Raw genomic sequence first — 1,153,433 nt, 5'->3', positions numbered from 1 at the left:
CCTTGATTTTCTTGATGGCACTGCAGAGAAAACCCAAGATCACTGTCTCAAGTCTAGAGGGATCCTGAGTTCATTGGAGCAACACGAAAGGGTTCCGTGGACCCCAAATCACCTCGAGATGTGAGCTTAGTCCCTGGCTTCGTCTCAAGAGGAATACCAACTTTCCACAAGCACCTGAAGAGGAGGCTTCTCTCAGCTACAGGTATGTGAGAGGGACCCTGAGTTTGTGGCCTCAAGTGGAATGGACACCGAGATGCTCTGACTCGAAGTAAGGCCGGATATCCCTGCAGTGAATTGAATGCAGGCTCGTCTTGCATCTCCCAAGACGAAGGGATGTCTGAATCCCCTGTGGAGACCACAGAGAAAGACCTAGTTCTCCGCCTCATCGCGACCGGAGGTCTTACATCCTTTGAAACCTCGAGAGGTTCGCGGAGATCAATGCTTCCAAAGGAGACGATGCCTAACTCCTCTTGAAAATGGATAGGAGTCCCAGGATCCCTCTGGCACGTGGAAAGGGACCCTGGGTCTTCTGCCTCACGTTGAGACGCATCCCAATTGACGTGCCAAGACTCGAGGAGAATCCCAAGGTGTCCCTCACACCTAGGCAGGAGTCCTGACGTCGCTGAACAAACCCGTGTCTCGGAGGGCCCTCCCCGTCGAAACTGGAGAATATACCCCATTTTCCGGCCGCAACTCGAGAAAAACAATGAGACTTCCCCCTCGCCGCGACATGAGGCCAGATTCCCCTGCCTTGCGTGCAGAGCAATTCCGTGTTCTACATCAAAGGTGAAAGGAGCCTTGATTTCCTTGATGGCATTCCAGAGAAAACCCAAGATCACTGTCTCAAGTCTAGAGGGATCCTGAGGTCACTGGAGCAACACGAAAGGGCTCCGTGGACCCCAAATCAACTCGAGATGAGAGCTTAGTCCCTGGCTTCGACTCAAGAGGAATAGCAACTTTCCACAAGCACCTCAAGAGGAGGCTACTCTCAGCTACAGGTATGTGAGAGGGACCCCTATTTTGTGGCCTCAAGTGGAATGGACACCGAGATGCTGTGACTCGAAGTAAGGCTGGATATTCCTGCAGTGATCGAATGCAGGCTCCTCTTGCATCTCCAAAGGCGAAGGGATGTCTGAATCCCCTGTGGAGACCACAGAGAAAGACCTAGTTCTCCGGCTCATCGCGACCGGAGGCCTCACATCCTTTGAATACTCGAGAGGTCCGCGGAGATCAATGCTTCCAAAGGAGACGATGCCTGACTCCTGTTGAAAATGGATAGGAGTCCAAGGATCCCGTGGCACGTGGAAAGGGACCCTGGGTCTCCCGCCTCAGGTGGAGACGCGTCCCAATTGCCATGCCAAGACTCGAGGAGAATCCCGAGGTGTCCCTCGCACCTAGGCAGGAGTCCTGACGTTAGTGAAAAACTCGTGTATGGAAGGGCCCTCCCAGTCGTAACTCGAGAATATACCGCAGGTTCCGGCCACACTGGAGAAAAACCATGAGACTTCCCCCTCGCCGTGAGATGAGGCCCGATTCCCCTGCACTGCGTGCAGAGCAATTCCGTGTTCCACTTCAAACGAGAAAGGAGCCTTGATTTCCTTGATGGCACTCCAGAGAAAACCCAAGATCACTGTCTCAAGTCTAGCGGGATCCTGATGTCACTGGAGCAACACGAAAGGGCTCCCTGGACCCCAATTCAACTCGAGATGAGAGCTTAGTCCCTGGCTTCGACTCAAGGGGAATAGCAACTTTCCACAAGCACCTCAAGATGAGGCTTCTCTCAGATACAGGTATGTGAGAGGGTCCCTGAGTGTGTGGCCTCAAGTGGAATGGACACCGAGACGCTCTGACTAGAAGTAAGCCCGGATATCCCTGCAGTGAATTGAATGCAGGCTCATCTTGCATCTCCCAAGACGAAGGGATGTCTGAATCCCCTGTGGAGACGACAGAGAAAGACCTAGTCCTGCGCCTCATCGCGACCGGAGGCCTCACATTCTTTGAGAACTTGAGAGGTTTGCGGAGATCAATGCTTCCAAAGGAGACGATTCCTGAATCCTCTTGAAAATGGATTGGAGTCCCAGGATCCCTGTGGCACGTGGAAAGGTCCCTGGGTCTCCCACCTCACGTGGAGACGCGTGCCAATTGCCATGCCAAGACTCGAGGAGAATCCCGAGGTGTCCCTCGCACCTAGGCAGGAGTCCTGACATCGCTGAACAAACACGTGTCTGGAAGGGCCCTCCCCGTCGTAACTCGAGAATATACCCCTGGTTCCAGCCGCAACTCGAGAAAAACCATGAGATTTCCCCTTCACCGCGAGATGAGGACCGATTCCCCTGCACTGCGTGCAGAGCAATTCCGTGTTCCACATCAAACGTGAAAGGAGCCTTGATTTCCTTGATGGCACTCCAGAGAAAACCCAAGATCACTGTGTCAAGTTTAGAGGGATCCTGACGTCACTGGAGCAACTCGAAAGGGCTCCGTGGACCCCAAATCAACTCGAGATGAGAGCTCAGTCCCTGGCTTCGACTCAAGAGGAATACCAACTTTCCAAGAGCACCTCAAGAGGAGGCTTCTCTCAGCTACAGGTATGTGAGAGGGACCCTGAGATTGTGGCCTCAAGTGGAAAGGACACTGAGATGCTCTGACTCGAAGTAAGGCCGGATATCCCTGCAGTGAATTGAATGCAGGCTCGTCTTACATCTCCCAAGACGAAGGGATGTCTGAATCCCCGGTGGAGACCACAGAGAAAGACCTACGAGTCCGCCTCGTCGCGACAGGAGGCCTCACACCCTTTGAAAACTCGAGAGGTCCGCGGAGATCAATGCTTCCAAAGGAGACGATGCCTGACTCCTCTTGAAAATGGATAGGAGTCCCAGGATCCCTGTGTCACGTGGAAAGGGACCCTGGGTCTCCCGCCTCACGTGGAGACGCGTCCCCATTGCCATGCCAAGACTCGAGGAGAATCCCGAGGTGTCCCTCGCACCTAGGCAGGGGTCCTGACGTGGCTGAACAGACACGTGTCTGGAAGGGCCCTCCCCGTCGTAACTCGAGAATATACCCCAGGTTCCGGCCGCAACTCGAGGAAAACCATCAGACTTCCCCCTCGCCGCGAGATGAGGCCCGATTCCCCTGCATTGCGTGCAGAGCAATTCCGTGTTCCACATCAAACGTGAAAGGAGCCTTGATTTCCTTGATGGCACTCCAGAGAAAACCCAAGATCACTGTCTCAAGTCTAGAGGGATCCTGAGGTCATTGGAGCAACACGAAAGGGATCCGTGGACCCCAAATCATCTCGAGAAGAGAGCTTAGTCCCTGGCTTCGACTCAAGAGGAATACCAACTTTCCACAAGCACCTCAAGAGGAGGCTTCTCTCAGCTACAGGGATGTGAGAGGGACCATGAGTTTGTGGCCTCAAGTGGAATGGACACCGAGATGCTCTGACTTGAAGTAAGGCCAGATATCTATGCAGTGAATTGAATGCAGGCTCTTCTTGCGTCTCCCAAGATGAAGGGATGTCTGAATCCCCTGTGGAGACGACAGAGAAAGACCTAGTCCTCCGCCTCATCGCGACCGGAGGCCTCATATCCTTTGAAAACTCGAGAGGTCTGCGGAGATCAATGCTTCCAAAGGAGACGATGCCTGACTCCTCTTGAAAATGGATAGGAGTCCCAGGATCCCTGTGGCACGTGGAAAGGGACCCTGGGTCTCCCGCCTCACGTGGAGACGCGTCACAATTGCCATGCCAAGACTTGAGGAGAATCCCGAGGTGTCCCTCGCACCTAGGCAGGAGTCCTGACGTCGCTGAACAAACACGTGTCTGGAAAGGCCCTCCCCGTCGTAACTCGAGAATATACCCCAGGTTACGGCCGCAACTCGAGAAAAACCATGAGACTTCCCCCTCGCCGTGAGGTGAAGCCCGATTCCCCTGCACTGCGTGCCGAGCAATTCCGTGTTCCACATCAAACGTGAAAGGAGCCTTGATTTCCTAGATGACACTCCAGAGAAAACCCAAGATCACTCTTTCAAGTCTAGAGGGATCCTGAGGTCACTGGAGCAACACGAAAGAGCTCCGTGGAACCCCAATCAACTCGAGATGAGAGCTGATTCCCTGGCTTCGACTCAAGAGGAATACCAACTTTCCAAGAGCACCTCAAGAGGAGGCTTCTCTCAGCTACAGGTATGTGAGAGGGACCCTGAGATTGTGGCCTCAAGTGGAATGGACACTGAGATGCTCTGACTCGAAGTAAGGCCGGATATCCCTGCAGTGAATTGAATGCAGGCTCGTCTTACATCTCCCAAGACGAAGGGATGTCTGAATCCCCGGTGGAGACCACAGAGAAAGACCTACGAGTCCGCCTCGTCGCGACAGGAGGCCTCACACCCTTTGAAAATTCGAGAGGTCTGCGGAGATCAATGCTTCCAAAGGAGACGATGCCTGACTCCTCTTGAAAATGGATAGGAGTCCCAGGATCCCTGTGTCACGTGGAAAGGGACCCTGGGTCTCCCGCCTCACGTGGAGACGCGTCCCCATTGCCATGCCAAGACTCGAGGAGAATCCCGAGGTGTCCCTCGCACCTAGGCAGGAGTCCTGACGTGGCTGAACAGACACGTGTCTGGAAGGGCCCTCCCCGTCGTAACTCGAGAATATACCCCAGGTTCCGGCCGCAACTCGAGGAAAACCATCAGACTTCCCCCTCGCCGCGAGATGAGGCCCGATTCCCCTGCATTGCGTGCAGAGCAATTCCGTGTTCCACATCAAACGTGAAAGGAGCCTTGATTTCCTTGATGGCACTCCAGAGAAAACCCAAGATCACTGTCTCAAGTCTAGAGGGATCCTGAGGTCACTGGAGCAACAGGAAAGGGCTCCGTGGACCGCAAATCAACTCGAGATGAGAGCTTAGTCCCTGGCTTCGACTCAAGAGCAATACCAACTTTCCACAAGCACCTCAAGAGGAGGCTTCTCTCAGCTACAGCTATGTGAGAGGGACCCTGAGTGTGTGGCCTCAAGTGGAATGGACACCGAGATGCTCTGACTCGAAGTAAGGCCGGATATCCCTGCAGTGAATTGAATGCAGGCTCGCCTTGCATCTCCCAAGACGAAGGGATGTCTGAATCCGCTCTGGAGACCACAAAGAGAGACCTAGTCCTCCGCCTCATCACGACCGGTGGCCTCACATCCTTTGAAAACTCGAGAGGTCCGCGGAGATCAATGCTTCCAAAGGAGACGATGCCTGACTCCTCTTGAAAATGGATAGGAGTCCCAGTATCCCTGTGGCACGTGGAAAGGGACTCTGGGTCTCCCGCCTCACGTGGATACGCATCCCAATTGCCACGCCAAGACTCGAGGAGAATCCCGAGGTGTCCCTCGCACCTAGGCAGGAGTCCTGACGTCGCTGAACAAACACGTGTCTGGAAGGGCCCTCCCCGTCGTAACTCGAGAATATACCCCAGGTTCCGGCCGCAACTCGAGAAAAACCATGAGACTTCCCCCTCGCCGCGAGATGAGGCCCGATTCTCCTGCACTGCGTTCAGAGCAATTCCGTGTTCCACATCAAATGTGAAAGGAGCCTTGATTTCCTTGATGGCACTCCAGAGAAAACCCAAGATCACTGTCTCAAGTCTAGAGGGATCCTGAGGTCACTGGAGCAACATGAAAGGGCTCGTGGACCCCAAATCAACTCGAGATGAGAGCTTCGTCCCTGGCTTCGAATCAAGAGGAATACCGACTTTCCACAAGCACCTCAAGAGGAGGCTTCTCTCATCTACAGGTATTTGAGAGGGACCCTGAGTTTGTGGCCTCAAGTGGAATGGACACCTAGATGCTCTGACTCGAAGTAAGGCCGGATATCCCAATAGTGAATTGAATGCAGGCTCCTCTTGCATCTCCCAAGATGAAGGGATGTCTGAATCCCCTGTGGAGACCACAGAGAAAGACCTAGTCCTCCGCCTCATCGAGACCGGAGGCATCACATCCTTTGAAAACTCGAGAGGTCTGCGGAGGTCAATGCTTCCAAAGGAGACGATGCCTGACTCCTCTTGAAAATGGATAGGAGTCCCAGGATCCCTGTGGCACGTGGAAAGGGACACTGTGTCTCCCGCCTCACGTGGAGACGCGTCCCAATTGCCATGCCAAGACTCGACGAGAATCCCGAGATGTCCCTCGCACCTAGGCAGGAGTCCTGACGTCGCTGAACGAACACGTGTCTGGAAGGTCCCTCCCCGTCCTAACTCGAGAATATACCCCAGGTTCTGGGCGCAACTCGAGAAAAACCATGAGGCTTCCCCCTCGCCGTGAGATGAGGCCCGATTCCCCTTCACTGCGTACAGAGCAATTCCGTGTTCCACATCAAACGTGAAGGAAGCCTTGATTACCATGATGGCACTGCAGAGAAAATCCAAGATCACTGTCTCAAGTCTAGAGGGATCCTGACGTCACTGGAGCAACACGAAAGGGCTCCGGGGACCCCAAATCAACTCGAGATGATAGCTTAGTCCTTGGCTTCGACTCAAGAGGAATACCAACTTTCCACAAGCACCTCAAGAGGAGGCTTCTCTCAGCTACAGGTATGTGAGAGGGACCCTGAGTTTGTGGCCTCAAGTGGAATGGACACCGAGATGCTCTGACTCGGTGTCAGGCCGGATATCCCTGCAGTGAAGTGAATGCAGGCTCGTCTTGCATCTCCCAAGACGAAGGAATGTCTGAATCCCCTGTGGAGACCACAGAGAAAGACCTAGTTCTCCGCCTCATCGCGACAGGAGGCCTCACATCCTTTGAAAACTCGAGAGGTCCGCGGAGATCAATGCTTCCAAAGGAGACGATGCCTGACTCCTCTTGAAAATGGATAGGAGTATCAGGATCCCTGTCCACGTGGAAGGGGACCCTGGGTCTCCCGCTTCACGTGGAGACGCGTCCCAATTGCCATGCCAAGACTCGAGGAGAATCCCGAAGTGTCCCTCGCACCTAGGCAGGAGTCCTGACGGCGCTGAACAAACACGTGTCTGGAAGGGCCCTTCCCGTCGTAACTCGAGAATATACCCCAGGTTCCGGCCGCAACTCGAGAAAAACCATGAGAATTCCCCCTCGCCACGAGATGAGGCCCGATTCCCCTGCACTGCGTGCAGAGCAATTCCGTGTTCCACATCAAACGTGAAAGGAGCCTTGATTTCCTTGTTGGCACTCCAGAGAAAACCCAAGATCACTGTCTCAAGTCTAGAGGGATCCTGAGGTCAGTGGAACAACACGAAAGGGCTCCGTGGACCCCAAATGAACTCGAGATGAGAGCTTAGTCACTGGCTTTGACTCAAGAGGAATACCAACTTTCCACAAGCACCTCAAGAGGAGGCTTCTCTCAGCTACAGGTATGTGAGAGGGACCCTGAGTTTGTGGCCTCAAGTGGAATGGACACCGAGATGCTCTGACTCGAAGTCAGGCCGGATATCCCTGCAGTGAAGTGAATGCAGGCTCGTCTTGCATCTCCCAAGACGAAGGGGTGTCTGAATCCCGTGTGGAGACCACGGAGAAAGAACTAGTCCTCCGCCTCATTGCGACCAGAGGCCTCACATCCTTTGAAAACTCGAGAGGTCCGCAGAGATCAAAGCTTCCAAAGGAGACGATGCCTGACTACTCTTGAAAATGGATAGGAGTCCCAGGATCCCTGTGGCACGTGGAAAGGGACCCTGGGTCTCCCGCCTCACGTGGAGACGCATCCCAATTGCCATGCCAAGACTCGAGGAGAATCCCGAGGTGTCCCTCGCACCTAGGCAGGAGTCCTGACGTCGCTGAACAAACACGTGTCTGGAAGGGCCCTCCCCGTCGTAACTAGAGAATATACCCCAGGTTCCGGCCGCAACTCGAGAAAAACCATGAGAATTCCCCCTCGCCGCAAGATGAGGCCCGATTCCCCTGCACTGCGTGCAGAGCAAGTCCGTGTTCCACATCAAACGTGAAAGGAGCCTTGATTTCCTTGATGGCACTCCAGAGAAAACCCAAAGTCACTGTCTCAAGTCTAGAGGGATCCTGAGGTCACTGGAGCAACACGAAAGTGTTCCGGGGACCCCAAATCAACTCGAGATGAGAGCTTAGTCCCTGGCTTCTACTCAAGAGGAATACCAACTTTCCACAAGCACCTCAAGATGAGGCTTCTCTCAGCTACATGTATGTGAGAGGGACCCTGAGTTTGTAGCCGCAAGTGGAATGGACACCGAGATGCTCTGACTCGAAGTCAGGCCGGATATCCCTGCAGTGAATTGAATGGAAGCTCGTCTTGAATCTCCCAAGACTAAGGGATGTCTGAATCCCCTGTGGAGACCACAGAGAAAGACCTAGTTCTCCGCCTCATCGCGACAGGAGGCCTCACATGCTTTGAAAACTCGAGAGATCCGAGGAGATCAATGCTTCCAAAGGAGACGATGCCTGACTCCTCTTGAAAATGGATAGAAGTCCCAGGATCCCTGTCCACGTGGAAGGGGACCCTGGGTCTCCCGCTTCACGTGGAGACGCGTTCCAATTGCCATGCCAAGACTCGAGGAGAATCCTGAGGTGTCCCTCGCACCTAGGCAGGAGTCCTGACGGCGCTGAACAAACACGTGTCTGGAAGGGCCCTCCCCGTCATAACTCGAGAATATACCCTAGGTTCCGGCCGCAACTCGAGAAAAACCATGAGAATTCCCCCTCGCCGCAAGATGAGGCCCGATTCCCCTGCACTGCGTGCAGAGCAATTCCGTGTTCCACATCAAACGTGAAAGGAGCCTTGATTTCCTTGATGGCACTCCAGAGAAAACCCAAAGTCACTGTCTCAAGTCTAGAGGGATCCTGAGGTCACTGGAGCAACACGAAAGTGCTCCGGGGACCCCAAATCAACCCAAGATGAGAGCTTAGTATCTGGCTTCGACTCAAGAGGAATACCAACTTTCCACAAGCACCTCAAGATGAGGCTTCTCTCAGCTACATGTATGTGAGAGGGACCCTGAGTTTGTAGCCTCAAGTGGAATGGACACCGAGATGCTCTGACTCGAAGTCAGGCCGGATATCCCTACAGTGAATTGAATGGAAGCTCGTCTTGAATCTCCCAAGACGAAGGGATGTCTGAATCCCCTGTGGAGACCACAGAGAAAGACCTAGTTCTCCACCTCATCGCGACAGGAGGCCTCACATGCTTTGAAAACTCGAGAGGTCCGCGGAAATCAATGCTTCCAAGGAGACGATGCCTGACTCCTCTTAAAAATCGATAGGAGTCCCAGGATCCCTGTGGCACGTGGAAAGGGAACCTGGGTCTCCCGCCTCACGTGGAGACGCGTCCCAATTGCCATGCCAAGACTCGAGGAGAATCCCGAGGTGTCCCTCGCACCTAGGCAGGAGTCTTGAAGTCGCTGAACAAACACGTGTCTGGAAGGGCCCTCCCCGTTGTAACTCGAGAATATAGCCCAGGTTCCGGCCGCAACTCGAGAAAAACCATGAGACTTCCCCCTCGCCGCGAGATGAGTCCCGATTCCCCTGCACTGCTTGCAGAGCAATTCCGTGTTCCACATCAAACGTGAAAGGAGCCTTGATTTCCTTGATGGCACTCCAGAGAAAACCCAAAGTCACTGTCTCTAGTCTAGAGGGATCCTGAGGTCACTGGAGCAACACGAAAGGGCTCCGTGCACCCCAAATCATCTCGAGATGAGAGCTTAGTCCCTTGCTTCGACTCAAGAGGAATACCAACTTTCCACAAGCACTTCAAGAGGAGTCTTCTCTCAGCTACAGGTATGTGAGAGGGACCCTGAGTTTGTGGCCTCAAGTGGAATGGACACCGAGATGCTCTGACTCGAAGTAAGGCCGGATATCCCTGCAGTTTATTGAATGCAGGCGCGTCTTGCATCTCCCAAGACGTAGGGATGTCTGAATCCCCTGTGGAGACCACAGAGAAAGTCCTAGTTCTCCGCCTCATCGCGACCGGAGGCCTCACATCCTTTGAAAACTCGAGAGGTCCACGGAGATCAATGCTTCCAAAGGAGGCGATGCCTGACTCCTCTTGAAAATGGATAGGAGTCCCAGGATCCCTGTGGCACGTGGAACGGGACACTGGGTCTCCCGCCTCACGTGGAGACACGTCCCAATTGCCATGCCAAGACTCGAGGAGAATCCCGAACTGTCCCTCGCACCTAGGCAGGAGCCCTGACGTCGCTGAACCAACACGTGTCTGGAAGGGCCCTCCCCGTCGTAACTCGAGAATATACCCCAGGTTCCGGCCGCAACTCGATAAAAACCATGAGACTTCCCCCTCGCCGCGAGATAAGGCCCGATTCCCCTGCACTGCATGCAGAGCAATTCCGTGTTCCACATCAAACGTGAAAGGAGCCTTGATTTCCTTGATGGCACTCCAGAGAAAACCCAAGATCACTGTCTCAAGTCTAGAGGGATCCTGAGGTCACTGGACCAAGAGCAAAGGGCTCCGTGGACCCAAAATCAACTCGAGATGAGAGTTTATTCCCTGGCTTCGACTCCAGAGGAATACCAACTTTCCACAAGCACCTCAAGAGGAGGCTTCTCTCATTTACAGGTATGTGAGAGGGCCCCTGAGTTTCTGGCCTCAAGTGGAATGGACACCGAGATGCTCTGACTCGAAGTAAGGCCGGATATCCCTGCAGTGAATTGAATGCAGGCTCGTCTTGCATCTCCCAAGACGAAGGGATGTCTGAATCCCCTGTGGAGATGACAGAGAAAGACCGAGTTCTCCGCCTCATCGCGACCGGAGGCCTCACATCATTTGAAAACACGAGAGGTCTGCGGAGATCAATGCTTCCAAAGGAGAAGATGCCTGACTCATCTTGAAAATGGATAGGAGTCCCAGGATCCCTGTGGCTCGTGGAAAGGGACCCTGGGTCTCCCGCCTCACGTGGAGACGCGTCCCAATTGCCATGCCAAGACTCGAGGAGAATCCCGAGGTGTCCCTCGCACCTAGGCAGGAGTCCTGACGTCGCTGAACAAACACGTGTCTGGAAGGGCACTCCCCGTCGTAACTCGAGAATATACCCCAGGTTCGGGCCGCAACTCGAGAAAAACCATGAGATTTCCCCCTCGCCGCGAGATGAGGCCCGATTCCCCTGCACTGCATGCAGAGCAATTCCGTGTTCCACATCAAACGTGAAAGGAGCCTTGATTTCCTTGATGGCACTCCAGAGAAAACCCAAGATCACTGTCTCAAGTCTAGAGGGATCCTGAGGTCACTGGACCAACAGCAAAGGGCTCCGTGGACCCCAAATCAACTCGAGATGAGAGCTTATTCCCTGGCTTCGACTCCCGAGGAATACCAACTTTCCACAAGCACCTCAAGAGGAGGCTTCTCTCAGCTACAGGTAAGTGAGAGTGCCCCTGAGTTTGTGGCCTCAAATGGAATGGACACCGAGATGCTCTGACTCGAAGTAAGGCCGGATATCCCTGCAGTGAATTGAATGCAGGCTCGTCTTGCATCTCCCAAGAAGAAGGGATGTCTGAATCCCCTGTGGAGACCACAGAGAAAGACCGAGTTCTCTGCCTCATCGCGACCGGAGGCCTCACATCATTTGAAAACTCGAGAGGTCTGCGGAGATCAATGCTTCCAAAGGAGAAGATGCCTGACTCATTTTGAAAATGGATAGGAGTCCCAGGATCCCTGTGGCTCGTGGAAAGGGACCCGGGGTCTCCCGCCTCACGTGGAGACGCGTCCCAATTGCCATGCCAAGACTCGAGGAGAATCCCGAGGTGTCCCTCGCACCTAGGCAGGAGTCCTGACGTCGCTGAACAAACACGTGTCTGGAAGGGCCCTCCCCGTCGTAACTCGAGAATATTCCCCAGGTTCGGGCCGCAACTCGAGAAAAACCATGAGATTTCCCCCTCGCCGCGAGATGAGGCCCGATTCCCCTGCACTGCATGCAGAGCAATTCCGTGTTCCACATCAAACGTGAAAGGAGCCTTGATTTCCTTGATGGCACTCCAGAGAAAACCCAAGATCACTGTCTCAAGTCTAGAGGGATCCTGAGGTCACTGGAGTAACATGAAAGGGCTCCGTGTACCCCAAATCAACTCGAGATGAGAGCTTAGTCCCTGGCTTAAACTCAAGAGGAATACCAACTTTCCACAAGCACCTCAAGAGGAGGCTTATCTCAGCTACAGGTATATTTGAGGGACCCCGAGTTTGTGGCCTCAAGTGGAATGGACACCGAGATGCTCTGACTCGAAGTAAGGCCGGATATCCCTGCAGTGAATTGAATGCAGGCTCGTCTTGCATCTCCCAAGACGAAGGGATGTCTGAATCCCCTGTGGAGACCACAGAGAAAGACCTAGTTCTCCGCCTCATTGCGAGCGGAGGCCTCACATCCTTTGAAAACTCGAGAGGTCTGCAGAGATCAATGTTTCCAAAGGACGATGCCCGACTCCTCTTGAAAATGGATAGGAGTCCCAGGATCCCTGTGGCACGTGGAAAAGGACACTGGGTCTCCCGCCTCACGTGGAGACGCATCCCAATTGCCATGCCAAGACTCGAGGAGAAACCCGAGGTGTCCCTCTCACCTAGGCAGGAGTCCTGACGTCGCTGAACAAACACGTGTCTGGAAGGGCCCTCCCCGTCGTAACTCGAGAATATACCCCAGGTTCCGGCCGCAACTCGAGAAAAACCTTGAGAATTCCCCCTCGCCGCGAGATGAGGTCCTATTCCCCTGCCCTGCGTGCAGACCAATTCCGTGTTCCACATCAAAAGTGAAAGGAGCCTTGATTTCCTTGATGGCACTCCAGAGAAAGCCCAAGATCACTGTCTCTAGTCTAGAGGGATCCTGAGGTCACTGGAGCAACAGGAAAGGGCTCCGTGGACCCAAAATCAACTCGAGATGAGAGCTTAGTTCCTGGCTTCGACTCAAGAGGAATACCAACTTTCCACAAGCACCTCAAGAGGAGGCTTCTCTCATTTACAGGTATGTGAGAGGGCCCCTGAGTTTCTGGCCTCAAGTAGAATGGACACCGAGATGCTGTGACTCGAAGTAAGGCCGGATATCCCTGCAGAGAATTGAATGCAGGCTCGTCTTGCATCTCCCAAGACGAAGGGATGTCTGAATCCCCTGTGGAGACGACAGAGAAAGACCTAATCCTCCGCCTCATCGAGACCGGAGGCATCACATCCTTTGAAAACTCGAGAGGTCTGCAGAGATCAATGCTTCCAAAGGAGACGATGCCTGATTCTTCTTGAAAATGGATAGGAGTCCCAGGATACCTGTGGCATGTGGAAAGGGACCCTGGGTCTCCCGCCTCACGTGGAGACGCGTCCAAATTGCCATGCCAAGACTCGAGGAGAATCCCGAGATGTCCTTCGCACCTAGGCAGGAGTCCTCACGTCGCTGAACAAACCCGTGTCTGGACGGGCCCTGCCCGTCGTAACACGAGAATATACCGCAGGTTCCGGCCGCAACTCGAGAAAAACCATGAGACTTCCCCCTCGCCGCGAGATGAGCCTTGATTCCCCTGCACTGCGTGCAGACCAATTCCGTGTTCCACATCAAATGGGAAAGGAGCCTTGATTTCCTTAATGGCACTTCAGAGAAAACCCAAGATCACTGTCTCAAGTCTAGAGGGATCCTGAGGTCACTGGAGCAACACGAAAGGGCTCCGTGGACCCCAATTCAACTCGAGATGAGAGCTTAGTCCCTGGCTTCGAGTCAAGAGGAATACCAACTTTCCACAAGCACCTCAAGAGGAGGCTTCTCTCAGCTACACGTATGTGAGAGGGACCCTGAGTTTGTGGCCTCAAGTGGTATGGACACCGAGATGCTCTGACTCGAAGTAAGGCCGGATATCCCTGCAGTGAATTGAATGCAGGCTCGTCTTGCATCTCCCAAGACGAAGTGTTGTAGGAATCCCCTGTGGAAACGACAGAGAAAGACCTAGTCCTCCACCTCAACGCAACCGGAGGCCTCATATCCTTTGAAAACTCGAGAGGTCCGTGGAGATCAATACTTCCGAAGGAGATGATGCCTGACTCCTCTTGAAAATGGATAGGAGTCCCAGGATCCCTGTGGCACGTGGAAAGGGAACCTGGGTCTCCCGCCTCACGTGGAGACGCGTCCCAATTGCCATGCCAAGACTCGAGGAGAATCCCGAGGTGTCCCTCGCACCTAGGCAGGAGACCTGACGTCGCTGAACAAACACGTGTCTCGAAGGCCCCTCCCCGTCGTAACTCGAGAATATACCCCAGGTTCCGGCCGCAACTCGAGAAAAACCATGAGATTTCCCCTCACCGCAAGATGAGGCCCGATTCACCTGCACTGCATGCAGAGCAATTCCGTTTTCCACATCAAAAATGAAAAGAGCCTTGATTTCCTTGATGGCACTCCAGAGAAAACCCAAGTTCACTGTCTCAAGTCTAGAGGGATCCTGAGGTCACTGGAGCAACACGAAAGGGCTCCGTGGACCCCAAATCAACTCGAGATGAGAGCTTAGTCCCTGGCTTCGACTAAAGAGGAATACCAACTTTCCACAAGCACCTCAAGAGGAGGCTTCTCTCAGCTACAGGTATGTGAGAGGGACCCTGAGTTTGTGGCCTCAAGTGGAATGGACACCGAGATGCTCTGACTCGAAGTAAGGCCGGATATCCCTGCAGTGAATTGAATGCAGGCTCGTCTTGCATCTCCCAAGACGAAGGGATGTCTGAATCCCCTGTGGAGACCACAGAGAAAGACCTAGTCCTCAGCCTCATCGCGACCGGAGGCCTCACATCCTTTGAAAACTCGAGAGGTCTGCGGAGATCAATGCTTCCAAAGGAGACGATGCCTCACTCCTCTTGAAAATGAATAGGAGTCCCAGGATCCCTGTGGCACGAGGAAAGGGACCCTGGGTCTCAAGCCTCACGTGGAGACGCGTCCCCAATGCCATGCCAAGACTCGAGGACAATCCCGAGGTGTCCCTCGCACCTAGGCAGGAGTCCTGACATCGCTGAACAAACACGTGTCTGGAAGGGCTCTCCCCGTCGTAACTCGAGAATATACCCCAGATTCCGGCCGCAACTCGAGAAAAACCATGAGACTTCCCCCTCGCCGCAACATGAGGCCCGATTCCCCTGCACTGCGTGCAGAGCAATTACGTGTTCCACATGAAACCTGAAAGGAGCCTTGATTTCCTTGATGGCACTCCAGAGAAAACCCAAGATCACTGTCTCAAGTATAGAGGGATCCTGAGGTCACTGGAGCAACACGAAAGTTCTCCGTGGACCCCAAATCAACTCGAGATGAGAGCTTAGTCCCTGGCTTCGACTCAAGAGGTATACCAACTTTCCACAAGCACCTCAAGAGGAGGCTTCTCTCAGCTACAGGTATGTGAGAGGGACCCTGAGTTTGTGGCCTCAAGTGGAATGGACACCGAGATGCTCTGACTCGAAGTAAGGCCGGATATCCCTGCAGTGAATTGAATGCAGGCTCGTCTTGCATCTCCCAAGTCGAAGGGATGTCTGAATCTGCTGAGGAGACCACAGAGAAAGACCTAGTCCTCCGCCTCATCGAGAGTGGAGACCTCAAATCCTTTGAAAACTCGAGAGGTCCGCGGAGATCAATGCTTCCAAAGGAGACGATGCCTGACTCCTCTTGAAAATGGATAGGAGTCCCAGGATCCCTGTGGCACGTGTAAAGGGTCCCTGGGTCTCCCGCCTCACATGGAGATACGTCCCAATTGCCATGCCAAGACTCGAGGAGAATCCCGAGGTGTCCCTCGCACCTAGGCAGGCGTCCTGACGTCGCTGAACAAACACGTGTCTGGAAGGGCCCTCCCCGTCGTAACTCGAGAATATACCCCAGGTTCCGACCGCAACTCGAGAAAAACCCTGAGACTTCCCCCTCGCCGCGAGATGAGGCCCGATTTCCCTGCACTGCGTGCAGAGCATTTCCGAGTTCCACATCAAACGTAAAAGGAGCCTTGAATTCCTTGATGGCACTCCAGAGAAAACCCAAGTTCACTGTCTCAAGTCTAGAGGGATCCTGAGGTCACTGGACCAACAGGAAAGGGCTCCGTGGACCCCAAATCAACTCGAGATGAGAGCTTAGTCTCTGGCTTCTACTCAAGAGGAATACCAACTTTCCACAACAACTCAAGAGGAGGCTTCTCTCAGCTACAGGTATGTGAGAGGGACCCTGATTTTGTGGCCTCAAGTGGAATGGACACCGAGATGCTCTGACTCGAAGTAAGGCCGGATATCCCTGCAGTGAATTGAATGCAGGCTCGTCTAGCATCTCCCAAGACGAAGGGATGTCTGAATCCACTGTGGAGAAAACAGAGAAAGACCTAGTCCTCCGCCTCATCGCGACCGGAGGCTTCACATCCTTTGCAAACTCGAGAGGTCCGCGGAGATCAATGCTTCCAAAGGAGCCGATGCCTGACTCCTCTTGAAAATGGATAGGAGTCCCAGGATCCCAGTGGCACGTGGAAAGGGACCCTGGATCTCCCGCCTCTCATGGATACGCGTCCCAATTGCCATGCCAAGACTCGAGGAGAATCCCGAGGTGTCCCTCGCTCCTAGGCAGGAGTCCTGACGTCGCTGAACAAACACGTGTCTGGAAGGGCCCTCCCCGTCGTAACTCTAGAATATACCCCAGGTTCCGGCCGCAACTCGAGAAAAACCATGAGACTTCCCCCTCGCCGCGACATGAGGCCCGATTACCCTGGACTGCGTGCAGAGCAATTCCGTGTTCCACATCAAACGTGAACGGAGACTTGATTTCCTTGATGGCACTCCAGAGAAAACCCAAGATCACTGTCTGAAGTCTAGAGGGATCCTGAGGTCACTGGAGCAACACGAAAGGGCTCCGTGGACCCCAAATCAACTCGAGATGAGAGCTTAGTCCCTGGCTTCGAGTCAAGAGAAATACCAACTTTCCACAAGCACCTCAAGAGGAGGCTTCTCTCAGCTACAGGTATGTGAGAGGGACCCTGAGTTTGTGGCCTCAAGTGGAATGGACACCGAGATGCTCTGACTCGAAGTAAGGCCGGATATCCCTGCAGTGAATTGAATGCAGGCTCGTCTTGCATCTCCCAAGACGAAGGGATGTCTGAATCCCCTGTGGAGACCACAGAGATAGACCTAGTCCTCCGCCTCATCGCGAGCGGAGGCCTCACATTCTTTGAAAACTCGAGAGGACTGCAGAGATCAATGCTTCCAAAGGAGACGATGCCCGACCCCTCTTGAAAATGGATAGGAGTCCCAGGATCCCTGTGGCACGTGGAAAGGGACCCTGGGTCTCCCGCCTCACGTGGAGACGCGTCCCAATTGCCATGCCAAGACTCGAGGAGAATCCCGAGGTGTCCCTCGCACCTAGGCAGGAGTCCTGACGTCGCTGAACAAACACGTGTCTGGAAGGGCACTCCCCGTCGTAACTCGAGAATATACACCAGGTTCGGGCCGCAACTCGAGAAAAACCATGAGATTTCCCCCTCGCCGCGAGATGAGGCCCGATTCCCCTGCACTGCATGCAGAGCAATTCCGTGTTCCACATCAAACGTGAAAGGAGCCTTGATTTCCTTGATGGCACTCCAGAGAAAACCCAAGATCACTGTCTCAAGTCTAGAGGGATCCTGAGGTCACTGTAGCAACTCGAAAGGGCTCCGTGGACCCCAAATCAACTCGAGATGAGAGCTTAGTCCCTGGCTTCGACTCAAGAGGAATACCAACTTTCCACAAGCACTTCAAGAGGAGGCTTCTCTCAGCTACAGGTAAGTGAGAGGGCCCCTGAGTTTGTGGCCTCAATTGGAATGGACACCGAGATGCTCTGACTCGAAGTAAGGCCGGATATCCCTGCAGTGAATTGAATGCAGGCTTGTCTTGCATCTCCCAAGAAGAAGGGATGTCTGAATCCCCTGTGGAGATGACAGAGAAAGACCTAGTCCTCCGCCTCATCGAGACCGGAGGCATCACATCCTTTGAAAACTCGAGAGGTCTGCAGAGATCAATGCTTCCAAAGGAGACGATGCCCGACCCCTCTTGAAAATGGATAGGAGTCCCAGGATCCCTGTGGCACGTGGAAAGGGACCCTGGGTCTCCCGCCTCACGTGGAGACGCGTCCAAATTGCCATGCCAAGACTCGAGTAGAATCCCGAGGTGTCCCTCGCTCCTAGGCAGGAGTCCTGACGTCGCTGAACAAACACGTGTCTGGAAGGGCCCTCCCCGTCGTAACTCTAGAATATACCCCAGGTTCCGGCCGCAACTCGAGAAAAACCATGAGACTTCCCCCTCGCCGCGACATGAGGCCCGATTACCCTGGACTGCGTGCAGAGCAATTCCGTGTTCCACATCAAAAGTGAACGGAGCCTTGATTTCCTTGATGGCACTCCAGAGAAAACCCAAGATCACTGTCTCAAGTCTAGAGGGATCCTGAGGTCACTGGACCAACAGGAAAGGGCTCCGTGGACCCCAAATCAACTCGAGATGAGAGCTTAGTCCCTGGCTTAGACTCAAGAGGAATACCAACTTTCCACAAGCACCTCAAGAGGAGGCTTCTCTCAGCTACAGGTATATTTGAGGGACCCCGAGTTTCTGGCCTGAAGTGGAATGGACACCGAGATGCTCTGACTCGAAGTAAGGCCGGATATCCCTGCAGTGAATTGAATGCAGGCTCGTCTTGCATCTCCCAAGACGAAGGGATGTCTGAATCCCCTGTGGAGACCACAGAGAAAGACCTAGTCCTCCGCCTCATCGCGACCGGAGGCCTCACATCCTTTGAAAACTCGAGAGGTCTGCAGAGATCAATGCTTCCAAAGGACGATGCCCGACTCCTCTTGAAAATGGATAGGAGTCCCAGGATCCCTGTGGCACGTGGAAAAGGACACTGGGTCTCCCGCCTCACGTGGAGACGCATCCCAATTGCCATGCCAAGCCTCGAGGAGAATCCCGAGGTGTCCCTCGCACCTAGGCAGGAGTCCTGACGTCGCTAAACAAACACGTGTCTGGAAGGGCCCTCCCCGTCGTAACTCGAGAATATACCCCAGGTTCCGGCCGCAACTCGAGAAAAACCTTGAGAATTCCCCCTCGCCGCGAGATGAGGTCCGATTCCCCTGCCCTGCGTGCAGACCAATTCCGTGTTCCACATCAAAAGTGAAAGGAGCCTTGATTTCCTTGATGGCACTCCAGAGAAAGCCCAAGATCACTGTCTCTAGTCTAGAGTGATCCTGAGGTCACTGGAGCAACAGGAAAGGGCTCCGTGGACCCAAAATCAACTCGAGATGAGAGCTTAGTCCCTGGCTTCGACTCAAGAGGAATACCAACTTTCCACAAGCACCTCAAGAGGAGGCTTCTCTCATTTACAGGTATGTGAGAGGGCCCCTGAGTTAATGGCCTCAAGTGGAATGGACACCGAGATGCTGTGACTCGAAGTAAGGCCGGATATCCCTGCAGAGAATTGAATGCAGGCTCGTCTTGCCTCTCCCAAGACGAAGGGATGTCTGAATCCCCTGTGGAGACCACAGAGAAAGACCTAATTCTCCGCCTCATCGCGAGCGGAGGCCTCACATCCTTTGAAAACTCGAGAGGTCCGCAGAGATAAATGTTTCCAAAGTAGACGATGCCTGACTCCTCTTGAAAATGGATAGGAGTCCCAGGATCCCTGAGGCACGTGGAAAGGGACCCTGGGTCTCCCGCCTCTCGTGGAGACGCGTCCCAATTGCCATGCCAAGAGTCGAGGAGAATCCCGAGGTGTCCCTCGCACCTAGGCAGGAGTCCTGACGTCGCTGAACAAACACGTGTCTGGAAGGGACCTCCCCGTCGTAACTCGAGAATATACGCCAGGTTCCCGCCGCAACTCGAGAAAAACCACGAGACTTCCCCCTCGCCGCGAGATGAGGCCCGATTCCCCTGCAATGCGTTCAGAGCAATTCCGTGTTCCACATCAAACGTGAAAGGAGCCTTGATTTCCTTGATGGCACTCCAGAGACAACCCAAGATCACTGTCTCAAGTCTAGAGGGATCCTGAGGTCACTGGAGTAACACGAAAGGGCTCCGTGGACCCCAAATCAACTCGAGATGAGAGCTTAGTCCCTGGCTTCGACTCAAGAGGAATACCAACTTTCCACAAGCACCTCAAGAGGAGGCTTCTCTCAGCAACAGGTATGTGACAGGGACCCTGAGTTTGTGGCCTCAAGTGGTATGGACACCGAGATGCTCTTACTCGAAGTAAGGCCGGATATCCCTGCAGTGAATTGAATGCAGGCTCGTCTTGCATCTCCCAAGACGAAGGGTTGTAGGAATCCCCTGTGGAGACCACAGAGAAAGACCTAGTCCTCCACCTCAACGCAACCGGAGGCCTCATATCCTTTGAAAACTCGAGAGGTCCGTGGAGATCAATACTTCCGAAGGAGACGATGCCTGACTCCTCTTGAAAATGGATAGGAGTCCCAGGATCCCTGTGGCACGTGGAAAGGGAACCTGGGTCTCCCGCCTCAGGTGGAGACGCGTCCCAAATGCCATGCCAAGACTCGAGGAGAATCCCGAGGTGTCCCTCGCACCTAGGCAGGAGACCTGACGTTGCTGAACAAACACGTGTCTCGAAGGCCCCTCCCCGTCGTAACTCGAGAATATACCCCAGGTTCCGGCCGCAACTCGAGAAAAACCATGAGATTTCCCCTCGCCGCAAGATGAGGCCCGATTCCCCTGCACTGCGTGCAGAGCATTTCCGAATTCCACATCAAACGTGAAAGGAGCCTTGAATTCCTTGATGGCACTCCAGAGAAAACCCAAGTTCACTGTCTCAAGTCTAGAGGGATCCTGAGGTCACTGGACCAACAGGAAAGGGCTCCGTGGACCCCAAATCAACTCGAGATGAGAGCTTAGTCCCTGGCTTCGACTCAAGAGGAATACCAACTTTCCACAACACCTCAAGAGGAGGCTTCTCTCAGCTACTGGTATGTGAGAGGGACCCTGAGTTTGTGGCCTCAAGTGGAATGGACACCGCGATGCTCTGACTCGAACTAAGGCCGGATATCCCTGCAGTGAATTGAATGCAGGCTCGTCTTGCATCTCCCAAGACGAAGGGATGTCTGAATCCCGTGTGGAGACCTCAGAGAAAGACCTAGTCCTCCGCCTCATCGCGACCGGAGGCCTCACATCCTTTGAAAATTCGAGAGGTCTGCGGAGATCAATGCTTCCAAAGGAGACGATGCCTGACTCTTCTTGAAAATGGATAGGAGTCCCAGGATACCTGTGGCACGTGGAAAGGGACCCTGGGTCTCCTGCCTCACGTGGAGACGCGTCCAAATTGCCATGCCAAGACTCGAGGAGAATCCCGAGGTGTCCCTCGCACCTAAGCAGGAGTCCTGACTTCGCTGAACAAACACGTGTCTGGAAGGGCCCTCCCCGTCGTAACTCGAGTATATACCCCAGTTTCGGGCCGCAACTCGAGAAAAACCATTAGACTTCCCCCTCGCCGCGAGAAGAGGCACGATTCCCCTGCACTGCGTGCAGAGCAATTCCGTGTTCCACATCAAACGTGAAAGGAGCCTTGATTTCCTTGATGGCACTCCAGAGAAAACCCAAGATCACTGTCTCAAGTCTAGAGGGATCCTGAGGTCACTGGAGCAACACGAAAGGGCTCCGTGGACCCCAAATCAACTCGAGATGAGAGCTTAGTCCTTGGCTTCGACTCAAGCGGAATACCAACTTTTCACAAGCACCTCAAGAGGAGGCTTCTCTCAGCTACAGGTAAGTGAGAGGGACCCTGAGTTTGTGGCCTCAAGTGGAATGGACTCTGAGATGCTCTGACTCGAAGTAAGGCCGGATATCCCTGCAGTGAATTGAATGCAGGATCGTCTTGCATCTCCCAAGACGAAGGGATGTCTGAATCCCCTGTGAAGACGACAGAGAAAGACCTAGTCCTCCGCCTCATCGAGACCGGAGGCATCACATCCTTTGAAAACTCGAGAGGTCCGCGGAGATCAATGCTTCCAAAGGAGACGATTCCTGACTCCTCTTGAAAATGGATAGGAGTCCCAGGATCCCTGTGGCACGTGTAAAGGGTCCCTGGGTCTCCCGCCTCACGTGGAGACGCCTCCCAATTGCCATGCCAAGACTCCAGGAGAATCCCGAGGTGTCCCTCGCTCCTAGGCAGGAGTCCTGACGTCGCTGAACAAACACGTGTCTGGAAGGGCCCTCCCCGTCGTAACTCTAGAATATACCCCAGGTTCCGGCCGCAACTCGAGAAAAACCATGAGACTTCCCCCTCGCCGCGACATGAGGCCCGATTCCCCTGCACTGCGTGCAGAGCAATTCCGTGTTCCACATCAAACGTGAACGGAGACTTGATTTCCTTGATGGCACTCCAGAGAAAACCCAAGATCACTGTCTGAAGTCTAGAGGGATCCTGAGGTCACTGGAGCAACACGAAAGTTCTCCGTGGACCCCAAATCAACTCGAGATGAGAGCTTAGTCCCTGGCTTCGAGTCAAGAGAAATACCAACTTTCCACAAGCACCTCAAGAGGAGGCTTCTCTCAGCTACAGGTATGTGAGAGGGACCCTGAGTTTGTGGCCTCAAGTGGAATGGACACCGAGATGCTCTGACTCGAAGTAAGGCCGGATATCCCTGCAGTGAATTGAATGCAGGCTCGTCTTGCATCTCCCAAGACGAAGGGATGTCTGAATCCCCTGTGGAGACCACAGAGATAGACCTAGTCCTCCGCCTCATCGCGAGCGGAGGCCTCACATTCTTTGAAAACTCGAGAGGTCTGCAGAGATCAATGCTTCTAAAGGAGACGATGCCCGACCCCTCTTGAAAATGGATAGGAGTCCCAGGATCCCTGTGGCACGTGGAAAGGGACCCTGGGTCTCCCGCCTCACGTGGAGACGCGTCCCAATTGCCATGCCAAGACTCGAGGAGAATCCCGAGGTGTCCCTCGCACCTAGGCAGGAGTCCTGACGTCGCTGAACAAACACGTGTCTGGAAGGGCACTCCCCGTCGTAACTCGAGAATATACCCCAGGTTCGGGCCGCAACTCGAGAAAAACCATGAGATTTCCCCCTCGCCGCGAGATGAGGCCCGATTCCCCTGCACTGCATGCAGAGCAATTCCGTGTTCCACATCAAACGTGAAAGGAGCCTTGATTTCCTTGATGGCACTCCAGAGAAAACCCAAGATCACTGTCTCAAGTCTAGAGGGATCCTGAGGTCACTGTAGCAACTCGAAAGGGCTCCGTGGACCCCAAATCAACTCGAGATGAGAGCTTAGTCCCTGGCTTCGACTCAAGAGGAATACCAACTTTCCACAAGCACTTCAAGAGGAGGCTTCTCTCAGCTACAGGTAAGTGAGAGGGCCCCTGAGTTTGTGGCCTCAATTGGAATGGACACCGAGATGCTCTGACTCGAAGTAAGGCCGGATATCCCTGCAGTGAATTGAATGCAGGCTTGTCTTGCATCTCCCAAGAAGAAGGGATGTCTGAATCCCCTGTGGAGATGACAGAGAAAGACCGAGTTCTCCGCCTCATCGCGACAGGAGGCCTCACATTCTTTGAAAACTTGAGAGGTCCACGGAGATCAATGCCTCCAAAGGAGAAGATGCCTGACTCATCTTGAAAATGGATAGGAGTCCCAGGATCCCTGTGGCACGTGGAAAGGGACCCTGGGTCTCCCGCCTCACGTGGAGACGCGTCCCAATTGCCATGCCAAGACTCGAGTAGAATCCCGAGGTGTCCCTCGCTCCTAGGCAGGAGTCCTGACGTCGCTGAACAAACACGTGTCTGGAAGGGCCCTCCCCGTCGTAACTCTAGAATATACCCCAGGTTCCGGCCGCAACTCGAGAAAAACCATGAGACTTCCCCCTCGCCGCGACATGAGGCCCGATTACCCTGGACTGCGTGCAGAGCAATTCCGTGTTCCACATCAAAAGTGAACGGAGCCTTGATTTCCTTGATGGCACTCCAGAGAAAACCCAAGATCACTGTCTCAAGTCTAGAGGGATCCTGAGGTCACTGGACCAACAGGAAAGGGCTCCGTGGACCCCAAATCAACTCGAGATGAGAGCTTAGTCCCTGGCTTAGACTCAAGAGGAATACCAACTTTCCACAAGCACCTCAAGAGGAGGCTTCTCTCAGCTACAGGTATATTTGAGGGACCCCGAGTTTGTGGCCTGAAGTGGAATGGACACCGAGATGCTCTGACTCGAAGTAAGGCCGGATATCCCTGCAGTGAATTGAATGCAGGCTCGTCTTGCATCTCCCAAGACGAAGGGATGTCTGAATCCCCTGTGGAGACCACAGAGAAAGACCTAGTCCTCCGCCTCATCGCGACCGGAGGCCTCACATCCTTTGAAAACTCGAGAGGTCTGCAGAGATCAATGCTTCCAAAGGACGATGCCCGACTCCTCTTGAAAATGGATAGGAGTCCCAGGATCCCTGTGGCACGTGGAAAAGGACACTGGGTCTCCCGCCTCACGTGGAGACGCATCCCAATTGCCATGCCAAGCCTCGAGGAGAATCCCGAGGTGTCCCTCGCACCTAGGCAGGAGTCCTGACGTCGCTAAACAAACACGTGTCTGGAAGGGCCCTCCCCGTCGTAACTCGAGAATATACCCCAGGTTCCGGCCGCAACTCGAGAAAAACCTTGAGAATTCCCCCTCGCCGCGAGATGAGGTCCGATTCCCCTGCCCTGCGTGCAGACCAATTCCGTGTTCCACATCAAAAGTGAAAGGAGCCTTGATTTCCTTGATGGCACTCCAGAGAAAGCCCAAGATCACTGTCTCTAGTCTAGAGTGATCCTGAGGTCACTGGAGCAACAGGAAAGGGCTCCGTGGACCCAAAATCAACTCGAGATGAGAGCTTAGTCCCTGGCTTCGACTCAAGAGGAATACCAACTTTCCACAAGCACCTCAAGAGGAGGCTTCTCTCATTTACAGGTATGTGAGAGGGCCCCTGAGTTAATGGCCTCAAGTGGAATGGACACCGAGATGCTGTGACTCGAAGTAAGGCCGGATATCCCTGCAGAGAATTGAATGCAGGCTCGTCTTGCCTCTCCCAAGACGAAGGGATGTCTGAATCCCCTGTGGAGACCACAGAGAAAGACCTAATTCTCCGCCTCATCGCGAGCGGAGGCCTCACATCCTTTGAAAACTCGAGAGGTCCGCAGAGATAAATGTTTCCAAAGTAGACGATGCCTGACTCCTCTTGAAAATGGATAGGAGTCCCAGGATCCCTGAGGCACGTGGAAAGGGACCCTGGGTCTCCCGCCTCTCGTGGAGACGCGTCCCAATTGCCATGCCAAGAGTCGAGGAGAATCCCGAGGTGTCCCTCGCACCTAGGCAGGAGTCCTGACGTCGCTGAACAAACACGTGTCTGGAAGGGACCTCCCCGTCGTAACTCGAGAATATACGCCAGGTTCCCGCCGCAACTCGAGAAAAACCACGAGACTTCCCCCTCGCCGCGAGATGAGGCCCGATTCCCCTGCAATGCGTTCAGAGCAATTCCGTGTTCCACATCAAACGTGAAAGGAGCCTTGATTTCCTTGATGGCACTCCAGAGACAACCCAAGATCACTGTCTCAAGTCTAGAGGGATCCTGAGGTCACTGGAGTAACACGAAAGGGCTCCGTGGACCCCAAATCAACTCGAGATGAGAGCTTAGTCCCTGGCTTCGACTCAAGAGGAATACCAACTTTCCACAAGCACCTCAAGAGGAGGCTTCTCTCAGCAACAGGTATGTGACAGGGACCCTGAGTTTGTGGCCTCAAGTGGTATGGACACCGAGATGCTCTTACTCGAAGTAAGGCCGGATATCCCTGCAGTGAATTGAATGCAGGCTCGTCTTGCATCTCCCAAGACGAAGGGTTGTAGGAATCCCCTGTGGAGACCACAGAGAAAGACCTAGTCCTCCACCTCAACGCAACCGGAGGCCTCATATCCTTTGAAAACTCGAGAGGTCCGTGGAGATCAATACTTCCGAAGGAGACGATGCCTGACTCCTCTTGAAAATGGATAGGAGTCCCAGGATCCCTGTGGCACGTGGAAAGGGAACCTGGGTCTCCCGCCTCAGGTGGAGACGCGTCCCAAATGCCATGCCAAGACTCGAGGAGAATCCCGAGGTGTCCCTCGCACCTAGGCAGGAGACCTGACGTTGCTGAACAAACACGTGTCTCGAAGGCCCCTCCCCGTCGTAACTCGAGAATATACCCCAGGTTCCGGCCGCAACTCGAGAAAAACCATGAGATTTCCCCTCGCCGCAAGATGAGGCCCGATTCCCCTGCACTGCGTGCAGAGCATTTCCGAGTTCCACATCAAACGTGAAAGGAGCCTTGAATTCCTTGATGGCACTCCAGAGAAAACCCAAGTTCACTGTCTCAAGTCTAGAGGGATCCTGAGGTCACTGGACCAACAGGAAAGGGCTCCGTGGACCCCAAATCAACTCGAGATGAGAGCTTAGTCCCTGGCTTCGACTCAAGAGGAATACCAACTTTCCACAACACCTCAAGAGGAGGCTTCTCTCAGCTACTGGTATGTGAGAGGGACCCTGAGTTTGTGGCCTCAAGTGGAATGGACACCGCGATGCTCTGACTCGAACTAAGGCCGGATATCCCTGCAGTGAATTGAATGCAGGCTCGTCTTGCATCTCCCAAGACGAAGGGATGTCTGAATCCCGTGTGGAGACCTCAGAGAAAGACCTAGTCCTCCGCCTCATCGCGACCGGAGGCCTCACATCCTTTGAAAATTCGAGAGGTCTGCGGAGATCAATGCTTCCAAAGGAGACGATGCCTGACTCTTCTTGAAAATGGATAGGAGTCCCAGGATACCTGTGGCACGTGGAAAGGGACCCTGGGTCTCCTGCCTCACGTGGAGACGCGTCCAAATTGCCATGCCAAGACTCGAGGAGAATCCCGAGGTGTCCCTCGCACCTAAGCAGGAGTCCTGACTTCGCTGAACAAACACGTGTCTGGAAGGGCCCTCCCCGTCGTAACTCGAGTATATACCCCAGTTTCGGGCCGCAACTCCAGAAAAACCATTAGACTTCCCCCTCGCCGCGAGAAGAGGCACGATTCCCCTGCACTGCGTGCAGAGCAATTCCGTGTTCCACATCAAACGTGAAAGGAGCCTTGATTTCCTTGATGGCACTCCAGAGAAAACCCAAGATCACTGTCTCAAGTCTAGAGGGATCCTGAGGTCACTGGAGCAACACGAAAGGGCTCCGTGGACCCCAAATCAACTCGAGATGAGAGCTTAGTCCCTGGCTTCGACTCAAGCGGAATACCAACTTTTCACAAGCACCTCAAGAGGAGGCTTCTCTCAGCTACAGGTAAGTGAGAGGGACCCTGAGTTTGTGGCCTCAAGTGGAATGGACTCTGAGATGCTCTGACTCGAAGTAAGGCCGGATATCCCTGCAGTGAATTGAATGAAGGCTCGTCTTGCATCTCCCAAGACGAAGGGATGTCTGAATCCCCTGTGAAGACGACAGAGAAAGACCTAGTCCTCCGCCTCATCGAGACCGGAGGCATCACATCCTTTGAAAACTCGAGAGGTCCGCGGAGATCAATGCTTCCAAAGGAGACGATTCCTGACTCCTCTTGAAAATGGATAGGAGTCCCAGGATCCCTGTGGCACGTGTAAAGGGTCCCTGGGTCTCCCGCCTCACGTGGAGACGCCTCCCAATTGCCATGCCAAGACTCCAGGAGAATCCCGAGGTGTCCCTCGCTCCTAGGCAGGAGTCCTGACGTCGCTGAACAAACACGTGTCTGGAAGGGCCCTCCCCGTCGTAACTCTAGAATATACCCCAGGTTCCGGCCGCAACTCGAGAAAAACCATGAGACTTCCCCCTCGCCGCGACATGAGGCCCGATTCCCCTGCACTGCGTGCAGAGCAATTCCGTGTTCCACATCAAACGTGAACGGAGACTTGATTTCCTTGATGGCACTCCAGAGAAAACCCAAGATCACTGTCTCAAGTCTAGAGGGATCCTGAGGTCACTGGAGCAACACGAAAGTTCTCCGTGGACCCCAAATCAACTCGAGATGAGAGCTTAGTCCCTGGCTTCGAGTCAAGAGAAATACCAACTTTCCACAAGCACCTCAAGAGGAGGCTTCTCTCAGCTACAGGTATGTGAGAGGGACCCTGAGTTTGTGGCCTCAAGTGGAATGGACACCGAGATGCTCTGACTCGAAGTAAGGCCGGATATCCCTGCAGTGAATTGAATGCAGGCTCGTCTTGCATCTCCCAAGACGAAGGGATGTCTGAATCCGCTGTGGAGACGACAGAGAAAGACCTAGTCCTCCGCCTCATCGCGACCGGAGGCCTCACATCCTTTAAATTCGAGAGGTCTGCGGAGATCAATGCTTCCAAAGGAGACGATGCCTGACTCCTCTTGAAAATGGATAGGAGTCCCAGGATCCCTGTGGCACGAGGAAAGGGACCCTGGGTCTCAAGCCTCACGTGGAGACGCGTCCCCAATGCCATGCCAAGACTCGAGGACAATCCCGAGGTGTCCCTCGCACCTAGGCAGGAGTCCTGACATCGCTGAACAAACACGTGTCTGGACGGGCCCTGCCCGTCGTAACTCGAGAATATACCCCAGGTTCCGGCCGCAACTCGAGAAAAACCATGAGACTTCGCCCTGGCCGCTGGATGAGGCCCGATTTCCCTGCACTGCGTGCAGAACAATTCCGTGTTCCACATCAAACGTGAAAGGAGCCTTGATTTCCTTGATGGCACTCCAGAGAAAACCCAAGATCACTGTCTCAAGTCTAGAGGGATCCTGAGGTCACTGGAGCAACACGAAAGGGCTCCGTGGACCCCAAATCAAGTCGAGATGAGAGCTTAGTCCCGGGCTTCGACTCAAGAGGAATACCAACTCTCCACAAGCACCTCAAGAGGAGGATTCTCTCAGCTACAGTTACGTGAGAGGGCCCCTGAGTTTGTGGCCTCAAGTGGAATGGACACCTAGATGCTCTGACTCGAAGTAAGGCCGGATATCCCTGCAGTGAATTGAATGCAGGCTCGTCTAGCATCTCCCAAGACGAAGGGCTGTCTGAATCCGCTGTGGAGACCACAGAGAAAGACCTAGTCCTCCGCCTCATCGCGACCGGAGGCTTCACATCCTTTGAAAACTCGAAAGGTCCGCGGAGATCAATGCTTCCAAAGGAGACGATGCCTGACTCCTCTTGAAAATGGATAGGAGTCCCAGGATCCCTGTGGCACGTGGAAAGGGACACTGGGTCTCCCGCCTCACGTGGATACGCGTCCCAATTGCCATGCCAAGACTCGAGGAGAATCCCGAGGTGTCCCTCGCACCTAGGCAGGAGTCCTGACGTCGCTGAACAAACACGTGTCTGGAAGGGCCCTCCCCGTCGTAACTCGAGAATATACCCCAGGTTCTGGTCGAAACTCGAGAAAAACCATGAGACTTCCCCCTCGCCGCGAGATGAGACCCGATTCCCCTGCACTGCGTGCAGAGCAATTCCGTGTTCCACATCAAACGTGAATGGAGCCTTGATTTCCTTGAGGGCACTCCAGAGAAAACCCAAGATCACTGTCTCAAGTTTAGAGGGATCCTGAGGTCACTGGAGCAACACGAAAGGGCTCCGTGGACCCCAAATCAACTCGAGATGAGAGCTCAGTCCCTGGCTTCGACTCAAGAGGAATACCAACTTTTCACAAGCATCTCAAGAGGAGGCTTCTCTCAGCTACAGGTAAGTGAGAGGGACCCTGAGTTTGTAGCCTCAAGTGGAATGGACACCGAGATGCTCTGACTCGAATTAAGGCCAGATATCCCTGCAGTGAATTGAATGCAGGCTCGTCTTGCATCTCCCAAGACGAAGGGATGTCTGAATCCCCTGTGGAGACGACAGAGAAAGACCTAGTCCTCCGCCTCATCGCGACCGGAGGCCTCACATCCTTTGAAAACTCGAGAGGTCTGCGGAGATCAATGCTTCCAAGGGGACGATGCCTAACTCTTCTTGAAAATGGATAGGAGTCGCAGGATCCCTGTGGCACGTGGAAAGAGACCCTGGGTCTCCCGCCTTACGTGGAGACGCGTCCCAATTGCTATGCCTAGACTCGAGGAGAATCCCCAGGTGTCCCTCGCACCTAGGCAGGAGTCCTGACGTCGCTGAACCAACACGTGTCTGGAAGGGCCCTCCCCGTCGTAACTAGAGAATATACCCCAGGTTCCGGCCGCAACTCGAGAAAAACCATGAGACTTCCCCCTCGCCGAGAGATGAGGCCCGATTCCCCTGCACTGCGTGCAGAGCATTCCGTGTTCCACATCAAACGTGAAAGGAGCCTTGATTTCCTTGATGGAACTCCAGAGAAAACCCAAAATCACTGTCTCAAGTCTAGAGGGATCCTGAGGTCACTGGAGTAACACGAAAGGGCTCCGTGGACCCCAAATCAACTCGAGATGAGAGCTTAGTCCCTGGCTTCGACTCAAGAGGTATACCAACTTTCCACAAGCACCTCAAGAGGAGGCTTCTCTCAGATACAAGTATATTTGAGGGACCCCGAGTTTGTGGCCTCAAGTGGAATGGACACCGAGATGCTCTGACTCGAAGTAAGGCCGGATATCCCTGCAGTGAAATGAATGCAGGCTCGTCTTGCATCTCCCAAGACGAAGGGATGTCTGAATCCCCTGTGGAGACCACAGAGAAAGACCTAGTCCTCCGCCTCATCGCGACCGGAGGCCTCACATCCTTTGAAAACTCGAGAGGTCTGCAGAGATCAATGCTTCCAAAGGACGATGCCCGACTCCTTTTGAAAATGGATAGGAGTCCCAGGATCCCTGTGGCACGTGGAAAAGGACACTGGGTCTCCCGCCTCACGTGGAGACGCATCCCAATTGCCATGCCAAGACTCGAGGAGAATCCCGAGGTGTCCCTCGCACCTAGGCAGGAGTCCTGACGTCGCTGAACAAACACGTGTCTGGAAGGGCCCTCCCCGTCGTAACTCGAGAATATACCCCAGGTTCCGGCCGCAACTCGAGATAAACCATGAGACTTCCCCCTCGCCGGGAGATGAGGCCCGATTCCCCTGCCCTGCGTGCAGAGCAATTCCGTATTCCACATCAAAAGTGAAAGGAGCCTTGATTTCCTTGATGGCACTCCAGAGAAAACCCAAGATCACTGTCTCAAGTCTAGAGGGATCCTGAGGTCACTGGACCAACAGGAAAGGGCTCCGTGGACCCCAAATCAACTCGAGATGAGAGCTTAGTCCCTGGCTTCGACTCAAGAGGAATACCAACTTTCCACAAGCACCTCAAGAGGAGGCTTCTCTCAGCTACAGGTATGTGAGAGGGACCCTGAGTTTGTGGCCTCAAGTGGAATGGAGACCGAGATGCTCTGACTCGAAGTAAGGCCGGATATCCCTGCAGTGAATTGAATGCAGGCTTGTCTTGCATCTCCCAAGAAGAAGGGATGTCTGAATCCCCTGTGGAGACCACAGAGAAAGATCGAGTTCTCCGCCTCATCGCGACCGGAGGCCTCACATCCTTTGAAAACTAGAGAGGTACGCGGAGATCAATGCCTCCAAAGGAGAAGATGCCTGACTCATCTTGAAAATGGATAGGAGTCCCAGGATCCCTGTGGCACGTGGAAAGGGACCCTGGGTCTCCCGCCTCACGTGGAGACGCGTCCCAATTGCCATGCCAAGACTCGAGTAGAATCCCGAGGTGTCCCTCGCTCCTAGGCAGGAGTCCTGACGTCGCTGAACAAACACGTGTCTGGAAGGGCCCTCCCCGTCGTAACTCTAGAATATACCCCAGGTTCCGGCCGCAACTCGAGAAAAACCATGAGACTTCCCCCTCGCCGCGACATGAGGCCCGATTACCCTGGACTGCGTGCAGAGCAATTCCGTGTTCCACATCAAAAGTGAACGGAGCCTTGATTTCCTTGATGGCACTCCAGAGAAAACCCAAGATCACTGTCTCAAGTCTAGAGGGATCCTGAGGTCACTGGACCAACAGGAAAGGGCTCCGTGGACCCCAAATCAACTCGAGATGAGAGCTTAGTCCCTGGCTTAGACTCAAGAGGAATACCAACTTTCCACAAGCACCTCAAGAGGAGGCTTCTCTCAGCTACAGGTATATTTGAGGGACCCCGAGTTTGTGGCCTGAAGTGGAATGCACACCGAGATGCTCTGACTCGAAGTAAGGCCGGATATCCCTGCAGTGAATTGAATGCAGGCTCGTCTTGCATCTCCCAAGACGAAGGGATGTCTGAATCCCCTGTGGAGACCACAGAGAAAGACCTAGTCCTCCGCCTCATCGCGACCGGAGGCCTCACATCCTTTGAAAACTCGAGAGGTCTGCAGAGATCAATGCTTCCAAAGGACGATGCCCGACTCCTCTTGAAAATGGATAGGAGTCCCAGGATCCCTGTGGCACGTGGAAAAGGACACTGGGTCTCCCGCCTCACGTGGAGACGCATCCCAATTGCCATGCCAAGCCTCGAGGAGAATCCCGAGGTGTCCCTCGCACCTAGGCAGGAGTCCTGACGTCGCTGAACAAACACGTGTCTGGAAGGGCCCTCCCCGTCGTAACTCGAGAATATACCCCAGGTTCCGGCCGCAACTCGAGAAAAACCTTGAGAATTCCCCCTCGCCGCGAGATGAGGTCCGATTCCCCTGCCCTGCGTGCAGACCAATTCCGTGTTCCACATCAAAAGTGAAAGGAGCCTTGATTTCCTTGATGGCACTCCAGAGAAAGCCCAAGATCACTGTCTCTAGTCTAGAGTGATCCTGAGGTCACTGGAGCAACAGGAAAGGGCTCCGTGGACCCAAAATCAACTCGAGATGAGAGCTTAGTCCCTGGCTTCGACTCAAGAGGAATACCAACTTTCCACAAGCACCTCAAGAGGAGGCTTCTCTCATTTACAGGTATGTGAGAGGGCCCCTGAGTTAATGGCCTCAAGTGGAATGGACACCGAGATGCTGTGACTCGAAGTAAGGCCGGATATCCCTGCAGAGAATTGAATGCAGGCTCGTCTTGCCTCTCCCAAGACGAAGGGATGTCTGAATCCCCTGTGGAGACCACAGAGAAAGACCTAATTCTCCGCCTCATCGCGAGCGGAGGCCTCACATCCTTTGAAAACTCGAGAGGTCCGCAGAGATCAATGTTTCCAAAGTAGACGATGCCTGACTCCTCTTGAAAATGGATAGGAGTCCCAGGATCCCTGAGGCACGTGGAAAGGGACCCTGGGTCTCCCGCCTCTCGTGGAGACGCGTCCCAATTGCCATGCCAAGAGTCGAGGAGAATCCCGAGGTGTCCCTCGCACCTAGGCAGGAGTCCTGACGTCGCTGAACAAACACGTGTCTGGAAGGGACCTCCCCGTCGTAACTAGAGAATATACGCCAGGTTCCCGCTGCAACTCGAGAAAAACCACGAGACTTCCCCCTCGCCGCGAGATGAGGCCCGATTCCCCTGCAATGCGTTCAGAGCAATTCCGTGTTCCACATCAAACGTGAAAGGAGCCTTGATTTCCTTGATGGCACTCCAGAGACAACCCAAGATCACTGTCTCAAGTCTAGAGGGATCCTGAGGTCACTGGAGTAACACGAAAGGGCTCCGTGGACCCCAAATCAACTCGAGATGAGAGCTTAGTCCCTGGCTTCGACTCAAGAGGAATACCAACTTTCCACAAGCACCTCAAGAGGAGGCTTCTCTCAGCAACAGGTATGTGACAGGGACCCTGAGTTTGTGGCCTCAAGTGGTATGGACACCGAGATGCTCTTACTCGAAGTAAGGCCGGATATCCCTGCAGTGAATTGAATGCAGGCTCGTCTTGCATCTCCCAAGACGAAGGGTTGTAGGAATCCCCTGTGGAGACCACAGAGAAAGACCTAGTCCTCCACCTCAACGCAACCGGAGGCCTCATATCCTTTGAAAATTCGAGAGGTCCGTGGAGATCAATACTTCCGAAGGAGACGATGCCTGACTCCTCTTGAAAATGGATAGGAGTCCCAGGATCCCTGTGGCACGTGGAAAGGGAACCTGGGTCTCCCGCCTCAGGTGGAGACGCGTCCCAAATGCCATGCCAAGACTCGAGGAGAATCCCGAGGTGTCCCTCGCACCTAGGCAGGAGACCTGACGTTGCTGAACAAACACGTGTCTCGAAGGCCCCTCCCCGTCGTAACTCGAGAATATACCCCAGGTTCCGGCCGCAACTCGAGAAAAACCATGAGATTTCCCCTCGCCGCAAGATGAGGCCCGATTCCCCTGCACTGCGTGCAGAGCATTTCCGAGTTCCACATCAAACGTGAAAGGAGCCTTGAATTCCTTGATGGCACTCCAGAGAAAACCCAAGTTCACTGTCTCAAGTCTAGAGGGATCCTGAGGTCACTGGACCAACAGGAAAGGGCTCCGTGGACCCCAAATCAACTCGAGATGAGAGCTTAGTCCCTGGCTTCGACTCAAGAGGAATACCAACTTTCCACAACACCTCAAGAGGAGGCTTCTCTCAGCTACTGGTATGTGAGAGGGACCCTGAGTTTGTGGCCTCAAGTGGAATGGACACCGCGATGCTCTGACTCGAACTAAGGCCGGATATCCCTGCAGTGAATTGAATGCAGGCTCGTCTTGCATCTCCCAAGACGAAGGGATGTCTGAATCCCGTGTGGAGACCTCAGAGAAAGACCTAGTCCTCCGCCTCATCGCGACCGGAGGCCTCACATCCTTTGAAAATTCGAGAGGTCTGCGGAGATCAATGCTTCCAAAGGAGACGATGCCTGACTCTTCTTGAAAATGGATAGGAGTCCCAGGATACCTGTGGCACGTGGAAAGGGACCCTGGGTCTCCTGCCTCACGTGGAGACGCGTCCAAATTGCCATGCCAAGACTCGAGGAGAATCCCGAGGTGTCCCTCGCACCTAAGCAGGAGTCCTGACTTCGCTGAACAAACACGTGTCTGGAAGGGCCCTCCCCGTCGTAACTCGATTATATACCCCAGTTTCGGGCCGCAACTCGAGAAAAACCATTAGACTTCCCCCTCGCCGCGAGAAGAGGCACGATTCCCCTGCACTGCGTGCAGAGCAATTCCGTGTTCCACATCAAACGTGAAAGGAGCCTTGATTTCCTTGATGGCACTCCAGAGAAAACCCAAGATCACTGTCTCAAGTCTAGAGGGATCCTGAGGTCACTGGAGCAACACGAAAGGGCTCCGTGGACCCCAAATCAACTCGAGATGAGAGCTTAGTCCCTGGCTTCGACTCAAGCGGAATACCAACTTTTCACAAGCACCTCAAGAGGAGGCTTCTCTCAGCTACAGGTAAGTGAGAGGGACCCTGAGTTTGTGGCCTCAAGTGGAATGGACTCTGAGATGCTCTGACTCGAAGTAAGGCCGGATATCCCTGCAGTGAATTGAATGAAGGCTCGTCTTGCATCTCCCAAGACAAAGGGATGTCTGAATCCCCTGTGGAGACAACAGAGAAAGACCTAGTCCTCCGCCTCATCGCGACCGGAGGCCTCACATTTTTTGAAAATTCGAGAGGTCTGCGGAGATCAATGCTTCCAAAGGAGACCATGCCTGACTCTTCTTGAAAATGGATAGGAGTCCCAGGATCCCTGTGGCACATGGAAAGGGACCCTGGGTCTCCCGCCTCACGTGGAGACGCGTCCCAATTGCCATGCCAAGACTCGAGGAGAATCCCGAGGTGTCCCTCGCACCTAGGCAGGAGTCCTGACGTCGCTGAACAAACACGTGTCTGGAAGGGCCCTCCCCGTCGTAACTCGAGAATATACCCCAGGTTCCGGCCGCAACTCGAGAAAAACCTTGAGACTTCCCCCTCGCCGCGAGATGAGGTCCGATTCCCCTGCCCTGCGTGCAGACCAATTCCGTGTTCCACATCAAAAGTGAAAGGAACCTTGATTTCCTTGATGGCACTCCAGAGAAAGCCCAAGATCACTGTCTCTAGTCTAGAGGGATCCTGAGGTCACTGGAGCAACAGGCAAGGGCTCCGTGGACCCAAAATCAACTCGAGATGAGAGCTTAGTCCCTGGCTTCGACTCAAGAGGAATACCAACTTTCCACAAGCACCTCAAGAGGAGGCTTCTCTCAGCTACAGGTATGTGAGAGGGACCCTGAGTTTGTGGCCTCAAGTGGAATGGAGACCGAGATTCTCTCACTCGAAGTAAGGCCGGATATCCCTGCAGTGAATTGAATGCAGGATCGTCTTGCATCTCCCAAGACGAAGGGATGTCTGAATCCCCTGTGAAGACGACAGAGAAAGACCTAGTCCTCCGCCTCATCGAGACCGGAGGCATCACATCCTTTGAAAACTCGAGAGGTCTGCAGAGATCAATGCTTCCAAAGGAGACGATGCCTGACTCTTCTTGAAAATGGATAGGAGTCCCAGGATCCCTGTGGCACATGGAAAGGGACCCTGGGTCTCCCGCCTCACGTGGAGACGCGTCCAAATTGCCATGCCAAGACACGAGGAGAATCCCGAGGTGTCCTTCGCACCTAGGCAGGAGTCCTCACGTCGCTGAACAAACCCGTGTCTGGAAGGGCCCTCCCCATCGTAACTCGAGAATATACCCCAGGTTACGGCCGCAACTCGAGAAAAACCATGAGACTTCCCCCTCGCCGCGACATGAGGAACGATTCCCCTGGACTGCGTGCAGAGCAATTCCATGTTCCACATCAAACGTGAAAGGAGCCTTGATTTCCTTGATGGCACTCCAGAGAAAACCCAAGATCACTGTCTCAAGTCTAGAGGGATCCTGAGGTCACTGGAGCAACACGAAAGTTCTCCGTGGACCCCAAATCAAATCGAGATGAGAGCTTAGTCCCTGGCTTCGACTCAAGAGGTATACCAACTTTCCACAAGCACCTCAAGAGGAGGCTTCTCTCAGATACAGGTATGTGAGAGGGACCCTGAGTTTGTGGCCTCAAGTGGAATGGACACCGAGATGCTCTGACTCGAAGTAAGGCCGGATATCCCTGCAGTGAATTGAATGCAGGCTCGTCTTGCATCTCCCAAGACGAAGGGATGTCTGAATCTGCTGTGGAGACCACAGAGAAAGACCTAGTCCTCCGCCTCATCGCGAGCGGAGACCTCACATCCTTTGAAAACTCGAGAGGTCCGCGGAGATCAATGCTTCCAAAGGAGACGATTCCTGACTCCTCTTGAAAATGGATAGGAGTCCCAGGATCCCTGTGGCACGTGTAAAGGGTCCCTGGGTCTCCCGCCTCACGTGGAGACGCCTCCCAATTGCCATGCCAAGACTCCAGGAGAATCCCGAGGTGTCCCTCGCTCCTAGGCAGGAGTCCTGACGTCGCTGAACAAACACGTGTCTGGAAGGGCCCTCCCCGTCGTAACTCTAGAATATACCCCAGGTTCCGGCCGCAACTCGAGAAAAACCATGAGACTTCCCCCTCGCCGCGACATGAGGCCCGATTCCCCTGCACTGCGTGCAGAGCAATTCCGTGTTCCACATCAAACGTGAACGGAGACTTGATTTCCTTGATGGCACTCCAGAGAAAACCCAAGATCACTGTCTCAAGTCTAGAGGGATCCTGAGGTCACTGGAGCAACACGAAAGTTCTCCGTGGACCCCAAATCAACTCGAGATGAGAGCTTAGTCCCTGGCTTCGAGTCAAGAGAAATACCAACTTTCCACAAGCACCTCAAGAGGAGGCTTCTCTCAGCTACAGGTATGTGAGAGGGACCCTGAGTTTGTGGCCTCAAGTGGAATGGACACCGAGATGCTCTGACTCGAAGTAAGGCCGGATATCCCTGCAGTGAATTGAATGCAGGCTCGTCTTGCATCTCCCAAGACGAAGGGATGTCTGAATCCGCTGTGGAGACGACAGAGAAAGACCTAGTCCTCCGCCTCATCGCGACCGGAGGCCTCACATCCTTTAAATTCGAGAGGTCTGCGGAGATCAATGCTTCCAAAGGAGACGATGCCTGACTCCTCTTGAAAATGGATAGGAGTCCCAGGATCCCTGTGGCACGAGGAAAGGGACCCTGGGTCTCAAGCCTCACGTGGAGACGCGTCCCCAATGCCATGCCAAGACTCGAGGACAATCCCGAGGTGTCCCTCGCACCTAGGCAGGAGTCCTGACATCGCTGAACAAACACGTGTCTGGACGGGCCCTGCCCGTCGTAACTCGAGAATATACCCCAGGTTCCGGCCGCAACTCGAGAAAAACCATGAGACTTCCCCCTGGCCGCTGGATGAGGCCCGATTTCCCTGCACTGCGTGCAGAACAATTCCGTGTTCCACATCAAACGTGAAAGGAGCCTTGATTTCCTTGATGGCACTCCAGAGAAAACCCAAGATCACTGTCTCAAGTCTAGAGGGATCCTGAGGTCACTGGAGCAACACGAAAGGGCTCCGTGGACCCCAAATCAAGTCGAGATGAGAGCTTAGTCCCGGGCTTCGACTCAAGAGGAATACCAACTTTCCACAAGCACCTCAAGAGGAGGATTCTCTCAGCTACAGTTACGTGAGAGGGCCCCTGAGTTTGTGGCCTCAAGTGGAATGGACACCTAGATGCTCTGACTCGAAGTAAGGCCGGATATCCCTGCAGTGAATTGAATGCAGGCTCGTCTAGCATCTCCCAAGACGAAGGGCTGTCTGAATCCGCTGTGGAGACCACAGAGAAAGACCTAGTCCTCCGCCTCATCGCGACCGGAGGCTTCACATCCTTTGAAAACTCGAAAGGTCCGCGGAGATCAATGCTTCCAAAGGAGACGATGCCTGACTCCTCTTGAAAATGGATAGGAGTCCCAGGATCCCTGTGGCACGTGGAAAGGGACACTGGGTCTCCCGCCTCACGTGGATACGCGTCCCAATTGCCATGCCAAGACTCGAGGAGAATCCCGAGGTGTCCCTCGCACCTAGGCAGGAGTCCTGACGTCGCTGAACAAACACGTGTCTGGAAGGGCCCTCCCCGTCGTAACTCGAGAATATACCCCAGGTTCTGGCCGAAACTCGAGAAAAACCATGAGACTTCCCCCTCGCCGCGAGATGAGGCCCGATTCCCCTGCACTGCGTGCAGAGCAATTCCGTGTTCCACATCAAACGTGAATGGAGCCTTGATTTCCTTGAGGGCACTCCAGAGAAAACCCAAGATCACTGTCTCAAGTTTAGAGGGATCCTGAGGTCACTGGAGCAACACGAAAGGGCTCCGTGGACCCCAAATCAACTCGAGATGAGAGCTCAGTCCCTGGCTTCGACTCAAGAGGAATACCAACTTTTCACAAGCATCTCAAGAGGAGGCTTCTCTCAGCTACAGGTAAGTGAGAGGGACCCTGAGTTTGTAGCCTCAAGTGGAATGGACACCGAGATGCTCTGACTCGAATTAAGGCCAGATATCCCTGCAGTGAATTGAATGCAGGCTCGTCTTGCATCTCCCAAGACGAAGGGATGTCTGAATCCCCTGTGGAGACGACAGAGAAAGACCTAGTCCTCCGCCTCATCGCGACCGGAGGCCTCACATCCTTTGAAAACTCGAGAGGTCTGCGGAGATCAATGCTTCCAAGGGGACGATGCCTAACTCTTCTTGAAAATGGATAGGAGTCGCAGGATCCCTGTGGCACGTGGAAAGAGACCCTGGGTCTCCCGCCTTACGTGGAGACGCGTCCCAATTGCTATGCCAAGACTCGAGGAGAATCCCCAGGTGTCCCTCGCACCTAGGCAGGAGTCCTGACGTCGCTGAACCAACACGTGTCTGGAAGGGCCCTCCCCGTCGTAACTAGAGAATATACCCCAGGTTCCGGCCGCAACTCGAGAAAAACCATGAGACTTCCCCCTCGCCGAGAGATGAGGCCCGATTCCCCTGCACTGCGTGCAGAGCATTCCGTGTTCCACATCAAACGTGAAAGGAGCCTTGATTTCCTTGATGGAACTCCAGAGAAAACCCAAAATCACTGTCTCAAGTCTAGAGGGATCCTGAGGTCACTGTAGCAACTCGAAAGGGCTCCGTGGACCCCAAATCAACTCGAGATGAGAGCTTAGTCCCTGGCTTCGACTCAAGAGGAATACCAACTTTCCACAAGCACCTCAAGAGGAGGCTTCTCTCAGCTACAAGTATATTTGAGGGACCCCGAGTTTGTGGCCTCAAGTGGAATGGACACCGAGATGCTCTGACTCGAAGTAAGGCCGGATATCCCTGCAGTGAAATGAATGCAGGCTCGTCTTGCATCTCCCAAGACGAAGGGATGTCTGAATCCCCTGTGGAGACCACAGAGAAAGACCTAGTCCTCCGCCTCATCGCGACCGGAGGCCTCACATCCTTTGAAAACTCGAGAGGTCTGCAGAGATCAATGCTTCCAAAGGACGATGCCCGACTCCTTTTGAAAATGGATAGGAGTCCCAGGATCCCTGTGGCACGTGGAAAAGGACACTGGGTCTCCCGCCTCACGTGGAGACGCATCCCAATTGCCATGCCAAGACTCGAGGAGAATCCCGAGGTGTCCCTCGCACCTAGGCAGGAGTCCTGACGTCGCTGAACAAACACGTGTCTGGAAGGGCCCTCCCCGTCGTAACTCGAGAATATACCCCAGGTTCCGGCCGCAACTCGAGATAAACCATGAGACTTCCCCCTCGCCGGGAGATGAGGCCCGATTCCCCTGCCCTGCATGCAGAGCAATTCCGTATTCCACATCAAAAGTGAAAGGAGCCTTGATTTCCTTGATGGCACTCCAGAGAAAACCCAAGATCACTGTCTCAAGTCTAGAGGGATCCTGAGGTCACTGGACCAACAGGAAAGGGCTCCGTGCACCCCAAATCAACTCGAGATGAGAGCTTAGTCCCTGGCTTCGACTCAAGAGGAATACCAACTTTCCACAAGCACCTCAAGAGGAGGCTTCTCTCAGCTACAGGTATGTGAGAGGGACCCTGAGTTTGTGGCCTCAAGTGGAATGGAGACCGAGATGCTCTGACTCGAAGTAAGGCCGGATATCCCTGCAGTGAATTGAATGCAGGCTTGTCTTGCATCTCCCAAGAAGAAGGGATGTCTGAATCCCCTGTGGAGACCACAGAGAAAGATCGAGTTCTCCGCCTCATCGCGACCGGAGGCCTCACATCCTTTGAAAACTAGAGAGGTACGCGGAGATCAATGCCTCCAAAGGAGAAGATGCCTGACTCATCTTGAAAATGGATAGGAGTCCCAGGATCCCTGTGGCACGTGGAAAGGGACCCTGGGTCTCCCGCCTCACGTGGAGACGCGTCCCAATTGCCATGCCAAGACTCGAGTAGAATCCCGAGGTGTCCCTCGCTCCTAGGCAGGAGTCCTGACGTCGCTGAACAAACACGTGTCTGGAAGGGCCCTCCCCGTCGTAACTCTAGAATATACCCCAGGTTCCGGCCGCAACTCGAGAAAAACCATGAGACTTCCCCCTCGCCGCGACATGAGGCCCGATTACCCTGGACTGCGTGCAGAGCAATTCCGTGTTCCACATCAAAAGTGAACGGAGCCTTGATTTCCTTGATGGCACTCCAGAGAAAACCCAAGATCACTGTCTCAAGTCTAGAGGGATCCTGAGGTCACCGGACCAACAGGAAAGGGCTCCGTGGACCCCAAATCAACTCGAGATGAGAGCTTAGTCCCTGGCTTAGACTCAAGAGGAATACCAACTTTCCACAAGCACCTCAAGAGGAGGCTTCTCTCAGCTACAGGTATATTTGAGGGACCCCGAGTTTGTGGCCTGAAGTGGAATGGACACCGAGATGCTCTGACTCGAAGTAAGGCCGGATATCCCTGCAGTGAATTGAATGCAGGCTCGTCTTGCATCTCCCAAGAAGAAGGGATGTCTGAATCCCCTGTGGAGACCACAGAGAAAGACCTAGTCCTCCGCCTCATCGCGACCGGAGGCCTCACATCCTTTGAAAACTCGAGAGGTCTGCAGAGATCAATGCTTCCAAAGGACGATGCCCGACTCCTCTTGAAAATGGATAGGAGTCCCAGGATCCCTGTGGCACGTGGAAAAGGACACTGGGTCTCCCGCCTCACGTGGAGACGCATCCCAATTGCCATGCCAAGCCTCGAGGAGAATCCCGAGGTGTCCCTCGCACCTAGGCAGGAGTCCTGACGTCGCTGAACAAACACGTGTCTGGAAGGGCCCTCCCCGTCGTAACTCGAGAATATACCCCAGGTTCCGGCCGCAACTCGAGAAAAACCTTGAGAATTCCCCCTCGCCGCGAGATGAGGTCCGATTCCCCTGCCCTGCGTGCAGACCAATTCCGTGTTCCACATCAAAAGTGAAAGGAGCCTTGATTTCCTTGATGGCACTCCAGAGAAAGCCCAAGATCACTGTCTCTAGTCTAGAGTGATCCTGAGGTCACTGGAGCAACAGGAAAGGGCTCTGTGGACCCAAAATCAACTCGAGATGAGAGCTTAGTCCCTGGCTTCGACTCAAGAGGAATACCAACTTTCCACAAGCACCTCAAGAGGAGGCTTCTCTCATTTACAGGTATGTGAGAGGGCCCCTGAGTTAATGGCCTCAAGTGGAATGGACACCGAGATGCTGTGACTCGAAGTAAGGCCGGATATCCCTGCAGAGAATTGAATGCAGGCTCGTCTTGCCTCTCCCAAGACGAAGGGATGTCTGAATCCCCTGTGGAGACCACAGAGAAAGACCTAATTCTCCGCCTCATCGCGAGCGGAGGCCTCACATCCTTTGAAAACTCGAGAGGTCCGCAGAGATCAATGTTTCCAAAGTAGACGATGCCTGACTCCTCTTGAAAATGGATAGGAGTCCCAGGATCCCTGAGGCACGTGGAAAGGGACCCTGGGTCTCCCGCCTCTCGTGGAGACGCGTCCCAATTGCCATGCCAAGAGTCGAGGAGAATCCCGAGGTGTCCCTCGCACCTAGGCAGGAGTCCTGACGTCGCTGAACAAACACGTGTCTGGAAGGGACCTCCCCGTCGTAACTCGAGAATATACGCCAGGTTCCCGCCGCAACTCGAGAAAAACCACGAGACTTCCCCCTCGCCGCGAGATGAGGCCCGATTCCCCTGCAATGCGTTCAGAGCAATTCCGTGTTCCACATCAAACGTGAAAGGAGCCTTGATTTCCTTGATGGCACTCCAGAGACAACCCAAGATCACTGTCTCAAGTCTAGAGGGATCCTGAGGTCACTGGAGTAACACGAAAGGGCTCCGTGGACCCCAAATCAACTCGAGATGAGAGCTTAGTCCCTGGCTTCGACTCAAGAGGAATACCAACTTTCCACAAGCACCTCAAGAGGAGGCTTCTCTCAGCAACAGGTATGTGACAGGGACCCTGAGTTTGTGGCCTCAAGTGGTATGGACACCGAGATGCTCTTACTCGAAGTAAGGCCGGATATCCCTGCAGTGAATTGAATGCAGGCTCGTCTTGCATCTCCCAAGACGAAGGGTTGTAGGAATCCCCTGTGGAGACCACAGAGAAAGACCTAGTCCTCCACCTCAACGCAACCGGAAGCCTCATATCCTTTGAAAACTCGAGAGGTCCGTGGAGATCAATACTTCCGAAGGAGACGATGCCTGACTCCTCTTGAAAATGGATAGGAGTCCCAGGATCCCTGTGGCACGTGGAAAGGGAACCTGGGTCTCCCGCCTCAGGTGGAGACGCGTCCCAAATGCCATGCCAAGACTCGAGGAGAATCCCGAGGTGTCCCTCGCACCTAGGCAGGAGACCTGACGTTGCTGAACAAACACGTGTCTCGAAGGGCCCTCCCCGTCGTAACTCGAGAATATACCCCAGGTTCCGGCCGCAACTCGAGAAAAACCATGAGATTTCCCCTCGCCGCAAGATGAGGCCCGATTCCCCTGCACTGCGTGCAGAGCATTTCCGAGTTCCACATCAAACGTGAAAGGAGCCTTGAATTCCTTGATGGCACTCCAGAGAAAACCCAAGTTCACTGTCTCAAGTCTAGAGGGATCCTGAGGTCACTGGACCAACAGGAAAGGGCTCCGTGGACCCCAAATCAACTCGAGATGAGAGCTTAGTCCCTGGCTTCGACTCAAGAGGAATACCAACTTTCCACAACACCTCAAGAGGAGGCTTCTCTCAGCTACTGGTATGTGAGAGGGACCCTGAGTTTGTGGCCTCAAGTGGAATGGACACCGCGATGCTCTGACTCGAACTAAGGCCGGATATCCCTGCAGTGAATTGAATGCAGGCTCGTCTTGCATCTCCCAAGACGAAGGGATGTCTGAATCCCGTGTGGAGACCTCAGAGAAAGACCTAGTCCTCCGCCTCATCGCGACCGGAGGCCTCACATCCTTTGAAAATTCGAGAGGTCTGCGGAGATCAATGCTTCCAAAGGAGACGATGCCTGACTCCTCTTGAAAATGGATAGGAGTCCCAGGATACCTGTGGCATGTGGAAAGGGACCCTGGGTCTCCTGCCTCACGTGGAGACGCGTCCAAATTGCCATGCCAAGACTCGAGGAGAATCCCGAGGTGTCCCTCGCACCTAAGCAGGAGTCCTGACTTCGCTGAACAAACACGTGTCTGGAAGGGCCCTCCCCGTCGTAACTCGAGTATATACCCCAGTTTCGGGCCGCAACTCGAGAAAAACCATTAGACTTCCCCCTCGCCGCGAGAAGAGGCACGATTCCCCTGCACTGCGTGCAGAGCAATTCCGTGTTCCACATCAAACGTGAAAGGAGCCTTGATTTCCTTGATGGCACTCCAGAGAAAACCCAAGATCACTGTCTCAAGTCTAGAGGGATCCTGAGGTCACTGGAGCAACACGAAAGGGCTCCGTGGACCCCAAATCAACTCGAGATGAGAGCTTAGTCCCTGGCTTCGACTCAAGCGGAATACCAACTTTTCACAAGCACCTCAAGAGGAGGCTTCTCTCAGCTACAGGTAAGTGAGAGGGACCCTGAGTTTGTGGCCTCAAGTGGAATGGACTCTGAGATGCTCTGACTCGAAGTAAGGCCGGATATCCCTGCAGTGAATTGAATGAAGGCTCGTCTTGCATCTCCCAAGACAAAGGGATGTCTAAATCCCCTGTGGAGACAACAGAGAAAGACCTAGTCCTCCGCCTCATCGCGACCGGAGGCCTCACATTTTTTGAAAATTCGAGAGGTCTGCTGAGATCAATGCTTCCAAAGGAGACCATGCCTGACTCTTCTTGAAAATGGATAGGAGTCCCAGGATCCCTGTGGCACATGGAAAGGGACCCTGGGTCTCCCGCCTCACGTGGAGACGCCTCCCAATTGCCATGCCAAGACTCGAGGAGAATCCCGAGGTGTCCCTCGCACCTAGGCAGGAGTCCTGACGTCGCTGAACAAACAGGTGTCTGGAAGGGCCCTCCCCGTCGTAACTCGAGAATATACCCCAGGTTCCGGCCGCAACTCGAGAAAAACCATGAGACTTCCCCCTCGCCGCGAGATGAGGCCCGATTCCCCTGCACTGCGTGCAGAGCAATTCCGTGTTCCACATCAAACGTGAAAAGAGCATTGATTTCCTTGATGGCACTCCAGAGAAAACCCAAGATCACTGTCTCAAGTCTAGAGGGATCCTGAGGTCACTGGAGCAACATGAAAGGGCTCCGTGGACCCCAAATCAACTCGAGATGAGAGCTTAGTCCCTGGCTTCGACTCAAGAGGAATACCGAATTTCCGCAAGCACCTCAAGAGGAGGCTTCTCTCAGCTACAGGTATGTGAGAGGGACCCTGAGTTTGTGGCCTCAAGTGGAATGGACACCGAGATGCTCTGACTCGACGTAAGGCCGGATATCCCTGTAGTGAATTGAATGCAGGCTCGTCTTGCATCTCCCAAGATGAAGGGATGTCTGAATCCCTTGTGGAGACCACAGAGAAAGTCCAAGTCCTCCGCCTCATCGAGACCGGAGGCATCACATCCTTTGAAAACTCGAGAGGTCTGCGGAGGTCAATGCTTACAAAGGAGACATTCCCTGACTCTTCTTGAAAATGGATATGAGTCCCAGGATCCCTGTGGCACGTGGAAAGGGACCCCGGGTCTCCCGCCTCACGTGGAGACGTGTCCCAATTGCCATGCCAAGACTCGAGGAGAATCCCGAGGTGTCCCTCGCACGTAGGCAGGAGTCCTGACGTCGCTGAACAAACACGTGTCTGGAAGGGCCCTCCCCGTCGTAACTCGTGAATATACCCCAGGTTCGGGCCGCAACTCGAGAAAAACCATGAGACTTCCCCCTCGCCGCGAGATGAGGCCCGATTCCCCTGCACTGTGTGCAGAGCAATTCCGTGTTCCACATCAAACGTGAAAGGAGCCTTGATGTCCTTGAGGGCACTCCAGAGAAAACCCAAGTTCACTGTCTCAAGTCTAGAGGTATCCTGAGGTCACTGTAGCAACAAGGAAGCGCTCCGTGGACCACAAATCAACTCGAGATGAGAGCTTAGTCCCTGGCTTCGACTCAAGAGGAATACCAACTTTCCACAAGCACCTCAAGAGGAGGCTTCTCTCAGCTACAGGTATGTGAGAGCGACCCTGAGTTTCTGGCCTCAAGTGGAATGGACACCGTGATGCTCTGACTCGAAGTAAGGCCGGATATCCCTGCAGTCAATTGAATGCATGCTTGTCTTGCATCTCCCAAGACGAAGGGATGTCTGAGTCCCCGGTGGAGACGACAGAGATAGACCTAGTCGTCAGCCTCGTCGCGACAGGAGGCCTCACATCCTTTGAAAACTCGAGAGGTCCGCGGAGATCAATGCTTCCAAAGGAGACGATGCCTGACTCCTCTTGAAAATGGATAGGAGTCCCAGGATCCCTGTGGCACGTGGAAAGGGACCCTGGGTCTCCCGCCTCATGTGGAGACGCGTCCCAATTGCCATGCCAAGACTCGAGGAGAATCCCGAGGTGTCCCTCGCACCTAGGCAGGAGTCCTGACGTCGCTGAATGAACACGTGTCTGGAAGGGCCCTCCCCGTCGTAACTCGAGAATATACCCCAGGTTCCGGCCGCAACTCGAGAAAAACCATGAGACTTCCCCCTCGCCCCGAGATGAGGCCCGAATCCCCTGCACTGCGTGCAGAGCAATTCCGTGTTCCACATCAAACGTGAAAGGAGCCTTGATTTCCTTGAGGGCACTCCACAGAAAACCCAAGATCACTGTCTCAAGTCTAGAGGGATCCTGAGGTCACTGGAGCAACACGAAATTTCTCCGGGGACCCCAAATCAACTCGAGATGAGAGCTTAGTCCCTGCCTTCGAGTCAAGAGGAATACCAACTTTCCACAAGCACCTCAAGTGGAGGCTCTCTCAGCTACAGGTATGTGAGAGGGACCCTGAGTTTGTGGCCTCAAGTGGAATGGACACCGAGATGCTCTGACTCGAAGTAAGCCCGGATATCCATGCAGTGAATTGAATGCAGGCTCGTCTTGCATCTCCGAAGACGAAAGGATGTCTGATTCCCCTGTGGAGACCACAGAGAAAGACCTAGTCCTCCGCCTCATCGTGACCGGAGGCCTCACATCCTTTGAAAACTCGAGAGGTCTGCAGAGATCAATGCTTCCAAAGGAGACGATGCCTGACTCCTCTTGAAAATGGATAGGAGTCCCAGGATACCTGTGGCACGTGGAAAGGGACACTGGGTCTCCCGCCTCATGTGGAGACGCATGCCAATTGCCATGCCAAGACTCGAGGAGAATACCGAGGTGTCCCTCGCACCTAGGCAGGAGTCCTGACATCGCTGAACAAACACGTGTCTGGAAGGGCCCTCCCCGTCGTAACTCGAGAATATACCCCAGGTTCCGGCCGCAACTCGAGAAAAACCTTGAGACTTCCCCCTCGCCGCGAGATGAGGCCCGATTCCCCTGCACTGCGTGCAGAGCAATTCCGTGTTCCACATCAAACGTGAAAGAAGCCTTGATTTCCTTGATGGCACTCCAGAGAAAACCCAAGATCACTGTCTCAAGTCTAGAGGGATCCTGAGGTCACTGGAGCAAAACGAAGGGGCTCCGTGGACCCCAATTCAACTCGAGATGGGAGCTTAGTCCCTGGCTTCGACTCAAGAGGAATACCAACTTTCCACAAGCACCTCAAGAGGAGGCTTCTCTCAGCTACAGATATGTGAGAGGGCCCCTGAGTTTGTGGCCTCAAGTCCAATGGACACCGAGATGCTCTGACTCGATTTAAGGCCGGATATCCCTGCAGTGAATTGAATGCAGGCTCGTCTTGCATCTCCCAAGACGAAGGGATGTCTGAATCCCCTGTGGAGACCACAGAGAAAGACCCAATTCTCCGCCTCATCGCGACCGGAGGCTTCACATCCTTTGAAAACTCGAGAGGTCCGCGGAGATCAATGCTTCCAAAGGAGACGATGCCTGACTCCTCTTGAAAATGGAAAGGAGTCCCAAGATCCCTGTGGCACGTGGAAAGGGACCATGGGTCTCCCGCCTCACGTGGAGATGCGTCTCCGTTGCCATGCCAAGACTCCAGGAGAATCCCGAGGTGTCCCTCGCACCTAGGCAGGAGTCCTGACGTCGCTGAATAAACAGGTGTCTGGAAGGGCCCTCCCCGTCGTAACTCGAGAATATACCCCAGGTTCCGGCCGCAACTAGAGAAAAACCATGAGACTTCCCCCTCGCCGCGAGATGAGGCCCGATTCCCCTGCACTGCGTGCAGAGCAATTCCGTGTTCCACATCAAACGTGAAAGGAGCCTTGATTTCCTTGAGGGCACTCCAGAGAAAACCTAAGATCACTGTCTCAAGTCTAGAGGGATCCTGAGGTCACTGGAGCAACACGAAGGGGCTCCGTGGACCCCAAATCAACTCGAGATGAGAGCTTAGTCCCTGGCTTAGACTCAAGAGGAATACCAACTTTCCACAAGCACCTAAAGAGGAGGCTTCTCTCAGCTACAGGTATGTGAGAGGGCCCCTGAGTTTGTGGCCTCAAGTCGAATGGACACCGAGATGCTCTGACTCGAATTAATGCTGGATATCCCTGCAGTGAATTGAATGCAGGCTCGTCTTGCATCTCCCAAGACGAAGGGATGTCTGAATCCCCTGTGGAGACCACAGAGAAAGACCTAATTCTCCGCCTCATCGCGACCGGAGGCTTCACATCCTTTGAAAACTCGAGAGGTCCGCAGAGATCAATGTTTCCAAAGGAGACGATGCCTGACTCCTCTTGAAAATGGAAAGGAGTCCCAAGATCCCTGTGGCACGTGGAAAGGGACCATGGGTCTCCCGCCTCACGTGGAGACGCGTCTCCATTGCCATGCCAAGACTCCAGGAGAATCCCGAGGTGTCCCTCGCACCTAGGCAGGAGTCCTGACGTCGCTGAACAAACAAGTGTCGGGAAGGGCCCTCCCCGTCGTAACTCGAGAATATACCCCAGGTTCCGGCCACAACTCGAGAAAAACCATGAGACTTCCCCCTAGCTGCGAGACGAGGCCCGATTCCCCTGCACTGCGTGCAGAGCAATTCCGTGTTCCACATCAAACATGAAAGGAGCCTTGATTTCCTTGATGGCACTCCAGAGAAAACCCAAGATCACTGTCTCAAGTCTAGAGGGATCCTGAGGTCACTGGAGCAACACGAAAGGGCTCCGTGGACCCCAAATCAACTCGTGATGAGAGCTTAGTCCCTGGCTTCGACACAAGAGGAATACCAACTTTCCACAAGCACCTCAAGAGGAGGCTTCTCTCAGCTACATGTATGTGAGAGGGACCCTGAGTTTGTGGCCTCAAGTGGAATGGACACCGAGATGCTCTGACTCGAAGTAAGGCCGGATATCCCTGCAGTGAATTGAATGCAGGCTCGTCTTGCATCTCCCAAGACGAAGGGATGTCTGAGTCCCCGGTGGAGACGACAGAGATAGACCTAGTCGTCAGCCTCGTCGCGACAGGAGGCCTCACATCCTTTGAAAACTCGAGAGGTCCGCGGAGATCAATGCTTCCAAAGGAGATGATGCCTGACTCCTCTTGAAAATGGATAGGAGTCCCAGGATCCCTGTGGCACGTGGAAAGGGACCCTGGGTCTCCCGCCTCATGTGGAGACGCGTCCCAATTGCCATGCCAAGACTCGAAGAGAATCCCGAGGTGTCCCTCGCACCTAGGCAGGAGTCCTGACGTCGCTGAACAAACACGTGTCTGGAAGGGCCCTCCCCGTCGTAACTCGAGAATATACCTCAAGTTCCGGCCGCAACTCGAGAAAAACCATGAGACTTCCTACACGCCGCGAGATGAGGCCCCATTCACCTGCCCTGCGTGCAGAGCAATTCCGTATTCCACATCAAAAATGAAAGGAGCCTTGATTTCCTTGATGGCACTAGAGAGAAAACCCAAGATCACTGTTTCAAGTCTAGAGGGATCCTGAGGTCACTGGAGCAACACGAAAGGGCTCCGTGGACCCCAAATCAACTCGAGATGAGAGCTTAGTCCCTGGATTAGATTCAAGAGGAATACCAACTTTCCACAAGCACCTCAAGAGGAGGCTTCTCTCAGCTACAGGTATGTGAGAGGGCCCCTGAGTTTGTGGCCTCAAGTGGAATGGACACCGAGATGCTCTGACTCAAAGTAAGGCTGGATATCCTTGCAGTGTATTGAATGCAGGCTCGTCTTGCATCTCCCAAGAGGAAGGGATGTCTGAATCCCCTGTGGAGACCACAGAGAAAGACCTAATTCTCCGCATCATCGCGAGCGGAGGCCTCACATCCTTTGAAAACTCGAGAGGTCTGCGGAGATCAATGCTTCCAAAGGAGACGAGGCCTGACTCCTCTTGAAAATGGATAGGAGTCCCAGGATCCCTGTCCACATGGACAGGGACCCTGGGTCTCCCGCTTCACGTGAAGACGCGTCCCAATTGCCATGCCAAGACTCGAGGAGAATCCCGAGGTGTCCCCCGCACCTAGGAAGGAGTCCTGACGTCGCTGAACAAACAGGTGTCTGGAAGGGCCCTCCCCGTCGTAACTCGAGAATATACCCCAGGTTCCGGCCGCAACTCGAGAAAAAACATGAGACTTCCCCCTCGCTGCGAGATGAGGCCCGATTCCCCTGCACTGCGTGCAGAGCAATTCGGTGTTCCACCTCAAACGTGAAAGGAGCCTTGATTTCCTTGATGGCACTCCAGAGAAAACCCAAGATCACTGTCTCAAGTCTAGAGGGATCCTGAGGTCTCTGGAGCAACAGGAAAGGGCTCCGTGGACCCCAAATCAACTCGAGATGAGAGCTTAGTACCTGGCTTCGACTCAAGAGGAATAGCAACTTTCCACAAGCACCTCAAGAGGAGGCTTCTCTCAGCTACAGGTATGTGAGAGGGACCCTGAGTTTGTGGCCTCAAGTGGAATGGACACAGAGATGCTCTGACTGGAAGTAAGGACGGATATTCCTGCAGTGAATGGAATGCAGGCTCGTCTTGCATCTCCCAAGACGAAGGGATGTCTCAATCCCCTGTGGAGACGACAGAGAAAGTCCTAGTTCTCGGCCTCATCGCGACCGGAGGTCTCACATCCTTTGAAAACTCGAGAGGTCCGCGGAGATCAATGCTTCCAAAGGAGACGATGCCTGACTCCTCTTGAAAATGGATAGGAGTCCCAGGATCCCTGTGGCACGTGGAAAGTGACCCTGGGTCCCTCGCCTCACGTGGAGACGCGTCCCATTGCCATGCCAAGACTCGAGGAGAATCCCGAGGTGTCCCTCGCACCTAGGCAGGAGTCCTGACTTCGCTGAACAAACACGTGTCTGGAAGGGCCCTCCCCGTCGTACCTCGAGAATATACCCCAGATTCCGGCCGCAACTCGAGAAAAACCATGAGACTTCCCCCTCGCCGCGAGATGAGGCCCGATTCCCCTGCACTGCGTGCAGAGCAATTCCGTTTTCCACATCAAACGTGAAAGGAGCCTTGATTTCCTTGATGGCACTCCAGAGAAAACCCAAGATCACTGTCTCAAGTCTAGAGGGATCCTGAGGTCACTGGAGCAACACGAAAGGGCTCTGTGGACCCCAAATCAACTCGAGATAGAGCTTCGTCCCTGGCTTCGACTCAAGAGGAATACCAACTTTCCACAAGTACCTCAAGAGGAGGCTTCTCTCAGCTACAGATATGTGAGAGGGACCCTGAGTTTGTGGTCTCAAGTGGAATGGACACCTATTTGCTCTGACTCGAAGTAAGGCCGGATATCCCTGCAGTGAATTGAATGCAGGCTCGTCTTGCATCTCCCAAGATGAAGGGATGTCTGAATCCCCTGTGGAGACCACAGAGAAGACCTAGTTCTCCACCTCTTCACGACTGGAGGCCTCACATCCTTTGAAAACTCGAGACGTCCGCAGAGATCAATGCTTCCAAAGGAGACGATGCCTGAGTCCTCTTGAAAATGGATAGGAGTCCCAGGATCCCTGTGGCACGTGGAAAGGGACCCTGGGTCTCCCGCCTCACGTGGAGACGCGTCCCAATTGCCATGCCAAAACTCGAGGAGAATCCCGAGGTGTCCCTCGCACCTAGGCAGGAGTCCTGACGTCGCTGAACAAACACGTGTCTGGAAGGGCCCTCCCCGTCGTAACTCGAGAATATACCCCAGGTTCCGGCCGCAACTCGAGAAAAACCATGAGACTTCCCCCTCGCCGCGAGATGAGGCCCGATTCCCCTGCACTGCGTGCAGAGCAATTCCGTGTTCCACATCAAACCTGAAAGGAGCCTTGATTTCCTAGATGACACTCCAGAGAAAACCCAATATCACTGTCTCAAGTCTAGAGGGATCCTGAGGTCACTGGAGCAACAGGAAAGGGCTACGTGGACCCCAAATCAACTCGAGATGAGAGCTTAGTCCCTGGCTTCGACTCAAGAGGAATACCAACTTTCCACAAGCACAAGAGGAGGCTTCTCTCAGCTACAGGTATGTGAGAGGGACCCTGAGTGTGTGGCCTCAAGTGGAATGGACACCGAGATGCTCTGACACGAACTAAGGCAGGATATCCCTGCAGTGAATTGAATGCAGGCTCGTCTTGCATCTCCCAAGACGAAGGGATGTCTGAATCCCCTGTGGAGACCACAGAGAAAGACCTAGTCCTCCGCTTCTTCGCGACCAGAGGCCTCACATCCTTTGAAAACTCGAGAGGTCCGCGGAGATCAATGCTTCCGAAGCAGACGATGTCTGACTCCTCTTGAAAATGGATAGGAGTCCCAGGATCCCTGTGGCACGTGGAAAGGGACTCTGGGTCTCTCGCCTCACGTGGAGACGCGTCCCAATTGCCATGGCAAGACTCGAGGAGAATCCCGAGGTGTCCCGCGCACCTAGGCAGGAGTCCTGACGTCGCTGAACAAACACGTGTCTGGAAGGGCCCTCCCCGTCGTAACTCGAGAATATACCCCAGGTTCCAGCCGCAACTCGAGAAATACCATGAGACATCCCCCTCGCCGCGAGATGAGGCCCGATTCCCCTGCACTGCGTGCAGAGCAATTCCGTGTTCCACATCAAACGTGAAAGGAGCCTTGATTTCCTTGATGGCACTCCAGAGAAAACCCAAGATCACTGTCTCAAGACTAGAGGGATCGTGAGGTCATTGGAGCAACACGAAAGGGCTCCGTGGACCCCATATCAACTCGAGATGAGAGCTTAGTCCCTGGCTTCGACTCAAGAGGAATACCAACTTTCCACAGCTCCTCAAGAGGAGGCTTCTCTCAGCTACAGGTATGTGAGAGGGACCCTGAGTTTGTGGCCTCAAGTGGAATGGACACAGAGATGCTCTGACTCGATGTAAGGCCGGATATCCCTGCAGTGAATTGAATGCAGGCTCGTCTTGCATCTCCCAAGACGAAGGGATATCTGAATCCCCTGTAGAGACCACAGAGAAAGACCTAGTCCTCCGCCTCATCGCGACCGGAGCCCTCACATCCTTTGAAAACTAGAGATGTCCGCGGAGATCAATGCTTCCAAATGAGACGATGACTGAGTCCTCTTGAAAATGGATAGGAGTCCCAGGATCACTGTGGCACGTGGAATGGGACCCTGGGTCTCCCGCCTCACGTGGAGACGTGTCCCAATTGCCATGCCAAGACTCGAGGAGAATCCCAAGGTGTCCCTCGCACCTAGGCAGGAGTCCTGACGTCGCTGAACAAACACGTGTCTGGAAGGGCCCTCCCCGTCATAACTCGAGAATATATCCCAGGTTCCGGCCGCAACTCGAGAAAACCCATGAGAGTTCCCCCTCGCCGCGAGATGATGCCCGATTCCCCTGCACTGCGTGCTGAGCAATTCCGTGTTCCACATCAAACCTGAAAGGAGCCTTGATTTCCTGGATTGCACTCCAGAGAAAACCCAAGATCACTGTCTCAAGTCTAGAGGGATCCTGAGGTCACTGGAGCAACAAGAAAGGGATCTGTGGACCCCAAATCAACTCGAGATGAGAGCTTAGGCCCTGGCTTCGACTCAAGAGGAATACCAACTTTCCACAAGCACCTCAAGAGGAGGCTTCTCTCAGCTACAGGTATGTGAGAGGGACCCTGAGTTTGTGGCCTCAAGTGGAATGGACACCGAGATGCTCTGACTCGAAGTAAGACCGGATATCCCTGCAGTGAATTGAATGCAGGCTCGTCTTGCATCTCCCAAGATGAAGGGATGTCTGAATCCCCTGTGGAGACCACAGAGAAAGACCTAGTCCTCCGCCTCATCGCGACCGGAGCCGTCACATCCTTTGAAAACTAGAGATGTCCGCAGAGATCAATGCTTCCAAAGGAGACAATGCCTGACTCCTCTTTAAAATGGATAGGAGTCCCAGGATCCCTGTGGCACGTGGGAAGGGACCCTGGGTCTCCCGCCTCACGTGGAGACGCGTCCCAATTGCCATGCCAAGACTCGAGGAGAATCCCGAGGTGTCCCTCGCACCTAGGCAGGAGTCCTGACGTCGCTGAACAAACACGTGTCTGGAAGGGCCCTCCCCGTCATAACTCGAGAATATACCCCAGGTTCCGGCCGCAACTCGAGAAAAACCATGAGACATCCCCCTCGCCGCGAGATGAAGCCCGATACCCCTGCCCTGCGTGCAGAGCAATTCCGTATTCCACATCAAAAGTGAAAGGAGCCTTGATTTCCTTGATGGCACTCCAGAGAAAACCCAAGATCACTGTCTCAAGTCTAGAGGGATCCTGAGGTCACTGGAGCAACATGAAAGGGCTCCGTGGACCCCAAATCAACTCGAGATGAGAGCTTAGTCCCTGGCTTCGACTCAAGAGGAATACCAACTTTCCACAAGCACCTCAAGAGGAGGCTTCTCTCAGCTACAGGTAAGTGAGAGGGCCCCTGAGTTTGTGGCCTCAAGTGGAATGGACACCGAGATGCTCTGATTCGAAGTAAGGCCGGATATCCCTGCAGTGAATTGAATGCAGGCTTGTCTTGCATCTCCCAAGAAGAAGGGATGTCTGAATCCCTTGTGGAGACCACAGAGAAAGACCGAGTTCTCCGCCTCATCGCGACCGGAGGCCTCACATCCTATGAAAACTTGAGAGGTCCGCGGAGATCAATGCCTCCAAAGGAGAAGATGCCTGACTCCTCTTGAAAATGGATAGGAGTCGCAGGATCCCTGTGGCACGTGGAAAGGGACCCTGGGTCTCCCGCCTCACGTGGAGACGCGTCCCAATTGCCATGCCAAGACTCGAGGAGAATCCCGAGGTGTCCCTCGCACCTAGGCAGGAGTCCTGACGTCGCTGAACAAACACGTGTCTGGAAGGGCCCTCCCCGTCGTAACTCGAGAATATACCTCAAGTTCCGGCCGCAACTCGAGAAAAACCATGAGACTTCCTACTCGCCGCGAGATGAGGCCCCATTCACCTGCCCTGCGTGCAGAGCAATTCCGTATTCCACATCAAAAATGAAAGGAGCCTTGATTTCCTTGATGGCACTAGAGAGAAAACCCAAGATCACTGTTTCAAGTCTAGAGGGATCCTGAGGTCACTGGAGCAACACGAAAGGGCTCCGTGGACCCCAAATCAACTCGAGATGAGAGCTTAGTCCCTGGATTAGATTCAAGAGGAATACCAACTTTCCACAAGCACCTCAAGAGGAGGCTTCTCTCAGCTACAGGTATGTGAGAGGGCCCCTGAGTTTGTGGCCTCAAGTGGAATGGACACCGAGATGCTCTGACTCAAAGTAAGGCTGGATATCCTTGCAGTGTATTGAATGCAGGCTCGTCTTGCATCTCCCAAGAGGAAGGGATGTCTGAATCCCCTGTGGAGACCACAGAGAAAGACCTAATTCTCTGCATCATCGCGAGCGGAGGCCTCACATCCTTTGAAAACTCGAGAGGTCTGCGGAGATCAATGCTTCCAAAGGAGACGAGGCCTGACTCCGCTTGAAAATGGATAGGAGTCCCAGGATCCCTGTCCTCATGGACAGGGACCCTGGGTCTCCCGCTTCACGTGAAGACGCGTCCCAATTGCCATGCCAAGACTCGAGGAGAATCCCGAGGTGTCCCCCGCACCTAGGAAGGAGTCCTGACGTCGCTGAACAAACAGGTGTCTGGAAGGGCCCTCCCCGTCGTAACTCGAGAATATACCCCAGGTTCCGGCCGCAACACGAGAAAAAACATGAGACTTCCCCCTCGCTGCGAGATGAGGCCCGATTCCCCTGCACTGCGTGCAGAGCAATTCCGTGTTCCACCTCAAACGTGAAAGGAGCCTTGATTTCCTTGATGGCACTCCAGAGAAAACCCAAGATCACTGTCTCAAGTCTAGAGGGATCCTGAGGTCTCTGGAGCAACAGGAAAGGGCTCCGTGGACCCCAAATCAACTCGAGATGAGAGCTTAGTACCTGGCTTCGACTCAACAGGAATAGCAACTTTCCACAAGCACCTCAAGAGGAGGCTTCTCTCAGCTACAGGTATGTGAGAGGGACCCTGAGTTTGTGGCCTCAAGTGGAATGGACACAGAGATGCTCTGACTGGAAGTAAGGACGGATATTCCTGCAGTGAATGGAATGCAGGCTCGTCTTGCATCTCCCAAGACGAAGGGATGTCTCAATCCCCTGTGGAGACGACAGAGAAAGTCCTAGTTCTCGGCCTCATCGCGACCGGAGGTCTCACATCCTTTGAAAACTCGAGAGGTCCGCGGAGATCAATGCTTCCAAAGGAGACGATGCCTGACTCCTCTTGAAAATGGATAGGAGTCCCAGGATCCCTGTGGCACGTGGAAAGTGACCCTGGGTCCCTCGCCTCACGTGGAGACGCGTCCCATTGCCATGCCAAGACTCGAGGAGAATCCCGAGGTGTCCCTCGCACCTAGGCAGGAGTCCTGACTTCGCTGAACAAACACGTGTCTGGAAGGGCCCTCCCCGTCGTACCTCGAGAATATACCCCAGATTCCGGCCGCAACTCGAGAAAAACCATGAGACTTCCCCCTCGCCGCGAGATGAGGCCCGATTCCCCTGCACTGCGTGCAGAGCAATTCCGTTTTCCACATCAAACGTGAAAGGAGCCTTGATTTCCTTGATGGCACTCCAGAGAAAACCCAAGATCACTGTCTCAAGTCTAGAGGGATCCTGAGGTCACTGGAGCAACACGAAAGGGCTCTGTGGACCCCAAATCAACTCGAGATAGAGCTTAGTCCCAGGCTTCGACTCAAGAGGAATACCAACTTTCCACAAGTACCTCAAGAGGAGGCTTCTCTCAGCTACAGATATGTGAGAGGGACCCTGAGTTTGTGGTCTCAAGTGGAATGGACACCTATTTGCTCTGACTCGAAGTAAGGCCGGATATCCCTGCAGTGAATTGAATGCAGGCTCGCTTTGCATCTCCCAAGATGAAGGGATGTCTGAATCCCCTGTGGAGACCACAGAGAAGACCTAGTTCTCCACCTCTTCACGACTGGAGGCCTCACATCCTTTGAAAACTCGAGACGTCCGCAGAGATCAATGCTTCCAAAGGAGACGATGCCTGAGTCCTCTTGAAAATGGATAGGAGTCCCAGGATCCCTGTGGCACGTGGAATGGGACCCTGCGTCTCCCGCCTCACGTGGAGACGCGTCCCAATTGCCATGCCAAAACTCGAGGAGAATCCCGAGGTGTCCCTCGCACCTAGGCAGGAGTCCTGACGTCGCTGAACAAACACGTGTCTGGAAGGGCCCTCCCCGTCGTAACTCGAGAATATACCCCAGGTTCCGGCCGCAACTCGAGAAAAACCATGAGACTTCCCCCTCGCCGCGAGATGAGGCCCGATTCCCCTGCACTGCGTGCAGAGCAATTCCGTGTTCCACATCAAACCTGAAAGGAGCCTTGATTTCCTAGATGACACTCCAGAGAAAACCCAATATCACTGTCTCAAGTCTAGAGGGATCCTGAGGTCACTGGAGCAACAGGAAAGGGCTCCGTGGACCCCAAATCAACTCGAGATGAGAGCTTAGTCCCTGGCTTCGACTCAAGAGGAATACCAACTTTCCACAAGCACAAGAGGAGGCTTCTCTCAGCTACAGGTATGTGAGAGGGACCCTGAGTGTGTGGCCTCAAGTGGAATGGACACCGAGATGCTCTGACACGAACTAAGGCAGGATATCCCTGCAGTGAATTGAATGCAGGCTCGGCTTGCATCTCCCAAGACGAAGGGATGTCTGAATCCCCTGTGGAGACCACAGAGAAAGACCTAGTCCTCCGCTTCTTCGCGACCAGAGGCCTCACATCCTTTGAAAACTCGAGAGGTCCGCGGAGATCAATGCTTCCGAAGCAGACGATGTCTGACTCCTCTTGAAAATGGATAGGAGTCCCAGGATCCCTGTGGCACGTGGAAAGGGACTCTGGGTCTCTCGCCTCACGTGGAGACGCGTCCCAATTGCCATGGCAAGACTCGAGGAGAATCCCGAGGTGTCCCTCGCACCTAGGCAGGAGTCCTGACGTCGCTGAACAAACACGTGTCTGGAAGGGCCCTCCCCGTCGTAACTCGAGAATATACCCCAGGTTCCAGCCGCAACTCGAGAAATACCATGAGACATCCCCCTCGCCGCGAGATGAGGCCCGATTCCCCTGCACTGCGTGCAGAGCAATTCCGTGTTCCACATCAAACGTGAAAGGAGCCTTGATTTCCTTGATGGCACTCCAGAGAAAACCCAAGATCACTGTCTCAAGACTAGAGGGATCGTGAGGTCATTGGAGCAACACGAAAGGGCTCCGTGGACCCCATATCAACTCGAGATGAGAGCTTAGTCCCTGGCTTCGACTCAAGAGGAATACCAACTTTCCACAAGCTCCTCAAGAGGAGGCTTCTCTCAGCTACAGGTATGTGAGAGGGACCCTGAGTTTGTGGCCTCAAGTGGAATGGACACAGAGATGCTCTGACTCGATGTAAGGCCGGATATCCCTGCAGTGAATTGAATGCAGGCTCGTCTTGCATCTCCCAAGACGAAGGGATATCTGAATCCCCTGTAGAGACCACAGAGAAAGACCTAGTCCTCCGCCTCATCGCGACCGGAGCCCTCACATCCTTTGAAAACTAGAGATGTCCGCGGAGATCAATGCTTCCAAATGAGACGATGACTGAGTCCTCTTGAAAATGGATAGGAGTCCCAGGATCACTGTGGCACGTGGAATGGGACCCTGGGTCTCCCGCCTCACGTGGAGACGTGTCCCAATTGCCATGCCAAGACTCGAGGAGAATCCCAAGGTGTCCCTCGCACCTAGGCAGGAGTCCTGACGTCGCTGAACAAACACGTGTCTGGAAGGGCCCTCCCCGTCATAACTCGAGAATATATCCCAGGTTCCGGCCGCAACTCGAGAAAACCCATGAGAGTTCCCCCTCGCCGCGAGATGATGCCCGATTCCCCTGCACTGCGTGCTGAGCAATTCCGTGTTCCACATCAAACCTGAAAGGAGCCTTGATTTCCTGGATTGCACTCCAGAGAAAACCCAAGATCACTGTCTCAAGTCTAGAGGGATCCTGAGGTCACTGGAGCAACAAGAAAGGGATCTGTGGACCCCAAATCAACTCGAGATGAGAGCTTAGGCCCTGGCTTCGACTCAAGAGGAATACCAACTTTCCACAAGCACCTCAAGAGGAGGCTTCTCTCAGCTACAGGTATGTGAGAGGGACCCTGAGTTTGTGGCCTCAAGTGGAATGGACACCGAGATGCTCTGACTCGAAGTAAGACCGGATATCCCTGCAGTGAATTGAATGCAGGCTCGTCTTGCATCTCCCAAGATGAAGGGATGTCTGAATCCCCTGTGGAGACCACAGAGAAAGACCTAGTCCTCCGCCTCATCGCGACCGGAGCCGTCACATCCTTTGAAAACTAGAGATGTCCGCAGAGATCAATGCTTCCAAAGGAGACAATGCCTGACTCCTCTTGAAAATGGATAGGAGTCCCAGGATCCCTGTGGCACGTGGGAAGGGACCCTGGGTCTCCCGCCTCACGTGGAGACGCGTCCCAATTGCCATGCCAAGACTCGAGGAGAATCCCGAGGTGTCCCTCGCACCTAGGCAGGAGTCCTGACGTCGCTGAACAAACACGTGTCTGGAAGGGCCCTCCCCGTCGTAACTCGAGAATATACCCCAGGTTCCGGCCGCAACTCGAGAAAAACCATGAGACATCCCCCTCGCCGCGAGATGAAGCCCGATACCCCTGCCCTGCGTGCAGAGCAATTCCGTATTCCACATCAAAAGTGAAAGGAGCCTTGATTTCCTTGATGGCACTCCAGAGAAAACCCAAGATCACTGTCTCAAGTCTAGAGGGATCCTGAGGTCACTGGAGCAACATGAAAGGGCTCCGTGGACCCCAAATCAACTCGAGATGAGAGCTTAGTCCCTGGCTTCGACTCAAGAGGAATACCAACTTTCCACAAGCACCTCAAGAGGAGGCTTCTCTCAGCTACAGGTAAGTGAGAGGGCCCCTGAGTTTGTGGCCTCAAGTGGAATGGACACCGAGATGCTCTGATTCGAAGTAAGGCCGGATATCCCTGCAGTGAATTGAATGCAGGCTTGTCTTGCATCTCCCAAGAAGAAGGGATGTCTGAATCCCTTGTGGAGACCACAGAGAAAGACTGAGTTCTCCGCCTCATCGCGACCGGAGGCCTCACATCCTATGAAAACTTGAGAGGTCCGCGGAGATCAATGCCTCCAAAGGAGAAGATGCCTGACTCATCTTGAAAATGGATAGGAGTCCCAGGATCCCTGTGGCACGTGGAAAGGGACCCTGGGTCTCCCGCCTCACGTGGAGACGCGTCCCAATTGCCATGCCAAGACTCGAGGAGAATCCCGAAGTGTCCCTCGCACCTAGGCAGGAGTCCTGACGTCGCTGAACAAACACGTGTCTGGAAGGGCCCTCCCCGTCGTAACTCCAGAATATACGCCAGGTTCCGGCCGCAACTCGAGAAAAACCACGAGACTTCCCCCTCGCCGCGAGATGAGTCCCGATTCCCCTGCAATGCGTGCAGAGCAATTCCGTGTTCCACATCAAACGAGAAAGGAGCCTTGATTTCCTTGATGGCACTCCAGAGACAACCCAAGATCACTGTCTCAAGTCTAGAGGGATCCTGAGGTCACTGGAGCAACACGAAAGGGCTCCGTGGACCCCAAATCAACTCGAGATGAGAGCTTAGTCCCTGGCTTCGACTCAAGAGGAATACCAACTTTCCACAAGCACCTCAAGAGGAGGCTTCTCTCAGCTACATGTATGTGAGAGGGACCCTGAGTTTGTTGCCTCAAGTGGAATGGAGACCGAGATTATGTGACTCGAAGTAAGGCCGGATATCCCTGCAGTGAATTGAATGGAGGCTCGTCTTGCATCTCCCAAGAAGAAGGGCTGTCTGAATCCCCTGTGGAGACCACAGAGAAAGACCGAGTTCTCCGCCTCATCGCGAGCGGAGGCCTCACATCCTTTGAAAACTCGAGAGGTCCGAGGAGATCAATGCTTCCAAAGGAGACGATGCCTAACTCCTCTTGAAAATGGATAGGAGTCGCAGGATCATTGTGGCACGTGGAAAGGGACACTGGGTCTCCCGCCTCACGTGGAGACGCGTCCCAATTGCCATGCCAAGACTCGAGGAGAATCCCGAGGTGTCCCTCGCACCTAGGCAGGAGTCCTGACGTCGCTGAACAAACACGTGTCTGGAAGGGCCCTCCCCGTCGTAACTCGAGAATATACCCCAAGTTCGGGCCGCAACTCGAGAAAAACCATGAGATTTCCCCCTCGCCGCGAGATGAGGCCCGATTCCCCTGCACTGCATGCAGAGCAATTCCGTGTTCCACATCAAACGTGAAAGCAGCCTTGATTTCCTTGATGGCACTCCAGAGAAAACCCAAGATCACTGTCTCAAGTCTAGAGGGATCCTGAGGTCACTGGACCAACAGGAAAGGGCTCCGTGGACCCCAAATCAACTCGAGATGAGAGCTTAGTCCCTGGCTTCGACTCAAGAGGTATACCAACTTTCCACAAGCACCTCAAGAGGAGGCTTCTCTCAGCTACTGGTATGTGAGAGGGACCCTGAGTTTGTGGCCTCAAGTGGAATGGACACCGAGATGCTCTGACTCGAAGTAAGGCCGGATATCCCTGCAGTGAATTGAATGCAGGCTCGTCTTGCATCTCCCAAGACGAAGGGATGTCTGAATCTGCTGTGGAGACCACAGAGAAAGACCTAATCCTCCGCCTCATCGCGAGCGGAGTCCTCACATCCTTTGAAAACTCGAGAGGTCCGCGGAGATCAATGCTTCCAAAGGAGACGATGCCTGACTCCTCTTGAAAATGGATAGGAGTCCCAGGATCCCTGTGGCACGTGTAAAGGGTCCTTGGGTCTCCCGCCTCACGTGGAGATACGTCCCAATTGCCATGCCAAGACTCGAGGAGAATCCCGAGGTGTCCCTCGCACCTAGGCAGGAGTCCTGACGTCGCTGAACAAACACGTGTCTGGAAGGGCCCTCCACGTCGTAACTCGAGAATATACCCCAGGCTCCGTCCGCAACTCGAGAAAAACCATGAAACTTCCCCCTCGCCGCGAGATGAGGCCCGATTCCCCTGCACTGCGTGCAGAGCATTTCCGAGTTCCACATCAAACGTGAAAGGAGCCTTGAATTCCTTGATGGCACTCCGGAGAAAACCCAAGTTCACTGTCTCAGGTCTAGAGTGATCCTGAGGTCACTGGACCAACAGGAAAGGGCTCCGTGGACCCCAAATCAACTCGAGATGAGAGCTTAGTCCCTGGCTTCGACTCAAGAGGAATACCTACTTTCCACAACACCTCAAGAGGAGGCTTCTCTCAGCTACAGGTATGTGAGAGGGCCCCTGAGTTTGTGGCCTCAAGTGGAATGGACACCGAGATGCTCTGACTCGAAGTAAGGCCGGATATCCCTGCAGTGAATTGAATGCAGGCTCGTCTCGCATCTCCCAAGACGAAGGGATGTCTGAATCCGCTGTGGAGACCACAGAGAAAGACCTAGTCCTCCGCCTCCTCGCGACCGGAGGCTTCACATCCTTTGAAAACTCGAGAGGTCCGCGGAGATCAATGCTTCCAAAGGAGACGATGCCTGACTCCTCTTGAAAATGGATAGGAGTCCCAGGATCCCTGTGGCACCTGGAAAGGGACCCTGGGTCTCCCGCCTCTCATGGATATGCGTCCCAATTTCCATGCCAAGACTCGAGGAGAATCCCGAGGTGTCCCTCGCACCTAGGCAGGAGTCCTGACGTCGCTGAACAAACACGTGTCTGGAAAAGCCCTCACCGTCGTAACTCGAGAATATACCCCAGGTTCCGGCCGCAACTCGAGAAAAACCATGAGACTTACCCCTCGCCGCAAGATGAGGCCCGATTCCCATGCACTGCGTGCAGAGCAATTCCGTGTTCCACATCAAACGTGAAAGGAGCCTTGATTTCCTTGATGGCACTCCAGAGAAAACCCAAGATGACTGTCTCAAGTCTAGAGGGATCCTGAGGTCACTGGAACAACACAAAAGGGCTCCGTGGACGCCAAATCAACTCGAGATGAGAGCTTAGTCCCTGGCTTCGACTCAAGAGGAATGCCAACTTTCCAAAGCACCTCAAGAGGAGGCTTCTCTCAGCTACAGGTATGTGAGAGGGCCCCTGAGTTTGTGGCCTCAAGTGGAATGGACACCGAGATGCTCTGACTCGAAGTAAGGCCGGATATCCCTGCAGTGAATTGAATGCAGGCTCGTCTTGCATCTCCCAAGACGAAGGGATGTCTGAATCCCCTGTGGAGGCCACAGAGAAAGACCTAGTCCTCCGCCTCATGGCGACCGGAGGCCTCACATCCTTTGAAAACTCGAGAGGTCTGCGGAGATCAATGCTTCCAAAGGAGACGATGCCTGATTCCTCTTGAAAATGGATAGGAGTCCCAGGATCACTGTGGCACTTTGAAGGGGACCCTGGGTCTCCCGCCTCACGTGGAGACGCGTCCCAATTGCTATGCCAAGACTCGAGGAGAATCCCGAGGTGTCCCTCGCACCTAGGCAGGAGTCCTGACGTCGCTGAACAAACACGTGTCTGGAAGGGCCCTCCCCGTCGTAACTCGAGAATATACCCCAGGTTCCGGCCGCAACTCGAGAAAAACCATGAGACTTCCCCCTCGCCGCGAGATGAGGCCCGATCCCTCTGCACTGCGTGCAGAGCAATTCCGTTTTCCACATCAAACATGAAAAGAGCCTTGATTTCCTTGATGGCACACCAGAGAAAACCCAAGATCACTGTCTCAAGTCTAGAGGGATCCTGAGGTCACTGGAGCAACATGAAAGGTCTCCGTGGACCCCAAATCAACTCGAGATGAGAGCTTAGTCCCTGGCTTCGACTCAAGAGGAATACCGACTTTCCACAAGCACCTCAAGAGGAGGCTTCTCTCAGCTACAGGTATGTGAGAGGGACCCTGAGTTTGTGGCCTCAAGTGGAATGGACACCTAGATGCTCTGATTCGAAGTAAGGCCGGATATTCCAATAGTGAATTGAATGCAGGCTCGTCTTGCATCTCCCAAGATGAAGGGATGTCTGAATCCCCTGTGGAGACCACAGAGAAAAACCTAGTCCTCCGCCTCATCGAGACCGGAGGCATCACATCCTTTGAAAACTCGAGAGGTCCGCGGAGGTCAATGCTTCCAAAGGAGACCATGCCTGACTCTTCTTGAAAATGGATAGGAGTCCCAGGATCCCTGTGGCACGCGGAAAGGGACCCTGGGTCTCCCGCCTCACGTGGAGACGCGTCCCAATTGCCATGCCAAGACTCGAGGAGAATCCTGAGGTTTCCCTCGCACCTAGGCAGGAGTCCTGACGTCGCTGAACAAACACGTGTCTGGAAGGGCCCTCCCCATCGTAACTCGAGAATATACCCCAGGTTCCGGCCGCAACTCGACAAAAACCATGAGACTTCCCCCTCGCCGCGAGATGAGGCCCGATTCCCCTGCACTGCGTGCAGAGCAATTCCGTGTTCCACATCAAACGTGAAAAGAGCCTTGATTTCCTTGATGGCACTCCAGAGAAAACCCAAGATCACTGTCTCAAGTCTAGAGGGAACCTGAGGTCACTGGATCAACACGAAAGCGCTCCGTGGACCCCAAATCAACTCGAGATGAGAGCTTAGTCCCTGGCTTCGACTCAAGAGGAATACCAACTTTCCACAAGCACCTCAAGAGGAGGCTTCTCTCAGCTACAGGTATGTGAGAGGGACCCTGAGTTTCTGGCCTCAAGTGGAATGGACACCGTGATGCTCTGACTCGAAGTAAGGCCGGATATCCCTGCAGTGAATTGAATGCATGCTCGTCTTGCATCTCCCAAGACGAAGGGATGTCTGAATCCCCTGTGGAGACCACAGAGAAAGACCGAGTTCTCCGCCTCAACGCGACCGGAGGCCTCACATTCTTTGAAAATTCGAGAGGTCCGCGGAGATCAATGCTTCCAAAGGAGGCGATGCCTGACTCCTCTTGAAAATAGATAGGAGTCCCAGGATCCCTGTGGCACGTGGAAAGGGACACTGGGTCTCCCGCCTCACGTGGAGACGCGTCCCAATTGCCATGCCAAGACTCGAGTAGAATCCCGAGGTGTCCCTCGCACCTAGGCAGGAGTCCTGACGTCGCTGAACAAACACGTGTCTGGAAGGGCCCTCCCCGTCGTAACTCGAGAATATACCCCAGGTTCCGGCCGCAACTCGAGAAAAACCATGAGACTTCCACCTCGCCGCGAGATGAGGCCCGATTCCCCTGCACTGCGTGCAGAGCAATTCCGTGTTCCACATCAAACGTGAAAGGAGCCTTGATTTCCTTGATGGCACTCCAGAGAAAACCCAAGATCACTGTCTCAAGTCTAGAGGGATCCTGAGGTCACTGGAGCAACACGAAATTTCTCCGTGGACCCCAAATCAACTCGAGATGAGAGCTTAGTCCCTGGCTTCGACTCAAGAGGAATACCAACTTTCCACAAGCACCTCAAGTGGAGGCTTCTCTCAGCTACAGGTATGTGAGAGGGACCCTGAGTTTGTGGCCTCAAGTGGAATGGACACCGAGATGCTCTGACTCGAAGTAAGCCCGGATATCCCTGCAGTGAACTGAATGCAGGCTCGTCTTGCATATCTGAAGACGAAGGGATGACTGATTCCCCTGTGGAGACGACAGAGAAAGACGTAGTCCTCCGCCTCATCGCGCCCGGAGGCCTCACATTCTTTGAAAATTCGAGAGGTCTGAAGAGATCAATGCTTCCAAAGGAGACGATGCCTGACTCCTCTTGAAAATGGATAGGAGTCGCAGGATCACTGTGGCACGTGGAAAGGGACACTGGGTCTCGCGCCTCACGTGGAGACGCATGCCAATTGCCATGCCAAGACTCGAGGAGAATCCCGAGGTGTCCCTCGCACCTAAGCAGGTGTCCTGACGTCGCTGAACAAACACGTGTCTGGAAGGGCCCTCCCCGTCGTAACTCGAGAATATACCCCAGGTTCCGGCCGCAACTCGAGAAAAACCATGAGACTTCCCCCTCGCCGCGAGATGAGGCCCGATTCCACTGCACTGCGTGCAGAGCAATTCCGTGTTCCACATCAAATGTGAAAAGAGCCTTGATTTCCTTGATGGCACTCCAGAGAAAACCCAAGATCACTGTCTCTAGTCTAGAGGGAACCTGAGGTCACTGGAGCAACACGAAAGTGCTCCGTGGACCCCAAATCAACTCGAGATGAGAGCTTAGTCCCTGGCTTCGACTCAAGAGGAATACCAACTTTCCACAAGCACCTCAAGAGGAGGCTTCTGTCAGCTACAGGTATGTGAGAGGGACCCTGAGTTTCTGGCTTCAAGTGGAATGGACACCGTGATGCTCTGACTCGAAGTAAGGCCAGATATCCCTGCAGTGAACTGAATGCATGCTCGTCTTGCATCTCCCAAGACGAAGTGATGTCTGAATCCCCTGTGGAGACCACAGAGAAAGACCGAGTTCTCCGCCTCAAAGCGACCGGAGGCCTCACATCCTTTGAAAATTCGAGAGGTCCGCGGAGATCAATGCTTCCAAAGGAGACGATGCCTGACTCCTCTTGAAAATAGATAGGAGTCCCAGGATCCCTGTGGCACGTGGAAAGGGACACTGGGTCTCCCGCCTCACGTGGAGACGCGTCCCAATTGCCATGCCAAGACTCGAGGAGAATCCCGAGGTGTCCCGCGCACCTAGGCAGGAGTCCTGACGTCGCTGAACAAACACGTGTCTGGAAGGGCCCTCCCCGTCGTAACTCGAGAATATACCCCAGGTTCCGGCCACAACTCGAGAAAAACCATGAGACTTCCCCCTCGCCGCGAGATGAGGCCCGATTCCCCTGCACTGCGTGCAGAGCAATTCCGTGTTCCACATCAAACGTGAAAGGAGCCTTGATTTCCTTGATGGCACTCCAGAGAAAACCCAAGATCACTGTCTCAAGTCTAGAGGGATCCTGAGGTCACTGGAGCAACACGAAATTTCTCCGTGGACCCCAAATCAACTCGAGATGAGAGCTTAGTCCCTGGCTTCGACTCAAGAGGAATACCAACTTTCCACAAGCACCTCAAGTGGAGGCTTCTCTCAGCTACAGGTATGTGAGAGGGACCCTGAGTTTGTGCCTTCAAGTGGAATGTACACCGAGATGCTCTGACTCGAAGTAAGGCCGGATATCCCTGCAGTGAATTGAATGCAGGCTCGTCTTGCATCTCCGAAGACGAATGGATGTCTGAATCCGCTGTGGAGACCACAGAGAAAGGCCTAGTCCTCCCCCTCATCGCGACCGGCGGCCTCACATCCTTTGAAAACTCGAGAGGTCGGCGGAGATCAATGCTTCCAAAGGAGACGATGCCTGACTCCTCTTGAAAATGGAAAGGAGTCCCAACATCCCTGTGGCACGTGGAAAGGGACTCTGGGTCTCCCGCCTCACGTGGAGACGCGTCTCCATTGCCATGCCAAGACTCCAGGAGAATCCCGAGGTGTCCCTCGCACCTAGGCAGGAGTCCTGACGTCGCTGAACAAACACGTGTCTGGAAGGGCCCTCCCCGTCGTAACTCGAGAATATACCCCAGGTTCCGGCCGCAACTCGAGAAAAACCATCAGACTTCCCCCTCGCCGCGAGATGAGGCCCGATTCCCCTGCACTGCGTGCAGAGCAATTCCGTGTTCCACATCAAACGTGAAAGGAGCCTTGATTTCCTTGATGGCACTCCAGAGAAAACCCAAGATCACTGTCTCAAGTCTAGAGGGATCCTGAGGTCACTGGAGCAACACGAAAGGGCTCCGTGGACCACAAATCAACTCGAGATGAGAGCTTAGTCCCTGGCTTCGAATCAAGAGGAATACCAACTTTCCACAAGCACCTCAAGAGGAGGCTTCTCTCAGCTACAGGTATGTGAGAGGGACCCTGAGTTTGTGGCCTCAAGTGGAATGGACACGGAGATGCTCTGACTCGAAGTAAGGCCGGATATCCCTGCAGTGAATTGAATGCAGGCTCGTCTTGCATCTCCCAAGACGAAGGGATGTCTGAATCCCCTGTGGAGATGACAGAGAATGACCGAGTTCTCCGCCTCATCGCGACCGGAGGCCTCACATCCTTTGAAAACTCGAGAGGTCTGCGGAGATCAATGCTTCCAAAGGAGACGATGCCTGACTCCTCTTGAAAATGAATAGGAGTCCCAGGATCCCTGTGGCACGTGGAAAGGGACCCTGGGTCTCCCGCCTCACGTGGAGACGCCTCCCAATTGCCATGCCAAGTCGCGAGGAGAATCCCGAGGTTTCCCTCGCACCTAGGCAGGAGTCCTGACGTCGCTGAACAAACACGTGTCTGGCAGGGCCCTCCCCGTTGTAACTCGAGAATATACCCCAGGTTTCGGCCGCAACTCGGGAAAAACCATGAGACTTCCCCCTCGCCGCGACATGAGGAACGATTCCCCTGGACTGCGTGCAGAGCAATTCCATGTTCCACATCAAACGTGAAAGGAGCCTTGATTTCCTTGATGGCACTCCAGAGAAAACCCAAGATCACTGTCTCAAGTCTAGAGGGATCCTGAGGTCACTGGAGCAACAGGAAAGTTCTCCGTGGACCCCAAATCAACTCGAGATGAGAGCTTAGTCCCTAGCTTCGACTCAAGAGGTATACCAACTTTCCACAAGCACCTCAAGAGGAGGCTTCTCTCAGCTACAGGTATGTGAGAGGGACCCTGAGTTTGTGGCCTCAAGTGGAATGGACACCGAGATGCTCTGACTCGAAGTAAGGCCGGATATCCCTGCAGTGAATTGAATGCAGGCTCGTCTTGCATCTCCCAAGACGAAGGGATGTCTGAATCTGCTGTGGAGACCACAGAGAAAGACCTAATCCTCCGCCTCATCGCGAGCGGAGTCCTCACATCCTTTGAAAACTCGAGAGGTCCGCGGAGATCAATGCTTCCAAAGGAGACGATGCCTGACTCCTCTTGAAAATGGATAGGAGTCCCAGGATACCTGTGGCACGTGTAAAGGGTCCTTGGGTCTCCCGCCTCACGTGGAGATACGTCCCAATTGCCATGCCAAGACTCGAGGAGAATCCCGAGGTGTCCCTCGCACCTAGGCAGGAGTCCTGACGTCGCTGAACAAACACGTGTCTGGAAGGGCCCTCTCCGTCGTAACACGAGAATATACCCCAGGCTCCGTCCGCAACTCGAGAAAAACCATGAGACTTCCCCCTCGCCGCGAGATGAGGCCCGATTCCCCTGCACTGCGTGCAGAGCATTTCCGAGTTCCACATCAAACGTGAAAGGAGCCTTGAATTCCTTGATGGCACTCCAGAGAAAACCCAAGTTCACTGTCTCAGGTCTAGAGTGATCCTGAGGTCACTGGACCAACAGGAAAGGGCTCCGTGGACCCCAAATCAACTCGAGATGAGAGCTTAGTCCCTGGCTTCGACTCAAGAGGAATACCTACTTTCCACAACACCTCAAGAGGAGGCTTCTCTCAGCTACAGGTATGTGAGAGGGACCCTGAGTTTGTGGCCTCAAGTGGAATGGACACCGAGATGCTCTGACTCGAAGTAAGGCCGGATATCCCTGCAGTGAATTGAATGCAGGCTCGTCTTGCATCTCCCAAGACGAAGGGATGTCTGAATCCGCTGTGGAGAAGACAGAGAAAGACCTAGTCCTCCGCCTCATCGAGACAGGAGGCCTCACATCCTTTGAAAATTCGAGAGGTCTGCGGAGATCAATGCTTCCAAAGGAGACGATGCCTGACTCCTCTTGAAAATGTATAGGAGTCCCAGGATCCCTGTGTCACGAGGAAAGGGACCCTGGGTCTCAAGCCTCATGTGGAGACGCGTCCCCAATGCCATGCCAAGACTCGTGGAGAATCCCGAGGTGCCCCTCGCACCTAGGCAGGAGTTCTGACATCGCTGAACAAACACTTGTCTGGAAGGGCCCTCCCCGTCGTAACTCGAGAATATACCTCAGGTTCCGGCCGCAACTCGAGAAAAACCATGAGACTTCCCCCTGGCCGCTGGATGAGGCCCGATTCCCCTACACTGCGTGCAGAACAATTCCGTGTTCCACATCAAACGTGAAAGGAGCCTTGATTTCCTTGATGGCACTCCAGAGAAAACCCAAGATCACTGTCTCAAGTCTAGAGGGATCCTGAGGTCACTGGAGCAACACGAAAGGGCTCCGTGGACCCCAAATCAAGTCGAGATGAGAACTTAGTTCCTGTCTCCGACTCAAGAGGAATACCAACTTTCCACAAGCACCTCAAGAGGAGGCTTCTCTCAGCTACAGGTATGTGAGAGGGCCCCTGAGTTTGTGGCCTCAAGTGGAATGGACACCGAGATGCTCTGACTCGAAGTAAGGCCGGATATCCCTGCAGTGAATTGAATGCAGGCTCGTCTCGCATCTCCCAAGACGAAGGGATGTCTGAATCCGCTGTGGAGACCACAGAGAAAGACCTAGTCCTCCGCCTCCTCGCGACCGGAGGCTTCACATCCTTTGAAAACTCGAGAGGTCCGCGGAGATCAATGCTTCCAAAGGAGACGATGCCTGACTCCTCTTGAAAATGGATAGGAGTCCCAGGATCCCTGTGGCACCTGGAAAGGGACCCTGGGTCTCCCGCCTCTCATGGATATGCGTCCCAATTTCCATGCCAAGACTCGAGGAGAATCCCGAGGTGTCCGTCGCACCTAGGCAGGAGTCCTGACGTCGCTGAACAAACACGTGTCTGGAAAAGCCCTCACCGTCGTAACTCGAGAATATACCCCAGGTTCCGGCCGCAACTCGAGAAAAACCATGAGACTTACCCCTCGCCGCGAGATGAGGCCCGATTCCCCTGCACTGCGTGCAGAGCAATTCCGTGTTCCACATCAAACGTGAAAGGAGCCTTGATTTACTTGATGGCACTCCAGAGAAAACCCAAGATGACTGTCTCAAGTCTAGAGGGATCCTGAGGTCACTGGAACAACACAAAAGGGCTCCGTGGACGCCAAATCAACTCGAGATGAGAGCTTAGTCCCTGGCTTCGACTCAAGAGGAATGCCAACTTTCCAAAAGCACCTCAAGAGAAGGCTTCTCTCAGCTACAGGTATGTGAGAGGGCCCCTGAGTTTGTGGCCTCAAGTGGAATGGACACCGAGATGCTCTGACTCGAAGTAAGGCCGGATATCCCTGCAGTGAATTGAATGCAGGCTCGTGTTGAATCTCCCAAGACGAAGGGATGTCTGAATACCCTGTGGAGACCACAGAGAAAGACCTAGTCGTCCGCCTCGTCGCGACCGCAGGCCTCACATCCTTTGAAAACTCGAGAGGTCTGCGGAGATCAATGCTTCCAAAGGAGACGATGCCTGACTCCTCTTGAAAATGGATAGGAGTCCCAGGATCCCTGTGGCACGTGGAAAGGGACCCTGGGTCTCCCGCCTAACGTGGAGACGCGTCCCAATTGCCATGTCAAGATTCGAGGAGAATCCCGAGGTGTCCCTCGCACCTAGGCAGGAGTCCTGACGTCGCTGAACAAACACGTGTCTGGAAGGGCCCTCCCCGTCGTAACTCGAGAATATACCCAAGGTTCCGGCCGCAACTCGAGAAATACCATGAGATTTCCCCCTCGCCGCGGGTTGAGGCCCGATTCCGCTGCACTGCGTGCAGAGCAATTTCGTGTTCCACATCAAACGTGAAAGGAGCCTTGATTTCCTTGATGGCACTCCAGAGAAAACCCAAGATCACTGTCTCAACTCTAGAGGGATCCTGAGGTCACTGGTGCAACACGAAAGGGCTCCGTGGACCCCAAATCAACTCGAGATGAGAGCTTAGTCCCTGGCTTAGACTCAAGAGGAATACCAACTTTCCACAAGCACCTCAAGAGGAGGCTTCTCTCAGCTAAAGGTATGTGAGAGGGACCCTGAGTTTGTGGCCTCAAGTGCAATGGACACCGAGATGCTCTGACTCGAAGTAAGGCCAGATATCCCTGCAGTGAATTGATTGCAGGCTCGTCTTGCATCTCCCAAGACGAAGGGATGTCTGAATCCCCTGTGGAGACCACAGAGAAGAACTAGTCCTCCGCCTCCACGCGACCGGAGGCCTCACATCCTTTGAAAACTCGAGAGGTCTGCAGAGATCAATGCTTCCAAAGGAGACGATGCCTGACTCCTCTTGAAAATGGATAGGAGTCCCAGGATCACTGTGGCACGTTGAAAGGGACCCTGGGTCTCCCGCCTCAGGTGGAGACGCGTCCCAATTGCCATGCCAAGACTCGAGGAGAATCCCGAGGTGTCCCTCGCACCTAGGCAGGAGTCCTGACGTCGCTGAACAAACACGTGTCTCAAAGGGCCCTCTCCGTCGTAACTCGAGAATATACCCCAGGTTCCGGCCGCAACTCGAGAAAAAACATGAGACTTCCCCCTCGCCGCTGGATGAGTCCCGATTCCCCTGCACTGCGTGCAGAGCAATTCCGTGTTCCACATCAAACGTGAAAGGAGCCTTGATTTCCTTGATGGCACTCCAGAGAAAACCCAAGTTCACTGTCTCAAGTCTAGAGGGATCCTGAGGTCAATGGAGCAACACGAAAGGGCTCCGTGGACCCCAAATCAACTCGAGATGAGAGCTTAGTCCCTGGCTTCGACTCAAGAGGAATACCAAGTTTCCACAAGCACCTCAAGAGGAGCCTTCTCTCAGCTACAGGTATGTGAGAGGGACCCTGAGTTTGTGGCCTCAAGTGGAATGGACACCGAGATGCTCTGACTCGAAGTTAGGCCGGATATCCCTGCCGTGAATTGAATGCAGGCTCGTCTTGCATCTCCCAAGATGAAGGGATGTCTGAATCCCCTGTGGAGACCACAGAGAAAGACCTAGTCTTCCGCTTCAACGCGACCGGAGGCCTCATATCCTTTGAAAATTCGAGAGGTCCGCGGAGATCAATGCTTCCAAAGGAGACGATGCCTGACGCCTCTTGAAAATAGATAGGAGTCCCAGATTCCCTGTGGCACGTGGAAAGGTACCCTGGTTCTCCCGCCTCACATGGAGACGCGTCCCAATTGCCATGCCAAGACTCGAGGAGAATCCCGAGGTGTCCCTCGCACCTAGGTAGGAGTCCTGAGGTCGCTGAACAAACACGTGTCTGGAAGGGACCTCCCCGTCGTAACTCGAGAATATACCCCAGGTTCCGGCCGCAACTCGAGAAAAACCATAGGACTTCCCACTCGCCGCGAGATGAGGCCCGATTTCCCTGCACTGCGTGCAGAGCAATTCCGTGTTCCACATCAAAAATGAAAGGAGCCTTGATTTCCTTGATGGCACTCCAGAGAAAACCCAAGATCACTGTCTCAAGTCTAGAGGGATCCTGAGGTCACTGGAGCAACAGGAAAGGGCTCCATGGACCCCAAATCAACTCGAGATGAGAGCTTAGTCCCTGGCTTCGACTCAAGAGGAATACCAACTTTCCACAAGCACCTCAAGAGGAGGCTTGTCTCAGCTACAGGTATGTGAGAGGGCCCCTGAGTTTGTGGTCTCAAGTGGAATGGACACCGAGATGCTCTGACTCGAAGTAAGGCCGAATATCCCAACAGTGAATTGAATGCAGGCTCGTCTTGCATCTCCCAAGACCAAGGTATGTCTGAATCCCCTGTGGAGACCACAGAGAAGGACCTAATTCTCCACCTAATCGCGAGTGGAGGCCTCACATCCTTTGAAAACTCGAGAGGTCCGCGGAGATCAATGCTTCCAAAGGAGACGATGCCTGACTCCTCTTGAAAATGGATAGGAGTCCCAGGATCCCTGTGGCACGTGGAAAGGGACACTGGGTCTCCCGACTCACGTGGAGACGCGTCCCAATTGCCATGCCAAGACTCGAGGAGAATCCCGAGGTGTCCCTCGCACCTAGGCAGGAGTCCTGAAGTCGCTGAACAAACACGTGTCTGGAAGGGCCCTCCCCGTCGTAACTCGAGAATATACCTCAGGTTCCGGCCGCACTTCGAGAAAAACCATGAGACTTCCTACTCGCCGCGAGATGAGGCCCCATTCACCTGCCCTGCGTGCAGAGCAATTCCGTATTCCACATCAAAAATGAAAGGAGCCTTGATTTCCTTGATGGCACTCCACAGAAAACCCAAGATCACTGTCTCAAGTCTAGAGGGATCCTGAGGTCACTGGAGCAACACGAAAGGGCTCCGTGGACCCCAAATCAATTCAAGATGAGAGCTTAGTCCCTGGCTTCGACTCAAGAGGAATACCAACTTTCCACAAGCATCTCAAGAGGAGGCTTCTCTCAGCTACAGGTATGTGAGAGGGACCCTGAGTATGTGGCCTCAAGTGGAATGGACACCGATATGCTCTGACTCGAAGTAAGGCCGGATATCCCTGCAGTGAATTGAATGCAGGCTCGTCTTGCATCTCCCAAGACGAAGGGTTGTCTGAATCCCCTGTGGAGACCACAGAGAAAGACCTAGTCCTCCACCTCAAAGCAACCGGAGGCCTCACATCCTTAGAAAACTCGAGAGGTCCGCGGAGATCAATGCTTCCAAAGGAGACGAGGCCTGACTCCTCTTGAAAATGGATAGGAGTCCCAGGATACCTGTGTCACGTGGAAAGGGACCCTGGGGCTCCCGCCTCACGTGGAGACGCGTCCCAAATGCCATGCCAAGACTCGAGGAGAATCCCGAAGTGTCCCTCGCTCCTAGGCAGGAGTCCTGACGTCGCTGAACAAACACGTGTCTGGAAGGGCCCTCCCCGTCGTAACTCGAGAATATACCCCAGGTTCCGGCCGCAACTCGAGAAAAACCATGAGACTTCCCCCTCGCCGCGAGATGAGGCCCGATTCCCCTGCACTGCGTGCAGAGCAATTCCGTGTTCCACATCAAACGGGAAAGGAGCCTTGATTTCCTTGATGGCACTCCAGAGAAAACCCAAGTTCACTGTATCAAGTCTAGAGGGATCCTGAGGTCACTGGAGCAACACGAAAGGGCTCCGTGGACGCCAAATCAACTCGAGATGAGAGCTTAGTCCCTGGCTTCGATTCAAGAGGAATACCAACTTTCCACAAGCACCTCAAGAGGAGGCTTCTCTCAGCTACAGGTATGTGTGAGGGCCCCTGAGTTTGTGGCCTCAAGTGGAATGGACACCGAGATGCTCTGACTCGAAGTAAGGCCGGATATCCCTGGAGTGAATTGAATGCAGGCTCGTCTTGCATCTCCCAAGATGAAGGGATGTCTGAATCCACTGTGGAGACGACAGAGAAAGACCAAGTTCTCCGCCTCATCGCGACCGGAGGCCTCACATCCTTTGAAAACTCGAGAGGTCCGCGGACATCAATGCTTCCAAAGGAGACGATGCCTGACTCCTCTTGAAAATGGATAGGAGTCCCAGGATCCCTGTGGCACGTGGAAAGGGACCCTGGGTCTCCCGCCTAACGTGGAGATGCCTCCCAATTGCCATGCCAAGACTCGTGGAGAATCCCGAGGTGTCCCTCGCACCTAGGCCGGAGTCCTGACGTCGCTGAACAAACACGTGTCTCGAAGGGCCCTCTCCGTCGTAACTCGAGAATATACCCCAGGTTCCGGCCGCAACTCGAGAAAAACCATGAGACTTCCCACTCGCCGCTGGATGAGTCCCGATTCCCCTGCACTGCGTGCACAGCAATTCCGTGTTCCACATCAAACGTGAAAGGAGCCTTGATTTCCTTGATGGCACTCCAGAGAAAACCGAAGTTCACTGTCTCAAGTCTAGAGGGATCCTGAGGTCAATGGAGCAACACAAAAGGGCTCCGTGGACCCCAAATCAACTCGAGATAAGAGCTTAGTCCCTGGCTTCGACTCAAGAGGAATACCAAGTTTCCACAAGCACCTCAAGAGGAGCCTTCTCTCAGCTACAGGTATGTGAGAGGGACCCTGAGTTTGTGGCCTCAAGTGGAATGGACACCGAGATGCTCTGACTCGAAGTTAGGCCGGATATCCCTGCCGTGAATTGAATGCAGGCTCGTCTTGCATCTCCCAAGACGAAGGGATGTCTGAATCCCCTGTGGAGACCACAGAGAAAGACCTAGTTCTCCGCCTCATCGCGACCGGAAGCCTCACATCCTTTGAAAACTCGAGAGGTCCGCGGAGATCAATGCTTCCAAAGGAGACGATGCCTGATTCCTCTTGAAAATGGATAGGAGACCCAGGATCCCTGTGGCACGTGGAAAGGAAACCTGGGTCTCCGGCCTCATGTGGAGACGCGTCCCAATTGCCATGCCAAGACTCGAGGAGAATCCCGAGGTGTCCCTCGCACCTAGGCAGGAGTCCTGGGGTCGCTGAACAAACACGTGTCTGGAAGGGCCCTCCCCGTCGTAACTCGAGAATATACCACAGGTTCCGGCCGCAACTCGAAAAAAACCATGAGACTTCCCCCTCGCCCTGAGATGAGGCCCGATTCCCCTGCACTGCGTGCAGAGCAATTCCGTGTTCCACATCAAACGTGAAAGGAGCCTTGATTTCCTTGATTGCACTCCAGAGAAAACCCAAGATCACTGTCTCAAGTCTAGAGGGATCCTGAGGTCACTGGAGCAACACGAAAGGGTTCCGTGGACTCCAAATCAACTCGAGATGAGAAATTATTCCCTGGCTTCGACTCAAGAGGAATACCAACTTTCCACAAGCACCTCAAAAGGAGGCTACTCTCAGCTAAAGGTATGTGAGAGGGACCCTGAGTTTGTGGTCTCGAGTGGAATGGACACCGAGATGCTCTGACTCGAAGTAAGGCCAGATATCCCTGCAGTGAATTGAATGCAGGCTCGTCTTGCATCTCCCAAGACGAAGGGATGTCTGAATCCCCTGTGGAGACCACAGAGAAAGACCTAGTCCTCCGCTTCAACGCGACCGGAGGCCTCACATCCTTTGAAAACTCGAGAGGTCCGCGGAGTTCAATGCTTCCAAAGGAGACGATGCCTGACGCCTCTTGAAAATAGATAGGAGTCCCAGATTCCCTGTGGCACGTGGAAAGGTACTCTGGTTCTCCCACCTCACATGGAGACGCGTCCCAATTGCCATGCCAAGACTCGAGGAGAATCCCGAGGTGTCCCTCGCACCTAGGCAGGAGTCCTGAGGTCGCTGAACAAACACGTGTCTGGAAGGGCCCTCTCCGTCGTAACTCGAGAATATACACCAGGTTTCGGCCGCAACTCGAGAAAAACCATAGGACTTCCCACTCGCCGCGAGATGAGGCCCGATTCCCCTGCACTGCGTGAAGAGCAATTCCGAGTTCCACCTCAAAAATGAAAAGAGCCTTGATTTCCTTGATGGCACTCCAGAGAAAACCCAAGATCACTGTCTCAAGTCTAGAGGGATCCTGAGGTCACTGGAGCAACACGAAAGGGCTCCGTGGACCCCAAATCAAATCGAGATGAGAGCTTAGTCCCTGGATTAGACTCAAGAGGAATACCAACTTTCCTCAAGCACCTCAAGAGGAGGCTTCTCTCAGCTACAGGTATGTGAGAGGGCCCCTGAGTTTGTGGCCTCAAGTGGAATGGACACCGAGATGCTCTGACTCAAAGTAAGGCTGGATATCCCTGCAGTGTATTGAATGCAGGCTCGTCTTGCATCTCCCAAGACGAAGGGATGACTGAATCCCCTGTGGAGACCACAGAGAAAGACCTAATTCTCCGCCTCATCGCGAGCGTAGGCCTCACATCCTTTGAAAACTCGAGAGGTCCGCGGAGATCAATGCTTCCAAAGGAGACGAGGCCTGACTCCTCTTGAAAATGGATAGGAGTCCCAGGATCCCTGTGGCACGTGGAAAGGGACCCTGGGGCTCCCGCCTAACGTGGAGAAGCGTCCCAATTGCCATGCCAAGACTCGAGGAGAATCCCGAGGTGTCCCTCGCACCTAGGCAGGTGTCCTGACGTCGCTGAACAAACACGCGTCTGGAAGGGCCCTCCCCGTCGTAACTCGAGAATATACCCCAGGTTCCGGCCGCAACTCGAGAAAAACCATGAGACTTCTCCCTCGCCGCGAAATGAGGCCCGATTCCCCTGCACTGCGTGCAGAGCAATTCCGTGTTCCACATCAAACGTGAAAGGAGCCTTGATTTCCTTGATGGCACTCCAGAGAAAACCCAAGATAACTGTCTCAAGTCTAGAGGGATCCTGAGGTCATTGGAGCAACACGAAAGGGCTCCGTGGACCCCAAATCAACTCAAGATGAGAGCTTAGTCCCTGGCTTCGACTCAAGAGGAATACCAACTTTCCACAAGCATCTCAAGAGGAGGCTTCTCTCAGCTACAAGTATGTGAGTGGGACCCTGAGTATGTGGCCTCAAGTGGAATGGACACCGATATGCTCTGACTCGAAGTAAGGCCGGATATCCCTGCAGTGAATTGAATGCAGGCTCGTCTTGCATCTCCCAAGACGAAGGGTTGTCTGAATCCCCTGTGGAGACCACACAGAAAGACCTAGTCCTCCACCTCAAAGCAACCGGAGGCCTCATATCCTTTGAAAACTCGAGAGGTCCGTGGATATCAATACTTCAAAAGGAGACGATGCCTGACTCCTCTTGAAAATGGATAGGAGTCCCAGGATCCCTGTGGCACGTGGAAAGGGACCCTGGGTCTCCCGCCTCACGTGGAGACGCGTCCCAATTGCCATGCCAAGACTCGAGGAGAATCCCGAAGTGTCCCTCGCTCCTAGGCAGGAGTCCTGACGTCGCTGAACAAACACGTGTCTGGAAGGGCCCTCCCCGTCGTAACTCGAGAATATACCCCAGGTTCCGGCCGCAACTCGAGAAAAACCATGAGACTTCCCCCTCGCCGCGAGATGAGGCCCGATTCCCCTGCACTGCTTGCAGAGCAATTCCGTGTTCCACATCAAACGTGAAAGGAGCCTTGATTTCCTTAATGGCACTCCAGAGAAAACCCAAGTTCACTGTCTCAAGTCTAGAGGGATCCTGAGGTCACTGGAGCAACACGAAAGGGCTCGGTGGACGCCAAATCAACTCAATGATGAGAGCTTAGTCCCTGGCTTCGATTCAAGAGGAATACCAACTTTCCACAAGCACCTCAAGAGGAGGCTTCTCTCAGCTACTGGTATGTGTGAGGGCCCCTGAGTTTGTGGCCTCAAGTGGAATGGACACCGAGATGCTCTGACTCGAAGTAAGGCCGGATATCCCTGGAGTGAATTGAATGCAGGCTCGTCTTGCATCTCCCAAGATGAAGGGATGTCTGAATCCCCTGTGGAGACGACAGAGAAAGACCAAGTTCTCCGCCTCATCGCGACCGGAGGCCTCACATCCTTTGAAAACTCGAGAGGTCCGCGGAGATCAATGCTTCCAAAGTAGACGATGCCTGACTCCTCTTGAAAATGGATAGGAGTCCCAGGATCCCTGTGGCACGTGGAAAAGGACCCTGGGTCTCCCGCCTAACGTGGAGATGCCTCCCAATTGCCATGCCAAGACTCGTGGAGAATCCCGAGGTGTCCCTCGCACCTAGGCCGGAGTCATGACGTCGCTGAACAAACACGTGTCTCGAAGGGCCCTCTCCATCGTAACTCGAGAATATACCCCAGGTTCTGGCCGCAACTCGAGAAAAACCATGAGACTTCCCCCTCGCCGCTGGATGAGTCCCGATTCCCCTGCACTGCGTGCACAGCAATTCCGTGTTCCACATCAAACGTGAAAGGAGCCTTGATTTCCTTGATGGCACTCCAGAGAAAACCCAAGTTCACTGTCTCAAGTCTAGAGGGATCCTGAGGTCAATGGAGCAACACAAAAGGGCTCCGTGGACCCCAAATCAACTCGAGATAAGAGCTTAGTCCCTGGCTTCGACTCAAGAGGAATACCAAGTTTCCACAAGCACCTCAAGAGGAGCATTCTCTCAGCTACAGGTATGTGAGAGGGACCCTGAGTTTGTGGCCTCAAGTGGAATGGACACCGAGATGCTCTGACTCGAAGTTAGGCCGGATATCCCTGCCGTGAATTGAATGCAGGCTCGTCTTGCATCTCCCAAGACGAAGGGATGTCTGAATCCCCTGTGGAGACCACAGAGAAAGACCTAGTTCTCCGCCTCATCGCGACCGGAAGCCTCACATCCTTTGAAAACTCGAGAGGTCCGCGGAGATCAATGCTTCCAAAGGAGACGATGCCTGATTCCTCTTGAAAATGGATAGGAGACCCAGGATCCCTGTGGCACGTGGAAAGGAAACCTGGGTCTCCGGCCTCATGTGGAGACGCGTCCCAATTGCCATGCCAAGACTCGAGGAGAATCCCGAGTTGTCCCTCGCACCTACGCAGGATTCCTGGGGTCGCTGAACAAACACGTGTCTGGAAGGGCCCTCCCCGTCGTAACTCGAGAATATACCCCAGGTTCCGGCCGCAACTCGAAAAAAACCATGAGACTTCCCCCTCGCCCTGAGATGAGGCCCGATTCCCCTGCACTGCGTGCAGAGCAATTCCGTGTTCCACATCAAACGTGAAAGGAGCCTTGATTTCCTTGATGGCACTCCAGAGAAAACCCAAGATCACTGTCTCTAGTCTAGAGGGATCCTGAGGTCACTGGAGCAACACGAAAGGGTTCCGAGGACCCCAAATCAACTCGAGATGATCAATTATTCCCTGGCTTCGACTCAAGAGGAATACCAACTTTCCACAAGCACCTCAAAAGGAGGCTACTCTCAGCTAAAGGTATGTGAGAGGGACCCTGAGTTTGTGGTCTCGAGTGGAATGGACACCGAGATGCTCTGACTCGAAGTAAGGCCAGATATCCCTGCAGTGAATTGAATGCAGGCTCGTCTTGCATCTCCCAAGACGAAGGGATGTCTGAATCCCCTGTGGAGACCACAGAGAAAGACCTAGTCCTCCGCTTCAACGCGACCGGAGGCCTCATATCCTTTGAAAATTCGAGAGGTCCGCGGATATCAATGCTTCCAAGGGGACGATGCCTGACGCCTCTTCAAAATAGATAGGAGTCCCAGATTCCCTGTGGCACGTGGAAAGGTACCCTGGTTCTCCCGCCTCACATGGAGACGCGTCCCAATTGCCATGTCAAGACTCGAGGAGGATCCCGAGGTGTCCCTCGCACCTAGGTAGGAGTCCTGACGTCGCTGAACAAACACGTGTCTGGAAGGGCCCTCCCCGTCGTAACTCGAGAATATACCCCAGGTTCCGGCCGCAACTCGAGAAAAACCATAGGACTTCCCACTCGCCGCGAGATGAGGCCCGATTCCCCTGCACTGCGTGCAGAGCAAATCCGTGTTCCACATCAAAAATGAAAGGAGCCTTGATTTCGTTGATGGCACTCCAGAGAAAACCCAAGATCACTGTCTCAAGTCTAGAGGGATCCTGAGGTCACTGTAGCAACAGGAAGGGCTCCATGGACCCCAAATCAACTCGTGATGAGAGCTTAGTCCCTGGCTTCGTCTCAAGAGGAATACCAATTTTCCACAAGCACCTCAAGAGGAGGCTTGTTTCAGCTACAGGTATGTGAGAGGGCCCCTGAGTTTGTGGTCTCAAGCGGAATGGACACCGAGATGCTCTGACTCGAAGTAAGGCCGAATATCCCAACAGTGAATTGAATGCAGGCTCGTCTTGCATCTCCCAAGACCAAGGTATGTCTGAATCCCCTGTGGAGACCACAGAGAAGGACCTAATTCTCCGCCTCATCGCGAGTGGAGACCTCACATCCTTTGAAAACTCGAGAGGTCCGCGGAGATCAATGCTTCCAAAGGAGACGATGCCTGACTCCTCTAGAAAATGGATAGGAGTCCCAGGATCCCTGTGGCACGTGGAATGGGACCCTGGGTCTCCCGACTCACGTGGAGAAGCGTCCCAATTGCCATGCCAAGACTCGAGGAGAATCCCGAGGTGTCCCTCGCACCTAGGCAGGAGTCCTGAAGTCGCTGAACAAACACGTGTCTGGAAGGGCCCTCCCCGTCGTAACTCGAGAATATACCTCAGGTTCTGGCCGCAACTCGAGAAAAACCATGAGACTTCCTACTCGCCGCGAGATGAGGCCCCCATTCACCTGCCCTGCGTGCAGAGCAATTCCGTATTCCACTTCAAAAATGAAAGGAGCCTTGATTTCCTTGATGGCACTCCAGAGAAAACCCAAGATCACTGTCTCAAGTCTAGAGGGATCCTGAGGTCACTGGAGCAACACGAAAGGGCTCCGTGGACCCCAAATCAAATCGAGATGAGAGCTTAGTCCCTGGATTAGACTCAAGAGGAATACCAACTTTCCACAAGCACCTCAAGAGGAGGCTTTTCTCAGCTACAGGTATGTGAGAGGGCCCCTGAGTTTGTGGCCTCAAGTGGAATGGACACCGAGATGCTCTGACTCAAAGTAAGGCTGGATATCCCTGCAGTGTATTGAATGCAGGCTCGTCTTGCATCTCCCAAGACGAAGGGATGTCTGAATCCCCTGTGGAGACCACAGAGAAAGACCTAGTCCTCCACCTCAAAGCAACCGGAGGCCTCATATCCTTTGAAAACTCGAGAGGTCCGCGGATATTAATACTTCCAAAGGAGACGATGCCTGACTCCTCTTGAAAATGGATAGGAATCCCAGGATCCCTGTGGCACGTGGAAAGGGACCCTGGGTCTCCAGCCTCACGTGGAGACGCGTCCCAATTGCCATGCCAAGACTCGAGGAGAATCCCGAAGTGTCCCTCGCTCCTAGGCAGGAGTCCTGACGTCGCTGAACAAACACGTGTCTGGATGGGCCCTACCCGTCGTAACTCGAGAATATACCCCAGGTTCCGGCCGCAACTCGAGAAAAACCATGAGACTTCCCCCTCGCCGCGAGATGAGGCCCCATTCCCCTGCACTGCGTGCAGAGCAATTCCGTGTTCCACATCAAACGTGAAAGGAGCCTTGATTTCCTTAATGGCACTCCAGAGAAAACCCAAGTTCACTGTCTCAAGTCTAGAGGGATCCTGAGGTCACTGGAGCAACACGAAAGGGCTCCGTGGACGCCAAATCAACTCGAGATGAGAGCTTAGTCCCTGGCTTCGATTCAAGAGGAATACCAACTTTCCACAAGCACCTCAAGAGGAGGCTTCTCTCAGCTACAGGTATGTGTGAGGGCCCAGGAGTTTGTGGCCTCAAGTGGAATGGACACTGAGATGCTCTGACTCGAAGTAAGGCCGGATATCCCTGGAGTGAATTGAATGCAGGCTCGTCTTGCATCTCCCAAGATGAAGGGATGTCTGAATCCCCTGTGGAGACGACAGAGAAAGACCAAGTTCTCCGCCTCATCGCGACCGGAAGCCTCACATCCTTTGAAAACTCGAGAGGTCCGCGGAGATCAATGCTTCCAAAGGAGACGATGCCTGACGCCTCTTGGAAATAGATAGGAGTCCCAGATTCCCTGTGGCACGTGGAAAGGTACCCGGGTCTCCCGCCTCACATGGAGACGCGTCCCAATTGCCATGCCAAGACTCGAGGAGAATCCCGAGGTGTCCCTCGCACCTAGGTAGGAGTCCTGACGTCGCTGAACAAACACGTGTCTGGAAGGGCCCTCCCCGTCGTAACTCGAGAATATACCCCAGGTTCCGGCCGCAACTCGAGAAAAACCATAGGACTTCCCACTCGCCGCGAGATGAGGCCCGATTCCCCTTCACTGCGTGAAGAGCAATTCCGTGTTCCACATCAAAAATGAAAGGAGCCTTGATTTCCTTGATGGCACTCCAGAGAAAACCCAAGATCACGGTCTCAAGTCTAGAGGGATCCTGAGGTAACTGGAGCAACACGAAAGGGCTCCATGGACCCCAATCAACTCGAGATGAGAGCTTAGTCCCTGGCTTCGACTCAAGAGGAATACCAACTTTCCACAAACACCTCAAGAGGAGGCTTCTCTCAGCTACAGGTATGTGAGAGGGACCCTGAGTTTGTGGTCTCGAGTGGAATGGACACCGAGATGCTCTGACTCGAAGTAAGGCCAGATATCCCTGCAGTGAATTGAATGCAGGCTCGTCTTGCATCTCCCAAGACGAAGGGATGTCTGAATCCCCTGTGGAGACCACAGAGAAAGACCTAGTCCTCCGCTTCAACGCGACCGGAGGCCTCATATCCTTTGAAAATTCGAGAGGTCCGCGGAGATCAATGCTTCCAAGGGGACGATGCCTGACGCCTCTTCAAAATAGATAGGAGTCCCAGATTCCCTGTGGCACGTGGAAAGGTACCCTGGTTCTCCCGCCTCACATGGAGACGCGTCCCAATTGCCATGTCAAGACTCGAGGAGGATCCCGAGGTGTCCCTCGCACCTAGGTAGGAGTCCTGACGTCGCTGAACAAACACGTGTCTGGAAGGGCCCTCCCCGTCGTAACTCGAGAATATACCCCAGGTTCCGGCCGCAACTCGAGAAAAACCATAGGACTTCCCACTCGCCGCGAGATGAGGCCCGATTCCCCTGCACTGCGTGCAGAGCAATTCCGTGTTCCACATCAAAAATGAAAGGAGCCTTGATTTCGTTGATGGCACTCCAGAGAAATCCCAAGATCACTGTCTCAAGTCTAGAGGGATCCTGAGGTCACTGTAGCAACAGGAAAGGGCTCCATGGACCCCAAATCAACTCGAGATGAGAGCTTAGTCCCTGGCTTCGTCTCAAGAGGAATACCAACTTTCCACAAGCACCTCAAGAGGAGGCTTGTCTCAGCTACAGGTATGTGAGAGGGCCCCTGAGTTTGTGGTCTCAAGCGGAATGGACACCGAGATGCTCTGACTCGAAGTAAGGCCGAATATCCCAACAGTGAATTGAATGCAGGCTCGTCTTGCATCTCCCAAGACCAAGGTATGTCTGAATCCCCTGTGGAGACCACAGAGAAGGACCTAATTCTCCACCTCATCGCGAGTGGAGGCCTCACATCCTTTGAAAACTCGAGAGGTCCGCGGAGATCAATGCTTCCAAAGGAGACGATGCCTGACTCCTCTTGAAAATGGATAGGAGTCCCAGGATCCCTGTGGCACGTGGAATGGGACCCTGGGTCTCCCGACTCACGTGGAGAAGCGTCCCAATTGCCATGCCAATACTCGAGGAGAATCCCGAGGTGTCCCTCGCACCTAGGCAGGAGTCCTGAAGTCGCTGAACAAACACGTGTCTGGAAGGGCCTCCCCCTTGTAACTCGAGAATATACCTCAGGTTCTGGCCGAAACTCGAGAAAAACCATGAGACTTCCTACTCGCCGCGAGATGAGGCCCCCATTCACCTGCCCTGCGTGCAGAGCAATTCCGTATTCCACATCAAAAATGAAAGGAGCCTTGATTTCCTTGATGGCACTCCAGAGAAAACCCAAGATCACGCTCTCAAGTCTAGAGGGATCCTGAGGTAACTGGAGCAAAACGAAAGGGCTCCATGGACCCCAATCAACTCGAGATGAGAGCTTAGTCCCTGGCTTCGACTCAAGAGGAATACCAACTTTCCACAAACACCTCAAGAGGAGGCTTCTCTCAGCTACAGGTATGTGAGAGGGACCCTGAGTTTGTGGCCTCCAGTGGAATGGACACCGAGATGCTCTGACTCGAAGTAAGGCCGGATATCCCTGCAGTGAATTGAATGCAGGCTCCTCTTGCATCTCCCAAGACGAAGGGTTGTCTGAATCCCCTGTGGAGACCACAGAGAAAGACCGAGTTCTCCGCCTCATCGCGACCGGAGGCCTCACATCCTTTGAAAACTAGAGAGGTACGCGGAGATCAATGCTTCCAAAGGAGAAGATGCCTGAGTCTTGTTGAAAATGGATAGGAGTCCCAGGATCCCTGTGGCACGTGGAAAGGGACACTGGGTCTCCCGGCTCACGTGGAGACGCGTCCCAATTGCCATGCCAAGACTCGAGGAGAATCTCGAGGTGTCCCTCGCACCTAGGCTGGAGTCCTGACGTCGCTGAACAAACACGTGTCTGGAAGGGCCCTCCCCGTCGTAACTCGAGAATATACCCCAGGTTCCGGCCGCAACTCGAGAAAAACCATGAGACTTCCCCCTCGCCGCGAGATGAGGCCCGATTCCCCTGCCCTGCGTGCAGAGCAATTCCGTATTCCACATCAAAAATGAAAGGAGCCTTGATTTCCTTGATGGCACTCCAGAGAAAACCCAAGATCACTGTCTCAAGTCTAGAGGGATCCTGAGGTCAGTGGAGCAACACGAAAGGGCTCCGTGGACCCCAATCAACTCGAGATGAGAGCTTAGTCCCTGGCTTCGACTCAAGAGGAATACCAACTTTCCACAAGCACCTCAAGAGGAGGCTTCTCTCAGCTACAGGTATGTGAGAGGGACCCTGAGTTTGTGGCCTCAAGTGGAATGGACACCGAGATGCTCTGACTCGAGGTAAGGCTGGATATCCCTGCAGTGAATTGAATGCAGGCTCGTCTTGCATCTCCCAAGACGAAGGGTTGTCTGAATCCCCTGTGGAGACCACAGAGAAAGACCTAGTTCTCCGCCTCATCGAGACCAGAGGCCTCACATCCTTTGAAAACTCGAGATGTCCGCGGATATCAATGCTTCCAAAGGAGAAGATGCCTGACTCTTCTTGAAAATGGATAGGAGTCCCAGGATCCCTGTGGCACGTGGAAAGGGACCCTGGGTCTCCCGCATCACGTGGAGATGCGTCCCAATTGCCATGCCAAGACTCGAGGAGAATCCCGAGGTGTCCCTCGCACCTAGGCAGGAGTCCTGACGTCGCTGAACAAACACGTGTCTGGAAGGGCCCTCCCCGTCTTAACTCCAGAATATACCCCAGGATCCGGCCGCAACTTGAGAAAAACCGTGAGACATCCCCCTTGCCGCGAGATGAGGCCCGATTCCCCTGCCCTGCGTGCAGAGCAATTCCGTCTTCCACATCAAACTTGAAAGGAGCCTTGATTTCCTTGATGGCACTCCAGAGAAAACCCAAGATCACTGTCTCAAGTCTAGAGGGATCCTGAGGTCATTGGAGCAACACGAAAGGGCTCCGTGGACCCCAAATCAAGTCGAGATGAGAGCTTAGTCCCTGACTTCGACTCAAGAGGAATACGAACTTTCCACAAGCACCTCAAGAGGAGGCTTCTCTCAGCTACAGGTATGAGAGAGGGACCCTGAGTTTATGGCCTCAAGTGGAATGGACACCGAGATGCTCTGATTCGAAGTAACGCCGGATATCCCTGCAGTGAATTGAATGAAGGCTCGTCCTGCATCTCCCAAGAGGAAGGGATGTCTGAATCCCCTGTGGAGACCACAGAGAAAGACCTAGTTCTCCGCCTCATCGCGACCGGAGGCCTCACATCCTTTGAAAACTCGAGAAGTCCGCGGAGATCAATGATTCCAAAGGAGACGATGCCTGACTCCTCTTGAAAATGGATAGGAGTCCCAGGATCCCTGTGGCACGTGGAAAGGGACCCTGGGTCTCCCGCCTCACGTGGAGACGCGTCCCAATTGCCATGCCAAGACTCGAGGAGAATCCCGAGGTGTCCCTCGCACCTAGGCAGTAGTCTTGACGTCGCTGAACAAACATGTGTCTGGAAGGGCCCTCCTGGTCGTAACTCGAGAATATACCCAAGGTTCCGGCCGCAACTCGAGAAAAACCATGAGATTTCCCCCTCGCCGCGAGTTGAGGCCCGATTCCCCTGCACTGCATGCAGAGCAATTCCATGTTCCACATTAAACGTGAAAGGAGCCTTGATTTCCTTGATGGCACTCCAGAGGAAACCCAAGATCACTGTCTCAAGTCTAGAGGGATCCTGAGGTCACTGGACCAACAGGAAAGGGCTCGGTGGACCCCAAATCAACTCGAGATGAGAGCTTAGTCCCTGGCTTCGACTCAAGAGGAATACCAACTTTCCACAAGCACCTCAAGAGGAGGCTTCTCTCAGCTACAGGTATATTTGAGGGACCCTGAGTTTGTGGCCTCAAGTGGATTGGACACCGAGATGCTCTGACTCGAAGTAAGGCCGGATATCCATGCAGTGAATTGAATGCAGGCTCGTCTTGCATCTCCCAAGACGAAGGGATGTCTGAATCCGCTGTGGAGAAGACAGAGAAAGACCTAGTCCTCCGCCTCAGCGCGACCAGAGGCCTCACATCCTTTGAAAATTCGAGAGGTATGCGGAGATCAATGCTTCCGAAGGAGACGATGCCTGACTCCTCTTGAAAATGGATAGGAGTCCGAGGATCCCTGTGGCACGTCGAAAGGGACCCTGGTCTCCCGCCTCACGTGGAGACGCGTCCCAATTGCCATGCCAAGACTCGAGGAGAATCCCGAGGTGTCCCTCGCACCTAGGCAGGAGTCCTGACGTCGCTGAACAAACACGTGTCTGGAAGGGCACTCCCCGTCGTAATTCCAGAATATACCCCAGGTTCCGGCCGCAACTTGAGAAAAACCATGAGACATCCCCCTTGCCGCGAGATGAGACCCGATTCCCCTGCACTGCGTGCAGAGCAATTCCGTGTTCCACATCAAACTTGAAAGGAGCCTTGATTTCCTTGATGGCACTCCAGAGAAAACCCAAGATCACTGTCTCAAGTCTAGACGGATCCTGACGTCACTGGAGTAACACGAAAGGGCTCCGTGGACCCCAAATCAACTCGAGATGAGAGCTTAGTCCCTGGCTTCGACTCAAGAGGAATACCAACTTTCCACAAGCACCTCAAGAGGAGGCTTCTCTAAGCTACAGGTATGTGAGAGGGACCCTGAGTTTGTGGCCTCAAGTGGAATGGACACCGAGATGCTCTGACTCGAAGTAAGGCCGGATATCCCTGCCGTGAATTGAATGCAGGCTCGTCTTGCATTTCCCAAGACGAAGGGATGTCTGAATCCCCTGGGGAGACCACAGAGAAAGACCGAGTTCTCCGCCTCATCGAGACCGGAGGCCTCACAACCTTTGAAAACTCGAGAGATCCGCGGAGATCAATGCTTCGAAAGGAGACGATGCCTGACTCCTCTTGAAAATGGATAGGAGTCCCAGGATCTCTGTGGCACGTGGAAAGGGACCCTGGGTCTCGCGCCTCACGTGGAGACGCGTCCAAATTGCCATGCCAAGACTCGAAGAGAATCCCGAGGTGTCCCTCGCACCTAGGCAGGAGTCCTGACGTCGATGAACAAACACGTGTCTGGAAGGGCCCTCCCCGTCGTAACTCGAGAATATACCCCAGGTTCGGGCCGCAACTTGAGAAAAACCGTGAGACATCCCCCTTGCCGCGAGATGAGGCCCGATTCCCCTGCCCTGCGTGCAGAGCAATTCCGTGTTCCACATCAAACGTGAAAAGAGCCTTGATTTCCTTGATGGCACTCCAGAGAAAACCCAAGATCACTGTCTCAAGTCTAGAGGGATCCTGAGGTCACTGTAGCAACACGAAAGGGCTGTGTGGACCCCAAATCAACTCGAGATGAGAGCTTAGTCCATGGCTTCGACTCAAGAGGAATACCAACTTTCCACAAGCACCTCAGGAGGAGGCTTCTCTCAGCTACAGGTATGTGAGAAGAACCCTGAGTTTGTGGCCTCAAGTGTAATGGACACCGAGATGCTCTGACTCGAAGTAAGGCCGGATATCCCTGCAGTGAATAGAATGCAGGCTCATTTTGCATCTCCCAAGATGAAGGGATGTCTGAATCCCCTGTGGAGACCACAGAGAAAGACCTAGTCCTCCGCCTCATCGTGATCGGAGGCCTCACATCCTTTGAAAACTCGAGAGGTCTGCAGAGATCAATGCTTCCAAAGGAGACGATGCCTGACTCCTCTTGAAAATGGATAGGAGTCCCAGGATCACTGTGGCACGTGGAAACGGACCCTGGGTCTCCCGCCTCACGTAGAGACGCGTCCCAATTGCCATGCCAAGACTCGAGGAGAATCCCGAGGTGTCCCTCGCACCTAGGCAGGAGTCCTGACGTCGCTGAACAAACACGTGTCTGGAAGGGCCCTCCCCGTCGTAACTCGAGAATATACCCCAGGTTCCGGCCGCAACTTGAGAAAAACCGTGAGACATCCCCCTTGCCGCGAGATGAGGCCCAATTCCCCTGCCCTGCGTGCAGAGCAATTCCGTATTCCACATCAAAAATGAAAGTATACTTGATTTCCTTGATGGCACTCCAGAGAAAACCCAAGATCACTGTCTCAAGTCTAGAGGGATCCTGAGGTCAGTGGAGCAACACGAAAGGGCTCCGTGGACCCCAATCAACTCGAGATGAGAGCTTAGTCCCTGGCTTCGACTCAAGAGGAATACCAACTTTCCACAAGCACCTCAAGAGGAGGCTTCTCTCAGCTACAGGTATGTGAGAGTGACCCTGAGTTTGTGGCCTCAAGTGGAATGGACACCGAGATGCTCTGACTCGAAGTAAGGCCGGATATCCCTGCAGTGAATTGAATGCAGGCTCGTCTTGCATCTCCCAAGACGAAGGGTTGTCTGAATCCCCTGTGGAGACCACAGAGAAAGACCTAGTTCTCCGCCTCATCGAGACCAGAGGCCTCACATCCTTTAAAAACTCGAGAGGTCCGCGGAGATCAATGCTTCCAAAGGAGAAGATGCCTGACTCTTCTTGAAAATGGATAGGAGTCCCAGGATCCCTGTGGCACGTGGAAAGGGACACTGGGTCTAACGCCTCACGTGGAGACGCGTCCCAATTGCCATGCCAACACTCGAGGAGAATCCCGAGGTGTCCCTCGCACCTAGGCTGGAGTCCTGACGTCGCTGAACAAACACGTGTCTGGAAGGGCCCTCCCCGTCGTAACTCGAGAATATACCCCAGGTTCCGGCCGCAACTCGAGAAAAACCATGAGACTTCCCCCTCACCGCGAGATGAGGCCCGATTCCCCTGCCCTGCGTGCAGAGCAATTCCGTATTCCACATCAAAAATGAAAGGAGCCTTGATTTCCTTGATGGCACTCCAGAGAAAACCCAAGATCACTGTCTCAAGTCTAGAGGGATCCTGAGGTCAGTGGAGCAACACGAAAGGGCTCCGTGGACCCCAATCAACTCGAGATGAGAGCTTAGTCCCTGGCTTCGACTCAAGAGGAATACCAACTTTCCACAAGCACCTCAAGAGGAGGCTTCTCTCAGCTACAGGTATGTGAGAGGGACCCTGAGTTTGTGGCCTCAATTGGAATGGACACCGAGATGCTCTGACTCGAAGTAAGGCCGGATATCCCTGCAGTGAATTGAATGCAGGCTCGCCTTGCATCTCCCAAGACGAATGGTGGTCTGAATCCCCTGTGGAGACCACAGAGAAAGACCTAGTTCTCCGCCTCATGGAGACCAGAGGCCTCACATCCTTTGCAAAATCGAGAGGTCCGCGGAGATCAATGCTTCCAAAGGAGAAGATGCCTGACTCTTCTTGAAAATGGATAGGAGTCCCAGGATCCCTGTGGCACGTGGAAAGGGACCCTGTGTCTCCCGACTCACGTGGAGACGCGTCCCAATTGCCATGCCAAGACTCGAGGAGAATCCCGTGTGTCCCTCGCACCTAGGCAGGAGTCCTGACGTCGCTGAACAAACACGTGTCTGGAAGGGCCCTCCCCGTCGTAACTCGAGAATATACCCCAGGATCCGGCCGCAACTTGAGAAAAACCGTGAGACATCCCCCTTGCCGCGAGATGAGGCCCGATTCCCCTGCCCTGCGTGCAGAGCAATTCCGTGTTCCACATCAAACTTGAAAGGAGCCTTGATTTCCTTGATGGCACTGCAGAGAAAACCCAAGATCACTGTCTCAAGTCTAGAGGGATCCTTAGGTCACTGTAGCAACACGAAAGGGCTCCGTGGACCCCAATCAACTCGAGATGAGAGCTTAGTCCCTGGCTTCGACTCAAGAGGAATACCAACTTTCCACAAGCACCTCAAGAGGAGGCTTCTCTCAGCTACAGGTATGTGAGAAGAACCCTGAGTTTGTGGCCTCAAGTGTAATGGACACCGAGATGCTCTGACTCGAAGTAAGGCCGGATATCCCTGCAGTGAATTGAATGCAGGCTCGTCTTGCATCTCCCAAGACGAAGGGATGTCTGAATCCCCTGTGGAGACCACAGAGAAAGACCTAGTCCTCCGCCTCATCGTGATCGGAGGCCTCACATCCTTTGAAAATTCGAGAGGTCCGCGGAGATCAATGCTTCCAAAGGAGACGATGCCTGACTCCTCTTGAAAATGAATAGGAGTCCCAGGATCACTGTGGCACGTGGAAAGGGACCCTGGGTCTCCCGCCGCACGTGGAGACGCGTCCCAATTGCCATGCCAACACTCGAGGAGAATCCCGAGGTGTCCCTCGCACCTAGGCAGGAGTCCTGACGTCGCTGAACAAACACGTGTCTGGAAGGACCCTCCCCGTCGTAACTCGAGAATATACCCCAGGTTCCGGCCGCAACTTGAGAAAAACCGTGAGACATCCCCCTTGCCGCGAGATGAGGCCCGATTCCCCTGCCCTGCGTGCAGAGCAATTCCGTATTCCACATCAAAAATGAAAGGATACTTGATTTCCTTGATGGCACTCCAGAGAAAACCCAAGATCACTGTCTCAAGTTTAGAGGGATCCTGAGGTCAGTGGAGCAACACGAAAGGGCTCCGTGGACCCCAATCAACTCGAGATGAGAGCTTAGTCCCTGGCTTCGACTCAAGAGGAATACCAACTTTCCACAAACACCTCAAGAGGAGGCTTCTCTCAGCTACAGGTATGTGAGAGGGACCCTGAGTTTGTGGCCTCAAGTGGAATGGACACCGAGATGCTCTGACTCGAAGTAAGGCCGGATATCCCTGCAGTGAATTGAATGCAGGCTCCTCTTGCATTTCCCAAGACGAAGGGTTGTCTGAATCCCCTGTGGAGACCACAGAGAAAGACCTAGTTCTCCGCCTCATCGCGACCGGAGGCCTCACATCCTTTGAAAACTCGAGAGGTACGCTGAGATCAATGCTTCCAAAGGAGAAGATGCCTGAGTCTTCTTGAAAATGGATAGGAGTCCCAGGATCCCTGTGGCACGTGGAAAGGGACACTGGGTCTCCCGCATCACGTGGAGACGCGTCCCAATTGCCATGCCAAGACTCGAGGAGAATCCCGAGGTTTCCCTCGCACCTAGGCTGGAGTCCTGACGTCGCTGAACAAACACGTGTCTGGAAGGGCCCTCCCCGTCGTAACTCGAGAATATACCCCAGGTTCCGGCCGCAACTCGAGAAAAACCATGAGACTTCCCCCTCGCCGCGAGATGAGGCCCGATTCCCCTGCCCTGCATGCAGAGCAATTCCGTATTCCACATCAAAAATGAAAGGAGCCTTGATTTCCTTGATGGCACTCCAGAGAAAGCCCAAGATCACTGTCTCAAGTCTAGAGGGATCCTGAGGTCAGTAGAGCAACACGAAAGGGCTCCGTGGACCCCAATCAACTCGAGATGAGAGCTTAGTCCCTGGCTTCGACTCAAGAGGAATACCAACTTTCCACAAGCACCTCAAGAGGAGGCTTCTCTCAGCTACAGGTATGTGAGAGGGACCCTGAGTTTGTGGCCTCAAGTGGAATGGACACTGAGATGCTCTGACTCGAAGTAAGGCCGGATATCCCTGCAGTGAATTGAATGCAGGCTCGTCTTGCATCTCCCAAGACGAAGGGTTGTCTGAATCCCCTGTGGAGACCACAGAGAAAGACCTAGTTCTCCGCCTCATCGAGACCAGAGGCCTCACATCCTTTGAAAACTCGAGAGGTCCGCGGAGATCAATGCTTCCAAAGGAGAAGATGCCTGACTCTTCTTGAAAATGGATAGGAGTCCCAGGATCCCTGTGGCACGTGGAAAGGGACCCTGGGTCTCCCGCATCACGTGGAGATGCGTCCCAATTGCCATGCCAAGACTCGAGGAGAATCCCGAGGTGTCCCTCGCACCTAGGCAGGAGTCCTGACGTCGCTGAACAAACACGTGTCTGGAAGGGCCCTCCCCGTCTTAACTCCAGAATATACCCCATGATCCGGCCGCAACTTGAGAAAAACCATGAGACATCCCCCTTGCCGCGAGATGAGGCCCGATTCCCCTGCACTGCGTGCAGAGCAATTCCGTCTTCCACATCAAAAGTGAAAGGAGCCTTGATTTCCTTGATGGCACTCCAGAGAAAACCCAAGATCACTGTCTCAAGTCTAGAGGGATCCTGAGGTCACTGGAGCAACACGAAAGGGCTCCGTGGACCCCAAGTAAACTCGAGATGAGAGCTTAGTCCCTGGCTTCGACTCAAGAGGAATACGAACTTTCCACAAGCACCTCAAGAGGAAGCTTCTCTCAGCTACAGGTATGTGAGAGGGACCCTGAGTTTGTGGCCTCAAGTGGAATGGACACCGAGATGCTCTGACTCGAAGTAAGGCCGGATATCCCTGCAGTGAATTGAATGCAGGCTCATCTTGCATCTCCCAAGACGAAGGGATGTCTGAATCCCCTGTGGAGGCCACAGAGAAAGACCGAGTTCTATGCCTCATCGCGACCGGAGGCCTCACATCCTTTGAAAACTCGAGAGGTCCGCGGAGATCAATGCTTCCAAAGGAGACGATGCGTGACTCCTCTTGAAAATGGATAGGAGTCCCAGGATGCCTGTGGCACATGGAAAGGGATCCTGGGTCTCCCGCCTCATGTGGAGATGCGTCCAAATTGCCATGCCAAGATTCGAGGAGAATCGAGATGTGTCCCTCGCACCTAGGCAGGAGTCCTGACGTCGCTGAACAAACACGTGTCTGGAAGGGCCCTCCCCGTCTTAACTCGAGAATATACCCCAGGTTCGGGCCGTAACTCGAGAAAAACCATGAGATTTACCCCTCGCCGCGAGTTGAGGCCCGATTCCCCTGCACTGCATGCAGAGCAATTCCGTGTTCCAAAATCAAACGTGAAAGGAGCCTTGATTTCCTTGATGGCACTCCAGAGGAAACCCAAGATCACTGTCTCAAGTCTAGAGGGATCCTGAGGTCACTGGACCAACAGGAAAGGGCTCGGTAGACCCCAAATCAACTCGAGATGAGAGCTTAGTCCCTGGCTTCGACTCAAGAGGAATACCAACTTTCCACAAGCACCTCAAGAGGAGGCTTCTCTCAGCTACAGGTATATTTGAGGGACCCTGAGTTTGTGGCCTCAAGTGGAATGGACACCGAGATGCTGTGACTCGAAGTAAGGCCGGATATCCATGCAGTGAATTGAATGCAGGCTCGTCTTGCATCTCCCAAGACGAAGGGATGTCTGAATCCGCTGTGGAGAAGACAGAGAAAGACCTAGTCCTCCGCCTCAGCGCGACTGGAGGCCTCACATCCTTTGAAAACTCGAGAGGTCCGCGGAGATCAATGCTTCCAAAGGAGACGTTGCTGACTCTCTTGAAATTGGATAGGAGTTCCAGGATCCCTGTGGCAATTGGTAAGAGACCCGTGGTCTCCTGCCTCACGTGGAGACGGGTCCCAATTGCCATGCCAGGAGCGAAGGAGAATCCCGAGGTGTCCCTCGCACCTAGGCAAGAGTCCTGACGTCGCTGAACAAACACGTGTCTGGAAGGGCCCTCCCCGTCGTAACTTGAGAATATACCCCAGGTTCTGGCCGCAACTCGAGAAAAACCATGAGACTCCCCCCTCGCCGCGAGATGAGGCCCGATTCCCCTGCACTGCGTGCCCAGCAATTCCTTGTTCCACATCAAACGTCAAAGGAGCCTTGATTTGCTTGATGGCACTCCAGAGAAAACCCAAGATCACTGTCTCAAGTCTAGAGGGATCCTGAGGTCACTGGAGCAACACGAAAGGGCTCCGTGGACCCCAAATCAAATCGTGATGAGAGCTTAGTCCCTGGCTTCGACTCAAGAGGAATACCAAATTTCCACAAGCACCTCAAGCGGGGGCTTCTCTCAGCTACAGGTATGTGAGAGGGACCCTGAGTTTGTGGCCTCAAGTGGAATGGACACCGAGATGCTCTGACTCGAAGTAAGGCCGGATATCCCTGCAGTGAATTGAATGCAGGCTCCTCTTGCATTTCCCAAGACGAAGGGTTGTCTGAATCCCCTGTGGAGACCACAGAGAAAGACCTAGTTCTCCGCCTCATCGCGACCGGAGGCCTCACATCCTTTGAAAACTCGAGAGGTACGCTGAGATCAATGCTTCCAAAGGAGAAGATGCCTGAGTCTTCTTGAAAATGGATAGGAGTCCCAGGATCCCTGTGGCACGTGGAAAGGGACACTGGGTCTCCGGGCTCACGTGGAGACGCGTCCCAATTGCCATGCCAAGACTCGAGGAGAATCCCGAGGTGTCCCTCGCACCTAGGCTGGAGTCCTGAGGTCGCTGAACAAACACGTGTCTGGAAGGACCCTCCCCGTCGTAACTCGAGAATATACCCCAGGTTCCGGCCGCAACTCGAGAAAAACCATGAGACTTCCCCCTCGCCGTGAGATGAGGCCCGATTCCCCTGCCCTGCATGCAGAGCAATTCCGTATTCCACATCAAAAATGAAAGGAGCCTTGATTTCCTTGATGGCACTCCAGAGAAAGCCCAAGATCACTGTCTCAAGTCTAGAGGGATCCTGAGGTCAGTGGAGCAACACGAAAGGGCTCCGTGGACCCCAATCAACTCGAGATGAGAGCTTAGTCCCTGGCTTCGACTCAAGAGGAATACCAACTTTCCACAAGCACCTCAAGAGGAGGCTTCTCTAAGCTACAGGTGTGTGAGAGGGACCCTGAGTTTGTGGCCTCAAGTGGAATGGACACCGAGATGCTCTGACTCGAAGTAAGGCCGGATATCCCTGCAGTGAATTGAATGCAGGCTCGTCTTGCATCTCCCAAGACGAAGGGTTGTCTGAATCCCCTGTGGAGACCACAGAGAAAGACCTAGTTCTCCGCCTCATCGAGACCAGAGGCCTCACATCCTTTGAAAACTCGAGAGGTCCGCGGATATCAATGCTTCCAAAGGAGAAGATGCCTGAGTCTTCTTGAAAATGGATAGGAGTCCCAGGATCCCTGTGGCACGTGGAAAGGGACCCTGGGTCTCCCGCATCACGTGGAGATGCGTCCCAATTGCCATGCCAAGACTCGAGGAGAATCCCGAGGTGTCCCTCGCACCTAGGCAGGAGTCCTGACGTCGCTGAACAAACACGTGTCTGGAAGGGCCCTCCCCGTCTTAACTCCAGAATATACCCCATGATCCGGCCGCAACTTGAGAAAAACCATGAGACATCCCCCTTGCCGCGAGATGAGGCCCGATTCCCCTGCACTGCGTGCCCAGCAATTCCGTCTTCCACATCAAAAGTGAAAGGAGCCTTGATTTCCTTGATGGCACTCCAGAGAAAACCCAAGATCACTGTCTCAAGTCTAGAGGGATCCTGAGGTCACTGGAGCAACACGAAAGGGCTCCGTGCACCCCAAATCAACTCGAGATGAGAGCTTAGTCCCTGGCTTCGACTCAAGAGGAATACGAACTTTCCACAAGCACCTCAAGAGGAAGCTTCTCTCAGCTACAGGTATGTGAGAGGAACCCTGAGTTTGTGGCCTCAAGTGGAATGGACACCGAGATGCTCTGACTCGAAGTAAGGCTGGATATCCCTGCAGTGAATTGAATGCAGGCTCATCTTGCATCTCCCAAGACGAAGGGATGTCTGAATCCCCTGTGGAGGCCACAGAGAAAGACCGAGTTCTATGCCTCATCGCGACCGGAGGCCTCACATCCTTTGAAAACTCGAGAGGTCCACGGAGATCAATGCTTCCAAAGGAGACGATGCGTGACTCCTCTTGAAAATGGATAGGAGTCCCAGGATGCCTGTGGCACATGGAAAGGGATCCTGGGTCTCCCGCCTCATGTGGAGATGCGTCCAAATTGCCATGCCAAGATTCGAGGAGAATCGAGATGTGTCCCTCGCACCTAGGCAGGAGTCCTGACGTCGCTGAACAAACACGTGCCTGGAAGGGCCCTCCCCGTCTTAACTCGAGAATATACCCCAGGTTCGGGCCGTAACTCGAGAAAAACCATGAGATTTACCCCTCGCCGCGAGTTGAGGCCCGATTCCCCTGCACTGCATGCAGAGCAATTCCGTGTTCCACCTCAAACTTGAAAGGAGCCTTGATTTCCTTGATGGCACTCCAGAGAAAACCGAAGATCACTGTCTCAAGTCTAGAGGGATCCTGAAGTCACTGTAGCAACAAGAAAGCGCTCCGTGGACCCCAAATCAACTTGAGATGAGAGCTAAGTCCCTGGCTTCGACTCAAGAGGAATACCAACTTTCCACAAGCACCTCAAGAGGAGTCTTCTCTCAGCTACAGGTGTGTGAGAGGGACCCTGAGTTTGTGGCCTCAAGTGGAATGGACACCGAGATGCTCTGTCTCGAACTTAGGCCGGATATCCCTCCAGTGAATTGAATGCCGGCTCGTCTTGCGTCTCCCAAGGCGAAGGGATGTCTGAATCCCCTGTGGAGACCACAGAGAAAGACCGAGTTCTCCGCCTCATCGCGACCGGAGGCCTCACATCCTTTGAAAACTCGAGAGGTCCGCGGAGATCAATGCTTCCAAAGGAGACGATGCCTGACTCCTCTTGAAAATGGATAGGAGTCCCAGGATCCCTGTGGCACGTGGAAAGGGACCCTGGGTCTCCCGCCTCACGTGGAGACACGTCCCCATTACCATGCCAAGACTCGAGGAGAATCCCGAGGTGTCCCTCGCACCTAGGCAGGAGTGCTGACGTCGCTGAACAAACACGTGTCTGGAAGGGCCCTCCCCGTCGTAAGTCGAGAATATACCCCAGGTTCCGGCCGCAACTCGAGAAAAACCATGAGACTTCCCCCTCGCCGCGAGATGAGGCCCGATTCCCCTGCACTGCGTGCAGAGCAATTCCGTGTTCCACATCAAACGTGAACGGAGCCTAGATTTCCTTGATGGCACTCCAGAGAAAACCCAAGATCACTGTCTCAAGTCTAGAGGGATCCTGAGGTCACTGGAGCGACACGAAAGGGCTCCGTGGACCCCAAATCAAATCGTGATGAGAGCTTAGTCCCTGGCTTCGACTCAAGAGGAATACCAACTTTCCACAAGCACCTAAAGAGGAGGATTTTCTCAGCTACAGGTATGTGAGAGGGACCCTGAGTTTGTGGCCTCAAGTGGAATGGACACCGAGATGCTCTGACTCGAAGTAAGCCCGGATATCCCTGCAGTGAATTGAATGCAGGCTCGTCTTGCATCTCCCAAGATGAAGGGATGTCTGAATCCCCTGTGGAGACCACAGAGAAAGACTTAATTTTCCGCCTCATCGCGACCGGAGGCCTCACATCCTTTGAAAATTCAAGAGGTCCGTGGAGATCAGTGCTTCCAAAGGAGACGATGCCTGACTCCTCTTGAAAATGGATAGGAGTCATAGGACCCTGTGGCACGTGGAAAGGGACACTGGGTCTCCCGCCTCACCTGGAGACGCATCCCAATTGCCATGCGAAACCTCGGGGAGAATCCCGAGGTGTCCATCGCACCTAGGCAGGAGTTCTGCCGTTGCTGAACAAACACGTGTTTGGAAAGGCCAGCCCCGGCTTAACTCGAGAATATACCCCAGGTTCCGGCCGCAACTCGAGAAAAACCATGAGACTTCCCCCTCGCCGCGAGAAGAGGCCCGATTCCCCTGCACTGCGTGCAGAGCAATTACGTGTTCCACATCAAACGTGAAAGGAGCCTTGATTTCCTTGATGGCACTGCAGAGAAAACCCAAGATCACTGTCTCAAGTCTAGAGGGATCCTGAGGACACTGTAGCAACAAGAAAGGGCTTCGTGGACCTCAAATCAACTCGAGATGAGAGCTAAGTCCCTGGCTTCGACTCAAGAGGAATACCAAATTTCCACAAGCAGCTAAAGAGGAGGCTTCTCTCAGCTACAGGTATGTGAGAGGTACCCTGAGTTTGTGGCCTCAAGTGGAATGGACACCGAGATGCTCTGACTGGAAGTAAGGCCGGATATCCCTGCAGTGAATTGAATGCAGGCTCCTCTTGCATCTCCCAAGATGAAGGGATGTCTGAATCCCATGAGGAGACCACAGAGAAAGACCTAGTTCTCGGTCTCATCGTGACCGGAGGCCTCACATCCTTTGAAAACTGGAGAGGTCTGCAGAGATCAATGCTTCCGAAGGAGACGATGCCTGCCTCCTCTTGAAAATGGATAGGAGTCCCAGGATCCCTGTGGTACTTGGAAAGGGACGCTGGGTCTCCCGTCTCACGTGGAGATGCGTCCCAATTGCCATGCCAAGATTCGAAGAGAATCCCGAGGTGTCCCTCGCACCTAGGCAGAAGTCCTGACATCGCTGAAAAAACACGTGTCTGGAAGGGCCCTCTCTGTCGTAACTCGAGAATATACCCCAGGTTCCGGCCGCAACTCGAGAAAAACCATGAGACTTCCCCCTCGCCGCGAGATGAGGCCCGATTCCCCTGCACTGCGTGCAGAGCAATTCCGTGTTCCACATCAAACGTGAAAGGAGCCTTGATTTCCTTGATGGCACTCCAGAGAAAACCAAAGATCACTGCCTCAAGTCTAGAGGGATCCTGAGGACTGGGGCAAAACAAGGGGGCTCAGTGAACCCCAAATCAACTCGAGATGAGAGCTTAGTCCCAGGCTTCGAATCAAGAGGAATACCAACTTTCCACAAGCACCTCAAGAGGAGGCTTCTCTCAGCTACAGGTATGTGAGAGGGACCCTGAGTTGTGGCCGCAAGTGGAATGGAAACCGAGATGCTCTGACTCGAAGTAAGGCCGGATATCCGTGCAGTGAATTGAATGCAGGCTCGTCTTGCATCTCCCAAGACGAAGGGATGTCTGAATTCCCTGAGGAGACCAGAGAGAAAGACCTAGTTCTCCGCCTCATCGCGACCGGAGGCCTCACATCCTTTGAAAACTCGAGAGGTCCGCGGAGATCATTGCTTCCAAAGTAGACGATGCCTGACTCCTCTTGAAAATGGATAGGAGTCCCAGGATCCCTGTGGCACGTGGACAGGGACCCTGGGTCTCCCGCCTCACGTGGATACGCGTCTCAATTGCCATGCCAAGACTCGAGGAGAATCCCGAGGTGTCCCTCGCACCTAGGCAGGAATCCTGACGTCGCTGAACAAACATGTGTCTGGAAGGGCCCTCCCCATCGTAACTCGAGAATACACCCCAGGTTCCGGCCGCAACTCGAGAAAAACCATGAGACTTCCCCCTCGCCGCGAGATGAGGCCCGATTCCCCTGCAATGCATTCAGAGCAATTCCGTGTTCCATATCAAACGTGAACGGAGCCTAGATTTCCTTGATGGCACTCCAGAGAAAACCCAAGATGACTGTCTCAAGTCTAGAGGGATCCTGAGGTCACTGGAGCGACACGAAAGGGCTCCGTGGACCCCAAATCAAATCGTGATGAGAGCTTAGTCCCTGTCTTCGACTCAAGAGGAATACCAACTTTCCACAAGCACCTAAAGAGGAGGATTCTCTCAGCTACAGGTATGTGAGAGGGACCCTGAGTTTGTGGCCTCAAGTGGAATGGACACCGAGATGCTCTGACTCGAAGTAAGCCCGGATATCCCTGCAGTGAATTGAATGCAGGCTCGTCTTGCATCTCCCAAGATGAAGGGATGTCTGAATCCCCTGTGGAGACCACAGAGAAAGACTTAATTTTCCGCCTCATCGCGACCGGAGGCCTCAAATCCTTTGAAAATTCCAGAGGTCCGCGGAGATCAGTGCTTCCAAAGGAGACGATGCCTGACTCCTCTTGAAAATGGATAGGAGTCATAGGACCCTGTGGCACGTGGAAGGGGACACTGGGTCTCCCGCCTCACCTGGAGACGCATCCCAATTGCCATGTGAAACCTCGGGGAGAATCCCGAGGTGTCCATCGCACCTAGGCAGGAGTTCTGACGTTGCTGAACAAACACGTGTTTGGAAAGGCCACCCCCCGGCTTAACTCGAGAATATACCCCAGGTTCCGGCCGCAACTCGAGAAAAACCATGAGACTTCCCCCTCGCCGCGAGAAGAGGCCCGATTCCCCTGCACTGCGTGCAGAGCAATTACTTGTTCCACATCAAACGTGAAAGGAGCCTTGATTTCCTTGATGGCACTGCAGAGAAAACCCAAGATCACTGTCTCAAGTCTAGAGGGATCCTGAGGACACTGTAGCAACAAGAAAGGGCTCGATGGACCTCAAATCAACTCGAGATGAGAGCTAAGTCCCTGGCTTCGACTCAAGAGGAATACCAAATTTCCACAAGCACCTCAAGAGGAGGCTTCTCTCAGCTACAGGTATGTGAGAGGGACCCTGAGTTTGTGGCCTCAAGTGGAATGGACACCGAGATGCTCTGACTGGAAGTAAGGCCGGATATCCCTGCAGTGAATTGAATGCAGGCTCCTCTTGCATCTCCCAAGATGAAGGGATATCTGAATCCCCTGGGGAGACCACAGAGAAAGACCTAGTTCTCCACCTCATCGCGACCGGAGGCCTCACATCCTTTGAAAATTCGAGAGGTCCGCGGAGATCAATGCTTCCAAAGGAGACGATGCCTGACTCCTCTTGAAAATGGATAGGAGTTCCAGGATCCCTGTGGCACGAGGAAAGGGACCCTTGGTCTCCCGCCTCACGTGGATACGCGTCCCAATTGCCATGCCAAGACTCGAGGAGAATCCCGAGGTGTCCCTCGCACCTAGGCAGGAGTCCTGACGACGCTGAACAAACACGTGTCTGAAAGGGCCCTGCCCGTCGTAACTCGAGAATATACCCCAGGTTCCGGTCGTAACTCGAGAAAAAAAATGAGACTTCCCCCTCGCCGCGAGATGAGTCCCGATTCCCCTGCACTGCGTGCAGAGAAATTCCGTGTTCCACATCAAACGTGAAAGGAGCCTTGATTTCCTTGATGGCACTAAAGAGAAAACCCAAGATCACTGTCTCAAGTCTAGAAGGATCCTGAGGTCACTGGAGTAACACGAAAGGGCTCTGTGGACCCCAAATCAACTCGAGATGAGAGCTTAGTCCCTGGCTTCCAATCAAGAGGAATACCAACTTTCCACAAGCACCTCAAGAGGAGGCTTCTCTCAGCTACAGGTATATGAGAGGGACCCTGAGTTTGTGGCCTCAAGTGGAATGGACACCGAGATGCTCTGACTTGAAGTAAGGCCGGATATCCCTGCAGTGAATTGAATGCAGGCTCGTCTTCCATCTCCCAAGACGAAGGGATGTCTGAATCCCCTGTGGAGACCACAGAGAAAGACCTAGTCCTCCGCCACAATGCGACCGGAGGCCTCACATCCTTTGAAAACTCGAGAGGTCCGCGGAGATCAATGCTTCCAAAGGAGACGATGCCTGACTCCTCTTGAAAATGGATAGGAGTCCCAGGATCCCTGTGGCACGTGGAAAGGGACCCTGGGTCTCCCGCCTGACGTGGAGATGCGTCCCAATTGCAATGCCAAGACTCGAGGAGAATCCCGAGGTGTCCCTCGCACCTAGGCAGGAGTCCTGACGTCGCTGAACAAACACGTGTATGGAAGGGCCCTCCCCGTCGTAATTCTAGAATATACCACAGGTTCCGGCCGCAACTCGAGAAAAACCATGAGAATTCCCCCTCGCCGCGAGATGAGGCCCGATTCCCCTGCACTGCATGCAGAGCAATTCCGTGTTCCACATCAAACCTGAAAGGAGCCTTGATTTCCTTGATGGCACTCCAGAGAAAACACAAGATCACTGTCTAGAGTCTAGAGGGATCCTGAGGTCACTGGAGCAACATGAAAGGGCTCCATGGACCCCAAATCAACTCGAGATGAGAGCTTAGTCCCTGGCTTCGACTCAAGAGGAATACCAACTTTCCACAAGCACCTCAAGAGGAGGCTTCTCTCAGCCACAAGTATGTGAGAGGGACCCTGAATTTGTGGCCTCAAATGCAATGGACACCGAGATGCTCTGACTCGAAGTAAGGCCGGATATCCCTGCAGTGAATTGAATGCAGGCTCGTCTTGCATCTCCCAAGACGAAGGGATGTCTGAATCCCCTGAGGAGACCACAGAGAAAGACCGAGTTCTCCGCCTCATCGCGACCGGAGGCCTCACATCCTTTGAAAACTCGAGAGGTCCGCGGAGATCAATGCTTCCAAAGGAGGCGATGCCTGACTCCTCTTGAAAATGGATAGGAGTCCCAGGATCCCTGTGGCACGTGGAAAGGGACCCTGGGTCTCCCGCCGCACATGAAGACGCGTCCCAATTGCCTTGCCAAGACTCGAGGAGAATCCCGTGGTGTCCCTCGCACGTAGGAAGGAATCCTGATGCCGCTGGACAAACACGTGTCTGGAAGGGCCCTCCCCGTCGGAATTCGAGAATATACCCCAGGTTCCGGCCGCAACTCGAGAAAAACCATGAGACTTCCCCCTCGCCGCGAGATGAGGCCCGATTCCCCTGCACTGCGTGCAGAGCAATTCCGTGTTCCACATCAAACGTGAAAGGAGCCTTGATTTCCTTGATGGCCCTCCAGAGAACACCCAAGATGACTGTCTCAAGTCTAGAGGGATCCTGAGGTCACTGGAGCAACACGAAAGGGCTCCGTCGACCCCAAATGAACTCGAGATGATAGCTTAGTCCCTGGCTTCGACTCAAGAGGAATACCAACTTTCCACAAGCACCTCAAGAGGAGGCTTCTCTCAGCTACAGGTATGTGAGAGGGACCCTGAGTTTGTGGCCTCAAGTGAAATGGACACCGAGATGCTCTGACTCGAAGTAAGGCCGGATATCCCTGCAGTGAATTGAATGCAGTCTCGTCTTACATCTCCCAAGACGAAGGCATGTCTGAATCCCCTGTGGAGACCACAGAGAAAGACCTAGTTCTCCGCCTCATCGAGAACGGAGGCCTCACATCCTTTGAAAACTCGAGAGGTCCGCGGAGATCAATGCTTCCAAAGGAGACGTTGCTGACTCTCTTGAAATTGGATAGGAGTCCTCGGATCCCTGTGGCACGTGGAAAGGGACCCTGGGTCTCCCGCCTCATGTGGAGACGCGTCCCAATTGCCATGCCAAGACTCGAGGAGAATCCTGAGGTGTCCCTCGCACATAGGCAGGAGTCCTGCCGTCGCTGAACAAACACGTGTCTCGAAGGGCATTCCCCGTCGTAACTCGAGAATATACCCCAGGTTCCGGCCGCAACTCGAAAAAAACCATGAGACTTCCCCCTCACCGTGAGATGAGGCCCGATTCCCCTGCACTGCGTGCAGAGCAATTCCGTGTTCCACATCAAACGTGAAAGGAGCCTTGATTTCCTTGAGGGCACTCCACAGAAAACCCAAGATCACTGTCTCAAGTCTAGAGGGATCCTGAGGTCATTGGAGCAACAGGAAAGGGCTCCGTGGACCCCAAATCAACTCGAGATGAGAGCTTAGTCCATGGCTTCGACTCAAGAGGAATACCAACTTGCCACAAGCACCTCAAGAGGAGGCTTCTCTCAGCTACAGGTATGTGAAAGGGCCCCTGAGTTTGTGGCCTCAAGTGGAATGGACACCGAGATGCTCTGACTCGAAGTAAGGCCGGATATCCCTGCAGTGAATTGAATGCAGGCTCGTCTTGCATCTCCCAAGACGAAGGGATGTCTGAATCCCCTGTGGAGACCACAGAGAAAGACCGAGTTCTCCGCCTCATCGAGAACGGAGGCCTCACATCCTTTGAAAACTCGAGAGGTCCGCGGAGATCAATGCTTCCAAAGGAGACGATGCCTGACTCCTCTTGAAAATGGATAGGAGTCCCAGGATCCCTTTGGCACGTGGAAAGGGACCCTGGGTCTCCCGCCTCACGTGGAGACGCATCCAAATTGCCATGCCAAGACTCGAGGAGAATCCTGAGTTGTCCCTCGCACCTAGACAGGAGTCCTCATGTCGCTGAACAAACCCGTGTCTGGAAGGGCCCTCCCCGTCGTAACTCGAGAATATACCCCAGGTTCCGGCTGCAACTCGAGAAAAACCATGAGACTTCCCCTCGCAGCGAGATGAGGCCCGATTCCCCTGCACTGCGTGCAGAGCAATTCCGTGTTCCACATCAAACGTGAAAGGAGCCTTGATTTCCTTAATGGCACTCCAGAGAAAACCCAAGATCACTGTCTCAAGTCTAGAGGGATCGTGAGGTCACTGGAGCAACACGAAAGGGCTCCGTGGACCCCAAATCAACTCGTGATGAGAGCTTATTCCCTGGCTTCGAGTCAAGAGGAATACCAACTTTCCACAAGCACCTCAAGAGGAGGCTACTCTCAGCTAAAGGTATGTGAGAGGGACCCTGAGTTTGTGGCCTCAAGTGGAATGGACACCGAGATGCTCTGACTCGAAGTAAGCCCGGATATCCCTGCAGTGAATTGAATGCAGGCTCGTCTTGCATCTCCCAAGATGAAGGGATGTCTGAATCCCCTGTGGAGACCACAGAGAAAGACCTAGTTCTCCGCCTCATCGCGACCGGAGGCCTCACATCTTTGAAAATTCAAGAGGTCCGTGGAGATCAGTGCTTCCAAAGGAGACGATGCCTGACTCCTCTTGAAAATGGATAGGAGTCATAGGACCCTGTGGCACGTGGAAAGGGACACTGGGTCTCCCGCCTCACCTGGAGACGCATCCCAATTGCCATGCGAAACCTCGGGGAGAATCCCGAGGTGTCCATCGCACCTAGGCAGGAATTCTGACGTCGCTGAACAAACACGTGTCTGGAAGGGCCACCCCCCGGCGTAACTCGAGAATAAACCCCAGGTTCCGGCCGCAACTCGAGAAAAACCATGAGACTTCCCCCTCGCCGCGAGATGAGGCCCGATTCCCCTGCACTGCGTGTAGAGCAATTCCGTGTTCCACATCAAACGTGAAAGGAGCCTTGATTTCCTTGATGGGACTCCAGAGAAAACCCAAGAACACTGCCTCAAGTCTAGAGGGATCCTGAGGACACTGGGGCAAAACAAGGGGGCTCAGTGAACCCCAAATCAACTCGAGATGAGAGCATAGTCCCAGGCTTCGACTCAAGAGGAATACCAACTTTCCATAAGCACCTCAAGAGGAGGCTTCTCTCAGCTACAGGTCTGTGAGTGGGACCCTGAGTTTGTGGCCTCAAGTGCAATGGACACCGAGATGCTCTGACTCGAAGTAAGGCCGGATATCCCTGCAGTGAATTGAATGCAGGCTCGTCCTGCATCTCCCAAGAGGAAGGGGTTTCTGAATCCCCGGTGGAGACCACAGAGAAAGACCTAGTTCTCCGCCTCATCGAGAACGGAGGCCTCACATCCTTTGAAAACTCGAGAGGTCCGCGGAGATCAATGCTTCCAAACGAGACGTTGCTGACTCTCTTGAAATTGGATAGGAGTTCCAGGATCCCTGTGGCAATTGGAAAGGGACCCGTGGTCTCCTGCCTCACGTGGAGACGGGGCCCAATTGCCATGCCAGGAGTGAAGGAGAATCCCGAGGTGTACCTCGCACCTAGGCAAGAGTGCTGACATCGCTGAACAAACACGTGTCTGGAAGGGCCCTCCCCTTCGTAACTCGAGAATATACGCCAGGTTCTGGCCGCAACTCGAGAAAAATCATGAGACTTCCCCTCGCCACGAGATGAGGCCCGATTCCCCTGCACTGCGTGCAGAGCAATTCCGTGTTCCACATCAAAATTGAAAGGAGCCTTGATTTCCTTGATCGCACTCCAGAGATAACCCAAGATCACTGTCTCAAGTCTAGACGTATCCTGAAGTCACTGTAGCAACACGAAAGTGCCCCGTGGACATCAAATCAACTCCAGATGACAGCTTAGTCCCTGGCTTCGAATCAAGAGGAATACCCACTTTCCACAAGCACCTCAAGAGGAGGCTTCTCTCAGCTACAGGTTTGTGAGAGGGACCCTGAGTTTGTGGCCTCAAGTGGAATGGACACCGAGAGGCTCTGACTCGAAGTAAGGCCGGATATCCCTGCAGTGAATTGAATGTAGGCTCGTCTTGCACCTCCCAAGACGAAGGGATGTCTGAATCCCCTGTGGAGGCCACAGAGAAAGACCTAGTTCTCCGCTGCATCACGACCGGAGGCCTCACATTCTTTGAAAACTGGAGAGGCCCGCGGAGATCAATGCTTCCAAAAGAGACGATGCCTGACTCCTCTTGAAAATGGATAGGAGTCCCAGGATCCCTTGGGCTCGTGGAAAGGGACCCTGGGTCTGCTGCCTCACGTGGAGACGCGTCCCAATTGCCATGCCAAGATTCGAGGAGAATCCCGGGGTGTCCCTCACACCTAGGCAGGCGTCCTGACGTCGCTGAACAAACACATGTCTGGAAGGGCCCTCCCCGTCGTAACTCGAGAATATACCCCAGGATCCGGCTGCAACTCGAGAAAAACCATGAGACTTCCCCCTCGCCGCGAGATGAGGCTCGATTCCCCTTCACTGCGTGCAGAGCAATTCCGTGTTCCACATCAAACGTGAAAGGAGCCTTGATTTCCTTGATGGCACTCCAGAGAAAACCCAAGATGACTGTCTCAAGTCTAGAGGGATCCTGAGGTCACTGGAGCAACACGAAAGGGCTCCGTGGACCCCAAATCAAATCGAGATGAGAGCTTAGTCCCTGGCTTCGACTCAAGAGGAATACCACTTTCCACAAGCACATCAAGAGGAGGCTTCTCTCAGCTACAGGTATGTGAGAGGGACCCTGAGGTTGTGGCCTCAAGTGGAATGGACAACGAGATGCTCTGACTCGAAGTAAGGCCGGATATCCCTGCAGTGAATTGAATGCAGGCTCGTCTTGCATCTCCCAAGACGAAGGGATGTCTGAATTCCCTGTGGAGACCACAAGAAAGACCTAGTTCTCCGCCTCATCGCGTCTGGAGGCCTACATCCTTTGAAAACTCGAGTGGTCCGCGGAGATCAATGCTTCCAAAGGAGTCGATGCCTGACTCTTCTCGAAAATGTATAGGACTCCCAGGATCACTGTGGCACGTGGAAAGGGACCCTGGGTCTCCCGCCTCATATGGAGACGCGTCCCAATTGCAAAGCCAAGAATCGAGGAGAATACCGAGTTGTCCCTCGCACGTAGGCAGGAGTGCTGACGTCGCTGAACAAACACGATTCTGGAAGGGCCCTCCCCGTCGTAACTCGAGAATATACCCCAGGTTCCGGCCGCAACTTGAGAAAAACCATGAGAATTCCCCCTCGCCGCGAGATGAGGCCCGATTCCCCTGCCCTGCGTGCAGAGCAATTCCGTGTTCCACCTCAAACGTGAAAGGAGCCTTGATTTCCTTGATGGCACTCCAGAGAAAACCGAAGATCACTATCTCAAGTCTAGAGGGATCCTGAGGTCACTGTAGCAACAAGAAAGCGCTCCGTGGACCCCAAATCAACTCGAGATGAGAGCTTAGTCCCTGTCTTCGACTTAAGAGCAATACCAACTTTCCACAAGCACCTCAAGAGGAGGCTTCTCTCAGCTTCAGGTATGTGAGAGGGACCCTGAGTTTGTGGACTCAAGTGGAATGGACACCGAGTTGTTCTGACTCGAAGTAAGGCCGGATATCCATGCAGTGAATTGAATGCAGGCTCGTCTTGCATCTCCAAAGAAGAAGGGATATCTGAATTCCCTGTGGAGACCACAGAGAAAGACCTAGTTCTCCGCCTCATCCCGGCCAGAGGATTCACATCCTTTGAAAACTCGAGAGGTCCGCGGAGATGAATGCTTCCAAAGGAGACGATGCCTGACTCCTCTTGAAAATGACTAGGAGTTCCAGGATCCCTGTGGAACTTGGAAAGGGACCCTGGGTCTCCCGCCTCACGTGGAGACGCGTCCCAATTGCCATGAAAAGACTCGAAGAGAATCCCTAAGTGTCCCTCGCACCTAGGCTGGAGTCCTGACTTCGCTGAACAAACATGTGTCTGGAGGGCCCTCGCCGTCGTAACTCGAGAATATACCCCTGGTTCCGGCCGCAACTCGAGAAAAACCATCAGACTTCCCTTTCGCCTCGAGATGAGGCCCGATTCCCCTGCACTGCGTGCAGAGCCATTCCGTGTTCCACATCAAACGTGAAAGGAGCCTTGATTTCCTTCATTGCGCTCCAGAGAAAACCCAAGATCACTGTCTCACGTCTAAGGGATCCTGAGCTCACTGGAGCAACACGAAAGGGCTCCGTGGACCACAAATCAACTCGAGATGAGAGCTAAGTCCCTGGCTTCGACTCAAGAGGAATACCAACTTTCCACAAGCACCTCAAGAGGAGTCTTCTCTCAGCTACAGGTGTGTGAGAGGGACCCTGAGTTTGTGGCCTCTAGTGGAATGGACACCGAGATGCTCTGTCTCGAACTTAGGCCGGATATCCCTCCAGTGAATTGAATGCAGGCTCGTCTTGCGTCTCCCAAGGAGAAGGGATGTCTGAATCCCCTGTGGAGACCACAGAGAAAGACCGAGTTCTCCGCCTCATCGCGACCGGAGGCCTCACATCCTTTGAAAACTCGAGAGGTCCGCGGAGATCAATGCTTCCAAAGGAGACGATGCCTGACTTCTCCTGAAAATGGATAGGAGTCCCAGGATCCCTGTGGCACGAGGAAAGAGACCCTGGGTCTCCCGCCTCACATGAAGACGCGTCCCAATTGCCTTGCCAAGACTCGAGGAGAATCCCGCGGTGTCCCTCGCACGTAGGAAGGAATCCTGACACCGCTGGACAAACACGTGTCTGGAAGGGCCCTCCCCATCCGAACTTGAGAATATACCCCAGGTTCCGGCCGCAACTCGAGAAAAACCATGAGACTTCCCCCTCGCCGCGAGATGAGGCCCGATTCCCCTGCACTGCGTGCAGAGCAATTCCGTGTTCCACATCAAACGTGAAAGGAGCCTTGATTTCCTTGATGGCCCTCCAGAGAAAACCCAAGATGACTGTCTCAAGTCTAGAGGGATCCTGAGGTCACTGGAGCAACACGAAAGGGCTCCGTCGACCCCAAATGAACTCGAGATGATAGCTTAGTCCCTGGCTTCGACTCAAGAGGAATACCAACTTTCCACAAGCACCTCAAGAGGAGGCTTCTCTCAGCTACAGGTATGTGAGAGGGACCCTGAATTTGTGGCCTTAAGTGAAATGGACACCGAGATGCTCTGACTCGAAGTAAGGCCGGATATCCCTGCAGTGAATTGAATGCAGTCTCGTCTTGCATCTCCCAAGACGAAGGGATGTCTGAATACCCTGTGGAGACCACAGAGAAAGACCTAGTCCTCCGCCTCATGGCGACCGGAGGCCTCACATCCTTTGAAAACTCGAGAGGTCCTTGGAGATCAATGCTTCCAAAGTAGACGATGCCTGACTCCTCTTGAAAATGGATAGGAATCCCAGGATCCCTTTGGCACGTGGAAAGGGACCCTGGGTCTCCCGCCTCACGTGGAGATGGGTCCCAATTGCAATGCCAAGACTCGAGGAGAATCCCGATGTGTCCCTCGCACCTAGGCAGGAGTCCTGACGTCGTTGAACAAACACGTGTATGGAAGGGCCCTCCCCGTTGTAACTCGAGAATATACCCCAGGTTCCGGCCGCAACTCGAGAAAAACCATGAGACTTCCCCCTCGCCGCGAGATGAGGCCCGATTCCCCTGCACTGCGTGCAGAGCATTTCCGTGTTCCACATCAAAGGTGAAAGGAGCCTCGATTTCCTTCATGGCACTCCAGAGAAATGCCAAGATCACTGTCTCAAGTCTAGAGGGATCCTGAGGTCACTGGAGCAACACGAAAGGGCTCTGTGGCCCGAAAATCACCTCGAGATAAGAGCTTAGTCCCAGGCTTCGACTCAGGAGGAATACCAACTTTCCACAAGCACCTCAAGAGGAGGCATCTTTCAGCTACAGGTATGTGAGAGGGACCCTGAGTTTGTGGCCTGAAGTGGAATGGACACCGAGATGCTCTGACTCGAACTAAGGTCGGATATCACTGCAGTGAATTGAATGCAGGCTTGTCCTGCATCTCCCAAGACAAAGGGATGTCTGAATCCCCTGTGGAGACCACAGAGAAAGACCTATTCCTCCGCCTCATCGCGACCGGAGGCCTCACATCCTTTGAAAACTCGAGAGGTCCGCGGAGATCAATCCTTCCAAAGGAGACGATGCCTGACTCATCTTGAAAATGGATGGAAGTCCCAGGATCCCTGTGGCACGTGGAAAGGGAACCTGGGTCTCCCGCCTCACGTGGAGACGCGTCCCAATTGCAGGCCAAGACTCGAGGAGAATCCCGAGGTGTCCCTCGCTCCTAGGCAGGAGTCCTGACTTCGCTGAACAAACACGTGTCTGGAACGGCCCTCCCCGTCGTAAGTCGAGAATATATCCCAGGTTCCAGGCGCAACTCGAGAAAAACCATGAGAGTTCCCCCTCGCCGCGAGACGAAGCCCGATTCCCCTGCACTGCGTGCAGAGCAATTCCGTGTTCCACATCAAACCTGAAAGGAGCCTTGATTTCCTGGATGGCACTCCAGAGAAAACCCAAGATCACTGGCTCACGTCTAGAGGGATCCTGAGGTCACTGGAGCAACACAAAAGGGATCTGTGGACCCCAAATCAACTCGAGATGAGAGCTTAGTCCCTGGCTTCGACTCAAGAGGAATACCAACTTTCCACAAGCACCTCAAGAGGAGGCTTCTCTCAGCTACAGGTATGTGAGAGGGACCCTGATTTTGTGGCCTCAAGTGGAATGGACACCGAGATGCTCTGACTCGAAGTAAGACCGGATATCCCTGCAGTGAACTGAATGCAGGCTCGTCTTGCATCTCCCAAGACGAAGGGATGTCTGAATCCCCTGTGGAGACCACAGAGAAAGACCTAGTCCTCCGCCTCATCGCGGAGATCAATGCTTCCAAAGCAGACGATGCCTCACTCTTCTTGAAAATGGATAGGAGTCCCAGGATCCCTGTGGCACGTTGGAAGGGACCCTGGGTCTCCCACCTCACGTGGAGACGCGTCCCAATTGCCATGCCAAGACTCGAGGGGAATCCCGAGGTGTCCCTCGCACCTAGGCAGGAGTCCTGACGTCGCTGAACAAACACGTGTCTGGAAGGGCCCTCCCCGTCGTAACTCGAGAATTTACCCCAGGTTCCGGCCGCAACTCGAGAAAAACCATGAGACTTCCCCCTCGCCGCGAGATGAGGCCCGATTCCCCTGCACTGCGTGCAGAGCAATTCCATGTTCCACATCAAACGTGAAAGGAGCCTTGATTTCCTTGATGGCACTCCAGAGAAAACCCAAGATCACTGTCTCAAGTCTAGAGGGATCCTGAGGTCACTGGAGCAACACGAAAGGGCTCTGTGGACCCCAAATCAACTCGAGATAGAGCTTAGTCCCTGGCTTCGACTCAAGAGGAATACCAACTTTCCACAAGCACCTCAAGAGGAGGCTTCTCTCAGCTACAGGTATGTGAGAGGGCCCCTGAGTTTGTGGCTTCAAGTCGAATGGACACCGAGATGCTCTGACTCGAATTAAGGCCGGATATCCCTGCAGTGAATTGAATGCAGGCTCGTCTTGCATCTCCCAAGACGAAGGGATGTCTGAATCCCCAGTGGAGACCACAGAGAAAGACCTAATTCTCCGCCTCATCGCGACCGGAGGCTTCACATCCTTTGAAAACTCGAGAGGTCCGCGGAGATCAATGCTTCCAAAGGAGACGATGCCTGACTCCTCTTGAAAATGGAAAGGAGTCCCAAGATCCCTGTGGCACGTGGAAAGGGACCATGGGTCTCCCGCCTCACGTGGAGACGCGTTTCCATTGCCATGCCAAGACTCCAGGAGAATCCCGAGGTGTCCCTCGCACCTAGGCAGGAGTCCTGACGTCGCTGAACAAACAGGTGTCTGGAAGGGCCCTCCCCGTCGTAACTCGAGAATATACCCCAGGTTCCGGCCGCAACTCGAGAAAAACCATGAGACTTCCCCCTCGCCGCGAGATGAGGCCCGATTCCACTGCACTGCGTGCAGAGCAATTCCGTGTTCCACATCAAACGTGAAAAGAGCGTTGATTTCCTTTATGGCACTCCAGAGAAAACCCAAGATCACTGTCTCAAGTCTAGAGGGATCCTGAGGTCACTGGAGCAACATGAAAGGGCTCCGTGGACCCCAAATCAACTCGAGATGAGAGGTTAGTCCCTTGCTTCGACTCAAGAGGAATACCGACTTTCCACAAGCACCTCAAGAGGAGGCTTCTCTCAGCTACAGGTATGTGAGAGGGACCCTGAGTTTGTGGCCTCAAGTGGAATGGACACCTATTTGCTCTGACTCGAAGTAAGGCCGGATATCCCTGCAGTGAATTGAATGCAGGCTCGTCTTGCATCTACCAAGATGAAGGGATGTCTGAATCCCCTGTGGAGACCACAGAGAAAGACCAAGTCCTCCGCCTCATCGATACCGGAGGCATCACATCCTTTGAAAACTCGAGAGGTCTGCGGAGGTCAATGCTTCCAAAGGAGACGATCCCTGACTCTTCTTGAAAATGGATAGGAGTCCCAGGATCCCTGTGGCACGTGGAAAGGGACCCTGGGTCTCCCGGTTCACGTGGAGACGTGTCCCAATTGCCATGCCAAGACTCGAGGAGAATCCCGAGGTGTCCCTCGCACCTAGGCAGGAGTCCTGACCTCGCTGAACAAACACGTGTCTGGAAGGGCCCTCCCCGTCGTAACTCGAGAATATACCCCAGGTTCCGGCCGCAACTCGAGCAAAACCATGAGACTTCCCCCTCGCCGCGAGATGAGGCCCGATTCCCCTGCACTGCGTGCAGAGCAATTCTGTGTTCCACATCAAACCTGAAAGGAGCCTTGATTTCCTTGATGGCACTCCAGAGAAAACCCAAGATCACTGTCTCAAGTCTAGAGGGATCCTGAGGTCACTGGAACAACACGAAATTTCTCCGTGGACCCCAAATCAACTCGAGCTGAGAGCTTAGTCCCTGGCTTCGACTCAAGAGGAATACCAACTTTCCACAAGCACCTCAAGTGGAGGCTTCTCTCAGCTACAGGTATGTGAGAGGGACCCTGAGTTTGTGGCTTCAAGTGGCATGGACAACGAGATGCTCTGACTCGAAGTAAGGCCGGATATCCCTGCAGTGAATTGAATGCAGGCTCGTCTTGCATCTCCGAAGACGAAGGGATGTCTGAATCCGCTGTGGAGACCACAGAGAACGACCTAGTCCTCCGCCTCATCGCGACCGGAGGCCTCACATCCTTTGAAAACTCGAGAGGTCTGCGCAGATCAATGCTTACAAAGGAGACGATGTTGACTCCTTTTGAAAATGGATAGGAGTCCCAGGATCCCTGTGGCACGTGGAAAGGGACACTGGGTCTCCCGCCTCACGTGGAGACGCATGCCAATTGCCATGCCAAGACTCGAGGAGAATCCCGAGGTGTCCCTCGCACCTAGGCAGGAGTCCTGACATCGCTGAACAAACACGTGTCTGGAAGGGCCCTCCCCGTCGTAACTCGAGAATATACCCCAGGTTCCGGCCGCAACTCGTGAAAAACCATGAGACTTCCCCCTCGCCGCGAGATGAGGCCCGATTCCCCTGCACTGCGTGCAGAGCAATTCCGTGTTCCACATCAAACGTGAAAGGAGCCTTGATTTCCTTGATGGCACCCCAGAGAAAACCCAAGATCACTGTCTCAAGTCTAGAGGGATCCTGAGGTCACTGGAGCAACACGAAGGGGCTCCGTGGACCCCAAATCAACTCAAGATGAGAGCTTAGTCCCTGGCTTCCAATCAAGAGGAATACCAACTTTCCACAAGCACCTCAAGAGGAGGCTTCTCTCAGCTACAGGTATGTGAGAGGGCCCCTGAGTTTGTGGCTTCAAGTCGAATGGACACCGAGATGCTCTGAATCGAATTAAGGCCGGATATCCCTGCAGTGAATTGAATGCAGGCTCGTCTTGCATCTCCCAAGACGAAGGGATGTCTGAATCCCCTGTGGAGACCACAGAGAAAGACCTAATTATCTGCCTCATCGCGACCGGAGGCTTCACATCCTTTGAAAACTCGAGAGGTCCGCGAAGATCAATGCTTCCAAAGGAGACGATGCCTGACTCCTCTTGAAAATGGAAAGGAGTCCCAAGATCCCTGTGGCACGTGGAAAGGGACCATGGGTCTCCCGCCTCACATGGAGACGCGTTTCCATTGCCATGCCACGACTCCAGGAGAATCCCGAGGTGTCCCTCGCACCTAGGCAGGAGTCCTGACGTCGCTGAACAAACACGTGTCTGGAAGGGCCCTCCCCGTCGTAACTCGAGAATATACCCCAGGTTCCGGCCGCAACTCGAGAAAAACCATGAAACTTCCCCCTCGCCGCGAGATGAGGCCCGATTCCCCTGCACTGCGTGCAGAGCAATTCCGTGTTCCACATCAAAGGTGAAAAGAGCGTTGATTTCCTTGATGGCACTCCAGAGAAAACCCAAGATCACTGTCTCAAGTCTAGAGGGATCCTGAGGTAACTGGAGCAACACGAAAGGGCTCCGTGAACCCCAAATCAACTCGAGATGAGAGCTTAGTCCCTGGCTTCGACTCAAGAGGAATACCGACTTTCCACAACCACCTCAAGAGGAGGCTTCTCTCAGCTACAGGTATGTGAGAGGGACCCTGAGTTTGTGGCCTCAAGTGGAATGGACACCTATTTGCTCTGACTCGAAGTCAGGCCGGATATCCCTGCAGTGAATTGAATGCAGGCTCGTCTTGCATCTCCCAAGATGAAGGGATGTCTGAATCCCCCGTGGAGACCACAGAGAAAGACCAAGTCCTCCGCCTCATCGAGACCGGAGGCATCACATCCTTTGAAAACTCGAGAGGTATGCGGAGGTCAATGCTTCCAAAGGAGACGATCCCTGACTGTTCTTGAAAATGGATAGGAGTTCCAGGATCCCTGTGGCACGTGGAAAGGGACCCTGGGTCTCCCGCCTCACGTGGAGACGTGTCCCAATTGCCATGCCAAGACTCGAGGAGAATCCCGAGGTGTCCCTCGCACCTAGGCAGGAGTCCTGACGTCGCTGAACAAACACGTGTCTGGAAGGGCCCTCCCCGTCGTAATTCGAGAATATACCCCAGGTTCCGGCCGCAACTCGAGAAAAACCATGAGACTTCCCCCTCGCCGCGAGATGAGGCCCGATTCCCCTGCACTGCGTGCAGAGCAATTCCGTCTTCCACATCAAACGTGAAAGGAGCCTTGATGTCCTTGAGGGCACTCCAGAGAAAACCCAAGATCACTGTCTCAAGTCTAGAGGTATCCTGAGGTCACTGGAGCAACAAGAAAGCGCTCCGTGGACCCCAAATCAACTCGAGATGAGAGCTTAGTCCCTGGCTTCGTCTCAAGAGGAATACCAACTTTCCACAAGCACCTCAAGAGGAGGCTTCTCTCAGCTACAGGTATGTGAGAGGGACCCTGAGTTTCTGGCCTCAAGTGGAATGGACACCGAGATGCTCTGACTCGAAGTAAGGCCGGATATCTTTGCAGTGAATTGAATGCATGCTCGTCTTGCATCTCCCAAGACGAAGGGATGTCTGAATCCCCTGTGGAGACCACAGAGAAAGACCGAGTTCTCCGCCTCAACGCGACAGGAGGCCTCACATCCTTTGAAAATTCGAGAGGTCCGCGGAGAACAATGCTTCCAAAGGAGACGATGCCTGACTCCTCTTGCAAATAGATAGGAGTACCAGGATCCCTGTGGCACGTGGAAAGGGACCCTTGGGCTCCCGTCTCACGTGGAGACGCGTCCCAATTGCCATGCCAAGACTCGAGGAGAATCCCGAGGTGTCCCTCGCACCTAGGCAGGAGTCCTGACGTCGCTGAACAAACACGTGTCTGGAAGGGCCCTCCCCGTCGTAACTCGAGAATATACCCCAGGTTCCGGCCACAACTCGAGAAAAACCATGAGACTTCCCCCTAGCTGCGAGACAAGGCCCGATTCCCCTGGACTGCGTGCAGAGCAATTCCGTGTTCCACCTCAAACATGAAAAGAGCCTTGATTTCCTTGATGGCACTCCAGAGAAAACCCAAGATCACTGTCTCAAGTCTAGAGGGATCCTGAGGTCACTGGAGCAACATGAAAAGGCTCCGTGGACCCCAAATCAACTCGAGATGAGAGCTTAGTCCCTGGCTTCAACTCAAGAGGAATACCGACTTTCCACAAGCACCTCAAGAGGAGGCTTCTCTCAGCTACAGGTATGTGAGAGGGACCCTGAGTTTGTGGCCTCAAGTGGAATGGACACCTAGATGCTCTGACTGGAAGTAAGGCCGGATATCCCAATAGTGAATTGAATGCAGGCTCGTCTTGCATCTCCCAAGATGAAGGGATGTCTGAATCCCCTGTGGAGACCACAGAGAAAGACCTAGTCCTCCGCCTCATCGCGACCGGAGGCCTCACATCCTTTGAAAACTCGAGAGGTCTGCAGAGATCAATGCTTCGAAAGGAGACGATGCCTGACTCCTCTTGAAAATGGATAGGAGTCGCAGGATCACTGTGGCACGTGGAAAGGGACACTGGGTCTCCCGCCTCACGTGGAGACGCATGTCAATTGCCATGCCAAGACTCGAGGAGAATCCCGAGGTGTCCCTCGCACCTAGGCAGGAGTCCTGACATCGCTGAACAAACACGTGTCTGGAAGGGCCCTCCCCGTCGTAACTCGAGAATATACCCCAGGTTCCGGCCGCAACTCGTGAAAAACCATGAGACTTCCCCCTCGCCGCGAGATGAGGCCCGATTCCCCTGCACTGCGTGCAGAGCAATTCCGTGTTCCACATCAAACGTGAAAGGAGCCTTGATTTCCTTGATGGCACCCCAGAGAAAACCCAAGATCACTGTCTCAAGTCTAGAGGGATCCTGAGGTCACTGGAGCAACACGAAGGGGCTCCGTGGACCCCAAATCAACTCAAGATGAGAGCTTAGTCCCTGGCTTCCAATCAAGAGGAATACCAACTTTCCACAAGCACCTCAAGAGGAGGCTTCTCTCAGCTACAGGTATGTGAGAGGGCCCCTGAGTTTGTGGCTTCAAGTCGAATGGACACCGAGATGCTCTGAATCGAATTAAGGCCGGATATCCCTGCAGTGAATTGAATGCAGGCTCGTCTTGCATCTCCCAAGACGAAGGGATGTCTGAATCCCCTGTGGAGACCACAGAGAAAGACCTAATTATCTGCCTCATCGCGACCGGAGGCTTCACATCCTTTGAAAACTCGAGAGGTCCGCGGAGATCAATGCTTCCAAAGGAGACGATGCCTGACTCCTCTTGAAAATGGAAAGGAGTCCCAAGATCCCTGTGGCACGTGGAAAGGGACCATGGGTCTCCCGCCTCACATGGAGACGCGTTTCCATTGCCATGCCACGACTCCAGGAGAATCCCGAGGTGTCCCTCGCACCTAGGCAGGAGTCCTGACGTCGCTGAACAAACACGTGTCTGGAAGGGCCCTCCCCGTCGTAACTCGAGAATATACCCCAGGTTCCGGCCGCAACTCGAGAAAAACCATGAAACTTCCCCCTCGCCGCGAGATGAGGCCCGATTCCCCTGCACTGCGTGCAGAGCAATTCCGTGTTCCACATCAAAGGTGAAAAGAGCGTTGATTTCCTTGATGGCACTCCAGAGAAAACCCAAGATCACTGTCTCAAGTCTAGAGGGATCCTGAGGTAACTGGAGCAACACGAAAGGGCTCCGTGAACCCCAAATCAACTCGAGATGAGAGCTTAGTCCCTGGCTTCGACTCAAGAGGAATACCGACTTTCCACAACCACCTCAAGAGGAGGCTTCTCTCAGCTACAGGTATGTGAGAGGGACCCTGAGTTTGTGGCCTCAAGTGGAATGGACACCTATTTGCTCTGACTAGAAGTCAGGCCGGATATCCCTGCAGTGAATTGAATGCAGGCTCGTCTTGCATCTCCCAAGATGAAGGGATGTCTGAATCCCCCGTGGAGACCACAGAGAAAGACCAAGTCCTCCGCCTCATCGAGACCGGAGGCATCACATCCTTTGAAAACTCGAGAGGTATGCGGAGGTCAATGCTTCCAAAGGAGACGATCCCTGACTGTTCTTGAAAATGGATAGGAGTTCCAGGATCCCTGTGGCACGTGGAAAGGGACCCTGGGTCTCCCGCCTCACGTGGAGACGTGTCCCAATTGCCATGCCAAGACTCGAGGAGAATCCCGAGGTTTCCCTCGCACCTAGGCAGGAGTCCTGACGTCGCTGAACAAACACGTGTCTGGAAGGGCCCTCCCCGTCGTAATTCGAGAATATACCCCAGGTTCCGGCCGCAACTCGAGAAAAACCATGAGACTTCCCCCTCGCCGCGAGATGAGGACCGATTCCCCTGCACTGCGTGCAAAGCAATTCCGTGTTCCACATCAAACGTGAAAGGAGCCTTGATGTCCTTGAGGGCACTCCAGAGAAAACCCAAGATCACTGTCTCAAGTCTAGAGGTATCCTGAGGTCACTGGAGCAACAAGAAAGCGCTCCGTGGACCCCAAATCAACTCGAGATGAGAGCTTAGTCCCTGGCTTCGTCTCAAGAGGAATACCAACTTTCCACAAGCACCTCAAGAGGAGGCCTCTCTCAGCTACAGGTATGTGAGAGGGACCCTGAGTTTCTGGCCTCAAGTGGAATGGACACCGAGATGCTCTGACTCGAAGTAAGGCCGGATATCTTTGCAGTGAATTGAATGCATGCTCGTCTTGCATCTCCCAAGACGAAGGGATGTCTGAATCCCCTGTGGAGACCACAGAGAAAGACCGAGTTCTCCGCCTCAACGCGACAGGAGGCCTCACATCCTTTGAAAATTCGAGAGGTCCGCGGAGAACAATGCTTCCAAAGGAGACGATGCCTGACTCCTCTTGCAAATAGATAGGAGTACCAGGATCCCTGTGGCACGTGGAAAGGGACCCTTGGGCTCCCGCCTCACGTGGAGACGCGTCCCAATTGCCATGCCAAGACTCGAGGAGAATCCCGAGGTGTCCCTCGCACCTAGGCAGGAGTCCTGACGTCGCTGAACAAACACGTGTCTGGAAGGGCCCTCCCCGTCGTAACTCGAGAATATACACCAGGTTCCGGCCACAACTCGAGAAAAACCATGAGACTTCCCCCTAGCTGCGAGACAAGGCCCGATTCCCCTGGACTGCGTGCAGAGCAATTCCGTGTTCCACCTCAAACATGAAAGGAGCCTTGATTTCCTTGAGGGCACTCCAGAGAAAACCCAAGATCACTGTCTCAAGTATAGAGGGATCCTGAGGTCACTGGAGCAACACGAAATTTCTCCGTGGACCCCAAATCAACTCGAGATGAGAGCTTAGTCCCTGGCTTCGACTCAAGAGGAATACCAACTTTCCACAAGCACCTCAAGTGGAGGCTTCTGTCAGCTACAGGTATGTGAGAGGGACCCTGAGTTTGTGGCCTCAAGTGGAATGGACACCGAGATGCTCTGACTCGAAGTAAGCCCGGATATCCCTGCAGTGAATTGAATGCAGGCTCGTCTTGCATCTCCGAAGACGAAGGGATGTCTGATTCCCCTGTGGAGACGACAGAGAAAGACCTAGTCCTCCGCCTCATCGCGACTGGAGGCCTCACATCCTTTGAAAACTCGAGAGGTCTGCAGAGATCAATGCTTCCAAAGGAGACGATGCCTGACTCCTCTTGAAAATGGATAGGAGTCGCAGGATCATTGTGGCACGCGGAAAGGGACACTGGGTCTCCCGCCTCATGTGGAGACGCGTCCCAATTGCCATGCCAAGACTCGAGGAGAATCCCGAGGTGTCCCTCGCACCTAGGAAGGAGTCCTGACATCGCTGAACAAACACATGTCTGGAAGGGCCCTCCCCGTCGTAACTCGAGAATATACCCCATGTTCCGGCCGCAACTCGTGAAAAACCATGAGACTTCCCCCTCGCCGCGGGATGAGGCCCGATTCCCCTGCACTGCGTGCAGAGCAATTCCGTGTTCCACATCAAACGTGAAAGGAGCCTTGATTTCCTTGATGGCACTCCAGAGAGAACCCAAGATCACTGTCTCAAGTCTAGAGGGATTCTGAGGTCACTGGAGCAACACGAAGTGGCTCCGTGGACCCCAAATCAACTCGAGATGAGAGCTTAGTCCCTGGCTTCGACTCAAGAGGAATACCGACTTTCCACAAACACCTCAAGAGGAGGCTTCTCTCAGCTACAGATATGTGAGAGGGACCCTGAGTTTGTGACCTCAAGTGGAATGGACACCTATTTGCTCTGACTCGAAGTAAGGCCGGATATCCCTGCAGTGAATTGAATGCAGGCTCGTCTTGCATCTCCCAAGATGAAGGGATGTCTGAATCCCCTGTGGAGACCACAGAGAAAGACCAAGTCCTCCGCCTCATCGAGACCGGAGGCATCACATCCTTTGAAAACTCGAGAGGTCTGCGGAGGTCAATGCTTCCAAAGGAGACGATCCCTGACTCTTCTTGAAAATGGATAGGAGTCCCAGGATCCCTGTGGAACGTGGAAAGGGACCCTGGGTCTCCCGCCTCACGTGGAGACGCGTCCCAATTGCCATGCCAAGACTCGAGGAGAATCCCGAGGTGTCCCTCGCACCTAGGCAGGAGTCCTGACGTCGCTGAACAAACACGTGTCTGGAAGGGCCCTCCCCGTCGTAACTCGAGAATATACCCCAGGTTCCGGCCGCAACTCGAGAAAAACCATGAGACTTCCCCCTCGCCGCGAGATGAGGCCCGATTCCCCTGCACTGCGTGCAGAGCAATTCCGTCTTCCACATCAAACGTGAAAGGAGCCTTGATGTCCTTGAGGGCACTCCAGAGAAAACCCAAGATCACTGTCTCAAGTCTAGAGGTATCCTGAGGTCACTGGAGCAACAAGAAAGCGCTCCGTGGACCCCAAATCAACTCGAGATGAGAGCTTAGTCCCTGGCTTCGACTCAAGAGGAATACCAACTTTCCACAAGCACCTCAAGAGGAGGCTTCTCTCAGCTACAGGTATGTGAGAGGGACCCTGAGTCTCTGGCCTCAAGTGGAATGGACACCGAGATGCTCTGACTCGAAGTAAGGCCGGTTATCCCTGCAGTGAATTGAATGCTGGCTCGTCTTGCATCTCCCAAGACGAAGGGATGTCTGAATCCCCTGTAGAGACCACAGAGAAAGACCTAGTTCTCCGCCTCAGCGCGACCAAAGGCCTCACATCCATTGAAAGCTCGAGAGGTCCGCAGAGATCAATGCTTCCAAAGGAGACGATGACTGAGTCCTCTTGAAAATGGATAGGAGTCCCAGGATCCCTGTGGCACGTGGGAAGGGACCCTGGGTCTCCCGCCTCACGTGGAGACACGTCCCAATTGCCATGCCAAGACTCGAGGAGAATCCCGAGGTGTCCCTCGCACCTAGGCAGGAGTCCTGACGTCGCTGAACAAACACGTGTCTGGAAGGGCCCTCCCCGTCGTAACTCGGGAATATACCCCAGGTTCCGGCCGCAACTCGAGAAAAACCATGAGACTTCCCCCTCGCCGCGAGATGAGGCCAGATTTCCCTGCACTGCGTGCAGAGCAATTCCGTGTTCCACATCAAACGTGAAAGGAGCCTTGATTTCCTTGATGGCACTCCAGAGAAAACCCAAGATCACTGTCTCAAATCTAGAGGGATCCTGAGGTCACTGGAGCAACACGAAAGGGCTCTGTGGACCCCAAATCAACTCGAGATAGAGCTTAGTCCCTGGCTTCGACTCAAGAGGAATACCAACTTTCCACAATCACCTCAAGAGGAGGCTTCTCTCAGCTACAGGTATGTGAGAGGGACCCTGATTTTGCGGCCTCAAGTGGAATGGACACCGAGATGCTCTGACTCGAAGTAAGACCGGATATCCCTGCAGTGAATTGAATGCAGGCTCGTCTTGCATCTCCTAAGACGAAGGGATGTCTGAATCCCCTGTGGAGACCACAGAGAAAGACCTAGTCCACCACCTCATCGCGACCGGAGGCCTCACATCCTTTGAAAACTCGAGAAGTACGCGGAGATCAATGCTTCCAAAGGAGACGATGCCTCACTCTTCTTGAAAATGGATAGGAGTCTCAGGATCCCTGTGGCATGTTGGAAGAGACCCTGGGTCTCCCGCCTCACGTGGAGACGTGTCCAAATTGCCATGCCAAGACTCGAGGAGAATCCCGAGGTGTCCCTCGCACCTAGGCAGGAGTCCTGACGTCGCTGAACAAACACGTGTCTGGAAGAGCCCTCCCCGTCGTAACTCGAGAATATACCACAGGTTCCGGCCGCAACTCGAGAAAAACCATGAGACTTCCCCCTCGCTGCGAGATGAGGCCCGATTCCCCTGCACTGCGTGCAGAGCAATTCCGTGTTCCACATCAAACGTGAAAGGAGCCTTGATTTCCTTGATGGCACTCCAGAGAAAACCCAAGATCACTGTCTCAAGTCTAGAGGGATCCTGAGGTCACTGGAGCAACACGAAAGGGCTCCGTGGACCCCAAGTAAACTCGAGATGAGAGCTTAGTCCTTGGCTTCGACTCAAGAGGAATACGAACTTTCCACAAGCACCTCAAGAGGAGGCTTCTCTCAGCTACAGGTATGTGAGATGGACCCGGAGTTTGTGGCCTCAAGTGGAATGGACACCGAGATGCTCTGACTCGAAGTAAGGCCGGATATCCTGCAGTGAATTGAATGCAGGCTCGTCTTGCATCTCCCAAGATGAAGGGATGTCTGAATCCCCTGTGGAGACCACAGAGAAAGACTTAATTTTCCGCTTCATCGCGACCGGAGGCCTCACATCCTTTGAAAATTCAAGAGGTCCGTGGAGATCAGTGCTTCCAAAGGAGACGATGCCTGACTCCTCTTGAAAATGGATAGGAGTCATAGGACCCTGTGGCACGTGGAAAGGGACACTGGGTCTCCCGCCTCACCTGGAGACGCATCCCAATTGCCATGCGAAACCTCGGGGAGAATCCCGAGGTGTCCATCGCACCTAGGCAGGAGTTCTGATGTCGCTGAACAAACACGTGTCTGGAAGGGCCACCCCCCGGCGTAACTCGAGAATATACCCCAGGTTCCGGCCGCAACTCGAGAAAAACCATGAGACTTCACCCTCGCCGCGAGAAGAGGCCCGATTCCCCTGCACTGCGTGCAGAGCAATTCCGTGTTCCACATCAAACGTGAAAGGAGCCTTGATTTCCTTGATGGCACTGCAGAGAAAACCCAAGATCACTGTCTCAAGTCTAGAGGGATCCTGAGGACACTGTAGCAACACGAAAGGGCTCCGTGGACCTCAAATCAACTCGAGATGAGAGCTAAGTCCCTGGCTTCGACTCAAGAGGAATACCAAGTTTCCACAAGCACCTCAAGAGGAGGCTTCTCTCAGCTACAGGTATGTGAGAGGGACCCTGAGTGTGTGGCCTCAGGTGGAATGGACACCGAGATGCTCTGACTCGAAGTAAGTCCGGATATCCCTGCAGTGAATTGAATGCAGGCTCGTCTTGCATCTCCCAAGACGAAGGGATGTCTGAATCCCCTGTGGAGGCCACAGAGAAAGACCTAGTTCTCCGCTGCATCGCGACCGGAGGCCTCACATCCTTTGAAAACTGGAGAGGCCCGGGGAGATCAATGCTTCCAAAAGAGACGATGCCTGACTCCTCTTGAAAATGGATAGGAGTCCCAGGATCCCTTGGGCTCGTGGAAAGGGACCCTGGGTCTGCTGCATCACGTGGAGACGCGTCCCAATTGCCATGCCAAGATTCGAGGAGAATCCCGAGGTGTCCCTCACACCTAGGCAGGCGTCCTGACGTCGCTGAACAAACACGTGTCTGGAAAGGCCCTCCCAGTCGTAACTCGAGAATATACCCCAGGTTCCGGCCGCAACTCGAGAAAAACCATGAGACTTCCCCCTCGCCGCGAGATGAGGCCCGATTCCCCTGCACTGCGTGCAGAGCAATTCCGTGTTCCACATCAAACCTGAAAGGAGCCTTGGTTTCCTTGATGGCACTCCAGAGAAAACCGAAGATCACTGTCTCAAGTCTAGAGGGATCCTGAGTTCACTGTAGCAACAAGAAAGGGTACCGAGGACCCCATATCAACTCGAGATGAGAGCTTAGTCCCCGGCTTCGACTCAAGAGGAATACCAACTTTCCACAAGCACGGCAAGAGGAGGCTTCTCTCACTTACAGGTATGTGAGAGGCATCCGGAATTTGTGGCCTCAAGTGGAATGGACACCGAGATGCTCTGACTCGAACTAAGGCCGGATATCCCTGCAGTGAATTGAATGCAGGCTCGTCTTGCATCTCCCAAGACGAAGGGATGTCTGAATCCCCTGTGGAGACCACAGAGAAAGACCTAGTTCTCCGCCTCATCGCGACCGGAGGCCTCACATCCTTTGAAAACTCGAGAGGTCCGCGGAGATCAATGCTTCCAAAGGAGACGATGCCTGACTCCTCTTGAAAATGGATAGGATTCCCGGATCCCTGTAGCACGTGGAAAGGGACCCTGGGTCTCCCGCCTCACGTGGAGATGCGTCCCAATTGCCATGCCAAGACTCGAGGAGAATCCCGAGGTGTCCATGGCACCTAGGCAGGCGTCCTGACGTCGCTGAACAAACACATGGCTGGAAGGGCCCTCCCCGTCGTAACTCGAGAATATACCCCAGGTTCCGGCCGCAACTCAAGAAAAACCATGAGACTTCCCCCTCGCCGCGAGATGAGGCCCGATTCCCCATTACTGCGTGCAGAGCAATTCCGTGTTCCACATCAAACGTGAAAGGAGCCTTGATTTCCTTGATGGCACTCCAGAGAAAACCCAAGATGACTGTCTCAAGTCTAGAGGGATCCTGAGGTCACTGGAGCAACACGAAAGGGCTCCATGGACCCCAAATCAAATCGAGATGAGAGCTTAGTCCCTGGCTTCGACTCAAGAGGAATACCAACTTTCCACAAGCACCTCAAGAGGATGCTTCTCTCAGCTACAGGTATGTGAGAGGGACCCTGAGGTTGTGGCCTCAAGTGGAATGGACACCGAGATGCTCTGACTCGAAGTAAGGCCGGATATCCCTGCAGTGAATTGAATGCAGGCTCGTCTTGCATCTCCCAAGACGAAGGGATGTCTGAATTCCCTGTGGAGACCACAAGAAAGACCTAGTTCTCCGCCTCATCGCGTCTGGAGGCCTACATCCTTTGAAAACTCGAGAGGTCCGCGGAGATCAATGCTTCCAAAGGAGACGATGCCTGACTCCTCTCGAAAATGGATAGGACTCCCAGGATCACTGTGTCACGTGGAAAGGGACCCTGGGTCTCACGCCTCACGTGGAGACGAGTCCAAATTGCCATGCCAAGACTCGAGGAGAATCCCGAGGTGTCCCTCGCACCTAGGCAGGAGTCCTCACGTCGCTGAACAAACCCGTGTCTGGAAGGGCCCTCCCCGTCGGAACTCGAGAATATACCCCAGGTTCCGGCCACAACTCGAGAAAAACCATGAGACTTCCCCCTCGCCGCGAGATGAGGCCCATTTCCCCTGCACTGCGTGCAGAGCAATTCCGCGTTCCACATCAAACATGAAAGGAGCCTTGATTTCCTTGATGGCACTCCAGAGAAAACCCAAGATCACTGTCTCAAGTCTAGAGGGATCCTGAGGTCACTGGAGCAACACGAAAGGGCTCCGTGGACCCCAAGTAAACTCGAGATGAGAGCTTAGTCCTTGGCTTCGACTCAAGAGGAATACGAACTTTCCACAAGCACCTCAAGAGGAGGCTTCTCTCAGCTACAGGTATGTGAGAGGGACCCGGAGTTTGTGGCCTCAAGTGGAATGGACACCGAGATGCTCTGACTCGAAGTAAGGCCGGATATCCCTGCAGTGAATTGAATGCAGGCTCGTCTTGCATCTCCCAAGATGAAGGGATGTCTGAATCCCCTGTGGAGACCACAGAGAAAGACTTAATTTTCCGCCTCATCGCGACCGGAGGCCTCACATCCTTTGAAAATTCAAGAGGTCCGTGGAGATCAGTGCTTCCAAAGGAGACGATGCCTGACTCCTCTTGAAAATGGATAGGATTCATAGGACCCTGTGGCACGTGGAAAGGGACACTGGGTCTCCCGCCTCACCTGGAGACGCATCCCAATTGCCATGCGAAACCTCGGGGAGAATCCCGAGGTGTCCATCGCACCTAGGCAGGAGTTCTGATGTCGCTGAACAAACACGTGTCTGGAAGGGCCACCCCCCGGCGTAACTCGAGAATATACCCCAGGTTCCGGCCGCAACTCGAGAAAAACCATGAGACTTCCCCCTCGCCGCGAGAAGAGGCCCGATTCCCCTGCACTGCGTGCAGAGCAATTCCGTGTTCCACATCAAACGTGAAAGGAGCCTTGATTTCCTTGATGGCACTGCAGAGAAAACCCAAGATCACTGTCTCAAGTCTAGAGGGATCCTGAGGTCACTGGAGCAACACGAAAGGGCTCCGTGGACCTCAAATCAACTCGAGATGAGAGCTAAGTCCCTGGCTTCGACTCAAGAGGAATACCAAGTTTCCACAAGCACCTCAAGAGGAGGCTTCTCTCAGCTACAGGTATGTGAGAGGGACCCTGAGTGTGTGGCCTCAGGTGGAATGGACACCGAGATGCTCTGACTCGAAGTAAGTCCGGATATCCCTGCAGTGAATTGAATGCAGGCTCGTCTTGCATCTCCCAAGACGAAGGGATGTCTGAATCCCCTGTGGAGGCCACAGAGAAAGACCTAGTTCTCCGCTGCATCGCGACCGGAGGCCTCACATCCTTTGAAAACTGGAGAGGCCCGGGGAGATCAACGCTTCCAAAAGAGACGATGCCTGACTCCTCTTGAAAATGGATAGGAGTCCCAGGATCCCTTGGGTTCGTGGAAAGGGACCCTGGGTCTGCTGCATCACGTGGAGACGCGTCCCAATTGCCATGCCAAGATTCGAGGAGAATCCCGAGGTGTCCCTCACACCTAGGCAGGCGTCCTGACGTCGCTGAACAAACACGTGTCTGGAAAGGCCCTCCCAGTCGTAACTCGAGAATATACCCCAGGTTCCGGCCGCAACTCGAGAAAAACCATGAGACTTCCCCCTCGCCGCGAGATGAGGCCCGATTCCCCTGCACTGCGTGCAGAGCAATTCCGTGTTCCACATCAAACCTGAAAGGAGCCTTGGTTTCCTTGTTGGCACTCCAGAGAAAACCGAAGATCACTGTCTCAAGTCTAGAGGGATCCTGAGGTCACTGTAGCAACAAGAAAGGGTACCGAGGACCCCATATCAACTCGAGATGAGAGCTTAGTCCCCGGCTTCGACTCAAGAGGAATACCAACTTTCCACAAGCACGTCAAGAGGAGGCTTCTCTCACTTACAGGTATGTGAGAGGCATCCGGAATTTGTGGCCTCAAGTGGAATGGACACCGAGATGCTCTGACTCGAACTAAGGCCGGATATCCCTGCAGTGAATTGAATGCAGGCTCGTCTTGCATCTCCCAAGACGAAGGGATGTCTGAATCCCCTGTGGAGACCACAGAGAAAGACCTAGTTCTCCGCCTCATCGCGACCGGAGGCCTCACATCCTTTGAAAACTCGAGAGGTCCGCGGAGATCAATGCTTCCAAAGGAGACGATGCCTGACTCCTCTTGAAAATGGATAGGATTCCCGGATCCCTGTAGCACGTGGAAAGGGACCCTGGGTCTCCCGCCTCACGTGGAGATGCGTCCCAATTGCCATGCCAAGACTCGAGGAGAATCCCGAGGTGTCCATGGCACCTAGGCAGGCGTCCTGACGTCGCTGAACAAACACATGGCTGGAAGGGCCCTCCCCGTCGTAACTCGAGAATATACCCCAGGTTCCGGCCGCAACTCGAGAAAAACCATGAGACTTCCCCCTCGCCGCGAGATGAGGCCCGATTCCCCATTACTGCGTGCAGAGCAATTCCGTGTTCCACATCAAACGTGAAAGGAGCCTTGATTTCCTTGATGGCACTCCAGAGAAAACCCAAGATGACTGTCTCAAGTCTAGAGGGATCCTGAGGTCACTGGAGCAACACGAAAGGGCTCCATGGACCCCAAATCAAATCGAGATGAGAGCTTAGTCCCTGGCTTCGACTCAAGAGGAATACCAACTTTCCACAAGCACCTCAAGAGGAGGCTTCTCTCAGCTACAGGTATGTGAGAGGGACCCTGAGGTTGTGGCCTCAAGTGGAATGGACACCGAGATGCTCTGACTCGAAGTAAGGCCGGATATCCCTGCAGTGAATTGAATGCAGGCTCGTCTTGCATCTCCCAAGACAAAGGGATGTCTGAATTCCCTGTGGAGACCACAAGAAAGACCTAGTTCTCCGCCTCATCGCGTCTGGAGGCCTACATCCTTTGAAAACTCGAGAGGTCCGCGGAGATCAATGCTTCCAAAGGAGACGATGCCTGACTCCTCTCGAAAATGGATAGGACTCCCAGGATCACTGTGTCACGTGAAAAGGGACCCTGGGTCTCCCGCCTCACGTGGAGACGAGTCCAAATAGCCATGCCAAGACTCGAGGAGAATCCCGAGGTGTCCCTCGCACCTAGGCAGGAGTCCTGCCGTCGCTGAACAAACTCGTGTCTCGAAGGGCCCTCCCCGTCGTAACTCGAGAATATACCCCAGGTTCCGGCCACAACTCGAAAAAAACCATGAGACTTCCCCCTCGCCGCGAGATAAGGCCCGATTCCCCTGCACTGCGTGCAGAGCAATTCCGCGTTCCACATCAAACATGAAAGGAGCCTTGATTTCCTTGATGGCACTCCAGAGAAAACCCAAGATCACTGTCTCTAGTCTAGAGGGATCCTGAGGTCACTGGAGCAACATGAAAGGGTTCCGTGTACCCCAAATCAACTCGAGATGAGAACTTATTCCCTGCCTTCGACTCAAGAGGAATACCAAGTTTGCACAAGCACCTCAAGAGGAGGCTTCTCTCAGCTACAGGTATGTGAGAGGGACCCTGAGTTTTTGGCCCCAAGTGGAATGGACACCGAGATATTCTGACTCGAAGTAAGGCTTGATATCCCTGCAGTGAATTGAATGCAGGCTCGTCTTTCATCTCCCAAGACGAAGGGTTGTCTGAATCCCCTGTGGAGACCACAGAGAAAGACCTAGTCCTCCACCTCAACGCAACCGGAGGCCTCATATCCTTTGAAAACTCGAGAGGTCCTGGGAGATCAATACTTCCGAAGGAGACGATGCCTGACTCTTCTTGAAAATGGATAGGAGTCCCAGGATCCCTGTGGCACGTGGAAAGGGACCCTGGGTCTCCCGCCTCACATGGAGACGCGTCCCCATTGCCATGCCAAGACTCGAGGAGAATCCCGAGGTGTCCCTCGCACCTAGGCAGGAGTCCTGACGTCGCTGAGCAAACACGTGTCTGGAAGGGACCTCCCCGTCCTAACTCGATAATATACCCCAGGTTCTGGCCGCAACTCTTGAAAAACCATGAGACTTCCCCCTCGCCGCGAGATGAGGCCCTATTCCCCTGCACTGCGTGCAGAGCAATTCCGTGTTACACATCAAACGTGAAAGGAGCCTTGATTTCCTTGATGGCACTCCAGAGAAAACCCAAGATAACTGTCTCAAGTCTAGAGGGATCCTGAGGTCACTGGAGCAACACGAAAGGGCTCCATGGACCCCAATCAACTCGAGATGAGAGCTTAGTCCCTGGCTTCGACTCAAGAAGAATACCAACTTTCCACAAGCACCTCAAGAGGAGGCTTCTCTCAGCTACAGGTATGTGAGAGGGACCCTGAGTTTGTGGCTTCAAGTGGAATGGACACCGAGATGCTCTGACTCGAAGTAAGGCCGGATATCCCTGCAGTGAATTGAATGCAGGCTCGTCTTGCATCTCGCAAGACGAAGGGTTGTCTGAATCCCCTGTGGAGACCACAGAGAAAGACCTAATTTTCCGCCTCATCGCAACCAAAGGCCTCACATCCTTTGAAAATTCGAGAGGTATGCGGAGATCAATGCTTCCAAAGGAGACGATGCCTGACTCCTCTTGAAAATGGATAGGAGTCGCAGGATCCCTGTGGCACGTGGAAAGGGACCCTGGGTCTCCCGCCTCACGTGGAGACGCGTCCCAATTGCCATGCCAAGAATCGAGGAGAATCCTGAGGTGTCCTCGCACCTAGGCAGGATTCCTGACGTCGCTGAACAAACACGTTTCTGGAAGGGCCCTCCCCGTCGTAACTCGAGAATATACCCCAGGTTCCGGCCGCAACTCGAGAAAAACCATGAGACTTCCCCCTCGTCGCGAGATGAGGATGATTCCACTGCAATGCATGAAGAGCAATTCCGTGTTCCACATCAAACGTGAACGGAGCCTTGATTTCCTTGATGGCACTCCAGAGAAAACCCAAGATCACTGTCTCAAGTCTAGAGGGATCCTGAGGTCACTGGAGCAACACGAAAGAGCTCCGTGTACCCCAAATCAACTCGAGATGAGAACTTATTCCCTGGCTTCGACTCAAGAGGAATACCAAGTTTCCACAAGCACCTCAAGAGGAGGCTACTCTCAGCTAAAGGTTTGTGAGAGGGACCCTGAGTTTGTGGCCTCAAGTGGAATGGACACCGAGATGCTCTGACTCGAAGTAAGGCCAGATATCCCTGCAGTGAATTGAATGCTGGCTCGTCTTGCATCTCCCAAGACGAAGGGATGTCTGAATCCCCTGTGGAGACCACAGAGAAAGACATAGTTTTCCGCCTCATCGCGACCGGAGGCCTCACATCCTTTGCAAACTCGAGAGGTCCGCGGAGATCAATGCTTCCAAAGGAGACGATGCCTGACTCCTCTTGAAAATGGATAGGAGTCCCAGGATCCCTGTGACACGTGGAAAGGGACCCTGGGTCTCCCGCCTCACGTGGAGACGCGTCCCCATTCCCATGCCAAGACTCGAGGAGAATCCCGAGGTGTCCCTCGCACCTAGGCAGGAGTGCTGACGTCGCTGAACAAACACGTGTCTGGAAGGGCCCTCACCGTCGTAACTCGAGAATATACCCCAGGTTCCGGCCACAACTCGAGAAAAATCATGAGACTTCCCCTCGCCACGAGATGAGGCCCGATTCCCCTGCACTGCGTGCAGAGCAATTACGTGTTCCACATCAAACGTGAAAGGAGCCTTGATTTCCTTGATCGCACTCCAGAGATAACCCAAGATCACTGTCTCAAGTCTAGAGGGATCCTGAAGTCACTGTAGCAACACGAAAGTGCCCCGTGGACATCAAATCAACTCCAGATGACAGCTTAGTCCCTGGCTTCGACTCAAGAGGAATACCAAGTTTCCACAAGCACCTCAAGAGGAGGCTTTTCTCAGCTACAGGTATGTGAGAGGGACCCTGAGTTTGTGGACTCAAGTGGAATGGACACCGAGATGCTCTGACTTGAAGTAAGGCCAGATATCCCTGCAGTGAATTGAATGCAGGCTCGTCTTGCATCTCCCAAGACGAAGGGATGTCTGAATCCCCTGTGGAGGCCACAGAGAAAGACCTAGTTCTCCGCTGCATCGCGACCGGAGGCCTCACATCCTTTGAAAACTGGAGAGGCCCGCGGAGATCAATGCTTCCAAAAGAGACGATGCCTGACTCCTCTTGAAAATGACTAGGAGTTCCAGGATCCCTGTGGAACTTGGAAAGGGACCCTGGGTCTCCCGGCTCACGTGGAGACGCGTCCCAATTGCCATGCCAAGATTCGAGGAGAATCCCGAGGTGTCCCTCACACCTAGGCAGGCGTCCTGACGTCGCTGAACAAACACGTGTCTGGAAAGGCCCTCCCAGTCGTAACTCGAGAATATACCCCAGGTTCCGGCCGCAACTCGAGAAAAACCATGAGACTTCCCCCTCGCCGCGAGATGAGGCCCGATTCCCCTGCACTGCGTGCAGAGCAATTCCGTGTTCCACATCAAACCTGAAAGGAGCCTTGGTTTCCTTGATGGCACTCCAGAGAAAACCGAAGATCACTGTCTCAAGTCTACAGGGATCCTGAGGTCACTGTAGCAACAAGAAAGCGCTCCGTGGACCCCAAATCAACTCGAGATGACAGCTTAGTCCCTGGCTTCGACTTAAGAGCAATACCAACTTTCCACAAGCAACTCAAGAGGAGGCTTATCTCAGCTTCAGGTATGTGAGAGGGACCCTGAGTTTGTGGACTCAAGTGGAATGGACACCGAGTTGCTCTGACTCGAAGTAAGGCCGGATATCCATGCAGTGAATTGAATGCAGGCTCGTCTTACATCTCCAAAGATGAAGGGATATCTGAATTCCCTGTGGAGACCACAGAGAAAGACCTAGTTCTCTGCCTCATCCCGGCCGGAGGCTTCACATCCTTTGAAAACTCGAGAGGTCCGCGGAGATCAATGCTTCCAAAGGAGACGATGCCTGACTCCTCTTGAAAATGACTAGGAGTTCCAGGATCCCTGTGGAACTTGGAAAGGGACCCTGGGTCTCCCGGCTCACGTGGAGACGCGTCCCAATTGCCATGCCAAGACTCACAGAGAATCCCGAGGTGTCCCTTGCACCTAGGCTGGAGTCCTGACTTCGCTGAACAAACATGTGTCTGGAAGGGCCCTCGCGGTCGTAACTCGAGAATATACCCCAGGTTCCGGCAGCAAATCGAGAAAAACCATCAGACTTCCCCCTCGCTGCGAGATGAGGCCCGATTCCCCTGCCCTGCGTGCAGAGCAATTCCGTGTTCCACATCAAACTTGAAAGGAGCCTTGATTTCTTTGATGGCACTCCAGAGAAAACCCAAGATCACTGTCTCAAGTCTAGAGGGATCCTGAGGTCACTGGAGCAACAAGAAAGGGCTCTGTGGACCCCAAATCAACTCGAGATGAGAGCTTAGTCCCTGGCTTCGACTCAAGAGGAATACCAACTTTCCACAAGCACCTCAAGAGGAGGCTTCTCTCAGCTACAGATATGTGAGTGGGACCCTGAATTTGTGGCCTCAACTGGAATGGACACCGAGATGCTCTGACTCGAAATAAGGCTGGATATCCCAACAGTGAATTGAATGCAGGCTCGTCTTGCATCTCCCAAGACGAAGGAATGTCTGAATCCCCTGTGGAGACCACAGAGAAAGACCTAGTTCTCTACTTCATCGCGAGCAGAGGCCTCACATCCTTTGAAAACTCGAGAGGTCCGCGGAGATCAGTGCTTCCAAAGGAGACGATGCCTGACTCCTCTTGAAAATGGATAGGAGTCCCAGGATCCCTGTGGCACGTGGAAAGGGACCCTGGGTCTCCCGCCACACGTGGAGACGAGTCCCAATTGCCATGCCAAGACTCGAGGAGAATCCCGAGGTGTCCCTCGCACCTAGGCCCAAGTCCTGACGTCGCTGAACAAACACGTGTCTGGAAGGGCCCTCCCGGTTGTAACTCGAGAATATACCCCAGGTTCCGTCCGCAACTCGAGAAAAACTATGAGACTTCCCCCTCGCTGCGAGATGAGGAACGATTCCCCTGCACTGCGTGCAGGGCAATTCCATGTTCCACATCAAAAGTGAAAGGAGCCTTGATTTCCTTCATGGCAATCCAGAGAAAACCCAAGATCACTGTCTCAAGTCTAGAGGGATGCTGAGGTCACTGTAGCAACACGAAACGGCTTTGTGGACCCCAAATCAACTCGAGATGAGAGCTTAGTCCCTGACTTCGACTCAAGAGGAATACCAACTTTCCACAACCACCTCAAGAGGAAGCTTCTCTCAGCTACAGCTATGTGAGAGGGACCCTGAGTTTGTGGCCTCAAGTGGAATGGACACCGAGATGCTCTGACTCGAAGTAAGGCCAGATATCCCTGCAGTGAATTGAATGCAGGCTCGTCTTGCATCTCCCAAGACGAAGGGATGTCTGAATCCCCTGTGGAGACCACAGAGAAAGACCTAGTTCTCCGCCTAATCGCTGCCGGAGACCTCACATCCTTTGAAAACTCGAGAGGTACGCAGAGATCAATGCTTCCAAAGGAGACGATGCCTGACTCCTCTTGAATATGGATAGGAGTTCCAGGATCCCTGTGGAACTTGGAAAGGGACCCTGGGTCTCCCGCCTCACGTGGAGACTCGTCCCAATTGCCATGCCAAGACTCGAAGAGAATCCCGAGGTGTCCCTCGCATCTAGGCAGGAGTCCTGACATCGCTGATCAAACACGTGTCTGGAAGGGCCCTCCCCGTCGTAACTCGAGAATATACCCCTGGTTCCGGCCGCAACTTGAGAAAAACCATGAGACTTCCCCTTCGCCGCGAGATGAGGCCCGATTCCCCTGCAGTGCGTGCAGAGCCATTCCGTGTTCCACATCAAACGTGAAAGGAGCCTTGATTTCCTTCATTGTGCTCCAGAGAAAACCCAAGATCACTGTCTCACGTCTAAGGGATCCTGAGCTCACTGGAGCAACACGAAAGGGCTCCGTGGACCCCAAATCAACTCGAGATGAGAGCTTAGTCCCTGGCTTCGACTCAAGAGGAATACCAACTTTCCACAAGCACCTCAAGAGGAGGGTTCTCTCAGCTACAGGTATGTGAGAGTGACCCTGAGTTTGTGACCTCAAGTGGAATGGACACCGAGATGCTCTGACTCGAAGTAAGGCCGGATATCCCTGCAGTGAATTGAATGCAGGCTCGTTTTGCATCTCCCAAAACGAAGGGATTTCTGAATCCCCTGTGGAGATGACAGAGAATGACCGACTTCTCCGCCTCATCGCGAGCGGAGGCCTCACATCCTTTGAAAACTCGAGAGGTCTGTGGAGATCAATGCTTCCAAAGGAGACGATGCCTGACTCCTCTTGAAAATGAATAGGAGTCCCAGGATCCCTGTGGCACGTGGAAAGGGACCCTGGGTCTCCCCCCTCACGTGGAGACGCCTCCCAATTGCCATGCGAAGACGCGAGGAGAATCCCGAGGTGTCCCTCGCACCTATCCCCGAGTCCTGGCGTCGCTGAACAAACACGTGTCTGGAAGGGCCCTCCCCGTCGTAACTCGAGAATATACCCCAGGGTCCGTCCGCAACTCGAGAAAAACCATGAGACTTCCCCCTCGCCCCGAGATGAGGCCCGATTCCGTGCACTGTGTGCAGAGCAATTCCGTGTTCCACATCAAATGTGAATGGAGCCTTGATTTCCTTGATGGCACTACAGAGAAAACCCAAGATCACTGTCTCAAGTCTAGAGTAATCCTGCGGTCACTGGAGCAACACGAAAGAGCTCCGTGAAACCCAAGTCAACTCGAGATGAGAGCTTAGTCCCTGGCTTCGACTCAAGAGGAATACCAACTTTCCACAAGCACCTCAAGAGGAGGCTTCTCTCAGCTACAGGTATGTGAGAGGGACCCTGAGTTTGTGGCCTCAAGTGGAATGGACACCGAGATGCTCTGACTCGAAGTAAGGCCAGATATCCCTGCAGTGAATTGAATGCAGGCTCGTCTTACATCTCCCAAGACGAAGGGATGTCTGAATCCACATTGCAGACAACAGAGAAAGACCTAGTTATCCGCCTCATCGCGACCGGAGGCCTCACATCCGTTGAAAACTGTAGAGATTTGCGGAGATCAATGCTTCCAAAGGAGACGATGCCTGACTCCTCTTGAAAATGGATAGGAGTCCCAGGATCCCTGTGGCACGTGGAAAGGGACCCTGGGTCTCCCGCCTCTCATGGATACGCGTCCCAATTGCCATGCCAAGACTCCAGGAGAATCCCGAGGTGTTCCTCGCACCTAGGCAGGAGTCCTGACGTCGCTGAACAAACACGTGTCTGGAAGGGCCCTCACCGTCGTAACTCGAGAATATTCCCCAGGTTCCGGCCGCAACTCGAGAAAAACCATGAGACTTACCCCTCGCCGCGAGATGAGGCCCGATTCCCCTGCACTGCGTGCAGAGCAATTCCGTGTTCCACATCAAACGTGAAAGGAGCCTTGATTTCCTTGATGGCACTCCAGAAAAAACCCAAGATGACTGTCTCAAGTCTAGAGGGATCCTGAGGTCACTGGAACAACACAAAAGGGCTCCGTGGACCCCAAATCAACTCGAGATGAGAGCTTAGTCCCTGGCTTCGACTCAAGAGGAATGCCAACTTTCCACAACCACCTCAAGAGGAGGCTTCTCTCAGCTACATGTATGTGAGAGGGACCCTGAGTTTGTGGCCTCAAGTGGAATGGACACCGAGATGCTCTGACTCGAAGTAAGGCCGGATATCCCTGCAGTGAATTGAATGCAGGATGTTCTTGCATCTCCCAAGCCAAAGGGATGTCTGAATCCCTGTGGACACCACAGAGAAAGACCTAGCTCTCCGCCTCATCGCGACTGGAGGCCTCACATCCTTTGAAAACTCGAGAGGTCTGAGGAGATCAATGCTTCCAAAGGAGACGATGCCTGACTCCTCTTGAAAATGGATAGGAGTCCCAGGAACCCTGTGGCACGTGGAAAGGGACGGTGGGTCTCCCGCCTCACGTGGAGACGAGTCCCAATTGCCATGCCAAGACTCGAGGAGAATTCCGAGGTGTCCCTTGCACTTAGGCAGGAGTCCTGACGTCCCTGATCAAACACGTGTCTGGAAGGGCCTTCCGCGTCGTAACTCGAGAATATACCCCAGGTTCGGTCCGCAACTCAAGAAAAACCATGAGACTTCCCCCTCGCAGCGAGATGAGGCCCGATTCCCCTGCATTGCGTGCAGAGCAATTCCGTGTTCCACATCAAATGTGAAAGGAGCCTTGATTTCCTTGATGGCACTCCAGAGGAAACTCAACATCACTGTCTCAAGTCTAGAGGGATCCTGAGGTCCCTGGAGCAACACGAAAAGGCTCCGTGGACCCCAACTCAACTCGAGATGAGAGCGTAGTCCCTTGCTTCCACTCAAGAGGAATACCAACTTTCCACAAGCACCTCAAGAGGAGGCTTCTCTCAGCTACAGGTATTGAGAGGGTTCCTGAGTTGGTGGACTCAAGTGGAATGGACACCGAGATGCTCTGACTCGAAGTAAGGCCGTATATCCCTGCAGTGAATTGAATGCAGGCACGTCTTGCATCTCCCAATCCGAAGGGATGTCTGAATGCCCTGTGGTGACCACAGAGAAAGACCTAGTTCTCTACTTCATCGCGAGCAGAGGCCTCATATCCTTTGAAAACTCGAGAGGTACGCGGAGATCAATGCTTCCAAAGGAGACGATGCCTGACTCCTCTTGAAAATGGATAGGAGTCCCAGGATCCCTGTGGCACGTGGAAAGGGACCCTGGGTCGCCCTCCACATGGGGAGACGAGTCCCAATTGCCATGCCAAGACTCGAGGAAAACCCCGAGGTGTCCCTCGCACCTAGGCCCGAGTCCTTACGTCGCTGAACAAACACGTGTCTGGAAGGGCCCTCCCCGTCGTAACTCGAGAATATACCCCTGGTTCCAGCCGCTACTCGAGAAAAACTATGAGATTTCCCCCTCGGTGCGAGATGAGGCCCGATTCCCATGCACTGCGGGCAGAGCAATTCCATGTTCCACATCAAACGTAAAAGGAGCCTTGATTTCCTTCATGGCACTGCAGAGAAAACCCAAGATCACTGTCTCAAGTCTAGTGGGATCCTGAGGTCACTGGAGCAACAGGAAAGGGCTCCCTGGACCCCAAATCAACTGGAGATGAGAACTTATTCCCTGGGTTCGAATCAAGAGGAATACCAACTTTCCACAAGCACCTCAAGAGGAGACTTCTCTCAGCTACATGTATGTGAGACGGACCCTGAGTTTTTGGCCTCAAGTGGAATGGACACCGAGATGCTCTGACTCGAAGTAAGGCCGGATATCCCTGCAGTGAATTGAATGCAGGCTCGTCTTGCATCTCCCAAGACGAAGGGATGTCTGAATCCCCTGTGTAGACCACAGAGAAAGACCTAGTTCTCCGCCTCATCGCGAGCGGAGGCCTCACATCCTTTGAAAACTCGAGAATTCCGCGGAGATCAATGCTTCCAAAGGCGACGATGCCTGACTCCTCTTGAAAATGGATAGGAGTCCCAGGATCCCTGTGGCACGTGGAAAGGGACCCTGGGTCTCCCGCCTCACGTGGAGACGCGTCCCAATTGCCATGCCAAGACTCGAGGAGAATCCCGAGGTGTCCCTTGCACCTAGGCAGGAGTCCTGACGTCGCTGAACAAACACGTGTCTGGAAGGGCCCTCCCCGGCGTAACTCGAGAATATACCCCAGGTTCCGGCCGCAACTCGAGAAAAATCATGAGACTTCCCCCTCGCCGCGAGATGAGGCCCGATTCCCCTGCACTGCATGCAGAGCAATTCCGTGTTTCACATCAAAGGTGAAAGCAGCCTTGATTTCCTTGATGGCACTCCAGAGAAACCCAAGATCACTGTCTCTAGTCTAGAGGGATCCTGAGGTAACTGGAGCAAAATGAAAATGCTCCGTTGACCCCAAGTCAACTCGAGATGAGAGCTTATTCCCTGGCTTCGACTCAAGAGGAATACCAACTTTTCACAAGCACCTCAAGAGGAGGCTTCTCTCAGCTACAGTATGTGATAGGGACCCTGAGTTTGTGGCCTCATGTGGAATGGACACCGAGATGCTCTGACTCGAAGTAAGGCCGGATATCCCTGCAGTGAATTGAATGCAGGCTCGTCTTGCATCTTCCAAGACGAAGGGATGTCTGAATCCCCTGTGGACACCACAGAGAAAGACCTAGCTCACCGCCTCATCGCGACCGGAGGCCTCACATCCGTTGAAAATTCGAGAGGTCTGCGGAGATCAATGCTTCCAAAGGAGAGGATGCCTGACTCCTCTTGAAAATGAATAGGAGTCCCAGGATCCCTGTGGCACGTGGAAAGGGACCCTGGGTCTCCCGCCTCACGTGGAGACGAATCCCAATTGCCATGCCAAGACTCGAGGAGAATACCGAGGTGTCCCTCGCACCTAGGAAGGAGTTCTGACGTCGCTGAACAAACACGTGTCTGGAAGGGCCCTCCCCATCTTAACTCGAGAATATACCCCTGGTTTCGTCAGCAACTCGAGAAAAACCATGAGACTTCCCCCTCGCCGGGAGATGAGGCCCGATTCCCCTGCACTGCGTGTAGAGCAATTCCGTGTTCCACATCAAACATGAAATGAGCCTTGATTTCCTTGATGGCACTCCAGAGAAAACCCAAGATCACTGTCTCAAGTCTAGAGGGATCCTGAGGTCACTGTAGCAACACGAAAGGGCTCCGTGGACCCAAGTCAACTCGAGATGAGAGCTTAGTCCCTGGCTTCGACTCAAGAGGAATACCAACTTTCTACAAGCACCTCACGAGGAGGCTTCTCTCAGCTACAGGTATGTGAGTGGGACCCTGAGTTTGTGGCCTCAAGTGGAATGGACACCGAGATGCTCTGACTCGAAGTAAGGCCGGATATCCCTGCAGTGAATTGAATGCAGGCTCGTCTTGCATCTCCCAAGACGAAGGGATGTCTGAATCCGCTGTGGAGATGACAGAGAAAGAACTAGTTCTCCACCTCATCGCGACCAAAGGCCTCACATCCTTTGAAAATTCGAGAGGTCCACGGAGATCAATGCTTCCAAAGGAGACGATGCCTGACTCCTCTTGAAAATAGATAGGAGTCCCAGGATCGCTGTGGCAAGTGGAAAGGGACCCTAGGTCTCCCGCCTCACATGGAGACGAGTCCCAATTGCCATGCCAAGCCTCGGGGAGATACCGAGGTGTCCATCGAACGTAGGCATTGGTTCTGACGTCGCTGAACAAACACGTGTCTGGAAGGGCACCCCCCGTCGTAACTCGAGAATATACCCCAGGTTCCGCCCGCAACTCGAGAAAATCCATAAGCCTTCCCCCTCGCCATGAGATGAGGCCCGATTCCCCTGCACTGCGTGCAGAGCAATTCCGTGTTCCACATCAAACTTGAAAGGAACCTTGATTTCCTTGATGGCACTCCAGAGAAAACCCAAGATCTCTGTCTCAAGTCTAGAGGGATCCTGAGGTCACTGGAGCAACATGAAAGGGCTCCGTGGACCACAAATCAACTCGAGATGAGAGCTTAGTCCCTGGCTTCAACTCAAGAGGAATGCAAATTTTCCACAAGCATTTCAAGAGGAGTCTTCTCTCAGCTACAGGTATGTGAGAGGGACCCTGAGTTTGTGGCCTCAAGTGGAATGGACACCGAGATGCTCTGACTCGAAGTAAGGCCGGATATCCCTGCAGTGAATTGAATGCAGGCTCGTCTTGCATCTCCCAAGACGAAGGGATGTCTGAATCCCCTGTGGAGACCACAGAGAAAGACCTAGTCCTCCGCCTCATCTCGACCGGGGGCCTCACATCCTTTGAAAACTCGAGAGGTCCGCGGAGATCAATGCTTCCAAAGGAGACGATGCCCGATTCCTCTTGAAAATGGATAGGAGTCCCAGGATCCCTGTGGCACGTGGAAAGTGACACTGGGTCTCCCGCCTAACGTGGAAACGCGTCCCAATTGCCATGCCAAGACTCGAGGAGAATCCCGAGGTGTCCCTCGCACCTAGGCAGGAGTCCTGACGTCGCTGAACAAACACGTGTCTGGAAGGGCCCTCCCCGTCGTAACTCGAGAATATACCCCAGGTTCGGGCCGCAACTCTAGAAAAACCATGAGATTTCCCCCTCGCTGCGAGATGAGGCCCGATTCCCCTGCACTGCATGAAGAGCAATTCCGTGTTCCACATCAAACGTGAAAGGAGCCTTGATTTCCTTGATGGCACTCCAGAGAAAACCCAAGATCACTGTCTCAAGTCTAGAGGGATCCTGAGGTCACTGGAGCAACAGGAAAGGGCTCCATGGACACCAAATCAACTCGAGATGAGAGCTTAGTCCCTGGCGTAGACTCAAGAGGAATACCAAGTTTCCACAAGCCCCTCAAGAGGAGGCTTCTCTCAGCTACAGGTATATTTGAGGGACCCCGAGTTTGTGGCCTCAAGTGGAATGGACACCGAGATGCTCTGGCTCGAAGTAAGGCTGGATATCCCTGTAGTGAAATGAATGTAGGCTCGTCTTGCATCTCCCAAGACGAAGGGATGTCTGAATCCCCTGTGGAGACCACAGAGAAACACCTACTCCTCCGCCTCATCGCGACTGGAAGCCTCACATCCTTTGAAAACTCGAGAGGTCTGCAGAGATCAATGCTTGCAAAGGACGATGCCCGACTCCTCTTGAAAATGGATAGGCGTCCCAGGATCCCTGTGGCACGTGGAAAAGGACACTGGGTCTCCCGCCTCACGTGGAGACGCATCCCAATTGCCATGCCAAGACTCGAGGAGAATCCCGAGGTGTCCCTCGCACCTAGGCAGGAGTCCTGACGTCGCTGAACAAACACGTGTCTGGAAGGGCCCTCCCCGTCGTAACTCGAGAATATACCCCAGGTTCCAGCCGCAACTCGAGAAAAACCATGAGACTTCCCCCTCGCCGCGAGATGATGCCCGATAACCCTGCCCTGCGTGTAGAGCAATTCCGTATTCCACATCAAAAGTGAAAGGAGCCTTGATTTCCTTGATGGCACTCCAGAGAAAACCCAAGATCACTGTCTCAAGTCTAGAGGGATCCTGAGGTCACTGTAGCAACTCGAAAGGGCTCCGTGGACCCCAAATCAACTCGAGATGAGAGCTTAGTCCCTGGCTTCGACTCAAGAGGAATACCAACTTTCCACAAGCACCTCAAGAGGAAGCTTCTCTCAGCTACAGGTAAGTGAGAGGGCCCCTGAGTTTGTGGCCTCAAGTGGAATGGACACCGAGATGCTCTGACTCGAAGTAAGGCCGGATATCCCTGCAGTGAATTGAATGCAGACTTGTCTTGCATCTCCCAAGAAGAAGGGATGTCTGAATCCCCTGTGGAGACGACAGAGAAAGACCGAGTTCTCCGCCTCATCGCGATCGGAGGCCTCACATCCTTTGAAAACTCGAGAGGTCCACGGATATCAATGCTTACAAAGGAGACGATGCCTGACTCCTCTTGAAAACGGATAGGAATCCCAGGATCCCTATGGCACGTGGAAAGGGACCCTGGGTCTCCCGCCTCACGTGGAGACACCTCCCAATTGCCATGCCAAGACTCGAGGAGAATCCCGAGGTGTCCCTCGCTCGTAGGCAGAAGTCCTGACATCGCTGAACAAACACGTGTCTGGAAGGGCCCTCCCCGTCGTAACTCGAGAATATACCCCAGGTTCCGGCCGCAACTCGAGAAAAACCATGAGACTTCCCCCTCGCCGCGACATGAGGCCCGATTACCCTGGACTGCGTGCAGAGCAATTCCTTGTTCCACATCAAACGTGAACGGAGCCTTGATTTCCTTGATGGCACTCCAGAGAAAACCCAAGATCACTGTCTCAAGTCTAGAGGGATCCTGAGGTCACTGGAGCAACACGAAAGGGCTCCGTGGACCCCAAATCAACTCGAGATGAGAGCTTAGTCCCTGACTTCGAGTCAAGAGAAATACCAACTTACCACAAGCACCTCAAGAGGAGGCTTCTCTCAGCTACAGGTATGTGAGAGGGCCCCTGAGTTTGTGGCCTCAAGTGGAATGGAGACCGAGATTCTGTGACTCGAAGTAAGGCCGGATATCCCTGCAGTGAGTTAAATGCAGGCTCGTCTTGCATCTCCCAAGACGAAGGAATGTCTGAATCCCCTGTGGAGACCACAGAGAAAGAACTAGTTCTCCACCTCATCGCGACCAAAGGCCTCACATCCTTTGAAAATTCGAGAGGTCCGCGGAGATCAATGCTTCCAAAGGAGACGATGCCTGACTCCTCTTGAAAATAGATAGGAGTCCCAGGATCCCTGTGGCACGTGGAAAGGGAACCTGGGTCTCCCGCCTCACGTGGAGACGAGTCCCAATTGCCATGCCAAGCCTCGGGGAGATACCGAGGTGTCCATCGAACGTAGGCATTGGTTCTGACGTCGCTGAACAAACACGTGTCTGGAAGGGCACCCCCCGTCGTAACTCGAGAATATACCCCAGGTTTCGGCCGCAACTCGAGAAAAATCATGAGACTTCCCACTCGCCGTGAGATGAGGCCCGAATCCCCTGCACTGCGTGCAGAGCAATTCCGTGTTCCACATCAAACTTGAAAGGAGCCTTGATTTCCTTGATGGCACTCCAGAGAAAACCCAAGTCCACTGTCTCAAGTCTAGAGGGAACCTGAGGTCACTGGAGCAACAGGAAAGGGCTCCGTGGACCCCAAATCAAGTCGAGATGAGAGCTTTGTCCCTGGCTTCGACTCAAGAGGAATACCAACTTTCCACAAGCACCTCAAGAGGAGGCTTCTCTCAGCTACATGTATGTGAGAGGGCCCCTGAGTTTGTGGCCTCAAGTGGAATGGACACCGAGATGCTCTGACTCGAAGTAAGGCCGGATATCCCTGCAGTGAATTGAATGCAGGCTCGTCTAGCATCTCCCAAGACGAAGGGATGTCTGAATCCGCTGTGGAGACCACAGAGAAAGACCTAGTCCTCCGCCTCATCGCGACCGGAGGCTTCACATCCTTTGAAAACTTGAGAGGTCCGCGGAGATCAATGCTTCCAAAGGAGACGATGCCTGACTCCTCTTGAAAATGGATAGGAGTCCCAGGATCCCTGTGGCACGTGGAAAGGGACCCTGGGTCTCCCGCCTCTCATGGATACACGTCCCAATTGCCATGCCAAGACTCGAGGAGAATCCCGAGGTGTTCCTCGCACCTAGGCAGGAGTCCTGACGTCGCTGAACAAACACGTGTTGGAAGGGCCTTCACCGTCGTAACTCGAGAATATTCCCCAGGTTCCGGCCGCAACTCGAGAAAAACCATGAGACTTACCCTTCGCCGCGAGATGAGGCCCGATTCCCCTGCACTGCGTGCAGAGCAATTCCGTGTTCCACATCAAACGTGAAAGGAGCCTTGATTTCCTTGATGGCACTCCAGAGAAAACCCAAGATGACTGTCTCAAGTCTAGAGGGATCCTGAGGTCACTGGAACAACACAAAAGGGCTCCGTGGACCCCAAATCAACTCGAGATGAGAGCTTAGTCCCTGGCTTCGACTCAAGAGGAATGCAAACTTTCCACAAGCACCTCAAGTGGAGGCTTCTCTCAGCTACATGTATGTGAGAGGGACCCTGAGTTTGTGGCCTCAAGTGGAATGGACACCGAGATGCTCTGACTCGAAGTAAGGCCGGATATCCCTGCAGTGAATTGAATGCAGACTCGTCTTGCATCTCCCAAGACTAAGGGTTGCCTGAATCCCCTGTGGAGACCACAGAGAAAGACCTAGTCCTCCGCCTCCTCGCGACCGGAGGCCTCATATCCTTTGAAAACTCGAGAGGTCCGCTGAGATCAATACTTCCGAAGGAGACGATGCCTGACTCCTCTTGAAAATGGACAGGAGTCCAAGGATATCTGTGGCACGTGGAAAGGGTCCCTGGGTCTCCCGCCTCACGTGGAGACGCGTCCCAATTGCAATGCAAAGACTCGAGGAGAATCCCGAGGTGTCCCTCGCACCTAGGCAGGGGTCCTGACGTGGCTGAACAAACACGTGTCTGGAAGGGCCCTCCCCGTCGTAACTCGAGAATATACCCCAGGTTCCGGCCACAACTCGAGAAAAACCATGAGACTTCCCCCTCGCCGCGAGATGAGGCCCGATTCCCCTGCACTGCGTGCACAGCAATTCCGTTTTCCACATCAAACGTGAAAGGAGCCTTGATTTCCTTGATGGGACTCCAGAGAAAACCCAAGTCCACTGTCTCAAGTCTAGAGGGATCCTGAGGTCACTGGAGCAACACGAAAGGGCTCCGTGGACCACAAATCAACTCGAGATGAGAGCTTAGTCCCTGGCTTCGATTCAAGTGGAATACCAACTTTCCACAAGCACCTCAAGAGGAGGCCTCTCTCAGCTACAGGTATGTGAGAGGGCCCCTGATTTTGTTGCCTCAAGTGGAATGGACACCGAGATGCTCTGACTCGAAGTAAGGCCGGATATCCCTGCAGTGAATTGAATGCAGGATGTTCTTGCATCTCCCAAGCCAAAGGGATGTCTGAATCCCTGTGGACACCACAGAGAAAGACCTAGCTCTCCGCCTCATCGCGACTGGAGGCCTCACATCCTTTGAAAACTCGAGAGGTCTGAGGAGATCAATGCTTCCAAAGGAGACGATGCCTGACTCCTCTTGAAAATGGATAGGAGTCCCAGGATCCCAGTGGCACGTGGAAAGGGACGCTGGGTCTCCCGCCTCACGTGGAGACGAGTCCCAATTGCCATGCCAAGACTCGAGGAGAATTCCGAGGTGTCCCTTGCACTTAGGCAGGAGTCCTGACGTCGCTGATCAAACACGTGTCTGGAAGGGCCTTCCGCGTCATAACTCGAGAATATACCCCAGGTTAGGTCCGCAACTCAAGAAAAACCATGAGACTTCCCCCTCGCAGCGAGATGAGGCCCGATTCCCCTGCATTGCGTGCAGAGCAATTCCGTGTTCCACATCAAATGTGAAAGGAGCCTTGATTTCCTTGATGGCACTCCAGAGGAAACTCAACATCACTGTCTCAAGTCTAGAGGGATCCTGAGGTCCCTGGAGCAACACGAAAAGGCTCCGTGGACCCCAACTCAACTCGAGATGAGAGCGTAGTCCCTGGCTTCCACTCAAGAGGAATACCAACTTTCCACAAGCACCTCAAGAGGAGGCTTCTCTCAGCTACAGGTATTGAGAGGGTTCCTGAGTTGGTGGACTCAAGTGGAATGGACACCGAGATGCTCTGACCCGAAGTAAGGCCGGATATCCCTGCAGTGAATTGAATGCAGGCACGTCTTGCATCTCCCAATCCGAAGGGATGTCTGAATGCCCTGTGGTGACCACAGAGAAAGACCTAGTTCTCTACTTCATCGCGAGCAGAGGCCTCATATCCTTTGAAAACTCGAGAGGTACGCGGAGATCAATGCTTCCAAAGGAGACGATGCCTGACTCCTCTTGAAAATGGATAGGAGTCCCAGGATCCCTGTGGCACGTGGAAAGGGACCCTGGGTCGCCCTCCACACGGGGAGACGAGTCCCAATTGCCATGCCAAGACTCGAGGAAAACCCCGAGGTGTCCCTCGCACCTAGGCCCGAGTCCTTACGTCGCTGAACAAACACGTGTCTGGAAGGGCCCTCCCCGTCGTAACTCGAGAATATACCCCTGGTTCCGGCCGCTACTCGAGAAAAACTATGAGACTTCCCCCTCGGTGCGAGATGAGGCCCGATTCCCCTGCAATGCGTGCAGAGCAATTCCATGTTCCACATCAAACGTAAAAGGAGCCTTGATTTCCTTCATGGCACTGCAGAGAAAACCCAAGATCACTGTCTCAAGTCTAGTGGGATCCTGAGGTCACTGGAGCAACAGGAAAGGGCTCCCTGGACCCCAAATCAACTGGAGATGAGAACTTATTCCCTGGGTTCGAATCAAGAGGAATACCAACTTTCCACAAGCACCTCAAGAGGAGACTTCTCTCAGCTACATGTATGTGAGACGGACCCTGAGTTTTTGGCCTCAAGTGGAATGGACACCGAGATGCTCTGACTCGAAGTAAGGCCGGATATCCCTGCAGTGAATTGAATGCAGGCTCGTCTTGCATCTCCCAAGACGAAGGGATGTCTGAATCCCCTGTGTAGACCACAGAGAAAGACCTAGTTCTCCGCCTCATCGCGAGCGGAGGCCTCACATCCTTTGAAAACTCGAGAATTCCGCGGAGATCAATGCTTCCAAAGGCGACGATGCCTGACTCCTCTTGAAAATGGATAGGAGTCCCAGGATCCCTGTGGCACGTGGAAAGGGACCCTGGGTCTCCCGCCTCACGTGGAGACGCGTCCCAATTGCCATGCCAAGACTCGAGGAGAATCCCGAGGTGTCCCTTGCACCTAGGCAGGAGTCCTGACGTCGCTGAACAAACACCTGTCTGGAAGGGCCCTCCCCGGCGTAACTCGAGAATATACCCCAGGTTCCGGACGCAACTCGAGAAAAATCATGAGACTTCCACCTCGCCGCGAGATGAGGCCCGATTCCCCTGCACTGCATGCAGAGCAATTCCGTGTTCCACATCAAAGGTGAAAGCAGCCTTGATTTCCTTGATGGCACTCCAGAGAAACCCAAGATCACTGTCTCTAGTCTAGAGGGATCCTGAGGTAACTGGAGCAAAATGAAAATGCTCCGTTGACCCCAAGTCAACTCGAGATGAGAGCTTATTCCCTGGCTTCGACTCAAGAGGAATACCAACTTTTCACAAGCACCTCAAGAGGAGGCTTCTCTCAGCTACAGTATGTGATAGGGACCCTGAGTTTGTGGCCTCATGTGGAATGGACACCGAGATGCTCTGACTCGAAGTAAGGCCGGATATCCCTGCAGTGAATGGAATGCAGGCTCGTCTTGCATCTCCCAAGACGAAGGGATGTCTGAATCCCCTGTGGACACCACAGAGAAAGACCTAGCTCTCCGCCTCATCGCGACGGGCGGCCTCACATCCGTTGAAAATTCGAGAGGTCTGCGGAGATCAATGCTTCCAAAGGAGAGGATGCCTGACTCCTCTTGAAAATGAATAGGAGTCCCAGGATCCCTGTGGCACGTGGAAAGGGACCCTGGGTCTCCCGCCTCACGTGGAGACGAATCCCAATTGCCATGCCAAGACTCGAGAAGAATACCGAGGTGTCCCTCGCACCTAGGAAGGAGTTCTGACGTCGCTGAACAAACACGTGTCTGGAAGGGCCCTCCCCATCTTAACTCGAGAATATACCCCTGGTTTCATCAGCAACTCGAGAAAAACCATGAGACTTCCCCCTCGCCAGGAGATGAGGCCCGATTCCCCTGCACTGCGTGTAGAGCAATTCCGTGTTCCACATCAAACATGAAATGAGCCTTGATTTCCTTGATGGCACTCCAGAGAAAACCCAAGATCACTGTCTCAAGTCTAGAGGGATCCAGAGGTCACTGTAGCAACACGAAAGGGCTCCGTGGACCCAAGTCAACTCGAGATGAGAGCTTAGTCCCTGGCTTCGACTCAAGAGGAATACCAACTTTCCACAAGCACCTCACGAGGAGGCTTCTCTCAGCTACAGGTATGTGAGAGGGACCCTGAGTTTGTGGCCTCAAGTGGAATGGACACCGAGATGCTCTGACTCGAAGTAAGGCCGGATATCCCTGCAGTGAATTGAATGCAGGCTCGTCTTGCATCTCCCAAGACGAAGGGATGTCTGAATCCGCTGTGGAGATGACAGAGAAAGAACTAGTTCTCCAACTCATCGCGACCAAAGGCCTCACATCCTTTGAAAATTCGAGAGGTCCACGGAGATCAATGCTTCCAAAGGAGACGATGCCTGACTCCTCTTGAAAATAGATAGGAGTCCCAGGATCGCTGTGGCACGTGGAAAGGGACCCTAGGTCTCCCGCCTCACATGGAGACGAGTCCCAATTGCCATGCCAAGCCTCGGGGAGATACCGAGGTGTCCATCGAACGTAGGCATTGGTTCTGATGTCGCTGAACAAACACGTGTCTGGAAGGGCACCCCCCGTCGTAACTCGAGAATATACCACAGGTTCCGCCCGCAACTCGAGAAAAACCATGAGATTTCCACCTCGCCGCGAGATGAGGCCCGATTCCCCTGCACTGCATGAAGAGCAATTCCGTGTTCCACATCAAACGTGAAAGGAGCCTTGATTTCCTTGATGGCACTCCAGAGAAAACCCAAGATCACTGTCTCAAGTCTAGAGGGATCCTGAGGTCACTGGAGCAACAGGAAAGGGCTCCGTGGACCCCAAATCAACTCGAGATGAGAGCTTAGTCCCTGGCGTAGACTCAAGAGGAATACCAAGTTTCCACAAGCCCCTCAAGAGGAGGCTTCTCTCAGCTACAGGTATATTTGAGGGACCCCGAGTTTGTGGCCTCAAGTGGAATGGACATCGAGATGCTCTGGCTCGAAGTAAGGCCGGATATCCCTGCAGTGAAATGAATGTAGGCTCGTCTTGCATCTCCCAAGACGAAGGGATGTCTGAATCCCCTGTGGAGACCACAGAGAAAGACCTACACCTCCGCCTCATCGCGACTGGAAGCCTCACATCCTTTGAAAACTCGAGAGGTCTGCAGAGATCAATGCTTCCAAAGGACGATGCCCGACTCCTCTTGAAAATGGATAGGAGTCCCAGGATCCCTGTGGCACGTGGAAAAGGACACTGGGTCTCCCGCCTCACGTGGAGACGCATCCCAATTGCCATGCCAAGACTCGAGGAGAATCCCGAGGTGTCCCTCGCACCTAGGCAGGAGTCCTGACGTCGCTGAACAAACACGTGTCTGGAAGGGACCTCCCCGTCGTAACTCGAGAATATACCCCAGGTTCCGGCCGCAACTCGAGAAAAACCATGAGACTTCCCCCTAGCCGCGAGATGAAGCCCGATACCCCTGCCCTGCGTGTAGAGCAATTCCGTATTCCACATCAAAAGTGAAAGGAGCCTTGATTTCCTTGATGGCACTCCAGAGAAAACCCAAGATCACTGTCTCAAGTCTAGAGGGATCCTGAGGTCACTGGAGCAACTCGAAAGGGCTCCGTGGACCCCAAATCAACTCGAGATGAGAGCTTAGTCCCTGGCTTCGACTCAAGAGGAATACCAACTTTCCACAAGCACCTCAAGAGGAAGCTTCTCTCAGCTACAGGTAAGTGAGAGGGCCCCTGAGTTTGTGGCCTCAAGTGGAATGGACACCGAGATGCTCTGACTCGAAGTAAGGCCGGATATCCCTGCAGTGAATTGAATGCAGACTTGTCTTGCATCTCCCAAGAAGAAGGGATGTCTGAATCCCCTGTGGAGACGACAGAGAAAGACCGAGTTCTCCGCCTCATCGCGATCGGAGGCCTCACATCCTTTGAAAACTCGAGAGGTCCGCAGAGATCAATGCTTCCAAAGGAGACGATGCCTGACTCCTCTTGAAAATGGATAGGAGTCCCAGGAACCCTGAGGCACGTATAAAGGGACCCTGGGTCTCCCGACTCTCGTGGAAACGCGTCCCAATTGCCATGCCAAGACTCGAGGAGAATCCCCAGGTGTCCCTCGCACCTAGGCAGGAGTCCTGACGTCGCTGAACAAACACGTGTCTTGAAGGGATCTCCCCGTCGTAACTCGAGAATATACCCCAGGTTCCGGCCGCAACTCGAGAAAAACCATGAGACTTCCCCCTAGCCGCGAGATGAAGCCCGATACCCCTGCCCTGCGTGTAGAGCAATTCCGTATTCCACATCAAAAGTGAAAGGAGCCTTGATTTCCTTGATGGCACTCCAGAGAAAACCCAAGATCACTGTCTCAAGTCTAGAGGGATCCTGAGGTCACTGGAGCAACTCGAAAGGGCTCCGTGGACCCCAAATCAACTCGAGATGAGAGCTTAGTCCCTGGCTTCGACTCAAGAGGAATAACAACTTTCCACAAGCACCTCAAGAGGAAGCTTCTCTCAGCTACAGGTAAGTGAGAGGGCCCCTGAGTTTGTGGCCTCAAGTGGAATGGACACCGAGATGCTCTGACTCGAAGTAAGGCCGGATATCCCTGCAGTGAATTGAATGCAGACTTGTCTTGCATCTCCCAAGAAGAAGGGATGTCTGAATCCCCTGTGGAGACGACAGAGAAAGACCGAGTTCTCCGCCTCATCGCGATCGGAGGCCTCACATCCTTTGAAAACTCGAGAGGTCCGCGGAGATCAATGCTTCCAAAGGAGAAGATGCCTGACTCATCTTGAAAATGGATAGGAGTCCCAGGATCCCTGTGGCACGTGGAAAGGGATCCTGGGTCTCCCGCCTCACGTGGAGACGCCTCCCAATTGCCATGCCAAGACGCGAGGAGAATCCCGAGGTGTCCCTCGCACCTAGGCAGGAGTCCTGACGTCGCTGAACAAACACGTGTCTGGAAGGGCCCTCCCCGTCGTAACTCGAGTATATACCCCAGGTTCGGGCCGCAACTCGAGAAAAACCATGAGATTTCCCACTCGCCGCGAGATGAGGCCCGATTCCCCTGCACTGCATGCAGAGCAATTCCGTGTTCCACATCAAACGTGAAAGGAGCCTTGATTTCCTTGATGGCACTCCAGAGAAAACCCAAGATCACTGTCTCAAGTCTAGAGGGATCCTGAGGTCACTGGACCAACAGGAAAGGGCTCCGTGGACCCCAAATCAACTCGAAATGAGAGTTTAGTCCCTGGCTTAGAATCAAGAGGAATACCAACTTTCCACAAGCACCTCAAGAGGAGGCTTCTCTCAGCTACAGGTATATTTGAGGGACCCCGAGTTTGTGGCCTCAAGTGGAATGGACACCGAGATGCTCTGACTCAAAGTAAGGCCGGATATCCCTGCAGTGAAATGAATGCAGGCTCGTCTTGCATCTCCCAAGAAGAAGGGATGTCTGAATCCCCTGTGGAGACCACAGAGAAAGACCTAATTCTCCGCCTCATCGCGAGCGGAGGCCTCACATCCTTTGAAAACTCGAGAGGTCCGCAGAGATCAATGCTTCCAAAGGAGACGATGCCTGACTCCTCTTGAAAATGGATAGGAGTCCCAGGAACCCTGAGGCACGTGGAAAGGGACCCTGGGTCTCCCGACTCTCGTGGAAACGCGTCCCAATTGCCATGCCAAGACTCGAGGAGAATCCCCAGGTGTCCCTCGCACCTAGGCAGGAGTCCTGACGTCGCTGAACAAACACGTGTCTGGAAGGGACCTCCCCGTCGTAACTCGAGAATATACGCCAGGTTCCGGCCGCAACTTGAGAAAAACGACGAGAATTCCCCCTCGCCGCGAGATGAAGCCCGATTCCATTGCAATGCGTGCAGAGCAATTCCGTGTTCCACATCAAACGTGAAAGGAGCCTTGATTTCCTTGATGGCACTCCAGAGACAACCCAAGATCACTGTCTCAAGTCTAGAGGGATCCTGAGGTCACTGGAGCAACACGAAAGGGCTCCGTGGACCCCAAATCAACTCAAGATGAGAGCTTAGTCCCTGGCTTCGACTCAAGAGGAATACCAACTTTCCACAAGCACCTCAAGAGGAGGCTTCTCTCACCTACAGGTATGTGAGAGGGCCCCTGAGTTTGTTGCCTCAGGTGGAATGGAGACCGAGATTCTGTGACTCGAAGTAAGGCCGGATATCCCTGCAGTGAAATGAATGCAGGCTCGTCGTACATCTCCCAAGACGAAGGGATGTCTGAATCCCCTGTGGAGACCACAGAGAAAGACTGAGTTCTCCGCCTCATCGAGAGCGGAGGCCTCACATCCTTTGAAAAATCGAGAGGTCTGCGCAGATCAATGCTTACAAAGGAGACGATGCCTGACTCCTCTTGAAAATGGATAGGAGTCCCAGGATCTCTGTGGCACGTGGAAAGGGACCCTGGGTCTCCCGCCTCACGTGGAGACGCGTCCCAATTACCATGCCAAGCCTCGGGGAGATACCGAAGTGTCCCTCGCACCTAGGCAGGAGTCCTGACGTCGCTGAACAAACACATGTCTGGAAGGGCCCTCCCCGTCGTAACTCGAGAATATACCCCAGGTTCCGGCCGCAACTCGAGAAAAACCAGGAGACTTCCCCCTTGCCGCGAGATGAGGCCCGATTCCCCTGCACTGCATGCAGAGCAATTCCGTGTTCCACATCAAACGTGAAAGGAGCCTTGATTTCCTTGACGGCACTCCAGAGAAAACCCAAAATCACTGTCTCAAGTCTAGAGGGATCCTGAGGTCACTGGAGCAACACGAAAGGGCTCCGTGGACCCCAAATCAACTCGAGATGAGAGCTTAGTCCCTGGCTTCGACTCAAGAGGAATACCAACTTTCCACAAGCACCTCAAGAGGAGGCTTGTCTCAGCTACAGGTATGTGAGAGGGACCCTGAGTTTGTGGCCTCAAGTGGAATGGACACCGAGATGCTCTGACTCGAAGTAAGGCCGAATATACCAACAGTGAATTGAATGCAGGCTCGTCTTGCATCTCCCAAGACCAAGGTATGTCTGAATCCCCTGTGGAGACCACAGAGAAGGACCTAATTCTCCGCCTCATCGCGAGTGGAGGCCTCACATCCTTTGAAAACTCGGGAGGTCCGCGGAGATCAATGCTTCCAAAGGAGACGATGCCTGACTCCTCTTGAAAATGGATAGTCCCAGGATCCCTGTGGCACGTGGAAAGGGACCCTGGGTCTCCCGACTCACGTGGAGACGCGTCCCAATTTCCATGCCAAGACTCGAGGAGAATCCCGAGGTGTCCCTCGCACCTAGGCAGGAGTCCTGACGTGGCTGAACAAACACGTGTCTGGAAGGGCACTACCCGTCGTAACTCGAGAATATACCCCAGGTTCCGGCCGCAACTCGAGAAAAACATTGAGACTTCTCCCTCGCCGCGAGATGAGGCCCGATTCCTCTGCACTGCGTGCAGAGCAATTCCGTGTTCCACATCAAACGTGAAAGGAGCCTTGATTTCCTTGATGGCACTCCAGAGAAAACCCAAGATCACTGTCTCAAGTCTAGAGGGATCCTGAGGTCACTGGAGCAACACGAAAGGGCTCCGTGGACCCCAAATGAACTCGAGATGAAAGCTTAGTCCCTGGCTTCGAGTCAAGAGGAATACCAACTTTCCACAAGCACCTCAAGAGGAGGCTTCTCTCAGCTACAGGTATGTGAGAGGGACCCTGAGTATGTGGCCTCAAGTGGAATGGACACCGGTATGCTCTGACTCGAAGCAAGGCCAGATATCCCTGCAGTGAATTGAATGCAGGCTCGTCTTGCATCTCCCAAGACGAAGGGTTGTCCGAATCCCCTGTGGAGACCACAGAAAAAGACCAATCCTCCACCTCAAAGAAACCGGAGGCCTCATATCCTTTGAAAACTCGAGAGGTCCGCGGATATCAATACTTCAAAAGGAGACGATGCCTGACTCCTCTTGAAAATGGATAGGAGTCCCAGGATCCCTGTGGCACGTGGAAAGGGACCCTGGGTCTCCCGCCTCACATGGAGACGCGTCCCAATTGCCATGCCAAGACTCGAGGAGAATCCCGAAGTGTTCCTCGCTCCTAGGCAGGAGTCCTGACGTCGCTGAACAAACACGTGTCTGGAAGGGCCCTCCCCGTCGTAACTCGAGAATATACCCCAGGTTCCGGCCGCAACTCTAGAAAAACCATGAGAATTCTCCCTCGCCACGAGATGAGGCCCGATTCCCCTGCATTGCGTGCAGAGCAATTCCGTGTTCCACATCAAACGTGAAAGGAGCCTTGATTTCCTTGATGGCACTCCAGACAAAACCCAAGATCACTGTCTCCAGTCTAGAGGGATCCTGAGGTCAGTGGAACAACACGAAAGGGCTCTGTGGACCCCAAATGAACTCGAGATTAGAGCTTAGTCCCTGGCTTCGACTCAAGAGGAATACCAACTTTCCACAAGCACCTCAAGAGGAGGGTTCTCTCAGCGACAGGTATGTGAGAGGGACCCTGAGTTTGTGGCCTCAAGTGGAATGGACACCGAGATGCTCTGACTCGAAGTAAGGCTGGATATCCCTGCAGTGAATTGAATGCAGGCTCGTCTTGCATCTCCCAAGACGAAGGGATGTCTGAATCCCCTGTGGAGACCACAGAGAAAGACCTAGTTCTCCGCCTCATCGCGACCGGAGGCCTCACATCCTTTGAAAACTCGAGAGGTCCGCGGAGATCAAAGCTTCCAAAGGAGACGATGCCTGACTCCTCTTGAAAATGGAGAGGAGTATCAGGATCCCTGTCCACGTGGAAGGGGACCCTGGGTTTCCCGCTTCACGTGGAGACACGTCCCAATTGCCATGCCAAGACTCGAGGAGAATCCCGAAGTGTCCCTCGCACCTAGGCAGGAGTCCTGACGGCGCTGAACAAACACGTGTCTGGAAGAGCCCTTCCCATCGTTACTCGAGAATATACCCCAGGTTCCGGCCGCAACTCGAGAAAAACCATGAGAATTCCCCCTCGCCACGAGATGAGGCCCGATTCCCCTGCACTGCGTGCATAGCAATTCCGTGTTCCACATCAAACGTGAAAGGAGCCTTGATTTCCTTGTTGGCACTCCAGAGAAAACCCAAGATCACTGTCTCAAGTCTAGAGGGATCCTGAGGTCAGTGGAAAAACACGAAAGGGGTCTGTGGACCCCAAATGAACTCGAGATGAGAGCTTAGTCCCTGGCTTTGACTCAAGAGGAATACCAACTTTCCACAAGCACCTCAAGAGGAGGCTTCTCTCAGCTACAGGTATGTGAGAGGGACCCTGAGTTTGTGGCCTCAAGTGGAATGGACACCGAGATGCTCTGACTCGAATTCAAGCCGGATATCCCTGCAGTGAATTGAATGCAGGCTCGTCTTGCATCTCCCAAGACGAAGGGATGTCTGAATCCCCTGTGGAGACCACGGAGAAAGAACTAGTCCTCCGCCTCATTGCGACCAGAGGCCTCACATCCTTTGAAAACTCGAGAGGTCCGCAGAGATCAAAGCTTCCAAAGGAGACGATGCCTGACTACTCTTGAAAATGGATAGGAGTCCCAGGATCCCTGTGGCACGTGGAAAGGGACCCTGGGTCTCCCGCCTCACGTGGAGACGCATCCCAATTGCCATGCCAAGACTCGAGGAGAATCCCGAGGTGTCCCTCGCACCTAGGCAGGAGTCCTGACGTCGCTGAACAAACACGTGTCTGGAAGGGCCCTCCCCGTCGTAACTAGAGAATATACCCCAGGTTCCGGCCGCAACTCGAGAAAAACCATGAGAATTCCCCCTCGCCGCAAGATGAGGCCCGATTCCTCTGCACTGCGTGCAGAGCAATTCCGTGTTCCACATCAAACGTGAAAGGAGCCTTGATTTCCTTGATGGCACTCCAGAGAAAACCCAAAGTCACTGTCTCAAGTCTAGAGGGGTCCTGAGGTCACTGGAGCAACACGAAAGTGCTCCGGGGACCCCAAATCAACTCGAGATGAGAGCTTAGTCCCTGGCTTCGACTCAAGAGGAATACCAACTTTCCACAAGCACCTCAAGATGAGGCTTCTCTCAGCTACATGTATGTGAGAGGTACCCTGAGTTTGTAGCCGCAAGTGGAATGGACACCGAGATGCTCTGACTCGAAGTCAGGCCGGATATCCCTGCAGTGAAGTGAATGCAGGCTCGTCTTGCATCTCCCAAGAGGAAGGGATGTCTGAATCCCCTGTGGAGACCACAGAGAAAGACCTAGTTCTCCGCCTCATCGCGACAGGAGGCCTCACATGCTTTGAAAACTCGAGAGATCCGAGGAGATCAATGCTTCCAAAGGAGACGATGCCTGACTCCTCTTGAAAATGGATAGAAGTCCCAGGATCCCTGTGGCACGTGGAAAGGGACGCTGGGTCTCCCGCTTCACGTGGAGACGCGTCCCAATTGCCATGCCAAGACTCGAGGAGAATCCCGAGGTGTCCCTCGCACCTAGGCAGGAGTCCTGACGTTGCTGAAGAAACACGTGTCTGGAAGAGCCCTCCCCCTCGTAACTCGAGAATACACCCCAGGTTCTGGCCGCAACTCGAGAAAAACCATGAGACTTCCCCCTCGCCGCGAGATGATGCCCGATTCCCCTGTGATGCGTGCAGAGCAATTCCGTGTTTCACATCAAACGTGAAAGGAGCCTTGATTTCCTTGATGGCACTGCAGAGAAAACCCAAGATCACTGTCTCAAGTCTAGAGGGATCCTGAGGTCACTGGAGCAACACGAAAGGGCACAGTGGACCCGAAATGAACTCGAGATGAGAGCTTAGTCCCTGGCTTCGACTCAAGAGGAATACCAACTTTCCACAAGCACCTCAAGAGGAGGCTTCTCTCAGCGACAGGTATGTGAGAGGGACCCTGAGTTTGTGCCCTCAAGTGGAATGGACACCGAGATGCTCTGACTCGAAGTAAGGCTGGATATCCCTGCAGTGAATTGAATGCAGGCTCGTCTTGCATCTCCCAAGACGAAGGGATGTCTGAATCCCCTGTGGAGACCACAGAGAAAGACCTAGTTTTCCGCCTCATCGCGACCGGAGGCCTCACATCCTTTGAAAACTCGAGAGGACCGCGGAGATCAATGCTTCCAAAGGAGACGATGCCTGACTCCTCTTGAAAATGGATAGGAGTCCCAGGATCCCTGTGGCATGTGGAAAGGGACCCTGGGTCTCCCGCCTCACGTGGAGACGCGTCCCAATTGCCATGCCAAGACTCGAGGAGATTCCCGAAGTGTCCCTCGCACCTAGGCAGGAGTCCTGACGTCGCTGAACAAACACGTGTCTGGAAGGGCCCTCCCCGTCCTAACTCGAGAATATACCCCAGGTTCTGGCCGCAACTCGAGAAAAACCATGAGACTTCCCCCTCGCCGCGAGATGAGGCCCGATTCCCCTTCACTGGGTGCAGAGCAATTCCGTGTTCCACATCAAACGTGAAAGGAGCCTTGATTTCCTTGATGGCACTGCAGAGAAAACCCAAGATCACTGTCTCAAGTCTAGAGGGATCCTGACGTCACTGGCGCATCACGAAAAGGCTCCGGGGACCCCAAATCAACTCGAGATGAGAGCTTAGTCCCTGGCTTCGACTCAAGTGGAACACCAACTTTCCACAAGCACCTCAAAAGGAGGCTTCTCTCAGCTACAGGTATGTGAGAGGGACCCTGAGTTTGTGGCCTCAAGTGGAATGGACACCGAGATGCTCTGACTCGAAGTAAGGCCGGATATCCCTGCAGTGAAGTGAATGCAGGCTCGTCTTGCATCTCCCAAGACGAAGGGATGTCTGAATCCCCTGTGGAGACCACAGAGAAAGACCTAGTTCTCCGCCTCATCGCGACAGGAGGCCTCACATGCTTTGAAAACTCGAGAGATCCGAGGAGATCAATGCTTCCAAAGGAGACGATGCCTGACTCCTCTTGAAAATGGATAGGAGTCCCAGGATCCCTGTGGCACGTGGAAAGGGACGCTGGGTCTCCCGCTTCACGTGGAGACGCGTCCCAATTGCCATGCCAAGACTCGAGGAGAATCCCGAGGTGTCCCTCGCACCTAGGCAGGAGTCCTGACGTTGCTGAAGAAACACGTGTCTGGAAGGGCCCTCCCCGTCGTAACTAGAGAATATACCCCAGGTTCCGGCCGCAACTCGAGAAAAACCATGAGAATTACCCCTCTCCACGAGATGAGACCCGATTCCCCTGCACTGCGTGCAGAGCAATTCCGTGTTCCACATCAAACTTGAAAGGAGCCTTGATTTCCTTGATGGCACTCCAGAGAAAACCCAAGATCACTGTCTCAAGTCTAGAGGGATCCTGAGGTAGTGGCACAACACGAAAGGGCTCTGTGGACCCCAAATGAACTCGAGATGAGAGCTTAGTCCCTGGCTTCGACTCAAGAGGAATACCAACTTTCCACAAGCACCTCAAGAGGAGGCTTCTCTCAGCTACAGGTATGTGAGAGGGACCCTGAGTTTGTGGCCTCAAGTGGAATGGACACCGAGATGCTCTGACTCGAATTCAAGCCGGATATCCCTGCAGTGAATTGAATGCAGGCTCTTCTTGCATCTCCCAAGTTGAAGGGATGTCTGAATCCCCTGTGGAGACCACGGAGAAAGATCTAGTCCTCCGCCTCATTGCGACCGGAGGCCTCACATTCTTTGAAAACTCGAGAGGTCTGCAGAGATCAAAGCTTCCAAAGGAGACGATGCCTGACTCCTCTTGAAAATGGAGAGGAGTATCAGGATCCCTGTCCACGTGGAAGGGGACCCTGGGTTTCCCGCTTCACGTGGAGACACGTCCCAATTGCCATGCCAAGACTCGAGGAGAATCCCGAAGTGTCCCTCGCACCTAGGCAGGAGTCCTGACGGCGCTGAACAAACACGTGTCTGGAAGAGCCCTTCCCATCGTAACTCGAGAATATACCCCAGGTTCCGGCCGCAACTCGAGAAAAACCATGAGAATTCCCCCTCGCCACGAGATGAGGCCCGATTCCCCTGCACTGCGTGCATAGCAATTCCGTGTTCCACATCAAACGTGAAAGGAGCCTTGATTTCCTTGTTGGCACTCCAGAGAAAACCCAAGATCACTGTCTCAAGTCTAGAGGGATCCTGAGGTCAGTGGAAAAACACGAAAGGGGTCTGTGGACCCCAAATGAACTCGAGATGAGAGCTTAGTCCCTGGCTTTGACTCAAGAGGAATACCAACTTTCCACAAGCACCTCAAGAGGAGGCTTCTCTCAGCTACAGGTATGTGAGAGGGACCCTGAGTTTGTGGCCTCAAGTGGAATGGACACCGAGATGCTCTGACTCGAATTCAAGCCGGATATCCCTGCAGTGAATTGAATGCAGGCTCGTCTTGCATCTCCCAAGACGAAGGGATGTCTGAATCCCCTGTGGAGACCACGGAGAAAGACCTAGTTTTCCGCCTCATCGCGACCGGAGGCCTCACATCCTTTGAAAACTCGAGAGGACCGCGGAGATCAATGCTTCCAAAGGAGACGATGCCTGACTCCTCTTGAAAATGGATAGGAGTCCCAGGATCCCTGTGGCACGTGGAAAGGGACCCTGGGTCTCCCGCCTCACGTGGAGACGCGTCCCAATTGCCATGCCAAGACTCGAGGAGATTCCCGAAGTGTCCCTCGCACCTAGGCAGGAGTCCTGACGTCGCTGAACAAACACGTGTCTGGAAGGGCCCTCCCCGTCCTAACTCGAGAATATACCCCAGGTTCTGGCCGCAAATCGAGAAAAACCATGAGACTTCCCCCTCGCCGCGAGATGAGGCCCGATTCCCCTTCACTGGGTGCAGAGCAATTCCGTGTTCCACATCAAACGTGAAAGGAGCCTTGATTTCCTTGATGGCACTGCAGAGAAAACCCAAGATCACTGTCTCAAGTCTAGAGGGATCCTGACGTCACTGGCGCATCACGAAAAGGCTCCGGGGACCCCAAATCAACTCGAGATGAGAGCTTAGTCCCTGGCTTCGACTCAAGTGGAACACCAACTTTCCACAAGCACCTCAGAAGGAGGCTTCTCTCAGCTACAGGTATGTGAGAGGGACCCTGAGTTTGTGGCCTCAAGTGGAATGGACACCGAGATGCTCTGACTCGAAGTAAGGCCGGATATCCCTGCAGTGAAGTGAATGCAGGCTCGTCTTGCATCTCCCAAGACGAAGGGATGTCTGAATCCCCTGTGGAGACCACAGAGAAAGACCTAGTTCTCCGCCTCATCGCGACAGGAGGCCTCACATGCTTTGAAAACTCGAGAGATCCGAGGAGATCAATGCTTCCAAAGGAGACGATGCCTGACTCCTCTTGAAAATGGATAGGAGTCCCAGGATCCCTGTGGCACGTGGAAAGGGACGCTGGGTCTCCCGCTTCACGTGGAGACGCGTCCCAATTGCCATGCCAAGACTCGAGGAGAATCCCGAGGTGTCCCTCGCACCTAGGCAGGAGTCCTGACGTTGCTGAAGAAACACGTGTCTGGAAGGGCCCTCCCCGTCGTAACTAGAGAATATACCCCAGGTTCCGGCCGCAACTCGAGAAAAACCATGAGAATTACCCCTCTCCACGAGATGAGACCCGATTCCTCTGCACTGCGTGCAGAGCAATTCCGTGTTCCACATCAAACTTGAAAGGAGCCTTGATTTCCTTGATGGCACTCCAGAGAAAACCCAAGATCACTGTCTCAAGTCTAGAGGGATCCTGAGGTAGTGGCACAACACGAAAGGGCTCTGTGGACCCCAAATGAACTCGAGATGAGAGCTTAGTCCCTGGCTTCGACTCAAGAGGAATACCAACTTTCCACAAGCACCTCAAGAGGAGGCTTCTCTCAGCTACAGGTATGTGAGAGGGACCCTGAGTTTGTGGCCTCAAGTGGAATGGACACCGAGATGCTCTGACTCGAAGTCAGGCCGGATATCCCTGCAGTGAAGTGAATGCAGGCTCGTCTTGCATCTCCCAAGACGAAGGGATGTCTGAATCCGCTGTGGAGACCACGGAGAAAGATCTAGTCCTCCGCCTCATTGCGACCGGAGGCCTCACATTCTTTGAAAACTCGAGAGGTCCGCAGAGATCAAAGCTTCCAAAGGAGACGATGCCTGACTCCTCTTGAAAATGGAGAGGAGTATCAGGATCCCTGTCCACGTGGAAGGGGACCCTGGGTTTCCCGCTTCACGTGGAGACACGTCCCAATTGCCATGCCAAGACTCGAGGAGAATCCCGAAGTGTCCCTCGCACCTAGGCAGGAGTCCTGACGGCGCTGAACAAACACGTGTCTGGAAGGGCCCTTCCCATCGTAACTCGAGAATATACCCCAGGTTCCGGCCGCAACTCGAGAAAAACCATGAGAATTCCCCCTCGCCACGAGATGAGGCCCGATTCCCCTGCACTGCGTGCATAGCAATTCCGTGTTCCACATCAAACGTGAAAGGAGCCTTGATTTCCTTGTTGGCACTCCAGAGAAAACCCAAGATCACTGTCTCAAGTCTAGAGGGATCCTGAGGTCAGTGGAAAAACACGAAAGGGGTCTGTGGACCCCAAATGAACTCGAGATGAGAGCTTAGTCCCTGGCTTTGACTCAAGAGGAATACCAACTTTCCACAAGCACCTCAAGAGGAGGCTTCTCTCAGCTACAGGTATGTGAGAGGGACCCTGAGTTTGTGGCCTCAAGTGGAATGGACACCGAGATGCTCTGACTCGAATTCAAGCCGGATATCCCTGCAGTGAATTGAATGCAGGCTCGTCTTGCATCTCCCAAGACGAAGGGATGTCTGAATCCCCTGTGGAGACCTCGGAGAAAGAACTAGTCCTCCGCCTCATTGCGACCAGAGGCCTCACATCCTTTGAAAACTCGAGAGGTCCGCAGAGATCAAAGCTTCCAAAGGAGACGATGCCTGACTACTCTTGAAAATGGATAGGAGTCCCAGGATCCCTGTGGCACGTGGAAAGGGACCCTGGGTCTCCATCCTCACGTGGAGACGCATCCCAATTGCCATGCCAAGACTCGAGGAGAATCCCGAGGTGTCCCTCGCACCTAGGCAGGAGTCCTGACGTCGCTGAACAAACACGTGTCTGGAAGGGCCCTCCCCGTCGTAACTAGAGAATATACCCCAGGTTCCGGCCGCAACTCGAGAAAAACCATGAGACTTCCCCCTCGCCGCAAGATGAGGCCCGATTCCCCTGCACTGCGTGCAGAGCAACTCCGTGTTCCACATCAAACGTGAAAGGAGCCTTGATTTCCTTGATCGCACTCCGGAGAAAACCCAAGATCACTGTCTCAAGTCTAGAGGGATCCTGAGGTCACTGTAGCAGCACGAAAGGGCTCCGTGGACCCCAATTCAACTCGAGATGAGAGCTTAGTCCCTGGCTTCGACTCAAGAGGAATACCAACTTTCCACAAGCACCTCAAGAGGAGGCTTCTCTCAGCTACAGGTATGTGAGAGGGACCCTGAGTTTGTGGCCTCAAGTGGAATGGACACCGAGATGCTCTGACTCGAATTCAAGCCGGATATCCCTGCAGTGAATTAAATGCAGGTTCTTCTTGCATCTCCCAAGTTGAAGGGATGTGTGAATCCCCTGTGGAGACGACAGAGAAAGACCTAGTCCTCCGCCTCATCGCGACCGGAGGCCTCACATCCTTTGAAAACTCGAGAGGTCCGCGGAGATCAATGCTTCCAAAGGAGACGATGCCTGACTAATCTTGAAAATGGATAGGAGTCCCAGGATCCCTGTGGCACGTGGAAAGGGACACTGTGTCTCCCGCCTCATGTGGAGACGCGTCCCAATTGCCATGCCAAGACTCGACGAGAATCCCGAGATGTCCCTCGCACCTAGGCAGGAGTCCTGACGTCGCTGAACGAACACGTGTCTGGAAGGGCCCTCCCCGTCCTAACTCGAGAATATACCCCAGGTTCTGGGCGCAACTCGAGAAAAACCATGAGACTTCCCCCTCGCCGCGAGATGAGGCCCGATTCCCCTTCACTACGTACAGAGCAATTCCGTGTTCCACATCAAACGTGAAGGAAGCCTTGATTACCATGACGGCACTGCAGAGAAAACCCAAGATCACTGTCTCAAGTCTAGAGGGATCCTGACGTCACTGGAGCAACACGAAAGGGCTCCGGGGACCCCAAATCAACTCGAGATGATAGCTTAGTCCTTGGCTTCGACTCAAGAGGAATACCAACTTTCCACAAGCACCTCAAGAGGAGGCTTCTTTCAGCTACAGGTATGTGAGAGGGACCCTGAGTTTGTGGCTTCAAGTGGAATGGACACCGAGATGCTCTGACTCTGTGTCAGGCCGGATATCCCTGCAGTGAAGTGAATGCAGGCTCGTCTTGCATCTCCCAAGACGAAGGGATGTCTGAATCCCCTGTGGAGACCACAGTGAAAGACCTAGTTCTCCGCCTCATCGCGACAGGAGGCCTCACATCCTTTGAAAACTCGAGAGGTCCGAGGAGATCAATGCTTCCAAAGGAGAAGATGCCTGACTCCTCTTGAAAATGGATAGGAGTCCCAGGATCACTGTCCACGTGGAAGGGGACCCTGGGTCTCCCGCTTCACGTGGAGACGCGTCCCAATTGCCATGCCAAAACTCGAGGAGAATCCCGAGGTGTCCCTCGCACCTAGGCAGGAATCCTGACGGCGCTGATCAAACACGTGTCTGGAAGGGCCCTCCCCCTCGTAACTAGAGAATATACCCCAGGTTCCGGCCGCACCTCGAGAAAAACCATGAGAATTCCCCCTCTCCACGAGATGAGACCCAATTCCCCTGCACTGCGTGCAGAGCAATTCCGTGTTCCACATCAAAATTGAAAGGAGCCTTGATTTCCTTGATGGCACTCCAGAGAAAACCCAAGATCACTGTCTCAAGTCTAGAGGGATCCTGAGGTAGTGGCACAACACGAAAGGACTCTGTGGACCCCAAATGAACTCGAGATGAGAGCTTAGTCCCTGGCTTCGACTCAAGAGGTATACCAACTTTCCACAAGCACCTCAAGAGGAGGCTTCTCTCAGCTACAGGTATGTGAGAGGGACCCTGAGTTTGTGGCCTCAAGTGGAATGGACACCGAGATGCTCTGACTCGAAGTCAGGCCGGATATCCCTGCAGTGAAGTGAATGCAGGCTCGTCTTGCATCTCCCAAGACGAAGGGATGTCTGAATCCCCTGTGGAGACCATGGAGAAAGAACTAGTCCTCCGCCTCATTGCGACCGGAGTCCTCACATCCTTTGAAAACTCGAGAGGTCCACAGAGATCAAAGCTTCCAAAGGAGACGATGCCTGACTCCTCTTGAAAATGGATAGGAGTCCCAGGATCCCTGTCCACGTGGAAGGTGACCCTGGGTCTCCCGCTTCACGTGGAGACGCGTCCCAATTGCCATGCCAAGACTCGAGGAGAATCCCGAGGTGTCCCTCGCACCTAGGCAGGAGTCCTGACGGCGCTGAACAAACACGTGTCTGGAAGGGCCCTCCGCATCGTAACTCGAGAATATACCCCAGGTTCCGGCCGCAACTCGAGAAAAACCATGAGAAGTCCCCCTCGCCACGAGATGAGGCCAGATTCCCCTGCACTGCGTGCAGAGCAATTCCGTGTTCCACATCAAACTTGAAAGGAGCCTTGATTTCCTTGATGGCACTCCAGAGAAAACCCAAGATCACTGTCTCAAGTCTAGAGGGATCCTGAGGTAGTGGAACAACACGAAAGGGCTCTGTGGACCCCAAATGAACTCGAGATGAGAGCTTAGTCCCTGGCTTCGACTCAAGAGGAATACCAACTTTCCACAAGCACCTCAAGAGGAGGCTTCTCTCAGCTACAGGTATGTGAGAGGGACCCTGAGTTTGTGGCCTCAAGTGGAATGGACACCGAGATGCTCTGACTCGAAGTCAGGCCGGATATCCCTGCAGTGAAGTCAATGCAGGCTCGTCTTGCATCTCCAAAGACGAAGGGATGTCTGAATCCCCTGTGGAGACCACGGAGAAAGATCTAGTCCTCCGCCTCATTGCGACCGGAGGCCTCACATTCTTTGAAAACTCGAGAGGTCCGCAGAGATCAAAGCTTCCAAAGAAGAAGATGCCTGACTCATCTTGAAAATGGATAGGAGTCCCAGGATCCCTGTGGCACGTGGAAAGGGACCCTGGGTCTCCCGCCTCACGTGGAGACGCCTCCCAATTGCCATGCCAAGACGCGAGGAGAATCCCGAGGTGTCCCTCGCACCTAGGCAGGAGTCCTGACGTCGCTGAACAAACACGTGTCTGGAAGGGCCCTCCCCGTCGTAACTCGAGAATATACCCCAGGTTCGGGCCGCAACTCGAGAAAAACCATGAGATTTCCCACTCGCCGCGAGATGAGGCCCGATTCCCCTGCACTGCATGCAGAGCAATTCCGTGTTCCACATCAAACGTGAAAGGAGCCTTGATTTCCTTGATGGCACTCCAGAGAAAACCCAAGATCACTGTCTCAAGTCTAGAGGGATCCTGAGGTCACTGGACCAACAGGAAAGGGCTCCGTGGACCCCAAATCAACTCGAGATGAGAGCTTAGTCCCTGGCGTAGACTCAAGAGGAATACCAAGTTTCCACATGCCCCTCAAGAGGAGGCTTCTCTCAGCTACAGGTATATTTGAGGGACCCCGAGTTTGTGGCCTGAAGTGGAATGGACACCTAGATGCTCTGGCTCGAAGTAAGGCCGGATATCCCTGTAGTGAAATGAATGTAGGCTCGTCTTGCATCTCCCAAGACGAAGGGATGTCTGAATCCCCTGTGGAGACCACAGAGAAACACCTACTCCTCCGCCTCATCGCGACTGGAAGCCTCACATCCTTTGAAAACTCGAGAGGTCTGCAGAGATCAATGCTTCCAAAGGACGATGCCCGACTCCTCTTGAAAATGGATAGGAGTCCCAGGATCCCTGTGGCACGTGGAAAAGGACACTGGGTCTCCCGCCTCACGTGGAGACGCATCCCAATTGCCATGCCAAGACTCGAGGAGAATCCCGAGGTGTCCCTCGCACCTAGGCAGGAGTCCTGACGTCGCTGAACAAACACGTGTCTGGAAGGGCCCTCCCCATCGTAACTCAAGAATATACCCCAGGTTCCGGCCGCAACTCGAGAAAAACCATGAGACTTCCCCCTCGCCGCGAGATGAAGCCCGATACCCCTGCCCTGCGTGTAGAGCAATTCCGTATTCCACATCAAAAGTGAAAGGAGCCTTGATTTCCTTGATGGCACTCCAGAGAAAACCCAAGATCACTGTCTCAAGTCTAGAGGGATCCTGAGGTCACTGTAGCAACTCGAAAGGGCTCCGTGGACCCCAAATAAACTCGAGATGAGAGCTTAGACCCTGGCTTCGAATCAAGAGGAATACCAACTTTCCACAAGCACCTCAAGAGGAAGCTTCTCTCAGCTACAGGTAAGTGAGAGGGCCCCTGAGTTTGTGGCCTCAAGTGGAATGGACACCGAGATGCTCTGACTCGAAGTAAGGCCGGATATCCCTGCAGTGAATTGAATGCAGACTTGTCTTGCATCTCCCAAGAAGAAGGGATGTCTGAATCCCCTGTGGAGATGACAGAGAAAGACCGAGTTTTCCGCCTCATCGCGACCGGAGGCCTCACATCCTTTGAAAACTCGAGAGGTCCGCGGAGATCAATGCTTCCAAAGGAGAAGATGCCTGACTCATCTTGAAAATGGATAGGAGTCCCAGGATCCCTGTGGCACGTGGAAAGGGACCCTGGGTCTCCCGCCTCACGTGGAGACGCCTCCCAATTGCCATGCCAAGACGCGAGGAGAATCCCGAGATGTCCCTCGCACCTAGGCAGGAGTCCTGACGTCGCTGAACAAACACGTGTCTGGAGGGGCCCTCCCCGTCGTAACTCGAGAATATACCCCAGGTTCGGGCCGCAACTCGAGAAAAACCATGAGATTTCCCACTCGCCCCGAGATGAGGCCCAATTCCGTGCACTGTGTGCAGAGCAATTCCGTGTTCCACATCAAATGTGAACGGAGCCTTGATTTCCTTGATGGCACTCCAGAGAAAACCCAAGATCACGGTCTCAAGTCTAGAGGGATCCTGAGGTAACTGGAGCAACAGGCAAATGCTCCGTGGACCCCAAATCAACTCGAGATGAGAGATTAGTCCCTGGCTTCGACTCAAGAGGAATACCAACTTTCCACAAGTACCTCAAGAGTAGGCGTCTCTCAGCTACAGTTATGTGAGAGGGACCCTGAGTTTGTGGCCTCAAGTGGAATGGACACCGAGATGCTCTGACTCGAAGTAAGGCCGGATATCCCTGCAGTGAATTGAATGCAGGCTCGTCTTGCATCTCCCAAGACGAAGGAATGTCTGAATCCACTGTGCAGACAACAGAGAAAGACCTAGTTCTCCGCCTCATCGCGGCCGGAGGCCTCACATCCTTTGAAAACTCGAGAGGTCCGCGGAGATCAATGCTTCCAAAGGAGACGATGCCTGACTCGTCTTGAAAATGGATAGGAGTTCCAGGACTCCTGTGGAACTTGGAAACGGACCCTTGGTCTCCGGCCTCACGTGGAGAAGCGACCCAATTGCCATGCCAAGACTAGAAGAGAATCCCGAGGTGTCCCTCGCACCTAGGCACGAGTCCTGGCGTCGCTGAACAAACACGTGTCTGGAAGGGCACCCCCCGTCGTAACTCGAGAATATACCCAAGGGTCCGTCCGCAACTCGAGAAAAACCATGAGATTTCCCCCTCGCCGCGAGATGAGGCCCGATTACACTGCACTGCGTGCAGAGCAATTCCGTGTTCCACATCAAACGTGAAAGGAGCCTTGATTTCCTTGATGGCACTCCAGAGAAAACCCAAGATCACTGTCTAAAATCTAGAGGGAAGCTGAGGTCACTGGAGCAACAGGAAAGGGCTCCGTGGACCCCAAATCAACTCGAGATGAGAGCGTAGTCCCTGGCTTCGACTCAAGAGGAATACAAACTTTCCACAAGCACCTCAAGAGGAGGCTTCTCTCAGCTACAGGTATGTGAGAGGGACCCTGAGTTTGTGGCCTCAAGTGGAATGGACACCGAGATGCTCTGACTCGAAGTAAGGCCGGATATCCCTGCAGTGAATTGAATGCAGGCTCGTCTTGCATCTCCCAAAACGAAGGGATTTCTGAATCCCCTGTGGAGGCCACAGAGAAAGACCTAGTTCTCGCCACATCGCGACCGGAGGACTCACATCCTTTGAAAACTCGAGAGGTCCGCGGAGATCAATGCTTCCAAAGGAGACGATGCCTGACTCCTCTTGAAAATGGATAGGAGTCCCAGGATCCCTGTGGCTCATGGAATGGGACCCTGGGTCTCCCGCCTCACGTGGAGACGCGTCCCAATTGCCATGAGAAGACTCGAGGAGAATCCCGAGGTGTCCCTCGCACCTAGGCAGGAGTCATGACGTCGCTGAACAAACACGTGTCTGGAAGGGCCCTCCCCATCGTAACTCGAGAATATACCCCAGGTTCCGGCCACATCTCGAGAAAAATCATGAGATTTCCCCTCGCCGAAACATGAGGCCCGATTCCCCTGAACTGCGTGCAGAGCAATTCCGTGTTCCACATGAAAACTGAAAGGAGCCTTGATTTCCTTGATGGCACTCCAGAGAAAACCCAAGATCACTGTCTCAAGTATAGAGGGATCCTGAGGTCAATGGAGCAACACGAAAGGGCTCTGTGGACCCCAAATCAACTCGAGATGAGAGCTTAGTCCCTGGCTTCGACTCAAGGGGAATACCAACTTTCCACAAGCACGTCAAGATGAGGCTTCTCTCAGCTACAGGTATGTAAGAGGGACCCTGAGTTTGTGGCCTCAAGTGGAATGGACACCAAGATGCTCTGACTCGAAGTAAGGCCAGATATCCCTGCAGTGAATTGAATGCAGGCTCGTCTTGCATCTCCCAAGACGAAGGGATGTCTGAATCCCCTGTGGAGACACAGAGAAAGACCTAGTTCTCGCCACATCGCGACTGGAGGCTTCACATCATTTGAAAACTCGAGAGGTCCGAGGAGATCAATGCTTCCAAAGGAAACGATGCCTGACTCCTCTTGAAAATGGATAGGAGTCCCAGGACCCTGTGGCACGTGGAAAGGGACACTGGGTCTCCCGCCTCACCTGGAGACGCATCCCAATTGCCATGCCAAGCCGCGGGGAGAATACCGAGGTGTCCATCGAACCTAGGCATGGGTCTGACGTCGCTGAACAAACACGTGTCTGGAAGGGCCTTCCCCGTCGGAACTCGAGAATATACCCCAGGTTCCGCCCGCAACTCGAGAAAAACCATGAGACTTCCCCCTCGCCGCGAGATGAGGCCCGATTCCGCTGCACTGCGTGCAGAGCAATTCCGTGTTCCACATCAAACGTGAAAGGAGCCTTGATTTCCTTGATGGCACTCCAGAGAAAACCCAAGATCATTGTCTCAAGCCTAGAGGGATCCTGAGGTCACTGGAAGAACACGAAAGGGCTCCGTGGACCCCAAATCAACTCGAGATGAGAGCTTAGTCCCTGGCTTCGACTCAAGAGGAATACCGACTTTCCACAAGCACCTGAAGAGGAGGCTTCTCGCAGCCACAGGTATGTGAGAGGGCCCCTGAGTTTGTGGCTTCAAGTGCAATGGTCACCGAGATGCTCTGACTCGAAGTAAGGCCGGATATCCCTGCAGTGAATTGAATGCAGGCTCGTCTTGCATCTCCCAAGATGAAGGGATGTCTGAATCCCCAGTGGAGACCGCAGAGAAAGACCTAGTTCTCCGCCTCATCGCGACCGGAGGCCTCACATCTTTGAAAACTCGAGAGGTCCGCGGAGATCAATGCTTCCAAAGGAGACGATGCCCAACTCCTCTTGAAAATGGATAGGAGTCCCAGGATCCTTGTGGCACGTGGAAAGGGACCCTGGGTCTCCCGCCTCACGTGGAGACGCGTCCCAATTGCAATGCAAAGACTCGAGGAGAATCCCGAGGTGTCTCTCGCACCTAGGCAGGGGTCCTGACGTCGCTGAACAAACACGTGTCTGGAAGGGCCCTCCTCGTCGTAACTCGAGAATATACCCCAGGTTCAGGGCGCAACTCGAGAAAAAGCATGAGACTTCCCCCTCGCCGCGAGATGAGGCCCGATTCCCCTGCACTGCGTGCAGAGCAATTCCATGTTCCACATCAAACGTGAAAGGAGCCTTGATTTCCTTGATGGCACTCCAGAGAAAACCCAAGATCACTGTCTCAAGTCTAGAGGGATCCTGAGGTCACTGGAGCAATACGAAAGGGCTCCGTGGACCCCAAATCAACTCGAGATGAGAGCTTAGTCCCTGGCTTCGAGTCAAGAGAAATACCAACTTTCCACAAGCACCTCAAGAGGAGGCTTCTCTCAGCTACAGGTATGTGAGAGGGACCCTGAGTTTGTGGCCTCAAGTGGAATGGACACCGAGATGCTCTGACTCGAAGTAAGGCCGGATATCCCTGCAGTGAATTGAATGCAGGCTCGTCTTGCATCTCCCAAGACGAAGGGATGTCTGAATCCCCTGTGGAGATGACAGAGAAAGACCGAGTTCTCCGCCTCATCGCGACCGGAGGCCTCACATCCTTTGAAAACTCGAGAGGTCCGCGGAGATCAATGCTTCCAAAGGAGAAGATGCCTGACTCATCTTGAAAATGGATAGGAGTCCCAGGATCCCTGAGGCACGTGGAAAGGGACCCTGGGTCTCCCGCCTCACGTGGAGACGCCACCCAATTGCCATGCCAAGACGCGAGGAGAATCCCGAGGTGTCCCTCGCACCTAGGCAGGAGTCCTGACGTCGCTGAACAAACACGTGTCTGGAAGGGCCCTCCCCGTCGTAACTCGAGAATATACCCCAGGTTCGGGCCGCAACTCAAGAAAAACCATGAGATTTCCCACTCGCCGCGAGATGAGGCCCGATTCCCCTGCACTGCATGCAGAGCAATTCCGTGTTCCACATCAAACGTGAAAGGAGCCTTGATTTCCTTGATGGCACTCCAGAGAAAACCCAAGATCACTGTCTCAAGTCTAGAGGGATCCTGAGGTCACTGGAGCAACAGGAAAGGGCTCCGTGGACCCCAAATCAACTCGAGATGAGAGCTTAGTCCCTGGCGTAGACTCAAGAGGAATACCAAGTTTCCACAAGCCCCTCAAGAGGAGGCTTCTCTCAGCTACAGGTATATTTGAGGGACCCCGAGTTTGTGGCCTCAAGTGGAATGGACACCGAGATGCTCTGGCTCGAAGTAAGGCCGGATATCCCTGTAGTGAAATGAATGTAGGCTCGTCTTGCATCTCCCAAGACGAAGGGATGTCTGAATCCCCTGTGGAGACCACAGAGAAACACCTACTCCTCCGCCTCATCGCGACTGGAAGCCTCACATCCTTTGAAAACTCGAGAGGTCTGCAGAGATCAATGCTTCCAAAGGACGATGCCCGACTCCTCTTGAAAATGGATAGGAGTCCCAGGATGCCTGTGGCACGTGGAAAAGGACACTGGGTCTCCCGCCTCACGTGGAGACGCATCCCAATTGCCATGCCAAGACTCGAGGAGAATCCCGAGGTGTCCCTCGCACCTAGGCAGGAGTCCTGACGTCGCTGAACAAACACGTGTCTGGAAGGGCCCTCCCCGTCGTAACTCGAGAATATACCCCAGGTTCCGGCCGCAACTCGAGAAAAACCATGAGACTTCCCCCTCGCCGCGAGATGAAGCCCGATACCCCTGCCCTGCGTGTAGAGCAATTCCGTATTCCACATCAAAAGTGAAAGGAGCCTTGATTTCCTTGATGGCACTCCAGAGAAAACCCAAGATCACTGTCTCAAGTCTAGAGGGATCCTGAGGTCACTGTAGCAACTCGAAAGGGCTCCGTGGACCCCAAATAAACTCGAGATGAGAGCTTAGTCCCTGGCTTCGACTCAAGAGGAATACCAGCTTTCCACAAGCACCTCAAGAGGAAGCTTCTCTCAGCTACAGGTAAGTGAGAGGGCCCCTGAGTTTGTGGCCTCAAGTGGAATGGACACCGAGATGCTCTGACTCGAAGTAAGGCCGGATATCCCTGCAGTGAATTGAATGCAGACTTGTCTTGCATCTCCCAAGAAGAAGGGATGTCTGAATCCCCTGTGGAGATGACAGAGAAAGATCGAGTTTTCCGCCTCATCGCGACCGGAGGCCTCACATCCTTTGAAAACTCGAGAGGTCCGCGGAGATCAATGCTTCCAAAGGAGACGATGCCTGACTCCTCTGGAAAATGGATAGGATTCCCAGGATCCCTGAGGCACGTGGAAAGGGCCTCTGGGTCTCCCGTCTCTCGTGGAGACGCGTCCCAATTGCCATGCCAAGACTCGAGGAGAATCCCCAGGTGTCCCTCGCACCTAGGCAGGAGTCCTGACGTCGCTGAACAAACACGTGTCTGGAAGGGACCTCCCCGTCGTAACTCGAGAATATACGCCAGGTTCCGGCCGCAACTTGAAAAAAACGACGAGAATTCCCCCTCGCCGCGAAATGAGGCCCGATTGCCCTGCAATGCGTGCAGAGCAATTCCGTGTTCCACATCAAACGTGAACGGAGCCTTGATTTCCTTGATGGCACTCCAGAGACAACCCAAGATCACTGTCTCAAGTCTAGAGGGATCCTGAGGTCACTGGAGCAACACGAAAGGGCTCCGTGGACCCCAAATCAACTCAAGATGAGAGCTTAGTCCCTGGCTTCGACTCAAGAGGAATACCAACTTTCCACAAGCACCTCAAGAGGAGGCTTCTCTCAGCTACAGGTATGTGAGAGGGCCCCTGAGTTTGTTGCCTCAAGTGGAATGGAGACCGAGATTCTGTGACTCGAAGTAAGGCCGGATATCCCTGCAGTGAAATGAATGCAGGCTCGTCGTGCATCTCCCAAGACGAAGGGATGTCTGAATCCCCTGTGGAGACCACAGAGAAAGACTGAGTTCTCCGCCTCATCGAGAGCGGAGGCCTCACATCCTTTGAAAACTCGAGAGGTCCACGGAGATCAATGCTTACAAAGGAGACGATGCCTGACTCCTCTTGAAAACGGATAGGAATCCCAGGATCCCTATGGCACGTGGAAAGGGACCCTGGGTCTCCCGCCTCACGTGGAGACACCTCCCAATTGCCATGCCAAGACTCGAGGAGAATCCCGAGGTGTCCCTCGCACCTAGGCAGGAGTCCTGACGTCGCTGAACAAACACGTGTCTGGAAGGGCCCTCCCCGTCGTAACGCGAGAATATACCCCAGGTTCGGGCCGAAACTCGAGAAAAACCATGAGACTTCCCCCTCGCCACGAGATGAAGCCGGATTCCCCTGCCCTGCGTGCAGAGCAATTCCGTATTCCACATCAAAAGTGAAAGGAGCCTTGATTTCCTTGATGGCACTCCAGAGAAAACCCAAGATCACTGTCTCAAGTCTAGAGGGATCCTGAGGTCACTGTAGCAACACGAAAGTGCTCCGTGGACCCCAAATCAACTCGAGATGAGAGCTTAGTCTCTGGCTTCGACTCAAGAGGAATACCAACTTTCCACAAGCACCTCAAGAGGAGGCTTCTCTCAGCTACAGGTAAGTGAGAGGGCCCCTGAGTTTGTGGCCTCAAGTGGAATGGACACCGAGATGCTCTGACTTGAAGTAAGGCCTGATATCCCTGCAGTGAATTGAAAGCAGGCTTGTCTTGCATCTCCCAAGAAGAAGGGATATCTGAAACCCCTGTTGAGACCACAGAGAAAGACCGAGTTCTCCGCCTCATCGCGACCGGTGGCCTCACATCCTTTGAAAACTCGAGAGGTCCGCGGAGATCAATGCTTCCAAAGGAGAAGATGCAGGACTCATCTTGAAAATGGATAGGAGTCCCAGGATCCCTGTGGCACGTGGAAAGGGACACTGGGTCTCCCGCCTCACGTGGAGACGCGTCCCAATTGCCATGCCAAGACTTGAGGAGAATCCCGAGGTGTCCCTCGCACCTAGGCAGGAGTCCTGACGTCGCTGAACAAACACGTGTCTGGAAGGGCCCTCCCCTTCGTAACTCGAGAATATACCCCAGGTTCCGGCCGCAACTCGAGAAAAACCATGAGATTTCCCCCTCGCCGCGATATGAGGCCCGATTCCCCTGCACTGCATGCAGAGCAATTCCGTGTTCCACATCAAACGTGAAAGGAGCCTTGATTTCCTTGATGGCACTCCAGAGACAACCCAAGATCACTGTCTCAAGTCTAGAGGGATCCTGAGGTCACTGGAGCAACACGAAAGGGCTCCGTGGACCCCAAATCAACTCAAGATGAGAGCTTAGTCCCTGGCTTCGACTCAAGAGGAATACCAACTTTCCACAAGCACCTCAAGAGGAGGCCTCTCTCAGCTACAGGTATGTGAGAGGGCCCCTGAGTTTGTTGCCTCAAGTGGAATGGAGACCGAGATTCTGTTACTCGAAGTAAGGCCGGATATCCCTGCAGTGAAATGAATGCAGGCTCGTCGTGCATCTTCCAAGACGAAGGGATGTCTGAATCTCCTGTGGAGACCACAGAGAAAGACCGAGTTCTCCGCTTCATCGAGAGCGGAGGCCTCACATCCTTTGAAAACTCGAGAGGTCTGCAGAGTTCAATGCTTCCAAAGGACGATGCCCGACTCCTCTTGAAAATGGATAGGAGTCCCAGGATCCCTGTGGCTCGTGGAAAAGGACACTGGGTCTCCCGCCTCACGTGGAGACGCATCCCAATTGCCATGCCAAGACTCGAGGAGAATCCCGAGGTGTCCCTCGCACCTAGGCAGGAGTCCTTACGTCGCTGAACAAACACGTGTCTGGAAGGGCCCTCCCCGTCGTAACTCGAGAATATACCCCAGGTTCGGGCCGAAACTCGAGAAAAACCATGAGACTTCCCCCTAGCCGCGAGATGAAGCCCGATACCCCTGCCCTGCGTGTAGAGCAATTCCGTATTCCACATCAAAAGTGAAAGGAGCCTTGATTTCCTTGATGGCACTCCAGAGAAAACCCAAGATCACTGTCTCAAGTCTAGAGGGATCCTGAGGTCACTGGAGCAACTCGAAACGGCTCCGTGGACCCCAAATCAACTCGAGATGAGAGCTTAGTCTCTGGCTTCGACTCAAGAGGAATACCAACTTTCCACAAGCACCTCAAGAGGAAGCTTCTCTCAGCTACAGGTAAGTGAGAGGGCCCCTGAGTTTGTGGCCTCAAGTGGAATGGACACCGAGATGCTCTGACTCGAAGTAAGGCCGGATATCCCTGCAGTGAATTGAATGCAGACTTGTCTTGCATCTCCCAAGAAGAAGGGATGTCTGAATCCCCTGTGGAGACGACAGAGAAAGACCGAGTTCTCCGCCTCTTCGCGACTGGAGGCCTCACATCCTTTGAAAATTCGAGAGGTCCGCGGAGATCAATGCTTCCAAAGGAGAAGATGCCTGACTCATCTTGAAAATGGATAGGAGTCCCAGGATCCCTGTGGCACGTGGAAAGGGACCCTGGGTCTCCCGCCTCACGTGGAGACGCGTCCCAATTGCCATGCCAAGACTCGAGGAGAATCCCGAGCTGTCCCTCGCACCTAGGCAGGAGTCCTGACGTCGCTGAACAAACATGTGTCTGGAAGGGCCCTCCCCGTCGTAACTCGAGAATATACCCCAGGTTCGGGCCGCAACTCGAGAAAAATCATGAGATTTCCCACTCGCCGCGAGATGAGGCCCGATTCCCCTGCACTGCATGCAGAGCAATTCCGTGTTCCACATCAAACGTGAAAGGAGCCTTGATTTCCTTGATGGCACTCCAGAGAAAACCCAAGATCACTGTCTCAAGTCTAGAGGGATCCTGAGGTCACTGGACCAACAGGAAAGGGCTCCGTGGACCCCAAATCAACTCGAGATGAGAGCTTAGTCCCTGGCTTCGACTCAAGAGGAATACCAACTTTCCACAAGCACCTCAAGAGGAGGCTTCTCTCAGCTACAGGTATATTTGAGGGACCCCGAGTTTGTGGCCTCAAGTGGAATGGACACCGAGATGCTCTGACTCGAAGTAAGGCCGGATATCCCTGCAGTGAAATGAATGCAGGCTCGTCTTGCATCTCCCAAGAAGAAGGGATGTCTGAATCCCCTGTGGAGACCATAGAGAAAGACCTAATTCTCCGCCTCATCGCGAGCGGAGGCCTCACATCCTTTGAAAACTCGAGAGGTCCGCAGAGATCAATGCTTCCAAAGGAGACGATGCCTGACTCCTCTTGAAAATGGATAGGAGTCCCAGGATCCCTGAGGCACGTGGAAAGGGACCCTGGGTCTCCCGCCTCTCGTGGAAACGCGTCCCAATTGCCATGCCAAGACTCGAGGAAAATCCCCAGGTGTCCCTCGCACCTAGGCAGGAGTCCTGACGTCGCTGAACAAACACGTGTCTGGAAGGGACCTCCCCGTCGTAACTCGAGAATATACGCCAGGTTCCGGCCGCAACTTGAGAAAAACGACGAGAATTCCCCCTCGCCGCGAGATGAGGCCCGATTCCCCTGCAATGCGTGCAGAGCAATTCCGTGTTCCACATCAAACGTGAAAGGAGCCTTGATTTCCTTGATGGCACTCCAGAGACAACCCAAGATCACTGTCTCAAGTCTAGAGGGATCCTGAGGTCACTGGAGCAACACGAAAGGGCTCCGTGGACCCCAAATCAACTCAAGATGAGAGCTTAGTCCCTGGATTCGAATCAAGAGGAATACCAACTTTCCACAAGCACCTCAAGAGGAGGCTTCTCTCAGCTACAGGTATGTGAGAGGGCCCCTGAGTTTGTTGCCTCAAGTGGAATGGAGACCGAGATTCTGTGACTCGAAGTAAGGCCGGATATCCCTGCAGTGAAATGAATGCAGGCTCGTCGTGCATCTCCCAAGACGAAGGGATGTCTGAATCCCCTGTGGAGACCACAGAGAAAGACCTCGTTCTCCGCCTCATCGAGAGCGGAGGCCTCACATCCTTTGAAAACTCGAGAGGTCCACGGAGATCAATGCTTACAAAGGAGACGATGCCTGACTCCTCTTGAAAACGGATAGGAATCCCAGGATCCCTATGGCACGTGGAAAGGGAACCTGGGTCGCCCGCCTCACGTGGAGACACCTCCCAATTGCCATGCCAAGACTCGAGGAGAATCCCGAGGTGTCCCTCGCTCGTAGGCAGGAGTCCTGACGTCGCTGAACAAACACGTGTCTGGAAGGGCCCTCCCGTCGTAACTCGAGAATATACCCCAGGTTCCGGCCGTAACTCGAGAAAAACCATGAGACTTCCCCCTCGCCGCGACATGAGGCCCGATTACCCTGGACTGCGTGCAGAGCAATTCCGTGTTCCACATCAAACGTGAACGGAGCCTTGATTTCCTTGATGGCACTCCAGAGAAAACCCAAGATCACTGTCTCAAGTCTAGAGGGATCCTGAGGTCACTGGAGCAACACGAAAGGGCTCCGTGGACCCCAAATCAACTCGAGATGAGAGCTTAGTCCCTGGCTTCGAGTCAAGAGAAATACCAACTCACCACAAGCACCTCAAGAGGAGGCTTCTCTCAGCTACAGGTATGTGAGAGGGACCCTGAGTTTGTGGCCTCAAGTGGAATGGACACCGAGATGCTCTGACTCGAAGTAAGGCCGGATATCCCTGCAGTGAATTAAATGCAGGCTCGTCTTGCATCTCCCAAGACGAAGGAATGTCTGAATCCCCTGTGGAGACCACAGAGATAGACCTAGACCTCCGCCTCATCGCGACCGGAGGCCTCACATCCTTTGAAAACTCGAGAGGTCTGCAGAGATCAATGCTTCCAAAGGAGACGATGCCCGACCCCTCTTGAAAATGGATAGGAGTCCCAGGATCCCTGTGGCACGTGGAAAGGGACCCTGGGTCTCCCGCCTCACTTGGAGACGCATCCCAATTGCCATGCCAAGACTCGAGGAGAATCCCGAGGTGTCCCTCGCACCTAGGCAGGAGTCCTGACGTCGCTGAACAAACACGTGTCTGGAAGGGCCCTCCCCGTCGTAACTCGAGAATATACCCCAGGTTCGGGCCGAAACTCGAGAAAAACCATGAGACTTCCCCCTCACTGCGAGATGAAGCCCGATTCCCCTGCCCTGCGTGCAGAGCAATTCCGTATTCCACATCAAAGGTGAAAGGAGCCTTGATTTCCTTGATGGCACTCCAGAGAAAACCCAAGATCACTGTCTCAAGTCTAGAGGGATCCTGAGGTCACTGTAGCAACACGAAAGTGCTCCGTGGACCCCAAGTCAACTCGAGATGAGAGCTTAGTCTCTGGCTTCGACTCAAGAGGAATACCAACTTTCCACAAGCACCTCAAGAGGAGGCTTCTCTCAGCTACAGGTAAGTGAGAGGGCCCCTGAGTTTGTGGCCTCAAGTGGAATGGACACCGAGATGCTCTGACTTGAAGTAAGGCCGGATATCCCTGCAGTGAATTGAAAGCAGGCTTGTCTTGCATCTCCCAAGAAGAATGGATATCTGAATCCCCTGTTGAGACCACAGAGAAAGACCGAGTTCTCCGCCTCATCGCGACCGGAGGCCTCACATCCTTTGAAAACTCGAGAGGTCCGCGGAGATCAATGCTTCCAAAGGAGAAGATGCAGGACTCATCTTGAAAATGGATAGGAGTCCCAGGATCCCTGTGGCACGTGGAAAGGGACCCTGGGTCTCCCGCCTCACGTGGAGACGCGTCCCAATTGCCATGCCAAGACTTGAGGAGAATCCCGAGGTGTCCCTCGCACCTAGGCAGGAGTCCTGACGTCGCTGAACAAACACGTGTCTGGAAGGGCCCTCCCCGTCGTAACTCGAGAATATACCCCAGGTTCGGGCCGCAACTCGAGAAAAACCATGAGATTTCCCCCTCGCCGCGATATGAGGCCCGATTCCCCTGCACTGCATGCAGAGCAATTCCGTGTTCCACATCAAACGTGAAAGGAGCCTTGATTTCCCTGATGGCACTCCAGAGAAAACCCAAGTTCACTGTCTCATGTCTAGAGGGATCCTGAGGCCACTGAAGTAACACGAAAGGGCTCCGTGGACCCCAAATCAACTCGAGATGAGAGCTTATTCCCTGGCTTCGACTCAAGAGGAATACCAACTTTCCACAAGCACCTCAAGAGGAGGCTTCTCTCAGCTACAGGTATATTTGAGGGACCCCGAGTTTGTGGCCTCAAGTGGAATGGACACCGAGATGCTCTGACTCGAAGTAAGGCCGGATATCCCTGCAGAAAAATGAATGCAGGCTCGTCTTGCATCTCCCAAGACGAAGGGATGTCTGAATCCCCTGTGGAGACCACAGAGAAAGACCTAGTCCTCCGCCTCATCGCGACCGGAGGCCTCACATCCTTTGAAAACTCGAGAGGTCTGAAGAGATCAATGCTTCCAAAGGACGATGCCCGACTCCTCTTGAAAATGGATAGGAGTCCCAGGATCCCTGGGGCACGTGGAAAAGGACACTGGGTCTCCCGCCTCACGTGGAGACGCATCCCAATTGCCATGCCAAGACTCGAGGAGAATCCCGAGGTGTCCCTCGCACCTAGGCAGGAGTCCTGACGTCGCTGAACAAACACGTGTCTGGAAGGGCCCTACCCGTCGTAACTCAAGAATATACCCCAGGTTCCGGCCGCAACTCGAGAAAAACCTTGAGACTTCCCCCTCACCGCGAGATGAGGCCCGATTACCCTGCCCTGCTGCAGACCAACTCCGTGTTCCACATCAAAAGTGAAAGGAGCCTTGATTTCCTTGATGGCACTCCAGAGAAAACCCAAGATCACTGTCTCAAGTCTAGAGGGATCCTGAGGTCACTGGAGCAACAGGAAAGGGCTCTGTGGACCCCAAATCAACTCGAGATGAGAGCTTAGTCCCTGGCTTCGACTCAAGAGGAATACCAACTTTCCACAAGCACCTCAAGAGGAGGATTCTCTCATTTACAGGTATGTGAGAGGACCCCTGAGTTTGTGGCCTCAAGTGGAATGGACACCGAGATGCTCTGACTCGAAGTAAGGCCGGATATCCCTGCAGAGAATTGAATGCAGGCTCGTCTTGCATCTCCCAAGACGAAGGGATGTCTGAATCCCCTGTGGAGACCACAGAGAAAGACCTAATTCTCCGCCTCATCGCGAGCGGAGGCCTCACATCCTTTGAAAACTCGAGAGGTTCGCAGAGATCAATGCTTCCAAAGGAGACGATGCCTGACTCCTCTGGAAAATGGATAGGATTCCCAGGATCCCTGAGGCACGTGGAAAGGGCCTCTGGGTCTCCCGCCTCTCGTGGAGACGCGTCCCAATTGCCATGCCAAGACTCGAGGAGAATCCCCAGGTGTCCCTCGCACCTAGGCAGGAGTCCTGACGTCGCTGAACAAACACGTGTCTGGAAGGGACCTCCCCGTCGTAACTCGAGAATATACGCCAGGTTCCGGCCGCAACTTGAGAAAAACGACGAGAATTCCCCCTCGTCACGAAATGAGGCCCGATTCCCCTGCAATGCGTGCAGAGCAATTCCGTGTTCCACATCAAACGTGAAAGGAGCCTTGATTTCCTTGATGGCACTACAGAGACAACCCCAGATCACTGTCTCAAGTCTAGAGGGATCCTGAGGTCACTGGAGCAACACGAAAGGGCTCCGTGGACCCCAAATCAACTCAAGATGAGAGCTTAGTCCCTGGCTTCGACTCAAGAGGAATACCAACTTTCCACAAGCACCTCAAGAGGAGGCTTCTCTCAGCTACAGGTATGTGAGAGGGCCCCTGAGTTTGTTGCCTCAAGTGGAATGGAGACCGAGATTCTGTGACTCGAAGTAAGGCCGGATATCCCTGCAGTGAAATGAATGCAGGATCGTCGTGCATCTCCCAAGACGAAGGGATGTCTGAATCCCCTGTGGAGACCACAGAGAAAGACTGAGTTCTCCGCCTCATCGAGAGCGGAGGCCTCACATCCTTTGAAAACTCGAGAGGTCCACGGAGATCAATGCTTACAAAGGAGACGATGCCTGACTCCTCTTGAAAACGGATAGGAATCCCAGGATCCCTATGGCACGTGGAAAGGGACCCTGGGTCTCCCGCCTCACGTGGAGACACCTCCCAATTGCCATGCCAAGACTCGAGGAGAATCCCGAGGTGTCCCTCGCACCTAGGCAGGAGTCCTGACGTCGCTGAACAAACACGTGTCTGGAAGGGCCCTCCCCGTTGTAACTCGAGAATATACCCCATGTTCGGGCCGAAACTCGAGAAAAACCATGAGACTTCCCCCTCGGCGCGAGATGAAGCCCGATTCCCCTGCCCTGCGTGCAGAGCAATTCCGTATTCCACATCAAAAATGAAAGGAGCCTTGATTTCCTTGATGGCACTCCAGAGAAAACCCAAGATCACTGTCTCAAGTCTAGAGGGATCCTGAGGTCACTGTAGCAACACGAAAGTGCTCCGTGGACCCCAAATCAACACGAGATGAGAGCTTAGTCTCGGGCTTCGACTCAAGAGGAATACCAACTTTCCACAAGCACCTCAAGAGGAGGCTTCTCTCAGCTACAGGTAAGTGAGAGGGCCCCTGAGTTTGTGGCCTCAAGTGGAATGGACACCGAGATGCTCTGTCTTGAAGTAAGGCCTGATATCCCTGCAGTGAATTGAAAGCAGGCTTGTCTTGCATCTCCCAAGAAGAAGGGATATCTGAAACCCCTGTTGAGAGCACAGAGAAAGACCGAGTTCTCCGCCTCATCGCGACCGGAGGCCTCACATCCTTTGAAAACTCGAGAGGTCCGCGGAGATCAATGCTTCCAAAGGAGAAGATGCAGGACTCATCTAGAAAATGGATAGGAGTCCCAGGATCCCTGTGGCACGTGGAAAGGGACCCTGGGTCTCCCGCCTCACGTGGAGACGCGTCCCAATTGCCATGCCAAGACTTGAGGAGAATCCCGAGGTGTCCCTCGCACCTAGGCAGGAGTCCTGACGTCGCTGAACAAACACGTGTCTGGAAGGGCCCTCCCCGTCGTAACTCGAGAATATACCCCAGGTTCGGGCCGCAACTCGAGAAAAACCATGAGATTTCCCCCTCGCCGCGATATGAGGCCCGATTCCCCTGCACTGCATGCAGAGCAATTCCGTGTTCCACATCAAACATGAAAGGAGCCTTGATTTCCTTGATGGCACTCCAGAGAAAAACCAAGATCACTGTCTCAAGTCTAGAGGGATCCTGAGGTCAATGAAGCAACACGAAAGGGCTCCGTGGAACCCAAATCAACTCGAGATGAGAGCTTATTCCCTGGCTTCGACTCAAGAGGAATACCAACTTTCCACAAGCACCTCAAGAGGAGGCTTCTCTCAGCTACAGGTATATTTGAGGGACCCCGAGTTTGTGGCCTCAAGTGGAATGGACACCGAGATGCTCTGACTCGAAGTAAGGCCGGATATCCCTGCAGTGAAACGAATGCAGGCTCGTCTTGCATCTCCCACGACGACGGGATGTCTGAATCCCCTGTGGAGACCACAGAGAAAGACGTAGTCCTCCGCCTCATCGCGACCGGAGGCCTCACATCCTTTGAAAACTCTAGAGGTCTGAAGAGATCAATGCTTCCAAAGAACGATGCCCGACTCCTCTTGAAAATGGATAGGAGTCCCAGGATCCCTGGGGCACGTGGAAAAGGACACTGGGTCTCCCGCCTCACGTGGAGACGCATCCCAATTGCCATGCCAAGACTCGAGGAGAATCCCGAGGTGTCCCTCGCACCTAGGCAGGAGTCCTGACGTCGCTGAACAAACACGTGTCTGGAAGGGCCCTACCCGTCGTAACTCGAGAATATACCCCAGGTTCCGGCCGCAACTCGAGAAAAACCTTGAGACTTCCCCCTCACCGCGAGATGAGGCCCGATTACCCTGCCCTGCTGCAGACCAACTCCGTGTTCCACATCAAAAGTGAAAGGAGCCTTGATTTCCTTGATGGCACTCCAGAGAAAACCCAAGATCACTGTCTCAAGTCTAGAGGGATCCTGAGGTCACTGGAGCAACAGGAAAGGGCTCTGTGGACCCCAAATCAACTCGAGATGAGAGCTTAGTCTCTGGCTTCGACTCAAGAGGAATACCAACTTTCCACAAGCACCTCAAGAGGAGGCTTCTCTCATTTACAGGTATGTGAGAGGGCCCCTGAGTTTGTGGCCTCAAGTGGAATGGACACCGAGATGCTCTGACTCGAAGTAAGGCCGGATATCCCTGCAGAGAATTGAATGCAGGCTCGTCTTGCATCTCCCAAGACGAAGGGATGTCTGAATCCCCTGTGGAGACCACAGAGAAAGACCTAATTCTCCGCCTCATCGCGAGCGGAGGCCTCACATCCTTTGAAAACTCGAGAGGTTCGCAGAGATCAATGCTTCCAAAGGAGACGATGCCTGACTCCTCTGGAAAATGGATAGGATTCCCAGGATCCCTGAGGCACGTGGAAAGGGCCTCTGGGTCTCCCGCCTCTCGTGGAGACGCGTCCCAATTGCCATGCCAAGACTCGAGGAGAATCCCCAGGTGTCCCTCGCACCTAGGCAGGAGTCCTGACGTCGCTGAACAAACACGTGTCTGGAAGGGACCTCCCCGTCGTAACTCGAGAATATACGCCAGGTTCCGGCCGCAACTTGAGAAAAACGACGAGAATTCCCCCTCGCCGCGAAATGAGGCCCGATTCCCCTGCAATGCGTGCAGAGCAATTCCGTGTTCCACATCAAACGTGAAAGGAGCCTTGATTTCCTTGATGGCACTCCAGAGACAACCCCAGATCACTGTCTCAAGTCTAGAGGGATCCTGAGGTCACTGGAGCAACACGAAAGGGCTCCGTGGACCCCAAATCAACTCAAGATGAGAGCTTAGTCCCTGGCTTCGACTCAAGAGGAATACCAACTTTCCACAAGCACCTCAAGAGGAGGCTTCTCTCAGCTACAGGTATGTGAGAGGGCCCCTGAGTTTGTTGCCTCAAGTGGAATGGAGACCGAGATTCTGTGACTCGAAGTAAGGCCGGATATCCCTGCAGTGAAATGAATGCTGGCTCGTCGTGCATCTCCCAAGACGAAGGGATGTCTGAATCCCCTGTGGAGACCACAGAGAAAGACTGAGTTCTCCGCCTCATCGAGAGCGGAGGCCTCACATCCTTTGAAAACTCGAGAGGTCCACGGAGATCAATGCTTACAAAGGAGACGATGCCTGACTCCTCTTGAAAACGGATAGGAATCCCAGGATCCCTATGGCACGTGGAAAGGGACCCTGGGTCTCCCGCCTCACGTGGAGACACCTCCCAATTGCCATGCCAAGACTCGAGGAGAATCCCGAGGTGTCCCTCGCACCTAGGCAGGAGTCCTGACGTCGCTGAACAAACACGTGTCTGGAAGGGCCCTCCCCGTCGTAACTCGAGAATATACCCCAGGTTCGGGCCGAAACTCGAGAAAAACCATGAGACTTCCCCCTCGCCGCGAGATGAACCCCGATTCCCCTGCCCTGCGTGCAGAGCAATTCCGTATTCCACATCAAAAGTGAAAGGAGCCTTGATTTCCTTGATGGCACTCCAGAGAAAACCCAAGATCACTGTCTCAAGTCTAGAGGGATCCTGAGGTCACTGTAGCAACACGTAAGTGCTCCATGGACCCCAAATCAACTCGAGATGAGAGCTTAGTCCCTGGCTTCGACTCAAGAGGAATACCAACTTTCCACAAGCACCTCAAGAGGAGGCTTCTCTCAGCTACAGGTAAGTGAGAGGGCCCCTGAGTTTGTGGCCTCAAGTGGAATGGACACCGAGATGCTCTGACTTGAAGTAAGGCCTGATATCCCTGCAGTGAATTGAAAGCAGGCTTGTCTTGCATCTCCCAAGAAGAAGGGATATCTGAAACCCCTGTTGAGAGCACAGAGAAAGACCGAGTTCTCCGCCTCATCGCGACCGGAGGCCTCACATCCTTTGAAAACTCTAGAGGTCTGAAGAGATCAATGCTTCCAAAGGACGATGCCCGACTCCTCTTGAAAATGGATAGGAGTCCCAGGATCCCTGGGGCACGTGGAAAAGGACACTGGGTCTCCCGCCTCACGTGGAGACGCATCCCAATTGCCATGCCAAGACTCGAGGAGAATCCCGAGGTGTCCCTCGCACCTAGGCAGGAGTCCTGACGTCGCTGAACAAACACGTGTCTGGAAGGGCCCTACCCGTCGTAACTCGAGAATATACCCCAGGTTCCGGCCGCAACTCGAGAAAAACCTTGAGACTTCCCCCTCACCGCGAGATGAGGCCCGATTACCCTGCCCTGCTGCAGACCAACTCCGTGTTCCACATCAAAAGTGAAAGGAGCCTTGATTTCCTTGATGGCACTGCAGAGAAAACCCAAGATCACTGTCTCTAGTCTAGAGGGATCCTGAGGTCACTGGAGCAACAGGAAAGGGCTCTGTGGACCCCAAATCAACTCGAGATGAGAGCTTAGTCCCTGGCTTCGACTCAAGAGGAATACCAACTTTCCACAAGCACCTCAAGAGGAGGCTTCTCTCATTTACAGGTATGTGAGAGGGCCCCTGAGTTTGTGGCCTCAAGTGGAATGGACACCGAGATGCTCTGACTCGAAGTAAGGCCGGATATCCCTGCAGAGAATTGAATGCAGGCTCGTCTTGCATCTCCCAAGACGAAGGGATGTCTGAATCCCCTGTGGAGACCACAGAGAAAGACCTAATTCTCCGCCTCATCGCGAGCGGAGGCCTCACATCCTTTGAAAACTCCAGAGGTTGGCAGAGATCAATGCTTCCAAAGGAGACGATGCCTGACTCCTCTGGAAAATGGATAGGATTCCCAGGATCCCTGAGGCACGTGGAAAGGGCCTCTGGGTCTCCCGCCTCTCGTGGAGACGCGTCCCAATTGCCATGCCAAGACTCGAGGAGAATCCCCAGGTGTCCCTCGCACCTAGGCAGGAGTCCTGACGTCGCTGAACAAACACGTGTCTGGAAGGGACCTCCCCGTCGTAACTCGAGAATATACGCCAGGTTTCGGCCGCAACTCGAGAAAAACCACGAGACTTCCCCCTCGCCGCGAGATGAGGCCCGATTCCCCTGCAATGCATGCAGAGCAATTCCGTGTTCCATATCAAACGTGAAAGGAGCCTTGATTTCCTTGATGGCACTCCAGAGACAACCCCAGATCACTGTCTCAAGTCTAGAGGGATCCTGAGGTCACTGAAGCAACACGAAAGGTCTCCGTGGACCCCAAATCAACTCAAGATGAGAGCTTAGTCCCTGGCTTCGACTCAAGAGACATATCAACTTTCCACAAGCACCTCAAGAGGAGGCTTCTCTCAGCTACAGGTATGTGAGAGGGACCCTGAGTTTGTGGCCTCAAGTGGAATGGACACCGAGATGCTCTGACTCGAAGTAAGGCCGGATATCCCTGCAGTGAATTGAATGCAGGCTCGTCTTGCATCTCCCAAGACGAAGGGATGTCTGAATCCCCTGTGGAGATGACAGAGAATGACCGAGTTCTCCGCCTCATCGCGAGCGGAGGCCTCACATCCTCTGAAAACTTGAGAGGTCCGCGGAGATCAATGCTTCCAAAGGAGACGATGCCTGACTCCTCTTGAAAATGAATAGGAGTCCCAGGATCCCTGTGGCGCGTGGAAAGGGACACTGGGTCTCCCGCCTCACGTGGAGACGCCTCCCAATTGCCATGCCAAGACTCGAGGAGAATCCCGAGGTGTCCATCGTTCCGAGGCAGGAGTCCTGACGTCGCTGAACAAACACGTGTCTGGAAGGGCCCTCCCCGTCGTAACTCGAGAATATACCCCAGGTTCCGGCCGCAACTCGAGAAAAACCATGAGACTTCCCCCTGGCCGCTGGATGAGGCCCGATTCCCCTGCACTGCATGCAGAACAATTCCGTGTTCCACATCAAACGTGAAAGGAGCCTTGATTTCCTTGATGGCTCTCCAGAGAAAACCCAAGATCACTGTCTCAAGTCTAGAGGGATCCTGAGGTCACTGGAACAACACAAAAGGGCTCCGTGGACCCCAAATCAACTCGAGATGAGAGCTTTGTCCCTGGCTTCGACTCAAGAGGAATGCCAACTTTCCACAGGCACCTCAAGAGGAGGCTTCTCTCAGCTACATGTATGTGACAGGGACCCTGAGTTTGTGGCCTCAAGTGGAATGGACACCGAGATGCTCTGACTCGAAGTCAGGCCGGATATCCCTGCAGTGAAGTGAATGCAGGCTCGTCTTGCATCTCCCAAGACGAAGGGATGTCTGAATCCCCTGTGGAGACCACGGAGAAAGAACTAGTCCGCCGCCTCATTGCGACCAGAGGCCTCACATCCTTTGAAAACTCGAGAGGTCCGCAGAGATCAAAGCTTCCAAATTAGACGATGCCTGACTCCTCTTGAAAATGGATAGGAGTCCCAGGATCCCTGTGGCACGTGGAAAGGGACCCTGGGTCTCCCGCCTCACGTGGAGACACGTGCCAATTGCCATGCCAAGACTCGAGGAGAATCCGGAGGTGTCCCTTGCACCTAGGCAGGAGTCCTGACGTCGCTGAACAAACACGTGTCTGGAAGTGCCCTCCCCGTCGTAACTCGAGAATATACCCCAGGTTCGGGCCGCAACTCGAGAAAAACCATGAGACTTCCCCCTTGCCGCGAGATGAGGCCCGATTCCCCTGCACTGTGTGCAGAGCAATTCCGTGTTCCACATCAAACGTGAAAGGAGCCTTGATTTCCTTGATGGCACTCCAGAGAAAACCCAAGATCACTGTCTCAAGTCTAGAGGGATCCTGACGTCACTGGAGCAACACGAAAAGGCTCCGTGGACCCCAAATCAAGTCGAGATGATAGCTTAGTCCCTGGCTTCGACTCAAGAGGAATACCAACTTTCCACAAGCACCTCAAGAGGAGGCTTCTCTCAGCTACAGGTATGTGAGAGGGACCCTGAGTTTGTGGCCTCAATTGGAATGGACACCGAGATGCTCTGACTCGAAGTAAGGCTGGATATCCCTGCGGTGAATTGAATGCAGGCTCGTCTTGCATCTCCCAAGACGAAGGGATGTCTGAATCCCCTGTGGAGACCACAGATAAAGACCAAGTTCTCCGCCTCATCGCGACCGGAGGCCTCATATCCTTTGAAAACTCGAAAGGTCCGTGGAGATCAATACTTCCGAAGGAGACGATGTCTGACTCCTCTTGAAAATGGATAGGAGTCCCAGGATCCCTGTGGCACGTGGAAAGGGACCCTGGGTCTCCCGCCTCATGTGGAGACGCGTCCCAATTGCCATGCCAAAACTCGAGGAGAATCCCGAGGTGTCCCTCGCACCTAAGCAGGAGTCCTGACGTCGCTGAACAAACACGTGTCTCAAAGGGCCCTCCCCGTCGTAACTCGAGAATATACCCCAGGTTCTGACCGCACCTCGAGAAAAACCATGAGACTTCCCCCTCGCCGCGAGATGAGTCCCAATTCCCCTGCACTGCTTGCAGAGCAATTCCGTGTTCCACATCAAACGTGAAAGGAGCCTTGATTTCCTTGATGGCACGCCAGAGAAAACCCAAAATCACTGTCTCTAGTCTAGAGGGATCCTGAGGTCACTGGAGCAACACGAAAGGTCTCCGTGCACCCCAAATCATCTCGAGATGAGAGCTTAGTCCCTTGCTTCGACTCAAGAGGAATACCAACTTTCCAAAAGCACCTCAAGAGGAGGCTTCTCTCAGTTACAGGTATGTGAGAGGGACCCTGAGTTTGTGGCCTCAAGTGGAATGGACACCGAGATGCTCTGACTCGAAGTAAGGCCGGATATCCCTGCAGTTTATTGAATGCAGGCTCGTCTTGCATCTCCCAAGACGAAGGGATGTCTGAATCCCCTGTGGAGACCACAGAGAAAGTCCTAGTTCTCCGCCTCATCGCGACCGGAGGCCTCACATCCTTTGAAAACTCGAGAGGTCCACGGAGATCAATGCTTCCAAAGGAGGCGATGCCTGACTCCTCTTGAAAATGGATAGGAGTCCCAGGATCCCTGTGGCACGTGTAAAGGGTCCCTGGGTCTCCCGCCTCACGTGGAGACGCCTCCCAATTGCCATGCCAAGACGCGAGGAGAATCCTGAGGTGTCCCTCGCACCTAGGCAGGAGTCCTGACGTCGCTGAACAAACACGTGTCTGGAAGGGCCCTCCCCGTCGTAACTCGAGAATATACCCCAGGTTCGGGCCGCAACTCGAGAAAAACCATGAGATTTCCCCCTCGCCGCGAGATGAGGCCCGATTCCCCTGCACTGCATGCAGAGCAATTCCGTGTTCCACATCAAACGTGAAAGGAGCCTTGATTTCCTTGATGGCACTCCAGAGAAAACCCAAGATCACTGTCTCAAGTCTAGAGGGATCCTGAGGTCACTGGACCAACAGGAAAGGGCTCCGTGGACCCCAAATCAACTCGAGATGAGAGCTTAGTCCCTGGCTTAGACTCAAGAGGAATACCAACTTTCCACAAGCACCTCAAGAGGAGGCTTCTCTCAGCTACAGGTATATTTGAGGGACCCCGAGTTTGTGGCCTCAAGTGGAATGGACACCGAGATGCTCTGACTCGAAGTAAGGCCGGATATCCCTGCAGTGAATTGAATGCAGGCTCGTCTTGCATCTCCCAAGACGAAGGGATGTCTGAATCCCCTGTGGAGACCACAGAGAAAGACCTAGTCCTCCGCCTCATCGCGACCGGACCCCTCACATCCTTTGAAAACTAGAGATGTCCGCAGAGATCAATGCTTCCAAAGGAGAAGATGCCTGACTCCTCTTGAAAATGGATAGGAGTCCCAGGATCCCTGTGGCACGTGGAAAGGGACACTGGGTCTCCCGCCTAACGTGGAGACGCGTCCCAATTGCCATGCCAAGACTCGAGGAGAATCCCGAACTGTCCTTCGCACCTAGGCAGGAGCCCTGACGTCGCTGAACCAACACGTGTCTGGAAGGGCCCTCCCCGGCGTAACTCGAGAATATACCCCAGGTTCCGGCCGCAACTCGAGAAAAACCATGAGACTTCCCCCTCGCCGCGAGATAAGGCCCGATTCCCCTGCACTGCATGCAGAGCAATTCCGTGTTCCACATCAAACGTGAAAGGAGCCTTGATTTCCTTGATGGCACTCCAGAGAAAACCCAAGATCACTGTCTCAAGTCTAGAGGGATCCTGAGGTCACTGGAGCAACAAGAAAGGGCTCCGTGGACCCCAAATCAACTCGAGATGAGAGCTTAGTTCCTGGCTTCGACTCAAGAGGAATACCAATTTTCCACAAGTACCTCAGGAGGAGGCTTCTCTCAGCTACAGGTATGTGAGAGGTACCCTGAGTTTGTGGCCTCAAGTGGAATGGACACCGAGATGCTCTGACTCGAAGTAAAGGTGGATATCCCTGCAGTGAATTGAATGCAGGCTCGTCTTACATCTCCCAAGATGAAGGGATGTCTGAATCCCCTGTGGAGACCAGAGAGAAGACCTAGTTCTCCACCTCTTCACGACTGGAGGCCTCACATCCTTTGAAAACTCGAGACGTCTGCGGAGATCAATGCTTCCAAAGGAGACGATGCCTGAGTCCTCTTGAAAATGGATAGGAGTCCCAGGATCCCTTTGGCACGTGGAATGGGACCCTCGGTCTCCCGCCTCACGTGGAGACGCGTCCCAATTGCCATGCCAAGACTCGAGGAGAATCCCGAGGTGTCCCTCGCACCTAGGCAGGAGTCCTGACGTCGCTGAACAAACACGTGTCTGGAAGGGCCCTCCCCGTTGTAACTCGAGAATATACCCCAGGTTCTGGCCGCAACTCGAGAAATACCATGAGACTTCCCCTTCGCCGCGATATGAGGCCCGATTTCCCTGCACTGCGTGCAGAGCAATTCCGTGTTCCACATCAAACGTGAAAGGAGCCTTGAGTTTCTTGATGGCACTCCAGAGAAAACCCAAGATCACTGTCTCAAGTCTAGACGGATCGTGAGGTCATTGGAGCAACACGAAAGGGCTCCGTGGACCCCATATCAACTCGAGATGAGAGCTTAGTCCCTGGCTTCGACTCAAGAGGAATACCAACTTTCCACAAGCACCTCAAGAGGAGGCTTCTCTCAGCTACAGGTATGTTAGAGGGACCCTGAGTTTGTGGCCTCAAGTGGAATGGACACAGAGATGCTCTGACTCGATGTAAGGCCGGATATCCCTGCAGTGAATTGAATGCAGGCTCGTCTTGCATCTCCCAAGACGAAGGGATGTCTGAATCCCCTGTAGAGACCACAGAGAAAGACCTAGTTCTCCGCCTCAGCGCGACCAAAGGCCTCACATCCTTTGAAAACTCGAGAGGTCCGCAGAGATCAATACTTCCAAAGGAGACGATGACTGAGTCCTCTTGAAAATGGATAGGAGTCCCAGGATCGCTGTGGCACTTGGGAAGGGACCCTGGGTCTCCCGCCTCACGTGGAGAGGCGTCCCAATTGCCATGCCAAGACTCGAGGAGAATCCCGAGGTGTCCCTCACACCTAGGCAGGAGTCCTGACGTCGCTGAACAAACACGTGTCTGGAAGGGCCCTCCCCGTCGTAACTCGGGAATATACCCCAGGTTCCGGCCGCAACTCGAGAAAAACCATGAGACTTCCCCCTCGCCGCGAGATGAGGCCCGATTCCCCTGCACTGCATGCAGAGCAATTCCGTGTTCCACATCTAACGTGAAAGGAGCCTTGATTTCCTTGATGGCACTCCAGAGAAAACCCAAGATCACTGTCTCAAGTCTAGAGGGATCCTGAGGTCACTGGAGCAACAGGAAAGGGCTCTGTGGACCCCAAGTCACCTCGAGATGAGAGCTTAGTCCCTGGCTTCGACTCAAGAGGAACACCAACTTTCCACAAGCACCTCAAGAGGAGGCTTCTCTCAGCTACAGGTATGTGAGAGGGACCCTGAGTTTGTGGCCTCAAGTGGAATGGACACCGAGATGCTCTGACTCGAAGTAAGGCCGGATATTCCTGCAGTGAATTGAATGCAGGCTCGTCTTGCATCTCCCAAGACGAAGGGTTGTCTGAATCCCTTGTGGAGACCACAGAGAAAGACCTAGTCCTCCGCCTCAACGCAAACGGAGGCCTCACATCCTTTGAAAACTCGAGAGGTCCGCGGAGGTCAATGCTTCCAAAGGAAACAATGCCTGACTCCTCTTGAAAATGGATAGGAGTCCCAGGATCCCTGTGGCACGTGGAAAGGGACACTGGGTCTCCCGCCTCACGTGGAGACGCGTCCCAATTGCCATGCCAAGACTCGAGGAGAATCCCGAGGTGTCCCTCGCACCTAGGCAGGAGTCCTGACGTCGCTGAACAAACACGTGTCTGGAAGGGCCCTCCCCGTCGTAACTCGAGAATATACCCCAGGTTCCGGCCGCAACTCGAGAAAAACCTTGAGACTTCCCCCTCGCCGCGAGATGAAGTCCGATTCCAATGCCCTGCATGCAGACCAATTCCGTGTTCCACATCAAAAGTGAAAGGAGCCTTGATTTCCTTGATGGCACTCCAGAGAAAGCCCAAGATCACTGTCTCTAGTCTAGATGGATCCTGAGGTCACTGGAGCAACAGGCAAGGGCTCCGTGGACCCAAAATCAACTCGAGAAAAGAGCTTAATCCCTGGCTTCGACTCAAGAGGAATACCAACTTTCCACAAGCACCTCAAGAGGAGGCTTCTCTCATTTACAGGTATGTGAGAGGGCCCCTGAGTTTCTGGCCTCAAGTGGAATGGACACCGAAATGCTGTGACTCGAAGTAAGGCCGGATATCCCTGCAGAGAATTGAATGCAGGCTCGTCTTGCATCTCCCAAGACGAAGGGATGTCTGAATCCCCTGTGGAGACCACAGAGAAAGACCTAATTCTCCGCCTCATCGCGAGCGGAGGCCTCACATCCTTTGAAAACTCGAGAGGTCCGCAGAGATCAATGTTTCCAAAGGAGAAGATGCCTGACTCCTCTTGAAAATGGATAGGAGTCGCAGGATCCCTGAGGCACGTGGAAAGGGACCCTGGGTCTCCCGCCTCTCGTGGAGACGCGTCCCAATTGCCATGCCAAGAGTCGAGGAGAATCCCGAGGTGTCCCTCGCACCGAGGCAGGAGTCCTGACGTCGCTGAACAAACACGTGTCTGGAAGGGACCTCCCCGTCGTAACTCGAGAATATACGCCAGGTTCCCGCCGCAACTCGAGAAAAACCACGAGACTTCCCCCTCGCCGTGAGATGAGGCCCGATTCCCCTGCAATGCGTGCAGAGCGATTCCGTGTTCCACATCAAACATGAAAGGAGCCTTGATTTCCTTGATGGCACTCCAGAGACAACCCAAGATCACTGTCTCAAGTCTAGAGGGATCCTGAGGTCACTGGAGCAACACGAAAGGGCTCCGTGGACCCCAAATCAACTCGAGATGAGAGCTTAGTCCCTGGCTTCGACTCAAGAGGAATACCAACTTTCCACAAGCACCTCAAGAGGAGGCTTCTCTCAGCTACAGGTATGTGAGAGGGACCCTGAGTTTGTGGCCTCAAGTGGAATGGAGACCGAGATGCTCTCACTCGAAGTAAGGCCGGATATCCCTGCAGTGAATTGAATGCAGGATCGTCTTGCATCTCCCAAGACGAAGGGATGTCTGAATCCCCTGTGGAGACGACAGAGAAAGACCTAGTCCTCCGCCTCATCGAGACCGGAGGCATCACATCCTTTGAAAACTCGAGAGGTCTGCAGAGATCAATGCTTCCAAAGGAGACGATGCCTGACTCTTCTTGAAAATGGATAGGAGTCCCAGGATCCCTGTGGCACGTGGAAAGGGACCCTGGGTCTCCCGCCTCACGTGGAGACGCGTCCAAATTGCCATGCCAAGACTCGAGGAGAATCCCGAGGTGTCCTTCGCACCTAGGCAGGAATCCTCACGTCGCTGAACAAACCCGTTTCTGGAAGGGCCCTCCCCGTCGTAACTCGAGAATATACCCCAGGTTACGGCCGCAACTCGAGAAAAACCATGAGACTTCCCCCTCGCCGCGACATGAGGAACGAATCCCCTGGACTGCGTGCAGAGCAATTCCATGTTCCACATCAAACGTGAAAAGAGCCTTGATTTCCTTGATGGCACTCCAGAGAAAACCCAAGATCACTGTCTCAAGTCTAGAGGGATCCTGAGGTCACTGGAGCAACACGAAAGTTCTCCGTGGACCCCAAATCAACTCGAGATGAGAGCTTAGTCCCTGGCTTCGACTCAAGAGGTATACCAACTTTCCACAAGCACCTCAAGAGGAGGCTTCTCTCAGCTACAGGTATGTGAGAGGGACCCTGAGTTTGTGGCCTCAAGTGGAATGGACACCGAGATGCTCTGACTCGAAGTAAGGCCGGATATCCCTGCAGTGAATTGAATGCAGGCTCGTCTTGCATCTCCCAAGAAGAAGGGATGTCTGAATCTGCTCTGGAGACCACAGAGAAAGACCTAGTCCTCCGCCTCATCGCGAGCGGAGACCTCACATCCTTTGAAAACTCGAGAGGTCCGCGGAGATCAATGCTTCCAAAGGAGACGATGCCAGACTCCTCTTGAAAATGGATAGGAGTCCCAGGATCCCTGTGGCACGTGTAAAGGGTCCCTGGGTCTCCCGCCTCACGTGGAGACGCCTCCCAATTGCCATGCCAAGACGCGAGGAGAATCCCGAGGTGTCCCTCGCACCTAGGCAGGAGTCCTGACGTCGCTGAAAAAACACGTGTCTGGAAGGGCCCTCCCCGTCGTAACTCGAGAATATACCCCAGGTTCCGGCAGCAACTCGAGAAAAACCATGAGACTTCCCCCTCGCCGCGACATGAGGAATGATTCCCCTGGACTGCGTGCAGAGCAATTCCATGTTCCACATCAAACGTGAAAGGAGCCTTGATTTCCTTGATGGCACTCCAGAGAAAACCCAAGATCACTGTCTCAAGTCTAGAGGGATCCTGAGGTCACTGGAGCAACACGAAAGTTCTCCGTGGACCCCAAATCAACTCGAGATGAGAGCTTAGTCCCTGGCTTCGACTCAAGAGGTATACCAACTTTCCACAAGCACCTCAAGAGGAGGCTTCTCTCAGCTACAGGTATGTGAGACGGACCCTGAGTTTGTGGCCACAAGTGGAATGGACACCGAGATGCTCTGACTCGAAGTAAGGCCGGATATCCCTGCAGTGAATTGAATGCAGGCTCGTCTTGCATCTCCCAAGACGAAGGGATGTCTGAATCTGCTGAGGAGACCACAGAGAAAGACCTAGTCCTCCGCCTCATCGAGAGTGGAGACCTCAAATCCTTTGAAAACTCGAGAGGTCCGCGGAGATCAATGCTTCCAAAGGAGACGATGCCTGACTCCTCTTGAAAATGGATAGGAGTCCCAGGATCCCTGTGGCACTTGTAAAGGGTCCCTGGGTGTCCCACCTCACATGGAGATACGTCCCAATTGCCATGCCAAGACTCGAGGAGAATCCCGAGGTGTCCCTCGCACCTAGGCAGGCGTCCTGACGTCGCTGAACAAACACGTGTCTGGAAGGGCCCTCCCCGTCGTAACTCGAGAATATACCCCAGGTTCCGACCGCAACTCGAGAAAAACCCTGAGACTTCCCCCTCGCCGCGACATGAGGCCCGATTTCCCTGCACTGCGTGCAGAGCATTTCCGAGTTCCACATCAAACGTGAAAGGAGCCTTGAATTCCTTGAAGGCACTCCAGAGAAAACCCAAGTTCACTGTCTCAAGTCTAGAGGGATCCTGAGGTCACTGGACCAACAGGAAAGGGCTCCGTGGACCCCAAATCAACTCGAGATGAGAGCTTAGTCCCTGGCTTCGACTCAAGAGGAATACCAACTTTCCACAACACCTCAAGAGGAGGCTTCTCTCAGCTACAGGTATGTGAGCGGGACCCTGATTTTGTGGCCTCAAGTGGAATGGACACCGAGATGCTCTGACTCGAAGTAAGGCCGGATATCCCTGCAGTGAATTGAATGCAGGCTCGTCTAGCATCTCCCAAGACGAAGGGATGTCTCAATCCGCTGTGGAGACCACAGAGAAAGACCTAGTCCTCCGCCTCATCGCGACCGGAGGCCTCACATCCTTTGAAAACTCGAGAGGTCTGCAGAGATCAATGCTTCCAAAGGAGACGATGCCCGACCCCTCTTGAAAATGGATAGGAGTCCCAGGATCCGTGTGGCACGTGGAAAGGGACCCTGGGTCTCCCGCCTCACGTGGAGACACGTCCCAATTGCCATGCCAAGACTCGAGGAGAATCCCGAGGTGTCCCTCGCACCTAGGCAGGAGTCCTGACGTCGCTGAACAAACACGTGTCTGGAAGGGCACTCCCCGTCGTAACTCGAGAATATACCCCAGGTTCGGGCTGCAACTCGAGAAAAACCATGAGATCTCCCCCTCGCCGCGAGATGAGGCCCGATTCCCCTGCACTGCATGCAGAGCAATTCCGTGTTCCACATCAAACGTGAAAGGAGCCTTGATTTCCTTGATGGCACTCCAGAGAAAACCCAAGATCACTGTCTCAAGTCTATAGGGATCCTGAGGTCACTGGACCAACAGGAAAGGGCTCCGTGGACCCCAAATCAACTCGAGATGAGAGCTTATTCCCTGGCTTCGACTCCAGAGGAATACCAACTTTCCACAAGCACCCCAAGAGGAGGCTTCTCTCAGCTACAGGTAAGTGAGAGTGCCCCTGAGTTTGTGGCCTCAAATGGAATGGACACCGAGATGCTCTGACTCGAAGTAAGGCCGGATATCCCTGCAGTGAATTGAATGCAGGCTCGTCTTGCATCTCCCAAGAAGAAGGGATGTCTGAATCCCCTGTGGAGATGACAGAGAAAGACCGAGTTCTCCGCCTCATCGCGACCGGAGGCCTCACATCATTTGAAAACTCGAGAGGTCTGCGGAGATCAATGCTTCCAAAGGAGAAGATGCCTGACTCATCTTGAAAATGGATAGGAGTCCCAGGATCCCTGTGGCTCGTGGAAAGGGACCCTGGGTCTCCCGCCTCACGTGGAGACGCTTCCCAATTGCCATGCCAAGACTCGAGGAGAATCCCGATGTGTCCCTCGCACCTAGGCAGGAGTCCTGACGTCGCTGAACAAACACGTGTCTGGAAGGGCCCTCCCCGTCGTAACTCGAGAATATACCCCAGGTTCGGGCCGCAACTCGAGAAAAACCATGAGATTTCCCCCTCGCCGCGAGATGAGGCCCGATTCCCCTGCACTGCATGCAGAGCAATTCCGTGTTCCACATCAAACGTGAAAGGAGCCTTGATTTCCTTGATGGCACTCCAGAGAAAACCCAAGATCACTGTCTCAAGTCTAGAGGGATCCTGATGTCACTGGACCAACAGGAAAGGGCTCCGTGGACCCCAAATCAACTCGAGATGAGAGCTTAGTCCCTGGCTTAGACTCAAGAGGAATACCAACTTTCCACAAGCACCTCAAGAGGAGGCTTCTCTCAGCTACAGGTATATTTGAGGGACCCCGAGTTTGTGGCCTCAAGTGGAATGGACACCGAGATGCTCTGACTCAAAGTAAGGCCGGATATCCCTGCAGTGAATTGAATGCAGGCTCGTCTTGCATCTCCCAAGACGAAGGGATGTCTGAATCCCCTGTGGAGACCACAGAGAAAGACCTAATTCTCCGCCTCATCGCGACCGGAGCCCTCACATCCTTTGAAAACTAGAGATGTCCGCAGAGATCAATGCTTCCAAAGGAGACAATGCCTGACTCCTCTTGAAAATGGATAGGAGTCCCAGGATCCCTGTGGCACGTGGAAAGGGACACTGGGTCTCCCGCCTCACGTGGAGACGCGTCCCAATTGCCATGCCAAGACTCGAGGAGAATCCCGAACTGTCCCTCGCACCTAGGCAGGAGTCCTGACGTCGCTGAACAAACACGTGTCTGGAAGGGCCCTCCCCGTCGTAACTCGAGAATATACCCCAGGTTCCGGCCGCAACTCGATAAAAACCATGAGACTTCCCCCTCGCCGCGAGATAAGGCCCGATTCCCCTGCACTGCATGCAGAGCAATTCCGTTTTCCACATCAAACGTGAAAGGAGCCTTGATTTCCTTGATGGCACTCCAGAGAAAACCCAAGATCACTGTCTCAAGTCTAGAGGGATCCTGAGGTCACTGGAGCAACAAGAAAGCGCTCTGTGGACCCCAAATCAACTCGAGATGAGAGCTTAGTCCCTGGCTTCGACTCAAAAGGAATACCAATTTTCCACAAGTACCTCAAGAGGAGGCTTCTCTCAGCTACAGGTATGTGAGAGGTACCCTGAGTTTGTGGCCTCAAGTGGAATGGACACCGAGATGCTCTGACTCGAAGTAAAGGCGGATATCCCTGCAGTGAATTGAATGCAGGCTCGTCTTACATCTCCCAAGATGAAGGGATGTCTGAATCCCCTGTGGAGACCAGAGAGAAGACCTAGTTCTCCACCTCTTCACGACTGGAGGCCTCACATCCTTTGAAAACTCGAGACGTCTGCGGAGATCAATGCTTCCAAAGGAGACGATGCCTGAGTGCTCTTGAAAATGGATAGGAGTCCCAGGATCCCTTTGGCACGTGGAATGGGACCCTGGGTCTCCCGCCTCACGTGGAGACGCGTCCCAATTGCCATGCCAAGACTCGAGGAGAATCCCGAGGTGTCCCTCGCACCTAGGCAGGAGTCCTGACGTCGCTGAACAGACACGTGTCTGGAAGGGCCCTCCCCGTCGTAACTCGAGAATATACCCCAGGTTCTGGCCGCAACTCGAGAAATACCATGAGACTTCCCCCTCGCCGCGATATGAGGCCCGATTTCCCTGCACTGCGTGCAGAGCAATTCCGTGTTCCACATCAAACGTGAAAGGAGCCTTGATTTCCTTGATGGCACTCCAGAGAAAACCCAAGATCACTGTCTCAAGTCTAGACGGATCGTGAGGTCATTGGAGCAACACGAAAGTTCTCCGTGGACCCCATATCAACTCGAGATGAGAGCTTAGTCCCTGGCTTCGACTCAAGAGGAATACCAACTTTCCACAAGCACCTCAAGAGGAGGCTTCTCTCAGCTACAGGTATGTTAGAGGGACTCTGAGTTTGTGGCCTCAAGTGGAATGGACACAGAGATGCTCTGACTCGATGTAAGGCCGGATATCCTTGCAGTGAATTGAATGCAGGCTCCTCTTGCATCTCCCAAGACGAAGGGTTGTCTGAATCCCCTGTAGAGACCACAGAGAAAGACCTAGTTCTCCGCCTCAGCGCGACAAAGGCCTCACATCCTTTGAAAACTCGAGAGGTCCGCAGAGATCAATACTTCCAAAGGAGACGATGACTGAGTCCTCTTGAAAATGGATAGGAGTCCCAGGATCGCTGTGGCACTTGGGAAGGGACCCTGGGTCTCCCGCCTCACGTGGAGAGGCGTCCCAATTGCCATGCCAAGACTCGAGGAGAATCCCGAGTTGTCCCTCACACCTAGGCAGGAGTCCTGACATCGCTGAACAAACACGTGTCTGGAAGGGCCCTCCCCGTCGTAACTCGGGAATATACCCCAGGTTCCGGCCGCAACTCGAGAAAAACCATGAGACTTCCCCCTCGCCGCGAGATGAGGCCCGATTCCCCTGCACTGCATGCAGAGCAATTCCGTGTTCCACATCTAACGTGAAAGGAGCCTTGATTTCCTTGATGGCACTCCAGAGAAAACCCAAGATCACTGTCTCAAGTCTAGAGGGATCCTGAGGTCACTGGAGCAACAGGAAAGGGCTCTGTGGACCCCAAGTCACCTCGAGATGAGAGCTTAGTCCCTGGCTTCGACTCAAGAGGAACACCAACTTTCCACAAGCACCTCAAGAGGAGGCTTCTCTCAGCTACAGGTATGTGAGAGGGACCCTGAGTTTGTGGCCTCAAGTGGAATGGACACCGAGATGCTCTGACTCGAAGTAAGGCCGGATATCCCTGCAGTGAATTGAATGCACGCTCGTCTTGCATCTCCCAAGACGAAGGGATGTCTGAATCGCTTGTGGAGACCACAGAGAAAGACCTAGTCCTCCGCCTCAACGCGAACGGAGGCCTCACATCCTTTGAAAACTCGAGAGGTCCGCGGAGATCAATGCTTCCAAAGGAGACGATGCCTGACTCCTCTTGAAAATGGATAGGAGTCCCAGGATCCCTGTGGCACGTGGAAAGGGACCCTGGGTCTCCCGCCTCACGTGGAGACGTGTCCCAAGTGCCATGCCAAGACTCAAGGAGAATCCCGAGGTGTCCCTCGCACCTAGGCAGGCGTCCTGACGTCCCTGAACAAACACGTGTCTCAAAGGGCCCTCCCCGTCGTAACTCGAGAATATACCCCAGGTTCCGGCCGCAACTCGAGAAAAACCATGAGACTTCCCCCTCGCCGCAAGATGAGGCCCGATTCCCCTGCACTGCGTGCAGAGCAATTCCGTGTTCCACATCAAACGTGAAAGGAGCCTTGATTTCCTTGATGGCACTCCAGAAAAAACCCAAGATCACTGTCTCAAGTCTAGAGGGATCCTGAGGTCACTGGAGCAACACGAAAGGGCTCCGTGGACCCCAACTCAACTCGAGATGAGAGCTTAGTCCTTGGCTTCGACTCAAGAGGAACACCAACTTTCCACAAGCACAAGAGGAGGCTTCTCTCAGCTACAGGTATGTGAGAGGGACCCGGAGTTTGTGGCCTCAAGTGGAATGGACACCGAGATGCTCTGACTCGAAGTAAGGCCGGATATCCCTGCAGTGAATTGAATGCAGGCTCGTCTTGCATCTCCCAAGATGAAGGGATGTCTGAATCCCCTGTGGAGACCACAGAGAAAGACTTAGTCCTCCGCCTCATCGCGACCGGAGCCCTCACATCCTTTGAAAACTAGAAATGTCCGCAGAGATCAATGCTTCCAAAGGAGACAATGCCTGACTCCTCTTGAAAATGGATAGGAGTCCCAGGATCACTGTGGCACGTGGAAAGGGACACTGGGTCTCCTGCCTCACGTGGAAACGCGTCCCAATTTCCATGCCAAGACTCGAGGAGAATCCCGAGGTGTCCCTCGCACCTAGGCAGGAGTCCTGACGTCGCTGAACAAACACGTGTCTGGAAGGGCCCTCCCCGTCGTAACTCGAGAATATACCCCAGGTTCCGGCCGCAACTCGAGAAAAACCTTTAGACTTCCCCCTCGCCGCGAGATGAGGTCCGATTACCCTGCCCTGCGTGCAGACCAATTCCGTGTTCCACATCAAAAGTGAAAGGAGCCTTGATTTCCTTGATGGCACTCCAGAGAAAGCCCAAGATCACTGTCTCTAGTCCAGAGGGATCCTGAGGTCACTGGAGCAACAGGCAAGGGCTCCGTGGACCCAAAATCAACTCGAGATGAGAGCTTAGTCCCTGGCTTCGACTCAAGAGGAATACCAACTTTCCACAAGCACCTCAAGAGGAGGCTTCTCTCATTTACAGGTATGTGAGAGGGCCCCTGAGTTTCTGGCCTCAAGTGGAATGGACACCGAGATGCTGTGACTCGAAGTAAGGCCGGATATCCCTGCAGAGAATTGAATGCAGGCTCGTCTTGCATCTCCCAAGACGAAGGGATGTCTGAATCCCCTGTGGAGACCACAGAGAAAGACCTAATTCTCCGCCTCATCGCGAGCGGAGGCCTCACATCTTTTGAAAACTCGAGAGGTCCGCAGAGATCAATGTTTCCAAAGGAGAAGATGCCTGACTCCTCTTGAAAATGGATAGGAGTCGCAGGATCCCTGAGGCACGTGGAAAGGGACCCTGGGTCTCCCGCCTCTCGTGGAGACGCGTCCCAATTGCCATGCCAAGAGTCGAGGAGAATCCCGAGGTGTCCCTCGCACCTAGGCAGGAGTCCTGACGTCGCTGAACAAACTCGTGTCTGGAAGGGACCTCCCCGTCGTAACTCGAGAATATACGCCAGGTTCCCGCCGCAACTCGAGAAAAACCACGAGACTTCCCCCTCGCCGCGAGATGAGGCCCGATTCCCCTGCAATGCGTGCTGAGCGATTCCGTGTTCCACATCAAACGTGAAAGAAGCCTTGATTTCCTTGATGGCACTCCAGAGACAACCCAAGATCACTGTCTCAAGTCTAGAGGGATCCTGAGGTCACTGGAGCAACACGAAAGGGCTCCGTGGACCCCAAATCAACTCAAGATGAGAGCTTAGTCCCTGGCTTCGACTCAAGAGGAATACCAACTTTCCACAAGCACCTCAAGAGGAGGCTTCTCTCAGCTACAGGTATGTGAGAGGGACCCTGAGTTTGTGGCCTCAAGTGGAATGGAGACCGAGATGCTCTCACTGGAAGTAAGGCCGGATATCCCTGCAGTGAATTGAATGCAGGATCGTCTTGCATCTCCCAAGACGAAGGGATGTCTGAATCCCCTGTGGAGACGACAGATAAAGACCTAGTCCTCCGCCTCATCGAGACCGGAGGCATCACATCCTTTGAAAACTCGAGAGGTCTGCAGAGATCAATGCTTCCAAAGGAGACGATGCCTGACTCTTCTTGAAAATGGATAGGAGTCCCAGGATCCCTGTGGCACGTGGAAAGGGACCCTGGGTCTCCCGCCTCACGTGGAGACGCGTCCAAATTGCCATGCCAAGACTCGAGGAGAATCCCGAGGTGTCCTTCGCACCTAGGCAGGAGTCCTCACGTCGCTGAACAAACCCGTGTCTGGAAGGGCCCTCCCCGTCGTAACTCGAGAATACACCCCAGGTTACGCCCGCAACTCGAGAAAAACCATGAGACTTCCCCCTCGCCGCGACATGAGGAAAGATTCCCCTGGACTGCGTGCAGAGCAATTCCATGTTCCACATCAAACGTGAAAGGAGCCTTGATTTCCTTGATGGCACTCCAGAGAAAACCCAAGATCACTGTCTCAAGTCTAGAGGGATCCTGAGGTCACTGGAGCAACACGAAAGTTCTCCGTGGACCCCAAATCAACTCGAGATGAGAGCTTAGTCCCTGGCTTCGACTCAAGAGGTATACCAACTTTCCACAAGCACCTCAAGAGGAGGCTTCTCTCAGCTACAGGTATGTGAGAGGGACCCTGAGTTTGTGGCCTCAAGTGGAATGGACACCGAGATGCTCTGACTCGAGGTAAGGCCGGATATCCCTGCAGTGAATTGAATGCAGGCTCGTCTTGCATCTCCCAAGACGAAGGGATGTCTGAATCTGCTGAGGAGACCACAGAGAAAGACCTAGTCCTCCGCCTCATCGAGAGTGGAGACCTCAAATCCTTTGAAAACTCGAGAGGTCCGCGGAGATCAATGCTTCCAAAGGACACGATGCCCGACCCCTCTTGAAAATGGATAGGAGTCCCAGGATCCCTGTGGCACGTGGAAAGGGACCCTGGGTCTCCCGCCTCACGTGGAGACGCGTCCCAATTGCCATGCCAAGACTCGAGGAGAATCCCGAGGTGTCCCTCGCACCTAGGCAGGAGTCCTGACGTCGCTGAACAAACACGTGTCTGGAAGGGCACTCCCCGTCGTAACTCGAGAATATACCCCAGGTTCGGTCCGCAACTCGAGAAAAACCATGAGATTTCCCCCTCGCCGCGAGATGAGGCCCGATTCCCCTGCACTGCATGCAGAGCAATTCCGTGTTCCACATCAAACGTGAAAGGAGCCTTGATTTCCTTGATGGCACTCCAGAGAAAACCCAAGATCACTGTCTCAAGTCTAGAGGGATCCTGAGGTCACTGGACCAACAGCAAAGGGCTCCGTGGACCCCAAATCAACTCGAGATGAGAGCTTAGTCCCTGGCTTAGACTCAAGAGGAATACCAACTTTCCACAAGCAGCTCAAGAGGAGGCTTCTCTCAGCTACAGGTAAGTGAGAGTGCCCCTGAGTTTGTGGCCTCAAATGGAATGGACACCGAGATGCTCTGACTCGAAGTAAGGCCGGATATCCCTGCAGTGAATTGAATGCAGGCTCGTCTTGCATCTCCCAAGAAGAAGGGATGTCTGAATCCCCTGTGGAGATGACAGAGAAAGACCGAGTTCTCCGCCTCATCGCGACCGGAGGCCTCACATCATTTGAAAATTCGAGAGGTCTACGGAGATCAATGCTTCCAAAGGAGAAGATGCCTGACTCATTTTGAAAATGGATAGGAGTCCCAGGATCCCTGTGGCTCGTGGAAAGGGACCCTGGGTCTCCCGCCTCACGTGGAGACGCGTCCCAATTGCCATGCCAAGACTCGAGGAGAATCCCGAGGTGTCCCTCGCACCTAGGCAGGAGTCCTGACGTCGCTGAACAAACACGTGTCTGGAAGGGCCCTCCCTGTCGTAACTCGAGAATATACCCCAGGTTCGGGCCGCAACTCGAGAAAAACCATGAGATTTCCCCCTCGCCGCGAGATGAGGCCCGATTCCCCTGCACTGCATGCAGAGCAATTCCGTGTTCCACATCAAACGTGAAAGGAGCCTTGATTTCCTTGAAGGCACTCCAGAGAAAACCCAAGATCACTGTCTCAAGTCTAGAGGGATCCTGAGGTCACTGGACCAACAGGAAAGGGCTCCGTGGACCCCAAATCAACTCGAGATGAGAGCTTAGTCCCTGGCTTCGACTCAAGAGGAATACCAACTTTCCACAAGCACCTCAAGAGGAGGCTTCTCTCAGCTACAGGTATATTTGAGGGACCCCGAGTTTGTGGCCTCAAGTGGAATGGACACCGAGATGCTCTGACTCGAAGTAAGGCCGGATATCCCTGCAGTGAATTGAATGCAGGCTCGTCTTGCATCTCCCAAGACGAAGGGATGTCTGAATCCCCTGTGGAGATGACAGAGAAAGACCGAGTTCTCCGCCTCATCGCGACCGGAGGCCTCACATCATTTGAAAACTCGAGAGGTCTGCGGAGATCAATGCTTCCAAAGGAGAAGATGCCTGACTCATCTTGAAAATGGATAGGAGTCCCAGGATCCCTGTGGCTCGTGGAAAGGGACCCTGGGTCTCCCGCCTCACGTGGAGACGCGTCCCAATTGCCATGCCAAGACTCGAGGAGAATCCCGAGGTGTCCCTCGCACCTAGGCAGGAGTCCTGACGTCGCTGAACATCACGTGTCTGGAAGGGCACTCCCCGACGTAACTCGAGAATATACCCCAGGTTCGGGCCGCAACTCGAGAAAAACCATGAGATTTCCCCCTCGCCGCGAGATGAGGCCCGATTCCCCTGCACTGCATGCAGAGCAATTCCGTGTTCCACATCAAACGTGAAAGGAGCCTTGATTTCCTTGATGGCACTCCAGAGAAAACCCAAGATCACTGTCTCAAGTCTAGAGGGATCCTGAGGTCACTGGACCAACAGCAAAGGGCTCCGTGGACCCAAAATCAACTCGAGATGAGATCTCATTCCCAGGCTTCGACTCCAGAGGAATACCAACTTTCCACAAGCACCTCAAGAGGAGGCTTCTCTCAGCTACAGGTAAGTGAGAGTGCCCCTGAGTTTGTGGCCTCAAATGGAATGGACACCGAGATGCTCTGACTCGAAGTAAGGCCGGATATCCCTGCAGTGAATTGAATGCAGGCTCGTCTTGCATCTCCCAAGAAGAAGGGATGTCTGAATCCCCTGTGGAGACCACAGAGAAAGACCGAGTTCTCCGCCTCATCGCGACCGGAGGCCTCACATCATTTGAAAACTCGAGAGGTCTGCGGAGATCAATGCTTCCAAAGGAGAAGATGCCTGACTCATCTTGAAAATGGATAGGAGTCCCAGGATCCCTGTGGCTCGTGGAAAGGGACCCTGGGTCTCCCGCCTCACGTGGAGACGCGTCCCAATTGCCATGCCAAGACTCGAGGAGAATCCCGAGGTGTCCCTCGCACCTAGGCAGGAGTCCTGACGTCGCTGAACAAACACGTGTCTGGAAGGGCCCTCCCCGTCGTAACTCGAGAATATACCCCAGGTTCCGGCCGCAACTCGAGAAAAACCTTGAGAATTCCCCCTCGCCGCGAGATGAGGTCCGATTCCCCTGCCCTGCGTGCAGACCAATTCCGTGTTCCACATCAAAAGTGAAAGGAGCCTTGATTTCCTTGATGGCACTCCAGAGAAAGCCCAAGATCACTGTCTCTAGTCTAGAGGGATTCTGAGGTCAAGGAGCAACAGGAAAGGGCTCCGTGGACCCAAAATCAACTCGAGATGAGAGCTTAGTCCCTGGCTTCGACTCAAGAGGAATACCAACTTTCCACAAGCACCTCAAGAGGAGGCTTCTCTCATTTACAGGTATGTGAGAGGGCCCCTGAGTTTCTGGCCTCAAGTGGAATGGACACCGAGATGCTGTGACTCGAAGTAAGGCCGGATATCCCTGCAGAGAATTGAATGCAGGCTCGTCTTGCATCTCCCAAGACGAAGGGATGTCTGAATCCCCTGTGGAGACCACAGAGAAAGACCTAATCCTCCGCCTCATCGAGACCGGAGGCATCACATCCTTTGAAAACTCGAGAGGTCTGCAGAGATCAATGCTTCCAAAGGAGACGATGCCTGACACTTCTTGAAAATGGATAGGAGTCCCAGGATCCCTGTGGCACGTGGAAAGGGACCCTGGGTCTCCCGCCTCACGTGGAGACGCGTCCAAATTGCCATGCCAAGACTCGAGGAGAATCCCGAGGTGTCCTTCGGACCTAGGCAGGAGTCCTCTCGTCGCTGAACAAACCCGTGTCTGGAAGGGCCCTCCCCGTCGTAACTCGAGAATATACCCCAGGTTCCGGCCGCAAGTCGAGAAAAACCATGAGACTTCCCCCTCGCCGCGAGATGAGCCTTGATTGCCCTGCACTGCGTGCAGAACAATTCCGTGTTCCACATCAAACGTGAAAGGAGACTTGATTTCCTTGATGGCACTCCAGAGAAAACCCAAGATCACTGTCTCAAGTCTAGAGGGATCCTGAGGTCACTGGAGCAACACGAAAGGGCTCCGTGGACCCCAAATCAAGTCGAGATGAGAGCTTAGTCCCTGACTTCGACTCAAGAGGAATACCAACTTTCCACAAGCACCTCAAGAGGAGGCTTCTCTCAGCTACAGTTACGTGAGAGGGCCCCTGAGTTTGTGGCCTCAAGTGGAATGGACACCGAGATGCTCTGACTCGAAGTAAGGCCGGATATCCCTGCAGTGAATTGAATGCAGGCTCGTCTAGCATCTCCCAAGACGAAGGGATGTCTGAATCCGCTGTGGAGACCACAGAGAAAGAGCTAGTCCTCCGCCTCATCGCGACCGGAGGCTTCACATCCTTTGAAAACTCGAAAGGTCCGCGGAGATCAATGCTTCCAAAGGAGACGATGCCTGACTCCTCTTGAAAATGGATAGGAGGCCCAGGATCCCTGTGGCAAGTGGAAAGGGGCCCTGGGTCTCCCGCCTCACGTGGATACGCGTCCCAATTGCCATGCCAAGACTCGAGGAGAATCCCGAGGTGTCCCTCGCACCTAGGCAGGAGTCCTGACGTCGCTGAACAAACACGTGTCTGGACGGGCCCTCCCCGTCGTAACTCGAGAATATACCCCAGGTTCTGGCCGAAACTCGAGAAAAACCATGAGACTTCCCCCTCGCCGCGAGATGATACCCGATTCCCCTGCACTGCGTGCAGAGCAATTCCGTGTTCCACATCAAACGTGAAAGGAGCCTTGATTTCCTTGAGGGCACTCCAGAGAAAACCCAAGATCACTGTCTCAAGTTTAGAGGGATCCTGAGGTCACTGGAGCAACACGAAAGGGCTCCGTGGACCCCAAATCAACTCGAGATGAGAGCTCAGTCCCTGGCTTCGACTCAAGAGGAATACCAACTTTTCACAAGCACCTCAAGAGGAGGCTTCTCTCAGCTACAGGTAAGTGAGAGGGACCCTGAGTTTGTAGCCTCAATTGGAATGGACACCGAGATGCTCTGACTCGAACTAAGGCCGGATATCCCTGCAGTGAATTGAATGCAGGCTCGTCTTGCATCTCCCAAGACGAAGGGATGTCTGAATCCCGTTTGGAGACCTCAGAGAAAGACCTAGTCCTCCGCCTCATCGCGACCGGAGGCCTCACATCCTTTGAAAATTCGAGAGGTATGCGGAGATCAATGCTTCCAAAGGAGACGATGCCTGACTCCTCTTGAAAATGGATAGGAGTCCCAGGATACCTGTGGCACGTGGAAAGGGACCCTGGGTCTCCCGCCTCACGTGGAGACGCGTCCAAATTGCCATGCCAAGACTCGAGGAGAATCCCGAGGTGTCCCTCGCACCTAGGCAGGAGTCCTGACGTCGCTGAACAAACACGTGTCTGGAAGGGCCCTCCCTGTCGTAACTCGAGAATATACCCCAGGTTCCGGCCGCAACTCGAGAAATACCATGAGACTTCCCCCTCGCCGAGAGATGAGGCCCGATTCCCCTGCACTGCGTGCAGAGCATTCCGTGTTCCACATCAAACGTGAAAGGAGCCTTGATTTCCTTGATGGAACTCCAGAGAAAACCCAAAATCACTGTCTCAAGTCTAGAGGGATCCTGAGGTCACTGGAGCAACACGAAAGTTCTCCGTGGACCCCAAATCAGCTCGAGATGAGAGCTTAGTCCCTGGCTTCGACTCAAGAGGAATACCAACTTTTCACAAGCACCTCAAGAGGAGCCTTCTGTCAGCTACAGGTATGTGAGAGGGACCCTGAGTTTGTGGCCTCAAGTGGAATGGACACCGAGATGGTCTGACTCGAAGTAAGGCCGGATATCCCAACAGTGAATTGAATGCAGGCTCGTCTTGCCTCTCCCAAGAAGAAGGGATGTCTGAATCCCCTGTGGAGACAACAGAGAAAGACCTAGTCCTCCGCCTCATCGCGACCGGAGGCCTCACATCATTTGAAAACTCGAGAGGTCTGCGGAGATCAATGCTTCCAAAGGAGACCATGCCTGACTCTTCTTGAAAATGGATAGGAGTCCCAGGATCCCTGTGGCATGCGGAAAGGGACCCTGGGTCTCCGGCCTCACGTGGAGACTCGTTCCAATTGCCATGCCAAGACTCGAGGAGAATCCCGAGGTGTCCCTCGCACCTAGGCAGGAGTCCTGACGTCGCTGAACAAACACGTGTCTGGAAGGGCCCTCCCCGTCGTAACTCGAGAATATACCCCAGGTTCCGGCCGCAACTCGAGAAAAACCATGAGACTTCCCCCTCGCCGCGAGATGAGGCCAGATTCCCCTGCACTGCGTGCAGAGCAATTCCGTGTTCCACATCAAACGTGAAAAGAGCCTTGATTTCCTTGATTGCACTCCAGAGAAAACCCAAGATCACTGTCTCAAGTCTAGAGGGAACCTGAGGTCACTGGATCAACACGAAAGCGCTCCGTGGACCCCAAATCAACTCGAGATGAGAGCTTAGTCCCTGGCTTTGACTCAAGAGGAATACCAACTTTCCACAAGCACCTCAAGAGGAGGCTTCTCTCAGCTACAGGTATGTGAGAGGGACCCTGAGTTTCTGGCCTCAAGTGGAATGGACACCGTGATGCTCTGACTCTATGTAAAGCCGGATATCCCTGCAGTGAATTGAATGCATGCTCGTCTTGCATCTCCCAAGACGAAGGGATGTCTGAATCCCCTGTGGAGACCACAGAGAAAGACGGAGTTCTCCGCCTCAACGCGACCGGAGGCCTCACATTCTTTGAAAATTCGAGAGGTCCGCGGAGATCAATGCTTCCAAAGGAGTCGATGCCTGAGTCCTCTTGAAAATGGATAGGAGTCCCAAGATCCCTTTGGCACGTGGAATGGGACCCTGGGTCTCCCGCCTCACGTGGAGACGCGTCCCAATGGCCATGCCAAGATTCGAGGAGAATACTGAGGTGTCCCTCGCACCTAGGCAGGAGTCCTGATGTCGGTGAACAAACACGTGTCTGGAAGGGCCCTCCCCGTCGTAACTCGAGAATATACACCAGGTTCCGGCCGCAACTCGAGAAATACCATGAGACTTCCCCCTCGCCGCGAGATGAGGCCCGATTCCCCTGCACTGCGTGCAGAGCAATTCCGTGTTCCACATCAAACGTGAAAGGAGCCTTGATTTCCTTGATGGCACTCCAGAGAAAACCCAAGATCACTGTCTCAAGTCTAGACGGATCGTGAGGTCATTGGAGCAACACGAAAGGGCTCCGTGGACCCCATATCAACTCGAGATGAGAGCTTAGTCCCTGGCTTCGACTCAAGAGGAATACCAACTTTCCACAAGCACCTCAAGAGGAGGCTTCTCTCAGCTACAGGTATGTGAGAGGGACCCTGAGTTTGTGGCCTCAAGTGGAATGGACACCGAGATGCTCTGACTCGAAGTAAGGCCGGATATCCCTGCAGTGAATTAAATGCAGGCTCGTCTTGCATCTCCCAAGACGAAGGGATGTCTGAATCACCTGTGGAGATGACAGAGAAAGACCTAGTCCTCCGCCTCATCACGACCGGTGGCCTCACATCCTTTGAAAACTCGAGAGGTCTGCGGAGATCAATGCTTCCAAAGAGACGATGACTGACTCCTCTTGAAAATGGATAGGAGTCCAGGATCACTGTGGCACGTTGAAAGGGACCCTGGGTCTCCCGCCTCACGTGGAGACGCATCCCAATTGCCATGCCAAGACTCGAGGAGAATCCCGAGGAGTCCCTCGCACCTAGGCAGGAGTCCTGACGTTGCTGAACAAACACGTTTCTGGAAGGGCCCTCCCCGTCGTAACTCGAGAATATACCCCAGGTTCCGGCCGCAACTCGAGAAAAACCTTGAGACTTCCCCCTCGCCGCGAGATGAGGTCCGATTCCCCTGCCCTGCGTGCAGACCAATTCCGTGTTCCACATCAAAAGTGAAAGGAGCCTTGATTTCCTTGATGGCACTCCAGAGAAAGCCCAAGATCACTGTCTCTAGGCTAGAGGGATCCTGAGGTCACTGGAGCAACAGGAAAGGGCTCCGTGGACCCAAAATCAACTCGAGATGAGAGCTTAGTCCCTGGCTTCGACTCAAGAGGAATACCAACTTTCCACAAGCACCTCAAGAGGAGGCTTCTCTCATTTACAGGTATGTGAGAGGGCCCCTGAGTTTGTGGCCTCAAGTGGAATGGACACCGAGATGCTCTGACTCGAAGTAAGGCCGGATATCCCTGCAGAGAATTGAATGCAGGCTCGTCTTGCATCTCCCAAGACGAAGGGATGTCTGAATCCCCTGTGGAGACCACAGAGAAAGACCTAGTCCTCCGCCTCATCGAGACCGGAGGCATCACATCCTTTGAAAACTCGAGAGGTCTGCAGAGATCAATGCTTCCAAAGGAGACGATGCCTGACTCTTCTTGAAAATGGATAGGAGTCCCAGGATACCTGTGGCATGTGGAAAGGGACCCTGGGTCTCCCGCCTCACGTGGAGACGCGTCCAAATTGCCATGCCAAGACTCGAGGAGAATCCCGAGGTGTCCTTCGCACCTAGGCAGGAGTCCTCACGTCGCTGAACAAACCCGTGTCTGGAAGGGCCCTCCCCGTCGTAACTCGAGAATATACCCCAGGTTCCGGCCGCAACTCGAGAAAAACCATGAGACTTCCCCCTCGCCGCGAGATGAGCCTTGATTCCCCTGCACTGCGTGCAGACCAATTCCGTGTTCCACATCAAATGGGAAAGGAGCCTTGATTTCCTTAATGGCACTTCAGAGAAAACCCAAGATCACTGTCTCAAGTCTAGAGGGATCCTGAGGTCACTGTAGCAACACGAAAGGGCTCCGTGGACCCCAATTCAACTCGAGATGAGAGCTTAGTCCCTGGCTTCGAGTAAAGAGGAATACCAACTTTCCACAAGCACCTCAAGAGGAGGCTTCTCTCAGCTACAGGTATGTGAGAGGGACCCTGAGTTTGTGGCCTCAAGTGGTATGGACACCGAGATGCTCTGACTCGAAGTAAGGCCGGATATCCCTGCAGTGAATTGAATGCAGGCTCGTCTTGCATCTCCCAAGACGAAGGGTTGTAGGAATCCCCTGTGGAAACGAAAGAGAAAGACCTAGTCCTCCACCTCAACGCAACCGGAGGCCTCATATCCTTTGAAAACTCGAGAGGTCCGTGGAGATCAATACTTCCGAAGGAGACGATGTCTGACTCCTCTTGAAAATGGATAGGAGTCCCAGGATCCCTGTGGCACGTGGAAAGGGAACCTGGGTCTCCCGCCTCACGTGGAGACGCGTCCCAATTGCCATGCCAAGACTCGAGGAGAATCCCGAGGTGTCCCTCGCACCTAGGCAGGAGACCTGACGTCGCTGAACAAACACGTGTCTCGAAAGCCCCTCCCCGTCGTAACTCGAGAATATACCCCAGGTTCCGGCCGCAACTCGAGAAAAACCATGAGATTTCCCCTCACCGCAAGATGAGGCCCGATTCACCTGCACTGCATGCAGAGCAATTCCGTTTTCCACATCAAAAGTGAAAGGAGCCTTGATTTCCTTGATGGCACTCCAGAGAAAACCCAAGTTCACTGTCTCAAGTCTAGAGGGATCCTGAGGTCACTGGAGCAACACGAAAGGGCTCCGTGGACCCCAAATCAACTCGAGATGAGAGCTTAGTCCCTGGCTTCGACTCAAGAGGAATACCAACTTTCCACAAGCACCTCAAGAGGAGGCTTCTCTCAGCTACAGGTATGTGAGAGGGACCCTGAGTTTGTGGCCTCAAGTGGAATGGACACCGAGATGCTCTGACTCGAAGTAAGGCCGGATATCCCTGCAGTGAATTGAATGCAGGTTCGTCTTGCATCTCCCAAGACGAAGGGATGTCCGAATCCCCTGTGGAGGCCACAGAGAAAGACCTAGTCCTCAGCCTCATCGCGACCGGAGGCCTCACATCCTTTGAAAACTCGAGAGGTTTGCGGAGATCAATGCTACCAAAGGAGACGATGCCTGACTCCTCTTCAAAATGAATAGGAGTCCCAGGATCCCTGTGGCACGAGGAAAGGGACCCTGGGTCTCAAGCCTCACGTGGAGACGCGTCCCCAATGCCATGCCAAGACTCGAGGACAATCCCGAGGTGTCCCTCGCACCTAGGCAGGAGTCCTGACATCGCTGAACAAACAGGTGTCTGGAAGGGCCCTCCGCGTCGTAACTCGAGAATATACCCCAGATTCCGGCCGCAATTCGAGAAAAACCATGAGACTTCCCCCTCGCCGCAACATGAGGCCCGATTCCCCTGCACTGCGTGCAGAGCAATTACGTGTTCCACATGAAACCTGAAAGGAGCCTTGATTTCCTTGATGGCACTCCAGAGAAAACCCAAGATCACTGTCTCAAGTATAGAGGGATCCTGAGGTCAATGGAGCAACACGAAAGGGCTTTGTGGACAGCAAATCAACTCGAGATGAGAGCTTAGTCCCTGGCTTCGACTCAAGGGGAATACCAACTTTCCACAGCACGTCAAGAGGAGGCTTCTCTCATCTACAGGTATGTGAGAGGGACCCTGAGTGTGTGGCCTCAATTGGAATGGACACCGAGATGCTCTGACTCGAAGTAAGGCCAGATATCCCTGCAGTGAATTGAATGCAGGCTCGTCTTGCATCTCCCAAGACGAAGGGATGTCTGAATCCCCTGTGGAGACCACAGACAAAGACCTAGTTCTCCGCCTCATCGCGACCGGCGGCCTCACATCCATTGAAAACTGGAGAGGTCTGCGGAGATCAATGCTTCCAAAGGAGACGATGCCTGACTCCTCTTGAAAATGGATAGGAGTCCCAGGACCCTGTCGCACGTGGAAAGGGACACTGGGTCTCCCGCCTCACCTGGAGACGCATCCCAATTGCCATGCAAAGCCGCGTGGAGAATACCGAGCTGTCCATCGAACCTAGGCATGGATTCTGACGTCGTTGAACAAACACGTGTCTTGAAGGGAACCCCCCGTCGTAACTCGAGAATATACTCCAGGTTCGGGCCGCGACTCGAGAAAAACCATGAGACTTCCCCCTCGCCGCGAGATGAGGCCCGATTCCCCTGCACTGAGTGCAGAGCAATTCCGTGTTCTACATCAAACGTGAAAGGAGCCTTGATTTCCTTGATGGCACTCCAGAGAAAACCCAAGATCCCTGTCTCAAGTCTAGAGGGATCCTGAGGTCACTGTATCAACACGAAAGGGCTCCGTCGACCCCAAATCAACTCGAGATGAGAGCTTAGTCCTTGGCTTCGACTCAAGAGGTATACCAACTTTCCACAAGCACCTCAAGAGGAGTCTTCTCTCAGCTGCAGGTATGTGAGAGGGACCCTGAGTTTGTGGCCTCAAGTGGAATGGACACCGAGATGCTCTGACTCGAAGTAAGGCCAGATATCCCTGCAGTGAATTGAATGCAGGCTCGTCTTGCATCTCCCAAGACGAAGGGATGTCTGAATCCCCTGTGAAGACCACAGAGAAAGACCTAGTTCTCCACCTCATCGCGACCGGAGGCCTCACATCCTTTGAAACTCAAGAGGTCCGCGGAGATCAATGCTTCCAAAGGAGACGATGCCTGACTCCTCTTGAAAATGGATAGGAGTCCCAGGATCCCTGTGGCACGTCGAAAGGGACCCTGGGTCTCAAGCCTCACGTGGAGACGCATCCCAATTGCCATGCCAAGAATCGAGGAGAATCCCGAGGTGTCCCTCGCACCTAGGCAGGAGTCCTGACGTCGCTGAACAAACACGTGTCTGGAAGGGCCCTCCCCGTCGTAACTCGAGAATATACCCCAGGTTCGGGCCGCAACTCGAGAAAAACCATGAAATTTCCCCCTCGCCGCGAGATGAGGCCCGATTCCCCTGCACTGCATGCAGAGCAATTCCGTGTTCCACATCAAACGTGAAAGGAGCCTTGATTTCCTTGATGGCACTCCAGAGAAAACCCAAGATCACTGTCTCAAGTCTAGAGGGATCCTGAGGTCACTGTAGCAACTCGAAAGGGCTCCGTGGACCCCAAATCAACTCGAGATGAGAGCTTAGTCCCTGGCTTCGACTCAAGAGGAATACCAACTTTCCACAAGCACTTCAAGAGGAGGCTTCTCTCAGCTACAAGTATATTTGCGGGACCCCGAGTTTGTGGCCTCAAGTGGAATGGACACCGAGATGCTCTGACTCGAAGTAAGGCCGGATATCCCTACAGTGAAATGAATGCAGGCTCGTCTTGCATCTCCCAAGACGAAGGGATGTCTGAATCCCCTGTGGAGACCACAGAGAAAGACCTAGTCCTCCGCCTCATCGCGACCGGAGGCCTCACATCCTTTGAAAACTCGAGAGGTCTGCAGAGATCAATGCTTCCAAAGGACGATGCCCGACTCGTTTTGAAAATGGATAGGAGTCCCAGGATCCCTGTGGCACGTGGAAAAGGACACTGGGTCTCCCACCTCACGTGGAGACGCATCCCAATTGCCATGCCAAGACTCGAGGAGAATCCCGAGGTGTCCCTCGCACCTAGGCAGGAGTCCTGACGTCGCTGAACAAACACGTGTCTGGAAGGGCCCTCCCCGTCGTAACTCGAGAATATACCCCAGGTTCCGGCAGCAACTCGAGATAAACCATGAGACTTCCCCCTCGCCGGGAGATGAGGCCCGATTCCCCTGCCCTGCGTGCACAGCAATTCCGTATTCCACATCAAAAGTGAAAGGAGCCTTGATTTCCTTGATGGCACTCCAGAGAAAACCCAAGATCACTGTCTCAAGTCTAGAGGGATTCTGAGGTCACTGTAGCAACTCGAAAGGGCTCCGTGGACCCCAAATCAACTCGAGATGAGAGCTTAGTCCCTGGCTTCGACTCAAGAGGAATACCAACGTTCCACAAGCACCTCAAGAGGAGGCTTCTCTCAGCTACAGGTAAGTGAGAGGGCCCCTGAGTTTGTGGCCTCAAGTGGAATGGACACCGAGATGCTCTGACTCGAAGTAAGGCCGGATATCCCTGCAGTGAATTGAATGCAGGCTTGTCTTGCATCTCCCAAGAAGAAGGGATGTCTGAATCCCCTGTGGAGATGACAGAGAAAGACCGAGTTCTCCGCCTCATCGCGACAGGAGGCCTCACATCCTTTGAAAACTTGAGAGGTCCACGGAGATCAATGCCTCCAAAGGAGAAGATGCCTGACTCATCTTGAAAATGGATAGGAGTCCCAGGATCCCTGTGGCACGTGGAAAGGGACCCTGGGTCTCCCGCCTCACGTGGAGACGCGTCCAAATTGCCATGCCAAGACTCGAGGAGAATCCCATGTGTCCCTCGCACCTAGGCAGGAGTCCTGACGTCGCTGAACAAACACGTGTCTGGAAGGGCCCACCCCGTCGTAACTCGAGAATATACGCCAGGTTCCAGCCGCAACTCGAGAAAAACCACGAGACTTCCCCCTCGCCGCGAGATGAGGCCCGATTCCCCTGCAATGCGTGCAGAGCAATTCCGTGTTCCACATCAAACGTGAAAGGAGCCTTGATTTCCTTGATGGCACTCCAGAGACAACCCAAGATCACTGTCTCAAGTCTAGAGGGATCCTGAGGTCACTGGAGCAACTCGAAAGGGCTTCGTGGACCCCAAATCAACTCAAGATGAGAGCTTAGTCCCTGGCTTCGACTCAAGAGGAATACCAACTTTCCACAAGCACCTCAAGAGGAGGCTTCTCTCAGCTACAGGTATGTGAGAGGGACCCTGAGTTTGTGGCCTCAAGTGGAATGGAGACCGAGATTATGGGACTCGAAGTAAGGCCGGATATCCCTGCAGTGAATTGAATGCAGGCTCGTCATGCATCTCCCAAGACGAAGGGATGTCTGAATCCCCTGTGGAGTCCACAGAGAAAGACCGAGTTCTCCGCCTCATCGCGAGCGGAGGCCTCACATCCTTTGAAAACTCGAGAGGTCCGCGGAGATCAATGCTTCCAAAGGAGACGATGCCTGACTCTTCTTGATAATGGATAGGAGTCCCAGGATCCCTATGGCACGTGGAAAGGGACCCTGGGTCTCCCGCCTCATGTGGAGACACCTCCCAATTGCCATGCCAAGACTCGAGGAGAATCCCGAGGTGTCCCTCGCTCCTAGGCAGGAGTCCTGACGTCGCTGAACAAACACGTGTCTGGAAGGGCCTTCCCTGTCGTAACTCTAGAATATACCCCAGGTTCCGGCCGCAACTCGAGAAAAACCATGAGACTTCCCCCTCGCCGCGACATGAGGCCCGATTTCCCTGGACTGCGTGCAGAGCAATTCCGTGTTCCACATCAAACGTGAACGGAGCCTTGATTTCCTTGATGGCACTCCAGAGAAAACCCAAGATCACTGTCTCAAGTCTAGAGGGATCCTGAGGTCACTGGACCAACAGGAAAGGGCTCCGTGGACCCCAAATCAACTCGAGATGAGAGCTTAGTCCCTGGCTTAGACTCAAGAGGAATACCAACTTTCCACAAGCACCTCAAGAGGAGGCTTCTCTCAGCTACAGGTATATTTGAGGGACCCCGAGTTTGTGGCCTCAAGTGGAATGGACACCGAGATGCTCTGACTCGAAGTAAGGCCGGATATCCCTGCAGTGAATTGAATGCAGGCTCGTCTTGCATCTCCCAAGACGAAGGGATGTCTGAATCCCCTGTGGAGACCACAGAGAAGGACCTAATTCTCCACCTCATCGCGAGTGGAGGCCTCACATCCTTTGAAAACTCGAGAGGTCCGCGGAGATCAATGCTTCCAAAGGAGACGATGCCTGACTCCTCTTGAAAATGGATAGGAGTCCCAGGATCCCTGTGGCATGTGGAAAGGGACCCTGGGTCTCCCGACGCACGTGGAGACGCGTCCCAATTGCCATGCCAAGACTCGAGGAGAATCCCGAGGTGTCCCTCGCACCTAGGCAGGAGTCCTGACGTCGCTGAACACACACGTTTCTGGAAGGGCCCTCCCCGTCCTAACTCGAGAATATACCCCAGGTTCCGGCCGCAACTCGAGAAAAACCATCAGACTTCCCCCTCGCCGCGACATGAGGCCCGATTCCCCTGCACTGCGTGCAGAGCAATTCCGTGTTCCACATCAAACGTGAAAGGAGCCTTGATTTCCTTGAGGGCACTCCAGAGAAAACCCAAGATCACTGTCTCAAGTCTAGAGGGATCCTGCGGTCACTGGAGCAACACGAAATTTCTCCGTGGACCCAAAATCAACTCGAGATGAGAGCTTAGTCCCTGGCTTCGACTCAAGAGGAATACCAACTTTCCACAAGCACCTCAAGTGGAGGCTTCTCTCAGCTACAGGTATGTGAGAGGGACCCTGAGTTTGTGGCCTCAAGTGGAATGGACACCGAGATGCTCTGAATCGAAGTAAGCCCGGATATCCCTGCAGTGAATTGAATGCAGGCTCGTCTTGCATCTCCGAAGACGAAGGGATGTCTGATTCCCCTGTGGAGACGACAGAGAAAGACCTAGTCCTCCGTCTCATCGCGACCGGAGGCCTCACATCCTTTGAAAACTCGAGAGGTCTGCAGAGATCAATGCTTCCAAAGGAGACGATGCCTGACTCCTCTTGAAAATGGATAGGAGTCGCAGGATCACTGTGGCACGTGGAAAGGGACACTGGGTCTCCTGCCTCACGTGGAGACGCATACCAATTGCCATGCCAAGACTCGAGGAGAATCCCGAGGTGTCCCTCGCACCTCGGCAGGAGTCCTGACATCGCTGAACAAACACGTGTCTGGAAGGGCCCTCCCCGTCGTAACTCGAGAATATACCCCAGGTTCCGGCCGCAACTAGAGAAAAACCATGAGACTTCCCCCTCGCCGCGAGATGAGGCCCGATTCCCCTGCACTGCGTGCAGAGCAATTCCGTGTTCCACATCAAACATGAAAGGAGCCTTGATTTCCTTGATGGCACTCCAGAGAAAACCCAAGATCACTGTCTCAAGTCTAGAGGGATCCTGAGGTCACTGGAGCAACACGAAGGGGCTCCATGGAACCCAAATCAACTCGAGATGATAGCTTAGTTCCTGGCTTCGAATTAAGAGGAATACCAACTTTCCACAAGCACCTCAAGTGGAGGCTTCTCTCAGCTACAGGTATGTGAGAGGGCCCCTGAGTTTGTGGCCTCAAGTCGAATGGACACCGAGATGCTCTGACTCGAATTAAGGCCGGATATCCCTGCAGTGAATTGAATGCAGGCTCGTCTTGCATCTCACAAGACCAAGGTATGTCTGAATCCCCTGTGGAGACCACAGAGAAGGACCTAATTCTCACCTTATCGCGAGTGGAGGCCTCACATCCTTTGAAAACTGGAGAGGTCTGCGGAGATCAATGCTTCCAAAGAGACGATGCCTGACTCCTCTTGAAAATGGATAGGAGTCCCAGGATCCCTGTGGCACGTGGAATGGGACCCTGGGTCTCCCGACTCACGTGGAGACGCGGCCCAATAGCCATGCCAAGACTCGAGGAGAATCCCGAGGTGTCCCTCGCACCTAGGCAGGAGTCCTGACGTCGCTGAACAAACACGTGTCTGGAAGGGCCCTTCCCATCGTAACTCGAGAATATACCACAGGTTCCGACCGCAACTCGAAAAAAACCATGAGACTTCCCCCTCGCCGCGAGATGAGGCCCGATTCCCCTGCACTGCGTGCAGAGCAATTCCGTGTTCCACATCAAACGTGAAAGGAGCCTTGATTTCCTTGATGGCACTACAGAGAAAACCCAAGGTCACTGTCTAAAGTCTAGGGGGATCCTGAGGTCACTGGAGCAACACGAAAGGGCTCCGTGGACCCCAAGTCAACACGAGATGAGAGCTTAGTCCTTGGCTTCGACTCAAGAGGAACACCAACTTTCCACAAGCACCTCAAGGGGAGGCTTCTCTCAGGTACAGGTATGTGAGAGAAACCCTGAATTTGTGGGCTTAAGTAGAATGGACACCGAGATGCTCTGACTCGAAGTAAGACCGGATATCCCTGAAGTGAACTGAATGGAGGCTCTTCTTGCATCTCCGAAGACGAAGGGATGTCTGAATCCCCTGTGGAGACCACAGAGAAAGACCTAGTCCTCCGCCTCATCGCGACCGGAGGCCTCACATTCTTTGAAAACTCGAGAGGTCTCCGGAGATCAATGCTTCCAAAGGAAACGATGCCTGACTCCTCTTGAAAATGGATAGGAATCCCAGGATCCCTATGGCACGTGGGAAGGGACCCGGGGTCTCCTGCCTCACGTAGAGACGCGTCCTAATTGCCATGCCAAGACTCGAGGAGAATCCCGAGGTGTCCCTCGCACCTAGGCAGGAGTCCTGATGTCGCTGAACAAACACGTGTCTGGAAGGGCCCTCCCCGTCGTAACTCGAGAATATACCCCAGGTTCCGGCCGCAACTCGAGAAAAACCATGAGAATTCCCCCTCGCCGAGAGATGAGGCCCGATTCCCCTGCACTGCGTGCAGAGCAATTCCGTGTTCCACATCAAACTTGAAAGGAGCCTTGATTTCCTTGATGACACTCCAGAGAAAACCCAAGATCACTGTCTCAAGTCTAGAGCGATCCTGAGGTTACTGGAGCAACACGAAAGGGCTCCATGGACCCCAAATCAACACGAGATGAGAGCTTAGTCCCTGGCTTCGACTCAAGAGGAATACCAACTTTCCACAAGCACCTCAAGAGGAGGCTTCTCTCAGCTACAGGTATGTGAGAGGGACCCTGAGTTTGTGGCCTCAAGTGGAATGGACACCGAGATGCTCTGACTCGAAGTAAGGCCGGACATCCCTGCAGTGAATTGAATGCAGGCTCGTGTTCCATCTCCCAAGATGAAGGGATGTCTGAATCCCCTGTGTAGACCACAGAGAAAGACCTAGTCCTCCGCCTCATCGCGACCGGAGGCCTCACATTCTTTGAAAACTCGAGAGGTCTCCGGAGATCAATGCTTCCAAAGGAAACGATGCCTGACTCCTCTTGAAAATGGATAGGAATCCCAGGATCCCTGTGGCACGTGGGAAGGGACCCGGGGTCTCCTGCCTCACGTAGAGACGCGTCCTAATTGCCATGCCAAGACTCGAGGAGAATCCCGAGGTGTCCCTCGCACCTAGGCAGGAGTCCTGATGTCGCTGAACAAACACGTGTCTGGAAGGGCCCTCCCCGTCGTAACTCGAGAATATACCCCAGGTTCCGGCCGCAACTCGAGAAAAACCATGAGAATTCCCCCTCGCCGCGAGATGAGGCCCGATTCCCCTGCACTGCGTGCAGAGCAATTCCGTGTTCCACATCAAACTTGAAAGGAGCCTTGATTTCCTTGATGACACTCCAGAGAAAACCCAAGATCACTGTCTCAAGTCTAGAGCGATCCTGAGGTTACTGGAGCAACACGAAAGGGCTCCATGGACCCCAAATCAACTCGAGATGAGAGCTTAGTCCCTGGCTTCGACTCAAGAGGAATACCAACTTTCCACAAGCACCTCAAGAGGAGGCTTCTCTCAGCTACAGGTATGTGAGAGGGACCCTGAGTTTGTGGCCTCAAGTGGAATGGACACCGAGATGCTCTGACTCGAAGTAAGGCCGGACATCCCTGCAGTGAATTGAATGCAGGCTCGTGTTCCATCTCCCAAGATGAAGGGATGTCTGAATCCCCTGAGGAGACCACAGAGAAGACCTAGTTCTCCACCTCTTCACGACTGGAAGCCTCACATCCTTTGAAAACTCGAGAAGTCCGAGGAGATCAATGCTTCCAAAGGGGACGATTCCTCACTCATCTTGAAAATGGATAGGAGTCCCAGGATCACTCTGGCAGGTGGAAAGGGAACCTGGGTCTCCCGCCTCACGTGGAGACGCGTCCCAATTGCCATGCCAAGACTCGAGGAGAATCCCGAGTTGTCCCTCGCACCTAGGCAGGAGTCCTGACGTCGCTGAACAAACACGTTTCTGGAAGGGCCCTCCCCGTCGTAACTCGAAAATATACCCCAGGTTCCGGCCGCAACTCGAGAAAAACCATGAGACTTCCCCCTCGCCGTGAGATGAGGCCCGATTCCCCTGCACTGCGTGCAGAGCAATTCCGTGTTCCACACCAAACATGAAAGGAGCCTTGATTTCCTTGATGCCACTCCAGAGAAAACCCAAGATCACTGTCTCAAGTCTAGAGGGATCCTGAGGTCATGGAGCACACGAAAGGGCTCCGTGGACCCCAAATCAACTCGAGATGAGAGCTTAGTACCTGGCTTCGACTCAAGAGGAATACCAACTTTCCACAAGCACCTCAAGAGGAGGCTTCTCTCAGCTACAGGTATGTGAGAGGGACCCTGAGTTTGTGGCCTCAAGTGGAATGGACACCGAGATGCTCTGACTCGAAGTAAGGCCGGATATCCCTACAGTGAATTGAATGCAGGCTCGTCTTGCATCTCCCAAGACGAAGGGATGTCTGAATCCCCTGTGGAGACCACAGAGAAAGACCAAGTCTCCGCCTCATCGCGACCGGAGGCCTTACATCCTTTGAAAACTCGAGAGGTCCGCGGAGATCAATGCTTCCAAAGGAGACGATGCTTGACTCCTCTTGAAAATGGACAGGAGTCCCAGGATCCCTGTCGCACGTTATAAGGGACCCTGGGTCTCCCGCCTCACATGGAGACGCGTCCCAATTGCCATGTCAAGACTCGAGGAGAATACCGAGTTGTCCCTCCCCCCTGGCAGGAATCCTGACGTCGCTGAACAAACACGTGTCTGAAAGTGCCCTCCCAGTCGTACCTCGAGAATATACCCCAGGTTTCGGCCGCAACTCGAGATAAACCATGAGACTTCCCCCTCGCCGAGAGATGAGGCCCGAATACCCTGCACTGCGTGCAGAGCAACTCCGTGTTCCACATCAAACGTGAAAGGAGCCTTGATTTCCTTGATGGCACTCCAGAGAAAACCCAAGATCAGTGGCTCAAGTCTAGAGGGATCCTGAAGTCACTGGAGCAACACGAAAGGGATCCGTGGACCCCAAATCAACTCGAGATGAGAGCTTAGTCCTTGGCTTCGACTCAAGAGGAATACCAACTTTCCACAAACACCTCAAGAGGAGGCTTCTCTCAGCTACAGGTATGTGAGAGGGACCCTGAGTTTGTGGCCTCAAGTGGAATGGACACCGAGATGCTGTGACTCGAAGTAAGGCCGGATATCCCTGCAGTGAATTGAATGCAGTCTCGTCTTGCATCTCCCAAGACGAAGGGATGTCTGAATCCTCTGTGGAGACCACAGAGAAAGACCTAGTCCTCCGCCTCAACGCGAACGGAGGCCTCACATCCTTTGAAAACTCGACAAGTCCGAGGAGATCAATGCTTCCCCAGGAAACGATGCCTGACTCCTCTTGAAAATGGATAGGAGTCCGAGGATCCCTGTGGCACGTGGAAAGGGACCCTGGGTCTCCCGCCTCACGTGGAGATGCGTCCAAATTGCCATGCCAAGACTCGAGGAGAATCCCTAGGTGTCCCTCACACCTAGGCAGGAGTCCTGACGTCGCTGAACAAACACCTGTCTGGAAGGGCCCTCCCTGTCGTAACTCGAGAATATACCCCAGGTTCCGGCCGCAACTCGAGGAAAACCATGAGATTTCCCCCTTGCCGCGAGATGAGGCCCGATTCCCCTGCACTCCGTGCAGAGCAATTTGGTGTTCCACATCAAACGTGAAAGGAGCCTTGATTTCCTTGATGGCACTCCAGAGAAAACCCAAGATCACTCTCTCAAGTCTAGAGGCATCCTGAGGTCATTGGAGCAACACGAAAGGGCTCCGTGGACCCCAAATCAACTCGAGATGAGAGATTAGTCCCTGGCTTCGACTCAAGAGGAATACCAACTTTCCACAAGCACCTCAAGAGGAGGCTTCTCTCAGCCACAGGTTTGTGATAAGGATCCTGAGTTTGTGGCCTCAAGTGGAATGGACACTGAGATGCTCTGACTCGAAGTAAGGCCGGATATCCCTGCAGTGATTTGAATGCAGGCTCGTCTTGTATCTCCCAAGACGAAGGGATGTCTGAATCCCCTGTGGAGACTACAGAGAAAGACCTAATTCTCCGCCTCATCCCGAGCAGAGGCCTCACATCCTTTGAAAACTCGAGAGGTCCGCGGAGATCAATGCTTCCAAAGGAGACGATGCTGACTCCTCTTGAAAATGGATAGGAGTCCCAGGATCCCTGTGGCACGTGGAAAGGGACACTGGGTCTCCCGCCTCACGTGGAGACGCGTCCCAATTGCCATGCCAAGACTTGAGGAGAATCCCGAGGTGTCCCTCGCACCTAGGCAGGAGTCCTGACGTCGCTGAACAAACACGTGTCTGGAAGGGCCCTCCCCGTCGTAACTCGAGAATCTAACACACGTTCCGGCAGCAACTCAAGAAAAACCATGAGACTTCCCCCTCGCCGTGAGATGGGACCCCATTCCCCTGCACTGCGTGCAGAGCAATTCCGTGTTCCACATCAAACGTGAAAGGAGCCTTGATTTCCTAGATGGCACTCCAGAGAAAACCCAATATCACTGTCTCAAGTCTAGAGGGATCCTGAGGTTTCTGGAGCAACAGGAAAGGGCTCCGTGGACCCCAAATCAACTCGAGTTGAGAGCTTAGTCCCTGGCTTCGACTCAAGAGGAATACCAACTTTCCACATGCACATCAAGGGGAGGCTTCTCTCAGCTATAGGTATTGAGAGGGACCCTGAGTGTGTGGCCTCAAGTGGAATGGACACCGAGATGCTCTGACTCGAAGTAAGGCTGGATATCCCTGCAGTGAATTGAATGCAGGCTCGTCTTGCATCTCCCAAGACGAAGGGGTGTCTGAATCCCCTGTGGAGACCACAGAGAAAGACCTAGTCCTCCGCCTCAACGCGAACGGAGGCCTCACATCCTTTGAAAACTCGAGAGGTCCGCGGAGATCAATGCTTCCAAAGGAGACGATGCCTGACTCCTCTTGAAAATGGATAGGAGTCGCAGGATCCCTGTGGCACGTGGAAAGGGACCCTGGGTCTCCTGCCTCACGTGGAGACGCGTCCCAATTGCCATGCCAAGACTCAAGGAGAATCCCGATGTGTCCCTCGCACCTATGCAGAAGTCCTGACGTCGCTGAACAAACACGTGTCTGGAAGGGCCCTCCCCGTCGTAACTCGAGAATATACCCCCAGGTTCCGGCCGCAACTCGAGAAAAACCATGAGACTTCCCCCTCGCCGTGAGACGAGGCCCGATTCCCCTGCACTGCGTGCAGAGCAATTCCGTGTTCCACATCAAACGTGAAAGGAGCCTTGATTTCCTTGATGGCACTCCAGAGGAAACCCAAGATCACTGTCTCAAGTCTAGATGGATCCTGAGGTCACTGGAGCAACAAGAAAGCGCTCCGTGGACCCCAAATCAACTCGAGATGAGAACTTAGTCCCTGGCTCCGACTCAAGAGGAATACCAACTTTCCACAAGCACCTCAAGAGGAGGCTTCTCTCAGCTACAGGTATGTGAGAGGGACCCTGAGTTTGTGGCCTCAAGTGGAATGGACACCGAGATGCTCTGACTCGAAGTAAGGCCGAATATCCCTGCAGTGAATTGAATGCAGGCTCGTCTTGCATCTCCCAAGACGAAGGGATGTCTGAATCCCCTGTGGAGACCACAGAGAAAGACCTATTCCTCCGCCTCAACGCGAACGGAGGCCTCACATCCTTTGAAAACTAGAGATGTCCACGGAGATCAATGCTTCCAAAGGAGACGATGCCTGACTCCTCTTGAAAATGGATAGGAGTCCCAGGATCCCTGTGGCACGTGGAAAGGGACCCTGGGTCTCCCGCCTCACGTGGAGACGCATCCCAATTGCCATGCCAAGACTCGAGGAGAATCCCAAGGTGTCCCTCACACCTAGGCAGGAGTCCTGACGTCGCTGAACAAACACGTGTCTGGAAGGGCCCTCCCCGTCGTAACACCAGAATATACCTCAGGTTCCGGCCGCAACTCGAGAAAAACCATGAGACTTCCCCCTCGCCGCGAGATGAGGCCCGATTCCCCCGCACTGCGTGCAGAGCAATTCCGTGTTCCACATCAAACGTGAAAGGAGCCTTGATTTCCTTGATGGCACTCCAGAGAAAACCCAAGATCACTGTCTCAAGTCTAGAGGGATCCTGAGGTCACTGGAGCAACATGAAAGGGCTCCGTGGACCCCAAGTCAACTTGAGATGAGAGCTCAGTCCCTAGCTTCGACTCAAGAGGAATACCAACTTTCCAAGAGCACCTCAAGAGGAGACTTCTCTCAGCTACAGGTATGTGAGAGGGACCCTGAGATTGTGGCCTCAAGTGGAATGGACACCGAGACGCTCTGACTCGAAGTAAGGCCGGATATCCCTGCAGTGAATTGAATGCAGGCTCGTCTTGAATCTCCCAAGACGAAGGGATGTCTGAATCCCCGGTGGAGACGACAGAGAAAGACCTAGTCGTCCGCCTCGTCGCGACCGGAGGCCTCACATCCTTTGAAAACTCGAGAGGTCTGCGGAGATCAATGCTTCCAAAGGAGACGATGCCTGACTCCTCTTGAAAATGGATAGGAGTCCCAGGATCACTGTGGCACGTGGAAAGGGACCCTGGGGCTCCCGCCTAACGTGGAGACGCGTCCCAATTGCCATGTCAAGATTCGAGGAGAATCCCGAGGTGTCCCTCGCACCTAGGCAGGAGTCCTGACGTCGCTGAACAAACACGTGTCTGGAAGGGCCCTCCCCGTCTTAACTCGAGAATATACCCATGGTTCCAGCCGCAACTCGAGAAATACCATGAGATTTCCACCTCGCCGCGAGTTGAGGCCCGATTCCGCTGCACTGCGTGCAGAGCAATTCCGTGTTCCACATCAAACGTGAAAGGAGCCTTGATTTCCTTGATGGAACTCCAGAGAAAACCCAAGATCACTGTCTCAAGTCTAGAGGGATCCTGAGGTCACTGGAGCAACAGGAAAGGGCTCCGTGGACCCCAAATCAACTCGAGATGAGAGCTTAGTCCCTGGCTTAGACTCAAGAGGAATACCAACTTTCCACAAGCACCTCAAGAGGAGGCTTCTCTCAGCTACAGGTATGTGAGAGGGACCCTGAGTTTGTGGCCTCAAGTGCAATGGACACCGAGATGCTCTGACTCGAAGTAAGGCCGGATATCCCTGCAGTGAATTGAATGCAGGCTCGTCTTGCATCTCCCAAGACGAAGGGATGTCTGAATCCCCAGTGGAGACCACAGAGAAAGACCTAGTCCTCCGCCTCCTCGCGACCGGAGGCCTCACATCCTTTGAAAACTCGAGAGGTCTGCAGAGATCAATGCTTCCAAAGGAGACGATGCCTGACTCCTCTTGAAAATGGATAGGAGTCCCAGGATCACTGTGGCACGTTGAAAGGGACCCTGGGTCTCCCGCCTCACGTGGAGAGGCGTCCCAATTGCCATGCCAAGACTCGAGGAGAATCCCGAGGTGTCCCTCGCACCTAGGCAGGAGTCCTGACGTCGCTGAACAAACACGTGTCTGGAAGGTCCCTCCCCGTTTTAACTCGAAAATATATCCCAGGTTCCGGCCGCAACTCAAGAAAAACCATGAGACTTACCCCTCGCCGCGAGATGTGGCCCGATTCCCCTGCCCTGCGTGCAGAGCAATTCCGTATTCCACATCAAAAATGAAAGGAGCCTTGATTTCCTTGATGGCACTCCAGAGAAAACCCAAGATCACTGTCTCAAGTCTAGAGGGATCCTGAGGTCACTGGAGCAACAGGAAAGGGCTCCATGGACCCCAAATCAACTCGAGATGAGAGCTTAGTCCCTGGCTTCGACTCAAGAGGAATACCAACTTTCCACAAGCACCTCAAAAGGAGGCTTGTCTCAGCTATAGTTATGTGAGAGGCCCCCTGAGTTTGTGGCCTCAAGTGGAATGGACACCGAGATGCTCTGACTCGAAGTAAGGCCGAATATCCCAACAGTGAATTGAATGCAGGCTCGTCTTGCATCTCCCAAGACCAAGGTATGTCTGAATCCCCTGTGGAGACCACAGAGAAGGTCCTAATTCTCCACCTCATCGCGAGTGGAGGCCTCACATCCTTTGAAAACTCGAGAGGTCCGCGGAGATCAATGCTTCCAAAGGAGACGATGCCTGACTCCTCTTGAAAATGGATAGGAGTCCCAGGATCCCTGTGGCATATGGAAAGGGACCCTGGGTCTCCCGACGCACGTGGAGACGCGTCCCAATTGCCATGCCAAGACTCGAGGAGAATCCCGAGGTGTCCCTCGCACCTAGGCAGGAGTCCTGACGTCGCTGAACACACACGTTTCTGGAAGGGCCCTCCCCGTCCTAACTCGAGAATATACCCCAGGTTCCGGCCGCAACTCGAGAAAAACCATGAGACTTCCCCCTCGCCGCGACATGAGGCCCGATTCCCCTGCACTGCGTGCAGAGCAATTCCGTGTTCCACATCAAACGTGAAAGGAGCCTTGATTTCCTTGAGGGCACTCCAGAGAAAACCCAAGATCACTGTCTCAAGTCTAGAGGGATCCTGCGGTCACTGGAGCAACACGAAATTTCTCCGTGGACCCAAAATCAACTCGAGATGAGAGCTTAGTCCCTGGCTTCGACTCAAGAGGAATACCAACTTTCCACAAGCACCTCAAGTGGAGGCTTCTCTCAGCTACAGGTATGTGAGAGGGACCCTGAGTTTGTGGCCTCAAGTGGAATGGACACCGAGATGCTCTGAATCGAAGTAAGCCCGGATATCCCTGCAGTGAATTGAATGCAGGCTCGTCTTGCATCTCCGAAGACGAAGGGATGTCTGATTCCCCTGTGGAGACGACAGAGAAAGACCTAGTCCTCCGTCTCATCGCGACCGGAGGCCTCACATCCTTTGAAAACTCGAGAGGTCTGCAGAGATCAATGCTTCCAAAGGAGACGATGCCTGACTCCTCTTGAAAATGGATAGGAGTCGCAGGATCACTGTGGCACGTGGAAAGGGACACTGGGTCTCCTGCCTCACGTGGAGACGCATACCAATTGCCATGCCAAGACTCGAGGAGAATCCCGAGGTGTCCCTCGCACCTCGGCAGGAGTCCTGACATCGCTGAACAAACACGTGTCTGGAAGGGCCCTCCCCGTCGTAACTCGAGAATATACCCCAGGTTCCGGCCGCAACTAGAGAAAAACCATGAGACTTCCCCCTCGCCGCGAGATGAGGCCCGATTCCCCTGCACTGCATGCAGAGCAATTCCGTGTTCCACATCAAACATGAAAGGAGCCTTGATTTCCTTGATGGCACTCCAGAGAAAACCCAAGATCACTGTCTCAAGTCTAGAGGGATCCTGAGGTCACTGGAGCAACACGAAGGGGCTCCATGGACCCCAAATCAACTCGAGATGATAGCTTAGTTCCTGGCTTCGAATTAAGAGGAATACCAACTTTCCACAAGCACCTCAAGTGGAGGCTTCTCTCAGCTACAGGTATGTGAGAGGGCCCCTGAGTTTGTGGCCTCAAGTCGAATGGACACCGAGATGCTCTGACTCGAATTAAGGCCGGATATCCCTGCAGTGAATTGAATGCAGGCTCGTCTTGCATCTCACAAGACCAAGGTATGTCTGAATCCCCTGTGGAGACCACAGAGAAGGACCTAATTCTCACCTTATCGCGAGTGGAGGCCTCACATCCTTTGAAAACTGGAGAGGTCTGCGGAGATCAATGCTTCCAAAGAGACGATGCCTGACTCCTCTTGAAAATGGATAGGAGTCCCAGGATCCCTGTGGCACGTGGAATGGGACCCTGGGTCTCCCGACTCACGTGAGACGCGGCCCAATAGCCATGCCAAGACTCGAGGAGAATCCCGAGGTGTCCCTCGCACCTAGGCAGGAGTCCTGACGTCGCTGAACAAACACGTGTCTGGAAGGGCCCTTCCCATCGTAACTCGAGAATATACCACAGGTTCCGACCGCAACTCGAAAAAAACCATGAGACTTCCCCCTCGCCGCGAGATGAGGCCCGATTCCCCTGCACTGCGTGCAGAGCAATTCCGTGTTCCACATCAAACGTGAAAGGAGCCTTGATTTCCTTGATGGCACTACAGAGAAAACCCAAGATCACTGTCTAAAGTCTAGGGGGATCCTGAGGTCACTGGAGCAACACGAAAGGGCTCCGTGGACCCCAAGTCAACACGAGATGAGAGCTTAGTCCTTGGCTTCGACTCAAGAGGAACACCAACTTTCCACAAGCACCTCAAGGGGAGGCTTCTCTCAGGTACAGGTATGTGAGAGAAACCCTGAATTTGTGGGCTTAAGTAGAATGGACACCGAGATGCTCTGACTCGAAGTAAGACCGGATATCCCTGAAGTGAACTGAATGGAGGCTCTTCTTGCATCTCCGCAGACGAAGGGATGTCTGAATCCCCTGTGGAGACCACAGAGAAAGACCTAGTCGTCCGCCTCATCGCGACCGGAGGCCTCACATTCTTTGAAAACTCGAGAGGTCTCCGGAGATCAATGCTTCCAAAGGAAACGATGCCTGACTCCTCTTGAAAATGGATAGGAATCCCAGGATCCCTGTGGCACGTGGGAAGGGACCCGGGGTCTCCTGCCTCACGTAGAGACGCGTCCTAATTGCCATGCCAAGACTCGAGGAGAATCCCGAGGTGTCCCTCGCACCTAGGCAGGAGTCCTGATGTCGCTGAACAAACACGTGCCTGGAAGGGCCCTCCCCGTCGTAACTCGAGAATATACCCCAGGTTCCGGCCGCAACTCGAGAAAAACCATGAGAATTCCCCCTCGCCGCGAGATGAGGCCCGATTCCCCTGCACTGCGTGCAGAGCAATTCCGTGTTCCACATCAAACTTGAAAGGAGCCTTGATTTCCTTGATGACACTCCAGAGAAAACCCAAGATCACTGTCTCAAGTCTAGAGCGATCCTGAGGTTACTGGAGCAACACGAAAGGGCTCCATGGACCCCAAATCAACTCGAGATGAGAGCTTAGTCCCTGGCTTCGACTCAAGAGGAATACCAACTTTCCACAAGCACCTCAAGAGGAGGCTTCTCTCAGCTACAGGTATGTGAGAGGGACCCTGAGTTTGTGGCCTCAAGTGGAATGGACACCGAGATGCTCTGACTCGAAGTAAGGCCGGACATCCCTGCAGTGAATTGAATGCAGGCTCGTGTTCCATCTCCCAAGATGAAGGGATGTCTGAATCCCCTGTGGAGACCACAGAGAAGACCTAGTTCTCCACCTCTTCACGACTGGAAGCCTCACATCCTTTGAAAACTCGAGAAGTCCGAGGAGATCAATGCTTCCAAAGGAGACGATTCCTCACTCATCTTGAAAATGGATAGGAGTCCCAGGATCACTCTGGCAGGTGGAAAGGGACCCTGGGTCTCCCGCCTCACGTGGAGACGCGTCCCAATTGCCATGCCAAGACTCGAGGAGAATCCCGAGTTGTCCCTCGCACCTAGGCAGGAGTCCTGACGTCGCTGAACAAACACGTTTCTGGAAGGGCCCTCCCCGTCGTAACTCGAAAATATACCCCAGGTTCCGGCCGCAACTCGAGAAAAACCATGAGACTTCCCCCTCGCCGTGAGATGAGGCCCGATTCCCCTGCACTGCGTGCAGAGCAATTCCGTGTTCCACACCAAACATGAAAGGAGCCTTGATTTCCTTGATGCCACTCCAGAGAAAACCCAAGATCACTGTCTCAAGTCTAGAGGGATCCTGAGGTCATGGAGCACACGAAAGGGCTCCGTGGACCCCAAATCAACTCGAGATGAGAGCTTAGTACCTGGCTTCGACTCAAGAGGAATACCAACTTTCCACAAGCACCTCAAGAGGAGGCTTCTCTCAGCTACAGGTATGTGAGAGGGACCCTGAGTTTGTGGCCTCAAGTGGAATGGACACCGAGATGCTCTGACTCGAAGTAAGGCCGTATATCCCTACAGTGAATTGAATGCAGGCTCGTCTTGCATCTCCCAAGACGAAGGGATGTCTGAATCCCATGTGGAGACCACAGAGAAAGACCAAGTCTCCGCCTCATCGCGACCGGAGGCCTTACATCCTTTGAAAACTCGAGAGGTCCGCGGAGATCAATGCTTCCAAAGGAGACGATGCTTGACTCCTCTTGAAAATGGACAGGAGTCCCAGGATCCCTGTCGCACGTTATAAGGGACCCTGGGTCTCCCGCCTCACATGGAGACGCGTCCCAATTGCCATGTCAAGACTCGAGGAGAATACCGAGTTGTCCCTCCCCCCTGGCAGGAATCCTGACGTCGCTGAACAAACACGTGTCTGAAAGTGCCCTCCCAGTCGTAACTCGAGAATATACCCCAGGTTTCGGCCGCAACTCGAGATAAACCATGAGACTTCCCCCTCGCCGAGAGATGAGGCCCGAATACCCTGCACTGCGTGCAGAGCAACTCTGTGTTCCACATCAAACGTGAAAGGAGCCTTGATTTCCTTGATGGCACTCCAGAGAAAACCCAAGATCAGTGGCTCAAGTCTAGAGGGATCCTGAAGTCACTGGAGCAACACGAAAGGGATCCGTGGACCCCAAATCAACTCGAGATGAGAGCTTAGTCCTTGGCTTCGACTCAAGAGGAATACCAACTTTCCACAAACACCTCAAGAGGAGGCTTCTCTCAGCTACAGGTATGTGAGAGGGACCCTGAGTTTGTGGCCTCAAGTGGAATGGACACCGAGATGCTCTGACTCGAAGTAAGGCCGGATATCCCTGCAGTGAATTGAATGCAGTCTCGTCTTGCATCTCCCAAGACGAAGGGATGTCTGAATCCTCTGTGGAGACCACAGAGAAAGACCTAGTCCTCCGCCTCAACGCGAACGGAGGCCTCACATCCTTTGAAAACTCGACAAGTCCGAGGAGATCAATGCTTCCCCAGGAAACGATGCCTGACTCCTCTTGAAAATGGATAGGAGTCCGAGGATCCCTGTGGCACGTGGAAAGGGACCCTGGGTCTCCCGCCTCACGTGGAGATGCGTCCAAATTGCCATGCCAAGACTCGAGGAGAATCCCTAGGTGTCCCTCACACCTAGGCAGGAGTCCTGACGTCGCTGAACAAACACGTGTCTGGAAGGGCCCTCCCTGTCGTAACTCGAGAATATACCCCAGGTTCCGGCCGCAACTCGAGGAAAACCATGAGACTTCCCCCTTGCCGCGAGATGAGGCCCGATTCCCCTGCACTCCGTGCAGAGCAATTTGGTGTTCCACATCAAACGTGAAAGGAGCCTTGATTTCCTTGATGGCACTCCAGAGAAAACCCAAGATCACTCTCTCAAGTCTAGAGGCATCCTGAGGTCATTGGAGCAACACGAAAGGGCTCCGTGGACCCCAAATCAACTCGAGATGAGAGATTAGTCCCTGGCTTCGACTCAAGAGGAATACCAACTTTCCACAAGCACCTCAAGAGGAGGCTTCTCTCAGCCACAGGTTTGTGAGAAGGATCCTGAGTTTGTGGCCTCAAGTGGAATGGACACTGAGATGCTCTGACTCGAAGTAAGGCCGGATATCCCTGCAGTGATTTGAATGCAGGCTCGTCTTGTATCTCCCAAGACGAAGGGATGTCTGAATCCCCTGTGGAGACTACAGAGAAAGACCTAATTCTCCGCCTCATCCCGAGCAGAGGCCTCACATACTTTGAAAACTCGAGAGGTCCGCGGAGATCAATGCTTCCAAAGGAGACGATGCTGACTCCTCTTGAAAATGGATAGGAGTCCCAGGATCCCTGTGGCACGTGGAAAGGGACACTGGGTCTCCCGCCTCACGTGGAGACGCGTCCCAATTGCCATGCCAAGACTTGAGGAGAATCCCGAGGTGTCCCTCGCACCTAGGCAGGAGTCCTGACGTCGCTGAACAAACACGTGTCTGGAAGGGCCCTCCCCGTCGTAACTCGAGAATCTAACACACGTTCCGGCAGCAACTCAAGAAAAACCATGAGACTTCCCCCTCGCCGTGAGATGGGACCCCATTCCCCTGCACTGCGTGCAGAGCAATTCCGTGTTCCACATCAAACGTGAAAGGAACCTTGATTTCCTAGATGGCACTCCAGAGAAAACCCAATATCACTGTCTCAAGTCTAGAGGGATCCTGAGGTTTCTGGAGCAACAGGAAAGGGCTCCGTGGACCCCAAATCAACTCGAGATGAGAGCTTAGTCCCTGGCTTCGACTCAAGAGGAATACCAACTTTCCACAAGCACATCAAGGGGAGGCTTCTCTCAGCTATAGGTATTGAGAGGGACCCTGAGTGTGTGGCCTCAAGTGGAATGGACACCGAGATGCTCTGACTCGAAGTAAGGCTGGATATCCCTGCAGTGAATTGAATGCAGGCTCGTCTTGCATCTCCCAAGACGAAGGGGTGTCTGAATCCCCTGTGGAGACCACAGAGAAAGACCTAGTCCTCCGCCTCAACGCGAACGGAGGCCTCACATCCTTTGAAAACTCGAGAGGTCCGCGGAGATCAATGCTTCCAAAGGAGACGATGCCTGACTCCTCTTGAAAATGGATAGGAGTCGCAGGATCCCTGTGGCACGTGGAAAGGGACCCTGGGTCTCCTGCCTCACGTGGAGACGCGTCCCAATTGCCATGCCAAGACTCAAGGAGAATCCCGAGGTGTCCCTCGCACCTATGCAGAAGTCCTGACGTCGCTGAACAAACACGTGTCTGGAAGGGCCCTCCCCGTCGTAACTCGAGAATATACCCCCAGGTTCCGGCCGCAACTCGAGAAAAACCATGAGACTTCCCCCTCGCCGTGAGACGAGGCCCGATTCCCCTGCACTGCGTGCAGAGCAATTCCGTGTTCCACATCAAACGTGAAAGGAGCCTTGATTTCCTTGATGGCACTCCAGAGGAAACCCAAGATCACTGTCTCAAGTCTAGATGGATCCTGAGGTCACTGGAGCAACAAGAAAGCGCTCCGTGGACCCCAAATCAACTCGAGATGAGAACTTAGTCCCTGGCTCCGACTCAAGAGGAATACCAACTTTCCACAAGCACCTCAAGAGGAGGCTTCTCTCAGCTACAGGTATGTGAGAGGGACCCTGAGTTTGTGGCCTCAAGTGGAATGGACACCGAGATGCTCTGACTCGAAGTAAGGCCGAATATCCCTGCAGTGAATTGAATGCAGTCTCGACTTGCATCTCCCAAGACGAAGGGATGTCTGAATCCCCTGTGGAGACCACAGAGAAAGACCTATTCCTCCGCCTCAACGCGAACGGAGGCCTCACATCCTTTGAAAACTAGAGATGTCCACGGAGATCAATGCTTCCAAAGGAGACGATGCCTGACTCCTCTTGAAAATGGATAGGAGTCCCAGGATCCCTGTGGCACGTGGAATGGGACCCTGGGTCTCCCGACTCACGTGGAGACGCGTCCCAATTGCCATGCCAAGACTCGAGGAGAATCCCGAGGTGTCCCTCGCACCTAGGCAGGAGTCCAGACGTCGCTGAACAAACACGTGTCTGAAGGGCCCTCCCCGTCGTAACTCGAGAATATACCTCAAGTTCCGGCCGCAACTCGAGAAAAACCATGAGACTTCCTACTCGCCGCGAGATGAGGCCCCATTCACCTGCCCTGCGTGCAGAGCAATTCCGTATTCCACATCAAAAATGAAAGGAGCCTTGATTTCCTTGATGGCACTAGAGAGAAAACCCAAGATCACTGTTTCAAGTCTAGAGGGATCCTGAGGTCACTGGAGCAACACGAAAGGGCTCCGTGGACCCCAAATCAACTCGAGATGAGAGCTTAGTCCCTGGATTAGATTCAAGAGGAATACCAACTTTCCACTAGCACCTCAAGAGGAGGCTTCTCTCAGCTACAGGTATGTGAGAGGGCCCCTGAGTTTGTGGCCTCAAGTGGAATGGACACCGAGATGCTCTGACTCAAAGTAAGGCTGGATATCCCTGCAGTGTATTAAATGCAGGCTCGTCTTGCATTTCCCAAGACGAAGGGATGTCTGAATCCCCTGTGGAGACCACAGAGAAAGACCTAATACTCCGCCTCATCGCGAGCGGAGGCCTCACATCCTTTGAAAACTCGAGAGGTCCGCGGAGATCAATGCTTCCAAAGGAGACGAGGCCTGACTCCTCTTGAAAATGGATAGGAGTCCCAGGATCCCTGTCCACATGGACAGGGACCCTGGGTCTCCCGCTTCACGTGAAGACGCGTCCAAATTGCCATGCCAAGACTCGAGGAGAATCCCGAGGTGTCCCTCGCACCTAGGCAGGAGTCCTGATGTCGCTGAACAAACACGTGTCTGGAAGGGCCCTCCCTGTCGTAACTCGAGAATATACCCCAGGTTCCGGCCGCAACTCGAGGAAAACCATGAGACTTCCCCCTTGCCGCGAGATGAGGCCCGATTCCCCTGCACTCCGTGCAGAGCAATTTGGTGTTCCACATCAAACGTGAAAGGAGCCTTGATTTCCTTGATGGCACTCCAGAGAAAACCCAAGATCACTCTCTCAAGTCTAGAGGCATCCTGAGGTCATTGGAGCAACACGAAAGGGCTCCGTGAACCCCAAATCAACTCGAGATGAGAGATTAGTCCCTGGCTTCGACTCAAGAGGAATACCAACTTTCCACAAGCACCTCAAGAGGAGGCTTCTCTCAGCCACAGGTATGTGAGAAGGACCCTGAGTTTGTGGCCTCAAGTGGAATGGACACTGAGATGCTCTGACTCGAAGTAAGGCCGGATATCCCTGCAGTGATTTGAATGCAGGCTCGTCTTGTATCTCCCAAGACGAAGTGATGTCTGAATCCCCTGTGGAGACTACAGAGAAAGACCTAATTCTCCGCCTCATCCCGAGCAGAGGCCTCACATCCTTTGAAAACTCGAGAGGTCCGCGGAGATCAATGCTTCCAAAGGAGACGTTGCTGACTCCTCTTGAAAATGGATAGGAGTCCCAGGATCCCTGTGGCACGTGGAAAGGGACACTGGGTCTCCCGCCTCACGTGGAGACGCGTCCCAATTGCCATGCCAAGACTCGAGGAGAATCCCGAGGTGTCCCTCGCACCTAGGCAGGAGTCCTGACGTCGCTGAACAAACACGTGTCTGGAAGGGCTCTCCCCGTCGTAACTCGAGAATCTACCACACGTTCCGGCCGCAACTCGAGAAAAACCATGAGACTTCCCCCTCGCCTTGAGATGGGACCCCATTCCCCTGCACTGCGTGCAGAGCAATTCCGTGTTCCACATCAAACGTGAAAGGAACCTTGATTTCCTAGATGGCACTCCAGAGAAAACCCAATATCATTGTCTCAAGTCTAGAGGGATCCTGAGGTCTCTGGAGCAACAGGAAAGGGCTCCGTGGACCCCAAATCAACTCGAGATGAGAGCTTAGTCCCTGGCTTCGACTCAAGAGGAATACCAACTTTCCACAAGCACATCAAGAGGAGGCTTCTCTCAGCTATAGGTATGTGAGAGGGCCCCTGAGTTTGTGGCCTCAAGTGGAATGGACACCGAGATGCTCTGACTCAAAGTAAGGCTGGATATCCCTGCAGTGTATTGAATGCAGGCTCGTCTTGCAACTCCCAAGACGAAGGGATGTCTGAATCCCCTGTGGAGACCACAGAGAAAGACCTAATTCTCCGCCTCATCGCGAGCGGAGGCCTCACATCCTTTGAAAACTCGAGAGGTCAGCGGAGATCAATGCTTCCAAAGGAGACGAGGCCTGACTCCTCTTGAAAATGGATAGGAGTCCCAGGATCCCTGTCCACATGGACAGGGACCCTGGGTCTCCCGCTTCACGTGAAGACGCGTCCCAATTGCCATGCCAAGACTCGAGGAGAATCCCGAGGTGTCCCCCGCACCTAGGCAGGAGTCCTGACGTCGCTGAACAAACACGTGTCTTGAAGGGCCCTCCCCGTCGTAACTCGAGAATATACCCCAGGTTCCGGCCGCAACTCGAGAAAAACCATGAGACTTCCCCCTCGCTGCGAGATGAGGCCAGATTCCCCTGCACTGCGTGCAGAGCAATTCCGTGTTCCACATCAAACGTGAAAGGAGCCTTGATTTCCTAGATGGCACTCCAGAGAAAACCCAAGATCACTGTGTCAAGTCTAGAGGGATCCTGAGGTCACTGTAGCAAAACGAAAGGGCTCCGTGGACCCATAATCAACCCGAGATGAGAGCTTAGTCCCTGACTTCGACTCAAGAGGAATACCAACTTTCCACAAGCACCTCAAGAGGAGGCTTCTCTCAGCTACAGGTATGTGAGAGGGACCCTGAGTTTGTGGCCTCAAGTGGAATGGACACCGAGATGCTCTGACTCGAAGTCAGGCCGGTTATCCCTGCAGTGAATTGAATGCAGGCTCGTCCTTCATCTCCCAAGATGAAGGGATGTCTGAATCCCCTGTGGAGACCACAGAGAAAGAACTAGTTCTCCGCCTCATCGCGCCCGGAGGCCTCACATCCTTTGAAAACTCGAGAGGTCCGCGGAGATCAATGCTTCCAAAGGAGACGATGCCTGACTCCTCTTGAAAATGGATAGGAGTCCCAGGATCCCTGTGGCACGTGGAAAGAACCCTCGGTCTCCCGCCTCACGTGGAGACGAGTCCCAATTGCCATGCCAAGCCTCGGGGAGAATACCGAGGTATCCATCGAACCTAGGCAGGAGTCCTGATGTCGCTGAACAAACACGTGTCTGGAAGGGCCCTCCCCATCGTAACTCGAGAATATACCCCAGGTTCCGGCCGCAACTCGAGAAAAACCATGAGAATTCCCCCTCGCCGCGAGATGAGGCCCGATTCCCCTGCACTGCGTGCAGAGCAATTCCGTGTTCCACATCAAACTTGAAAGGAGCCTTGATTTCCTTGATGACACTCCAGAGAAAACCCAAGATCACTGTCTCAAGTCTAGAGCGATCCTGAGGTTACTGGAGCAACACGAAAGGGCTCCATGGACCCCAAATCAACTCGAGACGAGAGCTTAGTCCCTGGCTTCGACTCAAGAGGAATACCAACTTTCCACAAGCACCTCAAGAGGAGGCTTCTCTCAGCTACAGGTATGTGAGAGGGACCCTGAGTTTGTGGCCTCAAGTGGAATGGACACCGAGATGCTCTGACTCGAAGTAAGGCCGGACATCCCTGCAGTGAATTGAATGCAGGCTCGTGTTCCATCTCCCAAGATGAAGGGATGTCTGAATCCCCTGTGGAGACCACAGAGAAGACCTAGTTCTCCACCTCTTCACGACTGGAAGCCTCACATCCTTTGAAAACTCGAGAAGTCCGAGGAGATCAATGCTTCCAAAGGAGACGATGCCTCACTCATCTTGAAAATGGATAGGAGTCCCAGGATCACTCTGGCAGGTGGAAAGGGACCCTGGGTCTCCCGCCTCACGTGGAGACGCATCCCAATTGCCATGCCAAGACTCGAAGAGAATCCCGAGTTGTCCCTCGCACCTAGGCAGGAGTCCTGACGTCGCTGAACAAACACGTTTCTGGAAGGGCCCTCCCCGTCGTAACTCGAGAATATACCCCAGGTTCCGGCCGCAACTCGAGAAAAACCATGAGACTTCCCCCTCGCCGCGAGATGAGGCCCGATTCCCCTGCACTGCGTGCAGAGCAATTCCGTGTTCCACACCAAACGTGAAAGGAGCCTTGATTTCCTTGATGCCACTCCAGAGAAAACCCAAGATCACTGTCTCAAGTCTAGAGGGATCCTGAGGTCATGGAGCACACGAAAGGGCTCCGTGGACCCCAAATCAACTCGAGATGAGAGCTTAGTACCTGGCTTCGACTCAAGAGGAATACCAACTTTCCACAAGCACCTCAAGAGGAGGCTTCTCTCAGCTACAGGGATGTGAGAGGGACCCTGAGTTTGTGGCCTCAAGTGGAATGGACACCGAGATGCTCTGACTCGAAGTAAGACCGGATATCCCTGCAGTGAATTGAATGCAGGCTCGTCTTGCATCTCCCAAGATGAAGGGATGTCTGAATCCCCTGTGGAGACCACAGAGAAAGACCTAGTCCTCCGCCTCATCGCGACCGGAGGCCTTACATCCTTTGAAAACTCGAGAGGTCCGCGGAGATCAATGCTTCCAAAGGAGACGATGCCTGACTCCTCTTGAAAATGGACAGGAGTCCCAGGATCCCTGTCGCACGTTATAAGGGACCCTGGGTCTCCCGCCTCACATGGAGACGCGTCCCAATTGCCATGTCAAGACTCGAGGAGAATACCGAGTTGTCCCTCCCCCCTGGCAGGAATCCTGACGTCGCTGAACAAACACGTGTCTGAAAGTGCCCTCCCCGTCGTAACTCGAGAATATACCCCAGGTTTAACCGCAACTCGAGAAAAACCATGAGACTTCCCCCTCGCCGAGAGATGAGGCCCGAATACCCTGCACTGCATGCAGAGCAATTCCGTGTTCCACATCAAACGTGAAAGGAGCCTTGATTTCCTTGATGGCACTCCAGAGAAAACCCAAGATCAGTGGCTCAAGTCTAGAGGGATCCTGAAGTCAATGGAGCAACACGAAAGGGATCCGTGGACCCCAAATCAACTCGAGATGAGAGCTTAGTCCTTGGCTTCGACTCAAGAGGAATACCAACTTTCCACAAACACCTCAAGAGGAGGCTTCTCTCAGCTACAGGTATGTGAGAGGGACCCTGAGTTTGTGGCCTCAAGTGGAATGGACACCGAGATGCTCTGCCTCGAAGTAAGGCCGGATATCCCTGCAGTGAATTGAATGCAGTCTCGTCTTGCATCTCCCAAGACGAAGGGATGTCTGAATCCTCTGTGGAGACCAAGAGAAAGACCTAGTCCTCCGCCTCAACGCGAACAGAGGCCTCACATCCTTTGAAAAATCGAGAGGTCCGCGGAGATCAATGCTTCCAAAGGAGACGATGCCTGACTCCTCTTGAAAATGGATAGGAGTCCCAAGATCCCTGGGGCACGTGGAAAGGGACCCTGGGTCTCACGTCTCACGTGGAGACGCATCCCATTTGCCATGCCAAGACTCGAGGAGAATCCCGAGGTGTCCCTCGCACCTAGGCAGGAGTACTGACGTCGCTGAACAAACACGTGTCTGGAAGGGCCCTCCCCGTCGTAACTCGAGAATATACCCCAGGTTTCCGGCCGCAACTCGAGAAAAACCATGAGAATTCCCCCTCGCCGCGAGATGAGGCCCGATTCCCCTGCACTGCGTGCAGAGCAATTCCGTGTTCCACATCAAACGTGAAAGGAGCCTTGATTTCCTTGATGGCACTCCAGAGAAAACCCAAGATCACTGTCTCAAGTCTAGAGGGATCCTGAGGTCACTGGAGCAACACGAAAGGGCTCCGTGGACCCCAAGTCAACTCGAGATGAGAGCTTAGTCCTTGGCTTCAACTCAAGAGGATCACCAACTTTCCACAAGCACCTCAAGAGGAGGCTTCTCTCAGCTACAGGTATGTGAGAGGGATCCGGAGTTTGTGGCCTCAAGTGGAATGGACACCGAGATGCTCTGACTCGAAGTAAGGCCGGATATCCCTGCAGTGAATTGAATGCAGGCTCGTCTTGCATCTCCCAAGACGAAGGGATGTCTGAATCCCCTGTGGAGACCACAGAGAAAGACCTAGTCCTCCACCTCATCGCGACCGGAGCCCTCACATCCTTTGAAAACTAGAGATGTCCGCAGAGATCAATGCTTCCAAAGGAGACAATGCCTGACTCCTCTTGAAAATGGATAGGAGTCTCAGGATCCCTGTGGCACGTGGAAAGGGACACTGGGTCTCCCGCCTCACGTGGAGACGCGTCCCAATTGCCATGGCAAGACTCGAGGAGAATCCCGAGGTGTCCCTCGCACCTAGGCAGGAGTCCTGACGTCGCTGAACAAACACGTGTCTGGAAGGGCCCTCCCCGTCGTAACTCGAGAATATACCCCAGGTTCCGGCCGCAACTCGAGAAATACCATGAGACATCCCCCTCGCCGCGAGATGAGGCCCGATTCCCCTGCACTGCGTGCAGAGCAATTCCGTGTTCCACATCAAACTGAAAGGAGCCTTGATTTCCTTGATGGCACTCCAGAGAAAACCCAAGATCACTGTCTCAAGACTAGAGGGATCCTGAGGTCATTGGAGCAACACGAAAGGGCTCCGTGGACCCCATATCAACTCGAGATGAGAGCCTAGTCCCTGGCTTCAACTCAAGAGGAATACCAACTTTCCACAAGCACCTCAAGAGGAGGCTTCTCTCAGCTACAGGTATGTGAGAGGGACCCTGAGTTTGTGTCCTCAAGTGGAATGGACACCGAGATGCTCTGACTCGAAGTAAGGCCGGATATCCCTGCAGTGAATTGAATGCAGGCTCGTCTTGGATCTCCCAAGACGAAGGGATGTCTGAATCCCCTGTGGATACCACAGAGAAAGATCTAGTTCTCCGCCTCATCGCGACCTGAAGCCTCACATCCTTTGAAAACTCGAGAGGGCCGCGGAGATCAATGCTTCCAAAGGAGACGATGCCTGACTCCTCTTGAAAATGGATAGGAGTCCCAGGATCCGTGTGGCACGTGTAAACGGTCCCTGGGTCTCACGCCTCACTTGGAGACGTGTCCCAATTGCCATGTCAAGACTCGAGGAGAATCCAGAGGTGTCCCTCACACCTAGGCAGGAGTCCTTACGTCGCTGAACAAACACGTGTCTGGAAGGGCCCTCCCCGTCGTAAGTCGAGAATATACCCCAGGTTCCGGCCGCAACTTGAGAATAATCATGAGACTTATCCCTCGCCGCGAGATGAGGCCCGATTCACTTGCACTGCGTGCAGAGCAATTTCGTGTTCCACATCAAACGTGAAAGGAGCCTTGATTTCCTTGATGTCACTCCAGAGAAAACCCAAGATGACTGTCTCAAGTCTAGAGGGATCCTGAGGTCACTGGAGCAACAAGAAAGGGCTCCGTGGACCCCAAATCAACTCGAGATGAGAGCTTAGTCCCTGGCTTCGACTCAAGAGGAATACCAACTTTCCACAAGCACCTCATGAGGAGGCTTCTCTCAGCTACAGGTATGTGAGACGGACCCTGAGTTTGTGGCCTCAAGTGGAATGGACACCGAGATGCTCTGACTCGAAGTAAGGCCGGATATCCCTGCAGTGAATTGAATGCAGGCTCGTCTTGCATCTCCCAAGACGAAGCGATGTCTGAATCCCCTGTGGAGACCACAGAGAAAGACCTAATTCTCCGCCTCATCGCGAGGGGAGGCCTCACATTCTTTGAAAACTCGAGAGGTCCGCGGAGATCAATGCTTCCAAAGGAGACGAAGCCTGACTCCTCTTGAAAATGGATAGGAGTCCCAGGATCCCTGTGGCACGTGGAAAGGTACCCTGGGGCTCCCGCCTCACGTGGAGACGCGTCCCAATTGCCATGCCAAGTCTCGAGGAGAATCCCGAGGTATCCCTCGCAGCTAGGCAGGAGTCCTGACGTCGCTGAACAAACAGGTGTCTGGAAGGGCCCTCCGCGTCGTAACTCGAGAATATACCCCAGGTTCCGGCCGCAATTCGAGAAAAACAATGAGACTTCCCCCTCGCCGCCAGATGAGGCCCGATTCCCCTGCAATGCGTGCAGAGCAATTCCGTGTTCCACATCAAACGTGAAAGGAGCCTTGATTTCCTTGATGGCACTCCAGAGAAAACCCAAGATCACTGTCTCAAGTCTAGAGGGATCCTGATGTCACTGGAGCAACACGAAAGGGCTCCGTGGACCCCAAATCAACTCGAGATGAGAGCTTAGTCCCTGGCTTCGACTCAAGAGGAATACCAACTTTCCACAAGCACCTCAAGAGGAGGCTACTCTCAGCTACAGGTATGTGAGAGGGACCCTGAGTTAGTGGCCTCAAGTGGAATGGACACCGAGATGCTCTGACTCGAAGTAAGGCCGGATATCCCTGCAGTGAATTGAATGCAGGCTCGTCTTGCATCTCCCAAGACGAAGAATTGTCTGAATCCCCTGTGGAAACAACAGAGAAAGACCTCGTTCTCCGCCTCATCGAGACCGAAGGCCTCACATCCTTTGAAAATTCGAGAGGTCCGCGGAGATCAATGTTTCCAAAGCAGACGATGCCTGACTCCTCTTGAAAATGGATAGGAGTCCCAGGATCCCTGTGGCACGTGGAAAGGGACCCTGGGTCTCCCGCCTCACGTGGAGACGCGTCCCAATTGCCATGCCAAGACTCGAGGGGAATCCCGAGGTGTCCCTCACACCTAGGCAGGAGTCCTGACGTCGCTGAACAAACACGTGTCTGGAAGGGCCCTCCCCGTCATAACTCGAGAATATACCCCAGGTTCGGGCCACAACTCGAGAAAAACCATGAGATTTCCCCCTCGCCGCGAGTTGAGGCCCGATTCCCCTGCACTGAGTGCAGAGCAATTCCGTGTTCCACATCAAACGTGAAAGGAGCCTTGATTTCCTTGATGGCACTCCAGAGAAAACCCAAGATGACTGTCTCAAGTCTAGAGGGATCCTGAGGTCACTGGAGCAACACGAAAGTGCTCCATGGACCCCAAATCAACTCGAGATGAGAGCTTAGTCCCTGGCTTCGACTCAAGAGGAATACCAACTTTCCACAAGCACCTGAAGAGAAGGCTTCTCTCAGCTACAGGTATGTGAGAGGGACCCTGAGTTTGTGGCCTCAAGTGGAATGGACCCCAAGATGCTCTGACTTGAAGTAAGGCCGGATATCCCTGCAGTGAATTGAATGCAGGCTCGTCTTGCATCTCCCAAGACGAAGGGATGTCTGAATCCCCTGTGGATACCACAGAGAAAGACCTAGTTCTCCGCCTCATCGCGACCGGAAGCCTCACATCCTTTGAAAACTCGAGAGGTCCGCGGAGATCAGTGCTTCCAAAGGAGACGATGCCTGACTCCTCTGGAAAATGGATAGGAGTCCCAGGATCCATGTGGCACGTGGAAACGGTCCCTGGGTCTCCCGCCTCACTTGGAGACGTGTCCCAATTGCCATGTCAAGACTCGAGGAGAATCCAGAGGTGTCCCTCACACCTAGGCAGGAGTCCTTACGTCGCTGAACAAACACGTGTCTGGAAGGGCCCTCCCCGTCGTAAGTCGAGAATATACCCCAGGTTCCGGCCGCAACTTGAGAATAATCATGAGACTTATCCCTCGCCGCGAGATGAGGCCCGATTCACTTGCACTGCGTGCAGAGCAATTTCGTGTTCCACATCAAACGTGAAAGGAGCCTTGATTTCCTTGATGTCACTCCAGAGAAAACCCAAGATGACTGTCTCAAGTCTAGAGGGATCCTGAGGTCACTGGAGCAACAAGAAAGGGCTCCGTGGACCCCAAATCAACTCGAGATGAGAGCTTAGTCCCTGGCTTCGACTCAAGAGGAATACCAACTTTCCACAAGCACCTCATGAGGAGGCTTCTCTCAGCTACAGGTATGTGAGACGGACCCTGAGTTTGTGGCCTCAAGTGGAATGGACACCGAGGTGCTCTGACTCGAAGTAAGGCCGGATATCCCTGCAGTGAATTGAATGCAGGCTCGTCTTGCATCTCCCAAGACGAAGCGATGTCTGAATCCCCTGTGGAGACCACAGAGAAAGACCTAATTCTCCTCCTCATCGCGAGGGGAGGCCTCACATTCTTTGAAAACTCGAGAGGTCCGCGGAGATCAATGCTTCCAAAGGAGACGAAGCCTGACTCCTCTTGAAAATGGATAGGAGTCCCAGGATCCCTGTGGCACGTGGAAAGGTACCCTGGGGCTCCCGCCTCACGTGGAGACGCGTCCCAATTGCCATGCCAAGACTCGAGGAGAATCCCGAGGTGTCCCTCGCACCTATGCAGGAGTCCTGACGTTGCTGAACAAACACGAGTCTGGAAGGGCCCTCCCCGTCGTAACTCGAGAATCTACCACAGGTTCCGGCCGCAACTCGAGAAAAACCATGAGACTTCCCCCTCGCCGCGAGATGAGGCCCGATTCCCCTGCACTGCGTGCAGAGCAATTCCGTGTTCCACATCAAACGTGAAAGGAGCCTTGATTTCCTAGATGACACTCCAGAGAAAACCCAATATCACTGTCTCAAGTCTAGAGGGATCCTGAGGTCACTGGAGCAACAGGAAAGGGCTCCGTGGACCCCAAATCAACTCGAGATGAGAGCTTAGTCCCTGGCTTCGACTCAAGAGGAATACGAACTTTCCATAAGCACCTCAAGAGGAGGCTTCTCTCAGCTACAGGTATGTGAGAGGGACCCTGAGTTTGTGGCCTCAAGTGGAATGGACACCGAGATGCTGTGACTCGAAGTAAGGCCGGATATCCCTGCAGTGAATTGAATGCAGGCTCATCTTGCATCTCCCAAGAAGAAGGGATGTCTGAATCCCCTGTGGAGACCACAGAGAAAGACCGAGTTATCCGCCTCATCGCGACCGGAGGCCTCACATCCTTTGAAAACTCGAGAGGTCCGTGGAGATCAATGCTTCCAAAGGAGACGATGCCTGACTCCTCTTGAAAATGGTTAGGAGTCCCAGGATCCCTGTGGCACGTGGAAACGGACCCTGGGTCTCACGCCTCGCGTGGAGACGCGTCCAAATTGCCATGCCAAGACTCGAGGAGAATCCCGAGGTGTCCCTCGCACCTAGGCAGGAGTCCTGACGTCGCTGAAAAAACACGTGTCTGGAAGGGCCCTCCCCGTCGTAACTCGAGAATATACCCCAGGTTCCGGCCGCAACTCGAGAAAAACCATGAGACTTCCCACTCGCTGTGAGGTGAGGCCCGATTCCCGTGCACTGCGTGCAGAGCAATTCCGTGTTCCACATCAAACGAGAAAAAAGCCTTGATTTCCTTGATGGCACTCCTGAGAATACCCAAGATCACTGTCTCAAGTCTAGAGGGATCCTGACGTCACTGTAGCAACACGAAAGGGCTCTGTGGACCACTAATCAACTCGAGATGAAAGCTTAGTCCCTGGCTTCGACTCAAGAGGAATACCAACTTTCCACAAGCACCTGAAGAGAAGGCATCTCTCAGCTACAGGTATGTGAGAGGGACCCTGAGTTTGTGGCCTCAAGTGGAATGGACCCCAAGATGCTCTGACTTGAAGTAAGGCCGGATATCCCTGCAGTGAATTGAATGCAGGCTCGTCTTGCATCTCCCAAGACGAAGGGATGTCTGAATCCCCTGTGGATACCACAGAGAAAGACCTAGTTCTCCACCTCATCGCGACCGGAAGCCTCACATCCTTTGAAAACTCGAGAGGTCCGCGGAGATCAATGCTTCCAAAGGAGACGATGCCTGACTCCTCTGGAAAATGGATAGGAGTCCCAGGATCCATGTGGCACGTGGAAACGGTCCCTGGGTCTCCCACCTCACTTGGAGACGTGTCCCAATTGCCATGTCAAGACTCGAGGAGAATCCAGAGGTGTCCCTCACACCTAGGCAGGAGTCCTTACGTCGCTGAACAAACACGTGTCTGGAAGGGCCCTCCCCGTCGTAACTCGAGAATATACCCCAGGTTCCGGCCGCAACTTGAGAATAATCATGAGACTTATCCCTCGCCGCGAGATGAGGCCCGATTCACTTGCACTGCGTGCAGAGCAATTTCGTGTTCCACATCAAACGAGAAAGGAGCCTTGATTTCCTTGATGTCACTCCAGAGAAAACCCAAGATGACTGTCTCAAGTCTAGAGGGATCCTGAGGTCACTGGAGCAACAAGAAAGGGCTCCGTGGACCCCAAATCAACTCGAGATGAGAGCTTAGTCCCTGGCTTCGACTCAAGAGGAATACCAACTTTCCACAAGCACCTCATGAGGAGGCTTCTCTCAGCTACAGGTATGTGAGACGGACCCTGAGTTTGTGGCCTCAAGTGGAATGGACACCGAGATGCTCTGACTCGAAGTAAGGCCGGATATCCCTGCAGTGAATTGAATGCAGGCTCGTCTTGCATCTCCCAAGACGAAGCGATGTCTGAATCCCCTGTGGAGACCACAGAGAAAGACCTAATTCTCCGCCTCATCGCGAGGGGAGGCCTCACATTCTTTGAAAACTCGAGAGGTCCGCGGAGATCAATGCTTCCAAAGGAGACGAAGCCTGACTCCTCTTGAAAATGGATAGGAGTCCCAGGATCCCTGTGGCACGTGGAAAGGTACCCTGGGGCTCCCGCCTCACGTGGAGACGCGTCCCAATTGCCATGCCAAGACTCGAGGAGAATCCCGAGGTATCCCTCGCAGCTAGGCAGGAGTCCTGACGTCGCTGAACAAACACGTGTCTGGAAGGGCCCTCCGCGTCGTAACTCGAGAATATACCCCAGGTTCCGGCCGCAATTCGAGAAAAACAATGAGACTTCCCCCTCGCCGCCAGATGAGGCCCGATTCCCCTGCAATGCGTGCAGAGCAATTCCGTGTTCCACATCAAACGTGAAAGGAGCCTTGATTTCCTTGATGGCACTCCAGAGAAAACCCAAGATCACTGTCTCAAGTCTAGAGGGATCCTGATGTCACTGGAGCAACACGAAAGGGCTCCGTGGACCCCAAATCAACTCGAGATGAGAGCTTAGTCCCTGGCTTCGACTCAAGAGGAATACCAACTTTCCACAAGCACCTCAAGAGGAGGCTACTCTCAGCTACAGGTATGTGAGAGGGACCCTGAGTTAGTGGCCTCAAGTGGAATGGACACCGAGATGCTCTGACTCGAAGTAAGGCCGGATATCCCTGCAGTGAATTGAATGCAGGCTCGTCTTGCATCTCCCAAGACGAAAAATTGTCTGAATCCCCTGTGGAAACAACAGAGAAAGACCTCGTTCTCCGCCTCATCGAGACCGGAGGCCTCACATCCTTTGAAAATTCGAGAGGTCCGCGGAGATCAATGTTTCCAAAGCAGACGATGCCTGACTCCTCTTGAAAATGGATAGGAGTCCCAGGATCCCTGTGGCACGTGGAAAGGGACCCTGGGTCTCCCGCCTCACGTGGAGACGCGTCCCAATTGCCATGCCAAGACTCGAGGGGAATCCCGAGGTGTCCCTCGCACCTAGGCAGGAGTCCTGACGTCGCTGAACAAACACGTGTCTGGAAGGGCCCTCCCCGTCATAACTCGAGAATATACCCCAGGTTCGGGCCACAACTCGAGAAAAACCATGAGATTTCCCCCTCGCCGCGAGTTGAGGCCCGATTCCCCTGCACTGAGTGCAGAGCAATTCCGTGTTCCACATCAAACGTGAAAGGAGCCTTGATTTCCTTGATGGCACTCCAGAGAAAACCCAAGATGACTGTCTCAAGTCTAGAGGGATCCTGAGGTCATTGGAGCAACACGAAAGTGCTCCATGGACCCCAAATCAACTCGAGATGAGAGCTTAGTCCCTGGCTTCGACTCAAGAGGAATACGAACTTTCCATAAGCAGCTCAAGAGGAGGCTTCTCTCAGCTACAGGTATGTGAGAGGGACCCTGAGTTTGTGGCCTCAAGTGGAATGGACACCGAGATGCTGTGACTCGAAGTAAGGCCGGATATCCCTGCAGTGAATTGAATGCATGCTCATCTTGCATCTCCCAAGAAGAAAGGATGTCTGAATCCCCTGTGGAGACCACAGAGAAAGACCGAGTTATCCGCCTCATCGCGACCGGAGGCCTCACATCCTTTGAAAACTCGAGAGGTCCGTGGAGATCAATGCTTCCAAAGGAGACGATGCCTGACTCCTCTTGAAAATGGATAGGAGTCACAGGATCCCTGTGGCACGTGGAAACGGACCCTGGGTCTCACGCCTCGCGTGGAGACGCGTCCAAATTGCCATGCCAAGACTCGAGGTGAATCCCGAGGTGTCCCTCGCACCTAGGCAGGAGTCCTGACGTCGCTGAAAAAACACGTGTCTGGAAGGGCCCTCCCCGTCGTAACTCGAGAATATACCCCAGGTTCCGGCCGCAACTCGAGAAAAACCATGAGACTTCCCACTCGCTGTGAGGTGAGGCCCGATTCCCGTGCACTGCGTGCAGAGCAATTCCGTGTTCCACATCAAACGAGAAAAAAGCCTTGATTTCCTTGATGGCACTTCAGAGAATACCCAAGATCACTGTCTCAAGTCTAGAGGGATCCTGACGTCACTGTAGCAACACGAAAGGGCTCTGTGGACCACTAATCAAATCGAGATGAAAGCTTAGTCCCTGGCTTCGACTCAAGAGGAATACCAACTTTCCACAAGCACCTGAATAGAAGGCTTCTCTCAGCTACAGGTATGTGAGAGGGACCCTGAGTTTGTGGCCTCAAGTGGAATGGACCCCAAGATGCTCTGACTTGAAGTAAGGCCGGATATCCCTGCAGTGAATTGAATGCAGGCTCGTCTTGCATCTCCCAAGACGAAGGGATGTCTGAATCCCCTGTGGATACCACAGAGAAAGACCTAGTTCTCCGCCTCATCGCGACCGGAAGCCTCACATCCTTTGAAAACTCGAGAGGTCCGCGGAGATCAATGCTTCCAAAGGAGACGATGCCTGACTCCTCTTGAAAATGGATAGGAGTCCCAGGATCCGTGTGGCACGTGGAAACGGTCCCTGGGTCTCCCGCCTCACTTGGAGACGTGTCCCAATTGCCATGTCAAGACTCGAGGAGAATCCAGAGGTGTCCCTCACACCTAGGCAGGAGTCCTTAGGTCGCTGAACAAACACGTGTCTGGAAGGGCCCTCCCCGTCGTAAGTCGAGAATATACCCCAGGTTCCGGCCGCAACTTGAGAATAATCATGAGACTTATCCCTCGCCGCGAGATGAGGCCCGATTCACTTGCACTGCGTGCAGAGCAATTTCGTGTTCCACATCAAACGTGAAAGGAGCCTTGATTTCCTTGATGTCACTCCAGAGAAAACCCAAGATGACTGTCTCAAGTCTAGAGGGATCCTGAGGTCACTGGAGCAACACGAAAGGGCTCCATGGACCCCAAATCAACTCGAGATGAGAGCTTAGTCCCTGGCTTCGACTCAAGAGGAATACGAACTTTCCATAAGCACCTCAAGAGGAGGCTTCTCTCAGCTACAGGTATGTGAGAGGGACCCTGAGTTTGTGGCCTCAAGTGGAATGGACACCGAGATGCTCTGACTCGAAGTAAGGCCGGATATCCCTGCAGTGAATTGAATGCAGGCTCGTCTTGCATCTCCCAAGAAGAAGGGATGTCTCAATCCCCTGTGGAGACCACAGAGAAAGACCGAGTTCTCCGCCTCATCGCGACCGGAGGCCTCACATTCTTTGAAAACTCGAGAGGTCCGTGGAGATCAATGCTTCCAAAGGAGACGATGCCTGACTCCTCTTGAAAATGGATAGGAGTCCCAGGATCCCTGTGGCACGTGGAAAGGGACCCTGGGTCTCCCGCCTCACGTGGACACGCGTCCAAATTGCCATGCCAAGACTCGAGGAGAATCCCGAGTTGTCCCTCGCGCCTAGGCAGGAGTCCTGACGTCGCTGAACAAACACGTTTCTGGAAGGGCCCTCCCCGTCGTAACTCGAGAATATACCCCAGGTTCCGGCCGCAACTCGAGAAAAACCATGAGACTTCCCCCTCGCCGCGAGATGAGACCCGATTCCCCTGCACTGCGTGCAGAGCAATTCCGTTTTCCACATCAAACGTGAAAGGAGCCTTGATTTCCTTGATGGCACTCCAGAGAAAACCCAAGATCACTGTCTCAAGTCTAGAGGGATCCTGAGGTCACTGGAGCAACAAGAAAGGGCTCCGTGGACCCCAAATCAACTCGAGATGAGAGCTTAGTCCCTGGCTTTGACTCAAGAGGAATACCAACTTTCCACAATCACCTCAAGAGGAGGCTTCTCTCAGCTACAGGTATGTGAGAGGGACCCTGAGTTTGTGGCCTCAAGTGGAATGGACACCGAGATGCTCTGACTCGAAATAAGGCCGGATATCCCTGCAGTGAATTGAATGCAGGCTCGTCTTGCATCTCCCAAGAAGAAGGGATGTCTCAATCCCCTGTGGAGACCACAGAGAAAGACCGAGTTCTCCGCCTCATCGCGACCGGAGGCCTCACATTCTTTGAAAACTCGAGAGGTCTGTGGAGATCAATGCTTCCAAAGGAGACGATGCCTGACTCCTCTTGAAAATGGATAGGAGTCCCAGGATCTGTGTGGCACGTGTAAACGGTCCCTGGGTCTCACGCCTCACTTGGAGACGTGTCCCAATTGCCATGTCAAGACTCGAGGAGAATCCAGAGGTGTCCCTCACACCTAGGCAGGAGTCCTTACGTCGCTGAACAAACACGTGTCTGGAAGGGCCCTCCCCGTCGTAAGTCGAGAATATACCCCAGGTTCCGGCCGCAACTTGAGAATAATCATGAGACTTATCCCTCGCCGCGAGATGAGGCCCGATTCACTTGCACTGCGTGCAGAGCAATTTCGTGTTCCACATCAAACGTGAAAGGAGCCTTGATTTCCTTGATGTCACTCCAGAGAAAACCCAAGATCACTGTCTCAAGTCTAGAGGGATCCTGAGGTCACTGGAGCAACAAGAAAGGGCTCCATGGACCCCAAATCAACTCGAGATGAGAGCTTAGTCCCTGGCTTCGACTCAAGAGGAATACCAACTTTCCACAAGCACCTCATGAGGAGGCTTCTCTCAGCTACAGGTATGTGAGAGGGACCCTGAGTTTGTGGCCTCAAGTGGAATGGACACCGAGATGCTCTGACTCGAAGTAAGGCCGGATATCCCTGCAGTGAATTGAATGCAGGCTCGTCTTGCATCTCCCAAGACGAAGCGATGTCTGAATCCCCTGTGGAGACCACAGAGAAAGACCTAATTCTCCGCCTCATCGCGAGGGGAGGCCTCACATTCTTTGAAAACTCGAGAGGTCCGCGGAGATCAATGTTTCCAAAGGAGACGATGCCTGACTCCTCTTGAAAATGGATAGGAGTCCCAGGATCCCTGTTACACGTGGAAAGGTACACTGGGGCTCCCGCCTCACGTGGAGACGCGTCCGAATTGACATGCCAAGACTCGAGGAGAATCCCGAGGTATCCCTCGCAGCTAGGCAGGAGTCCTGACGTCGCTGAACAAACACGTGTCTGGAAGGGCCCTCCGCGTCGTAACTCGAGAATATACCCCAGGTTCCGGCCGCAATTCGAGAAAAACAATGAGACTTCCCCCTCGCCGCCAGATGAGGCCCGATTCCCCTGCAATGCGTGCAGAGCAATTCCGTGTTCCACATCAAACGTGAAAGGAGCCTTGATTTCCTTGATGGCACTCCAGAGATAACCCAAGATCACTGTCTCAAGTCTAGAGGGATCCTGATGTCACTGGAGCAACACGAAAGGGCTCCGTGGACCCCAAATCAACTCGACATGAGAGCTTAGTCCCTGGCTTCGACTCAAGAGGAATACCAACTTTCCACAAGCACCTCAAGAGGAGGCTACTCTCAGCTACAGGTATGTGAGAGGGACCCTGAGTTAGTGGCCTCAAGTGGAATAGACACCGAGATGCTGTGACTCGAAGTAAGGCCGGATATCCCTGCAGTGAATTGAATGCAGGCTCATCTTGCATCTCCCAAGAAGAAGGGATGTCTGAATCCCCTGTGGAGACCACAGAGAAAGACCGAGTTATCCGCCTCATCGCGACCGGAGGCCTCACATCCTTTGAAAACTCGAGAGGTCCGTGGAGATCAATGCTTCCAAAGGAGACGATGCTTGACTCCTCTTGAAAATGGTTAGGAGTCCCAGGATCCCTGTGGCACGTGCAAACGGACCCTGGGTCTCACGCCTCGCGTGGAGACGCGTCCAAATTGCCATGCCAAGACTCGAGGTGAATCCCGAGGTGTCCCTCGCACCTAGGCAGGAGTCCTGACGTCGCTGAACAAACACGTGTCTCAAAGGGCCCTCCCCGTCGTAACTCGAGAATATACCCCAGGTTCCGGCCGCAACTCGAGAAAAACCATGAGACTTCCCCCTCGCCGCGAGATGAGGCCCGATTCCGCTGCAATGCATGCAGAGCAATTCCGTGTTCCACATCAAACGTGAAAGGAGCCTTGATTTCCTTGATGGCACTCCAGAGAAAACCCAAGATCACTGTCTCAAGTCTAGAGGGATCCTGAGGTCACTGGAGCAACACGAAAGGGCTCCGTGGACCCCAAATCAACTCGAGATGAGAGCTTAGTCCCTGGCTTCGACTCAAGAGGAATACCAACTTTCCACAAGCACCTCAAGAGGAGGCTTCTATCAGCTACAGGTATCTGAGAGGGACCCTGAGTTTGTGGCCTCAAGTGGAATGGACACCGAGATGCTCTGACTCGAAGTAAGGCCGGATATCCCTGCAGTGAATTGAATGCAGGCTCGTCTTGCATCTCCCAAGACGAAGGGATGTCTGAATCACCTGTGGAGACAACAGAGAAAGACCGAGTTCTCCGCCTCTTCGCGACCGGAGGCCTCACATACTTTGAAAACTCGAGAGGTCCGCGGAGATCAATGCTTCCAAAGGAGAAGATGCCTGACTCCTCTTGAAAATGGATAGGAGTCCCAGGATCCCTGTGGCACCTTTAAAGGGACCCTGGGTCTCCCGCCTCACGTGGAGACGCTTCCCAGTTGTCATGCCAAGACTCGAGGGTAATCCCGAGGTGTCCCTCGCACCTAGGCAGGAGTCCTGACGTCGCTGAACAAACACGTGTCTGGAAGGGCCCTCCCCGTCGTAACTCGAGAATATACCCCAGGATCCGGCCTCAACTTGAGAAAAACCATGAGACATCCCCCTTGCCGCGAGATGAGGCCCGATTCCCCTGCACTGCATGCAGAGCAATTCCGTGTTCCACATCAAACTGAAAGGAGCCTTGATTTCCTTGATGGCACTCCAGAGAAAACCCAAGATGACTGTCTCAAGTCTAGAGGGATCCTGAGGTCACTGGAGCAACACGAAAGGGCTCCATGGACCCCAAATCAACTCGAAATGAGAGCTTAGTCCCTGGCTTCGACTCAAGAGGAATACGAACTTTCCACAAGCAACTAAAGAGGAGGCTTCTCTCAGCTACAGGTATGTGAGAGGGACCCTGAGTTTGCGGCCTCAAGTGGAATGGACACCGAGATGCTCTGACTCGAAATAAGGCCGGATATCCCTGCAGTGAATTGAATGCAGGCTCGTCTTGCATCTCCCAAGAAGAAGGGATGTCTGAATCGCCTGTGGAGACCACAGAGAAAGACCGAGTTCTCCGCCTCATCGCGACCGGAGGCCTCACATCCTTTGAAAACTCGAGAGGTCCACGGAGATCAATGCCTCCAAAGGAGACGATGCCTGACTCTTCTTGAAAATGGATAGGAGTCCCAGGATCCCTGTGGCACGTGGAAAGGGACACTGGGTCTCCCGCCTCACGTGGAGACGCGTCCAAATTGCCATGCCAAGTCTCGAGGAGAATCCCGAGGTGTCCCTCGCACCTAGGCAGGAGTCCTGACGTCGCTGAACAAACACATGTCTGGAAGGGCCCTCCCCGTCGTAACTCGAGAATATACCCCAGGTTCGGGCCGCAACTCGAGAAAAACCATGAGATTTCCCCCTCGCCGCGAGTTGAGGCCCGATTCCCCTGCACTGCATGCAGAGCAATTCCGTGTTCCACATCAAACGTGAAAGGAGCCTTGATTTCCTTGATGGCACTCCAGAGAAAACCCAAGATCACTGTCTCAAGTCTAGAGGGATCCTGAGGTCACTGGACCAACAGGAAAGGGCTCCGTGGACCCCAAATCAACTCGAGATGAAAGCTTAGTCCCTGGCTTCGACTCAAGAGGAATACCAACTTTCCACAAGCACCTCAAGAGGAGGCTTCTCTCAGCTAAAAGTATGTGAGAGGGAACCTAATTTTGTGGCCTCAAGTGGAATGGACACCGAGATGCTCTGACTCGAAGTAAGGCCAGATATCCCTGCAGTGAATTGAATGCAGGCTCGTCTTGCATATATCAAGATGAAGGGTTGTCTGAATCCCCTGTGGAGACCACAGAGAAAGACCTAGTCCTCCGCCTCAACGCGACCGGAGGCCTCACATCCTTTGAGAACTCGAGAGGTCCGCGGAGATCAATGCTTCCAAAGGAGACGATGCCTGACTCCTCTTGCAAATGGATAGGAGTCCCAGGATCCCTGTGGCACGTGGAAAGGGACCCTGGGTCTCCCGCCTCACGTGGAGACGCTTCCCAGTTGTCATGCCAAGACTCGAGGAGATTCCCGAGGTGTCCCTCGCACCTAGGCATGAGTCCTGACGTCGCTGAACAAACACGTGTCTGGAAGGGCCCTCCCCGTCATAACTCGAGAATATACCCCAGGTTCCGGCCGCAACTCGAAGAAAACCATGGGACATCCCCCTCGCCGCGAGATGAGGCCCGATTCCCCTGCACTGCATGCAGAGCAATTCCGTTTTCCACATCAAAAGTGAAAGGAGCCTTGATTTCCTTGATGGCACTCCAGAGAAAACCCAAGATCACTGTCTCAAGTCTAGAGGGATCCTGAGGTCACTGGAGCAACACGAAAGGGCTCCGTGGACCCCAAATCAACTCGAGATGAGAGCTTAGTCCCTGGCTTCGACTCAAGAGGAATACCAAATTTCCACAAGCACCTCAAGAGGAGGCTTATCTCAGCTACAGGTATGTGAGAGGGACCCTGAGTTTGTGGCCTCAAGTGGAATGGACACCGAGATGCTCTGACTCGAAGTAAGGCCGGATATCCCTGCAGTGAATTGAATGCAGGCTCGTCTTTCATCTCCCAAGACGAAGGGATGTCTGAATCACCTGTGGAGACCACAGAGAAAGACCGAGTTCTCCGCCTCATCGCGACCGGAGGCCTCACATCCTCTGAAAAGTCGAGAGGTCCACGGAGATCAATGCTTCCAAAGGAGAAGATGCATGACTCCTCTTGAAAATGGATAGGAGTCCCAGGATCCCTGTGGCACCTGGAAAGGGACCCTGGGTCTCCCGCCTCACGTGGAGACGCGTCCCAATTGCCATGCCAAGACTCGAGGGGAATCCCGAGGTGTCCCTCGCACCTAGGCAGGAGTCCTGACGTCGCTGAACAAACACGTGTCTGGAAGGGCCCTCCCCGTCGTAACTCGAGAATATACCCCAGGATCCGGCCTCAACTTGAGAAAAACCATGAGACATCCCCCTTGCCGCGAGATGAGGCCCGATTCCCCTGCACTGCATGCAGAGCAATTCCGTGTTCCACATCAAACTGAAAGGAGCCTTGATTTCCTTGATGGCACTCCAGAGAAAACCCAAGATGACTGTCTCAAGTCTAGAGGGATCCTGAGGTCACTGGAGCAACACGAAAGGGCTCCATGGACCCCAAATCAACTCGAAATGAGAGCTTAGTCCCTGGCTTCGACTCAAGAGGAATACGAACTTTCCACAAGCAACTCAAGAGGAGGCTTCTCTCAGCTACAGGTATGTGAGAGGGACCCTGAGTTTGCGGCCTCAAGTGGAATGGACACCGAGATGCTCTGACTCGAAATAAGGCCGGATATCCCTGCAGTGAATTGAATGCAGGCTCGTCTTGCATCTCCCAAGAAGAAGGGATGTCTGAATCGCCTGTGGAGACCACAGAGAAAGACCGAGTTCACCGCCTCATCGCGACCGGAGGCCTCACATCCTTTGAAAACTCGAGAGGTCCACGGAGATCAATGCCTCCAAAGGAGACGATGCCTGACTCTTCTTGAAAATGGATAGGAGTCCCAGGATCCCTGTGGCACGTGGAAAGGGACACTGGGTCTCCCGCCTCACGTGGAGACGCGTCCAAATTGCCATGCCAAGTCTCGAGGAGAATCCCGAGGTGTCCCTCGCACCTAGGCAGGAGTCCTGACGTCGCTGAACAAACACATGTCTGGAAGGGCCCTCCCCGTCGTAACTCGAGAATATACCCCAGGTTCGGGCCGCAACTCGAGAAAAACCATGAGATTTCCCCCTCGCCGCGAGTTGAGGCCCGATTCCCCTGCACTGCATGCAGAGCAATTCCGTGTTCCACATCAAACGTGAAAGGAGCCTTGATTTCCTTGATGGCACTCCAGAGAAAACCCAAGATCACTGTCTCAAGTCTAGAGGGATCCTGAGGTCACTGGAGCAACACGAAAGGGCTCCATGGACCCCAAATCAACTCGAAATGAGAGCTTAGTCCCTGGCTTCGACTCAAGAGGAATACGAACTTTCCACAAGCAACTCAAGAGGAGGCTTCTCTCAGCTACAGGTATGTGAGAGGAACCCTGAGTTTGCGGCCTCAAGTGGAATGGACACCGAGATGCTCTGACTCGAAATAAGGCCGGATATCCCTGCAGTGAATTGAATGCAGGCTCGTCTTGCATCTCCCAAGAAGAAGGGATGTCTGAATCGCCTGTGGAGACCACAGAGAAAGACCGAGTTCTCCGCCTCATCGCGACCGGAGGCCTCACATCCTTTGAAAACTCGAGAGGTCCACGGAGATCAATGCCTCCAAAGGAGACGATGCCTGACTCTTCTTGAAAATGGATAGGAGTCCCAGGATCCCTGTGGCACGTGGAAAGGGACATTGGGTCTCCCGCCTCACGTGGAGACGCGTCCAAATTGCCATGCCAAGTCTCGAGGAGAATCCCGAGGTGTCCCTCGCACCTAGGCAGGAGTCCTGACGTCGCTGAACAAACACATGTCTGGAAGGGCCCTCCCCGTCGTAACTCGAGAATATACCCCAGGTTCGGGCCGCAACTCGAGAAAAACCATGAGATTTCCCCCTCGCCGCGAGTTGAGGCCCGATTCCCCTGCACTGCATGCAGAGCAATTCCGTGTTCCACATCAAACGTGAAAGGAGCCTTGATTTCCTTGATGGCACTCCAGAGAAAACCCAAGATCACTGTCTCAAGTCTAGAGGGATCCTGAGGTCACTGGACCAACAGGAAAGGGCTCCGTGGACCCCAAATCAACTCGAGATGAAAGCTTAGTCCCTGGCTTCGACTCAAGAGGAATACCAACTTTCCACAAGCACCTCAAGAGGAGGCTTCTCTCAGCTAAAAGTATGTGAGAGGGAACCTAATTTTGTGGCCTCAAGTGGAATGGACACCGAGATGCTCTGACTCGAAGTAAGGCCAGATATCCCTGCAGTGAATTGAATGCAGGCTCGTCTTGCATATATCAAGATGAAGGGTTGTCTGAATCCCCTGTGGAGACCACAGAGAAAGACCTAGTCCTCCGCCTCAACGCGACCGGAGGCCTCACATCCTTTGAGAACTCGAGAGGTCCGCGGAGATCAATGCTTCCAAAGGAGACGATGCCTGACTCCTCTTGCAAATGGATAGGAGTCCCAGGATCCCTGTGGCACGTGGAAAGGGACCCTGGGTCTCCCGCCTCACGTGGAGACGCTTCCCAGTTGTCATGCCAAGACTCGAGGAGATTCCCGAGGTGTCCCTCGCACCTAGGCATGAGTCCTGACGTCGCTGAACAAACACGTGTCTGGAAGGGCCCTCCCCGTCATAACTCGAGAATATACCCCAGGTTCCGGCCGCAACTCGAAGAAAACCATGGGACATCCCCCTCGCCGCGAGATGAGGCCCGATTCCCCTGCACTGCATGCAGAGCAATTCCGTTTTCCACATCAAACGTGAAAGGAGCCTTGATTTCCTTGATGGCACTCCAGAGAAAACCCAAGATCACTGTCTCAAGTCTAGAGGGATCCTGAGGTCACTGGAGCAACACGAAAGGGCTCCGTGGACCCCAAATCAACTCGAGATGAGAGCTTAGTCCCTGGCTTCGACTCAAGAGGAATACCAAATTTCCACAAGCACCTCAAGAGGAGGCTTATCTCAGCTACAGGTATGTGAGAGGGACCCTGAGTTTGTGGCCTCAAGTGGAATGGACACCGAGATGCTCTGACTCGAAGTAAGGCCGGATATCCCTGCAGTGAATTGAATGCAGGCTCGTCTTTCATCTCCCAAGACGAAGGGATGTCTGAATCACCTGTGGAGACCACAGAGAAAGACCGAGTTCTCCGCCTCATCGCGACCGGAGGCCTCACATCCTCTGAAAAGTCGAGAGGTCCACGGAGATCAATGCTTCCAAAGGAGAAGATGCATGACTCCTCTTGAAAATGGATAGGAGTCCCAGGATCCCTGTGGCACCTGGAAAGGGACCCTGGGTCTCCCGCCTCACGTGGAGACGCGTCCCAATTGCCATGCCAAGACTCGAGGGGAATCCCGAGGTGTCCCTCGCACCTAGGCAGGAGTCCTGACGTCGCTGAACAAACACGTGTCTGGAAGGGCCCTCCCCGTCGTAACTCGAGAATATACCCCAGGATCCGGCCTCAACTTGAGAAAAACCATGAGACATCCCCCTTGCCGCGAGATGAGGCCCGATTCCCCTGCACTGCATGCAGAGCAATTCCGTGTTCCACATCAAACTGAAAGGAGCCTTGATTTCCTTGATGGCACTCCAGAGAAAACCCAAGATGACTGTCTCAAGTCTAGAGGGATCCTGAGGTCACTGGAGCAACACGAAAGGGCTCCATGGACCCCAAATCAACTCGAAATGAGAGCTTAGTCCCTGGCTTCGACTCAAGAGGAATACGAACTTTCCACAAGCAACTCAAGAGGAGGCTTCTCTCAGCTACAGGTATGTGAGAGGGACCCTGAGTTTGCGGCCTCAAGTGGAATGGACACCGAGATGCTCTGACTCGAAATAAGGCCGGATATCCCTGCAGTGAATTGAATGCAGGCTCGTCTTGCATCTCCCAAGAAGAAGGGATGTCTGAATCGCCTGTGGAGACCACAGAGAAAGACCGAGTTCACCGCCTCATCGCGACCGGAGGCCTCACATCCTTTGAAAACTCGAGAGGTCCACGGAGATCAATGCCTCCAAAGGAGACGATGCCTGACTCTTCTTGAAAATGGATAGGAGTCCCAGGATCCCTGTGGCACGTGGAAAGGGACACTGGGTCTCCCGCCTCACGTGGAGACGCGTCCAAATTGCCATGCCAAGTCTCGAGGAGAATCCCGAGGTGTCCCTCGCACCTAGGCAGGAGTCCTGACGTCGCTGAACAAACACATGTCTGGAAGGGCCCTCCCCGTCGTAACTCGAGAATATACCCCAGGTTCGGGCCGCAACTCGAGAAAAACCATGAGATTTCCCCCTCGCCGCGAGTTGAGGCCCGATTCCCCTGCACTGCATGCAGAGCAATTCCGTGTTCCACATCAAACGTGAAAGGAGCCTTGATTTCCTTGATGGCACTCCAGAGAAAACCCAAGATCACTGTCTCAAGTCTAGAGGGATCCTGAGGTCACTGGACCAACAGGAAAGGGCTCCGTGGACCCCAAATCAACTCGAGATGAAAGCTTAGTCCCTGGCTTCGACTCAAGAGGAATACCAACTTTCCACAAGCACCTCAAGAGGAGGCTTCTCTCAGCTAAAAGTATGTGAGAGGGAACCTAATTTTGTGGCCTCAAGTGGAATGGACACCGAGATGCTCTGACTCGAAGTAAGGCCAGATATCCCTGCAGTGAATTGAATGCAGGCTCGTCTTGCATATATCAAGATGAAGGGTTGTCTGAATCCCCTGTGGAGACCACAGAGAAAGACCTAGTCCTCCGCCTCAACGCGACCGGAGGCCTCACATCCTTTGAGAACTCGAGAGGTCCGCGGAGATCAATGCTTCCAAAGGAGACGATGCCTGACTCCTCTTGCAAATGGATAGGAGTCCCAGGATCCCTGTGGCACGTGGAAAGGGACCCTGGGTCTCCCGCCTCACGTGGAGACGCTTCCCAGTTGTCATGCCAAGACTCGAGGAGATTCCCGAGGTGTCCCTCGCACCTAGGCATGAGTCCTGACGTCGCTGAACAAACACGTGTCTGGAAGGGCCCTCCCCGTCATAACTCGAGAATATACCCCAGGTTCCGGCCGCAACTCGAAGAAAACCATGAGACATCCCCCTCGCCGCGAGATGAGGCCCGATTCCCCTGCACTGCATGCAGAGCAATTCCGTTTTCCACATCAAACGTGAAAGGAGGTTTGATTTCCTTGATGGCACTCCAGAGAAAACCCAAGATCACTGTCTCAAGTCTAGAGGGATCCTGAGGTCACTGGAGCAACACGAAAGGGCTCCGTGGACCCCAAATCAACTCGAGATGAGAGCTTAGTCCCTGGCTTCGACTCAAGAGGAATACCAAATTTCCACAAGCACCTCAAGAGGAGGCTTATCTCAGCTACAGGTATGAGAGAGGGACCCTGAGTTTGTGGCCTCAAGTGGAATGGACACCGAGATGCTCTGACTCGAAGTAAGGCCGGATATCCCTGCAGTGAATTGAATGCAGGCTCGTCTTTCATCTCCCAAGACGAAGGGATGTCTGAATCACCTGTGGAGACCACAGAGAAAGACCGAGTTCTCCGCCTCATCGCGACCGGAGGCCTCACATCCTCTGAAAAGTCGAGAGGTCCACGGAGATCAATGCTTCCAAAGGAGAAGATGCATGACTCCTCTTGAAAATGGATAGGAGTCCCAGGATCCCTGTGGCACCTGGAAAGGGACCCTGGGTCTCCCGCCTCACGTGGAGACGCGTCCCAATTGCCATGCCAAGACTCGAGGGGAATCCCCAGGTGTCCCTCGCACCTAGGCAGGAGTCCTGACGTCGCTGAACAAACACGTGTCTGGAAGGGCCCTCCCCGTCGTAACTCGAGAATAAACCCCAGGATCCGGCCTCAACTTGAGAAAAACCATGAGACATCCCCCTTGCCGCGAGATGAGGCCCGATTCCCGTGCACTGCGTGCAGAGCAATTCCGTGTTCCACATCAAACTGAAAGGAGCCTTGATTTCCTTGATGGCACTCCAGAGAAAACCCAAGATCACTGTCTCAAGTCTAGAGGGATCCTGAGGTCACTGGAGCAACACGAAAGGGCTCCATGGACGCCAAATCAACTCGAAATGAGAGCTTAGTCCCTGGCTTCGACTCAAGAGGAATACGAACTTTCCACAAGCACCTCAAGAGGAGGCTTCTCTCAGCTACAGGTATGTGAGAGGGACCCTGAGTTTGTGGCCTCAAGTGGAATGGACACCGAGATGCTCTGACTCGAAATAAGGCCGGATATCCCTGCAGTGAATTGAATGCAGGCTCGTCTTGCATCTCCCAAGAAGAAGGGATGTCTGAATCGCCTGTGGAGACCACAGAGAAAGACCGAGTTCTCCGCCTCATCGCGACCGGAGGCCTCACATCCTTTGAAAAGTCGAGAGGTCCACGGAGATCAATGCTTCCAAAGGAGACGATGCCTGACTCTTCTTGAAAATGGATAGGAGTCCCAGGATCCCTGTGGCACGTGGAAAGGGACACTGGGTCTCCCGCCTCACGTGGAGACGCGTCCAAATTGCCATGCCAAGACTCGAGGAGAATCCCGAGGTGTCCCTCGCACCTAGGCAGGAGTCCTGACGTCGCTGAAGAAACACATGTCTGGAAGGGCCCTCCCCGTCGTAACTCGAGAATATACCCCAGGTTCGGGCCGCAACTCGAGAAAAACCATGAGATTTCCCCCTCGCCGCGAGAGAGGCCAGATTCCCCTGCACTGCATGCAGAGCAATTCCGTGTTCCACATCAAACGTGAAAGGAGCCTTGATTTCCTTGATGGCACTCCAGAGAAAACCCAAGATCACTGTCTCAAGTCTAGAGGGATCCTGAGGTCACTGGACCAACAGGAAAGGGCTCCGTGGACCCCAAATCAACTCGAGATGAAAGCTTAGTCCCTGGCTTCGACTCAAGAGGAATACCAACTTTCCACAAGCACCTCAAGAGGAGGCTTCTCTCAGCTAAAAGTATGTGAGAGGGAACCTAATTTTGTGGCCTCAAGTGGAATGGACACCGAGTTGCTCTGACTCGAAGTAAGGCCAGATATCCCTGCAGTGAATTGAATGCAGGCTCGTCTTGCATATATCAAGATGAAGGGTTGTCTGAATCCCCTGTGGAGACCACAGAGAAAGACCTAGTCCTCCGCCTCAAAGCGACCGGAGGCCTCACATCCTTTGAGAACTCGAGAGGTCCGCGGAGATCAATGCTTCCAAAGGAGACGATGCCTGACTTCTCCTGAAAATGGATAGGAGTCCCAGGATCCCTGTGGCACGTGGAAAGGGACCCTGGGTCTCCCGCCTCACGTGGAGACGCGTCCCAATTGCCATGCCAAGACTCGAGGAGAATCCCGAGGTGTCCCTCGCACCTAGGCAGGAGTCCTGACGTCGCTGAACAAACCCGTGTCTGGAAGGGCCCTCCCCGTCGTAACTCGAGAATATACCCCAGGTTCCGGCCGCAATTCGAGAAAAACCATGAGACTTCCCCCTCGCCGCGACATGAAGCCAGATTTCCCTGCACTGCATGCAGAGCAATTCCGAGTTCCACATCAAACGTGAAAGGAGCCTTGATTTCCTTGATGGCACTCCAGAGAAAACCCAAGATCACTGTCTAAAGTCTAGAGGGATCCTGAGGTCACTGGAGCAACACGAAAGGGCTCCATGGACCACAAATCAACTCGAGATGAGAGCTTAGTCCATGGCTTACAATCAAGAGGAATACCAACTTTCCACAAGCACCTCAAGAGGATGCTTCTCTCAGCTACAGGTATGTGAAAGGGACCCTGAGTTTGTGGCCTCAAATGGAATGGACACCGAGATGCTCTGACTCGAAATAAGGCCGGATATCCCTGCAGTCAATTGAATGCAGGCTCGTCTTGCGTCTCCCAAAGCGAAGGGATGTCTGAATACCCTGTGCAGACCACAGAGAAAGACCTAGTTCTCCGCCTCGTCGCGACCGGAGGCCTCAAATCCTTTGAAAACTCGAGAGGTCCGCGGAGATCAATGCTTCCAAAGAAGATGATGCCTGACTCCTCTTGAAAATGGATAGGAGTCCCAGGATCCCTGTGGCACGTGGAAAGGGACCCTGGGTCTCCCCCCTCACGTGGAGACGCGTCCCAATTGCCATGCCAAGACTCGAGGAGAATCCCGAGGTGTCCCTCACACCTAGGCAGGAGTCCTGACGTCGTTGAACAAACACGTGTCTGGAAGGGCCCTCTCCGTCCTAACTCGAGAATATACCCCAGGTTCCGGGCGCAACTCGAGAAAAACAATGAGACTTCCCCCTCGCCGCGAGATGAGGCCCGATTCCCCTGCACTGCGTGCAGAGCCATTCCGTGTTCCACATCAAACGTGAAAGGAGCCTTGATTTCCTTGATGGCACTCCAGAGAAAACCCAAGATCACTGTCTCAAGTCTAGAGGGATCCTGAGCTCACTGGAACAACACGAAAGGGCTCCGTGGACCACAAATCAACTCGAGATGAGAGCTTAGTCCCTGGCTTCGACTCAAGAGGAATACCAACTTTCCACAAGAATCTCAAGAGGAGGCTTCTCTCAGCTACAGGTATGTGAGAGGGACCCTGAGTTTGCGGCCTCAAGTGGAATGGACACCGAGATGCTCTGACTCGAAATAAGGCCGGATATCCCTGCAGTGAATTGAATGCAGGCTCGTCTTGCATCTCCCAAGAAGAAGGGATGTCTGAATCGCCTGTGGAGACCACAGAGAAAGACCGAGTTCTCCGCCTCATCGCGACCGGAGGCCTCACATCCTTTGAAAACTCGAGAGGTCCACGGAGATCAATGCCTCCAAAGGAGACGATGCCTGACTCTTCTTGAAAATGGATAGGAGTCCCAGGATCCCTGTGGCACGTGGAAAGGGACACTGGGTCTCCCGCCTCACGTGGAGACGCGTCCAAATTGCCATGCCAAGTCTCGAGGAGAATCCCGAGGTGTCCCTCGCACCTAGGCAGGAGTCCTGACGTCGCTGAACAAACACATGTCTGGAAGGGCCCTCCCCGTCGTAACTCGAGAATATACCCCAGGTTCGGGCCGCAACTCGAGAAAAACCATGAGATTTCCCCCTCGCCGCGAGTTGAGGCCCGATTCCCCTGCACTGCATGCAGAGCAATTCCGTGTTCCACATCAAAAGTGAAAGGAGCCTTGATTTCCTTGATGGCACTCCAGAGAAAACCCAAGATCACTGTCTCAAGTCTAGAGGGATCCTGAGGTCACTGGACCAACAGGAAAGGGCTCCGTGTACCCCAAATCAACTCGAGATGAAAGCTTAGTCCCTGGCTTCGACTCAAGAGGAATACCAACTTTCCACAAGCACCTCAAGAGGAGGCTTCTCTCAGCTAAAAGTATGTGAGAGGGAACCTAATTTTGTGGCCTCAAGTGGAATGGACACCGAGATGCTCTGACTCGAAGTAAGGCCAGATATCCCTGCAGTGAATTGAATGCAGGCTCGTCTTGCATATATCAAGATGAAGGGTTGTCTGAATCCCCTGTGGAGACCACAGAGAAAGACCTAGTCCTCCGCCTCAACGCGACCGGAGGCCTCACATCCTTTGAGAACTCGAGAGGTCCGCGGAGATCAATGCTTCCAAAGGAGACGATGCCTGACTCCTCTTGCAAATGGATAGGAGTCCCAGGATCCCTGTGGCACGTGGAAAGGGACCCTGGGTCTCCCGCCTCACGTGGAGACGCTTCCCAGTTGTCATGCCAAGACTCGAGGAGATTCCCGAGGTGTCCCTCGCACCTAGGCATGAGTCCTGACGTCGCTGAACAAACACGTGTCTGGAAGGGCCCTCCCCGTCATAACTCGAGAATATACCCCAGGTTCCGGCCGCAACTCGAAGAAAACCATGGGACATCCCCCTCGCCGCGAGATGAGGCCCGATTCCCCTGCACTGCATGCAGAGCAATTCCGTTTTCCACATCAAACGTGAAAGGAGCCTTGATTTCCTTGATGGCACTCCAGAGAAAACCCAAGATCACTGTCTCAAGTCTAGAGGGATCCTGAGGTCACTGGAGCAACACGAAAGGGCTCCGTGGACCCCAAATCAACTCGAGATGAGAGCTTAGTCCCTGGCTTCGACTCAAGAGGAATACCAAATTTCCACAAGTACCTCAAGAGGAGGCTTCTCTCAGCTACAGATATGTGAGTGGGACCCTGAATTTGTGGCCTCAAGTGGAATGGACACCGAGATGCTCTGACTCGAAATAAGGCCGGATATCCCAACAGTGAATTGAATGCAGGCTCGTCTTGCATCTCCCAAGACGAAGGGATGTCTGAATCCCCTGTGGAGACCACAGAGAAAGACCTTGTTCTCTTCTTCATCGCGAGCAGAGGCCTCACATCCTTTGAAAACTCGAGAGGTCTGCGGAGATCAGTGCTTCCAAAGGAGACGATGCCTGACTCCTCTTGAAAATGGATAGGAGTCCCAGGATCCCTGTGGCACGTGGAAAGGGACCCTGGGTCTCCCGCCACACGTGGAGACGAGTCCCAATTGCCATGCCAAGACTCGAGGAGAATTCCGAGGTGTCCCTCGCACCTAGGCCCAAGTCCTGACGTCGCTGAACAAACACGTGTCTGGAAGGGCCCTCACGGTTGTAACTCGAGAATATACCCCAGGTTCCGGCCGCAACTCGAGAAAAACTATGAGACTTCCCCCTCGCTGCGAGATGAGGCCCGATTCCCCTGCACTGCGTGCAGGGCAATTCCATGTTCCACATCAAAAGTGAAAGGAGCCTTGATTTCCTTCATGGCAATCCAGAGAAAACCCAAGATCACTGTCTCAAGTCTAGAGGGATCCTGAGGTCACTGTAGCAACACGAAACGGCTCCGTGGACCCCAAATCAACTCGAGATGAGAGCTTAGTACCTGACTTCGACTCAAGAGGAATACCAACTTTCCACAACCACCTCAAGAGGAGGCTTCTCTCAGCTACAGCTATGTGAGAGGGACCCTGAGTTTGTGGCCTCAAGTGGAATGGACACCGCGATGCTCTGACTCGAAGTAAGGCCAGATATCCCTGCAGTGAATTGAATGCAGGCTCGTCTTGCATCTCCCAAGACGAAGGGATGTCTGAATCCCCTGTGAAGCCCACAGAGAAAGACCTAGTTCTCCGCCTAATCGCGGCCGGAGACCTCACATCCTTTGAAAACTCGAGAGGTCCGCAGAGATCAATGCTTCCAAAGGAGACGATGCCTGACTCCTCTTGAATATGGATAGGAGTTCCAGGATCCCTGTGGAACTTGGAAAGGGACCCTGGGTCTCCCGCCTCACGTGGAGACTCGTCCCAATTGCCATGCCAAGACTCGAAGAGAATCCCGAGGTGTCCCTCGCACCTAGGCAGGAGTCCTGACGTCGCTGAACAAACACGTGTCTGGAAGGGCCCTCCCCGTCGTAACTCGAGAATATACCCCTGGTTCCGGCCACAACTCGAGAAAAACCATGAGACTTCCCCTTCGCCGCGAGATGAGGCCCGATTCCCCTGCACTGCGTGCAGAGCCATTCCGTGTTCCACATCAAACGTGAAAGGAGCCTTGATTTCCTTCATTGCACTCCAGAGAAAACCCAAGATCCATGTCTCACGTCTAAGGGATCCTGAGCTCACTGGAGCAACACGAAAGGCCTCCGTGGACCACAAATCAACTCGAGATGAGAGCTTAGTTCCTGGCTTCGACTCAAGAGGAATACCAACTTTCCACAAGCACCTCAAGAGGAGTCTTCTCTCAGCTACAGGTGTGTGAGAGGGACCCTGAGTTTGTGGCCTCAAGTGGAATGGACACCGAGATGCTCTGACTCGAACTTAGGCCGGATATCCCTGCAGTGAATTGAATGCAGGCTCGTCTTGCGTCTCCCAAGGCGAAGGGATGTCTGAATACCCTGCGGAGACCAGAGAGAAAGACCGAGTTCTCCGCCTCATCGCGACCGGAGGTCTCACATCCTTTGAAAACTCGAGAGGTCCGCAGAGATCAATGCTTCCAAAGGAGACGATGCCTGACTTCTCCTGAAAATGGATAGGAGTCCCAGGATCCCTGTGGCACGTGGAAAGGGACACTTGGTCTCCCGCCTCACGTGGAGACGCGTCCCAATTGCCATGCCAAGACTCGAGGAGAATCCCGAGGTGTCCCTCGCACCTAGACAGGAGTCCTGACGTCGCTGAACAAACCCGTGTCTGGAAGGTCCCTCCCCGTCGTAACTCGAGAATATACCCCAGGTTCTGGCCGCAATTCGAGAAAAACAATGAGACTTCCCCCTCGCCGCGACATGAAGCCAGATTCCACTGCACTGCGTGCAGAGCAATTCCGAGTTCCACATCAAACGTGAAAGGAGCCTTGAATTCCTTGATGGCACTCCAGAGAAAACCCAAGATCACTGTCTAAAGTCTAGAGGGATCCTGAGGTCACTGGAGCAACACGAAAGGGCTCCATGGACCACAAATCAACTCGAGATGAGAGCTTAGTCCCTGGCTTCGACTTAAGAGCAATACCAACTTTCCACAAGCACCTCAAGAGGAGGCTTCTCTCAGCTTCAGGTATGTGAGAGGGACCCTGAGTTTGTGGACTCAAGTGGAATGGACACCGAGTTGCTCTGACTCGAAGTATGGCCGGATATCCATGCAGTGAATTGAATGCAGGCTCGTCTTGCATCTCCAAAGATGAAGGGATATCTGAATTCCCTGTGGAGACCACAGAGAAAGACGTAGTTCTCCGCCTCATCCCGGCTGGAGGCTTCACATCCTTTGAAAACTCGAGAGGTCCGCGGAGATGAATGCTTATAAAGCAGACGATGCCTGAGTCCTCTTGAAAATTGATAGGAGTCCCACGATCCCTGTGGCACGTGGAAAGGGACGCTGGGTCTCCCGCCTCACGTGGAGACGCGTCCCAATTGCCATGCCAAGACTCGAGGAGAATCCCGAGGTGTCCCTCGCACCTAGGCAGGAGTCCTGACGTCGCTGAACAAACACGTGTCTGGAAGGGCCCTCCCCGTCGTAACTCGAGTATATACCCCAGGTTCCGGCCGCAACTCGAGAAAAACCATGAGACTTCCCCCTCGGCGCGAGATGAGGCCCGATTCCCCTGCACTGCGTGCAGAGCAATTCCGTGTTCCACATCAAACGTGAAAGGAGCCTTGATTTCCTTGATGGCACTCCAGAGAAAACCCAAGATCACTGTCTCTAGTCTAGAGAAATCCTGACGTCACTGAAGCAACACGAAAGGGCTCCGTGGACCCCAAATCAACTCGAGATGAGAGCTTAGTCCCTGGCTTCGACTCAAGAGGAATACCAACTTTCCACAAGCACCTCAAGAGGAGGCTGCTCTCAGCTACAGGTATGAGAGAGCGACCCTGAGTTTGTGGCCTCAAGTGGAATGGACACCGAGATGCTCTGACTCGAAGTAAGGCCGGATATCCCTGCAGGGAATTGAATGCAGGCTCGTCTTGCCTCTCCCAAGAGGAAGGGATGTCTGAATCCCCTGTGGAGACCACACAGAAAGACCTTGATCTCGGCCTCATCGCGACCGGAGGCCTCACATCCTTTGAAAACTCGAGAGGTCCGAGGAGATCAATGCTTCCAAAGGAGACGATGCCCGACTCCTCTTGAAAATGGATAGGAGTCCCAGGATCCCTGTGGCACGTGGAAAGGGACACTGGGTCTCCCGCCTCACGTGGAGACGCGTCCCAATGGCAATGCCAAGACTCGAGGAAAATCCCGAGGTGTCCCTGGCACCTAGGCCGCAGTCCGGACGTCGCTGAACAAACACGTGTCTGAAATGGCCCTCCCCATCGTATCTCGAGAATATACGCCAGGTTCCGGCCGCAATTCGAGAAAAACCATGAGACTTCCCACTCGCTGTGAGGTGAGGCCCGATTCCCGTGCACTGCGTGCAGAGCACTTCCGTTTTCCACATCAAACGAGAAAAAAGCCTTGATTTCCTTGATGGCACTCCAGAGAATACCCAAGATCACTGTCTCAAGCCTAGAGGGATGCTGAGGTCACTGTAGCAAGACGAAAGGGCTCTGTGGACCACTAATCAACTCGAGATGAGAGCTTAGTCCCTGGCTTCGACTCAAGAGGAATACCAACTTTCCACAAGCACTCAAGAGGAGGCTTCTCTCAGCTACAGGTATGTGAGAGGGACCCTGAGTTTGTGGCCTCAAGTGGAATGGACACCGAGAAGCTCTGCCTCGAATTTAGGCCGGATATCCCTGAAGTGAATTGAATGCAGGCTCGTCTTGCATCTCCCAAGACGAAGGGATGTCTGAATCCCCTGTGGAGACCACAGAGAAAGACCTAGTTCTCCGCCTCATCGCGACCGGAAGCCTCACATCCTTTGAAAACTCGAGAGGTCCGCGGAGATCAATGCTTCCAAAGGAGACGATGCCTGACTCCTCTTGAAAATGGATAGGAGTCCCAGGATCCCTGTGGCACGTGGAAACGGTCCCTGGGACTCCCGCCTCACGTGGAGACGTGTCCCAATTGCCATGTCAAGACTCGAGGAGAATCCAGAGGTGTCCCTCACACCTAGGCAGGAGTCCTGACGTCGCTGAACAAACACGTGTCTGGAAGGGCCCTCCCCGTCGTAACTCGAGAATATACCCCAGGTTCCGGCCGCAACTTGAGAAAAACCATGAGACATCCCCCTTGCCGCGAGATAAGGCCCGATTCCCCTGCACTGCGTGCAGAGCAATTCCGTGTTCCACTTCAAACGTGAAAGGAGCCTTGATTTCCTTGATGGCACTCTAGAGAAAACCCAAGATCACTGTCTCAAGTCTAGAGGGATCCTGAGGTCCCTGTAGCAACATGAAACTGCTGCATGGACCCCAAATCAACTCGAGATGAGAGCTTAGTCCATGGCTTCGACTCAAGAGGAATACCAACTTTCCACAAGCACCTCAAGAGGAGGCTTCTCTCAGCTACAGGTATGTGAGAGGGACCCTGAGTTTGTGGCCTCAAGTGGAATGGACACCGAGATGCTCTGACTCGAAGTAAGGCCGGATATCCCTGCAGTGAATTGAATGCCGGCTCGGCTTTCATCTCCCACGACGAAGGGATGTCTGAATCCCGTGTGCAGACCACAGAGAAAGACCTCGTTCTCTGCCTCATCGAGACCGGAGGCCTCACATCCTTTGAAAATTCGAGAGGTCCGCGGAGAACAATGCTTCCAAAGGAGACGATGCCTGACTCCTCTTGCAAATAGATAGGAGTCCCAGGATCCCTGTGGCACGTGGAAAGGGACCCTGGGGCTCCCGCCTCACGTGGAGTCGCGTCCCAATTGCCATGCCAAGACTCGACGAGAATCCCGAGGTGTCCCTCGCACCTAGGCAGGAGTCCTGACGTCGCTGGACAAACACGTGTCTGGAAGGGCCCTCCCCGTCGTAACTCGAGAATATACCCCAGGTTCCGGCCACAACTCGAGAAAAACCATGAGACTTCCCCCTAGCTGCGAGACGAGGCCCGATTCCCCTGGACTGCATGCAGAGCAATTCCGTGTTCCACATCAAACATGAAAGGAGCCTTGATTTCCTTGATGGCACTCCAGAGAAAACCCAAGATCACTGTCTCAAGTCTAGAGGGATCCTGAGGTCACTGGAGCAACACGAAACGGCTCCGTGGACCCCAAATCAACTCGTGATGAAAGCTTAGTCCCTGGCTTCGACACAAGAGGAATACCAACTTTCCACAAGCACCTCAAGAGGAGGCTTCTCTCAGCTACATGTATGTGAGAGGGACCCTGAGTTTGTGGCCTCAAGTGGAATGGACACCGAGATGCTCTGACTCGAAGTAATGCCGGATATCCCTGCAGTGAATTGAATGCAGGCACGTCTTGCATCTCCCAAGACGAAGGGATGTCTGAGTCCCCGGTGGAGACGACAGAGATAGACCTAGTCGTCCGCATCGTCGCGACAGGAGGCCTCACATCCTTTGAAAACTCGAGAGGTCCGCGGAGATCAATGCTTCCAAAGGAGACGATGCCTGACTCCTCTTGAAAATGGATAGGAGTCCCAGGATCCCTGTGGCACGTGGAAAGGGACCCTGGGTCTCCCGCCTCACGTGCATCCCAATAGCCATGTCAAGACTCGAAGAGAATCCCGAGGTGTCCCTCGAACCTAGGCAGGAGTCCTGACGTCGCTGAACAAACACGTGGGAAGGGCCCTCCCCGTCGTAACTCGAGAATATACCCCAGGTTCCGGCCGCAACTCGAGAAAAACCATGAGACTTCCCCCTCGCCGCGAGATGAGGCCCGAGTCCCCTGCACTGCGTGCAGAGCAATTCCGTGTTCCACATCAAACGTGAAAGGAGCCATGATTTCCTTGATGGCACTCCAGAGGAATCCCAAGATCACTGTCTCAAATCTAGAGGGATCCTGAGGTCACTGGAGCAACTCGAAAGGGCTCCGTTGACCACAAATCAACTCGAGATGAGAGCTTAGTCCCTGGCTTCGACTCAAGAGGAATACCAACTTTCCACAAGCACCTCAAGAGGAGGCTTCTCTCAGCTACAGGTATGTGAGACGGACCCTGAGTTTGTGGCCTCAAGTGGAATGGACACCGAGATGCTCTGACTCGAAGTACGTCCAGACATCCCTGCAGTGAATTGAATGCAGACTTGTCTTGCATCTCCCAAGAAGAAGGGATGTCTGAATCCCCTGTGGAGATGACAGAGAAAGACCGAGTTCTCCGCTTCTTCGCGACCGGAGGCCTCACATCCTTTGAAAATTCGAGAGGTCCGCGGAGATCAATGCTTCCAAAGGAGAAGATGCCTGACTCATCTTGAAAATGGATAGGAGTCCCAGGATCCCTGTGGCACGTGGAAAGGGACCCTGGGTCTCCCGCCTCACGTGGAGACGCGTCCCAATTGCCATGCCAAGACTCGAGGAGAATCCCGAGGTGTCCCTCGCACCTAGGCAGGAGTCCTGACGTCGCTGAACAAACACGTGTCTGGAAGGGCCCTCCCCGTCGTAACTCGAGAATATACCCCAGGTTCGGGCCGCAACTCGAGAAAAACCATGAGATTTCCCACTCGCCGCGAGATGAGGCCCGATTCCCCTGCACTGCATGCAGAGCAATTCCGTGTTCCACATCAAACGTGAAAGGAGCCTTGATTTCCTTGATGGCACTCCAGAGAAAACCCAAGATCACTGTCTCAAGTCTAGAGGGATCCTGAGGTCACTGGACCAACAGGAAAGGGCTCCGTGGACCCCAAATCAACTCGAGATGAGAGCTTAGTCCCTGGCTTCGACTCAAGAGGAATACCATCTTTCCACAAGCACCTCAAGAGGAGGCTTCTCTCAGCTACAGGTATATTTGAGGGACCCCGAGTTTGTGGCCTCAAGTGGAATGGACACCGAGATGCTCTGACTCGAAGTAAGGCCGGATATCCCTGCAGTGAATTGAATGCAGGCTCGTCTTGCATCTCCCAAGACGAAGGGATGTCTGAATCCCGTGTGGAGACCACAGAGAAAGACCTAGTTCTACGCCTCATCGCGACCGAAGGCCTCACATCCTTTGAAAACTCGAGAGGTCCGCGGAGATCAATGCTTATAAAGCAGACGATGCCTGAGTCCTCTTGAAAATTGATAGGAGTCCCACGATCCCTGTGGCACGTGGAAAGGGACGCTGGGTCTCCCGCCTCACGTGGAGACGCGTCCCAATTGCCATGCCAAGACTCGAGGAGAATCCCGAGGTGTCCCTCGCACCTAGGCAGGAGTCCTGACGTCGCTGAACAAACACGTGTCTGGAAGGGCCCTCCCCGTCGTAACTCGAGTATATACCCCAGGTTCCGGCCGCAACTCGAGAAAAACCATGAGACTTCCCCCTCGGCGCGAGATGAGGCCCGATTCCCCTGCACTGCGTGCAGAGCAATTCCGTGTTCCACATCAAACGTGAAAGGAGCCTTGATTTCCTTGATGGCACTCCAGAGAAAACCCAAGATCACTGTCTCTAGTCTAGAGAAATCCTGACGTCACTGAAGCAACACGAAAGGGCTCCGTGGACCCCAAATCAACTCGAGATGAGAGCTTAGTCCCTGGCTTCGACTCAAGAGGAATACCAACTTTCCACAAGCACCTCAAGAGGAGGCTGCTCTCAGCTACAGGTATGAGAGAGCGACCCTGAGTTTGTGGCCTCAAGTGGAATGGACACCGAGATGCTCTGACTCGAAGTAAGGCCGGATATCCCTGCAGGGAATTGAATGCAGGCTCGTCTTGCCTCTCCCAAGAGGAAGGGATGTCTGAATCCCCTGTGGAGACCACACAGAAAGACCTTGATCTCGGCCTCATCGCGACCGGAGGCCTCACATCCTTTGAAAACTCGAGAGGTCCGAGGAGATCAATGCTTCCAAAGGAGACGATGCCCGACTCCTCTTGAAAATGGATAGGAGTCCCAGGATCCCTGTGGCACGTGGAAAGGGACACTGGGTCTCCCGCCTCACGTGGAGACGCGTCCCAATTGCCATGCCAAGACTCGACGAGAATCCCGAGGTGTCCCTCGCACCTAGGCAGGAGTCCTGACGTCGCTGGACAAACACGTGTCTGGAAGGGCCCTCCCCGTCGTAACTCGAGAATATACCCCAGGTTCCGGCCACAACTCGAGAAAAACCATGAGACTTCCCCCTAGCTGCGAGACGAGGCCCGATTCCCCTGGACTGCATGCAGAGCAATTCCGTGTTCCACATCAAACATGAAAGGAGCCTTGATTTCCTTGATGGCACTCCAGAGAAAACCCAAGATCACTGTCTCAAGTCTAGAGGGATCCTGAGGTCACTGGAGCAACACGAAACGGCTCCGTGGACCCCAAATCAACTCGTGATGAAAGCTTAGTCCCTGGCTTCGACACAAGAGGAATACCAACTTTCCACAAGCACCTCAAGAGGAGGCTTCTCTCAGCTACATGTATGTGAGAGGGACCCTGAGTTTGTGGCCTCAAGTGGAATGGACACCGAGATGCTCTGACTCGAAGTAATGCCGGATATCCCTGCAGTGAATTGAATGCAGGCACGTCTTGCATCTCCCAAGACGAAGGGATGTCTGAGTCCCCGGTGGAGACGACAGAGATAGACCTAGTCGTCCGCATCGTCGCGACAGGAGGCCTCACATCCTTTGAAAACTCGAGAGGTCCGCGGAGATCAATGCTTCCAAAGGAGACGATGCCTGACTCCTCTTGAAAATGGATAGGAGTCCCAGGATCCCTGTGGCACGTGGAAAGGGACCCTGGGTCTCCCGCCTCACGTGCATCCCAATAGCCATGTCAAGACTCGAAGAGAATCCCGAGGTGTCCCTCGAACCTAGGCAGGAGTCCTGACGTCGCTGAACAAACACGTGGGAAGGGCCCTCCCCGTTGTAACTCGAGAATATACCCCAGGTTCCGGCCGCAACTCGAGAAAAACCATGAGACTTCCCCCTCGCCGCGAGATGAGGCCCGAGTCCCCTGCACTGCGTGCAGAGCAATTCCGTGTTCCACATCAAACGTGAAAGGAGCCATGATTTCCTTGATGGCACTCCAGAGGAATCCCAAGATCACTGTCTCAAATCTAGAGGGATCCTGAGGTCACTGGAGCAACTCGAAAGGGCTCCGTTGACCACAAATCAACTCGAGATGAGAGCTTAGTCCCTGGCTTCGACTCAAGAGGAATACCAACTTTCCACAAGCACCTCAAGAGGAGGCTTCTCTCAGCTACAGGTATGTGAGACGGACCCTGAGTTTGTGGCCTCAAGTGGAATGGACACCGAGATGCTCTGACTCGAAGTACGTCCAGACATCCCTGCAGTGAATTGAATGCAGACTTGTCTTGCATCTCCCAAGAAGAAGGGATGTCTGAATCCCCTGTGGAGATGACAGAGAAAGACCGAGTTCTCCGCTTCTTCGCGACCGGAGGCCTCACATCCTTTGAAAATTCGAGAGGTCCGCGGAGATCAATGCTTCCAAAGGAGAAGATGCCTGACTCATCTTGAAAATGGATAGGAGTCCCAGGATCCCTGTGGCACGTGGAAAGGGACCCTGGGTCTCCCGCCTCACGTGGAGACGCGTCCCAATTGCCATGCCAAGACTCGAGGAGAATCCCGAGGTGTCCCTCGCACCTAGGCAGGAGTCCTGACGTCGCTGAACAAACACGTGTCTGGAAGGGCCCTCCCCGTCGTAACTCGAGAATATACCCCAGGTTCGGGCCGCAACTCGAGAAAAACCATGAGATTTCCCACTCGCCGCGAGATGAGGCCCGATTCCCCTGCACTGCATGCAGAGCAATTCCGTGTTCCACATCAAACGTGAAAGGAGCCTTGATTTCCTTGATGGCACTCCAGAGAAAACCCAAGATCACTGTCTCAAGTCTAGAGGGATCCTGAGGTCACTGGACCAACAGGAAAGGGCTCCGTGGACCCCAAATCAACTCGAGATGAGAGCTTAGTCCCTGGCTTCGACTCAAGAGGAATACCATCTTTCCACAAGCACCTCAAGAGGAGGCTTCTCTCAGCTACAGGTATATTTGAGGGACCCCGAGTTTGTGGCCTCAAGTGGAATGGACACCGAGATGCTCTGACTCGAAGTAAGGCCGGATATCCCTGCAGTGAATTGAATGCAGGCTCGTCTTGCATCTCCCAAGACGAAGGGATGTCTGAATCCCGTGTGGAGACCACAGAGAAAGACCTAGTTCTACGCCTCATCGCGACCGAAGGCCTCACATCCTTTGAAAACTCGAGAGGTCCGCGGAGATCAATGCTTATAAAGCAGACGATGCCTGAGTCCTCTTGAAAATTGATAGGAGTCCCACGATCCCTGTGGCACGTGGAAAGGGACGCTGGGTCTCCCGCCTCACGTGGAGACGCGTCCCAATTGCCATGCCAAGACTCGAGGAGAATCCCGAGGTGTCCCTCGCACCTAGGCAGGAGTCCTGACGTCGCTGAACAAACACGTGTCTGGAAGGGCCCTCCCCGTCGTAACTCGAGTATATACCCCAGGTTCCGGCCGCAACTCGAGAAAAACCATGAGACTTCCCCCTCGGCGCGAGATGAGGCCCGATTCCCCTGCACTGCGTGCAGAGCAATTCCGTGTTCCACATCAAACGTGAAAGGAGCCTTGATTTCCTTGATGGCACTCCAGAGAAAACCCAAGATCACTGTCTCTAGTCTAGAGAAATCCTGACGTCACTGAAGCAACACGAAAGGGCTCCGTGGACCCCAAATCAACTCGAGATGAGAGCTTAGTCCCTGGCTTCGACTCAAGAGGAATACCAACTTTCCACAAGCACCTCAAGAGGAGGCTGCTCTCAGCTACAGGTATGAGAGAGCGACCCTGAGTTTGTGGCCTCAAGTGGAATGGACACCGAGATGCTCTGACTCGAAGTAAGGCCGGATATCCCTGCAGGGAATTGAATGCAGGCTCGTCTTGCCTCTCCCAAGAGGAAGGGATGTCTGAATCCCCTGTGGAGACCACACAGAAAGACCTTGATCTCGGCCTCATCGCGACCGGAGGCCTCACATCCTTTGAAAACTCGAGAGGTCCGAGGAGATCAATGCTTCCAAAGGAGACGATGCCCGACTCCTCTTGAAAATGGATAGGAGTCCCAGGATCCCTGTGGCACGTGGAAAGGGACACTGGGTCTCCCGCCTCACGTGGAGACGCGTCCCAATGGCAATGCCAAGACTCGAGGAAAATCCCGAGGTGTCCCTGGCACCTAGGCCGCAGTCCGGACGTCGCTGAACAAACACGTGTCTGAAATGGCCCTCCCCATCGTATCTCGAGAATATACGCCAGGTTCCGGCCGCAATTCGAGAAAAACCATGAGACTTCCCACTCGCTGTGAGGTGAGGCCCGATTCCCGTGCACTGCGTGCAGAGCACTTCCGTTTTCCACATCAAACGAGAAAAAAGCCTTGATTTCCTTGATGGCACTCCAGAGAATACCCAAGATCACTGTCTCAAGCCTAGAGGGATGCTGAGGTCACTGTAGCAAGACGAAAGGGCTCTGTGGACCACTAATCAACTCGAGATGAGAGCTTAGTCCCTGGCTTCGACTCAAGAGGAATACCAACTTTCCACAAGCACTCAAGAGGAGGCTTCTCTCAGCTACAGGTATGTGAGAGGGACCCTGAGTTTGTGGCCTCAAGTGGAATGGACACCGAGAAGCTCTGCCTCGAATTTAGGCCGGATATCCCTGAAGTGAATTGAATGCAGGCTCGTCTTGCATCTCCCAAGACGAAGGGATGTCTGAATCCCCTGTGGAGACCACAGAGAAAGACCTAGTTCTCCGCCTCATCGCGACCGGAAGCCTCACATCCTTTGAAAACTCGAGAGGTCCGCGGAGATCAATGCTTCCAAAGGAGACGATGCCTGACTCCTCTTGAAAATGGATAGGAGTCCCAGGATCCCTGTGGCACGTGGAAACGGTCCCTGGGACTCCCGCCTCACGTGGAGACGTGTCCCAATTGCCATGTCAAGACTCGAGGAGAATCCAGAGGTGTCCCTCACACCTAGGCAGGAGTCCTGACGTCGCTGAACAAACACGTGTCTGGAAGGGCCCTCCCCGTCGTAACTCGAGAATATACCCCAGGTTCCGGCCGCAACTTGAGAAAAACCATGAGACATCCCCCTTGCCGCGAGATAAGGCCCGATTCCCCTGCACTGCGTGCAGAGCAATTCCGTGTTCCACTTCAAACGTGAAAGGAGCCTTGATTTCCTTGATGGCACTCTAGAGAAAACCCAAGATCACTGTCTCAAGTCTAGAGGGATCCTGAGGTCCCTGTAGCAACATGAAACTGCTGCGTGGACCCCAAATCAACTCGAGATGAGAGCTTAGTCCATGGCTTCGACTCAAGAGGAATACCAACTTTCCACAAGCACCTCAAGAGGAGGCTTCTCTCAGCTACAGGTATGTGAGAGGGACCCTGAGTTTGTGGCCTCAAGTGGAATGGACACCGAGATGCTCTGACTCGAAGTAAGGCCGGATATCCCTGCAGTGAATTGAATGCCGGCTCGGCTTTCATCTCCCACGACGAAGGGATGTCTGAATCCCGTGTGCAGACCACAGAGAAAGACCTCGTTCTCTGCCTCATCGAGACCGGAGGCCTCACATCCTTTGAAAATTCGAGAGGTCCGCGGAGATCAATGCTTCCAAAGGAGACGATGCCTGACTCCTCTTGCAAATAGATAGGAGTCCCAGGATCCCTGTGGCACGTGGAAAGGGACCCTGGGGCTCCCGCCTCACGTGGAGTCGCGTCCCAATTGCCATGCCAAGACTCGACGAGAATCCCGAGGTGTCCCTCGCACCTAGGCAGGAGTCCTGACGTCGCTGGACAAACACGTGTCTGGAAGGGCCCTCCCCGTCGTAACTCGAGAATATACCCCAGGTTCCGGCCACAACTCGAGAAAAACCATGAGACTTCCCCCTAGCTGCGAGACGAGGCCCGATTCCCCTGGACTGCATGCAGAGCAATTCCGTGTTCCACATCAAACATGAAAGGAGCCTTGATTTCCTTGATGGCACTCCAGAGAAAACCCAAGATCACTGTCTCAAGTCTAGAGGGATCCTGAGGTCACTGGAGCAACACGAAACGGCTCCGTGGACCCCAAATCAACTCGTGATGAGAGCTTAGTCCCTGGCTTCGACACAAGAGGAATACCAACTTTCCACAAGCACCTCAAGAGGAGGCTTCTCTCAGCTACATGTATGTGAGAGGGACCCTGAGTTTGTGGCCTCAAGTGGAATGGACACCGAGATGCTCTGACTCGAAGTAATGCCGGATATCCCTGCAGTGAATTGAATGCAGGCACGTCTTGCATCTCCCAAGACGAAGGGATGTCTGAGTCCCCGGTGGAGACGACAGAGATAGACCTAGTCGTCCGCCTCGTCGCGACAGGAGGCCTCACATCCTTTGAAAACTCGAGAGGTCCGCGGAGATCAATGCTTCCAAAGGAGACGATGCCTGACTCCTCTTGAAAATGGATAGGAGTCCCAGGATCCCTGTGGCACGTGGAAAGGGACCCTGGGTCTCCCGCCTCACGTGCATCCCAATAGCCATGTCAAGACTCGAAGAGAATCCCGAGGTGTCCCTCGAACCTAGGCAGGAGTCCTGACGTCGCTGAACAAACACGTGGGAAGGGCCCTCCCCGTCGTAACTCGAGAATATACCCCAGGTTCCGGCCGCAACTCGAGAAAAACCATGAGACTTCCCCCTCGCCGCGAGATGAGGCCCGAGTCCCCTGCACTGCGTGCAGAGCAATTCCGTGTTCCACATCAAACGTGAAAGGAGCCATGATTTCCTTGATGGCACTCCAGAGGAATCCCAAGATCACTGTCTCAAATCTAGAGGGATCCTGAGGTCACTGGAGCAACTCGAAAGGGCTCCGTTGACCACAAATCAACTCGAGATGAGAGCTTAGTCCCTGGCTTCGACTCAAGAGGAATACCAACTTTCCACAAGCACCTCAAGAGGAGGCTTCTCTCAGCTACAGGTATGTGAGACGGACCCTGAGTTTGTGGCCTCAAGTGGAATGGACACCGAGATGCTCTGACTCGAAGTACGTCCAGACATCCCTGCAGTGAATTGAATGCAGACTTGTCTTGCATCTCCCAAGAAGAAGGGATGTCTGAATCCCCTGTGGAGATGACAGAGAAAGACCGAGTTCTCCGCTTCTTCGCGACCGGAGGCCTCACATCCTTTGAAAATTCGAGAGGTCCGCGGAGATCAATGCTTCCAAAGGAGAAGATGCCTGACTCATCTTGAAAATGGATAGGAGTCCCAGGATCCCTGTGGCACGTGGAAAGGGACCCTGGGTCTCCTGCCTCACGTGGAGACGCGTCCCAATTGCCATGCCAAGACTCGAGGAGAATCCCGAGGTGTCCCTCGCACCTAGGCAGGAGTCCTGACGTCGCTGAACAAACACGTGTCTGGAAGGGCCCTCCCCGTCGTAACTCGAGAATATACCCCAGGTTCGGGCCGCAACTCGAGAAAAACCATGAGATTTCCCACTCGCCGCGAGATGAGGCCCGATTCCCCTGCACTGCATGCAGAGCAATTCCGTGTTCCACATCAAACGTGAAAGGAGCCTTGATTTCCTTGATGGCACTCCAGAGAAAACCCAAGATCACTGTCTCAAGTCTAGAGGGATCCTGAGGTCACTGGACCAACAGGAAAGGGCTCCGTGGACTCCAAATCAACTCGAGATGAGAGCTTAGTCCCTGGCTTCGACTCAAGAGGAATACCATCTTTCCACAAGCACCTCAAGAGGAGGCTTCTCTCAGCTACCGGTATATTTGAGGGACCCCGAGTTTGTGGCCTCAAGTGGAATGGACACCGAGATGCTCTGACTCGAAGTAAGGCCGGATATCCCTGCAGTGAATTGAATGCAGCCTCGTCTTGCATCTCCCAAGACGAAGGGATGTCTGAATCCCCTGTGGAGACCACAGAGAAAGTCCTAGTTCTCCGCCTCATCGCGACCGGAGGCCTCACATCCTTTGAAAACTCGAGAGGTCCACGGATATCAATGCTTCCAAAGGAGACAATGCCTGACTCCTCTTCCAAATGGATAGGAGTCCCAGGAACCCTGTGGCACGTGGAAAGGGACCCTGGGTCTCCCGCCTCACGTGGAGACGCGTCCCAATTGCCATGCCAAGACTCGAGGAGAATCCCGAGGGGTCCCTCGCACCTAGGCAGGAGTCCTGACGTCACTGAACAAACAGGTGTCTCGAAGGGCCCTCCCCGTCGTTACTCGAGAATATAACCCAGGTTCCGGCCGCAACTTGAGAAAAACCATGACACTTCTCCCTCGCCGCGAGATGAGGCCCGATTCCCCTGCACTGCGTGCAGAGCAATTCCGTGTTACACATCAAACGTGAAAGGAGCCTTGATTTCCTTGATGGCACTCCAGAGAAAACCCAAGATCACTGTCTCAAGTCTAGAGGGATCCTGAGGTCACTGTATCAACACGAAAGGGCTCCATGGACCCCAAATCAACTCGAGATGAGAGCTTAGTCCCTGGCTTCAACTCAAGAGGAATACCAACTTTCCACAAGCACCTCAAGAGGAGGCTTCTCTCAGCTACAGGTATGTGAGAGGGACCCTGATTTTGTGGCCTCTAGTGGAATGGCCACCGAGATGCTCTGACTCGAAGTAAGGCCGGATATCCCTGCAGTGAATTGAATGCAGGCTCGTCTTGCATCTCGCAAGACGAAGGGATGTCTGAATCCCCTGTGGAGACCACAGAGAAAGTCCTAGTTCTCCGCCTCATCGCGACCGGAGGCCTCACATCCTTTGAAAACTCGAGAGGTCCGCGGAGATCAATGCTTCCAAAGGAGACGATGCCTGACTCCTCTTCAAAATGGATAGGAGTCCCAGGATCCCTGTGGCACGTGGAAAGGGACCCTGGGTCTCCCGCCTCACGTGGAGACGCGTCCCAATTGCCATGCCAAGACTCGAGGAGAATCCCGAGGTGTCCCTCGCACCTAGGCAGGAGTCCTGACGTCGCTGAACAAACCCGTGTCTGGAAGGGCCCTCCCCGTCGTAACTCGAGAATATACCCCAGGTTCCGGCCGCAACTCGAGAAATACAATGAGACTTCCCCCTCGCCGCGACATGAGGCCAGATTCACCTGCACTGCGTGCAGAGCAATTCCGAGTTCCACATCAAACGTGAAAGGAGCCTTGATTTCCATGATGGCACTCCAGAGAAAACCCAAGATCACTGTCTCAAGTCTAGAGGGATCCTGAGGTCATTGGAGCAACACGAAAGGGCTCCATTGACCGCAAATCAACTCGAGATGAGAGCTTAGTCCCTGGCTTCCACTCAAGAGGAATACTAACTTTCCAAAAGCACCTCAAGAGGAGGCTTCTCTCAGCTACAGCTATGTGAGAGGGACCCTGAGTTTGTGGCCTCAAGTGGAATGGACACCGAGATGCTCTGACTCGAAGTAAGGCCGGATATCCCTGCAATGAATTGAATGCAGGTTCGTCTTGCATCTCCCAAGTCGAAGGGATGTCTCAATCTGCTGTGGAGACGACAGAGAAAGACCTAGTCCTCCGCCTCATCACGAGCTGAGGCCTCACATCCTTTGAAAACTCGAGAGTTCCGCTGAGATCAATACTTCCGAAGGAGACGATGCCTGACTCCTCTTGAAAATGGATAGGAGTCCCAGGATATCAGTGGCACGTGGAAAGGGATACTGGGTCTCCCGCCTCACGTGGAGAGGCGTCCCAATTGCAATGCAAAGACTCGAGGAGAATCCCGAGGTGTCCCTCGCACCTAGGCAGGGGTCCTGACGTCGCAGAACAAACACGTGTCTGGAAGGGCCCTCCCCGTCGTAACTCGAGAATATACCCCAGGTTGCGGCCGCAACTCGAGAAAAAGCATGAGACTTCCCCCTCGCCACGAGATGAGGCCTGATTCCCCTGCACTGCGTGCAGAGCAATTCCGTGTTCCACATCAAACGTGAAAGGAGCTTTGATTTCCTTGATGGCACTCCAGAGAAAACCCAAGATCCCTGTCTCAAGCCTAGAGGGATCCTGAGGTCACTGCAGCAACACGAAAGTGCTCCGTGGACCCCAAATTAACTCGAGATGAGAGCATAGTCTCTGGCTTCGACTCAAGAGGAATACCAACTTTCCACAAGCACCTCAAGAGAAGGCTTCTCCCAGCTACAGGTATGTGAGAGGGACCCTGAGTTTGTGGCCTCGAGTGGAATGGACACCGAGATGCTCTGACTCGAAGTAAAGCCGGATATCCCTGCAGTGAATTGAATGCAGGCTCGTCTTGCATCTCCCAAGACGAAGGGATGTCTGAATCCCCTGTGGAGACCACAGAGAAAGACCTAATTCTCCGCCTCTTCGCGAGCGGAGGCCTCACATCCTTTGAAAACTCGAGAGGTCCACGGAGATCAATGCTTCCAAAGGAGACGATGCCTGACTCCTCTTGAAAATGGATAGGAGTCCCAGGATCCCTGTGGCACGTGGAAAGGGACGCTGGGTCTCCCGCCTCACGTGGAGACGCGTCCCAATTCCCATGCCAAGACTCGAGGAGAATCCCGAGGTGTCCCTCGCACCTAGGCAGGAGTCCTGACGTCGCTGAACAAACACGTGTCTGGAAGGGCCCTCCCCGTCGTACTCGAGAATATACCACAGGTTCCGGCGGCAACTCGAGAAAAACCATGAGACTTCCCCCTCGCCGCGAGATGAGGCCCGATTCCCCTGCACTGCGTGCAGAGCAATTCCGTGTTCCACATCAAACGTGAAAGGAGCCTTGATTTCCTTGATGGCACTCCAGAGAAAACCCAAGATCACTGTCTCAAGTCTAGAGGGATCCTGAGGTCACTGGAGCAACACGAAAGGGCTCCGTGGACACCAAATCAACTCGAGATGAGAGCTTAGTCCTTGGCTTCAACTCAAGAGGAAAACCAACTTTCCACAAGCACCTCAAGAGGAGGCTTCTCTCAGCAACAGGTATGTGAGAGGGACCATGAGTTTGTGGCCTCAAGTGGAATGGACACCGAGATGCTCTGACTCGAAGTAAGGCCGGATATCCCTGCAGTGAATTGAATGCAGGCTCCTCTTGCATCTCCCAAGACGAAGGGTTGTCTGAATCCCCTGTGGAGACAACAGAGAAAGACCTAGTCCTCCGCCTCAACGCGAACGGAGGCCTCACATCCTTTGAAAATTCGAGAGGTCCGCAGAGATCAATGCTTCCAAAGGAGACGATGCCTGACTCCTCTTGAAAATGGATAGGAGTCCCAGGATCCCTGTGGCACGTGGAAAGGGACCCTAGGTCTCCCGCCTCACGTGGAGACGCGTCCCAATTGCCATGCCAAGACTCGAGGAGAATCCCGAGGTGTCCCTCGCACCTAGGCAGGAGTCCTGACGTCGCTGAACAAACCCGTGTCTGGAAGGGCCCTCCCCGTCGTAACTCGAGAATATACCCCAGGTTCCGGCCGCAATTCGAGAAAAACCATGAGACTTCCCCCTCGCCGCGACATGAAGCCAGATTTCCCTGCACTGCATGCAGAGCAATTCCGAGTTCCACATCAAACGTGAAAGGAGCCTTGATTTCCTTGATGGCACTCCAGAGAAAACCCAAGATCACTGTCTAAAGTCTAGAGGGATCCTGAGGTCACTGGAGCAACACGAAAGGGCTCCATGGACCACAAATCAACTCGAGATGAGAGCTTAGTCCATGGCTTACAATCAAGAGGAATACCAACTTTCCACAAGCACCTCAAGAGGATGCTTCTCTCAGCTACAGGTATGTGAAAGGGACCCTGAGTTTGTGGCCTCAAATGGAATGGACACCGAGATGCTCTGACTCGAAATAAGGCCGGATATCCCTGCAGTCAATTGAATGCAGGCTCGTCTTGCGTCTCCCAAAGCGAAGGGATGTCTGAATACCCTGTGCAGACCACAGAGAAAGACCTAGTTCTCCGCCTCGTCGCGACCGGAGGCCTCAAATCCTTTGAAAACTCGAGAGGTCCGCGGAGATCAATGCTTCCAAAGAAGATGATGCCTGACTCCTCTTGAAAATGGATAGTAGTCCCAGGATCCCTGTGGCACGTGGAAAGGGACCCTGGGTCTCCCCCCTCACGTGGAGACGCGTCCCAATTGCCATGCCAAGACTCGAGGAGAATCCCGAGGTGTCCCTCACACCTAGGCAGGAGTCCTGACGTCGTTGAACAAACACGTGTCTGGAAGGGCCCTCTCCGTCCTAACTCGAGAATATACCCCAGGTTCCGGGCGCAACTCGAGAAAAACAATGAGACTTCCCCCTCGCCGCGAGATGAGGCCCGATTCCCCTGCACTGCGTGCAGAGCCATTCCGTGTTCCACATCAAACGTGAAAGGAGCCTTGATTTCCTTGATGGCACTCCAGAGAAAACCCAAGATCACTGTCTCAAGTCTAGAGGGATCCTGAGCTCACTGGAACAACACGAAAGGGCTCCGTGGACCACAAATCAACTCGAGATGAGAGCTTAGTCCCTGGCTTCGACTCAAGAGGAATACCAACTTTCCACAAGAATCTCAAGAGGAGGCTTCTCTCAGCTACAGGTATGTGAGAGGGACCCTGAGTTTGCGGCCTCAAGTGGAATGGACACCGAGATGCTCTGACTCGAAATAAGGCCGGATATCCCTGCAGTGAATTGAATGCAGGCTCGTCTTGCATCTCCCAAGAAGAAGGGATGTCTGAATCGCCTGTGGAGACCACAGAGAAAGACCGAGTTCTCCGCCTCATCGCGACCGGAGGCCTCACATCCTTTGAAAACTCGAGAGGTCCACGGAGATCAATGCCTCCAAAGGAGACGATGCCTGACTCTTCTTGAAAATGGATAGGAGTCCCAGGATCCCTGTGGCACGTGGAAAGGGACACTGGGTCTCCCGCCTCACGTGGAGACGCGTCCAAATTGCCATGCCAAGTCTCGAGGAGAATCCCGAGGTGTCCCTCGCACCTAGGCAGGAGTCCTGACGTCGCTGAACAAACACATGTCTGGAAGGGCCCTCCCCGTCGTAACTCGAGAATATACCCCAGGTTCGGGCCGCAACTCGAGAAAAACCATGAGATTTCCCCCTCGCCGCGAGTTGAGGCCCGATTCCCCTGAACTGCATGCAGAGCAATTCCGTGTTCCACATCAAAAGTGAAAGGAGCCTTGATTTCCTTGATGGCACTCCAGAGAAAACCCAAGATCACTGTCTCAAGTCTAGAGGGATCCTGAGGTCACTGGACCAACAGGAAAGGGCTCCGTGGACCCCAAATCAACTCGAGATGAAAGCTTAGTCCCTGGCTTCGACTCAAGAGGAATACCAACTTTCCACAAGCACCTCAAGAGGAGGCTTCTCTCAGCTAAAAGTATGTGAGAGGGAACCTAATTTTGTGGCCTCAAGTGGAATGGACACCGAGATGCTCTGACTCGAAGTAAGGCCAGATATCCCTGCAGTGAATTGAATGCAGGCTCGTCTTGCATATATCAAGATGAAGGGTTGTCTGAATCCCCTGTGGAGACCACAGAGAAAGACCTAGTCCTCCGCCTCAACGCGACCGGAGGCCTCACATCCTTTGAGAACTCGAGAGGTCCGCGGAGATCAATGCTTCCAAAGGAGACGATGCCTGACTCCTCTTGCAAATGGATAGGAGTCCCAGGATCCCTGTGGCACGTGGAAAGGGACCCTGGGTCTCCCGCCTCACGTGGAGACGCTTCCCAGTTGTCATGCCAAGACTCGAGGAGATTCCCGAGGTGTCCCTCGCACCTAGGCATGAGTCCTGACGTCGCTGAACAAACACGTGTCTGGAAGGGCCCTCCCCGTCATAACTCGAGAATATACCCCAGGTTCCGGCCGCAACTCGAAGAAAACCATGGGACATCCCCCTCGCCGCGAGATGAGGCCCGATTCCCCTGCACTGCATGCAGAGCAATTCCGTTTTCCACATCAAACGTGAAAGGAGCCTTGATTTCCTTGATGGCACTCCAGAGAAAACCCAAGATCACTGTCTCAAGTCTAGAGGGATCCTGAGGTCACTGGAGCAACACGAAAGGGCTCCGTGGACCCCAAATCAACTCGAGATGAGAGCTTAGTCCCTGGCTTCGACTCAAGAGGAATACCAAATTTCCACAAGTACCTCAAGAGGAGGCTTCTCTCAGCTACAGATATGTGAGTGGGACCCTGAATTTGTGGCCTCAAGTGGAATGGACACCGAGATGCTCTGACTCGAAATAAGGCCGGATATCCCAACAGTGAATTGAATGCAGGCTCGTCTTGCATCTCCCAAGACGAAGGGATGTCTGAATCCCCTGTGGAGACCACAGAGAAAGACCTTGTTCTCTTCTTCATCGCGAGCAGAGGCCTCACATCCTTTGAAAACTCGAGAGGTCTGCGGAGATCAGTGCTTCCAAAGGAGACGATGCCTGACTCCTCTTGAAAATGGATAGGAGTCCCAGGATCCCTGTGGCACGTGGAAAGGGACCCTGGGTCTCCCGCCACACGTGGAGACGAGTCCCAATTGCCATGCCAAGACTCGAGGAGAATTCCGAGGTGTCCCTCGCACCTAGGCCCAAGTCCTGACGTCGCTGAACAAACACGTGTCTGGAAGGGCCCTCACGGTTGTAACTCGAGAATATACCCCAGGTTCCGGCCGCAACTCGAGAAAAACTATGAGACTTCCCCCTCGCTGCGAGATGAGGCCCGATTCCCCTGCACTGCGTGCAGGGCAATTACATGTTCCACATCAAAAGTGAAAGGAGCCTTGATTTCCTTCATGGCAATCCAGAGAAAACCCAAGATCACTGTCTCAAGTCTAGAGGGATCCTGAGGTCACTGTAGCAACACGAAACGGCTCCGTGGACCCCAAATCAACTCGAGATGAGAGCTTAGTACCTGACTTCGACTCAAGAGGAATACCAACTTTCCACAACCACCTCAAGAGGAGGCTTCTCTCAGCTACAGCTATGTGAGAGGGACCCTGAGTTTGTGGCCTCAAGTGGAATGGACACCGCGATGCTCTGACTCGAAGTAAGGCCAGATATCCCTGCAGTGAATTGAATGCAGGCTCGTCTTGCATCTCCCAAGACGAAGGGATGTCTGAATCCCCTGTGAAGCCCACAGAGAAAGACCTAGTTCTCCGCCTAATCGCGGCCGGAGACCTCACATCCTTTGAAAACTCGAGAGGTCCGCAGAGATCAATGCTTCCAAAGGAGACGATGCCTGACTCCTCTTGAATATGGATAGGAGTTCCAGGATCCCTGTGGAACTTGGAAAGGGACCCTGGGTCTCCCGCCTCACGTGGAGACTCGTCCCAATTGCCATGCCAAGACTCGAAGAGAATCCCGAGGTGTCCCTCGCACCTAGGCAGGAGTCCTGACGTCGCTGAACAAACACGTGTCTGGAAGGGCCCTCCCCGTCGTAACTCGAGAATATACCCCTGGTTCCGGCCACAACTCGAGAAAAACCATGAGACTTCCCCTTCGCCGCGAGATGAGGCCCGATTCCCCTGCACTGCGTGCAGAGCCATTCCGTGTTCCACATCAAACGTGAAAGGAGCCTTGATTTCCTTCATTGCACTCCAGAGAAAACCCAAGATCCATGTCTCACGTCTAAGGGATCCTGAGCTCACTGGAGCAACACGAAAGGCCTCCGTGGACCACAAATCAACTCGAGATGAGAGCTTAGTTCCTGGCTTCGACTCAAGAGGAATACCAACTTTCCACAAGCACCTCAAGAGGAGTCTTCTCTCAGCTACAGGTGTGTGAAAGGGACCCTGAGTTTGTGGCCTCAAGTGGAATGGACACCGAGATGCTCTGACTCGAACTTAGGCCGGATATCCCTGCAGTGAATTGAATGCAGGCTCGTCTTGCGTCTCCCAAGGCGAAGGGATGTCTGAATACCCTGCGGAGACCAGAGAGAAAGACCGAGTTCTCCGCCTCATCGCGACCGGAGGTCTCACATCCTTTGAAAACTCGAGAGGTCCGCAGAGATCAATGCTTCCAAAGGAGACGATGCCTGACTTCTCCTGAAAATGGATAGGAGTCCCAGGATCCCTGTGGCACGTGGAAAGGGACACTTGGTCTCCCGCCTCACGTGGAGACGCGTCCCAATTGCCATGCCAAGACTCGAGGAGAATCCCGAGGTGTCCCTCGCACCTAGACAGGAGTCCTGACGTCGCTGAACAAACCCGTGTCTGGAAGGTCCCTCCCCGTCGTAACTCGAGAATATACCCCAGGTTCTGGCCGCAATTCGAGAAAAACAATGAGACTTCCCCCTCGCCGCGACATGAAGCCAGATTCCACTGCACTGCGTGCAGAGCAATTCCGAGTTCCACATCAAACGTGAAAGGAGCCTTGAATTCCTTGATGGCACTCCAGAGAAAACCCAAGATCACTGTCTAAAGTCTAGAGGGATCCTGAGGTCACTGGAGCAACACGAAAGGGCTCCATGGACCACAAATCAACTCGAGATGAGAGCTTAGTCCCTGGCTTCGACTTAAGAGCAATACCAACTTTCCACAAGCACCTCAAGAGGAGGCTTCTCTCAGCTTCAGGTATGTGAGAGGGACCCTGAGTTTGTGGACTCAAGTGGAATGGACACCGAGTTGCTCTGACTCGAAGTATGGCCGGATATCCATGCAGTGAATTGAATGCAGGCTCGTCTTGCATCTCCAAAGATGAAGGGATATCTGAATTCCCTGTGGAGACCACAGAGAAAGACGTAGTTCTCCGCCTCATCCCGGCTGGAGGCTTCACATCCTTTGAAAACTCGAGAGGTCCGCGGAGATGAATGCTTCCAAAGGAGACGATGCCTGACTCCTCTTGAAAATGACTAGTAGTTCCAGGATCCCTGTGGAACTTGGAAAGGGACCCTGGGTCTCCCGCCTCATGTGGAGACGCGTCCCAATTGCCATGCCAAAACTCGAAGAGAATCCCGAGGTGTCCCTTGCACCTAGGCTGGAGTCCTGACTTCGCTGAACAAACATGTGTCTGGAAGGGCCCTCGCCGTCGTAACTCGAGAATATACCCCAGGTTCCGGCCGCAACTCGAGAAAAACCATCAGACTTCCCCCTCGCTGCGAGATGAGGCCCGATTCCCCTGCACTACGTGCAGAGCAATTCCGTGTTCAACATCAAACTTGAAAGGAGCCTTGATTTCTTTGATGGCACTCCAGAGAAAACCCAAGATCACTGTCTCAAGTCTAGAGGGATCCTGAGGTCACTGTAGCAACTAGAAAGGGCTCTGTGGACCCCAAATCAACTCGAGATGAGAGCTTAGTCCCTGGCTTCGACTCAAGAGGAATACCAACTTTCCACAAGCACCTCAAGAGGAGGCTTCTCTCAGCTACAGATATGTGAGTGGGACCCTGAATTTGTGGCCTCAAGTGGAATGGACACCGAGATGCTCTGACTCGAAGTAAGGCCGGATATCCCTGCAGTGAATTGAATGCAGGCTCGTCTTGCATCTCCCAAGACGAAGGGATGTCTGAATCCCGTGTGGAGACCACAGAGAAAGACCTAGTTCTACGCCTCATCGCGACCGGAGGCCTCACATCCTTTGAAAACTCGAGAGGTCTGCGGAGATCAATGCTTATAAAGCAGACGATGCCTGAGTCCTCTTGAAAATTGATAGGAGTCCCACGATCCCTGTGGCACGTGGAAAGGGACGCTGGGTCTCCCGCCTCACGTGGAGACGCGTCCCAATTGCCATGCCAAGACTCGAGGAGAATCCCGAGGTGTCCCTCGCACCTAGGCAGGAGTCCTGACGTCGCTGAACAAACACGTGTCTGGAAGGGCCCTCCCCGTCGTAACTCGAGTATATACCCCAGGTTCCGGCCGCAACTCGAGAAAAACCATGAGACTTCCCCCTCGGCGCGAGATGAGGCCCGATTCCCCTGCACTGCGTGCAGAGCAATTCCGTGTTCCACATCAAACGTGAAAGGAGCCTTGATTTCCTTGATGGCACTCCAGAGAAAACCCAAGATCACTGTCTCTAGTCTAGAGAAATCCTGACGTCACTGAAGCAACACGAAAGGGCTCCGTGGACCCCAAATCAACTCGAGATGAGAGCTTAGTCCCTGGCTTCGACTCAAGAGGAATACCAACTTTCCACAAGCACCTCAAGAGGAGGCTGCTCTCAGCTACAGGTATGAGAGAGCGACCCTGAGTTTGTGGCCTCAAGTGGAATGGACACCGAGATGCTCTGACTCGAAGTAAGGCCGGATATCCCTGCAGGGAATTGAATGCAGGCTCGTCTTGCCTCTCCCAAGAGGAAGGGATGTCTGAATCCCCTGTGGAGACCACACAGAAAGACCTTGATCTCGGCCTCATCGCGACCGGAGGCCTCACATCCTTTGAAAACTCGAGAGGTCCGAGGAGATCAATGCTTCCAAAGGAGACGATGCCCGACTCCTCTTGAAAATGGATAGGAGTCCCAGGATCCCTGTGGCACGTGGAAAGGGACACTGGGTCTCCCGCCTCACGTGGAGACGCGTCCCAATGGCAATGCCAAGACTCGAGGAAAATCCCGAGGTGTCCCTGGCACCTAGGCCGCAGTCCAGACGTCGCTGAACAAACACGTGTCTGAAATGGCCCTCCCCATCGTATCTCGAGAATATACGCCAGGTTCCGGCCGCAATTCGAGAAAAACCATGAGACTTCCCACTCGCTGTGAGGTGAGGCCCGATTCCCGTGCACTGCGTGCAGAGCACTTCCGTTTTCCACATCAAACGAGAAAAAAGCCTTGATTTCCTTGATGGCACTCCAGAGAATACCCAAGATCACTGTCTCAAGCCTAGAGGGATGCTGAGGTCACTGTAGCAAGACGAAAGGGCTCTGTGGACCACTAATCAACTCGAGATGAGAGCTTAGTCCCTGGCTTCGACTCAAGAGGAATACCAACTTTCCACAAGCACTCAAGAGGAGGCTTCTCTCAGCTACAGGTATGTGAGAGGGACCCTGAGTTTGTGGCCTCAAGTGGAATGGACACCGAGAAGCTCTGCCTCGAATTTAGGCCGGATATCCCTGAAGTGAATTGAATGCAGGCTCGTCTTGCATCTCCCAAGACGAAGGGATGTCTGAATCCCCTGTGGAGACCACAGAGAAAGACCTAGTTCTCCGCCTCATCGCGACCGGAAGCCTCACATCCTTTGAAAACTCGAGAGGTCCGCGGAGATCAATGCTTCCAAAGGAGACGATGCCTGACTCCTCTTGAAAATGGATAGGAGTCCCAGGATCCCTGTGGCACGTGGAAACGGTCCCTGGGACTCCCGCCTCACGTGGAGACGTGTCCCAATTGCCATGTCAAGACTCGAGGAGAATCCAGAGGTGTCCCTCACACCTAGGCAGGAGTCCTGACGTCGCTGAACAAACACGTGTCTGGAAGGGCCCTCCCCGTCGTAACTCGAGAATATACCCCAGGTTCCGGCCGCAACTTGAGAAAAACCATGAGACATCCCCCTTGCCGCGAGATAAGGCCCGATTCCCCTGCACTGCGTGCAGAGCAATTCCGTGTTCCACTTCAAACGTGAAAGGAGCCTTGATTTCCTTGATGGCACTCTAGAGAAAACCCAAGATCACTGTCTCAAGTCTAGAGGGATCCTGAGGTCCCTGTAGCAACATGAAACTGCTGCATGGACCCCAAATCAACTCGAGATGAGAGCTTAGTCCATGGCTTCGACTCAAGAGGAATACCAACTTTCCACAAGCACCTCAAGAGGAGGCTTCTCTCAGCTACAGGTATGTGAGAGGGACCCTGAGTTTGTGGCCTCAAGTGGAATGGACACCGAGATGCTCTGACTCGAAGTAAGGCCGGATATCCCTGCAGTGAATTGAATGCCGGCTCGGCTTTCATCTCCCACGACGAAGGGATGTCTGAATCCCGTGTGCAGACCACAGAGAAAGACCTCGTTCTCTGCCTCATCGAGACCGGAGGCCTCACATCCTTTGAAAATTCGAGAGGTCCGCGGAGATCAATGCTTCCAAAGGAGACGATGCCTGACTCCTCTTGCAAATAGATAGGAGTCCCAGGATCCCTGTGGCACGTGGAAAGGGACCCTGGGGCTCCCGCCTCACGTGGAGTCGCGTCCCAATTGCCATGCCAAGACTCGACGAGAATCCCGAGGTGTCCCTCGCACCTAGGCAGGAGTCCTGACGTCGCTGGACAAACACGTGTCTGGAAGGGCCCTCCCCGTCGTAACTCGAGAATATACCCCAGGTTCCGGCCACAACTCGAGAAAAACCATGAGACTTCCCCCTAGCTGCGAGACGAGGCCCGATTCCCCTGGACTGCATGCAGAGCAATTCCGTGTTCCACATCAAACATGAAAGGAGCCTTGATTTCCTTGATGGCACTCCAGAGAAAACCCAAGATCACTGTCTCAAGTCTAGAGGGATCCTGAGGTCACTGGAGCAACACGAAACGGCTCCGTGGACCCCAAATCAACTCGTGATGAAAGCTTAGTCCCTGGCTTCGACACAAGAGGAATACCAACTTTCCACAAGCACCTCAAGAGGAGGCTTCTCTCAGCTACATGTATGTGAGAGGGACCCTGAGTTTGTGGCCTCAAGTGGAATGGACACCGAGATGCTCTGACTCGAAGTAATGCCGGATATCCCTGCAGTGAATTGAATGCAGGCACGTCTTGCATCTCCCAAGACGAAGGGATGTCTGAGTCCCCGGTGGAGACGACAGAGATAGACCTAGTCGTCCGCATCGTCGCGACAGGAGGCCTCACATCCTTTGAAAACTCGAGAGGTCCGCGGAGATCAATGCTTCCAAAGGAGACGATGCCTGACTCCTCTTGAAAATGGATAGGAGTCCCAGGATCCCTGTGGCACGTGGAAAGGGACCCTGGGTCTCCCGCCTCACGTGCATCCCAATAGCCATGTCAAGACTCGAAGAGAATCCCGAGGTGTCCCTCGAACCTAGGCAGGAGTCCTGACGTCGCTGAACAAACACGTGGGAAGGGCCCTCCCCGTCGTAACTCGAGAATATACCCCAGGTTCCGGCCGCAACTCGAGAAAAACCATGAGACTTCCCCCTCGCCGCGAGATGAGGCCCGAGTCCCCTGCACTGCGTGCAGAGCAATTCCGTGTTCCACATCAAACGTGAAAGGAGCCATGATTTCCTTGATGGCACTCCAGAGGAATCCCAAGATCACTGTCTCAAATCTAGAGGGATCCTGAGGTCACTGGAGCAACTCGAAAGGGCTCCGTTGACCACAAATCAACTCGAGATGAGAGCTTAGTCCCTGGCTTCGACTCAAGAGGAATACCAACTTTCCACAAGCACCTCAAGAGGAGGCTTCTCTCAGCTACAGGTATGTGAGACGGACCCTGAGTTTGTGGCCTCAAGTGGAATGGACACCGAGATGCTCTGACTCGAAGTACGTCCAGACATCCCTGCAGTGAATTGAATGCAGACTTGTCTTGCATCTCCCAAGAAGAAGGGATGTCTGAATCCCCTGTGGAGATGACAGAGAAAGACCGAGTTCTCCGCTTCTTCGCGACCGGAGGCCTCACATCCTTTGAAAATTCGAGAGGTCCGCGGAGATCAATGCTTCCAAAGGAGAAGATGCCTGACTCATCTTGAAAATGGATAGGAGTCCCAGGATCCCTGTGGCACGTGGAAAGGGACCCTGGGTCTCCCGCCTCACGTGGAGACGCGTCCCAATTGCCATGCCAAGACTCGAGGAGAATCCCGAGGTGTCCCTCGCACCTAGGCAGGAGTCCTGACGTCGCTGAACAAACACGTGTCTGGAAGGGCCCTCCCCGTCGTAACTCGAGAATATACCCCAGGTTCGGGCCGCAACTCGAGAAAAACCATGAGATTTCCCACTCGCCGCGAGATGAGGCCCGATTCCCCTGCACTGCATGCAGAGCAATTCCGTGTTCCACATCAAACGTGAAAGGAGCCTTGATTTCCTTGATGGCACTCCAGAGAAAACCCAAGATCACTGTCTCAAGTCTAGAGGGATCCTGAGGTCACTGGACCAACAGGAAAGGGCTCCGTGGACCCCAAATCAACTCGAGATGAGAGCTTAGTCCCTGGCTTCGACTCAAGAGGAATACCATCTTTCCACAAGCACCTCAAGAGGAGGCTTCTCTCAGCTACAGGTATATTTGAGGGACCCCGAGTTTGTGGCCTCAAGTGGAATGGACACCGAGATGCTCTGACTCGAAGTAAGGCCGGATATCCCTGCAGTGAATTGAATGCAGGCTCGTCTTGCATCTCCCAAGACGAAGGGATGTCTGAATCCCGTGTGGAGACCACAGAGAAAGACCTAGTTCTACGCCTCATCGCGACCGAAGGCCTCACATCCTTTGAAAACTCGAGAGGTCCGCGGAGATCAATGCTTATAAAGCAGACGATGCCTGAGTCCTCTTGAAAATTGATAGGAGTCCCACGATCCCTGTGGCACGTGGAAAGGGACGCTGGGTCTCCCGCCTCACGTGGAGACGCGTCCCAATTGCCATGCCAAGACTCGAGGAGAATCCCGAGGTGTCCCTCGCACCTAGGCAGGAGTCCTGACGTCGCTGAACAAACACGTGTCTGGAAGGGCCCTCCCCGTCGTAACTCGAGTATATACCCCAGGTTCCGGCCGCAACTCGAGAAAAACCATGAGACTTCCCCCTCGGCGCGAGATGAGGCCCGATTCCCCTGCACTGCGTGCAGAGCAATTCCGTGTTCCACATCAAACGTGAAAGGAGCCTTGATTTCCTTGATGGCACTCCAGAGAAAACCCAAGATCACTGTCTCTAGTCTAGAGAAATCCTGACGTCACTGAAGCAACACGAAAGGGCTCCGTGGACCCCAAATCAACTCGAGATGAGAGCTTAGTCCCTGGCTTCGACTCAAGAGGAATACCAACTTTCCACAAGCACCTCAAGAGGAGGCTGCTCTCAGCTACAGGTATGAGAGAGCGACCCTGAGTTTGTGGCCTCAAGTGGAATGGACACCGAGATGCTCTGACTCGAAGTAAGGCCGGATATCCCTGCAGGGAATTGAATGCAGGCTCGTCTTGCCTCTCCCAAGAGGAAGGGATGTCTGAATCCCCTGTGGAGACCACACAGAAAGACCTTGATCTCGGCCTCATCGCGACCGGAGGCCTCACATCCTTTGAAAACTCGAGAGGTCCGAGGAGATCAATGCTTCCAAAGGAGACGATGCCCGACTCCTCTTGAAAATGGATAGGAGTCCCAGGATCCCTGTGGCACGTGGAAAGGGACACTGGGTCTCCCGCCTCACGTGGAGACGCGTCCCAATTGCCATGCCAAGACTCGACGAGAATCCCGAGGTGTCCCTCGCACCTAGGCAGGAGTCCTGACGTCGCTGGACAAACACGTGTCTGGAAGGGCCCTCCCCGTCGTAACTCGAGAATATACCCCAGGTTCCGGCCACAACTCGAGAAAAACCATGAGACTTCCCCCTAGCTGCGAGACGAGGCCCGATTCCCCTGGACTGCATGCAGAGCAATTCCGTGTTCCACATCAAACATGAAAGGAGCCTTGATTTCCTTGATGGCACTCCAGAGAAAACCCAAGATCACTGTCTCAAGTCTAGAGGGATCCTGAGGTCACTGGAGCAACACGAAACGGCTCCGTGGACCCCAAATCAACTCGTGATGAAAGCTTAGTCCCTGGCTTCGACACAAGAGGAATACCAACTTTCCACAAGCACCTCAAGAGGAGGCTTCTCTCAGCTACATGTATGTGAGAGGGACCCTGAGTTTGTGGCCTCAAGTGGAATGGACACCGAGATGCTCTGACTCGAAGTAATGCCGGATATCCCTGCAGTGAATTGAATGCAGGCACGTCTTGCATCTCCCAAGACGAAGGGATGTCTGAGTCCCCGGTGGAGACGACAGAGATAGACCTAGTCGTCCGCATCGTCGCGACAGGAGGCCTCACATCCTTTGAAAACTCGAGAGGTCCGCGGAGATCAATGCTTCCAAAGGAGACGATGCCTGACTCCTCTTGAAAATGGATAGGAGTCCCAGGATCCCTGTGGCACGTGGAAAGGGACCCTGGGTCTCCCGCCTCACGTGCATCCCAATAGCCATGTCAAGACTCGAAGAGAATCCCGAGGTGTCCCTCGAACCTAGGCAGGAGTCCTGACGTCGCTGAACAAACACGTGGGAAGGGCCCTCCCCGTCGTAACTCGAGAATATACCCCAGGTTCCGGCCGCAACTCGAGAAAAACCATGAGACTTCCCCCTCGCCGCGAGATGAGGCCCGAGTCCCCTGCACTGCGTGCAGAGCAATTCCGTGTTCCACATCAAACGTGAAAGGAGCCATGATTTCCTTGATGGCACTCCAGAGGAATCCCAAGATCACTGTCTCAAATCTAGAGGGATCCTGAGGTCACTGGAGCAACTCGAAAGGGCTCCGTTGACCACAAATCAACTCGAGATGAGAGCTTAGTCCCTGGCTTCGACTCAAGAGGAATACCAACTTTCCACAAGCACCTCAAGAGGAGGCTTCTCTCAGCTACAGGTATGTGAGACGGACCCTGAGTTTGTGGCCTCAAGTGGAATGGACACCGAGATGCTCTGACTCGAAGTACGTCCAGACATCCCTGCAGTGAATTGAATGCAGACTTGTCTTGCATCTCCCAAGAAGAAGGGATGTCTGAATCCCCTGTGGAGATGACAGAGAAAGACCGAGTTCTCCGCTTCTTCGCGACCGGAGGCCTCACATCCTTTGAAAATTCGAGAGGTCCGCGGAGATCAATGCTTCCAAAGGAGAAGATGCCTGACTCATCTTGAAAATGGATAGGAGTCCCAGGATCCCTGTGGCACGTGGAAAGGGACCCTGGGTCTCCCGCCTCACGTGGAGACGCGTCCCAATTGCCATGCCAAGACTCGAGGAGAATCCCGAGGTGTCCCTCGCACCTAGGCAGGAGTCCTGACGTCGCTGAACAAACACGTGTCTGGAAGGGCCCTCCCCGTCGTAACTCGAGAATATACCCCAGGTTCGGGCCGCAACTCGAGAAAAACCATGAGATTTCCCACTCGCCGCGAGATGAGGCCCGATTCCCCTGCACTGCATGCAGAGCAATTCCGTGTTCCACATCAAACGTGAAAGGAGCCTTGATTTCCTTGATGGCACTCCAGAGAAAACCCAAGATCACTGTCTCAAGTCTAGAGGGATCCTGAGGTCACTGGACCAACAGGAAAGGGCTCCGTGGACCCCAAATCAACTCGAGATGAGAGCTTAGTCCCTGGCTTCGACTCAAGAGGAATACCATCTTTCCACAAGCACCTCAAGAGGAGGCTTCTCTCAGCTACAGGTATATTTGAGGGACCCCGAGTTTGTGGCCTCAAGTGGAATGGACACCGAGATGCTCTGACTCGAAGTAAGGCCGGATATCCCTGCAGTGAATTGAATGCAGGCTCGTCTTGCATCTCCCAAGACGAAGGGATGTCTGAATCCCGTGTGGAGACCACAGAGAAAGACCTAGTTCTACGCCTCATCGCGACCGAAGGCCTCACATCCTTTGAAAACTCGAGAGGTCCGCGGAGATCAATGCTTATAAAGCAGACGATGCCTGAGTCCTCTTGAAAATTGATAGGAGTCCCACGATCCCTGTGGCACGTGGAAAGGGACGCTGGGTCTCCCGCCTCACGTGGAGACGCGTCCCAATTGCCATGCCAAGACTCGAGGAGAATCCCGAGGTGTCCCTCGCACCTAGGCAGGAGTCCTGACGTCGCTGAACAAACACGTGTCTGGAAGGGCCCTCCCCGTCGTAACTCGAGTATATACCCCAGGTTCCGGCCGCAACTCGAGAAAAACCATGAGACTTCCCCCTCGGCGCGAGATGAGGCCCGATTCCCCTGCACTGCGTGCAGAGCAATTCCGTGTTCCACATCAAACGTGAAAGGAGCCTTGATTTCCTTGATGGCACTCCAGAGAAAACCCAAGATCACTGTCTCTAGTCTAGAGAAATCCTGACGTCACTGAAGCAACACGAAAGGGCTCCGTGGACCCCAAATCAACTCGAGATGAGAGCTTAGTCCCTGGCTTCGACTCAAGAGGAATACCAACTTTCCACAAGCACCTCAAGAGGAGGCTGCTCTCAGCTACAGGTATGAGAGAGCGACCCTGAGTTTGTGGCCTCAAGTGGAATGGACACCGAGATGCTCTGACTCGAAGTAAGGCCGGATATCCCTGCAGGGAATTGAATGCAGGCTCGTCTTGCCTCTCCCAAGAGGAAGGGATGTCTGAATCCCCTGTGGAGACCACACAGAAAGACCTTGATCTCGGCCTCATCGCGACCGGAGGCCTCACATCCTTTGAAAACTCGAGAGGTCCGAGGAGATCAATGCTTCCAAAGGAGACGATGCCCGACTCCTCTTGAAAATGGATAGGAGTCCCAGGATCCCTGTGGCACGTGGAAAGGGACACTGGGTCTCCCGCCTCACGTGGAGACGCGTCCCCATGGCAATGCCAAGACTCGAGGAAAATCCCGAGGTGTCCCTGGCACCTAGGCCGCAGTCCGGACGTCGCTGAACAAACACGTGTCTGAAATGGCCCTCCCCATCGTATCTCGAGAATATACGCCAGGTTCCGGCCGCAATTCGAGAAAAACCATGAGACTTCCCACTCGCTGTGAGGTGAGGCCCGATTCCCGTGCACTGCGTGCAGAGCACTTCCGTTTTCCACATCAAACGAGAAAAAAGCCTTGATTTCCTTGATGGCACTCCAGAGAATACCCAAGATCACTGTCTCAAGCCTAGAGGGATGCTGAGGTCACTGTAGCAAGACGAAAGGGCTCTGTGGACCACTAATCAACTCGAGATGAGAGCTTAGTCCCTGGCTTCGACTCAAGAGGAATACCAACTTTCCACAAGCACTCAAGAGGAGGCTTCTCTCAGCTACAGGTATGTGAGAGGGACCCTGAGTTTGTGGCCTCAAGTGGAATGGACACCGAGAAGCTCTGCCTCGAATTTAGGCCGGATATCCCTGAAGTGAATTGAATGCAGGCTCGTCTTGCATCTCCCAAGACGAAGGGATGTCTGAATCCCCTGTGGAGACCACAGAGAAAGACCTAGTTCTCCGCCTCATCGCGACCGGAAGCCTCACATCCTTTGAAAACTCGAGAGGTCCGCGGAGATCAATGCTTCCAAAGGAGACGATGCCTGACTCCTCTTGAAAATGGATAGGAGTCCCAGGATCCCTGTGGCACGTGGAAACGGTCCCTGGGACTCCCGCCTCACGTGGAGACGTGTCCCAATTGCCATGTCAAGACTCGAGGAGAATCCAGAGGTGTCCCTCACACCTAGGCAGGAGTCCTGACGTCGCTGAACAAACACGTGTCTGGAAGGGCCCTCCCCGTCGTAACTCGAGAATATACCCCAGGTTCCGGCCGCAACTTGAGAAAAACCATGAGACATCCCCCTTGCCGCGAGATAAGGCCCGATTCCCCTGCACTGCGTGCAGAGCAATTCCGTGTTCCACTTCAAACGTGAAAGGAGCCTTGATTTCCTTGATGGCACTCTAGAGAAAACCCAAGATCACTGTCTCAAGTCTAGAGGGATCCTGAGGTCCCTGTAGCAACATGAAACTGCTGCGTGGACCCCAAATCAACTCGAGATGAGAGCTTAGTCCATGGCTTCGACTCAAGAGGAATACCAACTTTCCACAAGCACCTCAAGAGGAGGCTTCTCTCAGCTACAGGTATGTGAGAGGGACCCTGAGTTTGTGGCCTCAAGTGGAATGGACACCGAGATGCTCTGACTCGAAGTAAGGCCGGATATCCCTGCAGTGAATTGAATGCCGGCTCGGCTTTCATCTCCCACGACGAAGGGATGTCTGAATCCCGTGTGCAGACCACAGAGAAAGACCTCGTTCTCTGCCTCATCGAGACCGGAGGCCTCACATCCTTTGAAAATTCGAGAGGTCCGCGGAGATCAATGCTTCCAAAGGAGACGATGCCTGACTCCTCTTGCAAATAGATAGGAGTCCCAGGATCCCTGTGGCACGTGGAAAGGGACCCTGGGGCTCCCGCCTCACGTGGAGTCGCGTCCCAATTGCCATGCCAAGACTCGACGAGAATCCCGAGGTGTCCCTCGCACCTAGGCAGGAGTCCTGACGTCGCTGGACAAACACGTGTCTGGAAGGGCCCTCCCCGTCGTAATTCGAGAATATACCCCAGGTTCCGGCCACAACTCGAGAAAAACCATGAGACTTCCCCCTAGCTGCGAGACGAGGCCCGATTCCCCTGGACTGCATGCAGAGCAATTCCGTGTTCCACATCAAACATGAAAGGAGCCTTGATTTCCTTGATGGCACTCCAGAGAAAACCCAAGATCACTGTCTCAAGTCTAGAGGGATCCTGAGGTCACTGGAGCAACACGAAACGGCTCCGTGGACCCCAAATCAACTCGTGATGAGAGCTTAGTCCCTGGCTTCGACACAAGAGGAATACCAACTTTCCACAAGCACCTCAAGAGGAGGCTTCTCTCAGCTACATGTATGTGAGAGGGACCCTGAGTTTGTGGCCTCAAGTGGAATGGACACCGAGATGCTCTGACTCGAAGTAATGCCGGATATCCCTGCAGTGAATTGAATGCAGGCACGTCTTGCATCTCCCAAGACGAAGGGATGTCTGAGTCCCCGGTGGAGACGACAGAGATAGACCTAGTCGTCCGCCTCGTCGCGACAGGAGGCCTCACATCCTTTGAAAACTCGAGAGGTCCGCGGAGATCAATGCTTCCAAAGGAGACGATGCCTGACTCCTCTTGAAAATGGATAGGAGTCCCAGGATCCCTGTGGCACGTGGAAAGGGACCCTGGGTCTCCCGCCTCACGTGCATCCCAATAGCCATGTCAAGACTCGAAGAGAATCCCGAGGGGTCCCTCGCACCTAGGCAGGAGTCCTGACGTCACTGAACAAACAGGTGTCTCGAAGGGCCCTCCCCGTCGTTACTCGAGAATATAACCCAGGTTCCGGCGGCAACTCGAGAAAAACCATGAGACTTCCCCCTCGCCGCGAGATGAGGCCCGATTCCCCTGCACTGCGTGCAGAGCAATTCCGTGTTCCACATCAAACGTGAAAGGAGCCTTGATTTCCTTGATGGCACTCCAGAGAAAACCCAAGATCACTGTCTCAAGTCTAGAGGGATCCTGAGGTCACTGGAGCAACACGAAAGGGCTCCGTGGACACCAAATCAACTCGAGATGAGAGCTTAGTCCTTGGCTTCAACTCAAGAGGAAAACCAACTTTCCACAAGCACCTCAAGAGGAGGCTTCTCTCAGCAACAGGTATGTGAGAGGGACCATGAGTTTGTGGCCTCAAGTGGAATGGACACCGAGATGCTCTGACTCGAAGTAAGGCCGGATATCCCTGCAGTGAATTGAATGCAGGCTCCTCTTGCATCTCCCAAGACGAAGGGTTGTCTGAATCCCCTGTGGAGACAACAGAGAAAGACCTAGTCCTCCGCCTCAACGCGAACGGAGGCCTCACATCCTTTGAAAATTCGAGAGGTCCGCAGAGATCAATGCTTCCAAAGGAGACGATGCCTGACTCCTCTTGAAAATGGATAGGAGTCCCAGGATCCCTGTGGCACGTGGAAAGGGACCCTAGGTCTCCCGCCTCACGGGGAGACGCGTCCCAATTGCCATGCCAAGACTCGAGGAGAATCCCGATGTGACCCTCGCACCTATGCAGGAGTCTTGAATTCGCTGAACAAACACGTGGTCTGGAAGGGCCCTCCCCATCGTAACTCGAGAATATAAACCAGGTTCCGGCCGCAACTCGAGAAAAACCATGAGACTACACATTCGCCGCGAGATGAGGCCCGATTCCCCTGCACTGCGTGCAGAGCAATTCCGTGTTACACATCAAACGTGAAAGGAGCCTTGATTTCCTTGATGGCACTCCAGAGAAACTCAAGATCACTGTCTCAAGTCTAAGGGGATCCTGAGGTCACTGGAGCAACAAGAAAGGGCTCCGTGTACCCCAAATCAACTTGAGATGAGAGCTTAGTCCCTGGCTTCGACTCAAGAGAAATACCAACTTTCCACAAGCACCTCAAGAGGAGGCTTCTCTCAGCTACAGGTATGTGAGAGGGACCCTGAGTTTGTGGCCTCAAGTGGAATGGACACCGAGATGCTCTGACTCGAAGTAAGGCCGGATATCCCTGCAGTGAATTGAATGCAGGCTCGCCTTGCATCTCCCAAGACGAAGGGATGTCTGAATCCCCTGTGGAGACCACAGAGAAAGACCTAGTCCTCCGCCTCATCGCGTCCGGAGGCCTCACATCCTTTGAAAACTCGAGAGGTCCGCGGAGATCAGTGCTTCCGAAGGAGACGATGCATGACTCCTCCTCAAAATGGATAGGAGTCCCAGGATCCCTGTGGCACGTGGAAAGGGACCCTGGGTCTCCCGCCTCACTTGGAGACGCGTCCCAATTGCCATGCCAAGACCAGAGGATTATACCGAGGTGTCCCTCGCACCTAGGCAGGAGTCCTGTCGTCGCTGAACAAACACGTGTCTGGAAGGGCCCTCCCCGTCGTAACTCGAGAATATACCCCAGGTTCCGGCCGCAACTCGAGAAAAACCATGAGACTTCCCCCTCGCCGCGAGATGAGGACCGATTCCCCTGCACTGCGTGCAGAGCAATTCCGTGTTCCACATCAAAGTGAATGGAGGCTTGATTTCCTTGATGGCACTCCTGAGAAAACCCAAGATCACTGTCTCAAGTCTAGAGGGATCCTGAGGTCACTGGAGCAACACGAAAGGGCTCCATGGACCCCAAATCAACTCGAGATGAGAGCTTAGTCCCTGGCATCGACTCAAGAGGAATACCAACTTTCCACAAGCACCTCAAGAGGAGGCTTCTCTCAGCTACAGGTATGTGAGAGAGACCCTGAGTTTGTGGCCTCAAGTGGAATGGACACCGAGATGCTCTGACTCGAAGTAAGGCCGGATATCCCTGCAGTGAATTGAATGCAGGCTCGTCTTGCATCTCCCAAGACGAAGGGTTGTCTGAATCCCCTGTGGAGACCACAGAGAAAGACCTAGTCCTCCGCCTCAACGCGAACGGAGGCCTCACATCCTTTGAAAACTCGAGAGGTCCGCGGAGATCAATGCTTCCAAAGGAGACGATGCCTGACTCCTCTTGAAAATGGATAGGAGTCCCAGGAACCCTGTGGTACGTTGTAAGGGAAACAGGGTCTCCCGCCTCAGGTGGAGACGCGTCCCAATTCCCATGCCAAGACTCGAGGAGAATCCCGAGGTGTCCCTCGCACCTAGGAAGGAGTCCTGACGTCGCTGAACAAACACGTGTCTGGAAGGGCCCTCCCCGTCGTATCTCGAGAATATACCCCAGGTTCCGGCCGCAACTCGAGAAAAACCATGAGACTTCCCCCTCGCCGCGAGATGAGGCCCGATTCCCTGCACTGCGTGCAGAACAATTCCGTGTTCCACATCAAACGTGAAAGGAGCCTTGATTTCCTTGATGGCACTCCAGAGAAAACCCAAGATCACTGTCTCAAGTCTAGAGGGATCCTGAGGTCACTGGAGCAACACAAAAGTTCTCCGTGGACCCCAAATCAACTCGAGATGAGAGCTTAGTCCCTGTCTTCGACTCAAGAGGAATACCAACTTTCCACAAGCACCTCAAGAGGAGGCTTCTCTCAGCTACAGGTATGTGAGAGGGACCCTGAGTTTGTGGCCTCAAGTGGAATGGACACCGAGATGCTCTGACTCGAAGTAAGGCCGGATATCCCTGCAATGAATTGAATGCAGGTTCGTCTTGCATCTCCCAAGTCGAAGGGATGTCTGAATCTGCTGTGGAGACGACAGAGAAAGACCTAGTCCTCCGCCTCATCACGAGCTGAGGCCTCACATCCTTTGAAAACTCGAGAGTTCCGCTGAGATCAATACTTCCGAAGGAGACGATGCCTGACTCCTCTTGAAAATGGATAGGAGTCCCAGGATATCAGTGGCACGTGGAAAGGGATCCTGGGTCTCCCGCCTCACGTGGAGAGGCGTCCCAATTGCAATGCAAAGACTCGAGGAGAATCCCGAGGTGTCCCTCGCACCTAGGCAGGGGTCCTGACGTCGCAGAACAAACACGTGTCTGGAAGGGCCATCCCCGTCGTAACTCGAGAATATACCCCAGTTTCCGGCCGCAACTCGAGAAAAACCATGAGACTTCCCCCTCGCCGCGAGTTGAGGCCCGATTCCCCTGCACTGCGTGCAGAGCAATTCCGTGTTCCACATCAAACGTGAAAGGAGCCTTGATTTCCTCGATGGCACTACAGAGAAAACCCAAGATCACTGTCTCAAGTCTAGAGGGATCCTGAGGTCACTGGAGCAACACGAAAGGGCTCCGTGGACCCCAAATCAACTCGAGATGAGAACTTAGTCCCTGGCTTCGACTCAAGAGGAATACCAACTTTCCACAAGCACCTCAAAGGAGGCTTCTGTCAGCTACAGGTATGTGAGAGGGACCCTGAGTTTGTGGCCTCAAGTGGAATGGACACCGAGATGCTCTGACTCGAAGTAAGTCCGGATATCGCTGCAGTGAATTGAATGCAGGCTCGTCTTGCATCTCCCAAGACGAAGGGATGTCTGAATCCCCTGTGGAGACCACAGAGAAAGACCTAGCTCTCCGCCTCATCGCGACCGGAGGCCTCACATCCTTTGAAAACTCGAGAGGTCCGCGGAGATCAATGCTTCCAAAGGAGACGATGCCTGACTCCTCTTGAAAATGGATAGGAGTCCCAGGATCCCTGTCCACATGGACGGGGACACTTGGTATCCCGCTTCTCGTGGAGACGCGTCCCAATTGCCGTGCCAAGACTCGAGGAGAATCCCGAGGTGTCCCTCGCACCTAGGCAGGAGTCCTGACGTCGCTGAACTAACACATGTCTGGAAGGGCTCTGCCCGTCGTAACTCGAGAATATACCCCAGGTTCCGGCCGCAACTCGAGAAAAACCATGAGACTTCCCCCTCGTCGCGAGATGAGGCCCGATTCCCCTGCACTGCGTGCAGAGCAATTCCGTGTTCTACATCAAACTTGAAAGGAGCCTTGATTTCCTTGATGGCACTCCAGAGAAAACCCAAGATCACTGTCCCAAGACTAGAGGGATCCTGAGGTCACTGGAGCAACACGAAAGGGCTCCGTGGACCCCAAGTCAACTCGAGATGAGAGCTTAGTCCTTGGCTTCAACTCAAGAGGAACACCAACTTTCCACAAGCACCTCAAGAGGAGGCTTCTCTCAGCTACAGGTATGTGAGAGCGAACCTGAGTTTGTGGCCTCAAGTGGAATGGACACCGAGATGCTCTGACTTGAAGTAAGGCCGGATATCTCTGCAGTGAATTGAATGCAGGCTCGTCTTGAATCTCGCAAGACGAAGGGATGTCTGAATCCCCTGTGGAGGCCACAGAGAAAGACCTAGTCCTCCGGCTCATCGCGACCAGAGGCCTCACATCCTTTGAAAACTCGAGAGGTCCGCTGAGATCAATGCTTCCAAAGGAGACGATGCCTATCTCCTCTTGAATATGGATAGGAGTCCCAGGATCCCTGTGGCACGTCGAAAAGGACCCTGGGTCTCCCGCCTCACGTGGAGACACGTCCCAATTGCCATGCCAAGACTCGAGGAGATTCCCGAGGTGTCTCTCGCACCTAGGCAGGAGTCCTGACGTCGCTGAACAAACACGTGTCTGGAAGGGCCCTCCCCGTCGTAACACGAGAATATACCCCAGGTTCCGGCCGCAACTCGAGAAAAACCATGAGACTTCCTCCTCGCCGCGAGATGAGGCCCGATTCCCCTGCACTGCGTGCAGAGCAATTTCGTGTTCCACATCAAACGTGAAAGGAGCCTTGATTTCCTTGATGGCACTCCAGAGAAAACCCAAGATCACTGTCTCAAGTCTAGAGGGATCCTGAGGTCACTGGAGCAACACGAAATGGCTCCGTGGACCCCAAATCCACTCGAGATGAGAGCTTAGTCCCTGGCTTCGCCTCAAGAGGAATACAAACTTTCCACAAGCACCTCAAGAGGAGGCTTCTCTCAGCTACAGGTATGTGAGAGGGACCCTGAGTTTGTGTCCTCAAGTGGAATAGACACCGAGATGCTCTGACTCGAAGTAAGACCGGATATCCCTGAAGTGAATTGAATGCAGGCTCGTCTTGCATCTCCCAAGACGAAGGGATGTCTGAATCCCCTGTGGAGACCACAGAGAAAGAACTAGTCGTCCGCCTCATCGCGACCGGAGGCCTCACATCCTTTGAAAACTCGAGAGGTCTGCGGAGATCAATGCTTCCAAAGTAGATGATGCCTGACTCCTCTGGAAAATGAATAGGAGTCCCAGGATCCCTGTGGCTCGTTGAAAGGGGCCCTGGGTCTCCCGCCTCACATGGAGACGCATCCCAATTGCCATGCCAAGACTCGAGGAGAATCCCGAGGTGTCCCTCGCACCTAGGCAGGAATCCTGACGTCGCTGAACAAAGACGTGTCTGGAAGGCCCCTCCCCGTCGTAACTCGAGACCATACCCCAGGTTCCGGCCGAAACTCGAGAAAAACCATGACTTCCCCCTCGCCGCGTGATGAGGCCCGATTCCCTTGCACTGCGTGCAGAGCAATTCCGTGTTCCACATCAAACGTGAAAGGAGCCTTGTTTTCTTTGATGGCACTCTAGAGAAAACCCAAGATCACTGTCTCAAGTCTAGAGGGATCCTGAGGTCACTGGAGCAACAGGAAAGGTCTCCGTGGACCCCAAATCAACTCGAGATGAGAGCTTAGTCCCTGGCTTCGACTCAAGAGGAACACCAACTTTCCACAAGCACCTCAAGAGGAGGCTTCTCTCAGCTACAGGTTTGTGAGAGGGACCATGAATTTGTGGCCTCAAGTGGAATGGACAGCGAGATGCTCTGACTCGAAGTAAGGCCGGATATCCCTGCAGTGAATTGAATGCAGGCTCGTCTTGCATCTCCCAAGACGAAGGGATGTCTGAATACCCTGTGGAGGCCACAGAGAAAGTCCTTGTCCTCCGCATCAACGAGAACGGAGGCCTCACATCCTTTGAAAACTCGAGAGGTCCGAGGAGATCAATGCTTCCCAAGGAGACGATGCCTGACTCCTCTTGAAAGTGGATAGGAGTCCCAGGATCCCTGTAGCACGTGGAAAGGGACCCTGGGTCTCCCGCCTCACGTGGAGACGCGTCCCAATTGCCATGCCAAGACTCGAGGAGAATCCCGAGGTGTCCCTAGCACCTAGGCAGGAGTCCTGACGTCGCTGAACAAACACGTGTCTGGAAGGGCCCTCCCCGTCGTAATTCGAGAATATACCACAGGTTTCGGCCGCAACTCGAGAAAAACCATGAGACTTCCCCCTCGCCGCGAGATGAGGCCCGATTCCCCTGCACTGCGTGCAGAGCAATTCCGTGTTCCACATCAAACGTGAAAGGAGCCTTGATTTCCTTGATGGCACTCCAGAGAAAACCCAAGATGACTGTCTCAAGTCTAGAGGGATCCTGAGGTCACTGGAGCAACATGAAAGGGCTCCGTGGACACCAAGTCAACTCGAGATGAGAGCTTAGTCCTTGGCTTCGACTCAAGAGGAAAACCAACTTTCCACAAGCACCTCAAGAGGAGGCTTCTCTCAGCTACAGGTTTGTGAGAGGGACCATGAATTTGTGGCCTCAAGTGGAATGTACAGCGAGATGCTCTGACTCGAAGTAAGGCCGGATATCCCTGCAGTGAATTGAATGCAGGCTCCTCTTGCATCTCCCAAGACGAAGGGTTGTCTGAATCCCCTGTGGAGACCACAGAGAAAGACCTAGTCCTCCCCCTCAACGCGACTGGAGGCCTCACATCCTCTGAAAATTCGAGAGGTCCGCGGAGATCAATGCTTCCGAAGGAGACGATGCCTGACTCCTCTTGAAAATGGATAGGAGTCCCAGGATCCCTGTGGCACGTGGAAAGGGACCCTAGGTCTCCCGCCTCATGGGGAGACGCGTCCCAATTGCCATGCCAAGACTCGAGGAGAATCCCGAGGTGTCCCTCTCACCTATGCAGGAGTCCTGACTTCGCTGAACAAACACGTGTCTGGAAGGGCCCTCCCCGTCGTAACTCGAGAATATAAACCAGGTTCCGGCCGCAACTCGAGAAAATCCATGAGACTTCCCATTCGCCGCGAGATGAGGCCCGATTCCCCTGCACTGCGTGCAGAGCAATTCCTTATTCCACATCAAAAATGAAAGGAGCCTTGATTACCTTGATGGCACTCCAGAGAAAACCCAAGATCACTGTTTCAAGTCTAGAGGGATCCTGAGGTCACTGGAGCAACACGAAAGGGCTCCGTGGACCCCAAATCAACTCGAGATGAGAGCTTAGTCCCTGGCTTCGACTCACGAGGAATACCAACTTTCCACAAGCACCTCAAGAGGAGGCTTCTCTCAGCTACAGGTATGTGAGAGGGCCCCTGCGTTTGTGGCCTCAAGTGGAATGGACACCGAGATGCTCTGACTCGAAGTAAGACCGGATATCCCTGCAGTGAATTGAATGCAGGCTCGTCTTGCATCTCCCAAGACAAAGGGATGTCTGAATCCCCGGTGGAGACGACAGAGAAAGACCTAGTCATCCGCCTCATCGCGACCGGAGGCCTCTCATCCTTTGAAAACTCTAGAGGTCTTTGGAGATCAATGCTTCCAAAGGAGACGATGCCTGACTCCTCTTGAAAATGAATAGGAGTCCCAGGATCCCTGTGGCACGTGGAAAGGGACCCTGGGTCTCCCGCTGCACGTGGAGACGCGTCCCAATTGCCATGCCAAGACTCGAGGAGAATCCCGAGGTGTCCCTCGCACCTAGGCAGGAGTCCTGACGTCGCTGAACAAACACGTGTCTGGAAGGGCCCTCCCCGTCGTAACTCAAGAATATACCCCAGGTTCCGGCCGGAACTCGAGAAAAACCATGAGACTTCCCCCTCGCCACGAGATGAGGCCCGATTCCCCTGCACTGCATGCAGAGCAATACCGTGTTCCACATCAAAGGTGAAAGGAGACTTGATTTCCTTGATGGCACTCCAGAGAAAACCCAATATCACTGTCTCAAGTCTAGAGGGATCCTGAGGTCACTGGAGCAACAAGAAAAGGTTCGGTAGACCCCAAATCAACACGAGATGAGAGCGTAGTCCCTGGCTTCGACTCAAGATTAATTCCAACTTTCCACAAACACCTCAAGAGGAGTCTTCTCTCAGCTACAGGTATGTGAGAGGGACCCTGAATTTGTGGCCTCATGTGGAATGGACAACGAGTTTCACTGATTCGAAGTAAGGCCGTATATTCCTGCAGTGAATTGAATGCAGGCACGTCTTGCATCTCCCCAGACGAAGGGATGTCTGAATCCCCTGTGGAGACCACAGAGAAAGACCTAGTCCTCCGCCTCATCGCGACCGGAGATCTCACATCCTTTGAAAACTCGAGAGGTCCGCGGAGATCAATGCTTCCAAAGGAGACGATGCCTGACTCTTCTTGAAAATGGATAGGAGTCCGTGGATCCCTGTGGCACGTGGGAAGGGGCCCTGGGTATACCGCCTCACGTGGAGACACGTCCCAATTGCCATGCCAAGACTCGAGTAGAATCCCGAGGTGTCCCTCGAACCTAGGCAGGAGTCCTGACGTCGCTGAACAAACACGTGTCTGGAAGGGCCCTCCCCGTCGTAACTCGAGAATATACCCCACGTTCCGGCCGCAACTCGAGAAAAACCATGAGACTTCCCACTCGCCGCGAGATGAGGCCCGATTCCCCTGCCCTGCATGCAGAGCAATTCCGTATTCCACATCAAAAATGAAAGGAGCCTTGATTTCCTTGATGGCACCCCAGAGAAAACCCAAGATCACTATTTCAAGTCTAGAGGGATCCTGAGGTCACTGGAGCAACAAGAAAGGGCTGGGTAGACCCCAAGTCAACTCGAGATGAGAGCTTAGTCCCTGGCTTCGACTCAAGAGGAACACCAACTTTCCACAAGCACCTCAAGAGGAGGCTTCTCTCAGCTACAGGTTTGTGAGAGGGACCCTGAGTTTGTGGCATCAAGTGGAATGGACACCGAGATGCTCTGACTCGAAGTAAGGCCGGATATCCCTGCAGTGAATTGAATGCAGGCTCCTCTTGCATCTCCCAAGACGAAGGGATGTCTGAATCCCCTGTGGAGACCACAGAGAAAGACCTAGTTCTCCGCCTCATCGCGACCGGAGGCCTCACATCCTTTGAAAACTCGAGAGGTCTGCGGAGATCAATGCTTCCAAAGGAGACGATGCCTGACTCCTCTTGAAAATGGATAGGAGTCCCAGGATCCCTGTGGCACGTCGAAAGGGACCCTGGGTCTCCCGCCTCACGTGGAGACGCGTCCCAATTGCCATGCCAAGATTCGAGGAGAATCCCGAGGTGTCCCTCGCACCTAGGCAGGAGTCCTGACGTTGCTGAACAAACACCTTTCTGGAATTTCCCTCCCCGTCGTAACTCGAGAATACCCCAGGTTCCGGGCGCAACTCGAGAAAAACCATGAGGCTTCCTCTTCGCCGCGAAATGAGGCCCGATTCCCCTGCACTGCGTGAAGAGCTATTCCGTGTTCCACATGAAACGTGAAAGGAGCCTTGATTTCCTTGATGGCACTCCAGAGAAAACCCAAGATCACTGTCTCAAGTCTAGAGGGATCCTGAGGTCACTGGAGCAACACGAAAGGGCTCCGTGGACCCCAAATCAACTCGAGATGAGAGCTTAGTCCCTGGCTCCGACTCAAGAGGAATACCAACTTTCCACAAGCACCTCAAGAGGAGGCTTCTCTCAGCTGCAGGTATGTGAGAGGGACCCTGAGTTTGTGTCCTCAAGTGGAATGGACACCGAGATGCTCTGATTCGAAGTAAGGCCGGATACCCCTGCAGTGAATTGAATGCAGGCTCGTCTTGCATCTCACAAGCCGAAGGGATGTCTGAATCCCCTGTGGAGACCACAGAGAAAGACCTAGTTCTCCGCCTCATCCCGACCGGAGGCCTCACATCATTTGAAAACTCGTCAGGTCCGTGGAGATCAATGCTTCCAAAGGAGACGATGCCTGACTCCTCTTGAAAATGGATAGGAGTCCCAGGATCCATGTGGCACGCGGAAAGGGACCCTGGGTCTCCCGCATCACATGGAGACGTGTCCCAATTGCCATGCCAAGACTCGAGGAGAATCCCGAGGTGTCCCTCGCACCTAGGCAGGAGTCCTGACATCGCTGAACAAACACGTGTCTGGAAGGGCCCTCCCCGTCGTAACTCGAGAATATACCCCAGGTTTCGGCCGCAACTCGAGAAAAACCATGAGACTTCCTCCTCGCCGCGAAATGAGGCCCGATTCCCCTGCACTGCGTGCAGAGCAATTCCGTGTTCCACATCAAACGTGAAAGGAGCCTTGATTTCCTTGATGGCACTCCAGAGAAAACCCAAGATCACTGTCTCAAGTCTAGAGGGATCCTGAGGTCACTGGAGCAACACGAAAGGGCTCCGTGGACCCCAAATCAACTCGAGATGAGAGCTTAGTCCCTGGCTTCGACTCAAGAGGAATACCAACTTTCCACAAGCACCTCAAGAGGAGGCTTCTCTCAGCTACAGGTATGTGAGGGGTACCCTGAGTTTGTGGCCTCAAATGGAATGGACACCGAGATGCTCTGATTCGAAGTAAGGCCGGATACCCCTGCAGTGAATTGAATGCAGGCTCGTCTTGCATCTCCCAAGACGAAGGGATGTCTGAATCCCATGTGGAGACCACAGAGAAAGACTTAGTTCTCGGCCTCATCGCGACCGGAGTCCTCACATCCTTTGAAAACTCGGGAGGTCCGCGGAGATCAATGCTTCCAAAGGAGCCGATGCCTGACTCCTCTTGAAAATGGATAGGAGTCCCAGGATCCCTGTGGCACGTGGAAAGGGACCCTGGGTCTCCCGCCTCACGTGGAGACGCTTCCCAATTGCCATGCCATGCCTCGAGGAGAATCCCGAGGTGTCCCTCGCACCTAGGCAGGAGGGCTGACGTCGCTGAACAAACACGTGTCTGGAAGGGCCCTCCCATTCGTACTCGAGAATATACCCCAGGTTCCGGCCGCAACTCGAGAAAAACCATGAGACTTCCGCCTCGCCTCGAGATGAGGCCCGATTCCCCTGCACTGCGTGCAGAGCAATTCCGTGTTCCACATCAAACATGAAAGGAGCCTTGATTTCCTTGATGGCACTCCAGAGAAAACCCAAGATCACTGTCTCATGTCTAGAGGGATCCTGAGGTCACTGGAGCAAAAGGAAAGGGCTCCGTGGACCCCAAATCAACTCGAGATGAGAGCTTAGTCCCTGGCTTCGACTCAAGAGGAATACCAACTTTCCACAAGGACCTAAAGAGGATGCTTCTCCCAGCTACAGGTATGTGAGAGGGACCCTGAGTTTGTGGCCTCAAGTGGAATGGATACCGAGTAGCTCTGACGGGAAGTAAGGCCGGATATCCCTGCAGTGAATTGAATGCACGCTCGTCTTGCATCTCCCAAGACGAAGTGATGTCTGAATCCCCTGTGGAGACCACAGAGAAAGACCTAGTCCTCCGCCTCATCACGACCGGAGGCCTCACATCCTTTGAAAATTCGAGAGGTCCGCGGAGATCAATGCTTCCAAAGGAGACGATGCCTGACTCCTCTTGAAAATGGATAGGAGTCCCAAGATCAATGTGGCACGTGGAAAGGGACCCTGGGTCTCCCGCCTCACGTGGAGACGCGTCCCCATTGCCATGCCAAGCCTCGAGGAGAATCCCGAGGTGTCCCTCGCACCTAGGCAGGAGTCCTGACGTCGCTGAACAAACACGTGTCTGGAAGGGCCCTCCCCGTCGTATCTCGAGAATATAACCCAGTTTCCGGCCGCAACTCGAGAAAAACCATGAGACTTCCCCCTTGCCGCGAGTTGAGGCCCGATTCCCCTGCACTGCCTGCAGAGCAATTCCGTGTTCCACATCAAACGTGAAAGGAGCCTTGATTTCCTCGATGGCACTACAGAGAAAACCCAAGATCACTGTCTCAAGTCTAGAGGGATCCTGAGGTCACTGGAGCAACACGAAAGGGCTCCGTGGACCCCAAATCAACTCGAGATGAGAACTTAGTCCCTGGCTTCGACTCAAGAGGAATACCAACTTTCCACAAGCACCTCAAAGGAGGCTTCTGTCAGCTACAGGTATGTGAGAGGGACCCTGAGTTTGTGGCCTCAAGTGGAATGGACACCGAGATGCTCTGACTCAAAGTAACGCCGGATATCCCTGCAGTGAATTGCATGCAGGCTCGTCTTGCATCTCCCAAGACGAAGGGATATCTGAATCCCCTGTGGAGACGACAGAGAAACCTAGTCCTTCGCCTCATCCAGACCGGAGGCATCACATCCTTTGAAAACTCGAGAGGTCTACGGAGATCAATGCTTCCAAAGGAGACGATTCCTGACTCTTCTTGAAAATGGATAGGAGTCCCAGGATCCCTGTGGCACGTGGAAAGCGACCCTGGGTCTCCGGCCGCACGTGGAGACGCATCCCAATTGCCATGCCAAGACTCGAGGAGAATCCCGAGGTGTCCCTCGCACCTAGGCAGGAGTCCTGACTTCGCTGAACAAACACGTGTCTGGAAGGGCCCTCCCCGTCGTAAATCGAGAATATACCCCAGGTTTCGGCCGCAACTCGAGAAAAACCATGAGACTTCCTCCTCGCCGCGAAATGAGGCCCGATTCCCCTGCACTGCGTGCAGAGCAATTCCGTGTTCCACATCAAACGTGAAAGGAGCCTTGATTTCCTTGATGGCACTCCAGAGAAAACCCAAGATCACTGTCTCAAGTCTAGAGGGATCCTGAGGTCACTGGAGCAACACGAAAGGGCTCCGTGGACCCCAAATCAACTCGAGATGAGAACTTAGTCCCTGGCTTCGACTCAAAAGGAATACCAACTTTCCACAAGCACCTCAAGAGGAGGCTTCTCTCAGCTACAGGTATGTGAGGGGTACCCTGAGTTTGTGGCCTCAAGTGGAATGTACACCGAGATGCTCTGATTTGAAGTAAGGGCGGATATCCCTGCAGTGAATTGAATGCAGGCTCGTCTTGCATCTCCCAAGACGAAGGGATGTCTGAATCCCATGTGGAGACCACAGAGAAAGACCTAGTTCTCGGCCTCATCGCGACCTGAGTCCTCACATCCTTTGACAACTCGAGAGGTCCGCGGAGATCAATGCTTCCAAAGGAGACGATGCCTGACTCCTCTTGAAAATGGAAAGGAGTCCCAGGATCCCTGTGGCACGTGGAAAGGGACCCTGGGTCTCCCGCCTCACGTGGAGACGCTTCCCAATTGCCATGCCAAGACTCGAGGAGAATCCCGAGGTGTCCCTCGCACCTAGGCAGGAGGGCTGACTTCGCTGAACAAACACGTGTCTGGAAGGGCCCTCCCAGTCGTAACTCGAGAATATACCCCAGGTTCCGGCCGCAACTCGAGAAAAACCATGAGACTTCCGCCTCGCCTCGAGATGAGGCCCGATTCCCCTGCACTGCGTGCAGAGCAATTCCGTGTTCCACATCAAACATGAAAGGAGCCTTGATTTCCTTGATGGCACTCCAGAGAAAACCCAAGATCACTGTCTCAAGTCTAGAGGGATCCTCAGGTCACTGTAGCAACAGGAAAGGGCTCCGTGGACCCCAAATCAACTCGAGATGAGAGCTTAGTCCCTGGCTTCGACTCAAGAGGAATACCAACTTTCCACAAGGACCTAAAGAGGATGCTTCTCCCAGCTACAGGTATGTGAGAGGGACCCTGAGTTTGTGGCCTCAAGTGGAATGGACACCGAGATGCTCTGACTCGTAGTAAGGCCGGATATCCCTGCAGTGAATTGAATGCAGGCTCCTCTTGCATCTCCCAAGACGAAGGGATGTCTGAATCCCCTGTGGAGACGACAGAGAAAGACCTAGCTCTCCGCCTCATCGCGACCGGAGGCCTCACATCCTTTGAAAACTCGAGAGGTCGGCGGAGATCAATGCTTCAAAGGAGACGATGCCTGACTCCTCTTGAAAATGGATAGGAGTCCCAGAATCCCTGTGGCACGTGGAAAGGGACCCTGGGTCTCCTGCCTCACGTGGAGACACGTCCCAATTGCCATGCCAAGACTCGAGGAGAATCCCGAGGTGTCCCTCGCACCTAGGCAGGAGTCCTGACGTCGCTGAACAAACACGTGTCTGGAAGGGCCCTCCCCGTCGTAACTCGAGAATATACCCCAGGTTCCGGCCGCAACTCGAGAAAACCATGAGACTTCCCCTTCGCCGCGAGATGAGGCCCGATTCCCCTGCACTGCGTGCAGAGCAATTCCGTGTTCCACATCAACATGAAAGGAGCCTTGATTTCCTTGATGGCACTACAGAGAAAACCCAAGATGACAGTCTCAAGTCTAGAGGGATCCTGAGGTCACTGGAGCAACACGAAAGGGCTCCGTGGACCCCAAATCAACTCGAGATGAGAACTTAGTCCCTGGCTTCGACTCAAGAGGAATACCAACTTTCCACAAGCACCTCAAGAGGAGGCTTCTCTCAGCTACAGGAATGTGAGAGGGACCCTGAGTTTGTGGCCTCAAGTGGAATGGACACCGAGATGCTCTGACTCGAAGTAAGGCCGAATATCCCTGCAGTGAATTGAATGCAGGCTCGTCTTGCATCTCCCAAGACGAAGGGATGTCTGAATCCCCTGTGGAGACCACAGAGGAAGACCTAGTCCTCCGCCTCAACGCGACCGGAGGCCTCACATCCTTTGAAAACTCGAGAGGTCTGCGGAGATCAATGCTTCCAAAGGAGACGATGCCTGACTCCTCTTGAAAATGGATAGGAGTCCCAGGATCCCTGTGGCACGTCGAAAGGGACCCTGGGTCTCCCGCCTCACGTGGAGACGCGTCCCAATTGCCATGCCAAGACTTGAGGAGAATCCCGAGGTGTCCCACGCACCTAGCCAGGAGTGCTGACGTCGCTGAACAAACACTTGTATGGAAGGGCCTTCGCCGTCGTAACTCGAGAATATACCCCAGGTTCCGGCCGCAACTCGAGAAAAACCATGAGACTTCCCCCTCGCCGCGATATGAGGCCCGATTCCCCTGCACTGTGTGCAGAGCAATTCCGTGTTCCACATCAAACGTGAAAGGAGCCTTGATTTCCTTGATGGCACTCTAGAGAAAAGCCAAGATCACTGTCTCAAGTCTACAGGGATCCTAAGGTCACTGGAGCAACACAAAAGGGCTCTGTGGACCCCAAATCAACTCGAGATGAGAGCTTAGTCCCTGGCTTCGACTCAAGAGGAATACCAACTTTCCACAAGCACCTCAAGAGGAGGCTTCTCTCAGCTACAGGTATGTGAGAGGGACCCTGAGTGTGTGGCCTCAAGTGGAAGGGACACCGAGATGCTCTGACTAGAAGTAAGGCCAGATATTCCTGCAGTGTATTGAATGCAGGCTCGTCTTGCATCTCCCAGGACGAAGGGATGTCTGAGTCCCCTGTGGAGACCACAGAGAAAGACCTAGTCCTTCGCCTCATCGCGAAGGGAGGCCTCACATCCTTTGAAAACTCGAGAGGTCCGCGGAGATCAAGGCTTCCAAAGGAGACGATGCCTGACTCCTCTTGAAAATGGATAGGAGTCCCAGGATCCCTGTGGCACGTCGAAAGCGACCCTGGGTCTCCCGCCTCACGTGGAGACGCGTCCCAATTGCCAGGCCAAATCTCGAGGAGAATCCCGAGGTTTCCCTCGCACCTAGGCAGGAGTCCTGACGTCGCTGAACAAACACGTGTCTGGAAGGGCCCTCCCCGTCGTAACTCCACAATATACCACCGGTTCCGGCCGCAACTCGAGAAAAAACATGAGACTTCCCCCTCGCCGCGAGATGAGGCCCGATTCCCCTGCACTGCATGCAGAGCAATTCCGTGTTCCACATCAAACGTGAAATTAGCCTTGATTTCCTTGATGGCACTCCAGAGAAAACCCAAGATCACTGTCTCAAGTCTAGAGGGATCCTGAGAACACTGGAGCAACATGAAAGGGCTCCGTGGACACCAAATCTACTCGAGATGAGAGCTTAGTCCCTGGCTTCGACTCAAGAGGAATACCAACTTTCCACAAGCACCTCAAGAGGAGGCTTCTCTCAGCTACAGGTATGTGAGAGGGACCCTGAGTTTGTGGCCTCAAGTGGAATGGACACGGAGATGCTCTGACTCGAAGTAAGGCCGGATATCCCTGCAGTGAATTGAATGCAGGCTCGTCTTGCATCTCCCAAGACGACGGGATGTCTGAATCCCCTGTGGAGACCACAGAGGAAGACCTAGTCCTCCGCCTGAACGCGACCGGAGGCCTCACATCCTTTGAAAACTCGAGAGGTCTGCGGAGATCAATGCTTCCAAAGGAGACGATGGCTGAATCCTCTTGAAAATGGATAGGAGTCCCAGGATCCCTGTGGCACGTGGAAAGGGACCCTGGGTCTCCCGCCTCACGTGGAGACGCGTCCCAATTGCCATGCCAAGACTCGTGGAGAATCCCGAGGTGTCCCTCCACCTAGGCTGGAGTTCTTACGTCGCTGAACAAACACTTCTATGGAAGGGCCCTCCCCGTCGTAACTCGAGAATATACCCCAGGTTCCGGCCGCAACTCGAGAAAAAGCATGAGACTTCCCCCTCGCCGCGTGATGAGGCCCGATTCCCCTGCACTGCGTGCAGAGCAATTCCGTGTTCCACATCAAACGTGAAAGGAGCCTTGATTTCCTTGATGGCACTCCAGAGAAAACCCAAGATCACTGTCTCAAGTCTAGAGGGATCCTGAGGTCACTGGAGCAACATGAAAGGGCTCCGTGGACCCCAAATCAACTCGAGATGAGAGCTTAGTCCCTGGCTTCGACCCAAGAGGAATATAAACTTTCCACAGGCACCTCAAGAGGAGGCTTCTCTCAGCTACAGGTATGTGAGAGGGACCCTGAGTTTGTGGCCTCAAGTGGAATGGACACCGAGATGCTCTGACTCGAAGTAAGCCCGAATATCCCTGCAGTGAATTGAATGCAGGCTCGTCTTGCATCTCCCAAGACGAAGGGATGTGTGAATCCCCTGTGTAGCCCACAGAGAAAGACCTAGTCCTCCGCCTCATCGCGACCAGAGGCCTCACATCCTTTGGAAACTCGAGAGGTCTGCGGAGATCAATGCTTCCAAAGGAGACGGTGCCTGACTCCTCTTGAAAATGGATAGGAGTCCCAGGATCCCTGTGGCACGTCGAAAGGGACCCTGGGTCCCCCGCCTCACGTGGAGACGCGTCCCAATTGCCATGCCAAGACACGAGGAGAATACCGAGGTATCCCTCGCACCTAGGCAGGAGTCCTGACGTCGCTGAACAAACACCTGTCTGGAAGGGCCCTCCCCGTCGTAACTCGAGAATATACCCCAGGTTCCGGCCGCAACTCGAGAAAAACCATCAGACTTCCCCCTCGCAGCGAGATGAGGCCCGATTCCCCTGCATTCCGTGCAGAGCAATTCCGTGTTTCACATCAAACGTGAAAGGAGCCTTGATTTCCTTGATGGCACTCCAGAGAAAACCCAAGATCACTGTCTCAAGTCTAGAGGGATCCTGAGGTCACTGGAGCAACACGAAAGGGATCCGTGGACCCCAAATCATCTCGAGAAGAGAGCTTAGTCCCTGGCTTCGACTCAAGAGGAATACCAACTTTCCACAAGCACCTCAAGAGGAGGCTTCTCTCAGCTACAGGTATGTGAGAGGGACCATGATGTTGTGGCCTCAAGTGGAATGGACACCGAGATGCTCTGACTTGAAGTAAGGCCAGATATCTATGCAGTGAATTGAATGCAACTCTTCTTGCATCTCCCAAGATGAAGGGATGTCTGAATCCCCTGTGGAGACGACAGAGAAAGACCTAGTCCTCCGCCTTATCGCGACCGGAGGCCTCACATCCTTTGAAAACTCGAGAGGTCTGCGGAGATCAATGCTTCCAAAGGAGACGATGCCTGACTCCTCTTGAAAACGGATAGGAGTCCCAGGATCCCTGTGGCACGTGGAAAGGGACACTGGGTCTCCCGCCTCACGTGGAGACGCGTCCCAATTGCCATGCCAAGACTTGAGGAGAATCCCGAGGTGTCCCTCGCACCTAGCCAGGAGTGCTGACGTCGCTGAACAAACACGTGTCTGGAAAGGCCCTCCCCGTCGTAACTCGAGAATATACCCCAGGTTCCGGCCGCAACTCAAGAAAAACCATGAGACTTCCCCCTCGCCGTGAGGTGAAGCCCGATTCCCCTGCACTGCGTGCCGAGCAATTCCGTGTTCCACATCAAACGTGAAAGGAGCCTTGATTTCCTTGATGACACTCCAGGGAAAACCCAAGATCACTGTTTCAAGTCTAGAGGGATCCTGAGGTCACTGGAGCAACCCGAAAGAGCTCCGTGGACCCCAAATCAACTCGAGATGAGAGCTGATTCCCTGGCTTCGACTCAAGAGGAATACCAACTTTCCACAAGCACCTCAAGAGGAGGCTTCTCTCAGCTACAGGTATGTGAGAGGGACCCTGAGTTTGTGGCCTCAAGTGGTATGGACACCGAGATACTGTGACTCGAAGTGAGGCCGGATATCCCTGCAGTGAATTGAATGCAGGCTCGTCTTGGATCTCCCAAGACGAAGGGATGTCTGAATCCCCTGTAGAGACCACAAGAAAGACCTAGTTCTCCGCCTCATCGCGTCCGGAGGCCTCACATCCTTTGAAAACTCGAGAGGTCCGCGGAGATCAATGCTTCCAAAGGAGACGAGGCCTGACTCTTCTTGAAAATGGATAGGAGTCCCAGGATCCCTTTGGCACGTGGAAAGGGACACTGGGTCTTCCGCCTCACGTGGAGACGCGTTCCAATTGCCATGCCAAGACTCGAGGAGAATCCCGAGGTGTCCCTCGCACCTACGCAGGAGTCCTGACGTCGCTGAACAAACACGTGTCTGGAAGGGCCCTCCCCGTCGTAACTCGAGAATACACCCCAGGTTCCGGCCGCAACTCGAGAAAAACCATGAGACTTCCCCTCGCAGCAGCATGAGGCCCGATTCCCCTGCACTGCGTGCACAGCAATTCCGTGTTCCCCATCAAACGTGAAAGGAGCCTTGATTTCCTTGATGGCACTCCAGGGAAAACCCAAGATCACTGTCTCAAGTCTAGAGGGATCCTGAGGTCAATGGAGCAACACGAAAGGGCTCCATGGACACCAAATCAACTCGAGATGAGAGCTTAGTCCCTGGCTTCGACTCAAGAGGAATACCAACTTTCCACAAGCACCTCAAGAAGAGGCTTCTCTCAGCTACAGGTATGTGAGAGGGACCCTGAGTTTGTGGCCTCAAGTGGAATGGACACCGAGATGCTCTGACTCGAAGTAAGGCCAGATATCCCTGTAGTGAATTGAATGCAGGCTCGTCTTGCATCTCCCAAGACGAAGGGATGTCTGAATCCCCTGTGGAGACGACAAAGAAAGACCTAGTCCTCCGCCTCATCGCGACCGGAGGCCTCACATCCTTTGAAAACTCGAGAGGTCCGCGGAGATCAATGCTTCCAAAGGAGACGATACCTGACTCCTCTTGAAAATGGATAGGAGTCCCAGGATCCCTGTGGCACGTGGAAAGGGACCCTGGGTCTCCCGCCTCACGTCGAGACGCGTCCCAATTGCCATGCCAATACTCGAGGAGAATCCCGAGGTGTCCCTCGCACCTAGGCAGGAGTCCTGACGTCGCTCAACAAACACGTATCTGGAAGGGCCCTCCCCGTCGTAACTCGAGAATATACCCCAGGTTCCGGCCGCATCTCGAGAAAAACCATGAGACTTCCCCTCGCCGCAACATGAGGCCCGATTCCCCTGCACTGCGTGCAGAGCAATTCCGTGTTCCCCATCAAACGTGAAAGGAGCCTTGATTTCCTTGATGGCACTCCAGAGAAAACCCAAGATCACTGTCTCAAGTCTAGAGGGATCCTGAGGTCACTGTAGCAACACGAAAGGGCTCTTGGACCCCAAATCAACTGGAGATGAGAGCTTAGTCCCTGGCTTCGACTCAAGAGGAATACCAACTTTCCACAAGCACCTCAAGAGGAGGCCTCTCTCAGCTACAGGTATGTGAGTGGGACCCTGAGTTTGTGGCCTCAAGTGGAATGGACACCGAGATGCTCTGACTCAAAGTAAGGCCGGATATCCCTGCAGTGAATTGAATGCAGGCTCGTCTTGCATCTCCCAAGACGAAGGGATGTCTGAATCCCCTGTGGAGACGACAAAGAAAGACCTAGTCCTCCGCCTCATCGCGACCGGAGGCCTCACATCCTTTGAAAATTCGAGAGGTCCACGGAAATCAATGCTTCCAAAGGAGACGATACCTGACTCCTCTTGAAAATGGATAGGAGTCCCAGGATCCCTGTGGCACGTGGAAAGGGACCCTGGGTCTCCCGCCTCACGTGGAGACGCGTCCCAATTGCCATGCCAAGACTCGAGGAGAATCCCGAGGTGTCCCTAGCACCTAGGCAGGAGACCTGACGTCGCTGAACAAACACGTGTCTGAAAGGGCCCTCCCCGTCGTAACTCAAGAATATACCCCAGGTTCCGGCCGCAACTCGAGAAAAACCATGAGACTTCCCCCTCGCTGCGAGATGAGGCCCGATTCCACTGCACTGCGTGCAGAGCAATTCCGTGTTCCACATCAAACGAGAACGGAGCCTTGATTTCCTTGATGGCACTCGAGAGCAAACCCAAGATCACTGTCTCAAGTCTAGAGGGATCCTGAGGTTACTGGAGCATCACGAATGGGCTCCGTGGACCCCAAATCAACACGAGATGAGAGCTTAGTACCTGGCTTCGACTCAAGAGGAATACCAACTTTCCACAAGCACCTCAAGAGGAGGCTTCTCTCAGCTACAGGTATGTGAGAGGGACCATGAGTTTGTGGCCTCAAGTGGAATGGACACCGAGAGGCTCTGACTTGAAGTAAGGCCAGATATCTATGCAGTGAATTGAATGCAGGCTCTTCTTGCATCTCCCAAGACGAAGGGATGTCTGAATCCCCTGTGGAGACGACAGAGAAAGACCTAGTCCTCCACCTCATCGCGACCGGAGGCCTCACATCCTTTGAAAACTCGAGATGTCTGCGGAGATCAATGCTTCCAAAGGAGACGATGCCTGACTCCTCTTGAAAATGGATAGGAGTCCCAGGATCCCTGTGGCACGTGGAAAGGGACCCTGGGTCTCCCGCCTCACGTGGAGACGCGTCCCAATTGCCATGCCAAGACTTGAGGAGAATCCCGAGGTGTCCCTCGCACCTAGCCAGGAGTGCTGACGTCGCTGAACAAACACGTGTCTGGAAAGGCCCTCCCCGTCGTAACTCGAGAATATACCCCAGGTTACGGCCGCAACTCGAGAAAAACCATGAGAATTCCCCCTCGCCGTGAAGTGAAGCCCGATTCCCCTGCACTGCGTGCCGAGCAATTCCGTGTTCCACATCAAACGTGAAAGGAGCCTTGATTTCCTTGATGACACTCCAGAGAAAACCCAAGATCACTCTTTCAAGTCTAGAGGGATCCTGAGGTCACTGGAGCAACACGAAAGGGCTCCGTGGAACCCAAATCAACTCGAGATGAGAGCTTAGTCCCTGGCTTCGACTCAAGAGGAACACCAACTTTCCACAAGCACCTCAAGAGGAGGCTTCTCTCAGCTACAGGTATGTGAGAGGGACCCTGAGTTTGTGGCCTCAAGTGGAATGGACACCGAGATGCTCTGACTCGAAGTAAGGCCGGATATCCCTGCAGTGCATTGAATGCAGGCTCGTCTTGCATCTCCCAAGACGAAGGGATGTCTGAATCCCCTGTGGAGACCTCAGAGAAAGTCCTTGTCCTCCGCATCAACGAGACCGGAGGCCTCACATCCTTTGAAAACTCGCGAGGTCCGAGGAGATCAATGCTTCCCAAGGAGACGATGCCTGACTCCTCTTGAAAGTGGATAGGAGTCCCAGGATCCCTGTGGCACGTGGAAAGGGACCCTGGGTCTCCCGCCTCACGTGGAGACGCGTCCCAATTGCCATGCCAAGACTCGAGGAGAATCCCGAGGTGTCCCTAGCACCTAGGCAGGAGTCCTGACGTCGCTGAACAAACACGTGTCTGGAAGGGCCCTCCCCGTCGTAACTCGAGAATATACCACAGGTTTCGGCCGCAACTCGAGAAAAACCATGAGACTTCCCCCTCGCCGCGAGATGAGGCCCGATTCCCCTGCACTGCGTGCAGAGCAATTCCGTGTTCCACATCAAACGTGAAAGGAGCCTTGATTTCCTTGATGGCACTCCAGAGAAAACCCAAGATCACTGTCTCAAGTCTAGAGGGATCCTGAGGTCACTGGAGCAACACGAAAGGGCTCCGTGGACACCAAGTCAACTCGAGATGAGAGCTTAGTCCTTGGCTTCGACTCAAGAGGAAAACCAACTTTCCACAAGCACCTCAAGAGGAGGCTTCTCTCAGCTACAGGTTTGTGAGAGGGACCATGAATTTGTGTCCTCAAGTGGAATGGACAGCGAGATGCTCTGACTCGAAGTAAGGCCGGATATCCCTGCAGTGAATTGAATGCAGGCTCCTCTTGCATCTCCCAAGACGAAGGGTTGTCTGAATCCCCTGTGGAGACCACAGAGAAAGACCTAGTCCTCCCCGTCAAAGCGACTGGAGGCCTCACATCCTCTGAAAATTCGAGAGGTCCTTGGAGATCAATGCTTCCAAAGGAGACGATGCCTGACTCCTCTTGAAAATGGATAGGAGTCCCAGGATCCCTGTGGCACGTGGAAAGGGACCCTGGGTCTCCCGCCTCACGTGGAGACGAGTCCCAATTGCCATGCCAAGACTCGAGGAGAATCCCGAGGTGTCCCTCGCACCTAGGCAGGAGTCCTGACGTCGCTGAACAAACACGTGTCTGGAAGGGCCCTCCCCGTCGTAACTCGAGAATATACCCCAGGTTCCGGCCGCAACTCGAGAAAAACCATGAGACTTCCCCCTCGCCGCGAGATGAGGCCCGATTCCCCTGCACTGCGTTCAGAGCAATTCCGTGTTCCACATCAAACGTGAAAGGAGCCTTGATTTCCTTGATGGCACTCCAGAGAAAACCCAAGATCACTGTCTCAAGTCTAGAGGGATCCTGAGGTCACTGTACCAACACGAAAGGGCTCCGTGGACCACAAATCAACTCGAGATGAGAGCTTAGTCCCTGGCTTCGATTCAAGAGGAATACCAACTTTCCACAAGCACCTCAAGAGGAGGCTTCTCTCAGCTACAGGTATGTGAGAGGGACCTGAGTTTGTGGCCTCAAGTGGAATGGACACCGAGATGCTCTGACTCGAAGTAAGGCCGGATATCCCTGCAGTGATTTGAAAGCAGGCTTGTCTTGCATCTCCCAAGACGAAGGGTTGTCTGAATCCCCTGTGGGGACCACAGAGAAAGGCCTAGTCCTCCGCCTCCTCGCAACAGGAGGCCTCATATCCTTTGAAAACTCGAGAGGTCCGCTGAGATCAATACTTCCGAAGGAGACGATGCCTGACTCCTCTTGACAATGGATAGGAGTCCCAGGATATCGGTAGCACGTGGAAAGGGACCCTGGGTCTCCCGCCTCACGTGGAGACGCGTCCCAATTGCAAGGCAAAGACTCGAGGAGAATGCCGAGGTGTCCCACACACCTTGGCAGGGGTCCTGATGTCGATGAACAAACATGTGTCTGGAAGGCCCCTCCCCATCGTAACTCGAGAATATACCCCAGGTTCCGTCCGCAACTCGAGAAAAACCATGAGACTTCCCCCTCGCCGCGAGATGAGGCCCTATTCCCCTGCACTGCATGCAGAGCAATTCCGTGTTCCACATCAAACTTGAAAGGAGCCTTGATTTCCTTGATGGCACTCCAGAGAAAACCCAAGATCACTGTCTCAAGTCTAGAGGGATCCTGAGGTCACTGGAGCAACACGAAGGTTCTCCGTGGACCCCAAATCAACTCGAGATGAGAGCTTAGTCCCTGGCTTCGACTCAAGAGGAATACCAACTTTCCACAAGCACCTCAAGAGGAGGCTTCTCTCAGCTACAGGTATGTGAGAGGGACCCTGAGTTTGGGGCCTCAAGTGGAATGGACACCGAGATGCTCTGACTCGAAGTAAGGCCGGATATCCCTGCAGTGAATTGAATGCAGGCTCGTCTTGCATCTCCCAAGACGAAGGGATGTCTGAATCCGCTGTGGAGACCACAGAGAAAGACCTAGTCCTCCGCCTCATCGCGACCGAAGGCCTCACATCTTTGAAAACTTGAGAGGTCCCCGGAGATCAATGCTTCCAAAGGAAACGATGCCTGACTCCTCTTGAAAATGGATAGGAGTCCCAGGATCCCTGTGGCACGTGGAAAGGGATCCTGGGTCTCCCGGCTCACGTGGATACGCGTCCCAATTGCCATGCCAAGACTCGAGGAGAATCCCGAGGTGTCCCTCGCACCTAGGCAGGAGTCCTGACGTCGCTGAACAAACACGTGTCTGGAAGGGCCCTCCCCGTCGTAACTCGAGAATATACCCCAGGTTCCGGCCGCAACTCGAGAAAAACCATGAGACTTCCCCCTCGCCGCGAGATGAGGCCCGATTCCCATGCACTGCGTTCAGAGCAATTCCGTGTTCCACATCAAACGTGAAAGGAGCCTTGATTTCCTTGATGGCACTCCAGAGAAAACCCAAGATCACTGTCTCAAGTCTAGAGGGATCCTGAGGTCACTGGAGCAGCACGAAAGGGCTCCGTGGACCCCAAATCAACTCGAGATGAGAGCTTAGTCCCTGGCTTCGACTCAAGAGGAATACCAACTTTCCACAAGCACCTCAAGCGGAGGCTTCTCTCAGCTACAGGTATGTGAGAGGGACCCTGAGTTTGTGGCCTCAAGTGGAATGGACACCGAGATGCTCTGACTCGAAGTAAGGCCGGATATCCCTGCAGTGAATTGAATGCAGGCTTGTCTTGCATCTCCCAAGATGAAGGGATGTCTGAATCCGCTCTGGAGACCACAAAGGGAGACCTAGTCCTCCGCCTCATCACGACCGGAGGCCTCACATCCTTTGAAAACTCGAGAGGTCCGCGGAGATCAATGCTTCCAAAGGAGACGATGCCTGACTCCTCTTGAAAATGGATAGGAGTCCCAGTATCCCTGTGGCACGTGGAAAGGGACCCTGGGTCTCCCGCCTCATGTGGATACGCATCCCAATTGCCATGCCAAGACTCGAGGAGAATCCCGAGGTGTCCCTCGCACCTAGGCAGGAGTCCTGATGTCGCTGAACAAACACGTGTCTGGAAGGGCCCTCCCCGTCGTAACACGAGAATATACCACAAGTTCCGGCCGCAACTCGAGAAAAACCATGAGACTTCCCCCTCCCCGCGAGATGAGGCCCGATTCCCCTGCACTGCGTGCAGAGCAATTCCGTGTTCCACTTCAAACGTGAAAGGAGCCTTGATTTCCTTGATGGCACTCCAGAGAAAACCCAAGATCACTGTCTCAAGTCTACAGGGATCCTGAGGTCACTGGAGCAACACGAAGGTTCTCCGTGGACCCCAAATCAACTCGAGATGAGAGCTTAGTCCCTGGCTTCGACTCAAGAGGAATACCAACTTTCCACAAGCACCTCAAGAGGAGGCTTCTCTCAGCTACAGGTATGTGAGAGGGACCCTGAGTTTGTGGCCTCAAGTGGAATGGACACTGAGATGCTCTGACTCGAAGTAAGGCCGGATATCCCTGCAGTGAATTGAAAGCAGGCTCGTCTTGCATCTCCCAAGACGAAGGGATGTCTGAATCCCCTGTGGAGACGACAGAGAAAGACCTAGTCCTTCGCCTCATGCAGACCGGAGGCATCACATCCTTTGAAAACTCGAGAGGTCTGCGGAGATCAATGCTTCCAAAGGAGACGATGGCTGACTCTTCTTGAAAATGGATAGGAGTCCCAGGATCCCTGTGGCAAGTGGAAAGCGACCCTGGGTCTCCCGCCTCACGTGGAGACGCATCCCAATTGCCATGCCAAGACTCGAGGAGAATCCCGAGGTGTCCCTCGCACCTAGGCAGGAGTCCTGACGTCGCTGAACAAACACGTGTCTGGAAGGGCCCTCCCCGTCGTAACTCGATAATATAGCCTAGGTTCCGGCCGCAACTCGAGAAAAACCATGAGACTTCCCCCTCGCCGCGAGATGAGGCCCGATTCCCCTGCACTGCGTGCAGAGCAGTTCCGTGTTCCACATCATACGTGAAAGGAGCCTTGATTTCCTTGATGGCACTCCAGAGAAAACCCAAGATCACTGGCTCAAGTCTAGAGGGATCCTGAGGTCACTGGAGCAACACGAAGGTTCTCCGTGGACCCCAAATCAACTCGAGATGAGAGCTTAGTCCCTGGCTTCGACTCAAGAGGAATACCAACTTTCCACAAGCACCTCAAGAGGAGGCTTCTCTCAGCTACAGGTATGTGAGAGGGACCTGAGTTTGGGGCCTCAAGTGGAATGACACCGAGATGCACTCACTCGAAGTAAGGCCGGATATCCCTGCAGTGAATTGAATGCAGGCTCCTCTTGCATCTCCCAAGACGAAGTAATGTCTGAATCCGCTGTGGAGACAACAGAGAAAGACGTAGTCCTCCGCCTCATCACGACCGGAGGCCTCACATCCTTTGAAAACTCGCGAGGTCCGCGGAGATCAATGCTTCCAAAGGAGACGATGCCTGACTCCTCTTGAAAATGGATAGGAGTCCCAGAATCCCTGTGGCACGTGGAAAGGGATCCTGGGTCTCCCGCCTCACGTGGATACGCGTCCCAATTGCCATGCCAAGACTCGAGGAGAATCCCGAGGTGTCCCTCGCACCTAGGCAGGAGTCCTGACGTCGCTGAACAAACACGTGTCTGGAAGGGCCCTCCCCGTCGTAACTCGACAATATATCCCAGGTTCCGGCCGCAACTAGAGAAAAACCATGAGACTTCCCCCTCGCCGCGAGATGAGGCCCGATTCCCCTGCACTGCGTGCAGAGCAATTCCGTGTTCCACATCAAACGTGAAAGGAGCCTTGATTTCCTTGATGGCACTCCAGAGAAAACCCAAGATCACTGTCTCAAGTCTAGAGGGATCCTGAGGTCACTGGAGCAACAGGAAAGGGCTCCGTGGACCGCAAATCAACTCGAGATGAGAGCTGAGTCCCTGGCTTCGACTCAAGAGCAATACCAACTTTCCACAAGCACCTCAAGAGGAGGCTTCTCTCAGCTACAGCTATGTGAGAGGGACCCTGAGTTTGTGGCCTAAAGTGGAATGGACACCGAGATGCTCTGACTCGAAGTAAGGCCGGATATCCCTGCAGTGAATTGAATGCAGGCTCGCCTTGCATCTCCCAAGACGAAGGGATGTCTGAATCCGCTGTGGAGACCACAAAGAGAGACCTAGTCCTGGGCCTCATCACGACCGGAGGCCTCACATCCTTTGAAAACTCGAGAGGTCCGCGGAGATCAATGCTTCCAAAGGAGACGATGCCTGACTCCTCTTGAAAATGGATAGGAGTCCCAGGATCCCTGTGGCACGTGGAAAGGGACTCTGGGTCTCCCGCCTCACGTGGATACGAATCCCAATTGCCACGCCAAGACTCGAGGAGAATCCCGAGGTGTCCCTCGCACCTAGGCAGGAGTCCTGACGTCGCTGAACAAACACGTGTCTGGAAGGGCCCTCCCCGTCCTAACTCGAGAATATACCCCAGGTTCCGGCCGCAACTCGAGAAAAACCATGAGACTTCCCCCTCGCCGCGAGATGAGGCCCGATTCCCCTGCACTGCGTGCAGAGCAATTCCGTGTTCCACATCAAACGTGAAAGGAGCCTTGATTTCTTTGATGGCACTCCAGAGAAAACCCAAGATCACTGTCTCAGGTCTAGAGGGATCCTGAGGTTACTCTAGCAACACGAAAGGGCTCCGTGGAACCCAAATCAACTCTAGATGAGAGCTTAGTCCCCGGCTTCGACTCAAGAGGAATACCAACTTTCCACAAGCACCTCAAGAGAAGGCTTCTCTCAGCTACAGGTATGTGAGAGGGACCCTGAGTTTGTGGCCTCAAGTGGAATGGACACCGAGATGCTCTGACTCGAATTAAGGCCGGATATCCCTGCAGTGAATTGAATGCAGGCTCGTCTTGCATCTCCCAAGACGAAGGGTTGTCTGAATCCCCTGTGGAGACCACAGAGAAAGACCTAGTCCTCCGCCTCATCGCGACCGGAGGCCTCACATCCTTTGAAAACTCGAGAGGTCCGCGGAGATCAATGCTTCCAAAGGAGACGATGCCTGACTCCTCTTGAAAATGGATAGGAGTCCCAGGATCCCTGTGGCACGTGGAATGGGACCCTGGGTCTCCCGCCTCACGTGGAGACGCGTCCCAATTGCCATGCCAAGACTCGAGGAGAATCCCGAGGTGTCCCTCGCACCTAGGCAGGAGTCCTGATATCGCTGAACAAACACGTGTCTGGCAGGGCCCTCCCCGTCGTAACTCGAGAATATACCCCAGGTTCCGTCCGCAACTCGAGAAATACCATGAGATTCCCCCTCGCCGCGAGATGAGGCCCGATTCCCCTGCACTGCGTGCAGAGCAATTCCGTGTTCCACATCAAACGAGAAAAAAGCCTTGATTTCCTTGATGGCACTCCAGAGAAAACCCAAGATCACTGTCTCAGGTCTAGAGGGATCCTGAGGTTACTCTAGCAACACGAAAGGGCTCCGTGGAACCCAAATCAACTCGAGATGAGAGCTTAGTCCCCGGCTTCGACTCAAGAGGAATACCAACTTTCCACAAGCACCTCAAGAGGAGGCTTCCCTCAGCTACAGGTATGTGAGAGGGATCCTGAGATTGTGGCCTCAAGTGGAATGGACACCGAGATGCTGTGACTCGAAGTAAGGCCGGATATCCCTGCAGTGAATTGAATGCAGGCTCGTCTTGCATCTCCCAAGACGAAGAGTTGTCTGAATCCCCTGTGGAGACCACAGAGGAAGACCTAGTCCTCCGCCTCCTCGCGACAGGAGGCCTCACATCCTTTGAAAACTCGAGAGGTCTGCGGAGATCAATGCTTCCAAAGGAGACGATGCCTGACTCCTCTTGAAAATGGATAGGAGTCCCAGGATCCCTGTGGCACGTCGAAAGCGACCCTGGGTCTCCCGCCTCACGTGGAGACGCGTCCCAATTGCCAGGCCAAGACTCGAGGAGAATCCCGAGGTGTCCCTCGCACCTAGGCCGGAGTCCTGAGGTCGCTGAACAAACACGTGTCTGGAAGGGCCCGCCCCGTCCTAACTCGAGAATATACCCCAGGTTCCGGCCGCAACTCGAGAAAAACCATGAGACTTCCCCCTCGCCGCGAGATGAGGCCCGATTCCCCTGCACTGCGTGCAGAGCAATTCCGTGTTCCACATCAAACGTGAAAGGAGCCTTGATTTCCTTGATGGCACTCCAGAGAAAACCCAAGATCACTGTCTCAAGTCTAGAGGGATTCTGAGGTCACTGGAGCAACACCAAAGGGCTCCGTGGACCCCAAATCAACCCGTGATGAGAGCTTATTCCCTGGCTTCGACTCAAGAGGAATACCAACTTTCCACAAGCACCTCAATTGGAGCTTTCTCTCAGCTACAGGTATGTGAGAGGGACCCTGAGTTTGTGGCTTCAAGTGGAATGGACACCGATATGCTCTGACTCGAAGTAAGGCCGGATATCCCTGTAGTGTATTGAATGCAGGCTCGTCTTGCATCTCCCAAGACGAAGGGTTGTCTGAATCCAATGTGGAGACGACAGAGAAAGACCTAATTCTCCGCCTCATCACGACCAGAGGCCTCACATCCTTTGAAAACTCGAGAGGTCCGCGGAGATCAATGCTTCCAAAGGAGACGATGCCTGACTCCTCTTGAAAATGGATAGGATTCCCAGGATCCCTGTGGCACGTGGAAAGGGACCCTGGGTCTCCCGCCTCACGTGGAGACACGTCCCAATTGCAATGCCAAGATTCGAGGAGAATCCCGAGTTGTCCCTCGCACCTAGGCAGGAGTCCTGAGGTCGCTGAACAAACACGTGTCTCGAAGGGCCCTCCCCGTTGTAACTCGAGAATATACCCCAGGTTCCGGCCGCAACTTGAGAAAAACCATGAGACTTTCCCCTCGCCGCGAGATGAGGCCCGATTCCCCTGCACTGCGTGCAGAGTAATTCCGTGTTCCACATCAAACGTGAAAGGAGCCTTGATTTCCTTAATGGCACTCCAGAGAAAACCCAAGATCACTGTCTCAAGTCTAGAGGGATCCTGAGGTCACAGGAGCAACATGAAAGGGCTCCGTGGACCCCAAATCAACTCAAGATGAGAGCTTAGTCCCTGGCTTCAACTCAACAGGAATACCAACTTTCCACAAGCACCTCAAGAGGAGGCTTCTCTCAGCTATAGGTATGTGAGAGGAACCCTGAGTTTGTGGCCTCAAGTGGAATGGACACCGAGATGCTCTGACTCGAAGTAAGGCCGGATATCCCTGCAGTGAATTGAATGCAGGCTCGTCTTGCATTTCCCAAGACGAAGGGATGTCTTAATCCCCTGTGGAGACCACAGAGAAAGTCCTAGTTCTCCGCCTCATCGCGACCGGAGGCCTCACATCCTTTGAAAACTCGAGAGGTCCGCGGAGATCAATGCTTCCAAAGGAGACGATGCCTGACTCCTCTTGAAAATGGATAGGAGTCCCAGGATCACTGTGGCATGTGGAAAGGGACCCTGGGTCTCCCGCCTCACGTGGAGACGCGTCCCAATTGCCATGCCAAGACTCGAGGAGAATCCCGAGGTGTCCCTAGCACCTAGGCAGGAGTCCTGACGTCGCTGAACAAACACGTGTATGTAAGGGCCCTCCCCGTCGTAACTCGAGAATATACCCCAGGTTCCGGCCGCAACTCGAGAAAAACCATGAGACTATCCCCTCGCCGCGATATGAGGCCCGATTCCCCTGCACTGCGTGCAGAGCAATCCCGTGTTCCACATCAAACGTGAAAGGAGCCTTGATTTCCTTGATGGCACTCCAGAGAAAACCCAAGATCACTGTCTCAAGTCTAGAGGGATCCTGAGGTTACTGGAGCATCACGAAAGGGCTCCGTGGACCCCAAATCAACACGAGATGAGAGCTTAGTACCTGGCTTCTACTCAAGAGGAATACCAACTTTCCACAAGCACATCAAGAGGAGGCTTCTCTCAGCCACAGTTATGTGAGAAGGACCCTGAGTTTGTGGCCTCAATTGGAATGGACACCGAGATGCTCTGACTCGAAGTAAGGCCGGATATCCCTGCAGTGAATTGAATGCAGGCTCGTCTTGCATCTCCCAAGACGAAGGGATGTCTGAATCCCCTGTGGAGACCACAAAGACGTACTTCTCTGCCTCATCGCGACCGGAGGCCTCACATCCTTTGAAAACTCGAGAGGTCTGCGGAGATCAATGCTTCCAAAGGAGACGATGCCTGACTCCTCTTAAAAATGGATAGGAGTCCCAGGATCCCTGTGGCACGTGGAAAGGGACCCTGGGTCCCCCGCCTCACGTGGAGACGCGTCCCAATTGCCATGCCAAGACTCGAGGATAATCCCGAGGTGTCCCTCGCACCTAGGCAGGAGTCCTGACGTCGCTGAACAAACACCTGTCTGGAAGGGCCCTCCCCGTCGTAACTCGAGAATATACCCCAGGTTCCGGCCGCAACTCGAGAAAAACCATCAGACTTCCCCCTCGCAGCGAGATGAGGCCCGATTCCCCTGCATTGCGTGCAGAGCAATTCCGTGTTCCACATCAAACGTGAAAGGAGCCTTGATTTCCTTGATGGCACTCCAGAGTAAACCCAAGATCACTGTCTCAAGTCTAGAGGGATCCTGAGGTCACTGTAGCAACACGAAAGGGCTCCGTGGACCCGAAATCCACTCGAGATGAGAGCTTAGTCCCTGGCTTCGACTCAAGAGGAATACCAGCTTTCCATAAGCACCTCAAGAGGAGGCTTCTCTCAGCTACAGGTATGTGAGAGGGACCCTGAGTTTGTGGCCTCAAGTGGAATGGACACCGAGAAGCTCTGACTCGAAGTTAGGCCGGATATCCCTGCAGTGAATTGAATGCAGGCTCGTCTTGCATCTCCCAAGACGAAGGGATGTCTGAATCCCCTGTGGAGACCACAGAGAAAGACCTAGTTCTCCGCCTCATCGCGACCGTAAGCCTCACATCCTTTGAAAACTCGAGAGGTCCGTGGAGATCAAGGCTTCCAAAGGAGACGATGCCTGACTCCTCTTGAAAATGGATAGGAGTCCCCGGATCCCTGTCGCACGTGGAAAGGGACCCTGGGTCTCCCGCCTCACGGGGAGACACGTCCCAATTGCCATGCCAAGACTCGAGGAGAATCCCGAGGTGTCCCTCGCACCTAGGCAGGAGTCCTGACGTCGCTGAACAAACACGTGTCTGTAAGGGCCCTCCCCGTCGTAACTCGAGAATCTATCACAGGTTCCGACCGAAACTCGAGAAAAACAATGAGACTTCGCCCTCGCCGCGAGATGGGGCCAGATTCCCCTGCACTGCGTGCAGAGCAATTCCGTGTTCCACATCAAACGTGAAAGGAGCCTTGATTTCCTAGATGGCACTCCAGAGAAAACCCAAGATCACTGTCTCAAGTCTAGAGGGATCCTGAGGTCACTGGAGCAACAGGAAAGGGCTCCGTGGACCCCAAATCAACTCGAGATGAGAGCTTAGTCCCTGGCTTCGACTCAAGAGGAATACCAACTTTCCACAAGCACATCAAGAGGAGGCTTCTCTCAGCTACAGGTATGTGAGAGGAACCCTGAGTGTGTGGCCTCAAGTGGAATGGACACCGAGATGCTCTGACTCGAAGTAAGGCCGGATATCCCTGCAGTGAATTGAATGCAGGCTTGTCTTGCATCTCCCAAGACGAAGGGATGTCTGAATCCCCTGTAGAGACCACAAGAAAGACCTAGTTCTCCGCCTCATCGCGTCTGGAGGCCACACATCCTTTGAAAACTCGAGAGGTCCGCGTAGATCAATGCTTCCAAAGGAGACGATGCCTGACTCCTCTTGAAAATGGATAGGAGTCCCAGGATCCCTGTGGCACGTGGAAAGGGACCTTGGGTCTCCCGCCTCACGTGGAGATGCATCCCAATTGCCATGCCAAGACTCGAGGAGAATCCCGAGGTGTCCGTCGCACCTAGGGAGGAGTGCTGTCGTCGCTGAACAAACACGTGTCTGGAAGGGCCCTCCCCATCGTAACTCGAGAATATAACCCAGGTTCCGGCCGCAACTCGAGAAAAACCATGAGACTTCCCCGTCGCCAGGAGATGAAGCCCGATTCACCGGCACTGCGTGCAGAGCAATTCCGTGTTCCACATCAAACGTGAAACAGCCTTGATTTCCTTGATGGCACTCCAGAGAATACCCAAGATCACTGTCTCAAGTCTAGAGGGATCCTGAGGTCATTGGAGCAACACGAAAGGGATCCGTGGACCCCAAATCAACTCGAGATGAGAGCTTAGTCCCTGGCTTCGACTCAAGAGGAATACAAACTTTCCACAAACACCTCAAGAGGAGGCTTCTCTCAGGTACAGGTATGTGAGAGGGACCCTGAGTTTGTGGCCTCAAGTGGAATGGACACCGAGATGCTCTGACTCGAAGTAAGGCCGGATATCCCTGCAGAGAATTGAATGCAGGCTCGTCTTGCATCTCCCAAGACGAAGGGATGTCTGAATCCCCTGTGGAGACCACAGAGAAAGACCTAGTCCTCCGCCTCATCGCGACCGGAGGCCTCACATCCATTGAAAACTCGAGAGGTCCGCGGAGATCAAAGCTTCCAAAGGAGACGATGCCTGACTCCTCTTGAAAATGGATAGGAGTCCCAGGATCCCTGTGGCACGTCGAAAGCGACCCTGGGTCTCCCGCCTCACGTGGAGACGCGTCCCAATTGCCAGGCCAAGACTCGAGGAGAATCCCGAGGTTTCCCTCGCAGCTAGGCAGGAGTCCTGACGTCGCTGAACAAACACGTGTCTGGAAGGGGCCTCCCCGTCGTAACTGCACAATATACCACAGGTTCCGGCCGCAACTCGAGAAAAACCATGAGACTTCCCCCTCGCCGCGAGATGAGGCCCGATTCCCCTGCACTGCATGCAGACCAATTCCGTGTTCCACATCAAACGTGAAATTTGCCTTGATTTCCTTGATGGCACTCCAGAGAAAACCCAAGATCACTGTCTCAAGTCTAGAGGGATCCTGAGAACACTGGAGCAACATGAAAGGGCTCCCTTGACCCCAAATCTACTCGAGATGAGAGCTTAGTCCCTGGCTTCGACTCAAGAGGAATACCAACTTTCCACAAGCACCTCAAGAGGAGGCTTCTCTCAGCTACAGGTATGTGAGAGGGACCCTGAGTTTGTGGCCTCAAGTGGAATGGACACGGAGATGCTCTGACTCGAAGTAAGGCCGGATATCCCTGCAGTGAATTGAATGCAGGCTCGTCTTGCATCTCCCAAGACGAAGGGTTGTCTGAATCCCCTGTGGAGACCACAGAGAAAGACCTAGTCCTCCGCCTCAACGCGACCTGAAGCCTCACATCTTTTGAAAACTCGAGATGTCCACGGAGATCAATGCTTCCAAAGGAGACGATGCCTGACTCCTCTTGAAAATGGATAGGAGTCCCAGGATCCCTGTGGCACGTGGAAAGGGACCCTGGGTCTCCCGCCTCACGTGGAGACGCGTCCCAATTGCCATGCCAAGACTCGAGGAGAATCCCGAGGTGTCCCTCCACCTAGGCTGGAGTCCTTACGTCGCTGAACAAACACTTCTATGGAAGGGCCCTCCCCGTCGTAACTCGAGAATATACCCCAGGTTCCGGCCGCAACTCGAGAAAAACCATGAGACTTCCCCCTCGCCGCGAGATGAGGCCCGATTCCCCTGCACTGCGTGCAGAGCAATTCCGTGTTCCACATCAAACGTGAAAGGAGCCTTGATTTCCTTGATGGCACTCCAGAGAAAACCCAAGATCACTGTCTCAAGTCTAGAGGGATCCTGAGGTCACTGGAGCAACATGAAAGGGCTCCGTGGACCCCAAATCAACTCGAGATGAGAGCTTAGTCCCTGGCTTCGACCCAAGAGGAATATAAACTTTCCACAGGCACCTCAAGAGGAGGCTTCTCTCAGCTACAGGTATGTGAGAGGGACCCTGAGTTTGTGGCCTCAAGTGGACTGGACACCAAGATGCTCTGACTCGAAGTAAGGCCGGATATCCCTGCAGAGAATTGAATGCAGGCTCGTCTTGGATCTCCCAAGACGAAGGGATGTCTGAATCCCCTGTAGAGACCACAAGAAAGACCTAGTTCTCCGCCTCATCGCGTCCGGAGGCCTCACATCCTTTGAAAACTCGAGAGGTCCGCGGAGATCAATGCTTCCAAAGGAGACGAGGCCTGACTCTTCTTGAAAATGGATAGGAGTCCCAGGATCCCTTTGGCACGTGGAAAGGGACACTGGGTCTTCCGCCTCACGTGGAGACGCGTTCCAATTGCCATGCCAAGACTCGAGGAGAATCCCGAGGTGTCCCTCCACCTACGCAGGAGTCCTGACGTCGCTGAACAAACACGTGTCTGGAAGGGCCCTCCCCGTCGTAACTCGAGAATACACCCCAGGTTCCGGCCGCAACTCGAGAAAAACCATGAGACTTCCCCTCGCAGCAGCATGAGGCCCGATTCCCCTGCACTGCGTGCACAGCAATTCCGTGTTCCCCATCAAACGTGAAAGGAGCCTTGATTTCCTTGATGGCACTCCAGGGAAAACCCAAGATCACTGTCTCAAGTCTAGAGGGATCCTGAGGTCAATGGAGCAACACGAAAGGGCTCCATGGACACCAAATCAACTCGAGATGAGAGCTTAGTCCCTGGCTTCGACTCAAGAGGAATACCAACTTTCCACAAGCACCTCAAGAAGAGGCTTCTCTCAGCTACAGGTATGTGAGAGGGACCCTGAGTTTGTGGCCTCAAGTGGAATGGACACCGAGATGCTCTGACTCGAAGTAAGGCCGGATATCCCTGCAGTGAATTGAATGCAGGCTCGTCTTGCATCTCCCAAGACGAAGGGATGTCTGAATCCCCTGTGGAGACGACAAAGAAAGACCTAGTCCTCCGCCTCATCGCGACCGGAGGCCTCACATCCTTTGAAAACTCGAGAGGTCCGCGGAGATCAATGCTTCCAAAGGAGACGATACCTGACTCCTCTTGAAAATGGATAGGAGTCCCAGGATCCCTGTGGCACGTGGAAAGGGACCCTGGGTCTCCCGCCTCACGTCGAGACGCGTCCCAATTGCCATGCCAATACTCGAGGAGAATCCCGAGGTGTCCCTCGCACCTAGGCAGGAGTCCTGACGTCGCTCAACAAACACGTATCTGGAAGGGCCCTCCCCGTCGTAACTCGAGAATATACCCCAGGTTCCGGCCGCATCTCGAGAAAAACCATGAGACTTCCCCTCGCCGCAACATGAGGCCCGATTCCCCTGCACTGCGTGCAGAGCAATTCCGTGTTCCCCATCAAACGTGAAAGGAGCCTTGATTTCCTTGATGGCACTCCAGAGAAAACCCAAGATCACTGTCTCAAGTCTAGAGGGATCCTGAGGTCACTGTAGCAACACGAAAGGGCTCTTGGACCCCAAATCAACTGGAGATGAGAGCTTAGTCCCTGGCTTCGACTCAAGAGGAATACCAACTTTCCACAAGCACCTCAAGAGGAGGCTTCTCTCAGCTACAGGTATGTGAGTGGGACCCTGAGTTTGTGGCCTCAAGTGGAATGGACACCGAGATGCTCTGACTCGAAGTAAGGCCGGATATCCCTGCAGTGAATTGAATGCAGGCTCGTCTTGCATCTCCCAAGACGAAGGGATGTCTGAATCCCCTGTGGAGACGACAAAGAAAGACCTAGTCCTCCGCCTCATCGCGACCGGAGGCCTCACATCCTTTGAAAACTCGAGAGGTCCACGGAAATCAATGCTTCCAAAGGAGACGATACCTGACTCCTCTTGAAAATGGATAGGAGTCCCAGGATCCCTGTGGCACGTGGAAAGGGCCCCTGGGTCTCCCGCCTCACGTGGAGACGCGTCCCAATTGCCATGCCAAGACTCGAGGAGAACCCCGAGGTGTCCCTTGCACCTAGGCAGGAGTCCTGACGTCGCTGAACAAACACGTGTCTGGAAGGGCCCTCCCCGTCGTAACTCGAGAATATACCCCAGGTTCCGGCCGCAACTCGAGAAAAACCAGGAGACTTCCCCCTCGCTGCGAGATGAGGTCCGATTCCCCTGCACTGCTTGCAGACCAATTCCGTGTTCCACATCAAACGTGAAAGGAGTCTTGATTTCCTTGATGGCGCTCCAGAGAAAACCCAAGATCCCTGTCTCAAGTCTAGAGGGATCCTGAGGTCACTGGAGCAACAGGAAAGGGCTCCGTGGAAACCAAATCAACTCGAGATGAGAGCTTAGTCCCTGGCTTCGACTCAAGAGCAATACCAACGTTCCACAAGCACCTCAAGAGGAGGCTTCTTTCAACTACAGGTATGTGAAAGGGACCCTGAGTTTGTGGCCTCAAGTGGAATGGATACCGAGATGCTCTGACTCGGAGTAAGGCCGGATATCCCTGCAGTGAATTGAATGCAGGCTCGTCTTGCATTTCCCAAGACGAAGGGATGTCTGAATCCCCTGTGGAGTCCACAGAGAAAGACCTAGTTCTCCGCCTCATCGCGACCTGAGGCCTCACATCCTTTGAAAACTCGAGAGGTCCGCGGAGATCAATGCTTCCAAAGGAGACGATGCCTGACTCCTCTTGAAAATGGATAGGAGTCCCGGGATCCCTGTGGCACGTGGAATGGGACCCTGGGTCTCCCGCCTCACGTGAAAAAGCGTCCCAATTGCCATGCCAAGACTAGAGGAGAAGCCCGAGGTGTCCGATGCACCTAGGCAGGAGTCCTGACTTCGCTGAACAAACACGTGTCTGGAAGGGCCCTCCCCGTCGTAACTCGAGAATATATCACAGGTTCGGTCCGCAACTCGATAAAAACCATGAGACTTCCCCCTCGCAGCGAGATGAGGCCCGATTACCCTGCACTGCGTGCCGAGCAATTCCGTGTTCCACATCAAACGTGAAAGGAGCCTTGATTTCCTTGATGACACTCCAGAGAAAACCCAAGATCACTGTCTCAAGTGTAGAGGGACCCTGAGGTCACTGTAGCAACACGAAGTGCTCTTGGACCCCAAATCAACTGGAGATGAGAGCTTAGTCCCTGGCTTCGACTCAAGAGGAATAACAACTTTCCACAAGCACCTCAAGAGGAGGTTTCTCTCAGCTACAGGTATATGAGAGGGACCCTGAGTTTGTGGCCTCAAGTGGAATGGACACCGAGATGCTCTGACTCGAAGTAAGGCCGGATATCACTGCAGTGAATTGAATGCAGGCTCTTCTTGCATCTCCCAAGACGAAGGGATGTCTGAATCCCCTGTAGAGACCACAAGAAAGACCTAGTTCTCCGCCTCATCGCGTCCGGAGATCACACATCCTTTGAAAACTCGAGAGGTCCGCGGAGATCAATGCTTCCAAAGGAGACGATGCCTGACTCCTCTTGAAAATGGATAGGAGTCCCAGGATCCCTGTGGCACGTGGAAAGGGACCCTGGGTCTCCAGCCTCACGTGGAGACGCGTCCCAATTGCCATGCCAAGACTCGAGGAGAATACCGAGGTGTCCCTAGCACCTAGGCAGGAGACCTGACGTCGCTGAACAAACACGTGTCTGAAAGGGCCCTCCCCGTCGTAACTCAAGAATATACCCCAGGTTCCGGCCGCAACTCGAGAAAAACCATGAGACTTCCCCCTCGCTGCGAGATGAGGCCCGATTCCACTGCACTGCATGCAGAGCAATTCCGTGTTCCACATCAAACGTGAAAGGAGCCTTGATTTCCTTGATGGCACTCGAGAGCAAACCCAAGATCACTGTCTCAAGTCTAGAGGGATCCTGAGGTTACTGGAGCATCACGAAAGGGCTCCGTGGACCCCAAATCAACACGAGATGAGAGCTTAGTACCTGGCTTCGACTCAAGAGGAATACCAACTTTCCACAAGCACATCAAGAGGAGGCTTCTCTCAGCCACAGTTATGTGAGAAGGACCCTGAGTTTGTGGCCTCAATTGGAATGGACACCGAGATGCTCTGACTCGAAGTAAGGCCGGATATCCCTGCAGTGAATTGAATGCAGGCTCGTCTTGCATCTCCCAAGACGAAGGGATGTCTGAATCCCCTGTGGAGACCACAAAGACGTAGTTCTCTGCCTCATCGCGACCGGAGGCCTCACATCCTTTGAAAACTCGCGAGGTCCGAGGAGATCAATGCTTCCCAAGGAGACGATGCCTGACTCCTCTTGAAAGTGGATAGGAGTCCCAGGATCCCTGTGGCACGTGGAAAGGGACCCTGGGTCTCCCGCCTCACGTGGAGACGTGTCCCAATTGCCATGCCAAGACCCGAGGAGAATCCCGAGGTGTCCCTCGCACCTAGACAGGTGTCCTGACGTCGCTGAAAAAACACGTGTCTGGAAGGGCCCTCCCTTTCGTAACTCGAGAATATACCCCAGGTTCCGGCCGCAACTCGAGAAAAACCATGAGATTTCCCCTTCACCGCGAGATGAGGACCGATTGCCCTGCACTGCGTGCAGAGCAATTCCGTGTTCCACATCAAACGTGAAAGGAGCCTTGATTTCCTTGATGGCACTCCAGAGAAAACCCAAGATCACTTTCTCAAGTCTAGAGGGATCCTGAGGTCACTGGAGCAACACGAAAGGGCTCCGTGGACCCCAAATCAACTCGAGATGAGAGCTTAGTCCCTGGCTTCGACTCAAGAGGAATACCAACTTTCCACAAGCACCTCAAGAGGAGGCTTCTCTCAGCTACAGGTATGTGAGAGGGACCCTGAGTTTCTGGCCCCAAGTGGAATGGACACCGAGATGCTCTGACTCAAAGTAAGGCCGGATATCCCTGCAGTGAATTGAATGCAGGCTCGTCTTGCATCTCCCAGGACGAAGGGTTGTCTGAATCCCCTGTGGAGACCACAGAGAAAGACCTAGTCCTCCGCCTCAACGCGACCTGAAGCCTCACATCTTTTGAAAACTCGAGATGTCCACGGAGATCAATGCTTCCAAAGGAGACGATGCCTGACTCCTCTTGAAAATGGATAGGAGTCCCAGGATCCCTGTGGCACGTGGAAAGGGACCCTGGGTCTCCCGCCTCACGTGGAGACGCGTCCCAATTGCCATGCCAAGACTCGAGGAGAATCCCTTGGTGTCCCACGCACCTAGGCCGGAGTCCTGACGTCGCTGAAAAAACACGTGTCTGGAAGGGCCCTCCCCGTCGTAACTCGAGAATATACCCCAGGTTCCGGCCGCAACTCGAGAAAAACCATGAGACTTCCCCCTCGCGGCGACATGAGGCCCGATTCCCCTGCAATGCATGCAGAGCAATTCCGTGTTCCACATCAAACGTGAAAGGAGCCTTGATTTCCTTGATGGCACTCCAGAGAAAACCCAAGATCACTGTCTGAAGTCTAGAGGGATCCTGAGGTCACTGGAGCAACACCAAAGGGCTCCGTGGACCCCAAATCAACTCGAGATGAGAGCTCAGTCCCTGGCTTCGACTCAAGAGGAATACCAGCTTTCCAAGAGCACCTCAAGAAGAGGCTTCTCTCAGCTACAGGTATGTGAGAGGGATCCTGAGATTGTGGCCTCAAGTGGAATGGACACTGAGATGCTCTAACTCGAAGTAAGGCCGAATATCCCTGCAGTGAATTGAATGCAGGCTCGTCTTGCATCTCCCAAGACGAAGGGATGTCTGAATCCCCGGTGGAGACCACAGAGAAAGACCTACTCGTCCGCCTCGTCGCGAATGGAGGCCTCATATCCTTTGAAAACTCGAGATGTCTGCGGAGATCAATGCTTCCAAAGGAGACGATGCCTGACTCCTCTTGAAAATGGATAGGAGTCCCAGGATCCCTGTGGCACGTGGAAAGGGACCCTGGGGCTCCCGCATAACGTGGAGACGCGTCCCAATTGCCATGCCAAATCTCGAGGAGAATCCCGAGGTTTCCCTCCCACCTAGGCACGAGTCCTGACGTCGCTGAACAAACACGTGTCTGGAAGGGCCCTCCCCGTCGTAACTCGAGAATATACCCCAGGTTCCGGCCGCAACTCGAGAAAAACCATGAGACTTCCCCCTCGCAACGAGATGAGGCCCAATTCCCCTGCACTGCGTGCAGAGCAATTCCGTGTTCCACATCAAACTTGATAGGAGCCTTGATTTCCTTGATGGCACTCCAGAGAAAACCCAAGATCACTGTGTCAAGTCTAGCGGGATCCTGAGGCCACTGGAGCAACATGAAAGGGCTCCGTGGACCCCAAATCAACTCGAGATTAGAGCTTAGTCCCTGGTCGACTCAAGAGGAATACCAGCTTTCCATAAGCACCTCAAGAGGAGGCTTCTCTCAGCTACAGGTATGTGAGACGGACCCTGAGTTTGTGGCCTCAAGTGCAATGGACTCCGAAATGCTCTGACTCGATGTAAGGCCGGATATCCCTGCAGTGAATTGAATGCAGGCTCGTCTTGCATCTCCCAAGACGAAGGGATGTCTGAATCCCCTGTGGAGACCACAAAGACGTACTTCTCTGCCTCATCGCGACCGGAGGCCTCACATCCTTTGAAAACTCGAGAGGTCTGCGGAGATCAATGCTTCCAAAGGAGACGATGCCTGACTCCTCTTGAAAATGGATAGGAGTCCCAGGATCCCTTTGGCACGGGGAAAGGGACCCTGGGTCTCCCGCCTCACGTGGAGACGCGTCCCAATTGCCATGCCAAGACTTGAGGAGAATCCCGAGGTGTCCCTCGCACCTAGCCAGGAGTGCTGACGTCGCTGAACAAACACGTGTCTGGAAAGGCCCTCCACGTCGTAACTCGAGAATATACCCCAGGTTCCGGCCGCAACTCGAGAAAAACCATGAGACTTCCCCCTCGCCGTGAGGTGAAGCCCGATTCCCCTGCACTGCGTGCCGAGCAATTCCGTGTTCCACATCAAACGTGAAAGGAGCCTTGATTTCCTTGATGACACTCCAGAGAAAACCCAAGATCACTCTTTCAAGTCTAGAGGGATCCTGAGGTCACTGGAGCAACACGAAAGAGCTCCGTGGACCCCAAATCAACTCGAGATGAGAGCTGATTCCCTGGCTTCGACTCAAGAGGAATACCAACTTTCCACAAGCACCTCAAGAGGAGGCTTCTGTCAGCTACAGGTATGTGAGAGGGACCCTGAGTTTGTGGCCTCAAGTGGTATGGACACCGAGATGCTGTGACTCGAAGTGAGGCCGGATATCCCTGCAGTGAATTGAATGCAGGCTCGTCTTGGATCTCCCAAGATGAAGGGATGTCTGAATCCCCTGTAGAGACCACAAAAAAGACCTAGTTCTCCGCCTCATCGCGTCCGGAGGCCTCACATCCTTTGAAAACTCGAGAGGTCCGCGGAGATCAATGCTTCCAAAGGAGACGAGGCCTGACTCTTCTTGAAAATGGATAGGAGTCCCAGGATCCCTTTGGCACGTGGAAAGGGACACTGGGTCTTCCGCCTCACGTGGAGACGCGTTCCAATTGCCATGCCAAGACTCGAGGAGAATCCCGAGGTGTCCCTCGCACCTAGTCAGGATTCCTGACGTCGCTGAACAAACACGTGTCTGGAAGGGCCCTCCCCGTCGTAACTCGAGAATATACCCCAGGTTCCGGCCGCAACTCGAGAAAAACCATGAGACTTCCCCCTCGCCGCGAGATGAGGCCCGATTCCCCTGCACTGCGTGCAGAGCAATTCCGTGTTCCCCATCAAACGTGAAAGGAGCCTTGATTTCCGTGATGGCACTCCAGGGAAAACCCAAGATCACTGTCTCAAGTCTAGAGGGATCCTGAGGTCAATGGAGCAAAACGAAAGGGCTCCGTGGACCCCAAATCAACTCAAGATGAGAGCTTAGTCCCTGGCTTCAGCTCAAGGGGAATACCAACTTTCCACAAGCACCTCAAGAGGAGGCTTCTCTCAGCTACAGGTATGGGAGAGGGACCCTGAGTTTGTGGCCTCAAGTGGAATGGACACCGAGAGGCTCTGACTCGAAGTAAGGCCGGATATCCCTGCAGTGAATTGAATGCAGGCTCGTCTTGCATCTCCCAAGACGAAGGGATGTCTGAATCCCCTGTGGAGACCACAGAGAAAGACCTAGTCCTCCGCCTCAATGCGACCGGAGGCCTCACATCCTTTGAAAACATGAGAGGTCTGCGAGATTAATGCTTCCAAAGGAGACGATGCCCGACTCCTCTTGAAAATAGATAGGAGTCCCAGGATCCCTGTGGCACGTTGAAAGGGACACTGGGTCTCCCGCCTCACGTGGAGACGCGTCCCAATTGCCATGCCAAGACTCGAGGAGAATCCCGAGGTGTCCCTCGCACCTAGGCAGGAGTCCTGATTTCGCTGAACAAACACGTGTCTGGAAGGGCCCTCCCCGTCGTAACTCGAGAATATACCCCAGGTTCCGGCCAGAACTCGAGAAAAACCATGAGACTTCCCCTTCGCCGCGAGATGAGGTCCGATTCCCCTGCACTGCGTGCAGAGCAGTTCCGTGTTCCACATTAAACGTGAAAGGAGCCTTGATTTCCTTGATGGCACTCCAGAGAAAACCCAAGATCACTGTCTCAAGTCTAGAGGGATCCTGAGGTCACTGGAGCAACACCAAAGGGCTCCGTGGACCCCAAATCAACCCGTGATGAGAGCTTATTCCCTGGCTTCGACTCAAGAGGAATACCAACTTTCCACAAGCACCTCAATTGGAGCTTTCTCTCAGCTACAGGTATGTGAGAGGGACCCTGAGTTTGTGGCTTCAAGTGGAATGGACACCGAGATGCTCTGACTCGAAGTAAGGCCGGATATCCCTGTAGTGTATTGAATGCAGGCTCGTCTTGCATCTCCCAAGACGAAGGGATGTCTGAATCCAATGTGGAGACGACAGAGAAAGACCTAATTCTCCGCCTCATCACGACCAGAGGCCTCACATCCTTTGAAAACTCGAGAGGTCCGCGGAGATCAATGCTTCCAAAGGAGCCGATGCCTGACTCCTCTTGAAAATGGATAGGAGTCCCAGGATCCCTGTGGCACGTGGAAAGGGACACTGGGTCTCCCGCCTCACGTGGAGACACGTCCCAATTGCAATGCCAAGACTCGAGGAGAATCCCGAGTTGTCCCTCGCACCTAGGCAGGAGTCCTGAGGTCGCTGAACAAACACGTGTCTCGAAGGGCCCTCCCCGTTGTAACTCGAGAATATACCCCAGGTTCCGGCCGCAACTCGAGAAAAACCATGAGACTTCCCCCTCGCCGCGAGATGAGGCCCGATTCCCCTGCACTGCGTGCAGAGCAATTCCGTGTTCCACATCAAACGTGAAAGGAGCCTTGATTTCCTTAATGGCACTCCAGAGAAAACCCAAGATCACTGTCTCAAGTCTAGAGGGATCCTGAGGTCACAGGAGCAACACGAAAGGGCTCCGTGGACCCCAAATCAACTCGAGATGAGAGCTTAGTCCCTGGCTACAACTCAAGAGGAATACCAACTTTCCACAAGCACCTCAAGAGGAGGCTTCTCTCAGCTATAGGTATGTGAGAGGAACCCTGAGTTTGTGGCCTCAAGTGGAATGGACACCAAGATGCTCTGACTCGAAGTAAGGCCGGATATCCCTGCAGTGAATTGAATGCAGGCTCGTCTTGCATCTCCCAAGACGAAGGGATGTCTTAATCCCCTGTGGAGACCACAGAGAAAGTCCTAGTTCTCCGCCTCATCGCGACCGGAGGCCTCACATCCTTTGAAAACTCGAGAGGTCCGCGGAGATCAATGCTTCCAAAGGAGACGATGCCTGACTCCTCTTGAAAATGGATAGGAGTCCCAGGATCACTGTGGCACGTGGAAAGGGACCCTGGGTCTCCCGCCTCACGTGGAGACGCGTCCCAATTGCCATGCCAAGACTCGAGGAGAATCCCGAGGTGTCCCTAGCACCTAGGCAGGAGTCCTGACGTCGCTGAACAAACACGTGTATGTAAGGGCCCTCCCCGTCGTAACTCCAGAATATACCCCAGGTTCCGGCCGCAACTCGAGAAAAACCATGAGACCATCCCCTCGCCGCGATATGAGGCCCGATTCCCCTGCACTGCATGCAGAGCAATCCCGTGTTCCACATCAAACGTGAAAGGAGCCTTGATTTCCTTGATGGCACTCCAGAGAAAACCCAAGATCACTGTCTCAAGTCTAGAGGGATCCTGAGGTTACTGGAGCATCACGAAAGGGCTCCGTGGACCCCAAATCAACACGCGATGAGATCTTAGTACCTGGCTTCTACTCAAGAGGAATACCAACTTTCCACAAGCACATCAAGAGGAGGCTTCTCTCAGCCACAGTTATGTGAGAAGGACCCTGAGTTTGTGGCCTCAATTGGAATGGACACCGAGATGCTCTGACTCGAAGTAAGGCCGGATATCCCTGCAGTGAATTGAATGCAGGCTCGTCTTGCATCTCCCAAGACGAAGGGATGTCTGAATCCCCTGTGGAGACCACAAAGACGTACTTCTCTGCCTCATCGCGACCGGAGGCCTCACATCCTTTGAAAACTCGAGAGGTCTGCGGAGATCAATGCTTCCAAAGGAGACGATGCCTGACTCCTCTTAAAAATGGATAGGAGTCCCAGGATCCCTGTGGCACGTGGAAAGGGACCCTGGGTCCCCCGCCTCACGTGGAGACGCGTCCCAATTGCCATGCCAAGACTCGAGGATAATCCCGAGGTGTCCCTCGCACCTAGGCAGGAGTCCTGACGTCGCTGAACAAACACCTGTCTGGAAGGGCCCTCCCCGTCGTAACTCGAGAATATACCCCAGGTTCCGGCCGCAACTCGAGAAAAACCATCAGACTTCCCCCTCGCAGCGAGATGAGGCCCGATTCCCCTGCATTGCGTGCAGAGCAATTCCGTGTTCCACATCAAACGTGAAAGGAGCCTTGATTTCCTTGATGGCACTCCAGAGAAAACCCAAGATCACTGTCTCAAGTCTAGAGGGATCCTGAGGTCATTGGAGCAACACGAAAGGGATCCGTGGACCCCAAATCATCTCGAGAAGAGAGCTTAGTCCCTGGCTTCGACTCAAGAGGAATACCAACTTTCCACAAGCACCTCAAGTGGAGGCTTCTCTCAGCTACAGGGATGTGAGAGGGACCATGAGTTTGTGGCCTCAAGTGGAATGGACACCGAGATGCTCTGACTTGAAGTAAGGCCAGATATTTATGCAGTGAATTGAATGCAGGCTCTTCTTGCATCTCCCAAGATGAAGGGATGTCTGAATCCCCTGTGGAGACGACAGAGAAAGACCTAGTCCTCCGCCTCATCGCGACCGGAGGCCTCACATCCTTTGAAAACTCGAGAGGTCTGCGGAGATCAATGCTTCCAAAGGAGACGATGCCTGACTCCTCTTGAAAATGGATAGGAGTCCCAGGATCCCTGTGGCACGTGGAAAGGGACCCTGGGTCTCCCGCCTCACGTGGAGACACGTCCCAATTGCCATGCCAAGACTTGAGGAGAATCCCGAGGTGTCCCTCGCACCTAGCCAGGAGTGCTGACGTCGCTGAACAAACACGTGTCTGGAAAGGCCCTCCCCGTCGTAACTCGAGAATATACCCCAGGTTACGGCCGCAACTCGAGAAAAACCATGAGACTTCCCCCTCGCCGTGAGGTGAAGCCCGATTCCCCTGCACTGTGTGCCGAGCAATTCCGTGTTCCACATCAAACGTGAAAGGAGCCTTGATTTCCTTGATGACACTCCAGAGAAAACCCAAGATCACTCTCTCAAGTCTAGAGGGATCCTGAGGTCACTGGAGCAACACGAAAGAGCTCCGTGGACCCCAAATCAACTCGAGATGAGAGCTGATTCCCTGGCTTCGACTCAAGAGGAATACCAACTTTCCACAAGCACCTAAAGAGGAGGCTTCTGTCAGCTACAGGTATGTGAGAGGGACCCTGAGTTTGTGGCCTCAAGTGGTATGGACACCGAGATGCTGTGACTCGAAGTGAGGCCGGATATCCCTGCAGTGAATTGAATGCAGGCTCGTCTTGGATCTCCCAAGACGAAGGGATGTCTGAATCCCCTGTAGAGACCACAAAAAAGACCTAGTTCTCCGCCTCATCGCGTCCGGAGGCCTCACATCCTTTGAAAACTCGAGAGGTCCGCGGAGATCAATGCTTCCAAAGGAGACGAGGCCTGACTCTTCTTGAAAATGGATAGGAGTCCCAGGATCCCTTTGGCACGTGGAAAGGGACACTGGGTCTTCCGCCTCACGTGGAGACGCGTTCCAATTGCCATGCCAAGACTCGAGGAGAATCACGAGGTGTCCCTCGCACCTAGGCAGGAGTCCTGACGTCGCTGAACAAACACGTGTCTGGAAGGGCCCTCCCCGTCGTAACTCGAGAATATACCCCAGGTTCCGGCCGCAACTCGAGAAAAACCATGAGACTTCCCCCTCGCCGCGAGATGAGGCCCGATTCCCCTGCACTGCGTGCAGAGCAATTCCGTGTTCCCCATCAAACGTGAAAGGAGCCTTGATTTCCGTGATGGCACTCCAGAGAAAACCCAAGATCACTGTCTCAAGTCTAGAGGGATCCTGAGGTCACTGGAGCAACACCGAAGGGCTCCGTGGACCCCAAATCAACCCGTGATGAGAGCTTATTCCCTGGCTTCGACTCAAGAGGAATACCAACTTTCCACAAGCACCTCAATTGGAGCTTTCTCTCAGCTACAGGTATGTGAGAGGGACCCTGAGTTTGTGGCTTCAAGTGGAATGGACACCGAGATGCTCTGGCTCGAAGTAAGGCCGGATATCCCTGTAGTGTATTGAATGCAGGCTCGTCTTGCATCTCCCAAGACGAAGGGATGTCTGAATCCAATGTGGAGACGACAGAGAAAGACCTAATTCTCCGCCTCATCACGACCAGAGGCCTCACATCCTTTGAAAACTCGAGAGGTCCGCGGAGATCAATGCTTCCAAAGGAGACGATGCCTGACTCCTCTTGAAAATGGATAGGATTCCCAGGATCCCTGTGGCACGTGGAAAGGGACCCTGGGTCTCCCGCCTCACGTGGAGACACGTCCCAATTGCAATGCCAAGATTCGAGGAGAATCCCGAGTTGTCCCTCGCACCTAGGCAGGAGTCCTGAGGTCGCTGAACAAACACGTGTCTCGAAGGGCCCTCCCCATTGTAACTCGAGAATATACCCCAGTTTCCAGCTGCAACTCGAGAAAAACCATGAGACTTCCCCCTCGCCGCGAGATGAAGCCCGATTCCCCTGCACTGCGTGCAGAGCAATTCCGTGTTCCACATCAAACGTGAAAGGAGCCTTGATTTCCTTAATGGCCCTCCAGAGAAAACCCAAGATCACTGTCTCAAGTCTAGAGGGATCCTGAGGTCACAGGAGCAACACGAAAGGGCTCCGTGGACCCCAAATCAACTCGAGATGAGAGCTTAGTCCCTGGCTTCAACTCAAGAGGAATACCAACTTTCCACAAGCACCTCAAGAGGAGGCTTCTCTCAGCTATAGGTATGTGAGAGGAACCCTGAGTTTGTGGCCTCAAGTGGAATGGACACCGAGATGCTCTGACTCGAAGTAAGGCCGGATATCCCTGCAGTGAATTGAATGCAGGCTCGTCTTGCATCTCCCAAGACGAAGGGATGTCTTAATCCCCTGTGGAGACCACAGAGAAAGTCCTAGTTCTCTGCCTCATCGCGACCGGAGGCCTCACATCCTTTGAAAACTCGAGAGGTCCGCGGAGATCAATGCTTCCAAAGGAGACGATGCCTGACTCCTCTTGAAAATGGATAGGAGTCCCAGGATCACTGTGGCACGTGGAAAGGGACCCTGGGTCTCCCGCCTCACGTGGAGACGCGTCCCAATTGCCATGCCAAGACTCGAGGAGAATCCCGAGGTGTCCCTAGCACCTAGGCAGGAGTCCTGACGTCGCTGAACAAACACGTGTATGTAAGGGCCCTCCCCGTCGTAACTCGAGAATATACCCCAGGTTCCGGCCGCAACTCGAGAAAAACCATGAGACTATCCCCTCGCCGCGATATGAGGCCCGATTCCCCTGCACTGCATGCAGAGCAATCCCGTGTTCCACATCAAACGTGAAAGGAGCCTTGATTTCCTTGATGGCACTCCAGAGAAAACCCAAGATCACTGTCTCAAGTCTAGAGGGATCCTGAGGTTACTGGAGCATCACGAAAGGGCTCCGTGGACCCCAAATCAACACGCGATGAGAGCTTAGTACCTGGCTTCTACTCAAGAGGAATACCAACTTTCCACAAGCACATCAAGAGGAGGCTTCTCTCAGCCACAGTTATGTGAGAAGGACCCTGAGTTTGTGGCCTCAATTGGAATGGACACCGAGATGCTCTGACTCGAAGTAAGGCCGGATATCCCTGCAGTGAATTGAATGCAGGCTCGTCTTGCATCTCCCAAGACGAAGGGATGTCTGAATCCCCTGTGGAGACCACAAAGACGTACTTCTCTGCCTCATCGCGACCGGAGGCCTCACATCCTTTGAAAACTCGAGAGGTCTGCGGAGATCAATGCTTCCAAAGGAGACGATGCCTGACTCCTCTTAAAAATGGATAGGAGTCCCAGGATCCCTGTGGCACGTGGAAATGGACACTGGGTCTTCCGCCTCACGTGGAGACGCGTTCCAATTGCCATGCCAAGACTCGAGGAGAATCACGAGGTGTCTCTCGCACCTAGGCAGGAGTCCTGACGTCGCTGAACAAACACGTGTCTGGAAGGGCCCTCCCCGTCGTAACTCGAGAATATACCCCAGGTTCCGGCCGCAACTCGAGAAAAACCATGAGACTTCCCCCTCGCCGCGAGATGAGGCCCGATTCCCCTGCACTGCGTGCAGAGCAATTCCGTGTTCCCCATCAAACGTGAAAGGAGCCTTGATTTCCGTGATGGCACTCCAGGGAAAACCCAAGATCACTGTCTCAAGTCTAGAGGGATCCTGAGGTCAATGGAGCAACACGAAATGGCTCCGTGGACCCCAAATCAACTCAAGATGAGAGCTTAGTCCCTGGCTTCAGCTCAAGGGGAATACCAACTTTCCACAAGCACCTCAAGAGGAGGCTTCTCTCAGCTACAGGTATGGGAGAGGGACCCTGAGTTTGTGGCCTCAAGTGGAATGGACACCGAGAGGCTCTGACTCGAAGTAAGGCCGGATATCCCTGCAGTGAATTGAATGCTGGCTCGTCTTGCATCTCCCAAGACGAAGGGATGTCCGAATCCCCTGTGGAGACCACAGAGAAAGACCTAGTCCTCCGCCTCAACGCGACCGGAGGCCTCAAATCCTTTGAAAACATGAGAGGTCTGCGAGATCAATGCTTCCAAAGGAGACGATGCCCGACTCCTCTTGAAAATAGATAGGAGTCCCAGGATCCCTGTGGCACGTTGAAAGGGACACTGGGTCTCCCGCCTCACGTGGAGACGCATCCCAATTGCCATGCCAAGACTCGAGGAGAATCCCGAGGTGTCCCTCGCACCTAGGCAGGAGTCCTGACGTCGCTGAACAAACACGTGTCTGGAAGGGCCCTCCCCGTCGTAACTCGAGAATATACCCCAGGTTACGGCCGCAACTCGAGAAAAACCATGAGACTTACCCATCGCCGCGAGATGTGGCCCGATTCCCCTGCCCTGCGTACAGAGCAATTCCGTATTCCGCATCAAAAATGAAAGGAGCCTTGATTTCCTTGATGGCACTCCAGAGAAAACCCAAGATCACTGTCTCAAGTCTAGAGGGATCCTGAGGTCACTGGAGCAACACGAAATGTCTCCGTGGACCCCAAATCAACTCGAGATGAGAGCTTAGCCCTTGGCTTCGACTCAAGAGGAATACCAACTTTCCACAAGCACCTCAAGAGGAGGCTTCTCTCAGCTACAGGTATGTGAGAGGGACCCTGAGTTTCTGGCCTCAAGTGGAATGGACACCGAGATGCTCTGACTCGAAGTAAGGCCGGATATCCCTGCAGTGAATTGAATGCAGGCTCGTCTTGCATCTCCCAAGACGAAGGGATGTCTGAATCCCCTGTGGAGACCACAGAGAAAGACCTAGTCCTCCGCCTCAATGCGACCAGAGGCCTCACATCCTTTGAAAACATGAGAGGTCTGCGAGATCAATGCTTCCAAAGGAGACGATGCCCGACTCCTCTTGAAAATAGATAGGAGTCCCAGGATCCCTGTGGCACGTTCAAAGGGACACTGAGTCTCCCGCCTCACGTGGAGACGCGTCCCAATTGCCATGCCAAGACTCGAGGAGAATCCCGAGGTGTCCCTCGCACCTAGGCAGGAGTCCTGATGTCGCTGAACAAACACGTGTCTGGAAGGGCCCTCCCTGTCGTAACTCGAGAATATACCCCAGGTTCCGGCCAGAACTCGAGAAAAACCATGAGACTTCCCCCTCGCCGCGAGATGAGGTCCGATTCCCCTGCACTGCGTGCAGAGCAATTCCGTGTTCCACATTAAACGTGAAAGGAGCCTTGATTTCCTTGATGGCACTCCAGAGAAAACCCAAGATCACTGTCTCAAGTCTAGAGGGATCCTGAGGTCACTGGAGCAACACCGAAGGGCTCCGTGGACCCCAAATCAACCCGTGATGAGAGCTTATTCCCTGGCTTCGACTCAAGAGGAATACCAACTTTCCACAAGCACCTCAATTGGAGCTTTCTCTCAGCTACAGGTATGTGAGAGGGACCCTGAGTTTGTGGCTTCAAGTGGAATGGACACCGAGATGCTCTGACTCGAAGTAAGGCCGGATATCCCTGTAGTGTATTGAATGCAGGCTCGTCTTGCATCTCCCAAGACGAAGGGATGTCTGAATCCAATGTGGAGACGACAGAGAAAGACCTAATTCTCCGCCTCATCACGACCAGAGGCCTCACATCCTTTGAAAACTCGAGAGGTCCGCGGAGATCAATGCTTCCAAAGGAGACGATGCCTGACTCCTCTTGAAAATGGATAGGATTCCCAGGATCCCTGTGGCACGTGGAAAGGGAACCTGGGTCTCCCGCCTCACGTGGAGACACGTCCCAATTGCAATGCCAAGATTCGAGGAGAATCCCGAGTTGTCCCTCGCACCTAGGCAGGAGTCCTGAGGTCGCTGAACAAACACGTGTCTCGAAGGGCCCTCCCCATTGTAACTCGAGAATATACCCCAGGTTCCGGCCGCAACTCGAGAAAAACCATGAGACTTCCCCCTCGCCGCGAGATGAAGCCCGATTCCCCTGCACTGCGTGCAGAGCAATTCCGTGTTCCACATCAAACGTGAAAGGAGCCTTGATTTCCTTAATGGCACTCCAGAGAAAACCCAAGATCACTGTCTCAAGTCTAGAGGGATCCTGAGGTCACAGGAGCAACACGAAAGGGCTCCGTGGACCCCAAATCAACTCGAGATGAGAGCTTAGTCCCTGGCTTCAACTCAAGAGGAATACCAACTTTCCACAAGCACCTCAAGAGGAGGCTTCTCTCAGCTATAGGTATGTGAGAGGAACCCTGAGTTTGTGGCCTCAAGTGGAATGGACACCGAGATGCTCTGACTCGAAGTAAGGCCGGATATCCCTGCAGTGAATTGAATGCAGGCTCGTCTTGCATCTCCCAAGACGAAGGGATGTCTTAATCCCCTGTGGAGACCACAGAGAAAGTCCTAGTTCTCTGCCTCATCGCGACCGGAGGCCTCACATCCTTTGAAAACTCGAGAGGTCCGCGGAGATCATGCTTCCAAAGGAGACGATGCCTGACTCCTCTTGAAAATGGATAGGAGTCCCAGGATCACTGTGGCACGTGGAAAGGGACCCTGGGTCTCCCGCCTCACGTGGAGACGCGTCCCAATTGCCATGCCAAGACTCGAGGAGAATCCCGAGGTGTCCCTAGCACCTAGGCAGGAGTCCTGACGTCGCTGAACAAACACGTGTATGTAAGGGCCCTCCCCGTCGTAACTCGAGAATATACCCCAGGTTCCGGCCGCAACTCGAGAAAAACCATGAGACTATCCCCTCGCCGCGATATGAGGCCCGATTCCCCTGCACTGCATGCAGAGCAATCCCGTGTTCCACATCAAACGTGAAAGGAGCCTTGATTTCCTTGATGGCACTCCAGAGAAAACCCAAGATCACTGTCTCAAGTCTAGAGGGATCCTGAGGTCACTGGAGCAACACGAAAGGGCTCCGTGACCCCAAATCAACTCGAGATGAGAGCTTAGTCCCTGGCTTCGACTCAAGAGGAATACCAACTTTCCACAAGCACCTCAAGAGGAGGCTTCTCTCAGCTACAGGTAGGTGAGACGGACCCTGAGTTTGTGGCCTCAAGTGGAATGGACACCGAGATGCTCTGACTCGAAGTAAGGCCGGATATCCCTGCAGTGAATTGAATGCAGGCTCGTCTTGATCTCCCAAGACGAAGGTATGTCTGAATCCCCTGTGGAGACCACAGAGAAAGACCTAGTCCTCCGCCTCATCACGACCGGAGGCCTCACATCCTTTGAAAACTCGAGAGGTCCGCGGAGATCAATGCTTCCAAAGGAGACGATGCCTGACTCCTCTTGAAAATGGATAGGAGTCCCAGGATCCCTGTGGCACGTGGAAAGGGACCCGGGGTCTCCCGCCTCACGTGGAGACACGTCCCAATTGCAATGCCAAGATTCGAGGAGAATCCCGAGGTGTCCCTCGCACCTAGGCAGGAGTCCTGAGGTCGCTGAACAAACACGTGTCTCGAAGGGCCCTCCCCGTTGTAACTCGAGAATATACCCCAGGTTCCGGCCGCAACTCGAGAAAAACCATGAGACTTCCCCCTCGCCGCGAGATGAGGCCCGATTCCCCTGCACTGCGTGCAGAGCAATTCCGTGTTCCACATCAAACGTGAAAGGAGCCTCGATTTCCTTAATGGCACTCCAGAGAAAACCCAAGATCACTGTCTCAAGTCTAGAGGGATCCTGAGGTCACAGGAGCAACACGAAAGGGCTCCGTGGACCCCAAATCAACTCGAGATGAGAGCTTAGTCCCTGGCTTCAACTCAAGAGGAATACCAACTTTCCACAAGCACCTCAAGAGGAGGCTTCTCTCAGCTATAGGTATGTGAGAGGAACCCAGAGTTTGTGGCCTCAAGTGGAATGGACACTGAGATGCTCTGACTCGAAGTACGGCCGGATATCCCTGCAGTGAATTGAATGCAGGCTCCTCTTGCATCTCCCAAGACGAAGGGATGTCTTAATCCCCTGTGGAGACCACAGAGAAAGTCCTAGTTCTCCGCCTCATCGCGACCGGAGGCCTCACATCCTTTGAAAACTCGAGAGGTCCGCGGAGATCAATGCTTCCAAAGGAGACGATGCCTGACTCCTCTTGAAAATGGATAGGAGTCCCAGGATCCCTGTGGTACGTGGAAAGGGACCCTGGGTCTCCCGCCTCACGTGGAGACGCGTCCCAATTGCCATGCAAAGACTCGAGGAGAATCCCGAGGTGTCCCTAGCACCTAGGCAGGAGTCCTGACGTCGCTGAACAAACACGTGTATGTAAGGGCCCTCCCCGTCGTAACTCGAGAATATACCCCAGGTTCCGGCCGCAACTCGAGAAAAACCATGAGACTATCCCCTCGCCGCCATATGAGGCCCGATTCCCCTGCACTGCATGCAGAGCAATCCCATGTTCCACATCAAACGTGAAAGGAGCCTTGATTTCCTTGATGGCACTTCAGAGAAAACCCAAGATCACTGTCTCAAGTCTAGAGGGATCCTGAGGTCACTGGAGCAACACGAAAGGGCTCCGTTACCCCAAATCAACTCCAGATGAGAGCTTAGTCCCTGGCTTCGACTCAAGAGGAATACCAACTTTCCACAAGCACCTCAAGAGGAGGCTTCTCTCAGCTACAGGTAGGTGAGAGGGACCCTGAGTTTGTGGCCTCAAGTGGAATGGACACCGAGATGCTCTGACTCGAAATAAGGCCGGATATCCCTGCAGTGAATTGAATGCAGGCTCGTCTTGCATCTCCCAAGACGAAGGGATGTCTGAAGCCCCTGTGGAGACCACAGAGAAAGACCTAGTCCTCCGCCTCATCACGACCGGAGGCCTCACATCCTTTGAAAACTCGAGAGGTCCGCGGAGATCAATGCTTCCAAAGGAGACGATGCCTGACTCCTCTTGAAAATGGATAGGAGTCCCAGGATCCCTGTGGCACGTGGAAAGGGACCCGGGGTCTCCCGCCTCACCTGGAGACGCGTCCCAATTGCCATGCCAAGACTCGAGGAGCATCCCGAGGTGTCACTCGCACCTAGGCAGGACTCCTGACGTCGCTGAACAAACAGGTGTCTGGAAGGGCCCTCCCCGTCGTAACTCGAGAATATACCCCAGGTTCTGGCCGCAACTCGAGAAAAACCATGAGACTTCCCCCTCGCCACGAGATGAGGCCCGATTCCCCTGCACTGCGTGCAGAGCAATTCCGTGTTCCACATCAAACGTGAAAGGAGCCTTGATTTCCTTGATGGCACTCCAGAGAAAACCCAAAGTCACTGTCTCAAGTCTAGAGGGATCCTGAGGTCACTGGAGCAACACGAAAGGGTTCCGTGGACCCCAAATCAACTCGAGATGAGAGCTTAGTCCCTGGCTTCGACTCAAGATGAATACCAACTTTCAACAAGCACCTCAAGAGGAGGCTTCTCACAGCTACAGGTATATGAGAGGGACCCTGAGTTTGTGAATTCAAGTGGAATGGACACCGAGATGCTCTGACTCGAAATAAGGCCGGATATCCCTGCAGTGAATTGAATGCAGGCTCGTCTTGCATCTCCCAAGACGAAGGGATGTCTGAATCCCCTGTGGAGACCACAGAGAAAGACCTGGTCCTCCGCCTCATCGTGACCAGAGGCCTCACATCCTTTGAAAACTCGAGAGGTCCGCGGAGATCAATGCTTCCAAAGGAGACGATGCCTGACTCCTCTTGAAAATGGTTAGGAGTTCCAGGGTCCCTGTCCACATGGACGGGGACCCTGGGTCTCCCGCTTCACGTGGAGACGCGTCCCAATTGCCATGCCAAGACTCGAGGAGAATCCCGAGGTGTCCCTCGCACCTAGGCAGGAGTCCTGACGTCGCTTAACAAAAACGTGTCTGGAAGGGCCCTCCCCGTCGTAACTCGAGAATATACCCCAGGTTCCGGACGCAACTCGAGAAAAACCATGAGACTTCCCCCTCGCCGCGAGATGAGACCTGATTCCCCTGCACTGCCTGCAGAGCAATTCCGTGTTGCACATCAAACGTGAAAGGAGCCTTGATTTCCTTGATGGCACTCCAGAGAAAACCCAAGATCACTGTCTCAAGTCTAGAGGGATCCTGAGGTCACTGTAGCAACACGAAAGCGCTCCGTGGAACCCAAATCAACTCGAGATTAGAGCTTAGTCCCTGGCTTCGACTCAAGAGGAATACCAACTTTCCACAAGCACCTCAAGAGGAGGCTTCTCTCAGCTACAGGTAGGTGAGAGGGACCCTTAGTTTGTGGCCTCAAGTGGAATGGACACCGAGATGCTCTGACTCGAAGTAAGGCCGGATATCCCTGCAGTGAATTGAATGCAGGCTCGTCTTGCATCTCCCAAGACGAAGGGATGTCTGAATCCCCTGTGGAGACCACAGAGAAAGACCTAGTCCTCCGCCTCATCGCGACCGGAGGCCTCACATCCTTTGAAAACTCGAGAGGTCCGCGGAGATCAATGCTTGCAAAGGAGACGATGCCTGACTCCTCCTGAAATTGGATAGGAGTCCCAGGATCCCTGTGGCACGTGGAAAGGGACCCTGGGTCTCCCGCCTCACGTGGAGACGCGTCCCAATTGCCATGCCAAGACTCGAGGAGAATCCCGAGGTGTCCCTCGCACCTAGGCCGGAGTCCTGACGTCGCTGAACAAACACGTGTATGGAAGGGCCCTCCCCGTCGTAACTCAAGAATATACCCCAGGTTCCGGCCGCAACTCGAGAAAAACCATGAGACTTCCCCTCGCCGCGAGATGAGTCCCGATTCCCCTGCACTGCGTGCAGAGCAATTCCGTGTTGCACATCAAACGTGAAAGGAGCCTTGATTTCCTTGATGCCACTCCAGAGAAAACCCAAAGTCACTGTCTCAAGTCTAGAGCGATCCTGAGGTCACTGGAGCAACAAGAAAGGGCTCATTGGACACCAAATCAACTCGAGTTGAGAGCTTAGTCCCTCGCTTCGACTCAAGAGGAATACCAACTTTCCACAAGCACCTCAAGAGGAGGCTTCTCTCAGCTACAGGTATGTGAGAGGGACCCTGAGTTTGTGGCCTCAAGTGGAATGGACACCGAAATGCTCTGACTCGAAATAAGGCCGGATATCCCTGCAGTGAATTGAATGCAGGCTCGCCTTGCATCTCCCAAGACGAAGGGATGTCTGAATGCCTTGAGGAGATCACAGAGAAAGACCTAGTTCTCCACCTCATCGCGACCGGAAGCCTCACATCCTTTGAAAACTCGAGAGGTCAGCGGAGATCAATGCTTCCAAAGGAGACGATGCCTGACTCCGCTTGAAAATGGATAGGAGACCCAGGATCCCTGTGGCACGTGGAATGGGACCCTGGGTCTCCCGCCTCACGTGGAGACGTGTCCCAATTGCCCTGCCAAGACCCGAGGAGAATCCCGAGGTGTCCCTCGCACCTAGACAGGTGTCCTGACGTCGCTGAAAAAACACGTGTCAGGAAGGGCCCTCCCTTTCGTAACTCGAGAATATACCCCAGGTTCCGGCCGCAACTCGAGAAAAACCATGAGATTTCCCCTTCACCGCGAGATGAGGACCGATTGCCCTGCACTGCGTGCAGAGCAATTCCGTGTTCCACATCAAACGTGAAAGGAGCCTTGATTTCCTTGATGGCACTCCAGAGAAAACCCAAGATCACTTTCTCAAGTCTAGAGGGATCCTGAGGTCACTGGAGCAACAGGAAAGGGCTCCGTGGACCCCAAATCAACTCGAGATGAGAGCTTAGTCCCTGGCTTCGACTCAAGAGGAATACCAACTTTCCACAAGCACCTCAAGAGGAGGCTTCTCTCAGCTACAGGTATGTGAGAGGGACCCTGAGTTTCTGGCCCCAAGTGGAATGGACACCGAGATGCTCTGACTCAAAGTAAGGCCGGATATCCCTGCAGTGAATTGAATGCAGGCTCGTCTTGCATCTCCCAGGACGAAGGGTTGTCTGAATCCCCTGTGGAGACCACAGAGAAAGACCTAGTCCTCCGCCTCAACACGACCTGAAGCCTCACATCTTTTGAAAACTCGAGATGTCCACGGAGATCAATGCTTCCAAAGGAGACGATGCCTGACTCCTCTTGAAAATGGATAGGAGTCCCAGGATCCCTGTGGCACGTGGAAAGGGACCCTGGGTCTCCCGCCTCACGTGGAGACGCGTCCCAATTGCCATGCCAAGACTCGAGGAGAATCCCGAGGTGTCCCACACACCTAGGCAGGAGTCCTGACGTCGCTGAAAAAACACGTGTCTGGAAGGGCCCTCCCCGTCGTAACTCGAGAATATACCCCAGGTTCCGGCCGCAACTCGAGAAAAACCATGAGACTTCCCCCTCGCCGCGACATGAGGCCCGATTCCCCTGCAATGCATGCAGAGCAATTCCGTGTTCCACATCAAACGTGAAAGGAGCCTTGATTTCCTTGATGGCACTCCAGAGAAAACCCAAGATCACTGTCTCAAGTCTAGAGGGATCCTGAGGTCACTGGAGCAACACCAAAGGGCTCCGTGGACCCCAAATCAACTCGAGATGAGAGCTCAGTCCCTGGCTTCGACTCAAGAGGAATACCAACTTTCCAAGAGCACCTCAAGAAGAGGCTTCTCTCAGCTACAGGTATGTGAGAGGGACCCTGAGATTGTGGCCTCAAGTGGAATGGACACTGAGATGCTCTAACTCGAAGTAAGGCCGGATATCCCTGCAGTGAATTGAATGCAGGCTCGTCTTGCATCTCCCAAGACGAAGGGATGTCTGAATCCCCGGTGGAGACCACAGAGAAAGACCTACTCGTCCGCCTCGTCGCGAACGGAGGCCTCATATCCTTTGAAAACTCGACAGGTCTGCGGAGATCAATGCTTCCAAAGGAGACGATGCCTGACTCCTCTTGAAAATGGATAGGAGTCCCAGGATCCCTGTGGCACGTGGAAAGGGACCCTGGGTCTCCCGCCTCACGTGGAGACGCGTCCCAATTGCCATGCCAAAACTCGAGGAGAATCCCGAGGTTTCCCTCCCACCTAGGCACGAGTCCTGACGTCGCTGAACAAACACGTGTCTGGAAGGGCCCTCCCCGTCGTAACTCGAGAATATACCCCAGGTTCCGGCCGCAACTCGAGAAAAACCATGAGACTTCCCCCTCGCAACGAGATGAGGCCCAATTCCCCTGCACTGCGTGCAGAGCAATTCCGTGTTCCACATCAAACTTGATAGGAGCCTTGATTTCCTTGATGGCACTCCAGAGAAAACCCAAGATCACTGTGTCAAGTCTAGCGGGATCCTGAGGCCACTGGAGCAACATGAAAGGGCTCCGTGGTCCCCAAATCAACTCGAGATGAGAGCTTAGTCCCTGGTCGACCCAAGAGGAATACCAGCTTTCCATAAGCACCTCAAGAGGAGGCTTCTCTCAGCTACAGGTATGTGAGAGGGACCCTGAGTTTGTGGCCTCAAATGGAATGGACACCGAGATGCCCTGACTCGAAGTAAGGCCGGATATCCCTGCAGTGAATTGAATGCAGGCTCGTCTTGCCTCTCCCAAGACGAAGGGATGTCTGAATCCCCTGTTGAGACCACAGAGAAAGACCTAGTCCTCCGCCTCAACGCGACGGGAAGCCTCACATCCTTTGAAAACTCGAGAAGTGCACGGAGATCAATGCTTCCAAAGGAGACGATGCCTGACTCCTCTTGAAAATGGATAGGAGTCCCAGGATCCCTGTGGCACGTGGAAAGGGACCCTGGGTATCCCGCCTCACGTGGAGACGCGTCCCAATTGCCATGCCAAGACTCGAGGAGAATCCCGAGGTGTCCCTCGCACCTAGGCAGGAGTTCTGACGTCGCTGAAAAAACACGTGTCTGGAAGGGCCCTCCCCGTTGTAACTCGAGAATATACCCCAGGTTCCGGCCGCAACTCGAGAAAAACCATGAGACTTCCCCTCGCCGCGACATGAGGCCCGATTCCCCTGCAATGCGTGCAGAGTAATTCCGTGTTCCACATCAAACGTGAAAGGAGCCTTGATTTCCTTGATGGCACTCCAGAGAAAACCCAAGATCACTGTCTCAAGTCTAGAGGGATCCTGAGGTAACTGGAGCAACTCGAAAGGGCTCCGTGGACCCCAAATCAACTCGAGATGAGAGCTCAGTCCCTGGCTTCGACTCAAGAGGAATACCAACTTTCCAAGAGCACGTCAAGAGGAGGCTTCTCTCAGCTACAGATATGTGAGAGGGACCCTGAGATTGTGGCCTCAAGTGGAATGGACACTGAGATGCTCTGACTCGAAGTAAGGCCGGATATCCCTGCAGTGAATTGAATGCAGGCTTGTCTTGCATCTCCCAAGACGAAGGGATGCCTGAATCCCCGGTGGAGACCACAGAGAAAGACCTAGTCCTCCGCCTCGTCGCGACCGGAGGCCTCACATCCTTTGAGAACTCGAGAGGTCCGCGGAGATCAATGCTTCCAAAGGAGACGATGCCTGACTCCTCTTGAAAATGGATAGGAGTCCCAGGATCCCTGTGACACGTGGAAAGGGACCCTGGGGCTCCCGCCTTACGTGGAGACGCGTCCCAATTGCCATGCCAAAACTCGAGGAGAATCCCGAGGTTTCCCTCCCACCTAGGCAGGAGTCCTGACTTTGCTGAACAAACACGTGTCTGGAAGGGCCCTCCCCGTCGTAACTCGAAAATATACCCCAGGTTCCGGCCGCAACTCGAGAAAAACCATGAGATTTCCCCCTCGCCGCGAGTTGAGGCCTGATTACCCTGCAATGCATGCAGAGCAATTCCGTGTTCCACATCAAACGTGAAAGGAGCCTTGATTTCCTTGATGGCACTCCAGAGACACCCCAAGATCACTGTCTCTAGTCTAGAGGGATCCTGAGGTCACTGGAGCAACACGAAAGTGCTCCGTGGACCCGAAATCAACTCGAGATGAGAGCTTAGTCCCTGGCTTAGACTCAAGAGGAATAGCAACTTTCCACAAGCACCTCAAGAGGAGGCTTCTCTCAGCTACAGGTATGTGAGACGGACCCTGAGTTTGTGGCCTCAAGTGCAATGGACTCCGAAATGCTCTGACTCGATGTAAGGCCGGATATCCCTGCAGTGAATTGAATGCAGGCTCGTCTTGCATCTTCCAAGATGAAGGGATGTGTGAATCCCCTGTGGAGACCACAGAGAAAGACCTAGTCCTCCGCCTCATCGCGACCGGAGGCCTCACATCCTTTGAAAACTCGAGAGGTCTGCAGAGATCAATGCTTCCAAAGGAGACGATGCCTGACTCCTCTTGAAAATGGATAGGAGTCCCAGGATCCCTGTGGCACGTGGAACGGGAACCTGGGTGTCCCGCCTCACGTGGAGACGCGTCCCAATTGCCATGCCAAGACTCGAGGAGAATCCCGAGGTGTCCCTCGCACCTAGGCAGGAGTCCTGACGTCGCTGAACAAACACGTGTCTGGAAGGGCCCTCCCCGTCGTAACTCGAGAATATACCCCAGGTTCCGGCCGCAACTCGAGAAAAACCATGAGACTTACCCATCGCCGCGTGATGTGGCCCGATTCCCCTGCCCTGCGTGCAGAACAATTCCGTATTCCACATCAAAAATGAAAGGAGCCTTGATTTCCTTGATGGCACTCCAGAGAAAACCCAAGATCACTGTCTCAAGTCTAGAGGGATCCTGAGGTCACTGGAGCAACACGAAATGGCTCCGTGGACCCCAAATCAACTCGAGATGAGAGCTTAGCCCTTGGCTTCGACTCAAGAGGAATACCAACTTTCCACAAGCACCTCAAGAGGAGGCTTCTCTCAGCTACAGGTATGTGAGAGGGACCCTGAGTTTCTGGCCTCAAGTGGAATGGACACCGAGATGGTCTGACTCGAAGTAAGGCCGGATATCCCTGCAGTGAATTGAATGCAGGCTCGTCTTGCATCTCCCAAGACGAAGGGATGTCTGAATCCCCTGTGGAGACCACAGAGAAAGACCTAGTCCTCCGCCTCAACGCGACCGGAGGCCTCACATCCTTTGAAAACATGAGAGGTCCGCGAGATCAATGCTTCCAAAGGAGACGATGCCCGACTCCTCTTGAAAATAGATAGGAGTCCCAGGATCCCTGTGGCACGTTCAAAGGGACACTGGGTCTCCCGCCTCACGTGGAGACGCGTCCCAATTGCCATGCCAAGACTCGAGGAGAATCCCGAGGTGTCCCTCGCACCTAGGCAGGAGTCCTGATGTCGCTGAACAAACACGTGTCTGGAAGGGCCCTCCCCGTCGTAACTCGAGAATATACCCCAGGTTCCGGCCAGAACTCGAGAAAAACCATGAGACTTCCCCCTCGCCGCGAGATGAGGTCCGATTCCCCTGCACTGCGTGCAGAGCAATTCCGTGTTCCACATTAAACGTGAAAGGAGCCTTGATTTCCTTGATGGCACTCCAGAGAAAACCCAAGATCACTGTCTCAAGTCTAGAGGGATCCTGAGGTCACTGGAGCAACACCAAAGAGCTCCGTGGACCCCAAATCAACCCGTGATGAGAGCTTATTCCGTGGCTTCGACTCAAGAGGAATACCAACTTTCCACAATCACCTCAATTGGAGCTTTCTCTCAGCTACAGGTATGTGAGAGGGACCCTGAGTTTGTGGCCTCAAGTGGAATGGACACCGAGATGCTCTGACTCGAAGTAAGGCCGGATATCCCTGCAGTGAATTAAATGCAGGCTCTTCTTGCATCTCCCAAGACAAAGGGATGTCTGAATCCCCTGTGGAGACCACAGAGAAAGACCTGGTCCTCCGCCTCATCGTGACCCGAGGCTTCACATCCTTTGAAAACTCGAGAGGTCCGCGGAGATCAATGCTTGCAAAGGAGACGATGCCTGACTCCTCTTGAAAATGGATAGTAGTCCCAGGATCCCTGTGGAACGTGGAAAGGGACCCTGGGTCTCCCGCCTCACGTGGAGACGCGTCCCAATTGCCATGCCAAGACTCGAGGAGAATCCCAAGGTGTCCCTCGCACCTAGGCAGGAGTGCTGGCGTTGCTGAACAAACAGGTGTCTGGAAGGGCCCTCCCCGTCGTAACTCGAGAATATACCCCAGGTTCCGGCCGCAACTCGAGAAAAACCGTGAGACTTCCCCCTCGCCGCAAGATGAGGACCGATTCCCCTGCACTGCGTGCAGAGCAATTCCGTGTTCCACATCAAACGTGAAAGGAGCCTTGATTTCCTTGATGGCACTCCAGAGAAAACCCAAGATCACTGTCTCAAGTCTAGAGGGATCCTGCGGTCACTGGAGCAACACGAAAGGGCTCCATGGACCCCAAATCAACTCGAGATGAGAGCTTAGTCCCTGGCTTCGACTCAAGAGGAATACCAACTTTCCACAAGCAACTCAAGAGGAGGCTTCTCTCAGCTACAGGTATGTGAGAGAGACCCTGAGTTTGTGGCCTCAAGTGGAATGGACACCGAGATGCTCTGACTCGAAGCAAGGCCGGATATCCCTGCAGTGAATTGAACGCAGGCTCGTCTTGCATCTCCCAAGACGAAGGGTTGTCTGAATCCCCTGTGGAGACCACAGAGAAAGACCTAGTCCTCCACCTCAACGCGAACGGAGGCCTCACATCCTTTGAAAACTCAAGAGGTCTGCTGAGATCAATGCTTCCAAAGGAGACGATGGCTGACTCCTCTTGAAAATGGATAGGAGTCCCAGGATCCCTGTGGCACGTGGAAAGGGAACCTGCGTCTCCCGCCTCACGTGGAGACGCGTCCCAATTGCCATGCCAAGATTCGAGGAGAATCCCGAGTTGTCCCTCGCACCTAGGCAGGAGTCCAGACGTCGCTGAACAAACACGTGTCTGCAGGGGCCCTCCCCGTCGTAACTCGAGAATATACCCCAGGTTCCGGCCGCAACTCGAGAAAAACCATGAGACTTACCCCTCGCCACGAGATGAGGCCAGATTCCCCTTCACTGCGTGCAGAGCAATTGCGTGTTCCACATCAAACGTGAAAGGAGCCTTGATTTCCTTGATGGCACTCCAGAGAAAACCCAAGATCACTGTCTCAAGTCTATAGGGATCCTGAGGTCACTGGAGCAACACGAAAGGGCTCCGTGGACCACAAATCAACTCGAGATGAGAGCTTAGTCCCTGGCTTTGACTCAAGAGGAATACCAACTTTCCACAAGCACCTCAAGAGGAGGCTTCTCTCAGCTACATGTATGTGAGAGGGACCCTGAGGTTGTGGCCTCAATTGGAATGGACACCGAGAGACTCTGACTCGAAGTAAGGCCGGATATCCCTGCAGTGAATTGAAAGCAAACTCGTCTTGCATCTCCCAAGACGAAGGGATGTCTGAATCCCCTGTGGAGACCATAGAGAAAGAACTAGTTCTCCGCCTCAAGGCGACCGGAGGCCTCACATCCTTTGAAAACTCGAGAGGTCCGCGGATATGAATGCTTCCAAAGGAGACGATTCCTGACTCCTCTTGAAAATGGATAGGAGTCCCAGGATCCCTGTGGCACGTGGAAAGGGACCCTGGGTCTCCCGCCTCACGTGGAGATGCGTCCCAATTGCCATGCCAAGATTCGAGGAGAATCTCGAGGTGTCCCTCGCACCTAGGCAGGAGTCCTGACGTCGCTGAACAAACACGTGTCTGGAAGGGCCCCCCCTCCGTCGTAACTCGAGAATATGCCCCAGGTTCCGGCCGCCACTCGAGAAAAACCATGAGACTTCCCCCTCTCCGCGAGATGAGGCCCGATTCCCCTGCACTGCGTGCAGAGCAATTCCGTGTTCCCCATCAAACGTGAAAGGAGCCTTGATTTCCTTGATGGCACTCCAGAGAAAACCGAAGATCAGTGTCTCAAGTCTAGAGGGATCCTGAGGTCACTGTAGCGAAAAGAAAGTGCTCCGTGGACCCCAAATCAACTCGAGATGAGAGCTTAGCCCCTGGCTTCGAGTCAAGAGGAATACCAACTTTCCACAAGCACCTCAAGAGGAGGCTTCTCTCAGCTACAGGTATGTGAGAGGGACCCTGAGTTTGTGGCCTCAAGTGGAATGGACACCGAGAGGCTCTGACTCGAAGTAAGGCCGGATATCCCTGCAGTGAATGGAAAGAAGGCTCGTCTTGCATCTCCCAAGATGAAGGGATGTCTGAATCCCCTGTGGAGACCACAGAGAAAGACCTATTCCTCCGCCTCATCGCGACCGGAGGCCTCACATCCTTTGAAAACTCGAGAGGTCCGCGGAGATCAATGCTTGCAAAGGAGACGATGCCTGACTCCTCTTGAAAATGGATAGGAGTCCCAGGATCCCTGTGGCACGTGGAAAGGGACCCTGGGTCTCCCGCCTCACGTGGAGACGCGTCCCAATTGCCATGCCAAGACTCGAGGAGAATCCCGAGGTGTCCCTCGCACCTAGGCCGGAGTCCTGACGTCGATGAACAAACACGTGTCTGGAAGGGCCCTCCCCGTCGTAACTCAAGAATATACCCCAGGTTCCGGTCGCAACTCGAGAAAAACCATGAGACTTCCCTTCGCCGCGAGATGAGGCCCGATTCCCCAGCACTGCATGCAGAGCATTTCCGTGTTGCACATCAAACGTGAAAGGAGCCTTGATTTCCTTGATGCCACTCCAGAGAAAACCCAAAGTCACTGTCTCAAGTCTAGAGCGATCCTGAGGTCAATGGAGCAACAAGAAAGGGCTCTGTGGACACCAAATCAACTCGAGATGAGAGCTTAGTCCCTGGCTTCGACTCAAGAGGAATACCAACTTTCCACAAGCACCTCAAGAGGAGGCTTCTCTCAGCTACAGGTATGTGAGAGGGACCCTGAGTTTGTGGCCTCAACTGGAATGGACACCGAAATGCTCTGACTCGAAGTAAGGCCGGATATCCCTGCAGTGAATTGAATGCAGGCTCGCCTTGCATCTCCCAAGACGAAGGGATGTCTGAATGCCTTGAGGAGATCACAGAGAAAGACCTAGTTCTCCACCTCATCGCGACCGGAAGCCTCACATCCTTTGAAAACTCGAGAGGTCCGCGGAGATCAATGCTTCCAAAGGAGACGATGACTGACTCCGCTTGAAAATGGATAGGAGTCCCAGGATCCCTGTGGCACGTGGAAAGGGACCCTGGGTCTCCCGCCTCACGTGGAGACGTGTCCCAATTGCCATGCCAAGACCCGAGGAGAATCCCGAGGTGTCCCTCGCACCTAGACAGGTGTCCTGACGTCGCTGAAAAAACACGTGTCTGGAAGGGCCCTCCCTTTCGTAACTCGAGAATATACCCCAGGTTCCGGCCGCAACTCGAGAAAAACCATGAGACTTCCCCCTCGCCGCGAGATGAGGCCCGATTCCCCTGCACTGCGTGCAGAGTAATTCCGTGTTCCACATCAATCGTGAAAGGAGCCTTGATTTCCTTGATGGCACTCCAGAGAAAACCCAAGATCACTGTCTCAAGTCTAGAGGGATCCTGAGGTCACTGGACCAACAGGAAAGGGCTCCGTGGACCCCAAATCAACTCGAGATGAGAGCTTAGTCCCTGGCTTCGACTCAAGAGGAATACCAACTTTCCACAAGCACCTCAAGAGGAGGCTTCTCTCAGCTACAGGTATATGAGAGGGACCCTGAGTTTGTGGCCTCAAGTGGAATGGACACCGAGATGCTCTGACTCGAAATAAGGCCGGATATCCCTGCAGTGAATTGAATGCAGGCTCGTCTTGCATCTCCCAAGACGAAGGGATGTCTGAATCCCGTGTGGAGACCACAGAGAAAGACCTGGTCCTCCGCCTCATCGTGACCGGAGGCCTCACATCTTTTGAAAACTCGAGAGGTCCGCGGAGATCAATGCTTCCAAAGGAGACGATGCCTGACTCCTCTTGAAAATGGATAGGAGTCCCAGGATCCCTGTGGAACGTGGAAAGGGACGCTGGGTCTCCCGCCTCACGTGGAGACGCGTCCCAATTGCCATGCCAAGACTCGAGGAGAATCCCGAGGTGTCCCTCGCACCTAGGCAGGAGTCCTGACGTCGCTGAACAAACACGTGTCTGGAAGGGCCCTCCCCGTCGTAACTCGAGAATATACCCCAGGTTCCGGCCGCAATTCGAGAAAAACCATGAGACTTCCCCCTCGCCACGAGATGAGGACCGATTCCCCTGCACTGCGTGCAGAGCAATTCCGTGTTCCACATCAAACGTGAAAGGAGCCTTGATTTCCTTGATGGCACTCCAGAGAAAACCCAAGATCACTGTCTCAAGTCTAGAGGGATCCTGCGGTCACTGGAGCAACACGAAAGGGCTCCATGGACCCCAAATCAACTCGAGATGAGAGCTTAGTCCCTGGCTTCGACTCAAGAGGAATACCAACTTTCCACAAGCACCTCAAGAGGAGGCTTCTCTCAGCTACAGGTATGTGAGAGAGACCCTGAGTTTGTGGCCTCAAGTGGAATGGACACCGAGATGCTCTGACTCGAAGTAAGGCCGGATATCCCTGCAGTGAATTGAATGCAGGCTCGTCTTGCATCTCCCAAGACGAAGGGATGTCTGAATCCCCTGTGGAGACCACAGAGAAAGACCTAGTCCTCCGCCTCAACGCGACCGGAGGCCTCACATCCTTTGAAAACTCGAGAGGTCCGAGGAGATCAATGCTTCCAAAGGAGACGATGCCCGACTCCTCTTGAAAATGGATAGGAGTCCCAGGATCCCTGTGGCACGTGGAAAGGGACACTGGGTCTCCCGCCTCACGTGGAGACGCGTCCCAATGGCAATGCCAAGACTCGAGGAAAATCCCGAGGTGTCCCTGGCACCTAGGCCGCAGTCCGGACGTCGCTGAACAAACACGTGTCTGAAATGGCCCTCCCCATTGTATCTCGAGAATATACGCCAGGTTCCGGCCGCAATTCGAGAAAAACCATGAGACTTCCCACTCGCTGTGAGGTGAGGCCCGATTCCCGTGCACTGCGTGCAGAGACTTCCGTTTTCCACATCAAACGAGAAAAAAGCCTTGATTTCCTTGATGGCACTCCAGAGAATACCCAAGATCACTGTCTCAAGCCTAGAGGGATGCTGAGGTCACTGTAGCAAGACGAAAGAGCTCTGTGGACCACTAATCAACTCGAGATGAGAGCTTAGTCCCTGGCTTCGACTCAAGAGGAATACCAACTTTCCACAAGCACTCAAGAGGAGGCTTCTCTCAGCTACAGGTATGTGAGAGGGACCCTGAGTTTGTGGCCTCAAGTGGAATGGACACCGAGAAGCTCTGCCTCGAATTTAGGCCGGATATCCCTGAAGTGAATTGAATGCAGGCTCGTCTTGCATCTCCCAAGACGAAGGGATGTCTGAATCCCCTGTGGAGACCACAGAGAAAGACCTAGTTCTCCGCCTCATCGCGACCGGAAGCCTCACATCCTTTGAAAACTCGAGAGGTCCGCGGAGATCAATGCTTCCAAAGGAGACGATGCCTGACTCCTCTTGAAAATGGATAGGAGTCCCAGGATCCCTGTGGCACGTGGAAACGGTCCCTGGGACTCCCGCCTCACGTGGAGACGTGTCCCAATTGCCATGTCAAGACTCGAGGAGAATCCAGAGGTGTCCCTCACACCTAGGCAGGAGTCCTGACGTCGCTGAACAAACACGTGTCTGGAAGGGCCCTCCCCGTCGTAACTCGAGAATATACCCCAGGTTCCGGCCGCAACTCGAGAAAAACCATGAGACTTCCCCCTCGCGACGAGATGAGGACCGATTCCCCTGCACTGCGTGCAGAGACTTCCGTTTTCCACATCAAACGAGAAAAAAGCCTTGATTTCCTTGATGGCACTCCAGAGAAAACCCAAGATCACTGTCTCAAGTCTAGAGGCATCCTGAGGTAACTGGAGCAACATGAAGGGGCTCCGTGGACCCCAAATCAACTCGAGATGAGAGCTTAGTCCCTGGCTTCGACTCAAGAGGAATACCGACTTTCCACAAGCACCTCAAGAGGAGGCTTCTCTCAGCTACAGGTATGTGAGAGGGACCCTGAGTATGTGGCCTCAAGTGGAATGGACACCTATTTGCTCTGACTCGAAGTAAGGCCGGATATCCCTGCAGTGAATTGAATGCAGGCTTGTCTTGCATCTCCCAAGATGAAGGGATGTCTGAGTCCCCTGTGGAGACCACAGAGAAAGACCAAGTCCTCCGCCTCATCGAGACCGGAGGCATCACATCCTTTGAAAACTCGAGAGGTCTGCGGAGGTCAATGCTTCCAAAGGAGACGATCCCTGATTCTTCTTGAAATGGATAGGAGTCCCAGGATCCCTGTGGCACGTGGAAAGGGACCATGGGTCTCCTGCCTCACGTGGAGACGTGTCCCAATTGCCATGCCAAGACTCGAGGAGAATCCCGAGGTGTCCCTCGCACCTAGGCAGGAGTCCTGACATCGCTGAACAAACACGTGTCTGGAAGGGCCCTCCCCGTCGTAACTCGAGAATATACCCCAGGTTCCGGCCGCAACTCGAGAAAAACCATGAGACTTCCCCCTCGCCGCGAGATGAGGCCCGATTCCCCTGCACTGCGTGCAGAGCAATTCCGTGTTCCACATCAAACGTGAAAGGAGACTTGATGTCCTTGAGGGCACTCCAGAGAAAACCCAAGATCACTGTCTCAAGTCTAGAGGTATCCTGAGGTCACTGGAGCAACAAGAAAGCGCTCCGTGGACCCCAAATCAACTCGAGATGAGAGCTTAGTCCCTGGCTTCGACTCAAGAGGAATACCAACTTTCCACAAGCACCTCAAGAGGAGGCTTCTCTCAGCTACAAGTATGTGAGAGGGACCCTGAGTTTCTGGCCTCAAGTGGAATGGACACCGAGATGCTCTGACTCGAAGTAAGGCCGGATATCCCTGCAGTGAATTGAATGCATGCTCGTCTTGCATCTCCCAAGACGAAGGGATGTCTGAATCCCCTGTGGAGACCACAGAGAAAGACCGAGTTCTCCGCCGCAAGGCGACAGGAGGCCTCACATCCTTTGAAAATTCGAGAGGTCCGCGGAGATCAATGCTTCCAAAGGAGACGATGCCTGACTCCTCTTGCAAATAGATAGGAGTCCCAGGATCCCTGTGGCACGTGGAAAGGGACCCTGGGGCTCCCGCCTCACGTGGAGTCGCGTCCCAATTGCCATGCCAAGACTCGACGAGAATCCCGAGGTGTCCCTCGCACCTAGGCAGGAGTCCTGACTTCGCTGGACAAACACGTGTCTGGAAGGGCCCTCCCCGTCGTAACTCGAGAATATACCCCAGGTTCCGGCCACAACTCGAGAAAAACCATGAGACTTCCCCCTAGCTGCGAGACGAGGCCCGATTCCCCTGGACTGCATGCAGAGCAATTCCGTGTTCCACATCAAACATGAAAGGAGCCTTGATTTCCTTGATGGCACTCCAGAGAAAACCCAAGATCACTGTCTCAAGTCTAGAGGGATCCTGAGGTCACTGGAGCAACACGAAACGGCTCCGTGGACCCCAAATCAACTCGTGATGAGAGCTTAGTCCCTGGCTTCGACACAAGAGGAATACCAACTTTCCACAAGCACCTCAAGAGGAGGCTTCTCTCAGCTACATGTATGTGAGAGGGACCCTGAGTTTGTGGCCTCAAGTGGAATGGACACCGAGATGCTCTGACTCGAAGTAAGGCCGGATATCCCTGCAGTGAATTGAATGCAGGCACGTCTTGCATCTCCCAAGACGAAGGGATGTCTGAGTCCCCGGTGGAGATACAGAGATAGACCTAGTCGTCCGCCTCGTCGCGACAGGAGGCCTCACATCCTTTGAAAACTCGAGAGGTCCGCGGAGATCAATGCTTCCAAAGGAGACGATGCCTGACTCCTCTTGAAAATGGATAGGAGTCCCAGGATCCCTGTGGCACGTGGAAGGGACCCTGGGTCTCCCGCCTCACGTGCATCCCAATAGCCATGTCAAGACTCGAAGAGAATCCCGAGGTGTCCCTCGAACCTAGGCAGGAGTCCTGACGTCGCTGAACAAACACGTGGGAAGGGCCCTCCCCGTCGTAACTCGAGAATATACCCCAGGTTCCAGCCGCAACTCGAGAAAAACCATGAGACTTCCCCCTCGCCGCGAGATGAGGCCCGAGTCCCCTGCACTGCGTGCAGAGCAATTCCGTGTTCCACATCAAACGTGAAAGGAGCCATGATTTCCTTGATGGCACTCCAGAGGAATCCCAAGATCACTGTCTCAAATCTAGAGGGATCCTGAGGTCACTGGAGCAACTCGAAAGGGCTCCGTTGACCACAAATCAACTCGAGATGAGAGCTTAGTCCCTGGCTTCGACTCAAGAGGAATACCAACTTTCCACAGCACCTCAAGAGGAGGCTTCTCTCAGCTACAGGTATGTGAGACGGACCCTGAGTTTGTGGCCTCAAGTGGAATGGACACCGAGATGCTCTGACTCGAAGTACGTCCAGACATCCCTGCAGTGAATTGAATGCAGACTTGTCTTGCATCTCCCAAGAAGAAGGGATGTCTGAATCCCCTGTGGAGATGACAGAGAAAGACCGAGTTCTCCGCTTCTTCGCGACCGGAGGCCTCACATCCTTTGAAAATTCGAGAGGTCCGCGGAGATCAATGCTTCCAAAGGAGAAGATGCCTGACTCATCTTGAAAATGGATAGGAGTCCCAGGATCCATGTGGCACGTGGAAAGGGACCCTGGGTCTCCCGCCTCACGTGGAGTCGCGTCCCAATTGCCATGCCAAGACTCGAGGAGAATCCCGAGGTGTCCCTCGCACCTAGGCAGGAGTCCTGACGTCGCTGAACAAACACGTGTCTGGAAGGGCCCTCCCCGTCGTAACTCGAGAATATACCCCAGGTTCGGGCCGCAACTCGAGAAAAACCATGAGATTTCCCACTCGCCGCGAGATGAGGCCCGATTCCCCTGCACTGCATGCAGAGCAATTCCGTGTTCCACATCAAACGTGAAAGGAGCCTTGATTTCCTTGATGGCACTCCAGAGAAAACCCAAGATCACTGTCTCAAGTCTAGAGGGATCCTGAGGTCACTGGACCAACAGGAAAGGGCTCCGTGGACCCCAAATCAACTCGAGATGAGAGCTTAGTCCCTGGCTTCGACTCAAGAGGAATACCATCTTTCCACAAGCACCTCAAGAGGAGGCTTCTCTCAGCTACAGGTATATTTGAGGGACCCCGAGTTTGTGGCCTCAAGTAGAATGGACACCGAGATGCTCTGACTCGAAGTAAGGCCGGATATCTCTGCAGTGAATTGAATGCAGGCTCGTCTTGCATCTCCCAAGACGAAGGGATGTCTGAATCCCCTGTGGAGACCACAGAGAAAGTCCTAGTTCTCCGCCTCATCGCGACCGGAGGCCTCACATCCTTTGAAAACTCGAGAGGTCCACGGATATCAATGCTTCCAAAGGAGACAATGCCTGACTCCTCTTCAAAATGGATAGGAGTCCCAGGAACCCTGTGGCACGTGGAAAGGGACACTGGGTCTCCCGCCTCACGTGGAGACGCGTCCCAATTGCCATGCCAAGACTCGAGGAGAAACCCGAGGGGTCCCTCGCACCTAGGCAGGAGTCCTGACGTCACTGAACAAACAGGTGTCTCGAAGGGCCCTCCCCGTCGTTACTCGAGAATATAACCCAGGTTCCGGCCGCAACTTGAGAAAAACCATGACACTTCTCCCTCGCCGCGAGATGAGGCCCGATTCCCCTGCACTGCGTGCAGAGCAATTCCGTGTTACACATCAAACGTGAAAGGAGCCTTGATTTCCTTGATGGCCCTCCAGAGAAAACCCAAGATCACTGTCTCAAGTCTAGAGGGATCCTGAGGTCACTGTATCAACACGAAAGGGCTCCATGGACCCCAAATCAACTCGAGATGAGAGCTTAGTCCCTGGCTTCAACTCAAGAGGAATACCAACTTTCCACAAGCACCTCAAGAGGAGGCTTCTCTCAGCTACAGGTATGTGAGAGGGACCCTGATTTTGTGGCCTCTAGTGGAATGGCCACCGAGATGCTCTGACTCGAAGTAAGGCCGGATATCCCTGCAGTGAATTGAATGCAGGCTCGTCTTGCATCTCGCAAGACGAAGGGATGTCTGAATCCCCTGTGGAGACCACAGAGAAAGTCCTAGTTCTCGGCCTCATCGCGACCGGAGGCCTCACATCCTTTGAAAACTCGAGAGGTCCGCGGAGATCAATGCTTCCAAAGGAGACGATGCCTGACTCCTCTTCAAAATGGATAGGAGTCCCAGGATCCCTGTGGCACGTGGAAAGGGACCCTGGGTCTCCCGCCTCACATGGAGACGCGTCCCAATTGCCATGCCAAGACTCGAGGAGAATCCCGAGGTGTCCCTCGCACCTAGGCAGGAGTCCTGACGTCGCTGAACAAACCCGTGTCTGGAAGGGCCCTCCCCGTCGTAACTCGAGAATATACCCCAGGTTCCGGCCGCAACTCGAGAAATACAATGAGACTTCCCCCTCGCCGCGACATGAGGCCAGATTAACCTGCACTGCGTGCAGAGCAATTCCGAGTTCCACATCAAACGTGAAAGGAGCCTTGATTTCCATGATGGCACTCCAGAGAAAACCCAAGATCACTGTCTCAAGTCTAGAGGGATCCTGAGGTCATTGGAGCAACAGGAAAGGGCTCCATTGACCGCAAATCAACTCGAGATGAGAGCTTAGTCCCTGGCTTCCACTCAAGAAGAATACTAACTTTCCAAAAGCACCTCAAGAGGAGGCTTCTCTCAGCTACAGCTATGTGAGAGGGACCCTGAGTTTGTGGCCTCAAGTGGAATGGACACCGAGATGCTCTGACTCGAAGTAAGGCCGGATATCCCTGCAATGAATTGAATGCAGGTTCGTCTTGCATCTCCCAAGTCGAAGGGATGTCTCAATCTGCTGTGGAGACGACAGAGAAAGACCTAGTCCTCCGCCTCATCACGAGCTGAGGCCTCACATCCTTTGAAAACTCGAGAGTTCCGCTGAGATCAATACTTCCGAAGGAGACGATGCCTGACTCCTCTTGAAAATGGATAGGAGTCCCAGGATATCAGTGGCACGTGGAAAGGGATCCTGGGTCTCCCGCCTCACGTGGAGAGGCGTCCCAATTGCAATGCAAAGACTCGAGGAGAATCCCGAGGTGTCCCTCGCACCTAGGCAGGGGTCCTGACGTCGCTGAACAAACACGTGTCTGGAAGGGCCCTCCCCGTCGTAACTCGAGAATATACCCCAGGTTGCGGCCGCAACTCGAGAAAAAGCATGAGACTTCCCCCTCGCCACGAGATGAGGCCTGATTCCCCTGCACTGCGTGCAGAGCAATTCCGTGTTCCACATCAAACGTGAAAGGAGCTTTGATTTCCTTGATGGCACTCCAGAGAAAACCCAAGATCCCTGTCTCAAGCCCAGAGGGATCCTGAGGTCACTGCAGCAACACGAAAGGGCTCCGTGGACCCCAAATTAACTCGAGATGAGAGCATAGTCTCTGGCTTCGACTCAAGAGGAATACCAACTTTCCACAAGCACCTCAAGAGAAGGCTTCTCCCAGCTACAGGTATGTGAGAGGGACCCTGAGTTTGTGGCCTCAAGTGGAATGGACACCGAGATGCTCTGACTCGAAGTAAAGCCGGATATCCCTGTAGTGAATTGAATGCAGGCTCGTCTTGCATCTCCCAAGACGAAGGGATGTCTGAATCCCCTGTGGAGACCACAGAGAAAGACCTAATTCTCCGCCTCTTCGCGAGCGGAGGCCTCACATCCTTTGAAAACTCGAGAGGTCCACGGAGATCAATGCTTCCAAAGGAGACGATGCCTGACTCCTCTTGAAAATGGATAGGAGTCCCAGGATCCCTGAGGCACGTGGAAAGGGACGCTGGGTCTCCCGCCTCACGTGGAGACGCGTCCCAATTCCCATGCCAAGACTCGAGGAGAATCCCGAGGTGTCCCTCGCACCTAGGCAGGAGTCCTGACGTCGCTGAACAAACACGTGTCTGGAAGGGCCCTCCCCGTCGTAACTCGAGAATATACCACAGGTTCCGGCGGCAACTCGAGAAAAACCATGAGACTTCCCCCTCGCCGCGAGATGAGGCCCGATTCCCCTGCACTGCGTGCAGAGCAATTCCGTGTTCCACATCAAACGTGAAAGGAGCCTTGATTTCCTTGATGGCACTCCAGAGAAACTCAAGATCACTGTCTCAAGTCTAAGGGGATCCTGAGGTCACTGGAGCAACACGAAAGGGCTCCGTGGACCCCAAATCAACTCGAGATGAGAGCTTAGTCCCTGGCTTCGAATCAAGAGGAATACCAACTTTCCACAAGCACCTCAAGAGGAGGCTTCTCTCAGCTACAGGTTTGTGAGAGGGACCCTGAGTTTGTGGCCTCAAGTGCAATGGACACCGAGATGCTCTGACACGAAGTAAGGCCGCATATCCCTGCAGTGAATTGAATGCAGGCTCGTCTTGCATCTCCCAAGACGAAGGGATGTCTGAATCCCCTGTGGAGACCACAGAGAAAGACCTAGTCCTCTACTTCATCGTGACCGGAGGCCTCACATCCTTTGAAAACTCGAGAGGTCTGCAGAGATCAATGCTTCCAAAGGAGACGATGCCTGACTCCTCTTGAAAATGGATAGGAGTCCCAGGATCACTGTGGCACGTGGAAAGGGACACTGGGTCTCCCGCCTCACGTTGAGACGCGTCCCAATTTCCATGCCAAGACTCGAGGAGAATCCCGATGTGTCCCTCTCACCTAGGCAGGAGTCCTGACGTCGCTGAACAAACACGTGTCTGTAAGGGCCCTCCGCGTCGTAACTTGACAATATACCCCAGGTTCTGGCCGCAACTGGAGAAAAATCATGAGACTTCCCCCTCGCCGCGAGATGAGGCCCGATTCCCCTGCCCTGCGTGCAGAGCAATTCCGTATTCCACATCAAAAATGAAAGGAGCCTTGATTTCCTTGATGGCACTCCAGAGAAAACCCAAAATCACTGTTTCAAGTCTAGAGGCATCCTGAGGTCACTGTAGCAACACGAAAGGGCTCCGTGGACCCCAAATCAACTCGAGATGAGAGCTTAGTCCCTGGCTTCGACTCAAGAGGAATACCAACTTTCCACAAGCACCTCAAGAGTAGGCTTCTCTCAGCTACAGGTATGTGAGAGGGCCCCTGAGTTTGTGGCCTCAAGTGGAATGGACACCGAGATGCTCTGACTCGAAGTAAGGCCGGATATCCCTGCAGTGAATTGAATGCAGGCTCGTCTTGCATCTCCCAAGACGAAGGGATGTCTGAATCCCCTGTGGAGACGACAGAGAAAGACCGAGTTCTCCGCCTCATCGCGAGCGGAGGCCTCACATCCTTTGAAAACTCGAGAGGTCCGCGGAGAACAATACTTCCAAAGGAGATAATGCCTGACTCCTCTTGAAAATGGATAGGAGTCCCAGGATCCCTGTGGCACGTGGAAAGGGACCCTGGGTCTCCCGACTCACGTGGAGACGCATCCCAATTGCCATGCCAAGACTCGAGGAGAATCCCGAGGTGTCCCTCGCACCTAGGCAGGAGTCCTGACGTCGCTGAACAAACACGTGTCTGGGAGGGCCCTCCCCGTCGTAACTTGAGAATATACCCCAGGTTCCGGCCGCAACTCGAGAAAAACCATGAGACTTCCCACTCGCCGCGAGATGAGGCCCGATTCACCTGCCCTGCGTGCAGAGTAATTCCGTATTCCACATCAAAAATGAAAGGAGCCTTGATTACCTTGATGGCACTCCAGAGAAAACCCAAGATCACTGTTTCAAGTCTAGAGGGATCCTGAGGTCACTGGAGCAACACGAAAGGGCTCCGTGGACCCCAAATCAACTCGAGATGAGAGCTTCGTCCCTGGCTTCGACTCAAGAGGAATACCAACATTCCACAAGCACCTCAAGAGGAGGCTTCTCTCAGGTACAGGTTTGTGAGAGGGACCTGAGTTTGTGGCCTCAAGTGCAATGGACAGCGAGATGCTCTGACTCGAAGTAAGGCCGGATATCCCTGCAGCGAATTGAATGCAGGCTCGTCTTGCATCTCCCAAGACGAAGGGATGTCTGAATCCCCTCTGGAGACCACAAAGAAAGACCTAATCCTCCGCCTCATTGTGACCGGAGGCCTCACATCCTTTGAAAACTCGAGAGGTCCGCGGAGATCAATGCTTCCAAAGGAGACGATTCCTGACTCTTCTTGAAAATGGATAGGAGTCCCAGGATCCCTGAGGCACGTGGAAAGCGACCCTGGGTCTCCGGCCGCACGTGGAGACGCATCCCAATTGCCATGCCAAGACTCGAGGAGAATCCCGAGGTGTCCCTCGCACCTAGGCAGGAGTCCTGACTTCGCTGAACAAACACGTGTCTGGAAGGGCCCTCCCCGTCGTAAATCGAGAATATACCCCAGGTTTCGGCCGCAACTCGAGAAAAACCATGAGACTTCCTCCTCGCCGCGAAATGAGGCCCGATTCCCCTGCACTGCGTGCAGAGCAATTCCGTGTTCCACATCAAACGTGAAAGGAGCCTTGATTTCCTTGATGGCACTCCAGAGAAAACCCAAGATCACTGTCTCAAGTCTAGAGGGATCCTGAGGTCACTGGAGCAACACGAAAGGGCTCCGTGGACCCCAAATCAACTCGAGATAAGAACTTAGTCCCTGGCTTCGACTCAAAAGGAATACCAACTTTCCACAAGCACCTCAAGAGGAGGCTTCTCTCAGCTACAGGTATGTGAGGGGTACCCTGAGTTTGTGGCCTCAAGTGGAATGTACACCGAGATGCTCTGATTCGAAGTAAGGCCGGATATCCCTGCAGTGAATTGAATGCAGGCTCGTCTTGCATCTCCCAAGACGAAGGGATGTCTGAATCCCATGTGGAGACCACAGAGAAAGACCTAGTTCTCGGCCTCATCGCGACCGGAGTCCTCACATCCTTTGACAACTCGAGAGGTCCGCGGAGATCAATGCTTCCAAAGGAGACGATGCCTGACTCCTCTTGAAAATGGAAAGGAGTCCCAGGATCCCTGTGGCACGTGGAAAGGGACCCTGGGTCTCCCGCCTCACGTGGAGACGCGTCCCAATTGCCATGCCAAGACTCGAGGAGAATCCCGAGGTGTCCCTCGCACCTAGGCAGGAGGGCTGACTTCGCTGAACAAACACGTGTCTGGAAGGGCCCTCCCAGTCGTAACTCGAGAATATACCCCAGGTTCCGGCCGCAACTCGAGAAAAACCATGAGACTTCCGCCTCGCCTCGAGATGAGGCCCGATTCCCCTGCACTGCATGCAGAGCAATTCCGTGTTCCACATCAAACATGAAAGGAGCCTTGATTTCCTTGATGGCACTCCAGAGAAAACCCAAGATCACTGTCTCAAGTCTAGAGGGATCCTCAGGTCACTGTAGCAACAGGAAAGGTCTCTGTGGACCCCAAATCAACTCGAGATGAGAGCTTAGTCCCTGGCTTCGACTCAAGAGGAATACCAACTTTCCACAAGGACCTAAAGAGGATGCTTCTCCCAGCTACAGGTATGTGAGAGGGACCCTGAGTTTGTGGCCTCAAGTGAAATGGACACCGAGATGCTCTGACTCGAAGTAAGGCCGGATATCCCTGCAGTGAATTGAATGCAGGCTCGTCTTGCATCTCTCAAGAGGAAGGGATGTCTGAATCCCCTGTGGAGACCACAGAGAAAGACCTAGCTCTCCGCCTCATCGCGACCGGAGGCCTCATATCCCTTGAAAACTCGAGAGGTCTGCGGAGATCAATGCTTCCAAAGGAGACGATGCCTGACTCCTCTTGAAAATGAATAGGAGTCCCAGGATCCCTGTGGCACGTGGAAAGGGACCCTGGGTCTCCCGCCTCACGTGGAGACGCGTCCCAATTGCCTTGCCAAAACTCGAGGAGAATCCCGAGGTGTCCCTCACACCTAGGCTGGAGTCCTGACGTTGCTGAACAAACACCTTTCTGGAATTTCCCTCCCCGTCGTAACTCGAGAATATACCCCAGGTTCCGGCCGCAACTCTAGAAAAATCATGAGACTTCCCCCTCGCCGCGAGATGAAGCCCGATTCCCGTGCACTGCGTGCAGAGCAATTCCGTGTTCCACATCAAACATGAAAGGAGCCTTGATTGCCTTGATGGCACTCCAGAGAAAACCTAAGATCATTGTTTCAAGTCGAGAGGGATCCTGAGGTCACTGGAGCAACACGAAAGGGCTCCGTGGACCCCAAATCAACTCGAGATGAGAGCTTAGTCCCTGGCTTCGACTCAAGAGGAATACGAACTTTCCACAAGCACCTAAAGAGAGGGCTTCTCTGAGCTACAGGTATGTGAGAGGGACCCTGAGTTTGTGGCCTCAAGTGGAATGGACACCGAGATGCTCTGACTCGAAGTAAGGCCGGATATCGCTGCAGTGAATTGAATGCAGGCTCGTCTTGCATCTCCCAAGACGAAGGGATGTCTGAATCCCCTGTGGAGACCACAAAGAAAGACCTAGCTCTCCGCCTCATCGCGACCGGAGGCCTCACATCCTTTGAAAACTCGAGAGGTCCGCGGAGATCAATGCTTCCAAAGGAGACGATGCCTGACTCCTCTTGAAAATGGATAGGAGTCCCAGGATCCCTGTCCACATGGACGGGGACACTTGGTATCCCGCTTCTCGTGGAGACGCGTCCCAATTGCCGTGCCAAGACTCGAGGAGAATCCCGAGGTGTCCCTCTCACCTATGCAGGAGTCCTGACTTCGCTGAACAAACACGTGTCTGGAAGGGCCCTCCCCGTCGTAACTCGAGAATATAAACCAGGTTCCGGCCGCAACTCGAGAAAATCCATGAGACTTCCCATTCGCCGCGAGATGAGGCCCGATTCCCCTGCACTGCGTGCAGAGCAATTCCTTATTCCACATCAAAAATGAAAGGAGCCTTGATTACCTTGATGGCACTCCAGAGAAAACCCAAGATCACTGTTTCAAGTCTAGAGGGATCCTGAGGTCACTGGAGCAACACGAAAGGGCTCCGTGGACCCCAAATCAACTCGAGGTGAGAGCTTAGTCCCTGGCTTCGACTCACGAGGAATACCAACTTTCCACAAGCACCTCAAGAGGAGGCTTCTCTCAGCTACAGGTATGTGAGAGGGCCCCTGCGTTTGTGGCCTCAAGTGGAATGGACACCGAGATGCTCTGACTCGAAGTAAGACCGGATATCCCTGCAGTGAATTGAATGCAGGCTCGTCTTGCATCTCCCAAGACAAAGGGATGTCTGAATCCCCGGTGGAGACGACAGAGAAAGACCTAGTCATCCGCCTCATCGCGACCGGAGGCCTCTCATCCTTTGAAAACTCTAGAGGTCTTTGGAGATCAATGCTTCCAAAGGAGACGATGCCTGACTCCTCTTGAAAATGAATAGGAGTCCCAGGATCCCTGTGGCACGTGGAAAGGGACCCTGGGTCTCCCGCTGCACGTGGAGACGCGTCCCAATTGCCATGCCAAGACTCGAGGAGAATCCCGAAGTGTCCCTCGCACCTAGGCAGGAGTCCTGACGTCGCTGAACAAACACGTGTCTGGAAGGGCCCTCCCCGTCGTAACTCAAGAATATACCCCAGGTTCCGGCCGCAACTCGAGAAAAACCATGAGACTTCCCCCTCGCCACGAGATGAGGCCCGATTCCCCTGCACTGCATGCAGAGCAATACCGTGTTCCACATCAAAGGTGAAAGGAGACTTGATTTCCTTGATGGCACTCCAGAGAAAACCCAATATCACTGTCTCAAGTCTAGAGGGATCCTGAGGTCACTGGAGCAACAAGAAAAGGTTCGGTAGACCCCAAATCAACACGAGATGAGAGCGTAGTCCCTGGCTTCGACTCAAGATTAATTCCAACTTTCCACAAACACCTCAAGAGGAGTCTTCTCTCAGCTACAGGTATGTGAGAGGGACCCTGAATTTGTGGCCTCATGTGGAATGGACAACGAGTTTCACTGATTCGAAGTAAGGCCGTATATTCCTGCAGTGAATTGAATGCAGGCACGTCTTGCATCTCCCCAGACGAAGGGATGTCTGAATCCCCTGTGGAGACCACAGAGAAAGACCTAGTCCTCCGCCTCATCGCGACCGGAGATCTCACATCCTTTGAAAACTCGAGAGGTCCGCGGAGATCAATGCTTCCAAAGGAGACGATGCCTGACTCTTCTTGAAAATGGATAGGAGTCCGTGGATCCCTGTGGCACGTGGGAAGGGGCCCTGGGTATACCGCCTCACGTGGAGACACGTCCCAATTGCCATGCCAAGACTCGAGTAGAATCCCGAGGTGTCCCTCGAACCTAGGCAGGAGTCCTGACGTCGCTGAACAAACACGTGTCTGGAAGGGCCCTCCCCGTCGTAACTCGAGAATATACCCCACGTTCCGGCCGCAACTCGAGAAAAACCATGAGACTTCCCACTCGCCGCGAGATGAGGCCCGATTCCCCTGCCCTGCATGCAGAGCAATTCCGTATTCCACATCAAAAATGAAAGGAGCCTTGATTTCCTTGATGGCACCCCAGAGAAAACCCAAGATCACTATTTAAAGTCTAGAGGGATCCTGAGGTCACTGGAGCAACAAGAAAGGGCTGGGTAGACCCCAAGTCAACTCGAGATGAGAGCTTAGTCCCTGGCTTCGACACAAGAGGAATACCAACTTTCCACAAGCACCTCAAGAGGAGGCTTCTCTCAGCTACAGGTATGTGAGAGGGACCCTGAGTTTGTGGCATCAAGTGGAATGGACACCGAGATGCTCTGACTCGAAGTAAGGCCGGATATCCCTGCAGTGAATTGAATGCAGGCTCCTCTTGCATCTCCCAAGACGAAGGGATGTCTGAATCCCCTGTGGAGACCACAGAGAAAGACCTAGTTCTCCGCCTCATCGCGACCGGAGGCCTCACATCCTTTGAAAACTCGAGAGGTCTGCGGAGATCAATGCTTCCAAAGGAGACGATGCCTGACTCCTCTTGAAAATGGATAGGAGTCCCAGGATCCCTGTGGCACGTCGAAAGGGACCCTGGGTCTCCCGCCTCACGTGGAGACGCGTCCCAATTGCCATGCCAAGATTCGAGGAGAATCCCGAGGTGTCCCTCGCACCTAGGCAGGAGTCCTGACGTTGCTGAACAAACACCTTTCTGGAATTTCCCTCCCCGTCGTAACTAGAGAATACCCAAGGTTCCGGGCGCAACTCGAGAAAAACCATGAGGCTTCCTCTTCGCCGCGAAATGAGGCCCGATTCCCCTGCACTGCGTGAAGAGCTATTCCGTGTTCCACATGAAACGTGAAAGGAGCCTTGATTTCCTTGATGGCACTCCAGAGAAAACCCAAGATCACTGTCTCAAGTCTAGAGGGATCCTGAGGTCACTGGAGCAACACGAAAGGGCTCCGTGGACCCCAAATCAACTCGAGATGAGAGCTTAGTCCCTGGCTCCGACTCAAGAGGAATACCAACTTTCCACAAGCACCTCAAGAGGAGGCTTCTCTCAGCTGCAGGTATGTGAGAGGGACCCTGAGTTTGTGGCCTCAAGTGGAATGGACACCGAGATGCTCTGATTCGAAGTAAGGCCGGATACCCCTGCAGTGAATTGAATACAGGCTCGTCTTGCATCTCCCAAGCCGAAGGGATGTCTGAATCCCCTGTGGAGACCACAGAGAAAGACCTAGTTCTCCGCCTCATCGCGACCGGAGGCCTCACATCATTTGAAAACTCGTCAGGTCCGTGGAGATCAATGCTTCCAAAGGAGACGATGCCTGACTCCTCTTGAAAATGGATAGGAGTCCCAGGATCCATGTGGCACGCAGAAAGGGACCCTGGGTCTCCCGCATCACATGGAGACGCGTCCCAATTGCCATGCCAAGACTCGAGGAGAATCCCGAGGTGTCCCTCGCACCTAGGCAGGAGTCCTGACATCGCTGAACAAACACGTGTCTGGAAGGGCCCTCCCCGTCGTAACTCGAGAATATACCCCAGGTTTCGGCCGCAACTCGAGAAAAACCATGAGACTTCCTCCTCGCCGCGAAATGAGGCCCGATTCCCCTGCACTGCGTGCAGAGCAATTCCGTGTTCCACATCAAACGTGAAAGGAGCCTTGATTTCCTTGATGGCACTCCAGAGAAAACCCAAGATCACTGTCTCAAGTCTAGAGGGATCCTGAGGTCACTGGAGCAACACGAAAGGGCTCCGTGGACCCCAAATCAACTCGAGATGAGAGCTTAGTCCCTGGCTTCGACTCAAGAGGAATACCAACTTTCCACAAGCACCTCAAGAGGAGGCTTCTCTCAGCTACAGGTATGTGAGGGGTACCCTGAGTTTGTGGCCTCAAATGGAATGGACACCGAGATGCTCTGATTCGAAGTAAGGCCGGATACCCCTGCAGTGAATTGAATGCAGGCTCGTCTTGCATCTCCCAAGACGAAGGGATGTCTGAATCCCATGTGGAGACCACAGAGAAAGACCTAGTTCTCGGCCTCATCGCGACCGGAGTCCTCACATCCTTTGAAAACTCGGGAGGTCCGCGGAGATCAATGCTTCCAAAGGAGCCGATGCCTGACTCCTCTTGAAAATGGATAGGAGTCCCAGGATCCCTGTGGCACGTGGAAAGGGAACCTGGGTCTCCCGCCTCACGTGGAGACGCTTCCCAATTGCCATGCCATGCCTCGAGGAGAATCCCGAGGTGTCCCTCGCACCTAGGCAGGAGGGCTGACGTCGCTGAACAAACACGTGTCTGGAAGGGCCCTCCCATTCGTACTCGAGAATATACCCCAGGTTCCGGCCGCAACTCGAGAAAAACCATGAGACTTCCGCCTCGCCTCGAGATGAGGCCCGATTCCCCTGCACTGCGTGCAGAGCAATTCCGTGTTCCACATCAAACATGAAAGGAGCCTTGATTTCCTTGATGGCACTCCAGAGAAAACCCAAGATCACTGTCTCAAGTCTAGAGGGATCCTCAGGTCACTGTAGCAACAGGAAAGGGCTCCGTGGACCCCAAATCAACTCGAGATGAGAGCTTAGTCCCTGGCTTCGACTCAAGAGGAATACCAACTTTCCACAAGGACCTAAAGAGGATGCTTCTCCCAGCTACAGGTATGTGAGAGGGACCCTGAGTTTGTGGCCTCAAGTGGAATGGATACCGAGTAGCTCTGACGGGAAGTAAGGCCGGATATCCCTGCAGTGAATTGAATGCACGCTCGTCTTGCATCTCCCAAGACGAAGTGATGTCTGAGTCCCCTGTGGAGACCACAGAGAAAGACCTAGTCCTCCGCCTCATCACGACCGGAGGCCTCACATCCTTTGAAAATTCGAGAGGTCCGCGGAGATCAATGCTTCCAAAGGAGACGATGCCTGACTCCTCTTGAAAATGGATAGGAGTCCCAAGATCACTGTGGCACGTGGAAAGGGACCCTGGGTCTCCCGCCTCACGTGGAGACGCGTCCCCATTGCCATGCCAAGACTCGAGGAGAATCCCGAGGTGTCCCTCGCACCTAGGCAGGAGTCCTGACGTCGCTGAACAAACACGTGTCTGGAAGGGCCCTCCCCGTCGTATCTCGAGAATATAACCCAGTTTCCGGCCGCAACTCGAGAAAAACCATGAGACTTCCCCCTCGCCGCGAGTTGAGGCCCGATTCCCCTGCACTGTCTGCAGAGCAATTCCGAGTTCCACATCAAACGTGAAAGGAGCCTTGATTTCCTCGATGGGACTACAGAGAAAACCCAAGATCACTGTCTCAAGTCTAGAGGGATCCTGAGGTCACTGGAGCAACACGAAAGGGCTCCGTGGACCCCAAATCAACTCGAGATGAGAACTTAGTCCCTGGCTTCGACTCAAGAGGAATACCAACTTTCCACAAGCACCTCAAAGGAGGCTTCTGTCAGCTACAGGTATGTGAGAGGGACCCTGAGTTTGTGGCCTCAAGTGGAATGGACACCGAGATGCTCTGACTCAAAGTAACGCCGGATATCCCTGCAGTGAATTGAATGCAGGCTCGTCTTGCATCTCCCAAGACGAAGGGATATCTGAATCCCCTGTGGAGACGACAGAGAAACCTAGTCCTTCGCCTCATCCAGACCGGAGGCATCACATCCTTTGAAAACTCGAGAGGTCTACGGAGATCAATGCTTCCAAAGGAGACGATTCCTGACTCTTCTTGAAAATGGATAGGAGTCCCAGGATCCCTGTGGCACGTGGAAAGCGACCCTGGGTCTCCGGCCGCACGTGGAGACGCATCCCAATTGCCATGCCAAGACTCGAGGAGAATCCCGAGGTGTCCCTCGCACCTAGGCAGGAGTCCTGACGTCGCTGAACAAACACGTGTCTGGAAGGGCCCTCCCCGTCGTAAATCGAGAATATACCCCAGGTTTCGGCCGCAACTCGAGAAAAACCATGAGACTTCCTCCTCGCCGCGAAATGAGGCCCGATTCCCCTGCACTGCGTGCAGAGCAATTCCGTGTTCCACATCAAACGTGAAAGGAGCCTTGATTTCCTTGATGGCACTCCAGAGAAAACCCAAGATCACTGTCTCAAGTCTAGAGGGATCCTGAGAACACTGGAGCAACATGAAAGGGCTCCGTGGACCCCAAATCAACTCGAGATGAGAGCTTAGTCCCTGGCTTCGACTCAAGAGGAATACCAACTTTCCACAAGCACCTCAAGAGGAGGCTTCTCTCAGCTACAGGTATGTGAGAGGGACCCTGAGTTTGTGGCCTCAAGTGGAATGGACACGGAGATGCTCTGACTCGAAGTAAGGCCGGATATCCCTGCAGTGAATTGAATGCAGGCTCGTCTTGCATCTCCCAAGACGAAGGGATGTTTGAATCCCCTGTGGAGACCACAGAGGAAGACCTAGTCCTCCGCCTCAACGCGACCGGAGGCCTCACATCCTTTGAAAACTCGAGAGGTCTGAGGAGATCAATGCTTCCAAAGGAGACAATGCCTGACTCCTCTTGAAAATGGATAGGAGTCCCAGGATCCGTGTGGCACTTGGAAAGGGACCCTGGATCTCCCGCCTCACGTGGAGACGCGTCCCAATTGCCATGTCAAGACTCGAGGAGAATCCCGAGGTTTCACTCGCACCTAGGCAGGAGTTCTGACGTCGCTGAACAAACACTTGTCTGGAAGAGCCCTCCCTGTCGTAACTCGAGAATATACCCCAGGTTCCGGCCGAAACTCGAGAAAAACCATGAGACTTCCCCCTCGCCGCGAGATGAGGCCCGATTCCCCTGCACTGCGTGCAGAGCAATTCCGTGTTCCACATCAAACGACAAAAAAGCCTTGATTTCCTTGATGGCCCTCCAGAGAAAACCCAAGATCACTGTCTCAAGTCTAGAGGGATCCTGAGGTCTCTGGAGCAACACGAAAGGGCTCTGTGGAAACCAAATCAACTCGAGATGAGAGTTTAGTCCCTGGCTTCGTCTCAAGAGGAATACCAAGTTTCCATAAGCACCTCAAGAGGAGGCTTCTCTCAGCTACAGGTATGTGAGAGGGACCCTGAGTTTGTGGCCTCAAGTGGAATGGACACCGAGATGCTCTGACTCGAAGTAAGGCCGGATATCCCTGCAGTGAATTGAATGCAGGCTCGTCTTGCATCTCCCAAGACGAAGGCATGTCTGAAACCCCTGTGGAGACCACAGAGAAAGACCTAGTTCTCCGCCTCATCGCGACCGTAAGCCTCACATCCTTTGAAAACTCGAGAGGTCCGCGGAGATCAATGCTTTCAAAGGAGACGATGCCTGACACCTCTTGAAAATGGATAGGAGTCCCAGGATCCGTGTGGCACGTGGAAAGGGACACTGGGTCTCCCGCCGCACGTGGTGACGCGTCCCAATTGCCATGTTAAGACTCGAGGAGAATCCCGAGGTGTCCCTCGCACCTAGGCAGGAGTCCTGACGTCGCTGAACAAACACGTGTCTGGAAGGGCCCGCCCCGTCGTAACTCGAGAATATACCCCAGGTTCCGGCCGCAACTCGAGAAAAACCATGAGACTTCCCCCTCGACGCGAGATGAGGCCCGATTCCCCTGCACTGCGTGCAGAGCAATTCCGTGTTCCACATCAAACGACAAAAAAGCCTTGATTTCCTTGATGGCACTCCAGAGAAAACCCAAGATCACTGACTCAGGTCTAGAGGGATCCTGAGGTTACTCTAGCAACACGAAAGGGCTCCGTGGAACCCAAATCAACTCGAGATGAGAGCTTAGTCCCCGGCTTCGACTCAAGAGGAATACCAACTTTCCACAAGCACCTCAAGAGGAGGCTTCTCTCAGCTACAGGTATGTGAGAGGGACCCTGAGTTTGTGGCCTCAAGTGGAATGGACACCGAGATGCTCTGCCTCGAACTTAGGCCGGATATCCCTGCAGTGAATTGAATGCAGGCTCGTCTTGCATCTCCCAAGACGAAGGGATGTCTGAATCCCCTGTGGAGACCACAAGAAAGACCTAGTTCTCCGCCTCATTGCGACCGGAGCCTCACATCCTTTGAAAACTCGAGAGTTCCGCGGAGATCAATGCTTCCAAAGGAGACGATGCCTGACTCCTCTTGAAAATGGATAGGAGTCCCAGGATCCCTTTGGCACGTGGAAAGGGACCCTAGGTCTCCCGCCTCACTTGGAGACGCGTCCCAATGGCATGCCAAGACTCGAGGAGAATCCCGAGGTGTCCCTGGTACCTAGGCAGTAGTCCTGACGTCGCTGAACAAACACGTGTCTGGAAGGGCCTTCCCCATCGAAACTCGAGAATATACCCCAGGTTCCGGCCGCAACTCGAGAAAAACCATGAGACTTCCCCCTCGCCGCGAGATGAGGCCCGATCCCCCTGCACTGCGTGCAGAGCAATTCCGTGTTCCACATCAAACAAGAAAAAAGCCTTGATTTCCTTAATGGCACTCCAGAGTAAACCCAAGATCACTGTCTCAAGTCTAGAGGGATCCTGAGGTCACTGTAGCAACACGAAAGGGCTCCGTGGACCCGAAATCCACTCGAGATGAGAGCTTAGTCCCTGGCTTCGACTCAAGAGGAATACCAGCTTTCCATAAACACCTCAAGAGGAGGCTTCTCTCAGCTACAGGTATGTGAGAGGGACCCTGAGTTTGTGGCCTCAAGTGGAATGGACACCGAGAAGCTCTGACTCGAAGTTAGGCCGGATATCCCTGGAGTGAATTGAATGCAGGCTCGTCTTGCATCTCCCAAGACGAAGGGATGTCTGAATCCCCTGTGGAGACCACAGAGAAAGACCTAGTTCTCCGCCTCATCGCGACCGTAAGCCTCACATCCTTTGAAAACTCGTGAGGTCCGTGGAGATCAATGCTTTCAAAGGAGACGATGCCTGACACCTCTTGAAAATGGATAGGAGTCCCAGGATCCCTGTGGCACGTGGAAAGGGACAATGGGTCTCCCACCGCACGTGGTGACGCGTCCCAATTGCCATGTTAAGACTCGAGGAGAATCCCGAGGTGTCCCTCGCACCTAGGCAGGAGTCCTGACGTCGCTGAAAAAACACGTGTCTGGAAGGGCCCGCCCCGTGGTAACTCGAGAATATAACCCAGGTTCCGGCCGCAACTCGAGAAAAACCATGAGACTTCCCCCTCGACGTGAGATGAGGCCCGATTTCCCTGCACTGCGTGCAGAGCAATTCCGTGTTCCACATCAAACGACAAAAAAGCCTTGATTTCCTTGATGGCACTCCAGAGAAAACCCAAGATCACTGTCTCAGGTCTAGAGGGATCCTGAGGTTACTCTAGCAACACGAAAGGGCTCCGTGGAACCCAAATCAACTCGAGATGAGAGCTTAGTCCCCGGCTTCGACTCAAGAGGAATACCAACTTTCCACAAGCACCTCAAGAGGAGGCTTCTCTCAGCTACAGGTATGTGAGAGGGACCCTGAGTTTGTGGCCTCAAGTGGAATGGACACCGAGATGTTCTGACTCGAATTAAGGCCGGATATCCCTGCAGTGAATTGAATGCAGGCTCGTTTTGCATCTCCCAAGACGAAGGGTTTTCTGAATCCCCTGTGGAGACCACAGAGAAAGACCTAGTCCTCCGCCTCATCGCGACCGGAGGCCTCACATCCTTTGAAAACTCGAGAGGTCCGCGGAGATCAATGCTTCCAAAGGAGACGATGCCTGACTCCTCTTGAAAATGGATAGGAGTCCCAGGATCCCTGTGGCACGTGGAATGGGACCCTGGGTCTCCCGCCTCACGTGGAGACGCGTCCCAATTGCAATGCCAAGACTCGAGGAGAATCCCGAGGTGTCCCTCGCACCTAGGCAGGAGTCCTGACGTCGCTGAACAAACACGTGTCTGGAAGGGCCCTCCCCGTCGTAACTCGAGAATATACCCCAGGTTCCGTCCGCAACTCGAGAAAAACCATGAGACTTCCCCCTCGCCGCGAGATGAGGCCTGATTCCCCTGCACTGCGTGCAGAGCAATTCCGTGTTCCACATCAAACGAGAAAAAAGCCTTGATTTCCTTGATGGCACTCCAGAGTAAACCCAAGATCACTGTCTCAAGTCTAGAGGGATCCTGAGGTCACTGGAGCAACACGAAAGGGCTCCGTGGACCCGAAATCCACTCGAGATGAGAGCTTAGTCCCTGGCTTCGACTCAAGAGGAATACCAACTTTCCACAAGCACCTCAAGAGGAGGCTTCTCTCAGCTACAGGTATGTGAGAGGGACCCTGAGTTTGTGGCCTCAAGTGGAATGGACACCGAGAAGCTCTGACTCGAAGTTAGGCCGGATATCCCTGCAGTGAATTGAATGCAGGCTCGTCTTGCATCTCCCAAGACGAAGGGATGTCTGAATCCCCTGTGGAGACCACAGAGAAAGACCTAGTTCTCCGCCTCATCGCGACCGGAAGCCTATCCTTTGAAAACTCGAGAGGTCCGCGAAGATCAATGCTTCCAAAGGAGACGATGCCTGACACCTCTTGAAAATGGATAGGAGTCCCAGGATCCGTGTGGCACGTGGAAAGGGACACTGGGTCTCCCGCCGCACGTGGAGACGCGTCCCAATTGCCATGTTAAGACTCGAGGAGAATCCCGAGGTGTCCCTCGCACCTAGGCAGGAGTCCTGACGTCGCTGAACAAACACGTGTCTGGAAGGGCCCGCCCCGTGGTAACTCGAGAATATACCCCAGGTTACGGCCGCAACTCGAGAAAAACCATGAGACTTCCCCCTCGACGCGAGATGAGGCCCGATTTCCCTGCACTGCGTGCAGAGCAATTCCGTGTTCCACATCAAACGACAAAAAAGCCTTGATTTCCTTGATGGCACTCCAGAGAAAACCCAAGATCACTGTCTCAGGTCTAGAGGGATCCTGAGGTTACTCTAGCAACACGAAAGGGCTCCGTGGAAACCAAATCAACTCGAGATGAGAGCTTAGTCCCCGGTTTCGACTCAAGAGGAATACCAACTTTCCACAAGCACCTCAAGAGGAGGCTTCTCTCAGCTACAGGTATGTGAGAGGGACCCTGAGATTGTGGCCTCAAGTGGAATGGACACGGAGATGCTCTGACTCGAAGTAAGGCCGGATCTCCCTGCAGTGAATTGAATGCAGGCTCGTCTTGCATTTCCCAGGACGAAGGGATGTCTGAATCCCCTGTGGAGACCAGAGAGAAAGACCTAGTCCTTCGCCTCATCGCGAAGGGAGGCCTCACATCCTTTGAAAACTCGAGAGGTCCGTGGAGATCAAGGCTTCCAAAGGAGACGATGCCTGACTCCTCTTGAAAATGGATAGGAGTCCCCGGATCCCTGTGGCACGTGGAAAGGGACCCTGGGTCTCCCGCCTCACGGGGAGACACGTCCCAATTGCCATGCCAAGACTCGAGGAGAATCCCGAGGTGTCCCTCGCACCTAGGCAGGAGTCCTGACGTCGCTGAACAAACACGTGTCTGTAAGGGCCCTCCCCGTCGTAACTCGAGAATCTATCACAGGTTCCGGCCGAAACTCGAGAAAAACAATGAGACTTCGCCCTCGCCGCGAGATGGGGCCAGATTCCCCTGCACTGCGAGCAGAGCAATTCCGTGTTCCACATCAAACGTGAAAGGAGCCTTGATTTCCTAGATGGCACTCCAGAGAAAACCCAAGATCACTGTCTCAAGTCTAGAGGGATCCTGAGGTCACTGGAGCAACAGGAAAGGGCTCCGTGGACCCCAAATCAACTCGAGATGAGAGCTTAGTCCCTGGCTTCGACTCAAGAGGAATACCAACTTTCCACAAGCACATCAAGAGGAGGCTTCTCTCAGCTACAGGTATGTGAGAGGAACCCTGAGTGTGTGGCCTCAAGTGGAATGGACACCGAGATGCTCTGACTCGAAGTAAGGCCGGATATCCCTGCAGTGAATTGAATGCAGGCTTGTCTTGCATCTCCCAAGACGAAGGGATGTCTGAATCCCCTGTAGAGACCACAAGAAAGACCTAGTTCTCCGCCTCATCGCGTCCGGAGGCCACACATCCTTTGAAAACTCGAGAGGTCCGCGCAGATCAATGCTTCCAAAGGAGACGATGCCTGACTCCTCTTGAAAATGGATAGGAGTCCCAGGATCCCTGTGGCACGTGGAAAGGGACCTTGGGTCTCCCGCCTCACGTGGAGACGCATCCCAATTGCCATGCCAAGACTCGAGGAGAATCCCGAGGTGTCCCTCGCACCTAGGGAGGAGTGCTGTCGTCGCTGAACAAACACGTGTCTGGAAGGGCCCTCCCCATCGTAACTCGAGAATATAACCCAGGTTCCGGCCGCAACTCGAGAAAAACCATAAGACTTCCCCGTCGCCAGGAGATGAAGCCCGATTCACCGGCACTGCGTGCAGAGCAATTCCGTGTTCCACATCAAACGTGAAAGGAGCCTTGATTTCCTTGATGGCACTCCAGAGAAAACCCAAGATCACTGTCTCAAGTCTAGAGGGATCCTGAGAACACTGGAGCAACATGAAAGGGCTCCGTGGACCCCAAATCAACTCGAGATGAGAGCTTAGTCCCTGGCTTCGACTCAAGAGGAATACCAACTTTCCACAAGCACCTCAAGAGGAGGCTTCTCTCAGCTACAGGTATGTGAGAGGGACCCTGAGTTTGTGGCCTCAAGTGGAATGGACACGGAGATGCTCTGACTCGAAGTAAGGCCGGATATCCCTGCAGTGAATTGAATGCAGGCTCGTCTTGCATCTCCCAAGACGAAGGGATGTTTGAATCCCCTGTGGAGACCACAGAGGAAGACCTAGTCCTCCGCCTCAACGCGACCGGAGGCCTCACATCCTTTGAAAACTCGAGAGGTCTGAGGAGATCAATGCTTCCAAAGGAGACAATGCCTGACTCCTCTTGAAAATGGATAGGAGTCCCAGGATCCGTGTGGCACTTGGAAAGGGACCCTGGATCTCCCGCCTCACGTGGAGACGCGTCCCAATTGCCATGTCAAGACTCGAGGAGAATCCCGAGGTTTCACTCGCACCTAGGCAGGAGTTCTGACGTCGCTGAACAAACACTTGTCTGGAAGAGCCCTCCCCGTCGTAACTCGAGAATATACCCCAGGTTCCGGCCGAAACTCGAGAAAAACCATGAGACTTCCCCCTCGCCGCGAGATGAGGCCCGATTCCCCTGCACTGCGTGCAGAGCAATTCCGTGTTCCACATCAAACGACAAAAAAGCCTTGATTTCCTTGATGGCCCTCCAGAGAAAACCCAAGATCACTGTCTCAAGTCTAGAGGGATCCTGAGGTCTCTGGAGCAACACGAAAGGGCTCTGTGGAAACCAAATCAACTCGAGATGAGAGCTTAGTCCCTGGCTTCGTCTCAAGAGGAATACCAAGTTTCCATAAGCACCTCAAGAGGAGGCTTCTCTCAGCTACAGGTATGTGAGAGGGACCCTGAGTTTGTGGCCTCAAGTGGAATGGACACCGAGATGCTCTGCCTCGAACTTAGGCCGGATATCCCTGCAGTGAATTGAATGCAGGCTCGTCTTGCATCTCCCAAGACGAAGGGATGTCTGAATCCCCTGTAGAGACCACAGAGAAAGACCTAGTTCTCCGCCTCATTGCGACCGGAGCCTCACATCCTTTGAAAACTCGAGAGTTCCGCGGAGATCAATGCTTCCAAAGGAGACGATGCCTGACTCCTCTTGAAAATGGATAGGAGTCCCAGGATCCCTTTGGCACGTGGAAAGGGACCCTAGGTCTCCCGCCTCACTTGGAGACGCGTCCCAATGGCATGCCAAGGCTCGAGGAGAATCCCGAGGTGTCCCTGGTACCTAGGCAGGAGTCCTGACGTCGCTGAACAAACACGTGTCTGGAAGGGCCTTCCCCATCGAAACTCGAGAATATACCCCAGGTTCCGGCCGCAACTCGAGAAAAACCATGAGACTTCCCCCTCGCCGCGAGATGAGGCCCGATTCCCCTGCACTGCGTGCAGAGCAATTCCGTGTTCCACATCAAACAAGAAAAAAGCCTTGATTTCCTTAATGGCACTCCAGAGTAAACCCAAGATCACTGTCTCAAGTCTAGAGGGATCCTGAGGTCACTGTAGCAACACGAAAGGGCTCCGTGGACCCGAAATCCACTCGAGATGAGAGCTTAGTCCCTGGCTTCGACTCAAGAGGAATACCAGCTTTCCATAAACACCTCAAGAGGAGGCTTCTCTCAGCTACAGGTATGTGAGAGGGACCCTGAGTTTGTGGCCTCAAGTGGAATGGACACCGAGAAGCTCTGACTCGAAGTTAGGCCGGATATCCCTGCAGTGAATTGAATGCAGGCTCGTCTTGCATCTCCCAAGACGAAGGGATGTCTGAATCCCCTGTGGAGACCACAGAGAAAGACCTAGTTCTCCGCCTCATCGCGACCGTAAGCCTCACATCCTTTGAAAACTCGTGAGGTCCGCGGAGATCAATGCTTTCAAAGGAGACGATGCCTGACACCTCTTGAAAATGGATAGGAGTCCCAGGATCCCTGTGGCACGTGGAAAGGGACAATGGGTCTCCCACCGCACGTGGTGACGCGTCCCAATTGCCATGTTAAGACTCGAGGAGAATCCCGAGGTGTCCCTCGCACCTAGGCAGGAGTCCTGACGTCGCTGAAAAAACACGTGTCTGGAAGGGCCCGCCCCGTGGTAACTCGAGAATATACCCCAGGTTCCGGCCGCAACTCGAGAAAAACCATGAGACTTCCCCCTCGACGCGAGATGAGGCCCGATTTCCCTGCACTGCGTGCAGAGCAATTCCGTGTTCCACATCAAACGACAAAAAAGCCTTGATTTCCTTGATGGCACTCCAGAGAAAACCCAAGATCACTGTCTCAGGTCTAGAGGGATCCTGAGGTTACTCTAGCAACACGAAAGGGCTCCGTGGAACCCAAATCAACTCGAGATGAGAGCTTAGTCCCCGGCTTCGACTCAAGAGGAATACCAACTTTCCACAAGCACCTCAAGAGGAGGCTTCTCTCAGCTACAGGTATGTGAGAGGGACCCTGAGTTTGTGGCCTCAAGTGGAATGGACACCGAGATGTTCTGACTCGAATTAAGGCCGGATATCCCTGCAGTGAATTGAATGCAGGCTCGTTTTGCATCTCCCAAGACAAAGGGATGTCTGAATCCCCTGTGGAGACCACAGAGAAAGACCTAGTCCTCCGCCTCATCGCGACCGGAGGCCTCACATCCTTTGAAAACTCGAGAGGTCCGCGGAGATCAATGCTTCCAAAGGAGACGATGCCTGACTCCTCTTGAAAATGGATAGGAGTCCCAGGATCCCTGTGGCACGTGGAATGGGACCCTGGGTCTCCCGCCTCACATGGAGACGCGTCCCAATTGCAATGCCAAGACTCGAGGAGAATCCCGAGGTGTCCCTCGCACCTAGGCAGGAGTCCTGACGTCGCTGAACAAACACGTGTCTGGAAGGGCCCTCCCCGTCGTAACTCGAGAATATACCCCAGGTTCCGTCCGCAACTCGAGAAAAACCATGAGACTTCCCCCTCGCCGCGAGATGAGGCCTGATTCCCCTGCACTGCGTGCAGAGCAATTCCGTGTTCCACATCAAACGAGAAAAAAGCCTTGATTTCCTTGATGGCACTCCAGAGTAAACCCAAGATCACTGTCTCAAGTCTAGAGGGATCCTGAGGTCACTGGAGCAACACGAAAGGGCTCCGTGGACCCGAAATCCACTCGAGATGAGAGCTTAGTCCCTGGCTTCGACTCAAGAGGAATACCAACTTTCCACAAGCACCTCAAGAGGAGGCTTCTCTCAGCTACAGGTATGTGAGAGGGACCCTGAGTTTGTGGCCTCAAGTGGAATGGACACCGAGAAGCTCTGACTCGAAGTTAGGCCGGATATCCCTGCAGTGAATTGAATGCAGGCTCGTCTTGCATCTCCCAAGACGAAGGGATGTCTGAATCCCCTGTGGAGACCACAGAGAAAGACCTAGTTCTCCGCCTCATCGCGACCGGAAGCCTATCCTTTGAAAACTCGAGAGGTCCGCGGAGATCAATGCTTCCAAAGGAGACGATGCCTGACACCTCTTGAAAATGGATAGGAGTCCCAGGATCCGTGTGGCACGTGGAAAGGGACACTGGGTCTCCCGCCGCACGTGGAGACGCGTCCCAATTGCCATGTTAAGACTCGAGGAGAATCCCGAGGTGTCCCTCGCACCTAGGCAGGAGTCCTGACGTCGCTGAACAAACACGTGTCTGGAAGGGCCCGCCCCGTGGTAACTCGAGAATATACCCCAGGTTACGGCCGCAACTCGAGAAAAACCATGAGACTTCCCCCTCGACGCGAGATGAGGCCCGATTTCCCTGCACTGCGTGCAGAGCAATTCCGTGTTCCACATCAAACGACAAAAAAGCCTTGATTTCCTTGATGGCACTCCAGAGAAAACCCAAGATCACTGTCTCAGGTCTAGAGGGATCCTGAGGTTACTCTAGCAACACGAAAGGGCTCCGTGGAAACCAAATCAACTCGAGATGAGAGCTTAGTCCCCGGTTTCGACTCAAGAGGAATACCAACTTTCCACAAGCACCTCAAGAGGAGGCTTCTCTCAGCTACAGGTATGTGAGAGGGACCCTGAGATTGTGGCCTCAAGTGGAATGGACACGGAGATGCTCTGACTCGAAGTAAGGCCGGATTTCCCTGCAGTGAATTGAATGCAGGCTCGTCTTGCATTTCCCAGGACGAAGGGATGTCTGAATCCCCTGTGGAGACCAGAGAGAAAGACCTAGTCCTTCGCCTCATCGCGAAGGGAGGCCTCACATCCTTTGAAAACTCGAGAGGTCCGTGGAGATCAAGGCTTCCAAAGGAGACGATGCCTGACTCCTCTTGAAAATGGATAGGAGTCCCCGGATCCCTGTGGCACGTGGAAAGGGACCCTGGGTCTCCCGCCTCACGGGGAGACACGTCCCAATTGCCATGCCAAGACTCGAGGAGAATCCCGAGGTGTCCCTCGCACCTAGGCAGGAGTCCTGACGTCGCTGAACAAACACGTGTCTGTAAGGGCCCTCCCCGTCGTAACTCGAGAATCTATCACAGGTTCCGGCCGAAACTCGAGAAAAACAATGAGACTTCGCCCTCGCCGCGAGATGGGGCCAGATTCCCCTGCACTGCGTGCAGAGCAATTCCGTGTTCCACATCAAACGTGAAAGGAGCCTTGATTTCCTAGATGGCACTCCAGAGAAAACCCAAGATCACTGTCTCAAGTCTAGAGGGATCCTGAGGTCACTGGAGCAACAGGAAAGGGCTCCGTGGACCCCAAATCAACTCGAGATGAGAGCTTAGTCCCTGGCTTCGACTCAAGAGGAATACCAACTTTTCACAAGCACATCAAGAGGAGGCTTCTCTCAGCTACAGGTATGTGAGAGGAACCCTGATTGTGTGGCCTCAAGTGGAATGGACACCGAGATGCTCTGACTCGAAGTAAGGCCGGATATCCCTGCAGTGAATTGAATGCAGGCTTGTCTTGCATCTCCCAAGACGAAGGGATGTCTGAATCCCCTGTAGAGACCACAAGAAAGACCTAGTTCTCCGCCTCATCGCGTCCGGAGGCCACACATCCTTTGAAAACTCGAGAGGTCCGCGCAGATCAATGCTTCCAAAGGAGACGATGCCTGACTCCTCTTGAAAATGGATAGGAGTCCCAGGATCCCTGTGGCACGTGGAAAGGGACCTTGGGTCTCCCGCCTCACGTGGAGACGCATCCCAATTGCCATGCCAAGACTCGAGGAGAATCCCGAGGTGTCCCTCGCACCTAGGGAGGAGTGCTGTCGTCGCTGAACAAACACGTGTCTGGAAGGGCCCTCCCCATCGTAACTCGAGAATATAACCCAGGTTCCGGCCGCAACTCGAGAAAAACCATAAGACTTCCCCGTCGCCAGGAGATAAAGCCCGATTCACCGGCACTGCGTGCAGAGCAATTCCGTGTTCCACATCAAACGTGAAAGGAGCCTTGATTTCCTTGATGGCACTCCAGAGAAAACCCAAGATCACTGTCTCAAGTCTAGAGGGATCCTGAGAACACTGGAGCAACATGAAAGGGCTCCGTGGACCCCAAATCAACTCGAGATGAGAGCTTAGTCCCTGGCTTCGACTCAAGAGGAATACCAACTTTCCACAAGCACCTCAAGAGGAGGCTTCTCTCAGCTACAGGTATGTGAGAGGGACCCTGAGTTTGTGGCCTCAAGTGGAATGGACACGGAGATGCTCTGACTCGAAGTAAGGCCGGATATCCCTGCAGTGAATTGAATGCAGGCTCGTCTTGCATCTCCCAAGACGAAGGGATGTCTGAATCCCCTGTGGAGACCACAGAGGAAGACCTAGTCCTCCGCCTCAACGCGACCGGAGGCCTCACATCCTTGGAAAACTCGAGAGGTCTGAGGAGATCAATGCTTCCAAAGGAGACGATGCCTGACTCCTCTTGAAAATGGATAGGAGTCCCAGGATCCGTGTGGCACTTGGAAAGGGACACTGGGTCTCCCGCCTCACGTGGAGACGCGTCCCAATTGCCATGTCAAGACTCGAGGAGAATCCCGAGGTTTCACTCACACCTAGGCAGGAGTTCTGACGTCGCTGAACAAACACTTGTCTGGAAGAGCCCTCCCCGTCGTAACTCGAGAATATACCCCAGGTTCCGGCCGAAACTCGAGAAAAACCATGAGACTTCCCCCTTGCCGCGAGATGAGGCCCGATTCCCCTGCACTGCGTGCAGAGCAATTCCGTGTTCCACATCAAACGACAAAAAAGCCTTGATTTCCTTGATGGCCCTCCAGAGAAAACCCAAGATCACTGTCTCAAGTCTAGAGGGATCCTGAGGTCTCTGGAGCAACACGAAAGGGCTCTGTGGAAACCAAATCAACTCGAGATGAGAGCTTAGTCCCTGGCTTCGTCTCAAGAGGAATACCAAGTTTCCATAAGCACCTCAAGAGGAGGCTTCTCTCAGCTACAGGTATGTGAGAGGGACCCTGAGTTTGTGGCCTCAAGTGGAATGGACACCGAGATGCTCTGACTCGAAGTAAGGCCGGATATCCCTGCAGTGAATTGAATGCAGGCTCGTCTTGCATATCCCAAGACGAAGGGATGTCTGAATCCCCTGTGGAGACCACAGAGAAAGACCTAGTTCTCCGCCTCATCGCGACCGTAAGCCTCACATCCTTTGAAAACTCGAGAGGTCCGCGGAGATCAATGCTTTCAAAGGAGACGATGCCTGACACCTCTTGAAAATGGATAGGAGTCCCAGGATCCGTGTGGCACGTGGAAAGGGACACTGGGTCTCCCGCCGCACGTGGTGACGCGTCCCAATTGCCATGTTAAGACTCGAGGAGAATCCCGAGGTGTCCCTCGCACCTAGGCAGGAGTCCTGACGTCGCTGAACAAACACGTGTCTGGAAGGGCCCGCCCCGTCGTAACTCGAGAATATACCCCAGGTTCCGGCCGCAACTCAAGAAAAACCATGAGACTTCCCCCTCGACGCGAGATGAGGCCCGATTTCCCTGCACTGTGTGCAGAGCAATTCCGTGTTCCACATCAAACGACAAAAAAGCCTTGATTTCCTTGATGGCACTCCAGAGAAAACCCAAGATCACTGTCTCAGGTCTAGAGGGATCCTGAGGTTACTCTAGCAACACGAAAGGGCTCCGTGGAACCCAAATCAACTCGAGATGAGAGCTTAGTCCCCGGCTTCGACTCAAGAGGAATACCAACTTTCCACAAGCACCTCAAGAGGAGGCTTCTCTCAGCTACAGGTATGTGAGAGGGACCCTGAGTTTGTTGCCTCAAGTGGAATGGACACCGAGATGCTCTGACTCGAATTAAGGCCGGATATCCCTGCAGTGAATTGAATGCAGGCTCGTTTTGCATCTCCCAAGACGAAGGGTTGTCTGAATCCCCTGTGGAGACCACAGAGAAAGACCTAGTCCTCCGCCTCATCGCGACCGGAGGCCTCACATCCTTTGAAAACTCGAGAGGTCCGCGGAGATCAATGCTTCCAAAGGAGACGATGCCTGACTCCTCTTGAAAATGGATAGGAGTCCCAGGATCCCTGTGGCACGTGGAATGGGACCCTGGGTCTCCCGCCTCACGTGGAGACGCGTCCCAATTGCAATGCCAAGACTCGAGGAGAATCCCGAGGTGTCCCTCGCACCTAGGCAGGAGTCCTGACGTCGCTGAACAAACACGTGTCTGGAAGGGCCCTCCCCGTCGTAACTCGAGAATATACCCCAGGTTCCGTCCGCAACTCGAGAAAAACCATGAGACTTCCCCCTCGCCGCGAGATGAGGCCTGATTCCCCTGCACTGCGTGCAGAGCAATTCCGTGTTCCACATCAAACGAGAAAAAAGCCTTGATTTCCTTGATGGCACTCCAGAGTAAACCCAAGATCACTGTCTCAAGTCTAGAGGGATCCTGAGGTCACTGGAGCAACACGAAAGGGCTCCGTGGACCCGAAATCCACTCGAGATGAGAGCTTAGTCCCTGGCTTCGACTCAAGAGGAATACCAACTTTCCACAAGCACCTCAAGAGGAGGCTTCTCTCAGCTACAGGTATGTGAGAGGGACCCTGAGTTTGTGGCCTCAAGTGGAATGGACACCGAGAAGCTCTGACTCGAAGTTAGGCCGGATATCCCTGCAGTGAATTGAATGCAGGCTCGTCTTGCATCTCCCAAGACGAAGGGATGTCTGAATCCCCTGTGGAGACCACAGAGAAAGACCTAGTTCTCCGCCTCATCGCGACCGGAAGCCTCACATCCTTTGAAAACTCGAGAGGTCCGCGGAGATCAATGCTTCCAAAGGAGACGATGCCTGACACCTCTAGAAAATGGATAGGAGTCCCAGGATCCGTGTGGCACGTGGAAAGGGACACTGGGTCTCCCGCCGCACGTGGACACGCGTCCCAATTGCCATGTTAAGACTCGAGGAGAATCCCGAGGTGTCCCTCGCACCTAGGCAGGAGTCCTGACGTCGCTGAACAAACACGTGTCTGGAAGGGCCCGCCCCGTGGTAACTCGATAATATACCCCAGGTTACGGCCGCAACTCGAGAAAAACCATGAGACTTCCCCCTCGACGCGAGATGAGGCCCGATTTCCCTGCACTGCGTGCAGAGCAATTCCGTGTTCCACATCAAACGTGAAAGGAGCCTTGATTTCCTTGATGGCACTCCAGAGAAAACCCAAGATCACTGTCTCAAGTCTAGAGGGATCCTGAGGTCACTGGAGCAACACGAAAGGGCTCAGTGGACCCCAAATCAACTCGACATGAGAGCTTAGTCCCTGGCTTCGACTCAAGAGGAATACCAACTTTCCACAAGCACCTCAAGAGGAGGCTTCGTTCAGCTACATGTATGCGAGGGACCCTGAGTTTGTGGCCTCAAGTGGAATGGACACCGAGATGCTCTGACTCGAAGTAAGGCCGGATATCCCTGCAGTGAATTGAATGCAGGCTCGTCTTGCATCTCCCAAGACGAAGGGATGTCTGAATCCCCTGTGGAGACCACAAAGACGTACTTCTCTGCCTCATCGCGACCGGAGGCCTCACATCCTTTGAAAACTCGAGAGGTCTGCGGAGATCAATGCTTCCAAAGGAGACGATGCCTGACTCCTCTTAAAAATGGATAGGAGTCCCAGGATCCCTGTGGCATGTGGAAAGGGACCCTGGGTCCCCCGCCTCACGTGGAGACGCGTCCCAATTGCCATGCCAAGACTCGAGGAGAATCCCGAGGTGTCCCTCGCACCGAGGCAGGAGTCCTGACGTCGCTGAACAAACACCTGTCTGGAAGGGCCCTCCCCGTCGTAACTCGAGAATATACCCCAGGTTCCGGCCGCAACTCGAGAAAAACCATCAGACTTCCCCCTCGCAGCGAGATGAGGCCCGATTCCCCTGCATTGCGTGCAGAGCAATTCCGTGTTCCACATCAAACGTGAAAGGAGCCTTTATTTCCTTGATGGCACTCCAGAGACAACCCAAGATCACTGTCTCAAGTCTAGAGGGATCCTGAGGTCATTGGAGCAACACGAAAGGGATCCGTGGACCCCAAATCATCTCGAGAAGAGAGCTTAGTCCCTGGCTTCGACTCAAGAGGAATACCAACTTTCCACAAGCACCTCAAGAGGAGGCATCTCTCAGCTACAGGTATGTGAGAGGGACCATGAGGTTGTGGCCTCAAGTGGAATGGACACCGAGATGCTCTGACTTGAAGTAAGGCCAGATATCTATGCAGTGAATTGAATGCAGGCTCTTCTTGCATCTCCCAAGATGAAGGGATGTCTGAATCCCCTGTGGAGACGACAGAGAAAGACCTAGTCCTCCGCCTCATCGCGACCGGAGGCCTCACATCCTTTGAAAACTCGAGAGGTCTGCGGAGATCAATGCTTCCAAAGGAGACGATGCCTGACTCCTCTTGAAAATGGATAGGAGTCCCAGGATCCCTGTGGCACGTGGAAAGGGACACTGGGTCTCCCGCCTCACGTGGAGACGCGTCCCAATTGCCATGCCAAGACTTGAGGAGAATCCCGAGGTGTCCCTCGCACCTAGCCAGGAGTGCTGACGTCGCTGAACAAACACGTGTCTGGAAAGGCCCTCCCGGTCGTAACTCGAGAATATACCCCAGGTTCCGGCCGCAACTCGAGAAAAACCATGAGACTTCCCCCTCGCCGTGAGGTGAAGCCCGATTCCCCTGCACTGCGTGCCGAGCAATTCCGTGTTCCACATCAAACGTGAAAGGAGCCTTGATTTCCTTGATGACACTCCAGGGAAAACCCAAGATCACTGTTTCAAGTCTAGAGGGATCCTGAGGTCACTGGAGCAACACGAAAGAGCTCCGTGGACCCCAAATCAACTCGAGATGAGAGCTGATTCCCTGGCTTCGACTCAAGAGGAATACCAACTTTCCACAAGCACCTCAAGAGGAGGCTTCTCTCAGCTACAGGTATGTGAGAGGGACCCTGAGTTTGTGGCCTCAAGTGGTATGGACACCGAGATGCTGTGACTCGAAGTAAGGCCGGATATCCCTGCAGTGAATTGAATGCAGGCTCGTCTTGCATCTCCCAAGACGAAGGGATGTCTGAATCCCCTGTGGAGACGACAGAGAAAGACCTAGTCCTCCGTCTCACCGTGAGCGGAGGCCTCACATCCTTTGAAAACTCGAGAGGTCCGCGGAGATCAATGCTTCCAAAGGAGACGATGCCTGACTCCTCTTGAAAATGGTTAGGAGTCCCAGGATCCCTGTCCACATGGACGGGGACTCTCGGTCTCCCGCTTCACGTGGAGACGCGTCCCAATTGCCATGCCAAGACTCGAGGAGAATCCCGAGGTGTCCCTCGCACCTAGGCAGGAGTCCTGACGTCGCTGAACAAACACGTGTCTGGAAGGGCCCTCCCCGTCGTAACTCGAGAATATACCCCAGGTTCCGGCCGCAACTCGAGAAAAACCATGAGACTTCCCCCTCGCCGCGAGATGAGGCCCGATTCCAATGCACTGCGTGCAGAGCAATTCCGTGTTCCACATCAAACGTGAAAGGAGCCTTGATTTCCTTGATTGCACTCCAGAGAAAACCCAAGATCACTCTCTCAAGTCTAGAGGGAACCTGAGGTCACTGGAGCAACACGAAAGGGCTCCGTGGACCCCAAACCAACTCGAGATGAGAGCTTAGTCCCTGGCTTCGACTCAAGAGGAATACCAACTTTCCACAAGCACCTCAAGAGGAGGCTTCTCTCAGCTACAGGTATGTGAGAGGGACCCTGAGTTTGTGGCCTCAAGTAGAATGGACACCGAGATGCTCTGACTCGAAGTAAGGCGGGACATCTTTGCAGTGAATTGAATGCAGGCTCGTCTTGCATCTCCCAAGACGAAGGGATGTCTGAATCCCCAGTGGAGACCACAGAGAAAGACCTAGTCCTCCGCCTCAACGCGACCGGAGGCCTCACATCCTTTGAAAAGTCGAGAGGTCCGCGGAGATCAATGCTTCCAAAGGAGACGATGCCTGACTCCTCTTGAAAATGGATAGGAGTCCCAGGATCCCTGTGGAGGTTGGAAAGGGACCCTGGGTCTCCCGCCTCACGTGGAGACGCATCCCAATTGCCATGCCAAGACTCGAGGAGAATCCCGAGGTTTCCCTCGCACCTAGGCAGGAGTCCTTACGTCGCTGAAGAAACACGTGTCTGGAAGGGCCCTCCACGTCGTAACTCGAGAATATACCCCAGGTTCCGGCCGCAACTCGATAAAAACCATGAGACTTCCCCCTCGCCGCAAGATGAGGCCCGATTCCCCAGCACTGTGTGCAGAGCAATTCCGTGTTCCACATCAAACGTGCAAGGAGCCTTGATTTCCTTGATGGCACTCCAGAGAAAACCCAAAGTCACTGTCTCAAGTCTAGAGGGATCCTGAGGTCACTGGAGCAACACGAAAGGGCTCCGTGGACCCCAAATCAACTCGAGATGAGAGCTTAGTCCCTGGCTTCGACTCAAGAGGAATACTAACTTTCCACAAGCACCTCAAGAGGAGGCTTCTCTCAGCTACAGGTATGTGAGAGGGACCCTATGTTTGTGGCCTCAAGTGGAATGGACACCGAGATGCTCTGACACGAAGTAAGGCCGGATATCCCTGCAGTGAATTGAATGCAGGCTCGTCTTGCATCTCCCAAGATGAAGGGATGTCTGAATCCGCTGTGGAGACCACAAAGAGAGACCTAGTCCTCCGCCTCATCACGACCGGAGGCCTCACATCCTTTGAAAACTCGAGAGGTCCGCGGAGATCAATGCTTCCAAAGGAGACGATGCCTGACTCCTCTTGAAAATGGATAGGAGTCCCAGTATCCCTGTGGCACGAGGAAAGGGACACTGGGTCTCCCGCATCACGTGGATACGCATCCCAATTGCCATGCCAAGACTCGAGGAGAATCCCGAGGTGTCCCTCGCACCTAGGCAGGAGTCCTGACGTCGCTGAACAAACACGTGTCTGGAAGGGACCTCCCCGTCGTAACTCGAGAATATACCACAGGTTCCGGCCGCAACTCGAGAAAAACCATGAGACTTCCCCCTCGCCGCGAGATGAGGCCCGATTCCCCTGCACTGCGTGCAGAGCAATTCCGTGTTCCACATCAAACGTGAAAGGAGCCTTGATTTCCTTGATGGCACTCCAGAGAAAACCCAAGATCACTGTTTCAAGTCTAGAGGAATCCTGAGGTCACTGGAGCAACACGAAAGGGCTCCGTGGACCCCAAATCAACTCGAGATGAGAACTTAGTCCCTGGCTTCGACTCAAGAGGAATACCAACTTTCCACAAGCACCTCAAGAGGAGGCTTCTCTCAGCTACAGGTATGTGAGGGGTACCCTGAGTTTGTGTCCTCAAGTGGAATGGACACCGAGATGCTCTGACTCGAAGTAAGGCCGGATATCCCTGCAGTGAATGGAAAGAAGGCTCGTCTTGCATCTCCCAAGACGAAGGGATGTCTGAATCCCATGGGGAGACCACAGAGAAAGACCTAGTTCTCGGCCTCATCGCGACCGGAGTCCTCACATCCTTTGAAAATTCGAGAGGTCCGCGGAGATCAATGCTTCCAAAGGAGACGATGCCTGACTCCTCTTGAAAATGGATAGGAGTCCCAGGATCCCTGTGGCACGTGGAAAGGGACCCTGTGTCTCCCGCCTCACGTGGAGACGCGTCCCAATTGCCATGCCAAAACTCGAGGAGAATCCCGAGGTGTCCCTCGGACCTAGGCAGGAGTCCTGACCTTGCTGAACAAACACCTTTCTGGAATTGCCCTCCCCGTCGTAACTCCAGAATATACCCCAGGTTCCGGCCGCAACTCTAGAAAAACCATGAGACTTACCCCTCGCCGCGAAATGAGGCCCGATTCCCGTGCACTGCGTGCAGAGCAATTCCGTGTTCCACATCAAACGTGAAAGGAGCCTTGATTTCCTTGATGGCACTCCAGAGAAAACCCAAGATCAGTGTCTCAAGTCTAGAGGGATCCTGAGGTCACTGGAGCAACAAGAAAGGGCTCTGTGGACCCCAAATCAACTCGAGATGAGAGCTTAGTCCCTGGCTTCGACTCAAGAGGAATACCAAGTTTCCACAAGCACCTCAAGAGGAGGCTTCTCTCAGCTCCAGTTATGTGAGAGGGACCCTGAGTTTGTGGCCTCAAGTGGAATGGACACCGAGATGCTCTGACTCGAAGTAAGGCCGGATATCCCTGCAGTGAATTGAATGCAGGCTCGTCTTCCATCTCCCAAGACGAAGGGATGTCTGAATCCCATGTGGAGACAACAGAGAAAGACCTAGTCCTCCGCCTCAACGCGACCGGAGGCCTCATATCCTTTGAAAACTCGAGAGGTCCGCGGAGATCAATGCTTCCAAAGGAGACGATGCCTGACTCCTCTTGAAAATGGATAGGAGTCCAAGGATCCCTGAGGCACGTGGAAAGTTACCCTGGGTCTCGCGCCTCACGTGGAGCCGAGTCCCAATTGCCATGCCAAGACTCGAGGAGAATCCCGAGGTGTCCCTCGCACCTAGGCAGGAGTCCTGACGTCGCTGAACAAACACGTGTCTGGAAGGGCCCTCCCAGTCGTAACTCGAGAATATACCCCAGGTTCCGGCCGGAACTCAAGAAAAACCATGAGACTTCCCCCTCGCCGCGAAATGATGGCCGATTCCCCTGCAATGCGTGCAGAGCAATTCCGTGTTCCATATCAAACGTGAAAGGAGCCTTGATTTCCTTGATGGCACTCCAGAGAAAACCCAAGATAACTGTGTCAAGTCTAGAGGGATCCTGAGGTCACTGGTGCAACACGAAAGGGCTCCGTGGACCCCAAATCAATTCGAGATGAGAGATTAGTCCCTGGCTTCAACTCAAGAGGAATACGAACTTTCCACAAGCCCCTCAAGAGAAGGGTTCTCTCAGCTACAGGTATGTGAGAGGGACCCTGAGTTTGTGGCCTCAAGTGGAATGGACACCGAGATGCTCTGACTCGAAGTAAGGCCGGATATCCCTGCAGTGAATTGAATGCAGGCTCGTCTTGCATCTCCCAAGACGAAGGGATGTCTGAATCCTCTGTGGAGACATCAGAGAAAGACCTAATTTTCCGCCTCATCGCGACCGGTGGCCTCACATCCTTTGAAAATTCGAGAGGTCCGCGGAGATCAATGCTTCCAAAGGAGACGATGCCTGACTCCTCTTGAAAATGGATAGGAGTCCCAGGATCCCTGTGGCACGTGGAAAGGGACCCTGGTTCTCCCGCCTCACGTAGAGACGCGTCCAAATTGCCATGCCAAGACTCGAGGAGAATCCCGAGGTGTCCCTCGGACCTAGGCAGGAGTCCTCACGTCGCTGAACAAACCCGTGGCTGGAAGGGCACTCCCGTCGTAACTCGAGAATATAACCCAGGTTCCGGCCGCAACTCGAGAAAACCATGAGACTTCCCCCTCCCCGCGAGATGAGGCCCGATACCCTGCAATGAGTGCAGACCAATTCCGTGTTCCACATCAAACGTGAAAGGAGCCTTGATTTCCTTAATAGCACTCCAGAGAAAACCCAAGATCACTGTCTCAAGTCTAGAGGGATCCTGAGGTCACTGGAGCAACACGAAAGGGCTCCGTGGACCCCAAATCAACTCGAGATGAGAGCTTAGTCCCTGGCTTCGACTCAAGAGGAATACCAACTTTCCACAAGCACCTCAAGAGGAGGCTTCTCTCAGCTACAGGTATGTCAGAGGGACCCTGAGTTTGTGGCCTCAAGTGGAATGGACACCGAGATGCTCTGACTCGAAGTAAGGCCAGATATCCCTGCAGTGAATTGAATGCAGGCTCGTCTTGCATCTCCCAAGACGAAGGGTTGTCTGAATCCCCTGTGGAGCCCACAGAGAAAGACCTAGTCCTCCGCCTCAACGCGACCGGAGGCCTCACATCCTTTGAAAACTCGAGAGGTCCGCGGAGATCAATACTTCTGAAGGAGACGATGCCTGACTCCTCTTGAAAATGGATAGGAGTCCCAGGATCCCTGTGGCACGTGGAAAGGGACCCTGGGTCTCCCGCCTCACGTGGAGACGCGTCCCAATTGCCATGCCAAGACTCGAGGAGAATCCCGAGGTGTCCCTAGCACCTAGGCAAGAGTCCTCACGTCGCTGAACAAACCCGTGTCTGGAAGGGCCCTCCCCGTCGTAACTCGAGAATATACCCCATGTTCCGGCCGCAACTCGAGAAAAACCAAGAGACTTCCCCCTCGCCGCGAGTTGAGGCCGGATTCCCCTGCACTGAGTGCAGAGGAATTCCGTGTTCCACATCAAACGTGAAAGGAGCCTTGATTTCCTTGATGGCACTCCAGAGAAAACCCAAGATCACTGTCTCAAGTCTAGAGGGATCCTGAGGTCATTGGAGCAACACGAAAGGGCTCCGTGGACCCCAAATCAACTCGAGATGAGAGCTTAGTCCCTGGCTTAGACTCAAGAGGAATACCAACTTTCCACAAGCACCTCAGAGGAGGCTTCTCTCAGCTACAGGTAAGTGAGAGGGACCCTGAGTTTTTGGCCTCCAGTGCAATGGACACCGAGATGCTCTGACTCGAAGTAAGGCCGGATATCCCTGCAGTGAATTGAATGCAGGCTCGTCTTGCCTCTCCCAAGACGAAGGGATGTCTGAATCCCCTGTGGAGACCACAGAGAAAGACCTAGTCCTCCGCCTCATCGCACCGGAGGCCTCACATCCTTTGAAAATTCGAGAGGTCCGAGGAGATCAATGCTTCCAAAGGAGACGATGCCTGACTCCTCTTGAAAATGGATAGGAGTCCCAGGATCCCTGTGGCACGTGGAAAGGGACCCTGGGTCTCCCGCCTCACGTGGAGACGCGTCCCAATTGCCATGCCAAGACTCGAGGAGAATCCCGAGGTGTCCCTCTCACCTAGGCCCGCGTCCTGGCGTCGCTGAACAAACACGTGTCTGGAAGGGCCCTCCCGTCGTTACTCGAGAATATACCCCAGGGTCCGTCCGCTACTCGAGAAAAACCATGAGACTTCCCCCTCGCCCCGAGATGAGGCCCGATTCCGTGCACTGCGTGCAGAGCAATTCCGCGTTCCACATCAAACGTGAACGGAGCCTTGATTTCCTTGATGGCACTCCAGAGAAAACCCAAGATCACTGTCTCAAGTCTAGAGGGATCCTGAGGTCACTGGAGCAACACAAAAATGCTCCGTGGACACCAAATCAACTCGAGATGAGAGCTTAGTCCCTGGCTTCGGCTCAAGAGGAATACCAACTTTCCACAAGCACCTCAAGAGGAGGCTTCTCTCAGCTACAGGTATGTGAGAGGGACCCTGAGTTTGTGGCCTCAAGTGGAATGGACACCGAGATGCTCTGACTCGAAGTAAGGCAGGATATTCCTACAGTGAATTGAAAGCAGGCTCGTCTTTCATCTCCCAAGACGAAGGCATGTCTGAAACCCCTGTGGAGACCACAGAGAAAGACCTAGTTCTCCGCCTCATCGCGACCGGAGGCCTCACATCCATTGAAAACTTGAGAGGTCCGCGGAGACCAATGCTTCCAAAGGAGACAATGCCTGACTCCTCTTGAAAATGGATAGGAGTCCCAGGATCCCTGTGGCACGTGGAAAGGGACCCTGGGTCTCCCGCATCACGTGGAGATGCGTCCCAATTGCCATGCCAAGACTTGGGGAGAATACCGAGGTGTCCATCGAACCTAGGCAGGAGTTCTGACGTCGCTGAACAGACACGTGTCTGGACGGGCCCTCCCCGTCCTAACTCGAGAATATACCCCAGGTTCCGGCCGCAACTCGAGAAAAACCATGAGACTTCCCCCTCGCCGCGAGAAGAGGCCCGATTCCCCTGCACTGCGTGCAAAGCAAGTCCGTGTTCCACATCAAATGTGAAAGGAGCATTGATTTCCTTGATGGCACTCCAGCGAAAACCCAAGATCACTGTCTCAAGTCGAGAGGGATCCTGAAGTCACTGGAGCAACTCGAAAGCGCTCCGTGGACCCCAAATCAACTCGAGATGAGAGCTTAGTCCCTGGCTTCGACTCAAGAGGAATACCAACTTTCCACAAGCACCTCAAGAGGAGGCTTCTCTCAGCTACAGGTATGTGAGAGGGACCCTGAGTTTGTGGCCTCAAGTGGAATGGACACCGAGAGGCTCTGACTCGAAGTAAGGCCGGATATCCCTGCAGTGAATTGAATGCATGCTCATCTTGCATCTCCCAAGATAAAGGGATGTCTGAATACCCTGTGGAGACCACAGAGAAAGACCTAGTTCTCCGCCTCAACGCGAACGGAGGCCTCACATCCTTTGAAATTTCTAGAGGTCCACAGAGATCAATGCTTCCAAAGGAGACGATTCCTGACTCCTCTTGAAAATGGATAGGAGTCCCAGGATTCCTGTGGCACGTGGAAAGGGACCCTGGGTCTCCCGCCTCACGTGGAGACGCATCCCAATTGCCATGCCAAGACTCGAGGAGAATCCCGAGGTGTCCCTCGTACCTAGGCAGGAGTCCTGACGTCTCTGAACAAACAAATGTCTGGAAGCGCCCTCCCCGTCGTAACTCGAGAATATACCCCACGTTCCGGCCGCAACTCGAGAAAAACCATGAGACTTCCCCCTCGCCGCGAGGTGAGGCCCGATTCCCCTGCACTGCGTGCAGAGCAATTCCGTGTTCCACATCAAACTTGAAAGGAGCCTTCATTTCCTTGATGGCACACCAGAGAAAACCGAAGATCACTGTCTCAAGTCCAGAGGGAACCTGAGGTCACTGTAGCAACACGAAAGGGCTCCGTGGACCCCAAATCAACTCGAGATGAGAGCTTAGTCCCTGGCTTCGAGTCAAGAGGAATAACAACTTTCCACAAGCCCGTCAAGAGGAGGCTTCTCTCAGCTTCAGGTATATTTGAGGTACCCCGAGTTTGTGGCCTCAAGTGGAATGGACACCGAGGTGCTCTGACTCGAAGTAAGGCCGGATATCCCTGCAGTGAATTGAATGCAGGCTCGTCTTTCATCTCCAAAGACGAAGGGATGTCTGAATCACCTGTGGAGATCACAGAGAAAGACCTAGTCCTCCGCCTCATCGCGACCGGAGGCCTCACATCCTTTGAAAACTCGAGAGGTCTGCAGAGATCAATGCTTCCAAAGGAGACGATGCCTGACTCCTCTTGAAAATGGATAGGAGTCCCAGGATCCCTGTCGCACGTGGAAAGGGACCCTGGGTCTCCCGCCTCACGTGGAGACGCATCCCAATTGCCATGCCAAGACTCGAGGAGAATCCCGAGTTGTCCCTCACACATAGGCAGGAGTCCTGACGTCGCTGAACAAACACGTGTCTGGAAGGGCCCTCCCCATCTTAACTCGAGAATATACCCCAGGTTCCGGCCGCAACTCGAGAAAAACAATGAGACTTCCCCCTCGCCGCTGGATGAGGCCCGATTCCGCTGCACTGCGTGCAGAGCAATTCCGTGTTCCCCATCAAGCCTGAAAGGAGCCTTGATTTCCTTGATGACACTCCAGAGAAAACCCAAGATCACTGTCTCAAGTCTTGAGGGATCCTGAGGTCACTGGAGCAACACGAAAGGGCTCCGTGGACCCCAAATCAACTCGAGATGAGAGCTTAGTCCCTGGCTTCGAGTCAAGACGAATACCAACTTTCCACAAGCACCTCAAGAGGAGGCTTTTCTCAGCTACAGGTATGTGAGAGGGACCCTGAGTTTGTGGCCTCAAGTGGAATGGACACCGAGATGCTCTGACTCGAAGTAAGGCCGGATATCCCTGCAGTGAATTGAATGCAGGCTCGTCTTGCATCTCCCAAGACGAAGGGATGTCTGAATCCCCTGTGGAGACCACAGAGAAAGACCTAGTCCTCCGCCTCAACCCGACGGGAAGCCTCACATCCTTTGAAAACTCGAGAAGTGCACGGAGATCAATGCTTCCAAAGGAGACGATGCCCGACTCCTCTTGAAAATAGATAGGAGTCCCAGGATCCCTGTGGCACGTTGAAAGGGACACTGGGTCTCCCGCCTCACGTGGAGACGCGTCCCAATTGCCATGCCAAGACTCGAGGAGAATCCCGAGGTGTCCCTCGCACCTAGGCAGGAGTCCTGATGTCGCTGAACAAACACGTGTCTGGAAGGGCCCTCCCCGTCGTAACTCGAGAATATACCCCAGGATCCGGCCAGAACTCGAGAAAAACCATGAGACTTCCCCCTCGCCGCGAGATGAGGTCCGATTCCCCTGCACTGCGTGCAGAGCAATTCCGTGTTCCACATTAAACGTGAAAGGAGCCTTGATTTCCTTGATGGCACTCCAGAGAAAACCCAAGATCACTGTCTCAAGTCTAGAGGGATCCTGAGGTCACTGGAGCAACACCAAAGGGCTCCGTGGACCCCAAATCAACCCGTGATGAGAACTTATTCCCTGGCTTCGACTCAAGAGGAATACCAACTTTCCACAAGCACCGCAATTGGAGCTTTCTCTCAGCTACAGGTATGTGAGAGGGACCCTGAGTTTGTGGCTTCAAGTGGAATGGACACCGAGATGCTCTGACTCGAAGTAAGGCCGGATATGCCTGTAGTGTATTGAATGCAGGCTCGTCTTGCATCTCCCAAGACGAAGGGATGTCTGAATCCAATGTGGAGACGACAGAGAAAGACCTAATTCTCCGCCTCATCACGACCAGAGGCCTCACATCCTTTGAAAACTCGAGAGGTCCGCGGAGATCAATGCTTCCAAAGGAGACGATGCCTGACTCCTCTTAAAAATGGATAGGATTCCCAGGATCCCTGTGGCACGTGGAAAGGGACCCTGGGTCTCCCGCCTCACGTGGAGACACGTCCCAATTGCAATGCCAAGATTCGAGGAGAATCCCGAGTTGTCCCTCGCACCTAGGCAGGAGTCCTGAGGTCGCTGAACAAACACGTGTCTCGAAGGGCCCTCCCCGTTGTAACTCGAGAATATACCCCAGGTTCCGGCCGCAACTCGAGAAAAACCATGAGACTTCCCCCTCGCCGCGAGATGAGGCCCGATTCCCCTGCACTGCGTGCAGAGCAATTCCGTGTTCCACATCAAACGTGAAAGGAGCCTTGATTTCCTTAATGGCACTCCAGAGAAAACCCAAGATCACTGTCTCAAGTCTAGAGGGATCCTGAGGTCACTGGAGCAAAAGGAAAGGGCTCCGTGGACCCCAAATCAACTCGAGATGAGAGCTTAGTCCCTGGCTTCGACTCAAGAGGAATACCAACTTTCCACAAGCACCTCAAGAGGAGGCTTCTCTCAGCAACTGGTATGTGAGAGGGACCCTGAGTTTGGGGCCTCAAGTGGAATGGACACCGAGATGCTCTGACTCGAAGTAAGGCCGGACATACCTGTAGTGAATTGAATGCAGGCTTGTCTTGCATCTCCCAAGACGAAGGGATGTCTGAATCCCCTGTGGAGACCACAGAGAAAGACCTAGTCCTCCGCCTCAACGCGACGGGAAGCCTCACATCCTTTGAAAACTCGAGAAGTGCACGGAGATCAATGCTTCCAAAGGAGACGATGCCTGACTCCTCTTGAAAATGGATAGGAGTCTCAGGATCCCTGTGGCACGTGGAAAGGGACCCTGGGTATCCCGCCTCACGTGGAGACGCGTCCCAATTGCCATGCCAAGACTCGAGGAGAATCCCGAGGTGTCCCTCGCACCTAGGCAGGAGTCCTGACGTCGCTGAACAAACACGTGTCTGGAAGGGCCCTCCCCGTCGTAACTCGAGAATATACCCCAGGTTCCGGCCGCAACTCGAGAAAAACCATGAGACTTCCCCTCGCCGCGACATGAGGCCCGATTCCCCTGCAATGCGTGCAGAGTAATTCCGTGTTCCACATCAAACGTGAAAGGAGCCTTGATTTCCTTGATGGCACTCCAGAGAAAACCCAAGATCACTGTCTCAAGTCTAGAGGGATCCTGAGGTCACAGGAGCAACACGAAAGGGCTCCGTGGACCCCAAATCAACTCGAGATGAGAGCTCAGTCCCTGGCTTCGACTCAAGAGGAATACCAACTTTCCAAGAGCACGTCAAGAGGAGGCTTCTCTCAGCTACAGGTATGTGAGAGGGACCCTGAGATTGTGGCCTCAAGTGGAATGGACACTGATATGCTCTGACTCGAAGTAAGGCCGGATATCCCTGCAGTGAATTGAATGCAGGCTTGTCTTGCATCTCCCAAGACGAAGGGATGCCTGAATCCCCGGTGGAGACCACAGAGAAAGACCTATTCCTCCGCCTCGTCGCGACCGGAGGCCTCACATCCTTTGAAAACTCGAGAGGTCCGCGGAGATCAATGCTTCCAAAGGAGACGATGCCTGACTCCTCTTGAAAATGGATAGGAGTCCCAGGATCCCTGTGGCACGTCGAAAGGGACCCGGGGTCTCCCGCCTCACCTGGAGACGCGTCCCAATTGCCATGCCAAGACTCGAGGAGCATCCCGAGGTGTCCCTCGCACCTAGGCAGGAGTCCTGACGTCGCTGAACAAACAGGTGTCTGGAAGGGCCCTCCCCGTCGTAACTCGAGAATATACCCCAGGTTCCGGCCGCAACTCGAGAAAAACCATGAGACTTCCCACTCCCCGCGAGATGAGGACCGATTCCCCTGCACTGCGTGCAGAGCAATTCCGTGTTCCACATCAAACGTGAAAGGAGCCTTGATTTCCTTGATGGCACTCCAGAGAAAACCCAAGATCACTGTCTCAAGTCTAGAGGGATCCTGAGGTCACTGGAGCAAAAGGAAAGGGCTCCGTGGACCACAAATCAACTCGAGATGAGAGCTTAGTCCCTGGCTTCGACTCAAGAGGAATACCAACTTTCCACAAGCACCTCAAGAGGAGGCTTCTCTCAGCAACTGGTATGTGAGAGGGACCCTGAGTTTGGGGCCTCAAGTGGAATGGACACCGAGATGCTCTGACTCGAAATAAGGCCGGACATACCTGTAGTGAATTGAATGCAGGCTCGTCTTGTATCTCCCAAGACGAAGGGATGTCTGAATCCGCTGTGGAGACCACAGAGAAAGACTTAGTCCTCCGCCTCATCGCGACCGGAGGCCTCACATCCTTTGAAAACTCGAGAGGTCCGCGGAGATCAATGCTTCCAAAGGAGACGATGCCTGACTCCTCTTGAAAATGGATAGGAGTCCCAGGATCCCTGTGGCACGTGGAAAGGGAACCTGGGTCTCCCGCCTAACGTGGAGACGCGTCCCAATTGCCATGCCAAAACTCGAGGAGAATCCCGAGGTTTCCCTCCCACCTAGGCAGGAGTCCTGACTTTGCTGAACAAACACGTGTCTGGAAGGGCCCTCCCCGTCGTAACTCGAAAATATACCCCAGGTGCCGGCCGCAACTCGAGAAAAACAATGAGATTTCCCCCTCGCCGCGAGTTGAGGCCCGATTACCCTGCAATGCATGCAGAGCAATTCCGTGTTCCACATCAAACGTGAAAGGAGCCTTGATTTCCTTGATGGCACTCCAGAGAAACCCCAAGATCACTGTCTCTAGTCTAGAGGGATCCTGAGGTCACTGGAGCAACACGAAAATGCTCCGTGGACCCCAAATCAACTCGAGATGAGAGCTTAGTCCCTGGCTTAGACTCAAGAGGAATAGCAACCTTCCACAAGCACCTCAAGAGGAGGCTTCTCTCAGCTACAGGTATGTGAGACGGACCCTGAGTTTGTGGCCTCAAGTGCAATGGACTCCGAAATGCTCTGACTCGATGTAAGGCCGGATATCCCTGCAGTGAATTGAATGCAGGCTCGTCTTGCATCTCCCAAGACGAAGGGATGTCTGAATCCCCTGTGGAGACCACAGAGAAAGACCTAGTTCTCCGCCGCACCGCGACCGGAGGCCTCACATCATTTGAAAACTCGAGAGGTCCGCGGAGATCAATGCTTCCAAAGGAGACGATGCCTGACTCCTCTAGAAAATGGATAGGAGTCCCAGGATCCCTGTGGCACTTTGAAAGGGACCCTGGGTCTCCCGCCTCACGTGGAGACGCGTCCCAATTGCCATGCCAAGACTCGTGGAGAATCCCGAGGTGTCCCTCTCACCTAGGCAGGAGTCCTGACGTTGCTGAACAAACACGTGTCTGGAAGGGCCCTCCCCGTCGTAACACGAGAATATACCCCAGGTTCCGGCCGCAACTCGAGAAAAACCATGAGACTTCCCCCTCGCCGCGAGATGAGGCCCGATTTCCCTGCACTGCGTGCAGAGCAATTCCGTGTTCCACATCAAACGTGAAAGGAGCCTTGATTTCCTTGATGGCACTCCAGAGAAAACCCAAGATCACTGTCTCAAGTCTAGAGGGATCCTGAGGTCATTGGAGCAACTCGAAAGTGCTCCGTGGACCCCATATCAACTCGAGATGAGAGCTTAGTTCCTGGCTTCGACTCAAGAGGAATACCAACTTTCCACAAGCACCACAAGAAGAGGCTTCTCTCAGCTACAGGTATGTGAGAGGGACCCTGAGTTTGTGGCCTCAAATGGAATGGACACAGAGATGCTCTGACTCGAAGTAAGGCCGGATATCCCTGCAGTGAATTGAATGCAGGCTCGTCTTGCATCTCCCAAGACGAAGGATGTCTGAATCCCTGTGGAGACCTCAGAGATAGACCTAGTTCTCCCCCTAATTGCGATCGGAGGCCTCACATCCTTTGAAAACTCGAGAGGTCCGCGGAGTTCAATGCTTCCAAAGGAGACGATGACTGACTCCTCTTGAAAATGGATAGGAGTCCCAGGATCCCTGTGACACGAGGAAAGGGACCCTGGGTCTCCCGCCTCACGTGGAGAGGAGTCCCATTTGCCATGCCAAGACTCGAGGAGAATCCCGCGGTGTCCCTCGCACCTAGGCCGGAGTCCTGACGTCGCTGAACAAACACGTGTCTGGAAGGGCTCTCCCCGTCGTAACTCGAGAATATACCCCAGGTTCCGGCCGCAACTCGAGAAAAACCATGAGACTTCCCCCTCGCCGCGAGATGAGGCCTGATTCCCCTGCACTGCGTGCAGAGCAATTCCGTGTTCCACATCAAACGTGAAAGGAGCCTTGATTTCCTTGATGGTACTCCAGAGAAAACCCAAGATCACTGTCTCAAGTCTAGAGGGATCCTGAGGTCACTGGAGCAACACGAAAGGGCTCCGTGGACCCCAAATCAACTCGAGATGAGAGCTTAGTCCCTGGCTTCGACTCAAGAGGAATACCAACTTTCCACAAGCACCTCAAGAGGAGGCTTCTCTCAGCTACAGGTATGTGAGAGGGACCCTGAGTTTGTGGCCTCAAGTCGAATGGACACCGAGATGCTCTGACTCGAAATAAGGCCGGATATCCCTGCAGTGAATTGAATGCAGGCTCGTCTTGCATCTCCCAAGACGAAGGGATGTCTGAAACCCCTGTGGAGACCACTGAAAAAGACCTAGTCCTCCGCCTCATCGCGACCGGAGGCCTCACATTCTTTGAAAATTCGAGAGGTCCGTGGAGATCAATGCTTCCAAAGGAGACGAGGCCTGACTCCTCTTGAAAATGGATAGGAGTGCCAGGATCCCTGTGGCACGTGGAAAGGGACCCTGGGTCTCCCGCCTCACGTGGAGACGCGTCCCAATTGCCATGCCAAGACTCGAGGAGAATCCCGAGGTGTCCCTCGCACCTAGGCAGGAGTCCTGACATCGCTGAACAAACACGTGTCTGGAAGGGCCCTCCCCGTCGTAACTCGAGAATATACCCCAAGTTCCGGCCGCAACTCGAGAAAAACCATGAGATTTCCCCTTCACCGCGAGATGAGGACCGATTGCCCTGCACTGCGTGCAGAGCAATTCCGTGTTCCACATCAAACGTGAAAGGAGCCTTGATTTCCTTGATGGCACTCCAGAGAAAACCCAAGATCACTTTCTCAAGTCTAGAGGGATCCTGAGGTCACTGGAGCAACAGGAAAGTGCTCCGTGGACCCCAAATCAACTCGAGATGAGAGCTTAGTCCCTGGCTTCAACTCAAGAGGAATACCAACTTTCCACAAGCACCTCAAGAGGAGGCTTCTCTCAGCTACAGGTATGTGAGAGGGACCCTGAGTTTCTGGCCTCAAGTAGAATGGACACCGAGATGCTCTGACTCGAAGTAAGGCCGGATATCCCTGCAGTGAATTGAATGCAGGCTCGTCTTGCATCTCCCAAGACGAAGGGATGTCTGAATCCCCGGTGGAGACCACAGAGAAAGACCTACTCGTCCGCCTCGTCGCGAACGGAGGCCTCACATCCTTTGAAAACTCGACAGGTCTGCGGAGATCAATGCTTCCAAAGGAGACGATGCCTGACTCCTCTTGAAAATGGATAGGAGTCCCAGGATCCCTGTGGCACGTGGAAAGGGACCCTGGGGCTCCCACATAATGTGGAGACGCGTCCCAATTGCCATGCCAAGACTCGAGGAGAATCCCGAGGTGTCCCTCGCACCTAGGCAGGAGTCCTGACGTCGCTGAAAAAACACGTGTCTGGAAGGGCCCTCCCCGTCGTAACTCGAGAATATACCCCAGGTTCCGGCCGCAACTCGAGAAAAACCATGAGACTTCCCCTCGCCGCGACATGAGACCCGATTCCCCTGCAATGCGTGCAGAGTAATTCCGTGTTCCACATCAAACGTGAAAGGAGCCTTGATTTCCTTGATGGCACTCCAGAGAAAACCCAAGATCACTGTGTCAAGTCTAGAGGGATCCTGAGGTCACAGGAGCAACACGAAAGGGCTCCGTGGACCCCAAATCAACTCGAGATGAGAGCTCAGTCCCTGGCTTCGACTCAAGAGGAATACCAACTTTCCAAGAGCACGTCAAGAGGAGGCTTCTCTCAGCTACAGGTATGTGAGAGGGACCCTGAGATTGTGGCCTCAAGTGGAATGGACACTGATATGCTCTGACTCGAAGTAAGGCCGGATATCCCTGCAGTGAATTGAATGCAGGCTTGTCTTGCATCTCCCAAGACGAAGGGATGCCTGAATCCCCGGTGGAGACCACAGAGAAAGACCTAGTCCTCCGCCTCATCGCGACCGGAGGCCTCACATCCTTTGAGAACTCGAGAGGTCCGCGGAGATCAATGCTTCCAAAGGAGACGATGCCTGACTCCTCTTGAAAATGGATAGGAGTCCCAGGATCCCTGTGACACGTGGAAAGGGAACCTGGGGCTCCCGCCTAACGTGGAGACGCGTCCCAATTGCCATGCCAAAACTCGAGGAGAATCCCGAGGTTTCCCTCCCACCTAGGCAGGAGTCCTGACTTTGCTGAACAAACACGTGTCTGGAAGGGCCCTCCCCGTCGTAACTCGAAAATATACCCCAGGTGCCGGCCGCAACTCGAGAAAAACAATGAGATTTCCCCCTCGCCGCGAGTTGAGGCCCGATTACCCTGCAATGCATGCAGAGCAATTCCGTGTTCCACATCAAACGTGAAAGGAGCCTTGATTTCCTTGATGGCACTCCAGAGAAACCCCAAGATCACTGTCTCTAGTCTAGAGGGATCCTGAGGTCACTGGAGCAACACGAAAATGCTCCGTGGACCCCAAATCAACTCGAGATGAGAGCTTAGTCCCTGGCTTAGACTCAAGAGGAATAGCAACCTTCCACAAGCACCTCAAGAGGAGGCTTCTCTCAGCTACAGGTATGTGAGACGGACCCTGAGTTTGTGGCCTCAAGTGCAATGGACTCCGAAATGCTCTGACTCGATGTAAGGCCGGATATCCCTGCAGTGAATTGAATGCAGGCTCGTCTTGCATCTCCCAAGACGAAGGGATGTCTGAATCCCCTGTGGAGACCACAGAGAAAGACCTAGTTCTCCGCCGCACCGCGACCGGAGGCCTCACATCATTTGAAAACTCGAGAGGTCCGCGGAGATCAATGCTTCCAAAGGAGACGATGCCTGACTCCTCTAGAAAATGGATAGGAGTCCCAGGATCCCTGTGGCACTTTGAAAGGGACCCTGGGTCTCCCGCCTCACGTGGAGACGCGTCCCAATTGCCATGCCAAGACTCGTGGAGAATCCCGAGGTGTCCCTCTCACCTAGGCAGGAGTCCTGACGTTGCTGAACAAACACGTGTCTGGAAGGGCCCTCCCCGTCGTAACACGAGAATATACCCCAGGTTCCGGCCGCAACTCGAGAAAAACCATGAGACTTCCCCCTCGCCGCGAGATGAGGCCCGATTTCCCTGCACTGCGTGCAGAGCAATTCCGTGTTCCACATCAAACGTGAAAGGAGCCTTGATTTCCTTGATGGCACTCCAGAGAAAACCCAAGATCACTGTCTCAAGTCTAGAGGGATCCTGAGGTCATTGGAGCAACTCGAAAGTGCTCCGTGGACCCCATATCAACTCGAGATGAGAGCTTAGTTCCTGGCTTCGACTCAAGAGGAATACCAACTTTCCACAAGCACCACAAGAAGAGGCTTCTCTCAGCTACAGGTATGTGAGAGGGACCCTGAGTTTGTGGCCTCAAATGGAATGGACACAGAGATGCTCTGACTCGAAGTAAGGCCGGATATCCCTGCAGTGAATTGAATGCAGGCTCGTCTTGCATCTCCCAAGACGAAGGATGTCTGAATCCCTGTGGAGACCTCAGAGATAGACCTAGTTCTCCCCCTAATTGCGATCGGAGGCCTCACATCCTTTGAAAACTCGAGAGGTCCGCGGAGTTCAATGCTTCCAAAGGAGACGATGACTGACTCCTCTTGAAAATGGATAGGAGTCCCAGGATCCCTGTGACACGAGGAAAGGGACCCTGGGTCTCCCGCCTCACGTGGAGAGGAGTCCCAATTGCCATGCCAAGACTCGAGGAGAATCCCGAGGTGTCCCTCGCACCTAGGCAGGAGTCCTGACGTCGCTCAACAAACACGTGTCTGGAAGGGCCCTCCCCGTCGTAACTCGGGAATATAACCCAGTTTCCGACCGCAACTCGAGAAAAACCATGAGACTTCCCCCTCGCCTCGAGATGTGGCCCGATTCCCCTGCACTGCGTGCAGAGCAATTCCGTGTTCCACATCAAACGTGAAAGGAGCCTTGATTTCCTTGATGACACTCCAGAGAAAACCCAAGATCACTGTCTCAAGACTAGAGGGATCCTGAGGTCACTGGAGCACACGAAAGGGCTCCATGGACCCCAAATCAACTCGAGATGAGAGCTTAGTCCCTGGCTTCGACTCAAGAGGAATACCAACTTTCCACAAGCACCTCAAGAGGAGGCTTCTCTCAGCTACAGGTATGTGAGAGGGACCCTGAATTTGTGGCCTCAAGTGGAATGGACACCGAGATGCTCTGACTCGAAATAAGGCCGGATATTCCTGCAGTGAATTGAATGCAGGCTCGTCTTGCATCTCCCAAGATGAAGGGATGTCTGAATCCCCGGTGGAGACCACAGAGAAAGACCTAGTCCTCCGCCTCATCGCGACCGGAGGCCTCACATCCTTTTAAAACTCGAGAGGTCCGCGGAGATCAATGCTTCCAAAGGAGACGATGCCTGACTCCTCTTGAAAATGGATAGGAGTCCCAGGATCCCTGTGGCACGTGGAAAGGGACCCTGGGTCTCCTGCCTCACGTGGAGACGCGTCCCAATTGCCATGCCAAGACTCGAGGAGAATCCCGAGGTGTCCCTCGCACCTAGGCAGGAGTCCTGACGTCGCTGAACAAACACGTGTCTGGAAGGGCCCTCCCCGTCGTAACTCGAGAATATACCCCAGGTTCCGGCCGCAACTCGAGAAAAACCATGAGACTTCCCCCTCGTCGCGAGATGAGGCCCGATTCCCCTGCATTGCGTGCAGAGCAATTCCGTGTTCCACATCAAACGTGAAAGGAGCCTTGATTTCCTTGACGGCATTCCAGAGAAAACCCAAGATCACTGTCTCAAGTTTAGAGGGATCCTAAAGTCACTGGAGCAACACGAAAGGGCTCCATGGACCCCAAATCAACTCGAGATGAGAGCTTATTCCCTGGCTTCGACTCAAAAGGAATGTCAACTTTCCACAAGCACCTCAAGAGGAGGCTTCTCTCAGCTTCAGGTATGTGAGAGGGACCCTGAGTTTGTGGCCTGAAGTGGAATGGACACCGAGATGCTCTGACTCGAAATAAGGCCGGGTATCCCTGCAGTGAATTGAATGCAGGCTCGTCTTGCATCTCCCAAGACGAAGGGATGTCTGAATCCCCTGTGGAGACGACAGAGAAAGACCTAGTCCTCCGTCTCACCGCTACCGGAGGCCTCACATCCTTTGAAAACTCTAGAGGTCCGCGTGGATCAATGCTTCCAAATGAGACGATGCCTGAGTCCTCTTGAAAATGGATAGGAGTCCCAGGATCCCTGTGGCACGTGGAAAGGGACACTGGGTCTCCCGCCTCATGTGGAGACGCGTCCCAATTGCCATGCCAAGACTCGAGGAGAATCCCGAGGTGTCCCTCGCACCTAGGCAGGAGTCCTGACGTCGCTGAACAAACACGTGTCTGGAAGGGCCCTCCCCGTCGTAACTCGAGAATATACCCCAGGTTCCGGCCGCAACTCGAGAGAAACCATGAGACTTCCCCTCGCCGCGAGATGACGCCCGATTCCCCTGCCCTTCGTGCAGAGCAATTCCGTGTTCCACATCAAACGTGAAAGGAGCCTTGATTTCCTTGATGGCACTCCAGAGAAAACCCAAGATCACTGTCTCAAGTCTAGAGGGATCCTGAGGTCACTGGAGCAACACGAAAGGGCTCCGTGGACCCCAAATCAACTCGAGATGAGAGATTTGTCCCTGGCTTCGACTAAAGAGGAATACCAACTTTCCACAAGCACCTCAAGAGGAGGCTTCTCTCAGCTACAGGTATATGAGAGGGACCCTGAGTTTGTGGCCTCAAGTGGAATGGACACCGAGATGCTCTGACTCGAAGTAAGGCCGGATATCCCTGCAGTGAATTGAATGCAGGCTCGTCTTGCATCTCCCAAGACGAAGGGATGTCTGAATCCCCTGTGGAGACGACAGAGAAAGACCTAGTCCTCCGTCTCACCGCGAGCGGAGGCCTCACATCCTTTGAAAACTCGAGAGGTCCGCGGAGATCAATGCTTCCAAAGGAGAAGATGCCTGACTCCTCTTGAAAATGGTTAGGAGTCCCAGGATCCCTGTCCACATGGACGGGGACTCTCGGTCTCCCGCTTCACGTGGAGAGGCGTCCCAATTGCCATGCCAAGACTCGAGGAGAATCCCGAGGTGTCCCTCTCACCTAGGCAGGAGTCCTGACGTCGCTGAACAAACACGTGTCTGGAAGGGCCCTCCCCGTCGTAACTCGAGAATATACCCCAGGTTCCGGCCGCAACTCGAGAAAAACCATGAGACTTCCCCCTCGCCGCGAGATGAGGCCCGATTCCAATGCACTGCGTGCAGAGCAATTCCGTGTTCCACATCAAACGTGAAAGGAGCCTTGATTTCCTTGATGCCACTCCAGAGAAAACCCAAAGTCACTGTCTCAAGTCTAGAGGGATCCTGAGGTCACTGGAGCAACAGGAAAGGGCTCCGTGGACCCCAAATCAACTCGAGATGAGAGCTTAGTACCTGGCTTCAACTCAAGAGGAATACCAAGTTTCCACAAGCACCTCAAGAGGAGGCTTCTCTCAGCTACAGGTATGGGAGAGGGACCCTGAGTTTGTGGCCTCAAGTGGAATGGACACCGAGATGCTCTGACTCGAAGTAAGGCCGGATATCCCTGCAGTGAATTGAATGCAGGCTCGTCTTGCATCTCCCAAGACGAAGGGATGTCTGAATCCCCTGTGGAGACCACAGAGAAAGACCTAGTCCTCCCCCTCAATGCGACCGGAGGCCTCACATCCTTTGAAAACTCAAGAGGTCCGCGGAGATCAATGCTTCCAAAGGAGACGATGTCTGACTCCTCTTGAAAATGGATAGGAGTCCCAGGATCCCTGTGGCACGTGGAAAGGGACGCTGGGTCTCCCGCCTCACGTGGAGACGCCTCCCAATTGCTATGCCAAGACTCGAGGAGAATCCCGAGGTGTCCCTCGCACCTAGGCAGGAGTCCTGACGTCGCTGAACAAACACGTGTCTGGAAGGGCCCTCCCCGACGTAACTCGAGAATATACCCCAGGTTCCGGTCGCAACTCGAGAAAAACCATGAGACTTCCCCCTCGCCGCGAGATGAGGCCTGATTCCCCTTCACTGCGTGCAGAGCAATTCCGTGTTCCACATCAAACGTGAAAGGAGCCTTCATTTCCTTGATGGCACTCCAGAGAAAACCCAAGATCACTGTCTCAAGTCTAGACGGATCCTGAGGTCACTGGAGCAACACGAAAAGCCTCCGTGGACTCCAAATCAACTCGAGATGAGAGCTTAGTCCCTGGCTTCGACTCAAGAGGAATACCAACTTTCCACAAGCACCTCAAGAGGACGCTTCTCTCAGCTCCAGGTATGTGAGAGGGCCCCTGAGTTTGTGGCCTCAAGTGGAATGGACACCGAGATGCTCTGACTCGAAGTAAGGCCGGATATCCCTGAAGTGAATTGAATGCAGGCTCGTCTTGCATCTCACAAGACGAAGGGATGTCTGAATCCCCTGTGGAGACCACAGAGAAAGACCTAGTCCTCCGCCTCATCGCGACCGGAGGCCTCACATCCTTTTAAAACTCGAGAGGTCCGCGGAGATCAATGCTTCCAAAGGAGACGATGCCTGACTCCTCTTGAAAATGGATAGGAGTCCCAGGACCCTGTGGCACGTGGAAAGGGACACTGGGTCTCCCGCCTCACCTGGAGACGCATCCCAATTGCCATGCCAAGCCGCGGGGAGAATACCGAGGTGTCCATCGAACCTAGGCATGGGTCTGACGTCGCTGAACAAACACGTGTCTGGAAGGGAACCCCCCGTCGTAACTCGAGAATATACCCCAGGTTCCGGCCACAACTCGAGAAAAACCATGAGACTTCCCACTCACCGCGAGATGAGGCCCGATTCCCCTGCCCTGCGAGCGGAGCAATTCCGTGTTCGACATCAAAAGTGAAAGGAGCCTTGATTTCCTTGATGGCACTCCAGAGAAAACCAAAGATCACTGTCTCAAGTCTAGAGGGATTCTGAGGTCACTGGAGCAACACGAAAGGGCTCCGTGGACCCCAAATCAACTCGAGATGAGAGCTTAGTCCCTGGCTTCGACTCAAGAGGACTACCAAGTTTCCACAAGCACCTCAAGAGGAGGCTTATCTCAGCTACAGGTATGTGAGAGGGACTCTGAGTTTGTGGCCTCAAATGGAATGGACACCGAGATGCTCTTACTCGAAGTAAGGCCGGATATCCCTGCAGTGAATTGAATGCAGGCTAGTCTTGCATCTCCCAAGACGAATGGTTGTCTGAATCCCCTGTGGAGACCACAGAGAAAGACCTAGTTCTCCGCCTCATCGAGACCAGAGGCCTCACATCCTTTGAAAACTCGAGAGGTCAGCGGAGATCAATGCTTCCAAAGGAGAAGATGCCTGACTCTTCTTGAAAATGGATAGGAGTCCCAGGATCCCTGTGGCACGTGGAAAGGGACACTGGGTCTCCCGCCTCACGTGGAGACGCGTCAGAATTGCCATGCCAAGACTCGAGGAGAATCCCGAGGTGTCCCTCGCACCTAGGCTGGAGTACTGACGTCGCTGAACAAACACGTGTCTGGAAGGGCCCTCCCCGTTGTAACTCGAGAATATATCCCAGGTTCCGGCCGCAACTCGAGAAAAACCATGAGACTTCCCCCTCGCCGCGAGATGAGGCCCGATTCCCCTGCCCTGCGTGCAGAGCAGTTCCGTATTCCACATCAAACTTGAAAGGAGCCTTGATTTCCTTGATGGCACTCCAGAGAAAACCCAAGATCACTGTCTCAAGTCTAGAGGGATCCTGAGGTCACTGTAGCAACACGAAAGGGCTCTGTGGACCCCAAATCAACTCGAGATGAGAGCTTAGTCCCTGGCTTCGACTCAAGAGGAATACCAACTTTCCACAAGCACCTCAAGAGGAGGCTTCTCTCAGCTACAGGTATGTGAGAAGAACCCTGAGTTTGTGGCCTCAAGTGTAATGGACATCGAGATGCTCTGACTCGAAGTAAGGCCGGATATCCCTGCAGCGAATTGAATGCAGGCTCGTCTTGCATCTCCCAAGACGAAGGGATGTCTGAATCCCCTGTGGAGACCACAGAGAAAGACCTAGTCCTCCGCCTCATCGTGATCGGAGGCCTCACATCCTTTGAAAACTCGAGAGGTCTGCAGAGATCAATTCTTCCAAAGGAGACGATGCCTGACTCCTCTTGAAAATGGATAGGAGTCCCAGGATCCCTGTCCACATGGACGGGGACCCTGGGTCTTCCGCTTCACGTGAAGATGCGTCACAATTGCCATGCCAAGACTCGAGGAGAATCCCGAGGTGTCCCTCGCACCTAGGCAGAAGTCCTGACGTCGCTGAACAATCACGTGGCTGGAAGGGCCCTCCCCGTCGTAACTCGAGAATATAAATCAGGTTCCGGCCGCAACTCGAGAAAAAATATGAGGCTTCCCCCTAGCCGCGAGATGAGGCCTGATTCCCCTGCACTGCGTGCAGAGCAATTCCGTGTTCCACATCAAACGTGAAAGGATCCTTGATTTCCTTGATGGCACTCCAGAGAAAACCCAAAGTCACTGTCTCAAGTCTAGAGGGATCCTGAGGTCATTGTAGCAGCACGAAAGGGCTCCGTGGACCCCAAATCAACTCGAGATGAGAGCTTAGTCCCTGGCTTCGACTCAAGAGGAATACCAATTTTCCACAAGCACCTCAAGAGGAAGCTTCTCTCAGCTACAAGTATGTGAGAGGGACCCTGAGTTTGTGGCCTCAAGTGGAATGGACACCGAGATGCTCTGACTCGAAGTAAGGCCGGATATCCCTGCAGTGAATTGAATGCAGGCTCGTCTTCCATCTCCCAAGACGAAGGGATGTCTGAATCCCCTGTGGAGACCACAGAGAAAGACCTAGTCCTCCGCCTCATCGCGACCGGTGGCCTCACATCCTTTGAAAACTCGAGAGGTCCGCGAGATCAATGCTTCCAAAGGAGACGATGCCTGACTCCTCTTGAAAATGGAGAGGAGTCCCAGGATCCCTGTGGCACGTGGAAAGGGACCATGGGTCTCCCGCCTCACGTGGAGACGCGTCCCAATTGCCATGCCAAGACTTGAGGAGAATCCCGAGGTGTCCCTCGCACCTAGGCAGGAGTCCTGACGTCGCTGAACAAACACGTGTCTGGAAGGGCCCACCCCGTCGTAACTCGAGAATATACCCCAGGTTCCGGCCGCAACTCGAGAAAAACCATGAGACTTCCCCCTCGCCGCGAGATGAGGCCCGATTCCCCTGCAATGCGTGCAGAGCAATTCCGTGTTCCACATCAAACGTGAAAGGAGCCTTGATTTCCTTGATGGCACTCCAGAGAAAACCCAAGATCACTGTCTCAAGGCTAGAGGGATCCTGAGATCACTGTAGCAACACGAAAGGGCTCCGTGGACCCCAAATCAACTCGAGATGAGAGCTTAGTCCCTGGCTTCGACTCAAGAGGAATACCAACTTTCCACAAGCACCTCAAGAGGAGGCTTCTCTCAGCTACAGGTATGTCAGAGGGACCCTGAGTTTGTGGCCTCAAGTGGAATGGACACCGAGATGCTCTGACTCGAAGTAAGGCCGGATATCCCTGCAGTGAATTGAATGCAGGCTCGTCTTGCATCTCCCAAGACGAAGGGATGTCTGAATCCCCTGTGGAGCCCACAGAGAAAGACCTAGTCCTCCGCCTCAACGCGACCGGAGGCCTCACATCCTTTGAAAACTCGAGAGGTCCGCGGAGATCAATACTTCTGAAGGAGACGATGCCTGACTCCTCTTGAAAATGGATAGGAGTCCCAGGATCACTGTGGCACGTGGAAAGGGACTCTGGGTCTCCCGCCTCACGTGGAGACGCGTCCCAATTTCCATGCCAAGACTCGAGGAGAATCCCGAGTTGTCCCTCGCACCTAGGCAAGAGTCCTCACGTCGCTGAACAAACCCGTGTCTGGAAGGGCCCTCCCCGTCGTAACTCGAGAATATACCCCAGGTTCCGGCCGCAACTCGAGAAAAACCTAGAGACTTCCCCCTCGCCGAGAGATGAGGCCCGATTTCCCTGCACTGCGTGCAGAGCAATTCCGTGTTACACATCAAACGTGAAAGGAGCCTTGATTTCATTGATTGCACTCCAGAGAAAACCCACGATCACTGTCTCAAGTCTAGAGGGATCCTGAGGTCACTGGAGCAACACGAAAGGGCTCCGTGGACCCCAAATCAACTCGAGATGAGAGCTTAGTGTCTGGCTTCGATTCAAGAGGATTACCAAGTTTCCACAAGCACCTCAAGAGGAGGCTTCTCTCAGCTACAGGTATGTGAGAGGGACCCTGAGTTTATGGCCTCAAGTGGACTGGACCCCGAGATGCTCTGACTGGAAGTAAGGACGGATATCCCTGCAGTGAATTGAATGCAGGCTCGTCTTGCATCTCACAAGACTAAGGGATGTCTGAATCCCCTGTGCAGAACACAGAGAAAGACCTAGTTCTCCGCCTCATCGCACCGGAGGCCTCACATCCTTTGAAAATTCGAGAGGTCCGCGGAGATCAATGCTTCCAAAGGAGACGATGCCTGACTCCTCTTGAAAATGGATAGGAGTCCCAGGATCCCTGTGGCACGTGGAAAGGGACCCTGGGTCTCCCGCCTCACGTGGAGACGCGTCCCAATTGCCATGCCAAGACTCGAGGAGAATCCCGAGGTGTCCCTCTCACCTAGGCCCGAGTCCTGGCGTCGCTGAAAAAACACGTGTCTGGAAGGGCCCTCCCGTCGTAACTCGAGAATATACCCCAGGGTCCGTCCGCTACTCGAGAAAAACCATGAGACTTCCCCCTCGCCCCGAGATGAGGCCCGATTCCGTGCACTGCGTGCAGAGCAATTCCGTGTTCCACATCAAACGTGAACGGAGCCTTGATTTCCTTGATGGCACTCCAGAGAAAACCCAAGATCACTGTCTCAAGTCTAGAGGGATCCTGAGGTCACTGGAGCAACACAAAAATGCTCCGTGGACACCAAATCAACTCGAGATGAGAGCTTAGTCCCTGGCTTCGACTCAAGAGGAATACCAACTTTCCACAAGCACCTCAAGAGGAGGCTTCTCTCAGCTACAGGTATGTGAGAGGGACCCTGAGTTTGTGGCCTCAAGTGGAATGGACACCGAGATGCTCTGACTCGAAGTAAGGCAGGATATTCCTGCAGTGAATTGAAAGCAGGCTCGTCTTTCATCTCCCAAGACGAAGACATGTCTGAAACCCCTGTGGAGACCACAGAGAAAGACCTAGTTCTCCGCCTCATCGCGACCGGAGGCCTCACATCCATTGAAAACTTAAGAGGTCCGTGGAGACCAATGCTTCCAAAGGAGACAATGCCTGACTCCTCTTGAAAATGGATAGGAGTCCCAGGATCCCTGTGGCACGTGGAAAGGGACCCTGGGTCTCCCGCATCACGTGGAGATGCGTCCCAATTGCCATGCCAAGACTTGGGGAGAATACCGAGGTGTCCATCGAACCTAGGCAGGAGTTCTGACGTCGCTGAACAGACACGTGTCTGGACGGGCCCTCCCCGTCCTAACTCGAGAATATACCCCAGGTTCCGGCCGCAACTCGAGAAAAACCAAGAGACTTCCCCCTCGCCGCGAGATGAGGCCCGATTTCCCTGCACTGCGTGCAGAGCAATTCCGTGTTCCACATCAAACTTGATAGGAGCCTTGATTTCCTTGATGGCACTCCAGCGAAAACCCAAGATCACTGTCTCAAGTCCAGAGGGATCCTGAAGTCACTGGAGCAACTCGAAAGCGGTCCGTGGACCCCAAATCAACTCGAGATGAGAGCTTAGTCCCTGGCTTCGACTCAAGAGGAATACCAACTTTCCACAAGCACCTCAAGAGGAGGCTTCTCTCAGCTACAGGTATGTGAGAGGGACCCTGAGTTTGTGGCCTCAAGTGGAATGGACACCGAGAGGTTCTGACTCGAAGTAAGGCCGGATATCCCTGCAGTGAATTGAATGCAGGCTCGTCTTGCATCTCCCAAGATAAAGGGATGTCTGAATACCCTGTGGAGACCACAGAGAAAGACCTAGTTCTCCGCCTCAACGCGAACGGAGGCCTCACATCCTTTGAAATTTCTAGAGGTCCACAGAGATCAATGCTTCCAAGGGAGACGATTCCTGACTCCTCTTGAAAATGGATAGGAGTCCCAGGATTCCTGTGGCACGTGGAAAGGGACCATGGGTCTCCCGCCTCACGTGGAGACGCGTCCCAATTGCCATGCCAAGACTCGAGGAGAATCCCGAGGTGTCCCTCGCACCTAGGCAGGAGTCCTGACGTCTCTGAACAAACAAATGTCTGGAAGCGCCCTCCCCGTCCTAACTCGAGAATATACCCCAGGTTCCGGCCGCAACTCGAGAAAAACCATGAGACTTCCCCCTCGCCGCGAGATGAGGCCCGATTCCCCTGCACTGCGTGCAGAGCAATTCCGTGTTCCACATCAAACTTGAAAGGAGCCTTCATTTCCTTGATGGCACTCCAGAGAAAACCGAAGATCACTGTCTCAAGTCCAGAGGGAACCTGAGGTCACTGTAGCAACACGAAATGGCTCCGTGGACCCCAAATCAACTCGAGATGAGAGCTTAGTCCCTGGCTTCGAGTCAAGAGGAATAACAACTTTCCACAAGCCCGTCAAGAGGAGGCTTCTCTCAGCTTCAGGTATATTTGAGGGACCCCGAGTTTGTGGCCTCAAGTGGAATGGACACCGAGATGCTCTGACTCGAAGTAAGGCCGGATATCCCTGCAGTGAATTGAATGCAGGCTCGTCTTGCATCTCCAAAGACAAAGGGATGTCTGAATCACCTGTGGAGACCACAGAGAAAGACCTAGTCCTCCGCCTCATCGCGACCGGAGGCCTCACATCCTTTGAAAACTCGAGAGGTCTGCAGAGATCAATGCTTCCAAAGGAGACGATGCCTGACTCCTCTTGAAAATGGATAGGAGTCCCAGGATCCCTGTGGCACGTGGAAAGGGACCCTGGGTCTCCCGCCTCACGTGGAAACGCATCCCAATTGCCATGCCAAGACTCGAGGAGAATCCCGAGTCGTCCCTCACACCTAGGCAGGAGTCCTGACGTCGCTGAACAAACACGTGTCTGCAAGGGCCCTCCCCATCGTAACTCGAGAATATACCCCAGGTTCCGGCCGCAACTCGAGAAAAACCATGAGACTTCCCCTCGCCGCTGGATGAGGCCCGATTCCGCTGCACTGCGTGCAGAGCAATTCCGTGTTCCACATCAAGCCTGAAAGGAGCCTTGATTTCCTTGATGGCACTCCAGAGAAAACCCAAGATCACTGTCTCAAGTCTAGAGGGATCCTGAGCTCTCTGGAGCAACACGAAAGGGCTCCGTGGACCCCAAATCAACTCAAGATGAGAGCTTAGTCCCTGGTTTCTACTCAAGAGGAATACCAACTTTCCACAAGAACCTCAAGGGGAGGCTACTCTAAGCTAATGGTATGTGAGAGGGACCCTGAGTTTGTGGCCTCAAGTGGAATGGACACCGAGATGCTCTGACTCGAAGTAAGGCCAGATATCCCTGCAGTGATTTGAATGCAGGCTTGTCTTGCATCTACCAAGACGAAGGGATGTCTGAATCCCCTGTGGAGACCACAGAGAAAGACCTAGTTCTCCGCCTCATCGCGACCGGAGGCCTCACATCCTTTGAAAACTCGAGAGTTCTGCAGAGATCAATGCTTCCAAAAGGAGACGATGCCTGACGCCTCTTGAAAATGGATAGGAGTCCCAGGATCCCTGTGGCACGTGGAAAGGGACCCTGGGTCTCCCGCCTCACGTGGAGACGCGTCCCAATTGCCATGCCAAGACTCGAGGAGAATCCCGAGGTGTCCCTCTCACCTAGGCCCGAGTCCTGGCGTCGCTGAAAAAACACGTGTCTGGAAGGGCCCTCCCGTCGTAACTCGAGAATATACCCCAGGGTCCGTCCGCTACTCGAGAAAAACCATGAGACTTCCCCCTCGCCCCGAGATGAGGCCCGATTCCGTGCACTGCGTGCAGAGCAATTCCGTGTTCCACATCAAACGTGAACGGAGCCTTGATTTCCTTGATGGCACTCCAGAGAAAACCCAAGATCACTGTCTCAAGTCTAGAGGGATCCTGAGGTCACTGGAGCAACACAAAAATGCTCCGTGGACACCAAATCAACTCGAGATGAGAGCTTAGTCCCTGGCTTCGACTCAAGAGGAATACCAACTTTCCACAAGCACCTCAAGAGGAGGCTTCTCTCAGCTACAGGTATGTGAGAGGGACCCTGAGTTTGTGGCCTCAAGTGGAATGGACACCGAGATGCTCTGACTCGAAGTAAGGCAGGATATTCCTGCAGTGAATTGAAAGCAGGCTCGTCTTTCATCTCCCAAGACGAAGACATGTCTGAAACCCCTGTGGAGACCACAGAGAAAGACCTAGTTCTCCGCCTCATCGCGACCGGAGGCCTCACATCCATTGAAAACTTAAGAGGTCCGCGGAGACCAATGCTTCCAAAGGAGACAATGCCTGACTCCTCTTGAAAATGGATAGGAGTCCCAGGATCCCTGTGGCACGTGGAAAGGGACCCTGGGTCTCCCGCATCACGTGGAGATGCGTCCCAATTGCCATGCCAAGACTTGGGGAGAATACCGAGGTGTCCATCGAACCTAGGCAGGAGTTCTGACGTCGCTGAACAGACACGTGTCTGGACGGGCCCTCCCCGTCCTAACTCGAGAATATACCCCAGGTTCCGGCCGCAACTCGAGAAAAACCAAGAGACTTCCCCCTCGCCGCGAGATGAGGCCCGATTTCCCTGCACTGCGTGCAGAGCAATTCCGTGTTCCACATCAAACTTGATAGGAGCCTTGATTTCCTTGATGGCACTCCAGCGAAAACCCAAGATCACTGTCTCAAGTCCAGAGGGATCCTGAAGTCACTGGAGCAACTCGAAAGCGGTCCGTGGACCCCAAATCAACTCGAGATGAGAGCTTAGTCCCTGGCTTCGACTCAAGAGGAATACCAACTTTCCACAAGCACCTCAAGAGGAGGCTTCTCTCAGCTACAGGTATGTGAGAGGGACCCTGAGTTTGTGGCCTCAAGTGGAATGGACACCGAGAGGTTCTGACTCGAAGTAAGGCCGGATATCCCTGCAGTGAATTGAATGCAGGCTCGTCTTGCATCTCCCAAGATAAAGGGATGTCTGAATACCCTGTGGAGACCACAGAGAAAGACCTAGTTCTCCGCCTCAACGCGAACGGAGGCCTCACATCCTTTGAAATTTCTAGAGGTCCACAGAGATCAATGCTTCCAAGGGAGACGATTCCTGACTCCTCTTGAAAATGGATAGGAGTCCCAGGATTCCTGTGGCACGTGGAAAGGGACCATGGGTCTCCCGCCTCACGTGGAGACGCGTCCCAATTGCCATGCCAAGACTCGAGGAGAATCCCGAGGTGTCCCTCGCACCTAGGCAGGAGTCCTGACGTCTCTGAACAAACAAATGTCTGGAAGCGCCCTCCCCGTCCTAACTCGAGAATATACCCCAGGTTCCGGCCGCAACTCGAGAAAAACCATGAGACTTCCCCCTCGCCGCGAGATGAGGCCCGATTCCCCTGCACTGCGTGCAGAGCAATTCCGTGTTCCACATCAAACTTGAAAGGAGCCTTCATTTCCTTGATGGCACTCCAGAGAAAACCGAAGATCACTGTCTCAAGTCCAGAGGGAACCTGAGGTCACTGTAGCAACACGAAATGGCTCCGTGGACCCCAAATCAACTCGAGATGAGAGCTTAGTCCCTGGCTTCGAGTCAAGAGGAATAACAACTTTCCACAAGCCCGTCAAGAGGAGGCTTCTCTCAGCTTCAGGTATATTTGAGGGACCCCGAGTTTGTGGCCTCAAGTGGAATGGACACCGAGATGCTCTGACTCGAAGTAAGGCCGGATATCCCTGCAGTGAATTGAATGCAGGCTCGTCTTGCATCTCCAAAGACAAAGGGATGTCTGAATCACCTGTGGAGACCACAGAGAAAGACCTAGTCCTCCGCCTCATCGCGACCGGAGGCCTCACATCCTTTGAAAACTCGAGAGGTCTGCAGAGATCAATGCTTCCAAAGGAGACGATGCCTGACTCCTCTTGAAAATGGATAGGAGTCCCAGGATCCCTGTGGCACGTGGAAAGGGACCCTGGGTCTCCCGCCTCACGTGGAAACGCATCCCAATTGCCATGCCAAGACTCGAGGAGAATCCCGAGTCGTCCCTCACACCTAGGCAGGAGTCCTGACGTCGCTGAACAAACACGTGTCTGCAAGGGCCCTCCCCATCGTAACTCGAGAATATACCCCAGGTTCCGGCCGCAACTCGAGAAAAACCATGAGACTTCCCCTCGCCGCTGGATGAGGCCCGATTCCGCTGCACTGCGTGCAGAGCAATTCCGTGTTCCACATCAAGCCTGAAAGGAGCCTTGATTTCCTTGATGGCACTCCAGAGAAAACCCAAGATCACTGTCTCAAGTCTAGAGGGATCCTGAGCTCTCTGGAGCAACACGAAAGGGCTCCGTGGACCCCAAATCAACTCAAGATGAGAGCTTAGTCCCTGGTTTCTACTCAAGAGGAATACCAACTTTCCACAAGAACCTCAAGGGGAGGCTACTCTAAGCTAATGGTATGTGAGAGGGACCCTGAGTTTGTGGCCTCAAGTGGAATGGACACCGAGATGCTCTGACTCGAAGTAAGGCCAGATATCCCTGCAGTGATTTGAATGCAGGCTTGTCTTGCATCTACCAAGACGAAGGGATGTCTGAATCCCCTGTGGAGACCACAGAGAAAGACCTAGTTCTCCGCCTCATCGCGACCGGAGGCCTCACATCCTTTGAAAACTCGAGAGTTCTGCAGAGATCAATGCTTCCAAAAGGAGACGATGCCTGACGCCTCTTGAAAATGGATAGGAGTCCCAGGATCCCTGTGGCACGTGGAAAGGGACCCTGGGTCTCCCGCCTCATGTGGAGACGCGTCCCAATTGCCATACCAAGACTTGAGGAGAATCCCGAGGTGTCCCTCACACCTAGACAGGAGTCCTGACGTTGCTGAACAAACACGTGTCTGGAAGGGTCCTCCCCGTCGTAACTCGAGAATACACCCCAGGTTCCGGCCTCAACTCGAGAAAAACCATGAGACTACCCCCTCGCCGCGTGATGAGGCCCGATTTCCCTGCAATGCGTGCAGAGCAATTCCGTGTTCCACATCAAACGTGGAAGGAGCCTTGATTTCCTTGATGGCACTCCAGAGAAAACCCAAGATCACTGTCTCAAGTCTAGAGGGATCCTGAGGTCACTGGAGCAACACGAAAGGGCTCTGTGGACCCCAAATCAACTCGAGATGAGAGCTTAGTCCCTGGCTTCGAGTCAAGACGAATACCAACTTTCCACAAGCACCTCAAGAGGAGGCTTCTCTCAGCTACAGGTATGTGAGAGGGACCCTGAGTTTGTGGCCTCAAGTGGAATGGACACCGAGAGGCTCTGACTCGAAGTAAGGCCGGATATCCCTGCAGTGAATTGAATGCAGGCTCCTCTTGCATCTCGCCAGACGAAGGGTTGTCTGAATCCCCTGTGGAGACCACAGAGAAAGACCTAGTCCTCCGCGTCAACGCGAACGGAGGCCTAACATCCTTTGAAAACTCGAGAGGTCCGCGGAGATCAATGCTTCCAAAGGAGACGATGCCTGTCTCCTCTTGAAAATGGATAGAAGTCCCAGGATCCCTGTGGCACGTGGAAAGGGACCCTGGGTCTCTCGCCTCACGTGGAGACGCGTCCCAATTGCCATGCCAAGATTCGAGGAGAATCTCGAGGTGTCCCTCGCACCTAGGCAGGAGTTCTGACGTCGCTGAACAAACACGTGTCTGGAAGGGCCCTCCCCGTCGTAACTCGAGAATATACCCCAGGTTCCGGCCGCAACTCGAGAAAAACGAAGAGACTTCCCCCTCGCCGCGAGATGAGGCCCGATTTCCCTGCACTGCGTGCAGAGCAATTCCGTGTTCCACATCAAAAGTGGAAGGAGCCTTGATTTCCTTGATGGCACTCCAGAGAAAACCCAAGATCACTGTCTCAAGTCTAGAGGGATCCTGAGTTCACTGTAGCAACACGAAAGGGCTCCGTGGACCCCAAATCAACTCGAGATGAAAGCTCAGTCCCTGGCTTCCACTCAAGAGGAATACCAACTTTCCACAAGCACCTCAAGAGGAGGCTTCTCTCAGCTACAGGTATGTGAGAGGGACCCTGAGTTTGTGGCCTCAAGTGGAATGGACACCGAGATGCTCTGACTCGAAGTAAGGCCGGATATCCCTGCAGTGAATTGAATGCAGGCTCGTCTTCCATCTCCCAAGACGAAGGGTTGTCTGAATCCCGTGTGGAGACCACAGACAAAGACCTAGTCCTCCGCCTCAACGCGACCGGAGGCCTCACATCCTTTGAAAACTCGAGAGGTCCGCGGAGATCAATGCTTCCAAAGGAGACGATGCCTGACTCCTCTGGAAAATGGATAGGAGTCCCAGGATCCTTATGGCACGTGGAAAGCGACCCTGGGTCTCCCGCCTCACGTGGAGACGCGTCCCAATTGCCATGCCAAGACTCGAGGAGAATCCTGAGGTGTCCCTCGCACCTAGGCAGGAGTCGTGACGTCGCTGAACAAACACGTGTCTGGAAGGGCCCTCCCCATCGTAACTCGAGAATATACCCCAGGTTCCGGCCGCAACTCGAGAAAAACCAAGAGACTTCCCCCTCGCCGCGAGATGAGGCCCGATTCCCCTGCACTGCGTGCAGAGCAATTCCGTGTTCCACATCAAACGTGAAAGGAGCCTTGATTTCCTTGATTGCACTCCAGAGAAAACCCAAGATCACTGTCTCAAGTCTAGAGGGATCCTGAGCTCACTGGAGCAACACGAAAGGGCTCCGTGGACCCAAATCAACTCGAGATGATAGCTTAGTCCCTGGCTTCGACTCAAGAGGAATACCAACTTTCCACAAGCACCTCAAGAGGAGGCTTCTCTCAGCTACAGGTATGTGAGAGGGACCCTGAGTTTGTGGCCTCAAGTGGAATGGACACCGAGATGCTCTGACTCGAAGTAAGGCCGGATATCCCTGCAGTGAATTGAATGCAGGCTCGTCTTGCATCTCCCAAGACGAAGGGATGTCTGAATCCCCTGTGGAGACCACAGAGAAAGACCTAGTTCTCCGCCTCATCGCGACCGGAGGCCTCCCATCCTTTGCAAACTCGAAGGTACGCGGAGATCAATGCTTCCAAAGGAGACGATGCCTGACTCCTCTTGAAAATGGATAGGAGTCCCAGGATCCCTGTGGCACGTGGAAAGGGACACTGGGTCTCCCGCCTCACGTGGAGACGCGTCCCAATTGCCATACCAAGTCTCGAGGAGGATCCCAAGTTGTCCCTCGCACCTAGGCAGGAGTCCTGACGTCGCTGAACAAACAAGTGTCTGGAAGGGCCCTCCCCGTCGTAACTCGAGAATATACCCCAGGTTCTGGCCGCAACTCGAGAAAAACCATGAGACTTCTCCCTCGCCGCAGATGAGGCCCGATTTCCCTGCACTGCGTGCAGAGCAATTCCGTGTTCCACATCAAACGTGAACGGAGCCTTGATTTCCTTGATGGCACTCCAGAGAAAACTCAAGATCACTGTCTCAAGTCTAGAGGGATCCTGAGGTCACTGGAGCAACACAAAAATGCTCCGTGGACACCAAATCAACTCGAGATGAGAGCTTAGTCCCTGGCTTCGACTCAAGAGGAATACCAACTTTCCACAAGCACCTCAAGAGGAGGCTTCTCTCAGCTACAGGTATGTGAGAGGGACCCTGAGTTTGTGGCCTCAAGTGGAATGGACACCGAGATGCTCTGACTCGAAGTAAGGCAGGATATTCCTGCAGTGAATTGAAAGCAGGCTCGTCTTTCATCTCCCAAGACGAAGGCATGTCTGAAACCCCTGTGGAGACCACAGAGAAAGACCTAGTTCTCCGCCTCATCGCGACCGGAGGCCTCACATCCATTGAAAACTTGAGAGGTCCGCGGAGACCAATGCTTCCAAAGGAGACAATGCCTGACTCCTCTTGAAAATGGATAGGAGTCCCAGGATCCCTGTGGCACGTGGAAAGGGACCCTGGGTCTCCCGCATCACGTGGAGATGCGTCCCAATTGCCATGCCAAGACTTGGGGAGAATACCGAGGTGTCCATCGAACCTAGGCAGGAGTTCTGACGTCGCTGAACAGACACGTGTCTGGACGGGCCCTCCCCGTCCTAACTCGAGAATATACCCCAGGTTCCGGCCGCAACTCGAGAAAAACCATGAGACTTCCCCCTCGCCGCGAGATGAGGCCCGATTTCCCTGCACTGCGTGCAAAGCAAGTCCGTGTTCCACATCAAATGTGAAAGGAGCATTGATTTCCTTGATGGCACTCCAGCGAAAACCCAAGATCACTGTCTCAAGTCCAGAGGGATCCTGAAGTCACTGGAGCAACTCGAAAGCGCTCCGTGGACCCCAAATCAACTCGAGATGAGAGCTTAGTCCCTGGCTTCGACTCAAGAGGAATACCAACTTTCCACAAGCACCTCAAGAGGAGGCTTCTCTCAGCTACAGGTATGTGAGAGGGACCCTGAGTTTGTGGCCTCAAGTGGAATGGACACCGAGAGGCTCTGACTCGAAGTAAGGCCGGATATCCCTGCAGTGAATTGAATGCAGGCTCGTCTTGCATCTCCCAAGATAAAGGGATGTCTGAATACCCTGTGGAGACCACAGAGAAAGACCTAGTTCTCCGCCTCAACGCGAACGGAGGCCTCACATCCTTTGAAATTTCTAGAGGTCCACAGAGATCAATGCTTCCAAAGGAGACGATTCCTGACTCCTCTTGAAAATGGATAGGAGTCCCAGGATTCCTGTGGAACGTGGAAAGGGACCCTGGGTCTCCCGCCTCACGTGGAGACGCGTCCCAATTGCCATGCCAAGACTCGAGGAGAATCCCGAGGTGTCCCTCGCACCTAGGCAGGAGTCCTGACGTCTCTGAACAAACAAATGTCTGGAAGCGCCCTCCCCGTCGTAACTCGAGAATATACCCCACGTTCCGGCCGCAACTCGAGAAAAACCATGAGACTTCCCCCTCGCCGCGAGATGAGGCCCGATTCCCCTGCACTGCGTGCAGAGCAATTCCGTGTTCCACATCAAACTTGAAAGGAGCCTTCATTTCCTTGATGGCACTCCAGAGAAAACCGAAGATCACTGTCTCAAGTCCAGAGGGAACCTGAGGTCACTGTAGCAACACGAAATGGCTACGTGGACCCCAAATCAACTCGAGATGAGAGCTTAGTTCCTGGCTTCGAGTCAAGAGGAATAACAACTTTCCACAAGCCCGTCAAGAGGAGGCTTCTCTCAGCTTCAGGTATATTTGAGGGACCCCGAGTTTGTGGCCTCAAGTGGAATGGACACCGAGATGCTCTGACTCGAAGTAAGGCCGGATATCCCTGCAGTGAATTGAATGCAGGCTCGTCTTGCATCTCCAAAGACGAAGGGATGTCTGAATCACCTGTGGAGACCACAGAGAAAGACCTAGTCCTCCGCCTCATCGCGACCGGAGGCCTCACATCCTTTGAAAACTCGAGAGGTCTGCAGAGATCAATGCTTCCAAAGGAGACGATGCCTGACTCCTCTTGAAAATGGATAGGAGTCCCAGGATCCCTGTGGCACGTGGAAAGGGACCCTGGGTCTCCCGCCTCACGTGGAGACGCATCCCAATTGCCATGCCAAGACTCGAGGAGAATCCCGAGTTGTCCCTCACACCTAGGCAGGAGTCCTGACGTCGCTGAACAAGCACGTGTCTGGAAGGGCCCTCCCCATCGTAACTCGAGAATATACCCCAGGTTCCGGCCGCAACTCGAGAAAAACCATGAGACTTCCCCCTCGCCGCTGGATGAGGCCCGATTCCGCTGCACTGCGTGCAGAGCAATTCCGTGTTCCACATCAAGCCTGAAAGGAGCCTTGATTTCCTTGATGGCACTCCAGAGAAAACCCAAGATCACTGTCTCAAGTCTAGAGGGATCCTGAGCTCTCTGGAGCAACACGAAAGGGCTCCGTGGACCCCAAATCAACTCAAGATGAGAGCTTAGTCCCTGGCTTCTACTCAAGAGGAATACCAACTTTCCACAAGCACCTCAAGGGGAGGCTACTCTAAGCTAATGGTATGTGAGAGGGACCCTGAGTTTGTGGCCTCAAGTGGAATGGACACCGAGATGCTCTGACTCGAAGTAAGGCCAGATATCCCTGCAGTGATTTGAATGCAGGCTTGTCTTGCATCTACCAAGACGAAGGGATGTCTGAATCCCCTGTGGAGACCACAGAGAAAGACCTAGTTCTCCGCCTCTTCGCGACCGGAGGCCTCACATCCTTTGAAAACTCGAGAGTTCTGCAGAGATCAATGCTTCCAAAGGAGACGATGCCTGACGCCTCTTGAAAATGGATAGGAGTCCCAGGATCCCTGTGGCACGTGGAAAGGGACCCTGGGTCTCCCGCCTCACGTGTAGACGCGTCCCAATTGCCATACCAAGACTTGAGGAGAATCCCGAGATGTCCCTCACACCTAGGCAGGAGTCCTGACTTTGCTGAACAAACACGTGTCTGGAAGGGTCCTCCCCGTCGTAACTCGAGAATACACCCAAGGTTCCGGCCTCAACTCGAGAAAAACCATGAGACTTCCCCCTCGCCGCGTGATGAGGCCCGATTTCCCTGCAATGCGTGCAGAGCAATTCCGTGTTCCACATCAAACGTGGAAGGAGCCTTGATTTCCTTGATGGCACTCCAGAGATAACCCAAGATCACTGTCTCAAGTCTTGAGGGATCCTGAGGTCACTGGAGCAACACGAAAGGGCTCCGTGGACCCCAAATCAACTCGAGATGAGAGCTTAGTCCCTGGCTTCGAGTCAAGACGAATACCAACTTTCCACAAGCACCTCAAGAGGAGGCTTCTCTCAGCTACAGGTATGTGAGAGGGACCCTGAGTTTGTGGCCTCAAGTGGAATGGACACCGAGAGGCTCTGACTCGAAGTAAGGCCGGATATCCCTGCAGTGAATTGAATGCAGGCTCCTCTTGCATCTCGCCAGACGAAGGGTTGTCTGAATCCCCTGTGGAGACCACAGAGAAAGACCTAGTCCTCCGCCTCAACGCGAACTGAGGCCTAACATCCTTTGAAAACTCGAGAGGTCCGCGGAGATCAATGCTTCCAAAGGAGACGATGCCTGTCTCCTCTTGAAAATGGATAGAAGTCCCAGGATCCCTGTGGCACGTGGAAAGGGACCCTGGGTCTCTCGCCTCACGTGGAGATGCGTCCCAATTGCCATGCCAATATTCGAGGAGAATCTCGAGGTGTCCCTCACACCTAGGCAGGAGTTCTGACGTCGCTGAACAAACACGTGTCTGGAAGGGCCCTCCCCGTCGTAACTCGAGAATATAAATCAGGTTCCGGCCGCAACTCGAGAAAAAATATGAGACTTCCCCCTCGCCGCGAGATGAGGCCCGATATCCCTGCACTGCGTGCAGAGCAATTCCGTGTTCCACATCAAACGTGAAAGGAGCCTTGATTTCCTTGATGGCACTCCAGAGAAAACCCAAGATCACTGTCTCAAGTCTTGAGGGATCCTGAGGTCACTGGAGCAACACGAAAGGGCTCCGTGGACCCCAAATCAACTCGAGATGAGAGCTTAGTCCCTGGCTTCGAGTCAAGACGAATACCAACTTTCCCCAAGCACCTCAAGAGGAGGCTTTTCTCAGCTACAGGTATGTGAGAGGGACCCTGAGTTTGTGGCCTCAATTGGAATGGAAACCGAGATGCTCTGGCTTGAAGTAAGGCCGGATATCCCTGCAGTGAAACGAATGCAGGCTCGTCTTGCATCTCCCAAGATGAAGGGATGTCTGAATCCCCTGTGGAGACAACAGAGAAAGACCTAGTCCTCCACCTCAAAGACACCAGAGGCCTCACATCCTTTGAAAACTCGAGAGTTCTGCGGAGATCAATGCTTCCAAAGGAGACGATGCCTGACTCCTCTTGAAACTGGATAGGAGTCCCAGGATCCCTGTGGCACGTCGAAAGGGACACTGGGTCTCCCGCCTCACATGGAGACGTGTCCCAATTGCCATGCCAAGACTCGAGGAGAATCCCGAGGTGTCCCTCGCACCTAGTTAGGAGTCCTGACGTCGCTGAACAAACACGTTTCTGGAAGGGCCCTCCCCGTCGTAACTCGAGAATATACCCCAGGTTCCGGCCGGAACTCAAGAAAAACCATGAGACTTTCCCCTCGCCGCGAAATGATGGCTGATTCCCCTGCACTGCGTGCAGAGTAATTCCGTGTTCCACATCAAACGTGAAAGGAGCCTTGATTTCCTTGATAGCACTCCAGAGAAAAGCCAAGATCACTATCTCAAGTCTAGAGGGATCCTGAGGTCACTGGAGCAACACGAAAGGGCTCCGTGGACCCCAAATCAACTCGAGATGAGAGCTTATTCTCTGGCTTCGACTCAAGAGGAATACCAACTTTAGACAAGCACCTCAAGAGGAGGCTTCTCTCAGCTACAGGTATGTGAGAGGACCCTGAGTTTGCGGCCTCAAGTGGAATGGACACCGAGATGCTCTGACTCGAAGTAAGGCCGGATATCCCTGCAGTGAATTGAATGCAGGCTCGTCTTGCATCTCCCAAGACGAAGGGATGTCTGAATCCCCTGTGGAGACCACAGAGAAAGACCTAGTTCTCCGCCTCATCGCGACCGGAGGCCTCACATCCTTTGAAATCTCTAGAGGTACGCGCAGAACAATGCTTCCAAAGGAGACGATGCCTGACTCCTCTTGAAAATGGATAGGAGTCCCAGGATCCCTGTGGAACGTGGAAAGGGACCCTGGGTCTCCCGCCTCACGTGGAGACGCGTCCCAATTGCCATGCCAAGACTCGAGGAGAATCCCGAGGTGTCCCTCGCACCTAGGCAGGAGTCCTGACGTCTCTGAACAAACACGTGTCTGGAAGGGCCCTCCCCGTCGTAACTCGAGAATATACCCCAGGTTTCGGCCGCAACTCGAGAAAAACAATGAGACTTCCCCCTCGCCGCGAGATGAGGCCCGATTCCCCTGCACTGCGTGCGGAGCAATTCCGTGTTCCACATCAAACGTGAAAGGAGCCTTGATTTCCTTGATGGCACTCCAGAGAAAACCCAAGATAACTGTCTCAAGTCTAGAGGGATCCTGAGTTCACTGGAGCAACACGAAAGGGCTCCGTCGACCCCAAATCAACTGGAAATGATAGCTTAGTCCCTGGCTTCGACTCAAGAGGAATACCAACTTTCCACAAGCACCTCAAGAGGAGGCTTCTCTCAGCTACAGGTATGTGAGACGGACCCTGAGTTTGTGGCCTCAAGTGCAATGGACTCCGAAATGCTCTGACTCGATGTAAGGCCGGATATCCCTGCAGTGAATTGAATGCAGGCTCGTCTTGCATCTCCCAAGATGAAGGGATGTGTGAATCCCCTGTGGAGACCACAGAGAAAGACCTAGTCCTCCGCCTCATCGCGACCGGAGGCCTCACATCCTTTGAAAACTCGAGAGGTCTGCAGAGATCAATGCTTCCAAAGGAGACGATGCCTGACTCCTCCTGAAAATGGATAGGAGTCCCAGGATCCCTGTGGCACGTGGAACGGGAACCTGGGTTTCCTGCTTCACGTGGAGACGCGTCCCAATTGCCATGCCAAGACTCGAGGAGAATCCCGAGGTGTCCCTCGCACCTAGGCAGGAGTCCTGACGTCGCTGAACAAACACGTGTCTGGAAGGGCCCTCCCCGTCGTAACTCGAGAATATACCCCAGGTTCCGGCCGCAACTCGAGAAAAACCATGAGACTTACCCATCGCCGCGAGATGTGGCCCGATTCCCCTGCCCTGCGTGCAGAGCAATTCCGTATTCCGCATCAAAAATGAAAGGAGCCTTGATTTCCTTGATGGCACTCCAGAGAAAACCCAAGATCACTGTCTCAAGTCTAGAGGGATCCTGAGGTCACTGGAGCAACACGAAATGGCTCCGTGGTCCCCAAATCAACTCGAGATGAGAGCTTAGCCCTTGGCTTCGACTCAAGAGGAATACCAACTTTCCACAAGCACCTCAAGAGGAGGCTTCTCTCAGCTACAGGTATGTGAGAGGGACCCTGAGTTTCTGGCCTCAAGTGGAATGGACACCGAGATGCTCTGACTCGAAGTAAGGCCGGATATCCCTGCAGTGAATTGAATGCAGGCTCGTCTTGCATCTCCCAAGACGAAGGGATGTCTGAATCCCCTGTGGAGACCACAGAGAAAGACCTAGTCCTCCGCCTCAACCCGACGGGAAGCCTCACATCCTTTGAAAACTCGAGAAGTGCACGGAGATCAATGCTTCCAAAGGAGACGATGCCCGACTCCTCTTGAAAATAGATAGGAGTCCCAGGATCCCTGTGGCACGTTGAAAGGGACACTGGGTCTCCCGCCTCACGTGGAGACACGTCCCAATTGCCATGCCAAGACTCGAGGAGAATCCCGAGGTGTCCCTCGCACCTAGGCAGGAGTCCTGATGTCGCTGAACAAACACGTGTCTGGAAGGGCCCTCCCCGTCGTAACTCGAGAATATACCCCAGGTTCCGGCCAGAACTCGAGAAAAACCATGAGACTTCCCCCTCGCCGCGAGATGAGGTCCGATTCCCCTGCACTGCGTGCAGAGCAATTCCGTGTTCCACATTAAACGTGAAAGGAGCCTTGATTTCCTTGATGGCACTCCAGAGAAAACCCAAGATCACTGTCTCAAGTCTAGAGGGATCCTGAGGTCACTGGAGCAACACCAAAGGGCTCCGTGGACCCCAAATCAACCCGTGATGAGAACTTATTCCCTGGCTTCGACTCAAGAGGAATACCAACTTTCCACAAGCACCGCAATTGGAGCTTTCTCTCAGCTACAGGTATGTGAGAGGGACCCTGAGTTTGTGGCTTCAAGTGGAATGGACACCGAGATGCTCTGACTCGAAGTAAGGCCGGATATGCCTGTAGTGTATTGAATGCAGGCTCGTCTTGCATCTCCCAAGACGAAGGGATGTCTGAATCCAATGTGGAGACGACAGAGAAAGACCTAATTCTCCGCCTCATCACGACCAGAGGCCTCACATCCTTTGAAAACTCGAGAGGTCCGCGGAGATCAATGCTTCCAAAGGAGACGATGCCTGACTCCTCTTAAAAATGGATAGGATTCCCAGGATCCCTGTGGCACGTGGAAAGGGACCCTGGGTCTCCCGCCTCACGTGGAGACACGTCCCAATTGCAATGCCAAGATTCGAGGAGAATCCCGAGTTGTCCCTCGCACCTAGGCAGGAGTCCTGAGGTCGCTGAACAAACACGTGTCTCGAAGGGCCCTCCCCGTTGTAACTCGAGAATATACCCCAGGTTCCGGCCGCAACTCGAGAAAAACCATGAGACTTCCCCCTCGCCGCGAGATGAGGCCCGATTCCCCTGCACTGCGTGCAGAGCAATTCCGTGTTCCACATCAAACGTGAAAGGAGCCTTGATTTCCTTAATGGCACTCCAGAGAAAACCCAAGATCACTGTCTCAAGTCTAGAGGGATCCTGAGGTCACTGGAGCAAAAGGAAAGGGCTCCGTGGACCCCAAATCAACTCGAGATGAGAGCTTAGTCCCTGGCTTCCACTCAAGAGGAATACCAACTTTGCACAAGCACCTCAAGAGGAGGCTTCTCTCAGCAACTGGTATGTGAGAGGGACCCTGAGTTTGGGGCCTCAAGTGGAATGGACACCGAGATGCTCTGACTCGAAGTAAGGCCGGACATACCTGTAGTGAATTGAATGCAGGCTCGTCTTGTATCTCCCAAGACGAAGGGATGTCTGAATCCGCTGTGGAGACCACAGAGAAAGACTTAGTCCTCCGCCTCATCGCGACCGGAGGCCTCACATCCTTTGAAAACTCGAGAGGTCCGCGGAGATCAATGCTTCCAAAGGAGACGATGCCTGACTCCTCTGGAAAATGGATAGGAGTCCCAGGATCCCTGTGGCACGTGGAAAGGGACCATGGGTCTCCCGCCTCACGTGGAGACGCGTGCCAATTGCCATGCCAAGACTCGAGGAGAATCCCGAGGTGTCCCTCGCACCTAGGCAGGAGTCCTGACATCGCTGAACAAACACGTGTCTGGAAGGGCCCTCCCCGTCGTAACTCGAGAATATACCCCAAGTTCCGGCCGGAACTCGAGAAAAACCATGAGATTTCCCCTTCACCGCGAGATGAGGACCGATTGCCCTGCACTGCGTGCAGAGCAATTCCGTGTTCCACATCAAACGTGAAAGGAGCCTTGATTTCCTTGATGGCACTCCAGAGAAAACCCAAGATCACTTTCTCAAGTCTAGAGGGATCCTGAGGTCACTGGAGCAACAGGAAAGGGCTCCGTGGACCCCAAATCAACTCGAGATGAGAGCTTAGTCCCTGGCTTCTACTCAAGAGGAATACCAACTTTCCACAAGCACCTCAAGAGGAGGCTTCTCTCAGCTACAGGTATGTGAGAGGGACCCTGAGTTTCTGGCCTCAAGTGGAATGGACACCGAGATGCTCTGACTCGAAGTAAGGCCGGATATCCCTGCAGTGAATTGAATGCAGGCTCGTCTTGCATCTCCCAAGACGAAGGGATGTCTGAATCCCCGGTGGAGACCACAGAGAAAGACCTACTCGTCCGCCTCGTCGCGAACGGAGGCCTCACATCCTTTGAAAACTCGACAGGTCTGCGGAGATCAATGCTTCCAAAGGAGACGATGCCTGACTCCTCTTGAAAATGGATAGGAGTCCCAGGATCCCTGTGGCACGTGGAAAGGGACACTGGGGCTCCCGCATAACGTGGAGACGCGTCCCAATTGCCATGCCAAAACTCGAGGAGAATCCCGAGGTTTCCCTCCCACCTAGGCACGAGTCCTGACGTCGCTGAACAAACACGTGTCTGGAAGGGCCCTCCCCGTCGTAACTCGAGAATATACCCCAGGTTCCGGCCGCAACTCGAGAAAAACCATGAGACTTCCCCCTCGCAACGAGATGAGGCCCAATTCCCCTGCACTGCGTGCAGAGCAATTACGTGTTCCACATCAAACTTGATAGGAGCCTTGATTTCCTTGATGGCACTCCAGAGAAAACCCAAGATCACTGTGTCAAGTCTAGCGGGATCCTGAGGCCACTGGAGCAACATGAAAGGGCTCCGTGGACACCAAATCAACTCGAGATGAGAGCTTAGTCCCTGGTCGACTCAAGAGGAATACCAGCTTTCCATAAGCACCTCAAGAGGAGGCTTCTCTCAGCTACAGGTATGTGAGAGGGACCCTGAGTTTGTGGCCTCAAATGGAATGGACACCGAGATGCTCTGACTCGAAGTAAGGCCGGATATCCCTGCAGTGAATTGAATGCAGGCTTGTCTTGCATCTCCCAAGACGAAGGGATGTCTGAATCCCCTGTGGAGACCACAGAGAAAGACCTAGTCCTCCGCCTCAACGCGACGGGAAGCCTCACATCCTTTGAAAACTCGAGAAGTGCACGGAGATCAATGCTTCCAAAGGAGACGATGCCTGACTCCTCTTGAAAATGGATAGGAGTCCCAGGATCCCTGTGGCACGTGAAAAGGGACCCTGGGTATCCCGCCTCACGTGGAGACGCGTCCCAATTGCCATGCCAAGACTCGAGGAGAATCCCGAGGTGTCCCTCGCACCTAGGCAGGAGTCCTGACGTCGCTGAACAAACACGTGTCTGGAAGGGCCCTCCCCGTCGTAACTCGAGAATATACCCCAGGTTCTGGCCGCAACTCGAGAAAAACCATGAGACTTCCCCTCGCCGCGACATGAGGCCCGATTCCCCTGCAATGCGTGCAGAGTAATTCCGTGTTCCACATCAAACGTGAAAGGAGCCTTGATTTCCTTGATGGCACTCCAGAGAAAACCCAAGATCACTGTCTCAAGTCTAGAGGGATCCTGAGGTCACAGGAGCAACACGAAAGGGCTCCGTGGACCCCAAATCAACTCGAGATGAGAGCTCAGTCCCTGGCTTCGACTCAAGTGGAATACCAACTTTCCAAGAGCACGTCAAGAGGAGGCTTCTCTCAGCTACATGTATGTGAGAGGGACCCTGAGATTGTGGCCTCAAGTGGAATGGACACTGATATGCTCTGACTCGAAGTAAGGCCGGATATCCCTGCAGTGAATTGAATGCAGGCTTGTCTTGCATCTCCCAAGACGAAGGGATGCCTGAATCCCCGGTGGAGACCACAGAGAAAGACCTATTCCTCCGCCTCGTCGCGACCGGAGGCCTCACATCCTTTGAGAACTCGAGAGGTCCGCGGAGATCAATGCTTCCAAAGGAGACGATGCCTGACTCCTCTTGAAAATGGATAGGAGTCCCAGGATCCCTGTGACACGTGGAAAGGGACCCTGGGGCTCCCGCCTAACGTGGAGACGCGTCCCAATTGCCATGCCAAAACTCGAGGAGAATCCCGAGGTTTCCCTCCCACCTAGGCAGGAGTCCTGACTTTGCTGAACAAACACGTGTCTGGAAGGGCCCTCCCCGTCGTAACTCGAAAATATACCCCAGGTTCCGGCCGCAACTCGAGAAAAACCATGAGATTTCCCCCTCGCCGCGAGTTGAGGCCCGATTACCCTGCAATGCATGCAGAGCAATTCCATGTTCCACATCAAACGTGAAAGGAGCCTTGATTTCCTTGATGGCACTCCAGAGAAACCCCAAGATCACTGTCTCTAGTCTAGAGGGATCCTGAGGTCACTGGAGCAACACGAAAGTGCTCCGTGGACCCGAAATCAACTCGAGATGAGAGCTTAGTCCCTGGCTTAGACTCAAGAGGAATAGCAACTTTCCACAAGCACCTCAAGAGGAGGCTTCTCTCAGCTACAGGTATGTGAGACGGACCCTGAGTTTGTGGCCTCAAGTGCAATGGACTCCGAAATGCTCTGACTCGATGTAAGTCCGGATATCCCTGCAGTGAATTGAATGCAGGCTCGTCTTGCATCTCCCAAGATGAAGGGATGTGTGCATCCCCTGTGGAGACCACAGAGAAAGACCTAGTCCTCCGCCTCATCCCGACCGGAGGCCTCACATCCTTTGAAAACTCGAGAGGTCTGCAGAGATCAATGCTTCCAAAGGAGACGATGCCTGACTCCTCTTGAAAATGGATAGGAGTCCCAGGATCCCTGTGGCACGTGGAACGGGAACCTGGGTCTCCCGCCTCACGTGGAGACGCGTCCCAATTGCCATGCCAAGACTCGAGGAGAATCCCGAGGTGTCCCTCGCACCTAGGCAGGAGTCCTGACATCGCTGAACAAACACGTGTCTGGAAGGGCCCTCCCCGTCGTAACTCGAGAATATACCCCAGGTTCCGGCCGCAACTCAAGAAAAACCATGAGACTTACCCATCGCCGCGAGATGTGGCCCGATTCCCCTGCACTGCGTGCAGAGCAATTCCGTATTCCGCATCAAAAATGAAAGGAGCCTTGATTTCCTTGATGGCACTCCAGAGAAAACCCAAGATCACTGTCTCAAGTCTAGGGGGATCCTGAGGTCACTGGAGCAACACGAAATGGCTCCGTGGACCCCAAATCAACTCGAGATGAGAGCGTAGCCCTTGGCTTCGACTCAAGAGGAATACCAACTTTCCACAAGCACCTCAAGAGGAGGCTTCTCTCAGCTACAGGTATGTGAGAGGGACCCTGAGTTTCTGGCCTCAAGTGGAATGGACACCGAGATGCTCTGACTCGAAGTAAGGCCGGATATCCCTGCAGTGAATTGAATGCAGGCTCGTCTTGCATCTCCCAAGACGAAGGGATGTCTGAATCCCCTGTGGAGACCACAGAGAAAGACCTAGTCCGCCGCCTCAACGCGACCGGAGGCGTCACATCCTTTGAAAACATGAGAGGTCCGCGAGATCAATGCTTCCAAAGGAGACGATGCCCGACTCCTCTTGAAAATAGATAGGAGTCCCAGGATCCCTGTGGCACGTTGAAAGGGACACTGGGTCTCCCGCCTCACGTGGAGACGCGTCCCAATTGCCATGCCAAGACTCGAGGAGAATCCCGAGGTGTCCCTCGCACCTAGGCAGGAGTCCTGATGTCGCTGAACAAACACGTGTCTGGAAGGGCCCTCCCCGTCGTAACTCGAGAATATACCCCAGGTTCCGGCCAGAACTCGAGAAAAACCATGAGACTTCCCCCTCGCCGCGAGATGAGGTCCGATTCCCCTGCACTGCGTGCAGAGCAATTCCGTGTTCCACATTAAACGAGAAAGGAGCCTTGATTTCCTTGATGGCACTCCAGAGAAAACCCAAGATCACTGTCTCAAGTCTAGAGGGATCCTGAGGTCACTGGAGCAACACCAAAGGGCTCCGTGGACCCCAAATCAACCCGTGGTGAGAACTTATCCCCTGGCTTCGACTCAAGAGGAATACCAACTTTCCACAAGCACCTCAATTGGAGCTTTCTCTCAGCTACAGGTATGTGAGAGGGACCCTGAGTTTGTGGCTTCAAGTGGAATGGACACCGAGATGCTCTGACTCGAAGTAAGGCCGGATATCCCTGTAGTGTATTGAATGCAGGCTCGTCTTGCATCTCCCAAGAGGAAGGGATGTCTGAATCCAATGTGGAGACGACAGAGAAAGACCTAATTCTCCGCCTCATAACGACCAGAGGCCTCACATCCTTTGAAAACTCGAGAGGTCCGCGGAGATCAATGCTTCCAAAGGAGACGATGCCTGACTCCTCTTGAAAATGGATAGGATTCCCAGGATCCCTGTGGCACGTGGAAAGGGACCCTGGGTCTCCCGCCTCACGTGGAGACACGTCCCAATTGCAATGCCAAGATTCGAGGAGAATCCCGAGTTGTCCCTCGCACCTAGGCAGGAGTCCTGAGGTCGCTGAACAAACACGTGTCTCGAAGGGCCCTCCCCGTTGTAACTCGAGAATATACCCCAGGTTCCGGCCGCAACTCGAGAAAAACCATGAGACTTCCCCCTCGCCGCGAGATGAGGCCCGATTCACCTGCACTGCGTGCAGAGCAATTCCGTGTTCCACATCAAACGTGAAAGGAGCCTTGATTTCCTTAATGGCACTCCAGAGAAAACCCAAGATCACTGTCTCAAATCTAGAGGTATCCTGAGGTCACAGGAGCAACACGAAAGGGCTCCGTGGACCCCAAATCAACTCGAGATGAGAGCTTAGTCCCTGGCTTCAACTCAAGAGGAATACCAACTTTCCACAAGCACCTCAAGAGGAGGCTTCTCTCAGCTATAGGTATGTGAGAGGAACCCTGAGTTTGTGGCCTCAAGTGGAATGGACACCGAGATGCTCTGACTCGAAGTAAGGCCGGATATCCCTGCAGTGAATTGAATGCAGGCTCGTCTTGCATCTCCCAAGACGAAGGGATGTCTTAATCCCCTGTGGAGACCACAGAGAAAATCCTAGTTCTCCGCCTCATTGCGACCGGAGGCCTCACATCCTTTGAAAACTCGAGAGGTCCGCGGAGATCAATGCTTCCAAAGGAGACTATGCCTGACTCTTCTTGAAAATGGATAGGAGTCCCAGGATCCCTGTGGCACGTGGAAAGGGACCCGGGGTCTCCCGCCTCACCTGGAGACGCGTCCCAATTGCCATGCCAAGACTCGAGGAGCATCCCGAGGTGTCCCTCGCACCTAGGCAGGAGTCCTGACGTCGCTGAACAAACAGGTGTCTGGAAGGGCCCTCCCCGTCGTAACTCGAGAATATACCCCAGGTTCCGGCCGCAACTCGAGAAAAACCATGAGACTTCCCACTCCCCGCGAGATGAGGACCGATTCCCCTGCACTGCGTGCAGAGCAATTCCGTGTTCCATATCAAACGTGAAAGGAGCCTTGATTTCCTTGATGGCACTCCAGAGAAAACCCAAGATCACTGTCTCAAGTCTAGAGGGATCCTGAGGTCACTGGAGCAAAAGGAAAGGGCTCCGTGGACCCCAAATCAACTCGAGATGAGAGCTTAGTCCCTGGCTTCGACTCAAGAGGAATACCAACTTTCCACAAGCACCTCAAGAGGAGGCTTCTCTCAGCAACTGGTATGTGAGAGGGACCCTGAGTTTGGGGCCTCAAGTGGAATGGACACCGAGATGCTCTGACTCGAAGTAAGGCCGGACATACCTGTAGTGAATTGAATGCAGGCTCGTCTTGTATCTCCCAAGACGAAGGGATGTCTGAATCCGCTGTGGAGACCACAGAGAAAGACTTAGTCCTCCGCCTCATCGCGACCGGAGGCCTCACATCCTTTGAAAACTCGAGAGGTCCGCGGAGATCAATGCTTCCAAAGGAGACGATGCCTGACTCCTCTTGAAAATGGATAGGAGTCCCAGGATCCCTGTGGCACGTGGAAAGGGACCCTGGGTCTCCCGCCTCACGTGGATACGCGTCCCAATTGCCATGCCAAGACTCGAGGAGAATCCCGCGGTGTCCCTCGCACCTAGGCCGGAGTCCTGACGTCGCTGAACAAACACGTGTCTGGAAGGGCTCTCCCTGTCGTAACTCGAGAATATACCCCAGGTTCCGGCCGCAACTCGAGAAAAACCATGAGACTTCCCCCTCGCCGCGAGATGAGGCCTGATTCCCCTGCACTGCGTGCAGAGCAATTCCGTGTTCCACATCAAACGTGAAAGGAGCCTTGATTTCCTTGATGGTACTCCAGAGAAAACCCAAGATCACTGTCTCAAGTCTAGAGGGATCCTGAGGTCACTGGAGCAACACGAAAGGGCTCCGTGGACCCCAAATCACCTCGAGATGAGAGCTTAGTCCCTGGCTTCGACTCAAGAGGAATACCAACTTTCCACAAGCACCTCAAGAGGAGGCTTCTCTCAGCTACAGGTATGTGAGAGGGACCCTGAGTTTGTGGCCTCAAGTCGAATGGACACAGAGATGCTCTGACTCGAAATAAGGCCGGATATCCCTGCAGTGAATTGAATGCAGGCTCGTCTTGCATCTCCCAAGACGAAGGGATGTCTGAAACCCCTGTGGAGACCACTGAAAAAGACCTAGTCCTCCGCCTCATCGCGACCGGAGGCCTCACATTCTTTGAAAACTCGAGAGGTCCGCGGAGATCAATGCTTCCAAAGGAGAAGATGCCTGACTCCTCTTGAAAATGGATAGGAGTGCCAGGATCCCTGTGGCACGTGGAAAGGGACCCTGGGTCTCCCGCCTCACGTGGAGACGCGTGCCAATTGCCATGCCAAGACTCGAGGAGAATCCCGAGGTGTCCCTCGCACCTAGGCAGGAGTCCTGACATCGCTGAACAAACACGTGTCTGGAAGGGCCCTCCCCGTCGTAACTCGAGAATATACCCCAAGTTCCGGCCGCAACTCGAGAAAAACCATGAGATTTCCCTTTCACCGCGAGATGAGGACCGATTGCCCTGCACTGCGTGCAGAGCAATTCCGTGTTCCAAATCAAACTTGAAAGGAGCCTTGATTTCCTTGATGGCACTCCAGAGAAAACCCAAGATCACTTTCTCAAGTCTAGAGGGATCCTGAGGTCACTGGAGCAACAGGAAAGGGCTCCGTGGACCCCAAATCAACTCGAGATGAGAGCTTAGTCCCTGGCTTCGACTCAAGAGGAATACCAACTTTCCACAAGCACCTCAAGAGGAGGCTTCTCTCAGCTACAGGTATGTGAGAGGGACCCTGAGTTTCTGGCCTCAAGTAGAATGGACACCGAGATGCTCTGACTCGAAGTAAGGCCGGATATCCCTGCAGTGAATTGAATGCAGGCTCGTCTTGCATCTCCCAAGACGAAGGGATGTCTGAATCCCCGGTGGAGACCACAGAGAAAGACCTACTCGTCCGCCTCGTCGCGAACGGAGGCCTCACATCCTTTGAAAACTCGACAGGTCTGCGGAGATCAATGCTTCCAAAGGAGACGGTGCCTGACTCCTCTTGAAAATGGATAGGAGTCCCAGGATCCCTGTGACACGTGGAAAGGGACCCTGGGGCTCCCACATAATGTGGAGACGCGTCCCAATTGCCATGCCAAAACTCGAGGAGAATCCCGAGGTTTCCCTCCCACCTAGGCACGAGTCCTGACGTCGCTGAACAAACACGTGTCTGGAAGGGCCCTCCCCGTCGTAACTCGAGAATATACCCCAGGTTCCGGCCGCAACTCGAGAAAAACCATGAGACTTCCCCCTCGCAACGAGATGAGGCCCAATTCCCCTGCACTGTGTGCAGAGCAATTCCGTGTTCCACATCAAACTTGATAGGAGCCTTGATTTCCTTGATGGCACTCCAGAGAAAACCCAAGATCACTGTGTCAAGTCTAGCGGGATCCTGAGGCCATGGAGCAACATGAAAGGGCTCCGTGGACCCCAAATCAACTCGAGATGAGAGCTTAGTCCCTGGTCGACTCAAGAGGAATACCAGCTTTCCATAAGCACCTCAAGAGGAGGCTTCTCTCAGCTACTGGTATGTGAGAGGGACCCTGAGTTTGTGGCCTCAAATGGAATGGACACCGAGATGCTCTGACTCGAAGTAAGGCCGGATATCCCTGCAGTGAATTGAATGCAGGCTTGTCTTGCATCTCCCAAGACGAAGGGATGTCTGAATCCCCTGTGGAGACCACAGAGAAAGACCTAGTCCTCCGCCTCAACGCGAAGGGAAGCCTCACATCCTTTGAAAACTCGAGAAGTGCACGGAGATCAATGCTTCCAAAGGAGACGATGCCTGACTCCTCTTGAAAATGGATAGGAGTCCCAGGATCCCTGTGGCACGTGGAAAGGGACCCTGGGTATCCCGCCTCACGTGGAGACGCGTCCCAATTGCCATGCCAAGACTCGAGGAGAATCCCGAGGTGTCCCTCGCACCTAGGCAGGAGTCCTGACGTCGCTGAAAAAACACGTGTCTGGAAGGGCCCTCCCCGTCGTAACTCGAGAATATACCCCAGGTTCCGGCCGCAACTCGAGAAAAACCATGAGACTTCCCTTCGCCGCGACATGAGACCCGATTCCCCTGCAATGCGTGCAGAGTAATTCCGTGTTCCACATCAAACGTGAAAGGAGCCTTGATTTCCTTGATGGCACTCCAGAGAAAACCCATGATCACTGTGTCAAGTCTAGAGGGATCCTGAGGTCACAGGAGCAACACGAAAGGGCTCCGTGGACCCCAAATCAACTCGAGATGAGAGCTCAGTCCCTGGCTTCGACTCAAGAGGAATACCAACTTTCCAAGAGCACGTCAAGAGGAGGCTTCTCTCAGCTACAGGTATGTGAGAGGGACCCTGAGATTGTGGCCTCAAGTGGAATGGACACTGATATGCTCTGACTCGAAGTAAGGCCGGATATCCCTGCAGTGAATTGAATGCAGGCTTGTCTTGCATCTCCCAAGACGAAGGGATGCCTGAATCCCCGGTGGAGACCACAGAGAAAGACCTAGTCCTCCGCCTCGTCGCGACCGGAGGCCTCACATCCTTTGAGAACTCGAGAGGTCCGCGGAGATCAATGCTTCCAAAGGAGACGATGCCTGACTCCTCTTGAAAATGGATAGGAGTCCCAGGATCCCTGTGACACGTGGAAAGGGAACCTGGGGCTCCCGCCTAACGTGGAGACGCGTCCCAATTGCCATGCCAAAACTCGAGGAGAATCCCGAGGTTTCCCTCACACCTAGGCAGGAGTCCTGACTTTGCTGAACAAACACGTGTCTGGAAGGGCCCTCCCCGTCGTAACTCGAAAATATACCCCAGGTGCCGGCCGCAACTCGAGAAAAACCATGAGATTTCCCCCTCGCCGCGAGTTGAGGCCCGATTACCCTGCAATGCATGCAGAGCAATTCCGTGTTCCACATCAAACCTGAAAGGAGCCTTGATTTCCTTGATGGCACTCCAGAGAAACCCCAAGATCACTGTCTCTAGTCTAGAGGGATCCTGAGGTCACTGGAGCAACACGAAAATGCTCCGTGGACCCCAAATCAACTCGAGATGAGAGCTTAGTCCCTGGCTTAGACTCAAGAGGAATAGCAACTTTCCACAAGCACCTCAAGAGGAGGCTTCTCTCAGCTACAGGTATGTGAGACGGACCCTGAGTTTGTGGCCTCAAGTGCAATGGACTCCGAAATGCTCTGACTCGATGTAAGGCCGGATATCCCTGCAGTGAATTGAATGCAGGCTCGTCTTGCATCTCCCAAGATGAAGGGATGTGTGAATCCCCTGTGGAGACCACAGAGAAAGACCTAGTCCTCCGCCTCATCGCGACCGGAGGCCTCACATCCTTTGAAAACTCGAGAGGTCTGCAGAGATCAATGCTTCCAAAGGAGACGATGCCTGACTCCTCTTGAAAATGGATAGGAGTCCCAGGATCCCTGTGGCACGTGGAACGGGAACCTGGGTCTCCCGCCTCACGTGGAGACGCGTCCCAATTGCCATGCCAAGACTCGAGGAGAATCCCGAGGTGTCCCTCGCACCTAGGCAGGAGTACTGACGTCGCTGAACAAACACGTGTCTGGAAGGGCCCTCCCCGTCGTAACTCGATAATATACCCCAGGTTCCGGCCGCAACTCGAGAAAAACCATGAGACTTACCCATCGCCGCGAGATGTGGCCCGATTCCCCTGCCCTGCGTGCAGAGTAATTCCGTGTTCCACATCAAACGTGAAAGGAGCCTTGATTTCCTTGATGGCACTCCAGAGAAAACCCATGATCACTGTGTCAAGTCTAGAGGGATCCTGAGGTCACAGGAGCAACACGAAAGGGCTCCGTGGACCCCAAATCAACTCGAAATGAGAGCTCAGTCCCTGGCTTCGACTCAAGAGGAATACCAACTTTCCAAGAGCACGTCAAGAGGAGGCTTCTCTCAGCTACAGGTATGTGAGAGGGACCCTGAGATTGTGGCCTCAAGTGGAATGGACACTGATATGCTCTGACTCGAAGTAAGGCCGGATATCCCTGCAGTGAATTGAATGCAGGCTTGTCTTGCATCTCCCAAACGAAGGGATGCCTGAATCCCCGGTGGAGACCACAGAGAAAGACCTAGTCCTCCGCCTCGTCGCGACCGGAGGCCTCACATCCTTTGAGAACTCGAGAGGTCCGCGGAGATCAATGCTTCCAAAGGAGACGATGCCTGACTCCTCTTGAAAATGGATAGGAGTCCCAGGATCCCTGTGACACGTGGAAAGGGAACCTGGGGCTCCCGCCTAACGTGGAGACGCGTCCCAATTGCCATGCCAAAACTCGAGGAGAATCCCGAGGTTTCCCTCCCACCTAGGCAGGAGTCCTGACTTTGCTGAACAAACACGTGTCTGGAAGGGCCCTCCCCGTCGTAACTCGAAAATATACCCCAGGTGCCGGCCGCAACTCGAGAAAAACCATGAGATTTCCCCCTCGCCGCGAGTTGAGGCCCGATTACCCTGCAATGCATGCAGAGAAATTCCGTGTTCCACATCAAACGTGAAAGGAGCCTTGATTTCCTTGATGGCACTCCAGAGAAACCCCAAGATCACTGTCTCTAGTCTATAGGGATCCTGAGGTCACTGGAGCAACACGAAAATGCTCCGTGGAACCCAAATCAACTCGAGATGAGAGCTTAGTCCCTGGCTTAGACTCAAGAGGAATAGCAACTTTCCACAAGCACCTCAAGAGGAGGCTTCTCTCAGCTACAGGTATGTGAGACGGACCCTGAGTTTGTGGCCTCAAGTGCAATGGACTCCGAAATGCTCTGACTCGATGTAAGGCCGGATATCCCTGCAGTGAATTGAATGCAGGCTCGTCTTGCATCTCCCAAGATGAAGGGATGTGTGAATCCCCTGTGGAGACCACAGAGAAAGACCTAGTCCTCCGCCTCATCGCGACCGGAGGCCTCACATCCTTTGAAAACTCGAGAGGTCTGCAGAGATCAATGCTTCCAAAGGAGACGATGCCTGACTCCTCTTGAAAATGGATAGGAGTCCCAGGATCCCTGTGGCACGTGGAACGGGAACCTGGGTCTCCCGCCTCACGTGGAGACGCGTCCCAATTGCCATGCCAAGACTCGAGGAGAATCCCGAGGTGTCCCTCGCACCTAGGCAGGAGTACTGACGTCGCTGAACAAACACGTGTCTGGAAGGGCCCTCCCCGTCGTAACTCGAGAATATACCCCAGGTTCCGGCCGCAACTCGAGAAAAACCATGAGACTTACCCATCGCCGCGAGATGTGGCCCGATTCCCCTGCCCTGCGTGCAGAGCAATTCCGTATTCCACATCAAAAATGAAAGGAGCCTTGATTTCCTTGATGGCACTCCAGAGAAAACCCAAGATCACTGTCTCAAGTCTAGAGGGATCCTGAGGTCACTGGAGCAACACGAAAGGGCTCCGTCGACCCCAAATCAACTGGAAATGATAGCTTAGTCCCTGGCTTCGACTCAAGAGGAATACCAACTTTCCACAAGCACCTCAAGAGGAGGCTTCTCTCAGCTACAGGTATGTGAGACGGACCCTGAGTTTGTGGCCTCAAGTGCAATGGACTCCGAAATGCTCTGACTCGATGTAAGGCCGGATATCCCTGCAGTGAATTGAATGCAGGCTCGTCTTGCATCTCCCAAGATGAAGGGATGTGTGAATCCCCTGTGGAGACCACAGAGAAAGACCTAGTCCTCCGCCTCATCGCGACCGGAGGCCTCACATCCTTTGAAAACTCGAGAGGTCTGCAGAGATCAATGCTTCCAAAGGAGACGATGCCTGACTCCTCCTGAAAATGGATAGGAGTCCCAGGATCCCTGTGGCACGTGGAACGGGAACCTGGGTCTCCTGCTTCACGTGGAGACGCGTCCCAATTGCCATGCCAAGACTCGAGGAGAATCCCGAGGTGTCCCTCGCACCTAGGCAGGAGTCCTGACGTCGCTGAACAAACACGTGTCTGGAAGGGCCCTCCCCGTCGTAACTCGAGAATATACCCCAGGTTCCGGCCTCAACTCGAGAAAAACCATGAGACTTACCCATCGCCGCGAGATGTGGCCCGATTCCCCTGCCCTGCGTGCAGAGCAATTCCGTATTCCGCATCAAAAATGAAAGGAGCCTTGATTTCCTTGATGGCACTCCAGAGAAAACCCAAGATCACTGTCTCAAGTCTAGAGGGATCCTGAGGTCACTGGAGCAACACGAAATGGCTCCGTGGTCCCCAAATCAACTCGAGATGAGAGCTTAGCCCTTGGCTTCGACTCAAGAGGAATACCAACTTTCCACAAGCACCTCAAGAGGAGGCTTCTCTCAGCTACAGGTATGTGAGAGGGACCCTGAGTTTCTGGCCTCAAGTGGAATGGACACCGAGATGCTCTGACTCGAAGTAAGGCCGGATATCCCTGCAGTGAATTGAATGCAGGCTCGTCTTGCATCTCCCAAGACGAAGGGATGTCTGAATCCCCTGTGGAGACCACAGAGAAAGACCTAGTCCTCCGCCTCAACCCGACGGGAAGCCTCACATCCTTTGAAAACTCGAGAAGTGCACGGAGATCAATGCTTCCAAAGGAGACGATGCCCGACTCCTCTTGAAAATAGATAGGAGTCCCAGGATCCCTGTGGCACGTTGAAAGGGACACTGGGTCTCCCGCCTCACGTGGAGACGCGTCCGAATTGCCATGCCAAGACTCGAGGAGAATCCCGAGGTGTCCCTCGCACCTAGGCAGGAGTCCTGATGTCGCTGAACAAACACGTGTCTGGAAGGGCCCTCCCCGTCGTAACTCGAGAATATACCCCAGGTTCCGGCCAGAACTCGAGAAAAACCATGAGACTTCCCCCTCGCCGCGAGATGAGGTCCGATTCCCCTGCACTGCGTGCAGAGCAATTCCGTGTTCCACATTAAACGTGAAAGGAGCCTTGATTTCCTTGATGGCACTCCAGAGAAAACCCAAGATCACTGTCTCAAGTCTAGAGGGATCCTGAGGTCACTGGAGCAACACCAAAGGGCTCCGTGGACCCCAAATCAACCCGTGATGAGAACTTATTCCCTGGCTTCGACTCAAGAGGAATACCAACTTTCCACAAGCACCTCAATTGGAGCTTTCTCTCAGCTACAGGTATGTGAGAGGGACCCTGAGTTTGTGGCTTCAAGTGGAATGGACAACGAGATGCTCTGACTCGAAGTAAGGCCGGATATCCCTGTAGTGTATTGAATGCAGGCTCGTCTTGCATCTCCCAAGACGAAGGGATGTCTGAATCCAATGTGGAGACGACAGAGAAAGACCTAATTCTCCGCCTCATCACGACCAGAGGCCTCACATCCTTTGAAAACTCGAGAGGTCCGCGGAGATCAATGCTTCCAAAGGAGACGATGCCTGACTCCTCTTGAAAATGGATAGGATTCCCAGGATCCCTGTGGCACGTGGAAAGGGACACTGAGTCTCCCGCCTCACGTGGAGACACGTCCCATTTGCAATGCCAAGATTCGAGGAGAATCCCGAGTTGTCCCTCGCACCTAGGGAGGAGGCCTGAGGTCGCTGAACAAACACGTGTCTCGAAGGGCCCTCCCCATTGTAACTCGAGAATATACCCCAGGTTCCGGCCGCAACTCGAGAAAAACCATGAGACTTCCCCCTCGCCGCGAGATGAGGCCCGATTCCCCTGCACTGCGTGCAGAGCAATTCCGTGTTCCACATCAAACGTGAAAGGAGCCTTGATTTCCTTGATGGCACTCCAGAGAAAACCCAAGATCACTGTCTCAAGTCTAGAGGGATCCTGAGGTCACAGGAGCAACACGAAAGGGCTCCGTGGACCCCAAATCAACTCGAGATGAGAGCTTAGTCCCTGGCTTCAACTCAAGAGGAATACCAACTTTCCACAAGCACCTCAAGAGGAGGCTTCTCTCAGCTATATGTATGTGAGAGGAACCCTGAGTTTGTGGCCTCAAGTGGAATGGACACCGAGATGCTCTGACTCGAAGTAAGGCCGGATATCCCTGCAGTGAATTGAATGCAGGCTCGTCTTGCATCTCCCAAGACGAAGGGATGTCTTAATCCCCTGTGGAGACCACAGAGAAAGTCCTAGTTCTTCGCCTCATCGCGACCGGAGGCCTCACATCCTTGGAAACTCGAGAGGTCCGCGGAGATCAATGCTTCCAAAGGAGACTATGCCTGACTCCTCTTGAAAATGGATAGGAGTCCCAGGATCCCTGTGGCACGTGGAAAGGGACCCGGGCTCTCCCGCCTCACCTGGAGACGCGTCCCAATTGCCATGCCAAGACTCGAGGAGCATCCCGAGGTGTCCCTCGCACCTAGGCAGGAGTCCTGACGTCGCTGAACAAACAGGTGTCTGGAAGGGCCCTCCCCGTCGTAACTCGAGAATATACCCCAGGTTCCGGCCGCAACTCGAGAAAAACCATGAGACTTCCCACTCCCCGCGAGATGAGGCCCGATTCCCCTGCACTGCGTGCAGAGCAATTCCGTGTTCCACATCAAACGTGAAAGGAGCCTTGATATCCTTGATGGCACTCCAGAGAAAACCCAAAGTCACTGTCTCTAGTCTAGAGGGATCCTGAGGTCACTGGAGCAACACGAAAGGGCTCCGTGGACCCCAAATCAACTCGAGATGAGAGCTTAGTCCCTGGCTTCGACTCAAGAGGAATACCAACTTTCAACAAGCACCTCAAGAGGAGGCTTCTCTCAGCTACAGGTATATGAGAGGGACCCTGAGTTTGTGAATTCAAGTGGAGTGGACACCGAGATGCTCTGACTCGAAATAAGGCCGGATATCCCTGCAGTGAATTGAATGCAGTCTCGTCTTGCATCTCCCAAGACGAAGGGATGTCTGAATCCCCTGTGGAGACCACAGAGAAAGACCTGGTCCTCCGCCCCATCGTGACCAGAGGCCTCACATCCTTTGAAAACTCGAGAGGTCCGCGGAGATCAATGCTTCCAAAGGAGACGATGCCTGACTCCTCTTGAAAATGGTTAGGAGTTCCAGGGTCCCTGTCCACATGGACGGGGACCCTGGGTCTTCCGCTTCACGTGGAGACGCGTCCCAATTGCCATGCCAAGACTCGAGGAGAATCCCGAGGTGTCCCTCGCACCTAGACAGGAGTCCTGACGTCGCTGAACAAACAGGTGTCTGGAAGGGCCCTCCCCGTCGTAACTCGAGAATATACCCCAGGTTCCGGACGCAACTAGAGAAAAACCATGAGACTTCACCCTCGCCGCGAGATGAGACCCGATTCCCCTGCACTGCGTGCAGAGCAATTCCGTGTTCCACATCAAACGTGAAAGGAGCCTTGATTTCCTTGATGGCACTCCAGAGAAAACCCAAGATCACTGTCTCAAGTCTAGAGGGATCCTGAGGTCACTGTAGCAACACGAAAGCGCTCCGTGGAACCCAAATCAACTCGAGATTAGAGCTTAGTCCCTGGCTTCGACTCAAGAGGAATACCAACTTTCCACAAGCACCTCAAGAGGAGGCTTCTCTCAGCTACAGGTAGGTGAGAGGGACCCTTAGTTTGTGGCCTCAAGTGGAATGGACACCGAGATGCTCTGACTCGAATTAAGGCCGGATATCCCTGCAGTGAATTGAATGCAGGCTCGTCTTGCATCTCCCAAGAAGAAGGGTTGTCTGAATCCCCTGTGGAGACCACAGAGAAAGACCTAGTTCTCCGCCTCACCGCGACCGGAGGCCTCACATCCTTTGAAAACTCGAGAGGTCCGCGGAGATCAATGCTTCCAAAGGAGACGATGCCTGACTCCTCTTGAAAATGGTTAGGAGTTCCAGGGTCCCTGTCCACATGGACGGGGACCCTGGGTCTCCCGCTTCACGTGGAGACGCGTCCCAATTGCCATGCAAAGACTCGAGGAAAATCCCGAGGTGTCCCTCGCACCTAGGCAGGAGTCCTGACGTCGCTGAACAAACACGTGTCTGGAAGGGCCCTCCCCGTCGTAACTCGAGAATATACCCCAGGTTCCGGCCGCAACTCGAGATAAACCATGAGACTTCCCCCTCGCCGCGAGATGAGGCCCGATTCCAATGCACTGCGTGCAGAGAAATTCCGTGTTCCACATCAAACGTGAAAGGAGCCTTGATTTCCTTGATGCCACTCCAGAGAAAACCCAAAGTCACTGTCTCAAGTCTAGAGGGATCCTGAGGTCACTGGAGCAACACGAAAGGGCTCCGTGGACCCCAAATCATCTCGAGATGAGAGCTTAGTCCCTCGCTTCGACTCAAGAGGAATACCAAGTTTCCACAAGCACCTCAAGAGGAGGCTTCTCTCAGCTACAGGTATGTGAGAGGGACCCTGAGTTTGTGGCCTCAAGTGGAAAGGACACCGAGATGCTCTGACTCGAAGTATGGCCGGATATCCCTGCAGTGAATTGAATGCAGGCTCGTCTTGCATCTCCCAAGACGAAGGGATGTCTGAATCCCCTGTGGAGACCACAGAGAAAGACCTAGTTCTCCGCCGCACCGCGACCGGAGGCCTCACATCATTTGAAAACTCGAGAGGTCCGCGGAGATCAATGCTTCCAAAGGAGACGATGCCTGACTCCTCTAGAAAATGGATAGGAGTCCCAGGATCCCTGTGGCACTTTGAAAGGGACCCTGGGTCTCCCGCCTCACGTGGAGACGCGTCCCAATTGCCATGCCAAGACTCGTGGAGAATCCCGAGGTGTCCCTCTCACCTAGGCAGGAGTCCTGACGTTGCTGAACAAACACGTGTCTGGAAGGGCCCTCCCCGTCGTAACACGAGAATATACCCCAGGTTCCGGCCGCAACTCGAGAAAAACCATGAGACTTCCCCCTCGCCGCGAGATGAGGCCCGATTTCCCTGCACTGCGTGCAGAGCAATTCCGTGTTCCACATCAAACGTGAAAGGAGCCTTGATTTCCTTGATGGCACTCCAGAGAAAACCCAAGATCACTGTCTCAAGTCTAGAGGGATCCTGAGGTCACTGGAGCACACGAAAGGGCTCCGTGGACCCCAAATAAACTCGAGATGAGAGCTTAGTCCCTTTCTTCGACTCAAGAGTAATACCAACTTTCCACAAGCACCTCAAGAGGAGGCTTCTCTCAGCTACAGGTATGTGAGAGGGACCCTGAGTTTGTGGCCTCAAGTGGAATGGACACCGAGATGCTCTGACTCGAAATAAGGCCGGATATCCCTGCAGTGAATTGAATGCAGGCTCGTATTGCATCTCCCAAGATGAAGGGATGTCTGAATCCCCGGTGGAGACCACAGAGAAAGACCTAGTCCTCCGCCTCATCGCGACCGGAGGCCTCACATCCTTTTAAAACTCGAGAGGTCCGCGGAGATCAATGCTTCCAAAGGAGACGATGCCTGACTCCTCTTGAAAATGGATAGGAGTCCCAGGATCCCTGTGGCACGTGGAAAGGGACCCTGGGTCTCCTGCCTCACGTGGAGACCCGTCCCAATTGCCATGCCAAGACTCGAGGAGAATCCCGAGGTGTCCCTCGCACCTAGGCAGGAGTCCTGACGTTGCTGAACAAACATGTGTCTGGAAGGGCCCTCCCCGTCGTAACTCGAGAATATACCCCAGGTTCCGGCCGCAACTCGAGAAAAACCATGAGACTTCCCCCTCGCCGCGAGATGAGGCCCGATTCCCCTGCATTGCGTGCAGAGCAATTCCGTGTTCCACATCAAACGTGAAAGGAGCCTTGATTTCCTTGATGGCACTCCAGAGAAAACCCAAGATCACTGTCTCAAGTTTAGAGGGATCCTAAAGTCACTGGAGCAACACGAAAGGGCTCCGTGGACCCCAAATCAACTCGAGATGAGAGCTTATTCCCTGGCTTCGACTCAAAAGGAATTCCAACTTTCCACAAGCACCTCAAGAGGAGGCTTCTCTCAGCTTCAGGTATGTGAGAGGGACCCTGAGTTTGTGGCCTCAAGTGGAATGGACACCGAGATGCTCTGACTCGAAATAAGGCTGGGTATCCCTGCAGTGAATTGAATGGAGGCTCGTCTTGCATCTCCCAAGACGAAGGGATGTCTGAATCCCCTGTGGAGACCACAGAGAAAGACCTAGTCCTCCCCCTCAATGCGACCGGAGGCCTCACATCCTTTGAAAACTCAAGAGGTCCGCGGAGATCAATGCTTCCAAAGGAGACGATGTCTGACTCCTCTTGAAAATGGATAGGAGTCCCAGGATCCTTGTGGCACGTGGAAAGGGACGCTGGGTCTCCCGCCTCACGTGGAGACGCCTCCCAATTGCTATGCCAAGACTCGAGGAGAATCCCGAGGTGTCCCTCGCACCTAGGCAGGAGTCCTGACGTAGCTGAACAAACACGTGTCTGGAAGGGCCCTCCCCGACGTAACTCGAGAATATACCCCAGGTTCCGGCCGCAACTCGAGAAAAACCATGAGACTTCCCCCTCGCCGCGAGATGAGGCCTGATTCCCCTTCACTGCGTGCAGAGCAATTCCGTGTTCCACATCAAACGTGAAAGGAGCCTTCATTTCCTTGATGGCACTCCAGAGAAAACCCAAGATCACTGTCTCAAGTCTAGACGGATCCTGAGGTCACTGGAGCAACACGAAAAGCCTCCGTGGACTCCAAATCAACTCGAGATGAGAGCTTAGTCCCTGGCTTCGACTCAAGAGGAATACCAACTTTCCACAAGCACCTCAAGAGGACGCTTCTCTCAGCTCCAGGTATGTGAGAGGGACCCTGAATTTGTGGCCTCAAGTGTAATATACACCGAGATGCTCTGACTCGAAGTAAGGCCGGATATCCCTGCAGTGAATTGAATGCAGGCTCGTCTTGCATCTCCCAAGACGAAGGGATGTCTGAATCCCCTGTGGAGACGACAGAGAAAGACCTAGTCCTCCGTCTCACCGCGACCGGAGGCCTCACATCCTTTGAAAACTCAAGAGGTCCGCGTGGATCAATGCTTCCAAATGAGACGATGCCTGACTCCTCTTGAAAATGGATAGGAGTCCCAGGATCCCTGTGGCACGTGGAAAGGGACCCTGGGTCTCCCGCCTCATGTGGAGACGCGTCACAATTGCCATGCCAAGACTCGAGGAGAATCCCGATGTGTCCCTCGCACCTAGGCAGGAGTCCTGACGTCGCTGAACAAACACGTGTCTGGAAGGGCCCTCCCCGTCGTAACTCGAGAATATACCCCAGGTTCCGGCCGCAACTCGAGAGAAACCATGAGACTTCCCCTCGCCGCGAGATGAGGCCCGATTCCCCTGCCCTTCGTGCAGAGCAATTCCGTGTTCCGCATCAAACGTGAAAGGAGCCTTGATTTCCTTGATGGCACTCCAGAGAAAACCCAAGATCACTGTCTCAAGTCTAGAGGGATCCTGAGGTCACTGGAGCAACACGAAAGGGCTCCGTGGACCCCAAATCAACTCGAGATGAGAGATTTCTCCCTGGCTTCGACTAAAGAGGAATACCAACTTTCCACAAGCACCTCAAGAGGAGGCTTCTCTCAGCTACAGGTATATGAGAGGGACCCTGAGTTTGTGGCCTCAAGTGGAATGGACACCGAGATGCTCTGACTCGAAGTAAGGCCGGATATCCCTGCAGTGAATTGAATGCAGGCTCGTCTTGCATCTCCCAAGACGAAGGGATGTCTGAATCCCCTGTGGAGACGACAGAGAAAGACCTAGTCCTCCGTCTCACCGCGAGCGGAGGCCTCACATCCTTTGAAAACTCGAGAGGTCCGCGGAGATCAATGCTTCCAAAGGAGACGATGCCTGACTCCTCTTGAAAATGGTTAGGAGTCCCAGGATCCCTGTCCACATGGACGGGGACTCTCGGTCTCCCGCTTCACGTGCAGACGCGTCCCAATTGCCATGCCAAGACTCGAGGAGAATCCCGAGGTGTCCCTCGCACCTAGGCAGGAGTCCTGACGTCGCTGAACAAACACGTGTCTGGAAGGGCCCTCCCCGTCGTAACTCGAGAATATACCCCAGGTTCCGGCCGCAACTCGAGAAAAACCATGAAACTTCCCCCTCGCCGCGAGATGAGGCCCGATTCCAATGCACTGCGTGCAGAGCTATTCCGTGTTCCACATCAAACGTGAAAGGAGCCTTGATTTCCTTGATGCCACTCCAGAGAAAACCCAAAGTCACTGTCTCAAGTCTAGAGGGATCCTGAGGTCACTGGAGCAACAGGAAAGGGCTCCGTGGACCCCAAATCAACTCGAGATGAGAGCTTAGTCCCTGGCTTCGACTCAAGAGGAATACCAACTTTCCACAAGCACCTCAAGAGGAGGCTTCTCTCAGCCACAGGTATGTGAGAGGGACCCTGAATTTGTGGCCTCAAGTGGAATGGACACCGAGATGCTCTGACTCAAAGTAAGGCCGGATATCCCTGCAGTAAATTGAATGCAGGCTCGTCTTGCATCTCCCAAGACGAAGGGATGTCTGAATCCCCTGTGGAGACGACAGAGAAAGACCTAGTCCTCCGCCTCATCGCGACCGGAGGCATCACATCCTTTGAAAATTCGAGAGGTCTGCGGAGATCAATGCTTCCAAAAGAGACGATGCCTGACTCCTCTTGAAAATGGATAGGAGTCCCAGGATCCCTGTGGCACGTGGAAAGGGACCCTGGGTCTCCCGCCTCACGTGGAGACGCGTCCCAATTGCCATGCCAAGACTCGAGGAGAATCCCGAGGTGTCCCTCGCACCTAGGTAGGAGTCCTGACGTCGCTGAACAAACACGTGTCTGGAAGGGCCCTCCCCGTCGTAACTCGAGAATATACCCCTGGTTCCCGCCGCAACTCGAGAAAAACCATGAGACTTACCCCTCGCCGAGACATGAGTCCCAATTCCCCGGCACTGCGTGCAGAGCAATTTCGTGTTCCACATCCAACGTGAAAGGAGCCTTGATTTCCTTGATGGCACTCCAGAGCAAACCCAAGATCACTCTCTCAAGTCTAGAGGGATCCTGAGGTCACTGTAGCAACACGAACGGGCTCCCTGGACCCCAAATCAACTCGAGATGAGAGCTTAGTCCCTGGCTTCGACTCAAGAAGAATACCAACTTTTCAAAAGCAGCTCAAGAGGAGGCTTCTCTCAGCAACAGGTATGTGAGTGGGACCCTCAGTTTGTGGCCTCAAATGGAATGGACACCGAGATGCTCTGACTCGAAGTAAGGCCGGATATCCCTGCAGTGAATTGAATGCCGGCTCGTCTTGCATCTTCCAAACGAAGGGTTGTCTGAATCCCCTGTGGAGACCACAGAGAAAGACCTAGTTCTCCGCCTCATCGCGACCGGAGGCCTCACATTCTTTGAAAATTCGAGAGGTCTGCGGAGATCAATGCTTCCAAAGGAGACGATGCCTGACTCCTCTTGAAAATGGATAGGAGTCCCAGGAACCCTGTGGCACGTGGAAAGGGACACTGGGTCTCCCGCCTCACGTGGTGACGCGTCCAAATTGCCATGCCAAGACTCGAGGAGAATCCCGAGGTGTCCCTCGCACCTAGGTAGGAGTCCTGACGTCGCTGAACAAACACATGTCTGGAAGGACCCTCCCCGTCGTAACTCGAGAATATACCCCAGGTTCCGGCCGCAACTCGAGAAAAACCATGAGACTTCCCCCTCGCCACGAGATGAGGCCCGATTCACCTGCACTGCGTGCAGAGAAATTCCGTGTTCCACATCAAACATGAAAGGAGCCTTGATTTCCTTGATGGCACTCCAGAGAAACCCCAAGATCACTGTCTGAAGTCTAGAGGGATCCTGAGGTCACTGGAGCAACACGAAAGGACTCCGTGGAACCCAAGCCAACTCGAGATGAGAGCTTAGTCCCTGGCTTCGACTCAAGAGGAATACCAAGTTTCCACAAGCACCTCAAGAGGAGGCTTCTCTCAGCTACAGGTATGTGAGAGAGACCCTGAGTTTGTGGCCTAAAGTGGAATGGACACCGAGATGCTCTGACTCGAAGTAAGGACAGATATCCCTGCAGTGAATTGAATGCAGGCTCGTCTTGCATCTCCCAAGACGAAGGGATGTCTGAATCCCCTGAGGAGACCACAGAGAAAGACCTAGTTCTCCGCCTCATCGCGACCGGAGGCCTCACATCCTTTGAAAACTGGAGAGGTCCACGGAGATCAATGCTTCCAAAGGAGACGATGCCTGACTCCTCTTGATAATGGATAGGTGTCCCAGGATCCCTGTGGCACGTGGAACGGGACCCTGGGTCTCCCGCCTCACGTGGAGACGCGTCCCAATTGCCATGCCAAGACTCGAGGAGAATCCCGAGGTGTCCCTCGGACCTAGGCAGGAGTCCTGCCGTTGCTGAACAAACACGTGTCTGGAAGGGCTCTCCCTGTCGTAACTTGAGAATATACCCCAGGTTGTGGCCGCATCTCGAGAAAAACCATGAGACTTCCCCTCGCCGCAACATGAGGCCCGATTACCCTGCACTGCGTGCAGAGCAATTCTGTGTTCCACATCAAACGTGAAAGGAGCCTTGATTTCCTTGATGGCACTCCAGAGAAAACCCAAGATCACTGTCTAAAGTATAGAGGGATACTGAGGTCAATGGAGCAACACGAAAGTGTTCCGTGGACCCCAAATCAACTCGAGATGAGAGTTTAGTCCCTGGCTTCGACTCAAGAGGAATACCAACTTTCCACAAGCACCTCAAGAGGAGGCTTCTCTCAGCTACAGGTATGTGAGAGGGACCATGAGTTTGTGGCCTCAAGTGGAATGGACACCGAGATGCTCTGACTCGAAGTAACACCAGATATCCCTGCAGTGAATTGAATGCAGGCTCGTCTTGCATCTCCCAAGATGAAGGGATGTCTGAATCCCCTGTGGAGACCACAGAGAAAGACCAAGTTCTCCGCCTCATCGCGACCGGAGGCCTCACATCCTTTGAAAACTCGAGAGGTCTGCGGAAATCAATGCTTCCAAAGGAGACGATGCCTGACTCCTCTTGAAAATGGATAGGAGTCCCAGGATCCCTGTGGCACGTGGAAAGGGACCCTGGGTTTCCCGCCTCACGTGGAGACGCGTCTCAATTGCCATGCCAAGACTCGAGTACAATCCCGAGGTGTCCCTCGCTCCTAGGCAGGAGTCCTGACGTCACTGAACAAACACGCGTCTGGAAGGGCCCTCCCCGTCGTAACTCGACAATATACCACAGGTTCCGGCCGCAACTCGAGAAAAACCATGAGATTTCCCCCTCGCCGCGAGATGAGGCCCGATTCCCCTGCACTGCGTGCAGAGCAATTCCGTATTCCACATCAAATGTGAAAGGAGCCTTGATTTCCTTGATGGCACTCCAGAGAAAACCCAAGATCACTGTTTCAAGTCTAGAGGGATCCTGAGGTCATTGGAGCAACACAAAAGGGATCCGTGGATCCCAAATCAACTCGAGATGAGAGCTTAGTCCCTGGCTTCGACTCAAGAGGAATACCAACTTTCCACAAGCACCTCCAGAGGAGACTTCTCTCAGCTACAGGTATGTGAGAGGGAACCTTAGATTGTGGCCTCAAGTGGAATGAACACCGAGATGCTCTGACTCGAAGTAAGGACAGATATCCCTGCAGTGAATTGAATGCAGGCTCGTCTTGCATCTCCCAAGACGAAGGGATGTCTGAAACCCCTGTGGAGACCACAGAGAAAGACCTAGTTTCCGCCTCATCGCGACCGAAGGCCTCACATCCTTTCAAAACTCGACAGGTCCGCGGAGATCAATGCTTCCAAAGGAGACGATGCCTGACTCCTCTTGAAAATGGATAGGAGTCCCAGGATCCCTGTGGCACTTGGAAAGGGACCCTGCTTTTCCCGCCTCACGTGGAGACGCGTCCCAAATGCCATGACAAGACTCGAGGAGAATCCCGAGGTGTCCCTCGCACCTAGGCAGGAGTGCTGACGTCGCTGAACAAACACGTGTCTGGAAGGGCCCTCCCCGTCGTAACTCGAGAATATACCCCAGGTTCCGGCTGCAACTCGAGAAAAACCATGAGACTTCCCCCTCGCCGTGAGATGAAGCCCGATTCCCCTGCACTGCGTGCCGAGCAATTCCGTGTTCCACATCAAACTTGAAAGGAGCCTTGATTTCCTTGATGGCACTCCAGAGAAAACCCAAGATCACTGTCTCAAGTCTAGAGAGATCCTGAGGTCACTGGAGTAACACGAAAGGGCTCCGTGGACCCCAAATCAACTCGAGATGAGAGCTTAGTCCCTGGCTTCGACTCAAGAGGAATACCAACTTTCCACAAGTACCTCAAGAGGAGGCTTCTCTCAGCTACAGGTATGTGAGAGGTACCCTGATTTTGTGGCCTCAAGTGGAATGGACACCGAAATGCTCTGACTCGAAGTAAAGGCGGATATCCCTGCAGTGAATTGAATGCAGGCTCGTCTTACATCTCCCAAGATGAAGGGATGTCTGAATCCACTGTGGAGACCAGAGAGAAGACCTAGTTCTCCACCTCTTCACGACTGGAGGCCTCACATCCTTTGAAAACTCGAGACGTCCGCGGAGATCAATGCTTCCAAAGGAGACGATGCCTGAGTCCTCTTGAAAATGGATAGGAGTCCCAGGATCCCTTTGGCACGTGGAATGGGACCCTGGGTCTCCCGCCTCACGTGGACACGCGTCCCAATTGCCATGCCAAGACTCGAGGAGAATCCCGAGGTGTCCCTCGCACCTAGGCAGGAGTCCTGACGTCGCTGAACAAACAAGTGTCTGGAAGGGCCCTCCCCGTCTTAACTTGAGAATATACCCCAGGTTCCGGCTGCAACTCGAAAAAAACCATGAGACTTCCCCCTCGCCGCGAAATGAGGCCCGATTCCCCTGCACTGTGTGCAGAGCAATTCCGCGTTCCACATCAAACGTGAAAGGAGACTTGATTTCCTTGATGACACTCCAGAGAAATCCCAAGATCACTGTCTCTAGTCTAGAGGGATCCTGAGGTCACTGGAGCAACACGAAATGGTTCCGTGGACCCCAAATCAACTCGAGATGAGAACTTATTCCTTGGCTTCGACTCAAGAGGAATACCAACTTTCCACAAGCACCTCAAGAGGAGGCTACTCTCAGCTAAAGGTATGTGAGAGGGAACCTAATTTTGTGGCCTCAAGTGGAATGGACACCGAGATGCTCTGACTCGAAGTAAGGCCAGATTTCCCTGCAGTGAATTGAATGCAGGCTCGTCTTGCATGTATCAAGACGTAGGGTTGTCTGAATCCCCTGTGGAGACCACAGAGAAAGACCTAGTCCTCCGCCTCAACGCGACCGGAGGCCTCACATCCTTTCAGAACTCGAGAGGTCCGCGGAGATCAATGCTTCCAAAGGAGACGATGCCTGACTCCTCTTGCAAATGGATAGGAGTCCCAGGATATCGGTAGCACGTGGAAAGGGACCCTGGGTCTCCCGCCTCACGTGGAGACGCGTCCCAATTGCAAGGCAAAGACTCGAGGAGAATGCCGAGGTGTCCCTCACACCTTGGCAGGGGTCCTGACGTCGCTGAACAAACATGTGTCTGGAAGGGCCCACCCCGTCGTAACTCGAGAATATACGCCAGGTTCCGGCCGCAACTCGAGAAAAACCATGAGACTTCCCCCTCGCCGCGAGATGAGGCCCTATTCCCCTGCACTGCATGCAGAGCAATTCCGTGTTCCACATCAAACGTGAAAGGAGCCTTGATTTCCTTGATGGCACTCCAGAGAAAACCCAAGATCACTGTCTCAAGTCTAGAGGGATCCTGAGGTCACTGGAGCAACACGAAGGTTCTCCGTGGACCCCAAATCAACTCGAGATGAGAGCTTAGTCCCTGGCTTCGACTCAAGAGGAATACCAACTTTCCACAAGCACCTCAAGAGGAGGCTTCTCTCAGCTACAGGTATGTGAGAGGGACCCTGAGTTTGGGGCCTCAAGTGGAATGGACACCGAGATGCTCTGACTCGAAGTAAGGCCAGATATCCCTGCAGTGAATGGAATGCAGGCTCGTCTTGCATCTCCCAAGACGAAGGGATGTCTGAATCCGCTGTGGAGACCACAGAGAAAGACCTAGTCCTCCGCCTCATCGCCACCGGAGGCCTCATATCCTTTGAAAACTCGAGAGGTCCGCGGAGATCAATGCTTCCAAAGGAGACGATGCCTGACTCCTCTTGAAAATGGATAGGAGTCCCAGGATCCCTGTGGCACGTGGAAAGGGATCCTGGGTCTCCCGCCTCACGTGGATACGCGTCCCAATTGCCATGCCAAGACTCGAGGAGAATCCCAAGGTGTCCCTCGCACCTAGGCAGGAGTCCTGACGTCGCTGAACAAACACGTGTCTGGAAGGGCCTTCCCCGTCGTAACTCGAGAATATACCCCAGGTTCCGGCCGCAACTAGAGAAAAACCATGAGACTTCCCCCTCGCCGCGAGATGAGGCCCGATTCCCATGCACTGCGTTCAGAGCAATTCCGTGTTCCACATCAAACGTGAAAGGAGCCTTGATTTCCTTGATGGCACTCCAGAGAAAACCCAAGATCACTGTCTCAAGTCTAGAGGGATCCTGAGGTCACTGGAGCAACACGAAAGGGCTCCGTGGACCCCAAATCAACTCGAGATGAGAGCTTAGTCCCTGGCTTCGACTCAAGAGGAATACCAACTTTCCACAAGCACCTCAAGCGGAGGCTTCTCTCAGCTACAGGTATGTGAGAGGGACCCTGAGTTTGTGGCCTCAAGTGGAATGGACACCGAGATGCTCTGACTCGAAGTAAGGCCGGATATCCCTGCAGTGAATTGAATGCAGGCTTGTCTTGCATCTCCCAAGACGAAGGGATGTCTGAATCCGCTCTGGAGACCACAAAGAGAGACCTAGTCCTCCGCCTCATCACGACCGGAGGCCTCACATCCTTTGAAAACTCGAGAGGTCCGCGGAGATCAATGCTTCCAAAGGAGACGATGCCTGACTCCTCTTGAAAATGGATAGGAGTCCCAGGATCCCTGTGGCACGTGGAAAGGGACCCTGGGTCTCCCGCCTCACGTGGATACGCGTCCCAATTGCCATGCCAAGACTCGAGGAGAATCCCGAGGTGTCCCTCGCACCTAGGCAGGAGTCCTGACGTCGCTGAACAAACACGTGTCTGGAAGGGCCTTCCCCGTCGTAACTCGAGAATATACCCCAGGTTCCGGCCGCAACTCGAGAAAAACCATGAGATTTCCCCCTCGCCGTGAGATGAGGCCCGATTCCCCTGCACTGCGTGCAGAGCAATTCCGTGTTCCACATCAAACGTGAAAGGAGCCTTGATTTCCTTGATGGCACTCCAGAGAAATCCCAAGATCACTGTGTCAAGTCTAGAGGGATCCTGAGGTCACTTGAGCAACACCAAAGGGCTCCGTGGACCCCAAATCAACTCGTGATGAGAGCTTAGTCCCTGGGTTCGACTCAAGAGGAATATCAACTTTCCACAAGCACCTCAAGAGGAGCCTTCTCTCAGCTACAGGTATGTGAGAGGGACCCTGAGTTTGTGGCCTCAAGTGGAATGGACACCGAGATGCTATGACTAGAAGTAAGGCCGGATATCCCTGCAGTGAATTGAAAGCAGGCTCGTCTTGCATCTCCCAAGACGAAGGGATGTCTGAATCCCCTGTGGAGACCACAGAGAAAGTCCTAGTTCTCCGCCTCATCGCGACCGGAGGCCTCACATCCTTTGAAAACTCAAGAGGTCTGCAGAGATCAATGCTTCCAAAGGAGACGATACCTGACTCCTCTTGAAAATGGATAGGAGTCCCAGGATCACTGTGGCACGTGGAAAGGGACCCTGGGTCTCCCGCCTCACTTGGAGACGCGTCCCAATTGCCATGCCAAGACTCGAGGAGAATCCCGAGGTGTCCCTCGCACCTAGGCAGGAGTCCTGACATCGCTGAACAAACACGTGTCTGGAAGGGCCCTCCCCGTCGTAACTCGAGAATATACCCCAGGTTCCAGCCGCAACTCGAGAAAAACCATGAGATTTCCCCTTCACCGCGAGATGAGGACCGATTCCCCTGCACTGCGTGCAGAGCAATTCCGTGTTCCACATCAAACGTGAAAGGAGCCTTGATTTCCTTGATGGCACTCCAGAGAAAACCCAAGATCACTGTCTCAAGTCTAGAGGGATCCTGAGGTCACTGGAGCAACTCGAAAGGGCTCTGTGGACCCCAAATCAACTCGAGATGAGAGCTCAGTCCCTGGCTTCGACTCAAGAGGAATACCAACTTTCCAAGAGCACCTCAAGAGGAGGCTTCTCTCAGCTACAGGTATGTGAGAGGTACCCTGAGATTGTGGCCTCAAGTGCAATGGACACCGAAATGCTTTGACTCAATGTAAGGCCGGATATCCCTGCAGTGAATTGAATGCAGGCTCGTCTTGCATCTCCCAAGACGAAGGGATGTCTGAATCCCCGGAGGAGACCACAGAGAAAGACCTAGTCGTCCGCCTCGTCGCGAACGGAGGCCTCACATCCTTAGAAAACTCGACAGGTGTGCGGAGATTAATGCTTCCAAAGGAGACGATGCCTGACTCCTCTTGAAAATGGATAGGAGTCCCAGGATCCCTGTGGCACGTGGAAAGGGACCCTGGGTCCCCCGCCTCACGTGGAGACGCGTCCCAATTGCCATGCCAAGACTCGAGGAGAATCCCGAGTTGTCCCTCGCACCTAGGCAGTAGTACTGACGTCGCTGAAAAAACACGTGTCTGGAAGGGCCCTCCGCGTCGTAACTCGAGAATATACCCCAGGGTCCGGCCGCATCTCGAGACAAACCATGAGAATTCCCCCTCGCCGCGAGATGAGGCCCGATTCCCCTGCACTGCGTGCAGAGCAATTCCGTGTTCCACATCAAACGTGAAAGGAGCCTTGATTTCCTTGATGGCACTCCAGAGAAAACCCAAGATCACTGTCTCAAGTCTAGAGGGATCCTGAGGTCACTGTAGCAAAACAAAATGGCTATGTGGACCACAAATCAACTCGAGATGAGAGCTTAGTCACTGGATGTGACTCAAGAGGAATACCAACTTTCCACAGGCACCTCAAGAGGAGGCTTCTCTCAGCTACAGGTATGTGAGAGGGATCCTGAGTTTGTGGCCTCAAGTGGAAAGGACACCGAAATGCTCTGACTCGAAGTAAGGCCGGATATCCCTGCAGTGAATTGAATGCAGGCTCGTCTTGCATCTCCCAAGTCGAAGGGATGTCTGAATCCCCTGTGGAGACCACAGAGAAAGACCTAGTTCTCCGCCTCATCGCGACTGGAACCTCACATCCTTTGAAAACTCGAGAGGTCCGCGGAGATCAATGCTTCCAAAGGTGATGATGCCTGACTCCTCTTGAAAATTGATAGGAGTCCCAGGATCCCTGTGGTACGTGTAAAGGGATCCTGGGTCTCCCGCCTCACGTGGAGACGCGTCCCAATTGCCATGCCAAGACTCGAGGAGAATCCCGAGGTGTCCCTCCCACCTAGGCAGGAGTCCTGACATCGCTGAAAAATCAGTATCTTTAAGTGCCCTCCCCGTCATAAATCGACAATATACCCGAGGTTCCGGGCCGCAACTCGAGAAAATCCATAAGACTTCCCCCTCGCCAAGAGATGAGGCCCGATTCCCCTGCACTGTGTGCAGAGCAATTCCGTGTTCCACATCAAATGTGAAAGGAGCCTTGATTTCCTTGATGACACTCCAGAGGAAATCCAAGATCACTGCCTCAAGTCTAGAGGGATCCTGAGGTCACTGTAGCAACAAGAAAGGTCTACGTAGACCCCAAATCAACTCGAGATGAGAGCTTAGTCCCTGGCTTTGACTCAAGAGGAATACTAACTTTCCACAAGAACCTCAACAGGAGGCTTCTCTCAGCTACAGGTATGTGAGAGGGACCCTGAGTTTCTGGCCTCAAGTGGAATGGACACCGAGATGCTCTGACTCGAAGTAAGGCCGGATATCCCTGCAGTGAATTGAATGCAGGCTCGTCTTGCATCGCCCCAGACGAAGGGATGTCTGAATCCCCTGTGGAGACCACAGAGAAAGACCTAGATCTCCGCCTCATCGCGACCGGAGGCCTCACATCCTTTGAAAACTCTAGAGGTCCGCGGAGATCAATGCTTCCCAAGGAGACGATGACTGACTCCTCTTGAAAATGGATAGGAGTCCCTGGATCCCTGAGGCATGTGGAAAGGGACACTGGGTTCCCGCCTCACGTGGAGACGCGTCCCAATTGCCATGCCATGACTCGAGGAGAATCCCGAGGTGTCCCTCGCACCTAGGCAGGAATTCTGACGTCGCTGAACAAACCCGTGTCTGGAAGGGCCCTCCGCGTCGTAACTCGAGAATATACCCCAGGGTCCGGCCGCATCTCGAGACAAACCATGAGACTTCCCCCTCGCCGCGAGATGAGGCCCGATTCCCCTGCGCTGCGTGCAGAGCAATTCCGTGTTCCCCATCAAACGTGAAAGGAGCCTTGATTTTCTTGATGGCACTCCAGAGAAAACCCAAGATCACTGTCTCAAGTCTAGAGGGATCCTGAGGTCATTGGAGCAACACAAAAGGGTTCCGTGGACCCCAAATCACCTCGAGATGTGAGCTTAGTCCCTGGCTTCGTCTCAAGAGGAATACCAATTTTCCACAAGCACCTGAAGAGGAGGCTTCTCTCAGCTACAGGTATGTGAGAGGGACCCTGAGTTTGTGGCCTCAAGTGGAATGGACACCGAGATGCTCTGACTCGAAGTAAGGCCGGATATCCCTGCAGTGAATTGAATGCAGGCTCGTCTTGCATCTCCCAAGACGAAGGGATGTCTGAATCCCCTGTGGAGACCACAGAGAAAGACCTAGTTCTCCGCCTCATCGCGACCGGAGGCCTTACATCCTTTGAAACCTCGAGAGGTTCGCGGAGATCAATGCTTCCAAAGGAGACGATGCCTAACTCCTCTTGAAAATGGATAGGAGTCCCAGGATCCCTCTGGCACGTGGAAAGGGACCCTGGGTCTTCTGCCTCACGTTGAGACGCATCCCAATTGACGTGCCAAGACTCGAGGAGAATCCCAAGGTGTCCCTCGCACCTAGGCAGGAGTCCTGACGTCGCTGAACAAACCCGTGTCTCGGAGGGCCCTCCCCGTCGAAACTGGAGAATATACTCCATTTTCCGGCCGCAACTCGAGAAAAACAATGAGACTTCCCCCTCGCCGCGACATGAGGCCAGATTCCCCTGCCTTGCGTGCAGAGCAATTCCGTGTTCTACATCAAAGGTGAAAGGAGCCTTGATTTTCTTGATGGCATTCCAGAGAAAACCCAAGATCACTGTCTCAAGTCTAGAGGGATCCTGAGGTCACTGGAGCAACACGAAAGGGCTCCGTGGACCCCAAATCAACTCGAGATGAGAGCTTAGTCCCTGGCTTCGACTCAAGAGGAATAGCAACTTTCCACAAGCACCTCAAGAGGAGGCTACTCTCAGCTACAGGTATGTGAGAGGGACCCCTAGTTTGTGGCCTCAAGTGGAATGGACACCGAGATGCTGTGACTCGAAGTAAGGCTGGATATTCCTGCAGTGATCGAATGCAGGCTCCTCTTGCATCTCCAAAGGCGAAGGGATGTCTGAATCCCCTGTGGAGACCACAGAGAAAGACCTAGTTCTCCGGCTCATCGCGACCGGAGGCCTCACATCCTTTGAATACTCGAGAGGTCCGCGGAGATCAATGCTTCCAAAGGAGACGATGCCTGACTCCTGTTGAAAATGGATAGGAGTCCAAGGATCCCTGTGGCACGTGGAAAGGGACCCTGGGTCTCCCGCCTCAGGTGGAGACGCGTCCCAATTGCCATGCCAAGACTCGAGGAGAATCCCGAGGTGTCCCTCGCACCTAGGCAGGAGTCCTGACGTTAGTGAAAAACTCGTGTATGGAAGGGCCCTCCCAGTCGTAACTCGAGAATATACCGCAGGTTCCGGCCACACTGGAGAAAAACCATGAGACTTCCCCCTCGCCGTGAGATGAGGCCCGATTCCCCTGCACTGCGTGCAGAGCAATTCCGTGTTCCACATCAAACGAGAAAGGAGCCTTGATTTCCTTGATGGCACTCCAGAGAAAACCCAAGATCACTGTCTCAAGTCTAGCGGGATCCTGATGTCACTGGAGCAACACGAAAGCGCTCCCTGGACCCCAATTCAACTCGAGATGAGAGCTTAGTCCCTGGCTTCGACTCAAGAGGAATACCAACTTTCCACAAGCACCTCAAGATGAGGCTTCTCTCAGATACAGGTATGTGAGAGGGACCCTGAGTGTGTGGCCTCAAGTGGAATGGACACCGAGACGCTCTGACTAGAAGTAAGCCCGGATATCCCTGCAGTGAATTGAATGCAGGCTCATCTTGCATCTCCCAAGACGAAGGGATGTCTGAATCCCCTGTGGAGACGACAGGGAAAGACCTAGTCCTCCGCCTCATCGCGACCGGAGGCCTCACATTCTTTGAGAACTTGAGAGGTTTGCGGAGATCAATGCTTCCAAAGGAGACGATTCCTGAATCCTCTTGAAAATGGATTGGAGTCCCAGGATCCCTGTGGCACGTGGAAAGGTCCCTGGGTCTCCCACCTCACGTGGAGACGCGTGCCAATTGCCATGCCAAGACTTGAGGAGAATCCCGAGGTGTCCCTCGCACCTAGGCAGGAGTCCTGACATTGCTGAACAAACACGTGTCTGGAAGGGCCCTCCCCGTCGTAACTCGAGAATATACCCCTGGTTCCAGCCGCAACTCGAGAAAAACCATGAGATTTCCCCTTCACCGCGAGATGAGGACCGATTCCCCTGCACTGCGTGCAGAGCAATTCCGTGTTCCACATCAAACGTGAAAGGAGCCTTGATTTCCTTGATGGCACTCCAGAGAAAACCCAAGATCACTGTGTCAAGTTTAGAGGGATCCTGAGGTCACTGGAGCAACTCGAAAGGGCTCCGTGGACCCCAAATCAACTCGAGATGAGAGCTCAGTCCCTGGCTTCGACTCAAGAGGAATACCAACTTTCCAAGAGCACCTCAAGAGGAGGCTTCTCACAGCTACAGGTATGTGAGAGGGACCCTGAGATTGTGGCCTCAAGTGGAATGGACACTGAGATGCTCTGACTCGAAGTAAGGCCGGATATCCCTGCAGTGAATTGAATGCAGGCTCGTCTTACATCTCCCAAGACGAAGGGATGTCTGAATCCCCGGTGGAGACCACAGAGAAAGACCTACGAGTCCGCCTCGTCGCGACAGGAGGCCTCACACCCTTTGAAAACTCGAGAGGTCCGCGGAGATCAATGCTTCCAAAGGAGACAATGCCTGACTCCTCTTGAAAATGGATAGGAGTCCCAGGATCCCTGTGTCACGTGGAAAGGGACCCTGGGTCTCCCGCCTCACGTGGAGACGCGTCCCCATTGCCATGCCAAGACTCGAGGAGAATCCCGAGGTGTCCCTCGCACCTAGGCAGGAGTCCTGACGTGGCTGAACAGACACGTGTCTGGAAGGGCCCTCCCCGTCGTAACTCGAGAATATACCCCAGGTTCCGGCCGCAACTCGAGAAAAACCATGAGACTTCCCCCTCGCCGCGAGATGAGGCCCAATTCCCCTGCACTGCATGCAGAGCAATTCTGTGTTCCACATCAAACGTGAAAGGAGCCTTGATTTCCTTGATGGCACTCCAGAGAAAACCCAAGATCACTGTCTCAAGTCTAGAGGGATCCTGAGGTCACTGGAGCAAAAGGAAAGGGCTCCGTGGACCCCAAATCAACTCGAGATGAGAGCTTAGTCCCTGGATTCGACTCAAGAGGAATACCAACTTTCCACAAGCACCTCAAGAGGAGGCTTCTCTCAGCTACAGGTATGTGAGAGGGACCCTGAGTGTGTGGCCTCAATTGGAATGGACACCGAGATGCTCTGACTCGAAGTAAGGCCGGATATCCCTGCAGTGAATTGAACGCAGGCTCGTCTTGCATCTCCCAAGACGAAGGGTTGTCTGAATCCCCTGTGGAGACCACAGAGAAAGACCTAGTCCTCCGCCTCAACGCGAACGGAGGCCTCACATCCTTTGAAAATTCGAGAGGTCCGCGGAGATCAATGCTTCCAAAGGAGACGATGCCTGACTCCTCTTGAAAATGGATAGGAGTCCCAGGATATCGGTAGCACGTGGAAAGGGACCCTGGGTCTCCCACCTCACGTGGAGACGCGTCCCAATTGCAAGGCAAAGACTCGAGGAGAATGCCGAGGTGTCCCTAACACCTAGGCAGGGGTCCTGACGTCGCTGAACAAACACGTGTCTGGAAGGGCCCTCCCCGTCGTAACTCGAGAATATACCCCAGGTTCCGGCCGCAACTCGAGAAAAACCATGAGACTTCCCCCTCGCCGCGAGATGAGGCCCGATTCCCCTGCAGTGCGTGCAGAGCAATTCCGTGTTCCACATCAAACGTGAAAGGAGCCTTGATTTCCTTGATGGCACTCCAGAGAAAACCCAAGATCACTGTCTCAAGTCTAGAGGGATCCTGAGGTCACTGCAGCAACACGAAGGTTCTCGTGGACCCCAAATCAACTCGAGATGAGAGCTTAGTCCCTGGCTTCGACTCAAGAGGAATACCAACTTTCCACAAGCACCTCAAGAGGAGGCTTCTCTCAGCTACAGGTATGTGAGAGGGACCCTGAGTTTGTGGCCTCAAGTGGAATGGACACCGAGAAGCTCTGACTCGAAGTAAGGCCGGATATCCCTGTAGTGAATTGAATGCAGGCTCGTCTTCCATCTCCCAAGACGAAGGGATGTCTGAATCCCCTGTGGAGACCACAGAGAAAGACCAAGTCCTCCGCCTTAACGCGACCGGAAGCCTCACATCCTTTGAAAACTCGAGAGGTCCAAGGAGATCAATGCTTCCAAAGGAGACGATGCCTGACTCATCTTGAAAATAGACAGGAGTCCCAGGATCCCTGTGGCACGTGGAAAGGGACACTGGGTCTCCCGCCTCACGTGGAGACGCGTCCCAATTGCCATGCCAAGACTCGAGGAGAATCCCGATGTGTCCCTCGCACCTAGGCAGGAGTCCTGACGTCGCTGAACAAACTCGTGTCTGGAAGAGCCTTCCGCGTCGTAACTCGAGAATATACCCCAGGTTCCGGCCGCAACTCGAGAAAAACCATGAGACTTCACCCTCGCCGGGAGATGAGACCCGGTTCCCCTGCACTGCGTGCAGAGCAATTCCGTGTTCCACATCAAACGTGAAAGGAGCCTTGATTTCCTTGATGGCACTCCAGAGAAAACCCAAGATCACTGTCTCAAGTCTAGAGGGATCCTGAGGTCACTGGAGCAACACGAAAGGGCTCCCTCGACCCCAAATCTACTCGAGATGAGATCTTAGTCCCTGGCTTCGTCTCAAGAGGAATACCAACTTTCCACAAGCACCTCAAGAGGAGGCTTCTCTCAGCTACAGGTATGTGAGAGGGACCCTGAGTTTGTGGCCTCAAGTGGAATGGACACCGAGATGCTCTGACTAGAAGTAAGGCCGGATATCCCTGCAGTGAATTGAAAGCAGGCTCGTCTTGCATCTCCCAAGACGAAGGGATGTCTGAATCCCCTGTGGAGACGACAGAGAAAGACCTAGTCCTCTGCCTCATCGCGACCGGAGGCCTCACATCCTTTGAAAACTCAAGAGGTCTGCAGAGATCAATGCTTCCAAAGGAGACGATACCTGACTCCTCTTGAAAATGGATAGGAGTCCCAGGATCACTGTGGCACGTGGAAAGGGACCCTGGGTCTCCCGCCTCACTTGGAGACGCGTCCCAATTGCCATGCCAAGACTCGAGGAGAATCCCGAGGTGTCCCTCGCACCTAGGCAGGAGTCCTGACATCGCTGAACAAACACGTGTCTGGAAGGGCCCTCCCCGTCGTAACTCGAGAATATACCCCAGGTTCCAGCCGCAACTCGAGAAAAACCATGAGATTTCCCCTTCACCGCGAGATGAGGACCGAATCCCCTGCACTGCGTGCAGAGCAATTCCGTGTTCCACATCAAACGTGAAAGGAGCCTTGATTTCCTTAATGGCACTCCAGAGAAAACCCAAGATCACTGTGTCAAGTTTAGAGGGATCCTGAGGTCACTGGAGCAACTCGAAAGGGCTCCGTGGACCCCAAATCAACTCGAGATGAGAGCTCAGTCCCGGGCTTCGACTCAAGAGGAATACCAACTTTCCAAGAGCACCTCAACAGGAGGCTTCTCTCAGCTACAGGTATGTGATAGGGACCCTGAGATTGTGGCCTCAAGTGGAATGGACACTGAGATGCTCTGACTCGAAGTAAGGCCGGATATCCCTGCAGTGAATTGAATGCAGGCTCATCTTGCATCTCCCAAGACGAAGGGATGTCTGAATCCCCTAGGAGACGACAGAGAAAGACCTAGTCCTCCGCCTCATCGCGACCGGAGGCCTCACATCCTTTGAGAACTTGAGAGGTTTGCGGAGATCAATGCTTCCAAAGGAGACGATGCCTGACTCCTCTGGAAAATGGATAGGAGTCCCAGGATCTCTGTGGCACGTGGAAAGGGACCCTGGGTCCCCCGCCTCACGTGGAGACGCGTCCCAATTGCCATGCCAAGACTCGAGGAGAATCCCGAGTTGTCCCTCGCACCTAGGCAGTAGTACTGACGTCGCTGAAAAAACACGTGTCTGGAAGGGCCCTCCCCGTCCTAACTCGAGAATATACCCCAGGTTCCGGCCGCAACTCGAGAAAAACCATGAGACTTCCCCCTCGCCGCGACATGAGGCCCGATTCCCCTGCAATGCTTGCAGAGTAATTCCGTGTTCCACATCAAACGTGAAAGGAGCCTTGATTTCCTTGATGGCACTCCAGAGAAAACCCAAGATCACTGTCTCAAGTCTAGAGGGATCCTGAGGTCACTGGAGCAACTCGAAAGGGCTCTGTGGACCCCAAATCAACTCGAGATGAGAGCTTAGTCCCTGGCTTCGACTCAAGAGGAATACCAACTTTCCAAGAGCACCTCAAGAGGAGGCTTCTCTCAGCTACAGGTATGTGAGAGGGACCCTGAGATTGTGGCCTCAAGTGCAATGGACACCGAAATGCTTTGACTCAATGTAAGGCCGGATATCCCTGCAGTGAATTGAATGCAGGCTCGTCTTGCATCTCGCAAGATGAAGGGATGTCTGAATCCCCTGTGGAGACCACAGAGAAAGACCTAGTTCTCCGACTATCGCGACGGGAGGCCTCACATCCCTTGAAAACTCGAGATGTCCGTGGAGATCAATGCTTCCAAAGGAGACGATGCCTGACTCCTCGTGAAAATGGATAGGAGTCCCAGGATCCCTGTGGCATGTGGAAAGGGACCCTGGGTCTCCCGCCTCACGTGGAGACGCGTCCCAATTGCCATGCCAAGACTCGAGGAGAATCCCGAGTTGTCCCTCGCATATAGGCAGGAGTCCTGACGTCGCTGAACAAACACGTGTCTGGAAGGGCCCTCCGCGTCGTAACTCGAGAATATACCCCAGGATCCGGCCGCATCTCGAGACAAACCATGAGACTTCCCCCTCGCCGCGAGATGAGGCCCGATTCCCCTGCACTGCGTGCAGAGCAATTCCGTGTTCCACATCAAACGTAAAAGGAGCCTTGATTTCCTTGATGGCACTCCAGAGAAAACCCAAGATCACTGTCTCAAGTCTAGAGGGATCCTGAGGTCACTGTAGCAAAACAAAATGGCTATGTGGACCACAAATCAACTCGAGATGAGAGCTTAGTCACTGGATGTGACTCAAGAGGAATACCAACTTTCCACAGGCACCTCAAGAGGAGGCTTCTCTCAGCTACAGGTATGTGAGAGGGACACTGAGTTTGTGGCCTCAAGTGGAAAGGACACCGTGATGCTCTGACTCGAAGTAAGGCCGGATATCCCTGCAGTGAATTGAATGCAGGCTCGTCTTGCATCTCCCAAGTCGAAGGGATGTCTGAATCCCCTGTGGAGACCACAGAGAAAGACCTAGTTCTCCGCCTCATCGCGACTGGAACCTCACATCCTTTGAAAACTCGAGAGGTCCGCGGAGATCAATGCTTCCAAAGGTGATGATGCCTGACTCCTCTTGAAAATTGATAGGAGTCCCAGGATCCCTGTGGTACGTGAAAAGGGATCCTGGGTCTCCCGCCTCACGTGGAGACGCGTCCCAATTGCCATGCCAAAACTCGAGGAGAATCCCGAGGTGTCCCTCCCACCTAGGCAGGAGTCCTGACATCGCTGAAAAATCAGTATCTTTAAGTGCCCTCCCCGTCATAAATCGACAATATACCCGAGGTTCCGGCCGCAACTCGAGAAAATCCATAAGACTTCCCCCTCGCCAAGAGATGAGGCCCGATTCCCCTGCACTGCGTGCAGAGCAATTCCGTGTTCCACATCAAATGTGAAAGGAGCCTTGATTTCCTTGATGACACTCCAGAGGAAATCCAAGATCACTGCCTCAAGTCTAGAGGGATCCTGAGGTCACTGTAGCAACAAGAAAGGTCTACGTGGACCCCAAATCAACTCGAGATGAGAGCTTAGTCCCTGGCTTTGACTCAAGAGGAATACCAACTTTCCACAAGCACCTCAAGAGGAGGCTTCTCTCAGCTACAGGTATGTGAGAGGGACCCTGATTTTGTGGCCTCAAGTAGAATGGACACCGAGATGCTCTGACTGGAAGTAAGGCTGGATATCCCTGCAGTGAATTGAATTCAGGTTCGTCTTGCATCTCCCAAGACGAAGGGATGTCTGAATCCCCTGGGGAGACCACAGAGAAAGACCTAGTTCTCCGCCTCATCGCGACCGGAGGCCTCACATGCTCTGAAAATTCGAGAGGTTCGTGGAGATCAATGTTTCCAAAGGAGACGATGCCTGACTCCTCTTGAAAATGGATAGGAGTCCCAGGATAGCTGTGGCACGTGGAAGGGGACTCTGGGTCTCCCGCCTCATGTGGAGACGCGTTCCAGTTGCCATGCCGAGACTCGAGGAGAATCCCGACGTGTCCCTCGCACCTAGGCAGGAATCCTGACGTCGCGGAAGAAACACGTATCTGGAAGGGCCCTCCCCGTCGTAACTCGAGAATATACCCCAGGTTCCGGCCGCAACTCGAGAAAAACCATGAGACTTCCCCCTCGCCGCGAGATGAGGCCCGATTCCCCTGCACTGCGTGCAGAGCAATTCCGTGTTCAACATCAAAAGTGAAAGGAGCCTTGATTTCCTTGATGGCACTCCAGAGAAAACCCAAGATCACTGTCTCAAGTCTAGAGGGATCCTGAGGTTACTGGAGCATCACGAAAGGGCTCCGTGGACCCCAAATCAACACGAGATGAGAGCTTAGTACCTGGCTTCGACTCAAGAGGAATACCAACTTTCCACAAGCACATCAAGAGGAGGCTTCTCTCAGCCACAGTTATGTGAGAAGGACCCTGAGTTTGTGGCCTCAATTGGAATGGACACCGAGATGCTCTGACTCGAAGTAAGGCCGGATATCCCTGCAGTGAATTGAATGCAGGCTCGTCTTGCATCTCCCAAGACGAAGGGATGTCTGAATCCCCTGTGGAGACCACAAAGACGTACTTCTCTGCCTCATCGCGACCGGAGGCCTCACATCTTTTGAAAACTCGAGAGGTGTGCGGAGATCAATGCTTCCAAAGGAGACGATGCCTGACTCCTCTTAAAAATGGATAGGAGTCCCAGGATCCCTGTGGCACGTGGTAAGGGACCCTGGGTCCCCCGCCTCACGTGGAGACGCGTCCCAATTGCCATGCCAAGACTCGAGGAGAATCCCGAGGTGTCCCTCGCACCTAGGCAGTAGTCCTGACGTCGCTGAACAAACACCTGTCTGGAAGGGCCCTCCCCGTCGTAACTCGAGAATATACCCCAGGTTCCGGCCGCAACTCGAGAAAAACCATCAGACTTCCCCCTCGCCGCGAGATGAGGCCCGATTCCCCTGCATTGCGTGCAGAGCAATTCCGTGTTCCACATCAAACGTGAAAGGATCCTTGATTTCCTTGATGGCACTCCAGAGAAAACCCAAGATCACTATCTCAAGTCTAGAGGGATCCTGAGGTCATTGGAGCAACACGAAAGGGATCCGTGGACCCCAAATCATCTCGAGAAGAGAGCTTAGTCCCTGGCTTCGACTCAAGAGGAATACCAACTTTCCACAAGCACCTCAAGAGGAGGCTTCTCTCAGCTACAGGGATGTGAGAGGGACCATGAGTTTGTGGCCTCAAGTGGAATGGACACCGACATGCTCTGACTTGAAGTAAGGCCAGATATCTATGCAGTGAATTGAATGCAGGCTCTTCTTGCATCTCCCAAGATGAAGGGATGTCTGAATCCCCTGTGGAGACGACAGAGAAAGACCTAGTCCTCCGCCTCATCGCGACCGGAGGCCTCATATCCTTTGAAAACTCGAGAGGTCTGCGGAGATCAATGCTTCCAAAGGAGACGATGCCTGACTCCTCTTGAAAATGGATAGGAGTCCCAGGATCCCTGTGGCACGTGGAAAGGGACCCTGGGTCTCCCGCCTCACGTGGAGACGCGTCACAATTGCCATGCCAAGACTTGAGGAGAATCCCGAGGTGTCCCTCGCACCTAGCCAGGAGTGCTGACGTCGCTGAACAAACACGTGTCTGGAAAGGCCCTCCCCGTCGTAACTCGAGAATATACCCCAGGTTACGGCCGCAACTCGAGAAAAACCATGAGACTTCCCCCTCGCCGTGAGGTGAAGCCCGATTCCCCTGCACTGCGTGCCGAGCAATTCCGTGTTCCACATCAAACGTGAAAGGAGCCTTGATTTCCTTGATGACACTCCAGAGAAAACCCAAGATCACTCTTTCAAGTCTAGAGGGATCCTGAGGTCACTGGAGCAACACGAAAGAGCTCCGTGGAACCCCAATCAACTCGAGATGAGAGCTGATTCCCTGGCTTCGACTCAAGAGGAATACCAACTTTCCACAAGCACCTCAAGAGGAGGCTTCTCTCAGCTACAGGTATGTGAGAGGGACCCTGAGTTTGTGGCCTCAAGTGGTATGGACACCGAGATGCTGTGACTCGAAGTGAGGCCGAATATCCCTGCAGTGAATTGAATGCAGGCTCGTCTTGGATCTCCCAAGACGAAGGGATGTCTGAATCCCCTGTAGAGACCACAAAAAAGACCTAGTTCTCCGCCTCATCGCGTCCGGAGGCCTCACATCCTTTGAAAACTCGAGAGGTCCGCGGAGATCAATGCTTCCAAAGGAGACGAGGCCTGACTCTTCTTGAAAATGGATAGGAGTCCCAGGATCCCTTTGGCACGTGGAAAGGGACACTGGGTCTTCCGCCTCACGTGGAGACGCGTTCCAATTGCCATGCCAAGACTCGAGGAGAATCCCGAGGTGTCCCTCGCACCTAGGCAGGAGTTCTGACGTCGCTGAACAAACACGTGTCTGGAAGGGCCCTCCCCGTCGTAACTCGAGAATATACCCCAGGTTCCGGCCGCAACTCGAGAAAAACAATGAGACTTCCCCCTCGCCGCGAGATGAGGCCCGATTCCCCTGCACTGCGTGCAGAGCAATTCCGTGTTCCCCATCAAACGTGAAAGGAGCCTTGATTTCCTTGATGGCACTCCAGGGAAAACCCAAGATCACTGTCTCAAGTCTAGAGGGATCCTGAGGTCAATGGAGCAACACGAAAGGGCTCCGTGGACCCCAAATCAACTCAAGATGAGAGCTTAGTCCCTGGCTTCAGCTCAAGGAGAATACCAACTTTCCACAAGCAGCTCAAGAGGAGGCTTCTCTCAGCTAAGGTATGTGAGAGGGACCCTGAGTTTGTGGCCTCAAGTGGAATGGACACCGAGAGGCTCTGACTCGAAGTAAGGGCAGATATCCCTGCAGTGAATTGAATGCAGGCTCGTCTTGCATCTCCCAAGACGAAGGGATGTCTGAAACCCCTGTGGAGACCACAGAGAAAGACCTAGTTCTCCGCCTCATCGCGACCGGAGGCCTCACATCCTTTGAAAACTCGAGAGGTCCGCGGAGATCAATGCTTCCAAAGAGACGATGCCTGACTCCTCTTGAAAATGGATAGGAGTCCCAGGATCCCTGTGGCACGTGGAAAGGGACCCTGGGTCTCCCGCCTCACGTGGAGACGCGTCCAAATTGCCATGCCAAGACTCGAGGAGAATCCCGAGGTGTCCCTCGCACCTAGGCAGGAGTCCTGACGTCGCTGAACAAACACGTGTCTGGAAGGGCCCTCCCCGTCGTAACTGGAGAATATACCCCAGGTTCTGGCCGCAACTCGAGAAAAACCATGAGACTTCCCCCTCGCCGCGAGATGAGGCACGATTCCCCTACACTGCGTGCAGAGCAATTCCGTGTTCCACATGAAACGTGGAAGGAGCCTTGATTTCTTTGATGGCACTCCAGAGAAAACCCAAGATCACTGTCTCAAGTCTAGAGAGATCCTGAGGTCACTGGAGCAACAGGAAAGTGCTCCGTGGACAACAAATCAACTCGAGATGAGAGCTTAGTCCCTGGCTTCGACTCAAGAGGAATACCAACTTTCCACAAGCACATCAAGAGGAGGCTTCTCTCAGCTACATGTATGTGAGAGGGACCCTGAGTTTGTGGCCTCAAGTGGAATGGACACCGAGATGCTCTGACTCGAAGTAACGCCGGATATTCCTGCAGTGAATTGAATGCAGGCTCGTCTTGCATCTCCCAAGACGAAGGGATGTCTGAATCCCCTGTAGAGACCACAAGAAAAACCTAGTTCTCCGCCTCATCGCGTCCGGAGGCCTCACAACCTTTGAAAACTCGAGAGGTCCACGGAGATCAATGCTCCCAAAGGAGACGATGCCTGACTCCTCTTTAAAATGAATAGGAGTCCCAGGATCCCTGTGGCACGTGGAAAGGGACCCTGGGTCTCCCGCCTCACGTGGAGACGCGTCCCAATTGCCATGCAAAGACTCGAGGAGAATCCCGAGGTGTCCGTCGCACCTAGGCAGGAGTGCTGACTTCGCTGAACAAACACGTGTCTGGAAGGGCCCTCCCCGTCGTAACTCGAGAATATAACCCAGGTTCCGGCCGCAACTCGAGAAAAACCATGAGACTTCCCCCTCGCCGCGAGATGAGGCCCGATTCCCCTGCACTGCGTGCAGAGCAATTCCGTGTTCCACATCAAACGTGAAAGGAGCCTTGATTTCCTTGATGACACTCCAGAAAAAACCCAAAGTCACTGTCTCAAGTCTAGAGGGATCCTGAGGTCACTGGAGCAAGACGAAATGGCTCCGTGGACCCCAAATCAACTCGAGATCAGAGCTTAGTCCCTGGCTTCGAATCAAGAGGAACACCAACTTTCCACAAGCACCTCAAGAGGAGCCTTCTCTCAGCTACAGGTATGTGAGAGGGACCCTGAGTTTGTGGCCTCAAGTGGAATGGACACCGAGATGCTCTGACTCGAAGTAAGGCCGGATATCCCTGCAGTGCATTGAATGCAGGCTCGTCTTGCATCTCCCAAGACGAAGGGATGTCTGAATCCCCTGTGGAGACCACAGAGAAAGAACTAGTCGTCCGCCTCATCGCGACCGGAGGCCTCACATCCTTTGAAAACTCGAGAGGTCTGCGGAGATCAATGCTTCCAAAGTAGATGATGCCTGACTCCTCTTGAAAATGAATAGGAGTCCCAGGATCCCTGTGGCTCGTCGAAAGGGACCCTGGGTCTCCCACCTCACATGGAGACGCGTCCCAATTGCCATGCCAAGACTCGAGGAGAATCCCGAGGTGTCCCTCGCACCTAGGCAGGAATCCTGATGTCGCTGAACAAACACGTGTCTGGAAGGGCCCTCCCCGTCGTAACTCGAGAACATACCCCAGGTTCCGGCCGAAACTCGAGAAAAACCATGACTTCCCCCTCGCCGCGAGATGAGGCCCGATTCCCTTGCACTGCGTGCAGAGCAATTCCGTGTTCCACATCAAAAGTGAAAGGAGCCTTGTTTTCTTTGATGGCACTCTAGAGAAAACCCAAGATCACTGTCTCAAGTCTAGAGGGATCCTGAGGTCACTGGAGCAACAGGAAAGGTCTCCGTGGACCCCAAATCAACTCGAGATGAGAGCTTAGTCCCTGGCTTCGAATCAAGAGGAACACCAACTTTCCACAAGCACCTCAAGAGGAGCCTTCTCTCAGCTACAGGTATGTGAGAGGGACCCTGAGTTTGTGGCCTCAAGTGGAATGGACACCGAGATGCTCTGACTCGAAGTAAGGCCGGATATCCCTGCAGTGCATTGAATGCAGGCTCGTCTTGCATCTCCCAAGACGAAGGGATGTCTGAATCCCCTGTGGAGACCACAGAGAAAGTCCTTGTCCTCCGCATCAACGAGAACGGAGGCCTCACATCCTTTGAAAACTCGAGAGGTCCGAGGAGATCAATGCTTCCCAAGGAGACGATGCCTGACTCCTCTTGAAAGTGGATAGGAGTCCCAGGATCCCTGTGGCACGTGGAAAGGGACCCTGGGTCTCCCGCCTCACGTGGAGACGCGTCCCAATTGCCATGCCAAGACTCGAGGAGAATCCCGAGGTGACCCTCGCACCTATGCAGGAGTCCTGACTTCGCTGAACAAACACGTGTCTGGAAGGGCCCTCCCCGTCGTAACTCGAGAATATAAACCAGGTTCCGGCCGCAACTCGAGAAAAACCATGAGACTTCCCATTCGCCGCGAGATGAGGCCCGATTCCCCTGCACTGCGTGCAGAGCAATTCCGTGTTACACATCAAATGTGAAAGGAGCCTTGATTTCCTTGATGGCACTCCGGAAAAACTCAAGATCACTGTCTCAAGTCTAGGGGGATCCTGAGGTCACTGGAGCAACACGAAAGGGCTCCGTGGACGACAAATCAACTCGAGATGAGAACTTAGTCCCTGGCTTCGACTCATGAGGAATACCAACTTTCCACAGGCACCTCAAGAGGAGGCTTCTCTCAGTTACAGGTATGTGAGGGGTACACTGAGTTTGTGGCCTCAAGTGGAATGGACACCGAGATGCTCTGACTCGAAGTAAGGCCGGATATCCCTGCAGTGAATTGAATGCAGGCTCGTCTTGCATCTCCCAAGACGAAGGGATGTCTGCATCCCCTGTGGAGACCACAGAGAAAGACCTAGTTCTCCGCATCATCGCTACCTGAGGCCTCACAGCCTTTGAAAACTCGAGAGGTCCGCGGAGATCAATGCTTCCAAAGGAGACGATGCCTGACTCCTATTGAAAATGGATAGGAGTCCCAGGATCCCTGTGGCACGTGGAAAGGGACTCTGGGTCTCCCGCCTCACGTGGATACGCATCCCAATAGCCACGCCAAGACTCGAGGAGAATACCGAGGTGTCCCTCGCACCTAGGCAGGAGTCCTGACGTCGCTGAACAAACACGTGTCTGGAAGGTCCCTCCCCGTCGTAACTCGAGAATATACCCCAGGTTCCGGCAGCAACTCGAGAAAAACCATGAAACTTCCCCCTCGCCGCGAGATGAGGCCCGATTCCCCTGCACTGCGTGCCGAGCAATTCCGTGTTCCACATCAAACGTGAAAGGAGCCTTGATTTCCTTGATGGCACTCCAGAGAAAACCCAAGATCACTGTCTCAAGTCTAGAGGGATCCTGAGGTCACTGTACCAACACGAAAGGGCTCCGTGGACCACAAATCAACTCGAGATGAGAGCTTAGTCCCTGGCTTCGATTCAAGAGGAATACCAACTTTCCACAAGCACCTCAAGAGGAGGCTTCTCTCAGCTACAGGTATGTGAGAAGGACCTGAGTTTGTGGCCTCAAGTGGAATGGACACCGAGATGCTCTGACTCGAAGTAAGGCCGGATATCCCTGCAGTGAATTGAATGCAGGCTCGTCTTGCATCTCCCAAGACGAAGGGATGTCTGAATCCCCTGTGGAGACGACAGAGAAAGACCTAGTCCTTCGCCTCATCCAGACCGGAGGCATCACATCCTTTGAAAACTGGAGAGGTCTGCGGAGATCAATGCTTCCAAAGGAGACGATTCCTGACTCTTCTTGAAAATGGATAGGAGTCCCAGGATCCCTGTGGCACGTGGAAAGCGACCCTGGGTCTCCCGCCTCACGTGGAGACGCATCCAATTTGCCATGCCAAGACTCGAGGAGAATCCCGAGGTGTCCCTCGCACCTAGGCAGGAGGCCTGACGTCGCTGAACAAACACGTGTCTGGAAGGGCCCTCCCCGTCGTAACTCGAGAATATACCCCAGGTTCCGGCCGCAACTCGAGAAAAACCATGAGACTTCCCCCTCGCCGCGAGATGAGGCCCGATTCCCCTGCACTGCGTGCAGAGCAATTCCGTGTTCCACATCAAACGTGAAAGGAGCCTTGATTTCCTTGATGGCACTCCAGAGAAAACCCAAGATCACTGTCTCAAGTCTAGAGGGATCCTGAGGTCACTGGAGCAACAGGAAAGGGCTCCGTGGACCGCAAATCAACTCGAGATGAGAGCTTAGTCCCTGGCTTCGACTCAAGAGCAATACCAACTTTCCACAAGCACCTCAAGAGGAGGCTTCTCTCAGCTACAGCTATGTGAGAGGGACCCTGAGTGTGTGGCCTCAAGTGGAATGGACACCGAGATGCTCTGACTCGAAGTAAGGCCGGATATCCCTGCAGTGAATTGAATGCAGGCTCGTCTTGCATCTCCCAAGACGAAGGGATGTCTGAATCCGCTGTGGAGACCACAAAGAGAGACCTAGTCCTGGGCCTCATCACGACCGGAGGCCTCACATCCTTTAAAAACTCGAGAGGTCCGCGGAGATCAATGCTTCCAAAGGAGACGATGCCTGACTCCTCTTGAAAATGGATAGGAGTCCCAGTATCCCTGTGGCACGTGGAAAGGGACTCTGGGTCTCCCGCCTCACGTGGATACGCATCCCAATTGCCACGCCAGGAATCGAGGAGAATCCCGAGGTTTCCCTCGCACCTAGGCAGGAGTCCTGACGTCGCTGAACAAACACGTGTCTGGAAGGGCCCTCCCCGTCGTAACTCGAGAATATACCCCAGGTTCCGGCCGCAACTCGAGAAAAACCATGAGACTTCCCCCTCGCCGCGAGATGAGGCCCGATTCCCCTGCACTGCGTGCAGAGCAATTCCGTGTTCCTCATCAAACGTGAAAGGAGCCTTGATTTCCTTGATGGCACTCCAGAGAAAACCCAAGATCACTGTCTCAAGTCTAGAGGGATCCTGAGGTCACTGGAGCAACACGAAAGGGCTCCGTGGACCCCAAATCAACTCGAGATGAGAGCTTAGTCCCTGGCTTCGACTCAAGAGGAATACCAACTTTCCACAATCACCTCAAGAGGAGGTTCTCTCAGCTACAGGTATGTGAGAGGGACCCTGAGTTTGTGGCCTCAAGTGGAATGGACACCGAGATGCTCTGACTCGAAGTAAGGCCGGATATCCCTGCAGTGAATTGAATGCAGGCTCGTCTTGCATCTCCCAAGACGAAGGGATGTCTGAATCCCCTGGGGAGACCACAGAGAAAGACCTAGTTCTCGGGCTCATCGCGACTGGAGTCCTCACATCCTTTGAAAATTCGAGAGGTCCGCGGAGATCAATGCTTCCAAAGGAGACGATGCCTGACTCCTCTTGAAAATGGATAGGAGTCCCAGGATCCCTGTGGCACGTGGAAAGGGACCCTGTGTCTCCTGCCTCACGTGGAGACGCGTCCCAATTGCCATGCCAAAACTCGAGGAGAATCCCGAGGTGTCCCTCGCACCTAGGCAGGAGTCCTGACCTTGCTGAACAAACACCTTTCTGGAATTGCCCTCCCCGTCGTAACTCCAGAATATACCCCAGGTTCCGACCGCAACTCTAGAAAAACCATGAGACTTACCCCTCGCCGCGAGATGAGGCCCGATTCCCGTGCACTGCGTGCAGAGCAATTCCGTGTTCCACATCAAACGTGAAAGGAGCCTTGATTTCCTTGATGGCAATCCAGAGAAAACCCAAGATCAGTGTCTCAAGTCTAGAGGGATCCTGAGGTCACTGGAGCAACACGAAAGGGCTCTGTGGACCCCAAATCAACTCGAGATGAGAGCTTAGTCCCTGGCTTCGAATCAAGAGGAATACCAACTTTCCACAAGCACCTCAACAGGAGGATTCTCTCAGCTACAGGAATGTGAGAGGGACCCTGAGTTTGTGGCCTCAAGTGGAATGGACACCGAGATGCTCTGACTCGAAGTAAGGCCGGATATCCCTGCAGTAAATTGAGTGCAGGCTCATCTTGCATCTCCCAAGACGAAGGGATGTCTGAATCCCCTGTGGAGGCCACAGAGAAAGACCTAGTTCTCCGCCTCATCGCGACCGGAGGCCTCACATCCTTTGAAAACTCGAGAGGTCCGCGGAGATCAATGCTTCCAAAGGAGACGATGCCTGACTCCTCTTGAAAATGGATGGGAGTCCCAGGATCCCTGTGGCACGTGGAAAGGGACCCTGGGTCTCCCGCCTGGGGTGGAGACGCATCCCAATTGCCATGCCAAGACTCGAGGAGAATCCCGAGGTGTCCTTCGCACCTAGGCAGGAGGGCTGACGTCTCTGAACAAACACGTGTCTGGAAGGGCTCTCCCCGTCGTAACTCGAGAATATACCCCAGGTTCCGACCGCAACTCGAGAAAAACCATGAGACTTCCCCCTCGCCGCGAGATGAGGCCCGATTCCCCTGCACTGCGGGCAGAGCAATTCCGTGTTCCACATCAAACGTGAAAGGAGCCTTGATTTCCTTGATGGCACTCCAGAGAAAACCCAAGATCACTGTCTCAAGTCTAGAGGGATCCTGAGGTCACTGGAGCAACACGAAAGGGCTCCGTGGACCCCAAATCAACTCGAGATGAGAGCTTAGTCCCTGGCTGCGAATCAAGAGGAATACCAACTTTCCACAAGCACCTCAAGAGGAGGCTTCTCTCAGCTACAGGTATGTGAGAGGGACCCTGAGTTTGTGGCCTCAAGTGGAATGGACACTGATATGCTCTGACTCGAAGTAAGGCCGGATATCCCTGCAGTGAATTGAATGCAGGCTTGTCTTGCATCTCCCAAGACGAAGGGTTGTCTGAATCCCCTGTGGGGACCACAGAGGAAGACCTAGTCCTCCGCCTCCTCGCGACAGGAGGCCTCATATCCTTTGAAAACTCGCGAGGTCCGCGGAGATCAATGCTTCCAAAGGAGACGATGCCTGACTCCTCTTGAAAATGGATAGGAGTCCCAGGATCCCTGTGGCACGTGGAAAGCGATCCTGGGTCTCCCGCCTCACGTGGATACGCGTCCCAATTGCCATGCCAAGACTCGAGGAGAATCCCGAGGTGTCCCTCGCACCTAGGCAGGAGTCATGACGTCGCTGAAAAAACACGTGTCTGGAAGGGCCCTCCCCGTCGTAACTCGACAATATATCCCAGGTTCCGGCCGCAACTAGAGAAAAACCATGAGACTTCCCCCTCGCCGCGAGATGAGGCCCGATTCCCCTGCACTGCGTGCAGAGCAATTCCGTGTTCCACATCAAACGTGAAAGGAGCCTTGATTTCCTTGATGGCACTCCAGAGAAAACCCAAGATCACTGTCTCAAGTCTAGAGGGATCCTGAGGTCACTGGAGCAACAGGAAAGGGCTCCGTGGACCGCAAATCAACTCGAGATGAGAGCTTAGTCCCTGGCTTCGACTCAAGAGCAATACCAACTTTCCACAAGCACCTCAAGAGGAGGCTTCTCTCAGCTACAGCTATGTGAGAGGGACCCTGAGTGTGTGGCCTCAAGTGGAATGGACACCGAGATGCTCTGACTCGAAGTAAGGCCGGATATCCCTGCAGTGAATTGAATGCAGGCTCGTCTTGCATCTCCCAAGACGAAGGGATGTCTGAATCCGCTGTGGAGACCACAAAGAGAGACCTAGTCCTGGGCCTCATCACGACCGGAGGCCTCACATCCTTTGAAAACTCGAGAGGTCCGCGGAGATCAATGCTTCCAAAGGAGACGATGCCTGACTCCTCTTGAAAATGGATAGGAGTCCCAGTATCCCTGTGGCACGTGGAAAGGGACTCTGGGTCTCCCGCCTCACGTGGATACGCATCCCAATTGCCACGCCAGGAATCGAGGAGAATCCCGAGGTTTCCCTCGCACCTAGGCAGGAGTCCTGACGTCGCTGAACAAACACGTGTCTGGAAGGGCCCTCCCCGTCGTAACTCGAGAATATACCCCAGGTTCCGGCCGCAACTCGAGAAAAACCATGAGACTTCCCCCTCGCCGCGAGATGAGGCCCGATTCCCCTGCACTGCGTGCAGAGCAATTCCGTGTTCCTCATCAAACGTGAAAGGAGCCTTGATTTCCTTGATGGCACTCCAGAGAAAACCCAAGATCACTGTCTCAAGTCTAGAGGGATCCTGAGGTCACTGGAGCAACACGAAAGGGCTCCGTGGACCCCAAATCAACTCGAGATGAGAGCTTAGTCCCTGGCTTCGACTCAAGAGGAATACCAACTTTCCACAATCACCTCAAGAGGAGGTTCTCTCAGCTACAGGTATGTGAGAGGGACCCTGAGTTTGTGGCCTCAAGTGGAATGGACACCGAGATGCTCTGACTCGAAGTAAGGCCGGATATCCCTGCAGTGAATTGAATGCAGGCTCGTCTTGCATCTCCCAAGACGAAGGGATGTCTGAATCCCCTGGGGAGACCACAGAGAAAGACCTAGTTCTCGGGCTCATCGCGACTGGAGTCCTCACATCCTTTGAAAATTCGAGAGGTCCGCGGAGATCAATGCTTCCAAAGGAGACGATGCCTGACTCCTCTTGAAAATGGATAGGAGTCCCAGGATCCCTGTGGCACGTGGAAAGGGACCCTGTGTCTCCTGCCTCACGTGGAGACGCGTCCCAATTGCCATGCCAAAACTCGAGGAGAATCCCGAGGTGTCCCTCGCACCTAGGCAGGAGTCCTGACCTTGCTGAACAAACACCTTTCTGGAATTGCCCTCCCCGTCGTAACTCCAGAATATACCCCAGGTTCCGACCGCAACTCTAGAAAAACCATGAGACTTACCCCTCGCCGCGAGATGAGGCCCGATTCCCGTGCACTGCGTGCAGAGCAATTCCGTGTTCCACATCAAACGTGAAAGGAGCCTTGATTTCCTTGATGGCAATCCAGAGAAAACCCAAGATCAGTGTCTCAAGTCTAGAGGGATCCTGAGGTCACTGGAGCAACACGAAAGGGCTCTGTGGACCCCAAATCAACTCGAGATGAGAGCTTAGTCCCTGGCTTCGAATCAAGAGGAATACCAACTTTCCACAAGCACCTCAACAGGAGGATTCTCTCAGCTACAGGAATGTGAGAGGGACCCTGAGTTTGTGGCCTCAAGTGGAATGGACACCGAGATGCTCTGACTCGAAGTAAGGCCGGATATCCCTGCAGTAAATTGAGTGCAGGCTCATCTTGCATCTCCCAAGACGAAGGGATGTCTGAATCCCCTGTGGAGGCCACAGAGAAAGACCTAGTTCTCCGCCTCATCGCGACCGGAGGCCTCACATCCTTTGAAAACTCGAGAGGTCCGCGGAGATCAATGCTTCCAAAGGAGACGATGCCTGACTCCTCTTGAAAATGGATGGGAGTCCCAGGATCCCTGTGGCACGTGGAAAGGGACCCTGGGTCTCTCGCCTGGGGTGGAGACGCATCCCAATTGCCATGCCAAGACTCGAGGAGAATCCCGAGGTGTCCCTCGCACCTAGGCAGGAGGGCTGACGTCTCTGAACAAACACGTGTCTGGAAGGGCTCTCCCCGTCGTAACTCGAGAATATACCCCAGGTTCCGACCGCAACTCGAGAAAAACCATGAGACTTCCCCCTCGCCGCGAGATGAGGCCCGATTCCCCTGCACTGCGGGCAGAGCAATTCCGTGTTCCACATCAAACGTGAAAGGAGCCTTGATTTCCTTGATGGCACTCCAGAGAAAACCCAAGATCACTGTCTCAAGTCTAGAGGGATCCTGAGGTCACTGGAGCAACACGAAAGGGCTCCGTGGACCCCAAATCAACTCGAGATGAGAGCTTAGTCCCTGGCTGCGACTCAAGAGGAATACCAACTTTCCACAAGCACCTCAAGAGGAGGCTTCTCTCAGCTACAGGTATGTGAGAGGGACCCTGAGATTGTGGCCTCAAGTGGAATGGACACCGAGATGCTCTGACTCGAAGTAAGGCCGGATATCCCTGCAGTGAATTGAATGCAGGATCGTCTTGCATCTCCCAAGACGAAGGGAAGTCTGATTCCCCTGTGGAGACCACAGAGAAAGACCTAGATCTCCGCCTCATCGCGACCGGAGGCCTCACATCCTTTGAAAACTCGAGAGGTCCGCGGAGATCAATGCTTCCAAATTAAACGATGCCTGACTCCTCTTGAAAATGGATAGGAGTCCCAGGATCCCTGTGGCACGTGGAAAGGGAACCTGGGTCTCCCGCCTCACGTGGATACGCGTCCCAATTGCCATGCCAAGACTCGAGGAGAATCCCGAGGTGTCCCTCGCACCTAAGCAGGAGTCCTGACGTCGCTGAACAAACACGTGTCTGGAAGGGCCTTTCCCATCGTAACTCGAGAATATACCCCAGGTTCCGGCCGCAACTCGAGAAAAAAAATGAAACTTCCCCCTCGCCGCGAGATGAGGCCCGATTCCCCTGCACTGCGTGCAGAGCAATTCCGTGTTCCACATCAAACGTGAAAGGAGCCTTGATTTCCTTGATGGCACTCCAGAGAAAACCCAAGATCACTGTCTCAAGTCTAGAGGGATCCTGAGGTCACTGGAGCAACACGAAAGGGCTCCGTGGACCCCAAATCAACTCGAGATGAGAGCTTAGTCCCTGGCTTCGACTCAAGAGGAATACCAACTTTCCACAAGCACCTCAAGAGGAGGCTTCTCTCAGCTACAGGTATGTGAGAGGGACCCTGAGTTTGTGGCCTCAAGTGGAATGGACACCGAGATGCTCTGACTGGAAGTAAGGCCTTATATCCCTGCAGTGAATTGAATGCAGACTCGTCTTGCATCTCCCAAGACGAAAGGGATGTCTGAATCCGCTGTGGAGACCACAGAGAAACACCTAGTTCTCCGCCTCATCGCGAATGGAACATGACATCCTTTGAAAACTCGAGAGGTCCGCGGAGATCAATGCTTCCAAAGGAGACGATGCCTGACTCCTCTTGAAAATGAATAGGATTACCAGTATCCCTGTGGCACGTGGAAAGGGACATTAGGTCTACCGACTCACGTGGAGACGTGTCCCAATTGCCATGCCAAGGCTCGAGGAGAATCCCGAGTTGTCCCTCGCACCTAGGCAGGTGTCCTGACATCGCTGAACAAACACGTGTCTGGAAGGGCCCTACCCGTCGATCTCGAGAATACATCCCAGGTTCCGGCCGCAACTCGAGAAAAAACATGAGACTTCCCCCTCACCGCGAGATGAGGCCCGATTCCCCTGCACTGCGTGCAGAGCAATTCCATGTTCCACATCAAACGTGAAAGGAGCCTTGATTTCCTTGATGGCACTCCAGAGAATACCCAAGATCACTGTCTCAAGTCTAGAGGGATCCTGAGGTCACTGTAGCAACACGAAAGGGCTGTGTGGACCCCAAATCAACTCGAGATGAGAGCTTACTTCCTGGATTATACTCAAGAGGAATACTAACTTTCCACAAGAACCTCAACAGGAGGCTTCTCTCAGCTACAAGTATGTGAGAGGGACCCTGAGTTTGTGGCCTCAAGTGGAATGGACACTGAGATGCTCTGAGTCCAAGTAAGGCCGGATATCCCTGCAGTGAATTGAATGCAGGCTCGTTTTTCATCTCCCAGGACGAAGGGATGTCTCATCCCCTGTGGAGACCACAGAGAAAGACCTAGTTCTCTGCCTCATTGCGACCGGAGGCCTCACATCATTTGAAAAGTCGAGAGGTCCGCGGAGATAAATGTTTCCAAAGGAGACGATGACTGACTCCTCTTGAAAATGGATAGGAGTACCAGGATCCCTGTGGCACGTTGAAAGGGACACTGGGTTTCCCGCCTCACGTGGAGACGCGTCCCAATTGCCATGCCAAGACTCGAGGAGAATCCCGAGGTGTCCCTCGCACCTAGGTAGGAGTCCTGACGTCGCTGAACAAACACGTGTCTGGAAGGGCCCTCCCCTGCGTAACTCGAGAATATACCCCAGGTTCCGGCCGCTACTTGAGAAAAACCATGAGACTTCCCCCTCGCCACGAGATGAGGCCCGATTCCCCTGCACTGCGTGCAGAGCAATTCCGTGTTCCACATCAAACGTGAAAGGAACCTTGATTTCCTTGATGGCACTACAGAGAAAACCCAAGATCACTGTCTCAAGTCTAGTGGGATCCTGAGGTCACTGGAGCAACACGAAAGGGCTCCCTGGACCCCAAATCAATTCGAGATGAGAACTTATTCCCTGGCTTCGAATCAAGAGGAATACCAACTTTCCACAAGCACCTCAAGAGGAGGCTTCTCTCAGCTACATGTATGTGAGACGGACAATGAATTTTTTGCCTCAAGTGGAATGGACAGCGAGATGCTCTGACTCGAAATAAGGCTGGATATCCCTGCAGTGAATTGAATGCAGGCTCGTCTTGCATCTCCCAAGAAGAAGGGATGTCTGAATCCCCTTTGTAGACCACAGAGAAAGACCTAGTTCTCCGCCTCATCGCGACCGGAGGCCTCAAATCCTTTGAAAACTCGAGAGGTCCGCGGAGATCAATGCTTCCAAAGAAGAAGATGCCTGACTCCTCTTGAAAATGGATAGGAGTCCCAGTATCCCTGTGGCACGTGGAAAGGGACCCTGGGTCTCCCGCCTCACGTGGATACGCATCCCAATTGCCATGCCAAGACTCGACGAGAATCCCGAGGTGTCTTTCGCACCTAGGCAGGAGTCCTGACGTTAGTGAAAAACTCGTGTCTGGAAGGGCCCTCCCAGTCGTAACTCGAGAATATACCGCAGGTTCCGGCCACACTGGAGAAAAACCGTGAGACTTCCCCCTCGCCGTGAGATGAGGCCCGATTCCCCTGCACTGCGAGCAGAGCAATTCCGTGTTCCACATCAAACGAGAAAGGAGCCTTGATTTCCTTGATGGCACTCCAGAGAAAACCCAAGATCACTGTCTCAAGTCTAGCGGGATCCTGATGTCACTGGAGCAACACGAAAGGGCTCCCTGGACCCCAATTCAACTCGAGATGAGAGCTTAGTCCCTGGCTTCAACTCAAGGGGAATAGCAACTTTCCACAAGCACCTCAAGATGAGGCTTCTCTCAGATACAGGTATGTGAGAGGGACCCTGAGTGTGTGGCCTCAAGTGGAATGGACACCGAGATGCTCTGACTCGAAGTAAGGCCGGATATCCCTGCAGTGAATTGAATGCAGGCTCATCTTGCATCTCCCAAGACGAAGGGATGTCTGAATCCCCTGTGGAGACGACAGAGAAAGACCTAGTCCTCCGCCTCATCGCGACCGGAGGCCTCACATCCTTTGAGAACTTGAGAGGTTTGCGGAGATCAATGCTTCCAAAGGAGACGATTCCTGAATCCTCTTGAAAATGGATTGGAGTCCCAGGATCCCTGTGGCACGTGGAAAGGTCCCTGGGTCTCCCACCTCACGTGGAGACGCGTGCCAATTTCCATGCCAAGACTCGAGGTGAATCCCGAGGTGTCCCTCGCACCTAGGCAGGAGTCCTGACGTCGCTGAACAAACACGGGTCTGGAAGGGCCCTCCCCATCTTAACTCGAGAATATACCCCAGGTTCCGGCCGCAACTCGAGAAAAACCATGAGATTTACCCTTCACCGCAAGATGAGGCCCGATTCCCCTGCACTGCGTGCAGAGCAATTCCGTGTTCCACATCAAACTTGAAAGGAGCCTTGATTTCCTTGATGGCACTCCAGAGAAAACCCAAGATCACTGTCTCAAGTCTAGAGGGATCCTGAGGTCACTGTAGCAAAACAAAATGGCTATGTGGACCACAAATCAACTCGAGATGAGAGCTTAGTCACTGGATGTGACTCAAGAGGAATACCAACTTTCCACAGGCACCTCAAGAGGAGGCTTCTCTCAGCTACAGGTATGTGAGAGGGACCCTGAGTTTGTGGCCTCAAGTGGAATGGACACCAAGATGCTCTGACTCGAAGTAAGGCCGGATATCCCTGCAGTGAATTGAATGCAGGCTCGTCTTGCATCTCCCAAGACGAAGGGGTGTCTGAATCCCCTGTGGAGACCACAGAGAAAGACCTAGTTCTCCGCCTCATCGCGACTGGAACCTCACATCCTTTGAAAACTCGAGAGGTCCGCGGAGATCAATGTTTCCAAAGGTTATGATGCCTGACTCCTCTTGAAAATTGATAGGAGTCCCAGGATCCCTGTGGTACGTGTAAAGGGATCCTGGGTCTCCCGCCTCACGTGGAGACGCGTCCCAATTGCCATGCCAAGACTCGAGGAGAATCCCGAGGTGTCCCTCCCACCTAGGCAGGAGTCCTGACATCGCTGAAAAATCAGTATCTTTAAGGGCCCTCCCCGTCATAAATCGACAATATACCCGAGGTTCCGGCCTCAACTCGAGAAAATCCATAAGACTTCCCCCTCGACAAGAGATGAGGCCCGATTCCCCTGCACTGCGTGCAGAGCAATTCCGTGTTCCACATCAAATGTGAAAGGAGCCTTGATTTCCTTGATGACACTCCAGAGGAAATCCAAGATCACTGCCTCAAGTCTAGAGGGATCCTGAGGTCACTGTAGCAACAAGAAAGGTCTACGTGGACCCCAAATCAACTCGAGATGAGAGCTTAGTCCCTGGCTTTGACTCAAGAGGAATACCAACTTTCCACAAGCACCTCAAGAGGAGGCTTCTCTCAGCTACAGGTATGTGAGAGGGACCCTGATTTTGTGGCCTCAAGTAGAATGGACACCGAGATGCTCTGACTCGAAGTAAGGCTGGATATCCCTGCAGTGAATTGAATTCAGGTTCGTCTTGCATCTCCCAAGACGAAGGGATGTCTGAATCCCCTGGGGAGACCACAGAGAAAGACCTAGTTCTCCGCCTCATCGCGACCGGAGGCCTCACATGCTCTGAAAATTCGAGAGGTTCGTGGAGATCAATGTTTCCAAAGGAGACGATGCCTGACTCCTCTTGAAAATGGATAGGAGTCCCAGGATAGCTGTGGCACGTGGAAGGGGACTCTGGGTCTCCCGCCTCATGTGGAGACGCGTTCCAGTTGCCATGCCGAGACTCGAGGAGAATCCCGACGTGTCCCTCGCACCTAGGCAGGAATCCTGACGTCGCTGAAGAAACACGTGTCTGGAAGGGCCCTCCCCGTCGTAACTCGAGAATATACCCCAGGTTCCGGCCGCAACTCGAGAAAAACCATGAGACTTCCCCCTCGCCGTGAGATGAGGCCCGATTCCCCTGCACTGCGTGCAGAGCAATTCCGTGTTCAACATCAAAAGTGAAAGGAGCCTTGATTTCCTTGATGGCACTCCAGAGAAAACCCAAGATCACTGTCTCACGTCTAGAGGGATCCTGATGTCACTGTAGCAACACGAAAGGGCTCCGTGTACCCCAAATCAACTCTAGATGAGAGCTTAGTCCCTGGCTTCGACTCAAGAGGAATACCAACTTTCCACAAGCACCTCAAGAGGAGGCTTCTCTCAGCTACAGGTATGTGAGAGGGACCCTGAGTTTGTGGCCTCAAGTGGAATGGACACCGAGATGTTCTGACTCGAAGTAAGACCGGATATCCCTGCAGTGAATTGAATGCAGGCTCGTCTTGCATCTCCCAAGACGAAGGGATGTCTGAATCCCCTGTGGAGACCACAGAGAAACACCTAGTTCTCCGCCTCATCGCGAATGGAACATGACATCCTTTGAAAACTCGAGAGGTCCGCGGAGATCAATGCTTCCAAAGGAGACGATGCCTGACTCCTCTTGAAAATGGATAGGATTACCAGTATCCCTGTGGCACGTGGAAAGGGACATTAGGTCTACCGACTCACGTGGTGACGTGTCCCAATTGCATGCCAAGGCTCGAGGAGAATCCCGAGTTGTCCCTCGCACCTAGGCAGGTGTCCTGACATCGCTGAACAAACACGTGTCTGGAAGGGCCCTAACCGTCGATCTCGAGAATACATCCCAGGTTCCGGCCGCAACTCGAGAAAAACCATGAGACTTCCCCCTCACCGCGAGATGAGGCCCGATTCCCCTGCACTGCGTGCAGAGCAATTCCATGTTCCACATCAAACGTGAAAGGAGCCTTGATTTCCTTGATGGCACTCCAGAGAATACCCAAGATCACTGTCTCAAGTCTAGAGGGATCCTGAGGTCACTGTAGCAACACGAAAGGGCTGTGTGGACCCCAAATCAACTCGAGATGAGAGCTTACTTCCTGGATTATACTCAAGAGGAATACTAACTTTCCACAAGAACCTCAACAGGAGGCTTCTCTCAGCTACAGGTATGTGAGAGGGACCCTGAGTTTGTGGCCTCAAGTGGAATGGACACTGAGATGCTCTGAGTCCAAGTAAGGCCGGATATTCCTGCAGTGAATTGAATGCAGGCTCGTTTTTCATCTCCCAGGACGAAGGGATGTCTCACCCTCTGTGGAGACCACAGAGAAAGACCTAGTTCTCTGCCTCATTGCGACCGGAGGCCTCACATCATTTGAAAAGTCGAGAGGTCCGCGGAGATAAATGTTTCCAAAGGAGACGATGACTGACTCCTCTTGAAAATGGATAGGAGTACCAGGATCCCTGTGGCACGTTGAAAGGGACACTGGGTTTCCCGCCTCACGTGGAGACGTGTCCCAATTGCCATGCCAAGACTCGAGGAGAATCCCGAGGTGTCCCTCGCACCTAGGTAGGAGTCCTGACGTCGCTGAACAAACACGTGTCTGGAAGGGCCCTCCCCTGCGTAACTCGAGAATATACCCCAGGTTCCGGCCGCTACTTGAGAAAAACCATGAGACTTCCCCCTCGCCACGAGATGAGGCCCGATTCCCCTGCACTGCGTGCAGAGCAATTCCGTGTTCCACATCAAACGTGAAAGGAACCTTGATTTCCTTGATGGCACTACAGAGAAAACCCAAGATCACTGTCTCAAGTCTAGTGGGATCCTGAGGTCACTGGAGCAACACGAAAGGGCTCCCTGGACCCCAAATCAACTCGAGATGAGAACTTATTCCCTGGCTTCGAATCAAGAGGAATACCAACTTTCCACAAGCACCTCAAGAGGAGGCTTCTCTCAGCTACATGTATGTGAGACGGACAATGAATTTTTTGCCTCAAGTGGAATGGACACCGAGATGCTCTGACTCGAAATAAGGCTGGATATCCCTGCAGTGAATTGAATGCAGGCTCGTCTTGCATCTCCCAAGAAGAAGGGATGTCTGAATCCCCTTTGTAGACCACAGAGAAAGACCTAGTTCTCCGCCTCATCGCGACCGGAGGCCTCAAATCCTTTGAAAACTCGAGAGGTCCACGGAGATCAATGCTTCCAAAGGAGACGATGCCTGACTCCTCTTGAAAATGGATAGGAGTCCCAGGATCCCTGTGGCACGTGGAAAGGGACCCTGGGTATCCCGCCTCACGTGGAGACGCGTCCCAGTTGCCATGCCAAGACATTTCGGGAATCCGGATTTGTCCCTCGCACCTATGCAGGAGTCCTGACGTCGCTGAACAAACACTTGTCTGGAAGGGCTCTGCCCGTCGTAAGTCGAAAATATACCCCAGGTTCCTGCCGCAACTCGAGAAAAACCATGAGACTTCCCCCTCGCCGTGAGATGAGGCCCGATTCCCCTGCACTGCGTGCAGAGCAATTCCGTCTTCCACATCAAACTTGAAAGGAGCTTTGATTTCCTAGATGGCACTCCAGAGAAAACCCAAGATAACTGTCTCAAGTCTAGAGGGATCCTGAGGTCACTGGAGCAACACGAAAGGGCTCCGTGGACCCCAAATCAACTCTAGATGAGAGCTTAGTCCCTGGCTTCGACTCAAGAGGAATACCAACTTTCCACAAGCACCTCAAGAGGAGGCTTCTCTCAGCTACAGGTATGTGAGAGGGACCCTGAGTTTGTGGCCTCAAGTGGAATGGACACCGAGATGTTCTGACTCGAAGTAAGACCGGATATCCCTGCAGTGAATTGAATGCAGGCTCGTCTTGCATCTCCCAAGACGAAGGGATGTCTGAATCCCCTGTGGAGACCACAGAGAAACACCTAGTTCTCCGCCTCATCGCGAATGGAACATGACATCCTTTGAAAACTCGAGAGGTCCGCGGAGATCAATGCTTCCAAAGGAGAGGATGCCTGACTCCTCTTGAAAATGGATAGGAGTCCCAGGATCCCTGTGGCACGTGGAAAGGGACCCTGGGTCTCCCGCCTCAGGTGGAGACGCGTCCCAATTGCCATGCCAAGACTCGAGGAGAATCCCGAGGTGTCCCTCGCACCTAGGCAGGAGGGCTGACGTCGCTGAACAAACACGTGTCTGGAAGGGCCCTCCCCGTCGTAACTCGAGAATATACCCCAGGTTCTAGCCGCAACTCGAGAAAAACCATGCGACTTCCTCCTCTCCGCGAAATGAGGCCCGATTCCCCTGCACTGCGTGAAGAGCTATTCCGTGTTCCACATCAAACATGAAAGGAGCCTTGCTTTCCTTGATGGCACTCCAGAGAAAACCCAAGATCACTGTCTCAAGTCTAGAGGGATCCTGAGGTCACTGGAGCAACATGAAAGTGCTCCATGGACCCCAAATCAACCCGAGATGAGAGCTTAGTCCCTGGCTTCGACTCAAGAGGAGTACCAACTTTCCACAAGCACCTCAAGAGGAGGCTTCTCTCAGCTACAGGTATGTGAGAGGGACCCCGAGTTTGTGGCCTCAAGTGGAATGGACACCGAGATGCTCTGAGTCGAAGTAAGGCTGATATCCCTGCAGTGAATTGAATGCAGGCTCGTCTTGCATCTCCCAAGACGAAGGGATGTCTGAATCCCCTGTGGAGACCACAGAGAAAGATCTAGTTCTCCGCCTCATCACGACCGGAGGCCTCACATCCTTTGAAAACTCGAGAGGTCCGCGGAGATCAATGCTTCCAAAGGAGACGATTCCTGACTCCTCTTGAAAATGGATAGGAGTCCCAGGATCCCTGTGGCACGTGGAAAGCGACCCTGGGTCTCCCGCCTCACGTGGAGACGGGTCCCAATTGCCATGCCAAAACTCGAGGAGAATCCCGAGGTGTCCCTCGCACCTAGGCAGGAGTCCTGACGTTGCTGAACAAACACCTTTCTGGAATTTCCCTCCCCGTCGTAACTCGAGAATATACCCCAGGTTCCGGCCGGAACTCTAGAAAAACCATGAGACTTCCCCCTCACCGCGAGATGAGGCCCGATTCCCGTGCACTGCGTGCAGAGCAATTCCGTGTTCCACATCAAACGTGAAAGGAGCCTTGATTTTCTTGATGGCACTCCAGAGAAAACCCAAGATCACTGTCTCAAGTCTAGAGGGATCCTGAAGTCACTGGAGCAACACAAAAGGGCTCTGTGGAACCCAAATCAACTCGAGATGAGAGCTTAGTCCCTGGCTTCGAATCAAGAGGAATACCAGCTTTCCACAAGCACCTCAAGAGGAGGCTTCTCTCAGCTCCAGGAATGTGAGAGGGACCCTGAGTTTGTGGCCTCAAGTGGAATGGACACCGAGATGCTCTGACTCGAAGTACGGCCAGATATCCCTGCAGTGAATTGAATGCAGGCTCATCTTGCCTCTCCTAAGACGAAGGGATGTCTGAATCCCGTGCGGAGACCACAGAGAAAGACCTAGTCCTCCGCCTCATCGCGACCGGAGGCCTCACATCCTTTGAAAATTCGAGAGGTCCGCGGAGATAAATGCTTCCAAAGGAGACGATGCCTGACTCCTCTTGAAAATGGATAGGAGTCCCAGGATCCCTGTGGCACGTGGAAAGGGACCCTGGGTCTCCCGCCTCACGTGGAGACGCGTCCCAATGCCATGCCAAGACTCGAGGAGAATCCCGAGGTGTCCCTCGCACCTAGGCAGGAGTCCTGACGTCGCTGAACAAACACGTGTCTGGAAGGGCCCTCCCCGTCGTAACTCGAGAATATACCCCAGGTTCCGGCCGCAACTCGAGAAAAACCATGAGACCTCCCCCTCGCCGCGAGATGAGGCCCGATTCCCCTGAAATGCGTGCAGATCAATTCCGTGTTCCACATCAAACATGAAAGGAGCCTTCATTTCCTTGATGGCACTCCAGAGAAAACCCAAGATCACTGTCTCAAGTCTAGAGGGATCCTGAGGTAACTGGAGCAACAAGAAAGGGCTCCATGGACCCCAAATCAACTCGAGATGAGAGCTTAGTCCCTGGATTCGACTCAAGAGGAATACCAACTTTCCACAAGCACCTCAAGAGGAGGCTTCTCTCAGCTACAGGTATGTGAGAGGGACCCTGAGTTTGTGGCCTCAAGTGGAATGGACACCGAGATGCTCTGACTCGAAGTAAGGCCTGATATCCCTGCAGTGAATTGAATGCAGGCTCGTCTTGCATCTCCCAAGACGAAGGGATGTCTGAATCCCCTGTGGAGACCACAGAGAAAGACCTATTTCTCCGCCCCATCGCGACCGGAGGCCTCACATCCTTTGAAAACTCGAGAGGTCCGCGGAGATCAATGCTTCCAAAGGAGACGATGCCTGACTCCTCTTGTAAATGGATAGGAGTCCCAGGATCCCTGTGGCACGTGGAAAGGGACCCTGGGTCTCCCGCCTCACGTGGAGACGCGTCCCAATTTCCATGTCAAGACTCGACGAGAATCCCGAGGTGTCCCTCGCACCTAGGCAGGAGTACAGACGTCGCTGAACAAACACGTGTCTGGAAGGGCCCTCCCCGTCGTAACTCGAGAATATACCCCAGGTTCCGGCCGCAACTCGAGAAAAACTATGAGACTTCCCCCTCGCCGCGAGATGAGGACCGATTCTCCTGCACTGCGTGCAGAGCAATTCTGTTTCCACATCAAACGTGAAAGGAGCCTTGATTTCCTTGATGGCACTCAAGAGAAAATGCAAGATCACTGTATCAAGCCTAGAGGGATCCTGAGGTCACTGGAGCAACAAGAAAGGGCTCCGTGGACCGCAAATCAACTCGAGATGAGAGCTTAGACCCTGGCTTCGACTCAAGAGGAATACCAACTATCAACAAGCACCTCAAGAGGAGGCTTCTCTCAGCTGCAGGTATGTGAGAGGGACCCTGAGTTTGTGGCCTCAAGTGGAATGGCCACCGAGATGCTCTGACTCGAAGTAAGGCCGGATATCCCTGCAGTGAATTGAATGCAGGCTCGTCTTGCATCTCTCAAGACGAAGGGATGTCTGAGTCCCCTGTGGAGACCACAAAGAAAGACCTAATTTTCCTCCTCATCCCGTCCGGAGCCTCACATCCTTTGAAAATTCGAGAGGTCCGCGGAGATCAATGCTTCCAAAGGAGACGATGCCTGACTCCTCTTGAAAATGGATAGGAGTCCCAGGATCCCTGTGGCCCGTAAAGCGACACTGGGTCTCCCACCTCACGTGGAGACGCATCCCAATTGCCATGCCAAGACTCGAGGAGGATCCCGAGGTGTCCCTCGTACCTAGGCAGGAGTCCTGACGTCGCTGAACAAACACGTGACTGGAAGGGCCCTCCCCGTCGCAACTCGAGAATATACCCCAGGTTCCGGCCGCAACTCGAGAAAAACCATGAGACTTCCCCCTCGCCGCGAGATGAGGCCCGATTCCCCTGCACTGCGTGCAGAGCAATTCCGTGTTCCACCTCAAACGTGAAAGGAGCCTTGATTTCCTTGATGGCACTCCAGAGAAAACCCAAGATCACTGTCTCAAGTCTAGAGGGATCCTGAGGTCACTGGAGCAACACGAAAGGGCTCCATGGACCCCAAATCAACTCGAGATGAGAGCTTAGTCCCTGGCTTCGACTCAAGAGGAATACCAACTTTCCACAAGCACCTCAAGAGGAGGCTTCTCTCAGCTACAGGTATGTAAGAGGGACCCTGAGTTTGTGGCCTCAAATCGAATGGACACCGAGATGCTCTGACTCGAAATAAGGCCGGTATCCCTGCAGTGAATTGAATGCAGGCTCATCTTGCATTTCCCAAGAGGAAGGGATGTCTGAATCCCCTGTGGAGACCACAGAGAAAGACCTAGTTTCCGACTCATCGCTACCTGAGGCCTCACATCCTTTGAAAATTCGAGAAGTCCGCGGAGATCAACGCTTCCAAAGGAGACGATGCCTGACGCCTCTTGAAAATGGATAGGAGTCCCAGGATTCATGTGGCACGTGGAAAGGGACCTTGGGTCTCCCGCCTCACGTGGAGACGTGTCCCAATTGCCATGCCAAGACTCGAGGAGAATCCCGAGGTGTCCCTCGCACCTAGAGAGGAGTCCTGACGTCCCTGAACAAACACGTATCTGGAAGGGCCCTCCCCGTTGTAACTCGAGAATATACCCCAGGTTCCGGCCGCAACTCGAGAAAAACCATGAGACTTCCCCCTCGCCGCGAGTTGGGGCCCGATTCCCCTGCACTGCGTGTAGAGCAATTCCGTGTTCCACATCAAACGTGAAAGGAGCCTTGATTTCCTTGATGGCACTCCAGAAAAAACCCAAGATCACTGTCTCAAGTCTAGAGGGATCCTGAGGTACCTGGAGCAAAATGAAAATCCTCCGTTGACCCCAAATCAACTCGAGATGAGAGCTTATTCCCTGGTTTCGACTCAAGAGGAATACCAACTTTCCACAAGAACCTCAAGAGGAGGCTACTCTCAGCTACAGTATGTGATAGGGACCCTGAGTTTGTGGCCTCATGTGGAATGGACACCGAGATGCTCTGACTCGAAGTAAGGCCGGATATCAGTGCAGTGAATTGAATGCAGGCTCGTCTTGCATCTCCCAAGGCGAAAGGATGTCTGAATACCCTGTGCAGACCACAGAGAAAGACCTAGTTCTCCGCCTAATCGCGACCGGAGGACTCACATCCTTTGACAACTCGAGAGGTCCGCGGAGATCAATGCTTCCAAAGGAGACGATGCCTGACTCCTCTTGAAAATGGATAGGAGTCTGAGGATCCCTGTGGCATGTGGAAAGGGACCCTGGGTCTCCCGCCTCACGTGGAGACGCGTCCCAATTGTCATGCCAAGACTCGAGGAGAATCCCGAGGTGTCCCTCGCACCTAGGCAGGAGTCCTGACGTCGCTGAACAAACACGTGTCTGGAAGGGCCCTCCCCGTCGTAACTCGAGAATATACCCCAGGTTCCGGACGCAACTCGAGAAAAACCATGAGACTTCCCCCTCACCGAGAGATGAGACCCGATTCCCCTGCACTGCGTGAAGAGCAATTCCATGTTCCACATCAAACGTGAAAGGAGCCTTGATTTCCTTGATGGCACTCCAGAGAAAACCCAAGATCACTGTCTCAAGTCTAGAAGGATCCTGAGGTCACTGTAGCAACACGAAAGCACTCCGTGGAACCCAAATCAACTCGAGATTAGAGCTTAGTCCCTGGCTTCGACTCAAGAGGAATACCAACTTTCCACAAGCACCTCAAGAGGAGGCTTCTCTCAGCTACAGGTAGTTGAGAGGGACCCTTAGTTTGTGGCCTCAAGTGGAATGGACACCGAGATGCTCTGACTCGAAGTAAAGCCGGATATCCCTGCAGTGAATTGAATGCAGGCTCGTCTTGCATCTCCCAAGACGAAGGGATGTCTGAATCCCCTGTGGAGACCACAGAGAAAGACCTAGTCCTCCGCCTCATCGCGACCGGAGGCCTCACATCCTTTGAAAACTCAAGAGGTCCGCGGAGATCAATGCTTGCAAAGGAGACGATGCCTGACTCCTCTTGAAAATGGATAGGAGTCCCAGGATCCCTGTGGCACGTGGAAAGGGACCCTGGGTCTCCCGCCTCACGTGGAGACGCGTCCCAATTGCCATGCCAAGACTCGAGGAGAATCCCGAGGTTTCCCTCGCACCTAGGCCGGAGTCCTGACGTCGATGAACAAACACGTGTCTGGAAGGGCCCTCCCCGTCGTAACTCAAGAATATACCCCAGGTTCCGGTCGCAACTCGAGAAAAACCATGAGACTTCCCCTCGCCGCGAGATGAGGCCCGATTCCCCTGCACTGCATGCAAAGCATTTCCGTGTTGCACATCAAACGTGAAAGGAGCCTTGATTTCCTTGATGCCACTCCAGAGAAAACCCAAAGTCACTGTCTCAAGTCTAGAGCGATCCTGAGGTCACTGGAGCAACAAGAAAGGGCTCTGTGGACACCAAATCAACTCGAGATGAGAGCTTAGTTCCTGGCTTCGACTCAAGAGGAATACCAACTTTCCACAAGCACCTCAAGAGGAGGCTTCTCTCAGCTACAGGTATGTGAGAGGGACCCTGAGTTTGTGGCCTCAAGTGGAATGGACACCGAAATGCTCTGACTCGAAGTAAGGCCGGATATCCCTGCAGTGAATTGAATGCAGGCTCGCCTTGCATCTCCAAAGACGAAGGGATGTCTGAATGCCTTGAGGAGATCAAAGAGAAAGACCTAGTTCTCCACCTCATCGCGACCGGAATCCTCACATCCTTTGAAAACTCGAGAGGTCCGCGGAGATCAATGCTTCCAAAGGAGACGATGCCTGACTCCGCTTGAAAATGGATAGGAGTCCCAGGATCCCTGTGGCACGTGGAAAGGGACCCTGGGTCTCCCGCCTCACGTGGAGACGTGTCCCAATTGCCATGCCAAGACCCGAGGAGAATCCCGAGGTGTCCTTCGCACCTAGACAGGTGTCCTGACGTCGCTGAAAAAACACGTGTCTGGAAGGGCCCTCCCTTTCGTAACTCGAGAATATACCCCAGGTTCCGGCCGCAACTTGAGCAAAACCATGAGACTTCCCCCTCGCCGCGAGATGAGGCCCGATTCCCCTGCACTGCGTGCAGAGTAATTCCGTGTTCCACATCAAACGTGAAAGGAGCCTTGATTTCCTTGATGGCACTCCAGAGAAAACCCAAGATCACTGTCTCAAGTCTAGAGGGATCCTGAGGTCACTGGAGCAACACGAAAGGGCTCCGTGGACCCCAAATCAACTCGAGATGAGAGCTTAGTCCCTGGCTTCGACTCAAGAGGAATACCAACTTTCCAAAAGCACCTCAAGAGGAGGCTTCTCTCAGCTACAGGTAGGTGAGAGGGACCCTGAGTTTGTGGCCTCAAATCGAATGGACACCGAGATGCTCTGACTCGAAGTAAGGCCGGATATCCCTGCAGTGAAGTGAATGCAGGCTCGTCTTGCATCTCCCAAGACAAAGGGATGTCTGAATCCCCTGTGGAGACCACAGAGAAAGACCTAGTCCTCCGCCTCATCGCGACCGGAGGCCTCACATCCTTTGACAACTCGAGAGGTCCGCGGAGATCAATGCTTCCAAAGGAGACGATGCCTGACTCCTCTTGAAAATGGATAGGAGTCCCAGGATCCCTGTGGCACGTGGAAAGGGACCCTGGGTCTCCTGCCTCACGTGGAGACGCGTCCCAATTGCCATGCCAAGACTCGAGGAGAATCCCGAGGTGTCCCTCGCACCTAGGCAGGAGTCCTGACGTCGCTGAACAAACACGTGTCTGGAAGGGCCCTCCCCATCGTAACTCGAGAATATACCCCAGGTTCCGGCCACAACTCGAGAAAAACCATGAGACTTCCCCTTCGCTGCGAGATGAGGCCCGATTCCCCTGCACTGCGTGCAGAGCAATTCCGTGTTCCACATCAAACGTGAAAGGAGCCTTGATTTCCTTGATGCCACTCCAGAGAAAACCCAAAGTCACTGTCTCAAGTCTAGAGGGATCCTGAGGTCACTGGAGCAACACGAAAGGGCTCCGTGGACCCCAAATCAACTCGAGATGAGAGCTTAGTCCCTGGCTTTGACTCAAGAGGAATACCAACTTTCCACAAGCACCTCAAGAGGAGGCTTCTCTCAGCTACAGGTATATGAGAGGGACCCTGAGTTTGTGGCCTCAAGTGGAATGGACACCGAGATGCTCTGACTCGAAATAAGGCCGGATATCCCTGCAGTGAATTAAATGCAGGCTCGTCTTGCATCTCCCAAGACAAAGGGATGTCTGAATCCCCTGTGGAGACCACAGAGAAAGACCTGGTCCTCCGCCTCATCGTGACCGGAGGCCTCACATCCTTTGAAAACTCGAGAGGTCCGCGGAGATCAATGTTTGCAAAGGAGACGATGCCTGACTCCTCTTGAAAATGGATAGTAGTCCCAGGATCCCTGTGGCACGTGGAAAGGGACCCTGCGTCTCCCGCCTCACGTGGAGACGCGTCCCAATTGCCATGCCAAGACTCGAGGAGAATCCCGAGGTGTCCCTCGCACCTAGGGAGGAGTGCTGGCGTCGCTGAACAAACAGGTGTCGGGAAGGGCCCTCCCCGTCTTAACTCGAGAATATACCCCAGGTTCCGGCCGCAACTAGAGAAAAACCATGAGACTTCCCCCTCGCCGCGAGATGAGGACCGATTCCCCTGCACTGCATGCAGAGCAATTCCGTGTTCCACATCAAACGTGAAAGGAGCCTTGATTTCCTTGATGGCACTCCAGAGAAAACCCAAGATCACTGTCTCAAGTCTAGAGGGATCCTGCGGTCACTGGAGCAACACGAAAGGGCTCCATGGACCCCAAATCAACTCGAAATGAGAGCTTAGTCCCTGGCTTCGACTCAAGAGGAATACCAACTTTCCACAAGCACCTCAAGAGGAGGCTTCTCTCAGCTACAGGTATGTGAGAGAGACCCTGAGTTTGTGGCCTCAAGTGGAATGGACACCGAGAGGCACTGACTCGAAGTAAGGCCGGATATCCCTGCAGTGAATTGAACGCAGGCTCGTCTTGCATCTCCCAAGACGAAGGGTTGTCTGAATCCCCTGTGGAGACCACAGAGAAAGACCTAGTCCTCCGCCTCAACGCGAACGGAGGCCTCACATCCTTTGAAAACTCAAGAGGTCTGCTGAGATCAATGCTTCCAAAGGAGACGATGGCTGACTCCTCTTGAAAATGGATAGGAGTCCCAGGATCCCTGTGGCACGTGGAAAGGGAACCTGCGTCTCCCGCCTCACGTGGAGACGCGTCCCAATTGCCATGCCAAGATTCGAGGAGAATCCCGAGTTGTCCCTCGCACCTAGGCAGGAGTCCAGACGTCGCTGAACAAACACGTGTCTGCAGGGGCCCTCCCCGTCGTAACTCGAGAATATACCCCAGGTTCCGGCCGCAACTCGAGAAAAACCATGACACTTACCCCTCGCCACGAGATGAGGCCAGATTCCCCTTCACTGCGTGCAGAGCAATTGCGTGTTCCACATCAAATGTGAAAGGAGCCTTGATTTCCTTGATGGCACTCCAGAGAAAACCCAAGATCACTGTCTCAAGTCTAGAGGGATCCTGAGGTCACTGGAGCAACACGAAAGGGCTCCGTGGACCACAAATCAACTCGAGATGAGAGCTTAGTCCCTGGCTTTGACTCAAGAGGAATACCAACTTTCCACAAGCACCTCAAGAGGAGGCTTCTCTCAGCTACATGTATGTGAGAGGGACCCTGAGGTTGTGGCCTCAAGTGGAATGCACACCGAGAGTCTCTGACTCGAAGTAAGGCCGGATATCCCTTAAGTGAATTGAAAGCAAACTCGTCTTGCATCTCCCAAGACGAAGGGATGTCTGAATCCCCTGGGGAGACCATAGAGAAAGAACTAGTGCTCCGCCTCATGGCGACCGGAGGCCTCACATCCTTTGAAAACTCGAGAGGTCCGCGGATATGAATGCTTCCAAAGGAGACGATTCCTGACTCCTCTTGAAAATGGATAGGAGTCCCAGGATCCCTGTGGCACGTGGAAAGGGACCCTGGGCCTCCCGCCTCACGTGGAGATGCGTCCCAATTGCCATGCCAAGATTCGAGGAGAATCTCGAGGTGTCCCTCGTACCTAGGCAGGAGTCCTGACGTCGCTGAACAAACACGTGTCTGGAAGGGCCCCCCCTCCGTCGTAACTCGAGAATATACCCCAGGTTCCGGCCGCCACTCGAGAAAAACCATGAGACTTCCCCCTCTCCGCGAGATGAGGCCCGATTCCCCTGCACTGCGTGCAGAGCAATTCCGTGTTCCCCATCAAACGTGAAAGGAGCCTTGATTTCCTTGATGGCACTCCAGAGAAAACCGAAGATCACTGTCTCAAGTCTAGAGGGATCCTGAGGTCACTGTAGCAAAAAGAAAGTGCTCCGTGGACCCCAAATCAACTCGAGATGAGAGCTTAACCCCTGGCTTCGAGTCAAGAGGAATACCAACTTTCCACAAGCACCTCAAGAGGAGGCTTCTCTCAGCTACAGGTATGTGAGAGGGACCCTGAGTTTGTGGCCTCAAGTGGAATGGACACCGAGAGGCTCTGACTCGAAGTAAGGCCGGATATCCCTGCAGTGAATGGAAAGAAGGCTCGTCTTGCATCTCCCAAGACGAAGGGATGTCTGAATCCCCTGTGGAGACCACAGAGAAAGACCTAGTCCTCCGCCTCATCGCGACCGGAAGCCTCACATCCTTTGAAAACTCGAGAGGTCCGCGGAGATCAATGCTTGCAAAGGAGACGATGCCTGACTCCACTTGAAAATGGATAGGAGTCCCAGGATCCCTGTGGCACGTGGAAAGGGACCCTGGGTCTCCCGCCTCACGTGGAGACGCGTCCCAATTGCATGCCAAGACTCGAGGAGTATCCCGAGGTGTCCTTCGCACCTAGGCCGGAGTCCTGACGTCGATGAACAAACACGTGTCTGGAAGGGCCCTTCCCGTCGTAACACAAGAATATACCCCAGGTTCCGGTCGCAACTCGAGAAAAACCATGAGACTTCCCCTCGCCGCGAGATGAGGCCCGATTCCCCTGCACTGCATGCAGAGCATTTCCGTGTTGCACATCAAACGTGAAAGGAGCCTTGATTTCCTTGATGCCACTCCAGAGGAAACCCAAAGTCACTGTCTCAAGTCTAGAGCGATCCTGAGGTCACTGGAGCAACAAGAAAGGGCTCCGTGGACACCAAATCAACTCGAGATGAGAGCTTAGTCCCTGGCTTCGACTCAAGAGGAATACCAACTTGCCACAAGCACCTCAAGAGGAGGCTTCTCTCAGCTACAGGTATGTGAGAGGGACCCTGAGTTTGGGGCCTCAAGTTGAATGGACACCGAAATGCTCTGACTCGAAGTAAGGCCGGATATCCCTGCAGTGAATTGAATGCAGGCTCGCCTTGCATCTCCCAAGACGAAGGGATGTCTGAATGCCTTGAGGAGATCACAGAGAAAGACCTAGTTCTCCACCTCATCGCGACCGGAAGCCTCACATCTTTGAAAACTCGAGAGGTCCGCGGAGATCAATGCTTCCAAAGGAGACGATGCCTGACTCCGCTTGAAAATGGATAGGAGTCCCAGGATCGCTGTGGCACGTGGAAAGGGACCCTGGGTCTCCCGCCTCACGTGGAGACGTGTCCCAATTGCCATGCCAAGACCCGAGGAGAATCCCGAGGTGTCCCTCGCACCTAGACAGGTGTCCTGACGTCGCTGAAAAAACACGTGTCTGGAAGGGCCCTCCCCGTCGTAACTCGAGAATATACCCCAGGTTCCGGCCGCAATTCGAGAAAAACCATGAGACTTCCCCCTCGCCGTGAGATGAGGCCCGATTCCCCTGCACTGCGTGCAGAGTAATTCCGTGTTCCACATCAAACGTGAAAGGAGCCTTGACTTCCTTGATGGCACTCCAGAGAAAACCCAAGATCACTGTCTCAAGTCTAGAGGGATCCTGAGGTCACTGGAGCAACAGGAAAGGGCTCCGTGGACCCCAAATCAACTGGAGATGAGAGCTCAGTCCCTGGCTTCGACTCAAGAGGAATACCAACTTTCCAAAAGCACCTCAAGAGGAGGGTTCTCTCAGCTACAGGTAGGTGAGAGGGACCCTGAGTTTGTGGCCTCAAATCGAATGGACACCGAGATGCTCTGACTCGAAGTAAGGCCGGATATCCCTGCAGTGAAGTGAATGCAGGCTCGTCTTGCATCTCCCAAGACGAAGGGATGTCTGAATCCCCTGTGGAGACCACAGAGAAAGACCTAGTTATCTGCCTCATCGCGACCGGAGGCCTCACATCCTTTGAAAACTCGAGAGGTCCGCGGAGATCAATGCTTCCAAAGGAGACGATGCCTGACTCCTCTTGAAAATGGATAGGAGTCCCAGGATCCCTGTGGCACGTGGAAAGGGACCCTGGGCCTACCGCCTCACGTGGAGACGCGTCCCAATTGCCATGCCAAGACTCGAGGAGAATCCCGAGGTGTCCCTCGCACCTAGGCAGGTGTCCTGACGTCGCTGAACAAACACGTGTCTGGAAGGGCCCTCCCCGTCGTAACTCGAGAATATACCCCAGGTTCCGGCCGCAACTCGAGAAAAACCATGAGACTTCCCCCTCGCCGCGAGATGAGGCCCGATTCCCCTGCACTGCGTGCAGAGCAATTCCGTGTTCCACATCAAACGTGAAAGGAGCCTTGATTTCCTTGATGGCACTCCAGAGAAAACCCAAGATCACTGTCTCAAGTCTAGAGGGATCCTGAGGTCACTGGAGCAACACGAAAGGGCTCCGTGGACCCCAAATCAACTCGAGATGAGAGCTTAGTCCCTGGCTTCGACTCAAGAGGAATACCAACTTTCCAAAACCACCACAAGAGGAGGCTTCTCTCAGCTACAGGTAGGTGAGAGGGAGCCTGAGTTTGTGGCCTCAAATCGAATGGACACCGAGATGCTCTGACTCGAAGTAAGGCCGGATATCCCTGCAGTGAATTGAATGCAGGCTCGTCTTGCATCTCCCAAGACGAAGGGATGTCTGAATCCCCTGTGGAGACCACAGAGAAAGACCTAGTCCTCTGCCTCATCGCGACCGGAGGCCTCACATCCTTAGAAAACTCGAGAGGTCTGCGGACATCAATGCTTCCAAAGGAGACGATGCCTGACTCCTCTTGGAAATGGATAGGAGTCCCAGGATCCCTGTGGCACGTGGAAAGGGACCCTAGGTCTCCTGCCTCACGTGGAGACGCGTCCCAATTGCCATGCCAAGACTCGAGGAGAATCCCGAGGTGTCCCTCGCACCTAGGCAGGAGTCCTGACGTCGCTGAACAAACACGTGTCTGGAAGGGCCCTCCCCATCGTAACTCGAGAATATACCCCAGGTTCCGGCCGCAACTCGAGAAAAACCATGAGACTTCCCCCTCGCTGCGAGATGAGGCCCGATTCCCCTGCACTGCGTGCAGAGCAATTCCGTGTTCCACATCAAACGTGAAAGGAGCCTTGATTTCCTTGATGCCACTCCAGAGAAAACCCAAGATCACTGTCTCAAGTCTAGAGGGATCCTGAGGTCACTGGAGCAACACGAAAGGGCTCCGTGGACCCCAAATCAACTCGAGATGAGAGCTTAGTCCCTGGCTTCGACTCAAGAGGAATACCAACTTTCCACAAGCACCTCAAGAGGAGGCTTCTCTCAGCTACAGGTATATGAGAGGGACCCTGAGTTTGTGGCCTCAAGTGGAATGGACACCGAGATGCTCTGACTCGAAATAAGGCCGGATATGCCTGCAGTGAATTAAACGCAGGCTCGTCTTGCATCTCCCAAGACAAAGGGATGTCTGCATCCCCTGTGGATACCACAGAGAAAGACCTGGTCCTCCGCCTCATCGTGACCGGAGGCCTCACATCCTTTGAAAACTCGAGAGGTCCGCGGAGATCAATGCTTCCAAAGGAGACGATGCCTGACTCCTCTTGAAAATGCATAGGAGTCCCAGGATCCCTGTGGCACGTGGAAAGGGACCCTGGGTCTCCCGCCTCACGTGGAGACGCGTCCCAATTGCCATGGCAAGACTCGAGGAGAATCCCGAGGTGTCCCTCGCACCTAGGCCGGAGTCCTGACGTCGCTGAACAAACACGTGTCTGGAAGGGCCCTCCCCGTCGTAATTCAAGAATATACCCCAGGTTCCGGCCGCAACTCGAGAAAAACCATGAGACTTCCCCCTCGCCGCGAGATGAGGCCCGATTCCCCTGCACTGCGTGCAGAGCAATTCCGTGTTCCACATCAAACGTGAAAGGAGCCTTGATTTCCTTGATGGCACTCCAGAGAAAACCCAAAGTCACTGTCTCAAGTCTAGAGGGATCCTGAGGTCACTGGAGCAACACGAAAGGGCTCCGTGGACCCCAAATCAACTCGAGATGAGAGCTTAGTCCCTGGCTTCGACTCAAGAGGAATACCAACTTTCCACAAGCACCTAAAGAGGAGGCTTCTCTCAGCTACAGGTAGGTGAGAGGGACCCTGAATTTGTGGCCTCAAATCGAATGGACACCGAGATGCTCTGACTCGAAGTAAGGCCGGATATCCCTGCAGTGAAGTGAATGCAGGCTCGTCTTGCATCTCCCAAGACGAAGGGATGTCTGAATCCCCTGTGGAGATCACAGAGAAAGACCTAGTCCTCCGCCTCATCGCGACCGGAGGCCTCACATCCTTTGAAAACTCGAGAGGTCCGCGGAGATCAATGCTTCCAAAGGAGACGATGCCTGACTCCTCTTGAAAATGGATAGGAGTCCCAGGATCCCGGTGGCACGTGGAAAGGGACCCTAGGTCTCCTGCCTCACGTGGAGACGCGTCCCAATTGCCATGCCAAGACTCGAGGAGAATCCCGAGGTGTCCCTCGCACCTAGGCAGGAGTCCTGACGTCGCTGAACAAACACGTGTCTGGAAGGGCCCTCCTCATCGTAACTCGAGAATATACCCCAGGTTCCGGCCGCAACTCGAGAAAAACCATAAGACTTCCCCCTCGCTGCGAGATGAGGCCCGATTCCCCTGCACTGCGTGCAGAGCAATTCCGTGTTCCACATCAAACGTGAAAGGAGCCTTGACTTCCTTGATGGCACTCCAGAGAAAACCCAAAGTCACTGTCTCAAGTCTAGAGGGATCCTGAGGTCACTGGAGCAACACGAAAGGGCTCCGTGGACCCCAAATCAACTGGAGATGAGAGCTCAGTCCCTGGCTTCGACTCAAGAGGAATACCAACTTTCCAAAAGCACCTCAAGAGGAGCGTTCTCTCAGCTACAGGTAGGTGAGAGGGACCCTGAGTTTGTGGCCTCAAATCGAATGGACACCGAGATGCTCTGACTCGAAGTAAGGCCGGATATCCCTGCAGTGAAGTGAATGCAGGCTCGTCTTGCATCTCCCAAGACGAAGGGATGTCTGAATCCCCTGTGGAGACCACAGAGAAAGACCTAGTTATCTGCCTCATCGCGACCGGAGGCCTCACATCCTTTGAAAACTCGAGAGGTCCGCGGAGATCAATGCTTCCAAAGGAGACGATGCCTGACTCCTCTTGAAAATGGATAGGAGTCCCAGGATCCCTGTGGCACGTGGAAAGGGACCCTGGGCCTCCCGCCTCACGTGGAGACGCGTCCCAATTGCCATGCCAAGACTCGAGGAGAATCCCGAGGTGTCCCTCGCACCTAGGCAGGTGTCCTGACGTCGCTGAACAAACACGTGTCTGGAAGGGCCCTCCCCGTCGTAACTCGAGAATATACCCCAGGTTACGGCCGCAACTCGAGAAAAACCATGAGACTTCCCCCTCGCCGCGAGATGAGGCCCGATTCCCCTGCACTGCGTGCAGAGCAATTCCGTGTTCCACATCAAACGTGAAAGGAGCCTTGATTTCCTTGATGGCACTCCAGAGAAAACCCAAGATCACTGTCTCAAGTCTAGAGGGATCCTGAGGTCACTGGAGCAACACGAAAGGGCTCCGTGGACCCCAAATCAACTCGAGATGAGAGCTTAGTCCCTGGCTTCGACTCAAGAGGAATACCAACTTTTCAAAAGCACCACAAGAGGAGGCTTCTCTCAGCTACAGGTAGGTGAGAGGGACCCTGAGTTTGTGGCCTCAAATCGAATGGACACCGAGATGCTCTGACTCGAAGTAAGGCCGGATATCCCTGCAGTGAAGTGAATGCAGGCTCGTCTTGCATCTCCCAAGACGAAGGGATGTCTGAATCCCCTGTGGAGACCACAGAGAAAGACCTAGTCCTCTGCCTCATCGCGACCGGAGGCCTCACATCCTTAGAAAACTCGAGAGGTCTGCGGACATCAATGCTTCCAAAGGAGACGATGCCTGACTCCTCTTGAAAATGGATAGGAGTCCCAGGATCCCTGTGGCACGTGGAAAGGGACCCTAGGTCTCCTGCCTCACGTGGAGACGCGTCCCAATTGCCATGCCAAGACTCGAGGAGAATCCCGAGGTGTCCCTCGCACCTAGGCAGGAGTCCTGACGTCGCTGAACAAACACGTGTCTGGAAGGGCCCTCCCCATCGTAACTCGAGAATATACCCCAGGTTCCGGCCGCAACTCGAGAAAAACCATGAGACTTCCCCCTCGCTGCGAGATGAGGCCCGATTCCCCTGCACTGCGTGCAGAGCAATTCCGTGTTCCACATCAAACGTGAAAGGAGCCTTGATTTCCTTGATGCCACTCCAGAGAAAACCCAAGATCACTGTCTCAAGTCTAGAGGGATCCTGAGGTCACTGGAGCAACACGAAAGGGCTCCGTGGACCCCAAATCAACTCGAGATGAGAGCTTAGTCCCTGGCTTCGACTCAAGAGGAATACCAACTTTCCACAAGCACCTCAAGAGGAGGCTTCTCTCAGCTACAGGTATATGAGAGGGACCCTGAGTTTGTGGCCTCAAGTGGAATGGACACCGAGATGCTCTGACTCGAAATAAGGCCGGATATGCCTGCAGTGAATTAAACGCAGGCTCGTCTTGCATCTCCCAAGACAAAGGGATGTCTGCATCCCCTGTGGATACCACAGAGAAAGACCTGGTCCTCCGCCTCATCGTGACCGGAGGCCTCACATCCTTTGAAAACTCGAGAGGTCCGCGGAGATCAATGCTTCCAAAGGAGACGATGCCTGACTCCTCTTGAAAATGCATAGGAGTCCCAGGATCCCTGTGGCACGTGGAAAGGGACCCTGGGTCTCCCGCCTCACGTGGAGACGCGTCCCAATTGCCATGGCAAGACTCGAGGAGAATCCCGAGGTGTCCCTCGCACATAGGCCGGAGTCCTGACGTCGCTGAACAAACACGTGTCTGGAAGGGCCCTCCCCGTCGTAATTCAAGAATATACCCCAGGTTCCGGCCGCAACTCGAGAAAAACCATGAGACTTCCCCCTCGCCGCGAGATGAGGCCCGATTCCCCTGCACTGCGTGCAGAGAAATTCCGTGTTCCACATCAAACGTGAAAGGAGCCTTGATTTCCTTGATGGCACTCCAGAGAAAACCCAAAGTCACTGTCTCAAGTCTAGAGGGATCCTGAGGTCACTGGAGCAACACGAAAGGGCTCCGTGGACCCCAAATCAACTCGAGATGAGAGCTTAGTCCCTGGCTTCGACTCAAGAGGAATACCAACTTTCCACAAGCACCTAAAGAGGAGGCTTCTCTCAGCTACAGGTAGGTGAGAGGGACCCTGAATTTGTGGCCTCAAATCGAATGGACACCGAGATGCTCTGACTCGAAGTAAGGCCGGATATCCCTGCAGTGAAGTGAATGCAGGCTCGTCTTGCATCTCCCAAGACGAAGGGATGTCTGAATCCCCTGTGGAGATCACAGAGAAAGACCTAGTCCTCCGCCTCATCGCGACCGGAGGCCTCACATCCTTTGAAAACTCGAGAGGTCCGCGGAGATCAATGCTTCCAAAGGAGACGATGCCTGACTCCTCTTGAAAATGGATAGGAGTCCCAGGATCCCGGTGGCACGTGGAAAGGGACCCTAGGTCTCCTGCCTCACGTGGAGACGCGTCCCAATTGCCATGCCAAGACTCGAGGAGAATCCCGAGGTGTCCCTCGCACCTAGGCAGGAGTCCTGACGTCGCTGAACAAACACGTGTCTGGAAGGGCCCTCCTCATCGTAACTCGAGAATATACCCCAGGTTCCGGCCGCAACTCGAGAAAAACCATAAGACTTCCCCCTCGCTGCGAGATGAGGCCCGATTCCCCTGCACTGCGTGCAGAGCAATTCCGTGTTCCACATCAAACGTGAAAGGAGCCTTGACTTCCTTGATGGCACTCCAGAGAAAACCCAAAGTCACTGTCTCAAGTCTAGAGGGATCCTGAGGTCACTGGAGCAACACGAAAGGGCTCCGTGGACCCCAAATCAACTGGAGATGAGAGCTCAGTCCCTGGCTTCGACTCAAGAGGAATACCAACTTTCCAAAAGCACCTCAAGAGGAGCGTTCTCTCAGCTACAGGTAGGTGAGAGGGACCCTGAGTTTGTGGCCTCAAATCGAATGGACACCGAGATGCTCTGACTCGAAGTAAGGCCGGATATCCCTGCAGTGAAGTGAATGCAGGCTCGTCTTGCATCTCCCAAGACGAAGGGATGTCTGAATCCCCTGTGGAGACCACAGAGAAAGACCTAGTTATCTGCCTCATCGCGACCGGAGGCCTCACATCCTTTGAAAACTCGAGAGGTCCGCGGAGATCAATGCTTCCAAAGGAGACGATGCCTGACTCCTCTTGAAAATGGATAGGAGTCCCAGGATCCCTGTGGCACGTGGAAAGGGACCCTGGGCCTCCCGCCTCACGTGGAGACGCGTCCCAATTGCCATGCCAAGACTCGAGGAGAATCCCGAGGTGTCCCTCGCACCTAGGCAGGTGTCCTGACGTCGCTGAACAAACACGTGTCTGGAAGGGCCCTCCCCGTCGTAACTCGAGAATATACCCCAGGTTACGGCCGCAACTCGAGAAAAACCATGAGACTTCCCCCTCGCCGCGAGATGAGGCCCGATTCCCCTGCACTGCGTGCAGAGCAATTCCGTGTTCCACATCAAACGTGAAAGGAGCCTTGATTTCCTTGATGGCACTCCAGAGAAAACCCAAGATCACTGTCTCAAGTCTAGAGGGATCCTGAGGTCACTGGAGCAACACGAAAGGGCTCCGTGGACCCCAAATCAACTCGAGATGAGAGCTTAGTCCCTGGCTTCGACTCAAGAGGAATACCAACTTTTCAAAAGCACCACAAGAGGAGGCTTCTCTCAGCTACAGGTAGGTGAGAGGGACCCTGAGTTTGTGGCCTCAAATCGAATGGACACCGAGATGCTCTGACTCGAAGTAAGGCCGGATATCCCTGCAGTGAAGTGAATGCAGGCTCGTCTTGCATCTCCCAAGACGAAGGGATGTCTGAATCCCCTGTGGAGACCACAGAGAAAGACCTAGTCCTCTGCCTCATCGCGACCGGAGGCCTCACATCCTTAGAAAACTCGAGAGGTCTGCGGACATCAATGCTTCCAAAGGAGACGATGCCTGACTCCTCTTGAAAATGGATAGGAGTCCCAGGATCCCTGTGGCACGTGGAAAGGGACCCTAGGTCTCCTGCCTCACGTGGAGACGCGTCCCAATTGCCATGCCAAGACTCGAGGAGAATCCCGAGGTGTCCCTCGCACCTAGGCAGGAGTCCTGACGTCGCTGAACAAACACGTGTCTGGAAGGGCCCTCCCCATCGTAACTCGAGAATATACCCCAGGTTCCGGCCGCAACTCGAGAAAAACCATGAGACTTCCCCCTCGCTGCGAGATGAGGCCCGATTCCCCTGCACTGCGTGCAGAGCAATTCCGTGTTCCACATCAAACGTGAAAGGAGCCTTGATTTCCTTGATGCCACTCCAGAGAAAACCCAAGATCACTGTCTCAAGTCTAGAGGGATCCTGAGGTCACTGGAGCAACACGAAAGGGCTCCGTGGACCCCAAATCAACTCGAGATGAGAGCTTAGTCCCTGGCTTCGACTCAAGAGGAATACCAACTTTCCACAAGCACCTCAAGAGGAGGCTTCTCTCAGCTACAGGTATATGAGAGGGACCCTGAGTTTGTGGCCTCAAGTGGAATGGACACCGAGATGCTCTGACTCGAAATAAGGCCGGATAACCCTGCAGTGAATTAAATGCAGGCTCGTCTTGCATCTCCCAAGACAAAGGGATGTCTGAATCCCCTGTGGAGACCACAGAGAAAGACCTGGTCCTCCGCCTCATCGTGACCGTAGGCCTCACATCCTTTGAAAACTCGAGAGGTCCGCGGAGATCAATGCTTCCAAAGGAGACGATGCCTGACTCCTCTTGAAAATGCATAGGAGTCCCAGGATCCCTGTGGCACGTGGAAAGGGACCCTGGGTCTCCCGCCTCACGTGCAGACGTGTCCCAATTGCCATGGCAAGACTCGAGGAGAATCCCGAGGTGTTCCTCGCACCTAGGCCGGAGTCCTGACGTCGCTGAACAAACACGTGTCTGGAAGGGCCCTCCCCGTCGTAATTCAAGAATATACCCCAGGTTCCGGCCGCAACTCGAGAAAAACCATGAGACTTCCCCCTTGCCGCGAGATGAGGCCCGATTCCCCTGCACTGCGTGCAGAGCAATTCCGTGTTCCACATCAAACGTGAAAGGAGCCTTGATTTCCTTGATGGCACTCCAGAGAAAACCCAAAGTCACTGTCTCTAGTCTAGAGGGATCCTGAGGTCACTGGAGCAACACGAAAGGGCTCCGTGGACCCCAAATCAACTCGAGATGAGAGCTTAGTCCCTGGCTTCGACTCAAGAGGAATACCAACTTTCCACAAGCACCTCAAGAGGAGGCTTCTCTCAGCTACAGGTAGGTGAGAGGGACCCTGAGTTTGTGGCCTCAAATCGAATGGACACCGAGATGCTCTGACTCGAAGTAAGGCCGGATATCCCTGCAGTGAAGTGAATGCAGGCTCGTCTTGCATCTCCCAAGACGAAGGGATGTCTGAATCCCCTGTGGAGACCACAGAGAAAGACCTAGTCCTCCGCCTCATCGCGACCGGAGGCCTCACATCCTTTGAAAACTCGAGAGGTCCGCGGAGATCAATGCTTCCAAAGGAGACGATGCCTGACTCCTCTTGAAAATGGATAGGAGTCCCAGGATCCCGGTGGCACGTGGAAAGGGACCCTAGGTCTCCTGCCTCACGTGGAGACGCGTCCCAATTGCCATGCCAAGACTCGAGGAGAATCCCGAGGTGTCCCTCGCACCTAGGCAGGAGTCCTGACGTCGCTGAACAAACACGTGTCTGGAAGGGCCCTGCCCGTCGTAACTCGAGAATATACCCCAGGTTCCGGCCGCAAATCGAGAAAAACCATGAGACTTCCCCCTCGCCGCGAGATGAGGCCCGATTCCCCTGCACTGCGTGCAGAGCAATTCCGTGTTCCACATCAAACGTGAAAGGAGCCTTGATTTCCTTGATGGCACTCCAGAGAAAACCCAAGATCACTGTCTCAAGTCTAGAGGGATCCTGAGGTCACTGTAGCAACACGAAAGGGCTCCATGGAACCCAAATCAACTCGAGATTAGAGCTTAGTCCCTGGCTTCGACTCAAGAGGAATACCAACTTTCCACAAGCACCTCAAGAGGAGGCTTCTCTCAGCTACATGTAGGTGAGAGGGACCCTGAGTTTGTGGCCTCAAGTGGAATGGACACCGAGATGCTCTGACTCGAAGTAAGGCCGGATATCCCTGCAGTGAATTGAATGCAGGCTCGTCTTGCATCTCCCAAGACGAAGGGATGTCTGAATCCCCTGTGGAGACCACAGAGAAAGACCTAGTCCTCCGCCTCATCGCGACCGGAGGCCTCACATCCTTTGAAAACTCGAGAGGTCTGCGGACATCAATGCTTCCAAAGGAGACGATGCCTGACTCCTCTTGAAAATGGATAGGAGTCCCAGGATCCCTGTGGCACGTGGAAAGGGACCCTGGGTCTCCCGCCTCACGTGCAGACGTGTCCCAATTGCCATGGCAAGACTCGAGGAGAATCCCGAGGTGTCCCTCGCACCTAGGCCGGAGTCCTGACGTCGCTGAACAAACACGTGTCTGGAAGGGCCCTCCCCGTTGTAATTCAAGAATATACCCCAGGTTCCGGCCGCAACTCGAGAAAAACCATGAGACTTCCCCCTCGCCGCGAGATGAGGCCCGATTCCCCTGCACTGCGTGCAGAGCAATTCCGTGTTGCACATCAAACGTGAAAGGAGCCTTGATTTCCTTGATGCCACTCCAGAGAAAACCCAAAGTTACTGTCTCAAGTCTAGAGGGATCCTGAGGTCACTGGAGCAACACGAAAGGGCTCCGTGGACCCCAAATCAACTCGAGATGAGAGCTTAGTCCCTGGCTTCGACTCCAGAGGAATACCAACTTTCCACAAGCACCTCAAGAGGAGGCTTCTCTCAGCTACAGGTATTTGAGAGGGACCCTGAGTTTGTGGTCTCAAGTGGAATGGACACCGAGATGCTTTGACACGAACTAAGGCCGGATATCCCTGCAGTGAATTGAATGCAGGCTCGTCTTGCATCTCCCAAGACGAAGGGATGTCTGAATCCCATGTGGAGACCACAGAGAAAGACCTAGTCCTCCGCCTCAACGCGACCGGAGGCCTCACATTCTTTGATAACTCGAGAGGTCCGCGGAGATCAATGCTTCCAAAGGAGACGATGCCTGACTCCTCTTGAAAATGGATAGGAGTCCCAGGATCCCTGTGGCACGGGGAAAGGGACCCTGGGTCTCCCGCCTCACGTGGAGACGCGTCGCAATTGCCATGCCAAGACTCGAGGAGAATCCCGAGGTGTCCCTCGCACCTAGGCAGGAGTCCTGACGTCGCTGAACAAACACGTGTCTGGAAGGGCCCTCCCTGTCGTAACTCGAGAATATACCCCAAGTTCCGGCCGCAACTCGAGAAAAACCATGAGAATTCCCCCTCGCCGCGAGATGAGGCCCGATTCCCCTGCACTGCGTGCAGAGCAATTTCGTGTTCCACACCAAAGTTGAAAGGATCCTTGATTTCCTTGATGGCACTCCAGAGAAAACCGAAGATCACTGTCTCAAGTCTAGAGGGATCCTGAGGTAACTGGAGCAACACGAAAGGGCTCCGTGGACCCGAAATCACCTCGAGATGAGAGCTTATTCCCTGGCTTCGACTCAAGAGGAATACCAACTTTCCACAAGCACCTCAAGAGGAGGCTTCTCTCAGCTACAGGTATGTGAGAGGGACCCTGAGTTTGTGGCCTTAAGTGGAATGGACACCGAGATGCTCTGACTCGAAGTAAGGCCGGATAACCCTGCAGTGAATTGAATGCAGGCTCGTCTTGCATCTCCCAAGACGAACGGATGTCTGAATCCCCTGTGGAGACCACAGAGAAAGACCTAGTTCTCCGCCTCATCGCGACCGGAGGCCCCACATTCTTGGAAAACTCGAGAGGTCCGCGGAGATCAATGCTTCCAAAGGAGACAATGCCTGACTCCTCTTGAAAATGGATAGGAGTCCCAGGATCCCTGTGGCCCATGGAAAGGGACCCTGGGTCTCCCGCCTCACGTGGAGACGCGTCCCAATTGCCATGCCAAGACTCGAGGAGAATCCCGAGGTGTCCCTCGCACCTAGACAGGACTCCTGACGTCGCTGAATAAACACGTGTCTGGAAGGGCCCTCCCTGTCGTAACTCGAGAATATACCCCAGGTTTCGGCCGCAACTTGACAAAAACCATGAGACATCCCCCTTGCCGCGAAATGAGACACGATTCCCCTCCACTGCGTGCAGAGCAATTCCGTGTTCCACATCAAACGTAAAAGGAGCCTTGATTTCCTTGATGGCACTCCAGAGAAAACCCAAGATCACTGTCTCAAGTCTAGAGGGATCCTGAGGTCACTGGAGCAACACGAAAGGGCTCCGTGGACCCCAAATCAACTCGAGATGAGAGCTTAGATACTGGCTTCGACTCAAGAGGAATACCAACTTTCCACAAGCACCTCAAGATGAGGCTTCTCTCAGCTACAGGTAAGTGAGAGGGACCCTGAGTTTGTGGCCTCAAGTGGAATGGACACCGAGATGCTCTGACTCGAAGTAAGGCCGGATATCCCTGCAGTGGATTGAATGCAGGCTCGTCTTGCATCTCCCAAGACGAAGGGATGTCTGAATCCCCTGTGGAGACCACAGAGAAAGACCGAGTTCCCGCCTCATCGCGACCGGAGGCCTCACATCCATTGAAAACTCGAGCGGTCCGCGGAGATCAATGCTTCCAAAGGAGACGATGCCTGACTCCTCTTGAAAATGGATAGGAGTCCCAGGATCCCTGTGGCACGTGGAAAGGGACCCTGGGCCTCCCGCCTCATGTGGAGACGCGTCCCAATTGCCATGCCAAGACTCGAGGAGAATCCCGAGGTGTCCCTCGCACCTAGGCAGGAGTCCTGACGTCGCTGAACAAACACGTGTCTGGAAGGGCCCTCCCCGTCGTAACTCGAGAATATACCCCAGGTTACGGCCGCAACTCGAGAAAAACCATGAGACTTCCCCCTCGCCGCGCGATGAGGCCCGATTCCCCTGCACTGCGTGCAGAGCAATTCCGTGTTCCACATCAAACGTGAAAGGATCCTTGATTTCCTTGATGGCACTCCAGAGAAAACCCAAGATCACTGTCTCCAATCTAGAGGGATCCTGAGGTCACTGTAGCAACACGAAAGGGCTCCGTGGACCCCAAATCAACTCGAGATGAGAGCTTAGTGCCTGGCTTCGACTCAAGAGGAATACCAACTTTCCACAAGCACTTCACGAGGAAGCTTCTCTCAGCTACAGGTATGTGAGAGGGACCCTGAGTTTGTGGCATCAAGTGGAATGGGCCCCGAAATGCTCTGACTCGAAGTAAGGCCGGATATCCCTGCAGTGAATTGAATGCAGGCTCGTCTTAAATCTCCGAAGATGAAGGGATGTCTGAATCCCCTGTGGAGACCAGAGAGAAAGACCTAGTTCTCCGCCTCTTCGCGACCGGAGTCCTCACATCCTTTGAAAATTCGAGAGGTCCACGGAGATCAATGCTTCCAAAGGAGACGATGCCTGACTCCTCTTGAAAATGGATAGGAGTCCCAGGATCCCTGTGGCCCATGGAAAGGGACCCTGGGTCTCCCGCCTCATGTGGAGACGCGTCCCAATTGCCATGCCAAGACTCGAGGAGAATCCCGAGGTGTCCCTCGCACCTAGGCAGGACTCCTGACGTCGCTGAATAAACACGTGTCTGGAAGGGCCCTCCCTGTCGTAACTCGAGAATATACCCCAGGTTTCGGCCGCAACTTGACAAAAACCATGAGACATCCCCCTTGCCGCGAAATGAGACCCGATTCCCCTCCACTGCGCGCAGAGCAATTCCGTGTTCCACATCAAACGTAAAAGGAGCCTTGATTTCCTTGATGGCACTCCAGAGAAAACCCAAGATCACTGTCTCAAGTCTAGAGAGATCCTTAGGTCACTGGAGCAACACGAAAGGGCTCCGTGGACCCCAAATCAACTCGAGATGAGAGCTTAGATACTGGCTTCGACTCAAGAGGAATACCAACTTTCCACAAGCACCTCAAGAGGAGGCTTCTCTCAGCTACAGGTAAGTGAGAGGGACCCTGAGTTTGTGGCCTCAAGTGGAATGGACACGGAGATGCTCTGACTCGAAGTAAGGCCGGATATCCCTGCAGTGGATTGAATGCAGGCTCGTCTTGCATCTCCCAAGACGAAGGGATGTCTGAATCCCATGTGGAGACCACAGAGAAAGACCGAGTTCCCGCCTCATCGCGACCGGAGGCCTCACATCCATTGAAAACTTTAGCGGTCCGCGGATATCAATGCTTCCAAAGGAGACGATGCCTGACTCCTCTTGAAAATGGATAGGAGTCCCAGGATCCCTGTGGCACGTGCAAAGGGACCATGGGTCTCCCGCCTCACGTGGAGACGAATCCAAATTGCCATGCCAAGACTCGAGGAGAATCCCGAGGTGTCCCTCGCACCTAGACAGTAGTCCTGACGTCGCTGAACAAACACGTGTCTGGAAGGGCCCTTCCCGTCGTAACTCGAGAATATACCCCATGTTCCGGGCGCAACTCGAGAAAAACCATGAGACTTCCCCCTCACCGCGAGATGAGGCCCGATTCCCCTGCACTGCGTGCAGAGCAATTCCGTGTTCCACATCAAGCCTGAAAGGAGCCTTGATTTCCTTGATGGCACTCCAGAGAAAACCCAAGATCACTGCCTCAAGTCTAGAGGGATCCTGAGGTCACTGTAGCAGCATGAAAGGGCTCCGTGGACCCCAAATCAACTCGAGATGAGAGCTTAGTCCCTGGCTTCGACTCAAGGGGAATACCAACTTTCCACAAGCACCACAAGAGGAGGCTTCTCTCAGCTACAGGTATGTGAGAGGGACCCTGAGTTTGTGGCCTCAAGTGGAATGGACACCGAGATGCTCTGACTCGAAGTCAGGCCAGATATCCCTGCAGTGAAGTGAATGCTTGCTCGTCTTGCATCTCCCAAGACGAAGGGATGTCTGAATCCCCTGTGGAGACCACAGAGAAATACCTAGTTCTCCGCCTCATCGCGACCGGAGGCCTCACATCCTTTGAAACTCGAGAGGTCCTCAGAGGTCAATGCTTCCAAAGGAGACGATGCCTGACTCCTCTTGAAAATGGATAGGAGTCCCAGGATCCCTGTGGCACGTGGAAAGGGACCCTGGGTCTCCCGCCTCACGTGGAGACGCGTCCCAATTGCCATGCCAAGACTCGAGGAGAATCCCGAGGTGTCCCTCGCACCTAGGCAGGAGTCCTGACGTCGCTGAACAAACACGTGTCTGGAAGGGCCCTCCCCGTCGTAACTCGAGAATATACCCCAGGTCCCGCCCGCTAATCGAGTTAAACCATGAGACTTCCCCCTCGCCGCGAGATGATTCCCGATTCCTCTGTGCTGCGTGCAGAGCTATTCCGTGTTCCCTATCAAACGTGATAGGAGCCTTGATTTCGTTGATGGCACTCCAGAGAAAACCCAAGATCACTGTCTCAAGTCTAGAGGGATCCTGAGGTCACTGGAGCAACACGAAAGGGCTCCGAGGACCCCAAATCAACTCGAGATGATAGCTTAGACCCTGGCTTCGACTCAAGAGGAATACCAACTTTCCACAAGCACCTCAAGAGGAGGCTTCTCTCAGCTACAGGTATATGAGAGGGACCCTGAGTTTGTGGCCTCAAGTGGAATGGACACCGAGATGCTCTGACTCGAAGTAAGGCCGGATATCCCTGCAGTGAATTGAATTCAGGCTCGTCTTGCATCTCCCAAGACGAACGGTTGTCTGAATCCCCTGTGGAGAGCACAGAGAAAGACCTAGTCCTACGCCTCAACGCAACCGGAGGCCTCATATTCTTTGAAAAATCGAAAGGTCTGCGTAGATCAATACTTCCAAAGGAGACGATGCCTGACTCCTCTTGAAAATGGAGAGGAGTCCCAGGATCCCTGTGGCACGTGCAAAGGGACCATGGGTCTCCCGCCTCACGTGGAGACGCGTCCCAATTGCCATGCCAAGACTTGAGGAGAATCCCGAGGTGTCCCTCGCACCTAGGCAGGAGTCCTGACGTCGCTGAACAAACACGTGTCTGGAAGGGCCCACCCCGTCGTAACTCGAGAATATACCCCAGGTTCCGGCCGCAACTCGAGAAAAACCATGAGACTTCCCCCTCGCCGCGAGATGAGGCCCGATTCCCCTGCAATGCGTGCAGAGCAAATCCGTGTTCCACATCAAACGTGAAAGGAGCCTTGATTTCCTTGATGGCACTCCAGAGAAAACCCAAGATAACTGTCTCAAGTCTAGAGGGATCCTGAGGTCACTGGAGCAACACGAAAGGGCTCCGTGGACCCCAAATCAATTCGAGATGAGAGATTAGTCCCTGACTTCAACTCAAGAGGAATACGAACTTTCCACAAGCCCCTCAAGAGGAGGGTTCTCTCAGCTACAGGTATGTGAGAGGGACCCTGAGTTTGTGGCCTCAAGTGGAATGGACACCGAGATGCTCTGACTCGAAGTAAAGCCGGATATCCCTGCAGTGAATTGAATGCAGGCTCGTCTTGCATCTCCCAAGACGAAGGGATGTCTGAATCCCCTGTGGAGACCACAGAGAAAGACCTAATTTTCCGTCTCATCGCGACCGGTGGCCTCACATCCTTTGAAAATTCGAGAGGTCCGCGGAGATCAATGCTTCCAAAGGAGACGATGCCTGACTCCTCTTGAAAATGGATAGGAGTCCCAGGATCCCTGTGGCACGTGGAAAGGGACCCTGGTTCTCCCGCCTCACGTAGAGACGCGTCCAAATTGCCATGCCAAGACTCGAGGAGAATCCCGAGTTGTCCCTCGGACCTAGGCAGGAGTCCTCACGTCGCTGAACAAACCCGTGTCTGGAAGGGCACTCCCGTCGTAACTCGAGAATATAACCCAGGTTCCGGCCGCAACTCGAGAAAACCATGAGACTTCCCCCTCCCCGCGAGATGAGGCCCGATACCCTGCAATGAGTGCAGACCAATTCCGTGTTCCACTTCAAACGTGAAAGGAGCCTTGATTTCCTTAATGGCACTCCAGAGAAAACCCAAGATCACTGTCTCAAGTCTAGAGGGATCCTGAGGTCACTGGAGCAACACGAAAGGGCTCCGTGGACCCCAAATCAACTCGAGATGAGAGCTTAGTCCCTGGCTTCGACTCAGGAGGAATACCAACTTTCCACAAGCACCTCAAGAGGAGGCTTCTCTCAGCTACAGGTATGTGAGAGGGACCCTGAGTTTGTGGCCTCAAGTGGAATGGACACCGAGATGCTCTGACTCGAAGTAAGGCCGGATATCCCTGCAGTGAATTGAATGCAGGCTCGTCTTGCATCTCCCAAGACGAAGGGTTTTCTGAATCCCCTGTGGAGCCCACAGAGAAAGACCTAGTCCTCCGCCTCAACGCGACCGGAGGCCTCACATCCTTTGAAAACTCGAGAGGTCCGCGGAGATCAATACTTCTGAAGGAGACGATGCCTGACTCCTCTTGAAAATGGATAGGAGTCCCAGGATCACTGTGGCACGTGGAAAGGGACTCTGGGTCTCCCGCCTCATGTGGAGACGCGTCCAAATTTCCATGCCAAGACTCGAGGAGAATCCCGAGTTGTCCCTCGCACCTAGGCAAGAGTCCTCACGTCGCTGAACAAACCCGTGTCTGGAAGGGCCCTCCCCGTCGTAACTCGAGAATATACCCCAGGTTCCGGCCGCAACTCGAGAAAAACCTAGAGACTTCCCCCTCGCCGCGAGATGAGGCCTGATTCCCCTGCACTGCGTGCAGAGCAATTCCGTGTTCCACATCAAACGGGAAAGGAGCCTTGATTTCCTTGATGGCACTCCAGAGAAAACCCAAGATAACTTTCTCAAGTCTAGAGGGATCATGAGGTTACTATAGCAATTAGAACGGGCTCCGTGGTCCCCAAATCACCTCGAGATGAGACTTAGTCCCTGGCTTCTACTCAAGAGGAATACCAACTTTCCACAAGCACCTCAAGAGGAGGCTTCTCTCAGCTACAGGTATGTGAGAGGGACCCTGAGTTTGTAGCCTCAAGTGGAATGGAGACCGAGATGCTCTGAATCGAAGTAAGGCCGGATATCCCTGCAGTGAATTGAATGCAGGCTCGTCTTGCATCTCCCAAGACGAAGAGATGTCTGAATCCCCTGTGGAGACCACAGAGAAAGACCTAGTTCTCCGCCTCATCCCGACCGGAGGCCTCACATCCTTTGAAAACTCGAGAGGTCCGCGGAGATCAATGCTTCCAAAGGAGACGATGCCTGACTCCTCCTGAAAATGGATAGGAGTCCCAGGATCCCTGTGGCACGTGGAAAGGGACCCTGGGTCTCCCGCCTCACGTGGAGACGAGTCCCAATTGCCATGACAAGGCTCGAGGAGAATCCCGAGGTGTCCCTCGCACCTAGGCAGGAGTCCTGAAGTCGCTGAACAAACACGTGTCTGGAAGGGCCCTCCCCGTCGTAACTCGAGAATATACCCCAGGTTCCGGCCGCAACTCGAGAAAAACCATGAGACTTCCCCCTCCCCGCGAGATGAGGCCTGATTCCCCTGCACTGCGTGCAGAGCAATTCCGTGTTCCACATCAAACGTGAAAGGAGCCTTGATTTCCTTGATGGCACTCCAGAGAAAACCCAAGATCACTGTCTCAAGTCTAGAGGGATCCTGAGGTCACTGGAGCAACACGAAAGGGCTCCGTGGAGCCCAAATCAACTCGAGATGAGAGCTTAGTCCCTGGCTTCGACTCAAGAGGAATACCAACTTTCCACAAGCGCTTCAAGAGGAGGCTTCTCTCAGCTACAGGTATGTGAGAGGGACCATGAGTTTGTGGCCTCAATTGGAATGGACACCGAGATGCTCTGACTCGAAGTAAGGCCGGATATCCCCACAGTGAATTGAATGCAGGCTCGTCTTGCATCTCCCCAGACGAAGGGATGTCTGAATCCCCTGTGGAGACCACAGAGAAAGATCTAGTCCTCCGCCTCATCGCGACCGGAGGCCTCACATCCTTTGAAAACTCGAGAGGTCTGCGGAGATCAATGCTTCCAAAGGAGACGATGCCTGACTCCTCTTGAAAATGGATAAGAGTCCCAGGATCCCTGCGGCACGTGAAAAGGGACCCTGGGTCCCCCTTCTCACGTGGATACGCGTCCCAATTGCCATGCCAAGACTCGAGGAGAATCCCGAGGTGTCCCTCGCACCTAGGCAGGAGTCCTGACGTCGCTGAATAAACACGTGTCTGGAAGGGCCCTCCCCGTCGTAACTCGAGAATATACCCCAGGTTCTGTCCGCAACTCGAGAAAAACCATCAGACTTCCCCCTCGCCGCGAGATGAGGCCCGATTCCCCTGCACTGCGTGCAGAGCCATTCCGTGTTCCACATCAAACGAGAAAGGAGCCTTGATTTCCTTGATGGCACTCCAGAGAAAACCCAAGATCACTGTCTCAAGTCTAGAGGGATCCTGAGGTCACTGGAGCAACACGAAAGGGCTCCGTGGACCCCAAATCAACTCGAGATGATAGCTTAGTCCGAGGCTTCGACTCAAGAGGAATACCAACTTTCCACAAGCACCTCAAGAGGAGGCTTCTCTCAGGTAGAGGTATGTGAGAGGGACCCTGAGTTTGTGGCCTCAAGTGGAATGGACACCGAGATGCTCTGACTCGAAGTAAGGCCGGATATCCCTGCAGTGAATTGAATGCAGGCTCGTCTTGCATCTCCCAAGACGAAGGGATGTCTGAATCCCCTGTGGAGACCACAGAGAAAGACCTAGTCTCCGCCTCATCGCAACAGGAGGCCTCACATCCTTTGAAAACTCGAGAGGTCCGCGGAGATCAATGCTTCCAAAGGAGACGATGCCTGACTCCTCTTGAAAATGGATAGGAGTCCCAGGATCCCTGTGGCACGTGGAAAGGGACCCTGGGTCTCCCGCCTCACGTGGAGACGCGTCCCAATTGCCATGCCAAGACTCGAGGAGAATCCCGAGTTGTCTCTCGCACCTAGGCAGGAGTCCTGACGTCGCTGAACAAACACGTGTCTGGAAGGGCCCTCTCCGTCGTAACTCGAGAATATACCCCAGTTTCCAGCCGCAACTCGAGAAAAACCATGAGACTTCCCACTCACAGCGAGATGAGCCCTGATTCCCCTGCACTGCATGCAGAGCAATTCCGTGTTCCACATCAAACGTGAAAGGAGACTTGATTTCCTTGATGGCACTCCAGAGAAAACCCAAGATCACTGTCTCAAGTCTAGAGGGATCCTGAGGTCACTGGAGCAACAAGAAAGGGCTCCGTGGATCCCAAATCAACTCGAGATGAGAGCTTAGTCCCTGGCTTCGACTCAAGAGGAATACCAACTTTCCACAAGCACCTCAAGAGGAGGCTTCTCTCAGCTAAAGGTATGTGAGAGGGACCCTGAGTTTGTGGCCTCAAGTGGAATGGACACCGAGCTGCTCTGACTCGAAGTAAGGCCGGATATCCCTGCAGTGAATTGAATGCAGTCTCGACTTGCATCTCCCAAGAGGAAGGGTTGTCTGAATCCCCTGTGGAGACCACAGAGAAAGACCTAGTCCTCCGCCTCAACGCCACCGGAGGCCTCACATCCTTTGAAAACTCGAGAGGTCCGCGGAGATCAATGCTTCCAAAGGAGACGATGCCTGACTCCTCTTGAAAATGGATAGGAGTCCCAGGATCCCTGTGGCACGTGGAAAGGGAACCTGGGTCTCCCGCCTCACGTGGAGACGCGTCCCAATTGCCATGCCAAGATTCGAGGAGAATCCCGAGGTGTCCCTAGCACCTAGGCAGGAGTCCTGACGTCGCTGAACAAACACGTGTCTGGAAGGGCCCTCCCCATCGTAACTCGAGAATATAACCCAGGTTCCGCCCGCTACTAGAGAAAAACCATGAGACTTCCCCCTTGCCACGAGATGATGCCCGATTCCTCTGTGCTGTGTGCAGAGCAATTCCGTGTTCCACATCAAACGTGATAGGAGCCTTGATTTCGTTGATGTCCCTCCAGAGAAAACCCAAGATCACTGTCTCAAGTCTAGAGGGATCCTGAGGTCACTGGAGCAACACGAAAGGGCTCCGTGGACCCCAAATCAACTCGAGATGATAGCTTAGTCCCTGGCTTCGACTCAAGAGGAATACCAACTTTCCACAAGCACCTCACGAGGAGGCTTCTCTCAGCTACAGGTATGTGAGAGGGACCCTGAGTTTGTGGCCTCAAGTGGAATGGACACCGAGATGCTCTGACTCGAAGTCAGGCGGGATATCCTGCAGTGAATTGAATGCAGGCTCGTCTTGCATCTCCCAAGACGAAGGGATGTCTGAATCCCCTGTGGAGACCACAGAGAAAGACCTAGTTCTCCGCCTCATCGCGACCGGAGGCCTAACATCCTTTGAAAACTCGAGAGGTCCGCGGAGATCAATGCTTCCAAAGGAGACGATGCCTGACTCCTCTTGAAAATGGATAGGAGTTCCAGGATCCCTGTGGCACGTCGAAAGGGACCCTGTGTCTCCCGCCTCACGTGGAGACGCGTCCCAATTGCCATGCCAAGTCTCGAGGAGAATCCTGAGGTGTCCCTCGCACCTAGGCAGGAGTCCTGACGTCGCTGAACAAACAGGTGTCTGGAAGGGCCCTCCCCGTCTTAACTCGAGAATATACCCCAGGTTCCGGCCGCAACTCGAGAAAAACTATGAGACTTCCCCCTCGCCGCGAGATGAGGCTCGATTTCCCTGCACTGCGTGCAGAGCAATTCCGTGTTCCACATCAAGCCTGAAAGGAGCCTTGATTTCCTTGATGGCACTCCAGAGAAAACCCAAAGTCACTGTCTCCAGTCTAGAGGGATCCTGAGGCCACTGTAGCAGCATGAAAGGGCTCCGTGGACCCCAAATCAACTCGAGATGAGAGCTTAGTCCCTGACTTCGACTTAAGAGGAGTACCAACTTTCCACAAGCACCTCAAGAGGAGGCTTCTCTCAGCTACACGTATGTGAGAGGGACCCTGATTTTGTGGCCTCAAGTGGAATGGACACCGAGATGCTGTGACTCGAAGTAAGGCCAGATATCCCTGCAGTGAATTGAATGCAGGCTCATCTTCCATCTCCCAAGACGAAGGGATGTCTGAATCCCCTGTGGAGGCCACCGAGAAAGACCTAGTCCTCCGCCTCATCGCGACCGGAGGCCTCACATCCTTCAAAAACTCGAGATGTCCGCGGAGATCAATGCTTCCAAAGGAGACGATGCCTGACTCCTCTTGAAAATGGATAGGAGTCCCAGGATCCCTGTCTCACGTGGAAAGGGACCCTGGGTCTCCCACCTCACGTGGAGACGCGTCCCAATTGCCATGCCAAGACTCGAGGAGAATCCCGAGGTGTCCCTCGCACCAAGGCCGGAGTCCTGACGTCGCTGAACAAACACGTGTCTGGAAGGGCCCTCCCCGTCGTAACTCGAGAATATACCCCAGGTTCCGGCCGCAACTCGAGAAAAACAATGAGACTTCCCCCTCGTCGCGAGATGAGGCTCGATTCCCCTGCACTGCGTGCAGAGCAATTCCGTGTTCCACATCAAACATGAAAGGAGCCTTGATTTCCTTGATGCCACTCCGAGAAAACCCAAAGTCACTGTCTCAAGTCTAGAGGGATCCTGAGGTCACTGGAGCAACACGAAAGGGCTCCATGGACCCCAAATCAACTCGAGATGAGAGCTTAGTCCTTGGCTTCGACTCAAGAGGAATACCAACTTTCCACAAGCACTTCAAGAGGAGGCTTCTCTCAGCTACAGGAATGTGAGAGGGACCCTGAGTTTGTGGCCTCAAGTGGAATGGACACCGAGATGCTCTGACTCGAAGTAAGGCCGGATATCCCTGCAGTGAATTGAATGCAGGCTCGTCTTGCATCTCCCAAGAAGAAGGGATGTCTGAATCCCCTGTGGAGACCACAGAGAAAGACCTAGTCCTCCGCCTCAACGCGACCGGAGGCCTCACATCCTTTGAAAATTCGAGAGGTCCGCGGAGATCAATGCTTCCAAAGGAGACAATGCCTGACTCCTCTTGAAAATGGTTAGGAGTCCAAGGATCCCTGTCCACATGGACGGGGACCCTGGGTCTCCCGCTTCACGTGGAGACGCGTCCCAATTGCCATGGCAAGACTCGAGGAGAATCCCGAGGTGTCCCTCGCACCTAGGCAGGAGTCCTGACGTCGCTGAACAAACACGTGTCTGGAAGGGCCCTCCCCGTCGTAACTCGAGAATATACCCCAGGTTCCGGCCACAACTCGAGAAAAACGATGAGACTTCCCCCTCGCCGCGAGATGAGGCCCGATTCCCCTGCACTGCGTGCAGAGCAATTCCGTGTTCCACAGCAAACGTGAAAGGAGCCTTGATTTCCTTGATGCCACTCCAGAGAAAACCCAAAGTCACTGTCTCAAGTCTAGAGGGATCCTGAGGCCACTGTAGCAGCATGAAAGGGCTCCGTGGACCCCAAATCAACTCGACATGAGAGCTTAGTCCCTGGCTTCGACTTAAGAGGAATACCAACTTTGCACAAGCACCTCAAGAGGAGGCTTCTCTCAGCTCCAGGTATGTGAGAGGGACCCTGAGTTTGTGGCCTCAAGTGGAATATACACCAAGATGCTCTGACTTGAACTAAGGCCGGATATCCCTGCAGTGAATTGAATGCAGGCTCGTCTTGAATCTCCGAAGACGAAGGGATGTCTGAATCCCCTGTGGAGACCACAGAGAAAGACCTGGTCCTCCGCCTCAACGCGACCGGAGGCCTCACATCCTTTGAAAACTCGAGAGGTCCACGGAGATCAATGCTTCCAAAGGAGACGATGCCTGACTCCTCTTGAAAATGGTTAGGAGTCCCAGGATCCCTGTCCACATGGACGGGGACCCTGGGTCTCCCGCTTCACGTGGAGACGCGTCCCAATTGCCATGCCAAGACTCGAGGAGAATCCCGAGGTGTCCCTCGCACCTAGGCAGGAGTCCTGACGTCGCTGAACAAACACGTGTCTGGAAGGGCACTCCCCATCGTAATTCGACAATATACCACAGGTTCCGGCCGCAACTCGAGAAAAACCATCAGACTTCCCCCTCGCCGCGAGATGAGGCCCGATTCCCCTGCACTGCATGCAGAGCAATTCCGTGTTCCATATCAAACGTGAAAGGAGCCTTGATTTCCTTGATGGCATTCCAGGGAAAACCCAAGATCACTGTCTCAAGTCTAGAGGGATCCTGAGGTCTTTGGAGCAATATGAAAGGGATCCGTGGACCCCAAATCAACTCGAGATGAGAGCTTAGTCCCTGGCTTCGACTCAAGAGGAATACCAACTTTCCACAAGCACCTCAAGAGGAGGCTTCTCTCAGCTACAGGTATGTGAGAGGGACCCTGAGTTTGTGGCCTCAAGTGGAATGGACACCGAGATGCTCTGACTCGAAGTAAGGCCGGATATCCCTGCAGTGAATTGAATGCAGGCTCGTCTTGCATCTCCCAAGATGAAGGGATGTATGAATCCCCTGTGGAGGCCACCGAGAAAGACCTAGTCCTCCGCCTCACCGCGACCGGTGGCCTCACATCCTTTGAAAGCTCGAGAGGTCCGCGGAGATCAATGCTTCCAAAGGAGACGATGCCTGACTCCTCTTGAAAATGGATAGGAGTCCCAGGATCCCTGTGGCACGTGGAAAGGGACCCTGGGTCTTCCGCCTCACGTGGAGACGGGTCCAAATTGCCATGCCAAGACTCGAGGAGAATCCCGAGGTGTCCCTCGCACCTAGGTCGGAGTCCTGACGTCGCTGAACAAACACGTGTCTGGAAGGGCCCTCCCCGTCGTAACTCGAGAATATACCCCAGGTTCCGGCCGCAACTCGAGAAAAAGAATGAGACTTCCCCCTCGTCGCGAGATGAGGCCCGATTCCCCTGCACTGCGTGCAGAGAAATTCCGTGTTCCACATCAAACATGAAAGGAGCCCTGATTTCCTTGATGCCACTCCAGAGAAAACCCAAAGTCACTGTCTCAAGTCTAGAGGGATCCTGAGGTCACTGGAGCAACAAGAAAGGGTTCCATGGACCCCAAATCAACTCGAGATGAGAGCTTAGTCCTTGGCTTCGACTCAAGAGGAATACCAACTTTCCACAAGCACCTCAAGAGGAGGCTTCTCTCAGCTACAGGTATGTGAGAGGCCCCCTGAGTTTGTGGCCTCAAGTGGAATGGACAACGAGATGCTCTGACTCGAAGTAAGGCCGGATATCCCTGCAGTGAATTGAATGCAGGCTCGTCTTGCATCTCCCAAGACGAAGGGATGTCTGAATCCCCTGTGGAGACCACAGAGAAAGACCTAGTCCTCCGCCTCAACGCGACCGGAGGCCTCACATCCTTTGAAAACTCGAGAGGTCCGCGGAGATCAATGCTTCCAAAGGAGACGATGCCTGACTCCTCTTGAAAATGGTTAGGAGTCCCAGGATCCCTGTCCTCATGGACGGGGACCCTGGGTCTCCCGCTTCACGTGGAGACGCGTCCCAATTGCCATGCCAAGACTCGAGGAGAATCCCGAGGTGTCCCTCGCACCTAGGCAGGAGTCCTAACGTCGCTGAACAAACACGTGTCTGGAAGGGCACTCCCCATCGTAATTCGACAATATACCACAGGTTCCGGCCGCAACTCGAGAAAAACCATCAGACTTCCCCCTCGCCGCGAGATGAGGCCCGATTCCCCTGCACTGCATGCAGAGCAATTCCGTGTTCCTTATCAAACGTGAAAGGAGCCTTGATTTCCTTGATGGCACTCCAGGGAAAACCCAAGATCACTGTCTCAAGTCTAGAGGGATCCTGAGGTCATTGGAGCAATATGAAAGGGATCCGTGGACCCCAAATCAACTCGAGATGAGAGCTTAGACCCTGGCTTCGACTCAAGAGGAATACCAACTTTCCACAAGCACCTCAAGAGGAGGCTTCTCTCAGCTACAGGTATGTGAGAGGCACCCTGAGTTTGTGGCCTCAAGTGGAATGGACACCGAGATGCTCTGACTCGAAGTAAGGCCGGATATCCCTGCAGTGAATTGAATGCAGGCTCGTCTTGCATCTCCCAAGACGAAGGGTTGTCTGAATCCCCTGTGGAGACCACAGAGAAAGACCTAGTCCACCGCCTCAACGCGACCGGAGGCCTCACATCCTTTGCAAAATCGAGAGGTCCGCGCAGGTCAATGCTTCCAAAGGAGACGATGCCTGACTCCTCTTGCAAATGGATAGGAGTCCCAGGATCCCTGTGGCACATGGAAAGGGACACTGGGTCTCGCGCCTCACGTGGAGCCGCGTCCCAATTGCCATGCCAAGACTCGAGGAGAATCCCGAGGTGTCCCTCGCACCTATGCAGGAGTCCTGACATCGCTGAACAAACATGTGTCTGGAAGGGCCCTCCCCGTCGTAACTCGAGAATATACCCCAGGTTCCGGCCGCAACTCGAGAAAAACCATGAGACTTCCCCCTCACCGCGAGATGAGGCCAGATTCCCCTGCACTGCGTGCAGAGCAATTCCGTGTTCCACATCAAACGTGAAAGGAGCCTTGATTTCCTTGATGGCATTCCAGAGAAAACCCAAGATCACTGTCTAAAGTCTAGAGGGTGTTAGAAAGTGTTCTAGTTTCATTCTTTTACAAGTGGTTGACCAGTTTTCCCAGCACCACTTGTTAAAGAGGTTGTCTTTTTTCCATTGTATATCCTTGCCTCCTTTGTCAAAGATAAGGTGTCCATAGGTTCGTGGATTTATCTCTGGGCTTTCTATTCTGTTCCATTGATCTATATTTCTGTCTTTGTGCCAGTACCATACTGTCTTGATGACTGTGGCTTTGTAGTAGAGTCTGAAGTCAGGCAGGTTGATTCCTCCAGTTCCATTCTTCTTTCTCAAGATTACTTTGGCTATTCGAGGTTTTTTGTATTTCCATACAAATTGTGAAATTCTTTGGTCTAGTTCTGTGAAAAATACCGTTGGTAGCTTGATAGGGATTGCATTGAATCTATAGACTGCTTTGGGTAGAATAGCCATTTTGACAATATTAATTCTTCCAATCCATGAACACGGTATGTTTCTCCATCTGTTTGTGTCCTCTTTGATTTCTTTCATCAGTGTTTTATAGTTTTCTATGTATAGGTCCTTTGTTTCTTTAGGTAGATATACTCCTAAGTATTTTATTCTTTTTGTTGCAATGGTGAATGGTATTGTTTCCTTAATTTCTCTGTCTGTTTTTTCATTGTTAGTATATAGGAATGCAAGAACTAAACAGACATTTCTCCAAGGAAGACATACAGATGGCTAACAAACACATGAAAAGATGCTCAACATCACTCATTATTAGAGAAATGCAAATCAAAACCACAATGAGGTACCATTACACGCCAGTCAGGATGGCTGCTATCCAAAAGTCTACAAGCAATAAATGCTGGAGAGGGTGTGGAGAAAAGGGAACCCTCTTACACTGTTGGTGGGAATGCAAACTAGTACAGCCGCTATGGAAAACACTGTGGAGATTTCTTAAAAACCTGGACATAGAACTGCCATATGACCCAGCAATCCCACTTCTGGGCATACACACTGAGGAAACCAGATCTGAAAGAGACACGTGCACCCCAATGTTCATCGCAGCACTGTTTATAATAGCCAGGACATGGAAGCAACCTAGATGCCCATCAGCAGATGAATGGATAAGAAAGCTGTGGTACATATACACCATGGAATATTACTCAGCCATTAAAAAGAATTCATTTGAACCAGTCCTAATGAGATGGATGAAGCTGGAGCCCATTATACAGAGTGAAGTAAGCCAGAAAGATAAAGAGCATTACAGCATACTGACACATGTATATGGAATTTAGAAAGGTGATAACGATAACCCTATATGCAGAACAGAAAAAGAGACACAGAAATACAGAACAGACTTTTGAACTTTGTGGGAGAATGTGAGGGTGGGATATTTCAAAAGAACAGCATGTATACTATCTATGGTGAAACAGATCACCAGCCCAGGTGGGATGCACGAGACAAGTGCTCCGGCCTGGTGCACTGGGAAGACCCAGAGGAATCGGGTGGAGAGGGAGGTGGGAGGGGGGATCGGGATTGGGAATACATGTAAATCCATGGCTGATTCATATCAATGTATGACAAAAACCACTGGAAAAAAAAATAATAATAATAAAAATTTTAAAAAAAATAAAATAAAGTCTAGAGGGATCCTGAGGTCATTGGAGCAAAACGAAAGGGCTCCGTGGACCCCATATCAACTCGAGATGAGAGCTTAGTCCCTGGCTTCGACTCAAGAGGAATACCAACTTTCCACAAGCACCACAAGAGGAGGCTTCTCTCAGCTACAGGTATGTGAGAGGGACCCTGAGTTTGTGGCCTCAAATGGAATGGACACAGTGATGCTCTGACTCGAAGTAAGGCCGGATATCCCTGCAGTGAATTGAATGCAGGCTCGTCTTGCATCTCCCAAGACGAAGGGATGTCTGAATCCCCTGTGGAGACCACAGAGAAAGACCTAGTTCTCCGCCTCATCGCGACCGGAGGCCTCACATCCTTTGAAAACTCGAGAGGTCCGCGGAGATCAATGCTTCCAAAGGAGACGATGCCTGACTCCTCTTGAAAATGGATAGGAGTCCCAGGATCCCTGTGGCACGAGGAAAGGGAACCTGGGTCTCCGGCCTCATGTGGAGACGCGTCCCAACTGCCATTCCAAGACTCGAGGAGAATCCCGAGGTGTCCCTCGCACGTAGGCAGGAGTCCTGACGTCGCTGAACAAACACGTGTCTGGAAGGGGCCTCCCCGTCGTAACTCGAGAATATACCCCAGGTTCCGGCCGCAACTCGAGAAAAACCATGAGACTTCCCCCTCGCCGCGAGATGAGACCCGATTCCCCTGCACTGCGTGCAGAGCAATTCCGTCTTCCACATCAAACGTGAAAGGAGCCTTGATTTCCTTGATGGCACTCCAGAGAAAACCCAAGATCACTGTCTCAAGTCTAGAGGGATCCTGAGGTCACTGGAGCAACAGGAAAGGGCTCCGTGGACCCCAAATTAACTCGACATGAGAGCTTAGTCCCTGGCTTCGACTCAAGAGGAATACCAACTTGCCACAAGCACCTCAAGAGGAGGCTTCTCTCAGCTTCAGGTATGTGAGAGGGACCCTGAGTTTGTGGCCTCAAGTGGAATGGACACCGAGATGCTCTGACTCGAAGTAAGGCCGGATATCACTGCAGTGAATTGAATGCAGGCTCGTCTTGCATCTCCCAAGACGAAGGGATGTCTGAATCCCCTGTGGAGACCACAGAGAAGGACCTAATTCTCCGCCTCATCGCGAGCGGAGGCCTCACATCCTTTGAAAATTCGAGAGGTCCGCGGTGATCAATGCTTCCAAAGGAGACGATGCCTGACTCCTCTTGAAAATGGATAGCAGTCCCAGGATCCCTGTGGCACGTGGAAAGGGACCCTGGGTCTCCGGCCTCTCGTGGAGTCGCGTCCCAATTGCCATGCCAAGACTCGAAGAAAATCCCGAGGTGTCCGTCGCTCCTAGGCAGGAGTCCTGACGTCGCTGAACAAACACGAGTCTGGAAGGGCCCTCCCCGTCGTAACTCGAGAATATACCCCAGGTTCCGGCCGCAACTCGAGAAAAACCATGAGACTTCCCCCTCGCCGCGAGATGAGGCCCGATTCCGCTGCACTGCGTGCAGAGCAATTCTGTGCTCCACATCAAACGTGAAAGGAGCCTTGATTTCCTTGATGGCACTCCAGAGAAAACCCAAGATCACTGTCTCAAGTCTAGAGGGATCCTGAGGACACTGGAGCAAAACGAAAGGTCTCCGTGGACCCCAAATCAACTCGAGATGAGAGCTTAGTCCCTGGCTTCGACTCAAGAGGAATACCAACTTTCCACAAGCACCTCAAGAGGAGGCTTCTCTCAGCTACAGGTATGTGAGAGGGACCCTGAGTTTGTGGCCTCAAGTGGAATGGACAACGAGATGCTCTGACTCGAAGTAAGGCCGGATATCCCTGCAGTGAATTGAATGCAGGCTCCTCTTGCATCTCCCAAGACGAAGGGATGTCTGAATCCCCTGTGGAAACCACAGAGCAAGACCTAGTCCTCCGTCTCATCGCGACCGGAGGCCTCACATCCTTTGAAAACTCGAGAGGTCTGCGGAGATCAATGCTTCCAAAGGAGACGATGCCCGACTCCTCTTGAAAATGGATAGGAGTCCCAGGATCCCTGTGGCACGTGGAAAGGGACCCTGGGTCTCCCGCCTCACGTGGAGACGCATCCCAATTGCCATGCCAAGACTCGAGGAGAATCCCGAGGTGTCCCTCGCACTAGGCAGGAGTCCTGACGTCGCTGAACAAACACGTGTCTGGAAGGGATCTCCCCGTCGTAACTCGAGAATATACCCCAGGTTCCGGCCGCAACTCGAGAAAAACCATGAGACTTCCCCCTCGCTGCGAGATGAGGCCCGATTCCCCTGCATTGCCAGCAGACCAATTCCGTGTTCCACATCAAACGTGAAAGGAGCCTTGATTTCCTTGATGGCACTCCAGAGAAAACCCAAGATCACTGTCTCAAGTCTAGAGGGATCCTGAGGTCACTGGAGCAACACGAAAGTGCTCCGTGGACCCCAAATCAACTCGAGATGAGAGCTTAGTCCCTGGCTTCGACTCAAGAGGAATACCAACTTTCCACAAGCACCTCACGAGGAGGCTTCTCTCAGCTACAGGTATGTGAGAGGAACCCTGAGTTTGTGGCCTCAAGTGGAATGGACACCGAGATGCTCTGACTCGAAGTAAGGCCGGATATCACTGCAGTGAATTGAATGCAGGCTCGTCTTGCATCTCCCAAGACGAAGGGATGTCTGAATCCCCTGTGGAGACCACAGAGAAGGACCTAATTCTCCGCCTCATCGCGAGCGGAGGCCTCGCATCCTTTGAAAACTCGAGAGGTCCGCGGAGATCAATGCTTCCAAAGGAGACGATGCCTGACTCCTCTTGAAAATGGATAGGAGTCCCAGGATCCCTGTGGCACGTGGAAAGGGACCCTGGGTCTCCCGCCTCTCGTGGAGTCGCGTCCCAATTGCCATGCCAAGACTCGAAGAAAATCCCGAGGTGTCCCTCGCTCCTAGGCAGGAGTCCTGACGTCGCTGAACAAACACGAGTCTGGAAGGGCCCTCCCCGTCGTAACTCGAGAATATACCCCAGGTTCCGGCCGCAACTTGAGAAAAACCATGAGACATCCCCCTCGCCGCGAGATGAGAACCGATTCCCCTGCCCTGCGTGCAGAGCAATTCTGTGTCCACATCAAACGTGAAAGGAGCCTTGATTTCCTTGATGGCACTCCAGAGTAAACCCAAGATCACTGTCTCAAGTCTAGAGGGATCCTGAGGACACTGGAGCAACACGAAAGGGCTCCGTGGACCCCAAATCAACTCGAGATGAGAGCTTAGTCCCTGGCTTCGACTCAAGAGGAATACCAACTTTCCACAAGCACCTCAAGAGGAGGCTTCTCTCAGCTACAGGTATGTGAGAGGGACCCTGAGTTTGTGGCCTCAAGTGGAATGGACAACGAGATGCTCTGACTCGAAGTAAGGCCGGATATCCCTGCAGTGAATTGAATGCAGGCTCCTCTTGCATCTCCCAAGACGAAGGGATGTCTGAATCCCCTGTGGAAACCACAGAGCAAGACCTAGTCCTCCGTCTCATCGCGACCGGAGGCCTCACATCCTTTGAAAACTCGAGAGGTCTGCGGAGATCAATGCTTCCAAAGGAGACGATGCCTGACTCCTCTTGAAAATGGATAGGAGTCCCAGGATCCCGGTGGCACGTGGAAATGGACCCTGGGTCTCCCGCCTCACGTGGAGACGCATCCCAATTGCCATGCCAAGACTCGAGGAGAATCCCGAGGTGTCCCTCGCACCTAGGCAGGAGTCCTGACGTCGCTGAACAAACAGGTGTCTGGAAGGGCCCTCCCCGTCGTAACTCGAGAATATACCCCAGGTTCCGGCCGCAACTCGAGAAAAACCATGAGACTTCCCCCTCTCTGCGAGATGAGGCCCGATTCCCCTGCATTGCCAGCAGACCAATTCCGTGTTCCACATCAAACGTGAAAGGAGCCTTGATTTCCTTGATGGCGCTCCAGAGAAAACCCAAGATCACTGTCTCAAGTCTAGAGGGATCCTGAGGTCACTGGAGCAACACGAAAGGGCCCCATGGACCCCAAATCAACTCGAGATGAGAGCTTATTCCCTGGCTTCGACTCAAGAGGAATACGAACTTTCCACAAGCACCTCAAGAGGAGGCTTCTCTCAGCTACTGGTATGTGAGAGGGACCCTGAGTTTGTGGCCTCAAGTGGAATGGACACCGAGATGCTCTGACTCGACGTAAGGCCGGATATCCCTGCAGTGAATTGAATGCAGGCTCGTCTTGCATTTCCCAAGACGAAGGGATGTCTGAATACCCTGTGGAGACCACAGAGAAAGACCGAGTTCTCCGCCTCATCGCGACCGGAGGCCTCGCATCCTTTGAAAACTCGAGAGGTCCGCGGAGATCAATGCTTCCAAAGGAGACGATGCCTGACTCCTCTTGAAAATGGATAGGAGTCCCAGGATCCCTGTGGCACGTGGAAAGGGACCCTGGGTCTCCCGCCTCACGTGGAGACCCGTCCAAATTGCCATGCCAAGACTCGAGGAGAATCCCGAGGTGTCCCTCGCACCTAGGCAGGAGTCCTGACGTCGCTGAACAAACACGTGTCTGGAAGGGCCCTCCCCATCGAAACGCGAGAATATATCCCAGGTTCCGGCCGCAACTCGAGAAAAACCATGAGATTTCCCCCTCGCCACGAGTTGAGGCCCGATTCCCCAGCACTGCATGCAGAGCAATTCCGTGTTCCACATCAAACGTGAAAGGACTCTTGATTTCCTTGATTGCACTCCAGAGAAAACCCAAGATCACGGTCTCAAGTCTAGAGGGATCCTGAGGTCACTGGATCAACAGGAAAGGGCTCCGTGGACCCCAAATCAACTCGAGAGGAGAGCTTAGTCCCTGGCTTTGACTCAAGAGGAATACCAACTTTCCACAAGCACCTCAAGAGGAGGCTTCTCTCAGCTACAGGTATGTGAGAGGGACCCTGAGTTTGTGGCCTCAAGTGGAATGGACACCGTGATGCTCTGACTCGAAGTAAGGCCAGATATCCCTGCAGTGAATTGAATGCAGGCTCGTGTTGCATCTCCCAAGACGAAGGGATGTCTGAATCCCCTGTGGAGACCACAGAGAAAGACCTAGTCCTCCGCCTCATCGCGACCGGAGGCCTCACATCCTTGGAAAACTCGAGAGGCCTGCAGAGATCAATGCTTCCAAAGGAGACGATGCCCGACTCCTCTTGAAAATGGATAGGAGTCCCAGGATCCCTGTGGCACGTGGAAAGGGACCCTGGGTCTCCCGCCTCACGTGGAGACGCAAACCAATTGCCATGCCAAGACTCGAGGAGAATCCCGAGGTGTCCCTCGCACCTAGGCAGGAGTTCTGACGACGCTGAACAAACACGTGTCTGGAAGGGCCCTCCCCGTCGTAACTCGAGAATATACCCCAGGTTCCGGCCGCAACTCGAGAAAAACCATGAGACTTCCCCCTCGCCGCGAGATGAGGCCCGATTCCCCTGCCCTGCGTGCAGAGCAATTCCGTATTCCACATCAAAAGTGAAAGGAGCCTTGATTTCCTTGATGGCACTACAGAGAAAACCCAAGATCACCGTCTCTAGTCTAGAGGGATCCTGAGGTCACTGTAGCAACACGAAAGGGCTCCGTGGACCCCAAATCAACTCGAGATGAGAGCTCAGTCCCTGGCTTCGACTCAAGAGGAATACCAACTTTCCACAAGCACCTCAAGAGGAGGCTTCTCTCAGCTCCAGGTATGTGAGAGGGTCCCTGAGTTTGTGGCCTCAAGTGGAATGAACACCGTGATGCTCTGACTCGAAGTCAGGCCGGATATCCCTGCAGTGAATTGAATGCAGGCTCGTCTTGCATCTACCAAGACGAAGGGATGTCTGAATCCCCTGTGGAGACCACAGAGAAAGACCTAGTCCTCCGCCTCATCGCGACCGGAGGCCTCACATCCTTTGAAAATTCGAGAGGTCCGCGGAGATCAATGCTTCCAACGGAGACGATGCCTGACTCCTCTTGAAAATGGATAGGAGTCCCAGGATCCCTGTGGCATGTGGAAAGGGACCCTGGGTCTCCCGCCTCACGTGGATACGCGTCGCCATTGCCATGCCAAGACTCTAGGAGAATCCCGAGGTGTCCCTCGCACCTAGGCAGGAGTCCTGACGACGCAGAACAAACAAGTGTCTGGAAGGGCCCTCCCCGTCGTAACTCGAGAATATACCCCAGGATCCAGCTACAACTCGAGAAAAACCATGAGACTTCCCCCTCGCCGCGAGATGAGGCCCGAATCCCCTGCACTGCGTGCAGAACAATTCCTTGTTCCACAGCAAACGTGAAAGGAGCCTTGATTTCCTTGATGGCACTTCAGAGAAAACCCAAGACCACTGTCTCAAGTCTAGAGGGATCCTGAGGTCACTGGAGCAACATGAAAGGGCTCCGTGGACCCCAAATCAACTCGAGATGAGAGCTTAGTCCCTGGCTTCGACTCAAGAGGAATACCAACTTTCCACAAGCACCTCAAGAGGAGGCTTCTCTCAGCTACAGGTATGTGAGAGGGACCCTGAGTTTGTGGCCTCAAGTGGAATGGACACCGTGATGCTCTGACGCGAAGTCAGGCCGGATATCCCTGCAGTGAATTGAATGCAGGCTCGTCTTGCATCTCCCAAGATGAAGGGATGTCTGAATCCCCTGTGGAGACCACAGAGAAAGACCGAGTTCTCCGCCTCATCGCGACAGGAGGCCTCACATCCTTTGAAAACTCGAGAGGTCCGCGGAGATCAATGCTTCCAAAGGAGACGATGCCTGACTCCTCTTGAAAATGGATAGGAGTCCCAGGATCCCTGTGGCACCTGGAAAGGGACCCTGGGTCTCCCGCCTCACGTGGAGACGCGTCCCAATTGCCATGCCAAGACTCGAGGAGAATCCCGAGGTGTCCCTCGCACCTAGGCAGGAGTCCTGATGTCGCTGAACAAACACGTGTCTGGAAGGGCCCTCCCCGTCGTAAATCGAGAATATACCCCAGGTTCCGGCCGCAACTAGAGAAAACCCATGAGACTTCCCCCTCGTCACGAGATGAGGCCCGATTCCCCTGCACTGCGTGCAGAGCAATTTCGTGTTCCACATCAAACGTGAAAGGAGCCTTGATTTCCTTCATGGCCCTCCAGAGAAAACCCAAGATCACTGTCTCAAGTCTAGAGGGATGCTGAGGTCGCTGGAGCAAAACGAAAGGGCTCTGTGGACCCCAAATCAACTCGAGAGGAGAGCTTAGTCCCTGGCTTCATCTCAAGAGGAATACCAACTTTCCACAAGCACCTCAAGAGGAGGCTTCTCTCAGCTACAGGTATGTGAGAGGGACCCTGAGTTTGTGGCCTTAAGTGGAATGGACACAGAGATACTCTGACTCGAAGTAAGGCTGGATATCCCTGCAGTGAATTGAATGCAGGCTCGTCTTGCATCTCCCAAGACGAAGGGATGTCTGAATCCCCTGTGGAGACCACAGAGAAAGAGCTAGTCCTCCGCCTCAATGCGACCGGAGGCCTCACATCCTTTGAAAACTCGAGAGGTCCGCGGAGATCAATGCTTCCAAAGGAGACGATGCCTGACTCCTCTTGAAAATGGATAGGAGTCCCAGGATCACTGTGGCACGTGGAAAGGGACCCTGGGTCTCCCGCCTCACGTGGAGACGCGTCCCAATTGCCATGCCAAGACTCGAGGAGAATCCCGAGGTGTCCCTCGCACCTAGGGAGGAGTCCTGACGTCGCTGAACAAACACGTGTCTGGAAGGTCCCTGCCCGTCCTAACTCGAGAATATAACACAGGTTCCAGGCGCGACTCGAGAAAAACCATGAGACTTCCCCCTCACCGCGAGATGAGGCCCGATTCCCCTGCACTGCGTGCAGAGCAATTCCGTGTTCCACATCAAACGTGAAAGGAGCCTTGATTTCCTTGATGGCATTCCAGAGAAAACCCAAGATCACTGTCTAAAGTCTAGAGGGTGTTAGAAAGTGTTCTAGTTTCATTCTTTTACAAGTGGTTGACCAGTTTTCCCAGCACCACTTGTTAAAGAGGTTGTCTTTTTTCCATTGTATATCCTTGCCTCCTTTGTCAAAGATAAGGTGTCCATAGGTTCGTGGATTTATCTCTGGGCTTTCTATTCTGTTCCATTGATCTATATTTCTGTCTTTGTGCCAGTACCATACTGTCTTGATGACTGTGGCTTTGTAGTAGAGTCTGAAGTCAGGCAGGTTGATTCCTCCAGTTCCATTCTTCTTTCTCAAGATTACTTTGGCTATTCGAGGTTTTTTGTATTTCCATACAAATTGTGAAATTCTTTGGTCTAGTTCTGTGAAAAATACCGTTGGTAGCTTGATAGGGATTGCATTGAATCTATAGACTGCTTTGGGTAGAATAGCCATTTTGACAATATTAATTCTTCCAATCCATGAACACGGTATGTTTCTCCATCTGTTTGTGTCCTCTTTGATTTCTTTCATCAGTGTTTTATAGTTTTCTATGTATAGGTCCTTTGTTTCTTTAGGTAGATATACTCCTAAGTATTTTATTCTTTTTGTTGCAATGGTGAATGGTATTGTTTCCTTAATTTCTCTGTCTGTTTTTTCATTGTTAGTATATAGGAATGCAAGAACTAAACAGACATTTCTCCAAGGAAGACATACAGATGGCTAACAAACACATGAAAAGATGCTCAACATCACTCATTATTAGAGAAATGCAAATCAAAACCACAATGAGGTACCATTACACGCCAGTCAGGATGGCTGCTATCCAAAAGTCTACAAGCAATAAATGCTGGAGAGGGTGTGGAGAAAAGGGAACCCTCTTACACTGTTGGTGGGAATGCAAACTAGTACAGCCGCTATGGAAAACAGTGTGGAGATTTCTTAAAAACCTGGACATAGAACTGCCATATGACCCAGCAATCCCACTTCTGGGCATACACACTGAGGAAACCGGATCTGAAAGAGACACGTGCACCCCAATGTTCATCGCAGCACTGTTTATAATAGCCAGGACATGGAAGCAACCTAGATGCCCATCAGCAGATGAATGGATAAGAAAGCTGTGGTACATATACACCATGGAATATTACTCAGCCATTAAAAAGAATTCATTTGAACCAGTCCTAATGAGATGGATGAAGCTGGAGCCCATTATACAGAGTGAAGTAAGCCAGAAAGATAAAGAGCATTACAGCATACTGACACATGTATATGGAATTTAGAAAGGTGATAACGATAACCCTATATGCAGAACAGAAAAAGAGACACAGAAATACAGAACAGACTTTTGAACTTTGTGGGAGAATGTGAGGGTGGGATATTTCAAAAGAACAGCATGTATACTATCTATGGTGAAACAGATCACCAGCCCAGGTGGGATGCACGAGACAAGTGCTCCGGCCTGGTGCACTGGGAAGACCCAGAGGAATCGGGTGGAGAGGGAGGTGGGAGGGGGGATCGGGATTGGGAATACATGTAAATCCATGGCTGATTCATATCAATGTATGACAAAAACCACTGGAAAAAAAAATAATAATAATAAAAATTTAAAAAAAAATAAAATAAAGTCTAGAGGGATCCTGAGGTCATTGGAGCAAAACGAAAGGGCTCCGTGGACCCCATATCAACTCGAGATGAGAGCTTAGTCCCTGGCTTCGACTCAAGAGGAATACCAACTTTCCACAAGCACCACAAGAGGAGGCTTCTCTCAGCTACAGGTATGTGAGAGGGACCCTGAGTTTGTGGCCTCAAATGGAATGGACACAGTGATGCTCTGACTCGAAGTAAGGCCGGATATCCCTGCAGTGAATTGAATGCAGGCTCGTCTTGCATCTCCCAAGACGAAGGGATGTCTGAATCCCCTGTGGAGACCACAGAGAAAGACCTAGTTCTCCGCCTCATCGCGACCGGAGGCCTCACATCCTTTGAAAACTCGAGAGGTCCGCGGAGATCAATGCTTCCAAAGGAGACGATGCCTGACTCCTCTTGAAAATGGATAGGAGTCCCAGGATCCCTGTGGCACGAGGAAAGGGAACCTGGGTCTCCGGCCTCATGTGGAGACGCGTCCCAATTGCCATGCCAAGACTCGAGGAGAATCCCGAGGTGTCCCTCGCACCTAGGCAGGAGTTCTGACGACGCTGAACAAACACGTGTCTGGAAGGGCCCTCCCCGTCGTAACTCGAGAATATACCCCAGGTTCCGGCCGCAACTCGAGAAAAACCATGAGACTTCCCCCTCGCCGCGAGATGAGGCCCGATTCCCCTGCCCTGCGTGCAGAGCAATTCCGTATTCCACATCAAAAGTGAAAGGAGCCTTGATTTCCTTGATGGCACTACAGAGAAAACCCAAGATCACCGTCTCTAGTCTAGAGGGATCCTGAGGTCACTGTAGCAACACGAAAGGGCTCCGTGGACCCCAAATCAACTCGAGATGAGAGCTCAGTCCCTGGCTTCGACTCAAGAGGAATACCAACTTTCCACAAGCACCTCAAGAGGAGGCTTCTCTCAGCTCCAGGTATGTGAGAGGGTCCCTGAGTTTGTGGCCTCAAGTGGAATGAACACCGTGATGCTCTGACTCGAAGTCAGGCCGGATATCCCTGCAGTGAATTGAATGCAGGCTCGTCTTGCATCTACCAAGACGAAGGGATGTCTGAATCCCCTGTGGAGACCACAGAGAAAGACCTAGTCCTCCGCCTCATCGCGACCGGAGGCCTCACATCCTTTGAAAATTCGAGAGGTCCGCGGAGATCAATGCTTCCAACGGAGACGATGCCTGACTCCTCTTGAAAATGGATAGGAGTCCCAGGATCCCTGTGGCATGTGGAAAGGGACCCTGGGTCTCCCGCCTCACGTGGATACGCGTCGCCATTGCCATGCCAAGACTCTAGGAGAATCCCGAGGTGTCCCTCGCACCTAGGCAGGAGTCCTGACGACGCAGAACAAACAAGTGTCTGGAAGGGCCCTCCCCGTCGTAACTCGAGAATATACCCCAGGATCCAGCTACAACTCGAGAAAAACCATGAGACTTCCCCCTCGCCGCGAGATGAGGCCCGAATCCCCTGCACTGCGTGCAGAACAATTCCTTGTTCCACAGCAAACGTGAAAGGAGCCTTGATTTCCTTGATGGCACTTCAGAGAAAACCCAAGACCACTGTCTCAAGTCTAGAGGGATCCTGAGGTCACTGGAGCAACATGAAAGGGCTCCGTGGACCCCAAATCAACTCGAGATGAGAGCTTAGTCCCTGGCTTCGACTCAAGAGGAATACCAACTTTCCACAAGCACCTCAAGAGGAGGCTTCTCTCAGCTACAGGTATGTGAGAGGGACCCTGAGTTTGTGGCCTCAAGTGGAATGGACACCGTGATGCTCTGACTCGAAGTCAGGCCGGATATCCCTGCAGTGAATTGAATGCAGGCTCGTCTTGCATCTCCCAAGATGAAGGGATGTCTGAATCCCCTGTGGAGACCACAGAGAAAGACCGAGTTCTCCGCCTCATCGCGACAGGAGGCCTCACATCCTTTGAAAACTCGAGAGGTCCGCGGAGATCAATGCTTCCAAAGGAGACGATGCCTGACTCCTCTTGAAAATGGATAGGAGTCCCAGGATCCCTGTGGCACCTGGAAAGGGACCCTGGGTCTCCCGCCTCACGTGGAGACGCGTCCCAATTGCCATGCCAAGACTCGAGGAGAATCCCGAGGTGTCCCTCGCACCTAGGCAGGAGTCCTGATGTCGCTGAACAAACACGTGTCTGGAAGGGCCCTCCCCGTCGTAAATCGAGAATATACCCCAGGTTCCGGCCGCAACTAGAGAAAACCCATGAGACTTCCCCCTCGTCACGAGATGAGGCCCGATTCCCCTGCACTGCGTGCAGAGCAATTTCGTGTTCCACATCAAACGTGAAAGGAGCCTTGATTTCCTTCATGGCCCTCCAGAGAAAACCCAAGATCACTGTCTCAAGTCTAGAGGGATGCTGAGGTCGCTGGAGCAAAACGAAAGGGCTCTGTGGACCCCAAATCAACTCGAGAGGAGAGCTTAGTCCCTGGCTTCATCTCAAGAGGAATACCAACTTTCCACAAGCACCTCAAGAGGAGGCTTCTCTCAGCTACAGGTATGTGAGAGGGACCCTGAGTTTGTGGCCTTAAGTGGAATGGACACAGAGATACTCTGACTCGAAGTAAGGCTGGATATCCCTGCAGTGAATTGAATGCAGGCTCGTCTTGCATCTCCCAAGACGAAGGGATGTCTGAATCCCCTGTGGAGACCACAGAGAAAGAGCTAGTCCTCCGCCTCAATGCGACCGGAGGCCTCACATCCTTTGAAAACTCGAGAGGTCCGCGGAGATCAATGCTTCCAAAGGAGACGATGCCTGACTCCTCTTGAAAATGGATAGGAGTCCCAGGATCACTGTGGCACGTGGAAAGGGACCCTGGGTCTCCCGCCTCACGTGGAGACGCGTCCCAATTGCCATGCCAAGACTCGAGGAGAATCCCGAGGTGTCCCTCGCACCTAGGGAGGAGTCCTGACGTCGCTGAACAAACACGTGTCTGGAAGGTCCCTGCCCGTCCTAACTCGAGAATATAACACAGGTTCCAGGCGCGACTCGAGAAAAACCATGAGACTTCCCCCTCACCGCGAGATGAGGCCCGATTCCCCTGCACTGCGTGCAGAGCAATTCCGTGTTCCACATCAAACGTGAAAGGAGCCTTGATTTCCTTGATGGCATTCCAGAGAAAACCCAAGATCACTGTCTAAAGTCTAGAGGGTGTTAGAAAGTGTTCTAGTTTCATTCTTTTACAAGTGGTTGACCAGTTTTCCCAGCACCACTTGTTAAAGAGGTTGTCTTTTTTCCATTGTATATCCTTGCCTCCTTTGTCAAAGATAAGGTGTCCATAGGTTCGTGGATTTATCTCTGGGCTTTCTATTCTGTTCCATTGATCTATATTTCTGTCTTTGTGCCAGTACCATACTGTCTTGATGACTGTGGCTTTGTAGTAGAGTCTGAAGTCAGGCAGGTTGATTCCTCCAGTTCCATTCTTCTTTCTCAAGATTACTTTGGCTATTCGAGGTTTTTTGTATTTCCATACAAATTGTGAAATTCTTTGGTCTAGTTCTGTGAAAAATACCGTTGGTAGCTTGATAGGGATTGCATTGAATCTATAGACTGCTTTGGGTAGAATAGCCATTTTGACAATATTAATTCTTCCAATCCATGAACACGGTATGTTTCTCCATCTGTTTGTGTCCTCTTTGATTTCTTTCATCAGTGTTTTATAGTTTTCTATGTATAGGTCCTTTGTTTCTTTAGGTAGATATACTCCTAAGTATTTTATTCTTTTTGTTGCAATGGTGAATGGTATTGTTTCCTTAATTTCTCTGTCTGTTTTTTCATTGTTAGTATATAGGAATGCAAGAACTAAACAGACATTTCTCCAAGGAAGACATACAGATGGCTAACAAACACATGAAAAGATGCTCAACATCACTCATTATTAGAGAAATGCAAATCAAAACCACAATGAGGTACCATTACACGCCAGTCAGGATGGCTGCTATCCAAAAGTCTACAAGCAATAAATGCTGGAGAGGGTGTGGAGAAAAGGGAACCCTCTTACACTGTTGGTGGGAATGCAAACTAGTACAGCCGCTATGGAAAACAGTGTGGAGATTTCTTAAAAACCTGGACATAGAACTGCCATATGACCCAGCAATCCCACTTCTGGGCATACACACTGAGGAAACCGGATCTGAAAGAGACACGTGCACCCCAATGTTCATCGCAGCACTGTTTATAATAGCCAGGACATGGAAGCAACCTAGATGCCCATCAGCAGATGAATGGATAAGAAAGCTGTGGTACATATACACCATGGAATATTACTCAGCCATTAAAAAGAATTCATTTGAACCAGTCCTAATGAGATGGATGAAGCTGGAGCCCATTATACAGAGTGAAGTAAGCCAGAAAGATAAAGAGCATTACAGCATACTGACACATGTATATGGAATTTAGAAAGGTGATAACGATAACCCTATATGCAGAACAGAAAAAGAGACACAGAAATACAGAACAGACTTTTGAACTTTGTGGGAGAATGTGAGGGTGGGATATTTCAAAAGAACAGCATGTATACTATCTATGGTGAAACAGATCACCAGCCCAGGTGGGATGCACGAGACAAGTGCTCCGGCCTGGTGCACTGGGAAGACCCAGAGGAATCGGGTGGAGAGGGAGGTGGGAGGGGGGATCGGGATTGGGAATACATGTAAATCCATGGCTGATTCATATCAATGTATGACAAAAACCACTGGAAAAAAAAATAATAATAATAAAAATTTTAAAAAAAATAAAATAAAGTCTAGAGGGATCCTGAGGTCATTGGAGCAAAACGAAAGGGCTCCGTGGACCCCATATCAACTCGAGATGAGAGCTTAGTCCCTGGCTTCGACTCAAGAGGAATACCAACTTTCCACAAGCACCACAAGAGGAGGCTTCTCTCAGCTACAGGTATGTGAGAGGGACCCTGAGTTTGTGGCCTCAAATGGAATGGACACAGTGATGCTCTGACTCGAAGTAAGGCCGGATATCCCTGCAGTGAATTGAATGCAGGCTCGTCTTGCATCTCCCAAGACGAAGGGATGTCTGAATCCCCTGTGGAGACCACAGAGAAAGACCTAGTTCTCCGCCTCATCGCGACCGGAGGCCTCACATCCTTTGAAAACTCGAGAGGTCCGCGGAGATCAATGCTTCCAAAGGAGACGATGCCTGACTCCTCTTGAAAATGGATAGGAGTCCCAGGATCCCTGTGGCACGAGGAAAGGGAACCTGGGTCTCCGGCCTCATGTGGAGACGCGTCCCAATTGCCATGCCAAGACTCGAGGAAAATCCCGAGGTGTCCCTCGCACGTAGGCAGGAGTCCTGACGTCGCTGAACAAACACGTGTCTGGAAGGGGCCTCCCCGTCGTAACTCGAGAATATACCCCAGGTTCTGGCCGCAACTCGAGAAAAACCATGAGACTTCCCCCTCGCCGCGAGATGAGACCCGATTCCCCTGCACTGCGTGCAGAGCAATTCCGTCTTCCACATCAAACGTGAAAGGAGCCTTGATTTCCTTGATGGCACTCCAGAGAAAACCCAAGATCACTGTCTCAAGTCTAGAGGGATCCTGAGGTCACTGGAGCAACAGGAAAGGGCTCCGTGGACCCCAAATTAACTCGACATGAGAGCTTAGTCCCTGGCTTCGACTCAAGAGGAATACCAACTTGCCACAAGCACCTCAAGAGGAGGCTTCTCTCAGCTTCAGGTATGTGAGAGGGACCCTGAGTTTGTGGCCTCAAGTGGAATGGAAACCGAGATGCTCTGACTCGAAGTAAGGCCGGATATCACTGCAGTGAATTGAATGCAGGCTCGTCTTGCATCTCCCAAGACGAAGGGATGTCTGAATCCCCTGTGGAGACCACAGAGAAGGACCTAATTCTCCGCCTCATCGCGAGCGGAGGCCTCACATCCTTTGAAAACTCGAGAGGTCCGCGGCGATCAATGCTTCCAAAGGAGACGATGCCTGACTCCTCTTGAAAATGGATAGCAGTCCCAGGATCCCTGTGGCACGTGGAAAGGGACCCTGGGTCTCCCGCCTCTCGTGGAGTCGCGTCCCAATTGCCATGCCAAGACTCGAAGAAAATCCCGAGGTGTCCGTTGCTCCTAGGCAGGAGTCCTGACGTCGCTGAACAAACACGAGTCTGGAAGGGCCCTCCCCGTCGTAACTCGAGAATATACCCCAGGTTCCGGCCGCAACTCGAGAAAAACCATGAAACTTCCCCCTCGCCGCGAGATGAGGCCCGATTCCCCTGCACTGCGTGCAGAGCAATTCTGTGCTCCACATCAAACGTGAAAGGAGCCTTGATTTCCTTGATGGCACTCCAGAGAAAACCCAAGATCACTGTCTCAAGTCTAGAGGGATCCTGAGGACACTGGAGCAAAACGAAAGGGCTCCGTGGACCCCAAATCAACTCGAGATGAGAGCTTAGTCCCTGGCTTCGACTCAAGAGGAATACCAACTTTCCACAAGCACCTCAAGAGGAGGCTTCTCTCAGCTACAGGTATGTGAGAGGGACCCTGAGTTTGTGGCCTCAAGTGGAATGGACACCGAGATGCTCTGACTCGAAGTAAGGCCAGATATCCCTGCAGTGAATTGAATGCAGGCTCGTCTTGCATCTCTCAAGACGAAGGGATGTCTGAATCCCCTGTGCAGACCACAGAGAAAGACCTACTCCCCCACCTCAACGCAACCGGAGGCCTCATATCCTTTGAAAACTCGAGAGGTCCGCGGAGATCAATACTTCCGAAGGAGACGATGCCTGACGCCTGTTGAAAATGGATAGGAGTCCCAGGATCCCTGTGGCACGTCGAAAGGGACCCTGGGTCTCCCGCCTCACGTGCAGACGCGTCCCAATTGCCATGCCAAGACTCGAGGAGAATCCCGAGGTGTCCCTCGCACCTAGGCAGGAGTCCTGATGTCGCTGAACAAACACGTGTGTCGAAGGGCCATCCCCGTCGTAACTCGAGAATATACCCCAGGTTCCGGCCGCAACTCGAGAAAAACCATGAGACTTCCCCCTCGCCGGGAGATGAGGTCCGATTCCCCTGCACTGCGTGCAGAGCAATTCCGTGTTCCACATCAAACGTGAAAGGAGCCTTGATTTCCTTGATGGCACTCCAGAGAAAACCCAAGATCACTGTCTCAAGTCTAGAGGGATCTTGAGGTCACTGTAGCAACAGGAAAGGGCTCCGTGGACCCCAAATCAACTCGAGATGAGAGCTTAGTCCCTGGCTTCGACTCAAGAGGAATACCAAGTTTCCACAAGCACCTCAAGAGGAGGCCTCTCTCAGCTACAGGTATGTGAGAGGACCCTGAGTTTGTGGCCTCAAGTGGAATGGACACCGAGATGCTCTGACTCGAAGTAAGGCTGGATATCCCTGCAGTGAATTGAATGCAGGCTCGTCTTGCATCTCCCAAGACGAAGGGATGTCTGAATCCCCTGTGGAGACCACAGAGAAAGACCTAGTTCTCCGCCTCATCGCGACCGGAGGCCTCACATCCTTTGAAAACTCGAGAGGTCCGCGCAGAACAATGCTTCCAAAGGAGACGATGCCTGACTCCTCTTGAAAATGGATAGGAGTCCCAGGATCCCTGTGGCACGTGGAAAGGGACCCTGGGTCTCCCGCCTCACGTGGAGCCGCGTCACAATTGCCATGCCAAGACTCGAGGAGAATCCCGAGGTGTCCCTCGCACCTAGGCAGGAGTCCTGACGTAGCTGAACAAACACGTGTCTGGAAGGGCCCCCCCGTCGTAACTCGAGAATATACGCCAGGTTCCGGCCGCTACTTAGAAAAACCATGAGACATCCCCCTTGCCGCGAGATGAGGCCCGATTCCCCTGCACTGAGTGCAGAGCAATTCCTTGTTCCACATCAAACTTGAAAGGAGCCTTGATTTCCTTGATGGCGCTCCAGAGAAAACCCAAGATCACTGTCTCAAGTCTAGAGGGATCCTGAGATCACTGGAGCAACAGGAAAGGGCTCCATGGACCCCAAATCAACTCGAGATGAGAGCTTATTCCCTGGCTTCGACTCAAGAGGAATACGAACTTTCCACAAGCACCTCAAGAGGAGGCTTCTCTCAGCTACTGGTATGTGAGAGGGACCCTGAGTTTGTGACCTCAAGTGGAATGGACACCGAGATGCTCTGACTCGACGTAAGGCCGGATATCCCTGCAGTGAATTGAATGCAGGCTCGTCTTGCATCTCCCAAGACCAAGGGATGTCTGAATCCCCTGTGGAGACCACAGAGAAAGACCGAGTTCTCCGCCTCATCGCGACCGGAGGCCTCGCATCCTTTGAAAACTCGAGAGGTCCGCGGAGATCAATGCTTCCAAAGGAGACGATGCCTGACTCCTCTTGAAAATGGATAGGAGTCCCAGGATCCCTGTGGCACGTGGAAAGGGACCCTGGGTCTCCCGCCTCACGTGGAGACCCGTCCAAATTGCCATGCCAAGACTCGTGGAGAATCCCGAGGTGTCCCTCGCACCTAGGCAGGAGTCCTGACGTCGCTGAACAAACACGTGTCTGGAAGGGCCCTCCCCATCGAAACTCGAGAATATATCCCAGGTTCGGGCCGCAACTCGAGAAAAACCATGAGATTTCCCCCTCGCCGCGAGTTGAGGCCCGATTCCCCTGCACTGCATGCAGAGCAATTCCGTGTTCCACATCAAACGTGAAAGGAGCCTTGATTTCCTTGATGGCACACCAGAGAAAACCCAAGACCACTGTCTCAAGTCTAGAGGGATCCTGAGGTCACTGGACCAACAGGAAAGGGCTCCGTGGACACCAAATCAACTCGAGATGAGAGCTTAGTCCCTGGCTTCGACTCAAGAGGAATACCAACTTTCCACAAGCACCTCAAGAGGAGGCTTCTCTCAGCTACAGGTATGTGAGAGGGACCCTGAGTTTGTGGCCTCAAGTGGAATGGACACCGAGATGCTCTGACTCGAAGTAAGGCCAGATATCCCTGCAGTGAATTGAATGCAGGCTCGTCTTGCATCTCTCAAGAAGAAGGGTTGTCTGAATCCCCTGTGGAGACCACAGAGAAAGACCTTGTTCTCCGCCTCATCACGTCCAGAGGCCTCACATCCTTTGAAAACTCGAGAGGTCCGCGGAGATCAATGCTTCCAAAGGAGAAGATGCATGACTCTTCTTGAAAATGGATAGGAGTCCCAGGATCCCTGTGGTTCGTGGAAAGGGACCCTGGGTCTCCCGCCTCACGTGGAGACGCGTCCCAATTGCCATGCCAAGACTCGAGGAGAATCCCGAGGTGTCCCTCGCACCTAGGCAGGAGTCCTGACGTCGCTGAACAAACACATGTATGGAAGGGCCCTCCCCGTCGTAACTCCAGAATATACCCCATGTTTCGGCCGCAACTTGAGAAAAACCATGAGACATCCCTCTTGCCGCGAGATGAGGCCCGATTCCCCTGCACTGCGTGCAGAGCAATTCCGTGTTCCACATCGAACTTGAAAGGAGCCTTGATTTCCTTGATGGCACTCCAGAGAAAACCCAAGATCACTGTCTCAAGTCTAGAGGGATCCTGAGGTCACTGGAGCAACACGAAAGTGCTCCGTGGACCCAAAATCAACTCGAGATGAGAGCTTAGTCCCTGGCTTCGACTCAAGAGTAATACCAACTTTCCACAAGCACCTCCAGAGGAGGCTTCTCTCAGCTACAGGTATGTGAGAGGGACCCTGAGTATGTGGCATCAAGTGGAATGGACACCGAGATGCTCTGACTCGAAGTAAGGCCGGATATCCCTGCAGTGAATTGAATGCAGGCTCGTCTTGCATCTCCCAAGACGAAGGGTTGTCTCAATCCCCTGTGGAGACCACAGAGAAAGACCTAGTCCTCCGCCTCCTCGCGACAGGAGGCCTCACATCCTTTGAATACTCGAGAGGTCCGCTGAGATCAATACTTCCGAAGGAGACGATACCTGACTCCTCTTCAAAATGGATAGGAGTCCCAGGATCCCTGTGTCACGTGGAAAGGGACGCTGGGTCTCCCGCCTCACGTGGAGACGCGTCCCAATTGCCATGCCAAGACTCGAGGAGAATCCCGAATTGTCCCTCGCACCTAGGCAGGAGTCCTGACGTCGCTGAACAAACACGTGTCTGGATGGGCCCTCCCCGTCGTAACTCGAGTATATACCCCAGGTTCCGGCCGCAACTCGAGAAAAACCATGAGACTTCCCCCTCCCCGCTAGATGAGGCCCGATTCCCCTGCAATGCATGCAGAGCAATTCCGTGTTCCACATCAAACGTGAAAGGAGCCTTGATTTCCTTGATGGCACTCCAGAGAAAATCCAAGATCACTGTCTCAAGTCTAGTGGGATCCTGAGGTCAGTGTAGCAACCCAAAAGGCTCCGAGGACCCCATATCAACTCGAGATGGGAGCTTAGTCCCTGGCTTCGACTCAAGAGGAATACCAACTTTCCACAAGCACCTCAAGAGGAGGCTTCTCTCACCTACAGGTATGTGAGAGGGACCCTGAGTTTGTGGCCTCAAGTGGAATGGACACCGAGATGCTCTGACTCGAAGTAAGGCCAGATATCCCTGCAGTGAATTGAATGCAGGCTCGTCTTGCATCTCTCAAGACGAAGGGTTGTCTGAATCCCCTGTGGAGACCACAGAGAAAGACCTTGTTCTCCGCCTCATCACGTCCGGAGGCCTCACATTCTTTGAAAACTCGAGAGGTCCGCGGAAATCAATGCTTCCAAAGGAGAAGATGCCTGACTCTTCTTGAAAATGGATAGGAGTCCCAGGATCCCTGTGGTTCGTGGTAAGGGACCCTGGGTCTCCAGCCTCACGTGGAGACACGTCCCAATTGCCATGCCAAGACTCGAGGAGAATCCCGAGGTGTCCCTCGCACCTAGGCAGGAGTACTGACGTCGCTGAACAAACACATGTATGGAAGGGCCCTCCCCGTCGTAACTCCAGAATAGACCCCATGTTACGGCCGCAACTTGAGAAAAACCATGAGACATCCCTCTTGCCGCGAGATGAGGCCCGATTCCCCTGCACTGCGTGCAGAGCAATTCCGTGTTCCACATCAAACTTGAAAGGAGCCTTGATTTCCTTGATGGCACTCCAGAGAAAACCCAAGATCACTGTCTCAAGTCTAGAGGGATCCTGAGGTCACTGGAGCAACACGAAAGGGCTCCGTGGACCCAAAATCAACTCGAGATGAGAGCTTAGTCCCTGGCTTCGACTCAAGAGGAATACCAACTTTCCACAAGCACCTCAAGAGGAGGCTTCTCTCAGCTACAGGTATGTGAGAGGACCCTGAGTTTGTGGCCTCAGTGGAATGGACACCGAGATGCTCTGACTCGAAGTAAGGCCGGATATCCCTGCAGTGAATTGAATGCAGGCTCGTGTTGCATCTCCCAAGATGAAGGGATGTCTGAATCCCCTGTGGAGACCACAGAGAAAGACCGAGTTCTCCGCCTCATCGCGACAGGAGGCCTCACATCCTTTGAAAACTCGAGAGGTCCGCGGAGATCAATGCTTCCAAAGGAGACGATTCCTGACTCCTCTTGAAAATGGATAGGAGTCCCAGGATCCCTGTGGCACGTGGAAAGGGACCCTGGGTCTCCCGCCTCACGTGGAGACGCGTCCCAATTGCCATGCCAAGACTCGAGGAGAATCCCGAGGTGTCCCTCGAACCTAGGCAGGAGTCCTGATGTCGCTGAACAAACACGTGTCTGGAAGGGCCCTCCCCGTCGTAAATCGAGAATATACCCCAGGTTCCGGCCGCAACTAGAGAAAACCCATGAGACTTCCCCCTCGTCACGAGATGAGGCCCGATTCCCCTGCACTGCATGCAGAGCAATTCCGTGTTCCACATCAAACGTGAAAGGAGCCTTGATTTCCTTCATGGCCCTCCAGAGAAAACCCAAGATCACTGTCTCAAGTCTAGAGGGATGCTGAGGTCACTGGAGCAAAACGAAAGGGCTCTGTGGACCCCAAATCAACTCGAGAGGAGAGCTTAGTCCCTGGCTTCGTCTCAAGAGGAATACCAACTTTCCACAAGCACCTCAAGAGGAGGCTTCTCTCAGCTACAGGTATGTGAGAGGGACCCTGAGTTTGTGGCCTTAAGTGGAATGGACACAGAGATCTCTGACTCGAAGTAAGGCTGGATATCCCTGCAGTGAATTGAATGCAGGCTCGTCTTGCATCTCCCAAGACGAAGGGATATCTGAATCCCCTGTGGAGACCACAGAGAAAGAGCTAGTCCTCCGCCTCAATGCGACCGGAGGTCTCACATCCTTTGAAAACTCGAGAGGTCCGCGGAGATCAATGGTTCCAAAAGAGACGATGCCTGACTCCTCTTGAAAATGGATAGGAGTCCCAGGATCACTGTGGCACGTGGAAAGGGACCCTGGGTCTCCCGCCTCACGTGGAGACGCGTCCCAATTGCCATGCCAAGACTCGAGGAGAATCCCGAGGTGTCCCTCGCACCTAGGGAGGAGTCCTGACGTCGCTGAACAAACACGTGTCTGGAAGGTCCCTGCCCGTCCTAACTCGAGAATATAACACAGGTTCCAGGCGCAACTCGAGAAAAACCATGAGACTTCCCCCTCACCGCGAGATGAGGCCCGATTCCCCTGCACTGCGTGCAGAGCAATTCCGTGTTCCACATCAAACGTGAAAGGAGCCTTGATTTCCTTGATGGCATTCCAGAGAAAACCCAAGATCACTGTCTAAAGTCTAGAGGGTGTTAGAAAGTGTTCTAGTTTCATTCTTTTACAAGTGGTTGACCAGTTTTCCCAGCACCACTTGTTAAAGAGGTTGTCTTTTTTCCATTGTATATCCTTGCCTCCTTTGTCAAAGATAAGGTGTCCATAGGTTCGTGGATTTATCTCTGGGCTTTCTATTCTGTTCCATTGATCTATATTTCTGTCTTTGTGCCAGTACCATACTGTCTTGATGACTGTGGCTTTGTAGTAGAGTCTGAAGTCAGGCAGGTTGATTCCTCCAGTTCCATTCTTCTTTCTCAAGATTACTTTGGCTATTCGAGGTTTTTTGTATTTCCATACAAATTGTGAAATTCTTTGGTCTAGTTCTGTGAAAAATACCGTTGGTAGCTTGATAGGGATTGCATTGAATCTATAGACTGCTTTGGGTAGAATAGCCATTTTGACAATATTAATTCTTCCAATCCATGAACACGGTATGTTTCTCCATCTGTTTGTGTCCTCTTTGATTTCTTTCATCAGTGTTTTATAGTTTTCTATGTATAGGTCCTTTGTTTCTTTAGGTAGATATACTCCTAAGTATTTTATTCTTTTTGTTGCAATGGTGAATGGTATTGTTTCCTTAATTTCTCTGTCTGTTTTTTCATTGTTAGTATATAGGAATGCAAGAACTAAACAGACATTTCTCCAAGGAAGACATACAGATGGCTAACAAACACATGAAAAGATGCTCAACATCACTCATTATTAGAGAAATGCAAATCAAAACCACAATGAGGTACCATTACACGCCAGTCAGGATGGCTGCTATCCAAAAGTCTACAAGCAATAAATGCTGGAGAGGGTGTGGAGAAAAGGGAACCCTCTTACACTGTTGGTGGGAATGCAAACTAGTACAGCCGCTATGGAAAACAGTGTGGAGATTTCTTAAAAACCTGGACATAGAACTGCCATATGACCCAGCAATCCCACTTCTGGGCATACACACTGAGGAAACCAGATCTGAAAGAGACACGTGCACCCCAATGTTCATCGCAGCACTGTTTATAATAGCCAGGACATGGAAGCAACCTAGATGCCCATCAGCAGATGAATGGATAAGAAAGCTGTGGTACATATACACCATGGAATATTACTCAGCCATTAAAAAGAATTCATTTGAACCAGTCCTAATGAGATGGATGAAGCTGGAGCCCATTATACAGAGTGAAGTAAGCCAGAAAGATAAAGAGCATTACAGCATACTGACACATGTATATGGAATTTAGAAAGGTGATAACGATAACCCTATATGCAGAACAGAAAAAGAGACACAGAAATACTGAACAGACTTTTGAACTTTGTGGGAGAATGTGAGGGTGGGATATTTCAAAAGAACAGCATGTATACTATCTATGGTGAAACAGATCACCAGCCCAGGTGGGATGCACGAGACAAGTGCTCCGGCCTGGTGCACTGGGAAGACCCAGAGGAATCGGGTGGAGAGGGAGGTGGGAGGGGGGATCGGGATTGGGAATACATGTAAATCCATGGCTGATTCATATCAATGTATGACAAAAACCACTGGAAAAAAAAATAATAATAATAAAAATTTAAAAAAAAATAAAATAAAGTCTAGAGGGATCCTGAGGTCATTGGAGCAAAACGAAAGGGCTCCGTGGACCCCATATCAACTCGAGATGAGAGCTTAGTCCCTGGCTTCGACTCAAGAGGAATACCAACTTTCCACAAGCACCACAAGAGGAGGCTTCTCTCAGCTACAGGTATGTGAGAGGGACCCTGAGTTTGTGGCCTCAAATGGAATGGACACAGTGATGCTCTGACTCGAAGTAAGGCCGGATATCCCTGCAGTGAATTGAATGCAGGCTCGTCTTGCATCTCCCAAGACGAAGGGATGTCTGAATCCCCTGTGGAGACCACAGAGCAAGACCTAGTCCTCCGTCTCATCGCGACCGGAGGCCTCACATCCTTTGAAAACTCGAGAGGTCTGCGGAGATCAATGCTTCCAAAGGAGACGATGCCCGACTCCTCTTGAAAATGGATAGGAGTCCCAGGATCCCTGTGGCACGTGGAAAGGGACCCTGGGTCTCCCGCCTCACGTGGAGACGCATCCCAATTGCCATGCCAAGACTCGAGGAGAATCCCGAGGTGTCCCTCGCACTAGGCAGGAGTCCTGACGTCGCTGAACAAACACGTGTCTGGAAGGGATCTCCCCGTCGTAACTCGAGAATATACCCCAGGTTCCGGCCGCAACTCGAGAAAAACCATGAGACTTCCCCCTCGCTGCGAGATGAGGCCCGATTCCCCTGCATTGCCAGCAGACCAATTCCGTGTTCCACATCAAACGTGAAAGGAGCCTTGATTTCCTTGATGGCACTCCAGAGAAAACCCAAGATCACTGTCTCAAGTCTAGAGGGATCCTGAGGTCACTGGAGCAACACGAAAGGGCTCCGTGGACCCCAAATCAACTCGAGATGAGAGCTTAGTCCCTGGCTTCGACTCAAGAGGAATACCAACTTTCCACAAGCACCTCACGAGGAGGCTTCTCTCAGCTACAGGTATGTGAGAGGGACCCTGAGTTTGTGGCCTCAAGTGGAATGGACACCGAGATGCTCTGACTCGAAGTAAGGCCGGATATCCCTGCAGTGAATTGAATGCAGGCTCGTCTTGCATCTCCCAAGACGAAGGGATGTCTGAATCCCCTGTGGAGACCACAGAGAAGGACCTAATTCTCCGCCTCATCGCGAGCGGAGGCCTCGCATCCTTTGAAAACTCGAGAGGTCCGCGGAGATCAATGCTTCCAAAGGAGACGATGCCTGACTCCTCTTGAAAATGGATAGGAGTCCCAGGATCCCTGTGGCACGTGGAAAGGGACCCTGGGTCTCCCGCCTCTCGTGGAGTCGCGTCCCAATTGCCATGCCAAGACTCGAAGAAAATCCCGAGGTGTCCCTCGCTCCTAGGCAGGAGTCCTGACGTCGCTGAACAAACACGAGTCTGGAAGGGCCCTCCCCGTCGTAACTCGAGAATATACCCCAGGTTCCGGCCGCAACTTGAGAAAAACCATGAGACATCCCCCTCGCCGCGAGATGAGAACCGATTCCCCTGCCCTGCGTGCAGAGCAATTCTGTGTCCACATCAAACGTGAAAGGAGCCTTGATTTCCTTGATGGCACTCCAGAGTAAACCCAAGATCACTGTCTCAAGTCTAGAGGGATCCTGAGGACACTGGAGCAACACGAAAGGGCTCCGTGGACCCCAAATCAACTCGAGATGAGAGCTTAGTCCCTGGCTTCGACTCAAGAGGAATACCAACTTTCCACAAGCACCTCAAGAGGAGGCTTCTCTCAGCTACAGGTATGTGAGAGGGACCCTGAGTTTGTGGCCTCAAGTGGAATGGACAACGAGATGCTCTGACTCGAAGTAAGGCCGGATATCCCTGCAGTGAATTGAATGCAGGCTCCTCTTGCATCTCCCAAGACGAAGGGATGTCTGAATCCCCTGTGGAAACCACAGAGCAAGACCTAGTCCTCCGTCTCATCGCGACCGGAGGCCTCACATCCTTTGAAAACTCGAGAGGTCTGCGGAGATCAATGCTTCCAAAGGAGACGATGCCTGACTCCTCTTGAAAATGGATAGGAGTCCCAGGATCCCGGTGGCACGTGGAAAGGGACCCTGGGTCTCCCGCCTCACGTGGAGACGCATCCCAATTGCCATGCCAAGACTCGAGGAGAATCCCGAGGTGTCCCTCGCACCTAGGCAGGAGTCCTGACGTCGCTGAACAAACAGGTGTCTGGAAGGGCCCTCCCCGTCGTAACTCGAGAATATACCCCAGGTTCCGGCCGCAACTCGAGAAAAACCATGAGACTTCCCCCTCTCTGCGAGATGAGGCCCGATTCCCCTGCATTGCCAGCAGACCAATTCCGTGTTCCACATCAAACGTGAAAGGAGCCTTGATTTCCTTGATGGCGCTCCAGAGAAAACCCAAGATCACTGTCTCAAGTCTAGAGGGATCCTGAGGTCACTGGAGCAACACGAAAGGGCCCCATGGACCCCAAATCAACTCGAGATGAGAGCTTATTCCCTGGCTTCGACTCAAGAGGAATACGAACTTTCCACAAGCACCTCAAGAGGAGGCTTCTCTCAGCTACTGGTATGTGAGAGGGACCCTGAGTTTGTGGCCTCAAGTGGAATGGACACCGAGATGCTCTGACTCGACGTAAGGCCGGATATCCCTGCAGTGAATTGAATGCAGGCTCGTCTTGCATTTCCCAAGACGAAGGGATGTCTGAATCCCCTGTGGAGACCACAGAGAAAGACCGAGTTCTCCGCCTCATCGCGACCGGAGGCCTCGCATCCTTTGAAAACTCGAGAGGTCCGCGGAGATCAATGCTTCCAAAGGAGACGATGCCTGACTCCTCTTGAAAATGGATAGGAGTCCCAGGATCCCTGTGGCACGTGGAAAGGGACCCTGGGTCTCCCGCCTCACGTGGAGACCCGTCCAAATTGCCATGCCAAGACTCGAGGAGAATCCCGAGGTGTCCCTCGCACCTAGGCAGGAGTCCTGACGTCGCTGAACAAACACGTGTCTGGAAGGGCCCTCCCCATCGAAACGCGAGAATATATCCCAGGTTCCGGCCGCAACTCGAGAAAAACCATGAGATTTCCCCCTCGCCACGAGTTGAGGCCCGATTCCCCAGCACTGCATGCAGAGCAATTCCGTGTTCCACATCAAACGTGAAAGGACTCTTGATTTCCTTGATTGCACTCCAGAGAAAACCCAAGATCACGGTCTCAAGTCTAGAGGGATCCTGAGGTCACTGGATCAACAGGAAAGGGCTCCGTGGACCCCAAATCAACTCGAGAGGAGAGCTTAGTCCCTGGCTTTGACTCAAGAGGAATACCAACTTTCCACAAGCACCTCAAGAGGAGGCTTCTCTCAGCTACAGGTATGTGAGAGGGACCCTGAGTTTGTGGCCTCAAGTGGAATGGACACCGTGATGCTCTGACTCGAAGTAAGGCCAGATATCCCTGCAGTGAATTGAATGCAGGCTCGTGTTGCATCTCCCAAGACGAAGGGATGTCTGAATCCCCTGTGGAGACCACAGAGAAAGACCTAGTCCTCCGCCTCATCGCGACCGGAGGCCTCACATCCTTTGAAAATTCCAGAGGTCCGCGGAGATCAATGCTTCCAACGGAGACGATGCCTGACTCCTCTTGAAAATGGATAGGAGTCCCAGGATCCCTGTGGCATGTGGAAAGGGACCCTGGGTCTCCCGCCTCACGTGGATACGCGTCGCCATTGCCATGCCAAGACTCTAGGAGAATCCCGAGGTGTCCCTCGCACCTAGGCAGGAGTCCTGACGACGCAGAACAAACAAGTGTCTGGAAGGGCCCTCCCCGTCGTAACTCGAGAATATACCCCAGGATCCAGCTACAACTCGAGAAAAACCATGAGACTTCCCCCTCGCCGCGAGATGAGGCCCGAATCCCCTGCACTGCGTGCAGAACAATTCCTTGTTCCACAGCAAACGTGAAAGGAGCCTTGATTTCCTTGATGGCACTTCAGAGAAAACCCAAGACCACTGTCTCAAGTCTAGAGGGATCCTGAGGTCACTGGAGCAACATGAAAGGGCTCCGTGGACCCCAAATCAACTCGAGATGAGAGCTTAGTCCCTGGCTTCGACTCAAGAGGAATACCAACTTTCCACAAGCACCTCAAGAGGAGGCTTCTCTCAGCTACAGGTATGTGAGAGGGACCCTGAGTTTGTGGCCTCAAGTGGAATGGACACCATGATGCTCTGACTCGAAGTCAGGCCGGATATCCCTGCAGTGAATTGAATGCAGGCTCGTCTTGCATCTCCCAAGATGAAGGGATGTCTGAATCCCCTGTGGAGACCACAGAGAAAGACCGAGTTCTCCGCCTCATCGCGACAGGAGGCCTCACATCCTTTGAAAACTCGAGAGGTCCGCGGAGATCAATGCTTCCAAAGGAGACGATGCCTGACTCCTCTTGAAAATGGATAGGAGTCCCAGGATCCCTGTGGCACCTGGAAAGGGACCCTGGGTCTCCCGCCTCACGTGGAGACGCGTCCCAATTGCCATGCCAAGACTCGAGGAGAATCCCGAGGTGTCCCTCGCACCTAGGCAGGAGTCCTGATGTCGCTGAACAAACACGTGTCTGGAAGGGCCCTCCCCGTCGTAAATCGAGAATATACCCCAGGTTCCGGCCGCAACTAGAGAAAACCCATGAGACTTCCCCCTCGTCACGAGATGAGGCCCGATTCCCCTGCACTGCGTGCAGAGCAATTTCGTGTTCCACATCAAACGTGAAAGGAGCCTTGATTTCCTTCATGGCCCTCCAGAGAAAACCCAAGATCACTGTCTCAAGTCTAGAGGGATGCTGAGGTCACTGGAGCAAAACGAAAGGGCTCTGTGGACCCCAAATCAACTCGAGAGGAGAGCTTAGTCCCTGGCTTCATCTCAAGAGGAATACCAACTTTCCACAAGCACCTCAAGAGGAGGCTTCTCTCAGCTACAGGTATGTGAGAGGGACCCTGAGTTTGTGGCCTTAAGTGGAATGGACACAGAGATACTCTGACTCGAAGTAAGGCTGGATATCCCTGCAGTGAATTGAATGCAGGCTCGTCTTGCATCTCCCAAGACGAAGGGATGTCTGAATCCCCTGTGGAGACCACAGAGAAAGAGCTAGTCCTCCGCCTCAATGCGACCGGAGGCCTCACATCCTTTGAAAACTCGAGAGGTCCGCGGAGATCAATGCTTCCAAAGGAGACGATGCCTGACTCCTCTTGAAAATGGATAGGAGTCCCAGGATCACTGTGGCACGTGGAAAGGGACCCTGGGTCTCCCGCCTCACGTGGAGACGCGTCCCAATTGCCATGCCAAGACTCGAGGAGAATCCCGAGGTGTCCCTCGCACCTAGGGAGGAGTCCTGACGTCGCTGAACAAACACGTGTCTGGAAGGTCCCTGCCCGTCCTAACTCGAGAATATAACACAGGTTCCAGGCGCGACTCGAGAAAAACCATGAGACTTCCCCCTCACCGCGACATGAGGCCCGATTCCCCTGCACTGCGTGCAGAGCAATTCCGTGTTCCACATCAAACGTGAAAGGAGCCTTGATTTCCTTGATGGCATTCCAGAGAAAACCCAAGATCACTGTCTAAAGTCTAGAGGGTGTTAGAAAGTGTTCTAGTTTCATTCTTTTACAAGTGGTTGACCAGTTTTCCCAGCACCACTTGTTAAAGAGGTTGTCTTTTTTCCATTGTATATCCTTGCCTCCTTTGTCAAAGATAAGGTGTCCATAGGTTCGTGGATTTATCTCTGGGCTTTCTATTCTGTTCCATTGATCTATATTTCTGTCTTTGTGCCAGTACCATACTGTCTTGATGACTGTGGCTTTGTAGTAGAGTCTGAAGTCAGGCAGGTTGATTCCTCCAGTTCCATTCTTCTTTCTCAAGATTACTTTGGCTATTCGAGGTTTTTTGTATTTCCATACAAATTGTGAAATTCTTTGGTCTAGTTCTGTGAAAAATACCGTTGGTAGCTTGATAGGGATTGCATTGAATCTATAGACTGCTTTGGGTAGAATAGCCATTTTGACAATATTAATTCTTCCAATCCATGAACACGGTATGTTTCTCCATCTGTTTGTGTCCTCTTTGATTTCTTTCATCAGTGTTTTATAGTTTTCTATGTATAGGTCCTTTGTTTCTTTAGGTAGATATACTCCTAAGTATTTTATTCTTTTTGTTGCAATGGTGAATGGTATTGTTTCCTTAATTTCTCTGTCTGTTTTTTCATTGTTAGTATATAGGAATGCAAGAACTAAACAGACATTTCTCCAAGGAAGACATACAGATGGCTAACAAACACATGAAAAGATGCTCAACATCACTCATTATTAGAGAAATGCAAATCAAAACCACAATGAGGTACCATTACACGCCAGTCAGGATGGCTGCTATCCAAAAGTCTACAAGCAATAAATGCTGGAGAGGGTGTGGAGAAAAGGGAACCCTCTTACACTGTTGGTGGGAATGCAAACTAGTACAGCCGCTATGGAAAACAGTGTGGAGATTTCTTAAAAACCTGGACATAGAACTGCCATATGACCCAGCAATCCCACTTCTGGGCATACACACTGAGGAAACCAGATCTGAAAGAGACACGTGCACCCCAATGTTCATCGCAGCACTGTTTATAATAGCCAGGACATGGAAGCAACCTAGATGCCCATCAGCAGATGAATGGATAAGAAAGCTGTGGTACATATACACCATGGAATATTACTCAGCCATTAAAAAGAATTCATTTGAACCAGTCCTAATGAGATGGATGAAGCTGGAGCCCATTATACAGAGTGAAGTAAGCCAGAAAGATAAAGAGCATTACAGCATACTGACACATGTATATGGAATTTAGAAAGGTGATAACGATAACCCTATATGCAGAACAGAAAAAGAGACACAGAAATACAGAACAGACTTTTGAACTTTGTGGGAGAATGTGAGGGTGGGATATTTCAAAAGAACAGCATGTATACTATCTATGGTGAAACAGATCACCAGCCCAGGTGGGATGCACGAGACAAGTGCTCCGGCCTGGTGCACTGGGAAGACCCAGAGGAATCGGGTGGAGAGGGAGGTGGGAGGGGGGATCGGGATTGGGAATACGTAAATCCATGGCTGATTCATATCAATGTATGACAAAAACAACTGGAAAAAAAAATAATAATAATAAAAATTTAAAAAAAAATAAAATAAAGTCTAGAGGGATCCTGAGGTCATTGGAGCAAAACGAAAGGGCTCCGTGGACCCCATATCAACTCGAGATGAGAGCTTAGTCCCTGGCTTCGACTCAAGAGGAATACCAACTTTCCACAAGCACCACAAGAGGAGGCTTCTCTCAGCTACAGGTATGTGAGAGGGACCCTGAGTTTCTGGCCTCAAGTGGAATGGACACCGAGATGCTCTGACTCGAAGTAAGGCCGGATATCCCTGCAGTGAATTGAATGCAGGCTCGTCTTGCATCTCCCAAGACGAAGGGATGTCTGAATCCCCTGTGGAGACCACAGAGAAAGACCTAGTTCTCCGCCTCATCGCGACCGGAGGCCTCACATCCTTTGAAAACTCGAGAGGTCCGCGGAGATCAATGCTTCCAAAGGAGACGATGCCTGACTCCTCTTGAAAATGGATAGGAGTCCCAGGATCCCTGTGGCACGAGGAAAGGGAACCTGGGTCTCCGGCCTCATGTGGAGACGCGTCCCAATTGCCATGCCAAGACTCGAGGAGAATCCCGAGGTGTCCCTCGCACGTAGGCAGGAGTCCTGACGTCGCTGAACAAACACGTGTCTGGAAGGGGCCTCCCCGTCGTAACTCGAGAATATACCCCAGGTTCCGGCTGCAACTCGAGAAAAACCATGAGACTTCCCCCTCGCCGCGAGATGAGACCCGATTCCCCTGCACTGCGTGCAGAGCAATTCCGTCTTCCACATCAAACGTGAAAGGAGCCTTGATTTCCTTGATGGCACTCCAGAGAAAACCCAAGATCACTGTCTCAAGTCTAGAGGGATCCTGAGGTCACTGGAGCAACAGGAAAGGGCTCCGTGGACCCCAAATTAACTCGACATGAGAGCTTAGTCCCTGGCTTCGACTCAAGAGGAATACCAACTTGCCACAAGCACCTCAAGAGGAGGCTTCTCTCAGCTTCAGGTATGTGAGAGGGACCCTGAGTTTGTGGCCTCAAGTGGAATGGAAACCGAGATGCTCTGACTCGAAGTAAGGCCGGATATCACTGCAGTGAATTGAATGCAGGCTCGTCTTGCATCTCCCAAGACGAAGGGATGTCTGAATCCCCTGTGGAGACCACAGAGAAGGACCTAATTCTCCGCCTCATCGCGAGCGGAGGCCTCACATCCTTTGAAAACTCGAGAGGTCCGCGGCGATCAATGCTTCCAAAGGAGACGATGCCTGACTCCTCTTGAAAATGGATAGCAGTCCCAGGATCCCTGTGGCACGTGGAAAGGGACCCTGGGTCTCCCGCCTCTCGTGGAGTCGCGTCCCAATTGCCATGCCAAGACTCGAAGAAAATCCCGAGGTGTCCGTTGCTCCTAGGCAGGAGTCCTGACGTCGCTGAACAAACACGAGTCTGGAAGGGCCCTCCCCGTCGTAACTCGAGAATATACCCCAGGTTCCGGCCGCAACTCGAGAAAAACCATGAAACTTCCCCCTCGCCGCGAGATGAGGCCCGATTCCCCTGCACTGCGTGCAGAGCAATTCTGTGCTCCACATCAAACGTGAAAGGAGCCTTGATTTCCTTGATGGCACTCCAGAGAAAACCCAAGATCACTGTCTCAAGTCTAGAGGGATCCTGAGGACACTGGAGCAAAACGAAAGGGCTCCGTGGACCCCAAATCAACTCGAGATGAGAGCTTAGTCCCTGGCTTCGACTCAAGAGGAATACCAACTTTCAATAAGCACCTCAAGAGGAGGCTTCTCTCAGCTACAGGTATGTGAGAGGGACCCTGAGTTTGTGGCCTCAAGTGGAATGGACACCGAGATGCTCTGACTCGAAGTAAGGCCAGATATCCCTGCAGTGAATTGAATGCAGGCTCGTCTTGCATCTCTCAAGACGAAGGGATGTCTGAATCCCCTGTGCAGACCACAGAGAAAGACCTACTCCCCCACCTCAACGCAACCGGAGGCCTCATATCCTTTGAAAACTCGAGAGGTCCGCGGAGATCAATACTTCCGAAGGAGACGATGCCTGACGCCTGTTGAAAATGGATAGGAGTCCCAGGATCCCTGTGGCACGTCGAAAGGGACCCTGGGTCTCCCGCCTCACGTGGAGACGCGTCCCAATTGCCATGCCAAGACTCGAGGAGAATCCCGAGGTGTCCCTCGCACCTAGGCAGGAGTCCTGATGTCGGTGAACAAACACGTGTGTCGAAGGGCCCTCCCCGTCGTAACTCGAGAATATACCCCAGGTTCCGGCCGCAACTCGAGAAAAACCATGAGACTTCCCCCTCGCCGGGAGATGAGGTCCGATTCCCCTGCACTGCGTGCAGAGCAATTCCGTGTTCCACATCAAACGTGAAAGGAGCCTTGATTTCCTTGATGGCACTCCAGAGAAAACCCAAGATCACTGTCTCAAGTCTAGAGGGATCTTGAGGTCACTGTAGCAACAGGAAAGGGCTCCGTGGACCCCAAATCAACTCGAGATGAGAGCTTAGTCCCTGGCTTCGACTCAAGAGGAATACCAAGTTTCCACAAGCACCTCAAGAGGAGGCCTCTCTCAGCTACAGGTATGTGAGAGGACCCTGAGTTTGTGGCCTCAAGTGGAATGGACACCGAGATGCTCTGACTCGAAGTAAGGCTGGATATCCCTGCAGTGAATTGAATGCAGGCTCGTCTTGCATCTCCCAAGACGAAGGGATGTCTGAATCCCCTGTGGAGACCACAGAGAAAGACCTAGTTCTCCGCCTCATCGCGACCGGAGGCCTCACATCCTTTGAAAACTCGAGAGGTCCGCGCAGAACAATGCTTCCAAAGGAGACGATGCCTGACTCCTCTTGAAAATGGATAGGAGTCCCAGGATCCCTGTGGCACGTGGAAAGGGACGCTGGGTCTCCCGCCTCACGTGGAGCCGCGTCACAATTGCCATGCCAAGACTCGAGGAGAATCCCGAGGTGTCCCTCGCACCTAGGCAGGAGTCCTGTCGTAGCTGAACAAACACGTGTCTGGAAGGGCCCCCCCGTCGTAACTCGAGAATATACGCCAGGTTCCGGCCGCTACTTAGAAAAACCATGAGACATCCCCCTTGCCGCGAGATGAGGCCCGATTCCCCTGCACTGAGTGCAGAGCAATTCCTTGTTCCACATCAAACTTGAAAGGAGCCTTGATTTCCTTGATGGCGCTCCAGAGAAAACCCAAGATCACTGTCTCAAGTCTAGAGGGATCCTGAGATCACTGGAGCAACAGGAAAGGGCTCCATGGACCCCAAATCAACTCGAGATGAGAGCTTATTCCCTGGCTTCGACTCAAGAGGAATACGAACTTTCCACAAGCACCTCAAGAGGAGGCTTCTCTCAGCTACTGGTATGTGAGAGGGACCCTGAGTTTGTGACCTCAAGTGGAATGGACACCGAGATGCTCTGACTCGACGTAAGGCCGGATATCCCTGCAGTGAATTGAATGCAGGCTCGTCTTGCATCTCCCAAGACCAAGGGATGTCTGAATCCCCTGTGGAGACCACAGAGAAAGACCGAGTTCTCCGCCTCATCGCGACCGGAGGCCTCGCATCCTTTGAAAACTCGAGAGGTCCGCGGAGATCAATGCTTCCAAAGGAGACGATGCCTGACTCCTCTTGAAAATGGATAGGAGTCCCAGGATCCCTGTGGCACGTGGAAAGGGACCCTGGATCTCCCGCCTCACGTGGAGACCCGTCCAAATTGCCATGCCAAGACTCGTGGAGAATCCCGAGGTGTCCCTCGCACCTAGGCAGGAGTCCTGACGTCGCTGAACAAACACGTGTCTGGAAGGGCCCTCCCCATCGAAACTCGAGAATATATCCCAGGTTCGGGCCGCAACTCGAGAAAAACCATGAGATTTCCCCCTCGCCGCGAGTTGAGGCCCGATTCCCCTGCACTGCATGCAGAGCAATTCCGTGTTCCACATCAAACGTGAAAGGAGCCTTGATTTCCTTGATGGCACACCAGAGAAAACCCAAGACCACTGTCTCAAGTCTAGAGGGATCCTGAGGTCACTGGACCAACAGGAAAGGGCTCCGTGGACACCAAATCAACTCGAGATGAGAGCTTAGTCCCTGGCTTCGACTCAAGAGGAATACCAACTTTCCACAAGCACCTCAAGAGGAGGCTTCTCTCAGCTACAGGTATGTGAGAGGGACCCTGAGTTTGTGGCCTCAAGTGGAATGGACACCGTGATGCTCTGACTCGAAGTAAGGCCAGATATCCCTGCAGTGAATTGAATGCAGGCTCGTCTTGCATCTCTCAAGAAGAAGGGTTGTCTGAATCCCCTGTGGAGACCACAGAGAAAGACCTTGTTCTCCGCCTCATCACGTCCAGAGGCCTCACATCCTTTGAAAACTCGAGAGGTCCGCGGAGATCAATGCTTCCAAAGGAGAAGATGCATGACTCTTCTTGAAAATGGATAGGAGTCCCAGGATCCCTGTGGTTCGTGGAAAGGGACCCTGGGTCTCCCGCCTCACGTGGAGACGCGTCCCAATTGCCATGCCAAGACTCGAGGAGAATCCCGAGGTGTCCCTCGCACCTAGGCAGGAGTCCTGACGTCGCTGAACAAACACGTGTCTGGAAGGGACCTCCCCGTCGTAACTCGAGAATATACCCCAGGTTCCGGCCGCAACTCGAGAAAAACCATGAGACTTCCCCCTCGCTGCGAGATGAGGCCCGATTCCCCTGCATTGCCAGCAGACCAATTCCGTGTTCCACATCAAACGTGAAAGGAGCCTTGATTTCCTTGATGGCACTCCAGAGAAAACCCAAGATCACTGTCTCAAGTCTAGAGGGATCCTGAGGTCACTGGAGCAACACGAAAGGGCTCCGTGGACCCCAAATCAACTCGAGATGAGAGCTTAGTCCCTGGCTTCGACTCAGAGGAATACCAACTTTCCACAAGCACCTCAAGAGGAGGCTTCTCTCTGCTACAGGTATGTGAGAGGGACCCTGAGTTTGTGGCCTCAAGTGGAATGGACAATGAGATGCTCTGACTCGAAGTAAGGCCGGATATCCCTGCAGTGAATTGAATGCAGGCTCCTCTTGCATCTCCCAAGAGGAAGGGATGTCTGAATCCCCTGTGGAGACCACAGAGAAAGACCTAGTTCTCCGCCTCATCGCGAGCGGAGGCCTCACATCCTTTGAAAACTCGAGAGGTCCGCGGAGATCAATGCTTCCAAAGGAGACGATGCCTGACTCCTCTTGAAAATGGATAGCAGTCCCAGGATCCCTGTGGCACGTGGAAAGGGACCCTGGGTCTCCCGCCTCTCGAGGAGTCGCGTCCCAATTGCCATGCCAAGACTCGAAGAAAATCCCGAGGTGTCCCTCGCACCTAGGCAGGATTCCTGACGTCGCTGAACAAACACGTGTCTGAGAAAGGCCCTCCCCGTCGTAACTCGAGAATATACCACAGGTTCCGGCCGCAACTCGAGAAAAACCATGAGACTTCCCCCTCGCCGCAAGATGAGGCCCGAATCCCCTGCACTGCGTGCAGAGCAATTCCGTGTTCCACATCAAACGTGAAAGGAGCCTTGATTTACTTGATGGCACTCCAGATAAAACCCAAGATCACTGGCTCAAGTCTAGAGGGATCCTGAGGTCACTGGAGCAACACGAAAGTGCTCCGTGGACCCCAAATCAACTCGAGATGAGAGCTTAGTACCTGGTTTCGACTCAAGAGGAATACCAACTTTCCACAAGCACCTCAAGAGGAGGCTTCTCTCAGCTCAGTGAGAGGGACCCTGAGTTTGTGGCCTCAAGTGGAATGGACACCGAGATGCTCTGACTCGAAGTAAGGCCGGATATCCCTGCAGTGAATTGAATGCAGGCTCGTCTTGCATCTCCCAAGACGAAGGGATGTCTGAATCTCCTGTGGAGACCACAGAGAAAGACCTAGTCCTCCGCCTCATCGCGAACGGAGGCCTCACATCATTCGAGAGGTCCGCGGAGATCAATGCTTCCAAAGGAGACGATTCCTGACTCCTCTTGAAAATGGACAGTAGTCCCAGGATCCCTGTGGCATGTCGAAAGGGACCCTGGGTCTCCCGCCTCACGTGGAGACGCGTCCCAATGGCCATGCCAAGACTCGAGGAGAATGCCGAGGTGTCCCTCGAACCTAGGCAGGAGTCCTGAAGTCGCTGAACAAACACGTGTCTGGAAGGGCCCTTCCCGAAGTAACTCGAGAATATACCCCAGGTTCCGGCCGCAACTCTAGAAAAACCATGAGACTTCCCCCTCGCCGCGAGATGAGGCCCGATTCCCCTGCACTGCGTGCAGAGCAATTCCGTGTTCCACATCAAACGTGAAAGGAGCCTTGATATCCTTGATGGCACTCCAGAGAAAACCCAAGATCACTATCTCAAGTCTAGAGGGATCCTGAGGTCACTGGAGCAACACGAAAGGGCTCCGTGGACCCCAAATCAACTCGAGATGAGAGCTGAGTCCCTGGCTTCGACTCAAGAGGAATACCAACTTTCCACAAGCACCTCAAGAGGAGGCATCTCTCAGCTACAGGTATGTGAGAGGGACCCTGAGTTTGTGGCCTCAATGGAATGGACACCGAGATGCTCTGACTCGAAGTAAGGCCGGATATCCCTGCAGTGAATTGAATGCCAGCTCGTCTTGCATCTACCACGACGTAGGGATGTCTAAATCCCCTATGGAGACCACAGAGAAATACCTACTTCTCCGCCTCATCGCGACCGGAGGCCTCACATCCTTTGAAAACTGGAGAGGTCCACGGAGATCAATGCTTCCGAAGGAGACGATGCCTGACTTCTCCTGAAAATGGATAGGAGACCCAGGATCCCTGTGGCACGTGGAAAGGGACCCTGGGTCTCCCGCCTCATGTGGAGACACGTCCCAATTGCCATGCCAATACTCGAGGAAAATCCCGAGCTGTCCCTCGCACCTAGGCAGGAGTGCTGACGTCGCTGAACATACACGTGTCTGGAAGGGCCCTCCCCGTCGTAACCCGAGAATATACCCCAGGTTCCAGCTGCAACTCGAGAAAAACCATGAGACTTCCCCCTTGCCACGAGATGAGGCCCGATTCCCCTGCACTGTGTGCAGAGCAATTCCGTGTTTCACAACAAACGTGAAAGGAGCCTTGATTTCCTTGATGGCACTCCAGAGAAAACCCAAGATCACTGTCTCAAGTCTAGAGGGATCCTGAGGTGACTGGAGCAACACGAAAGTGCTCCGTGGACCCCAAATCAACTCGAGATGAGAGCTTAGTCCCTGGCTTCAACTCAAGGGGAATACCAACTTTCCCCAAGCACATCAAGAGGATGCTTCTCTCAGCTACATGTATGTGAGAGGGCCCCTGAGTTTGTGGCCTCAAGTGGAATGGACACCGAGATGCTCTGACTCGAAGTAAGGACAGATATCCCTACAGTGAATTGAATGCAGGCTCGTCTTGCATCTCCCAAGACGAAGGGATGTCTGAATCCCCTGTGGAGACAACAGAGAAAGACCTAGTTCTCGCCACATTGCGAACAGAGGCCTCACATCCTTTGAAAACTCGAGAGGTCTGCGGGGATCAATGCTTCCAAAGGAGACGATGCCTGACTCCTCTTGAAAATGGATAGGAGACCCAGGATCATGTCGCACGTGGAAAGGAACACTGGGTCTCCCGGCTCACCTGGTGACGCAACACAATTGCCATTCGAAACCTCGGGGAGAATCCCGAGGTGTCCATCGCACCTAGGCAGGAGTCCTGACGTCGCTGAACAAACACGTGTCTGGAAGGGCCCTCCCCGTCGTAACTCGAGAATATACCCCAGGGTCTGGCGGCAACTCGACAAAAACCATGAGACTTCGCCCTTGCCGCGAGATGAGGCCCGATTCCCCTGCACTGCGTGCAGAGCAATTCCTTGTTCCACATCAAACGTGAAAGGAGCCTTGCTTTCCTTGATGGCACTTCAGAGAAAACCCAAAGTCACTGTCTCAAGTCTAGAGGGATCCTGAGTTCACTGGAGCAACACGAAAGGGCTCCGTGGATCCCAAATCAACTCGAGATGAGAGCTTAGTCCCTGGCTTCGACTCAAGAGGAATACCAACTTTCCACAAGCACCTCAAGAGGAGGCTTCTCTCAGCTACAGGTATGTGAGAGGGACCCTGAGTTTGAGGCCTCAAGTGGAATGGACACCGAGATGCTCTGACTCGAAGTAAGGCCGGATATCCCTGCAGTGAATTGAATGCAAGCTCGTCTTGCATCTCCCAAGACGAAGGGATGTCTGAATCCCCTGTGGAGACCACAGAGAAAGACCTAGTTCCCCGCCTCATCGCGACCGGAGGCCTGACATCCTTTGAAAACTCGAGAGGTCCGCGGAGATCAATGCTTCCAAAGGAGACGATGCCTGACTCCTCTTGAAAATGGTTAAGAGTCCCAGGATTCCTGTGGAACGTGGAAAGGGACCCTGGGTCTCCCGCCTCACGTGGAGACGCATCCCAATTGCCATGCCCAGACTCGAGGAGAATCCCGAGATGTCCCTCGCACCTAGGCAGGAGTCCTGACGTCGCTGAACAAACACGTGTCTGGAAGTGCCCTGCCCGTCGTAACTCGAGAATATACCACAGGTTCCGGCCGCAACTCGAGAAAAACCATGAGACTTTCCCCTCGCCGCGAGATGAGGCCCGATTCCCCTGCACTGCGTGCAGAGTAATTCCGTGTTCCACATCAAACGTGAAAGGAACCTTGATTTCCCTGATGCCACTCCAGAGAAAACCCAAAGTCACTGTCTCAAGTCTAGAGGGATCCTGAGGTCACTGGAGCAACACGAAAGGGCTCCGTGGACCCCAAATCAACTCGAGATGAGAGCTTAGTCCCTGGCTTCGACTCAAGAGGAATACCAAGTTTCCACAAGCACGTCAAGAGGAGGCTTCTCTCAGCTACAGGTAGGTCAGAGGGACCCTGAGTTTGTGGCCTCAAATCGAATGGACACCGAGATGCTCTGACTCGAAATAAGGCTGGATATCCCTGCAGTGAATTGAATGCAGGCTCGTCTTGCATCTCCCAAGACGAAGGGATGTCTGAATCCCCTGTGGAGACCACAGAGAAAGACCTAGTCCTCCGCCTCAACGCGAACGGAGGCCTCATATCCTTTTAAAACTCGAGAGGTCCGCGGAGATCAATGCTTCCAAAGGAGACGATGCCTGACTCCTCTTGAAAATGGATAGGAGTCCCAGGATCCCTGTGGCACGTGGAAAGGGACCCTGGGTCTCCCGCCTCACATGGAGACGCGTCCCAATTGCCATGCCAAGACTCGAGGAGAATCCCGAGGTGTCCCTCGCACCTAGGCCGGAGTCCTGACGTCGGTGAACAAACACGTGTCTGGAAGGGCCCTCCCCGTCGTAACTCGAGATTATACCCCAGGGTCTGGCGGCAACTCGACAAAAACCATGAGACTTCGCCCTTGCCAAGAGATGAGGCCCGATTCCCCTGCACTGCGTGCAGAGCAATTCCGTGTTCCACATCAAACGTGAAAGGAGCCTTGCTTTCCTTGATGGCACTCCAGAGAAAACCCCAGATCACTGTCTCAAAACGAGAGGGATCCTGAGGTCACTGGAGCAATATGAAAGGGCTCCCCGAACCCCAAATCAACTCGAGATGAGAGCTTAGTCCGTGGCTTTGACTCAAGAGGAATTCCAACTTTCCACAAGCACCTCAAGAGGAGGCTTCTCTCAGCTACAGGTATGTGAGAGGGACCCTGAGTTTGTGGCCTCAAGTGGAATGGACACCGAGATGCTCTGACTCGAAGTAAGGCCGGATATCCCTGCAGTGAATTGAATGCAGGCTCGTCTTGCATCTCCCAAGACGAAGGGATGTCTGAATCCCCTGTGGAGACCACAGAGAAAGACCTACTCCTCCGGCTCAACGCGACCGGAGGCCTCACATCCTTTGAAAACTCGAGAGGTCTGCGGAGATCAATGCTTCCAAAGGAGACGATGCCTGACTCCTCTTGAAAATGGATAGGAGTCCCAGGATCCCTGTGGCACGTGGCAAGGGACACTGGGTCTCCCGCCTCACGTGGAGACGCGTCCCAATTGAAATGCCAAGACTCGAGGACAATCCCGAAGTGTCCCTCGCACCTAGGCCGGAGTCCTGACGTCGCTGAACAAACACGTGTCTGGAAGGGCCCTCCCCGTCGTAACTCGAGAATATACCCCAGGTTCCGGCCGCAACTCGAGAAAAACCATGAGACTTCCCCCTCGCCGCGAGATGAGGCCAGATTCCCCTGCACTGCGTGCAGAGCAATTCCGTGTTCCACATCAAACGTGAAAGGAGCCTTGATTTCCTTGATGGCACTCCAGAGAAAACCCAAGATCACTATCTCAAGTCTAGAGGGATCCTGAGGTCACTGGAGCAACACGAAAGGGCTCCGTGGACCCCAAATCAACTCGAGATGAGAGCTGAGTCCCTGGCTTCGACTCAAGAGGAATACCAACTTTCCACAAGCACCTCAAGAGGAGGCATCTCTCAGCTACAGGTATGTGAGAGGGACCCTGAGTTTGTGGCCTCAAGTGGAATGGACACCGAGATGCTCTGACTCGAAGTAAGGCCGGATATCCCTGCAGTGAATTGAATGCAAGCTCGTCTTGCATCTCCCAAGACGAAGGGATGTCTGAATCCCCTGTGGAGACCACAGAGAAAGACCTAGTTTCCCGCCTCATCGCGACCGGAGGCCTGACATCCTTTGAAAACTCGAGAGGTCCGCGGAGATCAATGCTTCCAAAGGAGACGATGCCTGACTCCTCTTGAAAATGGTTAAGAGTCCCAGGATTCCTGTGGAACGTGGAAAGGGACCCTGGGTCTCCCGCCTCACGTGGAGACGCATCCCAATTGCCATGCCCAGACTCGAGGAGAATCCCGAGATGTCCCTCGCACCTAGGCAGGAGTCCTGACGTCGCTGAACAAACACGTGTCTGGAAGTGCCCTGCCCGTCGTAACTCGAGAATATACCACAGGTTCCGGCCGCAACTCGAGAAAAACCATGAGACTTTCCCCTCGCCGCGAGATGAGGCCCGATTCCCCTGCACTGCGTGCAGAGCAATTCCGTGTTCCACATCAAACGTGAAAGGAACCTTGATTTCCCTGATGCCACTCCAGAGAAAACCCAAAGTCACTGTCTCAAGTCTAGAGGGATCCTGAGGTCACTGGAGCAACACGAAAGGGCTCCGTGGACCCCAAATCAACTCGAGATGAGAGCTTAGTCCCTGGCTTCGACTCAAGAGGAATACCAAGTTTCCACAAGCACGTCAAGAGGAGGCTTCTCTCAGCTACAGGTAGGTCAGAGGGACCCTGAGTTTGTGGCCTCAAATCGAATGGACACCGAGATGCTCTGACTCGAAGTAAGGCCGGATATCCCTGCAGTGAATTGAATGCAGGCTCGTCTTGCATCTCCCAAGACGAAGGGATGTCTGAATCCCCTGTGGAGACCACAGAGAAAGACCTAGTCCTCCGCCTCAACGCGAACGGAGGCCTCATATCCTTTTAAAACTCGAGAGGTCCGCGGAGATCAATGCTTCCAAAGGAGACGATGCCTGACTCCTCTTGAAAATGGATAGGAGTCCCAGGATCCCTGTGGCACGTCGAAAGGGACCCTGGGTCTCCCGCCTCACGTGGAGACGCGTCCCAATTGCCATGCCAAGACTCGAGGAGAATCCCGAGGTGTCCCTCGCACCTAGGCCGGAGTCCTGACGTCGGTGAACAAACACGTGTCTGGAAGGGCCCTCCCCGTCGTAACTCGAGATTATACCCCAGGGTCTGGCGGCAACTCGACAAAAACCATGAGACTTCGCCCTTGCCGCGAGATGAGGCCCGATTCCCCTGCACTGCGTGCAGAGCAATTCCGTGTTCCACATCAAACGTGAAAGGAGCCTTGCTTTCCTTGATGGCACTCCAGAGAAAACCCCAGATCACTGTCTCAAAACTAGAGGGATCCTGAGGTCACTGGAGCAATATGAAAGGGCTCCCCGAACCCCAAATCAACTCGAGATGAGAGCTTAGTCCGTGGCTTTGACTCAAGAGGAATTCCAACTTTCCACAAGCACCTCAAGATGAGGTTTCTCTCAGCTACAGGTATGTGAGAGGGACCCTGAGTTTGTGGCCTCAAGTGGAACGGACACCGAGATGCTCTGACTCGAAGTAAGGCCGGATATCCCTGCAGTGAATTGAATGCAGGCTCGGCTTGCATCTCCCAAGACGAAGGGATGTCTGAATCGCCTGTGGAGACCACAGAGAAAGACCTACTCCTCCGGCTCAACGCGACCGGAGGCCTCACATCCTTTGAAAACTCGAGAGGTCTGCGGAGATCAATGCTTCCAAAGGAGACGATGCCTGACTCCTCTTGAAAATGGATAGGAGTCCCAGGATCCCTGTGGCACGTGGCAAGGGACACTGGGTCTCCCGCCTCACGTGGAGACGCGTCCCAATTGAAATGCCAAGACTCGAGGACAATCCCGAAGTGTCCCTCGCACCTAGGCCGGAGTCCTGACGTCGCTGAACAAACACATGTCTGGAAGGGCCCTCCCCGTCGTAACTCGAGAATATACCCCAGGTTCCGGCCGCAACTCGAGAAAAACCATGAGACTTCCCCCTCGCCGCGAGATGAGGCCAGATTCCCCTGCACTGCGTGCAGAGCAATTCCGTGTTCCACATCAAACGTGAAATGAGCCTTGATTTCCTTGATGGCACTCCAGAGAAAACCCAAGATCACTGTTTCAAATCTAGAGGGATCCTGAGGTCACTGGAGAAACACGAAAGGGCTCCGTGGACCCCAAATCAACTCTAGATGAGAGCTTAGTCCCTGGCTTCGACTCAAGTGGAATACAACTTTCCACAAGCACCTCAAGAGGAGGCTTCTCTCAGCTACCTTTATGTGAGAGGGACCCTGAGTTTGTGGCCTCAAGTTGAATGGACACCGAGATGCTCTGACTCGAAGTAAGGCAGGATATCCCTGCAGTGAATTGAATGCAGGCTCGTCTTGCATCTCCCAAGACGAAAGGATGTCTGAATCCCCTGTGGAGACCACAGAGAAATACCTAGTCTCCGCCTCATCGCGACTGGAGGCCTCACATCCTTTGAAAAATCTAGAGGTCCGCGGAGATCAATGCTTCCAAAGGAGACGATGCCTGTCTCCGCTTGAAAATAGATAGGAGTCCCAGGATCCCTGTGGCACGTGGAAAGGGAACCTGGGTCTCCCGCCTCACGTGGAGACGCGTGCCAATTGCCATGCCAAGACTCGAGGAGAATCCCGAGGTGTCCCTCGCACCTAGGCAGGAGTCCTGACGTCGCTGAACAAACATGTGCCTGGAAGGGCCCTCCGTGTCGTAACTCGAGAATATACCCCAGGTTCCGGCCGCAACTCGAGAAAAACCATGAGACTTCCCCCTCGCCGCGAAATGAGGCCCGATTCCCCTGCACTGCGTGCAGAGCCATTCCGTGTTCCACATCAAATGTGAAAGGAGCCTTGATTTCCTTGATGGCACTCCAGAGAAAACCCAAGATCACTGTCTCACTCTAGAGGGATCCTGAGGTCACTGGAACAACACGAAAGGGCTCCGTGGACCCCAAATCAACTCGAGATGAGAGCTTAGTCCCTGGCTTCGACTCAAGAGGAATACCAACTTTCCACAAGCACCTCAAGAGGAGGCTTCTCTCAGCTACAGGTATGAGAGAGGGACCCTGAGTTTGTGGCTTCAAGTGGAATGGACACCGAGAACTTCTGACTCGAAGTTAAGCCGGATATCCCTGCAGTGAATTGAATGCAGGCTCGTCTTGCATCTCCCAAGACGAAGGGATGTCTGAATCCCCTGTGGAGACCACAGAGAAAGACCTAGTTCTCCACCTCATCGCGACCGGAAGCCTCATATCCTTTGAAAAGTCGAGAGGTCCATGGAGATCAATGCTTCCAAAGGAGACGATGCCTGACTCCTCTTGAAAATGGCTAGGAGTCCCAGGATCCCTGTGGCACGTGGAAAGGGACCCTGGGTCTCCCGCCTCACGTGGAGACGCGTCCCAATTGCCATGCCAAGACTCGAGGAGAATCCCGAGGTGTCCCTCGCACCTAGGCAGGAGTCCTGACGTCGCTGAACAAACACGTGTCTGGAAGGGCCCTCCCCGTCGTAACTCGAGAATATACCCCAGGTTCCGGCCACAACTCGAGAAACCTCATGAGACTTCCACCTCGCCGCGAGATGAGGCCCAATTCCCCTGCACTGCGTGCAGAGCAATTCCATGTTCCACATTAAACCTGAAAGGAGCCTTGATTTCTTTGATGGCACTCCAGAGAAAACCCAAGATCACTGTCTCAAGTCTAGAGGGATCCTGAGGTCACTGGAGCAACACCAAAGGGCTCCGTGGACCCCAAATCAACTTCTGATGAGAGCTTAGTCCCGGGCTTCGACTCAAGAGGAATACCAAGTTTCCACAAGCACCTCAAGAGGAGGCTTCTCTCAGCTACAGGTATGTGAGAGGGCCCCTGAGTTTGTGGCCTCAAGTGGAATGGACACCGAGATGCTCTGACTCGAAGTAAGGCCGGATATCCCTGCAGTGAATTGAATGCAGGCTCGTCTTGCATCTCCCAAGACGAAGGGATGTCTGAATCCCCTGTGGAGACGACAGAGAAAGACCTAATTCTCTGCCTCATCGCGAGCGGAGGCCTCACATCCTTTGAAAACTCGAGAGGTCCGCGGAGATCAATGCTTCCAACGGAGATGATGCCTGACTCCTTTTGAAAATGGATAGGAGTCCCAGGATCCCTGTGGCACGTGGAAAGGGACCCTGGGTCCCGCCTCACGTGGAGCCGCGTCCCAGTTGCCATGCCAGAGTCGAGGAAAATCCCGAGGTGTCCCTCGCACCTAGGCAGGAGTCCTGATGTCGCTGAACAAACACGTGTCTGGAAGGGCCCTCCCCATCATAACTCGAGCATATACCCCAGGTTCCGGCGGCAACTCGAGAAAAACCATGAGACTTCCCCCTCGCCGCGAGATGAGGCCCGATTCCCCTGCACTTGGTGCAGTGCAATTCCGTGTTCCACATCAAACTTGAAAGGAGCCTCGATTTCCTTAATGACACTCCAGAGAAAACCCAAGATCACTGTCTCAAGTCTAGAGGGATCCTGAGGTCACTGGAGCAACACGAAAGGGCTCCGTGGACCAAAATCAACTCGAGATGAGAGCTTAGTCCCTGGCTTCGACTCAAGAGGAATACCAAATTTCCACAAGCACCTCAAGAGGAGGCTTCTCTCAGCTACAGGTATGAGAGAGGGACCCTGAGTTTGTGGCTTCAAGTGGAATGGACACCGAGAACCTCTGACTCGAAGTTAAGCCGGATATCCCTGCAGTGAATTGAATGCAGGCTCGTCTTGCATCTCCCAAGACGAAGGGATGTCTGAATCCCCTGTGGAGACCACAGAGAAAGACCTAGTTCTCCACCTCATCGCGACCGGAAGCCTCATATCCTTTGAAAAGTCGAGAGGTCCATGGAGATCAATGCTTCCAAAGGAGACGATGCCTGACTCCTCTTGAAAATGGATAGGAGTCCCAGGATCCGTGTGGCACGTGGAAAGGGACCCTGGTCTCCCGCCTCACGTGGAGACAAGTCCCAACTGCCATGTCAAGACACGAGGAGAATCCAGAGGTGTCCCTCACACCTAATAGGAGTCCTGACATCGCTGAACAAACACGTGTCTGGAAGGGCCCTCCCCGTCGTAAGTCGAGAATATAACACAGGTTCCGGCCGCAACTGGAGAAAAACCTTGAGACTTCCCCCTCGCCGCGAGATGAGGCCCGATTCCCCTGCACTGCGTGCAGAGCAATTTCGTGTTCCACATCAAACGTGAAAGGAGCCTTGATTTCCTTGATGGCACTCCAGAGAAAACCCAAGATCACTGTCTCCAGTCTAGAGGGATCCTGAGGTCACTGGAGCAACACGAAAGGGCTCCGTGGACTCAAAATCAAATCGAGATGAGAGCTTAGTCCCTGGCTTCGACTCAAGAGGAATACCAACTTTCCACAAGCACCTCAAGAGGAGGCTTCTCTCAGCTACAGGTATGTGAGAGGGACCCTGAGTTTGTGACCTCAAGTGGAATGGACACTGAGAAGCTCTGACTCGAAATAAGGCCGGATATCCCTGCAGTGAATTGAATGCAGGCTCGTCTTGCATCTCCCAAGACGAAGGGATGTCTGAATCCCCTGTGGAGACCATAGAGAAAGACCTAGTTCTCCGCCTCATCGCGACCGGAAGCCTCACATGCTTTGAAAACTCGAGAGGTCCGCGGAGATCAATGCTTCCAAAGGAGACGATGCCTGACTCCTCTTGAAAATGGATAGGAGTCCCAGGATCCCTGTGGCACGTGGAAAGGGACCCTGGGTCTCCCGCCTCACGTGGAGACGCGTCCCAATTGCCATGTCAAGACTCGTGGAGAATCCAGAGGTGTCCCTGGCACCTAGGCAGGAGTCCTGACGTCGCTGAACAAACACGTGTCTGGAAGGGCCCTCGCCGTCGTAACTCGAGAATATACCCCAGGTTCCGGCCGCAACTCGAGAAAAACCATGAGACTTCCCCCTCGCTGCAAGATGAGGCCCGTTTCCCCTGCACTGCGTGCAGAGCAATTACGTGTTCCACATCAAACGTGAAAGGAGCCTTGATTTCCTTGATGGCACTCTAGAGAAAACCAAAGATCACTGTCTCAAGTCTAGAGGGATCCTGAGGTCACTTTAGCAACACGAAAGGGCTCCGTGGACCCCAAATCAACTCGAGATGAGAGCTTATTCCCTGGCTTCGACTCAAGAGGAATACCAACTTTCCACAAGCACCTCAAGAGGAGGCTTCTCTCATCTACAGGTATGTGAGAGGGACCCTGAGTTTGTGGCCTCAAGTGGAATGGACACCGAGATGCTCTGACTCGAAGTAAGGCTGGATATCCCTACAGTGAATTGAATGCAGGCTCGTCTTGCATCTCCCAAGACGAAGGGATGTCTGAATCCCCTGTGGAGACCACAGAGAGACCTAGTCATCCACCTCATCGAGACCGGAGCCCTCACATCCTTTGAAAATTTGAGAGATCCGCGGAGATCAATGCTTCCAAAGGAGACGATGCCTGACTCTTCTTGAAAATGGATAGGAGTCCCAGGATCCCCGTGGCACGTGGAAAGGGACCCTGGGTCTCCCGCCTCACTTGGAGACGCGTCCCAATTGCCATGAAAAGACTCGAGGAGAATCCCGAGGTGTCCCTCGCACCTAGGCAGGAGTCCTGACGTCGCTGAACAAACACGTGTCTGGAAGGGCCCTCGCCGTCGTAACTCGAGAATATAACGCAGGTTCCGGCGGCAACTCGAGAAAAACCATGAGACTTCCCCCTCGCTGCAAGATGAGGCCCGATTCCCCTGCACTGCGTGCAGAGCAATTCCGTGTTCCACATCAAACGTGAAAGGAGCCTTGATTACCTTGATGGCACTGTAGAGAAAACCCAAGATCACTGTCTCAAGTCTAGAGGGATCCAGAGGTCACTGGAGCAACACGAAAATGCTCCGTGTACCCCAAATCAACTCGAGATGATATCTTAGGCCTGGCTTCGACTCAAGAGGAATACCAACTTTCCACAAGCACCTCAAGAGGAGGCTTCTCTCAGCTACAGGTGTGTGAGAGGGACCCTGAGTTTGTGGCCTCAAGTGGAATGGACACTGAGATGCTCTGACTCGAAGTAAGGCTGGATATCCCTGCAGTGAATTGAATGCAGGCTCGTCTTGCATCTCCCAAGACGAAGAGATGTCTGAAACCCCTGTGGAGACCATAGAGAAAGACCTAGTTCTCCGCCTCATCGCGACCGGAAGCCTCACATCCTTTGAAAACTCGAGAGGTCCGCGGAGATCAATGCTTCCAAAGGAGACGATGCCTGACTCCTCTTGAAAATGGATAGGAGTCCCAGGAACACTGTGGCACGTGGAAAGGGACCCTGGGTCTCCCGCCTCACGTGGAGACGCGTCCCAATTGCCATGTCAAGACTCGAGGAGAATCAAGAGGTGTCCCTGGCACCTAGGCAGGAGTCCTGACGTCGCTGAACAAACCCGTGTCTGGAAGGGCCCTCCTGTCGGAACTCGAGAATATACCCCAGGTTCCGGCCGCAACTCGAGAAAAACCATGAGATTTCCCCTTCACCGCGAGATGAGGCCCGAATCCCCTGCACTGCGTGCAGAGCAATTGCGTGTTCCACATCAAACGTGAAAGGAGCCTTGATTTCCTTGATGGCACTCCAGAGAAAACCCAAGATCACTGTCTCAAGTCTAGAGGGATCCAGAGATCACTGGAGCAACACGAAAAGACTCCGTGTACCCCAAATCAACTCGAGATGATATCTTAGTCCCTGGCTTCGACTCAAGAGGAATACCAACTTTCCACAAGCACCTCAAGAGGAGGCTTCTCTCAGCTACAGGTATGTGAGAGGGACCCTTAGGTTGTGGCCTCAAGTGGAATGGACACTGAGATGCTCTGACTCGAAGTAAGGCTGGATATCCCTGCAGTGAATTGAATGCAGGCTCGTCTTGCATCTCCCAAGACGAAGGGATGTCTGAATCCCCTGTGGAGACCACAGAGAAAGACCTAGTCCTCCGCCTCAACGCGAACGGAGGCCTCACATCCTTTGAAGACTCGAGAGGTCCGCGGAGATCAATGCTTCCAAAGGAGACGATGCCTGACTCCTCTTGAAAATGGATAGGAGTCCCAGGATCCCTTTGGCACGTGGAATGGGACCCTGGGTCTCCCGCCTCACGTGGAGACGCGTCCCAATTGCCATGCCAAGACTCGAGGAGAATCCCGAGGTGTCCCTCGCACCTAGGCAGGAGTCCTGACGTCGCTGAACAAACACGTGTCTGGAAGAGCCCTCCCCATCGTAACTCGAGAATATAACCCAGGTTCCAGCCGCAACTCGAGAAAAACCATGAGACTTCCCCCTCGCCGCGAGATGATGCCCGATTCCCCTGCACTGCGTGGAGAGCAATTCCTTGTTCCACATCAAACGTGAAAGGAGCCTTGATTTCCTTGATGGCACTCCAGAGAAAACCCAAGATCACTGTCTCAAGTCTAGAGGGATCCTGAGGTCACTGTAGCAACACGAAAGGGCTCCGTGGACCCGAAATCAACTCGAGATGAGAGCTTAGTCCCTGGATTCGACTCAGGAGGAATACCAACTTTCCACAAGCACCTCAAGAGGAGGCTTCTCTCAGCTACAGGTAGGTGAAAGGGACCCTGAGAATGTGGCCTCAAGTGGAATGGACACCGAGATGCTCTGACTCGAAGTAAGGCCGGATATCCCTGCAGTGAATTGAATGCAGGCTCGTCTTGCATCTCCCAAGACGAAGGGATGCCTGAATCCCCGGTGGAGACGACAGAGAAAGACCTAGTCGTACGCCTCGTCGCGACCGGAGGCCTCACATCCTTTGAAAACTCGAGAGGTCCGCGGAGATCAATGCTTCCAAATGAGACGATGCCTGACTCCTCTTGAAAATGGATAGGAGTCCCAGGATCCCTGTGGCACGTGGAAAGGGACCCTGGGTCTCCCGCCTCACGTGGAGACGCGTCCCAATTGCCATGCCAAGACTCGAGGAGAATCCCGAGGTGTCCCTCGCACCTAGGCAGGAGTACTGACGTCACTAAACAAACACGTGTCTGGAAGGGCCCTCCCCGTCGTAACTCGAGAATATACCCCAGGTTCCGGCCGCAACTCGAGAAAAACCATGAGACTTCCCCCTCGCCGCGAGATGAGGCCCGATTCCCCTGCACTGCGTGGAGAGCAATTCCGTGTTCCACATCAAACGTGAAAGGAGCCTTGATTTCCTTGATGGCACTCCAGAGAAAACCCAAGATCACTGTCTCAAGTCTAGAGGGATCCTGAGGTCACTGGAGCAACTCGAAAGGGCTCCGTGGACCCCAAATCAACTCGAGATGAGAGCTTAGTCCCTGGCTTCGACTCAAGAGGAATACCAACTTTCCACAAGCACCTCAAGATGAGGCTTCTCTCAGCTACAGGTATGTGAGAGGGACCCTAAGTTTGTGGCCTCAAGTGGAATGGACACCGAGATGCTCTGACTCGAAGTAAGGCCAGATATCCCTGCAGTGAATTGAATGCAGGCTCGTCTTGCATCTCCGAACACGAAGGGATGTCTGAATCCCCTGAGGAGACCACAGAGAAAGACCTAGTTCTCCGCCTCATCGCGACTGGAGTCCTCACATCCTTTGAAAACTCGAGAGGTCCACGGAGATCAATGCTTCCAAAGGAGACGATGCCTGACTCGTCTTGAAAATGGATAGGAGTCCCAGGATCCCTGTGGCACGTGGAAAGGGACCCTGGGTCTCCCGCCTCACGTGGAGACGCGTCCCAATTGCCATGGCAAGACTCGAGGAGAATCCCGAGGTGTCCCTCGCACCTAGGCAGGAGTCCTGACATCGCTGAACAAACACGTGTCTGGAAGGGCCCTCCCCATCGTAACTCGAGAATATACCCGAGGTTCCGGCCGCAACTCGAGAAAAACCATGAGACTTCCCCCTCGCCGCGAGATGAGGCCCGATTCCCCTGCAATGCATGCAGAGCAATTCCGTGTTCCACATCAAACGTGAAAGGAGCCTTGATTTCCTTGATGGCACTCCAGAGGAAACCCAAGATCACTGTCTCTAGTCTAGAGGGATCCTGAGGTCACTGGAGCAACTCGAAAGGGCTCCGTGGACCCCAAATCAACTCGAGATGAGAGCTTAGTCCCTGGCTTCGACTCAAGAGGAATACCAACTTTCCACAAGCACCTCAAGAGGAGGCTTCTCTCAGCTACAGGTATGTGAGAGGGACCCTGAGTTTGTGGCCTCAAGTGGAATGGACACTGAGATGCTCTGACTCGAAGTAAGGCTGGATATCCCTGCAGTGAATTGAATGCAGGCTCGTCTTGCATCTCCCAAGACGAAGGGATGTCTGAATCCCCGGTGGAGATGACAGAGAAAGACCTAGTCGTCCGCCTCGTCGCGACCGGAGGCCTCACATCCTTTGAAAACTCGAGAGGTCCGCGGAGATCAATGCTTCCAAATGAGACGATGCCTGACTCGTCTTGAAAATGGATAGGAGTCCCAGGATCCCTGTGGCACGTGGAAAGGGACCCTGGGTCTCCCGCCTCACGTGGAGACGCGTCCCAATTGCCATGGCAAGACTCGAGGAGAATCCCGAGGTGTCCCTCGCACCTAGGCAGGAGTCCTGACATCGCTGAACAAACACGTGTCTGGAAGGGCCCTCCCCATCGTAACTCGAGAATATACCCGAGGTTCCGGCCGCAACTCGAGAAAAACCATGAGACTTCCCCCTCGCCGCGAGATGAGGCCCGATTCCCCTGCAATGCATGCAGAGCAATTCCGTGTTCCACATCAAACGTGAAAGGAGCCTTGATTTCCTTGATGGCACTCCAGAGGAAACCCAAGATCACTGTCTCTAGTCTAGAGGGATCCTGAGGTCACTGGAGCAACTCGAAAGGGCTCCGTGGACCCCAAATCAACTCGAGATGAGAGCTTAGTCCCTGGCTTCGACTCAAGAGGAATACCAACTTTCCACAAGCACCTCAAGAGGAGGCTTCTCTCAGCTACAGGTATGTGAGAGGGACCCTGAGTTTGTGGCCTCAAGTGGAATGGACACTGAGATGCTCTGACTCGAAGTAAGGCTGGATATCCCTGCAGTGAATTGAATGCAGGCTCGTCTTGCATCTCCCAAGACGAAGGGATGTCTGAATCCCCGGTGGAGATGACAGAGAAAGACCTAGTCGTCCGCCTCGTCGCGACCGGAGGCCTCACATCCTTTGAAAACTCGAGAGGTCCGCGGAGATCAATGCTTCCAAATGAGACGATGCCTGACTCCTCTTGAAAATGGATAGGAGTTCCAGGATCCCTGTGGCACGTGGAAAGGGATCCTGGGTCTCCCGCCTCACATGGAGACGCGTCCCAATTGCCATGCCAAGACTCGAGGAGAATCCCGAGGTGTCCCTCGCTACTAGGCAGGAGTCCTGACGTCGCTGAACAAACACGTGTTTCGAAGGGCCCTCCCCGTCGTAACTCGAGAATATACCCCAGGTTCCGGCCGCAACTCGAGAAAAACCATGGGACTTCCCACTCGCCGCGAGATGAGGCCCGATTCCCCTGCACTGCGTTCAGAGCAATTCCGTGTTCCACATCAAACGTGAAAGGAGCCTTGATTTCCTTGATGGCACTCCAGAGAAAACCCAAGATCACTGTCTCAATTCTAGAGGGAACCTGAGGTCACTGTAGCAACACGAAAGGGCTCCGTGGACCCCAAATCAACTCGAGATGAGAGCTTAGTCCCTGGCTTCGATTCAAGAGGAATACCAACTTTCCACAAGCACCTCAAGAGGAGGCTACTCTCAGCTACAGGTAGGTGAGAGGGACCCTGAGTTTGTGGCCTCAAGTGGAATGGACACCGAGATGCTCTGACTCGAAGTAAGGCCGGATATCCCTGCAGTGAAGTGAATGCAGGCTCGTCTTGCATCTCCCAAGACGAAGCAATGTCTGAATCCCTTGTGGAGACCACAGAGAAAAACCTAGTCCTCCGCCTCATCGCTACCGGAGACCTCACATCCTTTCAAAACTCGAGAGGTCTGCGGAGATCAATGCTTCCAAAGGAGACGATGCCTGACTCCTCTTGAAAATGGATAGGAGTTCAAGGATCCCTGTCCACATGGACGGGGACCCTGGGTCTTCCGCTTCACGTGGAGACACGTCCCAATTGCCATGCCAAGACTCGAGGAGAATCCCGAGGTGTCCCTCGCACCTAGGCAGGAGTACTGACGTCACTAAACAAACACGTGTCTGGAAGGGCCCTCCCCGTCGTAACTCGAGAATATACCCCAGGTTCCGGCCGCAACTCGAGAAAAACCATGAGACTTCCCCCTCGCCGCGAGATGAGGCCCGATTCCCCTGCACTGCGTGGAGAGCAATTCCGTGTTCCACATCAAACGTGAAAGGAGCCTTGATTTCCTTGATGGCACTCCAGAGAAAACCCAAGATCACTGTCTCAAGTCTAGAGGGACCCTGAGGTCACTGGAGCAACTCGAAAGGGCTCCGTGGACCCCAAATCAACTCGAGATGAAAGCTTAGTCCCTGGCTTCGACTCAAGAGGAATACCAACTTTCCACAAGCACCTCAAGATGAGGCTTCTCTCAGCTACAGGTATGTGAGAGGGACCCTAAGTTTGTGGCCTCAAGTGGAATGGACACCGAGATGCTCTGACTCGAAGTAAGGCCAGATATCCCTGCAGTGAATTGAATGCAGGCTCGTCTTGCATCTCCGAACACGAAGGGATGTCTGAATCCCCTGAGGAGACCACAGAGAAAGACCTAGTTCTCCGCCTCATCGCGACTGGAGTCCTCACATCCTTTGAAAACTCGAGAGGTCCACGGAGATCAATGCTTCCAAAGGAGACGATGCCTGACTCGTCTTGAAAATGGATAGGAGTCCCAGGATCCCTGTGGCACGTGGAAAGGGACCCTGGGTCTCCCGCCTCACGTGGAGACGCGTCCCAATTGCCATGGCAAGACTCGAGGAGAATCCCGAGGTGTCCCTCGCACCTAGGCAGGAGTCCTGACATCGCTGAACAAACACGTGTCTGGAAGGGCCCTCCCCATCGTAACTCGAGAATATACCCGAGGTTCCGGCCGCAACTCGAGAAAAACCATGAGACTTCCCCCTCGCCGCGAGATGAGGCCCGATTCCCCTGCAATGCATGCAGAGCAATTCCGTGTTCCACATCAAACGTGAAAGGAGCCTTGATTTCCTTGATGGCACTCCAGAGGAAACCCAAGATCACTGTCTCTAGTCTAGAGGGATCCTGAGGTCACTGGAGCAACTCGAAAGGGCTCCGTGGACCCCAAATCAACTCGAGATGAGAGCTTAGTCCCTGGCTTCGACTCAAGAGGAATACCAACTTTCCACAAGCACCTCAAGAGGAGGCTTCTCTCAGCTACAGGTATGTGAGAGGGACCCTGAGTTTGTGGCCTCAAGTGGAATGGACACTGAGATGCTCTGACTCGAAGTAAGGCTGGATATCCCTGCAGTGAATTGAATGCAGGCTCGTCTTGCATCTCCCAAGACGAAGGGATGTCTGAATCCCCGGTGGAGATGACAGAGAAAGACCTAGTCGTCCGCCTCGTCGCGACCGGAGGCCTCACATCCTTTGAAAACTCGAGAGGTCCGCGGAGATCAATGCTTCCAAATGAGACGATGCCTGACTCCTCTTGAAAATGGATAGGAGTCCCAGGATCCCTGTGGCACGTGGAAAGGGATCCTGGGTCTCCCGCCTCACATGGAGACGCGTCCCAATTGCCATGCCAAGACTCGAGGAGAATCCCGAGGTGTCCCTCGCAACTAGGCAGGAGTCCTGACGTCGCTGAACAAACACGTGTCTCGAAGGGCCCTCCCCGTCGTAACTCGAGAATATACCCCAGGTTCCGGCCGCAACTCGAGAAAAACCATGAGACTTCCCACTCGCCGCGAGATGAGGCCCGATTCCCCTGCACTGCGTTCAGAGCAATTCCGTGTTCCACATCAAACGTGAAAGGAGCCTTGATTTCCTTGATGGCACTCCAGAGAAAACCCAAGATCACTGTCTCAATTCTAGAGGGATCCTGAGGTCACTGTAGCAACACGAAAGGGCTCCGTGGACCCCAAATCAACTCGAGATGAGAGCTTAGTCCCTGGCTTCGATTCAAGAGGAATACCAACTTTCCACAAGCACCTCAAGAGGAGGCTACTCTCAGCTACAGGTAGGTGAGAGGGACCCTGAGTTTGTGGCCTCAAGTGGAATGGACACCGAGATGCTCTGACTCGAAGTAAGGCCGGATATCCCTGCAGTGAAGTGAATGCAGGCTCGTCTTGCATCTCCCAAGACGAAGCAATGTCTGAATCCCTTGTGGAGACCACAGAGAAAAACCTAGTCCTCCGCCTCATCGCTACCGGAGACCTCACATCCTTTCAAAACTCGAGAGGTCTGCGGAGATCAATGCTTCCAAAGGAGACGATGCCTGACTCCTCTTGAAAATGGATAGGAGTTCAAGGATCCCTGTCCACATGGACGGGGACCCTGGGTCTTCCGCTTCACGTGGAGACACGTCCCAATTGCCATGCCAAGACTCGAGGAGAATCCCGAGGTGTCCCTCGCACCTAGGCAGGAGTACTGACGTCACTAAACAAACACGTGTCTGGAAGGGCCCTCCCCGTCGTAACTCGAGAATATACCCCAGGTTCCGGCCGCAACTCGAGAAAAACCATGAGACTTCCCCCTCGCCGCGAGATGAGGCCCGATTCCCCTGCACTGCGTGGAGAGCAATTCCGTGTTCCACATCAAACGTGAAAGGAGCCTTGATTTCCTTGATGGCACTCCAGAGAAAACCCAAGATCACTGTCTCAAGTCTAGAGGGACCCTGAGGTCACTGGAGCAACTCGAAAGGGCTCCGTGGACCCCAAATCAACTCGAGATGAGAGCTTAGTCCCTGGCTTCGACTCAAGAGGAATACCAACTTTCCACAAGCACCTCAAGATGAGGCTTCTCTCAGCTACAGGTATGTGAGAGGGACCCTGAGTTTGTGGCCTCAAGTGGAATGGACACCGAGATGCTCTGACTCGAAGTAAGTCCGGATATCCCTGCAGTGAATTGAATGCAGGCTCGTCTTGCATCTCCCAAGACGAAGCGATGTCTGAATCTCCTGTGGAGACCACAGAGAAAGACCTAGTCCTCCGCCTCATAGCGACCGGAGGCCTCACATCCTTTGAAAACTCGAGAGGTCCGCGGAGATCAATGCTTCCAAAGGAGACGATGCCTGACTCCTCCTGAAAATGGATAGGAATCCCAGGATCCCTGTGGCACCTGGAAATGGACCCTGCGTGTCCCGCCTCACGTGGAGATGCGTCCCAATTGCCATGCCAAGATTCGAGGAGAATCCCGAGGTGTCCCTCGCACCTAGGCAGGAGTCCTGACGTCGCTGAACAAACACGTGTCTGGAAGGGCCCTCCCCGTCGTAACTCGAGAATATACCCCAGGTTCCGGCCGCAACTTGAGAAAAACCATGAGACTTCCCCCTCGCCGCGAGATGAGGCCCAACTCCCCTGCACCTCGTGCAGAGCAATTCCGTGTTGCACATCGAACATGATAGGAACCTTGATTTCCTTGATGGCACTCCAGAGAAAACCCAAGATCACTGTCTCAAGTCTAGAGGGATCCTGAGGACACTGGAGCAACACGAAAGGGCTCCGTGGACCCCAAATCATCTCGAGATGAGAGCTTAGTCCCTGGCTTCGACTCAAGAGGAATACCAACTTTCCACAAGCACCTCAAGAGGAGGCTTCTCTCAGCTACAGGTATGTGAGAGGGACCCTGAGTTTGTGGCCTCAAGTGGAATGGACACCGAGATGCTCTGACTAGAATTAAGGCCGGATATCCCTGCATTGAATTGAATGCAGGCTCGTATTGCATCTCCCAAGACGAAGGGATGTCTGAATCCCCTGTGGAGACAACAGAGAAAGACCTCGTTCTCCGCCTCATCGAGACCGGAGGCCTCACATCCTTTGAAAACTCGAGAGGTCCGCGGAGATCAATGCTTCCAAAGGAGACGATGCCTGACTCTTCTTGAAAATGGATAGGAGTCCCAGGATCCCTGTGGCACGTGGAAAGGGACCCTGGGTCTCCCGCCTCACGTGGAGACGCGTCCCAATTGCTATGCCAAGACTCGAGGAGGATCCCGATGAGTCCCTCGCACCTAGTCAGGAGTCCTGACGGCGCTGAACAAACACGTGTCTGGAAGAGCACTCCCCGTCGTAACTCGAGAATATACCCCAGGTTCCGGCCGCAACTCGAATAAAACCATGAGACTTCCCCCTCGCCGCGAGATGAGGCCCGATTCCCCTGCACTGCGTGCAGAGCAATTCCGTGTTCCACATCAAACGTGAAAGGAGCCTTGATTTCCTTGATGGCACTCCAGAGGAAACCGAAGATCACTGTCTCAAGTCCAGAGGGATCCAGAGGTCACTGGAGCAACATTAAAGGGATTCGTGGACCCCAAATCAACTCGAGATGAGAGCTTAGTCCCTCGCTTCGACTCAAGAGGAATACCAACTTTCCAAAAGCACCTCAAGAGGAGGCGTCTCTCAGCTACAGGTATGTGAGAGGGACCCTGAGTTTGTGGCCTCAAGTGGAATGGACACCGAGATGCTCTGACTCGAAGTAAGGCCGGATATCCCAATAGTGAATTGAATGCAGGCTCGTCTTGCATCTCCCAAGACGAAGGGATGTCTGAATCTCCGGTGGAGATGACAGAGAAAGACCTAGTCGTCCGCCTCGTCGCGACCGGAGGCCTCACATCCTTTGAAAACTCGAGAGGTCCGCGGAGATCAATGCTTCCAAATGAGACGATGCCTGACTCCTCTTGAAAATGGATAGGAGTCCCAGGATCCCTGTGGCACGTGGAAAGGGACCCTGGGTCTCCCGCCTCACGTGGAGACGCATCCCAATTGCCATGCCAAGACTCGAGGAGAATCCCGAGGTGTCCCTCGCACCTAGGCAGGAGTCCTGACGTCGCTGAACAAACACGTGTCTGGAAGGGCCCTCCCCGTCGTAACTCGAGAATATACCCCAGGTTCCGGCCGCAACTCGAGAAAAACCATGAGACTTCCCCCTCGCCGCGAGATGAGGCCCAACTCCCCTGCACTGCGTGCAGAGCAATTCCGTGTTCCACATCAAACATGATAGGAGCCTTGATTTCCTTGATGGCACTCCAGAGAAAACCCAAGATCACTGTCTCAAGTCTAGAGGGATCCTGAGGACACTGGAGCAACACGAAAGGGCTCCGTGGACCCCAAATCATCTCGAGATGAGAGCTTGTCCCTGGCTTCGACTCAAGAGGAATACCAACTTTCCACAAGCACCTCAATAGGAGGCTTCTCTCAGCTACAGGTATGTGAGAGGGACCCTGAGTTTGTGGCCTCAAGTGGAATGGAAACCGAGATGCTCTGACTAGAAGTAAGGCCGGATATCCCTGCAGTGAATTGAATGCAGGCTCGTCTTGCATCTCCCAAGACGAAGGGATGTCTGAATCCCCTGTGGAGACAAAAGAGAAAGACCTAGTCCTCCGCCTCATCGCGACCGGAGGCCTCACATCCTTTGAAAACTCGAGAGGTCTGCAGAGATCAATTCTTCCAAAGGAGACGATTCCTGACTCCTCTTGAAAATGGATAGTAGTCCCAGGATCCCTGTGGCACGTGGAAAGGGACCCTGGGTCTCCCGTCTAACGTTGAGTCGCGTGCCAATTGCCATGCCAAGACTCGAGGAGAATCCCGAGGTGTCCCTCACACCTAGGCAGGAGTCCTGACGTCGCTGAACAAACACCTGTCTGGAAGGGCCCTCCCCGTCGTAACTCGAGAATATACCCCAGGTTCCGGCCGCAACTTGAGAAAAACCATGAGACTTCCCCATCGCCGCGAGATTAGGCCCGATTCCCCTGAACTGCGTGCAGAGCAATTCCGTGTTCCACATCAAACGTGAAAGGAGCCTTGATTTCCTTGATGGCAGTCCAGAGAAAACCCAAGATCACTGCCTCAAGTCTAGAAGGATCCTGAGGTCACTGGAGCAACACGAAAGGGCTCCGTGGACCCCAAATCAACTCGAGATGAGAGCTTAGTCCCTGTCTTCGACTCAAGAGGAATACCCACTTTTCACAAGCACCTCAAGAGGAGGCTTCTGTCAGCTACAGGTATGTGAGAAGGACCCTGAGTTTGTGGCCTCAAGTGGAATGGAAACCGAGATGCTCTGACTAGAAGTAAGGCCGGATATCCCTGCAGTGAATTGAATGCAGGCTCGTCTTGCATCTCCCAAGACGAAGGGATGTCTGAATCCGCTGTGGAGACGATAGAGAAAGACCTAGTCCTCCGCCTCATCGCGACCGGAGGCCTCACATCCTTTGAAAATTCGAGAGGTATGCGGAGATCAATGCTTCCAAGGAGACAATGCCTGACTCCTCTTGAAAATGGATAGGAGTCCCAGGATCCCTGTGGCACGTGGAAAGGGACCCTGGGTTTCCCGCCTCACGTGGAGACGCGTCCCAATTGCCATGCCAAGACTCGAGGAGAATCCCGAGGAGTCCCTCGCACCTAAGCAGGAGTCCTGACGTCGCTGGACAAACACGTGTCTGGAAGGGCCCTCCCCGTCATAACTCGAGAATATACCCCAGGTTCCGGCCGCAACTCGAGAAAAACCATGAGACTTCCCCCTCGCCGCTACATGAGGCCCGATTCCCCTGGACTGCGTGCAGAGCAATTCCGTGTTCCACATCAAACGTGAAAGGAGCCTTGATTTCCTTGATGGCACTCCAGAGAAAACCCAAGATCACTGTCTCTAGTCTAGAGGGATCCTGAGGTCACTGGAGCAACATGAAAGGGCTCCGTGGACCCCAAATCAACTCGAGATGAGAACTTATTCCCTGGCTTCGACTCAAGAGGAATACCAACTTTCCACAAGCACCTCAAGAGGAGGTTACTCTCAGCTAAAGGTATGTGAGAGGGACCCTAAGTTTGTGGCCTCAAGTGGAATGGACACCGAGATGCTCTGACTCGAAGTAAGGCCGGATATCCCAATAGTGAATTGAATGCAGGCTCGTCTTGCATCTCCCAAGACGAAGGGATGTCTGAATCCCCGGTGGAGATGACAGAGAAAGACCTAGTCGTCCGCCTCGTCGCGACCGGAGGCCTCACATCCTTTGAAAACTCGAGAGGTCAGCGGAGATCAATGCTTCCAAATGAGACGATGCCTGACTCCTCTTGAAAATGGATAGGAGTCCCAGGATCCCTGTGGCACGTGGAAAGGGACCCTGGGTCTCCCGCCTCACGTGGAGACGCGTCCCAATTGCCATGCCAAGACTCGAGGATGATCCCGAGGTGTCCCTCGCACCTAGGCAGGAGTCCTGACGTCGCTGAACAAACACGTGTCTGGAAGGGCCCTCCCCGTCGTAACTCGAGAATATACCGCAGGTTCCGGCCGCAACTAGAGAAAAACCATGAGACTTCGCCCTCGCCGCGACATGAGGCCCGATTCCCCTGCACTGCGTGCAGAGCAATTCCGTGTTCCACATCAAACGTGAAAGGAGCTTTAATTTCCTTGATGGCACTCCAGAGAAAACCCAAGATCACTGTCTCAAGTCCAGAGGGATCCTGAGGTCACCGGAGCAACACAAAAGGGCTCCATGGACCACAAATCAACTCGAGATGAGAGCTTATCCCTGGCTTCGACTCAAGAGGAATACCAACTTTCCACAAGCACCTCAAGAGGAGGCTTCTCTCAGCTACAGGTATGTGAGAGGGACCCTGAGTTTGTGGCCTCAAGTGGAATGGACACCGAGATGCTCTGACTCGAAGTAAGGCCGGATATCCCTACAGTGAATTGAATGCAGGCTCGTCTTGCATCTCCCAAGACGAACGGATGTCTGAATCCGCTGTGGAGACCACAGAGAAAGACCTAGTCCTCGGCCTCATCGAGACCGGAGGCATGACATCCTTTGAAAACTCGAGAGGTCTGCGGAGGTCAATGCTTCCAAAGGAGATGATGCCTGACTCTTCTTCAAAATGGATAGGAGTCCCAGGATCCCTTTGGCACGTGGAAAGGGACACTGGGCCTTCCGTCTCATGTGGAGACGCGTCCCAATTGCCATGCCAATACTCGAGGAGAATCCTGAGGTGTCCCTCGCACCTAGGCAGGACTCTTGACGTCGCTGAACAAACACGTGTCTGGAAGGGCCCTCCCCGTCGTAAATCGAGAATATACCCCAGGTTCCGGCCGCAACTCGAGAAAAATCATGAGACTTCCCCTTCGACGCGAGATAAGGCCTGATTCACCTGCACTGCGTGCAAAGCAAATCCGTGTTCCACATCAAACGTGAAAGGAGCCTTGATTTCCTTGATGGCACTCCAGAGAAAACCCAAGATCACTGTCTCAAGTCTAGAGGGATCCTGAGGTCACTGGAGCAAAAGGAAAGGGCTCCGTGGACCCAAAATCAACTCGAGATGAGAGCTTAGTCCCTGGCTTTGACTCAAGAGGAATACGAACTTTCCACAAGCCCCTCAAGAGGAGGCTTCTCTCAGCTACAGGTATGTGAGAGGGACCCTGAGTTTGTGGCCTCAAGTAGAATGGACACCGAGATGCTCTGACTCGAAGTAAGGCCGGATATCCCTGCAGTGAATTGAATGCAGGCTCATCTTGCATCTCCCAAGATGAAGGGATGTCTGAAACCCCTGTGGAGACCACAGAGAAAGACCTAGTTCTCAGCCTCATGGCGACCGGAGGCCTCACATCCTTTGAAAACTCGAGAGGTCCGCAGAGATCAATGCTTCCAAAGGAGACGATGCCTGACTCCTCTTAAAAATGGATAGGAGTCCCAGTATCCCTGTGGCACGTGGAAAGGGACCCTGGGTCTCCCGCCTCACGTGGACACGCGTCCCAATTGCCATGACAAGACTCGAGGAGAATCCCGAGGTGTCCCTCGCACCTAGGCAGGAGTCCTGACGTCGCTGAACAAACACGTGTCTGGAAGGGCCCTCCCCGTCGTAACTCGAGAATATACCCCAGGTTCCGGCCGCAACTCGAGAAAAACTATGAGACTTCCCCCTCGCCGCGACAAGAGGCCCGATTCCCCTGCACTGCGTGCAGAGCAATTCCGTATTCCACATCAAACGTGAAAGGAGCCTTGATTTCCTTGATGGCACTGCAGAGAAAACCCAAAGTCACTCTCTCAAGTCTAGAGGGATCCTGAGGTCACCGGAGCAACACGAAAGGGCTCCGTGGACCCCAAATCTACTCGAGATGAGAGTTTAATCCCTGGCTTCGACTCAAGAGGAATACCAACTTTCCACAAGCAGCTCAAGAGGAGGCTTCTCTCAGCTACAGGTAAGTGAGAGGGACTCTTAGTTTGTGGCCTCAAGTGGAATGGACACCGAGATGCTCTGACTCGAATAAGGCCGGATATCCCTGCAGTGAATTGAATGCAGGCTCGTCTTGCATCTCCCAAGACGAACGGATGTCTGAATCCACTGTGGAGACCACAGAGAAAGTCCTAGTCCTCGGCCTCATCGAGACCGGAGGCATGACATCCTTTGAAAACTCGAGAGGTCTGCGGAGGTCAATGCTTCCAAAGGAGACGATGCCTGACTCTTCTTGAAAATGGATAGGTGTCCCAGGATCCCTGTGGCTCGTGGAAAGGGACCCTGGGTCTCCCGCCTCACGTGGAGACGCGTCCCAATTGCCATGCCAAGACTCGAGGAGAATCCCGAGGTGTCCCTCGCACCTAGGCAGGAGTCCTGACCTAGCTGAACAAACACGTGTCTGGAAGGGCCCTCCCCGTCGTAACTCGAGAATATACCCCAGGTTCCGGCCGCAACTCGAGAAAAACCATGAGACTTCCCCCTCGCCGCGATATGAGGCCCAATTGCCCTGCAATGCGTGCAGAGCAATTCCGTGTTCCACATTAAACGTGAAAGGAGACTTGATTTCCTTGATGGCACTCCAGAGAAAACCCAAGATCACTGTCTCAAGTCTAGAGGGATCCTGAGGTCACTGGAGCAACACGAAATTTCTCCGTGGACCCCAAATTAACTCGAGATGAGAGCTTAGTCCCTGGCTTCGACTCAAGAGGAATACCAACTTTCCACAAGCACCTCAAGAGGAGGCTTCTCTCAACTACAGGTATGGGAGAGTACCCTGAGTTTGTGGCCTCAAGTGGAATGGACACCGAGATGCTCTGACTCGAAGTAAGGCCGGATATCCCTGCAGTGAATTGAATGCAGGCTCGTCTTGAATCTCCCAAGTTGAAGGGATGTCTGAATCCCCTGTGGAGACCACAGAGAAAGACCTAGTTCTCCGCTTCATCGCGACCGGAGGCCTCATATCCTTTGAAAACTCGAGAGGTCCGCGGAGATCAATGCTTCCAAAGGAGACGATGCCTGACTCTTCTTCAAAATGGATAGGAGCCTCAGGATCCCTTTGGCACGTGGAAAGGGACACTGGGCCTTCCGTCTCACGTGGAGACTCGTCCCAATTGCCATGCCAATACTCGAGGAGAATCCTGAGGTGTCCCTCGCACCTAGGCAGGAGTCCTGACGTCGCTGATCAAACACGTGTCTGGAAGGGCCCTCCCCGTCGTAACTCGAGAATATACCCCAGGTTCCGGCCGCAACTCGAGAAAAACCATGAGACTTCCCCTTCGCCGTGAGATAAGGCCTAATTCCCCTGCACTGCGTGCAGAGCAATTCCGTGTTCCACATCAAACGTGAAAGGAGCCTTGATTTCCTTGATGGCACTCCAGAGAAAACCCAAGATCACTGTCTCAAGTCTAGAGGGATCCTGAGTTCACTGGAGCAAAAGGAAAGGGCTCCGTGCACCCCAAATCAACTCAAGATGAGAGCTTATTCCCTGGCTTCGACTCAAGAGGAATACCAACTTTCAACAAGCCCCTCAAGAGGAGGCTTCTCTCAGCTACAGGTATGTGAGAGGGACCCTGAGTTTGTGGCCTCAAGTAGAATGGACACCGAGATGCTCTGACTCGAAGTAAGGCCGGATATCCCTGCAGTGAATTGAATGCAGGCTCGTCTTGCATCTCCCAAAACGAAGGGTTGTCTGAATCCCCTGTGGAGACCACAGAGAAAGACCTAGTCCTCAGCCTCCTCGCGAGCGGAGGCCTCACATCCTTTGAAAACTGGAGAGGTCCGCTGAGATAAATACTTCCGAAGGAGACGATGCCTGACTCCTCTTGAAAATGGATAGGAGTCCCAGGATCCCTGTGGCACGTGGAATCATACACTGGTTCTCCCGCCTCACGTGGAGACGCGTCCCAATTGCCATGCCAAGACTCCAGGAGAATCCCGTGGTGTCCTTCACACCTAGGCAGGAGTCCTGACGTCGCTGAACAAACACGTGTCTGGAAGGGCCCTCCCCGTCGTAACTCGACAATATACCCCAGGTTCCGGCCGCAACTCGAGAAAAACCATGAGACTTCCCACTCGCCGCGAGATGAGGCCCGATTCCCCTGCACTGCGTGCAGAGCAATTCCGTGTTCCACATCAAACGTGAAAGGAGCCTTGATTTCCTTGATGGCACTCCAGAGAAAACCCAAGATCACTGTCTCAAGCCTAGGGGGATCCTGAGGGCACTGGAGCAACACGAAAGGGCTCCGTGAACCCCAAATCAACTCGAGATGAAAGCTTAGTCCTTGGCTTCGACTCAAGAGGAATACCAACTTTCCACAAGCACCTCAAGAGGAGGCTTCTCTCAGCTACAGGTATGTGAGAGGGACCCTGAGTTTGTGGCCTCAAGTGAAATGGACACCGAGATGCTCTGACTCGAAGTAAGGCCGGATATCCCTGCAGTGAATTGAATGCAGGCTCGTCTTGCATCTCCCAAGACGAAGGGATGTCTGAATCCCCTGTGGAGAAAACAGAGAAAGACCTAGTCCTCCGCCTCATCGCGACCGGAGGCCTCACATCCTTTGAAAACTCGAGAGGTCTGCAGAGATCAATTCTTCCAAAGGAGACGATTCCTGACTCCTCTTGAAAATGGATAGGAGTCCCAGGATCCCTGTGGCACGTGGAAAGGGACCCTGGGTCTCCCGCCTAACGTTGAGTCGCGTGCCAATTGCCATGCCAAGACTCGAGGAGAATCCCGAGGTGTCCCTCGCACCTAGGCAGGAGTCCTGACGTCGCTGAACAAACACCTGCCTGGAAGGGCCCTCCCCGTCGTAACTCGAGAATATACCCCAGGTTCCGGCCGCAACTTGAGAAAAACCATGAGACTTCCCCCTCGCCGCGAGATTAGGCCCGATTCCCCGGCACTGCGTGCAGAGCAATTCCGTGTTCCACATCAAACGTGAAAGGAGCCTTGATTTCCTTGATGGCAGTCCAGAGAAAACCCAAGATCACTGTCTCAAGTCTAGAAGGATCCTGAGGTCACTGGAGCAACAGGAAAGGGCTCCGTGGACCCCAAATCAACTCGAGATGAGAGCTTAGTCCCTGTCTTCGCCTCAAGAGGAATACCCACTTTTCACAAGCACCTCAAGAGGAGGCTTCTGTCAGCTACAGGTATGTGAGAGGGACCCTGAGTTTGTGGCCTCAAGTGGAATGGACACCGAGATGCTCTGACCTGAAGTAAGGCCGGATATCCCTGCAGTGAATTGAATGCAGGCTCGTCTTGCATCTCCCAAGACGAAGGGATGTCTGAATCCGCTGTGGAGACGATAGAGAAAGACCTAGTCCTCCGCCTCATCGCGACCGGAGGCCTCACATCCTTTGAAAATTCGAGAGGTATGCGGAGATCAATGCTTCCAAAGGAGACAATGCCTGACTCCTCTTGAAAATGGATAGGAGTCCCAGGATCCCTGTGGCACGTGGAAAGGGACCCTGGGTTTCCCGCCTCACGTGGAGACGCGTCCCAAGTGCCATGCCAAGACTCGAGGAGAATCCCGAGGAGTCCCTCGCACCTAGGCAGGAGTCCTGACGTCGCTGGACAAAAACGTGTCTGGAAGGGCCCTCCCCGTCAAAACTCGAGAATATACCCCAGGTTCCGGCCGCAACTCGAGAAAAACCATGAGACTTCCCCCTCGCCGCTACATGAGGCCCGATTCCCCTGGACTGCGTGCAGAGCAATTCCGTGTTCCACATCAAACGTGAAAGGAGCCTTGATTTCCTTGATGGCACTCCAGAGACAACCCAAGATCACTGTCTCTAGTCTAGAGGGATCCTGAGGTCACTGGAGCAACACGAAAGGGCTCCGTGGACCCCAAATCAACTCGAGATGAGAACTTATTCCCTGGCTTCGACTCAAGAGGAATACCAACTTTCCACAAGCACCTCAAGAGGAGGCTACTCTCAGCTAAAGGTATGTGAGAGGGACCCTAAGTTTGTGGCCTCAAGTGGAATGGACACCGAGATGCTCTGACTCTAAGTAAGGCCGGATATCCCAATAGTGAATTGAATGCAGGCTCGTCTTGCATCTCCCAAGACGAAGGGATGTCTGAATCCCCGGTGGAGATGACAGAGAAAGACCTAGTCGTCCGCCTCGTCGCGACCGGAGGCTTCACATCCTTTGAAAACTCGAGAGGTCAGCGGAGATCAATGCTTCCAAATGAGACGATGCCTGACTCCTCTTGAAAATGGATAGGAGTCCCAGGATCCCTGTGGCACGTGGAAAGGGACCCTGGGTCTCCGGCCTCACGTGGAGACGCGTCCCAAATGCCATGCCAAGACTCGAGGAGAATCCCGAGGTGTCCCTCGCACCTAGGCTGGAGTCCTGACGTCGCTGAAAAAACACGTGTCTGGAAGGGCCCTCCCCGTCGTAACTCGAGAATATACCGCAGGTTCCGGCCGCAACTAGAGAAAAACCATGAGACTTCCCCCTCGCCGCGACATGAGGCCCCATTCCCCTGCAATGCGTGCATGGCAATTCCGTGTTCCACATCAAACGTGAAAGGAGCCTTGATTTCCTTGATGGAACTCCAGAGAAAACCCAAAATCACTGTCTCAAGTCTAGAGGGATCCTGAGGTCACTGGAGCAACATGAAAGGGCTCCGTGGACCCCAAATCAACTCGAGATGAGAGCTTAGTCCCTGGCTTCGACTCAAGAGGAATACCACCATTTCACAAGCACCTCAAGAGGAGGATTCGCTCAGCTACAGGTATGTGAGAGGGACCCTGAGTTTGTGGCCTCAAGTGGAATGGACAACGAGATGCTCTGACTCAAAATAAGGCCGTATATCCCAACAGTGAATTGACTGCAGGCTCGTCTTGCATCTCCCAAGACGAAGGGATGTCTGAATCCCCTGTGGAGACTACAGAGAAAGACCTAGTCCTCCGCCTCATCGCGACCGGAAGCCTCACATCCTTTGAAAACTCGATAGGTCTGCGGAGATCAATGCTTCCAAAGGAGGCGATGCCTGAATCTTCTTGAAAATGGATAGGAGTCCCAGAATCCCTGTGGCACGTGGAAAGGGACCCTGGGTCTCCCGCCTCACGTGGAGACGCGTCCCAATTGCCATGCCAAGACTCGAGGATAATCCCGAGGTGTCCCTCGCACCTAGGCAGGAGTCCTGACGTCGCTGAACAAACACGTGTCTGGAAGGGCCCTCCCCGTCGTAACTCGAGAATATACCGCAGGTTCCGGCCGCAACTAGAGAAAAACCATGAGACTTCGCCCTCGCCGCGACATGAGGCCCGTTTCCCCTGCACTGCGTGCAGAGCAATTCCGTGTTCCACATCAAACGTGAAAGGAGCCTTGATTTCCTTGATGGCACTGCAGAGAAAACCCAAAGTCACTGTCTCAAGTCTAGAGGGATCCTGAGGTCACCGGAGCAACACGAAAGGGCTCCGTGGACCCCAAATCTACTCGAGATGAGAGTTTAATCCCTGGCTTCGACTCAAGAGGAATACCAACTTTCCACAAGCACCTCAAGAGGAGGCTTCTCTCAGCTACAGGTAAGTGAGAGGGACTCTTAGTTTGTGGCCTCAAGTGGAATGGACACCGAGATGCTCTGACTCGAATAAGGCCGGATATCCCTGCAGTGAATTGAATGCAGGCTCGTCTTCCATCTCCCAAGACGAACGGATGTCTGAATCCACTGTGGATACCACAGAGAAAGTCCTAGTCCTCGGCCTCATCGAGACCGGAGGCATGACATCCTTTGAAAACTCGAGAGGTCTGCGGAGGTCAATGCTTCCAAAGGAGACGATGCCTGACTCCTCTTGAAAATGGATAGGTGTCCCAGGATCCCTGTGGCACGTGGAAAGGGACCCTGGGGCTCCCGCCTCACGTGGAGACGCGTCCCAATTGCCATGCCAAGACTCGAGGAGAATCCCGAGGTGTCCCTCGCACCTAGGCAGGAGTCCTGACCTAGCTGAACAAACACGTGTCTGGAAGGGCCCTCCCCGTCGTAACTCGAGAATATACCCCAGGTTCCGGCCGCAACTCGAAAAAAACCATGAGACTACCCCCTCGCCGCGAGATGAGGCCCAATTGCCCTGCAATGCGTGCAGAGCAATTCCGTGTTCCACATTAAACGTGAAAGGAGACTTGATTTCCTTGATGGCACTCCAGAGAAAACCCAAGATCACTGTCTCAAGTCTAGAGGGATCCTGAGGTCACTGGAGCAAAAGGAAAGGGCTCCGTGGACCCCAAATTAACTCGAGATGAGAGCTTAGTCCCTGGCTTCGACTCAAGAGGAATACCAACTTTCCACAAGCACCTCAAGAGGAGGCTTCTCTCAACTACAGGTATGGGAGAGTACCCTGAGTTTGTGGCCTCAAGTGGAATGGACACCGAGATGCTCTGACTCGAAGTAAGGCCGGATATCCCTGCAGTGAATTGAATGCAGGCTCGTCTTGCATCTCCAAAGTTGAAGGGATGTCTGAATCCCCTGTGGCGACCACAGAGAAAGTCCTCGTTCTCCGCCTCATCGCGACCGGAGGCCTCACATCATTTGAAAACTCGAGAGGTCCACGGAGATCAATGCTTCCAAAGGAGACGATGCCTGACTCCTCTTGAAAATGGATAGGAGTCCCAGGATCACTGTGGCTCGTGGAAAGGGACCCTGGGTCTCCCGCCTCACGTGGAGACACGTCCCAATTGCCATGCCAAAACTCGAGGAGAATCCCGAGGTGTCCCTCGCACCTAGGCAGGCGTCATGACGTCGCTGAACAAACACGTGTCTGGAAGGGCCCTCCCCGTCGTAACTCGAGAATATACCCCAGGTTCCGGCTGCAACTCGAGAAAAACCATGAGACTTCCCCCTCGCCGCGACATGAGGCCCAACTCCCCTGCACTGCGTGCAGAGCAATTCCGTGTTCCACATCAAACATGATAGGAGCCTTGATTTCCTTGATGGCACTCCAGAGAAAACCCAAGATCACTGTCTCAAGTCTAAAGGGATCCTGAGGACACTGGAGCAACACGAAAGGGCTCCGTGGACCCCAAATCATCTCGAGATGAGAGCTTAGTCCCTGGCTTCGACTCAAGAGGAATACCAACTTTCCACAAGCACCTCAAGAGGAGGCTTCTCTCAGCTACAGGTATGTGAGAGGGACCCTGAGTTTGTGGCCTCAAGTGGAATGGACACCGAGATGCTCTGACTAGAAGTAAGGCCGGATATCCCTGCAGTGAATTGAATGCAGGCTCGTCTTGATTCTCCCAAGACGAAGGGATGTCTGAATCCCCTGTGGAGACAACAGAGAAAGACCTCGTTCTTCCCCTCATCGAGACCGGAGGCCTCACATCCTTTGAAAACTCGAGAGGTCCGCGGAGATCAATGCTTCCAAAGGAGAGGATGCCTGACTCTTCTTGAAAATGGATAGGAGTCCCAGGATCCCTGTGGCACGTGGAAAGGGACCCTGGGTCTCCCGCCTCACGTGGAGACGCGTCCCAATTGCCATGCCAAGACTCGAGGAGAATCCCGATGTGTCCCTCGCACCTAGGCAGGAGTCCTGACGTCGCTGAACAAACACGTGTCTGGAAGGGCCCTCCCCGTCGTAACTCGAGAATATACCCCAGGTTCCAGCCGCAAGTCGAGAAAAACCATGAGACTTCCCCCTCGCCGCGACATGAGGCGCGATTCCCCTGCAATGCGGGCAGAGCAATTCTGTGTTCCACATCAAACATGAAAGGAGCCTTGATTTCCTTGATGGCACTCCAGAGAAAACCCAAGATAACTGTCTCAAGTCTAGAGGGACCCTGAGGTCACTGGAGCTACTCGAAAGGGCTCCGTGGACCCCAAATCAACTCGAGATGAGAGCTTAGTCCCTGGCTTCGACTCAAGAGGAATACCAATTTTCCACAAGCACCTCAAGATGAGGCTTCTCTCAGCTACAGGTATGTGAGAGGGACCCTGAGAATGTGGCCTCAAGTGGATTGGAAACCGAGATGCTCTGACTCGAAGTAAGGCCGGATATCCCTGCAGTGAATTGAATGCAGGCTCGTCTTGCATCTCCCAAGACGAAGGGATGTCTGAATCCCCGGTGGAGACGACAGAGAAAGACCTAGTCGTCCGCCTCGTCGCGACCGGAGGCCTCACATCCTTTGAAAAATCGAGAGGTCTGCGGAGATCAATGCTTCCAACCAAGATGATGCCTGACTCCTCTTGAAAATGGATAGGAGTCCCAGGATCCCTGTGGCACGTGGAAAGGGACCCTGGGTCTCCCGCCTCACGTGGAGACGCGTCCCAATTGCCATGCCAAGACTCGAGGAGAATCCCGAGGTGTCCCTCGCACCTAGGCAGGAGTCCTGACGTCGCTGAACAAACACGTGTCTGGAAGAGCCCTCCCCGTCGTAACTCGAGAATATAACCCAGGTTCCGGCTGCAACTCGAAAAAAACCATGAGACTTCCCCCTCACCGCGAGATGAGGCCCGATTCCCCTGCACTGCATGCAGAGCAATTCCGCATTCCACATCAAACGTGAAAGGAGCCTTGATTTCCTTGATGGCACTCCAGAGAAAACCCAAGATCACTGTCTCTAGTCTAGAGGGATCCTGAGGTCACTGGAGCAACACGAAAGGGTTCTGTGGACCCCAAATCAACGCGAGATGAGAACTTATTCCTTGGCTTCGACTCAAGAGGAACACCAACTTTTCACAAGCACCTCAAGAGCAGGCTACTCTCAGCTAAAGGTATGTGAGAGGGACCCTAAGTTTGTGGCCTCAAGTGGAATGGACACCGAGATGCTCTGACTCGAAGTAAGGCCAGATATCCCTGCAGTGAATTGAATGCAGGCTCGTCTTGCATCTCCGAACACGAAGGGATGTCTGAATCCCCTGAGGAGACCACAGAGAAAGACCTAGTTCTCCGCCTCATCGCGACTGGAGGCCTCACATCCTTTGAAAACTCGAGAGGTCCACGGAGATCAATGCTTCCAAAGGAGACGATGCCTGACTCGTCTTGAAAATGGATAGGAGTCCCAGGATCCCTGTGGCACGTGGAAAGGGACCCTGGGTCTCCAGCCTCACGTGGAGACGCGTCCCAATTGCCATGCCAAGACTCGAGGAGAATCCCGAGGTGTCCCTCGCACCTAGGCAGGAGTCCTGACATCGCTGAACAAACACGTGTCTGGAAGGGCCCTCCCCGTCGTAACTCGAGAATATACCCCAGGTTCCGGCCGCAACTCGAGAAAAACCATGAGACTTCCCACTCGCCGCGAGATGAGGCCCGATTCCCCTGCAATGCATGCAGAGCAATTCCGTGTTCCACATCAAACGTGAAAGGAGCCTTGATTTCCTTGATGGCACTCCAGAGGAAACCCAAGATCACTGTCTCTAATCTAGAGGGATCCTGAGGTCACTGGAGCAACTCGAAAGGGCTCCGTGGACCCCAAATCAACTCGAGATGAGAGCTTAGTCCCTGGCTTCGACTCAAGAGGAATACCAACTTTCCACAACAACCTCAAGAGGAGGCTTCTCTCAGCTACAGGTATGTGAGAGGGACCCTGAGTTTGTGGCCTCAAGTGGAATGGACACCGAGATGCTCTGACTCGAAGTAAGTCCGGATATCCCTGCAGTGAATTGAATGCAGGCTCGTCTTGCATCTCCCAAGACGAAGGGATGTCTGAATCCCCGGTGGAGATGACAGAGAAAGACCTAGTCGTCCACCTCGTCGCGACCGGAGGCCTCACATCCTTTGAAAACTCGAGAGGTCTGCGGAGATCAATGCTTCCAAATGAGACGATGCCTGACTCCTCTTGAAAATGGATAGGAGTCCAAGGATCCCTGTGGCACGTGGAAAGGGACCCTGGGTCTCCCGCCTCACGTGGAGACGCGTCCCAATTGCCATGCCAAGACTCGAAGAGAATCCCGAGGTGTCCCTCGCAACTAGGCAGGAGTCCTGACGTCGCTGAACAAACACGTGTCTCGAAGGGCCCTCCCCGTCGTAACTCGAGAATATACCCCAGGTTCCGGCCGCAACTCGAGAAAAACCATGAGACTTCCCCCTCGCCGCGAGATGAGGCCCGATTCCCCTGCACTGCGTTCAGAGCAATTCCGTGTTCCACATCAAACGTGAAAGGAGCCTTGATTTCCTTGATGGCACTCCAGAGAAAACCCAAGATCACTGTCTCAATTCTAGAGGGATCCTGAGGTCACTGTAGCAACACGAAAGGGCTCCGTGGACCCCAAATCAACTCGAGATGAGAGCTTAGTCCCTGTCTTCGACTCAAGAGGAATACCAACTTTCCACAAGCACCTCAAGAGGAAGCTACTCTCAGCTACAGGTAGGTGAGAGGGACCCTGAGATTGTGGCCTCAAGTGGAATGGACACCGAGATGCTCTGACTCGAAGTAAGGCCGGATATCCCTGCAGTGAAGTGAATGCAGGCTCGTCTTGCATCTCCCAAGACGAAGCAATGTCTGAATCCCTTGTGGAGACCACAGAGAAAAACCTAGTCCTCCGCCTCATCGCTACCGGAGACCTCACATCCTTTCAAAACTCGAGAGGTCTGCGGAGATCAATGCTTCCAAAGGAGACGATGCCTGACTCCTCTTGAAAATGGATAGGAGTTCAAGGATCCCTGTCCACATGGACGGGGACCCTGGGTCTTCCGCTTCACGTGGAGACACGTCCCAATTGCCATGCCAAGACTCGAGGAGAATCCCGAGGTGTCCCTCGCACCTAGGCAGGAGTACTGACGTCACTAAACAAACACGTGTCTGGAAGGGCCCTCCCCGTCGTAACTCGAGAATATACCCCAGGTTCCGGCCGCAACTCGAGAAAAACCATGAGACTTCCCCCTCGCCGCGAGATGAGGCCCGATTCCCCTGCACTGCGTGGAGAGCAATTCCGTGTTCCACATCAAACGTGAAAGGAGCCTTGATTTCCTTGATCGCACTCCAGAGAAAACCCAAGATCACTCTGTTAAGTCTAGAGGGATCCTGAGGTCACTGGAGCAAAAGGAAAGGGCTCCGTGGACCCAAAATCTACTCGAGATGAGAGCTTAGTCCCTGGCTTTGACTCAAGAGGAATACGAACTTTCCACAAGCCCCTCAAGAGGAGGCTTCTCTCAGCTACAGGTATGTGAGAGGGACCCTGAGTTTGTGGCCTCAAGTAGAATGGACACCGAGATGCTCTGACTCGAAGTAAGGCCGGATATCCCTGCAGTGAATTGAATGCAGGCTCATCTTGCATCTCCCAAGATGAAGGGATGTCTGAAACCCCTGTGGAGACCACAGAGAAAGACCTAGTTCTCAGCCTCATGGCGACCGGAGGCCTCACATCCTTTGAAAACTCGAGAGGTCCGCAGAGATCAATGCTTCCAAAGGAGACGATGCCTGACTCCTCTTGAAAATGGATAGGAGTCCCAGTATCCCTGTGGCACGTGGAAAGGGACCCTGGGTCTCCCGCCTCACGTGGAGACGCGTCCCAATTGCCATGACAAGACTCGAGGAGAATCCCGAGGTGTCCCTCGCACCTAGGCAGGAGTCCTGACGTCGCTGAACAAACACGTGTCTGGAAGGGCCCTCCCCGTCGTAACTCGAGAATATAACCCAGGTTCCGGCTGCAACTCGAAAAAAACCATGAGACTTCCCCCTCACCGCGAGATGAGGCCCGATTCCCCTGCACTGCGTGCAGAGCAATTCCGCATTCCACATCAAACGTGAAAGGAGCCTTGATTTCCTTGATGGCACTCCAGAGAAAACCCAAGATCACTGTCTCAAGTCTAGAGGGATCCTGAGGTCACCGGAGCAACACGAAAGGGCTCCGTGGACCCCAAATCTACTCGAGATGAGAGTTTAATCCCTGGCTTCGACTCAAGAGGAATACCAACTTTCCACAAGCACCTCAAGAGGAGGCTTCTCTCAGCTACAGGTAAGTGAGAGGGACTCTTAGTTTGTGGCCTCAAGTGGAATGGACACCGAGATGCTCTGACTCGAAGTAAGGCCGGATATCCCTGCAGTGAATTGAATGCAGGCTCGTCTTCCATCTCCCAAGACGAACGGATGTCTGAATCCACTGTGGAGACCACAGAGAAAGTCCTAGTCCTCGGCCTCATCGAGACCGGAGGCATGACATCCTTTGAAAACTCGAGAGGTCTGCGGAGGTCAATGCTTCCAAAGGAGACGATGCCAGACTCCTCTTGAAAATGGATAGGTGTCCCAGGATCCCTGTGGCACGTGGAAAGGGACCCTGGGTCTCCCGCCTCACGTGGAGACGCGTCCCAATTGCCATGCCAAGACTCGAGGAGAATCCCGAGGTGTCCCTCGCACCTAGGCAGGAGTCCTGACCTAGCTGAACAAACACGTGTCTGGAAGGGCCCTCCCCGTCGTAACTCGAGAATATACCCCAGGTTCCGGACGCAACTCGAAAAAAACCATGAGACTACCCCCTCGCCGCGAGATGAGGCCCAATTGCCCTGCAATGCGTGCAGAGCAATTCTGTGCTCCACATTAAACGTGAAAGGAGACTTGATTTCCTTGATGGCACTCCAGAGAAAACCCAAGATCACTGTCTCAAGTCTAGAGGGATCCTGAGGTCACTGGAGCAACACGAAATTTCTCCGTGGACCCCAAATTAACTCGAGATGAGAGCTTAGTCCCTGGCTTCGACTCAAGAGGAATACCAACTTTCCACAAGCACCTCAAGAGGAGGCTTCTCTCAACTACAGGTATGGGAGAGTACCCTGAGTTTGTGGCCTCAAGTGGAATGGACACCGAGATGCTCTGACTCGAAGTAAGGCCGGATATCCCTGCAGTGAATTGAATGCAGGCTCGTCTTGCATCTCCCAAGTTGAAGGGATGTCTGAATCCCCTGTGGAGACCACAGAGAAAGTCCTCGTTCTCCGCCTCATCGCGACCGGAGGCCTCACATCATTTGAAAACTCGAGAGGTCCACGGAGATCAATGCTTCCAAAGGAGACGATGCCTGACTCCTCTTGAAAATGGATAGGAGTCCCAGGATCACTGTGGCACGTGGAAAGGGACCGTGGGTCTCCCGCCTCACGTGGAGACACGTCCAAATTGCCATGCCAAGACTCGAAGAAAATCCCGAGGTGTCCCTCGCACCTAGGCAGGCGTCCTGACGTCGCTGAACAAACACGTGTCTGGAAGGGCCCTCCCCGTCGTAACTCGAGAATATACCCCAGGTTCCGGCTGCAACTCGAGAAAAACCATGAGAATTCCCCCTCGCCGCGACATGAGGCCCAACTCCCCTGCACTGCGTGCAGAGCAATTCCGTGTTCCACATCAAACATGATAGGAGCCTTGATTTCCTTGATGGCACTCCAGAGAAAACCCAAGATCACTGTCTCAAGTCTAAAGGGATCCTGAGGACACTGGAGCAACACGAAAGGGCTCCGTGGACCCCAAATCATCTCGAGATGAGAGCTTAGTCCCTGGCTTCGACTCAAGAGGAATACCAACTTTCCACAAGCACCTCAAGAGGAGGCTTCTCTCAGCTACAGGTATGTGAGAGGGACCCTGAGTTTGTGGCCTCAAGTGGAATGGACACCGAGATGCTCTGACTAGAAGTAAGGCCGGATATCCCTGCAGTGAATTGAATGCAGGCTCGTCTTGATTCTCCCAAGACGAAGGGATGTCTGAATCCCCTGTGGAGACAACAGAGAAAGACCTCGTTCTTCCCCTCATCGAGACCGGAGGCCTCACATCCTTTGAAAACTCGAGAGGTCCGCGGAGATCAATGCTTCCAAAGGAGAGGATGCCTGACTCTTCTTGAAAATGGATAGGAGTCCCAGGATCCCTGTGGCACGTGGAAAGGGACCCTGGGTCTCCCGCCTCACGTGGAGACGCGTCCCAATTGCCATGCCAAGACTCGAGGAGAATCCCGATGTGTCCCTCGCACCTAGGCAGGAGTCCTGACGTCGCTGAACAAACACGTGTCTGGAAGAGCCCTCCCCGTCGTAACTCGAGAATATACCCCAGGTTCCAGCCGCAAGTCGAGAAAAACCATGAGACTTCCCCCTCGCCGCGACATGAGGCGCGATTCCCCTGCAATGCGGGCAGAGCAATTCTGTGTTCCACATCAAACATGAAAGGAGCCTTGATTTCCTTGATGGCACTCCAGAGAAAACCCAAGATAACTGTCTCAAGTCTAGAGGGACCCTGAGGTCACTGGAGCTACTCGAAAGGGCTCCGTGGACCCCAAATCAACTCGAGATGAGAGCTTAGTCCCTGGCTTCGACTCAAGAGGAATACCAATTTTCCACAAGCACCTCAAGATGAGGCTTCTCTCAGCTACAGGTATGTGACAGGGACCCTGAGAATGTGGCCTCAAGTGGATTGGAAACCGAGATGCTCTGACTCGAAGTAAGGCCGGATATCCCTGCAGTGAATTGAATGCAGGCTCGTCTTGCATCTCCCAAGACGAAGGGATGTCTGAATCCCCGGTGGAGACGACAGAGAAAGACCTAGTCGTCCGCCTCGTCGCGACCGGAGGCCTCACATCCTTTGAAAAATCGAGAGGTCTGCGGAGATCAATGCTTCCAACCAAGATGATGCCTGACTCCTCTTGAAAATGGATAGGAGTCCCAGGATCCCTGTGGCACGTGGAAAGGGACCCTGGGTCTCCCGCCTCACGTGGAGACGCGTCCCAATTGCCATGCCAAGACTCGAGGAGAATCCCGAGGTGTCCCTCGCACCTAGGCAGGAGCCCTGACGTCGCTGAACAAACACGTGTCTGGAAGAGCCCTCCCCGTCGTAACTCGAGAATATAACCCAGGTTCCGGCTGCAACTCGAAAAAAACCATGAGACTTCCCCCTCACCGCGAGATGAGGCCCGATTCCCCTGCACTGCGTGCAGAGCAATTCCGCGTTCCACATCAAACGTGAAAGGAGCCTTGATTTCCTTGATGGCACTCCAGAGAAAACCCAAGATCACTGTCTGTAGTCTAGAGGGATCCTGAGGTCACTGGAGCAACACGAAAGGGTTCTGTGGACCCCAAATCAACGCGAGATGAGAACTTATTCCTTGGCTTCGACTCAAGAGGAACACCAACTTTTCACAAGCACCTCAAGAGCAGGCTACTCTCAGCTAAAGGTATGTGAGAGGGACCCTAAGTTTGTGGCCTCAAGTGGAATGGACACCGAGATGCTCTGACTCGAAGTAAGGCCAGATATCCCTGCAGTGAATTGAATGCAGGCTCGTCTTGCATCTCCGAACACGAAGGGATGTCTGAATCCCCTGAGGAGACCACAGAGAAAGACCTAGTTCTCCGCCTCATCGCGACTGGAGGCCTCACATCCTTTGAAAACTCGAGAGGTCCACGGAGATCAATGCTTCCAAAGGAGACGATGCCTGACTCGTCTTGAAAATGGATAGGAGTCCCAGGATCCCTGTGGCACGTGGAAAGGGACCCTGGGTCTCCCGCCTCACGTGGAGACGCGTCCCAATTGCCATGCCAAGACTCGAGGAGAATCCCGAGGTGTCCCTCGCACCTAGGCAGGAGTCCTGACATCGCTGAACAAACACGTGTCTGGAAGGGCCCTCCCCGTCGTAACTCGAGAATATACCCCAGGTTCCGGCCGCAACTCGAGAAAAACCATGAGACTTCCCACTCGCCGCGAGATGAGGCCCGATTCCCCTGCAATGCATGCAGAGCAATTCCGTGTTCCACATCAAACGTGAAAGGAGCCTTGATTTCCTTGATGGCACTCCAGAGGAAACCCAAGATCACTGTCTCTAATCTAGAGGGATCCTGAGGTCACTGGAGCAACTCGAAAGGGCTCCGTGGACCCCAAATCAACTCGAGATGAGAGCTTAGTCCCTGGCTTCGACTCAAGAGGAATACCAACTTTCCACAACAACCTCAAGAGGAGGCTTCTCTCAGCTACAGGTATGTGAGAGGGACCCTGAGTTTGTGGCCTCAAGTGGAATGGACACCGAGATGCTCTGACTCGAAGTAAGTCCGGATATCCCTGCAGTGAATTGAATGCAGGCTCGTCTTGCATCTCCCAAGACGAAGGGATGTCTGAATCCCCGGTGGAGATGACAGAGAAAGACCTAGTCGTCCGCCTCGTCGCGACCGGAGGCCTCACATCCTTTGAAAACTCGAGAGGTCCGCGGAGATCAATGCTTCCAAATGAGACGATGCCTGACTCCTCTTGAAAATGGATAGGAGTCCCAGGATCCCTGTGGCACGTGGAAAGGGACCCTGGGTCTCCCGCCTCACGTGGAGACGCGTCCCAATTGCCATGCCAAGACTCGAAGAGAATCCCGAGGTGTCCCTCGAAACTAGGCAGGAGTCCTGACCTAGCTGAACAAACACGTGTCTCGAAGGGCCCTCCCCGTCGTAACTCGAGAATATACCCCAGGTTCCGGCCGCAACTCGAGAAAAACCATGAGACTTCCCCCTCGCCGCGAGATGAGGCCCGATTCCCCTGCACTGCGTTCAGAGCAATTCCGTGTTCCACATCAATCGTGAAAGGAGCCTTGATTTCCTTGATGGCACTCCAGAGAAAACCCAAGATCACTGTCTCAATTCTAGAGGGATCCTGAGGTCACTGTAGCAACACGAAAGGGCTCCGTGGACCCCAAATCAACTCGAGATGAGAGCTTAGTCCCTGGCTTCGACTCAAGAGGAATACCAACTTTCCACAAGCACCTCAAGAGGAAGCTACTCTCAGCTACAGGTAGGTGAGAGGGACCCTGAGATTGTGGCCTCAAGTGGAATGGACACCGAGATGCTCTGACTCGAAGTAAGCCCGGATATCCCTGCAGTGAAGTGAATGCAGGCTCGTCTTGCATCTCCCAAGACGAAGCAATGTCTGAATCCCTTGTGGAGACCACAGAGAAAAACCTAGTCCTCCGCCTCATCGCTACCGGAGACCTCACATCCTTTCAAAACTCGAGAGGTCTGCGGAGATCAATGCTTCCAAAGGAGACGATGCCTGACTCCTCTTGAAAATGGATAGGAGTTCAAGGATCCCTGTCCACATGGACGGGGACCCTGGGTCTTCCGCTTCACGTGGAGACACGTCCCAATTGCCATGCCAAGACTCGAGGAGAATCCCGAGGTGTCCCTCGCACCTAGGCAGGAGTACTGACGTCACTAAACAAACACGTGTCTGGAAGGGCCCTCCCCGTCGTAACTCGAGAATATACCCCAGGTTCCGGCCGCAACTCGAGAAAAACCATGAGACTTCCCCCTCGCCGCGAGATGAGGCCCGATTCCCCTGCACTGCGTGGAGAGCTATTCCGTGTTCCACATCAAACGTGAAAGGAGCCTTGATTTCCTTGATGGCACTCCAGAGAAAACCCAAGATCACTGTCTCAAGTCTAGAGGGACCCTGAGGTCACTGGAGCAACTCGAAAGGGCTCCGTGGACCCCAAATCAACTCGAGATGAGAGCTTAGTCCCTGGCTTCGACTCAAGAGGAATACAAACTTTCCACAAGCACCTCAAGATGAGGCTTCTCTCAGCTACAGGTATGTGAGAGGGACCCTGAGTTTGTGGCCTCAAGTGGAATGGACACCGAGATGCTCTGACTCGAAGGAAGTCCGGATATCCCTGCAGTGAATTGAATGCAGGCTCGTCTTGCATCTCCCAAGACGAAGCGATGTCTGAATCTCCTGTGGAGACCACAGAGAAAGACCTAGTCCTCCGCCTCATAGCGACCGGAGGCCTCACATCCTTTGAAAACTCGAGAGGTCCGCGGAGATCAATGCTTCCAAAGAAGACGATGCCTGACTCCTCCTGAAAATGGATAGGAATCCCAGGTTCCCTGTGGCACCTGGAAATGGACCCTGCGTGTCCCGCCTCACGTGGAGATGCGTCCCAATTGCCATGCCAAGATTCGAGGAGAATCCCGAGGTGTCCCTCGCACCTAGGCAGGAGTCCTGACGTCGCTGAACAAACACGTGTCTGGAAGGGCCCTCCCCGTCGTAACTCGAGTATATACCCCAGGTTCCGGCCGCAACTCGAGAAAAACCATGAGACTTCCCCCTCGCCGCGAGATGAGGCCCGATTCCCCTGCACTGCATGCAGAGCAATTCCGTGTTCCACATCAAACGTGAAAGGAGCCTTGATTTCCTTGATGGCACTCGAGAGAAAACCCAAGATCACTGTCTCAACTCTAGAGGGATCCTGAGGTAACTGGAGCAACACGAAAGGGCTCCGTGGACCCCAAATCAACTCGAGATGAGAGCTTAGTCCCTGGCTTCGACTCAAGAGGAATACCAACTTTCCACAAGCACCTCAAGAGGAGGCTTCTCTCAGCTACAGGTATGTGAGAGGGACCCTGAGAATGTGGCCTCAAGTGGAATGGACACCGAGATGTTCTGACTCGAAGTAAGGCCGGATATCCCTGCAGTGAATTGAATGCAGGCTCGTCTTGCATCTCCCAAGACGAAGGGATGCCTGAATCCCCGGTGGAGACGACAGAGAAAGACCTAGTCGTCCGCCTCGTCGCGACCGGAGGCCTCACGTCCTTTGAAAACTCGAGAGGTCCGCAGAGATCAATGCTTCCAAAGGAGACGATGCCTGACTCCTCTTGAAAATGGATAGGAGTCCCAGGATCCCTGTGGCACGTGGAAAGGGACACTGGGTATCCCGCCTCACGTGGAGACGCGTCCCAATTGCCATGCCAAGACTCGAGGAGAATCCCGAGGTGTCCCTCGCACCTAGGCAGGAGTCCTGACGTCGCTGAAAAAACACGTGTCTGGAAGGGCCCTCCCCGTCGTAACTCGAAAATATACCCCAGGTTCCGGCCGCAACTCGAGAAAAACCATGAGATTTCCCCTCGCCGCGAGTTGAGGCCCGATTACCCTGCAATGCATGCAGAGCAATTCCGTGTTCCACATCAAACGTGAAAGGAGCCTTGATTTCCTTGATGGCACTCCAGAGAAACCCCAAGATCACTGTCTCTAGTCTAGAGGGATCCTGAGGTCACTGGAGCAACACGAAAGTGCTCCGTGGACCCGAAATCAACTCGAGATGAGAGCTTAGTCCCTGGCTTAGACTCAAGAGGAATAGCAACTTTCCACAAGCACCTCAAGAGGAGGCTTCTCTCAGCTACAGGTATGTGAGACGGACCCTGAGTTTGTGGCCTGAAGTGCAATGGACTCCGAAATGCTCTGACTCGATGTAAGGCCGGATATCCCTGCAGTGAATTGAATGCAGGCTCGTCTTGCATCTCCCAAGATGAAGGGATGTGTGAATCCCCTATGGAGACCACAGAGAAAGACCTAGTCCTCCGCCTCATCGCGACCGGAGGCCTCACATCCTTTGAAAACTCGAGAGGTCTGCAGAGATCAATGCTTCCAAAGGAGACGATGCCTGACTCCTCTTGAAAATGGATAGGAGTCCCAGGATCCCTGTGGCACGTGGAACGGGAACCTGGGTCTCCCGCCTCACGTGGAGACGCGTCCCAATTGCCATGCCAAGACTCGAGGAGAATCCCGAGGTGTCCCTCGCACCTAGGCAGGAGTCCTAACGTCGCTGAACAAACACGTGTCTGGAAGGGCCCTCCCCGTCGTAACTCGAGAATATACCCCAGGTTCCGGCCGCAACTCGAGAAAAACCATGAGACTTACCCATCGCCGCGAGATGTGGCCCGATTCCCCTGCCCTGCGTGCAGAGCAATTCCGTATTCCGCATCAAAAATGAAAGGAGCCTTGATTTCCTTGATGGCACTCCAGAGAAAACCCAAGATCACTGTCTCAAGTCTAGAGGGATCCTGAGGTCACTGGAGAAACACGAAATGGCTCCGTGGACCCCAAATCAACTCGAGATGAGAGCTTAGCCCTTGGCTTCGACTCAAGAGGAATACCAACTTTCCACAAGCACCTCAAGAGGAGGCTTCTCTCAGCTACAGGTATGTGAGAGGGACCCTGAGTTTCTGGCCTCAAGTGGAATGGACACCGAGATGCTCTGACTCGAAGTAAGGCCGGATATCCCTGCAGTGAATTGAATGCAGGCTCGTCTTGCATCTCCCAAGACGAAGGGATGTCTGAATCCCCTGTGGAGACCACAGAGAAAGACCTAGTCCTCCGCCTCAACGCGACCGGAGGCCTCACATCCTTTGAAAACATGAGAGGTCCGCGAGATCAATGCTTCCAAAGGAGACGATGCCCGACTCCTCTTGAAAATAGATAGGAGTCCCAGGATACCTGTGGCACGTTGAAAGGGACACTGGGTCTCCCGCCTCACGTGGAGACGCGTCCCAATTGCCATGCCAAGACTCGAGGAGAATCCCGAGGTGTCCCTCGCACCTAGGCAGGAGTCCTGATGTCGCTGAACAAACACGTGTCTGGAAGGGCCCTCCCCGTCGTAACTCGAGAATATACCCCAGGTTCCGGCCGCAACTCGAGAAAAACCATGAGACTTCCCCCTCGCCGCGAGATGAGGTCCGATTCCCCTGCACTGCGTGCAGAGCAATTCCGTGTTCCACATTAAACGTGAAAGGAGCCTTGATTTCCTTGATGGCACTCCAGAGAAAACCCAAGATCACTGTCTCAAGTCTAGAGGGATCCTGAGGTCACTGGAGCAACACCAAAGGGCTCCGTGGACCCCAAGTCAACCCGTGATGAGAGCTTATTCCCTGGCTTCGACTCAAGAGGAATACCAACTTTCCACAAGCACCTCAATTGGAGCTTTCTCTCAGCTACAGGTATGTGAGAGGGACCCTGAGTTTGTGGCCTCAAGTGGAATGGACACCGAGATGCTCTGACTCGAAGTAAGGCCGGATATCCCTGTAGTGTATTGAATGCAGGCTCGTCTTGCATCTCCCAAGACGAAGGGATGTCTGAATCCAATGTGGAGACGACAGAGAAAGACCTAATTCTCCGCCTCATCACGACCAGAGGCCTCACATCCTTTGAAAACTCGAGAGGTCCGCGGAGATCAATGCTTCCAAAAGAGACGATGCCTGACTCCTCTTGAAAATGGATAGGATTCCCAGGATCCCTGTGGCACGTGGAAAGGGACCCTGGGTCTCCCGCCTCACGTGGAGACACGTCCCAATTGCATTGCCAAGATTCGAGGAGAATCCCGAGTTGTCCCTCGCACCTAGGCAGGAGTCCTGAGGTCGCTGAACAAACACGTGTCTCGAAGGGCCCTCCCCGTTGTAACTCGAGAATATACCCCAGGTTCCGGCCGCAAATCGAGAAAAACCATGAGACTTCCCCCTTGCCGTGAGATGAGGCCCGATTCCCCTGCACTGCGTGCAGAGCAATTCCGTGTTCCACATCAAACGTGAAAGGAGCCTTGATTTCCTTAATGGCACTCCAGAGAAAACCCAAGATCACTATCTCAAGTCTAGAGGGATCCTGAGGTCACAGGAGCAACACGAAAGGGCTCCGTGGACCCCAAATCAACTCGAGATGAGAGCTTAGTCCCTGGCTTCAACTCAAGAGGAATACCAACTTTCCACAAGCACCTCAAGAGGAGGCTTCTCTCAGCTATAGGTATGTGAGAGGAACCCTGAGTTTGTGGCCTCAAGTGGAATGGACACCGAGATGCTCTGACTCGAAGTAAGGCCGGATATCCCTGCAGTGAATTGAATGCAGGCTCGTCTTGCATCTCCCAAGACGAAGGGATGTCTTAATCCCCTGTGGAGACCACAGAGAAAGTCCTAGTTCTCCGCCTCATCGCGACCGGAGGCCTCACATCCTTTGAAAACTCGAGAGGTCCGCGGAGATCAATGCTTCCAAAGGAGACGATGCCTGACTCCTCTTGAAAATGGATAGGAGTCCCAGGATCACTGTGGCACGTGGAAAGGGACCCTGGGTCTCCCGCCTCACGTGGAGACGCGTCCCAATTGCCATGCCAAGACTCGAGGAGTATCCCGAGATGTCCCTAGCACCTAGGCAGGAGTCCTGACGTCGCTGGACAAACACGTGTATGTAAGGGCCCTCCCCGTCGTAACTCGAGAATATACCCCAGGTTCCGGCCGCAACTCGAGAAAAACCATGAGACTATCCCCTCGCCGCGATATGAGGCCCGATTCCCCTGCACTGCATGCAGAGCAATCCCGTGTTCCACATCAAACGTGAAAGGAGCCTTGATTTCCTTGATGGCACTCCAGAGAAAACCCAAGATCACTGTCTCGAGTCTAGAGGGATCCTGAGGTCACTGGAGCAACACGAAAGGGCTCCGTGACCCCAAATCAACTCGAGATGAGAGCTTAGTCCCTGGCTTCGACTCAAGAGGAATACCAACTTTCCACAAGCACCTCAAGAGGAGGCTTCTCTCAGCTACAGGTAGGTGAGAGGGACCCTGAGTTTGTGGCCTCAAGTGGAATGGACACCGAGATGCTCTGACTCGAAGTAAGGCCGGATATCCCTGCAGTGTATTCAATGCAGGCTCGTCTTGCATCTCCCAAGACGAAGGGATGTCTGAAGCCCCTGTGGAGACCACAGAGAAAGACCTAGTCCTCCGCCTCATCACGACCGGAGGCCTCACATCCTTTGAAAACTCGAGAGGTCCGCGGAGATCAATGCTTCCAAAGGAGTCGATGCCTGACTCCTCTTGAAAATGGATAGGAGTCCCAGGATCCCTGTGGCACGTGGAAAGGGACCCGGGGTCTCCCGCCTCACCTGGAGATGCGTCCCAATTGCCATGCCAAGACTCGAGGAGCATCCCGAGGTGTCCCTCGCACCTAGGCAGGAGTCCTGACGTCGCTGAACAAACAGGTGTCTGGAAGGCCCCTCCCCGTCGTAACTCGAGAATATACCCCAGGTTCCGGCCGCAACTCGAGAAAAACCATGAGACTTCCCACTCCCCGCGAGATGAGGACCGATTCCCCTGCACTGCGTGCAGAGCAATTCCGTGTTCCACATCAAACGTGAAAGGAGCCTTGATTTCCTTGATGGCACTCCAGAGAAAACCCAAAGTCACTGTCTCAAGTCTAGAGGGATCCTGAGGTCACTGGAGCAACAGGAAATGGCTCCGTGGACCCCAAATCAACTCGAGATGAGAGCTTAGTCCCTGGCTTCGACTCAAGAGGAATACCAACTTTCAACAAGCACCTCAAGAGGAGGCTTCTCTCAGCTACAGGTATATGAGAGGGACCCTGAGTTTGTGAATTCAAGTGGAATGGACACCGAGATGCTCTGACTCGAAATAAGCCCGGATATCCCTGCAGTGAATTGAATGCAGGCTCGTCTTGCATCTCCCAAGACGAAGGGATGTCTGAATCCCCTGTGGAGACCACAGAGAAAGACCTGGTCTTCCGCCTCATCGTGACCAGAGGCCTCACATCCTTTGAAAACTCGAGAGGTCCGCGGAGATCAATGCTTCCAAAGGAGACGATGCCTGACTCCTCTTGAAAATGGTTAAGAGTTCCAGGGTCCCTGTCCACATGGACGGGGACCCTGGGTCTCCCGCTTCACGTGGAGACGCGTCCCAATTGCCATGCCAAGACTCGAGGAGAATCCCGAGGTGTCCCTCGCACCTAGGCAGGAGTCCTGACGTCGCTGAACAAAAACGTGTCTGGAAGGGCCCTCCCCGTCGTAACTCGAGAATATACCCCAGGTTCCGGACGCAACTCGAGAAAAACCATGAGACTTCCCACTCCCCGCGAGATGAGGACCGATTCCCCTGCACTGCGTGCAGAGCAATTCCGTGTTCCACATCAAACGTGAAAGGAGCCTTGATTTCCTTGATGGCACTCCAGAGAAAACCCAAAGTCACTGTCTCAAGTCTAGAGGGATCCTGAGGTCACTGGAGCAACACGAAAGGGCTCCGTGGACCCCAAATCAACTCGAGATGAGAGCTTAGTCCCTGGCTTCGACTCAAGAGGAATACCAACTTTCAACAAGCACCTCAAGAGGAGGCTTCTCTCAGCTACAGGTATATGAGAGGGACCCTGAGTTTGTGAATTCAAGTGGAATGGACACCGAGATGCTCTGACTCGAAATAAGGCCGGATATCCCTGCAGTGAATTGAATGCAGGCTCGTCTTGCATCTCCCAAGACGAAGGGATGTCTGAATCCCCTGTGGAGACCACAGAGAAAGAATTGGTCTTCCGCCTCATCGTGACCAGAGGCCTCACATCCTTTGAAAACTCGAGAGGTCCGCGGAGATCAATGCTTCCAAAGGAGACGATGCCTGACTCCTCTTGAAAATGGTTAGGAGTTCCACGGTCCCTGTCCACATGGACGGGGACCCTGGGTCTCCCGCTTCACGTGGAGACGCGTCCCAATTGCCATGCCAAGACTCGAGGAGAATCCCGATGTGTCCCTCGCACCTAGGCAGGAGTCCTGACGTCGCTGAACAAAAACGTGTCTGGAAGGGCCCTCCCCGTCGTAACTCGAGAATATACCCCAGGTTCCGGACGCAACTCGAGAAAAACCATGAGACTTCCCACTCCCCGCGAGATGAGACCCGATTCCCCTGCACTGCGTGCAGAGCAATTCCGTGTTCCACATCAAACGTGAAAGGAGCCTTGATTTCCTTGATGGCACTCCAGAGAAAACCCAAGATCACTGTCTCAAGTCTAGAGGGATCCTGAGGTCACTGTAGCAACACGAAAGCGCTCCGTGGAACCCAAATCAACTCGAGATTAGAGCTTAGTCCCTGGCTTCGACTCAAGAGGAATACCAACTTTCCACAAGCACCTCAAGAGGAGGCTTCTCTCAGCTACAGGTAGGTGAGAGGGACCCTTAGTTTGTGGCCTCAAGTGGAATGGACACCGAGATGCTCTGACTCGAAGTAAGGCCGGATATCCCTGCAGTGAATTGAATGCAGGCTCGTCTTGCATCTCCCAAGACGAAGGGATGTCTGAATCCCCTGTGGAGACCACAGAGAAAGACCTACTCCTCCGCCTCATCGCGACCGGAGGCCTCACATCCTTTGAAAACTCGAGAGGTCTGCGGAGATCAATGCTTGCAAAGGAGACGATGCCTGACTCCTCTTGAAAATGGATAGGAGTCCCAGGATCCCTGTGGCACGTGGAAAGGGACCCTGGGTCTCCCGCCTCACGTGGAGACGCGTCCCAATTGCCATGCCAAGACTCGAGGAGAATCCCGATGTGTCCCTCGCACCTAGGCCGGAGTCCTGACGTCGCTGAACAAACACGTGTCTGGAAGGGCCCTCCCCGTCGTAACTCAAGAATATACCCCAGGTTCCGGCCGCAACTCGAGAAAAACCATGAGACTTCCCCTCGCCGCGAGATGAGGCCCGATTCCCCTGCACTGCGTGCAGAGCATTTCCGTCTTGCACATCAAACGTGAAAGGAGCCTTGATTTCCTTGATGCCACTCCAGAGAAAACCCAAAGTCACTGTCTCAAGTCTAGAGCGATCCTGAGGTCACTGGACCAACAAGAAAGGGCTCCGTGGACACCAAATCAACTCGAGATGAGAGCTTAGTCCCTGGCTTCGACTCAAGAGGAATACCAACTTTCCACAAGCACCTCAAGAGGAAGCTTCTCTCAGCTACAGGTATGTGAGAGGGACCCTGAGTTTGTGGCCTCAAGTGGAATGGACACCGAAATGCTCTGACTCGAAGTAAGGCCGGATATCCCTGCAGTGAATTGAATGCAGGCTCGCCTTGCATCTCCCAAGACGAAGGGATGTCTGAATGCCTTGAGGAGATCACAGAGAAAGACCTAGTTCTCCACCTCATCGCGACCGGAAGCCTCACATCCTTTGAAAACTCGAAAGGTCCGCGGAGATCAATGCTTCCAAAGGAGAAGATGCCTGACGCCTCTTGAAAATGGATAGGAGTCCCAGGATCCCTGTCCACGTGGAAAGGGACCCTGGGTCTCCCGCTTCACGTGGAGAGGCGTCCCCTTTGCCATGCCAAGACTCGAGGAGAATCCCGAGGTGACCCTCGCACCTAGGCAGGAGTCATGACGTCGCTGAACAAACACGTGTCTGGAAGGGCCCTCCCCGTCGTAACTCGAGAATATACCTCAGGTTCCGGCGGCAACTCGAGAAAAACCATGAGATTTCCCCCTCGCCGCGAGATGGGGCCCGATTCCCCTGCACTGCGTGCAGAGCAATTCCGTGTTCCACATCAAAAGTGAAAGGAGCCTTGATTTCCTTGATGGCACTCCAGAGAAAACCCAAAGTCACTGTCTCAAGTCTAGAGGGATCCTGAGGCCACTGTAGCAGCATGAAAGGGCTCCGTGGACCCCAAATCAACTCGAGATGAGAGCTTAGTCCCTGGCTTCGACTCAAGAGGAATACCAACTTTCCACAAGCACCTCAAGAGGAGGCTTCTCTCAGCTACAGGTATGTGAGAGGGACCCTGAGTTTGTGGCCTCAAGTGGAATGGACACCGAGATGCTCTGACTCGAAGTAAGGCCGGATATCCCTGCAGTGAATTGAATGCAGGCTCGTCTTCCATCTCCCAAGACGAAGGGATGTCTGAATCCCCTGTGGAGACCACAGAGAAAGACCTAGTCCTCCGCCTCATCGCGACCGGTGGCCTCACATCCTTTGAAAACTCGAGAGGTCCGCGAGATCAATGCTTCCAAAGGAGACGATGCCTGACTCCTCTTGAAAATTGATAGGAGTCCCAGGATCCCTGTGGCACGTGGAAAGGGACCCTGGGTCTCCCGCCTCACGTGGAGACGCGTCCCAATTGCCATGCCAAGACTCGAGGAGAATCCCGAGGTGTCCCTCGCACCTAGGCAGGAGTCCTGACGTCGCTGAACAAACACGTGTCTGGAAGGGCCCTCCCCGTCGTAACTCGAGAATATACCCCAGGTTCCGGCCGCAACTCGAGAAAAACCATGAGACTTCCCCCTCGCCGCGAGATGAGGTCCGATTCCCCTGCACTGCGTGCAGAGCAATTCCGTGTTCCACATCAAACATGAAAGGAGCCTTGATTTCCTTGATGGCACTCCAGAGAAAACCCAAGATCACTGTCTCAAGTCTAGAGGGATCCTGAGGTCAGTGTAGCAACACGAAAGGGCTCCGTGGAACCCAAATCAACTCGAGATGAGAGCTTAGTCCCTGGCTTCGAATCAAGAGGAATACCAACTTTCCACAAGCACCTCAAGAGGAGGCTTCTCTCAGCTACAGGTAGGTGAGAGGGACCCTGAGTTTGTGGCCTCAAGTGGAATGGACATCGAGATGCTCTGACTCGAAGTAAGGCCGGATATCCCTGCAGTGAAGTGAATGCAGGCTCGTCTTGCATCTCCCAAGACGAAGGGATGTCTGAATCCCCTGTGGAGACCACAGAGAAAGACCTAGTCCTCCGCCTCATCGCGACCGGAGGCCTCACATCCTTTGAAAACTCGAAAGGTCCGCGGAGATCAATGCTTCCAAAGGAGAAAATGCCTGATTCCTCTTGAAAATGGATAGGAGTCCCAGGATCCCTGTCTACGTGGAAAGGGACCCTGGGTCTCCCGCCTCACGTGGAGACGCGTCCCAATTTCCATGCCAAGACTCGAGGAGAATCCCGAGGTGACCCTCGCACCTAGGCAGGAGTCATGACGTCGCTGAACAAACACGTGTCTGGAAGGGCCCTCCCCGTCGTAACTCGAGAATATACCTCAGGTTCCCGCGGCAACTCGAGAAAAACCATGAGATTTCCCCTCGCCTCGAGATGGGGCCCGATTCACCTGCACTGCGTGCAGAGCAATTCCGTGTTCCACATCAAACGTGAAAGGAGCCTTGATTTCCTTGATGGCACTCCAGAGAAAACCCAAAGTCACTGTCTCAAGTCTAGAGGGATCCTGAGGCCACTGTAGCAGCATGAAAGGGCTCCGTGGACCCCAAATCAACTCGAGATGAGAGCTTAGTCCCTGGCTTCGACTCAAGAGGAATACCAACTTTCCACAAGCACCTCAAGAGGAGGCTTCTCTCAGCTACAGGTATGTGAGAGGGACCCTGAGTTTGTGGCCTCAAGTGGAATGGACACCGAGATGCTCTGACTCGAAGTAAGGCCGGATATCCCTGCAGTGAATTGAATGCAGGCTCGTCTTCCATCTCCCAAGACGAAGGGATGTCTGAATCCCCTGTGGAGACCACAGAGAAAGACCTAGTCCTCCGCCTCATCGCGACCGGTGGCCTCACATCCTTTGAAAACTCGAGAGGTCCGCGGAGATCAATGCTTCCAAAGGAGACGATGCCTGACTCCTCTTGAAAATGGATAGGAGTCCCAGGATCCCTGTGGCACGTGGAAAGGGACCCTGGGTCTCCCGCCTCACGTGGAGAGGCGTCCCAATTGCCATGCCAAGACTCGAGGAGAATCCCGAGGGGTCCCTCGCACCTAGGCAGGAGTCCTGACTTCGCTGAACAAACACGTGTCTGGAAGGGCCCTCCCCGTCGTAACTCGAGAATATACCCCAGGTTCCGGCCGCAACTCGAGAAAAACCATGAGACTTCCCCCTCGCCACGAGATGAGGCCCGATTCCCCTGCACTGCGTGCAGAGCAATTCCGTGTTCCACATCAAACATGAAAGGAGCCTTGATTTCCTTGATGGCACTCCAGAGAAAACCCAAGATCACTGTCTCAAGTCTAGAGGGATCCTGAGGTCAGTGTAGCAACACGAAAGGGCTCTGTGGAACCCAAATCAACTCGAGATGAGAGCTTAGTCCCTGGCTTCGAATCAAGAGGAATACCAACTTTCCACAAGCACCTCAAGAGGAGGCTTCTCTCAGCTACAGGTAGGTGAGAGGGACCCTGAGTTTTTGGCCTCAAGTGGAATGGACATCGAGATGCTCTGACTCGAAGTAAGGCCGGATATCCCTGCAGTGAAGTGAATGCAGGCTCGTCTTGCATCTCCCAAGACGAAGGGATGTCTGAATCCCCTGTGGAGACAACAGAGAAAGACCTAGTCCTCCGCCTCATCGCGACCGGAGGCCTCACATCCTTTGAAAACTCGAAAGGTCCGCGGAGATCAATGCTTCCAAAGGAGAAAATGCCTGATTCCTCTTGAAAATGAATAGGAGTCCCAGGATCCCTGTCTACGTGGAAAGGGACCCTGGGTCTCCCGCCTCACGTGCAGACGTGTCCCAATTTCCATGCCAAGACTCGAGGAGAATCCCGAGGTGTCCCTCGCACCTAGGCCGGAGTCCTGACGTCGCTGAACAAACACGTGTCTGGAAGGGCCCTCCCCGTTGTAATTCAAGAATATACCCCAGGTTCCGGCCGCAACTCGAGAAAAACGATGAGACTTCCCCCTCGCCGCGAGATGAGGCCCGATTCCCCTGCACTGCGTGCAGAGCAATTCCGTGTTGCACATCAAACGTGAAAGGAGCCTTGATTTCCTTGATGGCACTCCAGAGAAAACCCAAGATCACTGTCACAAAATTAGAGGGATCCTGAGGTCACTGGAGCAACACGAAAGGGCTCCGTGGACCCCAAATCAACTCGAGATGAGAGCTTAGTCCCTGGCTTCGACTCAAGAGGAATACCAACTTTCCACAAGCACCTCAAGAGGAGGCTTCTCTCAGCTACAGGTATGTGAGAGGGACCCTGAGTTTGTGGCCTCAAGTGAAATGGACACTGAGATGCTCTGACTCGAAGTAAGGCCGGATATCCCTGCAGTGAACTGAATGCAGGCTCGTCTTGCATCTCCCAAGACGAAGGGATGTCTGAATCCTCTGTGGAGACCACAGAGAAAGACCTAGTCCTCCGCCTCAACGCGAACGGAGGCCTCACATCCTTTGAAAACTCGAGAGGTCCGCTGAGATCAATGCTTCCAAAGGAGACGATGCCTGACTCCTCTTGAAAATGGATAGGAGTCCCAGGATCCCGGTGGCACGTTGAAAGGGACCCTGGGTCTCCCGCCTCACGTGGAGACGCGTCCCAATTGCCATGCCAAGACTGGAGGAGAATCCCGAGGTGTCCCTCGCACCTAGGCAGGAGTCCTGACGTCGCTGAACAAACACGTGTAAGGAAGGGCCCTCCCCGTCGTAACTCGAGAATATACCCCAGGTTCCGGCCGCAACTCGAGAAAAACCATGAGACTTCCCCCTCGCCGCGAGATGAGGCCCGATTCCCCTGCAGTGCGTGCAGAGCAATTCCGTGTTCCACATCAAACGTGAAAGGAGCCGTGATTTCCTTGATGGCACTCCAGAGAAAACCCAAGATCACTGTCTCAAGTCTAGAGGGATCCTGAGGTCACTGGAGCAACACGAAAGGGCTCCGTGGACCCGAAATCAACTCGAGATGAGAGCTTAGTCCCTGGCTTCGACTCAAGAGGAATACCAACTTTCCACAAGCACCTCAAGAGGAGGCTTCTCTCAGCTACAGGTATGTGAGAGGGACCCTGACTTTGTGGCCTAAGGTGAAATGGACACCGAGATGCTCTGACTCGAAGTAAGGCCGGATATCCCTGCAGTGAATTGAATGCAGGCTCGTCTTGCATCTCCCAAGACGAAGGGATGACTGAATACCCTGTGGAGACTACAGAGAAACACCTAGTCCTCCGCCTCAACGCGAACGGAGTCCTCACATCCTTTGAAAACTCGAGAGGTCCGCTGAGATCAATGCTTCCAAAGGAGACGATGCCTGACTCCACTTGAAAATGGATACGAGTCCCAGAATCCCTGTGGCACGTGGAAAGGGACCCTGGGTCTCCCGCCTCACGTGGAGACGCGTCCCAATTTCCATGCCAAGACTCGAGGAGAATCCCGAGGTTTCCCTCGCACCTAGGCAGGAGTCCTGACGTCGCTGAACAAACACGTGTAAGGAAGGGCCCTCCCCGTCTTATCTCGAGAATATACCACAGGTTCCGGCCGCAACTCGAGAAAAACCATGAGACTATCCCCTCGCCGAGACATGAGGCCCGATTCCCCTGCACTGCATGCAGAGCAATTCCGTGTTCCACATCAAACGTGAAAGGAGCCTTGATTTCCTTGATGGCACTCCAGAGAAAACCCAAGATCACTGTCTCAAAATTACAGGGATCCTGAGGTCACTGGAGCTACAGGAAAGGGCTCCGTGGACCCCAAATCAACTCGAGATGAGAGCTTAGTCCCTGGCTTCGACTCAAGAGGAATACCAACTTTCCACAAGCACCTCAAGAGGAGGCTTCTCTCAGCTACAGGTATGTGAGAGGGACCCTGAGTTTGTGGCCTCAAGTGAAATGGACACTGAGATGCTCTGACTCGAAGTAAGGCCGGATATCCCTGCAGTGAACTGAATGCAGGCTCGTCTTGCATCTCCCAAGACGAAGGGATGTCTGAATCCCCTGTGGAGACCACAGAGAAGGACCTAGTCCTCCGCCTCATCGCGACCGGAGGCCTCATATCCTTTGAAAACTCGAGAGGTCTGCGGAGATCAATGCTTCCAAACGAGACGATGCCTGACTCCTCTTGAAAATGGATAGGAGTCCCAGGATCCCTGTGGCACGTTGAAAGGGACCCTGGGTCTCCCGCCTCACGTGGAGACGCGTCCCAATTGCCATGCCAAGACTCGAGGAGAATCCCGAGGTGTCCCTCGCACCTAGGCAGGAGTCCTGACGTCGCTGAACAAACACGTGTAAGGAAGGGCCCTCCCCGTCGTAACTCGAGAATATAGCCCAGGTTCCGGCCGCAACTCGAGAAAAACCATGAGACTACCCCCTCGCCGCGAGATGAGGCCCGATTCCCCTGCAGTGCGTGCAGAGCAATTGCGTGTTCCACATCAAACGTGAAAGGAGCCTTCATTTCCTTGATGGCACTCCAGAGAAAACCCAAGATCACTGTCTCAAGTCTAGAGGGATCCTGAGGTCACTGGAGCAACACGAAAGGGCTCCATGAACCCCAAATCAACTCGAGATGAGAGCTTAGTCCCTGGCTTCGACTCAAGAGGAATACCAACTTTCCACAAACACCTCAAGAGGAGGCTTCTCTCAGCTACAGGTATGTGAGAGGGACCCTGAGTTTGTGGCCTCAAGTGGAATGGACACCGAGATGCTCTGACTCGAAGTAAGGCCGGATATCCCTGCAGTGAATTGAATGCAGGCTCGTCTTGCATCTCCCAAGACGAAGGGTTGTCTGAATCCCCTGTGGAGACCACAGAGAAAGACCTAGTCCTCCGCCTCAACGCGAACGGAGGCCTCACATGCTTTGAAAACTCGAGAGGTCCGCGGAGATCAATGCTTCCAAAGGAGACGATGCCTGACTCCTCTTGAAAATGGTTAGGAGTCCCAGGATCCCTGTGGCACGTGGAAAGGGACCCTGGGTCTCCCGCCTCAGGTGGAGACGCGTCCCAATTGCCATGCCAAGACTCGAGGAGAATCCCGAGGTGTCCCTCGCACCTAGGCAGAAGTCCTGACGTCGCTGAACAAACCTGTGTCTGGAAGGGCCCTCCCCGTCGTAACTCGAGAATATACCCCAGGTTCCGGCCGCAACTCGAGAAAAACCATGAGACTTCCCCCTCCCTGCAAGATGAGGCCCGATTCCCCTGCACTGCGTGCAGAGCAATTCCGTGTTCCACATCAAACGTGAAAGGAGCCTTGATTTCCTTGATGGCACTCCAGAGAAAACCCAAGATCACTGTCTCAAGTCTTGAGGGATCCTGAGGTCACTGGAGCAACACGAAAGGGCTCCGTGGACCCCAAATCAACTCGAGATGAGAGCTTAGTCCCTGGCTTCGACTCAAGAGGAATACCAACTTTCCACGAGCACCTCATGAGGAGGCTTCTCTCAGCTACAGGTATGTGAGAGGGACCCTGAGATTGTGGCCTCAAGTGTAATGGACACCGAGATGCTCTGACTCGAAGTAAGGCCGGATATCCCTGCAGTGAATTGAATGCAGGCTCGTCTTGCATCTCCCAAGACGAAGGGATGTCTGAATCCGCTGAGGAGACGACAGAGAAAGACCTAGTCCTCCGCCTCATCACGACCGGAGGCCTCACATCCTTTGAAAATTCGAGAGGTCCGCGGAGATCAATGCTTCCAAAGGAGACGATGCCTGACTCCTCTTGAAAATGGATAGGAGTCCCAGGATCCCTGTGGCACGTGGAAAGGGACCCTGGGTCTCCCGCCTCACGTGGAGACGCTTCCCAATTGCCATGCCAAGACTCGAGGAGAATCCCGAGGTGTTCCTCGCACCTAGGCAGGAGTCCTGACGTCGCTGAACAAACACGTGTCTGGAAGGGCCCTCCCCGTCGTAACTCGAGAATATACCGCAGGTTCCGGCCGCAACTAGAGAAAAACCATGAGACTTCCCCCTTTCCGCGAGATGAGGCCAGATTCCCCTGCACTGCGTGCAGCGCAATTCCGTGTTCCACATCAAACGACAAAAAAGCCTTGATTTCCTTGATGGCACACCAGAGAAAACCCAAGATCACTGTCTCAAGTCTAGAGGGATCCTGAGGTTACTCTAGCAACAAGAAAGGGCTCCGTGGACCACAAATCAACTCGAGATGACAGCTTAGTCCCCGGCTTCGACTTAAGAGGAATACCAACTTTCCACAAGCACCTCAAGAGGAGGCTTCTCTCAGCTACAGGTATGTGAGAGGGACCATGAGTTTGTGGCCTCAAGTGGAATGGACACCGAGATGCTCTGACTCGAAGTAAGGCCGGATATCCCTGCAGTGAATTGAATGCAGGCTCGTCTTGCATCTCCCAAGACAAAGGGATGTCTGAATCACCTGTGGAGACCACAGAGAAAGACCTAGTCCTCCGCCTCATCGAGACCAGAGGCCTCACATCCTTTGAAAACTCGAGAGGTCCGCGGAGATCAATGCTTCCAAAGGAGACGATGCCTGACGCCTCTTGAAAATGGATAGGAGTCCCAGGATCCCTGTGGCACGTGGTAAGGGACACTGGGTCTCCCGCCTCACGTGGAGACGCGTCCCACTTGCCATGCCAAGAATCGTGGACAATCCCGAGGTGTCCCTCGCACCTAGGCAGGAGTCCTGTCGTGGCTGAACAAACACGTGTCTGGAAGGGCCCTCCCCGTCGTTACTCGAGAATATACCACAGGTTCCGTCCGCAACTCGAGAAAAACCATGAGACTTCCCCCTCGCCGCGAGATGAGGCCCGATTCCCCTGCACTGCGTGCAGAGCAATTCCGTGTTCCACATCAAACGAGAAAAAAGCCTTGATTTCCGTGATGGCACTCCAGAGAAAACCCAAGATCACTGTCTCAAGTCTAGAGGGATCCTGAGAACACTGGAGCAACACGAAAGGGCTCCGTGGACCCCAAATCAACTCGAGATGAGAGCTTAGTCCCCGGCTTCGACTCAAGAGGAATACCAACGTTCCACAAGCACCTCAAGAGGAGGCTTCTCTCAGCTACAGGGATGTGAGAGGGACCCTGAGTTTGTGGCCTCAAGTGAAATGGACACCGAGATGCTCTGACTCGAAGTAAGGCCGGATATCCCTGCAGTGAATTGAATGCCGGCTCGTCTTGCATCTCCCAAGACGAAGGGATGTCTGAATCCCCTGTGGAGACCACAGAGAAAGACCGAATTCTCCGCCTCCTCGCGACCTGAGGCCTCACATCCTTTGAAAACTCGAGAGGTCCGCGGAGATCAGTGCTTTCAAAGGAGACGATGCCTGACTCCTCTTGCAAATGGATAGGAGTCCCAGGATCCCTGTGGCACGTGGAAAGGGACCCTGGGTCTCCCGCCTCACGTGGAGACGCGTCCCAATGGCAATGCCAAGACTCGAGGAGAATCCCGAGGTGTCCCGGGCACCTACACAGGAGTCCTGACGTCGCTGAACAAACACGTGTCTGGAAGGGCCCTCCCCGTCGTAACTCGAGAATATACCCCAGGTTCCGGCCGCAACTTGAGAAAAACCATGAGACATCCCACTTGCTGTGAGGTGAGGCCCAATTCCCCTGCACTGCGTGCAGAGCAATTCCGTGTTCCACATCAAACGTGAAAGGAGCCTTGATTTCCTTGATGGCACTCCAGAGAAAACCCAAGATCACTGTCTCAAGTCTAGAGGGATCCTGAGGTCACTGAAGCAACAAGAAAGGGCTCCGTGGACCCCAAAACAACTCGAGATGAGAGCTTAGTCCCTGGCTTCGACTCAAGAGGAATACCAACTTTCCACAAGCACCTCAAGAGGAGGCTTCTCTCAGCTACAGGTATGTGAGAGGGACCCTGAGTTTGTGGCCTCATGTGGAATGGACACCGAGATGCTCTGACTCGAAGTAAGGCCGGATATCCCTGCAGTGAATTGAATGCAGGCTCTTCTTGCATCTCCCAAGACGAACCGTTGTCTGAATCCCCTGTGGAGAGCACAGAGAAAGACCTAGTCCTCCGCCTCAACGCAACCGGAGGCCTCATATTCTTTGAAAAATCGAAAGGTCCGCGTAGATCAATACTTCCGAAGGAGACGATGCCTGACTCCTCTTGAAAATGGATAGGAGTCCCAGGATCCCTGTGGCACGTGGAAAGGGACACTGGGTCTCCCGCCTCACGTGGAGACGCGTCCCAATTGCCATGCCAAGCCTCGAGGAGAATCCCGAGGTGTCCCTCGCACCTAGGCAGGAGTCTTGACGTCGCTGAACAAACACGTGTCTGGAAGGGATCTCCCCGTCGTAACTCGAGAATATACCACAGGTTCTGGCCGCAACTCGAGAAAAACCATGAGACTTCCCCCTCGCCGCGACATGAGACCCGATTCCCCTGCGCTGCGTGCAGAGCAATTCCGTGTTCCACATCAAACGTGAATCGAGCCTTGATTTCCTTGATTGCACTCCAGAGAAAACCCAAGATCACTGTCTCAAGTCTAGAGGGATCCTGAGGTCACTGGAGCTACACGAAAGGGCTCCGTGGACCCCAAATCAACTCAGGATGAGAGCTTAGTACCTGGCTTCGAATCAAGAGGAATACCAACTTTCCACAAGCACCTCAAGAGGAGGCTTCTCTCAGCTACAGGAATGTGAGAGGGACCCTGAGTTTGTGACCTCAATTGGAATGGACACCGAGATGCTCTGACTCGAAGTACGGCCAGATATCCCTGCAGTGAATGGAATGCAGCCTCGTCTTGCATCTCCTAAGACGAAGGGATGTCTGAATCCCTTGTGGAGACCACAGAGAAAGACCTAGTCCTCCGCCTCATCGCGACCGGAGGCCTCACATCCTTTGAAAACTCGAGAGGTCCGCAGAGATCAATGCTTCCAAAGGAGACGATGCCTGACTCCTCTTGAAAATGGATAGGTGTCCCAGGATCCCTGTGGCACGTGGAAAGGGATCCTGGGTCTCCCGCCTCACGTGGAGACGAGTCCCAATTGCCATGCCAAGACTCGAGGAGAATCCCGAGGTGTCCCTCGCACCTAGGCAGGAGTCCTGACGTCGCTGAACAAACACGTGTCTGGAAGGGCCCTCCCCGTCTTATCTCGAGAATATACCACAGGTTCCGGCCGAAACTCGAGAAAAACCATGAGACTTCCCCCTCGCCGCGAGATGAGGCCCGATTCCTCTGCACTGCGTGCAGAGCAATTCGGTGTTCCACATCAAACGTGAAAGGAGACTTGATTTCCTTGATGGCACTCCAGAGAAAACCCAAGATCACTGTCTCAAGTCTAGAGGGATCCTGAGGTCACTGGAGCAACACGAAAGGGCTCCGTGGACCACAAATCAACTCGAGATGAGAGCTTAGTCCCTAGCTTCGACTCAAGAGGAATACCAACTTTCCACAAGCACCTCAAGAGGAGGCTTCTCTCAGCTACAGGTATATGAGAGGGACCTGAGTTTGTGGCCTCAAGTGGAATGGACACCGAGATGCTCTGACTCGAAGTAAGGCCGGATATCCCTGCAGTGAATTGAATGCAGGCTCGTCTTGCATCTCCCAAGACGAAGGGATGACTGAATCCCCTGTGGAGACCACAGAGAAAGACCTAGTCCTCCGCCTCATCGCGACCGGAGGCCTAACATCCTTTGAAAACTCGAGAGGTCCATGGAGATCAATGCTTCCAAAGGAGACGATACCTGACTCCTCTTGAAAATGGATAGGAGTCCCAGGATCCCTGTGGCACGTGGAAAGGGACACTGGGTCTCCCGCCTCACGGGGAGACGCGTCCCAATTGCCATGCCAAGACTCGAGGAGAATCCCGAGGTGTCCCTCGCACCTAGGCAGCAGTCATGACTTCGCTGAACAAACACGTGTCTGGAAGGGCCCTCCCCGTCGTAACTCGAGAATATACCCCAGGTTCCGGCCGCAACTCGAGAAAAACCATGAGACTTCCCCCTCCCCGCGAGATGAGTCCCGATTCCCCTGCACTGCGTGCAGAGCAATTCCATGTTCCACATCAAACGTGAAAGGAGACTTGATTTCCTTGATGGCACTCCAGAGAAAACCCAAGATCACTGTCTCAAGTCTAGAGGGATCCTGAGGTCACTGGAGCAACACGAAAGGGCTCCGTGGACCCCAAATCAACTCGAGATGAGAGCTTAGTCCCTGGCTTCGACTCAAGAGGAATACCAACTTTCCACAAGCACCTCAAGAGGAGGCTTCTCTCAGCTGCAGGTATGTGAGAGGGACCCTGAGTTTGTGGCCTCAAGTGGAATGGACACCGAGATGCTCTGACTCGAAGTAAGGCCGGATATCCCTGCAGTGAATTGAATGCAGGCTCGTCTTGCATCTCCCAAGACGAAGGGATGACTGAATCCCCTGTGGAGACAACAGAGAAAGACCTAGTTCTCCGTCTCAAGGCAACCGGAGGCCTCACATCATTTGAAAACTCGAGAGGTCCGCGGAGATCAATGATTCCATAGGAGCCGATGCCTGACTCCTCTTGAAAATGGATAGGAGTCCCAGGATATCGGTAGCATGTGGAAAGGGACCCTGGGTCTCCCGCCTCACGTGGAGACGCGTCCCAATTGCAAGGCAAAGACTCGAGGAGAATGCCGAGGTGTCCCTCACACCTAGGCAGGGGTCCTGACCTCGCTGAACAAACACGTGTCTGAAAGGGCCCTCCCCGACATAACTCGAGAATATACCCCAGGTTCCGGCCGCAACTCGAGAAAAAGCATGAGACTTCCCCCTCGCCGCGAGATGAGGCCCGATTCCCCTGCACTGCGTGCAGAGCAATTCCGTGTTCCACATCAAACGTGAAAGGAGCCTTGATTTCCTTGATGGCACTCCAGAGAAAACCCAAGATCACTGTCTCAAGTCTAGAGGGATCCTGAGGTCACTGGAGCAACACGAAGTTTCTCCGCGGACCCCCAATCAACTCGAGATGAGAGCTTAGTCCCTGGCTTCGACTCAAGAGGAATACCAACTTTCCAAATGCACCTCAAGAGGAGGCTTCTCTCAGCTACAGGTTTGTGAGAGGGACCCTGAGTTTGTGGAATCAAGTGGAATGGACACCGAGATGCTCTGACTCGAAGTAAGGCCGGATATCCCTGCAGTGAATTGAATGCAGGCTCGTCTTGCATCTCCCAAGACGAAGGGATGTCTGAATCCCCTGTGGAGACCACAGAGAAATTCCTAGTTCTCCGACTCATCGCGACCGGAGGTCTCACATCCTTTGAAAACTCGAGAGGTCCGCGGATATCAATGCTTCCAAAGGAGGCGATGCCTGACTCCTCTTGAAAATGGATAGGAGTCCCAGGATCCCTGTGGCACGTGGAAAGGGACCCTGGGTCTCCCGCCTCACGTGGAGACGCGTCCCAATTGCCATGCCAAGACTCGAGGAGAATCCCGAAGTGTCCCTCGCACCTAGGCAGGAGTCCTGACGTCGCTGAACAAACACGTGTCTGGAAGGGCCTTCCCCGTCGTAACTCGAGAATATACCCCAGGTTCCGGCCGCAACTCGAGAAAAACCATGAGACTTCCCCCTCGCCGCGAGATGAGGCCCGATTCCCTTGCACTGCGTGCAGAGCAATTCCGTGTTCCACATCAAACGTGAAAGGAGCCTTGATTTCCTTGATGGCACTCCAGAGAAAACCCAAGATCACTGTGTCAAGTCTAGAGGGATCCTGAGGTCCCTGGAGCAACACGAAAGGGCTCCGTGGACCCCAAATCAACTCGAGATGAGAGCTTAGTCCCTGGCTTCGACTCAAGAGGAATAACAACTTTCCACAAGCACCTCAAGAGGAGGCTTCTCTCAGCTACAGGTTTGTGAGAGGGACCCTGAGTTTGTGGCCTCAAGTCGAATGGACACCGAGATGCTCTGTCTCGAAATAAGGCCGGATATACCTGCAGTGAATTGAATGCAGGCTCGTCTTGCATCTCCCAAGACGAAGGGATGTCTGAATCCCCTGTGGAGACCACAGAGAAAGACCTAGTCCTCCGCCTCATCGCGACCGGAGGCCTCACATCCTTTGAAAACTCGAGAGGTCCGTGGAGATCAATGCTTCCAAAGGAGACGATGCCGGACTCCTCTTGAAAATGGATAGGAGTCCCAGGATCCCTGTGGCACGTGGAAAGGGACCCTGGGTCTCCCGCCTCACGTGGATACGCGTCCCAATTGCCATGCCAAGATTCGAGGAGAATCCCGAAGTGTCCCTCGCACCTAGGCAGGAGTCTTGACGTCGCTGAACAAACACGTGTCTGGAAGGGATCTCCCCGTCGTAACTCGAGAATATACCACAGGTTCTGGCCGCAACTCGAGAAAAACCATGAGACTTCCCCCTCGCCGCGACATGAGACCCGATTCCCCTGCACTGCGTGCAGAGCAATTCCGTGTTCCACATCAAACGTGAAAGGAGCCTTGATTTCCTTGATGGCACTCCAGAGAAAACCCAAGAACACTGTCTCAAGTCTAGAGGGATCCTGAGGTCACTGGAGCAACACGAAAAGGCTCCGTGGACCCCAAATCAACTCGAGATGAGAGCTTAGTCCCTGGCTTCGACTCAAGAGGAATACCAACTTTCCACAAGCACCTCAAGAGGAGGCTTCTCTCAGCTACAGGTATGTGAGAGGGACCCTGAGTGAGTGGGCGCAAGTGGAATGGACACCGAGATGCTCTGACTCGAACTAAGGCCGGATATCCCTGCAGTGAATTGAATGCAGGCTCGTCTTGCATCTCCCAAGACGAAGGGATGTCTGAATCCCCTGTGGAGACCACAGAGAAAGACCTAATTTTCCTCCTCATCGCGTCCGGAGGCCTCACATCCTTTGAAAATTCGAGAGGTCCGCAGAGATCAATACTTCCAAATGAGATGATGCCTGACTCCTCTTGAAAATGGATAGGAGTCCCAGGATATCGGTAGCACGTGGAAAGGGACCCTGGGTCTCCCGCCTCACGTGGAGACGCGTCCCAATTGCAAGGCAAAGACTCGAGGAGAATGCCGAGTTGTTCCTCACACCTAGGCAGGGGTCCTGACGTCGCTGAACAAACACGTGTCTGGAAGGGCCCTCCCCGTCGTAACTCGAGAATATACCCCAGGTTCCGGCCGCAACTCGAGAAAAACCATGAGACTTCCCCCTCGCCGCGAGATGAGGCCCGATTCCCCTGCACTGCGTGCAGAGCAATTCCGTGTTCCACATCAAACGTGAAAGGAGCCTTGATTTCCTTGATGGCACTCCAGAGAAAACCCAAGATCACTGTGTCAAGACTAGAGGGATCCTGAGGTCACTTGAGCAACACCAAAGGGCTCCGTGGACCGCAAATCAACTCGAGATGAGAGCTTAGTCCCTGGCTTCGACTCAAGAGGAATACCAACTTTCCACAAGCACCTCAAGAGGAGGCTTCTCTCAGCTACAGGTATGTGAGAGGGACCCTGAGTTTGTGTCCTCAAGTGGAATGGACACCGAGATGCTCTGACTCGAAGTAAGGCCGGATATCCCTGCAGTGAATTGAATGCAGGCTCGTCCTGCATCTCCCAAGAGGAAGGGATGTCTGAATCCCCTGTGGAGACCACAGAGAATGACCTAGTTCTCCGCCTCATCGCGACCGGAGGCCTCACATCCTTTGAAAACTCGAGAGGTCCGCGGAGATCAATGCTTCCAAAGGAGACGATGCCTGACTCCTCTTTAAAATGGATAGGAGTCCCAGGATCCCTGTGGCATGTGGAAAGGGACACTGGGTCTCCCGCCTGACATGGAGACGCGTCCCAATTGCCATGCCCAGACTCGAGGAGCATCCAGAGGTGTCCCGCGCACCTAAGCAGGATTCCTGACGTCGCTGAAAAATCAGTATCTTTAAGGGACCTCCCCGTCATAACTCGACAATATACCCGAGGTTCCGGCCGCAACTCGAGAAAATCCATGAGACTTCCCCGTAGCCGAGAGATGAGGCCCGATTCGCCTGCACTGCATGCAGAGCAATTCCGTGTTCCACATGAAACGTGAAAGGAGCCTTGATTTCCTTGATGGCACTCCAGAGAAAACCCAAGATCACTGTCTCAAGTCTAGACGGATCCTGAGGTCACTGTAGCAACAAGAAAGGGCTCCGTGGACCACAAATCAACTCGAGATGAGAGCTTAGTCCCTGGCTTCAACTCAAGAGGAATACCAACTTTCCACAAGCACCTCAAGAGGAGGCTTCTCTCAGCTACAGTATGTGATAGGGACCCTGAGTTTGTGGCCTCATGTGGAATGGACACCGAGATGCTCTGACTCGAAGTAAGGCCGGATATCCCTGCAGTGAATTGAATGCAGGCTCGTCTTGCATCTCCCAAGCCGAAGGGATGTCTGAATCCCCTGTGGACACCACAGAGAAAGACCTAGCTCTCCATCTCATCACGACCGGAGGCCTCACATCCTTTGAAAACTCGAGAGGTCTGCGGAGATCAATGCTTCCAAAGGAGACGATGCCTGACTCCTCTTGAAAATGGATAGGAGTCCCAGGATCCCTGTGGCACGTGGAAAGGGACCCTGGGTCTCCCGCCTCACGTGGAGACGAGTCCCAATTGCCATGCCAAGACTCGAGGAGAATCCCGAGGTGTCCCTTGCACCTAGGCAGGAGTCCTGACGTCGCTGAACAAACACGTGTCTGGAAGGGCCCTCTGCGTCGTAACTCGAGAATATACCCCAGGTTCGGTCCGCAACCTTAGAAAAACCATGAGACTTCCCCCTCGCAGCGAGACGAGGCCCGATTCCCCTGCACTGCCTGCAGAGCAATTCCGTGTTCCACATCAAACGTGAAAGGAGCATTGATTTCCTTCATGGCACTCCAGAGGAAATTCAACATCACTGTCTCAAGTCTAGAGGGATCCTGAGGTCACTGGAGCAACACGAAAGGGCTCAGTGGACCACAAATCAACTCGAGATGAGAGCTTAGTGTCTGGCTTCGACTCAAGAGGAATACCAATATTCCACAAGCACCTCAAGAGGAGGCTTCTCTCAGCTACAGGTATGTGAGAGGGACCCTGAGTTTGTGGCCTCAAGTGGAATGGACACCGAGATGCTCTGACTCGAAGTAAGGCCTGATATCCCTGCAGTGAATTGAATGCAGGCTCATCTTGCATCTCCCAAGACGAAGGGATGTCTGAATGCCCTGTGGTGACGACAGAGAAAGACCTAGTTCTCCGCCTCATCGCGACCGGAGGCCTCACATCCTTTGAAAACTCGAGAGTTCCATGGAGATCAATGCTTCCAAAGGAGACGATGCCTGACTCTTCTTGAAAATGGATAGGAGTCCCAGGATCCCTGTGGCACGTGGAAAGGGACCCTGGGTCTCCCGTTTCACGTGGAGCCGCGTCCCAATTGCCATGCCAAGACTCGAGGAGAATCCCGAGGTGTCCCTCGCACCTAGGCAGGAGTCCTGACGTCGCTGAACAAACACGTGTCTGGAAAGGCCCTCCCCGTCGTAAATCGAGAATATACCCCAGGTTCCGGCCGCAACCCGAGAAAAACCATGAGACCTCCCCCTCGCCGGGAGATGAGGCCCGATTCCCCTTGCACTGCATGCAGAGAAATTTCGTGTTCCACATCAAGCGTGAATTGAGCCTTGATTTCCTTGATGGCACTCCAGAGAAAACCCAAGATCACTGTCTCAAGTCTAGAAGGATCCTGAGGTCACTGGAGCAACTCGAAAGGCCTCCGTGGACCCCAAATCAACTCGAGATGAGAGCTTAGTCCCTGGATTTGACTCAAGAGGAATACCAACTTTCCACAACGACCTCAAGAGGAGGCTTCTCTCAGCTACAGGTATGTGAGAGGGACCCTGAGTTTGTGGCCTCAAGTGGAATGGACACCGAGATGCTCTGACTCGAAGTAAGGCCGGATATCCCTGCAGTGAATTGAATGCAGGCTCGTCTTGCATCTCCCAAGGCGAAGGGATGTCTGAATACCCTGTGCAGACCACAGAGAAAGACCTAGTTCTCCGCCTCTTCGCGACCGGAGGCCTTACATCCTTTGAAACCTCGAGAGGTTCGCGGAGATCAATGTTTCCAAAGGAGACGATGCCTGACTCCTCTTGAAAATGGATAGGAGTCCCAGCATCCCTCTGGCACGTGGAAAGGGACCCTGGTTCTCCCGCCTCACGTGGAGACGCATCCCAATTGACATGCCAAGACTCGAGGAGAATCCCGAGGTGTCCCTCGCACCTAGGCAGGAGTCCTGACGTCGCTGAACAAACCCGTGTCTGGAAGGGCCCTCCCCGTCGTAACTCGAGAATATACCCCAGGTTCCGGCCGCAACTCAAGAAAAACCATGAAACTTCCCCCTCGCCGCGACATGAGGCCAGATTCCCCTGCACTGCGTGCAGAGCAATTCCGTGTTCCACATCAAAGGTGAAAGGAGCCTTGATTTCCTTGATGGGACTCCAGAGAAAACCCAAGATCACTGTCTCAAGTCTAGAGGGATCCTGAGGTCACTGGAGCAACACGAAAGGGCTCCTTGGACCCCAAAGCAACTCGAGATGAGAGCTTAGTCCCTGGCTTCGACTCAAGAGGAATACCAACTTTCCACAAGCACCTCAAGAGGAGGCTTCTCTCAGCAACAGGTATGTGAGAGGGACCGTTAGTTTGTGGCCTCAAGTGGAATGGACACGGAGATGCTGTGACTCGAAGTAAGGCTGGATATTCCTGCAGTGATCGAATGCAGGCTCCTCTTGCATCTCCCAAGGCGAAGGGATGTCTGAATCACCTGTGGAAAACACAGAGAAAGACCTAGTTCTCCGCCTCATCGCGACCGGAGGCCTCACATCCTTTGAAAACTCGAGAGGTCCGCGGAGATCAATGCTTCCAAAGGAGACGATGCCTGACTCCTCTTGAAAATGGATAGGAGTCCGAGGATCCCTGTGGCATGTGGAAAGGGACCCTGGGTCTCCCGCCTCACGTGGAGACGCATCCCAATTGCCATGCCAAGACTCGAGGAGAATCCCGAGGTGTCCCTTGCACCTAGGCAGGAGACCTGACGTTAGTGAAAAAACTCGTGTCTGGAAGGGCCCTCCCAGTCGTAACTCTAGAATATACCGCAGGTTCCGGCCACACTCGAGAAAAACCATGAGACTTCCCCCTCGCCGTGAGATGAGGCCCGATTCCCCTGCACTGCGTGCAGAGCAATTCGGTGTTCCACATCAAACGTGAAAGGAGCCTTGATTTCCTTGATGGCACTCCAGAGAAACCCCAAGATCACTGTCTCAAGTCTAGAGGGATCCTGAGAACACTGGAGCAACACGAAAGGGCTCCGTGGACCGCAAATCAACTCGGGATGAGAGCTTAGTCCCTGGCTTCGACTCAAGAGGAATACTAACTTTCCACAAGCACCTCAAGAGGAGGCTTCTCTCAGCTACAGGTATGTGAGAGGGACCCTGAGTTTGTGGCCTCAAGTGGAATGGACAACGAGATGATCTGACTCGAAGTAAGACCGGATATCCCTGCAGTGAATTGAATGCAGGCTCGTCTTGCATCTCGCAAGACGAAGGGATGTCTGAATCCCCTGTGGAGACCACAGAGAAAGACCTAGTTCTCCGCCTCATCGCAACCGGAGGCCTTACATCCTTTGAAACCTCGAGAGGTTCGCGGAGATCAATGCTTCCAAAGGAGACGATGCCTAACTCCTCTTGAAAATGGATAGGAGTCCCAGGATCCCTCTGGCACGTGGAAAGGGACCCTGGGTCTTCTGCCTCACGTTGAGACGCATCCCATTTGACATGCCAAGACTCGAGGAGAATCCCAAGGTGTCCCTCGCACCTAGGCAGGAGTCCTGACGTCGCTGAACAAACCCGTGTCTGGAAGGGCCCTCCCCGTCGTAACTCGAGAATATACCCCATTTTCCAGCCGCAACTCGAGAAAAACAATGAGACTTCCCCCTCGCCACGACATGAGGCCAGATTCCCCTGCCCTGCGTGCAGAGCAATTCCGTGTTCTACATCAAAGGTGAAAGGAGCCTTGATTTCCTTGATGGCACTCCAGAGAAAACCCAAGATCACTGTCTCAAGTCTAGAGGGATCCTGAGGTCACTGGAGCAACACGACAGGGCTCCGAGGACCGCAAATCAACTCGAGATGAGAGCTTAGTACCTGGCTTCGACTCAAGAGGAATACCAACTTTCCACAAGCACCACAAGAGGAGGCTACTCTCAGCTACAGGTATGTGAGAGGGACCCCTAATTTGTGGCCTCAAGTGGAATGGACACCGAGATGCTGTGACTCGAAGTAAGGCTGGATATTCCTGCAGTGATCGAATGCAGGCTCCTCTTGCATCTCCCAAGGCGAAGGGATGTCTGAATCCCCTGTGGAGACCACAGAGAAAGACCTAGTTCTCCGGCTCATCGCGACCGGAGGCCTCACATCCTTTGAAAACTCGAGAGGTCCGCGGAGATCAATGCTTCCAAAGGAGACGATGCCTGACTCCTCTTGAAAATGGATAGGAGTCCGAGGATCACTGTGGCACGTGGAAAGGGACCCTGGGTCTCCCGCCTCACGTGGAGACGCGTCCCAATTGCCATGCCAAGACTCGAGGAGAATCCCGAGGTGTCCCTCGCACCTAGGCAGGAGTCCTGACGTTAGTGAAAAACTCGTGTCTGGAAGGGCCCTCCCAGTCGTAACTCGAGAATATACCCCAGGTTCCGGCCACACTGGAGAAAAACCATGAGACTTCCCCCTCGCCGTGAGATGAGGCCCGATTCCCCTGCACTGCGTGGAGAGCAATTCCGTGTTCCACATCAAACGAGAAAGGAGCCTTGATTTCCTTGATGGCACTCCAGAGAAAACCCAAGATCACTGTCTCAAGTCTAGCGGGATCCTGATGTCACTGGAGCAACACGAAAGGGCTCCCTGGACCCCAATTCAACTCGAGATGAGAGCTTAGTCCCTGGCTTCGACTCAAGGAGAATAGCAACTTTCCACAAGCACCTCAAGATGAGGCTTCTCTCAGATACAGGTATGTGAGAGGGACCCTGAGTTTGTGGCCTCAAGTGGAATGGACACCGAGACGCTCTGACTCGAAGTAAGCCCGGATATCCCTGCAGTGAATTGAATGCAGGCTCATCTTGCATCTCCCAAGACGAAGGGATGTCTGAATCCCCTGTGGAGACGACAGAGAAAGACCTAGTCCTCCGCCTCATCGCGACCGGAGGCCTCACATCCTTTGAGAACTTGAGAGGTTTGCGGAGATCAATGCTTCCAAAGGAGACGATGCCTGAATCCTCTTGAAAATGGATTGGAGTCCCAGGATCCCTGTGGCACGTGGAAAGCGACCCTGGGTCTCCAACCTCACGTGGAGACGCGTGCCAAATTCCATGCCAAGACTCGAGGAGAATCCCGAAGTGTCCCTCGCACCTAGGCAGGAGTCCTGACGTCGCTGAACAAACACGGGTCTGGAAGGGCCCTCCCCATCTTAACTCGAGAATATACCCCAGGTTCCGGCCGCAACTCGAGAAAAACCATGAGATTTACCCTTCACCGCGAGATGAGGCCCGATTCCCCTGCACTGCGTGCAGAGCAATTCCGTGTTCCACATCAAACTTGAAAGGAGCCTTGATTTCCTTGATGGCACTCCAGAGAAAACCCAAGATCACTGTCTCAAGTCTAGAGGGATCCTGAGGTCACTGTAGCAAAACAAAATGGCTATGTGGACCACAAATCAACTCGAGATGAGAGCTTAGTCACTGGATGTGACTCAAGAGGAATACCAACTTTCCACAGGCACCTCAAGAGGAGGCTTCTCTCAGCTACAGGTATGTGAGAGGGACCCTGAGTTTGTGGCCTCAAGTGGAATGGACACCAAGATGCTCTGACTCGAAGTAAGGCCGGACATCCCTGCAGTGAATTGAATGCAGGCTCGTCTTGCATCTCCCAAGATGAAGGGGTGTCTGAATCCCCTGTGGAGACCACAGAGAAAGACCTAGTTCTCCGCCTCATCGCGACTGGAACCTCACATCCTTTGAAAACTCGAGAGGTCCGCGGAGATCAATGTTTCCAAAGGTTATGATGCCTGACTCCTCTTGAAAATTGATAGGAGTCCCAGGATCCCTGTGGTACGTGTAAAGGGATCCTGGGTCTCCCGCCTCACGTGGAGACGCGTCCCAATTGCCATGCCAAGACTCGAGGAGAATCCCGAGGTGTCCCTCCCACCTAGGCAGGAGTCCTGACATCGCTGAACAAACACGTGTCTGGAAGGGCCCTCCCCGTCGTAATTCGAGAATATACCCAAGGTTCCGACCGCAACTCGAGAAAAACCATGAGACTTCCCCATCGCCGCGAGATGAGGCCCGATTCCCCTCCACTGCGTGCAGAGCAATTCCGTGTTCCACATCAAACGTGAAAGGAGCCTTGATTTCCTTGATGGCACTCCAGAGAAAACCCAAGATCACTGTCTCAAGTCTAGAGGGATCCTGAGGTCACTGGAGCAACATGAAAGGGCTCCATGGACCCCAAATCAACCCGAGATGAGAGATTACTCCCTGGCTTCGACTCAAGAGGAATACCAACTTGCCACAAGCACCCCAAGAGGAGGCTTCTCTCAGCTGCAGGTATGTTAGAGGGACCCAGAGTTTGGGGCCTCAAGTGGAATGGACACCGAGATGCTCTGACTCGAAGTAAGGCCGGATATCCCTGCAGTGAATTGAATGCAGGCTCGTCTTGCATCTCCCAAGACGAAGGGTTGTCTGAATCCCCTGTGGGGACCACAGAGAAAGACCTAGTCCTCCGCCTGCTCGCGACAGGAGGCCTCATATCCTTTGAAAACTCGAGAGGTCCGCTGAGATCTATACTTCCGAAGGAGACGATGCCTGACTCCTCTTGAAAATGGATAGGAGTCCCAGGATATCGGTAGCACGTGGAAAGGGACCCTGGGTCTCCCGCCTCACGTGGATACGCATCCCAATTGCCATGCCAAGACTCGAGGAGAATCCCGAGGTGTCCCTGGCACCTACGCAGGAGTCCTGACGTCGCTGAACAAACACGTGTCTGGAAGGGCCTTCTCCGTCGTAACTCGAGAATATACCCCAGGTTTCGGCCGCAACTCGAGAAAAACCATGAGACTTCCCCCTCGCCGCGAGATGGGGCCCGATTCCCCTGCACTGCGTGAGGAGCAATTCCGTGTTCCACATCAAACGTGAAAGGAGCCTTGATTTCCTTGATGGCACTTCAGAGAAAACCCAAGATCACTGTCTCAAGTCTAGAGGGATCCTGATTTCACTGGAGCAACACGAAAGGGCTCCGTGGACCCCAAATCAACTCGAGATGAGAGCTTAGTCCCTGGCTTCGACTCAAGAGGAATACCAACTTTCCACAAGCACCTCAAGAGGAGGCTTCTCTCAGCTACAGGTATGTGAGAGGGACCCTGAGTTTGTGGCCTCAAGTGGAATGGACACCGAGATGCTCTGACTCGAAGTAAGGCCGGATATCCCTGCAGTGAATTGAATGCAGGCTCGTCTTGCATCTCCCAATACGAAGGGATGTCTGAATCGGCTGTCGAGACCACAAAGAGAGACCTAGTCCTCCGCCTCATCACGACCGGAGGCCTCACATCCTTTGAAAACTCGAGAGGTCCGCGGAGATCAATGCTTCCAAAGGAGACGATACCTGACTCCTCTTGAAAATGGATAGGAGTCCCAGGATCCCTGTGGCACGTGGAAAGGGACCCTGGGTCTCCCGCCTCATGTGGATACGCATCCCAATTGCCATGCCAAGACTCGAGGAGAATCCCGAGGTGTCCCTCGCACCTAGGCAGGAGTCCTGACATCGCTGAACAAACACGTGTCTGGAAGGGCCTTCCCCGTCGTAACTCGAGAATATACCCCAGGTTTCGGCCGCAACTCGAGAAAAACCATGAGACTTCCCCCTAGCCGCGAGATGAGGCTTGATTCCCCTGCACTGCGTGAGGAGCAATTCCGTGTTCCACATCAAACGTGAAAGGAGCCTTGATTTCCTTGATGGCACTCCAGAGAAAACCCAAGATCACTGTCTCAAGTCTAGAGGGATCCTGAGGTCACTGGAGCAACACGAAAAGGCTCCGTGGACCCCAAATCAACTCGAGATGAGAGCTTAGTCCCTGGCTTCGACTCAAGAGGAATACCAACTTTCCACAAGCACCTCAAGAGGAGGCTTCTCTCAGCTACAGGTATGTGAGAGGGACCCTGAGTGTGTGGCCTCAAGTGAAATGGACACCGAGATGATCTGACTCGAAGTAAGGCCGGATATCCCTGCAGTGAATTGAATGCAGGTTCGTCTTGCATCTCCCAAGACAAAGGGATGTCTGAATCCCCTGTGGAGACCACAGAGAAAGACCTAATTTTCCTCCTCATCGCGTCCGGAGGCCTCACATTCTTTGAAAATTCGAGAGGTCCGCGGAGATCAATGCTTCCAAAGGAGACGATACCTGACTCCTCTTGAAAATGGATAGGAGTCCCAGGAAACCTGTGGCACGTGGAAAGCGACCCTGGGTCTCCCACCTCACGTGGAGACGCATCCCAATTGCCATGCCAAGACTCGAGGAGAATCCCGAGGTGTCCCTCGTACCTAGGCAGGAGTCCTGACGTCGCTGAACAAACACGTGTCTGGAAGGGCCCTCCCCGTCGCAACTCGAGAATATACCCCAGGTTCCGGCCGCAATTCGAGAAAAACCATGAGACTTCCCCCTCGCCGCGAGATGAGGCCTGATTCCCCTGTACTGCGTGCAGAGCAATTCCGTGTTCCACATCAAACGTGAAAGGAGCCTTGATTTCCTTGATGGCACTCCAGAGAAAACCCTAGATCACTGTCTCAAGTCTAGAGGGATCCTGAGGTCACTGGAACAACACGAAAGGGCTCCGTGGACCCCAAATCAACTGGAGATGAGAGCTTAGTCCCTGGCTTCGACTCAAGAGGAATACCAACTTTCCACAAGCACCTCAAGAGGAGGCTTCTCTCAGCTACAGGTATGTAAGAGGGACCCTGAGTTTGTGGCCTCAAGTCGAATGGACACCGAGATGCTCTGACTCGAAATAAGGCCGGATATCCCTGCAGGGATTTGAATGCAGGCTCGTCTTGCATCTCCCAAGACGAAGGGATGTCTGAATCCCCAGTGGAGACCACAGAAAAAGACCTAGTCCTCCTCCTCATCGCGACCGGAGGCCACACATCCTTTGAAAACTCGAGAGGTCCGCGGAGATCAATGCTTCCAAAGGAGACGATACCTGACTCCTCTTGAAAATGGATAGGAGTCCCAGGATCCCTGTGGCACGTGGAAAGGGACCCTGGGTCTCCCACCTCACGTGGAGACACATCCCAATTGCCATGCCAAGACTCGAGGAGAATCCCGAGGTGTCCCTCGCACCTAGGCAGGAGTCCTGACGTCGCTGAACAAACACGTGTCTGGAAGGGCCCTCCCCGTCGTAACTCGAGAATATACCGCAGGTTCCGGCCGCAACTCGAGAAAAACCATGAGACTTCCACCTCGCCGCGAGATGAGGCCCAATTCCCCTGCACTGCGTGCAGAGCAATTCCGTGTTCCACATCAAACATGATAGGAGCCTTGATTTCCTTGATGGCACTCCAGAGAAAACCCAAGATCACTGTGTCAAGTCTAGAGGGATCCTGAGGCCACTGGAGCAACACGAAAGGGCTCCCTGGACCCCAAATCAACTCGAGATGAGAGCTTAGTCCCTGGCTTCGACTCAAGAGGAATACCAGCTTTCCATAAGCACCTCAAGTGGAGGCTTCTCTCAGCTACAGGTATGTGAGAGGGACCCTGAGTTTCTGCCCTCAAATGGAATGGACACCGAGATGCTCTGACTCGAAGTAAGGCCGGATATCCCTGCAGTGAATTGAATGCAGGCTCGTCTTGCATCTCCCAAGACGAAGGGATGTCTGAATCCCCTGTGGAGACCACAGAGAAAGACCTGGTCCTCCGCCTCATCGCGACCGGAGACCTCACATCTTTGAAAACTCGAGAGGTCCACGGAGATCAATGCTTCCAAAGGAGACGATGCCTGACTCCTCTTGAAAATGGATAGGAGTCCCAGGATCCCTGTGGCACGTGGAAAGGGACCCTGGGTCTCCCGCCTCACATGGAGACGTGTCCCAATTGCCATGCCAAGACTCGAGGAGAATCCCGAGTTGTCTCTCCCACCTAGGCAGGAATCCTGACGTCGCTGAACAAACACGTGTCTGGAAGGTACCTCCCCGTCGTAACTCGAGAATATACCCCAGGTTCCGGCTGCAACACGAGAAAAACCATGAGACTTACCCATCGCCGCGAGATGTGGCCCGATTCCCCTGCCCTGCGTGCAGAGCAATTCCGTATTCCACATCAAAAATGAAAGGAGCCTTGATTTCCTTGATGGCACTCCAGAGAAAACCCAAGATCACTGTCTCAAGTCTAGAGGGATCCTGAGGTCATGGAGCAACAAGAAAGGGCTCCGTGGACCCCAAATCAACTCGAGATGAGAGCTTAGTCCTTGGCTTCGACTCAAGAGGAATACCACCTTTCCACAAGCACCTCAAGAGGAGGCTTCTCTCAGCTACAGGTATGTGAGAGGAACCCTGAGTTTCTGGCCTCAAGTGGAATTGACACCGAGATGCTCTGACTCGAAGTAAGGCCGGATATCCCTGCAGTGAATTGAATGCAGGCTCGTCTTGCATCTCCCAAGACGAAGGGATATCTGAATCCCCTGTGGAGACCACAGAAAAAGACCTAGTCCTCCGCCTCAACGCGACCGGAGGCCTCATATCCTTTGAAAACACGAGAGGTCCGCGAGATCAATGCTTCCAAAGGAGACGATGCCTGACTCCTCGTGAAAATGGATAGGAGTCCCAGGATCCCTGTGGCACGTAGAAAGGGACCCTGGGTCTCCCGCCTCACTTGGAGACGCGTCCCAATTGCCATGCCAAAACTCGAGGAGAATCCCGAGTTGTCCCTCGCATATAGGCAGGAGTCCTGACGTCGCTGAACAAACACGTGTCTGGAAGGGCCCTCCCCGTCGTAACTCGAGAATATACCCCAGGTTCCGGCCGCAACTCGAGAAAAACCATGAGACTTCCCCCTCGCCGCGAGATGAGGCCCGATTCCCCTGCACTCTGTGCAGAGCTATTCCATGTTCCACATCAAACGTGAAAGGAGCCTTGATTTTCTTGATGGCACTCCAGAGAAAACCCAAGATCACTGTCTCAAGTCTAGAGGGATCCTGAGGTCAATGGAGCAACACGAAAGGGCTCCGTGGACCCCAAATCAACTCGAGATGTGAGCTTAGTCCCTGGCTTCGACTCAAGAGGAATACCAACTTTCCACAAGCACCTCAAGAGGAGGCTTCTCTCAGCTACAGGTATGTGAGAGGGACCCTAAGTTTGTGGCCTCAAGTGGAATGGACACCGAAATGCTCTGACTCGAAGTAAGGCCGAATATCCCTGCAGTGAATTGAATGCAGGCTCGTCTTGCATCTCCCAAGACGAAGGGATGTCTGAATCCCCTGTGGAGACCACAGAGAAAGACCTAGTTCTCCGCCTCATCGCGACCAGAGGCCTCACATCCTTTGAAAACTCGAGAGGTCCGTGGAGATCAATGCTCCCAAAGGAGACGAAGCCTGACTCCTCTTGAAAATGGATAGGAGTCCCAGGATCCCTGTGGCACGTGGAAAGGGACCCTGGGTCTCCCGCCTCACGTGGAGACGCGTCCCAATTGCCATGCCAAGACTCGAGGGGAATCTTGACGTGTCCCTCGCACCTAGGCAGGAGTCCTGACGTCGCTGAACAAACACGTGTCTGGAATGGCCCTCCCCGTCGTAACTCGAGAATATACCCCAGGTTCCGGCCGCAACTCGAGAAAACCATGAGATTTCCCCCTCGCCGCGAGATGAGGCCCGGTCCCCTGCACTGCGTGCAGAGCAATTCCGTGTTCCACATCAAACTTGAAAGGAGCCTTGATTTCCTTGATGGCACTCCAGAGAAAACCCAAGATCACTGTCTCAAGTCTAGAGGGATCCTGAGGTCACTGGAGCAACACGAAAGTGCTCCATGGACCCCAAATTAACTTGAGATGAGAGTTTTGTCCCTGGCTTCGACTCAAGAGGAATACCAACTTTCCACAAGCACCTCAAGAGGAGGCTTCTCTCAGCTACAGGTATGTGAGAGGGACCCTGAGTTTGTGGCCTCAAGTGGAATGGACACCGAGATGCTCTGACTCGAAGTAAGGCCGGATATCCCTGCAGTGAATTGAATGCAGGCTCGTCTTGCATCTCCCAAGACGAAGGGATGTCTGAATCCCCTGTGGAGACCACAGAGAAAGACCTAGTTCTCCGCCTCATCGCGACCGGAGGCCTTACATCCTTTGAAACCTCGAGAGGTTCGCGGAGATCAATGCTTCCAAAGGAGACGATGCCTGACTCCTCTTGAAAATGGATAGGAGTCCCAGGATCCCTGTGGCACGTGGAAAGGGACCCTGGGTCTCCCGCCTCACGTGGAGACGCGTCCCAATTGCCATGCCAAGACTCGAGGGGAATCTTGACGTGTCCCTCGCACCTAGGCAGGAGTCCTGACGTCGCTGAACAAACACGTGTTTGGAATGGCCCTCCCCGTCGTAACTCGAGAATATACCCCAGGTTCCGGCCGCAACTCGAGAAAACCATGAGATTTCCCCCTCGCCGCGAGATGAGGCCCGGTCCCCTGCACTGCGTGCAGAGCAATTCCGTGTTCCACATCAAACTTGAAAGGAGCCTTGATTTCCTTGATGGCACTCCAGAGAAAACCCAAGATCACTGTCTCAAGTCTAGAGGGATCCTGAGGTCACTGGAGCAACACGAAAGTGCTCCATGGACCCCAAATTAACTTGAGATGAGAGTTTTGTCCCTGGCTTCGACTCAAGAGGAATACCAACTTTCCACAAGCACCTCAAGAGGAGGCTTCTCTCAGCTACAGGTATGTGAGAGGGACCCTGAGTTTGTGGCCTCAAGTGGAATGGACACCGAGATGCTCTGACTCGAAGTAAGGCCGGATATCCCTGCAGTGAATTGAATGCAGGCTCGTCTTGCATCTCCCAAGACGAAGGGATGTCTGAATCCCCTGTGGAGACCACAGAGAAAGACCTAGTTCTCCGCCTCATCGCGACCGGAGGCCTTACATCCTTTGAAACCTCGAGAGGTTCGCGGAGATCAATGCTTCCAAAGGAGACGATGCCTGACTCCTCTTGAAAATGGATAGGAGTCCCAGGATCCCTCTGGCACGTGGAAAGGGACCCTGGGTCTCCCGCCTCACGTGGAGACGCATCCCAATTGACATGCCAAGACTCGAGGAGAATCCCAAGGTGTCCCTCGCACATAGGCAGGAGTCCTGACGTCGCTGAGCAAACCCGTGTCTGGGAGGGCCCTCTCCGTCGTAACTCGAGAATATACCCCAGGTTCCGGCTGCAACTCGAGAAAAACCATGAGACTTCCCGCTCGCCGTGAGATGAGGACAGATTCCCCTGCCCTGCGTGCAGAGCAATTCCGTGTTCTACATCAAACGTGAAAGGAGCCTTGATTTCCTTGATAGCACTCCAGAGAAAACCCAAGATCACTGTCTCAAGCCTAGAGGGATCCTGAGGTCACTGGAGCAACACGAAAGGGCTCCGTGGACCTCAAATCAACTCGAGATGAGAGCTTAGTCCCTGGCTTCGACTCAAGAGGAATACCAACTTTCCACAAGCACCTCAAGCGGAGGCTACTCTCAGCTACAGGTATGTGAGAGGGACCCCTAGTTTGTGGCCTCAAGAGGAATGGACACCGAGATGCTGTGACTCGAAGTAGGGCTGGATATTCCTGCAGTGATCGAATGCAGGCTCCTCTTGCATCTCCCAAGGCGAAGGGATGTCTGAATCACCTGTGGAGAACACAGAGAAAGACCTAGTTCTCCGGCTCATCGCGACCGGAGGCCTCACATCCTTTGAAAACTCGAGAGGTCCGCGGAGATCAATGCTTCCAAAGGAGACGATGCCTGACTTCTCTTGAAAATGGATAGGAGTCCCAGGATCCCTGTGGCACGTGGAAAGGGACCCTGGGTCTCCCGCCTCAGGTGGAGACGCGTCCCAATTGCCATGCCAAGACTCGAGGAGAATCCCGAGGTGTCCCTCGCACCTAGGCAGGAGTCCTGACGTTAGTGAAAAACTCGTGTCTGGAAGGGCCCTCCCCGTCGTAACTCGAGAATATACCCCAGGTTCCAGCCGCAACTCGAGAAAAACCATGAGACTTCCCCCTCGCCGCCAGATGAGGCCCGATTCCCCTGCCCTCCGTGCAGAGCAATTCCGTGTTCCACATCAAACATGATAGGAGCCTTGATTTCCTTGATGGCACTCCAGAGAAAACCCAAGATCACTGTCTCAAGTCTAGAGGGATCCTGAGGTCACTGGAGCAACACGAAAGGGCTCCGTGGACCCCAAATCAACTCGAGATGACAGCTTAGACCCTGGCTTCGACTCAAGAGGAATACCAACTTTCCAAAAGCACCTCAAGAGGAGGCTTCTCTCAGCTACAGGTATGTGAGAGGGACCCTGAGTTTGTGGCCTCAAGTGGAATGGTCACCGAGATGCTCTGACTCGAAGTAAGGCCGGATATCGCTCTAGTGAATTGAATGCAGGCTCGTCTTGCATCTCCCAAGACGAAGGGATGTCTGAATCCCCTGTGGAGACCACAGAGAACGACCGATTTCTCCGCCTCATCCCGACCCGAGATCGCACATCCTTTGAAAACTCGAGAGGTCCGCGGAGATCAATGCTTCCAAAGGAGACGATGCCTGACTCCTCTTGAAAATGGATAGGAGTCCCAGGATCCCTGTGGCACGTGGAAAGGGACACTGGGTCTCCCGCCTCACGTGGAGACGCGTCCCAATTGCCATGCCCAGACTCGAGGAGCATCCAGAAGTGTCCCTCGCACCTAGGCAGGAGTCCTGACGTCGCTGAAAAATCAGTATCTTTAAGGGCCCTCCCCGTCATAACTCAACAATATACCCGAGGTTCCGGCCGCAACTCGAGAAAATCCATAGATTTTCCCCCTCGCCGAGAGATGAGGCCCGATTCCCCTGCACTGCGTGCAGAGCAATTCCGTGTTCCACATCAAACGGGAAAGGAGCCTTGATTTCCTTGATGACACTCCAGAGGAAATCCAAGATCACTGCCTCAAGTCTAGAGGGATCCTGAGGTCACTGTAGCAATAAGAAAGGTCTACGTGGACCCCAAATCAACTCGAGATGAGAGCTTAGTACCTGGCTTCGACTCAAGAGGAATACCAACTTTCCACAAGCACCTCAAGAGGTGGCTTGTCTCAGCTACAGGTATGTGAGAGAGACCCTGAGTTTGTGGCCTCAAGTAGAATGGACACCGAGATGCTCTGACTCTATGTAAGGCTGGATATCCCTGCAGTGAATTGAATTCAGGCTCGTCTTGCATCTCCCAAGACGAAGGGATGTCTGAATCCCCTGTGGAGACCACAGAGAAAGACCTAGTTCTCCGCCTCATCTCGACCGGAGGCCTCACATGCTTTGAAAATTCGAGAGGTTCGTGGAGATCAATGTTTCCAAAGGAGACGATGCCTGACTCCTCTTGAAAATGGATAGGAGTCCCAGGATAGCTCTGGCACGTGGAAGGGGACTCTGGGTCTCCCGCCTCATGTGGAGACGCGTTCCACTTGACATGCCGAGAATCGAGGAGAATCCCGAGGTGTCCCTCGCACCTAGGCAGGAGTCCTGACGTCGCTGAAGAAACACGTGTCTGGAAGGGCCCTACCCGTCGATCTCGATATTACACCGCAGGTTCCGGCTGCAACTCGAGAAAAAACATGAGACTTCCCCCTCACGGCGAGATGAGGCCCGATTCCCCAGGACTGCGTGCAGAGCAATTCCATGTTCCATATCAAACGTGAAAGGAGCCTTGATTTCCTTGATGGCACTCCAGAGAATACCCAAGATCACTGTCTCAAGTCTAGAGGGATCCTGAGGTCACTGTAGCAACACGAAAGGGCTGTGTGGACCCCAAATCAACTCGAGATGAGAGCTTATTTCCTGGATTATACTCAAGAGGAATACTAACTTTCCACAAGAACCTCAACAGGAGGCTTCTCTCAGCTACAGGTATGTGAGAGGGACCCTGAGTTTGTGGCCTCAAGTGGAATGGACACCGAGATGCTCTGACTCAAAGTAAGGCCGGATATCCCTGCAGTGAATTGAATGCAGGCTCGTTTTGCATCTCCCAGGACGAAGGGATGTCTCATCCCCTGTGGAGACCACAGAGAAAGACCTAGTTCTCTGCCTCATTGCGACTGGAGGCCTCACATCCTTTGAAAACTCGAGAGGTCCGCGGAGACCAATGTTTCCAAAGGAGACGATGACTGACTCCTCTTGAAAATGGATAGGAGTACCAGGATCCCTGTGGCACGTTGAAAGGGACACTGGGTTTCCCGCCTCACGTGGAGACGCGTCCCAATTGCCATGCCAAGACTCGAGGAGAATTCCGAGGTGTCCCTCGCACCTAGGTAGGAGTCCTGACGTCGCTGAACAAACACGTGTCTGGAAGGGCCCTCCCCTGCGTAACTCGAGAATATACCCCCGGTTCCGGCCGCAACTCGAGAAAAACCATGAGACTTCCCCCTCGCCGCGAGATGAGGCCCGATTCCCCTGCACTGCATGCAGAGCAATTCCGTGTTCCACATCAAACGTGAAAGCAGCCTTGTTTTCCTAGATGGCACTCCAGAGAAAACCTAAGATCACTATCTCAAGTCTAGAGGGATCCTGAGGTCACTGTAGCAACACGAAAGGGCTGCGTGGACCACAAATCAACTCGAGATGAGAGCTTAGTCCCTGGCTTCGACTCAGGAGGAATACCAACTTTTCACAAGTTCCTCAAGAGGAGGCTTCTCTCAGCTACAGGTATGTGAGAGGGACCCTGAGTTTGTGGCCTCAAGTGGAATGGACACCGAGATGCTCTGACTCGAAGTAAGGCCGGATATCCCTTCAGTGAATGGAATGCAGGCTCGTCTTGCATCTCCCAAGATGAAGGGATGTCTGAATCCCCTGTGGAGACCACAGAGAAAGACCTAGTTCTCCGCCTCATCGCGACCGGAGGCCTCACATCCATTGAAAACTTGAGAGGTCTGCGGGGATCAATGCTTCCATAGGAAACGATGCCTGACTCCTCTTGAAAATGGATAGGAGTCCCAGGATCCCTGTGGCACGTGGAAAGGGACCCTGGGCCTCCCGCCTCACGTGGAGACGCGTTCCACTTGCCATGCCAAGAATCGAGGAGAATCCCGAGGTGTCCCTCGCACCTAGGCAGTAGTCCTGACGTCGCTGAACAAACACGTGTCTGGAAGGGCCCTCGCCGTCGTTACTCGAGAATATACCCCAGGTTCCGGCCGCAAGTCGAGAAAAACCATGAGACATCCCCCTCGCCGCGAGATGAGGCCCGATTCCCCTGCACTGCGTGCAGAGCAATTCTGTGTTCCACATCAAACGTGAATGGAGCCTTGATTGCCTTGATGGCACTCCAGAGAAAACCCAAGATCACTGTCTCACGTCTAGAGGGATCCTGAGGTCAATGGAGCAACACGAAAGGGCTCCGTGGACCCCAAATCGACTCGAGTTGAGAGCTTAGTGTCTGGCTTCGACTCAAGAGGAATACCAACTTTCCACAAGCACCTCAAGAGGCGGCTTCTCTCAGCTACAGGTATGTGAGAGGGACCCTGAGTTTGTGGCCTCAAGTGGAATGGACACCGAGATGCTGTGACTCGAATTAAGGCCGGATATCCCTGCAGTGAATTGAATGCAGGCTCATCTTGCATCTCCCAAGAGGAAGGGATGTTTGAATCCCCTGTGGAGACCACAGAGAAAGACCTAGTTTCCGACTCATCGCGACCTGAGGCCTCACATCCTTTGAAAACTCGAGAGGTCCGCGGAGATCAACGCTTCCAAAGGAGACGATGCCTGACGCCTCTTGAAAATGGATAGGAGTCCCAGGATTCCTGTGGCACGTGGAAAGGGACCTTGGGTCTCCCGCCTCACGTGGAGACGTGTCCCAATTGCCATGCCAAGAATCGAGGAGAATCCCGAGGTGTCCCTTGCACCTAGGCAGGAGTCCTGAATTCGCTAAAGAAACACGTGTCTGGAAGGGCCCTCCCCGGCTTAACTCGAGAATATATCCCAGGTTCCGGCCGCAACTCGAGAAAAACCATGAGACTACCCCCTCGCCGCGAGATGAGGCCCGATTCCCCTGCACTGCGTGCAGAGCAATTCTGTGTTCCACATCAAACGTGAAAGGAGCCTTGATTTCCTTGATGGCACTCCAGAGAAAACCCAAGATCACTGTCTCAAGTCTACAGGGATCCTGAGGTCACTATAGCAACACGAAACGGCTCCTGGACCCCAAATCAACTCGAGATGAGAGCTTAGTCCCTGGATTCGACTCAAGAGGAATATCAAGTTTCCACAAGCACCTCAAGAGGAGGCTTCTCTCAGCTACAGGTATGTGAGAGGGACCCTGAGTTTGTGGCCTCAAGTGGAATGGACACCGAGATGCTCTGACTCGAAGTAAGGCTGGATATTCCTGCAGTGAATTGAATTCAGGCTCGTCTTGCATCTTCCAAGACGAAGGCATGTCTGAATCCCCTGTGGAGACCACAGAGAAAGACCTAGTTCACCGCCTCATCGCGACCTCAGGCCACACATGCTTTGAAAACTCGAGAGGTCCGCGGAGATCAATGTTTCCAAAGGAGACGATGCCTGACTCCTCTTGAAAATGGATAGGAGTCCCAGGATCCCTGTGTCACGTGAAAAGGGACACTTGGTCTCCCACCTCACGTGGAGACGCGTCCCAATTGCCATGCCCAGACTCGAGGAGAATCCCGAGGTGTCCCTCGCACCTAAGCAGAAGTCCTGACGTCGCTGAACAAACACGTGTCTGGAAGGGCCCTCCCCGTCGTTACTCGAGAATATACCCCAAGTTGCGGCTGCAACTTAAGAAAAACCATGAGATTTCCCCCTCGCCGCGAGATGAGGCCCGATTCCCCTGCACTGCATGCAGAGCAATTCCGTGTTCGACATCAAACGGGAAAGGAGCCTTGATTTCCTTGATGGCACTCCAGAGAAAACCCAAGATCACTGTCTCAAGTCTAGAGGGATCCTGAGGTCACTGGAGCAACACGAAAGGGCTCCGTGGACCCCAAATCAACTCGAGATGAGAGCTTAGTTCCTGGCTTCGACTCAAGAGGAATACCAACTTTCCACAAGCACCTCAAGAGGAGGCTTCTGTCAGCTACATGTATGTGAGAGGGACCCTGAGATTGTGGCCTCAAGTGGAATGGACACCGAGATGCTCTGACTCGATGTAATGCCAGATATCCCTGCAGTGAATGGAATGCAGGCTCGTCTTGCATCTCCCAAGACGAAGGGATGTCTGAATCACCTGTGGAGACCACAGAGAATGTCCAATCCTCCGCCTCATCGCGACCGTAGGCCTCACATCCTATAAAAACTCGAGAGGTCTGCGGAGATCAATGCTTCCAAAGGAGACGATGCCTGACTCCTCTTGAAAATGGATAGGAGTCCCAGGATCCCTGTGGCACGTGGAAAGGGACCCTGGGTCTCCCCCCTCACGTGGAAACGCGTGCCAATTGCCATGCCAAGACTCGAGGAGAATCCCGAGGTGTCCCTCGCACCTAGGCAGGAGTCCTGAGGTCGCTGAACAAACACGTGTCTGGAAGGGCCTTCCCCCTCGTAACTCGAGAATATACCCCAGGTTCCGGCCGCCACTCGAGAAAAACCATGAGACTTCCCCCTCGACGCGAGATGAGGCCCGATTCCCCTGCACTGCGTGCAGAGCAATTCCGTGTTCCACATCAAACGTGAAAGGAGCCTTGATTTTCTTGATGGCACTCCAGAGAAAACCCAAGATCACTGTCTCAAGTCTAGAGGGAACCTGAGGTCACTGGAGCAACACGAAAGGGTTCCGTGGACCCCAAATCAACTCGAGATGAGAGCTTAGTCCCTGGCTTCAACTCAAGAGGAATACGAAATTTCCACAAGCCCCTCAAGAGGAGGCTTCTCTCAGCTACATGTATGTCAGAGGGACCCTGAGGTTCTGGCTTCAAGTGGAATGGAAACCGAGATGCTCTGACTCGAAGTAAGGCCGGATATCCCTACAGTGAATAGACTGCAGGCTCGTCTTGCATCTCCCAAGACGAAGGGATGTCTGAATCCCCTGTGGAGACCACAGAGAAAGACCTAGTCCTCCGCCTCATCGTGACCGGAAGCCTCACATTCTTTGAAAACTCGAGAGGTCCACGGAGATCAATGCTTCCAAAGGAGACGATGCCTGACTCCTCTTGAAAATAGATAGGAGTCCCAGGATCCCTGTGGCACGGAGAAAGGGACCCTGGGTCTCCCGCCTCACGTGGAAACGCGTCCCAATTGCCATGCCAAGACTCGAGGAGAATCCCGTGGTGTCCCTCGCACCTAGGCAGGAGTCCTGACGTCGCTGAAAAAACACGTGTCTGGAAGGGCCCTCCCCGTCGTAACTCGAGAATATACCCCAGGTTCCGGCCGCAACTCGAGAAAAACCATGAGACTTCCCCCTCGCCGCGAGATGAGGCCCGATTCCCCAGCAATGCGAGCAGAGCAATTCCGTGTTCCACATCAAACGTGAAAGGAGCCTTGATTTCCTTGATGGCACTCCAGAGAAAACCCAAGATCACTGTCCCAAGTCTAGAGGGATCCTGAGGTCACTGGAGCAACTCGAAAGGGCTCCGTGGACCACAAATCAACTGGAGATGAGAGCTCAGTCCCTGGCTTCGAATCAAGAGGAATACCAACTTTCCAAGAGCACCTCAAGAGGAGGCTTCTCTCAGCTACAGGTATGTGAGAGGCACCCTGAGATTGTGGCCTCAAGTGGAATGGACACCGAGATGCTCTGACTCGAAGAAAGGCCGGATATCCCTGCAGTGAATTGAATGCAGGCTCGTCTTGCATCTCCCAAGACGAAAGGATGTCTGAATCCCCGGTGGAGACCACAGAGAAAGACCTAATTTTCCTCCTCATCGCGTCCGGAGGCCTCACATCCTTTGAAAACTCGAGAGGTCCGCGGAGATCAATGCTTCCAAAGGAGACGATGCCTGACTCCTCTTGAAAATGGATAGGAGTCCCAGGATCCCTGTGGCACGTGGAAAGGGACACTTGGTCTCCCGCCTCATGTGGAGACGCGTCCCCATTGCCATGCCAAGACTCGAGGAGAATCCCGAGGTATCCCTCGCACCTATGCAGGAGTCCTGACGTCGCTGAACAAACACGTGTCTCGAAGGGCCCTCCCCGTCGTAACTCGAGAATATACCCCAGGTTCTGGCCGCAACTCGAGAAAAACCATGAGACTTCCCCCTCGCCGCAAGTTGAGGCCCGATTCCCCTGCACTGCGTGCAGAGCAATTCCGTGTTCCACATCAAACGTGAAAGGAGCCTTGATTTCCTTGATGGCACTCCAGAGAAAACCCAAGATCACTGTCTCAAGTCTAGAGGGATCCTGAGGTCACTGGAGCAACACGAAAGGGCTCCGTGGACCCCAAATCAACTCGAGATGAGAGCTTAGTCCCTGGCTTCGACTCAAGAGGAATACCCACTTTTCACAAGCACCTCAAGAGGAGGCTTCTGTCAGCTACAGGTATGTGAGAGGGACCCTGAGTTTGGGGCCTAAAGTGGAATGGACACCGAGATGCTCTGACTCGAAGTAAGGCCGGATATCCCTGCAGTGAATTGAATGCAGGCTCGTCTTGCATCTCCCAAGACGAAGGGATGACTGAATCCCCTCTGGAGACGACAGAGAAAGACCTAGTCCTTCGCCTCATCGAGACCGGAGGCATCACATCCTTTGAAAACTCGAGAGGTCTGCGGAGATCAATGATTCCAAAGGAGACGATGCCTGACTCCTCTTGAAAATGGATAGGAGTCCCAGGATCCCTGTGGCACGTGGAAAGCGACCCTGGGTCTCCCACCTCACCTGGATACGCATCCCAATTGCCATGCCAAGACTCGAGGAGAATCCCGAGGTGTCCCTCGCACCTAGGCAGGAGTCCTGACGTCGCTGAACAAACACGTGTCTGGAAGGGCTCTCCCCGTCGTAACTCGAGAATATACCCCAGATTCCGGCCGCAACTCGAGAAAAACCATGAGACTTCCCCATCGCCGCGAGATGAGGCCCGATTCCCCTGCACTGCGTGCAGAGCAATTCCGTGTTCCACATCAAACGTGAAAGGAGCCTTGATTTCCTTGATGGCACTCCAGAGAAAACCCAAGATCACTGTCTCAAGTCTAGAGGGATCCTGAGGTCACTGGAGCAAAAGGAAAGGGCTCCGTGGACCCCAAATCAACTCGAGATGAGAGCTTAGTCCCTGGCTTTGACTCAAGAGGAATACCAACTTTCCACAAGCACCTCAAGAGGAGGCTTCTCTCAGCTACAGGTATGTGAGAGGGACCCTGAGTTTGGGGCCTCAAGTGGAATGGACACCGAGATTCTCTGACTCGAAGTAAGGCCGGATATCCCTGTAGTGAATTGAATGCAGGCTCGTCTTGCATCTCCCAAGACGAAGGGATGTCTGAATCCGCTGTGGAGACCACAGAGAAAGACCTAGTCCTCCGCCTCATCGCGACCGGAGGCCTCACATCCTTTGAAAACTCGAGAGGTCCCCGGAAATCAATGCTTCCAAAGGAGACGATGCCTGACTCCTCTTGAAAATGGATAGGAGTCGCAGGATCCCTGTGGAACGTGGAAAGGGACCCTGGGTCTCCCGCCTCACGTGGATACGCGTCCCAATTGCCATGCCAAGACTCGAGGAGAATCCCGAGGTGTCCCTCGCACCTAGGCCGGAGTCCTGACGTCGCTGAACAAACACGTGTCTGGAAGGTCCCTCCCCGTCGTAACTCGAGAATATACCCCAGGTTCCGGCCGCAACTCGAGAAAAACCATGAGACTTCCCCCTCGCCGCGAGATGAGGCCCGATTCCCCTGCACTGCGTGCAGAGCAATTCCGTGTTCCACATCAAACGTGAAAGGAGCCTTGATTTCCTTGATGGCACTCCAGAGAAAACCCAAGATCACTGTCTCAAGTGTAGAGGGATCCTGAGGTCACTGGAGCAACACGAAAGGGCTCCGTGGACCCCAAATCAACTCGAAATGAGAGCTTAGTCCCTGGCTTCGACTCAAGAGGAATACCAACTTTCCACAAGCACCTCAAGAGGAGGCTTCTCTCAGCTACAGGTATGTGAGAGGGACCCTGAGTTTGTGGCCTCAAGTCGAATGGACACCGAGATGCTCTGACCCGAAATAAGGCCGGATATCCCTGCAGTGAATTGAATGCAGGCTCGTCTTGTATCTCCCAAGACGAAGGGATGTCTGAATCCCCTGTGGAGACCACTGAAAAAGACCTAGTCCTCCGCCTCATCGCGACCGGAGGCCTCACATTCTTTGAAAACTCGAGAAGTCCGCGGAGATCAATGCTTCCAAAGGAGACGATGCCTGACTCCTCTTGAAAATGGATAGGAGTGCCAGGATCCCTGTGGCACGTGGAAAGGGACCCTGGGTCTCCCGCCTCACGTGGAGACGCGTCCCAATTGCCATGCCAAGACTCGAGGAGAATCCGAGGTGTCCCTCGCACCTAGGCAGGAGTCCTGACGTCGCTGAACAAACACGTGTCTGGAAGGGCCCTCCCCGTCGTAACTCGAGAATATACCCCAGGTTCCGGCCGCAACTCGAGAAAAACCATGAGATTTCCCCTTCACCGCGAGATGAGGACCGATTTCCCTGCACTGCGTGCAGAGCAATTCCGTGTTCCACATCAAACGTGAAAGGAGCCTTGATTTCCTTGATGGCACTCCAGCGAAAACCCAAGATCACTGTCTCAAGTCTAGAGGGATCCTGAGGTCACTGTAGCAACAGGAAAGGGCTCCGTGGACCCCAAATCAACTCGAGATGAGAGCTTAGTCCCTGGCTTCGACTCAAGAGGAATACCAACTTTCCACAAGCACCTCAAGAAGAGGCTTCTCTCAGCTACAGGTATGTGAGAGGGACCCTGAGATTGTGGCCTCAAGTGGAAAGGACACTGAGATGCTCTAACTCGAAGTAAGGCCGGATATCCCTGCAGTGAATTGAATTCAGGCTCGTCTTGCATCTCCCAAGACGAAGGGATGTCTGAATCCCCGGTGGAGACCACAGAGAAAGACCTACTCGTCCGCCTCGTCGCGAACGGAGGCCTCACATCCTTTGAAAACTCGACAGGTCTGCGGAGATCAATGCTTCCAAAGGAGACGATGCCTGACTACTCTTGAAAATGGATAGGAGTCCCAGGATCCCTGTGGCACGTGGAAAGGGACCCTGGGGCTCCCGCATAACGTGGAGACGCGTCCCAATTGCCATGCCAAAACTCGAGGAGAATCCCGAGGTGTCCCTCGCACCTAGGCACGAGTCCTGACGTCGCTGAACAAACACGTGTCTGGAAGGGCCCTTCCCGTCGTGACTCGAGAATATACCCCAGGTTCCGGCCGCAACTCGAGAAAAACCATGAGACTTCCCCCTCGCAACGAGATGAGGCCCAATTCCCCTGCACTGCGTGCAGAGCAATTCCGTGTTCCACATCAAACTTGATAGGAGCCTTGATTTCCTTGATGGCACTCCAGAGAAAACCCAAGATCACTGTGTCAAGTCTAGAGGGATCCTGAGGCCACTGGAGCAACATGAAAGGGCTCCGTGGACCCCAAATCAACTCGAGATGAGAGCTTAGTCCCTGGTCGACTCAAGAGGAATACCAGCTTTCCATAAGCACCTCAAGAGGAGGCTTCTCTCAGCTACAGGTATGTGAGAGGGACCCTGAGTTTGTGGCCTCAAATGGAATGGACACCGAGATGCTCTGACTCGAAGTAAGGCCAGATATCCCTGCAGTGAATTGAATGCAGGCTCGTCTTGCATCTCCCAAGACGAAGGGATGTCTGAATCCCCTGTGGAGACCACAGAGAAAGACCTAGTCCTCCGCCTCAACGCGACCGGAAGCCTCACATCCTTTGAAAACTCGAGAAGTGCACGGAGATCAATGCTTCCAAAGGAGACGATGCCTGACTCCTCTTGAAAATGGATAGGAGTCCCAGGATCCCTGTGGCACGTGGAAAGGGACCCTGGGAATCACGCCTCACGTGGAGACGCGTCCAAATTGCCATGCCAAGATTCAAGGAGAATGCCGAGGTGTCCCTCGCACCTAGGCAGGAGTCCTGACGTCGCTGAAAAAACACGTGTCTGGAAGGGCCCTCCCCGTCGTAACTCGAGAATATACCCCAGGTTCCGGCCGCAACTCGAGAAAAACCATGAGACTTCCCCTCGCCGCGAAATGAGGCCCGATTCCCCTGCAATGCGTGCTTAGTAATTCCGTGTTCCACATCAAACGTGAAAGGAGCCTTGATTTCCTTGATGGCACTCCAGAGAAACCCCAAGATCACTGTCTCAAGTCTAGAGGTATCCTGAGGTCACTGGAGCAACACGAAAGTGCTCCGTGGACCCGAAATCAACTCGAGATGAGAGCTTAGTCCCTGGCTTAGACTCAAGAGGAATAGCAACTTTCCACAAGCACCTCACGAGGAGGATTCTCTCAGCTACAGGTATGTGAGACGGACCCTGAGTTTGTGGTCTCAAGTGCAATGGACTCCGAAATGCTCTGACTCGATGTAAGGCCGGATATCCCTGCAGTGAATTGAATGCAGGCTCGTCTTGCATCTCCCAAGATGAAGGGATGTCTGAATCCCCTGTGGAGACCACAGAGAAAGACCTAGTCCTCCGCCTCATCGCGACCGGAGGCCTCACATCCTTTGAAAACTCGAGAGGTCTGCAGAGATCAATGCTTCCAAAGGAGACGATGCCTGACTCCTCTTGAAAATGGATAGGAGTCCCAGGATCCCTGTGGCACGTGGAAAGGGAACCTGGGTCTCCCGCCTCACGTGGAGACGCGTCCCAATTGCCATGCCAAGACTCGAGGAGAATCCCGAGGTGTCCCTCGCACCTAGGCAGGAGTCCTGACGTCGCTGAACAAACAGGTGTCTGGAAGGGCCCTCCCCGTCGTAACTCGAGAATATACCCCAGGTTCCGGCCGCAACTCGAGAAAAACCATGAGACTTACCCATCGCCGCGAGATGTGGCCCGATTCTCCTGCCCTGCGTGCAGAGCAATTCCGTATTCCACATCAAAAATGAAAGGAGCCTTGATTTCCTTGATGGCACTCCAGAGAAAACCCAAGATCACTGTCTCAAGTCTAGAGGGATCCTGAGGTCACTGGAGCAACACGAAATGGCTCCGTGGACCCCAAATCAACTCGAGATGAGAGCTTAGCCCTTGGCTTCGACTCCAGAGGAATACCAACTTTCCACAAGCACCTCAAGAGGAGGCTTCTCTCAGCTACAGGTATGTGAGAGGGACCCTGAGTTTCTGGCCTCAAGTGGAATGGACACCGAGATGCTCTGACTCGAAGTAAGGCCGGATATCCCTGCAGTGAATTGAGTGCAGGCTCGTCTTGCATCTCCCAAGACGAAGGGATGTCTGAATCCCCTGTGGAGACCACAGAGAAAGACCTAGTCCTCCGCCTCAACGTGACCGGAGGCCTCACATCCTTTGAAAACATGAGAGGTCCGCGAGATCAATGCTTCCAAAGGAGACGATGCCTGTCTCCTCTTGAAAATAGATAGGAGTCCCAGGATCCCTGTGGCACGTTGAAAGGGACACTGGGTCTCCCGCCTCACGTGGAGACGCGTCCCAATTGCCATGCCAAGAGTCGAGGAGAATCCCGAGGTGTCCCTTGCACCTAGGCAGGAGTCCTGATGTCGCTGAACAAACACGTGTCTGGAAGGGCCCTCCCCGTCGTAACTCGAGAATATACCCCAGGTTCCAGGCCAGAACTCGAGAAAAACCATGAGACTTCCCCCTCGCCGCGAGATGAGGTCCGATTCCCCTGCACTGCGTGCAGAGCAATTCCGTGTTCCACATCAAACGTGAAAGGAGCCTTGATTTCCTTGATGGCACTCCAGAGAATACCCAAAGACACTGTCACAAGTCTAGAGGGATCCTGAGGTCACTGGAGCAACACGAAGGGGCTCCGTGGACCCCAAATCAACTCGAGATGAGAGCTAAGTCCCTGGCTTCGACTCAAGAGGAATACCAACTTTCCACAAGCACCTCAAGAGGAGGCTTCTCTCAGCTACAGGTAGGTGAGAGGGACCCTGAGTTTGTGGCCTCAAGTGGAATGGACACCGAGATGCTCTGACTCGAAGTAAGGTCGGATATCCCTGCAGTGATTGAATGAAGGCTCGTCTTGCATCTCCCAAGACGAAGGGATGTCTGAATCCCTGTGGAGACCACAGAGAAAATCCTAGTTCTCCGCCTCATCGCGACCGGAGGCCTCACATCCTTTGAAAACTCAAGAGGTCCGCGGACATCAATGCTTGCAAAGGAGACGATGCCTGACTCCTCTTGAAAATGGATAGGAGCCCCAGAATCCCTGTGGCACGTGGAAAGGGACACTGGGTCTCCCGCCTCACGTGGAGACACGTCTCAATTGCCATGCCAAGACTCGAGGAGAATCCCGAGGTGTCCCTCGCACCTAGGCAGGAGTCCTGACGTCGATGAACAAACACGTGTCAGGAAGGGCCCTCCCTGTCATAACTCCAGAATATACCCCAGGTTCCGGCCGCAACTCGGGAAAAACCATGAGACTTCCCCCTCGCCGCGAGATGAGGCCCGATTCCCCTGCACTGCGTGCATAGCAATTCCGTGTTCCACATCAAACGTGAAAGGAGCCTTGATTTCCTTGATGGCACTCCAGAGAAAACCCAAGATCACTGTCTCAAGTCTAGAGGCATCCTGAGGTCACTGGAACAACACGAAAGGGCTCCGTGGACCCCAAATCAACTCGAAATGAGAGCTTAGTCCCTGGCTTCGACTCAAGAGGAATACCAACTTTCCACAAGCACCTCAAGAGGAGGCTTCTCTCAGCTACAGGTATGTGAGAGGGCCCCTGAGTTTGTGGCCTCAAGTGGAATGGACACCGAGATGCTCTGACTCGAAGGAAGGCCGAATATCCCTGCAGTGAATTGAATGCAGGCTCGTCTTGCATCTCCCAAGACGAAGGGATGTCTGAATACCATGTGGAGACCACAGAGAAAGACCTAGTCCTCCGCCTCAACGCGAACGGAGGCCTCACATCCTTTGAAAACTCGAGAGGTCCGCTGAGATCAATGCTACCAAAGGAGACGATGCCTGACTCCACTTGAAAATGGATACGAGTCCCAGGATCCCTGTGGCAAGTGGAAAGGGACCCTGGGTCTCCCGCCTCACGTGGAGACGCGTCCCAATTGCCATGCCAAGACTCGAGGAGAATCCCGAGGTGTCCCTCGCACCTAGGCAGGAGTCCTGACGTCGCTGAACAAACAGGTGTCTGGAAGGGCCCTCCCCGTCGTAACCTGAGAATATACCCCAGGTTCCGGCCGCAACTCGAGAAAAACCATGAGACTTCCCACTCCCCGCGAGATGAGGACCAATTCCCCTGCACTGCGTGCAGAGCAATTCCGTGTTCCACATCAAACGTGAAAGGAGCCTTGATTTCCTTGATGGCACTCCAGAGAAAACCCAAAGTCACTGTCTCAAGTCTAGAGGGATCCTGAGGTCACTGGAGCAACACGAAAGGGCTCCGTGGACCCCAAATCAACTCGAGATGAGACCTTAGTCCCTGGCTTCGACTCAAGAGGAATACCAACTTTCCACATGCACCTCAAGAGGAGGCTTCTCTCAGCTACAGGTATATGAGAGGGACCCTGAGTTTGTGGCCTCAAGTGGAATGGACACCGAGATGCTCTGACTCGAAATAAGGCCGGATATCCCTGCAGTGAATTGAATGCAGGCTCGTCTTGCATCTCCCAAGACGAAGGGATGTCTGAATCCCCTGTGGAGACCACAGAGAAAGACCTGGTCCTCCGCCTCATCGTGACCGGAGGCCTCACATCCTTTGAAAACTCGAGAGGTCCGCGGAGATCAATGCTTCCAAAGGAGACGATGCCTGACTCCTCTTGAAAATAGTTAGGAGTTCCAGGGTCCCTGTCCACATGGACGGGGACCCTGGGTCTGCCGCTTCACGTGGAGACGCGTCCCAATTGCCATGCCAAGACTCGAGGAGAATCCCGAGGTGTCCCTCGCACCTAGGCAGGAGTCCTGACGTCGCTGAACAAACACGTGTCTGGAAGGGCCCTCCCCGTCGTCACTCGAGAATATACCCCAGGTTCCGGACGCAACTCGAGAAAAACCATGAGACTTCCCCCTCGCCGCGAGATGAGGCCCGATTCCCCTGCACTGCGTGCAGAGCAATTCCGTGTTCCACATCAAACGTGAAAGGAGCCTTGATTTCCTTGATGGCACTCCAGAGAAAACCCAAGATCACTGTCTCAAGTCTAGAGGGATCCTGAGGTCACTGTAGCAACACGAAAGCGCTCCGTGGAACCCAAATCAACTCGAGATTAGAGCTTAGTCCCTGGCTTCGTCTCAAGAGGAATACCAACTTTCCACAAGCACCTCAAGAGGAGGCTTCTCTCAGCTACAGGTAGGTGAGAGGGACCCTGAGTTTGTGGCCTCAAGTGGAATGGACACCGAGATGCTCTGACTCGAAGTAAGGCCGGATATCCCTGCAGTGAATTGAATGCAGGCTCGTCTTGCATCTCCCAAGACGAAGGGATGTCTGAATCCCCTGTGGAGACCACAGAGAAAGACCTAGTCCTCCGCCTCATCGCGACCGGAGGCCTCACATCCTTTGAAAACTCGAGAGGTCCGCGGAGATCAATGCTTGCAAAGGAGACGATGCCTGACTCCTCTTGAAAATGGATAGGAGCCCCAGAATCCCTGTGGCACGTGGAAAGGGACACTGGGTCTCCCGCCTCACGTGGAGACACGTCTCAATTGCCATGCCAAGACTCGAGGAGAATCCCGAGGTGTCCCTCGCACCTAGGCAGGAGTCCTGACATCGATGAACAAACACGTGTCAGGAAGGGCCCTCCCTGTCATAACTCCAGAATATACCCCAGGTTCCGGCCGCAACTCGGGAAAAACCATGAGACTTCCCCCTCGCCGCGAGCTGAGGCCCGATTCCCCTGCACTGCGTGCATAGCAATTCCGTGTTCCACATCAAACATGAAAGGAGCCTTGATTTCCTTGATGGCACTCCAGAGAAAACCCAAGATCACTGTCTCAAGTCTAGAGGCATCCTGAGGTCACTGGAACAACACGAAAGGGCTCCGTGGACGCCAAATCAACTCGAGATGAGAGCTTAGTCCCTGGCTTCGACTCAAGAGGAATACCAACTTTCCACAAGCACCTCAAGAGGAGGCTTCTCTCAGCTACAGGTATGTGAGAGGGCCCCTGAGTTTGTGGCCTCAAGTGGAATGGACACCGAGATGCTCTGACTCGAAGGAAGGCCGGATATCCCTGCAGTGAATTGAATGCAGGCTCGTCTTGCATCTCCCAAGACGAAGGGATGTCTGAATCCCCTGTGGAGACCACAGAGAAAGACCTGGTCCTCCGCCTCATCGTGACCGGAGGCCTCACATCCTTTGAAAACTCGAGAGGTCCGCGGAGATCAATGCTTCCAAAGGAGACGATGCCTGACTCCTCTTGAAAATGAATAGGAGTCCCAGGATCCCTGTGGCACGTGGAAAGGGACCCAGGGTCTCCCGCCTCACGTGGATACGCGTCCCAATTGCCATGCCAAAACTCGAGGAGAATCCCGAGGTGTCCCTCGCACCTAGGCTGGAGTCCTGACGTTGCTGAACAAACACCTTTCTGGAATTTCCCTCCCCGTCGTAACTCGAGAATATACCCCAGGTTCCGGCCGCAACTCTAGAAAAACCATGAGACTTCCCCCTCGCCGCCAGATGAGGCCCGATTCCCGTGCACTGCGTGCAGAGCAATTCCGTGTTCCACATCAAACGTGAAAGGAGCCTTGATTTCCTTGATGGCACTCCAGAGAAAACCCAAGATCACTGTCTCAAGTCTAGAGGGATCCTGAGGTCACTGGAGCAACACGAAAGGGCTCTGTGGAACCCAAATCAACTCGAGATGAGAGCTTAGTCCCTGGCTTCGAATCAAGAGGAATACCAACTTTCCACAAGCACCTGAAGAGGAGGCTTCTCTCAGCTACAGGAATGTGAGAGGGACCCTGAGTTTGTGGCCTCAAGTGGAATGGACACCGAGATGCTCTGACTCGAAGTACGGCCAGATATCCCTGCAGTGAATTGAATGTAGGCTCATCTTGCCTCTCCTAAGACGAAGGGATGTCTGAATCCCTTGTGGAGACCACAGACAAAGACCTAGTCCTCTGCCTCATCGCGACCGAGGGCCTCACATCCTTTGAAAACTCGAGAGGTCTGCGGAGATCAATGCTTCCAAAGGAGACGATGCCTGACTCCTCTTGAAAATGGATAGGAATCCCAGGATCCCTGTGGCACGTGGAAAGGGACCCTGGGTCTCCCGCCTCATGTGGAGACGCGTTCCAATTGCCATGCCAAGACTCGAGGAGAATCCCAAGGTGTCCCTCGCACCTAGGCAGGAGTCCTGACGTCGCTGAACAAACACGTGTCTGGAAGGGCCCTCCCCGTCGTAACTCGAGAATATACCCCAGGTTCCGGCCGCAACTCGAGAAAAACCATGAGACTTCCTCCTCGCCGCGAAATGAGGCCCGATTCCCCTGCACTGCGTGAAGAGCTATTCCGTGTTCCACATCAAACATGAAAGGAGCCTTGATTTCCTTGATGGCACTCCAGAGAAAACCCAAGATCACTGTCTCAAGTCGAGAGGGATCCTGAGGTCACTGGAGCAACACGAAAGGGCTCCGTGGACCCCAAATCAACTCGAGATGAGAGCTTAGTCCCTGGCTTCCACTCAAGAGGAATACCAACTTTCCACAAGCACCTAAAGAGAGGGCTTCTCTCTGGTACAGGAATGTGAGAGGGACCCTGAGTTTGTTGCCTCAAGTGGAATGGACACCGAGATGCTCTGACTCGAAGTACGGCCAGATATCCCTGCAGTGAATTGAATGCAGGCACGTCTTGCATCTCCCAAGATGAAGGGATGTCTGAATCCCCTGTGGACACGACAGAGAAAGACCTAGTCCTCCGCCTCATCGCGACCGGAGGCCTCACATCCTTGGAAAATTCGAGAGGTCCGTGGAGATCAATTCTTCCAAAGGAGACGATGCCTGACTCCTCTTGAAAATGGATAGGAGTCCCAGGATCCCTGAGGCAAGTTCAAAGGGACCCTGGGTCTCCCGTCTCAAGTGGAGATGAGTCCCAATTACCATGCCAAGACTCGAGGAGAATCCCGAGGTGTCCCTCGCACCTAGGCAGGAGGGCTGACGTCGCTGAACAAACACGTGTCTGGAAGGGCCCTCCCCGTCATAACTCGAGAATATACCCCAGGTTCCGCCCGCAACTCGAGAAAAACCATGAGACTTCTGCCTCGCCTCAAGATGAGGCCCGATTCCCCTGCACTGCGTGCAGAGCAATTCCGTGTTCCACATCAAACGTGAAAGGAGCCTTGATTTCCTCGATGGCACTCCAGAGAAAACCCAAGATCACTGTCTCAAGTCTAGAGGGATCCTGAGGTCACTGGAGCAACACGAAAGGGCTCCGTGGACCCCAAATCAACTCGAGATGAGAACTTAGTCCCTGGCTTCGATTCAAGAGGAATACCAACTTTTCACAAGCACCTCAAAGGAGGCTTCTGTCAGCTACAGGTATGTGAGAGGGACCCTGAGTTTGTGGCCTCAAATGGAATGGACACCGAGATGCTCTGACTCAAAGTAACGCCGGATATCCCTGCAGTGAATTGAATGCAGGCTCGTCTTGCATCTCCCAAGACGAAGGGATGTCTGAATTCCCTGTGGAGACGACAGAGAAACCTAGTCATTCGCCTCATCGAGACCGGAGGCATCACATCCTTTGAAAACTCGAGAGGTCTGCAGAGATCAATGCTTCCAAAGGAGACGATGCCTGACTCCTCTTGAAAATGGATAGGAGTCCCAGGATCACTGTGGCACGTGGAAAGGGACACTGGGTCTCCCGCCTCACGTGGAGACGCTTGCCAATTGCCATGCCAAGACTCGAGGAGAATCCCGATGTGTCCCTCGCACCTAGGCAGGAGTCCTGACATCGCTGAACAAACACGTGTCTGGAAGGGCCCTCCCCGTCGTAACTCGAGAATATACCCCAGGTTCCGGCCGCAACTCGAGAAAAACCATGAGATTTCCCCTTCACCGCGAGATGAGGACCGATTCCCCTGCACTGCGTGCAGAGCAATTCCGTGTTCCACATCAAACGTGAAAGGAGCCTTGATTTCCTTGATGGCACTCCAGAGAAAACCCAAGATCACTGTCTCAAGTCTAGAGGGATCCTGAGGTCACTGGAGCAACTCGAAAGGGCTCCGTGGAACCCAATTCAACTCGAGATGAGAGCTCAGTCCCTGGCTTCGACTCAAGAGGAATACCAACTTTCCAAGAGCACCTCAAGAGGAGGCTTCTCTCAGCTACAGCTATGTGAGAGGGACCCTGAGATTGTGGCCTCAAGTGGAATGGACACTGAGATGCTCTGACTCGAAGTAAGGCCGGATATCCCTGCAGTGAATTGAATGCAGGCTCGTCTTGCATCTCCTAAGACGAAGGGATGTCTGAATCCCTTGTGGAGACCACAGAGAAAGACATAGTCCTCCGCCTCATCGCGACCGGAGGCCTCAAATCCTTCGAAAACTCGAGAGTCCGCAGAGATCAATGCTTCCAAAAGAGACGATGCCTGACTCCTCTTGAAAACGGATAGGTGTCCCAAGATCCCTGTGGCACGTGGAAAGGGACCCTGGGTCTCCCGCCGCACATGGAGATGCGTCCCTATTGACATGCCAAGACTCGAGGAGAATCCCGAGGTGTCCCTCGCACCTAGGCAGGAGTACTGACGTCGCTGAACAAACACGTGTCTGGAAGGGCCCTCCCCGTCGTAACTCGAGAATATACCCCAGGTTCCGGCCGCAACTCGAGAAAACCATGAGACTTCCCCCTCGCCGCGAGATGAGGCCCGATTCCCCTGCACTGCGTGCAGAGCAATTCCGTGTTCCACATCAAACATGAAAGGAGCCTTGATTTCCTTGATTTCACTACAGAGAAAACCCAAAATGACAGTCTCAAGTCTAGAGGGATCCTGAGGTCACTGGAGCAACACGAAAGGGCTCCGTGGACCCCAAATCAACTCGAGATGAGAACTTAGTCCCTGGCTTCGACTCAAGAGGAATACCAACTTTCCACAAGCACCTCAAGAGGAGGCTTCTCTCAGCTACAGGAATGTGAGAGGGACCCTGAGTTTCTGGCCTCAAGTGGAATGGACACAGAGATGCTCTGACTCGAAGTAAGGCCGGATATCCCTGCAGTGAATTGAATGCAGGCTCGTCTGGCATCTCCCAAGACGAAGGGATGTCTGAATCCCCTGTGGAGACCACAGAGAAAGACCTAGTTCTTGGCCTCATCGCGACCGGAGGCCTCACATCCTTTGAAAACTCGAGAGGTCCGCGGAGATCAATGCTTCCAAAGGAGACGATGCCTGACTCCTCTTGAAAATGGATAGGAGTCCCAGGATCCCTGTGGCACGTGGAAAGGGACCCTGGGTCTCCCGCCTCACCTGGAGACGCTTCCCAATTGCCATGCCAAGACTCATGGAGAATCCCGAGGTGTCCCTCGCACCTAGGCAGGAGGGCTGACGTCGCTGAACAAACACGTGTCTGGAAGGGCCCTCCCCGTCATAACTCGAGAATATACCCCAGGTTCCGGCCGCAACTCGAGAAAAACCATGAGACTTCCGCCTCGCCTCGAGATGAGGCCCGATTCCCCTGCACTGCGTGCAGAGCAATTCCGTGTTCCACATCAAACGTGAAAGGAGCCTTGATTTCCTTGATGGCACTCCAGAGAAAACCCAAGATCACTGTCTCAAGTCTAGAGGGATCCTCAGGTCACTGTAGCAACAGGAAAGGGCTCCGTGGACCCCAAATCAACTCGAGATGAGAGCTTAGTCTCTGGCTTCGACTCAAGAAGAACACCAACTATCAAAAGGCACCTCAAGAGGAGGCTTCTCTCAGCTACATGTAGGTGAGAGGGTCCCTGAGTTTGTGGCCTCAAGTGGAATGGATACCGAGAAGCTCTGACGGGAATTAAGGCCGGATATCCCTGCAGTGAATTGAATGCACGCTCGTCTTGCATCTCCCAAGACGAAGGGATGTCTGAATCCCCTGTGGAGACCACAGAGAAAGACCTAGTCCTCCGCCTCATCACGACCGGAGGCCTCACATGCTTTGAAAATTCGAGAGGTCCGCGGAGATCAATGCTTCCAAAGGAGACGATGCCTGACTCCTCTTGAAAATGGATAGGAGTCCCAAGATCACTGTGGCACATGGAAAGGGACCCTGGGTCTCCCGCCTCACGTGGAGACGCGTCCCCATTGCCATGCCAAGACTCGAGGAGAATCCCGAGGTGTCCCTCGCACCTAGGCAGGAGTCCTGACGTCGCTGAACAAACACGTGTCTCGAAGGGCCCTCCCCGTCGAAACTCGAGAATATACCCCAGGTTCCGGCCGCAACTCGAGAAAAACCATGAGACTTCCCCCTCGCCGCGAGTTGAGGCCCGATTCCCCTGCACTGCGTGCAGAGCAATTCTGTGTTCCACATCAAACGTGAAAGGAGCCTTGATTTCCTCGATGGCACTCCAGAGAAAACCCAAGATCACTGTCTCAAGTCTAGAGGGATCCTGAGGTCACTGGAGCAACACGAAAGGGCTCCGTGGACCCCAAATCAACTCGAGATGAGAACTTAGTCCCTGGCTTCGACTCAAGAGGAATACCAACTTTCCACAAGCACCTCAAAGGAGGCTTCTGTCAGCTACAGGTATGTGAGAGGGACCCTGAGTTTGTGGCCTCAAGTGGAATGGACACCGAGATGCTCTGACTCAAAGTAACGCCGGATATCCCTGCAGTGAATTGAATGCAGGCTCGTCTTGCATCTCCCAAGACGAAGGGATGTCTGAATCCCCTGTGGAGACGACAGAGAAAGACCTAGTCCTTCGCCTCATCCAGACCGGAGGCCTCACATCCTTTGAAAACTCGAGAGGTCCGCGGAGATCAATGCTTCCAAAGGAGACGATGCCTGACTCCTCTTGAAAATGGATAGGAGTCCCAGGATCCCTGTGGCACGTGGAAAGGGACCCTGGGGCTCCCGCCTAACGTGAAGACGCATCCCAATTGCCATGCCAAGACTCGAGGAGAATCCCGAGGTGTCCCTCGCACCTAGGCAGGAGGGCTGACATCGCTGAACAAACACGTGTCTGGAAGGGCCCTCCCAGTCGTAACTCGAGAATATACCCCAGGTTCCGGCCGCAACTCGAGAAAAACCATGAGACTTCCTCCTCGCCTCGAGATGAGGCCCAATTCCCCTGCACTGCGTGCAGAGCAATTCCGTGTTCCACATCAAACATGAAAGGAGCCTTGATTTCCTTGATGGCACTCCAGAGAAAACCCAAGATCACTGTCTCGAGTCTAGAGGGATCCTCAGGTCACTGGAGCAACACGAAAGGGCTCCGTGGACCCCATGTCAACTCGAGATGAGAACTTAGTCCCTGGCTTCGACTCAAGAGGAATACCAACTTTCCACAAGCACCTCAAGAGGAGGCTTCTCTCAGCTACAGGTAAGTGAGGGGTACCCTGAGTTTGTGGCCTCAAGTGGAATGGACACCGAGATGCTCTGACTCGAAGTAAGGCCGGATATCCCTGCAGTGAATTGAATGCAGGCTCGTCTTGCATCTCCCAAGAGGAAGGGATGTTTGAAACCCCTGTGGAGACCACAGAGAAAGACCTAGCTCTCCGCCTCATCGCGACCGGAGGCCTCACATCCTTTGAAAACTCGAGAGGTCTGCGGAGATCAATGCTTCCAAAGGAGACGATGCCTGACTCCTCTTGAAAATGAATAGGAGTCACAGGATCCCTGTGGCACGTGGAAAGGGACCCTGGGTCTCCCGCCTCACGTGGAGACGCGTCCCAATTGCCATGCCAAAACTCGAGGAGAATCCTGAGGTGTCCCTCGTACCTAGGCAGGAGTCCTGACGTCGCTGAACAAACACGTGTCTGGAAGGGCCCTCCCCGTCGCAACTCGAGAATATACCCCAGGTTCCGGCCGCAACTCGAGAAAAACCATGAGACTTCACCCTCGCCGCGAGATGAGACCCGATTCCCCTGCACTGCGTGCAGAGCAATTCCGTGTTCCACATCAAACGTGAAAGGAGCCTTGATTTCCTTGATGGCACTCCAGAGAAAACCCAAGATCACTGTCTCAAGTCTAGAGGGATCCTGAGGTCACTGGAGCAACAGGAAAGGGCTCCGTGGACCCCAAATCTACTCGAGATGAGATCTTAGTCCCTGGCTTCGACTCAAGAGGAATACCAACTTTCCACAAGCACCTCAAGAGGAGGCTTCTCTCAGCTACAGATATGTGAGAGGGACCCTGAGTTTGTGGCCTCAAGTGGAATGGACACCGAGATGCTCTGACTAGAAGTAAGGCCGGATATCCCTGCAGTGAATTGAAAGCAGGCTCGTCTTGCATCTCCCAAGTCGAAGGGATGTCTGAATCCCCTGTGGAGACCACAGAGAAAGTCCTAGTTCTCGGCCTCATCGCGACCGGAGGCCTCACATCCTTTGAAAACTCGCGAGGTCTGCAGAGATCAATGCTTCCAAAGGAGACGATGCCTGACTCCTCTTGATAATGGATAGGAGTCCCAGGATCACTGTGGCACGTGGAAAGGGACACTGGGTCTCCCGCCTCACGTGGAGACGCGTGCCAATTGCCATGCCAAGACTCGAGGAGAATCCCGAGGTGTCCCTCGCACCTAGGCAGGAGTCCTGACATCGCTGAACAAACACGTGTCTGGAAGGGCCCTCCCCGTCGTAACTCGAGAATATACCCCAGGTTCCGGCCACAACTCGAGAAAAACCATGAGATTTCCCCTTCACCGCGAGATGAGGACCGATTCCCCTGCACTGCATGCAGAGCAATTCCGTGTTCCACATCAAACGTGAAAGGAGCCTTGATTTCCTTGATGGCACTCCAGAGAAAACCCAAGATCACTGTCTCAAGTCTAGAGGGATCCTGAGGTCACTGGAGCAACTCGAAAGGGCTCCGTGGAACCCAATTCAACTCGAGATGAGAGCTCAGTCCCTGGCTTCGACTCAAGAGGAATACCAACTTTCCAAGAGCACCTCAAGAGGAGGCTTCTCTCAGCTACAGGTATGTGAGAGGGACCCTGAGATTGTGGCCTCAAGTGGAATGGACACTGAGATGCTCTGACTCGAAGTAAGGCCGGATATCCCTGCAGTGAATTGAATGAAGGCTCGTCTTGCATCTCCCAAGACGAAGGGATGTCTGAATCCCCGGTGGAGACCACAGAGAAAGACTTAGTCGTCCGCCTCGTCGCGAACGGAGGCCTCACATCCTTTGAAAACTCGACAGGTGTGCGGAGATCAATGCTTCCAAAGGAGACGATGCCTGACTCCTCTTGAAAATGGATAGGAGTCCCTGGATCCCTGTGGCACGTGGAAAGGGACCCTGGTTCCCGATTCACGTGGAGACGCGTCCCAATTGCCATGCCAAGACTCGAGGAGAATCCCGAGGTGTCCCTCGCACCTAGGCAGGAGTCCTGACGTCGCTGAACAAACACGTGTCTGCAAGGGCCCTCCCCGTTGTAACTCGAGAATATAAACCAGGTTCCGGCCGCAACTCGAGAAAAACCATGAGACTTCCCCCTCGCCGCGAGATGAGGCCCGATTCCCCTGCAATGCATGCAGAGCAATTCCGTGTTCCACATCAAACGTGAAAGGAGCCTTGATTTCCTTGATGGCACTCCAGAGAAAACCCAAGATCACTGTCTCAAATCTAGAGGGATCCTGAGGTCACTGGAGCCACACGAAAGGGCTCCATGGACCCCAAATCAACTCGAGATGAGAGCTTAGTCCCCGGCTTCGACTCAAGAGGAATACCAACTTTCCACAAACACCTCAAGAGGAGGGTTCTCTCAGCTACAGGTATGTGAGAGGGACCCTGAGTTGTGGCCTCAAGTGGAATGGAACCCGAGATGCTCTGACTCGAAGTAAGGCGGGATATCTTTGCAGTGAATTGAACGCAGGCTCGTCTTGCATCTCCCAAGACGAAGGGATGTCTGAATCCCCAGTGGAGACCACAGAGAAAGACCTAGTCCTCCGCCTCAACGTGACCGGAGGCCTCACATCCTTTGAAAACTCGAGAGGTCCGCGGAGATCAATGCTTCCAAAGGAGACGATGCCTGACTCCTCTTGAAAATGGATAGGAGTCCCAGGATCCCTGGGGCACGTGGAAAGGGACCCTGGGTCTCCCGCCTCACGTGGAGACGCGTCCCAATTGCCATGCCAAGACTCGAGGAGAATCCCGAGGTGTCCCTCGCACCTAGGCAGTAGTCCTGACATCGCTGAACAAACACGTGTCTGGAAGGGCCCTCCCCGTCGTAACTCGAGAATATACCCCAGGTTCCGGCCGCAACTCGAGAAAAACCATGAGACTTCCCCCTCGCCGCGAGATGAGGCCCGATTCCCGTGCATTGCGTGCAGAGCAATACTGTGTTCCACATCAAACGTGAAAGGAGCCTTGATTTCCTTGATGGCACTCCAGAGAAAACCCAAGATCACTGTCTCAAGTCTAGAGGGATCCTGAGGTCACTGGAGCAACACGAAAGGGCTCCGTGGACCCCAAATCAACTCGAGATGAGAGCTTAGTCCCTGGCTTCGACTCAAGATGAATACCCACTTTCCACAAGCACAACAAGAGGAGGATTCTGTCTGCTATAGGTATGTGAGTGGGACCCTGAGTTTGTGGCCTCAAGTGGAATGGACACCGAGATGCTCTGATTCGAAGTAAGGCCGGATATCCCTGCAGTGAATTGAATGCAGGCTCATCTTGCCTCTCCTAAGACGAAGGGATGTCTGAATCCCTTGTGGAGACCACAGAGAAAGACCTAGTCCTCTGCCTCATCGCGACCGAGGGCCTCACATCCTTTGAAAACTCGAGAGGTCTGCGGAGATCAATGCTTCCAAAGGAGACGATGCCTGACTCCTCTTGAAAATGGATAGGAATCCCAGGATCCCTGTGGCACGTGGAAAGGGACCCTGGGTCTCCCGCCTCATGTGGAGACGCGTCCCAATTGCCATGCCAAGACTCGAGGAGAATCCCAAGGTGTCCCTCGCACCTAGGCAGGAGTCCTGACGTCGCTGAACAAACACGTGTCTGGAAGGGCCCTCCCCGTCGTAACTCGAGAATATACCCCAGGTTCCGGCCGCAACTCGAGAAAAACCATGAGACTTCCTCCTCGCCGCGAAATGAGGCCCGATTCCCCTGCACTGCGTGAAGAGCTATTCCGTGTTCCACATCAAACATGAAAGGAGCCTTGATTTCCTTGATGGCACTCCAGAGAAAACCCAAGATCACTGTCTCAAGTCGAGAGGGATCCTGAGGTCACTGGAGCAACACGAAAGGGCTCCGTGGACCCCAAATCAACTCGAGATGAGAGCTTAGTCCCTGGCTTCGACTCAAGAGGAATACCAACTTTCCACAAGCACCTAAAGAGAGGGCTTCTCTCTGGTACAGGAATGTGAGAGGGACCCTGAGTTTGTTGCCTCAAGTGGAATAACACCGAGATGCTCTGACTCGAAGTACGGCCAGATATCCCTGCAGTGAATTGAATGCAGGCACGTCTTGCATCTCCCAAGATGAAGGGATGTCTGAATCCCCTGTGGACACGACAGAGAAAGACCTAGTCCTCCGCCTCATCGCGACCGGAGGCCTCACATCCTTGGAAAACTCGAGAGGTCCGTGGAGATCAATGCTTCCAAAGGAGACGATGCCTGACTCCTCTTGAAAATGGATAGGAGTCCCAGGATCCCTGAGGCAAGTTCAAAGGGACCCTGGGTCTCCCGTCCAAAGTGGAGATGAGTCCCAATTACCATGCCAAGACTCGAGGAGAATCCCGAGGTGTCCCTCGCACCTAGGCAGGAGGGCTGACGTCGCTGAACAAACACGTGTCTGGAAGGGCCCTCCCCGTCATAACTCGAGAATATACCCCAGGTTCCGCCCGCAACTCGAGAAAAACCATGAGACTTCTGCCTCGCCTCAAGATGAGGCCCGATTCCCCTGCACTGCGTGCAGAGCAATTCCGTGTTCCACATCAAACGTGAAAGGAGCCTTGATTTCCTCGATGGCACTCCAGAGAAAACCCAAGATCACTGTCTCAAGTCTAGAGGGATCCTGAGGTCACTGGAGCAACACGAAAGGGCTCCGTGGACCCCAAATCAACTCGAGATGAGAACTTAGTCCCTGGCTTCGATTCAAGAGGAATACCAACTTTTCACAAGCACCTCAAAGGAGGCTTCTGTCAGCTACAGGTATGTGAGAGGGACCCTGAGTTTGTGGCCTCAGATGGAATGGACACCGAGATGCTCTGACTCAAAGTAACGCCGGATATCCCTGCAGTGAATTGAATGCAGGCTCGTCTTGCATCTCCCAAGACGAAGGGATGTCTGAATTCCCTGTGGAGACGACAGAGAAACCTAGTCATTCGCCTCATCGAGACCGGAGGCATCACATCCTTTGAAAACTCGAGAGGTCTGCAGAGATCAATGCTTCCAAAGGAGACGATGCCTGACTCCTCTTGAAAATGGATAGGAGTCCCAGGATCACTGTGGCACGTGGAAAGGGACACTGGGTCTCCCGCCTCACGTGGAGACGCTTGCCAATTGCCATGCCAAGACTCGAGGAGAATCCCGATGTGTCCCTCGCACCTAGGCAGGAGTCCTGACATCGCTGAACAAACACGTGTCTGGAAGGGCCCTCCCCGTCGTAACTCGAGAATATACCCCAGGTTCCGGCCGCAACTCGAGAAAAACCATGAGATTTCCCCTTCACCGCGAGATGAGGACCGATTCCCCTGCACTGCGTGCAGAGCAATTCCGTGTTCCACATCAAACGTGAAAGGAGCCTTGATTTCCTTGATGGCACTCCAGAGAAAACCCAAGATCACTGTCTCAAGTCTAGAGGGATCCTGAGGTCACTGGAGCAACTCGAAAGGGCTCCGTGGAACCCAATTCAACTCGAGATGAGAGCTCAGTCCCTGGCTTCGACTCAAGAGGAATACCAACTTTCCAAGAGCACCTCAAGAGGAGGCTTCTCTCAGCTACAGCTATGTGAGAGGGACCCTGAGATTGTGGCCTCAAGTGGAATGGACACTGAGATGCTCTGACTCGAAGTAAGGCCGGATATCCCTGCAGTGAATTGAATGCAGGCTCGTCTTGCATCTCCTAAGACGAAGGGATGTCTGAATCCCTTGTGGAGACCACAGAGAAAGAGATAGTCCTCCGCCTCATCGCGACCGGAGGCCTCAAATCCTTCGAAAACTCGAGAGTCCGCAGAGATCAATGCTTCCAAAAGAGACGATGCCTGACTCCTCTTGAAAACGGATAGGTGTCCCAAGATCCCTGTGGCACGTGGAAAGGGACCCTGGGTCTCCCGCCGCACATGGAGATGCGTCCCTATTGACATGCCAAGACTCGAGGAGAATCCCGAGGTGTCCCTCGCACCTAGGCAGGAGTCCTGACGTCGCTGAACAAACACGTGTCTGGAAGGGCCCTCCCCGTCGTAACTCGAGAATATACCCCAGGTTCCGGCCGCAACTCGAGAAAACCATGAGACTTCCCCCTCGCCGCGAGATGAGGCCCGATTCCCCTGCACTGCGTGCAGAGCAATTCCGTGTTCCACATCAAACATGAAAGGAGCCTTGATTTCCTTGATTTCACTACAGAGAAAACCCAAAATGACAGTCTCAAGTCAAGAGGGATCCTGAGGTCACTGGAGCAACACGAAAGGGCTCCGTGGACCCCAAATCAACTCGAGATGAGAACTTAGTCCCTGGCTTCGACTCAAGAGGAATACCAACTTTCCACAAGCACCTCAAGAGGAGGCTTCTCTCAGCTACAGGAATGTGAGAGGGACCCTGAGTTTCTGGCCTCAAGTGGAATGGACACAGAGATGCTCTGACTCGAAGTAAGGCCGGATATCCCTGCAGTGAATTGAATGCAGGCTCGTCTGGCATCTCCCAAGACGAAGGGATGTCTGAATCCCCTGTGGAGACCACAGAGAAAGACCTAGTTCTTGGCCTCATCGCGACCGGAGGCCTCACATCCTTTGAAAACTCGAGAGGTCCGCGGAGATCAATGCTTCCAAAGGAGACGATGCCTGACTCCTCTTGAAAATGGATAGGAGTCCCAGGATCCCTGTGGCACGTGGAAAGGGACCCTGGGTCTCCCGCCTCACCTGGAGACGCTTCCCAGTTGCCATGCCAAGACTCATGGAGAATCCCGAGGTGTCCCTCGCAACTAGGCAGGAGGGCTGACGTCGCTGAACAAACACGTGTCTGGAAGGGCCCTCCCCGTCATAACTCGAGAATATACCCCAGGTTCCGGCCGCAACTCGAGAAAAACCATGAGACTTCCGCCTCGCCTCGAGATGAGGCCCGATTCCCCTGCACTGCGTGCAGAGCAATTCCGTGTTCCACATCAAACGTGAAAGGAGCCTTGATTTCCTTGATGGCACTCCAGAGAAAACCCAAGATCACTGTCTCAAGTCTAGAGGGATCCTCAGGTCACTGTAGCAACAGGAAAGGGCTCCGTGGACCCCAAATCAACTCGAGATGAGAGCTTAGTCCCTGGCTTCGACTCAAGAAGAACACCAACTATCAACAAGCACCTCAAGAGGAGGCTTCTCTCAGCTACATGTAGGTGAGAGGGTCCCTGAGTTTGTGGCCTCAAGTGGAATGGATACCGAGAAGCTCTGACGGGAAGTAAGGCCGGATATCCCTGCAGTGAATTGAATGCACGCTCGTCTTGCATCTCCCAAGACGAAGGGATGTCTGAATCCCCTGTGGAGACCACAGAGAAAGACCTAGTCCTCCGCCTCATCACGACCGGAGGCCTCACATGCTTTGAAAATTCGAGAGGTCCGCGGAGATCAATGCTTCCAAAGGAGACGATGCCTGACTCCTCTTGAAAATGGATAGGAGTCCCAAGATCACTGTGGCACATGGAAAGGGACCCTGGGTCTCCCGCCTCACGTGGAGACGCGTCCCCATTGCCATGCCAAGACTCGAGGAGAATCCCGAGGTGTCCCTCGCACCTAGGCAGGAGTCCTGACGTCGCTGAACAAACACGTGTCTCGAAGGGCCCTCCCCGTCGAAACTCGAGAATATACCCCAGGTTCCGGCCGCAACTCGAGAAAAACCATGAGACTTCCCCCTCGCCGCGAGTTGAGGCCCGATTCCCCTGCTCTGCGTGCAGAGCAATTCTGTGTTCCACATCAAACGTGAAAGGAGCCTTGATTTCCTCGATGGCACTCCAGAGAAAACCCAAGATCACTGTCTCAAGTCTAGAGGGATCCTGAGGTCACTGGAGCAACACGAAAGGGCTCCGTGGACCCCAAATCAACTCGAGATGAGAACTTAGTCCCTGGCTTCGACTCAAGAGGAATACCAACTTTCCACAAGCACCTCAAAGGAGGCTTCTGTCAGCTACAGGTATGTGAGAGGGACCCTGAGTTTGTGGCCTCAAGTGGAATGGACACCGAGATGCTCTGACTCAAAGTAACGCCGGATATCCCTGCAGTGAATTGAATGCAGGCTCGTCTTGCATCTCCCAAGACGAAGGGATGTCTGAATCCCCTGTGGAGACGACAGAGAAAGACCTAGTCCTTCGCCTCATCCAGACCGGAGGCCTCACATCCTTTGAAAACTCGAGAGGTCCGCGGAGATCAATGCTTCCAAAGGAGACGATGCCTGACTCCTCTTGAAAATGGATAGGAGTCCCAGGATCCCTGTGGCACGTGGAAAAGGACCCTGGGGCTCCCGCCTAACGTGGAGACGCATCCCAATTGCCATGCCAAGACTCGAGGAGAATCCCGAGGTGTCCCTCGCACCTAGGCAGGAGGGCTGACATCGCTGAACAAACACGTGTCTGGAAGGGCCCTCCCAGTCGTAACTCGAGAATATACCCCAGGTTCCGGCCGCAACTCGAGAAAAACCATGAGACTTCCTCCTCGCCTCGAGATGAGGCCCAATTCCCCTGCACTGCGTGCAGAGCAATTCCGTGTTCCACATCAAACATGAAAGGAGCCTTGATTTCCTTGATGGCACTCCAGAGAAAACCCAAGATCACTGTCTCGAGTCTAGAGGGATCCTCAGGTCACTGGAGCAACACGAAAGGGCTCCGTGGACCCCATGTCAACTCGAGATGAGAACTTAGTCCCTGGCTTCGACTCAAGAGGAATACCAACTTTCCACAAGCACCTCAAGAGGAGGCTTCTCTCAGCTACAGGTAAGTGAGGGGTACCCTGAGTTTGTGGCCTCAAGTGGAATGGACACCGAGATGCTCTGACTCGAAGTAAGGCCGGATATCCCTGCAGTGAATTGAATGCAGGCTCGTCTTGCATCTCCCAAGAGGACGGGATGTCTGAAACCCCTGTGGAGACCACAGAGAAAGACCTAGCTCTCCGCCTCATCGCGACCGGAGGCCTCACATCCTTTGAAAACTCGAGAGGTCTGCGGAGATCAATGCTTCCAAAGGAGACGATGCCTGACTCCTCTTGAAAATGAATAGGAGTCACAGGATCCCTGTGGCACGTGGAAAGGGACCCTGGGTCTCCCGCCTCACGTGGAGACGCGTCACAATTGCCATGCCAAAACTCGAGGAGAATCCTGAGGTGTCCCTCGTACCTAGGCAGGAGTCCTGACGTCGCTGAACAAACACGTGTCTGGAAGGGCCCTCCCCGTCGCAACTCGAGAATATACCCCAGGTTCCGGCCGCAACTCGAGAAAAACCATGAGACTTCACCCTCGCCGCGAGATGAGACCCGATTCCCCTGCACTGCGTGCAGAGCAATTCCGTGTTCCACATCAAACGTGAAAGGAGCCTTGATTTCCTTGATGGCACTCCAGAGAAAACCCAAGATCACTGTCTCAAGTCTAGAGGGATCCTGAGGTCACTGGAGCAACAGGAAAGGGCTCCGTGGACCCCAAATCTACTCGAGATGAGATCTTAGTCCCTGGCTTCGACTCAAGAGGAATACCAACTTTCCACAAGCACCTCAAGAGGAGGCTTCTCTCAGCTACAGATATGTGAGAGGGACCCTGAGTTTGTGGCCTCAAGTGGAATGGACACCGAGATGCTCTGACTAGAAGTAAGGCCGGATATCCCTGCAGTGAATTGAAAGCAGGCTCGTCTTGCATCTCCCAAGTCGAAGGGGTGTCTGAATCCCCTGTGGAGACCACAGAGAAAGTCCTAGTTCTCGGCCTCATCGCGACCGGAGGCCTCACATCCTTTGAAAACTCGAGAGGTCTGCAGAGATCAATGCTTCCAAAGGAGACGATGCCTGACTCCTCTTGAAAATGGATAGGAGTCCCAGGATCACTGTGGCACGTGGAAAGGGACACTGGGTCTCCCGCCTCACGTGGAGACGCGTGCCAATTGCCATGCCAAGACTCGAGGAGAATCCCGAGGTGTCCCTCGCACCTAGGCAGGAGTCCTGACATCGCTGAACAAACACGTGTCTGGAAGGGCCCTCCCCGTCGTAACTCGAGAATATACCCCAGGTTCCGGCCACAACTCGAGAAAAACCATGAGATTTCCCCTTCACCGCGAGATGAGGACCGATTCCCCTGCACTGCATGCAGAGCAATTCCGTGTTCCACATCAAACGTGAAAGGAGCCTTGATTTCCTTGATGGCACTCCAGAGAAAACCCAAGATCACTGTCTCAAGTCTAGAGGGATCCTGAGGTCACTGGAGCAACTCGAAAGGGCTCCGTGGAACCCAATTCAACTCGAGATGAGAGCTCAGTCCCTGGCTTCGACTCAAGAGGAATACCAACTTTCCAAGAGCACCTCAAGAGGAGGCTTCTCTCAGCTACAGGTATGTGAGAGGGACCCTGAGATTGTGGCCTCAAGTGGAATGGACACTGAGATGCTCTGACTCGAAGTAAGGCCGGATATCCCTGCAGTGAATTGAATGAAGGCTCGTCTTGCATCTCCCAAGACGAAGGGATGTCTGAATCCCCGGTGGAGACCACAGAGAAAGACTTAGTCGTCCGCCTCGTCGCGAACGGAGGCCTCACATCCTTTGAAAACTCGACAGGTGTGCGGAGATCAATGCTTCCAAAGGAGACGATGCCTGACTCCTCTTGAAAATGGATAGGAGTCCCAGGATCCCTGTGGCACGTGGAAAGGGTCCCTGGGTCTCCCGCCTCACGTGGAGACGCGTCCCAATTGCCAGGCCAAGACCTGAGAAGAATCCCGAGGTGTCCCTCGCACCTAGGCAGGAGTCCTGACGTCGCTGAACAAACAAGTGTCTTGAAGGGCCCTCCCCGTCGTAACTCGAGAATATACCCCAGGTTCCGGCCGCAACTCGAGAAAAACCATGAGACTTCCCTCTCGCTGCGAGATGATGCCCGATTCCCCTGCATTGCGTGCAGAGCAATTCTGTGTTCCACATCAAACGTGAAAGGAGCCTTGATTTACTTGATGGCACTCCAGAGAAAACCCAAGATCACTGTCTCAAGTCTAGAGGGATCCTGAGGTCACTGGAGCAACACGAAAGGGCTCCGTGGACCCCAAATCAACTAGAGATGAGAGCTTAGTCCCTGGCTTCGACTCAAGAGGAATACCAACTTTCCACAAGCACCTCAAGAGGAGGATTCTCTCAGCTACAGGTATGTGAGAGGGACCCTGAGTTTGTGGCCGCAAGTGGAATGGACACCGAGATGCTCTGACTAGAAGTCAGGCCGGATATCCCTGCAGTGAATTGAATGCAGTCTCGACTTGCATGTCCAATGACGAAGGGTTGTCTGAATCCCCTGTGGAGACGACAGAGAAAGACCTAGTTCCCCGCCTCATCGCGACCGGAGGCCTCACATCCTTTGAAAACTCGAGAGGTCCGCGGAGATCAGTGCTTCCAAAGGAGACGATGCCTGACTCCTCTTGAAAATGGATAGGAGTCCCAGGATCCCTGTGGCACGTGGAAAGGGACCTTGGGTCTCCCGCCTCACGTGGAGACGCATCCCAATTGCCATGCCAAGACTCGAGGAGAATCCCGAGGTGTCCCTCGCACCTAGGCAGGAGTCCTGACGTCGCTGAACAAACACGTGTCTGGAAGGGCCCTCCCCGTCGTAACTCGAGAATATACCCCAGGTTCCGGCCGGAACACAAGAAAAACAATGAGACTTCCCCCTCGCCGCGAGATGAGGCCCGATTCCCCTTCACTGCGTGCAGAGCAATTCCGTGTTCCACATCAAACGTGAAAGGAGCCTTGATTTCCTTGATGGCACTCCAGAGAAAACACAAAGTCACTGTCTCAAGTCTAGAGGGATCCTGAGGCCACTGTAGCAGCACTAAAGTGCTATGTAGACCCCAAATCAACTCGAGATGAGAGCTTAGTCCCCGGCTTCGACGCAAGAGGAATACCAACTTTCCACAAGCACCTCAAGAGTAGGCTTCTCTCAGCTACAGGTATGTGAGAGGGTCCCTGAATTTGTGGCCTCAAGTGGAATGGACACCGAGAAGCTCTGACTCGAAGTTAGGCCGGATATCCCTTCAGTGAATTGAATGCAGGCTCGTCTTGCATCTCCCAAGACGAAGGGATGTCTGAATCCCCTGTGGAGACCACAGAGAAAGTCCTAGTTCTCGGCCTCATCGCGACCGGAGGCCTCACATCCTTTGAAAACTCGAGAGGTCTGCAGAGATCAATGATTCCAAAGGAGACGATGCCTGACTCCACTTGAAAATGGATAGGAGTCCCAGGATCACTGTGGCACGTGGAAAGGGACACTGGGTCTCCCGCCTCACGTGGAGACGCGTGCCAATTGCCATGCCAAGACTCGAGGAGAATCCCGAGGTGTCCCTCGCACCTAGGCAGGAGTCCTGACATCGCTGAACAAACACGTGTCTGGAAGGGCCCTCCCCGTCGTAACTCGAGAATATACCCCAGGTTCCGGCCACAACTCGAGAAAAACCATGAGATTTCCCCTTCACCGCGAGATGAGGACCGATTCCCCTGCACTGCGTGCAGAGCAATTCCGTGTTCCACATCAAACGTCAAAGGAGCCTTGATTTCCTTGATGGCACTCCAGAGAAAACCCAAGATCACTGTCTCAAGTCTAGAGGGATCCTGAGGTCACTGGAGCAACTCGAAAGGGATCCGTGGAACCCAATTCAACTCGAGATGAGAGCTCAGTCCCTGGCTTCGACTCAAGAGGAATACCAACTTTCCAAGAGCACCTCAAGAGGAGGCTTCTCTCAGCTACAGGTATGTGAGAGGGACCCTGAGATTGTGGCCTCAAGTGGAATGGACACTGAGATGCTCTGACTCGAAGTAAAACCGGATATCCCTGCAGTGAATTGAATGAAGGCTCGTCTTGCATCTCCCAAGACGAAGGGATGTCTGAATCCCCGGTGGAGACCACAGAGAAAGACTTAGTCGTCCGCCTCGTCGCGAACGGAGGCCTCACATCCTTTGAAAACTCGACAGGTTTGCGGAGATCAATGCTTCCAAAGGAGACGATGCCTGACTCCTCTTGAAAATGGATAGGAGTCCCTGGATCCCTGTGGCACGTGGAAAGGTACCCTGGTTCCCGATTCACGTGGAGACGCGTCCCAATTGCCATGCCAAGACTCGAGGAGAATCCCGAGGTGTCCCTCGCACCTAGGCAGGAGTCCTGACGTCGCTGAACAAACACGTGTCTGCAAGGGCCCTCCCCGTTGTAACTCGAGAATATAAACCAGGTTCCGGCCGCAACTCGAGAAAAACCATGAGACTTCCCCCTCGCCGCGAGATGAGGCCCGATTCCCCTGCAATGCATGCAGAGCAATTCCGTGTTCCACATCAAACGTGAAAGGAGCCTTGATTTCCTTGATGGCACTCCAGAGAAAACCCAAGATCACTGTCTCAAATCTAGAGGGATCCTGAGGTCACTGGAGCCACACGAAAGGGCTCCCTGGACCCCAAATCAACTCGAGATGAGAGCTTAGTCCTTGGCTTCGACTCAAGAGGAATACCAACTTTCCACAAGCACCTCAAGAGGAGGGTTCTCTCAGCTACAGGTATGTGAGAGGGACCCTGAGTTTGTGGCCTCAAGTGGAATGGAACCCGAGATGCTCTGACTCGAAGTAAGGCGGGATATCTTTGCAGTGAATTGAACGCAGGCTCGTCTTGCATCTCCCAAGACGAAGGGATGTCTGAATCCCCAGTGGAGACCACAGAGAAAGACCTAGTCCTCCGCCTCAACGTGACCGGAGGCCTCACATCCTTTGAAAACTCGAGAGGTCCGTGGAGATCAATGCTTCCAAAGGAGACGATGCCTGACTCCTCTTGAAAATGGATAGGAGTCCCAGGATCCCTGGGGCACGTGGAAAGGGACCCTGGGTCTCCCGCCTCACGTGGAGACGCATCCCAATTGCCATGCCAAGACTCATGGAGAATCCCGAGGTGTCCCTCGCACCTAGGCAGTAGTCCTGACGTCGCTGAACAAACAAGTGTTTGGAAGGGCCCTCCCCGTCGTAACTCGAGAATATACCCCAGGTTCCGGCCGCAACTCGAGAAAAACCATGACACTTACCCCTCGCCGCGAGATGAGGCCCGATTCCCGTGCATTGCGTGCAGAGCAATACTGTGTTCCACATCAAACGTGAGAGGAGCCTTGATTTCCTTGATGGCACTCCAGAGAAAACCCAAGATCACTGTCTCAAGTCTAGAGGGATCCTGAGGTCACTGGAGCAACACGAAAGGGCTCCGTGGACCCCAAATCAACTCGAGATGAGAGCTTAGTCCCTGGCTTCGACTCAAGATGAATACCAACTTTCCACAAGGACAACAAGAGGAGGATTCTCTCTGCTATAGGTATGTGAGTTGGACCCTGAGTTTGTGGCCTCAAGTGGAATGGACACCGAGATGCTCTGATTCGAAGTAAGGCCGGATATCCCTGCAGTGAATTGAATGCAGGCTCGTCTTGCATCTCCCAAGACGAAGGGATGTCTGAATCCCCTGTGGAGGCCACAGAGAAAGACCTAGTCCTCAGCCTCATCGCGACCGGAGGCCTCACATCCTTTGAAAACTCGAGAGGTCCGCGGAGATCAATGCTTCCAAAGGAGACGATGCCTGACTCCTCTTGAAAATGGATAGGAGTCCCAGGATCCCTGTGGCACGTGGAAAGGGTCCCTGGGTCTCCCGCCTCACGTGGAGACGCGTTCCAATTGCCAGGCCAAGACCCGAGAAGAATCCCGAGGTGTCCCTCGCACCTAGGCAGGAGTCCTGACGTCGCTGAACAAACAAGTGTCTTGAAGGGCCCTCCCCGTCGTAACTCGAGAATATACCCCAGGTTCCGGCCGCAACTCGAGAAAAACCATGAGACTTCCCTCTCGCTGCGAGATGATGCCCGATTCCCCTGCATGCCTGCAGAGCAATTCTGTGTTCCACATCAAACGTGAAAGGAGCCTTGATTTACTTGATGGCACTCCAGAGAAAACCCAAGATCACTGTCTGAAGTCTAGAGGGATCCTGAGGTCACTGGAGCAACAGGAAAGGGCTCCGTGGACCCCAAATCAACTAGAGATGAGAGCTTAATCCCTGGCTTCGACTCAAGAGGAATACCAACTTTCCACAAGCACCTCAAGAGGAGGATTCTCTCAGCTACAGGTATGTGAGAGGGACCCTGAGTTTGTGGCCGCAAGTGGAATGGACACCGAGATGCTCTGACTAGAAGTCAGGCCGGATATCCCTGCAGTGAATTGAATGCAGTCTCGACTTGCATGTCCAATGACAAAGGGTTGTCTGAATCCCCAGTGGAGACGACAGAGAAAGACCTAGTTCCCCGCCTCATCGCGACCGGAGGCCTCACATTCTTTGAAAACTCGAGAGGTCCGCGGAGATCAGTGCTTCCAAAGGAGACGATGCCTGACTCCTCTTGAAAATGGATAGGAGTCCCAGGATCCCTGTGGCACGTGGAAAGGGACCCTGGGTCTCCGGCCTCAGGTGGAGACGCGTCCCAATTGCCATGCCAAGACTCGAGGAGAATCCCGAGGTGTCCCTCGCACCTAGGCAGGAGTCCTGACGTCGCTGAACAAACCCGTGTCTGGAAGGGCCCTCCCCGTCGTAACTCGAGAATATACCCCAGGTTCCGGCCGCAACTCGAGAAAAACCATGAGACTTCCCCCTCGCCGCGAGATGAGGCCCGATTCCCCTGCACTGCGTGCAGAGCAATTCCGTGTTCCACATCAAAGGTGAAAGGAGCCTTGATTTCCTTGATGGCACTGCAGAGAAAACCCAAGATCACTGTCTCAAGTCTTGAGGGATCCTGAGGTCACTGGAGCAACACGAAAGGGCTCCGAGGACCCCTAATCAACTCGAGATGAGAGCTTAGTCCCTGGCTTCGACTCAAGAGGAATACCAACTTTCCACGAGCACCTCAAGAGGAGGCTTCTCTCAGCTACAGGTATGTGAGAGGGACCCTGAGATTGTGGCCTCAAGTGTAATGGACACCGAGATGCTCTGACTCGAAGTAAGGCCGGATATCCCTGCAGTGAATTGAATGCAGGCTCGTCTTGCATCTCCCAAGACGAAGGGATGTCTGAATCCGCTGTGGAGACGACAGAGAAAGACCTAGTCCTCCGCCTCATCACGACCGGAGGCCTCACATCCTTTGTAAACTCGAGAGGTCCGCGGAGATCAATGCTTCCAAAGGAGAAAATGCTTGACTCCTCTTAAAATGGATACGAGACCCAGGATCCCTGTGGCACGTGGAATGGGACCCTGGGTCTCCCGCGTCACGTGGAGACGCGTCCTAATTGCCATGCCAAGACTCGAGGAGAATCCCGAGGTGTCCCTCGCACCTAGGCAGGAGTCCTGACGTCGCTGAACAAACACGTGTCAGGAAGGGCCCTCCCCGTCGTAACTCGAGAATATACCCCAGGTTCCGGCCGCAATTCGAGAAAAACCATGAGACTTCCCCCTCGCTGCGAGATGAGGCCCGATTCCCCTGCACTGCATGCAGAGCAATTCCGTGTTCCACATCAAACGTGAAAGGAGCCTTGATTTCCTTGATGGCACTCCAGAGAAAACCCAAGATCACTGTCTCAAGTCTAGAGGGATCCTGAGGTCATTGGAGCAACACGAAAGGGATCTGTGGACCCCAAATTAACTCGAGATGAGAGCTTAGTCGCAGGCTTCGACTCAAGAGGAATACCAACTTTCCACAAGCACCTCAAGAGGAGGCTTCTCTCAGCAGCAGGTATGTGAGAGGGACCCTGAGTTTGTGGCCTCAAGTGGAATGGACACCGAGATGCTCTGACTCGAAGTAAGGCCGGATATCCCTGCAGTGAATTGAATGCAGGCTCGTCTTGCATCTCCCAAGATGAAGGGATGTCTGAATCCCCAGTGGAGACCACAGAGAAAGACCTAGTCCTCCGCCTCATCGCAACCGGAGGCCTCACATCCTTTGAAAACTCGAGAGGTCCGCGGAGATCAAAGCTTCCAAAGGAGACGATGCCTGACTCCTCTTGAAAATGGATAGGAGTCCCAGGATCCCTGTGGCACTTGGAAAGGGACCCTGGGTCTCCCGCCTCAACTGGAGACGCGGCCCAATTGCCATGCCAAGACTCGAGGAGAATCCCGAGGTTTCCCTCGCACCTAGGCAGGAGTCCTGACGTCGCTGAACAAACACGTGTCTGGAAGGGCCCTCTCCGTCGTAACTCGAGAATATACCCCAGGTTCTGGCCGCAACTCGAGAAAAACCATGAGACTTCCCCCTCGCCGCGAGATGAGGCCCGATTCCCCTGCACTGTGTGCAGAGCAATTCCGTGTTCCACATCAAACGTGAAAGGAGCCTTGATTTCCTTGATGGCACTCCAGAGAAAACCCAAGATCACTGTCTCAAGTCTAGATTGATCCTCAGGTCACTGGAGTAACTCGAAAGGGCTCCGTGGACCCCAAATCAACTCGAGATGAGAGCTTAGTCCCTGGCTTCGACTCAAGAGGAATAACAACTTTCCACAAGCACCTCAAGAGGAGACTTCTCTCAGCTACAGGTATGTGAGAGGGACCCTGTGTTTGTGGCCTCTAGTGGAATGGACACCGAGATGCTCTGACTCGAAGAAAGCCCGGATATCCCTGCAGTGAATTGAATGCAGGCTCGTCTTGCATCTCCCAAGATGAAGGGATGTCTGAATCCCCTGTGTAGACCACAGAGAAAGACCTAGTCCTCCGCCTCATCGCGACCGGAGGCCTCACATCCTTTGAAAACTCGAGAGGTCTGCGGAGATCAATGCTTCCAAAGGAGTCGATGCCTGACTCCTCTTGAAAATGGATAGGAGTCCCAGGATCCCTGTGGCACGTCGAAAGGGACCATGGGTCTCCCGCCTCACGTGGAGGCGCGTCCCAATTGCCATGCCAAGACTCGAGGAGAATCCCGAGGTGTCCCTCGCACCTAGGCAGGAGTCCTGACGTCGCTGAACAAACACGTGTCTGGAAGGGCGCTCCCCGTCGTAACTCGACAATATACCACAGGTTCCGGCCGCAACTCGAGAAAAACCATGAGACTTCCCCCTCGCCGCGAGATGAGGCCCGATTTCCCTGCACTGCATGCAGAGCAATTCCGTGTTCCACATCAAACGTGAAAGGAGCCTTGATTTCCTTGATGGCACTCCAGAGAAAACCCAAGATCACTGTCTCAAGTCTAGAGGGATCCTGAGGTCACTGGAGCAACACGAAAGGGCTCAGTGGACCCCAAATCAACTCGAGATGAAAGCTCAGTCCCTGGCTTCGACTTAAGAGGAATACCAACTTTCCACAAGCACCTCAAGAGGAGGCTTCTCTCAGCTACATGTATGCGAGGGACCCTGAGTTTGTGGCCTCAAGTGGAATGGACACCGAGATGCTCTGACTCGAAGTAAGGCCGGATATCCCTGCAGTGAATTGAATGCAGGCTCGTCTTGCATCTCCCAAGACGAAGGGATGTCTGAATCCCCAGTGGAGACCACAGAGAAAGACCTAGTCCTCTGCCTCATCGCGACCGGAGGCCTCACATCCTTTGAAAACTCGAGAGGTCCGCGGAGATCAAAGCTTCCAAAGGAGACGATGCCTGACTCCTCTTGAAAATGGATAGGAGTCCCAGGATCCCTGTGGCACGTGGAAAGGGACCCTGGGTCTCCCGCCTCACGTGGAGACGCGTCCCAATTTCCATGCCAAGACTCGAGGAGAATCCCGAGGTGTCCCTCACACCTAGGCAGGAGTCCTGACGTCGCTGAATAAACACGTGTCTGGAAGGGCCCTCCCCGTCGTAACTCGAGCATATACCCCAGGTTCCGGCCGCAACTCGAGAAAAACCATGAGACTTCCCCCTCGCCGCGAGATGAAGCCGGATTCACCTGCACTGCGTGCAGAGCAATTCCGTGTTCCACATCAAACGTGAAAGGAGCATGGATTTCCTTGATGGCACTCCAGAGAAAACCCCAGATCACTGTCTCAAGTCTAGAGGGATCCTGAGGTCACTGGAGCAACACGAAAGGGCTCAGTGGGCCCCAAATCAACTCGAGATGAGAGCTTTTTCCCTGGCTAGACTCAAGAGGAATACCAACTTTCCACAAGCACCTCAAGAGGAGGCTACTCTCAGCTACAGGAATGTGAGAGGGACCCTGAGTTTGTGGCCTCAAGTGGACTGGACACCGAGATTCTCTGACTCGAAGTAAGGCCGGATATCCCTGCAGTGAATTGAATGCAGGCTCGTCTTGCATCTCCCAAGACGAAGGGATTTCTGAATCCCCTGTGGAGACCACAGAGAAAGACCTAGTTCTCCGCCTCATCTCGACCGGAAGCCTCACATCCTTTGAAAACTCGAGAGGTCCACGGAGATCAATGCTTCCAAAGGAGACGATGCCTGACTCCTCTTGAAAATGGATAGGAGTCCCAGGATCCCTTTGGCACGTGGAAAGGGACGCTGGGTCTCCCGCCTCACGTGGACACGCGTCCCATTTGCCATGCCAAGACTCGAGGAGAATCCCGAGGTGTCCCTCGCACCTAGGCAGGAGTCCTGACGTCGCTGAACAAACACGTGTCTGGAAGGGCCCTCCCCGTCGTAACTCGAGAATATACCCCAGGTTCCGGCCGCAACTCGAGAAAAACCATGAGACTTCCCCCTCGCCGCGAGATAAGGCCCGATTCCCCTGCACTGCGTGCAGAGCAATTCCGTGTTCCACATCAAACGTGAAAGGAGCCTTGATTTCCTTGATGGCACTCCAGAGAAAACCCAAGATCACTGTCTCAAGTCTAGATTGATCCTGAGGTCACTGGAGTAACTCGAAAGGGCTCCGTGGACCCCATATCAACTCGAGATGAGAGCTTAGTCCCTGGCTTCGACTCAAGAGGAATACCAACTTTCCAAAAGCACCTCAAGAGGAGACTTCTCTCAGCTACAGGTATGTGAGAGGGACCCTGAGTTTGTGGCCTCAAGTGGAATGGACACCGAGATGCTCTGACTCGAAGTAAGGCCGGATATCCCTGCAGTGAATTGAATGCAGGCTTGTCTTGCATCTCCCAAGACGAAGGGATGTCTGAATCCCCTGTGGAGACCACAGAGAAAGACCTAGTCCTCCGCCTCATCGCGACCGGAGGCCTCACATCCTTTGAAAACTCGAGAGGTCTGCGGAGATCAATGCTTCCAAAGGAGTCGATGCCTGATTCTTCTTGAAAATGGATAGGAGTCCCAGGATCCCTGTGGCACGTCGAAAGGGACCCTGGGTCTCCCGCCTCACGTGGAGACGCGTCCCAATTGCCATGCCAAGACTCGAGGAGAATACCGAGGTGTCCCTCGCACCTAGGCAGGAGTCCTGACGTCCCTGAACAAACACGTCTCTGGAAGGGCCCTCCCCGTCATAACTCGACAATATACCCCAGGTTCCGGCCGCAACTCGAGAAAAACCATGAGACTTCCCCCTCGCCGCGAGATGAGGCCCGATTTTCCTGCACTGCATGCAGAGCAATTCCGTGTTCCACATCAAACGTGTAAGGAGCCTTGATTTCCTTGATGGCACTCCAGAGAAAACCCAAGATCACTGTCTCAAGTCTAGAGGGATCCTGAGGTCACTGGAGCAACACGATAGGGCTCAGTGGACCCCAAATCAACTCGAGATGAGAGCTTAGTCCCTGGCTTCGACTCAAGAGGAATACCAACTTGCCACAAGCACCTCAAGAGGAGGCTTCTCTCAGCTACATGTATGCGAGGGACCCTGAGTTTGTGGCCTCAAGTGGAATGGACACCGAGATGCTCTGACTCGAAGTAAGGCCGGATATCCCTGCAGTGAATTGAATGCAGGCTCGTCTTGCATCTCCCAAGACGAAGGGATGTCTGAATCCCCTGTGGAGACCACAGAGAAAGACCTAGTTCTCCGCCTCATCGCGACCGGAGGCCTCACATCCTTTGAAAACTCGAGAAATCCGCGGAGATCAATGCTTCCAAAGGAGACGATGCCTGACTCCTCTTGAAAATGGATAGGAGTCCCAGGATCCCTGTGGCACGTGGAAAGGGACCCTGGGTCTCCCGCCTCACGTGGATATGCGTCCCAATTGCCATGCCAAGACTCCAGGAGAATCCCGAGGTGTCCCTCCCACCTAGGCAGGAGTCCTGACGTCACTGAACAAACACATGTCTGGAAGGGCCCTCCCCTTCTAACTCGAGAATATACCCCAGGTTCCGGCCGCAACTTGAGAAAAACCATGAGACTTCCCCCTCGCTGCGAGATGAGGCCCGATTCCCCTGCACTGCGTGCAGAGCAATTCCGTGTTTCACATCAAACGTGAAAGGAGCCTTGATTTCCTTGATGGAACTCCAGAGAAAACCCAAGATCACTGTCTCAAGTCTAGAGGGATCCTGAGGTCACTGTAGCAACACGAAAGGGCTCCGTGGACCCGAAATCCACTCGAGATGAGAGCTTAGTCCCTGGCTTCGACTCAAGAGGAATACCAACTTTCCACAAGCACCTCAAGAGGAGGCTTCTCTCAGCTACTGGTATCTGAGAGGGACCCTGAATTTGTGGCCTCAAGTGGAATGGACACCGAGATGCTCTGACTCGAAGTAAGGCCGGATATCCCAACAGTCAATTGAATGCAGGCTCATCTTGCATCTCCCAAGACATAGGGATGTCTGAATCCCCTGTGGAGACCACAGAGAACGACCTAGTTCTCTACTTCACCGCGAGCAGAGGCCTCACATCCTTTGAAAACTCGATAGGTCCGAGGAGATCAATTCTTCCAAAGGAGACGATGCCTGACTCCTCTTGAAAATGGATAGGAGTCCCAGGATCCCTGTGGCACGTGGAAAGGGACCCTGAGTTTCCCGCCACACGTGGAGACGAGTCCCAATTGCCATGCCAAGACTCGAGGAGAATCCCGAGTTGTCCCTCGCCCCTAGGCCCGAGTCCTGACGTCGATGAACAAACACGTGTCTGGAAGGGCCCTCCCCGTCGTAACTCGAGAATATACCCCAGGTTCCGGCCGCAACTCGAGAAAAACAAGGAGACTTCCCCCTCGCCGCGAGATGAGGCCCGATTTCCCTGCACTGCATGCAGAGCAATTCCGTGTTCCACATCAAACGTGAAAGGAGCCTTGATTTCCTTGATGGCACTCCAGAGAAAACCCAAGATCACTGTCTCAAGTCTAGAGGGATCCTGAGGTCACTGGAGCAACACGAAAGGGCTCAGTGGACCCCAAATCAACTCGAGATGAGAGCTCAGTCCCTGGCTTCGACTCAAGAGGAATACCAACTTGCCACAAACACCTCAAGAGGAGGCTTCTTTCAGCTACAGGTATGTGAAAGGAACCCTGAGTTTGTGGCCTCAAGTGGAATGGACACCGAGATGCTCTGACTCGGAGTAAGACCGGATATCCCTGCAGTGAATTGAATGCAGGCTCGGCTTGCATCTCCCAAGACGAAGGGATGTCTGAATCCCCTGTGGAGACCACAGAGAAAGAACTAGTTCTCCGCCTCATCGCGACCGGAGACCTCACATCCTTTGAAAACTCGAGAGGTCCGCGGAGATCAATGCTTCCAAAGGAGACGATGCCTGACTCCTCTTGAAAATGGATAGGAGTCCCAGGATCCCTGTGGCACTTGGAAAGGGACCCTGGGTCTCCCGCCTCACGTGGAGACGCGTCCCAATTGCCATGCCAAGACTCGAGGAGAATCCCGAGGTGTCCCTCGCACCTAGGCAGGAGTCCTGACGTCGCTGAACAAACACGTGTCTGGAAGGGCCCTCACCGTCATAACTCGAGAATATACCCCAGGGTCCGGTTTCAACTCGAGAAAAACCATGAGACTTCCCCCTCGCCGTGAGATGAGGCCCGATTCCCCTGGTCTGGCTGCAGAGCAATTCCGTGTTCCACATCAAACGTGAAAGGAGCCTTGATTTCCTTGATGGCACTCCAGAGAAAACCCAAGATTACTGTCTCAAGTCTAGAGGGATCCTGAGGTCACTGGAGCAACATGAAAGGGCTCCGTGGACCCCAAATCAAATCGAGATGAGAGTTTAGTCCCTGGCCTCAACTCGAGGGGAATACCAACTTTCCACAAGCACCTCAAGAGGAGGCTTCTCTCAGCTACATGTATGTGAGAGGGACCCTGATTTTGTGGCCTCAAGTGGAATGGATACCGAGAGGCTCTGACTCGAAGTAAGGCCAGATATCCCTGCAGTGAATTGAATGCAGGCTTGTCTTGCATCTCCCAAGACGAAGGGATGTCTGAATTCCCTGTGGAGACCACAGAGAAAGACCTAGTACTCCGCCTCATCGCGACTGGAGGCCTCACATCCTTTGAAAACTCGAGAGGTCCGCGGAGATCAATGCTTTCAAAGAGACGATGCCTGACTCCTCTTCAAAATGGATAGGAGTCCCAGGATCCCTGTGGCACGTGGAAAGGGACGCTGGGTCTCCCGCCTCATGTGGAGACGCGTCCCAATTGCGATGCCAAGACTTTACGAGAATCCGGAGGTGTCCCTCGCACCTAGGCACGAGTGCTGACGTCGCTGAACCAACAAGTGTCTGTAAGGGCCCTCCCCATCGTAACTCGAGAATATACCCTAGGTTCCGGCCGCAACTCGAAAAAAAACCATTAGACTTCCCCCTCGCCGCGAGATGAGGCCCGATTCCCTTGCACTGCATGTAGAGCAATTCCGTGTTCCACATCAAACGTGAAAGGAGCCTTGATTTCCTTGATGGCACCCCAGAGAAAACCCAAGATCACTGTCTCAAGTCTAGAGGGATCCTGAGGTCACTGAAGCAACATGAAAGGGCTCCGTGGACCCCTAATCAACTCGAGATGAGAGCTTAGTACCTGGCTTCGACTCAAGAGGAATACCAAGTTTCCACAAGCACCTCAAGAGGAGGCTTCTCTCAGCTACAGGTATGTGAGTGGGACCGTGAGTTTGTGGCCTCAAGTGGAATGGACACCGAGATGCTCTGACTCGAAGTAAGACCGGCTATCCCTGCACTGAATTGAATGCAGGCTCGGCTTGCATCTCCCAAGATGAAGGGATGTCTGAATCCCCTGTGGAGACCACAGAGAAAGACCTAATTCTCCGCCTCATCGCGACCGGAGGCCTCACATCCTTTGAGAACTCGAGAGGTCTGCGGAGATCAATGCTTCCAGAGGAGACGATGCCTGACTCCTCTTGAAAATGGATAGGAGTCCCAGGATCCCTGTGGCACGTGGAAAGGGACCCTGGGTCTCCCGCCTCACGTGGAGACGCGTCCCAATTGCCATGCCAAGACTCGAGGAGAATCCTGAGATGTCCCTCGCACCTAGGCAGGAGTTCTGACGTCGCTGAACAAACACGTGTCTGGAAGGGCCCTCCCCGTCGTAACTCGAGAATATACCCCAGGTTCCGGCCGCAACTCGAGAAAAACAATGAGACTTCCCCCTCGTCTCGAGATGAGGCCCGATTCCCCTGCACTACATGCAGAGCAATTCCGAGTTCCACATCAAACGTGAAAGGAGCCTTGATTTCCTTGATGGCCCTCCAGAGAAAACCCAAGATCATGGTCTCAAGTCTAGAGGGATCCTGAGGTCACTGGAGCAACAAGAAAGGGCCCCGTGGACCCCAAATCAACTCGAGATGAGAGCTTAGTCCCTGGCTTCGACTCAAGAGGAATACCAACTTTCCACAAGCACCTCAAGAGGAGGCCTCTCTCAGCTACAGGTATCTGAGAGGGACCCTGAGATTGTGGCCTCAAGTGGAATGGACACCGAGATGCTCTGACTCGAAGTAAGGCTGGATATCCCTGCAGTGAATTGAATGCAGGCTCGTCTTGCATCTCCCAAGACGAAGGAATGTCTGAATACCCTGTGGAGACCACAGAGAAAGACCTAGTCCTCCGCCTCAATGGGACCGGAGGCCTCACATCCTTTGAAAACTCGAGAGGTCCGCGCAGATCAATGGTTCCAAAAGAGACGATGCCTGACTCCTCTTGAAAATGGATAGGAGTCCCAGGATCCCTGTGGCACGTGGAAAGGGACCCTGGGTCTCCCGCCTCACGTGGAGACGCGTCCCAATTGCCATGCCAAGACTCGAGGAGAATCCCGAAGTGTCCCTCGCACCTAGGCAGGAGTCCTGACGTCGCTGAACAAACACGTGTCTGGAAGGGCCCTCCCTGTCGTAACTCGAGAATATACCCCAGGTTCCGGCCGCAACTCGAGAAAAACCATGAGACTACCCCCTCGCCGCGAGATGAGGCCCGATTCCCCTGCATTGCGTGCAGAGCAATTCCGTGTTCCACATCAAACGTGAAAGGAGCCTTGATTTCCTTGATGGCCCTCCAGAGAAAACCCAAGATCACTGTCTCAAGTCTAGAGGGATCCTGAGGTCTCTTGAGCAACACGAAAGGGCTCTGTGGACCCCAAATCAACTCGAGATGAGAGCTTAGTCCCTGGCTTCATCTCAAGAGGAATACCAAGTTTCCATAAGCACCTCAAGAGGAGGCTTCTCTCAGCTACAGGTATGTGAGAGGGACCCTGAGTTTGTGGCCTCAAGTGGAATGGACACCGAGATGCTCTGACTCGAAGTAAGACCGGATATCCCTGCAGTGAATTGAATGCAGGCTCGTCTTGCATCTCCCAAGACGAAGGGATGTCTGAATCCCCTGTGGAGACCACAAACACGCACTTCTCCGCCTCATCGCGAACGGAGGCCTCACATCCTTTGAAAACTCGAGAGGTCTGCGAAGATCAATGCTTCCAAAGGAGACGATGCCTGACTCCTCTTGAAAATGGATAGGAGTCCCAGGATCCCTGTGGCAAGTAGAAAGGGACCCTGGGTATCCCGCCTCACGTGGAGACGCGTGCCAATTGCCATGCCAAGACTCGAGGAGAATCCCGAGGTGTCCCTCGCACCTAGGCAGGAGTCCTTACGTCCCTGAACAAACACGTGTATGGAAGGGCCCTCCCAGTCGTAACTCGAGAATATACCGCAGGTTCCGGCCGCAACTCGAGAAAAACCATGAGACTTCCCCTCGCCGCGAGATGAGGCCCGATTCCCTTGCACTGCGGGCAGAGCAATTCCGTGTTCCACATCAAACGTGAAAGGAGCCTTGATTTCCTTGATGCCACTCCAGAGAAAACCCAAAGTCACTGTCTCAAGTCTAGAGGGATCCTGAGGTCACTGGAGCAACACGAAAGGGCTCCGTGGACCCCAAATCAACTCGAGATGAGAGCTTAGTCCCTGGCTTTGACTCAAGAGGAATACAAAGTTTCCACAAGCACCACAAGAGGAGGCTTCTCTCAGCTACATGTATGTGAGAGGTACCCTGAGTTTGTGGCCTCAAGTGGAATGGACACCGAGATGCTCTGACTCGAAGTAAGGCCGGATATCCCTGCAGTGAATTGAATGCAAGCGCGTCTTGCATCTCCCAAGACGAAGCGATGTCTGAATCCCCTGTGGAGACCACAGAGAAAGACCTAGTTCCCCGCCTCATCGCGACCGGAGGCCTCACATCCTTTGAAAACTCGAGAGGTTCGCAGAGATCAATGCTTCCGAAGGAGACGATGCCTGACTCCTCTTGAAAATGGTTAGGAGTCCCAGGATCCCTGTCCACATGGACGGGGATTCTGGGTCTCCCGCTTCACGTGGAGACGCGTAACAATTGCCATGCCAAGACTCGAGGAGAATCCCGAGGTGTCCCTCGCACCTAGGCAGGAGTCCTGACGTCGCTGAACAAACACGTGTCTGGAAGGGCCCTCCCCGTCCTAACTCGAGAATATATCCCAGGTTCCGGGGGCAACTCGAGAAAAACCATGAGACTTCCCGCTCACCGCGAGATGAGGCCCGATTCCCCTGCACTGCGTGCAGAGCAATTCCGTGTTCCACATCAAAAGTGAAATGAGCCTTGATTTCCTTGATGGCACTCCAGAGAAAACCCAAGATCACTGTCTCAAGTCTAGAGGGATCCTGAGGTCACTGGAGCAACAAGAAAGGGCTCCGTGGAACCCAAAGCAACTCGAGATGAGAGCTTAGTCCCTGGCTTCGACTCAAGAGGAATACCAACTTTCCACAAGCACCTCAAGAGGAGGCTTCTCTCAGCTACAGGTATGTGAGAGGGACCCTGAGTTTGTGGCCTCAAGTGGAATGGACACCGAGATGCTCTGACTACAAGTAACGCCGGATATCCCTGCAGTGAATTGAATGCAGGCTCGTCTTGCATCTCCCAAGACAAAGGGATGTCTGATTCCCGTGTGGAGACCAAAGAGAAAGACCTAGTCGTCCGCCTCAACGTGACCGGATGCCTCACATCCTTTGAAAACTCGAGAGGACCGTGGAGATCAATGCTTCCAAAGGAGACGATGCCTGACTCCTCTTGAAAATGGATAGGAGTCCCAGGATCCCTGTGGCACGTGGAAAGGGACCCTGGGTCTCCCGCCTCACGTGGATACGCGTCCCAATTGCCATGCCAAGACTCGAGGAGAATCCCGAGGTGTCCCTCGCACCTAGGCAGGAGTCCTGACGTCGCTGAACAAACACGTGTCTGGAAGGGCCCTCCCCGTCGTAACTCGAGAATATACCCCAGGTTCCGGCCGCAACTCGAGAAAAACCATGAGACTTCCCCCTCGTCTCGAGATGAGGCCCGATTCCCCTGCACTACGTGCAGACCAATTCCGAGTTCCACATAAAACGTGAAAGGAGCCTTGATTTCCTTGATGGCCCTCCAGAGAAAACCCAAGATCACGGTCTCAAGTCTAGAGGGATCCTGAGGTCACTGGAGCAACAGGAAAGGGCTCCGTGGACCCTAAATCAACTCGAGATGAGAGCTTAGTCCCTGGCTTCGACTCAAGAGGAATACCAACTTTCCACAAGCACCTCAAGAGGAGGCCTCTCTCAGCTACATGTATCTGAGAGGGACCCTGAGTTTGTGGCCTCAAGTGGAATGGACACCGAGATGCTCTGACTCGAAGTAAGGCTGGATATCCCTGCAGTGAATTGAATGCAGGCTCGTCTTGCATCTCCCAAGACGAAGTTATGTCTGAATACCCTGTGGAGACCACAGAGAAAGACCTAGTCCTCCGCCTCAATGCGACCGGAGGCCTCACATCCTTTGAAAACTCGAGATGTCCGCGCAGATCAATGGTTCCAAAAGAGACGATGCCTGACTCCTCTTGAAAATGGATAGGAGTCCCAGGATCCCTGTGGCACGTGGAAAGGGACCCTGGGTCTCCCGCCTCACGTGGAGACGCGTCCCAATTGCCATGCCAAGACTCGAGGAGAATCCCGAGGTGTCCCTCGCACCTAGGCAGGAGTCCTGACGTCGCTGAACAAACACGTGTCTGGAAGGGCCCTCCCCGTCGTAACTCGAGAATATACCCCAGGTTCCGGCCGCAACTCGAGAAAAACCATGAGACTTCCCCCTCGACGCGAGATGAGGCCCGATTCCCCTGCATTGCGTGCAGAGCAATTCCGTGTTCCCCATCAAACGTGAAAGGAGCCTTGATTTCCTTGATGGCCCTCCAGAGAAAACCCAAGATCACTGTCTCAAGTCTAGAGGGATCCTGAGGTCTCTGGAGCAACACGAAAGGGCTCTGTGGACCCCAAATCAACTCGAGATGAGAGCTTAGTCCCTGGCTTCGTCTCAAGAGGAATACCAAGTTTCCATAAGCACCTCAAGAGGAGGCTTCTCTCAGCTACAGGTATGTGAGAGGGACCCTGAGTTTGCGGCCTCAAGTGGAATGGACACCGAGATGCTCTGACTCGAAGTAAGGCCGGATATCCCTGCAGTGAATTGAATGCAGGCTCGTCTTGCATCTCCCAAGACGAAGGGATGTCTGAATCCCCTGTGGAGACCACAAAGACGCACTTCTCCGCCTCATCGCGACAGGAGGCCTCACATCCTTTGAAAACTCGAGAGGTCTGCGGAGATCAATGCTTCCAAAGGAGACGATGCCTGACTCCTCTTGAAAATGGATAGGAGTCCCAGGATCCCTGTGGCACGTGGAAAGGGACACTGGGTCCCCGCCTCACGTGGAGACGCGTCCCAATTGCCATGCCGAGAATCGAGGAGAATCCCGAGGTGTCCCTCGCACCTAGGCAGGAGTCCTGACGTCGCTGAACAAACACGTGTCTGGAAGGGCCCTCCCCGTCGTAACTCGAGAATATATCCCAGGTTCGGTCCGCAACTCGAGAAAAACCATGAGACTTCCCCCTCGCAACGAAATGAGGCCCGATTACCCTGCACTGCGTGCAGAGCAATTCCGTGTTCCACATCAAACGTGAAAGGAGCCTTGATTTCCTTGATGGCACTCCAGAGAAAATCCAAGATCACTGTCTCAATTCTAGAGGGATCCTGAGGTCACTGGAGCAACACGAATGGGCTCCGTGGACCCCAAATCAACTCGAGATGAGAGCTTAGTGTCTGACTTCGACTCAAGAGGATTACCAACTTTCCACAAGCACCTCAAGAGGAGGCTTCTCTCAGCTACAGGAATGTGAGAGGGACCCTGAGTTTGTGGCCTCAAGTGGAATGGACACCGAGATGATCTGACTCGAAGTAAGGCCGGATATCCCTGCAGTGAATTGAATGCAAGCGCGTCTTGCATCTCCCAAGACGAAGCGATGTCTGAATCCCCTGTGGAGACCACAGAGAAAGACCTAGTTCCCCGCCTCATCGCGACTGGAGGCCTCACATCCTTTGAAAACTCAAGAGGTCCGCAGAGATCAATGCTTCCAAAGGAGACGATGCCTGACTCCTCTTGAAAATGGTTAGGAGTCCCAGGATCCCTGTCCACATGGACGGGGATTCTGGGTCTCCCGCTTCACGTGGAGACGCGTAACAATTGCCATGCCAAGACTCGAGGAGAATCCCGAGGTGTCCCTCGCACCTAGGCAGGAGTCCTGACGTCGCTGAACAAACACGTGTCTGGAAGGGCCCTCCCCGTCCTAACTCGAGAATATATCCCAGGTTCCGGGGGCAACTCGAGAAAAACCATGAGACTTCCCGCTCGCCGCGAGATGAGGCCCGATTCCCCTGAACTGCGTGCAGAGCAATTCCGTGTTCCACATCAAACGTGAAATGAGCCTTGATTTCCTTGATGGCACTCCAGAGAAAACCCAAGATCACTGTCTCAAGTCTAGAGGGATCCTGAGGTCACTGGAGCAACACGAAAGGGCTCCGTGGAACCCAAAGCAACTCGAGATGAGAGCTTAGTCCCTGGCTTCGACTCAAGAGGAATACCAACTTTCCACAAGCACCTCAAGAGGAGGCTTCTCTCAGCTACAGGTAGGTGAGAGGGACCCTGAGTTTGTGGCCTCAAGTGGAATGGACACCGAGATGCTCTGACTCGAAGTAAGGCCGGATATCCCTGCGTGAATTGAATGCAAGCTCGTCTTGCATCTCCCAAGATGAAGGGATGTCTGAATCCCCTGTGGAGACCACAGAGAAAGACCTAGTTCTCCACCTCATCGCGACCGGAGACCTCACATCCTTTGAAAACTAGAGAGGTCCACGGAGATCAATGCTTCCAAAGGAGACGATGCCTGACTCCTCTTGAAAATGGTTAGCAGTCCCAGGATCCCTGTCGACATGGACGGGGACCCTTGGTCTCCCGCTTCACGTGGAGACGCGTCCCAATTGCCGTGCCAAAACTCGAGGAGAATCCCGAGGTGTCCCTCGCACCTAGGCAGGAGTCCTGACGTCGCTGAACAAACACATGTCTGGAAGGGCTCTCCCCGTCGTAACTCGAGAATATACCCCAGGTTCCGGCCGCAACTCGAGAAAAACCATGAGACTTCCCCCTCGCCGCGAGATGAGGCCCGATTCCCCTGCAATGCGTGCAGAGCAATTCCGTGTTCCACATCAAACGTGAAAGGAGCCTTGATTTCCTTGATGGCTCTCCAGAGAAAACCCAAGATCACTGTCTCAAGTCTAGAGGGATCCTGAGGTCACTGGAGCAACACGAAAGGGCTCCGTGGACCCCAAATCAACTCGAGGTGATAGCTTAGTCCCTGGCTTCGACTCAAGAGGAATACCAACTTTCCACAAGCACCTCAAGAGGAGGCTTCTCTCAGCGACAGGTATGTGAGAGGGACCCTGAGTTTGTGGCCTCAAGTGGAATGGACACCGAGATGCTCTGACTGGAAGTAAGGCCGGATATCCCTGCAGTGAATTGAATGCAGGCTCGTCTTGCATTTCCCAAGACGAAGGGATGTCTGAATCCCCAGTGGAGACCACAGAGAAAGACCTAGTTCTCCGCCTCATCTCGACCGGAGACCTCACATCCTTTGAAAACTTGAGAGGTCCGCGGAGATCAATGCTTCCAAAGGAGACGATGCCTGACTCCTCTTGAAAATGGATAGGAGTCCCAGGATCCCTGTGGCACGTGGAAAGGGACCCTGGGTCTCCCGCCTCACGTGGAGACGCGTCCCAATTGCCATGACAAGACTCGAGGAGAATCCCGAGGTGTCCCTCGCACCTAGGCAGGAGTCCTGACGTCGCTGAACAAACACGTGTCTGGAAGGGCCCTCCCTGTCGTAACTCGAGAATATACCCCAGGTTCCGGCCGCAACTCGAGAAAAACCATGAGACTTCCCCCTCGCCGCGAGATGAGGCCCGATTCCCCTGCATTGCGTGCAGAGCAATTCCGTGTTCCACATCAAACGTGAAAGGAGCCTTGATTTCCTTGATGGCCCTCCAGAGAAAACCCAAGATCACTGTCTCAAGTCTAGAGGGATCCTGAGGTCTCTGGAGCAACACGAAAGGGCTCTGTGGACCCCAAATCAACTCGAGATGAGAGCTTAGTCCCTGGCTTCGTCTCAAGAGGAATACCAAGTTTCCATAAGCACCTCAAGAGGAGGCTTCTCTCAGCTACAGGTATGTGAGAGGGACCCTGAGTTTGTGGCCTCAAGTGGAATTGACACCGAGATGCTCTGACTCGAAGTAAGGCCGGATATCCCCGCAGTGAATTGAATGCAGGCTCGTCTTGCATCTCCCAAGACGAAGGGATGTCTGAATCCCCTGTGGAGACCACAAACACGCACTTCTCCGCCTCATCGCGACCGGAGGCCTCACATCCTTTGAAAACTCGAGAGGTCCGCGGAGATCAATGCTTCCAAAGGAGACGATGCCTGACTCCTCTTGAAAATGGATAGGAGTCCCAGGATCCCTGTGGCACGTGGAAAGGGACCCTGGGTCTCCCGCCTCACGTGGAGACGCGTCCCAATTGCCATGCCAAGACTCGAGGAGAATCCCGAGGTGTCCCTCGCACCTAGGCAGGAGTCCTGACGTCGCTGAACAAACACGTGTCTGGAAGGGCCCTCACCGTCATAACTCGAGAATATACCCCAGGGTCCGGTTTCAACTCGAGAAAAACCATGAGACTTCCCCCTCGCCGTGAGATGAGGCCCGATTCCCCTGGTCTGGCTGCAGAGCAATTCCGTGTTCCACATCAAACGTGAAAGGAGCCTTGATTTCCTTGATGGCACTCCAGAGAAAACCCAAGATTACTGTCTCAAGTCTAGAGGGATCCTGAGGTCACTGGAGCAACATGAAAGGGCTCCGTGGACCCCAAATCAAATCGAGATGAGAGTTTAGTCCCTGGCCTCAACTCGAGGGGAATACCAACTTTCCACAAGCACTTCAAGAGGAGGCTTCTCTCAGCTACATGTATGTGAGAGGGACCCTGATTTTGTGGCCTCAAGTGGAATGGATACCGAGAGGCTCTGACTCGAAGTAAGGCCAGATATCCCTGCAGTGAATTGAATGCAGGCTTCTCTTGCATCTCCCAAGACGAAGGGATGTCTGAATTCCCTGTGGAGACCACAGAGAAAGACCTAGTACTCCGCCTCATCGCGACTGGAGGCCTCACATCCTTTGAAAACTCGAGAGGTCCGCGGAGATCAATGCTTCCAAAGAGACGATGCCTGACTCCTCTTCAAAATGGATAGGAGTCCCAGGATCCCTGTGGCACGTGGAAAGGGACGCTGGGTCTCCCGCCTCATGTGGAGACGCGTCCCAATTGCGATGCCAAGACTTTACGAGAATCCGGAGGTGTCCCTCGCACCTAGGCACGAGTGCTGACGTCGCTGAACCAACAAGTGTCTGTAAGGGCCCTCCCCATCGTAACTCGAGAATATACCCTAGGTTCCGGCCGCAACTCGAAAAAAAACCATTAGACTTCCCCCTCGCCGCGAGATGAGGCCCGATTCCCTTGCACTGCATGTAGAGCAATTCCGTGTTCCACATCAAACGTGAAAGGAGCCTTGATTTCCTTGATGGCACCCCAGAGAAAACCCAAGATCACTGTCTCAAGTCTAGAGGGATCCTGAGGTCACTGTAGCAACATGAAAGGGCTCCGTGGACCCCTAATCAACTCGAGATGAGAGCTTAGTACCTGGCTTCGACTCAAGAGGAATACCAAGTTTCCACAAGCACCTCAAGAGGAGGCTTCTCTCAGCTACAGGTATGTGAGTGGGACCGTGAGTTTGTGGCCTCAAGTGGAATGGACACCGAGATGCTCTGACTCGAAGTAAGACCGGATATCCCTGCAGTGAATTGAATGCAGGCTCGGCTTGCATCTCCCAAGATGAAGGGATGTCTGAATCCCCTGTGGAGACCACAGAGAAAGACCTAGTTCTCCGCCTCATCGCGACCGGAGGCCTCACATCCTTTGAGAACTCGAGAGGTCTGCGGAGATCAATGCTTCCAGAGGAGACGATGCCTGACTCCTCTTGAAAATGGATAGGAGTCCCAGGATCCCTGTGGCACGTTGAAAGGGACCCTGGGTCTCCCGCCTCACGTGGAGACGCGTCCCAATTGCCATGCCAAGACTCGAGGAGAATCCCGAGATGTCCCTCGCACCTAGGCAGGAGTCCTGACGTCGCTGAACAAACACGTGTCTGGAAGGGCCCTCCCCGTAGTAACTCGAGAATATACCCCAGGTTCCGGCCGCAACTCGAGAAAAACAATGAGACTTCCCCCTCGTCTCGAGATGAGGCCCGATTCCCCTGCACTACATGCAGAGCAATTCCGAGTTCCACATCAAACGTGAAAGGAGCCTTGATTTCCTTGATGGCCCTCCAGAGAAAACCCAAGATCACGGTCTCAAGTCTAGAGGGATCCTGAGGTCACTGGAGCAACAAGAAAGGGCCCCGTGGACCCCAAATCAACTCGAGATGAGAGCTTAGTCCCTGGCTTCGACTCAAGAGGAATACCAACTTTCCACAAGCACCTCAAGAGGAGGCCTCTCTCAGCTACAGGTATCTGAGAGGGACCCTGAGATTGTGGCCTCAAGTGGAATGGACACCGAGATGCTCTGACTCGAAGTAAGGCTGGATATCCCTGCAGTGAATTGAATGCAGGCTCGTCTTGCATCTCCCAAGACGAAGGAATGTCTGAATACCCTGTGGAGACCACAGAGAAAGACCTAGTCCTCCGCCTCAATGGGACCGGAGGCCTCACATCCTTTGAAAACTCGAGAGGTCCGCGCAGATCAATGGTTCCAAAAGAGACGATGCCTGACTCCTCTTGAAAATGGATAGGAGTCCCAGGATCCCTGTGGCACGTGGAAAGGGACCCTGGGTCTCCCGCCTCACGTGGAGACGCGTCCCAATTGCCATGCCAAGACTCGAGGAGAATCCCGAGGTGTCCCTCGCACCTAGGCAGGAGTCCTGACGTCGCTGAACAAACACGTGTCTGGAAGGGCCCTCCCTGTCGTAACTCGAGAATATACCCCAGGTTCCGGCCGCAACTCGAGAAAAACCATGAGACTACCCCCTCGCCGCGAGATGAGGCCCGATTCCCCTGCATTGCGTGCAGAGCAATTCCGTGTTCCACATCAAACGTGAAAGGAGCCTTGATTTCCTTGATGGCCCTCCAGAGAAAACCCAAGATCACTGTCTCAAGTCTAGAGGGATCCTGAGGTCTCTTGAGCAACACGAAAGGGCTCTGTGGACCCCAAATCAACTCGAGATGAGAGCTTAGTCCCTGGCTTCATCTCAAGAGGAATACCAAGTTTCCATAAGCACCTCAAGAGGAGGCTTCTCTCAGCTACAGGTATGTGAGAGGGACCCTGAGTTTGTGGCCTCAAGTGGAATGGACACCGAGATGCTCTGACTCGAAGTAAGACCGGATATCCCTGCAGTGAATTGAATGCAGGCTCGTCTTGCATCTCCCAAGACGAAGGGATGTCTGAATCCCCTGTGGAGACCACAAACACGCACTTCTCCGCCTCATCGCGAACGGAGGCCTCACATCCTTTGAAAACTCGAGAGGTCTGCGAAGATCAATGCTTCCAAAGGAGACGATGCCTGACTCCTCTTGAAAATGGATAGGAGTCCCAGGATCCCTGTGGCACGTAGAAAGTGACCCTGGGTATCCCGCCTCACGTGGAGACGCGTGCCAATTGCCATGCCAAGACTCGAGGAGAATCCCGAGGTGTCCCTCGCACCTAGGCAGGAGTCCTTACGTCCCTGAACAAACACGTGTATGGAAGGGCCCTCCCAGTCGTAACTCGAGAATATACCGCAGGTTCCGGCCGCAACTCGAGAAAAACCATGAGACTTCCCCTCGCCGCGAGATGAGGCCCGATTCCCTTGCACTGCGGGCAGAGCAATTCCGTGTTCCACATCAAACGTGAAAGGAGCCTTGATTTCCTTGATGCCACTCCAGAGAAAACCCAAAGTCACTGTCTCAAGTCTAGAGGGATCCTGAGGTCACTGGAGCAACACGAAAGGGCTCCGTGGACCCCAAATCAACTCGAGATGAGAGCTTAGTCCCTGGCTTTGACTCAAGAGGAATACAAAGTTTCCACAAGCACCACAAGAGGAGGCTTCTCTCAGCTACATGTATGTGAGAGGTACCCTGAGTTTGTGGCCTCAAGTGGAATGGACACCGAGATGCTCTGACTCGAAGTAAGGCCGGATATCCCTGCAGTGAATTGAATGCAAGCGCGTCTTGCATCTCCCAAGACGAAGCGATGTCTGAATCCCCTGTGGAGACCACAGAGAAAGACCTTTTCCCCGCCTCATCGCGACCGGAGGCCTCACATCCTTTGAAAACTCGAGAGGTTCGCAGAGATCAATGCTTCCAAAGGAGACGATGCCTGACTCCTCTTGAAAATGGTTAGGAGTCCCAGGATCCCTGTCCACATGGACGGGGATTCTGGGTCTCCCGCTTCACGTGGAGACGCGTAACAATTGCCATGCCAAGACTCGAGGAGAATCCCGAGGTGTCCCTCGCACCTAGGCAGGAGTCCTGACGTCGCTGAACAAACACGTGTCTGGAAGGGCCCTCCCCGTCCTAACTCGAGAATATATCCCAGGTTCCGGGGGCAACTCGAGAAAAACCATGAGACTTCCCGCTCACCGCGAGATGAGGCCCGATTCCCCTGCACTGCGTGCAGAGCAATTCCGTGTTCCACATCAAAAGTGAAATGAGCCTTGATTTCCTTGATGGCACTCCAGAGAAAACCCAAGATCACTGTCTCAAGTCTAGAGGGATCCTGAGGTCACTGGAGCAACAAGAAAGGGCTCCGTGGAACCCAAAGCAACTCGAGATGAGAGCTTAGTCCCTGGCTTCGACTCAAGAGGAATACCAACTTTCCACAAGCACCTCAAGAGGAGGCTTCTCTCAGCTACAGGTATGTGAGAGGGACCCTGAGTTTGTGGCCTCAAGTGGAATGGACACCGAGATGCTCTGACTACAAGTAACGCCGGATATCCCTGCAGTGAATTGAATGCAGGCTCGTCTTGCATCTCCCAAGACAAAGGGATGTCTGATTCCCGTGTGGAGACCAAAGAGAAAGACCTAGTCGTCCGCCTCAACGTGACCGGATGCCTCACATCCTTTGAAAACTCGAGAGGACCGTGGAGATCAATGCTTCCAAAGGAGACGATGCCTGACTCCTCTTGAAAATGGATAGGAGTCCCAGGATCCCTGTGGCACGTGGAAAGGGACCCTGGGTCTCCCGCCTCACGTGGATACGCGTCCCAATTGCCATGCCAAGACTCGAGGAGAATCCCGAGGTGTCCCTCGCACCTAGGCTGGAGTCCTGACGTCGCTGAACAAACACGTGTCTGGAAGGGCCCTCCCCGTCGTAACTCGAGAATATACCCCAGGTTCCGGCCGCAACTCGAGAAAAACCATGAGACTTCCCCCTCGTCTCGAGATGAGGCCCGATTCCCCTGCATTGCGTGCAGAGCAATTCCGTGTTCCACATCAAACGTGAAAGGAGCCTTGATTTCCTTGGTGGCCCTCCAGAGAAAACCCAAGATCACTGTCTCAAGTCTAGAGGGATCCTGAGGTCTCTGGAGCAACACGAAAGGGCTCTGTGGACCCCAAATCAACTCGAGATGAGAGCTTAGTCCCTGGCTTCGTCTCAAGAGGAATACCAAGTTTCCATAAGCACCTCAAGAGGAGGCTTCTCTCAGCTACAGGTATGTGAGAGGGACCCTGAGTTTGCGGCCTCAAGTGGAATGGACACCGAGATGCTCTGACTCGAAGTAAGGCCGGATATCCCTGCAGTGAATTGAATGCAGGCTCGTCTTGCATCTCCCAAGACGAAGGGATGTCTGAATCCCCTGTGGAGACCACAAAGACGCACTTCTCCGCCTCATCACGACAGGAGGCCTCACATCCTTTGAAAACTCGAGAGGTCTGCGGAGATCAATGCTTCCAAAGGAGACGATGCCTGACTCCTCTTGAAAATGGATAGGAGTCCCAGGATCCCTGTGGCACGTGGAAAGGGACACTGGGTCCCCGCCTCACGTGGAGACGCGTCCCAATTGCCATGCCGAGAATCGAGGAGAATCCCGAGGTGTCCCTCGCACCTAGGCAGGAGTCCTGACGTCGCTGAACAAACACGTGTCTGGAAGGGCCCTCCCCGTCGTAACTCGAGAATATATCCCAGGTTCGGTCCGCAACTCGAGAAAAACCATGAGACTTCCCCCTCGCAACGAGATGAGGCCCGATTACCCTGCACTGCGTGCAGAGCAATTCCGTGTTCCACATCAAACGTGAAAGGAGCCTTGATTTCCTTGATGGCACTCGAGAGAAAATCCAAGATCACTGTCTCAATTCTAGAGGGATCCTGAGGTCAGTGGAGCAACACGAAAGGGCTCCGTGGACCCCAAATCAACTCGAGATGAGAGCGTAGTGTCTGACTTCGACTCAAGAGGATTACCAACTTTCCACAAGCACCTCAAGAGGAGGCTTCTCTCAGCTACAGGAATGTGAGAGGGACCCTGAGTTTGTGGCCTCAAGTGGAATGGACACCGAGATGATCTGACTCGAAGTAAGGCCGGATATCCCTGCAGTGAATTGAATGCAAGCGCGTCTTGCATCTCCCAAGACGAAGCGATGTCTGAATCCCCTGTGGAGACCACAGAGAAAGACCTAGTTCCCCGCCTCATCGCGACTGGAGGCCTCACATCCTTTGAAAACTCAAGAGGTCCGCAGAGATCAATGCTTCCAAAGGAGACGATGCCTGACTCCTCTTGAAAATGGTTAGGAGTCCCAGGATCCCTGTCCACATGGACGGGGATTCTGGGTCTCCCGCTTCACGTGGAGACGCGTAACAATTGCCATGCCAAGACTCGAGGAGAATCCCGAGGTGTCCCTCGCACCTAGGCAGGAGTCCTGACGACGCTGAACAAACACGTGTCTGGAAGGGCCCTCCCCGTCCTAACTCGAGAATATATCCCAGGTTCCGGGGGCAACTCGAGAAAAACCATGAGACTTCCCGCTCGCCGCGAGATGAGGCCCGATTCCCCTGAACTGCGTGCAGAGCAATTCCGTGTTCCACATCAAACGTGAAATGAGCCTTGATTTCCTTGATGGCACTCCAGAGAAAACCCAAGATCACTGTCTCAAGTCTAGAGGGATCCTGAGGTCACTGGAGCAACACGAAAGGGCTCCGTGGAACCCAAAGCAACTCGAGATGAGAGCTTAGTCCCTGGCTTCGACTCAAGAGGAATACCAACTTTCCACAAGCACCTCAAGAGGAGGCTTCTCTCAGCTACAGGTAGGTGAGAGGGACCCTGAGTTTGTGGCCTCAAGTGGAATGGACACCGAGATGCTCTGACTCGAAGTAAGGCCGGATATCCCTGCGTGAATTGAATGCAAGCTCGTCTTGCATCTCCCAAGATGAAGGGATGTCTGAATCCCCTGTGGAGACCACAGAGAAAGACCTAGTTCTCCACCTCATCGCGACCGGAGGCCTCACATCCTTTGAAAACTCGAGAGGTCCACGGAGATCAATGCTTCCAAAGGAGACGATGCCTGACTCCTCTTGAAAATGGTTAGCAGTCCCAGGATCCCTGTCGACATGGACGGGGACCCTTGGTCTCCCGCTTCACGTGGAGACGCGTCCCAATTGCCGTGCCAAAACTCGAGGAGAATCCCGAGGTGTCCCTCGCACCTAGGCAGGAGTCCTGACGTCGCTGAACAAACACATGTCTGGAAGGGCTCTCCCCGTCGTAACTCGAGAATATACCCCAGGTTCCGGCCGCAACTCGAGAAAAACCATGAGACTTCCCCCTCGCCGCGAGATGAGGCTGGATTCCCCTGCATTGCGTGCAGAGCAATTCCGTGTTCCACATCAAACGTGAAAGGAGCCTTGATTTCCTTGATGGCCCTCCAGAGAAAACCCAAGATCACTGTCTCAAGTCTAGAGGGATCCTGAGGTCTCTGGAGCAACACGAAAGGGCTCTGTGGACCCCAAATCAACTCGAGATGAGAGCTTAGTCCCTGGCTTCGTCTCAAGAGGAATACCAAGTTTCCATAAGCACCTCAAGAGGAGGCTTCTCTCAGCTACAGGTATGTGAGAGGGACCCTGAGTTTGTGGCCTCAAGTGGAATGGACACCGAGATGCTCTGACTCGAAGTAAGGCCGGATATTCCCGCAGTGAATTGAATGCAGGCTCGTCTTGCATCTCCCAAGACGAAGGGATGTCTGAATCCCCTGTGGAGACCACAAACACGCACTTCTCGGCCTCATCGCGACCGGAGGCCTCACATCCTTTGAAAACTCGAGAGGTCTGTGGAGATCAATGCTTCCAAAGGAGACGATGCCTGACTCCTCTTGAAAATGGATAGGAGTGTCAGGATCCCTGTGGTAATGGAAAGGGACACTGGGTATCCCGCCTCACGTGGAGACGCGTCCCAATTGCCATGCCAAGACTCGAGGAGAATCCCGAGGTGTCCCTCGCACCTAGGCAGGAGTGCTGACGTCGCTGAACAAACACGTGTCTGGAAGGGCCCTCCCCGTCGTAACTCGAGAATATACCCCAGGTTCCGGCCGCAACTCGAGAAAAACCATGAGACTTCCCCCTCGCCGTTAGATGAAGCCCGATTCCCGTGCACTGCATGCCGAGCAATTCCGTGTTCCACATCAAACGTGAAAGGAGCCTTGATTTCCTTGAGGACACTCCAGAGAAAACCCAAGATCACTGTCTCAAGTCTAGAGGGATCCTGAGGTCACTGGAGGAACACGAAAGGGCTCCGTGGACCCCAAATCAACTCGAGATGAGAGCTTATTCCCTGGCTTTGACTCAAGAGGAATACCAACTTTCCACAAGCACCTCAAGAGGAGGCTTCTCTCAGCTACAGGTATGTGAGAGGGACCCTGAGTTTGTGGCCTCAAGTGGTATGGACACCGAGATGCTGTGACTCGAAGTAAGGCCGATATCCCTGCAGTGAATTGAATGCAGGCTCGTCTTGCATCTCCCAAGACGAAGGGATGTCTGAATCCCCTGTAGATACCACAAGAAAGACCTAGTTCTCCGCCTCATCGCGTCCGGAGGCCTCACATCCTTTGAAAACTCGAGATGTCCGCGGAGATCAATGCTTCCAAAGGAGACGATGCCTGACTCTTCTTGAAAATGGATAGGAGTCCCAGGATCCCTTTGGCACGTGGAAAGGGACACTGGGTCTTCCGCCTCACGTGGAGACGCGTTCCAATTGCCATGCCAAGACTGGAGGAGAATCCCGAGGTGTACCTCGCACCTAGGCAGGAGTCCTGACTTCGCTGAACAAACACGTGTCTGGAAGGGCCCTCCCCGTCGTAACTCGTGAATATACCCCAGTTCCGGCCGCAACTCGAGAAAAACCATGAGACTTCCCCCTCGCCGCGAGATGAGGCCCGATTCCCCTGTACTGCGTGCAGAGCAATTCCGTGTTCCACATCAAACGTGAAACGAGCCATGATTTCCTTGATGGCACTCGAGAGAAAACCCAAGATCACTGTCACAAGTCTAGAGGGATCCTGAGGTTACTGGAGCATCACGAAAGGGCTCCGTGAACCCCAAATCAACTCGAGATGAGAGCTTAGTACCTGGCTTCGACTCAAGAGGAATACCAACTTTCCACAAGCACCTCAAGAGGAGGCTTCTCTCAGCCACAGGTATGTGAGAAGGACCCTGAGTTTGCGGCCTCAATTGGAATGGACACCGAGATGCTCTGACTCGAAGTAAGGCCGGATATCCCTGCAGTGAATTGAATGCAGGCTCGTCTTACATCTCCCAAGACGAAGGGATGTCTGAATCCCCTGTGGAGACCACAAACACGCACTTCTCCGCCTCATCGCGAACGGAGGCCTCACATCCTTTGAAAACTCGAGAGGTCTGCGAAGATCAATGCTTCCAAAGGAGACGATGCCTGACTCCTCTTGAAAATGGATAGGAGTCCCAGGATCCCTGTGGCACGTAGAAAGTGACCCTGGGTATCCCGCCTCACGTGGAGACGCGTGCCAATTGCCATGCCAAGACTCGAGGAGAATCCCGAGGTGTCCCTCGCACCTAGGCAGGAGTCCTTACGTCCCTGAACAAACACGTGTATGGAAGGGCCCTCCCAGTCGTAACTCGAGAATATACCGCAGGTTCCGGCCGCAACTCGAGAAAAACCATGAGACTTCCCCTCGCCGCGAGATGAGGCCCGATTCCCTTGCACTGCGGGCAGAGCAATTCCGTGTTCCACATCAAACGTGAAAGGAGCCTTGATTTTCTTGATGCCACTCCAGAGAAAACCCAAAGTCACTGTCTCAAGTCTAGAGGGATCCTGAGGTCACTGGAGCAACACGAAAGGGCTCCGTGGACCCCAAATCAACTCGAGATGAGAGCTTAGTCCCTGGCTTTGACTCAAGAGGAATACAAAGTTTCCACAAGCACCACAAGAGGAGGCTACTCTCAGCTACATGTATGTGAGAGGTACCCTGAGTTTGTGGCCTCAAGTGGAATGGACACCGAGATGCTCTGACTCGAAGTAAGGCCGGATATCCCTGCAGTGAATTGAATGCAAGCGCGTCTTGCATCTCCCAAGACGAAGCGATGTCTGAATCCCCTGTGGAGACCACAGAGAAAGACCTATTTCCCCGCCTCATCGCGACCGGAGGCCTCACATCCTTTGAAAACTCGAGAGGTTCGCAGAGATCAATGCTTCCAAAGGAGACGATGCCTGACTCCTCTTGAAAATGGTTAGGAGTCCCAGGATCCCTGTCCACATGGACGGGGATTCTGGGTCTCCCGCTTCACGTGGAGACGCGTAACAATTGCCATGCCAAGACTCGAGGAGAATCCCGAGGTGTCCCTCGCACCTAGGCAGGAGTCCTGACGTCGCTGAACAAACACGTGTCTGGAAGGGCCCTCCCCGTCCTAACTCGAGAATATATCCCAGGTTCCGGGGGCAACTCGAGAAAAACCATGAGACTTCCCGCTCACCGCGAGATGAGGCCCGATTCCCCTGCACTGCGTGCAGAGCAATTCCGTGTTCCACATCAAAAGTGAAATGAGCCTTGAATTCCTTGATGGCACTCCAGAGAAAACCCAAGATCACTGTCTCAAGTCTAGAGGGATCCTGAGGTCACTGGAGCAACAAGAAAGGGCTCCGTGGAACCCAAAGCAACTCGAGATGAGAGCTTAGTCCCTGGCTTCGACTCAAGAGGAATACCAACTTTCCACAAGCACCTCAAGAGGAGGCTTCTCTCAGCTACAGGTATGTGAGAGGGACCCTGAGTTTGTGGCCTCAAGTGGAATGGACACCGAGATGCTCTGACTACAAGTAACGCCGGATATCCCTGCAGTGAATTGAATGCAGGCTCGTCTTGCATCTCCCAAGACAAAGGGATGTCTGATTCCCGTGTGGAGACCAAAGAGAAAGACCTAGTCGTCCGCCTCAACGTGACCGGATGCCTCACATCCTTTGAAAACTCGAGAGGACCGTGGAGATCAATGCTTCCAAAGGAGACGATGCCTGACTCCTCTTGAAAATGGATAGGAGTCCCAGGATCCCTGTGGCACGTGGAAAGGGACCCTGGGTCTCCCGCCTCACGTGGATACGCGTCCCAATTGCCATGCCAAGACTCGAGGAGAATCCCGAGGTGTCCCTCGCACCTAGGCAGGAGTCCTGACGTCGCTGAACAAACACGTGTCTGGAAGGGCCCTCCCCGTCGTAACTCGAGAATATACCCCAGGTTCCGGCCGCAACTCGAGAAAAACCATGAGACTTCCCCCTCGTCTCGAGATGAGGCCCGATTCCCCTGCACTACGTGCAGACCAATTCCGAGTTGCACATAAAACGTGAAAGGAGCCTTGATTTCCTTGATGGCCCTCCAGAGAAAACCCAAGATCACGGTCTCAAGTCTAGAGGGATCCTGAGGTCACTGGAGCAACAGGAAAGGGCTCCGTGGACCCTAAATCAACTCGAGATGAGAGCTTAGTCCCTGGCTTCGACTCAAGAGGAATACCAACTTTCCACAAGCACCTCAAGAGGAGGCCTCTCTCAGCTACATGTATCTGAGAGGGACCCTGAGTTTGTGGCCTCAAGTGGAATGGACACCGAGATGCTCTGACTCGAAGTAAGGCTGGATATCCCTGCAGTGAATTGAATGCAGGCTCGTCTTGCATCTCCCAAGACGAAGTAATGTCTGAATACCCTGTGGAGACCACAGAGAAAGACCTAGTCCTCCGCCTCAATGCGACCGGAGGCCTCACATCCTTTGAAAACTCGAGATGTCCGCGCAGATCAATGGTTCCAAAAGAGACGATGCCTGACTCCTCTTGAAAATCGATAGGAGTCCCAGGATCCCTGTGGCACGTGGAAAGGGACCCTGGGTCTCCCGCCTCACGTGGAGACGCGTCCCAATTGCCATGCCAAGACTCGAGGAGAATCCCGAGGTGTCCCTCGCACCTAGGCAGGAGTCCTGACGTCGCTGAACAAACACGTGTCTGGAAGGGCCCTCCCCGTCGTAACTCGAGAATATACCCCAGGTTCCGGCCGCAACTCGAGAAAAACCATGAGACTTCCCCCTCGACGCGAGATGAGGCCCGATTCCCCTGCATTGCGTGCAGAGCAATTCCGTGTTCCACATCAAACGTGAAAGGAGCCTTGATTTCCTTGATGGCCCTCCAGAGAAAACCCAAGATCACTGTCTCAAGTCTAGAGGGATCCTGAAGTCTCTGGAGCAACACGAAAGGGCTCTGTGGACCCCAAATCAACTCGAGATGAGAGCTTAGTCCCTGGCTTCGTCTCAAGAGGAATACCAAGTTTCCATAAGCACCTCAAGAGGAGGCTTCTCTCAGCTACAGGTATGTGAGAGGGACCCTGAGTTTGCGGCCTCAAGTGGAATGGACACCGAGGTGCTCTGACTCGAAGTAAGGCCGGATATCCCTGCAGTGAATTGAATGCAGGCTCGTCTTGCATCTCCCAAGACGAAGGGATGTCTGAATCCCCTGTGGAGACCACAAAGACGCACTTCTCCGCCTCATCGCGACAGGAGGCCTCACATCCTTTGAAAACTCGAGAGGTCTGCGGAGATCAATGCTTCCAAAGGAGACGATGCCTGACTCCTCTTGAAAATGGATAGGAGTCCCAGGATCCCTGTGGCACGTGGAAAGGGACACTGGGTCCCCGCCTCACGTGGAGACGCGTCCCAATTGCCATGCCGAGAATCGAGGAGAATCCCGAGGTGTCCCTCGCACCTAGGCAGGAGTCCTGACGTCGCTGAACAAACACGTGTCTGGAAGGGCCCTCCCCGTCGTAACTCGAGAATATATCCCAGGTTCGGTCCGCAACTCGAGAAAAACCATGAGACTTCCCCCTCGCAACGAGATGAGGCCCGATTACCCTGCACTGCGTGCAGAGCAATTCCGTGTTCCACATCAAACGTGAAAGGAGCCTTGATTTCCTTGATGGCACTCCAGAGAAAATCCAAGATCACTGTCTCAATTCTAGAGGGATCCTGAGGTCACTGGAGCAACACGAAAGGGCTCCGTGGACCCCAAATCAACTCGAGATGAGAGCGTAGTGTCTGACTTCGACTCAAGAGGATTACCAACTTTCCACAAGCACCTCAAGAGGAGGCTTCTCTCAGCTACAGGAATGTGAGAGGGACCCTGAGTTTGTGGCCTCAAGTGGAATGGACACCGAGATGATCTGACTCGAAGTAAGGCCGGATATCCCTGCAGTGAATTGAATGCAAGCGCGTCTTGCATCTCCCAAGACGAAGCGATGTCTGAATCCCCTGTGGAGACCACAGAGAAAGACCTAGTTCCCCGCCTCATCGCGACTGGAGGCCTCACATCCTTTGAAAACTCAAGAGGTCCGCAGAGATCAATGCTTCCAAAGGAGACGATGCCTGACTCCTCTTGAAAATGGTTAGGAGTCCCAGGATCCCTGTCCACATGGACGGGGATTCTGGGTCTCCCGCTTCACGTGGAGACACGTAACAATTGCCATGCCAAGACTCGAGGAGAATCCCGAGGTGTCCCTCGCACCTAGGCAGGAGTCCTGACGTCGCTGAACAAACACGTGTCTGGAAGGGCCCTCCCCGTCCTAACTCGAGAATATATCCCAGGTTCCGGGGGCAACTCGAGAAAAACCATGAGACTTCCCGCTCGCCGCGAGATGAGGCCCGATTCCCCTGAACTGCGTGCAGAGCAATTCCGTGTTCCACATCAAACGTGAAATGAGCCTTGATTTCCTTGATGGCACTCCAGAGAAAACCCAAGATCACTGTCTCAAGTCTAGAGGGATCCTGAGGTCACTGGAGCAACACGAAAGGGCTCCGTGGAACCCAAAGCAACTCGAGATGAGAGCTTAGTCCCTGGCTTCGACTCAAGAGGAATACCAACTTTCCACAAGCACCTCAAGAGGAGGCTTCTCTCAGCTACAGGTAGGTGAGAGGGACCCTGAGTTTGTGGCCTCAAGTGGAATGGACACCGAGATGCTCTGACTCGAAGTAAGGCCGGATATCCCTGCGTGAATTGAATGCAAGCTCGTCTTGCATCTCCCAAGATGAAGGGATGTCTGAATCCCCTGTGGAGACCACAGAGAAAGACCTAGTTCTCCACCTCATCGCGACCGGAGGCCTCACATCCTTTGAAAACTCGAGAGGTCTGCGGAGATCAATGCTTCCAAAGGAGACGATGCCTGACTCCTCTTGAAAATGGTTAGCAGTCCCAGGATCCCTGTCGACATGGACGGGGACCCTTGGTCTCCCGCTTCACGTGGAGACGCGTCCCAATTGCCGTGCCAAAACTCGAGGAGAATCCCGAGGTGTCCCTCGCACCTAGGCAGGAGTCCTGACGTCGCTGAACAAACACATGTCTGGAAGGGCTCTCCCCGTCGTAACTCGAGAATATACCCCAGGTTCCGGCCGCAACTCGAGAAAAACCATGAGACTTCCCCCTCGCCGCGAGATGAGGTCCGATTCCCCTGCATTGCGTGCAGAGCAATTCCGTGTTCCACATCAAACGTGAAAGGAGCCTTGATTTCCTTGATGGCCCTCCAGAGAAAACCCAAGATCACTGTCTCAAGTCTAGAGGGATCCTGAGGTCTCTGGAGCAACACGAAAGGGCTCTGTGGACCCCAAATCAACTCGAGATGAGAGCTTAGTCCCTGGCTTCGTCTCAAGAGGAATACCAAGTTTCCATAAGCACCTCAAGAGGAGGCTTCTCTCAGCTACAGGTATGTGAGAGGGACCCTGAGTTTGTGGCCTCAAGTGGAATGGACACCGAGATGCTCTGACTCGAAGTAAGGCCGGATATCCCCGCAGTGAATTGAATGCAGGCTCGTCTTGCATCTCCCAAGACGAAGGGATGTCTGAATCCCCTGTGGAGACCAGAAACACGCACTTCTCCGCCTCATCGCGACCGGAGGCCTCACATCCTTTGAAAACTCGAGAGGTCTGTGGAGATCAATGCTTCCAAAGGAGACGATGCCTGACTCCTCTTGAAAATGGATAGGAGTGTCAGGATCCCTGTGGTAATGGAAAGGGACACTGGGTATCCCGCCTCACGTGGAGACGCGTCCCAATTGCCATGCCAAGACTCGAGGAGAATCCCGAGGTGTCCCTCGCACCTAGGCAGGAGTGCTGACGTCGCTGAACAAACACGTGTCTGGAAGGGCCCTCCCCGTCGTAACTCGAGAATATACCCCAGGTTCCGGCCGCAACTCGAGAAAAACCATGAGACTTCCCCCTCGCCGTTAGATGAAGCCCGATTCCCGTGCACTGCATGCCGAGCAATTCCGTGTTCCACATCAAACGTGAAAGGAGCCTTGATTTCCTTGAGGACACTCCAGAGAAAACCCAAGATCACTGTCTCAAGTCTAGAGGGATCCTGAGGTCACTGGAGGAACACGAAAGGGCTCCGTGGACCCCAAATCAACTCGAGATGAGAGCTTATTCCCTGGCTTTGACTCAAGAGGAATACCAACTTTCCACAAGCACCTCAAGAGGAGGCTTCTCTCAGCTACAGGTATGTGAGAGGGACCCTGAGTTTGTGGCCTCAAGTGGTATGGACACCGAGATGCTGTGACTCGAAGTAAGGCCGATATCCCTGCAGTGAATTGAATGCAGGCTCGTCTTGCATCTCCCAAGACGAAGGGATGTCTGAATCCCCTGTAGAGACCACAAGAAAGACCTAGTTCTCCGCCTCATCGCGTCCGGAGGCCTCACATCCTTTGAAAACTCGAGAGGTCCGCGGAGATCAATGCTTCCAAAGGAGACGATGCCTGACTCTTCTTGAAAATGGATAGGAGTCCCAGGATCCCTTTGGCACGTGGAAAGGGACACTGGGTCTTCCGCCTCACGTGGAGACGCGTTCCAATTGCCATGCCAAGACTGGAGGAGAATCCCGAGGTGTACCTCGCACCTAGGCAGGAGTCCTGACTTCGCTGAACAAACACGTGTCTGGAAGGGCCCTCCCCGTCGTAACTCGAGAATATACCCCAGTTCCGGCCGCAACTCGAGAAAAACCATGAGACTTCCCCCTCGCCGCGAGATGAGGCCCGATTCCCCTGTACTGCGTGCAGAGCAATTCCGTGTTCCACATCAAACGTGAAACGAGCCATGATTTCCTTGATGGCACTCGAGAGAAAACCCAAGATCACTGTCACAAGTCTAGAGGGATCCTGAGGTTACTGGAGCATCACGAAAGGGCTCCGTGAACCCCAAATCAACTCGAGATGAGAGCTTAGTACCTGGCTTCGACTCAAGAGGAATACCAACTTTCCACAAGCACCTCAAGAGGAGGCTTCTCTCAGCCACAGGTATGTGAGAAGGACCCTGAGTTTGCGGCCTCAATTGGAATGGACACCGAGATGCTCTGACTCGAAGTAAGGCCGGATATCCCTGCAGTGAATTGAATGCAGGCTCATCTTACATCTCCCAAGACGAAGGGATGTCTGAATCCCCTGTGGAGACCACAGAGAAAGACCGAGTTCTCCGCCTATCGCGACCGGATGCCTCACACCCTTTGAAAACTCGAGAGGTCTGCGGAGATCAATGCTTCCAAAGGAGACGATGCCTGACTCCTCTTGAAAATGGATAGGAGTCCCAGGATCCCTGTGGCACGTGGAAAGGGACCCTGGGTCTCCCGCCTCACGTGGAAACGCGTCCCAATTGCCATGCCAAGACTCGAGGAGAATCCCGAGGTGTCCCTCGCACGTAGGCAGGAGTCCTGACGTGGCTGAACCAACACGTGTCTGGAAGGGCCCTCCCCGTCGTAACTCGAGAATATACCCCAGGTTCCGGCCGCAACTCGAGAAAAACCATGAGACTTCCCCCTCGCAACGAGATGAGGCCCGATTACCCTGCACTGCGTGCAGAGCAATTCCGTGTTCCACATCAAACGTGAAAGGAGCCTTGATTTCCTTGATGGCACTCCAGAGAAAATCCAAGATCACTGTCTCAATTCTAGAGGGATCCTGAGGTCACTGGAGCAACACGAAAGGGCTCCGTGGACCCCAAATCAACTCGAGATGAGAGCTTAGTGTCTGACTTCGACTCAAGAGGATTACCAACTTTCCACAAGCACCTCAAGAGGAGGCTTCTCTCAGCTACAGGTATGTGAGAGGGACCCTGAGTTTGTGGCCTCAAGTGGACTGGACACCGAGATGCTCTGACTCGAAGTAAGGCCGGATATGACTGCAGTGAATTGAATGCAGGCTCGTCTTGCATCTCCCAAGACGAAGGGATGTCTGAATCCCCTGTGGAGACCACAGAGAAAGACCTAGTTCTCCGCCTCATCGCGACCGGAGGCCTCACATCCTTTGAAAACTCGAGAGGTCCGCGGAGATAAATGCTTCCAAAGAGACGATGCCTGACTCCTCTTGAAAATGGATAGGAGTCGCAGGATCCCTGTGGCACGTGGAAAGGGACACTGGGTCTCCCGCCTCATGTGGAGACGCGTCCCAATTGCGATGCCAAGACTTTACGAGAATCCGGAGGTGTCCTTCGCACCTAGGAACGAGTGCTGACGTCGCTGAACCAACACGTGTCTGTAAGGGCCCTCCCCGTCGTAACTCGAGAATATACCACAGGTCCGGCCGCAACTCGAAAAAAAACCATGAGACTTCCCCCTCGCCGCGAGATGAGGCCCGATTCCCTTGCACTGCGTGTAGAGCAATTCCGTGTTCCACATCAAACGTGAAAGGAGCCTTGATTTCCTTGATGGCACTCCAGAGAAAACCAAAGATCACTGTCTCAAGTCTAGAGGGATCCTGAGGTCACTGTAGCAACATGAAAGGGCTCCGTTGACCCCTAATCAACTCAAGATGAGAGCTTAGTACCTGGCTTCGACTCAAGAGGAATACCAAGTTTCCACAAGCACCTCAAGAGGAGGCTTCTCTCAGCTACAGGTATGTGAGTGGGACCCTGAGTTTGTGGCCTCAAGTGGAATGGACACCGAGATGCTCTGACTCGAAGTAAGGCCGGATATCCCTGCAGTGAATTGAATGCAAGCGCGTCTTGCATCTCCCAAGACGAAGCGATGTCTGAATCCCCTGTGGAGACCACAGAGAAAGACCTAGTTCCCCGCCTCATCGCGACAGGAGGCCTCACATCCTTTGAAAACTCGAGAGGTCCGCAGAGATCAATGCTTCCAAAGGAGACGATGCCTGACTCCTCTTGAAAATGGTTAGGAGTCCCAGGATCCCTGTCCACATGGACGGGGATTCTGGGTCTCCCGCTTCACGTGGAGACGCGTAACAATTGCCATGCCAAGACTCGAGGAGAATCCCGAGGTGTCCCTCGCACCTAGGCAGGAGTCCTGACGTCGCTGAACAAACACGTGTCTGGAAGGGCCCTCCCCGTCCTAACTCGAGAATATATCCCAGGTTCCGGGGGCAACTCGAGAAAAACCATGAGACTTCCCGCTCGCCGCGAGATGAGGCCCGATTCCCCTGCACTGCGTGCAGAGCAATTCCGTGTTCCACATCAAAAGTGAAATGAGCCTTGATTTCCTTGATGGCACTCCAGAGAAAACCCAAGATCACTGTCTCAAGTCTAGAGGGATCCTGAGGTCACTGGAGCAACACGAAAGGGCTCCGTGGAACCCAAAGCAACTCGAGATGAGAGCTTAGTCCCTGGCTTCGACTCAAGAGGAATACCAACTTTCCACAAGCACCTCAAGAGGAGGCTTCTCTCAGCTACAGGTATGTGAGAGGGACCCTGAGTTTGTGGCCTCAAGTGGAATGGACACCGAGATGCTCTGACTACAAGTAACGCCGGATATCCCTGCAGTGAATTGAATGCAGGCTCGTCTTGCATCTCCCAAGACAAAGGGATGTCTGATTCCCGTGTGGAGACCAAAGAGAAAGACCTAGTCGTCCGCCTCAACGTGACCGGATGCCTCACATCCTTTGAAAACTCGAGAGGACCGTGGAGATCAATGCTTCCAAAGGAGACGATGCCTGACTCCTCTTGAAAATGGATAGGAGTCCCAGGATCCCTGTGGCACGTCGAAAGGGACCCTGGGTCTCCCGCCTCACGTGGGTACGCGTCCGAATTGCCATGCCAAGACTCGAGGAGAATCCCGAGGTGTCCCTCGCACCTAGGCAGGAGTCCTGACGTCGCTGAACAAACACGTGTCTGGAAGGGCCCTCCCCGTCGTAACTCGAGAATATACCCCAGGTTCCGGCCGCAACTCGAGAAAAACCATGAGACTTCCCCCTCGTCTCGAGATGAGGCCCGATTCCCCTGCACTACGTGCCGAGCAATTCCGAGTTCCACATAAAACGTGAAAGGAGCCTTGATTTCCTTGATGGCCCTCCAGAGAAAACCCAAGATCACGGTCTCAAGTCTAGAGGGATCCTGAGGTCACTGGAGCAACAGGAAAGGGCTCCGTGGACCCTAAATCAACTCGAGATGAGAGCTTAGTCCCTGGCTTCGACTCAAGAGGAATACCAACTTTCCACAAGCACCTCAAGAGGAGGCCTCTCTCAGCTACATGTATCTGAGAGGGACCCTGAGTTTGTGGCCTCAAGTGGAATGGACACCGAGATGCTCTGACTCGAAGTAAGACCGGATATCCCTGCAGTGAATTGAATGCAGGCTCGTCTTGCATCTCCCAAGACGAAGGGATGTCTGAATCCCCTGTGGAGACCACAGAGAAAGACCTAGTTCTCCGCCTCATCGCGACCGGAGGCCTCACATCCTTTGAGAACTCGAGAGGTCCGCGGAGATCAATGCTTCCAAAGGAGACGATGCCTGACTCCTCTTGAAAATGGATAGGAGTCCCAGGATCCCTGTGGCACGTGGAAAGGGACTCTGGGTCTCCCGCCTCACGTGGAGACGCGTCCCAATTGCCATGCCAAGACTCGAGGAGAATCCCGAGGTGTCCCTCGCACCTAGGCAGGAGTCCTGACGTCGCTGAACAAACACGTGTCTGGAAGGGCCCTCCCCGTCGTAACTCGAGAATATACCGCAGGTTCCGGCCGCAACTCGAGAAAAACCATGAGACTTCCCCCTCGCCGCGAGATGAGGCCCGATTCCCCTGCATTGCGTGCAGAGCAATTCCGTGTTCCACATCAAACGTGAAAGGAGCCTTGATTTCCTTGATGGCCCTCCAGAGAAAACCCAAGATCACTGTCTCAAGTCTAGAGGGATCCTGAGGTCTCTGGAGCAACCCGAAAGGGCTCTGTGGACCCCAAATCAACTCGAGATGAGAGCTTAGTCCCTGGCTTCGTCTCAAGAGGAATACCAAGTTTCCATAAGCACCTCAAGAGGAGGCTTCTCTCAGCTACAGGTATGTGAGAGGGACCCTGAGTTTGTGGCCTCAAGTGGAATGGACAACGAGATGCTCTGACTCGAAGTAAGGCCGGATATCCCTGCAGTGAATTGAATACAGGCTCGTCTTGCATCTCCCAAGACGAAGGGATGTCTGAATCCCCTGTGGAGACCACAAAGACGCACTTCTCCGCCTCATCGCGACAGGAGGCCTCACATCCTTTGAAAACTCGAGAGGTCTGCGGAGATCAATGCTTCCAAAGGAGACGATGCCTGACTCCTCTTGAAAATGGATAGGAGTCCCAGGATCCCTGTGGCACGTGGAAAGGGACACTGGGTCCCCGCCTCACGTGGAGACGCGTCCCAATTGCCATGCCGAGAATCGAGGAGAATCCCGAGGTGTCCCTCGCACCTAGGCAGGAGTCCTGACGTCGCTGAACAAACACCTGTCTGGAAGGGCCCTCCCCTTCGTAACTCGAGAATATACCCCAGGTTCCGGCCGCAACTCGAGAAAAACCATGAGACTTCCCCCTCGCCGCGAGATGAGGCCCGATTCCCCTGCACTGCGTGCAGAGCAATTCCGTGTTCCGCATCAAACTTGAAAGGAGCCTTGATTTCCTTGATGGCACTCCAGAGAAAACCCAAGATCACTGTCTCAAGTCTAGCGGGATCCTGAGCTCACTGTACCAAAACGAAAGGGCTGTGTGGACCCCAAATCAACTCGAGATGAGAGCTTAGTCCTTGGCTTCGACTCAAGAGGAATACCAACTTTCCACAAGCACCTCAAGAGGAGGCTTCTCTCAGCTACAGGAATGTGAGAGGGACCCTGAGTTTGTGTCCTCAAGTGGAATGGACACCGAGATGCTCTGACTCGAAGTAAGGCCGGATATCCCTGCAGTGAATTGAATGCAGCCTCGTCTTGCATCTCCCAAGACGAAGGGATGTCTGAATCCCCTGTGGAGGCCACAGTAAAAGACCTAGTCCTCCGCCTCATCGCGACCGGAGGCCTCACATCCTTTGAAAACTCGAGAGGTCCGCGGAGATCAATGCTTCCAAAGGAGACGATGCGTGACTCCTCTTGAAAATGGATAGGAGTCCCAGGATCCCTGTGGCACGTGGAAAGGGACCCTGGGTCTCCCCCCTCACGTGGAGATGCGTCCCAATTTCCATGCCAAGACTCGAGGAGAATCCCGAGGTGTCCCTCGCACCTAGGCAGGAGTCCTGACGTCGCTGAACAAACACGTGTCTGGAAGGGTCCTCCCCGTCGTAACTCGAGAATATACCCCAGGTTCCGGCCGCAACTCGAGAAAAACCATGAGACTTCCCCCTCGCCGCGAGATGAGGCCCGATTCCCCTGCACTGCGTGCAGAGCAATTCCGTGTTCCACATCAAACGTGAAAGGAGCCTTGATTTCCTTGATGGCACTCCAGAGAAAACCCAAGATCATGGTCTCAAGTCTAGAGGGATCCTGAGGTCACTGGAGCAACAAGAAAGGGCTCCATGGAACCCAAATCAACTCGAGATGAGAACTTAGTCCCTGGCTTCGACTCAAGAGGAATACCAACTTTCCACAAGCATCTCAAGAGGAGGCTTCTCTCAGCTACAGGTAGGTGAGAGGGACCCTGAGTTTGTGGCCTCAAGTGGAATGGACACCGAGATGCTCTGACTCGAAGTAAGGCCGGATATCCCTGCAGTGAAGTGAATGCAGGCTCGTCTTGCATCTCCCAAGACGAAGGGTTGTCTGAATCCCCTGTGGAGACCACAGAGAAAGACCTAGTCCTCCGCCTCATCGCGACCGGAGGCCTCACATCCTTTGAAAACTCGAGAGGTCCACGGAGATCAATGCTTCCAAAGGAGATGATGCCTGACTCCTCTTGAAAATGGATAGGAGTCCCAGGATCCCTTTGGCACGTGGAAAGGGACCCTGGGTCTCCCGCCTCACGTAGAGACGCATCCCAATTGCCATGCCAAGACTCGAGGAGAATCCCGAGGTGTCCCTCGCACGTAGGCAGGAGTCCTGACGTGGCTGAACCAACACGTGTCTGGAAGGGCCCTCCCCGTCGTAACTCGAGAATATACCCCAGGTTCCGGCCGCAACTCGAGAAAAATCATGAGACTTCCCCCTCGACGCGAGATGAGGCCCGATTCCCCTGCACTGCGTGCAGAGCAATTCCGTGTTCCACATCAAACGTGAAAGGAGCCTTGATTTCCTTGATGGCACTCCAGAGAAAACCAAAGATCACTGTCTCAAGTCTAGAGGGATCCTGAGGTCACTGGAGCAACAGGAAAGGTCTCCGTGGACCCCAAATCAACTCGAGATGAGAGCTTAGTCCCTGGCTTCGACTCAAGAGGAATACCAACTTTCCACAAGCACCTCAAGAGGAGGCTTCTCTCAGCTACAGGTATGTGAGAGGGACCTTGAGGTTGTGGACTCAAGTGGAATGGACACCGAGATGCTCTGACTCGAAGTAAGGCTGTATATCCCTGCAGTGAATTGAATGCAGGCTCGTCTTGCATCTCCCAAGACGAAGGGATGTCTGAATCCCCTGTGGAGACCACAGAGAAAGACCTAGTTCTCTGCCTCATCGCGACCGGAGGCCTCACATTCTTTGAGAACTCGAGAGGTCTGCGGAGCTCAGTGCTTCCAAAGGAGGCGATGCCTGACTCCTCTTGAAAATGGATAGGAGTCCCAGGATCCCTGTGGCACGTGGAAAGGGACACTGGGTCTCCGGCCTCACGTGGAGACGCGTCCCAATTGCCATGCCAAGACTCGAGGAGAATACCGAGGTGTCCCTCGCACCTAGGCAGGAGTCCTGACGTCGCTGAACAAACACGTGTCAGGAAGGGCCTTCCCCGTCGAAACTCGAGAATATACCCCAGGTTCCAGCCGCAACTCGAGAAAAACAATGAGACTTCCCCCTCGCCGTGAGATGAGGCCCGATTCCCCTGCACTGCGTGCAGAGCAATTCCGTGTTCCACATCAAACGTGAAAGGAGCCTTGATTTCCTTGATGGCGCTCCAGAGAAAACCCAAGATACCTGTCTCAAGTCTAGAGGGATCCTGAGGTCACTGGAGCAACACGAAAGGGCTCCGTGGAAACCAAATCAACTCGAGATGAGAGCTTAGTCCCTGGCTTCGACTCAAGAGGAATACCAACTTTCCACAAGCACCTCAAGAGGAGGCTTCTTTCAGCTACAGGTATGTGAAAGGGACCCTGAGTTTGTGGCCTCAAGTGGAATGGACACTGAGATGCTCTGACTCGGAGTAAGGCCGGATATCCCTGCAGTGAATTGAAAGCAGGCTCATCTTGCATTCCCCAAGACGAAGGGATGTCTGAATCCCCTGTGGAGACCACAGAGAAAGACCTAGTTCTCCGCCTCATCGCGACCTGAGGCCTCACATCCTTTGAAAACTCGAGAGGTTCGCGGAGATCAATGCTTCCAAAGGAGACGATGCCTGACTCCTCTTGAAAATGGATAGGAGTCCCAGGATCCCTGTGGCACGTGGAATGGGACCCTGGGTCTCCCGCCTCACATGGAGACGCGTCCCAATTGCCATGCCAAGACTCGAGGAGAAGCCCGAGGTGTCCGATGCACCTAGGCAGGAGTCCTGACGTCGCTGAACAAACACGTGTCTGGAAGGGCCCTCCCCGGCGTAACTCGAGAATATATCCCAGGTTCGGTGCGCAACTCGAGAAAAACCATGAGACTTCCCCCTCGCAACGAGATGAGGCCCGATTACCCTGCACTGCGTGCAGAGCAATTCTGTGTTCCACATCAAACGTGAAAGGAGCCTTGATTTCCTTGATGGCACTCCAGAGAAAATCCAAGATCACTGTCTCAATTCTAGAGGGATCCTGAGGTCACTGGAGCAACACGAAAGTGCTCCGTGGACCCCAAATCAACTCGAGATGAGAGCTTAGTGTCTGACTTCGACTCAAGAGGATTACCAACTTTCCACAAGCACCTCAAGAGGAGGCTTCTCTCAGCTACAGGTATGTGAGAGTGACCCTGAGTTTGTGGCCTCAAGTGGACTGGACACCGAGATGCTCTGACTCGAAGTAAGGCTGGATATGACTGCAGTGAATTGAATGCAGGCTCGTCTTGCATCTCCCAAGACGAAGGGATGTCTGAATCCCCTGTGGAGACCACAGAGAAAGACCTAGTTCTCCGCCTCATCGCGACCGGAGGCCTCACATCCTTTGAAAACTCGAGAGGTCCGCGGAGATAAATGCTTCCAAAGAGACGATGCCTGACTCCTCTTGAAAATGGATAGGAGTCCCAGGATCCCTGTGGCACGTGGAAAGGGACGCTGGGTCTCCCGCCTCATGTGGAGACGAGTCCCAATTGCGATGCCAAGACTTTACGAGAATCCGGAGTGTCCTTCGCACCTAGGAACGAGTGCTGACGTCGCTGAACCAACACGTGTCTGTAAGGGCCCTCCCCGTCGTAACTCGAGAATATACCCCAGGTCCGGCCGCAACTCGAAAAAAAACCATGAGACTTCCCCCTCGCCGCGAGATGAGGCCCGATTCCCTTGCACTGCGTGTAGAGCAATTCCGTGTTCCACATCAAACGTGAAAGGAGCCTTGATTTCCTTGATGGCACTCCAGAGAAAACCCAAGATCACTGTCTCAAGTCTAGAGGGATCCTGAGGTCACTGTAGCAACATGAAAGGGCTCCGTTGACCCCTAATCAACTCAAGATGAGAGCTTAGTACCTGGCTTCGACTCAAGAGGAATACCAAGTTTCCACAAGCACCTCAAGAGGAGGCTTCTCTCAGCTACAGGTATGTGAGTGGGACCCTGAGTTTGTGGCCTCAAGTGGAATGGACACCGAGATGCTCTGACTCGAAGTAAGGCCGGATATCCCTGCAGTGAATTGAATGCAAGCGCGTCTTGCATCTCCCAAGACGAAGCGATGTCTGAGTCCCCTGTGGAGACCACAGAGAAAGACCTAGTTCCCCGGCTCATCGCGACCGGAGGCCTCACATCCTTTGAAAACTCGAGAGGTCCGCAGAGATCAATGCTTCCAAAGGAGACGATGCCTGACTCCTCTTGAAAATGGTTAGGAGTCCCAGGATCCCTGTCCACATGGACGGGGATTCTGGGTCTCCCGCTTCACGTGGAGACGCGTAACAATTGCCATGCCAAGACTCGAGGAGAATCCCGAGGTGTCCCTCGCACCTAGGCAGGAGTCCTGACGTCGCTGAACAAACACGTGTCTGGAAGGGCCCTCCCCGTCCTAACTCGAGAATATATCCCAGGTTCCGGGGGCAACTCGAGAAAAACCATGAGACTTCCCGCTCGCCGCGAGATGAGGCCCGATTCCCTGCACTGCGTGCAGAGCAATTCCGTGTTCCACGTCAAAAGTAAAATGAGCCTTGATTTCCTTGATGGCACTCCAGAGAAAACCCAAGATCACTGTCTCAAGTCTAGAGGGATCCTGAGGTCACTGGAGCAACACGAAAGGGCTCCGTGGAACCCAAAGCAACTCGAGATGAGAGCTTAGTCCCTGGCTTCGACTCAAGAGGAATACCAACTTTCCACAAGCACCTCAAGAGGAGGCTTCTCTCAGCTACAGGTATGTGAGAGGGACCCTGAGTTTGTGGCCTCAAGTGGAATGGACACCGAGATGCTCTGACTACAAGTAACGCCGGATATCCCTGCAGTGAATTGAATGCAGGCTCGTCTTGCATCTCCCAAGACAAAGGGATGTCTGATTCCCGTGTGGAGACCAAAGAGAAAGACCTAGTCGTCCGCCTCAACGTGACCGGATGCCTCACATCCTTTGAAAACTCGAGAGGACCGTGGAGATCAATGCTTCCAAAGGAGACGATGCCTGACTCCTCTTGAAAATGGATAGGAGTCCCAGGATCCCTGTGGCACGTCGAAAGGGACCCTGGGTCTCCCGCCTCACGTGGATACGCGTCCCAATTGCCATGCCAAGACTCGAGGAGAATCCCGAGGTGTGCCTCGCACCTAGGCAGGAGTCCTGACGTCGCTGAACAAACACGTGTCTGGAAGGGCCCTCCCCGTCGTAACTCGAGAATATACCCCAGGTTCCGGCCGCAACTCGAGAAAAACCATGAGACTTCCCCCTCGTCTCGAGATGAGGCCCGATTCCCCTGCACTACGTGCCGAGCAATTCCGAGTTCCACATAAAACGTGAAAGGAGCCTTGATTTCCTTGATGGCCCTCCAGAGAAAACCCAAGATCACGGTCTCAAGTCTAGAGGGATCCTGAGGTCACTGGAGCAACAGGAAAGGGCTCCGTGGACCCTAAATCAACTCGAGATGAGAGCTTAGTCCCTGGCTTCGACTCAAGAGGAATACCAACTTTCCACAAGCACCTCAAGAGGAGGCCTCTCTCAGCTACATGTATCTGAGAGGGACCCTGAGTTTGTGGCCTCAAGTGGAATGGACACCGAGATGCTCTGACTCGAAGTAAGACCGGATATCCCTGCAGTGAATTGAATGCAGGCTCGTCTTCCATCTCCCAAGACGAAGGGATGTCTGAATCCCCTGTGGAGACCACAGAGAAAGACCTAGTTCTCCGCCTCATCGCGACCGGAGGCCTCACATCCTTTGAGAACTCGAGAGGTCTGCGGAGATCAATGCTTCCAAAGGAGACGATGCCTGACTCCTCTTGAAAATGGATAGGAGTCCCAGGATCCCTGTGGCACGTGGAAAGGGACCCTGGGTCTCCCGCCTCACGTGGAGACGCGTCCCAATTGCCATGCCAAGACTCGAGGAGAATCCCGAGGTGTCCCTCGCACCTAGGCAGGAGTCCTGACGTCGCTGAACAAACACGTGTCTGGAAGGGCCCTCCCCGTCGTAACTCGAGAATATACCGCAGGTTCCGGCCGCAACTCGAGAAAAACCATGAGACTTCCCCCTCGCCGCGAGATGAGGCCCGATTCCCCTGCATTGCGTGCAGAGCAATTCCGTGTTCCACATCAAACGTGAAAGGAGCCTTGATTTCCTTGATGGCCCTCCAGAGAAAACCCAAGATCACTGTCTCAAGTCTAGAGGGATCCTGAGGTCTCTGGAGCAACACGAAAGGGCTCTGTGGACCCCAAATCAACTCGAGATGAGAGCTTAGTCCCTGGCTTCGTCTCAAGAGGAATACCAAGTTTCCATAAGCACCTCAAGAGGAGGCTTCTCTCAGCTACAGGTATGTGAGAGGGACCCTGAGTTTGTGGCCTCAAGTGGAATGGACACCGAGATGCTCTGACTCGAAGTAAGGCCGGATATCCCTGCAGTGAATTGAATGCAGGCTCGTCTTGCATCTCCCAAGACGAAGGGATGTCTGAATCCCCTGTGGAGACCACAAAGACGCACTTTTCCGCCTCATCGCGACAGGAGGCCTCACATCCTTTGAAAACTCGAGAGGTCTGCGGAGATCAATGCTTCCAAAGGAGACGATGCCTGACTCCTCTTGAAAATGGATAGGAGTCCCAGGATCCCTGTGGCATGTGGAAAGGGACACTGGGTCCCCGCCTGACGTGGAGACGCGTCCCAATTGCCATGCCGAGAATCGAGGAGAATCCCGAGGTGTCCCTCGCACCTAGGCAGGAGTCCTGACGTCGCTGAACAAACACCTGTCTGGAAGGGCCCTCCCCGTCGTAACTCGAGAATATACCCCAGGTTCCGGCCGCAACTCGAGAAAAACCATGAGACTTCCCCCTCGCCGCGAGATTAGGCCTGATTCCCCTGCACTGCGTGCAGAGCAATTCCGTGTTCCACATCAAACTTGAAAGGAGCCTTGATTTCCTTGATGGCACTCCAGAGAAAACCCAAGATCACTGTCTCAAGTCTAGCGGGATCCTGAGCTCACTGTAGCAAAACGAAAGGGCTGTGTGGACCCCAAATCAACTCGAGATGAGAGCTTAGTCCTTGGCTTCGACTCAAGAGGAATACCAACTTTCCACAAGCACCTCAAGAGGAGGCTTCTCTCAGCTACAGGAATGTGAGAGGGACCCTGAGTTTGTGTCCTCAAGTGGAATGGACACCGAGATGCTCTGACTCGAAGTAAGGCCGGATATCCCTGCAGTGAATTGAATGCAGGCTCGTCTTGCATCTCCCAAGACGAAGGGATGTCTGAATCCCCTGTGGAGGCCACAGTAAAAGACCTAGTCCTCCGCCTCATCGCGACTGGAGGCCTCACATCCTTTGAAAACTCGAGAGGTCCGCGGAGATCAATGCTTCCAAAGGAGACGATGCCTGACTCCTCTTGAAAATGGATAGGAGTCCTAGGATCCCTGTGGCACGTGGAAAGGGACCCTGGGTCTCCCCCCTCACGTGGAGACGCGTGCCAATTTCCATGCCAAGACTCGAGGAGAATCCCGTGGTGTCCCTCGCACCTAGGCAGGAGTCCTGACGTCGCTGAACAAACACGTGTCTGGAATGGTCCTCCCCGTCGTAACTCGAGAATATACCCCAGGTTCCGGCCGCAACTCGAGAAAAACCATGAGACTTCCCCCTCGCCGCGAGATGAGGCCCGATTCCCCTGCACTGCGTGCAGAGCAATTCCGTGTTCCACATCAAACGTGAAAGGAGCCTTGATTTTCTTGATGGCACTCCAGAGAAAACCCAAGATCACGGTCTCAAGTCTAGAGGGATCCTGAGGTCACTGGAGCAACACGAAAGGGCTCCATGGAACCCAAATCAACTCGAGATGAGAACTTAGTCCCTGGCTTCGACTCAAGAGGAATACCAACTTTCCACAAGCATCTCAAGAGGAGGCTTCTCTCAGCTACAGGTAGGTGAGAGGGACCCGGAGTTTGTGGCCTCAAGTGGAATGGACACCGAGATGCTCTGACTCGAAGTAAGGCCGGATATCCCTGCAGTGAAGTGAATGCAGGCTCGTCTTGCATCTCCCAAGACGAAGGGTTGTCTGAATCCCCTGTGGAGACCACAGAGAAAGACCTAGTCCTCCGCCTCATCGCGACCGGAGGCCTCACATCCTTTGAAAACTCGAGAGGTCCACGGAGATCAATGCTTCCAAAGGAGATGATGCCTGACTCCTCTTGAAAATGGATAGGAGTCCCAGGATCCCTTTGGCACGTGGAAAGGGACCCTGGGTCTCCCCCCTCACGTAGAGACGCGTCCCAATTGCCATGCCAAGACTCGAGGAGAATCCCGAGGTGTCCATTGCACCTAGGCCGGAGTCCTGACGTCGCTGAACAAACACGTGTCTGGAAGGGCCCTCACAGTCGTAACTCGATAATATACCCCAGGTTCCGGCCGCAACTCGAGAAAAACCATGAGACTTCCCCCTCGTCGAGAGATGAGGCCCGATTCCCCTGCACTGCGTGCAGAGCAATTCCGTGTTCCACATCAATCGTGAAAGGAGCCTTGATTTCCTTGATGCCACTCCAGAGAAAACCCAAGATCACTGTCTCAAGTCTAGAGGGATCCTGAGGTCACTGGAGCAACATGATAGGGCTCCGTGGACCCCAAATCAACTCGAGATGAGAGCTTAGTCCCTGACTTTGACTCAAGAGGAATACCAACTTTCCACAAGCACCTCAAGAGGAGGCTTCTCTCAGCTACAGGTATGTGAGAGGGACCCTGAGTTTGTGGCTTCAAGTGGAATGGTCACCGAGATGCTCTGACTTGAAGTAAGGCCGGATATCCCTGCAGTGAATTGAATGCAGGCTCGTCTTGCATCTCCCAAGATTAAGGGATGTCGGAATCCCCTGTGGAGACGACAGAGAAAGACGTAGTCCTCCGCCTCATCGCGACCGGAGGCCTCACATCTTTTGAAAACTCGAGAGGTCTGCGGAGATCAATGCTTCCAAAGGAGACGATGCCTGACTCCTCTTGAAAATGGATAGGAGTCCCTGAATCCCTGTGGCACATAGAAAGGGACCGTGGGTCTCCCGCCTCACGTGGAAACGGGTCCCAATTGCCATGCGAAGACTCGAGGAGAATCCCGAGGTGTCCCTCGCACCTAGGCAGGAGTCCTTACGTCGCTGAACAAACACGTGTACGGAAGGGCCCTCCCCGTCGTAACTCGAGAATATACCCCAGGTTCCGGCCGCAACTCGAGAAAAACCATGAGACTTCCCCCTCGCCGCGAGATGAGGCCCGATTCCCCTGCACTGCGTGCAGAGCAATTCCGTGTTCCACATCAAACGTGAAAGGAGCCTTGATTTCCTTGATGCCACTACAGAGAAAACCCAAAGTCACTGTCTCAAGTCTAGAGGGATCCTGAGGTCACTGGAGCAACACGAAAGGGCTCCGTGGACCCCAAATCAACTCGAGATGAGAGCTTAGTCCCTGGCTTTGACTCAAGAGGAATACAAAGTTTCCACAAGCACCTCAAGAGGAGGCTTCTCTCAGCTACATGTATGTGAGAGGTACCCTGAGTTTGTGGCCTCAAGTGGAATGGACACCGAGATGCTCTGACTCGAAGTAAGGCCGGATATCCCTGCAGTGAATTGAATGCAAGCGCGTCTTGCATCTCCCAAGACGAAGCGATGTCTGAATCCCCTGTGGAGACCACAGAGAAAGACCTAGTTCCCAGCCTCATCGCGACTGGAGGCCTCACATCCTTTGAAAACTCAAGAGGTCCGCAGAGATCAATGCTTCCAAAGGAGACGATGCCTGACTCCTCTTGAAAATGGTTAGGAGTCCCAGGATCCCTGTCCACATGGACGGGGATTCTGGGTCTCCCGCTTCACGTGGAGACGCGTAACAATTGCCATGCCAAGACTCGAGGAGAATCCCGAGGTGTCCCTCGCACCTAGGCTGGAGTCCTGACGTCGCTGAACAAACACGTGTCTGGAAGGGCCCTCCCCGTCCTAACTCGAGAATATATCCCAGGTTCCGGCCGCAACTCGAGAAAAACCATGAGACTTCCCGCTCGCCGCGAGATGAGGCCCGATTCCCCTGCACTGCGTGCAGAGCAATTCCGTGTTCCACATCAAACGTGAAATGAGCCTTGATTTCCTTGATGGCACTCCAGAGAAAACCCAAGATCACTGTCTCAAGTCTAGAGGGATCCTGAGGTCACTGGAGCAACACGAAAGGGCTCCGTGGAACCCAAAGCAACTCGAGATGAGAGCTTAGTCCCTGGCTTCGACTCAAGAGGAATACCAACTTTCCACAAGCACCTCAAGAGGAGGCTTCTCTCAGCTACAGGTAGGTGAGAGGGACCCTGAGTTTGTGGCCTCAAGTGGAATGGACACCGAGATGCTCTGACTCGAAGTAAGGCCGGATATCCCTGCAGTGAATTGAATGCAGGCTCGTCTTACATCTCCCAAGACGAAGGGATGTCTGAATCCCCTGTGGAGACCACAGAGAAAGACCGAGTTCTCCGCCCCGTCGCGACCGGATGCCTCACACCCTTTGAAAACTCGAGAGGTCTGCGGAGATCAATGCTTCCAAAGGAGACGATGCCTGACTCCTCTTGAAAATGGATAGGAGTCCCAGGATCCCTGTGGCACGTGGAAAGGGACCCTGGGTCTCCCGCCTCACGTGGAGACGCGTCCCAATTGCCATGCCAAGACTCGAGGAGAATCCCGAGGTGTCCCTCGCACCTAGGCAGGAGTCCTGACGTCGCTGAACCAACACGTGTCTGGAAGGGCCCTCCCCGTCGTAACTCGAGAATATACCCCATGTTCCGGCCGCAACTCGAGAAAAATCATGAGACTTCCCCCTCGACGCGAGATGAGGCCCGATTCCCCTGCACTGCGTGCAGAGCAATTCCGTGTTCCACATCAAACGTGAAAGGAGCCTTGATTTCCTTGATGGCACTCCAGAGAAAACCAAAGATCACTGTCTCAAGTCTAGAGGGATCCTGAGGTCACTGGAGCAACAGGAAAGGTCTCCGTGGACCCCAAATCAACTCGAGATGAGAGCTTAGTCCCTGGCTTCGACTCAAGAGGAATACCAACTTTCCACAAGCACCTCAAGAGGAGGCTTCTCTAGCTACAGGTATGTGAGAGGGACCTTGAGGTTGTGGACTCAAGTGGAATGGACACCGAGATGCTCTGACTCGAATTAAGGCTGTATATCCCTGCAGTGAATTGAATGCAGGCTCGTCTTGCATCTCCCAAGACGAAGGGATGTCTGAATCCCCTGTGGAGACCACAGAGAAAGACCTAGTTCTCCGCCTCATCGCGACCGGAGGCCTCACATCCTTTGAGAACTCGAGAGGTCTGCGGAGCTCAGTGCTTCCAAAGGAGGCGATGCCTGACTCCTCTTGAAAATGGATAGGAGTCCCAGGATCCCTGTGGCACGTGGAAAGGGACCCTGGGTCTCCGGCCTCACGTGGAGACGCGTCCCAATTGCCATGCCAAGACTCGAGGAGAATACCGAGGTATCCCTCGCACCTAGGCAGGAGTCCTGACGTCGCTGAACAAACACGTGTCAGGAAGGGCCCTCCCCGTCGAAACTCGAGAATATACCCCAGGTTCCAGCCGCAACTCGAGAAAAACAATGAGACTTCCCCCTCGCCGTGAGATGAGGCCCGATTCCCCTGCACTGCGTGCAGAGCAATTCCGTGTTCCACATCAAACGTGAAAGGAGCCTTGATTTCCTTGATGGCGCTCCAGAGAAAACCCAAGATACCTGTCTCAAGTCTAGAGGGATCCTGAGGTCACTGGAGCAACACGAAAGGGCTCCGTGGAAACCAAATCAACTCGAGATGAGAGCTTAGTCCCTGGCTTCGACTCAAGAGGAATACCAACTTTCCACAAGCACCTCAAGAGGAGGCTTTTTTCAGCTACAGGTATGTGAAAGGGACCCTGAGTTTGTGGCCTCAAGTGGAATGGACACCGAGATGCTCTGACTCGGAGTAAGGCCGGATATCCCTGCAGTGAATTGAAAGCAGACTCGTCTTGCATTTCCCAAGACGAAGGGATGTCTGAATCCCCTGTGGAGACCACAGAGAAAGACCTAGTTCTCCGCCTCATCGCGACCTGAAGCCTCACATCCTTTGAAAACTCGAGAGGTCCGCGGAGATCAATGCTTCCAAAGGAGACGATGCCTGACTCCTCTTGAAAATGGATAGGAGTCCCAGGATCCCTGTGGCACGTGGAATGGGACCCTGGGTCTCCCACCTCACATGGAGACGCGTCCCAATTGCCATGCCAAGACTCGAGGAGAAGCCCGAGGTGTCCGATGCACCTAGGCAGGAGTCCTGACGTCGCTGAACAAACACGTGTCTGGAAGGGCCCTCCCCGGCGTAACTCGAGAATATATTCCAGGTTCGGTCCGCAACTCGAGAAAAACCATGAGACTTCCCCCTCGCAACGAGATGAGGCCCAATTACCCTGCACTGCGTGCAGAGCAATTCCGTGTTCCACATCAAACGTGAAAGGAGCCTTGATTTCCTTGATGGCACTCCAGAGAAAATCCAAGATCACTGTCTCAATTCTAGAGGGATCCTGAGGTCACTGGAGCAACACGAAAGGGCTCCGTGGACCCCAAATCAACTCGAGATGAGAGCTTAGTGTCTGACTTCGACTCAAGAGGATTACCAACTTTCCACAAGCACCTCAAGAGGAGGCTTCTCTCAGCTACAGGTATGTGAGAGGGACCCTGAGTTTGTGGCCTCAAGTGGACTGGACACCGAGATGCTCTGACTCGAAGTAAGGCCGGATATGACTGCAGTGAATTGAATGCAGGCTCGTCTTGCATCTCCCAAGACGAAGGGATGTCTGAATCCCCTGTGGAGACCACAGAGAAAGACCTAGTTCTCCGCCTCATCGCGACCGGAGGCCTCATATCCTTTGAAAACTCGAGAGGTCCGCGGAGATAAATGCTTCCAAAGAGACGATGCCTGACTCCTCTTGAAAATGGATAGGAGTCCCAGGATCCCTGTGGCACGTGGAAAGGGACGCTGGGTCTCCCGCCTCATGTGGAGACGCGTCCCAATTGCGATGCCAAGACTTTACGAGAATCCGGAGGTGTCCTTCGCACCTAGGAACGAGTGCTGTCGTCGCTGAACCAACACGTGTCTGTAAGGGCCCTCCCCGTCGTAACTCGAGAATATACCCCAGGTCCGGCCGCAACTCGAAAAAAAACCATGAGACTTCCCCCTCGCCGCGAGATGAGGCCCGATTCCCTTGCACTGCGTGTAGAGCAATTCCGTGTTCCACATCAAACGTGAAAGGAGCCTTGATTTCCTTGATGGCACCCCAGAGAAAACCCAAGATCACTGTCTCAAGTCTACAGGGATCCTGAGGTCACTGTAGCAACATGAAAGGGCTCCGTGGACCCCTAATCAACTCGAGATGAGAGCTTAGTACCTGGCTTCGACTCAAGAGGAATACCAACTTGCCACAAGCACCTCAAGAGGAGGCTTCTCTCAGCTACAGGTATGTGAGTGGGACCGTGAGTTTGTGGCCTCAAGTGGAATGGAACCGAGATGCTCTGACTCGAAGTAAGACCGGATATCCCTGCAGTGAATTGAATGCAGGCTCGGCTTGCATCTCCCAAGATGAAGGGATGTCTGAATCCCCTGTGGAGACCACAGAGAAAGACCTAGTTCTCCGCCTCATCGCGACCGGAGGCCTCACATCCTTTGAGAACTCGAGAGGTCTGCGGAGATCAATGCTTCCAGAGGAGACGATGCCTGACTCCTCTTGAAAATGGATAGGAGTCCCAGGATCCGTGTGGCACGTGGAAAGGGACCCTGGGTCTCCCGCCTCACGTGGAGACGCGTCCCAATTGCCATGCCAAGACTCGAGGAGAATCCCGAGGTGTCCCTCGCACCTAGGCAGGAGTCCTGACGTCGCTGAACAAACACGTGTCTGGAAGGGCCCTCCCCGTCGTAACTCGAGAATATACCCCAGGTTCCGGCCGCAACTCGAGAAAAACAATGAGACTTCCCCCTCGTCTCGAGATGAGGCCCGATTCCCCTGCACTACATGCAGAGCAATTCCGAGTTCCACATCAAACGTGAAAGGAGCCTTGATTTCCTTGATGGCCCTCCAGAGAAAACCCAAGATCACGGTCTCAAGTCTAGAGGGATCCTGAGGTCACTGGAGCAACAAGAAAGGGCCCCGTGGACCCCAAATCAACTCGAGATGAGAGCTTAGTCCCTGGCTTCGACTCAAGAGGAATACCAACTTTCCACAAGCACCTCAAGAGGAGGCCTCTCTCAGCTACAGGTATCTGAGAGGGACCCTGAGATTGTGGCCTCAAGTGGAATGGACACCGAGATGCTCTGACTCGAAGTAAGGCTGGATATCCCTGCAGTGAATTGAATGCAGGCTCGTCTTGCATCTCCCAAGACGAAGGAATGTCTGAATACCCTGTGGAGACCACAGAGAAAGACCTAGTCCTCCGCCTCAATGGGACCGGAGGCCTCACATCCTTTGAAAACTCGAGAGGTCCGCGCAGATCAATGGTTCCAAAAGAGACGATGCCTGACTCCTCTTGAAAATGGATAGGAGTCCCAGGATCCCTGTGGCACGTGGAAAGGGACCCTGGGTCTCCCGCCTCACGTGGAGACGCGTCCCAATTGCCATGCCAAGACTCGAGGAGAATCCCGAGGTGTCCCTCGCACCTAGGCAGGAGTCCTGACGTCGCTGAACAAACACGTGTCTGGAAGGGCCCTCCCTGTCGTAACTCGAGAATATACCCCAGGTTCCGGCCGCAACTCGAGAAAAACCATGAGACTACCCCCTCGCCGCGAGATGAGGCCCGATTCCCCTGCATTGCGTGCAGAGCAATTCCGTGTTCCACATCAAACGTGAAAGGAGCCTTGATTTCCTTGATGGCCCTCCAGAGAAAACCCAAGATCACTGTCTCAAGTCTAGAGGGATCCTGAGGTCTCTTGAGCAACACGAAAGGGCTCTGTGGACCCCAAATCAACTCGAGATGAGAGCTTAGTCCCTGGCTTCATCTCAAGAGGAATACCAAGTTTCCATAAGCACCTCAAGAGGAGGCTTCTCTCAGCTACAGGTATGTGAGAGGGACCCTGAGTTTGTGGCCTCAAGTGGAATGGACACCGAGATGCTCTGACTCGAAGTAAGACCGGATATCCCTGCAGTGAATTGAATGCAGGCTCGTCTTGCATCTCCCAAGACGAAGGGATGTCTGAATCCCCTGTGGAGACCACAAACACGCACTTCTCCGCCTCATCGCGAACGGAGGCCTCACATCCTTTGAAAACTCGAGAGGTCTGCGAAGATCAATGCTTCCAAAGGAGACGATGCCTGACTCCTCTTGAAAATGGATAGGAGTCCCAGGATCCCTGTGGCACGTAGAAATGGACCCTGGGTATCCCGCCTCACGTGGAGACGCGTGCCAATTGCCATGCCAAGACTCGAGGAGAATCCCGAGGTGTCCCTCGCACCTAGGCAGGAGTCCTTACGTCCCTGAACAAACACGTGTATGGAAGGGCCCTCCCAGTCGTAACTCGAGAATATACCGCAGGTTCCAGCCGCAACTCGAGAAAAACCATGAGACTTCCCCTCGCCGCGAGATGAGGCCCGATTCCCTTGCACTGCGGGCAGAGCAATTCCGTGTTCCACATCAAACGTGAAAGGAGCCTTGATTTCCTTGATGCCACTCCAGAGAAAACCCAAAGTCACTGTCTCAAGTCTAGAGGGATCCTGAGGTCACTGGAGCAACACGAAAGGGCTCCGTGGACCCCAAATCAACTCGAGATGAGAGCTTAGTCCCTGGCTTTGACTCAAGAGGAATACAAAGTTTCCACAAGCACCACAAGAGGAGGCTTCTCTCAGCTACATGTATGTGAGAGGTACCCTGAGTTTGTGGCCTCAAGTGGAATGGACACCGAGATGCTCTGACTCGAAGTAAGGCCGGATATCCCTGCAGTGAATTGAATGCAAGCGCGTCTTGCATCTCCCAAGACGAAGCGATGTCTGAATCCCCTGTGGAGACCACAGAGAAAGACCTATTTCCCCGCCTCATCGCGACCGGAGGCCTCACATCCTTTGAAAACTCGAGAGGTTCGCAGAGATCAATGCTTCCAAAGGAGACGATGCCTGACTCCTCTTGAAAATGGTTAGGAGTCCCAGGATCCCTGTCCACATGGACGGGGATTCTGGGTCTCCCGCTTCACGTGGAGACGCGTAACAATTGCCATGCCAAGACTCGAGGAGAATCCCGAGGTGTCCCTCGCACCTAGGCAGGAGTCCTGACGTCGCTGAACAAACACGTGTCTGGAAGGGCCCTCCCCGTCGTAACTCGAGAATATACCCCAGGTTCCGGCCGCAACTCGAGAAAAACCATGAGACTTCCCCCTCGTCTCGAGATGAGGCCCGATTCCCCTGCACTACGTGCAGACCAATTCCGAGTTCCACATAAAACGTGAAAGGAGCCTTGATTTCCTTGATGGCCCTCCAGAGAAAACCCAAGATCACGGTCTCAAGTCTAGAGGGATCCTGAGGTCACTGGAGCAACAGGAAAGGGCTCCGTGGACCCTAAATCAACTCGAGATGAGAGCTTAGTCCCTGGCTTCGACTCAAGAGGAATACCAACTTTCCACAAGCACCTCAAGAGGAGGCCTCTCTCAGCTACATGTATCTGAGAGGGACCCTGAGTTTGTGGCCTCAAGTGGAATGGACACCGAGATGCTCTGACTCGAAGTAAGGCTGGATATCCTTGCAGTGAATTGAATGCAGGCTCGTCTTGCATCTCCCAAGACGAAGTAATGTCTGAATACCCTGTGGAGACCACAGAGAAAGACCTAGTCCTCCGCCTCAATGCGACCGGAGGCCTCACATCCTTTGAAAACTCGAGATGTCCGCGCAGATCAATGGTTCCAAAAGAGACGATGCCTGACTCCTCTTGAAAATGGATAGGAGTCCCAGGATCCCTGTGGCACGTGGAAAGGGACCCTGGGTCTCCCGCCTCACGTGGAGACGCGTCCCAATTGCCATGCCAAGACTCGAGGAGAATCCCGAGGTGTCCCTCGCACCTAGGCAGGAGTCCTGACGTCGCTGAACAAACACGTGTCTGGAAGGGCCCTCCCCGTCGTAGTCGAGAATATACCCCAGGTTCCGGCCGCAACTCGAGAAAAACCATGAGACTTCCCCCTCGCCGCGAGATGAGGCCCGATTCCCCTGCATTGCGTGCAGAGCAATTCCGTGTTCCACATCAAACGTGAAAGGAGCCTTGATTTCCTTGATGGCCCTCCAGAGAAAACCCAAGATCACTGTCTCAAGTCTAGAGGGATCCTGAGGTCTCTGGAGCAACACGAAAGGGCTCTGTGGACCCCAAATCAACTCGAGATGAGAGCTTAGTCCCTGGCTTCGTCTCAAGAGGAATACCAAGTTTCCATAAGCACCTCAAGAGGAGGCTTCTCTCAGCTACAGGTATGTGAGAGGGACCCTGAGTTTGCGGCCTCAAGTGGAATGGACACCGAGATGCTCTGACTCGAAGTAAGGCCGGATATCCCTGCAGTGAATTGAATGCAGGCTCGTCTTGCATCTCCCAAGACGAAGGGATGTCTGAATCCCCTGTGGAGACCACAAAGACGCACTTCTCCGCCTCATCGCGACAGGAGGCCTCACATCCTTTGAAAACTCGAGAGGTCCGCGGAGATCAATGCGTCCAAAGGAGACGATGCCTGACTCCTCTTGAAAATGGATAGGAGTCCCAGGATCCCTGTGGCACGTGGAAAGGGACCCTGGGTCTCCCGCCTCACGTGGAGACGCGTCCCAATTGCCATGCCAAGACTCGAGGAGAATCCCGAGGTGTCCCTCGCACCTAGGCAGGAGTCCTGACGTCGCTGAACAAACACTTGTCTGGAAGGGCCCTCCCCGTCGTAACTCGAGAATATACCGCAGGTTCCGGCCGCAACTCGAGAAAAACCATGAGACTTCCCCCTCGCCGCGAGATGAGGCCCGATTCCCCTGCATTGCGTGCAGAGCAATTCCGTGTTCCACATCAAACGTGAAAGGAGCCTTGATTTCCTTGATGGCCCTCCAGAGAAAACCCAAGATCACTGTCTCAAGTCTAGAGGGATCCTGAGGTCTCTGGAGCAACACGAAAGGGCTCTGTGGACCCCAAATCAACTCGAGATGAGAGCTTAGTCCCTGGCTTCGTCTCAAGAGGAATACCAAGTTTCCATAAGCACCTCAAGAGGAGGCTTCTCTCAGCTACAGGTATGTGAGAGGGACCCTGAGTTTGTGGCCTCAAGTGGAATGGACACCGAGATGCTCTGACTCGAAGTAAGGCCGGATATCCCTGCAGTGAATTGAATGCAGGCTCGTCTTGCATCTCCCAAGACGAAGGGATGTCTGAATCCCCTGTGGAGACCACAAAGACGCACTTCTCCGCCTCATCGCGACAGGAGGCCTCACATCCTTTGAAAACTCGAGAGGTCTGCGGAGATCAATGCTTCCAAAGGAGACGATGCCTGACTCCTCTTGAAAATGGATAGGAGTCCCAGGATCCCTGTGGCACGTGGAAAGGGACACTGGGTCCCCGCCTCACGTGGAGACGCGTCCCAATTGCCATGCCGAGAATCGAGGAGAATCCCGAGGTGTCCCTCGCACCTAGGCAGGAGTCCTGACGTCGCTGAACAAACACCTGTCTGGAAGGGCCCTCCCCGTCGTAACTCGAGAATATACCCCAGGTTCCGGCCGCAACTCGAGAAAAACCATGAGACTTCCCCCTCGCCGCGAGATGAGGCCCGATTCCCCTGCACTGCGTGCAGAGCAATTCCGTGTTCCACATCAAACGTGAAAGGAGCCTTGATTTCCTTGATGGCACTCCAGAGAAAACCCAAGATCACTGTCTCAAGTCTAGCGGGATCCTGAGCTCACTGTACCAAAACGAAAGGGCTGTGTGGACCCCAAATCAACTCGAGATGAGAGCTTAGTCCTTGGCTTCGACTCAAGAGGAATACCAACTTTCCACAAGCACCTCAAGAGGAGGCTTCTCTCAGCTACAGGAATGTGAGAGGGACCCTGAGTTTGTGGCCTCAAGTGGAATGGACACCGAGATGATCTGACTCGAAGTAAGGCCGGATATCCCTGCAGTGAATTGAATGCAAGCGCGTCTTGCATCTCCCAAGACGAAGCGATGTCTGAATCCCCTGTGGAGACCACAGAGAAAGACCTAGTTCCCCGCCTCATCGCGACTGGAGGCCTCACATCCTTTGAAAACTCAAGAGATCCACAGAGATCAATGCTTCCAAAGGAGACGATGCCTGACTCCTCTTGAAAATGGTTAGGAGTCCCAGGATCCCTGTCCACATGGACGGGGATTCTGGGTCTCCCGCTTCACGTGGAGACGCGTAACAATTGCCATGCCAAGACTCGAGGAGAATCCCGAGGTGTCCCTCGCACCTAGGCAGGAGTCCTGACGTCGCTGAACAAACACGTGTCTGGAAGGGCCCTCCCCGTCCTAACTCGAGAATATATCCCAGGTTCCGGGGGCAACTCGAGAAAAACCATGAGACTTCCCGCTCGCCACGAGATGAGGCCCGATTCCCCTGCACTGCGTGCAGAGCAATTCCGTGTTCCACATCAAACGTGAAATGAGCCTTGATTTCCTTGATGCCACTCCAGAGAAAACCCAAGATCACTGTCTCAAGTCTAGAGTGATCCTGAGGTCACTGGAGCAACACGAAAGGGCTCCGTGGAACCCAAAGCAACTCGAGATGAGAGCTTAGTCCCTGGCTTCGACTCAAGAGGAATACCAACTTTCCACAAGCACCTCAAGAGGAGGCTTCTCTCAGCTACAGGTAGGTGAGAGGGACCCTGAGTTTGTGGCCTCAAGTGGAATGGACACCGAGATGCTCTGACTCGAAGTAAGGCCGGATATCCCTGCGTGAATTGAATGCAAGCTCGTCTTGCATCTCCCAAGATGAAGGGATGTCTGAATCCCCTGTGAAGACCACAGAGAAAGACCTAGTTCTCCACCTCATCGCGACCGGAGGCCTCACATCCTTTGAAAACTCGAGAGGTCCACGGAGATCAATGCTTCCAAAGGAGACGATGCCTGACTCCTCTTGAAAATGGTTAGCAGTCCCAGGATCCCTGTCGACATGGACGGGGACCCTTGGTCTCCCGCTTCACGTGGAGACGCGTCCCAATTGCCGTGCCAAAACTCGAGGAGAATCCCGAGGTGTCCCTCGCACCTAGGCAGGAGTCCTGACGTCGCTGAACAAACACATGTCTGGAAGGGCTCTCCCCGTCGTAACTCGAGAATATACCCCAGGTTCCGGCCGCAACTCGAGAAAAACCATGAGACTTCCCCCTCGCCGCGAGATGAGGCCCGATTCCCCTGCAATGCGTGCAGAGCAATTCCGTGTTCCACATCAAACGTGAAAGGAGCCTTGATTTCCTTGATGGCTCTCCAGAGAAAACCCAAGATCACTGTCTCAAGTCTAGAGGGATCCTGAGGTCACTGGAGCAACACGAAAGGGCTCCGTGGACCCCAAATCAACTCGAGGTGATAGCTTAGTCCCTGGCTTCGACTCAAGAGGAATACCAACTTTCCACAAGCACCTCAAGAGGAGGCTTCTCTCAGCTATAGGTATGTGAGAGGGACCCTGAGTTTGTGGCCTCAAGTGGAATGGACACCGAGATGCTCTGACTGGAAGTAAGGCCGGATATCCCTGCAGTGAATTGAATGCAGGCTCGTCTTGCATTTCCCAAGACGAAGGGATGTCTGAATCCCCAGTGGAGACCACAGAGAAAGACCTAGTTCTCCGCCTCATCTCGACCGGAGACCTCACATCCTTTGAAAACTCGAGAGGACCGCGGAGATCAATGCTTCCAAAGGAGACGATGCCTGACTCCTCTTGAAAATGGATAGGAGTCCCAGGATCCCTGTGGCACGTGGAAAGGGACCCTGGGTCTCCCGCCTCACGTGGAGACGCGTCCCAATTGCCATGACAAGACTCGAGGAGAATCCCGAGGTGTCCCTCGCACCTAGGCAGGAGTCCTGACGTCGCTGAACAAACACGTGTCTGGAAGGGCCCTCCCTGTCGTAACTCGAGAATATACCCCAGGTTCCGGCCGCAACTCGAGAAAAACCATGAGACTTCCCCCTCGCCGCGAGATGAGGCCCGATTCCCCTGCATTGCGTGCAGAGCAATTCCGTGTTCCACATCAAACGTGAAAGGAGCCTTGATTTCCTTGATGGCCCTCCAGAGAAAACCCAAGATCACTGTCTCAAGTCTAGAGGGATCCTGAGGTCTCTGGAGCAACACGAAAGGGCTCTGTGGACCCCAAATCAACTCGAGATGAGAGCTTAGTCCCTGGCTTCGTCTCAAGAGGAATACCAAGTTTCCATAAGCACCTCAAGAGGAGGCTTCTCTCAGCTACAGGTATGTGAGAGGGACCCTGAGTTTGTGGCCTCAAGTGGAATGGACACCGAGATGCTCTGACTCGAAGTAAGGCCGGATATCCCCGCAGTGAATTGAATGCAGGCTCGTCTTGCATCTCCCAAGACGAAGGGATGTCTGAATCCCCTGTGGAGACCACAAACACGCACTTCTCCGCCTCATCGCGACCGGAGGCCTCACATCCTTTGAAAACTCGAGAGGTCTGTGGAGATCAATGCTTCCAAAGGAGACGATGCCTGACTCCTCTTGAAAATGGATAGGAGTGCCAGGATCCCTGTGGTAATGGAAAGGGACACTGGGTATCCCGCCTCACGTGGAGACGCGTCCCAATTGCCATGCCAAGACTCGAGGAGAATCCCGAGGTGTCCCTCGCACCTAGGCAGGAGTGCTGACGTCGCTGAACAAACACGTGTCTGGAAGGGCCCTCCCCGTCGTAACTCGAGAATATACCCCAGGTTCCGGCCGCAACTCGAGAAAAACCATGAGACTTCCCCCTCGCCGTTAGATGAAGCCCGATTCCCGTGCACTGCATGCCGAGCAATTCCGTGTTCCACATCAAACGTGAAAGGAGCCTTGATTTCCTTGAGGACACTCCAGAGAAAACCCAAGATCACTGTCTCAAGTCTAGAGGGATCCTGAGGTCACTGGAGGAACACGAAAGGGCTCCGTGGACCCCAAATCAACTCGAGATGAGAGCTTATTCCCTGGCTTTGACTCAAGAGGAATACCAACTTTCCACAAGCACCTCAAGAGGAGGCTTCTCTCAGCTACAGGTAGGTGAGAGGGACCCTGAGTTTGTGGCCTCAAGTGGAATGGACACCGAGATGCTCTGACTCGAAGTAAGGCCGGATATCCCTGCGTGAATTGAATGCAAGCTCGTCTTGCATCTCCCAAGATGAAGGGATGTCTGAATCCCCTGTGAAGACCACAGAGAAAGACCTAGTTCTCCACCTCATCGCGACCGGAGGCCTCACATCCTTTGAAAACTCGAGAGGTCCACGGAGATCAATGCTTCCAAAGGAGACGATGCCTGACTCCTCTTGAAAATGGTTAGCAGTCCCAGGATCCCTGTCGACATGGACGGGGACCCTTGGTCTCCCGCTTCACGTGGAGACGCGTCCCAATTGCCGTGCCAAAACTCGAGGAGAATCCCGAGGTGTCCCTCGCACCTAGGCAGGAGTCCTGACGTCGCTGAACAAACACATGTCTGGAAGGGCTCTCCCCGTCGTAACTCGAGAATATACCCCAGGTTCCGGCCGCAACTCGAGAAAAACCATGAGACTTCCCCCTCGCCGCGAGATGAGGCCCGATTCCCCTGCAATGCGTGCAGAGCAATTCCGTGTTCCACATCAAACGTGAAAGGAGCCTTGATTTCCTTGATGGCTCTCCAGAGAAAACCCAAGATCACTGTCTCAAGTCTAGAGGGATCCTGAGGTCACTGGAGCAACACGAAAGGGCTCCGTGGACCCCAAATCAACTCGAGGTGATAGCTTAGTCCCTGGCTTCGACTCAAGAGGAATACCAACTTTCCACAAGCACCTCAAGAGGAGGCTTCTCTCAGCTACAGGTATGTGAGAGGGACCCTGAGTTTGTGGCCTCAAGTGGAATGGACACCGAGATGCTCTGACTGGAAGTAAGGCCGGATATCCCTGCAGTGAATTGAATGCAGGCTCGTCTTGCATTTCCCAAGACGAAGGGATGTCTGAATCCCCAGTGGAGACCACAGAGAAAGACCTAGTTCTCCGCCTCATCTCGACCGGAGACCTCACATCCTTTGAAAACTCGAGAGGTCCGCGGAGATCAATGCTTCCAAAGGAGACGATGCCTGACTCCTCTTGAAAATGGATAGGAGTCCCAGGATCCCTGTGGCACGTGGAAAGGGACCCTGGGTCTCCCGCCTCACGTGGAGACGCGTCCCAATTGCCATGACAAGACTCGAGGAGAATCCCGAGGTGTCCCTCGCACCTAGGCAGGAGTCCTGACGTCGCTGAACAAACACGTGTCTGGAAGGGCCCTCCCTGTCGTAACTCGAGAATATACCCCAGGTTCCGGCCGCAACTCGAGAAAAACCATGAGACTTCCCCCTCGCCGCGAGATGAGGCCCGATTCCCCTGCATTGCGTGCAGAGCAATTCCGTGTTCCACATCAAACGTGAAAGGAGCCTTGATATCCTTGATGGCCCTCCAGAGAAAACCCAAGATCACTGTCTCAAGTCTAGAGGGATCCTGAGGTCTCTGGAGCAACACGAAAGGGCTCTGTGGACCCCAAATCAACTCGAGATGAGAGCTTAGTCCCTGGCTTCGTCTCAAGAGGAATACCAAGTTTCCATAAGCACCTCAAGAGGAGGCTTCTCTCAGCTACAGGTATGTGAGAGGGACCCTGAGTTTGTGGCCTCAAGTGGAATGGACACCGAGATGCTCTGACTCGAAGTAAGGCCGGATATCCCCGCAGTGAATTGAATGCAGGCTCGTCTTGCATCTCCCAAGACGAAGGGATGTCTGAATCCCCTGTGGAGACCACAAACACGCACTTCTCCGCCTCATCGCGACCGGAGGCCTCACATCCTTTGAAAACTCGAGAGGTCTGTGGAGATCAATGCTTCCAAAGGAGACGATGCCTGACTCCTCTTGAAAATGGATAGGAGTGCCAGGATCCCTGTGGTAATGGAAAGGGACACTGGGTATCCCGCCTCACGTGGAGACGCGTCCCAATTGCCATGCCAAGACTCGAGGAGAATCCCGAGGTGTCCCTCGCACCTAGGCAGGAGTGCTGACGTCGCTGAACAAACACGTGTCTGGAAGGGCCCTCCCCGTCGTAACTCGAGAATATACCCCAGGTTCCGGCCGCAACTCGAGAAAAACCATGAGACTTCCCCCTCGCCGTTAGATGAAGCCCGATTCCCGTGCACTGCATGCCGAGCAATTCCGTGTTCCACATCAAACGTGAAAGGAGCCTTGATTTCCTTGAGGACACTCCAGAGAAAACCCAAGATCACTGTCTCAAGTCTAGAGGGATCCTGAGGTCACTGGAGGAACACGAAAGGGCTCCGTGGACCCCAAATCAACTCGAGATGAGAGCTTATTCCCTGGCTTTGACTCAAGAGGAATACCAACTTTCCACAAGCACCTCAAGAGGAGGCTTCTCTCAGCTACAGGTATGTGAGAGGGACCCTGAGTTTGTGGCCTCAAGTGGTATGGACACCGAGATGCTCTGACTCGAAGTTAGGCCGGATATCCCTGCAGTGAATTGAATGCAGGCTCGTCTTGCATCTCCCAAGACGAAGGGATGTCTGAATCCCCTGTGGAGACCACAGAGAAAGACCGAGTTCTCCGCCTCATCGCGACCGGATGCCTCACACCCTTTGAAAACTCGAGAGGTCTGCGGAGATCAATGCTTCCAAAGGAGACGATGCCTGACTCCTCTTGAAAATGGATAGGAGTCCCAGGATCCCTGTGGCACGTCGAAAGGGACCCTGGGTCTCCCGCCTCACGTGGAGACGCGTCCCAATTGCCATGCCAAGACTCGAGGAGAATCCCGAGGTGTCCCTCGCACGTAGGCAGGAGTCCTGACGTGGCTGAACCAACACGTGTCTGGAAGGGCCCTCCCCCTCGTAACTCGAGAATATACCCCAGGTTCCGGCCGCAACTCGAGAAAAACCATGAGACTTCCCCCTCGCAACGAGATGAGGCCCGATTACCCTGCACTGCGTGCAGAGCAATTCCGTGTTCCACATCAAACGTGAAAGGAGCCTTGATTTCCTTGATGGCACTCCAGAGAAAATCCAAGATCACTGTCTCAATTCTAGAGGGATCCTGAGGTCACTGGAGCAACACGAAAGGGCTCCGTGGACCCCAAATCAACTCGAGATGAGAGCTTAGTGTCTGACTTCGACTCAAGAGGATTACCAACTTTCCACAAGCACCTCAAGAGGAGGCTTCTCTCAGCTACAGGTATGTGAGAGGGACCCTGAGTTTGTGGCCTCAAGTGGACTGGACACCGAGATGCTCTGACTCGAAGTAAGGCCGGATATGACTGCAGTGAATTGAATGCAGGCTCGTCTTGCATCTCCCAAGACGAAGGGATGTCTGAATCCCCTGTGGAGACCACAGAGAAAGACCTAGTTCTCCGCCTCATCGCGACCGGAGGCCTCACATCCTTTGAAAACTCGAGAGGTCCGCGGAGATAAATGCTTCCAAAGAGACGATGCCTGACTCCTCTTGAAAATGGATAGGAGTCCCAGGATCCCTGTGGCACGTGGAAAGGGACGCTGGGTCTCCCGCCTCATGTGGAGACGCGTCCCAATTGCGATGCCAAGACTTTACGAGAATCCGGAGGTGTCCTTCGCACCTAGGAACGAGTGCTGACGTCGCTGAACCAACACGTGTCTGTAAGGGCCCTCCCCGTCGTAACTCGAGAATATACCCCAGGTCCGGCCGCAACTCGAAAAAAAACCATGAGACTTCCCCCTCGCCGCGAGATGAGGCCCGATTCCCTTGCACTGCGTGTAGAGCAATTCCGTGTTCCACATCAAACGTGAAAGGAGCCTTGATTTCCTTGATGGCACTCCAGAGAAAACCCAAGATCACTGTCTCAAGTCTAGAGGGATCCTGAGGTCACTGTAGCAACATGAAAGGGCTCCGTTGACCCCTAATCAACTCAAGATGAGAGCTTAGTACCTGGCTTCGACTCAAGAGGAATACCAAGTTTCCACAAGCACCTCAAGAGGAGGCTTCTCTCAGCTACAGGTATGTGAGTGGGACCCTGAGTTTGTGGCCTCAAGTGGAATGGACACCGAGATGCTCTGACTCGAAGTAAGGCCGGATATCCCTGCAGTGAATTGAATGCAAGCGCGTCTTGCATCTCCCAAGACGAAGCGATGTCTGAATCCCCTGTGGAGACCACAGAGAAAGACCTAGTTCCCCGCCTCATCGCGACCGGAGGCCTCACATCCTTTGAAAACTCGAGAGGTCCGCAGAGATCAATGCTTCCAAAGGAGACGATGCCTGACTCCTCTTGAAAATGGTTAGGAGTCCCAGGATCCCTGTCCACATGGACGGGGATTCTGGGTCTCCCGCTTCACGTGGAGACGCGTAACAATTGCCATGCCAAGACTCGAGGAGAATCCCGAGGTGTCCCTCGCACCTAGGCAGGAGTCCTGACGTCGCTGAACAAACACGTGTCTGGAAGGGCCCTCCCCGTCCTAACTCGAGAATATATCCCAGGTTCCGGGGGCAACTCGAGAAAAACCATGAGACTTCCCGCTCGCCGCGAGATGAGGCCCGATTCCCCTGCACTGCGTGCAGAGCAATTCCGTGTTCCATATCAAAAGTGAAATGAGCCTTGATTTCCTTGATGGCACTCCAGAGAAAACCCAAGATCACTGTCTCAAGTCTAGAGGGATCCTGAGGTCACTGGAGCAACACGAAAGGGCTCCGTGGAACCCAAAGCAACTCGAGATGAGAGCTTAGTCCCTGGCTTCGACTCAAGAGGAATACCAACTTTCCACAAGCACCTCAAGAGGAGGCTTCTCTCAGCTACAGGTATGTGAGAGGGACCCTGAGTTTGTGGCCTCAAGTGGAATGGACACCGAGATGCTCTGACTCGAAGTAAGGCCGGATATCCCTGCAGTGAATTGAATGCAGGCTCGTCTTGCATCTCCCAAGACAAAGGGATGTCTGATTCCCGTGTGGAGACCAAAGAGAAAGACCTAGTCGTCCGCCTCAACGTGACCGGATGCCTCACATCCTTTGAAAACTCGAGAGGACCGTGGAGATCAATGCTTCCAAAGGAGACGATGCCTGACTCCTCTTGAAAATGGATAGGAGTCCCAGGATCCCTGTGGCACGTCGAAAGGGACCCTGGGTCTCCCGCCTCACGTGGATACGCGTCCCAATTGCCATGCCAAGACTCGAGGAGAATCCCGAGGTGTCCGATGCACCTAGGCAGGAGTCCTGACGTCGCTGAACAAACACGTGTCTGGAAGGGCCCTCCCCGTCGTAACTCGAGAATATACCCCAGGTTCCGGCCGCAACTCGAGAAAAACCATGAGACTTCCCCCTCGTCTCGAGATGAGGCCCGATTCCCCTGCACTACGTGCCGAGCAATTCCGAGTTCCACATAAAACGTGAAAGGAGCCTTGATTTCCTTGATGGCCCTCCAGAGAAAACCCAAGATCACGGTCTCAAGTCTAGAGGGATCCTGAGGTCACTGGAGCAACAGGAAAGGGCTCCGTGGACCCTAAATCAACTCGAGATGAGAGCTTAGTCCCTGGCTTCGACTCAAGAGGAATACCAACTTTCCACAAGCACCTCAAGAGGAGGCCTCTCTCAGCTACATGTATCTGAGAGGGACCCTGAGTTTGTGGCCTCAAGTGGAATGGACACCGAGATGCTCTGACTCGAAGTAAGACCGGATATCCCTGCAGTGAATTGAATGCAGGCTCGTCTTGCATCTCCCAAGACGAAGGGATGTCTGAATCCCCTGTGGAGACCACAGAGAAAGACCTAGTTCTCCGCCTCATCGCGACCGGAGGCCTCACATCCTTTGAGAACTCGAGAGGTCTGCGGAGATCAATGCTTCCAAAGGAGACGATGCCTGACTCCTCTTGAAAATGGATAGGAGTCCCAGGATCCCTGTGGCACGTGGAAAGGGACCCTGGGTCTCCCGCCTCACGTGGAGACGCGTCCCAATTGCCATGCCAAGACTCGAGGAGAATCCCGAGGTGTCCCTCGCACCTAGGCAGGAGTCCTGACGTCGCTGAACAAACACGTGTCTGGAAGGGCCCTCCCCGTCGTAACTCGAGAATATACCGCAGGTTCCGGCCGCAACTCGAGAAAAACCATGAGACTTCCCCCTCGCCGCGAGATGAGGCCCGATTCCCCTGCATTGCGTGCAGAGCAATTCCGTGTTCCACATCAAACGTGAAAGGAGCCTTGATTTCCTTGATGGCCCTCCAGAGAAAACCCAAGATCACTGTCTCAAGTCTAGAGGGATCCTGAGGTCTCTGGAGCAACACGAAAGGGCTCTGTGGACCCCAAATCAACTCGAGATGAGAGCTTAGTCCCTGGCTTCGTCTCAAGAGGAATACCAAGTTTCCATAAGCACCTCAAGAGGAGGCTTCTCTCAGCTACAGGTATGTGAGAGGGACCCTGAGTTTGTGGCCTCAAGTGGAATGGACACCGAGATGCTCTGACTCGAAGTAAGGCCGGATATCCCTGCAGTGAATTGAATGCAGGCTCGTCTTGCATCTCCCAAGACGAAGGGATGTCTGAATCCCCTGTGGAGGCCACAGTAAAAGACCTAGTCCTCCGCCTCATCGCGACCGGAGGCCTCACATCCTTTGAAAACTCGAGAGGTCCGCGGAGATCAATGCTTCCAAAGGAGACGATGCGTGACTCCTCTTGAAAATGGATAGGAGTCCCAGGATCCCTGTGGCACGTGGAAAGGGACCCTGGGTCTCCCCCCTCACGTGGAGATGCGTCCCAATTTCCATGCCAAGACTCGAGGAGAATCCCGAGGTGTCCCTCGCACCTAGGCAGGAGTCCTGACGTCGCTGAACAAACACGTGTCTGGAAGGGTCCTCCCCGTCGTAACTCGAGAATATACCCCAGGTTCCGGCCGCAACTCGAGAAAAACCATGAGACTTCCCCCTCGCCGCGAGATGAGGCCCGATTCCCCTGCACTGCGTGCAGAGCAATTCCGTGTTCCACATCAAACGTGAAAGGAGCCTTGATTTCCTTGATGGCACTCCAGAGAAAACCCAAGATCACGGTCTCAAGTCTAGAGGGATCCTGAGGTCACTGGAGCAACAAGAAAGGGCTCCATGGAACCCAAATCAACTCGAGATGAGAACTTAGTCCCTGGCTTCGACTCAAGAGGAATACCAACTTTCCACAAGCATCTCAAGAGGAGGCTTCTCTCAGCTACAGGTAGGTGAGAGGGACCCTGAGTTTGTGGCCTCAAGTGGAATGGACACCGAGATGCTCTGACTCGAAGTAAGGCCGGATATCCCTGCAGTGAAGTGAATGCAGGCTCGTCTTGCATCTCCCAAGACGAAGGGTTGTCTGAATCCCCTGTGGAGACCACAGAGAAAGACCTAGTCCTCCGCCTCATCGCGACCGGAGGCCTCACATCCTTTGAAAACTCGAGAGGTCCACGGAGATCAATGCTTCCAAAGGAGATGATGCCTGACTCCTCTTGAAAATGGATAGGAGTCCCAGGATCCCTTTGGCACGTGGAAAGGGACCCTGGGTCTCCCGCCTCACGTAGAGACGCGTCCCAATTGCCATGCCAAGACTCGAGGAGAATCCCGAGGTGTCCCTCGCACGTAGGCAGGAGTCCTGACGTGGCTGAACCAACACGTGTCTGGAAGGGCCCTCCCCGTCGTAACTCGAGAATATACCCCAGGTTCCGGCCGCAACTCGAGAAAAATCATGAGACTTCCCCCTCGACGCGAGATGAGGCCCGATTCCCCTGCACTGCGTGCAGAGCAATTCCGTGTTCCACATCAAACGTGAAAGGAGCCTTGATTTCCTTGATGGCACTCCAGAGAAAACCAAAGATCACTGTCTCAAGTCTAGAGGGATCCTGAGGTCACTGGAGCAACAGGAAAGGTCTCCGTGGACCCCAAATCAACTCGAGATGAGAGCTTAGTCCCTGGCTTCGACTCAAGAGGAATACCAACTTTCCACAAGCACCTCAAGAGGAGGCTTCTCTCAGCTACAGGAATGTGAGAGGGACCCTGAGTTTGTGTCCTCAAGTGGAATGGACACCGAGATGCTCTGACTCGAAGTAAGGCCGGATATCCCTGCAGTGAATTGAATGCAGGCTCGTCTTGCATCTCCCAAGACGAAGGGATGTCTGAATCCCCTGTGGAGGCCACAGTAAAAGACCTAGTCCTCCGCCTCATCGCGACCGGAGGCCTCACATCCTTTGAAAACTCGAGAGGTCCGCGGAGATCAATGCTTCCAAAGGAGACGATGCGTGACTCCTCTTGAAAATGGATAGGAGTCCTAGGATCCCTGTGGCACGTGGAAAGGGACCCTGGGTCTCCCCCCTCACGTGGAGACGCGTCCCAATTTCCATGCCAAGACTCGAGGAGAATCCCGAGGTGTCCCTCGCACCTAGGCAGGAGTCCTGACGTCGCTGAACAAACACGTGTCTGGAAGGGTCCTCCCCGTCGTAACTCGAGAATATACCCCAGGTTCCGGCCGCAACTCGAGAAAAACCATGAGACTTCCCCCTCGCCGCGAGATGAGGCCCGATTCCCCTGCACTGCGTGCAGAGCAATTCCGTGTTCCACATCAAACGTGAAAGGAGCCTTGATTTCCTTGATGGCACTCCAGAGAAAACCCAAGATCACGGTCTCAAGTCTAGAGGGATCCTGAGGTCACTGGAGCAACAAGAAAGGGCTCCATGGAACCCAAATCAACTCGAGATGAGAACTTAGTCCCTGGCTTCGACTCAAGAGGAATACCAACTTTCCACAAGCATCTCAAGAGGAGGCTTCTCTCAGCTACAGGTAGGTGAGAGGGACCCGGAGTTTGTGGCCTCAAGTGGAATGGACACTGAGATGCTCTGACTCGGAGTAAGGCCGGATATCCCTGCAGTGAATTGAAAGCAGGCTCATCTTGCATTCCCCAAGACGAAGGGATGTCTGAATCCCCTGTGGAGACCACAGAGAAAGACCTAGTTCTCCGCCTCATCGCGACCTGAGGCCTCACATCCTTTGAAAACTCGAGAGGTCCGCGGAGATCAATGCTTCCAAAGGAGACGATGCCTGACTCCTCTTGAAAATGGATAGGAGTCCCAGGATCCCTGTGGGACGTGGAATGGGACCCTGGGTCTCCCGCCTCACATGGAGACGCGTCCCAATTGCCATGCCAAGACTCGAGGAGAAGCCCGAGGTGTCCGATGCACCTAGGCAGGAGTCCTGACGTCGCTGAACAAACACGTGTCTGGAAGGGCCCTCCCCGTCGTAACTCGAGAATATATCCCAGGTTCGGTCCGCAACTCGAGAAAAACCATGAGACTTCCCCCTCGCAACGAGATGAGGCCCGATTACCCTGCACTGCGTGCAGAGCAATTCTGTGTTCCACATCAAACGTGAAAGGAGCCTTGATTTCCTTGATGGCACTCCAGAGAAAATCCAAGATCACTGTCTCAATTCTAGAGGGATCCTGAGGTCACTGGAGCAACACGAAAGTGCTCCGTGGACCCCAAATCAACTCGAGATGAGTACTTAGTGTCTGACTTCGACTCAAGAGGATTACCAACTTTCCACAAGCACCTCAAGAGGAGGCTTCTCTCAGCTACAGGTATGTGAGAGGGACCCTGAGTTTGTGGCCTCAAGTGGACTGGACACCGAGATGCTCTGACTCGAAGTAAGGCCGGATATGACTGCAGTGAATTGAATGCAGGCTCGTCTTGCATCTCCCAAGACGAAGGGATGTCTGAATCCCATGTGGAGACCACAGAGAAAGACCTAGTTCTCCGCCTCATCGCGACCGGAGGCCTCACATCCTTTGAAAACTCGAGAGGTCCGCGGAGATAAATGCTTCCAAAGAGACGATGCCTGACTCCTCTTGAAAATGGATAGGAGTCCCAGGATCCCTGTGGCACGTGGAAAGGGACCCTGGGTCTCCCGCCTCATGTGGAGACGAGTCCCAATTGCGATGCCAAGACTTTACAAGAATCCGGAGGTGTCCTTCGCACCTAGGAACGAGTGCTGACGTCGCTGAACCAACACGTGTCTGTAAGGGCCCTCCCCGTCGTAACTCGAGAATATACCCCAGGTCCGGCCGCAACTCGAAAAAAAACCATGAGACTTCCCCCTCGCCGCGAGATGAGGCCCGATTCCCTTGCACTGCGTGTAGAGCAATTCCGTGTTCCACATCAAACGTGAAAGGAGCCTTGATTTCCTTGATGGCACTCCAGAGAAAACCCAAGATCACTGTCTCAAGTCTAGAGGGATCCTGAGGTCACTGTAGCAACATGAAAGGGCTCCGTTGACCCCTAATCAACTCAAGATGAGAGCTTAGTACCTGGCTTCGACTCAAGAGGAATACCAAGTTTCCACAAGCACCTCAAGAGGAGGCTTCTCTCAGCTACAGGTATGTGAGTGGGACCCTGAGTTTGTGGCCTCAAGTGGAATGGACACCGAGATGCTCTGACTCGAAGTAAGGCCGGATATCCCTGCAGTGAATTGAATGCAAGCGCGTCTTGCATCTCCCAAGACGAAGCGATGTCTGAATCCCCTGTGGAGACCACAGAGAAAGACCTAGTTCCCCGCCTCATCGCGACCGGAGGCCTCACATCCTTTGAAAACTCGAGAGGTCCGCAGAGATCAATGCTTCCAAAGGAGACGATGCCTGACTCCTCTTGAAAATGGTTAGGAGTCCCAGGATCCCTGTCCACATGGACGGGGATTCTGGGTCTCCCGCTTGACGTGGAGACGCGTAACAATTGCCATGCCAAGACTCGAGGAGAATCCCGAGGTGTCCCTCGCACCTAGGCAGGAGTCCTGACGTCGCTGAACAAACACGTGTCTGGAAGGGCCCTCCCCGTCCTAACTCGAGAATATATCCCAGGTTCCGGGGGCAACTCGAGAAAAACCATGAGACTTCCCGCTCGCCGCGAGATGAGGCCCGATTCCCTGCACTGCGTGCAGAGCAATTCCGTGTTCCACGTCAAAAGTAAAATGAGCCTTGATTTCCTTGATGGCACTCCAGAGAAAACCCAAGATCACTGTCTCAAGTCTAGAGGGATCCTGAGGTCACTGGAGCAACACGAAAGGGCTCCGTGGAACCCAAAGCAACTCGAGATGAGAGCTTAGTCCTTGGCTTCGACTCAAGAGGAATACCAACTTTCCACAAGCACCTCAAGAGGAGGCTTCTCTCAGCTACAGGTATGTGAGAGGGACCCTGAGTTTGTGGCCTCAAGTGGAATGGACACCGAGATGCTCTGACTACAAGTAACGCCGGATATCCCTGCAGTGAATTGAATGCAGGCTCGTCTTGCATCTCCCAAGACAAAGGGATGTCTGATTCCCGTGTGGAGACCAAAGAGAAAGACCTAGTCGTCCGCCTCAACGTGACCGGATGCCTCACATCCTTTGGAAACTCGAGAGGAGCGTGGAGATCAATGCTTCCAAAGGAGACGATGCCTGACTCCTCTTGAAAATGGATAGGAGTCCCAGGATCCCTGTGGCACGTCGAAAGGGACCCTGGGTCTTCCGCCTCACGTGGATACGCGTCCCAATTGCCATGCCAAGACTCGAGGAGAATCCCGAGGTGTCCCTCGCACCTAGGCAGGAGTCCTGACGTCGCTGAACAAACACGTGTCTGGAAGGGCCCTCCCCGTCGTAACTCGAGAATATACCCCAGGTTCCGGCCGCAACTCGAGAAAAACCATGAGACTTCCCCCTCGTCTCGAGATGAGGCCCGATTCCCCTGCACTACGTGCCGAGCAATTCCGAGTTCCACATAAAACGTGAAAGGAGCCTTGATTTCCTTGATGGCCCTCCAGAGAAAACCCAAGATCACGGTCTCAAGTCTAGAGGGATCCTGAGGTCACTGGAGCAACAGGAAAGGGCTCCGTGGACCCTAAATCAACTCGAGATGAGAGCTTAGTCCCTGGCTTCGACTCAAGAGGAATACCAACTTTCCACAAGCACCTCAAGAGGAGGCCTCTCTCAGCTACATGTATCTGAGAGGGACCCTGAGTTTGTGGCCTCAAGTGGAATGGACACCGAGATGCTCTGACTCGAAGTAAGACCGGATATCCCTGCAGTGAATTGAATGCAGGCTCGTCTTCCATCTCCCAAGACGAAGGGATGTCTGAATCCCCTGTGGAGACCACAGAGAAAGACCTAGTTCTCCGCCTCATCGCGACCGGAGGCCTCACATCCTTTGAGAACTCGAGAGGTCTGCGGAGATCAATGCTTCCAAAGGAGACGATGCCTGACTCCTCTTGAAAATGGATAGGAGTCCCAGGATCCCTGTGGCACGTGGAAAGGGACCCTGGGTTTCCCGCCTCACGTGGAGACGCGTCCCAATTGCCATGCCAAGACTCGAGGAGAATCCCGAGGTGTCCCTCGCACCTAGGCAGGAGTCCTGACGTCGCTGAACAAACACGTGTCTGGAAGGGCCCTCCCCGTCCTAACTCGAGAATATACCGCAGGTTCCGGCCGCAACTCGAGAAAAACCATGAGACTTCCCCCTCGCCGCGAGATGAGGCCCGATTCCCCTGCATTGCGTGCAGAGCAATTCCGTGTTCCACATCAAACGTGAAAGGAGCCTTGATTTCCTTGATGGCCCTCCAGAGAAAACCCAAGATCACTGTCTCAAGTCTAGAGGGATCCTGAGGTCTCTGGAGCAACACGAAAGGGCTCTGTGGACCCCAAATCAACTCGAGATGAGAGCTTAGTCCCTGGCTTCGTCTCAAGAGGAATACCAAGTTTCCATAAGCACCTCAAGAGGAGGCTTCTCTCAGCTACAGGTATGTGAGAGGGACCCTGAGTTTGTGGCCTCAAGTGGAATGGACACCGAGATGCTCTGACTCGAAGTAAGGCCGGATATCCCTGCAGTGAATTGAATGCAGGCTCGTCTTGCATCTCCCAAGACGAAGGGATGTCTGAATCCCCTGTGGAGACCACAAAGACGCACTTCTCCGCCTCATCGCGACACGAGGCCTCACATCCTTTGAAAACTCGAGAGGTCTGCGGAGATCAATGCTTCCAAAGGAGACGATGCCTGACTCCTCTTGAAAATGGATAGGAGTCCCAGGATCCCTGTGGCATGTGGAAAGGGACACTGGGTCCCCGCCTGACGTGGAGACGCGTCCCAATTGCCATGCCAAGAATCGAGGAGAATCCCGAGGTGTCCCTCGCACCTAGGCAGGAGTCCTGACGTCGCTGAACAAACACCTGTCTGGAAGGGCCCTCCCCGTCGTAACTCGAGAATATACCCCAGGTTCCGGCCGCAACTCGAGAAAAACCATGAGACTTCCCCCTCGCCGCGAGATGAGGCCCGATTCCCCTGCACTGCGTGCAGAGCAATTCCGTGTTCCACATCAAACTTTTAAGGAGCCTTGATTTCCTTGATGGCACTCCAGAGAAAACCCAAGATCACTGTCTCAAGTCTAGCGGGATCCTGAGCTCACTGTACCAAAACGAAAGGGCTGTGTGGACCCCAAATCAACTCGAGATGAGAGCTTAGTCCTTGGCTTCGACTCAAGAGGAATACCAACTTTCCACAAGCACCTCAAGAGGAGGCTTCTCTCAGCTACAGGAATGTGAGAGGGACCCTGAGTTTGTGTCCTCAAGTGGAATGGACACCGAGATGCTCTGACTCGAAGTAAGGCCGGATATCCCTGCAGTGAATTGAATGCAGGCTCGTCTTGCATCTCCCAAGACGAAGGGATGTCTGAATCCCCTGTGGAGGCCACAGTAAAAGACCTAGTCCTCCGCCTCATCGCGACCGGAGGCCTCACATCCTTTGAAAACTCGAGAGGTCCGCGGAGATCAATGCTTCCAAAGGAGACGATGCGTGACTCCTCTTGAAAATGGATAGGAGTCCTAGGATCCCTGTGGCACGTGGAAAGGGACACTGGGTCTCCCCCCTCACGTGGAGACGCGTCCCAATTTCCATGCCAAGACTCGAGGAGAATCCCGAGGTGTCCCTCGCACCTAGGCAGGAGTCCTGACGTCGCTGAACAAACACGTGTCTGGAAGGGTCCTCCCCGTCGTAACTCGAGAATATACCCCAGGTTCCGGCCGCAACTCGAGAAAAACCATGAGACTTCCCCCTCGCCGCGAGATGAGGCCCGATTCCCCTGCACTGCGTGCAGAGCAATTCCGTGTTCCACATCAAACGTGAAAGGAGCCTTGATTTCCTTGATGGCACTCCAGAGAAAACCCAAGATCACGGTCTCAAGTCTAGAGGGATCCTGAGGTCACTGGAGCAACAAGAAAGGGCTCCATGGAACCCAAATCAACTCGAGATGAGAACTTAGTCCCTGGCTTCGACTCAAGAGGAATACCAACTTTCCACAAGCATCTCAAGAGGAGGCTTCTCTCAGCTACAGGTAGGTGAGAGGGACCCGGAGTTTGTGGCCTCAAGTGGAATGGACACCGAGATGCTCTGACTCGAAGTAAGGCCGGATATCCCTGCAGTGAAGTGAATGCAGGCTCGTCTTGCATCTCCCAAGACGAAGGGTTGTCTGAATCCCCTGTGGAGACCACAGAGAAAGACCTAGTCCTCCGCCTCATCGCGACCGGAGGCCTCACATCCTTTGAAAACTCGAGAGGTCCACGGAGATCAATGCTTCCAAAGGAGATGATGCCTGACTCCTCTTGAAAATGGATAGGAGTCAGAAGGATCCCTTTGGCACGTGGAAAGGGACCCTGGGTCTCCCGCCTCACGTAGAGACGCGTCCCAATTGCCATGCCAAGACTCGAGGAGAATCCCGAGGTGTCCATTGCACCTAGGCCGGAGTCCTGACGTCGCTGAACAAACACGTGTCTGGAAGGGCCCTCACAGTCGTAACTCGATAATATCCCCAGGTTCCGGCCGCAACTCGAGAAAAACCATGAGACTTCCCGCTCGCCGCGAGATGAGGCCCGATTCCCCTGCACTGCGTGCAGAGCAATTCCGTGTTCCACATCAAACTTGAAATGAGCCTTGATTTCCTTGATGGCACTCCAGAGAAAACCCAAGATCACTGTCTCAAGTCTAGAGGGATCCTGAGGTCACTGGAGCAACACGAAAGGGCTCCGTGGAACCCAAAGCAACTCGAGATGAGAGCTTAGTCCCTGGCTTCGACTCAAGAGGAATACCAACTTTCCACAAGCACCTCAAGAGGAGGCTTCTCTCAGCTACAGGTATGTGAGAGGGACCCTGAGTTTGTGGCCTCAAGTGGAATGGACACCGAGATGCTCTGACTCGAAGTAAGGCCGGATATCCCTGCAGTGAATTGAATGCAGGCTCGTCTTACATCTCCCAAGACGAAGGGATGTCTGAATCCCCTGTGGAGACCAAAGAGAAAGACCGAGTTCTCCGCCCCATCGCGACCGGATGCCTCACACCCTTTGAAAACTCGAGAGGTCTGCGGAGATCAATGCTTCCAAAGGAGACGATGCCTGACTCCTCTTGAAAATGGATAGGAGTCCCAGGATCCCTGTGGCACGTGGAAAGGGACCCTGGGTCTCCCGCCTCACGTGGAGACGCGTCCCAATTGCCATGCCAATACTCGAGGAGAATCCCGAGGTGTCCCTCGCACGTAGGCAGGAGTCCTGACGTGGCTGAACCAACACGTGTCTGGAAGGGCCCTCCCCGTCGTAACTCGAGAATATACCCCATGTTCCGGCCGCAACTCGAGAAAAATCATGAGACTTCCCCCTCGACGCGAGATGAGGCCCGATTCCCCTGCACTGCGTGCAGAGCAATTCCGTGTTCCACATCAAACGTGAAAGGAGCCTTGATTTCCTTGATGGCACTCCAGAGAAAACCAAAGATCACTGTCTCAAGTCTAGAGGGATCCTGAGGTCACTGGAGCAACAGGAAAGGTCTCCGTGGACCCCAAATCAACTCGAGATGAGAGCTTAGTCCCTGGCTTCGACTCAAGAGGAATACCAACTTTCCACAAGCACCTCAAGAGGAGGCTTCTCTCAGCTACAGGTATGTGAGAGGGACCTTGAGGTTGTGGACTCAAGTGGAATGGACACCGAGATGCTCTGACTCGAAGTAAGGCTGTATATCCCTGCAGTGAATTGAATGCAGGCTCGTCTTGCATCTCCCAAGACGAAGGGATGTCTGAATCCCCTGTGGAGACCACAGAGAAAGACCTAGTTCTCTGCCTCATCGCGACCGGAGGCCTCACATCCTTTGAGAACTCGAGAGGTCTGCGGAGCTCAGTGCTTCCAAAGGAGGCGATGCCTGACTCCTCTTGAAAATGGATAGGAGTCCCAGGATCCCTGTGGCACGTGGAAAGGGACCCTGGGTCTCCGGCCTCACGTGGCGACGCGTCCCAATTGCCATGCCAAGACTCGAGGAGAATACCGAGGTGTCCCTCGCACCTAGGCAGGAGTCCTGACGTCGCTGAACAAACACGTGTCAGGAAGGGCCCTCCCCGTCGAAACTCGAGAATATACCCCAGGTTCCAGCCGCAACTCGAGAAAAACAATGAGACTTCCCCCTCGCCGTGAGATGAGGCCCGATTCCCCTGCACTGCGTGCAGAGCAATTCCGTGTTCCACATCAAACGTGAAAGGAGCCTTGATTTCCTTGATGGCGCTCCAGAGAAAACCCAAGATACCTGTCTCAAGTCTAGAGGGATCCTGAGGTCACTGGAGCAACACGAAAGTTCTCCGTGGAAACCAAATCAACTCGAGATGAGAGCTTAGTCCCTGGCTTCGACTCAAGAGGAATACCAACTTTCCACAAGCACCTCAAGAGGAGGCTTCTTTCAGCTACAGGTATGTGAAAGGGACCCTGAGTTTGTGGCCTCAAGTGGAATGGACACCGAGATGCTCTGACTCGGAGTAAGGCCGGATATCCCTGCAGTGAATTGAATGCAGGCTCGTCTTGCATCTCCCAAGACGAAGGGATGTCTGAATCCCCTGTGGAGACCACAAAGACGCACTTCTCCGCCTCATCGCGACAGGAGGCCTCACATCCTTTGAAAACTCGAGAGGTCTGCGGAGCTCAATGCTTCCAAAGGAGACGATGCCTGACTCCTCTTGAAAATGGATAGGAGTCCCAGGATCCCTGTGGCACGTGGAAAGGGACACTGGGTCCCCGCCTCACGTGGAGACGCGTCCCAGTTGCCATGCCGAGAATCGAGGAGAATCCCGAGGTGTCCCTCGCACCTAGGCAGGAGTCCTGACGTCGCTGAACAAACACGTGTCTGGAAGGGCCCTCCCCGTCGTAACTCGAGAATATATCCCAGGTTCGGTCCGCAACTTGAGAAAAACCATGAGACTTCCCCCTCGCAACGAGATGAGGCCCGATTACCCTGCACTGCGTGCAGAGCAATTCCGTGTTCCACATCAAACGTGAAAGGAGCCTTGATTTCCTTGATGGCACTCCAGAGAAAATCCAAGATCACTGTCTCAATTCTAGAGGGATCCTGAGGTCACTGGAGCAACACGAAAGGGCTCCGTGGACCCCAAATCAACTCGAGATGAGAGCTTAGTGTCTGACTTCGACTCAAGAGGATTACCAACTTTCCACAAGCACCTCAAGAGGAGGCTTCTCTCAGCTACAGGTATGTGAGAGGGACCCTGAGTTTGTGGCCTCAAGTGGACTGGACACCGAGATGCTCTGACTCGAAGTAAGGCCGGATATGACTGCAGTGAATTGAATGCAGGCTTGTCTTGCATCTCCCAAGACGAAGGGATGTCTGAATCCCCTGTGGAGACCACAGAGAAAGACCTAGTTCTCCGCCTCATCGCGACCGGAGGCCTCACATCCTTTGAAAACTCGAGAGGTCCGCGGAGATAAATGCTTCCAAAGAGACGATGCCTGACTCCTCTTGAAAATGGATAGGAGTCCCAGGATCCCTGTGGCACGTGGAAAGGGACGCTGGGTCTCCCGCCTCATGTGGAGACGCGTCCCAATTGCGATGCCAAGACTTTACGAGAATCCGGAGGTGTCCTTCGCACCTAGGAACGAGTGCTGACGTCGCTGAACCAACACGTGTCTGTAAGGGCCCTCCCCGTCGTAACTCGAGAATATACCCCAGGTCCGGCCGCAACTCGAAAAAAAACCATGAGACTTCCCCCTCGCCGCGAGATGAGGCCCGATTCCCTTGCACTGCGTGTAGAGCAATTCCGTGTTCCACATCAAACGTGAAAGGAGCCTTGATTTCCTTGATGGCACTCCAGAGAAAACCCAAGATCACTGTCTCAAGTCTAGAGGGATCCTGAGGTCACTGTAGCAACATGAAAGGGCTCCGTTGACCCCTAATCAACTCAAGATGAGAGCTTAGTACCTGGCTTCGACTCAAGAGGAATACCAAGTTTCCACAAGCACCTCAAGAGGAGGCTTCTCTCAGCTACAGGTATGTGAGTGGGACCCTGAGTTTGTGGCCTCAAGTGGAATGGACACCGAGATGCTCTGACTCGAAGTAAGACCGGATATCCCTGCAGTGAATTGAATGCAGGCTCGTCTTGCATCTCCCAAGAAGAAGGGATGTCTGAATCCAATGTGGAGACCACAGAGAAAGACCTAGTTCTCCGCCTCATCGCGACCGGAGGCCTCACATCCTTTGAGAACTCGAGAGGTCTGCGGAGATCAATGCTTCCAAAGGAGACGATGCCTGACTCCTCTTGAAAATGGATAGGAGTCCCAGGATCCCTGTGGCACGTGGAAAGGGACCCTGGGTCTCCCGCCTCACGTGGATACGCGTCCCAATTGCCATGCCAAGACTCGAGGAGAATCCCGAGGTGTCCCTCGCACCTAGGCAGGAGTCCTTACGTCGCTGAACAAACACGTGTCTGGAAGGGCCCTCCCCGTCGTAACTCGAGAATATACCCCAGTTTCCGGCCGCAACTCGAGAAAAACCATGAGACTTCCCCCTCGCCGCGAGATGAGGCCCGATTCCCCTGCACTGCGTGCAGAGCAATTCCGTGTTCCACATCAAACGTGAAAGGAGCCTTGATTTCCTTGATGCCACTACAGAGAAAACCCAAAGTCACTGTCTCAAGTCTAGAGGGATCCTGAGGTCACTGGAGCAACACAAAAGGGCTCCGAGGACCCCAAATCAACTCGAGATGAGAGCTTAGTCCCTGGCTTTGACTCAAGAGGTATACAAAGTTTCCACAAGCACCTCAAGAGGAGGCTTCTCTCAGCTACATGTATGTGAGAGGTACCCTGAGTTTGTGGCCTCAAGTGGAATGGACACCGAGATGCTCTGACTCGAAGTAAGGCCGGATATCCCTGCAGTGAATTGAATGCAAGCGCGTCTTGCATCTCCCAAGACGAAGCGATGTCTGAATCCCCTGTGGAGACCACAGAGAAAGACCTAGTTCCCCGCCTCATCGCGACTGGAGGCCTCACATCCTTTGAAAACTCAAGAGGTCCGCAGAGATCAATGCTTCCAAAGGAGACGATGCCTGACTCCTCTTGAAAATGGTTAGGAGTCCCAGGATCCCTGTCCACATGGACGGGGATTCTGGGTCTCCCGCTTCACGTGGAGACGCGTAACAATTGCCATGCCAAGACTCGAGGAGAATCCCGAGGTGTCCCTCGCACCTAGGCTGGAGTCCTGACGTCGCTGAACAAACACGTGTCTGGAAGGGCCCTCCCCGTCCTAACTCGAGAATATATCCCAGGTTCCGGCCGCAACTCGAGAAAAACCATGAGACTTCCCGCTCGCCGCGAGATGAGGCCCGATTCCCCTGCACTGCGTGCAGAGCAATTCCGTGTTCCACATCAAACTTGAAATGAGCCTTGATTTCCTTGATGGCACTCCAGAGAAAACCCAAGATCACTGTCTCAAGTCTAGAGGGATCCTGAGGTCACTGGAGCAACACGAAAGGGCTCCGTGGAACCCAAAGCAACTCGAGATGAGAGCTTAGTCCCTGGCTTCGACTCAAGAGGAATACCAACTTTCCACAAGCACCTCAAGAGGAGGCTTCTCTCAGCTACAGGTAGGTGAGAGGGACCCTGAGTTTGTGGCCTCAAGTGGAATGGACACCGAGATGCTCTGACTCGAAGTAAGGCCGGATATCCCTGCAGTGAATTGAATGCAGGCTCGTCTTACATCTCCCAAGACGAAGGGATGTCTGAATCCCCTGTGGAGACCAAAGAGAAAGACCGAGTTCTCCGCCCCATCGCGACCGGATGCCTCACACCCTTTGAAAACTCGAGAGGTCTGCGGAGATCAATGCTTCCAAAGGAGACGATGCCTGACTCCTCTTGAAAATGGATAGGAGTCCCAGGATCCCTGTGGCACGTGGAAAGGGACCCTGGGTCTCCCGCCTCACGTGGAGACGCGTCCCAATTGCCATGCCAAGACTCGAGGAGAATCCCGAGGTGTCCCTCGCACGTAGGCAGGAGTCCTGACGTGGCTGAACCAACACGTGTCTGGAAGGGCCCTCCCCGTCGTAACTCGAGAATATACCCCATGTTCCGGCCGCAACTCGAGAAAAATCATGAGACTTCCCCCTCGACGCGAGATGAGGCCCGATTCCCCTGCACTGCGTGCAGAGCAATTCCGTGTTCCACATCAAACGTGAAAGGAGCCTTGATTTCCTTGATGGCACTCCAGAGAAAACCAAAGATCACTGTCTCAAGTCTAGAGGGATCCTGGGGTCACTGGAGCAACAGGAAAGGTCTCCGTGGACCCCAAATCAACTCGTGATGAGAGCTTAGTCCCTGGCTTCGACTCAAGAGGAATACCAACTTTGCACAAGCACCTCAAGAGGAGGCTTCTCTCAGCTACAGGTATGTGAGAGGGACCTTGAGGTTGTGGACTCAAGTGGAATGGACACCGAGATGCTCTGACTCGAAGTAAGGCTGTATATCCCTGCAGTGAATTGAATGCAGGCTCGTCTTGCATCTCCCAAGACGAAGGGATGTCTGAATCCCCTGTGGAGACCACAGAGAAAGACCTAGTTCTCTGCCTCATCGCGACCGGAGGCCTCACATCCTTTGAGAACTCGAGAGGTCTGCGGAGCTCAGTGCTTCCAAAGGAGGCGATGCCTGACTCCTCTTGAAAATGGATAGGAGTCCCAGGATCCCTGTGGCACGTGGAAAGGGACCCTGGGTCTCCGGCCTCACGTGGCGACGCGTCCCAATTGCCATGCCAAGACTCGAGGAGAATCCCGAGGTGTCCGATGCACCTAGGCAGGAGTCCTGACGTCGCTGAACAAACACGTGTCTGGAAGGGCCCTCCCCGTCGTAACTCGAGAATATACCCCAGGTTCCGGCCGCAACTCGAGAAAAACCATGAGACTTCCCCCTCGTCTCGAGATGAGGCCCGATTCCCCTGCACTACGTGCCGAGCAATTCCGAGTTCCACATAAAACGTGAAAGGAGCCTTGATTTCCTTGATGGCCCTCCAGAGAAAACCCAAGATCACGGTCTCAAGTCTAGAGGGATCCTGAGGTCACTGGAGCAACAGGAAAGGGCTCCGTGGACCCTAAATCAACTCGAGATGAGAGCTTAGTCCCTGGCTTCGACTCAAGAGGAATACCAACTTTCCACAAGCACCTCAAGAGGAGGCCTCTCTCAGCTACATGTATCTGAGAGGGACCCTGAGTTTGTGGCCTCAAGTGGAATGGACACCGAGATGCTCTGACTCGAAGTAAGACCGGATATCCCTGCAGTGAATTGAATGCAGGCTCGTCTTGCATCTCCCAAGACGAAGGGATGTCTGAATCCCCTGTGGAGACCACAGAGAAAGACCTAGTTCTCCGCCTCATCGCGACCGGAGGCCTCACATCCTTTGAGAACTCGAGAGGTCTGCGGAGATCAATGCTTCCAAAGGAGACGATGCCTGACTCCTCTTGAAAATGGATAGGAGTCCCAGGATCCCTGTGGCACGTGGAAAGGGACCCTGGGTCTCCCGCCTCACGTGGAGACGCGTCCCAATTGCCATGCCAAGACTCGAGGAGAATCCCGAGGTGTCCCTCGCACCTAGGCAGGAGTCCTGACGTCGCTGAACAAACACGTGTCTGGAAGGGCCCTCCCCGTCGTAACTCGAGAATATACCGCAGGTTCCGGCCGCAACTCGAGAAAAACCATGAGACTTCCCCCTCGCCGCGAGATGAGGCCCGATTCCCCTGCATTGCGTGCAGAGCAATTCCGTGTTCCACATCAAACGTGAAAGGAGCCTTGATTTCCTTGATGGCCCTCCAGAGAAAACCCAAGATCACTGTCTCAAGTCTAGAGGGATCCTGAGGTCTCTGGAGCAACACGAAAGGGCTCTGTGGACCCCAAATCAACTCGAGATGAGAGCTTAGTCCCTGGCTTCGTCTCAAGAGGAATACCAAGTTTCCATAAGCACCTCAAGAGGAGGCTTCTCTCAGCTACAGGTATGTGAGAGGGACCCTGAGTTTGTGGCCTCAAGTGGAATGGACACCGAGATGCTCTGACTCGAAGTAAGGCCGGATATCCCTGCAGTGAATTGAATGCAGGCTCGTCTTGCATCTCCCAAGACGAAGGGATGTCTGAATCCCCTGTGGAGGCCACAGTAAAAGACCTAGTCCTCCGCCTCATCGCGACCGGAGGCCTCACATCCTTTGAAAACTCGAGAGGTCCGCGGAGATCAATGCTTCCAAAGGAGACGATGCGTGACTCCTCTTGAAAATGGATAGGAGTCCCAGGATCCCTGTGGCACGTGGAAAGGGACCCTGGGTCTCCCCCCTCACGTGGAGATGCGTCCCAATTTCCATGCCAAGACTCGAGGAGAATCCCGAGGTGTCCCTCGCACCTAGGCAGGAGTCCTGACGTCGCTGAACAAACACGTGTCTGGAAGGGTCCTCCCCGTCGTAACTCGAGAATATACCCCAGGTTCCGGCCGCAACTCGAGAAAAACCATGAGACTTCCCCCTCGCCGCGAGATGAGGCCCGATTCCCCTGCACTGCGTGCAGAGCAATTCCGTGTTCCACATCAAACGTGAAAGGAGCCTTGATTTCCTTGATGGCACTCCAGAGAAAACCCAAGATCACGGTCTCAAGTCTAGAGGGATCCTGAGGTCACTGGAGCAACAAGAAAGGGCTCCATGGAACCCAAATCAACTCGAGATGAGAACTTAGTCCCTGGCTTCGACTCAAGAGGAATACCAACTTTCCACAAGCATCTCAAGAGGAGGCTTCTCTCAGCTACAGGTAGGTGAGAGGGACCCTGAGTTTGTGGCCTCAAGTGGAATGGACACCGAGATGCTCTGACTCGAAGTAAGGCCGGATATCCCTGCAGTGAAGTGAATGCAGGCTCGTCTTGCATCTCCCAAGACGAAGGGTTGTCTGAATCCCCTGTGGAGACCACAGAGAAAGACCTAGTCCTCCGCCTCATCGCGACCGGAGGCCTCACATCCTTTGAAAACTCGAGAGGTCCACGGAGATCAATGCTTCCAAAGGAGATGATGCCTGACTCCTCTTGAAAATGGATAGGAGTCCCAGGATCCCTTTGGCACGTGGAAAGGGACCCTGGGTCTCCCGCCTCACGTAGAGACGCGTCCCAATTGCCATGCCAAGACTCGAGGAGAATCCCGAGGTGTCCCTCGCACGTAGGCAGGAGTCCTGACGTGGCTGAACCAACACGTGTCTGGAAGGGCCCTCCCCGTCGTAACTCGAGAATATACCCCAGGTTCCGGCCGCAACTCGAGAAAAATCATGAGACTTCCCCCTCGACGCGAGATGAGGCCCGATTCCCCTGCACTGCGTGCAGAGCAATTCCGTGTTCCACATCAAACGTGAAAGGAGCCTTGATTTCCTTGATGGCACTCCAGAGAAAACCAAAGATCACTGTCTCAAGTCTAGAGGGATCCTGAGGTCACTGGAGCAACAGGAAAGGTCTCCGTGGACCCCAAATCAACTCGAGATGAGAGCTTAGTCCCTGGCTTCGACTCAAGAGGAATACCAACTTTCCACAAGCACCTCAAGAGGAGGCTTCTCTCAGCTACAGGTATGTGAGAGGGACCTTGAGGTTGTGGACTCAAGTGGAATGGACACCGAGATGCTCTGACTCGAAGTAAGGCTGTATATCCCTGCAGTGAATTGAATGCAGGCTCGTCTTGCATCTCCCAAGACGAAGGGATGTCTGAATCCCCTGTGGAGACCACAGAGAAAGACCTAGTTCTCTGCCTCATCGCGACCGGAGGCCTCACATTCTTTGAGAACTCGAGAGGTCTGCGGAGCTCAGTGCTTCCAAAGGAGGCGATGCCTGACTCCACTTGAAAATGGATAGGAGTCCCAGGATCCCTGTGGCACGTGGAAAGGGACCCTGGGTCTCCGGCCTCACGTGGAGACGCGTCCCAATTGCCATGCCAAGACTCGAGGAGAATACCGAGGTGTCCCTCGCACCTAGGCAGGAGTCCTGACGTCGCTGAACAAACACGTGTCAGGAAGGGCCTTCCCCGTCGAAACTCGAGAATATACCCCAGGTTCCAGCCGCAACTCGAGAAAAACAATGAGACTTCCCCCTCGCCGTGAGATGAGGCCCGATTCCCCTGCACTGCGTGCAGAGCAATTCCGTGTTCCACATCAAACGTGAAAGGAGCCTTGATTTCCTTGATGGCGCTCCAGAGAAAACCCAAGATACCTGTCTCAAGTCTAGAGGGATCCTGAGGTCACTGGAGCAACACGAAAGGGCTCCGTGGAAACCAAATCAACTCGAGATGAGAGCTTAGTCCCTGGCTTCGACTCAAGAGGAATACCAACTTTCCACAAGCACCTCAAGAGGAGGCTTCTTTCAGCTACAGGTATGTGAAAGGGACCCTGAGTTTGTGGCCTCAAGTGGAATGGACACTGAGATGCTCTGACTCGGAGTAAGGCCGGATATCCCTGCAGTGAATTGAAAGCAGGCTCATCTTGCATTCCCCAAGACGAAGGGATGTCTGAATCCCCTGTGGAGACCACAGAGAAAGACCTAGTTCTCCGCCTCATCGCGACCTGAGGCCTCACATCCTTTGAAAACTCGAGAGGTCCGCGGAGATCAATGCTTCCAAAGGAGACGATGCCTGACTCCTCTTGAAAATGGATAGGAGTCCCAGGATCCCTGTGGGACGTGGAATGGGACCCTGGGTCTCCCGCCTCACATGGAGACGCGTCCCAATTGCCATGCCAAGACTCGAGGAGAAGCCCGAGGTGTCCGATGCACCTAGGCAGGAGTCCTGACGTCGCTGAACAAACACGTGTCTGGAAGGGCCCTCCCCGGCGTAACTCGAGAATATATCCCAGGTTCGGTGCGCAACTCGAGAAAAACCATGAGACTTCCCCCTCGCAACGAGATGAGGCCCGATTACCCTGCACTGCGTGCAGAGCAATTCTGTGTTCCACATCAAACGTGAAAGGAGCCTTGATTTCCTTGATGGCACTCTAGAGAAAATCCAAGATCACTGTCTCAATTCTAGAGGGATCCTGAGGTCACTGGAGCAACACGAAAGTGCTCCGTGGACCCCAAATCAACTCGAGATGAGAGCTTAGTGTCTGACTTCGACTCAAGAGGATTACCAACTTTCCACAAGCACCTCAAAGGAGGCTTCTGTCAGCTACAGGTATGTGAGAGGGACCCTGAGTTTGTGGCCTCAAGTGGACTGGACACCGAGATGCTCTGACTCGAAGTAAGGCCGGATATGACTGCAGTGAATTGAATGCAGGCTCGTCTTGCATCTCCCAAGACGAAGGGATGTCTGAATCCCCTGTGGAGACCACAGAGAAAGACCTAGTTCTCCGCCTCATCGCGACCGGAGGCCTCACATCCTTTGAAAACTCGAGAGGTCCGCGGAGATAAATGCTTCCAAAGAGACGATGCCTGACTCCTCTTGAAAATGGATAGGAGTCCCAGGATCCCTGTGGCACGTGGAAAGGGACGCTGGGTCTCCCGCCTCATGTGGAGACGAGTCCCAATTGCGATGCCAAGACTTTACGAGAATCCGGAGGTGTCCTTCGCACCTAGGAACGAGTGCTGACTTCGCTGAACCAACACGTGTCTGTAAGGGCCCTCCCCGTCGTAACTCGAGAATATACCCCAGGTCCGGCCGCAACTCGAAAAAAAACCATGAGACTTCCCCCTCGCCGCGAGATGAGGCCCGATTCCCTTGCACTGCGTGTAGAGCAATTCCGTGTTCCACATCAAACGTGAAAGGAGCCTTGATTTCCTTGATGGCACTCCAGAGAAAACCCAAGATCACTGTCTCAAGTCTAGAGGGATCCTGAGGTCACTGTAGCAACATGAAAGGGCTCCGTTGACCCCTAATCAACTCAAGATGAGAGCTTAGTACCTGGCTTCGACTCAAGAGGAATACCAAGTTTCCACAAGCACCTCAAGAGGAGGCTTCTCTCAGCTACAGGTATGTGAGTGGGACCCTGAGTTTGTGGCCTCAAGTGGAATGGACACCGAGATGCTCTGACTCGAAGTAAGGCCGGATATCCCTGCAGTGAATTGAATGCAAGCGCGTCTTGCATCTCCCAAGACGAAGCGATGTCTGAATCCCCTGTGGAGACCACAGAGAAAGACCTAGTTCCCCGCCTCATCGCGACCGGAGGCCTCACATCCTTTGAAAACTCGAGAGGTCCGCAGAGATCAATGCTTCCAAAGGAGACGATGCCTGACTCCTCTTGAAAATGGTTAGGAGTCCCAGGATCCCTGTCCACATGGACGGGGATTCTGGGTCTCCCGCTTCACGTGGAGACGCGTAACAATTGCCATGCCAAGACTCGAGGAGAATCCCGAGGTGTCCCTCGCACCTAGGCAGGAGTCCTGACGTCGCTGAACAAACACGTGTCTGGAAGGGCCCTCCCCGTCCTAACTCGAGAATATATCCCAGGTTCCGGGGGCAACTCGAGAAAAACCATGAGACTTCCCGCTCGCCGCGAGATGAGGCCCGATTCCCTGCACTGCGTGCAGAGCAATTCCGTGTTCCACGTCAAAAGTAAAATGAGCCTTGATTTCCTTGATGGCACTCCAGAGAAAACCCAAGATCACTGTCTCAAGTCTAGAGGGATCCTGAGGTCACTGGAGCAACACGAAAGGGCTCCGTGGAACCCAAAGCAACTCGAGATGAGAGCTTAGTCCCTGGCTTCGACTCAAGAGGAATACCAACTTTCCACAAGCACCTCAAGAGGAGGCTTCTCTCAGCTACAGGTATGTGAGAGGGACCCTGAGTTTGTGGCCTCAAGTGGAATGGACACCGAGATGCTCTGACTACAAGTAACGCCGGATATCCCTGCAGTGAATTGAATGCAGGCTCGTCTTGCATCTCCCAAGACAAAGGGATGTCTGATTCCCGTGTGGAGACCAAAGAGAAAGACCTAGTCGTCCGCCTCAACGTGACCGGATGCCTCACATCCTTTGAAAACTCGAGAGGACCGTGGAGATCAATGCTTCCAAAGGAGACGATGCCTGACTCCTCTTGAAAATGGATAGGAGTCCCAGGATCCCTGTGGCACGTCGAAAGGGACCCTGGGTCTCCCGCCTCACGTGGATACGCGTCCCAATTGCCATGCCAAGACTCGAGGAGAATCCCGAGGTGTCCCTCGCACCTAGGCAGGAGTCCTGACGTCGCTGAACAAACACGTGTCTGGAAGGGCCCTCCCCGTCGTAACTCGAGAATATACCCCAGGTTCCGGCCGCAACTCGAGAAAAACCATGAGACTTCCCCCTCGTCTCGAGATGAGGCCCGATTCCCCTGCACTACGTGCCGAGCAATTCCGAGTTCCACATAAAACGTGAAAGGAGCCTTGATTTCCTTGATGGCCCTCCAGAGAAAACCCAAGATCACGGTCTCAAGTCTAGAGGGATCCTGAGGTCACTGGAGCTACAGGAAAGGGCTCCGTGGACCCTAAATCAACTCGAGATGAGAGCTTAGTCCCTGGCTTCGACTCAAGAGGAATACCAACTTTCCACAAGCACCTCAAGAGGAGGCCTCTCTCAGCTACATGTACCTGAGAGGGACCCTGAGTTTGTGGCCTCAAGTGGAATGGACACCGAGATGCTCTGACTCGAAGTAAGACCGGATATCCCTGCAGTGAATTGAATGCAGGCTCGTCTTCCATCTCCCAAGACGAAGGGATGTCTGAATCCCCTGTGGAGACCACAGAGAAAGTCCTAGTTCTCCGCCTCATCGCGACCGGAGGCCTCACATCCTTTGAGAACTCGAGAGGTCTGCGGAGATCAATGCTTCCAAAGGAGACGATGCCTGACTCCTCTTGAAAATGGATAACAGTCCCAGGATCCCTGTGGCACGTGGAAAGGGACCCTGGGTCTCCCGCCTCACGTGGAGACGCGTCCCAATTGCCATGCCAAGACTCGAGGAGAATCCCGAGGTGTCCCTCGCACCTAGGCAGGAGTCCTGACGTCGCTGAACAAACACGTGTCTGGAAGGGCCCTCCCCGTCGTAACTCGAGAATATACCGCAGGTTCCGGCCGCAACTCGAGAAAAACCATGAGACTTCCCCCTCGCCGCGAGATGAGGCCCGATTCCCCTGCATTGCGTGCAGAGCAATTCCGTGTTCCACATCAAACGTGAAAGGAGCCTTGATTTCCTTGATGGCCCTCCAGAGAAAACCCAAGATCACTGTCTCAAGTCTAGAGGGATCCTGAGGTCTCTGGAGCAACACGAAAGGGCTCTGTGGACCCCAAATCAACTCGAGATGAGAGCTTAGTCCCTGGCTTCGTCTCAAGAGGAATACCAAGTTTCCATAAGCACCTCAAGAGGAGGCTTCTCTCAGCTACAGGTATGTGAGAGGGACCCTGAGTTTGTGGCCTCAAGTGGAATGGACACCGAGATGCTCTGACTCGAAGTAAGGCCGGATATCCCTGCAGTGAATTGAATGCAGGCTCGTCTTGCATCGCCCAAGACGAAGGGATGTCTGAATCCCCTGTGGAGACCACAAAGACGCACTTCTCCGCCTCATCGCGACAGGAGGCCTCACATCCTTTGAAAACTCGAGAGGTCTGCGGAGATCAATGCTTCCAAAGGAGACGATGCCTGACTCCTCTTGAAAATGGATAGGAGTCCCAGGATCCCTGTGGCATGTGGAAAGGGACACTGGGTCCCCGCCTGACGTGGAGACGCGTCCCAATTGCCATGCCGAGAATCGAGGAGAATCCCGAGGTGTCCCTCGCACCTAGGCAGGAGTCCTGACGTCGCTGAACAAACACCTGTCTGGAAGGGCCCTCCCCGTCGTAACTCGAGAATATACCCCAGGTTCCGGCCGCAACTCGAGAAAAACTATGAGACTTCCCCCTCGCCGCGAGATGAGGCCCGATTCCCCTGCACTGCGTGCAGAGCAATTCCGTGTTCCACATCAAACTTGAAAGGAGCCTTGATTTCCTTGATGGCACTCCAGAGAAAACCCAAGATCACTGTCTCAAGTCTAGCGGGATCCTGAGCTCACTGTACCAAAACGAAAGGGCTGTGTGGACCCCAAATCAACTCGAGATGAGAGCTTAGTCCTTGGCTTCGACTCAAGAGGAATACCAACTTTCCACAAGCACCTCAAGAGGAGGCTTCTCTCAGCTACAGGAATGTGAGAGGGACCCTGAGTTTGTGTCCTCAAGTGGAATGGACACCGAGATGCTCTGACTCGAAGTAAGGCCGGATATCCCTGCAGTGAATTGAATGCAGGCTCGTCTTGCATCTCCCAAGACGAAGGGATGTCTGAATCCCCTGTGGAGGCCACAGTAAAAGACCTAGTCCTCCGCCTCATCGCGACCGGAGGCCTCACATCCTTTGAAAACTCGAGAGGTCCGCGGAGATCAATGCTTCCAAAGGAGACGATGCGTGACTCCTCTTGAAAATGGATAGGAGTCCTAGGATCCCTGTGGCACGTGGAAAGGGACCCTGGGTCTCCCCCCTCACGTGGAGACGCGTCCCAATTTCCATGCCAAGACTCGAGGAGAATCCCGAGGTGTCCCTCGCACCTAGGCAGGAGTCCTGACGTCGCTGAACAAACACGTGTCTGGAAGGGTCCTCCCCGTCGTAACTCGAGAATATACCCCAGGTTCCGGCCGCAACTCGAGAAAAACCATGAGACTTCCCCCTCGCCGCGAGATGAGGCCCGATTCCCCTGCACTGCGTGCAGAGCAATTCCGTGTTCCACATCAAACGTGAAAGGAGCCTTGATTTCCTTGATGGCACTCCAGAGAAAACCCAAGATCACGGTCTCAAGTCTAGAGGGATCCTGAGGTCACTGGAGCAACAAGAAAGGGCTCCATGGAACCCAAATCAACTCGAGATGAGAACTTAGTCCCTGGCTTCGACTCAAGAGGAATACCAACTTTCCACAAGCATCTCAAGAGGAGGCTTCTCTCAGCTACAGGTAGGTGAGAGGGACCCGGAGTTTGTGGCCTCAAGTGGAATGGACACTGAGATGCTCTGACTCGGAGTAAGGCCGGATATCCCTGCAGTGAATTGAAAGCAGGCTCATCTTGCATTCCCCAAGACGAAGGGATGTCTGAATCCCCTGTGGAGACCACAGAGAAAGACCTAGTTCTCCGCCTCATCGCGACCTGAGGCCTCACATCCTTTGAAAACTCGAGAGGTCCGCGGAGATCAATGCTTCCAAAGGAGACGATGCCTGACTCCTCTTGAAAATGGATAGGAGTCCCAGGATCCCTGTGGGACGTGGAATGGGACCCTGGGTCTCCCGCCTCACATGGAGACGCGTCCCAATTGCCATGCCAAGACTCGAGGAGAAGCCCGAGGTGTCCGATGCACCTAGGCAGGAGTCCTGACGTCGCTGAACAAACACGTGTCTGGAAGGGCCCTCCCCGTCGTAACTCGAGAATATATCCCAGGTTCGGTCCGCAACTCGAGAAAAACCATGAGACTTCCCCCTCGCAACGAGATGAGGCCCGATTACCCTGCACTGCGTGCAGAGCAATTCTGTGTTCCACATCAAACGTGAAAGGAGCCTTGATTTCCTTGATGGCACTCCAGAGAAAATCCAAGATCACTGTCTCAATTCTAGAGGGATCCTGAGGTCACTGGAGCAACACGAAAGTGCTCCGTGGACCCCAAATCAACTCGAGATGAGTACTTAGTGTCTGACTTCGACTCAAGAGGATTACCAACTTTCCACAAGCACCTCAAGAGGAGGCTTCTCTCAGCTACAGGTATGTGAGAGGGACCCTGAGTTTGTGGCCTCAAGTGGACTGGACACCGAGATGCTCTGACTCGAAGTAAGGCCGGATATGACTGCAGTGAATTGAATGCAGGCTCGTCTTGCATCTCCCAAGACGAAGGGATGTCTGAATCCCATGTGGAGACCACAGAGAAAGACCTAGTTCTCCGCCTCATCGCGACCGGAGGCCTCACATCCTTTGAAAACTCGAGAGGTCCGCGGAGATAAATGCTTCCAAAGAGACGATGCCTGACTCCTCTTGAAAATGGATAGGAGTCCCAGGATCCCTGTGGCACGTGGAAAGGGACCCTGGGTCTCCCGCCTCATGTGGAGACGAGTCCCAATTGCGATGCCAAGACTTTACAAGAATCCGGAGGTGTCCTTCGCACCTAGGAACGAGTGCTGACGTCGCTGAACCAACACGTGTCTGTAAGGGCCCTCCCCGTCGTAACTCGAGAATATACCCCAGGTCCGGCCGCAACTCGAAAAAAAACCATGAGACTTCCCCCTCGCCGCGAGATGAGGCCCGATTCCCTTGCACTGCGTGTAGAGCAATTCCGTGTTCCACATCAAACGTGAAAGGAGCCTTGATTTCCTTGATGGCACTCCAGAGAAAACCCAAGATCACTGTCTCAAGTCTAGAGGGATCCTGAGGTCACTGTAGCAACATGAAAGGGCTCCGTTGACCCCTAATCAACTCAAGATGAGAGCTTAGTACCTGGCTTCGACTCAAGAGGAATACCAAGTTTCCACAAGCACCTCAAGAGGAGGCTTCTCTCAGCTACAGGTATGTGAGTGGGACCCTGAGTTTGTGGCCTCAAGTGGAATGGACACCGAGATGCTCTGACTCGAAGTAAGGCCGGATATCCCTGCAGTGAATTGAATGCAAGCGCGTCTTGCATCTCCCAAGACGAAGCGATGTCTGAATCCCCTGTGGAGACCACAGAGAAAGACCTAGTTCCCCGCCTCATCGCGACCGGAGGCCTCACATCCTTTGAAAACTCGAGAGGTCCGCAGAGATCAATGCTTCCAAAGGAGACGATGCCTGACTCCTCTTGAAAATGGTTAGGAGTCCCAGGATCCCTGTCCACATGGACGGGGATTCTGGGTCTCCCGCTTGACGTGGAGACGCGTAACAATTGCCATGCCAAGACTCGAGGAGAATCCCGAGGTGTCCCTCGCACCTAGGCAGGAGTCCTGACGTCGCTGAACAAACACGTGTCTGGAAGGGCCCTCCCCGTCCTAACTCGAGAATATATCCCAGGTTCCGGGGGCAACTCGAGAAAAACCATGAGACTTCCCGCTCGCCGCGAGATGAGGCCCGATTCCCTGCACTGCGTGCAGAGCAATTCCGTGTTCCACGTCAAAAGTAAAATGAGCCTTGATTTCCTTGATGGCACTCCAGAGAAAACCCAAGATCACTGTCTCAAGTCTAGAGGGATCCTGAGGTCACTGGAGCAACACGAAAGGGCTCCGTGGAACCCAAAGCAACTCGAGATGAGAGCTTAGTCCTTGGCTTCGACTCAAGAGGAATACCAACTTTCCACAAGCACCTCAAGAGGAGGCTTCTCTCAGCTACAGGTATGTGAGAGGGACCCTGAGTTTGTGGCCTCAAGTGGAATGGACACCGAGATGCTCTGACTACAAGTAACGCCGGATATCCCTGCAGTGAATTGAATGCAGGCTCGTCTTGCATCTCCCAAGACAAAGGGATGTCTGATTCCCGTGTGGAGACCAAAGAGAAAGACCTAGTCGTCCGCCTCAACGTGACCGGATGCCTCACATCCTTTGGAAACTCGAGAGGAGCGTGGAGATCAATGCTTCCAAAGGAGACGATGCCTGACTCCTCTTGAAAATGGATAGGAGTCCCAGGATCCCTGTGGCACGTCGAAAGGGACCCTGGGTCTTCCGCCTCACGTGGATACGCGTCCCAATTGCCATGCCAAGACTCGAGGAGAATCCCGAGGTGTCCCTCGCACCTAGGCAGGAGTCCTGACGTCGCTGAACAAACACGTGTCTGGAAGGGCCCTCCCCGTCGTAACTCGAGAATATACCCCAGGTTCCGGCCGCAACTCGAGAAAAACCATGAGACTTCCCCCTCGTCTCGAGATGAGGCCCGATTCCCCTGCACTACGTGCCGAGCAATTCCGAGTTCCACATAAAACGTGAAAGGAGCCTTGATTTCCTTGATGGCCCTCCAGAGAAAACCCAAGATCACGGTCTCAAGTCTAGAGGGATCCTGAGGTCACTGGAGCAACAGGAAAGGGCTCCGTGGACCCTAAATCAACTCGAGATGAGAGCTTAGTCCCTGGCTTCGACTCAAGAGGAATACCAACTTTCCACAAGCACCTCAAGAGGAGGCCTCTCTCAGCTACATGTATCTGAGAGGGACCCTGAGTTTGTGGCCTCAAGTGGAATGGACACCGAGATGCTCTGACTCGAAGTAAGACCGGATATCCCTGCAGTGAATTGAATGCAGGCTCGTCTTCCATCTCCCAAGACGAAGGGATGTCTGAATCCCCTGTGGAGACCACAGAGAAAGACCTAGTTCTCCGCCTCATCGCGACCGGAGGCCTCACATCCTTTGAGAACTCGAGAGGTCTGCGGAGATCAATGCTTCCAAAGGAGACGATGCCTGACTCCTCTTGAAAATGGATAGGAGTCCCAGGATCCCTGTGGCACGTGGAAAGGGACCCTGGGTTTCCCGCCTCACGTGGAGACGCGTCCCAATTGCCATGCCAAGACTCGAGGAGAATCCCGAGGTGTCCCTCGCACCTAGGCAGGAGTCCTGACGTCGCTGAACAAACACGTGTCTGGAAGGGCCCTCCCCGTCCTAACTCGAGAATATACCGCAGGTTCCGGCCGCAACTCGAGAAAAACCATGAGACTTCCCCCTCGCCGCGAGATGAGGCCCGATTCCCCTGCATTGCGTGCAGAGCAATTCCGTGTTCCACATCAAACGTGAAAGGAGCCTTGATTTCCTTGATGGCCCTCCAGAGAAAACCCAAGATCACTGTCTCAAGTCTAGAGGGATCCTGAGGTCTCTGGAGCAACACGAAAGGGCTCTGTGGACCCCAAATCAACTCGAGATGAGAGCTTAGTCCCTGGCTTCGTCTCAAGAGGAATACCAAGTTTCCATAAGCACCTCAAGAGGAGGCTTCTCTCAGCTACAGGTATGTGAGAGGGACCCTGAGTTTGTGGCCTCAAGTGGAATGGACACCGAGATGCTCTGACTCGAAGTAAGGCCGGATATCCCTGCAGTGAATTGAATGCAGGCTCGTCTTGCATCTCCCAAGACGAAGGGATGTCTGAATCCCCTGTGGAGACCACAAAGACGCACTTCTCCGCCTCATCGCGACACGAGGCCTCACATCCTTTGAAAACTCGAGAGGTCTGCGGAGATCAATGCTTCCAAAGGAGACGATGCCTGACTCCTCTTGAAAATGGATAGGAGTCCCAGGATCCCTGTGGCATGTGGAAAGGGACACTGGGTCCCCGCCTGACGTGGAGACGCGTCCCAATTGCCATGCCAAGAATCGAGGAGAATCCCGAGGTGTCCCTCGCACCTAGGCAGGAGTCCTGACGTCGCTGAACAAACACCTGTCTGGAAGGGCCCTCCCCGTCGTAACTCGAGAATATACCCCAGGTTCCGGCCGCAACTCGAGAAAAACCATGAGACTTCCCCCTCGCCGCGAGATGAGGCCCGATTCCCCTGCACTGCGTGCAGAGCAATTCCGTGTTCCACATCAAACTTTTAAGGAGCCTTGATTTCCTTGATGGCACTCCAGAGAAAACCCAAGATCACTGTCTCAAGTCTAGCGGGATCCTGAGCTCACTGTACCAAAACGAAAGGGCTGTGTGGACCCCAAATCAACTCGAGATGAGAGCTTAGTCCTTGGCTTCGACTCAAGAGGAATACCAACTTTCCACAAGCACCTCAAGAGGAGGCTTCTCTCAGCTACAGGAATGTGAGAGGGACCCTGAGTTTGTGTCCTCAAGTGGAATGGACACCGAGATGCTCTGACTCGAAGTAAGGCCGGATATCCCTGCAGTGAATTGAATGCAGGCTCGTCTTGCATCTCCCAAGACGAAGGGATGTCTGAATCCCCTGTGGAGGCCACAGTAAAAGACCTAGTCCTCCGCCTCATCGCGACCGGAGGCCTCACATCCTTTGAAAACTCGAGAGGTCCGCGGAGATCAATGCTTCCAAAGGAGACGATGCGTGACTCCTCTTGAAAATGGATAGGAGTCCTAGGATCCCTGTGGCACGTGGAAAGGGACACTGGGTCTCCCCCCTCACGTGGAGACGCGTCCCAATTTCCATGCCAAGACTCGAGGAGAATCCCGAGGTGTCCCTCGCACCTAGGCAGGAGTCCTGACGTCGCTGAACAAACACGTGTCTGGAAGGGTCCTCCCCGTCGTAACTCGAGAATATACCCCAGGTTCCGGCCGCAACTCGAGAAAAACCATGAGACTTCCCCCTCGCCGCGAGATGAGGCCCGATTCCCCTGCACTGCGTGCAGAGCAATTCCGTGTTCCACATCAAACGTGAAAGGAGCCTTGATTTCCTTGATGGCACTCCAGAGAAAACCCAAGATCACGGTCTCAAGTCTAGAGGGATCCTGAGGTCACTGGAGCAACAAGAAAGGGCTCCATGGAACCCAAATCAACTCGAGATGAGAACTTAGTCCCTGGCTTCGACTCAAGAGGAATACCAACTTTCCACAAGCATCTCAAGAGGAGGCTTCTCTCAGCTACAGGTAGGTGAGAGGGACCCGGAGTTTGTGGCCTCAAGTGGAATGGACACCGAGATGCTCTGACTCGAAGTAAGGCCGGATATCCCTGCAGTGAAGTGAATGCAGGCTCGTCTTGCATCTCCCAAGACGAAGGGTTGTCTGAATCCCCTGTGGAGACCACAGAGAAAGACCTAGTCCTCCGCCTCATCGCGACCGGAGGCCTCACATCCTTTGAAAACTCGAGAGGTCCACGGAGATCAATGCTTCCAAAGGAGATGATGCCTGACTCCTCTTGAAAATGGATAGGAGTCAGAAGGATCCCTTTGGCACGTGGAAAGGGACCCTGGGTCTCCCGCCTCACGTAGAGACGCGTCCCAATTGCCATGCCAAGACTCGAGGAGAATCCCGAGGTGTCCATTGCACCTAGGCCGGAGTCCTGACGTCGCTGAACAAACACGTGTCTGGACGGGCCCTCACAGTCGTAATTCGATAATATCCCCAGGTTCCGGCCGCAACTCGAGAAAAACCATGAGACTTCCCGCTCGCCGCGAGATGAGGCCCGATTCCCCTGCACTGCGTGCAGAGCAATTCCGTGTTCCACATCAAACTTGAAATGAGCCTTGATTTCCTTGATGGCACTCCAGAGAAAACCCAAGATCACTGTCTCAAGTCTAGAGGGATCCTGAGGTCACTGGAGCAACACGAAAGGGCTCCGTGGAACCCAAAGCAACTCGAGATGAGAGCTTAGTCCCTGGCTTCGACTCAAGAGGAATACCAACTTTCCACAAGCACCTCAAGAGGAGGCTTCTCTCAGCTACAGGTATGTGAGAGGGACCCTGAGTTTGTGGCCTCAAGTGGAATGGACACCGAGATGCTCTGACTCGAAGTAAGGCCGGATATCCCTGCAGTGAATTGAATGCAGGCTCGTCTTACATCTCCCAAGACGAAGGGATGTCTGAATCCCCTGTGGAGACCAAAGAGAAAGACCGAGTTCTCCGCCCCATCGCGACCGGATGCCTCACACCCTTTGAAAACTCGAGAGGTCTGCGGAGATCAATGCTTCCAAAGGAGACGATGCCTGACTCCTCTTGAAAATGGATAGGAGTCCCAGGATCCCTGTGGCACGTGGAAAGGGACCCTGGGTCTCCCGCCTCACGTGGAGACGCGTCCCAATTGCCATGCCAATACTCGAGGAGAATCCCGAGGTGTCCCTCGCACGTAGGCAGGAGTCCTGACGTGGCTGAACCAACACGTGTCTGGAAGGGCCCTCCCCGTCGTAACTCGAGAATATACCCCATGTTCCGGCCGCAACTCGAGAAAAATCATGAGACTTCCCCCTCGACGCGAGATGAGGCCCGATTCCCCTGCACTGCGTGCAGAGCAATTCCGTGTTCCACATCAAACGTGAAAGGAGCCTTGATTTCCTTGATGGCACTCCAGAGAAAACCAAAGATCACTGTCTCAAGTCTAGAGGGATCCTGAGGTCACTGGAGCAACAGGAAAGGTCTCCGTGGACCCCAAATCAACTCGAGATGAGAGCTTAGTCCCTGGCTTCGACTCAAGAGGAATACCAACTTTCCACAAGCACCTCAAGAGGAGGCTTCTCTCAGCTACAGGTATGTGAGAGGGACCTTGAGGTTGTGGACTCAAGTGGAATGGACACCGAGATGCTCTGACTCGAAGTAAGGCTGTATATCCCTGCAGTGAATTGAATGCAGGCTCGTCTTGCATCTCCCAAGACGAAGGGATGTCTGAATCCCCTGTGGAGACCACAGAGAAAGACCTAGTTCTCTGCCTCATCGCGACCGGAGGCCTCACATCCTTTGAGAACTCGAGAGGTCTGCGGAGCTCAGTGCTTCCAAAGGAGGCGATGCCTGACTCCTCTTGAAAATGGATAGGAGTCCCAGGATCCCTGTGGCACGTGGAAAGGGACCCTGGGTCTCCGGCCTCACGTGGCGACGCGTCCCAATTGCCATGCCAAGACTCGAGGAGAATACCGAGGTGTCCCTCGCACCTAGGCAGGAGTCCTGACGTCGCTGAACAAACACGTGTCAGGAAGGGCCCTCCCCGTCGAAACTCGAGAATATACCCCAGGTTCCAGCCGCAACTCGAGAAAAACAATGAGACTTCCCCCTCGCCGTGAGATGAGGCCCGATTCCCCTGCACTGCGTGCAGAGCAATTCCGTGTTCCACATCAAACGTGAAAGGAGCCTTGATTTCCTTGATGGCGCTCCAGAGAAAACCCAAGATACCTGTCTCAAGTCTAGAGGGATCCTGAGGTCACTGGAGCAACACGAAAGTTCTCCGTGGAAACCAAATCAACTCGAGATGAGAGCTTAGTCCCTGGCTTCGACTCAAGAGGAATACCAACTTTCCACAAGCACCTCAAGAGGAGGCTTCTTTCAGCTACAGGTATGTGAAAGGGACCCTGAGTTTGTGGCCTCAAGTGGAATGGACACCGAGATGCTCTGACTCGGAGTAAGGCCGGATATCCCTGCAGTGAATTGAATGCAGGCTCGTCTTGCATCTCCCAAGACGAAGGGATGTCTGAATCCCCTGTGGAGACCACAAAGACGCACTTCTCCGCCTCATCGCGACAGGAGGCCTCACATCCTTTGAAAACTCGAGAGGTCTGCGGAGCTCAATGCTTCCAAAGGAGACGATGCCTGACTCCTCTTGAAAATGGATAGGAGTCCCAGGATCCCTGTGGCACGTGGAAAGGGACACTGGGTCCCCGCCTCACGTGGAGACGCGTCCCAGTTGCCATGCCGAGAATCGAGGAGAATCCCGAGGTGTCCCTCGCACCTAGGCAGGAGTCCTGACGTCGCTGAACAAACACGTGTCTGGAAGGGCCCTCCCCGTCGTAACTCGAGAATATATCCCAGGTTCGGTCCGCAACTTGAGAAAAACCATGAGACTTCCCCCTCGCAACGAGATGAGGCCCGATTACCCTGCACTGCGTGCAGAGCAATTCCGTGTTCCACATCAAACGTGAAAGGAGCCTTGATTTCCTTGATGGCACTCCAGAGAAAATCCAAGATCACTGTCTCAATTCTAGAGGGATCCTGAGGTCACTGGAGCAACACGAAAGGGCTCCGTGGACCCCAAATCAACTCGAGATGAGAGCTTAGTGTCTGACTTCGACTCAAGAGGATTACCAACTTTCCACAAGCACCTCAAGAGGAGGCTTCTCTCAGCTACAGGTATGTGAGAGGGACCCTGAGTTTGTGGCCTCAAGTGGACTGGACACCGAGATGCTCTGACTCGAAGTAAGGCCGGATATGACTGCAGTGAATTGAATGCAGGCTTGTCTTGCATCTCCCAAGACGAAGGGATGTCTGAATCCCCTGTGGAGACCACAGAGAAAGACCTAGTTCTCCGCCTCATCGCGACCGGAGGCCTCACATCCTTTGAAAACTCGAGAGGTCCGCGGAGATAAATGCTTCCAAAGAGACGATGCCTGACTCCTCTTGAAAATGGATAGGAGTCCCAGGATCCCTGTGGCACGTGGAAAGGGACGCTGGGTCTCCCGCCTCATGTGGAGACGCGTCCCAATTGCGATGCCAAGACTTTACGAGAATCCGGAGGTGTCCTTCGCACCTAGGAACGAGTGCTGACGTCGCTGAACCAACACGTGTCTGTAAGGGCCCTCCCCGTCGTAACTCGAGAATATACCCCAGGTCCGGCCGCAACTCGAAAAAAAACCATGAGACTTCCCCCTCGCCGCGAGATGAGGCCCGATTCCCTTGCACTGCGTGTAGAGCAATTCCGTGTTCCACATCAAACGTGAAAGGAGCCTTGATTTCCTTGATGGCACTCCAGAGAAAACCCAAGATCACTGTCTCAAGTCTAGAGGGATCCTGAGGTCACTGTAGCAACATGAAAGGGCTCCGTTGACCCCTAATCAACTCAAGATGAGAGCTTAGTACCTGGCTTCGACTCAAGAGGAATACCAAGTTTCCACAAGCACCTCAAGAGGAGGCTTCTCTCAGCTACAGGTATGTGAGTGGGACCCTGAGTTTGTGGCCTCAAGTGGAATGGACACCGAGATGCTCTGACTCGAAGTAAGACCGGATATCCCTGCAGTGAATTGAATGCAGGCTCGTCTTGCATCTCCCAAGAAGAAGGGATGTCTGAATCCAATGTGGAGACCACAGAGAAAGACCTAGTTCTCCGCCTCATCGCGACCGGAGGCCTCACATCCTTTGAGAACTCGAGAGGTCTGCGGAGATCAATGCTTCCAAAGGAGACGATGCCTGACTCCTCTTGAAAATGGATAGGAGTCCCAGGATCCCTGTGGCACGTGGAAAGGGACCCTGGGTCTCCCGCCTCACGTGGATACGCGTCCCAATTGCCATGCCAAGACTCGAGGAGAATCCCGAGGTGTCCCTCGCACCTAGGCAGGAGTCCTTACGTCGCTGAACAAACACGTGTCTGGAAGGGCCCTCCCCGTCGTAACTCGAGAATATACCCCAGTTTCCGGCCGCAACTCGAGAAAAACCATGAGACTTCCCCCTCGCCGCGAGATGAGGCCCGATTCCCCTGCACTGCGTGCAGAGCAATTCCGTGTTCCACATCAAACGTGAAAGGAGCCTTGATTTCCTTGATGCCACTACAGAGAAAACCCAAAGTCACTGTCTCAAGTCTAGAGGGATCCTGAGGTCACTGGAGCAACACAAAAGGGCTCCGAGGACCCCAAATCAACTCGAGATGAGAGCTTAGTCCCTGGCTTTGACTCAAGAGGTATACAAAGTTTCCACAAGCACCTCAAGAGGAGGCTTCTCTCAGCTACATGTATGTGAGAGGTACCCTGAGTTTGTGGCCTCAAGTGGAATGGACACCGAGATGCTCTGACTCGAAGTAAGGCCGGATATCCCTGCAGTGAATTGAATGCAAGCGCGTCTTGCATCTCCCAAGACGAAGCGATGTCTGAATCCCCTGTGGAGACCACAGAGAAAGACCTAGTTCCCCGCCTCATCGCGACTGGAGGCCTCACATCCTTTGAAAACTCAAGAGGTCCGCAGAGATCAATGCTTCCAAAGGAGACGATGCCTGACTCCTCTTGAAAATGGTTAGGAGTCCCAGGATCCCTGTCCACATGGACGGGGATTCTGGGTCTCCCGCTTCACGTGGAGACGCGTAACAATTGCCATGCCAAGACTCGAGGAGAATCCCGAGGTGTCCCTCGCACCTAGGCTGGAGTCCTGACGTCGCTGAACAAACACGTGTCTGGAAGGGCCCTCCCCGTCCTAACTCGAGAATATATCCCAGGTTCCGGCCGCAACTCGAGAAAAACCATGAGACTTCCCGCTCGCCGCGAGATGAGGCCCGATTCCCCTGCACTGCGTGCAGAGCAATTCCGTGTTCCACATCAAACTTGAAATGAGCCTTGATTTCCTTGATGGCACTCCAGAGAAAACCCAAGATCACTGTCTCAAGTCTAGAGGGATCCTGAGGTCACTGGAGCAACACGAAAGGGCTCCGTGGAACCCAAAGCAACTCGAGATGAGAGCTTAGTCCCTGGCTTCGACTCAAGAGGAATACCAACTTTCCACAAGCACCTCAAGAGGAGGCTTCTCTCAGCTACAGGTAGGTGAGAGGGACCCTGAGTTTGTGGCCTCAAGTGGAATGGACACCGAGATGCTCTGACTCGAAGTAAGGCCGGATATCCCTGCAGTGAATTGAATGCAGGCTCGTCTTACATCTCCCAAGACGAAGGGATGTCTGAATCCCCTGTGGAGACCAAAGAGAAAGACCGAGTTCTCCGCCCCATCGCGACCGGATGCCTCACACCCTTTGAAAACTCGAGAGGTCTGCGGAGATCAATGCTTCCAAAGGAGACGATGCCTGACTCCTCTTGAAAATGGATAGGAGTCCCAGGATCCCTGTGGCACCTGGAAAGGGACCCTGGGTCTCCCGCCTCACGTGGAGACGCGTCCCAATTGCCATGCCAAGACTCGAGGAGAATCCCGAGGTGTCCCTCGCACGTAGGCAGGAGTCCTGACGTGGCTGAACCAACACGTGTCTGGAAGGGCCCTCCCCGTCGTAACTCGAGAATATACCCCATGTTCCGGCCGCAACTCGAGAAAAATCATGAGACTTCCCCCTCGACGCGAGATGAGGCCCGATTCCCCTGCACTGCGTGCAGAGCAATTCCGTGTTCCACATCAAACGTGAAAGGAGCCTTGATTTCCTTGATGGCACTCCAGAGAAAACCAAAGATCACTGTCTCAAGTCTAGAGGGATCCTGGGGTCACTGGAGCAACAGGAAAGGTCTCCGTGGACCCCAAATCAACTCGTGATGAGAGCTTAGTCCCTGGCTTCGACTCAAGAGGAATACCAACTTTGCACAAGCACCTCAAGAGGAGGCTTCTCTCAGCTACAGGTATGTGAGAGGGACCTTGAGGTTGTGGACTCAAGTGGAATGGACACCGAGATGCTCTGACTCGAAGTAAGGCTGTATATCCCTGCAGTGAATTGAATGCAGGCTCGTCTTGCATCTCCCAAGACGAAGGGATGTCTGAATCCCCTGTGGAGACCACAGAGAAAGACCTAGTTCTCTGCCTCATCGCGACCGGAGGCCTCACATCCTTTGAGAACTCGAGAGGTCTGCGGAGCTCAGTGCTTCCAAAGGAGGCGATGCCTGACTCCTCTTGAAAATGGATAGGAGTCCCAGGATCCCTGTGGCACGTGGAAAGGGACCCTGGGTCTCCGGCCTCACGTGGCGACGCGTCCCAATTGCCATGCCAAGACTCGAGGAGAATACCGAGGTGTCCCTCGCACCTAGGCAGGAGTCCTGACGTCGCTGAACAAACACGTGTCAGGAAGGGCCCTCCCCGTCGAAACTCGAGAATATACCACAGGTTCCAGCCGCAACTCGAGAAAAACAATGAGACTTCCCCCTCGCCGTGAGATGAGGCCCGATTCCCCTGCACTGCGTGCAGAGCAATTCCGTGTTCCACATCAAACGTGAAAGGAGCCTTGATTTCCTTGATGGCGCTCCAGAGAAAACCCAAGATACCTGTCTCAAGTCTAGAGGGATCCTGAGGTCACTGGAGCAACACGAAAGTTCTCCGTGGAAACCAAATCAACTCGAGATGAGAGCTTAGTCCCTGGCTTCGACTCAAGAGGAATACCAACTTTCCACAAGCACCTCAAGAGGAGGCTTCTTTCAGCTACAGGTATGTGAAAGGGACCCTGAGTTTGTGGCCTCAAGTGGAATGGACACCGAGATGCTCTGACTCGGAGTAAGGCCGGATATCCCTGCAGTGAATTGAATGCAGGCTCGTCTTGCATCTCCCAAGACGAAGGGATGTCTGAATCCCCTGTGGAGACCACAAAGACGCACTTCTCCGCCTCATCGCGACAGGAGGCCTCACATCCTTTGAAAACTCGAGAGGTCTGCGGAGCTCAATGCTTCCAAAGGAGACGATGCCTGACTCCTCTTGAAAATGGATAGGAGTCCCAGGATCCCTGTGGCACGTGGAAAGGGACACTGGGTCCCCGCCTCACGTGGAGACGCGTCCCAGTTGCCATGCCGAGAATCGAGGAGAATCCCGAGGTGTCCCTCGCACCTAGGCAGGAGTCCTGACGTCGCTGAACAAACACGTGTCTGGAAGGGCCCTCCCCGTCGTAACTCGAGAATATATCCCAGGTTCGGTCCGCAACTCGAGAAAAACCATGAGACTTCCCCCTCGCAACGAGATGAGGCCCGATTACCCTGCACTGCGTGCAGAGCAATTCCGTGTTCCACATCAAACGTGAAAGGAGCCTTGATTTCCTTGATGGCACTCCAGAGAAAATCCAAGATCACTGTCTCAATTCTAGAGGGATCCTGAGGTCACTGGAGCAACACGAAAGGGCTCCGTGGACCCCAAATCAACTCGAGATGAGAGCTTAGTGTCTGACTTCGACTCAAGAGGATTACCAACTTTCCACAAGCACCTCAAGAGGAGGCTTCTCTCAGCTACAGGTATGTGAGAGGGACCCTGAGTTTGTGGCCTCAAGTGGACTGGACACCGAGATGCTCTGACTCGAAGTAAGGCCGGATATGACTGCAGTGAATTGAATGCAGGCTTGTCTTGCATCTCCCAAGACGAAGGGATGTCTGAATCCCCTGTGGAGACCACAGAGAAAGACCTAGTTCTCCGCCTCATCGCGACCGGAGGCCTCACATCCTTTGAAAACTCGAGAGGTCCGCGGAGATAAATGCTTCCAAAGAGACGATGCCTGACTCCTCTTGAAAATGGATAGGAGTCCCAGGATCCCTGTGGCACGTGGAAAGGGACGCTGGGTCTCCCGCCTCATGTGGAGACGCGTCCCAATTGCGATGCCAAGACTTTACGAGAATCCGGAGGTGTCCTTCGCACCTAGGAACGAGTGCTGACGTCGCTGAACCAACACGTGTCTGTAAGGGCCCTCCCCGTCGTAACTCGAGAATATACCCCAGGTCCGGCCGCAACTCGAAAAAAAACCATGAGACTTCCCCCTCGCCGCGAGATGAGGCCCGATTCCCTTGCACTGCGTGTAGAGCAATTCCGTGTTCCACATCAAACGTGAAAGGAGCCTTGATTTCCTTGATGGCACTCCAGAGAAAACCCAAGATCACTGTCTCAAGTCTAGAGGGATCCTGAGGTCACTGTAGCAACATGAAAGGGCTCCGTTGACCCCTAATCAACTCAAGATGAGAGCTTAGTCCCTGGCTTCGACTCAAGAGGAATACCAAGTTTCCACAAGCACCTCAAGAGGAGGCTTCTCTCAGCTACAGGTATGTGAGTGGGACCCTGAGTTTGTGGCCTCAAGTGGAATGGACACCGAGATGCTCTGACTCGAAGTAAGACCGGATATCCCTGCAGTGAATTGAATGCAGGCTCGTCTTGCATCTCCCAAGAAGAAGGGATGTCTGAATCCAATGTGGAGACCACAGAGAAAGACCTAGTTCTCCGCCTCATCGCGACCGGAGGCCTCACATCCTTTGAGAACTCGAGAGGTCTGCGGAGATCAATGCTTCCAAAGGAGACGATGCCTGACTCCTCTTGAAAATGGATAGGAGTCCCAGGATCCCTGTGGCACGTGGAAAGGGACCCTGGGTCTCCCGCCTCACGTGGAGACGCGTCCCAATTGCCATGCCAAGACTCGAGGAGAATCCCGAGGTGTCCCTCCCACCTAGGCAGGAGTCCTGACGTCACTGAACAAACACGTGTCTGGAAGGGCCCTCCCCGTCGTAACTCGAGAATATACCCCAGGTTCCGGCCGCAACTCGAGAAAAACCATGAGACTTCCCCCTCGCCGCGAGATGAGGCACGATTCCCCTACACTGCGTGCAGAGCAATTCCGTGTTCCACATCAAACGTGGAAGGAGCCTTGATTTCCTTGATGGCACTCCAGAGAAAACCCAAGATCACTGTCTCAAGTCTAGAGAGATCCTGAGGTCACTGGAGCAACAGGAAAGTGCTCCGTGGACCCCAAATCAACTCGAGATGAGAGCTTAGTCCCTGGCTTCGACTCAAGAGGCATACCAACTTTCCACAAGCACCTCCAGAGGAGGCTTCTCTCAGCTACAGGTATGTGAGAGGGACCCTGAGTTTGTGGCCTCAAGTGGAATGGACACCAAGATGCTCTGACTCCAAGTATCGCCGGATATCCCTGCAGTGAATTGAATGCAGGCTCGTCTTGCATCTCCCAAGACAAAGGGATGTCTGATTCCCGTGTGGAGACCAAAGAGAAAGACCTAGTCGTCCGCCTCAACGTGACCGGAGGCCTCACATCCTTTGAAAACTCGAGAGGTCTGCGGAGATCAATGCTTCCAAAGGAGACGATGCCTGACTCCTCTTGAAAATGGATAGGAGTCCCAGGATCCCTGTGGCACGTGGAAAGGGACCCTGGGTCTCCCGCCTCACGTGGATACGCATCCCAATTGCCATGCCAAGACTCGAGGAGAATCCCGAGGTGTCCCTCGCACCTAGGCAGGAGTCCTGACGTCGCTGAACAAACACGTGTCTGGAAGGGCCCTCCCCGTCGTAACTCGAGAATATACCCCAGGTTCCGGCCGCAACTCGAGAAAAACCATGAGACTTCCCCCTCGTCTCGAGATGAGGCCCGATTCCCCTGCACTACGTGCAGAGCAATTCCGAGTTCCACATAAAACGTGAAAGGAGCCTTGATTTCCTTGATGGCCCTCCAGAGAAAACCCAAGATCACGGTCTCAAGTCTAGAGGGATCCTGAGGTCACTGGAGCAACAGGAAAGGGCTCCGTGGACCCTAAATCAACTCGAGATGAGAGCTTAGTCCCTGGCTTCGACTCAAGAGGAATACCAACTTTCCACAAGCACCTCAAGAGGAGGCCTCTCTCAGCTACATGTATCTGAGAGGGACCCTGAGTTTGTGGCCTCAAGTGGAATGGACACCGAGATGCTCTGACTCGAAGTAAGGCTGGATATCCCTGCAGTGAATTGAATGCAGGCTCGTCTTGCATCTCCCAAGACGAAGTAATGTCTGAATACCCTGTGGAGACCACAGAGAAAGACCTAGACCTCCGCCTCAATGCGACCGGAGGCCTCACATCCTTTGAAAACTCGAGATGTCCGCGCAGATCAATGGTTCCAAAAGAGACGATGCCTGACTCCTCTTGAAAATGGATAGGAGTCCCAGGATCCCTGTGGCACGTGGAAAGGGACCCTGGGTCTCCCGCCTCACGTGGAGACGCGTCCCAATTGCCATGCCAAGACTCGAGGAGAATCCCGAGGTGTCCCTCGCACCTAGGCAGGAGTCCTGACGTCGCTGAACAAACACGTGTCTGGAAGGGCCCTCCCCGTCGTAACTCGAGAATATACCCCAGGTTCCGGCCGCAACTCGAGAAAAACCATGAGACTTCCCCCTCGCCGCGAGATGAGGCCCGATTCCCTTGCATTGCGTGCAGAGCAATTTCGTGTTCCACATCAAACGTGAAAGGAGCCTTGATTTCCTTGATGGCCCTCCAGAGAAAACCCAAGATCACTGTCTCAAGTCTAGAGGGATCCTGAGGTCTCTGGAGCAACACGAAAGGGCTCTGTGGACCCCAAATCAACTCGAGATGAGAGCTTAGTCCCTGGCTTCGTCTCAAGAGGAATACCAAGTTTCCATAAGCACCTCAAGAGGAGGCTTCTCTCAGCTACAGGTATGTGAGAGGGACCCTGAGTTTGTGGCCTCAAGTGGAATGGACACCGAGATGCTCTGACTCGAAGTAAGGCCGGATATCCCTGCAGTGAATTGAATGCAGGCTCGTCTTGCATCTCCCAAGACGAAGGGATGTCTGAATCCCCTGTGGAGACCACAAAGACGCACTTCTCCGCCTCATCGCGACAGGAGGCCTCACATCCTTTGAAAACTCGAGAGGTCTGCGGAGCTCAATGCTTCCAAAGGAGACGATGCCTGACTCCTCTTGAAAATGGATAGGAGTCCCAGGATCCCTGTGGCACGTGGAAAGGGACACTGGGTCCCCGCCTCACGTGGAGACGCGTCCCAATTGCCATGCCGAGAATCGAGGAGAATCCCGAGGTGTCCCTCGCACCTAGGCAGGAGTCCTGACGTCGCTGAACAAACACGTGTCTGGAAGGGCCCTCCCCGTCGTAACTCGAGAATATATCCCAGGTTCGGTCCGCAACTCGAGAAAAACCATGAGACTTCCCCCTCGCAACGAGATGAGGCCCGATTACCCTGCACTGCGTGCAGAGCAATTCCGTGTTCCACATCAAACTTGAAAGGAGCCTTGATTTCCTTGATGGCACTCCAGAGAAAATCCAAGATCACTGTCTCAAGTCTAGAGGGATCCTGAGGTCACTGGAGCAACATGAAAGGGCTCCGTGGACCCCAAATCAACTCGGGATGAGAGCTTAGTGTCTGACTTCGACTCAAGAGGATTACCAACTTTCCACAAGCACCTCAAGAGGAGGCTTCTCTCAGCTACAGGTATGTGAGAGGGACCCTGAGTTTGTGGCCTCAAGTGGACGGGACACCGAGATGCTCTGAGTCGAAGTAAGGCCGGATATGCCTGCAGTGAATTGAATGCAGGCTCGTCTTGCATCTCCCAAGACGAAGGGATGTCTGAATCCCCTGTGGAGACCACAGAGAAAGACCTAGTTCTCCGCCTCATCGCGACCGGAGGCCTCACATCCTTTGAAAACTCGAGAGGTCCGCGGAGATAAATGCTTCCAAAGAGACGATGCCTGACTCCTCTTGAAAATGGATAGGAGTCCCAGGATCCCTGTGGCACGTGGAAAGGGACGCTGGGTCTCCCGCCTCATGTGGAGACGCGTCCCAATTGCGATGCCAAGACTTTACGAGAATCCGGAGGGGTCCTTCGCACCTAGGAACGAGTGCTGACGTCGCTGAACCAACACGTGTCTGTAAGGGCCCTCCCCGTCGTAACTCGAGAATATACCCCAGGTCCGGCCGCAACTCGAAAAAAAACCATGAGACTTCCCCCTCGCCGCGAGATGAGGCCCGATTCCCTTGCACTGCGTGTAGAGAAATTCCGTGTTCCACATCAAACGTGAAAGGAGCCTTGATTTCCTTGATGGCACTCCAGAGAAAACCCAAGATCACTGGCTCAAGTATAGAGGGATCCTGAGGTCACTGTAGCAACATGAAAGGGCTCCGTTGACCCCTAATCAACTCAAGATGAGAGCTTAGTACCTGGCTTCGACTCAAGAGGAATACCAAGTTTCCACAAGCACCTCAAGAGGAGGCTTCTCTCAGCTACAGGTATGTGAGTGGGACCCTGAGTTTGTGGCCTCAAGTGGAATGGACACCGAGATGCTCTGACTCGAAGTAAGACCGGATATCCCTGCAGTGAATTGAATGCAGGCTCGTCTTGCATCTCCCAAGACGAAGGGATGTCTGAATCCCCTGTGGAGACCACAGAGAAAGACCTAGTTCTCCGCCTCATCGCGACCGGAGGCCTCACATCCTTTGAGAACTCGAGAGGTCTGCGGAGATCTATGCTTCCAAAGGAGACGATGCCTGACTCCTCTTGAAAATGGATAGGAGCCCCAGGATCGCTGTGGCACGTGAAAAGGGACCCTGGGTCTCCCGCCTCACATGGAGACGCGTCCCAATTGCCATGCCAAGACTCGAGGAGAATCCCGAGGTGTCCCTCCCACCTAGGCAGGAGTCCTGACGTCGCTGAACAAACACGTGTCTGGAAGGGCCCTCCCCGTCGTAACTCGAGAATATACCCCAGGTTCCGGCCGCAACTCGAGAAAAACCATGAGACTTCCCCCTCGCCGCGAGATGAGGCACGATTCCCCTACACTGGGTGCAGAGCAATTCCGTGTTCCACATCAAACGTGGAAGGAGCCTTGATTTCCTTGATGGCACTCCAGAGAAAACCCAAGATCACTGTCTCAAGTCTAGAGAGATCCTGAGGTCACTGGAGCAACAGGAAAGTGCTCCGTGGACCCCAAATCAACTCGAGATGAGAGCTTAGTCCCTGGCTTCGACTCAAGAGAAATACCAACTTTCAACAAGCACCTCAAGAGGAGGCTTCTCTCAGCTACAGGTATGTGAGAGGGACCCTGAGTTTGTGGCCTCAAGTGGAATGGACACCGAGATGCTCTGACTCGAAGTAAGGCTGGATATCCCTGCAGTGAATTGAATGCAGGCTCGTCTTGCATCTCCCAAGACGAAGTAATGTCTGAATACCCTGTGGAGACCACAGAGAAAGACCTAGTCCTCCGCCTCAATGCGACCGGAGGCCTCACATCCTTTGAAAACTCGAGATGTCCGCGCAGATCAATGGTTCCAAAAGAGACGATGCCTGACTCCTCTTGAAAATGGATAGGAGTCCCAGGATCCCTGTGGCACGTGGAAAGGCACCCTGGGTCTCCCGCCTCACGTGGAGACGCGTCCCAATTGCCATGCCAAGGCTCGAGGAGAATCCCGAGGTGTCCCTCGCACCTAGGCAGGAGTCCTGACGTCGCTGAACAAACACGTGTCTGGAAGGGCCCTCCCCGTCGTAACTCGAAAATATACCCCAGGTTCCGGCCGCAACTCGAGAAAAAACATGAGACTTCCCCCTCGCCGCGAGATGAGGCCCGATTCCCCTGCATTGCGTGCAGAGCAATTCCGTGTTCCACATCAAACGTGAAAGGAGCCTTGATTTCCTTGATGGCCCTCTAGAGAAAACCCAAGATCACTGTCTCAAGTCTAGAGGGATCCTGAGGTCTCTGGAGCAACACGAAAGGGCTCTGTGGACCGCAAATCAACTCGAGATGAGAGCTTAGTCCCTGGCTTCGTCTCAAGAGGAATACCAAGTTTCCATAAGCACCTCAAGAGGAGGCTTCTCTCAGCTACAGGTATGTGAGAGGGACCCTGAGTTTGTGGCTTCAAGTGGAATGGACACCGAGATGCTCTGACTCGAAGTAAGGCCGGATATCCCTGCAGTGAATTGAATGCAGGCTCGTCTTGCATCTCCCAAGACGAAGGGATGTCTGAATCCCCTGTGGAGACCACAAAGACGCACTTCTCCGTCTCAGCGCGACAGGAGGCCTCACATCCTTTGAAAACTCGAGAGGCCTGCGGAGATCAATGCTTCCAAAGGAGACGATGCCTGACTCCTCTTGAAAATGGATAGGAGTCCCAGGATCCCTGTGGCACGTGGAAAGGGACACTGGGTCCCCGCCTCACGTGGAGACGCGTCCCAATTGCCATGCCGAGAATCGAGGAGAATCCCGAGGTGTCCCTCGCACCTAGGCAGGAGTCCTGACGTCGCTGAACAAACACCTGTCTGGAAGGGCCCTCCCCGTCGTAACTCGAGAATATACCCCAGGTTCCGGCCGCAACTCGAGAAAAACCATGAGACTTCCCACTCGCCGCGAGATGAGGCCCGATTCCCCTGCCCTGCGTGCAGAGCAATTCCGTATTCCACATCAAAAATGAAAGGAGCCTTGATTTCCTTGATGGCACTCCAGAGAAAACCCAAGATCACTATTTCAAGTCTAGAGGGATCCTGAGGTCACTGGAGCAACAAGAAAGGGCTGGGTAGACCCCAAATCAACTCGAGATGAGAGCTTAGTCACTGGCTTCGACTCAAGCGGAACACCAACTTTCAACAAGCACCTCAAGAGGAGTCTTCTCTCAGCTACATGTAGGTGAGAGGGACCCTGAGTTTGTGGCCTCAAGTGGAATGGATACCGAGAAGCTCTGACGGGAAGTAAGGCCGGATATCCCTGCAGTGAATTGAATGCAGACTCGTTTTGCATTTCCCAAGATGAAGGGATGTCTGAATCCCCTGTGGAGACCAAAGAGAAAGAACTGGTTCTCCGCCTCATCGTGACCGGACGCCTCAAATCCTTTGAAAACTCGAGAGGTCCGCCGAGATCAGTGCTTCCAAAGGAGACGATGCCTGACTCCTCTTGAAAATGGATAGGAGTCCCAGGATCCCTGTAGCACGTGGAAACGGACCCTGGGTCTCCCGCCGCACGTGGAGACCCGTCCCTATTGACATGCCAAGACTCGAGGAGAATCCCGAGGTGTCCCTCGCATCTAGGCAGGAGTCCTGACGTTGCTGAACAAACACCTTTCTGGAATTTCCCTCCCCGTCGTAACTCGAGAATACCCCAGGTTCCGGGCGCAACTCGAGAAAAACCATGAGGCTTCCTCTTCGCCGCGAAATGAGGCCCGATTCCCCTGCACTGCGTGAAGAGCTATTCCGTGTTCCACATTAAACGTGAAAGGAGCCTTGATTTCCTTGATGGCACTCCAGAGAAAACCCAAGATCACTGTCTCAAGTCTAGAGGGATCCTGAGGTCACTGGAGCAACATGAAAGGGCTCCGTAGACCCCAAATCAACTCGAGATGAGAGCTTAGTCCCTGGCTTCGACTCAAGAGGAATACCAACTATCCACAAGCACCTCAAGAGGAGGCTTCTCTCAGCTGCAGGTATGTGAGAGGGACCCTGAGTTTGTGGCCTCAAGTGGAATGGACACCGAGATGCTCTGACTCGAAGTAAGGCCGGATATCCCTGCAGTGAATTGAATGCAGGCTCGTTTTGCATCTCCTAAGACGAAGGGTTGTCTGACCCCTTGTGGAGATCACAGAGAAAGACCTAGTCCTCCGCCTCATCGCGACCGGAGGCCTCACATCCTTTGAAAACTCGAGAGGTCCGCGGAGATCAATGCTTCCAAAGGAGACGATGCCTGACTCCTCTTGAAAATGAATAGGAGTCCCAGGATTCCTGTGGCACGTGGAAAGGGACCCTGGGTCTCCCGCCTCACGTGGAGACGCATCCCAATTGCCATGCCAAAACTCGAGGAGAATCCCGAGGTGTCCCTCGCACCTAGGCAGGAGTCCAGACGTCGCTGAACAAACACGTGTCTGGAAGGTCCCTCCCCGTCGTAACTCGAGAATATACCCCAGGTTCCGGCCGCAACTCGAGAAAAACCATGAGACTTCCCCCTCGCCGCGAGATGAGGACCGATTCTCCTGCACTGCATGCAGAGCAATTCTGTCTTCCACATCAAACGTGAAAGGAGCCTTGATTTCCTTGATGTCACTCCAGAGAAAACCCAAGATCACTGTCTCAAGTCTAGAGGGATCCTCAGGTCACTGTAGCAACAGGAAAGGGCTCCGTGGACCCCAAATCAACTCGAGATGAGAGCTTAGTCCCTGGCTTCGACTCAAGAGGAATACCCACTTTCCACAAGGACCTAAAGAGGATGCTTCTCCCAGCTACAGGTATGTGAGAGGGACCCTGAGTTTGTGGCCTCAAGTGGAATGGACAACGAGATGCTCTGACTCGAAGTAAGGCCGGATATCCCTGCAGTGAATTGAATTCAGGCTCGTCTTGCATCTCCCAAGACGAAGGGATGTCTGAATCCCCTGTGGAGACCACAGAGAAAGACCTAGTCCTCCGCCTCATCGCGACCGGAGGCCTCACATCCTTTGAAAACTCGAGAGGTCCGCGGAGATCAATGCTTCCAAAGGAGACGATGCCTGACTCCTCTTGAAAATGGATAGGAGTCCCAAGATCACTGTGGCACGTGGAAAGGGACCCTGGGTCTCCCGCCTCACGTGGAGACGCGTCCCCATTGCCATGCCAAGACTCGAGGAGAATCCCGAGGTGTCCCTCGCACCTAGGCAGGAGTCCTGACGTCGCAGAACAAACACGTGTCTGGAAGGGCCCTCCCCGTCATATCTCGAGAATATAACCCAGGTTTCGGCCGCAACTCGAGAAAAACCATGAGACTTCCCCCTCGCCGCGAGATGAGGCCCAATTCCCCTGCAGTGCATGCAGAGCAATTCCGTGTTCCACATCAAACGTGAAAGGAGCCTTGATTTCCTTGATGGCACTCCAGAGAAAACCCAAGATCACTATCTCACGTCTAGAGGGATCCTGAGATGACTGGAGCAACACGAAAGGGTTCCGTGTACGACAAATCAACTCGAGATGAGAACTTAGTCCCTGGCTTCGACTCAAGAGGAATACCAACTTTCCACAAGCACCTCAAGAGGAGGCTTCTCTCAGCTACAGGTATGTGAGGGGTACCCTGAGTTTGTGGCCTCAAGTGGAATGGACACCGAGATGCTCTGACTCGAAGTAAGGCCGGATATCCCTGCAGTGAATTGAATGCAGGCTCGCCTTGCATCTCCCAAGACGAAGGGTTGTCTGAATCCCCTGTGCGGACCACAGAGAAAGACATAGTCCTCCGCCTCCTCGCGACAGGAGGCCTCATATCCTTTTAAAACTCGAGAGGTCCGCTGAGATCAATACTTCCGAAAGAGACGATGCCTGACTCCTCTTGAAAATGGATAGGAGTCCAAGGATATCGGTAGCACGTGGAAAGGGACCCTGGGTCTCCCGCCTCACGTGGAGACGCGTCCCAACTGCAAGGCAAAGACTCGAGGAGAATGCCGAGGTGTCCCTCACACCTAGGCAGGGGTCCTGACGTCGCTGAACAAACACGTGTCTGGAAGGGCCCTCCCCGTCGTAACTCGAGAATATACCCCAGGTTCCGGCCGCAACTCGAGAAAAACCATGAGACTTCCTCCTCGCCGCGAAATGAGGCCCGATTCCCCTGCACTGCGTGAAGAGCTATTCCGTGTTCCACATCAAACATGAAAGGAGCCTTGATTTCCTTGATGGCACTCCAGAGAAAACCCAAGATCACTGTCTCAAGTCGAGAGGGATCCTGAGGTCACTGGAGCAACACGAAAGGGCTCCGTGGACCCCAAATCAACTCGAGATGAGAGCTTAGTCCCTGGCTTCAACTCAAGAGGAATACCAACTTTCCACAAGCACCTCAAGAGGAGGTTCTCTCAGCTACAGGTATGTGAGAGGGACCCTGAGTTTGTGGCCTCAAGTGGAATGGACACCGAGATGCTCTGACTCGAAGTACGGCCAGATATCCCTGCAGTGAATTGAATGCAGGCACGTCTTGCATCTCCCAAGATGAAGGGATGTCTGAATCCCCTGTGGAGACCACAGAGAAAGACCTAGTCCTCTGCCTCATCGCGACCGGAGGCCTCACATCCTTTGAAAACTCGAGAGGTCCGATGAGATCAATGCTTCCAAAGGAGACGATGCCTGACTCCTCTTGAAAATGGATAGGAGGCCCAGGATCCCTGTGGCACGTGGAAAGGGACCCTGGGTCTCCCGCCTCACGTGGAGACGCGTCCCAAATGCCATGCCAAGACTCAAGGAGAATCCCGAGGTGTCCCTCGCATCTAGGCAGGAGTCCTGACGTCGCTGAATAAACACGTGTCTGGAAGGGCCCTCCCCGTCGTAACTCGAGAATATACCCCAGGTTCCGGCCGCAACTCGAGAAAAACCATGAGACTTCCCCCTCGCCGCGAGATGAGGCCCGATTCCCCTGCACTGCGTGCAGAGCAATTCAGTGTTCCACATCAAACGTGAAAGGAGACTTGATTTCCTTGATGGCACTCCAGAGAAAACCCAAGATGACTGTCTCAAGTCTGGAGGGATCCTGAGGTCACTGGAGCAACACGAAAGGGCTCCGTGGACCCCAAATCAACTCGAGATGAGAGCTTAGTTCCTGGCTTCGACTCAAGAGGAATACCAACTTTCCACAAGCACCTCACGAGGAGGCTTCTCTCAGCTACACGTATGTGAGAGGGACCCTGAGTTTGTGGCCTCAACTGGAATTGACACCGAGATGCTCTGACTCGAAGTAAGGCTGGATATTCCTGCAGTGAATTGAATGCAGGCTCGTCTTGCATCTCCCAAGACGAAGGGATGTCTGAATCCCCTGTGGAGACCACAGAGAAAGACCTAGTTCTCCGCCCCATCGCGACCGGAGGCCTCACATCCTTTAAAAACTCGAGAGGTCCGCGGAGATCAATGCTTCCAAAGGAGACGATGCCTGACTCCTCTTGTAAATGGATAGGAGTCCCAGGATCCCTGTGGCACGTGGAAAGGGACCCTGGGTCTCCCGCCTCACGTGGAGACGGTTCCCAATTGCCATGCCAAGACTCGAGGAGAATCCCGAGGTATCCCTCGCACCTAGGCAGGAGTCCAGACGTCGCTGAACAAACACGTGTCTGGAAGGGCCCTCCCCGTCGTAACTCGAGAATATACCCCAGGTTCCGGCCGCAACTCGAGAAAAACCATGAGACTTCCCCCTCGCCGCGAGATGAGGACCGATTCTCCTGCACTGTGTGCAGAGCAATTCTGTCTTCCACATCAAACGTGAAAGGAGCCTTGATTTCCTTGATGGCACTCAAGAGAAAACCCAAGATCACTGTATCAAGCCTAGAGGGATCCTGAGGTCACTGGAGCAACAAGAAAGGGCTCCGTGGACCCCAAATCAACTCGAGATGAGAGCTTAGTCCCTGGCTTCGACTCAAGAGGAACACCAACTATCAACAAGCACCTCAAGAGGAGGCTTCTCTCAGCTACATGTAGGTGAGAGGGTCCCTGAGTTTGTGGCCTCAAGTGGAATGGATACCGAGAAGCTCTGACGGGAAGTAAGGCCGGATATCCCTGCAGTGAATTGAATGCACGCTCGTCTTGCATCTCCCAAGACGAAGGGATGTCTGAATCCCCTGTGGAGACCACAGAGAAAGACCTAGTCCTCCGCCTCATCACGACCGGAGGCCTCACATCCTTTGAAAATTCGAGAGGTCCGCGGAGATCAATGCTTCCAAAGGAGACGATGCCTGACTCCTCTTGAAAATGGATAGGAGTCCAAGGATATCGGTAGCACGTGGAAAGGGACCCTGGGTCTCCCGCCTCACGTGGAGACGCGTCCCAACTGCAAGGCAAAGACTCGAGGAGAATGCCGAGGTGTCCCTCACACCTAGGCAGGGGTCCTGACGTCGCTGAACAAACACGTGTCTGGAAGGGCCCTCCCCGTCGTAACTCGAGAATATACCCCAGGTTCCGGCCGCAACTCGAGAAAAACCATGAGACTTCCTCCTCGCCGCGAAATGAGGCCCGATTCCCCTGCACTGCGTGAAGAGCTATTCCGTGTTCCACATCAAACATGAAAGGAGCCTTGATTTCCTTGATGGCACTCCAGAGAAAACCCAAGATCACTGTCTCAAGTCGAGAGGGATCCTGAGGTCACTGGAGCAACACGAAAGGGCTCCGTGGACCCCAAATCAACTCGAGATGAGAGCTTAGTCCCTGGCTTCAACTCAAGAGGAATACCAACTTTCCACAAGCACCTCAAGAGGAGGTTCTCTCAGCTACAGGTATGTGAGAGGGACCCTGAGTTTGTGGCCTCAAGTGGAATGGACACCGAGATGCTCTGACTCGAAGTACGGCCAGATATCCCTGCAGTGAATTGAATGCAGGCACGTCTTGCATCTCCCAAGATGAAGGGATGTCTGAATCCCCTGTGGAGACCACAGAGAAAGACCTAGTCCTCTGCCTCATCGCGACCGGAGGCCTCACATCCTTTGAAAACTCGAGAGGTCCGCTGAGATCAATGCTTCCAAAGGAGACGATGCCTGACTCCTCTTGAAAATGGATAGGAGGCCCAGGATCCCTGTGGCACGTGGAAAGGGACCCTGGGTCTCCCGCCTCACGTGGAGACGCGTCCCAAATGCCATGCCAAGACTCAAGGAGAATCCCGAGGTGTCCCTCGCATCTAGGCAGGAGTCCTGACGTCGCTGAATAAACACGTGTCTGGAAGGGCCCTCCCCGTCGTAACTCGAGAATATACCCCAGGTTCCGGCCGCAACTCGAGAAAAACCATGAGACTTCCCCCTCGCCGCGAGATGAGGCCCGATTCCCCTGCACTGCGTGCAGAGCAATTCAGTGTTCCACATCAAACGTGAAAGGAGACTTGATTTCCTTGATGGCACTCCAGAGAAAACCCAAGATGACTGTCTCAAGTCTGGAGGGATCCTGAGGTCACTGGAGCAACACGAAAGGGCTCCGTGGACCCCAAATCAACTCGAGATGAGAGCTTAGTTCCTGGCTTCGACTCAAGAGGAATACCAACTTTCCACAAGCACCTCACGAGGAGGCTTCTCTCAGCTACACGTATGTGAGAGGGACCCTGAGTTTGTGGCCTCAACTGGAATTGACACCGAGATGCTCTGACTCGAAGTAAGGCTGGATATTCCTGCAGTGAATTGAATGCAGGCTCGTCTTGCATCTCCCAAGACGAAGGGATGTCTGAATCCCCTGTGGAGACCACAGAGAAAGACCTAGTTCTCCGCCCCATCGCGACCGGAGGCCTCACATCCTTTAAAAACTCGAGAGGTCCGCGGAGATCAATGCTTCCAAAGGAGACGATGCCTGACTCCTCTTGTAAATGGATAGGAGTCCCAGGATCCCTGTGGCACGTGGAAAGGGACCCTGGGTCTCCCGCCTCACGTGGAGACGGTTCCCAATTGCCATGCCAAGACTCGAGGAGAATCCCGAGGTATCCCTCGCACCTAGGCAGGAGTCCAGACGTCGCTGAACAAACACGTGTCTGGAAGGGCCCTCCCCGTCGTAACTCGAGAATATACCCCAGGTTCCGGCCGCAACTCGAGAAAAACCATGAGACTTCCCCCTCGCCGCGAGATGAGGACCGATTCTCCTGCACTGTGTGCAGAGCAATTCTGTCTTCCACATCAAACGTGAAAGGAGCCTTGATTTCCTTGATGGCACTCAAGAGAAAACCCAAGATCACTGTATCAAGCCTAGAGGGATCCTGAGGTCACTGGAGCAACAAGAAAGGGCTCCGTGGACCCCAAATCAACTCGAGATGAGAGCTTAGTCCCTGGCTTCGACTCAAGAGGAACACCAACTATCAACAAGCACCTCAAGAGGAGGCTTCTCTCAGCTACATGTAGGTGAGAGGGTCCCTGAGTTTGTGGCCTCAAGTGGAATGGATACCGAGAAGCTCTGACGGGAAGTAAGGCCGGATATCCCTGCAGTGAATTGAATGCACGCTCGTCTTGCATCTCCCAAGACGAAGGGATGTCTGAATCCCCTGTGGAGACCACAGAGAAAGACCTAGTCCTCCGCCTCATCACGACCGGAGGCCTCACATCCTTTGAAAATTCGAGAGGTCCGCGGAGATCAATGCTTCCAAAGGAGACGATGCCTGACTCCTCTTGAAAATGGATAGGAGTCCAAGGATATCGGTAGCACGTGGAAAGGGACCCTGGGTCTCCCGCCTCACGTGGAGACGCGTCCCAACTGCAAGGCAAAGACTCGAGGAGAATGCCGAGGTGTCCCTCACACCTAGGCAGGGGTCCTGACGTCGCTGAACAAACACGTGTCTGGAAGGGCCCTCCCCGTCGTAACTCGAGAATATACCCCAGGTTCCGGCCGCAACTCGAGAAAAACCATGAGACTTCCTCCTCGCCGCGAAATGAGGCCCGATTCCCCTGCACTGCGTGAAGAGCTATTCCGTGTTCCACATCAAACATGAAAGGAGCCTTGATTTCCTTGATGGCACTCCAGAGAAAACCCAAGATCACTGTCTCAAGTCGAGAGGGATCCTGAGGTCACTGGAGCAACATGAAAGGGCTCCGTGGACCCCAAATCAACTCGAGATGAGAGCTTAGTCCCTGGCTTCAACTCAAGAGGAATACCAACTTTCCACAAGCACCTCAAGAGGAGGTTCTCTCAGCTACAGGTATGTGAGAGGGACCCTGAGTTTGTGGCCTCAAGTGGAATGGACACCGAGATGCTCTGACTCGAAGTACGGCCAGATATCCCTGCAGTGAATTGAATGCAGGCACGTCTTGCATCTCCCACGATGAAGGGATGTCTGAATCCCCTGTGGAGACCACAGAGAAAGACCTAGTCCTCTGCCTCATCGCGACCGGAGGCCTCACATCCTTTGAAAACTCGAGAGGTCCGCTGAGATCAATGCTTCCAAAGGAGACGATGCCTGACTCCTCTTGAAAATGGATAGGAGGCCCAGGATCCCTGTGGCACGTGGAAAGGGACCCTGGGTCTCCCGCCTCACGTGGAGACGCGTCCCAAATGCCATGCCAAGACTCAAGGAGAATCCCGAGGTGTCCCTCGCACCTAGGCAGGAGTCCTGACGTCGCTGAATAAACACGTGTCTGGAAGGGCCCTCCCCGTCGTAACTCGAGAATATACCCCAGGTTCCGGCCGCAACTCGAGAAAAACCATGAGACTTCCCCCTCGCCGCGAGATGAGGCCCGATTCCCCTGCACTGCGTGCAGAGCAATTCAGTGTTCCACATCAAACGTGAAAGGAGACTTGATTTCCTTGATGGCACTCCAGAGAAAACCCAAGATGACTGTCTCAAGTCTGGAGGGATCCTGAGGTCACTGGAGCAACACGAAAGGGCTCCGTGGACCCCAAATCAACTCGAGATGAGAGCTTAGTTCCTGGCTTCGACTCAAGAGGAATACCAACTTTCCACAAGCACCTCACGAGGAGGCTTCTCTCAGCTACACGTATGTGAGAGGGACCCTGAGTTTGTGGCCTCAACTGGAATTGACACCGAGATGCTCTGACTCGAAGTAAGGCTGGATATTCCTGCAGTGAATTGAATGCAGGCTCGTCTTGCATCTCCCAAGACGAAGGGATGTCTGAATCCCCTGTGGAGACCACAGAGAAAGACCTAGTTCTCCGCCCCATCGCGACCGGAGGCCTCACATCCTTTAAAAACTCGAGAGGTCCGCGGAGATCAATGCTTCCAAAGGAGACGATGCCTGACTCCTCTTGTAAATGGATAGGAGTCCCAGGATCCCTGTGGCACGTGGAAAGGGACCCTGGGTCTCCCGCCTCACGTGGAGACGGTTCCCAATTGCCATGCCAAGACTCGAGGAGAATCCCGAGGTATCCCTCGCACCTAGACAGGAGTCCAGACGTCGCTGAACAAACACGTGTCTGGAAGGGCCCTCCCCGTCGTAACTCGAGAATATACCCCAGGTTCCGGCCGCAACTCGAGAAAAACCATGAGACTTCCCCCTCGCCGCGAGATGAGGACCGATTCTCCTGCACTGTGTGCAGAGCAATTCTGTCTTCCACATCAAACGTGAAAGGAGCCTTGATTTCCTTGATGGCACTCAAGAGAAAACCCAAGATCACTGTATCAAGCCTAGAGGGATCCTGAGGTCACTGGAGCAACAAGAAAGGGCTCCGTGGACCCCAAATCAACTCGAGATGAGAGCTTAGTCCCTGGCTTCGACTCAAGAGGAACACCAACTATCAACAAGCACCTCAAGAGGAGGCTTCTCTCAGCTACATGTAGGTGAGAGGGTCCCTGAGTTTGTGGCCTCAAGTGGAATGGATACCGAGAAGCTCTGACGGGAAGTAAGGCCGGATATCCCTGCAGTGAATTGAATGCACGCTCGTCTTGCATCTCCCAAGACGAAGGGATGTCTGAATCCCCTGTGGAGACCACAGAGAAAGACCTAGTCCTCCGCCTCATCACGACCGGAGGCCTCACATCCTTTGAAAATTCGAGAGGTCCGCGGAGATCAATGCTTCCAAAGGAGACGATGCCTGACTCCTCTTGAAAATGGATGGGAGTCCCAGGATCCATGTGGCACGCGGAAAGGGAACATGGGTCTCCCGCCTCACGTGGAGACGCATCTCAATTGCCATGCAAAGACTCGAGGAGAATCCCGAGGTGTCCCTCGCACCTAGGCAGGAGGGCTGATTTCGCTGAACGAACACGTGTCTGGAAGGGCCGTCCCCGTCGTAACTCGAGAATATACCCCAGGTTCCGGCCGCAACTCGAGAAAAACCATGAGACTTCCCTCTCGCCGTGAGATGAGGCCCGATTCCCGTGCACTGCATGCAGAGCAATTCCGTGTTCCACATCAAACGTGAAAGGAGCCTTGATTTCCTTGATGGCACTCCAGAGAAAACCCAAGATCACTGTCTCAAGTCGAGAGGGATCCTGAGGTCACTGTAGCAACAGGAAAGGGCTCCGTGGACCCCAAATCAACTCGAGATGAGAGCTTAGTCCCTGGCTTCGACTCAAGAGGAATACCAACTTTCCACAAGGACCTAAAGAGGATGCTTCTCCCAGCTACAGGTATGTGAGAGGGACCCTGAGTTTGTGGCCTCAAGTGGAATGGACACCGAGATGCTCTGACTCGAAGTAAGGCCGGATATCCCTGCAGTGAATTGAATGCAGGCTCGTCTTGCATCTCCTAAGACGAAGGGATGTCTGAATCCCTTGTGGAGACCACAGAGAGAGACATAGTCCTCCGCCTCATCGCGACCGGAGGCCTCAAATCCTTCGAAAACTCGAGAGGTCCGCAGAGATCAATGCTTCCAAAGGAGACGATGCCTGACTCCTCTTGAAAACGGATAGGTGTCCCAAGATCCCTGTGGCACGTGGAAAGGGTCCCTGGGTCTCCCGCCGCACGTGGAGATGCGTCCCTATTGACATGCCAAGACTCGAGGAGAATCCCGAGGTGTCCCTCGCACCTAGGCAGGAGTCCTGACGTCGCTGAACAAACACGTGTCTGGAAGGGCCCTCCCCGTCGTAACTCGAGAATATACCCCAGGTTCCGGCCGCAACTCGAGAAAACCATGAGACTTCCCCCTCGCCGCGAGATGAGGCCCGATTCCCCTGCACTGCGTGCAGAGCAATTCCGTGTTCCACATCAAACATGAAAGGAGCCTTGATTTCCTTGATGGCACTACAGAGAAAACCCAAGATGACAGTCTCAAGTCTAGAGGGATCCTGAGGTCACTGGAGCAACACGAAAGGGCTCCATGGACCCCAAATCAACTCGAGATGAGAACTTAGTCCCTGGCTTCGACTCAAGAGGAATACCAACTTTCCACAAGCACCTCAAGAGGAGGCTTCTCTCAGCTACAGGAATGTGAGAGGGACCCTGAGTTTGTGGCCTCAAGTGGAATGGACACCGAGATGCTCTGACTCGAAGTAAGGCCGGATATCCCTGCAGTGAATTGAATGAAGGCTCGTCTTGCATCTCCCAAGACGAAGGGATGTCTCAATCCCCGGTGGAGACCACAGAGAAAGACTTAGTCGTCCGCCTCGTCGCGAACGGAGGCCTCACATCCTTTGAAAACTCGACAGGTGTGCGGAGATCAATGCTTCCAAAGGAGACGATGCCTGACTCATCTTGAAAATGGATAGGAGTCCCTGGATCCCTGTGGCACGTGGAAAGGTACCCTGGTTCCCGATTCACGTGGAGACGCGTCCCAATTGCCATGCCAAGACTCGAGGAGAATCCCGCGGTGTCCCTCGCACCTAGGCAGGAGTCCTGACGTCGCTGAACAAACACGTGTCTGGAAGGGCCCTCCCCATTGTAACTCGAGAAAATAAACCAGGTTCCGGCCGCAACTCGAGAAAAACCATGAGACTTCCCCCTCGCCCCGAGATGAGGCCCGATTCCCCTGCACTGCATGCAGAGCAATTCCGTGTTCCACATCAAACGTGAAAGGAGCCTTGATTTCCTTGATGGCACTCCAGAGAAAACCCAAGATCACTGTCTCAAGTCTATAGGGATCCTGAGGTCACTGGAGCAACAGGAAAGGGCTCCGTGGACCCCAAATCAGCTCGAGATGAGAGCTTAGTCCCTGGCTTCGACTCAAGAGGAATACCAACTTTCCACAAGCACCTCAAGAGGAGGCTTCTCTCAGCTACAGGTATGTGAGAGAGACCCTAGGTTGTGGCCTCAAGTGGAATGGACACCGAGATGCTCTGACTCGAAGTAAGGCCGGATATCTTTGCAGTGAATTGAATGCAGGCTCGTATTGCATCTCCCAAGACGAAGGGATGTCTGAATCCCCAGTGGAGACCACAGAGAAAGACCTAGTCCTCCGCCTCAACGCGACAGGAGGCCTCACATCCTTTGAAAACTCGAGAGGTCCGCGGAGATCAATGCTTCCAAAGGAGACGATGCCTGACTCCTCTTGAAAATGGATAGGTGTCCCAGGATCCCTGTGGCACGTGGAAAGGGATGCTGGGTCTCCCGCCTCACGTGGAGACGCGTCCCAATTGCAATGCCAAGACTCGAGGAGAATCCCAAGGTGTCCTTCGCACCTAGGCAGGAGTCCTGACGTCGTTGAACAAACACGTGTCTGGAAGGGCCCTCCCCGTCGTAACTCGAGAATATACCCCAGGTTCCGGCCGCAACTCGAGAAAAACCATGAGACTTCCCCCTCGCCGCGAGATGAGGCCCGATTCCCCTGCACTGCGTGTAGAGCAATTCCGTGTTCCACATCAAACGTGAAAGGAGCCTTGATTTCCTTGATGGCACTCCAGAGAAAACCCAAGATCACTGTCTCAAGTCTAGAGGGATCCTGAGGTCACTGGAGCAACACGAAAGGGCTCCGTGGACCCCAAATCTACTCGAGATGAGAGCTCAGTCCCTGGCTTCGACTCAAGAGGAATACCAACTTTCCAAGAGCACCTCAAGAGGAGGCTTCTCTCAGCTACAGGTATGTGAGAGGGACCCTGAGATTGTGGCCTCAAGTGGAATGGACACTGAGATGCTCTGACTCGAAGTAAGGCCGGATATCCCTGCAGTGAATTGAATGAAGGCTCGTCTTGCATCTCCCAAGACGAAGGGATGTCTGAATCCCCGGTGGAGACCACAGAGAAAGACTTACTCGTCCGCCTCGTCGCGAACGGAGGCCTCACATCCTTTGAAAACTCGACAGGTGTGCGGAGATCAATGCTTCCAAAGGAGACGATGCCTGACTCCTCTTGAAAATGGATAGGAGTCCCTGGATCCCTGTGGCACGTGGAAAGGTACCCTGGTTCCCGATTCACGTGGAGACGCGTCCCAATTGCCATGCCAAGACTCGAGGAGAATCCCGAGGTGTCCTTCGCACCTAGGCAGGAGTCCTGACGTCGCTGAACAAACACGTGTCTGGAAGGGCCCTCCCCGTCGTAACTCGAGAATATAACCTAGGTTCCGGCCACAACTCGAGAAAAACCATGAGACTTCCCCCTCGCCGCGAGATGATGCCCGATTCCCCTGCACTGCGTGCAGAGCAGTTCCGTGTTCCACATCAAACGTGAAAGGAGCCTTGATTTCCTTGATTGCACTCCAGAGAAAACCCAAGATCACTCTCTCAAGTCTAGAGGGAACCTGAGGTCACTGGAGCAACACGAAAGGGCTCCGTGGACCCCAAACCAACTCGAGATGAGAGCTTAGTCCCTGGCTTCGACTCAAGAGGAATACCAACTTTCCACAAGCACCTCAAGAGGAGGCTTCTCTCAGCTACAGGTATGTGAGAGGGACCCTGAGTTTGTGGCCTCAAGTAGAATGGACACCGAGATGCTCTGACTCGAAGTAAGGCGGGACATCTTTGCAGTGAATTGAATGCAGGCTCGTCTTGCATCTCCCAAGACGAAGGGATGTCTGAATCCCCAGTGGAGACCACAGAGAAAGACCTAGTCCTCTGCCTCAACGCGACCGGAGGCCTCACATCCTTTGAAAAGTCGAGAGGTCCGCGGAGATCAATGCTTCCAAAGGAGACGATGCCTGACTCTTCTTGAAAATGGATAGGAGTCCCAGGATCCCTGTGGAGGTTGGAAAGGGACCCTGGGTCTCCCGCCTCACGTGGAGACGCATCCCAATTGCCATGCCAAGACTCGAGGAGAATCCCGAGGTGTCCCTCGCACCTAGGCAGGAGTCCTTACGTCGCTGAAGAAACACGTGTCTGGAAGGGCCCTCCACGTCGTAACTCGAGAATATACCCCAGGTTCCGGCCGCAACTCGAGAAAAACCATGAGACTTCCCCCTCGCCGCAAGATGAGGCCCGATTCCCCTGCACTGTGTGCAGAGCAATTCCGTGTTCCACATCAAACGTGCAAGGAGCCTTGATTTCCTTGATGGCACTCCAGAGAAAACCCAAAGTCACTGTCTCAAGTCTAGAGGGATCCTGAGGTCACTGGAGCAACACGAAAGGGCTCCGTGGACCCCAAATCAACTCGAGATGAGAGCTTAGTCCCTCGCTTCGACTCAAGAGGAATACTAACTTTCCACAAGCACCTCAAGAGGAGGCTTCTCTCAGCTACAGGTATGTGAGAGGGACCCTATGTTTGTGGCCTCAAGTGGAATGGACACCGAGATGCTCTGACTCGAAGTAAGGCCGGATATCCCTTCAGTGAATTGAATGCAGGCTCGTCTTGCATCTCCCAAGATGAAGGGATGTCTGAATCCGCTGTGGAGACCACAAAGAGAGACCTAGTCCTCCGCCTCATCACGACCGGAGGCCTCACATCCTTTGAAAACTCGAGAGGTCCGCGGAGATCAATGCTTCCAAAGGAGACGATGCCTGACTCCTCTTGAAAATGGATAGGAGTCCCAGTATCCCTGTGGCACGAGGAAAGGGACACTGGGTCTCCCGCCTCACGTGGATACGCATCCCAATTGCCATGCCAAGACTCGAGGAGAATCCCGAGGTGTCCCTCGCACCTAGGCAGGAGTCCTGACGTCGCTGAACAAACACGTGTCTGGAAGGGACCTCCCCGTCGTAACTCGAGAATATACCACAGGTTCCGGCCGCAACTCGAGAAAAACCATGAGACTTCCGCCTATCCTCGAGATGAGGCCCGATTCCCCTGTACTGCGAGCAGAGCAATTCCGTGTTCCACATCAAAGTGAAAGGAGCCTTGATTTCCTTGATGGCACTCCAGAGAAAACCCAAGATCACTGTCTCAAGTCTAGAGGGATCCTGAGGTCACTGGAGCAACACGAAAAGGCTCCGTGGACCCCAAATCAACTCGAGATGAGAGCTTAGTCCCTGGCTTCGACTCAAGAGGAATACCAACTTTCCACAAGCACCTCAAGAGGAGGCTTCTCTCAGCTACAGGTATGTGAGAGGGACCCTGAGTTTGTGGCCTCAAGTGGAATGGACACCGAGATGCTCTGACTGGAAGTAAGGCCGGATATCCCTGCAGTGAATTGAATGCAGGTTCGTCTTGCATCTACCAAGACAAAGGGATGTCTGAATCCCCTGTGGAGACCACAGAGAAAGACCTAATTTTCCTTCTCTTTGCGTCCGGAGGCCTCACATCCTTTGAAAATTCGAGAGGTCCGCGGAGATCAATGCTTCCAAAGGAAACGATGCCTGACTCCTCTTGAAAATGGATAGGAGTCCCAGGATCCCTGTGGCACGTGGAAAGGGACCCTGGGTCTCCCGCCTCACGTGGAGACGCGTCCGCATTGCCATGCCAAGACTCGAGGAGAATCCCGAGGTGTCCCTCGCACCTAGGCAGGAGTCCTGACGTCGCTGAACAAACACGTGTCTGGAAGGGACCTCCCCGTCGTAACTCGAGAATATACCCCAGGTTCCGGCCGCAACTCGAGAAAAACCATGAGACTTCCCCCTCGCCGCGAGATGAGGCCCAATTCCCCTGCACTGCGTGCAGAGCAATTCCGTGTTCCACATCAAACATGATAGGAGCCTTGATTTCCTTGATGGCAGTCCAGAGAAAATCCAAGATCACTGTGTCAAGTCTAGAGGGATCCTGAGGCCACTGGAGCAACACGAAAGGGCTCCGTGGACCCCAAATCAACTCAAGATGAGATCTTATTCCCTGGCTTCCACTCAAGAGGAATACCAACCTTCCAAAAGCACCTCAAGTGGAGGCTTCTCTCAGCTACAGGTATGTGAGAGGCACCCTGAGATTGGGGCCTGAAGTGGAATGGACACTGAGATGATCTGACTCGAAGTAAGGCCGGATATCCCTGCAGTGAATTGAATGCAGGCTCGTCTTGCATCTCCCAAGACGAAGGGATGTCTGAATCCCCGGTGGAGACCACAGAGAAAGACCTAGTCGTCCGCCTCATCGCGACAGGAGGCCTCACATCCTTTGAAAACTCGAGAGGTCCGCGGAGATCAATGCTTCCAAAGGACACGATGCCTGACTCCTCTTGAAAATGGATAGGAGTCCCAGGATCCCTGTGGCACGTGGAAAGGGACCCTGGGTCTCCCGCCTCACGTGGAGACGCGTCCCCATTGCCATGTCAAGACTCGAGGAGAATCCCGAGGTGTCCCTCGCACCTAGGCAGGAGTCCTGACGTCGCTGAACAAAGACGTGTCTGGAAGGGCCCTCCCCGTCGTAACTCGAGAATATACCCCAGGTTCCGGCCGCAACTCGAGAAAAACCATCAGACTTCCCCCTCTCCGCGAGATGAGGCCCAATTCCCCTGCACTGCATGCAGAGCAATTCCGTGTTCCACATCAAACGTGAAAGGAGCCTTGATTTCCTTGATGGCACTCCAGAGAAAACCCAAGATCACTGTCTCAAGTCTAGAGGGATCCTGAGGTCACTGGAGCAAAAGGAAAGGGCTCCGTGGACCCCAAATCAACTCGAGATGAGAGCTTAGTCCCTGGATTCGACTCAAGAGGAATACCAACTTTCCACAAGCACCTCAAGAGGAGGCTTCTCTCAGCTACAGGTATGTGAGAGGGACCCTGAGTGTGCGGCCTCAAGTGGAATGGACACCGAGATGCTCTGACTCGAAGTAAGGCCGGATATCCCTGCAGTGAATTGAATGCAGGCTCGTCTTGCATCTCCCAAGACGAAGGGATGTCTGAATCCCCTGTGGAGACCACAGAGAAAGACCTAATTTTCCTCCTCATCGCGTCCGGAGCCTCACATCCTTTGAAAATTCGAGAGGTCCGCGGAGATCAATGCTTCCAAAGGAGACGATTCCTGACTCCTCTTGAAAATGGATAGGAGTCCCAGGATATCGGTAGCACATGGAAAGGGACCCTGGGTCTCCCGCCTCACGTGGAGATGCGTCCCAATTGCAAGGAAAAGACTCGAGGAGAATGCCGAGGTGTCCCTCACACCTAGGCAGGGGTCCTGACGTCGCTGAACAAACACGTGTCTGGAAGGGCCCTCCCCGTCGTAACTCGAGAATATACCCCAGGTTCCGGCCGCAACTCGAGAAAAACCATGAGACTTCCCCCTCGCCGCGAGATGAGGTCCGATTCCCCTGCACTGCATGCAGAGCAATTCCGTGTTCCACATCAAACGTGAAAGGAGCCTTGATTTCCTTGATGGCACTCCAGAGAAAACCCAAGATCACTGTCTCAAGTCTAGAGGGATCCTGAGGTCACTGCAACAACACGAAGTTTCCCGTGGACCCCAAATCAACTCGAGATGAGAGCTTAGTCCCTGGCTTCGACTCAAGAGGAATACCAACTTTCCACAAGCACCTCAAGAGGAGCCTTCTCTCAGCTACAGGTATGTGAGAGGGACCCTGAGTTTGTGGCCTCAAGTGGAATGGACACCGAGATGCTCTGACTCGAAGTAAGGCCGGATATCCCTGCAGTGAATTGAATGCAGGCTTGTCTTGCATCTCCCAAGACGAAGGGATGTCTGAATCCGCTCTGGAGACGACAGAGAAAGACCTAATTCTCCGCCTCTTCGCGACCAGAGGCCTCACATCCTTTGAAAACTCGAGAGGTCCGCGGAGATCAATGCTTCCAAAGGAGACGATGCCTGACTCCTCTTGAAAATGGATAGCATTCCCAGGATCCCTGTGGCACGTGGAAAGGGACCCTGGGTCTCCCGCCTCACGTGGAAACGCGTCCCAATTGCAATGCCAATCTCGAGGCGAATCCCGAGGTGTCCCTCACACCTAGGCAGAGTCCTGAGGTCGCTGAACAAACACGTGTCTCGAAGGGCCCTCCCCGTTTTAACTCGAGAATATACCCCAGGTTCCGGCAGCAACTCGAGAAAAACCATGAGACTTCCCCTCGCCGCGAGATGAGGCCCGATTCCCGTGCACTGCGTGCAGAGCAATTCCGTGTTCCACATCAAACGTGAAAGGAGCCTTGATTTCCTTAATGGCACTCCAGAGAAAACCCAAGATCACTGTCTCAAGTCTAGAGGGATCCTGAGGTCAGAGGAGCAAAACGAAAGGGCTCCGTGGACCCCAAATCAACTCGAGATGAGAGCTTAGTCCCTGGCTTCGACTCAAGAGGAATACCAACTTTCCACAAGCACCTCAAAAGGAGGCTTCTCTCAGCTATAGGTATATGAGAGGAACCCTGAGTTTGTGGCCTCAAGTGGAATGGACACCGAGATGCTCTGACTCGAAGTAAGCCCGGATATCCCTGCAGTGAATTGAACGCAGGCTCGTCTTGCATCTCCCAAGACGAAGGGTTGTCTGAATCCCCTGTGGAGACCACAGAGAAAGACCTAGTCCTCCGCCTCAACGCGAACGGAGGCCTCACATCCTTTGAAAATTCGAGAGGTCCGTGGAGATCAATGCTTCCAAAGGAGATGATGCCTGACTCCTCTTGAAAATGGATAGGAGTCCCAGGATATCGGTAGCACGTGGAAAGGGACCCTGGGTCTCCCACCTCACGTGGAGACGCGTCCCAATTGCAGGGCAAGGACTCGAGGAGAATGCTGAGGTGTCCCTAACACCTAGGCAGGGGTCCTGACGTCGCTGAACAAACACGTGTCCGGAAGGGCCCTCCCCGTCGTAACTCGAGAATATACCCCAGGTTCCGGCCGCAACTCGAGAAAAACCATGAGACTTCCCCCTCGCCGCGAGATGAGGCCCGATTCCCCTGCAGTGCGTGCAGAGCAATTCCGTGTTCCACATCAAACGTGAAAGGAGCCTTGATTTCCTTGATGGCACTCCAGAGAAAACCCAAGATCACTGTCTCAAGTCTAGAGGGATCCTGAGGTCACTGCAGCAACACGAAGGTTCTCTTGGACCCCAAATCAACTCGAGATGAGAGCTTAGTCCCTGGCTTCGACTCAAGAGGAATACCAACTTTCCACAAGCACCTCAAGAGGAGGCTTCTCTCAGCTACAGGTATGTGAGAGGGACCCTGAGTTTGTGGCCTCAAGTGGAATGGACACCGAGATGCTCTGACTCGAAGTAAGGCCGGATATCCCTGCAGTGAATTGAATGCAGGCTCGTCTTCCATCTCCCAAGACGAAGGGATGTCTGAATCCCCTGTGGAGACCACAGAGAAAGACCAAGTCCTCCGCCTCAACGCGACCGGAAGCCTCACATCCTTTGAAAACTCGAGAGGTCCACGGAGATCAATGCTTCCAAAGGAGACGATGCCTGACTCATCTTGAAAATAGATAGGAGTCCCAGGATCCCTGTGGTACGTGTAAAGGGATCCTGGGTCTCCCGCCTCACGTGGAGACGCGTCCCAATTGCCATGCCAAGACTCGAGGAGAATCCCGAGGTGTCCCTCCCACCTAGGCAGGAGTCCTGACATCGTTGAAAAATCAGTATCTTTAAGTGCCCTCCCCGTCATAAATCGACAATATACCCGAGGTTCCGGCCGCAACTCGAGAAAATCCATAAGACTTCCCCCTCGCCAAGAGATGAGGCCCGATTCCCCTGCACTGTGTGCAGAGCAATTCCGTGTTCCACATCAAATGTGAAAGGAGCCTTGATTTCCTTGATGACACTCCAGAGGAAATCCAAAATCACTGCCTCAAGTCTAGAGGGATCCTGAGGTCACTGTAGCAACAAGAAAGGTCTACGTGGACCCCAAATCAACTCGAGATGAGAGCTTAGTCCCTGGCTTTGACTCAAGAGGAATACCAACATTCCACAAGCACCTCAAGAGGACGCTTCTCTCAGCTACAGGTATGTCAGAGGGACCCTTAGTTTGTGGCCTCAAGTAGAATGGACACCGAGATGCTCTGACTCGAAGTAAGGCTGGATAACCCTGCAGTGAATTGAATTCAGGTTCGTCTTGCATCTCCCAAGACGAAGGGATGTCTGAATCCCCTGTGGAGACCACAGAGAAAGACCTAGTTCTCCGCCTCATCGCGACCCGAGGCCTCACATGCTTTGAAAATTCGAGAGGTTCGTGGAGATCAATGTTTCCAAAGGAGACGATGCCTGACTCCTCTTGAAAATGGATAGGAGTCCCAGGATAGCTGTGGCACGTGGAAGGGGACTCTGGGTCTCCCGCCTCATGTGGAGACGCGTTCCAGTTGCCATGCCGAGACTCGAGGAGAATCCCGAGTTGTCCCTCGCACCTAGGCAGGAATCCTGACGTCGCTGAAGAAACACGTGTCTGGAAGGGCCCTCCCCGTCGTAACTCGAGAATATACCCCAGGTTCCGGCCGCAACTCGTGAAAAACCATGAGACTTCCCCCTCGCCGCGAGATGAGGCCCGATTCCCCTGCACTGCGTGCAGAGCAATTCTGTGTTCCACATCAAACGTGAAAGGAGCCTTGATTTCCTTGATGGCACTCCAGAGAAAACCCAAGATCACTGTCTCACGTCTAGAGGGATCCTGAGGTCACTGTAGCAACACGAAAGGGCTCCGTGTACCCCAAATCAACTCGAGATGAGAGCTTAGTCCCTGGCTTCGACTCAAGAGGAATACCAACTTTCCACAAGCACCTCAAGAGGAGACTTCTCTCAGCTACAGGTATGTGAGAGGGACCCTGAGTTTGTGGCCTCAAGTGGAATGGACACCGAGATGTTCTGACTCGAAGTAAGACCGGATTTCCCTGCAGTGAATTGAATGCAGGCTCGTCTTGCATCTCCCAAGACGAAGGGATGTCTGAATCCCCTGTGGAGACCACAGAGAAATACCTAGTTCTCCGCCTCATCGCGAATGGAACATGACATCCTTTGAAAACTCGAGAGGTCCGCGGAGATCAATGCTTCCAAAGGAGACGATGCCTGACTCCTCTTGAAAATGGATAGGATTCCCAGGATCCCTGTGGCACGAGGAAAGGGACATTGGGTCTACCGACTCACGTGGAGACGTGTCCCAATTGCCATGCCAAGGCTCGAGGAGAATCCCGAGTTGTCCCTCGCACCTAGGCAGGTGTCCTGACATCGCTTAACAAACACGTGTCTGGAAGGGCCCTACCCGTCGATCTCGAGAATACACCCCAGGTTCCGGCCGCAACTCGAGAAAAAACATGAGACTTCCCCCTCACCGCGAGATGAGGCCCGATTCCCCTGCACTGCGTGCAGAGCAATTCCATGTTCCACATCAAACGTGAAAGGAGCCTTGATTTCCTTGATGGCACTCCAGAGAATACCCAAGATCACTGTCTCAAGTCTAGAGGGATCCTGAGGTCACTGTAGCAACACGAAAGGGCTGTGTGGACCCCAAATCAACTCGAGATGAGAGCTTATTTCCTGGATTATACTCAAGAGGAATACTAACTTTCCACAAGAACCTCAACAGGAGGCTTCTCTCAGCTACAGGTATGTGAGAGGGACCCTGAGTTTGTGGCCTCAAGTGGAATGGACACCGAGATGCTCTGACTCGAAGTTAGGCCGGATATCCCTGCAGTGAATTGAATGCAGGCTCGTCTTGCATCGCCCCAGACGAAGGGATGTCTGAATCCCCTGTGGAGACCACAGAGAAAGACCTAGATCTCCGCCTCATCGCGACCGGAGGCCTCACATCCTTTGAAAACTCTAGAGGTCCGCGGAGATCAATGCTTCCCAAGGAGACGATGCCTGACTCCTCTTGAAAATGGATAGGAGTCCCTGGATCCCTGAGGCATGTGGAAAGGGACACTGGGTCTCCCGCCTCACGTGGAGACGCGTCCCAATTGCCATGCCATGACTCGAGGAGAATCCCGAGGTGTCCCTCGCACCTAGGCAGGAGTTCTGACGTCGCTGAACAAATACGTGTCTGGAAGTGCCCTCCCCATCTTAACTCGAGAATATACCCCTGGTTTCGGCAGCAACTCGAGAAAAACCATGAAACTTCCCTCTCGCCAGGAGATGAGGCCCGATTCCCCTGCACTGTGTGCAGAGCAATTCCGTGTTCCACATCAAACATGAAAGGAGAATTGATTTCCTTCATGCCTTGAAGAGAAAACCCAAGATCACTGTCTCAAGTCTAGAGGGATCCTGAGGTCACCGGAGCAACACGAAAGGGCTGCGTGGACCCCAAATCAACTCGAGATGAGAGCTTAGTCCCTGGCTTCGACTCAAGAGGAATACCAACTTTCCACAAGCACCTCAAGAGGAGGCTTCTCTCAGCTACAGGTATGTGAGAGGGACCCTGAGTTTGTGCCCTCAAGTGGAATGGACACCAAGATGTTCTGACTCGAAGTAAGGCCGGATATCCCTGCAGTGAATTGAATGCAGGCTCGTCCTGCATCTCCCAAGAGGAAGGGATGTCTGAATCCCCTGTGGAGACCACAGAGAATGACCTAGTTCTCCGCCTCATCGCGACCGGAGGCCTCACATCCTTTGAAAACTCGAGAGGTCCGCGGAGATCAATGCTTCCAAAGGAGACGATGCCTGACTCCTCTTTAAAATGGAGAGGAGTCCCAGGATCCCTGTGGCATGTGGAAAGGGACACTGGGTCTCCCGCCTCACGTGGAGACGCGTCCCAATTGCCATGCCCAGACTCGAGGAGCATCCAGAGGTGTCCCTCGCACCTAAGCAGGAGTCCTGACGTCGCTGAAAAATCAGTATCTTTAAGGGACCTCCCCGTCATAACTCGACAATAAACCCGAGGTTCCGGCCGCAACTCAAGAAAATACATGAGACTTCCCCGTAGCCGAAAGATGAGGCCCGATTCGCCTGCACTGCGTGCAGAGCAATTCCGTGTTCCACATGAAACGTGAAAGGAGCCTTGATTTCCTTGATGGCACTCCAGAGAACACCCAAGATCACTGTGTCAAGTCTAGAGGGATCCTGAGGTCACTGTAGCAACAAGAAAGGGCTCCGTGGACCACAAATCAACTCGAGATGAGAGCTTAGTCCCTGGCTTCGACTCAAGAGGAATACCAACTTTCCACAAGCACCTCAAGAGGAGGCTTCTCTCAGCTACAGTATGTGATAGGGACCCTGAGTTTGTGGCCTCATGTGGAATGGACACCGAGATGCTCTGACTCGATGTAAGGCCGGATATCCCTGCAGTGAATTGAATGCACGCTCGTCTTGCATCTCCCAAGCCGAAGGGATGTCTGAATCCCCTGTGGACACCACAGAGAAGACCTAGCTCTCAATCTCATCGCGACCGGAGGCCTCACATCCTTTGAAAACTCGAGAGGTATGCGGAGATCAATGCTTCCAAAGGAGACGATGCCTGACTCCTCTTGAAAATGGATAGGAGTCCCAGGATCCCTGTGGCACGTGGAAAGGGACCCTGGGTCTCCCGTCTCACGTGGAGACGAGTCCCAATTGCCATGCCAAGACTCGAGGAGAATCCCGAGGTGTCCCTTGCACCTAGGCAGGAGTCCTGACGTTGCTGAACAAACACGTGTCTGGAAGGGCCCTCCGCGTCGTAACTCGAGAATATACCCCAGGTTCGGTCCGCAACCTTAGAAAAACCATGAGACTTCCCCCTCGCAGCGAGACGAGGCCCGATTCCCCTGCACTGCCTGCAGAGCAATTCCGTGTTCCACATCAAACGTGAAAGGAGCCTTGATTTCCTTCATGGCACTCCAGAGGAAACTCAACATCACTGTCTCAAGTCTAGAGGGATCCTGAGGTCACTGGAGCAACACGAAAGGGCTCCGTGCACCACAAATCAACTCGAGATGAGAGCTTAGTGTCTGGCTTCGACTCAAGAGGAATACCAATATTCCACAAGCACCTCAAGAGGAGGCTTCTCTCAGCTACAGGTATGTGAGAGGGACCCTGAGTTTGTGGCCTCAAGTGGAATGGACACCGAGATGCTCTGACTCGAAGTAAGGCCTGATATCCCTGCAGTGAATTGAATGAAGGCTCATCTTGCATCTCCCAAGACGAAGGGATGTCTGAATGCCCTGTGGTGACGACAGAGAAAGACCTAGTTCTCCGCCTCATCGCGACCGGAGGCCTCACATCCTTTGAAAACTCGAGAGTTCCGTGGAGATCAATGCTTCCAAAGGAGACGATGCCTGACTCCTCTTGAAAATGGATAGGAGTCCCAGGATCCCTGTGGCACGTGGAAAGGGACCCTGGGTCTCCCGTTTCACGTGGAGCCGCGTCCCAATTGCCATGCCAAGACTCGAGGAGAATCCCGAGGTGTCCCTCGCACCTAGGCAGGAGTCCTGACGTCGCTGAACAAACACGTGTCTGGAAGGGCCCTCCCCGTTGTAACTCGAGAATATACCCCAGGTTCCGGCCGCAACCCGAGAAAAACCATGAGACCTCCCCCTCGCCGGGAGATGAGGCCCGATTCCCCTTGCACTGCATGCAGAGAAATTTCGTGTTCCACATCAAGCGTGAATTGAGCCTTGATTTCCTTGATGGCACTCCAGAGAAAACCCAAGATCACTGTCTCAAGTCTAGAAGGATCCTGAGGTCACTGCAGCAACTCGAAAGGCCTCCGTGGACCCCAAATCAACTCGAGATGAGAGCTTAGTCCCTGGCTTTGACTCAAGAGGAATACCAACTTTCCACAACGACCTCAAGAGGAGGCTTCTCTCAGCTACAGGTATGTGAGAGGGACCCTGAGTTTGTGGCCTCAAGTGGAATGGACACCGAGATGCTCTGACTTGAAGTAAGGCCGGATATCCCTGCAGTGAATTGAATGCAGGCTCGTCTTGCATCTCGCAAGACGAATGGCTGTCTGAATCCCCTGTGGAGACCACAGAGAAAGACCTAGTTCTCCGACTATCGCGACGGGAGCCCTATAATCCCTTGAAAACTCGAGATGTCCGCGGAGATCAATGCTTCCAAAGGAGACGATGCCTGACTCCTAGTGAAAATGGATAGGAGTCCCAGGATCCCTGTGGCACGTGGAAAGGGACCCTGGGTCTCCCTCCTCACGTGGAGACGCGTCCCAATTGCCATGCCAAGACTCGAGGAGAATCCCGAGTTGTCCCTCGCATATGGGCAGGAGTCCTAACGTCGCTGAACAAACACGTGTCTGGAAGGGCCCTCCGCGTCGTAACTCGAGAATATACCCCAAGGTCCGGCCGCATCTCGAGACAAACCATGAGACTTCCCCCTCGCTGCGAGATGAGGCCCGATTCCCCTGCACTGCGTGCAGAGCAATTCCGTGTTCCACATCAAACATGAAAGGAGCCCTGATTTTCTTGATGGCACTCCAGAGAAAACCCAAGATCCCTGTCTCAATTCTAGAGGGATCCCGAGGTCACTGGAGCAACACGAAAGGTCTCCGTGGACCGCAAATCAACTCGAGCTGTGAGCTTAGTCCCTGGCTTCGACTCAAGAGGTATACCAACTTTCCACAAGCACCTCAAGATGAGGCTTCTCTCAGCTACAGGTATGTGAGAGGGACCCTGAGTTTGTGGCCTCAAGTGGAAAGGACACCGAGATGCTCTGACTCGAAGTAAGGCCGGATATCCCTGCAGTGAATTGAATGCAGGCTCGTCTTGCATCTCCCAAGACGAAGGGATGTCTGAATCCCCTGTGGAGACCACAGAGAAAGACCTAGTTCTCCGACTATCGCGACGGGAGGCCTCACATCCCTTGAAAACTCGAGATGTCCGCGGAGATCAATGCTTCCAAAGGAGACGATGCCTGACTCCTCGTGAAAATGGATAGGAGTCCCAGGATCCCTGTGGCATGTGGAAAGGGACCCTGGGTCTCCCGCCTCACGTGGAGACGCGTCCCAATTGCCATGCCAAGACTCGAGGAGAATCCCGAGTTGTCCCTCGCATATAGGCAGGAGTCCTGACGTCGCTGAACAAACACGTGTCTGGAAGGGCCCTCCGCGTCGTAATTCGAGAATATACCCCAGGGTCCGGCCGCATCTTGAGACAAACGATGAGAATTCCCCCTCACCGCGAGATGAGGCCCGATTCCCCTGCACTGCGTGCAGAGCAATTCCGTGTTCCACATCAAACGTGAAAGGAGCCTTGATTTCCTCGATGGCACTCCAGAGAAAACCCAAGATCACTGTCTCAAGTCTAGAGGGATCCTGAGGTCACTGTAGCAAAACAAAATGGCTATGTGGACCACAAATCAACTCGAGATGAGAGCTTAGTCACTGGATGTGACTCAAGAGGAATACCAACTTTCCACAGGCACCTCAAGAGGAGGCTTCTCTCAGCTACAGGTATGTGAGAGGGACCATGAGTTTGTGGCCTCAAGTGGAAAGGACACCGAGATGCTCTGACTCGAAGTAAGGCCGGATATCCCTGCAGTGAATTGAATGCAGGCTCGTCTTGCATCTCCCAAGTCGAAGGGATGTCTGAATCCCCTGTGGAGACCACAGAGAAAGACCTAGTTCTCCGCCTCATCGCGACTGGAACCTCACATCCTTTGAAAACTCGAGAGGTCCGCGGAGATCAATGCTTCCAAAGGTGATGATGCCTGACTCCTCTTGAAAATTGATAGGAGTCCCAGGATCCCTGTGGTACGTGTAAAGGGATCCTGGGTCTCCCGCCTCACGTGGAGACGCGTCCCAATTGCCATGCCAAGACTCGAGGAGAATCCCGAGGTGTCCCTCCCACCTAGGCAGGAGTCCTGACATCGCTGAAAAATCAGTATCTTTAAGTGCCCTCCCCGTCATAAATCGACAATATACCCGAGGTTCCGGCCGCAACTCGAGAAAATCCATAAGACTTCCCCCTCGCCAAGAGATGAGGCCCGATTCCCCTGCACTGTGTGCAGAGCAATTCCGTGTTCCACATCAAATGTGAAAGGAGCCTTGATTTCCTTGATGACACTCCAGAGGAAATCCAAAATCACTGCCTCAAGTCTAGAGGGATCCTGAGGTCACTGTAGCAACAAGAAAGGTCTACGTGGACCCCAAATCAACTCAAGATGAGAGCTTAGTCCCTGGCTTTGACTCAAGAGGAATACCAACATTCCACAAGCACCTCAAGAGGACGCTTCTCTCAGCTACAGGTATGTCAGAGGGACCCTTAGTTTGTGGCCTCAAGTAGAATGGACACCGAGATGCTCTGACTCGAAGTAAGGCTGGATAACCCTGCAGTGAATTGAATTCAGGTTCGTCTTGCATCTCCCAAGACGAAGGGATGTCTGAATCCCCTGTGGAGACCACAGAGAAAGACCTAGTTCTCCGCCTCATCGCGACCCGATGCCTCACATGCTTAGAAAATTCGAGAGGTTCGTGGAGATCAATGTTTCCAAAGGAGACGATGCCTGACTCCTCTTGAAAATGGATAGGAGTCCCAGGATAGCTGTGGCACGTGGAAGGGGACTCTGGGTCTCCCGCCTCATGTGGAGACGCGTTCCAGTTGCCATGCCGAGACTCGAGGAGAATCCCGAGGTGTCCCTCGCACCTAGGCAGGAATCCTGACGTCGCTGAAGAAACACGTGTCTGGAAGGGCCCTCCCCGTCGTAACTCGAGAATATACCCCAGGTTCCGGCCGCAACTCGAGAAAAACCATGAGACTTCCCCCTCGCCGCGAGATGAGGCCCGATTCCCCTGCACTGCGTGCAGAGCAATTCTGTGTTCCATATCAAACATGAAAGGAGCCTTGATTTCCTTGATGGCACTCCAGAGAAAACCCAAGATCACTGTCTCACGTCTAGAGGGATCCTGAGGTCACTGTAGCAACACGAAAGGGCTCCGTGTACCCCAAATCAACTCTAGATGAGAGCTTAGTCCCTGGCTTCGACTCAAGAGGAATACCAACTTTCCACAAGCACCTCAAGAGGAGACTTCTCTCAGCTACAGGTATGTGAGAGGGACCCTGAGTTTGTGGCCTCAAGTGGAATGGACACCGAGATGTTCTGACTCGAAGTAAGACCGGATTTCCCTGCAGTGAATTGAATGCAGGCTCGTCTTGCATCTCCCAAGACGAAGGGATGTCTGAATCCCTGTGGAGACCACAGAGAAAGACCCAGTTCTCCGCCTCATCGCGAATGGAACATGACATCCTTTGAAAACTCGAGAGGTCCGCGGAGATCAATGCTTCCAAAGGAGACGATGCCTGACTCCTCTTGAAAATGGATAGGATTCCCAGGATCCCTGTGGGACGAGGAAAGGGACATTGGGTCTACCGACTCACGTGGAGACGTGTCCCAATTGCCATGCCAAGGCTCGAGGAGAATCCCGAGTTGTCCCTCGCACCTAGGCAGGTGTCCTGACATCGCTTAACAAACACGTGTCTGGAAGGGCCCTACCCGTCGATCTCGAGAATACACCCCATGTTCCGGCCGCAACTCGAGAAAAAACATGAGACTTCCCCCTCACCGCAAGATGAGGCCCGATTCCCCTGCACTGCGTGCAGAGCAATTCCATGTTCCACATCAAACGTGAAAGGAGCCTTGATTTCCTTGATGGCACTCCAGAGAATACCCAAGATCACTGTCTCAAGTCTAGAGGGATCCTGAGGTCACTGTAGCAACACGAAAGGGCTGTGTGGACCCCAAATCAACTCGAGATGAGAGCTTATTTCCTGGATTATACTCAAGAGGAATACTAACTTTCCACAAGAACCTCAACAGGAGGCTTCTCTCAGCTACAGGTATGTGAGAGGGACCCTGAGTTTGTGGCCTCAAGTGGAATGGACACCGAGATGCTCTGACTCGAAGTAAGGCCGGATATCCCTGCAGTGAATTGAATGCAGGCTCGTCTTGCATCGCCCCAGACGAAGGGATGTCTGAATCCCCTGTGGAGACCACAGAGAAAGACCTAGATCTCCGCCTCATCGCGACCGGAGGCCTCACATCCTTTGAAAACTCTAGAGGTCCGCAGAGATCAATGCTTCCCAAGGAGACGATGCCTGACTCCTCTTGAAAATGGATAGGAGTCCCTGGATCCCTGAGGCACGTGGAAAGGGACACTGGGTCTCCCGCCTCATGTGGAGACGCGTTCCAGTTGCCATGCCGAGACTCGAGGAGAATCCCGAGGTGTCCCTCGCACCTAGGCAGGAATCCTGACGTCGCTGAAGAAACACGTGTCTGGAAGGGCCCTCCCCGTCGTAACTCGAGAATATACCCCAGGTTCCGGCCGCAACTCGTGAAAAACCATGAGACTTCCCCCTCGCCGCGAGATGAGGCCCGATTCCCCTGCACTGCGTGCAGAGCAATTCTGTGTTCCACATCAAACGTGAAAGGAGCCTTGATTTCCTTGATGGCACTCCAGAGAAAACCCAAGATCACTGTCTCACGTCTAGAGGGATCCTGAGGTCACTGTAGCAACACGAAAGGGCTCCGTGTACCCCAAATCAACTCTAGATGAGAGCTTAGTCCCTGGCTTCGATTCAAGAGGAATACCAACTTTCCACAAGCACCTCAAGAGGAGACTTCTCTCAGCTACAGGTATGTGAGAGGGACCCTGAGTTTGTGGCCTCAAGTGGAATGGACACCGAGATGTTCTGACTCGAAGTAAGACGGGATTTCCCTGCAGTGAATTGAATGCAGGCTCGTCTTGCATCTCCCAAGACGAAGGGATGTCTGAATCCCCTGTGGAGACCACAGAGAAAGACCTAGTTCTCCGCCTCATCGCGAATGGAACATGACATCCTTTGAAAACTCGAGAGGTCCGCGGAGATCAATGCTTCCAAAGGAGACGATGCCTGACTCCTCTTGAAAATGGATAGGATTCCCAGGATCCCTGTGGCACGAGGAAAGGGACATTGGGTCTACCGACTCACGTGGAGACGTGTCCCAATTGCCATGCCAAGGCTCGAGGAGAATCCCGAGTTGTCCCTCGCACCTAGGCAGGTGTCCTGACATCGCTTAACAAACACGTGTCTGGAAGGGCCCTACCCGTCGATCTCGAGAATACACCCCAGGTTCCGGCCGCAACTCGAGAAAAAACATGAGACTTCCCCCTCACCGCGAGATGAGGCCCGATTCCCCTGCACTGCGTGCAGAGCAATTCCATGTTCCACATCAAACGTGAAAGGAGCCTTGATTTCCTTGATGGCACTCCAGAGAATACCCAAGATCACTGTCTCAAGTCTAGAGGGATCCTGAGGTCACTGTAGCAACACGAAAGGGCTGTGTGGACCCCAAATCAACTCGAGATGAGAGCTTATTTCCTGGATTATACTCAAGAGGAATACTAACTTTCCACAAGAACCTCAACAGGAGGCTTCTCTCAGCTACAGGTATGTGAGAGGGACGCTGAGTTTGTGGCCTCAAGTGGAATGGACACCGAGATGCTCTGACTCGAAGTAAGGCCGGATATCCCTGCAGTGAATTGAATGCAGGCTCGTCTTGCATCGCCCCAGACGAAGGGATGTCTGAATTCCTTGTGGAGACCACAGAGAAAGACCTAGATCTCCGCCTCATCGCGACCGGAGGCCTCACATCCTTTGAAAACTCGAGAGGTCCGCGGAGATCAATGCTTCCCAAGGAGACGATGCCTGACTCCTCTTGAAAATGGATAGGAGTCCCTGGATCCCTGAGGCATGTGGAAAGGGACACTGGGTCTCCCGCCTCACGTGGAGACGCGTCCCAATTGCCATGCCATGACTCGAGGAGAATCCCGAGGTGTCCCTCGCACCTAGGCAGGAGTTCTGACGTCGCTGAACAAATACGTGTCTGGAAGTGCCCTCCCCATCTTAACTCGAGAATATACCCCTGGTTTCGGCAGGAACTCGAGAAAAACCATGAAACTTCCCTCTCGCCAGGAGATGAGGCCCGATTCCCCTGCACTGTGTGCAGAGCAATTCCGTGTTCCACATCAAACATGAAAGGAGCATTGATTTCCTTCATGCCTTGAAGAGAAAAGCCAAGATCACTGTCTCAAGTCTAGAGGGATCCTGAGGTCACCGGAGCAACACGAAAGGGCTGCGTGGACCCCAAATCAACTCGAGATGAGAGCTTAGTCCCTGGCTTCGACTCAAGAGGAATACCAACTTTCCACAAGCACCTCAAGAGGAGGCTTCTCTCAGCTACAGGTATGTGAGAGGGACCCTGAGTTTGTGCCCTCAAGTGGAATGGACACCAAGATGTTCTGACTCGAAGTAAGGCCAGATATCCCTGCAGTGAATTGAATGCAGGCTCGTCCTGCATCTCCCAAGAGGAAGGGATGTCTGAATCCCCTGTGGAGACCACAGAGAATGACCTAGTTCTCCGCCTCATCGCGACCGGAGGCCTCACATCCTTTGAAAACTCGAGAGGTCCGCGGAGATCAATGCTTCCAAAGGAGACGATGCCTGACTCCTCTTTAAAATGGATGGGAGTCCCAGGATCCCTGTGGCATGTGGAAAGGGACACTGGGTCTCCCGCCTCACGTGGAGACGCGTCCCAATTGCCATGCCCAGACTCGAGGAGCATCCAGAGGTGTCCCTCGCACCTAAGCAGGAGTCCTGACGTCGCTGAAAAATCAGTATCTTTAAGGGACCTCCCCGTCATAACTCGACAATATACCCGAGGTTCCGGCCGCAACTCGAGAAAATCCATGAGACTTCCCCGTAGCCGAAAGATGAGGCCCGATTCGCCTGCACTGCGTGCAGAGCAATTCCGTGTTCCACATGAAACGTGAAAGGAGCCTTGATTTCCTTGATGGCACTCCAGAGAACACCCAAGATCACTGTCTCAAGTCTAGACGGATCCTGAGGTCACTGTAGCAACAAGAAAGGGCTCCGTGGACCACAAATCAACTCGAGATGAGAGCTTAGTCCCTGGCTTCGAATCAAGAGGAATACCAACTTTCCACAAGCACCTCAAGAGGAGGCTTCTCTCAGCTACAGGTATGTGAGAGGGACCCTGAGTTCGTGGCCTCAAATGGAATGGACACCGAGATGTTCTGACTCGAAGTAAGACCGGATATCCCTGCAGTGAATTGAATGCAGGCTCGTCTTGCATCTCCCAAGACGAAGGGATGTCTGAATCCCCTGTGGAGACCACAGAGAAAGACCTAGTTCTCCGCCTCATCGCGAATGGAACATGACATCCTTTGAAAACTCGAGAGGTCCGCGGAGATCAATGCTTCCAAAGGAGACGATGCCTGACTCCTCTTGAAAATGGATAGGAGTCCCAGGATCCCTGTGGCACGTGGAAAGGGACCCTGGGTCTCCCGCCTCAGGTGGAGACGCGTCCCAATTGCCATGCCAAGACTCGAGGAGAATCCCGAGGTGTCCCTCGCACCTAGGCAGGAGGGCTGACGTCGCTGAACAAACACGTGTCTGGAAGGGCCCTCCCCGTCGTAACTCGAGAATATACCCCAGGTTCCAGCCGCAACTCGAGGAAAACCATGCGACTTCCTCCTCGCCGCGAAATGAGGCCCGATTCCCCTGCACTGCGTGAAGAGCTATTCCGTGTTCCACATCAAACATGAAAGGAGCCTTGCTTTCCTTGATGGCACTCCAGAGAAAACCCAAGATCACTGTCTCAAGTCTAGAGGGATCCTGAGGTCACTGGAGAAACATGAAAGGGCTCCATGGACCCCAAATCAACCCGAGATGAGAGCTTAGTCCCTGGCTTCGACTCAAGAGGAGTACCAACTTTCCACAAGCACCTCAAGAGGAGGCTTCTCTCAGCTACAGGTATGTGAGAGGGACCCTGAGTTTGTGGCCTCAAGTGGAATGGACACCGAGATGCTCTGACTCGAAGTAAGGCCGGATATCCCTGCAGTGAATTGAATGCAGGCTCGTTTTGCATCTCCCAGGACGAAGGGATGTCTCATCCCCTGTGGAGACCACAGAGAAAGACCTAGTTCTCTGCCTCATTGCGACTGGAGGCCTCACATCCTTTGAAAACTCGAGAGGTCCGCGGAGATCAATGTTTCCAAAGGAGACGATGACTGACTCCTCTTGAAAATGGATAGGAGTACCAGGATCCCTGTGGCACGTTGAAAGGGACACTGGGTTTCCGGCCTCACGTGGAGACGCGTCCCAATTGCCATGCCAAGACTCGAGGAGAATTCCGAGGTGTCCCTCGCACCTAGGTAGGAGTCCTGACGTCGCTGAACAAACACGTGTCTGGAAGGGCCCTCCCCTGCGTAACTCGAGAATATACCCCAGGTTCCGGCCGCAACTAGAGAAAAACCATGAGACTTCCCCCTCGCCGCGAGATGAGGCCCGATTCCCCTGCACTGCATGCAGAGCAATTCCGTGTTCCAGATCAAACGTGAAAGCAGCCTTGTTTTCCTAGATGGCACTCCAGAGAAAACCTAAGATCACTATCTCAAGTCTAGAGGGATCCTGAGGTCACTGTTCCAACACGAAAGGGCTGCGTGGACCACAAATCAACTCGAGATGAGAGCTTAGTCCCTGGCTTCGACTCAGGAGGAATACCAACTTTTCACAAGTTCCTCAAGAGGAGGCTTCTCTCAGCTACAGGTATGTGAGAGGGACCCTGAGTTTGTGGCCTCAAGTGGAATGGACACCGAGATGCTCTGACTCGAAGTAAGGCCGGATATCCCTTCAGTGAATTGAATGCAGGCTCGTCTTGCATCTCCCAAGATGAAGGGATGTCTGAATCCCCTGTGGAGACCACAGAGAAAGACCTAGTTCTCCGCCTCATCGCGACCGGAGGCCTCACATCCATTGAAAACTTGAGAGGTCTGCGGGGATCAATGCTTCCATAGGAAACGATGCCTGACTCCTCTTGAAAATGGATAGGAGTCCCAGGATCCCTGTGGCACGTGGAAAGGGACCTTGGGTCTCCCGCCTCACGTGGAGACGTGTCCCAATTGCCATGCCAAGACTCGAGGAGAATCCCGAGGTGTCCCTCGCACCTAGAGAGGAGTCCTGACGTCCCTGAACAAACACGTATCTGGAAGGGCCCTCCCCGTTGTAACTCGAGAATATACCCCAGGTTCCGGCCGCAACTCGAGAAAAACCATGAGACTTCCCCCTCGCCGCGAGTTGGGGCCCGATTCCCCTGCACTGCGTGTAGAGCAATTCCGTGTTCCACATCAAACGTGAAAGGAGCCTTGATTTCCTTGATGGCACTCCAGAAAAAACCCAAGATCACTGTCTCAAGTCTACAGGGATCCTGACGTACCTGGAGCAAAATGAAAATCCTCCGTTGACCCCAAATCAACTCGAGATGAGAGCTTATTCCCTGGCTTCGACTCAAGAGGAATACCAACTTTCCACAAGAACCTCAAGAGGAGGCTACTCTCAGCTACAGTATGTGATAGGGACCCTGAGTTTGTGGCCTCATGTGGAATGGACACTGAGATGCTCTGACTCGAAGTAAGGCCGGATATCCCTGCAGTGAATTGAATGCAGGCTCGTCTTGCATCTCCCAAGCCGAAGGGATGTCTGAATCCCCTGTGGACACCACAGAGAAAGACCTTGCTCTCCACCTCATCGCGACCGGAGGCCTCACATCCTTTGAAAACTCGAGAGGTCCGCGGAGATCAATGCTTCCAAAGGAGACGATGCATGACTCCTCTTGAAAATGGATAGGAGTCCCAGGATCACTGTGGCACGTGGAAAGGGGCCCTGGGTCTCCCGCTTCACGTGGAGACGCGTCCCAATTGCCATGCCAAGACTCGAGGAGAATCCCGAGGTGTCCCTCGCACCTAGGCCCGAGTCCTGACTTCGCTGAACAAACTCGTGTCTGGAAGGGCCTTCGCCGTCGTAACTCGAGAATATACCCCAGGTTCCGGCCGCAACTCGAGAAAAACCATGACACTTCCCCCTCGCCGAGAGATGAGGCCCGATTCCCCTGCACTGCATGCAGAGCAATTCCGTGTTCCACATCAAACGGGAAAGGAGCCTTGATTTCCTTGATGGCACTCCAGAGAAAACCCAAGATCACTGTTTCAAGTCTAGAGGGATTCTGAGGTCACTGTAGGAACACGAAAGGCCTCCGTGGACCCCAAATCAACCCGAGATGAGAGCTTAGTCCCTGGCTTCGACTCAAGAGGAATACCAACTTTCCACAAGCACCTCAAGAGGAGGCTTCTCTCAGCTACAGGTATGTGAGAGGGACCCTGAGTTTGTGGCCTCAAGTGGAATGGTCACCGACATGCTCTGACTAGAAGTAAGGCCGGATACCCCTGCAGTGAATTGAATGGAGTCTCGTCTTGCATCTCGCAAGACCAAGGGATGTCTGAATCCCCTGTGGAGACCACAGAGAAAGACCTAGTTCTCCGCCTCATCGCGACTGGAGGCCTCACATCCTTTGAAAAATCCAGAGGTCCGCAGAGATCAATGCTTCCAAAGGTGACGATGCCTGACTCCTCTTGAAAATGGATAGGAGTCCCAGGATCCCTGTGGTACGTGGAAAGGGATCCTGGGTCTCCCGCCTCACGTGGAGACGCGTCCCAATTGCCATGCCAAGAATCGAGGAGAATCCCGAGGTGTCCCTTGCACCTAGGCAGGAGTCCTGAATTCGCTAAAGAAACACGTGTCTGGAAGGGCCCTCCCCGGCGTAACTGGAGAATATATCCCAGGTTTCGGCCGCAACTCGAGAAAAACCATGAGACTACCCCCTCGCCGCGAGATGAGGCCCGATTCCCCTGCACTGCGTGCAGAGCAATTCTGTGTTCCACATCAAACGTGAAAGGAGCCTTGATTTCCTTGATGGCACTCCAGAGAAAACCCAAGATCACTGTCTCAAGTCTAGAGGGATCCTGAGGTCACTATAGCAACACGAAACGGCTCCTGGACCCCAAATCAACTCGAGATGAGAGCTTAGTCCCTGGCTTCGACTCAAGAGGAATACCAACTTTCCACAACCACCTCAAGAGGAGGCTTCTCTCAGCTACAGGTATGTGAGAGGGACCCTGAGTTTGTGGCCTCAAGTGGAATGGACACCGAGATGCTCTGACTCGAAGTAAGGCTGGATATTCCTGCAGTGAATTGAATTCAGGCTCGTCTTGCATCTTCCAAGACGAAGGCATGTCTGAATCCCCTGTGGAGACCACAGAGAAAGACCTAGTTCACCACCTCATCGCGACGGCAGGCCACACATGCTTTGAAAACTCGAGAGGTCCGCGGAGATCAATGTTTCCAAAGGAGACGATGCCTGACTCCTCTTGAAAATGGATAGGAGTCCCAGGATCCCTGTGTCACGTGAAAAGGGACCCTTGGTCTTCCGCCTCACGTGGAGACGCGTCCCAATTGCCATGCCCAGACTCGAGGAGAATCCCGAGGTGTCCCTCGCACCTAAGCAGAAGTCCTGACGTCGCTGAACAAACACGTGTCTGGAAGGGCCCTCCCAGTCGTTACTCGAGAATATACCCCAAGTTGCGGCTGCAACTCAAGAAAAACCATGAGATTTCCCCCTCGCCGCGAGATGAGGCCCGATTCCCCTGCACTGCGTGCAGAGCAATTCCGTGTTCCACATCAAACGTGAAAGGAGCCTTGATTTCCTTGATGGCACTCCAGAGAAAACCCAAGATCACTGTCTCAAGTCTAGAGGGATCCTGAGGTCACTGTAGCAACACGAAAGGGCTGTGTGGACCCCAAATCAACTCGAGATGAGAGCTTATTTCCTGGATTATACTCAAGAGGAATACTAACTTTCCACAAGAACCTCAAGAGGAGGCTTCTCTCAGCTACAGGTATGTGAGAGGGACCCTGAGTTTGTGGCCTCAAGTGGAATGGACACCGAGATGCTCTGACTCGAAGTAAGGCCGGATATCCCTGCAGTGAATTGAATGCAGGCTCGTTTTGCATCTCCCAGGACGAAGGGATGTCTCATCCCCTGTGGAGACCACAGAGAAAGACCGAGTTCTCCGTCTCATTACGACTGGAGGCCTCACATCATTTGAAACCTCGAGAGGTCCCCGGAGATCAATGCTTCCAAAGGAGACGATGCCTGACTTCTCTTGAAAAAGGATAGGAGTCCCAGGATCCATGTGGCATGTGGAAAGGGACACTGGGTTTCCCGCCTCACGTGGAGATGCGTCCCAATTGCCATGCCAAGACTCGAGGAGAATCCCGAGGCAGCCCTCGCACCTAGGCAGGAGTCCTGACGTCGCTGAACAAACACGTGTCTGGAAGGGCCCTCCCCGTTGTAACTCGAGAATATACCCCAGGTTCCGGCCGCAACTCGAGAAAAACCATGAGATTTCCCCTTCACCGCGAGATGAGGACCGATTGCCCTGCACTGCGTGCAGAGCAAATCCGTGTTCCACATCAAACGTGAAAGGAGCCTTGATTTCCTTGATGACACTCCAGAGAAAACCCAAATCACTGTCTCAAGTCTAGAGAGATCCTGAGGTCACTGGAGCAACATGAAAGGGCTCCGTGGACCCCAAATCAACTCGAGATGAGAGCTTAGTCCCTGGCTTCGACTCCAGAGGAATACCAACTTTCCACAAGCACCTCAAGAGGAGGCTTCTCTCAGCTACAGGTATGTGAGAGGGACCCTGAGTTTGTCGCCTCAAGTGGAATAGACACCGAGATGCTCTGACTAGAAGTAAGGCCGGATATCCCTGCAGTCAATTGAAAGCAGGCTCGTCTTGCATCTCCCAAGACGAAGGGATGTCTGAATCCCCTGTGGAGACCACAGAGAAAGACCTACTTCTCCGCCTCATCGCGACCAGAGGTCTCACATCCTTTGAAAACTCGAGAGGTCTGCAGAGATCAATGCTTCCAAAGGAGACGATGCCTGACTCCTCTTGAAAATGGATAGGAGTCCGAGGATCACTGTGGCACGTGGAAAGGGACACTGGGTGTCCCGCCTCCCGTGGAGACGCGTGCCAATTGCCATGCCAAGACTCGAGGAGAATCCCGAGGTGTCCCTCGCACCTAGGCAGGAGTCCTGACGTCGCTGAACAAACACGTGTCTGAAAGGGCGCTCCCCGTTGTAACTCGAGAATATACCCCAGGTTCCGGCCGCAACTCGAGAAAAACCATGAGATTTCCCCTTCACCGCGAGATGAGGACCGATTGCCCTGCACTGCGTGCAGAGCAAATCCGTGTTCCACATCAAACGTGAAAGGAGCCTTGATTTCCTTGATGACACTCCAGAGAAAACCCAAATCACTGTCTCAAGTCTAGAGAGATCCTGAGGTCACTGGAGCAACATGAAAGGGCTCCGTGGACCCCAAATCAACTCGAGATGAGAGCTTAGTCCCTGGCTTCGACTCCAGAGGAATACCAACTTTCCACAAGCACCTCAAGAGGAGGCTTCTCTCAGCTACAGGTATGTGAGAGGGACCCTGAGTTTGTCGCCTCAAGTGGAATAGACACCGAGATGCTCTGACTAGAAGTAAGGCCGGATATCCCTGCAGTGAATTGAAAGCAGGCTCGTCTTGCATCTCCCAAGACGAAGGGATGTCTGAATCCCCTGTGGAGACCACAGAGAAAGACCTACTTCTCCGCCTCATCGCGACCAGAGGTCTCACATCCTTTGAAAACTCGAGAGGTCTGCAGAGATCAATGCTGCCAAAGGAGACGATGCCTGACTCCTCTTGAAAATGGATAGGAGTCCGAGGATCACTGTGGCACGTGGAAAGGGACACTGGGTGTCCCGCCTCCCGTGGAGACGCGTGCCAATTGCCATGCCAAGACTCGAGGAGAATCCCGAGGTGTCCCTCACACCTAGGCAGGAGTCCTGACATCGCTGAACAAACACGTGTCTGGAAGGGCCCTCCCCGTCGTAACTCGAGAATATACCCCAAGTTCCGGCCGCAACTCGAGAAAAACCATGAGATTTCCCCTTCACCGCGAGATGAGGACCGATTGCCCTGCACTGCGTGCAGAGCAATTCCGTGTTCCACATCAAACGTGAAAGGAGCCTTGATTTCCTTGATGGCACTCCAGAGAAAACCCAAGATCACTTTCTCAAGTCTAGAGGGATCCTGAGGTCACTGGAGCAACAGGAAAGGGCTCCGTGGACCCCAAATCAACTCGAGATGAGAGCTTAGTCCCTGGCTTCGACTCAAGAGGAATACCAACTTTCCACAAGCCCCTCAAGAGGAGGCTTCTCTCAGCTACAGGTATGTGAGAGGGACCCTGAGTTTCTGGCCTCAAGTGGAATGGACACCGAGATGCTCTGACTCGAAGTAAGGCCGGATATCCCTGCAGTGAATTGAATGCAGGCTCGTCTTGCATCTCCCAAGACGAAGGGATGTCTGAATCCCCGGTGGAGACCACAGAGAAAGACCTACTCGTCCGCCTCGTCGCGAACGGAGGCCTCACATCCTTTGAAAACTCGACAGGTCTGCGGAGATCAATGCTTCCAAAGGAGACGATGCCTGACTCCTCTTGAAAATGGATAGGAGTCCCAGGATCCCTGTGGCACGTGGAAAGGGACCCTGGGGCTCCCGCATAACGTGGAGACGCGTCCCAATTGCCATGCCAAAACTCGAGGAGAATCCCGAGGTTTCCCTCCCACCTAGGCACGAGTCCTGACGTCGCTGAACAAACACGTGTCTGGAAGGGCCCTCCCCGTCGTAACTCGAGAATATACCCCAGGTTCCGGGCGCAACTCGAGAAAAACCATGAGACTTCCCCTTCGCCGCGAGATGAGGCCCGATTCCCCTGCAATGCGAGCAGAGCAATTCCGTGTTCCACATCAAACGTGAAAGGAGCCTTGATTTCCTTTGTGGCACTCCAGAGAAAACCCAAGATCACTGTCTCAAGTCTAGAGGGATCCTGAGGTCACTGGAGCAACTCGAAAGGGATCCGTGGACCACAAATCAACTGGAGATGAGAGCTCAGTCCCTGGCTTCGACTCAAGAGGAATACCAACTTTCCAAGAGCAACTCAAGAGGAGGCTTCTCTCAGCTACAGGTAGGTGAGAGGCACCCTGAGATTGTGGCCTCAAGTGGAATGGACACTGAGATGCTCTGACTCGAAGTAAGGCCGGATATCCCTGCAGTGAATTGAATGCAGGCTCGTCTTGCATCTCCCAAGACGAAAGGATGTCTGAATCCCCGGTGGAGACCACAGAGAAAGACCTAATTTTCCTCCTCATCGCGTCCGGAGGCCTCACATCCTTTGAAAACTCGAGAGGTCCGCGGAGATCAATGCTTCCAAAGGAGACGATGCCTGACTCCTCTTGAAAATGGATAGGAGTCCCAGGATCCCTGTGACACGTGGAAAGGGACCCTGGGTCTCCCGCCTCACGTGGATTCGCGTCCCAATTGCCATGCCAAGACTCGAGGAGAATCCCGAGGTGTCCCTCGCACCTAGGCAGGAGTCCTGACGTCGCTGAACAAACACGTGTATGGAAGGGCCCTCCCCGTCATAACTCGAGAATATACCCCAGTTTCCGGCCGCAACTCGAGAAAAACCATGAGACTTCCCCCTCGCCACGAGATGAGGCCCGATTCCCCTGCACTGCGTGCAGAGCAGTTCTGTGTTCCACTTCAAACGTGAAAGGAGCCTTGATTTCCTTGATGGCACTCCAGAGAAAACCCAAGATCACTGTCTCAAGTCTAGAGGGATCCTGAGGTCACTGGAGCAACACGAAAGGGCTCCGTGGACCCCATATCAACTCGAGATGAGAGCTTAGTCCCTGGCTTCGACTCAAGAGGAATACCAACTTTCCACAAGCACCTCAAGAGGAGGCTTCTCTCAGCTACAGGTATGTGAGAGGGCCCCTGAGTTTGTGGCCTCAAGTGGAATGGACACCGAGATGCTCTGACTCGACGGAAGGCCGGATATCCCTGCAGTGAATTGAATGCAGGCTCGTCTTGCATCTCCCAAGACGAAGGGATGTCTGAATCCCCTGTGGAGACCACAGAGAAAGACCTAGTCCTCCGCCTCATCGCGACCGGAGGCCTCACATGCTTTGAAAACTCGAGAGGTCTGCGGAGATCAATGCTTCCAAAGGAGACGATGCGTGACTCCTCTTGAAAATGGATAGGAGTCCCAGGATCCCTGTGGCACGTTGAAAGGGACCCTGGGTCTCCCGCCTCACGTGGAGACGCGTCCCAATTGCCATGCCAAGACTCGAGGAGAATCCCGAGGTGTCCCTCACACCTTGGCAGGAGTCCTGACGTCGATGAACAAACACGTGTCTGGAAGGGCCCTCCCCGTTGTAACTCGAGAATATATCCCAGGTTCCGGCCGCAACTCGAGAAAAACCATGAGACTTCCCCCTCGCCGCGAGATGAGGCCCGATTCCCCTGCACTGCGTGCAGAGCAATTCCGTGTTCCACATCAAGCCTGAAAGGAGCCTTGATTTCCTTGATGGCACCCCAGAGAAAACCCAAGATCACTGTCTCAAGTCTAGAGGGATCCTGAGGTCACCGTAACAACATAAAAGGGCTCCGTGGACCCCAAATCAACTGGAGATGAGAGTTTAGTCCCTGGATTCGACTCAAGAGGAATACCAGCTTTCAACAAGCACCTCAAGAGGAGGCTTCTATCAGTTATATGTATGTGAGAGGGACCCTGAGTTTGTGGCCTCAAGTGGAATGGACACCGAAATGCTGTCACTCGAAGTAAGGCCAGATATCCCTGCAGTGAAGTGAATGCAGGCTCGTCTTGCATCTCCCAAGGTGAAGGGATGTCTGAATCCCATGTGGAGACCACATGGAAAGACCTACTTCTCCGCCTCATCGCGACCGGAGGCCTCACATCCTTTGAAAACTCGAGAGATCCGCGGAGATCAATGCTTGCAAAGGAGACGATGCCTGACTCCTCTTGAAAATGGATAGGAGTGCCAGGATCCCTGTGGCACGTGGAAAGGGACCCTGGGTCTCCCGCCACACGTGGAGACGCGTCCCAATTGCCATGCCAAGACTCGAGGAGAATCCCAAGGTGTCCCTCGCACCTAGGCAGGAGTCCTGACGTCGCTGAACAAACACGTGTCTGGAAGGGCCCTCCCCGTCGTAACTCGAGAATATTCCCCAGGTTCCGGCCGCAACTCGAGAAAAACCATGAGACTTCCCCCTCGCCGCGAGATGAGGCCTGATTCTCCTGCACTGCGTGCAGAGCAATTTAGTGTTCCACATCAAACGTGAAAGGAGCCTTGATTTCCTTGATGGCACTCCAGAGAAAACCCAAGTTCACTGTCTCAAGTCTAGAGGGATCCTGAGGTCACTGGAGCAACATGAAAGGGCTCCGTGGACCCCAAATCAACTCGAGATGAGATCTTAGTCCCTGGCTACGACTCAAGAGGAATACCAACTTTCCACAAGCACCTCAAGAGGAGGCTTCTCTCAGCTACAGGTATGTGAGAGGGACCCTGAGTTTGTGGCCTCAAGTGGAATGGACACCGAGATGCTCTGACTCGAAGTAAGGCCGGATATCCCTGCAGTGAATTGAACACAGGCTCGTCTTGCATCTCCCAAGATGAAGGGATGTCTGAATCCCCTGTGGAGACCACAGAGAAAGGCCTAGTCCTCCGCCTCTTCGCGATCGGAGGCCTCACATCCTTTGAAAACTCGAGAGGTCCGCGGAGATCAATGCTTCCAAAGGAGACGATGCCTGACTCCTCTTGAAAATGGATAGGAGTCCCAGGATCCCTGTGGCACGTGGAAAGGGACACTGGGTCTCCCGCCTCATGTGGAGACGCGTCCCCATTGCCATGCCAAGACTCGAGGAGAATCCCGAGGTATCCCTCGCACCTAGGCAGGAGTCCTGACGTCGCTGAACAAACACGTGTCTCGAAGGGCCCTCCCCGTCGTAACTCGAGAATATACCCCAGGTTCCGGCCGCAACTCGAGAAAAACCATGAGACTTCCCCCTCGCCGCGAGATGAGGCCCGATTCCCCTGCACTGCGTGCAGAGCAATTCCGTGTTCCACATCAAACGTCAAAGGAGCCTTGATTTCCTTGATGGCACTCCAGAGAAAACCCAAGATCACTGTGTCAAGTCTAGAGGGATCCTGAGGTCACTGGAGCAACACGAAAGGGCTCCGTGGACCCCAAATCAACTCGAGATGAGAGCTTAGTCCCTGGCTTCGTCTCAAGAGGAATACCAACTTTCCACAAGCACCTCAAGAGGAGGCTTCTCTCAGCTACAGGTTTGTGAGAGGGACCCTGAGTTTGTGGCCTCAAGTGGAATGGACACCGAGATGCTCTGACTCGAAGTAAGGCCGGATATCCCTGCAGTGAATTGAATGCAGGCTCGTCTTGCATCTCCCAAGACGAAGGGATGGCTGAATCCCCTGTGGAGACCACAGAGAAAGACCTAATTTTCCTCCTCATCTCGTCCGGAGCCTCACATCCTTTGAAAATTCGAGAGGTCCGCGGAGATCAATGCTTCCAAAGGAGGCGATGCATGACTCCTCTTGAAAATGGATAGGAGTCCCAGGATATCGGTAGCACGTGGAAAGGGACCCTGGGTCTCCCGCCTCACGTGGAGACGCGTCCCAATTGCAAGGCAAAGACTCGAGGAGAATGCCGAGGTGTCACTCACACCTAGGCAGGTGTCCTGACGTCGCTGAACAAACACGTGTCTGGAAGGGCCCTCCCCGTCGTAACTCGAGAATATACCCCAGGTTCCGGCAGCAACTCGAGAAAAACCATGAGACTTCCACTCGCCGCGAGATGAGGCCCGATTCCCCTGCACTGCGTGCAGAGCAATTCCGTGTTCCACATCAAACGTGAAAGGAGCCTTGATTTCCTTGATGGCACTCCAGAGAAAACCCACGATCACTGTGTCAAGTCTAGAGGGATCCTGAGGTCACTGGAGCAACACGAAGGTTCTCGTGGACCCCAAATCAACTCGAGATGAGAGCTTAGTCCCTGGCTTCGACTCAAGAGGAATACCAACTTTCCACAAGGACCTAAAGAGGATGCTTCTCCCAGCTACAGGTATGTGAGAAGGACCCTGAGTTTGTGGCCTCAAGTGGAATGGACACCGAGATGCTCTGACTCGAAGTAAGGCCGGATATCCCTGTAGTGAATTGAATGCAGGCTCGTCTTGCATCTCCCAAGACGAAGGGATGTCTGAATCCACTGTGGAGACCACAGAGAAAGACCTAGTCCTCCGCCTCATCGCGACCGGAGGCCTCACATCCTTTCAAAACTCGAGAGGTCCGCGGAGATCATTGCTTGCAAAGGAGACGATGCCTGACTCCTCTTGAAAATGGATAGGAGTCCCAGGATCCCTGTGGCACGTGGAAAGGGACCCTGGGTCTCCCGCCTCACGTGGAGACGCGTCCCAATTGCCATGCCAAGACTCGAGGAGAATCCCGAAGTGTCCCTCGCACATAGGCAGGAGTCCTGACGTCGCTGAACAAACACGTGTCTGGAAGGGCCTTCCCCGTCGTAACTCGAGAATATACCCCAGGTTCCGGCCGCAACTCGAGAAAAACCATGAGACTTCCCCCTCGCCGCGAGATGAGGCACGATTCCCATGCACTGCGTGCAGAGCAATTCCGTGTTCCACATCAAACGTGAAAGGAGCCTTGATTTCCTTGATGGCACTCCAGAGAAAACCCAAGATCACTGTGTCAAGTCTAGAGGGATCCTGAGGTCACTGGAGCAACACGAAAGGGCTCCGTGGACCCCAAATCAACTCGAGATGAGAGCTTAGTCCCTGGCTTCGACTCAAGAGGAATAACAACTTTCCACAAGCACCTCAAGAGGAGGCTTCTCTCAGCTACAGGTTTGTGAGAGGGACCCTGAGTTTGTGGCCTCAAGTCGAATGGACACCGAGATGCTCTGTCTCGAAATAAGGCCGGATATACCTGCAGTGAATTGAATGCAGGCTCGTCTTGCATCTCCCAAGACGAAGGGATGTCTGAATCCCCTGTGGAGACCACAGAGAAAGACTTAGTCCTCCGCCTCATCGCGACCTGAGGCCTCACATCCTTTGAAAACTCGAGAGGTCCGTGGAGATCAATGCTTCCAAAGGAGACGATGCCGGACTCCTCTTGAAAATGGATAGGAGTCCCAGGATCCCTGTGGCACGTGGAAAGGGACACTGGGTCTCCCGGCTCACGTGGAGACGCGTCCCAATTGCCATGCCAAGACTCGAGGAGAATCCCGAAGTGTCCCTCGCACCTAGGCAGGAGTCTTGACGTCGCTGAACAAACACGTGTCTGGAAGGGATCTCCCCGTCGTAACTCGAGAATATACCCCAGGTTCTGGCCGCAACTCGAGAAAAACCATGAGACTTCCCCCTCGCCGCGACATGAGACCCGATTCCCCTGCACTGCGTGCAGAGCAATTCCGTGTTCCACATCAAACGTGAAAGGAGCCTTGATTTCCTTGATGGCACTCCAGAGAAAACCCAAGAACACTGTCTCAAGTCTAGAGGGATCCTGAGGTCACTGGAGCAACACGAAAAGGCTCCGTGGACCCCAAATCAACTCGAGATGAAAGCTTAGTCCCTGGCTTCGACTCAAGAGGAATACCAACTTTCCACAAGCACCTCAAGAGGAGGCTTCTCTCAGCTACAGGTATGTGAGAGGGACCCTGAGTGAGTGGGCGCAAGTGGAATGGACACCGAGATGCTCTGACTCGAACTAAGGCCGGATATCCCTGCAGTGAATTGAATGCAGGCTCGTCTTGCATCTCCCAAGACGAAGGGATGTCTGAATCCCCTGTGGAGACCACAGAGAAAGACCTAATTTTCCTCCTCATCGCGTCAGGAGGCCTCACATCCTTTGAAAATTCGAGAGGTCCGCAGAGATCAATGCTTCCAAATGAGATGATGCCTGACTCCTCTTGAAAATGGATAGGAGCCCCAGGATATCGGTAGCACGTGGAAAGGGACCCTGGGTCTCCCGCCTCACGTGGAGACGCGTCCCAATTGCAAGGCAAAGACTCGAGGAGAATGCCGAGTTGTTCCTCACACCTAGGCAGGGGTCCTGACGTCGCTGAACAAACACGTGTCTGGAAGGGCCCTCCCCGTCGTAACTCGAGAATATACCCCAGGTTCCGGCCGCAACTCGAGAAAAACCATGAGACTTCCCCCTCGCCGCGAGATGAGGCCCAATTCCCCTGCACTGCGTGCAGAGCAATTCCGTGTTGCACATCAAACATGATAGGAGCCTTGATTTCCTTGATGGCACTCCAGAGAAAACCCAAGATCACTGTGTCAAGTCTAGAGGGATCCTGAGGCCACTGGAGCAACACGAAAGGGCTCCATGGACCCCAAATCAACTGGAAATGAGAGCTCAGTCCCTGGCTTCGACTCAAGAGGAATACCAACTTTCCAAGAGCACCTCAAGAGGAGGCTTCTCTCAGCTACAGGTATGTGAGAGGCACCCTGAGATTGTGGCCTCAAGTGGAATGGACACTGAGATGCTCTGACTCGAAGTAAGGCCGGATATCCCTGCAGTGAATTGAATGCAGGCTCGTCTTGCATCTCCCAAGACGAAGGGATGTCTGAATCCCCTTTGGAGACCACAGAGAAAGACCTAGTTCTCCGCCTCATCGCGACTGGAACCTCACATCCTTTGAAAACTCGAGAGGTCCGCGGAGATCAATGCTTCCAAAGGTGATGATGCCTGACTCCTCTTGAAAATTGATAGGAGTCCCAGGATCCCTGTGGTACGTGTAAAGGGATCCTGGGTCTCCCGCCTCACGTGGAGACGCGTCCCAATTGCCATGCCAAGACTCGAGGAGAATCCCGAGGTGTCCCTCCCACCTAGGCAGGAGTCCTGACATCGCTGAAAAATCAGTATCTTTAAGGGCCCTCCCCGTCATAAATCGACAATATACCCGAGGTTCCGGCCGCAACTCGAGAAAATCCATAAGACTTCCCCCTCGCCAAGAGATGAGGCCCGATTCCCCTGCACTGCGTGCAGAGCAATTCCGTGTTCCACATCAAATGTGAAAGGAGCCTTGATTTCCTTGATGACACTCCAGAGGAAATCCAAGATCACTGCCTCAAGTCTAGAGGGATCCTGAGGTCACTGTAGCAACAAGAAAGGTCGACGTGGACCCCAAATCAACTCGAGATGAGAGCTTAGTCCCTGGCTTTGACTCAACAGGAATACCAACATTCCACAAGCACCTCAAGAGGAGGCTTCTCTCAGCTACAGGTATGTGAGAGGGACCCTGAGTTTGTGGCCTCAAGTAGAATGGACACCGAGATTCTCTGACTCGAAGTAAGGCTGGATATCCCTGCAGTGAATTGAATTCAGGTTCGTCTTGCATCTCCCAAGACGAAGGGATGTCTGAATCCCCTGTGGAGACCACAGAGAAAGACCTAGTTCTCCGCCTCATCGCGACCGGAGGCCTCACATGCTTTGAAAATTCGAGAGGTTCGTGGAGATCAATGTTTCTAAAGGAGGGGATGCCTGACTCCTCTTGAAAATGGATAGGAGTCCCAGGATAGCTGTGGCACGTGGAAGGGGACTCTGGGTCTCCCGCCTCATGTGGAGACGCGTTCCAGTTGCCATGCCGAGACTCGAGGAGAATCCCGAGGTGTCCCTCGCACCTAGGCAGGAATCCTGACGTCGCTGAAGAAACACGTGTCTGGAAGGGCCCTCCCCGTCGTAACTCGAGAATATACCCCAGGTTCCGGCCGCAACTCGAGAAAAACCATGAGACTTCCCCCTCGCCGCGAGATGAGGCCCGATTCCCCTGCACTGCGTGCAGAGCAATTCTGTGTTCCACATCAAACGTGAAAGGAGCTTTGATTTCCTAGATGGCACTCCAGAGAAAACCCAAGATAACTGTCTCAAGTCTAGAGGGATCCTGAGGTCACTGTAGCAACACGAAAGGGATCCGTGGACCGCAAATCAACTCGAGATGAGAGCTTAGTCCCTGGCTTCGACTCAAGAGGAATACCAACTTTCCACAAGCACCTCAAGAGGAGGCTTCTCTCAGCTACAAGTATGTGAGAGGGACCTTGAGTTTGTGACCTCAAGTGGAATGGACACTGAGATGCTCTGACTGGAAGTAAGGCCGAATGTCCCTGCAGTGAATTGAATGCAGGCTCGTCTTGCATCGCCCCAGACGAAGGAATGTCTGAATCCCCTGTGGAGACCACAGAGAAATACCTAGATCTCTACCTCATCGCGACCGGAGGCCTCACTTCCTTTGAAAACTCTAGTGGTCCGCGGAGATCAATGCTTCCCAAGGAGACGATGCCTGACTCCTCTTGAAAATGGATAGGAGTCCCTGGATCCCTGAGGCATGTGGAAAGGGACACTGGGTCTCCTGCCTCACGTGGAGACGCGTCCCAATTGCCATGCCAAGACTCGAGGAGAATACCGAGGTGTCCCTCGCACCTAGGCAGGAGTTCTGACATCGCAGAACAAATACGTGTCTGGAAGTGCCCTCCCCATCTTAACTCGAGAATATACCCCTGGTTTCGGCAGCAACTCGAGAAAAACCATGAAACTTCCCTCTCGCCAGGAGATGAGTCCCGATTCCCCTGCACTGTGTGCAGAGCAATTCCGTGTTCCACATCAAACATGAAAGGAGCATTGATTTCCTTCATGCCTTGAAGAGAAAAGCCAAGATCACTGTCTCAAGTCTAGAGGGATCCTGAGGTCACCGGAGCAACACGAAAGGGCTGCGTGGACCCCAAATCAACTCGAGATGAGAGCTTAGTCCCTGGCTTCGACTCAAGAGGAATACCAACTTTCCACAAGCACCTCAAGAGGAGGCTTCTCTCAGCTACAGGTATGTGAGAGGGACCCTGAGTTTGTGTCCTCAAGTGGAATGGACACCGAGATGCTCTGACTCGAAGTAAGGCCGGATATCCCTGCAGTGAATTGAATGCAGGCTCGTCCTGCATCTCCCAAGAGGAAGGGATGTCTGAATCCCCTGTGGAGACCACAGAGAATGACCTAGTTCTCCGCCTCATCGCGACCGGAGGCCTCACATCCTTTGAAAACTCGAGAGGTCAGCGGAGATCAATGCTTCCAAAGGAGACGATGCCTGACTCCTCTTTAAAATGGATAGGAGTCCCAGGATCCCTGTGGCATGTGGAAAGGGACACTGGGTCTCCCGCCTGACGTGGAGACGCGTCCCAATTGCCATGCCCAGACTCGAGGAGCATCCAGAGGTGTCCCGCGCACCTAAGCAGGATTCCTGACGTCGCTGAAAAATCAGTATCTTTAAGGGACCTCCCCGTCATAACTCGACAATATACCCGAGGTTCCGGCCGCAACTCGAGAAAATCCATGAGACTTCCCCGTAGCCGAGAGATGAGGCCCGATTCGCCTGCACTGCATGCAGAGCAATTCCGTGTTCCACATGAAACGTGAAAGGAGCCTTGATTTCCTTGATGGCACTCCAGAGAAAACCCAAGATCACTGTCTCAAGTCTAGACGGATCCTGAGGTCACTGTAGCAACAAGAAAGGGCTCCGTGGACCACAAATCAACTCGAGATGAGAGCTTAGTCCCTGGCTTCGACTCAAGAGGAATACCAACTTTCCACAAGCACCTCAAGAGGAGGCTTTTCTCAGCTACAGTATGTGATAGGGACCCTGAGTTTGTGGCCTCATGTGGAATGGACACCGAGATGCTCTGACTCGAAGTAAGGCCGGATATCCCTGCAGTGAATTGAATGCAGGCTCGTCTTGCATCTCCCAAGCCGAAGGGATGTCTGAATCCCCTGTGGACACCACAGAGAAAGACCTAGCTCTCCATCTCATCACGACCGGAGGCCTCACATCCTTTGAAAACTCGAGAGGTCTGCGGAGATCAATGCTTCCAAAGGAGACGATGCCTGACTCCTCTTGAAAATGGATAGGAGTCCCAGGATCCCTGTGGCACGTGGAAAGGGACCCTGGGTCTCCCGCCTCACGTGGAGACGAGTCCCAATTGCCATGCCAAGACTCGAGGAGAATCCCGAGGTGTCCCTTGCACCTAGGCAGGAGTCCTGACGTCGCTGAACAAACACGTGTCTGGAAGGGCCCTCTGCGTCGTAACTCGAGAATATACCCCAGGTTCGGTCCGCAACCTTAGAAAAACCATGAGACTTCCCCCTCGCAGCGAGACGAGGCCCGATTCCCCTGCACTGCCTGCAGAGCAATTCCGTGTTCCACATCAAACGTGAAAGGAGCATTGATTTCCTTCATGGCACTCCAGAGGAAACTCAACATCACTGTCTCAAGTCTAGAGGGATCCTGAGGTCACTGGAGCAACACGAAAGGGCTCAGTGGACCACAAATCAACTCGAGATGAGAGCTTAGTGTCTGGCTTCGACTCAAGAGGAATACCAATATTCCACAAGCACCTCAAGAGGAGGCTTCTCTCAGCTACAGGTATGTGAGAGGGACCCTGAGTTTGTGGCCTCAAGTGGAATGGACACCGAGATGCTCTGACTCGAAGTAAGGCCTGATATCCCTGCAGTGAATTGAATGCAGGCTCATCTTGCATCTCCCAAGACGAAGGGATGTCTGAATGCCCTGTGGTGACGACAGAGAAAGACCTAGTTCTCCGCCTCATCGCGACCGGAGGCCTCACATCCTTTGAAAACTCGAGAGTTCCATGGAGATCAATGCTTCCAAAGGAGACAATGCCTGACTCTTCTTGAAAATGGATAGGAGTCCCAGGATCCCTGTGGCACGTGGAAAGGGACCCTGGGTCTCCCGTTTCACGTGGAGCCGCGTCCCAATTGCCATGCCAAGACTCGAGGAGAATCCCGAGGTGTCCCTCGCACCTAGGCAGGAGTCCTGACGTCGCTGAACAAACACGTGTCTGGAAAGGCCCTCCCCGTCGTAAATCGAGAATATACCCCAGGTTCCGGCCGCAACCCGAGAAAAACCATGAGACCTCCCCCTCGCCGGGAGATGAGGCCCGATTCCCCTTGCACTGCATGCAGAGAAATTTCGTGTTCCACATCAAGCGTGAATTGAGCCTTGATTTCCTTGATGGCACTCCAGAGAAAACCCAAGATCACTGTCTCAAGTCTAGAAGGATCCTGAGGTCACTGGAGCAAATCGAAAGGCCTCCGTGGACCCCAAATCAACTCGAGATGAGAGCTTAGTCCCTGGATTTGACTCAAGAGGAATACCAACTTTCCACAACGACCTCAAGAGGAGGCTTCTCTCAGCTACAGGTATGTGAAAGGGACCCTGAGTTTGTGGCCTCAAGTGGAATGGACACCGAGATGCTCTGACTCGAAGTAAGGCCGGATATCCCTGCAGTGAATTGAATGCAGGCTCGTCTTGCATCTCCAAGGCGAAGGGATGTCTGAATACCCTGTGCAGACCACAGAGAAAGACCTAGTTCTCCGCCTCTTCGCGACCGGAGGCCTTACATCCTTTGAAACCTCGAGAGGTTCGCGGAGATCAATGTTTCCAAAGGAGACGATGCCTGACTCCTCTTGAAAATGGATAGGAGTCCCAGCATCCCTCTGGCACGTGGAAAGGGACCCTCGGTCTCCCGCCTCACGTGGAGACGCATCCCAATTGACATGCCAAGACTCGAGGAGAATCCCAAGGTGTCCCTCGCACCTAGGCAGGAGTCCTGACGTCGCTGAACAAACCCGTGTCTGGAAGGGCCCTCCCCGTCGTAACTCGAGAATATACCCCAGGTTCCGGCCGCAACTCAAGAAAAACCATGAAACTTCCCCCTCGCCGCGACATGAGGCCAGATTCCCCTGCACTGCGTGCAGAGCAATTCCGTGTTCCACATCAAAGGTGAAAGGAGCCTTGATTTCCTTGATGGGACTCCAGAGAAAACCCAAGATCACTGTCTCAAGTCTAGAGGGATCCTGAGGTCACTGGAGCAACACGAAAGGGCTCCTTGGACCCCAAAGCAACTCGAGATGAGAGCTTAGTCCCTGGCTTCGACTCAAGAGGAATACCAACTTTCCACAAGCACCTCAAGAGGAGGCTTCTCTCAGCAACAGGTATGTGAGAGGGACCGTTAGTTTGTGGCCTCAAGTGGAATGGACACGGAGATGCTGTGACTCGAAGTAAGGCTGGATATTCCTGCAGTGATCGAATGCAGGCTCCTCTTGCATCTCCCAAGGCGAAGGGATGTCTGAATCACCTGTGGAAAACACAGAGAAAGACCTAGTTCTCCGCCTCATCGCGACCGGAGGCCTCACATCCTTTGAAAACTCGAGAGGTCCGCGGAGATTAATGCTTCCAAAGGAGACGATGCCTGACTCCTCTTGAAAATGGATAGGAGTCCGAGGATCCCTGTGGCATGTGGAAAGGGACCCTGGGTCTCCCGCCTCACGTGGAGACACATCCCAATTGCCATGCCAAGACTCGAGGAGAATCCCGAGGTGTCCCTTGCACCTAGGCAGGAGACCTGACGTTAGTGAAAAAACTCGTGTCTGGAAGGGCCCTCCCAGTCGTAACTCTAGAATATACCGCAGGTTCCGGCCACACTCGAGAAAAACCATGAGACTTCCCCCTCGCCGTGAGATGAGGCCCGATTCCCCTGCACTGCGTGCAGAGCAATTCGGTGTTCCACATCAAACGTGAAAGGAGCCTTGATTTCCTTGATGGCACTCCAGAGAAACCCCAAGATCACTGTCTCAAGTCTAGAGGGATCCTGAGAACACTGGAGCAACACGAAAGGGCTCCGTGGACCCCAAATCAACTCGAGATGAGAGCTTAGTCCCTGGCTTCGACTCAAGACGAATACCAACTTTCCACAAGCACCTCAAGAGGAGGCTTCTCTCAGCTACAGGTATGTGAGAGGGACCCTGAGTTTGTGGCCTCAAGTGGAATGGACACCGAGATGCTCTGACTCGAAGTAAGGCCGGATATCCCTGCAGTGAATTGAATGCAGGCTCGTCTTGCATCTCCCAATACGAAGGGATGTCTGAATCGGCTGTCGAGACCACAAAGAGAGACCTAGTCCTCCGCCTCATCACGACCGGAGGCCTCACATCCTTTGAAAACTCGAGAGGTCCGCGGAGATCAATGCTTCCAAAGGAGACGATACCTGACTCATCTTGAAAATGGATAGGAGTCCCAGGATCCCTGTGGCACGTGGAAAGGGACCCTGGGTCTCCCGCCTCATGTGGATACGCATCCCAATTGCCATGCCAAGACTCGAGGAGAATCCCGAGGTGTCCCTCGCACCTAGGCAGGAGTCCTGACATCGCTGAACAAACACGTGTCTGGAAGGGCCTTCCCCGTCGTAACTCGAGAATATACCCCAGGTTTCGGCCGCAACTCGAGAAAAACCATGAGACTTCCCCCTAGCCGCGAGATGAGGCTTGATTCCCCTGCACTGCGTGAGGAGCAATTCCGTGTTCCACATCAAACGTGAAAGGAGCCTTGATTTCCTTGATGGCACTCCAGAGAAAACCCAAGATCACTGTCTCAAGTCTAGAGGAATCCTGAGGTCACTGGAGCAACACGAAAAGGCTCCGTGGACCCCAAATCAACTCGAGATGAGAGCTTAGTCCCTGGCTTCGACTCAAGAGGAATACCAACTTTCCACAAGCACCTCAAGAGGAGGCTTCTCTCAGCTACAGGTATGTGAGAGGGACCCTGAGTGTGTGGCCTCAAGTGAAATGGACACCGAGATGATCTGACTCGAAGTAAGGCCGGATATCCCTGCAGTGAATTGAATGCAGGTTCGTCTTGCATCTCCCAAGACAAAGGGATGTCTGAATCCCCTGTGGAGACCACAGAGAAAGACCTAATTTTCCTCCTCATCGCGTCCGGAGGCCTCACATTCTTTGAAAATTCGAGAGGTCCGCGGAGATCAATGCTTCCAAAGGAGACGATGCCTGACTCTTCTTGAAAATGGATAGGAGTCCCAGGAAACCTGTGGCACGTGGAAAGCGACCCTGGGTCTCCCACCTCACGTGGAGACGCATCCCAATTGCCATGCCAAGACTCGAGGAGAATCCCGAGGTGTCCCTCGTACCTAGGCAGGAGTCCTGACGTCGCTGAACAAACACGTGTCTGGAAGGGCCCTCCCCGTCGCAACTCGAGAATATACCCCAGGTTCCGGCCGCAACTCGAGAAAAACCATGAGACTTCCCCCTCGCTGCGAGATGAGGCCTGATTCCCCTGTACTGCGTGCAGAGCAATTCCGTGATCCACATCAAACGTGAAAGGAGCCTTGATTTCCTTGATGGCACTCCAGAGAAAACCCAAGATCACTGTCTCAAGTCTAGAGGGATCCTGAGGTCACTGGAGCAACACGAAAGGGCTCCGTGGACCCCAAATCAACTCGAGATGAGAGCTTAGTCCCTGGCTTCGACTCAAGAGGAATACCAACTTTCCACAAGCACCTCAAGAGGAGGCTTCTCTCAGCTACAGGTATGTAAGAGGGACCCTGAGTTTGTGGCCTCAAGTCGAATGGACACCGAGATGCTCTGACTCGAAATAAGGCCGGATATCCCTGCAGGGAATTGAATGCAGGCTCGTCTTGCATCTCCCAAGACGAAGGGATGTCTGAATCCCCAGTGGAGACCACAGAAAAAGACCTAGTCCTCCTCCTCATCGCGACCGGAGGCCACACATCCTTTGAAAACTCGAGAGGTCCGCGGAGATCAATGCTTCCAAAGGAGACGATACCTGACTCCTCTTGAAAATGGATAGGAGTCCCAGGATCCCTGTGGCACGTGGAAAGGGACACTGGGTCTCCCACCTCACGTGGAGACGCATCCCAATTGCCATGCCAAGACTCGAGGAGAATCCCGAGGTGTCCCTCGCACCTAGGCAGGAGTCCTGACGTCGCTGAACAAACACGTGTCTGGAAGGGCCCTCCCCGTCGTAACTCGAGAATATACCGCAGGTTCCGGCCGCAACTCGAGAAAAACCATGAGACTTCCCCCTCGCCGCGAGATGAGGCCCAATTCCCCTGCACTGCGTGCAGAGCAATTCCGTGTTCCACATCAAACATGATAGGAGCCTTGATTTCCTTGATGGCACTCCAGAGAAAACCCAAGATCACTGTGTCAAGTCTAGACGGATCCTGAGGCCACTGGAGCAACACGAAAGGGCTCCCTGGACCCCAAATCAACTCGAGATGAGAGCTCAGTCCCTGGCTTCGACTCAAGAGGAATACCAGCTTTCCATAAGCACCTCAAGTGGAGGCTTCTCTCAGCTCCAGTTATGTGAGAGGGACCCTGAGTTTCTGCCCTCAAATGGAATGGACACCGAGATGCTCTGACTCGAAGTAAGGCCGGATATCCCTGCAGTGAATTGAATGCAGGCTCGTCTTGCATCTCCCAAGACGAAGGGATGTCTGAATCCCCTGTGGAGACCACAGAGAAAGACCTGGTCCTCCGCCTCATCGCGACCGGAGACCTCACATCTTTGAAAACTCGAGAGGTCTGCAGAGATCAATGCTTCCAAAGGAGACGATGCCTGACTCCTCTTGAAAATGGATAGGAGTCCCAGGATCCCTGTGGCACGTGGAAAGGGACCCTGGGTCTCCCGCCTCACATGGAGACGTGTCCCAATTGCCATGCCAAGACTCGAGGAGAATCCCGAGTTGTCTCTCCCACCTAGGCAGGAGTCCTGACGTCGCTGAACAAACACGTGTCTGGAAGGTACCTCCCCGTCGTAACTCGAGAATATACCCCAGGTTCCGGCCGCAACTCGAGAAAAACCATGAGACTTACCCATCGCCGCGAGATGTGGCCCGATTCCCCTGCCCTGCGTGCAGAGCAATTCCGTATTCCACATCAAAAATGAAAGGAGCCTTGATTTCCTTGATGGCACTCCAGAGAAAACCCAAGATCACTGTCTCAAGTCTAGAGGGATCCTGAGGTCATGGAGCAACAAAAAAGGGCTCCGTGGACCCCAAATCAACTCGAGATGAGAGCTTAGTCCCTGGCTTCGACTCAAGAGGAATACCACCTTTCCACAAGCACCTCAAGAGGAGGCTTCTCTCAGCTACAGGTATGTGAGAGGAACCCTGAGTTTCTGGCCTCAAGTGGAATTGACACCGAGATGCTCTGACTCGAAGTAAGGCCGGATATCCCTGCAGTGAATTGAATGCAGGCTCGTCTTGCATCTCCCAAGACGAAGGGATATCTGAATCCCCTGTGGAGACCACAGAAAAAGACCTAGTCCTCCGCCTCAACGCGACCGGAGGCCTCATATCCTTTGAAAACACGAGAGGTCCGCGAGATCAATGCTTCCAAAGGAGACGATGCCTGACTCCTCGTGAAAATGGATAGGAGTCCCAGGATCCCTGTGGCACGTAGAAAGGGACCCTGGGTCTCCCGCCTCACGTGGAGACGCGTCCCAATTGCCATGCCAAAACTCGAGGAGAATCCCGAGTTGTCCCTCGCATATAGGCAGGAGTCCTGACGTCGCAGAACAAACACGTGTCTGGAAGGGCCCTCCCCGTCGTAACTCGAGAATATACCCCAGGTTCCGGCCGCAACTCGAGAAAACCACGAGATTTCCCCCTCGCCGCGAGATGAGGCCCGGTCCCCTGCACTGCGTGCAGAGCAATTCCGTGTTCCACATCAAACTTGAAAGGAGCCTTGATTTCCTTGATGGCACTCCAGAGAAAACCCAAGATCACTGTCTCAAGTCTAGAGGGATCCTGAGGTCACTGGAGCAACACGAAAGTGCTCCATGGACCCCAAATTAACTTGAGATGAGAGTTTTGTCCCTGGCTTCGACTCAAGAGGAATACCAACTTTCCACAAGCACCTCAAGAGGAGGCTTCTCTCAGCTACAGGTATGTGAGAGGGACCCTGAGTATGTGGCCTCAAGTGGAATGGACACCGAGATGCTCTGACTCGAAGTAAGTCCGGATATCCCTGCAGTGAATTGAATGCAGGCTCGTCTTGCATCTCCCAAGACGAAGGGATGTCTGAATCCCCTGTGGAGACCACAGAGAAAGACCTAGTTCTCCGCCTCATCGCGACCGGAGGCCTTACATCCTTTGAAACCTCGAGAGGTTCGCGGAGATCAATGCTTCCAAAGGAGACGATGCCTGACTCCTCTTGAAAATGGATAGGAGTCCCAGGATCCCTCTGGCACGTGGAAAGGGACCCTGGGTCTCCCGCCTCACGTGGAGACGCATCCCAATTGCCATGCCAAGACTCGAGGAGAATCCCGAGGTGTCCCTCGCACCTAGGCAGGAGTCCTGACGTCGCTGAACAAACACGTGTCTGGGAGGGCCCTCTCCGTCGTAACTCGAGAATATACCCCAGGTTCCGGCTGCAACTCGAGAAAAACAATGAGACTTCCCCCTCGCCGCGACATGAGGACAGATTCCCCTGCCCTGCGTGCAGAGCAATTCCGTGTTCTACATCAAACGTGAAAGGAGCCTTGATTTCCTTGATAGCACTCCAGAGAAAACCCAAGATCACTGTCTCAAGCCTAGAGGGATCCTGAGGTCACTGGAGCAACACGAAAGGGCTCCGTTGACCTCAAATCAACTCGAGATGAGAGCTTAGTCCCTGGCTTCGACTCAAGAGGAATACCAACTTTCCACAAGCACCTCAAGCGGAGGCTACTCTCAGCTACAGGTATGTGAGAGGGACCCCTAGTTTGTGGCCTCAAGAGGAATGGACACCGAGATGCTGTGACTCGAAGTAGGGCTGGATATTCCTGCAGTGATCGAATGCAGGCTCCTCTTGCATCTCCCAAGGCGAAGGGATGTCTGAATCACCTGTGGAGAACACAGAGAAAGACCTAGTTCTCCGGCTCATCGCGACCGGAGGCCTCACATCCTTTGAAAACTCGAGAGGTCCGCGGAGATCAATGCTTCCAAAGGAGACGATGCCTGACTTCTCTTGAAAATGGATAGGAGTCCCAGGATCCCTGTGGCACGTGGAAAGGGACCCTGGGTCTCCCGCCTCACGTGGAGACGCATCCCAATTGCCATGCCAAGACTCGAGGAGAATCCCGAGGTGTCCCTCGCACCTAGGCAGGAGTCCTGACGTCGCTGAAAAATCAGTATCTTTAAGGGCCCTCCCCGTCATAACTCAACAATATACCCGAGGTTCCGGCCGCAACTCGAGAAAATCCATAAGTTTTCCCCCTCGCCGAGAGATGAGGCCCGATTCCCCTGCACTGCGTGCAGAGCAATTCCGTGTTCCACATCAAACGGGAAAGGAGCCTTGATTTCCTTGATGACACTCCAGAGGAAATCCAAGATCACTGCCTCAAGTCTAGAGGGATCCTGAGGTCACTGTAGCAATAAGAAAGGTCTACGTGGACCCCAAATCAACTCGAGATGAGAGCTTAGTACCTGGCTTCGACTCAAGAGGAATACCAACTTTCCACAAGCACCTCAAGAGGTGGCTTGTCTCAGCTACAGGTATGTGAGAGAGACCCTGAGTTTGTGGCCTCAAGTAGAATGGACACCGAGATGCTCTGACTCTAAGTAAGGCTGGATATCCCTGCAGTGAATTGAATTCAGGCTCGTCTTGCATCTCCCAAGACGAAGGGATGTCTGAATCCCCTGTGGAGACCACAGAGAAAGACCTAGTTATCCGCCTCATCTCGACCGGAGGCCTCACATGCTTTGAAAATTCGAGAGGTTCGTGGAGATCAATGTTTCCAAAGGAGACGATGCCTGACTCCTCTTGAAAATGGATAGGAGTCCCAGGATAGCTGTGGCACGTGGAAGGGGACTCTGGGTCTCCCGCCTCATGTGGAGACGCGTTCCACTTGCCATGCCGAGAATCGAGGAGAATCCCGAGGTGTCCCTCGCACCTAGGCAGGAGTCCTGACGTCGCTGAAGAAACACGTGTCTGGAAGGGCCCTACCCGTCGATCTCGATATTACACCGCAGGTTCCGGCTGCAACTCGAGAAAAAACATGAGACTTCCCCCTCACCGCGAGATGAGGCCCGATTCCCCAGGACTGCGTGCAGAGCAATTACATGTTCCATATCAAACGTGAAAGGAGCCTTGATTTCCTTGATGGCACTCCAGAGAACCCAAGATCACTGTCTCGAGTCTAGAGGGATCCTCAGGTCACTGTAGCAACACGAAAGGGCTGTGTGGACCCCAAATCAACTCGAGATGAGAGCTTATTTCCTGGATTATACTCAAGAGGAATACTAACTTTCCACAAGAACCTCAACAGGAGGCTTCTCTCAGCTACAGGTATGTGAGAGGGACCCTGAGTTTGTGGCCTCAAGTGGAATGGACACCGAGATGCTCTGACTCGAAGTAAGGCCGGATATCCCTGCAGTGAATTGAATGCAGGCTCGTTTTGCATCTCCCAGGACGAAGGGATGTCTCATCCCCTGTGGAGACCACAGAGAAAGACCTAGTTCTCTGCCTCATTGCGACTGGAGGCCTCACATCCTTTGAAAACTCGAGAGGTCCGCGGAGACCAATGTTTCCAAAGGAGACGATGACTGACTCCTCTTGAAAATGGATAGGAGTACCAGGATCCCTGTGGCACGTTGAAAGGGACACTGGGTTTCCCGCCTCACGTGGAGACGCGTCCCAATTGCCATGCCAAGACTCGAGGAGAATTCCGAGGTGTCCCTCGCACCTAGGTAGGAGTCCTGACGTCGCTGAACAAACACGTGTCTGGAAGGGCCCTCCCCTGCGTAACTCGAGAATATACCCCCGGTTCCGGCCGCAACTCGAGAAAAACCATGAGACTTCCCCCTCGCCGCGAGATGAGGCCCGATTCCCCTGCACTGCATGCAGAGCAATTCCGTGTTCCACATCAAACGTGAAAGCAGCCTTGTTTTCCTAGATGGCACTCCAGAGAAAACCTAAGATCACTATCTCAAGTCTAGAGGGATCCTGAGGTCACTGTAGCAACACGAAAGGGCTGCGTGGACCACAAATCAACTCGAGATGAGAGCTTAGTCCCTGGCTTCGACTCAGGAGGAATACCAACTTTTCACAAGTTCCTCAAGAGGAGGCTTCTCTCAGCTACAGGTATGTGAGAGGGACCCTGAGTTTGTGGCCTCAAGTGGAATGGACACCGAGATGCTCAGACTCGAAGTAAGGCCGGATATCCCTTCAGTGAATTGAATGCAGGCTCGTCTTTCATCTCCCAAGATGAAGGGATGTCTGAATCCCCTGTGGAGATCACAGAGAAAGACCTAGTTCTCCGCCTCATCGCGACCGGAGGCCTCACATCCATTGAAAACTTGAGAGGTCTGCGGGGATCAATGCTTCCATAGGAAACGATGCCTGACTCCTCTTGAAAATGGATAGGAGTCCCAGGATCCCTGTGGCACGTGGAAAGGGACCCTGGGCCTCCCGCCTCACGTGGAGACGCGTTCCACTTGCCATGCAAAGACTCGAGGAGAATCCCGAGGTGTCCCTCGCACCTAGGCAGTAGTCCTGACGTCGCTGAACAAACACGTGTCTGGAAGGGCCCTCGCCGTCGTTACTCGAGAATATACCCCAGGTTCCGGCCGCAAGTCGAGAAAAACCATGAGACATCCCCCTCGCCGCGAGATGAGGCCCGATTCCCCTGCACTGCGTGCAGAGCAATTCTGTGTTCCACATCAAACGTGAATGGAGCCTTGATTTCCTTGATGGCACTCCAGAGAAAACCCAAGATCACTGTCTCACGTCTAGAGGGATCCTGAGGTCAATGGAGCAACACGAAAGGGCTCCGTGGACCCCAAATCGACTCGAGTTGAGAGCTTAGTGTCTGGCTTCGACTCAAGAGGAATACCAACTTTCCACAAGCACCTCAAGAGGCGGCTTCTCTCAGCTACAGGTATGTGAGAGGGACCCTGAGTTTGTGGCCTCAAGTGGAATGGACACCGAGATGCTGTGACTCGAATTAAGGCCGGATATCCCTGCAGTGAATTGAATGCAGGCTCATCTTGCATCTCCCAAGACGAAGGGATGTCTGAATCCCCTGTGGAGACCACAGAGAAAGACCTAGTTTCCGACTCATCGCGACCTGAGGCCTCACATCCTTTGAAAACTCGAGAGGTCTGCGGAGATCAACGCTTCCAAAGGAGACGATGCCTGACGCCTCTTGAAAATGGATAGGAGTCCCAGGATTCCTGTGGCACGTGGAAAGGGACCTTGGGTCTCCCGCCTCACGTGGAGACGTGTCCCAATTGCCATGCCAAGACTCGAGGAGAATCCCGAGGTGTCCCTCGCACCTAGGCAGGAGTCCTGACGTTAGTGAAAAACTCGTGTCTGGAAGGGCCCTCCCCGTCGTAACTCGAGAATATACCCCAGGTTCCGGCCGCAACTCGAGAAAAACCATGAGACTTCCCCCTCGCCGCCAGATGAGGCCCGATTCCCCTGCCCTCCGTGCAGAGCAATTCCGTGTTCCACATCAAACATGATAGGAGCCTTGATTTCCTTGATGGCACTCCAGAGAAAACCCAAGATCACTGTCTCAAGTCTAGAGGGATCCTGAGGTCACTGGAGCAACACGAAAGGGCTCCGTGGACCCCAAATCAACGCGAGATGACAGCTTAGACCCTGGCTTCGACTCAAGAGGAATACCAACTTTCCAAAAGCACCTCAAGAGGAGGCTTCTCTCAGCTACAGGTATGTGAGAGGGACCCTGAGTTTGTGGCCTCAAGTGGAATGGTCACCGAGATGCTCTGACTCGAAGTAAGGCCGGATATCGCTCTAGTGAATTGAATGCAGGCTCGTCTTGCATCTCCCAAGACGAAGGGATGTCTGAATCCCCTGTGGAGACCACAGAGAAAGACCGATTTCTCCGCCTCATCCCGACCCGAGATCGCACATCCTTTGAAAACTCGAGAGGTCCGCGGAGATCAATGCTTCCAAAGGAGACGATGCCTGACTCCTCTTGAAAATGGATAGGAGTCCCAGGATCCCTGTGGCAGGTGGAATGGGACACTGGGTCTCCCGCCTCACGTGGAGACGCGTCCCAATTGCCATGCCCAGACTCGAGGAGCATCCAGAGGTGTCCCTCGCACCTAGGCAGGAGTCCTGACGTCGCTGAAAAATCAGTATCTTTAAGGGCCCTCCCCGTCATAACTCAACAATATACCCGAGGTTCTGGCCGCAACTCGAGAAAATCCATAAGTCTTCCCCCTCGCCGAGAGATGAGGCCCGATTCCCCTGCACTGCGAGCAGAGCAATTCCGTGTTCCACATCAAACGGGAAAGGAGCCTTGATTTCCTTGATGACACTCCAGAGGAAATCCAAGATCACTGCCTCAAGTCTAGAGGGATCCTGAGGTCACTGTAGCAATAAGAAAGGTCTACGTGGACCCCAAATCAACTCGAGATGAGAGCTTAGTACCTGGGTTCGACTCAAGAGGAATACCAACTTTCCACAAGCACCTCAAGAGGTGGCTTGTCTCAGCTACAGGTATGTGAGAGAGACCCTGAGTTTGTGGCCTCAAGTAGAATGGACACTGAGATGCTCTGACTCTAAGTAAGGCTGGATATCCCTGCAGTGAATTGAATTCAGGGTCGTCTTGCATCTCCCAAGACGAAGGGATGTCTGAATCCCCTGTGGAGACCACAGAGAAAGACCTAGTTATCCGCCTCATCTCGACCGGAGGCCTCACATGCTTTGAAAATTCGAGAGGTTCGTGGAGATCAATGTTTCCAAAGGAGACGATGCCTGACTCCTCTTGAAAATGGATAGGAGTCCCAGGATAGCTGTGGCACGTGGAAGGGGACTCTGGGTCTCCCGCCTCATGTGGAGACGCGTTCCACTTGCCATGCCGAGAATCGAGGAGAATCCCGAGGTGTCCCTCGCACCTAGGCAGGAGTCCTGACGTCGCTGAAGAAACACGTGTCTGGAAGGGCCCTACCCGTCGATCTCGATATTACACCGCAGGTTCCGGCTGCAACTCGAGAAAAAACATGAGACTTCCCCCTCACCGCGAGATGAGGCCCGATTCCCCAGGACTGCGTGCAGAGCAATTCCATGTTCCATATCAAACGTGAAAGGAGCCTTGATTTCCTTGATGGCACTCCAGAGAATACCCAAGATCACTGTCTCAAGTCTAGAGGGATCCTGAGGTCACTGGAGCAACACGAAAGGGCTGTGTGGACCCCAAATCAACTCGAAATGAGAGCTTATTTCCTGGATTATACTCAAGAGGAATACTAACTTTCCACAAGAACCTCAACAGGAGGCTTCTCTCAGCTACAGGTATGTGAGAGGGACCCTGAGTTTGTGGCCTCAAGTGGAATGGACACCGAGATGCTCTGACTCGAAGTAAGGCCGGATATCCCTGCAGTGAATTGAATGCAGGCTCGTTTTGCATCTCCCAGGACGAAGGGATGTCTCATCCCCTGTGGAGACCACAGAGAAGACCTAGTTCTCTGCCTCATTGCGACTGGAGGCCTCACATCCTTTGAAAACTCGAGAGGTCCGCGGAGACCAATGTTTCCAAAGGAGACGATGACTGACTCCTCTTGAAAATGGATAGGAGTACCAGGATCCCTGTGGCACGTTGAAAGGGACACTGGGTTTCCCGCCTCACGTGGAGACGCGTCCCAATTGCCATGCCAAGACTCGAGGAGAATTCCGAGGTGTCCCTCGCACCTAGGTAGGAGTCCTGACGTCGCTGAACAAACACGTGTCTGGAAGGGCCCTCCCCTGCGTAACTCGAGAATATACCCCCGGTTCCGGCCGCAACTCGAGAAAAACCATGAGACTTCCCCCTCGCCGCGAGATGAGGCCCGATTCCCCTGCACTGCATGCAGAGCAATTCCGTGTTCCACATCAAACGTGAAAGCAGCCTTGTTTTCCTAGATGGCACTCCAGAGAAAACCTAAGATCACTATCTCAAGTCTAGAGGGATCCTGAGGTCACTGTAGCAACACGAAAGGGCTGCGTGGACCACAAATCAACTCGAGATGAGAGCTTAGTCCCTGGCTTCGACTCAGGAGGAATACCAACTTTTCACAAGTTCCTCAAGAGGAGGCTTCTCTCAGCTACAGGTATGTGAGAGGGACCCTGAGTTTGTGGCCTCAAGTGGAATGGACACCGAGATGCTCTGACTCGAAGTAAGGCCGGATATCCCTTCAGTGAATGGAATGCAGGCTCGTCTTGCATCTCCCAAGATGAAGGGATGTCTGAATCCCCTGTGGAGACCACAGAGAAAGACCTAGTTCTCCGCCTCATCGCGACCGGAGGCCTCACATCCATTGAAAACTTGAGAGGTCTGCGGGGATCAATGCTTCCATAGGAAACGATGCCTGACTCCTCTTGAAAATGGATAGGAGTCCCAGGATCCCTGTGGCACGTGGAAAGGGACCCTGGGCCTCCGGCCTCACGTGGAGACGCGTTCCACTTGCCATGCCAAGAATCGAGGAGAATCCCGAGGTGTCCCTCGCACCTAGGCAGTAGTCCTGACGTCGCTGAACAAACACGTGTCTGGAAGGGCCCTCGCCGTCGTTACTCGAGAATATACCCCAGGTTCTGGCCGCAAGTCGAGAAAAACCATGAGACATCCCCCTCGCCGCGAGATGAGGCCCGATTCCCCTGCACTGCGTGCAGAGCAATTCTGTGTTCCACATCAAACGTGAATGGAGCCTTGATTGCCTTGATGGCACTCCAGAGAAAACCCAAGATCACTGTCTCACGTCTAGAGGGATCCTGAGGTCAATGGAGCAACACGAAAGGGCTCCGTGGACCCTAAATCGACTCGAGTTGAGAGCTTAGTGTCTGGCTTCGACTCAAGAGGAATACCAACTTTCCACAAGCACCTCAAGAGGCGGCTTCACTCAGCTACAGGTATGTGAGAGGGACCCTGAGTTTGTGGCCTCAAGTGGAATGGACACCGAGATGCTGTGACTCGAATTAAGGCCGGATATCCCTGCAGTGAATTGAATGCAGGCTCATCTTGCATCTCCCAAGAGGAAGGGATGTCTGAATCCCCTGTGGAGACCACAGAGAAAGACCTAGTTTCCGACTCATCGCGACCTGAGGCCTCACATCCTTTGAAAACTCGAGAGGTCCGCGGAGATCAACGCTTCCAAAGGAGACGATGCCTGACGCCTCTTGAAAATGGATAGGAGTCCCAGGATTCCTGTGGCACGTGGAAAGGGACCTTGGGTCTCCCGCCTCACGTGGAGACGTGTCCCAATTGCCATGCCAAGAATCGAGGAGAATCCCGAGGTGTCCCTTGCACCTAGGCAGGAGTCCTGAATTCGCTAAAGAAACACGTGTCTGGAAGGGCCCTCCCCGGCTTAACTCGAGAATATATCCCAGGTTCCGGCCGCAACTCGAGAAAAACCATGAGACTACCCCCTCGCCGCGAGATGAGGCCCGATTCCCCTGCACTGCGTGCAGAGCAATTCTGTGTTCCACATCAAACGTGAAAGGAGCCTTGATTTCCTTGATGGCACTCCAGAGAAAACCCAAGATCACTGTCTCAAGTCTACAGGGATCCTGAGGTCACTATAGCAACACGAAACGGCTCCTGGACCCCAAATCAACTCGAGATGAGAGCTTAGTCCCTGGCTTCGACTCAAGAGGAATATCAAGTTTCCACAAGCACCTCAAGAGGAGGCTTCTCTCAGCTACAGGTATGTGAGAGGGACCCTGAGTTTGTGGCCTCAAGTGGAATGGACACCGAGATGCTCTGACTCGAAGTAAGGCTGGATATTCCTGCAGTGAATTGAATTCAGGCTCGTCTTGCATCTTCCAAGACGAAGGCATGTTTGAATCCCCTGTGGAGACCACAGAGAAAGACCTAGTTCACCGCCTCATCGCGACCTCAGGCCACACATGCTTTGAAAACTCGAGAGGTCCGCGGAGATCAATGTTTCCAAAGGAGACGATGCCTGACTCCTCTTGAAAATGGATAGGAGTCCCAGGATCCCTGTGTCACGTGAAAAGGGACACTTGGTCTCCCACCTCACGTGGAGACGCGTCCCAATTGCCATGCCCAGACTCGAGGAGAATCCCGAGGTGTCCCTCGCACCTAAGCAGAAGTCCTGACGTCGCTGAACAAACACGTGTCTGGAAGGGCCCTCCCCGTCGTTACTCGAGAATATACCCCAAGTTGCGGCTGCAACTCAAGAAAAACCATGAGATTTCCCCCTCGCCGCGAGATGAGGCCCGATTCCCCTGCACTGCATGCAGAGCAATTCCGTGTTCGACATCAAACGGGAAAGGAGCCTTGATTTCCTTGATGGCACTCCAGAGAAAACCCAAGATCACTGTCTCAAGTCTAGAGGGATCCTGAGGTCACTGGAGCAACACGAAAGGGCTCCGTGGACCCCAAATCAACTCGAGATGAGAGCTTAGTTCCTGGCTTCGACTCAAGAGGAATACCAACTTTCCACAAGCACCTCAAGAGGAGGCTTCTGTCAGCTACATGTATGTGAGAGGGACCCTGAGTTTGTGGCCTCAAGTGGAATGGACACCGAGATGCTCTGACTCGATATAATGCCAGATATCCCTGCAGTGAATGGAATGCAGGCTCGTCTTGCATCTCCCAAGACGAAGGGATGTCTGAATCCCCTGTGGAGACCACAGAGAATGTCCAATCCTCCGCCTCATCGCGACGTAGGCCTCACATCCTATAAAAACTCGAGAGGTCTGCGGAGATCAATGCTTCCAAAGGAGACGATGCCTGACTCCTCTTGAAAATGGATAGGAGTCCCAGGATCCCTGTGGCACGTGGAAAGGGACCCTGGGTCTCCCCCCTCACGTGGAAACGCGTGCCAATTGCCATGCCAAGACTCGAGGAGAATCCCGAGGTGTCCCTCGCACCTAGGCAGGAGTCCTGACGTCGCTGAACAAACACGTGTCTGGAAGGGCCTTCCCCCTCGTAACTCGAGAATATACCCCAGGTTCCGGCCGCCACTCGAGAAAAACCATGAGACTTCCCCCTCGACGCGAGATGAGGCCCAATTCCCCTGCACTGCGTGCAGAGCAATTCCGTGTTCCACATCAAACGTGAAAGGAGCCTTGATTTTCTTGATGGCACTCCAGAGAAAACCCAAGATCACTGTCTCAAGTCTAGAGGGATCCTGAGGTCACTGGAGCAACACGAAAGGGTTCCGTGGACCCCAAATCAACTCGAGATGAGAGCTTAGTCCCTGGCTTCAACTCAAGAGGAATACGAAATTTCCACAAGCCCCTCAAGAGGAGGCTTCTCTCAGCTACATGTATGTCAGAGGGACCCTGAGGTTCTGGCTTCAAGTGGAATGGAAACCGAGATGCTCTGACTCGAAGTAAGGCCGGATATCCCTACAGTGAATAGACTGCAGGCTCGTCTTGCATCTCCCAAGACGAAGGGATGTCTGAATCCCCTGTGGAGACCACAGAGAAAGACCTAGTCCTCCGCCTCATCGCGACCGGAAGCCTCACATCCTTTGAAAACTCGAGAGGTCCACGGAGATCAATGCTTCCAAAGGAGACGATGCCTGACGCCTCTTGAAAATGGATAGGAGTCCCAGGATTCCTGTGGCACGTGGAAAGGGACCTTGGGTCTCCCGCCTCACGTGGAGACGTGTCCCAATTGCCATGCCAAGAATCGAGGAGAATCCCGAGGTGTCCCTTGCACCTAGGCAGGAGTCCTGAATTCGCTAAAGAAACACGTGTCTGGAAGGGCCCTCCCCGGCTTAACTCGAGAATATATCCCAGCTTCCGGCCGCAACTCGAGAAAAACCATGAGACTACCCCCTCGCCGCGAGATGAGGCCCGATTCCCCTGCACTGCGTGCAGAGCAATTCTGTGTTCCACATCAAACGTGAAAGGAGCCTTGATTTCCTTGATGGCACTCCAGAGAAAACCCAAGATCACTGTCTCAAGTCTACAGGGATCCTGAGGTCACTATAGCAACACGAAACGGCTCCTGGACCCCAAATCAACTCGAGATGAGAGCTTAGTCCCTGGCTTCGACTCAAGAGGAATATCAAGTTTCCACAAGCACCTCAAGAGGAGGCTTCTCTCAGCTACAGGTATGTGAGAGGGACCCTGAGTTTGTGGCCTCAAGTGGAATGGACACCGAGATGCTCTGACTCGAAGTAAGGCTGGATATTCCTGCAGTGAATTGAATTCAGGCTCGTCTTGCATCTTCCAAGACGAAGGCATGTTTGAATCCCCTGTGGAGACCACAGAGAAAGACCTAGTTCACCGCCTCATCGCGACCTCAGGCCACACATGCTTTGAAAACTCGAGAGGTCCGCGGAGATCAATGTTTCCAAAGGAGACGATGCCTGACTCCTCTTGAAAATGGATAGGAGTCCCAGGATCCCTGTGTCACGTGAAAAGGGACACTTGGTCTCCCACCTCACGTGGAGACGCGTCCCAATTGCCATGCCCAGACTCGAGGAGAATCCCGAGGTGTCCCTCGCACCTAAGCAGAAGTCCTGACGTCGCTGAACAAACACGTGTCTGGAAGGGCCCTCCCCGTCGTTACTCGAGAATATACCCCAAGTTGCGGCTGCAACTCAAGAAAAACCATGAGATTTCCCCCTCGCCGCGAGATGAGGCCCGATTCCCCTGCACTGCATGCAGAGCAATTCCGTGTTCGACATCAAACGGGAAAGGAGCCTTGATTTCCTTGATGGCACTCCAGAGAAAACCCAAGATCACTGTCTCAAGTCTAGAGGGATCCTGAGGTCACTGGAGCAACACGAAAGGGCTACGTGGACCCCAAATCAACTCGAGATGAGAGCTTAGTTCCTGGCTTCGACTCAAGAGGAATACCAACTTTCCACAAGCACCTCAAGAGGAGGCTTCTGTCAGCTACATGTATGTGAGAGGGACCCTGAGTTTGTGGCCTCAAGTGGAATGGACACCGAGATGCTCTGACTCGATGTAATGCCAGATATCCCTGCAGTGAATGGAATGCAGGCTCGTCTTGCATCTCCCAAGACGAAGGGATGTCTGAATCCCCTGTGGAGACCACAGGGAATGTCCAATCCTCCGCCTCATCGCGACCGTAGGCCTCACATCCTATAAAAACTCGAGAGGTCTGCGGAGATCAATGCTTCCAAAGGAGACGATGCCTGACTCCTCTTGAAAATGGATAGGAGTCCCAGGATCCCTGTGGCACGTGGAAAGGGACCCTGGGTCTCCCCCCTCACGTGGAAACGCGTGCCAATTGCCATGCCAAGACTCGAGGAGAATCCCGAGGTGTCCCTCGCACCTAGGCAGGAGTCCTGAGGTCGCTGAACAAACACGTGTCTGGAAGGGCCTTCCCCCTCGTAACTCGAGAATATACCCCAGGTTCCGGCCGCCACTCGAGAAAAACCATGAGACTTCCCCCTCGACGCGAAATGAGGCCCAATTCCCCTGCACTGCGTGCAGAGCAATTCCGTGTTCCACATCAAACGTGAAAGGAGCCTTGATTTTCTTGATGGCACTCCAGAGAAAACCCAAGATCACTGTCTCAAGTCTAGAGGGATCCTGAGGTCACTGGAGCAACACGAAAGGGTTCCGTGGACCCCAAATCAACTCGAGATGAGAGCTTAGTCCCTGGCTTCAACTCAAGAGGAATACGAAATTTCCACAAGCCCCTCAAGAGGAGGCTTCTCTCAGCTACATGTATGTCAGAGGGACCCTGAGGTTCTGGCTTCAAGTGGAATGGAAACCGAGATGCTCTGACTCGAAGTAAGGCCGGATATCCCTACAGTGAATAGACTGCAGGCTCGTCTTGCATCTCCCAAGACGAAGGGATGTCTGAATCCCCTGTGGAGACCACAGAGAAAGACCTAGTCCTCCGCCTCATCGCGACCGGAAGCCTCACATCCTTTGAAAACTCGAGAGGTCCACGGAGATCAATGCTTCCAAAGGAGACGATGCCTGACTCCTCTTGAAAATAGATAGGAGTCCCAGGATCCCTGTGGCACGGAGAAAGGGACCCTGGGTCTCCCGCCTCACGTGGAAACGCGTCCCAATTGCCATGCCAAGACTCGAGGAGAATCCCGAGGTGTCCCTCGCACCTAGGCAGGAGTCCTGACGTCGCTGAAAAAACACGTGTCTGGAAGGGCCCTCCCCGTCCTAACTCGAGAATATACCCCAGGTTCCGGCCGCAACTCGAGAAAAACCATGAGACTTCCCCCTCGCCGCGAGATGAGGCCCGATTCCCCAGCAATGCGAGCAGAGCAATTCCGTGTTCCACATCAAACGTGAAAGGAGCCTTGATTTCCTTGATGGCACTCCAGAGAAAACCCAAGATCACTGTCTCAAGTCTAGAGGGATCCTGAGGTCACTGGAGCAACTCGAAAGGGCTCCGTGGACCACAAATCAACTGGAGATGAGAGCTCAGTCCCTGGCTTCGAATCAAGAGGAATACCAACTTTCCAAGAGCACCTCAAGAGGAGGCTTCTCTCAGCTACAGGTATGTGAGAGGCACCCTGAGATTGTGGCCTCAAGTGGAATGGACACCGAGATGCTCTGACTCGAAGAAAGGCCGGATATCCCTGCAGTGAATTGAATGCAGGCTCGTCTTGCATCTCCCAAGACGAAAGGATGTCTGAATCCCCGGTGGAGACCACAGAGAAAGACCTAATTTTCCTCCTCATCGCGTCCGGAGGCCTCACATCCTTTGAAAACTCGAGAGGTCCGCGGAGATCAATGCTTCCAAAGGAGACGATGCCTGACTCCTCTTGAAAATGGATAGGAGTCCCAGGATCCCTGTGGCACGTGGAAAGGGACACTTGGTCTCCCGCCTCATGTGGAGACGCGTCCCCATTGCCATGCCAAGACTCGAGGAGAATCCCGAGGTATCCCTCGCACCTATGCAGGAGTCCTGACGTCGCTGAACAAACACGTGTCTCGAAGGGCCCTCCCCGTCGTAACTCGAGAATATACCCCAGGTTCTGGCCGCAACTCGAGAAAAACCATGAGACTTCCCCCTCGCCGCAAGTTGAGGCCCGATTCCCCTGCACTGCGTGCAGAGCAATTCCGTGTTCCACATCAAACGTGAAAGGAGCCTTGATTTCCTTGATGGCACTCCAGAGAAAACCCAAGATCACTGTCTCAAGTCTAGAGGGATCCTGAGGTCACTGGAGCAACACGAAAGGGCTCCGTGGACCCCAAATCAACTCGAGATGAGAGCTTAGTCCCTGGCTTCGACTCAAGAGGAATACCCACTTTTCACAAGCACCTCAAGAGGAGGCTTCTGTCAGCTACAGGAATGTGAGAGGGACCCTGAGTTTGGGGCCTCAAGTGGAATGGACACCGAGATGCTCTGACTCGAAGGAAGGCCGAATATCCCTGCAGTGAATTGAATGCAGGCTCGTCTTGCATCTCCCAAGACGAAGGGATGTCTGAATCCCCTGTGGAGACGACAGAGAAAGACCTAGTCCTTCGCCTCATCCAGACCGGAGGCCTCACATCCTTTGAAAACTCGAGAGGTCCGCGGAGAACAATGCTTCCAAAGGAGACGATGCCTGACTCCTCTTGAAAATGGATAGGAGTCCCAGGATCCCTGTGGCACGTGGAAAGGGACCCTGGGGCTCCCGCCTAACGTGGAGACGCATCCCAATTGCCATGCCAAGACTCGAGGAGAATCCCGAGGTGTCCCTCGCACCTAGGCAGGAGGGCTGACATCGCTGAACAAACACGTGTCTGGAAGGGCCCTCCCAGTCGTAACTCGAGAATATACCCCAGGTTCCGGCCGCAACTCGAGAAAAACCATGAGACTTCCTCCTCGCCTCGAGATGAGGCCCGATTCCCCTGCACTGCGTGCAGAGCAATTCCGTGTTCCACATCAAACATGAAAGGAGCCTTGATTTCCTTGATGGCACTCCAGAGAAAACCCAAGATCACTGTCTCGAGTCTAGAGGGATCCTCAGGTCACTGGAGCAACACGAAAGGGCTCCGTGGACCCCATGTCAACTCGAGATGAGAACTTAGTCCCTGGCTTCGACTCAAGAGGAATACCAACTTTCCACAAGCACCTCAAGAGGAGGCTTCTCTCAGCTACAGGTAAGTGAGGGGTACCCTGAGTTTGTGGCCTCAAGTGGAATGGACACCGAGATGCTCTGACTCGAAGTAAGGCCGGATATCCCTGCAGTGAATTGAATGCAGGCTCGTCTTGCATCTCCCAAGAGGAAGGGATGTCTGAAACCCCTGTGGAGACCACAGAGAAAGACCTAGCTCTCCGCCTCATCGCGACCGGAGGCCTCACATCCTTTGAAAACTCGAGAGGTCTGCGGAGATCAATGCTTCCAAAGGAGACGATGCCTGACTCCTCTTGAAAATGAATAGGAGTCACAGGATCCCTGTGGCACGTGGAAAGGGACCCTGGGTCTCCCGCCTCACGTGGAGACGCGTCCCAATTGCCATGCCAAAACTCGAGGAGAATCCTGAGGTGTCCCTCGTACCTAGGCAGGAGTCCTGACGTCGCTGAACAAACACGTGTCTGGAAGGGCCCTCCCCGTCGCAACTCGAGAATATACCCCAGGTTCCGGCCGCAACTCGAGAAAAACCATGAGACTTCACCCTCGCCGCGAGATGAGACCCGATTCCCCTGCACTGCGTGCAGAGCAATTCCGTGTTCCACATCAAACGTGAAAGGAGCCTTGATTTCCTTGATGGCACTCCAGAGAAAACCCAAGATCACTGTCTCAAGTCTAGAGGGATCCTGAGGTCACTGGAGCAACAGGAAAGGGCTCCGTGGACCCCAAATCTACTCGAGATGAGATCTTAGTCCCTGGCTTCGACTCAAGAGGAATACCAACTTTCCACAAGCACCTCAAGAGGAGGCTTCTCTCAGCTACAGATATGTGAGAGGGACCCTGAGTTTGTGGCCTCAAGTGGAATGGACACCGAGATGCTCTGACTAGAAGTAAGGCCGGATATCCCTGCAGTGAATTGAAAGCAGGCTCGTCTTGCATCTCCCAAGTCGAAGGGATGTCTGAATCCCCTGTGGAGACCACAGAGAAAGTCCTAGTTCTCGGCCTCATCGCGACCGGAGGCCTCACATCCTTTGAAAACTCGAGAGGTCTGCAGAGATCAATGCTTCCAAAGGAGACGATGCCTGACTCCTCTTGAAAATGGATAGGAGTCCCAGGATCACTGTGGCACGTGGAAAGGGACACTGGGTCTCCCGCCTCACGTGGAGACGCGTGCCAATTGCCATGCCAAGACTCGAGGAGAATCCCGAGGTGTCCCTCGCACCTAGGCAGGAGTCCTGACATCGCTGAACAAACACGTGTCTGGAAGGGCCCTCCCCGTCGTAACTCGAGAATATACCCCAGGTTCCGGCCACAACTCGAGAAAAACCATGAGATTTCCCCTTCACCGCGAGATGAGGACCGATTCCCCTGCACTGCGTGCAGAGCAATTCCGTGTTCCACATCAAACGTGAAAGGAGCCTTGATTTCCTTGATGGCACTCCAGAGAAAACCCAAGATCACTGTCTCAAGTCTAGAGGGATCCTGAGGTCACTGGAGCAACTCGAAAGGGCTCCGTGGAACCCAATTCAACTCGAGATGAGAGCTCAGTCCCTGGCTTCGACTCAAGAGGAATACCAACTTTCCAAGAGCACCTCAAGAGGAGGCTTCTCTCAGCTACAGGTATGTGAGAGGGACCCTGAGATTGTGGCCTCAAGTGGAATGGACACTGAGATGCTCTGACTCGAAGTAAGGCCGGATATCCCTGCAGTGAATTGAATGAAGGCTCGTCTTGCATCTCCCAAAACGAAGGGATGTCTGAATCCCCGGTGGAGACCACAGAGAAAGACTTAGTCGTCCGCCTCGTCGCGAACGGAGGCCTCACATCCTTTGAAAACTCGACAGGTGTGCGGAGATCAATGCTTCCAAAGGAGACGATGCCTGACTCCTCTTGAAAATGGATAGGAGTCCCTGGATCCCTGTGGCACGTGGAAAGGTACCCTGGTTCCCGATTCACGTGGAGACGCGTCCCAATTGCCATGCCAAGACTCGAGGAGAATCCCGAGGTGTCCCTCGCACCTAGGCAGGAGTCCTGACGTCGCTGAACAAACACGTGTCTGCAAGGGCCCTCCCCGTTGTAACTCGAGAATATAAACCAGGTTCCGGCCGCAACTCGAGAAAAACCATGAGACTTCCCCCTCGCCGCGAGATGAGGCCCGATTCCCCTGCAATGCATGCAGAGCAATTCCGTGTTCCACATCAAACGTGAAAGGAGCCTTGATTTCCTTGATGGCACTCCAGAGAAAACCCAAGATCACTGTCTCAAATCTAGAGGGATCCTGAGGTCACTGGAGCCACACGAAAGGGCTCCGTGGACCCCAAATCAACTCGAGATGAGAGCTTAGTCCTTGGCTTCGACTCTAGAGGAATACCAACTTTCCACAAGCACCTCAAGAGGAGGGTTCTCTCAGCTACAGGTATGTGAGAGGGACCCTGAGTTTGTGGCCTCAAGTGGAATGGAACCCGAGATGCTCTGACTCGAAGTAAGGCGGGATATCTTTGCAGTGAATTGAACGCAGGCTCGTCTTGCATCTCCCAAGACGAAGGGATGTCTGAATCCCCAGTGGAGACCACAGAGAAAGACCTAGTCCTCCGCCTCAACGTGACCGGAGGCCTCACATCCTTTGAAAACTCGAGAGGTCCGCGGAGATCAATGCTTCCAAAGGAGACGATGCCTGACTCCTCTTGAAAATGGATAGGAGTCCCAGGATCCCTGGGGCACGTGGAAAGGGACCCTGGGTCTCCCGCCTCACGTGGAGACGCATCCCAATTGCCATGCCAAGACTCATGGAGAATCCCGAGTTGTCCCTCGCACCTAGGCAGTAGTCCTGACGTCGCTGAACAAACACGTGTCTGGAAGGGCCCTCCCCGTCGTAACTCGAGAATATACCCCAGGTTCCGGCCGCAACTCGAGAAAAACCATGAGACTTCCCCCTCGCCGCGAGATGAGGCCCGATTCCCGTGCATTGCGTGCAGAGCAATACTGTGTTCCACATCAAACGTGAAAGGAGCCTTGATTTCCTTGATGGCACTCCAGAGAAAACCCAAGATCACTGTCTCAAGTCTAGAGGGATCCTGAGGTCACTGGAGCAACACGAAAGGGCTCCGTGGACCCCAAATCAACTCGAGATGAGAGCTTAGTCCCTGGCTTCGACTCAAGATGAATACCAACTTTCCACAAGCACAACAAGAGGAGGATTCTCTCTGCTATAGGTATGTGAGTTGGACCCTGAGTTTGTGGCCTCAAGTGGAATGGACACCGAGATGCTCTGATTCGAAGTAAGGCCGGATATCCCTGCAGTGAATTGAATGCAGGCTCGTCTTGCATCTCCCAAGACGAAGGGATGTCTGAATCCCCTGTGGAGGCCACAGAGAAAGACCTAGTCCTCAGCCTCATCGCGACCGGAGGCCTCACATCCTTTGAAAACTCGAGAGGTCCGCGGAGATCAATGCTTCCAAAGGAGACGATGCCTGACTCCTCTTGAAAATGGATAGGAGTCCCAGGATCCCTGTGGCACGTGGAAAGGGTCCCTGGGTTTCCCGCCTCACGTGGAGACGCGTCCCAATTGCCAGGCCAAGACCCGAGAAGAATCCCGAGGTGTCCCTCGCACCTAGGCAGGAGTCCTGACGTCGCTGAACAAACAAGTGTCTTGAAGGGCCCTCCCCGTCGTAACTCGAGAATATACCCCAGGTTCCGGCCGCAACTCGAGAAAAACCATGAGACTTCCCTCTCGCTGCGAGATGATGCCCGATTCCCCTGCATTGCGTGCAGAGCAATTCTGTGTTCCACATCAAACGTGAAAGGAGCCTTGATTTACTTGATGGCACTCCAGAGAAAACCCAAGATCACTGTCTGAAGTCTAGAGGGATCCTGAGGTCACTGGAGCAACAGGAAAGGGCTCCGTGGACCCCAAATCAACTAGAGATGAGAGCTTAGTCCCTGGCTTCGACTCAAGAGGAATACCAACTTTCCACAAGCACCTCAAGAGGAGGATTCTCTCAGCTACAGGTATGTGAGAGGGACCCTGAGTTTGTGGCCGCAAGTGGAATGGACACCGAGATGCTCTGACTAGAAGTCAGGCCGGATATCCCTGCAGTGAATTGAATGCAGTCTCGACTTGCATGTCCAATGACGAAGGGTTGTCTGAATCCCCTGTGGAGACGACAGAGAAAGACCTAGTTCCCCGCCTCATCGCGACCGGAGGCCTCACATCCTTTGAAAACTCGAGAGGTCCGCGGAGATCAGTGCTTCCAAAGGAGACGATGCCTGACTCCTCTTGAAAATGGATAGGAGTCCCAGGATCCCTGTGGCACGTGGAAAGGGACCCTGGGTCTCCGGCCTCAGGTGGAGACGCGTCCCAATTGCCATGCCAAGACTCGAGGAGAATCCCGAGGTGTCCCTCGCACCTAGGCAGGAGTCCTGACGTCGCTGAACAAACACGTGTCTGGAAGGGCCCTCCCCGTCGTAACTCGAGAATATACCCCAGGTTCCGGCCGGAACACAAGAAAAACAATGAGACTTCCCCCTCGCCGCGAGATGAGGCCCGATTCCCCTTCACTGCGTGCAGAGCAATTCCGTGTTCCACATCAAACGTGAAAGGAGCCTTGATTTCCTTGATGGCACTCCAGAGAAAACACAAAGTCACTGTCTCAAGTCTAGAGTGATCCTGAGGCCACTGTAGCAGCACTAAAGTGCTATGTAGACCCCAAATCAACTCGAGATGAGAGCTTAGTCCCCGGCTTCGACGCAAGAGGAATACCAACTTTCCACAAGCACCTCAAGAGTAGGCTTCTCTCAGCTACAGGTATGTGAGAGGGTCCCTGAATTTGTGGCCTCAAGTGGAATGGACACCGAGAAGCTCTGACTCGAAGTTAGGCCGGATATCCCTTCAGTGAATTGAATGCAGGCTCGTCTTGCATCTCCCAAGACGAAGGGATGTCTGAATCCCCTGTGGAGACCACAGAGAAAGTCCTAGTTCTATGCCTCATCGCGACCGGAGGCCTCACATCCTTTGAAAACTCGAGAGGTCTGCAGAGATCAATGATTCCAAAGGAGACGATGCCTGACTCCTCTTGAAAATGGATAGGAGTCCCAGGATCACTGTGGCACGTGGAAAGGGACACTGGGTCTCCCGCCTCACGTGGAGACGCGTGCCAATTGCCATGCCAAGACTCGAGGAGAATCCCGAGGTGTCCCTCGCACCTAGGCAGGAGTCCTGACATCGCTGAACAAACACGTGTCTGGAAGGGCCCTCCCCGTCGTAACTCGAGAATATACCCCAGGTTCCGGCCACAACTCGAGAAAAACCATGAGATTTCCCCTTCACCGCGAGATGAGGACCGATTCCCCTGCACTGCGTGCAGAGCAATTCCGTGTTCCACATCAAACGTGAAAGGAGCCTTGATTTCCTTGATGGCACTCCAGAGAAAACCCAAGATCACTGTCTCAAGTCTAGAGGGATCCTGAGGTCACTGGAGCAACTCGAAAGGGCTCCGTGGAACCCAATTCAACTCGAGATGAGAGCTCAGTCCCTGGCTTCGACTCAAGAGGAATACCAACTTTCCAAGAGCACCTCAAGAGGAGGCTTCTCTCAGCTACAGGTATGTGAGAGGGACCCTGAGATTGTGGCCTCAAGTGGAATGGACACTGAGATGCTCTGACTCGAAGTAAGGCCGGATATCCCTGCAGTGAATTGAATGAAGGCTCGTCTTGCATCTCCCAAGACGAAGGGATGTCTGAATCCCCGGTGGAGACCACAGAGAAAGACTTAGTCGTCCGCCTCGTCGCGAACGGAGGCCTCACATCCTTTGAAAACTCGACAGGTGTGCGGAGATCAATGCTTCCAAAGGAGACGATGCCTGACTCCTCTTGAAAATGGATAGGAGTCCCTGGATCCCTGTGGCACGTGGAAAGGTACCCTGGTTCCCGATTCACGTGGAGACGCGTCCCAATTGCCATGCCAAGACTCGAGGAGAATCCCGAGGTGTCCCTCGCACCTAGGCAGGAGTCCTGACGTCGCTGAACAAACACGTGTCTGCAAGGGCCCTCCCCGTTGTAACTCGAGAATATAAACCAGGTTCCGGCCGCAACTCGAGAAAAACCATGAGACTTCCCCCTCGCCGCGAGATGAGGCCCGATTCCCCTGCAATGCATGCAGAGCAATTCCGTGTTCCACATCAAACGTGAAAGGAGCCTTGATTTCCTTGATGGCACTCCAGAGAAAACCCAAAATCACTGTCTCAAATCTAGAGGGATCCTGAGGTCACTGGAGCCACACGAAAGGGCTCCGTGGACCCCAAATCAACTCGAGATGAGAGCTTAGTCCTTGGCTTCGACTCAAGAGGAATACCAACTTTCCACAAGCACCTCAAGAGGAGGGTTCTCTCAGCTACAGGTATGTGAGAGGGACCCTGAGTTTGTGGCCTCAAGTGGAATGGAACCCGAGATGCTCTGACTCGAAATAAGGCGGGATATCTTTGCAGTGAATTGAACGCAGGCTCGTCTTGCATCTCCCAAGACGAAGGGATGTCTGAATCCCCAGTGGAGACCACAGAGAAAGACCTAGTCCTCCGCCTCAACGTGACCGGAGGCCTCACATCCTTTGAAAACTCGAGAGGTCCGCGGAGATCAATGCTTCCAAAGGAGACGATGCCTGACTCCTCTTGAAAATGGATAGGAGTCCCAGGATCCCTGGGGCACGTGGAAAGGGACCCTGGGTCTCCCGCCTCACGTGGAGACGCATCCCAATTGCCATGCCAAGACTCATGGAGAATCCCGAGGTGTCCCTCGCACCTAGGCAGTAGTCCTGACGTCGCTGAACAAACACGTGTCTGGAAGGGCCCTCCCCGTCGTAACTCGAGAATATACCCCAGGTTCCGGCCGCAACTCGAGAAAAACCATGAGACTTCCCCCTCGCCGCGAGATGAGGCCCGATTCCCGTGCATTGCGTGCAGAGCAATACTGTGTTCCACATCAAACGTGAAAGGAGCCTTGATTTCCTTGATGGCACTCCAGAGAAAACCCAAGATCACTGTCTCAAGTCTAGAGGGATCCTGAGGTCACTGGAGCAACACGAAAGGGCTCCGTGGAACCCAAATCAACTCGAGATGAGAGCTTAGTCCCTGGCTTCGACTCAAGATGAATACCAACTTTCCACAAGCACAACAAGAGGAGGATTCTCTCTGCTATAGGTATGTGAGTTGGACCCTGAGTTTGTGGCCTCAAGTGGAATGGACACCGAGATGCTCTGATTCGAAGTAAGGCCGGATATCCCTGCAGTGAATTGAATGCAGGCTCGTCTTGCATCTCCCAAGACGAAGGGATGTCTGAATCCCCTGTGGAGGCCACAGAGAAAGACCTAGTCCTCAGCCTCATCGCGACCGGAGGCCTCACATCCTTTGAAAACTCGAGAGGTCCGCGGAGATCAATGCTTCCAAAGGAGACGATGCCTGACTACTCTTGAAAATGGATAGGAGTCCCAGGATCCCTGTGGCACGTGGAAAGGGTCCCTGGGTCTCCCGCCTCACGTGGAGACGCGTCCCAATTGCCAGGCCAAGACCCGAGAAGAATCCCGAGGTGTCCCTCGCACCTAGGCAGGAGTCCTGACGTCGCTGAACAAACAAGTGTCTTGAAGGGCCCTCCCCGTCGGAACTCGAGAATATACCCCAGGTTCCGGCCGCAACTCGAGAAAAACCATGAGACTTCCCTCTCGCTGCGAGATGATGCCCGATTCCCCTGCATGCGTGCAGAGCAATTCTGTGTTCCACATCAAACGTGAAAGGAGCTTTGATTTACTTGATGGCACTCCAGAGAAAACCCAAGATCACTGTCTGAAGTCTAGAGGGATCCTGAGGTCACTGGAGCAACAGGAAAGGGCTCCGTGGACCCCAAATCAACTCGAGATGAGAGCTTAGTCCCTGGCTTCGACTCAAGATGAATACCAACTTTCCACAAGCACAACAAGAGGAGGATTCTCTCTGCTATAGGTATGTGAGTTGGACCCTGAGTTTGTGGCCTCAAGTGGAATGGACACCGAGATGCTCTGATTCGAAGTAAGGCCGGATATCCCTGCAGTGAATTGAATGCAGGCTCGTCTTGCATCTCCCAAGACGAAGGGATGTCTGAATCCCCTGTGGAGGCCACAGAGAAAGACCTAGTCCTCAGCCTCATCGCGACCGGAGGCCTCACATCCTTTGAAAACTCGAGAGGTCCGCGGAGATCAATGCTTCCAAAGGAGACGATGCCTGACTCCTCTTGAAAATGGATAGGAGTCCCAGGATCCCTGTGGCACGTGGAAAGGGTCCCTGGGTCTCCCGCCTCACGTGGAGACGCGTCCCAATTGCCAGGCCAAGACCCGAGAAGAATCCCGAGGTGTCCCTCGCACCTAGGCAGGAGTCCTGACGTCGCTGAACAAACAAGTGTCTTGAAGGGCCCTCCCCGTCGGAACTCGAGAATATACCCCAGGTTCCGGCCGCAACTCGAGAAAAACCATGAGACTTCCCTCTCGCTGCGAGATGATGCCCGATTCCCCTGCATGCGTGCAGAGCAATTCTGTGTTCCACATCAAACGTGAAAGGAGCTTTGATTTACTTGATGGCACTCCAGAGAAAACCCAAGATCACTGTCTGAAGTCTAGAGGGATCCTGAGGTCACTGGAGCAACAGGAAAGGGCTCCGTGGACCCCAAATCAACTAGAGATGAGAGCTTAATCCCTGGCTTCGACTCAAGAGGAATACCAACTTTCCACAAGCACCTCAAGAGGAGGATTCTCTCAGCTACAGGTATGTGAGAGGGACCCTGAGTTTGTGGCCGCAAGTGGAATGGACACCGAAATGCTCTGACTAGAAGTCAGGCCGGATATCCCTGCAGTGAATTGAATGCAGTCTCGACTTGCATGTCCAATGACGAAGGGTTGTCTGAATCCCCTGTGGAGACGACAGAGAAAGACCTAGTTCCCCGCCTCATCGCGACCGGAGGCCTCACATCCTTTGAAAACTCGAGAGGTCCGCGGAGATCAGTGCTTCCAAAGGAGACGATGCCTGACTCCTCTTGAAAATGGATAGGAGTCCCAGGATCCCTGTGGCACGTGGAAAGGGACCCTGGGTCTCCGGCCTCAGGTGGAGACGCGTCCCAATTGCCATGCCAAGACTCGAGGAGAATCCCGAGGTGTCCCTCGCACCTAGGCAGGAGTCCTGACGTCGCTGAACAAACACGTGTCTGGAAGGGCCCTCCCCGTCGTAACTCGAGAATATACCCCAGGTTCCGGCCGGAACACAAGAAAAACAATGAGACTTCCCCCTCGCCGCGAGATGAGGCCCGATTCCCCTTCACTGCGTGCAGAGCAATTCCGTGTTCCACATCAAACGTGAAAGGAGCCTTGATTTCCTTGATGGCACTCCAGAGAAAACACAAAGTCACTGTCTCAAGTCTAGAGGGATCCTGAGGCCACCTTAGCAGCACTAAAGTGCTATGTAGACCCCAAATAAACTCGAGATGAGAGCTTAGTCCCCGGCTTCGACGCAAGAGGAATACCAACTTTCCACAAGCACCTCAAGAGTAGGCTTCTCTCAGCTACAGGTATGTGAGAGGGTCCCTGAATTTGTGGCCTCAAGTGGAATGGACACCGAGAAGCTCTGACTCGAAGTTAGGCCGGATATCCCTTCAGTGAATTGAATGCAGGCTCGTCTTGCATCTCCCAAGACGAAGGGATGTCTGAATCCCCTGTGGAGACCACACATAAAGACCTAGTTCTATGCCTCATCGCGACCGGAAGCCTCACATCCATTGAAAACACGAGAGGTCTGCGGAGATCAATGCTTCCAAAGGAGACGATGCCTGACTCCTCTTGAAAATGGATAGGAGTCCCAGGATCCGTGTGGCACTTGGAAAGGGACCCTGGGTCTCCCGCCTCACGTGGAGACGCGTCCCAATTGCCATGTCAAGACTCGAGGAGAATCCCGAGGTTTCACTCGCACCTAGGCAGGAGTTCTGACGTCGCTGAACAAACACTTGTCTGGAAGAGCCCTCCCCGTCGTAACTCGAGAATATACCCCAGGTTCCGGCCGCAACTCGAGAAAAACCATGAGACTTCCCCCTCGCCGAGAGATGAGGCCCGATTCCCCTGCACTGCGTGCAGAGCAATTCCGTGTTCCACATCAAACGACAAAAAAGCCTTGATTTCCATGATGGCACTCCAGAGAAAACCCAAGATCACTGTCTCAAGTCTAGCGGGATCCTGAGGTCACTGTAGCAAAACGAAACGGCTCTGTGGACCCCAAATCAACTCGAGATGAGAGCTTAGTCCCTGGCTTTGACTCAAGCGGAATACCAACTTTCCACAAGCACCTCAAGAGGAGGCTTCTCTCAGCTACAGGTATGTGAGAGGGACCCTGATTTTGTGGCCTCAAGTGGAATGGACACCGAGAAGCTCTGCCTCGAAGTTAGGCCTGATATCCCTGCAGTGAATTGAATGCAGGCTCGTCTTGCATCTCCCAAGACGAAGGGATGTCTGAATCCCCTGTGGAGACCACAGAGAAAGACCTAGTTCTCCGCCTCATTGCGACCGGAAGCCTCACATCCTTTGAAAACTCGAGAGGTCCGCGGAGATCAATGCTTCCAAAGGAGACGATGCCTGACTCCTCTTGAAAATGGATAGGAGTCCCAGGATCCCTTTGGCACGTGGAAAGGGACCCTAGGTCTACCGCCTCACTTGGAGACGCGTCCCAATGGCATGCCAAGACTCGAGGAGAATCCCGAGGTGTCCCTGGTACCTAGGCAGGAGTCCTGACGTCGCTGAACAAACACGTGTCTGGAAGGGCCTTCCCCGTCGAAACTCGAGAATATACCCCAGGTTCCGGCCGCAACTCGAGAAAAACCATGAGACTTCCCCCTCGCCGCGAGATGAGGCCCGATTCCCCTGCACTGCGTGGAGAGCAATTCCGTGTTCCACATCAAAGAGAAAAAAGCCTTGATTTCCTAGATGGCACTCCAGAGTAAACCCAAGATCACTGTCTCAAGTCTAGAGGGATCCTGAGGTCACTGTAGCAACACGAAAGGGCTCCGTGGACCCGAAATCCACTCGAGATGAGAGCTTAGTCCCTGGCTTCGACTCAAGAGGAATACCAACTTTCCACAGGCACCTCAAGAGGAGGATTCTCTCAGCTACAGGTATGTGAGAGGGACCCTGAGTTTGTGGCCTCAAGTGGAATGGACACCGAGAAGCTCTGACTCGAAGTTAGGCCGGATATCCCTGCAGTGAATTGAATGCAGGCTCGTCTTGCATCTCCCAAGACGAAGGGATGTCTGAATCCCCTGTGGAGACCACAGAGAAAGACCTAGTTCTCCGCCTCATCGCGACCGTAAGCCTCACATCCTTTGAAAACTCGAGAGGTCCGCGGAGATCAATGCTTCCAAAGGAGACGATGCCTGACACCTCTTGAAAATGGATAGGAGTCCCAGGATCCGTGTGGCACGTGGAAAGGGACACTGGGTCTCCCGCCGCACGTGGTGACGCGTCCCAATTGCCATGTTAAGACTCGAGGAGAATCCCGAGTTGTCCCTCGCACCTAGGCAGGAGTCCTGACGTCGCTGAACAAACACGTGTCTGGAAGGGCCCTCCCCGTCGTAACTCGAGAATATACCCCAGGTTCCGTCCGCAACTCGAGAAAAACCATGAGACTTCCCCCTCGCCGCGAGATGAGGCCTGATTCCCCTGCAATGCGTGCAGAACAATTCCGTGTTCCACATCAAACGAGAAAAAAGCCTTGATTTCCTTGATGGCACTCCAGAGTAAACCCAAGATCACTGTCTCAAGTCTAGAGGGATCCTGAGGTCACTGTAGCAACACGAAAGGGCTCCGTGGACCCGAAATCCACTCGTGATGAGAGCTTAGTCCCTGGCTTCGACTCAAGAGGAATACCAACTTTCCACAAGCACATCAAGAGGAGGCTTCTCTCAGCTACAGGTATGTGAGAGGAACCCTGAGTGTGTGGCCTCAAGTGGAATGGACACCGAGATGCTCTGACTCGAAGTAAGGCCGGATATCCCTGCAGTGAATTGAATGCAGGCTCGTCTTGCATCTCCCAAGACGAAGGGATGTCTGAATCCCCTATGGAGACCACAGAGAAAGACCTAGTCCTCTGCCTCATCGCGTCCGGAGGCCTCACATACTTTGAAAACTCGAGAGGTCCGCGGAGATCAATGCTTCCAAAGGAGACGATGCCTGACTCCTCTTGAAAATGGATAGGAGTCCCAGGATCCCTGTGGCACTTGGAAAGGGACCCTGGGTCTCCCACCTCACGTGGAGACGCGTCCCAATTGCCATGTCAAGACTCGAGGAGAATCCCGAGGTTTCACTCGCACCTAGGCAGGAGTTCTGACGTCGCTGAACAAACACTTGTCTGGAAGAGCCCTCCCCGTCGTAACTCGAGAATATACCCCAGGTTCCGGCCGCAACTCGAGAAAAACCATGAGACTTCCCCCTCGCGGCGAGATGAGGCCCGATTCCCCTGCACTGCGTGCAGAGCAATTCCGTGTTCCACATCAAACGACAAAAAAGCCTTGATTTCCATGATGGCACTCCAGAGAAAACCCAAGATCACTGTCTCAAGTCTAGCGGGATCCTGAGGTCACTGTAGCAAAACGAAAGGGCTCTGTGGACCCCAAATCAACTCGAGATGAGAGCTTAGTCCCTGGCTTCGACTCAAGAGGAATACCAACTTTCCACAAGCACCTCAAGAGGAGGCTTCTCTCAGCTACAGGTATGTGAGAGGGACCCTGATTTTGTGGCCTCAAGTGGAATGGACACCGAGAAGCTCTGCCTCGAAGTTAGGCCTGATATCCCTGCAGTGAATTGAATGCAGGCTCGTCTTGCATCTCCCAAGACGAAGGGATGTCTGAATCCCCTGTGGAGACCACAGAGAAAGACCTAGTTCTCCGCCTCATCGCGACCGGAAGCCTCACATCCTTTGAAAACTCGAGAGGTCCGCGGAGATCAATGCTTCCAAAGGAGACGATGCCTGACTCCTCTTGAAAATGGATAGGAGTCCCAGGATCCCTGTGGCACGTGGAAAGGGACCCTAGGTCTCCCGCCTCACTTGGAGACGCGTCCCAATGGCATGCCAAGACTCGAGGAGAATCCCGAGGTGTCCCTGGTACCTAGGCAGGAGTCCTGACGTCGCTGAACAAACACGTGTCTGGAAGGGCCTTCCCCGTCGAAACTCGAGAATATACCCCAGGTTCCGGCCGCAACTCGAGAAAAACCATGAGACTTCCCCCTCGCGGCCAGATGAGGCCCGATTCCCCTGCACTGCGTGCAGAGCAATTCCGTGTTCCACATCAAACGAGAAAAAAGCCTTGATTTCCTTGATGGCACTCCAGAGTAAACCCAAGATCACTGTCTCAAGTCTAGAGGGATCCTGAGGTCACTGTAGCAACACGAAAGGGCTCCGTGGACCCGAAATCCACTCGAGATGAGAGCTTAGTCCCTGGCTTCGACTCAAGAGGAATACCAACTTTCCACAGGCACCTCAAGAGGAGGATTCTCTCAGCTACAGGTATGTGAGAGGGACCCTGAGTTTGTGGCCTCAAGTGGAATGGACACCGAGAAGCTCTGACTCGAAGTTAGGCCGGATATCCCTGCAGTGAATTGAATGCAGGCTCGTCTTGCATCTCCCAAGACGAAGGGATGTCTGAATCCCCTGTGGAGACCACAGAGAAAGACCTAGTTCTCCGCCTCATCGCGACCGTAAGCCTCACATCCTTTGAAACCTCGAGAGGTCCGCGGAGATCAATGCTTCCAAAGGAGACGATGCCTGACACCTCTTGAAAATGGATAGGAGTCCCAGGATCCGTGTGGCACGTGGAAAGGGACACTGGGTCTCCCGCCGCACGTGGTGACGCGTCCCAATTGCCATGACAAGACTCGAGGAGAATCCCGAGGTGTCCCTCGCACCTAGGCAGGAGTGCTGGCGTCGCTGAACAAACACGTGTCTGGAAGGGCCCTCCCCGTCGTAACTCGACAATATACCACAGGTTCCGGCCGCAACTCGAGAAAAACCATGAGACTTCTCCCTCGCCGCGAGATGAGGCCCGATTCACCTGCACTGCGTGCAGAGGAATTCCGTGTTCCACATCAAACGTGACAGGAGCCTTGATTTCCCTGATGGCACTCCAGAGAAAACCCAACATCACTGTCTCAAGTCTAGAGGGATCCTGAGATTACTAGAGCAACACGAAAGGGCTCCGTGGACCCCAAATCAACTCGAGATGAGAGCTTAGTCCCTGGCTTCGACTCAAGAGGAATACCAACTTTCCACAAGCACCTCAAGAGGAGGCTTCTCTCAGCTACAGGTATGTGAGAGGGACCCTGAGATTGTGGCCTCAAGTGGAATGGACACCGAGATGCTCTGACTCGAAGTAAGGCCGGATATCCCTGCAGTGAATTGAATGCAGGCTCATCTTGCATCTCCCAAGACGAAGGGTTGTCTGAATCCCCTATGGAGACCACAGAGAAAGACCTAGTCCTCTGCCTCAACGCGACCGGAGGCCTCACATCCTTTGAAAACTCGAGAGGTCCGCGGAGATCAATGCTTCCAAAGGAGACGATGCCTGACTCCTCTTGAAAATGGATAGGAGTCCCAGGATCCATGTGGCACGTCGAAAGCGACCCTGGATCTCCCGCCTCACGTGGAGACGCGTCCCAATTGCCAGGCCAAGACTCGAGGAGAATCCCGAGGTGTCCCTCGCACCTAGGCAGGAGTCCTGACGTCGCTGAACAAACACTTGTATGGAAGGGCCCTCCCCGTCGTAACTCGTGAATATACCCCAGGTTCCGGCCGCAACTCGAGAAAAACCATGAGACTTCCCCCTCGCCGCGAGATGAGGCCCGATTCCCCTGCACTGCGTGCAGAGCAATTCCGTGTTCCACATTAAACGTGAAAGGAGCCTTGATTTCCTTGATGGCACTCTAGAGAAAAGCCAAGATCACTGTCTCAAGTCTACAGGGATTCTGAGGTCACTGGAGAAACAAAAAAGGGCTCTGTGGACCCCAAATCAACTCGAGATGAGAGCTTAGTCCCTGGCTTCGACTCAAGAGGAATACCAACTTTCCACAAGCACCTCAAGAGGAGGCTTCTCTCAGCTACAGGTATGTGAGAGGGACCCTGAGTGTGTGGCCTCAAGTGGAATGGACACCGAGATGCTCTGACTAGAAGTAAGGCCGGATATTCCTGCAGTGTATTGAATGCAGGCTCGTCTTGCATCTCCCAGGACGAAGGGATGTCTGAATACCCTGTGGAGACCACAGAGAAAGACCTAGTCCTTCGCCTCATCGCGAAGGGAGGCCTCACATCCTTTGAAAACTCGAGAGGTCCGCGGAGATCAATGCTTCCAAAGAAGACGATGCCTGACTCCTCTTGAAAATGGATAGGAGTCCCCGGATCCCTGTGGCACGTGGAAAGGGACCCTGGGTCTCCCGCCTCACGGGGAGACACGTCCAATTGCCATGCCAAGACTCGAGGAGAATCCCGAGGTGTCCCTCGCACCTAGGCAGGAGTCCTGACGTCGCTGAACAAACACGTGTCTGTAAGGGCCCTCCCCGTCGTAACTCGAGAATCTATCACAGGTTCCGGCCGCAACTCGAGAAAAACAATGAGACTTCGCCCTCGCCGCGAGATGGGGCCAGATTCCCCTGCACTGCGTGCAGAGCAATTCCGTGTTCCACATCAAACGTGAAAGGAGCCTTGATTTCCTAGATGGCACTCCAGAGAAAACCCAAGATCACTGTCTCAAGTCTAGAGGGATCCTGAGGTCACTGGAGCAACAGGAAAGGGCTCCGTGGACCCCAAATCAACTCGAGATGAGAGCTTAGTTCATGGCTTCGACTCAAGAGGAATACCAACTTTCCACAAGCACATCAAGAGGAGGCTTCTCTCAGCTACAGGTATGTGAGAGGAACCCTGAGTGTGTGGCCTCAAGTGGAATGGACACCGAGATGCTCTGACTCGAAGTAAGGCCGGATATCCCTGCAGTGAATTGAATGCAGGCTCGTCTTGCATCTCCCAAGACGAAGGGATGTCTGAATCCCCTGTAGAGACCACAAGAAAGACCTAGTTCTCCGCCTCATCGCGTCCGGAGGCCACACATCCTTTGAAAACTCGAGAGGTCCGCGCAGATCAATGCTTCCAAAGGAGACGATGCCTGACTCCTCTTGAAAATAGATAGGAGTCCCAGGATCCCTGTGGCACGTGGAAAGGGACCTTGGGTCTCCCGCTTCACGTGGAGATGCATCCCAATTGCCATGCCAAGACTCGAGGAGAATCCCGAGGTGTCCGTCGCACCTAGGGAGGAGTGCTGTCGTCGCTGAACAAACACGTGTCTGGAAGGGCCCTCCCCATCGTAACTCGAGAATATAACCCAGGTTCCGGCCGCAACTCGAGAAAAACCATAAGACTTCCCCGTCGCCAGGAGATGAAGCCCGATTCACCGGCACTGCGTGCAGAGCAATTCCATGTTCCACATCAAACGTGAAAGGAGACTTGATTTCCTTGATGGCACTCCAGAGAAAACCCAAGATCATTGTCTCAAGTCTAGAGGGATCCTGAGGTCATTGGAGCAACACGGAAGGGATCCGTGGACCCCAAATCAACTCGAGATGAGAGCTTAGTCCCTGGCTTCGACTCAAGAGGAATACCAACTTTCCACAAGCACCTCAAGAGGAGGCTTCTCTCAGCTACAGGTATGTGAGAAGGACCCTGAGTTTGTGGCCTCAAGTGGAATGGACACCGAGATGCTCTGACTCGAAGTAAGGCCGGATATCCCTGCAGTGAATTGAATGCAGGCTCGTCTTGCATCTCCCAAGACGAAGGGTTGTCTGAATCCCCAATGGAGACCACAGAGAAAGACCTAGTCCTCTGCCTCAATGCGAACGGAGGACTCACATATTTTGAAAACTCGAGAGGTCCGCGGAGATCAATGCTTCCAAAGGAGACGATGCCTGACTCCTCTTGAAAATGGATAGGAGTCCCAGGATCACTGTGGCACGTCGAAAGCGACCCTGGGTCTCCCGCCTCACGTGGAGACGCGTCCCAATTGCCAGGCCAAGACTCGAGGAGAATCCCGAGGTGTCCCTCGCACCTAGGCAGGAGTCCTGACGTCGCTGAACAAACACGTGTCTGGAAGGGCCCTCCCCTTCGTAACTCCACAATATACCCCAGGTTCCGGCCGCAACTCGAGAAAAACCATGAGACTTCGCCCTCGCCGCGAGATGAGGCCCGATTCCCCTGCACTGCGTGCAGAGCAATTCCGTGGTCCACATCAAACGAGAAAAAAGCCTTGATTTCCTTGATGGCACTCCAGAGAAAACCCAAGATCACTGTCTCAAGTCTAGAGGGATACTGAGGTCACTGTAGCAACACGAAAGTGCTCCGTGGACCCCAAATCAACTCGAGATGAGAGCTTAGTCCCTGGCTTCGACTCAAGAGGAATACCAACTTTCCACAAGCACCTCAAGAGGAGGCTTCTCTCAGCTACAGGTATGTGAGAGGGACCCTGAGTTTGTGGCCTCACGTGGAATGGACACCGAGAAGCTCTGCCTCGAACTTAGGCCGGATATCCCTACAGTGAATTGAATGCAGGCTCGTCTTGCATCTCCCAAGACGAAGGGATGTCTGAGTCCCCTGTGGAGACCACAGAGAAAGACCTAGTTCTCAGCCTCATTGCGACCGGAAGCCTCACATCCTTTGAAAACTCGAGAGGTCCGCGGAGATCAATGCTTCCAAAGGAGACGATGCCTGACTCCTCTTGAAAATGGATAGGAGTCCCAGGATCCCTTTGGCACGTGGAAAGGGACCCTAGGTCTCCCGCCTCACTTGGAGACGCGTCCCAATGGCATGCCAAGACTCGAGGAGAATCCCGAGGTGTCCCTGGTACCTAGGCAGGAGTCCTGACGTCGCTGAACAAACACGTGTCTGGAAGGGCCTTCCCCGTCGAAACTCGAGAATATACCCCAGGTTCCGGCCGAAACTCGAGAAAAACCATGAGACTTCCCCCTCAACGCGAGATGAGGCCCGATTTCCCTGCACTGCGTGCAGAGCAATTCCGTGTTCCACATCAAACGACAAAAAAGCCTTGATTTCCTTGATGGCACTCCAGAGAAAACCCAAGATCACTGTCTCAGGTCTAGAGGGATCCTGAGGTTACTCTAGCAACACGAAAGGGCTCCGTGGAACCCAAATCAACTCGAGATGAGAGCTTAGTCCCCGGCTTCGACTCAAGAGGAATACCAACTTTCCACAAGCACCTCAAGAGGAGGCTTCTCTCAGCTACAGGTATGTGAGAGGGACCCTGAGATTGTGGCCTCAAGTGGAATGGACACGGAGATGCTCTGACTCGAAGTAAGGCCGGATATCCCTGCAGTGAATTGAATGCAGGCTCGTCTTGCATCTCCCAAGACGAAGAGTTGTCTGAATCCCCTGTGGAGACACAGAGGAAGACCTAGTCCTCAGCCTCAACGCCACCGGAGGCCTCACATCCTTTGAAAATTCGAGAGGTCTGCGGAGATCAATGCTTCCAAAGGAGACGATGCCTGACTCCTCTTGAAAATGGATAGGAGTCCCAGGATCCCTGTGGCACGTCGAAAGGGACCCTGGGTCTCCCGCCTCACGTGGAGACGCGTCCCAATTGCCATGCCAAGACTCGAGGAGAATCCCGAGGTGTCCCTCGCACCTAGGCAGGAGTCCTGACGTTGCTGAACAAACACTTGTATGGAAGGGCCCTCCCCGTCGTAACTCGAGAATCTACCCCAGGTTCCGGCCGCAACTCGAGAAAAACCATGAGACTTCCCCCTCGCCGCGATATGAGGCCCGATTCCCCTGCACTGCGTGCAGAGCAATTCCGTGTTCCACATCAAACGTGAAAGGAGCCTTGATTTCCTTGATGGCACTCTAGAGAAAAGCCAAGATCACTGTCTCAAGTCTACAGGGATCCTGAGGTCACTGGAGCAACACAAAAGGGCTCTGTGGACCCCAAATCAACTCGAGATGAGAGCTTAGTCCCTGGCTTCGACTCAAGAGGAATACCAACTTTCCACAAGCACCTCAAGAGGAGGCTTCTCTCAGCTACAGGTATGTGAGAGGGACCCTGAGTGTGTGGCCTCAAGTGGAAGGGACACCAAGATGCTCTGACTAGAAGTAAGGCCGGATATTCCTGCAGTGTATTGAATGCAGGCTCGTCTTGCATCTCCCAGGACGAAGGGATGTCTGAATCCCCTGTGGAGACCACAGAGAAAGACCTAGTCCTTCGCCTCATCGCGAAGGGAGGCCTCACATCCTTTGAAAACTCGAGAGGTCCGTGGAGATCAAGGCTTCCAAAGGAGACGATGCCTGACTCCTCTTGAAAATGGATAGGAGTCCCCGGATCCCTGTGGCACGTGGAAAGGGACTCTGGGTCTCCCGCCTCACGGGGAGACACGTCCCAATTGCCATGCCAAGACTCGAGGAGAATCCTGAGGTGTCCCTCGCACCTAGGCAGGAGTCCTGACGTCGCTGAACAAACACGTGTCTGTAAGGGCCCTCCCCGTCGTAACTCGAGAATCTATCACAGGTTCCGGCCGCAACTCGAGAAAAACAATGAGACTTCGCCCTCGCCGCGAGATGGGGCCAGATTCCCCTGCACTGCGTGCAGAGCAATTCCGTGTTCCACATCAAACGTGAATGGAGCCTTGATTTCCTAGATGGCACTCCAGAGAAAACCCAAGATCACTGTCTCAAGTCTAGAGGGATCCTGAGGTCACTGGAGCAACAGGAAAGGGCTCCGTGGACCCCAAATCAACTCGAGATGAGAGCTTAGTCCCTGGCTTCGACTCAAGAGGAATACCAACTTTCCACAAGCACATCAAGAGGAGGCTTCTCTCAGCTACAGGTATGTGAGAGGAACCCTGAGTGTGTGGCCTCAAGTGGAATGGACACCGAGATGCTCTGACTCGAAGTAAGGCCGGATATACCTGCAGTGTATTGAATGCAGGCTTGTCTTGCATCTCCCAAGACGAAGGGATGTCTGAATCCCCTGTAGAGACCACAAGAAAGACCTAGTTCTCCGCCTCATCGCGTCCGGAGGCCACACATCCTTTGAAAACTCGAGAGGTCCGCGCAGATCAATGCTTCCAAAGGAGACGATGCCTGACTCCTCTTGAAAATGGATAGGAGTCCCAGGATCCCTGTGGCACGTGGAAAGGGACCTTGGGTCTCCCGCCTCACGTGGAGACGCATCCCAATTGCCATGCCAAGACTCGAGGAGAATCCCGAGGTGTCCCTCGCACCTAGGGAGGAGTGCTGTCGTCGCTGAACAAACACGTGTCTGGAAGGGCCCTCCCCATCGTAACTCGAGAATATAACCCAGGTTCCGGCCGCAACTCGAGAAAAACCATGAGACTTCCCCGTCGCCAGGAGATGAAGCCCGATTCACCGGCACTGCGTGCAGAGAAATTCCGTGTTCCACATCAAACGTGAAAGGAGCCTTGATTTCCTTGATGGCACTCCAGAGAAAACCCAAGATCACTGTCTCAAGTCTAGAGGGATCCTGAGGTCATTGGAGCAACACGAAAGGGATCCGTGGACCCCAAATCAACTCGAGATGAGAGCTTAGTCCCTGGCTTCGACTCAAGAGGAATACCAACTTTCCACAAGCACCTCAAGAGGAGGCTTCTCTCAGCTACAGGTATGTGAGAGGGACCCTGAGTTTGTGGCCTCAAGTGGAATGGACACCGAGATGCTCTGACTCGAAGTAAGGCCGGATATCCCTGCAGTGAATTGAATGCAGGCTCGTCTTGCATCTCCCAAGACGAAGGGATGTCTGAATCCCCTGTGGAGACCACAAGAAAGACCTAGTTCTCCGCCTCATCGCGTCCGGAGGCCACACATCCTTTGAAAACTCGAGAGGTCCGCGCAGATCAATGCTTCCAAAGGAGACGATGCCTGACTCCTCTTGAAAATGGATAGGAGTCCCAGGATCCCTGTGGCACGTGGAAAGGGACCTTGGGTCTCCCGCCTCACGTGGAGACGCATCCCAATTGCCATGCCAAGACTCGAGGAGAATCCCGAGGTGTCCCTCGCACCTAGGGAGGAGTGCTGTCGTCGCTGAACAAACACGTGTCTGGAAGGGCCCTCCCCATCGTAACTCGAGAATATAACCCAGGTTCCGGCCGCAACTCGAGAAAAACCATGAGACTTCCCCGTCGCCAGGAGATGAAGCCCGATTCACCGGCACTGCGTGCAGAGCAATTCCGTGTTCCACATCAAACGTGAAAGGAGCCTTGATTTCCTTGATGGCACTCCAGAGAAAACCCAAGATCACTGTCTCAAGTCTAGAGGGATCCTGAGGTCATTGGAGCAACACGAAAGGGATCCGTGGACCCCAAATCAACTCGAGATGAGAGCTTAGTCCCTGGCTTCGACTCAAGAGGAATACCAACTTTCCACAAGCACCTCAAGAGGAGGCTTCTCTCAGCTACAGGTATGTGAGAGGGACCCTGAGTTTGTGGCCTCAAGTGGAATGGACACCGAGATGCTCTGACTCGAAGTAAGGCCAGATATCCCTGCAGTGAATTGAATGCAGGCTCGTCTTGCATCTCCCAAGACGAAGGGATGTCTGAATCCCCTGTGGAGACCACAGAGAAAGACCTAGTCCTCCGCCTCATCGCGACCGGAGGCCTCACATCCATTGAAAACTCGAGAGGTCCGCGGAGATCAAAGCTTCCAAAGGAGACGATGCCTGACTCCTCTTGAAAATGGATGGGAGTCCCAGGATCCCTGTGGCACGTGGAAAGGGACCCTGGGTCTCCCGCCTCACGTGGAGACGCGTCCCAATTGCCAGGCCAAGACTCGAGGAGAATCCCGAGGTTTCCCTCGCACCTAGGCAGGAGTCCTGACGTCGCTGAACAAACACGTGTCTGGAAGGGCCCTCCCCGTCGTAACTCGAGAATATACCCCAGGTTCCGGCCGCAACTCGAGAAAAACCATGAGACTTCCCCCTCGCCGCGAGATGAGGCCCGATTCCCCTGCACTGCATGCAGAGCAATTCCGTGTTCCACATCAAACGTGAAATTAGCCTTGATTTCCTTGATGGCACTCCAGAGAAAACCCAAGATCACTGTCTCAAGTCTAGAGGGATCCTGAGAACACTGGAGCAACATGAAAGGGCTCCGTGGACCCCAAATCTACTCGAGATGAGAGCTTAGTCCCTGGCTTCGACTCAAGAGGAATACCAACTTTCCACAAGCACCTCAAGAGGAGGCTTCTCTCAGCTACAGGTATGTGAGAGGGACCCTGAGTTTGTGGCCTCAAGTGGAATGGACACGGAGATGCTCTGACTCGAAGTAAGGCCGTATATCCCTGCAGTGAATTGAATGCAGGCTCGTCTTGCATCTCCCAAGACGACAGGATGTCTGAATCCCCTGTGGAGACCACAGAGGAAGACCTAGTCCTCCGCCTGAACGCGACCGGAGGCCTCACATCCTTTCAAAACTCGAGAGGTCTGCAGAGATCAATGCTTCCAAAGGAGACGATGCCTGACTCCTCTTGAAAATGGATAGGAGTCCCAGGATCACTGTGGCACGTGGAAAGGGACCCTGGGTCTCCTGGCTCACGTGGAGACGCGTCCCAATTGCCATGCCAAGACTCGAGGAGAATCCCGAGGTGTCCCTCCACCTAGGCAGGAGTCCTGACGTCGCTGAACAAACACGTGTCTGGAAGGGCCCTCCCCGTCGTAACTCGACAATATACCACAGGTTCCGGCCGCAACTCGAGAAAAACCATGAGACTTCCCCCTCGCCGCGAGATGAGGCCCGATTCACCGGCACTGCGTGCAGAGCAATTCCGTGTTCCACATCAAACGTGAAAGGAGCCTTGATTTCCTTGATGGCACTCCAGAGAAAACCCGAGATCACTGTCTCAAGTCTAGAGGGATCCTGAGGTCACTGGAGTAACACGAAAGGGCTCCGTGGACCCCAAATCAACTCGAGATGAGAGCTTAGTCCCTGGCTTCGACTCAAGAGGAATACCAACTTTCCACAAGCACCTCAAGAGGAGACTTCTCTCAGCTACAAGTATGTGAGAGGGACCCTGAGTTTGTGGCCTCAAGTGGAATGGACACCGAGATGCTCTGACTCGAAGTAAGGCCGGATATCCCTGCAGTGAATTGAATGCAGGCTCGTCTTGCATCTCCCAAGACGAAGGGATGTCTGAAACCCCTGTGGAGACCACAGAGAAAGACCTAGTTCTCCGCCTCATCGCGACCGGAGGCCTCACATCCTTTGAAAACTCGAGAGGTCCGCGGAGATCAATGCTTCCAAAGAGACGATGCCTGACTCCTCTTGAAAATGGATAGGAGTCCCAGGATCCCTTTGGCACGTGGAAAGGGACCCTGGGTCTCCCGCATCACGTGGAGACGCGTCCCAATTGCCATGCCAAGACTCGAGGAGAATCCCGAGGTGTCCCTCGCACCTAGGCAGGAGTCCTGACGTCGCTGAACAAACACGTGTCTGGAAGGGCCCTACCCGTCGTAACTGGAGAATATACCACAGGTTCTGGCCGCAACTCGAGAAAAACCATGAGACTTCCCCCTCGCCGCGAGATGAGGCACGATTCACCTTCACTGCGTGCAGAGCAATTCCGTGGTCCACATCAAACGTGGAAGGAGCCTTGATTGCTTTGATGGCACTCCAGAGAAAACCCAAGATCACTGTCTCAAGTCTAGAGAGTTCCTGAGGTCACTGGAGCAACAGGAAAGTGGTCCGTGGACAACAAATCAACTCGAGATGAGAGCTTAGTCCCTGGCTTCGACTCAAGAGGAATACCAACTTTCCACAAGTACATCAAGAGGAGGCTTCTCTCAGCTACATGTATGTGAGAGGGACCCTGAGTTTGTGGCCTCAAGTGAAATGGACACCGAGATGCTCTGACTCGAAGTAAAGCCGGATATCCCTGCAGTGAATTGAATGCAGGCTCGTCTTGCATCTCCCAAGACGAAGGGATGTCTGAATCCCCTGTAGAGACCACAAGAAAGACCTAGTTCTCCGCCTCATCGCGTCCGGAGGCCTCACAACCTTTGAAAACTCGAGAGGTCCACGGAGATCAATGCTTCCAAAGGAGACGATGCCTGACTCCTCTTGAAAATGAATAGGAGTCCCAGGATCCCTGTGGCACGTGGAAAGGGACCCTGGGTCTCCCGCCTCACGTGGATACGCGTCCCAATTGCCATGCCAAGACTCGAGGAGAATCCCGAGGTGTCCGTCGCACCTAGGCAGGAGTGCTGACTTCGCTGAACAAACACGTGTCTGGAAGGGCCCTCCCCGTCGTAACTCGAGAATATAACCCAGGTTCCGGCCGCAACTCGAGAAAAACAATGAGACTTCCCCCTCGCCGCGAGATGAGGCCCGATTCCCTTGCACTGCGTGCAGAGCAATTCCGTGTTCCACATCAAAAGTGAAAGGAGCCTTGTTTTCTTTGATGGCACTCTAGAGAAAACCCAAGATCACTGTCTCAAGTCTAGAGGGATCCTGAGGTCACTGGAGCAACAGGAAAGGTCTCCGTGGACCCCAAATCAACTCGAGATGAGAGCTTAGTCCCTGGCTTCGACTCAAGAGGAACACCAACTTTCCACAAGCACCTCAAGAGGAGGCTTCTCTCAGCTACAGGTATGTGAGAGGGACCCTGAGTTTGTGGCCTCAAGTGGAATGGACACCGAGATGCTCTGACTTGAAGTAAGGCCGGATATCCCTGCAGTGCATTGAATGCAGGCTCGTCTTGCATCTCCCAAGACGAAGGGATGTCTGAATCCCCTGTGGAGACCACAGAGAAAGTCCTTGTCCTCCGCATCAATGAGAACGGAGGCCTCACATCCTTTGAAAACTCGAGAGGTCCGAGGAGATCAATGCTTCCCAAGGAGACGATGCCTGACTCCTCTTGAAAGTGGATAGGAGTCCCAGGATCCCTGTGGCACGTGGAAAGGGACCCTGGGTCTCCCGCCTCACGTGGAGACGCGTCCCTATTGCCATGCCAAGACTCGAGGAGAATCCCGAGGTGTCCCTAGCACCTAGGCAGGAGTCCTGACGTCGCTGAACAAACACGTGTCTGGAAGGGCCCTCCCCGTCGTAACTCGAGAATATACCACAGGTTTCGGCCGCAACTCGAGAAAAACCATGAGACTTCCCCCTCGCCGCGAGATGAGGCCCGATTCCCCTACACTGCGTGCAGAGCAATTCCGTGTTCCACATCAAACGTGAAAGGAGCCTTGATTTCCTTGATGGCACTCCAGAGAAAACCCAAGATCACTGTCTCAAGTCTAGAGGGATCCTGAGGTCACTGGAGCAACACGAAAGGGCTCCGTGGACACCAAGTCAACTCCAGATGAGAGCTTAGTCCTTGGCTTCGACTCAAGAGGAAAACCAACTTTCCACAAGCACCTCAAGAGGAGGCTTCTCTCAGCTACAGGTATGAGAGAGGGACCCTGAGTTTGTGGCTTCAAGTGAAATGGACACCGAGAACCTCTGACTCGAAGTTAAGCCGGATATCCCTGCAGTGAATTGAATGCAGGCTCGTCTTGCATCTACCAAGACGAAGGGATGTCTGAATCCCCTGTGGAGAACACAGAGAAAGACCTAGTTCTCCACCTCATCGCGACCGGAAGCCTCATATCCTTTGAAAAGTAGAGAGGTCCGCGGAGATCAATGCTTCCAAAGGAGACGATGCCTGACTCCTCTTGAAAATGGATAGGAGTCCCAGGATCCGTGTGGCACGTGGAAAGGGACCCTGCTCTCCCGCCTCACGTGGAGACAAGTCCCAATTGCCATGTCAAGACTCGAGGATAATCCAGAGGTGTCCCTCACACCTAGGTAGGAGTCCTGACGTCGCTGAACAAACACGTGTCTGGAAGGGCCCTCCCCGTCGTAAGTCGAGAATATAACGCAGGTTCCGGCCGCAACTCGAGAAAAACCATGAGACTTCCCACTCGCCGCGAGATGAGGCCCGATTCCCCTGCCCTGCGTGCAGAGCAATTCCGTATTCCACATCAAAAATGAAAGGAGCCTTGATTTCTTGATGGCACTCCAGAGAATACCCAAGATCACTGACTCAAGTCTAGAGGGATCCTGAGGTCACTGTAGCAGCACGAAAGGGCTCCGTGGACCCCAAATCAACTCGAGATGAGAGCTTAGTCCCTGGCTTCGACTCAAGAGGAATACCAACTTTCCACAAGCACCTCAAGAGGAGGCTTCTCTCAGCTACAGGTATGTGAGAGGGCCCCTGAGTTTGTGGCCTCAAGTGGAATGGACACCAAGACGGTCTGACTCGAAGTAAGGCCGGATATCCCTGCAGTGAATTGAATGCAGGCTCGTCTTGCATCTCCCAAGACGAAGGGATGTCTGAATCCCCTGTGGAGACCACAGAGAAAGACCTAATTCTCCGCCTCATCGCGAGCGGAGGCCTCACATCCTTTGAAAACTCGAGAGGTCCGCAGAGATCAATGCTTCCAAAGGAGACGATGCCTGACTCCTCTTGAAAATGGATAGGAGTCCCAGGATCCCTGTGGCACGTGGAAAGGGACCCTGGGTCTCCCGCCTCACGTGGAGACGCGTCCCAATTGCCATGCCAAGACTCGAGGAGAATCCCGAGTTGTCCCTCGCACCTAGGCAGGAGTCCTGACGTCGCTGAACAAACCCGTGTCTGGAAGGGCCCTCCCCGTCGTAACTCGAGAATATACCCCAGGTTCCGGCCGGAACTCGAGAAAAACCATGAGACTTCCCCCTCGCCGCGAGATGAGGCCCGATTCCCCTGCACTGCGTGCAGAGCAATTCCGTGTTCCACATCAAAGGTGAAAGGAGCCTTGATTTCCTTGATGGCACTCCAGAGAAAACCCAAGATCACTGTCTCAAGTCTTGAGGGATCCTGAGGTCACTGGAGCAACACGAAAGGGCTCCGAGGACCCCTAATCAACTCGAGATGAGAGCTTAGTCCCTGGCTTCGACTCAAGAGGAATACCAACTTTCCACGAGCACCTCAAGAGGAGGCTTCTCTCAGCTACAGGTATGTGAGAGGGACCCTGAGATTGTGGCCTCAAGTGTAATGGACACCGAGATGCTCTGACTCGAAGTAAGGCCGGATATCCCTGCAGTGAATTGAATGCAGGCTCGTCTTGCATCTCCCAAGACGAAGGGATGTCTGAATCCGCTGTGGAGACGACAGAGAAAGACCTAGTCCTCCGCCTCATCACGACCGGAGGCCTCACATCCTTTGAAAACTCGAGAGGTCCGCGGAGATCAATGCTTCCAAAGGAGACGATGCCTCACTCCTCTTGCAAATGGATAGGAGTCCCAGGATCCTGTGGCAAGTGGAAAGGGACACTGGGTCTCCCGCCTCACGTGGAGACGCGTCCCAATTGCCATGCCAAGACTCGAGGAGAATCCCGAGATGTCCCTCGCACCTAGGCAGGAGTCCTGACGTCGTTGAACAAACACGTGTCTGGAAGGGCCTTCCCTGTCGTAACTCGAGAATATACCCCAGGTTCCGGCCGCAACTCGAGAAAAACCATGAGACTTCCCCCTCGCCGCGAGATGAGGCCCGAATCCCCTGCACTGCGTGCAGAGCAATTCCGTGTTCCACATCAAACGTGAAAGGAGCCTTGATTTCCTTGATGGCACTCCAGAGAAAACCCAAGATCACTGTCTCAAGTCTAGAGGGATCCTGAGGTCACTGGACAACACAAAAGGGCTCTGTGGACCCCAAATCAACTCGAGATGAGAGCTTAGTCCCTGGCTTCGACTCAAGAGGAATACCAAGTTTCCACAAGCACCTCAAGAGGAGGCTTCTCTCAGCTCCAGTTATGTGAGAGGGACCCTGAGTTTGTGGCCTCAAGAGGAATGGACACCAAGATGCTCTGACCAGAACTAAGGCTGGGTATCCAAGCAGTGAATTGAATGCAGGCTCGTCTTGCATCTCCCAAGACGAAGGGATGTCTGAATCCCCTGTGGAGACCACAGAGAAAGACCTAGTCCTCTGCCTCAACGCGAACGGAGGCCTCACATACTTTGAAAACTCGAGAGGTCCGCGGAGATCAATGCTTCCAAAGGAGACGATGCCTGACTCCTCTTGAAAATGGATAGGAGTCCCAGGATCCCTGTGGCACGTGGAAAGGGACCCTGGGTCTCCCGCCTCACCAGGAGACGTGGCCCAATTGCCATGCCAAGAGTCGAGGAGAATCCCGAGGTGTCCCTAGCACCTAGGCAGGAGTCCTGACGTCGCTGAACAAACACGTGTCTGGAAGGGCCCTCCCCGTCGTAACTCGAGAATATACCCCAGGTTCCGGCCGCAATTCGAGAAAAACCATGAGACTTCCCCCTCGCTGCGAGATGAGGCCCGATTCCCCTGCACTGCATGCAGAGCAATTCCGTGTTCCACATCAAACGTGAAAGGAGCCTTGATTTCCTTGATGGCACTCCAGAGAAAACCCAAGATCACTGTCTCAAGTCTAGAGGGATCCTGAGGTCATTGGAGCAACACGAAAGGGATCCGTGGACCCCAAATTAACTCGAGATGAGAGCTTAGTCGCAGGCTTCGACTCAAGAGGAATACCAACTTTCCACAAGCACCTCAAGAGGAGGCTTCTCTCAGCAGCAGGTATGTGAGAGGGACCCTGAGTTTGTGGCCTCAAGTGGAATGGACACCGAGATGCTCTGACTCGAAGTAAGGCCGGATATCCCTGCAGTGAATTGAATGCAGGCTCGTCTTGCATCTCCCAAGACGAAGGGATGTCTGAATCCCCAGTGGAGACCACAGAGAAAGACCTAGTCCTCCGCCTCATCGCGACCGGAGGCCTCACATCCTTTGAAAACTCGAGAGGTCCGCGGAGATCAAAGCTTCCAAAGGAGACGATGCCTGACTCCTCTTGAAAATGGATAGGAGTCCCAGGATCCCTGTGGCACGTGGAAAGGGACCCTGGGTCTCCCGCCTCAACTGGAGACGCGGCCCAATTGCCATGCCAAGACTCGAGGAGAATCCCGAGGTTTCCCTCGCACCTAGGCAGGAGTCCTGACGTAGCTGAACAAACACGTGTCTGGAAGGGCCCTCTCCGTCGTAACTCGAGAATATACCCCAGGTTCTGGCCGCAACTCGAGAAAAACCATGAGACTTCCCCCTCGCCGCGAGATGAGGCCCGATTCCTCTGCACTGTGTGCAGAGCAATTCCGTGTTCCACATCAAACGTGAAAGGAGCCTTGATTTCCTTGATGGCACTCCAGAGAAAACCCAAGATCACTGTCTCAAGTCTAGATTGATCCTCAGGTCACTGGAGTAACTCGAAAGGGCTCCGTGGACCCCAAATCAACTCGAGATGAGAGCTTAGTCCCTGGCTTCGACTCAAGAGGAATACCAACTTTCCACAAGCACCTCAAGAGGAGACTTCTCTCAGCTACAGGTATGTGAGAGGGACCCTGAGTTTGTGGCCTCTAGTGGAATGGACACCGAGATGCTCTGACTCGAAGAAAGCCCGGATATCCCTGCAGTGAATTGAATGCAGGCTCGTCTTGCATCTCCCAAGATGAAGGGATGTCTGAATCCCCTGTGTAGACCACAGAGAAAGACCTAGTCCTCCGCCTCATCGCGACTGGACGCCTCACATCCTTTGAAAACTCGAGAGGTCTGCGGAGATCAATGCTTCCAAAGGAGTCGATGCCTGACTCCTCTTGAGAATGGATAGGAGTCCCAGGATCCCTGTGGCACGTCGAAAGGGACCATGGGTCTCCCGCCTCACGTGGAGGCGCGTCCCAATTGCCATGCCAAGACTCGAGGAGAATCCCGAGGTGTCCCTCGCACCTAGGCAGGAGTCCTGACGTCGCTGAACAAACACGTGTCTGGAAGGGCGCTCCCCGTCGTAACTCGACAATATACCACAGGTTCCGGCCGCAACTCGAGAAAAACCATGAGACTTCCCCCTCGCCGCGAGATGAGGCCCGATTTCCCTGCACTGCATGCAGAGCAATTCCGTGTTCCACATCAAACGTGAAAGGAGCCTTGATTTCCTTGATGGCACTCCAGAGAAAACCCAAGATCACTGTCTCAAGTCTAGAGGGATCCTGAGGTCACTGGAGCAACACGAAAGGGCTCAGTGGACCCCAAATCAACTCGAGATGAGAGCTCAGTCCCTGGCTTCGACTCAAGAGGAATACCAACTTGCCACAAGCACCTCAAGAGGAGGCTTCTCTCAGCTACATGTATGCGAGGGACCCTGAGTTTGTGGCCTCAAGTGGAATGGACACCGAGATGCTCTGACTCGAAGTAAGGCCGGATATCCCTGCAGTGAATTGAATGCAGGCTCGTCTTGCATCTCCCAAGACGAAGGGATGTCTGAATCCCCAGTGGAGACCACAGAGAAAGACCTAGTCCTCCGCCTCATCGCGACCGGAGGCCTCACATCCTTTGAAAACTCGAGAGGTCCGCGGAGATCAAAGCTTCCAAAGGAGACGATGCCTGACTCCTCTTGAAAATGGATAGGAGTCCCAGGATCCCTGTGGCACGTGGAAAGGGACCCTGGGACTCCCGCCTCAACTGGAGACGCGGCCCAATTGCCATGCCAAGACTCGAGGAGAATCCCGAGGTTTCCCTCGCACCTAGGCAGGAGTCCTGACGTCGCTGAACAAACACGTGTCTGGAAGGGCCCTCTCCGTCGTAACTCGAGAATATACCCCAGGTTCTGGCCGCAACTCGAGAAAAACCATGAGACTTCCCCCTCGCCGCGAGATGAGGCCCGATTCCCCTGCACTGCGTGCAGAGCAATTCCGTGTTCCACATCAAACGTGAAAGGAGCCTTGATTTCCTTGATGGCACTCCAGAGAAAACCCAAGATCACTGTCTCAAGTCTAGATTGATCCTCAGGTCACTGGAGTAACTCGAAAGGGCTCCGTGGACCCCAAATCAACTCGAGATGAGAGCTTAGTCCCTGGCTTCGACTCAAGAGGAATACCAACTTTCCACAAGCACCTCAAGAGGAGACTTCTCTCAGCTACAGGTATGTGAGAGGGACCCTGAGTTTGTGGCCTCTAGTGGAATGGACACCGAGATGCTCTGACTCGAAGAAAGCCCGGATATCCCTGCAGTGAATTGAATGCAGGCTCGTCTTGCATCTCCCAAGATAAAGGGATGTCTGAATCCCCTGTGTAGACCACAGAGAAAGACCTAGTCCTCCGCCTCATTGCGACCGGAGGCCTCACATCCTTTGAAAACTCGAGAGGTCTGCGGAGATCAATGCTTCCAAAGGAGTCGATGCCTGACTCCTCTTGAAAATGGATAGGAGTCCCAGGATCCCTGTGGCACGTCGAAAGGGACCCTGGGTCTCCCGCCTCACGTGGAGGCGCGTCCCAATTGCCATGCCAAGACTCGAGGAGAATCCCGAGGTGTCCCTCGCACCTAGGCAGGAGTCCTGACGTCGCTGAACAAACACGTGTCTGGAAGGGCGCTCCCCGTCGTAACTCGACAATATACCACAGGTTCCGGCCGCAACTCGAGAAAAACCATGAGACTTCCCCCTCGCCGCGAGATGAGGCCCGATTTCCCTGCACTGCATGCAGAGCAATTCCGTGTTCCACATCAAACGTGAAAGGAGCCTTGATTTCCTTGATGGCACTCCAGAGAAAACCCAAGATCACTGTCTCAAGTCTTGAGGGATCCTGAGGTCACTGGAGCAACACGAAAGGGCTCAGTGGACCCCAAATCAACTCGAGATGAGAGCTCAGTCCCTGGCTTCGACTCAAGAGGAATACCAACTTGCCACAAGCACCTCAAGAGGAGGCTTCTCTCAGCTACATGTATGCGAGGGACCCTGAGTTTATGGCCTCAAGTGGAATGGACACCGAGATGCTCTGACTCGAAGTAAGGCCGGATATCCCTGCAGTGAATTGAATGCAGGCTCGTCTTGCATCTCCCAAGACGAAGGGATGTCTGAATCCCCTGTGGAGACCACAGAGAAAGACCTAGTTCTCCGCCTCATCGCGACCGGAGGCCTCACATCCTTTGAAAACTCGAGAAATCCGCGGAGATCAATGTTTCCAAAGGAGACGATGCCTGACTCCTCTTGAAAATGGATAGGAGTCCCAGGATCCCTGTGGCACATGGAAAGGGACCCTGGGTCTCCCGCCTCACGTGGAGACGCGTCCCAATTGCCATGCCAAGACTCGAGGAGAATCCCGAGGTGTCCCTCACACCTAGGCAGGAGTCCTGACGTCGCTGAATAAACACGTGTCTGGAAGGGCCCTCCCCGTCGTAACTCGAGCATATACCCCAGGTTCCGGCCGCAACTCGAGAAAAACCATGAGACTTCCCCCTCGCCGCGAGATGAGGCCGGATTCACCTGCACTGCGTGCAGAGCAATTCCGTGTTCCACATCAAACGTGAAAGGAGCATGGATTTCCTTGATGGCACTCCAGAGAAAACCCCAGATCACTGTCTCAAGTCTAGAGGGATCCTGAGGTCACTGGAGCAACACGAAAGGGCTCAGTGGACCCCAAATCAACTCGAGATGAGAGCTCAGTCCCTGGCTTCGACTCAAGAGGAATACCAACTTGCCACAAGCACCTCAAGAGGAGGCTTCTCTCAGCTACATGTATGCGAGGGACCCTGAGTTTGTGGCCTCAAGTGGAATGGACACCGAGATGCTCTGACTCGAAGTAAGGCCGGATATCCCTGCAGTGAATTGAATGCAGGCTCGTCTTGCATCTCCCAAGACGAAGGGATGTCTGAATCCCCAGTGGAGACCACAGAGAAAGACCTAGTCCTCCGCCTCATCGCGACCGGAGGCCTCACATCCTTTGAAAACTCGAGAGGTCCGCGGAGATCAAAGCTTCCAAAGGAGACGATGCCTGACTCCTCTTGAAAATGGATAGGAGTCCCAGGATCCCTGTGGCACGTGGAAAGGGACCCTGGGTCTCCCGCCTCAACTGGAGACGCGGCCCAATTGCCATGCCAAGACTCGAGGAGAATCCCGAGGTTTCCCTCGCACCTAGGCAGGAGTCCTGACGTCGCTGAACAAACACGTGTCTGGAAGGGCCCTCTCCGTCGTAACTCGAGAATATACCCCAGGTTCTGGCCGCAACTCGAGAAAAACCATGAGACTTCCCCCTCGCCGCGAGATGAGGCCCGATTCCCCTGCACTGCGTGCAGAGCAATTCCGTGTTCCACATCAAACGTGAAAGGAGCCTTGATTTCCTTGATGGCACTCCAGAGAAAACCCAAGATCACTGTCTCAAGTCTAGATTGATCCTCAGGTCACTGGAGTAACTCGAAAGGGCTCCGTGGACCCCAAATCAACTCGAGATGAGAGCTTTTTCCCTGGCTAGACTCAAGAGGAATACCAACTTTCCACAAGCACCTCAAGAGGAGGCTGCTCTCAGCTACAGGAATGTGAGAGGGACCCTGAGTTTGTGGCCTCAAGTGGACTGGACACCGAGATTCTCTGACTCGAAGTAAGGCCGGATATCCCTGCAGTGAATTGAATGCAGGCTCGTCTTGCATCTCCCAAGACGAAGGGATTTCTGAATCCCCTGTGGAGACCACAGAGAAAGACCTAGTTCTCCGCCTCATCTCGACCGGAAGCCTCACATCCTTTGAAAACTCGAGAGGTCCACGGAGATCAATGCTTCCAAAGGAGACGATGCCTGACTCCTCTTGAAAATGGATAGGAGTCCCAGGATCCCTTTGGCACGTGGAAAGGGACGCTGGGTCTCCCGCCTCACGTGGACACGCGTCCCAATTGCCATGCCAAGACTCGAGGAGAATCCCGAGGTGTCCCTCGCACCTAGGCAGGAGTCCTGACGTCGCTGAACAAACACGTGTCTGGAAGGGCCCTCCCCGTCGTAACTCGAGAATATACCCCAGGTTCCGGCCGCAACTCGAGAAAAACCATGAGACTTCCCCCTCGCTGCGAGATGAGGCCCGATTCCCCTGCACTGCGTGCAGAGCAATTCCGTGTTTCACATCAAACGTGAAAGGAGCCTTGATTTCCTTGATGGAACTCCAGAGAAAACCCAAGATCACTGTCTCAAGTCTAGAGGGATCCTGAGGTCACTGTAGCAACACGAAAGGGCTCCGTGGACCCGAAATCCACTCGAGATGAGAGCTTAGTCCCTGGCTTCGACTCAAGAGGAATACCAACTTTCCACAAGCACCTCAAGAGGAGGCTTCTCTCAGCTACTGGTATCTGAGAGGGACCCTGAATTTGTGGCCTCAAGTGGAATGGACACCGAGATGCTCTGACTCGAAGTAAGGCCGGATATCCCAACAGTCAATTGAATGCAGGCTCATCTTGCATCTCCCAAGACATAGGGATGTCTGAATCCCCTGTGGAGACCACAGAGAACGACCTAGTTCTCTACTTCACCGCGAGCAGAGGCCTCACATCCTTTGAAAACTCGATAGGTCCGAGGAGATCAATTCTTCCAAAGGAGACGATGCCTGACTCCTCTTGAAAATGGATAGGAGTCCCAGGATCCCTGTGGCACGTGGAAAGGGACACTGAGTTTCCCGCCACACGTGGAGACGAGTCCCAATTGCCATGCCAAGACTCGAGGAGAATCCCGAGTTGTCCCTCGCCCCTAGGCCCGAGTCCTGACGTCGATGAACAAACACGTGTCTGGAAGGGCCCTCCCCGTCGTAACTCGAGAATATACCCCAGGTTCCGGCCGCAACTCGAGAAAAACAAGGAGACTTCCCCCTCGCCGCGAGATGAGGCCCGATTTCCCTGCACTGCATGCAGAGCAATTCCGTGTTCCACATCAAACGTGAAAGGAGCCTTGATTTCCTTGATGGCACTCCAGAGAAAACCCAAGATCACTGTCTCAAGTCTAGAGGGATACTGAGGTCACTGGAGCAACACGAAAGGGCTCAGTGGACCCCAAATCAACTCGAGATGAGAGCTCAGTCCCTGGCTTCGACTCAAGAGGAATACCAACTTGCCACAAGCACCTCAAGAGGAGGCTTCTTTCAGCTACAGGTATGTGAAAGGAACCCTGAGTTTGTGGCCTCAAGTGGAATGGACACCGAGATGCTCTGACTCGGAGTAAGACCGGATATCCCTGCAGTGAATTGAATGCAGGCTCGGCTTGCATCTCCCAAGACGAAGGGATGTCTGAATCCCCTGTGGAGACCACAGAGAAAGAACTAGTTCTCCGCCTCATCGCGACCGGAGGCCTCACATCCTTTGAAAACTCGAGAGGTCCGCGGAGATCAATGCTTCCAAAGGAGACGATGCCTGACTCCTCTTGAAAATGGATAGGAGTCCCAGGATCCCTGTGGCACGTGGAAAGGGACCCTGGGTCTCCCGGCTCACGTGGAGACGCGTCCCAATTGCCATGCCAAGACTCGAGGAGAATCCCGAGGTGTCCCTCGCACCTAGGCAGGAGTCCTGACGTCGCTGAACAAACACGTGTCTGGAAGGGCCCTCACCGTCATAACTCGAGAATATACCCCAGGGTCCGGTTTCAACTCGAGAAAAACCATGAGACTTCCCCCTCGCCGTGAGATGAGGCCCGATTCCCCTGGTCTGGCTGCAGAGCAATTCCGTGTTCCACATCAAACGTGAAAGGAGCCTTGATTTCCTTGATGGCACTCCAGAGAAAACCCAAGATTACTGTCTCAAGTCTAGAGGGATCCTGAGGTCACTGGAGCAACATGAAAGGGCTCCATGGACCCCAAATCAAATCGAGATGAGAGTTTAGTCCCTGGCCTCAACTCGAGGGGAATACCAACTTTCCACAAGCACCTCAAGAGGAGGCTTCTCTCAGCTACATGTATGTGAGAGGGACCCTGATTTTGTGGCCTCAAGTGGAATGGATACCGAGAGGCTCTGACTCGAAGTAAGGCCAGATATCCCTGCAGTGAATTGAATGCAGGCTTGTCTTGCATCTCCCAAGACGAAGGGATGTCTGAATTCCCTGTGGAGACCACAGAGAAAGACCTAGTACTCCGCCTCATCGCGACTGGAGGACTCACATCCTTTGAAAACTCGAGAGGTCCGCGGAGATCAATGCTTCCAAAGAGACGATGCCTGACTCCTCTTGAAAATGGATTGGAGTCCCAGCATCCCTGTGGCACGTGGAAAGGGACGCTGGGTCTCCCGCCTCATGTGGAGACGCGTCCCAATTGCGATGCCAAGACTTTACGAGAATCCGGAGGTGTCCCTCGCACCTAGGCACGAGTGCTGACGTCGCTGAACCAACAAGTGTCTGTAAGGGCCCTCCCCATCGTAACTCGATAATATACCCTAGGTTCCGGCCGCAACTCGAAAAAAAACCATTAGACTTCCCCCTCGCCGCGAGATGAGGCCCGATTCCCTTGCACTGCATGTAGAGCAATTCCGTGTTCCACATCAAACGTGAAAGGAGCCTTGATTTCCTTGAAGGCACCCCAGAGAAAACCCAAGATCACTGTCTCAAGTCTAGAGGGATCCTGAGGTCACTGTAGCAACATGAAAGGGCTCCGTGGACCCCTAATCAACTCGAGATGAGAGCTTAGTACCTGGCTTCGACTCAAGAGGAATACCAAGTTTCCACAAGCACCTCAAGAGGAGGCTTCTCTCAGCTACAGGTATGTGAGTGGGACCGTGAGTTTGTGGCCTCAAGTGGAATGGACACCGAGATGCTCTGACTCGAAGTAAGGCCGGATATCCCTGCAGTGAATTGAATGCAGGCTCGTCTTGCATCTCCCAAGACGAAGGGATGTCTGAATCCCCTGTGGAGACCACAAAGACGCACTTCTCCGCCTCATCGCGACAGGAGGCCTCACATCCTTTGAAAACTCGAGAGGTCTGCGGAGATCAATGCTTCCAAAGGAGACGATGCCTGACTCCTCTTGAAAATGGTTAGGAGTCCCAGGATCCCTGTCCACATGGACGGGGATTCTGGGTCTCCCGCTTCACGTGGAGACGCGTAACAATTGCCATGCCAAGACTCGAGGAGAATCCCGAGGTGTCCCTCGCACCTAGGCAGGAGTCCTGACGTCGCTGAACAAACACGTGTCTGGAAGGGCCCTCCCCGTCCTAACTCGAGAATATATCCCAGGTTCCGGGGGCAACTCGAGAAAAACCATGAGACTTCCCGCTCGCCGCGAGATGAGGCCCGATTCCCCTGCACTGCGTGCAGAGCAATTCCGTGTTCCACATCAAACGTGAAATGAGCCTTGATTTCCTTGATGGCACTCCAGAGAAAACCCAAGATCACTGTCTCAAGTCTAGAGGGATCCTGAGGTCACTGGAGCAACACGAAAGGGCTCCGTGGAACCCAAAGCAACTCGAGATGAGAGCTTAGTCCCTGGCTTCGACTCAAGAGGAATACCAACTTTCCACAAGCACCTCAAGAGGAGGCTTCTCTCAGCTACAGGTAGGTGAGAGGGACCCTGAGTTTGTGGCCTCAAGTGGAATGGACACCGAGATGCTCTGACTCGAAGTAAGGCTGGATATCCCTGCGTGAATTGAATGCAAGCTCGTCTTGCATCTCCCAAGATGAAGGGATGTCTGAATCCCCTGTGGAGACCACAGAGAAAGACCTAGTTCTCCACCTCATCGCGACCGGAAGCCTCACATCCTTTGAAAACTCGAGAGGTCCACGGAGATCAATGCTTCCAAAGGAGACGATGCCTGACTCCTCTTGAAAATGGTTAGCAGTCCCAGGATCCCTGTCGACATGGACGGGGACACTTGGTCTCCCGCTTCACGTGGAGACGCGTCCCAATTGCCGTGCCAAAACTCGAGGAGAATCCCGAGGTGTCCCTCGCACCTAGGCAGGAGTCCTGACGTCGCTGAACAAACACATGTCTGGAAGGGCTCTCCCCGTCGTACTCGAGAATATACCCCAGGTTCCGGCCGCAACTCGAGAAAAACCATGAGACTTCCCCCTCGCCGCGAGATGAGGCCCGATTCCCCTGCAATGCGTGCAGAGCAATTCCGTGTTCCACATCAAACGTGAAAGGAGCCTTGATTTCCTTGATGGCTCTCCAGAGAAAACCCAAGATCACTGTCTCAAGTCTAGAGGGATCCTGAGGTCACTGGAGCAACACGAAAGGGCTCCGTGGACCCCAAATCAACTCGAGGTGATAGCTTAGTCCCTGGCTTCGACTCAAGAGGAATACCAACTTTCCACAAGCACCTCAAGAGGAGGCTTCTCTCAGCTACAGGTATGTGAGAGGGACCCTGAGTTTGTGGCCTCAAGTGGAATGGACAGCGAGATGCTCTGACTGGAAGTAAGGCCGGATATCCCTGCAGTGAATTGAATGCAGGCTCGTCTTGCATTTCCCAAGACGAAGGGATGTCTGAATCCCCAGTGGAGACCACAGAGAAAGACCTAGTTCTCCGCCTCATCTCGACCGGAGACCTCACATCCTTTGAAAACTTGAGAGGTCCGCGGAGATCAATGCTTCCAAAGGAGACGATGCCTGACTCCTCTTGAAAATGGATAGGAGTCCCAGGATCCCTGTGGCACGTGGAAAGGGACCCTGGGTCTCCCGCCTCACGTGGAGACGCGTCCCAATTGCCATGACAAGACTCGAGGAGAATCCCGAGGTGTCCCTCGCACCTAGGCAGGAGTCCTGACGTCGCTGAACAAACACGTGTCTGGAAGGGCCCTCCCTGTCGTAACTCGAGAATATACCCCAGGTTCCGGCCGCAACTCGAGAAAAACCATGAGACTTCCCCCTCGCCGCGAGATGAGGCCCGATTCCCCTGCATTGCGTGCAGAGCAATTCCGTGTTCCACATCAAACGTGAAAGGAGCCTTGATTTCCTTGATGGCCCTCCAGAGAAAACCCAAGATCACTGTGTCAAGTCTAGAGGGATCCTGAGGTCTCTGGAGCAACACGAAAGGGCTCTGTGGACCCCAAATCAACTCGAGATGAGAGCTTAGTCCCTGGCTTCGTCTCAAGAGGAATACCAACTTTCCATAAGCACCTCAAGAGGAGGCTTCTCTCAGCTACAGGTATGTGAGAGGGACCCTGAGTTTGTGGCCTCAAGTGGAATGGACACCGAGATGCTCTGACTCGAAGTAAGGCCGGATATCCCCGCAGTGAATTGAATGCAGGCTCGTCTTGCATCTCCCAAGACGAAGGGATGTCTGAATCCCCTGTGGAGACCACAAACACGCACTTCTCCGCCTCATCGCGACCGGAGGCCTCACATCCTTTGAAAACTCGAGAGGTCTGTGGAGATCAATGCTTCCAAAGGAGACGATGCCTGACTCCTCTTGAAAATGGATAGGAGTGCCAGGATCCCTGTGGTAATGGAAAGGGACACTGGGTATCCCGCCTCACGTGGAGACGCGTCCCAATTGCCATGCCAAGACTCGAGGAGAATCCCGAGGTGTCCCTCGCACCTAGGCAGGAGTGCTGACGTCGCTGAACAAACACGTGTCTGGAAGGGCCCTCCCAGTCGTAACTCGAGAATATACCCCAGGTTCCGGCCGCAACTCGAGAAAAACCATGAGACTTCCCCCTCGCCGTTAGATGAAGCCCGATTCCCGTGCACTGCATGCCGAGCAATTCCGTGTTCCACATCAAACGTGAAAGGAGCCTTGATTTCCTTGAGGACACTCCAGAGAAAACCCAAGATCACTGTCTCAAGTCTAGAGGGATCCTGAGGTCACTGGAGGAACACGAAAGGGCTCCGTGGACCCCAAATCAACTCGAGATGAGAGCTTATTCCCTGGCTTTGACTCAAGAGGAATACCAACTTTCCACAAGCACCTCAAGAGGAGGCTTCTCTCAGCTACAGGTATGTGAGAGGGACCCTGAGTTTGTGGCCTCAAGTGGTATGGACACCGAGATGCTGTGACTCGAAGTAAGGCCGATATCCCTGCAGTGAATTGAATGCAGGCTCGTCTTGCATCTCCCAAGACGAAGGGATGTCTGAATCCCCTGTAGAGACCACAAGAAAGACCTAGTTCTCCGCCTCATCGCGTCCGGAGGCCTCACATCCTTTGAAAACTCGAGAGGTCCGCGGAGATCAATGCTTCCAAAGGAGACGATGCCTGACTCTTCTTGAAAATGGATAGGAGTCCCAGGATCCCTTTGGCACGTGGAAAGGGACACTGGGTCTTCCGCCTCACGTGGAGACGCGTTCCAATTGCAATGCCAAGACTGGAGGAGAATCCCGAGGTGTACCTCGCACCTAGGCAGGAGTCCTGACTTCGCTGAACAAACACGTGTCTGGAAGGGCCCTCCCCGTCGTAACTCGAGAATATACCCCAGTTCCGGCCGCAACTCGAGAAAAACCATGAGACTTCCCCCTCGCCGCGAGATGAGGCCCGATTCCCCTGTACTGCGTGCAGAGCAATTCCGTGTTCCACATCAAACGTGAAACGAGCCATGATTTCCTTGATGGCACTCGAGAGAAAACCCAAGATCACTGTCTCAAGTCTAGAGGGATCCTGAGGTTACTGGAGCATCACGAAAGGGCTCCGTGAACCCCAAATCAACTCGAGATGAGAGCTTAGTACCTGGCTTCGACTCAAGAGGAATACCAACTTTCCACAAGCACCTCAAGAGGAGGCTTCTCTCAGCCACAGGTATGTGAGAAGGACCCTGAGTTTGCGGCCTCAATTGGAATGGACACCGAGATGCTCTGACTCGAAGTAAGGCCGGATATCCCTGCAGTGAATTGAATGCAGGCTCGTCTTACATCTCCCAAGACGAAGGGATGTCTGAATCCCCTGTGGAGACCACAGAGAAAGACCGAGTTCTCCGCCTCATCGCGACAAGATGCCTCACACCCTTTGAAAACTCGAGAGGTCTGCGGAGATCAATGCTTCCAAAGGAGACGATGCCTGACTCCTCTTGAAAATGGATAGGAGTCCCAGGATCCCTGTGGCACGTGGAAAGGGACCCTGGGTCTCCCGCCTCACGTGGAGACGCGTCCCAATTGCCATGCCAAGACTCGAGGAGAATCCCGAGGTGTCCCTCGCACGTAGGCAGGAGTCCTGACGTGGCTGAACCAACACGTGTCTGGAAGGGCCCTCCCCGTCGTAACTCGAGAATATACCCCAGGTTCCGGCCGCAACTCGAGAAAAACCATGAGACTTCCCCCTCGCAACGAGATGAGGCCCGATTACCCTGCACTGCGTGCAGAGCAATTCCGTGTTCCACATCAAACGTGAAAGGAGCCTTGATTTCCTTGATGGCACTCCAGAGAAAATCCAAGATCACTGTCTCAATTCTAGAGGGATCCTGAGGTCACTGGAGCAACACGAAAGGGCTCCGTGGACCCCAAATCAACTCGAGATGAGAGCTTAGTGTCTGACTTCGACTCAAGAGGATTACCAACTTTCCACAAGCACCTCAAGAGGAGGCTTCTCTCAGCTACAGGTATGTGAGAGGGACCCTGAGTTTGTGGCCTCAAGTGGACTGGACACCGAGATGCTCTGACTCGAAGTAAGGCCGGATATGACTGCAGTGAATTGAATGCAGGCTCGTCTTGCATCTCCCAAGACGAAGGGATGTCTGAATCCCCTGTGGAGACCACAGAGAAAGACCTAGTTCTCCGCCTCATCGCGACCGGAGGCCTCACATCCTTTGAAAACTCGAGAGGTCCGCGGAGATAAATGCTTCCAAAGAGACGATGCCTGACTCCTCTTGAAAATGGATAGGAGTCCCAGGATCCCTGTGGCACGTGGAAAGGGACGCTGGGTCTCCCGCCTCATGTGGAGACGAGTCCCAATTGCGATGCCAAGACTTTACGAGAATCCGGAGGTGTCCTTCGCACCTAGGAACGAGTGCTGACGTCGCTGAACCAACACGTGTCTGTAAGGGCCCTCCCCGTCGTAACTCGAGAATATACCCCAGGTCCGGCCGCAACTCGAAAAAAAACCATGAGACTTCCCCCTCGCCGCGAGATGAGGCCCGATTCCCTTGCACTGCGTGTAGAGCAATTCCGTGTTCCACATCAAACCTGAAAGGAGCCTTGATTTCCTTGATGGCACTCCAGAGAAAACCCAAGATCACTGTCTCAAGTCTAGAGGGATCCTGAGGTCACTGTAGCAACATGAAAGGGCTCCGTTGACCCCTAATCAACTCAAGATGAGAGCTTAGTACCTGGCTTCGACTCAAGAGGAATACCAAGTTTCCACAAGCACCTCAAGAGGAGGCTTCTCTCAGCTACAGGTATGTGAGTGGGACCCTGAGTTTGTGGCCTCAAGTGGAATGGACACCGAGATGCTCTGACTCGAAGTAAGGCCGGATATCCCTGCAGTGAATTGAATGCAAGCGCGTCTTGCATCTCCCAAGACGAAGCGATGTCTGAATCCCCTGTGGAGACCACAGAGAAAGACCTAGTTCCCCGCCTCATCGCGACCGGAGGCCTCACATCCTTTGAAAACTCGAGAGGTCCGCAGAGATCAATGCTTCCAAAGGAGACGATGCCTGACTCCTCTTGAAAATGGTTAGGAGTCCCAGGATCCCTGTCCACATGGACGGGGATTCTGGGTCTCCCGCTTCACGTGGAGACGTGTCCCAATTGCCATGCCAAGACTCGAGGAGAATCCCGAGGTGTCCCTCGCACCTAGGCAGGAGTCCTGACGTCGCTGAACAAACACGTGTCTGGAAGGGCCCTCCCCGTCGTAACTCGAGAATATACTCCAGGTTCCGGCCGCAACTCGAGAAAAACCATGAGACTTCCCCCTCGTCTCGAGATGAGGCCCGATTCCCCTTCACTACGTGCCGAGCAATTCCGAGTTCCACATAAAACGTGAAAGGAGCCTTGATTTCCTTGATGGCCCTCCAGAGAAAACCCAAGATCACGGTCTCAAGTCTAGAGGGATCCTGAGGTCACTGGAGCAACAGGAAAGGGCTCCGTGGACCCTAAATCAACTCGAGATGAGAGCTTAGTCCCTGGCTTCGACTCAAGAGGAATACCAACTTTCCACAAGCACCTCAAGAGGAGGCCTCTCTCAGCTACATGTATCTGAGAGGGACCCTGAGTTTGTGGCCTCAAGTGGAATGGACACCGAGATGCTCTGACTCGAAGTAAGACCGGATATCCCTGCAGTGAATTGAATGCAGGCTCGTCTTCCATCTCCCAAGACGAAGGGATGTCTGAATCCCCTGTGGAGACCACAGAGAAAGACCTAGTTCTCCGCCTCATCGCGACCGGAGGCCTCACATCCTTTGAGAACTCGAGAGGTCTGCGGAGATCAATGCTTCCAAAGGAGACGATGCCTGACTCCTCTTGAAAATGGATAGGAGTCCCAGGATCCCTGTGGCACGTGGAAAGGGACCCTGGGTCTCCCGCCTCACGTGGAGACGCGTCCCAATTGCCATGCCAAGACTCGAGGAGAATCCCGAGGTGTCCCTCGCACCTAGGCAGGAGTCCTGACGTCGCTGAACAAACACGTGTCTGGAAGGGCCCTCCCCGTCGTAACTCGAGAATATACCGCAGGTTCCGGCCGCAACTCGAGAAAAACCATGAGACTTCCCCCTCGCCGCGAGATGAGGCCCGATTCCCCTGCATTGCGTGCAGAGCAATTCCGTGTTCCACATCAAACGTGAAAGGAGCCTTGATTTCCTTGATGGCCCTCCAGAGAAAACCCAAGATCACTGTCTCAAGTCTAGAGGGATCCTGAGGTCTCTGGAGCAACACGAAAGGGCTCTGTGGACCCCAAATCAACTCGAGATGAGAGCTTAGTCCCTGGCTTCGTCTCAAGAGGAATACCAAGTTTCCATAAGCACCTCAAGAGGAGGCTTCTCTCAGCTACAGGTATGTGAGAGGGACCCTGAGTTTGTGGCCTCAAGTGGAATGGACACCGAGATGCTCTGACTCGAAGTAAGGCCGGATATCCCTGCAGTGAATTGAATGCAGGCTCGTCTTGCATCTCCCAAGACGAAGGGATGTCTGAATCCCCTGTGGAGACCACAAAGACACACTTCTCCGCCTCATCGCGACAGGAGGCCTCACATCCTTTGAAAACTCGAGAAGTCTGCGGAGATCAATGCCTCCAAAGGAGACGATGCCTGACTCCTCTTGAAAATGGATAGGAGTCCCAGGATCCCTGTGGCATGTGGAAAGGGACACTGGGTCCCCGCCTGACGTGGAGACGCGTCCCAATTGCCATGCCGAGAATCGAGGAGAATCCCGAGGTGTCCCTCGCACCTAGGCAGGAGTTCTGACGTCGCTGAACAAACACCTGTCTGGAAGGGCCCTCCCCATCGTAACTCGAGAATATACCCCAGGTTCCGGCCGCAACTCGAGAAAAACCATGAGACTTCCCCCTCGCCGCGAGATGAGGCCCGATTCCCCTGCACTGCGTGCAGAGCAATTCCGTGTTCCACATCAAACTTGAAAGGAGCCTTGATTTCCTTGATGGCACTCCAGAGAAAACCCAAGATCACTGTCTCAAGTCTAGCGGGATCCTGAGCTCACTGTACCAAAACGAAAGGGCTGTGTGGACCCCAAATCAACTCGAGATGAGAGCTTAGTCCTTGGCTTCGACTCAAGAGGAATACCAACTTTCCACAAGCACCTCAAGAGGAGGCTTCTCTCAGCTACAGGAATGTGAGAGGGACCCTGAGTTTGTGTCCTCAAGTGGAATGGACACCGAGATGCTCTGACTCGAAGTAAGGCCGGATATCCCTGCAGTGAATTGAATGCAGGCTCGTCTTGCATCTCCCAAGACGAAGGGATGTCTGAATCCCCTGTGGAGGCCACAGTAAAAGACCTAGTCCTCCGCCTCATCGCGACCGGAGGCCTCACATCCTTTGAAAACTCGAGAGGTCCGCGGAGATCAATGCTTCCAAAGGAGACGATGCGTGACTCCTCTTGAAAATGGATAGGAGTCCTAGGATCCCTGTGGCACGTGGAAAGGGACCCTGGGTCTCCCCCCTCACGTGGAGACGCGTCCCAATTTCCATGCCAAGACTCGAGGAGAATCCCGAGGTGTCCCTCGCACCTAGGCAGGAGTCCTGACGTCGCTGAACAAACACGTGTCTGGAAGGGTCCTCCCCGTCGTAACTCGAGAATATACCCCAGGTTCCGGCCGCAACTCGAGAAAAACCATGAGACTTCCCCCTCGCCGCGAGATGAGGCCCGATTCCCCTGCACTGCGTGCAGAGCAATTCCGTGTTCCACATCAAACGTGAAAGGAGCCTTGATTTTCTTGATGGCACTCCAGAGAAAACCCAAGATCACGGTCTCAAGTCTAGAGGGATCCTGAGGTCACTGGAGCAACAAGAAAGGGCTCCATGGAACCCAAATCAACTCGAGATGAGAACTTAGTCCCTGGCTTCGACTCAAGAGGAATACCAACTTTCCACAAGCATCTCAAGAGGAGGCTTCTCTCAGCTACAGGTAGGTGAGAGGGACCCGGAGTTTGTGGCCTCAAGTGGAATGGACACCGAGATGCTCTGACTCGAAGTAAGGCCGGATATCCCTGTAGTGAAGTGAATGCAGGCTCGTCTTGCATCTCCCAAGATTAAGGGATGTCGGAATCCCCTGTGGAGACGACAGAGAAAGACGTAGTCCTCCGCCTCATCGCGACCGGAGGCCTCACATCTTTTGAAAACTCGAGAGGTCTGCGGAGATCAATGCTTCCAAAGGAGACGATGCCTGACTCCTCTTGAAAATGGATAGGAGTCCCTGAATCCCTGTGGCACATAGAAAGGGACCGTGGGTCTCCCGCCTCACGTGGAAACGGGTCCCAATTGCCATGCGAAGACTCGAGGAGAATCCCGAGGTGTCCCTCGCACCTAGGCAGGAGTCCTTACGTCGCTGAACAAACACGTGTATGGAAGGGCCCTCCCCGTCGTAACTCGAGAATATACCCCAGGTTCCGGCCGCAACTCGAGAAAAACCATGAGACTTCCCCCTCGCCGCGAGATGAGGCCCGATTCCCCTGCACTGCGTGCAGAGCAATTCCGTGTTCCACATCAAACGTGAAAGGAGCCTTGATTTCCTTGATGCCACTACAGAGAAAACCCAAAGTCACTGTCTCAAGTCTAGAGGGATCCTGAGGTCACTGGAGCAACACGAAAGGGCTCCGTGGACCCCAAATCAACTCGAGATGAGAGCTTAGTCCCTGGCTTTGACTCAAGAGGAATACAAAGTTTCCACAAGCACCTCAAGAGGAGGCTTCTCTCAGCTACATGTATGTGAGAGGTACCCTGAGTTTGTGGCCTCAAGTGGAATGGACACCGAGATGCTCTGACTCGAAGTAAGGCCGGATATCCCTGCAGTGAATTGAATGCAAGCGTGTCTTGCATCTCCCAAGACGAAGCGATGTCTGAATCCCCTGTGGAGACCACAGAGAAAGACCTAGTTCCACGCCTCATCGCGACTGGAGGCCTCACATCCTTTGAAAACTCAAGAGGTCCGCAGAGATCAATGCTTCCAAAGGAGACGATGCCTGACTCCTCTTGAAAATGGTTAGGAGTCCCAGGATCCCTGTCCACATGGACGGGGATTCTGGGTCTCCCGCTTCACGTGGAGACGCGTAACAATTGCCATGCCAAGACTCGAGGAGAATCCCGAGGTGTCCCTCGCACCTAGGCTGGAGTCCTGACGTCGCTGAACAAACACGTGTCTGGAAGGGCCCTCCCCGTCCTAACTCGAGAATATATCCCAGGTTCCGGCCGCAACTCGAGAAAAACCATGAGACTTCCCGCTCGCCGCGAGATGAGGCCCGAATCCCCTGCACTGCGTGCAGAGCAATTCCGTGTTCCACATCAAACGTGAAATGAGCCTTGATTTCCTTGATGGCACTCCAGAGAAAACCCAAGATCACTGTCTCAAGTCTAGAGGGATCCTGAGGTCACTGGAGCAACACGAAAGGGCTCCGTGGAACCCAAAGCAACTCGAGATGAGAGCTTAGTCCCTGGCTTCGACTCAAGAGGAATACCAACTTTCCACAAGCACCTCAAGAGGAGGCTTCTCTCAGCTACAGGTAGGTGAGAGGGACCCTGAGTTTGTGGCCTCAAGTGGAATGGACACCGAGATGCTCTGACTCGAAGTAAGGCCGGATATCCCTGCAGTGAATTGAATGCAGGCTCGTCTTACATCTCCCAAGACGAAGGGATGTCTGAATCCCCTGTGGAGACCACAGAGAAAGACCGAGTTCTCCGCCCCATCGCGACCGGATGCCTCACACCCTTTGAAAACTCGAGAGGTCTGCGGAGATCAATGCTTCCAAAGAAGACGATGCCTGACTCCTCTTGAAAATGGATAGGAGTCCCAGGATCCCTGTGGCACGTGGAAAGGGACCCTGGGTCTCCCGCCTCACGTGGAGACGCGTCCCAATTGCCATGCCAAGACTCGAGGAGAATCCCGAGGTGTCCCTCGCACGTAGGCAGGAGTCCTGACGTGGCTGAACCAACACGTGTCTGGAAGGGCCCTCCCCGTCGTAACTCGAGAATATACCCCATGTTCCGGCCGCAACTCGAGAAAAATCATGAGACTTCCCCCTCGACGCGAGATGAGGCCCGATTCCCCTGCACTGCGTGCAGAGCAATTCCGTGTTCCACATCAAACGTGAAAGGAGCCTTGATTTCCTTGATGGCACTCCAGAGAAAACCAAAGATCACTGTCTCAAGTCTAGAGGGATCCTGAGGTCACTGAAGCAACAGGAAAGGTCTCCGTGGACCCCAAATCAACTCGAGATGAGAGCTTAGTCCCTGGCTTCGACTCAAGAGGAATACCAACTTTCCACAAGCACCTCAAGAGGAGGCTTCTCTCAGCTACAGGTATGTGAGAGGGACCTTGACGTTATGGACTCAATTGGAATGGACACCGAGATGCTCTGACTCGAAGTAAGGCTGTATATCCCTGCAGTGAATTGAATGCAGGCTCGTCTTGCATCTCCCAAGACGAAGGGATGTCTGAATCCCCTGTGGAGACCACAGAGAAAGACCTAGTTCTCTGCCTCATCGCGACCGGAGGCCTCACATCCTTTGAGAACTCGAGAGGTCTGCGGAGCTCAGTGCTTCCAAAGGAGGCGATGCCTGACTCCTCTTGAAAATGGATAGGAGTCCCAGGATCCCTGTGGCACGTGGAAAGGGACCCTGGGTCTCCGGCCTCACGTAGAGACGCGTCCCAATTGCCATGCCAAGACTCGAGGAGAATACCGAGGTGTCCCTCGCACCTAGGCAGGAGTCCTGACGCCGCAGAACAAACACGTGTCAGGAAGGGCCCTCCCCGTCGAAACTCGAGAATATACCCCAGGTTCCGGCCGCAACTCGAGAAAAACAATGAGACTTCCCCCTCGCCGTGAGATGAGGCCCGATTCCCCTGCACTGCGTGCAGAGCAATTCCGTGTTCCACATCAAACGTGAAAGGAGCCTTGATTTCCTTGATGGCGCTCCAGAGAAAACCCAAGATACCTGTCTCAAGTCTAGAGGGATCCTGAGGTCACTGGAGCAACACGAAAGGGCTCCGTGGAAACCAAATCAACTCGAGATGAGAGCTTAGTCCCTGGCTTCGACTCAAGAGGAATACCAACTTTCCACAAGCACCTCAAGAGGAGGCTTCTTTCAGCTACAGGTATGTGAAAGGGACCCTGAGTTTGTGGCCTCAAGTGGAATGGACACCGAGATGCTCTGACTCGGAGTAAGGCCGGATATCCCTGCAGTGAATTGAAAGCAGGCTCGTCTTGCATTTCCCAAGACGAAGGGATGTCTGAATCCCCTGTGGAGACCACAGAGAAAGACCTAGTTCTCCGCCTCATCGCGACCTGAGGCCTCACATCCTTTGAAAACTCGAGAGGTCCGCGGAGATCAATGCTTCCAAAGGAGACGATGCCTGACTCCTCTTGAAAATGGATAGGAGTCCCAGGATCCCTGTGGCACGTGGAATGGGACCCTGGGTCTCCCGCCTCACATGGAGACGCGTCCCAATTGCCATGCCAAGACTCGAGGAGAAGCCCGATGTGTCCGATGCACCTAGGCAGGAGTCCTGACGTCGCTGAACAAACACGTGTCTGGAAGGGCCCTCCCCGGCGTAACTCGAGAATATATTCCAGGTTCGGTCCGCAACTCGAGAAAAACCATGAGACTTCCCCCTCGCAACGAGATGAGGCCCGATTACCCTGCACTGCGTGCAGAGCAATTCCGTGTTCCACATCAAACGTGAAAGGAGCCTTGATTTCCTTGATGGCACTCCAGAGAAAATCCAAGATCACTGTCTCAATTCTAGAGGGATCCTGAGGTCACTGGAGCAACACGAAAGGGCTCCGTGGACCCCAAATCAACTCGAGATGAGAGCTTAGTGTCTGACTTCGACTCAAGAAGATTACCAACTTTCCACAAGCACCTCAAGAGGAGGCTTCTCTCAGCTACAGGTATGTGAGAGGGACCCTGAGTTTGTGGCCTCAAGTGGACTGGACACCGAGATGCTCTGACTCGAAGTAAGGCCGGATATGACTGCAGTGAATTGAATGCAGGCTCGTCTTGCATCTCCCAAGACGAAGGGATGTCTGAATCCCCTGTGGAGACCACAGAGAAAGACCTAGTTCTCCGCCTCATCGCGACCGGAGGCCTCACATCCTTTGAAAACTCGAGAGGTCCGCGGAGATAAATGCTTCCAAAGAGACGATGCCTGACTCCTCTTGAAAATGGATAGGAGTCCCAGGATCCCTGTGGCACGTGGAAAGGGACGCTGGGTCTCCCGCCTCATGTGGAGACGCGTCCCAATTGCGATGCCAAGACTTTACGAGAATCCGGAGGTGTCCTTCGCACCTAGGAACGAGTGCTGACGTCGCTGAACCAACACGTGTCTGTAAGGGCCCTCCCCGTCGTAACTCGAGAATATACCCCAGGTCCGGCCGCAACTCGAAAAAAAACCATGAGACTTCCCCCTCGCCGCGAGATGAGGCCCGATTCCCTTGCACTGCGTGTAGAGCAATTCCGTGTTCCACATCAAACGTGAAAGGAGCCTTGATTTCCTTGATGGCACTCCAGAGAAAACCCAAGATCACTGTCTCAAGTCTAGAGGCATCCTGAGGTCACTGTAGCAACATGAAAGGGCTCCGTTGACCCCTAATCAACTCAAGATGAGAGCTTAGTACCTGGCTTCGACTCAAGAGGAATACCAAGTTTCCACAAGCACCTCAAGAGGAGGCTTCTCTCAGCTACAGGTATGTGAGTGGGACCCTGAGTTTGTGGCCTCAAGTGGAATGGACACCGAGATGCTCTGACTCGAAGTAAGACCGGATATCCCTGCAGTGAATTGAATGCAGGCTCGTCTTGCATCTCCCAAGAAGAAGGGATGTCTGAATCCCCTGTGGAGACCACAGAGAAAGACCTAGTTCTCCGCCTCATCGCGACCGGAGGCCTCACATCCTTTGAGAACTCGAGAGGTCTGCGGAGATCAATGCTTCCAAAGGAGACGATGCCTGACTCCTCTTGAAAATGGATAGGAGTCCCAGGATCCCTGTGGCACGTGGAAAGGGACCCTGGGTCTCCCGCCTCACGTGGAGACGCGTCCCAATTGCCATGCCAAGACTCGAGGAGAATCCCGAGGTGTCCCTCCCACCTAGGCAGGAGTCCTGACGTCGCTGAACAAACACGTGTCTGGAAGGGCCCTCCCCGTCGTAACTCGAGAATATACCCCAGGTTCCGGCCGCAACTCGAGAAAAACCATGAGACTTCCCCCTCGCCGCGAGATGAGGCACGATTCCCCTACACTGCGTGCAGAGCAATTCCGTGTTCCACATCAAACGTGGAAGGAGCCTTGATTTCCTTGATGGCACTCCAGAGAAAACCCAAGATCACTGTCTCAAGTCTAGAGAGATCCTGAGGTCACTGGAGCAACAGGAAAGTGCTCCGTGGACCCCAAATCAACTCGAGATGAGAGCTTAGTCCCTGGCTTCGACTCAAGAGGAATACCAACTTTCCACAAGCACCTCCAGAGGAGGCTTCTCTCAGCTACAGGTATGTGAGAGGGACCCTGAGTTTGTGGCCTCAAGTGGAATGGACACCAAGATGCTCTGACTCCAAGTAACGCCGGATATCCCTGCAGTGAATTGAATGCAGGCTCGTCTTGCATCTCCCAAGACAAAGGGATGTCTGATTCCCGTGTGGAGACCAAAGAGAAAGACCTAGTCGTCCGCCTCAACGTGACCGGAGGCCTCACATCCTTTGAAAACTCGAGAGGACCGCGGAGATCAATGCTTCCAAAGGAGACGATGCCTGACTCCTCTTGAAAATGGATAGGAGTCCCAGGATCCCTGTGGCACGTGGAAAGGGACCCTGGGTCTCCCGCCTCACGTGGATACGCATCCCAATTGCCATGCCAAGACTCGAGGAGAATCCCGAGGTGTCCCTCGCACCTAGGCAGGAGTCCTGACGTCGCTGAACAAACACGTGTCTGGAAGGGCCCTCCCCGTCGTAACTCGAGAATATACCCCAGGTTCCGGCCGCAACTCGAGAAAAACCATGAGACTTCCCCCTCGTCTCGAGATGAGGCCCGATTCCCCTGCACTACGTGCAGAGCAATTCCGAGTTCCACATAAAACGTGAAAGGAGCCTTGATTTCCTTGATGGCCCTCCAGAGAAAACCCAAGATCACGGTCTCAAGTCTAGAGGGATCCTGAGGTCACTGGAGCAAAAGGAAAGGGCTCCGTGGACCCTAAATCAACTCGAGATGAGAGCTTAGTCCCTGGCTTCGACTCAAGAGGAATACCAACTTTCCACAAGCACCTCAAGAGGAGGCCTCTCTCAGCTACATGTATCTGAGAGGGACCCTGAGTTTGTGGCCTCAAGTGGAATGGACACCGAGATGCTCTGACTCGAAGTAAGGCTGGATATCCCTGCAGTGAATTGAATGCAGGCTCGTCTTGCATCTCCCAAGACGAAGTAATGTCTGAATACCCTGTGGAGACCACAGAGAAAGACCTAGTCCTCCGCCTCAATGCGACCGGAGGCCTCACATCCTTTGAAAACTCGAGATGTCCGCGCAGATCAATGGTTCCAAAAGAGACGATGCCTGACTCCTCTTGAAAATGGATAGGAGTCCCAGGATCCCTGTGGCACGTGGAAAGGGACCCTGGGTCTCCCGCCTCACGTGGAGACGCGTCCCAATTGCCATGCCAAGACTCGAGGAGAATCCCGAGGTGTCCCTCGCACCTAGGCAGGAGTCCTGACGTCGCTGAACAAACACGTTCTGGAAGGGCCCTCCCCGTCGTAACTCGAGAATATACCCCAGGTTCCGGCCGCAACTCGAGAAAAACCATAAGACTTCCCCCTCGCCGCGAGATGAGGCCCGATTCCCCTGCATTGCGTGCAGAGCAATTTCGTGTTCCACATCAAACGTGAAAGGAGCCTTGATTTCCTTGATGGCCCTCCAGAGAAAACCCAAGATCACTGTCTCAAGTCTAGAGGGATCCTGAGGTCTCTGGAGCAACACGAAAGGGCTCTGTGGACCCCAAATCAACTCGAGATGAGAGCTTAGTCCCTGGCTTCGTCTCAAGAGGAATACCAAGTTTCCATAAGCACCTCAAGAGGAGGCTTCTCTCAGCTACAGGTATGTGAGAGGGACCCTGAGTTTGTGGCCTCAAGTGGAATGGACACCGAGATGCTCTGACTCGAAGTAAGGCCGGATATCCCTGCAGTGAATTGAATGCAGGCTCGTCTTGCATCTCCCAAGACGAAGGGATGTCTGAATCCCCTGTGGAGACCACAAAGACGCACTTCTCCGCCTCATCGCGACAGGAGGCCTCACATCCTTTGAAAACTCGAGAGGTCTGCGGAGATCAATGCTTCCAAAGGAGACGATGCCTGACTCCTCTTGAAAATGGATAGGAGTCCCAGGATCCCTGTGGCACGTGGAATGGGACCCTGGGTCTCCCGCCTCACGTGGAGACGCGTCCCAATTGCCATGCCGAGAATCGAGGAGAATCCCGAGGTTTCCCTCGCACCTAGGCAGGAGTCCTGACGTCGCTGAACAAACACGTGTCTGGAAGGGCCCTCTCCGTCGTAACTCGAGAATATACCCCAGGTTCTGGCCGCAACTCGAGAAAAACCATGAGACTTCCCCCTCGCCGCGAGATGAGGCCCGATTCCCCTGCACTGCGTGCAGAGCAATTCCGTGTTCCACATCAAACGTGAAAGGAGCCTTGATTTCCTTGATGGCACTCCAGAGAAAACCCAAGATCACTGTCTCAAGTCTAGATTGATCCTCAGGTCACTGGAGTAACTCGAAAGGGCTCCGTGGACCCCAAATCAACTCGAGATGAGAGCTTAGTCCCTGGCTTCGACTCAAGAGGAATACCAACTTTCCACAAGCACCTCAAGAGGAGACTTCTCTCAGCTACAGGTATGTGAGAGGGACCCTGAGTTTGTGGCCTCTAGTGGAATGGACACCGAGATGCTCTGACTCGAAGAAAGCCCGGATATCCCTGCAGTGAATTGAATGCAGGCTCGTCTTGCATCTCCCAAGATGAAGGGATGTCTGAATCCCCTGTGTAGACCACAGAGAAAGACCTAGTCCTCCGCCTCATCGCGACCGGAGGCCTCACATCCTTTGAAAACTCGAGAGGTCTGCGGAGATCAATGCTTCCAAAGGAGTCGATGCCTGACTCCTCTTGAAAATGGATAGGAGTCCCAGGATACCTGTGGCACGTCGAAAGGGACCCTGGGTCTCCCGCCTCACGTGGAGGCGCGTCCCAATTGCCATGCCAAGACTCGAGGAGAATCCCGAGGTGTCCCTCGCACCTAGGCAGGAGTCCTGACGTCGCTGAACAAACACGTGTCTGGAAGGGCGCTCCCCGTCGTAACTCGACAATATACCACAGGTTCCGGCCGCAACTCGAGAAAAACCATGAGACTTCCCCCTCGCCGCGAGATGAGGCCCGATTTCCCTGCACTGCATGCAGAGCAATTCCGTGTTCCACATCAAACGTGAAAGGAGCCTTGATTTCCTTGATGGCACTCCAGAGAAAACCCAAGATCATTGTCTCAAGTCTAGAGGGATCCTGAGGTCACTGGAGCAACACGAATGGGCTCAGTGGACCCCAAATCAACTCGAGATGAGAGCTCAGTCCCTGGCTTCGACTCAAGAGGAATACCAACTTGCCACAAGCACCTCAAGAGGAGGCTTCTCTCAGCTACATGTATGCGAGGGACCCTGAGTTTGTGGCCTCAAGTGGAATGGACACCGAGATGCTCTGACTCGAAGTAAGGCCGGATATCCCTGCAGTGAATTGAATGCAGGCTCGTCTTGCATCTCCCAAGACGAAGGGATGTCTGAATCCCCTGTGGAGACCACAGAGAAAGACCTAGTTCTCCGCCTCATCGCGACCGGAGGCCTCACATCCTTTGAAAACTCGAGAAATCCGCGGAGATCAATGTTTCCAAAGGAGACGATGCCTGACTCCTCTTGAAAATGGATAGGAGTCCCAGGATCCCTGTGGCACGTGGAAAGGGACCCTGGGTCTCCCGCCTCACGTGGAGACGCGTCCGAATTGCCATGCCAAGACTCGAGGAGAATCCCGAGGTGTCCCTCACACCTAGGCAGGAGTCCTGACGTCGCTGAATAAACACGTGTCTGGAAGGGCCCTCCCCGTCGTAACTCGAGCATATACCCCAGGTTCCGGCCGCAACTCGAGAAAAACCATGAGACTTCCCCCTCGCCGCGAGATGAGGCCGGATTCACCTGCACTGCGTGCAGAGCAATTCCGTGTTCCACATCAAACGTGAAAGGAGCATGGATTTCCTTGATGGCACTCCAGAGAAAACCCCAGATCACTGTCTCAAGTCTAGAGGGATCCTGAGGTCACTGGAGCAACACGAAAGGGCTCAGTGGACCCCAAATCAACTCGAGATGAGAGCTTTTTCCCTGGCTAGACTCAAGAGGAATACCAACTTTCCACAAGCACCTCAAGAGGAGGCTACTCTCAGCTACAGGAATGTGAGAGGGACCCTGAGTTTGTGGCCTCAAGTGGACTGGACACCGAGATTCTCTGACTCGAAGTAAGGCCGGATATCCCTGCAGTGAATTGAATGCAGGCTCGTCTTGCATCTCCCAAGACGAAGGGATTTCTGAATCCCCTGTGGAGACCACAGAGAAAGACCTAGTTCTCCGCCTCATCTCGACCGGAAGCCTCACATCCTTTGAAAACTCGAGAGGTCCACGGAGATCAATGCTTCCAAAGGAGACGATGCCTGACTCCTCTTGAAAATGGATAGGAGTCCCAGGATCCCTTTGGCACGTGGAAAGGGACGCTGGGTCTCCCGCCTCACGTGGACACGCGTCCCAATTGCCATGCCAAGACTCGAGGAGAATCCCGAGGTGTCCCTCGCACCTAGGCAGGAGTCCTGACGTCGCTGAACAAACACGTGTCTGGAAGGGCCCTCCCCGTCGTAACTCGAGAATATACCCCAGGTGCCGGCCGCAACTCGAGAAAAACCATGAGACTTCCCCCTCGCCGCGAGATAAGGCCCGATTCCCCTGAACTGCGTGCAGAGCAATTCCGTGTTCCACATCAAACGTGAAAGGAGCCTTGATTTCCTTGATGGCACTCCAGAGAAAACCCAAGATCACTGTCTCAAGTCTAGATTGATCCTGAGGTCACTGGAGTAACTCGAAAGGGCTCCGTGGACCCCATATCAACTCGAGATGAGAGCTTAGTCCCTGGCTTCGACTCAAGAGGAATACCAACTTTCCAAAAGCACCTCAAGAGGAGACTTCTCTCAGCTACAGGTATGTGAGAGGGACCCTGAGTTTGTGGCCTCAAGTGGAATGGACACCAAGATGCTCTGACTCGAAGTAAGGCCGGATATCCCTGCAGTGAATTGAATGCAGGCTTGTCTTGCATCTCCCAAGACGAAGGGATGTCTGAATCCCCTGTGGAGACCACAGAGAAAGACCTAGTCCTCCGCCTCATCGCGACCGGAGGCCTCACATCCTTTGAAAACTCGAGAGGTCTGCGGAGATCAATGCTTCCAAAGCAGTCGACGCCTGACTCTTCTTGAAAATGGATAGGAGTCCCAGGATCCCTGTGGCACGTCGAAAGGGACCCTGGGTCTCCCGCCTCACGTGGAGACGCGTCCCAATTGCCATGCCAAGACTCGAGGAGAATACCGAGGTGTCCCTCGCACCTAGGCAGGAGTCCTGACGTCCCTGAACAAACACGTCTCTGGAAGGGCCCTCCCCGTCATAACTCGACAATATACCCCAGGTTCCGGCTGCAACTCGAGAAAAACCATGAGACTTCCCCCTCGCCGCGAGATGAGGCCCGATTTTCCTGCACTGCATGCAGAGCAATTCCGTGTTCCACATCAAACGTGAAAGGAGCCTTGATTTCCTTGATGGCACTCCAGAGAAAACCCAAGATCACTGTCTCAAGTCTAGAGGGATCCTGAGGTCACTGGAGCAACACGATAGGGCTCAGTGGACCCCAAATCAACTCGAGATGAGAGCTTAGTCCCTGGCTTCGACTCAAGAGGAATACCAACTTGCCACAAGCACCTCAAGAGGAGGCTTCTCTCAGCTACATGTATGCGAGGGACCCTGAGTTTGTGGCCTCAAGTGGAATGGACACGGAGATGCTCTGACTCGAAGTAAGGCCGGATATCCCTGCAGTGAATTGAATGCAGGCTCGTCTTGCATCTCCCAAGACGAAGGGATGTCTGAATCCCCTGTGGAGACCACAGAGAAAGACCTAGTTCTCCGCCTCATCGCGACCGGAGGCCTCACATCCTTTGAAAACTCGAGAAATCCGCGGAGATCAATGCTTCCAAAGGAGACGATGCCTGACTCCTCTTGAAAATGGATAGGAGTCCCAGGATCCCTGTGGCACGTGGAAAGGGACCCTGGGTCTCACGCCTCACGTGGATATGCGTCCAAATTGCCATGCCAAGACTCGAGGAGAATCCCGAGGTGTCCCTCCCACCTAGGCAGGAGTCCTGACGTCACTGAACAAACACATGTCTGGAAGGGCCCTCCCCTTCTAACTCGAGAATATACCCCAGGTTCCGGCCGCAACTCGAGAAAAACCATGAGACTTCCCCCTCGCTGCGAGATGAGGCCCGATTCCCCTGCACTGCGTGCAGAGCAATTCCGTGTTTCACATCAAATGTGAAAGGAGCCTTGATTTCCTTGATGGAACTCCAGAGAAAACCCAAGATCACTGTCTCAAGTCTAGAGGGATCCTGAGGTCACTGTAGCAACACGAAAGGGCTCCGTGGACCCGAAATCCACTCGAGATGAGAGCTTAGTCCCTGGCTTCGACTCAAGAGGAATACCAACTTTCCACAAGCACCTCAAGAGGAGGCTTCTCTCAGCTACTGGTATCTGAGAGGGACCCTGAATTTGTGGCCTCAAGTGGAATGGACACCGAGATGCTCTGACTCGAAGTAAGGCCGGATATCCCAACAGTCAATTGAATGCAGGCTCATCTTGCATCTCCCAAGACATAGGGATGTCTGAATCCCCTGTGGAGACCACAGAGAACGACCTAGTTCTCTACTTCACCGCGAGCAGAGGCCTCACATCCTTTGAAAACTCGATAGGTCCGAGGAGATCAATTCTTCCAAAGGAGACAATGCCTGACTCCTCTTGAAAATGGATAGGAGTCCCAGGATCCCTGTGGCACGTGGAAAGGGACCCTGAGTTTCCCGCCACACGTGGAGACGAGTCCCAATTGCCATGCCAAGACTCGAGGAGAATCCCGAGTTGTCCCAAGCCCCTAGGCCCGAGTCCTGACGTCGATGAACAAACACGTGTCTGGAAGGGCCCTCCCCGTCGTAACTCGAGAATATACCCCAGGTTCCGGCCGCAACTCGAGAAAAACAAGGAGACTTCCCCCTCGCCGCGAGATGAGGCCCGATTTCCCTGCACTGCATGCAGAGCAATTCCGTGTTCCACATCAAACGTGAAAGGAGCCTTGATTTCCTTGATGGCACTCCAGAGAAAACCCAAGATCACTGTCTCAAGTCTAGAGGGATCCTGAGGTCACTGGAGCAACACGAAAGGGCTCAGTGGACCCCAAATCAACTCGAGATGAGAGCTCAGTCCCTGGCTTCGACTCAAGAGGAATACCAACTTGCCACAAGCACCTCAAGAGGAGGCTTCTTTCAGCTACAGGTATGTGAAAGGAACCCTGAGTTTGTGGCCTCAAGTGGAATGGACACCGAGATGCTCTGACTCGGAGTAAGACCGGATAGCCCTGCAGTGAATTGAATGCAGGCTCGGCTTGCATCTCCCAAGACGAAGGGATGTCTGAATCCCCTGTGGAGACCACAGAGAAAGAACTAGTTCTCCGCCTCATCGCGACCGGAGGCCTCACATCCTTTGAAAACTCGAGAGGTCCGCGGAGATCAATGCTTCCAAAGGAGACGATGCCTGACTCCTCTTGAAAATGGATAGGAGTCCCAGGATCCCTGTGGCACGTGGAAAGGGACCCTGAGTTTCCCGCCACACGTGGAGACGAGTCCCAATTGCCATGCCAAGACTCGAGGAGAATCCCGAGGTGTCCCTCGCACCTAGGCAGGAGTCCTGACGTCGCTGAACAAACACGTGTCTGGAAGGGCCCTCACCGTCATAACTCGAGAATATACCCCAGGGTCCGGTTTCAACTCGAGAAAAACCATGAGACTTCCCCCTCGCCGTGAGATGAGGCCCGATTCCCCTGGTCTGGCTGCAGAGCAATTCCGTGTTCCACATCAAACGTGAAAGGAGCCTTGATTTCCTTGATGGCACTCCAGAGAAAACCCAAGATTACTGTCTCAAGTCTAGAGGGATCCTGAGGTCACTGGAGCAACATGAAAGGGCTCCGTGGACCCCAAATCAAATCGAGATGATAGTTTAGTCCCTGGCCTCAACTCGAGGGGAATACCAACTTTCCACAAGCACCTCAAGAGGAGGCTTCTCTCAGCTACATGTATGTGAGAGGGACCCTGATTTTGTGGCCTCAAGTGGAATGGATACCGAGAGGCTCTGACTCGAAGTAAGGCCAGATATCCCTGCAGTGAATTGAATGCAGGCTTGTCTTGCATCTCCCAAGACGAAGGGATGTCTGAATCCCCTGTGGAGACCACAGAGAAAGACCTAGTACTCCGCCTCATCGCGACTGGAGGCCTCACATCCTTTGAAAACTCGAGAGGTCCGCGGAGATCAATGCTTCCAAAGAGACGATGCCTGACTCCTCTTCAAAATGGATAGGAGTCCCAGGATCCCTGTGGCACGTGGAAAGGGACGCTGGGTCTCCCGCCTCATGTGGAGACGCGTCCCAATTGCGATGCCAAGACTTTACGAGAATCCGGAGGTGTCCCTCGCACCTAGGCACGAGTGCTGACGTCGCTGAACCAACAAGTGTCTGTAAGGGCCCTCCCCATCGTAACTCGAGAATATACCCTAGGTTCCGGCCGCAACTCGAAAAAAAACCATTAGACTTCCCCCTCGCCGCGAGATGAGGCCCGATTCCCTTGCACTGCATGTAGAGCAATTCCGTGTTCCACATCAAACGTGAAAGGAGCCTTGATTTCCTTGATGGCACCCCAGAGAAAACCCAAGATCACTGTCTCAAGTCTAGAGGGATCCTGAGGTCACTGTAGCAACATGAAAGGGCTCCGTGGACCCCTAATCAACTCGAGATGAGAGCTTAGTACCTGGCTTCGACTCAAGAGGAATACCAAGTTTCCACAAGCACCTCAAGAGGAGGCTTCTCTCAGCTACAGGTATGTGAGTGGGACCCTGAGTTTGTGGCCTCAAGTGGAATGGACACCGAGATGCTCTGACTCGAAGTAAGACCGGATATCCCTGCAGTGAATTGAATGCAGGCTCGGCTTGCATCTCCCAAGATGAAGGGATGTCTGAATCCCCTGTGGAGACCACAGAGAAAGACCTAGTTCTCCGCCTCATCGCGACCGGAGGCCTCACATCCTTTGAGAACTCGAGAGGTCTGCGGAGATCAATGCTTCCAGAGGAGACGATGCCTGACTCCTCTTGAAAATGGATAGGAGTCCCAGGATCCCTGTGGCACGTGGAAAGGGACCCTGGGTCTCCCGCCTCACGTGGAGACGCGTCCCAATTGCCATGCCAAGACTCGAGGAGAATCCCGAGATGTCCCTCGCACCTAGGCAGGAGTCCTGACGTCGCTGAACAAACACGTGTCTGGAAGGGCCCTCCCCGTCGTAACTCGAGAATATACCCCAGGTTCCGGCCGCAACTCGAGAAAAACCATGAGACTTCCCCCTCGCCGCGAGATGAGGCCCGATTCCCCTGCACTGCGTGCAGAGCAATTCCGTGTTCCACATCAAACGTGAAAGGAGCCTTGATTTCCTTGATGGCACTCCAGAGAAAACCCAAGATCACGGTCTCAAGTCTAGAGGGATCCTGAGGTCACTGGAGCAACAAGAAAGGGCTCCATGGAACCCAAATCAACTCGAGATGAGAACTTAGTCCCTGGCTTCGACTCAAGAGGAATACCAACTTTCCACAAGCATCTCAAGAGGAGGCTTCTCTCAGCTACAGGTAGGTGAGAGGGACCATGAGTTTGTGGCCTCAAGTGAAATGGACACCGAGATGCTCTGACTCGAAGTAAGGCCGGATATCCCTGCAGTGAAGTGAATGCAGGCTCGTCTTGCATCTCCCAAGACGAAGGGTTGTCTGAATCCCCTGTGGAGACCACAGAGAAAGACCTAGTCCTCCGCCTCATCGCGACCGGAGGCCTCACATCCTTTGAAAACTCGAGAGGTCCACGGAGATCAATGCTTCCAAAGGAGATGATGCCTGACTCCTCTTGAAAATGGATAGGAGTCCCAGGATCCCTTTGGCACGTGGAAAGGGACCCTGGGTCTCCCGCCTCACGTAGAGACGCGTCCCAATTGCCATGCCAAGACTCGAGGAGAATCCCGAGGTGTCCCTCGCACGTAGGCAGGAGTCCTGACGTGGCTGAACCAACACGTGTCTGGAAGGGCCCTCCCCGTCGTAACTCGAGAATATACCCCAGGTTCCGGCCGCAACTCGAGAAAAATCATGAGACTTCCCCCTCGACGCGAGATGAGGCCCGATTCCCCTGCACTGCGTGCAGAGCAATTCCGTGTTCCACATCAAACGTGAAAGGAGCCTTGATTTCCTTGATGGCACTCCAGAGAAAACCAAAGATCACTGTCTCAAGTCTAGAGGGATCCTGAGGTCACTGGAGCAACAGGAAAGGTCTCCGTGGACCCCAAATCAACTCGAGATGAGAGCTTAGTCCCTGGCTTCGACTCAAGAGGAATACCAACTTTCCACAAGCACCTCAAGAGGAGGCTTCTCTCAGCTACAGGTATGTGAGAGGGACCTTGAGGTTGTGGACTCAAGTGGAATGGACACCGAGATGCTCTGACTCGGAGTAAGACCGGATAGCCCTGCAGTGAATTGAATGCAGGCTCGGCTTGCATCTCCCAAGACGAAGGGATGTCTGAATCCCCTGTGGAGACCACAGAGAAAGAACTAGTTCTCCGCCTCATCGCGACCGGAGGCCTCACATCCTTTGAAAACTCGAGAGGTCCGCGGAGATCAATGCTTCCAAAGGAGACGATGCCTGACTCCTCTTGAAAATGGATAGGAGTCCCAGGATCCCTGTGGCACGTGGAAAGGGACCCTGAGTTTCCCGCCACACGTGGAGACGAGTCCCAATTGCCATGCCAAGACTCGAGGAGAATCCCGAGGTGTCCCTCGCACCTAGGCAGGAGTCCTGACGTCGCTGAACAAACACGTGTCTGGAAGGGCCCTCACCGTCATAACTCGAGAATATACCCCAGGGTCCGGTTTCAACTCGAGAAAAACCATGAGACTTCCCCCTCGCCGTGAGATGAGGCCCGATTCCCCTGGTCTGGCTGCAGAGCAATTCCGTGTTCCACATCAAACGTGAAAGGAGCCTTGATTTCCTTGATGGCACTCCAGAGAAAACCCAAGATTACTGTCTCAAGTCTAGAGGGATCCTGAGGTCACTGGAGCAACATGAAAGGGCTCCGTGGACCCCAAATCAAATCGAGATGATAGTTTAGTCCCTGGCCTCAACTCGAGGGGAATACCAACTTTCCACAAGCACCTCAAGAGGAGGCTTCTCTCAGCTACATGTATGTGAGAGGGACCCTGATTTTGTGGCCTCAAGTGGAATGGATACCGAGAGGCTCTGACTCGAAGTAAGGCCAGATATCCCTGCAGTGAATTGAATGCAGGCTTGTCTTGCATCTCCCAAGACGAAGGGATGTCTGAATCCCCTGTGGAGACCACAGAGAAAGACCTAGTACTCCGCCTCATCGCGACTGGAGGCCTCACATCCTTTGAAAACTCGAGAGGTCCGCGGAGATCAATGCTTCCAAAGAGACGATGCCTGACTCCTCTTCAAAATGGATAGGAGTCCCAGGATCCCTGTGGCACGTGGAAAGGGACGCTGGGTCTCCCGCCTCATGTGGAGACGCGTCCCAATTGCGATGCCAAGACTTTACGAGAATCCGGAGGTGTCCCTCGCACCTAGGCACGAGTGCTGACGTCGCTGAACCAACAAGTGTCTGTAAGGGCCCTCCCCATCGTAACTCGAGAATATACCCTAGGTTCCGGCCGCAACTCGAAAAAAAACCATTAGACTTCCCCCTCGCCGCGAGATGAGGCCCGATTCCCTTGCACTGCATGTAGAGCAATTCCGTGTTCCACATCAAACGTGAAAGGAGCCTTGATTTCCTTGATGGCACCCCAGAGAAAACCCAAGATCACTGTCTCAAGTCTAGAGGGATCCTGAGGTCACTGTAGCAACATGAAAGGGCTCCGTGGACCCCTAATCAACTCGAGATGAGAGCTTAGTACCTGGCTTCGACTCAAGAGGAATACCAAGTTTCCACAAGCACCTCAAGAGGAGGCTTCTCTCAGCTACAGGTATGTGAGTGGGACCCTGAGTTTGTGGCCTCAAGTGGAATGGACACCGAGATGCTCTGACTCGAAGTAAGACCGGATATCCCTGCAGTGAATTGAATGCAGGCTCGGCTTGCATCTCCCAAGATGAAGGGATGTCTGAATCCCCTGTGGAGACCACAGAGAAAGACCTAGTTCTCCGCCTCATCGCGACCGGAGGCCTCACATCCTTTGAGAACTCGAGAGGTCTGCGGAGATCAATGCTTCCAGAGGAGACGATGCCTGACTCCTCTTGAAAATGGATAGGAGTCCCAGGATCCCTGTGGCACGTGGAAAGGGACCCTGGGTCTCCCGCCTCACGTGGAGACGCGTCCCAATTGCCATGCCAAGACTCGAGGAGAATCCCGAGATGTCCCTCGCACCTAGGCAGGAGTCCTGACGTCGCTGAACAAACACGTGTCTGGAAGGGCCCTCCCCGTCGTAACTCGAGAATATACCCCAGGTTCCGGCCGCAACTCGAGAAAAACCATGAGACTTCCCCCTCGCCGCGAGATGAGGCCCGATTCCCCTGCACTGCGTGCAGAGCAATTCCGTGTTCCACATCAAACGTGAAAGGAGCCTTGATTTCCTTGATGGCACTCCAGAGAAAACCCAAGATCACGGTCTCAAGTCTAGAGGGATCCTGAGGTCACTGGAGCAACAAGAAAGGGCTCCATGGAACCCAAATCAACTCGAGATGAGAACTTAGTCCCTGGCTTCGACTCAAGAGGAATACCAACTTTCCACAAGCATCTCAAGAGGAGGCTTCTCTCAGCTACAGGTAGGTGAGAGGGACCATGAGTTTGTGGCCTCAAGTGAAATGGACACCGAGATGCTCTGACTCGAAGTAAGGCCGGATATCCCTGCAGTGAAGTGAATGCAGGCTCGTCTTGCATCTCCCAAGACGAAGGGTTGTCTGAATCCCCTGTGGAGACCACAGAGAAAGACCTAGTCCTCCGCCTCATCGCGACCGGAGGCCTCACATCCTTTGAAAACTCGAGAGGTCCACGGAGATCAATGCTTCCAAAGGAGATGATGCCTGACTCCACTTGAAAATGGATAGGAGTCCCAGGATCCCTTTGGCACGTGGAAAGGGACCCTGGGTCTCCCGCCTCACGTAGAGACGCGTCCCAATTGCCATGCCAAGACTCGAGGAGAATCCCGAGGTGTCCCTCGCACGTAGGCAGGAGTCCTGACGTGGCTGAACCAACACGTGTCTGGAAGGGCCCTCCCCGTCGTAACTCGAGAATATACCCCAGGTTCCGGCCGCAACTCGAGAAAAATCATGAGACTTCCCCCTCGACGCGAGATGAGGCCCGATTCCCCTGCACTGCGTGCAGAGCAATTCCGTGTTCCACATCAAACGTGAAAGGAGCCTTGATTTCCTTGATGGCACTCCAGAGAAAACCAAAGATCACTGTCTCAAGTCTAGAGGGATCCTGAGGTCACTGGAGCAACAGGAAAGGTCTCCGTGGACCCCAAATCAACTCGAGATGAGAGCTTAGTCCCTGGCTTCGACTCAAGAGGAATACCAACTTTCCACAAGCACCTCAAGAGGAGGCTTCTCTCAGCTACAGGTATGTGAGAGGGACCTTGAGGTTGTGGACTCAAGTGGAATGGACACCGAGATGCTCTGACTCGAAGTAAGGCTGTATATCCCTGCAGTGAATTGAATGCAGGCTCGTCTTGCATCTCCCAAGACGAAGGGATGTCTGAATCCCCTGTGGAGACCACAGAGAAAGACCTAGTTCTCTGCCTCATCGCGACCGGAGGCCTCACATTCTTTGAGAACTCGAGAGGTCTGCGGAGCTCAGTGCTTCCAAAGGAGGCGATGCCTGACTCCACTTGAAAATGGATAGGAGTCCCAGGATCCCTGTGGCACGTGGAAAGGGACCCTGGGTCTCCGGCCTCACGTGGAAACGCGTCACAATTGCCATGCCAAGACTCGAGGAGAATACCGAGGTGTCCCTCGCACCTAGGCAGGAGTCCTGACGTCGCTGAACAAACACGTGTCAGGAAGGGCCTTCCCCGTCGAAACTCGAGAATATACCCCAGGTTCCAGCCGCAACTCGAGAAAAACAATGAGACTTCCCCCTCGCCGTGAGATGAGGCCCGATTCCCCTGCACTGCGTGCAGAGCAATTCCGTGTTCCACATCAAACGTGAAAGGAGCCTTGATTTCCTTGATGGCGCTCCAGAGAAAACCCAAGATACCTGTCTCAAGTCTAGAGGGATCCTGAGGTCACTGGAGCAACACGAAAGGGCTCCGTGGAAACCAAATCAACTCGAGATGAGAGCTTAGTCCCTGGCTTCGACTCAAGAGGAATACCAACTTTCCACAAGCACCTCAAGAGGAGGCTTCTTTCAGCTACAGGTATGTGAAAGGGACCCTGAGTTTGTGGCCTCAAGTGGAATGGACACTGAGATGCTCTGACTCGGAGTAAGGCCGGATATCCCTGCAGTGAATTGAAAGCAGGCTCATCTTGCATTCCCCAAGACCAAGGGATGTCTGAATCCCCTGTGGAGACCACAGAGAAAGACCTAGTTCTCCGCCTCATCGCGACCTGAGGCCTCACATCCTTTGAAAACTCGAGAGGTCCGCGGAGATCAATGCTTCCAAAGGAGACGATGCCTGACTCCTCTTGAAAATGGATAGGAGTCCCAGGATCCCTGTGGGACGTGGAATGGGACCCTGGGTCTCCCGCCTCACATGGAGACGCGTCCCAATTGCCATGCCAAGACACGAGGAGAAGCCCGAGGTGTCCGATGCACCTAGGCAGGAGTCCTGACGTCGCTGAACAAACACGTGTCTGGAAGGGCCCTCCCCGGCGTAACTCGAGAATATATTCCAGGTTCGGTCCGCAACTCGAGAAAAACCATGAGACTTCCCCCTCGCAACGAGATGAGGCCCGATTACCCTGCACTGCGTGCAGAGCAATTCTGTGTTCCACATCAAACGTGAAAGGAGCCTTGATTTCCTTGATGGCACTCCAGAGAAAATCCAAGATCACTGTCTCAATTCTAGAGGGATCCTGAGGTCACTGGAGCAACACGAAAGTGCTCCGTGGACCCCAAATCAACTCGAGATGAGAGCTTAGTGTCTGACTTCGACTCAAGAGGATTACCAACTTTCCACAAGCACCTCAAGAGGAGGCTTCTCTCAGCTACAGGTATGTGAGAGGGACCCTGAGTTTGTGGCCTCAAGTGGACTGGACACCGAGATGCTCTGACTCGAAGTAAGGCCGGATATGACTGCAGTGAATTGAATGCAGGCTCGTCTTGCATCTCCCAAGACGAAGGGATGTCTGAATCCCCTGTGGAGACCACAGAGAAAGACCTAGTTCTCCGCCTCATCGCGACCGGAGGCCTCACATCCTTTGAAAACTCGAGAGGTCCGCGGAGATAAATGCTTCCAAAGAGACGATGCCTGACTCCTCTTGAAAATGGATAGGAGTCCGAGGATCCCTGTGGCACGTGGAAAGGGACGCTGGGTCTCCCGCCTCATGTGGAGACGAGTCCCAATTGCGATGCCAAGACTTTACGAGAATCCGGAGGTGTCCTTCGCACCTAGGAACGAGTGCTGACGTCGCTGAACCAACACGTGTCTGGAAGGGCCCTCCCCGTCGTAACTCGAGAATATACCCCAGGTTCCGGCCGCAACTCGAGAAAAACCATGAGACTTCCCCCTCGCCGCGAGATGAGGCACGATTCCCCTACACTGCGTGCAGAGCAATTCCGTGTTCCACATCAAACGTGGAAGTAGCCTTGATTTCCTTAATGGCACTCCAGAGAAAACCCAAGATCACTGTCTCAAGTCTAGAGAGATCCTGAGGTCACTGGAGCAACAGGAAAGTGCTCCGTGGACCCCAAATCAACTCGAGATGAGAGCTTAGTCCCTGGCTTCGACTCAAGAGGAATACCAACTTTCCACAAGCACCTCCAGAGGAGGCTTCTCTCAGCTACAGGTATGTGAGAGGGACCCTGAGTTTGTGGCCTCAAGTGGAATGGACACCAAGATGCTCTGACTCCAAGTAACGCCGGATATCCCTGCAGTGAATTGAATGCAGGCTCGTCTTGCATCTCCCAAGACAAAGGGATGTCTGATTCCCGTGTGGAGACCAAAGAGAAAGACCTAGTCGTCCGCCTCAACGTGACCGGAGGCCTCACATCCTTTGAAAACTCGAGAGGTCTGCGGAGATCAATGCTTCCAAAGGAGACGATGCCTGACTCCTCTTGAAAATGGATAGGAGTCCCAGGATCCCTGTGGCACGTGGAAAGGGACCCTGGGTCTCCCGCCTCACGTGGATACGCATCCCAATTGCCATGCCAAGACTCGAGGAGAATCCCGAGGTGTCCCTCGCACCTAGGCAGGAGTCCTGACGTCGCTGAACAAACACGTGTCTGGAAGGGCCCTCCCCGTCGTAACTCGAGAATATACCCCAGGTTCCGGCCGCAACTCGAGAAAAACCATGAGACTTCCCCCTCGTCTCGAGATGAGGCCCGATTCCCCTGCACTACGTGCAGAGCAATTCCGAGTTCCACATAAAACGTGAAAGGAGCCTTGATTTCATTGATGGCCCTCCAGAGAAAACCCAAGATCACGGTCTCAAGTCTAGAGGGATCCTGAGGTCACTGGAGCAACAGGAAAGGACTCCGTGGACCCTAAATCAACTCGAGATGAGAGCTTAGTCCCTGGCTTCGACTCAAGAGGAATACCAACTTTCCACAAGCACCTCAAGAGGAGGCCTCTCTCAGCTACATGTATCTGAGAGGGACCCTGAGTTTGTGGCCTCAAGTGGAATGGACACCGAGATGCTCTGACTCGAAGTAAGGCTGGATATCCCTGCAGTGAATTGAATGCAGGCTCGTCTTGCATCTCCCAAGACGAAGTAATGTCTGAATACCCTGTGGAGACCACAGAGAAAGACCTAGTCCTCCACCTCAATGCGACCGGAGGCCTCACATCCTTTGAAAACTCGAGATGTCCGCGCAGATCAATGGTTCCAAAAGAGACGATGCCTGACTCCTCTTGAAAATGGATAGGAGTCCCAGGATCCCTGTGGCACGTGGAAAGGGACGCTGGGTCTCCCGCCTCATGTGGAGACGCGTCCCAATTGCGATGCCAAGACTTTACGAGAATCCGGAGGGGTCCTTCGCACCTAGGAACGAGTGCTGACGTCGCTGAACCAACACGTGTCTGTAAGGGCCCTCCCCGTCGTAACTCGAGAATATACCCCAGGTCCGGCCGCAACTCGAAAAAAAACCATGAGACTTCCCCCTCGCCGCGAGATGAGGCCCGATTCCCTTGCACTGCGTGTAGAGCAATTCCGTGTTCCACATCAAACGTGAAAGGAGCCTTGATTTCCTTGATGGCACTCCAGAGAAAACCCAAGATCACTGTCTCAAGTCTAGAGTGATCCTGAGGTCACTGTAGCAACATGAAAGGGCTCCGTTGACCCCTAATCAACTCAAGATGAGAGCTTAGTACCTGGCTTCGACTCAAGAGGAATACCAAGTTTCCACAAGCACCTCAAGAGGAGGCTTCTCTCAGCTACAGGTATGTGAGAGGGACCCTGAGTTTGTGGCCTCAAGTGGAATGGACACCGAGATGCTCTGACTCCAAGGAACGCCGGATATCCCTGCAGTGAATTGAATGCAGGCTCGTCTTGCATCTCCCAAGACAAAGGGATGTCTGATTCCCGTGTGGAGACCAAAGAGAAAGACCTAGTCGTCCGCCTCAACGTGACCGGAGGCCTCACATCCTTTGAAAACTCGAGAGGACCGTGGAGATCAATGAGTCCAAAGGAGACGATGCCTGACTCCTCTTGAAAATGGATAGGAGTCCCTGGATCCCTGTGGCACGTGGAAAGGGACCCTGGGTCTCCCGCCTCACGTGGATACGCGTCCCAATTGCCATGCCAAGACTCGAGGAGAATCCCGAGGTGTCCCTCGCACCTAGGCAGGAGTCCTGACGTCGCTGAACAAACACGTGTCTGGAAGGGCCCTCCCCGTCGTAACTCGAGAATATACCCCAGGTTCCGGTCGCAACTCGAGAAAAACCATGAGACTTCCCCCTCGTCTCGAGATGAGGCCCGATTCCCCTGCACTACGTGCAGAGTAATTCCGAGTTCCACATAAAACGTGAAAGGAGCCTTGATTTCCTTGATGGCCCTCCAGAGAAAACCCAAGATCACGGTCTCAAGTCTAGAGGGATCCTGAGGTCACTGGAGCAACACGAAAGGGCTCCGTGGACCCTAAATCAACTCGAGATGAGAGCTTAGTCCCTGGCTTCGACTCAAGAGGAATACCAACTTTCCACAAGCACCTCAAGAGGAGGCCTCTCTCAGCTACATGTATCTGAGAGGGACCCTGAGTTTGTGGCCTCAAGTGGAATGGACACCGAGATGCTCTGACTCGAAGTAAGGCTGGATATCCCTGCAGTGAATTGAATGCAGGCTCGTCTTGCATCTCCCAAGACGAAGTAATGTCTGAATACCCTGTGGAGACCACAGAGAAAGACCTAGTCCTCCGCCTCAATGCGACCGGAGGCCTCACATCCTTTGAAAACTCGAGATGTCCGCGCAGATCAATGGTTCCAAAAGAGACGATGCCTGACTCCTCTTGAAAATGGATAGGAGTCCCAGGATCCCTGTGGCACGTGGAAAGGCACCCTGGGTCTCCCGCCTCACGTGGAGACGCGTCCCAATTGCCATGCCAAGGCTCGAGGAGAATCCCTAGGTGTCCCTCGCACCTAGGCAGGAGTCCTGACGTCGCTGAACAAACACGTGTCTGGAAGGGCCCTCCCCGTCGTAACTCGAAAATATACCCCAGGTTCCGGCCGCAACTCGAGAAAAACCATGAGACTTCCCCCTCGCCGCGAGATGAGGCCCGATTCCCCTGCATTGCGTGCAGAGCAATTCCGTGTTCCACATCAAACGTGAAAGGAGCCTTGATTTCCTTGATGGCCCTCTAGAGAAAACCCAAGATCACTGTCTCAAGTCTAGAGGGATCCTGAGGTCTCTGGAGCAACACGAAAGGGCTCTGTGGACCGCAAATCAACTCGAGATGAGAGCTTCGTCCCTGGCTTCGTCTCAAGAGGAATACCAAGTTTCCATAAGCACCTCAAGAGGAGGCTTCTCTCAGCTACAGGTATGTGAGAGGGACCCTGAGTTTGTGGCTTCAAGTGGAATGGACACCGAGATGCTCTGACTCGAAGTAAGGCCGGATATCCCTGCAGTGAATTGAATGCAGGCTCGTCTTGCATCTCCCAAGACGAAGGGATGTCTGAATCCCCTGTGGAGACCACAAAGACGCACTTCTCCGTCTCATCGCGACAGGAGGCCTCACATCCTTTGAAAACTCGAGAGGCCTGCGGAGATCAATGCTTCCAAAGGAGACGATGCCTGACTCCTCTTGAAAATGGATAGGAGTCCCAGGATCCCTGTGGCACGTGGAAAGGGACACTGGGTCCCCGCCTCACGTGGAGACGCGTCCCAATTGCCATGCCGAGAATCGAGGAGAATCCCGAGGTGTCCCTCGCACCTAGGCAGGAGTCCTGACGTCGCTGAACAAACACCTGTCTGGAAGGGCCCTCCCCGTCGTAACTCGAGAATATACCCCAGGTTCCGGCCGCAACTCGAGAAAAACCATGAGACTTCCCACTCACCGCGAGATGAGGCCCGATTCCCCTGCCCTGCGTGCAGAGCAATTCCGTATTCCACATCAAAAATGAAAGGAGCCTTGATTTCCTTGATGGCACTCCAGAGAAAACCCAAGATCACTATTTCAAGTCTAGAGGGATCCTGAGGTCACTGGAGCAACAAGAAAGGGCTGGGTAGACCCCAAATCAACTCGAGATGAGAGCTTAGTCACTGGATTCGACTCAAGCGGAACACCAACTTTCAACAAGCACCTCAAGAGGAGTCTTCTCTCAGCTACATGTAGGTGAGAGGGACCCTGAGTTTGTGGCCTCAAGTGGAATGGATACCGAGAAGCTCTGACGGGAAGTAAGGCCGGATATCCCTGCAGTGAATTGAATGCAGACTCGTTTTGCATTTCCCAAGATGAAGGGATGTCTTAATCCCCTGTGGAGACCAAAGAGAAAGAACTGGTTCTCCGCCTCATCGTGACCGGACGCCTCATATCCTTTGAAAATTCGAGAGTTCTGCGGAGATCAATGCTTCCAAAGGAGACGATGCCTGACTCCTCTTGAAAATGGATAGGAGTCCCAGGATCCCTGTGGCACGTGGAAAGGGACCCTGGGTCTCCCGGCTCACGTGGAGACGCGTCCCAATTGCCATGCCAAGACTCGAGGAGAATCCCGAGGTGTCCCTCGCACCTAGGCAGGAGTCCCGACGTCGCTGAACAGACACGTGTCTGGAAGGGCCCTCCCCGTCGTAACTCGAGAATATACCCCAGGTTCCGGCCGCAACTCGAGAAAAACCATGAGACTTCCCACTCGCCGCGAGATGAGGCCCGATTCCCGTGCACTGCGTGCAGAGCAATTCCGTGTTCCACATCAAACGTGAAAGGAGCCTTGATTTCCTTGATGGCACTCCAGAGAAAACCCAAGATCACTGTCTCAAGTCTAGAGGGATCCTGAGGTCACTGGAGCAACAGGAAAGGGCTCCGTGGACCCCAAATCAACTCGAGATGAGAGCTTAGTCCCTGGCTTCGACTCAAGAGGAATACCAACTTTCCACAAGCAACTCAAGAGGAGGCTTCTCTCAGATACAGGTATGTGAGAGGGACCCTGAGTTAGTGGCCTCAAGTGGAATGGACACCGAGATGCTCTGACTCGAAGTAAGGCCGGATATCCCTGCAGTGAATTGAATGCAGGCTCGTCTTGCATCTCCCAAGAAGAAGGGATGTCTGAATCCCCTGTGGAGACCACAGAGAAAGACCTAGTTCTCCGCCTCATCGCGACCGGAGGCCTCACATCCTTTGAAAACTCGAGAGGTCTGCGGAGATCAATGTTTTCAAAGGAGACGATGCCTGACTCCTCTTGAAAATGGATAGGAGTCCCAGGATCCCTGTGGCACGTGGAAAGGGACACTGGGTCTCCCGCCTCACGTGGAGACGCATCCCAATTGCCATGCCAAGACTCGAGGAGAATCCCGAGGTGTCCCTCGCAACTAGGCAGGTGTCCTGACGTCGCTGAACAAACACGTGTCTGGAAGGGCCCTCACCGTCTTAACTCGTGAATATACCCCAGGTTCCGGCCGCAACACGAGAAAAACCATGAGACTTCCCCCTCGCCGCGAGATGAGGCCCGATTCCATTGCACTGTCTGCAGAGCAATTTCGTGTTCCACATCAAACTTGAAAGGAGCCTTGATTTCCTTGATGGCACTCCAGAGAAATCCCAAGATCACTGTCTCAAGTCTAGAGGGATCCTGAGGTCACTGGAGCAACACGAAAGGGCTCCGTGGACCCCAAATCATCTCGAGATGAGAGTTTAGTCCCTGGCTTCGACTCAAGAGGAATACCAACTTTCCACAAGCACCTCAAGAGGAGGCTTCTCTCAGCTACAGGTATGTGAGAGGACCCTGAGTTTGTGGCCTCAAGTGGAATGGACACCGAGATGCTCTGACTCGAAGTAAGGCCGGATATCCCTGCAGTGAATTGAATGCAGGCTCGTCTTGCATCTCCTAAGACGAAGGGATGTCTGACCCCTTGTGGAGACCACAGAGAAAGACCTAGTCCTCCGCCTCATCGCGACCGGAGGCCTCAAATCCTTTGAAAATTCGAGAGGTCCGCCGAGATCAATGCTTCCAAAGGAGACGATGCCTGACTCCTCTTGAAAATGGATAGGAGTCCCAGGATCCCTGTAGCACGTGGAAACGGACCCTGGATCTCCCGCCGCACGTGGAGACCCGTCCCTATTGACATGCCAAGACTCGAGGAGAATCCCGAGGTGTCCCTCGCACCTAGGCAGGAGTCCTGACGTCGCTGAACAAACACGTGTCTGGAAGGGCCCTCCCCGTCGTAACTCGAGAATATACCCCAGGTTCCGGCCGCAACTCGAGAAAAACCATGAGACTTCCCCCTCGCCGCGAGATGAGGCCCGATTACCCTGCACTGCGTGCAGAGCAATTCCGTGTTCCACATCAAACGTGAAAGGAGCCTTTATTTCCTTGATGGCACTCCAGAGAAAACCCAAGATCACTGTCTCAAGTCTAGAGGGATCCTGAGGTCACTGGAGCAACACGAAAGGGCTCCGTGGACCCCATGTCAACTCGAGATGAGAACTTAGTCCCTGGCTTCGACTCAAGAGGAATACCAACTTTCCACAAGCACCTCAAGAGGAGGCTTCTCTCAGCTACAGGTAAGTGAGGGGTACCCTGAGTTTGTGGCCTCAAGTGGAATGGACACCGAGATGCTCTGACTCGAAGTAAGGCCGGATATCCCTGCAGTGAATTGAATGCAGGCTCGTCTTGCATCTCCCAAGACGAAGGGATGTCTGAATCCCCTGTGGAGACCACAGAGAAAGACCTAGTTCTCGGCCTCATCGCGACCGGAGTCCTCACATCCTTTGAAAACTCGAGAGGTCCGCGGAGAACAATGCTTCCAAAGGAGACGATGCCTGACTCCTCTTGAAAATGGATAGGAGTCCCAGGATCCCTGTGGCACGTGGAAAGGGACCTTCGGTCTCCCGCCTCACGTGGAGACGCTTCCCAATTGCCATGCCAAGACTCGAGGAGAATCCCGAGGTGTCCCTCGCACCTAGGCAGCAGGGCTGACGTCGCTGAACAAACACGTGTCTGGAAGGGCCCTCCCAGTCGTAACTCGAGAATATACCCCAGGTTCCGGCCGCAACTCGAGAAAAACCATGAGACTTCCGCCTCGCCTCGAGATGAGGCCCGATTCCCCTGCACTGCGTGAAGAGCAATTCCGTGTTCCACATCAAACATGAAAGGAGCCTTGATTTCCTTGATGGCACTCCAGAGAAAACCCAAGATCACTGTCTCAAGTCTAGAGGGATCCTCAGGTCACTGTAGCAACAGGAAAGGGCTCCGTGGACCCCAAATCAACTCGAGATGAGAGCTTAGTCCCTGGCTTCGACTCAAGAGGAATACCAACTTTCCACAAGGACCTAAAGAGGATGCTTCTCCCAGCTACAGGTATGTGAGAGGGACCCTGAGTTTGTGGCCTCAAGTGGAATGGACACCGAGATCCTCTGACTCGAAGTAAGGCTGGATATCCCTGCAGTGAATTGAATGCAGGCTCGTCTTGCATCTCCCAAGACGAAGGGATGTCTGAATCCCCTGTGGAGACCACAGAGAAAGACCTAGCTCTCCGCCTCATCGCTACCGGAGGCCTCACATCCTTTGAAAACTCGAGAGGTCCGCGGAGATCAGTGCTTCCAAAGGAGACGATGCCTGACTCCTCTTGAAAATGAATAGGAGTCCCAGATTCCCTGTGGCACGTGGAAAGGGACCCTGGGTCTCCCGCCTCACGTGGAGACGCGTCCCAATTGCCGTGCCAAAACTCGAGGAGAATCCCGAGGTGTCCCTCGCAACTAGGCAGGTGTCCTGACGTCGCTGAACAAACACGTGTCTGGAAGGGCCCTCACCGTCTTAACTCGTGAATATACCCCAGGTTCCGGCCGCAACACGAGAAAAACCATGAGACTTCCCCCTCGCCGCGAGATGAGGCCCGATTCCATTGCACTGTCTGCAGAGCAATTTCGTGTTCCACATCAAACTAGAAAGGAGCCTTGATTTCCTTGATGGCACTCCAGAGAAATCCCAAGATCACTGTCTCAAGTCTAGAGGGATCCTGAGGTCACTGGAGCAACACGAAAGGGCTCCGTGGACCCCAAATCATCTCGAGATGAGAGTTTAGTCCCTGGCTTCGACTCAAGAGGAATACCAACTTTCCACAAGCACCTCAAGAGGAGGCTTCTCTCAGCTACAGGTATGTGAGAGGACCCTGAGTTTGTGGCCTCAAGTGGAATGGACACCGAGATGCTCTGACTCGAAGTAAGGCCGGATATCCCTGCAGTGAATTGAATGCAGGCTCGTCTTGCATCTCCTAAGACGAAGGGATGTCTGACCCCTTGTGGAGACCACAGAGAAAGACCTAGTCCTCCGCCTCATCGCGACCGGAGGCCTCAAATCCTTTGAAAATTCGAGAGGTCCGCCGAGATCAATGCTTCCAAAGGAGACGATGCCTGACTCCTCTTGAAAATGGATAGGAGTCCCAGGATCCCTGTAGCACGTGGAAACGGACCCTGGATCTCCCGCCGCACGTGGAGACCCGTCCCTATTGACATGCCAAGACTCGAGGAGAATCCCGAGGTGTCCCTCGCACCTAGGCAGGAGTCCTGACGTCGCTGAACAAACACGTGTCTGGAAGGGCCCTCCCCGTCGTAACTCGAGAATATACCCCAGGTTCCGGCCGCAACTCGAGAAAAACCATGAGACTTCCCCCTCGCCGCGAGATGAGGCCCGATTACCCTGCACTGCGTGCAGAGCAATTCCGTGTTCCACATCAAACGTGAAAGGAGCCTTTATTTCCTTGATGGCACTCCAGAGAAAACCCAAGATCACTGTCTCAAGTCTAGAGGGATCCTGAGGTCACTGGAGCAACACGAAAGGGCTCCGTGGACCCCATGTCAACTCGAGATGAGAACTTAGTCCCTGGCTTCGACTCAAGAGGAATACCAACTTTCCACAAGCACCTCAAGAGGAGGCTTCTCTCAGCTACAGGTAAGTGAGGGGTACCCTGAGTTTGTGGCCTCAAGTGGAATGGACACCGAGATGCTCTGACTCGAAGTAAGGCCGGATATCCCTGCAGTGAATTGAATGCAGGCTCGTCTTGCATCTCCCAAGACGAAGGGATGTCTGAATCCCCTGTGGAGACCACAGAGAAAGACCTAGTTCTCGGCCTCATCGCGACAGGAGTCCTCACATCCTTTGAAAACTCGAGAGGTCCGCGGAGAACAATGCTTCCAAAGGAGACGATGCCTGACTCCTCTTGAAAATGGATAGGAGTCCCAGGATCCCTGTGGCACGTGGAAAGGGACCTTCGGTCTCCCGCCTCACGTGGAGACGCTTCCCAATTGCCATGCCAAGACTCGAGGAGAATCCCGAGGTGTCCCTCGCACCTAGGCAGCAGGGCTGACGTCGCTGAACAAACACGTGTCTGGAAGGGCCCTCCCAGTCGTAACTCGAGAATATACCCCAGGTTCCGGCCGCAACTCGAGAAAAACCATGAGACTTCCGCCTCGCCTCGAGATGAGGCCCGATTCCCCTGCACTGCGTGAAGAGCAATTCCGTGTTCCACATCAAACATGAAAGGAGACTTGATTTCCTTGATGGCACTCCAGAGAAAACCCAAGATCACTGTCTCAAGTCTAGAGGGATCCTCAGGTCACTGTAGCAACAGGAAAGGGCTCCGTGGACCCCAAATCAACTCGAGATGAGAGCTTAGTCCCTGGCTTCGACTCAAGAGGAATACCAACTTTCCACAAGGACCTAAAGAGGATGCTTCTCCCAGCTACAGGTATGTGAGAGGGACCCTGAGTTTGTGGCCTCAAGTGGAATGGACACCGAGATCCTCTGACTCGAAGTAAGGCTGGATATCCCTGCAGTGAATTGAATGCAGGCTCGTCTTGCATCTCCCAAGACGAAGGGATGTCTGAATCCCCTGTGGAGACCACAGAGAAAGACCTAGCTCTCCGCCTCATCGCTACCGGAGGCCTCACATCCTTTGAAAACTCGAGAGGTCCGCGGAGATCAATGCTTCCAAAGGAGACGATGCCTGACTCCTCTTGAAAATGAATAGGAGTCCCAGATTCCCTGTGGCACGTGGAAAGGGACCCTGGGTCTCCCGCCTCACGTGGAGACGCGTCCCAATTGCCGTGCCAAAACTCGAGGAGAATCCCGAGGTGTCCCTCGCATCTAGGCAGGAGTCCTGACGTTGCTGAACAAACACCTTTCTGGAATTTCCCTCCCCGTCGTAACTCTAAAATACCCCAGGTTCCGGGCGCAACTCGAGAAAAACCATGAGGCTTCCTCTTCGCCGCGAAATGAGGCCCGATTCCCCTGCACTGCGTGAAGAGCTATTCCGTGTTCCACATTAAACGTGAAAGGAGCCTTGATTTCCTTGATGGCACTCCAGAGAAAACCCAAGATCACTGTCTCAAGTCTAGAGGGATCCTGAGGTCACTGGAGCAACACGAAAGGGCTCCGTGGACCCCAAATCAACTCGAGATGAGAGCTTAGTCCCTGGCTTCGACTCAAGAGGAATACCAACTATCCACAAGCACCTCAAGAGGAGGCTTCTCTCAGCTGCAGGTATGTGAGAGGGACCCTGAGTTTGTGGCCTCAAGTGGAATGGACACCGAGATGCTCTGACTCGAAGTAAGGCCGGATATCCCTGCAGTGAATTGAATGCAGGCTCGTTTTGCATCTCCTAAGACGAAGGGTTGTCTGACCCCTTGTGGAGATCACAGAGAAAGACCTAGTCCTCCGCCTCATCGCGACCGGAGGCCTCAAATCCTTTGAAAACTCGAGAGGTCCGCAGAGATCAATGCTTCCAAAGGAGACGATGCCTGACTCCTCTTGAAAATGGATAGGAGTCCCAGGATCCCTGTAGCACATGGAAACGGACTCTGGGTCTCCCGCCGCACGTGGAGACGCATCCCTATTGACATGCCAAGACTCGAGGAGAATCCCGTGGTGTCCCTCGCACCTAGACAGGAGTCCTGACGTCGCTGAACAAACACGTGTCTGGAAGGGCCCTCCCCGTCGTAACTCGAGAATATACCCCAGGTTCCGGCCGCAACTCGAGAAAAACCATGAGACTTCCCCCTCTCCACGAGATGAGGCCCGATTCCCCTGCACTGCATGCAGAGCAATTCCGTGTTCCACATCAAACGTGAAAGGAGCCTTGATTTCCTTGATGGCACCCCAGAGAAAACCCAAGATCACTGTCTCAAGTCTAGAGGGATCCTGAGGTCACTGGAGCAACACGAAAGGGCTCCGTGGACCCCAAGTCAACTCGAGATTAGAATTTAGTCCCTGGCTTCGACTCAAGAGGAATACCAACTTTCCACAAGAACCTCAAGAGGAGGCTTCTCTCAGCTACAGGTATGTGAGGGGTACCCTGAGGTTGTGGCCTCAAGTGGAATGGACACCGAGATGCTCTGACTCGAAGTAGGCCGGATATCCCTGCAGTGAATTGAATGCAGGCTCGTCCTGCATCTCCCAAGACGAAGGGATGTCTGAATCCCCTGTGGAGACCAAGAGAAAGACTTAGTTCTCCGCCTCATCACCACCGGAGGCCTCACATCCTTTGAAAACTCGAGAGGTCCGCGGAGATCAATGCTTCCAAAGGAGACGATGCCTGACTCCTCTTGAAAATGGATAGGAGTCCCAGGATCCCTGTGGCACGTGGAAAGGAACCCTGGGTCTCCCGCCTCACGTGGAGACGCGTCCCAATTGCCATTCCAAGACTCGAGGAGAATCCCGAGGTGTCCCTCGCACCTAGGCAGGAGTCCTGATGTCGGTGAACAAACACGTGTCTGGAAGGGCCCTCCCCGTCGTAACTCGAGAATATACCCCAGGTTCCGGCCGCAACTCGAGAAAAACCATTAGACTTCCGCCTCGCCTCGAGATGACGCCCGATTCCCCTGCACTGCGTGCAGAGCAATTCCGTGTTCCACATCAAACATGAAAGGAGCCTTGATTTCCTTGATGGCACTCCAGAGAAAACCCAAGATCACTGTCTCAAGTCTAGAGGGATCCTCAGGTCACTGTAGCAACAGGAAAGGGCTCCGTGGACCCCAAATCAACTCGAGATGAGAGCTTAGTCCCTGGCTTCGACTCAAGAGGAATACCACCTTTCCACAAGGACCTAAAGAGGATGCTTCTCCCAGCTACAGGTATGTGAGAGGGACCCTGAGTTTGTGGCCTCAAGTGGAATGGACAACGAGATGCTCTGACTCGAAGTAAGGCCGGATATCCCTGCAGTGAATTGAATTCAGGCTCGTCTTGCATCTCCCAAGACGAAGGGATGTCTGAATCCCCTGTGGAGACCACAGAGAAAGACCTAGCTCTCCGCCTCATCGCGACCGGAGGCCTCACATCCTTTGAAAACTCGAGAGGTCCGCGGAGATCAATGCTTCCAAAGGAGACGATGCCTGACTCCTCTTGAAAATGAATAGGAGTCCCAGGATTCCTGTGGCACGTGGAAAGGGACCCTGGGTCTCCCGCCTCACGTGGAGACGCATCCCAATTGCCATGCCAAAACTCGAGGAGAATCCCGAGGTGTCCCTCGCACCTAGGCAGGAGTCCAGACGTCGCTGAACAAACACGTGTCTGGAAGGTCCCTCCCCGTCGTAACTCGAGAATATACCCCAGGTTCCGGCCGCAACTCGAGAAAAACCATGAGACTTCCCCCTCGCCGCGAGATGAGGACCGATTCTCCTGCACTGCATGCAGAGCAATTCTGTCTTCCACATCAAACGTGAAAGGAGCCTTGATTTCCTTGATGACACTCAAGAGAAAACCCAAGATCACTGTATCAAGCCTAGAGGGATCCTGAGGTCACTGGAGCAACAAGAAAGGGCTGCGTGGACCCCAAATCAACTCGAGATGAGAGCTTAGTCCCTGGCTTCGACTCAAGAGGAACACCAACTATCAACAAGCACCTCAAGAGGAGCCTCTCTCAGCTACATGTAGGTGAGAGGGTCCCTGAGTTTGTGGCCTCAAGTGGAATGGATACTGAGTAGCTCTGACTCGAAGTAAGGCCGGATATCCCTGCAGTGAATTGAATGCACGCTCGTCTTGCATCTCCCAAGACGAAGGGATGTCTGAATCCCCTGTGGAGACCACAGAGAAAGACCTAGTCCTCCGCCTCATCACGACCGGAGGCCTCACATCCTTTGAAAATTCGAGAGGTCCGCGGAGATCAATGCTTCCAAAGGAGACGATGCCTATCTCCTCTTGAATATGGATAGGAGTCCCAAGATCACTGTGTCACGTGGAAAGGGACCCTGGGTCTCCCACCTCACGTGGAGACGCGTCCCCATTGCCATGCCAAGACTCGAGGAGAATCCCGAGGTGTCCCTCGCACCTAGACAGGAGTCCTGACGTCGCTGAACAAACACGTCTCTGGAAGGGCCCTCCCCGTCGTAACTCGAGAATATACCCCAGGTTCCGGCCGCAACTCGAGAAAAACCATGAGACTTCCCCCTCTCCGCGAGATGAGGCCCGATTCCCCTGCACTGCATGCAGAGCAATTCCATGTTCCACATCAAACGTGAAAGGAGCCTTGATTTCCTTGATGGCACCCCAGAGAAAACCCAAGATCACTGTCTCAAGTCTAGAGGGATCCTGAGGTCACTGGAGCAACACGAAAGGGCTCCGTGGACCCCAAGTCAACTCGAGATTAGAATTTAGTCCCTGGCTTCGACTCAAGAGGAATACCAACTTTCCACAAGCACCTCAAGAGGAGGCTTCTCTCAGCTACAGGTATGTGAGGGGTACCCTGAGTTTGTGGCCTCAAGTGGAATGGACACCGAGATGCTCTGACTCGAAGTAAGGCCGGATATCCCTGCAGTGAATTGAATGCAGGCTCGTCCTGCATCTCCCAAGACGAAGGGATGTCTGAATCCCCTGTGGAGACCACAGAGAAAGACTTAGTTCTCCGCCTCATCAGGACCGGAGGCCTCACATCCTTTGAAAACTCGAGAGGTCCGCGGAGATCAATGCTTCCAAAGGAGACGATGCCTGACTCCTCTTGAAAATGGATAGGAGTCCAAGGATCCCTGTGGCACGTGGAAAGGAACCCTGGGTCTCCCGCCTCACGTGGAGACGCGTCCCAATTGCCATTCCAAGACTCGAGGAGAATCCCGAGGTGTCCCTCGCACCTAGGCAGGAGTCCTGATGTCGGTGAAAAAACACGTGTCTGGAAGGGCCCTCCCCGTCGTAACTCGAGAATATACCCCAGGTTCCGGCCGCAACTCGAGAAAAACCACGAGTCTTCCCCCTCGCCGCGCAATGAGGCCCGATTCCCCTACACTGCGTGCAGAGCAATTCCGTGTTCCACATCAAACGTGAAAGGAGCCTTGATTTCCTTGATGGCACTCCAGAGAAAAGCCAAGATCAATGTCTCAAGTCTAGAGGGATCCTGAGGTCACTGGAGCAACACGAAAGGGCTCCGTGGACGACAAATCAACTCGAAATGAGAACTTAGTCCCTGGCTTCAACTCAAGAGGAAAACCAACTTTCCACAAGCACCTCAAGAGGAGGCTTCTCTCATCTACAGGTATGTGAGGGGTACCCTGAGTTTGTGGCCTCAAGTGGAATGGACACCGAGATGCTCTGACTCGAAGTAAGGCCGGATATCCCTGCAGTGAATTGAATGCAGGCTCGTCTTGCATCTCACAAGCCGAAGGGATGTCTGAATCCCCTGTGGAGACCACAGAGAAAGACCTAGTTATCTGCCTCATCGCGACCGGAGGCCTCACATCATTTGAAAACTCGAGAGGTCCGTGGAGATCAATGCTTCCAAAGGAGACGATGCCTGACTCCTCTTGAAAATGGATAGGAGTCCCAGGATCCATGTGGCACGCGGAAAGGGACCCTGGGTATCCCGCCTCACGTGGAGACGCGTCCCAATTGCCATGCCAAGACTCGAGGAGAATCCCGAGGTGTCCCTCGCACCTAGGCAGGAGTCCTGACATCGCTGAACAAACACGTGTCTGGAAGGGCCCTCCCCGTCGTAACTCGAGAATATACCCCAGGTTTCGGCCGCAACTCGAGAAAAACCATGAGACTTCCTCCTCGCCGCGAAATGAGGCCCGATTCCCCTGCACTGCGTGCAGAGCAATTCCGTGTTCCACATCAAACGTGAAAGGAGCCTTGATTTCCTTGATGGCACTCCAGAGAAAACCCAAGATCACTGTCTCAAGTCTAGAGGGATCCTGAGGTCACTGGAGCAACACGAAAGGGCTCCGTGGACCCCAAATCAACTCGAGATGAGAGCTTAGTCCCTGGCTTCGACTCAAGAGGAATACCAACTTTCCACAAGCACCTCAAGAGGAGGCTTCTCTCAGCTACAGGTATGTGAGGGGTACCCTGAGTTTGTGGCTTCAAGTGGAATGGACACCGAGATGCTCTGATTCGAAGTAAGGCCGGATACCCCTGCAGTGAATTGAATGCAGGCTCGTCTTGCATCTCCCAAGACGAAGGGATGTCTGAATCCCATGTGGAGACCACAGAGAAAGACCTAGTTCTCGGCCTCATCGCGACCGGAGTCCTCACATCCTTTGAAAACTCGAGAGGTCCGCGGAGATCAATGCTTCCAAAGGAGCCGATGCCTGACTCCTCTTGAAAATGGATAGGAGTCCCAGGATCCCTGTGGCACGTGGAAAGGGAACCTGGGTCTCCCGCCTCACGTGGAGACTCTTCCCAATTGCCATGCCAAGACTCGAGGAGAATCCCGAGGTGTCCCTCGCACCTAGGCAGCAGGGCTGACGTCGCTGAACAAACACGTGTCTGGAAGGGCCCTCCCATTGGTAACTCGAGAATATACATCAGGTTCCGGCCGCAACTCGAGAAAAACCATGAGACTTCCGCCTCGCCTCGAGATGAGGCCCGATTCCCCTTCACTGCGTGCAGAGCAATTCCGTGTTCCACATCAAACATGAAAGGAGCCTTGATTTCCTTGATGTCACTCCAGAGAAAACCCAAGATCACTGTCTCAAGTCTAGACGGATCCTCAGGTCACTGTAGCAACAGGAAAGGGCTCCGTGGACCCCAAATCAACTCGAGATGAGAGCTTAGTCCCTGGCTTCGACTCAAGAGGAATACCCACTTTCCACAAGGACCTAAAGAGGATGCTTCTCCCAGCTACAGGTATGTGAGAGGGACCCTGAGTTTGTGGCCTCAAGTGGAATGGACAACGAGATGCTCTGACTCGAAGTAAGGCCGGATATCTCTGCAGTGAATTGAATTCAGGCTCGTCTTGCATCTCCCAAGACGAAGGGATGTCTGAATCCCCTGTGGAGACCACAGAGAAAGACCTAGTCCTCCGCCTCATCACGACCGGAGGCCTCACATCCTTTGAAAACTCGAGAGGTCCGCGGAGATCAATGCTTCCAAAGGAGACGATGCCTGACTCCTCTTGAAAATGGATAGGAGTCCCAAGATCACTGTGGCACGTGGAAAGGGACCCTGGGTCTCCCGCCTCACGTGGAGACGCGTCCCCATTGCCATGCCAAGACTCGAGGAGAATCCCGAGGTGTCCCTCGCACCTAGGCAGGAGTCCTGACGTCGCTGAACAAACACGTGTCTGGAAGGGCCCTCCCCGTCGTATCTCGAGAATATAACCCAGGTTTCGGCCGCAACTCGAGAAAAACCATGAGACTTCCCCCTCGCCGCGAGTTGAGGCCCGATTCCCCTGCACTGCGTGCAGAGCAATTCCGTGTTCCACATCAAACGTGAAAGGAGCCTTGATTTCCTCGATGGCACTACAGAGAAAACCCAAGATCACTGTCTCAAGTCTAGAGGGATCCTGAGGTCACTGGAGCAACACGAAAGGGCTCCGTGGACCCCAAATCAACTCGAGATGAGAACTTAGTCCCTGGCTTCGACTCAAGAGGAATACCAACTTTCCACAAGCACCTCAAAGGAGGCTTCTGTCAGCTACAGGTATGTGAGAGGGACCCTGAGTTTGTGGCCTCAAGTGGAATGGACACCGAGATGCTCTGACTCAAAGTAACGCCGGATATCCCTGCAGTGAATTGAATGCAGGCGCGTCTTGCATCTCCCAAGACGAAGGGATATCTGAATCCCCTGTGGAGACGACAGAGAAACCTAGTCCTTCGCCTCATCCAGACCGGAGGCATCACATCCTTTGAAAACTCGAGAGGTCTACGGAGATCAATGCTTCCAAAGGAGACGATTCCTGACTCTTCTTGAAAATGGATAGGAGTCCCAGGGTCCCTGTGGCACGTGGAAAGCGACCCTGGTCTCCCGCCGCACGTGGAGACGCATCCCAATTGCCATGCCAAGACTCGAGGAGAATCCCAAGGTGTCCCTCGCATCTAGGCAGGAGTCCTGACTTCGCTGAACAAAGACGTGTCTGGAAGGGCCCTCCCCGTCGTAAATCGAGAATATACCCCAGGTTTCGGCCGCAACTCGAAAAAAAACCATGAGACTTCCCCCTCGCCTCGAGATGAGGCCCGATTCCCTTGCACTGCGTGTAAGGCAATTCCGTGTTCCACATCAAACGTGAAAGGAGCCTTGATTTCCTTGATGGCACTCCAGAGAAAACCCAAGATCACTGTCTCAAGTCTAGAGGGATCCTGAGGTCACTGTAGCAACATGAAAGGGCTCCGTTGACCCCTAATCAACTCAAGATGAGAGCTTAGTACCTGGCTTCGACTCAAGAGGAATACCAAGTTTCCACAAGCACCTCAAGAGGAGGCTTCTCTCAGCTACAGGTATGTGAGTGGGACCCTGAGTTTGTGGCCTCAAGTGGAATGGACACCGAGATGCTCTGACTCGAAGTAAGACCGGATATCCCTGCAGTGAATTGAATGCAGGCTCGTCTTGCATCTCCCAAGACGAAGGGATGTCTGAATCCCCTGTGGAGACCACAGAGAAAGACCTAGTTCTCCGCCTCATCGCGACCGGAGGCCTCACATCCTTTGAGAACTCGAGAGGTCTGCGGAGATCAATGCTTCCAAAGGAGACGATGCCTGACTGCTCTTGAAAATGGATAGGAGTCCCAGGATCCCTGTGGCACGTGGAAAGGGACCCTGGGTCTCCCGCCTCACGTGGAGACGCGTCCCAATTGCCATGCCAAGACTCGAGGAGAATCCCGAGGTGTCCCTCCCACCTAGGCAGGAGTCCTGACGTCGCTGTACAAACACGTGTCTGGAAGGGCCCTCCCCGTCGTAACTCGAGAATATACCCCAGGTTCCGGCCGCAACTCGAGAAAAACCATGAGACTTCCCCCTCGCCGCGAGATGAGGCACGATTCCCCTACACTGCGTGCAGAGCAATTCCGTGTTCCACATCATACGTGGAAGGAGCCTTGATTTCCTTGATGGCACTCCAGAGAAAACGCAAGATCACTGTCTCATGTCTAGAGAGATTCTGAGGTCACTGGAGCAACAGGAAAGTGCTCCGTGGACCCCAAATCAACTCGAGATGAGAGCTTAGTCCCTGGCTTCGACTCAAGAGGAATACCAACTTTCCACAAGCACCTCAAGAGGAGGCTTCTCTCAGCTACAGGTATGTGAGAGGGACCCTGAGTTTGTGGCCTCAAGTGGAATGGACACCGAGATGCTCTGACTGCAAGTAACGCCGGATATCCCTGCAGTGAATTGAATGCAGGCTCGTCTTGCATCTCCCAAGACAAAGGGATGTCTGATTCCCGTGTGGAGACCAAAGAGAAAGACCTAGTCGTCTGCCTCAACGTGACCGGAGGCCTCACATCCTTTGAAAACTCGAGAGGACCGTGGAGATCAATGCTTCCAAAGGAGACGATGCCTGACTCCTCTTGAAAATGGATAGGAGTCCCAGGATCCCTGTGGCACATGGAAAGGGACCCTGGGTCTCCCGCCTCACGTGGATACGCGTCCCAATTGCCATGCCAAGACTCGAGGAGAATCCCGAGGTGTCCCTCGCACCTAGGCAGGAGTCCTGACGTCGCTGAACAAACACGTGTCTGGAAGGGCCCTCCCCGTCGTAACTCGAGAATATACCCCAGGTTCCGGTCGCAACTCGAGAAAAACCATGAGACTTCCCCCTCGTCTCGAGATGAGGCCCGATTCCCCTGCACTACGTGCAGAGCAATTCCGAGTTCCACATAAAACGTGAAAGGAGCCTTGATTTCCTTGATGGCCCTCCAGAGAAAACCCAAGATCACGGTCTCAAGTCTAGAGGGATCCTGAGGTCACTGGAGCAACAGGAAAGGGCTCCGTGGACCCTAAATCAACTCGAGATGAGAGCTTAGTCCCTGGCTTCGACTCAAGAGGAATACCAACTTTCCACAAGCACCTCAAGAGGAGGCCTCTCTCAGCTACATGTATCTGAGAGGGACCCTGAGTTTGTGGCCTCAAGTGGAATGGACACCGAGATGCTCTGACTCGAAGTAAGGCTGGATATCCCTGCAGTGAATTGAATGCAGGCTCGTCTTGCATCTCCCAAGACGAAGTAATGTCTGAATACCCTGTGGAGGCAACAGAGAAAGACCTAGTCCTCCGCCTCAATGCGACCGGAGGCCTCACATCCTTTGAAAACTCGAGATGTCTGCGCAGATCAATGGTTCCAAAAGAGACGATGCCTGACTCCTCTTGAAAATGGATAGGAGTCCCACGATCCCTGTGGCACGTGGAAAGGGACCCTGGGTCTCCCGCCTCACGTGGAGACGCGTCCCAATTGCCATGCCAAGACTCGAGGAGAATCCCGAGGTGTCCCTCGCACCTAGGCAGGAGTCCTGACGTCGCTGAACAAACACGTGTCTGGAAGGGCCCTCCCCGACGTAACTCGAGAATATACCCCAGGTTCCAGCCGCAACTCGAGAAAAACCATGAGACTTCCCCCTCGCCGCGAGATGAGGCCCGATTCCCCTGCATTGCGTGCAGAGCAATTCCGTGTTCCACATCAAACGTGAAAGGAGCCTTGATTTCCTTGATGGCCCTCCAGAGAAAACCCAAGATCACTGTCTCAAGTCTAGAGGGATCCTGAGGTCTCTGGAGCAACACGAAAGGGCTCTGTGGACCCCAAATCAACTCGAGATGAGAGCTTAGTCCCTGGCTTCGTCTCAAGAGGAATACCAAGTTTCCATAAGCACCTCAAGAGGAGGCTTCTCTCAGCTACAGGTATGTGAGAGGGACCCTGAGTTTGTGGCCTCAAGTGGAATGGACACCGAGATGCTCTGACTCGAAGTAAGGCCGGATATCCCTGCAGTGAAGTGAATGCAGACTCGTCTTGCATCTCCCAAGACGAAGGGTTGTCTGAATCCCCTGTGGAGACCACAGAGAAAGACCTAGTCCTCCGCCTCATCGCGACCGGAGGCCTCACATCCTTTGAAAACTCGAGAGGTCCACGGAGATCAATGCTTCCAAAGGAGACGATGCCTGACTCCTCTTGAAAATGGATAGGAGTCCCAGGATCCCTTTGGCACGTGGAAAGGGACCCTGGGTCTCCCGCCTCACGTGGAGACGCGTCCCAATTGCCATGCCAAGACTCGAGGAGAATCCCGAGGTGTCCATCGCACCTAGGCCGGAGTCCTGACGTCGCTGAACAAACACGTGTCTGGAAGGGCCCTCACAGTCGTAACTCGAAAATATACCCCAGGTTCCGGCCGCAACTCGAGAAAAACCATGAGACTTCCCCCTCGTCGAGAGATGAGGCCCGATTCCCCTGCACTGCGTGCAGAGCAATTCCGTGTTCCACATCAATCGTGAAAGGAGCCTTGATTTCCTTGATGCCACTCCAGAGAAAACCCAAGATCACTGTCTCAAGTCTAGAGGGATCCTGAGGTCACTGGAGCAACATGATAGGGCTCCGTGGACCCCAAATCAACTCGAGATGAGAGCTTAGTCCCTGACTTTGACTCAAGAGGAATACCAACTTTCCACAAGCACTTCAAGAGGAGGCTTCTCTCAGCTACAGGTATGTGAGAGCGACACTGAGTTTGTGGCCTCAAGTGGAATGGTCACCGAGATGCTCTGACTTGAAGTAAGGCCGGATATCCCTGCAGTGAATTGAATGCAGGCTCGTCTTGCATCTCCCAAGATGAAGGGTTGTCGGAATCCCCTGTGGAGACGACAGAGAAAGACGTAGTCCTCCGCCTCATCGCGACCGGAGGCCTCACATCTTTTGAAAACTCGAGAGGTCTGCGGAGATCAATGCTTCCAAAGGAGACGATGCCTGACTCCTCTTGAAAATGGATAGGAGTCCCTGAATCCCTGTGGCACGTAGAAAGGGACCGTGGGTCTCCCGCCTCACGTGGAAACGTGTCCCAATTGCCATGCGAAGACTCGAGGAGAATCCCGAGGTGTCCCTCGCACCTAGGCAGGAGTCCTTACGTCGCTGAACAAACACGTGTTTGGAAGGGCCCTCCCCGTCGTAACTCGAGAATATACCCCAGGTTCCGGCCGCAACTCGAGAAAAACCATGAGACTTCCCCCTCGCCGCGAGATGAGGCCCGATTCCCCTGCACTGCGTGCAGAGCAATTCCGTGTTCCACATCAAACGTGAAAGGAGCCTTGATTTCCTTGATGCCACTACAGAGAAAACCCAAAGACACTGTCTCAAGTCTAGAGGGATCCTGAGGTCACTGGAGCAACACGAAAGGGCTCCGTGGACCCCAAATCAACTCGAGATGAGAGCTTAGTCCCTGGCTTTGACTCAAGAGGAATACAAAGTTTCCACAAGCAACTCAAGAGGAGGCTTCTCTCAGCTACATGTATGTGAGAGGTACCCTGAGTTTGTGGCCTCAAGTGGAATGGACACCGAGATGCTCTGACTCGAAGTAAGGCCGGATATCCCTACAGTGAATTGAATGCAAGCGCGTCTTGCATCTCCCAAGACGAAGCGATGTCTGAATCCCCTGTGGAGACCACAGAGAAAGACCTAGTTCCCCGCCTCATCGCGACTGGAGGCCTCACATCCTTTGAAAACTCGAGAGGTCCGCAGAGATCAATGCTTCCAAAGGAGACGATGCCTGACTCCTCTTGAAAATGGTTAGGATTCCCAGGATCCCTGTCCACATGGACGGGGATTCTGGGTCTCCCGCTTCACGAGGAGACGCGTAACAATTGCCATGCCAAGACTCGAGGAGAATCCCGAGGTGTCCCTCGCACCTAGGCAGGAGTCCTGACGTCGCTGAACAAACACGTGTCTGGAAGGGCCCTCCACGTCCTAACTCGAGAATATATCCCAGGTTCCGGGGGCAACTCGAGAAAAACCATGAGACGTCCCGCTCGCCGCGAGATGAGGCCCGATTCCCCTGCACTGCGTGCAGAGCAATTCCGTGTTCCACATCAAACGTGAAATGAGCCTTGATTTCCTTGAGGGCCCTCCAGAGAAAACCCAAGATCACTGTCTCAAGTCTAGAAGGATCCTGAGGTCACTGGAGCAACACGAACGGGCTCCGTGGAACCTAAAGCAACTCGAGATGAGAGCTTAGTCCCTGGCTTCGACTCAAGAGGAATACCAACTTTCCACAAGCACCTCAAGAGGAGGCTTCTCTCAGCTACAGGTAGGTGAGAGGGACCCTGAGTTTGTGGCCTCACGTGGAATGGACACCGAGATGCTCTGACTCGAAGTAAGGCCGGATATCCCTGCGTGAATTGAATGCAAGCTCGTCTTGCATCTCCCAAGATGAAGGGATGTCTGAATCCCCTGTGGAGACCACAGAGAAAGACCTAGTTCTCCACCTCATCGCGACCGGAGGCCTCACATCCTTTGAAAACTCGAGAGGTCCACGGAGATCAATGCTTCCAAAGGAGACGATGCCTGACTCCTCTTGAAAATGGTTAGCAGTCCCAGGATCCCTGTCGACATGGACGGGGACCCTTGGTCTCCCGCTTCACGTGGAGACGCGTCCCAATTGCCGTGCCAAGACTCGAGGAGAATCCCGAGGTGTCCCTCGCACCTAGGCAGGAGTCCTGACGTCGCTGAACAAACACGTGTCTGGAAGGGCCCTCCCCGTCCTAACTCGAGAATATATCCCAGGTTCCGGGGGCAACTCGAGAAAAACCATGAGACTTCCCGCTCGCCGCGAGATGAGGCCCGATTCCCCTGCATTGCGTGCAGAGCAATTCCGTGTTCCACATCAAGCCTGAAAGGAGCCTTGATTTCCTTGATGGCACTCCAGAGAAAACCCAAGATCACGGTCTCAAGTCTAGAGGGATCCTGAGGTCACTGGAGCAACAAGAAAGGGCTCCATGGAACCCAAATCAACTCGAGATGAGAACTTAGTCCCTGGCTTCGACTCAAGAGGAATACCAACTTTCCACAAGCATCTCAAGAGGAGGCTTCTCTCAGCTACAGGTAGGTGAGAGGGACCCTGAGTTTGTGGCCTCAAGTGAAATGGACACCGAGATGCTCTGACTCGAAGTAAGGCCGGATATCCCTGCAGTGAAGTGAATGCAGGCTCGTCTTGCATCTCCCAAGACGAAGGTTTGTCTGAATCCCCTGTGTAGACCACAGAGAAAGACCTAGTCCTCCGCCTCATCGCGACCGGAGGCCTCACATCCTTTGAAAACTCGAGAGGTCCACGGAGATCAATGCTTCCAAAGGAGATGATGCCTGACTCCTCTTGAAAATGGATAGGAGTTCCAGGATCCCTTTGGCACGTGGAAAGGGACCCTGGGTCTCCCGCCTCACGTAGAGACGCGTCCCAATTGCCATGCCAAGACTCGAGGAGAATCCCGAGGTGTCCATCGCACCTAGGCCGGAGTCCTGACGTCGCTGAACAAACACGTGTCTGGAAGGGCCCTCCCCGTCGTAACTCGAGAATATACCCCAGGTTCCGGCCGCAACTCGAGGAAAACCATGAGACTTCCCCCTCGTCGAGAGATGAGGCCCGATTCCCCTGCACTGCGTGCAGAGCAATTCCGTGTTCCACATCAATCGTGAAAGGAGCCTTGATTTCCTTGATGGCACTCCAGAGAAAACCCAAGATCACTGTCTCAAGTCTAGAGGGATCCTGAGGTCACTCTAGCAACATGAAAGGGCTCCGTTGACCCCTAATCAACTCAAGATGGGAGCTTAGTACCTGGCTTCGACTCAAGAGGAATACCAAGTTTCCACAAGCACCTCAAGAGGAGGCTTCTCTCAGCTACAGGTATGTGAGTGGGACCCTGAGTTTGTGGCCTCAAGTGGAATGGACACCGAGATGCTCTGACTTGAAGTAAGACCGGATATCCCTGCAGTGAATTGAATGCAGGCTCGTCTTGCATCTCCCAAGACGAAGGGATGTCTGAATCCCCTGTGGAGACCACAGAGAAAGACCTAGTTCTCCGCCTCATCGCGACCGGAGGCCTCACATCCTTTGAGAACTCGAGAGGTCTGCGGAGATCAATGCTTCCAAAGGAGACGATGCCTGACTCCTCTTGAAAATGGATTGGAGTCCCAGGATCCCTGTGGCACGTGGAAAGGGACCCTGGGTCTCCCGCCTCACGTGGAGACTAGTCCCAATTGCCATGCCAAGACTCGAGGAGAATCCCGAGGTGTCCCTCCCACCTAGGCAGGAGTCCTGACGTCGCTGAACAAACACGTATCTGGAAGGGCCCTCCCCGTCGTAACTCGAGAATATACCCCAGGTTCCGGCCGCAACTCGAGAAAAACCATGAGACTTCCCCCTCGCCGCGAGATGAGGCACGATTCCCCTACACTGCGTGCAGAGCAATTCCGTGTTCCACATCAAACGTGGAAGGAGCCTTGATTTCCTTGATGGCACTCCAGAGAAAACCCAAGATCACTGTCTCAAGTCTAGAGAGATCCTGAGGTCACTGGAGCAACAGGAAAGTGCTCCGTGGACCCCAAATCAACTCGAGATGAGAGCTTAGTCCCTGGCTTCGACTCAAGAGGAATACCAACTTTCCACAAGCACCTCCAGAGGAGGCTTCTCTCAGCTACAGGTATGTGAGAGGGACCCTGAGTTTGTGGCCTCAAGTGGAATGGACACCAAGATGCTCTGACTCCAAGTAACGCCGGATATCCCTGCAGTGAATTGAATGCAGGCTCGTCTTGCATCTCCCAAGACAAAGGGATGTCTGATTCCCGTGTGGAGACCAAAGAGAAAGACCTAGTCGTCCGCTTCAACGTGACCGGAGGCCTCACATCCTTTGAAAACTCGAGAGGACCGCGGAGATCAATGCTTCCAAAGGAGACGATACCTGACTCCTCTTGAAAATGGATAGGAGTCCCAGGATCCCTGTGGCACGTGGAAAGGGACCCTGGGTCTCCCGCCTCACGTGGATACGCATCCCAATTGCCATGCCAAGACTCGAGGAGAATCCCGAGGTGTCCCTCGCACCTAGGCAGGAGTCCTGACGTCGCTGAACAAACACGTGTCTGGAAGGGCCCTCCCTGTCGTAACTCGAGAATATACCCCAGGTTCCGGCCGCAACTCGAGAAAAACCATGAGACTTCCCCCTCGTCTCGAGATGAGGCCCGATTCCCCTGCACTACGTGCAGAGCAATTCTGAGTTCCACATAAAACGTGAAAGGAGCCTTGATTTCCTTGGTGGCCCTCCAGAGATAACCCAAGATCACGGTCTCAAGTCTAGAGGGATCCTGAGGTCACTGGAGCAACAGGAAAGGGCTCCGTGGACCCTAAATCAACTCGAGATGAGAGCTTAGTCCCTGGCTTCGACTCAAGAGGAATACCAACTTTCCACAAGCATCTCAAGAGGAGGCTTCTCTCAGCTACAGGTAGGTGAGAGGGACCCTGAGTTTGTGGCCTCAAGTGAAATGGACACCGAGATGCTCTGACTCGAAGTAAGGCCGGATATCCCTGCAGTGAAGTGAATGCAGGCTCGTCTTGCATCTCCCAAGACGAAGGGTTGTCTGAATCCCCTGTGTAGACCACAGAGAAAGACCTAGTCCTCCGCCTCATCGCGACCGGAGGCCTCACATCCTTTGAAAACTCGAGAGGTCCACGGAGATCAATGCTTCCAAAGGAGATGATGCCTGACTCCTCTTGAAAATGGATAGGAGTCCCAGGATCCCTTTGGCACGTGGAAAGGAACCCTGGGTCTCCCGCCTCACGTAGAGACGCGTCCCAATTGCCATGCCAAGACTCGAGGAGAATCCCGAGGTGTCCATCGCACCTAGGCCGGAGTCCTGACGTCGCTGAACAAACACGTGTCTGGAAGGGCCCCCACAGTCGTAACTCGATAATATACCCCAGGTTCCGGCCGCAACTCGAGGAAAACCATGAGACTTCCCCCTCGTCGAGAGATGAGGCCCGATTCCCCTGCACTGCGTGCAGAGCAATTCCGTGTTCCACATCAATCGTGAAAGGAGCTTTGATTTCCTTGATGGCACTCCAGAGAAAACCCAAGATCACTGTCTCAAGTCTAGAGGGATCCTGAGGTCACTCTAGCAACATGAAAGGGCTCCGTTGACCCCTAATCAACTCAAGATGGGAGCTTAGTACCTGGCTTCGACTCAAGAGGAATACCAAGTTTCCACAAGCACCTCAAGAGGAGGCTTCTCTCAGCTACAGGTATGTGAGTGGGACCCTGAGTTTGTGGCCTCAAGTGGAATGGACACCGAGATGCTCTGACTCGAAGTAAGACCGGATATCCCTGCAGTGAATTGAATGCAGGCTCGTCTTGCATCTCCCAAGAAGAAGGGATGTCTGAATCCCCTGTGGAGACCACAGAGAAAGACCTAGTTCTCCGCCTCATCGCGACCGGAGGCCTCACATCCTTTGAGAACTCGAGAGGTCTGCGGAGATCAATGCTTCCAAAGGAGACGATGCCTGACTCCTCTTGAAAATGGATAGGAGTCCCAGGATCCCTGTGGCACGTGGAAAGGGACCCTGGGTCTCCCGCCTCACGTGGATACGCGTCCCAATTGCCATGCCAAGACTCGAGGAGAATCCCGAGGTGTCCCTCCCACCTAGGCAGGAGTCCTGACGTCGCTGAACAAACACGTGTCTGGAAGGGCCCTCCCCGTCGTAACTCGAGAATATACCCCAGGTTCCGGCCGCAACTCGAGAAAAACCATGAGACTTCCCCCTCGCCGCGAGATGAGGCACGATTCCCCTACACTGCGTGCAGAGCAATTCCGTGTTCCACATCAAACGTGGAAGGAGCCTTGATTTCCTTGATGGCACTCCAGAGAAAACCCAAGATCACTGTCTCAAGTCTAGAGAGATCCTGAGGTCACTGGAGCAACAGGAAAGTGCTCCGTGGACCCCAAATCAACTCGAGATGAGAGCTTAGTCCCTGGCTTCGACTCAAGAGGAATACCAACTTTCCACAAGCACCTCCAGAGGAGGCCTCTCTCAGCTACATGTATCTGAGAGGGACCCTGAGTTTGTGTCCTCAAGTGGAATGGACACCGAGATGCTCTGACTCGAAGTAAGGCCAGATATCCCTGCAGTGAATTGAATGCAGGCTCGTCTTGCATCTCCCAAGACGAAGGGATGTCTGAATCCCCTGTGGAGGCCACAGTAAAAGACCTAGTCCTCCGCCTCATCGCGACCAGAGGCCTCACATCCTTTGAAAACTCGAGAGGTCCGCGGAGATCAATGCTTCCAAAGGAGACGATGCGTGACTCCTCTTGAAAATGGATAGGAGTCCCAGGATCCCTGTGGCACGTGGAAAGGGACCCTGGGTCTCCCCCGTCACGTGGAGACGCGTCCCAATTTCCATGCCAAGACTCGAGGAGAATCCCGAGGTGTCCCTCGCACCTAGGCAGGAGTCCTGACGTCGCTGAACAAACACGTGTCTGGAAGGGTCCTCCCCGTCGTAACTCGAGAATATACCCCAGGTTCCGGCTGCAACTCGAGAAAAACCATGAGACTTCCCCCTCGCCGCGAGATGAGGCCCGATTCCCCTGCATTGCGTGCAGAGCAATTCCGTGTTCCACATCAAGCCTGAAAGGAGCCTTGATTTCCTTGATGGCACTCCAGAGAAAACCCAAGATCACGGTCTCAAGTCTAGAGGGATCCTGAGGTCAATGGAGCAACAAGAAAGGGCTCCATGGAACCCAAATCAACTCGAGATGAGAACTTAGTCCCTGGCTTTGACTCAAGAGGAATACTAACTTTCCACAAGCATCTCAAGAGGAGGCTTCTCTCAGCTACAGGTAGGTGAGAGGGACCCTGAGTTTGTGGCCTCAAGTGAAATGGACACCGAGATGCTCTGACTCGAAGTAAGGCCGGATATCCCTGCAGTGAAGTGAATGCAGGCTCGTCTTGCATCTCCCAAGACGAAGGGTTGTCTGAATCCCCTGTGTAGACCACAGAGAAAGACCTAGTCCTCCGCCTCATCGCGACCGGAGGCCTCACATCCTTTGAAAACTCGAGAGGTCCACGGAGATCAATGCTTCCAAAGGAGATGATGCCTGACTCCTCTTGAAAATGGATAGGAGTCCCAGGATCCCTTTGGCACGTGGAAAGGAACCCTGGGTCTCCCGCCTCACGTAGAGACGCGTCCCAATTGCCATGCCAAGACTCGAGGAGAATCCCGAGGTGTCCATCGCACCTAGGCCGGAGTCCTGACGTCGCTGAACAAACACGTGTCTGGAAGGGCCCCCACAGTCGTAACTCGATAATATACCCCATGTTCCGGCCGCAACTCGAGGAAAACCATGAGACTTCCCCCTCGTCGAGAGATGAGGCCCGATTCCCCTGCACTGCGTGCAGAGCAATTCCGTGTTCCACATCAATCGTGAAAGGAGCCTTGATTTCCTTGATGGCACTCCAGAGAAAACCCAAGATCACTGTCTCAAGTCTAGAGGGATCCTGAGGTCACTCTAGCAACATGAAAGGGCTCCGTTGACCCCTAATCAACTCAAGATGGGAGCTTAGTACCTGGCTTCGACTCAAGAGGAATACCAAGTTTCCACAAGCACCTCAAGAGGAGGCTTCTCTCAGCTACAGGTATGTGAGTGGGACCCTGAGTTTGTGGCCTCAAGTGGAATGGACACCGAGATGCTCTGACTCGAAGTAAGACCGGATATCCCTGCAGTGAATTGAATGCAGGCTCGTCTTGCATCTCCCAAGAAGAAGGGATGTCTGAATCCCCTGTGGAGACCACAGAGAAAGACCTAGTTCTCCGAATCATCGCGACCGGAGGCCTCACATCCTTTGAGAACTCGAGAGGTCTGCGGAGATCAATGCTTCCAAAGGAGACGATGCCTGACTCCTCTTGAAAATGGATAGGAGTCCCAGGATCCCTGTGGCACGTGGAAAGGGACCCTGGGTCTCCCGCCTCACGTGGAGACGCGTCCCAATTGCCATGCCAAGACTCGAGGAGAATCCCGAGGTGTCCCTCCCACCTAGGCAGGAGTCCTGACGTCGCTGAACAAACACGTGTCTGGAAGGGCCCTCCCCGTCGTAACTCGAGAATATACCCCAGGTTCCGGCCGCAACTCTAGAAAAACCATGAGACTTCCCCCTCGCCGCGAGATGAGGCACGATTCCCTTACACTGCGTGCAGAGCAATTCCGTGTTCCACATCAAACGTGGAAGGAGCCTTGATTTCCTTGATGGCACTCCAGAGAAAACCCAAGATCACTGTCTCAAGTCTAGAGAGATCCTGAGGTCACTGGAGCAACAGGAAAGTGCTCCGTGGACCCCAAATCAACTCGAGATGAGAGCTTAGTCCCTGGCTTCGACTCAAGAGGAATACCAACTTTCCACAAGCACCTCCAGAGGAGGCTTCTCTCAGCTACAGGTATGTGAGAGGGACCCTGAGTTTGTGGCCTCAAGTGGAATGGACACCAAGATGCTCTGACTCCAAGTAACGCCGGATATCCCTGCAGTGAATTGAATGCAGGCTCGTCTTGCATCTCCCAAGACAAAGGGATGTCTGATTCCCGTGTGGAGACCAAAGAGAAAGACCTAGTCGTCCGCCTCAACGTGACCGGAGGCCTCACATCCTCTGAAAACTCGAGAGGACCGTGGAGATCAATGCTTCCAAAGGAGACGATGCCTGACTCCTCTTGAAAATGGATAGGAGTCCCAGGATCCCTGTGGCACGTGGAAAGGGACCCTGGGTCTCCCGCCTCACGTGGATACGCGTCCCAATTGCCATGCCAAGACTCGAGGAGAATCCCGAGGTGTCCCTCGCACCTAGGCAGGAGTCCTGACGTCGCTGAACAAACACGTGTCTGGAAGGGCCCTCCCCGTCGTAACTCGAGAATATACCCCAGGTTCCGGTCGCAACTCGAGAAAAACCATGAGACTTCCCCCTCGTCTCGAGATGAGGCCCGATTCCCCTGCACTACGTGCAGAGCAATTCCGAGTTCCACATAAAACGTGAAAGGAGCCTTGATTTCCTTGATGGCCCTCCAGAGAAAACCCAAGATCACGGTCTCAAGTCTAGAGGGATCCTGAGGTCACTGGAGCAAAAGGAAAGGGCTCCGTGGACCCTAAATCAACTCGAGATGAGAGCTTAGTCCCTGGCTTCGACTCAAGAGGAATACCAACTTTCCACAAGCACCTCAAGAGGAGGCCTCTCTCAGCTACATGTATCTGAGAGGGACCCTGAGTTTGTGGCCTCAAGTGGAATGGACACCGAGATGCTCTGACTCGAAGTAAGGCTGGATATCCCTGCAGTGAATTGAATGCAGGCTCGTCTTGCATCTCCCAAGACGAAGTAATGTCTGAATACCCTGTGGAGACCACAGAGAAAGACCTAGTCCTCCGCCTCAATGCGACCGGAGGCCTCACATCCTTTGAAAACTCGAGATGTCTGCGCAGATCAATGGTTCCAAAAGAGACGATGCCTGACTCCTCTTGAAAATGGATAGGAGTCCCAGGATCCCTGTGGCACTTGGAAAGGGACCCTGGGACTCCCCCCTCACGTGGAGACGCGTCCCAATTTCCATGCCAAGACTCGAGGAGAATCCCGAGGTGTCCCTCGCACCTAGGCAGGAGTCCTGACGTCGCTGAACAAACACGTGTCTGGAAGGGTCTTCCCCGTCGTAACTCGAGAATATACCCCAGGTTCCGGCCGCAACTCGAGAAAAACCATGAGACTTCCCCCTCGCCGCGAGATGAGGCCCGATTCCCCTGCATTGCGTGCAGAGCAATTCTGTGTTCCACATCAAGCCTGAAAGGAGCCTTGATTTCCTTGATGGCACTCCAGAGAAAACCCAAGATCACGGTCTCAAGTCTAGAGGGATCCTGAGGTCACTGGAGCAACAAGAAAGGGCTCCATGGAACCCAAATCAACTCGAGATGAGAACTTAGTCCCTGGCTTCGACTCAAGAGGAATACCAACTTTCCACAAGCATCTCAAGAGGATGCTTCTCTCAGCTACAGGTAGGTGAGAGGGACCCTGAGTTTGTGGCCTCAAGTGAAATGGACACCGAGATGCTCTGACTCGAAGTAAGGCCGGATATCCCTGCAGTGAAGTGAATGCAGGCTCGTCTTGCATCTCCCAAGACGAAGGGTTGTCTGAATCCCCTGTGTAGACCACAGAGAAAGACCTAGTCCTCCGCCTCATCGCGACCGGAGGCCTCACATCCTTTGAAAACTCGAGAGGTCCACGGAGATCAATGCTTCCAAAGGAGATGATGCCTGACTCCTCTTGAAAATGGATAGGAGTCCCAGGATCCCTTTGGCACGTGGAAAGGGACCCTGGGTCTCCCGCCTCACGTAGAGACGCGTCCCAATTGCCATGCCAAGACTCGAGGAGAATCCCGAGGTGTCCATCGCACCTAGGCCGGAGTCCTGACGTCGCTGAACAAACACGTGTCTGGAAGGGCCCTCACAGTCGTAACTCGATAATATACCCCAGGTTCCGGCCGCAACTCGAGAAAAACCATGAGACTTCCCCCTCGTCGAGAGATGAGGCCCGATTCCCCTGCACTGCGTGCAGAGCAATTCCGTGTTCCACATCAATCGTGAAAGGAGCCTTGATTTCCTTGATGCCACTCCAGAGAAAACCCAAGATCACTGTCTCAAGTCTAGAGGGATCCTGAGGTCACTGGAGCAACATGATAGGGCTCCGTGGACCCCAAATCAACTCGAGATGAGAGCTTAGTCCCTGACTTTGACTCAAGAGGAATACCAACTTTCCACAAGCACTTCAAGAGGAGGCTTCTCTCAGCTACAGGTATGTGAGAGGGACCCTGAGTTTGTGGCCTCAAGTGGAATGGTCACCGAGATGCTCTGACTTGAAGTAAGGCCGGATATCCCTGCAGTGAATTGAATGCAGGCTCGTCTTGCATCTCCCAAGATGAAGGGATGTCGGAGTCCCCTGTGGAGACGACAGAGAAAGACGTAGTCCTCCGCCTCATCGCGACCGGAGGCCTCACATCTTTTGAAAACTCGAGAGGTCTGCGGAGATCAATGCTTCCAAAGGAGACGATGCCTGACTCCTCTTGAAAATGGATAGGAGTCCCTGAATCCCTGTGGCACGTAGAAAGGGACCGTGGGTCTCCTGCCTCACGTGGAAACGTGTCCCAATTGCCATGCGAAGACTCGAGGAGAATCCCGAGGTGTCCCTCGCACCTAGGCAGGAGTCCTTACGTCGCTGAACAAACACGTGTATGGAAGGGCCCTCCCCGTCGTAACTCGAGAATATACCCCAGGTTCCGGCCGCAACTCGAGAAAAACCATGAGACTTCCCCCTCGCCGCGAGATGAGGCCCGATTCCCCTGCACTGCGTGCAGAGCAATTCCGTGTTCCACATCAAACGTGAAAGGAGCCTTGATTTCCTTGATGCCACTACAGAGAAAACCCAAAGTCACTGTCTCAAGTCTAGAGGGATCCTGAGGTCACTGGAGCAACACGAACGGGCTCCGTGGACCCCAAATCAACTCGAGATGAGAGCTTAGTCCCTGGCTTTGACTCAAGAGGAATACAAAGTTTCCACAAGCACCTCAAGAGGAGGCTTCTCTCAGCTACATGTATGTGAGAGGTACCCTGAGTTTGTGGCCTCAAGTGGAATGGACAACGAGATGCTCTGACTCGAAGTAAGGCCGGATATCCCTACAGTGAATTGAATGCAAGCGCGTCTTGCATCTCCCAAGACGAAGCGATGTCTGAATCCCCTGTGGAGACCACAGAGAAAGACCTAGTTCCCCGCCTCATCGCGACTGGAGGCCTCACATCCTTTGAAAACTCGAGAGGTCTGCAGAGATCAATGCTTCCAAAGGAGACGATGCCTGACTCCTCTTGAAAATGGTTAGGAGTCCCAGGATCCCTGTCCACATGGACGGGGATTCTGGGTCTCCCGCTTCACGTGGAGACGCGTAACAATTGCCATGCCAAGACTCGAGGAGAATCCCGAGGTGTCCCTCGCACCTAGGCAGGAGTCCTGACGTCGCTGAACAAACACGTGTCTGGAAGGGCCCTCCCCGTCCTAACTCGAGAATATATCCCAGGTTCCGGGGGCAACTCGAGAAAAACCATGAGACTTCCCGCTCGCCGCGAGATGAGGCCCGATTCCCCTGCACTGCGTGCAGAGCAATTCGGTGTTCCACATCAAACGTGAAATGAGCCTTGATTTCCTTGATGGCACTCCAGAGAAAACCCAAGATCACTGTCTCAAGTCTAGAGGGATCCTGAGGTCACTGGAGCAACAGGAAAGGGCTCCGTGGACCCTAAATCAACTCGAGATGAGAGCTTAGTCCCTGGCTACGACTCAAGAGCAATACCAACTTTCCACAAGCACCTCAAGAGGAGGCTTCTCTCAGCTACAGGTAGGTGAGAGGGACCCTGAATTTGTGGCCTCAAGTGGAATGGACACCGAGATGCTCTGACTCGAAGTAAGGCCGGATATCCCTGCGTGAATTGAATGCAAGCTCGTCTTGCATCTCCCAAGACGAAGGGATGTCTGAATCCCCTGTGGAGACCACAGAGAAAGACCTAGTCCTCCGCCTCATCTCGACCGGAGGCCTCACATCCTTTGAAGACTCGAGAGGTCCGCGAAGATCAATGCTTCCAAAGGAGACGATGCCTGACTCCTCTTGAAAATGGATAGGAGTCCCAGGATCCCTGTGGCACGTGGAAAGGGACCCTGGGTCTCCCACCTCACTTGGAGACGCGTCCCAATTGCCATGAGAAGACTCGAGGTGAATCCCGAGGTGTCCCTCGAACCTAGGCAGGAGTCCTGATGTCGCTGAACAAACACGTGTCTGGAAGGGCCCTCCCCGTCGTAACTCGAGAATATACCCCAGGTTCCGGTCGCAACTCGAGAAAAACCATGAGACTTCCCCATCGCCGTGAGATGAGGCCCGATTCCCCTGCACTGCGTGCAGAGCAATTCCGTGTTCCACATCAAACGTGAAAGGAGCCTTGATTTCCTTGATGGCACTCCAGAGAAAACCCAAGATCACTGTCTCAAGTCTAGAGGGATCCTGAGGTCACTGGATCAACACGAAAGGGCTCCATGGACCCCAAATCAACTCGAGATGAGAGCTTAGTCCCTGGCTTCGACTCAAGAGGAATACCAACTTTCCACAAGCACCTCAAGAGGAGGCTTCTCTCAGCTACAGGTATGTGAGAGGGACCCTGAGTTTGTGGCCTCAAGTGGAATGGACACCGAGATGCTCTGACTCGAAGTAAGGCCGGATATCCCTGCAGTGAATTGAATGCAGGCTTGTCTTGCATCTCCCAAGACGAAGGGATGTCTGAATCCCCTGTGTAGACCACAGAGAAAGACCTAGTCCTCCGCCTCATCGCGACCGGAGGCCTCACATCCTTTGAAAACTCGAGAGGTCTGCGGAGATCAATGCTTCCAAAGGAGTCGATGCCTGACTCCTCTTGAAAATGGATAGGAGTCCCCGGATCCCTGTGGCACGTCGAAAGGGACCCTGGGTCTCCCGCCTCACGTGGAGACGCGTCCCAATTGCCATGCCAAGACTCGAGGAGAATCCCGAGGTGTCCCTCGCACCTAGGCAGGAGTCCTGACGTCCCTGAACAAACACGTGTCTGGAAGGGCCCTCCCCGTCATAACTCGACAATATACCCCAGGTTCCGGCCGCAACTCGAGAAAAACCATGAGATTTCCCCCTCGCCGCGAGATGAGGCCCGATTTTCCTGCACTGCATGCAGAGCAATTCCGTGTTCCACATCAAACGTGAAAGGAGCCTTGATTTCCTTGATGGCACTCCAGAGAAAACCCAAGATCACTGTCTCAAGTCTAGAGGGATCCTGAGGTCACTGGAGCAACACGAAAGGGCTCAGTGGACCCCTAATCAACTCGAGATGAGAGCTTAGTCCCTGGCTTCGACTCAAGAGGAATACCAACTTGCCACAAGCACCTCAAGAGGAGGCTTCTCTCAGCTACATGTATGCGAGGGACCCTGAGTTTGTGGCCTCAAGTGGAATGGACACCGAGATGCTCTGACTCGAAGTAAGGCCGGATATCCCTGCAGTGAATTGAATGCAGGCTCGTCTTGCATCTCCCAAGACGAAGGGATGTCTGAATCCCCTGTGGAGACCACAGAGAAAGACCTAGTTCTCCGCCTCATCGCGACTGGAGGCCTCACATCCTTTGAAAACTCGAGAGGTCCGCGGAGATCAATGCTTCCAAAGAGACGATGCCTGACTCCTCTTCAAAATGGATAGGAGTCCCAGGATCCCTGTGGCACGTGGAAAGGGACGCTGGGTCTCCCGCCTCATGTGGAGACGCGTCCCAATTGCGATGCCAAGACTTTACGAGAATCCGGAGGTGTCCCTCGCACCTAGGCACGTGTGCTGACGTCGCTGAACCAACAAGTGTCTGTAAGGGCCCTCCCCATCGTAACTCGAGAATATACCCCAGGTTCCGGCCGCAACTCGAAAAAAAACCATTAGACTTCCCCCTCGCCGCGAGATGAGGCCCGATTCCCTTGCACTGCATGTAGAGCAATTCCGTGTTCTACATCAAACGTGAAAGGAGCCTTGATTTCCTTGATGGCACCCCAGAGAAAACCCAAGATCACTGTCTCAAGTCTAGAGGGATCCTGAGGTCACTGGAGCAACATGAAAGGGCTCCGTGGACCCCTAATCAACTCGAGATGAGAGCTTAGTACCTGGCTTCGACTCAAGAGGAATACCAAGTTTCCACAAGCACCTCAAGAGGAGGCTTCTCTCAGCTACAGGTATGTGAGTGGGACCCTGAGTTTGTGGCCTCAAGTGGAATGGACACCGAGATGCTCTGACTCGAAGTAAGACCGGATATCCCTGCAGTGAATTGAATGCAGGCTCGGCTTGCATCTCCCAAGATGAAGGGATGTCTGAATCCCCTGTGGAGACCACAGAGAAAGACCTAGTTCTCCGCCTCATCGCGACCGGAGGCCTCACATCCTTTGAGAACTCGAGAGGTCTGCAGAGATCAATGCTTCCAGAGGAGACGATGCCTGACTCCTCTTGAAAATGGATAGGAGTCCCAGGATCCCTGTGGCACGTGGAAAGGGACCCTGGGTCTCCCGCCTCACGTGGAGAGGCGTCCCAATTGCCATGCCAAGACTCGAGGAGAATCCCGAGGTGTCCCTCGCACCTAGGCAGGAGTCCTGACGTCGCTGAACCAACACGTGTCTGGAAGGGCCCTCCCCGTCGTAACTCGAGAATATACCCCAGGTTCCGGCCACAACTCTAGAAAAACCATGAGACTTCCCCCTCGTCTCGAAATGAGGCCCGATTCCCCTGCACTACATGCAGAGAAATTCCGAGTTCCACATCAAACGTGAAAGGAGCCTTGATTTCCTTGATGGCACTACAGAGAAAACCCAAGATCACGGTCTCAAGTCTAGAGGGATCCTGAGGTCACTGGAGCAACAAGAAAGGGCCCCGTGGACCCCAAATCAACTCGAGATGAGAGCTTAGTCCCTGGCTTCGACTCAAGAGGAATACCAACTTTCCACAAGCACCTCAAGAGGAGGCCTCTCTCAGCTACAGGTATCTGAGAGGGACCCTGAGTTTGTGGCCTCAAGTGGAATGGACACCGAGATGCTCTGACTCGAAGTAAGGCTGGATATCCCTGCAGTGAATTGAATGCAGGCTCGTCTTGCATCTCCCAAGACGAAGGAATGTCTGAATACCCTGTGGAGACCACAGAGAAAGACCTAGTCCTCCGCCTCAATGGGACCGGAGGCCTCACATCCTTTGAAAACTCGAGAGGTCCGCGCAGATCAATGGTTCCAAAAGAGACGATGCCTGACTCCTCTTGAAAATGGATAGGAGTCCCAGGATCCCTGTGGCACGTGGAAAGGGACCCTGGGTCTCCCGCCTCACGTGGAGACGCGTCCCAATTGCCATGCCAAGACTCGAGGAGAATACCGAGGTGTCCCTCGCACCTAGGCAGGAGTCCTGACGTCGCTGAACAAACACGTGTCTGGAAGGGCCCTCCCTGTCGTAACTCGAGAATATACCCCAGGTTCCGGCCGCAACTCGAGAAAAACCATGAGACTTCCCCCTCGCCGAGAGATGAGGCCCGATTCCCCTGCATTGCCTGCAGAGCAATTCCGTGTTCCACATCAAACGTGAAAGGAGCCTTGATTTCCTTGATGGCCCTCCAGAGAAAACCCAATATCACTGTCTCAAGTCTAGAGGGATCCTGAGGTCTCTTGAGCAACACGAAAGGGCTCTGTGGACCCCAAATCAACTCGAGATGAGAGCTTAGTCCCTGGCTTCATCTCAAGAGGAATACCAAGTTTCCATAAGCACCTCAAGAGGAGGCTTCTCTCAGCTACAGGTATGTGAGAGGGACCCTGAGTTTGTGGCCTCAAGTGGAATGGACACCGAGATGCTCTGACTCGAAGTAAGACCGGATATCCCTGCAGTGAATTGAATGCAGGCTCGTCTTGCATCTCCCAAGACGAAGGGATGTCTGAATCCCCTGTGGAGACCACAAACACGCACTACTCCGCCTCATCGCGACCGGAGGCCTCACATCCTTTGAAAACTCGAGAGGTCTGCAAAGATCAATGCTTCCAAAGGAGACGATGCCTGACTCCTCTTGAAAATGGATAGGAGTCCCAGGATCCCTGTGGTACATGGAAAGGGACACTGGGTATCCCGCCTCACGTGGAGACGCGTCCCAATTGCCATGCCAAGACTCGAGGAGAATCCCGAGGTGTCCCTCGCACCTAGGCAGGAGTCCTGACGTCGCTGAACAAACACCTGTCTGGAAGGGCCCTCCCCGTCGTAACTCGAGAATATACCGCAGGTTCCGGCCGCAACTCGAGAAAAACCAGGAGACTTCCCCCTCGCCGCGAGATGAGGCCCGATTCCCCTGCACTGCGGGCAGAGCAATTCCGTGTTCCACATCAAACGTGAAAGGAGCCTTGATTTCCTTGATGCCACTTCAGAGAAAACCCAAAGTCACTGTCTCAAGTCTAGAGGGATCCTGAGGTCACTGGAGCAACACGAAAGGGCTCCGTGGACCCCAAATCAACTCGAGATGAGAGCTTAGTCCCTGGCTTTGACTCAAGAGGAATACAAAGTTTCCACAAGCACCTCAAGAGGAGGCTTCTCTCAGCTACATGTATGTGAGAGGTACCCTGAGTTTGTGGCCTCAAGTGGAATGGACACCGAGATGCTCTGACTCGAAGTAAGGCCGGATATCCCTGCAGTGAATTGAATGCAAGCGCGTCTTGCATCTCCCAAGACGAAGCGATGTCTGAATCCCCTGTGGAGACCACAGAGAAAGACCTAGTTCCCCGCCTCATCGCGACCGGAGGCCTCACATCCTTTGAAAACTCGAGAGGTCCGCAGAGATCAATGCTTCCAAAGGAGACGATGCCTGACTCCTCTTGAAAATGGTTAGGAGTCCCAGGATCCCTGTCCACATGGACGGGGATTCTGGGTCTCCCGCTTCACGTGGAGACGCGTAACAATTGCCATGCCAAGACTCGAGGAGAATCCCGAGGTGTCCCTCGCACCTCGGCAGGAGTCCTGACGTCACTGAACAAACACGTGTCTGGAAGGGCCCTCCCCGTCCTAACTCGAGAATATATCTCAGGTTCCGGGGGCAACTCGAGAAAAACTATGAGACTTCCCGCTCGCCGCGAGATGAGGCCCGATTCCCCTGCACTGCGTGCAGAGCAATTCCGTGTTCCACATCAAAAGTGAAATGAGCCTTGATTTCCTTGATGGCACTCCAGAGAAAACCCAAGATCACTGTCTCAAGTCTAGAGGGATCCTGAGGTCACTGGAGCAACACGAAAGGGCTCCGTGGAACCCATAGCAACTCGAGATGAGAGCTTAGTCCCTGGCTTCGACTCAAGAGGAATACCAACTTTCCACAAGCACCTCAAGAGGAGGCTTCTCTCAGCTACAGGTAAGTGAGAGGGACCCTGAGTTTGTGGCCTCACGTGGAATGGACACCGAGATGCTCTGACTCAAAGTAAGGCCGGATATCCCTGCGTGAATTGATGCAAGCTCGTCTTGCATCTCCCAAGATGAAGGGATGTCTGAATCCCCTGTGGAGACCACAGAGAAAGACCTAGTTCTCCGCCTCATCGCGACCGGAGGCCTCACATCCTTTGAAAACTCGAGAGGTCCACGGAGATCAATGCTTCCAAAGGAGACGATGCATGATTCCTCTTGAAAATGGTTAGCAGTCCCAGGATCCCTGTCCACATGGACGGGGACCCTTGGTCTCACGCTTCACGTGGAGACGCGTCCCAATTGCCGTGCCAAGACTCGAGGAGAATCCCGAGGTGTCCCTCGCACCTAGGCAGGAGTCCTGACGTCGCTGAACAAACACATGTCTGGAAGGGCTCTCCCCATCGTAACTCGAGAATATACCCCAGGTTCCGGCCGCAACTCTAGAAAAACCATGAGACTTCCCCCTCGCCGCGAGATGAGGCCCGATTTCCCTGCAATGCGTGCAGAGCAATTCCGTGTTCCACATCAAACGTGAAAGGAGCCTTGATTTCCTTGATGGCACTCCAGAGAAAACCCAAGATCACTGTCTCAATTCTAGAGGGATCCTGAGGTCACTGGAGCAACACGAAAGGGCTCCGTGGACCCCAAATCAACTCGAGATGAGAGCTTAGTGTCTGACTTCGACTCAAGAGGATTACCAACTTTCCACAAGCACCTCAAGAGGAGGCTTCTCTCAGCTACAGGTATGTGAGAGGGACCCTGAGTTTGTGGCCTCAAGTGGACTGGACACCGAGATGCTCTGACTCGAAGTAAGGCCGGATATGCCTGCAGTGAATTGAATGCAGGCTCGTCTTGCATCTCCCAAGACGAAGGGATGTCTGAATCCCCTGTGGAGACCACAGAGAAAGACCTAGTTCTCCGCCTCATCGCGACCGGAGGCCTCACATCCTTTGAAAACTCGAGAGGTCCGCGGAGATAAATGCTTCCAAAGAGACGATGCCTGACTCCTCTTGAAAATGGATAGGAGTCCCAGGATCTCTGTGGCATGTGGAAAGGGACGCTGGGTCTCCCGCCTCATGTGGAGATGCGTCCCAATTGCGATGCCAAGACTTTACGAGAATCCGGAGGTGTCCTTCGCACCTAGGAACGAGTGCTGACGTCGCTGAACCAACACGTGTCTGTAAGGGCCCTCCCCGTCGTAACTCGAGAATATACCCCAGGTCCGGCCGCAACTCGATAAAAAACCATGAGACTTCCCCCTCGCCGCGAGATAGGCCCGATTCCCTTGCACTGCGTGTAGATCAATTCCGTGTTCCACATCAAACGTGAAAGGAGCCTTGATTTCCTTGATGGCACTCCAGAGAAAACCCAAGATCACTGTCTCAAGTCTAGAGGGATCCTGAGGTCACTGTAGCAACATGAAAGGGCTCCGTTGACCCCTAATCAACTCAAGATGAGAGCTTAGTACCTGGCTTCGACTCAAGAGGAATACCAAGTTTCCACAAGCACCTCAAGAGGAGGCTTCTCTCAGCTACAGGTATGTGAGTGGGACCCTGAGTTTGTGGCCTCAAGTGGAATGGACACCGAGATGCTCTGACTCGAAGTAAGACCGGATATCCCTGCAGTGAATTGAATGCAGGCTCGTCTTGCATCTCCCAAGACGAAGGGATGTCTGAATCCCCTGTGGAGACCACAGAGAAAAACCTAGTTCTCCACCTCATCGCGACCGGAGGCCTCACATCCTTTGAGAACTCGAGAGGTCTGCGGAGATCAATGCTTCCAAAGGAGACGATGCCTGACTCCTCTTGAAAATGGATAGGAGTCCCAGGATCCCTGTGGCACGTGGAAAGGGACCCTGGGTCTCCCGCCTCACGTGGAGACGCGTCCCAATTGCCATGCCAAGACTCGAGGAGAATCCCGAGGTGTCCCTCCCACCTAGGCAGGAGTCCTGACGTCGCTGAACAAACACGTGTCTGGAAGGGCCCTCCCCGTCGTAACTCGAGAATATACCCCAGGTCCGGCCGCAACTCGAAAAAAAACCGAGACTTCCCCCTCGCCGCGAGATGAGGCCCGATTCCCTTGCACTGCGTGTAGAGCAATTCCGTGTTCCACATCAAACGTGAAAGGAGCCTTGATTTCCTTGATGGCACTCCAGAGAAAACCCAAGATCACTGTCTCAAGTCTAGAGGGATCCTGAGGTCACTGTAGCAACATGAAAGGGCTCCGTTGACCACTAATCAACTCAAGATGAGAGCTTAGTACCTGGCTTCGACTCAAGAGGAATACCAAGTTTCCACAAGCACCTCAAGAGGAGGCTTCTCTCAGCTACAGGTATGTGAGTGGGACCCTGAGTTTGTGAACTCAAGTGGAATGGACACCGAGATGCTCTGACTCGAAGTAAGGCCGGATATCCCTGCAGTGAATTGAATGCAGGCTCGACTTTCATCTCCCAAGCGAAGGGATGTCTGAATCCCCTGTGGAGGCCACAGTAAAAGACCTAGTCCTCCGCCTCATCGCGACCAGAGGCCTCACATCCTTTGAAAACTCGAGAGGTCCGCGGAGATCAATGCTTCCAAAGGAGACGATGCGTGACTCCTCTTGAAAATGGATAGGAGTCCCAGGATCCCTGTGGCACGTGGAAAGGGACCCTGGGTCTCCCCCCTCACGTGGAGACGCGTCCCAATTTCCATGCCAAGACTCGAGGAGAATCCCGAGGTGTCCCTCGCACCTAGGCAGGAGTCCTGACGTCGCTGAACAAACACGTGTCTGGAAGGGTCCTCCCCGTCGTAACTCGAGAATATACCCCAGGTTCCGGCCGCAACTCGAGAAAAACCATGAGACTTCCCCCTCGCCGCGAAATGAGGCCCGATTCCCCTGCATTGCGTGCAGAGCAATTCCGTGTTCCACATCAAGCCTGAAAGGAGCCTTGATTTCCTTGATGGCACTCCAGAGAAAACCCAAGATCACGGTCTCAAGTCTAGAGGGATCCTGAGGTCACTGGAGCAACAAGAAAGGGCTCCATGGAACCCAAATCAACTCGAGATGAGAACTTAGTCCCTGGCTTCGACTCAAGAGGAATACCAACTTTCCACAAGCACCTCAAGAGGAGGCTTCTCTCAGCTACAGGTATGTGAGAGGGACCCTGAGTTTGTGGCCTCAAGTGGAATGGACACCGAGATGCTCTGACTCCAAGTAACGCCGGATATCCCTGCAGTGAATTGAATGCAGGCTCGTCTTGCATCTCCCAAGACAAAGGGATGTCTGATTCACGTGTGGAGACCAAAGAGAAAGACCTAGTCGTCCGCCTCAACGTGACCGAAGGCCTCACATCCTTGGAAAACTCGAGAGGACCGTGGAGATCAATGCTTCCAAAGGAGACGATGCCTGACTCCTCTTGAAAATGGATAGGAGTCCCAGGATCCCTGTGGCACGTGGAAAGGGACCCTGGGTCTCCCGCCTCACGTGGATACGCGTCCCAATTGCCATGCCAAGACTCGAGGAGAATCCCGAGGTGTCCCTCGCACCTAGGCAGGAGTCCTGACGTCGCTGAACAAACACGTGTCTGGAAGGGCCCTCCCCGTCGTAACTCGAGAATATACCCCAGGTTCCGGTCGCAACTCGAGAAAAACCATGAGACTTCCCCCTCGTCTCGAGATGAGGCCCGATTCCCCTGCACTACGTGCAGAGCAATTCCGAGTTCCACATAAAACGTGAAAGGAGCCTTGATTTCCTTGATGGCCCTCCAGAGAAAACCCAAGATCACTGTCTCAAGTCTAGAGGGATCCTGAGGTCACTGGAGCAACAGGAAAGGGCTCCATGGACCCTAAATCAACTCGAGATGAGAGCTTAGTCCCTGGCTTCGACTCAAGAGGAATACCAACTTTCCACAAGCACCTCAAGAGGAGGCCTCTCTCAGCTACATGTATCTGAGAGGGACCCTGAGTTTGTGGCCTCAAGTGGAATGGACACCGAGATGCTCTGACTCGAAGTAAGGCTGGATATCCCTGCAGTGAATTGAATGCAGGCTCGTCTTGCATCTCCCAAGACGAAGTAATGTCTGAATACCCTGTGGAGACCACAGAGAAAGACCTAGTCCTCCGCCTCAATGCGACCGGAGGCCTCACATCCTTTGAAAACTCGAGATGTCCGCGCAGATCAATGGTTCCAAAAGAGACGATGCCTGACTCCTCTTGAAAATGGATAGGAGTCCCAGGATCCGTGTGGCACGTGGAAAGGGACCCTGGGTCTCCCGCCTCACGTGGAGACGCGTCCCAATTGCCATGCCAAGACTCGAGGAGAATCCCGAGGTGTCCCTCGCACCTAGGCAGGAGTCCTGACGTCGCTGAACAAACACGTGTCTGGAAGGGCCCTCCCCGTCGTAACTCGAGAATATACCCCAGGTTCCGGCCGCAACTCGAGAAAAACCATGAGACTTCCCCCTCGCCGCGAGATGAGGCCCGATTCCACTGCATTGCGTGTAGAGCAATTCCGTGTTCCACATCAAACGTGAAAGGAGCCTTGATTTCCTTGATGGCCCTCCAGAGAAAACCCAAGATCACTGTCTCAAGTCTAGAGGGATCCTGAGGTCACTGGAGCAACACGAAAGGGCTCCGTGGAAACCAAATCAACTCGAGATGAGAGCTTAGTGTCTGACTTCGACTCAAGAGGATTACCAACATTCCACAAGCACCTCAAGAGGAGGCTTCTCTCAGCTACAGGTATGTGAGAGGGACCCTGAGTTTGTGGCCTCAAGTGGACTGGACACCGAGATGCTCTGACTCGAAGTAAGGCCGGATATGCCTGCAGTGAATTGAATGCAGGCTCGTCTTGCATCTCCCAAGACGAAGGGATGTCTGAATCCCCTGTGGAGACCACAGAGAAAGACCTAGTTCTCCGCCTCATCGCGACCGGAGGCCTCACATCTTTTGAAAACTCGAGAGGTCCGCGGAGATAAATGCTTCCAAAGAGACGGTGCCTGATTCCTCTTGAAAATGGATAGGAGTCCCAGGATCCCTGTGGCACGTGGAAAGGGACGCTGGGTCTCCCGCCTCATGTGGAGACGCGTCCCAATTGCGATGCCAAGACTTTACGAGAATCCGGAGGTGTCCTTCGCACCTAGGAACGAGTGCTGACGTCGCTGAACCAACACGTGTCTGTAAGGGCCCTCCCCGTCGTAACTCGAGAATATACCCCAGGTCCGGCCGCAACTCGAAAAAAAACCATGAGACTTCCCCCTCGCCGCGAGATAGGCCCGATTCCCTTGCACTGCGTGTAAGGCAATTCCGTGTTCCACATCAAACGTGAAAGGAGCCTTGATTTCCTTGATGGCACTCCAGAGAAAACCCAAGATCACTGTCTCAAGTCTAGAGGGATCCTGAGGTCACTGTAGCAACATGAAAGGGCTCCGTTGACCCCTAATCAACTCAAGATGAGAGCTTAGTACCTGGCTTCGACTCAAGAGGAATACCAAGTTTCCACAAGCACCTCAAGAGGAGGCTTCTCTCAGCTACAGGTATGTGAGTGGGACCCTGAGTTTGTGGCCTCAAGTGGAATGGACACCGAGATGCTCTGACTCGAAGTAAGACCGGATATCCCTGCAGTGAATTGAATGCAGGCTCGTCTTGCATCTCCCAAGACGAAGGGATGTCTGAATCCCCTGTGGAGACCACAGAGAAAGACCTAGTTCTCCGCCTCATCGCGACCGGAGGCCTCACATGCTTTGAGAACTCGAGAGGTCTGCGGAGATCAATGCTTCCAAAGGAGACGATGCCTGACTGCTCTTGAAAATGGATAGGAGTCCCAGGATCCCTGTGGCAAGTGGAAAGGGACACTGGGTCTCCCGCCTCACGTGGAGACGCGTCCCAATTGCCATGCCAAGACTCGAAGAGAATGCCGAGGTGTCCCTCCCACCTAGGCAGGAGTCCTGACTTCGCTGAACAAACACGTGTCTGGAAGGGCCCTCCCCGTCGTAACTCGAGAATATACCCCAGGTTCCGGCCGCAACTCGAGAAAAACCATGAGACTTCCCCCTCGCCGCGAGATGAGGCACGATTCCCCTACACTGCGTGCAGAGCAATTCCGTGTTCCACATCATACGTGGAAGGAGCCTTGATTTCCTTGATGGCACTCCAGAGAAAACCCAAGATCACTGTCTCAAGTCTAGAGAGATCCTGAGGTCACTGGAGCAACAGGAAAGTGCTCCGTGGACCCCAAATCAACTCGAGATGAGAGCTTAGTCCCTGGCTTCGACTCAAGAGGAATACCAACTTTCCACAAGCACCTCAAGAGGAGGCTTCTCTCAGCTACAGGTATGTGAGAGGGACCCTGAGTTTGTGTCCTCAAGTGGAATGGACACCGAGATGCTCTGACTCGAAGTAAGGCCGGATATCCCTGCAGTGAATTGAATGCAGGCTCGTCTTGCATCTCCCAAGACAAAGGGATGTCTGATTCCCGTGTGGAGACCAAAGAGAAAGACCTAGTCGTCTGCCTCAACGTGACCGGAGGCCTCACATCCTTTGAAAACTCGAGAGGACCGTGGAGATCAATGCTTCCAAAGGAGACGATGCCTGACTCCTCTTGAAAATGGATAGGAGTCCCAGGATCCCTGTGGCACATGGAAAGGGACCCTGGGTCTCCCGCCTCACGTGGATACGCGTCCCAATTGCCATGCCAAGACTCGAGGAGAATCCCGAGGTGTCCCTCGCACCTAGGCAGGAGTCCTGACGTCGCTGAACAAACACGTGTCTGGAAGGGCCCTCCCCGTCGTAACTCGAGAATATACCCCAGGTTCCGGTCGCAACTCGAGAAAAACCATGAGACTTCCCCCTCGTCTCGAGATGAGGCCCGATTCCCCTGCACTACGTGCAGAGCAATTCCGAGTTCCACATAAAACGTGAAAGGAGCCTTGATTTCCTTGATGGCCCTCCAGAGAAAACCCAAGATCACGGTCTCAAGTCTAGAGGGATCCTGAGGTCACTGGAGCAACAGGAAAGGGCTCCGTGGACCCTAAATCAACTCGAGATGAGAGCTTAGTCCCTGGCTTCGACTCAAGAGGAATACCAACTTTCCACAAGCACCTCAAGAGGAGGCCTCTCTCAGCTACATGTATCTGAGAGGGACCCTGAGTTTGTGGCCTCAAGTGGAATGGACACCGAGATGCTCTGACTCGAAGTAAGGCTGGATATCCCTGCAGTGAATTGAATGCAGGCTCGTCTTGCATCTCCCAAGACGAAGTAATGTCTGAATACCCTGTGGAGACAACAGAGAAAGACCTAGTCCTCCACCTCAATGCGACCGGAGGCCTCACATCCTTTGAAAACTCGAGATGTCTGCGCAGATCAATGGTTCCAAAAGAGACGATGCCTGACTCCTCTTGAAAATGGATAGGAGTCCCAGGATCCCTGTGGCACGTGGAAAGGGACCCTGGGTCTCCCGCCTCACGTGGAGACGCGTCCCAATTGCCATGCCAAGACTCGAGGAGAATCCCGAGGTGTCCCTCTCACCTAGGCAGGAGTCCTGACGTCGCTGAACAAACACGTGTCTGGAAGGGCCCTCCCCGACGTAACTCGAGAATATACCCCAGGTTCCGGCCGCAACTCGAGAAAAACCATGAGACTTCCCCCTCGCCGCGAGATGAGGCCCGATTCCCCTGCATTGCGTGCAGAGCAATTCCGTGTTCCACATCAAACGTGAAAGGAGCCTTGATTTCCTTGATGGCCCTCCAGAGAAAACCCAGGATCACTGTCTCAAGTCTAGAGGGATCCTGAGGTCCCTGGAGCAACACGAAAGGGCTCTGTGGACCCCAAATCAACTCGAGATGAGAGCTTAGTCCCTGGCTTCGTCTCAAGAGGAATACCAAGTTTCCATAAGCACCTCAAGAGGAGGCTTCTCTCAGCTACAGGTATGTGAGAGGGACCCTGAGTTTGTGGCCTCAAGTGGAATGGACACCGAGATGCTCTGACTCGAAGTTAGCCCGGATATCCCTGCAGTGAATTGAATGCAGGCTCGTCTTGCATCTCCCAAGACGAAGGGATGTCTGAATCCCCTGTGGAGACCACAAAGACGCACTTCTCCTCCTCATCGCGACAGGAGGCCTCACATCCTTTGAAAACTCGAGAGGTCTGCGGAGATCAATGCTTCCAAAGGAGACGATGCCTGACTCCTCTTGAAAATGGATAGGAGTCCCAGGATCCCTGTGGCACGTGGAAAGGGACACTGGGTCCCCGCCTCACGTGGAGACGTGTCCCAATTGCCATGCCGAGAATCGAGGAGAATCCCGAGGTGTCCCTCGCACCTAGGCAGGAGTCCTGACGTCGCTGAACAAACACCTGTCTGGAAGGGCCCTCCCCGTCGTAACTCGAGAATATACCCCAGGTTCCGGCCGCAACTCGAGAAAAACCATGAGACTTCCCCCTCGCCGCGAGATGAGGCCCGATTCCCCTGCACTGCGTGCAGAGCAATTCCGTGTTCCACATCAAACTTGAAAGGAGCCTTGATTTCCTTGATGGCACTCCAGAGAAAACCCAAGATCACTGTCTCAAGTCTAGCGGGATTCTGAGCTCACTGTACCAAAACGAAAGGGCTGTGTGGACCCCAAATCAACTCGAGATGAGAGCTTAGTCCTTGGCTTCGACTCAAGAGGAATACCAACTTTCCAGAAGCACCTCAAGAGGAGATTCTCTCAGCTACAGGAATGTGAGAGGGACCCTGAGTTTGTGGCCTCAAGTGGAATGGACACCGAGATGCTCTGACTCGAAGTAAGGCCGGATATCCCTGCAGTGAATTGAATGCAGGCTCGTCTTGCATCTCCCAAGACGAAGGGATGTCTGAATCCCCTGTGGAGGCCACAGTAAAAGACCTAGTCCTCCGCCTCATCGCGACCAGAGGCCTCCCATCCTTTGAAAACTCGAGAGGTCCGCGGAGATCAATGCTTTCAAAGGAGACGATGCGTGACTCCTCTTGAAAATGGATAGGAGTCCCAGGATCCCTGTGGCACGTGGAAAGGGACCCTGGGTCTCCCCCCTCACGTGGAGACGCGTCCCAATTTCCATGCCAAGACTCGAGGAGAATCCCGAGGTGTCCCTCGCACCTAGGCAGGAGTCCTGACGTCGCTGAACAAACACGTGTCTGGAAGGGTCCTCCCCGTCGTAACTCGAGAATATACCCCAGGTTCCGGCCGCAACTCGAGAAAAACCATGAGACTTCCCCCTCGCCGCGAGATGAGGCCCGATTCCCCTGCATTGCGTGCAGAGCAATTCCGTGTTCCACATCAAGCCTGAAAGGAGCCTTGATTTCCTTGATGGCACTCCAGAGAAAACCCAAGATCACGGTCTCAAGTCTAGAGGGATCCTGAGGTCACTGGAGCAACAAGAAAGGGCTCCATGGAACCCAAATCAACTCGAGATGAGAACTTAGTCCCTGGCTTCGACTCAAGAGGAATACCAACTTTCCACAAGCATCTCAAGAGGAGGCTTCTCTCAGCTACAGGTAGGTGAGAGGGACCCTGAGTTTGTGGCCTCAAGTGAAATGGACACCGAGATGCTCTGACTCGAAGTAAGGCCGGATATCCCTGCAGTGAAGTGAATGCAGGCTCGTCTTGCATCTCCCAAGACGAAGGGTTGTCTGAATCCCCTGTGGAGACCACAGAGAAAGACCTAGTCCTCCGCCTCATCGCGACCGGAGGCCTCACATCCTTTGAAAACTCGAGAGGTCCACGGAGATCAATGCTTCCAAAGGAGATGATGCCTGACTCATCTTGAAAATGGATAGGAGTCCCAGGATCCCTTTGGCACGTGGAAAGGGACCCTGGGTCTCCCGCCTCACGTAGAGACGCGTCCCAATTGCCATGCCAAGATTCGAGGAGAATCCCGAGGTGTCCATCGCACCTAGGCCGGAGTCCTGACGTCGCTGAACTAACACGTGTCTGGAAGGGCCCTCCCCGTCTTAACTCGAAAATATACCCCAGGTTCCGGCCGCAACTCGAGAAAAACCATGAGACTTCCCCCTCGTCGAGAGATGAGGCCCGATTCCCCTGCACTGCGTGCAGAGCAATTCCGTGTTCCACATCAATCGTGAAAGGAGCCTTGATTTCCTTGATGCCACTCCAGAGAAAACCCAAGATCACTGTCTCAAGTCTAGAGGGATCCTGAGGTCACTGGAGCAACATGATAGGGCTCCGTGGACCCCAAATCAACTCGAGATGAGAGCTTAGTCCCTGACTTTGACTCAAGAGGAATACCAACTTTCCACAAGCACTTCAAGAGGAGGCTTCTCTCAGCTACAGGTATGTGAGAGGGACCCTGAGTTTGTGGCCTCAAGTGGAATGGTCACCGAGATGCTCTGACTTGAAGTAAGGCCGGATATCCCTGCAGTGAATTGAATGCAGGCTCGTCTTGCATCTCCCAAGATGAAGGGTTGTCGGAATCCCTTGTGGAGACGACAGAGAAAGACGTAGTCCTCCGCCTCATCGCGACCGGAGGCCTCACATCTTTTGAAAACTCGAGAGGTCTGCGGAGATCAATGCTTCCAAAGGAGACGATGCCTGACTCCTCTTGAAAATGGATAGGAGTCCCTGAATCCCTGTTGCACGTAGAAAGGGACCGTGGGTCTCCCGCCTCACGTGGAAACGTGTCCCAATTGCCATGCGAAGACTCGAGGAGAATCCCGAGGTGTCCCTCGCACCTAGGCAGGAGTCCTTACGTCGCTGAACAAACACGTGTATGGAAGGGCCCTCCCCGTCGTAACTCGAGAATATACCCCAGGTTCCGGCCGCAACTAGAGAAAAACCATGAGACTTCCCCCTCGCCGCGAGATGAGGCCCGATTCCCCTGCACTGCGTGCAGAGCAATTCCGTGTTCCACATCAAACGTGAAAGGAGCCTTGATTTCCTTGATGCCACTACAGAGAAAACCCAAAGTCACTGTCTCAAGTCTAGAGGGATCCTGAGGTCACTGGAGCAACACGAAAGGGCTCCGTGGACCCCAAATCAACTCGAGATGAGAGCTTAGTCCCTGGCTTTGACTCAAGAGGAATACAAAGTTTCCACAAGCACCTCAAGAGGAGGCTTCTCTCAGCTACATGTATGTGAGAGGTACCCTGAGTTTGTGGCCTCAAGTGGAATGGACACCGAGATGCTCTGACTCGAAGTAAGGCCGGATATCCCTACAGTGAATTGAATGCAAGCGCATCTTGCATCTCCCAAGACGAAGCGATGTCTGAATCCCCTGTGGAGACCACAGAGAAAGACCTAGTTCCCCGCCTCATCGCGACTGGAGGCCTCACATCCTTTGAAAACTCGAGAGGTCCGCAGAGATCAATGCTTCCAAAGGAGACGATGCCTGACTCCTCTTGAAAATGGTTAGGATTCCCAGGATCCCTGTCCACATGGACGGGGATTCTGGGTCTCCCGCTTCACGTGGAGACGCGTAACAATTGCCATGCCAAGACTCGAGGAGAATCCCGAGGTGTCCCTCGCACCTAGGCAGGAGTCCTGACGTCACTGAACAAACACGTGTCTGGAAGGGCCCTCCCCGTCCTAACTCGAGAATATATCCCAGGTTCCGGGGGCAACTCGAGAAAAACCATGAGACTTCCCGCTCGCCGCGAGATGAGGCCCGATTCCCCTGCACTGCGTGCAGAGCAATTCCGTGTTCCACATCAAACGTGAAATGAGCCTTGATTTCCTTGAGGGCACTCCAGAGAAAACCCAAGATCACTGTCTCAAGTCTAGAGGGATCCTGAGGTCACTGGAGCAACACGAACGGGCTCCGTGGAACCTAAAGCAACTCGAGATGAGAGCTTAGTCCCTGGCTTCGACTCAAGAGGAATACCAACTTTCCACAAGCACCTCAAGAGGAGGCTTCTCTCAGCTACAGGTAGGTGAGAGGGACCCTGAGTTTGTGGCCTCACATGGAATGGACACCGAGATGCTCTGACTCGAAGTAAGGCCGGATATCCCTGCGTGAATTGAATGCAAGCTCGTCTTGCATCTCCCAAGATGAAGGGATGTCTGAATCCCCTGTGGAGACCACAGAGAAAGACCTAGTTCTCCACCTCATCGCGACCGGAGGCCTCACATCCTTTGAAAACTCGAGAGGTCCACGGAGATCAATGCTTCCAAAGGAGACGATGCCTGACTCCTCTTGAAAATGGTTAGCAGTCCCAGGATCCCTGTCGACATGGACGGGGACCCTTGGTCTCCCGCTTCACGTGGAGGCGCGTCCCAATTGCCGTGCCAAGACTCGAGGAGAATGCCGAGGTGTCCCTCCCACCTAGGCAGGAGTCCTGACTTCGCTGAACAAACACGTGTCTGGAAGGGCCCTCCCCGTCGTAACTCGAGAATATACCCCAGGTTCCGGCCGCAACTCGAGAAAAACCATGAGACTTCCCCCTCGCCGCGAGATGAGGCACGATTCCCCTACACTGCGTGCAGAGCAATTCCGTGTTCCACATCATACGTGGAAGGAGCCTTGATTTCCTTGATGGCACTCCAGAGAAAACCCAAGATCACTGTCTCAAGTCTAGAGAGATCCTGAGGTCACTGGAGCAACAGGAAAGTGCTCCGTGGACCCCAAATCAACTCGAGATGAGAGCTTAGTCCCTGGCTTCGACTCAAGAGGAATACCAACTTTCCACAAGCACCTCAAGAGGAGGCTTCTCTCAGCTACAGGTATGTGAGAGGGACCCTGAGTTTGTGTCCTCAAGTGGAATGGACACCGAGATGCTCTGACTCGAAGTAAGGCCGGATATCCCTGCAGTGAATTGAATGCAGGCTCGTCTTGCATCTCCCAAGACAAAGGGATGTCTGATTCCCGTGTGGAGACCAAAGAGAAAGACCTAGTCGTCTGCCTCAACGTGACCGGAGGCCTCACATCCTTTGAAAACTCGAGAGGACCGTGGAGATCAATGCTTCCAAAGGAGACGATGCCTGACTCCTCTTGAAAATGGATAGGAGTCCCAGGATCCCTGTGGCACATGGAAAGGGACCCTGGGTCTCCCGCCTCACGTGGATACGCGTCCCAATTGCCATGCCAAGACTCGAGGAGAATCCCGAGGTGTCCCTCGCACCTAGGCAGGAGTCCTGACGTCGCTGAACAAACACGTGTCTGGAAGGGCCCTCCCCGTCGTAACTCGAGAATATACCCCAGGTTCCGGTCGCAACTCGAGAAAAACCATGAGACTTCCCCCTCGTCTCGAGATGAGGCCCGATTCCCCTGCACTACGTGCAGAGCAATTCCGAGTTCCACATAAAACGTGAAAGGAGCCTTGATTTCCTTGATGGCCCTCCAGAGAAAACCCAAGATCACGGTCTCAAGTCTAGAGGGATCCTGAGGTCACTGGAGCAACAGGAAAGGGCTCCGTGGACCCTAAATCAACTCGAGATGAGAGCTTAGTCCCTGGCTTCGACTCAAGAGGAATACCAACTTTCCACAAGCACCTCAAGAGGAGGCCTCTCTCAGCTACATGTATCTGAGAGGGACCCTGAGTTTGTGGCCTCAAGTGGAATGGACACCGAGATGCTCTGACTCGAAGTAAGGCTGGATATCCCTGCAGTGAATTGAATGCAGGCTCGTCTTGCATCTCCCAAGACGAAGTAATGTCTGAATACCCTGTGGAGACAACAGAGAAAGACCTAGTCCTCCGCCTCAATGCGACCGGAGGCCTCACATCCTTTGAAAACTCGAGATGTCTGCGCAGATCAATGGTTCCAAAAGAGACGATGCCTGACTCCTCTTGAAAATGGATAGGAGTCCCAGGATCCCTGTGGCACGTGGAAAGGGACCCTGGGTCTCCCGCCTCACGTGGAGACGCGTCCCAATTGCCATGCCAAGACTCGAGGAGAATCCCGAGGTGTCCCTCTCACCTAGGCAGGAGTCCTGACGTCGCTGAACAAACACGTGTCTGGAAGGGACCTCCCCGACGTAACTCGAGAATATACCCCAGGTTCCGGCCGCAACTCGAGAAAAACCATGAGACTTCCCCCTCGCCGCGAGATGAGGCCCGATTCCCCTGCATTGCGTGCAGAGCAATTCCGTGTTCCACATCAAACGTGAAAGGAGCCTTGATTTCCTTGATGGCCCTCCAGAGAAAACCCAGGATCACTGTCTCAAGTCTAGAGGGATCCTGAGGTCTCTGGAGCAACACGAAAGGGCTCTGTGGACCCCAAATCAACTCGAGATGAGAGCTTAGTCCCTGGCTTCGTCTCAAGAGGAATACCAAGTTTCCATAAGCACCTCAAGAGGAGGCTTCTCTCAGCTACAGGTATGTGAGAGGGACCCTGAGATTGTGGCCTCAAGTGTAATGGACACCGAGATGCTCTGACTCGAAGTAAGGCCGGATATCCCTGCAGTGAATTGAATGCAGGCTCGTCTTGCATCTCCCAAGACGAAGGGATGTCTGAATCCCCTGTGGAGACCACAAAGACGCACTTCTCCTCCTCATCGCGACAGGAGGCCTCACATCCTTTGAAAACTCGAGAGGTCTGCGGAGATCAATGCTTCCAAAGGAGACGATGCCTGACTCCTCTTGAAAATGGATAGGAGTCCCAGGATCCCTGTGGCACGTGGAAAGGGACACTGGGTCCCCGCCTCACGTGGAGACGTGTCCCAATTGCCATGCCGAGAATCGAGGAGAATCCCGAGGTGTCCCTCGCACCTAGGCAGGAGTCCTGACGTCGCTGAACAAACACCTGTCTGGAAGGGCCCTCCCCGTCGTAACTCGAGAATATACCCCAGGTTCCGGCCGCAACTCGAGAAAAACCATGAGACTTCCCCCTCGCCGCGAGATGAGGCCCGATTCCCCTGCACTGCGTGCAGAGCAATTCCGTGTTCCACATCAAACTTGAAAGGAGCCTTGATTTCCTTGATGGCACTCCAGAGAAAACCCAAGATCACTGTCTCAAGTCTAGCGGGATTCTGAGCTCACTGTACCAAAACGAAAGGGCTGTGTGGACCCCAAATCAACTCGAGATGAGAGCTTAGTCCTTGGCTTCGACTCAAGAGGAATACCAACTTTCCAGAAGCACCTCAAGAGGAGATTCTCTCAGCTACAGGAATGTGAGAGGGACCCTGAGTTTGTGTTCTCAAGTGGAATGGACACCGAGATGCTCTGACTCGAAGTAAGGCCGGATATCCCTGCAGTGAATTGAATGCAGGCTCGTCTTGCATCTCCCAAGACGAAGGGATGTCTGAATCCCCTGTGGAGGCCACAGTAAAAGACCTAGTCCTCCGCCTCATCGCGACCAGAGGCCTCACATCCTTTGAAAACTCGAGAGGTCCGCGGAGATCAATGCTTTCAAAGGAGACGATGCGTGACTCCTCTTGAAAATGGATAGGAGTCCCAGGATCCCTGTGGCACGTGGAAAGGGACCCTGGGTCTCCCCCCTCACGTGGAGACGCGTCCCAATTTCCATGCCAAGACTCGAGGAGAATCCCGAGGTGTCCCTCGCACCTAGGCAGGAGTCCTGACGTCGCTGAACAAACACGTGTCTGGAAGGGTCCTCCCCGTCGTAACTCGAGAATATACCCCAGGTTCCGGCTGCAACTCGAGAAAAACCATGAGACTTCCCCCTCGCCGCGAGATGAGGCCCGATTCCCCTGCATTGCGTGCAGAGCAATTCCGTGTTCCACATCAAACGTGGAAGGAGCCTTGATTTCCTTGATGGCACTCCAGAGAAAACCCAAGATCACTGTCTCAAGTCTAGAGGGATCCTGAGGTCACTCTAGCAACATGAAAGGGCTCCGTTGACCCTAATCAACTCAAGATGGGAGCTTAGTACCTGGCTTCGACTCAAGAGGAATACCAAGTTTCCACAAGCACCTCAAGAGGAGGCTTCTCTCAGCTACAGGTATGTGAGTGGGACCCTGAGTTTGTGGCCTCAAGTGGAATGGACACCGAGATGCTCTGACTCGAAGTAAGACCGGATATCCCTGCAGTGAATTGAATGCAGGCTCGGCTTGCATCTCCCAAGATGAAGGGATGTCTGAATCCCCTGTGGAGACCACAGAGAAAGACCTAGTTCTCCGCCTCATCGCGACCGGAGGCCTCACATCCTTTGAGAACTCGAGAGGTCTGCAGAGATCAATGCTTCCAGAGGAGACGATGCCTGACTCCTCTTGAAAATGGATAGGAGTCCCAGGATCCCTGTGGCACGTGGAAAGGGACCCTGGGTCTCCCGCCTCACGTGGAGAGGCGTCCCAATTGCCATGCCAAGACTCGAGGAGAATCCCGAGGTGTCCCTCGCACCTAGGCAGGAGTCCTGACGTCGCTGAACCAACACGTGTCTGGAAGGGCCCTCCCCGTCGTAACTCGAGAATATACCCCAGGTTCCGGCCACAACTCTAGAAAAACCATGAGACTTCCCCCTCGTCTCGAAATGAGGCCCGATTCCCCTGCACTACATGCAGAGAAATTCCGAGTTCCACATCAAACGTGAAAGGAGCCTTGATTTCCTTGATGGCACTACAGAGAAAACCCAAGATCACGGTCTCAAGTCTAGAGGGATCCTGAGGTCACTGGAGCAACAAGAAAGGGCCCCGTGGACCCCAAATCAACTCGAGATGAGAGCTTAGTCCCTGGCTTCGACTCAAGAGGAATACCAACTTTCCACAAGCACCTCAAGAGGAGGCCTCTCTCAGCTACAGGTATCTGAGAGGGACCCTGAGTTTGTGGCCTCAAGTGGAATGGACACCGAGATGCTCTGACTCGAAGTAAGGCTGGATATCCCTGCAGTGAATTGAATGCAGGCTCGTCTTGCATCTCCCAAGACGAAGGAATGTCTGAATACCCTGTGGAGACCACAGAGAAAGACCTAGTCCTCCGCCTCAATGGGACCGGAGGCCTCACATCCTTTGAAAACTCGAGAGGTCCGCGCAGATCAATGGTTCCAAAAGAGACGATGCCTGACTCCTCTTGAAAATGGATAGGAGTCCCAGGATCCCTGTGGCACGTGGAAAGGGACCCTGGGTCTCCCGCCTCACGTGGAGACGCGTCCCAATTGCCATGCCAAGACTCGAGGAGAATACCGAGGTGTCCCTCGCACCTAGGCAGGAGTCCTGACGTCGCTGAACAAACACGTGTCTGGAAGGGCCCTCCCTGTCGTAACTCGAGAATATACCCCAGGTTCCGGCCGCAACTCGAGAAAAACCATGAGACTTCCCCCTCGCCGAGAGATGAGGCCCGATTCCCCTGCATTGCCTGCAGAGCAATTCCGTGTTCCACATCAAACGTGAAAGGAGCCTTGATTTCCTTGATGGCCCTCCAGAGAAAACCCAATATCACTGTCTCAAGTCTAGAGGGATCCTGAGGTCTCTTGAGCAACACGAAAGGGCTCTGTGGACCCCAAATCAACTCGAGATGAGAGCTTAGTCCCTGGCTTCATCTCAAGAGGAATACCAAGTTTCCATAAGCACCTCAAGAGGAGGCTTCTCTCAGCTACAGGTATGTGAGAGGGACCCTGAGTTTGTGGCCTCAAGTGGAATGGACACCGAGATGCTCTGACTCGAAGTAAGACCGGATATCCCTGCAGTGAATTGAATGCAGGCTCGTCTTGCATCTCCCAAGACGAAGGGATGTCTGAATCCCCTGTGGAGACCACAAACACGCACTACTCCGCCTCATCGCGACCGGAGGCCTCACATCCTTTGAAAACTCGAGAGGTCTGCAAAGATCAATGCTTCCAAAGGAGACGATGCCTGACTCCTCTTGAAAATGGATAGGAGTCCCAGGATCCCTGTGGTACATGGAAAGGGACACTGGGTATCCCGCCTCACGTGGAGACGCGTCCCAATTGCCATGCCAAGACTCGAGGAGAATCCCGAGGTGTCCCTCGCACCTAGGCAGGAGTCCTGACGTCGCTGAACAAACACCTGTCTGGAAGGGCCCTCCCCGTCGTAACTCGAGAATATACCGCAGGTTCCGGCCGCAACTCGAGAAAAACCAGGAGACTTCCCCCTCGCCGCGAGATGAGGCCCGATTCCCCTGCACTGCGGGCAGAGCAATTCCGTGTTCCACATCAAACGTGAAAGGAGCCTTGATTTCCTTGATGCCACTTCAGAGAAAACCCAAAGTCACTGTCTCAAGTCTAGAGGGATCCTGAGGTCACTGGAGCAACACGAAAGGGCTCCGTGGACCCCAAATCAACTCGAGATGAGAGCTTAGTCCCTGGCTTTGACTCAAGAGGAATACAAAGTTTCCACAAGCACCTCAAGAGGAGGCTTCTCTCAGCTACATGTATGTGAGAGGTACCCTGAGTTTGTGGCCTCAAGTGGAATGGACACCGAGATGCTCTGACTCGAAGTAAGGCCGGATATCCCTGCAGTGAATTGAATGCAAGCGCGTCTTGCATCTCCCAAGACGAAGCGATGTCTGAATCCCCTGTGGAGACCACAGAGAAAGACCTAGTTCCCCGCCTCATCGCGACCGGAGGCCTCACATCCTTTGAAAACTCGAGAGGTCCGCAGAGATCAATGCTTCCAAAGGAGACGATGCCTGACTCCTCTTGAAAATGGTTAGGAGTCCCAGGATCCCTGTCCACATGGACGGGGATTCTGGGTCTCCCGCTTCACGTGGAGACGCGTAACAATTGCCATGCCAAGACTCGAGGAGAATCCCGAGGTGTCCCTCGCACCTCGGCAGGAGTCCTGACGTCACTGAACAAACACGTGTCTGGAAGGGCCCTCCCCGTCCTAACTCGAGAATATATCTCAGGTTCCGGGGGCAACTCGAGAAAAACTATGAGACTTCCCGCTCGCCGCGAGATGAGGCCCGATTCCCCTGCACTGCGTGCAGAGCAATTCCGTGTTCCACATCAAAAGTGAAATGAGCCTTGATTTCCTTGATGGCACTCCAGAGAAAACCCAAGATCACTGTCTCAAGTCTAGAGGGATCCTGAGGTCACTGGAGCAACACGAAAGGGCTCCGTGGAACCCATAGCAACTCGAGATGAGAGCTTAGTCCCTGGCTTCGACTCAAGAGGAATACCAACTTTCCACAAGCACCTCAAGAGGAGGCTTCTCTCAGCTACAGGTAAGTGAGAGGGACCCTGAGTTTGTGGCCTCACGTGGAATGGACACCGAGATGCTCTGACTCAAAGTAAGGCCGGATATCCCTGCGTGAATTGATGCAAGCTCGTCTTGCATCTCCCAAGATGAAGGGATGTCTGAATCCCCTGTGGAGACCACAGAGAAAGACCTAGTTCTCCGCCTCATCGCGACCGGAGGCCTCACATCCTTTGAAAACTCGAGAGGTCCACGGAGATCAATGCTTCCAAAGGAGACGATGCATGATTCCTCTTGAAAATGGTTAGCAGTCCCAGGATCCCTGTCCACATGGACGGGGACCCTTGGTCTCACGCTTCACGTGGAGACGCGTCCCAATTGCCGTGCCAAGACTCGAGGAGAATCCCGAGGTGTCCCTCGCACCTAGGCAGGAGTCCTGACGTCGCTGAACAAACACATGTCTGGAAGGGCTCTCCCCATCGTAACTCGAGAATATACCCCAGGTTCCGGCCGCAACTCTAGAAAAACCATGAGACTTCCCCCTCGCCGCGAGATGAGGCCCGATTTCCCTGCAATGCGTGCAGAGCAATTCCGTGTTCCACATCAAACGTGAAAGGAGCCTTGATTTCCTTGATGGCACTCCAGAGAAAACCCAAGATCACTGTCTCAATTCTAGAGGGATCCTGAGGTCACTGGAGCAACACGAAAGGGCTCCGTGGACCCCAAATCAACTCGAGATGAGAGCTTAGTGTCTGACTTCGACTCAAGAGGATTACCAACTTTCCACAAGCACCTCAAGAGGAGGCTTCTCTCAGCTACAGGTATGTGAGAGGGACCCTGAGTTTGTGGCCTCAAGTGGACTGGACACCGAGATGCTCTGACTCGAAGTAAGGCCGGATATGCCTGCAGTGAATTGAATGCAGGCTCGTCTTGCATCTCCCAAGACGAAGGGATGTCTGAATCCCCTGTGGAGACCACAGAGAAAGACCTAGTTCTCCGCCTCATCGCGACCGGAGGCCTCACATCCTTTGAAAACTCGAGAGGTCCGCGGAGATAAATGCTTCCAAAGAGACGATGCCTGACTCCTCTTGAAAATGGATAGGAGTCCCAGGATCTCTGTGGCATGTGGAAAGGGACGCTGGGTCTCCCGCCTCATGTGGAGATGCGTCCCAATTGCGATGCCAAGACTTTACGAGAATCCGGAGGTGTCCTTCGCACCTAGGAACGAGTGCTGACGTCGCTGAACCAACACGTGTCTGTAAGGGCCCTCCCCGTCGTAACTCGAGAATATACCCCAGGTCCGGCCGCAACTCGATAAAAAACCATGAGACTTCCCCCTCGCCGCGAGATAGGCCCGATTCCCTTGCACTGCGTGTAGATCAATTCCGTGTTCCACATCAAACGTGAAAGGAGCCTTGATTTCCTTGATGGCACTCCAGAGAAAACCCAAGATCACTGTCTCAAGTCTAGAGGGATCCTGAGGTCACTGTAGCAACATGAAAGGGCTCCGTTGACCCCTAATCAACTCAAGATGAGAGCTTAGTACCTGGCTTCGACTCAAGAGGAATACCAAGTTTCCACAAGCACCTCAAGAGGAGGCTTCTCTCAGCTACAGGTATGTGAGTGGGACCCTGAGTTTGTGGCCTCAAGTGGAATGGACACCGAGATGCTCTGACTCGAAGTAAGACCGGATATCCCTGCAGTGAATTGAATGCAGGCTCGTCTTGCATCTCCCAAGACGAAGGGATGTCTGAATCCCCTGTGGAGACCACAGAGAAAAACCTAGTTCTCCACCTCATCGCGACCGGAGGCCTCACATCCTTTGAGAACTCGAGAGGTCTGCGGAGATCAATGCTTCCAAAGGAGACGATGCCTGACTCCTCTTGAAAATGGATAGGAGTCCCAGGATCCCTGTGGCACGTGGAAAGGGACCCTGGGTCTCCCGCCTCACGTGGAGACGCGTCCCAATTGCCATGCCAAGACTCGAGGAGAATCCCGAGGTGTCCCTCCCACCTAGGCAGGAGTCCTGACGTCGCTGAACAAACACGTGTCTGGAAGGGCCCTCCCCGTCGTAACTCGAGAATATACCCCAGGTCCGGCCGCAACTCGAAAAAAAACCGAGACTTCCCCCTCGCCGCGAGATGAGGCCCGATTCCCTTGCACTGCGTGTAGAGCAATTCCGTGTTCCACATCAAACGTGAAAGGAGCCTTGATTTCCTTGATGGCACTCCAGAGAAAACCCAAGATCACTGTCTCAAGTCTAGAGGGATCCTGAGGTCACTGTAGCAACATGAAAGGGCTCCGTTGACCACTAATCAACTCAAGATGAGAGCTTAGTACCTGGCTTCGACTCAAGAGGAATACCAAGTTTCCACAAGCACCTCAAGAGGAGGCTTCTCTCAGCTACAGGTATGTGAGTGGGACCCTGAGTTTGTGAACTCAAGTGGAATGGACACCGAGATGCTCTGACTCGAAGTAAGGCCGGATATCCCTGCAGTGAATTGAATGCAGGCTCGACTTTCATCTCCCAAGCGAAGGGATGTCTGAATCCCCTGTGGAGGCCACAGTAAAAGACCTAGTCCTCCGCCTCATCGCGACCAGAGGCCTCACATCCTTTGAAAACTCGAGAGGTCCGCGGAGATCAATGCTTCCAAAGGAGACGATGCGTGACTCCTCTTGAAAATGGATAGGAGTCCCAGGATCCCTGTGGCACGTGGAAAGGGACCCTGGGTCTCCCCCCTCACGTGGAGACGCGTCCCAATTTCCATGCCAAGACTCGAGGAGAATCCCGAGGTGTCCCTCGCACCTAGGCAGGAGTCCTGACGTCGCTGAACAAACACGTGTCTGGAAGGGTCCTCCCCGTCGTAACTCGAGAATATACCCCAGGTTCCGGCCGCAACTCGAGAAAAACCATGAGACTTCCCCCTCGCCGCGAAATGAGGCCCGATTCCCCTGCATTGCGTGCAGAGCAATTCCGTGTTCCACATCAAGCCTGAAAGGAGCCTTGATTTCCTTGATGGCACTCCAGAGAAAACCCAAGATCACGGTCTCAAGTCTAGAGGGATCCTGAGGTCACTGGAGCAACAAGAAAGGGCTCCATGGAACCCAAATCAACTCGAGATGAGAACTTAGTCCCTGGCTTCGACTCAAGAGGAATACCAACTTTCCACAAGCACCTCAAGAGGAGGCTTCTCTCAGCTACAGGTATGTGAGAGGGACCCTGAGTTTGTGGCCTCAAGTGGAATGGACACCGAGATGCTCTGACTCCAAGTAACGCCGGATATCCCTGCAGTGAATTGAATGCAGGCTCGTCTTGCATCTCCCAAGACAAAGGGATGTCTGATTCACGTGTGGAGACCAAAGAGAAAGACCTAGTCGTCCGCCTCAACGTGACCGAAGGCCTCACATCCTTGGAAAACTCGAGAGGACCGTGGAGATCAATGCTTCCAAAGGAGACGATGCCTGACTCCTCTTGAAAATGGATAGGAGTCCCAGGATCCCTGTGGCACGTGGAAAGGGACCCTGGGTCTCCCGCCTCACGTGGATACGCGTCCCAATTGCCATGCCAAGACTCGAGGAGAATCCCGAGGTGTCCCTCGCACCTAGGCAGGAGTCCTGACGTCGCTGAACAAACACGTGTCTGGAAGGGCCCTCCCCGTCGTAACTCGAGAATATACCCCAGGTTCCGGTCGCAACTCGAGAAAAACCATGAGACTTCCCCCTCGTCTCGAGATGAGGCCCGATTCCCCTGCACTACGTGCAGAGCAATTCCGAGTTCCACATAAAACGTGAAAGGAGCCTTGATTTCCTTGATGGCCCTCCAGAGAAAACCCAAGATCACTGTCTCAAGTCTAGAGGGATCCTGAGGTCACTGGAGCAACAGGAAAGGGCTCCATGGACCCTAAATCAACTCGAGATGAGAGCTTAGTCCCTGGCTTCGACTCAAGAGGAATACCAACTTTCCACAAGCACCTCAAGAGGAGGCCTCTCTCAGCTACATGTATCTGAGAGGGACCCTGAGTTTGTGGCCTCAAGTGGAATGGACACCGAGATGCTCTGACTCGAAGTAAGGCTGGATATCCCTGCAGTGAATTGAATGCAGGCTCGTCTTGCATCTCCCAAGACGAAGTAATGTCTGAATACCCTGTGGAGACCACAGAGAAAGACCTAGTCCTCCGCCTCAATGCGACCGGAGGCCTCACATCCTTTGAAAACTCGAGATGTCCGCGCAGATCAATGGTTCCAAAAGAGACGATGCCTGACTCCTCTTGAAAATGGATAGGAGTCCCAGGATCCGTGTGGCACGTGGAAAGGGACCCTGGGTCTCCCGCCTCACGTGGAGACGCGTCCCAATTGCCATGCCAAGACTCGAGGAGAATCCCGAGGTGTCCCTCGCACCTAGGCAGGAGTCCTGACGTCGCTGAACAAACACGTGTCTGGAAGGGCCCTCCCCGTCGTAACTCGAGAATATACCCCAGGTTCCGGCCGCAACTCGAGAAAAACCATGAGACTTCCCCCTCGCCGCGAGATGAGGCCCGATTCCACTGCATTGCGTGTAGAGCAATTCCGTGTTCCACATCAAACGTGAAAGGAGCCTTGATTTCCTTGATGGCCCTCCAGAGAAAACCCAAGATCACTGTCTCAAGTCTAGAGGGATCCTGAGGTCACTGGAGCAACACGAAAGGGCTCCGTGGAAACCAAATCAACTCGAGATGAGAGCTTAGTGTCTGACTTCGACTCAAGAGGATTACCAACATTCCACAAGCACCTCAAGAGGAGGCTTCTCTCAGCTACAGGTATGTGAGAGGGACCCTGAGTTTGTGGCCTCAAGTGGACTGGACACCGAGATGCTCTGACTCGAAGTAAGGCCGGATATGCCTGCAGTGAATTGAATGCAGGCTCGTCTTGCATCTCCCAAGACGAAGGGATGTCTGAATCCCCTGTGGAGACCACAGAGAAAGACCTAGTTCTCCGCCTCATCGCGACCGGAGGCCTCACATCTTTTGAAAACTCGAGAGGTCCGCGGAGATAAATGCTTCCAAAGAGACGGTGCCTGATTCCTCTTGAAAATGGATAGGAGTCCCAGGATCCCTGTGGCACGTGGAAAGGGACGCTGGGTCTCCCGCCTCATGTGGAGACGCGTCCCAATTGCGATGCCAAGACTTTACGAGAATCCGGAGGTGTCCTTCGCACCTAGGAACGAGTGCTGACGTCGCTGAACCAACACGTGTCTGTAAGGGCCCTCCCCGTCGTAACTCGAGAATATACCCCAGGTCCGGCCGCAACTCGAAAAAAAACCATGAGACTTCCCCCTCGCCGCGAGATAGGCCCGATTCCCTTGCACTGCGTGTAAGGCAATTCCGTGTTCCACATCAAACGTGAAAGGAGCCTTGATTTCCTTGATGGCACTCCAGAGAAAACCCAAGATCACTGTCTCAAGTCTAGAGGGATCCTGAGGTCACTGTAGCAACATGAAAGGGCTCCGTTGACCCCTAATCAACTCAAGATGAGAGCTTAGTACCTGGCTTCGACTCAAGAGGAATACCAAGTTTCCACAAGCACCTCAAGAGGAGGCTTCTCTCAGCTACAGGTATGTGAGTGGGACCCTGAGTTTGTGGCCTCAAGTGGAATGGACACCGAGATGCTCTGACTCGAAGTAAGACCGGATATCCCTGCAGTGAATTGAATGCAGGCTCGTCTTGCATCTCCCAAGACGAAGGGATGTCTGAATCCCCTGTGGAGACCACAGAGAAAGACCTAGTTCTCCGCCTCATCGCGACCGGAGGCCTCACATGCTTTGAGAACTCGAGAGGTCTGCGGAGATCAATGCTTCCAAAGGAGACGATGCCTGACTGCTCTTGAAAATGGATAGGAGTCCCAGGATCCCTGTGGCAAGTGGAAAGGGACACTGGGTCTCCCGCCTCACGTGGAGACGCGTCCCAATTGCCATGCCAAGACTCGAAGAGAATGCCGAGGTGTCCCTCCCACCTAGGCAGGAGTCCTGACTTCGCTGAACAAACACGTGTCTGGAAGGGCCCTCCCCGTCGTAACTCGAGAATATACCCCAGGTTCCGGCCGCAACTCGAGAAAAACCATGAGACTTCCCCCTCGCCGCGAGATGAGGCACGATTCCCCTACACTGCGTGCAGAGCAATTCCGTGTTCCACATCATACGTGGAAGGAGCCTTGATTTCCTTGATGGCACTCCAGAGAAAACCCAAGATCACTGTCTCAAGTCTAGAGAGATCCTGAGGTCACTGGAGCAACAGGAAAGTGCTCCGTGGACCCCAAATCAACTCGAGATGAGAGCTTAGTCCCTGGCTTCGACTCAAGAGGAATACCAACTTTCCACAAGCACCTCAAGAGGAGGCTTCTCTCAGCTACAGGTATGTGAGAGGGACCCTGAGTTTGTGTCCTCAAGTGGAATGGACACCGAGATGCTCTGACTCGAAGTAAGGCCGGATATCCCTGCAGTGAATTGAATGCAGGCTCGTCTTGCATCTCCCAAGACAAAGGGATGTCTGATTCCCGTGTGGAGACCAAAGAGAAAGACCTAGTCGTCTGCCTCAACGTGACCGGAGGCCTCACATCCTTTGAAAACTCGAGAGGACCGTGGAGATCAATGCTTCCAAAGGAGACGATGCCTGACTCCTCTTGAAAATGGATAGGAGTCCCAGGATCCCTGTGGCACATGGAAAGGGACCCTGGGTCTCCCGCCTCACGTGGATACGCGTCCCAATTGCCATGCCAAGACTCGAGGAGAATCCCGAGGTGTCCCTCGCACCTAGGCAGGAGTCCTGACGTCGCTGAACAAACACGTGTCTGGAAGGGCCCTCCCCGTCGTAACTCGAGAATATACCCCAGGTTCCGGTCGCAACTCGAGAAAAACCATGAGACTTCCCCCTCGTCTCGAGATGAGGCCCGATTCCCCTGCACTACGTGCAGAGCAATTCCGAGTTCCACATAAAACGTGAAAGGAGCCTTGATTTCCTTGATGGCCCTCCAGAGAAAACCCAAGATCACGGTCTCAAGTCTAGAGGGATCCTGAGGTCACTGGAGCAACAGGAAAGGGCTCCGTGGACCCTAAATCAACTCGAGATGAGAGCTTAGTCCCTGGCTTCGACTCAAGAGGAATACCAACTTTCCACAAGCACCTCAAGAGGAGGCCTCTCTCAGCTACATGTATCTGAGAGGGACCCTGAGTTTGTGGCCTCAAGTGGAATGGACACCGAGATGCTCTGACTCGAAGTAAGGCTGGATATCCCTGCAGTGAATTGAATGCAGGCTCGTCTTGCATCTCCCAAGACGAAGTAATGTCTGAATACCCTGTGGAGACAACAGAGAAAGACCTAGTCCTCCACCTCAATGCGACCGGAGGCCTCACATCCTTTGAAAACTCGAGATGTCTGCGCAGATCAATGGTTCCAAAAGAGACGATGCCTGACTCCTCTTGAAAATGGATAGGAGTCCCAGGATCCCTGTGGCACGTGGAAAGGGACCCTGGGTCTCCCGCCTCACGTGGAGACGCGTCCCAATTGCCATGCCAAGACTCGAGGAGAATCCCGAGGTGTCCCTCTCACCTAGGCAGGAGTCCTGACGTCGCTGAACAAACACGTGTCTGGAAGGGCCCTCCCCGACGTAACTCGAGAATATACCCCAGGTTCCGGCCGCAACTCGAGAAAAACCATGAGACTTCCCCCTCGCCGCGAGATGAGGCCCGATTCCCCTGCATTGCGTGCAGAGCAATTCCGTGTTCCACATCAAACGTGAAAGGAGCCTTGATTTCCTTGATGGCCCTCCAGAGAAAACCCAGGATCACTGTCTCAAGTCTAGAGGGATCCTGAGGTCCCTGGAGCAACACGAAAGGGCTCTGTGGACCCCAAATCAACTCGAGATGAGAGCTTAGTCCCTGGCTTCGTCTCAAGAGGAATACCAAGTTTCCATAAGCACCTCAAGAGGAGGCTTCTCTCAGCTACAGGTATGTGAGAGGGACCCTGAGTTTGTGGCCTCAAGTGGAATGGACACCGAGATGCTCTGACTCGAAGTTAGCCCGGATATCCCTGCAGTGAATTGAATGCAGGCTCGTCTTGCATCTCCCAAGACGAAGGGATGTCTGAATCCCCTGTGGAGACCACAAAGACGCACTTCTCCTCCTCATCGCGACAGGAGGCCTCACATCCTTTGAAAACTCGAGAGGTCTGCGGAGATCAATGCTTCCAAAGGAGACGATGCCTGACTCCTCTTGAAAATGGATAGGAGTCCCAGGATCCCTGTGGCACGTGGAAAGGGACACTGGGTCCCCGCCTCACGTGGAGACGTGTCCCAATTGCCATGCCGAGAATCGAGGAGAATCCCGAGGTGTCCCTCGCACCTAGGCAGGAGTCCTGACGTCGCTGAACAAACACCTGTCTGGAAGGGCCCTCCCCGTCGTAACTCGAGAATATACCCCAGGTTCCGGCCGCAACTCGAGAAAAACCATGAGACTTCCCCCTCGCCGCGAGATGAGGCCCGATTCCCCTGCACTGCGTGCAGAGCAATTCCGTGTTCCACATCAAACTTGAAAGGAGCCTTGATTTCCTTGATGGCACTCCAGAGAAAACCCAAGATCACTGTCTCAAGTCTAGCGGGATTCTGAGCTCACTGTACCAAAACGAAAGGGCTGTGTGGACCCCAAATCAACTCGAGATGAGAGCTTAGTCCTTGGCTTCGACTCAAGAGGAATACCAACTTTCCAGAAGCACCTCAAGAGGAGATTCTCTCAGCTACAGGAATGTGAGAGGGACCCTGAGTTTGTGGCCTCAAGTGGAATGGACACCGAGATGCTCTGACTCGAAGTAAGGCCGGATATCCCTGCAGTGAATTGAATGCAGGCTCGTCTTGCATCTCCCAAGACGAAGGGATGTCTGAATCCCCTGTGGAGGCCACAGTAAAAGACCTAGTCCTCCGCCTCATCGCGACCAGAGGCCTCCCATCCTTTGAAAACTCGAGAGGTCCGCGGAGATCAATGCTTTCAAAGGAGACGATGCGTGACTCCTCTTGAAAATGGATAGGAGTCCCAGGATCCCTGTGGCACGTGGAAAGGGACCCTGGGTCTCCCCCCTCACGTGGAGACGCGTCCCAATTTCCATGCCAAGACTCGAGGAGAATCCCGAGGTGTCCCTCGCACCTAGGCAGGAGTCCTGACGTCGCTGAACAAACACGTGTCTGGAAGGGTCCTCCCCGTCGTAACTCGAGAATATACCCCAGGTTCCGGCCGCAACTCGAGAAAAACCATGAGACTTCCCCCTCGCCGCGAGATGAGGCCCGATTCCCCTGCATTGCGTGCAGAGCAATTCCGTGTTCCACATCAAGCCTGAAAGGAGCCTTGATTTCCTTGATGGCACTCCAGAGAAAACCCAAGATCACGGTCTCAAGTCTAGAGGGATCCTGAGGTCACTGGAGCAACAAGAAAGGGCTCCATGGAACCCAAATCAACTCGAGATGAGAACTTAGTCCCTGGCTTCGACTCAAGAGGAATACCAACTTTCCACAAGCATCTCAAGAGGAGGCTTCTCTCAGCTACAGGTAGGTGAGAGGGACCCTGAGTTTGTGGCCTCAAGTGAAATGGACACCGAGATGCTCTGACTCGAAGTAAGGCCGGATATCCCTGCAGTGAAGTGAATGCAGGCTCGTCTTGCATCTCCCAAGACGAAGGGTTGTCTGAATCCCCTGTGGAGACCACAGAGAAAGACCTAGTCCTCCGCCTCATCGCGACCGGAGGCCTCACATCCTTTGAAAACTCGAGAGGTCCACGGAGATCAATGCTTCCAAAGGAGATGATGCCTGACTCATCTTGAAAATGGATAGGAGTCCCAGGATCCCTTTGGCACGTGGAAAGGGACCCTGGGTCTCCCGCCTCACGTAGAGACGCGTCCCAATTGCCATGCCAAGATTCGAGGAGAATCCCGAGGTGTCCATCGCACCTAGGCCGGAGTCCTGACGTCGCTGAACTAACACGTGTCTGGAAGGGCCCTCCCCGTCTTAACTCGAAAATATACCCCAGGTTCCGGCCGCAACTCGAGAAAAACCATGAGACTTCCCCCTCGTCGAGAGATGAGGCCCGATTCCCCTGCACTGCGTGCAGAGCAATTCCGTGTTCCACATCAATCGTGAAAGGAGCCTTGATTTCCTTGATGCCACTCCAGAGAAAACCCAAGATCACTGTCTCAAGTCTAGAGGGATCCTGAGGTCACTGGAGCAACATGATAGGGCTCCGTGGACCCCAAATCAACTCGAGATGAGAGCTTAGTCCCTGACTTTGACTCAAGAGGAATACCAACTTTCCACAAGCACTTCAAGAGGAGGCTTCTCTCAGCTACAGGTATGTGAGAGGGACCCTGAGTTTGTGGCCTCAAGTGGAATGGTCACCGAGATGCTCTGACTTGAAGTAAGGCCGGATATCCCTGCAGTGAATTGAATGCAGGCTCGTCTTGCATCTCCCAAGATGAAGGGTTGTCGGAATCCCTTGTGGAGACGACAGAGAAAGACGTAGTCCTCCGCCTCATCGCGACCGGAGGCCTCACATCTTTTGAAAACTCGAGAGGTCTGCGGAGATCAATGCTTCCAAAGGAGACGATGCCTGACTCCTCTTGAAAATGGATAGGAGTCCCTGAATCCCTGTTGCACGTAGAAAGGGACCGTGGGTCTCCCGCCTCACGTGGAAACGTGTCCCAATTGCCATGCGAAGACTCGAGGAGAATCCCGAGGTGTCCCTCGCACCTAGGCAGGAGTCCTTACGTCGCTGAACAAACACGTGTATGGAAGGGCCCTCCCCGTCGTAACTCGAGAATATACCCCAGGTTCCGGCCGCAACTAGAGAAAAACCATGAGACTTCCCCCTCGCCGCGAGATGAGGCCCGATTCCCCTGCACTGCGTGCAGAGCAATTCCGTGTTCCACATCAAACGTGAAAGGAGCCTTGATTTCCTTGATGCCACTACAGAGAAAACCCAAAGTCACTGTCTCAAGTCTAGAGGGATCCTGAGGTCACTGGAGCAACACGAAAGGGCTCCGTGGACCCCAAATCAACTCGAGATGAGAGCTTAGTCCCTGGCTTTGACTCAAGAGGAATACAAAGTTTCCACAAGCACCTCAAGAGGAGGCTTCTCTCAGCTACATGTATGTGAGAGGTACCCTGAGTTTGTGGCCTCAAGTGGAATGGACACCGAGATGCTCTGACTCGAAGTAAGGCCGGATATCCCTACAGTGAATTGAATGCAAGCGCATCTTGCATCTCCCAAGACGAAGCGATGTCTGAATCCCCTGTGGAGACCACAGAGAAAGACCTAGTTCCCCGCCTCATCGCGACTGGAGGCCTCACATCCTTTGAAAACTCGAGAGGTCCGCAGAGATCAATGCTTCCAAAGGAGACGATGCCTGACTCCTCTTGAAAATGGTTAGGATTCCCAGGATCCCTGTCCACATGGACGGGGATTCTGGGTCTCCCGCTTCACGTGGAGACGCGTAACAATTGCCATGCCAAGACTCGAGGAGAATCCCGAGGTGTCCCTCGCACCTAGGCAGGAGTCCTGACGTCACTGAACAAACACGTGTCTGGAAGGGCCCTCCCCGTCCTAACTCGAGAATATATCCCAGGTTCCGGGGGCAACTCGAGAAAAACCATGAGACTTCCCGCTCGCCGCGAGATGAGGCCCGATTCCCCTGCACTGCGTGCAGAGCAATTCCGTGTTCCACATCAAACGTGAAATGAGCCTTGATTTCCTTGAGGGCACTCCAGAGAAAACCCAAGATCACTGTCTCAAGTCTAGAGGGATCCTGAGGTCACTGGAGCAACACGAACGGGCTCCGTGGAACCTAAAGCAACTCGAGATGAGAGCTTAGTCCCTGGCTTCGACTCAAGAGGAATACCAACTTTCCACAAGCACCTCAAGAGGAGGCTTCTCTCAGCTACAGGTAGGTGAGAGGGACCCTGAGTTTGTGGCCTCACATGGAATGGACACCGAGATGCTCTGACTCGAAGTAAGGCCGGATATCCCTGCGTGAATTGAATGCAAGCTCGTCTTGCATCTCCCAAGATGAAGGGATGTCTGAATCCCCTGTGGAGACCACAGAGAAAGACCTAGTTCTCCACCTCATCGCGACCGGAGGCCTCACATCCTTTGAAAACTCGAGAGGTCCACGGAGATCAATGCTTCCAAAGGAGACGATGCCTGACTCCTCTTGAAAATGGTTAGCAGTCCCAGGATCCCTGTCGACATGGACGGGGACCCTTGGTCTCCCGCTTCACGTGGAGGCGCGTCCCAATTGCCGTGCCAAGACTCGAGGAGAATGCCGAGGTGTCCCTCCCACCTAGGCAGGAGTCCTGACTTCGCTGAACAAACACGTGTCTGGAAGGGCCCTCCCCGTCGTAACTCGAGAATATACCCCAGGTTCCGGCCGCAACTCGAGAAAAACCATGAGACTTCCCCCTCGCCGCGAGATGAGGCACGATTCCCCTACACTGCGTGCAGAGCAATTCCGTGTTCCACATCATACGTGGAAGGAGCCTTGATTTCCTTGATGGCACTCCAGAGAAAACCCAAGATCACTGTCTCAAGTCTAGAGAGATCCTGAGGTCACTGGAGCAACAGGAAAGTGCTCCGTGGACCCCAAATCAACTCGAGATGAGAGCTTAGTCCCTGGCTTCGACTCAAGAGGAATACCAACTTTCCACAAGCACCTCAAGAGGAGGCTTCTCTCAGCTACAGGTATGTGAGAGGGACCCTGAGTTTGTGTCCTCAAGTGGAATGGACACCGAGATGCTCTGACTCGAAGTAAGGCCGGATATCCCTGCAGTGAATTGAATGCAGGCTCGTCTTGCATCTCCCAAGACAAAGGGATGTCTGATTCCCGTGTGGAGACCAAAGAGAAAGACCTAGTCGTCTGCCTCAACGTGACCGGAGGCCTCACATCCTTTGAAAACTCGAGAGGACCGTGGAGATCAATGCTTCCAAAGGAGACGATGCCTGACTCCTCTTGAAAATGGATAGGAGTCCCAGGATCCCTGTGGCACATGGAAAGGGACCCTGGGTCTCCCGCCTCACGTGGATACGCGTCCCAATTGCCATGCCAAGACTCGAGGAGAATCCCGAGGTGTCCCTCGCACCTAGGCAGGAGTCCTGACGTCGCTGAACAAACACGTGTCTGGAAGGGCCCTCCCCGTCGTAACTCGAGAATATACCCCAGGTTCCGGTCGCAACTCGAGAAAAACCATGAGACTTCCCCCTCGTCTCGAGATGAGGCCCGATTCCCCTGCACTACGTGCAGAGCAATTCCGAGTTCCACATAAAACGTGAAAGGAGCCTTGATTTCCTTGATGGCCCTCCAGAGAAAACCCAAGATCACGGTCTCAAGTCTAGAGGGATCCTGAGGTCACTGGAGCAACAGGAAAGGGCTCCGTGGACCCTAAATCAACTCGAGATGAGAGCTTAGTCCCTGGCTTCGACTCAAGAGGAATACCAACTTTCCACAAGCACCTCAAGAGGAGGCCTCTCTCAGCTACATGTATCTGAGAGGGACCCTGAGTTTGTGGCCTCAAGTGGAATGGACACCGAGATGCTCTGACTCGAAGTAAGGCTGGATATCCCTGCAGTGAATTGAATGCAGGCTCGTCTTGCATCTCCCAAGACGAAGTAATGTCTGAATACCCTGTGGAGACAACAGAGAAAGACCTAGTCCTCCGCCTCAATGCGACCGGAGGCCTCACATCCTTTGAAAACTCGAGATGTCTGCGCAGATCAATGGTTCCAAAAGAGACGATGCCTGACTCCTCTTGAAAATGGATAGGAGTCCCAGGATCCCTGTGGCACGTGGAAAGGGACCCTGGGTCTCCCGCCTCACGTGGAGACGCGTCCCAATTGCCATGCCAAGACTCGAGGAGAATCCCGAGGTGTCCCTCTCACCTAGGCAGGAGTCCTGACGTCGCTGAACAAACACGTGTCTGGAAGGGACCTCCCCGACGTAACTCGAGAATATACCCCAGGTTCCGGCCGCAACTCGAGAAAAACCATGAGACTTCCCCCTCGCCGCGAGATGAGGCCCGATTCCCCTGCATTGCGTGCAGAGCAATTCCGTGTTCCACATCAAACGTGAAAGGAGCCTTGATTTCCTTGATGGCCCTCCAGAGAAAACCCAGGATCACTGTCTCAAGTCTAGAGGGATCCTGAGGTCTCTGGAGCAACACGAAAGGGCTCTGTGGACCCCAAATCAACTCGAGATGAGAGCTTAGTCCCTGGCTTCGTCTCAAGAGGAATACCAAGTTTCCATAAGCACCTCAAGAGGAGGCTTCTCTCAGCTACAGGTATGTGAGAGGGACCCTGAGATTGTGGCCTCAAGTGTAATGGACACCGAGATGCTCTGACTCGAAGTAAGGCCGGATATCCCTGCAGTGAATTGAATGCAGGCTCGTCTTGCATCTCCCAAGACGAAGGGATGTCTGAATCCCCTGTGGAGACCACAAAGACGCACTTCTCCTCCTCATCGCGACAGGAGGCCTCACATCCTTTGAAAACTCGAGAGGTCTGCGGAGATCAATGCTTCCAAAGGAGACGATGCCTGACTCCTCTTGAAAATGGATAGGAGTCCCAGGATCCCTGTGGCACGTGGAAAGGGACACTGGGTCCCCGCCTCACGTGGAGACGTGTCCCAATTGCCATGCCGAGAATCGAGGAGAATCCCGAGGTGTCCCTCGCACCTAGGCAGGAGTCCTGACGTCGCTGAACAAACACCTGTCTGGAAGGGCCCTCCCCGTCGTAACTCGAGAATATACCCCAGGTTCCGGCCGCAACTCGAGAAAAACCATGAGACTTCCCCCTCGCCGCGAGATGAGGCCCGATTCCCCTGCACTGCGTGCAGAGCAATTCCGTGTTCCACATCAAACTTGAAAGGAGCCTTGATTTCCTTGATGGCACTCCAGAGAAAACCCAAGATCACTGTCTCAAGTCTAGCGGGATTCTGAGCTCACTGTACCAAAACGAAAGGGCTGTGTGGACCCCAAATCAACTCGAGATGAGAGCTTAGTCCTTGGCTTCGACTCAAGAGGAATACCAACTTTCCAGAAGCACCTCAAGAGGAGATTCTCTCAGCTACAGGAATGTGAGAGGGACCCTGAGTTTGTGTTCTCAAGTGGAATGGACACCGAGATGCTCTGACTCGAAGTAAGGCCGGATATCCCTGCAGTGAATTGAATGCAGGCTCGTCTTGCATCTCCCAAGACGAAGGGATGTCTGAATCCCCTGTGGAGGCCACAGTAAAAGACCTAGTCCTCCGCCTCATCGCGACCAGAGGCCTCACATCCTTTGAAAACTCGAGAGGTCCGCGGAGATCAATGCTTTCAAAGGAGACGATGCGTGACTCCTCTTGAAAATGGATAGGAGTCCCAGGATCCCTGTGGCACGTGGAAAGGGACCCTGGGTCTCCCCCCTCACGTGGAGACGCGTCCCAATTTCCATGCCAAGACTCGAGGAGAATCCCGAGGTGTCCCTCGCACCTAGGCAGGAGTCCTGACGTCGCTGAACAAACACGTGTCTGGAAGGGTCCTCCCCGTCGTAACTCGAGAATATACCCCAGGTTCCGGCCGCAACTCGAGAAAAACCATGAGACTTCCCCCTCGCCGCGAGATGAGGCCCGATTCCCCTGCAATGCGTGCAGAGCAATTCCGTGTTCCACATCAAGCCTGAAAGGAGCCTTGATTTCCTTGATGGCACTCCAGAGAAAACCCAAGATCACGGTCTCAAGTCTAGAGGGATCCTGAGGTCACTGGAGCAACAAGAAAGGGCTCCATGGAACCCAAATCAACTCGAGATGAGAACTTAGTCCCTGGCTTCGACTCAAGAGGAATACCAACTTTCCACAAGCATCTCAAGAGGAGGCTTCTCTCAGCTACAGGTAGGTGAGAGGGACCCTGAGTTTGTGGCCTCAAGTGAAATGGACACCGAGATGCTCTGACTCGAAGTAAGGCCGGATATCCCTGCAGTGAAGTGAATGCAGGCTCGTCTTGCATCTCCCAAGACGAAGGGTTGTCTGAATCCCCTGTGGAGACCACAGAGAAAGACCTAGTCCTCCGCCTCATCGCGACCGGAGGCCTCACATCCTTTGAAAACTCGAGAGGTCCACGGAGATCAATGCTTCCAAAGGAGATGATGCCTGACTCCTCTTGAAAATGGATAGGAGTCCCAGGATCCCTTTGGCACGTGGAAAGGGACCCTGGGTCTCCCGCCTCACGTAGAGACGCGTCCCAATTGCCATGCCAAGATTCGAGGAGAATCCCGAGGTGTCCATCGCACCTAGGCCGGAGTCCTGACGTCGCTGAACTAACACGTGTCTGGAAGGGCCCTCCCCGTCGTAACTCGAAAATATACCCCAGGTTCCGGCCGCAACTCGAGAAAAACCATGAGACTTCCCCCTCGTCGAGAGATGAGGCCCGATTCCCCTGCACTGCGTGCAGAGCAATTCCGTGTTCCACATCAATCGTGAAAGGAGCCTTGATTTCCTTGATGCCACTCCAGAGAAAACCCAAGATCACTGTCTCAAGTCTAGAGGGATCCTGAGGTCACTGGAGCAACATGATAGGGCTCCGTGGACCCCAAATCAACTCGAGATGAGAGCTTAGTCCCTGACTTTGACTCAAGAGGAATACCAACTTTCCACAAGCACTTCAAGAGGAGGCTTCTCTCAGCTACAGGTATGTGAGAGGGACCCTGAGTTTGTGGCCTCAAGTGGAATGGTCACCGAGATGCTCTGACTTGAAGTAAGGCCGGATATCCCTGCAGTGAATTGAATGCAGGCTCGTCTTGCATCTCCCAAGATGAAGGGTTGTCCGAATCCCTTGTGGAGACGACAGAGAAAGACGTAGTCCTCCGCCTCATCGCGACCGGAGGCCTCACATCTTTTGAAAACTCGAGAGGTCTGCGGAGATCAATGCTTCCAAAGGAGACGATGCCTGACTCCTCTTGAAAATGGATAGGAGTCCCTGAATCCCTGTTGCACGTAGAAAGGGACCGTGGGTCTCCCGCCTCACGTGGAAACGTGTCCCAATTGCCATGCGAAGACTCGAGGAGAATCCCGAGGTGTCCCTCGCACCTAGGCAGGAGTCCTTACGTCGCTGAACAAACACGTGTATGGAAGGGCCCTCCCCGTCGTAACTCGAGAATATACCCCAGGTTCCGGCCGCAACTAGACAAAAACCATGAGACTTCCCCCTCGCCGCGAGATGAGGCCCGATTCCCCTGCACTGCGTGCAGAGCAATTCCGTGTTCCACATCAAACGTGAAAGGAGCCTTGATTTCCTTGATGCCACTACAGAGAAAACCCAAAGTCACTGTCTCAGGTCTAGAGGGATCCTGAGGTCACTGGAGCAACACGAAAGGGCTCCGTGGACCCCAAATCAACTCGAGATGAGAGCTTAGTCCCTGGCTTTGACTCAAGAGGAATACAAAGTTTCCACAAGCACCTCAAGAGGAGGCTTCTCTCAGCTACATGTATGTGAGAGGTACCCTGAGTTTGTGGCCTCAAGTGGAATGGACACCGAGATGCTCTGACTCGAAGTAAGGCCGGATATCCCTACAGTGAATTGAATGCAAGCGCGTCTTGCATCTCCCAAGACGAAGCGATGTCTGAATCCCCTGTGGAGACCACAGAGAAAGACCTAGTTCCCCGCCTCATCGCGACTGGAGGCCTCACATCCTTTGAAAACTCGAGAGGTCCGCAGAGATCAATGCTTCCAAAGGAGACGATGCCTGACTCCTCTTGAAAATGGTTAGGATTCCCAGGATCCCTGTCCACATGGACGGGGATTCTGGGTCTCCCGCTTCACGTGGAGACGCGTAACAATTGCCATGCCAAGACTCGAGGAGAATCCCGAGGTGTCCCTCGCACCTAGGCAGGAGTCCTGACGTCACTGAACAAACACGTGTCTGGAAGGGCCCTCCCCGTCCTAACTCGAGAATATATCCCAGGTTCCGGGGGCAACTCGAGAAAAACCATGAGACTTCCCGCTCGCCGCGAGATGAGGCCCGATTCCCCTGCACTGCGTGCAGAGCAATTCCGTGTTCCACATCAAACGTGAAATGAGCCTTGATTTCCTTGAGGGTACTCCAGAGAAAACCCAAGATCACTGTCTCAAGTCTAGAGGGATCCTGAGGTCACTGGAGCAACACGAACGGGCTCCGTGGAACCTAAAGCAACTCGAGATGAGAGCTTAGTCCCTGGCTTCGACTCAAGAGGAATACCAACTTTCCACAAGCACCTCAAGAGGAGGCTTCTCTCAGCTACAGGTAGGTGAGAGGGACCCTGAGTTTGTGGCCTCACATGGAATGGACACCGAGATGCTCTGACTCGAAGTAAGGCCGGATATCCCTGCGTGAATTGAATGCAAGCTCGTCTTGCATCTCCCAAGATGAAGGGATGTCTGAATCCCCTGTGGAGACCACAGAGAAAGACCTAGTTCTCCACCTCATCGCGACCGGAGGCCTCACATCCTTTGAAAACTCGAGAGGTCCACGGAGATCAATGCTTCCAAAGGAGACGATGCCTGACTCCTCTTGAAAATGGTTAGCAGTCCCAGGATCCCTGTCGACATGGACGGGGACCCTTGGTCTCCCGCTTCACGTGGAGGCGCGTCCCAATTGCCGTGCCAAGACTCGAGGAGAATCCCGAGGTGTCCCTCGCACCTAGGCAGGAGTCCTGACGTCGCTGAACAAACACATGTCTGGAAGGGCTCTCCCCGTCGTAACTCGAGAATATACCCCAGGTTCCGGCCGCAACTCTAGAAAAACCATGAGACTTCCCCCTCGCCGCGACATGAGGCCCGATTCCCCTGCAATGCGTGCAGAGCAATTCCGTGTTCCACATCAAATATGAAAGGAGCCTTGATTTCCTTGATGGCTCTCCAGAGAAAACCCAAGATCACTGTCTCAAGTCTAGAGGGATCCTGAGGTCACTGGAGCAACACGAAAGGGCTCCGTGGACCCCAAATCAACTCGAGGTGATAGCTTAGTCCCTGGCTTCGACTCAAGAGGAATACTAACTTTCCACAAGCACCTCAAGAGGAGGCTTCTCTCAGCTACAGGTATGTGAGAGGGACCCTGAGTTTGTGGCCTCAAGTGGAATGGACACCGAGATGCTCTGACTGGAAGTAAGGCCGGATATCCCTGCAGTGAATTGAATGCAGGCTCGTCTTGCATTTCCCAAGACGAAGGGATGTCTGAATCCCCAGTGGAGACCACAGAGAAAGAACTAGTTCTCCGCCTCATCTCGACCGGAGACCTCACATCCTTTGAAAACTCGAGAGGTCCGCGGAGATCAATGCTTCCAAAGGAGACGATGCCTGACTCCTCTTGAAAATGGATAGGAGTCCCAGGATCCCTGTGGAATGTGGAAAGGGACCCTGGGTCTCCGGCCTCACGTGGAGACGCGTCCCAATTGCCATGCCAAGACTCGAGGAGAATACCGAGGTGTCCCTCGCACCTAGGCAGGAGTCCTGACGTCGCTGAACAAACACGTGTCAGGAAGGGCCCTCCCCGTCGAAACTCGAGAATATACCCCAGGTTCCGGCCGCAACTCGAGAAAAACAATGAGACTTCCCCCTCGCCGTGAGATGAGGCCCGATTCCCCTACACTGCGTGCAGAGCAATTCCGTGTTCCACATCAAACGTGAAAGGAGCCTTGATTTCCTTGATGGCGCTCCAGAGAAAACTCAAGATACCTGTCTCAAGTCTAGAGGGATCCTGAGGTCACTGGAGCAACACGAAAGGGCTCCGTGGAAACCAAATCAACTCGAGATGAGAGCTTAGTCCCTGGCTTCGACTCAAGAGGAATACCAACTTTCCACAAGCACCTCAAGAGGAGGCTTCTTTCAGCTACAGGTATGTGAAAGGGACCCTGAGTTTGTGGCCTCAAGTGGAATGGACACCGAGATGCTCTGACTCGGAGTAAGGCCGGATATCCCTGCAGTGAATTGAAAGCAGGCTCGTCTTGCATTTCCCAAGACGAAGGGATGTCTGAATCCCCTGTGGAGACCACAGAGAAAGACCTAGTTCTCCGCCTCATCGCGACCTGAGGCCTCACATCCTTTGAAAACTCGAGAGGTCCGCGGAGATCAATGCTTCCAAAGGAGACGATGCCTGACTCCTCTTGAAAATGGATAGGAGTCCCAGGATCCCTGTGGCACGTGGAATGGGACCCTGGGTCTCCCGCCTCACATGGAGACGCGTCCCAATTGCCATGCCAAGACTCGAGGAGAAGCCCGAGGTGTCCGATGCACCTAGGCAGGAGTCCTGACGTCGCTGAACCAACACGTGTCTGTAAGGGCACTCCCCGTCGTAACTCGAGAATATACCCCAGGTCCGGGCGCAACTCGAAAAAAAACCATGAGACTTCCCCCTCGCCGCGAGATGAGGCCCGATTCCCTTGCCCTGCGTGTAGAGCAATTCCGTGTTCCACATCAAACGTGAAAGGAGCCTTGATTTCCTTGATGGCCCTCCAGAGAAAACCCAAGATCACTGTCTCAAGTCTAGAGGGATCCTGAGGTCTCTGGAGCAACACGAAAGGGCTCTGTGGACCCCAAATCAACTCGAGATGAGAGCTTAGTCCTTGGCTTCGACTCAAGAGGAATACCAACTTTCCAGAAGCACCTCAAGAGGAGGCTTCTCTCAGCTACAGGAATGTGAGAGGGACCCTGAGTTTGTGTCCTCAAGTGGAATGGACACCGAGATGCTCTGACTCGAAGTAAGGCCGGATATCCCTGCAGTGAATTGAATGCAGGCTCGTCTTGCATCTCCCAAGACGAAGGGATGTCTGAATCCCCTGTGGAGGCCACAGTAAAAGACCTAGTCCTCCGCCTCATCGCGACCAGAGGCCTCACATCCTTTGAAAACTCGAGAGGTCCGCGGAGATCAATGCTTCCAAAGGAGACGATGCCTGACGCCTCTTGAAAATGGATAGGAGTCCCAGGATCCCTGTGGCACGTGGAAAGGGACCCTGGGTCTCCCCCCTCACGTGGAGACGCGTCCCAATTTCCATGCCAAGACTCGAGGAGAATCCCGAGGTGTCCCTCGCAGCTAGGCAGGAGTCCTGACGTCGCTGAACAAACACGTGTCTGGAAGGGTCCTCCCCGTCGTAACTCGAGAATATACCCCAGGTTCCGGCCGCAACTCGAGAAAAACCATGAGACTTCCCCCTCGCCGCGAGATGAGGCCCGATTCCCCTGCATTGCGTGCAGAGCAATTCCGTGTTCCACATCAAACATGAAAGGAGCCTTGATTTCCTTGATGGCACTCCAGAGAAAACCCAAGATCACGGTCTCAAGTCTAGAGGGATCCTGAGGTCACTGGAGCAACAAGAAAGGGCTCCATGGAACCCAAATCAACTCGAGATGAGAACTTAGTCCCTGGCTTCGACTCAAGAGGAATACCAACTTTCCACAAGCATCTCAAGAGGAGGCTTCTCTCAGCTACAGGTAGGTGAGAGGGACCCTGAGTTTGTGGCCTCAAGTGAAATGGACACCGAGATGCTCTGACTCGAAGTAAGGCCGGATATCCCTGCAGTGAAGTGAATGCAGGCTCGTCTTGCATCTCCCAAGACGAAGGGTTGTCTGAATCCCCTGTGTAGACCACAGAGAAAGACCTAGTCCTCCGCCTCATCGCGACCGGAGGCCTCACATCCTTTGAAAACTCGAGAGGTCCACGGAGATCAATGCTTCCAAAGGAGATGATGCCTGACTCATCTTGAAAATGGATAGGAGTCCCAGGATCCCTTTGGCACGTGGAAAGGGACCCTGGGTCTCCCGCCTCACGTAGAGACGCGTCCCAATTGCCATGCCAAGACTCGAGGAGAATCCCGAGGTGTCCATCGCACCTAGGCCGGAGTCCTGACGTCGCTGAACAAACACGTGTCTGGAAGGGCCCTCACAGTCGTAACTCGATAATATACCCCAGGTTCCGGCCGCAACTCGAGGAAAACCATTAGACTTCCCCCTCGTCGAGAGATGAGGCCCGATTCCCCTGCACTGCGTGCAGAGCAATTCCGTGTTCCACATCAATCGTGAAAGGAGCCTTGATTTCCTTGATGGCACTCCAGAGAAAACCCAAGATCACTGTCTCAAGTCTAGAGGGATCCTGAGGTCACTCTAGCAACATGAAAGGGCTCCGTTGACCCTAATCAACTCAAGATGGGAGCTTAGTACCTGGCTTCGACTCAAGAGGAATACCAAGTTTCCACAAGCACCTCAAGAGGAGGCTTCTCTCAGCTACAGGTATGTGAGTGGGACCGTGAGTTTGTGGCCTCAAGTGGAATGGACACCGAGATGCTCTGACTCGAATTAAGACCGGATATCCCTGCAGTGAATTGAATGCAGGCTCGTCTTGCATCTCCCAAGACGAAGGGATGTCTGAATCCCCTGTGGAGACCACAAAGACGCACTTCTCCGCCTCATCGCGACAGGAGGCCTCACATCCTTTGAAAACTCGAGAGGTCTGCGGAGATCAATGCTTCCAAAGGAGACGATGCCTGACTCCTCTTGAAAATGGATAGGAGTCCCAGGATCCCGGTGGCACGTGGAAAGGGACACTGGGTCCCCGCCTCACGTGGAGACGCGTCCCAATTGCCATGCCGAGAATCGAGGAGAATCCCGAGGTGTCCCTCGCACCTAGGCAGGAGTCCTGACGTCGCTGAACAAACACGTGTCTGGAAGGGCCCTCCCCGTCGTAACTCGAGAATATATCCCAGGTTCGGTCCGCAACTCGAGAAAAACCATGAGACTTCCCCCTCGCAACGAGATGAGGCCCGATTCCCCTGCACTGCGTGCAGAGCAATTCCGTGTTCCACATCAAACGTGAAAGGAGCCTTGATTTCCTTGATGGCACTCCAGAGAAAATCCAAGATCACTGTCTCAATTCTAGAGGCATCCTGAGGTCACTGGAGCAACACGAAAGGGCTCCGTGGACCCCAAATCAACTCGAGATGAGAGCTTAGTGTCTGACTTCGACTCAAGAGGATTACCAACTTTCCACAAGCACCTCAAGAGGAGGCTTCTCTCAGCTACAGGTATGTGACAGGGACCCTGAGTTTGTGGCCTCAAGTGGACGGGACACCGAGATGCTCTGACTCGAAGTAAGGCCGGATATGCCTGCAGTGAATTGAATGCAGGCTCGTCTTGCATCTCCCAAGACGAAGGGATGTCTGAATCCCCTGTGGAGACCACAGAGAAAGACCTAGTTCTCCGCCTCATCGCGACCGGAGGCCTCACATCCTTTGAAAACTCGAGAGGTCCGCGGAGATAAATGCTTCCAAAGAGACGATGCCTGACTCCTCTTGATAATGGATAGGAGTCCCAGGATCCCTGTGGCACGTGGAAAGGGACGCTGGGTCTCCCGCCTCATGTGGAGACGCGTCCCAATTGCGATGCCAAGACTTTACCAGAATCCGGAGGTGTCCTTCGCACCTAGGAACGAGTGCTGACGTCGCTGAACCAACACGTGTCTGTAAGGGCCCTCCCCGTCCTAACTCGAGAATATACCCCAGGTCGGGCCGCAACTCGAAAAAAAACCATGAGACTTCCCCCTCGCCGCGAGATAGGCCCGATTCCCTTGCACTGCGTGTAGAGCAATTCCGTGTTCCACATCAAACGTGAAAGGAGCCTTGATTTCCTTGATGGCACTCCAGAGAAAACCCAAGATCACTGTCTCAAGTCTAGAGGGATCCTGAGGTCACTGTAGCAACATGAAAGGGCTCCGTTGACCCCTAATCAACTCAAGATGAGAGCTTAGTACCTGGCTTCGACTCAAGAGGAATACCAAGTTTCCACAAGCACCTCAAGAGGAGGCTTCTCTCAGCTACAGGTATGTGAGTGGGACCCTGAGTTTGTGGCCTCAAGTGGAATGGACACCGAGATGCTCTGACTCGAAGTAAGACCGGATATCCCTGCAGTGAATTGAATGCAGGCTCGTCTTGCATCTCCCAAGAAGAAGGGATGTCTGAATCCCCTGTGGAGCCCACAGAGAAAGACCTAGTTCTCCGCCTCATCGCGACCGGAGGCCTCACATCCTTTGAGAACTCGAGAGGTCTGCGGAGATCAATGCTTCCAAAGGAGACGATGCCTGACTGCTCTTGAAAATGGATAGGAGTCCCAGGATCCCTGTGGCACGTGGAAAGGGACCATGGGTCTCCCGCCTCACGTGGAGACGCGTCCCAATTGCCATGCCAAGACTCGAGGAGAATCCCGAGGTGTCCCTCCCACCTAGGCAGGAGTCCTGACGTCGCTGAACAAACACGTGTCTGGAAGGGCCCTCCCCGTCGTAACTCGAGAATATACCCCAGGTTCCGGCCGCAACTCGAGAAAAACCATGAGACTTCCCCCTCGCCGCGAGATGAGGCACGATTCCCCTACACTGCGTGCAGAGCAATTCCGTGTTCCACATCATACGTGGAAGGAGCCTTGATTTCCTTGATGGCACTCCAGAGAAAACCCAAGATCACTGTCTCAAGTCTAGAGAGATCCTGAGGTCACTGGAGCAACAGGAAAGTGCTCCGTGGACCCCAAATCAACTCGAGATGAGAGCTTAGTCCCTGGCTTCGACTCAAGAGGAATACCAACTTTCCACAAGCACCTCAAGAGGAGGCTTCTCTCAGCTACAGGTATGTGAGAGGGACCCTGAGTTTGTGGCCTCAAGTGGAATGGACACCGAGATGCTCTGACTCCAAGTAACGCCGGATATCCCTGCAGTGAATTGAATGCAGGCTCGTCTTGCATCTCCCAAGACAAAGGGATGTCTGATTCCCGTGTGGAGACCAAAGAGAAAGACCTAGTCGTCCGCCTCAACGTGACCGGAGGCCTCACATCCTTTGAAAACTCGAGAGGACCGTGGAGATCAATGCTTCCAAAGGAGAAGATGCCTGACTCCTCTTGAAAATGGATAGGAGTCCCAGGATCCCTGTGGCACGTGGAAAGGGACCCTGGGTCTCCCGCCTCACGTGGATACGCGTCCCAATTGCCATGCCAAGACTCGAGGAGAATCCCGAGGTGTCCCTCGCACCTAGGCAGGAGTCCTGACGTCGCTGAACAAACACGTGTCTGGAAGGGCCCTCCCCGTCGTAACTCGAGAATATACCCCAGGTTCCGGTCGCAACTCGAGAAAAACCATGAGACTTCCCCCTCGTCTCGAGATGAGGCCCGATTCCCCTGCACTACGTGCAGAGCAATTCCGAGTTCCACATAAAACGTGAAAGGAGCCTTGATTTCCTTGATGGCCCTCCAGAGAAAACCCAAGATCACGGTCTCAAGTCTAGAGGGATCCTGAGGTCACTGGAGCAAAAGGAAAGGGCTCCGTGGACCCTAAATCAACTCGAGATGAGAGCTTAGTCCCTGGCTTCGACTCAAGAGGAATACCAACTTTCCACAAGCACCTCAAGAGGAGGCCTCTCTCAGCTACATGTATCTGAGAGGGACCCTGAGTTTGTGGCCTCAAGTGGAATGGACACCGAGATGCTCTGACTCGAAGTAAGGCTGGATATCCCTGCAGTGAATTGAATGCAGGCTCGTCTTGCATCTCCCAAGACGAAGTAATGTCTGAATACCCTGTGGAGACCACAGAGAAAGACCTAGTCCTCCGCCTCAATGCGACCGGAGGCCTCACATCCTTTGAAAACTCGAGATGTCTGCGCAGATCAATGGTTCCAAAAGAGACGATGCCTGACTCCTCTTGAAAATGGATAGGAGTCCCAGGATCCCTGTGGCACTTGGAAAGGGACCCTGGGTCTCCCCCCTCACGTGGAGACGCGTCCCAATTTCCATGCCAAGACTCGAGGAGAATCCCGAGGTGTCCCTCGCACCTAGGCAGGAGTCCTTACGTCGCTGAACAAACACGTGTATGGAAGGGCCCTCCCCGTCGTAACTCGAGAATATACCCCAGGTTCCGGCCGCAACTCGAGAAAAACCATGAGACTTCCCCCTCGCCGCGAGATGAGGCCCGATTCCCCTGCACTGCGTGCAGAGCAATTCCGTGTTCCACATCAAACGTGAAAGGAGCCTTGATTTACTTGATGGCACTCCAGAGAAAACCCAAGATCACTGTCTCAAGTCTAGAGAGATCCTGAGGTCATTGGAGCAACAGGAAAGTGCTCCGTGGACCCCAAATCAACTCGAGATGAGAGCTTAGTCCCTGGCTTCGACTCAAGAGGAATACCAACTTTCCACAAGCACCTCAACAGGAGGCTTCTCTCAGCTACAGGTATGTGAGAGGGACCCTGAGTTTGTGGCCTCAAGTGGAATGGACACCGAGATGCTCTGACTTGAAGTAAGGCCGGATATCCCTGCAGTGAATTGAATGCAGGCTCGTCTTGCATCTCCCAAGAAGAAGGGATGTCTGAATCCCCTGTGGAGGCCACAGAGAAAGACCTAGTCCTCCGCCTCATCGCGACCGGAGGCCTCACATCCTTTGAAAATTCGAGAGGTCCGCGGAGATCAATACTTCCAAAGAAGACGATGCCTATCTCCTCTTGAATATGGATAGGAGTCCCAGGATCCCTGTGGCACGTCGAAAGGGACCCTGTGTCTCCCGCCTCACGTGGAGACACGTCTCAATTGCCATGCCAAGACTCGAGGAGATTCCCGAGGTGTCTCTCGCACCTAGGCAGGAGTCCTGACGTCGCTGAACAAACACGTGTCTGGAAGGGCCCTCCCCGTCGTAACACGAGAATATACCCCAGGTTCCGGCCGCAACTCGAGAAAAACCATGAGACTTCCTCCTCGCCGCGAGATGAGGCCCGATTCCTCTGCACTGCGTGCAGAGCAATTCCGTGTTCCACATCAAACGTGAAAGGAGCCTTGATTTCCTTGATGGCACTCCAGAGAAAACCCAAGATCACTGTCTCAAGTCTAGAGGGATCCTGAGGTCACTGGAGAAACACGAAATGGCTCCGTGGACCCCAAATCAACTCGAGATGAGAGCTTAGTCCCTGGCTTCGACTCAAGAGGATTACCAACTTTCCACAAGCACCTCAAGAGGAGGCTTCTCTCAGCTACAGGTATTTGAGAGGGACCCTGAGTTTGTGGCCTCAAGAGGAATGGACACCGAGATGCTCTGACTCGAAGTAAGGCCGGATATCCCTGCAGTGAATTGAATGTAGGCTCGTCTTGCATCTCCCAAGACGAAGGGATGTCTGAATCCCCTGTGGAGACCACAGAGAAAGACCTAGTCCTCCGCCTCATCGCGACCGGAGGCCTCACATCCTTTGAAAACTCGAGAGGTCTGCGGAGATCAATGCTTCCAAAGTAGACGATGCCTGACTCCTCTTGAAAATGGATAGGAGTCCCAGGATCCCTGTGGCTCGTCGAAAGGGACACTGGGTCTCCCGCCTCACGTGGAGACGCGTCCCAATTGCCATGCCAAGACTCGAGGAGAATCCCGAGGTGTGCCTCGCACGTAGGCAGGAGTCCTGACGTCGCTGAACAAACACGTGTCTGGAAGGGCCCTCCCCGTCGTAACTCGAGAACATACCCCAGGTTCCGGCCGCAACTCGAGAAAAACCATGAGACTTCCGTCTCGCCGCGAGATGAGGCCCGATTCCCCTGCACTGCGTGCAGAGCAATTCCGTGTTCCACATCAAACGTGAAAGGAGCCTTGATTTCCTTGATGGCACTCCAGAGAAAACCCAAGATCACTGGCTCAAGTCTAGAGGGATCCTGAGGTCACTGGAGCAACACGAAAGGGCTCCGTGGACCCCAAATCAACTCGAGATGAGAGCTTAGTCCCTGGCTTCGACTCAAGAGGAATACCAACTTTCCACAAGCACCTCAAGAGGAGGCTTCTCTCAGCTACAGGTATGTGAGAGGGACCCTGAGTTTGTGGCCTCAAGTGGAATGGACAGCGAGATGCTCTGACTCGAAGTAAGGCCGGATATCCCTGCAGTGAATTGAATGCAGGCTCCTCTTGCATCTCCCAAGACGAAGGGTTGTCTGAATCCCCTGTGCAGACAACAGAGAAAGACCTAGTCCTCCGCCTCAACGCGAACGGAGGCCTCACATCCTTTGAAAACTCGAGAGGTCCGTGGAGATCAATGCTTCCAAAGGAGACGATGCCTGACTCCTCTTGAAAATGGATAGGAGTCCCAGGAACCTTGTGGCACGTTGTAAGGGAAACAGGGTCTCCCGCCTCAGGTGGAGACGCGTCCCAATCCCCATGCCAAGACTCGAGGAGAATCCCGAGGTGTCCCTCGCACCTAGGCAGGAGTCCTGACGTCGCTGAACAAACACGTGTCTGGAAGGGCCCTCCCCGTCGTAACTCAAGAATATACCCCAGGTTCCGGCCGCAACTGGAGAAAAACCATGAGACTTCCCCCTCGCCGCGAGATGAGGCACGATTCCCCTGCACTGCGTGCAGAGCAATTCCGTGTTCCACATCAAACGTGAAAGGAGCCTTGATTTCCTTGATGGCACTCCAGAGAAAACCCAAGATCACTGTCTCAAGTCTAGAGAGATCCTGAGGTCACTGGAGCAACAGGAAAGTGCTCCGTGGACCCCAAATCAACTCGAGATGAGAGCTTAGTCCCTGGCTTCGACTCAAGAGGAATACCAACTTTCCACAAGCACCTCAACAGGAGGCTTCTCTCAGCTACAGGTATGTGAGAGGGACCCTGAGTTTGTGGCCTCAAGTGGAATGGACACCGAGATGCTCTGACTTGAAGTAAGGCCGGATATCCCTGCAGTGAATTGAATGCAGGCTCGTCTTGCATCTCCCAAGAAGAAGGGATGTCTGAATCCCCTGTGGAGGCCACAGAGAAAGACCTAGTCCTCCGCCTCATCGCGACCGGAGGCCTCACATCCTTTGAAAATTCGAGAGGTCCGCGGAGATCAATACTTCCAAAGAAGACGATGCCTATCGCCTCTTGAATATGGATAGGAGTCCCAGGATCCCTGTGGCACGTCGAAAGGGACCCTGTGTCTCCCGCCTCACGTGGAGACACGTCTCAATTGCCATGCCAAGACTCGAGGAGATTCCCGAGGTGTCTCTCGCACCTAGGCAGGAGTCCTGACGTCGCTGAACAAACACGTGTCTGGAAGGGCCCTCCCCGTCGTAACACGAGAATATACCCCAGGTTCCGGCCGCAACTCGAGAAAAACCATGAGACTTCCTCCTCGCCGCGAGATGAGGCCCGATTCCTCTGCACTGCGTGCAGAGCAATTCCGTGTTCCACATCAAACGTGAAAGGAGCCTTGATTTCCTTGATGGCACTCCAGAGAAAACCCAAGATCACTGTCTCAAGTCTAGAGGGATCCTGAGGTCACTGGAGAAACACGAAATGGCTCCGTGGACCCCAAATCAACTCGAGATGAGAGCTTAGTCCCTGGCTTCGACTCAAGAGGATTACCAACTTTCCACAAGCACCTCAAGAGGAGGCTTCTCTCAGCTACAGGTATTTGAGAGGGACCCTGAGTTTGTGGCCTCAAGAGGAATGGACACCGAGATGCTCTGACTCGAAGTAAGGCCGGATATCCCTGCAGTGAATTGAATGCAGGCTCGTCTTGCATCTCCCAAGACGAAGGGATGTCTGAATCCCCTGTGGAGACCACAGAGAAAGACCTAGTCCTCCGCCTCATCGCGACCGGAGGCCTCACATCCTTTGAAAACTCGAGAGGTCTGCGGAGATCAATGCTTCCAAAGTAGACGATGCCTGACTCCTCTTGAAAATGGATAGGAGTCCCAGGATCCCTGTGGCTCGTCGAAAGGGACCCTGGGTCTCCCGCCTCACGTGGAGACGCGTCCCAATTGCCATGCCAAGACTCGAGGAGAATCCCGAGGTGTGCCTCGCACGTAGGCAGGAGTCCTGACGTCGCTGAACAAACACGTGTCTGGAAGGGCCCTCCCCGTCGTAACTCGAGAACATACCCCAGGTTCCGGCCGCAACTCGAGAAAAACCATGAGACTTCCGTCTCGCCGCGAGATGAGGCCCGATTCCCCTGCACTGCGTGCAGAGCAATTCCGTGTTCCACATCAAACGTGAAAGGAGCCTTGATTTCCTTGATGGCACTCCAGAGAAAACCCAAGATCACTGGCTCAAGTCTAGAGGGATCCTGAGGTCACTGGAGCAACACGAAAGGGCTCCGTGGACCCCAAATCAACTCGAGATGAGAGCTTAGTCCCTGGCTTCGACTCAAGAGGAATACCAACTTTCCACAAGCACCTCAAGAGGAGGCTTCTCTCAGCTACAGGTATGTGAGAGGGACCCTGAGTTTGTGGCCTCAAGTGGAATGGACAGCGAGATGCTCTGACTCGAAGTAAGGCCGGATATCCCTGCAGTGAATTGAATGCAGGCTCCTCTTGCATCTCCCAAGACGAAGGGTTGTCTGAATCCCCTGTGCAGACAACAGAGAAAGACGTAGTCCTCCGCCTCAACGCGAACGGAGGCCTCACATCCTTTGAAAATTCGAGAGGTGCGGAGATCAATGCTTCCAAAGGAGACGATGCCTGACTCCTCTTGAAAATGGATAGGAGTCCCAGGATCCCTGTGGCACGTGGAAAGGGACCCTGGGTCTCCCGCCTCACGTGGAGACGCGTCCCAATTGCCATGCCAAGACTCGAGGAGAATCCCGAGGTGGCCCTCGCACTTAGGCAGGAGTCCTGACGTCGCTGAACAAACACGTGTCTGGAAGGGCCCTCCCCGTCGTATCTCGAGAATATACCCCAGGTTCCGGCCGCAACTCGAGAAAAACCATGAGACTTCCCCCTCGCCGCGAGATGAGGCCCGATTCCCTGCACTGCGTGCAGAACAATTCCGTGTTCCACATCAAACGTGAAAGGAGCCTTGATTTCCTTGATGGCACTCCAGAGAAAACCCAAGATCACTGTCTCAAGTCTAGAGGGATCCTGAGGTCACTGGAGCAACACGAAAGGGCTCCGTGGACACCAAGTCAACTCGAGATGAGAGCTTAGTCCTTGGCTTCAACTCAAGAGGAAAACCAACTTTCCACAAGCACCTCAAGAGGAGGCTTCTCTCAGCAACAGGTATGTGAGAGGGACCATGAGTTTGTGGCCTCAAGTGGAATGGACACCGAGATGCTCTGACTCGAAGTAAGGCCGGATATCCCTGCAGTGAATTGAATGCAGGCTCCTCTTGCATCTCCCAAGACGAAGGGTTGTCTGAATCCCCTGTGGAGACAACAGAGAAAGACCTAGTCCTCCGCCTCAACGCGAACGGAGGCCTCACATCGTTTGAAAATTCGAGAGGGCCGCGGAGATCAATGCTTCCAACGGAGACGATGCCTGACTCCTCTTGAAAATGGATAGGAGTCCCAGGATCCCTGTGGCACGTGGAAAGGGACCCTGGGTCTCCCGCCTCACGTGGAGACGCGTCCCAATTGCCATGCCAAGACTCGAGGAGAATCCCGAAGTGTCCCTCGCACCTAGGCAGGAGTCCTGACGTCTCTGAACAAACACGTGTCTGGAAGGGCCCTCCCCGTCGTAACTCGAGAATATACCCCAGGTTGCGGCCGTAACTCGAGAAAAAGCATGAGATTTCCCCCTCGCGGCGAGATGAGGCCTGATTCCCCTGCATTGCGTGCAAAGCAATTCCGTGTTCCACATCAAACGTGAAAGGAGCCTTGATTTCCTTGATGGCACTCCAGAGAAAACCCAAGATCACTGTCTCAAGTCTAGAGGGATCCTGAGGTCACTGGAGCAACACGAAAGGGCTCCGTGGACCCCAAATCAAATCGAGATGAGAGCTTAGTCCCTGGCTTTGACTCAAGAGGAATGCCAACTTTCCACAAGCACCTCAAGAAAAGGCTTCTCTCAGCTACAGGTATGTTGGAGGGTCCCTGAGTTTGTGGCCTCAAGTGGAATGGACACCAAGATGCTCTGACTCGAAGTAAGGCCGGATATCCCTGCAGTGAATTGAATGCAGGCTCGTCTTGCATCTCCCAAGACGAAGGGATGTCTGAATCCCCTGTGGAGACCACAGAGAAAGACCTAGTCTCCGCCTCCTCGCGACCGGAGGCCTCATATCCTTTGAAAACTCGAGAGGTCCGCTGAGATCAATACTTCCGAAGGAGACGATGCCTGACTCCTTTGAAAATGGATAGGAGTCCCAGGATCCCTGTGGCACGTGGAAAGGGACCCTGGGTCTCCCGACTCACTTGGAGACGCGTCCCAATTGCCATGCCAAGACTCGAGGAGAATCCCGAGGTGTCCCTCGCACCTAGGCAGGAATCCTGACGTCGCTGAACAAAGACGTGTCTGGAAGGCCCCTCCCCGTCGTAACTCGAGACCATACCCCAGGTTCCGGCCGAAACTCGAGAAAAACCATGACTTCCCCCTCGCCGCGTGATGAGGCCCGATTCCCTTGCACTGCGTGCAGAGCAATTCCGTGTTCCACATCAACCATGAAAGGAGCCTTGTTTTCTTTGATGGCACTCTAGAGAAAACCCAAGATCACTGTCTCAAGTCTAGAGGGATCCTGAGGTCACTGGAGCAACAGGAAAGGTCTCCGTGGACCCCAAATCAACTCGAGATGAGAGCTTAGTCCCTGGCTTCGACTCAAGAGGAACACCAACTTTCCACAAGCACCTCAAGAGGAGGCTTCTCTCAGCTACAGGTATGTGAGAGGGACCCTGAGTTTGTGGCCTCAAATGGAATGGACACCGAGATGCTCTGACTCGAAGTAAGGCCGGATATCCCTGCAGTGCATTGAATGCAGGCTCGTCTTGCAGCTCCCAAGACGAAGGGATGTCTGAATCCCCTGTGGAGGCCACAGAGAAAGTCCTTGTCCTCCGCATCAACGAGAACGGAGGCCTCACATCCTTTGAAAACTCGAGAGGTCCGAGGAGATCAATGCTTCCCAAGGAGACGATGCCTGACTCCTCTTGAAAGTGGATAGGAGTCCCAGGATCCCTGTAGCACGTGGAAAGGGACCCTGGGTCTCCCGCCTCACGTGGAGACGCGTCCCAATTGCCATGCCAAGACTCGAGGAGAATCCCGAGGTGTCCCTAGCACCTAGGCAGGAGTCCTGACGTCGCTGAACAAACACGTGTCTGGAAGGGCCCTCCCCGTCGTAACTCGAGAATATACCACAGGTTTCGGCCGCAACTCGAGAAAAACCATGAGACTTCCCCCTCGCCGCGAGATGAGGCCCGATTCCCCTGCACTGCGTGCAGAGCAATTCCGTGTTCCACATCAAACGTGAAAGGAGCCTTGATTTCCTTGATGGCACTCCAGAGAAAACCCAAGATCACTGTCTCAAGTCTAGAGGGATCCTGAGGTCACTGGAGCAACACGAAAGGGCTCCGTGGACACCAAGTCAACTCGAGATGAGAGCTTAGTCCTTGGCTTCGACTCAAGAGGAAAACCAACTTTCCACAAGCACCTCAAGAGGAGGCTTCTCTCAGCTACAGGTTTGTGAGAGGGACCATGAATTTGTGGCCTCAAGTGGAATGGACAGCGAGATGCTCTGACTCGAAGTAAGGCCGGATATCCCTGCAGTGAATTGAATGCAGGCTCCTCTTGCATCTCCCAAGACGAAGGGTTGTCTGAATCCCCTGTGGAGACCACAGAGAAAGACCTAGTCCTCCCCCTCAACGCGACTGGAGGCCTCACATCCTCTGAAAATTCGAGAGGTCCGCGGAGATCAATGCTTCCGAAGGAGACGATGCCTGACTCCTCTTAAAAATGGATAGGAGTCCCAGGATCACTGTGGCACGTGGAAAGGGACCCTAGGTCTCCCGCCTCATGGGGAGACGCGTCCCAATTGCCATGCCAAGACTCGAGGAGAATCCCGAGGTGTCCCTCGCACCTATGCAGGAGTCCTGACTTCGCTGAACAAACACGTGTCTGGAAGGGCCCTCCCCGTCGTAACTCGAGAATATAAACCAGGTTCCGGCCGCAACTCGAGAAAATCCATGAGACTTCCCATTCGCCGCGAGATGAGGCCCGATTCCCCTGCACTGCGTGCAGAGCAATTCCTTATTCCACATCAAAAATGAAAGGAGCCTTGATTACCTTGATGGCACTCCAGAGAAAACCCAAGATCACTGTTTCAAGTCTAGAGGGATCCTGAGGTCACTGGAGCAACACGAAAGGGCTCCGTGGACCCCAAATCAACTCGAGATGAGAGCTTAGTCCCTGGCTTCGACTCACGAGGAATACCAACTTTCCACAAGCACCTCAAGAGGAGGCTTCTCTCAGCTACAGGTATGTGAGAGGGCCCCTGCGTTTGTGGCCTCAAGTGGAATGGACACCGAGATGCTCTGACTCGAAGTAAGACCGGATATCCCTGCAGTGAATTGAATGCAGGCTCGTCTTGCATCTCCCAAGACAAAGGGATGTCTGAATCCCCGGTGGAGACGACAGAGAAAGACCTAGTCATCCGCCTCATCGCGACCGGAGGCCTCTCATCCTTTGAAAACTCTAGAGGTCTTTGGAGATCAATGCTTCCAAAGGAGACGAAGCCTGACTCCTCTTGAAAATGGATAGGAGTCCCAGGATCCCTGTGGCACGTGGAAAGGGACCCTCGGTCTTCCGGCTAACGTGGAGACGCTTCCCAATTGCCATGAAAAGATTCGAGGAGAATCCCGAGTTGTCCCTCCACCTAGGCAGGTGTCCTTACGTCGCTGAACAAACAGGTGTCTGGAAGGGCCCTCCCCGTCGTAAGTCGAGAATATACCCCAGGTTCCGGCCGAAACTCGAGAAAAAACATGAGATTTCCCCCTCGCCGCGAGTTGAGGCCCGATTCCCCTGCACTGCGTGCAGAGCAATTCCGTGTTCCACATCAAACGTGAAAGGAGCCTTGATTTCCTTGATGGCACTCCAGCGAAAACCCAAGATCACTGTCTCAAGTCTAGAGGGATCCTGAGGTCACTGGAGCAACACGAAAGGACTCCGTGCACCACAAATCAACTCGAGATGAGAGCTTAGTCCCTGGCTTCGACTCAAGAGGAATACCAACTTTCCACAAGCACCTCAAGAGGAGGCTTCTCTCAGCTACAGGTTTGTGAGGGGACCTGAGTTTGTGGGCTCAAGTGCAATGGACACTGAGATGCTCTGACTCGAAGTAAGGCCGGATATCCCTGCAGTGAATTGAATGCAGGCTCGTCTTGCATCTCCCAAGACGATGGAATGTCTGAATCCCCTCTGGAGACCACAGAGAAAGACCTAATCCTCCGCCTCATCGTGACCGGAGGCCTCACATCCTTTGAAAACTCGAGAGGTCTGCAGAGATCAATGTTTCCAAAGGAGACCATGCCTGACTCATCTTGAAAATGGATAGGAGTCCCAGGATCCCTGTGGCACGTGGAAAGGGACCCTGGGTCTCCCGCCTCACGTGGAGACGCGTCCTAATTCCCATGCCAAGACTCGAGGAGTATTTCGAGGTGTCCCTCGCACCTAGGCAGGAGGGCTCACGTCGCTGAACAAACACGTGTCTGGAAGGGCCCTCCCCGTCGTAACTCGAGAATATACCCCAAGTTCCGGCCGCAACTCGAGAAAAAACATGAGACTTCTGCCTCGCCTCGAGATGAGGCCCGATTCCCCTGCACTGCGTGCAGAGCAATTCCGTGTTCCACATCAAACGTGAAAGGAGCCTTGATTTACTTGATGGCACTCCAGAGAAAACCCAAAATCACTGTCTCAAGTCTAGAGGGATCCTCAGGTCACTGTAGCAACAGGAAACGGCTCCGAGGACCCCAAATCAACTCGAGATGAGAGCTTAGTCCCTGACTTCGACTCAAGAGGAATACCAACTTTCCACAAGGACCTAAAGAGGAGGATTCTCCCAGCTACAGGTATGTGAGAGGGACCCTGAGTTTGTGGCCTCAAGTGGAATGGACACCGAGATGCTCTGACTCGAAGTAAGGCCGGATATCCCTGCAGTGAATTGAATGCAGGCTCGTCTTGCATCTCCTAAGACGAAGGGATGTCTGAATCCCTTGTGGAGACCACAGAGAAAGACCTAGTCCTCCGCCTCATCGCGACCGGAGGCCTCACATCCTTTGAAAACTCGAGAGGTCCGCAGAGATCAATGCTTCCAAAGGAGACGATGCCTGACTCCTCTTGAAAATGAATAGGAGTCCCAGGATCCCTGTGGCACGTGGAAAGGGACCCTGGGTCTCCCGCTGCACATGGAGACGCGTCCCAATTGCCATGCCAAGACTCGAGGAGAATCCCGAGGTGTCCCTCGCACCTAGGCAGGAGTCCTGACGTCGCTGAACAAACACGTGTCTGGAAGGGCCCTCCCCGTCGTAACTCAAGAATATACCCCAGGTTCCGGCCGCAACTCGAGAAAAACCATGAGACTTCCCCCTCGCCACGAGATGAGGCCCGATTCCCCTGCACTGCATGCAGAGCAATACCGTGTTCCACATCAAAGGTGAAAGGAGAATTGATTTCCTTGATGGCACTCCAGAGAAAACCCAATATCACTGTCTCAAGTCTAGAGGGATCCTGAGGTCACTGGAGCAACAAGAAAAGGTTCGGTAGACCCCAAATCAACACGAGATGAGAGCGTAGTCCCTGGCTTCGACTCAAGATTAATTCCTACTTTCCACAAACACCTCAAGAGGAGTCTTCTCTCAGCTACAGGTATGTGAGAGGGACCCTGAATTTGTGGCCTCATGTGGAATGGACAACGAGTTTCACTGATTCGAAGTAAGGCCGTATATTCCTGCAGTGAATTGAATGCAGGCACGTCTTGCATCTCCCCAGACGAAGGGATGTCTGAATCCCCTCTGGAGACCACAGAGAAAGACCTAGTCCTCCGTCTCATCGCGACCGGAGATCTCACATCCTTTGAAAACTCGAGAGGTCCGCGGAGATCAATGCTTCCAAAGGAGACGATGCCTGACTCTTCTTGAAAATGGATAGGAGTCCGTGGATCCCTGTGGCACGTGGGAAGGGGCCCTGGGTATACCGCCTCACGTGGAGACACGTCCCAATTGCCATGCCAAGACTCGAGTAGAATCCCGAGGTGTCCCTCGAACCTAGGCAGGAGTCCTGACGTCGCTGAACAAACACGTGTCTGGAAGGGCCCTCCCCGTCGTAACTCGAGAATATACCCCAGGTTCCGGCCGCAACTCGAGAAAAACCATGAGACTTCCCCCTCGCCGTGAGATGAGGCCCGATTCCCCGGCAGTGCGTGCAGAGCAGTTCCGTGTTCCACATCAAACGTGAAAGGAGCCTTGATTTCCTTGATGGAATTCCAGAGAAAACCCAAGATCACTATCTCACGTCTAGAGGGAACCTGAGGTCACTGGAGCAACACGAAAGGGTTCCGTGGACGACAAATCAACTCGAGATGAGAACTTAGTCCCTGGCTTCGACTCAAGAGGAATACCAACTTTCCACAAGCACCTCAAGAGGAGGCTTCTCTCAGCTACAGGTATGTGAGGGGTACCCTGAGTTTGTGGCCTCAAGTGGAATGGACACCGAGATGATCTGACTCGAAGTAAGGCCGTATATCCCTGCAGTGAATTGAATGCAGGCTCGTCTTGCATCTCCCAAGACGAAGGGATGTCTGAATCCAATGTGGAGACCACAGAGAAAGACCTAGTTCTCCGCCTCATCGCGACCGGAGGCCTCACATCATTTGAAAACTCGAGAGGTTCCCGGAGATCAATGCTTCCAAAGGAGACGATGCCTGACTCCTCTTGAAAATGGAGAGGAGTCCCTTGATCCCTGTGGCACGTGGAAAGGGACACTGGGTATCCCGCCTCACGGGGAGACACGTCCCAATTGCCATGCCAAGACTCGAGGAGAATCCCAAGGTGTCCCTCGAACCTAGGCAGGAGTCCTGACGTCGCTGAACAAACACGTGTCTGGATGGGCCCTCCCCGTCGTAACTCGAGAATATACCCCAGGTTCCAGCCGAAACTCGAGAAAAACCATGAGACTTCCCCCTCGCCGCGAGATGAGGCCCGATTCCCCTGCAGTGCGTGCAGAGCAATTCCGTGTTCCACATCAAACATGAAAGGAGCCTTGATTTCCTTGATGGCACTCCAGAGAAAACCCAAGATCACTGTCTCAAGTCGAGAGGGATCCTGAGGTCACTGGAGCAACACGAAAGGGCTCCGTGGACCCCAAATCAACTCGAGATGAGAGCTTAGTCCCTGGCTTCAACTCAAGAGGAATACCAACTTTCCACAAGCACCTCAAGAGGAGGTTCTCTCAGCTACAGGTATGTGAGAGGGACCCTGAGTTTGTGGCCTCAAGTGGAATGGACACCGAGATGCTCTGACTCGAAGTACGGCCAGATATCCCTGCAGTGAATTGAATGCAGGCACGTCCTGCATCTCCCAAGATGAAGGGATGTCTGAATCCCCTGTGGAGACCAGAGAAAGACCTAGTCCTCTGCCTCATCGCGACCGGAGGCCTCACATCCTTTGAAAACTCGAGAGGTCCGCTGAGATCAATGCTTCCAAAGGAGACGATGCCTGACTCCTCTTGAAAATGGATAGGAGTCCCAGGATCCCTGTGGCACGTGGAAAGGGACCCTGGGTCTCCCGCCTCACGTGGAGACGCGTCCCAATTGCCATGCCAAGACTCGAGGAGAATCCCGAGGTGTCCCTCGCACCTAGGCAGGAGTCCTGACTTCGCTGAACAAAGACGTGTCTGGAAGGGCCCTCCCCGTCGTAAATCGAGAATATACCCCAGGTTTCGGCCGCAACTCGAGAAAAACCATGAGACTTCCTCCTCGCCGCGAAATGAGGCCCGATTCCCCTGCACTGCGTGCAGAGCAATTCCGTGTTCCACATCAAACGTGAAAGGAGCCTTGATTTCCTTGATGGCACTCCAGAGAAAACCCAAGATCACTGTCTCAAGTCTAGAGGGATCCTGAGGTCACTGGAGCAACACGAAAGCGCTCCGTGGACCCCAAATCAACTCGAGATGAGAACTTAATCCCTGGCTTCGACTCAAAAGGAATACCAACTTTCCACAAGCACCTCAAGAGGAGGTTCTCTCAGCTACAGGTATGTGAGGGGTACCCTGAGTTTGTGGCCTCAAGTGGAATGTACACCGAGATGCTCTGACTCGAAGTAAGGCCGGATATCCCTGCAGTGAATTGAATGCAGGCTCGTCTTGCATCTCCCAAGACGAAGGGATGTCTGAATCCCATGTGGAGACAACAGAGAAAGACCTAGTTCTCGGCCTCATCGCGACCGGAGTCCTCACATCCTTTGAAAACTCGAGAGGTCCGCGGAGATCAATGCTTCCAAAGGAGACGATGCCTGACTCCTCTTGAAAATGGATAGGAGTCCCAGGATCCCTGTGGCACGTGGAAAGGGACCCTGGGTCTCCCGCCTCACGTGGAGACGCTTCCCCATTGCCATGCCAAGACTCGAGGAGAATCCTGAGGTGTCCCTCGAACCTAGGCAGGAGGGCTGACGTCGCTGAACAAACAGGTGTCTGGAAGGGCCCTCCCAGTCGTAACTCGAGAATGTACCCCAGGTTCCGGCCGCAACTCGAGAAAAACCATGAGACTTCCGCCTCGCCTCGAGATGAGGCCCGATTCCCCTGCACTGCGTGCAGAGCAATTCCGTGTTCCACATCAAACATGAAAGGAGCCTTGATTTCCTTGATGGCACTCCAGAGAAAACCCAAGATCACTGTCTCAAGTCTAGAGGGATCCTCAGGTCACTGTAGCAACAGGAAAGGGCTCCGTGGACCCCAAATCAACTCGAGATGAGAGCTTAGTCCCTGGCTTCGACTCAAGAGGAATACCAACTTTCCACAAGGACCTAAAGAGGATGCTTCTCCCAGCTACAGGTATGTGAGAGGGACCCTGAGTTTGTGGCCTCAAGTGGAATGGACACCGAGATGCTCTGACTCGAAGTAAGGCCGGATATCCCTGCAGTGAATTGAATGCAGGCTCCTCTTGCATCTCCCAAAACGAAGGGATGTCTGAATCCCCTGTGGAGACCACAGAGAAAGACCTAGCTCTCCGCCTCATCGCGACCGGAGGCCTCACATCCTTTGAAAACTCGAGAGGTCTGCGGAGATCAATGCTTCCAAAGGAGACGATGCCTGACTCCTCTTGAAAATGAATAGGAGTCCCAGGATCCCTGTGGCACGTGGAAAGGGACCTTGGGTCTCCCGCCTCACGTGGAGACGCGTCCCAATTGCCATGCCAAAACTCGAGGAGAATGCCGAGGTGTCCCTCGCACCTAGGCTGGAGTCCTGACGTTGCTGAACAAACACCTTTCTGGAATTTCCCTCCCCGTCGTAACTCGAGAATATACCCCAGGTTCCGGCCGCAACTCGAGAAAAACCATGAGACTTCCCCCTCGCCGCCAGATGAGGCCCGATTCCCGTGCACTGCGTGCAGAGCAATTCCGTGTTCCACATCAAACGTGAAAGGAGCCTTGATTTCCTTGATGGCACTCCAGAGAAAACCCAAGATCACTGTCTCAAGTCTGGAGGGATCCTGAGGTCACTGGAGCAACACAAAAGGGCTCTGTGGACCCCAAATCAACTCGAGATGAGAGCTTAGTCCCTGGCTTCGAATCAAGAGGAATACCAACTTTCCACAAGCACCTCAAGAGGAGGCTTCTCTCAGCTACAGGAATGTGAGAGGGACCCTGAGTTTGTGGCCTCAAGTGGAATGGACACCGAGATGCTCTGAATCGAAGTAAGGCCGGATATCCCTGCAGTGAATTGAATGCAGGCTCGTCTTGCATCTCCCAAGACGAAGGGATGTCTGATTCCCCTGTGGAGACCACAGCGAAAGACCTAGTCCTCCGCCTCATCTCGACCGGAGGCCTCACATCCTTTGAAAACTCGAGAGGTCGGCGGAGATCAATGCTTCCAAAGGAGACGATGCCTGACTCCTCTGGAAAATGGATAGGAGTCCCAGGATCCCTGTGGCACGTGGAAAGGGACCCTGGGTCTCCTGCCTCACGTGGAGACACGTCCCAATTGCCATGCCAAGACTCGAGGAGAATCCCGAGGTGTCCCTCGCACCTAGGCAGGAGTCCTGACGTCGCTGAACAAACACGTGTCTGGAAGGGCCCTCCCCGTCCTAACTCGAGAATATACCCCAGGTTCCGGCCGCAACTCGAGAAAAACCATGAGACTTCCCCCTCGCCGCGAGATGAGGCCCGATTCCCCTGCACTGCGTGCAGAGCAATTCCGTGTTCCACATCAAACGTGAAAGGAGCCTTGATTTCCTTGATGGCACTCCAGAGAAAACCCAAGATCACTGTCTCAAGTCTGGAGGGATCCTGAGGTCACTGGAGCAACACGATAGGGCTCTGTGGACCCCAAATCAACTCGAGATGAGAGCTTAGTCCCTGGTTTCGAATCAAGAGGAATACCAACTTTCCACAAGCACCTCAAGAGGAGGCTTCTCTCAGCTACAGGAATGTGAGAGGGACCCTGAATTTTTGGACTCAAGTGGAATGGACACCGAGATGCTCTGACTCGAAGTAAGGCCGGATATCCCTGCAGTGAATTGAATGCAGGCTTGTCTTGCATCTCCCAAGACGAAGGGATGACTGAATCCCCTGTAGAGACCACAAGAAAGACCTAGTTCTCCGCCTCATCGCGTCCGGAGGCCACACATCCTTTGAAAACTCGAGAGGTCCGCGCAGATCAATGCTTCCAAAGGAGACGATGCCTGACTCCTCTTGAAAATGGATAGGAGTCCCAGGATCCCTGTGGCACGTGGAAAGGGACCTTGGATCTCCCGCCTCACGTGGAGACGCATCCCAATTGCCATGCCAAGACTCGAGGAGAATCCCGAGGTGTCCCTCGCACCTAGGGAGGAGTGCTGTTGTCGCTGAACAAACACGTGTCTGGAAGGGCCCTCCCCATCGTAACTCGAGAATATAACCCAGGTTCCGGCCGCAACTCGAGAAAAACCATGAGACTTCCCCGTCGCCAGGAGATGAAGCCCGATTCACCGGCACTGCGTGCAGAGCAATTCCGTGTTCCACATCAAACGTGAAAGGAGCCTTGATTTCCTTGATGGCACTCCAGAGAAAACCCAAGATCACTGTCTCAAGTCTAGAGGGATCCTGAGCTCATTGGAGCAACACGAAAGGGATCCGTGGACCCCAAATCAAATCGAGATGAGAGCTTAGTCCCTGGCTTCGACTCAAGAGGAATACCAACTTTCCACAAGCACCTCAAGAGGAGGCTTCTCTCAGCTACAGGTATGTGAGAGGGACCCTGAGTTTGTGGCCTCAAGTGGAATGGACACCGAGATGCTCTGACTCGAAGTAAGGCCGGATATCCCTGCAGTGAATTGAATGCAGGCTCGTCTTGCATCTCCGAAGACGGAGGGATGTCTGAATCCCCTGTGGAGACCACAGAGAAAGACCTAGTCCTCCGCCTCATCGCGACCGGAGGCCTCACATCCATTGAAAACTCGAGAGGTCCGCGGAGATCAAAGCTTCCAAAGGAGACGATGCCTGACTCCTCTTGAAAATGGATAGGAGTCCCAGGATCCCTGTGGCACGTCGAAAGCGACCCTGGGTCTCCCACCTCACGTGGAGACGCGTCCCAATTGCCAGGCCAAATCTCGAGGAGAATCCCGAGGTTTCCCTCGCACCTAGGCAGGAGTCCTGACGTCGCTGAACAAACACGTGTCTGGAAGGGCCCTCCCCGTCGTAACTCCACAATATACCACCGGTTCCGGCCGCAACTCGAGAAAAACCATGAGACTTCCCCCTCGCCGCGAGATGAGGCCCGATTCCCCTGCACTGCATGCAGAGCAATTCCGTGTTCCACATCAAACGTGAAATTAGCCTTGATTTCCTTGATGGCACTCCAGAGAAAACCCAAGATCACTGTCTCAAGTCTAGAGGGATCCTGAGAACACTGGAGCAACATGAAAGGGCTCCGTGGACACCAAATCTACTCGAGATGAGAGCTTAGTCCCTGGCTTCGACTCAAGAGGAATACCAACTTTCCACAAGCACCTCAAGAGGAGGCTTCTCTCAGCTACAGGTATGTGAGAGGGACCCTGAGTTTGTGGCCTCAAGTGGAATGGACACGGAGATGCTCTGACTCGAAGTAAGGCCGGATATCCCTGCAGTGAATTGAATGCAGGCTCGTCTTGCATCTCCCAAGACGACGGGATGTCTGAATCCCCTGTGGAGACCACAGAGGAAGACCTAGTCCTCCGCCTGAACGCGACCGGAGGCCTCACATCCTTTGAAAACTCGAGAGGTCTGCGGAGATCAATGCTTCCAAAGGAGACGATGGCTGAATCCTCTTGAAAATGGATAGGAGTCCCAGGATCCCTGTGGCACGTGGAAAGGGACCCTGGGTCTCCCGCCTCACGTGGAGACGCGTCCCAATTGCCATGCCAAGACTCGTGGAGAATCCCGAGGTGTCCCTCCACCTAGGCTGGAGTCCTTACGTCGCTGAACAAACACTTCTATGGAAGGGCCCTCCCCGTCGTAACTCGAGAATATACCCCAGGTTCCGGCCGCAACTCGAGAAAAAGCATGAGACTTCCCCCTCACCGCGAGATGAGGCCCGATTCCCCTGCACTGCGTGCAGAGCAATTCCGTGTTCCACATCAAACGTGAAAGGAGCCTTGATTTCCTTGATGGCACTCCAGAGAAAACCCAAGATCACTGTCTCAAGTCTAGAGGGATCCTGAGGTCACTGGAGCAACATGAAAGGGCTCCGTGGACCCCAAATCAACTCGAGATGAGAGCTTAGTCCCTGGCTTCGACCCAAGAGGAATATAAACTTTCCACAGGCACCTCAAGAGGAGGCTTCTCTCAGCTACAGGTATGTGAGATGGACCCTGAGTTTGTGGCCTCAAGTGGAATGGACACCGAGATGCTCTGACTCGAAGTAAGCCCGGATATCCCTGCAGTGATTTGAAAGCAGGCTTGTCTTGCATCTCCCAAGACGAAGGGTTGTCTGAATCCCCTGTGGGGACCACAGACAAAGGCCTAGTCCTCCGCCTCCTCGCAACAGGAGGCCTCATATCCTTTGAAAACTCGAGAGGTCCGCTGAGATCAATACTTCCGAAGGAGACGATGCCTGACTCCTCTTGACAATGGATAGGAGTCCCAGGATATCGGTAGCACGTGGAAAGGGACCCTGGGTCTCCCGCCTCACGTGGAGACGCGTCCCAATTGCAAGGCAAAGACTCGAGGAGAATGCCGAGGTGTCCCTCACACCTTGGCAGGGGTCCTGATGTCGATGAACAAACATGTGTCTGTAAGGGCCCTCCCCGTCGTAACTCGAGAATATACCCCAGGTTCCGTCCGCAACTCGAGAAAAACCATGAGACTTCCCCCTCGCCGCGAGATGAGGCCCTATTCCCCTGCACTGCATGCAGAGCAATTCCGTGTTCCACATCAAACTTGAAAGGAGCCTTGATTTCCTTGATGGCACTCCAGAGAAAACCCAAGATCACTGGCTCAAGTCTAGAGGGATCCTGAGGTCACTGGAGCAACACGAAGGTTCTCCGTGGACCCCAAATCAACTCGAGATGAGAGCTTAGTCCCTGGCTTCGACTCAAGAGGAATACCAACTTTCCACAAGCACCTCAAGAGGAGGCTTCTCTCAGCTATAGGTATGTGAGAGGGACCCTGAGTTTGGGGCCTCAAGTGGAATGGACACCGAGATGCTCTGACTCGAAGTAAGGCCGGATATCCCTGCAGTGAATTGAATGCAGGCTCGTCTTGCATCTCCCAAGACGAAGGGATGTCTGAATCCGCTGTGGAGACCACAGAGAAAGACCTAGTCCTCCGCCTCATCGCGACCGGAGGCCTCACATCTTTGAAAACTTGAGAGGTCCCCGGAGATCAATGCTTCCAAAGGAGACGATGCCTGACTCCTCTTGAAAATGGATAGGAGTCCCAGGATCCCTGTGGCACGTGGAAAGGGATCCTGGGTCTCCCGGCTCACGTGGATACGCGTCCCAATTGCCATGCCAAGACTCGAGGAGAATCCCGAGGTGTCCCTCGCACCTAGGCAGGAGTCCTGACGTCGCTGAACAAACACGTGTCTGGAAGGGCCCTCCCCGTCGTAACTCGAGAATATACCCCAGGTTCCGGCCGCAACTCGAGAAAAACCATGAGACTTCCCCCTCGCCGCGAGATGAGGCCCGATTCCCATGCACTGCGTTCAGAGCAATTCCGTGTTCCACATCAAACGTGAAAGGAGCCTTGATTTCCTTGATGGCACTCCAGAGAAAACCCAAGATCACTGTCTCAAGTCTAGAGGGATCCTGAGGTCACTGGAGCAGCACGAAAGGGCTCCGTGGACCCCAAATCAACTCGAGATGAGAGCTTAGTCCCCGGCTTCGACTCAAGAGGAATACCAACTTTCCACAAGCACCTCAAGAGAAGGCTTCTCTCAGCTACAGGTATGTGAGAGGGACCCTGAGTTTGTGGCCTCAAGTGGAATGGACACCGAGATGCTCTGACTCGAATTAAGGCCGGATATCCCTGCAGTGAATTGAATGCAGGCTCGTCTTGCATCTCCCAAGACGAAGGGTTGTCTGAATCCCCTGTGGAGACCACAGAGAAAGACCTAGTCCTCCGCCTCATCGCGACCGGAGGCCTCACATCCTTTGAAAACTCGAGAGGTCCGCGGAGATCAATGCTTCCAAAGGAGACGATGCCTGACTCCTCTTGAAAATGGATAGGAGTCCCAGGATCCCTGTGGCACGTGGAATGGGACCCTGGGTCTCCCGCCTCACGTGGAGACGCGTCCCAATTGCCATGCCAAGACTCGAGGAGAATCCCGAGGTGTCCCTCGCACCTAGGCAGGAGTCCTGATATCGCTGAACAAACACGTGTCTGGCAGGGCCCTCCCCGTCGTAACTCGAGAATATACCCCAGGTTCCGTCCGCAACTCGAGAAAAACCATGAGATTCCCCCTCACCGCGAGATGAGGCCCGATTCCCCTGCACTGCGTGCAGAGCAATTCCGTGTTCCACATCAAACGACAAAAAAGCCTTGATTTCCTTAATGGCACTCAGGAGAAAACCCAAGATCACTGTCTCAGGTCTAGAGGGATCCTGAGGTTACTCTAGCAACACGAAAGGGCTCCGTGGAACCCAAATCAACTCGAGATGAGAGCTTAGTCCCCGGCTTCGACTCAAGAGGAATACCAACTTTCCACAAGCACCTCAAGAGGAGGCTTCCCTCAGCTACAGGTATGTGAGAGGGACCCTGAGATTGTGGCCTCAAGTGGAATGGACACGGAGATGCTCTGACTCGAAGTAAGGCCGGATATCCCTGCAGTGAATTGAATGCAGGCTCGTCTTGCATCTCCCAAGACGAAGAGTTGTCTGAATCCCCTGTGGAGACCACAGAGGAAGACCTAGTCCTCCGCCTCCTCGCGACAGGAGGCCTCACATCCTTTGAAAACTCGAGAGGTCTGCGGAGATCAATGCTTCCAAAGGAGACGATGCCTGACTCCTCTTGAAAATGGATAGGAGTCCCAGGATCCCTGTGGCACGTCGAAAGCGACCCTGGGTCTCCCGCCTCACGTGGAGACGCGTCCCAATTGCCAGGCCAAGACTCGAGGAGAATCCCGAGGTGTCCCTCGCACCTAGGCCGGAGTCCTGACGTCGCTGAACAAACACGTGTCTGGAAGGGCCCGCCCCGTCCTAACTCGAGAATATACCCCAGGTTCCGGCCGCAACTCGAGAAAAACCATGAGACTTCCCCCTCGCCGCGATATGAGGCCCGATTCCCCTGCACTGCGTGCAGAGCAATGCCGTGTTCCACATCAAACGTGAAAGGAGCCTTGATTTCCTTGATGGCACTCTAGAGAAAAGCCAAGATCACTGTCTCAAGTCTACAGGGATCCTGAGGTCACTGGAGCAACACAAAAGGGCTCTGTGGACCCCAAATCAACTCGAGATGAGAGCTTAGTCCCTGGTTTCGACTCAAGAGGAATACCAACTTTCCACAAGCACCTCAAGAGGAGGCTTCTCTCAGCTACAGGTATGTGAGAGGGACCCTGAGTGTGTGGCCTCAAGTGGAAGGGACACCGAGATGCTCTGACTAGAAGTAAGGCCAGATATTCCTACAGTGAATTGAATGCAGGCTCGTCTTGCATCTCCCAAGACGAAGGGATGTCTGAATCCCCTGTAGAGACCACAAGAAAGACCTAGTTCTCCGCCTCATCGCGTCCGGAGGCCACACATCCTTTGAAAACTCGAGAGGTCCGCGCAGATCAATGCTTCCAAAGGAGACGATGCCTGACTCCTCTTGAAAATGGATAGGAGTCCCAGGATCCCTGTGGCACGTGGAAAGGGACCTTGGGTCTCCCGCCTCACGTGGAGACGCATCCCAATTGCCATGCCAAGACTCGAGGAGAATCCCGAGGTTTCCGTCGCACCTAGGGAGGAGTGCTGTCGTCGCTGAACAAACACGTGTCTGGAAGGGCCCTCCCCATCGTAACTCGAGAATATAACCCAGGTTCTGGCCGCAACTCGAGAAAAACCATGAGACTTCCCCGTCGCCAGGAGATGAAGCCCGATTCACCGGCACTGCGTGCAGAGCAATTCCGTGCTCCACATCAAACGTGAAAGGAGCCTTGATTTCCTTGATGGCACTCCAGAGAAAACCCAAGATCACTGTCTCAAGTCTAGAGGGATCCTGAGGTCATTGGAGCAACACCAAAGGAATCCGTGGACCCCAAATCAACTCGAGATGAGAGCTTAGTCCCTGGCTTCGACTCAAGAGGAATACCAACTTTCCACAAGCACCTCAAGAGGAGGCTTCTCTCAGCTACAGGTATGTGAGAGGGACCCTGAGTTTGTGGCCTCAAGTGGAATGGACACCGAGATGCTCTGACTCGAAGTAAGGCCGGATATCCCTGCAGTGAATTGAATGCAGGCTCGTCTTGCATCTCCCAAGACGAAGGGATGTCTGAATCCCCTGTGGAGACCACAGAGAAAGACCTAGTCCTCCGCCTCATCGCGACCGGAGGCCTCACATCCATTGAAAACTCGAGAGGTCCGCGGAGATCAAAGCTTCCAAAGGAGACGATGCCTGACTCCTCTTGAAAATGGATAGGAGTCCCAGGATCCCTGTGGCACGTCGAAAGCGACCCTGGGTCTCCCGCCTCAACTGGAGACGCGGCCCAATTGCCATGACAAGACTCGAGGAGAATCCCGAGGTGTCCCTCGCACCTAGGCAGGAGTCCTGGCGTCGCTGAACAAACACGTGTCTGGAAGGGCCCTCCCCGTCGTAACTCAACAATATACCACAGGTTCCGGCCGCAACTCGAGAAAAACCATGAGACTTCCCCCTCGCCGCGAGATAAGGCCCGATTCACCTGCACTGCGTGCAGAGCAATTCCGTGTTCCACATCAAACGTGACAGGAGCCTTGATTTCCCTGATGGCACTCCAGAGAAAACCCAAGATCACTGTCTCAAGTCTAGAGGGATCCTGAGATTACTGGAGCAACAGGAAAGGGCTCCGTGGACCCCAAATCAACTCGAGATGAGAGCTTAGTCCATGGCTTCGACTCAAGAGGAATACCAACTTTCCACAAGCACATCAAGAGGAGGCTTCTCTCAGCTACAGGTATGTGAGAGGAACCCTGAGTGTGTGGCCTCAAGTGGAATGGACACCGAGATGCTCTGACTCGAAGTAAGGCCGGATATCCCTGCAGTGAATTGAATGCAGGCTCGTCTTGCATCTCCCAAGACGAAGGGATGTCTGAATCCCCTGTAGAGACCACAAGAAAGACCTAGTTCTCCGCCTCATCGCGTCCGGAGGCCACACATCCTTTGAAAACTCGAGAGGTCCGCGCAGATCAATGCTTCCAAAGGAGACGATGCCTGACTCCTCTTGAAAATGGATAGGAGTCCCAGGATCCCTGTGGCACGTGGAAAGGGACCTTGGGTCTCCCGCCTCACGTGGAGACGCATCCCAATTGCCATGCCAAGACTCGAGGAGAATCCCGAGGTGTCCCTCGCACCTAGGGAGGAGTGCTGTCGTCGCTAAACAAACACGTGTCTGGAAGGGCCCTCCCCATCGTAACTCGAGAATATAACCCAGGTTCCGGCCGCAACTCGAGAAAAACCATAAGACTTCCCCGTCGCCAGGAGATAAAGCCCGATTCACCGGCACTGCGTGCAGAGCAATTCCGTGTTCCACATCAAACGTGAAAGGAGCCTTGATTTCCTTGATGGCACTCCAGAGAAAACCCAAGATCACTGTCTCAAGTCTAGAGGGATCCTGAGAACACTGGAGCAACATGAAAGGGCTCCGTGGACCCCAAATCAACTCGAGATGAGAGCTTAGTCCCTGGCTTCGACTCAAGAGGAATACCAACTTTCCACAAGCACCTCAAGAGGAGGCTTCTCTCAGCTACAGGTATGTGAGAGGGACCCTGAGTTTGTGGCCTCAAGTGGAATGGACACGGAGATGCTCTGACTCGAAGTAAGGCCGGATATCCCTGCAGTGAATTGAATGCAGGCTCGTCTTGCATCTCCCAAGACGAAGGGATGTCTGAATCCCCTGTGGAGACCACAGAGGAAGACCTAGTCCTCCGCCTCAACGCGACCGGAGGCCTCACATCCTTTGAAAACTCGAGAGGTCTGAGGAGATCAATGCTTCCAAAGGAGACGATGCCTGACTCCTCTTGAAAATGGATAGGAGTCCCAGGATACGTGTGGCACTTGGAAAGGGACCCTGGATCTCCCGCCTCACGTGGAGACGCGTCCCAATTGCCATGTCAAGACTCGAGGAGAATCCCGAGGTTTCACTCGCACCTAGGCAGGAGTTCTGACGTCGCTGAACAAACACGTGTATGGAAGAGCCCTCCCCGTCGTAACTCGAGAATATACCCCAGGTTCCGTCCGCAACTCGAGAAAAACCATGAGACTTCCCCCTCGCCGCGAGATGAGGCCCGATTCCCCTGCACTGCGTGCAGAGCAATTCCGTGTTCCACATCAAACGACAAAAAAGCCTTGATTTCCATGATGGCACTCCAGGGAAAACCCAAGATCACTGTCTCAAGTCTAGCGGGATCCTGAGGTCACTGTAGCAACACGAAAGGGCTCCGTGGACCCGAAATCCACTCGAGATGAGAGCTTAGTCCCTGGCTTCGACTCAAGAGGAATACCAACTTTCCACAAGCACCTCAAGAGGAGGCTTCTCTCAGCTACAGGTATGTGAGAGGGACCCTGATTTTGTGGCCTCAAGTGGAATGGACACCGAGAAGCTCTGACTCGAAGTTAGGCCGGATATCCCTGCAGTGAATTGAATGCAGGCTCGTCTTGCATCTCCCAAGACGAAGGGATGTCTGAATCCCCTGTGGAGACCACAGAGAAAGACCTAGTTCTCCGCCTCATCCCGACCGTAAGCCTCACATCCTTTGAAAACTCGTGAGGTCCGCGGAGATCAATGCTTTCAAAGGAGACGATGCCTGACACCTCTTGAAAATGGATAGGAGTCCCAGGATCCGTGTGGCACGTGGAAAGGGACAATGGGTTTCCCACCGCACGTGGTGACGCGTCCCAATTGCCATGTTAAGACTCGAGGAGAATCCCGAGGTGTCCCTCGCACCTAGGCAGGAGTCCTGACGTCGCTGAACAAACACGTGTCTGGAAGGGCCCGCCCCGTGGTAACTCGAGAATATACCCCAGGTTCCGGCCGCAACTCGAGAAAAACCATGAGACTTCCCCCTCGACGCGAGATGAGGCCCGATTTCCCTGCACTGCGTGCAGAGCAATTCCGTGTTCCACATCAAATGACAAAAAAGCCTTGATTTCCTTGATGGCACACCAGAGAAAACCCAAGATCACTGTCTCAGGTCTAGAGGGATCCTGAGGTTACTCTAGCAACACGAAAGGCCTCCGTGGAACCCAAATCAACTCGAGATGAGAGCTTAGTCCCCGGCTTCGACTCAAGAGGAATACCAACTTTCCACAAGCACCTCAAGAGGAGGCTTCTCTCAGCTACAGGTATGTGAGAGGGACCCTGAGTTTTTGGCCTCAAGTGGAATGGACACCGAGATGCTCTGACTCGAATTAAGGCCGGATATCCCTGCAGTGAATTGAATGCAGGCTCGTTTTGCATCTCCCAAGACGAAGGGTTGTCTGAATCCCCTGTGGAGACCACAGAGAAAGACCTAGTCCTCCGCCTCATCGCGACCGGAGGCCTCACATCCTTTGAAAACTCGAGAGGTCCGCGGAGATCAATGCTTCCAAAGGAGACGATGCCTGACTCCTCTTGAAAATGGATAGGAGTCCCAGGATCCCTGTGGCACGTGGAATGGGACCCTGGGTCTCCCGCCTCACGTGGAGACGCGTCCCAATTGCAATGCCAAGACTCGAGGAGAATCCCGAGGTGTCCCTCGCACCTAGGCAGGAGACCTGACGTCGCTGAACAAACACGTGTCTGGAAGGGCCCTCCCCGTCGTAACTCGTGAATATACCCCAGGTTCCGTCCGCAACTCGAGAAAAACCATGAGACTTCCCCCTCGCCGCGAGATGAGGCCTGATTCCCCTGCACTGCGTGCAGAGCAATTCCGTGTTCCACATCAAACGACAAAAAAGCCTTGATTTCCTTGATGGCACTCCAGAGTAAACCCAAGATCACTGTCTCAAGTCTAGAGGGATCCTGAGGTCACTGGAGCAACAGGAAAGGGCTCCGTGGACCCCAAATCAACTCGAGATGAGAGCTTAGTCCCTGGCTTCGACTCAAGAGGAATACCAACTTTCCACAAGCACATCAAGAGGAGGCTTCTCTCAGCTACAGGTGTGTGAGAGGAACCCTGAGTGTGTGGCCTCAAGTGGAATGGACACCGAGATGCTCTGACTCGAAGTAAGGCCGGATATCCCTGCAGTGAATTGAATGCAGGCTTGTCTTGCATCTCCCAAGACGAAGGGATGTCTGAATCCCCTGTAGAGACCACAAGAAAGACCTAGTTCTCCGCCTCATCGCGTCCGGAGGCCACACATCCTTTGAAAACTCGAGAGGTCCGCGCAGATCAATGCTTCCAAAGGAGACGATGCCTGACTCCTCTTGAAAATGGATAGGAGTCCCAGGATCCCTGTGGCACGTGGAAAGGGACCTTGGGTCTCCCGCCTCACGTGGAGACGCATCCCAATTGCCATGCCAAGACTCGAGGAGAATCCCGAGGTTTCCCTCGCACCTAGGGAGGAGTGCTGTCGTCGCTGAACAAACACGTGTCTGGAAGGGCCCTCCCCATCGTAACTCGAGAATATAACCCAGGTTCCGGCCGCAACTCGAGAAAAACCATAAGACTTCCCCGTCGCCAGGAGATAAAGCCCGATTCACCGGCACTGCGTGCAGAGCAATTCCGTTTTCCACATCAAACGTGAAAGGAGCCTTGATTTCCTTGATGGCACTCCAGAGAAAACCCAAGATCACTGTCTCAAGTCTAGAGGGATCCTGAGAACACTGGAGCAACATGAAAGGGCTCCGTGGACCACAAATCAGCTCGAGATGAGAGCTTAGTCCCTGGCTTCGACTCAAGAGGAATACCAACTTTCCACAAGCACCTCAAGAGGAGGCTTCTCTCAGCTACAGGTATGTGAGAGGGACCCTGAGTTTGTGGCCTCAAGTGGAATGGACACGGAGATGCTCTGACTCGAAGTAAGGCCGGATATCCCTGCAGTGAATTGAATGCAGGCTCGTCTTGCATCTCCCAAGACGAAGGGATGTCTGAATCCCCTGTGGAGACCACAGAGGAAGACCTAGTCCTCCGCCTCAACGCGACCGGAGGCCTCACATCCTTTGAAAACTCGAGAGGTCTGAGGAGATCAATGCTTCCAAAGGAGACGATGCCTGACTCCTCTTGAAAATGGATAGGAGTCCCAGGATCCGTGTGGCACTTGGAAAGGGACCCTGGATCTCCCGCCTCACGTGGAGACGCGTCCCAATTGCCATGTCAAGACTGGAGGAGAATCCCGAGGTTTCACTTGCACCTAGGCAGGAGTTCTGACGTCGGTGAACAAACACTTGTCTGGAAGAGCCCTCCCCGTCGTAACTCGAGAATATACCCCAGGTTCCGGCCGCAACTCGAGAAAAACCATGAGACTTCCCCCTCGCCGCGAGATGAGGCCCGATTCCCCTGCACTGCGTGCAGAGCAATTCCGTGTTCCACATCAAACGACAAAAAAGCCTTGATTTCCTTGATGGCCCTCCAGAGAAAACCCAAGATCACTGTCTCAAGTCTAGAGGGATCCTGAGGTCTCTGGAGCAACACGAAAGGGCTCTGTGGAAACCAAATCAACTCGAGATGAGAGCTTAGTCCCTGGCTTCGTCTCAAGAGGAATACCAAGTTTCCATAAGCACCTCAAGAGGAGGCTTCTCTCAGCTACAGGTATGTGAGAGGGACCCTGAGTTTGTGGCCTCAAGTGGAATGGACACCGAGATGCTCTGACTCGAAGTAAGGCCGGATATCCCTGCAGTGAATTGAATCCAGGCTCGTCTTGCATCTCCCAAGACGAAGGGATGTCTGAATCCCCTGTGGAGACCACAGAGAAAGACCTAGTTCTCCGCCTCATCGCGACCGTAAGCCTCACATCCTTTGAAAACTCGAGAGGTCCGCGGAGATCAATGCTTTCAAAGGAGACGATGCCTGACACCTCTTGAAAATGGATAGGAGTCCCAGGATCCGTGTGGCACGTGGAAAGGGACACTGGGTCTCCCGCCGCACGTGGTGACGCGTCCCAATTGCCATGTTAAGACTCGAGGAGAATCCCGAGGTGTCCCTCGCACCTAGGCAGGAGTCCTGACGTCGCTGAACAAACACGTGTCTGGAAGGGCCCGCCCCGTCGTAACTCGAGAATATACCCCAGGTTCCGGCCGCAACTCGAGAAAAACCATGAGACTTCCCCCTCGACGCGAGATGAGGCCCGATTTCCCTGCACTGCGTGCAGAGCAATTCCGTGTTCCACATCAAACGACAAAAAAGACTTGATTTCCTTGATGGCACTCCAGAGAAAACCCAAGATCACTGTCTCAGGTCTAGAGGGATCCTGAGGTTACTCTAGCAACACGAAAGGGCTCCGTGGAACCCAAATCAACTCGAGATGAGAGCTTAGTCCCCGGCTTCGACTCAAGAGGAATACCAACTTTCCACAAGCACCTCAAGAGGAGGCTTCTCTCAGCTACAGGTATGTGAGAGGGACCCTGAGTTTGTGGCCTCAAGTGGAATGGACACCGAGATGCTCTGCCTCGAACTTAGGCCGGATATCCCTGCAGTGAATTGAATGCAGGCTCGTCTTGCATCTCCCAAGACGAAGGGATGTCTGAATCCCCTGTGGAGACCACAGAGAAAGACCTAGTTCTCCGCCTCATTGCGACCGGAAGCCTCACATCCTTTGAAAACTCGAGAGGTCCGCGGAGATCAATGCTTCCAAAGGAGACGATGCCTGACTCCTCTTGAAAATGGATAGGAGTCCCAGGATCCCTTTGGCACGTGGAAAGGGACCCTAGGTCTCCCGCCTCACTTGGAGACGCGTCCCAATGGCATGCCAAGACTCGAGGAGAATCCTGAGGTGTCCCTGGTACCTAGGCAGGAGTCCTGACGTCGCTGAACAAACACGTGTCTGGAAGGGCCTTCCCCATCGAAACTCGAGAATATACCCCAGGTTCCCGCCGCAACTCGAGAAAAACCATGAGACTTCCCCCTCGCCGCGAGATGAGGCCCGATTCCCCTGCACTGCGTGCAGAGCAATTCCGTGTTCCACATCAAACAAGAAAAAAGCCTTGATTTCCTTAATGGCACTCCAGAGTAAACCCAAGATCACTGTCTCAAGTCTAGAGGGATCCTGAGGTCACTGTAGCAACACGAAAGGGCTCCGTGGACCCGAAATCCACTCGAGATGAGAGCTTAGTCCCTGGCTTCGACTCAAGAGGAATACCAGCTTTCCATAAACACCTCAAGAGGAGGCTTCTCTCAGCTACAGATATGTGAGAGGGACCCTGAGTTTGTGGCCTCAAGTGGAATGGACACCGAGAAGCTCTGACTCGAAGTTAGGCCGGATATCCCTGCAGTGAATTGAATGCAGGCTCGTCTTGCATCTCCCAAGACGAAGGGATGTCTGAATCCCCTGTGGAGACCACAGAGAAAGACCTAGTTCTCCGCCTCATCGCGACCGTAAGCCTCACATCCTTTGAAAACTCGTGAGGTCCGCGGAGATCAATGCTTTCAAAGGAGACGATGCCTGACACCTCTTGAAAATGGATAGGAGTCCCAGGATCCGTGTGGCACGTGGAAAGGGACAATGGGTCTCCCACCGCACGTGGTGACGCGTCCCAATTGCCATGTTAAGACTCGAGGAGAATCCCGAGGTGTCCCTCGCACCTAGGCAGGAGTCCTGACGTCGCTGAAAAAACACGTGTCTGGAAGGGCCCGCCCCGTGGTAACTCGAGAATATACCCCAGGTTCCGGCCGCAACTCGAGAAAAACCATGAGACTTCCCCCTCGACGCGAGATGAGGCCCGATTTCCCTGCACTGCGAGCAGAGCAATTCCGTGTTCCACATCAAACGACAAAAAAGCCTTGATTTCCTTGATGGCACTCCAGAGAAAACCCAAGATCACTGTCTCAGGTCTAGAGGGATCCTGAGGTTACTCTAGCAACACGAAAGGGCTCCGTGGAACCCAAATCAACTCGAGATGAGAGCTTAGTCCCCGGCTTCGACTCAAGAGGAATACCAACTTTCCACAAGCACCTCAAGAGGAGGCTTCTCTCAGCTACAGGTATGTGAGAGGGACCCTGAGTTTGTGGCCTCAAGTGGAATGGACACCGACATGTTCTGACTCGAATTAAGGCCGGATATCCCTGCAGTGAATTGAATGCAGGCTCGTTTTGCATCTCCCAAGACGAAGGGTTGTCTGAATCCCCTGTGGAGACCACAGAGAAAGACCTAGTCCTCCGCCTCATCGCGACCGGAGGCCTCACATCCTTTGAAAACTCGAGAGGTCCGCGGAGATCAATGCTTCCAAAGGAGACGATGCCTGACTCCTCTTGAAAATGGATAGGAGTCCCAGGATCCCTGTGGCACGTGGAATGGGACCCTGGGTCTCCCGCCTCACGTGGAGACGCGTCCCAATTGCAATGCCAAGACTCGAGGAGAATCCCGAGGTGTCCCTCGCACCTAGGCAGGAGTCCTGTCGTCGCTGAACAAACACGTGTCTGGAAGGGCCCTCCCCGTCGTAACTCGAGAATATACCCCAGGTTCCGTCCGCAACTCGAGAAAAACCATGAGACTTCCCCCTCGCCGCGAGATGAGGCCTGATTCCCCTGCACTGCGTGCAGAGCAATTCCGTGTTCCACATCAAACGAGAAAAAAGCCTTGATTTCCTTGATGGCACTCCAGAGTAAACCCAAGATCACTGTCTCAAGTCTAGAGGGATCCTGAGGTCACTGGAGCAACACGAAAGGGCTCCGTGGACCCGAAATCCACTCGAGATGAGAGCTTAGTCCCTGGCTTCGACTCAAGAGGAATACCAACTTTCCACAAGCACCTCAAGAGGAGGCTTCTCTCAGCTACAGGTATGTGAGAGGGACCCTGAGTTTGTGGCCTCAAGTGGAATGGACACCGAGAAGCTCTGACTCGAAGTTAGGCCGGATATCCCTGCAGTGAATTGAATGCAGGCTCGTCTTGCATCTCCCAAGACGAAGGGATGTCTGAATCCCCTGTGGAGACCACAGAGAAAGACCTAGTTCTCCGCCTCATCGCGACCGGAAGCCTATCCTTTGAAAACTCGAGAGGTCCGCGGAGATCAATGCTTCCAAAGGAGACGATGCCTGACACCTCTTGAAAATGGATAGGAGTCCCAGGATCCGTGTGGCACGTGGAAAGGGACACTGGGTCTCCCGCCGCACGTGGAGACGCGTCCCAATTGCCATGTTAAGACTCGAGGAGAATCCCGAGGTGTCCCTCGCACCTAGGCAGGAGTCCCGACGTCGCTGAACAAACACGTGTCTGGAAGGGCCCGCCCCGTGGTAACTCGAGAATATACCCCAGGTTACGGCCGCAACTCGAGAAAAACCATGAGACTTCCCCCTCGACGCGAGATGAGGCCCGATTTCCCTGCACTGCGTGCAGAGCAATTCCGTGTTCCACATCAAACGACAAAAAAGCCTTGATTTCCTTGATGGCACTCCAGAGAAAACCCAAGATCACTGTCCCAGGTCTAGAGGGATCCTGAGGTTACTCTAGCAACACGAAAGGGCTCCGTGGAAACCAAATCAACTCGAGATGAGAGCTTAGTCCCCGGCTTCGACTCAAGAGGAATACCAACTTTCCACAAGCACCTCAAGAGGAGGCTTCTCTCAGCTACAGGTATGTGAGAGGGACCCTGAGATTGTGGCCTCAAGTGGAATGGACACGGAGATGCTCTGACTCGAAGTAAGGCCGGATTTCCCTGCAGTGAATTGAATGCAGGCTCGTCTTGCATTTCCCAGGACGAAGGGATGTCTGAATCCCCTGTGGAGACCACAGAGAAAGACCTAGTCCTTCGCCTCATCGCGAAGGGAGGCCTCACATCCTTTGAAAACTCGAGAGGTCCGTGGAGATCAAGGCTTCCAAAGGAGACGATGCCTGACTCCTCTTGAAAATGGATAGGAGTCCCCGGATCCCTGTGGCACGTGGAAAGGGACCCTGGGTCTCCCGCCTCACGGGGAGACACGTCCCAATTGCCATGCCAAGACTCGAGGAGAATCCCGAGGTGTCCCTCGCACCTAGGCAGGAGTCCTGACGTCGCTGAACAAACACGTGTCTGTAAGGGCCCTCCCCGTCGTAACTCGAGAATCTATCACAGGTTCCGGCCGAAACTCGAGAAAAACAATGAGACTTCGCCCTCGCCGCGAGATGGGGCCAGATTCCCCTGCACTGCGTGCAGAGCAATTCCGTGTTCCACATCAAACGTGAAAGGAGCCTTGATTTCCTAGATGGCACTCCAGAGAAAACCCAAGATCACTGTCTCAAGTCTAGAGGGATCCTGAGGTCACTGGAGCAACAGGAAAGGGCTCCGTGGACCCCAAATCAACTCGAGATGAGAGCTTAGTCCCTGGCTTCGACTCAAGAGGAATACCAACTTTCCACAAGCACATCAAGAGGAGGCTTCTCTCAGCTACAGGTATGTGAGAGGAACCCTGAGTGTGTGGCCTCAAGTGGAATGGACACCGAGATGCTCTGACTCGAAGTAAGGCCGGATATCCCTGCAGTGAATTGAATGCAGGCTCGTCTTGCATCTCCCAAGACGAAGGGATGTCTGAATCCCCTGTAGAGACCACAAGAAAGACCTAGTTCTCCGCCTCATCGCGTCCGGAGGCCACACATCCTTTGAAAACTCGAGAGGTCCGCGCAGATCAATGCTTCCAAAGGAGACGATGCCTGACTCCTCTTGAAAATGGATAGGAGTCCCAGGATCCCTGTGGCACGTGGAAAGGGACCTTGGGTCTCCCGCCTCACGTGGAGACGCATCCCAATTGCCATGCCAAGACTCGAGGAGAATCCCGAGGTGTCCCTCGCACCTAGGGAGGAGTGCTGTCGTCGCTGAACAAACACGTGTCTGGAAGGGCCCTCCCCATCGTAACTCGAGAATATAACCCAGGTTCCGGCCGCAACTCGAGAAAAACCATAAGACTTCCCCGTCGCCAGGAGATAAAGCCCGATTCACCGGCACTGCGTGCAGAGCAATTCCGTGTTCCACATCAAACGTGAAAGGAGCCTTGATTTCCTTGATGGCACTCCAGAGAAAACCCAAGATCACTGTCTCAAGTCTACAGGGATCCTGAGAACACTGGAGCAACATGAAAGGGCTCCGTGGACCCCAAATCAACTCGAGATGAGAGCTTAGTCCCTGGCTTCGACTCAAGAGGAATACCAACTTTCAACAAGCACCTCAAGAGGAGGCTTCTCTCAGCTACAGGTATGTGAGAGGGACCCTGAGTTTGTGGCCTCAAGTGGAATGGACACGGAGATGCTCTGACTCGAAGTAAGGCCGGATATCCCTGCAGTGAATTGAATGCAGGCTCGTCTTGCATCTCCCAAGACGAAGGGATGTCTGAATTCCCTGTGGAGACCACAGAGGAAGACCTAGTCCTCCGCCTCAACGCGACCGGAGGCCTCACATCCTTTGAAAACTCGAGAGGTCTGAGGAGATCAATGCTTCCAAAGGAGACGATGCCTGACTCCTCTTGAAAATGGATAGGAGTCCCAGGATCCGTGTGGCACTTGGAAAGGGACCCTGGATCTCCCGCCTCACGTGGAGACGCGTCCCAATTGCCATGTCAAGACTCGAGGAGAATCCCGAGGTTTCACTCGCACCTAGGCAGGAGTTCTGACGTCGCTGAACAAACACTTGTCTGGAAGAGCCCTCCCCGTCGTAACTCGAGAATATACCACAGGTTCCGGCCGCAACTCGAGAAAAACCATGAGACTTCCCCCTCGCCGCGAGATGAGGCCCGATTCCCCTGCATTCCGTGCAGAGCAATTCCGTGTTCCACATCAAACGACAAAAAAGCCTTGATTTCCTTGATGGCCCTCCAGAGAAAACCCAAGATCACTGTCTCAAGTCTAGAGGGATCCTGAGGTCTCTGGAGCAACACGAAAGGGCTCTGTGGAAACCAAATCAACTCGAGATGAGAGCTTAGTCCCTGGCTTCGTCTCAAGAGGAATACCAAGTTTCCATAAGCACCTCAAGAGGAGGCTTCTCTCAGCTACAGGTATGTGAGAGGGACCCTGAGTTTGTGGCCTCAAGTGGAATGGACACCGAGATGCTCTGACTCGAAGTAAGGCCGGATATCCCTGCAGTGAATTGAATGCAGGCTCGTCTTGCATCTCCCAAGACGAAGGGATGTCTGAATCCCCTGTGGAGACCACAGAGAAAGACCTAGTTCTCCGCCTCATCGCGACCGTAAGCCTCACATCCTTTGAAAACTCGAGAGGTCGGCGGAGATCAATGCTTTCAAAGGAGACGATGCCTGACACCTCTTGAAAATGGATAGGAGTCCCAGGATCCGTGTGGCACGTGGAAAGGGACACTGGGTCTCCCGCCGCACGTGTTGACGCGTCCCAATTGCCATGTTAAGACTCGAGGAGAATCCCGAGGTGTCCCTCGCACCTAGGCAGGAGTCCTGACGTCGCTGAACAAACACGTGTCTGGAAGGGCCCGCCCCGTCGTAACTCGAGAATATACCCCAGGTTCCGGCCGCAACTCGAGAAAAACCATGAGACTTCCCCCTCGACGCGAGATGAGGCCCGATTTCCCTGCACTGCGTGCAGAGCAATTCCGTGTTCCACATCAAACGACAAAAAAGCCTTGATTTCCTTGATGGCACTCCAGAGAAAACCCAAGATCACTGTCTCAGGTCTAGAGGGATCCTGAGGTTACTCTAGCAACACGAAAGGGCTCCGTGGAACACAAATCAACTCGAGATGAGAGCTTAGTCCCCGGCTTCGACTCAAGAGGAATACCAACTTTCCACAAGCACCTCAAGAGGAGGCTTCTCTCAGCTACAGGTATGTGAGAGGGACCCTGAGTTTGTGGCCTCAAGTGGAATGGACACCGAGATGCTCTGACTCGAATTAAGGCCGGATATCCCTGCAGTGAATTGAATGCAGGCTCATTTTGCATCTCCCAAGACGAAGGGTTGTCTGAATCCCCTGTGGAGACCACAGAGAAAGACCTAGTCCTCCGCCTCATCGCGACCGGAGGCCTCACATCCTTTGAAAACTCGAGAGGTCCGCAGAGATCAATGCTTCCAAAGGAGACGATGCCTGACTCCTCTTGAAAATGGATAGGAGTCCCAGGATCCCTGTGGCACGTGGAATGGGACCCTGGGTCTCCCGCCTCACGTGGAGTCGCGTCCCAATTGCAATGCCAAGACTCGAGGAGAATCCCGAGGTGTCCCTCGCACCTAGGCAGGAGTCCTGACGTCGCTGAACAAACACGTGTCTGGAAGGGCCCTCCCCGTCGTAACTCGAGAATATACCCCAGGTTCCGTCCGCAACTCGAGAAAAACCATGAGACTTCCCCCTCGCCGCGAGATGAGGCCTGATTCCCCTGCACTGCGTGCAGAGCAATTCCGTGTTCCACATCAAACGAGAAAAAAGCCTTGATTTCCTTGATGGCACTCCAGAGTAAACTCAAGATCACTGTCTCAAGTCTAGAGGGATCCTGAGGTCACTGGAGCAACACGAAAGGGCTCCGTGGACCCGAAATCCACTCGAGATGAGAGCTTAGTCCCTGGCTTCGACTCAAGAGGAATACCAACTTTCCACAAGCACCTCAAGAGGAGGCTTCTCTCAGCTACAGGTATGTGAGAGGGACCCTGAGTTTGTGGCCTCAAGTGGAATGGACACCGAGAAGCTCTGACTCGAAGTTAGGCCGGATATCCCTGCAGTGAATTGAATGCAGGCTCGTCTTGCATCTCCCAAGACGAAGGGATGTCTGAATCCCCTGTGGAGACCACAGAGAAAGACCTAGTTCTCCGCCTCATCGCGACCGGAAGCCTCACATCCTTTGAAAACTCGAGAGGTCCGCGGAGATCAATGCTTCCAAAGGAGACGATGCCTGACACCTCTAGAAAATGGATAGGAGTCCCAGGATCCGTGTGGCACGTGGAAAGGGACACTGGGTCTCCCGCCGCACGTGGACACGCGTCCCAATTGCCATGTTAAGACTCGAGGAGAATCCCGAGGTGTCCCTCGCACCTAGGCAGGAGTCCTGACGTCGCTGAACAAACACGTGTCTGAAAGGGCCCGCCCCGTGGTAACTCGAGAATATACCCCAGGTTACGGCCGCAACTCGAGAAAAACCATGAGACTTCCCCCTCGACGCGAGATGAGGCCCGATTTCCCTGCACTGCGTGCAGAGCAATTCCGTGTTCCACATCAAACGACAAAAAAGCCTTGATTTCCTTGATGGCACTCCAGAGAAAACCCAAGATCACTGTCTCAGGTCTAGAGGGATCTTGAGGTTACTCTAGCAACACGAAAGGGCTCCGTGGAAACCAAATCAACTCGAGATGAGAGCTTAGTTCCCGGCTTCGACTCAAGAGGAATACCAACTTTCCACAAGCACCTCAAGAGGAGGCTTCTCTCAGCTACAGGTATGTGAGAGGGACCCTGAGATTGTGGCCTCAAGTGGAATGGACACGGAGATGCTCTGACTCGAAGTAAGGCCGGATTTCCCTGCAGTGAATTGAATGCAGGCTCGTCTTGCATCTCCCAGGACGAAGGGATGTCTGAATCGCCTGTGGAGACCACAAAGAAAGACCTAGTCCTTCGCCTCATCGCGAAGGGAGGCCTCACATCCTTTGAAAACTCGAGAGGTCCGTGGAGATCAAGGCTTCCAAAGGAGACGATGCCTGACTCCTCTTGAAAATGGATAGGAGTCCCCGGATCCCTGTGGCACGTGGAAAGTGACCCTGGGTCTCCCGCCTCACGGGGAGACACGTCCCAATTGCCATGCCAAGACTCGAGGAGAATCCCGAGGTGTCCCTCGCACCTAGGCAGGAGTCCTGACGTCGCTGAACAAACACGTGTCTGTAAGGGCCCTCCCCGTCGTAACTCGAGAATCTATCACAGGTTCCGGCCGAAACTCGAGAAAAACAATGAGACTTCGCCCTCGCCGCGAGATGGGGCCAGATTCCCCTGCACTGCGTGCAGAGCAATTCCGTGTTCCACATCAAACGTGAAAGGAGCCTTGATTTCCTAGATGGCACTCCAGAGAAAACCCAAGATCACTGTCTCAAGTCTAGAGGGATCCTGAGGTCACTGGAGCAAAAGGAAAGGGCTCCGTGGACCCCAAATCAACTCGAGATGAGAGGTTAGTCCCTGGCTTCGACTCAAGAGGAATACCAACTTTCCACAAGCACATCAAGAGGAGGCTTCTCTCAGCTACAGGTATGTGAGAGGAACCCTGAGTGTGTGGCCTCAAGTGGAATGGACACCGAGATGCTCTGACTCGAAGTAAGGCCGGATATCCCTGCAGTGAATTGAATGCAGGCTTGTCTTGCATCTCCCAAGACGAAGGGATGTCTGAATCCCCTGTAGAGACCACAAGAAAGACCTAGTTCTCCGCCTCATCGCGTCTGGAGGCCACACATCCTTTGAAAACTCGAGAGGTCCGCGCAGATCAATGCTTCCAAAGGAGACGATGCCTGACTCCTCTTGAAAATGGATAGGAGTCCCAGGATCCCTGTGGCACGTGGAAAGGGACCTTGGGTCTCCCGCCTCACGTGGAGACGCATCCCAATTGCCATGCCAAGACTCGAGGAGAATCCCGAGGTGTCCGTCGCACCTAGGGAGGAGTGCTGTCGTCGCTGAACAAACACGTGTCTGGAAGGGCCCTCCCCATCGTAACTCGAGAATATAACCCAGGTTCCGGCCGCAACTCGAGAAAAACCATGAGACTTCCCCGTCGCCAGGAGATGAAGCCCGATTCACCGGCACTGCGTGCAGAGCAATTCCGTGTTCCACATCAAACGTGAAAGGAGCCTTGATTTCCTTGATGGCACTCCAGAGAATACCCAAGATCACTGTCTCAAGTCTAGAGGGATCCTGAGGTCATTGGAGCAACACGAAAGGGATCCGTGGACCCCAAATCAACTCGAGATGAGAGCTTAGTCCCTGGCTTCGACTCAAGAGGAATACAAACTTTCCACAAACACCTCAAGAGGAGGCTTCTCTCAGGTACAGGTATGTGAGAGGGACCCTGAGTTTGTGGCCTCAAGTGGAATGGACACCGAGATGCTCTGACTCGAAGTAAGGCCGGATATCCCTGCAGTGAATTGAATGCAGGCTCGTCTTGCATCTCCCAAGACGAAGGGATGTCTGAATCCCCTGTGGAGACCACAGAGAAAGACCTAGTCCTCCGCCTCATCGTGACCGGAGGCCTCACATCCATTGAAAACTCGAGAGGTCCGCGGAGATCAAAGCTTCCAAAGGAGACGATGCCTGACTCCTCTTGAAAATGGATAGGAGTCCCAGGATCCCTGTGGCACGTCGAAAGCGACCCTGGGTCTCCCGCCTCACGTGGAGACGCGTCCCAATTGCCAGGCCAAGACTCGAGGAGAATCCCGAGGTTTCCCTCGCACCTAGGCAGGAGTCCTGACGTCGCTGAACAAACACGTGTCTGGAAGGGCCCTCCCCGTCGTAACTCCACAATATACCACAGGTTCCAGCCGCAACTCGAGAAAAACCATGAGACTTCCCCCTCGCCGCGAGATGAGGCCCGATTCACCGGCACTGCGTGCAGAGCAATTCCGTGTTCCACATCAAACGTGAAAGGAGCCTTGATTTCCTTGATGGCACTCCAGAGAAAACCCAAGACGACTGTCTCAAGTCTAGAGGGATCCTGAGGTCACTGGAGCAACATGAAAGGGCTCCGTGGACCCCAAATCAACTCGAGATGAGAGCTTAGTCCCTGGCTTCGACCCAAGAGGAATATACACTTTCCACAGGCACTTCAAGAGGAGGCTTCTCTCAGCTACAGGTATGTGAGAGGGACCCTGAGTTTGTGGCCTCAAGTGGACTGGACACCAAGATGCTCTGACTCGAAGTAAGGCCGGATATCCCTGCAGAGAATTGAATGCAGGCTCGTCTTGCATCTCCCAAGACGAAGGGATTTCTGAATCCCCTGTGGAGACCACAGAGAAAGACCTAGTTCTCCGCCTCATCACGACCAGAGGCCTCACATCCTTTGAAAACTCGAGAGGTCCGCGGAGATCAATGCTTCCAAAGGAGACGATGCCTGACTCCTCTTGAAAATGGATAGGATTCCCAGGATCCCTGTGGCACGTGGAAAGGGACCCTGGGTCTCCCGCCTCACGTGGAGACACGTCCCAATTGCAATGCCAAGACTCGAGGAGAATCCCGAGTTGTCCCTCGCACCTAGGCAGGAGTCCTGAGGTCGCTGAACAAACACGTGTCTCGAAGGGCCCTCCCCGTTGTAACTCGAGAATATACCCCAGGTTCCGGCCGCAACTCGAGAAAAACCATGAGACTTCCCCCTCGCCGCGAGATGAGGCCCGATTCCCTTGCACTGCGTGCAGAGCAATTCCGTGTTCCACATCAAACGTGAAAGGAGCCTTGATTTCCTTAATGGCACTCCAGAGAAAACCCAAGATCACTGTCTCAAGTCTAGAGGGATCCTGAGGTCACAGGAGCAACACGAAAGGGCTCCGTGGACCCCAAATCAACTCGAGATGAGAGCTTAGTCCCTGACTACAACTCAAGAGGAATACCAACTTTCCACAAGCACCTCAAGAGGAGGCTTCTCTCAGCTATAGGTATGTGAGAGGAACCCTGAGTTTGTGGCCTCAAGTGGAATGGACACCAAGATGCTCTGACTCGAAGTAAGGCCGGATATCCCTGCAGTGAATTGAATGCAGGCTCGTCTTGCATCTCCCAAGACGAAGGGATGTCTGAATCCCCTGTGGAGACCACAGAGAAAGACCTAGTCCTCCGCCTCAACGCGACCGGAGGCCTCACATCCTTTGAAAACATGAGAGGTCTGCGAGATCAATGCTTCCAAAGGAGACGATGCCCGACTCCTCTTGAAAATAGATAGGAGTCCCAGGATCCCTGTAGCACGTTGAAAGGGACACTGGGTCTCCCGCCTCACGTGGAGACGCGTCCCAATTGCCATGCCAAGACTCGAGGAGAATCCCGAGGTGTCCCTCGCACCTAGGCAGGAGTCCTGACGTCGCTGAACAAACACGTGTCTGGAAGGGCCCTCCCCGTCGTAACTCGAGAATATACCCCAGGTTCCGGCCGCAACTCGAGAAAAACCATGAGACTTACCCATCGCCGCGAGATGTGGCCCGATTCCCCTGCCCTGCGTGCAGAGCAATTCCGTATTCCGCATCAAAAATGAAAGGAGCCTTGATTTCCTTGATGGCACTCCAGAGAAAACCCAAGATCACTGTCTCAAGTCTAGAGGGATCCTGAGGTCACTGGAGCAACACGAAATGGCTCCGTGGACCCCAAATCAACTCGAGATGAGAGCTTAGCCCTTGGCTTCGACTCAAGAGGAATACCAACTTTCCACAAGCACCTCAAGAGGAGGCTTCTCTCAGCTACAGGTATGTGAGAGGGACCCTGAGTTTCTGGCCTCAAGTGGAATGGACACCGAGATGCTCTGACTCGAAGTAAGGCCGGATATCCCTGCAGTGAATTGAATGCAGGCTCGTCTTGCATCTCCCAAGACGAAGGGATGTCTGAATCCCCTGTGGAGACCACAGAGAAAGACCTAGTCCTCCGCCTCAATGCGACCGGAGGCCTCACATCCTTTGAAAACATGAGAGGTCTGCGAGATCAATGCTTCCAAAGGAGACGATGCCCGACTCCTCTTGAAAATAGATAGGAGTCCCAGGATCCCTGTGGCACGTTGAAAGGGACACTGAGTCTCCCGCCTCACGTGGAGACGCGTCCCAATTGCCATGCCAAGACTCGAGGAGAATCCCGAGGTGTCCCTCGCACCTAGGCAGGAGTCCTGATGTCGCTGAACAAACACGTGTCTGGAAGGGCCCTCCCTGTCGTAACTCGAGAATATACCCCAGGTTCCGGCCAGAACTCGAGAAAAACCATGAGACTTCCCCCTCGCCGCGAGATGAGGTCCGATTCCCCTGCACTGCGTGCAGAGCAATTCCGTGTTCCACATTAAACGTGAAAGGAGCCTTGATTTCCTTGATGGCACTCCAGAGAAAACCCAAGATCACTGTCTCAAGTCTAGAGGGATCCTGAGGTCACTGGAGCAACACCGAAGGACTCCGTGGACCCCAAATCAACCCGTGATGAGAGCTTATTCCCTGGCTTCGACTCAAGAGGAATACCAACTTTCCACAAGCACCTCAATTGGAGCTTTCTCTCAGCTACAGGTATGTGAGAGGGACCCTGAGTTTGTGGCTTCAAGTGGAATGGACACCGAGATGCTCTGACTCGAAGTAAGGCCGGATATCCCTGTAGTGTATTGAATGCAGGCTCGTCTTGCATCTCCCAAGACGAAGGGATGTCTGAATCCAATGTGTAGACGACAGAGAAAGACCTAATTCTCCGCCTCATCACGACCAGAGGCCTCACATCCTTTGAAAACTCGAGAGGTCCGCGGAGATCAATGCTTCCAAAGGAGACGATGCCTGACTCCTCTTGAAAATGGATAGGATTCCCAGGATCCCTGTGGCACGTGGAAAGGGACCCTGGGTCTCCCGCCTCACGTGGAGACACGTCCCAATTGCAATGCCAAGATTCGAGGAGAATCCCCAGTTGTCCCTCGCACCTAGGCAGGAGTCCTGAGGTCGCTGAACAAACACGTGTCTCGAAGGGCCCTCCCCATTGTAACTCGAGAATATACCCCAGGTTCCGGCCGCAACTCGAGAAAAACCATGAGACTTCCCCCTCGCCGCGAGATGAAGCCCGATTCCCCTGCACTGCGTGCAGAGCAATTCCGTGTTCCACATCAAACGTGAAAGGAGCCTTGATTTCCTTAATGGCACTCCAGAGAAAACCCAAGATCACTGTCTCAAGTCTAGAGGGATCCTGAGGTCACAGGAGCAACACGAAAGGGCTCCGTGGACCCCAAATCAACTCGAGATGAGAGCTTAGTCCCTGGCTTCAACTCAAGAGGAATACCAACTTTCCACAAGCACCTCAAGAGGAGGCTTCTCTCAGCTATAGGTATGTGAGAGGAACCCTGAGTTTGTGGCCTCAAGTGGAATGGACACCAAGACGGTCTGACTCGAAGTAAGGCCGGATATCCCTGCAGTGAATTGATTGCAGGCTCGTCCTGCATCTCCCAAGACGAAGGGATGTCTTAATCCCCTGTGGAGACCACAGAGAAAGTCCTAGTTCTCTGCCTCATCGCGACCGGAGGCCTCACATCCTTTGAAAACTCGAGAGGTCCGCGGAGATCAATGCTTCCAAAGGAGACGATGCCTGACTCCTCTTGAAAATGGATAGGAGTCCCAGGATCACTGTGGCACGTGGAAAGGGACCCTGGGTCTCCCGCCTCACGTGGAGACGCGTCCCAATTGCCATGCCAAGACTCGAGGAGAATCCCGAGGTGTCCCTAGCACCTAGGCAGGAGTCCTGACGTCGCTGAACAAACACGTGTATGTAAGGGCCCTCCCCGTCGTAACTCGAGAATATACCCCAGGTTCCGGCCGCAACTCGAGAAAAACCATGAGACTATCCCCTCGCCGCGATATGAGGCCCGATTCCCCTGCACTGCATGCAGAGCAATCCCGTGTTCCACATCAAACGTGAAAGGAGCCTTGATTTCCTTGATGGCACTCCAGAGAAAACCCAAGATCACTGTCTCAAGTCTAGAGGGATCCTGAGGTCACTGGAGCAACACGAAAGGGCTCCGTGACCCCAAATCAACTCGAGATGAGAGCTTAGTCCCTGGCTTCGACTCAAGAGGAATACCAACTTTCCACAAGCACCTCAAGAGGAGGCTTCTCTCAGCTACAGGTAGGTGAGAGGGACCCTGAGTTTGTGGCCTCAAGTGGAATGGACACCGAGATGCTCTGACTCGAAGTAAGGCCGGATATCCCTGCAGTGAATTGAATGCAGGGTCGTCTTGCATCTCCCAAGACGAAGGGATGTCTGAATCCCCTGTGGAGACCACAGAGAAAGACCTAGTCCTCCGCCTCATCACGACCGGAGGCCTCACATCCTTTGAAAACTCGAGAGGTCCGCGGAGATCAATGCTTCCAAAGGAGACGATGCCTGACTCCTCTTGAAAATGGATAGGAGTCCCAGGATCCCTGTGGCACGTGGAAAGGGACCCGGGGTCTCCCGCCTCACCTGGAGACGCGTCCCAATTGCCATGCCAAGACTCGAGGAGCATCCCGAGGTGTCCCTCGCACCTAGGCAGGAGTCCTGACGTCGCTGAACAAACAGGTGTCTGGAAGGGCCCTCCCCGTCGTAACTCGAGAATATACCCCAGGTTCCGGCCGCAACTCGAGAAAAACCATGAGACTTCCCCCTCGCTGCGAGATGAGGCCCGATTCCCCTGCACTGCGTGCAGAGCAATTCCGTGTTCCACATCAAACGTGAAAGGAGCCTTGATTTCCTTGATGGCACTCCAGAGAAAACCCAAAGTCACTGTCTCAAGTCTAGAGGGATCCTGAGGTCACTGTAGCAGCACGAAAGGGCTCCGTGGACCCCAAATCAACTCGAGATGAGAGCTTAGTCCCTGGCTTCGACTCAAGAGGAATACCAACTTTCAACAAGCACCTCAAGAGGAGGCTTCTCTCAGCTACAGGTATATGAGAGGGACCCTGAGTTTGTGAATTCAAGTGGAATGGACACCGAGATGCTCTGACTCGAAATAAGGCCGGATATCCCTGCAGTGAATTGAATGCAGGCTCGTCTTGCATCTCCCAAGACGAAGGGATGTCTGAAGCCCCTGTGGAGACCACAGAGAAAGACCTGGTCCTCCGCCTCATCGTGACCAGAGGCCTCACATCCTTTGAAAACTCGAGAGGTCCGCGGAGATCAATGCTTCCAAAGGAGACGATGCCTGACTCCTCTTGAAAATGGTTAGGAGTTCCAGGGTCCCTGTCCACATGGACGGGGACCCTGGGTCTCCCGCTTCACGTGGAGACGCGTCCCAATTGCCATGCCAAGACTCGAGGAGAATCCCGAGGTGTCCATCGCACCTAGGCAGGAGTCCTGACGTCGCTGAACAAACACGTGTCTGGAAGGGCCCTCCCCGTCTTAACTCGAGAATATACCCCAGGTTCCGGCCGCAACTCGAGAAAAACCATGAGACTTACCCATCGCCGCGAGATGTGGCCCGATTCCCCTGCCCTGCGTGCAGAGCAATTCCGTATTCCGCATCAAAAATGAAAGGAGCCTTGATTTCCTTGATGCCACTCCAGAGAAAACCCAAGATCACTGTCTCAAGTCTAGAGGGATCCTGAGGTCACTGGAGCAACACGAAATGGCTCCGTGGACCCCAAATCAACTCGAGATGAGAGCTTAGCCCTTGGCTTCGACTCAAGAGGAATACCAACTTTCCACAAGCACCTCAAGAGGAGGCTTCTCTCAGCTACAGGTATGTGAGAGGGACCCTGAGTTTCTGGCCTCAAGTGGAATGGACACCGAGATGCTCTGACTCGAAGTAAGGCCGGATATCCCTGCAGTGAATTGAATGCAGGCTCGTCTTGCATCTCCCAAGACGAAGGGATGTCTGAATCCCCTGTGGAGACCACAGAGAAAGATCTAGTCCTCCGCCTCAACGCGACCGGAGGCCTCACATCCTTTGAAAACATGAGAGGTCCGCGAGATCAATGCTTCCAAAGGAGACGATGCCCGACTCCTCTTGAAAATAGATAGGAGTCCCAGGATCCCTGTGGCACGTTGAAAGGGACACTGGGTCTCCCGCCTCACGTGGAGACGCGTCCCAATTGCCATGCCAAGACTCCAGGAGAATCCCGAGGTGTCCCTCGCACCTAGGCAGGAGTCCTGATGTCGCTGAACAAACACGTGTCTGGAAGGGCCCTCCCCGTCGTAACTCGAGAATATACCCCAGGTTCCGGCCAGAAATCGAGAAAAACCATGAGACTTCCCCCTCGCCGCGAGATGAGGTCCGATTCCCCTGCACTGCGTGCAGAGCAATTCCGTGTTCCACATTAAACGTGAAAGGAGCCTTGATTTCCTTGATGGCACTCCAGAGAAAACCCAAGATCACTGTCTCAAGTCTAGAGGGTTCCTGAGGTCACTGGAGCAACACCAAAGGGCTCCGTGGACCCCAAATCAACCCGTGATGAGAGCTTATTCCCTGGCTTCGACTCAAGAGGAATACCAACTTTCCACAAGCACCTCAATTGGAGCTTTCTCTCAGCTACAGGTATGTGAGAGGGACCCTGAGTTTGTGGCTTCAAGTGGAATGGACACCGAGATGCTCTGACTCGAAGTAAGGCTGGATATCCCTGTAGTGTATTGAATGCAGGCTCGTCTTGCATCTCCCAAGACGAAGGGATGCCTGAATCCAATGTGGAGACGACAGAGAAAGACCTAATTCTCCGCCTCATCACGACCAGAGGCCTCACATCCTTTGAAAACTCGAGAGGTCCGCGGAGATCAATGCTTCCAAAGGAGACGATGCCTGACTCCTCTTGAAAATGGATAGGATTCCCAGGATCCCTGTGGCACGTGGAAAGGGACCCTGGGTCTCCCGCCTCACGTGGAGACACGTCCCAATTGCAATGCCAAGATTCGAGGAGAATCCCGAGTTGTCCCTCGCACCTAGGCAGGAGTCCTGAGGTCGCTGAACAAACACGTGTCTCGAAGGGCCCTCCCCGTTGTAACTCGAGAATATACCCCAGGTTCCGGCCGCAACTCGAGAAAAACCATGAGACTTCCCCCTCGCCGCGAGATGAGGCCCGATTCCCCTGCACTGCGTGCAGAGCAATTCCGTGTTCCACATCAAACGTGAAAGGAGCCTTGATTTCCTTAATGGCACTCCAGAGAAAACCCAAGATCACTGTCTCAAGTCTAGAGGGATCCTGAGGTCACAGGAGCAACACGAAAGGGCTCCGTGGACCCCAAATCAACTCGAGATGAGAGCTTAGTCCCTGGCTTCAACTCAAGAGGAATACCAACTTTCCACAAGCACCTCAAGAGGAGGCTTCTCTCAGCTATAGGTATGTGAGAGGAACCCTGAGTTTGTGGCCTCAAGTGGAATGGACACCGAGATGCTCTGACTCGAACTAAGGCCGGATATCCCTGCAGTGAATTGAATGCAGGCTCGTCTTGCATCTCCCAAGACGAAGGGATGTCTTAATCCCCTGTGGAGACCACAGAGAAAGTCCTAGTTCTCCGCCTCATCGCGACCGGAGGCCTCACATCCTTTGAAAACTCGAGAGGTCTGCGGAGATCAATGCTTCCAAAGGAGACGATGCCTGACTCCTCTTGAAAATGGATAGGAGTCCCAGGATCACTGTGGCACGTGGAAAGGGACCCTGGGTCTCCCGCCTCACGTGGAGACGCGTCCCAATTGCCATGCCAAGACTCTAGGAGAATCCCGAGGTGTCCCTAGCACCTAGGCAGGAGTCCTGACGTCGCTGAACAAACACGTGTATGTAAGGGCCCTCCCCGTCGTAACTCGAGAATATACCCCAGGTTCCGGCCGCAACTCGAGAAAAACCATGAGACTATCCCCTCGCCGCCATATGAGGCCCGATTCCCCTGCACTGCATGCAGAGCAATCCCGTGTTCCACATCAAACGTGAAAGGAGCCTTGATTTCCTTGATGGCACTCCAGAGAAAACCCAAGATCACTGTCTCAAGTCTAGAGGGATCCTGAGGTCACTGGAGCAACACGAAAGGGCTCCGTGACCCCAAATCAACTCGAGATGAGAGCTTAGTCCCTGGCTTCGACTCAAGAGGAATACCAACTTTCCACAAGCACCTCAAGAGGAGGCTTCTCTCAGCTACAGGTAGGTGAGAGGGACCCTGAGTTTGTGGCCTCAAGTGGAATGGACAACGAGATGCTCTGACTCGAAGTAAGGCCGGATATCCCTGCAGTGAATTGAATGCAGGCTCGTCTTGCATCTCCCAAGACGAAGAGATGTCTGAAGCCCCTGTGGAGACCACAGAGAAAGACCTAGTCCTCCGCCTCATCACGACCGGAGGCCTCACATCCTTTGAAAACTCGAGAGGTCTGTGGAGATCAATGCTTCCAAAGGAGACGATGCCTGACTCCTCTTGAAAATGGATAGGAGTCCCAGGATCCCTGTGGCACGTGGAAAGGGACCCGGGGTCTCCCGCCTCACCTGGAGACGCGTCCCAATTGCCATGCCAAGACTCGAGGAGCATCCCGAGGTGTCCCTCGCACCTAGGCAGGAGTCCTGACGTCGCTGAACAAACAGGTGTCTGGAAGGGCCCTCCCCGTCGTAACTTGAGAATATACCCCAGGTTCCGGCCGCAACTCGAGAAAAACCATGAGACTTCCCCCTCGCCACGAGATGAGGCCCGATTCCCCTGCACTGCGTGCAGAGCAATTCCGTGTTCCACATCAAACGTGAAAGGAGCCTTGATTTCCTTGATGGCACTCCAGAGAAAACCCAAAGTCACTGTCTCAAGTCTAGAGGGATCCTGAGGTCACTGGAGCAACACGAAAGGGCTCCGTGGACCCCAAATCAACTCGAGATGAGAGCTTAGTCCCTGGGTTCGACTCAAGAGGAATACCAACTTTCAACAAGCACCTCAAGAGGAGGCTTCTCTCAGCTACACGTATATGAGACGGACCCTGAGTTTGTGAATTCAAGTGGAATGGACACCCAGATGCTCTGACTCGAAATAAGGCCGGATATCCCTGCAGTGAATTGAATGCAGGCTCGTCTTGCATCTCCCAAGACGAAGGGATGTCTGAATCCCCTGTGGAGACCACAGAGAAAGACCTGGTCCTCCGCCTCATCGTGACCAGAGGCCTCACATCCTTTGAAAACTCGAGAGGTCCGCGGAGATCAATGCTTCCAAAGGAGACGATGCCTGACTCCTCTTGAAAATGGATAGGAGTCCTAGGATCCCTGTGGCACGTGGAACGGGAACCTGGGTCTCCCGCCTCACGTGGAGACGCGTCCCAATTGCCATGCCAAGACTCGAGGAGAATCCCGAGGTGTCCCTCGCACCTAGGCAGGAGTCCTGACGTCGCTGAACAAACACGTGTCTGGAAGGGCCCTCCTCGTCGTAACTCGAGAATATACCCCAGGTTCCGGCCGCAACTCGAGAAAAACCATGAGACTTACCCATCGCCGCGAGATGTGGCTCGATTCCCCTGCCCTGCGTGCAGAGCAATTCCGTATTTCGCATCAAAAATGAAAGGAGCCTTGATTTCCTTGATGGCACTCCAGAGAAAACCCAAGATCACTGTCTCAAGTCTAGAGGGATCCTGAGGTCACTGGAGCAACACGAAATGGCTCCGTGGACACCAAATCAACTCGAGATGAGAGCTTAGCCCTTGGCTTCGACTCAAGAGGAATACCAACTTTCCACAAGCACCTCAAGAGGAGGCTTCTCTCAGCTACAGGTATGTGAGAGGGACCCTGAGTTTCTGGCCTCAAGTGGAATGGACACCGAGATGCTCTGACTCGAAGTAAGGCCGGATATCCCTGCAGTGAATTGAATGCAGGCTCGTCTTGCATCTCCCAAGACGAAGGGATGTCTGAATCCCCTGTGGAGACCACAGAGAAAGACCTAGTCCTCCGCCTCAACGCGACCGGAGGCCTCACATCCTTTGAAAACATGAGAGGTCCGCGAGATGAATGCTTCCAAAGGAGACGATGCCCGACTCCTCTTGAAAATAGATAGGAGTCCCAGGATCCCTGTGGCACGTTGAAAGGGACACTGGGTCTCCCGCCTCACATGGAGACGCGTCCCAATTGCCATGCCAAGACTCCAGGAGAATCCCGAGGTGTCCCTCGCACCTAGGCAGGAGTCCTGATGTCGCTGAACAAACACGTGTCTGGAAGGGCCCTCCCCGTCGTAACTCGAGAATATACCCCAGGTTCCGGCCAGAACTCGAGAAAAACCATGAGACTTCCCCCTCGCCGCGAGATGAGGTCCGATTCCCCTGCACTGCGTGCAGAGCAATTCCGTGTACCACATTAAACGTGAAAGGAGCCTTGATTTCCTTGATGGCACTCCAGAGAAAACCCAAGATCACTGTCTCAAGTCTAGAGGGATCCTGAGGTCACTGGAGCAACACCAAAGGGCTCCGTGGACCCCAAATCAACCCGTGATGAGAGCTTATTCCCTGGCTTCGACTCAAGAGGAATACCAACTTTCCACAAGCACCTCAATTGGAGCTTTCTCTCAGCTACAGGTATGTGAGAGGGACCCTGAGTTTGTGGCTTCAAGTGGAATGGACACCGAGATGCTCTGACTCGAAGTAAGGCCGGATATCCCTGTAGTGTATTGAATGCAGGCTCGTCTTGCATCTCCCAAGACGAAGGGATGTCTGAATCCAATGTGGAGACGACAGAGAAAGACCTAATTCTCCGCCTCATCACGACCAGAGGCCTCACATCCTTTGAAAACTCGAGAGGTCCGCGGAGATCAATGCTTCCAAAGGAGACGATGCCTGACTCCTCTTGAAAATGGATAGGATTCCCAGGATCCCTGTGGCACGTGGAAAGGGACCCTGGGTCTCCCGCCTCACGTGGAGACACGTCCCAATTGCAATGCCAAGATTCGAGGAGAATCCCGAGTTGTCCCTCGCACCTAGGCAGGAGTCCTGAGGTCGCTGAACAAACACGTGTCTCGAAGGGCCCTCCCCGTTGTAACTCGAGAATATACCCCAGGTTCCGGCCGCAACTCGAGAAAAACCATGAGACTTCCCCCTCGCCACGAGATGAGGCCCGATTCCCCTGCACTGCGTGCAGAGCAATTCCGTGTTCCACATCAAACGTGAAAGGAGCCTCGATTTCCTTAATGGCACTCCAGAGAAAACCCAAGATCACTGTCTCAAGTCTAGAGGGATCCTGAGGTCACAGGAGCAACACGAAAGGGCTCCGTGGACCCCAAATCAACTCGAGATGAGAGCTTAGTCCCTGGCTTCAACTCAAGAGGAATACCAACTTTCCACAAGCACCTCAAGAGGAGGCTTCTCTCAGCTATAGGTATGTGAGAGGAACCCTGAGTTTGTGGCCTCAAGTGGAATGGACACCGAGAGGCTCTGACTCGAAGTACGGCCGGATATCCCTGCAGTGAATTGAATGCAGGCTCGTCTTGCATCTCCCAAGACGAAGGGATGTCTTAATCCCCTGTGGAGACCACAGAGAAAGTCCTAGTTCTCCGCCTCATCGCGACCGGAGGCCTCACATCCTTTGAAAACTCGAGAGGTCCGCGGAGATCAATGCTTCCAAAGGAGACGATGCCTGACTCCTCTTGAAAATGGATAGGAGTCCCAGGATCACTGTGGCACGTGGAAAGGGACCCTGGGTCTCCCGCCTCACGTGGAGACGCGTCCCAATTGCCATGCCAAGACTCTAGGAGAATCCCGAGGTGTCCCTAGCACCTAGGCAGGAGTCCTGACGTCGCTGAACAAACACGTGTATGTAAGGGCCCTCCCCGTCGTAACTCGAGAATATACCCCAGGTTCCGGCCGCAACTCGAGAAAAACCATGAGACTATCCCCTCGCCGCCATATGAGGCCCGATTCCCCTGCACTGCATGCAGAGCAATCCCGTGTTCCACATCAAACGTGAAAGGAGCCTTGATTTCCTTGATGGCACTCCAGAGAAAACCCAAGATCACTGTCTCAAGTCTAGAGGGATCCTGAGGTCACTGGAGCAACACGAAAGGGCTCCGTGACCCCAAATCAACTCGAGATGAGAGCTTAGTCCCTGGCTTCGACTCAAGAGGAATACCAACTTTCCACAAGCACCTCAAGAGGAGGCTTCTCTCAGCTACAGGTAGGTGAGAGGGACCCTGAGTTTGTGGCCTCAAGTGGAATGGACAACGAGATGCTCTGACTCGAAGTAAGGCCGGATATCCCTGCAGTGAATTGAATGCAGGCTCGTCTTGCATCTCCCAAGACGAAGAGATGTCTGAAGCCCCTGTGGAGACCACAGAGAAAGACCTAGTCCTCCGCCTCATCACGACCGGAGGCCTCACATCCTTTGAAAACTCGAGAGGTCTGTGGAGATCAATGCTTCCAAAGGAGACGATGCCTGACTCCTCTTGAAAATGGATAGGAGTCCCAGGATCCCTGTGGCACGTGGAAAGGGACCCGGGGTCTCCCGCCTCACCTGGAGACGCGTCCCAATTGCCATGCCAAGACTCGAGGAGCATCCCGAGGTGTCCCTCGCACCTAGGCAGGAGTCCTGACGTCGCTGAACAAACAGGTGTCTGGAAGGGCCCTCCCCGTCGTAACTTGAGAATATACCCCAGGTTCCGGCCGCAACTCGAGAAAAACCATGAGACTTCCCCCTCGCCACGAGATGAGGCCCGATTCCCCTGCACTGCGTGCAGAGCAATTCCGTGTTCCACATCAAACGTGAAAGGAGCCTTGATTTCCTTGATGGCACTCCAGAGAAAACCCAAAGTCACTGTCTCAAGTCTAGAGGGATCCTGAGGTCACTGGAGCAACACGAAAGGGCTCCGTGGACCCCAAATCAACTCGAGATGAGAGCTTAGTCCCTGGGTTCGACTCAAGAGGAATACCAACTTTCAACAAGCACCTCAAGAGGAGGCTTCTCTCAGCTACACGTATATGAGACGGACCCTGAGTTTGTGAATTCAAGTGGAATGGACACCCAGATGCTCTGACTCGAAATAAGGCCGGATATCCCTGCAGTGAATTGAATGCAGGCTCGTCTTGCATCTCCCAAGACGAAGGGATGTCTGAATCCCCTGTGGAGACCACAGAGAAAGACCTGGTCCTCCGCCTCATCGTGACCAGAGGCCTCACATCCTTTGAAAACTCGAGAGGTCCGCGGAGATCAATGCTTCCAAAGGAGACGATGCCTGACTCCTCTTGAAAATGGATAGGAGTCCTAGGATCCCTGTGGCACGTGGAACGGGAACCTGGGTCTCCCGCCTCACGTGGAGACGCGTCCCAATTGCCATGCCAAGACTCGAGGAGAATCCCGAGGTGTCCCTCGCACCTAGGCAGGAGTCCTGACGTCGCTGAACAAACACGTGTCTGGAAGGGCCCTCCTCGTCGTAACTCGAGAATATACCCCAGGTTCCGGCCGCAACTCGAGAAAAACCATGAGACTTACCCATCGCCGCGAGATGTGGCTCGATTCCCCTGCCCTGCGTGCAGAGCAATTCCGTATTTCGCATCAAAAATGAAAGGAGCCTTGATTTCCTTGATGGCACTCCAGAGAAAACCCAAGATCACTGTCTCAAGTCTAGAGGGATCCTGAGGTCACTGGAGCAACACGAAATGGCTCCGTGGACACCAAATCAACTCGAGATGAGAGCTTAGCCCTTGGCTTCGACTCAAGAGGAATACCAACTTTCCACAAGCACCTCAAGAGGAGGCTTCTCTCAGCTACAGGTATGTGAGAGGGACCCTGAGTTTCTGGCCTCAAGTGGAATGGACACCGAGATGCTCTGACTCGAAGTAAGGCCGGATATCCCTGCAGTGAATTGAATGCAGGCTCGTCTTGCATCTCCCAAGACGAAGGGATGTCTGAATCCCCTGTGGAGACCACAGAGAAAGACCTAGTCCTCCGCCTCAACGCGACCGGAGGCCTCACATCCTTTGAAAACATGAGAGGTCCGCGAGATGAATGCTTCCAAAGGAGACGATGCCCGACTCCTCTTGAAAATAGATAGGAGTCCCAGGATCCCTGTGGCACGTTGAAAGGGACACTGGGTCTCCCGCCTCACATGGAGACGCGTCCCAATTGCCATGCCAAGACTCCAGGAGAATCCCGAGGTGTCCCTCGCACCTAGGCAGGAGTCCTGATGTCGCTGAACAAACACGTGTCTGGAAGGGCCCTCCCCGTCGTAACTCGAGAATATACCCCAGGTTCCGGCCAGAACTCGAGAAAAACCATGAGACTTCCCCCTCGCCGCGAGATGAGGTCCGATTCCCCTGCACTGCGTGCAGAGCAATTCCGTGTACCACATTAAACGTGAAAGGAGCCTTGATTTCCTTGATGGCACTCCAGAGAAAACCCAAGATCACTGTCTCAAGTCTAGAGGGATCCTGAGGTCACTGGAGCAACACCAAAGGGCTCCGTGGACCCCAAATCAACCCGTGATGAGAGCTTATTCCCTGGCTTCGACTCAAGAGGAATACCAACTTTCCACAAGCACCTCAATTGGAGCTTTCTCTCAGCTACAGGTATGTGAGAGGGACCCTGAGTTTGTGGCTTCAAGTGGAATGGACACCGAGATGCTCTGACTCGAAGTAAGGCCGGATATCCCTGTAGTGTATTGAATGCAGGCTCGTCTTGCATCTCCCAAGACGAAGGGATGTCTGAATCCAATGTGGAGACGACAGAGAAAGACCTAATTCTCCGCCTCATCACGACCAGAGGCCTCACATCCTTTGAAAACTCGAGAGGTCCGCGGAGATCAATGCTTCCAAAGGAGACGATGCCTGACTCCTCTTGAAAATGGATAGGATTCCCAGGATCCCTGTGGCACGTGGAAAGGGACCCTGGGTCTCCCGCCTCACGTGGAGACACGTCCCAATTGCAATGCCAAGATTCGAGGAGAATCCCGAGTTGTCCCTCGCACCTAGGCAGGAGTCCTGAGGTCGCTGAACAAACACGTGTCTCGAAGGGCCCTCCCCGTTGTAACTCGAGAATATACCCCAGGTTCCGGCCGCAACTCGAGAAAAACCATGAGACTTCCCCCTCGCCGCGAGATGAGGCCCGATTCCCCTGCACTGCGTGCAGAGCAATTCCGTGTTCCACATCAAACGTGAAAGGAGCCTCGATTTCCTTAATGGCACTCCAGAGAAAACCCAAGATCACTGTCTCAAGTCTAGAGGGATCCTGAGGTCACAGGAGCAACACGAAAGGGCTCCGTGGACCCCAAATCAACTCGAGATGAGAGCTTAGTCCCTGGCTTCAACTCAAGAGGAATACCAACTTTCCACAAGCACCTCAAGAGGAGGCTTCTCTCAGCTATAGGTATGTGAGAGGAACCCTGAGTTTGTGGCCTCAAGTGGAATGGACACCGAGAGGCTCTGACTCGAAGTACGGCCGGATATCCCTGCAGTGAATTGAATGCAGGCTCGTCTTGCATCTCCCAAGACGAAGGGATGTCTTAATCCCCTGTGGAGACCACAGAGAAAGTCCTAGTTCTCCGCCTCATCGCGACCGGAGGCCTCACATCCTTTGAAAACTCGAGAGGTCCGCGGAGATCAATGCTTCCAAAGGAGACGATGCCTGACTCCTCTTGAAAATGGATAGGAGTCCCAGGATCACTGTGGCACGTGGAAAGGGACCCTGGGTCTCCCGCCTCACGTGGAGACGCGTCCCAATTGCCATGCAAAGACTCGAGGAGAATCCCGAGGTGTCCCTAGCACCTAGGCAGGAGTCCTGACGTCGCTGAACAAACACGTGTATGTAAGGGCCCTCCCCGTCGTAACTCGAGAATATACCCCAGGTTCCGGCCGCAACTCGAGAAAAACCATGAGACTATCCCCTCGCCGCCATATGAGGCCCGATTCCCCTGCACTGCATGCAGAGCAATCCCGTGTTCCACATCAAACGTGAAAGGAGCCTTGATTTCCTTGATGGCACTCCAGAGAAAACCCAAGATCACTGTCTCAAGTCTAGAGGGATCCTGAGGTCACTGGAGCAACACGAAAGGGCTCCGTGACCCCAAATCAACTCCAGATGAGAGCTTAGTCCCTGGCTTCGACTCAAGAGGAATACCAACTTTCCACAAGCACCTCAAGAGGAGGCTTCTCTCAGCTACAGGTAGGTGAGAGGGACCCTGAGTTTGTGGCCTCAAGTGGAATGGACACCGAGATGCTCTGACTCGAAGTAAGGCCGGATATCCCTGCAGTGAATTGAATGCAGGCTCGTCTTGCATCTCCCAAGACGAAGGGATGTCTGAAGCCCCTGTGGAGACCACAGAGAAAGACCTAGTCCTCCGCCTCATCACGACCGGAGGCCTCACATCCTTTGAAAACTCGAGAGGTCCGCGGAGATCAATGCTTCCAAAGGAGACGATGCCTGACTCCTCTTGAAAATGGATAGGAGTCCCAGGATCCCTGTGGCACGTGGAAAGGGACCCAGGGTCTCCCGCCTCACCTGGAGACGCGTCCCAATTGCCATGCCAAGACTCGAGGAGCATCCCGAGGTGTCACTCGCACCTAGGCAGGAGTCCTGACGTCGCTGAACAAACAGGTGTCTGGAAGGGCCCTCCCCGTCGTAACTCGAGAATATACCCCAGGTTCTGGCCGCAACTCGAGAAAAACCATGAGACTTCCCCCTCGCCACGAGATGAGGCCCGATTCCCCTGCACTGCGTGCAGAGCAATTCCGTGTTCCACATCAAACGTGAAAGGAGCCTTGATTTCCTTGATGGCACTCCAGAGAAAACCCAAAGTCACTGTCTCAAGTCTAGAGGGATCCTGAGGTCACTGGAGCAACACGAAAGGGCTCCGTGGACCCCAAATCAACTCGAGATGAGAGCTTAGTCCCTGGCTTCGACTCAAGAGGAATACCAACTTTCAACAAGCACCTCAAGAGGAGGCTTCTCACAGCTACAGGTATATGAGAGGGACCCTGAGTTTGTGAATTCAAGTGGAATGGACACCGAGATGCTCTGACTCCAAATAAGGCCGGATATCCCTGCAGTGAATTGAATGCAGGCTCGTCTTGCATCTCCCAAGACGAAGGGATGTCTGAATCCCCTGTGGAGACCACAGAGAAAGACCTGGTCCTCCGCCTCATCGTGACCAGAGGCCTCACATCCTTTGAAAACTCGAGAGGTCCGCGGAGATCAATGCTTCCAAAGGAGACGATGCCTGACTCCTCTTGAAAATGGTTAGGAGTTCCAGGGTCCCTGTCCACATGGACGGGGACCCTGGGTCTCCCGACTCACGTGGAGACGCGTCCCAATTGCCATGCCAAGACTCGAGGAGAATCCCGAGGTGTCCCTCGCACCTAGGCAGGAGTCCTGACGTCGCTGAGCAAAAACGTGTCTGGAAGGGCCCTCCCCGTCGTAACTCGAGAATATACCCCAGGTTCCGGACGCAACTCGAGAAAAACCATGAGACTTCCCCCTCACCGCGAGATGAGTCCCGATTCCCCTGCACTGCGTGCAGAGCAATTCCGTGTTGCACATCAAACGTGAAAGGAGCCTTGATTTCCTTGATGCCACTCCAGAGAAAACCCAAAGTCACTGTCTCAAGTCTAGAGCGATCCTGAGGTCACTGGAGCAACAAGAAAGGGCTCATTGGACACCAAATCAACTCGAGTTGAGAGCTTAGTCCCTCGCTTCGACTCAAGAGGAATACCAACTTTCCACAAGCACCTCAAGAGGAGGCTTCTCTCAGCTACAGGTATGTGAGAGGGACCCTGAGTTTGTGGCCTCAAGTGGAATGGACACCGAAATGCTCTGACTCGAAGTAAGGCCGGATATCCCTGCAGTGAATTGAATGCAGGCTCGTCTTGCATCTCCCAGGACGAAGGGTTGTCTGAATCCCCTGTGGAGACCACAGAGAAAGACCTAGTCCTCCGCCTCAACGCGACCTGAAGCCTCACATCTTTTGAAAACTCGAGATGTCCACGGAGATCAATGCTTCCAAAGGAGACGATGCCTGACTCCTCTTGAAAATGGATAGGAGTCCCAGGATCCCTGTGGCACGTGGAAAGGGACCCTGGGTCTCCCGCCTCACGTGGAGACGCGTCCCAATTGCCATGCCAAGACTCGAGGAGAATCCCGAGTTGTCCCACGCACCTAGGCAGGAGTCCTGACGTCGCTGAAAAAACACGTGTCTGGAAGGGCCCTCCCCGTCGTAACTCGAGAATATACCCCAGGTTCCGGCCGCAACTCGAGAAAAACCATGAGACTTCCCCCTCGCCGCGACATGAGGCCCGATTCCCCTGCAATGCATGCAGAGCAATTCCGTGTTCCACATCAAACGTGAAAGGAGCCTTGATTTCCTTGATGGCACTCCAGAGAAAACCCAAGATCACTGTCTCAAGTCTAGAGGGATCCTGAGGTCACTGGAGCAACACCAAAGGGCTCCGTGGACCCCAAATCAACTCGAGATGAGAGCTCAGTCCCTGGCTTCGACTCAAGAGGAATACCAACTTTCCAAGAGCACCTCAAGAAGAGGCTTCTCTCAGCTACAGGTATGTGAGAGGGACCCTGAGATTGTGGCCTCAAGTGGAATGGACACTGAGATGCTGTAACTCGAAGTAAGGCCGGATATCCCTGCAGTGAATTGAATGCAGGCTCGTCTTGCATCTCCCAAGACGAAGGGATGTCTGAATCCCCGGTGGAGACCACAGAGAAAGACCTACTCGTCCGCCTCGTCGCGAACGGAGGCCTCATATCCTTTGAAAACTCGACAGGTCTGCGGAGATCAATGCTTCCAAAGGAGACGATGCCTGACTCCTCTTGAAAATGGATAGGAGTTCCAGGATCCCTGTGGCACGTGGAAAGGGATCCTGGGGCTCCCGCATAACGTGGAGACGCGTCCCAATTCCCATGCCAAAACTCGAGGAGAATCCCGAGGTTTCCCTCCCACCTAGGCACGAGTCCTGACGTCGCTGAACAAACACGTGTCTGGAAGGGCCCTCCCCGTCGTAACTCGAGAATATACCCCTGGTTCCGGCCGCAACTCGAGAAAAACCATGAGACTTCCCCCTCGCAACGAGATGAGGCCCAATTCCCCTGCACTGCGTGCAGAGCAATTCCGTGTTCCACATCAAACTTGATAGGAGCCTTGATTTCCTTGATGGCACTCCAGAGAAAACCCAAGATCACTGTGTCAAGTCTAGCGGGATCCTGAGGCCACTGGAGCAACATGAAAGGGCTCCGTGGACCCCAAATCAACTCGAGATGAGAGCTTAGTCCCTGGTCGACTCAAGAGGAATACCAGCTTTCCATAAGCACCTCAAGAGGAGGCTTCTCTCAGCTACAGGTATGTGAGAGGGACCCTGAGTTTGTGGCCTCAAATGGAATGGACACCGAGATGCCCTGACTCGAAGTAAGGCCGGATATCCCTGCAGTGAATTGAATGCAGGCTCGTCTTGCCTCTCCCAAGACGAAGGGATGTCTGAATCCCCTGTGGAGACCACAGAGAAAGACCTAGTCCTCCGCCTCAACGCGACGGGAAGCCTCACATCCTTTGAAAACTCGAGAAGTGCACGGAGATCAATGCTTCCAAAGGAGACGATGCCTGACTCCTCTTGAAAATGGATAGGAGTCCCAGGATCCCTGTGGCACGTGGAAAGGGACCCTGGGTATCCCGCCTCACGTGGAGACGCGTCCCAATTGCCATTCCAAGACTCGAGGAGAATCCCGACGTGTCCCTCGCACCTAGGCAGGAGTCCTGACGTCGCTGAAAAAACACGTGTCTGGAAGGGCCCTCCCCGTTGTAACTCGAGAATATACCCCAGGTTCCGGCCGCAACTCGAGAAAAACCATGAGACTTCCCCTCGCCGCGACATGAGGCCCGATTCCCCTGCAATGCGTGCAGGGTAATTCCGTGTTCCACATTAAACGTGAAAGGAGCCTTGATTTCCTTGATGGCACTCCAGAGAAAACCCAAGATCACTGTCTCAAGTCTAGAGGGATCCTGAGGTAACTGGAGCAACTCGAAAGGGCTCCGTGGACCCCAAATCAACTCGAGATGAGAGCTCAGTCCCTGGCTTCGACTCAAGAGGAATACCAACTTTCCAAGAGCACGTCAAGAGGAGGCTTCTCTCAGCTACAGATATGTGAGAGGGACCCTGAGATTGTGGCCTCAAGTGGAATGGACACTGAGATGCTCTGACTCGAAGTAAGGCCGGATATCCCTGCAGTGAATTGAATGCAGGCTTGTCTTGCATCTCCCAAGACGAAGGGATGCCTGAATCCCCGGTGGAGACCACAGAGAAAGACCTAGTCCTCCGCCTCGTCGCGACCGGAGGCCTCACATCCTTTGAGAACTCGAGAGGTCCGCGGAGATCAATGCTTCCAAAGGAGACGATGCCTGACTCCTCTTGAAAATGGATAGGAGTCCCAGGATCCCTGTGACACGTGGAAAGGGACCCTGGGGCTCCCGCCTAACGTGGAGACGCGTCCCAATTGCCATGCCAAAACTCGAGGAGAATCCCGAGGTTTCCCTCCCACCTAGGCAGGAGTCCTGACTTTGCTGAACAAACACGTGTCTGGAAGGGCCCTCCCCGTCGTAACTCGAAAATATACCCCAGGTTCCGGCCGCAACTCGAGAAAAACCATGAGATTTCCCCCTCGCCACGAGTTGAGGCCTGATTACCCTGCAATGCATGCAGAGCAATTCCGTGTTCCACATCAAACGTGAAAGGAGCCTTGATTTCCTTGATGGCACTCCAGAGAAACCCCAAGATCACTGTCTCTAGTCTAGAGGGATCCTGAGGTCACTGGAGCAACAAGAAAGTGCTCCGTGGACCCGAAATCAACTCGAGATGAGAGCTTAGTCCCTGGCTTAGACTCAAGAGGAATAGCAACTTTCCACAAGCACCTCAAGAGGAGGCTTCTCTCAGCTACAGGTATGTGAGACGGACCCTGAGTTTGTGGCCTCAAGTGCAATGGACTCCGAAATGCTCTGACTCGATGTAAGGCCGGATATCCCTGCAGTGAATTGAATGCAGGCTCGTCTTGCATCTCCCAAGATGAAGGGATGTGTGAATCCCCTGTGGAGACCACAGAGAAAGACCTAGTCCTCCGCCTCATCGCGACCGGAGGCCTCACATCCTTTGAAAACTCGAGAGGTCTGCAGAGATCAATGCTTCCAAAGGAGACGATGCCTGACTCCTCTTGAAAATGGATAGGAGTCCCAGGATCCCTGTGGCACGTGGAACGGGAACCTGGGTGTCCCGCCTCACGTGGAGACGCGTCCCAATTGCCATGCCAAGACTCGAGGAGAATCCCGAGGTGTCCCTCGCACCTAGGCAGGAGTCCTGACGTCGCTGAACAAACACGTGTCTGGAAGGGCCCTCCCCGTCGTAACTCGAGAATATACCCCAGGTTCCGGCCGCAACTCGAGAAAAACCATGAGACTTACCCATCGCCGCGAGATGTGGCCCGATTCCCCTGCCCTGCGTGCAGAACAATTCCGTATTCCACATCAAAAATGAAAGGAGCCTTGATTTCCTTGATGGCACTCCAGAGAAAACCCAAGATCACTGTCTCAAGTCTAGAGGGATCCTGAGGTCACTGGAGCAACACGAAATGGCTCCGTGGACCCCAAATCAACTCGAGATGAGAGCTTAGCCCTTGGCTTCGACTCAAGAGGAATACCAACTTTCCACAAGCACCTCAAGAGGAGGCTTCTCTCAGCTACAGGTATGTGAGAGGGACCCTGAGTTTCTGGCCTCAAGTGGAATGGACACCGAGATGGTCTGACTCGAAGTAAGGCCGGATATCCCTGCAGTGAATTGAATGCAGGCTCGTCTTGCATCTCCCAAGACGAAGGGATGTCTGAATCCCCTGTGGAGACCACAGAGAAAGACCTAGTCCTCCGCCTCAACGCGACCGGAGGCCTCACATCCTTTGAAAACATGAGAGGTCCGCGAGATCAATGCTTCCAAAGGAGACGATGCCCGACTCCTCTTGAAAATAGATAGGAGTCCCAGGATCCCTGTGGCACGTTGAAAGGGACACTGGGTCTCCCGCCTCACGTGGAGACGCGTCCCAATTGCCATGCCAAGACTCGAGGAGAATCCCGAGGTGTCCCTCGCACCTAGGCAGGAGTCCTGATGTCGCTGAACAAACACGTGTCTGGAAGGGCCCTCCCCGTCGTAACTCGAGAATATACCCCAGGTTCCGGCCAGAACTCGAGAAAAACCATGAGACTTCCCCCTCGCCGCGAGATGAGGTCCGATTCCCCTGCACTGCGTGCAGAGCAATTCCGTGTTCCACATTAAACGTGAAAGGAGCCTTGATTTCCTTGATGGCACTCCAGAGAAAACCCAAGATCACTGTTTCAAGTCTAGAGGGATCCTGAGGTCACTGGAGCAACACCAAAGAGCTCCGTGGACCCCAAATCAACCCGTGATGAGAGCTTATTCCCTGGCTTCGACTCAAGAGGAATACCAACTTTCCACAATCACCTCAATTGGAGCTTTCTCGCAGCTACAGGTATGTGAGAGGGACCCTGAGTTTGTGGCCTCAAGTGGAATGGACACCGAGATGCTCTGACTCGAAATAAGGCCGGATATCCCTGTAGTGTATTGAATGCAGGCTCGTCTTGCATCTCCCAAGACGAAGGGATGTCTGAATCCAATGTGGAGACGACAGAGAAAGACCTAATTCTCCGCCTCATCACGACCAGAGGCCTCACATCCTTTGAAAACTCGAGAGGTCCGCGGAGATCAATGCTTCCAAAGGAGACGATGCCTGACTCCTCTTGAAAATGGATAGGATTCCCAGGATCCCTGTGGCACGTGGAAAGGGACCCTGGGTCTCCCGCCTCACGTGGAGACACGTCCCAATTGCAATGCCAAGATTCGAGGAGAATCCCGAGTTGTCCCTCGCACCTAGGCAGGAGTCCTGAGGTCGCTGAACAAACACGTGTCTCGAAGGGCCCTCCCCGTTGTAACTCGAGAATATACCCCAGGTTCCGGCCGCAACTCGAGAAAAACCATGAGACTTCCCCCTCGCCGCGAGATGAGGCCCGATTCCCCTGCACTGCGTGCAGAGCAATTCCGTGTTCCACATCAAACGTGAAAGGAGCCTTGATTTCCTTGATGGCACTCCAGAGAAAACCCAAGATCACTGTCTCAAGTCTAGAGGGATCCTGAGGTCACTGGAGCAACAGGAAAATGCTCCGTGGACCCCAAATCAACTGGAGATGAGAGCTCAGTCCCTGGCTTCGACTCAAGAGGAATACCAACTTTCCAAAAGCACCTCAAGGGGAGGGTTCTCTCAGCTACAGGTAGGTGAGAGGGACCCTGAGTTTGTGGCCTCAAATCGAATGGACACCGAGATGCTCTGACTCGAAGTAAGGCCGGATATCCCTGCAGTGAATTGAATGCAGGCTCGTCTTGCATCTCCCAAGACGAAGGGATGTCTGAATCCCCTGTGGAGACCACAGAGAAAGACCTAGTTATCTGCCTCATCGCGACCGGAGGCCTCACATCCTTTGAAAACTCGAGAGGTCCGCGGAGATCAATGCTTCCAAAGGAGACGATGCCTGACTCCTCTTGAAAATGGATAGGAGTCCCAGGATCCCTGTGGCACGTGGAAAGGGACCCTGGGTCTCCCGCCTCACGTGGAGACGCGTCCCAATTGCCATGCCAAGACTCGAGGAGAATCCCGAGGTGTCCCTCGCATCTAGGCAGGTGTCCTGACGTCGTTGAACAAACACGTGTCTGGAATGGCCCTCCCCGTCGTAACTCGAGAATATACCCCAGGTTCCGGCCGCAACTCGAGAAAAACCATGAGACTTCCCCCTCGCCGCGAGATGAGGCCCGATTCCCCTGCACTGCGTGCAGAGCTATTCCGTGTTCCACATCAAACGTGAAAGGAGCCTTGATTTCCTTGATGGCACTCCAGAGAAAACCCAAGATCACTATCTCAAGTCTAGAGGGATCCTGAGGTCACTGGAGCAACAAGAAAGGGCTCCGTGGACCCCAAATCAACTCGAGATGAGAGCTTAGTCCCTGGCTTCGACTCAAGAGGAATACCAACTTTCCAAAAGCACCTCAAGAGGAGGCTTCTCTCAGCTACAGGTAGGTGAGAGGGACCCTGAGTTTGTGGCCTCAAATCGAATGGACACCGAGATGCTCTGACTCGAAGTAAGGCTGGATATCCCTGCAGTGAAGTGAATGCAGGCTAGTCTTGCATCTCCTAAGACGAAGGGATGTCTGAATCCCCTGTGGAGACCACAGAGAAAGACCTAGTCCTCCGCCTCATCGCGACCGGAGGCCTCACATCCTTTGAAAACTCGAGAGGTCTGCGGACATCAATGCTTCCAAAGGAGACGATGCCTGACTCCTCTTGAAAATGGATAGGAGTCCCAGGATCCCTGTGGCACGTGGAAAGGGACCCTAGGTCTCCTGCCTCACGTGGAGACTCGTCCCAATTGCCATGCCAAGACTCGAGGAGAATCCCGAGTTGTCCCTCGCACCTAGGCAGGAGTCCTGACGTCGCTGAACAAACACGTGTCTGGAAGGGCCCTCCCCATCGTAACTCGAGAATATACCCCAGGTTCCGGGCGCAACTCGAGAAAAACCATGAGACTTTCCCCTTGCTGCGAGATGAGGCCCGATTCCCCTGCACTGCGTGCAGAGCAATTCCGTGTTCCACATCAAACGTGAAAGGAGCCTTGATTTCCTTGATGGCACTCCAGAGAAAACCCAAGATCACTATCTCAAGTCTAGAGGGATCCTGAGGTCACTGGAGCAACAAGAAAGGGCTCCGTGGACCCCAAATCAACTCGAGATGAGAGCTTAGTCCCTGGCTTCGACTCAAGAGGAATACCAACTTTCCACAAGCACCTCAAGAGGAGGCTTCTCTCAGCTACAGGTATGTGAGAGGGACCCTGAGGTTGTGGCCTCAAGTGGAATGCACACCGAGAGTCTCTGACTCGAAGTAAGGCCGGATATCCCTGCAGTGAATTGAAAGCAAACTCGTCTTGCATCTCCCAAGACGAAGGGATGTCTGAATCCCCTGTGCAGACCATAGAGAAAGAACTAGTTCTCCGCCTCATGGCGACCGGTGGCCTCACATCCTTTGAAAACTCGAGAGTTCCGCGGATATGAATGCTTCCAAAGGAGACGATTCCTGACTCCTCTTGAAAATGGATAGGAGTCCCAGGATCCCTGTGGCACGTGGAAAGGGACCCTCGTTCTCCCGCCTCACGTGGAGATGCGTCCCAATTGCCATGCCAAGATTCGTGGAGAATCTCGAGGTGTCCCTCGCACCTAGGCAGGAGTCCTGACGTCGCTGAACAAACACGTGTCTGGAAGGGCCCCCCCTCCGTCGTAACTCGAGAATATACCCCAGGTTCCGGCCGCCACTCGAGAAAAACCATGAGACTTCCCCCTCTCCGCGAGATGAGGCCCGATTCCCCTGCACTGCGTGCAGAGCAATTCCGTGTTCCCCATCAAACGTGAAAGGAGCCTTGATTTCCTTGATGGCACTCCAGAGAAAACCGAAGATCACTGTCTCAAGTCTAGAGGGATCCTGAGGTCACTGTAGCAAAAAGAAAGTGCTCCGTGGACCCCAAATCAACTCGAGATGAGAGCTTAGCCCCTGGCTTCGACTCAAGAGGAATACCAACTTTCCACAAGCACCTCAAGAGGAGGCTTCTCTCAGCTACAGGTATGTGAGAGGGACCCTGAGTTTGTGGCCTCAAGTGGAATGGACACCGAGAGGCTCTGACTCGAAGTAAGGCCGGATATCCCTGCAGTGAATGGAAAGAAGGCTCGTCTTGCATCTCCCAAGACGAAGGGATGTCTGAATCCCCTGTGGAGACCACAGAGAAAGACCTAGTCCTCCCCCTCATCGCGACCGGAGGCCTCACATCCTTTGAAAACTCGAGAGGTCCGCGGAGATCAATGCTTGCAAAGGAGACGATGCCTGACTCCTCTTGAAAATGGATAGGAGTCCCAGGATCCCTGTGGCACGAGGAAAGGGACCCTGGGTCTCCCGCCTCACGTGGAGACGCGTCCCAATTGCCATGCCAAGACTCGAGGAGAATCCCGAGGTGTCCCTCGCACCTAGGCCGGAGTCCTGACGTCGATGAACAAACACGTGTCTGGAAGGGCCGTCCCCGTCGTAACTCAAGAATATACCCCAGGTTCCGGTCGCAACTCGAGAAAAACCATGAGACTTCCCCTCGCCTGCTAGATGAGGCCCGATTCCCGTGCACTGCAGGCAGAGCATTTCCGTGTTGCACATCAAACGTGAAAGGAGCCTTGATTTCCTTGATGCCACTCCAGAGAAAACCCAAAGTCACTGTCTCAAGTCTAGAGCGATCCTGAGGTCACTGGAGCAACAAGAAAGGGCTCCGTGGACACCAAATCAACTCGAGATGAGAGCTTAGTCCCTGGCTTCTACTCAAGAGGAATACCAACTTTCCACAAGCACCTCAAGAGGAGGCTTCTCTCAGCTACAGGTATGTGAGAGAGACCCTGAGGTTGTGGCCTCAAGTGGAATGGACACCGAAATGCTCTGACTCGAAGTAAGGCCGGATATCCCTGCAGTGAATTGAAAGCAAACTCATGTTGCATCTCCCAAGACGAAGGGATGTCTGAATCCCCTGTGGAGACCATAGAGAAAGAACTAGTTCTCCGCCTCATGGCGACCGGAGGCCTCACATCCTTTGAAAACTCGAGAGGTCCGCGGATATGAATGCTTCCAAAGGAGACGATTCCTGACTCCTCTTGAAAATGGATAGGAGTCCCAGGATCCCTGTGGCACGTGGAAAGGGACCCTCGGTCTCCCGCCTCACGTGGAGACGCGTCCCAATTGCCATGCCAAGATTCGAGGAGAATCTCGAGGTGTCCCTCGCACCTAGGCAGGAGTCCTGACGTCGCTGAACAAACACGTGTCTGGAAGGGCCCCCCCTCCGTCGTAACTCGAGAATATACCCCAGGTTCCGGCCGCCACTCGAGAAAAACCATGAGACTTCCCCCTCTCCGCGAGATGAGGCCCGATTCCCTTGCACTGTGTGCAGAGCAATTCCGTGTTCCCCATCAAACGTGAAAGGAGCCTTGATTTCCTTGATGGCACTCCAGAGAAAACCGAAGATCACTGTCTCAAGTCTAGAGGGATCCTGAGGTCACAGGAGCAACACGAAAGGGCTCCGTGGACCCTAAATCAACTCGAGATGAGAGCTTAGCCCCTGGCTTCGAGTCAAGAGGAATACCAACTTTCCACAAGCACCTCAAGAGGAGGCTTCTCTCAGCTACAGGTATGTGAGAGGGACCCTGAGTTTGTGGCCTCAAGTGGAATGGACACCGAGAGGCTCTGACTCGAAGTAAGGCCGGATATCCCTGCAGTGAATGGAAAGAAGGCTCGTCTTGCATCTCCCAAGACGAAGGGATGTCTGAATCCCCTGTGGAGACCACAGAGAAAGACCTAGTCCTCCGCCTCATCGCGACCGGAGGCCTCACATCCTTTGAAAACTCGAGAGGTCTGCAGAGATCAATGCTTCCAAAGGAGACAATGCCCGACTCCTCTTGAAAATGGATAGGAGTGCCAGGATCCCTGTGGCACGTGGAAAGGGACCCTAGGTCTCCTGCCACAGGTGGAGACGCGTCCCAATTGCCATGCCAAGACTCGAGGAGAATCCCGAGGTGTCCCTCGCACCTAGGCAGGAGTCCTGACGTCGCTGAACAAACACGTGTAAGGAAGGGCCCTCCCCGTCGTAACTCGAGAATATACCCCAGGTTCCGGCCGCACATCGAGAAAAACCATGAGACTTCCCCCTCGCCGCGAAATGAGGCCCGATTCCCCTGCAGTGCGTGCAGAGCAATTCCGTGTTCCACTTCAAACGTGAAAGGAGCCTTGATTTCCTTGATGGCACTCCAGAGAAAACCCAAGATCACTGTCTCAAGTCTAGAGGGATCCTGAGGTCACTGGAGCAACACGAAAGGGCTCCGTGGACCCCAAATCATCTCGAGATGAGAGCTTAGTCCCTGGCTTCGACTCAAGAGGAATACCAACTTTCCACAAGCACCTCAAGAGGAGGCTTCTCTCAGCTACAGGTATGTGAGAGGGACCCTGATTTTGTGGCCTCAAGTGAAATGGACACCGAGATGCTCTGACTCGAAGTAAGGCCGGATATCCCTGCAGTAAAGTGAATGCAGGCTCGTCTTGCATCTCCCAAGACGAAGGGATGTCTGAATCCCCTGTGGAGACCACAGAGAAAGACCTAGTCCTCCGCCTCATCGCGACCGGAGGCCTCACATCCTTTGAAAACTCGAAAGGTCCGCGGAGATCAATGCTTCCAAAGGAGAAAATGCCTAATTCCTCTTGAAAATGGATAGGAGTCCCAGGATCCCTGTCTACGTGGAAAGGGACCCTGGGTCTCCCGCCTCACGTGGAGACGCGTCCCAATTTCCATGCCAAGACTCGAGGAGAATCCCGAGGTGTCCCTCGCACCTAGGCCGGAGTCCTGACGTCGCTGAACAAACACGTGTCTGGAAGGGCCCTCCCCGTTGTAATTCAAGAATATACCCCAGGTTCCGACCGCAACTCGAGAAAAACGATGAGACTTCCCCCTCGCCGCGAGATGAGGCCCGATTCCCCTGCACTGCGTGCAGAGCAATTCCGTGTTGCACATCAAACGTGAAAGGAGCCTTGATTTCCTTGATGGCACTCCAGAGAAAACCCAAGATCACTGTCACAAAATTAGAGGGATCCTGAGGTCACTGGAGCAACACGAAAGGGCTCCGTGGACCCCAAATCAACTCGAGATGAGAGCTTAGTCCCTGGCTTCAACTCAAGAGGAATACCAACTTTCCACAAGCACCTCAAGCGGAGGCTTCTCTCAGCTACAGGTATGTGAGAGGGACCCTGAGTTTGTGGCCTCAAGTGAAATGGACACCGAGATGCTCTGACTCGAAGTAAGGCCGGATATCCCTGCAGTGAACTGAATGCAGGCTCGTCTTGCATCTCCCAAGACGAAGTGATGTCTGAATCCCCTGTGGAGACCACAGAGAAAGACCTAGTCCTCCGCCTCAACGTGAACGGAGGCCTCACATCCTTTGAAAACTCGAGAGGTCCACTGAGATCAATGCTTCCAAAGGAGACGATGCCTGACTCCTCTTGAAAATGGATAGGAGTCCCAGGATCCCTGTGACACGTGGAAAGGGACCCTGGGTCTCCCGCCTCACGTGGATTCGCGTCCCAATTGCCATGCCAAGACTCGAGGAGAATCCCGAGGTGTCCCTCGCACCTAGGCAGGAGTCCTGACGTCTCTGAACAAACACGTGTATGGAAGGGCCCTCCCCGTCATAACTCGAGAATATACCCCAGGTTCCGGCCGCAACTCGAGAAAAACCATGAGACTTCCCCCTCGCTGCGAGATGATGCCCGATTCCCCTGCACTGCGTGCAGAGCAGTTCTGTGTTCCACTTCAAACGTGAAAGGAGCCTTGATTTCCTTGATGGCACTCCAGAGAAAACCCAAGATCACTGTCTCAAGTCTAGAGGGATCCTGAGGTCACTGGAGCAACACGAAAGGGCTCCGTGGACCCCAAATCAACTCGAGATGAGAGCTTAGTCCCTGGCTTCGACTCAAGAGGAATACCAACTTTCCACAAGCACCTCAAGAGGAGGCTTCTCTCAGCTACAGGTATGTGAGAGGGACCCTGAGTTTGTGGCCTCAAGTGGAATGGACACCGAGATGCTCTGACTCGAAGTAATGCCGGATATCCCTGCAGTGAATTGAATGCAGGCTCGTCTTCCATCTCCCAAGACGAAGGGATATCTGAATCCCCTGTGGACACCACAGAGAAAGACCTAGTCCTCCGCCTCATCGCGACCGGAGGCCTCACATCCTTTGAAAACTGGAGAGGTCCGCTGAGATCAATGCTTCCAAAGGAGACGATGCCTGACTCCTCTTGAAAATGGATAGAGGTCCCAGGATCCCTGTGGCACGTGGAAAGGGACCCTGGGTCTCCCGCCTCACGTGGAGACGCCTCCCAATTGCCATGCCAAGACTCGAGGAGAATCCCGAGGTGTCCCTCGCACCTAGGCCGGAGTCCTGACGTCGCTGAACAAACACATGTCTGGAAGGGCCCTCCCCGTCGTAACTCGAGAATATACCCCAGGTTCCGGCCGCAACTCGAGAAAAACCATGAGACTATCCCCTCGCCGCGACATGAGGCCCGATTCCCCTGCACTGCATGCAGAGCAATTCCGTATTCCACATCAAACGTGAAAGGAGCCTTGATTTCCTTGATGGCACTCCAGAGAAAACCCAAGATCACTGTCTCAAGTCTAGAGGCATCCTGAGGTCACTGGAGCAACACAAAAGGGCTCCATGGACCCGAAATCAACTCGAGATGAGAGCTTAGTCCCTGGCTTCGAGTCAAGAGGAATACCAACTTTCCACAAGCACCTCAAGAGGAGGCTTCTCTCAGCTACAGGTATGTGAGAGGGCCCCTGAGTTTGTGGCCTCAAGTGGAATGGACACCGAGATGCTCTGACTCGACGGAAGGCCGGATATCCCTGCAGTGAATTGAATGCAGGCTCGTCTTGCATCTCCCAAGACGAAGGGATGTCTGAATCCCCTGTGGAGACCACAGAGAAAGACCTAGTCCTCCGCCTCATCGCGACCGGAGGCCTCACATGCTTTGAAAACTCGAGAGGTCTGCGGAGATCAATGCTTCCAAAGGAGACGATGCCTGACTCCTCTTGAAAATGGATAGGAGTCCCAGGATCCCTGTGGCACGTTGAAAGGGACCCTGGGTCTCCCGCCTCACGTGGAGACGCGTCCCAATTGCCATGCCAAGACTCGAGGAGAATCCCGAGGTGTCCCTCACACCTAGGCAGGAGTCCTGACGTCGATGAACAAACACGTGTCTGGAAGGGCCCTCCCCGTTGTAACTCGAGAATATATCCCAGGTTCCGGCCGCAACTCGAGAAAAACCATGAGACTTCCCCCTCGCCGCGAGATGAGGCCCGATTCCCCTGCACTGCGTGCAGAGCAATTCCGTGTTCCACATCAAGCCTGAAAGGAGCCTTGATTTCCTTGATGGCACCCCAGAGAAAACCCAAGATCACTGTCTCAAGTCTAGAGGGATCCTGAGGTCACCGTAACAACATAAAAGGGCTCCGTGGACCCCAAATCAACTGGAGATGAGAGTTTAGTCCCTGGATTCGACTCAAGAGGAATACCAGCTTTCAACAAGCACCTCAAGAGGAGGCTTCTATCAGTTATATGTATGTGAGAGGGACCCTGAGTTTGTGGCCTCAAGTGGAATGGACACCGAAATGCTGTCACTCGAAGTAAGGCCAGATCTCCCTGCAGTGAATTGAATGCAGGCTCGTCTTGCATCTCCCAAGGTGAAGGGATGTCTGAATCCCATGTGGAGACCACATGGAAAGACCTACTTCTCCGCCTCATCGCGACCGGAGGCCTCACATCCTTTGAAAACTCGAGAGGTCCGCGGAGATCAATGCTTGCAAAGGAGACGATGCCTGACTCCTCTTGAAAATGGATAGGAGTGCCAGGATCCCTGTGGCACGTGGAAAGGGACCCTGGGTCTCCCGCCACACGTGGAGACGCGTCCCAATTGCCATGCCAAGACTCGAGGAGAATCCCGAGGTGTCCCTCGCACCTAGGCAGGAGTCCTGACATCGCTGAACAAACACGTGTAAGGAAGGGCCCTCCCCGTCGTAACTTGAGAATATACCCCAGGTTCCGGCCGCAACTTGAGAAAAACCATGAGACTTCCCCCTCGCCGCGAGATGAGGCCCGATTCCCCTGCAGTGCGTGCAGACCAATTCCGTATTCCACATCAAACGTGAAAGGAGCCGTGATTTCCTTGATGGCACTCCAGAGAAAACCCAAGATCACTGTCTCAAGTCTAGAGGGATCCTGAGGTCACTGGAGCAACACGAAAGGGCTCCGTGGACCCCAAATCAACTCGAGATGAGAGCTTAGTCCCTGGCTTCGACTCAAGAGGAATACCAACTTTCCACAAGCACCTCAAGAGGAGGCTTCTCTCAGCTACAGGTATGTGAGAGGGACCCTGAGTTTGTGGCCTCAAGTGAAATGGACACTGAGATGCTCTGACTCGAAGTAAGGCCGGATATCCCTGCAGTGAACTGAATGCAGGCTCGTCTTGCATCTCCCAAGACGAAGGGATGTCTGAATCCTCTGTGGAGACCACAGAGAAAGACCTAGTCCTCCGCCTCAATGCGAACGGAGGCCTCACATCCTTTGAAAACTCGAGAGGTCCGCTGAGATCAATGCTTCCAAAGGAGACGATGCCTGACTCCTCTTGAAAATGGATAGGAGTCCCAGGATCCCTGTGGCACGTTGAAAGGGACCCTGGGTCTCCCGCCTCACGTGGAGACGCGTCCCAATTGCCATGCCAAGACTGGAGGAGAATCCCGAGGTGTCCCTCGCACCTAGGCAGGAGTCCTGACGTCTCTGAACAAACACGTGTAAGGAAAGGCCCTCCCCGTCGTAACTTGAGAATATACCCCAGGTTCCGGCGGCAACTCGAGAAAAACCATGAGACTTCCCCCTCGCCGCGAGATGAGGCCCGATTCCCCTGCAGTGCGTGCAGAGCAATTCCGTGTTCCACATCAAACGTGAAAGGCGCCGTGATTTCCTTGATGGCACTCCAGAGAAAACCCAAGATCACTGTCTCAAGTCTAGAGGGATCCTGAGGTCACTGGAGCAACACGAAAGGGCTCCGTGGACCCCAAATCAACTCGAGATGAGAGCTTAGTCCCTGGCTTCGACTCAAGAGGAATACCAACTTTCCACAAGCACCTCAAGAGGAGGCTTCTCTCAGCTACATGTATGTGAGAGGGACCCTGACTTTGTGGCCTCAAGTGGAATGGACACCGAGATGCTCTGACTCGAAGTAATGCCGGATATCCCTGCAGTGAATTGAATGCAGGCTCGTCTTCCATCTCCCAAGACGAAGGGATATCTGAATCCCCTGTGGACACCACAGAGAAAGACCTAGTCCTCCGCCTCATCGCGACCGGAGGCCTCACATCCTTTGAAAACTGGAGAGGTCCGCGGAGATCAATGCTTCCAAAGGAGACGATGCCTGACTCCTCTTGAAAATGGATAGAGGTCCCAGGATCCCTGTGGCACGTGGAAAGGGACCCTGGGTCTCCCGCCTCACGTGGAGACGCCTCCCAATTGCCATGCCAAGACTCGAGGAGAATCCCGAGGTGTCCCTCGCACCTAGGCCGGAGTCCTGACGTCGCTGAACAAACACATGTCTGGAAGGGCCCTCCCCGTCGTAACTCGAGAATATACCCCAGGTTCCGGCCGCAACTCGAGAAAAACCATGAGACTATCCCCTCGCCGCGACATGAGGCCCGATTCCCCTGCACTGCATGCAGAGCAATTCCGTATTCCACATCAAACGTGAAAGGAGCCTTGATTTCCTTGATGGCACTCCAGAGAAAACCCAAGATCACTGTCTCAAGTCTAGAGGCATCCTGAGGTCACTGGAGCAACACAAAAGGGCTCCATGGACCCGAAATCAACTCGAGATGAGAGCTTAGTCCCTGGCTTCGACTCAAGAGGAATACCAACTTTCCACAAGCACCTCAAGAGGAGGCTTCTCTCAGCTACAGGTATGTGAGAGGGCCCCTGAGTTTGTGGCCTCAAGTGGAATGGACACCGAGATGCTCTGACTCGACGGAAGGCCGGATATCCCTGCGGTGAATTGAATGCAGGCTCGTCTTGCATCTCCCAAGACGAAGGGATGTCTGAATCCCCTGTGGAGACCACAGAGAAAGACCTAGTCCTCCGCCTCATCGCGACCGGAGGCCTCACATGCTTTGAAAACTCGAGAGGTCTGCGGAGATCAATGCTTCCAAAGGAGACGATGCCTGACTCCTCTTGAAAATGGATAGGAGTCCCAGGATCCCTGTGGCACGTTGAAAGGGACACTGGGTCTCCCGCCTCACGTGGAGACGCGTCTCAATTGCCATGCCAAGACTCGAGGAGAATCCCGAGGTGTCCCTCACACCTAGGCAGGAGTCCTGACGTCGATGAACAAACACGTGTCTGGAAGGGCCCTCCCCGTTGTAACTCGAGAATATATCCCAGGTTCCGGCCGCAACTCGAGAAAAACCATGAGACTTCCCCCTCGCCGCGAGATGAGGCCCGATTCCCCTGCACTGCGTGCAGAGCAATTCCGTGTTCCACATCAAGCCTGAAAGGAGACTTGATTTCCTTGATGGCACCCCAGAGAAAACCCAAGATCACTGTCTCAAGTCTAGAGGGATCCTGAGGTCACCGTAACAACATAAAAGGGCTCCGTGGACCCCAAATCAACTGGAGATGAGAGTTTAGTCCCTGGATTCGACTCAAGAGGAATACCAGCTTTCAACAAGCACCTCAAGAGGAGGCTTCTATCAGTTATATGTATGTGAGAGGGACCCTGAGTTTGTGGCCTCAAGTGGAATGGACACCGAAATGCTGTCACTCGAAGTAAGGCCAGATCTCCCTGCAGTGAAGTGAATGCAGGCTCGTCTTGCATCTCCCAAGGTGAAGGGATGTCTGAATCCCATGTGGAGACCACATGGAAAGACCTACTTCTCCGCCTCATCGCGACCGGAGGCCTCACATCCTTTGAAAACTCGAGAGGTCCGCGGAGATCAATGCTTGCAAAGGAGACGATGCCTGACTCCTCTTGAAAATGGATAGGAGTGCCAGGATCCCTGTGGCACGTGGAAAGGGACCCTGGGTCTCCCGCCACACGTGGAGAAGCGTCCCAATTGCCATGCCAAGACTCGAGGAGAATCCCGAGGTGTCCCTCGCACCTAGGCAGGAGTCCTGACATCGCTGAACAAACACGTGTAAGGAAGGGCCCTCCCCGTCGTAACTTGAGAATATACCCCAGGTTCCGGCCGCAACTCGAGAAAAACCATGAGACTTCCCCCTCGCCGCGAGATGAGGCCCGATTCCCCTGCAGTGCGTGCAGAGCAATTCCGTATTCCACATCAAACGTGAAAGGAGCCGTGATTTCCTTGATGGCACTCCAGAGAAAACCCAAGATCACTGTCTCAAGTCTAGAGGGATCCTGAGGTCACTGGAGCAACACGAAAGGGCTCCGTGGACCCCAAATCAACTCGAGATGAGAGCTTAGTCCCTGGCTTCGACTCAAGAGGAATACCAACTTTCCACAAGCACCTCAAGAGGAGGCTTCTCTCAGCTACAGGTATGTGAGAGGGACCCTGACTTTGTGGCCTCAAGTGAAATGGACACTGAGATGCTCTGACTCGAAGTAAGGCCAGATATCCCTGCAGTGAACTGAATGCAGGCTCGTCTTGCATCTCCCAAGACGAAGGGATGTCTGAATCCTCTGTGGAGACCACAGAGAAAGACCTAGTCCTCCGCCTCAACGCGAACGGAGGCCTCACATCCTTTGAAAACTCGAGAGGTCCGCTGAGATCAATGCTTCCAAAGGAGACGATGCCTGACTCCTCTTGAAAATGGATAGGAGTCCCAGGATCCCTGTGGCACGTTGAAAGGGACCCTGGGTCTCCCGCCTCACGTGGAGACGCGTCCCAATTGCCATGCCAAGACTGGAGGAGAATCCCGAGGTGTCCCTCGCACCTAGGCAGGAGTCCTGACGTCGCTGAACAAACACGTGTAAGGAAAGGCCCTCCCCGTCGTAACTTGAGAATATACCCCAGGTTCCGGCCGCAACTCGAGAAAAACCATGAGACTTCCCCCTCGCCGCGAGATGAGGCCCGATTCCCCTGCAGTGCGTGCAGAGCAATTCCGTGTTCCACATCAAACGTGAAAGGAGCCGTGATTTCCTTGATGGCACTCCAGAGAAAACCCAAGATCACTGTCTCAAGTCTAGAGGGATCCTGAGGTCACTGGAGCAACACGAAAGGGCTCCGTGGACCCCAAATCAACTCGAGATGAGAGCTTAGTCCCTGGCTTCGACTCAAGAGGAATACCAACTTTCCACAAGCACCTCAAGAGGAGGCTTCTCTCAGCTACAGGTATGTGAGAGGGACCCTGACTTTGTGGCCTCAAGTGAAATGGACACCGAGATGCTCTGACTCGAAGTAAGGCCGGATATCCCTGCAGTGAATTGAATGCAGGCTCGTCTTGCATCTCCCAAGACGAAGGGATGACTGAATACCCTGTGGAGACTACAGAGAAACACCTAGTCCTCCGCCTCAACGCGAACGGAGTCCTCACATCCTTTGAAAACTCGAGAGGTCCGCTGAGATCAATGCTTCCAAAGGAGACGATGCCTGACTCCACTTGAAAATGGATACGAGTCCCAGAATCCCTGTGGCACGTGGAAAGGGACCCTGGGTCTCCCGGCTCACGTGGAGACGCGTCCCAATTGCCATGCCAAGACTCGCGGAGAATCCCGAGGTGTCCCTCGCACCTAGGCAGGATTCCTGACGTCGCTGAACAAACACGTGTAAGGAAGGGCCCTCCCCGTCTTATCTCGAGAATATACCACAGGTTCCGGCCGCAACTCGAGAAAAACCATGAGACTATCCCCTCGCCGAGACATGAGGCCCGATTCCCCTGCACTGCATGCAGAGCAATTCCGTGTTCCACATCAAACGTGAAAGGAGCCTTGATTTCCTTGATGGCACTCCAGAGAAAACCCAAGATCACTGTCTCAAAATTACAGGGATCCTGAGGTCACTGGAGCTACAGGAAAGGGCTCCGTGGACCCCAAATCAACTCGAGATGAGAGCTTAGTCCCTGGCTTCGACTTAAGAGGAATACCAACTTTCCACAAGCACCTCAAGAGGAGGCTTCTCTCAGCTACAGGTATGTGAGAGGGACAATGAGTTTGTGGCCTCAAGTGAAATGGACACTGAGATGCTCTGACTCGAAGTAAGGCCGGATATCCCTGCAGTGAATTGAATGCAGGCTCGTCTTGCATCTCCCAAGACGAAGGGATGACTGAATCCCCTGTGGAGACCACAGAGAAAGACCTAGTCCTCCGCCTCATCGCGACCGGAGGCCTAACATCCTTTGAAAACTCGAGAGGTCCATGGAGATCAATGCTTCCAAAGGAGACGATACCTGACTCCTCTTGAAAATGGATAGGAGTCCCAGGATCCCTGTGGCACGTGGAAAGGGACACTGGGTCTCCCGCCTCACGGGGAGACGCGTCCCAATTGCCATGCCAAGACTCGAGGAGAATCCCTAGGTGTCCCTCGCACCTAGGCAGCAGTCATGACTTCGCTGAACAAACACGTGTCTGGAAGGGCCCTCCCCGTCGTAACTCGAGAATATACCCCAGGTTCCGTCCGCAACTCGAGAAAAACCATGAGACTTCCCCCTCCCCGCGAGATGAGACCCGATTCCCCTGCACTGCGTGCAGAGCAATTCCATGTTCCACATCAAACGTGAAAGGAGACTTGATTTCCTTGATGGCACTCCAGAGAAAACCCAAGATCACTGTCTCAAGTCTAGAGGGATCCTGAGGTCACTGGAGCAACACGAAAGGGCTCCGTGGACCCCAAATCAACTCGAGATGAGAGCTTAGTCCCTGGCTTCGACTCAAGAGGAATACCAACTTTCCACAAGCACCTCAAGAGGAGGCTTCTCTCAGCTGCAGGTATGTGAGAGGGACCCTGAGTTTGTGGCCTCAAGTGGAATGGACACCGAGATGCTCTGACTCGAAGTAAGGCCGGATATCCCTGCAGTGAATTGAATGCAGGCTCGTCTTGCATCTCCCAAGACGAAGGGATGACTGAATCCCCTGTGGAGACCACAGAGAAACACCTAGTTCTCCGCCTCAAGGCGACCGGAGGCCTCACATCATTTGAAAACTCGAGAGGTCCGCGGAGATCAATGATTCCATAGGAGCCGATGCCTGACTCCTCTTGAAAATGGATAGGAGTCCCAGGATATCGGTAGCACGTGGAAAGGGACCCTGGGTCTCCCGCCTCACGTGGAGACGCGTCCCAATTGCAAGGCAAAGACTCGAGGAGAATCCCGAGTTGTCTCTCCCACCTAGGCAGGAGTCCTGACGTCGCTGAACAAACACGTGTCTGGAAGGTACCTCCCCGTCGTAACTCGAGAATATACCCCAGGTTCCGGCCGCAACTCGAGAAAAACCATGAGACTTACCCATCGCCGCGAGATGTGGCCCGATTCCCCTGCCCTGCGTGCAGAGCAATTCCGTATTCCACATCAAAAATGAAAGGAGCCTTGATTTCCTTGATGGCACTCCAGAGAAAACCCAAGATCACTGTCTCAAGTCTAGAGGGATCCTGAGGTCATGGAGCAACAAGAAAGGGCTCCGTGGACCCCAAATCAACTCGAGATGAGAGCTTAGTCCCTGGCTTCGACTCAAGAGGAATACCACCTTTCCACAAGCACCTCAAGAGGAGGCTTCTCTCAGCTACAGGTATGTGAGAGGAACCCTGAGTTTCTGGCCTCAAGTGGAATTGACACCGAGATGCTCTGACTCGAAGTAAGGCCGGATATCCCTGCAGTGAATTGAATGCAGGCTCGTCTTGCATCTCCCAAGACGAAGGGATATCTGAATCCCCTGTGGAGACCACAGAAAAAGACCTAGTCCTCCGCCTCAACGCGACCGGAGGCCTCATATCCTTTGAAAACACGAGAGGTCCGCGAGATCAATGCTTCCAAAGGAGACGATGCCTGACTCCTCGTGAAAATGGATAGGAGTCCCAGGATCCCTGTGGCACGTAGAAAGGGACCCTGGGTCTCCCGCCTCACGTGGAGACGCGTCCCAATTGCCATGCCAAAACTCGAGGAGAATCCCGAGTTGTCCCTCACATATAGGCAGGAGTCCTGACGTCGCTGAACAAACACGTGTCTGGAAGGGCCCTCCCCGTCGTAACTCGAGAATATACCCCAGGTTCCGGCCGCAACTCGAGAAAAACCATGAGACTTCCCCCTCGCCGCGAGATGAGGCCCGATTCCCCTGCACTCTGTGCAGAGCTATTCCATGTTCCACATCAAACGTGAAAGGAGCCTTGATTTTCTTGATGGCACTCCAGAGAAAACCCAAGATCACTGTCTCAAGTCTAGAGGGATCCTGAGGTCAATGGAGCAACACGAAAGGGCTCCGTGGACCCCAAATCAACTCGAGATGTGAGCTTAGTCCCTGGCTTCGACTCAAGAGGAATACCAACTTTCCACAAGCACCTCAAGAGGAGGCTTCTCTCAGCTACAGGTATGTGAGAGGGACCCTAAGTTTGTGGCCTCAAGTGGAATGGACACCGAAATGCTCTGACTCGAAGTAAGGCCGGATATCCCTGTAGTGAAGTGAATGCAGGCTCGTCTTGCATCTCCCAAGACGAAGGGATGTCTGAATCCCCTGTGGAGACCACAGAGAAAGACCTAGTTCTCCGCCTCATCGCGACCAGAGGCCTCACATCCTTTGAAAACTCGAGAGGTCCGTGGAGATCAATGCTTCCAAAGGAGACGAAGCCTGACTCCTCTTGAAAATGGATAGGAGTCCCAGGATCCCTGTGGCACGTGGAAAGGGACCCTGGGTCTCCCGCCTCACGTGGAGACGCGTCCCAATTGCCATGCCAAGACTCGAGGGGAATCTTGACGTGTCCCTCGCACCTAGGCAGGAGTCCTGACGTCGCTGAACAAACACGTGTCTGGAATGGCCCTCCCCGTCGTAACCCGAGAATATACCCCAGGTTCCGGCCGCAACTCGAGAAAACCATGAGATTTCCCCCTCGCCGCGAGATGAGGCCCGGTCCCCTGCACTGCGTGCAGAGCAATTCCGTGTTCCACATCAAACTTGAAAGGAGCCTTGATTTCCTTGATGGCACTCCAGAGAAAACCCAAGATCACTGTTTCAAGTCTAGAGGGATCCTGAGGTCACTGGAGCAACACGAAAGTGCTCCATCGACCCCAAATTAACTTGAGATGAGAGTTTTGTCCCTGGCTTCGACTAAAGAGGAATACCAACTTTCCACAAGCACCTCAAGAGGAGGCTTCTCTCAGCTACAGGTATGTGAGAGGGACCCTGAGTTTGTGGCCTCAAGTGGAATGGACACCGAGATGCTCTGACTCGAAGTAAGGCCGGATATCCCTGCAGTGAATTGAATGCAGGCTCGTCTTGCATCTCCCAAGACGAAGGGATGTCTGAATCCCCTGTGGAGACCACAGAGAAAGACCTAGTTCTCCGCCTCATCGCGACCGGAGGCCTTACATCCTTTGAAACCTCGAGAGGTTCGCGGAGATCAATGCTTCCAAAGGAGACGATGCCTGACTCCTCTTGAAAATGGATAGGAGTCCCAGGATCCCTCTGGCACGTGGAAAGGGACCCTGGGTCTCCCGCCTCACGTGGAGACGCATCCCAATTGACATGCCAAGACTCGAGGAGAATCCCAAGGTGTCCCTCGCACCTAGGCAGGAGTCCTGACGTCGCTGAGCAAACCCGTGTCTGGGAGGGCCCTCTCCGTCGTAACTCGAGAATATACCCCAGGTTCCGGCCGCAACTCGAGAAAAACAATGAGACTTCCCCCTCGCCGCGACATGAGGACAGATTCCCCTGCCCTGCGTGCAGAGCAATTCCGTGTTCTTCATCAAACGTGAAAGGAGCCTTGATTTCCTTGATAGCACTCCAGAGAAAACCCAAGATCACTGTCTCAAGTCTAGAGGGATCCTGAGGTCACTGGAGTAACACGAAAGGGCTCCGTGGACCTCAAATCAACTCGAGATGAGAGCTTAGTCCCTGGCTTCGACTCAAGAGGAATACCAACTTTCCACAAGCACCTCAAGCGGAGGCTACTCTCAGCTACAGGTATGTGAGAGGGACCCCTAGTTTGTGGCCTCAAGAGGAATGGACACCGAGATGCTGTGACTCGAAGTAGGGCTGGATATTCCTGCAGTGATCGAATGCAGGCTCCTCTTGCATCTCCCAAGGCGAAGGGATGTCTGAATCACCTGTGGAGAACACAGAGAAAGACCTAGTTCTCCGGCTCATCGCGACCGGAGGCCTCACATCCTTTGAAAACTCGAGAGGTCCGCGGAGATCAATGCTTCCAAAGGAGACGATGCCTGACTTCTCTTGAAAATGGATAGGAGTCCCAGGATCCCTGTGGCACGTGGAAAGGGACCCTGGGTCTCCCGCCTCAGGTGGAGACGCGTCCCAATTGCCATGCCAAGACTCGAGGAGAATCCCGAGGTGTCCCTCGCACCTAGGCAGGAGTCCTGACGTTAGTGAAAAACTCGTGTCTGGAAGGGCCCTCCCCGTCGTAACTCGAGAATATACCCCAGGTTCCGGCCGCAACTCGAGAAAAACCATGAGACTTCCCCCTCGCCGCCAGATGAGGCCCGATTCCCATGCCCTCCGTGCAGAGCAATTCCGTGTTCCACATCAAACATAATAGGAGCCTTAATTTCCTTGATGGCACTCCAGAGAAAACCCAAGATCACTGTCTCAAGTCTAGAGGGATCCTGAGGTCACTGGAGCAACACGAAAGGGCTCCGTGGACCCCAAATCAACTCGAGATGACAGCTTAGACCCTGGCTTCGACTCACGAGGAATACCAACTTTCCAAAAGCACCTCAAGAGGAGGCTTCTCTCAGCTACAGGTATGTGAGAGGGACCCTGAGTTTGTGGCCTCAAGTGGAATGGTCACCGAGATGCTCTGACTCGAAGTAAGGCCGGATATCGCTCTAGTGAATTGAATGCAGGCTCGTCTTGCATCTCCCAAGACGAAGGGATGTCTGAATCCCCTGTGGAGACCACAGAGAAAGACCGATTTCTCCGCCTCATCCCGACCCGAGATCGCACATCCTTTGAAAACTCGAGAGGTCCGCGGAGATCAATGCTTCCAAAGGAGACGATGCCTGACTCCTCTTGAAAATGGATAGGAGTCCCAGGATCCCTGTGGCAGGTGGAATGGGACACTGGGTCTCCCGCCTCACGTGGAGACGCGTCCCAATTGCCATGCCAAGACTCGAGGAGCATCCAGAGGTGTCCCTCGCACCTAGGCAGGAGTCCTGACGTCGCTGAAAAATCAGTATCTTTAAGGGCCCTCCCCGTCATAACTCAACAATATACCCGAGGTTCCGGCCGCAACTCGAGAAAATCCATAAGTCTTCCCCCTCGCCGAGAGATGAGGCCCGATTCCCCTGCACTGCGTTAAGAGCAATTCCGTGTTCCACATCAAACGGGAAAGGAGCCTTGATTTCCTTGATGACACTCCAGAGGAAATCCAAGATCACTGCCTCAAGTCTAGAGGGATCCTGAGGTCACTGTAGCAATAAGAAAGGTCTACGTGGACCCCAAATCAACTCGAGATGAGAGCTTAGTACCTGGCTTCGACTGAAGAGGAATACCAACTTTCCACAAGCACCTCAAGAGGTGGCTTGTCTCAGCTACAGGTATGTGAGAGAGACCCTGAGTTTGTGGCCTCAACTAGAATGGACACCGAGATGCTCTGACTCTAAGTAAGGCTGGATATCCCTGCAGTGAATTGAATTCAGGGTCGTCTTGCATCTCCCAAGACGAAGGGATGTCTGAATCCCCTGTGGAGACCACAGAGAAAGACCTAGTTATCCGCCTCATCTCGACCGGAGGCCTCACATGCTTTGAAAATTCGAGAGGTTCGTGGAGATCAATGTTTCCAAAGGAGACGATGCCTGACTCCTCTTGAAAATGGATAGGAGTCCCAGGATAGCTGTGGCACGTGGAAGGGGACTCTGGGTCTCCCGCCTCATGTGGAGACGCGTTCCACTTGCCATGCCGAGAATCGAGGAGAATCCCGAGGTGTCCCTCGCACCTAGGCAGGAGTCCTGACGTCGCTGAAGAAACACGTGTCTGGAAGGGCCCTACCCGTCGATCTCGATATTACACCGCAGGTTCCGGCTGCAACTCGAGAAAAAACATGAGACTTCCCCCTCACCGCGAGATGAGGCCCGATTCCCCAGGACTGCGTGCAGAGCAATTCCATGTTCCATATCAAACGTGAAAGGAGCCTTGATTTCCTTGATGGCACTCCAGAGAAAACCCAAGATCACTGTCTCAAGTCTAGAGGGATCCTGAGGTCACTGTAGCAACACGAAAGGGATCCATGGACCCCAAATCAACTCGAGATGAGAGCTTAGTCCCTGGCTTCGACTCAAGAGGAATACCAACTTTCCACAAGCACCTCAAGAGGAGGCTTCTCTCAGCTACAGGTATGTGAGAGGGACCCTGAGTTTGTGGCCTCAACTGCAATGGACACCGAGATGCTCTGACACGAAGTAAGGCCGCATATCCCTGCAGTGAATTGAATGCAGGCTCGTCTTGCATCTCCCAAGACGAAGGGATGTCTGAATCCCCTGTGGAGACCACAGAGAAAGACCTAGTCCTCCGCCTCATCGTGACCGGAGGCATCATATCCTTTGAAAACTCGAGTGGTCCGCGGATATCAATACTTCCGAAGGAGATGATGCCTGACTCCTCTTGAAAATGGATAGGAGTCCCAGGATCCCTGTGGCACGTGGAAAGGCACACTGGGTCTCCCGCCTCATTTGGAGACGCGTCCCAATTGACATGCCAAGACTCGTGGAGAATCCCGAGGTGTCCCTCGCACCTAGGCAGGAGTCCTGACGTCGCTGAACAAACAAGTGTCTGGAAGGGCCCTCCCCGTCGTAACTCGAGAATATACCCCAGGTTCCGGCCGCAACTCGAGAAAAACCATGAGATTTCCCCCACGCCGCGAGTTGAGGCCCAATTCCCCTGCACTGCATGCAGAGCAATTACGTGATCCAAATCAAACGTGAAAGGAGGCTTGATTTCCTTGATGGCACTCCAGAGAAAACCCAAGATCACTGTCTCAAGTCTAGAGGGATCCTGAGGTCACTGGAGCAACACGAAAGGGCTCCGTGGACCCCAAATCAACTCGAGATGAGAGCTTAGTCCCTGGATTCGACTCAAGAGGAATACCAACTTTCCACAAGCACCTCAAGAGGAGGCTTCTCTCAGCTACAGGTATGTGAGTTGGACCCTGAGTTTGTGGCCTCAAGTGGAATGGACACCGAGATGCTCTGATTCGAAGTAAGGCCGGATATCCCTGCAGTGAATTGAATGCAGGCTCGTCTTGCATCTCCCAAGACGAAGGGATGTCTGAATCCCCTGTGGAGGCCACAGAGAAAGACCTAGTCCTCAGCCTCATCGCGACCGGAGGCCTCACATCCTTTGAAAACTCGAGAGGTCCGCGGAGATCAATGCTTCCAAAGGAGACGATGCCTGACTCCTCTTGAAAATGGATAGGAGTCCCAGGATCCCTGTGGCACGTGGAAAGGGTCCCTGGGTCTCCCGCCTCACGTGGAGACGCGTCCCAATTGCCAGGCCAAGACCCGAGAAGAATCCCGAGGTGTCCCTCGCACCTAGGCAGGAGTCCTGACGTCGCTGAACAAACAAGTGTCTTGAAGGGCCCTCCCCGTCGTAACTCGAGAATATACCCCAGGTTCCGGCCGCAACTCGAGAAAAACCATGAGACTTCCCTCTCGCTGCGAGATGATGCCCGATTCCCCTGCATGCGTGCAGAGCAATTCTGTGTTCCACATCAAACGTGAAAGGAGCCTTGATTTACTTGATGGCACTCCAGAGAAAACCCAAGATCACTGTCTGAAGTCTAGAGGGATCCTGAGGTCACTGGAGCAACAGGAAAGGGCTCCGTGGACTCCAAATCAACTAGAGATGAGAGCTTAGTCCCTGGCTTCGACTCAAGAGGAATACCAACTTTCCACAAGCACCTTAAGAGGAGGATTCTCTCAGCTACAGGTATGTGAGAGGGACCCTGAGTTTGTGGCCGCAAGTGGAATGGACACCGAGATGCTCTGACTAGAAGTCAGCCCGGATATCCCTGCAGTGAATTGAATGCAGTCTCGACTTGCATGTCCAATGACGAAGGGTTGTCTGAATCCCCTGTGGAGACGACAGAGAAAGACCTAGTTTCCCGCCTCATCGCGACCGGAGGCCTCACATCCTTTGAAAACTCGAGAGGTCCGCGGAGATCAGTGCTTCCAAAGGAGACGATGCCTGACTCCTCTTGAAAATGGATAGGAGTCCCAGGATCCCTGTGGCACGTGGAAAGGGACCCTGGGTCTCCGGCCTCAGGTGGAGACGCGTCCCAATTGCCATGCCAAGACTCGAGGAGAATCCCGAGGTGTCCCTCGCACCTAGGCAGGAGTCCTGACGTCGCTGAACAAACACGTGTCTGGAAGGGCCCTCCCCGTCGTAACTCGAGAATATACCCCAGGTTCCGGCCGGAACACAAGAAAAACAATGAGACTTCCCCCTCGCCGCGAGATGAGGCCCGATTCCCCTTCACTGCGTGCAGAGCATTTCCGTGTTCCACATCAAACGTGAAAGGAGCCTTGATTTCCTTGATGGCACTCCAGAGAAAACACAAAGTCACTGTCTCAAGTCTAGAGGGATGCTGAGGCCACTGTAGCAGCACTAAAGTGCTATGTAGACCCCAAATCAACTCGAGATGAGAGCTTAGTCCCCGGCTTCGACGCAAGAGGAATACCAACTTTCCACAAGCACCTCAAGAGTAGGCTTCTCTCAGCTACAGGTATGTGAGAGGGTCCCTGAATTTGTGGCCTCAAGTGGAATGGACACCGAGAAGCTCTGACTCGAAGTTAGGCCGGATATCCCTTCAGTGAATTGAATGCAGGCTCGTCTTGCATCTCCCAAGACGAAGGGATGTCTGAATCCCCTGTGGAGACCACACATAAAGACCTAGTTCTATGCCTCATCGCGACCGGAAGCCTCACATCCTTTGAAAACTCGAGAGGTCCGCGGAGATCAATGCTTCCAAAGGAGACGATGCCTGACACCTCTTGAAAATGGATAGGAGTCAAAGGATCCGTGTGGCACGTGGAAAGGGACACTGGGTCTCCCGCCGCACGTGGTGACGCGTCCCAATTGCCATGTTAAGACTCGAGGAGAATCCCGAGTTGTCCCTCGCACATAGGCAGGAGTCCTGACGTCGCTGAACAAACACGTGTCTGGAAGGGCCCGCCCCGTCGTAACTCGAGAATATACCCCAGGTTCCGGCCGCAACTCGTGAAAAACCATGAGACTTCCCCCTCGCCGCGAGTTGAGGCCCGATTCCCTTGCACTGCATGCAGAGCAATTCCGTGTTCCACATCAAACGTGAAAGGAGCCTTGATTTCTTTGATGGCACTCCAGAGAAAACCCAAGATCACTGTCTCAAGTCTAGAGGGATCCTGAGGTCACTGGAGCAACACGAAAGGCCTCCGTGGACCCCAAATCAACTCGAGATGTGAGCTTAGTCCCTGGCTTCGACTCAAGAGGAATACCAACTTTCCACAAGCACCTCAAGAGGAGGCTTCTCTCAGCTACAGGTATGTGAGAGGGACCCTGAGTTTGTGGCCTCAAGTGCAATGGACACCGAGATGCTCTGACATGAAATAAGGCCGCATATCCCTGCAGTGAATTGAATGCAGGCTCGTCTTGCATCTCCCAAGACGAAGGGATGTCTGAATCCCCTGTGGAGACCACAGAGAAAGACCTAGTCCTCCGCCTCATCGTGACCGGAGGCCTCACATCCTTTGAAAACTCGAGAGGTCTGCAGAGATCAATGCTTCCAAAGGAGACGATGCCTGACTCCTCTTGAAAATGGATAGGAGTCCCAGGATCACTTTGGCATGTGGAAAGGGACACTGGGTCTCCCGCCTCACGTGGAGACGCATCCCAATTGCCATGCCAAGACTCAAGGGGAATCCCGAGGTGTCCCTCGCACCTAGGCAGGAGTCCTGACGTCGCTGAACAAACACGTGTTTGGAAGGACCTGCCCCGTCGTAACTTGAGAATATACCCCAGGTTCTGGCCGCAACTCGAGAAAAACCATGAGACTTCCCACTCGACGCGAGATGAGGCCCGACTCCCCTGCCCTGCGTGCAGAGCAATTCCGTATTCCACATCAAACGTGAAAGGAGCCTTGATTTCCTTGATGGCACTCCAGAGAAAACCCAAGATCACTGTCTCAAGTCTAGAGGGATCCTGAGGTCACTGTAGCAACACGAAAGGGATCCATGGACCCCAAGTCAACTCGAGATGAGAGCTTAGTCCCTGGCTTCGACTCAAGAGGAATACCAACTTTCCACAAGCACCTCAAGAGGAGGCTTCTCTCAGCTACAGGTATGTGAGAGGGACCCTGAGTTTGTGGCCTCAACTGCAATGGACACCGAGATGCTCTGACACGAAGTAAGGCCGCATATCCCTGCAGTGAATTGAATGCAGGCTCGTCTTGCATCTCCCAAGACGAAGGGATGTCTGAATCCCCTGTGGAGACCACAGAGAAAGACCTAGTCCTCCGCCTCATCGTGACCGGAGGCATCATATCCTTTGAAAACTCGAGTGGTCCGCGGATATCAATACTTCCGAAGGAGACGATGCCTGACTCCTCTTGAAAATGGATAGGAGTCCCAGGATCCCTGTGGCACGTGGAAAGGGACCCTGGGTCTCCAGCCTCACGTGGAGACGCGTCCAAATTGCCATGCCAAGACTCGAGGAGAATCCCGAAGTGTCCCTCGCACCTAGGCAGGAGTCCTGACGTCGCTGAACAAACACGTGTCTGGAAGGGCCCTCCCCATTGTAACTAGAGAATATACCCCAGGTTCCGGCGGCAACTCGAGAAAAACCATGAGACTTCCCCCTCGCCGCGAGATGAGGCCCGATTCCCCTGCACTGCGTGCAGAGCAATTCTGTGTTCCACATCAAACGTGAAAGGAGCCTTGATTTCCTTGATGGCACTCCAGAGAAAACCCAAGATCACTGTCTCAAGTCTAGAGGGATCGTGAGGTCACTGGAGCAACACGAAATGGCTCCGTGGACCCCAAATCAACTCGAGATGAGAGCTTAGTCCCTGGCTTGGAATCAAGAGGAATACAAACTTTCCACAAGCACCTCAAATGGAGGCTTCTCTCAGCTACAGGTATGTGAGAGGGACCCTGAGTTTGTGGCCTCAAGTGGAATGGACACCGAGATGCTCTGACTCGAAGTAAGGACAGATATCCCTGCAGTGATTTGAATGCAGGCTCGTCTTGCATCTGTCAAGACGAAGGGATGTCTTAATACCCTGTGGAGACGACAGAGAAAGACCTAGTTCTCCGCCTCATCGCGAACGGAGGCCTCACATCCTTTGAAAACTCGAGAGGTCCGCGGAGATCAATGCTTCCAAATGAGACGATGCCTGACTCCTCTTGAAAATGGATAGGAGTCCCAGGATCCCTGTGACACGTGGAAAGGCACACTGGGTCTCCCGCCTCATTTGGAGACGCGTCCCAATTGACATGCCAAGACTCGTGGAGAATCCCGAGGTGTCCCTCGCACCTAGGCAGGAGTCCTGACGTCGCTGAACAAACACGTGTCTGGAAGGGCCCTCCCCGTCGTAACTCGAGAATATACCCCAGGTTCCGGCCGCAACTCGAGAAAAACCATGAGATTTCCCCCACGCCACGAGTTGAGGCCCAATTCCCCTGCACTGCATGCAGAGCAATTACGTGATCCAAATCAAACGTGAAAGGAGGCTTGATTTCCTTGATGGCACTCCAGAGAAAACCCAAGATCACTGTCTCAAGTCTAGAGGGATCCTGAGGTCACTGGAGCAACACGAAAGGGCTTCGTGGACCCCAAATCAACTCGAGATGAGAGCTTAGTCCCTGGATTCGACTCAAGAGGAATACCAACTTTCCACAAGCACCTCAAAAGGAGGCTTCTCTCAGCTACAGGTATGTGAGAGGGACCCTGAGTTTGTGGCCTCAAGTGGAATGGACACCGAGATGCTCTGACTCGATGTAAGGCCGGATATCCCTGCAGTGAATTGAATGCAGGCTCGTCTTGCATCTCCCAAGACGAAGGGATGTCTGAATCCCCTGTGGAGAACACAGAGAAAGACCTAGTTCTCCGCTTCATCGCGACCGGAGGCCTCACATCCTTTGAAAACTCGAGAGGTCCGTGGAGATCAATGCTTCCAAAAGAGACGATGCCTGACTCCTCTTGAAAATGGATAGGAGTCCCAGGATCCCTGTGGCACGTGGAAAGGGACACTGGGTCTCCCGCCTCACGTGGAGACGCGTCCAAATTGCCATGCCAAGACTCGAGGAGAATCCCGAGGTGTCCCTCGCACCTAGGCAGGAGTCCTGACGTCGCTGAACAAACACGAGTATGGAAGGGCCCTCCCCGTCGTAACTCGAGAATATACCCCAGGTTCCGGCCGCAAGTCGAGAAAAACCATGAGACTTCCCCCTTGCCGCGAGATGAGGCCCGTTTCCCCTTCACTGCGTGTAGAGCAATTCCGTGTTCCACATCAAACGTGAAAGGAGCCTTGATTTCCTTGATGGCACTCCAGAGAAAACCCAATATCACTGTCTCAAGTCTAGAGGGATCCTGAGGTCACTGTAGCAACAAGAAAAGGTTCGGTAGACCCCAAATCAACACGAGATGAGAGCTTAGTCCCTGGCTTCGACTCAAGATTAATTCCAACTTTCCACAAACACCTCAAGAGGAGGCTTCTCTCAGCTACAGGTATGTGAGGGGTACCCTGAGTTTGTGGCCTCAAGTGGAATGGACACCGAGATGATCTGACTCGAAGTAAGGCCGTATATCCCTGCAGTGAATTGAATGCAGGCTCGTCTTGCATCTCCCATGACGAAGGGATGTCTGAATCCAATGTGGAGACCACAGAGAAAGACCTAGTTCTCCGCCTCATCGCGACCGGAGGCCTCACATCATTTGAAAACTCGAGAGGTTCGCGGAGATCAATGCTTCCAAAGGAGACGATGCCTGACTCCTCTTGAAAATGGAGAGGAGTCCCTTGATCCCTGTGGCACGTGGAAAGGGACCCAGGGTATCCCACCTCACGTGGAGACACGTCCCAATTGCCATGCCAAGACTCGAGGAGAATCCCAAGTTGTCCCTCGAACCTAGGCAGGAGTCCTGACGTCGCTGAACAAACACGTGTCTGGAAGGGCCCTCCCCGTCGTAACTCGAGAATATACCCCAGGTTCCAGCCGCAACTCGAGAAAAACCATGAGACTTCCCCCTCGCCGCGAGATGAGGCCCGATTCCCCTGCAGTGCGTGCAGAGCAATTCCGTGTTCCACATCAAACGTGAAAGGAGCCTTGTTTTCCTTGATGGCACTCCAGAGAAAACCCAAGATCACTATCTCACGTCTAGAGGGATCCTGAGATCACTGGAGCAACACGAAAGCGTTCCGTGGACGACAAATCAACTCGAGATGAGAACTTAGTCCCTGGCTTCGACTCAAGAGGAATACCAACTTTCCACAAGCACCTCAAGAGGAGGCTTCTCTCAGCTACAGGTATGTGAGGGGTACCCTGAGTTTGTGGCCTCAAGTGGAATGGACAGCGAGATGCTCTGACTCGAAGTAAGGCCGGATATCCCTGCAGTGAATTGAATGCAGGCTCGCCTTGCATCTCCCAAGACGAAGGGTTGTCTGAATCCCCTGTGCGGACCACAGAGAAAGACATAGTCCTCCGCCTCCTCGCGACAGGAGGCATCATATCCTTTTAAAACTCGAGAGGTCCGCTGAGATCAATACTTCCGAAGGAGACGATGCCTGACTCCTCTTGAAAATGGATAGGAGTCCAAGGATATCGGTAGCACGTGGAAAGGGACCCTGGATCTCCCGCCTCACGTCGAGACGCGTCTCAACTGCAAGGCAAAGACTCGAGGAGAATGCCGAGGTGTCCCTCACACCTAGGCAGGAGTCCTGACGTCGCTGAACAAACACGTGTCTGGAAGGGCCCTCCCCGTCGTAACTCGAGAATATACCCCAGGTTCCGGCCGCAACTCGAGAAAAACCATGAGACTTCCTCCGCGCCGCGAAATGAGGCCCGATTCCCCTGCACTGCGTGAAGAGTTATTCCGTGTTCCACATCAAACATGAAAGGAGCCTTGATTTCCTTGATGGCACTCCAGAGAAAACCCAAGATCACTGTCTCAAGTCGAGAGGGATCCTGAGGTCACTGGAGCAACACGAAAGGGCTCCGTGGACCCCAAATCAACTCGAGATGAGAGCTTAATCCCTGGCTTCAACTCAATAGGAATACCAACTTTCCACAAGCACCTCAAGAGGAGGTTCTCTCAGCTACAGGTATGTGAGAGGGACCCTGAGTTTGTGGCCTCAAGTGGAATGGACACCGAGATGCTCTGACTCGAAGTACGGCCAGATATCCCTGCAGTGAATTGAATGAAGGCACGTCTTGCATCTCCCAAGATGAAGGGATGTCTGAATCCCCCGTGGAGACCACAGAGAAAGACCTAGTCCTCTGCCTCATCGCGACCGGAGGCCTCACATCCTTTGAAAACTTGAGAGGTCTGCTGAGATCAATGCTTCCAAAGGAGACGATGCCTGACTCCTCTTGAAAATGGATAGGAGGCCCAGGATCCCTGTGGCACGTGGAAAGGGACACTGGGTCTCCGGCCTCACGTGGAGACGCGTCCCAAATGCCATGCCAAGACTCAAGGAGAATCCCGAGGTGTCCCTCGCATCTAGGCAGGAGTCCTGACGTCGCTGAATAAACACGTGTCTGGAAGGGCCCTCCCCGTCGTAACTCGAGAATATACCCCAGGTTCCGGCCGCAACTCGAGAAAAACCATGAGACTTCCCCCTCGCCGCGAGATGAGGCCCGATTCCCGTGCACTGCGTGCAGAGCAATTCAGTGTTCCACATCAAACGTGAAAGGAGACTTGATTTCCTTGATGGCACTCCAGAGAAAACCCAAGATGACTGTCTCAAATCTGGAGGGATCCTGAGGTCACTGGAGCAACACGAAAGGGCTCCGTGGACCCCAAATCAACTCGAGATGAGAGCTTAGTTCCTGGCTTCGACTCAAGAGGAATACCAACTTTCCACAAGCACCTCACGAGGAGGCTTCTCTCAGCTACAGGTATGTGAGAGGGACCCTGAGTTTGTGGCCTCAAGTGGAATTGACACCGAGATGCTCTGACTCGAAATAAGGCGGGATATCTTTGCAGTGAATTGAACGCAGGCTCGTCTTGCATCTCCCAAGACGAAGGGATGTCTGAATCCCCAGTGGAGACCACAGAGAAAGACCTAGTCCTCCGCCTCAACGTGACCGGAGGCCTCACATCCTTTGAAAACTCGAGAGGTCCGCGGAGATCAATGCTTCCAAAGGAGACGATGCCTGACTCCTCTTGAAAATGGATAGGAGTCCCAGGATCCCTGGGGCACGTGGAAAGGGACCCTGGGTCTCCCGCCTCACGTGGAGACGCACCCCAATTGCCATGCCAAGACTCATGGAGAATCCCGAGGTGTCCCTCGCACCTAGGCAGTAGTCCTGACGTCGCTGAACAAACAAGTGTCTGGAAGGGCCCTCCCCGTCGTAACTCGAGAATATACCCCAGGTTCCGGCCGCAACAAGAGAAAAACCATGAGACTTCCCCCTCGCCGCGAGATGAGGCCCGATTCCCGTGCATTGCGTGCAGAGCAATACTGTGTTCCACATCAAACGTGAAAGGAGCCTTGATTTCCTTGATGGCACTCCAGAGAAAACCCAAGATCACTGTCTCAAGTCTAGAGGGATCCTGAGGTCACTGGAGCAACACGAAAGGGCTCCGTGGACCCCAAATCAACTCGAGATGAGAGCTTAGTCCCTGGCTTCGACTCAAGATGAATACCAACTTTCCACAAGCACAACAAGAGGAGGATTCTCTCTGCTATAGGTATGTGAGTTGGACCCTGAGTTTGTGGCCTCAAATGGAATGGACACCGAGATGCTCTGACTCGAAGTAAGGCCGGATATCCCTGCAGTGAATTGAATGCAGGCTCGTCTTGCATCTCCCAAGACGAAGGGATGTCTGAATCCCCTGTGGAGGCCACAGAGAAAGACCTAGTCCTCAGCCTCATCGCGACCGGAGGCCTCACATCCTTTGAAAACTCGAGAGGTCCGCGGAGATCAATGCTTCCAAAGGAGACGATGCCTGACTCCTCTTGAAAATGGATAGGAGTCCCAGGATCCCTGTGGCACGTGGAAAGGGTCCCTGGGTCTCCCGCCTCACGTGGAGACGCGTCCAAATTGCCAGGCCAAGACCCGAGAAGAATCCCGAGGTGTCCCTCGCACCTAGGCAGGAGTCCTGACGTCGCTGAACAAACAAGTGTCTTGAAGGGCCCTCCCCGTCGTAACTCGAGAATATACCCCAGGTTCCGGCCGCAACTCGAGAAAAACCATGAGACTTCCCTCTCGCTGCGAGATGATGCCCGATTCCCCTGCATTGCGTGCAGAGCAATTCTGTGTTCCACATCAAACGTGAAAGGAGCCTTGATTTACTTGATGGCACTCCAGAGAAAACCCAAGATCACTGTCTGAAGTCTAGAGGGATCCTGAGGTCACTGGAGCAACAGGAAAGGGCTCCGTGGACCCCAAATCAACTAGAGATGAGAGCTTAGTCCCTGGCTTCGACTCAAGAGGAATACCAACTTTCCACAGGCACCTCAAGAGGTGGATTCTCTCAGCTACAGGTATGTGAGAGGGACCCTGAGTTTGTGGCCGCAAGTGGAATGGACACCGAGATGCTCTGACTAGAAGTCAGGCCGGTTATCCCTGCAGTGAATTGAATGCAGTCTCGACTTGCATGTCCAATGACGAAGGGTTGTCTGAATCCCCTGTGGAGACGACAGAGAAAGACCTAGTTCCCCGCCTCATCGCGACCGGAGGCCTCACATCCTTTGAAAACTCGAGAGGTCCGCGGAGATCAGTGCTTCCAAAGGAGACGATGCCTGACTCCTCTTGAAAATGGATAGGAGTCCCAGGATCCCTGTGGCACGTGGAAAGGGACCCTGGGTCTCCGGCCTCAGGTGGAGACGCGTCCCAATTGCCATGCCAAGACTCGAGGAGAATCCCGAGGTGTCCCTCGCACCTAGGCAGGAGTCCTGACGTCGCTGAACAAACACGTGTCTGGAAGGGCCCTCCCCGTCGTAACTCGAGAATATACCCCAGGTTCCGGCCGGAACACAAGAAAAACAATGAGACTTCCCCCTCGCCTCGAGATGAGGCCCGATTCCCCTTCACTGCGTGCAGAGCAATTCCGTGTTCCACGTCAAACGTGAAAGGAGCCTTGATTTCCTTGATGGCACTCCAGAGAAAACACAAAGTCACTGTCTCAAGTCTAGAGGGATCCTGAGGCCACTGTAGCAGCACTAAAGTGCTATGTAGACCCCAAATCAACTCGAGATGAGAGCTTAGTCCCCGGCTTCGACGCAACAGGAATACCAACTTTCCACAAGCACCTCAAGAGTAGGCTTCTCTCAGGTACAGGTATGTGAGAGGGTCCCTGAATTTGTGGCCTCAAGTGGAATGGACACCGAGAAGCTCTGACTCGAATTTAGGCCGGATATCCCTTCAGTGAATTGAATGCAGGCTCGTCTTGCATCTCCCAAGACGAAGGGATGTCTGAATCCCCTGTGGAGACCACAGAGAAAGTCCTAGTTCTCGGCCTCATCGCGACCGGAGGCCTCACATCCTTTGAAAACTCGAGAGGTCTGCAGAGATCAATGATTCCAAAGGAGACGATGCCTGACTCCACTTGAAAATGGATAGGAGTCCCAGGATCACTGTGGCACGTGGAAAGGGACACTGGGTCTCCCGCCTCACGTGGAGACGCGTGCCAATTGCCATGCCAAGACTCGAGGAGAATCCCGAGGTGTCCCTCGCACCTAGGCAGGAGTCCTGACATCGCTGAACAAACACGTGTCTGGAAGGGCCTTCCCCGTCGTAACTCGAGAATATACCCCAGGTTCCGGCCACAACTCGAGAAAAACCATGAGATTTCCCCTTCCCCGCGAGATGAGGACCGATTCCCCTGCACTGCGTGCAGAGCAATTCCGTGTTCCACATCAACCGTGAAAGGAGCCTTGATTTCCTTGATGGCACTCCAGAGAAAACCCAAGATCACTGTCTCAAGTCTAGAGGGATCCTGAGGTCACTGGAGCAACTCGAAAGGGCTCCGTGGAAACCAAATCAACTCGAGATGAGAGCTCAGTCCCTGGCTTCGACTCAAGAGGAATACCAACTTTCCAAGAGCACCTCAAGAGGAGGCTTCTCTCAGCTACAGGTATGTGAGAGGGACCCTGAGATTGTGGCCTCAAGTGGAATGGACACTGAGATGCTCTGACTCGAAGTAAAACCGGATATCCCTGCAGTGAATTGAATGAAGGCTCGTCTTGCATCTCCCAAGACGAAGGGATGTCTGAATCCCCGGTGGAGACCACAGAGAAAGACTTAGTCGTCCGCCTCGTCGCGAACGGAGGCCTCACATCCTTTGAAAACTCGACAGGTTTGCGGAGATCAATGCTTCCAAAGGAGACGATGCCTGACTCCTCTTGAAAATGGATAGGAGTCCCAGGATCCCTGTGGCACGTGGAAAGGTACCCTGGTTCCCGATTCACGTGGAGACGCGTCCCAATTGCCATGCCAAGACTCGAGGAGAATCCCGAGGTGTCCCTCGCACCTAGGCAGGAGTCCTGACGTCGCTGAACAAACACGTGTCTGCAAGGGCCCTCCCTGTTGTAACTCGAGAATATACCCCAGGTTCCGGCCGCAACTCGAGAAAAACCATGAGACTTCCCCCTCGCCGCGAGATGAGGCCCGATTCCCCTGCAATGCCTGCAGAGCAATTCCGTGTTCCACATCAAACGTGAAAGGAGCCTTGATTTCCTTGATGGCACTCCAGAGAAAACCCAAGATCACTGTCTCAAATCTAGAGGGATTCTGAGGTCACTGGAGCCACACGAAAGGGCTCCGTGGACCCCAAATCAACTCGAGATGAGAGCTTAGTCCTTGGCTTCGACTCAAGAGGAATACCAACTTTCCACAAGCACCTCAAGAGGAGGGTTCTCTCAGCTACAGGTATGTGAGAGGGACCCTGAGTTTGTGGCCTCAAGTGGAATGGAACCCGAGATGCTCTGACTCGAAGTAAGGCGGGATATCTTTGCAGTGAATTGAACGCAGGCTCGTCTTGCATCTCCCAAGACGAAGGGATGTCTGAATCCCCAGTGGAGACCACAGAGAAAGACCTAGTCCTCCGCCTCAACGTGACCGGAGGCCTCACATCCTTTGAAAACTCGAGAGGTCCGCGGAGATCAATGCTTCCAAAGGAGACGATGCCTGACTCCTCTTGAAAATGGATAGGAGTCCCAGGATCCCTGGGGCACGTGGAAAGGGACCCTGGGTCTCCCGCCTCACGTGGAGACGCATCCCAATTGCCATGCCAAGACTCATGGAGAATCCCGAGGTGTCCCTCGCACCTAGGCAGTAGTCCTGACGTCGCTGAACAAACACGTGTCTGGAAGGGCCCTCCCCGTCGTAACTCGAGAATATACCCCAGGTTCCGGCCGCAACTCGAGAAAAACCATGAGACTTCCCCCTCGCCGCGAGATGAGGCCCGATTCCCCTGCACTGCGTGCAGAGCAATTCCGTGTTCCACATCAAACGAGAAAAAAGCCTTGATTTCCTAGATGGCACTCCAGAGTAAACCCAGGATCACTGTCTCAAGTCTAGAGGGATCCTGAGGTCACTGTAGCAACACGAAAGGGCTCCGTGGACCCGAAATCCACTCGAGATGAGAGCTTAGTCCCTGGCTTCGACTCAAGAGGAATACCAACTTTCCACAGGCACCTCAAGAGGAGGATTCTCTCAGCAACAGGTATGTGAGAGGGACCCTGAGTTTGTGGCCTCAAGTGGAATGGACACCGAGAAGCTCTGACTCGAAGTTAGGCCGGATATCCCTGCAGTGAATTGAATGCAGGCTCGTCTTGCATCTCCCAAGACGAAGGGATGTCTGAATCCCCTGTGGAGACCACAGAGAAAGACCTAGTTCTCCGCCTCATCGCGACCGTAAGCCTCACATCCTTTGAAAACTCGAGAGGTCCGCGGAGATCAATGCTTCCAAAGGAGACGATGCCTGACACCTCTTGAAAATGGATAGGAGTCCCAGGATCCGTGTGGCACGTGGAAAGGGACACTGGGTCTCCCGCCGCACGTGGTGACGCGTCCCAATTGCCATGTTAAGACTCGAGGAGAATCCCGAGTTGTCCCTCGCACCTAGGCAGGAGTCCTGACGTCGCTGAACAAACACGTGTCTGGAAGGGCCCGCCCCGTCGTAACTCGAGAATATACCCCAGGTTCAGGCCGCAACTCGAGAAAAACCGTGAGACTTCCCCCTCGACGAGAAATGAGGCCCGATTTCCCTGCACTGCGTGCAGAGCAATTCCGTGTTCCACATCAAACGACAAAAAAGCCTTGATTTCCTTGATGGCACTCCAGAGAAAACCCAAGATCACTGTCTCAAGTCTAGAGGGATCCTGAGGTCACTGTAGCAACACGAAAGGGCTCCGTGGACCCGAAATCCACTCGAGATGAGAGCTTAGTCCCTGGCTTCGACTCAAGAGGAATACCAACTTTCCACAGGCACATCAAGAGGAGGCTTCTCTCAGCTACAGGTATGTGAGAGGAACCCTGAGTGTGTGGCCTCAAGTGGAATGGACACCGAGATGCTCTGACTCGAAGTAAGGCCGGATATCCCTGCAGTGAATTGAATGCAGGCTCGTCTTGCATCTCCCAAGACGAAGGGATGTCTGAATCCCCTATGGAGACCACAGAGAAAGACCTAGTCCTCTGCCTCATCGCGTCCGGAGGCCTCACATACTTTGAAAACTCGAGAGGTCCGCGGAGATCAATGCTTCCAAAGGAGACGATGCCTGACTCCTCTTGAAAATGGATAGGAGTCCCAGGATCCCTGTGGCACGTGGAAAGGGACCCTAGGTCTCCCGCCTCACTTGGAGACGCGTCCCAATGGCATGCCAAGACTCGAGGAGAATCCCGAGGTGTCCCTGGTACCTAGGCAGGAGTCCTGACGTCGCTGAACAAACACGTGTCTGGAAGGGCCTTCCCCGTCGAAACTCGAGAATATACCCCAGGTTCCGGCCGCAACTCGAGAAAAACCATGAGACTTCCCCCTCGCGGCCAGATGAGGCCCGATTCCCCTGCACTGCGTGCAGAGCAATTCCGTGTTCCACATCAAACGAGAAAAAAGCCTTGATTTCCTTGATGGCACTCCAGAGTAAACCCAAGATCACTGTCTCAAGTCTAGAGGGATCCTGAGGACACTGTAGCAACACGAAAGGGCTCCGTGGACCCGAAATCCACTCGAGATGAGAGCTTAGTCCCTGGCTTCGACTCAAGAGGAATACCAACTTTCCACAGGCACCTCAAGAGGAGGATTCTCTCAGCTACAGGTATGTGAGAGGGACCCTGAGTTTGTGGCCTCAAGTGGAATGGACACCGAGAAGCTCTGACTCGAAGTTAGGCCGGATATCCCTGCAGTGAATTGAATGCAGGCTCGTCTTGCATCTCCCAAGACGAAGGGATGTCTGAATCCCCTGTGGAGACCACAGAGAAAGACCTAGTTCTCCGCCTCATCGCGACCGTAAGCCTCACATCCTTTGAAACCTCGAGAGGTCCGCGGAGATCAATGCTTCCAAAGGAGACGATGCCTGACACCTCTTGAAAATGGATAGGAGTCCCAGGATCCGTGTGGTACGTGGAAAGGGACACTGGGTCTCCCGCCGCACGTGGTGACGCGTCCCAATTGCCATGACAAGACTCGAGGAGAATCCCGAGTTGTCCCTCGCACCTAGGCAGGGGTGCTGGCGTCGCTGAACAAACACGTGTCTGGAAGGGCCCTCCCCGTCGTAACTCGACAATATACCACAGGTTCCGGCCGCAACTCGAGAAAAACCATGAGACTTCTCCCTCGCCGCGAGATGAGGCCCGATTCACCTGCACTGCGTGCAGAGGAATTCCGTGTTCCACATCAAACGTGACAGGAGCCTTGATTTCCCTGATGGCACTCCAGAGAAAACCCAAGATCACTGTCTCAAGTCTACAGGGATCCTGAGATTACTAGAGCAACACGAAAGGGCTCCGTGGACCCCAAATCAACTCGAGATGAGAGCTTAGTCCCTGGCTTCGACTCAAGAGGAATACCAACTTTCCACAAGCACCTCAAGAGGAGGCTTCTCTCAGCTACAGGTATGTGAGAGGGACCCTGAGATTGTGGCCTCAAGTGGAATGGACACCGAGATGCTCTGACTCGAAGTAAGGCCGGATATCCCTGCAGTGAATTGAATGCAGGCTCATCTTGCATCTCCCAAGACGAAGGGTTGTCTGAATCCCCTATGGAGACCACAGAGAAAGACCTAGTCCTCTGCCTCAACGCGACCGGAGGCCTCACATCCTTTGAAAACTCGAGAGGTCCGCGGAGATCAATGCTTCCAAAGGAGACGATGCCTGACTCCTCTTGAAAATGGATAGGAGTCCCAGGATCCATGTGGCACGTCGAAAGCGACCCTGGATCTCCCGCCTCACGTGGAGACGCGTCCCAATTGCCAGGCCAAGACTCGAGGAGAATCCCGAGGTGTCCCTCGCACCTAGGCAGGAGTCCTGACGTCGCTGAACAAACACTTGTATGGAAGGGCCCTCCCCGTCGTAACTCGTGAATATACCCCAGGTTCCGGCCGCAACTCGAGAAAAACCATGAGACTTCCCCCTCGCCGCGAGATGAGGCCCGATTCCCCTGCACTGCGTGCAGAGCAATTCCGTGTTCCACATCAAACGTGAAAGGAGCCTTGATTTCCTTGATGGCACTCTAGAGAAAAGCCAAGATCACTGTCTCAAGTCTACAGGGATCCTGAGGTCACTGGAGCAACACAAAAGGGCTCTGTGGACCCCAAATCAACTCGAGATGAGAGCTTAGTCCCTGGCTTCGACTCAAGAGGAATACCAACTTTCCACAAGCACCTCAAGAGGAGGCTTCTCTCAGCTACAGGTATGTGAGAGGGACCCTGAGTGTGTGGCCTCAAGTGGAATGGACACCGAGATGCTCTGACTAGAAGTAAGGCCGGATATTCCTGCAGTGTATTGAATGCAGGCTCGTCTTGCATCTCCCAGGACGAAGGGATGTCTGAATACCCTGTGGAGACCACAGAGAAAGACCTAGTCCTTCGCCTCATCGCGAAGGGAGGCCTCACATCCTTTGAAAACTGGAGAGGTCCGCGGAGATCAATGCTTCCAAAGAAGACGATGCCTGACTCCTCTTGAAAATGGATAGGAGTCCCCGGATCCCTGTGGCACTTGGAAAGGGACCCTGGGTCTCCCGCCTCACGGGGAGACACGTCCAATTGCCATGCCAAGACTCGAGGAGAATCCCGAGGTGTCCCTCGCACCTAGGCAGGAGTCCTGACGTCGCTGAACAAACACGTGTCTGTAAGGGCCCTCCCCGTCGTAACTCGAGAATCTATCACAGGTTCCGGCCGCAACTCGAGAAAAACAATGAGACTTCGCCCTCGCCGCGAGATGGGGCCAGATTCCCCTGCACTGCGTGCAGAGCAATTCCGTGTTCCACATCAAACGTGAAAGGAGCCTTGATTTCCTAGATGGCACTCCAGAGAAAACCCAAGATCACTGTCTCAAGTCTAGAGGGATCCTGAGGTCACTGGAGCAACAGGAAAGGGCTCCGTGGACCCCAAATCAACTCGAGATGAGAGCTTAGTCCATGGCTTCGACTCAAGAGGAATACCAACTTTCCACAAGCACATCAAGAGGAGGCTTCTCTCAGCTACAGGTATGTGAGAGGAACCCTGAGTGTGTGGCCTCAAGTGGAATGGACACCGAGATGCTCTGACTCGAAGTAAGGCCGGATATCCCTGCAGTGAATTGAATGCAGGCTCGTCTTGCATCTCCCAAGACGAAGGGATGTCTGAATCCCCTGTAGAGACCACAAGAAAGACCTAGTTCTCCGCCTCATCGCGTCCGGAGGCCACACATCCTTTGAAAACTCGAGAGGTCCGCGCAGATCAATGCTTCCAAAGGAGACGATGCCTGACTCCTCTTGAAAATGGATAGGAGTCCCAGGATCCCTGTGGCACGTGGAAAGGGACCTTGGGTCTCCCGCCTCACGTGGAGATGCATCCCAATTGCCATGCCAAGACTCGAGGAGAATCCCGAGGTGTCCGTCGCACCTAGGGAGGAGTGCTGTCGTCGCTGAACAAACACGTTTCTGGAAGGGCCCTCCCCATCGTAACTCGAGAATATAACCCAGGTTCCGGCCGCAACTCGAGAAAAACCATAAGACTTCCCCGTCGCCAGGAGATGAAGCCCGATTCACCGGCACTGCGTGCAGAGCAATTCCATGTTCCACATCAAACGTGAAAGGAGACTTGATTTCCTTGATGGCACTCCAGAGAAAACCCAAGATCACTGTCTCAAGTCTAGCGGGATCCTGAGGTCACTGTAGCAACACGAAAGGGCTCTGTGGACCCCAAATCAACTCGAGATGAGAGCTTAGTCCCTGGCTTCGACTCAAGAGGTATACCAACTTTCCACAAGCACCTCAAGAGGAGGCTTCTCTCAGCTACAGGTATGTGAGAGGGACCCTGATTTTGTGGCCTCAAGTGGAATGGACACCGAGAAGCTCTGCCTCGAAGTTAGGCCGGATATCCCTGCAGTGAATTGAATGCAGGCTCGTCTTGCATCTCCCAAGACGAAGGGATGTCTGAATCCCCTGTGGAGACCACAAACACGCACTTCTCCGCCTCATCGCGAACGGAGGCCTCACATCCTTTGAAAACTCGAGAGGTCCGTGGAGATCAAGGCTTCCAAAGGAGACGATGCCTGACTCCTCTTGAAAATGGATAGGAGTCCCCGGATCCCTGTGGCACGTGGAAAGGGACCCTGGGTCTCCCGCCTCACGGGGAGACACGTCCCAATTGCCATGCCAAGACTCGAGGAGAATCCTGAGGTGTCCCTCGCACCTAGGCAGGAGTCCTGACGTCGCTGAACAAACACGTGTCTGTAAGGGCCCTCCCCGTCGTAACTCGAGAATCTATCACAGGTTCCGGCCGCAACTCGAGAAAAACAATGAGACTTCGCCCTCGCCGCGAGATGGGGCCAGATTCCCCTGCACTGCGTGCAGAGCAATTCCGTGTTCCACATCAAACGAGAAAAGAGCCTTGATTTCCGTGATGGCACTCCAGAGAAAACCCAAGATCACTGTCTCAAGTCTAGAGGGATCCTGAGAACACTGGAGCAACACGAAAGGTCTCCGTGGACCCCAAATCAACTCGAGATGAGAGCTTAGTCCCTGGCTTTGACTCAAGAGGAATACCAACGTTCCACAAGCACCTCAAGAGGAGGCTTCTCTCAGCTACAGGTATGTGAGAGGGACCCTGAGTTTGTGGCCTCAAGTGAAATGGACACCGAGATGCTCTGACTCGAAGTAAGGCCGGATATCCCTGCAGTGAATTGAATGCAGGCTCGTCTTGCATCTCCCAAGACGAAGGGATGTCTGAATCCCCTGTGGAGACCACAGAGAAAGACCTAATTCTCCGCCTCATCGCGACCGGAGGCCTCACATCCTTTGAAAACTTGAGAGGTCCGCGGAGGTCAATGCTTTCAAAGGAGACGATGCCTGACTCCTCTTGAAAATGGATAGGAGTCCCAGGATCCCTGTCCACGTGGAAAGGGGCCCTGGGTCTCCCGCCTCACGTGGAGACGCGTCCCAATGGCAATCCCAAGACTCGAGGAGAATCCCGAGGTGTCCCTGGCACCTACGCAGGAGTCCTGACGTCGCTGAACAAACACGTGTCAGGAAGGGCCCTCCCCGTCGTAACTCGAGAATATACCCCAGGTTCCGGCCGCAACTCGAGAAAAACCATGAGACCTCCCCCTCTCCGCGAGATGAGGCCTGATTCCCCTGCACTGCGTGCAGAGCAATTCCGTGTTCCACATCAAACGTGAAAGGAGCCTTGGTATCCTTGATGGCACTCCAGAGAAAAGCCAAGATCACTGTCTCAAGTCTAGAGGGATCCTGAGGTCACTGGAGCAACACAAAAGGGCTCTGTGAACCCCAAATCAACTCGAGATGAGAGCTTAGTCCCTGGCTTCGACTCAAGAGGAATACCAAGTTACCACAAGCACCTCAAGAGGAGGCTTCTCTCAGCTACAGGTATGTGAGAGGGACCCTGAGTTTGTGGCCTCAAGTGGAATAGACACCGAGAAGCTCTGACTCGAAGTTAGGCCGGATATCCCTGCAGTGAATTGAATGCAGGCTCGTCTTGCATCTCCCAAGACGAAGGGATGTCTGAATCCCCTGTGGAGACCACAGAGAAAGACCTAGTTCTCCGCCTCATCGCGACCGGAGGCCTCACATCCTTTGAAAACTCGAGAAATCCGCGGAGATCAATGTTTCCAAAGGAGACGATGCCTGACTCCTCTTGAAAATGGATAGGAGTCCCAGGATCCCTGTGGCACATGGAAAGGGACCCTGGGTCTCCCGCCTCACGTGGAGACGCATCCCAATAGCCATGCCAAAACTCGAGGAGAATCCCGAGGTGTCCCTAGCACCTAGGCAGGAGTCCTGACGTCACTGAACAAACATGTGTCTGGAAGGGCCCTCCCCATCGTAACTCGAGAATATACCCCAGGTTCCGGCCGCAACTCGAGAAAAACCATGAGACTTCCCCCTCGCCGCGAGATGAGGCCCGATTCCCCTGCACTGCATGCAGAGCAATTCCTTGTTCCACATCAAACGTGAAAGGAGCCTTGATTTCCTTGATGGCACTCCAGAGAAAACCCAAGATCACTGTCTCAAGTCTAGAGGGATCCTGAGGTCACTGGAGCAACACGAAAAAGCTCCGTGGACCCCAAATCAACTCGAGATGAGAGCTTTGTCCCTGGCTTCGACTCAAGAGAAATACGAACTTTCCACAAGCACCTCAAGAGGAGGCTTCTCTCAGTTACAGGTATGTGAGAGGAACCCTGAGTTTGTGGCCTCAAGTGGAATGGACACCGAGATGCTCTGACTCGAAGTAAGGCTGGATATCCCTGCAGTGAATTGAATGCAGGCTCGTCTTGCATCTCCCAAGACGAAGGGATGTCTGAGTCCCCTGTGGAGACCACAGAGAAAGACCTAGTCCTCCGCCTCAACGCGACCGGAGGCCTCACATCCTTTGAGAACTCGAGAGGTCCGCGCAGATCAATGCTTCCAAAGGAGACGATGCCTGACTCCTCTTGAAAATGGATAGGAGTCCCAGGATCCCTGTGGCACGTGGAAAGGGACCCTGGGTCTCCCGCGTCACGTGGAGACGCGTCCTAATTGCCATGCCAAGACTCGAGGAGAATCCCGAGGTGTCCCTCGCACCTAGGCAGGAGTCCTGACGTCGCTGAACAAACACGTGTCAGGAAGGGCCCTCCCCGTCGTAACTCGAGAATATACCCCAGGTTCCGGCCGCAACTCGAGAAAAACCATGAGACTTCCCCCTCTCCGCGAGATGAGGCCTGATTCCCCTGCACTGCGTGCAGAGCAATTTAGTGTTCCACATCAAACGTGAAAGGAGCCTTGATTTCCTTGATGGCACTCCAGAGAAAACCCAAGATCACTGTCTCAAGTCTAGAGGGATCCTGAGGTCACTGGAGCAATACGAAAGGGCTCCGTGGACCCCAAATCAACTCGAGATGAGATCTTAGTCCCTGGCTTCGACTCAAGAGGAATACCAACTTTCCACAAGCACCTCAAGAGGAGGCTTCTCTCAGCTCCAGTTATGTGAGAGGGACCCTGAGTTTGTGGCCTCAAGAGGAATGGACACCAAGATGCTCTGACCAGAACTAAGGCTGGATATCCAAGCAGTGAATTGAATGCAGGCTCCTCTTGCATCTCCCAAGACGAAGGGATGTCTGAATCCCCTGTGGAGACCACAGAGAAAGACCTAGTTCTCCGCCTCGTCGCGACCGGAAGCCTCACATCCTTTGAAAACTCGAGAGGTCCGCGGAGATCAATGCTTCCAAAGGAGACGATGCCTGACAATTCTTGAAAATGGATAGGAGTCCCAGGATCCCTGTGGCACGTGGAAAGGGACCCTGGGTCTCCCGCCTCACGTGGAGACGCGTCCCAATTGCCATGTCAAGACTCGAGGAGAATCCAGAGGTTTCCCTCGCACCTAGGCAGGAGTCCTGAAGTCGCTCAACAAACACTTGACTGGAAAGGCTCTCCCCATCGTAAGTCGAGAATATACCACAGGTTCCGGCCGCAACTCGAGAAAAACCATGAGACTTCCCCCTCGCCGCGAGATGAGGCCCGATTCCCCTGCACTGCGTGCAGAGCAATTCCGTGTTCCACATCAAACGAGAAAAAAGCCTTGATTTCCGTGATGGCACTCCAGAGAAAACCCAAGATCACTGTCTCAAGTCTAGAGGGATCCTGAGAACACTGGAGCATCACGAAAGGTCTCCGTGGACCCCAAATCAACTCGAGATGAGAGCTTAGTCCCTGGCTTTGACTCAAGAGGAATACCAACGTTCCACAAGCACCTCAAGAGGAGGCTTCTCTCAGCTACAGGTATGTGAGAGGGACCCTGAGTTTGTGGCCTCAAGTGAAATGGACACCGAGATGCTCTGACTCGAAGTAAGGCCGGATATCCCTGCAGTGAATTGAATGCAGGCTCGTCTTGCATCTCCCAAGACGAAGGGATGTCTGAATCCCCTGTGGGGACCACAGAGAAAGACCTAATTCTCCGCCTCATCGCGACCGGAGGCCTCACATCCTTTGAAAACTTGAGAGGTCCGCGGAGATCAATGCTTTCAAAGGAGACGATGCCTGACTCCTCTTGAAAATGGATAGGAGTCCCAGGATCCCTGTGGCACGTGGAAAGGGACCCTGGGTCTCCCGCCTCACGTGGAGACGCGTCCCAATGGCAATGCCAAGACTCGAGGAGAATCCCGAGGTGTCCCTGGCACCTACGCAGGAGTCCTGACGTCGCTGAACAAACACGTATCTGGAAGGGCCCTCCCCGTCGTAACTCGAGAATATACCCCAGGTTCCGGCCGCAACTCGAGAAAAACCATGAGACCTCCCCCTCTCCGCGAGATGAGGCCTGATTCCCCTGCACTGCGTGCAGAGCAATTCCGTGTTCCACATCAAACGTGAAAGGAGTCTTGGTATCCTTGATGGCACTCCAGAGAAAAGCCAAGATCACTGACTCAAGTCTAGAGGGATCCTGAGGTCACTGGAGCAACACAAAAGGGCTCTGTGAACCCCAAATCAACTCGAGATGAGAGCTTAGTCCCTGGCTTTGACTCAAGAGGAATACCAAGATACCACAAGCACCTCAAGAGGAGGCTTCTCTCAGCTACAGGTATGTGAGAGGGACACTGAGTTTGTGGCCTCAAGTGGAATAGACACCGAGAAGCTCTGACTCGAAGTTAGGCCGGATATCACTGCAGTGAATTGAATGCAGGCTCGTCTTGCATCTCCCAAGACGAAGGGATGTCTGAATCCCCTGTGGAGACCACAGAGAAAGACCTACTTCTCTGCCTCATCGCGACCGGAAGCCTCACATCCTTTGAAAACTCGAGAGGTCTGCAGAGATCAATGCTTCCAAAGGAGACGATGCCTGACTCCTCTTGAAAATGGATAGGAGTCCCAGGATCCGTGTGGCACTTGGAAAGGGACCCTGGGTCTCCCGCCTCACGTGGAGACGCGTCCCAATTGCCATGACAAGACTCGAGGAGAATCCCGAGGTGTCCCTCGCACCTAGGTAGGAGTTCTGGCGTCGCTGAAAAAACAGGTGTCTGGAAGGGCCCTCCCTGTCGTAACTCGAGAATATACCCCAGGTTCCGGCCGCAACTCGAGAAAAACCATGAGACTTCCCCCTCGCCGCGAGATGAGGCCCGATTCCCCTGCACTGCGTGCAGAGCAATTCCGTGTTCCACATCAAACGTGAAAGGAGCCTTGATTTCCTTGATGGCACTCCAGAGAAAACCCAAGATCACTGTCTCAAGTCTAGAGGGATCCTGAGGTCTCTGGAGCAACACGAAAGGGCTCCGTGGACACCAAATCAACTCGAGATGAGAGCTTAGTCCCTGGATTCGACTCAAGAGGAATACCAAGTTTCCACAAGCACCTCAAGAGGAGGCTTCTCTCAGCTACAGGTATGTGAGAGGGACCCTGAGTGTGTGGCCTCAAGTGGAATGGACACCGAGATGCTCTGACTAGAAGTAAGGCCGGATATCCCTGCAGTGAATTGAATGCAGGCTCGTCTTGCATCTCCCAGGCGAAGGGATGTCTGAATCCCCTGTGGAGACCACAGAGAAAGACATAGTCCTTCGCCTCATCGCGAAGGGAGGCCTCACATCCTTTGAAAACTCGAGAGGTCCGCGGAGATCAAGGCTTCCAAAGGAGACGAAGCCTGACTCCTCTTGAAAATTGATAGGAGTCCCAGGTTCCCTGTGGCACGTCGAAAGGGACCCTGGGTCTCCCGCCTCACGTGGAGACGCGTCCCAATTGCCATGCCAAGACTCGAGGAGAATCCCGAGGTGTCCCTCCCACCTAGGCAGGAGTCCTGACGTCGCTGAACAAACACGTGTCTGGAAGGGCCCTCCCCGTCGTAATTCCACAATATACCACAGGTTCCGGCCGCAACTCGAGAAAAACCATGAGACTTCCCCCTCGCCACGAGATGAGGCCCGATTCCCCTGCACTGCGTGCAGAGCAATTCCGTGTTCCACATCAAACGTGAAAGGAGCCTTGATTTCCTTGATGGCCCTCCAGAGAAAACCCAAGATCACTGTCTCAAGTCTAGAGGGATCCTGAGATTACTGGAGCAACAAGAAAGGGCTCCGTGGACCCCAAATCAACTCGAGATGAGAGCTTAGTCCCTGGCTTCGACTCAAGAGGAATACCAACTTTCCACAAGCACCTCAAGAGGAGGCTTCTCTCAGCTACAGGTATGTGAGAGAGACCCTGAGTTTGTGGCCTCAAGTGGAATGGACACGGAGATGCTCTGACTCGAAGTAAGGCCGGATATCCCTGCAGTGAATTGAATGCAGGCTCGTCTTGCATCTCCCAAGACGAAGAGATGTCTGAATCCCCTGTGGAGACCACAGAGAAAGACCTAGTCCTCCGCTTCAACGCGACCGGAGGCCTCACATCCTTTGAAAACTCGAGAGGTCTGCGGAGATCAATGCTTCCAAAGGACACGATGCCTGACTCCTCTTGAAAATGGATAGGAGTCCCAGGATCCCTGTGGCACGTGGAAAGGGACCCTGGGTCTCCCGCCTCACGTGGAGACGCGTCCCAATTGCCATGCCAAGACTCGAGGAGAATCCCGAGGTGTCCCTCGCACCTAGGCAGGAGTCCTGACGTCGCTGAACAAACACGTGTCTGGAAGGGCCCTCCCCGTCGTAACTCGAGAATATACCCCAGGTTCTGGCCGCAATTGGAGAAAAACAATGAGACTTCCCCCTCGCCGCGAGATGAGGCCCGATTGACCTGCACTGCGTGCAGAGCAATTCCGTGTTCCACATCAAATGTGAAAGGAGCCTTGATTTCCTTGATGGCACTCCAGAGAAAACCCAAGATCACTGTCTCAAGTCTAGAGGGATCCTGAGGTCACTGGAGCAACACGAAATGGCTCCGTGGACCACAAATCAACTCGAGATGATAGCTTAGTCCCTGGCTTCGACTCAAGAGGAATACCAAGTTTCCACAAGCACCTCAAGAGGAGGCTTCTCTCAGCTACAGGTATGTGAGAGGGACCCTGAGTTTGTGGCCTCAAGTGGAATGGACACCGAGATGCTCTGACTCGAAGTAAGGCCGGATATCCCTGCAGTGAATTGAATGCAGGCTCGTCTTGCATCTCCCAAGACGAAGGGATGTCTGAATCCCCTGTGGAGACCACAGAGAAAGACCTAGTCCTCCGCCTCATCGCGACCGGAGGCCTCACATCCTTTGAAAACTCGAGAGGTCCGCGGAGATCAATGCTTCCAAAGGAGACGATGCCTGACTCCTCTTGAAAATGGATAGGAGTCCCAGGATCCCTGTGGCACGTGGAAAGGGACCCTGGGTCTCCCGCCTCACCAGGAGACGCGTCCCAATTGCCATGCCAATATTCGAGGAGAATCCCGAGGTGTCCCTCGCACCTAAGCAGGAGTCTTGACGTCGCTGAACAAACACATGTCTGGAAGGGCCCTCCCCGTCGTAACTCAAGAATATACCCCAGTTTCCGTCCGCAACTCGAGAAAAACCATGAGACTTCCCCCTCGCCACGAGATGAGGCCCGATTCCCCTGCACTGCGTGCAGAGCAATTCCGTGTTCCACATCAAACGTGAAAGGAGCCTTGATTTCCTTGATGGCACTCCAGAGAAAACCCAAGATCACTGTCTCAAGTCTAGAGGGATCCTGAGGTCTCTGGAGCAACACGAAAGGGCTCCGTGGACCCCAAATCAACTCGAGATGAGAGCTTAGTCCCTGGCTTCGACTAAAGAGGAATAGCAACTTTCCACAAGCACCTTAAGAGGAGGCTTCTCTCAGCTACTTGTATGCGAGGGACCCTGAGTTTGTGGCCTCAAGTGCAATGGACACCGAGGTGCTCTGACTCGAAGTAAGGCCGGATATCCCTGCAGTGAATTGAATGCAGGCTCGTCTTGCATCTCCCAAGACGAAGGGATGTCTGAATCCCCTGTGGAGACGACAGAGAAAGACCTAGTCCTCTGCCTCAACGCGAACGGAGGCCTCACATCCTTTGAAAACTCGAGAGGTCCGCGGAGATCAATGCTTCCAAAGGAGACGATGCCTGACTCCTCTTGAAAATGGATAGGAGTCCCAGGATCCCTGTGGCACGTGGAAAGGGAACCTGGGTCTCCCGCCTCACCAGGAGACGTGGCCCAATTGCCATGCCAAGAGTCGAGGAGAATCCCGAGGTGTCCCTAGCACCTAGGCAGGAGTCCTGACGTCGCTGAACAAACACGTGTCTGGAAGGGCCCTCCCCGTCGTAACTCGAGAATATACCCCAGGTTCTGGCCGCATCTCGAGAAAAACCATGAGACTTCCCCCTCGCTGCGAGATGAGGCCCGATTCCGCTGCACTGCATGCAGAGCAATTCCGTGTTCCACATCAAACGTGAAAGGAGCCTTGATTTCCTTGATGGCACTCCAGAGAAAACCCAAGATCACTGTCTCAAGTCTAGAGGGATCCTGAGGTCATTGGAGCAACACGAAAGGGATCCGTGGACCCCAAATTAACTCGAGATGAGAGCTTAGTCGCAGGCTTCGACTCAAGAGGAATACCAACTTTCCACAAGCACCTCAAGAGGAGGCTTCTCTCAGCAGCAAGTATGTGAGAGGGACCCTGAGTTTGTGGCCTCAAGTGGAATGGACACCGAGATGCTCTGACTCGAAGTAAGGCCGGATATCCCTGCAGTGAATTGAATGCAGGCTCGTCTTGCATCTCCCAAGACGAAGGGATGTCTGAATCCCCAGTGGAGACCACAGAGAAAGACCTAGTCCTCCGCCTCATCGCGACCGGAGGCCTCACATCCTTTGAAAACTCGAGAGGTCCGCGGAGATCAAAGCTTCCAAAGGAGACGATGCCTGACTCCTCTTGAAAATGGATAGGAGTCCCAGGATCCCTGTGGCACGTGGAAAGGGACCCTGGGTCTCCCGCCTCAACTGGAGACGCGGCCCAATTGCCACGCCAAGACTCGAGGAGAATCCCGAGGTTTCCCTCGCACCTAGGCAGGAGTCCTGACGTAGCTGAACAAACACGTGTCTGGAAGGGCCCTCTCCGTCGTAACTCGAGAATATACCCCAGGTTCTGGCTGCAACTCGAGAAAAACCATGAGACTTCCCCCTCGCCGCGAGATGAGGCCCGATTCCCCTGCACTGTGTGCAGAGCAATTCCGTGTTCCACATCAAACGTGAAAAGAGCCTTGATTTCCTTGATGGCACTCCAGAGAAAACCCAAGATCACTGTCTCAAGTCTAGATTGATCCTCAGGTCACTGGAGTAACTCGAAAGGGCTCCGTGGACCCCAAATCAACTCGAGATGAGAGCTTAGTCCCTGGCTTCGACTCAAGAGGAATACCAACTTTCCACAAGCACCTCAAGAGGAGACTTCTCTCAGCTACAGGTATGTGAGAGGGACCCTGAGTTTGAGGCCTCTAGTGGAATGGACACCGAGATGCTCTGACTCGAAGAAAGCCCGGATATCCCTGCAGTGAATTGAATGCAGGCTCGTCTTGCATCTCCCAAGATGAAGGGATGTCTGAATCCCCTGTGTAGACCACAGAGAAAGACCTAGTCCTCCGCCTCATCGCGACCGGAGGCCTCACATCCTTTGAAAACTCGAGAGGTCTGCGGAGATCAATGCTTCCAAAGGAGTCGATGCCTGACTCCTCTTGAAAATGGATAGGAGTCCCAGGATCCCTGTGGCACGTCGAAAGGGACCCTGGGTCTCCCGCCTCACGTGGAGGCGCGTCCCAATTGCCATGCCAAGACTCGAGGAGAATCCCGAGGTGTCCCTCGCACCTAGGCAGGAGTCCTGACGTCGCTGAACAAACACGTGTCTGGAAGGGCGCTCCCCGTCGTAACTCGACAATATACCACAGGTTCCGGCCGCAACTCGAGAAAAACCATGAGACTTCCCCCTCGCCGTGAGATGAGGCCCGATTTCCCTGCACTGCATGCAGAGCAATTCCGTGTTCCACATCAAACGTGAAAGGAGCCTTGATTTCCTTGATGGCACTCCAGAGAAAACCCAAGATCACTGTCTCAAGTCTAGAGGGATCCTGAGGTCACTGGAGCAACACGAAAGGGCTCAGTGGACCCCAAATCAACTCGAGATGAGAGCTCAGTCCCTGGCTTCGACTCAAGAGGAATACCAACTTGCCACAAGCACCTCAAGAGGAGGCTTCTCTCAGCTACATGTATGCGAGGGACCCTGAGTTTGTGGCCTCAAGTGGAATGGACACCGAGATGCTCTGACTCGAAGTAAGGCCGGATATCCCTGCAGTGAATTGAATGCAGGCTCGTCTTGCATCTCCCAAGACGAAGGGATGTCTGAATCCCCAGTGGAGACCACAGAGAAAAACCTAGTCCTCCGCCTCATCGCGACCGGAGGCCTCACATCCTTTGAAAACTCGAGAGGTCCGCGGAGATCAAAGCTTCCAAAGGAGACGATGCCTGACTCCTCTTGAAAATGGATAGGAGTCCCAGGATCCCTGTGGCACGTGGAAAGGGACCCTGGGTCTCCCGCCTCAACTGGAGACGCGGCCCAATTGCCATGCCAAGACTCGAGGAGAATCCCGAGGTTTCCCTCGCACCTAGGCAGGAGTCCTGACGTCGCTGAACAAACACGTGTCTGGAAGGGCCCTCTCCGTCGTAACTCGAGAATATACCCCAGGTTCCGGCCGCAACTCGAGAAAAACCATGAGACTTCCCCCTCGCCGCGAGATGAGGCCCGATTCCCCTGCACTGCGTGCAGAGCAATTCCGTGTTCCACATCAAACGTGAAAGGAGCCTTGATTTCCTTGATGGCACTCCAGAGAAAACCCAAGATCACTGTCTCAAGTCTAGATTGATCCTCAGGTCACTGGAGTAACTCGAAAGGGCTCCGTGGACCCCAAATCAACTCGAGATGAGAGCTTAGTCCCTGGCTTCGACTCAAGAGGAATACCAACTTTCCACAAGCACCTCAAGAGGAGACTTCTCTCAGCTACAGGTATGTGAGAGGGACCCTGAGTTTGAGGCCTCTAGTGGAATGGACACCGAGATGCTCTGACTCGAAGAAAGCCCGGATATCCCTGCAGTGAATTGAATGCAGGCTCGTCTTGCATCTCCCAAGATGAAGGGATGTCTGAATCCCCTGTGTAGACCACAGAGAAAGACCTAGTCCTCCGCCTCATCGCGACCGGAGGCCTCACATCCTTTGAAAACTCGAGAGGTCTGCGGAGATCAATGCTTCCAAAGGAGTCGATGCCTGACTCCTCTTGAAAATGGATAGGAGTCCCAGGATCCCTGTGGCACGTCGAAAGGGACCCTGGGTCTCCCGCCTCACGTGGAGGCGCGTCCCAATTGCCATGCCAAGACTCGAGGAGAATCCCGAGGTGTCCCTCGCACCTAGGCAGGAGTCCTGACGTCGCTGAACAAACACGTGTCTGGAAGGGCGCTCCCCGTCGTAACTCGACAATATACCACAGGTTCCGGCCGCAACTCGAGAAAAACCATGAGACTTCCCCCTCGCCGCGAGATGAGGCCCGATTTCCCTGCACTGCATGCAGAGCAATTCCGTGTTCCACATCAAACGTGAAAGGAGCCTTGATTTCCTTGATGGCACTCCAGAGAAAACCCAAGATCACTGTCTCAAGTCTAGAGGGATCCTGAGGTCACTGGAGCAACACGAAAGGGCTCAGTGGACCCCAAATCAACTCGAGATGAGAGCTCAGTCCCTGGCTTCGACTCAAGAGGAATACCAACTTGCCACAAGCACCTCAAGAGGAGGCTTCTCTCAGCTACATGTATGCGAGGGACCCTGAGTTTGTGGCCTCAAGTGGAATGGACACCGAGATGCTCTGACTCGAAGTAAGGCCGGATATCCCTGCAGTGAATTGAATGCAGGCTCGTCTTGCATCTCCCAAGACGAAGGG

This window comes from Dama dama, chromosome 13, assembly GCF_033118175.1.
Source record: "Dama dama isolate Ldn47 chromosome 13, ASM3311817v1, whole genome shotgun sequence".
Lineage (NCBI taxonomy): Eukaryota > Metazoa > Chordata > Mammalia > Artiodactyla > Cervidae > Dama > Dama dama.
Note: the sequence above shows the minus strand (reverse complement) of the source record.